The 1,153,433-nt window shown below is 47.2% G+C and overlaps 1 protein-coding gene across 2 annotated transcripts; it reads right to left on the reverse strand.

Moving 5' to 3' along the window:
• Positions 1-71,381: 71,381 nt before the first annotated feature.
• On the reverse strand, positions 71,382-610,123 carry YAP1 (Yes1 associated transcriptional regulator). 2 transcript variants are annotated; one of them, XM_069639074.1, is made up of 8 exons: positions 609,387-610,123; positions 479,041-479,291; positions 448,274-448,389; positions 336,964-337,077; positions 271,498-271,685; positions 178,498-178,628; positions 117,883-117,995; positions 71,382-74,130 (listed from the first exon to the last, which is right to left on the reverse strand). In XM_069639074.1, the coding sequence occupies exons 1-8, from the start codon at positions 609,612-609,614 to the stop codon at positions 73,892-73,894; spliced, it is 1,380 nt and encodes a 459-aa protein (XP_069495175.1). In that variant the 5' UTR covers positions 609,615-610,123; the 3' UTR covers positions 71,382-73,891. The 2 variants fall into 2 exon arrangements, with proteins under 2 accessions (XP_069495175.1, XP_069495176.1); XM_069639075.1 differs by having other exon boundaries at positions 271,510-271,685; positions 609,387-609,750.
• Positions 610,124-1,153,433: the final 543,310 nt, after the last annotated feature.

Raw genomic sequence — 1,153,433 nt, forward strand, 5'->3', positions numbered from 1 at the left:
CAGAAACCTGGTTGATTTCTCAATGCATACAATGCCAGTGGAAGGCAATGCAACCATCCTTTCTTCAAGGTAAGCTTCAATTTGGCTATCAGTTCTTTAAGCAGGCCGTTGAGTCTCTCACAGATCCTGTTCACTTTTGAGTGATAAACCGATGAAATCTGTTCAATGACTCCATTAACAAAATGAGGGCCATTATCTGATCTTAATACTTCACATATTACACATCTAGGAAAATTGTCATGGTCATGAAGTCAGGGGCACAAGCATGCAGGGGTCGCATGCAAAGGAGACCTGGGTGGACACTGTCCTGGCGCCTTTGGCACCAGGCTCATGAACAAAAGTAAACAAGAACATCCATTTAACACCATAAAGCTTTTATTATGGACATAGCACTTCAGAGGCATTAACCTTGAACATTCCATCCATTAAGTAGGATGCATTAACCTTGAACATTCCATCAATTATGTAGCCCCAAGTGTATTCTTGGGTGTTGCTGCTAATGGATTGCCTTTGCAAGTGCTCACTCTAGAAATCTTCATCTTGGCACCATAGCACGACACGCTCCATCGTCGACAGCAGCGCCTGCAAGGAAAAACAGAAGACAAGGTTAGACATTGAAAAAACAGTCAGTTTAAGGTTGCGCTTCGCCACACTACGCGCTTTCCTTAAACCATCACTTACCTGCTGTCGAACATTGCGTTAGCATCCATCTTCCATCCGGCCACGTCTCGCGTCTCACAGCTGCATTAAGGATGCATTTCCATCTAAGGGAAGAAAACAGAAGACAGACATTATTGCAGGCATAAATAGGAGCAACATATAAAGACATTAAACAGAATGAACAGCATCACAAGAGCTCAAGAAAGACTTACCAATCATAAGGAGAAGCATTGTCGCAGCTCGACTGGACTAATCCTTATCAGGGATCAGGGAAGGTACTAGATCCCATTTGGCATGCCCGTGCCAGAAGTAGCAGGACGGAGAGCTTATCTTCCATAATTCACAGGTGAGCTTTATGGGCCGGCGTATGCTCACAGAAACCATACTTTGGGGTGAAGGGTTCGAGAGGTACAACAATCACAGATTGGCACACTCACACACTCTTATCTCCACGCAGGAGCAGTATCACCATGTACCACTGCTCACAGCTTTTCTACTGAGGGAGAGGCCTGAATGGGGTGATTCAAGTTCAGGGAGGGCTGCAACCATGCCCCAACGCCTCCGCAGAGAACAGGTGAGTTTTTTTTCCTGCAACTACCCCAGAACAAGCTCAGTTTAATCCTGGTGGGGAGCAGTGTGTTTTGTTATTGAGATGAGGCGTCTGTTTACCTTGGTCCACCCCACTGCCTGAAGCAAGGGGCGTTTCTGTTAATCTGAGCCCAGTTTTCGGGTTGATTGTATCAGCGGAATCGGAGTATCTCCGGAGTACAAATGTTGAACGCTGCAGGTATTTCTGTTGTTGAGGTGACCCCGCCCACAGCTCCCAGAATCCCTTATCTAGAGAGCTGCGCGCGCGCATCAAGTATGCGCTCTAAGTAGCCCTGTTTGCTGGCAAAAAGGGCTGCCCCTGCTAGAGGACGTCATGGGACATTGTTTCTTTGCATTTATTGTGGACTCCATTTACCATACTGCAACGGTGACCCCGCTCACAACTCCCAGAATCCCTTATCTAGAGAGCTGCGCGCGCATCAAGTACGTGCTCTAAGTAGCGCTGTTTGCTGGCAAGAAGGGCTGCCCCTGCTAGAGGACGTCGTGGGACATTGTTTCTTTGCATTTATTGTGGACTGTATTTACCATACTGCAACGTTATTTATGCTGCACACCCTTACAAGAGATATATGGTCAAATACAGCATATATATATCTTATATTTTTGTCATTTACATTTTATTTTAGGTGACCCCCGCCCACAGCTCCCAGAATCCCTTATCTAGAGAGCTGCGCGCGCATCAAATACGCACTCTAAGTACCGCTGTTTGCTGGCTTGCTGGCCGCGGACAGCGGACCAAAATCTAATTAATCCCTATACTCCCTTTCTCATGCCCCTTATTCTACAGAAGAGTTGTAACCACTGAATGGGGTGTTATTGCGGAAAGATAATTATTAGCAGCTATATCAGGACCTATTTTGCTTTTTCTAATGCCGCTGCCCCCCCACTCGTGGTTGCACTGTCAATGCTGTAAGCTCAGTGTTGTAATTAAGTTCCCCAACACGAACCAATACTTCTGCCTCTTTTTGAGACAGTATCTCAAACTTAAACGTGATGGCAAGTGGCCTGCGCAGCGGGCGATGTATTGAGATTGCATCAATTCCATTGTCTACAACAAGTATCGACTCGCTGATTTGTCATGGGCGCACATCATATATTGAGTCGGTAGTGCTAGAGGAACCCATCTCAGGCCCTTCCAATCATACTATTTATCCCAACCAAATCATTGATCCCATAAGGACAGTTTCGCATGCAGCCATGATACATGCGACTGATCCTTCTAGCACCATTATGCCCGATGCATTAGAGTTTAACTCACAAGAACTACGAAGTACAGTAGAAGATTTCCGTAGTTGCTCTGAGTCACCAACTGACCATACCCGAGACCACGACATCACAATGAAGAAAATGGCTGCTTTGGATGAACAAGTGAGCCGTACCATTGGAATGTTAACGCCCTTGGTATTCGGTTCTACGAAAAGGCAAATGCCGTTTACATCGCATTCTTGGAAAAATTCGCAGAGCAACTTTGCTACAAATACAGAACAAACCGTAAACATCGAAGAAGAACTTCCACCCCCTCTTTTGTCATACTCGCTGGAATCGGATGATGCCCAAATTCAGGCTTCTCAGACCAAATTCCTTGGGGGTTCCAGTCTTGAAGATATTGATCAGCCACCTCCCGGAACATTTCCGGTGATAATTAAGATACTAGATCTCCTTGACAAAGGACATGACCTAACCCATCTCGAACTTAGAGAAATAAAGGCAAAGTTACAATACACTTGATCGAAGATGGATAGAATAGAAGGCTTTATCATGGCTGCTGAAACTTTAAAATCCCTTGAGGATGAAACGACTCTGATCCAGCAATCAACAATTCCCCCAGCTCTCAAACACAGACAGACACAATGCTGTATAGAAGAACGACAGCCATCTAAGCATATCTCAGATAAAACTTCACTTCCATCCAAGACATGTGTCTGTAAAAAGGAACTGAAAGAGTTGGAAGGATTAATAAAGGAGATGAATGCAACCATCATCCACCGTTTGAAAAATGAGCTCAATCCAACGAACGCCCAGATAGCCCAACAGTCCTATTGAAAGTACTAGATCAGATGAACCACGGTGAAAAGGAAAAAGAATTCCCTCCCAATGAGGCGAACCCCTTCTTCATGTCACGACGTGCAAAAAAAAACTACATCTCAGAGCCATAAAGAGATATGCTAAAAGGCGGTAGGATGTCCTTCAAAAAGGAATGAAAACTAATGTACTATCCACAAATACGCAAAAATTGCGCATAGATGGATGGAATAGTAATGAAGTAATAGAAATGATGGATGATGACCATATAGACCTACATCAACTTACCAAGGAGAGTCAGGAGGCCTTAATGCCTCCACCTAATATCGAACTGAAAGAGAAGTTGCCAAAATTACTTCCACCTAACATCAAACCTAAAGTAAAGTTGCTAAAAACATCTCCACCTAACATTGAATCTAAAGAGAAGCTGCAAATAACACCTTCACTTAACACTGAATCTAAAGAGAAGTCGTAAAAAAAAATGAAAATGCACCCAAATACGGATTTAGCTACTATTAACACAGCAAATCCCGATGCAAATCTAACTTTAAAAATCTCGGGAAAGCCAATTGAAATTCATCAAGAATACTCAAAAAGTCAGACTCTCAACATACAAGCAATATCACTACAGAATAAACAGAAAATTAATCTTGACAATTACTTTCCTATTAGTGGCAGAAGCTGTACCACTAGAATGGATACGGCGGCTAATATCTCTGAGCAAAGCTCCATAACACAAACACAAACAGCAGGAAATCCTACAGTGAAGTGTGTCTTAATGTACCAAAGGAAAATAACGACATTCAGAAGACCAATGAGTCTGCTGACCATAACAGCTCAATTATAGTGAATGGTGGTGGACAAATAAGAAATCTTGCCTATGTACTCTCAACACTTCATAGCGATAAGAAACTGATAACAACAAGTAACATCATCATTCCCCCCAAATCTGATGTTGAAGAAAAGCGTTTATCAATCCATGGTCCCGCATTGAGTAAATGTGTTAAGGATCCAATAACCCCACAGACTCTCCTAGAAAACATCCAGACATCATCGTATTCGCCAGCACCATTTGAGGCCATTGTAATGGCTCAAACCAAAACCGAATCTCCAACTGTACAACATGAAACACTTGAACTCTTGCAGAAAGCATTATATGATGGATCGATTGACGCTGCAATGATTTCAAAGGTTCTTCCATCTCCCACGGGGAATGTCCAATAGAGGGAATCTACGAAAGCACCACCAGCTGATGGAATTGCTGGGGAACTGGACACAACCAAGGAGAACTTAGTTCAAAATAAAAAATCATACATTATAGGTTTGGAAGGTTCCCAAGCATCGCTATGAAACCACTGTATTAATCGAACATTTCTTCTCACACTACTCATGCGTATACCGCAATTAAGGATGCTCAAATCGGAGGACATTCGCAGAGTTTCATTAGAAATAAAAAATAACTATAGAGCGATATGCTACCTTAGCTCTGAAGCAGTCATGAAATTTCTGTGGTTCAGTAGAAACGAATTAAAAGATGAAGGACTCACGCCAAGCACCTTTGAATTTGAGGGGGATGCGAAAGAATTTGTCGCATACTCAATTCATCGATAATAGAGTCCAGAGTTTTTCAAGGATGTGCATTGAATCCACTAGGTGGCGCAGATATTGCAATACAGGAATGACTAAAGATTGCAGCCAATGCAAAAAGCGTACCATGGCTGGAACCAATGTTGAATTCAATTTTCAAAAGCAAGAACTCGCTGACAATACCATAGCCATCTTGCAACGATCAATTAAAAGTACTATCATGGAATTCATGTGGATATTTCAACCTCATGAAATGGCATGAATCCCTATCAAACAAGGATCGACTGGCCATTATTTTACTGAAAGAAACACTGAAACAAGACCAAGTTATCCTCTCTGGATACACCTTATTTTGCTCTCCTGCCTGCAGAACTAATCAAGGCCGCCCCTCTGGAGGTCTTGCAATCGCAGTGGACAATTCACTAGAGTTTAATTCAAAGGCTGTATGGGCATCTACCAGCTTAATGGGGATCTTGTTGAAAACAAATATAGCCAACTATCCTTTGGTAATTATAATTACCATATATTGAAACCCGGTGAAATTATTAATTGAAGCTGCACTAGACGAGGTAGACAATTGGCTTGAAACTTTGACAAAAAATATCAAGCAGCAGAAATTATACTAGGCGGGGACTTTAACTCGGACTGCAGCAAGCCTGTCTCCAGAGAAGGCAGAATGGCTAATATATTGTCCACGAACAGAGGAAAAAAATTGAGAGATCTTTTAGAGGACTGGGATATGGATCTGGTCAAAATTGCACCTGGCAATGCTAGGTGTACATGGACACGAGGGACAAAAAAATCAATGATCGACTTCTTATTCACCACTCACAATCTTCTGACATCTTCTACTCTATCAATAAATTAAATTGTCTATGGTGACCATGCTCAAATCTATATTAATTTGAAATTAAAACACCAGATGCTGAAAATTGATCGATCAGTTGCTCTGGTCGAAATCGACCGACCTTTAACATCTATTAGATGGAGCCAGGGCTTATGCAAACACTTTGTTAATCATGTAACAGGACAAATCAAAGCAGTAAAATCTGCTATCCATGGAAAACCGCTAATAGAGATGACGGACCTTCTCTCTGAAGCAATGAAAATCGCCTTGGAGTATTTTAGTAAAAACCAAACACAGAACCAACATCTGAATCCATACAATCCTAACTGCAAAATACTGAAGCGGGAAAAAAATAAAGCACTGAGGCAGTTGAGAACAAAGATGCTAACTGCACAAAAACACCAGTTACAAAATATTGGATATTAGGTGCATACAAACGTGACCTTAAACATGCAAGAATTGCAAAATATAATGAGAATTGTGCTCTTATAAGAGCCATAACCTCACACGATAAACGCATGATATGGCGTACACTGAAAAGTAACAAAAAGCCAACAATGTCAGCCATGCCAAATTGCATTTCCGAACAAGTATGGCAAGTGTACATTAGCACAAAATTTCAACTTCCACAGAAATTCAGCGATGTCCCACCTACATCTCTCAATTATAACGACATTGGCCGGTTACACTGGTCAATTGATGACTATAAGTGGGCCATCTCCAGACTCACCTATTCAAAGGCTGCAGGCCCCGATGGCTATCCACCATGTCTATACAAAACAGATCCTGACCTTTGGGCTCTTCTACTAAAAACTAAATTTCAATATATCATCAAGTCGGGTACTATCCCGCCATCTTGAGTAACATCAAATAGTGTACCAATATTTAAAAAGGGGGACCCTGCTCTTCCACAGAATTATCGTCCAATCTCCCCGATACATACCGAGGCAAAGATCTTTGCAATTTTCTTGCTATACGATCTAGAAAAACACATTGAAAAACAAGATCTATATTCCAAATATCAAACCGGCTTTTGGAAAGGGATGCATACCACACTAAATGGCACAATCATGGTCCATGTGATTGCAGGTGCAAGAAAGAAAACATCGAACCCTGTTTACATCGCCTTGGTTGATATGACGTCAGCATTTGATACTGTGGTACCTAATTTCCTGTGGAGGAAATTATCCGACATGGGCATCCCAAAGGAATTACTGTACTGGTTCAACAAACTCCACTCCAATACCTCCTATAAAATAAAAATAACATCAGAAGGAAGTATTACAAAGCCCATTCACACATTCCTGGGCTTAAAACAAGGATGCAACCTGGCAGCAACCTTTTTCAATTTATATCTTTCGGATCTCGACAAAAATTGGCACGCGGGAAATGTATTCTCGGTGAAGGTGGGCGTCATCCATTTAAAATGGATTGCATTTGCCGACGATATTATAATCTTAGATCCAACGCCGGCAGGATTACAAAAGAAACTGCACCTCTTTGAAGCCTTCGCGCTGGAACACAACTGGACACCGAATCCCGCAAACACGGCCATAATGAAATTTGGCCTGAACCAAAAACAGAGAAGATATCAATGGAAAGTCTTGGAAACACCGATTCCGTCTATCACAAATACTGTCTATTTGGGATATCACCTGTCGGAAGATAACTCAATTAAGGCATGGTCAAATCTAATAAAATCCAAGAGTAGACCATTGCTATTGCAACTGAAAATGATATTTGCAAAATATTGCAAATTTTCTTTAACTCCTCTCATTGTTTTTCTAACTCTTAAAATTGAGAGTGTAATTCTGTATGCGCTGGACATATGCTCAAGTGATGCGAGTGTGATTTTAGATCAATTACAAGGCACATTACTGAAGTCTGCCATGCATTTTCCAATGTCTCTACCCAATGCCATATTGCGTCACAAGTTAGGTTTGGTGGCTCTATCTAGTCAATGGAAATTGGTTACTAACTATGCAAAAATACATTTTCCAAAAAAGAATTAGTTGTACATCGATATGAAATAAACTTTAGATGTGGCCAATTGTGCTTCTTTTGTGGTTTACCAATCTAGGATGCTGTCCATCCTGAATGAAATCAACATTACAGTTGATGATGTATACTTTTGCCCAGGTTATGTGAAAAAAAAACAATTTGAAGCAGACGGTGCATCACTATAGACCAAATTTCTAAATACAAATTGCATAAAGAATATTATGCATTTATTAAAAAACGCATCCCAAGATTTGATCATATTACTCTTTTCCCATGTAACCGTACAAGAACAGCATATTTATGGTACAAATTTAATCTATAATATACCAAAGAAAGAACTGCCATGTGGAAGGAGAAAGAGACCAAAAGTCTCTCTAACAAATGTCAGTTTCCATCATGTATGGAAACAAATGAAACAATGAAACATTTAATTTTATTTTGTCCTCACTTTAAAATCATCAGAACAAAACTATTGATGCAATTTGTGAATATCGATTGCGAAGATTGTCTAATAAATGTATGGGCAAGAATGATGCAAGGAACTCACAAACCTTTAATATATGCATTGGTAAACTTATGCAATTACATAGCTAAAGAACTTGCCGTCTTTAAGTAAAATTAGAACCGATTGGCAGAGATTTAGATCGCTGAAGCGGTGTGGTTTTTGGAATTCTTGCATCCTTCTCAGAAAGCGATATTGTGATTATTTGTAAATCGCTCTCGTAATGTGTAAACTTGTGTAATATAGTTGTTATTATACAGATGCTTTTAAAGCTAGGGTTCCATTCTGGAATTGCTGAGTATGTTGAAAATCCGGAATGTAGTTTAATTTTATTTTTAGACATATGGAAATATAACAAATGTAAAGAAATTTAAATGCTAATTTACGAAGCAATTTTTATGAAGTTTTAATTTTCTTGTAAGATGTTAAACATGTATTCTGATAAAATTTGTAAAGGTTCTTTACTTCTGTAAATGAACTAAAAACAATAAAAAAAAATAGAAAACAAAATAGACCAGGTGAGCGTAACAGAAATACTTCTCGCACTATAAATTATATATATATAATTATATTTTCTGAACATGCAACACATTTCGCTTCCTCATCTGCAGCTTGATTTCCACGTGAGATAAAGTCTACCCTTTTAGTGTGAGCTGCGCATTTAATGACTGTGATGGCTACTGGGAGTTGTAGTGCTTTAATAATTCAGTCCAATAAGGCAGCATGCTGCACTGGAGTGCCGTCCGCTTGGATGTGCCGCCAATGATCTTTGTCTGAATGCCAGCAAGACAGAGAGCCTCCTCATCGGGACACCTTCACCATCCTTTCCCCTCACTCTTTGGTTGGCTTCCCTTGGCCCTCCTCCTACCCCCACCTGCGAGGCCAAGAACCTCAGGGTCATCTTTGACTCAACCCTTTCCCTCTCTGCCACATCTCTGAGGTCTCTAAAAAGTCAAACTTCCTACTGCACCCTCCTCAGAGGTACCCTGCCTTTCCTCTCCTTCCCCCAGAAGCTCATGGTATCCCAAGCACTGGTTCTCTCTAGGTTGGACTATTTTAACAGCCTCTTTCTAAATCGACCTGCCTCTACTCTCCGCCCTCTGCAACTAATCCAGAACACGACAGCAAGACTTGTCCTTGGCCTCAAGCACTGGGATCGTATCTCTCCAGCTCTGAAATCTCTCCATTGGCTCCTAGTGGATGCAAGGATTAAATTCAAAACCCTCTGCATTGTCCACAAGGCTTTCTGGGCCTGGGTCCAAAATACCTTAAGCTATCCCTCCGCAAATATCTTCCCTCTCGAGCTCTTCGCTCCTCTACCTCTAACTCCCTCAGGGTCAGTTGTTTTTCAAAGAAATGAGCTGGGGGTAGATCTCTGTCTTTGGCTGGGGCCTCCCTCTGGAACAGCCTCCCTGCCACTCTAAAACCTGAGGAGAACCATCTCTGGTTCCGGAATCACCTCAAGACCTTCCTCTTTTCTTCTGATTTTGCTTCCCCTCTCCCCTGCTGATCTGTTCTCTCTTGGCACCGTGCACCTGGCCACTCTCTGTCCTCCGGGCCCAGGTACCTGCTCACCCTGCCACCCTCCCGCACTACCTGTGGGCCACTCCTTGCACTGGGGTCTGTATCTGTATCCATACAGCCCCCCCTTTTTCTTCCTGCACTTGTCAGACCTACCCTGTCTGCTGCCTTAAACCTAGCACTAGCAAATTGCTGGCTGCACTACCACTGTTTGTTGCCGTTATTTATTTATTATTTTTTTATCTGTCTCTCTGCTTCGCACTTTCCACTTCTCCCCCCTTCCATGCATTTTTCCCCTCCCCCTCTCCCATGCACTTGCGCGTTCTCAATGTCACTGGGCCTAGTAAGATCGCCGTTTTGTTCTCCCCTGTTCCCCTCCCATGCTTTGTCGCGCTCTGAAAGACTTGTACAAGCGCGATAGAAATAAAATATCAATATCGGAGGTAGCCCCTCCTTTTCCAATGTGCTAACCCTGCGTGTACCATCAACGTCATGTAGGCGGAGTCACTGTACATAGTTACTTCCTGGTCTGCGTGATTCTCGAGCGCAACAATCAGTCCCACTAATTCTGCAGCCTGTGCCGAAAAGTGAGACAGTAGTCGTGCACTTACCAATACTTCAAACTCCACATTGGCCTTGTGCTTCACCACAGCGGCACCTGTATATCTTTGTCCATCATTTTGATTGATTCTAGACGAACCGTCAATAAAGAGAATCTCCCCTGATGCCAACGCATCTTCTTTCACTCTCGGGATCTCATCATAGAATTCCTCATAGTTCGAGCAATCATGTGCATGCTTGTCTTCTGCTAGTGGTTCTGCTACAAACATGGCAGGGTTCACTATTCTACATCCGACTATTTTAATCGCTGGATTCGATATGACTACCTTCATAGGCAGAAGCCTTTTGAGAAGTCAACGTAACTTTTCGGCTTTTCCAAAATGGCAAACAAAGCATGTTCAACAAATAACGTCATGGAACATCCCATTACTATGCTAGCAGCCTTCTCAATGCTGAACGCAGCAGCTGCCAAACATAGTTTGCAGGGAAAGTGACCCCTCATTACTGGGTCCAGAATCCCACTATAATATGCTAGAGGCTTGTACTCAAACGTGGTTCTCTGTGGGAGTACTGCCGTCATGACTGTGCCATTTGTATGTGAATATAAGAAGAATTCCTCAGCATAATTGGGAACCCCTAAAACTGGAGCTGTGCAAATTGCCTTTTTCAATTCATCAAACCCTTTTTCCATGTCCTCAGTCCATACAATTTGTTCTGGGTTGCCTGTGCTTTTTTCAGAGCCTGAAACAAGGGCCTTATATATGAATTGTAATCAAAGACCCATGCGCTCACATAATTGCATAGTCCCAAAAATCTTTGCATGTGCTTTATCGTATGTGGCTTTGCTGTTTTTAAAATAGCCTCATCTCTCTCAGGAGTAACTTTCTTTCCTTCGTGCAAAATTAGCTGACCTATGTACAATACTTCCGCTTGGCAATAATGCAATTTCTCCTCATCTACTTTATATCCTTTCTGTGCAAGAATAATCATCAACTGAACAGAGTCACGTCTGCACTCTTCCTCGGAGATGCTGCAGACCAATATGTCATCTACGTATTGCAACACAACACTTTGAAAATCGATATTGCTTAAGTCCATCTGCAAGACTCTATTGAAAATTGGTGGAGACTCACTGTACCCCTGAGGTAATCTCATGCTTTTTAACTTAGTCTGACGAAACGTAAATGAAGTTAGTTCTTGAGAAGCTTTATGAAATGGGATTGAGAAAAATGCATTTTTAAAGTCAATCACTGTGAAATACTGTGTCTCAACAGAGATACTACATTACATTGTCACAGAATTAGGAACTAGAGGGAACTCTGCCTCTACAATCTGGTTAATCAGGCGTAAATCCTGAATTAAACACCACCACCCCCCCCTTAGATTTCTTAATAGGGTACACTGACTTATTACATGGTGTCTCTGATGTCACTAAAGTACCTTGTTCCAGCATGGAGGATATCGTCTTGAAAATACCTTTGTCTGCCTCTCGAGACATGGGATACTGTCATGCTCGAGGTAAAATTGCTCCTGGTTTCAATTTAATCTTAACTTCTCAAGCCCCTTTCAATAGGCCTACGTCATAGGGGCCTGTTGTCCATAATGAAGCTGGCACCTTTGCCATATCTATCAAAAAACTCGAGATGTTTCAATGCTAACATAATTTTTTGAGGAACCTTGTGTTTATTTGCTCTTACCCAATAAGTAATACTCATTTCAAATACTACGTCATCTGACGGATAGTCTCTAAATATATCCTCATCAGTGATGTCAGTCAATCTATAACCTTCCCCAATGACAATCACTGTGCACCATCTTCCTTCATAATCAGTTCCATCAAGCAAAGCCATTTCTCCCTGCACTATGGCTGCTTGTAATTCTAAGGCATAGACTCGTCCTCCCTCTTCATCCACAGGTATCTTTGGCCTGAATAAAAACTAATCAGGTATTCTCACAGTTTTACCCACTAAACCTGGTAGCCATGTTAACAAAATGCGTACTCCATAATGAAAAACCTCTGGTTCAAGCGGTACTCCTCTTATGGCCATTTGTCCCGTGAATGCCATAATAAATTAACTTACGTTTAAATAATGCATTCCTGGAGTTGAACATACTATGCCTTCATCAGTAAATGAAATAGTCATGTTCAATTTTGTCATTAACTCTCGACCTGATATATTAACAGGTGTCTGTCTTGAATATAATAATGGTACAGACATGTCACATTCTCCTATAGAGACTGGCAACTTGTAGCTCCTGTGAAACCTTGAGCATTCATGGCATTCCCAGATAATGTACATTTTTCCTCTCATATACGAGTGTGTTGCCCCCGTGTCTACTAAAAAAGAAAAAGATTTGCCTTCTATATTGACATCAATCCTTTGTTCCTCTTGAGGATTGGGCGTTACTGATGGTATCGAACACATCAAGTCTCCCAGTGAGCTGTCCTTTTGTGGGTATATGCTTATTCCCAAACCTGTGAAAGGATTTCCTCCTTCGACAGCGACACCCCCTATCCTAGGAGTCATTAACTGTCCTGTGCTTGTGCCCTGCTGTATCTGCATGGGTGAATGCTGTGACTGCCCTTGTGGTGGATTCATTGCTGTCTGCTGTGTTTGCTGCACTGCCTGATTTTGGGCGAACCCTTCTCCATTCTGTTGAGTGTATGCAGGCGGGTATGTAGTCCCCCCTCTTGAGAATTGTCCATTTTGCACAACCCCTTGGCTTCTACACATGCGTGCAAGGTATCCTGACATACTGCATGTCAAACATACAGGAGGTCTCCTAATTTGCCCTTCCTGCATGCCTGGACTATCATTCTGCGTGTTTTGAAACCCACCCTGGTTATTCTGGAAATGTCCCCAATTATTCTGGAAGCCTTTACTTCTGAAGCCTCCCCTTCTCTGTGGTATAAATCCATTATTACCTTGATCAAACTGCTTTTGGTTATTCACCTGTGGCATGCCTTCCGTTTGCTGTGAACTTGACCCTTCTCCACTAGTCAACATCGCCCCTTCTATGGCATATTTGGACAATTTATTCTACACTCATTTCTCTTCTTCATTTTACCTAGCATCATCTTTCTTTCGATTCTTCTCCTGTAATAATCTGCAATAATGCACGATGGTCAGCTGTATTGTGACCATGGCTTTGCTTCCATGGCCACCAATTTTTTTAGCTGCTTCTGTACTGGCTCTGGCAACCCTTGGCATAGTATATGATAAAATACAGGTATAGATTTCCCCCAAGGCTCGTGAGTTTCCAAAAACCACTGCTCTTAGAAATTTTGAATGTACACAAGAGGATCATCCCCTTCCTGCATCTTTTTCGTCATTATAGCTCCCATAACTGACGTGTCCGGATACAGCACTCTGAGCGCTTTCCAGACTGCCGCTCTACAGTTATTAAATGGTGCTCCATCGTGAGCCGTGTTCTGCATAGTGACACTCTAGTATCCTACCCTCGACCAAACCTAGTCTGCTCTCTCCGCGGATAGCGGCTACAAGACCTCTAATGTCTCCTATAGCTAACCTATTTCCTATTGTCATTTTTTCGAACTCATGTATCCGTTTCCCAGCACCAGAAGTTAAACTCGGAAGTTTGCACCTTAAATTGTCCTTATCCATCTGTGGCCATGGCATATATTGTGGCTTGGCTCCTCCTTTCTCTAACAAACAAAACTGTGATATCCCAAACTCACACTCAACCCCCCCCCCCATCGTCTGTACATAGCAGGGACAATGGTTCTGCACTGCCTTGTTCCTGGCAGCAATCTTAACCTGCTCACATAATATGGCGAGTCCCCCCTCTCACTATGGGACTGCCCTCTAGATCGATCTAGTTGCGCCAGAGATTCCGACGCCCTCGATTTGGGTAGATCTAGATCTGACCATCTCACCTCTTTGTCCATCAGAGAACTTCCCTCGGGACCACAAGCATTACCTCCCTCCTCCCAGCGGAAGGTTTCTCTGTCTTCGTCTGGCATATCCTGTCACCAACTGTGTGGCTTCCTTGCTCTTCATCTCTAGTCAGGGTTAGTCTGTCTAAAGACAACTTATTAGGCTCAAAACTACACAAGCCTCCCTCTCTGTTGTATAACCGTGTACTCTCGAGTTGATCATTTTTTCCCTTCCCTTTCAGTTCTTTCTTAGTCCTCATATCATGATAGACTATCAATTGCATCCCCAATGCTTCTAGAGTCAAACTCATCTTCTAGATTTTCAAGACGGACCTGGCATCGGTTCATGTGCAGGGAAGAATTATTTTGTGTCCTCCCATGCTACTACTGGTTTATGATCCATTAATTCTTTTTCTACACGCTCAATATCGCGTGCTCTCCGCCTTCTCTTTCATTCTATTTTATCATCAAGCTGTCTTAGTCTCCTTGCTTCTTCTCTCACCCTTTCTTCTTCCTTTTTTATATCTCTTCTCTCATTTTACCTTTGTATTTCTTCGTCTGTCTTTGTATCCTTTTATCACTTCATTTTTGTTCTTCCTGTTCCTCTTTCATTCTAGCCTTTCTCATTCTTCGATTGCCCTCTGTTGTCATATTTCCTCTGTACTTCTGCCCTTTCCTGCTTCTTCAGTTGTTCATGTTGATACAACTGTTCACTTCTTTGTCTATTCTTCCTTCTTGCCCTATCTTCTTTCAATCGTTCCTCTCTGTCCCTATCTTTTTTTGTCCTGTTCGTCTCAATCTTCCTTTTGCCTGACTTCCTCAATGCTCTTACCATCAAGTTTGAGCAAAATCTGGCCACTCATCCATTTGTTCTGTATGAGCTATACCTCATCAGCCTTATCTTTTTCTCCCTTCCATCTCTTAATTGCCCTTCCTATATCTAAGGATGTACTTTGTTGGTCACGTCTCTCCTTGTCCTTTCTCTATTTGTCCCTCAGGACTTTAGAGATCATCACATCTCTTTCAGGAATTTTCTCTGCACCCACGTCGCTGCTATGCACAGGCGACTCATATGCCAGAATGCTGTACCCTGCCGCTTCCTTAAGTTCTCTAAATGGGTACACTCCATCTTTTATACTATCCCCTTTTACTTCAGGCACGTTGGGGGGAGCAGAAGGCTCCTCACCCACCTCTTTGCATATGTTAAGTATCCAGTCTTCAGGAGGTGGCTCTTCTCTTTCCTCATGGTACATTTTTCAGAGCTCTAAGCTCGCTAGCCTTTTGTCTAACTTTTTTCCCGTGTATGCTGCGTGCAAATATTTCATGTGTTGCAAAACTGCCTTTGAAAGTGATCCCCTTTGTGGCCATGGCATGAACATCTTGTCTGCATGCCCTTAACTCATTCCGCACTGAACTGTTTAAGCTTAAGTGCGTGCTTTGGCAACTGTTTGCATAAATGTTTAAGTGGAGTAATATCCTCCATTTTGACTCGTCACACTTCACTGTCAATACTCACCTTTACACTTTTTCAAAAATACGTTTTCAGAAAAATAATACAATATGAGCGTGCACCAATCGTCGCAGCTCCAAACCCTTTATATCACGTTTTTACTCCAATCTACTTATCCACTAAACACCATCAATTCAATTTCACGAAATAAATAACTATTAAATCTTGTGTTGTCTTTTTCACATCTCTTAATTCATCTGTTATTTCTTAACCACATATATATCTATGCAATACATAAAACAAACGAACCGACGTACTCGACCGGTCAAATATATCTCAGTCTGCGATCCTCAAGACTTATCCCTGCCCCTAAAAAATACCCCAATTGGGATGTGAATCGTTCTCTTTAGATAAGTGTTTAAAACGAGTCTGTGGCCTACATCATGCGCTAATGGGACTCTAGATAAAACTCCTTCCGTTACGTGCTATGATGCAGGACACTGGGCTTACTTTACTGTGACGTTCCTCGTCTCACAGTTTCTCAATTGCTTGGCTCCTCTCAAGTCAATTACATAATAACTCGATGCTCATTGTCTGAAGTTGTTTACCCCAACCTCCCTCCGTTACTTGTTTCCCCTTATCACTTTCTCCACTCACTGCCCATTCACAATTTTGCAACCTCACTCAGTTTTACCAACTATTTGCTTTTTCGACTTCCAGCTCTCGGGAATCGATGCCTCTTTATCAGCCACTTCAACCTTCTGTCTGTTCAGCTTCCTGTAGAAGTCGGGAGGGGATTTTGTACAAACCGAGTGACCCATCTCACCTACGCTTGCAAGCCTTAGTTTAAGAACTGTTTCCGCTATCTATAGGGAGCTTCACGTCCTTTCAGCCGAATGGCAGAGAACATTCGATATTGCTGGGACCCCAAAGCTTACTTAGATCGATGGCTCTTGAACCATCATCTCTGCTACCACGTGAACTGGGACAGCTGGCCAAGCCCTTTAAGACGAGGCAGCAATACTTTGAGATGAATTGGGATGCAGAAGATACTCTCAATAATCAAAACGACTCAGGAAGTTGGCAAAGTTGAGTGTTTTAATATCAATGATCTAGAACAGGGTGTACAACGGACATCAACGAAGGTCTCATAGCATGGTCTCTCAATGCATTTAACAAAAAAACATCTTATTGTAAAAACTCATCATTGCTGATGTTAACCTACGTACTTGATACCGTCCTCCTACGTGGCAAACTACAAAAACCTAGTGGCAAATGTGATCGGCTTAAGGGAACATCAAGGTATACGTTCAATACTAGTCCAAGAAAGTGATAGGCTCCTTAACACCAGGTGGGACTACTAAGCCCATCCTTCAAACAAATCACTATGAACGTCATTAAATACACAACGTACTATTGGTTATACAATTGGTTGGCACTCTTACATCCGTCAGTACTTTTCCACCCACGTTCGCAGCACGCAGGCTGGACTTCCAGGTGCTGGTGAGCTGGTTATAACCATAGCTTCCCACCAGTGTCGACAAATTACTGCTGATACAAAAACAAAGCATGCGCAAGGATGTTAAAGACCTTCAACTTGCTCCCAATATAGTACGAAGCCTCTTAATAAAGAGAAGAAAAATAAAGTATTGTAATTGGGTAATAGCACACAAACATGAGATGCTTCAAAATTATACTGAAGCCATGTTATTAGCATTAGAAACAATAAAACACTCGAAAAATATGGCAGTTTTTGAATGAAGCTAACTCACGGGCCTCTAATCCTTTATCTAATGTTATCTCTGAACATACATGGACCCAACATTTTACCATGTTATATAATATTCCAGTGAAAAATCCCTGGTTACAACCGTCTCTTGCCAGCAGCCCTTCATGCAATCTAGACTTTGATCTCAAAGAAATCTTGATAATCATAAAAAGGGCAAGTAAATGTAGAGCCCCAGGCACTGACAGGTTGACCAATGCAATTTTAAAATCTGCGCCTGAAGAATGGCCTGTATTTGCTTAAAAGCTTTTAAAAGAAATTGCAATATAGGGTTACGTGACAAACTCATGGAAAAAAAGTGTTATTATACCCATATTTAAAAAGGGAGATCGTACACAACCCACCAATTACAGGCCTATAGCCTTGATGGATGTGTTGGGTAAAATCTTTGCCTCGGTATTACTCAAATGCTTGACTGAATGGGCATATAAAACTGGAGCATTAGATAACAGGCAAACCGGCTTTATTAAAGAGGTGGGCTGCAATTTGAAAATGTTCTTGCTGAATCTATTGACATTAAAAACCTTGCGAGAAGATATTACCATCTACATGGCTTGTATTGATTTAGAAAGTGCTTTTGATACAGTCAACCGATTAATGGTTAAAAATGACAATAGATGGATGCCCTTCCCAGCTCATAAACCCCACTAAAGCCTTATATAATGACACTTCAATTCATATTCGTTTAAATCATCAAGGCCTTCTGTCAAAACCTATCCAAACTACATCTGGCCTGAAACAAGGTTGCCCCTTCACTGCTTTTTTGTTTAACTTTTTTATCTCAGATATTTGGCATATTATGGACCTGGCACCCTCCTGCTCACCAAAAATAAACAATCAAATGATTGGTTGGATGTTTTATGCCGACGACTTGAGGATATTGGACAGAACTCCGCGTGGCCTACAAAAAAAGTTAACTGATGAAAAAAAACGTAGAACGTAATGGCCTGCGTATAAACCCAAAAACATCTGAAATTATGATCCTTGAGAAAAGAACCACTAGGAAAAATAAAGATCTAACTTGGCTTTTGAAGAACCATCGTTTGAAACCAGTACCATCGATAAAATACTTGGGCATAATAATCAGCGCGAAGGTAAAAGAATCGCCATGGCATGAACATCTTATTTGAAAAGTCATTCAACTATCAGCCCAAGCAAAGTTGATAGGCCACAAATACTGGAAATGTTCACTCATGCCGATTATTCATTTCTACAATCAGAAAGTTGTGCCCACGTTGAAATACAGCACTGAAGCCTGCCTTAGCCTTCCTGCTATTGTATGGGACCAATTGGAAGGAAGATTCCGGCACTCAGTGCTACAACTGCATAATGCGGTACCTGTGGCGGTCATACGTCATGAGATGGGCCTTTTATCGATGTATGTGAGGGTTACATGGAACATGCTTCAACTGTATAATAAAATCTATTCCTCTAGTTTGCCACAATTTTCTATTCTGTCAACCAATTTTTGAAACCACACGGATTGGCCATTACAGACATGGGGCCTCATTATGAGTCAGCCGGTCCGGAAACAACAGTGGCGGTAAATCCACCACCACCGTTGTTTCCGGACCGGCTGATTCCGAGCCCTGCAGGCGGGAGGTGTCACTCCCGCCAGGTCTGACCTGGTGGAAGAAACACCACCCGCCTTCAGGCGGACATGGAAACACCGGCTCTGTCATAGACGGAACCAGTGTTTCCATGGTCCCCATCCCCATGGAGTCCGATAGGGGATTTACAGAATTCCGCCTCTGGAATTACCGGTTCACTGGGGTTGTAATACCCCAGTGATTCCGGCAATCACGGAGGCGGAATGGTATTACCGGTCCGGCGGCAGCCTGATGTTTTTTCCGGCATGGCTACCGCCGGACTCGTAATGAGGCCCATGGTCTCAAATATGCTTACAGATTCTTGCTGATCTTGGTACCCCGAAAGAGACCTTGATAAAAAGATGGTATGGACTCAAGACTGGAAGGAGACGGAAACCATGAGATCCCTCTCTAAGATACATATGGCACCAAGGACCATGTTGGGATCTTATAATCGAACTCCAGCTTATTTGATTACGTTTCCAAGTTTCAATCATCGTCAACTGCTTTTGAGATTTTGGCTAAATATTCTTCACAATAACACAACTCTTTTCAGATATGGACTAAGTGGCCACCCCAATTGCAGATTGTGTGACGAGGAGAAAGAGCCTCTTTAACACTTAGTTCTATTTTGCTCAAAATTGAGACCTATACTTTAGCAAACATCTAAAGCCTCCGTTTGGTCTCGATGCTGAAGCTTGTTGGGAAGCACTTTATGCAGGAGAAAGACCAAAGTGGCCATTTGCATTAGTTAAATATCTAGAGGCGGTTTTGGTTAAGGTAGTGCAGGAATGAATGATGATCTTCTCTTATATGAATATGTACTTTGGTAAAGGTTTATGTAAACTGTAAACCATTTAATAAAAGAAAAAATATATAGCTTCCCACCAATTAGCAAATCATCTATCATCACCTCAGTGGTCTGTATGTCAATTAAGCCTTTGAACTTGGCTGTGGAAATGTTCTTTGCTCTGGAGAATACAGGGGAGTACAGGCACGCTCTACCTCTCTGCGTAGGTGTGGTTCGTCATGTTTGTCCAAGTTCATCCCTTCACATGACTGAAGACCACAAATTTGAGCTCTGGTGCATTTAAAATACTACTATTTAATGAAACTCTGACATCTTCCTTGTTTTCGTCCATGCCTTCTGAACAGGAGTTTCATTCTTTCACACAATTGTAACTAATGTCAGCTCATCCCAGTCCGATAAGACATTGCCTTCTTGGGGCTGATCCAGCCTCACCTTTCTGAGATTCACTTCTATAATTTCGTTGTTTTTCAACTGCAACACACTGGAAAAGGCCTTCCTTCTCTGGTCCAGCTCTGCTAAAACACGGTGTGGAAACTTCCATTCTTTACTTACTCCTATATATGTATACGTTAATGCCTGCCACAATATATTCACTACATAGCTAACCTCAAGAATACTTCGTCTACTTGCGTTTCTTTGCATCTGTACACTTAGAAAATGATTTAATATCTTCATCGTTTCTGTAGCAAGTTTCTTCATCTCGAGCCAGAGATGTCACTTATCTTTGATACTTTCTTGATGCCTTATAGAATATCTTCACTTCTCTTTTCTCTGTATCTCTTGCATGTACATCAGTCTGGCTTTGTGTGACATCACCAATCTGCTCTTTCATTTATTGGTCCTGATTTTTCTGGGATTTCATTCAAATGGCCATCATACTGTCTTGTATGCAAGTATGGCTTTCTCAATGGGAATTTGTCTTTGTCCTGTGTCCTGGTCAATTGTCGCGGACCCGTCAACAAAGAGCATTTCCCCTTCTTCTAATGGGCTGTCTTTTGCTTTGGGTAGATCCTCCTATTCCCCTTCATATGTGGCACAGTCGTGTCATTGCAAGTCCATCTGTACACACTTCTGTTAGGAACGTGGCAGAGTTTACTGTTTTGCATCACACAACATGAATGTTTGGGCTTGAGATGATAATGTCGTATACGATTCTCTTCGTGGATAGGGTGGATTTCGATCTTTCTAAAATGGCGAATACGGAGTGCTCCACGTACAGTGTTAATGAGCATCCAATCACAATCGTGGAGCTTTTCTTTTAATTGCAAAGGCAGCTGCCGTGAGTGCTTGTTCGCATGCAAACTGACCCTGCATAACTGAGTCAAGCGTACCGCTGTAGTAGGCCAAGGGCTTGTGGCGCATTGTACTTTTCTGGGTCAGTACAGCAGTCATAAGTGTACCGTTTGAATGCAGAAATATTTAGTATTCTTGTGTGTAGTCTGGGGTGGGCGAGAACTGAGGCTGTGGAAATTACTTCTTTCAGGTCATTGAAAATGTGTAGCATGTCTGTTGTCCATTCAAGTTTGGGATTGCCTTTCTGTGCTTCTTTGAGACCCTGTAGAAGCGGCCTCAAATAAGCTGCATAATCTAGGATCCATGCTCTGCAGTAATTGCACAACCCTAGGAACTTTTGCATGTCTTTCACCGTCACAGGTATGGGAGTGGCGCGCACAAATGCTGGAATATTCTCAGGCCATTTGCTGATACCAACTGACCAAGGTACAGTACTTCCAGTTGGCAATACTGAAGTTTGGCCCGGTCAACAGTATACCCCTTGTGGGCCAGAGGTTGTAGGAAAGTAATGGAGTCTCTTCAGAAGTACTGCTCTCTGTTACTACAAACAAGCAATTCGTCCACATACTGGATGACCGTGCTGGGCACTTGGATGTTAGCTAGGTCAGAATCTAGGATTCTGTTAAAAAAGCTTGGGCTTTCACAGTATCCTTGGGGCAAACAAGTGTGTTCGTACTGCTTTCCGCCATGGGTAAAGGCGTTGAGGTATTGTGATTCAGTGTGCAAAGGTATTGAAAAGAAGGCGTTCTTTAAAATCAACCACCGTGAAGTGGGTCACTTCCTTGGGGATACTACACAAAATGGTGATCGGGTTTGAAACTACAGGGAATTCTTTGGGTACTACATCATTTAGAGGGTGTAAATCTTGGATCATTCTCCAATTGCCCCCTGTTGACTTTTTGACAGGGTAGATTGCAGTATTACACGGTGAGGTGGAGGGTACTATTATTCCTTGATAAAGTCGGGCCTGTATCATGTCTTTTATTCCCTCTTCTGTCTCTCTTGATGGTGGGTATTGTTTCACCCAGGTTAATACTGCTTCAACCTTCAATGTAATGTGTACTGAGGCCATTTCTTTTAGAAGCCGTACGTCATGTGGGTTGGTAGTCCACTGTTGTGCGAGCACATACTCCAAGTCTGCCTCAATGAAAGGAGGTGGTGCAACAATGGCCATTAGGGAGCAATGCACCCTCCTGTACTGCACCATGATCTCACAGGGAATACACATTTCCAGTACTATCTCTGTCATTGTTTTTGAACAGTTCTGCAGCTGTTACTTCTCTAAGGGATATCGTGGGATCGATACACAGTCTGCCTGTCTGTTCCGATGACGACCGCTCTTTTTGCAGATCCCACTTACCCTTGTAGGTCTAGTGACGAGATTGTACCTGCCACCAGTTCTGGGGACATCACAGGGTGAAAAAATGAAATCGGTTGGCACTCTCCAGCAGGCCTTGGCCATATGTGGCACTGCCTCCACCAGTACTGTTATGCCGTAGATGAACATGTCTGAGTACACAGGTATGCCTCTGACCACTACATCACATGCCATGGCGTGTATTAGGAACATCACTCTCATTGCGCACATTCCTGGTGTGGCGCAGACAATGCTGTGATCAGTAAATTAGACTTTCATTTTTAACTTACTAAGCAGATCCTCAGAGTACAATAGGGGAGCACGCATCACCTTCCCCCCACCTTTACATCCAAATCGTAGAAATAGCCGCAGAGAATCCCTACGTCAAGAGTTTTGACAGCTAATGGGAAGGCCCCAACACTAATGCATGATTTCTCAGTGTCTGAATCAACCACATAAATTAATTGCTTGTGTCCCATCTCTGCCCCCACCAGGGGTTCCTCTTCAGGGGTAAGGGTATCAACAGTAGCGGACACGCAAGTGCTCTCTGTGGGCTGTCCTAATCAGGGTATGCATTTGTCCTCAGGAATGATAAGGGGTTTTCCCCTTGACCATGGTTGTGCCTTGGAACGGAGCAACCATGCCATTGGGTGCTCCATTAAAGGGGTTCATGTTACCTGTCTGTTGGAACCGGTTGTGGGGCATATATTGTTGCACCGGTTGCTGCAGTGAGGGAGGGCCTGGTATCTGCAGGGGCAACTGCATGTAGGCTTGGAGTATTTCATGGGGTATAGAGGTCATTCTGGGAGTCGGCCCTTAAGGGGCCCCTTGAGGCAGCGCAGCATAATTATGTTCACCATAACTCTACCTCATCCCCGGTCTGCTTCTACGCTTCTCTTGGAAAATGCCCCCATTTTCCACAGTACCAACATTGTGACAGCCCCATTCCCCCTCCCCTTGGGCCCCATTCCTCCAAATCCCCCTCTTGATCCTCGCAACCCACATTTTCCTCGCTGTTGTCCTGCATTCCACTGTGGTCGGGGTACTGTGTGTTCCTGCCCGACGGTCTTTGTCCTCCTTCTGACCAAACCGTGGCTGCTGGGCATTCGCGAAATTAGGGGTGTATCTTGCCACGTCTTTCTGTGCTGGTGTCAAAACTGACGCCACCACAGTGACCTTAGCTCATTTATTTTGTACTAGTTTCACTTCCTCTGCTCGTCGTTTCCTTATCACGCTAATTTATTCTTCGGCAATGGTGTACTATTGTACTCTATATTTCAGGCCACCCTTTCGCCTCAAAGCCCAACAATTTTGTCTAGTGCCTTCTGCACTTCTTTGGGCAGACCATGTTTGAAAATGAAGTAGAAAAAGGGTATTGATTGATCCCATGCATTACCCTTTTGGCTCTCCACATCTCCTGAACTCATGAATTGAGCGGCGTCTTCATCATCGCGCATAGTACATTGAATGATCGACTAAGTCGGGTGTGTCAGTTAATGCTCGCTGCAGCAGATCCCATATTTTCGCTCAAATCTTATTAAATGATGCCCCATCATATTTGCCAGAATTACTCCCAGGGACCCCACTTTTACCCACACATCGGCAGCCTGATTTCGGATAGTAGCTACCAATAGGCTTGCGATGTCTCCTACTGCTAGAGGCACTCCCGCTGTCTATTTTTCCATGGCACAAAATGAGGCCTGCCAGTCCCCTTCTGTGTGAGAGGCATTTGCAGTCGTGCTTTGTTCACCTCAGTCTTCTTCCCCACTTCCCTGTTTCCTTGCTACCGCCATCCGACCAAACCTACACCTTAACCTCCCATCCCATAAACATTCCACCCTAGGAGTTTGTTTGCATGCCTGTTCTGCCTCCTCATCCTCAAACTCATTGAATGTATTCCACCTGTAAGCATGGTCATATCCTAGGCTGTCTGTCCGTTCACTTCCTTCTCCCTCCATTTTCACATGCACATTTTCTATGGGTGTATCTCCTGATTTCCATCCATCTGGTGCCTGCTCTACCAGTCTGTCAGCTTTCACTTCGCTTAGCAGTGTTCGCAGTCTATTTAATTTTGCTCTTGCTGAGGCCAATGCCACCTCTAAATCTCTTATTGACATTGGCATGCCCTGGGGTGTCCGGAGGGGACACATATGGGGGCAGTCACTGCTGTGGACACATATTTTGGGTTAGTACAGCCCACAGTGGGCGGGCCGTCAGTGGGCATATCCCTCTGTGCTCACTTGCTGCCCGGCTCTCTCGTCCTGGGCAATCACCCTTGCTACCGTCCTGTCCATCCTCTTACATTCTTCAGTGTCTTGGAGCATCTTCCAAAGGTCTAATATTGCCTTCCTTCTTTGTAATCATTTTCTCTTATATTTGGCTGTTGGGAATATGGCCATACCTTGTTCTAGCATACCCTTATTATGGGAGCCCTGCTGTGGCCACGGGCGTGGAATCCCCCCTCCTCTTGTTTCTGTCACCCACTGCTTATGGTACTTCTCAAGTCTGTTTCAGTACAACGGTAAGGCATTACACATATACTCTATTGGGGATTCTCCTCCAATGGTGCTGGCGGGTGCATCCTAGCTGTCCTTATGCTTTTACTAATGCGCTGCGCACACTGTTACAGGTTGTTAAAAAACACAATCAATTTTCACCCCTTCCCTTCTGTCAAAAAATGTTCTCCCTCCACCTTCTCTCTTTCCACACACTCAAAACATACAACAAATGACAGTGCCCCTCCTGGGCCTCCACCCTATACAATAAAAACACAAATAAAACAAACTAAAATAACTACTATTCCCGATCACTCTAATTATATGGGTATCCTATGCATTCCCTTTGCCTCCGTTTCAGAGCACGAGTGGTGCCAACTTCTCCCTCACTCATGGAGGCTCCCTACCATTCCATTTTCTTTTTCTTAATATTCTCCTAAAAAATGTATAATACCAAGAAACAAAACAAACCACATTAGTCACACTCACAATTTCAATATATCTGCGTGTTCACACTGTTCACTCTCCCATACATCTATCCCCTACTTGTTATCACTTGCAAGGCTATGCTCATGTGCGAGTGTTCACCCGAACTCCTCTGTCACGGGGTTCCAACACCACCGGCCTGCAATTCTCCTCGGAGGCGTGCCCTGCTCCAAAGAGCAAACAGGAATTCTGCAAAGACGGCTCCTGTACGGTCACTGGGAAATACATAGTTTTTGGGACTGGCTGCTGCAGGTGGGCATGGCCCCTTCAGAGAGGCTGCCTGGACACCTCTGCAGGTACGGGGGAGCGCTGGGATCACATTGGGTCACCAAATGAAGGTACACCCACAAACGCTCACGCCAGAAAAAATGCAAACCGCTAGGGAAAAAAGGGCAACAGATTCTTGCAAACATAAGTTTTAATCACACAAAAAAATAGGTATGCCAGCAATGAACTCTGCTGCTCAAGAACGTCTGCCTAACAATGGTACAAGCATAATGTTATAAGGAAACACATCGTCATCAGTGATGTAAACATATACAGTAGAAACCTACATGGCTGGTTGTTGAGACCTTACACATGGTCAGCCTGCTCTATAGGAGTGCCAGACCATTGGCCCCAGTTTCATCCGTCCATCTGTCTTCCATCACGCGGGGTCTGCTGGGCTCATCATCTCCAGGGAACCAATCAAGTTCGCAATTAGTTAACTATGTACGACAATGCTACTGCACCTGGGAGCATCAGGGACTGGTAAAGGGGGAGGCTTAAGACCACTCTGACCCACAAATGCTTCACTCATTCTGTATTGCACTATCTGCACCCAAGGCTTCCACCCTTGCTTTGGACTACAATTTATTTCACCCTGTACCTCGCATTACACATCTTGTCATTATGAAATAAGGTGGAATGCTCATGTTCTTTTAGATCTTTTATGACAAGTGGGCTTACGGTTAGTGGTCTGGGGTCAACTACTATTGTGGAATTCAGGGGTCTTGGACTGGGACAGTTGTGGTTGTCATAACTCATGGTTGGCTGGGTGGGGGTCAGAGGCCTGCTTTGGGCTGGATGCGATAAATGTGCACTGTGAGGCGCCTGGGACGGTCTCGCGGCCTTGCCTTCTTGGAATAACGCGTATTAGCAACAATTGTGGAACAAAGGAAGGTTTCTATGGAGGCTAACAGCGTGGGTCTCTTTGTGATCAATACTTGGGCCTTTTCAGGTTTCCTTTCGTTAGGTTCGTGGTTTGTGTCTACCGCGCAACCATGCAGGCCCAAATGCTTTCTACCATAACTACAAAATGGCACATGTTTATATGCGCACACTAAGTCTAAGCATCTACATTTTGAATAGCATTGTGTTCGTGAAGGGTCTCTTGATACACCCCACTCCCCCCTGGCACATCACAAGTGTATTTATGGGATTCACTTTAATCTAAAGCGCATAGGGGGTATGGGATAGGTTCATCTCCTTCCCAACAATAGGTCTACTGTTGGTTGTCCCCATGTCACAGAGATCCGAGTATATTGGTGTTGAGTTCACACTTGTGATATGGTATAAGCACTCTGCTGAAGGAACCAGACAGACCGTCGTAAACCCCTGGAACACGTGCTTGGTTGAATATGTTCCTTAGTATGCACCAGCGCCAAATATTCTGAGCGAGAATGGACAATTGTTTGGAGTGTGTTTCGACCTGTTTGTTGATATAAAACATTGCGGTCGTGTTGTCTTTTTGTATGAGGTTGAGTTTCCCTTCCAGAACAGTTTCGAAGGAAAGCAGTGGCATCTTTATTGCTAGAAGTTCTAACCAGCTTATGCATAGAAGAACAAGTTACTTCTTACCTTGCAACGTTCTTTCGACGGGATGTTCCTCCGACGTATTCCTCATCTTAGATATATCCTTCCAGCTCTGCTGGCCTCGGAAAATGTTTTCTCCAGAGGGCGCTGCGCGTCGACGTCCCTCGAGTCGATGACCCTCGACAGCCGCCGTATCGACGCTCGACGTCATCCTGCCTATAAAGGCCGCGCGCAGCGTCCGTTGCTCAGTTCCGTTTTGTAGCCCACAGTATTACTGTTTGGACTAGACTAATCACCCTGAAGGAGCGTAAGCTGAAACAACAAGGGAAGTAAAACTGCGGGGATGGATGGGAGGGTCGATGAGGAATACGTCGGAGGAACATCCCGTCGAAAGAACGTTACAAGGTAAGAAGTAACTTGTTCTTCGAAGGGATTGTGTCCTCCGACGTATTCCTCATCTTAGATAGGCTCCCATAGCAGTATTCTATATTCGGAGGAGGGAGTACTGACTTCACGCTGTCTTCTATTGGTGAATAGAATGCAGTACAGCCCTTCCAAACCTAGTCTCTTGACTAGAGGAGGAATCCAGATTGTAAAAACGTGTAAAGGTATGGACAGACGACCATGTAGCGGCCGCACATATGTCTTTAATCGGCACGCCTCTTTTGAGGGCCGATGAAGCTGCAATACCTCTGGTCGAATGAGCCCTAAGGTTTTGAGGGGGCTCTTTCCCTGCCAATTTATAACATTCCAGAATGGCTAGAATGATCCATCTGGAAATAGTCTGCTTAGTTATTGGTAACCCCAGCTTGTGACCTGCGTAGCCTACAAACAGCTGGTCTGCCCGTCTTATCCTGGCTAGTCTACTAATGTAAAAACTTAAAACCCTCCTAGGGTCTAGTCTGTGTAACCTCTCTTCCTCTTTCCCCGGGTGAGGAGGAGGATAGAAAGATGGTAGGATAATCTTCTGAGAGATATGGAATTCAGAGACTACTTTTGGGAGGAAATTAGGCTTCACTTGCAGGACAACTTTGTCTTTGTGAAAGATTGTATGAGGGGGTTTACAAGAAAGAGCTTGTAATTCGCTCACCCTTCTAGCAGATGTAAGTGCTATTAATAAAACAGTCTTAAGGGTAAGGAATCTTAACGAACAAGAATGGAGAGGTTCGAAAGGTGTCCCCATCAGGAAAGTTAATACTAAGTTTAAATCCCATAGGGGAACTTGGAATGGTCTTGGGGGATAAACATTGGTTAACCCCTTTAGAAACTGTATTACCAAGGGTAATTTGAAATAGGATGGTTCCTCCGCAGTACGCTTAAAGATAGATAGCGCTGCGAGATAGCCCTTAATGGTGCCAACTTGAAGGCCTGAATTTGCCAAATATAGTAGGAAGGACAAAACCATTGGTGTACCACATGAAAATGGGTCGATATTCTGTTCTCTACACCAGCTGCAAAATCTGTTCCAACGGCAGCGGTATAAAGACTTTGTTGCTGGTCTCCTTGCCGAAAGCAACACCTCCATAACATCATCAGGGAGGTCCCAATCCTTGTACCTCAGCCGTTCAGAAGCCAAGCGTGAAGGTTGAGGGTTTTGATGTCTGGATGGAGAACCTGACCTCCCTTCTGTGAGAGTAGGTTCTCTCTGAGAGGAAGTCGAAATGGAGGGCAGATGGACAAGTCTAGAAGGTCCGGGTACCACGTTCTCCTGGCCCAATCCGGGGCAATTAGGATCATGGTTCGCCGGAATCTTCTCAACCTCCTGATCATTTGAGGAATGACAGGGACCGGTGGGAACGCGTACAAAGCGGAAACTCCCAGTCCACTATGAACGCGTCTCCCAGAGCTCCTCTCGGAGGAAATTCCCTTGAGCAGAACAGGTCGCATTTCCTGTTTAGGCTGGTGGCGAACAGATCTACCTGAGGGGTTCCCCAAAGGGCGAAGATCTCTTGAAGGACTTCCTGAGCTAGCTCCCACTCGTGAAAGACTGTGTTCTGCCTGCTCAGAGCGTCCGCTGTCAAGTTCTTCTCTCCGGCTAGGTGAACTGCCGATAGAGAGATTCCTTCTTGGATTGCCCAAAACCAGAGCTGCATCGCCTCTCTGCACAGGGGTAGTGATCCTACGCCTCCTCTTTTGTTGAGGTAATGCATGGCCACCGTGTTGTCCGTCATTATCAGGACGTTCTTCCCTTGTACAACTGGCAGGAAAGCCTTCAACGCAAGTTTGATGGCTCTCAGCTCTAACAGGTTGATGTGTAGTCTGGACTCCGATGGAGACCAACGACCGCTGATGGTCAAGTCGTTGGCGTGGGCTCCCCACCCCGTGAGTGAGGCATCCGTGACTACTGTTATCTCCGGCCAGGGTTGCCAAAACTGTTCTCCTTTCAGAATGTTCTCCTGACAGGCCCACCACTGAAGGTCTCGAGCCACCCTGCCGGGAACCTGAAGAAGATCTGTCATTCTCCCTGAGAATTGTGACCACTGAGTCCTCAGTGCCCACTGGAGGGATCTCATTCTCAGGCGAGCCTCTGGCACAAGGAAAAGGCAGGATGCCATGAGGCCTAGCAACCTCAAAAAGTCGAAAGCTGGGAGACGTTGGGCAAGTTGGAACTTGGTAACCATCTGTAGAATATCTTGAGCCCTCACCTCTGGTGGCGAGGCTTTTCCCAGGGAAGTATCCAGGATCGCTCCTATGAACTGGAGTCTCTGCGATGGTATCATTTGAGACTTCTTTAAATTGAGGGAGAAGCCCAGCTTGTGAAGGAAGTAGCATACGTGATTTAGCTGGATCTGAGCTTGCTCCGGAGAAACAGCCCTGATCAGCCAATCGTCCAGGTAGGGGTAGACGTGAATCCCTTCCCTCCTTAGACTTGCCGCCACTACCGACATTAACTTGGTGAAGACCCTCGGGGCGGAGGTCAGCCCAAAAGGCAGTACTCGAAATTGATAGTGAGAGTTGCCAATTGCGAACCTCAGGTATTTCCTGTGTTTGAGATGGATAGGCACATGGAAATAAGCGTCCTGAAGGTCCAGAGATACCAACCAGTCCTGAAACTGAAGGGCCTGGAGGATCTGAGAAAGAGTGACCGTCTTGAATTTGTCTTTCCTGAGGAATTTGTTCAATTCTCGCAAGTCCAAGATGGGTCTCAGTCCTCCGTCTTTCTTTGGAACGAGAAAGTAAGGGGAGTACCAGCCCTTGTTCCTCTCCGCTACAGGTACCGGTTCTATGGCACCTTTCTCTAGCAGGTCTATAATTTCCTGCAAGAGGAGCGGATCTGGAGCTTTCTGAGAGCTGATTCCCGGTGGATGACTCTGAGGTATACGTAGGAAAGGTAGGCAGTAACCTTGGGCAACTGTTTCCAATGCCCAAGCATCTGACGTGATAGCCTGCCATTCCGCCAGATGTTGAGTCAACCTGCCTCCTACAGGTGTCCTGTGAGGGAAGTCCTCAGAGTGGTTTTGGGGCGGCTGATGCAGATGCCGATGGTAAAGAGGCACCTGCTGTTGCTGCGGCTTTAGAATATCTACCCCGTCCACCTCGGGTAGTTCTTCTTTGACCCCTTTGAGCCGGTCGTCCTCTACCTCTTCCGAATGAGGAGTAGAAGCGAAAGGACTTGCCCCTCGCAGAGGTTCCTGTGGGACGAAAAGGAGTCTGACGGATTGCAGCTCCTAGGGATTTTGCTGCTGCTTTTGAAGTTTGCAGTTTCTCTAAACTGTCATCCGCCTTTTTCCCGAACAAAGAAGAGCCATCAAATGGCATGTTCAAGAGCCTGGCTTGCACATCTGGGGCAAAACCCGACTTTCTCAACCAAGCGAACCGCCTGATTGATTTACTTGCCGCCATTGCTCTGCTGATACTGTCAGCCGAATCAATGCCCGTCTGGAGGGATTCGCACATAGCGTCTTTACCGTCCTGTATAATATTCAGGAACGCATCCCTTTCTTCTCCCTCCGGGATGCAGTCAGCCGCTGTAGAAGCACACTCCCAAAGTGTATGGCTGAACCTAGCAAGGGTGCAAGTAGCATTAACAGACTTTAACGCCATGCTACATGCTGAAAAGACTTTCTAAGCCATAGCATCATATTTTTTATCGTCCCTGTCCTGTGGGACAGTAGGATAAGCCGTCTTGACGTCGGTAGAGGATGCTGCTTGTACCACCAGACTTTCTGGGGATGGATGTTTAGACAAGAACTCTGGGTCTGTGGAAGATACTCTGTACTTTGCAGACAGTTTTTTATTTACTGCTGGTATTACATCTGGGGTTTCCCAGTTTGTCATGATCTTTCTCTGAAGAGCTTTATGAAAGGGCACCACTGGATCCTCTTGTGGGCCTTTGTCAAGAATATCCGTGAGGTCATCTTGCTGGAAAGATTGTGAAGGTGTAGACCACCCCATGAACTCTGTAATTCTGGCCATTAAGGCTCTGTAGGGGGTTTCAGCATGCTCCCCCGGGTCTGGTTTAGCAAAATCCACCTCAGGGGAAGTGTCTAAACCACTTGCCTCATGTAAAGAATCATGAAGATCCTTTAATCTGCGCTCTTCAGAGGAAAATTCCTCTCTAACTGGGGTTACAGGTCCCTGTAACTCATCTTGTTCTGACAAATCACCCTCTTCTAAAATTGAGGATATAGTTCTCAATTGTTCTGAATTAATAAAGGGAATAAATCCCATTTCCAAGGCAGAGGGTGCTGAACTTGTCATTATTGGCCTCGAAAACGTCGATGTCGTTGACGCCGACGTCGAAGGCTTCGAGCGTGGCGTCGAAAACAGAGGTGGAGGCCTCGAGGACCTCGACAGAATTGGAATTTTACTCGACAATATCGACGTCGAGGGCCTGGGAATCGTCACTGGATGTGTGGTCATCGTGACTTTTCTCGGCGTCGACGCCGGTGTCGAGGCCGGCGTCGAGTCAACAGACCTGTATGTCGAAGGTCCCTTCGACAACGGCGTCGAAGACCTCGACGTCGACGGAACCTTCGAGGAAGGTTTGGAGGTCATGGTCCTACTCGAGGGTTCGAGACGCACTCGAGAGGTTTCTTTCGCCGGGTACTGCGACTCGCGGCGTTTTTGACCTTCGGGTCTTTCGACCAGAGCATCGCTCTCGGCAGTCTTCGAGGGGGTCGAGGCCGCTTTCTCGAAGACGCTCATCATGTTTTTTCTGAATTCCTCCCAATCAGCCCGGGAACTATGTTTCGTGGGGCAAGGGATTCTTTTTGGCGAAACAGAGGAAGAGGAAGACGGAGAAGGGGATCTTCGACGTCTCCTCTTCGAGTGTTTCGATCTCGAGGAGTGATGAGACCCACTCTGAGACCTGGAGCGTGAGTGGTGACGAGGAGACGAATGTCTCGACTTCGTCGAAGAAGAAGAAGCTTTAAAAGTCTTACCTTTCTCCAGCTTCCCCCTACGCTCCTTCAGGGCCTTAGCTGTCATGGACATACAGTCCTCGCACTCCGAACAATGGTGTTCGGCTCCCAAGCACCACAGACAATTTCTGTGAGGATCGGTCAACGACATTTTTCCCCACAATCTCGACATTTTTTGAAGCCGGATCGAGGGGTTGTCGGTTCCGACGAGGAAGCCATTGAGTACGATTCGAATAACTTGAAGTAAATATTACTAAGAACTGAGCAACGGTATTCCGAGGCACCGAGTAGCGCGGAAAAACGGAACTAAGCAACGGACGCTGCGCGCGGCCTTTATAGGCAGGATGACGTCGAGCGTCGATACGGCGGCTGTCGAGGGTCATCGACTCGAGGGACGTCGACGCGCAGCGCCCTCTGGAGAAAAAAATTTCCGAGGCCAGCAGAGCTGGAAGGATATATCTAAGATGAGGAATACGTCGGAGGACACAATCCCTTCGAAGTCAACTTTTCACAGTGGGCTCCTACTGCACGCAGTCCAAACTTTTGCTTATCTCCACCCACATCACTAAAAGACAAAATGCACTGCAAGACCACCATATTGAGGACAATTCCATTAGAATAAGAAACAAGCAGTTTTTATATTTTTGTAATATGGTTTAATGGCATAGATATGTGTATTTGCCCCAATAGAGGTGACAATTAGTTGTGATTTGTGATTAGTTTGACAGACAAATGCATTATCTTATCTGCATTACTCAGCTAAAGTGTGCACTGCATTGTACTTTCTAGTTACCATTTAATAGGTAAATAGAATATATAGAATTGAATTGGAGTGCCTTGTGATCTTGGGCAAAACTGTTCTGAGAACGTGTCTTCACTAGCAGCGCCTTTCCTGATACATTTAAACATCAGTAATTAATATACATAGTTATTGGACAAACAATTATATGGACTTACAATTAACCCAATTGTAAACACTTGTATATCAGTGCATTATTTATTTTTATGAATACAATTCTTTTCCCAATCCAGCCCACCACTAACTTGTCTGCCCGACTCGAAAGCACAAAGTCATTTATTTTGGAGATGTGGTAGCACATATATACACTTTTAGGCTGCAAAATCTGCTAGCTTTAGGAGGTCACATGAGGTCACTGGTAGAAGCAGACCTTATTAAAGCCATTATACACGGAGATTAAATGCTCCGTTAGCATGTAAAAGGATCACCACTTTAGCAAATGATTACTTTTTTTCCTGCCTGCCCTTCTCTCAGGTTTCCTGACATGGTTTGCAGTTTCAAGGGTTTGTTTTTTTGCAGGTCAAACCCAGGAGTTGCAGGTCAGTTGGCAGGTCTAGTTTATGTGATATGTTTTTGTTATGTTGTCCATTTTCCTTGAGGCATGAGGTGCAGACAATGTGCTCCCCATCCTGCCAGGGATGCATCAGTTATTGTGATTTGTGGCGGCGGTGACATGAAAGGTCTTCCTTTGCTCATATTTTCTGTTGACCACCAAAGACCACTTTGGTTTACTGTTTGCAAGACTACCACTAGATCGTCCCACTGGCCTGTTTCTTGTGGCCATTGCCCCATGAGCCACTGCTGTATTATTTGCATTTTGAGGTGGACATAGGTTATTATGAATATGCATGATGCCTTCATACCTATGCGCCTCATAACATTTCTGACTGTCAGCATATAACCCACCTTGAATTAAGGAATGAGTGATTGTAAGGCTTGCACTCTTTACGTCGTTGGTTATACTGTAGATGTTGGAGTGTTCAGGACTGCCCCTAGGGAGATATCCTGATTGCAGTTTCAGAAATGTTTCTCAGCAGAAGGCACAGTGTGTCATCGACTCCATGTCCCTCGGCAGCTTCTACTGTGCTCCCGACTATGGGGTCGATACTGGTATAAGTAGCACACACTGAGCCTGTTACCTCTTTTGTGTTTCTCTCCCTCACTATGCACAACCATCCCAAAGGTGAAACAAAGAGTAAGGCTTAGTGTTGCAGTTGGTCTGTGGGGCGACTCCTCTTATATTGATTGTAGTGATAGAGAAATAAGGTTCAAAACAAAAATAGGAATGTTAACGGGGACAGGAAAAACCCCTTGGTCATACCAGTTTTGCAGGAATGGTCGCAGGTCACTGTATTGATGGAAAGCCACATGAAACCTGTCAAATGTAGGAAAATACAAAAAGGATGCATAAACACCCAAAGGTGATCTGCAACCCCGATGTTGAAAGAGGGGCAGTTTGAAGAAATGTGAAATTCACCCAAAGATATGTGGGGTTGGGGGGTAGGTTGGGAAGGCGATGAGGAATACATGGGAAGAACATCCATCAGAAAGAACATTACCAGGGGCAAGTTATTTGTTCTTGTAATGGATTACATCCTCCCACATATTCCTCATCTTTGATTGACTCCCATAGCAATATGTAATATGGAGGTGGGAAATGAAAATGTATTCTCAATTTATGCTGTGTAGAACAGCCTTTCTAAACTTCGCCTCCTGATCAAATACCGAATCCAGGCAGTAATGCTTGGTAAAGGAAGGACATGAAGACCAAGTTGCAGCACTAGAATTGTCCTGCACTGGTGCTCCCCTTTGAAGAGCCGAAGAAGCAGCCACTTCTCTAGTAGAACGTGCTCCCAAACCAATAAGGACGTCTTCGCTAGCTAAATTGCAGCATTCAGTGATACATAAGTTAATCGAACGGGATAAGGTCTGTTAGGAAACAGCCTGCCGTAATCTTCGACCAGTATACCCAACAAATAGCTAGTCATCCCATCTGATTTTAGCAAACCTGTTGATGTAGAAGCTCAAGCCGTTAAGGTAAGGACCCGCAAAAGGGACCTTGAAGGCGATTACAGTACCGCATTTTGCGGTACCGTAATTACCGCCTTCCCCATTCCCATTGAGCCCTATGGGGCAAAAATGGGAATGGGGAAGGGCCAATGGTAAATGGGGAATTACCGCCCTGCCAACCTTGGAATGGGGCGGTAATTCCCCATCTCACCATGGCGGATCCGGTAAATTACCTGCATTAACCATGGCGCTAATAGCGCCATTGGTTAACGCAAGGGTCGTAATGAGGGCCAACATCCTTAAAGGACATATATGGAGAGGCTCAAAAGGAGCTCCCATCAGGAATTTAAAAACCAGATTAATATGCCAAACTGGGACAATACATGGAACGGGAGGGAAAATGTTCATTAGTCCCTTCAGGAACTGAAGGGCAATGGGAACTTTAAAATAAGAACTCTGCTCCGGGGAGCACTGAAAGATGGCTAACACCACCAGATATCCCTAAGCAGTAGAAACCTGCAGCACTTGATGGGCTAAATGCAGTAAAAATGACGTCAAAGGTGTATCGCAAGAAAAAGGTTCAATATCTCCATCTCTGCACCAGCTGCAAAACATGTTTCAACAGCAGCAGTACAGAGCTTTAGTTGCTGGACTTCTGGCCAAAAGCAACACCTCCATTGCATCTTTCGGGAGGTCCCAATCTCTGTATCTTAACCTTTCAGAAACTATGCATGAAGGTTCAGGGTTCCGATTTCTGGATGAAGAATGCAACCGCCCTCCAGAGTGAGCAGGACTTCTCTTTGAGGAAGACGAATCGGAGGGCAGATGGACATGTCTAGAGGATCTGGTACGATACCCATCTGGTCCACTCTGGAGCAATCAGATCATGGATTGTCCAAACGTCCTCAACCTCCTAATGTCATGAGGAACAACGGGGATCTGTGGAAACGCATACATGAGTGGAAACTCCCATTCAACCACAAACACATACCCCAGAGCTCCACTCTGAGGGAATTCCCTGGAGCAGAACACATGGCATTACCTGTTGAAACTGGACATGAACAGATCCACCTGAGGGATCCCCCCAGAAGGGAAAGGCTCTGTTTAAGGACTTCCTGAGCTAACTCCCACTCGTGGTAGACTGTGCACTGCCTGCTCAGAGCGTCCGATGTCGTGCTCACCACTCCGGCTAGGTGAACGGCTGACAATTCCTTCTTGTAGTGCACAAAATCAGAGCTGCATTGCCTCGCTGCACAGTGGTTGTGACCCTACACCTCCTCTCATGTTGAGGTAATACATGGGCACTGTGTTATTCATCATTATCAACACATTCATCTTCTGCAAAGAGGGCAAAAAGGCCATCAGCGCTAGTTTGATTGCCCTCTGCTCCAAAAGGTTTATGTGTAGTTTGGACTCCGATGGAGACCAACGATTGCCAATTGTCAGATCGTTTGTATGAGCTGCCCAACCTGTGAGGGAGGCGTCCATAACTACTACTCCGGCCATGGTTGCCAAAAAGGCTCTCCCTTCAGCACATTCTTCTTGCAGGCCCACCACAGGAGATCTGGCGCGACCTTGTCAAGGACCTGAAGGTCATCCTGCTTGAGAACTGTGACCATTGGGATCAGAGGGCCCACTGAAGGGATCTCATTCTCAGACAGGCTCTCTGGCAACAAGAAAATGCAGGATGGCATGAGACCGAGCAACCTCAGAAAGTTGAAGGCCGATAGACGTTTGCCATTCTAAAACTTCATGATTATCTGCACAATGTGCTGAGCTCTCACCTCGGGTGGTGAAATTTTCCCCGAGAAAGCATCCAGGCCTGCTCCTATGAACTGAAGCTTTTGTGTAGGTATTGTGTGAAACTTCTTGAAACTGAGGGAGAAGCCCAGATTGTGGATGGAGTGGCAAGTGATGCTGAGATGTTTCAGAACCTGTTCAGGAGAACAAGCTCTGATCAGTCAATCGTCCAGGTATGGTTAGACTTGAATCCCTTCCCTCCTCAGACTTGCTGCCGCCACCACCGCCATCAACTTGGTGAAGAGCCTCGGGTGGAGGTGGGCCTGAATGGCAGAACCCAAAATTGAAAATGAGAACTGCCAATGGCGAACCTTCGGTACCATCTGTGCTTGGGATGTATGGGCACATGAAAGTAAGCATCGTGAAGACCAAGTGAAATGATCCAATCTTGGAGCTGAAGACCCTGGAGGATCTGCGAAAGAGTAACCATCTTGAACTTGTCCTTTCTGAGTAACTTGTTCAAACATCTCAAAGATGGGTCACAGTCCTCTGTCCTTTTTGGGAATTAGAAAGTAAGGGGAGTACCATCCCCGATTCCTCTCTGCTATATATACCCATTGTATTTTCCCCTTTAGCCAACAGGCTGATAATCTCATGTAAGAGGAGCAGGAATGGATTCTGAAAGGATTGACTCCCTTCCAGGTGTTCCGGAGGCCTTTTTACAGATGGGAGGCAGTATCCCTGGGCTACAGTTCGTAGTGCCCAAACATCGGAGGTAATGCTTCGCCATTCTTCTACATGGTGTATTAATCTGCCCCCCAAACCCCATACTGTCCAGTGGATGAAGGCCTCAGAGGTTTTGGTGCTGCAGATGTCATGGATGTTAGAGGTTGTGGCGGTGAGAATGGGCTTACCCTAACGTCCTCATCCACCACAAGGACATCTTCTCTGCACCCTTTGTGAGCTTTGTCCTTCTAACAGATGAATAAAAAATTAAAAGAACAACCGCCTTGCCCCCCCCTCCCCAACTCTGAGATTGCTTGTGTCCGCTGCGGTTGACGTATCGCTGCACTCAGGAACTTAGCCGCCACCTTAGAGGACCAAAGCTTTTCCAAGTTCTTACCAGCCTTTGAGCCAAAAAGCTGCGAGCCATCGAAGGACATAGCTAGAAGTCTTGCCTAAACATCTAGAGCAAATCCAGACCTATGTAACTAAGAAAATCGTTGAGACTGTGCTTACTGCCATCACCCGACTGACTATCTGCAGAGTCCAAACCAGACTGTAATGACTAGCACATCGCATCCTTGCCTATACTTGATGATGTTCAGGAAAATTGCCCCTTCTTCACCTTCAGGATCATGATCTGCAGCCAACGCTGCCACCTCCCACAAAGTAAATGTGTACTTTGTCAAAGCACATGTGGCATTAATGACCTTCAAAGCCATGCTGCTTGCAGAAAATAACTGCTTCCCTAAGTGGTCAAATTTCCTGTCGTCCCTATTCTGAGGGATCGTAGGGTAAGCAACTGTCCTAGAGGTAGAAGCAGCTGCCTGAACCACTAGACTTTCAGAGTAGGGCATTTTGATAAGAAATCAGGATCCACAGCAGTGGGCCTGTACTTCCTTGTGAAGTCCACATTAACAGCCGAAGTAGTGTCCCGTTTTTTCCAATTCTCCAGCACCCAGTTCCGTAGGGCTGTATGGAACGGTAGGACAAGGTCCTTTGGAGGACCGTCATCTAATATATCTGTTTGGTTATCCAGTTTTTATACAGCAACAGGTCTTCCCCAACCCAGATATTCCATCACCTTAGCCATAACAGACCTGCATGAAGCATCTGCATGTGTAGAAGGATCTGGGGTGGCAGAATCAACCTCAGGAGAGGTATGTAGCCCACTAGCATCCTTCAAGGAATCTACCAGGTGCTGCAATCTGGACTCTTCAGATATGAACTCCTCAGGCACACTGGGAGTTCAAAACTCCAGACCAAATGGAGGACTAACTCCACCCCCTCCTCCTCCAAAATCAAACCCATGGACTTAAAGAAATCCTTTCTTGGAAGAGGTCAGTAATCCTTCAACAACTCCAAAGACGTTGGTGGCTTCGACAAAGGAGTTGACAAAACCTCCCTCGGAGTGGAGGGTGTAGGCTCTGGCGTCAATACGTCTCAAACCTTTGAGACTCAACGGTTCTCGAGGAAGCTTTGCTTTCCTGCCCAGGTTTGGAGGCGCATGAGCAGAAGCCTCAACTGACTCCCCATCTGCATTTGAAGGGGTGGAAGGGGCCGCTTACTCAAAAACCATCATTTGGAGGTGGAAATTCTCCCATTTGGGTTGACGCCAATTTACCTGGGAGACTTACCCATTTTGTATTGGGTGAGTAGTCTGAAGACGACAAGCGGGATCTATGATGCCTTTTTGACTTTTTATGGGAGGTCGACGATGACGAGTGCCGAGAACGTCTCCTGGACTTTGAGCACTTATTATGTTTTGAGTGCTTTTTCTATCACTGAGGTGAAATACCTCTCTAGCTTCTCTCGTCGTAAGACCTTTTCTTAAATTGAATAGTAGAAGACTTGGATGAGGGCCTACCCAGGACGAGCTTCCCCTTCCTCTTCTTTCAGGCTTTAATACTCATTGACTGGCAAGAGTCACAATCATCAACCTTGTGATCGGTTCCAAAACACCAAAGACAAATCCGATGCGGATCGATGATAGACATCTTCGACCTGCAATCAGTACACCTTTTAAACTCAGTCTTCGGAATAGACATCTTCGAAACTCGGATCAACTCAATACTAAAAACAAATCTCAGAGGTGATTTTGAACCGTTTCGAAGCATGTGGAAAAACAGAACTGAAGCAACGGGCGTGGTGCGTGCGACTTATACCAGTGTCAACGTTATAGTCAGGAATGCAATGGAAGCCGCCGGGGGACAACGAGTAGACTACGCACTGCGCCCTCTGCTGAGAAGAATGTCCAAAGCTGCAAGCAGGATATCAGAGAATGTCAGAGGAGGAATACGTGGGAGGACACATTCCATTAGAAGTCTAGAATGTGTAGCAGGTTTATGGAGGCTTGAGTGTCAGCTAGACACTCCTGTGCATTCTTCCTTTTAGTATCCAGTCATCTACATAGGTATACTCAATTGCCTTGCGGCGTAGATGTGCTGTGACCACTGAAAGCACCTTGGTGACTACACAAGATGTTGAGTGGATGCAATTCAAAAGATAGGACTTTCAATTGGCTTAGTAATTGACTTAGAGGTACTTTTGATGACTAACAGTGACATTTGAAAGTATGCAGCTTTAAAATCCAATGTTGTCATGAAGATTCCCCTTGTTAAAAGATGTTTGACCTCCTGCAGGGTTGTCAACCTGAATTTCTCAGGTTTTACGATATTTCTTTGCTGATCTTAGATCTACCACTAGTCTCATTCTTGTCTTTTCTGAGTACCAGAAAATAAAAAGTATATTCCTTGATACTTCTGATATTGCTCCCTTTAGGATGAGCACCTGAATTTTTTTTCTGCTGGACATTTAGCTGTTCTTGGGATATTGTTCTTGATCGTGGTTGATGATCCACGGTTTTGCTAATAGCTCGATGCAGTAATCCTCTTTCACTATACCCACTTGTCTGATGCGACCACCTCCTATGTGTAGGTATAAGATGTTACGAGATGTCCTACTGGAGTTGCTTGAGAGGGGACTACTAGTGGGCATTCATTTATTTTGGCTGGGGCTGTGCCTCTGGAGAGCTGCCCTCTACCATGTGCTCATCCATCTGCAGGGGTGTCACATGGCTGAATAGCTGCTAGTTCCCAGAGTGTAGCTTCCAGTATAACTAGGCTTAAAAGGGCTGCCTGCCTCCAAAAGAGGGCATATGTTGATAAGTTTGGCATGATATTTGGCCTAAGCTTTTTAAAGTTTTGTGCTCTTCTTTTATTCTTCTCTATCACCTTGTCCACAGCTGCCCCAAACAGACAGTTATCTGTTAGTAGATAGTTTGTCCATTGAGTTTCAAGTTTAAGACCCTTCAGCCAGGCATGTCTTAATTATGCCTGAGCCTGCAATTATTATCCTCTTGTATTTGCAGCTCCTAGTGAATTTCTTTATAAATGCACCAATTTTATTTTTCCCTTCTGCTATGATTTTAAGCATTGCTGATTTGTGGGGTCCAGCAACCTGAAGGTTGAGCTGTTAAATTTCATCCCATTGGTCTCTGCTGTATCTTGCCACAAGTGCGGTAGTGTTGACAATTCCAAGTTTGTGGGATGCAGAAGTGGCAAGCCTTCCAAAAGCATAATATTTTTTGTTTTCCTTATCCTCACTCCATGGATGATCGGGGAGATCCACCCCTTTCTTTTTGTAGTCACTACCAATTAATCTACACTCTGCTGGCTCCTTATATACAAGCGGTCGCTAAGTGCTGGTTGGTTTGAATTTCTTTTCTATACTGGAATTAACCTGTTTTGTTGGTATCAGGTTAATCAAGAATGGGGTAATTCTTTGAAGTACAATCTTAAGCAATGGTATTGTGAGGAGCCAGGAATGAGACATGGACACAGAGGAGACATGCCTGTGGCTACAAACTAATTAAAACAAATGGGGGTTTGAAAATGCCTCACTATCCCTAATCTAGGAGGAATTTGCCTACCTCAATCAAAATCTAATGGATGGTCAGTGTCAAGATGTCCAGTCAGTCCTGTGTCCCTAATCCTACTCTGGGCCACACACTCCAAAGTCACTATAAGGATAAAAAGGGCTTTGTCTCTTGTTTTCCTTAAACTGTTAAAATAACCAGAGTTCAATAGAAAAGTTCAAATCCAGCAAAGGCTTTCAGATTGATAGAATATACACTTCCTTTGGGGAAATCATCCCTTCCCCAAGTCTTCTCTTCACCTCCAATCCTTAAAGTATACTTCTTGTTAAGGACTTTTACTTTCCTTCTTGTACTTCGTTCACAATTACAATGATCGTGTCTTTCTTGGAGACCCTTCTCATACAGTTCATAATTCTCAATGTCATGAACTTTCCTTGAGATGCACCACAATTTTCATACGCACTTACCTTCACCTGGCATACTCTCCTGCCAGGACTTTATTACACAACATATTAACTTGACTTCCAGTGTTACGATTTAATGACCTATTCACAATTTGGTCAACAAAATACTTTTATTTGAATGCCTTTAAAGTTGTTTTTTCGCTGCGTTTCTATGAAGTGGCATAGCCTGCCAGACCATCCAGCATGCCCCTTATGTGATTCAGGCTCTTAGAGAGGCACAGCTCCTCCCTACTGATGAGGTCACTATTCTTAGCTACTCTCTGGCTTCCTCTCGCTTTCATAGCTTTCTCTTCGTAGCATTGTTGAATAATGGTTTCCATATGCCTGCAACCCAGTAACCCATTTACATTCCCTGGGTTTACCATTTGCCTTCGCTTTGCCTCGGTCAGCTTTTCAGATATGGCTCAGTGTGTGTCCCGATACACCGTCCTGCTACCGTGCCGCCTTCGGTGCGCAGTTCATGCCGTTCTCCCTTTTCTCGCAGTGAACTACCTGCAACTGTTTAACTTCCTGAAGTCAGGTTCGCCTCCCGCCACAGCATACCTTCCCTCAGCATTGAACTTGGCTTTGCTATGGGCCATCTGGCAGACCCGCATCTCCCGCTCTCTCCTTTCCTCCTCACCATTAGCTGCAGCCGATTTACTTTTAAAATTCCCGGTTTGGCGATTCCTTTTCAACAATGAGTTGCATTGGATGCCCGGTTGTTAAGATGAATTTCTGAACTCCGACCTTGTGGGCAGAGGTTCAGAAGGCCAGCCTAGTTTCTTGGAACAGGGTAACCTTCTGGACAAACCAGACCAATCAAGGTAGCATTGGCAGCAGTCAAGACTAAATCTCAGGAGGGGTGAGGGTGACTGAAAGCCCACAATGAGCACACACAGTAAAAGACACTACAAATCACTCCCAGTCAGGTGTATATATATTAAAAATACATATACATTTATTCAAGGCATTTGAAATCAAACACAAAGCAAATATCAACAGTAATACTTCAAACCAATGCAACACCACTATAATACACATATACAATAGCAAGTGGCCTAAAGGATTAGTGCACAGAATGGGTCCACAGCCTAAAAGGAAAGGGAACAAGCAGTGCAAATAGACGTTAGGCAGTCCATAAAATCAATCCCTAACTAAGAGGCAGTCCAGTCCCTACGAAGAGTGGAGCATAGCGCTCAAAAGTACTTTCACATGATGGTGCAGAAGAGCGAAAATAGTGTCTCTTGCAGGGGCTGTAGCAGCTCAGAAAGGTGAGTGAGGCGATGAAGAATAGGTTCAAACTATTCCAGAAGGGTCACCTCAAATGTGCAGAACAGGAGTTGGGAATAGGGTGGTAGCTCAGGCTACCTGTGGAAAGGCGAGTGGCCTTCAGGGGACACTCATGCGCAAAAATTGATGGATGCGCTAGGGCCCACCTCACCAACCCCCGGCGCACACAGGACCAAACTTCAGCAGTCGAGTCCACTTCGGCTGCAGGTTCAAATACTGCAATTGTGCAGCTTTCACCAGCTGAGTTAGAGAGATGATTCTGTGACAGGACAGTGGCGATTTCCCCACTCCTGGTGAAGGGATCAGGCAAGTTTCACTGCAGCAGGATTCAGAGCACAGAGGGTCACAGCAGCAAGGCACCTGCGAAGTTCGTCATCACGGCGGGGCGACACAGTGACCGCGTTCACTCGGGTTCAGGTGCCCTCTCTTTATTTCAGATCTGGGAATGCCAAGTGTAAGAAATTCAGTGTGAGTGCCGTGAGCTTGCGATCTACCAAGTTTCAAGTGTCCACTCGAAATGGCGGCGGTTTCAGAGCAAAGGACCTGCGCAAGCTGGTCAATTCAATAGTTGGCCCAGGAACGCTTCCGAAAAGGCTTGCTTGCAGGTTAAGATGAAAGGGCCGTGAATAGTTGTTCCCACTATTCATATGGGTCAAAGCGTCTTTGCAGACCTTCTGGTTCGATTAGATGCAAAGGGGTCCTGCTGGACAACAGCAGGCTCAGGGTGCCAAACCTTCTAGCAAGTCACCAGCGCTTCCTTGACTTGGCTTCTTAGTTTCAGGATACTTGGATCCTATCCAAGGTTCAGTGAGAACTCAAGAGATCGACCTCATGTGGGTGTTTGGAGCCTTCTCTTATACAGAATCTCCTTTGCGCCAAAACGAAGATGATCCAATGGGATATCTGCTCACATACAGGCACAACAGACATGGACCAACCACGGTGGTCCCAGTCATTCCCAGCAACTAGACGGTCCAGTCCACATCCTGGAGGCACACACACAAGGCATGCACAAGCCCACGAAAGCTTTGCGTTTCGTGGGGAAATGCATGACCAAATAAGGACTGAACCTGGTCTGCTCGACCTGGGGAAGGCAAAGGGACAAGATGGCCAAAGGAGAGGACAAAGAACCTCGTGGCAAGGCCATTTTGGAGCCAGGCCACCTTCCTGTGCCAACTGCGGTTAATGCGGTTTGCATCGCAAGAAAGTGTTAAAACTATGTGAAAGTAAAAGCTGCCACTAGCCCTGTCCAAGGCACATCTGCACTTATCCTAAAAAAAAATACTTTGAGGGAGCCTAGGGCCTTTGGAAATGAAAGGAAGACCCAAGCGCACTGTACTCTAAGGTACATTGTGCACTTGTAACATGTTGCAGAAAGGTTTCAACATAGGAAAGGACTAAGGGAAACAGTCTCCCAGTACTGACTGTCTTTAAGAGCATGTCAGGTTCCCCATAACAAAGTGAGCGAAAACCCAGCGGAGTGCAGCAGAAGGCTGTGCTCCACTGGCAAAGGTCAGGCTAGGCTTGTCAGACAAAAGATAAAAAGTTGGGGGTACACAAATGGAGGGAGAATTACACATAAATGGGAAACTTATTTAACACCGGTCCTAGTAATCATCCTTACTCGGTTGTTCTTTCTTGTGGCTGTGGTTCCTCCTATTGAATGCTGTTGAGGAAATGGATACCCAGCTCCATTAGGAGTAATCATTACTGCTCTTGGCCTCTTCCTCATCTCAGTAGTCCGTGTATGGTCCCTAATGGGATTTTGAGAGGAAATTATAGTAGATCTATTAGGGAGTTGGGGAGGAGTATGGCAATACGCCATCAACATCCGGGGAATAGAGGAAACATCCCTAGAGGGGATTGGGGGGCATGTGACTTTTCCCCAATGATGTCACCTCTCTCCAGGTGGTCCTCCCTCCTATAGCCGCTCCCAGGGTCAGGATCTGGTGGCGGCTACCATCCCCTGGCCACATGGGGAGAGGCTATCTCAGGGAAAGGAGTGAGGACATCATCATATTCATCACAGCCCCTTCCTCTAATGCTTGAGCTTTTCGCCAAAGGGTTTTTGATTAGATTATGACTCAGAACCCCTATGGAAAATTGATCTCCACAATTTAAGTGGTCCATTCCCAACTAAGACCTTCTGGTACAAACCCTTCTTCATCCCATGAGTAAAAAGGGGAATAAGGAAGGGTGAAGTTGCTACTGTTTACGCATTTCTTTTCATCGGGAGGTTCACTCTTGTGGACTGTCATTCGTATTGGTTTTCTTTGTGAAACCCATTGGTTAAACTGGGAAATGCCCCCTCTTTAGGACTAACAGAGCCAGTAAATTGGGAATCACTGCCGTCATAAATGGGGGTTCTTTACCCAGGATGATATGGGGAACATGCGTTTGTGGAAGGTTTTCAAAGTGACCATACATCCAACCTATTCTTTCTCTTCCATCCTCAGGGAGGTAGTTCTGGCCTAATAGCATACGCTTACACTCAGTGTCTAATAGAGCCCAGATGGTTTTCCCATTCAGGATGGCTGGAATTTTCCATATAGTTTTATTTATAGTATATAGATCAGGGTGAGGTTTGCCCCAAGATCCTTTTTCTGTTCTCCCAATTTGCTTATTCTAACCAGGTCCCCTTAATGAGAAATGGAAAGGTCTACCATCATCCACAGGACAAGGTTTTGCCGACTGACAATGTGTTTGTAAGCTTGGCTTCTGGGAATTACAAAGGGTTATCTCCGGGGTAGATGGGTTGTTATTTTTGGTCCAAAGGACAATACCCTAGGGGAGGTCAGTATTCTTCGCAAAAAGGATCGGGCTCCTTTTTCACAAGGGATGATAGGTTAGGGATAGTGTCTCTTCCTCCTCACTTTCTACTTCAAGGGTTTCTTGGTTGTATGGGAACATAGAACATTCAGATAGGTCATCTTCCTTTTCCCTCTTATATTATATGGTATTATCTAAAGTAGAAAGAAGGACCCCTTTTGGGTGGAAGGTCTTATCATTTTTGTTCTTCAAGGTTCAGGAAGTTCCTTGAATAGATTTCAAATAAGTAAAATCGGTTTTATTTCGGACTGGGGTTCTACTCCAGTCCCAGGTCTGTTGGAAGCTCGAGGGAACTTTTGGCCCCGATTGCTCTGGTCCTTCACTGTCCTCCAAAAGGTAGAATGGGTTTCCGGTTTAGTTTATAGTCCACCCCCCTTTCTAATGGATGAAGAACATTTTGCAGGGGTTTTTCCCCATTGTGTTGACTTTCAAAGTAATCCTTTTCCTGGAGGGCTTTACAGGAATAGGTTCTCCTATGCTTTTCGCACACTAACCTTCACACCTGTTCGCCCCTTTGAATCTTAATCTGGGTTGGAGAAAAATTCAAGAGAAGCAGCCTTAATCCAGGCCCATAGGACAAGATGGGTAGGATGTTCAACTCTCCTTTCTCACAAGACAAAACAAATGGCAATGCTAGTAGGGTAGTCGACATGTAAACCCAAAGAGACTATTAGCTTGTGTCTTGCCTTCATCATATCATCTATGGGACAAAAAAGATGAGAAACGTTTCCTTCCATGGTTTCCCCTCACAGGAAATATAGTCTGAGGGCAAAAGATGAAAAGCAATCCCCAGACTATATCCCAGATGTCCTTGGGGTTCATGGCTTTTTAGCCAACTTGTTTTTAAAGACTTGACTCAACTGAGTGGGAAGGATTCGTTTCTTTTTTTTTTGAGACCATTATCCCCCATCCCCCTCCTCACCCCCACGGAGGAAAAGAAAGTGTTTGTCCAGTTCTCCCCAGACACAGTAGGGATAGAATTTCAACTACTAATGTGGGATCCCCAGTTCGTATCAACTGTGTCCGATACCATTCCTGACACCATATGTGAGGAGCCAGGAATGAGACACAGAAAAGACATGTTTGTGGCTACAAGCTTTCATTAAAACAAACGGGGGTTGGAAAATGCCTCACTATCCCTACTCTAGGAGTAATGTTCCTACCTCAACCAAAAACAAATTGATGGTCAGTGTCAAGATGTCCAAAGTGTCAGTCCTGTGTCCGTAATCCTACCCTGGCCCTCACATTCTAATGTAACTATAAGGTGAAAAGGGTATGGTCTCTTGTTTTTCTTAAAGTGTTCAAATAACCAAAGTTCAACATAAAAGTTAAAATCCAGTGAAGGTTTTCAGACAGGATATATTTGTATTTATTGTGTATTTGTAAGGCAATTTGTATATCAAGTAAATTGTGTTTTAAGCGCCCGCAGGGCAACGGGGAGGGTACATGGGAAAGAAAGCAAATAGATCAATGAAAGACATAGGCGGACCTACTAGTCCTTGTGAGCATTCAGAATGTGCAAGTGCAAAGAGAGAAGGGATGAGTAAGTTGGGGGGGCAGGGGGTAAGTGTTAAGTGTACCAAGGAAGGAAGTGCTAGGGAGTAAACAGCTGTTAAGTGACTTGGTGAGTGGTCAGCTGCCAATAAATAGCTAAGTGCAGGCCTGTGCTGGTATAGGCCAATGGGCGCCAAGGCAAGTGCTGGGAGAGGTTGGAGTCTGAAAGACTATTGGGTGTGGGAGGCCAGGACCCAGGAGGACACATAAGGGCAATGGTCACCAATGTCAGCAACGGAACAAGTTACTTACCTGTAACTGTTGTTCTCCAGCATGGGTCTGGCATGGATTCACATGCTCATGAATATTCCCCGTCAGGCTGGGAATCCTCGGTAAAGAAAAATCAGTATCAGTTTTGTTTCTGATCTGTCTTTCGTAGTAGTAACCAATCACTGATCTCTGCGTCATACTGACCAGAGCCAATGACTGCCATCTCCCTAAGCCCCGCCTCTGGCAGCCATCTTCAGATTTGGTAGCATGTGAAGTGGCAGTATGACCAAGTGAAGAGCCGCAGAGGGGTAGGCGGGAGGGTTCGCATGTGAATCCATGCCAGACCCATGCTGGAGAACAACAGTTACAGGTAAGTAACTTGTTCCTTCTCCAGCATGGGGTCTGGCATGGATTCACATGCTCATGAATATAAGAATACATAGCAGTACACACATGCACAACCATGGGGGGTGGCAAAAGGCTCAACATTAAGCAATACAAAAACTCAACATTAAGCATCTCTTACCTCCTCACCAGGTTCACCTTAAGCGAACAGGTTGCGCAGCACTGCTTGGCCGACCCTGGACTCCTCCCTGGAATCCCGATCAACGCAGTAGAATCTCGTGAAGGTGTGCGTCGACCTCCACGTAGCAGCCCTGCAGATGTCCAGCAGGGGCACACCAGATAGGAACGCCGTAGTAGCAGCGATCGCTCTGGTCGAATGGGCTCTCAGACGGCCTGGCAGCGGTCGGTTAGCCAACCGGTGGCAGTGCATGATGCAGCCGGAGAGCCATCTGGAAATAGAAGACTGAGAGAGCCTTCCCTTGATTCACAGGTCCAAAGTTCACGAATAGCTGTGATGTCCTCCCAAAACTCTTCGTGCGGTCCACGTAGAACCTCAGCGCTCTAGCCACATCCAGCGAGTGCAAAGTCCTCTCGGCTGGCGACGAAGGAGACGGGAAGAAAACAGGTAACACCAGGGGCTCGTTAAGATGGAAGTCCGACGGCACCTTGGGCATAAAGGAGGGGTGCGTCCTAAGCACCACCCTCGAGGCATGGAAAGTCAAGTAGGGTGCTTTGCAGGATAGGGCCTGGATCTCTCCCACTCGTGCGGAGGTAAGCGCCACCAGGAATGCAGTCTTCCACGACACCAACTTCATCGGTGCGGAGTGCATCGGCTCGAATGGGGGCCCCATGAGCCTGGTCAGCACCACATTAAGTTCCCACGCCGGGGCCGGGGCCTTCACCTGTGGGAACGACCGGAACAGTCCTTTCATAAACTCTTTTACCAGTCGATGGGACCACAGCGACGTCCGTCCTGTGGTTCTGGTATATCTGGAGATCGCCGCCAGATGAATCTTAATGGAGGCATGGGCTAGCCCAGCCTTTGCCAGCGATAGCAGGTACAGCAGCACTGGAGGGGCCGTAATCCGTAGGGGGTTGATCTTCTGTGCTCGGCACCAGATAGAGAACCTCTTCCACTTGTGACCGTAGCATTTGAGAGTCGAGGATGCCCTGGCCTTTGCAAGAACCTCTCTTCAGTCGGCCGGTATATCGTACCCTCCAAACTCTAGCGCTGCAGGAGCCAAGCCTGCAGGTTCAGCGACGTTGGGTCATGGTGGAAGATGGCGCCTCCTTCTCTGGAGAGAAGATCCGCGTCCGCCGACAGCTTGATGGGAGGGGACGTTGACAAGTCCAGAAGGTCCGGGAACCAGATCTGCCTCGGCCACGCCGGTGCGACGAGGATCATCCTGCACCGGGACCTCTTGAGCTGGTTGATGAGTCGAAGCAGCAACGGCAACGGAGGGAACGCATACAGGTATAGGCCGTCCCAGGGGAATGAGAACGCATCGCCCATGCTTCTCGGCTGGGGAAACCTGCTGGCGAACCTCTGGCACTTCGAGTTCGTCGCTGTTGCGAACAGGTCGATTTGGGGTTTGCCCCATCGTCGGAAGAGTTGATCCACCTGATCCTGGCGCAGTTCCCACTCGTGACACGCGCGCAGCTCCCTGCTGAGCGAATCGGCAATGGTGTTTCTTTCTCCTGCCAGGTGGAAGGGAACCAGGAACATCCCCTGGGCGACCGCCCAGTGCCACAGATCCTGTGCCTCCTTGGATAGGGCTGGGGATCTGGTGCCTCCCTGCTTCCGTATGTAAAACATTGTCGTGGTGTTGTCCGTGAAGATCCGCACCACCTTGCCCTTGAGCGACGGGAGGAACGATTTGAGAGCCCAGAACACGGCTCGGAGTTCAAGGATGTTGATGTGCAGGAGCCTCTCCTCCGGGAGCCAGAGGCCTCTTGCGTGGAGATCTCCAGTGTGGGCGCCCCAACCTTCCAGGAAGGCGCCCGTCGTCACCGTCTCTTGGTACGCCGGCATCTGAAAGTCCTTGCCCGCCGTGAGGTGCGCTCGAACGCCCCACCACTGAATCGCCCGCCAGAACACCTCGTTGAGAGGGACCCTGTCTTCGAAGGTGCCCGTCGCCTGCATCCAACGGGCGTCGAGAAATTCTTGAAGAGGGCGCATCCGTAGTCTGCAGAGGCGCACCAGGTAGATGCAAGAGGACATCATCCCCAGGAGGGACTTGATGGACCTCACCCTGGCCACGTCCGTGGCTAGCAGGCGCTGCACTTTGCCCAGAGTGGTCTTCGTCCGTTCTTCCGACGGTGCCGCCAGGCGCCTCACTGTATCGAGCTTCGCTCCCAGAAACAGGGCCACCTGCGACGGCACCAGGTGGGACTTTGGGTAATTTATGGCGAATCCCAGGTCTGTGAGTAGCTGGACGGTCCTCGCAGTGTGTTCGACGGCGAGTTCCCTCGTCCTTGAGCGGATGAGCCAGTCGTCCAGGTAGGGGTAGACGTGAATCCCCTGCAGGCGCAGCCGCGCCGCCACAGGTGCTAGGCACTTGGTAAAGACCCTGGGGGCCGACTTCAATCCGAACGGCAGTGCTCTGAATTGGTAGTGGCGTCCCTGGACGACGAACTTGAGGAACTTTCGGTGACTTTTGAGGATGGGAACATGGAAGTATGCATCCTCCAGGTCCAACGACGATAGAAAGTCGCCTTCCTCCAGCTGTCCCAGCACGTGCTGGAGGGTGACCATCCTGAACTTTTGTGACCTGATGTATTTGTTCAAACGACGAAGGTCCAGGATGGGGCGCCAGCCGCCAGTCTTCTTCCTGACGAGGAAGTACCTTCAGTACACCCCGGAGCCTCTTCGGGACGAGCTCAATGGCGCCTTTCCTGAGCATCGCCCGTACTTCCAACAGCAGTTGCGGGACGTGATTTTCCTTCCTGGCCACAGGTGGAACGTGAGGGCACTTCTTCAGGAATTCGATAGAGTGTCCTCTTGCCAGGGTATCCAGGACCCAACTGTCGGTGGAGATGGATTTCCACACGCCGACGAAATTCGTCAGCCGGCCTCCCACCAGGGTGCTTCGGTGGGGGCCCGAGGCCACGGCCGGTTCAGTCCTGCTTGGAGGTGGTGGCCTTGCCGCCCTGGCCACCTTGCCGACGGCGGCGAGGCGCTCCCTGCTTGCCGCGACCCCTGTAGGCCTCATGAGACGAGGAGCGTGCCGCCTGGCGGTAGGACGACGAGCCACCGCTGGATCCCTTGGAGGCCCCGTCTGCCTCCGGAGCTCCGAAAGGGCCGTCGTTGCTGAAGGGCTCCTAGGGCGCGGGCTTTCTCCGTGTCCGTCTTTATGGCTTGGAGGGATTCGTCCACCGCCTTCCCGAACAAGTTGCTGCCGTCGAACGGCATGTCCAACATCCTGGTCTGGACGTCCTGACGGAAGTCGGTCGCCTGGAGCCAACCCCGTCGTCGTAGGCAAACTCCGTTGCCCAGCTGGCGGAACCCGATATCGGCAATATCGGTTGCCACCGTTATGGCGTGGTCCGACGCCACCTCGCCTTCTTGAAGTATTTCCAGGGCCTCGGACCTCTTGTCGTCCGGTAGGAAGCCCAATATGGGGGCCAGCTTAAACCAGAGCTCCCTGTCGTAACGGGCCACGATCGCCAGGGCGTTGGCCGCTTTGATCGTCGTCGTTGCCGACGAAATGACCCGTCGCCCCATGGCGTCCAACTTCCTACCCTCGCCATCCGGAGGGGAATTCGACGTTGAGGCTCCTGACCCCGCCGCTTTCTTCTTCGCCGCCGCCGAGACGACCGAGTCTGGCGTTGGCTGGGCCCTGAGGCACAGGGGAGCGGTCTCGGGGACCCGGTACTTCTTCTCGTACCGGTCCCGTTTGGCTGGTGCCGTGGAGGGGTTCTTGAGTACCGACAGGCCCTCCTCCCAGATGTCATCGATTAGAGGCACCGCGATGACAGTCTTCCTCTTGGCCTCCCGGCGCTGATAGAGGAAACCTTCCTTTTTCTGCTCCTCTGGGCAGAGCTGGAACAATTCGGACGCCCTGGAGATCATGGCGTGGAATGAGCCAATCTCGTCGGGCGGAGAGGCCCGTGCGATGGGAGACCCGTTCCGTCGTCGTCAGAACCCGTCGTCGAGCCCACCGCACCGTCATCTCCCGACTCGTGGGAGGATGAGGAGGGAACTGTAGGCCTTACGGGGGCGAGTGGAGGAGAGGGTTGGGTCCTCCGTCGTTTGTTCTGAGGACTTCCCGACGGGCCAGGTTGCGGGTCCTCCAGCCTGGGCCGTGGTAATCTCGTCCTTATCTCAGAGCATAAGGACTAGATCGCAGACAAAATGGCCGCCGAGCTATCCTGAGGCCTAGGTTCCGGCTGCGCCGGAAGGGAAGGCTGCTCTTCCTCTGTCAGTTCCTCCTCCGAGGCTGACTCTGAGCTCGAGGAGGCTACCGTGCCCCCCCTCGCTTCTTCCATCATGGTGGCCATGACGATGGGCTGAAAAGATGATTGCCTCCTTGGCGGCAGGGAAACTCTAGTCCCGGAGGCAGTCTCCGCTGGCGGGGTCTCTGCCGGCTTGGCCAGAGTCGCCGCGATCGCCTCGATAGAGGCCTTTGTCTGCTGGGTAGGGGCCTTCACCACCGTAGGTGCCTTAGGGGGAGGGGCGACGCCTCGCTCCCCCTCTCCCGAGATCAGACGGGGCTTCTCCCGAAGCTTACCCGGGGTCTCGGACTTCCTCTTCCCCGAACCGGAGCGCTGGCTCATGGTTGACGGTGCCGGGGAAGGTGCGCCCTGCCTGGCGACCGAAGAGCCCGACCTTTCGGCGCTCCCGGAGCCAGCGGACTCGCGGCGCTTGGCCTGGTGTTGGGCCCCCGTCGCCGGGGCGCCCGCACAGGACTTAGAAGCCCGCTCGGACCCTTTCCCCATGAAGACAGGAGAGGCATCGCGAATGTTCGTCCTTAATTCTGCAGCCCGCATCCAGGGCAGCTGCGAAACAGCTTGGATCCGGGTGACGAACTCGCGTGCTGGGCCATCTCGAAGTAGGCCGCAAATCTTCTGGAATCCTCCAAAAGGTTGATTCGACGAAATCTTCACCCTTGAGGGGCGTAGGAAAATCCCGCAACAGGTACCTGTTAACGGGAGTAGAAACGGTGGAGCTTGAGGCTCGATTAACTGAAAAATGTGAAAATTCACCTGAAAAAGCGCGAAAACGCAGCAAAAGCTCGAGAGCTAAGCACGAGGACTCCCAACACTTGAACGTGAGGTAAAAATCTGAAGATGGATGCCAGAGGCGGGGCTTAGGGAGATGGCAGTCATTGGCTGTGGTCAGTATGACGCAGAGATCAGTGATTGGTTACTACTACGAAAGACAGATCAGAAACGAAACTGATACTGATTTTTCTTTACCGAGGATTCCCAGCCTAACGACGGGGAATATTCATGAGCATGTGAATCCATGCCAGACCCCATGCTGGAGAATGTGTGGTTTAGCAGGAGGGAGGAAGGGAAGGAGGAGGTGAAAAGGAAGGTCTTGAGCTTTTAGAATTTAAGGAGATCCGGCTCAAGACGAAGAGGCAGGGGGAGGATGTTCCATAGGAGGGAGCCTGCCGAGGAAAGATGGCCCACCAGCTTGCTGTTTAGTGAAGCTCTTTACACACAGAGAGTTGGTGCCGGAGGAACAAAGATCTGGAGGGAGAGTATTTAGTAAGAGCCAGTTGTAGATAGCGTGGTCCATGGCACCAGACAGCCTTATGTATGATGCAGAAGGATTTGAATTTGATCCTTGCAGCAACCGGGAGCCAGTGCAGAGATTTTAGGGCTGGAGAGATGCAGTCCCTGGGCTTGAGGGCAAGGATAAGTCTCACAGCCCTATTCTGGATTAGCTGGCGGGATCATAGAGAAGAAGAGAGTACATTAAGGAAGAGGCTGTTGCAGTAGTCTAGCCAAGAGAGAACCAGAGCTCTAGACACATTGTGCTTCTGGGGGAAAGTGAGTAAAGGAAGAATACCTTTGAGGAGGTAGAGTTGGAAGTGGGCCTTCTTGGCAAGGTCCTGAACGTGTGGAAGGAAAGAGAGGAGTCAAACAGGACACCAAGGTTTCTGGCTTCAATTGAAGGAGAAGGGGGAGAGCCCATAGAAGAAGGCCAGAGTGAGGGGAAGAAAGAGGGAGCAGGAGGCCCAATAGGAAGGATCTTAGTCTTTCTGGTGTTGAGGCAGAGATCTTTGGAAGTACACCAGGACTGGATGGCAGATAAGCAGTCACTTCCAGCGGGGAAATCGCTCTCTCTCTAGTCTTCTCTTCACCCCCAATCTTTAAAGTATATTTCTTCTTAATGACTTTTGCTTTCCTTCATGTACTTAGTTGACAGTTCACAATTACAATGATATTGTCTTTCTTGATATCCCTCTCGTACATTTCATAATTCAAAAGGTCATGAACTTTCCTTGAGATGCACCACAATTTTCATACACACTTAACTTAACCTGGTATACTCTCCTGCCAGGACTTTATTACACGACACATTAACTTGACTTCACCTAGTATGACATGCGTAATAGCATTTCCGATGATTGCATCTACCAGGACTTGCTTACCCAACATTAACTTGCCTTCACCTTGTATCCCTTTCTACTAGAACTTTGTCACACAACATAAACATATTAACTTCACCTGGTTTACTCTTGACAGGGCCTTGTTATACAGCTTATTAACTTGACTTCCACGGTTAGGATATTAATGACCCATTCAAAATTTGGTCGACAAAATCCTTTTAGCTTATAGCTCCTGCTTTCTCAATTACTTCACCTCCTTAGCTCCCTAAGCCCCAGTTTACCGGAGCCCTCTCCCCACTCCCTCTCGTACAGCCTGTGTTGGTCCCCCTGCGACAGCTCTGCACCCTGACACCCATCTTACTGTAACTACCTATAAGACTCGTGTTGCAACCGGTCACATATGTACCATCATTGTATTATAACCTCACATTCTATTGCATCCATCCTGCTGACAATCTCACTACCAAACGGACAGCTCCCGTGCTCCTCATCCCCATTATCTAGCCACAAAAGCTTTTTATTGCCAACTTAGAGCATGTAATGAGGCATTACAGATCAACTCAGCCTGCATACCGCTCAAGGAGGGAGGCTCCTCCTTATTGTGCACACATCATACCCACAAGCCACCGACCCAGACCTTCTACAGCATTTTACTGCTCATGGATTTTACTTGAAACACTCTTTATCTGACTTGATGCATTTTGCACATATGCCACTCACTTTGACTTTCTGCAGTGTCACTGCACACAGATCCCAATTGATAGTCTTTTTGACCTCATACTGCATTTCTGTACCGTGCGGGGTGGCTTCGCCAGACTCTGCATCTACCTTAATTCTGTCCCTGCATTCTACCTATTGTTCCTGCATAGTTGATGTAGCCTGCCGTACCATGAGGTGAGGCAGTCCAATGTTGCATTGGACTTGTTACTTGTAACCACCAGATTGACACACTCAGCCCTGCACTGCACCACCTATTTGTACCTGTCTATTTTATGTAGCACCCGTAACCATGAGGTGAGGCTTTCCCAAATTATGCACCCATTCTGATGTTGCATTTTACCCATTTGTACCTGCATATTTGATGTAGCCCCCGCACCAGGTGGTGAGGCAGGCCAATGTTGCATTTTTCCCATTTGTTACCTGTAACCACCAGATTGACACCTTCAGCTCTGCGAAGCACCAGCTATTTGTATCTGCCTATTTGTTGTATGTCCCCATAACTCAGGCGAGGCTTTCCCAAATTGTGCACCATTCGTTTTGTGGCATTTTACCCATTTGTACCTCCATATTTGATGTAGCCCACCCCCCGTACCACGGGGCACGACTCTGCCAAAGCATGCTTCCTTTAACTGTTCAATTGCACATAATGTAACCAGCGCCGTGATACCTCAGGGTCGTAGACGCTGCAATAAAGGCTAACAAATAAATAGCATTAGCACGTTCTGCTCGGACGGGCAATTCTTCCCCACCGCCCCCACTCCCTTGTACTACTTGTTACTGCACTTGCACGATCTGAACATTCACAAAACCTAGTAGGACAGTTCTTTGTTATTCTTCATCTCTCCCCCCACCACCCCAATCCTCCCCCCCCCTGTCTTGTTGTGTCTTGAAACACAATTTGCTGTATAGGTGCATTATAAATATCCAATAAATAAAATATTTGCTTAATGACTTTCAACTTGCTTTTTCGCTGCATTTCTATGAAGCAGCATAGCCTGCCAGACCATCCAACATTCCCCTTATGTGTTTGGGCTATTCAGTAATCTGGCTACCCCTCGCTTTCATAACTTTCTCCCTGTAGCGTTTTTGGATAATGGTTTCCATAAGCCGGCAACCCTTTTACATTTCCTGGTCTTACCGGTTGCCTTTGATGTTGCTTTGTCTCCGTTGTCTTTGGCTCGGTGTGTGTCCCGATACAGTCCTGCTACCGTGCCTCCTTCGGTGCACGGTTCCCACCGTTCTCCCTTTTCTCACAGTGAACCTCTGCCACCTGTTTCTCACCTTCCTCAAGTCAGGATCGTCTCCCTGCCTTCTGCCGCAGTATACCTTTCCTCAGCAGGGTGCTTGGCTTTGCTACTGGCCATCTGGCAGACCCATGTCTTCGGCTGTCTCCTCTCCTCACTAACATCTGCGACCGATTGCTTTTAAAGCTCCTGGTCCAGTTATTACTTTTCCAACAACTAGACCATTGTGTTGGATGCCCTGTCCTAGTAATCATCATCACTCTGTTCTTTCTTGTGTCAATAGCCGGGATTCCTTCTCTTGAATGGTATTGAGAAAGTGGATACACAGCTCCATTAGGAGTAATCCTTTCTGCTCCTGACGTCGTCTTCGTCTCAGTAGTCAGTCTATGGTCTCTAATGGGCTTTTGAGAGGAAATTAAAGTAGATCTACGAGGGAGTTGGGAAGGACTGTGGCAATATGCCATTAATGAAACATCCCTGGAAAAGATCGGGGGCATGTGACTTTCCCCAATGACGTCAACTATCACCCGAGTGTCACCCCCCAGGTGGTCCTCCCTCATATAGCTGTCCCCTGGCTACATGGGGAGAGGCTAATTCAGGGAAAGGAGTGATGACAGATTCATCACAGTATACACTGTGAAACATACTTCCTTTCTTTGAATTCATCGTCAAAGTCTGTTTCTTCTTGGGAATCCTCGCTTTTTATGTTATTGTGCATTTGTATAGCACCTTATTTACCATTGGTATGATCTCAAAGCACTTGTGGGTTGAACGCCCTTAGGGACCGTAGTCCAGGTCAATGGAGAGTGTAGGGTAGTACATAGTGGTTGGGTGTTCTCAGTATGTGTGCAGCTAGTGCGGTTTGCGTGGTGGTGGCTGTATTCTAACGCTAGGTGCGATGAGGTGGTTGTGAGAGATCAGTGGAACGTGAGCAGCAAGGTAGTTGGTCTCAGAGTCCACATTCTGGCGTCAGTGGGCCTGTGTAAGACGTGTGTGCAGCTGGGTTGATTTTTTCGTGGGGTAAAACTGTGTTCTAACAAGCTGTTGAGGTGTTGAAGGAGTAGTGTAGGTATATGTGCAGCTAGGCCTGAAGTTGATCGAGGGGTATAGCTATGCTTTGTTTGTTGGTGTAAAGTGGAGAGTGAGCATATCGGCAGGGGTGGCGAGTGTCAGGGCATACTGTTATGAGCCCTCTGTTCCGGATTACTTTTGGAGCCCGATCAGCTGGCCGTGTCCTGGTGGTTCGCGGTAGTGGATCTCTGAGTCAGATTATCAGGTTGGTGCAGAGTATGTCATGTTTGCCAGGTCGGAGGGTCTTTGAATCTGAAGCTCTGTTTTAGATCTCAGAGGGCCCATTTTCCTGGTCCCTGGTCATAGTTTATGGCGAGTGGCAGGGTCATTCCTGACATGTTAGTTGTTATAAGTGTGAAGTTATATTGCAAAAACGTAGTCCCATCTAGGCAGGACAACAGACAAGGTATTGGTTCAACCACTGCCCATAAACCATTGATCAACCCTCTCCGTAAACCCTTTAAGTGCCATGGGTATTTCTCCCCAGTGCCAGGGCCTTTTTTGGCGATTTCGGTATGTGGCCATTCAATGGCTTGTAACTTTTTTGTTATATGAGATATCTCGGCCATATTTGGCACCTTTTTTCCCCACATGTAGGCGGTCGTAACGCCACCCAGGAATCCTAGGTTGCAGTAGTTGAAAACTCATTAGCGGAAAATTGGAAAGAATACCTCTAAAGCCAATCTAAACAAACTACAGCTTATTCAAAATAAAGCCCTTCGGGCGGCCCTTGGATTAAGGAAGTCAGATCACATCTCAAATATTAGAAGAAACCATCACTGGCTTCCCATCAAAGCCAGGGTCACATTCAAAGCCCTGTGCGTCACATTCAAATGCATCCACTCTTGTGTCCCCATATACCTCAACCACGCCATCACCAAAAAAGTATCAAAGAGGCCCCTCAGATCTAACAGTCAATTACTCCTAGCCATCCCCCGTTACAAGACAACCAAGGCAGGAGGCAGTAGTTTCCAATACCTCGCACCCACATATTGGAACACTCTTCCCCACCCCATCAAAAATGAGCAAACGTTCTCAGGCTTCAAGAAATCCCTGAAGACGTGGCTATTTAACCAAGACTAATATCCCTTTCCATGCTTCAGGAAATATCACTGTACTGAAGCCCTGCATCAAATGTCTTCATGTATGATTATCTTGTATTCACATGCACTGCGCCCGATTGGCAATCTCTAAGAAATGTTTTAACCAAGCTGTCTGTAACATCGCCGTGGCACCCAGGGGTTTGGGCGATTAATAAATGCAATAAATAAATAAATAAACACTGATATCTATTGATACAACTGTATATTAAGGAGAGGATTGATCAATGGTCTATGCGCAGTGGTTGAACCAATACCTTGTCTGTTGTCATACCACTTGTTAGGTTCATAAGGGACTCTGGGTCTACATTGGCAAAACCCTGCAGCAGTGATGTTCTTGGGTTGAACTTTTCAGCAATATTTTGTGCAGTTGCGCATCAGAGCAGTAGTCCCTCAGCCCTCAGTGTTTGAGGGGAAAGTTTTTGCCATCTAGGCAGGAGTTTCAGAGGACCTATTGGGCAGAGACTGTAGAGCGTAGTTGCTATAGCGCATCGGATGGGGCCATGTATAGCATTATTCCTGGCCGACTTGAGCATATTATTTAGCAGGGTTTTTTTGCCCAAATTGCATTGTGTGATATTCAGATTACATTGATAGGCCTCTCTCACCATACATGTCTCTCAAATTTCGCTACACTCCAATTAGGGGCTCACGCCCCATAAGGCGTAAGTCCTAGCTGCGCCCCTCAAAATCACTCTAACTAGTAGATATCCTTCTTAAGCCCACATAGCTAGCTCACCGCAGTGAACCACGTTAGGGAGACGGACACTAAAGAGAGCCACCGATAACATCCAACTATATAACCCTTAACCACCTCCCTCACCCCTCTCAAGACAGCGACTGAACGAGTCAGCAACATCAGCTGGAAATACCACCTACAGACAGAGCCTAAACGGGTAGCGGACAGCCCTCCACACCGAGCACTACACCACAAGACAACCAGACCAAAGCAAAACCAAATGGACATCAGCAAACAAAGACTAAACTCCTCTCAATCTTATAATGCCGCACAAATGACCCATTCCGAGGGAAAAAAAAAGAGAAGAAAGAACAAACACTCGGGAACAGCAACAAAGAACCACAGACAGGAATAAAAATCGAACCAACACAGAGAAGAGACAAATCCCTCTACTTAACTCCATACATCGCTGACAACTGGTCAGCAGAGCAAACCAACCCAACGCTAGAAGCAGCAACATCAAACAACCCAACACAAGCACGCAGAAGGATGAACACCACCAGAAGAAACAAACACAACCAATGCAATAAAACCTTACATCACCAAAGCAAGAGGAACTTCCAATCGACAACCACAACTCCTGGAAGAGGAACCCGATTAAAACAAAACCCCAAGACAGAACCTAGAAGAACTCTTCGAAGACGCCGACACCCCGAAACCTACACCCCAACTAGAGATCGACCAGGAAAGAAATCTCAACACCGATCAGAAGACGACCTCAACAAGAAAGTCCAAACCAAACAACACCTCCAAACTCCACTGCAATCTAATCAATGCAAAATCCATGTCAAAACACTGAGATCTTCGACCTACTCGATGACAACAAAAAGAATACAAAATCACACTTCAAAGCTGCCTTCCAGCCAACTTCAAATGCCTTCAAATAAACAGGAAAAACAAAAGAGAAGGAGGCATCGCAATAGCATTCAAAGGACACCTGAAAATAAAAACAGACAAACCTTTTAACATCCTCAACTGCGAAACCATGGTAATAAACCTAACAGCGACCCCAAAAACCATCACCACATTCATCCTGGTGTACAGACCACCGACGTATGATGCAACCTTTGTTGAAAACTTCATAGAAGCCGTCACCAACATAGCCATCAACCACAAACACCTAATCATCCTGGGGCACTTCAACATCTGGTTTGAAGACAGTCACACCAACTCCCAAAACTCACTGATTGAACAGCTCACTACAATGAAACTACAACAACTAGTCAAAGGGCCAACACACTCGGCAGGACACACCCTCGATGCAGTTTTTGCCAAGGAAAAACTCATCACCAAGACACCGCCGATACAAATGCTGTGGAGCGACCATCTCATCATCCCATTTGTGATCACTCTGCCTACTCAAATCTGCATCCAACCTCAAACTCACAACCACCACAAAAAGAAATTGGAAACACATCAAAGAAAGCAACTTATTTGAACAACTGGAGTTAACCAAACCCTCAACTACAGCACTAGAACTAGCTGACCCAGACGGGAAAACAGAGCTACTACACAGATGGATTGCAGATACAATTGACAAGATCGCCCCAGAAAAACCATTCAGCCTATCAAAAAAAAGAGCAATGGCAAAATGGTTCACCCCACAATTAAGCACCATGAAAAAGGAAAACAAAGATGGAGCTGGAATGGAGGAACAAATATAACCCAGACAAAGAAACACTCTTCCAGAAATAAATCCGCGCATGGAAGAAGGAAATTCAAAAGGCAAAGAGAAGGCATTATGATGACAGAATCACCAATGCCACCAACACACAAAATTAAATGTTTATCATTAAAGAGATGAGAAACCCACCAGGCTAGAAAAACTATGGAATGACCTGGCAGACCACTTAAAAAAATGTTTTTTTTTAAATGACATCCGACAAACCATACAAAACAGACCAAGCAACCACAACATACAACCAAACAAACCTAACAGAACCACAGCACAAACTCAAAAACGTTCCTGAAATATCAGCAGAGGCATTCGCCTTGCTGGTAAAACACAGCAAGAAAGCAGGATCACCCATGGATCCCTGCCCCCCGGACATCTACAAATCAATCCTCGCACAAGGAACACCAGAAGAATATTACAGAAACCTTCTAAATCTATCACTAGCAACAGGAACTGTACCGAGGACCTTCAAATCGGCATATATCAAACCACTTCTGAAAAACACAAGTGGCGACGTAGAAGATCTCTCCAACTACAGGCCAATTTCAAACATCCCCTACCCGGCAAAACTCCTGGAAACCTACGTATAGAAACTAACCCAGGATCATCTAGAAAAACAGCACCTGCTAGACCAAGCTCAAGTCGGTTTCAGACCCGCAAGAGGAATGGAAATAGCACTACTATCCATCTGGGACAACCTAAAAACTAACGCAGACTCTAACACAACCTCAGCCCTTATTCTGCTCAACCTCTCTGCAGCCTTCGACAGTTAGCCATGACCCCCTAACTAAAAGACAAGACAACATAGGCATAACAGACACAGCCCTACTCTGGACTAAACCTTTCCTAGCAGACAGAACAGAAAACATATGGTTTATACCCTTCAAATCCACTCCACGAGTTAATGACTGTACTTCAACATCTACCAGACTCCAGTTATCAGAATCTTCAAAAAATACATTACATGCTACAACTATGCAGATGATACTCAAATCATCTACAAAATCAAAGACACCCAAGCGGATCATTCAACCCTAATCGAATGAAGTCTTCCACTGGATGAATGCCAACAACCTCAAAATCAACCCAGGAAAGACAGAAATCATGATCATATCCAAAGACCAAGAGAACGAAACTGCCATCCCGTGGCCAACGAAAATGGGAACCGCACCACCACCATCTAAGGTAGTAAAAAATCTGGCAGTCCTGATGGACAACACCCTAACCTTAGAACCACAAATGAATGCAACAGTCAAGAAATGCTTTTTCCTCCTCCATACGGCAAGAAGAATCCTACCTTTCCTCTCCTTCACGCACAAAACACTCACTATCGTCGCCCTCATCCTGTCCAGTATCAACTATGCAAACAGCCTCTACCTCAGAATACCAGAATACCTCCTGAAGAAACTACAACAGATCCAAAATACAGCAGCCAGACTACTCAAACTATCCAGAATAGACCACATCACTCCTGCCCTAAAAACACTACAGTTTCTCCCAGTAAAACATTGCATCACCTTCAAAACAATGTGCATAACGCACAGGGCAATCGGTGGACAAGGAGCAGAATTCCTACAAAAGAAAATAATCTACCACCCGAGACTCCTCAGGTCAAGCATCGAAATCCGCCTGGAGCTAAAAACTTACCTTAAGAAAAAACTTGGAGGAACCTCCTTCTAACACTTAGCCGCAAAAACCTGGAACACCCCAAAAGAAATAAACACCAAAGATCACCTAAAATTCAGGAAATTACTAAATACCTGGCTCTTCAACACCACAGATTCAAACTGAAAACCGAAACGGAAAGGAAAAAGGATGACTAAACTTAAGACGACACGGACAATTCCCAGAACCGACTAAAAACCTCCCGCAACACCTAGACCGGTGACGCCAAGTAAAATAAAACACAAGCGACACCCATAAAGACCAAATCAACAACCCCAGCCAATCCCGCCCAACTTCCTCACTCGCCCCTTAGCTGCTACCAGGTACCACAATGTTATAGAATTGTCAAAATATTAGCAATCACCACATTAACTGAGTTGTGGACATTAGCAGGTACACTGGCCATAAGAGTGGGAAAGGAAGACAGGTAAGGTTATGAAGGAAGTTGATGGAAGTGGATGCCTGATGTGAAAGGGACCGTGAATACCAGACAAGCCCAGATCAGGACAGAGGTGCAGAAATGCTCCCACACCCCATCTGGGGAGATTACGCAAACCCAGCGCCTCAATTCAAGATAGACATGCCAACTAATCAATTCCACTAACAATTTCCCCCTCTGCATACACCTCTCCAAATCAAACAACCACAAACCTGCAGCACAACAAACCGTACAAACTTCACTAAATTACAACAAAAAAAACAAAAAACACACAGACTCGCACAACAGTACACGACGACTACCGGCCGCGACTGCTTTGTGTACCAGGTAGGTGACACAGTAAGGCCTGATCGTGATATTTGAAACAGTGCTATAGGGCTCTACAGTAGTGGCTCAGTGGGTCGATTCCTGCGATGGTGGTTTTGCATATTTATTTCCGGATGGGTAGAGTTTGGCAAGAGCAGGGCCAGTCTCATTTTGCTGTCAGAGGGGAAATTGCACACTGGGATTGTGGCGGTGCGGAGTGTGTGGGTTTGGATGTATGATTTTATATTAAATCTGGTTGCTGCCCTCTTTGAGAGATCTCCATACAAGACCTGGTCCTGCGGTAGAGGCGAGGATGACTTAGATGGTTCTGCTAAGTCTGGTGATCGAAGAGTATAGTCCTATGGATCGATATCTAGGTTTTCCTATTCATCCTCCGCAATTTCGTCAACATCTGAATAGATGTCTTCCTCCACTCAACTAGCTCTTCCTCCTCATGTCCCTGCTCTGGATGGGCTGGTAGTATTGTGGGACTCCTCTATTCTGAGCAATGATTTTCCTTTCCCTTTTTTCCAAAATTCCATGAAGGATTCCGCCGACACACCCCAGCCCCCCTCCTCCCCCCCAGGACATTAAACCGGTCAGTTTCCTGCTCCTTGAGATTTTCGGCAGTAGCCTCAGGTTCACCCAACATCTTTTCGGCCTGCATAGTGTTGGCTGCCCACCTCTATGTTCGATGCTCTTTCCTTGGCTTAAAAAGCTTGCAAGCTGTACACAGAGCCGTCATGATCCCTTGAAACAACAGCTATTGAACACCTACTGTGTGTCCTTCCAAGGGAATTTGGTATTGCACATAGGGAAACATTTTAATGAAATGTTCTCCATTGGGAAGCCAGGTAATGGCCGAGCTAGAAGAACTAGTTACTCTTACCTTGTAACGTTCTTTCGATGGGATGTTCCTCCGACGTATTCCTTATCTTAGATAGAAATCCTTCAGCTTTGCTGGCCTCGGAAAATTTTTTCGCCAGAGGGCGCTGCGCGTCGATGATCGCCGAGTCGATGACCCTCGACGGCCTCCGTGCCGACGTCGACGTCATCCTGCCTATAAAGGCCGCGCGCAGCGTCCGTTGCTCAGTTCCGTTTTGTAGTCCCCAGTAATGTTTTTGGATTAGACTAATCACCTTGAAGGAGCATAGGCTGCAAACCCACAGGAAGTCATACTGCGGGGATGGATGGGAGGGTCGATAAGGAATACGTCGGAGGAACATCCCATCGAAAGAACGTTACAAGGTAAGAGTAACTAGTTCTTCGAAGGGATTGTGTCCTCCGACGTATTCCTTATCTTAGATAGACTCCCATAGCAGTGGTATTGTGACTGGAGGCGGGAGTAATAAAAGTTATGTTACCCTTCCAGAATGGACAGAGTGTAACACAGCCTTGCCGAATCTAGTTTCTTGACTAGAGGAGGAATCCAGGCTATAGAATTTGGTAAATGTATGTGCGGACGACCATGTGGCAGCCGCACATATATCTCGAATTGGCACCCCTCTTTGAAGGGCTGAGGATGTTGCGATACCCCTGGTAGAATGAGCCCTTAGATTTTGAGGAGGCTCCTTTCCTGCCAATTTGTAGCACTCCAGAATGGCTAAAATAATCCATCTGGAGATGGTTTGTTTTGTTATTGGAAGGCCCAACTTATGTCCTGCATAACCTACAAAGAGTTGGTCTGCTTGTCTGATCTTAGCCAATCTGCTGATATAGAAGCTCAAGGCTCGCTTAGGGTCCAGCCTGTGCAGTCTCTCTTCCTCCTTCCCCGGATGAGGAGGAGGGTAGAAAGAAGGTAATATAATCTTCTGAGTGATGTGAAACTCCGAGACTACCTTCGGGAGGAAGTTAGGCTTCACCTGAAGAACAACTTTGTCCTTGTAAAAGATTGTATGTGGAGGTTTACACGATAAGGCTTGCAACTCGCTAACCCTTCTAGCAGATGTCAATGCTATTAGCAAAACAGTTTTGAGGGTGAGAAGCTTCAATGAACAAGAGTGTAGTGGTTCAAAAGGGGCACCCTTTAGGAAGTTTAAAATTAGGTTTAAATCCCATAAGGGAACTTGAAAAGGTTTCGGGGGATAAACATTAGTTAATCCTTTTAGGTATTGTATTACCAATGGAATTTTGAAGTATGAAGGCTCCTCTGCAGTGCGCTTAAAGATTGATAGCGCTGCGAGATAGCCCTTAATTGTGCCAACCTGTAGGCCTGAATTAGCCAGGTAAAGTAAGAATGACAACACCATAGGTGTACCACAAGAAAAGGGTTCAATATTCTTTTCTCTGCACCAGCTGCAAAATTTGTTCCAACGGCAGCGGTATAGAGTTTTAGTTGCCGGCCTTCTGGCCGAAAGCAACACCTCCATAACATCATCCGGAAGGTCCCAATCCTTGTACCTCAACCTTTCAGACACCAAGCGTGAAGGTTGAGGGTCTTGATGGCTGGATGGAGAACCTGACCTTCCTTCTGCGAGAGAAGATCCTCTCTGTATGGCAGTCGAATTGGAGGGCAGATGGACATGTCTAGAAGGTCCGGGTACCACGTTCTCCTGGCCCAATCCGGGGCAATTAGGATCATGGTCTTCCGAAACCTTCTCAACCTCCTGATCATTTGAGGAATGACAGGGACCGGAGGGAACGCGTACAGAAGTGGGAACTCCCAGTCCACTACGAACGCATCTCCTAGAGCTCCTCTCGGGGGAAATTCCCTTGAGCAAAATCTGTCGCACTTCCTGTTGATACTGGTGGCGAACAGATCCACTTGAGGGGTTCCCCAAAGGGCGAAGATCTCTTGAAGGACTTCCTGAGCTATCTCCCACTCGTGAGAGACTGTGCTCTGCCTGCTCAGAGCGTCCGCTGTCAAGTTCTTCTCTCCGGCTAGGTGAATTGCCGATAGAGAGATTCCTTCCTGAATTGCCCAAAACCAGAGCTGCATCGCCTCTCTGCACAGTGGTAGTGAGCCTACGCCTCCTCTTTTGTTGAGGTAGTGCATGGCCACTGTATTGTCCGTCATTATTAGGACGTTTCTTCCCCGTACAGACGGCAGAAAAGCCTTCAGCGCTAGTCTGATGGCTCTCAGCTCCAACAGGTTGATATGTAGTCTGGACTCCGATGGAGACCAACGACCGCTGATGGTCAAGTCGTTGGCGTGAGCTCCCCACCCCGTGAGTGAGGCATCCGTGACTACTGTTATCTCCGGCCATGGTTGCCAAAACATTTCTCCTTTCAGGATGTTCTCCCGACAGGCCCACCACTGAAGGTCTCGGGCTACTTTGACCGGGATCCGAAGGAGATCTGTCATCCTTCCTGAGAACTGTGACCACTGAGTTCTCAGTGCCCACTGGAGGGATCTCATTCTCAGGCGAGCCTCCGGCACGAGGAATATGCAGGATGCCATGAGGCCTAGCAACCTCAGAAAGTCGTAGGCTGGGAGATATTGGGCATTCTGAAATCTGATGACCATCTGCAGAATATCTCGAGCCCTCACCTCTGGTGGCAAGGCTTTTCCCAGGGAAGTGTCCAGGACTGCTCCAATGAATTGGAGTCTCTGTGATGGTATCATCTGTGACTTCTTTAAATTGAGGGAGAAGCCCAGCTTGTGAAGGAAGTGGCAAACATAATCTAGTTGTCTCTGAGCCTGTTCCGAAGATACAGCTCTGATCAACCAATCGTCTAGGTAAGGGTAGACATGAATCCCTTCCCTCCTTAGACTTGCAGCCACAACCGACATTAGCTTGGTAAAGACCCTCGGGGCGGAGGTTAGCCCAAATGGCAGAACTCGAAATTGATAATGAGAGCTGCCAATTGCGAACCTCAGGTATCTCCTGTGCCTGGGATGGATCGGCACATGGAAATAAGCGTCCTGGAGGTCTAGAGATACCAACCAGTCCTGAAGCTGGAGGGCCTGAAGGATCTGAGAGAGAGTCACCATCTTGAACTTGTCCTTTCGGAGGAATTTGTTCAATTCCCGTAAGTCTAAGATGGGTCTCAGTCCTCCGTCCTTCTTCGGTATTATGAAGTAGGGGGAGTACCAACCCTTGTTCCTTTCCGCTACAGGTACCAGTTCTATGGCACCTTTCTCTAGCAGGTCTAAAACCTCCTGCAAGAGGAGCGGATCTGGAAGCTTCAAAGGGTTGTTCCCCGGTGGATGACTCTGAGGGATATGTAGGAAGGGCAGGCAGTAACCTTGGGCCACTGTCTCCAGAGCCCAAGCATCTGACGTAATAGCCTGCCATTCCGTCAGATGGTGAGTTAACCTGCCCCCTACTGGTGTTCTGTGAGGGGAGACCTCAGAGTGGTTTTGAAGCGGCTGATGCAGTTGCCGAAGGTAAAGTGGCTCCTGCTCCTGCGGGTGCGGCTTTCTTTCCCCTACCCCGTCCACCACGGGTAAATCTTCCTTGGCCTCTTTGAGCCGGTCGTCCCCTGCCCCTTCCATATGAGGAATAGTAACGAAAGGACCGTCCTCTCCACGATGATCCCGAAGGACGAAAGGTATTCTGACGGATAGCAGCTCCCAATGACTTGGCTGCTGCCTTGGACGTTTGCAGTTTCTCCAAACTGTCATCCGCCTTCTTTCCAAAGAGGGTAGAACCGTCAAAGGGCATATTCAAAAGCCTGGTCTGCACGTCAGAGGCAAAACCAGACTTCCTCAACCACGCATGCCTGCGGATTGTGGTACTTGCCGCCATGGCCCTGCTGATACTGTCAGCAGAATCTAGGCCAGTTTGTAGGGTCTCGCACATCGCATCTTTACCATCCCTGATGATGTTTAAAAATGCGTCCCTTTCCTCTCCTTCTTGGAGGCAGTCAGCCGCTGATGAAGCGCACTCCCAAAGGGTGTGGCTGAACCTAGCGAGCGTACAGGTCGCGTTAATAGACTTTAACGCCATGCTACAGGCAGAAAAAACCTTCTTAGCCATGGCATCATACTTTTTGTCATCCCTATCCTGCGGAGCAGTGGGGTATGCAGATGTGCTGCCTGATGAGGTTGCAGCCTGTACAACCAAGCTCTCAGGAGTAGGGTGTTTTGACAAATATTCAGGGTCAGAACTAGCCACCCTGTATTTTGTTGACAGTTTTTTATTTACTGCCGGGATAATTTCTGGCGTTTCCCAGTTTGTCAAAATCCTTCTCTGTAGAGCAGAGTGAAATGGAACCACAGGATCCTCCTGTGGGCCCTTGTCCAGTATGTCAGTGAGGTCATCCTGCTGAAAGGCAGGAGAAGGTGCAGACCAACCCATAAATTCTATGATTCTAGACATCAGAGCTCTATATGGAGTCTCCGCATGTTCTCCTGGGTCTGGTTTGATAAATTCTGCTTCAGGAGAAGTGTCCAAGCCACTAGCTTCCTGAAGTGCATCCTGAAGATTTTTTAATCTTCCTTCCTCAGAGGCGAAAGTCTCTGGCTCTGGTGATGTGGTCCTCTGTAAATCAATATCTTGGTCTGAATCCTCCCTTTCCTCAAAAATCGAGGTTAAAGGGGGATACATTGGTTTTTGGAATGGTATAAACCCCATTTCCAATGCAGAAGGAGCCATCATCACAGGCCTTGAAAACGTCGATGTCGTCGACACCGACGTGAAAGTACTCGAAGGCGCCGTGAAAAGCGTCGAGAAATGTGTACTAGGCCTCGAAGAACTCGAAAGGATCGGAGTCTTGCTCGAGAACGACGTCGACGTTCTCGGCGTCGAGTCGGAGGTCTTTTGTCTAACCGTTGGCTGTGGAGTAGCCGTGGTTCTTTCCTTCACCGGCGTCGATATCGGCGTCGACGTCGGCGTCGACTCGATCGACTGATGCGCCGATGAATCCTTCGACAACGGCGTCGATGGCGCCGACCTCTGTTTCGAAGGAGTTTTCGACGATGGCGTCGATGATGCTTTATCTCCCGATGGCTCGAGGCGCTTTCGGGTTGACTTTTCCGCCGGGTACTGCGACTCGCGGCGTTTAGATTTTTTGGGTTTTTTACCCGGGGTATCACCCTCAGCTGTCTTCGAGGGGGACGAGGCCGCTTTCTCGAAGACGCTTAGCATCTTTTTCCTGAATTCCTCCCACTCAGCTTGCGAGCTGCGTTTTGTGGGGCAATGAACTCTCTCAGGAGAACTCGACGAAGATGACGAAGGGGATCTCCTACGTCTCTTCTTCGAGTGTCTCGATGTCGACGAGTGGTGGGAGCCACTTCGTGATCTAGATCGAGAGTGTTTTTTATGGTGAGGAGACGAACGTCTCGACTCTACCGAAGAAGCTTTCGAGGAAGTTAAAGTTGACCTACCTCTCTCGAGCTTCCCCCTACGCTCCTTCAAGGCTTTCGCCGTCATGGAAAGGCATTCCTCACACTCCGAACTCTGGTGCGTGATTCCCAGACACCACAAACAGACCCTGTGAGGGTCCGTCAACGACATTTTCTTCCCGCAGTCTCGGCACTTTTTGAAACCGGACCGAGGGGTCGTCGGGTCGGAGGAGGATGCCATCGATATCGAGGTAAATAGTAGTTATTATATACGTTATCTTGACGAGAACTGAGCAACGGTGTTCCGAGGCACAACGAAGCGCGGAAAAACGGAACTGAGCAACGGACGCTGCGCGCGGCCTTTATAGGCAGGATGACGTCGACGTCGGCACGGAGGCCGTCGAGGGTCATCGACTCGGCGATCATCGACGCGCAGCGCCCTCTGGCGAAAAAATTTTCCGAGGCCAGCAAAGCTGAAGGATTTCTATCTAAGATAAGGAATACGTCGGAGGACACAATCCCTTCGAAATAATAAATACAAGTGGATCTACAATGGGGGGCTAAAGGCATTCTCTATAAAACGTGTGTAAAGAAAAGTGAAACTTAACTCTGCACCGCTCCCCCTACTGCATCGCCTTTTCTGCTTGATGCGCCTTTCGGGGTCTGAGGACCGTACACAGTGTTGCTCTTGTTGTCATGTTCAATGCTGTTGCTCTGCAAGATGGACCTCGGTTAGACCTTGGCATTAGATTTCCACACGCTTACTCTCAGAGACTACGTGATTTGCATTCAACCTTAATGGCAGAACAATCTGTCTGCTTTATTTTGCTTATGGGATGCCCTACTTTTATTTTTAAGTATAAAGGCACACACTTAGACCAAGTTTTAGTTACTGCTGAACACTCTGTTGTATTAATTTCGTCTGGTATATTTGATAGTTATCAAACATAAAAAGCATGTTCCGTCTATGTGCCATTTTTATTCATTTAGGCCGCAGAGTAGGACAAGTAGATTTGCCCAAGTAGATTTTTTAAAGCAATTCCACATCCCTGCTTCAAGGGCAAAGGAAATTCAGTCACTGTAAAGGTGGAAGGCTATATCAGGATCATTTGCAGATCAAAGGCGATTTTCCAGAACAGGAATTATAGGATTAAAAAGAAAATAGTAAACATTGGTACAGTATTATATGAATTTATTTTGTGCATTCAAGCTTTTTCTAAGATATAACATTTACAAATGAAGTGTGTTCAATCCTGGACAGAAACAAGTCAATGTTGATGTCAGGCGTAGATGCTTGTATAAAAACATGCTTTCAAATAAAAGTAAAAAACTAATTCTTCTGACATGCAAAACCTTTAGTGATGCACAGTTGTGTTATTTGTTGCATTGCTCATGGCTGAACACTGTTTGGTAAAAATAAAAATGATACATGACATTTTCTGCAAACTTCATGTTAACCCAATGGTTGAATATGCTCTTCACAAGAGTAATTACACAAAGAAAATACTGCTTCCAAAGGTTTCCACAGTTCTGTAAAAAGCATAGACTAATTCTGTGATGTGCTTTACTAATTTAGTAGAACACAGAGGTGGTCTTTCACATGCAACATGAAGCAACTTGGAAACCTATAATCTACGCACAATAAGTGGTGTCTCTTGCATCCTGATGTATGAATTACTGATTTTAAAATGTTAAAGTTTGGGATAACAAGTTGTTCTATTCCATTCAAGACGTGTGTACACAAGTCTTTACTTGAACAGATACAAATGAATAGAGGGACGGCTTCTATATGTAGGAACTTTCCCTGTTTTTGATTCAAAATACATTTCTTTGGAACTTGATTATCATATGAATTATTCAATTCAGCTTTCAATGATGCGCAATGGCACCATTTTATTTTACAAATACTTAAGGTTCCAGCAGTACAACGTCTATTTTTGTCACTAAACCTTTCACAGAGCAGAGATCTCTGGAATCTAGTCTAATATTAAAATATATCATACAAGGTTTTACTGTTTGAGCAATTCAAGAACTCCCAGTTCATGTCAGTACCTAAACTGTTGCTACCAATTAAAGTATAAGCAGATTAGTGTTCAATTTCATAGAAAAATACTTCATAGCTTATACTGAAAAAGTTGACCATGCTCATTTTGTTCATTCAAAAATACTCTTTGGAAACCGTGACTTAACGCTTGCAGCACACACGTAGCATTACAAATCTTCCTGTAAAAATAAAGGGTACAGTCAAATTCCCCTTTTATTCCAGAACTAACTGCTACTACATTATATACATTTCATTCCCTCACCTCAACCCCTTTATCACTTGTCTCTGCAATCTTCTCTATAAACTATACAGGCTTACTTTTAATTGCAAACAAGGGAACTGTTTATAACTTTAATGTTGTTCGTTTTTAATTTGCTACTTTTGAATGGAGAAAGAAAATGGCATTTTCTCTCCCTCCCCCAAACATTTTAAATATGTCCATGGCTTTCATATTCTGAAATACTTTGCTTGAAAGAGAAGACAAAGTATAATGCTCCTAATCCTTATAATGCCTTTTGAAAGCATTCACTTACTTTCAACACCTCATAAAACCTAACATTCCTTCCGACTACTGTTACATGACTTGCGTTAAAACAAATACTAGAAAAAAATAAGGGTTATTTATGACAGAAATATAATCAGATACCAAACAAATATAGAGAACATTACAGGAAAAATTTAAACTAATTATACTCAAAAGCTATAATAAACATGTATAATAACAGACATTTAAATAAGACTGAAATCAGCACATTTAGATTTCGTCATAGAAAATAAAGGTTACATAAAGTATGCATCTCTCTGCCTAGACAAACTCCCACGACCTTGATTAAACTTTATTTCACAAATGAACACACACCATAACATATGTGCAGTGGAGTGTTGTTTACAATGTGGCCACTCAACAGCTCACCTAATCCCAAACACGATTGTATACATGATCCATTGAACTACAGATGTGGGATCACACCCTCACCATGCCAATTTCGCGCATCCTACCTTGATCAGACACTATAATTAAAATGTTATTTTATGTACTGTGAAATACATAACAGAACTTTTAACACGATGTACTGCATAATGCAAACATATATGACACCCAAAATCAGTTAAAAAGCAGTCAGCGTTTGAAATCTGCAGCCTTGGTTTGCTACATATCCTAAATCAGCACTGAGTTTTTCCATCAGTTACGTCATTTTTGGATTGTCAGTTCCCCAAGTAATGGCTATCCATTTAAAAACAAGTTTCGGCGGAGTGACTTTGCTTAAAAATTGTGGCATACAAATGTTTAAGATCCAATCAGACGCAATACTAAAAATGTTATGCACAAAATAAAAAGGGCAGAGACTAATGATGTCCACTTTCCATTTAGGGCGAGCTCTTCCATTCCAATACTTGCAACGTCAATTGATCATTTTCTTGTATTTTTTTAAAAAGTTGATTTTTCAGGCTCTCAACTGTGAAAGAGGTCAGCAATGAAACAAAGCAGCATTGGTCAGGGAAGGACACAAATTTGGCTGAAAGAATCTTGTTGAATGTTTATCTCTCCTGAACCGAAGTCAAAAGTCTTTAACAGGCTTGTTTTTCACTCCAGGTGCAGACGACAGTTTAGATTCTTTACACAATCTTGCCTAGTATTCCCTATAACCATGTGAGGAAGCTCTCTTTATCTAGCTTGGTGGCTGCCAGCACAGATTCCATGTCATTCAGGATGTCAGAACTCAAAGCTTCCTGTAGGCTTGGCATTAGCTCTTCTCCCTCTACATTCATTGCTTCTCCGTCTAGTGTCCCAAGATCCACGTTAGTGCCTGGAAGGGCCTCCAGGTAATCTGGGAAGCGGGTTTGTTGGGAAGGTATGGTACTTTGGTTCACTGCATCACCTAGTAATAAAATGCAAAAAGGTACAAATAGCACTCAAATTACACAGTTTAACTATTATCAGTTGGCAAAATAATGTATGGCCATGGGTTAAAATTATCACAAGAACGTATTCACAACATTTAAATGGAATTTATTCTCACAACCATAAACATTTCAAAGTTTCCATTTACCAAAATGTATGGAAACGTAATTTAGGCAAACAATTCTCAGCTTAAGTAATGGTCACACGTCCTTAAGATCTTAAATAATGATCCACCATCTAGTCATTGCAAAACTTTGTTGAAATTAAAATAATATTTAAATATATCTATATGACATGCATTACTCACCATAATAACATTTCTATGATTCCATCTGCTTAGATTCACATGCTGTGCATATAGTCCGACATCTAGTGGTAATCGTGGAGTACTGCATCTTTCTTTCGAAGATTGAAAGGTGACGTCGACATGGGCGTGACTAACACTTTCCCTAACGTGATGTGTAGTGTACTCAAAATCATTTGGGAGCCTTCTAGCCAGCGTGAGTGAGTACAGAAGAGAGAAGGTGTAAGACGTCTATGTTCCTTCTACTCCATGAGGAGAGGAAGGGTGGGCGCATGTGAATCTAAGCAGATAGAATCATCAGTAATGCTATTACAGTGAGTAATGCATGCCTTCTGATGCTTGTTAATCTGTTTAGAATCACATGCTGTGCATAGACTAGCGTGCAATACCCAGAGAAGGTGGTGGGATGTGTGATGAAACAGTAGCAAAGGGATGTCTTAGCACCACTTGTCCCACCTGAGAATCAGACCTAGAGTGTGTATCTAGGCAATAGTGTTCTGTAAAGGTGTGTACAGAACTCCAGGTTGCTGATTTACAAATGAACTCAAGAGGCACATTTGCAATGAATGCTATGCCCCTGTACCCGAGCAGAGTGTGCTCTAGGTGTGAAGGGCAGATCTCTCTTGGCAAGAGTGTAGCACAGTGTGATGCAGTTTACGTTCCACCTTGATATAGCTGATTTAGAGAGAGGGCCCCCTTCTCTACCAGCTGCCACTGAAACGAAAAACAGTTTTTTTATGGTTTTGTCTTTTTTCCAGATAAGAGATAACCACTCTCCTAACAGCTAGTGTGTGGAGGCTTCTTTCTGCCACGTTAGTAGGGTTCTGAAAAAAGGTGGGTAGTTCTATGGACTGGTTCACATGGAACTTTGAAAAAGATGTAGGTGAAAATTGTGGGCGAGTGCGGAGAACCACCTTATCTTTGTGAATCGTAACAAATGGGTCCTGAACTGAAAGGGCCTGCAGTTCGCCAACTCTCCTTATTGATGTGATCACCACCAGGAAGGCTGTCTTGTAGTTGAATGCCTTTGCATTGGTTCAAAGGGGCCCCCATTAGTGTGGTAAGTACAACGTCAGGTCCCACCCAGAAGCTGGGTTGGAAATAGGGGGGTGAAGCCACTTACCCCCCCCCCTCCATAAATGCTTTAATTACTGGAATTTTCCACCACAAAACATTTTTCTGGGACGTGGTGTATGCTGAAAGCGCAGCTAAGTGGACCTTTAGGGAATTGAAAACCAGGCCTGAATCTAACAGGTGGGTTAGGCACAGGAAAATATGTGTTGGTGTGCATTCAATAGGATTGATGCTTTTGCCATTACACCAGATGACAAAGCGTTTCAGTTTGCTGGAGTAGCAATGCTGGTCTTAGGTTTTCGTGCTTCCCAGAGTATGACCATACATCTTTGATTTGAGGGAGTTGTAGGTGCCCAAACTCTATGACCTCAGGAGCCAGGCTGCCAAGTTGAGAGTTTGAGGGCATGGATGTAGTGTCTCCCCCTGGTCTTGCGACAGCATGTTGTAAGGGCATGGCAGCTTCCTGGGAGGGGAGACTGACATTGCCATGAGATGGGAGAACCAAGGTTGCCGGGGCCACCAGAATCACCCTGACTGGCTCTTGGTGCATCTTGTACACCATCCTGTTGAGTAGGGGAATCGGGGGAGCAGCGAAGACAAAATTCACTGACCATGTTATCCAGAGACCGTTCACCTTGGAGCGGTTCTGAGGGTACCTGGAGGCGTCATCTTGGTATTGTGCATTCTCCAGAGTTGTGAACAAGTTGATCTCTGGGAAGCCCCAGTCTGAAGACATTGAGTACAATGTCCTCGTGTAGTTGCCACTCATGCTCTACGGATAGCTGAAGTCTCTGCAGAGTACGTCTGCCAGAAGATTGAGTTCCCCTGGAACGAGTTGTGGCAGGAGGAACATCTTGTGTTTGAGAGCCCATTTCCATATGTTCTGGGACAGTTTGGACAGCCCTAGAGAGTGAGTGCCCCCTTGTTTGTTTAGGTAATAAATTGCCATCGTACTGTCCGTGAGGACTAGAACGGTCTCCCTCTGAAGGTGAGTTTGGAAAGCCTTCAGGGCCTTGAACACTGCTAGCAGCTCCAAAAAGTTTATGTGGCTGGATGCTACTGCTGGGGACCACACGCAGTGAGCCGTCTGATGAAGAAGGTGAGCCCCACCCAGTCTGAGATGCGTCTGTGGTGAGAGTGGCTTCTACTGCAGGGGTGGTGAAGGTTTTCCCTTGACCACCACTGCAGAGACAACCACTAGATCGTCCCATTGTCCGCTGGCCTGACGCCATTAGCTCGAGTGCCACTCTTGCATAGGGCGCATGTGCAGGCGTGCGACTAGCTAGATGCAGGAGGCCATCATCCCCCAACAGCCACATGGCTTTGCGTACGGTCACCTTGTGACTTGCTACATAGTGTGGGATCTGAAACAGCATGTTTTGAACTCTCTGGTTGGAGGGAAAGACAAGGCTGTCTATGGTCCGAATTAGAGCCCCCAGAAACTGACTTGGCAGGGGTCTAAGCTGGATTTTTTCTCATTGATCAAAAACCTTAGGCTGAAGAGGAGATCTACCGTCTTCTGGGTAATTGATGGGCATGTTCCGTACGAATCCCCTGTTATTAGCCAGTTGTTGAAGTAAGGATGGACTGCCTGCGCAGGTGAGCAGCTACTACCACCAGTACCTTTGTGAACACCCTTGGAGCAGAGGCAATGCCGAAGGGAAGAACCTGGAACTGACAGTGGGTGTCTTCCATCAGCAACCGTAGGTACTTTCTGTGCAATGGCAACATTGAAATATGAAAGTATGCATCTATCATATCCATTGTGGCCATGTAAAACCCATGCCCCAACAGCGCGATTACCTCCTGCAATGTTGTTGTTAGGGAGAATTCTCTGGTTAGGCTGAATTTCCCTACCTAGTGAGTCCCCCAGCAGCTTTGCTGGATTTCTGGGGTTTAATTTTTTTCTCCTGCCAAGAGTGAGACTCTTTTACCCTCACTCTTGGACATGTTGAAGTGTGTTTTCTTGGTTAAACCTTGTGTTGAATGGGCTATGGGGTCTTTTACTCCATAGGGCCTCATGTATTTTTGTGATGTGGGTCACACAGCACCCTCTGTGCCGTGACCCAGGGGTGTCCTAGGGACTCCCCAACATAGACTCCATACCCTGGGACTGACTACTGTCTCCCAGGGCATGTAAAGTCACCAAAGACTTTGCTAGTCTTGAATCCTGAACAGAACCAGTACAAACCATCATATTGTGGACGTACTGGCTGGGGCAATTCGATTGCCCCAGGGTCTGTTAGTCGAGGGGGCACGTCTCCGTCCCCCCTGATCGAGTTTTGGCTGGTGGCAGTGGAAACTACTTTTTATATTCGACCGCGAATATTTCCCTATGGGATTTCCCATTGTTTTAGGCTAACACATTTAATTATTTATTTACGGTAGCCTTAAACATACCGCCGGTTTATATATTTATTTTTATAACTCCGGTTGGGACTTTTTGCCAAAACTTGATTCTAAAATGGCGTTGGTGTTCGCCTCTGTAACTCTGACCCAAAGTGGAGCCCTTTGTTCCACTTTTGGCGGGCTTCTCCACAGAAGCCCTCCAAAGTGGTGCCACTCTGTCTGGGGTACTTAGGAGGGGTGGAGGGGGATTTAGGCACCCTGGACTGAGTTACCTTGGTAACTCAAGTCGCACTCCGTCCTGATTGGCCCAAGTGGTGAGCCGCCCGGCTCACCACTTAGCATGGTTGAGTGACAGCTAGGCTGGGTGAATGGGGGTTTGCTGCATAAAAGCAGGGCTTTGGGGACTGGGACTTCAGAAGTCGCCACAGGACCAAGAATCCGACGAGGGAAGAGCTGAGCCGACCTGCTTCGACGACACCACCCGGTGGAGCCCTGCTGAACCGTCTCACCACTTTTTCCCGACGACCGAGGAGAACTCTTAACGGAGTGGCTCCTTCCCTTGACTGGTGGGGACAACCAGTTTTCGCCTTCTTTCCGTCCTTTTGAGGTATCTCGTGGCCGCCTTGCCTGTGCCAAGCACCCCGGCATCCGGAATACCACACTTTACCCCCATACCGCGGAAGTCGGTACCAACCCTTGAACCGGAGGACTCCGCGGCTGGTTTCTTCCCGGGCAGTGCTACGACCTTTCTCTTCTGCTCTTCAGCGAGATATTCTTCTCCCCTGACCGACGTCGAGCCTTGCTGTCGCTGCCTGGAACAACTGCCCCCGCTGGAGGATCCTTTCCGCTTAAGGTACTGTGTTCCGCCTGGCTTCCCTTGCTACCGACTGTACGGGGTAGATTTAGTCCCCGGCTTTCGAACCTGGGAGTGCCTGGGACACTTTGGCTAAACTTTCTGAGCCACTCTAAACTCTTTTTGACTCTTTGCAAGACTTTGAATCTCTAACTAACAGTGTGATCTTGGGCACATTTTCGCTCCGGCTACTCTAAGAGTGGGCCCTGCCTAGTGACTTTTGCTCACCTGTGACTTTATTCTTCTTTAAGCCTATTGCAAGTGTTCTGGACCTTAGAGTGGTGTGTCTAACCTATTTCTGCTTTTTCTCTCCCTTTCTTGGAAACTACTAGAGTGTCATCTAACGTTAAGCACTCACCTCTGTTTTAATTAAGTGGTGTTAACCTAGAGTTGTCTAGATAGGAGAAAGGATTGAATTTACTTTCAGTATAACTGTGTTGAAGTGCTTTTACTATATTTTTGCTAGAGTGTTTTTAACTTATGTGTATTTTAAATAAATAACTATATACTTTTGAAACCAAGCTCTGGTCAGTGTTTGCTTGTGCTATTGTGTTTTGGTACATATTGTGTATACTTTACATACTGCCTAACTCTTCTTGAGAGAAGTCTGACTGCTCAGCCACAGCTACCAGGTAAATCTGGGTGGTACAGACTGCTACCAAAGGGGTTTACTGCTCTACCTGTAGTCTTAAATCTTTTGCAGTGTTCCCCAAGGGAACTGCACAGGTTTCTGCCTAACACTGGTGTACAGCGGTGGGATTTGTATTGAGTATACATTTTATTGTGCTTTAGATACCTTAGTACAACTAACCACAAAGCTTAGCACTGAAAAAGTAAAACCTCTAACATGTCAGTTATAGAAAGCTATAGTCAAGAGTCCCTTGCAGCCAAAACTGCTGATTGTTTAAGAATGCTCTGTAAACATAAGGATCTCCTGACTAAGGGCAAGAAAATGGAGCTGATTGAAAGATTGTTAGCTAACCAAAGTCTGGGTGATGGTTCAGAGGAGCCTACCACTCCAGCAACTGTAGATGACAGTATTGAAGTTAACATGGAGCAAAATGTTGATGTTTCTGAGGAAGAGTCAGAAGAGGAGGGTGAGGCTGTTGTAACTGTCCCCCCTAGGCCTCTGCCTGCTCTACCTGCTGTGCCTACTGGACCTTTACCAGGTCCCACATTTAGTCCTCAGTACTTTGAACTGGAGAAAATGAAGCTAGAATTGGAGTATAAGAAACTTAATGCTCAAACTGACAAAGAACTAAGGCTAAGGGAAATGGAGCTCAAGTATGACTTAGAAATGAAGAAATTATCTGTTGAGAATGTTTCTCTCTCTGGCTCCTCTAGAAGTTCCAGTCCTAAAAGACCCCGGATGCCTAAAGAATTGGTTGGTATGTATGAGCCTAAGTTGGATGTGTTGGATTGGTTGTCTCTGTTTGAATATAATCATGGGCTCCAGAACATCACAGGAAATGACTTACTCACCTGGTTGTTCTCTAGGCTTCCCCCTGTTGCAACTGATGTGGTAATGGAGATGGGGGAGGAGGATAGGAAGGACTATGAATGTGTGAAACTAGCTTTGATAGCTAGGTTTGGGAAGACCCCTTCCCAGTATCTTAAGAGGTTTAGGAGCCTCAAAAAGCATGATGGTACCCCTTGGGCTACCTGGGTGAACGAATGTTTGAAAAACTTAGAAGGATGGATTAAGGGTTACAAGGTGAACACTTATGAAGGTATGAAGAATTTGTTTATGTTGGAGACTATTTATGATGCCTGCTCTCCTGAGCTCAGACAACACTTGGCTGATTCCAGGGAATTAGATTCCCGGAAACTAGCTAAGGCTGCTGACTTGTGGGTTGCCAACAGGGCCACTCACAAGGATTCTGGGGTAACTCAGAAGAAGGATGGGGAGAAACAGCCTAAAAAAGACTCCAAAGAGAATTCTAATAATTCCTATCCCAAAGAGGGCCCCAAACCACAGAATAACCAGGGTAAGCCACATGGGAAACCTAGTCAGGCTACTGTACCTTCTGGCCACAAGCCAGAAGGAGGTCAGAACAAGCCACCCTTCCAGAGAGCATTTGGACAATGCTATGTCTGTCAGGGTACTGACCATATCAAAGGAGATCCCAAGTGCAAGGGTAAACCTGCAGGGATCAGCACAGTCTCCTTAGCCTTCACTCCTGAGGATGAAGTACAGATGGCTAGTGCCCACTTTGAACTCTTTGCTGAAGAACCCTTGGGTCTTCAAGCAACTGTAAACTTAGAGCCTATGGGTCTGGTTAGTCCCCAGAATAGGGTTGTGTATAACTCCCTACCTGTTAACTCTAAGGTGTATTATGTGGACAGTGTTCTTGTCAATGGCCAGGATACTCCTGCCAGGAGAGACACTGGGGCCAGCAGAACAGTAGTGGATGAAAGCTTCTTTCAACCTGAGGATGTGGCCAAAGCACCCAAAGGTCCCACTAAGATGTCTGGAGGCCCTGTCCAAATGGTTCCTATCCTACCAGCCCTCATTCAGTGTAACAACATGACAGTGAGGATCCCTGTCAGTGTTCAGACTGAGGTACCTGGGAAGGTCCTGTTAGGGAATGACCTAAGAACTCTAGGAGTAGTGTCACATACCCCCAGGCCTCCCAGTATGGAGAAGCAGAACTTAACCAAATTGGCTAGAAAGGCTACCTTGAAGGACCCTTCTAAGCCTGTGGGACCCTCTACTGAGAACCCCACTACAAGCCCTGGTGTTAGTAAGTTGACCTCTAACCCAGGCACATTTCCGGATAGTATGCTAGGAACATGGGCGCCCCAACCAAGCTCCAACATTGTTCCCCTAGTCTCAGAGTCTCTGACTCCCCCTGCTTCTGAGGAAGAGGTGGATAGACCAACTAGGCCCCTATCTGGACCTGAGAGAACTGGTAATTCTCAGTGCTGGTGGAAAACCAGAAAAGAAAAGTCTAAGGCCAAAAACCTTCAGACTGTTGGACCTTCTACTGAAGACCCCAACTCAAATCCTAATATTAGGGGGGAAACTCCTAAAATAGGTAAGGGTAGATCTAAGAGGAAGGGGAAGCAGGTACATTGCCTAACCCCAACCCCTCCAACCAAGAGGCCTAAGACCCAACCTGCTCCCACAAGAGAGGTGGTGAGGAACCTTGGAGGCCCCTCTAGATCTAAGGGAATCCTTTATAAGGACCCCTTCAAAAAGCCTAACATAGGTTCAGAAGTTGTACCAACTTCTGAGGGACTGGTCAACCAGATCCCCTATAACAAAAAGACTGATGTTCCTCAAAGGGTCTGTAGGTCCGTTAGCTTGCAAAAGAAAACCTTTGAGTTCTCCATTGAACATAGGTCAAGGTGTCACCATCAAAATGCTGATGGACTCTCTAGGATGTATATCATCGACTAGAGGTATGAGGTTCATCCAGGAGTGGATTAAATCCTCCTGTCCCTTAGTCTGGGGGGGGCGAGTGTTAGGGAGAATTCTCTGGTTAGGCTGAATTTCCCTACCTAGTGAGTCCCCCAGCAGCTTTGCTGGATTTCTGGGGTTTAATTTTTTTCTCCTGCCAAGAGTGAGACTCTTTTACCCTCACTCTTGGACATGTTGAAGTGTGTTTTCTTGGTTAAACCTTGTGTTGAATGGGCTATGGGGTCTTTTACTCCATAGGGCCTCATGTATTTTTGTGATGTGGGTCACACAGCACCCTCTGTGCCGTGACCCAGGGGTGTCCTAGGGACTCCCCAACATAGACTCCATACCCTGGGACTGACTACTGTCTCCCAGGGCATGTAAAGTCACCAAAGACTTTGCTAGTCTTGAATCCTGAACAGAACCAGTACAAACCATCATATTGTGGACGTACTGGCTGGGGCAATTCGATTGCCCCAGGGTCTGTTAGTCGAGGGGGCACGTCTCCGTCCCCCCTGATCGAGTTTTGGCTGGTGGCAGTGGAAACTACTTTTTATATTCGACCGCGAATATTTCCCTATGGGATTTCCCATTGTTTTAGGCTAACACATTTAATTATTTATTTACGGTAGCCTTAAACATACCGCCGGTTTATATATTTATTTTTATAACTCCGGTTGGGACTTTTTGCCAAAACTTGATTCTAAAATGGCGTTGGTGTTCGCCTCTGTAACTCTGACCCAAAGTGGAGCCCTTTGTTCCACTTTTGGCGGGCTTCTCCACAGAAGCCCTCCAAAGTGGTGCCACTCTGTCTGGGGTACTTAGGAGGGGTGGAGGGGGATTTAGGCACCCTGGACTGAGTTACCTTGGTAACTCAAGTCGCACTCCGTCCTGATTGGCCCAAGTGGTGAGCCGCCCGGCTCACCACTTAGCATGGTTGAGTGACAGCTAGGCTGGGTGAATGGGGGTTTGCTGCATAAAAGCAGGGCTTTGGGGACTGGGACTTCAGAAGTCGCCACAGGACCAAGAATCCGACGAGGGAAGAGCTGAGCCGACCTGCTTCGACGACACCACCCGGTGGAGCCCTGCTGAACCGTCTCACCACTTTTTCCCGACGACCGAGGAGAACTCTTAACGGAGTGGCTCCTTCCCTTGACTGGTGGGGACAACCAGTTTTCGCCTTCTTTCCGTCCTTTTGAGGTATCTCGTGGCCGCCTTGCCTGTGCCAAGCACCCCGGCATCCGGAATACCACACTTTACCCCCATACCGCGGAAGTCGGTACCAACCCTTGAACCGGAGGACTCCGCGGCTGGTTTCTTCCCGGGCAGTGCTACGACCTTTCTCTTCTGCTCTTCAGCGAGATATTCTTCTCCCCTGACCGACGTCGAGCCTTGCTGTCGCTGCCTGGAACAACTGCCCCCGCTGGAGGATCCTTTCCGCTTAAGGTACTGTGTTCCGCCTGGCTTCCCTTGCTACCGACTGTACGGGGTAGATTTAGTCCCCGGCTTTCGAACCTGGGAGTGCCTGGGACACTTTGGCTAAACTTTCTGAGCCACTCTAAACTCTTTTTGACTCTTTGCAAGACTTTGAATCTCTAACTAACAGTGTGATCTTGGGCACATTTTCGCTCCGGCTACTCTAAGAGTGGGCCCTGCCTAGTGACTTTTGCTCACCTGTGACTTTATTCTTCTTTAAGCCTATTGCAAGTGTTCTGGACCTTAGAGTGGTGTGTCTAACCTATTTCTGCTTTTTCTCTCCCTTTCTTGGAAACTACTAGAGTGTCATCTAACGTTAAGCACTCACCTCTGTTTTAATTAAGTGGTGTTAACCTAGAGTTGTCTAGATAGGAGAAAGGATTGAATTTACTTTCAGTATAACTGTGTTGAAGTGCTTTTACTATATTTTTGCTAGAGTGTTTTTAACTTATGTGTATTTTAAATAAATAACTATATACTTTTGAAACCAAGCTCTGGTCAGTGTTTGCTTGTGCTATTGTGTTTTGGTACATATTGTGTATACTTTACATACTGCCTAACTCTTCTTGAGAGAAGTCTGACTGCTCAGCCACAGCTACCAGGTAAATCTGGGTGGTACAGACTGCTACCAAAGGGGTTTACTGCTCTACCTGTAGTCTTAAATCTTTTGCAGTGTTCCCCAAGGGAACTGCACAGGTTTCTGCCTAACAGTTGTCATTCTGAATTTTTGCGGTTGGACATACAAGTCTAATACAGGGCGCATGAGATCCTTTTTGGTTACAAGGAAGTACACTGAATAAATACCCTTGTTTACCTGGTGAATGGGGATGACTTCTACGGTGCCCTTTTCCAGAAGGATCTGCACCTCTTCCAGCAGGATTTGCAGGTGTGCTGGTGATAGGCATCTGATCTTCAGTGGGTGGTATCAAGGTGGCCGGTGGTACACGATGCAGTAACCGTGGGCGACGGTCTTTAAGATCCACTAGTCTGATGTGATCCCCTCCCATGTGTGGATGAATGAGGAGACGTCCCCTGACCGGGGAGGCATGGGAGGGGACCCGAACCGGTGAGTAACTTTGCAGTGGAGGCTGGTGAGCTTCTTGTGGTAGAGTTCCAGCCTATACGTTGACCCCTCTGCTGGTAATTACTGTTTCCAGATGAGCCTTGGCCGGAGGACCATGGGGTACTTCCAGAGCCATATTGGCCATGGGGAGACCGTGAGAAAGACTGACCGCGAAACGAACAGCAAGAATTTGAGACTTCTCGCTGGTTGAAGGGCTTGGCTGTGATTTGGCAGAGAGACTTCAGGGTCTCATGCTCTTTCTTAGCAGTCTCCAGGGCGTCATCGACAACCTTGCCAAATAAGTCTTAGACAGGTTTGTTAATGAGAGAGGCCCGAGTCGCTGGTTTGAAGGTTGAGTTCCCCTGGGCTAGAGTACGTCCCGCAGTCTCAGCAGCGTATAACGTGTTCAATATATTATGGGTCACTTGTATGCCCTCAGTCACGACCGCCAGCAGGCGTGATTGCCTGGGCTCTGGGACCTCTTGAAGGCCTTCCTGGAGCAGGCCCCATTGATGTCGCTGTAACTAGCGAGGAGAGTCGTATTGCTAGCTATTTGTGTAGAATAGGCTGCAAAAATCGTAATATGCTTCCCTAGAGCATAACATTTTTTTCAATCTTTACCAGGGGGAGCTTCTGCTGTGGATAGTGGAACCCCTGCCCTCTTTCTGACGGTTTTAACAACAAGGGAGTCCAGAGTGGCATGACCTCGTATATACATAGGGTCAGATGGAGAGGGGCAGAACATTTTCTCAACCTGAGGGTTGACTGCCCTTGTTAGGGAGAATTCTCAGAAATGTGCTAATTCCTCTCTACCTTAGAGACCCCCAGAACTTTTGCTGCACTCTAGGACTTTAAACATTTTTACCTTGGAGAGTGTGAGACCGTTTTTCCCACTCCCTCATGTATTTTAACGTTATTTTAAACACTGTTTTTTTTGGTTATGGAGTCTGACAAACTCCATAGGCATCATCTTTTACATTGTGTCACGCAGCACCTTCAGTGCAGTGGCACAGGGATCTCTTTCAGATTTCCCAAAGGTTAAAATACCTTCACTTGGATAAACTGCTGATTCCAAGAGCAGTAAAGTGAAATTGACTTTACTGACATTTGTAACTTTCTAGACCCAGCAGACACTATTTTACAATAGGGTGCTGGAGGGGTTACTTTGTATCCCCTTTGTCTAGTTTCTCATGTAACATTGTTATGTTACTCTTTCCTCGATGAATGGCTGGTGGCAGTGGTTTACTTTTAACTACTGTGGTGTGCATTTACCGCGGGCTGCGTTCGCAGCTGCAGTAAAGCACCCATGGGTGCCATTTTGATCAAAATGAGCCCAGTCTTCGTTTTTCTAAACTTCTTTGTGGAAAGGTCCTTCTTGAGATTTTCTCTGCGCGCCAAACCAGGTTTGGTCCCTTTGCCTTTGGCGGGATTCAGGAGTGAAGCCCACCTGTATCTCCAGGGTGTCTGATGGGGGCAGGAAGCGAGGGAGGTGCCCGAAACTTCCTGTGCTTAGTGTCCTAGGAGACAGGAATGCACTCTTAGGTGATTGGCCGTCTGGCAAGGACAGCCACCCTGCTGTGCGATTGACTGGGGGGCAGTATGACACAGAGACCAGTGATTGGTTATTAGGAGAAAGACAGTTCAGAAACGAAACTGAAACTGATTTTTTTCTTTTATTGAGGATTCCCAGCCTGATGGGGAATAGAGCATGTTAATCCATGCCAGACCCCATGCTGGAGAAATTACTAATTGTTTAATCAAACCTTGTGTATAATAGATTATTTGAATACTTGTCACTGTGAACCTCTGTGCAGCTCCCCTACAGCTCACATTGACTCCTCTTGAGATAAGCCTGGGTACTTGACTACACTACCAACCTGTGTGGTACAGACTTATACCAAAGGTTGGGTTCCTATTTCCAGGAGGTCAGGGTTGTTGTAGTGCACCCAAAGGGTACTGCATACAATCTTGCCTAACACGAACAATAACACAAAAATGTTACATGAGAAAGTAGACAAAGGGGATACTAAGTAACCCCTCTAGCACTCCACATAATATGGTGTGTGCTCTGTCTACAAAGAGAAAACGCCAACTAAAGTCAATTTCACTTTACTACTCTTGGAAACAGTCGTTTATCCAAGAGAAGGTATTTAAACCTTAAGAGAAATCCAACGGACCTCTCTGTGGCACTGCACTGAGGGTGCTGTGCGTAACAATACAAAAGGTGATAACTATGTGTTTCTTTTGGTTTTGGAGTGCGACAAACTCCAGAGTCCAAATCAGAGAAAAACACATGGAAGTGAGAAAAGGGTCCGTCTCACTCCAGGATAAAAAATGTTAAGTCCTAAAGTCCAGCAAAAGAGCTGGGGGTCTCTAAGGTAGAAGGGAATTAACAAAGAAATGAGAATTCTCCCCAACACATGTATTATATAAAAACACAAGGAAGATAGTTAAATACTTATTTCATTTAACCATGCCAGACAGGAATACTTAATACTTTTCAAAGGCAATTGCTTCAATGGTAGTTGCTTGCGGCACAATTCTTACAGAGTTTGACACTAATGAAAGTTATACCGTACTATGGGTACTACCACTCACTCACGTTCAAAGATATACAGTAATTGTATTTAATTAGCAAAACCACATACATTCTTTTAGAAAGGAAAAAGGTTGGTTAATCACACAGCAGCAGAGCTTAACATTCTAGAGGCACTTTGGACAATCTAAAGCTTTATAGGTCCAATCCCTAACTATACGTAAAAGTCAGTGTAGGAGTGGATTCAAAGTCATAAGAAGCAGCAGAACAGAAAAGGTTCTGCAGGATACTTTTGGTCTCTAGGAAAAGATACTTGGAAATTCAACACAACGAAGGTGACCATGCAAAAGGACTCCTGTTAGGCAAGATTTTATGCAGCACCCTTTGGGTGCACTACAATAACCCGGACCGCTTGGCAATAGGGACCCAACCTTTCGTATACGTCTGAACTACACAGGTTGGTAGTGTGGCAGAGCAGCCAAGCTTATCTCAGGAGTGGTCAATGTGAGCAGTAATGTGACACAGAGTTTTACAGTAACAGTTTGAACTGGAGGCTTCCAGTCCTTTAAGATGAGGTAACAATACCCTTGAGATGAAAGGAGATGCAGAAGTTACTCAAACATCAATAATCGAAACGACTCGGGTAGTTGGCAAAAGGATAACTTTTAATATCAATTATCTAAAACAGGGAGTACAACAGACATCAACGGACGTCTCAGCATAAGATCTCTCAATGCATCTATAAAAAAAGCATTCTTATATAGCAATAAATCATCATTGATGACATCAATATACGTATTACTAATGTCATCCTACGTGGCAAACTACAAAAACCTATTGAAGAAAGTGATAGGACTGGAGGGAACACGTTTCTTAACATCAGGTGGGGCAACTAAGCCCTCCCCTTAAACAGGTCACTATGAACGTCACTAAATACACGTCACATTGGCTACACAAACTACAGGACCCTTAATCACGTGGCCCCCCCCTACTATTGGTTGGCACTCTAACCTCCGTCAGTACTTTTCCACCTACGATAGGAGCACGCAGACTGGACTTCCAGGTTCTGGTGAGCTAGTCTTCGACCATAGCTTCCCACCAATTAGCATATTCATATATCAATCACCTCAGTGGTCTGCTGTCAATTAAGGCTTTGAACTCTTTGAACTTGTCCTTGGGAGTGTTCTTTTGCACTGTAGAATTCTGGGGAGTGAAGGCACGCTCTGCCCTCAAGCATAGGTGTGACCATCGTGTTCGTCCAACTTCATCCTTCCACGTGACTGAGGACTACAAAATCAAGCCCTAGTGTATTTAAAATACTACTTTCTAATAGACCAACATATTCCTTGTTTTTGTCCATGCCTTCTTAACAAGTTTCATTCTTTCACACAATTTGTAACCAATGTCTGCTCAATCCAGCCTGATAAGACCTTGGCTTCTTGGCTCATCCAGCCTCGCCTTTCCGAGATCTGCTTCTGTACTTTAATTGCTTTTTGAACTGCGACACACTGGAAACGGGGCTTTTCTTTTAACGTCTGCTTGCGTTTCTTTGCATCTGTACACGTGTAAAATCTCTTGATATCTTCATCTGTTCTGTAGCATATGTTTCTTCATTGTGATCCCAATATGTCACTTATCTTTGATACTTTCTTGATGCCTTATAGAACATCTTCATTCTCTGGTCTCTGCATCTCTTCTATGTACGTCAGCTCGGCTCTGCGTGACGTCACCATTCTTCTTTGTCATTCATTGGTCCTGCTTCTTCCGGGATTTCATTCAAATGGCCATCATAATGTCACGTATGCAGGTATGGTTTCCTCAATGGGAACCTTGCCTTCAGGATTCTCCTCAGTATCAGTATTTTCACTGGTACCACACGTGTCTCACACTCTGGTTCCCAACATGCTGGCAATACGGGCGAAGTGGTTGAGGTGGGGGTACTTAGCTCCTTCTCTACAAGTTATTCAAATAAACTCTTTTACACACTATTTCCTGATAAAAAAAAATTATTAATTTATTTCACAGTCAGTTGTAGAAGCCTTCTTCAGAAGGGAGAAATATATGTAACACTTATAATACACTTCAAAACACACCCTGTTTCTCTAAATAAGATGATACCCACTGGGTATGGCACACAGGTGACTTAAATAGCTAGGACACTGTGGACATTGATTTATCACTGGTACATTTAGAACAATACTGAGTTTGGTGTAAAAGATAGAAGAGAGGAATACAACAAAGGCTAACAAATAATTCACAAACGGGTAAGTACTTTTGAAACCTTCCAATGCAGAGTAAAATTAACCCTTTCCTGGGGGAAAGGCCAAAGTACAAAGTGAGAGGTAAAGAAGAGTCACTCAGGGAGCCAGGACAGCCAGTGTTACTTGCACAATGTCTAGGGGAGCTGAAGATCTTCTTTGCAGGTAGGTAAAATGTATTGCACAATGTTTTTAGAAACGTTTGTAGAGAGCAAGCAAGGCTACACAACAAGAGGTAAGTTCTCATAGACTGTACAGTACCTCTGGTTAGAAGAAATGATTCCAGCTGGCTTCTGTTCCTGTACAGCTCTGCTGATCTGTTCCTGAGCCTCAGTCGTGGGGAGAAGAGGGAGGACGTCTGGGGGACTCCTGCTGTGCAATGGGAAGTCAGCGGCAGCAATGGGCAAACTTCGATTCAGCGGTTTTTCAGTGTTTCAGCTCCTCGCGTCTGACAGCAAATAGCAACACTGCGGTTCTCGGATACCACTCTGGACTTTCCTCGCATCTGGGGTCCAGCATTCTGTGGAGGTGGCTCAGGCGTGGTCAGTCCTACTTCAGGGAAGTCCGGAGGATCTTCTTGGCGCTCAGGTCCGACTTAAAAGCAACGCACACAATCTGGTGTTCCTCTCCCAGGCACTTCGGTTCCAGCAGCACAATTACAGCCAGCTCTGAGAGGATGTCCAGACGGGCTTATTTTGGAGTCAATTGGTCCCAGCAACTGAAGGGGAGAAGTCGTCCTTGCAGGGTTTCTCTAGTTGATGCGAATTCAGTGCTTTAGGACAGCAGCAGGGCTTCACTGGGCAAACCATGTGGGATGTTTTTATCCACGCATCCAAGCCCTACCTCAAAACTTTGCAGTACTGACATGGAAAACATCATGATGGCCAGAGCTTCCCAGAAAATGCACAGGGAAATGCATGAAGAATAGGCTGCCACTCATTTTTGCCGATGTTATGGGCACAGAAGGACACTGCCTAAAACCACCAGTGGACTGCCCACACAGTAGTCTGAAACCATTGGGAGTGGCAATGCTGATTGCCAAAAGCAAACCCATAACTGTTGGGAATTCATTTTCTTAAATCCCAAAAAGGGGTGCAGTACCAGTACTCACCACTATCCAAAAGCCGGCGTTTTAAAACAACACCAGATTTTACTTTTTGTAGAAAACTGAATAAATGAACCCAAAACATGCCAAAGAAAGACATTTTAAGAGGTGGATCCTATGTAAAGTTATATTCTGAAGTGACTTGAAGGTTTATAACAAGACTGGCTGAGCTGTGGATTTCAGCAGTTTAAGTAAATTTGGACTGAAAGACACTACAAATCTAAATGTTTAAAAGAAATGAGTGACCTACTTTGAGTGTCACATAGGTTGCAATTGTTAAATGTCATAGTTTTAAACTTAGAATCAGCATCCTAGCTGCATATGTAAAAAAATGTCTTGACTTAAACTGGGGAACAGAAATGACATGTAGCTAAAAACTGGCTTAAAGAGATTCCAATTTTGCCTGGCAACTACCCCCCATCAGGAGTGAAACTTGAGTCACAGCTGTGTTCCCAGGCCTATCTGCCTTTTGCTGGCCACACTAAGGATATGCCATCTCTCTGATAATTGAATTAAGGGGAGCCCCCACAGAATACAGGAGCTCTGAACAAAGCCCTGTCCTGACCCAGGCAGATGGTTTATTGCAGATGTCGTAAGGAACAAGTTACTTACCTGTAACTGTTGTTCTCCAGCATGGGTCTGGCATGGATTCACATGCTCATGAATATTCCCCGTCGTCAGGCTGGGAATCCTCGGTAAAGAAAAAACCAGTATCAGTTTCGTTTCTGATCTGTCTTTCGTAGTAATAACCAATCACTGGTCTCTGCGTCATACTGACCACAGCCAATGACTGCCCTCTACCTAAGCACCGCCTCTGGCAGCCATCTTCAGATTTGGAAGCACGTAAAGTGGCAGTATGACCAAGTGAAGAGCCGCAGAGGGGTAGGCGGGAGGGTTCGCATGTGAATCCATGCCAGACCCATGCTGGAGAACAACAGTTACAGGTAAGTAACTTGTTCCTTCTCCAGCATGGGGTCTGGCATGGATTCACATGCTCATGAATAAAGAATACATAGCAGTACACACATGCACAACCACGGGAGGTGGCAAAGGCTCAACATTAAGCATTACATCAAACTCAACATTAAGCATCTTACCTCCTCACCAGGCTCACCTCAGGCGAACAGGTTGCGCAGCACTGCTTGGCCGACCCTGGACTCCTCCCTGGAATCCCGGTCGACGCAGTAGAATTTCGTGAAGGTGTGCGTCGACCTCCACGTAGCAGCCCTGCATATGTCCAGCAGGGGCACACCAGAAAGGAACGCCGTGGTAGCTGCGATCGCTCTGGTGGAATGGGCTCTCGGACGGCCAGGCAGCGGTCGGTTTGCCAACCGATGACAGTACATGATACAGCCGGAGAGCCATCTGGAAATGGAAGCCTTCGAGAGAGCCTTCCCCTGATTGACAGGTCCAAAGTTCACAAAGAGTTGTGACGTCTTCCGAAAACACTTCGTGCGGTCCACGTAGAACTTCAGCGCTCTAGCCACATCCAGCGAGTGCAAAGTCCTCTCAGCCGGCGACGAAGGCGACGGGAAGAACACAGGCAACACCAAGGGTTCGTTGAGATGGAAGTCCGACGGTACCTTGGGCATGAAGGAGGGGTGCGTCCTGAGCACTACCCTCGTGTCGTGGAAAGTCAAGTACGGGGCCTTGCAGGAAAGGGCCTGGATCTCTCCCACTCGTCGTGCGGAGGTGATGGCCACAAGAAAAGCTGTTTTCCACGATAGAAACTTCAACGGGGCCCAGTGCAGAGGCTCGAACGGAGGTCCCATGAGCTTGGTCAGCACCACGTTGAGCTCCCACGCCGGGGCCGGAGCCTTCACCGGCGGGAACGATCTGAACAGTCCCTTCATGAACTCTTTCACCAGACGATGAGACCACAAGGACGTCCGCCCCGTGGTTCTGGTGTATCGGGAGATCGCAGCAAGATGAATCTTGATGGACGCGTGTGCCAGACCAGCTTTGGCCAGCGTCAGCAGGTACGGCAGTACTTGGGGAGCCGTAATCCGTAGAGGGTTAATCTTCTGTGCGTGGCACCAGACAGAGAACCTCTTCCATTTGTGTCCGTAGCATTTAAGAGTCGAGGACGCCCTGGCCTTTGCAAGAACCTCTCTGCAATCGGCCGGTATGTCGTATACTCCAAACTCTAGCGCTGCAGGAGCCAGGCCTGCAAGTTCAGCGACTTCGGGTCGTGGTGGAGGATGGCGCCTCCTTCCCTGGAGAGTAGATCCGCGTCCGCCGGCAGCTTGATCGGCGGGGACGCTGACAAGTCCAGCAAGTCCGGGAACCATATCTGCCTCGGCCACGCAGGTGCGACGAGGATCATCCTGCACCGTGACCTCTTGAGCTGGTTGACGAGCCGGATTAGCAGAGGCAAGGGAGGGAACGCGTAGAGGAACAGGCCTTCCCAGGGGAACGAGAAAGCATCGCCCATGCTCCTCGTCTGGGGAAACCTGCTGGCGAACCTCCGGCACTTGGTGTTCGTCGCCGTCGCAAACAGGTCGATCTGGGGTGTGCCCCACCGTCGGAAGAGGCGATCCACCAGATCCTGCCGTAGTTCCCACTCGTGGCACGAGCGCAGCTCCCTGCTGAGTGAGTCGGCGATGGTGTTTTTTATCCCTGCCAGATGAAACGGCACCAGAAAAATCCCTTGGGCGACGGCCCAATGCCACAGGTCCTGCGCCTCCTTGGACAGCGCTGGGGACCTGGTTCCGCCCTGTTTCCTGATGTAAAACATGGTGGTGGTGTTGTCGGTGAAGATCCTCACCACCTTGCCCTTGAGGGACGGAAGGAAGGACCTGAGGGCCCAAAACACTGCACGGAGCTCCAGGACGTTGATATGCAGGGACTTCTCCGTCGGGAGCCAGAGTCCCCTTGCGTGCAGATTTTCGGTGTGCGCTCCCCACCCTTCCAGGGAGGCATCCGTGGTCACAGTCTCCTGGTGGGCTGGGGTCTGGAAGTCCATGCCCGCCGTCAGATGCGCGCGGGTGCCCCACCACCGTATCGCTCGTCGGAAACTCTCGTCGAGCTTGATCCTTTCCTCGAAGCTGCCCGTCGTCTGGATCCAGCGCGCATCCAGGAATTCTTGCAACGGGCGCATCCGGAGCCTGCACATGGGAATGAGGTAGATGCAGGAAGACATCATCCCGAGGAGGGACTTGATGGACCTCACTTTGGCCGCGTCGGCCACCAACATCCGTTGCACCTTGCCCAAGATGGTCCTGGTCCTCTCCTCCGACGGGGAGGCCAGAAGGGACACTGTGTCGAGCCTCGCTCCCAGAAACAGTGCGACTTGCGCGGGCACCAGTTGGGATTTGGCGTAGTTCACGGAGAATCCCAGGTCCGTGAGGAGTTGGACGGTCCTTGCCGTGTGGACCACGGCGAGCTCCCTCGTCTTGGCGCGGATGAGCCAGTCGTCCAGGTAGGGGTAGACGTGAATCCCCTCGCGGCGCAGCTGCGCCGCCACCGGTGCGAGGCACTTGGTGAATACCCTGGGTGCCGACCGTAGTCCGAAGGGAAGGGCTTTGAACTGGTAATGACGCCCCTGGACCACGAACCTGAGGAATTTTCGGTGCCCCTTTAGGATGGGAATGTGGAAGTAGGCATCCTCCAAATCCAACGACGATAGGAAGTCTCCTTCCTCCAGCTGACCCAGGACGTGCTGGAGGGTGACCATCCGGAACTTCTGCGCCTTGATGAACTTGTTCAGACGTCGCAGGTCTAGGATGGGGCGCCATCCTCCCGTCTTCTTCTTCACGAGGAAGTATCTCGAGTAGACTCCGGAGCCCCGAAGCCTCTTTGGGACGAGTTCGATGGCGCCCTTTCTGAGCATCGCCTTTACCTCCAGGAGAAGTTGAGGGACGTGAAGTTCTTTCCTGGCCACGGGGGGGACGCGCGGGCACCTTCTTTGAAACTCGAGCGCGTGGCCCCGGGCCAGGGCGTCCAGCACCCAACGGTCGGTGGAGATGGACTCCCACACGCTGACGAAGCCCGCCAGCCGGCCTCCCACCGGGGTGCTTTGGTGGGGGCCCGACCCCACGGCCGGTTCAATCCTGCTTGGACGCGGCCTTGCCGCCTTGACCTCCTTGGCGACGACGGCGGGGTCCGCTAGACTTGCCTCGTCCTCTGTAGGCCTCTTGCGACGACGAGCGGGCCGCTTGACGGTAGGAAGCGAAACCGCCGCCGGAACCTTTGGAGGCGCCCTTGCCTCCGCCGCTCCGAAAGGGCGTCCGTCGTTGCTGCAGAACTCCAAGGGCCCGGGCCGTCTCAGTATCCGCCTTGATGGCCTGAAGGGAATCGTCCACTGTCTTCCCAAACAGGTTGTTCCCGTCGAAGGGCATGTCCAGGACTCTGGTCTGGACGTCCTGCCGGAAGTCCGTAGCTTTGAGCCATCCACGACGTCGAAGGCAAACGCCGTTGCCCAGCTGGCGGAACCCAGTGTCGGCGATGTCCGTCGCCACGGTGATGGCGTGGTCCGAGGCCACCTCACCTTCCTGCAGGATCTCCAGGGCCTCCGCCCTCTTGTCGTCCGGCAGAAAATCCAGCAGGGGAGCTATCTTGTACCACAGCTCCCTGTCGTAGCGAGCCACGATAGCCAAGGCGTTGGCCGCTTTAATCGTCGTCGCTGCCGACGAGATGACTCTACGTCCCATAGCATCCAATTTCTTTGCCCCGCCGTCCGGCGGGGAAGTCGATGTGGAGGCCGCACCACCCCCCGCTTTCTTCCTGGCTGCCGCGGAGACGACGGAATCCGGGGTAGGCTGCGCCCGGAGGCATAGGGGGGCCGTGTCCGGGACCCGTTACTTTTTCTCGTACCGGTCTCTTCTAGCTGGCGTCGTGGAAGGGTTCTTGAGGAGGGAAAGGCCCTCATCCCAAATGTCGTCCAACAGAGGCACTGCGAGGACCGTCTTCCTCTTGGCCTCGCGCCGCTGATAAAGGAAGCCTTCCTTTTTCTTCTCTTCAGGGCAGAGTTGGAAAAGCTCGGAAGCCCTGGAGATCATGGAGTGGAAAGATCCGATCTCGTCGGGCGGAGAAGCCCTGGTGGGAGGCGACGACGGAATATCCTCGTCGTATGCCTCATCGTCCGTACCCGTCGCTGCCGTGTCAGTCCCCGTATCATCCCCTCGGGTGGACGGGGAGGAGGACTGGACGGGGCGCGACGGTTGAAAAGGAGGTGGTGGATGGATCCTTCTTTTCTTGGTAGGGGGAACACCAGAAGGTCCTGGTTCTGGATCCCCCGACGGGAGAGGTTCCTCCGTCGGTAACGGTAGCCTCGTCCTTATCTCGGAGCATAAGGACTGTATGGCCAACAAAATGGCCGCCGAGTTGTCTTGCGGCGCTGGCAGAGGGGAATCCGACGGGCGAGCAGGGGCCCCGTCGGTATCCTCGACGATGACGTCGTCGTCACCTGCGTCGGGGTCCATTCCGACGGGCTGGCCTTCTTCCACGCCTAGGCCGTGGCTTAAGACCTCGATCAGCTCCTCTTCTGAGGTGGAGGCCGAATCTACGACGACGCCCTGCCCCCCCTTCTTCTTCCCCACGGAGGGTTTCACGGGGGTCCTATCGATGGGCACAAAAGAAGACTCCCTCCGAGGAGGCAGGGAGATTCTGGGCCCTGAGGTCGCCACCACTGGTGCAGCCTCCACAGGCTGAGCCAGGGCCGCCGCGACCGTTTCGATAGAGGGCTTGGTCGGATGGATCAAGGCCTTCACCACCTTAGGTGCGCTCACCGCCTTATCCTTGAGGGAGGGGGCACTGCCACGCTCCTCCTCTGCCTTAGAGCTCGACCGGGGCCTCTCCAGGAGCTTCGCCGGGTGCTCGGCCTTCCTCTTACCCGACCCAGAGCGTTGGCTCGTGGTTGATGGTGCCGGGGAGGGTGCGCCCTGCCTGGCGCCCGTAGAGCCCGACCGTTCGGCGCTCCCGGTGCCAGCGGACTCGCGGTGCTTGGCCTTATGTTGGGCCCCCGTCGCCGGGGCGCCCTCAAAGGTCTTAGAAGACCGCTCGGATTTCTTCTTCTTCTCGCCAGACGGGCTCTTACCCTCCAGCCAGTTGGCGAGACGTTGATGGCGGTCCTTCATGGTCCGTTCCGACATGTTGCCGCAAAACGCACAGTCCTTCTCCACGTGCGTCTTGTCCTCATGAAGGCAGTAAAGGCAGAAAGAGTGTTCGTCCTCCTTAAAGACGTTCTGCAGCTGGCATCCAGGGCAGACCCTGAACAGCTTTCCGGGCGTCGAGCTTCCCTTCTCCTGGGCCATCTCCGAGACCGGGCCTGAGAAGCTTCTGGAGTCCTCCGAAGTGTAGCTCGACGAAATCTTCACCCTTGAGGGGCGCAGACGAATCCGACACGGGTCCCCGTTGATCGGATGTAGGATCGGTGGAGCTTGAGGCTCTTTTGACCGAAAGAATCGAAGTTTTTGTGAAAAAAGCGCGAAAAATAGCACTAACGCTCGAGAGCAATAGCACGAGGATCCCAACACATGAACGTGCGGTAAAAATCTGAAGATGGCTGCCAGAGGCGGTGCTTAGGTAGAGGGCAGTCATTGGCTGTGGTCAGTATGACGCAGAGACCAGTGATTGGTTATTACTACGAAAGACAGATCAGAAACGAAACTGATACTGGTTTTTTCTTTACCGAGGATTCCCAGCCTGACGACGGGGAATATTCATGAGCATGTGAATCCATGCCAGACCCCATGCTGGAGAAATGTAGCTTCCTCCTGGAAGGACAAAGGAGGGGCACTGCCTGTGAGAGCAAGCTGGCTTGGCAGAACTGGAAAAACCAGAAATTCAACCTTGTGCTGGGGGAAAACCACACCCCTTTGGGGCCAGAACATAACTCTAAAAAGATGAATAACTCCTAGTACGGACTTGTGAAAATTATTTAAATGACACCATAATTCTTGTGATTTTTCTGCCCACATTTTAAGAGGTTTTTAGAACCGGTGGCATGTTCAGGGGGGTTTTAGCGGAAAAGAGGATATTACTCAAAATGTGTGCATGTGAAAAATCTGACACTTCATCAACTAATGTCCATACTCCTTGCGCACATGTGTGTAAATTTGGGTTAATGTCCGATATTGCAAACCAGTTAAAAAGTGCAAAATATTGCCATTTCTGAATGCAAGCCCCCAGGAAGAGCAGAGTTGGAACAGGGGATACCTCCAGTGATATGTGATGGGTGCATGTAATTTCAAACCACTGTGTAGCTATGAAATATGTATTTGGTTCAAATCTAGATTTGTGTGCAAGTTGACAGGAGGAGTGGACTTTCTGCAGGCTGTAAAATGACATCACTCTGACACAACTTAGCTCCCCCAATCAGGGGAGAAATGAAAGCTTGGCCAATGATAAGTGGAGAGGGGTAGGGTCTAGTGATGCTGCACACACACCCATAAAAAAAAAACACATAAAAGCAGACAGACAGGACAGATAGGGACCTTCAAATCCATTTGCAGCTGGAAGCTCTGCCGGGAAAATCCATACTTTACCTCCATCAATCTCCAGAGAAAGCTGTGCAGAAAGACCCAGAGAAAGCAGAGCAGTATCCAAAACCAGAGAGAGCTGACCCAGATCACTGTGAAGTGCAGAGACCAGAGTCCAGTCTAAAACCTGACCAGATCCGTGGCGAGGCCCATTTCACTCAAGAATATAGTGTGAGTACCTAGAAAACTGTGCAGAACCAATCTCTTAGTTAAAATAATATAATCCAAGCTATTTAATCTAAGTATAACTGCCTCCTAACTGTCACCTGTCATTTGCAAAGCTGTCACCTGTCATTTTCTAGTTGCAAGCTGCACTTGTCTTTTTGAACTTTAAAATTTCAAATCTGAAAAACGACCTTTATTTAATCGCTCATATCTCCGTGACCGTTTGTGCTAGAGACTTGCAGTAACTTTCCTCAGAAAGCTTAGAATCGTGGCTTTCCTACGAACCTGGAACCGCATTCCTACCCCCTATAGTTTTGCCGTAATCATGAAAAACGCATTCGTGAATTTGCCGCGATTTGAAAATTTCTCCACTTGCAAAAAGATAGCTGCTTTTGCTTTCCTCTGAAAAAAATCGTTTGCCTCATAAAAACTATCCCTGCATCACTGCTAGAGTGAGCCTGAGCTAATATTAACTAGATACCACTCACCTGAACCTCTAGAGGGAATTAAAAGCATTTTAGCATATTTTTTTCTACATTGCCAGCACATTTAAAAGCATTTGGGCCTGTGTTTTCAACGTCTGTAGTCTAAGTTGCTGGGTGAACTGAATTACGTTTGAATTGCATTTCTGAGAATTGTGTGCCTTCCTTCCCTTCCCTTGCATTGCATAAAAGGGGGGGTGAATTGTCCAAGAAAGTGATTACATTGTCTTTTGCTGAAATCCTATCAAGTTATTTTCTGTACTGCATTTCATTCCACATTGCATCCATTGGAAACCATAAGAGTATTGTTGCTATCTTATCCATTTCATGTCAACTCCTTAGTGATTATAAAGAAGTGTGCTAGTGCCAGATTCTCCGTTGTTAATCTTTATCATATCAGATTAAGTGTGCTATTCAATTATTAATTTATTCTAAAGTGTGATATATATACCTATTGTTTAAACTATCAATTAAACCTTTTAACTTGCAAAACAGAACTACTTCTTGGCTCAGTGGGGTCAGGAGGATTCCAAGAGAGGGGTGTTATATAGGGGTAGTCATCCAGAACGCATGAACTGGACATAAAGATATATCAATAAGGGTTTTCATTCAGTATTCTAGACTAGGCGTTGACTTGGCTGTAGTGCTGAATTGAATCCTCTTACAAATTGGGGGCTCGTCCGGGATGTTTGGGTTAGATCTACCATTTGTGCAGATTAATACAGCGTGCCAGCTGACCAGATACACATATCCGGTCGGATCACCACGCTGTGTTACGCTGTAAAGCACTCCTCAAAGGAACGCTCTTAGGAAAAGGTCTGTTTTAAAAAAAATAAAATACAAACTTCTGTAAGTCAGGACAGAGACCAATCTCTAGAATGACGACCTTAGTAGACATGAAAATAGCCAGAGAGCACCTCTTACATAAACTATTTGTGAGAGGTGAATGGACTGAACAGGGCCAGGATGCCTGGTTGCAGGCCATCACGCGACAGGTCACTGAAACAGGGTCAGACCTATGGAGAGATCAGGGTCCATTACATGTGGCCCTGAGTGAACTATATATGGCTCATAAAGCCAAAGATGAACACAATAAGATTGCCAGGATAGCAGCATACCTGTACCTATATATGGGAGACATGCAGGATAAATGCACTGAAAGCCAAGATCTGGCAAATAGGCAACAGATGGCAGTAGAGAAGGCCCGATCTGATCTGGCCTCTTCTGAGCAGAGGCTGCAGAGGATCCAGGAGTCAGAAAATGATAGTAGGCAATATATCATTAAAATAAAAGAGGATATGGGCATCCTACAACAGGAAAAGACAGACCAGGATACCAGATTTCTGGCCCTGCAGAATGAGCACCAAGACAGTTTGGACTCCTTACTGCAGAACCAGAAAAAGTTGGAGCAACAGATCAATTTCAACAGGGCATGCGCGGAGCAGGTAGTCACCCTGCAAAGCCAGCTAGATAGAGAGAAAGAGGAGAGCAATAAACTGAGTCTGAAAGACCTGGATACCCAGGCAGAGTTTGATGAGGAGCGCCAAAAAGCTGGTGCCTTTCAACGACAGAGGGACGACCTGGCAGCACAGATGCAGGCTCTCAGTCAGGAAAGAGACACTATAGGCCAGGAAGTCTGCCACTTAAAAAAGGAAATTGAAGAAAATCACCTGGCCCTCCAGGGGCTGGGTGACCTCCAAAAAGAAAACCAGAACTTGGTAGAGCACACCAGAAGGGTGGAAGATGCTCTGGCAAGAAAGGAGCAGGCCAGTAGGGATGGGACTCAGGAGGTAAACCACCTGCAGCAAAGACTGGCCCAGTTCTCCAGGACCAACCAGGAAGCACAGAGGGAAAATGAGGCCCTCTGTCAACACAATGATAGGCTCCAACAACAGGTAGCGATGCAGGAGAGACTGATAGAGTCTAGTAAGGCCTTGACTGAGGAACTGAAGGCGCGGGCTCTTGCATTGCAACAGGGAGCAGGGGCGGATAGAGATGAGGTTCGCTGGGAGAGGGAGACTCATGAGCATAACCTCAGGAGCCCTAACACCAGGGGCCTTCATCTCTCCCAGTCCCTGGACTCTACCACCCCCATGTCCCCTGGCGCACATGAGCACAGGGCCACAGGGATGGCAGATTACTATCCAGCTAAAAGTATGGGGCTCATAGGCCAGTACCACTCAGGAATGGAGGGGTGGGCATCCGGGTATGGGCACCCAAGTACAGTACAGTTCAGTGGGGAACCCCAGGAGAGTAGGCCCCTTAAGGGCATCCTGAAAACCTCTGCCCAGTTAGGTCAGTGGGGGGGGGGTACCCAGCAAATCCTGGCCGCAAGGAGGGATCTGAAGACTCCTCTGAGCACCACAGGAAACAGGAGACCAGGTCCCCACATTCTGCCAGCCATTCCCAGGCTCGCAGAATCCGGGAAAACCTGGAAGATCTGACGGGAACCTCTGGGAGCAGTGCCTCTGAATCAGAGGATGAATGGACAAGGGTTACCCGAACCAAAAAGGCCAATAAGGCAAAAAGGGCCTTGCTTAAGGACCCCTTAAAGCAGATTAAGGCGATCAGGAGCGTCATCACACCTTACCATAAGAACGCTAAGTATTCTGTTTGGGAGCACTTAGAGTTGTTTGAGCAAATGATGGAGACTTTCCATTTGAAGGACAGCCAAAGCTGTATTCAATATGTAAAGTGGACCTTCTCCCCGGAATACTCCAGTTTCTTTGCGGGGCTGGAGGACCAAAATCATTTAAGATGGTCCACCTATAAGGCGGCCATCTTGAAACATTTTTCCATTCATAGAAATCCTCAAGAGGCTCGCAAGGCAGCCTACAATTTGCAATGTGGGGAGGATCAGGCCACACAAGAATTTGTGCAAGAACTGAAACGTGCTTTTGCGCAGACCACTAGAAGGGTGCGCACAGACAGTAGAGAATTCATTAATACATTTTTTCATGCCTTGCCCAAATACATAATGACCCAGCTCGTGAGGGATTTTCACGAGAAAAGATCTTTAGACTGGGTCATTGAACAGGCTACCCGGATCTATGAGGTGCAGAAACCGGTAGATGGCAAAAGTAATGCCCAGAAAAACCCCAAAGCCAACAGCACCCCTGCTGCTGCCAATGTGGCAGAGGTAAAGGTCACCCCCGTTTTAGAGTTGGAGATGGGGGGGCCTAAAAACCTATCTGCACCTAATAATGCTAGGCCCAGAAGGTCCTCGGGCCAGGCACAGACAGGGAGCCAGGGAGGCAGCCCCACAAATGGGGTCCCTCGCTCTCCTGACTATGTAAGTCCCCGTTACAAGGGAAATCGACCCATCCTGGGTTATGTGTGGACTCCTCCAGCCCAAGGGGGGGGATCCAGCCAAGCACCTAGCCCAGGGAACTTCCCTCCTAACTTCCCACCGGAGGGCAGAAATTCTCCAAATCCTGGGCAGAACTTTTTCCCCAGGTATCCACCCAATTTCCAACCCCAAAATCATCCATCCTTCTTTCCCCAATTCCCTGAGCCCAGACAACCTAATCCGGGAGAGGGGAGGCCAAGGGTGGAGGGGTACCCAAATCTTCCCAATCCGGGGTATTACCAGAGAAGGGATAGTTGCCCTTCCCGGGATCAGCCCAGGGGAGAAAACAGGGCCCCGTATCAGCCTGGGCGGGTGTCCCAGTTAGAGCGCCAGGTTCAAAACATGGCGCGGGATCTGGGTCACATACTGAGGCCTCAGCAGAACATTCAGATCGGCGTGCCGGCGCAGAACGCACCCAACTCTGGACCTGGTGCTCCAGAACAATGACGGGGGCAGCACCCCGATAACACACCGGTTCCCAGGGAGGAGGCACAAAGGGAAGGGGGGTGTAAAGCCTTGGAGGAAGCTTCCTTCCTCACCTGTAAACAGCCCCTGGAAACCCAGGAACCGGAAACAAAATCTCTTGCCCCTGAAAGTCTGCCTCCTAAGGAGCAGAGGGGGGTAGGAGAAACAAAAGACCCAAACAGACTCAGTTTGAGGAGGAGGTACAGATCTTCCAATTTGAGGGAGAGGGATCCTCAGAGGATCCTGGGAAAAGGATCTTCTCCTTCAGAGAGGGGGGAACTCCTCCCAAAGAAAAATGGGTCCCTAGGGATGCAAATCCAGACTGGGGAGATGTGGAGACTGAGCTACCGCCGCCCACCATCTCATCCCAGAACCAACAGCAAGAAAATCCCCTGGTTCAAACCCATCCTGGTGACTGCCTCCAAAAAGGGGGGGGCGGCCCGGAACCGGAGCCAGGGGAACCCACAATGGCTCTGATCTCCAGTTGCCAACTTTTTCTTTCAGATTCCCAAGGCTCTCAACAGAATTCTGCCCAAATCTCTTCGCTAGCGATGTCCAAAACCAGAGTTAGCCCACCAGTTGTCCAAAAATGTGCATTATCTGTGCCCCCTTGAGGAGAAGGAGGGAAGATACTATGCCCCGGTACAAGTACAGGGGCAGGGTACAATTTTGGCGCTGGTGGACACTGGATCTCAAGCTACCCTTCTGTCCAGAAGGGCCTTTGACGAACTGAATGCAGGAAGGGGAGAGAATTACCAAATTCCTCTCACCTCTCTTCCTGGACAACTGCAGAACTTTGACGGGAAGGAAATTCCCGTTCAGGGGACTGCAGACTTGGACATTAAGATCGGGCGACACAAGTTGAAACACCCGGTCATAGTTGTGACTCCAGAGGGCACCCCTTGTTTACTGGGGAATGACCTCCTGAGGAGGTTGTCACCCTTAATAGATTGCGTAAACAAGGTCCTCTGGACCCAGACTAGCCGACCAATAAAATTAAAACAGATTGTCAACCATGTTAGTTTAAACGGCACCTGCCACATGGTTGAACAAAAATCTGACCAAGTAGAATTTCACTTCCAGAACAGCCAAATTCCTGACGTGACAGTAATAGCAGTAGGACAACAGACTGGTGATGGAGGGTCCTCTCTATTTCTGAAAATCAACCCTCCTTCTAGCCTAAAGTGGTATTCCACGCTGGAAGGAAATACTCTGAAATTCTATACTAATCCACAATCAGAAACTCCCACTCCTATAGTCCAGAAAGATGTGAAATCAGCTCAGAGCCTGGCTGATATTCAGCAAATTGGAGAGCAGTTGTTCATCCCTGTCCAATTAAATGATGGGAAGGACTCTGTTCTCGCTCGAGTGTGTGAACAACGGTAAGAGCTTCATCAGCGAAGCCATGTTCCGCCAACTCCCAAAAGATCCAGCCATTCCCACATTCAAACTGATAGACAAATGGGAAATGGACCTGGAAGCGCCTAATTCCAAACATCTCCTGCCAAGCAGGTGTATGCTCAAAATCTCCATTGGCAACAAGAGCATAGTCCATAATTGTTGGGTCGTGCGAGTCGTCCCTGCCGCCTTTTACTTAGGCAGTGACATTCTCAATCGCTTCGCCATTAGTTTGGACCTAATAAACTTCAAAGCTTGGTCCCGATTAGCGGATAATCCCATGGGCTTTGATGATCCAGAAAAAGCATTTAGGTCAGCTCAATTGCTACCTTATGCAGTTGAAATTCAGATCAAAGAGGAAGTCACCATCCCAGAAAGGACCCGACAATTCTCCCTGGAAGTGAAAGTTAAAAGAGGACAATATTTGCAAAACCCTGATGCTTACATACATCTAAATGCTTCTCTCCAACAGCAAGGGTTGGGGGTAAACCCAACACCATTAGTCAACATAGAACATGACACCATTCCAATAGAGGTGGATAACAGCGACTTAAAGAGTATTACTCTAGCCGCAGGCACCATTATTGGAATGGCGGTTGGTGACCGACATTTCTCCATTGATCTCGGAAATGAACTGTTAGGGCCAATCCCCAAGGACTGCTTTGACAGTGACAGTGATGACAATACAACACCAGACAGGATTTTTACCCGGCATGGGGGGAACTTCCTGGTGCACACTTCTTGCCCTTATGGGTAAGGAAGATGTGACTTGTGACTTCAGGAGGGATGAGGTGATTTTCCAGGTCCATGAGGGCTGCCTTTCCCACCTGAAGCCTCCAGCCCAAATCAGCACTCTGACCAGGGACTTCTCCACCCAGCTGGAGGAGGCCGCTGAAATAGCCAAACCAGAAGTCTTTCCAGGCTTCAGGCAGATGGTGGAAGAGAGAGTCAACCTAGCTGATGCCTGTGTGACTCTGGAACAAAAGCAAAAGTTGAAACAAGTTTTCTTGGATTTCCAAGATCTCTTTGCGGTAGACTCATATGACTGTGGCCGCACTGACATCCACACAACAACAATCCCCACGGACCCTGGCATGACTCCAGTGTTTGTGAAGCAATATCGCTTGCCTCTCGCATCAATGGAGTCCCTTACTGAAATAATTAAGATCCTTGAGTCCCGGGGAATAATCCGTCCAGTCCACAGCACTTTCAATAATCCGGTGCTGGGAATATTGAAGCCAAACGGCCAGTGGAGACTCTGCGCCGACCTCAGGGAGCTCAACAAACGGGTCCATACTTCCCGATGGCCTCTGCCCTACATTGACCAAGGGCTGGCCCAGATCCAGGGGTCACAGGTATTCACTGCAATAGACCTGACCAACGGATACTGGACCGTGCCGGTCAGTAGGGAGGACCAATACAAGCTGGCTTTTACCTTTGGGGGCCAGCAGTATACATGGACCCGGACTCCCTTCGGATACCTTAACTCCGGTAATGAGTTCAATATTTTCCTACATAAGGCCATGCCCGACCTGGGTGCGAGGGGTAACCTGGCTTATGTAGATGATGTCCTCATCAAAAGTTCATCTGTGGAGGAACACATAGCGGAGATCCATTATGTTCTGACACAGTTGAGGGCCGCCGGAGCAAAACTTTCCTTTCAGAAAGCACAGTGGTGTAGAACCCGTGTTAATTTCTTGGGGCATGAGATTACTCCTCAGGGTCTCTGTCCCCAGGAAAAGAAAGTGGAAGCCCTCCAAAAATTGAAAGACCCCACAACTCTGCGGGAACTAAGGAGCCTCCTTGGACTGACTAATTACAGCAGAAAGTTCATTGAGGGCTACGCAGAGATCACCAGACCCCTGATTCATCTCCTGAAGGGGGGGTCAAGTGGGAATGGGGTCCAGAACAAGCCGAGGCAGTAAGACAACTCAAAAGAAGCCTCTCACAAGCGCCTTGCCTAGCTTACCCTGTCAGAAACAAGGAGTTCTTCCTGGAGACGGGGTTCTCTAATACGTGCTTGACGGCAGTATTATACCAAAAGCATGACAAGGTCAATAAAGTAATCTCCTATGCGAGCAAAACTTAATCCTCTGTGGAGGAAAAATTCAACGATTGTGAGAAGGCATTCCTGGCAACGGTGTGGGCATTGAAGAATTACCGCCCGTTTATCCATGGGGAACACATCATAGTGGAGACTCCACACCAGCCTCTGCAATATCTCCAAAGTGACAGAATCCGGGCCGGAAATGTGAGTAATTCCCGAATTACTTCCTGGATTCTGTCAATGCAAGGCTTTCCTGTGGAGGTCAGATATGGCCAAAACAAGAAGAGTCTCCTCGCGCAAGGTCTGGCTGACTTGCATGATTGTGCCAGAGAAAACTGTCTCGAGGACGAAAGTCTAAAAATCAAGGACAACACGGAGGCATTTCCATCTGGGAAGCAGGTGAGTGCCGTCTCCGTTTTTTTGCTTCATTTGGAGTTTTAAATTGTGTAAAAGTGCTTGCAGGCCTGTGGGCCTTGATCCTCGATCCCCTGTGTCCCCTTCCTGGTTTCCCCTCTCACTCCCGCCTCCCGGCCCGCCCCCCCCCATCCCATTGGCAACTTGGCTTCCATTGCATGGGTCTAGCAACCCGAAAGCAGCCACCTGCTCCCATTTCCATCTGGGAAGCAGGTGAGTGCTGCCTCAGTTTGTTTGCTCCATTTGGAGTTTTAAATTGTCCGTTTGGAGTTTTAAATTTTGTTAAAGTGCTTGCAGGTCCGTGGGCCTTGATCCTCGATCCCCTGTGTCCCCTTCCTGGTTTGCCTGGCCCGCCCTCTGCCTCCCATTGGCCACTTGGCTTCCATTGCATGGGTCTAGCAACCCGATAGCGGCCACCTGCTCCCATTTCCATCTGGTAAACAGGTGAGTGCTGCCTCTGTTTTTTGCTCCATTTGGAGTTTTAAATTGTGATAAATGTTTGCATTCCCGTGGGCCTTGATCCTCGATCCCCTGTGTCCCCTTCCTGGTTCCCCTCTCCCTCCCGCCTCCCTGAACGCCCTCCCCTCCCATTGGCCACTTTGCTTCCATTGCCTGGGTCTAGCAACCCGATAGCAGCCACCTGCTCCCATTTCCATCTGGGAAGCAGGTGAGTGCTGCCTCCGTTTTTTTGCTCCATTTGGAGTTTAAAATTGTGCAAAAATGCTTGCAGGCCTGTGGACCTTGATCCTCGATCCCCTGTGTGCCCTTTCTGGTTCCCCTGTCCCTGCCGCCTCCCTGCCCGCCCTGCGTCTCCCATTGGCCACTTTGCTTCCATTGCCTGGGTCTAGCAACCCGATAGCAGCCACCTGCTCCCATTTCCATCTGGGAAGCAGGTGAGTGCTGCCTCCGTTTTTTTTGCTCCATTTGGAGTTGTAAATTGTGTAAAAATGCTTGCAGGCCTGTGGCCCTTGATCCTCGATCCCCTGTGACCCCCTTCCTGGTTTCCCCTCTCGGCCCACCCTCCCCCTCCCATTGGCAACTTGGCTTCCATTGCATGGGTCTAGCGACCCGATAGCAGCCACCAGCTCCCATTTCCATCTGGGAAGCCGGTGAGTGCTGCCTCAGTTTGTATGCTCCATTTGGAGTTTTAAATTGTCCGTTTGGAGTTTTAAATTGTGTAAAAGTGCTTGCAGGTCCGTGGGCCTTGATCCTCGATCCCCTGTGTCCTCTTCCCGGTTTGCCTGGCCCCCCCTCTGCCTCCCATTGGCCACTTGGCTTCCAATGCATGGGTCTAGCAACCCGATAGCAGCCACCTGCTCCCATTTCCACCTGGGAAACAGGTGAGTGCTGCCTCTGTTTTTTGCTCCATTTGGAGTTTTAAATTGTCCGTTTGGAGTTTTAAATTGTGTAAAAGTGCTTGCAGGCCTGTGGGCCTTGATCCTCGATCCCCTGTTTCCCCTTCCTGGTTTCCCCTCTCACTCCCGCCTCCCGGCCCGCCCTCCCCATCTCATTGGCAACTTGGCTTCCATTGCATGGGTCTAGCAAACCGAAAGCAGCCACCTGCTCCCATTTCCATCTGGGAAGCAGGTGAGTGCTGCCTCAGTTTGTTTGCTCCATTTGGAGTTTTAAATTGTCCGTTTGGAGTTTTAAATTGTGTTAAAGTGCTTGCAGGTCCGTGGGCCTTGATCCTCGATCCCCTGTGTCCCCTTCCTGGTTTGCCTGGCCCGCCCTCTGCCTCCCGTTGGCCACTTTGCTTGACCTATCCGCTGCCTTTGACACAATCAATCACTCAATCCTCCTAGACCGCCTCCACTCCCTAGGAATCCGTGGAACCGCTCTTAAATGGATAGCCTCTTTCCTCAAAGACAGGCACCAAATAACTACACTCTCCGGCTTTACCTCCCAAGCTCGACCAGTCGACACGGGAGTCCCTCAAGGAGCATGGCTATCTGCCCTGCTGTTCAATCTCTACCTGATCACCCTCCCGCCAATAATTCGCTCACACAACATCATATGTTACAACTACGCCGACGACACCCAACTAATCTTAAAATTCCTGAACTCGAAACCCAACTCCCGACCCGACCTGGCAGCCTGCCTCCTTAACATTGACCGCTGGATGACCCAAAGCCACCTCCTGCTAAACCCCGCCAAAACAGAAATCATGGTGTGCGGCAACTCCGATCTTCTTCCGCACCCTCTTCCCTGGCCACCCGCCATGGGCAACTCACCGACACCCTCCAAACACAGTGAAAAATCTTGGATGCACCCTAGACTCCGGCCTAACACTCTCGCGCCAAGTCAATAATGTCTCAAAGTCCTGCCACTACCACCTTAAAACCCTCAGGCGCATCTTTCCATACCTCTCATTTCCGAACAGAGTCTCTGCCGTCCAATCAATCGTTATATCCAGACTGGACTACGGAAACCCCCTATACCTCGGAATCCATGCCTACCAGCTGAATAAACTCCAAAGAGCACAAAACGCGGCAGCCAAAATGCTACTTGCGCTAGGTCCAAGAGACCACGTATCCCCAGCCCTCAAGACACTGCACTGGCTTCCAGTAGCCCGTAGGGTGGCTTTCAAAACCTTATGCCTCACCCATCGAGCACTGCATAAAACTGGACCTCAATATCTTCAAGAAAAACTAATACCATATCATCCCTCTCGCACCCTAAGATCAAGCTCAGCCGGCCTCCTAACTATTCCTAAGACAAACTCAATCAGGATAGGCGGAACATCATTCTCAGCCCAAGCTCCAACCCTGTGGAGCTCCAACCCTGTGGAGCTCGCTCCCACCCCACATCCGCCTAACTGAAGACTTAACGTCCTTCCGCAAACTACTGAAAACCTGGCTCTTCCCCTAAAACCAACCGGCTTCCAAACTAGCACCATCACACCAACCTATCGAGGGGATGAGTGTTGAGGGCGGATGAGTGTTGAGGGCGGATGAGTGTTGAGGGCGGATGAGTGTTGAGGGCGGATGAGTGTTGAGGGCGGATGAGTGTTGAGGGCGGATGAGTGTTGAGGGCGGATGAGGGCGGATGAGTGTTGAGGGCGGATGAGTGTTGAGGGCGGATGAGGGCGGATGAGTGTTGAGGGCGGATGAGTGCTGAGGGCGGATGAGTGCTGAGGGCGGCCGGGTGCGCAGGGCGGCCGGGTGTAGTGAGTGAAGACGTGTGTGGCGAGAAGACGCTGTGTGGCGAGAGGACGTGTTGTGGCGAGAGGACGTGTTGTGGCGAGAGGACGTGTTGTGGCGAGAGGACGTGTTGTGGCGAGAGGACGTGTTGTGGCGAGAGGACGTGTTGTGGCGTGAGGACGTGTGTGGCGAGAGGACGGGTGGAGGGCCGACGAGTGTTGAGGGCGGATGAGTGTTGAGGGCGGATGAGTGTTGAGGGCGGATGAGTGTTGAGGGCGGATGAGGGCGGATGAGTGTTGAGGGCGGATGAGTGCTGAGGGCGGCCGGGTGCGGAGGGCGGCCGGGTGTAGTGAGTGAAGACGTGTGTGGCGAGAAGACGCTGTGTGGCGAGAGGACGTGTTGTGGCGAGAGGACGTGTTGTGGCGAGAGGACGTGTTGTGGCGAGAGGACGTGTTGTGGCGAGAGGACGTGTTGTGGCGAGAGGACGTGTTGTGGCGTGAGGACGTGTGTGGCGAGAGGACGGGTGGAGGGCCGACGAATGTGCAGAACGGACGAATTGCTTAACTGCATGACGTCCATATTATACCTAGAATGCATGGATCCTTTAAAAGATCATACCTCATATCACACCCCACGCTTACTCTCTCCTTACACCACCACCCAACTAGAACACAGAGATACTATGACACCATTCGGTATAACTGTTCTCATATCAACATCTGACGCCGCTCACTCCACATCACTCTATGTAATCACTGCTGGTCTCGCACCCCCAGCCAGGCGTTCTCCTCAGGCCTTACGCTGCCACTCTCGGTCTGGATAATTCCTGCCAGATTCGAACACATACTCCTGACCTCTCAGCCACCACACCTACCGCTATGAAGCAGCTTCCACAGGAATGTTCGCACCAGCTGCACACATACCAGATGCGCACTCGCACCTATTGGACCCTCTCTCCTCCCTCTACTGACAAGAACTTCGGTTCCCAAGGGCGTTCAACCTACCAGCGCCTTCAGACCATACCAATGGTATATAAGGCGCTATATAAGTGCAAAATAACATAACATAACATACCTTAATTCCCCACACAAAGTCTTTGAAGAGGGCAAGTGTGAGGGAATGCCCACTGTCTACGTGGATGGATGCTCTTACCATGTTGACAACGACGGGGAGAAAGAACTGGTGGCCGGCGTAGGGAATGCATGGGTGAATGAGTCCCCAGAACCCTCCGCTGGATACAAAATTGGTCCCCGAAGTAGTCAGGTGGCAGAATTGATGGCTGTGCATCAGGCCATCCTCACTGCTGTCCAGCATCAACTCCACGAACTGGTCATAATCACAGATTCGGATTATGTACGGAACGGGTTCGTGGAGCACCTGGTTAATTGGAAAGCCAGAGGCATGTTATGTGCTAACAACAAACCCTTGAAACATGGGAAGTTGATCCAAAACATTGATGATCTGGTCACCTCGAATGAGATGACCATCTATTGGAAAAAGATCAAGGGTCATTCCAAAGTAGAGGGACCAGACAAAACTGGAAATGACTTAGCTGATCAGCTGGCCAAAACCGGGGCCATCCAAGGGGATCTAATTGAGATTGAGTCCCTGTTGGGGGAAATCCAGGTCACTGCTATCACTAGGTCCCAGACAAATGCTCACAACGACCTTTCAATTGCACAATGGAGTAAGGAGACCCCTGATGCTGATTTGATTACCGCTCAGAAGGGGGATCCAATAATTGGTAAATTTTACCGGCACCTTGAGGACCCTGAGAACTTTCCCCTGACGGATACCAATTACATTGGGAAAGAGGACCAAAGAGTGTTGATGAAATGTCCAAAAATGTTCCGGATCCAAGACGGTTTGCTGGTAAGGAAATCCAAAGCTGGCCACGATCAGTGGGTGGTTCCTACCTCATTCCGAGGCCTGATGTTAAGTCACGCCCATGATGCGGCCACCGCCGGTCATAGGGGTTTCACACAACATTGGAAATCTTAAGAGAGGTTGCATACTGGCCACACATGGGGCAGGACCTCGACCAATACTTGAAGGGGTGTCTTGTGTGTGCACAATTTCAGCCATCATCCCTCACGCACCGTGCGCCTCTCCAAAAGAGGGGGATGACACTGCCATGGTCAGATTTACAAATCGACTTTGTAGGCCCCGTGATTCGCTCTGCTAGGGGGAATAAGTACATGTTGACTGTGACATGCTTGTTTACCAAGTGGGTGGAATGTCTCCCAGCCCCAAATTGCAAGGCAGAAACTGCAGCTGCCCTGATGATTAACCACATCTTTTCCCGATTTGGTCTACCTCAAAGGATTGAGTCAGACAGAGGTAGCCACTTCACCAGTGAAGTAATGACAAAGATGTGGGAGATACTGGGGGTCAAAAGGAAGTTGCATATTGCTTACAGGCCAGCTTCTTCTGGGGCAGTAGAGAGATATAACCGAACCATTGTGAGAATATTAAAGAAGTTTGTGGCAGATTCTGGGCCAAGTTGGGATATCCGATTACCTCTGGTCCTAATGGCCATCAGATCTACCCCTTCATCTGCAACCAAAATGTCACCATTAGAGTTGATGACTGGGCGCAAGATGGTGCTTCCTCAGCATTTGCTCTACAGGACCCAAGAGCAGACACTGATGAATGCCTCCACTACTTATGAGTATGTGGAGAATTTAAGGAAACACCTTCAACATGCTTTTGCTTATGCTCAGCGGAATCTAGAAAGATCAGCTGATAGCATGAAGACCCACTATGACCTGAAGACTTCCAGGAAGGAATATCAGGTGGGGGACCGGGTCTATCTATACAACTTCCAAAGAAACCAGGCAAAACAGCGGAAATTTTTGCCTACGTGGAAGGGACCCTTTGAGATCGACAAGATCTCCCCTGTGGCCTACAAAATCCACATCCCCAAAGGTCCTTTGGCAGCGGGGGAAGACAAGTGGGTCCACATAAACCAGTTGAAATGTTGCCATCCCAGGCACACTCTGCAACAACTGGAGGAATCCTCTGGAATCCTAGCGGGTACTGTCTCAGACTAATTCAGTTCCAACCATAAAACATACCACACCTAGTCTCTGAAATATTGTGATTTGCATGAAACTGTCTCTTAGTTATACTGTTTTTTTTTCAAAATAAGAATGTAATGTTTCGTTATGATGAAATGCATATGCTGCCCCACTATCTCAAAAGTGGTGGAAAAACGTCTATGAATAGGTATTGCCGCTCTTCCTTTGTCGTCCTAGGAGAAAGAAAACCTTGAGACGGGCCAAGGAGGACGATCCGGAGACCGGGAACGAAGATCCAATGGGCCCAGTGTACCGCCCAATATTCCCATCAGGACCGGCGAGGAGAACCGATCGATCCGACCGGATGGAGAAAAAGATGCTGAACTGTGCCATCTATTGGAAGAAGATGAGGAAACATCCCAGGTCTTGCGAGTCCCATCAGTGAAACAGAATGGCCATCGCAAGAGGGGGGCTTGTGGGATGTTTTTATCCACGCATCCAAGCCCTACCTCAAAACTTTGCAGTACTGACATGGAAAACATCATGATGGCCAGAGCTTCCCAGAAAATGCACAGGGAAATGCATGAAGAATAGGCTGCCACTCATTTTTGCCGATGTTATGGGCACAGAAGGACACTGCCTAAAACTACCAGTGGACTGCCCACACAGTAGTCTGAAACCATTGGGAGTGGCAATGCTGATTGCCAAAAGCAAACCCATAACTGTTGGGAATTCATTTTCTTAAATCCCAAAAAGGGGTGCAGTACCAGTAGTCACCACTATCCAAAAGCCGGCGTTTTAAAACAACACCGGATTTTACTTTTTGTAGAAAACTGAATAAATGAACCCAAAACATGCCAAAGAAAGACATTTTAAGAGGTGGATCCTATGTAAAGTTATATTCTGAAGTGACTTGAAGGTTTATAACAAGACTGGCTGAGCTGTGGATTTCAGCAGTTTAAGTAAATTTGGACTGAAAGACACTACAAATCTAAATGTTTAAAAGAAATGAGTGACCTACTTTGAGTGTCACATAGGTTGCAATTGTTAAATGTCATAGTTTTAAACTTAGAATCAGCATCCTAGCTGCATATGTAAAAAAATGTCTTGACTTAAACTGGGGAACAGAAATGATATGTAGCTAAAAACTGGCTTAAAGAGATTCCAATTTTGCCTGGCAACTACCCCCCCCATCAGGAGTGAAACTTGAGTCACAGCTGTGTTCCCAGGCCTATCTGCCTTTTGCTGGCCACACTAAGGATATGCCATCTCTCTGATAATTGAATTAAGGGGAGCCCCCACAGAATACAGGAGCTCTGAACAAAGCCCTGTCCTGACCCAGGCAGATGGTTTATTGCAGATGTCGTAAATGTAGCTTCCTCCTGGAAGGACAAAGGAGGGGCACTGCCTGTGAGAGCAAGCTGGCTTGGCAGAACTGGAAAAACCAGAAATTCAACCTTGTGCTGGGGGAAAACCACACCCCTTTGGGGCCAGAACATAACTCTAAAAAGATGAATAACTCCTAGTACGGACTTGTGAAAATTATTTAAATGACACCATAATTCTTGTGATTTTTCTGCCCACATTTTAAGAGGTTTTTAGAACCGGTGGCATGTTCAGGGGGGTTTTAGCGGAAAAGAGGATATTACTCAAAATGTGTGCATGTGAAAAATGTGACACTTCATCAACTAATGTCCATACTCCTTGCGCACATGTGTGTAAATTTGGGTTAATGTCCGATATTGCAAACCAGTTAAAAAGTGCAAAATATTGCCATTTCTGAATGCAAGCCCCCAGGAAGAGCAGAGTTGGAACAGGGGATACCTCCAGTGATATGTGATGGGTGCATGTAATTTCAAACCACTGTGTAGCTATGAAATATGTATTTGGTTCAAATCTAGATTTGTGTGCAAGTTGACAGGAGGAGTGGACTTTCTGCAGGCTGTAAAATGACATCACTCTGACACAACTTAGCTCCCCCAATCAGGGGAGAAATGAAAGCTTGGCCAATGATAAGTGGAGAGGGGTAGGGTCTAGTGATGCTGCACACACACCCATAAAAAAACACATAAAAGCAGACAGACAGGACAGATAGGGACCTTCAAATCCATTTGCAGCTGGAAGCTCTGCCGGGAAAATCCATACTTTACCTCCATCAATCTCCAGAGAAAGCTGTGCAGAAAGACCCAGAGAAAGCAGAGCAGTATCCAAAACCAGAGAGAGCTGACCCAGATCACTGTGAAGTGCAGAGACCAGAGTCCAGTCTAAAACCTGACCAGATCCATGGCGAGGCCCATTTCACTCAAGAATATAGTGTGAGTACCTAGAAAACTGTGCAGAACCAATCTCTTAGTTAAACTAATATAATCCAAGCTATTTAATCTAAGTAGAACTGCCTCCTAACTGTCACCTGTCATTTGCAAAGCTGTCACCTGTCATTTTCTAGTTGCAAGCTGCACTTGTCTTTTTGAACTTTAAAATTTCAAATCTGAAAAACGACCTTTATTTAATCGCTCATATCTCCGTGACCGTTTGTGCTAGAGACTTGCAGTAACTTTCCCCAGAAAGCTTAGAATCGTGGCTTTCCTACGAACCTAGAACCGCATTCCTACCCCCTATCGTTTTGCCGTAATCATGAAAAACGCATTCGCGAATTTGCCGCGATTTGAAAATTTCTCCACTTGCAAAAAGATAGCTGCTTTTGCTTTCCTCTGAAAAAAATCGTTTGCCTCATAAAAACTATCCCTGCATCACTGCTAGAGTGAGCCTGAGCTAATATTAACTAGATACCACTCACCTGAACCTCCAGAGGGAATTAAAAGCATTTTAGCATATTTTCTTCTACATTGCCAGCACATTTAAAAGCATTTGGGCCTGTGTTTTCAACGTCTGTAGTCTAAGTTGCTGGGTGAACTGAATTACGTTTGAATTGCATTTCTGAGAATTGTGTGCCTTCCTTCCCTTTCCTTGCATTGCATAAAAGGGGGGGTGAATTGTCCAAGAAAGTGATTACATTGTCTTTTGCTGAAATCCTATCAAGTTATTTTCTGTACTGCATTTCATTCCACATTGCATCCATTGGAAACCATAAGAGTATTGTTGCTATCTTATCCATTTCATGTCAACTCCTTAGTGATTATAAAGAAGTGTGCTAGTGCCAGATTCTCCGTTGTTAATCTTTATCATATCAGATTAGAATAAATTAATAATTGAATAGCACACTTAAAGTGTGATATATATACCTATTTTTAAACTATCAATTAAACCTTTTAACTTGCAAAACAGAACTACTTCTTGGCTCAGTGGGGTCAGGAGGATTCCAAGAGAGGGGTGTTATATAGGGGTAGTCATCCAGAACGCATGAACTGGACATAAAGATATATCAATAAGGGTTTTCATTCAGTATTCTAGACAAGGCGTTGACTTGGCTGTAGTGCTGAATTGAATCCTCTTACAACCAACGGTCCAGGAGTTGCAGCAGGCGTCTCTTCCAAGTTCTTCTTTGGATTCCTTCGTCCAGTGGTCGGCTCTGCCTTCCAAGCCAAAAAGCCTCACCTTTTATGCAGGTTTCTCCCATTCATTCCAGCCTAGCTGTCAATCACACAGCAGGGTGGCTGTCCTTGCCGGACAGCCAGCCGGCCTATCACCTTTGGGTGCATTCCTGTAACCAAGGGGATTAAGCACAGGGAGTTTCGGACACCTCCCTCACTTCCTGCCCCTGCCAGACATACTCGAGCCAGAGGCGGGCTTCACTTGTGAATCCCACCAAAGAAAATGATCAAAGGGACCAACCCTGGTTTGGTGCGCAGAGTAAATCTCAAGAAGGACCTTTACAACAAGAAATGGCGAAAAAAGACGACCGGGCCATTTTGACAAAATGGGCACCCATGAGTGCTTTACTGCAGCTGCGAACGCAGCCCGCAGTAAAAACGCCCAATGGCAGTTAAAAGTAAACCACTGCCACCAGCCATTAATTGTAGAAAGAGTAACAAAAATGTTACATGAGAAACTAGACAAAGGGGATACTAAGTAACCCCTCCAGCACCCTATGGCAAGATAGTGTGTGATGGTTCTAGAAAGTTACACAATATAAGTAAAGTCAATTTCACTTCACTGCTCTTGGAAACCGTAGTTTCACCAAGAGAAGGTATTTAAACCTTGGGAAATCCCTGTGCCACTGCACTGAAGGTGCTGTGTCTCACAACGTAAAGATGATGCCTATGGAGTTTGTCGGACTCCAAAGTCAAAAGAAGCATGCAGTCCAAATCACAATAAAAATACATGAGAGGGTAAGAAAAAGGGCTCACACTCTGAATGTTAGAAGTCCAGCAAAAGAGCTGGGGGTCTCTAAGGTAGAAGGGAATTAGCACATTTCTAAGAATTCTCCCTAACAACTCCTTAAAGGGACACAAGCCGGCAGCTTGGGTCAGAGCTAGAGTTGACACCCTACATACCTATTGAAGCACTCCAGTCTCTCTGGAGCAACATTTCGGTTCAAGGTAAGTTATACCTTTAACCCCACAGTACCTTAGGTTAGAAGAAATGCTCATGGGAGTCAGAATTAAATTCTAATAGTCCAGCAAAAAGTGCCGGGGTGGGACTCACCAAGTGGGGAGAATATCGCACAAGATGGAAATTCTACCAAACACTAACCGCTACCCAACAGCCCTCTTTCAGTTCCACGAGAACCCATGGAGACCATGAAAATGATAGAAGTGTACAAATCAAAACAACTAATTTCCCTCATTAGTGAGCTGGCTTGGAAATAAAGATGCCAGTAAAAGGTTTGCTGTACCTGCTCACTTTGAGTCTGTAGGTAGGGGCACTGTACAACCGGCAGGCTTTACCTGCTTTTTCACTGAAGCACCAGCACCGTCATTCACGTTGCCAGTGCTTCATGGTTCCCCTTCCCATTGAGTCCTATGGAATGGGAACTTACTGTACCGCCGCCTGTGATATCCCAGTAGCTTCGGGAAGTCAGGCGGTAGAAACGGTAATACAGGGTTGCCGGCAAACCCCAGGCTACCGACAGATTTTACCATCAACCTCGTGATGAGGCCCAATATCACATAACAAAAAAAAGAAAAAAGCTAAGTCAAGCTCTGTAGTTAAGAAATTTTGAGCAAGCAACAAAAAGCCATGTAATTATAAAAAATGCCCGTGGACAGGCACATTATTGTGCATTTAACTGATCTGCTCTTACTTTTAATTAGTTGATGGTCAAACCAATGACAATTTTGAATGTCTGAGGACCACAGAACCACACACAGCTGTGTCAGATTGACTCACTCACTCAAATCATGCTAGTACCAATGGCAAATTATGTAGAACTTACTAAACCACTGACCTGTGTCCATTTCATCAACGCTGTTCAGAAAATCATCTGGTGTTCTGGGAACACTGTAACTGCTCATGCTCAGCCCACTGTCCGTGCTTTCCTCTCTTGAGTGATAAGTACCACTGTATGTTAAAAAGAATTAAATAATACATTAAAATGACAAAGGAAACCTTGAGAAAGCAATTACAGTCAGTTATTTCTCTTAAATTTCCAGAGGCAGAGGCGGGCTTCACTCGCGAATCCCGCCAAAGACTAAAGGAACAAAGGGACCAAACCTGGATTGGCACGCAGAGTAAATCTCAAGAAGGACCTTTCCAACAAGAAATGGTGAAAAAAGAATACCTGCACCATTTTGACAAAATGGGCACCCATGGGTGCTTTACTGCAGCTGCAATTGCAGCCCGCGGTACAAACACACAATGGTAGGAAAAAGTAAAACCATGCCATCAGCCATTAACTGTAGAAAGGGTAACAAAAATGTTACACGAGAAACTAGACAAAGGGGATACTAGGTAACCCCCTGCAGCACCCCATTGTAAGATAGTGTGTGCTGGGTCTAGAAAGTTACAAAATGTAAGTAAAGTCAATTTCACTTCACTGCTCTTGGAAACAGGTAAACCAAGAGATGGTATTTACACCTCTGGGAAATCTAAGAGACTTCCCTGTGCCACTGCACTGAAGGTGCTGTGTGTTACAATGTAAAGATGATGCCTGTGGAGTTTGTCAGACTTCAAAGTCAAAGAAACAGAGTCCAAATCACAGACAAATACACGAGAGAGTGGGAAAAAGGTCACTTTCTCCGGGTTAGAAATTAAAAGTCCTAAAATCCAGCAAAAAGAGCTGGGTGTCTCGAAGGTAGAAGGGAATTAGCACATTTCTGAGAATTTTCCATAACACAAACTTACCTTCAATGGCTGCTGGCAGTGAACCTTTTTATTAATTCGGTGCACCTTTATCGCGGGCTGTTTGTACTATGGGTGCTCATTTTACTAAAATTGCCCTGGTCTTGTTTTTTCACCATTTTAGTGTTTCTTGTCTTAGTGTTTTTCTTTGATCTTCGGCTGGAATCCTGTGGATTCCCCGCCCACCAACCATAGTGTCAGAAGCCCAAAACTCTACAGCACTTTGTATTCCAGCTTCACTGCGAGAATCCAGTTCCAACTGGAAGGCTGGGTGTCCTGAAAGGATTGCCAACCCCCCGCCCACCCAAGTTTGAATGTTGCAAGGCTGTTTGATTGGCTGGGTTCCTGCATAAAAGTCAGATGTTGGAAGCTGAAGAGGTAGTCGACCACTGGAACCAAAACCAAAGAGGAAGATGAAGAATTTGTGGCTGAAACTATTTCCAGCATCCGGAGAGCCTGCTGTGTAACCGGAGCCTGTTACCATTCCTTCCAATCGACCTGGGGACTTTGAAAACGGCACAGAGTCTAGCGAGACCCACTGGACTCAAGAAGACCTGCATTTTGAGCCATCCCAAGCCATGTTACAACCTTGCAGGGCTGCAATTCCCCAATACCCTGGGACCTGAAGCCATTGTGAGGTGCACAGTCTTCTGAATTCTGATCACGCTGAAATTTCGTGGGCAGCCTGCAGGATCTCCAGAGGCACGATACCAGTTCGAAAAAAGTCCCTTCACCAGAGTGCTGAACCTTGCAAACGACGAGAATCCGAACAGCCAGATTCTGTTTTCTTCTGTGCTCCTGAAAAAGGTGCCAAATCCACAGAGACGCATCCAGCCACGAGGAAAACCTTTCATAGAGCCTTCCCTGTGTTCTTTGGTGCAAAAGTCCTTCCAGTGTCCTGTCTTCTGGATGAAGGAATTCAACGACCAGGTTTTTGGCTGCAGATCCTGAAGTCGTCCTGCTGCTAAATCTTCTGTGCTGAGGTACTGTGCTGGCTTGAGTATTTACTTATATTAAGTCTCTTGTGTTAGGTAAGCTTTTCATAGTAATGGTAAATCTTCCAGACCTGTGCCAACCCCAGAACGGTTTTGCTTCACTGCTGGATTATTTTTCCTTATACTGTGAGTGGGAAACTTTTTCCACACATAATCTTTTACTCTTTTTATGGGTGTCATTTTTTAGCCTCTCCATAGTGTCTTTTTAAAGTTGTCCTCTTTGACAATAAGTGCCTGTTGTTGCTGGGTTGCCCCAAGGGCTCTCCTTTTGACTTTCTCTGGCTAACCAGCACACCCCACCTTATGTGGATAGCTGGGGGGGATACAAGGTATCCCCTTTCACACTAAAACTGTACCATTTCTGTTAAAGGGACAAGCTTACATTTAATGGCTGGTGGCAGTGATACCTTTTACTAATTCGGTGCACCTTTACCGCGGGCTGTGTTCACAGCTGCAGTAAAGGCACCCAACGGTGCTCATTTGTCCAAAATGGCCCTTGTCTTGTTTTTTCACCATTTTAGTGTTTCTTTTTCTTCCTTCTTACGTCCCCTGACATCCAGGGCAGTGTTAGGCAAAGTTTGAATGCATACCCTCTGAGACCACTACACACAACTATGACTACAGGTATAGGCAACCCAACCTTTGGTATAAGCTTGTACTACACAGTTTTGGTAGCGTGTTGAGCAGCCAGGCTTATCTCAAGAGGGGAAATGTGAGCTGTAGTGGAGTTACAAAGATTCACAGTTACAGGTATTCAAATAAACTCTTATACATGAGGTTTCTTGCATAAACAATTAATAATTCATTTATCAGTCATTTATAAAGCCTTCTTCAGAAGGGAGAAATAGAATAGTAAAGCACAAATATACTTCAATACTGTACACTCTAGTTTCTGAATCAGACAAGGCCCTTTTGGGATGGCCCACAGACACAACCTACACCCACAGGTGACTTCAGTAACAAGGGTGCTGAGGACATTTTTACCTTACTGTTGGCATACAGAATACGCTTTAAAAAATAAGTAAAAGGCAAAAGTTATTAGAACACAAGAAATACAAATAGTCAAAATCAGGGCAAATACTTTCAGATAGCTCTGAGAAGAGTCATTCAATTCGATAGGCTAAGTCAAACTCAATGGGCCAAAGTCTTTGTATAGGATGCAGCACTTCAGGTAAGTAAATGGAAAAGTCTTTGCACAAGTTTCTTAGGAGTCTTTGAAAACAAGAAAAATCAAATATAGGGCCACAAGCTGATTAGACTTGTGAGTTGCAGAAGTTACAAGCACTTCCACAGTAAGAGGTAAGTTCTCTTAGGCTAGTTTTACAGTACCTTAGTAAGGGCCTCAGTCGTGGAGACAAGAGGGAGGACGTTGGGCAACCCCTGCACTATACTGGCACTGTCAAAGCTGGCAATCGGCAAACTTTACTTTCAGTGGCTGTTTCGCATTGCAGCTTCTTGCGGTACAGCAAATGGCAATAACCGCGGTTCCTGCCCGTCAAGGTCGACTTTCCTCACATCTAAAGGCCTGCACTCAACTGAGGGGGGTCAGGCTTGGTCGGTCCTGCTTCGTGGGAGTCCGGAGGATCTTTTAAAAGCTTTAGGCCAGCTTACAAGCAACGCACGCAATCTGGTGTCCCTCTGCCTGGCTCTACGGTTTCCTGCAGCACACTGAAGAAATGCAACCAGCTCGGAGATGGGCGTCCAGATGGCTTACTTGGGAGTTGGCAAGTCGTCCTTTGCAGGGCTTCTCTGTCGGTGCGAACTTGGCGATTCGGTCCTGCAGCAGGGCTTCACCGGGAAAACAAATGATTCAGAAGTTGCAGCAGCCATCCTCTTCAAGCTCTTCTTCGGTTCCTTCATCCAGTGGCCGACTCTGCCTTCCAAGCCAAGAGACTCGCCTTTTATTCAGTTCTCTCCCATTGATTCCAGCCTAGCTGCCACTCACCCAGCAGGGTGGATGTCCTTGCCAGACAGTCAGCCAGCCAATCTTCACAGAGTGCGTTTGGGTCTCCTAGGAGACCAAGCACAGGGAGTTTCGGGTACCTTCCTCACTTCCTGGCTACCGCAGATACTCTGGAGCCAGAGGCGGGTTTCACTCCTGAAGCCTGCCAAAGGCGAATGAACCAAGAGACCAAACCTGGTTTGGCGCGCAGAGAAAAAAACTTGAGAACTTTTCCAAAAATAAATGGCGAAAAAAGAATGGGACCCGTTTTAACAACAGGAGGATCAGGCGCCATCTTGAAAAACATGGCTCCCACGGTTTAACGTTACCAGAGCTGCAACCAGTTCCGGGTCAGGGTAAATCATGGTGGTTTCATTGTAAAATCACTTTGCCGACCTATTTTTGGTCGTGGTACTTTTCATCGCCAACATTTTTATTTTAAACATTTTTTTTAGGGGGGGGGGTGTTTGTGCGGGTTGGGGTATGATTATTTAAGGGGGGCGCAGCCCCCCATAAATAAATAAAAAAAAAAAATGTTGGCGATGAAAGGGTCGGCGATGAAAAGTACCACGACCAAAAATAGGTCGGCGAAATCACGTAGAACCAAGGTAACATTTGACCGTTACACGAGTAACTCGACATAGGGGATACTAAGTAACCCCTCCAGCACTCTATTGTAAGATAGGGTGCCAGGAAAAGACCCCAGCGATATAGCAGCCTATCAACCCATCTCCTTATTAAACCTGGATGCGAATATTTATTCGAAGGTCTTGGCAAACCGATTAGCGAAGCTTCTTCTGGACATCATAGACCCAGACCAGACGGGATTTATTCTAAACAGAGCCACCACAGATAATACACGCAGAGTCCTCAACTTGATTGAGATAGCCAGGCAAGGCTCGAAGAAACTCGCCCTGCTAGCTTTGGACGCGACCAAGGCTTTCGACAAAGTGGACTGGTCGTTCCTCCGCCTCACCCTGGAATCGTTCGGCTTTGGGCCCACCTTCTTAAAGCTCACCTTAGCGAACTACCAATCCCCAACCACCCTTCTCCGAGTGAACGGTCTGCTAACTAACCCGATCTCCCTAACATGCGGCACCAGACAGGGCTGCCCCCTCTCCCCCCTACTGTTTGCTATGGTTATGGAATCTTTGGCCCAGCGGATCCGCCTCAACTCCAGAATCAAAGGCCTTCAAAGTGGGCCCTACCCAGCACAAGATCGCGCTCTACGCTGATGACGTGATGCTAACCATTACAGACACCTCTCAATCCTTAAGAGCCGCCCTAGCGGAAATCCACAGATTCGGGAAGGTGTCCGGATTTGCCATTAATTTGGTGAAATCGACAGCGTTGGGGATAGGCTTAGATCAGAGAGACAAGGCATCCTTCAGCGCCCAGTGCGCGATCCCACTAAGTGACACATCCATCCCCTACCTCGGGGTGCAGATCCCCGCTAACCCTGGAGACATCTATCGGATAAACTTCCCGCCCCTGATGAAAACTTTGGAAAAAGACCTAGACCCCTGGCTCAAGCAGGAAATATCCCTAATAGGTCGTATCACGGCCTGTAAGATGAATTTGTTGCCACGATTCCTATACGCCTGCTCAGCCCTGCCCATCATAGTCCCTCGCCCCCAACTACAGAGACTTCAGAGGAAGATATTTGGATTCATATGGAGGGGGAAGAAGGCCCGCATTCCACGGAGGACCATGCTATGTGCCCCGGACCAGGGAGGCCTAAGGGTCCCTGAACTCCAAAAATACCAAATGACGGCGCAGATAGCTCACACCCGGGCTTGTACTATAGCGTCAGGGCGCCCCAAATGGATGGACATAGAGCAATCCCGATTACCCCTCCCACTGCGCTTTCTTTTACACCTGCCAACCTCGCTGCGCCGGGCGTGGCCAGCGATTCTGTCCTCAACCAAGCCAACGTTGAAGTCATGGGATTGGGCCCGCAAATTCAGAGGTATCCTGAGAGCCCTGGGCCCCTCGGCCCCAGTCTTCCACAATCCGGCGTTCTCACCGGGATCTCCCCCCTCGAACTTTAAAAACTGGATCGCCGGAGGCCTCAGCTCCCTAAGCCAACTATTTGAAAGAACCCAGCCGCTGACATTCGCCCAATGCAAAAGTGCGTTTAACCTTGCAGAGTCAGACAGGTTTTCATACTGCCAAATCAGACACTGGTGCTCACACCCAGACGCGAGAGGCGGCCACCCGGACCCTGGATGCCTTGGAATTAACGGTGGCAGACCCTCCAGCCCGAGGGCGGATTTCGACGGTGCATCGATTATTCCAAGGGAACCTACTGTCAAATAGAGCAACATATATGGCGCAGTGGGAAAAGGACCTAGGGCATCCAATCCAGGATCAAGACTGGACCGATATCTGGTCCCGCACACACTCATCTTCTTTCTGCATCACCAACCGAGAATGCGCACAAACTGCTCATGAGATGGTATTTCCCACCGCTTCAACTACACCACTTCAATCAGTCGCTGGACCCACAGTGCTGGCGTCGGTGCGGCTCACCAGTCTCCTATCTACACATTTGGTGGTCATGCCCGGTGGTGAAGGTCTTCTAGGCCCAATGTATAGCTATCATCACAGACATAACCCAGATCTCGCTGCCACTGGAACCGGAGCCACTACTGCTAGGGACCCCGATCCCAGACACCTACCCGAAATCGGGCGCACCCGCGGCCCTCATCACACAATTGCTCATGGCCGCTAAAATCACAATAGCCCGGACATGGAAGGCTCCGGAAGGTCTCTTAAGGGTGTTGTGGTGGTTGAAAGCCTGGGACATCTTCATTGCTGAGAAAATTATGGCAGCAAATAGAGGCCGTCTCCATCGTTTCACAAACATTTGGTCGCCGGTGATAGACTATGACCTACGCTTCCCGGCGCTGACATACAAACCGCGCCTAGTGCAACATGCCCAGCGGGCGGTGGACAGGGAACAGACTCAGTCGATGGAGGAGCAGGCCCCGGAGGATAGCCAGATCCAGGATTTGAGGACGTAAGCCTGGAGAGGAGGGAGGAAGGCGAATCGAGGTAGGAGGAGACAGGAGCGAATGAGTCAGGAATCGGACTTGGTGGGCAAAGAGACAGTCCACAGAAGACTGCCGGGACTAAGAAGTGGGTGTGGGTGTCTGGGGATAAACAATTGTATATTAACGCAGTGATAAAGTGTTGATCTGTTATGCTATATTTGTTCTCCTGTGCGCCAACCAAAAATAAACAAGTTTAAAAAAAAAATAAAAAAAAATAAAAGATAGGGTGTGCGGGGTCTAGAAATGTACAGGACTAAGTAAAGTCAATTTCACTCCACTGTTCTGGGAAATAGTAGTTGATTCCATAGAAGGTATTTAAACCTTGGGAAATCTGAAGGACTTCCCTGTGGCACTGCATGGAATGTGCTGTGTGACAACTGTAAAAGATGCCTATGGAGTTGGTTAGACTCCATAACCAAAAACAAAAACAGAAAACACATTGATTTGAAAAGTTCAAAGTCCCAAAGTTTAGCAAAAGAGCTGGAGTGCACTAAGGTGGGAGGAATTGGCACGATAATAGGTGGGAAATTCCTTTGTGTGATTTTTATCTTCGGCGGGAGTCCCCGCCCACCCTCCAGTCTGTCTGTGGAGGCAGGAAGTGAGGGAGGAGTCCAAAACTCCACAACCTTTGTCTTCCTCCTTGCCTGAATGGGGACACATCCTAGCGGGGGGCTGGCTGTCCTGATTGGACAACCAGACCGCCCCTTGTTGTAAAATGCAGGGAGAGCATGCCGAAGTTGTGTTGTAGTTCCTGTTAAATACTTCAAACCTGGAAGCTGAAGACAAGTCGACCACTGGAATCAAAACTGAAGAGGATGATGAAGGAAAAGCGGCTGAGACGATTTCCAGCGAACGGAGAGCCTGCTGTCCAATCAGAGTCTGCTGTAGCCCTTCCTTCTAATCGACCTGGGGACTACGAGAAGACCTGCATTTTGAGCCATCCCATGCCGCAACCTTGCGGGCTGCAATAGCCCAATACCCTGGTACCTCGAGCCATTGTGTGGTGCACGGTCTTCTGAATCTCGCTGAAACTTCGTGGGCATCCTGCTGAATCTCCAGAGACACAAATCAAGTCTGAAAACTACCCTCACCAGAGTGCTGGACATGTGTAAAGACGAGAATCCGACCAGCGATATTCTGTCTTCTTCTGTGCTCTTGAAAAAGGCACCAAATCCACATTCAGCCATGAGGAAAACCTTGCCTAGAGCCTTCCCTGTTGATCCCTGCTGCAAAGTCCCTTCCAAGGTCCTGTTTTCAGTCACCATGACAAGGAATCCACCGACTGGGTTTTTGGCTGCATATACTGAAGTCCTCCTGCTGCAAAATCGTATGTGTTGAGGTACTGTACTGGCTTGGGTATTTACTTACCTTAAGTCTCTTGCGATTCCTGTGTAGTTGTGGGGTGTTTTCTGTAATTGGGAGGCCTCTTGTCCAGTTCACCCAGTCCCGCTGTTGGAATCCTCTTTGGGTGTCTTCTGTGAAGCCTCTTGACCCTCAACTAAATACTCACCTGTTTCAACAGTCTTTGCCACTTAAGAACCTATTCTGATGCTGCCTGTTTGACATTAGACCCCAGTGACCCCCCTTCTGCCACTGAACACTCATTCTCCAAGAATTAGGGAAATACTTAAGGGATTGTGGCCTTTTGCCTAGAACAGAGAATAAGTGTTTAAAAGTTACTTACTTGTAAAAGTGTTGGTTGGTAACTAACTCTCAGAGTGAACAGTTACAAAAGTTCGAACTTACTTTGAATGTGTGTTGCACTATTCTGAAAAGTATATGTAACATCTTTCTTTCCTTAGAAACTGTTTCACCATTCTAACAAAAAGTAGATGTAAGGGTATATTACTCACCTGTGATTTGGTTGTGCCTCTTACCAAACGTAATGCTGTCGGTTTCACTTTATTATTCCTGTTAGGCTAACTGTAGGAGTATCCCCCCCCAACAGGGTCTTGCTTCCCCTGACTTGCCGTTAGCGTGTCCAGAATAAGTCTGCATTAGGTTTTACCTATGTAGAATTACTGAGTCATTCATAAAGTGTAACATTGGGTTTTGTTTTCCCTGGTCTGTTTTAGACACAAAAAGTGTCTTAGGTTTATACCTGCTCCAAGTTGCTGATAGCTTCTTGAAAAAGTATATCATAAGTTACTCACCGTAGTGACTAACGTAATCTTAGTTCATAGTCCCCTTTCCTCCATACTGTATGGGCGTCCCTTCCAAGGGACGGCAGACGGAAACTTTTTCACCAGAAATATCCTTCTTGCCCTTTAAATGTAGAGGCGCGCTGGGGTGCGGCCCAGGGAGCATGCGCTGCCCTGACTCCGCCGCCACACCTCAGCCCCCATTGACGCATTGACAATAGATTTAACATTGCCTAAGGACACCAGTATTAGGGGGGAGGTTGGTGGGACGTATGGAGGAAAGGGGACTATGGACTAGGAGTACGTTAGTAGTCACTACGGTGAGTAACTTCTAATTACTCTTACGTCCCGTCCCTTTCCCTCCATACTGTATGGGCGATTACAACTGAATGTAGCGCTAGGGTGGAGAGGAGCCCCTCCTTAAGCAAACAGGTTCCTGAGAACCGCCTGTCCGAAGGCCGCATCAATTCTAGAGCCAGCATCCAAACAGTAATGCTTACAGAAAGCCGAGGGAGAGGCCCAAGTGGCCACCCTGCTTATGACCTGCCAAGGGACATGGCGCTGGAATGCGATGGCCGTTGCTTTGGCCCCAACTGCGTGGGCATGCCTGACATCCAGGCAGTGCAGCACTCTCTGTGCTTCATCCTTGGGAACGGGAAAGAACGTTGCAAGGACTATTCCCTTGTTCAAGTGAAACGCAGATGGAACCTTGGGCAGAAATGCTGGGTGCTTCCGCATGACTACCTTGTCCTTGTGAAAGGTGGTATATGGTTCAGAGGCGACCAGCACCTGGATTTCGCTCACTGTGCGAGCCGAGTTAAGACCGACTAGTAAGGCTGTCTTTATGGTGACCAGCCCAATGTCCACGGATGCTATTGGCTCGAATGGTTTGTGCGCCAGGGCGCCCAAGACTATGTTAAGGCCCCACACAGGGTGCGGTCTCTTGACCGGCGGGTAGAGCCTAGCGAGACCTGTCAGATATTTGACGATAGGGTTGGAGGAGGAAAAAATGCCTTCCTCAGAGTTCTTGTAAGCCCCAATGGCTGCAAGGTATGTGCGGCAGGTGTCCACCTGTACGCCCGAATGAGCGAGGTGCGCCGAAAAGGAGAGCACATCGTACAAAGTGCAGGCCAGGGGGTCAATTCCCTTGGAGTCTGCCCAGTGGCAGAATCTGGTCCATTTGCTTTTGATCCGGCCCCTGCTGGCATTGCTCCTGGCACCCTGTATGATCTCCAGATTGGCCTGTGAGAGGCTAAGGTGTCTAAGCGTTACCTGCTCAAGTACCACGCTGTGAGGGCTAGTTTCCCTGGCACAGGGTGTATGATTCTGTCCCCCTGCTGTGCCAGAAGATGTGCTGGGCCCGTCGGAAGGTGTATAGGGGGGCACCTCCGAGATGCTGAGGAGCTCTGAAAACCATGGCCTGGCCGGCCACCATGGAGCCATCAGAATGAAGAGTCGGTGAGACTCCTTGGTCTTGCAAATTACCCTGTGGGTCAGAAGAGTGGGCTGAAAGGCGTAGGCGATCATGCCAGTCCACTGGAGGTGAAATGCGTCGCCCAGATAGCCGGGACCCTGACCTTGCCAGGATGAGAACTGGGGACACTTCTTGTTGTCCCAGGTGGCAAAGGGAAGCACATGGGGTGACGCCCCCCTGTTGAAGATCTCCTGAATAACAAGGATGTTTAGCTGCCACTCAATTGTTTGCTCCCAGCCTGCTGAGCCTGTCCACTTCCAGGTTGGATTCCTTCGACAGGTGGACTGCCGAGAGGTAAATGTCGTTTTCCAGGGCCCTTTCCCACATGCTGATCTGAACAGAGGAGGTGAGCTGGTGCCTCCCTGCTGGTTGACGTAGTACATGCTGGACGAGTTGCCTTTCTGGATAAGGACAACCTTGCCCTTGAGAAGTGGTAGGAATGCTCTAAGCGCTAGCCAGATGGCGTTCAGCTCCAACCAATTGATGTGGTATTCCTGCTCCTGTCGAGTCCAGGTGCCGTGGACCGAGAGATCGTCCAGGGTGGCTCCCCAGACCTCGAGCGAGGAGTCTGTGGTGATGGAGGCCTGCGGAGAGGGCGGCCGAAAGGGCTTGCCCGTCCGTAGGTTGCAGTCCATGGACCACCAAGTTAGGTCCAGGTGGAGAGATGGAGGAACGTTGATGATCTCGGATTGCTCACCCCGCTCCCGATTCCATGAGGCTGCAAAATGCAGCTGAATCCTTCTCATCCTCAGTCTCGTGTGCGGCGCGGCTAACAGGACCGCTGCCAGTAGAGCCAGGAGATGTTGGTACCACCATGCAGAGGTCACCTCTCTGCTGAGGAAGTGGGCGGTGGCCCTCTTGATGGCAGAGATTTTGTCCTCCGACGGGAAGACCCTCTCAGAGCACGTGTCCCAAATGAGTCCCAGGAATGTCAGAGTCTGCATAGGCTGCAGCTGCGACTTCTTGAGGTTGAGCGAGAAGCCCAGATTGTGCAGTGTGTTCATAAGGGCATGGGAAGAGTGGCGAACCGCTTACGGAGATGTAGCCCTGACGAGTCAGTCGGCGAGGTATGGGTAGATGTGGAGGCCCTGCGCTCTGAGGAGGGCCGCCACAGCGTTCACGAGTCTGGTAAAGACCTTGGGGGCCAAGTTGAGGCCAAATGGAAGGACTTTGTATTGAAAATGGTAGCCATTGATCTGAACTGTAGGAAAGAACGATGGGGCTGCCTAATAGGGACGTATAGGTACATGTCCTTCAGATCCAGGGAGCACATCCAGTCTCTCCACTATAAAAGCTGGCGTAACCATCTTGAATTTTTGCAGGGATAGGGAGAGGTTGAGGGTGGAAAGGCCCAGCACATCTCTCAGGCCCGCCTGGTTCTTCTTCTGAATAGTGAAAATCCTGGAGTAAACGCCAAAGCCTCGCTTGGAGGCTGCAACTTCCTCCACTGCCTGGCTCTCTAAGAGCAACCGGATCTCCACCAAAAGCGTTGCTGTCCCAACCGGTGGGAGTGGAAGGGAGAAGGGAGGAGGGAGGAGAGGCTGGGATAGGAAGGCGGTACCCCGTGGATACTACGTAGAGGATCCAGGGGTCCGCAAAATTCTGGTGCCAGAATTTTGCATGGAGAGCAAGCCTGCCTCCCAACGGAGACACGTGGACCCGAAGGTTCTTTCCCTCGGAGGCTGACGCTGAGGAGGGGGACTGGAAAAAGTCCTTACTCCCCCCCCCCTCCCCCTGTTTGCTGCCTTGGTCCGGCTGCCTGGATCTGCGTCCTGGAAGCCGCGGAACCCTCCATATGCATGACCCTTTTCCGAACGCTGCAGAGATTGGGTGTTCGATTTGGGTGTGGTCTTTGTGAGAATGGATAGAGACTTTGCAGTTTGTGAGCTGTTCCTCTTTGTCCAGCTCTTTGTCCGTAGAGGAGTGGAAGTCGTCCCCCCCCCCCCCTCGAACGGTAGATCTAGAATGCACTCCTGGACATTCAGGTTGAATTTCGTTGCCCGGAGCCAGGCTGTTCTCATGTCTGTGGCAATGCATATGGCACGGCCTGAAGTATCGATATGAGCCACTGTGGATTCCATGAGGTCATGTGCTTGGCTTCAGCTAGCCCTGCCTTAAAGCGTGATTGGCGCTGGTAGGGAGTTCTGGGAGGAAGTCTGCAATTTCCCGCCATAACCTTTGGTTGGCGGCAGACAGCATGGCATCTGCGTTGGCCTGCCGGAGGTGCAAGGATGAGTTGGAGCCGATTTTCTTGTCGTACGCCTCCAAGATCATCTTCTCCTTGGCCTAGCAGCACCGCGGAGGAGGCTGAGGACGCCTGAGGCTTGGAGTATAGTGATGCCGCAGCGATCACCGAGGAGCGTGGCTGAGGACGGGTCAAGTGCAAGAGTGTATCCCCCTCCATCTGCCTGTACTTGGCGTCCAGGTGTCGATTGACTGGCTGGACCGAGTGGGGCCTGAGCCAACCCTTCTTGGCCAGGGACACTACACGGTTTGCAGTGGAATCCCCGTGTTGGCAGAGGGGCATCGTGTGAGGATTTCTGCCAGAACCCCCTCTCCCGGCTGTTCGACCTCGGGGTGGGGGAGGCCCTGGTACTCCGCCAGGCCAGCAAGACATTTGTGGAAGGCCCTGGCTGAGGATGGCGTGTCCGGATCCTCCTCCTCGTCCGTATCCTGCGGATCTGGAGGATCCTGTGGAGGAGAAGGAGGAGTAGATGGCGCCGGAGGCTGGGGTACAGGGCCGCAGCTGGAGGCTGCGGAGTTGGCTGTGGAGCCGGAGGAGGTGGCTGCACCGGGGCCTGGGGGCCCAATTGCGGCGTCTGTGGTGCCGCTAGCATGGCGGGGATAACTTCCCTGATGGTGTCTTTGATGATAACCCCCATCTGAGGAGACCTCATGAGGCAAAGGAATTTCTCGAAGAGCACCTCTCACTGGCCAGAGGTGGCAGGGGGTACCGATTGGGTAGCGGGGGGCTGCTGGAGCCGCTGCATACCCTGTCCACATGGATGCAAAGGAAAGCTGCTCTGCGCAAATGAAGGGTAGATTGTAGGCCACCTACCTGGTTGAGGCCAGTCCCACCTTGACACTCGTTCTACGCCGAATTCCTGGAATGGCGCCGGACGGGTGCCTCTTTCTGGCGCGGCGGCCATTTTGTCGCGCTGCCTGCCATGTGCCTGCGACGTGGTGCTTGTCCAAGACTCATGCATGTGGCTCACGAGGCCTACCCTGCTCCTCGGGCCTCGGCCCGGTAGGTGTGACACCCTCGACCAGGGGAAGGTTGGGGGGTCGTTAGAGCTGCGTTTAGGCGCCCCCTCTGAAGTATTCCCGGTGTTAGGGCATAGCCCCTCAGCCATGGTGCCGGTAAAAGGGCAGAGCCTCTCGGGTGTAGACCCGGTACAAGAACCTTCCGGTCCTCAATACTGCGCCCGGGAGGATCGGCGGATCCCTCGACCCAAGGGCCGGTAGCTGCAGCAGCCTCGGTGCACGTGCCAGTAGAAGGACCTGGCCGGTCCCTCCCGCGCAGGCGAGTCCCTGGGAAGGAGTCTCCCTTGCAGGGTGCGCTGGAAAATATTGGCCCTACCTTGGGCCTGGGTCAATGCTTCACAATATTTTTGAGATCGTCTGTAGGCGACCACTGGAAGAGCTCCCTCTACCTGGCTAGTCTGTTCTTCAGCGCCTTCGAGGACAGCGAGTCACACGCCGAACATTGTTGTCAACCGTGGTCTGGGTCAAGGCAACGTAGGCAGAGGACGTGGGGGTCTGAAGTTGGGAAGAGCCTGTTGCAGGATGGACACCTGCTGAACCCTGTAGAAGTCGATATGCACTGGGGAGGAGCTTGACACCTGAGGACCGAGTACCTGAATGATAGATAAGACTAAGAAGAAGTATCTGCACGTGGAATTACATGGCCGTAGCCAAACCCATGAGCAATGGTGAATTTCGGCCCGTTCCAGTCGACGCGGAAAAGGGGACTGAGGTGTGGCGCCGGAGGGCCAAGTCAGGGCAGCACATGCTCCCTGTGCTGCACCCCTGCGCCTCTAAATTTAAAGGGGCAGAAGGTTTTTTTCTGGTGAAAAAGGTTCCGTCTCGCATCCCTTGGAAGGGATGCCCATACAGTATGGAAGAAAGGGGACGGGATGTAAGAGTAATTGGGTTTACATACCTTGAGTTAGCTGTGTGCCATCCAAAAATAAGTTACAAGAGTTACTGCATATCACAATCTGTGTTTCACTGATCTCAAAAGCACATGTAATTGAATATTACATCCATAGGTTTTACTCACCTAGTTTAACTGTGTTTTCACAAAAGTAGTTATAGGTTTTTACTGTACCTAGAATAAGTGTTCCACTATTCACAAAACATATATTGTCCAGTTGACTGATTATGTGATTTGTTGCTGAGCGTCATGGTACAACTGGTAGGTTCTAGTACCCTTGAATTACTGTAACTAAGCATTGGTTTTTACTCCCCAAGAAGAGTGTGACCTATACTGATTGTGTATGAAAAGGATTGACTTCCCTAGAACTACTGCTAGGTGTTCCAAATAACGTTATATGCTTTGGTCTGTATACCTTGAAGAATAGTGTTGTGTTTTTATAATTGTTGTTATATATAATGTGATAGTACTCATTTCCCCCAAGATTTATCTGGACCTACTTGTATTTAAATAAACCATTTATTTTTACAATGCATAGTGTTTCAGTGTTTCTTTGGACTATTTGTATTACAATTTCAGTTGTACTGATTCTACAGCCCTAACTCCTAATACAAGTCTGGCTGCTCTGTCTACGCTACCAACGATCTCAGGTGGTACGGTCTTAGCCTAAAAGTGGAGTCTTGTACTGCCTCAGATGAATGGTTTTACTAAGCCCTTAGTTGGACTTCAGAAAAACTGTCCTAACATTGTGATTCCTGTGTAGTTTTGGGGTATTTTCTCGATTGAGAGTCCTCTCGTCCAGTGCACCCAAGCCCACTGCTGCAATCCTCCTAGGGTGTCTTCTCTGAAGCCCCTGGAACCTCAACTAACTCTAAATGTTAAGTACTCACTTGTTCTAACAGTGTTCCTTAGGAACTCTGACTTTTGCTACATAAGAACCTATCCTGAACTGCCCTGCCTGTTGGACACTAGACACTAGTTCCCCTCCCCCCCCACCCGCCCTCCCCTTCTGCCACTGTGAACACTCAGGCTCCAAGAATAAGGGAAAGACTTCTAAGGATTGGGCCTTTTGCCTAGAAAAGGGAATACGTGTTTAAAAGTTACTTACTTGCAAAAGAAGTTAGTTGGTAACAAACTCTGAAAGTGAACAGCTCCAAAAGTTATTACTTCCTTTAGAAATGTTCAGCCATTCTGAAAAGTATATGTAAGGTTATTTTACTTACCTTAGTAATGCTCTGCCATTCTGAAAAGTATATGCAACATCTTTATTTCCTTAGAAACAGTTTCGCCATTCTAATTGAAAGTAGATGAATGGTTATTTTATTCACCTGTAAATTGGCTGTGCCACTTTCCCAAAAGTCATGCTGTTGGCTTCAATAAATGTTTCTTTCAGAGAATAGGTATATACGTTTCCCAACTGGGTCTTGCTTCCCCTGACTTGCTGTTAGCCTGTCCAGAATAAAACTTTATTAGGTTTTACCTAACTAGAATAACCTTTAAAGGGTAACACTGGGTTTTGCTTCCCCTGGTCTGTTTTAGATAGACACAAAAACAAACAGTCGGAGGTTTATACCCGCCTTTAAGTTGCTAATGACTCCTTTAAAAGTGTATAGGTTTTACTTACCTTGTGGTAGCTGTTTGCCATCCTAAAATAAGTTACAAGAGTTATTGCTTACCTCAATCTGTGTTTTACTGATCTCAAAAGCACCTGTAATAGAATATTGCATCCTTAGGTTTTACTCACCCAGTATAACTGGGTTTTCACAAAAGTAGTTCTAGGTTTTTACTGTACCTAGAATAAGTGTTCTACTAACAAAAAGTATATTGTCCAGTTGGTTTACTATGTGATTTCTTGCTGAGCATCACCGTTCAACTGCTAGGGTCTACTACCCTTATATTACTGAAAGTAATATAAAAAATAACTATTAGTTTAACTTCCCTAGAACTCCTGTTAGGTGTTCCAAATACGGTTGCATGCTTTGGTCTGTGTACCTTCAAGCATAGTGTTCTGTTTTTCTATGTGTTTATATGATTTGTGATGGTACTTATTTCCCCAAGATGTATCTGTGCCTACTTGTATTTAAACAAACCATTTACTTTTACAATACATAGTCTTTCTTTGGACCATTTGTATTACAATTTCATTTGTACTGATTCTACAGCCCTCTCTCCCTCCTAAGATAAGCCTGGCTGCTCCGTCTACGCTACAATGAACTTCGGTGGTACAGCCTTATACTAAGAGTGGAGTCTTGAACTGCCGCAGTTGAATGGTTTTACTAAGCCCTTAGTTGGACTTCAGAAAAACTGTCGTAACAGCAAGGGTGTTGAGGTTACCAGCTGTCAAGAGGCCGTAGATCTCTACGGCATGGGAAGGTAGTGAGCTGGTATTGACCAAGGCTAGTTTGAGGATTGGACTATGAGGTTTGCAGGTGCCTGCTTCAGAGCATGGGTGGCCAGGTTGAAAGGGGTAGAGTTATTGGAGGCTGAACTGAAAGGGGCGAAGGCAAGGTTAGGGTTATGGTTGTCAGTCATATTAGAAGACTGGTTGGTGGTCGAGTCAGTCCAGTAATGGCACTATTAGCAGTGTTGGCCAAGATTACGTCACTAACAGGAACTGTGCCATGAGCAGTGACACTATTGGCAGTGAGGGGCACACCTGGATTGTCAGAGGGCACAGTATTGGGGACAGCGGCTAAGGCTGCAGCACAGGACAGAAGCACATGCAGCGCAGGAGCAATATAACAAGATTGGGGACAACTACCATCAAATTAGGCACGATATTCGCAGCAGGAAGTAGTTTCCTCATACATGGGGTCAGCATTAGTGGCATGAGTGGCAACATCGTCACACGTAGGTGCGGCCTTAGCAGGAGTAGGCACACCAACTTCACGCAACAGATCAGCACTGGCAGTAATCACAGCAGTAGTCTCACAAATAGGGGGAGTACCATAACGTGTGGGTGCAACATTAGCAGGAGTAGGCACACTAACTTCACACAATAGATCAGCATTGGCACTATTTGTAGTAATAGTATAACATCCGGGCGTAATATCACCACAAGTGGCAGTTACATCAGATGTGTGCGATGTTACCCGCAGTAGATACAGGTACCTTGCCGGGGGTACACGGGCATTTGCATGAAAGGAGGGGTCAGATGTGCCGGGTCTGATGTTAGCGGCGACATGTAAGGTCTGGGGAGTTTTTGCTGGACTCGCGTTCATGAGGCTGTGGGGAGAAAGTGCCTTCTTGGAGTCTGCTGCAGTAAGGGTCTGTAGTTCGGTGCGCTGGTAGGTATTGGCGGCAGCGTTCGGCACAGACCATTTTGTATGTAATGGGCTAGTGGATGCTGAGAGGAGATGGCGCATTCTTCCGTGCAGATTCTTGTTTCTTGTGAATGTCGAAGGGGTGAAAGTGCAATGGGGGATCGTGTGACTCAATGAGATCTGCCACTTATAAGGCTGGAAGGGATTCAACTCTACATTTTTTGGTGTGACTTTTCAATACCATACACTTTGAGTTTCTGAATCAGACAAGGTCCTTTTGGGATGGTCCACAGACACAACCTACACCCACATGTGACTTCAGTAACAAGGGTGCTCGGGACATTGATACCTTACTGTTGGCATTAGAATACTCTTTAAAAGTTGGTAAAAGGCAAAGGTTATTAGAGCACAAGAGACCACAAATATTCCAAAGCAGTGCAGTTCACTAGTCATTCAATTCAATAGGCTAAACCAAAGCCGATGGGCTAAAGTCTTGGATAGGATAAAGCACTTCTGGTAAGTGATGGGAGTCTTTGCACAAGTTCTTAGGAGTCTTTGATGAAAAGAAGAATCAAATGTAGGGCCACAAGCTGATTAGACTTGTGAGTTGTGGAAGTTTTCTACAGTAAGAGGCAAGTTCTCTTATACTGGTTTTACAGTACCTTGGTAAAAAAAGAAACGATGCAGCCGAGGACCTCAGTCGTGGGGACAAGAGGGAGGACGTCGGGGGACTCCGGCACTCCACTGTCAAAACGGGCAACCGGCAAACTTTACTTTCAGTGGCTGTTTCGCATTTCAGCTCCTTGCGGTACAGCAATAAGCGTGGTTCCTGGCTGTCAAGGTGGACTGTCCTTGCTTCTGGGGTCCCGCATTCTGCTGAGGGCGCTCAGGCTTGGTCAGTCCTGCTACGTGGGAGTCCGGAGTATCTTCCAAAATCTTTAGGCCAGCTTAAAAGTAACACACACAATCTGGTGTCCCTCTGCCTGGCTATACGGTTTCTTGCAAATTCAACCAGCTCAGAGATGGGTGCCAGGTGGCTTACTTTGCAGTTGATTGGTCCCACCAACTCAAAGGGAGAAGCTGTCCCTGTAGGGGCTACCAATGCGAACTTGGCAAGTAGTCACTGCAGCAGGGCTTCACCGGGCAAACCAACGGTCCAGGAGTTGCAGCAGCCGTCCTCTTCAAGCTCTTCTTTGGTTCCTTCGTAGTGTTCGACTGCCTTCCAAGCCAAAAGACTAGCCTTTTATTCAGTTCTTTCCCATTCCTTCCAGCATAGCTGTCACTCAACCGACAGGGTGGCTGTCCTTGCCGGACAGTCAGCCAATCACCACAGATTTCATTTGGGTCTCCCAGGAGACTAAGCACAGGGAGATTCGGGCACCTCCCTCACTTCCTGCCTAACTCGGACACTCGGGAGCCAGAGGTGGGTTTCTCTCAGAAACCCTGCCAAAGGCGAAATGAACAGAGACCAAACCTGGTTTGGTGCGCAGAGACACTCTAGAAGGACCTTTCTACAAAGACCTGGCGAAAAAAGAAGACTGGGCACCATTTTAGCAAAGATGGCCCAGAGAAGGTATTTAAACCTTGGGAAATCTGGAAGACTTCCCTGTGGCACTGCACTGAAGGTGCTTTGTGACAATTGTAAAAGATGATGCCCATGGAGTTGGTTAGACTCCATAACCAAAAAAGACAGTGTATAAAATACCATTAAAATACACAAGAGAGGGAAAGAAAAAAAAAAGTCACACTCTCTCCAGGTAAAGAAAATCAAGTCCTCAAAATCTAGCAAAGTTGCTGGGGGTCTCTAAAGTGGAGGGAATTAGCACATTTTTGAGAATTCTCCCAAACAGCGGTAATCTTAGACTCCCCAGGAACTTCACTATGCAGATGGGGCAGTCTTTGTTGCTGGGGGTCCATGTCTCCTGTGGGGCAGTTGTCATCAGACTTTTAGTTAGAGTTCATCCATGATTCCCATAGCCGCATTCTGGCACTTTGGCAGTGGGCATCCTTCTTGTAACAACCTTCCACTGTCTCAATGTGAGGGTATTTTCTGAATGGCCGAGTACATATTGTCTTTCATATAATCGGTATGGACATGTCGCAAAAAAGTTGTGCATGGGTCACAAATTGTAGTTCGTCTGTTACTCCAAGACGGTGGTGAGGGGGCGGGGCCTAGAGAGGAGGCATCCGCCTGCTCCTTTACATAACGCCTTAATTTCCCCTGATCTCAGCAACAATCAAATACAAGACCTGTATGACCTTGTAAGACAGTTTACTGATGTGTTTAGAGAGACGCACGGAAAAGTGAAGGACATTTACCATCATACTCCTGCAGGCAAAGTGGTACATTTAAAACCTTAACGATTACTGAAACTAGAAAAGATACCATCATCCAGGATGTTAAACACATGCTTGAGGTTATCATCATACAACCTTCCAATAGTACTTGGTCCTCTCCTATCGTGTTGGTGGGAAAAACCAATGGAAGGTGGAGGTTTTGTATAGACTTTAGAAAGTCGAATGCCATCTCTGCCTTTGACGCTTACCCAATGCCCCGGATCGGCGATTCGATTGACTGGCTGGGTAATGCGGTCTACCTTTCAACAATAGATCTAACGAAAGGGTATTAGCAAGTTCCGTTGTATGGACCTGATAGAGAAGACTGCCTTTGCTACTCCCATAGGATTGTTTCACTTGAAAGTCCTGCCTTTTGGTCTACATGGTTCTCACGCAACATTTCAGAGGTTGATGGATAAAATATTACAGTCATACTCAGATTTTTGCAGAGCCCATTGAGACTTTGTTGTGATCCATAGCAAGACATGGGAAGATCATTTATACCACCTTTACACCGTAATGAGTGTGTTAAGAAAAGCGGGGTTGACCGCTAATCCCAGAAAATGAAAGCTGGCCTAATTGGCAGTTAAATATCTGGGTTTTTCTGTGGGTAATGGTACTGTCTGACCACAGCAAGAGAAGGTGAGAGCTGTTCTCAATACCGCCACTCCAAAAAACCAAGAAAGATCTGAGGGCCTTTTTGGTGCTAATCAGGTACTACTGCAGGTTTATTCCAAACTTCTTCATGCAATCTCTATATAACCCTCCAACTGTTCTGACACAGCCCTCAGTGATGAGCCGACCATCTAGTTGAGGGGACAGAAAGGCTGACCCTATTGCTACAAATATTTTTTTCTCTTTAAAAGAGTTCTAGCTTGAACCCGGATTCCTTTAATTGTCCTGATTTCTTGAACTACAACAATAATTACAAGCAAAAAACTCCTAAAAGTGTGCATTAATCTCATGCACGTTTTTTGGATCATGGGGTGTCCCATCATTACTGGGAAATTCCTCAGTAGTGTTCGCCGACCGGTTTCAGTGGTTCATGTAGGTGTGACCACTTCCTTTAGGACCTCAGATGCTACGTTGATTATCTAGCATCAACGCGTCTACTCGAGGGTTGCTTGTCAATGGGGCAAGGACAATCTCTGTACCCCATAACGGTAACTGTCCTTACCCGCGTGTGGAGCGCACACAGCGCCCAATCCAAGAGCAGTGTGGCCTCTGTCCTAGTAATTTCAAAGCTCACTGATTCGGTTAGTATCTTAATTCAGCAAGACATTGGGCACAAAAACTGTTTCCAATCCGCGCGGCGTTCATGCCCGATGTCTCGCTGAATTTCTTTTACTGCTGACATCCCTACATATTGTTTAGCTTAAGTTGTGAGGGCAAGTATAGGTGTTTGACACAGGCAGACTTTTAAGTTGAACTTTCCTTAGTTTCTTTAGGTAGGGAAATCCCACCTTAGTATAGGGCAAGTTAGGCCTTCATCCATCCTGACATTTGAGTTAATAAAACAATTCTGTTTTTAAGTTTGAATCTGTTGTCTGTGTCTTGCTTCATGATGCCTTCACAGTATGCATCTTTCATGTCCAATGTTGCCATGTAATCCCCATTTTAGCAGATGAATTACCTCCTCCTACAGTAAAGTCATCCTGAATTTTTGCAGCTTGACATACGTGTTGGCAGGGCGCAGGTCTAAGACTGAGCGCATTGATATAATATAGGATATTTTATTTATATTGCGCCTATACACAAGAGTTTCAAGGCGCAACAAGGTGAGGGAGGGGAACACGAGGGAACAAGACAGTGAAGTTACTAGGCTCAGTGACATTGAGATTGCGCAAGTGCAGGGAAGGGGAGGAGGAGCAAGTATAAGACATAGGATCAAACATTGAAAGCAAGAATTGCGGCCAGCGGGTGGCAGTACAAGGGTGAAGTGCAGAAAAAAGGTGATAGATAAGTGCAAGTATGGGGGTTGTAGAGTTGCAGATACAGCACCAAGTGCAGGGTGTTAGGTCAGTTTTTCGGAAGTCCAACTAAGGGCTCAGTAAAACCATTCAACTGAGGCAGTACAAGACTCCACTCTTAGTATAAGGCTGTACCACCCAAGTTCAGGGTAGCGTCGACAGCAGCCAGGCTTATCTTAGGAGGGAGAGAGGGTTGTCAGTACAAATTAAATTGTAATACACATGGTCCAAAGAAACACTATTATATGTAATCACAATTATAAAAACACAACACTATACTTGAAGGTACACAGACAAAGCATAAACCTTATTTAGAACACCTAACAGTAGTTCTAGGGAAGTTCAACCTTTTCATACACATTCAGTATAGGTCACACCTATTCGAGGGGAGTAAACACCAGCGGTTACTTTCAGATTACATTCAGTACTTCAAGGGTTGTAAACCCTACCAGTTGTACAATGACACACAGTAACAAATCACAATCGGTCAACTGGACAATATACATTTTGTTAATAGGGTTAGACTTATTCTAGGTACAGTAAAACCTACAACTACTTTTGTGGTAACACACAGTTATACTAGGTGAGCAAAGCCTGAGGATGTAATATTCAATTGCAGGTGCTTTTTAGATAAGTGAAACACAGATTGAGATAAGCAGTAACTCTTGTAACTTATTTTTGGAAGGCACACAGCTAACCCAAGGTAAATAAAACCCATATACTTTATCAAGGAGCCATCAGCAACTTGGGGCAGGTATAAACCTAAGCCTATTTGTGTCCGTCTAAAACAGCACAGGGAAAGCAAAACCCAGTGTTACACTTTAGTGAATGACTCAGTTATTATAGGTAGGTAAAACCTAAAGCAGACTTATTCTGGACAGTAACAGCAAGTCAGGGGAAGCAAGACCCAGTTGGGGGACACTCATACAATTATCCTAACAGGAATAATAAAGTGAAACCAACATGTAAGGCAAGATTGTATGCAATACCCTTTGGGTGCATTACAACAACCCTGACCTCCTGGCAGTATGAACCCAACCTTTGGTATAAGTCTGTACTACACAGGGTGGTAGCGTGATGAGCATCCATGCTTATCTCAAGAGGGGTGAATGTGAGCAGTAGGGGAGTTACACACAGATTCACAGTGACAAGTATTCTAATAAACTCTTGCACACAAGGTTTCTTGATTAAACAATTATTAAATTAACAGTCAGTTTGAGTAAGCCTTCTTCAGAAGGGGCAATAGAATAGTAACACACAAATACACTCCAAAAAACATGTTTCTCTAAATCAGCAAATACCCGTTTGGGATGGCGCACAGCCAATTCCTACCCCCTCAGGTGACTATAGTAGCTAGGACACTGTGGACATTAATATATCACTGTTGCATTTAGAGCATGTCAAAGAAAAAGGTTATTAGAATAAAACAAGAGATCTCTCAAATATTCTGAAGCAGGTAAGTACTTTTGGGTAACCCCCAATGTAAAGAAGCTGATAGCAACTCTATAGAAGCAAACAAGACAAGTCTCCACTGAGAACAACGAGGCTACACAACAAGAGGTAAGTTCTCTTAGACTGTAGAGTACCTTTGGTTAGAAGAAATGGTTCCAGCTGGTGTCTGTTCCTGTGCAGCTCTTCAGATCCTGTGTCCCTGGGCCTCAGTCATGGGGACAAGAGGGAGGACGTCTGTAGTACTCCTGCACGGCAACGGGATGGTCAGCAACAGAAAAGGGTACACTTCTATTCAGTGGCACTTTGCGGTTTCGGCTCCTCGAGTCTCGGCAAATAGCAACACTGCAGACTCATGGCTGTCGAGAAGGGCTTTCCTTGCATCTGGGGTCCAGCACACTGTGGCTCAGGCTCGGTCAGTCCTGCTTCCTGGGAGTCTGGAGGATCTTCCTGGAGCGCTTGGCCAACTTAAAAGCAACGCACGCGATCTGGTATTCCTCTCCCTGGCTCTTTGGTTCCAACAGCAACTGCAGTGGAAACACAACCAGCTACGACAGGATGTCCAGGTGGCTTACTTGGTCCCCCCAACTCGAGGGGAGAAGTCATCCTTGCAGGGCTTCTCTATTCGAGGCGAATTCGGAGCTTCAGCACAGCAGCAGGGCTTCACCAGGCAAACCAACGGTCCAGGAGATTCAGCAGGCGTCTCTTCCAAGTTCTTCTTCAGATTCCTTCGTCCAGTGGTCTTTGGAACATGTGTAAGATAGTGTGTGCTGGGTCAAGAAAGTTACCAATATGACAATGCATTACTTACCGTAAAAGCATTTCTGATGGTTGTATCTGCTTAGATTCACATGCTGTGCATAGGTCCGACATCCAGTGGTCACTGCGGAGTATTGCATTTTGTTTTTCGTAGTCGAAAAGGGACGTCGACAAGGCGTGTCTGAAACACTATCCCTATAGTGACGTGCGTTGTACCCACAATCCCTCACGTGTCGAGGTCCCTCTGTTTGTATTTTTCTGCCCTGAGGGAGCCTTCTAGACGTGAGTGAGTACAGAAAAGAGAGAGATATAAAAGGAAGTCTATGTTCCTTCCATCCGAGCGGGGAGGAAGGGTGGGCGCATGTGAATCTAAGCAGATACAACCATCAGAAATGCTTTTACGGTAAGTAATGCATTGTCTTCTGATGTTTGTTAATCTGCTTAGAATCACATGCTGTGCATAGACTAGCGAGCAGTACCCGGAGTTGGCGGTGGGTTATGAGAAGGAACAGTAGAGAAAAGATGTCTTAATACTGCCTGTCCCACCTGGGAGTCAGATCTAGAGTGTGCATCTAGACAGTAGTGTTTTGTAAAGGTGTGCACAGAACTCCAGGTAGCCGCTTTGCAGATGGACTCAAGGGGAACATTTGCAATGAATGCTATGGACGCCCCCGTGCCTCGAGTAGAATGTGCTCTTGGCCTAAAGGGCAGTTCTCTCTTAGCAAGAGTATAGCAGAGAGTGATGCATTGAACAATCCATCTAGAAATAGTGGACTTTGAAACTGCATCCCCTTCTCTTCCTGCTGCCACCGAGACGAAGAACTGATTAGTCTTCCTCAGTAGTCTGGTTCTTTCCATGTAGAACATGACCTCTCTGCGGACATCTAGTGTGTGCAGAGTCCTTTCTCCCAAGTTGGAAGGATTTTGAAAGAACGCTGGTAGTTCTATAGACTGGTTTACGTGGAATTTTGAGATGAATTTCGGAGCAAACCTTGGGTGAGTGCGTAGAACCACCTTATCTCTGTGAACTGTAACAAAGGGGTCTAGAACAGAAAGAGCCTGTAGTTCACTTACTCTCCTGATGGAGGTGATAGCTATTAGAAAAGCAGTCTTAAGAGTGAGGTCTTTAAGAGATGCTTTGTGCATGGGTTCAAATGGTGAGCCCATGAGTTTGGTAAGTACCACGTTAAGGTCCCATCCGGGAGCTGGGTCAGCTATCGGGGGGTGTATGCTCTTTACTCCCTCCATGAAGGCCTTTATAACAGGGATCTTCCACCACGACACTTTGAGTTGGGAAGTGGTGTATGCAGAAAGTGCCGCTAGGTGTACTTTAATGGAATTGAACACTAGACCTGAATCCAATAAATGGGTCAGGAATAGAACAATATGCGTGGGAGAGCAGTCAATCGGGTTGATGCTCTTTCCTCTGCACCAGATGACAAATCTCTTCCACTTGCTAGAATAGCAGTGGCGAGTGTTAGGTTTTCTGGCTTCCCTGAGGATGTCCATGCATCTCTGCGGGAGCTGTAGATGTCCAAATTCTATGATCTCAGGAGCCAGGCTGCTAAATTCATGTTCTGGGGGCATGGGTGCAGAGTCCTGCCCTTGTCTTGTGACAGCATGTTGTACGGGCAGGGAAGTTTCACTGGGGGAGATAGAGACATCTCCATCAAGTGAGCGAACCATGGCTGTCGGGCCCACATTGGGGCCACCAGTATCATGGTTACTTGTTCCTGGTGCATCTTGTGCACCACCTTGTTGAGAAGGGGAGTCGGGGGAAAAGCGCAAACAAATTTCCCTGACCATTGAATCGACAGACCGTTCCCCTTGGATTGGTTCTGGGGGTACCTGGAGGCGTAACTTTGGCATTGTGAGTTCTCCAGGGTTGCGAACAGGTCTATTTCTGGGAATCCCCATTGCGTGAAGACGTCGAAGACGATGTCTTCGTGCAGTCGCCATTCGTACTCTTCGGGGAGGGGGAAATCTCTGCTGAGTTTGTCTGCCAGCAGATTGAGTTCCCCTGGTACATGTTGTGACAGTAGGAACATATTTTGTTTGAGAGCCCACTTCCATATATTTTGGGCCAGTTTGGACAGTCCTGGAGAGTGGGTTCCCCCCTGCTTGTTGATGTAATACATGGCTGTGGTGCTGTCTGTAAGGACCATCACTGTCCTGCCTTGTAGGTGTTCCTGGAAGGCTTTTAGCGCCTTGAACACTGCTAGTAGCTCCAGAAGATTGATGTGTTTGGATGCTACGTTCGGAGTCCACACTCCGTGAGCAGTCTGATGGGATAGGTGAGCCCCCCATCCTGTGAGGGATGCGTCTGTGGTTAGAGTGGCTTCCGCCGCGGGTGTGGCAAAGGGTTTCCCTTTTTCCAGGTTTTCCTTTGTCCACCACCGTAGCTAGAGAACTAAGGCCTGCAAGACCACCACTAGATCGTCCCATAGTCCGCTGGCCTGACACCACTGGCTGTTGAGCCACTCTTGCATTGGGCGCATGCGCAGGCGCGCGTGAGGTACCAAATAAATACACGACGCCATCATGCCTAGCAAGCGCATTGCTTTGCGTACCGTCACCTCTCGACCGGTAACATATTGAGGGATCTGAAACAGCATGTTTTGGACCCTCTCTTTGGAGGGGAAGACGAGGCCGTCCTTTGTTTGAATTAGAGCCCCTGGGAATTGTTTGATTTGGCTGGGGTCTAGGCTGGACTTCTTTTCGTTGATGGAGAAGCCCAACTGGAACAAAAGGTCTACAGTCTTTTGGGTATTGGAGAAGCATGTTTCGTAAGAATCCCCTGTTATGAGCCAGTCGTCGAGGTAAGGGTAAACTGGGATGGACAACCTGCGCAGGTGGGCTGCTGCCACTGCCAGCACCTTCGTGAATACCCTTGGTGCTGATGCTATGCCAAAGGGTAGCACTCTGAACTGGTAGTGTTTGCCCTCTATCATGAACCGGAGGTATTTTCTGTGCGCTGGCAACATTAAAATATGAAAGTATGCATCTTTCATGTCCAATGTTGTCATGTAATCTCCCTGTGATAGCAGTGGGATCACTTCTTGTAAGGTCACCATACGAAACTTTTGGGGTTTGATAAACTTGTTCGCTGGGCGCAGATCTAATACAGGGCGCATGGTTAGATCCTTTTTGGGTACAAGGAAGTACACTGAATAAATACCTTCCGTTACCTGAGATAGAGGTACGACCTCTATGGCTCCTTTTTCCAGCAGTTGTTGTACTTCTTGGAGAAGGATGGCAAGATGTTCCGGTGTCATGCGACATCCCCTCGGGGGTTTGTATGTTGGGGAACTGTTGAATTCGATGCAGTATCCGTGGGCTACGGTGTAAAGTACCCAGCGGTCTGACGTTATACCCTCCCATGCTGGAAGAAAGGATGTTATCCGGCCCCCGACCGGTGTTGCATGGGAGGGGACGCGAATCTTCGCGTCACTTGGTGTTGTTGGGGGCTTGGGAGCCTCTGGGGGTGGACCCCGGCCTCTTCCTTTGCCCCGACGCTGGCCTCTTTGGCTGTACTGCCCACTATTGGTCTGGAAATTGGTGGCAGGGTACTGTTGCTGCTGGTTTTGTTGTTGGCGTTGGCCACGAAAAAAGCGTTTGTTGCCATAGCCGCGCCTGGTAGAGGGCTTAGAGATTTGGTCAAGAGTTTTGATAGTATCGAACTCTTTTTTAGCCATCTCCAGAGCCTCATCAACCGCTTTCCCGAAGAGGTTTGAGTCTTCAACAGGTTTATTTATTAAAGACGCCTGTGTCTCCGGTTTGAACCCTGAGTTGCGCAGCCATACGTGGCGTTTTAGGAGTATTCCCTGAACCAGGGAGCGTCCCGCTGTTTCTGCAGCATCCAGAGAGTTCTTTACAATACTCTGGTTGACCTGGGTTCCTTCGCCAATAGTTGTAAGCAGGCGTGTACGTAAAGGTTCCGGCGCTTCTTCGGCGTCTTTGCGCAGTTTGGCCCACTGCGCGTCCGCATAGCTAGCGAGCAAAGAATTGTTGTTCGCAATTCTTGCCGAAAAGGCAGCCGAGGATGTAACTCTTTTTGCAAGGGCATATAACCGCTTGCCCTCCTTGTCAGGTGGTGCCTCACTGGTGGAAAGTGGTACTCCTTCCCTCTTTCTTGTATTGGTTGCTACCAGGAAATCCGGAATGGAATGTCCCCTGATGTACAGCGGGTCTGAGGGTGAAGGAGTGAAAAGTTTTTCAATTCTAGGATTGACCCCTCTGATTAATGCAGGTGTGGACAGCGAAGGGATGATTCTTCTCTTCACCGAAGCGAGGAGGGGAATGGTCCGACTGACCGGGGGTTTCTCCTTAATTACTTTTTCCACAAAGTCTAATTCAGGAGAAAGCTCCCCAGTGTCCAGTTCAAAATGTGCTGCTGCTCTGCGCAACAGGGCATTAAATGTGGGCTGATCGTCAATGGGAGACGTGTTTCTAATAGGTGAATTGTCAGGAGGATTTAGGTTCAGGACATCAGTGTCGGAATATATTGATGGGGATTGCCAGGGGTGAGAAGGTCCTTCTTCTGGATTTTCTCCGAAGCCTTCTCCTACCAAGTCTGGGCTGTCTTCCAGACCTTCCTCCTGGTTCCGTCCCTCTTCCTCGTCCATAAAATCATCCTCTTCCTCAAAATAATATTCTTCCCCAGTGAGGTCATACACACTATGGAAGTCTGAGGCTGTGTCCTGGTGGGGATTGACTAGTCTAGGAATTTAGCCCTGGGGTCCTCCTGAGGCCCTTCTCTTATTCTCTTGGGAGTGGGAGGGTTCTGGGTATTCATAAACCTCTCCATTCTTTCCATGCAGAGATGGAGCCTTTCCATGGTTTCATGGGGTACTCCTGAGCGGTCTAGCGGGGGAAAAATAGTGTCTTGTAGCTGAAAACGGCTCGACCTCTCCCACAACGTCGAGGAAAGTGTCCCGTCGCCCTCCAAAAAGCCTTCAGGTGTGTTGGGAATCCCCTCGACTGAAGGAGATAGTCCCTGCCTTTCTTCGGGCTTTTTCGGCGTGTCTTTCGACCTCTGCGTAGCGCTCGACGTGTCTTTCGGCGTACGCTTGTGGGCGTCGGCTACCACGATCCTCGCCAAGCTCTCAGCGACTCGTTTGTCAGCGGAGGGCTGTGGTTTCGACGTTATGGGTGTCGATCGCTCTACGGCGGCATGTGCTTTCTGCTGATGCGCGCCGGCCGATGATTTGGGGGCGGCGCCCTTATTTGCCGAAAGCCCAGTCGCTGGTCGCGGCTGCAGTTGCGAGAGGGGCTTCGAACCCGAACGGTCCGAGGAGGCCGCCGGTGGAACCTGCGTCTCCTTGAGCGCTGATGCTCTCTTCGCCTTCGACGAAGAAGAGCCATGGGTTGTGTGCTTATGTGTGGTCTTGTGTGCGTCAATGTCGCCGGGGTGTTCATCCCCATAAGCAGGGCGTGAGCCGAGCCCGTCGGGGCCGGGGACAGACGACGAAGCGCGTGTGCGCTCTCTAGGGGGGATTTCGACTTCCGTAGCGGAGGTCGTGGTATCACGTTCCTCGTCACTGTCGGAGGTAGCAACGGTGGGTGGAGCGTCGGCCTTCGACATAGCGTAGGCCGCCCACCTCTTGACCCTACGGTCTTTTAGAGTCTTCGGCTTAAGAAGCCGACAAGCCGTGCAACCTTCCTCTTTGTGATCGAGGGGCAAGCAGCGGTTACACCGTGAATGCTTGTCCTTCCAAGTAAACTTGCCCTTGCAAAGCGGGCAAAACCTAAAGGGTGTCCTCTCCATAGCCGAGGCAATAAATCGTGATAACCACCCCAAGGGAAAGGAAGGGGAAAAGGAAAGGCATTCTCAGAAAAGAACTAGAGATGTCCCACGACCCCCACTCTCCCTACTGTATATGGCCTGCGAGGCCAGGCCACGTGTTCGGCAACGCCGAAGGATCTCCTCCGCTCGTCCCCTCCGTCGAAGATCTTGCTCGGCGGAGACAGCTTCACAACAGCGTCGAGGGGGGATCGATATGTTCTATATTAATATAGGAAAACGACCAAAGGTCGAGGAGATGAAATCTGCAATGTCTCTCGAGGAGCTCCGCGTAAAGGCGACCAGTAGCTGGGCGGAAAAAAACAATCTGAGGGACCTCGACGCGTGAGGGATTGTGGGTACAACGCACGTCACTATAGGGATAGTGTTTGACACGCCTTGTCGACGTCCCTTTTCGACTACGAAAAACAAAATGCAATACTCCGCAGTGACCACTGGATGTCGGACCTATGCACAGCATGTGATTCTAAGCAGATTAACAAACATCAGAAATGTAAAGTCAATTTCACTTCACTGCTTTTGGAAACAGTAGTTTATCCAAGAGAAAGTTTTTAAACCTTTCGGAAAGACTTCCCTGTGCCACTGCACTGAAGGTGCTGTGTGATACAACGTAAAAGAAGATGCCTATGGAGTTTGTCAGACTCCACAACCAAAAGAAACAGTCTTCAAAATCACATTAATATACATGAGAGAGTGGGAAAAAGGGTCTCGCTCTCTCCAGGTTCAGAATTCAAGTCCTCAAACTCCAGCTAAATTGCTGGGGGTCTCTAAGGTAGAGGGAATTAGCACATTTCTGAGAATTCTCCCTAACAATGGGCATCAGTCGTGGTGACTGTATTAAGAGCGCTATAGCCCACACAGAAACTCAACTCCTTGGATCCTGCCTTTGGCACTAGTACAACTGACATCCCGAAACCTCAGGTAAACAGTCACAAGTGAGAATATCATGCTGGCCCCAAGAGGTCAAGCCTGGTGATAGTGAAAACAGGGAGGCAAACTGATTTAACAGAAACTTGCACTCCTCCTGTTGTTCAGTGTCAGATTAGAAGAGAGAAAAACTCCTATTTTCTCATTTAAAGGTTGTCCCCTAAGGAGATCAGGTAGAGGTTCCCTCTCTTCCTCCTCGTGAGCTGAAGCTAGAAGCAAAGCTCCCACTTCTGGTCTGGTGACATAAGCTTTTAGACGGTTGGTGTGAAAGACCCTGGGGGCCTCCTTAGGATTGCCTAAATCCACCAGATAGTTCACCTCTCCAGGTTTTCCAACAACCTTGAAGGGTCCTATCCATTTGTCCTGTAAGGCCCTCTGCCTTGTAGGAACCATAACTAAAACTTGCTGGTCTTGAGTAAACTCAACCATGTTGGCCTTCTGGTCATGCCAATGCTTCACCAGAGCCTGACCTGCTTTTAAGTTATCAGATGCTTCTGTCATCATGTGTGTCATTCTCCTCTGGAGAATGAACACATAGTGACTCCCATTGGCTTGGGGGAAGGAGCACTCTCCAACCCCTCCTTAATTAGGGTCAATGGACCTCTAACTGGATGACCACAGAGCAGCTCAAAGGGAGTAAATCCAACTACCTCCTGAGGGACTTCTCTATAAGCAAATAGAAGGCATGGCACTAGAAGGTCCCACTTTCTTCTAAGGGGTTCCTCTAAAGCACCTATCATGCTCTTCGTAGTACGGTTAAACCTCTCTACCAACCAACCCACTCGCCTGGGAGTTGTAGGCAGTTGAAAACTTGTAAGTCACTCCAAAGTTCTTCCACATGGCCTGCATGCAGTGGGACATAAAATGTGATTCCCCTGTCAGAGATGACTTCCTTAGGAAAACCTACCCTGGCAAAAATACCAAGTAGGACCTTACCAATAGCCTGGGCTGTAACAGTCCTCATAACTATAGCTTCAGGATACCTAGAAGCATGGTCTACTACAACCAATATAAATCGATTGCCTGAAGAGGTTGGAAGCTCTAAGCGACCAACAATGTCGATTCCTACCCTCTCAAAAGGGACTCCCACCACTGGGAGCGGCACCAAAAGGTGCCACATTCTTGGCTCCACTCTTGCCAGAGATCTAACAAGTTTGACAGCTCCTACAGAATTTATTTACATCAGAGCCCAACTTAGGCCAGTAGAAATATGGAGAAAGCCTTTCCTTGGTCTTCTTGAAGCTCAAGAGACCAGCTAAAGGAATCTCGTGGGCTAACTGTAAGAACGGATGTCTCGTCTCTAGAGGCACTACAAGCCTTCTGTAGTCCCTTGGCATAGACTCAGTTGGTTCACTGTAGAAGAGGCTATATTCCCAGTATAACCTGTGCTTCCCTGCCTCTTGACTGTTCAGCTGGGAAGCTGCCTGTTGGCGAAGACCTTCAAGAGTAGAACACTCCCTTTGGCCTCTGCTGAAGTCTGCCCTACAAGGCCACCTTCTGCCAGTAAAGACTGCAGCTCAGGATGGTCTTTAGGATCCAGATGTCCAACAGGGGTAAGGTCTTCTTCCAGCCCTGATTCTTCAGCAGCTGATTCAACCTTTCCTGGTTGTTCCTCACACTCCGCCTCAGCTGGTGGAGCAGTCACAGGTGTGACCTTTGACAGTCCTCTCGGGGATGTCCTTGTTGGTAGCACAGGAGTGCTTTCTGACTTTTCTCTGAGATCTTGGGTTTCCCTTTTGTCTCATTCTTCCTTGAAATAGCAGTTAGTAATTCTTGTGGGCTAGGTGTCAGATTCCTCTAACATCCTCTGGAGAGCCATCTAAGTTACTCACCCTGCCGCCCTCCCCCCCCTCCATCCCCCCTTGTCTGCTCTGGTTTCCCTTTGCTGGGAGGCCTGGGGGGCTTGATACAACTCCAAGAGTTTTTAAGTCATTCCCCAACAGGACTCTCCCAGGCACCTCACTTTGAACACTTAGAGGTATCTTGACAGTCACGTTGTTGCACTGGATGAGGGCTGATAGTCTAGGTAAGCATTTGGACAGGGCCTCCAGCAAGTTTAATGAGGCTTTTGGGTGCCTTAGCATCATCCTCAGCCTTGAAAAAAGATTCATCCACTACTGTAATGCTGGCCCCAGTGTCCCTAATGGCAGGGTTCTCCTGACCATTCACAAGTACACTGTCCTTGTAATATTCTTGTGTTATCTGGAATTGAATTATAGACATCTAAATTCTGCTGTTCCGACAGACCCAGGGACACTAAAGAAACACTGACTGAGACTCCAATGGGGTCGTCAGCCAATAGGTGAAAGTTTCCACTTGCCATAATTACTTCTCCCTTAGGAATGAAGGCTCAGGAGGCAGTGTGGACCTCTCAAGGATTACCCTTGCATCTGGGATCCCCTTTCACATGGTCAGTAGACCCACAAGCATAACATTTACCAAATGTTTTCTGGAATGGGGGTTTCTGCTGACCTTCCTCTGGTTTGGCACCGGAGGTTTCACTAGACTGACCTGGTTTCCCATATGGCTAACCCTCCTTATGTTTGTGGCCCTCTTTTGGATGGGAGGTTTTAGAATTTTTTGTCATCTTTCTTGTGCTGCTTCCCCTCATCCTTTTTGTGAGTGGACCCAGAATCCTTGTGAGTAGCCCTGTTGTCAGCCCATAAGTCAGCAGCTTTTTCTAGCTTCTTGGGATCAATCTCTTTTGAGTCAGCCAAGTGCTGTCTCAGCTCAGGAGAGCAGGCATCAAAAATAGACCCCAACAAAAATAGATTTTTCATTCCTTCAAAGGAGTTCACTCTAACCCTTAACCCAACCATCTAAGATTTTCAAACGTTCACACACCCAGGTAGCCCAAGGGGTGCCATCAGTCTTTTTGAAGGTCCAAAACATTTTAAGGTACTTGGAAGGAGTTTTCCCAAATCTAGCTATCAAAGCTAGCTTCACATTTTCATACTCTAATCTTTCAAGTTCCCCCACCTCCATTACAGCATCAGTTGCAACCTGTGGGAGCCTAGACAAAAGTCAAGGAATCAACTGATTCCCTGCGAAACCCAGAATCCCATAATTGTATTCAAAAGCACCCAACCAATCCAAGATATCAAGTTTCACATCATACATACTCACTGCTTCTGTGGACTGGAAGACCTAGGGCACTCTGGGATAGAAACATTTCAAGAGCATGTTCCATTTCCCTAAGTTTGATGTTGAGGTTGAGGTTGAGGCAAAAGAGCCTGCAGAGGCAAAGAGGGGCTCTCTTCCCGAGACTCCTCTCTCTCTTCTGACTCTTCTAAGACATCAGAGTTAGACTCTGCATTATCATCCTCATGATAAGTTTCACATTTCCTGAGTTAGTAGGTGTGACAGGTCTAATAGCCAGACTTCGATGATTCAACAATCTTGCAATTAATTAAATTTTTCTTTCCTTTAGCAGAAAGACTCCTGACTTTACACATTTCTTTCAGTTGCTCTACTGTTAAAATTATCAGGGCTTCCTGACTGAAGTTATCCATATTTGACATGTTGCAATTGCTTTTCTAGTGGAGCTTAGCCTTGTGAAGGTTTTTAGTTGAACAAAAGCAAAGTCAATTCTTAGTGTAACAAGTCTACAATACCACCACCAGTGTTAGGTAAGATTGTATGCAGTACCCTTTAGGTACACTGCAACAACCCTGACCTCCTGGAAATAGGAACCCAACCAAGTCTATACTACACAGGTTGGTAGTGTGTTGAGCAGCCAGGCTTATTTCAAGAGGGGTCAATGTGAGCTGTTGGGGAGTTACACAGCGATTCACAGTGACAAGTATTCTAATAAACTCTTACACAAGGTTTCTTGATTAAACAATTATGAATTTAACAGTCAGTTTGATTAAGCCTTCTTCAGAAGAGAGCAATATAAAGCAACACACAAATACACTTCAAAAATACACGCTCTTAGTTTTCTAAATCAGCAAATACCCATTTGGGATGCCTCACAGACACTACCCATACACTCAGTTGAATAGCTAGGGTGTAGTGGACATTAATATATCACTGTAGCATTTAGAATATACTGTAGAGGAGTGCTAAAGAAAAGAGGTTTTAGAATAAGACAATGGTTCGCACAATTATTCTCAACCAGGTAAGTACTTAACAAAAAAAAACAATGCCAAGTCAGTTAACTCTTTCCTCGACTGAAGGCACAGAAGCAGAAAAGAGAAGAGTCTTTCAGGGAGCCAGGCCAGCCAATGTTAAGTTAGCAAAAGTCAAGGTGACCTGAAGCACTTCTTGCAGGTAAGTAAAAGTCTTGCACAATGTTTTAGAAATCTTTGTAGAAAATGTAGAATCAAATGTAGAGTCACATGCTGTTAGGCCTTTGAGTAGTATAAGATGCAAGCAACTCTATAAGAGCACCCGCGACAAGTCTCAACTGAGATCAAGCAAGGTGGCACAACAAGAGGCAAGTTCTCTTAGACTGTACAGTACCTTCAGGGTGAAGAAAAGTGCAGCAGATGGCTTCTGTTCCTGTGCAGCTCTGCAGATCCTGGTGTTCCTGTGCCTCAGTAGTGGGGACACGAGGGAGGACTTCCGGGGACTCCTGCACTGCAATGGGTTGGTCACCGACCGCAACCGGCAATCTTCAAACAAGTGGCACTTCGGTGTTTCAGCTCCTCGCATCTACCGCAAATAGCAACACTGCGGTTCCTGGCTGTCGAAATGGGCTTTCCTTGCGTCTGGGGTCCAGCACTCTGTTGAGGTGGCTCAGGCTCGGTCAGTCCTGCTTCCTGGGAGTCCGGAGGATCTTCCTGGAGCTCTTGGCCAGCTTAAAAGCAACACAAACCGGTGTTCCTCTCCCTGGCTATTCGGTTCCAGCAGCGACTGCAGTGGAAATTCAACCAGCTTCGCGAGGATGTCCAGGTGGCTTACGTTGGAGTTGATTGGTTGCACCGACTCAAAAAGGAGAAGTAGTCCTTGCAGGGCTACTCTGTTTATACGAATTCGGACCTTCAGCACAGCATCAGGGCTTCACCGGGCAAACCAATGGTCCAGGAGTTGCAGCAGGCATCTCTTATAAGTTCTTCTTTGGATTCCTTCGTCCAGTCATCAACTTTGCCTTCCAAGCCAAAAAGCCTTGGCTTTTATGCAGGTTTCTCCCATTAATTCCAGCCTAGCTGTCAGTCACCCAGCAGGTTGGCTGGCCTTGCATTCCTGTCCCCTAGGAGACCAAGGGGATTCAGCAGAGTGTTTCTGGCACCTCCCTCGCTTCCTGACCCTGGCAGACACCCTGGAGCCAGAGGCGGGCTTCACTTGTGAATCCCACCAAAGACAAAAACAAAAGGGACCAAACCTGGTTTGGCGCACAGAGTAAATCTCAAGAAGGACCTTTCCACACAGAAATGGCGAAAAAAGAAGACCGGGCCATTTTGACAAAAATGGCACCCTTGGGTGCTTTACCGTGGCTGCGAACGCAGCCCCCGGTAAAAGCAAAACTCAATAGTTAAAAGTAAACCACTGCCACCAGCCATTCATCGAAGAAAGGGTAACATAAAATTGTTACATGACAAGCTAGACAAAGGGGATACTAAGTAACCTTTCCAGCACCCTATGGTAAGATAGTGTGTGCTGGGTCTAGAAAGTTACCAATGTAAGTAAAGTCAATTTCTTTTTTTTTTTTTTTTTTCTTTTATTTGTATTTAATCAAAAGATTTTTACAAAGTTTGAGGTTTCTGTCTGTGTCTGTAAGCGTGGCGAAGATAAAAAGGAAAGAAGATGATAAAATGAGAACAGCTCTCTAAAAATGTGCCTTTATCGGCCAGTTTATGGCTTCCAAGATTTTGTAGGATGCTATTTGCCATGATGTTTTGTCGCCTCCAATCAAACGAGACCAACATGTTTCTTCGTCCTCTATGATGAAATCTGAGAAGGTTGCTTTTAAGTATCTTCTTCTTATATGTTGGTTTGAGGCACATTTTAGGAGCAAGTGGCGGATTGTTTCCTTTTCTTGTGTCTCACAAAATCGACAATTATTGTTCTCCGACTGGCCTCTAATTGTCAGGATCTCATTTGTCTGCAAGACATTTAGACGGGCTCTCATCAGCATGTCTCTCCCTTTCCTGGATGGGAACTTCTTTATATATTCCTGGAGTTCATTGAGTTTTTTCGTGGTTGACGGCAGGTGTAAGGTTAGTTTGTTTTTTCCTGCTGTCTCCAGGGTGCTTATCCAGTCGAGTTCTTTGATTTTGGTGAAGGTTCTCTTTGGGTACTTTATTAGTTGTTCTTCGTCTGCATTGACCTGTTCTAGCAAGCTGAAGTTTTCTTCTTTCCATTTTTTGAGGGTTTTGCTTGTATTCCTTTCTATTTCGAGGTTGATGAGAAAGTATATTGATGGTGGTTCAGCCATCCGGCATTTCCTGAACAGTCTTAGAGACGATTGTGAGACTGAACTTCTGAGAGAGGGTAAACTGAGCTCTCGTCGAATTGAGGCTATTGGGGTCGAGTTTGGGAGACTGAGGACTTTTCGCCAGAACTTTGCCTCAATTTTTGTCCAAATGGATCGTGGTAAGTTCATCATAGCATCTCCCCCATATGTTAGTGTCGGCATCACCTTTTTCTTGTAGTATTCTAGCACAGGGATAAGTGAGAATCTTCCAAACTTTTTGTCTATGGCCCTGGCTTGGGCTGCCAATTTGTTGGCTTTGGACATCAGGACCGATTGCATGGCTTTGTCTTGCGAAGAGGAGTCTAGGGTTACTCCTAGGTATTTGAAGTTAAACACTCGCTCGATCAGTGATCCTTCCAAAGTTAGTTTCAATTTTTCTGTTTTCCTGGTCGCTTTTTCCAGTACTAAGAATTTTGTTTTCTTTACGTTTATTTCCAGTTTGTTTTCTTGCATATACCCTTGGAGCTTTGTCAGTTGACGCTGCAGACCAATCGGTGTATGATCCATTAGGACCAGGTCGTCTGCATAAAGCAAACGTGTTATCGGGGTTTTGCATATTTTTGGGGGAAATGCTCTAATTGTTGGGTCCTCGTTTTGGATGTCTCCAATGAATGCCAAAAACAGGGCCGGGGCCAGCGGGCACCCCTGCTTCACTCCTCTCGCTGTTGGGATGGGTGCTGATAGCAGGCCGTTTTGGTCAAGTCGGATGCGTATTGAGGTGTCGGTGTATAGTGCTTTGATCGGGTTTAATATAGACGGTGGACATTCCCAGGTCTCCAATTTGGACCATAGGCGGGCCCTGTCTATCCGATCGAATGCTTGTGTCAGATCGATGAATGCCACAAAAATTCTCGTTCCTCCTTCCAGTACTCTGTTTTTCAGCACGTTTAGCATTAGAATGTTGGCTGTCGTGCCCAGGTTTCTTTTGAATCCTGTTTGGAGTGGGTCGTTACAGGGTGATTCCTCCATCCAGATCTTGAAGCGATCGAGAAGCATTGAACCAAACACTTTGCCGATGACGTCCAGGAGCGCAATCGGTCTGTAATTTTTCGGGTCTTTTTTGTCTCCTTTCTTGAATATTGGAACGATTGTTGCTTGTTTCCATGAGGGTGGTATCGTTTTTAAGTTGCAACTTCTGCCAAAGATTTTGCTTAGCAGGCTTGGCCACTCATTTTCAAGTGTTTTTAGATCGGAGTTTGTGATCCCGTCGGGTCCTGGGGCGTGAGAGTTTTTTAAGCCTCTGATTTTCATTTGGATTTCCTGTGGGTCGTCAATGATTATCCATGGCTCCGTAGACATTCCGACCTGTAATTTTAAGTTGGAACTTGGTGCCTGGTACATAGTAGTGAAATGTTTTGTCCAAGTAGTTTCCCCAATCTCGTTTATGATTGTATTTTCTTGGGTTTCGTTAGCCGCTCTCAAGATTTTCCAGAATTCTTTTGTGTTCTTGCCACTTATCGCTTTTAGAATGATTTCAGCATCTTGTTGGTAGAGAGACAGTCTGTGGCCTTTAACCCATGCTTTGTATAGTTTGGTTTCCGCTTCTGCCGCTCTCACAGCCCCTGGAGATCCTGAAGATTTTGCTTTGCGCTGTATTTTTCGCAGTGCCCGACGTTTCTCCACCAGTGTTAGGTCGTACACATGTCTTGGGGGATTTTCACTGTTTGTTTTTGTTTTACGAGTCTTCTTAAACTTCGTCAGGAATGGCGTATAATCTGTGGTATTTTTGCCCAAGTGATTTAGCATTGAGCTGAATCCTTTTTCTATTTCCTTGATGGCCTCAGTTGTAAGGTATAGACGATTTCCCTTCGTGTTGGCTATGACTTGGTGCTCAACATACTCGTTCTGTGGCCTTATTGACATCCAGGTTGTTGACAGGGGGTTGTGGTCGCTGGCTGTGACTCTTGTAATTTCAAAATCTTTCGTTATTGCCAGTAATGGTTCAGTGACGTAGATGTAGTCTATTGTACCTGCCAGTTCCTTCATTTCCCATGATGGCGGGCGATTTGGGTCTGGGAATGCTTCGTGCAAATTGTGAAGGTTTCTTGAATTCATCAATTTGACCCATAGGTTGCCGCGTTGTTTGCCTGTTGAGTTGTGGCCTAGGTGCGCCACTCTTTCTTCCGAGCTCATACACGTAGCGTTCAGGTCACCGCATATGAGGAAGTATGTTACCAGATGTTCCGATAGTGCCTCATCTATCGCGTCCTCCATTTTTTCTATGTAGGCGGTAGGCTCTATACTTGCGGGGTTCCAGTAGGTATTTACTACGATTAAGGTGACTTTCTCGTAGGCGTTTTTAACGGTGCTCCACCGTCTCCATGCCGCCTTAACCATCAGGATCATTTGGTTGCTGATCAATGTTTCTTCTAGTTTGATCCCTGAGTCTTTTTTGGTTGCGATCAGTAATCCCGACGAAGGTCTTCCTCGACTTCCTTGTTTGGCTGGTGCAAGGATGACTTCGAACCCCCCTATTGCAGGGGGTTCAGTCAGCCAGGTTTCTTGGAGGCATAGAAGATCGTATAATCCCAGGTCCATGTCTTTTGGAGACAATAAGTGGGTATGTCCTCTCGTGTTCCACGAGCACATTTTTAGTTCGCACTTTGAGGGGGTCGCGCGACGTCTGTCATGTAGACTGTGCTCGTCTCTCGCTGGTTGCTATGTTTGCTTTTTTCCCCTCAGAATTTTGGGCAACCAGGACCATATGTCTTTCGTGGGTTCACATCTTTTTTGGGGAGGTTTTTCTGTTGGGAGTTTGGCTGTTATTTCTGAAATTTCCTTGGCCTTATTAAGTTTTTTTGTGTCTTTGGTTTTTATAAGACTTTCGTGATTTTTGTTTTCTTTCGAGGCTTGTCGCTTTTCCCTCAGTTTCTCTTCAGCTCCCCGGACTCTTGCTCTGTCCTTGTTTTTTTCAGACGACTTATTGCGACCCATTCTTCCTAAGGCACTTATTGGGTGTCTGTCTGCTTCCTTTTTACTGGGATTAGTACGCCTTGTGTTTTCAGCCTCCCTTTTATTGTCTTCTTCACTTTTGTTTGATTGCACTTTAACTTCGTAGCCCATTTCGTCCAGCTCTTCACTACAGTCGAGGATCAGGTTTTTCAACGTTGTTGATGTTACATAGAGTACCGTTTTTGCTTTTGTATTTTCGTGGCTTGGCTCTACTACAAGCAGATCTTCTGATTTTATTTTATTCAGCTTTCGAATGTATTTAAACAGTGTTAACACTGAGTTTCGGTTCAAGATTATTTCGTCTCTGTTTTCTTTCACTTGTGTGATCTTTATACGCCATTTAGCTTTGTCCACTTTTTTCGGTTTTAGGTTGTATTTCTGTGTTCTGGATCTGTACCGAAAGATCGTTTCTTCTTTGTCTCGTGACGAGCTGAGTCGTTTTTCAGTATTGGGTTTGTTATGGGCGTTCGTGGATTGGGAACGCGGTCTACCCGGTGTTATGTTTCTAGACGGCTTTCTTATGTGTTTGTGATCGTTCCGTCTACCTGCCGATCTCCTTCTTGATTTACCGCGTTCACCCCCTTTCTGTCTTGAGGAGTTGTATCTTTGTTCTTTTTTCCAGTTTCCTGAGGTCAGATTGTCTCTGGGTCTCGATTTCGACCTTCCGTTTTCTTTTTTTGTTTCTTTCTGCATCCTTTTTGGCGTTGTCTGTCTTTCTGCGTCAATCGGACTGGCGCCCTTGTTTATTGCATTCTTCACGTTTTCCCTATAATTTTTTGCTGCTTTTCCTCTAGTCGCTTCTTCGTTTCTTCTTATGAATTCTGTATTTTCCTTTCCTTTGTGTGATTGTGATGTTGGTGCTTCACTGGAGCAATGTGCAACTGGACTCATGGGCGAATTCTCTGCCAGATGTTGGCTCAGATTCATCAATTCTTCATCTTCGATGCGTTCAATTGTTGATGGGGATAGGGTAAAGGTTCTTTTTTTTGGCGTTTCAGTTATTGGCGGTGATAAACTGGTGATTCTTTTTTCTGAAATTTCAGGATTTTTTGTTTGCCTCGGCTCTATTTCTTTGTCCTTCATTTGTGGTTTTTCCTTGTGTTTTACTGGTCGTGTGAAAAGTTGAAAAATACCTTCTGCAGTTTGGTTTCCAGTTGGGGGTTGTCTAGATGGTGGTCTCTTTGTTGGTTGGGTCTCAGTTTGTTTTAGATTCACCTCTTTATTTACTCCCTTTGTTGGTGGATTATTTGTTGTATGGCCTATAGTAGCTGTGGTTTGAGTCCCCCTCGTTTTGTTCACCGGCCTTTGTTCTTTGTCTTCGTACTGCTCTTTTTGTCGTGGAGGCGAACCCTCGTCGTTTATTGTAGCTGTGCTTGATTTTCTGGCTTCCAAGGCCATAACGTAAGCTTCCAAGAAGATAACTTTACTGTGGATCATCGCTTGGATGCTTGTGTGGTCTTTCAAGGAGTCAGCGATAGTTTCGTAAAGTTTCATAAATGGTGCCAGTGCAATGTTCACTGATGACATAATTGACAGTAAGTCCATTTTTTTTTTATTTGAGGAATCCGTCGGGCTGGTCGAGTGCTGTAACGGAGTTCTTCTTAAGGGGGATTCAGTTAAGATTGTTGTCTGATTTGACCAGCTGCCTCGACTTGGCCTTGTTGTTTCTAGTGAGGCTCTTCCTTTTCGGTTTTTGTCGATGTGGGGACTTCGAATGTCATTTCCCCCCATATTCAAGTTTTGGTTGATATGGGGTCTCGTAAGGTTTTCTTGATTAGATTCGTCTGGGTCTGCTATGGGTGGCCTACCTTTTGTCGTGTTTTCGTTTTGGACTTTGCAGAGCCCCGCTTGGTTGAGGTTTTCTGGACCCAGCATTTTATTTGGTGTCTTATTTACTTTATCTCTGTATGTTCCTGTGAAGTTATCAACGTTCAAGGTGATACCCTCGGGGAGTGAGGGTGTTGCCTGATTGAAGTTGCAGGAGCCTTCCTTTATTTCTGTTGTTAAGTCCATTGGGTCATTTGGGTCAACTGTAATGAGGCTCTCCTCTTGGATGGTATGGGGGTTTTCTATGTACTCAGACGTGACAGTCCCCATTTCTAGGTCTTTGCCCGAGTTTCTCTTCAATTCCCCCTTCTCTGTGACTTTTGTCGGTTTCAAATTTTGCTGGCCTCTTGGTGAGTTCGTGGAAATCTTTTGGGCTAGTGTCGGGCACGGTGGTTCCCCCTCAGGCCCCACTTTGTCAATCCACTGCCCTTGTGGCTTGTTGCTTTCTCCTGAGGGCCGTCTTTTACTGTGCGGCCGGTTGTCGCTAACGTATTGCTCAACTCTGCGTAGTTTTGCTACCGGCAGGCAGTCGTTTAAAGCTTCGAGTATTTCAAGATCTGTAAGTTCCCTCTGCGGGTACTCTTTTGTTGCTTTATGTCTGCTGTTTGCGTAGAAATAATCTTTTATTGAGTTTTTAAGTACCCCTCCTTCTCCTCGCGGTGGGTCGTTTTCGTTTGTATTGATCAACAATTGGTCAGGTGTTTTTTGTTGCTGTTCGGGCTTCTGGGGCCCTTTTTTCGTTCTGCTGCTAAACTTGTTTTTCGTTGTTATACGGTTCTTGAGTTTCTTGAGAGGCAGGGAACTTGTTCTCTGTCTTTTCTTTTTATTGGGGTTTGATGGCCCTTGTACATTGATTTTTTCTGGGACCCAACTGGTCTCTGCACTTTCCTCCGCCTCTTTGTGAATGAGAGCCACCACTTTCACTTTCCTTTCCGCCAGTGAACACGTCGACGGTACTCCGTTGATGTGCAGCTCTCCGTCGGGCTTCCCCTGCCCGTTCTCTTCGGGTGGGGTGCCCGCCACCTCCTCCGGTTCTGCCTCTCCTGGGGCCGTCGTGCCATCTGTCTCTTTTCCCCCCCCTCCTTCAGCAGCTTCCACGTCTGGCAGCCCTCCTCCGAGGGCTCCCGCCGTGGGGCGAGGAGCGCTCAGCTGGGCTCCGGGGGAGGGAGGTATTGGGTGCTGCGCCGGACCGGCAGGCCTAGTTCCCACTCCGAGGCTCGCTCTCCCGGCGGCTCTGTCCGCCTTGGCCGTGTCTTCCTGCCCCGTCCGCCCCTCCCCGCCGTCCCACGCGGACCGCGGTCCTCCTTCGAGGGCCGCTTCCGCGGGGTCCCGCTCAACCGCGGCGGCTAGGAGTGGCGGCCGGGTGTCTTTCCGGCCAGCCATGGCCTCAGCTGTCTTGATTTCCAGGCTCTTTGCCCATTTGTCATCAGTTGCTCCTCCAGTTAAGGCTGATCGTTCCTGGGGGTCATGCTGGGCTGCTTTGGGATCTTCTGAGACTGGAGGCCGGAAGACTTTGCTTTTGGTTTGATATACCTTTATGGTGTTCGCTGGCGCTTGCTGGGGCGTCGGTTTTGGGGAGCCCATTTGAGGTAATGTCTCTGGGGAATCCATGAATGTTGGTGTTTGTTGTTGTTGTTTATGACTCAGCTGTTTCTGGTTTAGTTTGGCGCTCCTCAGGCGTCTGCCCTCTTCTTCCATTTCTTCCTCTCTTGGAGGCTCTCTTGGAGGCTCATTTTGCTCTGGGTTCATGGCAGTTTCCCGCATTTCTCTGTTTGCCCTTGCAGCCCTGGCTGACATGACTGCAAGACTGCCACTCTTCGTCCACTCCGCGTCCGCTCCGCGGATAGAAAGGGTTTATATGTGAGGGTCCTCCCCCACGCTGAAAAGAGTAGAACTGGGCAACAGACTCTCCTGCAAGACTGCCACTCTTCGTCCACTCCGCGTCCGCTCCGCGGATAGAAAGGGTTTATATGTGAGGGTCCTCCCCCACGCTGAAAAGAGTAGAACTGGGCAACAGACTCTCCTGCAAGACTGCCACTCTTCGTCCACTCCGCGTCCGCTCCGCGGATAGAAAGGGTTTATATGTGAGGGTCCTCCCCCACGCTGAAAAGAGTAGAACTGGGCAACAGACTCTCCTGCAAGACTGCCACTCTTCGTCCACTCCGCGTCCGCTCCGCGGATAGAAAGGGTTTATATGTGAGGGTCCTCCCCCACGCTGAAAAGAGTAGAACTGGGCAACAGACTCTCCTGCAAGACTGCCACTCTTCGTCCACTCCGCGTCCGCTCCGCGGATAGAAAGGGTTTATATGTGAGGGTCCTCCCCCACGCTGAAAAGAGTAGAACTGGGCAACAGACTCTCCTGCAAGACTGCCACTCTTCGTCCACTCCGCGTCCGCTCCGCGGATAGAAAGGGTTTATATGTGAGGGTCCTCCCCCACGCTGAAAAGAGTAGAACTGGGCAACAGACTCTCCTGCAAGACTGCCACTCTTCGTCCACTTCGTCAATTTCACTTCACTGCTTTTGGAAACAGTAGTTTATCCAAGAGAAGGTATTTAAATCTTAGGGAAATATGAAAGACTTCCCTGTGACACTGCACTGAAGATGATGCCTATGAAGTTTGTCAGACTCCACAACAAAAAGAAATACAGTGTTCAAAATCACATTAAAATACAAGAGAGAGTGGGGAAAAGGGTCTCACTCACTCCAGGTTAAAAATTCAAGTCCTCAAAATCCAGAAAAGTTGCTGGGGGTCTCTAAGGTAGAGAGGAATTAGCACATTTCTGAGAATTCGCCCTAACAGTGATCTGTGGTAAAGGCTGTCGGTATGGCCTGCCTACCAGCAGGTTGGTGTCGGTACCCCACCAGACTAGGTCTTGGTGGAGATGTTGTGGTATGTTGGCTGGCTCCACCCGAGAGCCCTTCTCTTGATTCCAAGAAACTGAGAAATTAAGCTGCAGCCGTCTCATCTTAAATCTCGTATGTGGTACAGCGAGGAGACATGCAGCCATTATTCCCAGCAGGTGTTGGTACCACCAGGCTGGGGTTACTGCTCTGCTGAGGAAATGCCTTGTGGCCTTTTTGATTGCTGCGATCTTGTCAGTTGAGGGAAATACCCTCTCGTTCCTTGTATCTCAAAGAAGACCCAGAAATATCAGAGTCAGAGTGGGCAGTAGCTGTGACTTTTTGAAAATGATAGAAAATCCCAGTTTGTATAGGGTATGCATGAGAGCGGAAGCCGAGTGATGTGTTACCTCCGGGGACGCCGCCCCAACTAGCCAGTCGTCGAGGTATGGATAAATGTGGTGGCCTTGCGCCCAAAGTAGAGCAGCCACTCCGCTCATTAGCCTTGTATAGAGCCTCGGGCCGAGTTGAGTCCAAAGGGTAGAACTCTGTATTGAAAGTGAAAACCCATGATCCTGAACCGCAAGAAGGACCAATGGGGTTCCCAAATCGGGACGTGCAGGTAAGCATCCTTCAGATCCAAGGAGCACATCCAGTCTCCCCTACACAAAGTCTCTGCAATGAAGGCTGGGGTAACCATCTTGAACTTTTGGAGGGGAAGGGAAAGGTTCAAGGAAGAAAAGTTTAACAACTCTAAGGCCAGCCTGGTTCTTGTTGTGTATGGCGAATATCGGGGAACAGAAGCCCCAGCCTAGCTGGGAAGCTGGGACTTCCTCCACCGCCTGGCTCTCTACGACCGAGCAGATTTTCGCCAACAGAGTTCCTGTCACAATCTGCCAGAGGGGAGGAAGGAACAAACAGAGGAATTGGTAGCCGTAAGCCTGCGGGCCTTACTGAGAGGATCCACGGGTCCGCGAACCCTATCCGTCAGGAGTGTACGTGAAGGGCAAGCCTGCCCCCCCACCAGAGACTTGTGGATCCGGATGGACCCGTCACAACTTCTTTGTCTCAGAGACTGGTGATGTGGAGAAGGACTGGAAAAAACCCTTGTTCGCTGCCTTGTGCTGCTTGCGCCTGTCTTGGCTCGGAGACTTGTCAGGTTGCCTCGAGCCTCTCTCCTGAAAGACCCTAAAACCTCCAAAGGCCTGACCATTGTCCGAGCGCTGGTGAGCCTGGCTGTAGGTCGTGGGTGTGTATTTTGTTAAGATAGACAAGTGGGAGCTATTCTTTTTCTTGTCTAGTTCTAGTCTGTTGTCGAGTGGAACAAGTCGCCCCCTTCAACGCTCCTGCACATTTGGGTTGAGTTTTGCTGCCTTGAGTCAAGCAGTCTACTTCAGGTTGGTGGCAATATATATGGCTCTGCCTGAGGTGTCAATGTGGGCCACCACCAAAGATTCCATTATATCCTGGGACACGATTTTGGCCTCTGCCAACCCTGCCTTGAACACTGCCTGGCTGTGGGCAGGTAGCTCTGGAAGGATGTCTGCGATCTCCCACCAAACTTTATGATTAACAGCCGCCAACATGGCTTCAGCGTTGGCCTGACAAAGGTGGAGTGTGGCATTTGAGTAGATCTTTTTTCCAAACGACTCCTGTTAGGCAATATTGTATGCAGTACCCTTTGACCTGTCTCAAGAGGTTATTTCACAGTCAGTTGTATAAGCCTTCTTCAGAAGGGAGCAATATATATGTAACACTTATAATACACTTCAAAAAACTATTTCTCTAAATCAGATGATACCCACTGGGGATGGCACACATACACGTCCCACACCCTCAGGTGACTTAAATAGTTAGGACACTGTGTACATTGATCTATCATTGGTACATTTAGAGCAATACTTAGTTTGATGTAAAAGATAGAAGAGAGGAATAAAACAACGGTTAACAAATGATTCACAAACAGGTAAGTACTTTTTGAAACCTTCCTATGTCAAATAAGTTTTAACCCTTTCCTGGGGAAAAGATAAAGCACAGAGTCAAAGGTAGAAGAGTCACGCAGGTAGCCAGGACAGCCAATGTTAATGGCACAATGTCAACGGGAGCTGAAGATCTTTGCAGGTAGATAAAACTTCTTGCACAATGTTTTTAGAAATTATTGTAGAAAATAGAACACTTGAAGGGCCACAAGCTGGGAGGCTTGTGAAGGGCAAAGCTTTAGCAACTCTGCAAGGTAACCAAGACGGGTCTCAACTGAGAGCAAGTAAGGCTACACAACGAGAGGCAAGTTGTCTCAGACTTTACAGTACCTCTGTGTTAGGCAAGGTTTGAATGCAGTACCCTCTGGGAATGCTACAAACAACTGTGACTACAGGTATAGGCAACCAAACCTTTGGTATAAGCTTGTACTACACAGTTTTGTTAGCGTGCTGAGCAGCCAGGCTTATCTCAAGAGGGGAATGTGAACAGTAATGATGTTACACAGAGGTTTACAATCACAAGTGTTCAAATAACCTCTTATACTCAAGGTTTCTTGAATAAAATACTTAATTTATCAGTCAGTTATAAAACATTCATTTGAAGGAGGCAATCATATAATAACACACAAATATACTTCAATACTTTTCAAGAGGAGTGTAAGGCAAAGGTTATCAGAACATAAAAGACTACAATTATTCTTAGACAGTGTAAATACTTTGAGTTCACCAGAAAAGTCAATTCAATTCAATACGCTAGTCCAAAGTCAATGGGCTAAAGTCTTGGATAGGATAAAGCGGTTCTGGTAAGTAAACAAAAAGTCTCTGCACAAGCTCTTAGAAGTAGTTTGTAAAAAGAAGAATCATATGTTGGGTCACAAGCTCATTAGGCTTGCGAGTTGCAAAAGTTTCAAGCCCTTTCACTGTGAGAGGTAAATTCTCTCAGTCTTGTTTTACAGTACCTTTCAATAAAGAAAAAGATGCAGCTGATGACTTCTGTTCCTGGCAGTTCCTGCAGATCTCGCTGTCCCTGTGGATCAGTCTTGGGGACAAGAGGGAGGACATCAGGGGACTCCTGCACTGGGACGGTCAAAAGCTTGCAACTGGCAAATTTCAGTGGCTGTTTCAGCTACCACACTGGTAACAACGCTAGTCCTGGCTATCAAGGTGGACTCTCCTTGCTTTTGAGGTCCCACACTCAGCTGAAGGGGGGGGGGGGGGTCAGGCTCGGTCGGTCAGACCTCATGGGAGTCCGGAGGATCTTCCAAACACTTTCGGCCAGCTTACAAGTAACGCACACAATCTGGTGTCCCTCTCCCTGGCTCTACGGTTCCCTGCAGTACTCTGAGGAAATGCAACCAGCTCTGAGATGGGTGTCCAGGTGGCTTTCTTGGGAGTTGATTGGTCCTACCAACTCAAAAGGGAGACGTCGTCCTTTGCAGGGCTTCTCTGTCGATGCGAACTTGCCGATTCGGACCTGCAGCAGGACTTCACCGGGCAAACCAACGGTCCAGGAGTTGCAGCAGCCATCCTCTTCAAGCTCTTCTTTGGTTCCTTCGTCCAGTGGTCGACTGCCTTCCAAGCCAAGAGACTTGCCTTTTATTCAGTTCTCTCCCATTAATTCCAGCCTAGCTGCCACTCACCCAGCAGGGTTATCGGAAATTTCTAGAGCGCACGTTAGCAGCTTGAGCATGTTACAAGGGAACTAGAAAAGGTAGGGTTTAAGACGGTGACAGAATAGCTATTAGTCCCCTGTGGTGCGAAGGGCAACAGGCAAGGCGTTCCATGCTCTGGCGGCGGCCACTGAGAAATCCCCACCGCCAACAAGGGAAAGTCTGAATCGGGGCATCGCCACTACACAGGCTGACAGAGCGCAGGCAGCGAGATGGCACGTACCGTAAGAATTTATTTTGAAGATATTCTGCCCCTGTACCAGAAGAACAAATTACTTACCAACTGTAAAGTTCTTTCGATTGGATGTTCCTCCCACGTATTCCTCATCTTAGATATATCCTTACCTTCAGCTTTGCTGCTTTGGAAATTTTTTCTCTCTCCACCAGAGGGCGCTCCACTCGCGGCGGCGTTGTCCCTCGGCTGCATCCGTCGAGCACCGACGGCATCCGTTGTATAAATGCCTCGAGCGCGCCCGTTGGCTTCAGTTCTGTTTTTTCGTGTATCAGAGCCCTTGGATTATAGTTAAAAGGCGTGCCTCTTTTGACCCAAGCCTTAAAAGAAATTAGAGTGTAAAGCACAAACTGTACTGCGGGGTAGGATGGGAGGGTCGATGAGGAATACGTGAGAGGAACATCCAATCGAAAGAACGTTACAGTTGGTAAGTACCTTGTTCTTCGAATGGATTGTGTCCTCCCACGTATTTCTCATCTTAGATAAGACTCACAAAGCAGTTTTGTATTGGAGGTGGGAGTATAGACATTCTTTAGTCATGTACCGAATGGAGTACTGATTTAGCAAATGGACCTCCTTGAGAGGTAGTTGAATCCAGAGCATAATGTTTTATGAAAGTATACATGGATGACCATGTGGCTGCTGCACAAATATCTTGTACAGGGACACCCCTTTGAAGTGCTGTTGAAGTTGCCATGCCCCTAGTTTAATGAGCTCTCAATCCATCAGGGGGATCTTTTCCAGCTAGCCTATAACCCTCCGTTATGGCGAAATGTATCCATCTTGATAATGTTCGTTTGGTTACAGCTAGTCCTAATTTACGGCCAGTGTACCCTACAAACAGTTGGTCACACTGACGTATTTTTGTCAATCTTTAAATATAAAAACTAAGAGCCCTTCTAGGATCTAATCTATGTAGACTTTCCTCTTCCTTACTCGTGTGAGGAGGAGGGTAGAAAGTAGATAGTATTATTTTCTGTGACAGGTGAAAGTCTGAGACGATCTTTGGTAAGAAAGAAGGTTTGACCCTAAGGACAACATTATCTTTATAAACGGTGGTGTCAGGAGGACCACTAGAAAGTGCATGCAACTCACTTACCCTGCGGGCTGATGTCAATGCAATTAGAAGTATTGTATTCAGAGTAAGAAGCCTTAATGGACAGGAATGTAAAGGCTCAAAAGGTGCAGATGTAAGACATTTTAGTACCAAGTTTAAATCCCACACAGGAACTTGAAAAGGTATTGGTGGAAATACATTGTTTAAACCTTTTAAAAATTGGGTTATTAAAAAGGTATCTTAAAGTAAGATTCCTCCTCTGACGAGCGCTTGAAGATAGCGCTGACAAGTATCCTTTTATCGTACTAACCTGGAGCCCCAGATTAGCCAAATGTAACAAAAGATAATACTGTTGGAATATTACATTGGAAAGGGTCCACATTCTTATGCCTGCACCAGTTACTGAACTTGTTCCAACGGCACCAGTACAGAGATTCAGTTGCTGGCCTGGCGGGAACGCATACAGAAGAGGAAAATCGCACTCCACTACGAATGCGTCTCCTAGAGCTCCTCTCGGGGGGAAATTCCCTTGAGCAGTACAGTTCGCACTTCCCGTTAACAATGGTCATGAACAGATCCACTTGAGGGGTTCCCCAAAGGGTGAAGATCTCTTGATGGACTTCCTTAGCTAGTTCCCACTCGTGGGAGACTGTGCTCTGCCTGCTCAGAGCGTCTGCCGCAGTGTTTTGCTCTCCTACTAGGTGAATGGCAGACAGAGAGTACCCTTCTTGTATTGCCCAGAACCAGAGCTGCATTACCTCTCTGCACAGTGGTAGTGACCCTACTCCTCCTCTCTTGTTGAGGTAGTACATGGCCACTGTGTTGTCCGTCATTATCAGGACATTCTTTCCCCGTACAGAGGGCAGGAAAACCTTCAGTGCTAGCCTGATCACCCTCAGCTCTAATAGGTTGATGTGTAGTCTGGACTCCGACGGAGACAAACGACCGCTGATTGTCAACTCGTTGGGTGTGAGCTCCCCATCCCGTGAGTGAGGTGTCCGTTACTACTGTTATCTCCGGCCATGGTTGCCAAAAAGATTCTCCCTTGAGGATATGGTCCTTGCAAGCCCACCATTGCAGATCCTGAACTACCCTGGTTGGAACTTGTAAAAGATCTTTATTTCCCCTAAAAATTGGGACCATTGAGTCCTGAGGGCCCAGTGAAGGGATCTCATTCTCAACCTGGCTTCTGGCACCAGAAAAATGCAGGATGCCATGAGGCCGAGCAACCTGAGAAAATCGAAGGCCGGTAGACACTGGGCATTCTGGAATTTTATTACCATCTGCAGAATGTGGTGAGCTCTCTCTTCGGAAGGGAAGGCTTTGCCTGAACAAGTATCCAAGACTGCTCCTTTAAACTGGAGCATCTGTGATGGTATCATGTTTGACTTTTTTAAATCCAGAGAAAACCATAGTTTGTGAAGGAAGTGGCAAGTCTTGGATAGATGATCCTGGGCTTGTTCTGGAGAACGTGCCCTGATCATCCAATCGTCCAAATAGGGGTAGACGTGAATCCCCCCCTCTTCTGAGACTCGCTGCCACTACCGCCATCAACTTGGTGAAAACTCTTGGGGCGGACGTCAACCCGAATGGCAGAACTCGAAACTGATAGTGAGAATTGCCAATCGCAAACCTCAGGTACTTTCTGTGCTTGAGATGGATTGGCACATGAAAGTAAGCATCCTGAAGGTCCAATGATACTAACCAGTCTTGAAGTTGGAGAGCCTGAAGGATCTGAGAAAGAGTAACCATCTTGAACTTGTCCTTCCTGAGGAACTTGTTCATGTCTCTCAAGTCCAAGATGGGTCTCAAACCTCAGTCTTTGTTTGGTTTGAGGAAATATGGGGAATACCAACCCTTGTTCCTCTCCGCTACAGGTACATGTTCTGTTGCACCTTTCTGTAGCAGGGTTAAAACTTCCTGCAACATGAGCGGGTGTGGATTTTTGACAGAGTTATATCCCGGTGGGTGATTCTGAGGTTTCTTTTGAAAAGGAAGGCAGTTACCTCGGGATACTGTTTCCAGAGCCCAAGCATCTGAGGTAATGCCCCACCATTCCTGCAGATGCTGTGAGATTCTTCCTCCCACTGGGATCTTGTGGATCAAAACCTCATAGTGGTTTTGCGGCAGCTGCAGCAGCAGCTGAAGCGACAGATGCTGCTGCTGGGGCAGATCTAGCACCTCTTCCTCGCCCCCGAAGAAATCTCTTTTGTCCTCTTTGACTGGCCTGTCCCCTTCCTCTCCCAAATGAGGAGTAAAAACGAAAGTATCGACCCCTCCAGGAAGATGAGTCTGTGTAGGGGCGTTGTTGAGGTTGCCTTATAGCGGCACTGAGTGATTTTGCCTCTGCCTTGGAGGTCTGCAGCTTTTCTAAACTTTCATCTGCTTTGCTGCCAAACAACCTCAAGCAGTCAAATGGCATATTAAGAAGTCTAGATTGTACATCCGGTGCAAAACCTGAATTTCTTAGCCATGCAAATCTGCGTAGCACTGCGCTAGATGCCATGGACCTACTGATACTGTCAGCTGTGTCCAAACCTGCTTGAAGGTATTCCCCCGAAGCCTCCTTGCCATCCTTTACTATGGATAGGAACCCATCACGTTCCTCTCCTTCTTGGATGTGTTGAGCTGCCGCTGACATGCAGTCCCACAGTGTATATGTAAATCTCGCCAGAGTGCAAGATACATGTGTGCATTTTAGAGCCATGCTCCCTGATGTAAATATCTTTTTAGACCATGCATCAATCTTTTTATCATCCCTATCAGGGGGAATTGTAAGGTATGCAGCGTTTCTAGTTGATGTAGCTGCTTGAACTACCAGACTTTCTGGAGATGGGTGCTTACTTAAGTATTCTGGGTCGGAATTACAGGGTCTATATTTTGCAACATATTTCTTATTTACTGCTGCAATAGTTTCAGGTCTTTCCCAAGCAGTATTAACTCTCCTTTGGAAGGCAATATGAAAAGGAAGTATGGGGTCTGGCTGAGGACCTCCTGATAGGTTATCAGTCATGTCATCATCCTGGTATACAGGTGAATTTCTACCCCATCCCATAAATTCTGTAACTCTATTCATTAATATTCTATAACCTAAATCAGCATATTCTGCTGGGTCAGGTTTTTCAAACTCGTATTCCGGGGAAGTATCTAGTCCACTTGCAGATTGTAAACACTCAGAGGCCCTGCATTTTAGATTGAGAATTAATTAATTCCTCAGGGACTTGTCTTGGACCATATTTTACCACTGCAGGTGAAACCTCTTGTTCATCTTCTTCCTCCTCATTTCCTGACGACATTCCTCCTTATATAGATGACATGGTTTGGAAAAAATCAGGTCTACTTTCTGGGTGAAACACCTTTTCGGGTATAGGTTTTAACATTGGTGTTAATTTCACCATTGTAACGGGTGTCAACGTCGACAGAAGCGTCAATGGCGTCAAAGTAGTAGCTATTACCCTCTATGTTGTGACTTCAAAGGAACTATGAATGTCGAAGGGGTTGTCGAGACCATCAACGCCGTCAAAGGAGTCTTCTATGCCGTCGATTGTGTACTCGATGTAACTTTCTTCAGTTGCGTCGTCGACCCCTTATGCTCGTCAGCCTTCGATGGAGGCTTCGGACATGTTTTCGTCGAGGACTTCGATGACGTATCGAAATCTAACGTCTTTTTCTTAAGGTCTGCCGCCTGTTTATGCACTGGAAGGCTTTTCTTTTTAGGTGTTTGGGAAGATTCCCTGGAAGATACCCTTGCCAATTTCTTGTCGGATTTCCTCATCTTAGACCTTCCCCCGTCACTTTTTTTGTGCATTGAGGCATGGTCTTCAGACATTTTTGAGGGGGTCTGGGCCGCATTCTCAAACATTTTCATCATCAATGCTTTAACCGCTTCCCACTTTTTAGGGGAGTCATGCTTTGTTGGACATGTAATAACTTCCTCAGATGTAGTTGAGGAAGAGTAAGAGTCAGACCGGTGTCGTCTTTTCTTTGCTTTTTTGGGGGAAGAAGAAGAGGACTTTCTTGATCTACTCCGAGACCTGGATTTTTTATGGCGTTTTGTCGAAGACTCAGCCTTTCTTCCCTCTCGAAGAAAACCTTGAGGATTCCTCCCCCACCGCCAGTTTTCCTCTTCTTTCTTTTAAGGCCTTGTGGGTCATTGACTGACAGGAACCGCAGTCATCAATTCGATGATCGGGACCGAGGCACCAGAGGCAATTTCAATGAGGGTCGGTCAGCGGCATTTTGCTCCCACACCTTTGGCATTTCTTAAAACCAGTTTTCGGTGTGGACCGGTTCGAAGAAGACGACATAATTCGTTATAACTGAAGCACCGTTTTATCTCGATCCGAAGCGAAGCTAACAGAAAAACGGAACTGAAGCCAACTGGCACGCTCGAGGCATTTATACAACGGATGACGTCGGTGCTCGACGGATGCTGCCGAGGGACATAGACGTCGCTGCCTCGAGGGGAGCGCCCTCTAGTGGAGAGAGAAAAGATTTCCAAAGCAGCAAAGCTGAAGGTAAGGATATATCTAAGATGAGGAATACGTGGGAGGACACAATCCATTCCAACAGGCACAATGGACAAGACAGAGTGACTTTAACAAGACCCGCTGCTCCACTGGATGCCAGTGGAGTTGTCTGAGTAAGGGGGTCATGTGTGCCCAATACGAGGGTTGAAGTTGAAGGCATTTTATAAGGAACCGCGGCTGGGCTAGGTATAATGAGTTGCAGTAGTCTACTGCACTCAGCACAAGAGCAGCTACAACAGGTGACTGACATTTTTCCTGGATGTAGGGGGGCACCTTGCGCAGGATGCGAAGTTTGAAGTGACCACCTTTACAAACAGCAGCAACCTGCTCATTCATCGACAGGGAAGAAGTAATTTGCACCCTCAGGTTCCGGACTGAGGGAGACGGGAGAGGAAAAGGGCCCAGGGAGGAGGGCCAGAAATCATTCTTCCAGAACTGAAGGGGGGGTCTTGGTGACCACAACCAGTACCTCCGTTTTGCTTCCATTAAGTTTAAGCCAGTTTGCGGTCATCCACGCCTCAGATCTTCAAGACACTTCCTGAGGCGGGCGGCTGTGTCAGGGCGGGCAAGATATAAACGCAGCAAGTATCATCTGCATAAGAACAATAGTGAAAGCTATGAGAGCAAATGAGGGACAGGAGAGGGCGAATCTAGACATTGACTAGTATCGGAGAGAGAGCAGACCCCTGAGGGACACCGCAGTCAAGCACCATCGGTTTGGACTGAAAGGGGGGTAAACAGATTGAGAGTGATCAGATAGAAATTACATGAACCATCTCAGTACCTGTCCGGATAGACCGGCCGAAGAGAGACTGGAGATCAGGGTGGAATGGTCCACCGTGTCAAACGCGGCGGACAGGTCAAGGAGCAGCACTGCTCAGACTCCACCCTGATCCACGGTGGCTGTCCTTGCCGGCCAGTCAGCCAGCCAATCATCACAGAGTGCATTTAGGTCTCCTAGGAGACTAAGCACATGGAGTTTCGGGCACCTCCCACACTTCCTGCCTGCCCCAGACACGCTGGAGCCAGAGGTGGGTTTCACTCCTGAAGGCCACCAAAGGCAAATGAACAAAGAGACCAAACCTGATTTGGCCCACAGAAAAAAACTCTAGCAGGACCTTTCCACAAAGACATGGCAAAAAAAAGAAGACCGGGAACCATTTTATCAACGATGGCTGGGCGCCATCTTGAAAAACAGGGCTCCTGCGATTTAACGTTACCGGAGCTACGAATAGTTTGCGGTCGGGAAAAATCTCAGTAGTTCATTGTAAAACCACTGCCACCAGCCATTCTGAGAGGAAAGGGTAACAATTGACTGTTACATGAGTATCTAGACACGGGATACTAGGTAACTCCTCCAGCACTCTATAGGAAGATAGGTTGCACTGGGTCTAGAAATCTACAGGACTAAGTGAAGTCAATTTTATTCCACTGTTCTGGGAAACAGTAGTTTATCCCAGATAAGGTAGTTAAACTTGGGAAACCTGAAAGGCTCCCCTGCGTCACTGCACTGAGGGTGCTGTGTGACAAATGAAAAAGATGATCGCTATGGAGTTAGTTAGACTCCATAATCAAAGGAAACAACACAGAAAACACATTGATTTGAAAAGTTGAAAGTCCCAAAGTTTAGCAAAAGAGCTGGAGTGCTCTAAGGTGGGAGAAATTGGCACATTTATGAGAATTCTCCCTAACAGTTGGCACTGCAGCAGGGCTTGACCGGGCAAACCAATGGTCCAGGAGTTGCAGCAGGCGTCCTCTTCAAGCTCTTCTTCCAGTGGTCGACTCTGCCTTCCAAGCCAAAAGACTTGCCTTTTATTCAGTTCTCTCCCATTCATTCCAGCCTAGCTGTCGCTCACCCAGCAGGGTGGTTTGTCCTTGCCGGACAGTCAGCCAGCCAATCACCAGAGTGCATTTAGGTCTCCTAGGAGACTAAGCACAGGGGGTTTCGGGCACCTCGCTCACTTCCTGCCTACCCCAGACACTCGGGAGACCGAGGCGGGTTTTACTCAGGAACCCCGCCAAAGGCGAAATGAACAAAGACCTAACCTGGTTTGGCGCGCAAAGAAACTCTCTAGAAGGACCTTTCCACAAAGACATAGCAAAAAAAGAAGACCGGGGACCCTTCTATCAAAGATGGCTCTGTGCCATTTTGAAAAAGATGGTACCCAAGGTTGCTTTACCAGAGCCGCTAACGTTCGCGGTAAATGCAAACCACGGTAGTCCAAAATGAAACCACTGACAGCAGCCAAGGGTAACCCCTTCAGCACTCTATTGTAAAATAGTGTGTGCTGGGTCTAGAAAATTACAATGCTAAGTAAAGTCAATTTCATTTTACTGCTCTGGGAAACAGTAGTTAATCCCACAGAAGGTATTTAAACCGTGGGAAATCTGGAAGACTTCCCTGTGTCACTGCACTGAAGGTGCTTTGTGACAATTGTAAAAGATGATGCCTATGGAGTTTGTTAGACTCCATAACCAAAAGAAACAAACAGAAAAAACATTGAATTGAAAAGTTCAAAGTCCCAAAGTCCAGCAAAAGAGCTGGAGGTCTCTAAGGTGGGAGGAATTGGCACATTTCCGACACTCTGGTTAGAAGAAATGGTTCCAGCTGGCTTCTGCTCCTGTATAGCTCTGCGGATCGTGTTGTTCCTGAGCCTCAGTCGTTGGGAGGACGTCTGGTGACTCCTGCTCTGCAATGGGAAGGTCAGCGGCAGCAATGGGCAAACTTCAATTCAGCGGTCCTTCTGCGTTTCAGCTCCTCATGTCTGACAGCAAATAGCAACACTGCGGTTCTCGGATACCACTTCAGACTTTCCTTGCTTCTGGGGTCCAGCACTCTGTTGAGGTGGCTCAGGCTTGGTCAGTCCTGCACCAGGAAGTCCAGAGGATCTTCCTAGCGCTCGGGTCAGCCTTAAAAGCAACGCACACAATCTGGTGTTTCTCTCCCTGGCTCTTCGGTTCCAGCAGCAACTGGAGTGGAAATACAACCAGCTTTGAGAGGATGTCCAGACGGGCTTAATTTGGAGTGGATTGGTTCCACCAACTCAAAAAGGGAGAAGTCGCCCTTGCAGGGCTTCTCCAGTCGACAAATTCAGAGCTTCAGCACAGCAGCAGGGCTTCACCGGGCAAACCAACATTCCAGGAGTTGCAGCAGGCGTCTCTTCCAAGTTCTTCTTTGGATACCTTCGTCCAGTGGTCAACTCTGCCTTCCAAGCCAAAAAGCCTTGCCTTTTTTGTAAGTTTCTCCCATTCATTCCAGCCTAGCTGTCAATCACACAGCAGGGTGGCTGTCCTTGCCGTACAGCCAGCCAGCCAATCACCTTTGGGTGCATTCCTGTAACCAAGGGGATTCAGCAGAGTGTTTCAGGCACCTCCCTCGCTTCTTGCCGCTGCCAGACATACTGGAGCCTGAGGCGGGCTTCACTCGTGAATCCCACCAAAGACAAAAGAACAAAGGGACCAAACCGGGTTTGGCGCACAGAGTAAATCTCAAGAAGGACCTTTCCAACAAGAAATGCCGAAAAAAGAATGCCGGGCCATTTTAACGAAATGGGTACCCATTGGTGCCTTACTGTGGCTGCGAACGCAGCCCGCGGTAAAAACACAATGGTAGTAAAAAGTAAACCACTGCCACCAGCCATTAATTGTAGAAAGGGTAACATAAAAATGTTACATGAGAAACTAGACAAATGTGTTACTAAGTAACCCCTTCAGTCCCTACAGTAAGATCGTGTGTGCTGGGTCTAGAAAGTTATAAATATAAGTAAAGTCAATTTCACTTTACTGTTCTGGGAAACAGTAGTTAATCCCAGAGAAGGTATTTAAACCTTTGGGAAATCTAAGACTTACCTGTGCCAATGCAATGAAGGTGCTGTGTGTCACAATGTAAATGATGATGCCTATGGAGTTTGTCAGACTCCAAAGTTAAAAGAAACACAAAGAATACATTTAAAAAAATACATGAGAGAGAGAGAGAGAAAAAGGGCTTACTCACTCCAGGTTAGAATTAAAAGTCCTGAAGTCCAGCAAAAGAGCTGGGGGTCTCCAAGGTAGAAGGAAATTAGCACATCTTGGAGAATTTCTCCCCAACATAGTGCATCGTTCTTTTAGGGGTTTGGGCCTAAATAATTTGCAAGACACGCAATGGCCATCTGTGTGGTCTCGGGGAAGGCAGTGGTTGCACACTCGGTGGGTGTCCTTTTACGGATATTTTCTTTTACAGCTTGGACAGAATTTAAAAGGAGTTCTCTCCATGGTGAATGATTATTATAAAGGCAGCTAAACATGGGCAGTTTATATAGGTAGTGAGGTATGCATTCCCTGATAAAGGTAAAGAAATCATTCTCCCCACTCTCCCTAGTGCCAGGCTGAAGCCTGGTGTAGGCCAAAGCCTGTCACCGGATCGCCTGTCAGATTCGGCAGTCTCTAGTTGATCATTCGGTCTTCAAGTTGTTAGTCAAGATGTGCGTCGAACAGTGACTGTCGAAAGAAATGAAAGTTAAGTTAATAACTATGAAAAAGTAGCAGCGCTACAGACTCCACGTAACACTTCCATCCACAATGGCAGAAAGATTATCTGAGGGACCCAGACGCGTGAGGGATCATGGGTACAGTAGATGTCACACTAGGGATTTTACAAACACGCCCAGTCGACGTCCCTTTTCGAACTTCTAAAACAACATGTGCAATACTCCATGCCTACCACTGGATGTCGGCCTATGCAAAGCATGCAATTCTAAGCAGATCCACAAGCCTCAGAAATATGTTTTATATTTAGAGGGCTGTGTGATATTACCTGCTTGATTGTGGGCCTACAATATAGAGTATTTATGGACCTACTTAGTGTAATCATTGCCTATTTCACTGAGTGGACTCATTGTGGACCCATGACCCCACTCACCTCTCCTGAGACTGAGCCTTGACCACTCTCCAAGCTGCGCTTGATTGAGTTTGGCTCAGTGCTGGAATTGGAAAACATTTATTGGGGGAACCGTCAATACTTAGGAGGGTCAGGGCTTTGGGAAGAAGGGGGCGGGGTCAAAGAGCATAGCCACCGGCCAGGTTGCACAGCACAGTAGCTCTACATAGAAACCAATCCAAGCAAAGAGCATTATGGGAACAAAATGTCCACAATTTTAAATGTTAAACATGTCTTATAGTGATTCAATAAGAAAACCTTTTAAACGAATAATGGACACTTCTGTTTTGATTAGTCATAATATTCACCCTAATAAAGAGATGTCTGTAAATTGCAGGACATATATACCAGTTTGAACAGCACACTAAACTGTATGTGAGGCTTTGGCAGTTTCTGTATGCCATCTCCAGTAGTGAGTGTTCTGAATGCGCGTTGAAGAAATGGTTGTGCAGAGGGAGCAACATGAGCTACAATGAGCAGACTGCTTTCAGAAGACAGTGCTTGATGCCGAGACTTCTGAAAGTGGTCTACTTGAGAGACACAGGATCTGCGAGAGTCACGTCTGGGAGTCTCTGGGTCTGGGGGACAGAACGGCGCTCTGCTCCGTCTTGGTCCGGCCCATTCCCTCCGACAATCTGTCCACCAGGTCAGATTTTAGAATCATAACAGTGGCATTCCAAGGTTTGCAAATGGAAGAAAGTATGCTAAAATGTAACCTTTCACTTTGCATACTTGGTGGTGAATGGGGTTATGCTTCCTCTTAGGGATCAAAGACAAATCACAAACTGAAAACGGCCTCAATTAATAAAAGCTTGCAAACATTTTTTTAGTTTTTGATTGGTAAATCCTACAGTAAGTATGTAAAACATTTTATTACAAAAACGCTTCCAGAAAGGTGCCAGTCACCACAATTGTTGGGCAAATACACTAAAACATAGTAAAAAAACGGACAAACTTCCAAATGCTCTTCTATATAAGATTTGATTAGGGCAAGTTTTCATAGCAGTGCAATTATTTTAAACACACCTGTTAAGAAAGGGATCAGAACTGTTTGTCGTCATTGTCCTCAATTCCTGCGACATCCCAGGTGAGGAGACCGGATTTTGAGGACCACCATCTTGTTCCATTGTTGGCAACTGGCTGCGGAGAGCCAATTCCTGCAAAAACAAGGTTTCTATAATTAGTCAAAAGAAACCATTTGATGCTCAATGTACATCATGCTGACATGTGTTAAGCCACTAACAGTTAAGACCCTCTTAAAAAAAAAAAAAAAAAGTGACATGTGCTACCGTAAAAGAAAACCTTATAGTTGAATGATGGTATCTGGTCATACAACACAATTGATACTTAGCTGCAAGTTACAGTCTCTCTCAAAGGCCTGCAATACAATTGCGGTCCGTTACGAGAATTCAGGGATCAAAATTGATGGAAGATATTTACCACTTGCATGCAGAATACAAGAGCCTGGTTACATTTGACACCCACAGCTGCTTTGGACACCCCTGAATCACTGGTACTAAACAAACGCATCAAGGTGAAATTAACCCTGTAGGTTTGGAAATGTGCATAAAGAAGCAATAAGACAAAACAGTTTGCATCTCCTGTGGAAATCAGAATTGTACAACACTATGTATTAGCTCCTTGAACTGCACACTGTAAACACTTGCTTACTGAGTGATGTCTGTTACCCAGGAACTGCTTTTAGTTCATGCTAAATCTGTATTTACATCTCTGAACATGTAGCTTTTTGCTTAGTATCTATAAAAGAACAGGTTACTTCTTACTTGGTAACCTTCTTTCGATGGGATGTTCCTCCGACGTATTCCTTATCTTGATAGATCATCTCCAGCTTGCTGGCCTCGGAATTTTCTTTTCAGTAGAGGGCACTGCGCGTCGATGTCCCTTGAGCCGATGTCCCTCGACAGCCACCGTATCGGCGCTGACATCATCATGCATATAAATAGACTTGCGCAGCGTCCATTGCTCAGTTCCGTTTTGACGTTAACAGTTGTTTTACATGAATTGGTTAGTGACCCAGAAGGAGCGTAGGCTGTAACCACAAGGGAAGTTTTACTGAGGGGATGGATGGGAGGGGCGATAAGGAATACGTCGGAGGAACATCCCATCGAAAGAACATTACCAGGTAAGAAGTAACTTGTTCTTCGAAGGGATTGTGTCCTCCGACGTATTCCTCATCTTGATAGACTCCCATAGTAGTGGTGTGTAACTGGAGGTGGGAGTAAAATTGCCATGTTTCCCTTCAAGAGTGCACAGAGTGCAACACAGCTTTGCCAAATCTAGTCTCTTGGCTAGAGGAGGAATCCAGGTTGTAAAATCTTGTGAAGGTATGTGCGGACGACCATGTGGCAGCCGCACATATGTCTCGAATTGGTACCCCTCTTTGGAGGGCCGAAGAGGCTGCGATACCCCTGGTTGAATGAGCCCTAGGATTTTGAGGATGCTCTTTCCCTGCCAGTTTGTAACATTCCAGAATGGCTAAAATAATCCATCTGGAAATGGTCTGTTTTGTTATCGGTAATCCCAATTTGTGCCATGAGTAACCTACGAACAGTTGGTCTGCTTGCCTAATACTAGCAAGTCTGCTGATGTAAAAACTCAAAGCTCGCCTTGGGTCCAGCCTATGCAGCCTTTCTTCCTCTTTCCCCGGATGGGGAGGGGGATAAAATGATGGGGAGGGGGATAAAATGAAGGTAAGGTAATCTTCTGAGTGATGTGGAATTCAGAAACCACCTTTGGGAGAAAATTAGGCTTCACTTGTCTTTATGAGAAATTGTATGAGGGGGTTTACAAGATAGAGCTTGTAATTTGCTCACCCTCCTAGCAGATGTCAATGCCACTAATAAGACGGTTTTAAGGGTGAGAAACCTTAGTGAACAAGAGTGGAGTGGTTCAAAAGGAGTACCCATCAGGAAATTTAAGACTAAATTTAAATCCCATAAGGGAACTTGGAATGGTCTTGGAGGATAGACATTGGTTAATCCCTTCAGAAATTGTATTACTAAGGGTAACTTGTAATATGATGGTTTCTCTGCAGTGCGCTTGAAGATCGATAGCGCTGCGAGATAGCCCTTGATGGTGCCAACCTGAAGGCCCGAATTTGCCAAATAGAGAAGAAAAGATAACACCATTGGTGTACCACATGAAAAGGGGTCGATATTCTTTTCTCTACACCAGCTGCAAAATTTGTTCCAACGGCAGCGGTATAAAGTCTTTGTTGCTGGCCTTCTTGCCGAAAGCAACACCTCCAGGACGTCATCTGGGAGGTCCCAATCCTTGTATCTCAACCTTTCAGATACCAAGCGTGAAGGTTGAGGGTTCTGATGTCTGGATGGAGAACCTGACCTCCCTTCTGCGAGAGAAGAGTCTCCTTGAGTGGAAGACGAATTGGAGGGCAGATGGACATGTCCAGAAGGTCCGGGTACCGCGTTCTCCTGACCCAATCCGGGGCAATTAGGATCATGGCTTTCCGGAACCTTCTCAACCTCCTGATCATTTGAGGAATGACAGGGACTGGAGGAAACGCGTACAGAAGTGGAAACTCCCAGTCCACTACGAACGCGTCCCCTAGAGCTCCTCTCGGGGGGAAATTCCCTTGAACAAAACTGACTGCACTTCCTGTTGATACTGGTGGCGAACAGATCCACTTGAGGGGTTCCCCAAAGGGTGAAGATCTGTTGAAGGACTTCCTGAGCTAGTTCCCACTCGTGGGAGACTGTACTCTGCCTGCTCAGAGCGTCTGCTGTCAAGTTTTTCTCTCTGGCTAAGTGAACTGCCGATAGAGAGATTCCTTCTTGGATTGCCCAAAACCAGAGCTGCATCGCCTCTCTGCACAGAGGCAGTGATCCTACGCCTCCTCTTTTGTTGAGGTAGTGCATGGCCACTGTGTTGTCCGTCATTATCAGCTTCACAGTTAGCCCCAATTAGGTTGCTAATACTTAGTCTACTACAGAATATATCACAATGTTGATCAAAAGAAATTCAGAAAGTCGTAAATTTCATAGCAGGAAATGTTTAATGCACATTCCTGAAGTGTCTACTAGTAAAGTTTGTCTTCGTAAATCACACAATGAGTGTTCATCTAAGATTGCCCATAATACTCTGGTGCCAATGCATTTCGGATAAAACCTTCATCAGGGCGGTATTATAGCAAAAAATGATATCGCATGACTGTTATAGTAACAACGTTCACAGAATGCATCACAATACACACATAGCAGTCATTATCAAAAATATTTACAAAAGCACATACCGATCCGTGAACCACATCCGTTTTGATAGTTTGTGAAGAGAATGAAACAAAAAAGCATTCCAATTAGTTAACTGTAGTGATTGTGCATGTCCTGTCTATGTATCAGCCATAAAGGCAAGCCATACCTTAGTCATGCCAAAAAACGCTTGGATCGTAAAGTTGTGCGGTTGCACAACGGGTAGATCTACAAGAAAAGAATTAAATGTAACTATGAGTCACCCTCGCGAACTTTCGAGGGTTGAGCATATATGCCGCTGGATGTATCAGTGCTTACCGAGCAGCTTGCAGGACGTGTTTGCCGGGAGAGCTGCTTCTAACGCGCTCGCGGTGGAATTACTTTCGTTTTAAATGTTACCATGGAGATGGTGCGAGGCGTCGTGGTCCGTCTGGAGCACGTACGCCTCGCGCCCCACCCCCGGGCGCAAGCTCTGGGCGGGGATGTCTCCATGGTGACTGACACTTGGAGGATGCCTACGCGTAAATTGAATCTCATGCCTGCGGGGACTTAAAGGAACCAATGCTAGTTCCAAATGAATCGCGTATGGAAATAGTTCTGTATGCATGTTCCGAAAGAATCGCGTATGGGAAACGTTCTGAATGGTGCACTCTGGTATCTATTCTGTATACCAAACAGCGATCGCTTTATTATTTATACTGGGTCCGGTGGGAACCAATGGATGAGAGTTCCTGGGGTTTACACGGATGTGTATATGCTTAACTCAAATTGAGAAACGTGTAGCTATCATATTGTGTACATTAGGTCCCTAACAGACCAACGACTTATACTAAGTGTGCCACTTTAAAGCATGTTCAGTTAAATACAAATTGCATCTGAAAAAGCAAAGTAGAAATTACAAAAATGCACAAAAGTCATTGTATTCATCATGCTCTTATTTCCACAGATTTTGATCAATTTGTTGACCCAGTTCGGACCTATGTTTAACAAATGACTTTTGTGCATTTTTGTAATTTCTACTTTGCTTTTTAGGGATTTAGGGACCTTAGACGATGGCGTTGACGGCACAGTGCCTTTGCTTGCGGGTTCGTGACGCTCTCGAGTAGTTTCTTTCGCCGGGTGCAACGACTCGCGGCGTTTAGATTTTTCGGGTCTTTCACCCAGGGTATCACCCTCAGCTGTCTTCGAGGGGGTCGAGGCCGCTTTCTCAAAGACGCTAAGCATCCTTTTACAGAATTCCTCCCACTCAGCCTTAGAGCTATGTTTTGTGGGGCAGGTGACTCTTTCCGGAGAAACAGAAGACGACGACGAGGAAAGGGATCTTTGATGTCTCTTACTTGAATGCTTGGATCTCGAAGAGTGGTGGGTACTGCTTCGAGACCTAGAACGAGAATGTTTCCTGTGTCGGCGAGGAGACGAATGTCTCGACTCTGCCGAGGAAACTTTCAAAGGAGTTTTAACTGTCTTACCTCTCTCAAGCTTCCCCTTACGCTCCTTCAAGGCTTTCGCCGTTATGGACATGCAGTCCTCGCACTCCGAACATTGGTGCTCCGATCCCAGGCACCACAAACAGATCCTGTGAGGATCTGTCAATGACATTTTCTTTCCACAGTCTCGACATTTTTTGAAGCCGGACCGTGGAGTCGTCGGTTTGTATGAGGAAGCCATCGAGTAAGAGTTGGTATTCTCGAGGAATAATGAAGAATATATTCTCTGACTAACGAACTGAGCAACGCGACTCCGAAGCCCACGAAGCGCGGAAAAACGGAACTGAGCAACAGACGCTGTGCGAGTCTTTATACGCATGATGACGTCGGCGCCGAAACGGAGGCTGTCGAGGGACACCGGCTCGTGGGACATCGGCGCGTAGCGCCCTCTACTGAAAACTGGAAAAAAAATTGAGGCCAGCAAGCTGGAGATGATCTATCAAGAGAAGGAATACGTTGGAGGACACAATCCCTTCGAAATTACTTAACTGAAAAATTAAATATAGCACATGTAGTCCATTACTTGCAAAATGAGCTGTGCTCAGGATTGTGGGAGGGCTTTATGAATTCTGGAAATAGTTCAGATTCTTTAACACCCTCATATGTTTAATCCTACTCAAACTATTCTATTTATGTGAAGGCATTTTGGTGTTTATCAAAGTGCACAAACTCTCTGGAAACCTTACAATTGAAACCATTCTCTGCTTCTTTGAGGCACTAGATTCCAAAGCCCTTGTTGGTAAGGTCCTTCTTGAGATTTACTCTGCGCGCCAAACCAGGTTTGCTCCCTTTGTTCATTTTGTCTGTGGTGGGGTTCACTGGTGAAGCCCGCCTCTGGCTCCAGCATGTCTGGCAGGGCAGGAAGTGAGGGAGGTTCCAGAAACTCCCTGTGCTTAGTCTCCTTGGCTACAGTAATGCATCCAAAGGCGATTGGCTGGATGGCTGTCCTTATAGAACAGCCTTCCTGCTGTGTGAGTGACAGCTAGGCTGCAAATGAATGGGAGAGACTTGCATAAAAGGCGAGCTCTTTTGCAAAGAAGGCAGAGTCGACCACTGGACAAAGGAATCCGAAGAAGAACTTGGAAGAGAAGCTTGCTGCAACTCCTGGGTCGTTGGTTTGCCCGGTGAAGCCCTGCTGCAGTGCCAAAGCTCCGAACTCGACTAGAGAAGCCCTGCAAAGGACGACTTATCCCCTTGGGTTGGTAGCACCAATCGACCCCAAGACGAACTCGACTGGTAATTTTCTCCTTGCAGGCTGTACTTCCATTGCTGCTGCAGGAACCTAGTGCCAGGTGACGGGAACACCAGAATGGAGTGCATCGTTTTTAAGTTAGACCCGAGCTCCAGGAAGATCCTCCGGACTCCCTTGAAGCAGGACTAACCAAGCCTGAGCCACCTCACCAGAGTGTTGGACCGCAGAAGCAAGGAAAGCCCAGAACCGCAGTGGTGCTATTTGCGAGAAGCTGAAACTGAAGTGCTGCTGATCTGAACTTCGCCCATTGCTGCCGCCGACCTTCGAATCGCAGTACAGGTGTCCCCAGACATACTCCCCCTTGTCCCCACGACTGAGGCCCAGGAACAACAGGATCTGCCATACTACAACAGGAACAGAAGCCAGCAGGAAGTCATTTCTTCAGACATAAGGTACTGTAAAATAAGGGGTACTCACCTCTTGTGTAGCTTGCTAGCTCTCAGTTGAGACAAGCATTTGCTGCATTTTGCAGAGTTGCTCGCAGCTTTGCCCATCACAAGCCTCCCAGCTTGCGGCCCAACAGGGATTTCTTTTTCTACAAAACTAACATTGTTCAAGGCTTTTTACTTACCTGCCTCAGCTCCCCTAGACTTTGCTCAATTGACATTGGCTGTCCTGGCTCTCTGAAGACTCTTCTAAACTCTGGCTTTGTGTTTTGATCTGTCCCTCCAAAAACCAATTCATACCCGACTTGTATAGCTGGGAAAGGGTTAATCTACATTGCATTGGGGGGGTTCAAAAATGCTTACCTGTTTGAGAAACCTGTTAACGATTGTTTCCTTCCCTAACCTTTTCCTTTTTTACACCAAACTCAGTATTGCTCTAAATGTACCAGTGATATATAAATGTCCACAGTGTGCTAGCAATTGAAGTCCCCCGAGGGTGTAGGAAGTGTCTGTGTGCCATCCCCAATGGGTATCTACTGATTTATTGAAACAGAGTGCATTTTGAAGTATATTTAAGTGTTACATATTTGCTCCCTTCTAAAGAAGGCTTATTCAAATTGACTGTTAAATGAATAGATAATTGTTTTATCAAGAAGCCTTGAGTGTAAGTGTTATTTGTATACTTGTCACTGTGAAACTATGTTGCAACCCTACAGAGCACATTGACCCCTCTTGAGATAAGCCTGGCTGCTCAGTCACTCTACCAACTTGAGTAGTACAGACTTATACTGAATGTTGGGTTAACTATTGCCAAGAGAAAAAGGCTGGTGGAGTCTTTCACACGGTACTGCATAGTAGACACTGAGATTTAGAACAGATGGATCAAACTGAAAGAGGGCATCTCTGAAGGATGCTGGAATGCACAGTTACCTAAATCATGCATTCCCCATCACATGTGTAGTCTCCCCCTCAAAGCCTGGTTTTCTTTCAGGAACCAGATCCACCAGGGCAGGCAGCAAGTTTACAATCAACTGAGCGATCATGCCTTCAAACATCACTTCTCCAGCATCAATGTGAAACCCTGTGCTGGATACAGATCCTCAACATTAACTCAGTCCACAACACTGACCCTGGGCTTGTCAACAGACAATCACAACTAGCTTGATATTGGCATGATGTTACACAATATTCTTGCCAATTGACTAGTTTGAGACACCAGCTTTTGTGTAGGGGTTGGATGAAGATACCAAATTTTAAAGATGAAATGGCTCATGTGGATGGTCCTCAATGGTACCCTTCATTTTTCTTGAGACTGATCTGAATGAGAATGTGACGAGAATGTCACTGATCCAAGCGAGATGTGGTAGAGACTACCAACTCCTATGAGAAACACTGTCTATAGAAACAATGTTGCAACACGTTTGTCAAGATATCACGTATTTATAAGAGAAACTGCTCCAACCAATCGTGGCGATTATGAATTGGAGTGTACAAACTTGGCCAATACAACCAACAGTAATAATGACTAGAGAATTGAAACTAAGACACAATCAAATTCAGCATACAAATTGAAAAACACTGACTAAGCCCCTGATTGGCTTTGTAGATTACTGTGGAGGGGTGGTTCTGCCACCCTAGCCAGTGGATGTTGGACCTGGGGGCGACATGGGTTGGATGCCATAGTCACTATTCCAGGTTCTGTCGTTTAGCAGAGACAAGAAGTAGGTCTCAGCCGGGGCCAATCTTGGAAGGCTGGAAACTCCCCCAATACATCAGTCCACCAAAGCAGCTTAATTAGAACATACAGCACCTGCCCGAACCCCTGAGGAAACCCTGCAAGATAATTTGAAGGCACCCCACCCCAAATGTAAGCGCCTGCAGCACTTTCCAACAGACCGCTTCAGGTTCAGTAAAGAAAAAAGTAATTTTCCCTTTATGTAAAAATGATTCCCTTCATCAGACAACAAGGTGAATAAGTGTCTGGCTGATACAATGTTGCAAGCCAGCAACCTTCTAACTGGGCATTGTATCAATGCACAGAAGCTTAGTCTCTTAGCAGAGTTTCTCAGCCGAAATGCAAAGCATTAGATTTCCCAAGCACAAAGATTATTTGGTGAAATTAAGAGTATGCAAAGCTTACCCTGTCCGTCCGTTTTTAGCATTAAATTCACACACTGGGAAAGCAGAAGCTCTCAGCTCAGTGCAGGCAGCCCTAGGGAAGTTCAGACCAACAACTCACAAAAACGGTGGACAGGACAGAAATAGGCGTGGTCATGCTCCCCACAACCTAGTCCAAAACAGCTACAAGTGAACTCAGGTGAGCAAACTAATCCCAGCCCTCACTCATTCACTCAGAGGTACAGACCCTCTGTGAAAGGCACGTTCAGGGGTAGGAGAAAGACTATAAATGCAACCAGCCCCAGTTACTGAGTGTGGCTTGCAGGAGCAAGAGGCTGATATGTTCAAAGAATGCTAGAGACTACAGAGTGGTGGTGAGAGCTAGAGAGAGCTGTAGAGGTGACAGCGATAGGGCAAGAGGTGACCTTTACCAAGAGAAGGAGGTGATGACGAAGGTGACCGTTAGGCAAGATTGTATGCAGTACACTTTGGGAGACTACAACAACCATGTCCTCCTGGCAATAGGTAACCCAACTTTTGGTATAAGTCTGTACTACACAGGTTGGTAGTGTGTCTGAGCAGCCAGGCTTTTCTCAAGGCGAGGCGAATTCGGTGCTTCAGCACTGCAGCAGGGCTTCACCGGGAAAACCAACGGTCCAGGAGTTGCAGCAGGTGTCTCAAGTTGTTCTTCGGATTCCTTCGTCCAATGGTCGAATGCCTTCCAAGCAAAAAGCCTTGCCTTTTATGCAGTTTACTCTCATTAATTTGCAGCCTAGCTGTCACTCGCACAGCAGGATGGCTGCCAATCACCCATGGGTGCATTCCTGTAACAATGGAGACTAAGTACAGGGAGTTTCGGCACCTCCCTCGCTTCATGCCTTGCTAGAAACGCTGAAGCCAGAGGTGGGCTTCACTCGTGAATCCTGTCAAAGACAAAACAAACAAAGGGACCCAACCTAGTGTGGCACGCAGAGTAAATCTCAAGAAGGTCCTTTCCAACAAGAAACGGTGAAAAAAGAAGACCGTGGCCATTTTGACAAAATGGGCACCTATGGGTGCTTTACTGCAGCTGCAATTGCAGCCCGTGGTACAAACACACAATGGTAGGAAAAGGTAAACCACTGGCACCAGCCATTAAATGTTGAAAGGGTAACAAAAATGTTACATGATAAACTAGACAAAGGGGATACCAAGTAACAACCTAAGTAAAGTCAATTTCACTTCACTGCTCTTGGAAACAGTTTCACCAAGAGAAGGTATTTAAACCTTTGGGAAATCTAAGCGACTTCCCTGTGCCACTGCATTGAAGGTGCTGTGTGTCACAATGTAAAGATGATGCCTATGGAGTTTGTCAGACTCCAAAGTCAAAAGAAACACAGAGTCCAAATCACAGAAAAATGAGAGAGCAGGAAAAAGGTCTCTCTCTCCAGGTTACAAATTAAATAGTCCTAAAGACCATCAAAAGGAGCTGGTGGTCTCTAAGGTAGAAGGTAGGTAGCACATTCCTGAGTATTCTCCCTAACAGTGGTGGTAAAAGGTAGAGTGGAAGAGCAGGTGATGGAGAAAAAGGACAACTAATCTGGACAGTAGTCAATGGAGGGGTGGCAAAGAAAGTGGTATAACCGTTTGAGGAGAGTATTTTGTGGATTGAGACAGCGGAAGAGAAACTAAAGGGGGCGAGACAAGTTGGTGGCAAACAGAGCAAGATGATAGAGAGGAGGTGGTGGCAAGAAGAGTAGGCCAAAGTGCTCATGTGGAGTAGGTTAAGGCAGAAGAGGATGGAGTGGTCAAAGAAGCAGAGGAGTTTTGAATTGTGAAGCAGTGCCTTTACTGCCTGTGTCGCACCTTTCCACAAGCTAAGTGTACGTGGTTGTAACAGCGCCTTGAAGCCCGAGGGTTTTGCGTGCTTAATAAATGTATAAATATATAAAGAGGAACATATGCCTTACAGTAACAAGAGGTGGATGAGAGAGCATCTTCATGATCTCTACCTTTTTATGAGATCTGACATTCTTTTACCCCTGCTGTTGACAGCGAGACTCGCCACTGAGAATATCATGCTGGCCCCAAGAGGTCAAGCCTGGTGTCCGTGAAAACAGGGAGACAAACCGATTCAACAGAGCCTTGCACTCCTCCTGTTGTTGCAGAGTCAGATCTGAAGAGTTTCACTCCTTCAATTGTCTCATCTGAAGGTTGTTCCCGAGGAGATCAGGGAGAGGCTCATTCTCCTCCTCATCTTGATCAGAGGCGAGAAGCAAAGCTCCGAGTTCTGGTCTAGAAACATAAGCCTTCACACGGTTAGTGTGATAGACCCTAGGGGCCTCATTGCGGTTGCCCAAGTCCACTAAATATAAGACCTCTCCAAGCTTGCCTACAATCTTGAAGGGTCCAATCCATTTGTCCTGTAAGGCACTCTGCCTTTTAGGTACCATAACCAATACAATCTGGTCTGGAGTAAACTCTACCATGTTGGCCTTCTGGTCGTGCCAATGCTTGACCAGAGCCTGACCTGCTTTCAGGTTTTCTGAAGCTTCAGTCATCATCAGTGCCATCCTCTTCCTGAGGCCCAGCAGATAGCCTCCGACTCTCACTGGCTGTAGGGATGGAGCACTCTCCAACCCTTCCTTGATCAGGGCCAAAAGGTCTCTGACTGGATGACCATAAAGAAGTTTAAAGAGGCTAAAGCCAACCCCTGCTAGAGGGACTTCTCTATAATAAAAGAGAAGGCATGGCAGTAAAAGGTCTCACTTTCTTCTAAGGGATTCCTCTAAAGCACCCATCATGCTCTTCATAGTATGGTTCAACCTCTCCACCAACCCATTGGCTTGGGGATGGTATGCTGTTGAGAACTTGTAAGTCACTCCAGTTTTTCCACATGGTCTGCATGTAGTGGGACATACAATTTGATCCCCTGTCAGAGAGGACTTCCTTAGGGAAACAAATACGCTGGTAAAAAATACCAAGGAGGGCATTAGTCACTGCCTGAGCAGTAACAGTCCTCATAGGTATTGCCTCAGGATACCTGGCAGCATGGTCTACCACAACCAATATAAAACGGTTGCCTGGGGAAGTTGGATGGTCTAGCGGACCAACAATGTCAATCCCCACACTCTCAAAAGGGACTCCAACCACAGGGATCGCCACTAAAGGTGCCCCATTTGTGGGTCCACTCTTGCCAGAAGTCTGAAAAGTGTGGCAGCTCCTACAGAACGTATCTACATCAACCCCCATCTTGGGCCAATAGAAGTACAGAGATAGCCTCTCTTAGGTCCTCTTGAAACTCAAGTGACCAGCCAAAGGGATCTCACGTGCTAACTGTAGGAACTTTTGTCTCATCTCCTGGGGCACTAGCAGTCTCTTGTAGTCCCCTGGGGTAGATACTGTAGGTTCACTGTAAAGGAGGCCATCCCCCTAGTAAAGCCTATGCTTCCCTGGCTCTTGCCCTTCCAGCTGGGAAGCAGTCTGCTGCTAGAGAGGGAAACACTCTGTCCTATGCCCTAGAGGGTCCACCTTCTGCAAGTAAAGTCTGCACCCCAGGATGGTCTCTAGCATTCAGATCTCCAATGCAGGGAAGGTTTACTTCCAGCTCTGTGTCACCAGTAGCTGATATCACAGAATTTAGTTGGTCCTCCCACTCAGCATCATCAGCTGGGGAAGGGATCACTGGGGTGTCCTGGAACAGCCATCTCTGGGATATCCTTCTCCTATGTACAGGTTTAGGTTTCAGACCTTTCTTTCCCCCAGAGATCTCGTATTTCTCCTTAGTCCCTTTACTTTTCTTGAAAGTTGAAGGGTGGCCTTCCTGTCGGCTGGAGGTATTGGAAATCTCTTGAACCTCAAACTGAGTCTCTCTCAGGGGTTCCTCTCTGGCCAACCTTGTCTGCTTCTTTTTGCTGGGAGGCCCTGGGGGTACGAGACGCTACTCCAAGAGCCTTCAAGTCATTCCCTAACCGGTCTTCCTGGCACTTCATTCTGTACACAAAAAGGGATCCTAACAGTCATGATATTGCACTGGATGAGAGCTGGCAGAATAGGAAACATTTGGATAGGGCCTCCAGCAAGTTTTGTGGGACGTGTGGGTGCCTTAAGTACATCCTCAGGTATGAAAAAACGTTCATCTACCACTGTAATGCTTGCCCCAGTGTCTCGGCTGGCAGGGATCACCTGACCATTTACAAGAATACTGTCCTTATAAAATATTTTGTTATCTGGAATGGTGTTATAAACATCCACATTCTGCTGTTCCCACAGACCCAGGGACACTAAAGAAACACTGGTTTGAACTCTAATGGGGTCTTCAGCTAGTAGTTGAAAGTGTGCACTTGCCATTTGTGCTTCTCTCTCTCAGGGATGAAGGCTATGGAGGCAGTGTGGTCCCCTGAAGGTTTACCCTTACATCTGCCCCCCCCCCTACTTTCACATGGTCTACAGACCCACATACATAACATTTTCAAAATGTTCTCTGGAATGGGGGTTTCTGTTGACCTCCCTCCGTTTGGCACCAGAGGTTTCACTAGACCGCCAGGTTTCCCATGGAATGTACCCTTGTTATGTTTGAGGCCTTCTTTTGGATGGTGGGAATTAGAATTCTCTTTACCCTCTTTCTTGTGCTGCATCCATTCTTCCTTCGTGTGAGTAGCCCCAGAGTCTTTTTGAGTGGCACTGTTGGCTAGCCATAAGTAAGCAGCTTGTGCTAGCTTTTTAAGGATCAATTTCAAGAGTCGGCCAAGTGATGTCTCAGCTCACGAGAGTAGGCATCAAAAATAAATTCAAGCAAAAAAAGATCTCATTCTTTCTAAGGTGTGTACTCTGTACCCCTTAACCCAACCATCTAAGTTTTCAAACATTCACATACCCAGATAGCCCAAGGGCTACCCATCAGTCTTTTTGAGGGTCCTAAACCTCCTAAGGTACTGTGAAGGAGTCTTCCCAAATCTGGCTATTAATGCCATCTTAACTGACACAATCCTTTCCATCACTGGCACCCAACTCCATAACAGCATCACAGCCATTCAGGGGGAGCCCAGACGTGAGCCATGAAATCAAATCATTCCCACTTATTACATGAAGACCATAGGTGTATTCAAACGTACCCAGCCAATCCAACACATCAAGTTTAGGTTCATACATACTCACTGCTTCTTTAGGCAGGCGAGGCCTCTTGGGACTAGTAGACCTAGATTCAAGGGACATTTTCCTCATTTCATGATGCATTTCTCTTTCTCTTAGTTTCTTGATGTATGTTTCCAGATTGCACATCCAGTTTCTTGAACTCCAACTCTAATCTTAGTCTCTCAAGTGAAATATATTCTGGGCTTCGATTTGGACCTTGTGGGGTCACAAAGGGAAGTGACTGAGGTACAGGGGCAGGCTGTGGAAGAGGGTAGCTCCCTTCTGGAGACTCCTCTTGCAGATTGGAGTTCGACTCTCACCTAGTATCCTTGTCATTATCTTCCACATTATTTTGGTTAGTAGGTGTTACAGGCCTAGTACCCAAGCTTTGGTGATTTAACAACCATACAATCCATTCCCATTTTTTCCTTTTAGAGTCAGACCCCTAGTTTTACATATATCCTTCAGTTGTTCAACTGTCAGGCAAGAAGTTATCCATATTTGGCATGTTACATTTGCTTAACTTTTTGGTGGAGCTTAGCCTTGTGGCTGGTTTAGTTGGTCACAAGTACAACTAATAGGTAATGTAACCACTTTATGCCAATCCCACCACCTGCCACCAATGTTGAGTAAGAATTGATGCAGTCACACTGTGTGATACTACACACTTATCTTTCGTGGTATTAGGTAACCCACTGTTAGGCAAGATTGTATGTAGTAACCCTGTGGGAGACTACACCAGCCTTGTCCTCTTGGCAATGGATACCCAAATATTGGTATAGGTCTGTACTACTCAAGTTGGTAGAGTGACTGAGCAGCCAGACTTGTCTAAAGAGGGGTAATTGTGAGCTGTAGACGTACAACATAGAGATTCACAGTTACAAGTATCCAACTTATAATGAAGGTTGTCTAGGAAAATAATTATTTATTAATTTAACAGTCAGTTTAAATAAGCCCTCCACAGAACCACTAGGTGCGCTGCGTCCTCGACGGTACCATTCGGGACCACCATCCATGCTGCCAGGGTGAGTTGCGCTGCACTCCTAAGGCCAGGGCTTTTGGAAAGCCACTTTCTGTGCCCATTTTGTTTAAAAAATTACACCTAGCGCACTCAGCGCGTGCAGGCTGCCAGTCCCCATGTTTCCTCCTCCATAAGGCTCCCCATATCTAGAATCCTCCCAGGGCAGCCCCCTGCCCGGCAGCCCCTGCGGCGAAGGGCAGCTCCTACAATGGCGGCACCAGAGTGTCTGCAGGTGTCAGTAGGGGAAGCCAGTGAAGCCAGCCGTCAACAGACACCAACAAAAACTCTGTAAGTGTGGCAGGGGTGGGGTGTAGAGCAATTACTCTACTCGAGAAAGCCCCTGCCACTCTACCTTACCTTTCCATAACATACTGCCATAGATTTACTCCACGCATACTTAGAAAGATTTGTGAACACCAGCCTGAATCTATTAAGGACAGATTTGTAAATGTTGCCTTGCACTACACACTAACATACTTGTCAATGTCAACAAGTGTCACACCTAGAGAGAACTGTGAACATTGGCCTGCGTTGCATTTAGATAGGTCTGTGAATGTTAGCATGTGCCACACCTAGATGGTATTATGAAGGTCAGCAAATGCCACAGTTATAATCGTGAACATTAGCCTGCGTCACATCTAGATAGGATTCTGAATATTAGCATGCGCCACACTTAGATGAAACTGTGAATGTTAGCAAATGACACATTTAGATGGAATTTTGAACTCTAGTCTGCACCACATCTAGATAGATTTATGAATGTTAGCATGAATGCATCTCATCTAGATAGGTTTATGAATGTTAGCAAGCGCCATACTTAGAATTGTGAACATTAGCCTGCGTCGCATCTAGATAGGATTGTAAAGATTAGCAAGTGCCACATTTAGACAGAACTGTGAAAGTTAACATGTTCAATGTCATATAACCCACTAACCAAAAAAGCTCAAACTTTCTGCATACCTATCTCACTCAAAAAACTCACACAATCATCTTTCGTACAACAAGCTCCCACTTCACTGCAACACCACAAACCGCACCAACAGCACACAAGACTGACACTGATTCGACACTCGCACCAAAGCTCAGCACACGGTGTATACCGATTTGAAGCTGCCAACAGAACACCACTCCTCTCACTATCCTGCTCCCTCTTTAACTTACTAACCCATTCCACCTTCTTGTTTGCAGATCCGCCAGAGCACCTGGGAACCAATTTTGTTGGTGATGGTGTGCGGTACAAATACCTTTAACATTCTTTAGAAAGGGCTGTTAAGGAGAATTCTCCGAAATGTGATAATTCCCTCCACCTTAGAGACCCCCAGCAACTTTGCTGGATTTTGAGGACTTGGATTTTTTTACCTGGAGAGAGCGAGACCCTTTTTACCCACTCTCTCATGTATTTTAATGTGATTTTTGAACTCTGTTTCTCTTTTGGTTGTGGAGTCCGACAAACTCCATAGGCATCATTTTTTACATTGTGTCACACAGCACCTTCAGTGCAGTGGCACAGGAAAGTCTTTCTGATTTCCCCAAGGTTTAAATACCTTCTCTGGGATAAACTACTGTTTCCCAGAGCAGTAAAGGGAAATTGACTTTACTTACATTTGTAACTTTCTAGACCCAGCACACACTATCTTACAATAGGGTGCTGGAGGGGTTACTTAGTATCCCTTTGTCTAGTTTCTCATGTAACATTTTTATGTTACCCTTTCCTCTATGAATGGCTGGTGGCAGTGGTTTACTTTTAAACTACCGTGGTGTGTATTTACCGCGGGCTGCGTACCCAGCTGCAGTAAAGCACCCAAGGGTGCCATTTTTGTCAAAATGGCCCGGTCTTCTTTTTTTGCCATTTCTTTGTGGAAAGGTCCTTCTTGAGATTTACTCTGCGAGCCAAACCAGATTTGGTCCCTTCGTTCGCTTTGCCTTTGGCGGGATTCACGATTGAAGCCCGCCTCTGGCTCCAGGGTTTTTGGCAGGGGCAGGAAGTGAGGGAGGTGCTTAAACTCCCTGTGATTAGTCGCCTAGGAGACCCAAATGCACTCTGTGGTGATTGGCCGGCTGAGCGTCTGGCAAGGACAGCCACCCTGCTGGGTGACTGACAGCTAGGCTGGAATTAATGGAAGAGAACTGAATAAAAGGCGAGGCTTTTGGCTTGGAAGGCAGAGTCGACCACTGGAAGAAGGAACCGAAGAAGAACTTGAAGAGGACGCCTGTTGCAACTCCTGGACCGTTGGTTTTCCAGTTGAAGCTCTGCTGCTGTGCCGAAACTCCCAATTCGTATCGACAGAGAAGCCCCTGCAAGGACGGCTTCTCCCTGTGGGCCATCCCAAAGGGTCTTTACTGATTTAGAAACTAAGTGTGTCGTTTGAGTGTATTCGTGTGTTGCTTTTATATTGCTCCCTTCTGAAGAAGGCTTATTCTAACTGACATAAATTAATAATTGTTTATTCAAGAAAGCTTGTAAGTGTTTATTTGAATACTTGTCACCCTACAGCTCATATTGACCCCTCTTGAGATACGCCTGGCTGCTCAACACGCTACCAACCTGTGTAGCACAGAACAAAAGGTTGGGTTCCTATTGCCAGGAGGTCAAGGTTGTTGTAGTGCACCCAAAGGGTACTGCATACAATTGTGCCTAACAAGGGCAATGTGCAACAATAAAATACACTTCCTCAGATTTAGGTTTAAGCAAGTAGATACCCTTTTGGAATGCCCCACACACACTCCCTACACCCTGAGGTGACTTCAACAGCTAGGACACTGTGGACATTGATATATCACGTTTGACACTTAAATGCAATACTGAGCTTGTGAAAAAGGAAAAGGTTAGGGAAAGAAACAAAGGTTAACAAGTTCTCTGAACAGGTAAGTACTTTACAATCCCACAATGAAGTATAGGACAACCCTTTCCCAGCAATACAAGTAACTTATGTACCACCTATGAGGGACAGTTGAAGTCAATGGGTCAGAAGAGTCTGCAGGGAGCCAGGACAGCCAATGTCAATTTAACAAAGTCTAGGAGAGCTGAGGCACTTCTTGTAGATAGCAACAAAGTCTTGCACAATATTATATAGAGAGTTTGTAGAAAAGAATCACTGTTGGGCCACAAGCTGTAAGGCTTGTGAAAGCACATCTGCAAGCAACTCTGCAGAAAAAACTGCTACTGTGTCTCCAGTGAGACAGACAAGCTACAGACCAAAAAGACAGACTCCAGACACACTGGAGCCAGAGGCGGGCTTCAGCACTGAACACTGCCAAAGACAAAACAAAGGGGTAAAACCTGGTTTGGCGCGCAGAGTACAAAGAAAGACCACACAAGCAAGAAATGGCAAAAAAAGAATACCAGGCACATTTTGACAAAATGGGAACCCATGGGTGCAATACTGCAGCTGAGGACTCAGCCTGTGATCAGTGGTAGGAAAATTAAACCACCGTCACCAGCAATCAATTGCAGTGAGGGTAACATAAAAATGTTTACATGAGTAAGTATGAAAAGGGGCTACTAAGTCACACCCCAGTACTTAAACATAAGATTGGGTGTACTGGACCTACATAGGAAAAAAAAGGTAAGTAAAGTCAACTTTAGTATTATGACCATAAACCGTTCCCAAGAGTAGTGGTTTATGGTCATAATACCGAATTAATAAATCTCGAAAAAAAAAATCTCGAAAAAAAGGCCGAAAAAAAATATCAATTTTTTTATGACTTTTTTTTCGAAATGGGGGGGTTCCCCCCAACCCCCCTTATTTCTATTTTTTTTATTTTAACCCTTTTTTTTAACTTACCTGACCCAAAAAATACATATATAAAATTTCTTTTTAAAAAAAACGATATTTTTTTTCCAGCATTTTTTTTCGGGATTTTTGTTATTCGAGATTTTTTTTCGGCCTTTTGACCGACCACCCTTGGGAACAGTAGATTACCCAAAAAAAGGAATTTAAACATTATGAGAAATCCCAAGGACTTCTCTGTGGCACTGCACTGAATGTGCTGTGTGTCACAATACAAAAGGTAGATGCCTATGGAGTTTGTCAGACTCCAAAACCAAAAGAAACACAGAGTCCAAATCAGTTAAAAAATACACGAGAGAGTGAGAAAAAGGTCTCACCCACTCCAGGATAACAATTAAAAGTCAAAAAGTCCAGCAAGAGAGCTGGGTGTCTTTAAGGTTGAAGGGAATTAGCACATAAACGAGAATTCTCCCCAACAATGGTCAGGATCCCCTGCCATCAGAGACACTGGGGTAAGCATTACAGTGGTTGATGCAAGTTTTCTCAAACCGGTCACCCAAAGGTCCCACTAAACTTGCAGGAGGCCCTATCCAAATGGTTCCTGTTAGGACAGTTTTTCTGAAGCCCAAGGGCTTAGTAAAACGATTCAGCTGAGGCAGTACAAGAGTACACTCTTAGTATATAAGGCTGCACCACCTAGGTTCATGGTAGCGTAGACAGAGCAGCCAGGCTCATCTTAGAAGGGAGAGAGGGCTTTAGAATCAGTACAAGTGAAATTGTAATACAAATGGTCCAAAGAAACACTGAAACACTGTGTTGTAAAAATAAAGCATGCATTTAAATACAGGTAGGCCCAGATAAATCTAGGGGTAAATAAGTGCTAACACATTATATGAAATCACAATTTTAAAAACACAACACTATACTTGAAGGTACACAGACCAAAGTATAAACCATATTCGGAACACCTAACAGTAGTTCTAGGAAAGTCAAAACCTTTTCATGCACATTCAGTATAAGTCGCACCTATACTTAGGGAGTAAAACCCAATGGTTACTTTCACAATTACATTCAGTAATGCAAAGGGCAGTAGACCCTACCAGTTGTACAGTGACTCTCAGTACAAATCACAATCAGTCAACTGGACAATATACTTTTTGTGAATAGTGGAACACTTATTTCAGGCACAGTAAAAACCTATGACTACTTTTGTGATAACGCACAGTTATACTAGGTGAGTAAAACCTAAGGATGTAATATTCAATTACAGGTGCTTTTGAGATCAGTGAAACACAGAGCGAGATAAGCAGTAACTCGTGTAACTTATTTTTGGATAGCACACAGCTAACTCAATGTAAGTAAAACCCATATACATTTTCAATCTCACAAGGAGCCCAGGTTACATCTTTCCCAGCTATACAAGTAACTGATGTATGACTTCCAAGGGAAAGTTAGAACCACATACTCTGGGTTAGATAGCACCGGGAAAGTAAACCCTAATGTTACACTTTACTGAATGACTCAGGCAACAGCCAGATACAGACTTATTCTGGACAGGATAACAGCAAGTCAGGGGAAGCAAGACCCAGTTGATGGACACTCATACAATTATCCTAACAGGACTAATCTGTTGATATCAACAGTTGGAGGACACTCATACAATTACCCTGCAGGAATAATCTGGTGAAACCAACATATTACGTTTAGAAAGAGGCACGATCTAATCACAGGAGAGTAATATACCTTCACATCTACTCTGTTAGAATGGCAAAACAGTTTCTAAGGAAAGAAAAGATGTTAACCATACTTTTAAGAATAGTGCACCACACATGCACGGTAAGTAAGAACTTTTGTAACTGCTCACTCTTAAGTTATAGTTACCAACCAACTCTTTTACAAGTAAGACACTTTTAAACACTTATTTTCTTTTCTAGGCAAAAGGCCCAATCCCATACAAGTCTTTCCCTTCTTCTTGGAGCATGAGTGTTCAGTGGCAGAAGGGGTGGGGGGGGGGGGGGGCACTAGGATCTAGTGCCCAACAGGCAGTGTCAGGATAGGTTTTTAAGTAGCAAAAATCAGAGTTTCTTAGGAAGACTGGGCAAACAGGTGAGTACTTTACTTCTGAGTGAGAAGAGGGTCGGGGGGCTTCACAGAAGACACCCTAGCAGGATTCTATCAGTGGAACTGGGTGCACTGGATGAGAGGCCTCCCCATCACAGAAAACACCTCACAGCTACATAGAAATCCTAAGTACATACCTGAGCCAACACAGTACCTCAGCATTGAAGATTCTACAGCAGGAGGACTTCAGGGTCTGCAGCCAAATACCTCTTCAGTGGATTCCTTGTTGTGGTGACTGAAAACAAGACCATTCCTTTCATGGCTACAGGGATGAATTTGTATCCACAACAGGAAAGCCCACAGAGCGACCTGATGTGTTCAGTACTATGATGTGTTCAGAACCATCAGTGACACCAGATCCTTCCACCCCCCCTTCAGAAGGAACTTTGCAGCAGGTATCAATGAAGAAGACTCTAGGCAAGGTTTTCCTCGCAGCTGAATGCAGTACTGCAGATTTGGTGCCTTTTCAAGGAGCACAGATGACAGAAAATCTAGGTTGAATTCTCGTTGTTACAAAGGTCCAGCACTCTGTTGAGGTGACATTTCGGACTCGATTCGTGTCTCTGGAGAACCACCAGGATGCCCACAAAGTTTCAGCGAGATTCGGAATTCGGACGACCATGCACCGCACAGTGGCTCGAGGTCCCAGGGTATTGCAGCAACGCAAGGTCGCAGCAACGTGCGGGATGGCTCAAAATGCAGGTCTTCAAGAGTCTAGTGGGTCTCACCAGGCTCTGGGTCAGGGTCGTTGTTTTCAGAGACCCCAGGTCGATTGGAAGGAAGGGCTACAGCAGGCTGCGGTTACACAGCAGGCTCTCCGGTCGCTGGAAATCGTTTCAGCCACTTTTTCTTCATCATCCTCTTCGGTTTCCTTTCCAGTGGTCGACTGGTCTTCAGCTTCCAGGTTTGCAGTATTTATCAGGAATTACAACACAATTTCTGCATTCTCTCCCTGTATTTTACAAGAAGGGGCGGTCTGGCTGTCCAATCAGAACAGCCAGCCCCCCCACTGGTATTTATCTCCATTCAGGCAAGGAGGAAGACAAAGGGCTGTGGAGTTTTGTACTCCTCCCTCGCTTCCTGCCCTCACAGGCAGACTGGAGCATAGGTGGGGATTCCAGGGGACTCCCGCCGAAGAAAAGAAAAATCACACAAAGGAATTTCCCACCCTGGATGTCAGGGGAAGGAACAAGAAAGGACAAGAAACACTAAAATGGCGAAAAAAGAAGACTGGCCATTTTGGAAAAATGAGAACACTTAGGTGGCTTTACTGCAGCTGTGCACACAGCCGGCGGTAAAGATGCACCAAATTAATACAAGGTATCACTGCCACCAGCCATTGAAGGTAAGCCTGTCCCTGTAACAGAACTGTTACAGTTTTAATGTGAATGGGGATACATTGCATCTCCCCAGAACGCCACATAAGGTGGGGTGTGCTGGCTTCAAAGAATAAAATGTGAAAGGGATCCAAAGATCCTTTGTACCCTTGGGAAATGTAGTTCTCTCAAGCTTAGAAAAAGGAAAGTTAAAAGGGGAGCCCCTAGGGCAACCCAGCAACAACAGGCACTTATTGGCAAAAAGTTGTTAAAAGAGGATAACTTTAAAAAGACACTATGGAGAATAAAACAAAAATAATTACACCCATAAAAAGAGTAAAAGATTCTGCGAGTGTGGAAAAAGGTTCCCGCTCAGAGGTGCTAAGGAAAAATATCCCACTAGTAAAGAAAAAAGTTATGGGGTTGACCCAGGTTAGGAAGATTTACCAGTCCTGTGAAAATCTTACCAAACAGTTCCTATTCTGCCAGCTCTCATCCAGTGCAATAATATCACGGTTAGAATTCCTGTAAGTGTACAGAATGAAGTGCCAGGGAGAGTCCTGTTGGGAATTTTTGGAGTAGTGTCTAGTACCCCCAGGCCTCCCAGCAAAATGAAGCAGGCGCAAACAAGATTGGCCAGAGAGGCAACCTTAAGAGACTCTCAGTTTAAAGTTGTGATTTCCAATACCTCCAGTCCACAGGAAGGCCACCCTTCTACTTCCAAGAAAAGGAAAGACAGGAGAAATCCAAGGTCTCCGGTAGAAAGAAAGTCCTGAAACCTAAACCTGTACATAGGACAAGGACATCCCCAAGAAGACTGTCCCAGGTCACCCCAGTGACCCCTTCACCAGCTGAGGCTGAGTGTGAGGACCAACCAAATTATGTGGAATCAGCTACTAGTGACAGAGCTGGAAGAAAACCTTCCCTGCGCTGGAGATCTGGATCCCAGAGACCACCATGAGCTGCAGACTTCACTTGCAGAAGGTGGACCCTCTAGGGCAGACTTCAGCAGAGTACGAAGAGTGTGTACCTCTCTAGAAGGTCTGCGCCAGCAGACAGATTCCCAGTTGGAAGGGCAAGGGCCAGGGAAGGATAGGCTTTACTGGGAGGATGGCCTCCTCTACAGTGAACCTACTGAGTCTACCCCAGGGGACTACATGAAACTGGTAGTGCCTCAAGAGGTGAGACAAACGTTCCTACAGTTAGCACATGAGATCCCTCTGGATGGTCACTTGAGTTTCAAGAGGACCAAAGAGAGGCTATCTCTGTACTTCTACTGGCCCTAGATGGAGGCTGATGTAGATACATTCTGTAGGAGCTGCCACACTTGCCCGACCTCTGGCAAAAGTGGGTCCAAGAAAGTGGCACCTTTAGTGCCCCTCCTTGTGGAGGGAGTCCCTTTTGGGAGGGTGGGGATTGATATGGTTGGTCCCCTAGACACTCCAACTTCCTCCGGCACCTGATTTTTATTGATTGTGGTAGACCATTTTTATCAGGGTAGGTTTTCCTAAGGAAGTCATCTCTGACAGGGGATCACATTTTATGTCCCACTACATGCAGACGATGTGGAAGAACTGTGGAGTGACTTACACGTTCTCAACAGCCTACCATCCCCAAACCAGTGAGTTGGTGGAAAGGTTTAACAGTACTATGAAGAGCATGATAGGTACTTTAGAGGAACCCCTTAGAAGAAAGTGGGACCTTCTACTGCCATGCCTTCTCTTTGCTTATACTGAAGTTCCTCAAGCAGGGGTTGGTTTCAGCCCCTTTGAACTTCTTCATGGTCATCCAGTCAGAGGCCCTTTGGCCATGATCAAGGAAGGGTTGGAGAGTGCTCCTTCCCTCAAGCCAGTGAGAGTCACTGAGTATGTGCTAGGCATCAGGAAGAGGATGGCACCGATGATGACAGAAGCTTCAGAAAACCTGAAAGCAGGTCAGGCTGTGGTCAAGCATTGACATGACCAGCAGGCCAACATGGTGGAGTTTACTCCAGACCAGCTTGTATTTGTTATGGTACCTACAAGGCAGAGGGCTTTACAGGACAAATGGATTGGACCCTTCAAGATTTCAGGCAAACTTGAAGAGGTCAACTAATTAGTGGACTTGGGCAACCCCAAGGAGGCCCCTAGGGTCGATCACACTAACTGTCTGAAGGCATGTGTTTCCAGACCAGAACTAGGACCTTTGATTCTAGCTTCTGATCAAGAGGAGGAGAGTCAGCTTCTCCCTGATCTCCTCAGGGGACAACCTTCAGATGAGACAATTGAAGTGAAACTCTCTTCAGATTTGACTCTGCAACAACAGGAGGCATGCAAGGTTCTGTTGAATCAGTTTGCCCCCCTGTTTTCACTGACACCAGGCTTGACCCCTTGGGGCCAGCATGATATTCTCACTGGTGATAGTCACCCTATGGAAAGCAGGGGTTACAGAATGTCAGAACACACATAAAGGAGGTGGTCAAGAAGATGCTTGATCTTGGGGTTATTGAGCCTTCTACAAGTCGATGGGCTAGTCCAGTTGTACTAGTGACAAAACCATGAACCAAAGAATTGAGATACTGTGAGGAATATAGAGCTCTTAATGCAGTCACAACAACTGATGCCCATCCTTTACCTAGGACAGATGAACTCGTGGACAAACATGGTTCAGCCAAGTTCCTCATACATAAGACCTGACCTCGGGCTATTGGCCAATAGCTCTGACAGACCATGCCAAGGAGAAAACTGCATTTTCCACCCCAGGGGGCTTATACCAGTTTAAACTTATGCCTTTTGGACTCGAAAATGCTCCTGCTACATTCCAGAGGATGGTGAATCAAGTTCTGAATGGGTTAGAGGACTTCTGCATTGTATACTTGGATAACTTTGCAGTGTTCAGCCCCACTTCGGAAGAGCATCTTCACCACCTAGGATATGTTTTGCAGGCTCTTAAACAGGCCCTTCTGACCATAAAGGCTAGTAAAGGTCAAATTGGTCAGAGTAAAGTGGTCTACCTAGGACATGAGGTAGGAGGAGGTGCAATAAGGCCATTGCCTAGGACATTGCAGGCTGTACAAGACCGGGACACCCATACTATTCTGACCCAAGTGAGAGCCTTCCTAGATCTCACTGGATACTACAGGAACTTCATAGAGAACTATGGGGTCATAGCTTCTCCCGTGAATGTGATCTTCTCACCCAAATTCCCCAAGGTCAGGTGAAATGAGGAGTGCACCAAGGATTTTGAAAAACTGAAGAAAACCCTTTGTCAAGCTCCAGTCTTAAGAGCTCCTGACTACAACCAATCCTTCATTGTACAAATAGATGTTTCCAACACAGGGATAGGTGCAGTTTTGAGCTAAATGGATGAGAAAGTAAGGGAACAACCTACAAGTGATTTTTACAAACTAACTTTGTGCAAGTCCTTTTATCTAAGAAGTGCCTCAGCTCCATAGACTGTTCCCAATTGACTTTGGCTGTCCTGGCTCCCTGCAGACTCTTCTAGCCCATTGAATTTGATATTGCTGTCCCTCCTAGGTGCTAACTTGTTGTTAGGGAGATTTCTCAGGAATGTGCCAATTCCTTTCACCTTAGACACACCCAGCAACTTTGCTGGATTTTGAGGACTTGATTATTTTTAACCTGGGGAGATTGAGACCCTTTTTCCCACTCTCTCATGTATTTTATTGTGAATTTTACCTCTGTTTCTTTTGGTTGTGGAGTCTGACAAATTCCACAGGCATCATCTTTTACATTGTGTCACACAGCACATTCAGTGCAGTGACAAAGGGAAGGCTTCCAGATTTCCCAAAGGTTTATCTACCATCTCTGGGATAAACTACTGTTTCCCAGAGCAGTAAAGTGAAATTGACTTTACTTATTGTAGCTTTCTAGACCCAGCACACACGATCTTACAATAAAGTGCTGGAGGGGTTACCCAGTATTCCCTTTGTCTAGTTTCTCATAACATTTTGTATGTTACCCTCTTCTCATTGAATGGCTGGTGGCAGTGGTTTCGTTTAAACTACCATGGTGTGCATTTACAGCGGGCTGCGTTCACAGCTGCTGTAAAGCAACCGCCGGAGCCATCTTTGTCAAAATGGCGCCCAGTCTTCTTTTTTCGCCATTTCTTTGTGGAAAGGTCCTTCTTGAGATGTACTCTGCGCGCCAAACCAGGTTTGGTCTCTTTGTTCATTTTGCCTTTGGCGGGATTCACGAGTGAAACTCGCCTCTTGCTCCAGAGTGTCTGGGGTAGACAGGAAGTGAGGGAGGTGCCCGAAACTCCCTGTGCTTAGTCTCCTAGGAGACCCAAATGTACTCTGTGGCAATTGGCCGGCTGACTGTCCGGCAAAGACAGCCACCCTACTGGGTGATTGACAGCTAGGCTGGAATGAATGGGAGAGAACTGAATAAAAGGCAAGTCCTTTGGCTTGGAAGGCAGAGTTGACCACTGGACGAAGGAACCGAAGAAGAGCTTGAAGAGGACGCCTGACGTCTGCTGCAACTCCTGGACCGAGAAGCCCCTGCAAGGATGACTTCTCCCTTTGAGTTAGTAGGACCAATCGACTCCAATGTAAGCCACCTGGACATCCATCTCAGAGCTGGTTGAATTTTCACAGAGTTGCTGCTGGAAATCGTATAAGCCAGGGAGAGGAACACCAGATTGTGTGCATTGCTTTAAAGCTGGCCTAGAGCTTTTGGAAGATTCTCAGGACTCCCAGGAAGCAGGACTGACCAAGCCTGAGCCCCCTCAACAGAGTGCGGGATCCCAGAAGCAAGGAAAGTCCATCGACAGCCAGGAACCGCAGTGTTGCTATTTGCAGTAGACGTGAGAAGCTGAAACACTCAACAGCCACTGAAAGTGAAGTTTGCCGGTTGCAAGTTTTGACCGTCCCAATGCATTGCAGGAGTCCCCTGACATCCTCCTTCTTGTCCTCATGAATGAGGCCCAGGCATAGTGAGATCTGCAGAGCTGCACAGGAACAGAAGTCATCAGCTGCATCTTTTCTTAATTTCTACGGTACTGTAAAACAAGTCTAAGAGAACTTACCTCTTACTTTAGAGTTGCTTGAAACTTCTACAACTCACAAGCCTAATCAGCTTGTGGCCCTATATTTGATTCTTCTTTTCATCAAAGACTCCTAAGAACTTGTGCAAAGACCTTTCCATTTACTTACCAGAAGTGCTTCATCCTATACAAGACTTTTGCCCATTGACTTTGGCTTAGCCTATTGAATTGTAGGACTCTTCTTGGAGGATCCAAAAGTATTTGTCTGCTTAAGAACATTTGTGGTCTCTTGTGTTCTAATAACCTTTCCCTTTTACCAACTTTGAAGAGTATTCTAAATGCCAACAGTAAGATATTAATGTCCCCAGTACCCTTGTTATTGAAGTCGCCTGTGGGTGTAGGTTGTGTCTGTGGGCCATCCCAAAAGGTTCTTTACTGATTTAGAAACTAAGAGTGTACAGTATTGAAGTGTATTTGTGTTATTATATTGCTCCCTTCTGAAGAAGGCTTTCTAACTGACTGATAAATTAATAATTGTTTATGCAGGAAACCTTGAGTGTAAGAGTTTATTTGAATACCTATAACTGTAAATCTGTGTGTACCTCCACTACAGCTCACATTTACCCCTCTTGAGATAAGCCTGGCTGTTCAACACGCTACCAAAATTGTATTACAAGCTTATACCAAAGGTTGGGTTGCCTATACCTGTAGTCAGAGTTGTGTGTAGTAGTCCCAGAGGGTACTGCATACAAACTTTGCCCAACACTGGTGGCAGTGGTGGGATAGATTGTAGAGTTGTTACATTGAGAGTTTGCTTTACTTTTGTTCAACTAAAAACCTTCACAAGGCTAAACTCCACTAGAAAAGCAATTGTAAGATGCCAGATATGGATAACTTCAGGCAGGAAGCCCTGATCATTTTAACAGTAGAGCAACTGAAAGAAATGTGTAAAGTCGGGAATCTCCCTGTTATAGGACAGAAAAAATTAACTAATTGCAGGATTGTTGAATAATCAAAGTCTGGGTAGTAGGCCCGTCACACCTACTATCCCAGGAAATGTGGAAAATGAGGATGATAATTCAGAGTATAACTTTAATATTGCTTTCAGAGTCAGAAGAGTCTCAGGAAGAGAGACCCACTTTACTTCAACAGGCCCTTATGCCTCAACCATTAGCTACAGGGACCCTACCAGGTCCAGTACTGAGTCCAGAATTTGTCTCTCTTGAATAAATGAGACTTGAGTTAGAGCTCAAAAGGTTACATCTCCAAACTGAAAACAATCATCAGGACATCAAACTAAGGGAAATGGAAATGCAACATGCTCTTGAAATGAAGAAATTGCCTCTTGAAAATGTTTCTATCCAGAGTCTTCTAGGTCTTCCAGTCCAAAGAGACCTTGCATGCCTAAAGAAGCAGTGAGTATGTATGATGCAAAACTTTATTTTGGATTGGTTGGGTGCTTTTGAATAGAACTATAGGATTCAGGGTTTCACAGGGAAATCAATTGATTCCTTGGCTTTTGTCTAGGCTCCCCCAGGTTGTAACTGATGCTGTAATGGAGGTGGGGGAACTTGAAAGATTGCAATATGAAAATGTGAAGCTAGCTTTGATAGCTAGATTCGGGAAAACTCCTTCCCAGTACCTTAATCTTTTGACTGCCATGGGGTCCCCCCCAGTGCCAAGGCATTTTCTGGTAATTTTGGTATTTTGCCATTTAATGCCTTCTAAGGTTTTCTGTTTCATTAACCCCTTAAGTGCCAAGGACGAGGTATCTCGTCCTGGGCAACAGGGAGGTAATCCTAAGCACAAGATACCTCGCCCTTGGCAATTAAGGGGATAAGAGGTGTAGGGCCCTCAAAAAAACTGATGGTACCCTTGGGCTACCTGGGTATATGAATGTTTGAAAAACTTAGATGGTTAGGTTAAGGGTTACAGAGTGAACTCTTTTGAAGAAATGAGAAATCTGTTTTTGTTGGAATCTATTTTTGATGCCTGCTCTCCTGAGCTGAGACAACAGTTGGCTGACTCAAAAGAGATTGATCCCAAGAAGCTAGCAAAAGCTGCTGACTTGTGGGTTGCCAACAGGGCTACTCACAAGGATTCTGGGGCCATTCATAAAAAGGATGAGGGGAAGCAGAACAAAAAAGATGACAAAGCGAATTCTAAAACCTCCCATCCCAAAGAGGGCCACAAACATAAGAAGGGTAAGCCACATGGGAAACCAGGTCAGTCTAGTGAAACCTGTGGTGCCCAACCAGAGGGAGGTCCGCAAAAGCCCCCATTTGTCAAAACATTTGGAAAATGTTTTGCTTGTGGGTCAACTGACCATGTGACAGGGGATCCCAGATGCAAGGGTAAACCTTCAGGGATCCACGCTGCCTCCTTAGCCTTCATCCCTGAGGGGAAAGTACATATGGCAAGTGGAAACTTTCAACTATTGGCTGAAGACCCCATTGGAGTCTCTGCCAGTGTTTTAGTGTCCCTGGGTCTGTGGGAACAGCAGAATATAGATGTGTATAACTCTATACCAGATAACACAAAAGAATACTACAAGGACAGTGTACTTGTAAATGGTCAGGAGACTCCCACCATTAGAGACACTGGGGCCAGCATTACAGTGGTGGATGAAACCTTTTTCAAACCCGAGGATGTTGCTAAGGCACCCAAGGGTCCCACTAAGCTTGGTGGAGGCCCTCTCCGGATGGTTCCAATACTACCAGCTCTCATCCAGTGCAACAATAGGACTGTAAGAATACCGGTCAGTGTACAAAGTGAGGTGCCTGGGAGGGTCCTGTTGGGGAATGACTTAAAAACACATGGAGTTGTATCAAGCACCCCCAGACCTCCCATTAAAAGGAAGCAGGAGCAGACTAGGAAGGCCGGAGAGCTCACTTTAGATGACTCTCAGTGGGTTGTTAGAGGAACCTATAACAACCAGTACACAGGAAGGACAAACCTCTCCTTTCAGGAAAGCAGAAACAAAGGGGCAACCCAAAGTGTCCGGAAACCAGAAGAGTAGCACTCCTGTGCACAAAACCAGGATATCCCCCGAGAGGACTGTCCCAGGTCACACCAGTTACCCCTCCACCAGCTGAGGTTGAGTGTGAGGTCCAACCAAAAGATGGGGAATTAGCTACTGATGCGACAGAGCTGGAAGAAGACCTTCCCCCTGTATCCTAAAGACCATCCTGAGCTGCAGACGGCTTGTAGAAGGTGGCCCCGGCAGACTTCAGCAGAGGTCAAAGAGTGTCCTACTCTTGAAGAACTTTGCCAACAGGCAGCTTCCCAGCTGGAAGGGCAAGAGCCAGGGAAGCACAGGTTTATACTGGGAGGATGGCCTCTTCTACAGTGAACCCAATGAGTCTACCCCCAGGAGACTACAGAAGACTTGTAGTGCGCCCCAGGTGGTGAGACCTCCGTTTCTACAGCTAGCCGATGAGATTCCTTTGGCTGGTCACTTGAGTTTTAAGAAGACCAAGGAAAGGATTTCTCTTTATTTCTACTAGCCTAAGATAGTATCTGATGTAGATACATTCTGTAGAAGCGGTCACATTTGTCAGACATCTGGCAAGAGTGGAGGCAAGAATGTGGCACCTTTGGTGCCTCCCCCAGTGCTGGGAGTTCCTTTTGAGAGGGTAGGAATCGACATTGTTGGTCCCTTAGACCCTCCAACATCTTCAGGCAACCGATTTATATTGTTTGTGGTAGACCATGCTACCAGGTATCCTGAAGCAATACCTATTAGACTGTCACAGCTCAGGCCGTGGCTAAGGCCCTACTTGGTATTTTTACCAGAGTAGGTTTTCCTAAGGTCATCTCTGACAGGGGATCCAACGTTATGTCCCACTACATGCAGGCCAATTGGAAAAACTGTGGAGTGACCTACAAGTTCTCAACAGCCCGCCATCCTCAGACCAATGTGTTGGTAGAGACGTTTAACAGAACTATGAAGAGCATGATAGGTGCTTTAGAAGAACCCCTTAGAAGAAAGTGGGACCATCAAGGGGCCAGTGCCCACCTGCAATTCCTGGTTAGTGCAACCTCTTCAGCGACCCTCCGGTCCTCAATCACCCCAATATCCACCTTTTCTTGTTGGGCCCAGTCCCCCGTGTTGGTCCTCCATTGCCTTCTAGCCCCAGCCCGCCCTCACTTCCTGATTTCTCCTCCGCCCGTCTCCTGACGTTCCTGATTGGCCATCTGAGGCCCACAACGCTGGCCCCGATTGGCATAGACTACGAGTCAGCTGGGCTTACTGACCAGCGCTGCTCACGCCTCTCCCAATGCCCACCTGCAATTCCTGGTGAGTGCAACCTCTTCAGCGACCATCCGGGCCTCAATCACCCCAATATCCACCTTTTATTATTGGGCCCAGTCCCCGTGTTGCTCCTCCATTGCCTCCTAGCCCCAGCCCTCCCTCACTTCCCGATTCCTTCTCCGTCCGCCTCACGCTGTTCCGGATTAGCTGCCTCGCCTAGTCTTAGCAGCTCCAACAGAGGCGGCTCCAAGAAGTGTCTGCAGGTGTCCGCAGGGGAAGCCAGTGGCTAGCCGTCAACCATCAACTACAAGGACCAGTAAGGTAGGAGTGGCCTGGGTTAGGGGTAGAGCAGCAACTCTACCCTAGAACCCTAGCCACTTAGCAAACCAATGTTAAACAGTGTGATTATTCCTCATCGCCTCTCTCCCTCTCACACCCTCAAGACAGACAAAATCAAGCTGTGTTTAATACTGTACTCATCTGACCTGCTGGGCGTGGGCGCCTCTCCCACTATACGGGTCTCTCAAAGCTAGCAGGGGCTTTGTTTCCAAAATGCATTGTTTGGTACTCAGGTTGCATTGATAGGCCTCTCTCCCACTATACAGGTCTCTCAAATCTAGCAAGGGTTTACTCATTGTAATCTCTTGGTCACCTGTGTCTCAAATCTAGATGTGTTCATCATAGTCATTTTCTTTCATCACCTGTGTTTCAAAGCATAGCTGCGTTTAGATACCCATTAGGCATAGGCCTCTGTCCCACCACATAGGACTCTCAAATCTCACTGACCAACTCACCTTAAAGTGAGACAGAATCCACTGGTGTATTACTGTGGAGTGACACTGCGATTAGGGGCTCACACCTCATAAGATGACAGTGAGTCCTAGCTGCGTCCCTCAAAGCCACTTTTTTTTTTAGTTGATATCCTTCTTAAACCCACATAGCTAGCTCATCGTAGTAAACTTCGTCCAGTGAGACGGAAATTAAGGACAGCCATTGATAATGCCCAATTTTATAACCCCTAACCACCTCTCCTACCCCTCGCAAGACAGCGACTTAACAAGTCAGCATCACCAGCCGACAAGACCACCTACAGACAGAGCCAGAACTGGTAGCGGACAACCCACAACACAGAGTACTACACCACAAGACAACCAGACCAAAGCAAAATCAACTCGACATCAGCAAACAAAGACTAAAACAACTCTCAATCTTAAAAATGCTGCGCAAACGACCTATCCCGAGGGAAAGAAAAAGAAGAAAGAACAAACACTCCGGAACAGCAGCAAAGACCCACAACTACAGAACGCACCCCCACAGACAGGAACAAAAATCGAACCAACGCTGAGAGAAGAGACAAATCCCTCTACTTAACTCCATACCTCGCTAACAATTGGTCACCAGAACAAACCAACCCAACGCTAGAAGCAGCCACATCAAACAACCAAACACAACCACGCAGAAGAAGGATGGACAACACTAGAAACAACAAAAACATGATTGATGCAATAACACCTTACATCACCAAAACAAGAGGAACTTCCACTCAACACCCACAACTCCTGGAAGACGAACCCGATGAAAACAAAAATCCAAGACAGCACTTAGAAGACCTCTTCAACGACACTGACACCCCCTGCAACACCACCTCAACAGAAAGGAAACCTCAACACCGATCAGAAGACGATACCAACAAGAAAGCCCAAACCAAACTACACCTCCAAACTCCACTGCAATCAAACGCAAGATCCATGTCAAAACACCAAACAGAGGTCTTTGACCTATTCGATGACAACGGCATTGACATCCTATTCATCACAGAAACATGGCTGGACGACAACTACAAAATCACACTTCAAAGCTGCCTTCCAACCAACTTCAAATGCCTTCAAATAAACAGGAAAAACAAAAAAGGAGGTGGCATCGCAATAGCATTCAAAAGACACCTGAAAATAAAAACAGACAAACCTCTCAACATCATCAACTGTGAAACCAAGGTAATACACCTAACAGCGAGCCCTAAAACCAATATCACATTCATCCTGGTGTACAGGCCACCGACATACGATGCAACCTTTGTCGATAACTTCATAGAAGCCATCACCAACATAGCCATCAAGCACAAACATCTAATCATCCTGGGGGACTTCAACATCTGGTTTGAAAAAGGCACGCCAACTCCCAAACACTCACTGATTGGACAACTCCCTACAATGAAACTACGACAGCTTGTCACAGTGACAACACACTCGACAGGACACAAACTCGACGCAATCTTCGCCAAGGAACAACTCTCACCACGGCACCACTGATACAAATACAAAAAAAAGAGCAATGGCAAAATGGTTCAACCCACTACTAAGCACCATGAAAAAAGAAAACAAAAAGATGGAACTGGAATGGAGGAAAAAATACAACCCAGGCAAAAAAAACATTGTTCCAGAAACCAATCCGCGCACACAAGAAGGAAATTCAAAAGGTGAAGCATTATGATGACAGAATCACCAATGCCACCAACACACAAAAAGAAATGTTCAACATCATTAAAGAGATGAGAACCCCACCAGGCTGCAACACCACCCCAACCCCTTCAGAGAAACTATGCAATGACTTGCAGACCACTTCAAGAACAAAATCAATGACATCCGACAAATCATACAAAACAGACCAACCAACCACAACATACAACCAAACGAACCCAACACAAAACCACGGCACAAACTCCAAAACTTTCCTGAAATATCAGCAGAGGCATTCACCATGTTGGTATAATACAGCAAGAAAGCAGGCTCACCCATGGATCCATGTCCACCGCACATCTACAAATCAATCCTTGCACAAGGAAAGCCAGCAGAATATTACAGAAACCTTCTAAATCTATCACTAGCAACAGGAACTGTACCAAGGACCTTCAAAATAGCATATATCCAACCACTTTTAAAAAACACAATTGGCGACGTAGAAGACCTCTCCAACTACAGGCCAATTTCAAACATTCCCTACCTAGCAAAACTCCTTGAAACCTCTGTATACAAACTAACCCAAGAACACGTAGAAAAACAGCACCTGCTAGACCAAGCTCAAGTCGCTTTCAGACCCGCAAGAGGAACAGAAACAGCACTACTACCCATCTGGGAAGACCTAAAAACTAACGCACACTGAAACACAACCTCAGCCCTTATTCTGCCCGACCTCTCTGCAGCCTTCGACACAGTTAGCCATGACACACTAAGCAAAAGACTAGAAGACATAGGCTTAACAGACATAGCACTATTCTGAATTAAATCATTCCTAGCCGACAGAACAGAAACCGTATGGATTACACCCTTCAAATCCACCCCACGAGTTAACGACTGTAGTACCACAAGGATCCTCACCATCACCACTGTACTTCAACATCTACCAGACTCCAGTTATCAGAATCTTCCAAAAATACATTACATGCTACAACTACGCAGATGATACTCAAATCATCTACAAAATCGAAGACAACCAAGCTGATCACTCAACCCTAATCGAATGTCTAAAAGAAGTCTTCAACTGGATGAGTGGCAACAATCTGAAAATCAACCCAGGAAAGACAGAAATCATGATCATATCCAAAAACCAAGAGAATGAAACCGCCATCCATTGGCCAAAGGAAATGGGAACCGCACCAACACCATCTAAGGTAGTACAAAATCTGGGAGTCCTGATGGACAACACCCTAACCTTACAACCACAAATAAATGCAATCAAGAAATGCTTCTTCCTCCTCCACACGGCAAGAAGAATCCTGCCTTTCCTCTCCTTCACGCACAAAAGACTCACAATCGTCGCCCTCATCATGTCAAGAATTGACTATGCAAACAGCCTCTACCTCGGAATGACATGCATTACTTAACGTAATAGCATTTCTGATGATTGTTAATCTGCTTAGAAACACATGCTGTGCATAGACTAGCAAGCAGTACCCGGAGTTGGAGGTGGGTTGTGAGATGGAACAATAGAGAAAAGATGTCTTCGTACTGCCTGTCTCACCTGAGAATCAGACCTAGAATGAGTGTCTAGGCAATAGTGTTTTGTAAAGGTGTGTACAGAACTCCAGGTTGCCGCTTTGCAAATGGACTCAAGGGGAACATTTGCAATGAATGCTATGGATGCCCCAGTGCCTCGAGTAGAGTGTGCTCTGGGCTTGAAGGTCAGTTCTCTCTTAGCAAGAGAGAAACATAGTGTGATGCATTTGACAATCCACCTTGAGATAGCTGATTTAGAGACAGGTTCCCTTTCTCTACCAGCTGCCACTGAAACTAAAAATTGGTTCGTTTTCCTCAGTGGTTTAGTTCTTTCCAGGTGAAACATGCCTGCCCTGCGCACATCTAGTGTGTGTAGGCTTCTTTCGGCCATGCTAGTAGGATTCTGGAAAAAAGTAGGTAGTTCAATCGACTGGTTCCCATTTAACTTCGAGATGAATTTAGGCGCAAATCTGGGGTGCGTGCGCAGAACTACCTTATCCCTGTGGACTGTAACAAAGGGGTCTAAAACAGAAAGTGCCTGTAGTTCGCTAACCCTTCTGATAGAAGTGATAGCTACTAGGAAAGCTGTTTTATAAGTCAGGTCTTTTAGACTTGCTATATGCATAGGCTCAAAGGGAGCTCCCATGAGCCTGGTCAAAACCACATTTAGGTCCCACCCAGGAGCTGGGTGAGAAATGGGAGGATAATAAAGGCCTTAATCACTGGTATCTTCCATCACGACACCTTTTGTTGTGATGTGGTATAGGCTGACAGAGCAGCCAGATGAACCTTTAGGGAATTGAAGACTAACAGTGTCCAATAGATGGGTTAGGTACAGCACAATGTGTGTGGCTGAGCAATCGATGGGATTGACACCCTTGGAATTACACCAAAGGACAAAACGTTTCCATTTGCTGGCATAGCAATAACGTGCGTTCGGTTTCCTAGCTTCCCCGAGTATGTCCATGCACCTCTGAGGGAGCTGTAGATGTCCAAACTATGACCTCAGGAGCCAGGTTGCTAAGTTCAGAATTTGTGGGCATGGGTGTAGGGTCTCCCCCCTGTCCTGAGACAACATGTTGTACGGGCAGGGTAGTTTCACTGGTGGGGAGAGGGACATTTCCATCAGCTGAGCGAACCAGGGTTGGCGGGCCCACATGGGGGCCACCAGTATCATGGTAAGTGGTTCCTGGTGCATCTTGTGCACTATCTTGTTGAGAAGGGGAGTCGGGGGATAGGGGAAGCGTAGACAAATTTCCTGGAGGCATAGTCTTGGCATTGGGTGTTCTCCTGAGTTGCAAACAGGTCAATCTCTGGGAAGCTCCATTCTGCGAAGATGTTGGACACAATGTCTTCGTGCAGGCGCCATTCGTATTCTTCGGGCAGAGGAAAATCTCTCCTGAGCACGTCTGCCAGAAGATTGAGTTCCCCTGGAACATGTTGGGACAACAGAAACATCTTGTGTCTGGGAGCCATATCCAAATGTTTTGGGACAGCTTGGATAGCCATGGAGAGTGATCTGTTAGAATGAGCAGTCTTCCCTTGCAGTTGCGTCTGAAAGGCCTTTAATGCCTTGAACACAGCTAATAGCTCCAGTAAACTTATATGGTTGGACGCTACTTGAGGGGATCACACTCCGTGCGCTGTCTGCTGAAGCAGGTGAGCCCCCCACCCTGTGAGAGATGCGTCTGTCGTGAGAGTGGCTTCCACTACAGGGGTGGTGAAGGTTTTCCCTTTCAAGAGGTTTTCTCTTGACCACCACTGACGAGAGAGAACGAGGGCTGGAGAGACAACTACCAGATCTCCCCATTGTCCGCTGGCCTGACACCACTGGCTGTCGAGCCACTCTTGCATGGGACGTATGCGCAGCTGCGCGTGGGGAACCAATTATATGCAAACTGCCATAATTCCTAGCAAGCACATGGCCTTGCGCACCGTCACCTCCCGACTGGCTACATATTGAGGAATCTGAGAAAGCATGTTCTGAACCCTCTCGTTGGAGGGGAAGACGAGACAGCCTTCCGTCCGAATTAGAACTCACAGAAATTGTTTTGTTTGACTGGGGACTCGACTGGATTTCTTCTCGTTGATTGAGAAACCCAGACCGAAGAGAAGATCTGTTTTTTGGGTGTTCGAAAAACATGTGTTGTATGAGTCACCTGTGATGAGCCAGTTGTCGAGGTAAGGGTAAACTGGAACGGATAGTCTGCGCAGGTGTGCTACAGCCATTGCCACGACCTTGGTAAACATCATTGGCGCTGAGGCGATGCCGAAGGGGAGTACCTTGAATTGGTAATGCTTGTCCTCCATCATGAACCTTCGATATTTCCTGTGCGCTGGCAAAATTGAAATATGAAAGTATGCATCTTTCATGTCCAAATTTGCCATGTAATCCCCCTGTTTCAGCAGTGGGATTACTTCTTGTAGTGTAACCATGCAAAACATCTGGGGTTTTATGAACTTGTTCGCTGGGCGCAGATCTAGAACAGGGAGCATGGTGAGGTCCTTTTGGGTACAAGGAAGTACACTGAATAAATACCCTTGTTTACTTAAAGAATAGGGAAGGCTTCTATGGCGTCCTTTCCCAGCAGCACTTCCACCTCTTGATTCAGGATCTCCAGATGGTCCGGTGAAAGGCGCCGTGAGCGCAGCGGTCTGAATTGTGGAGATCAGGCGAATTCCACGCAGTAACCGTGGGCGACCGTCTTTATGACCCACTGGTCTGAAGTTATCCCCTCCCATGGCGTGAGGAAAGATGTTAGTCGCCCCCCGAACGGGGTGACATGGTCATTTTTTATCAGAGGCCACGGCACCTCTAGGATTGGGGCCTCAACCACGGTCTTTGCTGCGTCGCTGACCCCTTGAAGGGTAGTATGCAGGGCTTCCTGAAGTTTGTCCTGTGTTGAAATTCCCCGTGCCATAGTAGTGTTGACCTGCACGGGACTGCCCTCGAAAGGACTGCAGAGAGTTATTACCTCTCTGGGGGGAATGTCTTTGTGTGATCTGTTGCAGAGACTTCAGAGTCCCATGCTCTTTCTTGGCTGTTTCCAAGGCCTCATCAACCTCATCAACCGCTTTCCCGAAGAGGTTAGCTTCCTCAATAGGCTTACTGATGAGAGAGGCTTGCGTTTCGGGTTTAAACCCTGAAGTACTCAGCCAAGCGTGTATTTTTAGTAGGGTCCTTTGGGTCAGAGACCTGCCTGCTGTTTCAGCCGTGTCTAGGGTGTTTTTAATCACATTCTGTTCACTTGTCTTCCCTCGACTACATTAGAGAGAAGTTTGTATTTAACGGGTTCTGGAACCTCTTGGAGGCAGGTTCCACTGAGCGTCAGCATAACTTGCCAATAGTGTGGTATTATTTGCTATCCGCGTGGTGTACGCGGCAGCCGAGGTAACTCGTTTGCCTAGAGCATACAGCCTCTTGGATTCCTTGTCCGGAGGTGCCTCCCCCGTGGCAAGGGGTACCCCTGCCCTTTTTCGGGTGGTAGTCACTACCAGAGAGTCGGGGATGGCGTGCCCTCTAATGATAGAGGGTCGGAAGGAGATGGCCAAAACTATTTTTCCACTCTTGGGTTCACTGCCCAGATTTGAGCTGGTGATACCAAGGAAGGAACCAGCCTGATGGAATTAAGTAGTGGAATGGCTTGGTTAGATGGAGGTTTTTCCTCAAGGATGTCCTCTACAAAATCCTGCTCCGGCACAGCCTCTTGAGTAGAGATCTGAAAATGTTCAGCTGCCTTCTTCAACAGAGTTGAAGGCCATCTGGTCATCTACAGGTGAGGCCTGACGAGCCGCGGTGGACAGAGGGGAATCCAGACACAAAACATCAGTGTCCTGATCTTGATGTGGCAGTTTCCATGGGTCTGTTCCCTCTTGCTGGGTTTCTTCCCGGCACCCTGCTGTTCCTCTTCATAATTCTGTAGAAATTAAGCTTCTTCCTCTTCATTGTAAATGTCCCTATAGGTGTCCATGTGGACAGTGTCTTCCTGCTGGAATGAGACAGAAGACTGATCTTGATAGTGAGTAGACAATTGAGGGTTAGGCTCTCCACAAGACCTTTTCGGGGATGGATGATCGGAAAAACTGATAATTCTCTCCAGCCGATCCATACGCCCTTCGAATTTCTCTCTAGTCCATTTAGAGGACCCAGTCGGGCCTACGGGTGAAAAAACGTTGTCTTCCGCCCTACGGCGCCAAAAAGAGTCTCTTAGGGTGTCGGAAAGAGGCTCTTGGCTATCTTCATAAGTATTGTGAGAATCGGGCCCCAAACCGCATCCGAAGATTTTCCCGCGGCTTGCCCCATGATTTTAGGTGGAACTGGGATCAGCCCCACCGCCGCCGTAATCCTCTCGATGCTGTCTTCGATAACCGCCGAATCGGCGTGCGATAATTGCTCCGATGGTCTATCGGTAGGTGTATTACCTTCCGCGGCGTTAGAGGGCCTACCGGTCGTTTTTTTCCGACTAGAGGCCTAGTCGTAGCTTTCGGGCCTACCGCGGCCTTCGGGGCCGTAGCAGCGTCGGATTTCCAGGCTTCGACGTGTGAAGTTTTTGGAGTAGCGCCCTTACTTGTTTTAGATTGCCCAGTCGCAAGACGCTGCTGCGGATGCAGCGAAGGCTTTGGATATGCGCGATCCGAGCAAATCGTCGAAATTTTCGGCGGTCCTGTTGGCGCTCTCACCTTTTTCAACAAGGACGTTGAAACCGGTGTAGGGGTTGTATGCTTAGTGAGATGCGTTTGTACGCCCCTGTCGCCGGGTGTTGTCTCTGAAGCGAGACCAGAGTCATGCCTTAAAGGGTCAGGGACGGGCGTGGCGGACTTAGAAGTGTACGCCTCGAGAACCATCACATCCGCAACGGATGTTTGGTCATCTGCGGTGCCCCCGTTACTCTCAGAGGGTGTGGCGGTGGGGGAAGGGGAGTTCCACCCACGCCATACCGTACGCGGCCCACCGCTTTACATTGCGCTCCTTAAGGGTCTTAGGCCGAAGCAGTTTGCAGGCCACACACTGCTTTTCGTCGTGATCTACGGGGAGACAGGCGTTGCACGTCCTGTGTTTGTCCTTCCAAGGGTATCTGACCCTACACTTAGGGCAGAACCTAAAAGGAGTCCTTTCCATAGCCAGAGGGGAAGATGACCAGACCAAAAGGGTAAAGAGGGGAAAGGAGGAAAGCCATAACGAAAATATGGCCACCTGACCCCACACTCCCTACTGTAAAGGTCGGCCACAGGGCTCGACCACATGGAAAGTCTGGCCGCCGGATCTTAGGCGACGAATCCCCCGCAGTCTTTGTCGAAGATGTTCTTGTGACCGAAGTGACTTAACAGGGAATAACCAACAAGTAGATATAAGATAAACAATGTCTCTTCTGTAAGAGCTCGGCTAGAGGGCGACCAGTTATCTGGGCGGAAAAAAACAATCTGAGGGACCTCGGCACGTGAGGGATTTTGGGTACACTACACGTCACGATAGGGATGGCATTACAGACATGCCTATTCTGACGTCCCCTTTGGGTCCCTGAAAGACAAGATGCAATACTCTGCGGTTACCACTGGATGTCGGGCCATATGCACAGCATGTGATTCTAAGCAGATTAACAAGCATCAGAAACCAGAATACCTCCTGAAGAAACTACAGCGGATCAAAAATACAGCAGCCAGACTACTCCTCAAACTATCCAGAAGAGACCACATGACTCTTGCCCTAAAAACACTACACTGGCTCCCAGTAAAACATTGCATCACCTTCAAAACAATGTGCATAACTCACAGGGCAATCAGCGGACAAGGAGCAGAATTCCTACAAAAGAAAATCTACAAGCCAACAAGACTCCTCAGGTCAAGCAACAAAATCCGCCTGGAACAAAAATCATACTTTAAGAAAAAACTTGGGGGCACCTCCTTCTCCCACTTAGCTGCAAAAACCGGGAACATCCCAAAATAAATCAGACACACCAAAGATCACCTACAATTCAGAAAATTACTAAAAACCTCGCTCTTCAACACCACAGATTCAAACTGAAAAACCGAAACGACAGAAAGGAAAAGGATGACTAAACCTAAGAGGACACTGACAACACCCAGAACTGACCAGAGAAACTCTTACCACAACTAGATAGGTAACGCCAAGTCAAATAGAACCGAAGCGACACCCATAAGGACAGAATCAGCATCCCCCAGCCAATCCCAGCCACCAATCTCACACGCCCCATAACTGCTACCAGGTATAACACTTATATAGAGTTGTTTGAATGTAAGCACTCATCACACTCAAACTAAGTTGTGGACATTAGCAGGTACACTGGCAGTACGAGTGGCGAAGGAAGGCAGGTGAGGTTATGAAGGAAGTTGATGGAAGTGGAGGCAAGGTGTGAAAGGGACGGAGTACCGGACAAGCCCTGACCAGGACAGAGGCGCAGAAATGCTCCCACACCCCATCTGGGGAGATTACAGAAACCCAGCATCTCACTTCGAGACAGAAATGCCAATTAACCAATCTAGTAACAATTTCCCCCCCTCTGCATACACCTCTCAAACTATATACCAAACACAACCACAAGCCTACAGCACAACAAACCACACAAACTTCACTACAGTGCAACAACAAAACACACAGACTCACAACAGTACACAACGACTACCGGCTGCGAAACACCCCGGGCCCAGCCAACGGACCCACCGGGCTAAGGCCGCCAACAGCACATCACTGCTTTCTTGCACTTTTCCAGCTTCCTCCCACTAACTCACCCTCCCTTTTCCCCTCTTTGAGAGCTGCCAGGGGACCACACTGGTGGTGATAGTGCGCGGTACAAATCTCCTTTAACATTAGCATTCTACTGTCATGCCTTCCCTTTGCTTATAGATAAGTCCCTCAGGAAGAGGTTGGATTCAGTCCCTTTGAGCTTCTTTATGGTCATCCGGCTAGAGGGCCATTGGCCCTAATCAAGGAGGGGTTGGAGAGTGCTCCTTCCACCAAGCCAGTGAGAGTCACTGACTATGTGTTAGGTCTCCGAAGGAGAATGACACACACAATGACAGAAGCTTCAGGTAACTTGAAAGCAGGTCAGGCTCTGGTGAAGCATTGGCATGACCAGAAGGCCAACATGGTTGATTTTACTCAAGACCAGCTAGTTCTAGTTATGGTACCTACAAGGCAGAGGGCCTTACAGGACAAATGGATTGGACCCTTCAAGGTTGTGGGAAAACTTGGAGAGGTCAATTATTTGGTGGATTTAGCGCACCCCCCCCCCCCCCCAATCCCCAGGGTCTTTCACACCAACCGCCTAAAGGCCAATGTCTCTAGATCTGAACTGGGAGCTTTGCCTCTAGCCAATGATCAGGAGGAGAGAGAGCCTCTACCTGACCTCCTCAGGGGACAACCTTTAGATGGAAAGATAGGAGTTAATCTCTCTTCTGATCCGACACTGGAACAACAGGAGGAGTGCAAAGCTCTGTTAAATCAGTTTGCCCCTCTGTTTTCACTCTCACCAGGCTTGACCCCTTGGGGCCAGCATGATATTCTCACTGGTGACCTGTTAAAAGCAGAAGTTACAGAATGTCAGACCATGTAAGAACCCACATAAAGGAAGAGGTAAACAAGATGCTTGATCTCAGGGTAATAGAGCCATCTACAAGTCCTTGGTCTGGTCCAGTTGTGCTAGTACCAAAGGCAGGACCCAAAGAGTTGAGATTCTGTGTGGACTATAGAGCCCTTAATGCAGTCACCACGACTGATGCCCACCCTTTACCTAGGACAGAGGAGCTGGTGGACAAACTTGGTTCAGCAAAGTACCTCGGTACATTTGACCTAACCTCAGGCTATCAGCAAATAGCTCTGACAGACCATGCCAAGGAGAAAACTGCATTTTCAACCCCTCGAGGCCTCTACCAGTTTAAGGTTATGCCTTTTGGACTAAAGAATGCACCTGCTACATTTCAAAGGATGGTAAATCATGTTCTAAATGGGATGGAGGACTTCTGCATGGCATACTTGGATGAAATTGCAGTGTTCAGCCCTAGTTGGAAGGAGCATATTGACCACCTGGGATATGTATTGCAGGCTCTTGAGCAGGCCAATCTGACCATAAAGGCAAGTACATGTCAAATTGGTCAGAGTAAAGTGGTCGACCTTGGACATGAGGTTGGAGGAGGTGAAATAAGGCCATTGTCTAGCAAAGTACAGGCTGTACCAGACTGGGCCACCCCTACTACTCAAACCCAAGTGAGAGCCTTCTTAGATCTCACAGGTTACTATAGGAACGTCATTGAGAACTATGGGTCCATAGCTTCTCCCTTAATTGTGATCTCCTCACCCAAATTCCCCAAGAAGGTCCGGTGGAATGAGGAGTGCATTAAGGCATCTTAAGCAAGCTCTTTGTCAAGCTCCAGTCTTAATAGCTCTTGACTACATCCAATCTTTTATTGTACTGACAGATGCTTCGAATGCATGTATAGGTGCAGTTCGGAGTCAGCTGGATGAGAAAGACAGGGTACACCAAATCATCAGTAGAAAACTGTAGGAACCTGAGACAAGGTGGGCAACCATAGAAAGAGAATGTTTTGCCATTGTGTGGTCTTTGAAGAAGTTGAAACCATACTTGTATGGATATACTTTTGTGATTCAAACAGACCACCAACCCTTGGGATGGTTAATGCAGATGAAGGGAGAGAAGAACAAGTTACTCTCTTACCTGGTAACGTTCTTTCGATGTGATGGTCCGACGACGTATTCCATATCTATGACAGTAATCACCACAGCTGTGCTGCTTCGGAAAATCTTTCGGCGTCTGCGTCCTGCGTCGATACACCGTCCTTGAGGCCCTCCGTCGAGCCAACGTCACCAGATGTTATAAGTAGGACGCACGACGCCCGTAGCCTCAGTTGTAGTTTTTTCCCAGAACGTGTGGCACCAATTTACTGCCAATATGACCACAGAAAGCCTTGCGGAGACATAAGCTGCAATCGCATAAGAAATTCTGTAGCGGGGAAGGCAGGGAGGGAGCGATATGGAAGACGTCGTCGGACCATCCCATCGAAAGAACATTACCAGGTAAGAGAGTAACTTGTTCTTCGAGGGGATTGGGTCCTCCGACGTATTCCATATCTATCACAGACTCCCAAAGCAGTACCAACGTAAGGAGGTGGGAAAAGAATTTAGAATATACAAATTCAGAATGCTCAATCAAATTGCAGAGTAAAGGACCGCCTTGCCAAAGGCCAGATCCTGCCCATGGATAGAATCAAGGGAGTAGTGACATACAAAAGTATGGACCGAAGCACAAGTGGCTGCATCACAGATGTTACGAATAGGAAAACCCCTCTGCATGGCAGTAGAGGCAGCCATACCCCTAGACGAATGGGCCCATAAGCCTACAGGAGGATCCTTACCCACCAGGCAATAACATTCAGAAATTTCCAAGATAATCTATCTAGACCAAGTCTGCTTAGTCACAGCTTGTCCCAAACGCCTTCCAGCTTAACCAATAAAGAGCAGATCGTCCACTCTGACCCGGGACATGCGTGAAATGTAGAAACTTAAAGCTCTCCTAGGATCTAACCTATGGAGCCTCTCCTCGTCCTTACCAGGATGCGGAGGAGGATAAAATGCAGGAAGAACCTTCTGGCTCAAATGAAATTCCGACACCACCTTCCGAAGAAAGGAAGGACGAACTCTAAGGACAACCCTCTCCTTATGGAACACAGTGAAGGGTGGCTTAACTGAAAGTGCCTGTAACTCACTCACTCTGCGAGCAGAAGTGACCGTAAGGAACAAGTTACTTACCTGTAACTGTTGTTCTCCAGCATGGGTCTGGCATGGATTCACATGCTCATGAATATTCCCCGTCGTCAGGCTGGGAATCCTCGGTAAAGAAAAAACCAGTATCAGTTTCGTTTCTGATCTGTCTTTCGTAGTAATAACCAATCACTGGTCTCTGCGTCATACTGACCACAGCCAATGACTGCCCTCTACCTAAGCACCGCCTCTGGCAGCCATCTTCAGATTTGGAAGCACGTGAAGTGGCAGTATGACCAAGTGAAGAGCCGCAGAGGGGTAGGCGGGAGGGTTCGCATGTGAATCCATGCCAGACCCATGCTGGAGAACAACAGTTACAGGTAAGTAACTTGTTCCTTCTCCAGCATGGGGTCTGGCATGGATTCACATGCTCATGAATAAAGAATACATAGCAGTACACACATGCACAACCACGGGAGGTGGCAAAGGCTCAACATTAAGCATCACATAAACTCAACATTAAGCATCTTACCTCCTCACCAGGCTCACCTCAGGCGAACAGGTTGCGCAGCACTGCTTGGCCGACCCTGGACTCCTCCCTGGAATCCCGGTCGACGCAGTAGAATTTCGTGAAGGTGTGCGTCGACCTCCACGTAGCAGCCCTGCATATGTCCAGCAGGGGCACACCAGATAGGAACGCCGTGGTAGCTGCGATCGCTCTGGTGGAATGGGCTCTCGGACGGCCAGGCAGCGGTCGGTTTGCCAACCGATGACAGTACATGATACAGCCGGAGAGCCATCTGGAAATGGAAGCCTTCGAGAGAGCCTTCCCCTGATTGACAGGTCCAAAGTTCACAAAGAGTTGTGACGTCTTCCGAAAACACTTCGTGCGGTCTACGTAGAACTTCAGCGCTCTAGCCACATCCAGCGAGTGCAAAGTCCTCTCAGCCGGCGACGAAGGCGACGGGAAGAACACAGGCAACACCAAGGGTTCGTTGAGATGGAAGTCCGACGGCACCTTGGGCATGAAGGAGGGGTGCGTCCTGAGCACTACCCTCATGTCGTGGAAAGTCAAGTACGGGGCCTTGCAGGAAAGGGCCTGGATCTCTCCCACTCGTCGTGCGGAGGTGATGGCCACAAGAAAAGATGTTTTCCACGATAGAAACTTCAACGGGGCCGAGTGCAGAGGCTCGAACGGAGGTCCCATGAGCTTGGTCAGCACCACGTTGAGCTCCCACGCCGGGGCCGGGGCCTTCACCGGCGGGAACGATCTGAACAGTCCCTTCATGAACTCTTTCACCAGACGATGAGACCACAAGGACGTCCGCCCCGTGGTTCTGGTGTATCGGGAGATCGCAGCAAGATGAATCTTGATGGACGGGTGTGCCAGACCAGCTTTGGCCAGCGTCAGCAGGTACGGCAGTACTTGGGGAGCCGTAATCCGTAGAGGGTGAATCTTCTGTGCGTGGCACCAGACAGAGAACCTCTTCCATTTGTGTCCGTAGCATTTAAGAGTCGAGGACGCCCTGGCCTTTGCAAGAACCTCTCTGCAATCGGCCGGTATGTCGTATCCTCCAAACTCTAGCGCTGCAGGAGCCAGGCCTGCAAGTTCAGCGACTTCGGGTCGTGGTGGAGGATGGCGCCTCCTTCCCTGGAGAGTAGATCCGCGTCCGCCGGCAGCTTGATCGGCGGGGACGCTGACAAGTCCAGCAAGTCCGGGAACCATATCTGCCTCGGCCACGCAGGTGCGACGAGGATCATCCTGCACCGTGACCTCTTGAGCTGGTTGACGAGCCGGATTAGCAGAGGCAAGGGAGGGAACGCGTAGAGGAACAGGCCCTCCCAGGGGAACGAGAAAGCATCGCCCATGCTCCTCGTCTGGGGAAACCTGCTGGCGAACCTCCGGCACTTGGTGTTCGTCGCCGTCGCAAACAGGTCGATCTGGGGTGTGCCCCACCGTCGGAAGAGGCGATCCACCAGATCCTGCCGTAGTTCCCACTCGTGGCACGAGCGCAGCTCCCTGCTGAGTGAGTCGGCGATGGTGTTTTTTATCCCTGCCAGATGAAACGGCACCAGAAAAATCCCTTGGGCGACGGCCCAATGCCACAGGTCCTGCGCCTCCTTGGACAGCGCTGGGGACCTGGTTCCGCCCTGTTTCCTGATGTAAAACAAAAACATGGTGGTGGTGTTGTCGGTGAAGATCCTCACCACCTTGCCCTTGAGGGACGGAAGGAAGGACCTGAGGGCCCAAAACACTGCACGGAGCTCCAGGACGTTGATATGCAGGGACTTCTCCGTCGGGAGCCAGAGTCCCCTTGCGTGCAGATTTTCGGTGTGCGCTCCCCACCCTTCCAGGGAGGCATCCGTGGTCACAGTCTCCTGGTGGGCTGGGGTCTGGAAGTCCATGCCCGCCGTCAGATGCGCGCGGGTGCCCCACCACCGTATCGCTCGTCGGAAACTCTCGTCGAGCTTGATCCTTTCCTCGAAGCTGCCCGTCGTCTGGATCCAGCGCGCATCCAGGAATTCTTGCAACGGGCGCATCCGGAGCCTGCACATGGGAATGAGGTAGATGCAGGAAGACATCATCCCGAGGAGGGACTTGATGGACCTCACCTTGGCCGCGTCGGCCACCAACATCCGTTGCACCTTGCCCAAGATGGTCCTGGTCCTCTCCTCCGACGGGGAGGCCAGAAGGGACACTGTGTCGAGCCTCGCTCCCAGAAACAGTGCGACTTGCGCGGGCACCAGGTGGGATTTGGCGTAGTTCACGGAGAATCCCAGGTCCGTGAGGAGTTGGACGGTCCTTGCCGTGTGGACCACGGCGAGCTCCCTCGTCTTGGCGCGGATGAGCCAGTCGTCCAGGTAGGGGTAGACGTGAATCCCCTTGCGGCGCAGCTGCGCCGCCACCGGTGCGAGGCACTTGGTGAATACCCTGGGTGCCGACCGTAGTCCGAAGGGAAGGGCTTTGAACTGGTAATGACGCCCCTGGACCACGAATCTGAGGAATTTTCGGTGCCCCTTTAGGATGGGAATGTGGAAGTAGGCATCCTCCAAATCCAACGACGATAGGAAGTCTCCTTCCTCCAGCTGACCCAGGACGTGCTGGAGGGTGACCATCCGGAACTTCTGCGCCTTGATGAACTTGTTCAGACGTCGCAGGTCTAGGATGGGGCGCCATCCTCCCGTCTTCTTCTTCACGAGGAAGTATCGCGAGTAGACTCCGGAGCCCCGAAGCCTCTTTGGGACGAGTTCGATGGCGCCCTTTCTGAGCATCGCCTTTACCTCCAGGAGAAGTTGAGGGACGTGAAGTTCTTTCCTGGCCACGGGGGGGACGCGCGGGCACCTTCTTTGAAACTCGAGCGCGTGGCCCCGGGCCAGGGCGTCCAGCACCCAACGGTCGGTGGAGATGGACTCCCACACGCTGACGAAGCCCGCCAGCCGGCCTCCCACCGGGGTGCTTCGGTGGGGGCCCGACCCCACGGCCGGTTCAATCCTGCTTGGACGAGGCCTTGCCGCCTTGACCTCCTTGGCGACGACGGCGGGGTCCGCTAGACTTGCCTCGTCCTCTGTAGGCCTCTTGCGACGACGAGCGGGCCGCTTGACGGTAGGAAGCGAAACCGCCGCCGGAACCTTTGGAGGCGCCCTTGCCTCCGCCGCTCCGAAAGGGCGTTCGTCGTTGCTGCAGGACTCCAAGGGCCCTGGCCGTCTCAGTATCCGCCTTGATGGCCTGAAGGGAATCGTCCACTGTCTTCCCAAACAGGTTGTTCCCGTCGAAGGGCATGTCCAGGACTCTGGTCTGGACGTCCTGCCAAAAGTCCGTAGCTTTGAGCCATCCACGACGTCGAAGGCAAACGCCGTTGCCCAGCTGGCGGAACCCAGTGTCGGCGATGTCCGTCGCCACGGTGATGGCGTGGTCCGACGCCACCTCACCTTCCTGCAGGATCTCAAGGGCCTCCGCCCTCTTGTCGTCCGGCAGAAAATCCAGCAGGGGAGCTATCTTGTACCAGAGCTCCCTGTCGTAGCGGGCCACGATAGCCAAGGCGTTGGCCGCTTTAATCGTCGTCGCTGCCGACGAGATGACTCTACGTCCCATAGCATCCAGTTTCTTTCCCTCGCCGTCCGGCGGGGAAGTTGATGTGGAGGCCGCACCCCCCCCCCGCTTTCTTCCTGGCTGCCGCGGAGACGACGGAGTCCGGGGTAGGCTGCGCCCGGAGGCATAGGGGGGCCGTGTCCGGGACCCGGTACTTTTTCTCGTACCGGTCTCTTCTAGCTGGCGTCGTGGAAGGGTTCTTGAGGAGGGAAAGGCCCTCATCCCAAATGTCGTCCAACAGAGGCACTGCGAGGACCGTCTTCCTCTTGGCCTCGCGCCGCTGATAAAGGAAGCCTTCCTTTTTCTTCTCCTCAGGGCAGAGTTGGAAAAGCTCGGAAGCCCTGGAGATAATGGAGTGGAAAGATCCGATCTCGTCGGGCGGAGAAGCCCTGGTGGGAGGCGACGACGGAAAATCCTCGTCATATGCCTCGTCGTCCGTACCCGTCGCTGCCGTGTCAGTCCCCGTATCATCCCCTCGGGTGGACGGGGAGGAGGGCTGGACGGGGCGCGACGGTTGAAAAGGAGGTGGTGGATGGATCCTTCTTTTCTTGGTGGGGGGAACACCAGAAGGTCCCGGTTCTGGATCCCCCGACGGGAGAGGTTTCTCCGTCGGTAACGGTAGCCTCGTCCTTATCTCGGAGCATAAGGACTGTATGGCCAACAAAATGGCCGCCGAGTTGTCTTGCGGCGCTGGCAGAGGGGAATCCGACGGGCGAGCAGGGGCCCCGTCGGTATCCTCGACGATGTCGTCGTCGTCACCTGCGTCGGGGTCCATTCCGACGGGCTGGCCTTCTTCCACGCCTAGGCCGTGGCTTAAGACCTCGATCAGCTCCTCTTCTGAGGTTGAGGCCGAATCTACGACGACGCCCTGCCCCCCCTTCTTCCCCACGGAGGGTTTCACGGGGGTCCTATCGATGGGCACAAAGGAAGACTCCCTCCGCGGAGGCAGGGAGATTCTGGGCCCTGAGGTCGCCACCACTGGTGTAGCCACCACAGGCTGAGCCAGGGCCGCCGCGACCGTTTCGATAGAGGGCTTGGTCGGATGGATCAAGGCCTTCACCACCTTAGGTGCGCTCACCGCCTTATCCTTGAGGGAGGGGGCACTGCCACGCTCCTCCTCTGCCTTAGAGCTCGACCGGGGCCTCTCCAGGAGCTTCGCCGGGTGCTCGGCCTTCCTCTTACCCGACCCAGAGCGTTGGCTCGTGGTTGATGGTGCCGGGGAGGGTGCGCCCTGCCTGGCGCCCGTAGAGCCCGACCGTTCGGCGCTCCCGGTGCCAGCGGACTCGCGGTGCTTGGCCTTATGTTGGGCCCCCGTCGCCGGGGCGCCCTCAAAGGTCTTAGAAGACCGCTCGGATTTCTTCTTCTTCTCGCCAGACGGGCTCTTACCCTCCAGCCAGTTGGCGAGACGTTGATGGCGGTCCTTCATGGTCCGTTCCGACATGTTGCCGCAAAACGCACAGTCCTTCTCCACGTGCGTCTTGTCCTCATGAAGGCAGTAAAGGCAGAAAGAGTGTTCGTCCTCCTTGAAGACGTTCTGCAGCTGGCATCCAGGGCAGACCCTGAACAGCTTTCCGGGCGTCGAGCTTCCCTTCTCCTGGGCCATCTCCGAGACCGGGCCTGAGAAGCTTCTGGAGTCCTCCGAAGCGTAGCTCGACGAAATCTTCACCCTTGAGGGGCACAGATGAATCCGACACGGGTCCCCGTTGATCGGATGTAGGATCGGTGGAGCTTGAGGCTCTTTTGACCGAAAGAATCGAAGTTTTTTTGTGAAAAAGCGCGAAAAAAAGCACTAACGCTCGAGAGCAATAGCACGAGGATCCCAACACATGAACGTGCGGTAAAAATCTGAAGATGGCTGCCAGAGGCGGTGCTTAGGTAGAGGGCAGTCATTGGCTGTGGTCAGTATGACGCAGAGACCAGTGATTGGTTATTACTACGAAAGACAGATCAGAAACGAAACTGATACTGGTTTTTTCTTTACCGAGGATTCCCAGCCTGACGACGGGGAATATTCATGAGCATGTGAATCCATGCCAGACCCCATGCTGGAGAACTAAAAATACAGTTTTAAGCGTTAACAGTCTCAAAGGACAAGAATGCAAAGGCTCAAACGGAGCACCCATTAGAAACTTGAGAATAAGGTTCAAATCCCATCAGGGCACCTGGAAAGGTGACGGAGGGAACACATTAGTGAGCCCTTTCAGAAACTGAGAAATTAAAGGAATTTTAAAATAAGAACACTCCTCAGACGAGCGCTTGAATATGGACAGCGCCGCCAGGTAACCTTTAATGGTACCCACTTGCAAGCCCATGTGGGCTAAAGAAAGCAAAAAAGACAGAACTACAGGAATGTCACATGAAAAAGGATCAACATTCTTAACCCTGCACCAGTTGCAGAACTTTCTCCAACAGCAACGGTACAGGGACTTTGTTGCCGGCTGTCTGGCCGAAAGCAACACCTCCATTACGTCTTCAGGGAGGTCCCAATCCTTATACCTCAACCTTTCAGAAGCCAAGCGTGAAGGTTGAGGAATCTGACCTCTGGATGGAGAACCTGACCCCACCTCCCGTGAGAGCAGATCGTCTCGGTAGGGAAGACAACGTGGAGGGCAGATGGACAAGTCGAGAAGGTCCGGGTACCACGCCCTCCTGGCCCAAGCCAGAGCAATGAGGATCATCTGGGAACCGAGCCTCTGTAACCTCCGCAGCACCTGCGGGATGACAGGGACTGGAGGAAACACGTACAGCAGTGGGAAGGACCACTCCACCACGAACACGTCTCCTAAGGTTCCTCTTGGAAGAAATTCCCGCGAGCAAAACCTTTCGCACTTCCGGTTGACACTGGAGGCGAAGAGATCCACTTGAGGGGTCCCCCAAAGGGCGAAGATCTCCAGGAGAATCTCCTAAGCCAACTCCCACTCGTGAGAGATCGTGCTCTGCCTGCTCAGAGCGTCCGCCGTCTCGTTTTTTTCTCCGGCCAGATGAACTGCCGAGATCGAAAGTTCCTGCTGGATGGCCCAGAACCAGAGCTGCATTGCCTCCCTGCACAGAGGAAGTGACCCTGCCGCCCCTCCCCCCTTTTTGTTGAGATAGTGCATGGCCACTGTGTTGTCCGTCAGGATCAGGACATTCTTTCCTCGCACAGTCGGCAGAAAGGCCTTCAGGGCAAGCCGGACGGCTCTCAGCTCCAGCAGATTGATATGGAGTCTGGACTCCGATGGAGACCAATGACCGCTGACTGTCAGCTCGTTGGCAAGGGCTCCCCATCCCGTGAGGGATGCGTCCGTCACGATTGTCACCTCCGGCCAGGGCAGCCAAAATGAAGCCCCCCTCATCAGATTGCGAGGGCGGCACCTGAACGGTGTCCGACATCCTGCCAGAGGACTGTGACCACTGCATCTTGAGAGCCCATTGCAAAGATCTCATCTGCAGTCGGGCCTCTGGCACCAGAAGAATGCAGGATGCCAAGAGGCCGAACAGCCTCAAAAACTCGAACGCCGGGAGACTCTGGGCATGTCGAAACTTGTGTACCATCTGCTGAATGTGAAGAGCCCTCACCTAGGGCGGAAAACACTGTCTCCCAGGGACTTCTTTAAGTTGAGGGAGAAGCCCAGCTTGTGAAGGAAGTGGCAGGTGACGGACAGATGATCCAGGACTTGCTCGGGAGAGCGCGCCCTGATCAACCAATCGTCCAGGTACGGGTAGACGTGAATCCCCCGTTTCCTGAGATGAGCTGCCACCACCACCATGAGCTTGGTGAAGACCCTCGGGCGGAGGTCAATCTGAACGGCAGGACCCGAAAAAAAGTGCGAGTCGCCAAACGCGAACCTCAGGTACTTCTTGTGCTTTGGATGGATCGGCACATGAAAATAAGCTTCCTTGAGGTCGAGAGACACCAACCAGTCCTGAAGTTGAAGGGCCTGGAGGACTTGAGAAAGAGTAACCATCTTGAACGTGTCCTTCCTGAGGAGCTTGTTCAAACCGCGCAAGTCCATGATGGGTCTCAATCCTCCGTCTTTCTTCGAAATCAAAAAATAAAGGGAATACCATCCCTTGTTGCTCTCCGCTACAGGCACCAGTTCTATGGCGCCTTTCTCCAGCAGGGATTGAATTTCCTGCACAGGGAGCGGATCCGGACTCTTCAAAGAGAGGTTCCCTGGTGGATTGTCGTGAGGCCTCTGCCGGAAAGAAGACTGTAGCCGTGGGCTATGATCTCCAGAACCCACACATCTGAAGTAATGGCACGCCATTCTACGAAATGCTGCGCCAGCCTTCCCCCAACCGGAGAAGCATGGGCCTCATGACTGAGCTGCTGCGGCAGTGCCTGAGGGCAAAGAGGCAACTGCACGCGCGTCCTTGGCACCTCAAGTACCTTGTTTTCCACCTCTGGCACTCCTACGGTTGCCCCTTTGACTTGCAGCTCCTCTCGATTTACTAAAGGATGAGTAATATCGAAAGGTTGGCGAACTGCAGCGCCCAACGATTTCGCTGCAGCTTTGGAGGTCTGCAACCTCTGAAGACTCTCGTCAGCCTTGCTGCCAAAAAGATTGTCACCATCAAAGGGCATGTTGAGGAGCCGGGCTTGCACATCCGGAGCAAACCCTGACTTCCGCAACCACGCAAACCTGCGCATTCCGGTGCTCGCTGCCATGGACCGGCTGACGCAATCAACCATGTCCAGACCCGACTGAACGGATTCACACATGGCATCCTTGCCATCCTGCACGATAGCAAGGAAATCATCCCATTCCTCACCTTTGGGAATATGATCAGCCGCTAGGGAAATACAGTTCCACAGAGTGTGCGTGAAACGAGATAAGGTACAAATGGAGTTGGCAGCCTGAAGCGCCATACCCCCAGAAGAAAATACCTTCTTCGCCCAGCGTCAAAACGTTTGTCGTCCCCATCAGGAGGGATGGTAGGGTACGACGCCTGCTTTGTGGGGGCAGTAGCCGCCTGCACCACCAAACTCTCCAGAGCAGGGTGCGTGGTCAAGTAGCAGGGGTCGCCACTGGCTGGGCGATATTTCCTCGGCAAGGACTTGCTAACTGCCGGAAGACTCTCTGGAGCAGTCCAAGCCACAGCCACCCTTCTCTGCAAGGCCATATGGAGGACCTTGGTCCAGGATATCAGTCAGGTCATCCTGCTGAAAATCCCCAGGGGGGGCAGACCAACCCAGGTATTCAGTGACCCAAACATGAGGCGCCGCTATGAAGATTCGGCATACGTGCCAGGCTCCGGCCTACCAAACTCCACCTCCGGAGAGTTGTCTAGACCACTGGCGTCGTGCAGAGACTGACGCAGGTCCTCAAGTTCACCGTGACCGGAAACAATGTCATCAGGAACATCACATTCCTCAGACCCCTCATCCACCTCAGAAATATAATCTAGAGGCTGGAAAGAGGGTACAGAAAAGGCACAAAGACATGTTTAGCCTTAGCCATCGCCTTTCTTGGGGGTGCCACCGTGCCACGGCGTCGACGGAATGGGAGTTGACGTCGAGCGTGGCGCAGACAGCTTCGACGGCGTCGACACAGGCCTCGAGGGCAGAGCCCCGAGCGCGCGTCTCGACAGCCTAGGCGTCGATGACTTCCTTGGAGGCGGGGCCTCCAGAGAGTCCGTTGACGACCTCAGCGCCGCCGGCATTGATATCTTCTTCGAAGACTTCACAGAGTCTCGCGGTCTCGATGGCGTCGAGGACCGGGACCTGGAACGGGCATGCATAGAGTGACCATCTTTGTCCGACCGGGACCTCGAAGGCGCCCGGTGGTTGCGACGACTGCTCGAGCCCGAAGGCGGACGAGCGGTGTCTCTAGCGCGGCCTCGACCGGCATCCTCAGGCGGCGTGGCCGGATCGGAGCCCTGCGATTGAAAAATCACCAACATCTCCTTTCGGAACGAATCCCATTCCTCCGGAGTGGAATGCTTGTTGGGACAAGCTACCTGCCTACGGGCGGAGTCCTCGGAAGAGGACGGGGAAGGCGACCTGTGACGGCGCTTCCTGGAGTGCCTAGAAGAGGCAGAGGAATGGCGGGACCGACTGTCGGACCAAGAAGCCCCGGACTCACGACGACGATGCGGAGAGTCGCCCCTCGAATCGTCCGTCTAAAAACCAATGGAACACGACTTCCGGGGCTTGGCCACCTTACCGATCGACAGCTTCTTCTTACGCTCCCGCAAGGCCTTCGAAGTGAGGGATTGGCAGTCGACACAGTCGTCCGTATCATGGTCCTCCCCGAGGCACCAGAGGCAAGCGTCGTGTGAATTCATCAGGGACATCTTGGACCCGCACACCCAACACTTCTTAAACCCGGACCGCGGGTGGAAGAAGCCGAAGACATCATATTCGATAACTCAATGAAGAAACAGGTTTGAAGAACCGAAAGAACAGGATTTAGTAGAATCGCGGCGCGCCGAGATCTCCGAAGCGAACACGTTCGCGGGATAAACAGAACTGAGGCTACAGGCGTCATGCGTCCTACTTGTAACATCCGGTGACGTCGGCTCGACGGAGGCCCTCGAGGACAACGTTATCGACGCAGAAAGATTTTCCGAAGCAGCACAGCTGTGGCGATTACTGTCATAGATATGGAATACGTCTGAGGACCCAATCCCCTCGAATCCTAAATTGTTAAGATGGTCTTACAGGGGTTTGATTTTACCATTGAACACAGGTCAGGGTGTAATCACCAAAATGCGGATGGTCTCTCCAGAAAGTATGACCGACTGGAGTAAACATTCATCCAGGGGTGGATTAAATCCTCCAGTTCCTTAGCCTGGAGAGAGAGAGAGACCCTTTTTCCCCAGTCTCTCATGTATTTTAATGTGAATTTTACCTCTGTTTCTTTTGGTTGTGGAGTTTGACAAACTCCATAGGTATAATCTTTTACATTGTGTCACACAGTGTTAGGCAAAGTTTGTATGCAGTACCCTTTGGGACCACTACACACAAGTAAGACTACAGGTGTAAGCCAAACCAACTTTTGGTATAGGTCTGTACCACACAGTTTTTGGTAGCAAGCAGAGCAGCCAGGCTTATTTCAAGAGGGAATGTGAGCTTGTAATGAGGTTACACAGAGGTCTTACACAAGTATTCAAATAGACACTTACACTCAAGGTTTCTTGGTAAAACACTTCTTAATTTATTACACAGTCATTTAGAAAACATTCACTAAAAGGAGGCAATCAATTTCACACACAAATATCCTACAATACTTCACACTAACCGGTTCTGAATCATTTAAACTACTGAAGTAGGAGCAAAATGGCATACGTTAATAAAACAAATATTAGAGTTACTTTGAAACAGTGCAAATAGTTTGAGTTCATCAGAGGAGTTGGTCCAATCCAATAGGTAGGCCAAAGTCAATGGGCTAGTGTCTTGTATAGGTAAACACGGTTCTGGTAGATAAACAAAAAAGTGTTTGCCACGGTTCTCGGAAGTAGTTCTCAGAAGAAAGTTATATGTCGGGTCACAAGCTGACTAGGCCTGCAAGTTGCCAAAGTTTCACAAACATTCGCAGTGAGAGGCAAGTTCTCTCAGTCGGGTTTTCACAGTACCTTATATTGAAGAAAAAAGATGCAGCTGATGACTTCTGTTCCTGGCAGTTCCTGAAGAGCTCGCTGTTCCTGAGCCTCAGTCGTGGGGACAAGAGGGAGGACGTCGGGGGACTCCTGAACAGGGACTGGTCACAAACTAACAATTCTTCGATTCCAGTCGCTGCCCTTCAAGCACACAAGCTGGTGTCCTTCGCCCTGGTTAATCCTAACCAGCTCCGAGAATGGTATCCAGGTGGCTTACGAGTTGATTGGCCCTACCAACTCAAAGAAAGAAGTCGTCCTTGAAGGGCTTCTCGGTCGAGATGAACTTGGCAATTCGGACCTGCAGCAGGGCTCCACCGGGCAAACCAACGGTCCATTAGTTGCAGCAGCCGTCCTCTTCCAGCTCGTCTTCGGTTCTTTCGTTCCAGTGGTCGACTCTGACTTCCAAGCCAAAAGACTCGCCTTTTAAACAGTTTTCTCCCATTCATTCCAGTTTAGCTGCCACTCACCCAGCAGGGTGGCTGTCCTTGCCGGACAGTCAGCCAGCCAATCACACCAGAGTGCATTTGGGTCTCCTAGGAGACTAAGCATAGGGAGTTTCAGGCACCTCCCTCACTTCCTGCCCACCCCAGACACAGACGGCCAGAGGCGGTCTTCAGTCCTGAAGCCCACCAAAGGCATAGAAACAAAGGGACCAAACCTCATTTGGCGCGCAGAGACAAACTTTAGAAGGACCTTTCCAAACAGAAATGGTGAAAAAAGAAGACCGGGACCCGTTTAACCAAAGGAGACTCAGACGTCATCATGAAAAACATGGCTCCCGCGATTTAACGCTACCGGTGTTCGCAGTCGGGAAAAATCATGGTAGTTTGTTGTAAAACCACTGCCACCAGCCATTTCAATAGGAAAGGGTAGCATTTGACTGCTACATGAGTTTCTAGACACAGGGGATACTAGGTAACCCCTCCAGCACTCTATTGTAAGATACAGTGTGGGAGGTCTAAGAATTTAAAAAGACTAGCAAAGTCAATTTAACTTTACCTTCTCTGGGAAACAGTTTATCCCAGAGAAGGTATTTAAACCTTGGGACAGCCTAGAAAGGCTTCCCTGCGTTACTGCACCGAGGGTGCTGTGTAACACACATGAAAAGATGATGCCTATGGAGTTGGCTAAACTTCAATGATCAAAGAACACAAGAGTAAGACACACATCAAAATACATGAGAGAGTGGGGAAAAAAAAATTCACTCTCTCCAGGAAAAAAAATGAAGTCCTCAAAATCCAGCAAAGTTGCTGGGGGTCTCCAAGGTGAAGGGAATTAGCACATTTATGAGAATTCTCCCTAACACGCAGCACCTTCAGTGCAGTGACACAGGGAAGGCTTCCAGATTTCCCAAAGGTTTAACTACCTTCTCTGGGATAAACTACTGTTTCCCAGAGCAGTAAAGTGAAATTGACTATACTTACCATTGTAACTTTCTAGACCCAGCGCACACTATCTTACAATAGAGCGTTGGAGGGTTTTCCTAGTATCCCCATTGTCTAGTTTCTCATGTAACATTTTTTATGTTACCATTTTCTCATTGAATGGCTGGTGGCAGTGGTTTCATTTAAACATGGTGTGCATTTACCACGGGCTGCGTTGACAGCTGCTGTAAAGCAACCGCGGGAGTCATCTTTGTCAAAAGGACACGCAGTCTTTTTGCCATTTCTTTGTGGAAAGGTCCTTCTTGAGATTTACTCTGCGTGCCAAACCAGGTTTGGTCTCTTTGGTCATTTTGCCTTTGGCAGGATTCACGAGGGAAACCCGCCTCTGGCTTCAGAGTGTCTGGGGTAGGCAGGAAGTGAGGGAGGTGCCCGAAACTCCCTGTGCTTAGTCTCCTAGGAGACCCAAATGCACTCTGGTGTGATTGGCTGGCTGACTGTCCGGCAAGGACAGCCACCCTGCTGGGTGAGTGGCAGCTAGGCTGGAATGAATGGGAGAAAACTGTTTAAAAGGCGAGTCCTTTGGCTGAGAAGGCAGAGTCTACCACTGGAGGAAGGAACCGAAGAAGAGCTTGAAGAGGACGCCTGCTGCATCTCCTGGACCGTTGGTTTGCCCTGTGAAGGCCTGCTACAGTGCCAAAACGCCAAGTTCGCATCGACAGAGAATCCCCTGCAATGACAACTTCTTCCTTTGATTTGGTGGGACCAATCAACTCCAAAGTAAGCCAGCTGAAATCCTTCTCAGAGCTGGTTGAATTTCCACAGAGTTGCTGCTGGAAACCGTATAGCCAGGGCGAGGAACACCAGATTGTGTGCGTTGCTTTTAAGCTGGCCTAGAGCTTTTGGAAGGTCCTCCGGACTCCCAAGAAGCAGGACTGACCAAGCCTGAGCCCTCTCAACATAGTGCGGGACACCAGAAGCAAGGAAAGGAACAAGTTACTTACCTGTAACTGTTGTTCTCCAGCATGGGTCTGGCATGGATTCACATGCTCATGAATATTCCCGTCGTCAGGCCGGGAATCCTTGGTAAAGATTTGCATGTGAATCCATGCCAGACCCATGCTGGAGAACAACAGTTACAGTAAGTAACTTGTTCCTTCTCCAGCATGGGGTCTGGCATGGATTCACATGCTCATGAATATAAGAATACATAGCAGTACACACATGCACAACCACGGAAGTTGGCAAAGGCTCAATATTAAGCATAACATCAAAATTCAACATTAAGCATTTCTTACCTCCTCACCAGGCTCACCTTAAGCGAACAGGTTGCGCAGCACTGCTTGGCCGACCCGGGACTCCTCCCTGGAATCTCGGTCGACGCAGTAAAATCTCTTGAAGGTGTGCGTCAACCTCCATGTAGCAGCCCTGCAGATGTCCAGCAGGGGCACACCAGACAAGAACGCCGTGGTAGCAGCGATAGCTCTGGTTGAATGGGCTCTCGGACAGCCAGGCAACGGTCTGTTTGCCGACCGATGACAGTGCATGATGCAACCAGAGAGCCATCTGGAAATGGAAGCCTTCGAGACAGCCTTCCCTTGGTTCACATGTCCAAAGTTAACAAATAGCTGTGATGTCTTCCGAAAACTCTTTGTGCGGTCCCGTAGAACTTCAGCGCTCTAGCCACATCCAGCGAGTGCAAAGTCCTCTCGGCCGGTGACGAAGGGGACGGGAAGAAAACGGGTAACACCAAGGGCTCGTGGAGGTGGAAGTCCGACGGCACACCTTGGGCATAAAGGAGGGGTGCGTCCTCAGCACCACCCTCGTGTCGTGAAAAGTCAAGTATGGAGGCTTGCAGGATAGGGCCTGGATCTCTCCCACTCGTCGTGCGGAGGTGATAGCCACAAGAAACGCAGTCTTCCACGACAGGAACTTCAACGGTGCCGAATGCAGGGGCTCGAATGGCGCCCCCATGAGCCTGGTTAGCACCACATTGAGCTCCCATGCCGGGGCGGGGGCCTTCACCGGCGGGAACGATCGGAACAGTCCCTTCATAAATTCCCTTACCAGGCGATGGGACCACAAGGACGCCCGTCCTGTGGTTCTGGTGTATCGGGAGATCGCAGCCAGATGTATCTTGATGGAGGCGTGAGCCATTCCAGCCTTGGCCAGCGACAGTAGGTACGGCAGCACTTGAGGGGCCGTAATCCGTAGAGGGTTCATCTGTGCACGGCCCCAGACAGAAAACCTCTTCCCCTTATGTCCGCAGCACTTGAGAGTTGAGGACGCCCTGGCCTTTGCAAGGACCTCTCTGCAGTCAGCCGGGATATCGTACCCTCCAAACTCTAGTGCTGCAGGAGCCAGGCCTGCAGGTTCAGCGACTCTGGGTCGTGATGAAGTATGGCGCCTCCTTCTCTGGAGAGAAGATCCGCGTCAGTCGGCAGCTTGACTGGTGGGGACGCCGACAAGTCCAGAAGGTCCGGGAACCAGATCTGCCTCGGCCACGCCGGTGCGACGAGGATCATCCTGCACCGGGACCTCTTGAGCTGGTTAACGAGTCGGAGCAGCAACGGCAACGGAGGGAACGCATATAGGAACAGGCCGTCCCAGGGGAACGAGAAGGCATCGCCCATGCTCCTCGGCTGGGGTAACCTGCTGGCGAACCTCTGGCACTTTGAGTTTGTCGCCGTCGCGAACAGGTCGATCTGCGGTTTTCCCCATCGTTGGAAGAGTCGATCCACTTGATCCTGACTTAGTTCCCACTCGTGGCACGAGCGCAGCTCCCTGCTGAGTGAGTCGGCAATGGTGTTCCTTATCCCTGCCAGATGAAAGGGCACTAGAAACATCCATTGGGCGACGGCCCAATGCCACAGATCCTGGGCTTCCTTGGAGAGGGCTGGGGATCTGGTTCCTCCCTGCTTCCGGATGTAGAACATCGTGGTGGTGTTGTCGGTGAAGATTTTCACCACCTTGCCCTTGAGGGACGGGAGAAAGGACCCGAGGGCCCAGAACACTGCACGGAGCTCCAGGATGTTGATGTGAAGCGGTTTCTCCTCCAGGAGCCAAAGGCCTCTGCCGTGAAGTTCTCCGGTGTGTGCTCCCCACCCTTCCAGGGAGGCATCTGTCGTCACCGTTATCTGGTGGGATGGGGTCTGAAAGTCTGTGCCCGCGTCAGTTGAGCGCGGGTGCCCCACCACCGGATCGCTCGTCGGAAGTTCTCGTTGAGTGGGATCCTGTCCTCAAAGCTGCCCGTAGCTTTGATCCAGCCGGCGTCGAGGAACTCTTGCAGAGGGCGCATCCGAAGCCTGCACAGGCGCACAAGATATATGCAGGAGGACATCATCCCGAGGAGGGACTTGATGGACCTCACCCTGGCCACGTCCGTGGCCAGCAGACGCTGCACCTTGCCCAGGATGGCCTTCGTCCTTTATTCCGACGGCGAGGCCAGACGCGCCACTGTGTCGAGCTTGGCTCCCAGAAACAGTGCGACTTGCGACAGGACCAGGTGGGATTTGGGAAAGTTGATGGAGAATCCCAGGTCCGTGAGCAGCTGGACGGTCTTCGCTGTGTGATCTACGGTGAGCTTCCTTGTCCTTGCTCGGATGAGCCAGTCGTCCAGGTAGGGGTAGACTTGGATCTCCTGCAGGCGCAGCCGCGCCGCCACCGGTGAGAGGCACTTGGTGAACACCCTGGGTGCCGACTTCAATCCGAACGGGAGGGCCTTGAACTGGTAGTGCCGTCCTTCGACCACGAACCTGAGGAACTTTCGGTGTCCTTTTAGAATGGGGATGTGGAAGTACGCATCCTCCAAATCCAACGACGACAGGAAATCGCCCTCCTCCAGCTTTCCCAGCACGTGCTGGAGGGTGACCATCCGGAACTTCTGTGCCTTGATGTACTTGTTCAGTCATCGCAGGTCCAGGATGGGGCGCCATCCTCCTGTCTTCTTTTCCACGAGGAAGTACCTTGAGTATACTCCGGACCCCCGGAGCCTCTTCGGGACAAGCTCGATGGCACCTTTTTTGAGCATCGTCCTTACCTCCAAAAGCGTCTGAGGGATGCGATTTTCTTTCCTGGCCACGGGTTGAATGCGGGGGCACGTTTTTAGAAATTCGAGGGCGTGTCCCTGGGCCAGGGTGTCCAGCACCCAACGGTCGGTGGAGATGGACTCCCACACGCTGACGAACTTCGCCAGCCAGCCTCCCACCGGGGTGCTTCGGTGGGGGGCCCCCGACACTGCTGTCGGTTCAATCTTGCTTGGAGGACGCCTTGCTGCTTTGGCCTCCCTGGCGACGACAGCGGGGTCCACCCGACTTGCCTCGTCCTCTATAGGCTTCCTGAGACGAGGAGCGGGCCGTTTGGCGGTAAGTAGAGGAGCCACCGCCAAATCCCTTGGAGGCACCCTGCTTGCCTCCGGTGCTCCGAGAGGCCGGCCTTCGTTGCCGGAGAACGCCTAGGGCCTTAGCTGTCTCCGTGTCCGCCTTGATGGCTTGGAGGGACTCATCCACTGTTTTCCCAAACAGATTGTTCCCGTCGAACGGCATGTCCAAAACCTTGGCTTGTACGTCCTGGCGGAAATCCGTCGCCTTGAGCCACCCTCGTCGTCTAAGGCAAACGCTGTTGCCTAGCTGGCAGAAACCGGAGTCGGCAATGTCCGTTGCCACCATAATGGCGTGATCCGACGCCACTTCACCTTCTTGCAAGATCTCCAGGGCCTCGGCCCTCTTGTCATCCGGTAGGAAGTCCAACAGGGGGGCGATCTTGTACCATAACTCCCTGTCGTAGCGGGCCACGATCGCGAGGGCGTTGGCCGCCTTAATTGTTGTTGCTGCCGACGAGATAACTCGTCCCATTGCGTCCAGCTTCTGTCCTTCGCCGTCTGGCGGGGAAATTGACGTTGAGGCTGATGCCCCACCGCTTTCTTCTTGGCCGCCGCTTAGACGACCGAGTCAGGGGTCGGTTGTGCCCCAAGGCACAAAGGGGCCAAGTCGGGGACCCGGTACGTCTTCTCGTACCGATCCCTCTTGACAGGCGTCGTAGACTGGTTCTTGAGAAGGGTCAGACCCTCGTCCCAGATGTCATCCAGCAGAGGCACGGCGAGGACCGTCTTCCTCTTGGCCTCGCGCTGTTGGTAAAGGAAACCTTCCTTCTCTTCGGGGAAGAGCTGAAAAAGCTTGGATGCCCTGGCGATCATTGCATGGAAAGATCCGATCTCGTCGGGCTGGGAGGCCTGGGCTGGGGGCGATGGGAGCTCCATCCTGTCGTCGCCGCCGTCGTCGGTACCCGTCGTGGCCGTGTCCGTTCCCGTGTCATCCCCAGGGACGGGGACGTGGGTAAAGGCTGAGCAGGCCGCGAGGGCTGAAAAGACGGGGCTGGATGGGTCAGTCTTCTCTTGTTCGGGGGGCTTCCCGCCGGGCCTGGTTCTGGCTCCTCTGTCGAGCCTTGTTCTGGATCCTCCGTCAGTGGTAAGGGTAGTCTCGTCCTCATCTCCGAACATAAGGATTGAATCGCCAACAAAATGGCCGCCGAGTTATCCTGCGGCTCCCGAAGCGACGGGTGACTAGGACCCTCGCCGGTGCTGCCGTCACTCTCGTCATCACCTTCGTCGGGATCCCTCCCGTGGGGACGGGCCTCTTCGACGCCCTCCCCGAGGCCCTCTAAGACTTCTACCAGCTCCTCCTCGGATGCTGTATCCGTGTCCACAATGGCCACCACCCCCCACCTCTTTTTCCACCGGGGTCTTAACGGGGGTCTTTTCGATGAGTCTGAAAGAGGCTTCCCTCCGCGGAGGCAGGGAGACTCTGGGCCCGAGGTCGCCTCCACTGGTGTAGCCTCCACAGGCTGCACCAGGGCCGTCGCGACTTCCTCGATAGAGGCCTTGGCTGGGTGAATCAAGGCCTTTACCACCTTGTGTGGGCCTGTGGCCTTCACCTTGGGGGAGGGTCACCACCTCGCTCCCCCTCAGCCGGATCCTTCGAGCTCGACCGGGCCACTCCAGAATCTTCGCCGGGTTCTCGGCCTTCCTGTTCCTTGAGCCAGAGCGTTGGCTCGTGGTTGATGGCGCTGGAGAGGGAGCGCCCTGCCTGGCAGCCGAGGAGCCCGACCGTTCGGCGCTCCCGGTGCCCGCGGACTTGCGGTACTTTGCCTTCTGTTGGGCCCCTGTCACCGGGGCACCCTCACAGGACTTAGAAGACCGCTCGGACTACTACTACTACTTCTCAACTGACGGGCTCTTTCCTTCCAGCCAGTTGGAGAGACTAAGGTGTCGGTCCCTGATGGTCCGTTCCGACATGTTCCCGCAAAACGCACAGTCCTTCTCCACGTGCGTTTTGTCCTCATAAAGGCAGTAGAGACATTTCGAGGGCTCGTCCTCCTTGAACACATTCTGCAGCTGGCACCCAGGGCAAACCCTGAACAGCTTTCCGAGCGTCGAGCTTCCTTTCTCCTGGGCCATGTTCGGGTAGGTCGCAGAAACTTCCAGAATCCTCCAAGAAGCGTAACTCGACGAAATCTTCTCCCTTGAGGGGCGTAGAAAAATCCGACACGAATCCCCGTTAATCAGATGTTGAGACGGTGGAGCTTGAGGCTCTATTTGACCGTAAAATTAGAAATTCTCTTTGAAAAAGCACGAAAACGCAGCAAAAGCTCGAGAGCTAAACACGAGGACTCCCAACACTTGAGCGTGCGATAGAAATCTGAAGATGGCTGCCAGAGGTGGGGCTTAGGGAGAGGGCAGTCATTGGCTGGGGGCAGTATGACCCAGAGACCAATGATTGGTTACTACTGAGAAAGACGGATCAGAAACGAAACCGATACTGATTTTTTCATTACCGAGGATTCCCGGCGTGACGACGGAGAATATTCATGAGCATGTGAATCCATGCCAGACCCCATGCTGGAGAAGTTCATCGACAGCCAGTTATCGCTCTGTTGCTATTTGCAGTAGACGAGAGGAGCTGAAACACTGAACAGCCACTTAAAGTGAAGTTTGCCGGTTGCAAGTTTTGACCGTCCCAGTGCATTGCAGGAGTCCCCCAACGTCCTCCCTCTTGTCCCCATGACTGAGGCCCAGGAACCGTGAGATCTGCAGAGCTGCACAGGAACAGAAGTCATCAGCTGCATCTTTTCTTCATTTCTAAGGTACTGTAAAATAAGTCTAAGAACTTACCTCTTACTGTAGAGTTGCTTGAAACTTCTACAACTCACAAGCCTAATCAGCTTGTGGCCCTACATTTGATTCTTCTTTCCATCAAAGACTCTTTAACTTGTGCAAAGACTTTGCCATTTACTTGCCAGAAGTGCTTCATCCTATACAAGACTTTTACCCATTGACTTTGGCTTAGCCTATTGAATTGTATGACTCTTCTTGGAGGATCCAAAAGTATTTGCCTGTTTAAGAATATTTGTGGTCTCTTGTGTTCTAATAACCTTTGCCTTTTACCAACTTCTAAGAGTATTCTAAATGCCAACAGTATGATATTAATGTCCCAAACACCCTTGTTTTTGAAATCACCTGTGGGTTGTGTCTGTGGGCCATCCTAAAAGGGTCTTTACTGATTTAGAAAAAAAGAGTGTACAGTATTGAAATGTATTTGTGTGTTACTATTATATTGCTCCCTTCTGAAGAAGGCTTTTCTAACTGACTGATAAATATTTGTTTATGCAAGAAACCTTGAGTGTAAGTGTTTATTTGAATACCTGTAACTGTAAATCTTTGTGTACCTCCAATACAGATCACATTTACCGCTCTTGAGATAAGCCTGGCTGCTCAGCACGCTACCACTGTGTAGTACAAGCTTATAACAAAGGTTGGGTTTGTTTATACCTGTAGTCACAGGTTGTGTGTAGTGGGCCCAGGGGGTACTGCATACACACTTTGCCTAACACTTGTTTTTACGATTATTGCTGGGAAAGGCTTGTCTTGATTTCCTTGGAAGATGTAAGTATTCACACATATACTGAGAACCTGTTTAACCTTTTTCCTTCCTTAAACCTTTCCTTTCTGCAACCTCAGATTCTGCAAAATATAACTAGTGTGATATATATAAATGCCATTACTGTCCTTGTGATTGAGGTCACCTCAGGGTGAAGGAATTGTGTATGAAGCATATCCAAAGATTATCCCCTAACTTGTTCTGATTATGAAAAGTATTTTTAAAGTATATTTACAGTGTTACATGAATTGCCTTTTTAAAGAATGCTCATTTAAAACTTGAAGTTAAATAATTATTTTAAACTCAAACCTTGAGTACAAGTGTTACTTGGTTACTTGTATTAATACATTTCATTGCTACAGCTCTTCAGCTCAGATTTACCCCTCTTGAGATAGTTCTGGCTACTCAGTCACACTACCAACTTGTGCAGTACAGACCTATGCCAAAAGGTGGGTTCCCTAATGCCAAACATATAAGCGTTGTGTAGTCTCACACAGTGTTAAACAGTGAATCGCGGCTACAATTGAAAAGATGGCCCCGGAACAACCATTCACCCCATCAAAAAAGGGCAATGGCAAAATGGTTCACCCCACTACTAAGCGCCATGAAAAAGGACAACATAAAGATGGAGCTGGAATGGAGGAAAGAATACAACCCAGACAAAAAATACTGCTCCAGAAACAAATCTGAGCATACAAGAAGGAAATACAAATGGCAAAGAGAAGGCATTATGATGACAGAATCACCAATGCGACAAACACACAAAGAAATGTTCAACATCATTAAAGAAATGAGAAACCCACCAGGCTGCGACAACACCCCAACACCGTCGGAGAAACTTTGCAACGACCTGGCAGACCACGTCAATAACAAAATCAACGACATCCGACAAATCATACAAAACAGACTAACCAACCATACCATTCAACCAACCGAACCCAACACAGAACCACAACACAAACTCCAAAACCTTCCCAAAATATCAGCAGAGGCTTTCGTCTTGCTGGTGAAACACAGCAAGGAAGCAGGGACACCCATGGATCCCTGCCCACCAGACATCTACAAATCAATCCTCGCACAGGGAACCCCATCAGAATACTACAGAAACCTCCTAAAATTCTCACTAGCAACAGGAACCTTACCAAGAACCTTCAAATCAGCATCTATCAAACCACTCCAAACAAACGCAAGTGGCGACGTAGAAGACCTCACCAACTACATTCTGTACCCAGCAAAACTCCTGGAGACCTATCTATACAAATTAGCCCAAGAACACGTAGAAAAATACCATCTGCGAGACCAAGCACAAGTTGGTTTCAGACCCGCGAGAGGAACAGAAACAATACTACTATCCATCTGAGACGACCTAAAAGCAAACGCGGACTCCGACAACCTCAGCCCTGATTCTGCTCAACCTCTCCGCAGCCTTCGACACAGAAAGCCATGACACCCTAACCAAACGACTAGTAGACATAGGCATAACAGACATGGCACTACTCTGGACTAAATCATTCCCAACAGACAGAACAGAAACCATATGGATAAAGCCCTTCAAATCCACCCCACGAGTTAACGACTGGAGTACCACAAGGGTCTTCACTATCACCACTGTACTTCAACATCTACCAAACTCCAGTAATCAGAATCTTCAAAAAATACAAAATTGTATGCTACATTTATACAGATGTCACCCAAATAATCTACAAAATCGAAGACACTCAAGCCGATCACTTAGCCCTAATCAAATGTCTAAACGGTCTTTAACTGGATGAACGCCAACAGCTTGAAAATCAACCCAGGAAAAACAGAAATCATGATTGTATCCAAAAATCAGGAAAACGCCACCTATATTCCATGGCCAACGGAAAGGGGAACCGCACCAACGCCATCTAAGGTAGTAAAAAATCTGGGAGTCCTGATGGACAACACCCGAACCTTAGAACCACAAATAAATGCAATAATTAAGAAATTCGTATTCCTCCTTCACACGGCAAGAAGAATATTACCTTACCTCGCCTTCACCCACAAAACACTCACAATCGTCGCCCTCATGTCAAGAATCGACTATGCAAACAGCCTCTTTCTCGGAATACCAGAATACTTCCAGAAGAAACTACAGCGGATCCAAAACACAGCAGCAAGACTGCTCCTCAAACTATCCAGAAGAGACCACATGACCAGATCACTCCAGCCCTAAAAACACTGCATTGGCTCCCAGTCAAACATTGCATCACCTTCAAAACAATGTGCATAACACAGGGCAATCAGCGGACAAGGAGCTGAATTCCTACAAAAGAAATTAACAATCTACAAGCCAACGAGACTCCTCAGATCAAGCAACGAAATCTGTCTGGAACAAAAACCATACCTTAAGAAAAAACTTGGGAGTGCCTCCTTCTCCCACTTAGCCGCAAAAACCTGGATCATCATCCCGAAAGAAATAAGAAACACCAAAGACCAACTACAATTCAGAAAAACACAAAAAACCTGGCTCTTCAACATCACAGACACTGAAAAAACTAAACTACTAAACGAGAAACGCAAAGAAAAGGACAAATCTAGGACGATAACATCTTGACCCAAATAAAGAAACCCCACCACAAGAGGGACGGCGCAAAATACAACATGACACAAGCAACACCCATAAGGACAGAAATCAGCATCCCTGGCCAACTTCCAGCTAAACAACCTCACCCGCTCCATATCTGCTACTAGAGATCATACTTGTATAGAATAGTTCCATGTGTTAATATCCCCGCAAAAATATCGCTATACAAAAATATTGCCATATTTTTGTGGCGATATTAAGCCAAGGAACCTGCGGGGGACAACCCTGCAACCCCCGGTCCCAATTGCCCCATAAATGATCCCCACTAATAATATCGCCTATGGCCTTGCCCCACAGCCATATATATGGTGATATTATTGGTGGGGAATATACTCCCTGATACCTATAAAATTGGGTGAACGTTAACACTTGCCACACTCCTAAGTTGTGCACATTTGCAGGACCACTGACCGAAGGGAGTTGAGAATGACGGCAGATGCCGCCCTGGCCATAATTGCAAGCATTGGCATTTGCCATGTTCCAAAGGGGCTAGTAGCGGTAGCCTGCATGAGCAACTGATTAAGAGGATGAATGCTGCGCTGTCGCAACATATAGAGGGAGTAAGCAACGCTGACCAATGCCACGCGCCGACTAAATTGGGAACGCTCTCTGGGCCAGATCTGAAGGGACGCACAAACACCTGCCTTCCCCACATATAAACAGGTGCCACGTAGGCAGCTGGTACCCAACTTGGGCAAGGTCATGAATGTGAGTGGATGCCAGATGGAAAAGGGACTGCGAGCGTCGAACACCACCAGATCTGGGCAGAGATGTTCACGCAACCCCACCTGAAGAGAACACAGAAGTCTAGAGCCTCGCTCCCAGACAGCGAGGCCAATTAACCAATTAATCAACCCACTAACAAATTCCCACCTCTGCATACACCCCTCACACTCTAAACAAACACAACCACAAGCCTACAACACAACAATCCGCACAAACTTCACTACACTGTAACAACAAAACAAACCACAGTCCTGCACAACAGCACACGACGGCTACCAACCATAAAACACCCCAAGCCCAGCCAACTGACTTCCGGGCCGAGGCCACCGACAGCACATCACTGCTCCCTTGCACTTTTCCAGCCTGTTCCCACTAACTCACCTCCCACCCCTCCCTTTTTTCAGAGGTGCCAGAGAGCCAGGGGACCACTCCGGTGACGAGTGCGCGGTACAAATATCCTTTAACATTAACTACATCAATTCTTACCCAACACCACTGTGTCACTGCAACCTTCCTGGGCTGAATTTCCCAATACCCGGGGTACCTGGACCATCGACAATTGCAATGCATTCCGAAGGACGAATCCAACTGAATCTTAGCAGGCATTTGTGTGAGTCTACAGAGTTCAGGACCGAGGAAATTCCAACCGGGGATATTCGTTCCTCTTTGGTGCTGAGAACAAGGTACCAAAACCATGAAGAGCCGCTGGAACTAGTGGAATCCATTGCTGCAGAGTCCCTCTCGAGAGTGCTGCCGCAGAAGCCCACCAGACTCCATCCCTTTGGTCACCATGACCAAGGACAAGGAACAAGGGTCTGCATCAAGAAGGAAGTCAGCTGGAACATCTGCTTCAATTCTAAGGCACCTTTAGCCACATCTAGTGATTCCTAGCTTGGGAGTGCTTCATTCTATCCTTTTGAATTACTTCAATTCACTTATGAAGTAATAACAGCTTGTGCACATCAGGCAGGCACTCTTGAGCTCCTGGGTTTTTCTTCAATGAACTGACTGTTCAACTAACTTTTTCTAAGAAGATTGCATCAGAATTAGAATGGTCCTATTGCCTTTGGCTGTCCTAGCTCCGTAAAGAAATACCTTCTGAACCCCACTGGCTTTGGCAGTGCGTGTTCCCTATCAAGGTTTTATTGTTAGGCACGCTTATTGCTGGGGAAAAGACTTCCTACATCCCTCTGGGAGAAAATAAATACTATTGTTACACTGCTACAGTGTTCTATTAATACCTTTCCCTACAAACTCAATATTGTATGATGAACCATAAGTGACACTACTGACCTCGATTGATGTCACTGTGTGCTGAAAATGTTTTAGTACAAAAAGAATAACTCACCTGCATTATTGCTACTTGAATAACTGGATTCTGAAGTTCTACTTGATGTTACCATTTGTTGCTGCATAATTAGTTTGATTAATTTGCTTTGTATATATATATAAATACATAATTTAATACAACTTTTAAGGGTGTACATGTTTACTTGAATACTTGCATTTACTGATTTCATTGTACTGCTCTACAGCTCGCACTACCCCTTCTAAGATAAGCCTGGCTGCTCAGCCACTCTACCAACTTGTGTAGTACAGGCCTATGTTAACAGTTGGTCACTAATACCAAGCAGATAAATCTTTTAAAGTCCCACACCAGTTGGACTTCACAAAATCTTACCTAACACTCACCTAGTATAACTGTGTGTTATCATAAAAGTAGTTATAGGTTCCTACTGTTCCTTGAATGAGTGTTGCACTATTCAGAAAAGTATAATTGCAGGTTGGTTTACTAAGGGATTTCTTTGCACTGCATTACGGACAGGGTCTACTGCCCTTGTATTACTCAAAGTAATCAGAAAGTAACTTATGGTTTTACTCTCCATGAATAGGTGTGTCCTATACTAGATGTGTTTTGATATGGGCTGACTTCCCTAGAATTGCTGTTAGTAGTCTGAACAAGGTTTATGTTTTGGTCTGTGCACCTTCAAGCATTGTGGTGTGTTTTAATAATGTGTTTATGACTATGACCAGTACCTCTCCCAAGACTTAACTTGGCCTAGTTGTATTTATGACAAACCTTTATTTTTTTATAATACTTCTGGTTGTATGTCTTTCAATTGAATACCTTGCATACTACAGGTACTATGCACTTTCCTACAGCCCCCTCTCCCTCCTAAGATAGGCCTGGCTGCTCTGTCTACGTTACAGTATACTCAGGAGGTACAGCCTTATACTAAGAGTGGAGTCTGGTACGGTCTCAGTTGTATGGTTTTGAAGAAATCGGGTAGGACTTCAGAAAAACTGTCATATCTTTTTGCTTTTCTTCTCCGAGTAGAGGGGAGATCCGATGTAGAAATTCGGAAGTGGGTTGCACTCCTTTTCCTAGCTGTAGTCAAAACCAGCGGGTTTTGGGGGTGTAGGGTTTTGGGGGTGTAGAGTCAAAATATCTTTTTGTATTCCAGTTTATAAAGTGAATGGTCAAGCCCCTCGCCACACACAAAAGGAACATGGAGAGCGGGACAGGCAGGTCCAGGCCTACCAGAAGATACAGCCGCCGCAGTAAGTGTGCGTGCGTGTCTGGGTGGAACAGGGGGAGTTGGATAAGAGAGCAATGGTGTGTTCAGGGCTGACCCCCTGGCCCTCAATTCAAAGTCAGAATGGGGGATAGGTTGTCGGGGAGATCCGGGTTGGGGAGAGGTTAAACCGCCCAGATAGTGACATTTCAGAATATTTAAGGCAGCAGCAAAACCAGCCAGAAATTATAAACAGCCTTTTGTGTGCGCAGCCTTCAATATTTGAAAGTTTCACACATAACCGAGTTGGGTAAAGGGTCTATCAAATTTAAGCTGGATCAGAAGGTGCTGTCTAACAGTTTTTGCAATCCTCATGTTAACAGCACTTGCTGAGTCTGGTGTCATTAGTGCCGTGTTCAGCTGTCTTTCTACAGTGTTTAACAGAGGGACACAGCGTGATAGGGTGCTGCTCATCCAGCGTCTTCAATGAAATCCCTCTCTTCCTCATCTTCCTGAACCTAGCAGCTGCCTCTATTAATAGGGAAATGTAACTACATTGATCCACTGTAGGCAAATTCATTGGGGTGGCTCATTATTGCCATCAGAATCCATGGGGTAATAAAGTGGGTCCACTGGGTCATCTTCGTTTTGTAGGTATTCCCCCCACCTTGCCATCCCTGTTGCCTCCAAGTCATTCTCATAAATGCCATCAGAGAGTAGGAATTGCAGTACCTTAAGAGGTGTTCCAGAGGGTGTTTCTACAGGGAGCGGAGACTCCCTTAGGACTTTTTCCTGCCTTTGCTGTAGAAAGGTTGCAATCTTGGACGTGTCCTTGAAGCGCTGTGAAACACTTGTGTACGAGCGCGATAGAAATGGAATATCAATATCAATAAGCCTATATTTTCCCACGAGAATTGTTGAGGAATAAAATGGGACACAGTGTCTTCCCACTCTTCTTACATCTCCTTTTAAGGTACTATTCCTTCATACTGATCCTCCTCCTCCGAGAACATCTCTTCTATACTTTTTTTCTGCCCGGCCAGGGACGACTGTGCTTGAGAATATGATGTTGCTTGCATCCAGAGTCTAGTCGTCAAGGTTTTTGTTGCAAAAGCAGACTTACTCTGTGGCTTGAGAATGGAAGCCACAGATTAGCTTTTGATAGGCATTTTCTATTTGGGGTGCCAACTGAAATTATAGATTTCGGTGCTGAAAGTTTAGAAGGTGTCTCCTTTTTACTAGTATCCTCAAAACTGAATAAGTGCTATGTTTGGTTGGCAACTTCGACCTGTCAACACCATACTTTGCCATCAACCTTGAGCTTTTGGCACCCTACTTACTTGCAGGTTAGCATTTCTGTGTCTTATTGGAGGACTTGGAGGGGGTCGATGTGTGAGGTTGTTTCAGTCTCGCATCCTCCATATGTGGTCTCCTTAATCCAGTTTAGAGCGGTCCCACTGGAGCTAGGTCCAGACTGCAACGGTGGTACAGTGGTGCCCTTATCTAGGGGTTGCTCAGGGTCAGAACCCAACCCTTCCCCAGGTTGCACTACCTTTACCACCTTTAGCGCTTGTTATGCTCTGAACCTTCGGCCTCTATTGCAAATGCATCCCAACATTTAACTCGTCTGTCTTTTAAAGATTTTCAGCTTCTACAAGTCGAGCATGTGTCGACTACATTATCCCATTAGAAGGCAGTGCTTGCACACTGTGTCCTTTCAATGGAAATGAGTTACAGTAAGGGCAAAATTAAACAATATTTTACCCATTTGAAGAGAAAGCTGAGACAACTAATTATTGTAACAATAAATGAAAATCCTACAACTGCACGCCGGGCAGCTGTCGATGGCAGTCAAAGGCATACGTTTAAGTTAAATATCAGAATTCGTCTGTATCTGGTAGTCTTTGTTAAAGTCTTGCCAGTCTGCGCCTTTACTCACTGGATCAACCGATTGACGGGAAAGAAAATGTAAGAGTGTTGACACGTGGAGCATCATGGTAACTAGCACAGGTAGGGTACTCCTATATTGACAGGGATCCCCTACCAATGCCCTTTTACTTTCGAAGTTAACTTGTAATGCACCGGACCAACCACTAGATGGCAGCCTATGAAAGGATGTAAATCTAAACAGGTTCACAAGCCTCAAATATATATATACATTGTAATCTAATAGGCGCATTATATTCCTCCGGGAATATGCCTTAAAAGATGAAAATCTGTAATGGTATGTGCAAACCAGTGGCAGGAAAACAAACACAGAAGCTGAACTAACGGATTAAATAAAGATGCTGTGACAGGCTTGTTTTAATGCAAAGAAAAGGCTAGTGAATGAGCCAGCATGCCACAACTTGCAGGGAGACTCCTCAAGGGAACTTTCCCTAGACAGCTTGACCTCCAGGGGGATTTGCAGGCATTAAACACGCCTAGTCAGAGAGTACTGCCCGCTTTTGAGCCCATAACGGACACATTGTGTTACAAGTGCTTGTGGAGTCCCGTGGCCCTACGGCACTCTTCATTGCCTAACAGCGTATGGACGGGACGTACACGCTGCCCACTCCATGACGGCAGCCACCAGGGAAGGCGATCGGCCAATCCCAAGATGGCTCCTACGGCGCATGTCGGAGCTCAGAGGGACATCACATCAGCATGACACGAAACATTAGCACGGCTCCAATCGGATCTATCCAGTAATTTAACACTTGACGGCGATAATCGCGTCTCAAGGATCTATGAGTCTTGTCGAGCGAAAGCTCCATTTCCTCTTCCTTGTTCCTATCGTTCTCTGCTTCCTTCATTCTTCCATGCTCATTCTATTGGGAGGCCTTCAGTCCAGACCTCTTTCCGCCACCTTTCCTGAATTCCTTATTCCTTCCTGCCTCCTAAACCATTTCGGATCGTTAACTGCTATTTTGACTCCAGTTCGATCCAGAATGAAGATATCCGGTTTGTCTCTCTGATGCTCCTTCTAAAGCCATTTTCCTGGTGCTTTTTCCCCCCCAATGCCTTTTCCCTCGGGTTTCACGTGTCTTGAGGTGTTCCTACTCACCTTGAGCCATTGTGTAGCCTGAGGGGGCTCGGCCTTGCCTTCCGGGACTCGCCAGGTTTCTTTACAATCAGGTAAGGCCATCTCCCGACACAGTGATGTCGAAGTGCGAATGTTTGGCAAAAGGATTTTCTATAGTTTGGCCTGGGTGACAGATGTATATAAGGCCAACCTAGTATTGTGACAGGGAACTCTGGGAGCGGTAGCCAAACCAGTTCAAGGTAGCAAGGCAATTGGTCTAGGCAAATTCTCAAGAGGTGGTGAGCTTGTAAGGGGGCCACAATGAGCACACAGAGTGAAGAAGTCAAGGAACACACTTAGACAAACAGGTATAAAAATACTTCTTTACTTTTGGCCAAATAACAATCACTGCCAACAAGTAATATCACAAAACTCAAAAAATATAATACATATACACAATCGCTAGAGTAGGGCTAAATACATATCAAACACCTGAAAAGGAAGGTACAGATTAGTATTAGCACTACTACTCCACAGAGACTCAATCCTAACTTCAGAAGTCCATCCCCAAGATGTATGGGGCCGTGTGCCCAAATTCAGTAAAGTTCTGTACAGTTTTGTGAAGCTGGAAAAAAATGAATGTAGGGTCTCTGGGGTCAAGTGAACAGTTTCAGGTGTTAGAGGGCAAGTTAATCTGGCTAACAAACGTGTCCCCAACTTTCAGAGTGCTTGTGTGGACAAGCAACGGCAAAAAAGTTAACAAAACTTTAAAAAGGGAGTTAGGGGTGATGGTAAGCATTGCTACAACTCACCCCCTGTACTACAATTCTTCACAAGACTTGGCAGGTAGTTTAAAGAGGGTCCAAGGTCGCTTTTCCCGCCTTCAGCCTCACCCTTTGATCCCAGGGGTTGCAGGTTCAAGCAGTTCTCTGGTCAGTGTCTGATGCTGGTGCAAGATCTTCTAGTTGAAGAATGCAGCATAACTCGATGGAGGGCCCCTTTCATGGCAGGACTGGACGCATGTAGGCAGTTTCAGACGATGGCCACCGGTGAACGGCGGCACAAAGGGATTCACTTGCCGAGGTCAGACCTTTCCTCTTATGTCGGGTCCCCTTGATACTAGGACCACGAAATATCGCAGAGGTACGTCTTGTTGCACATGCTGAAGATCCCCCAAGTTTCAGGCCTCAACTCAGATCGGCGATGTCTGCAACACAGTAGCCCAAACTCAGAGCTGGTCAGCCACTGGGTGTTCCAGGGGCACTTCCGAAGGCACTTCTTTGTAGAACTCCGACCTGATGTCGAGAATAGGTGGTCCCACCACTCCAAGCTCCTTCCAGGACTGCTGAAGATCACCTCCAAGACAGGGTTCTCCCCCCACTGCAGCAGCAGAGGTTGGTCTCCAGGCCTTTTTCCAACCGATCTCCTCGCAGGTCTTGCATCTGGACAGGAGTCTTGGCTCCTTCCGTTTATTGGAGGATCTCTTTCTAGAGTGGCTGCAGGGGTCCTCTTCCTATCCTAAAAGCCAGGTATGAGCAGCCAATGACAGAACACACACACACACACACACTTGTGGATTGGAACCCAACAGTCCCAGCCCACTTCCTGGCAGCAATCGCACATAGACCTCCATTAGCCCGACAGAAGCCTCTGCTTTCCCGTGCCCTGGATATCTGTATAAGGATTTTCCAGGCCTCACAGGCAAGGAAGAAGGCTAAAAGATAAGATGGTTAAGAGACAAGCAACAAACTTTGTGGCAAGGCCAAGCTTGACCACTAGCCACAGTTAGTAGCCAAACGCGTTAACACAGCAAGGCAAAAATGAAATGCACCAAAACCATTTTAAAAGTCACCCGTGCCACCATCTTGTCCATTTAGCACACCTAGAGTAATCAAAAATCCTCTGAGTGTTAGTCTAGGGCAAAACAAAAAGTGTACCCCATTGTACTACATTGTAAGATGCATTGTACAATGATAAAGAATTACCACAAGTGGTAAAAAGTTACTCAACGTAGTAACCAAGTAACAAGACTAAGGGAAACAATGTTTCCCAGTACTGATAGCCTGCAAGGACATGCCACTTTCCCCATGACAGATGAGCAAAAGCTTAAGGCTTCAATACATTGGTAAAAATAACAGGTCAGATACAAAAATAAAAGCAAAGGGTTTGGGGGTCCAAAGAAACTGAAGGAAAGGTGCAGTAAAGAGGAATCTTTCCTAACAGTCCCCTTAGGTGACCGTGCCCCCAAAGAACAAAATACATACCCCGGTAATGCTCTTTCTACTGGATGTTCCTCGCGTGGATTTTTCATCTTTGATTCACCGATATACTGCTTGCAGCTTTGGAAACTACAGCAGGTGGTGTCATGCATCGTCGGGTTGAGGTCCCTCAGCAGCGCACTCGGACGGGACGTCAACGTCGGTGTAAATAGCAAGCACTGCGCCCATTCCCTCAGTTCTGCCCCCCCCCCTCTTCTTGCACAGCCGCCTTGAGAATTCAGAAAACCCATAGGCATTGAATGAGAGGATGGTCTAATTCAGCAAAAATTCACCTACGGTCAGATGGGTTGGCGGATGAGGATTCCGTGGGAGGTACATCCAGTACAGACAACATTACCAGCAGCAAATAATTTGTTCTTCAAATGGATAGTGTCCCAACACGGATTCCTCATCTTAAGTAGACTCTCACAGCAGTTAGTAAATGGAGGTAGGACTACTGAATTTTGTTATTGGTTTATGCTGTGAACAACTGCTTTCCCAATCTAGCGTCCTGTCCCAACAAGGAATTTAGGCAGTAATGCGTTGAGAAGGTAACAAAGACCAGGTTGCAGCATTACACATATCTTGCACTGGTAGGGCTGAATTGGTTGCCACTCTCCCTGGTAGCATGTGGCCTTAAATGAATCGGGAATTTCCTTAGCAGCAAGGGAATGCAAGTCTGATACACAGAATGATCCACCGTGACCAAGTCTGTTTAGTCACAGCCTGCTCCAACCTATTTCCAGTATAACCAACAAAAGGTTGGTCATCTTGTTTGATGTTAGCTCGTCTGCTTATATAGCAACTTAATAACTTAATACTCTTTCAGGATCTAATCGGTGTAACCGGTCTTCATCCTTGGAGGGATGAGGAGGTGGGTAAAAAGCTGGTAAAAATATTTTCTATGTCAGGTGAAATTTCGACACCACCTTAGGAAGAAAGGAGGGACAAACCCTCAGAATAACTTTCTCCTTGGAGAAAATGGGGAAGGGAGGCTTGCATGACAAAGCCGAAAGCTCACTGACTCTGCGGGCAGAAGTGATAGCCACTAGAGTCAATAACTTAAGCGTGCAGGATGAGGCTCAAATGGCGCTCCCATAAAAAATGTAAGACCAAATTAGGATCCCAAGCCGGAACTATGAAAGGGACTGCAGGGAAGATATTTGTTAGTCCCTTGTTGAACTGAACAAGAGCCTTATTCTGGCATGCACTTGAAAACAGATACCGCTGCTAGGTAACCTTTATCAGTCAACGCCCCTGGTGGCCCAGATTTAACAGGAAAGATAATATAGTAGGAGTGTTACAACTGAAAGGATCAATATGGAACACGTTACTTACCGGTAACTGTTGTTCTCCAGCATGGGTCTGGCATGGATTCACATGCTCATGAATATTCCCTGTTGTCAGGCTGGGAATCCTCGGTAAAAGAAGAAACTGTTTCAGTTTCATTTCTGAACTGTCTTTCCCCTATAAACCAACCACTGAGCTCTGGGTCATACTGCCCCCAGCCAATGACTGCTCTCTACTTAAGCCCCTCCTCTGGCAGCCATCTTCAGATTTTTACCGCACTTTCAAGTGTTGGGAGTCCTCGCGTTTTGCTCTTTGAGCTTTTCTATTTTTCGGTCTATCGAGCCTGTGTGCTCCATCGTTCATCCGTCCGATTAACGGGGACCCGTTTTTCGGCATCTTTCATCGCCCCTCAAGGGCAGAAATCGCTCAGTGTTCTTCTTGGAAGCTTCCAGAAGTCTTCAGGCCTACACTGCGCCGGATCATGTTGGAGGAGGATGTAGCTTCCCTCTTCAAGCTCTGCACCAGCTGCCATGCTGGAGAACTTTAGCTCTGCACCAGCTGCAGAATTTGTACCAACGGCAGGAGTATAGAGCTTTTGTTGCTGGCTGTTAGGCAAAGTTTGTATGCAGTACCCTCTGGGAACACTACAAACAACTATGACTACAGGTATAGGCCACCCAACCTTTGGTATAAGCTTGTATTACACAGATCTGGAAGCGTGCTGAGCAGCCAGGCTTATCTCAAGAGGGGAAATGTGAGCTGTAGTGTAGTTACAAAGATTCACAGTTACAGGTATTTAAATAAACACTTCCACTCAAGGTTTCTTGCATAAACAATTTATCAGTCAATTATAAAGCCTTCTTCAGAAGGGAGCAATAGAATAGTAACACAAATATACTTCAATACTGTATACGTTGAGTTTCTGGATCAGACAAGGCCATTTTGGGATGGCCCACAGACGCAACCTACATAAACCACAGGTTATTTTATGTGTGCTTGTATCACGTCAGTAGCCTGCAGGCATGAGGGCACAGGTGACTTCAGTAACAAGGGTGCTGCGGACATTAATACCTTACTGTTGGCATCCAGAATACTCTCAATAGTTTGTAAAAGGCAAAGGTTATTAGAACACAAGAAATGACAACTATTCGTAAGCAGGGCAGACTTTCAGATGGCACTTGGAAGCGTCATTCAATTCAATAGGCTAAGCTAAAGTCAATAGGCAAAAGTCTTTGTACAGGATGCAGCACTTCACGTAAGTAAATAGAAAAGTCTTTGCACAAGTTCTTAGGAGTCTTTGATGAAAAGAACAACCAAATGTAGGGCCACAAGGTGATTAGACTTGTGAGTTGCAGAAGTTACAAGCACTTCCACAGTAAGAGGTAAGTTCTTAGGTTAGTTTTACAGTACCTTAGTAAAGAAGAAAAAGATGCAACTGAAGACTTCTGTTCCTGTACAGCTCTGCAGATCTCACTGTTCCTGGGCCTCAGTCGTGGGGACAAGAGTGAGGACGTCGGGGGACCACTGTATTGGAACCGTCAAACCTGGCAACTGGCAAACTTTACTTTCACTGTCTGTTTCGCGTTTTAGCTCCTTGCGGTACAGCAAATAGCAATAAGCGTGGTTCCTGGCTGTCGAGGTGGACTTTCCTCACATCTGAGGTCCCGCACTCAACTGAGAGGGGGTCGGGCTTGGTCAGTCCTGCTTCGTGGGAGTCCAGAGGATCTTCCAAAAGCTTTAGGCCAGTTTACGTGCACCGCACACAATCTGGTGTCACTATCCCTGGCTCTATGGTTTCCTGAAGCAACTCTGAGAAATTCAACCAGCTCCGAGATGGGTGTCCAGTTGGCTTACTTGGGAGTTTATTGGTCCCACCAACTCAAAAGGGAGATGTCGTCCTTGCAGGGCTTCTCTGTCGATGCAAACTTGGCGATTCCACATGCAGCAGGGTGCACTACAACAACCCTGACCTCCTGGCAATAGGAACCCAACCTTTGGTATAAGTCTGTACTACACAGGTTGCTAGCATGTTGAGCAGCCAGGCTTATGTTAATGTTAAAGGATATTTGTACCATGCACTATCACCACCGGAGTGGTCCCCTGGCACTCTGGCGGCTCTAAAAAAGGGAGGAGGGGGTGGGTTAGTGGGAATAAGCTGGAAAAGTGCAATAGAGCAGTGATGTGCTGTTGGCAGCCTCAGCCCAGTGGTTCCGTTGGCTGGGCTTGGGGTGTTTTACGGTCGGTAGTCGTCATGTGCTGTTGTGCAAGTCTATGTGTGGTTTGTTTTGTTGTTGCAGTGTTGTGAAGTTTGTGCGGATTGCTGCGTTTAAAGGCTTGTGGTTGTGTTTGGTAAGAGTTTGAGAGGTGTATGCAGAGGGATGAAGTTGTTAGTAGGTTGGTTAGTTGGCATTGCTGTCCTTGTAATTATGGGATTCCATCTAGGTGTGGTACATGCTGAGATTCACATTTCTATCTAGATGCGGCGCAAGCTAAAGTTCAGAATTCTAAGTTTGGTGTACGCTAGCAATCACTTTCCTATCTAGATGCGACGCAAGGTAAAGTTAAGAATCCTGAGTGTGGCACATGCTAACAACCACACCTCCATCTAGATGCGACGCAAGCCAAAGTTCAGAATTCTAAGTGTGGTGCATGCCAAGAATCACATTTCTATCTAGATGCCACACGAGCGAAAGTTCCGAATTCCATTAGAGTGTGGCTCATGCTAACAATCACATTTCTATCTAGATACGACGCAAGCTAAAGTTAAGAATCCCGAGTGTGGGGCATGCTAACAATCACGTTTCTATCTAGATGCGATGCAAGCTAAAAGGTCTGAATCCTGAGTGTGGTGCATGTTAAGAGTCACATTTCAATCTAGATGCGACGCAAGCTAAAGTTTAGAATTCTAAGTGTGGCACATGCTAACAATCACATTTCTATCTCGGTGCGACGCACGCTGAAGTTCAGTTCCCTACAGGTGTGGCACTAGCTAAAATTGGCAAGTAAATTAATATGCATTACAAGGTAACATTTACAACCCATTTGGTCACAAGTCCTCCTAAGTATGTATTGTCTAAGTCTGCGCTATGGAAGGTAAGGTAGAGTGACAGAGGCTTTCGGAGTAGAGTAATTGCTCTACACCCCACCCAAGCCACACTCACAGTTTTGTTGGTGTCTGCTGAATTCCTTGGCTTCCCCTGCGGACACCTGCAAACACGTCTTGGGGTCGTCTCTGTTGGAGCCGCCCTTTGCCGTAGGGCCCTTAACCACAGGGGCTGCCAGGCAGAGGGCTGCCCTGGAAGGGTTCATGATATGTGGCCAAGAGACCAATCAGGGTGCAGGGGGAGGGTTGGGAGGCGGGATCGGACTGGTGGAGGAAGGGGACTGGAGCGCAGAGCGCACAAAAATGCCATTTTTAAACACTTTTACAGTGTTTTAAATAGTTGGAGGGGCATCTGGGGCAAATTCACTGTGGCCAGCTCCTGCAGACAAACCACAATGGGAGCATGATGCATTTTCCAATTAACAACGAATAACCTAGTTTCCTTCACCACAGCAATCTGGAAGAGGGGTCAATGTGAGCTGTAGTTACACAGAGATTCACAATGACAAGAATTCAAATAAATCTTACACACAAGGTTTCTTGATTAAACAATTATTAATTTAATTAACAGTCAGTTTGAGTAAGCCTTCTTTAGAAGGGGCAATATAATACTAACACAAATACACTCCAAAATTCTGAGTTCCCCTGAATCAGTAAACACCCATTTGGGATGGCACACAGACACTTCCTACACTACACCCTCAGGTGACTTCAATAGCTAGGACACTGTGGACATTAATATATCACTATTGCATTTAGGGCAATACTTAAGAGTATGTCAAAGAAACAGATTATTAGAATAAAACAAGAGATCTCACAAATGTTCTGAAGTAGGGAAGTACTTTTGGTAACCCCCAATGCAAAGTAAGTTAACCCCTTCCTGGAAGGAGGGCTAAACACAGAGTCAGAGGGAAGAAGAGTTATTCAGGGAGCCAGGCCAGGCCAATTGGACAAAAGTCAAGGTGAGCTGAAACAATTCTTGCAGGTAGGTAAAAGTCTTGCACAATGTTTTAGAAGTCTTTGTAGAAAAGAAGAAATCAAAGTAGGGCCACAAGCTGATTAGGCTTGCGAGCTAAAGAAGCTGTTAGCAACTCTACAGAAGCAACCAAGACAAGTCTCCACTGAGAACAAGTGAGGTTACACCACAAGAGGTAAGTTCTTACCCTTTACAGTACCTTTGGTTAGAAGAAAAAGGGCTTTGGCTGGTTTCTGTTCCTGTGCAGCTCTGCGGATCCGGTGGTCTGGAGGACTCCTGCACTGCAACGGGACAGTCAGCGACAGAAAACTTCTATTCAGTGGCACTTTGCGGTTTCAGCTTCCCGCGGCTCAGCAAATATCACCACCGCAGACTCTTGGCTGTTTAGATGGGCTTTCCTTGCATCTGGGGTCCAGCACTCTGCTGAGGGGGCTCAGGCTCGGGCAGTCCTGCTTCCTGGGAGCCTCGCCTTTTATTCAGTTCTCTCCATTCATTCCAGCCGGCCAATCACCCAAGAGTGCATTTCTGTCTCCTAGGAGACTTAAGCACAGGGAGTTTGACACCTCCCTCGCTTCCTGTCCCCGCCAGACACCCTGGAGCCAGAGGCGGGCTTCACTTGTGAATCCCACCAAAGACAAAATGAACAAAGAGACCAAACCTGGTTTGGCGCGCAGAGTAAATCTCAAGAAGGACCTACCACGGTAGTTAAAAGTAAACCACTGCCACCAGCCATTCATTGAGGAAAGGGCAACATAAAAAGGTTACATGGGAAACTAGACAAAGGGGATACTAAGTAACCCTTCCAACACCCTATTGTAAGATATTGTGTGTGCTGGGTCTAGAAAGTTTCAATTTAAGTAACATCAATTTCACTTGACTGCTCTTGGAAACAGTAGTTTATCCAAGAGAAGGTATTTAAACCTTTGGGGAATCTGAAAGACTTCCCTGTGCCACTGCACTGAAGGTGCTGTGTGACACAATGTAAAAGATGATGCCTATGAAGTTTGTCAGACTCCACAACCAAAAGAAACGCAGGGTTCAAATCAGAGGATTAAAAATATATGAGTGGGAAAAAGGGTCTCACTCTCTCCAGGTTAAAAATTCAAGTCCTCAAAATCCAGCAAAGTTGCTGGGGGTCTCTAAGGTAGAGAGGAATTAGCACATTTCTGAGAATTCTCCCTAACACCCACCTTGCCCGCCCCACCCCCAAGGAAGAATCTAAGACTGCTCCAATGAAGTGTAGCTTTTGGGAAGCAGTCACCTGGGACTTCTTGAAGTTGAGGGAGAAGCCCAGTTTGTGGAGAGAGTGGCAGGTGCTGTTTAGATGTTCCAGAGCTTGTTCAGAAGAACAAGCTCTGATCTGTCAATCGTCCAGATAGGGAAAGATCTGCATCCCTCCCCCCCTCCTTAGATTAGCTGCCACTACCGCCATCAAGTTGGCGAAGACCCTTGGGGTGGAGGTCAGCCCGAAGTGAGCACTGGCAATGACGAACCTCAGGTACCTTCTGTGCTTGTGATGTTTAGGGCACATGAAAGAAGCATCCTGAAGATAAGAGTGACGCCATCCAATCCTAGAGCTGAAGCGTCTTAAGGCTCTGCAAAAGAGTGACCATCTTGAATCTGTCCTTCCTCAGGAACTTGTTCAAGCGGCTCAGATCCAAGATGGGTCGCAGTCCTCTGTCTTTCTTGGGAACCAGAAAATAGGTGGCGTAGCAGCCATGGGATTGCTCTTCTACAAGTACCATTTCCACAGCACCTTTCTCCAACAGTTAAGTTAACCACAATTAAGGATGACATCAAATCACGGTGTACTCTCATATCCCCTTTTCCACCGTCAGTCGGTGGCATAGATCAGGCAGACAGCTCGAATCCCTTCACCTTTTCTGAGGTGAATGAAGATGAAATCACGCACCTCCTATCCAAGCTGAAACCAACAAGTTGTAAAGGAGATGCCTGTCCTGCCAAAATTGTTAAGGCTTGTGCCCAGGTACTTGCCCGTCTTATCACGAAATGTGTGAATTCTTCGTTTAGGGATATGTTCGTACATACGGATGTGAAGCAGGCATGGACCACTCCACTCCTTAAGAAGTCATCTCTTGACTCCTCCTTGGCAAATAGCTACCGTCCTATTACCAATTCCCCCTTTCTGTTGAAAGTATTGGATAAAGTAGCTCACCAACAGATTCTGTCTTTTATAACAGAGCATTGCATTCTAGGCCACAATCAATCAGGTTTTCGGAGTACACACACCGAGTCCACTTTGCTGGACCTGAAAACTAACATCTCACATACTATGGAGAAGGGCAAGACCATGCTACTGATGCTGCTCAATTTAACAGCCGCATTTTGACTTGGTCGATCACTCCATTCTTCCCAGCAGGTTACCGGAACGGGCATCTTTCTTGAAGGAAGCAGTCAATTGAACGGTCTCCTTTTTGTCAGAACGAACAGCCAAAGTCTTCCATGGAGACACCGCATCAGAAGGCTACACTTTACAATGTGGGGTCCTGCAGGGCTCTTTCCTCTCCCCAACGTTGTGTAACCCATTTATGATCACCCCGTTTAATCTTTTGGACGCAGAGGCTACCTGCTACACAAACTACGCTGATGACACCCAGTTTCTGTTCCCTCTGTCAGGGGACTATATAAAAAAGACTCTGGAGTCCTCAATGGTACTTTCAATCTCATTTACCGCTGGATGGCACTGAACAGACTAGCCCTGAATAATGCCAAGACTGAGATTACGATTCTAGGCACAGGCCCAAACTGGGTCTTTTAGACGCAGCCTATGCACATGTCCAAATTGCAGATGGTCTTCTCCCCACCTTAAAAAAAGTTAAAACCATAGGAGTCACTTTTGACCAAGAGCTCTCTATGAAACATCACATTGGTGGTCTGGTTTCCAACGCCTCTTATTACATCAAACTCCTGACACAAATCAGGCCTTTCCTAGACATACCAAGCTGTGCCACAGCAGCCAGGGCCATCATTGGTAGCCGTCTGGACTACTGTGCTAGCAGTCTTTTGGGTGAGGGCAAAGGTGAACTTCACCGTCTGCAAGTGGTGCAGAACAATGCAGTAAGAGCGATAATGGGCCTATGCAAATCTGATCATGTGTCATCTGCACAGAGAAAGCTGAATTGGCTGCCCATCGCCAACAGAATCCAGTTAGTACTCTCTGCATAGCACGCTCCTGCCTGTATGGCAGAATCCATCCTATCTGGCAGATCAGTTGAAATGGGTCCCTGATAGATGCTGCCCAAGGTGAAACAACTCAGGGCTACTTTGGGTTCTGAAAACCAAACTGGTACTAGTACAGAACGGCTGTTTCCCATTCTTTACCCCGCATTTGTGGAATACGCTTCCAACTGACATCAGGCTCTGTCCGAGCCTCTCTATCTTTAAACAAACTCTGAAAACGGTCCTTTTTGAATAAATCCTGGGATGCTTGACTCGTTCTTAGGTTTACCCCCGATACTCTGTTATTTCTTGTTATCCGTTTGTCATGTTGCAGCGTTTTTATGCCTCCGGGCCCTTGTCTCGTGTCTCCAGCGCTGCAGAAATAAATAAAATAAACAGTGAGAAAATCTCATGCAGAAGGAGCGGGGTGGGCAAACTGGCCACTGGTCCTACTGACTGAAAACTAAAATCGAAAGCAACAACCTCTCCAACTCGGAGAGGACGTTTGGCTTTACTGAGGTTGGCGGATTGCTTTTCCTAAAGATTTAGAAGCCGCTTTGGAGACTTGCAGTTTCTCAAGACACTCGTCAGCCTTGGTGCCAAACAGGTGGGATTCACCAAAAGGCATGTTTAACAGCCTAGTGTGCACATCTGGGGCAAATCCTGACTTACACAGCCACGCAAACCTGCTTGCAACTGTGCTAGCCACCATAGAATGTCCAACACAATCAGATGAGCCTAAACCAGATTTGTAAACTCACATGCTGCAACTTTGCCATCCTAGATAATATTCAGGAATTCCTCTCTCATTTACCCTTCAGGGATAATATCAGCTGGTTGCGTTAAGACATACCACAAGGTGAGGTGTACTTGGTTAATACACAAAAGGCAACAATGGCTTTCAATTGTATACTTCCAGCCGAGAAAACCCAAAACATCAAACCTCTTGTCATCCCTGTCAGGAGGGATTGTAGGGTCGGCAGCCTAGTTGATGTAGCAGCTTGCACTATTAAACTCTCTAGAGTAGGATGTTAAGAGAGGAATTCTGGATCAATAAATGGTCTATATTGTCTAACCAGATCCTTATTGACAGCTGGTGTGGTGTCTGGTTTCTGCCAGTTTTCCATGATTTTGTTCCTCAAATCTGAGTGGAACAGTCAAAACAGGTTCCTTGGGGGCTTGGGGGTCCCTTCTCAATGATGTCCGTTAGCTTATCCTGCTCTATGTCCTTGGCATGACGACCCCAACCCAAATATTGTGTCATTTTATTCATGACAGACTTGTAAGATCCATTAGGGTGGCCAGCTGAGTTAGAAGTGGCAAACTCTACCACTGGTGAGGTGTCAAGCACACTAGCATCCTTTAACCTCCAAGCCAAGTCTTGTAACCTGGAGCCTTCTGAGATAGTTACTCTGGTAAATTAGATGTGACCTATTTTAGCCCAAAGAAAGGATTGGCATCCTCTTCCCTCCTCAAATATTGACCCCATAGATGTAAAAAAGTCTGTTTTTGACCAAGGCTTAAAAGCCTTTGACTGTTCTTAGTAGGACATCGATGGCTTCGACGTCCAAGGCCTTGATGTAGCGGAAGGAGGTAGTGGATTTGACATTTCCTGTGTCAACGCCACTAGAGAACAATTCTCCAAAACACTACCCTGGCTATTAAGCACAAGAGTAGTAGTATTGGACGACTCCTTGTCGACCTTTTGAGACACAATGGGGTCGGAAGATTTCATTGGTTCTTCAGAAGTACTGGGCACAGCCGTCTTCAAGAACACCTGCATCATTTGTAGATGGAATTTCTCCCAATCTGCTTTGGAGGCAGACTTACTTGGGAAGCTTACCTGCTTCCTGTCGGGTGAGGATTCTGATGATGACCAGCTAAAGTGTTTTCTTCAAATTTTGTTAAGATGAAAACGTAGAGTGCTGTGAATTGCAACTGGACCTAGTGTGTTTCGAATGCTTCTTTGGTCTCAGGAGAAATGTACTGCAAACCTTTTTTGGCAGACAATCTCTTCGAGGGAGTGGGAGAAGGATATTTAGATGCCGACTGACCTATCGTAGGTTTTGTCTTCCTCTTAATTCAAGGCCTTGCCGGTCATGGATTGGCATGACCTGCAATCGTCCACCGTGTGATCCACCCCAAGGCACCAGAGGCATATCCTCCTGATCGACATTTTCGAACTGCAGTCCGCACACCTCTTAAAAGCAGTTTTTGGAGTAAAACATACTCTCAGCAACTATGCAATAGAAAAATCACTGAGGAGATTGCACCGTTCATAGTGTGCTGTGCATGCGGAAAAACAGAACTGAGGCAACAGGAGAGGTGCGTACCATTTATACCAGCGTAGAAGTGGTGTCCAGACATTTCATCGAAAAAAATTAGTCGACAGGACATTTGGTCGACGTAATTTCGTCGAAAACCAAATGGTCGAATTTTTTATATATATATTTTTTAGGTTGTAGTTTAGGGGGAAAAAGGGTTTTTAAGAAAAAAAAGGGGGTTGGGCCCCCCCCCCAAAAAAAGGGGTAAAAAAAAAATAAATAAAAAAAAAAATGGACCATTTGGTTTTCGACCAAATTGGTTCAACCATTTGTCCAGTCGACCAATTTTTTTCGATCAAATGTCTGGTAACCCGTAGAAGTCACATGCAAGTGCGTGGATGGAAGCCACAGAGGGACCTCGACTCGCTGCACGATGCCCACTGCTGTCAAAAAGTGTCCAAAGCTGTAAGCATGATATGAGGTGAGGAATCAGTGGAAAGACAATCCATTAGAAAATGAATGTTCTGGGGTCAGATGTGGTTGTATGCTATATTCCTCTCGCATGCTGAGAGTTATCCTTGAACTGTGGCTCACTTTCACTGAATATATAACCCTCTCTGTGCAAGGGGTGGGTCAACATCTACTAATTGCCATAGTTCAGTTGTCTTCAGTAGACAATTTCCAAAGAAAATGTGCTCCTCTTTTAAAAAAGCATTGGCCTCATAATTGGTCCTGCAATTTGGTTGATTAACACGCTCTTTCCTGCTGCTTTCCCTTGCTCACTATAAACGTTATATTGAATTCAGCGATTGTGCAAATCATAACAAGCTCCTTTTGTCCAACAGTCCTCAAAAGTTTCAGTTGGAACAAGTTACTGTTGTTCTCCAGCATGGGTCTGGAATGGATTCACATGCTCATGAATATTCCCCGTCAGGCTGGGAATCCTCGGTAAAGAAAAAAATCAGTTTCAGTTTCGTTTCTGAACTGTCTTTCTACTAGTAACCAATCACTGGTCTCTGGGTCATACTGGCCCCAGTCAATGACTGCCCTCTACCTAAGCCCCTCCTCTGGCAGCCATCTTCAGATTTGGTAGTACGTAAAGTGGCAGTAGGACCAAGAGAAGAGCCACAGAGGGGTTGGAGGGAGGGTTCGCATGTGAATCCATGCCAGACCCATGCTGGAGAACAACAGTTACAGGTAAGTAACTTGTTCCTTCTCCGGCATGGGGTCTGGCATGGTTTCACATGCTCATGAATACAAGAATACATAGCAGTACACACATGCACAACCACAGGAGGTGGCAAGGCTTAACATTAAGCATTTCATCAACTCAACATTAAGCAACTCTTACCTCCTCACCAGGCCCACCTTCAGACGAACAGGTTGCGCAGCAATGCCTGTCCCACCCAAAAGAAAAAACCTCCACAAGCCCCACCAGATTTATTAACTCTTACTGCCTGCAGGTACCCAATTTCAGACTAAAGAAAACCGGCGGCAGTAGCTTCCCTGTCTTGGCAGCCCAATACTGGAACGCCTTCCCACTCAACATTAGGACAGACCAATCCTACTATAGCTTCAGGCGAAACACCCCCACCTGGTTGCGGGCCAATGATCCTCATGACTAACCCTGCCATCTCATCTGCCCATGCCGTTGTTCTAACCCGACTGCCATGCACAGCTTTAAATGTGTAAATATGTAAATATGTAAGTGCAACCAAACTGCCCCTATGCACAGCACTAAATATGTAAATATGTAAGCATTTGTTTAACTATATGTATATATGTACACTCCATGCAATGTAATGCTATGCCTCTTTTTTTTTTGTTCTTTGCTCATGTGTGCCTTATCCTGCAACTAAGTTTTTATGTAATCCTATCTTCCTGCCCTCTGTTGCGCCCCGTTACCTCTGGGTTTCGCGCGCCATACTAAATAAACAAACAAGCAAACAAACCCTGGACTCCTCCCTAGAATTTCGGTTGACGCAGTAGAATTTCGTGAAGGTGTGCGTCGACCTCCACGTAGCAGCCCTGCAGATGTCCAGCAGGGGCACACCAGACAAGAACGCTGTGGTAGCAGTGATCGCTCTGGTCAAATGGGCTCTCGGACGGCCGGGCAACGGTCGGTTTGCCAACCGGTGACAGTGCATGATGCAGCCGGAGAGCCATCTGGAAATGGAAGCCTTCGAGAGGGCCTACCCTTGGTTCACAGGTCCAAAGTTCACAAACAGTTGTGATGTCTTCAGAAGGCTCTTCGTGCAGTCCACGTAGAACTTCAGCGCTCTAACTACATCCAGCGAATGCAAAGCCCTCTCAGCCGGCGACGGGAAGAAAACAGGTAACACCAAGGGCTTGTTGAGATGGAAGTCCGACGGCACCTTGGGCATGAAGGAGGGGTGCGTCCTCAGCAGCACCCTCGTCTCGTGGAATGTCAGGTATGGAGGTTTACAGGAGAGGGCCTGGATCTCTCTCACTCGTCGTGTGGAGGTGATGGCCACAAGAAACGCTGTCTTCCACGACAGGTACTTCAACGGTGCTGCCACGACTCCCCCGATCGAGGCCTTAGCCGGGTGAATCAGGGCCTTCGCAACTTTGGGCGCGTCTGAGGCCTTCACCTTGGGGGGGGGGGGGGTCACTGCCTCGCGCCCCCTCTGCTGTCCCCGTTGGGACCGACCGGGACTTCTCCCGAAGCTTACCCGGGTTCTCCGATTTCCTCTTCCCCGAGCCAGAGCGTTGGCTCGTGGTTGATGGCGTTGATAATGCGCCCTGCCTGGCAGCCGAGGGGCCCGACCGATCGGCGCTCCCGGCGCCCGCGGTGCTTTGCCTTTTGTTGGGCCCCCGTCGCCGGAGCGCCCTCAAAGGTCTTAGAAGACCGCTTGGACTTCTTCCTCTTCTCACCAGCTCCTGGGATCTTCTCCTCCAGCCAGTTGGCAAGTCGAGTACAACGATCCCTCATTGTTCGCTGGGACATGTTCTTACAAAACGCACAGTCCTTCACCACGTGCGATTTGTCGTTGTGAAGGCAGTAGAGGCACGAGAGTGCTCATCCTCCTTAAAGACGTTCTGTAGCCCGCAACCAGGGCAGCTCCTGAACAGCTTGGGTCCAACAGGCGTCATGCTTCCTTTGTCCTGGGCCATGACCACGCGTGTTAGGCCTCAAAGATCTTCTGGAATCCTCAGAGAAGTGGAAACTCGATGAAAAGATGCCCTTGAGGGGCGTAGAAAGTTCCGAAAATGGGTCCCCGTTGATAGGAAGTAGAATTTGGTGGAGCTTGAGGCTCGATTGACTCTTCGAAGAAACGCAAAAAACACAGTAAAAGCTTGAGAGCTAAAGCACGAGGACTCGCAACACTTGAACGTGCGGTAAAAATCTGAAGATGGCTGCCAGAGGAGGGGCTTAGGTAGAGGGCAGTCATTGGCTGGGGGCAGTATGACCCAGAGACCAGTGATTGGTTACTAGTAGAAAGACAGTTCAGAAACAAAACAAACTGATTTTTTCTTTACTGAGGATTCCCAGCCTGACGATGGGGAATATTCATGAGCATGTGAATCCATGCCAGACCCCATGCTGGAGAAGTAAAGGTTTTGATCTTGAAACAAATCGAAACTAGTCCTTGTTAGACAATCTCGCCTAGTCAGTAGGCGCTGAGATGTGAAAAACAATATGCGCTGAACAATCTAGTGAGATTTCTTTACATCTTTTACTGCTGCCTCTATAACAGTGCCAAGTCAAAGACACAAATGTTTCTAAATGTTTTGTGCCAAAGTCTCCCAACAAAGTGTCCTTGTTTTGCAACTCTGAAAATGTCAAATGAGTTGCAGGTCTAGAAGTTGCATCGCGTGAACTAGATGAGTATGTGAAATGGTTTTATGGATGCTTTTCATGTCCACAGAATTATGAACTTGACAGATGGGACACAGGATCTGTCTGAACATATTTTCTGCCCCACTTTCACGGTCTCAGAAACATACAGCCAGGGTCTTGTCAGTCAGGTACATGGCCTGAGCACCAAAAGCTCAGATATCAAGGAGTATTTTGCCCACATTATTAAGTATGTAATGTTTGGTCTTTCAATGTTGAGTTACCATCTGGTTGCACCGAAAGGGACACCCGGGTATACAACACTATCAATGGAGTGCTGTGGATCCAGTCCAGGCCCGGACTCCAACTTGGAAAACACTACTTTTATTGCAGATGTCCATATTTGGTGTGTGGATTGAGCGCATGGGACAGACTAATGAGCAGTACTTATTCTGCTTCATTGCAGATGCAGTACAAGTAGTGTGCATTGAGCGTTTTAGTAGATTTGAAGCCTTTCCCTCGCCTATAAGAATAAAGTATTTATACCAAGGTTTGAGTGTGCCTCTACATTTACAGTATCCATTGGTTGCATAGGTTGTTGAATCTTGTCATACTTTATGTAATTAGGCATCATATTGAGTTATGGGTGTGAAGGAGTTTAATGGAATATGAGAGGTACCTGAAAGAATACATGACATATGAAATTGTCATGGTTTTAGACATAGCATTGTGCATTTATTATTGATTTACAATTTTTTTGAATAAAGACATTTTTATAGGGTCGTTGGGAAGTTAATATAACGTTTTCCCATCTTCACATATCAATAGAGATTCAGCCCTCTTGTGTTTTCAGAGTTATCATCTGGTACACCAGTGAATCTGTGCTTCACTTTTTCACATTCTATCAGTTACTTATCCACTACCGGATGGAATGAGTAACCGGAAAAAAGGATTCGAGGATAACACCAATGCATGGGGCACCGTGGGATCATCGATGACATAAGGGATTTCTATGTGCACAAGGATTACACCTTCATTTTTTAAAAATATTTTCAATAAAGCTACTTACAACTCTGGAACAAACTACAAAATGGCTAATTTTGCACATGATGTGAATCTAGAACACTGACTCGGCAAAGCCAACATTTCGACTAAAAAAGATAACAAAAAAATGAATGTCTATGGGAGGATGTGATAAACCATGAAAAATGTACCAGCCCCTTTATTTGGTCAAGTTTAGGAGAACAACAGATAGAATGCAGGCTAATTATAACAAACAGCGGTAGACAGTGTTTTATCAATGACCACTATAAATGCTATCTTTGTCTTTCAGATTCAGTTTACATCCTTTCTCTTTATGATCACCAAGGACTCAAATTGCAGTGGTCTCAAGAAAATAAGGAAAAAAACTCCTCTTTTCCAAATGAGAAAAACATTACACAAGCAACACAAACATTCATGAATCAATGTGTACACAAGTCGACATGTACATGGACAAATACAATCTCACTGCTTCTTTGAAACGACAGACAGAACAAAACGAACATAGAAATAGTAAATTAAAGGTTGTTCTAACCTGTGGCCTCACCTGCCGAAGCAGCTCTTGGTGCTTCAGTCGGAGCCGCTGTTTTTCCATTTGGAGCTCCTGCAACCTCATCTGTTGCTGCTGATTGGAACCTCCTCCCATAAGGCCACTTTGTGGGCTCTGAGATAGAGGTGGTGGGGGCTTTAATGGAGCACTCTGGCTAAGTCTTTGGTTCATTGCTGAAAAAGTGCAAAGGGAAAATCGAAAATGAAATGCAAGAGAAGCGTACACATCTATACACTCGTACCATGAAATCACAAGTCATTTTTAACATAGCATTAGAAAGAAAAAACACTAGTATGTTAAACGTAGCATTTATTTAAAAAATTCAAAACAGGTGGAAGAGACCTCAACAATTTGCTTGTAGTGTAAAATAAACATCTTGGGGACAGGACCACCTCGCTGTACAACAAATGTTTCAAGGACAGCCCAATTCAACAGACCCATTAAGCTGAAATGCCTATGGTGGAGCATAGGATGAAAGTCAAGTTGTACCTGCTAGTTCGTAGAGAATTCAATTTTTGGGGTTCTCTTGTCCCATTTTATGGGACCCCCGAAACCTTTTTGCTTCTTCTTCGCTGGTTTTCTTGGGCCTTTGGCTTTGTGTGCACAGAAAGACTTCTACTGAAGGCCCCCTGCCACTTCAACTCTTTTCCTGATGTCGGCCCAGGTAGCTCATATAGCTTCAAGGACAGGAGCACATTTAAGCACCCCATTTTGGTATCAAGTGCTGTGCAGTAAGCTGGTGACAGCTGCATTTCGTGTTGGCTTCACCAACAGTTGCAGCCATTTTCACTGCATTAGTAGCCGAATGTGTCTACCTGGGAGCCATTTGTATACTTCTGCATTGGTGGAGTCCTGCTCCTAGCCATTCTGTTGTGTAGCCTTCCTTTGACAGTGGTGACCACAAGGTAGGCTCCAAATGGCTGTTGTGCTGCCATGGGCGCACTGTAAAGCCCAGCACTGCACCTTCAAATGTGGTTTAAACTGGGTTAAGCTTGTTTCTATTGCTGTCCTCCATACTGGCTCCGCTGGCCGCTGTTTGTTCATGTTTCTGGCCTTTTCCTGTGCTGCTACCCTGCAAAATGCTCCTGGACCAAAAGCCTCAAGGTTGGGAGAATTCCTGCCTGGTTGACTAGTGTCACCACCACTCTGCTTCAGCTCCATTTTAGTGCCTGCATCCACTGTCCCCATCGCAGGGTATTTCTTTTGTGGTTGGTTTACCCCTCTTACTCTTCCTTGTGCCTTCTCCTTTCCTGTTGCTTTGTCTGCCTAGTTCATCAACCTCCAAAGTATTCTTCTTCAGGATCATTGCTAGTTGAGGGGTCAAATCCCTGCGTACTGGATCCTTTTCCCAGACCTATAAAAGGAAGCACTGTACTTAACAGGTTCTCCCGCCGTTGCTGAGCCAAATCCATAGTGAATTAAACTGTTGAGCACTGGTCCCTGGGTCGGGATATAGATATTTCTTGACATCTTCAGGGTTCGTCTGTCATTTATTTCATCCAGCTAATTCCACTCTGGATTATGTAAGGGGGCAGGAGGAGGAGACTGACACACAAGTGGCACAGTGGTTGCTACAGACTTTTATTCACAAAAAAAATAAAGAGAAAAGCTCACTTTCCATATCTCTACAAAGGGTTTCCCTACCTCAACTAAAGTGATAATGGGTCTGTCAGAATGTACTTGTAAATTAGAGAGTCCACCATAATGTGTCAAAATCTCTAATTCTGCCCCTTACACTTATAACTGAACTAAAAGGTTGTGTCAATGTTCTTGGTCCAGGAACATTACCCCCTTCTCATGGACTGAGTAGCACAGTTCTGGTTGCAAGTTCCTAACCAGGGAGGATGCCACCCTTCCCCCTGGTCCCAATACTCCCAAGACAAAGGACAGTCAATCCTGTAACACTCTGTTTCAGAATGGTTCTCCATTTCCTCACCCCAAGGGGAATGTCCCCTTGCCCCTGGACCGCAATATTCTGTGGTTTGATCCTTTTTGCAGATTCAACTATCAGGAGAGTCCTGGTCTCTGACTTTCACAGTTTCTTAAACAAAACCGGGGGGAATGATTCCCTTCCCCTGGCCTCTTGGTTAGATTGTCCTTTTTCCTGTAGATGTAGCAATACCAGGAGAATGACTCCCTTCTCCTGGTATATTGGTTTCACAGTCACTTCACACTGCACAGAGGGTGATGTGCGTCACTAAGCAAAAAACAGATGCCTATGGAGTTTACCAGATTCCATAAAATAGTAGAATCAGAAAAATCCTAGTCAAAGAAAATACATGAGTGAGTGGTAAAAAGACCTACTCACGCAGGAGTTGAAAAAGTCAGAGTCCAGCAAAAGAGCTGGCGGTCTCTAAGGTTAAAGGGAATTAGCACAGAACTGAAAATTATCCCTAACACGCACCGCCTCATCGTCTTCGTCTCAGTCTGTGATGCAAGTCTTAATTGGGTAGTCTGGACTCTTCGTCTCAGTGGATCTTATGGCCGTACACAGGTACATGGGGTGGTTGGTTATATTACTGGGGTGTACCACAGGTAAAGGTTGAGGAACGGTAACTGGGAGGGCATCATACCACGTTCTCATGAGCCGTCTGTCTCTATCCCCTGTGGTGGAGTCTCTACCCATGAGATACTCCCCACCGCCAGGTGGTCTTGGTAGCAGCCTCATCTCCCTGGTCTCATGGGAAGGGGCTCTCCATTGGGAAGAAGTGATGACATCTAAGGATTCGTCACAATTATCCTGTTATTACAAGAGGGGTCAATGGACCATGCTCTACAACCTCAACCCAACAGCCTAAATGGGATTGCAATAACCAAATCTGCAATTCTATTGGGCCTTCTCCTCCAATGTTAAGGAAAGACAGGTACTAGATCCAAAAGGGCGCAATGGGGTTGTAACATCTAACTGGAAGCGTTCTGCCAAAATAGATTCATCCCTTGTTAGAGGTAATCGATTGATTAAAATCACCCTCCTCTCCAAGGTCTTCCAATAAAGCCACAATGTAGGTTTTTAATTCTTCATTTGGAATATTCCGGGCAAAATCAGACATTTACAAATAAGCACCATCTCCTAGTTAGACTCCGGCTCCTTCGACATTTTCTTTCCTTTCTTGGAACGATGCTCTGGGGAAATGTGTCAATAGTGAAATGTTATCCTACTTCAACATGTTTGATATGATATTTTTACATGAAACCTGGGCTGTGGAGGAACTGATTCTGGAAGAGTACTTTACCTACCAAATCAAAGCAAGCAGGAAGGGTAAAGGTAGATATTATGGGGGCACAGCTGCTTTTTTTTTAACCATCTTTTAAATTGTAAAGTGAAGCTTTGCTCAGACAACACATCCTATATTCAAGCTTTTAAAATCTCCCTAGATAACAACCAATGTGTACATATTCAATACATATATGGGATACATTACTCACTGTAATCGTATTTCTGATGCTTGTATCTGCTTAGATTCACATGCTGTGCATAGGCCGACATCTAGCGGAAGCTGCAGAATATTACAGTTTGTTTTTTGAAACTCGAAAAGGGGCGTTGAACCATGGCGGGCCAGTTATACTATCCCTAGTGTGATGTCACCTGTACCCATGATCCCTCATGCGTGTAGGACCCTCAGATTGTATTTTTTCTGATATGAGGTAGCATGAGGAGTAGCGCGAGTACAGAGTATCCAAGAAGATAAGATAGATAAGACTACAAGCATCCATTCGCCTTCTCTCAGGGTGCATGTGAATCTAAGCAGATCCAAGCATCAGAAATACGATTACGGTGAGTAATGTATCCCTTCTGAGGCTTGTGGAATCTGCTTAGATCACATGCTGTGCATAGATTAGCGAGCAGTGTTAGAAGAAGGAGGTGGGATGTGAGAAGGATCATGAGCGAACAAGTGTCTTAGAACCGCCTGTCCCACTTGAGTAATCTGTCTTGGAACGAGTGTCAATGCAGTAGTGCTGAGTAAAGGTGTGTATTGAGCTCCATGTAGCTGTTTTGCAAATGCTGTCAAAGGGTACATTTGCAATGAAAGCCAGAGCGGCTCCAGTACCTCTTGTAGAGTGAGCCCTTGGCGTAAAAGGCAGTGTTTTATTTGAAAGGGAATAGCACAGTTGGATACATCCGACTATCCACTTATAGATGGCATTCTTAGAGACGCAATCTCCCTCTCTGCCTGGAGCTATGGAGACGAACAGCTGACCTGTCTTTCTTAGCGGTCTGGTCTACATAGTAGAGGACCACCTTTCTCACATTCTCACATCTAGTGTGAGGAGTTTCACCACAGCAGAGCTTTTGGGTTCTTGGAAGAAGGCCGGTAGCTCAATAGACTGGTTAACATGGAATTTGGAAATGGACTTAGTTGAGAACCTAGGGTGAACCAGTTTATCCTTATGAATAGTAAAGAAAGGATCCTGCACTGACAGAGCTTGAATTTCACTGACCCTTCTTATGGAGGTGATGGCTACTAAGAAGGCAGTCTTACAAGTCAGGTGTTTGAGACTGGATTTGTGCATCAGCTCAAAGGGAGGTCCCATGAGCTTAGCAAGTACCACATTAAGGTCCCAACCTGGTGGTGGGTTAGAAATTGGAGGGTGGAGTCTTTTTACCCCTTCCATAAAAGCTTTGACTACTGGCACTTTCCACCATGACACCTTGTTATGGGAAGTGGTGTAGGCTGATAAAGCTGCCAGGTGCACTTTAAGTGATTTAAACACTAACCCTGCGTTCAGTAGGTTGAGCATATAGGTGACAACATTACAAGGAGTACAATCAACTGGGTTGATTTGATTATTCTGGCACCAAATAACAAATGTTTCCATTTGTCATAGTAACAGTGCCTTGTGTTAGGTTTTCTTGACTCTTTCAAGATATCCATACATCTCTGGGGTAAATCGAGATGTCCAAACTCTGACTACAGGAGCCATGCCGCCAAGTTCATCAAGTTGGGCTGAGGATGCACTGTTAGCCCCTCGTGCTGGGAGAGTAGGTTGTACCGGCACAGGAGCTTGATGGGGTCGCACACCGCCAGTTTGCGTAGGTGTGGATACCATGGTTGTCTCGCCCACATAGGAGCAACCAGGATGAGCGTCATCGGTTCCCTGTGGATCTTGTTCACCACCTTCTTCATCAGAGGGGTTGGTGGAAAAGCGTAGGCAAATATCCCTGACCATTTCATCCATAGGGCGTTCCCCTTGGAGCCTGGCTGATGGAACCAGGATGCGAACTCTGGGCATTGCCCGTTTTCGCTTGTGGCAAATGGGTCTATAGCGGGGAAACCGTAAGTCACCATAAGTCACCGTAACATTTCTGTTGCTTGTATCTGCTTAGATTCACATGTTATGCATAGGCCGACATCTAGTGGAAGCTGCAGAGTATTACAGTAGTTTTCGAAACTCAAAAAGGGACGACAGGCTGTGCCAGTAATACTATCCCTAGTGTGACGTCCACTGTACCTATGGTCCTTCACGACGCGTCGAGGTCCCTCAAAATTGTTTTGTTTCCGACATGCGGTAGCATGAAGTGTAGCATGAGTACATGTGCATTAAAGCAGATATGATCAGATAAAGCTCATAAAAAACATCCATGCGCCTTCTCACAGAGGGGAGGAAGGGCGTCGAAGAGACTGCAACACTGCCATCACTGGAGGCTCCCTCCACATCCATGGCGGTCTCGACCTGCATGGCGTGATGGGCCCAGCGCTTTGATTTTCATTCCTTGAGCGTTTTCATGCTTGAAGAGCTTACAGGCTCTACAATGGCCCTCGTCGTGGTCCCGTGCTAGACAAAGATTGCACACCCTGTACTTGTCTACCCAGGGAACAACTTATTACAACTAGGGCAGAATTTAAGTGAGTGTTTTCCATAGTTATAGGAAATGGAAGCCAGGCGAGAAAAGTGTCCACCCTCTACTCTCCCTACTGTTAGGACCGAGGCCCTGAGCGGAGGTCTGTCGAATCGAGGTCTTTGTTCGACGTTCGTCCTTTCCACCGCCAAAGATGCTGTCGAAAGTCAGTGTAGTGAAAGGATAGAAAGAGTAACTAACTCCAATTTAACAATAATCAATGGCATCAGCCGAAAGGAACTCCGCAATTAAGCGTCGGTCAACGATAGTGGAAAAAAACATTCTGAGGTACCTTGACGCGTGAAGGACCATGGGTACAGTGGACGTTAGTATTACTGGCACACCCGGTCGACGTCCCTTTTTGAGTTTCGAAAACAACCAATACTCTGCAGCTTCCACTTGTGGTCAGCCTATGCATAGCATGTGATCTAAGCAGATTCCACAAGCCTCATTACTCACCGTAATCGTATTTCTGATGCTTGTATCTGCTTAGATTCACCTGCTGTGCATAGGACATCTACTGGAAGCTGCAGAGTATTTAGAAACTCGAAAAGGGGCGTCGACAGGGCGTGCCAGCAGATGTCCCTAGTGTGACATCTGCTGTACCCATGGTCCTTCACGCGTCGAGGTCCCTCAGATTGTTATTTTTCTGACGTGAGGTAGCATGTAGCTTGAGTACAGTCGTATCCAAGCAGATGCATATCAGACAAGCTCATAAGCAACAATGCGCCTTCTCTGCGAGGGGAGGAAGGGTGGGCGCATGTGAATCTAAGCAGATACAAGCATCAGAAATACGATTACGGTAAGTAATGTATCCCTTCTGCGGCTTGTGGAATCTGCATAGATCACATGCTGTGCATAGATTAGCGAGCAGTGCTAGGAGAAGGTTGTGGGATGTGAGAAGGTTCATGGTCGAAGGTGTCTTAGAACCGCTTGTCCCACCTGTGTATCTGTCTTGGAATGAGTGTCAATGCAGTAATGCTAAGTGAAAGTGTGTATTGAGCTCCATGTAGCTGTTTTGCAAATGCTGTCTAGATGGACATTTGCAATGAAAGCCAAAGTGGATCCTGTGCTCTTTGTGGCGTGAGCTCTGGCCGTGAAATGCAGTGTCTTGTTTGATAGGAAATAGCACAATTGTATAGATCTGACAATCCAACTGGAGATGGCATTTTTTTAAAATGCGGTCCTCTTCTCTGCCTGGTGCTACGGAGACAAACAGTTGGTCTGTTTGTCTTAGCGGCCTGGTCTTTTTACATAGTAAAGGACCGCCCTCCTCACATCTAGTGTGTGGAGTTTTACCTCAGCTGAGCTGGTGGGGGTTCTGAAAGAAAAATCGGTAGCTCAATAGACTGGTTGTACGTAAGGCCAGCTTGTCATGTTTGATAAAGAAAGGATCCTGCACTGACAATACTTGTATTTCACTAACTCTTCACATGGATGTAATAGCTACTAAGAAGGCAGTTTTATAAGTCAAGGTCCCATGAGCCTAGCGAGTGCAACATTGAGATCCCATCCTGGCGGCGGGTTTGAAATTGGAGGATGGGGTCTCTTTACTCCTTCCATGAATGCTTTGATGACAGGTACCTTCCACCATGAGACCTTATTATGTGAGGTGGTATAGGCTGACAAGGCCGCCAGGTGGACCTTTAAAGAGTTGAATATTAACCCCGAATCTAGCAAGTGGAGCATATAAGTTAGAATGTGGGAAGGAGTGCATTCTAGAGGGTTAATTTGTTTAGACTGGCACCAAATTACAAATCTCCACTTGTCGAAATAACAGTGCCTAGTGTTAGGCTTTCTTGCTTCCTTCAAGATGTCCATACACCTCTGTGGTAGGTTAAGATGTCCAAACTATGACTTCAGGAGCCATGCTGCCATGTTCATTGAGTGAGGTTGAGGATGCCGCTAGTCCCCCGTGCTGGGTGAGCAGATTGTACAGGCACGGGAGCTTGATGGGACCACACATCGCCAGTTTGCACAGATATGGACACCAAGGTTGTCTTGTCTATCGCCCCCGGTGGGATCCAGGAACACACATGCTGAAATTCCAGGGTATGTCCTTGGGCGAGAGCATCCAGCACCCATCTGTCGCTGGTGATCTTTTCCCACTTGCTGACTAACCTCGTCAGACAGTCTCCCACTGGCGTGCACAGGTGGGGGCCCGACGTCTTGGCCGGTTTAGGCTTGCTTCGGTGCCGACTCCCTGCTTTGCTGGCAACAACACAGACCTCCTCCTCCATAGGCCTAGGAACGGCCTCTGTGGGCTTCTTGGGTCGTGGATCTGGAAGGCTGATAGTACAAGGAGGAGAAACCTTTCGACAACCTGCCTGACTTTCCTCTGGAAGAAAAAAAGGAAGAGCTGTGCTGGTGGAGTGTGCACAGGGCATGAGCCGTCTCTGTATCCGCCTTGATGGACTTTAGGGACTCGTCAACGGCTTCCCGAAAAGGTTATCCCTGTAGAAAGGCATGTACAGTACCTTAGTTTGGACCTCCTGACGGAAATTTGTGGCCTTCATCCAGCCTTGGCAACAAAGGCAGACACTGCCCCCCATCTGGTGGAACCCCAATGTCGGTAACATCCAACGCAACTGTGATGGCGTGAACCAACGCTATCCCTCCCTCGTTAGGGAGGAACTCCAAAATAGGTCCCAGCTTGTACCAAAGCTCCCCGTCATATCTGGCTAGGATTGCCAGTGCGTTGGCCGCCTTGATGCTGATGCCGCGGTGTAGATCACCTTCCTCTCCATGGCGCCCAAGTTCTTACCCTGGCTGTCGGGAGGGACTGAAGGCGATGAGGACAGGTTAGATGACCGTTTCCTCACGGTCGCTGAGACCACCGAATCCGGCGACGGTTGCGACCTCAGGTACTTGGGGGCGAAATCCGGTACCCAGTACTTCTCCAGCCCCTCTCGCTTGGCTGGAGCCGCGCAGGGGTTCTTCCAAGAGGGCTAGGCCCTCTTCCCACACTAGTCGTCCAGGATGGGCAATGCCATGATGGTCTTCCTCTTGGCCTTTGCGCCTCTGGTAAAGGAAACTCTCTTTCCTGGTCTCCTCAGGCATGAGCTGGAATAGCTTGGGAGACTTTGGCGATCATAGAGTGGAACGATCCCAACTCATCCGGTGGAGAAGCCCTAGGCTGCGGGTACCCACTGACCGATATCGTCATCCATCGTCGTGGCCGTATCCATCCATGTACACGTGTCGGGGTATGTTGGGTGAGATGGGAACCGACGTGTGTGCGGAGGCTCAAATGAGGGTGTCTGATGGCGCTTTTTCTTCTTAGGCAGTTGGTCAGGGAACTGGGGGGCTGTTGGAACAGGCCCTTGCGGCATCCTCTACTGGATCTCCGACACCAAGGTTTGAAGGGTTGATAGGATGTCCAGAGAGACATCCCTCGGCGGAACTGCCGTGATCGGAACACTAGGCCCTGCGCCCTCGTCGCAGTCGCCCTCGTCATCGCTGTCCTCTTCCACGTCATCCTGAACCGTGTGCAGGGACTCCATATTCTCGTTTTACGTGGATTACATTTCCATGGCTTGGGCCACAGCATGGGACTGTTCCGGGGCCTCTTTGCACCCAGTTATTTCCATCATGAGGGACTGGAACCGGGTTCTGAAGGCGGTGCCCCCTTCTCCCGAGTGCCGGAAGAACTTGTCAAAGTCACTACAGCGGCTTCTCGCATCGGAGGGAGGGATACCTTCAGCGCTGTGGGGGCTTCCATCTCAGGGTCAGCACCTTTAGCTTTCTGAAGAGCAGCCGCCACCAGCTCCATCGTCGATGAGGACCTTTCCTGGGCCGCCTGGGCCTTCTTGGGCAGCTCGGCCAGCTCCATGGCTTCTCGGGCTTCTCCCGCAGCTTAGCCGGGTTGGACGACTTCCTCTTCGAGGAGGAGCTCGATTGCCAGTTGGCAATGGAGGCAGAGGGTTATGTCAATTGCGCCCCATCTATCGTGGGACCTACTTCAGCTCCGGCCCCGGTAGATCCGGACTTCCAGTGCTTGGCCTTATCTTGGGCCCCCATACGACTTAGAAGCCCGCACCAGGGATCGATCGGCCTTGGGTGAGGCATGCCCCTGCTCTGGGCACGGGCCTTGGCGTACAGCCATGCCACCAGTCTACTGTGCCGTCCTTTGTCGTCTTCTTGGAGAATCCGCGGCATCTCTTGCAATCTCCTTGCTTGTGGTCCGGATGCAGGCAGTAGAGGCACTGTAGGTGTTTTTCCTCCACAAAAACACATTTCGGAGCCTGCACTTGGTGCAGGGCTTGAAGAGGGATCTTCCTTCTTTCTTCTCCTCTGTCATGGTTGGAGGGCAGGAAGTAGGGCCGATGGCCTTCTGGAAATTTGACGATCTTCGCCATTGAGGGACGCTAAACTTCACCAACAAATCATCAGCAGATGGAGAGGAGAGCGCACAGGTTCTTTTAAGAACAAAAATAGAACCTTTTTACATGAAAAAACACCTGTAAGTAGCTTGGAGAGCAAAACTCAAGGACTCCCAATACTGAAGCGTGCGGTAAAAATCTGAAGATGGCTGCCAGTGGAGGAGCTTAGGGAGAGGACCGCCATAAGCTGGGAGCAGTATGACCCAGAGGACAGTGATTGGTTTATGAGAGAAGAACAAGTTACTTACCAATTAACATTCTTTGGACTGGATGTTCCTCCCACGTATTCCTCATCTTTTATATACATTTCGGCAGCTTCGTTGCTTCGGAACATTTTTCTTGGCAGAGGGCGCTGTGCACGATGTCGCGGCATCGATGTCCCTCGAAGGCCGCCGTAGCGGGTTGATGTCACCAGCAGTATAAGTAGCTTGTGCCGCGCCTGTTGGCTTCAGTTCTGTTTTTTCTTTTTATTATTCGAGGAACTATTCAGCATACCTCAGACTGCGAGCTCTCCGAAAAACACAGTGTAATTCACGTAAATTGTACAGTGGGGTAGGCTGGGAGGGGCAATGAGGAATACGTGGGAGGAACATCCAGTCGAAAGAACGTTACAGTTTGTAAGTAACTTGTTCTTCGAATGGATTGTGTCCTCCCACGTATTCCTCATCTTTGATAGTCTCCCAAAGCAGTGGCAATTTGGAGGAGGGAGTACCATTTACTCTCATCACAAATGGAATGAAGGACTGCCTTAGCAAAAAGGCCTCTTGAGATGAGGAGTCGTCTAAGCAGTAGTGCTTAACAAAGGTATGCATTGTAGCACAAGTTGCGGCTGAGCAAATGTGAACCAACGGGACACCCCTTTGAAGAGCCCCGGAAGTAGCCATACCGCTTGTGGAATGGCCTTGAAGCCCTTCCGGCCGGCCTTTTCCAGCAAGTCTGTAACACTCTCCAATAGCCAGTGTAATCCACCGGAAAATAGTTTGTTTAGTCACCGTTCGTTTTAACTTGGGACCGGTATAACCCACAAAAAGTTGATCATGACGAAATGTTGTTATTCTCGCATTGTAAAAACTCAAGAGCCCTTTTTGGGTCTAGTGTATGTAACCTCTCTTCCTCTTTGCCCAAATGAGGAGGAGGGTAGAAAGTTGGGAGTGTTATATTTTGCGACAAATGAAAGCCAGAAACTACCATCGGCAAGAAAGATGGTTTAACTCTCAGGACTACTTTATCCTTATAAAAGGTAGTATAGGGTTTGCATGAAAGAGCATGCAACTCACTAAACCCATGGCCAGATGTTAGTGCTACCAGAAGAGTAGTTTTCAGTGTTAATGGCCTCAACGGGCAGGAATGTAAAGGTTTGGAGGGTATACATGTTAGAAATTTTAACACATTTAAATCCCAAGCAGGCACATGAAAAGGTACTAGGGGGTACACATTAGTGAGTCCCTTAAGAAATTGGACAACTAACAGTATTTTGAAATAAGAAACTTCTTCAGAAGAGCGCTTAAAGATGGAAAGTGCCACCGGATATCCTTTTATTGTTCCAATCTGGAGCCCCAGATGTAGCAAAAAAGATAGCACCATAGGAGTGCCGCATTGAAAAGGGTCCACATCCTTATCCTTGCACCAGTTACTGAATTATTCCAACGTCACAGGTACAAGGATTTGGTTGCTGGCCTTCTGGCCGAAAGCAAAATCTCCATTACGTCGTCCGGTACGTCCTAATCCTTATATCTCAGCCTCACAGAAACCTTGCGTGAAGGCCGAGCGTCTTGATCGCCGGATGGCGAACCCGACCTTCCTCTTGCGAGAGAAGATCCTCTCTTTGTGGAAGACGTATTGGAGGGCAGATGGACATGGCCAGAAGGTCCTTGTACCACGTTCTCCTAGCCCAATCCAGAGCAATTAGGATCATTGTTTTCCTGAACTTTCTCAACCTCCTGATTACATGAGTAATCACAGGCGCTGGAGGAAACGCGTACAGGAGTGGAAATTCCCAGTCCACCACGAACGCGTCTCCTAGAGCTCCTCTCGGAGGAAATTCCCTTGAGCAATACTGTTCGCACTTCCGATTGACCTTGGTCGCAAACAGATACACTTGAGGGGTTCCCCAAAGGGTGAAGATCTCTTGAAGGACTTCCTGAGCTAGTTCCCACTCGTTGGAGACTGCTCTGCCTGCTCAGAGCGTCCACCGCCTTGTCCTTCTCTCCGGCTAGGTGAACTGCCAATAGATAGATTCCGTCTTGTACTGCCCAGAACCAGAGCTGCATTGCCTCTTCGCACAGTGGTTGTGCCCCTATGCCTCCTCTCTTGTTGAGGTAGTACATGGCCACTGTGTTGTCTGTCATTATCAGGACATTCTTTCCCAGTATACGAGGCAGAAAGGCCTTCAACGCTAGTCTGATTGCCCTCAGCTCTAAAAAGGTTGATATGTAGTGTGTGCTCCGATAGAGACGAACGTCCGCTGATTGTCAGTTAGTTGGTGTGGGCTCCCCACACTGAGTGAGGTGTCCGTCACTACAATTATCTCCGGCCATGGTTGCCAAAATTATTTTCCCCTTAGAACGTTGTCTTCGCAAGTCCACCACCTCAGGTCTGGAGCAACTCTGCTGGGAACTTGCAGAAGATCCGACATGTTCCCTGAAAATTGGGACCACAGTGTCCTGAGGGCCCATTGAAGGGATCTCATTCTCAATCTGGCCTCTGGCACTAGAAAAATGAGCAACCTCAAAATAATTGAAGGCCGGAAGATGTTGGGTATTCTGGAATTTTGTTACCATCTGCTGGATGTGTTGAGCTTTCACTTCGGGGGGCGAGGCTTTCCCAGAGGAAGTGTCCAAGACTGCTCCGATGAATTGAAGACTCTGGGATGGTATCATATGGGAATTCTTGTAATTGAGGGAGAAGCCCAGTCTGTGTAGAGAGTGGCAGGTAATACTGTGATGTTCTAATACTGTGATGTTCTATAGCCTGTTTGTGAGAACGTGCTCTAATCAGCCAATCGTCCAGGTAGGGGTAGGCATGAATCCCCCCCCTCTCCTGAGGCTTGCTGCCACTACCGTCATCAGTTTGGTGAAAACCCCTGTGGTGCAGGTCAGCCTGAATAGCATAACTCGAAACTGATAGTTAGAACCGCGAACCTCTGGTACTTTCTGTGCTTTAGATGGATTGGCACATGAAATTAGGCATCCTGAAGGTCCAATGATACCAACCAGTCTTGGTAGTTGGAGAGCCTGAAGGATCGGAGAAAGGGTGACCATCTTGAACTTGTTGAAGTTTCTTAAGTCCAAGAAGGGTTGCAGTCCGCGGTCGCCCTTGGCGATAAGAAAATAAGGGGAGTACCAACCCTTGTTCCTCTCTGCCACAGGTACATGTTCTATCGCACCTTTCTCTAGCAGGGTTAAGATTTTCTGCACAAGGAGCGGATCTGGAATTTTGACAGAGCTGGCTCCCGGTGGATGATCCCAAGGCCATTTTTAGAAAGGGAAGGCAGTAACGTTGGGATACTGTTTCCAGTGCCCAAGCATCTGAAGTAATTCCCTGCCATTCTTTCAGATGCTGAGAGATCCTGCCTCCCACTGGGGTCTTGTGGTTCAAGGCCTCAGAGTGGCCTAGAGGCGGCTGCAGCAGCGGCTTAGGGTAAAGATGCCACTGCTAAGGCCTTGTCCAATGTGAGGAAATCTCTTTGCCCCCTTTGCACAGCCTGTCCTCTTCCTCTACTAAAAGAGGAATAGTATCGAAAAGGACAACCTCTCTAGGAAGATGAGCCCAAATAAGGTTGTTGAGATTGCCGAATAGAGGCGCTAAGGGGACTTAGCCGCCGCTTTGGAGGTCTGCAGCTTCTCTAGACTCATCTGCTTTGCTGTCAAACAACCTCGAGCCGTCGAAGAGCATGTTGAGAGGTCTGGCCTGCACGTCCAGTGCAAACCCTGACTTTCTCAACCACGCAAATCTGCGTAGCACAGTGCTTGCAGCCATGGATCGGCTAATGCTGTCAGCAGTATCCAGTCCTGATTGGAGACATTCTCCCATCGCCTCCAGGCCATCATTAACTATATTCAGAAAGCCATCCCTTTCATCGCCTTCTGGAATATGTTCAGCCGCCATACTAACAGTCCCACAGGGTATGAGAAAACCTGGCCAGGTTACAAATAACATTGGTAGATTTTAGGGCCATACTGCCCTAGGTAACCGCCCTAGGTAAATACCTTGCATGCCCATGCGTCCATTTTTTTATCATTTCTATCCAGGGGGATAGAGGGGTAGGCAGACTGCCTGGTGGAAGTAGCTGCCTGGACTACCAGACTCTCAGGCGTAGGGTATTTGCTGAGATATTCTGGGTCACTGGATGATTGTCTTTATTTCCTAGGAAAACTCCTGTTGACAGCAGGACCAGACTCTGGGGTTTCCCAGTTAGCTACCACCCTCCTTTGAAGGGCCTTGTGAAAAGGCAAGACAGGGTCTTTTTGGGGGGCCTCGGTCCAGGATGTCCGTCATGTCATCCTGTGTCGAAATTTGGTGATGCCCTTCTCCAGACCATGTACTCGGTGACCCTGTTCATCAGATTTCTATAACCTGAATCAGCATGGTCTGATGGTTCATGTTTCCCAAAACTCCAACTCTGGGGATCTATCCAGACCACTGGCACAGTGGAGGGAGTCACAGAGGTTTTTCACCTTAGACTCAGGATCAGTTAGCTCTTCAGGCACTTCTTTAGTGGCAAACCTCACTGCTAATGGAGAAACATCTACATCTGAAGCACTATCCTCATAAATGGAGGACATGCACTTAAAAAAGTCCTTCTTCAGTACAGGTTTGAATATTGTTTCTTGTACCGTTAAATGCTTTGATGGAATCGAAGACACCGTCAACAGCGCCTTCGGGAAATCTCTTGATTTCGGAGTTGACGCAAATGGCGTTGACAAAATCGAAGACTTCTGACGTCATGTTTCTACGCCGGTATCGGAGGTTGTGTCGACTCACACGCTGATGCCCTCAACACCTTTTTGTCGGGTCGAGCGTGCAGAGCCTCGAAGTAGTTTCGGACCTTCCTGCATCGTCCAATGGAGCGACCAGGGTTTGGCTCTTGCGAGACTCTTGAGGGGGTTGAGGCCTCGTTCTCAAAGATCTGCATCATTTCTTGCCGTAAGGCATTCCATTTACTGGGCGAATCAGACCTAGTCCGACATCGTAATACCTCGGGAGAGGTACCCGATGACAAAGAGGGAGACCTATGGCGTCTCTTTTTAGCCTTCTTGGAAGAAGACAATGACGATTGTCAGGATCGACTCCTCGATCGGGACCTTTTCGAATGTTTATGGCTAGTAGAGTCCTCGGACTCCCCAGACTTTTTATATTTCTTTGAAGAAACCTTCAAAGCTTCCCTCTACCTTTGCGTTCACAGAGAGCTTTCTCAGTCATAGACTGACAGGACCCGCAGTCTTCGGTTCGATGATTGGAACCCAAACACCAAAGGCAGTTACGGTGAGGATCAGACATTTTTGCACCGCAGTCGTGACATTTCTTAAAACCCGATTTCGGGGTCAAAGTGATCGAAGAAGGCGGCATTTTTTCTGAGATAAAAACGAAGCACGCCTGTTAGGCACGATTAGGGTAACTACAACAATCCTGACCTCCTGGCAATAGGAACCCAACCTTTGGTATAAGTCTGTACTACACAGGTTGGTAGCGTGTTGAGCAGCCAGGCTTATGTCAAGAGGGGTCAATATGAGCTGTAGGAAAGTTACAGAGAGATTCACAGTGACAAGTATTAAATAAACACTTACACACAAGGTTTCTTGAATAAACAATTAGTAATTTATCAGTCATTTAGAATAATAAGCCTTCAGAAGGGAGCAATATAACAGTAACATTCAAATACACTTCAAAATTACACTCTTAATTTCTAAATCAGTAAAGACCCATTTGGGATGGCCCACAGTCACAACCTACACCCTTAGGTGACTTCAATAGCTAAGGTGCTGGGGACATTAATATCTTACTGTAGCATTTAGAACATTCTTAGGAATTGGTCAAAGGAAAAGGTTATTAGAACAAACAAGAGATCACAAATATTCTTAAGCAGGCAAATACTTTTGGATCCCCTAAGCAGAGTCATTCAGTAGAACAGGTTAAGCCAAAGTCAATGGGCAAAGAAGTAGAAAAGTATTTGCACAATGTTTTAGAAGTCTTTGAAAAAAAGAAGAATCAATGTAGGGCCACAAGCTGGTTAGGCATGCGAGCAGTAGAAGATGCAAGCAACTCTACAATAAGAGGTAAGTTCTCGCAGACTTTACAGTACCTTTGTGTATTGAAGAAAAAGTGCAGCAGATGACTCCTGTTCAGCTCTCCAGATCTCACCAGTCGTGGGGACAAAAGGGAGGACCTATGGGGACTACTGCACTGCAATGGGGCGGTCACCGCTCGTGACCGGCAATCTTCAAACAACTAGCACTTCAGTGTTTCCGCTCCTCACGACTACCGCAAATTGCAACACAGCGGTTCCTGGCTGTTGAGATGGACTTTCCTTGCTTCTGCGGTCCCGCACTCTGTTGAGGGGGCTCAGGCTCGGTCAGTCCTCCTTACTGGGAGTCCAGAGGATCTTACTGAAGCTCTTGGCAAACTTAAAAGCAACACAGAATCTGGTGCTCCTCTCCCTGGCTATTCGGTTTCCAGCAGCAACTCTGTGGAAATTCAACCAGCTCACAGAAGATGTCCAGGTGGCTTACTTTGGAGTGGATTGGTCTCACCAACTCAAGGGGGAAAAGTCGTCTGTGCAGGGGCTTCTCTGTCGATGTGAATAGTTTAAGCACAGCAGCAGGGCTTCACCAGGCAAACCAACGGGCCAGGAGTTGCAGCACAAGTCTTCAAGTTGTTCTTCGGTACTTCATCCAGTGGTTGACTCTGCCTTCCAAGCCAAAAGCCTTGCCTTTTAATCAGTTATCTCCCATTCATTCCAGCCTAGCTGCCACTCACCCAGCAGGGTGGCTGTCCTTGCTGGCCAATCACCACAGAAAGCATTTGGGTCTCCTAGGGGACTAAGCACAGGGAGCTTCGGACACCTCCTAATTTCCTGTCCCCACCAGACACCCTGGAGCCAGAGGCGTGCTTCACTCGTGAATCCTGCCAAAGGCAAAGCGAACTAAAGGACCAAACCTGGTTTGGCACGCAGAGTAAATCTCAAAAAAGGACCTTTCCACAAAGAAATGGCAAAAAAAGAAGACCAGGCCATTTTGCCAAAAATGGCACCCTTGGGTGCTTTACTGCAGCTGCGGTAAATGCACACCACAAGTTGAAAGTAAACCACTGCCACAGCCATTCATTGAGGAAAGGGTAACATAAAAATGTTACATGAGACAATTATGTAAACCTATCCAATGACATATGTCCTTAATGAATTTCAGTCCTCGCAAGATTTCATTCACATAAGCTTGTAAAAACACCATTAGCCTAGGCTGGAAGGAAGGTCACTGAACTGTGCATGCAAACAGACTCTTTCTCTGAATTTTTAAAGGTGAAAGGTTATGGAACATATACACAGCTAGAGACATTTGCTTTGGCTAGCGTGATAACATGAATGAATATATAGGCGAAGTACGGTCACTGCCACCTGGTGAATAACCGCTACAATTGCACACCAGAAAATTACACATTAAAGTTTAACTGGAAAATTGAGTGCTGCGTTGGGATACAAGCTCCATTTTACACCACATTTTACTATGTCGTTGCTTGCGGTGGTGTTTAATAACAAACAAAAATGATGGGATGACAGGTTTTGTTTGGACCAAAATTGCAAAAAAACAAAATCACCATAAAGTAGCAGAATGTAATGATTCAAAGTCTCAAAAGGAGCAACCAGATTTGCAGAGTCTGAAAAATCTTTATTAAGCGACTAATAACAAAAACAAAATGTCCATGTTTTTAGAAAGGAACAGTGTTTCCCTTCCACCCTCCTAATCATGTGGCTGGGAAGCCAATGCTTTGTCACAGGGCAGAGGTGCAGTCGGATAGCTATTTGAGGCACACTGGAGATAGGAGGCCTACAAATAATAAGTAGAAAGGAGAAGGGGATGCTTTATGGAACGTGTGGATCCAACACCATACGGGACAATTGACCCATGCAGAGAGGTGATAGACCAAAGATCAGTTTGTGCTTGCGGATTGATTTCCTAATAAGCCACCTGAACTGAAGGTTTGCTGAAAAAATGATGTCCAGCTGACTGGTTCTCACAAAACCAGACGTTAAATCTGGAAAGGTGAAGGAGCATAAAAAAGGACTTAAATAAAAATTGAATAGCAGCTTTTTTAGACTGCGCTTCATGCCGGAGTCCAGTCTAAATCTTATGCAGAATTGCATGAAGTACCCTCTGGGACCACCACATACAATTAGGACTAGGTGTAAGCAAAAGCAACCTGTGGTACAAGTCTGTACTACACAGTTTTGTGGTAGCGAGCTGAGCAGCCAGGCTCATCTCAAGAGGGAATGTGAGCAGTACAAGAGGTTACACCGAGGTTTTACAATCACAGTGGTTCAAGTAGACACTTACACTCAAGGTTTCTTGGTAAACCCTTATTAATTTAATTACACAATCATTTAGAAAACATTCACTAGAAGGAGGCAACTTAATATTAGACACAAACACACTTCAATAACAAACCAACAAGTTTCTGAACAAATTAGGCTCCCCTGAAATAGGAGCAAAATGGCATTTCACTTACTTTCAATGGGAGTAAAAAGGCACAAGTTAGCAGAATAGATCACAAATACTTTCTTAGGCAATGCAAATAGTTTCAGCTCACTAGAGGACTCGATTCCGTTCAATAGGCTTAGGCCAAAGTCAATGGCCTAGTGTCTTGGATAGGAAAGAGCAGTTCTTGAAGTAAACAGTAAAGTCTTTGCAAAAGTTCTTAGACGTAGTTTGCACAACAAATAATCGTATGTTGGGTCACAAGCTGATTAGGCCTGCAAGTTCGGAAAGTTTCACAAACTTTCCCCGCGAGAGAGGCGTTCTATCAAATCGGGTTGGCACAGTACCTTAGTATGAAGCAAAAGATGCAGCTGAAGACGTTGGTTCCTGGCAGTTCCTGCAGATCTCCCTGTTCCTGAGCCTCAGTCGTGGGGACAAGAGGGAGGACACCAGGGGACTACTGCAATGCATGGGATTGTCGGAAAACGCGGACATAATTGACTCACTTCAGTTCGAGTAGCTGTAATTCAAGCCCATAAACTGGGGTCCTTCCCCCTGGTTAATCCTAACCAGCTTCGGGAATGGTATCCAGGATGCTTACAAGTTGATTGGTCCCACAGGAAGGAGTCGTCCTTGAAGGGGCTTCTCTGTCGAGATTAACATGGCAATTCGGACCTGCAGCAGGGCTTCACCGGGCAAACCAACGGTCCAGGAGTTGTAACAGCCGTCCTCTTCCAACTCGTCTTCGGTTCTTTTGTTCCAGTGGTCGACTCTGCTTTCCAGTCCAAGAGACTCTCCTTTTGAACAGTTTTCTCCCATTCATTCCAGCCTAGCTGCCATTCACCCTGCAGGGTGGCTGTCCTTGCCGGACAGTCAGCCAGCCAATCACGCCAGAGTGCATTTGGGTCTACTAGGAGACTAAGCATAGGGAGTTTCGGGCACCTCCCTCACTTCCTGTCCACCCCAGACACTCGCACGCCAGAGGCGGTCTTCAGTCCTGAAGCCCGCCAAAGGCATAGAAACAAAGGGACCAGACCTAGTTTGGCACACAGAGAAACACTAGAAGGAGCTTTCCAAAAAGAAATGCCAAGAAAAGAAGACCGGGACTTAAGGCGTCATCTTGAAAAACATGGCTCCCGGGATTTTTAGCTACCGGTGTTCGCGGTCAGTTAAAATCATGGTAGTTCGTTGTAAAACCACTGCCACCAGCCATTTCAAAAGAAAAGGGTAGCATATGACTGCTACATGAGTTTTTAGACAGAGGATACTAGGTAGCCCCTCCAGCACTCTATAGGAAGATAGTGTGTGCTGGGTCTAAGAATTTAAAAAGACTAATAGTCAATTTAACCTTACATTCTCTGGGAAACAGTTTATCCCAGAGAAGGTATTTAAACCTTTGGGAAGTCTAAAGGCTTCCCTGTGTCAGGGTGCTGGGTGACACAAATAAAAAAAAAAGATGATGCCTATGGAGTTGTTTAAAACTCCATAACCAAAGAAAATAAACACAGAAAACAAACAGAATTAAAAAGTACAGAGTCCCAAAGTTCAGCAAAAGAGCTGGGGGTCTCTAAGGTAGAGAGGAATTAGCACATTTTGAGAATTCTCCCTAACACTACGCATAGGAGCTGTGCTGCTTCTTTTCACGGTCTTGTTTCTAAGACAAGTGTGTTGATCTTGAGCCAACCTCCCAGGATAGTACTTTGTCGTTGAGTGACCATTCGTGTGATTAAAATGACATGCTTCTCAGCGAGCCTAGGTTGCGCACTCCTAATAGGCACGTCATTACAAGGAAGACACGTCGCATCTACCCTTCCTCGCAAAGTGATTGAGAAGACGGTCGTCATCTAGTTGCATGAAAGAATCACTCAAACAATTTCCTATAGGACTAGCAATCCGGTTTCTGAACAGGATACTGCACAGAGACAGACACCATCCAAATGCAAATGATAAAGTGCGGTCTGCACATCCTGGACAAAGGTGATCCCTACTTACTTATTCTACCCTACAGTAGCGCCCTACACATCCTTGGAACACACATGGGATTTAATAAAACAGTCCTGCAATGGTTTTCCTCCTTCTCTGACAAGAAACCAACGTACACAGATGGACCCCTGTAGATCCCAGATGTAATGCAGCTTCATCCAAAGATCAACAACATCCATTGAGTCAAACACTTTCTGTCCCTCATCCAAGCCAGAATGTCAAGCACTTTGCCAGAAGCTCAACCCAACAAAGACCAACAATGTTAGCTAGAAACCATACCAAGCATGACAAAAATCAGAATTGGCTTATTGACAAAGCTTAACAGATCCAAGCCTCACCTCAGACCCAGTGCAAAGTCTCTCAACTTTACCATCGACTAACACTGCACTCCTCAAAGATTAGCCTTTCATCCCTGCCCAGAATTTCACAATAGTTTTCCAAGCCCTAAACATCTGCTACCTGGACGATAGTATCACCCTACTGACATGAGTCCCAGATGCTGCCTTGGCCCCGTCAAAAGCATCCAGCAGCATGCCTAATCACAAGACAATTTGACATCACCCCCACCCTCAAGGAGCTGTGTACACCATTATGAAACAGTCACAACAAAACATCACTACCTGGCTGAGAAATCCACCATCCAAGGAGGCTAGCACACCATCAGAAGCCACAACCTCGCCAGGCAGGAAACAAAGAAAAGGGGGGAAAAAAGGTAACCGGCCACGCCCCCTGCACATCTCGAACATGTTACCAATGCAGATCAGACTGGTCCCCTACATTTATTTATTTATTTTAGCATTTGTTGCAGCGCACAAAACCTGTGTGTATTTCAGCGCTAGTTACATTAGGATGACATGCATTACTTACCATAACAGCATTTCTGATGATTGGATCTGCTTAGATTCACATGCTGTGCATATAGTCTGACATCTAGTGGTAACTGTGGAGTATTGCATCTTGTCTTTCGAGGATCGAAAGGGGATGTCGTCATGGGCGTGCCTGTAACAACATTCCTAACGTGACGTGTAGTGTACCCAAAATCCCTCACGCTTCGAGGTCCCTCGTCCTGTATTTTTTCTGCTGTGAGGGAGCCTTATGACCATCGTGAGTGAGTACAGAAAAGAGAGAAGTAGTAGCAAGATGTCTATGTTGCTTCCATCCGATTGGCGAGGAAGGGTGACCGCATGTGAATCTAAGCAGATACAATCTTCAGAAATGCTATTACGGTAAGTAATGCATGTCTTCTGATGCTTGTTAATCTACTTAGAATCACATGCTGTGCATAGACTAGCAAGCAGTACCCAAAGTTGGAGTTGGGATGTGAAAAGGAACAGTAGTGAAAAGATTTCTTAGTACTGCTTGTCCCACCTGAGAATCAGACCTAGAGTGAGTGTCTGGGCAATAGTGTTTTGTAAAGGTGTGTACAGAACTCCAGGTTGCCGCTTTGCAAATGGACTCGAGAGGAACATTTGCAATGAATGCTATGGAAGCCCCAGTGCCTAGTGTAGTGTGTGATCTAGGCTTGAAGAGCAGATCTTGCTTAGCAAGAGTGTAGCAGAGTGTGATGCAATTGACAATCCACCTAGAGATGGCTGATTTAGAGACAGGATCCCCTTCTCTACCAGCTGCAACTGAAATGAAAAACTGGTTAGTTTTCCTTAGTGGTTTAATCCTTTCCAGGTAGTACATGACTGTGATGCACACATCCAGTGTGTTTAGACTTCTTTCGTCCACGTTAGTGGGGTTCTGGAAGAACGTTGGTAATTCGATTGACTGGTTCACATGGAACTTGGAAATAAATTTGTCTGCAAACCGAGGGTGAGTGCATAGAAACAACTTATGTCTGAATTGTGACAAAAGGGTCTAGAATAGAAAGGCCCTGCAGTTCACTGACTCTCCTTTTTGAAGTGACTGCCACTAGGAAGGCAGTCTTATACGTAAGAGCTTTGAGACTTGCTTTATGCAGAGGTTCAAATGGAGACACCATAAGTCTGGTTAATACCACATTTAAGTCCCATCGGGGAGTCTGGTTAGAAATGAAGGCATGAATTCTCTTAACCCCTTCCATGAAAGCTTTAATAACTGGGATTTTCCACCACAACACTTTGCGCTGGGACATGGTATAGGCTGAGAGTGCAGCTAAGTGAACCTTCAGGGAATTAAACACCAGGCCCGAGTCTAGAAGGCGAGTCAGGTATAACACAATATGAGTAGGAGAGCAGTCAACAGAATTGATGCTCTTGGATCTACACCAGATGACGAAGCGTTTCCATTTATTGGAGTAGCAATGTCTGGTGTTAGGCTTTCTTGCTTCCCTAAGAATATCAATGCATCTCTGAGGAAGTTGGAGATGCCCGAACTCTATGACCTCAGGAGCCAGGCCGCTAAATTCAGAGTCTGCGGGCATGGGTGAAGTGTTTCCCCCTTGTCCTGAGATAGCATGTTGTATGGGCAAGGTAATTTCATCGGAGGAGAGAGTGACATCTCCATCAGATGGGAGAATCAGGGTTGGCGGGCCCACATTGGGGCCACCAATATCATGGTGACTGGTTCCTGGTGCAACTTGTGCACAATCATGTTGAGTAGGGGAGTCGGGGAAAGAGCGTAAACAAACTTCTGAGGGCCCCTGGAGGTGTAATCTGGGCATTTTGAGTTCTCCAGAGTTGCGAACAAGTCTATCTCTGGGAAGCCCCATTCTGTGAAAACATTGGAGACGATGTCTTTGTGTAGTCGCCATTCATACTCTTAAGGGCAACAGGAAGTCTCTGCTGAGCAAGTCTGCCAGAATATCGAGTTCCCCTGGAACGTGTTGAGACAATAGAAACATCTTGTGTTTAAGAGCCCATTTCCAAATGTTCTGTGACAGTTTGGACAGCCCTGGAGAGCAAGTGCCCCCTTGCTTGTTCAGGTAGTACATTGCAGTGGTGCGGTCTGTGTGGATCAGTACTGTTTTCCCCTGCAACTGTGTCTAAAAGGCCTTCAGTGCTTTGAATACCGCTAACAGCTCCAACAGGTTTATGTGGTTGGATGCTACTGCTTGGGACCAAATGTTGTGCGCTGTCTGTTGAAGGAGGTGGGCTCCCCACCCTGTGAGAGATGCGTCCGTCATGAAAGTGGCTTCTACTGCGGGGATGGTGAAGGTTTTCCCTTTCAAGAGGTTTTCCCTCGACCACCACTGCAGAGAGAATGAGGGCTGCCGAGACAACCACTAGATCGTCCTATTGTCCGCTGGCCTGACACCACTGGCTGTTGAGCCACTCTTGCATGGAGCGCATGCGCAAACGTGCGTGAGGGACAAGGTAAATGCAGGATGCCATCATCCCAACAGTCGCATGGTCTTGCGTACCGTCACCTCTCGACTGGCTACATACTGAGGGATCTGAAACAGCATGTTTGGAACCCTCTCGTTGGAGGGGAAGACGAGGCCGTCTTCTGTCCGAATTAGAACCCCCAGAAACTGCTTGACTTGACTGGGGTATAGGCTGGATTTCTTCTCGTTTATGGAGAATACTAGACTGAATAAGAGGTCTATAGGAGTCCCCTATTATGAGACATTCGTCGAGGTAAGGATATACTGGGATGGATTGCCTACGCAGGTGTGTTGCTGCAACTGCCAGTACCTTTGTAAATACCCTTGGGGCTGAGGCAATGCCAAATGAACTGATAGTGTTTGTCCTTTATCAAGAACCTTAGGTATTTCCTGTGTGCTGGCAACATTGAAATATGAAAGTATGCATCTTTCATGTCCAATGTTTCCATATAATCCCCCTGCGTTCTTAGAGGAATTACCTCTTGCAATGAAAATGTTTGTGGTTTGACAAATTTGTTCGCGGGGCGCAAGTCTAGCACAGGGCGCATGGTGAGATCCTTTTTGGGTACAAGGAAGTGTTCTGGTGTTAGGCGTCTGGATCTTGGAGGTCTGTATCGAGGTGGGTGGCTGAACTCGATGAAATAACCGTGGGTGACTGTCTTGAGCGTGCACTGGCTTGTGGTAATCCCCTCCCATACGTGCAGGAATGATGTTATATGTCCCCCGACCGGGGAAGCATGGGAGGGGACCCGGATTTGAGAGTCCTTTCCAATTGTAAGCCGGTGAGCCTCTTGGGATGGCGTTGCAACCCCTTCCTTTCCCCCAGCGTTGTCCTCTGGGTGGATGTGGGTTTGCGGAGGCAGACCCCTGTCCTGAAGACCAATTGTTGCCTGAGCCATATTGGTTGTGTGGGGAAGGAGAATAGGATTGCCTACGAAAGGAGCGCTGAGAACTCCACCCCCCTCCAATCTGTTTAAAGGGTTTTTGAGTGATTGATTCAATGTTTTTAAAGTCTTGTGTTCCATCTTGGCTGTTTCCAGTGCCTCATCAACAGCCTTGCCAAATAGGTACGATTCTTCCACTGGTTTGTTGCTTAACCACGCCTGTGTCTCTGGTTTGAATCCCGAGATTTTCAACCAGGCGTGGCATTTCAAAAGCGTACCCTGGGCCAAGGTTCTCCCTGCCGTCTCAGCAGCATCTAAGGTGTTCTTGAGGATGTTGTGGTTTACTTGCTTACCCTCTGATACAATTGTAAGCAGAGGAGAACGCACTGGTTCAGGCACCTCCTGTAGGCGCTCCTGCAGCAGGTTGCATTGGACATCAGAATAGCTGGCCAACAGTGTGGTGTTGTTGGCTATGCAGGTAGAATATGCGGCTGCAGTGGTGATTCTCTTTCCAAGAGCATACCATTTTTTACATTCTTTGTCCGGTGGTACCTCGTCTGTGGACAAGGGGACCCCTGCCCTCTTCCTTGTTGTAACCACAAGAGAATCTGGGGTGGCATGACCCCTAATATAGAGGGGGTCAGAAGATGATGGGCCAAAAGGTTTTCCACCAGAGGGTTCAAAGCCATGGTTTCAGAGGGTGTTGATAAGGAAGGGGTGATGCGCCTCTTGATGAAAGTAAAGGGATACCCTGCCTGGCAGAAGGCTTCTCCTTTAATATGTCCTCCACGAAATCTGAATCTAACACGCCTCTTGCGTGGCTATCTGGAAGTGTTTTGCTGCCTTTTTCAGAATGGCATTAAACGCCACCTATTCATCTACGCCTGACACAGGGGAGGGGAGGCGGGTCCATACATATGGTATCAGGGTCCAGGGTATGGGTAGAGGACCGCCAAATCGGGTCATCCACATGCTGGTCATCCCCTCAATCCTGGGTCTGATCAGTGGTATCCACAAAGTGATCATCCTCCTGCAAATAAGGGTCAAGAGGCTCTTCTTTATCTGTAAGGTCAAAGACCTCCTCATGAAGAGGGCAAGGTCTTCTGAAATTTGGTCACTGCAGGATAAAGGTAGTCTTTACTAGGCCTTTTAGGGGTGAACCTCTCCGAGAAGTCAAGAAATTTAGCCAACCTGTCCATACACCCTTCAAATTTTTCTCTGGTCCATGGAGATGAGCCAGAGGGGCCCAGAGGGGGAAAGGGCTCCTCCTGTGGATTTTCCAGCCTAGGACGCTGAGATTTGCTTTGGGGACTTTCAGAATAACCCTCCCGCTCTTCCGGGCATTTAGACGTGTCTTTCGACAGATCCTGAGACCTGTCTCTTTGTTTACTGTCCGCCAAAATGATCTTAGCAAGACTCTCGCTAATGTTCGGCGTTACCGGGAGGGGTTTAGGCGGTTGCGCTATAGACTGACGCAGCCGGAGCTTTATGCTCAATGCAGCTGGATCGAAGCCATGGGCGCCACTTACACCCTCATAATTCGGCGGCTGTGGAGCGAACCCTCGGCCTGTGACATGGCGTAGGCTGCCTAGGACGCATGAGTTGGCAGTACTTTCAGGACGCCTCATCGTGATTGAGTGGAAGACACTTATTGCACCGCCGGTACTCGTCTTTCCAGGGGTATTTTCCCCTTACAGGAAGGGCAAAAATTAAATGGTGTCCTGTCCATAGCTCAGGTGTGTGAAAGCAATGGCAAAACCAAAAGGGCAAAGAGAGGGGAGATGAAAGACATTCTTGAAAAGAATATAAACCCCCAGGCCCCACTCTCCCTACTGTATAGGCCGGCCAGAAGGCCCTGCCACGCGGTCAGCAGCGCCGACCGGAGCACCAGCGTTCGAAATCTGTTTTGCAGTCTTCGGCGGCGGTTTAGGAAGTAATCGTCGAAGAGGGGATGAATAATATATAAACGACGAGAGGTCGGGAGATAAGAATTTTGCAATAAGTAGGAGCTTCGCATAAGGTGACCAGCTAGCAGGGTGGAAAAAAACAATCGGAGGGACCTCGAAGTGCGAGGGATTTTGGGTACACTACAGAGCACGTTAGGGATAGTGTTACAGGCACGCCCATGTCGACGTCCCCTTTTCGATCCTCGAAAGACAAAATGCAATACTCTGTGGTTACCACTAGATGTCGGAATATATGTACAGCACGTGATTCTAAGCAGATTAACAAGCATCAGAAACAAAGTTACTTGTTACGTTACATTATTTGCCGGACAGCCAGCAGGCCAATCACCTAAGAGTGTATTCCTTTCTTCTAGGAGATGAAGCACAGGGAGTTTCGGGCACCTCCCTCGCCAGACACCCTGGAGCCAGAGGGGGGCTTCACTCGTGAATCCCGCGAAAGACAAAATGAACAAAGGGATTAAACCTGGTTTGGCGCGCAGAGTAAAACTGAAGAAGGACCTTGCCACAAAAAAGACGACCAGGGCCATTTTGACAAAAATGGCACCCTTGGGTGCTTTACTGCAGCTGCGAACGCAGACTGCGATAAAAGCACACCACGGTAGTTGAAAGTAAACCACTGCCACCGAGCAAAGGGTAACATAAAAATGTTACATGAGAAGCTAGGCAAAGGGGATACTAAGTAACCCCTCCAGCACGCTATGGTAAAATTGTGTGTGCTGGGTCTAGAAAGTTACAAATGTAAATAAAGTCAATTTCACTTCACTGCTCTTGGAAACAGTAGTTTATCCAAGAGGAGGTATTTAAATCTAAAAGAGTTCCCTGTGCCACTGCACTGAATCTGCTGTGTGACACAATGTAAAAGATGATGCCTATGGAGTTTTTTAGACTCCACAACCAAAAAGAAACAGTCTTCAAATCACATTAAAATACATGAGTGGGGGGAAAAAAGGGTCTCACTTTCTCCATGTTAAAAATTAAAAGTCCTACAATCCAGCAAAGTTGCTGGGGGTCTCTAGGGTAGAGAGGAATTAAGGAGAATTCTCAGAAATGTGCTAACAAACTCGTAGGCAGCATTTATGGTTCTGAGTCCTGGGCATATGATCCAGAGAGGGGAATGAGGAGCTGCGTGTCGTCAGCGTAGTTTGTGTATGAAATGCCTAATAGGTCAAGGTGATCGAAGAGGGGTTTCGCGTAAATATTGTAAAGGGTGGGAGAGAGGCAGGAGTCTTGTCGGCCTCCACAAGTTACAGGAGTAGATTCAGCGAAGCAGTCGAAGACACAAGAGGATCCGTCAGCTAGGAAGGACCTAATCCAATTGGAGGCCGATGGCGAGAAGTTCGTTGTTGAAGCAAGTTGAGAGCATAGGATTTGATGGTCTACCAAAATGAATGATACAGAGAGGTCTAGCATCATTAGGAGGGCAGGTTTGCCAGTATCTTTGATTGCATCGATTTGTATTTTGCGATCTGGTAGGGCATTGTTAGGAAGAATTCAAATTTCTGTGCTAATTCCCATGAACCTTAAGAGACCCCCAGCTCTTTTGCTGGACTTAGGACTTAATTTTAACACTGGAGTGAGTTAGACCTTTTTCTCACTCTCTCATGTGTATTGACCTGATTTGGATTATGCGTTTCCACTGTTCTTGGAGTCTGACAAACTCCATAGGCATCTACATTGTGTATGGTGACACACAGCACCTTTAGTGCTGTGTCACAGAGAAATCCTTTAGATTTCTCATAAGATTTAAATACCTTCTCTTGTGTGAACTACAGTTCCCAAGAATAATAAAGTGAAATTGACTTTACTTACCTTTTCTCATTGTAGGTCCAGCACCCCACACCTTAAGTGGAGTGCTGGGGGAGGGTTACCCAGTAGCCTCATATCCTACATTCTTATGTGCCATGTTTTATGTTACCCTCTCTACTTTAAATGGCTGTTGGCAGGGGTTTAAATTTCCTACCATTGTGCTTTTCTACTGCAGGCTGAACCCTCAGCTGCAGTATAGCACCCATGGGTGACAATTTCATCAAAATTGCCCAGGTCTTTTTTTTGCCATTTTCTGTTTGTGAGATCTTTCTTGTGTTCTACTGTGTGCACTCAGCTCAGTTTGAGGCCTTTGTTCGTTTTGCCTTTGGCGGGCTTCAGCCCTGAAGCCCGCCACTGGCTCCAGTGTGTCTGGAAAGGCAGGATGTGAGGGAGGTTCCTGAAATTCCTCGGTCCTTTGTCTCTAGGAGTGCCTGAATGCAACCAGTCCTGATTGGCTGACTGACTGTCCTTTCATAACAGCCACCCTGTTGTGTGATTGACATCCTAGGCTGTGCATGAATGGGAGAAACCTGCTTAAAAGGCGAGGGTTTTGGGACTAGAGGCAGAGTCGATCACTGTTAGGCAAAGTTTGAATGCAGTATCCTCTGGGAACACTACAAACAACTATGACTACAGATATAGGCAACCCAACCTTTGATATAAGCTTGTACTATACAGTTTTGGTAGCGTGTTGAGCAGCCAGGCCTATCTCAAAAGGGGAAATGTTAGCTGTAGTGGATTTACAGATTCACAGTTACAGGTATTCAAATAAACTCTTACACTCAAGGTTTCTTGCATAAACAATTATTAATTTATTTTTATAAAGCCTTCTTTAGAAGGGAGCAATATACTAGTCACACACAAATCCATTTCAATTCTGTACACTCAGTTTCTGAATCAGACACAACCTGCACCCACAGGTGACTTCAGTAACAAGGGTGCTGGGGACATTACTATCTTACTGATGGCATTCAGAACACTTAAAAAGTTGGTAAAAGGCAAAGTTTATTAGAACACAAGAAATTACAAATGTTCATAAGCAGGGCAAATACTTTCAGATAGCAATTAGAAGAGTCATTCAATTCAATAGGCTGAGCCAAAGTCAATAGGCAAAAGTCTTCGTATAGGATGCAGCACTTCAATTAAGTAAATGGAAAAGTCTTTACACAAGTTATTAGGAGTTTTTGATGAAAAGTAGAATCAAATGTAGGGCCACAAGCTGATTAGACTTGTGAGTTGTGGAAGTTACAAGCACTTCTACAGTAAGAGGTAAGTTCTCTTAAGACTTATTTTACAGTACCTTGGTAAAGAAGAAAAGATGGAGCTGATGACTTCTGTTCCTGTGCAGCTCTGCAGATCTCACTGTTCCTGGGCCTCTGTCGTGGGGACAAGAGGGAGGACGTCGGGGACTCCTGCACTGCACTGGGACTGTCAAAACTGGCAACAGGCAAACTTCACTTTCAGTGGCTGTTTCGCCTTTCAGCTCCTTGCGGTACAGCAAATGGCAACAAGCGCAGTTCCGGGCCGTCAAGGTGGACTTTCCTGGCTTCTGGGGTCCCCCCCACTCGGGTGAGGGGGGTCAGGCTCGATCAGTCCTGCTTCTTGGGAGTCCGAAGGATCTTCCAAAAGCTTTAGGCCAGCTTAAAAGCAACACACAATCTGGTGTTTCTCTACCTGGCAATTCGGTTTCCTGCAGTTGTGGCTTTTCTTATTGCTCTAATCTCATTTGTGGAGAACAAATTCATTCGAAACCGCATAAAAGTGTTTCTCACACGCCTATTTGGAAACTTTTTTTTAGATAGTTTGGTTTATCATTTATGCTCCTTGTTGTTGGTGGTTGATGTTTTATCAATTTACTTCTGTTTTCCAAAGATGTAGTCCGGATCCAATCTCTCTCCCACAATTTCTGTTTAACTTTATCCGGGTTTTGGATAAGTTCATCCTCAGAGCAATCGATCTCATCTAGGATTTTTAGATTTTCTTCCACCCAATTCAGCAGCAAATTACTTTTTTGGTCTTCAATTTCTGTGCGAATGATGGACGCTACATTTGGGCAATGACTGATTATGATCTTTCTATATAGCATCATTGTATTTCTCATCGCCATTGATTCCAATGATTGCACACCCAATTCTTGGCGTATAGTTACTATCGTCGTTGAAGCTGGTAGATTTAAAGCGCTTCGCCAAAAAAGGCCTTCAAGACGCTTTCAGAATTCTCGCGGAATCATCAGCATAGCATCTGCGCCATAGATTAAGGAAGGCACCACTTTACCCTTATAGAATTGGATCAGGGGGATTACTGTGAATTGACAAAATCTGCCTTCAATCGCTTTGCCAACTTCTTCGTTTTTTCCACAAGATGATTTTGCATTGGGCATTCTTGTTTATTATTACTTGTGATCACCCCCAAGTACTTACATTCCTTTACTTGTTCAATCTTTGCCCCCTCCAGGGTCCATGTGAAATGCTCTCTGCTGATGTTTTGTTTTTCCATGGTCATGACTTTAGTTTTGGCCTTGTTAATTTCCAAGTTGTTGTTCTGTATGTAAACTGGCAACTCATTTCATTGGCGCTGCAGGCTAATCGGTGTGTAATCCAATAGAATCAGATCATCCGCATAAAGTAGTCTTGAGATCGATCTTCCTACTGTCGGTGGAAACGAGCGGATCTCCGATTCTCCATCTTTAATGTCCCAAAGATATGACTTAAATAATGTCGGGGCAAGGGGGCACCCTTGCTTTACTCCTCTGGCCGTGGGAATTTGTTTCTGATAAGAGCCCATCCCGATTTAAACGTACCCTAATGGAGGTATTTTCATGTAGGGCTCTAATGGGTTCCAGAATACAATCCGGATATTTTTTTGCTCTCAATTTTTCCCATAGTATTTCCCGGTTAACCTGGTCAAAGGCCTGGACCAGGTCAACGAATGCCAGATGGATTTTTGGGCTTCCCTTATGAATTCTACTTTTTAAGGTGCTTAACAGCAAGATGTTTAAAGCCGTTCCTGCTTCCTTTACGAACCCCGATTGGAGTGGATCTTCATTGCCCGAAGTTCCAGCCCATCTTTGAAACTTTTTCAATAGTAATGATCCAAACACCTTCCAGATCACATCGAGAAGTGCGATTGGGCGGTAATTCTTGGGGTCCTCCCTCGGTCCTTGCTTGTAATTTGGCACGATGATTGCTGTTGTCCATGAGGTAGGTATGGATCTGTGTATTAAACAGTTCTTTATAACCTCATGGATGAATTCCGCCCATTCTACTTGATGCTCTTTTAAATCTTTGTTTATTATGCCAACAGGCCCCGGGGCCCTTGAATTGTTCAAACGGGCAAGCTTTCTTCTCTTAATGTCCTCCCGGTCCCACATCATCACCCATGGAGTTTTTAAGGTTTGTGGGATTGCTAAGGTAAGTCATCCGACTTTCTGGAATAAGCTTCTGAAGTGCTTCAACCAAGCTTCTTCTCCAACAAGGCAATATACACTTCCCTATGCCGAAAGCATGTTCACATTTGATTTGGTATTCCTCGAGACAAAGAACTGCCATAACAGAAACCTATCTTCTTAAGAAAAAAAGGATGAAACACTCACTCTTTCTAGAACGAACTGAGCATAACACGTCATTGCATGCGTGACGCCATCACAAGTGGTAATGTAATTGTCAAAAAAATGTTAAACCACGCTGCAAAGGAAAAAGTGATGAATACTGCTAAGCGTACACGACTGGTATTACATAAAAATGTGAAAATGAGGGGAATATTGTAATAAACTAAAAGACAGTATACAAAAAATAATGTATGCAAAAAGAATTGCGAGACCATGTCTTCTATACGATAGAACGTGTATGCCAAAATCCATAATGCATATATTGACATATGCATGTTCATATCAGGACTAAAATCGTACATGAAAATTCGAACTATGATTGAACAACACAGAACAGGTATATAGGAGCTATAGTTAACACTGGTCATGACTTGTCCTTAGTTATTCATTTGTTTACTAATTAAGCTGAATATGCAGTAGTATTGGACTACATGTGCGGCATCTCCGGATCTCATGATTATCAGAATCTGCCTTTAATTTTTCATTATTCCCGAAATCTTGCTTTTTCAGGTTCTGAAAGACGCCTTGAAGTTATTAAAACTTTGCTGTACCATTGTGGTGCCCGCACTTCACCTACGCTCACCGTTTCCACTTGTAGCACACAAGTGCAGAGGCACACATTTAACAGGTCATACGATGACAGAGGCTATTTTAAATGTAACCCAAGAAACAGGACGCAGCAGTACACATAGCAATCCCTCTAAAAAGATCAAACAACTTGAGTAGGAAATAAATTACAAACTTGATGCTTCCACCCTAACCAAGTAGTATAAGGTACAGAAGATTACCTTACGTATGTTAAATTTGTAAGAAATTGGGAACGCATATTAAATGTGTGTTCCCATGCCCTTATTCTTCTAATATTCAAGAGCTAACCCAACTTAACTGTATCACAAAGGATATCACATTAGAGTGAAATGCTACAATAGGACAAGAAGAAATCTCATCTTTATTGTCAAAGATCAACACGAAATTAGATAGTTACAAGTCTAAATTAGAAAACAAGAAAATCAGAAATTTCAAGAGATACATATGATTATCCAAATGAAGTATATACTTGGACAATTACATACAGAGATTCAGTCAACACCAACACAAAAACAAGTTGCACTGAACCCTCAAGCAAACACGAATAGCGACGTACCACAGGGACAACAGGAGCCCTTGGAAATACAGGAATCAGGTAAGAGTGATGGACAGAGACAACCTGCCCCATCTAAATAAGATTTTTTTTTAGATCAGCCCCCAAAGGACCAGGAGGATGAGAAGGAAGAAGGAACCTGCAACGAATGCTGAACAGGTACCCCACAAGCAAGACCTAGTAATCAATCCATCTGGTAGAATCTTTAAAAAAAAAGCAGAGATACAGATTCTACAAAAGGGTCTAAAGGTTGTCCCTACTTAAAGCTCTAATGTATTTGTTACCAAAGTGGAATTATTCAAATTCATTCAGAAATAAAAAATGTCTTTGCCACTCTTGAGCAAGAAGACACCACAAATACACATTGATAGTATGGAAAAGTTGGAGCTGAAATGCAAAAGTTATTTTATTCCATCACTGCCACATCGTACCATTGAGGTCTTCCATACAGCAATATTGGAGGACATGCAAACGTTATACAAACAAAAACAAAAACCTTTATTTGACAGAGTCATCAGCATTAAATACATTACACAATTAATAAAATACAAGCAGCTTCCATTAAAAAGTGATGCTACGGCAGCATAATCTTTAGTGGACATATACAGATTACTGAGACGGACCCTGCCATGTATATATTTCTAAAAAGCCAGGAGAAAGCTATGTGGGGCCTGAATTGATAAGCAGCCAGTGTTTCCTATGCAGCCATACTCAATAAATAAAATACAAAACAGCTTGCAATAAATATAACCCTGCTAAAAAGACTGTTAAATATGTGTGTGATCTAATGAGGAGAGATATTACCACAGTGTGAGGCTTTAGATGGTATGTATAGACAGATTTAAAGGAACTGCCATGTGTATGTTTCCAGACAACCAGGAGAGAAGTTCTAGCAGCCTGAAGCCCAATTTAAAAAGCGACCATCTTTCGTTTTAGCAGCCATGCTCTGTATAGGTATTTGGTCACAGAGCCTGCCGCTGGGTAGATTAGACATTGTCTAATTGACATTAAAAATTCTATAGCCACACGTGTTAATACCCGTTTCAAGCAGTAAAGGTCTCGGATACAACCGCCTTAGCCACTCAGTTGGCCTAAAATGTAAAAAGAAATGTGTGAGTGAGTCCAAGCCTCATATAAAGTGATCTTGCAAATGCAGACTTAGTCTGGTCCAAGTAGCTTTAAATCCAGCCATGGGCCTCCGGGCCAGATAGTCCGTGCCCAGCCTTAGCCTTGAAGCTGCGAGGAGGAGAATATTAGGTGCTCTTTGTCTTATCAGTGGCTTGATTGTGGTCCAACTCGTTGCACAAAGGGCTCCCAGGATCTTCCCAAAACTCGCCCATATTCAAACGAAATAAAATGGTTCTCCCATATAAAAAAAACATATTAATTTGCTGGCTCCTTCTAGGGCCATAATGTGTAGGAGAGCGTCCCTACAAGGCTTCAAGGGTAGCTGGGTCCAGACTCTAAACAACAAAGAACAAAGAAACCAGCCGGAACTTAAGGTCAGTGCTTAGGGGGATTGTGCCATTTTCCATATGAACTAAAGCAGTCAGGGTGCTGAAGGGTAATAGTAACAGTCTCTTCAGGAAGTTGTTTTCCCTTATGATCTTCTCGACATCTTCAAATTCTCATAACTCAGCCGTAAAGAGCAGCTGAAACCACCTGCTTCCCATGCAGTTCTAATGCAGGAATGATTGCGCCGCTCCCATGGGAGGTGAAAAAGGATAAAATGGCCCGCTGAATTTATTCAATGTTACGGCAGCCCTGTCTATCTGAAATGCCCAACTTGGGCTCGTTTGAAATCTCACGCCTAGATAGAATAGAGAATCGTCAATCATTATTTGGAGTGGGATCTTCCTCCCAAGTTTCGGTTTTCATAACCATCGGCTTTGTTTTCCCCGCAATTACTCAAAGGCAAAAGTTATCATTGAAGTTACTGAGATACCAGAATTTTAATTAGCATAATCTTGAGACCATTAGGAATCTTTAAGAAGATGAATTCCTCAACATCCGCCTGGCAGATAAAGGCGGGGAATTAATAATTTTGAATATCGATTACAAGGCTTAATGTTACAGACCATTGCATGACACAAACTTATTCTTTCTTTGGTATTGAGATCTCAGAGAATTTAAACCTTGTCCTACAACAGGCAGAGAATTACAAATGGGTTAATGATAAAACTAGAACGTATTTAAGAAATTTTCCTATAATGCCACACTTATCTTCTTCCAAAAATATGCAAGTCCTTGGCGAATCCACAAGGCCGTCCTATAATTTCAGTGACCGACAGCATATAACAACCTTTAGGGAGTTTATACAGATAGTGTCTTACAACCTTTAGTGCATAAACATGGCACATATATCAAGAATACCACCCACTTTTTGAACAGTTTGAATTCATCAGTAACTGAAACACAAGACATCTTAGTGACTGTAGACGTTAAGCGTTTATATACTTCCATTCTGCACAATCTAGGTTTAGAGGCAGTACAATGGCTGTTACTGGAAGCAGAGGAAGTGTGTGCATCCAGAGAATTTGTTATCTGTCTTCGAGACTTCATATTCCAAAATTCATATTTAAATTTAAGACAGATTATTTACAAATCAGTGGTACTGCCATGGGTGTCACTATGGCACCAGCAAATGCAAATAAGTTCATGTTGAAATTTGAAGAAGATCATAATACACATCACCCAGTGTGGAGTAAGTATCTCCACTACAGGGGGAGATACATTGATGATGTATTATGATGAGTTTCTGATTTGGAAAGACAGCTTGATTAATTTACAGAAGTTTCTTGATTATCTGAATGTGTTAGATTCCAGGATTCAATGTGCCCATGAGATTGTGAATCCAAGAATTCAGAACGATTTAAGACAGCTTTAATAGCCCATACATCCTGTAGCCATGAAATGAGTATGAAAAAACAATGAGCACGCTATTTCAGCATGGGTCCTCTTTTTTCTAGGAGCTTGTTGGCGGAGGACTAAGTACACAGAGAAACGAGGGGAAAATACCAACAAGCTACCTTTCGATATCCTCACCATGTTTTGAGATCCAGTTTTGTAACCTCTGGTGAGGATATCGAAAGGTAGCTTGTTGTTATTTCCCCCTTGCTGCCCATGAAATGAGGCAGACACTAAGACAAACTTAATAGCGCATATTTGTATGTTCGCCAGATTAGCTTAAACAAGGAAATGGTGCATTTCTTGTCTCAGCCAGCCGGCTTTCAGGTTCAGTTGGAAGTTTTTAGCTTTACACTGTTGATTAGCGCATACACATAGCACAGGAAGTCGCCATTGGTCATTGTTTGCATGTACAAGCCGGTGTCACATAGCTTGCAGTGAGACGTGCTTGGTAATATTTAAGGTGATTTCACCTCTGATAGAGAAAGCCTTCCAACAGCTTGCATACAAATGTGATTCTTTAATCTTACAAATATTCCACCTTTGATGAAGTAAGTAATACACCACCCATTGACTGCTAAAGAAACAGTTACAAATCCACACATGCAGGGCAGCCGTATTTACAGATACCCATGAATATATGGGCACAGCAAGAACACAAAAGGAGGCGAAGCCAGCAGACATGCTGGTATATTGAAGCCAGATGGGCTAAGGAAGGAGAAAGAGAAAGAGACAGAGACAGAGAAAGAGAGAGAGACACATATCCAGGTCAGAGGAAGCAGATGCCCATCAATCTCAGAAGGAGCCATTCACTTTGATGCCATTTCCCCTCTAGACATGAGTACAAGTGGATTCCCTGTTGCATAGAGAATATACGTATGTAGTATAGCTTAAAAGGAGAAATGTGTTTCCAGTGTTTTTAACCTAAACCTCACGTGTTTCATTATTTGAATACTCAACATGCTCTTCTCTTACATGATAATATTAATAGGTTTGGTATGCTATATCTGCTTTTACACTTGCTTGTTTAGTATAAGAACCCTCTAATCATATTCAATACATTAAAATGATAACTCTGTCAGTGTATATTTAGTGCAACGAGTCGGAATGTTTTCTCTGAGTGAGTAAAGAACCTTCATTCCCTGACTATGCGTTAAATCGAGAGAACAGCACTGGAGCCAAGGCCCGAATTTCCTTAGCGCTGGGAATTGGCCTAGGGGGATTCAGACATGAATGATTGACTAGTTGTGAACTGTCACAGGCTTGTAAGGGGTTGTTACGGAGAATTCTCAGAAACGTGCCAATTCCCTTCTACCTTAGAGACCGCCAGCTCTTTTTGCTGGACTTTAGGGCTTTTATTTTCTAACCTGAAGAGAGCGAGACCTTTTTCTCACTTGTGTATTTTTCTGTTATTTGGACTCTGTTTCTGTTGACTTTGGAGTCTGACAAACTCCATAGGAATCATCTTTTTACATTGTGCGACACAGCACCTTCAGTATAGTGGCACAGGGAAGTCTTTTAGATTTCACAAAGGTTTAAATAACATCTCTTGGATAAACTACTGTTTCCAAGAGCAGTAAAGTGAAATTGACTTTACTTACACTTATAACCTTCTAGACCCAGCACACACCATCTTACAATAGAGTGCTGGAGGGGTTACTTAGTATCCCCTTTGTCTAGCTTCTCATGCAAACCTTTTGTTACCCTATCCCCGATGAATGGCTGGTGGCAGTGGTTTACTTTTAACTACCATGGTGTGTATTTACCACGCGCTGCGTTCGCAGCTGCAGTAAATCACCAAAGGGAGCCATTTTTGTCAAAATGGCCCTGTTCGTCTTTTTTTCACCATTTCTTTGTGGAAAGGTCCTTCTTGAGATTTACTCTGCGCTAAGCCAGGTTTGGTCCCTTTGTTTGTTTTGTCTTTGGCAGGATTCACAAGTGAAGCCCGCCTCTGGCTCCAGGGTGTCTGGCAGGGGCAGGAAGCAAGGGAGGTGCCCGAAACTCTCTGTGCTTAGTCTCCTAGGAGACAGGAATGCACTCTTAGGTGATTGGTCGGCTGGCTGTCCGGCAAGGACAGCCACCCTGCTGGCTGACTGACAGCTAGGCTGGAATGAATGGGAGAAACCGGCATAAAAAGGCGAGGCTTTTTGGTTTAGGCGGCAGTCTCGACCACCGGACGAAGGAATCCAAAGAAGAACTTATAGAGGACATCTGATGCAACTCCGGGACCATTGGTTTGCCCGGTGAAGCCCTGATGCTGTGCTGAAACTCCAATTTCATTTCACCTAGAGAAGCCCTGCAAAGTCGACTAGCCCCACCAACTCAAGGGGAGAAATCAACTCCAAAGTAAGCCACCAGGACATCCTCTCAACGCTGGTCGAGTATCCAATGCAGTCGCTGCTGGAACAGGATAGCCAGGGAGAGGAACACCAGTTTGTGTGCATTGCCTTTAAGATGGCCTAGAGCTCCAGGAAGATCGCCTGGACTCCCAGGAAGCAGGAATGACCGAGCCCAAGCACCCTCAGAATGCGGGACCCCAGAAGCAAGGAAAGCCCATCTCGACAGCCAGAACCTGCAGTGTTGCTATTTGCAGAAGATGCGAGGAGCTGAAACACTGAACAGCCACTTGTTTGATGTTTGCAAGCAGTGCTCTTCCCATTGCAGTGCAGGAGTCCCCAGAAGTCCTCCCTCTTGTCCACACGACTGAGGCCCAGGAACAGCGAGATCTGCAGAGCTGCACAGGAACAGAAGTCATCTGCTGCACTTTTTCTTCAACCTAAAGGTACTGTAAAGTCTAAGAGAACGTACCTCTTGTTGTGTAGCCACTTGTCCCCGTTGGAGACTTGCTTGGTTGCATGTGTACAGTTGCTGCCAGCTTCTTTACTTCACAAGCCTAATCAGTTTGTGACCCTACTTTGATTTTCTCCTATTCTACAAAGACTTTTTAGACATTGGAAAATACTTTCTACTTACCTGCAAGAAGTGCTTCAGTTCATCTTGACTTTTGCTTACTTAACATTGGCTGGCCTAGGCTCCCTGAATGAGACTTCTCTCTGCTGCTTATGTGTTTTTGCTTTCCTTCCAGGAAAGGATTAACTGACTTTGCATTGGGGGGCTGTATTGAAAGTACTTACCTGCTTGAGAATATCTGTGTGAATACGCGTTTCATTCTGAACTCTCTTCTCTTTAACACTACTCCTAAGAATATTCTAAATGCAACAGTGATATATTAATGTCAACAGCATCCTAGCTATTGAAGTCACCTGAGGGTGTAGGCAGTGCATGTGTGTCATCCCAAATGGGTATTTGTTGATTTAGATAACTAAGAGTGTTTATTTTTTAAGTATATTTGTGTGGTGTTTTATATTACTCCCTTCTGAAGGATGCCTATTCTAAGTGACTGATAAATTAATAATTGTTTTATCAAGAAACCTTGTTTGTAAGAGTTTATTTGAATACTTGTCACTGTGAATCTCTGTGCAACTCCCCTACAGCTCACACTGTTATGAAGAATTCTCAATATGTGCTAATTTCTCTTACCTTTTGAGACACCCAGCAACTTTGCTGGATTTCTAGGATTTGATTTTTTTACCTGGAAACATACACTCTTTCGTGTATTTTGATGTGCGTTTTACTTTTGTGTTCTTTGGTTATGGAGTTTTAAAACAACTCCATAGGCATCATCTTTTTCTGTGTGTCACACAGCACCTTCAGTGCAGTGGCACAGGGATGTCTTTCAGACTTCCCAAGGTTTAAATACCTTCTCTGGGACGGACTACTGTTTCCCAGAGCATGTAAAGTTAAATTGACTTTACTAGTGTCTTTAAAGTTACTGAGCCAGCACACACTATGTTCCCATAGAGTGCTGGAGGGGTTGCCTAGCTTCCCCGGAGTCAAAACACTCCTGTAACAGTCAAATGTTACCCTTTCCTACTTTAAATGGCTGGTGGCAGTGGTTCAGATCAAACTACCATGATTTTTCCCAATCGCTAACAACGGTAGCAAAAAATCGGGTCAGCCATGTTTTTCAATATGGCGCCCAAGACCTATCTGTAAAAACTGATTCCGGTCGACTTTTATCGCCATTTCTTTTAGGAAAGGTCCTTCTTGTGTGTCTCTGCGCACCAAACCAGGTTTGGTCCCTTTGTTCGTTGGCCTGTGGCGGGCTTCAGTGCTGAAGCCCTCCTCTGGCGCCAGTGTGTCTGTGGTGGACAGGATGTGAGGGAGGTGCCCGAAACTCCCTGTGCTTAGTCTCCTAGGAGACCTGAATGCACTCTGGCTTGATTGGCCGACTGGCTGTCCAGCAAGGACAGCCACCCTGCTTTGTGAGTGACAGCCAGGCTGGAATGAAAGGGGGAAAACTGTTTAAAAGCAGGTCTCTGGGACTTGGAAAGCAGAGTCGACTACTGGAAAGAAAGAACCAAAGGCTAGCTGAAGGAAGAGGACTGCTGAAACTCCTGGACGACCGGTGAAGCCCTGCTGCAGGTCCGAATTGCCAGAAACGCCATCAACAGAGAAGCCCTTCAAGGTTAATTTCTTCCCTTGAGTTTGGTGGGAACAACCAACTCGCAAGCCACCTGGACACTGTCCCCATTTGGTCAAATTTTCATCAGAGTGCTGTTGAAAACCAGATAGCCAGAGGGAAGGAAACCAGCTCGTGGACTTTAAGGCACTCACACCTTAAACCGACGTCTTGCTAAAACTTTTGGCCTCATCCCTGGGCAGTGCAGGAACCTCCCGACATCGACCTTGTCCCCACGACTGAAGCACAGGAACAGCGAGATCTGCTCCAACTGCCAGGAACAACTGCCTCAGCTATTGATATTGATATTTTATTTCTATAGCGCTCATACACAAGTGCTACAGCTCTTCTTCATTAACAAGGTACTGTGCAATCTTTTCGGCCATCGAGAAAGTGCGTGAAACTTTCCTCAACTCGTAAGCTTGTCCTTCCCTTACCCTTCGTCGAACTTTTCGCCTAGCAAAATTCTTCTAATCTCCGTGGCAAAGACTTAACCGTTATCTACCAGAACTGTGCTATCCTATACAAAAGACTCTGAACCATTGACTTTGGCCCAGGCCTATTGAAAAGAATTGCTGGTTGTATTTAACTGAAACCCTCTGCCCTGCCTATGAATGTATTTGGGCTGTCTATTCTTATAACCTTGTCATTTTACCCCTTTATTAAGTATCTGCAGTGTCATTTTGCTCCCACTTCAGGGGAGCTATTACTTTACTTACCGGTTGTGCAATTGTGGTTTATTAGTGTGTGATATTGAGCTGCTTATGCTAGCGTAATGTTATCTAACTGACTGAGTAATTAAATGTATATTCTTTTACCAAGAAACCTTGAGTAAGTGTATATTTGAATCACTGTATTTGTTGGTCCTTTGTGTAACTTGTTCTACTGCTCACTTAAACTCTTGAGATAAGTCGGGCTGCTCAGCCATCGCTACCACTTTACTGTGTAGTACGGGCTTGTACCAAAGGTGAAATTGTGCTTACACTTGTAGTCCTAATTGCCTGTAGTGTTCCCAAAGGGTACTGCGGGTGATTCTGCTTAACACACACTGACCCCTCTTGAGATAAGCCTGGCTGCGCCACACACTACCAACCTGTGTAGTGCAGACTTATACCAAAGGTTGGGTTTCTATTGCCAGGAGGTCAAGGTTGTTGTAGTGCACCCCAAAGGGCACTGCTCCAGATAATGCCTAACACTGGTGGTAGGCAGTGAGGATCTATTGTAGAGTTGTTACACTACAAATTTGCTTTGCTTTTGTTAAACTGAAAACCTTCACAAGGCTAAGCTCCACTAGAAAAGCAATTTTAACATGCCAGATATGGATAACTTCAGGCAGGAAGCCCTGATAATTTTAACAGTAGAACTGAAAGAAATGTGTAAAGTCAGGAATCTCCCTGTTAAAGGAAAGAGAAATGAATTGATTGCAAGATTATTTAATCATCAAAGTATGGGTAGTAGGATTGTCACACCTACTAACCCAGGAAATGTGGAAATTGATAATGAAGACAATTCAGAGTCCAACTCTAATGTCTTAGAAGAGGGAGAGGAATCCCAGGATAGGAACCCCTCTGTGCCTCAGCCTGCCCTTTTACCTCAGCCTTTAGCCACTGGGACCCCACAAGGTCCATCACTGAGTCTAGAATATATGTCTCTTGAGAAAATGAGACTTGAATTGGAATTTTAAAAAGTTTAGAAGCCCAAGCTGAAGCCAAACAGGGAATTGGAAATGCAACATGCTCTTGAAATAAAAAGATTGTCTCTTGAAAATGTCACTCTCGCATGTATTCTCTTTGATTTAGACTCGGTTTCTTTTGGTTATGGAGTCTGACAAACTCCATAGGCATAATCGTTTTACATTGTGACACATAGCACCTTCAGTGCAGTGCCACAGGGAAGACTTTCAGATTTCCCAAAGGTTTAAATACCTTCTCTTGGATAGACTACTGTTTCCAAGAGCAGTAAAGTGAAATTGACTTCACTTACAATCTGTAACTTTCTAGACCCAGCACACACTATCTTACCATAGAGTGCTGGAGTATCCCCTTTGTCTAGTTTCTCATGTAACATCATTATGTCACCCTTTCTACAATTAATGGCTGGTGGCAGTGGTTTTCTTTTTACTACCATTGTGTGTTTTTACCGCGGGCTGCGTTCGCAGCTACAGGAAAGCACATATGGGTGCCCATTTTGTCAAAATGGCCCTCGTCTTTTTTCACCATTTCTTGCTGGAAAGGCCCTTCTTTAAAAAAAAAAATATATATTTATTGATCTTGACATAAAAATAGAAGAGCGAGTAATGCGTAATAATTGGCAATTACAATTTTGTCACAAACATTTGGTATGCAGTATCAACAATCCGGCGAAGAGACTGTCCGACCAATCGACATCTGAAACCCACATGTAATAAAGCAATCAACGCCTCTGTTTCACAGTTGGGAACGTTGATAGGAGAAGAAGGTACAGTTGATCCATCATCATAATTGGCTGAGATAGAGGAAATTTAGGAGCGGAACAGGGCCAGATATTCCTGGGTCTTGACATCGGAGGCTGCTGGACCGGCCAGGCCTCCTCCGTGTCCGAGGCCCAGGTCACGGCATTGAGCCATTGTGAGAGCGTAGGCGCCCGGGGTCGGAACCAGCATAACAGGATACAGCGTGCTGCGAGGAGCATGCAGAGCCCCACCAATTTTTTGGAACCAAGACCAGGAAATTCATAAAAGAGACTTTAGCGGAGATGGGGTAATATTGTGATCAAGGATGTCAGACAAGGTGGAGCAGATCTCCTCCCAAAATTGAGTCAGGCTTGGGCAGGAACAAATCATGTGTATATATGTTGAGTCCTCAGATCCACACCTAGGGCACCTGGGGGAGTGGTCCTGTGAAACGCGGTGTAATCTAATTGGGATGTAGTGAAATCTATGTACATTTTTTTATTGGTTTAGTTTAAAGCAGGAATTAAATGAAACATTGTGGGTGCGAGCACATACGGTTCCAGCATTGATCTGTCATATCGATCTCCAGGTCCTCCACCCAGAAGCGTTTGAGTTTATCAAACGGGGGGGGGAGGAGGGGGAGTTGAGAGGGTAGTTCTGGACTGTAGTAAAGTGTATAATCTAGATATGTTCTCTCTAGAAGCATTACCATTCAGGATTTCAGCAAGTAGGTTTAATCAGGGGATATAGTGGGAACATTTGGAAACCTCCCCTTGAGAAATCGGCGGAGGCCCGAGTATTGAAGCCAGACGGATGGTTTATGCCGCAAGGCTTCTGGTACGTCCGGCCATTCTAGGAAGTTACCCTGGTCGAAGACATCTTGAATGGATTCAAAGCCTGAAGCGGGCCAGTGGCGCACCACAGACGAGAGACTACAGGGGGCTCCCGGGAGGAAATTCCAGAGTGGTAAACTGCTGTGAAAGGGACGAGAAGCGCGGGGCAGCTTCCATATTTCAGACAGAGCTAGGAACGCAGTGCCTACAGGATCGAGTGGGCCACATTTAACACATGGGAGAGAAAGAACCAAGGAGTGGAGATCCCGTCCCTCGACCACAAGACGTGCAAGCCTAATATGTGGGGGAGGGTTTGTAATGGTAAACCACTGTGAAGTGAATTGCACCTGCGTGGCCAACCAGTATCTTTCAAAGTTGGGAGCCCCGAAGCCACCACCGTCCATGGGAGCAGTTAGTGTATCAAGTTTAAGGAAGACTGCACCGGAGTGCCAGAGGAATGTGTTGATTGGGCGGTTCAGTGATTGAAAAAATTGTTTACCGAGCCACAGGGGCAGGTTAAGGAATCGATAAAGTAGTTGAGGGAACACAATTTTTAAGATACCGACCTTGCCAGCTAGGGAAATTGGGAGTTTTGCCCAGCACAGACATTTCCTGGTGAATGTAGTTAAGTATTTCTGATAGTCTCAAACACTAAATCAGATTGGCGGGCAACCACCACCCCAAGATTGGTGATTTCGGTTTGTGACCAGGTGAACCCCAGAGGCTCTGGGGGAGGGAGGGGTATAGCAATTTGACCCAGGACCGAAAACCGGGCCCAAAATTGCATTTCTCGAGGACACGCCAGAGGAAACTCCATGAAACGGATTCAAAAGCCTTCTGCATGTTGAGGGTGGCCACCACTGCCTGAGCATTTGGGTCAATTTGGCAGATAATATTGAACAGGTGACGCAGGTTAAGGGATGTGGACCTCCCAGGGATAAATCCAGACCGGTCTGGGTGGATAATGTAGGACATGTATGGGGTCAATCGCAGGGCCAGAAATTTAGCATAAATCTTAACATTGCAGCTAATGAGGGAGAGGGGCCGGTATGACCCACAGTTTAAGTAGAACAGTTATAATGGCCTCGCGGAGGGAGGGGGGAAGTGTACCCACCTCATAGGATTCCTCCCATAGCGCCTGCAGTTGGGGGACCAGTCAGGATTTATATTGTTTATAAACTTTGACCGGGAGGTCATCAGAACCAGGGGCTTTGCCAGAAGCTAGGCAGTCAATGACCTTTGATATTTCTTCAGCCGTGATTGGTATATCAAGACAGCTGTTAGTCTCGTTAGAAAGGATGAGAGAGGTAGGCTGTCTAAGTACGCGTCAGCCTCAGTCGTAGGAACGGTATCTACATTTGAGTATAGGGATTCATAGAAAGAGTGGAATTCCACATTAATACTTGCGGAAGGAGGGCCAGGTGCCATCAGATTTCTCTATAGCCGGGATGTGAGGAGATCCAGTCTCCTGGCGCAGGAGCCTAGCCAGAACATTGCCACGCCGCTCCCCCTCCCAGTACCTCCGAACAAGACAGGGGTTACCAATACATTTCCTTTCCCGTTCTCATGTGTGCGGATTGCATCCAGTTCCATACCAACATTGGAAAGGATATCGGGCGTCTGCAACAGGGCGTATTGGGCCTCAAGGGAGGAGAGATCGCTTTTCAATATGTCCCTTCGGTTTAACTCTAAGAATCCCAGATTCTTTAGATATGGCTATCCCCCTAATGTAGGCTTTGAACGATTCCCAAAGGGTGGCTTGTCTACGGACAGCTCCTGCATTTAGTTCCAAATAATCTATAGCCGATTCTAGGTCCGCCCTAAAGGCTGTGTCCGATAGAGACTGCGGCTTCATTCTCCACGATCGAGTTTTATTGCGATCAGTACCACAGCTAAGGGAGATGGTCACCGGGGAATGGTCTGAGTGTGTCTTAGGGAGGATTGACATGTGTGATGTTCTGAATAAGTATGTCTGATGTGAGCCACCTATCGATCCTGGAATGCGAATAGTGTACCGAAGAATAAAAGGAATACGTTCGGGAATCAGGAAACACTAATCTCCATGCATCTGAGACCGCCAGTTGAGACTGAATATCAATAATAACTTTAGCTGCTCTGGAAAGGTGACAGGGCTTGGAGCACGACCTATCCCAGTTCACGTCAAGGATAGTGTTGAAATCCCCTCCCCAAAGGATCGGCACAAGGGGGAATCCGGCAAGCAGGGAAGCCAGGTGCATATAGAACTCGGGGTCATCTATGTTGGTCCCATAGATGTTGAGTAGTGCAACCTCTTTGTTGTGCAGCCTGCCATAGAGTGGGACATATCGCCCCTGGGGGTCTATGTGGGGCACACTGTGTTGGAACTTAATACTCCTGTGAATCAGAATCAGGACTCCTCTATTTTGAGTGGAGTAAACAGTGTAGTACCTCTGGGGGACCCATATCTTTGCAAATCTTTCGCACCCCTCAGCACGAGCAAGTGTCTCCTGTAAAAAAAAGTATTTCTACACCATGTTGTTCAACATATAGCTGTACATTCTGCATCTTCCTGTAATTACCTAGTCCCCTTACATTCCAACTCATGCAGACCAGGTTATCAGCCATTAAGGTAGTCAAGAAACATGCATATTATAAGAAGTTGGATCCGTAGCCGGGGGTCCGAACCTAAGAAACAGTAATCATGACTCTGAGCGGAGTGAATACATCTTGGCATAATCTCATACTCTACTTCTTCCTTGCGTGTCAAGCATTTTCCAACAAAACTCTCGTCCTGTCCCCTTCCACACCCAGCCCTCTCCCAATCAGAGGAGTGATAACCCAACTCCCATCTAACCGAACCAAAAACCGCGGCATCAACGCCTGGGGGCCTGTGCTCTGGCCTGGACGGAAACGCTTCCGAAGCTGGGAGGATTGTCATGGTACCTAACACAAGTAGCAGGTAGTGCAGGTGGTCAAAGCACAACAGTGGGGTTACACTGAAAGAATAGAGATAAGCATTCCATTCAAGGTTACATTGGCAGAACACCTAAGAGACTTCAGGGGTCATTCGGACCCGTCATACATTTCCCGGTAATGTACGTAGCATGGTTGTGGTTGCAAGGAGAGGAATGGTCAGCCGGGGAAATGCTCATCAATGAATTTTGGAGGCCTCTTCTGGTATAGTAAACAAAACAAAAAAAGACTTGAGCTTGGCTGGATACAGCATAGAGTGTTTGACCCCCAGTTCGTGCAATCTTTTCTTGGCTGCCAAGAAGGTTTTACGTTCCTGTTGGACGGAGACTGAGAAATCAGGATATAGGTGGATCCTGCAGGAGCCCAGGAAGAGTTCTCCTTTAGCCCTCGTAGCCCCGAGTAATGTATCTCGATCACGGTAGTTCAAAACTCTTGCAATAATCTGGCGTGGAGGTGCACCCGGCTTTGGCTTCGCCGTCAGGGCGCGATGGGCCCTCTATTGCAAATTGTGGGGAGAGCTTCGGAGAGACCAGCAGCAAATGTAAGGTGCGTTCCACATAATCCTGCATGGTGCCTTCGATTCCATCATCAGGGACCCCTATGATGCGAAGATTGTTGCGCCTTGAGCGGGATTCAAGATCCTTGTTCTTTTTAGCAACCTCAAGCACCTGTCTGGATAGTGGGGACACCTCAGCTCGAAGGGCAGCTATGTCATCTTCTGCAGTACACACCCTATATTCGACCTGTGTGACCCGGCCATCGGTTTTCTCCATGTGGGCCTTTGATTTACGATATGGTCCCATTTATGTCATCGAACTTGGAGTGGAGCGTGGTAAACCCTTCACGCATGAACTCCATCTTCTGCGACTCAGGGGATTCAGGAGGTGCCGATGTGGTAGGCTCGCATTCCAGGGTGTTTTCAGTCGGCTTCGACAGAGCTTTCGCGAACATGTTGATGGAGCTTTTTTTTTTTTGTTGGCCCCTTTTGTCATGGTCTCAGCGGGGTCCTCAGTCAGTGATCGAGCAGTTAGAGGGGGAGCAAGGGTGGCCTCACAAAGCGTGCGTCTCGCCCAAGTTGAAAGACAATGGTAGACCGAGTGGTCCGGGGTGAGCAGCCAGAGAACTCCGGATCCCGGGTAGTCTATCAATCGGCAGCCTGGTTGTGTTGGGCGGACCTGTGTTTGGTATTTTCAATATGTGTTGAAGCGGGCCCCAACTAGGGGATCTTTCAGGCTTGTGTGCAGGTCCTGTATAAAGTCCCAGAGACAGGGACCGTAGTCGAGGTCAGAGCCGAAACGGGTGTGCACTCCTCAAGTGGTGGGGAGGAGGCGAGATGGGCCGAATGCAGCCGTTTGGTTTGCTAAAATATAGATGAAGAAGTCTGCCTATAAGCAGGTATCAACCAGACTTGCAGACATGTATATCCAGAGCCGCAAGGGAGACGGATAGTGCGCCACAAACCGTTGTCAGGCGGCATAAGCAGGTATAGCTTCCCTTATGCAGGTCAGCCCCGCGGCAAAGCTGCTTGAAATGGGACCAAGGTATACCGGGAAAAGGCCAATGGACCGAGGCAACTCAGCAAGTTTCCTATGCAATTCTCAGTTGCGAGGTCTCCAAAAGAGCCAAGGTTAACTGTTGAGTTACATTGCTGGTGCTAAAGATCAAGCATTAATGCCCATGTCAGCCAATTACATTCGTGCCCGAATGGACTGTGTCCTCCCACGTGTTGTAAGGGGAGAGAATTCCCTTGCCACCAAGGTAACGGGCAGCTGGTATATGTGGGCAGCATGTGGCTTCCAGGCCACACTGATTAGTAGCGTGTCATGCAGGGGGGCCCCAGCCCGGATCCAAAAATGGAAGCCAAAACAGTTGCAGAACTTAAAACTGGAGTAGGAAAATAGCCGCTCGACCGCGGCGTTAGTAGCAGGAAGGAGGGGGCGAACCATTAGATGCGCCGTGCAGTGGACTCACTGAGATGGAAAGAAGGTGTCATCCTACACGCGAGCCCCGCCAGGCCGCGACTCTCCACAAATGGCCCGGGGTGTGCGCGGGCACGACTCCCCCATCAACGGAGCAGGCAGCGGCTCTCCGGGTAGCCCACCCTCCAAGCCGCGGTCGGGGGGGACCACCGTGAATCAGGCCACCCTCAATAAGTCCCCTGGCTCAGGCCCTGACCACCACCTCAAACAGGACACTGTATGGGCGGCAGGGGGCACAAGGGGGCAGCAACGCCTGGGGGCGGTAGGCAAAAGACAGCTCACCAGCCCCTCCAGCATGGGCGCAGAGCGTCGCTCCCCACCGACAGTGAGGCGAGCCAGGCGACCAGCAGTCCGCCCCTCCCCCACAGCAGGCCCTGCAGCCGCGGCACCTCTTCAAGAAGGAGGCGGATCCCGCTGGAAGTGAAAGCCTGATCAAGATCAGCAAAATATGCGGGCTAAGGAATAGCTAGGCCCAAAATTTGGATGGTGAACGGGGATGATCTTCAGCAATGAACCACCAGTCTTTTAGCAAAATTCGTCGTACTGCCGCATATGTTGGCAAGGATGCAGTCAGCCAGAACGGAGCTCCTTCTCAGGCAGCCATACTGTCAAACGCAACATCGCTCCGCTCCCTCCCCCCCCCCGAAAGGTCCTTCTTGAGATTTACTCTGCATGCCAAACCAGGTTTGGTCCGTTTGGTCTTTGGCAGGATTCACGAGTGAAGCCCGCCTCTGGTTCCGGTATGTCTGGCAGGGGCAGTAAGTGAGGGAGGTGCCCGAAACTCCCTGTGCTTAATCCCTTTGGTTACAGGAATGTACCCAAAGGGAATTGGCTGGCTGGCTGTCCGGCAAGGACATCCACCCTGCTGTGTGATCGACAGCTAGGCTGGAATGAATGCGAGAAACCTGCATACAAGGCAATGCCTTTTGGCTTGGAAGACATAGTCGACCACTGGATGAAGTAATCCGAAGAAGAACTTGGAAGAGATGCCTGCTGCAACTCCTGGACCGTTGGTTTGCCCAGTGAAGCCCTGCTGAAGCTCCGAATTAACAGCGACTAAAGAAGCCCTGCAAGGACTACTTCACCCCTTGAGTTGGTGGGGTGGCTTTACTTCTACTGCTGCTGGAACCGAAGTGCTAGGAAGAGGAACACCAAACGGAGTGCATCACTTAAGTTGGACCCGAGCTTGTGGAAGATCCTCCGGACTTCCAGTAAGCAGGCATGACCCAGCCTGAGCCACCTCAACAGAGTGCTGGACCCCAGATGCAAGGAAAGTCCACAGGGGTATCTGAGAGTCCGCGGTGGTGCTATTTGCTGAGACGCGAGAAGCTGAAACCGCAAAGTGCCACTGAATAGAAGTTGGTCCTTTTCTGCCGCCGACCGTCCCGTTATGTTGTAGGAGTCCCCAGAAGTCCTCCCTCTTGTCCCCACAACTGAGGCCCAGAACAACAGGATACCTCTTGTCTTGTAGCCTTACTTGATCTCAGTTGAGACTTGTCTTGGTTACTCCTGTAGAGTTGCCTGCATCTTCTACCTCTCACAAGCCTCCCATCTTGTGACCCTACTTTGATTCTACTTTTCTACAAAGACTTCTAAAACATTGTGCAATACTTTTACTTACCTACAAGAAGTGCTTCAGCTCACCTAGACTTTTGCCCAATTGACATTGGCTGGCCTGGCTCCTTGAATGACTCTTCTCTCTTCTGATTGTGTGTTGGTACCTTCCTTCCAGGAAAGGGTTAACTTACTTTGCATTGGGGGTTTCTAAAGTACTTACCTGCTTCCGAATATTTGTGTGATCTCTTGCTTTATTCTGAAATCTCTTTACTTTAACACTCATTTCAGTAGTGCTCTAAAATGTACCAGTGATATATTAATGTCCACAGTGTCCTAGCTATTTAAGTCACCTGAGGTTGTAGGAAGTGTGTGTGCCATCCCAAATGGGTATTTGCTCATTTAAAGAAACTAAGAGTGTGCATTTTGGAATGTATTTGTGTGTTACTATTATATTGCCCCTTCGGAAGAAGGCTTATCCAACCTGAATCTAAAATAAAGTAATAATTGTTTAATCAAGAAACCCTGTGTGAAAGAGTTTATTTGGATACTTGTCACTGTGAATCTCTGTAACCACCCTACTGCTCACATTGAGACAAGCCTGGCTTCTCAGCCACACTATCAACCTGTGCAGTGGAGTAACTTTGCTGAAAATGTTGGGGGTGGGGGGCAGGGATGGGTTGGAGGGAGGGCGGGTGGGTGGTGGCTGTTAGGGATCGTTTCGGCCAAATTGTTTGATCAAATTTGGTTGAATGCTAGATTTGACTGAATTTGGTCAAAACCATTAGTTCGAAGCCCTAAGATACTAAAAATGAAGAGCTGGGGTTGCGGGGGTGTCCCCATGTTCGGTATTTTTGACTTTGGCAGTTGCGGAGGTGTCCCTCGCTTCCTCAGCATTGGTGGCAGTGGACCCAACAAAAAAAAGGAAAAAGTGACACGTCAGCGTCAGATCCGACCCGCGTTAGATGGGGGGACATAGGTTTGGTTTTTTGTACCGAGGTAAAAACGTATTCGCAACGAAAATCACTACGGTCAATTTCGCTGTGATTTTGTACCTCGGTCAAACAACCTAAATCCCTGATGGATAACACGAGACTACATTTCAAAAAAACATCCTACTTGAATTGGGAAATGTACAGAAGTAACAGACACTCAGTACTTCAAAGAGACATAGAATAACAATGAACAGGCAGGGGTATAAGAGTATTACATATGCACGTGTGTTGTGCAAAAATTGGTGAATTGTGTACCAAATTAAAAGAAAATATTGATGTCAAAAACTGTGATAATGAGATCTTACACTATGGTAATACCGGTTTATAGTCATAATGTAGAAAAAAAAATGTCGACTTACAAAAATGTAGAAAACGATGTCGAAAACCTATACATATAATGAAAAGAGTCAATTTTTCGAAAAGAAAATGTCGAAAAAAAATGTCAATTAGCACTATCAATAAATAAATAAACAAGAAGAGTATAATTTACTAGGTGGGTACCCCCCAACCCCCCTCACCCAACACCCCCCGGACACCCCCCCACCACCCTCTCACCCCTCATACTCAACACATTTTAATTATATATATATATATTTATTTTTTGAAAAATTCGAAAAAATGTAGAAAAAATTCAACATTGTTTTTCGACATTATTGTTTTCTAAAAAAAAAATGGACATTTTGACTTTCTACATTATTGCTTTCTACATTATGACTGACCACCGGTAATACCCTATAGTTATCAGAGTTCTCCAATTGCTCTTTAAAAGGTGTTCAACAACTGAAGCTATACATTCTTTAGAAAAAACCCTTTTTATATTTTTTGTAGAACTCACTATCAGGCGACAGTGAGAAATACAGTCTGTGTTTGTTTGTATACTAACCCTCGATAACATGTTTTCTGTATTTGTGATATGTTGTGAATCATGTTTTTAAATATTATATTTTTGTAATGAGGAAACTATTTTTGTGAATTAAATGTATCAAAAGTTTCCCATACACAATCACAAGAGTCATTTGAGTCATTTAGCTATATGATGACATGGGTCATCTATATGTCACTTGGTGTGGTCTGAAAATTGAAAAACAGGAGAAGGGGGTGGTCCGTATTTCACATGTGCTTTATGCTGTAACACTAGACTAGTACACCACAAGAGTCCATTGCTGACGCTTTGTTATAACTTTCATAAGGCCTATCTTTAAAATTCAATTGGGCCCCCACACATCTCCAGCCAGCCTGCCATGCCCCCAGTGACACAACATAACATTCACAAACTGAATTCCAATAGAACATACAAACAATGCATCATTTATCATTCATTCAGACACAAACGTCAACACACATATGCTTGCCCCCTCCCACCCCCCCTTGATCCCTGAAATTTGGGCTAAGTTGACTTGACTTAGCTGAACTATAAAGCAATGGCCGAAATGTCAGCAATTCCCTTGATTTTTCCTTTCATTCAAAGGCAGAAGCCATTGGTTAACGCAGTGCAGTGGGTGACCAAGTATACTTGGTATCAATGTTTAAATGCCATATATCTCCAAACTAGGGTTCTGCACAGCACCTTATATGTGTGCGTGCTGATAGATTATTTCTACAAGATTCTGAATGATTAAAATTAAGGTAGGTTTTCCTGTGTTCAAATGGCTCCAAGCTGTGGAGTACCAAGCGGGCAAAGCAAGGAAGCGAGCTGCCCCCCATGGTTCATTTAAGAGCCAGACCGGGCCATTTTTCAGTGGGGCAACTCTCTTTCGCACATCAAAGAAGGTGCCCAACGGTAAAGGTGTCCCGCTGGCAGGACAATGTGTGCTGAGCAATTCCTGCTCAGCACACTCATTGTCCTGGCAGCAGGAACCCTGAGCAGTTGAAGGAGCGCTTAGGCTGGGTGCCTACTGTTCTCAGGCTTCACTCCACCAATTTCATCATTACGATTAACACTTACACTACAAGTCAATCCTATCCAACCCGGACATATCTTGGTACCCGGTTGGCGTCCGTTTAGTGAAACAAAAGGAGATATTTTTGTTACTGAGTGAGGCATAACACCATTCCATTGCCACACCATTCCTCTCAAAGCCTCACCCCACTGTAACCCTGATATCATTTATTTATTTATACGACACTACTAAACCAAAAGGTATCTGGGCGCAGGTTTACAGGTTGAAATGGACGTACAAGTGGTGTCATTTTCATTTAACAAGATGCATACAGAAACAATATTTACATGTTAGAATTGAAGTACAGGTAGTTAAATTATCAGTTTACAGAGTACATACAGTAATAAGAAGAGGCAGATTAAAGTGCAACGCAAGAGTGGTGCCAGGCATGGCATATTTACAGTGCAGGGGTGCTCTAGGTTTCTTACAGGGTCATTAGTCTGGTACTAGGGTCCTTGTTATTCCTGTGAAAATAGCCAAGTTTTTACTTTTTTACGGAAGGTTCAGTAAGTCGTCTCAGTTCTAAGGTCTGGTGGCAGTGAATTCCAGAGTTTGGCCGCTAGGATTGGAAAGCTCATACCACCTGTTATTTCCAATTTGTATCTGGGTACAATTCGTTTGTTGAACTGGGAGGCTCTGGTAGGTCTGTTTGATTGGTTCTTGGTGAATTTACAGTTTAAGTATTTGGGGGATTTGTTCGCCAGGCACTTGTGGGTTAAGGATAGTGTTTTAAAGGCGATCCTGTTTTTCACTGGGAGCCAATGTACCATTTGATTGATTGATTTATTTATAGAGCGCTTTACACCAAGGCGCTGCCATTTGTCTAGTGGGAGTAAAGTGGTTGGCTTTGGGAATGTTGAGGGCCGCTCTTAATGCGCTACTTTGTAATACTTGTAATTTGTTAAGATTAAAGCAGCTTGTGCCAATATGTAGAGCATTACAGTAATCAAGTCTTGATAATATCAAGTCTCTAGCCAAGGTGATACAGCTGACCGAGGAGAGGAATGGCCTGCAAGCGGTAATGAGTTTAGCTGTATACGCTACTGAGGCGGCTGTGGCATTAATTTGTTTGGTTAGAGAGAGTGTTGAGTCCTGGTAGATACCCAGCGTTTTGACTTCTTTTGCTACTTTGATGGTAATATTGTCAATAACAAAAGGACTAACTGTTCTGGCAGTTTGTTTAAACGGTTTTGGGATCCAATCAATATCTCGGTTTTGTCGTCGTTAAGACAAAGGCCATGTATGGCCATCCAAGCCTGAATGATTTGGTAATTTTCGCTTAAGCGTTTAGAGTCCGTGTCATAACCTGAGAGGGCTATGAGTATTTGGGTGTCATCTGCATAATTAGTGTAGGTGACACCCAAACTGTCAAGGTGGTCAAATAGGGGCTTTGTAAAAATATTATACAAAGTAGGAGCGACGCTGGATCACTGGGGAACTCCACACTGAACAGGCGCCGGCTCAACCATTGCTGTTGGAGCAAAGACTCATTGTCCTATTGGAGAGGAAGGATTTGATCTATGATGTGGCTTTAGCAGAGAAGTGTGCCTCTGAAGTCAAATGTTTGCACAGGACCTTGTGGTTGACCAGGTCAAAGGCCGCAGATAGGTCTAGTAAGAGAAGGGGGGCTATGGTACCTTTATCCTTTAATTCATACATTTGTATTTTAAGGTCAATGTGTGCCGATTATGTGAAAGTGACCTGGTCTAAAGCCTGACTGGCAAATACCTAGAAGATTATAAGATTTAAGATAGTTTGGATTTGCAGATATGCTGCCTTGTCTAGAATTTTCAGAAGGAAGGTTACAGTGGTTATGGGCCAGTAGTTACTAAGTGTATTAGAGTCTAATGTCGGTTTCTTTAGGAGTGGACGGACCCATGCATCCTTGAGATTGGTAGGGACTGTACTCGTTTCAAATGAGGCGTTTATTTGGATGGTGATGAAGGGAGCAAGCTCCACGACAACCTATTTGATAAGAGTGGCAGGACAAATATCCCCGACATTTTCATGGTTTAAGGCTTTCAATTATTTTAATCACTTCAGGTCCCGAAACTGGTGCAAACTGAAATGGGGTGGGCTGATTCGACGTGGAGTCTGAGTGCTCAAAACATTGGGCATCTGATGAAAGGCTACATTTTTTAGTGTCAATTTTAGTTTGAAGGAGCGAGACTTTGTCCAACAGTGCTTGTTGGATATTTGAGCACCAGGTGGAGTCTTTTATACAGTGTTCCTGCAGAGTAACTGGAATTTCTAATTCTCCAAGGATGGAAAATAATTATTTTGTTCCTGATTTAGCCTTGCTAATTCTTGCATTGCAAGTGTCACTTTTGGTTTTGTGGATAGCGGTTTTGTAGTTGTTAGAGGTTTTTTTTAACCAGGCCCCTTCAGCTTTTCTCTTAATCTTACGTAGACTTTTTAGGCTTGTATTGAACCAATTATTTAGATGAGCCGCCTGTCTAGCTTTGCGCATTTTCAGTGGGGCTACCTGGTCTACAGCCTATTGTTGTTGGAGTAGGTTAGGTGTACTGATAATAGGGTTGACAAATGGTAGTATGCTTTCTGAAGTCATATTTTGTTTATTTCTAATGAGAGCTGGCGGGGCCATACTGTGGCCATGCTCTGCAATGGGCTGGTCCTATATGGTGAAGGTGATCACATGGTGGTCAGACCAGACACAAGGATTGTTAGTAAGAATCTTATGGTTACAATTAAGATCTGCAATCCAGTCGAGTGTTTGACCTTTGTTGTGGGTTGGATTAGTAATATGGTTTAGGAAACAGAGTTCACTGATGGTATTGGCTAAGGCATTGTTATCTTTAGGGTCATTAACCCCTAGATTAAGGTCTCCCAGTAAAATGATCTTAGAGCTTGATTTAACATTATTGGTGAGGAGCTGGGTGATTTCTTGATCCAGAGATGATACTGGACCATATGGTCTGTATAGGAGATGTATAGTGAAGGTTGACTTAGCTGAGATCGTTAGTTTCTAGGAAAGGAGTTCCCATGAGGTGAATGTTTGGATGTTGAACGTTTTCATTACACCCAGTTGTTTTTTAGCGATCAGTGCTACTCCATCTCCTCTCGCATTTTCTCTGTCTGTTCTTAGAATCATATAATAATCTGGTATGGCCAATGATAAAGCCGGGCCAGCTGCCGCATGCAGCCAAGTTTCAGAAATGGCTAGAATGTCCAGTTTGTTGGTTACGATAAGATCAGCAATGTCATGTGCTGTGAGGGATCTCACATTAATGAGACCACCATGATAAGTGGTAACTCTGATTTAGGTAGGTCCAAGTTGGTCTGAGTGGGCACAGTAACTGGTAGGAGATTGGGGTGTGCTCGCCACTTACTGCCAAACATGGGTACTAGTTGCATTGGTAGTGGGATAGGAAGTGGGGGTTTCCTGTTATATTTCGGAGTCCTCCGTTTGGTGGAATACTTGTGGGTTTGTTTGGCGTTCTTGTAATGATTCTTTTTATGGAGATATGTATCCATGGCTGGAATCGTAGTCTGGTGTTCCTTATAGTAGGTGGGCAAGGTATGTTGGGTGTAGGACGGGTGGCACATTTCTTTATCCATTGGGAAGGTGTGAGTGGAGGATTGTCATTGGGGATACTGTGTGGTGAGAATGTGGTTACATTGTTGAACTATGGAAAAGCGGAAGCAAGTTGGTAAGTTATATAGAATGGGTGGGAGGAGGCGACCTCTGCATACCTAAGGTTGACCCAGAGGTGTTATGCCCATCCTGTGTTGTCAGAGTCATGACTATGGACTTGAGACTTCTCTGCCGCTGATGGATTTGTCTAGTGGTAGCTAGGGCAAAGGTTTATTTTTTACAACTATTAGACTAAGTAGCAGGAATATGAACAGTATACATTTGGGAACAATATAGCGGTATATCATGAGCAGGCGTACCTCCGACTTCTGTGGTATACTACAGTCTCACGATACTAATTTTGGTGATCTCTTGGCATGTATAATTGCTGATAGAGGCAGCGGCTTGTAAGGAGATTAAATGAATGCGCGTATATCCAAATGTATGTGGGTAGTGTTCTCCTCATGAGCATCTAAAATAGATACTAACCGTGGGTGTGGGTGATACTAACATTCTACATGAGGAAGTATGCTAAACATGCTAGCGGTCGGTAGTATTACTTTAGGGTCTGTAGCAGTACACACATACAATTGTTACATGCCTGAGTAATCACTATGAGCATACCGTTGTGACAGTGTATACAGACATGAATCTGAAGCAGATTTATCATAGTGGTTTACCGTTAGCGGGTGAGCTAGCTAGATATGAGGTGCACTGGTAGCAACGTTAGGCAGGTACATGATAAAAGAGTCTAGGGGCAGCAGGTCCGATAAGTGGGCTACTCAGGTCAATAATGAGATGGTCCTGAGAGATTGGCATAGTACTGTGAGGATAGTCCGCTGTGCTGCACTTCCGGCATGGACAGGCACAGACAGGGGGCCTTGAATCGCGGGCCTTAATTCAAAGGGCCTGCTTCTGCCTGCCGGCGGCCTGGAATAGCCTACAGATAAGGTCTTCTGTGTACAGCTGCTAGGCAACAGTAGTAAACAGACTGTGTTGCTGAGTCGCAGATGCCCCGGCCATTTTGTAGAAAGACAAATTGGCTGGATTTGGCTACTTCTTATGGATTCTGGATCGTAGCTTCACAATTGTTCATAGCCAACTGAATACCTCCCTTCAAAAACCTATCTTCTCGTTCCACTTATCCATTAGCCCTGGGATGATAACGCCATGCGATTGTGCAAAATGCTAAACCGCGTCCAAAATGTCCTCCGTGTTCGAATAAAAATTGCAGACCATTATCCGTCACAATTTCTGTGGGAAACCCTTCACGTAAATAAACGATTAAAAAAACACCAATTATGCCGTCGTAGCCTCCTTCAACCCCTTCCATTCTATCCACTTTGAATGATAATACACCATGTGATGCCTTCACCTAAACCCGGAATGGGACCCATCAAGTCCACCGCCACTTTTTTTCCATGGTTCTTCCGGTACCCGCACTGGACGAAGTGGCTCTCCCGCACCACTTTGCAATTGTCACTCGCCAGACAAACATTACATTTGCTTTGCTTCCTAGCCACACTGCAATCCGTAGCCGGCCACCAGGAACCCTGTTATTCATGCCACAATGTCCTTGGTGAGCAATATCAATTAGTCTCTCTCGAATACCTTCAGGGGGAATCTCCTTTTGCCCCCTCCTGAGCCTTCCCTCCAGGTCCCGACAAACAACTCTCATAGAACCAATCAAACTTCCTCTAACTCATTCCTACCTGGCAAACCTTCCGCAGTCCATTCCTTCGCCCTACCGAGTACTGTTTCCTTTCCTTCTGCTACCTTCCAAGTCACTTCATCCAAGGCGCCCACCACCATTACAACCTCGTGCACCTTCCCTACAATTTAATTTTCACCATCCATACGGAGATGAGAGACAATCTGCCACCACATTTTCGCTGCCCAGAACATAGCACATTTGAAAGGCATAATTCTTTGAATCCCAACATCCACTTCGGAATTCTGGGCGGCCCTTTGCCCAGCCCCCTCCAGCGAACATTTGCACTAGCATCCCATGTATGGTTATCTCCGATGGTCCTGGTGGCGAAAAACAATGGGAAGATTTGTTTGTGTGTTGATTTAAGGGAGCTTAACAAAAACATCTTGGTGGAAAGGCACCAGTTATCAGTCATATCGGAAGCGTCCTCTATTTTGGGAGAGTCTAGTTGGTTCACCGTTATGAATTTATCGGCAGCATTTCATCAAGTACCACTATCCCAAGAATGTCAGGATGTCACAGACTTCATCACACCGGAGGGAACCTTCAAATACCTAAGGATGCCTTTTGGGTTGGCATCGGCTGCAGCTGTGTTTCAGCAAATGATGGAGAAAGTGTTGAAGGAGTCAGCAATGTGATTGTGTCCCAAGATGATATTCTAATTTTTGCTGATTGTTTGGAACAACATGATAAGAGTGTTGAAGTGTGTGTTGGAGAAACTGGGTGAAGCTGGCCTGACAGCACAGCGTATCAAATGTAAAATTGGAGTGCGCAAGGTGGAATATTTAGGACACAAGATCTCGGCACAAGGGATCTCTCCCAAGTACAGTTTAGTAGAGAGTATAAGTAAGGCCCCTGCACTGCAGGATAGAGATCAATTGAGGTCCTTTATAGGAACGGTGGTGTTCTATCATACATTTGACAGTCATTTTGCAACTATGGTTGTTAAAAAAGGCCCCATTTTTCAGTGGTCGGATGAGTGTAAGGAAGCCTTCGAGAGAATTAAGTAAGGAATTGCTAAGGCTCCTTCATTGGGAGGGTTTATGAGTGGTCAGAAGACCGTGTTGACAGTGGATGCCAGTTTGCTAGGTTGGGGAGCATCAGTGTTGCAAATAGATGGTGGGAAGGAGGAGCATGTGATTGCATTTGCGTCTAGACCGTTGAAGGGGGCTGTGCTATGTTGTTTTATATTCACTGTTAAGGGGGAAGATGTGTTGCTTTCTGTTTGGTTTGCTGTGTTCCAGAACCACAGAGCAGATGAAGGGGAGCGGAGGCTGGGTGCCTGCTGCTCTCAGTCTTCACTTAACATACTGTTCCCCTACCTTCCGCCTGTCGTATATCCCTTAGCGTATTAGCCGCCAGTTGGAGCTGAAGGCACCTCATCTGGAGGCAAGTGTGCTGTACAGTGAGCATGCAAGGAGCCATCAGGACCAGAAGGTGTTGGAGCCAGCATGCCAAGGTGGTCGAGTTGGTGAGAAATTGCCCCACCGCCCTGCAGAGGGACAGGAGACTCTTGGGCATGGGAACACCCACTGAGCGGCCGTGTTCCAATGCACCCCTAGGAACACCAGACCCTGGGATGGGCACAACTGCCACTATTGCCAATCTCTGGCAGGAGTGCACCACCCCCTCGGGTGACCCCACCCTCAGCAGCCAGTCATCCAAATAAGGGTATAAATGAGGACCTCCAAGTAGAGAAGGACGACCACTGCGTTCGTCAACTTCGTGAAGACACAAGGGGCCGAGTTCAGTACATCTTGTACTGAAAATAGTACAACAATCGTGAACCGCAGAAACTACTGATGCGGTTGGTAGAGTGGTACATGCAGGTACGCATCCTTAAGGTCCAGGGAACACATCCAGTCCCCTGCACACACAGAATCTGCTATGTGCGCGGGCGTAATCATTTTAAGCGTTCTAGCGGTAAAGACAGATTCAGGAATGACCGGTCCAGGACTTCCCTCAGGACAGCCTGGTTGTTCTTGGGTAACGCAAAAATACTGGAATAGTATCCGGTGCCTCTGTCTGAAAGAGGAACCGGTAACATTGTCTGCATCGGCAAGAGCAAAAGGACCTTCATGTAAAAGAGCTGGGGACCTGATCTGACAAAGAGGAGACGATGGTAGAGGAAGAGGAAGACTAAAGCCCATGGAGACTACGGATAGGATCCATGGGTTGTTGAAAAGACACTTCCAGGGCTCCTGGAAAAGAGCCAAACAGCCCCCCACGGGCGAACTGTGTTCCCCGACCTGGACGTCAATGCTTCGTGGCGTCAGAGGGGGGAGTTTAGGAAGGTGAGCGGAAAAACCTACGCCAAGTCCTGTGCTGCTTCCTCCTGTTGTCGCTGGGCGACCCGTCAGGCCTCCGTGTACCGCGGTCCCAAAACCCCTGGAAGCCAGAGAAAAAGCAGGGTTTGAACTCGGTCCTGCCCTGAGGCTGAGGGAAGAACTTCTGGCCTGACTTTGTCAGGATGGCCCAGGACTTGGCAGTTTGAGTGGAGGTTTTCTTCTCTCAACTCGTCATCGGTTGGCGAATGAAATCCAAGATCCACTCCTGCACGTCAGATGAAAACTTGATGGCATGCATCCACGCTGTCCTTCTCATCTCGGCACCAAGGCACATCCCTCTGCTGGCTGTGTCGATGTGGGAGTCCGAAGACTCCATGAGGTCCTGCGCAATGGCCCGTGCATCTGTCAGACCGGCCTTGAAGGAGGCTTGCTTGCCCGAATGAAGGTCGGGCAGAAATTCCCCAAGCTCCCGCCACAGCTTCTGGTTAGCTGCAGCCAAGAGGGTGTCTACATTAACTTGCTGAAGATGCAGTCCTCTCCTCCTTCGGAAGACAAGGAAGATGACGGTTATGAATATAATTAAAATAATGAGGCTGCAGCCACAACTGAAGAATACGGAGGCAGGTGGGAGGACAGGAGGATCGTCTCCCTGTTCATCAGCCTGAACCTGCTGTCCAGCTTCTTGTTCATCTGGGCATTGGCCCTGTGCTTCTCCCAGACCTTTCTCGCCACCTGCAGGACATCCTTCTGAAGAGGGATGCCAGACCGGATAGTGATGTGCTTACCCAAAACCTCTGCAAGCACTCCAGACTCCTGGGGGGCTTCCTCAGGCATAGGGACCCCCCCAAGAACTCTGCCAGGCCCTGCTCTGATGGCAGCTATGAAACGGTCTTAATGGATGCCGAGGGTTAATCGTCCTGGGTGTCATCACCCCCCAACCCCGTCTTTTCAGACTAAGGGGAGTCCGGCCCTGGGACAAAGGTGCCAACGGGGTCCCTCAATCACCGAAGATAGGGCCAACGGCTGTTGAGGGGGGAGGTGTTAGTGGTACAGGAGGTGGAGTGCTCTTAACCGGTAGGGCCTAGACCAGGGGAAGGACTGGCACTGGAACCGGCAGAGCTGGAGGAACGTGAGAAGTACCCAGAGGCGGCGGCCGGGGAAGCCACATGGGGGATGACCTCTCACTACATCCTTCAGGAGCCCCTTCATCTGAGGGGAATGCATGAGGAAGAGTATGTGCTCGAAGAAGTGGTCCTCGCTAGCCGCCGGGTCCCTAGGGGGGTGGCCTTCCGAGGCGCTGGGCCTCTGCTCCTGGTCAAAGCACTGAGGCGCCTGGGGCATATAGCCATAAGGCTGTGATGGGTTGATATATCCCCGAGGAGACCAGATGCCTGTATCGTACAATGCACTGCTTCGCTTGGGCCTGTAACTATGGGCCCGGGGGCATTTCCTGAAGTAGTTAGGCGGCCCCTGCAAGGGGCTTATTGCTGAATTAGCTTATGTATTAACTACCTGTGTAGCGTCTCCGGATCCGACTATTGTTCTGAAAATTCTCAAAATCTCTTCCATCTTTACTTATTCCTGAAATTGTGCTTTTTCATGTTCTGGAAGATGCCTTGAAGTTATTCTACCTTTTCTGAATTGAAATTGTACCATTGTGGTGCCCGCACTTCACTTCATCCTCACTGTTTTCACTAGGAACACGTAAAGTGCCAGTCCCGCCCACAAAATAGACATCTCCCAAACAGTTCTGGTGCCTGCTCAGCCAGGGGCCACTAAGTTCCAAGGAGTCACAAAGATATTCGTTGAGGGGAGACCCCACCTCACAAGCGGGTCTTGCACCACCTCTGGGTGGAGATCTCTAATCTGCGTAGGGCATCTGCCTCTGAATTCTCCCTGGGAAGGTGGAGGGGCTGTACAAGTACATGAGGTTAAATGGGCAATTCCCACAGTTCCATCGCTAGTGAGACGAGCCGAGGGGACTGTCCTACTTGCATGAGAAAAGGGACTGATGAAGGGGCATGAGGAGGCAGAGGCGAGGCCCTTCATACGCACAGTTTAAGTAAAAATAAAAAGGACAAGAAATTGGGTGCTGCAAAAATGCTCCAATTCCGTCCCATAGGACTGAATGTCCCAGCAGTATGGAGAAAAGGGACGAGAGCTGAGCACAAATAGGGAAGTGCAGCCCATGCCTGTGAAGCCCTCAGACTGATCTATTTTCACCCTGCTACCCTAGGGTGACATTTGAACTTTCAGTGAAAAAAGGCCCTCTTCCTGCTCCTACCTGCAAGGCAAAAACCTCGGGGTCATCTTCGACTCCACACTCTCCTTCTCTCCTCATATATCTGACGTCTCTAAGCGGCCTCTCTTGGCCCTCTTCCTGCTCCTACCTGCAAGGCAAAAAACCTCGGGGTCATCATCGACTCCACACTCTCCTTCTCTCCTCATATATCTGACATCTCTAAGAAGTCACATTACCAGCTGCACCTCCTGAGAGGTATTCTTCCCTTCCTCTCCTTCCCCCAGAAGCTCACTGTCTCCCGAGCCCTGGTTCTCTCGAAGCTGGACTACTGTAACAGCCTCTATCTTAATCTGCCTGCCTCCACTCTCCGCCCTCTGCAACTCATCCAGAACAGAACTGCGAGACTTGTCCTTGGCCTCAAGCCCAGGGACCGTATCTCTCCAGGACTGAAATCTCTACACTGGCTCCCAGTGGCTGCGAGGATTAAGTTCAAAACCCTCTGCATTGTCCACAAGGCCTTCTGGGGCCTGGGGCCTAAATACCTTCAACTCTCTCTTCCTAAATATCTTCCTTCCCGAGCCCTACGCTCATCCGTCTCCAACTTCCTCAGGGTCAGCCGCTTCTCGAAGCAACAAGCTGGGGGTAGATCTCTCTCCGCGGCAGGGGCCTCCCTCTGGAACAGCCTTCCTGCCTCCCTGAAACTTGAGGAGAACCATCTCCGGTTCCGGAAGCACCTCAAAACCTTCCTCTTCACTTCTGCTTTCTCTCTCCCTTGCTAAATTCTTCACCAAAACTGCACTGATTCTGCAACTGGGCCACTCTCACCGACCTCGGTCCTGGGCCCAGTCACTCTTCACTTGCACTGCCTCCCTGGCAACCCCTGCACTGCGGGACTGTCTCTGTATCACTACAGCCCCCACCCCCCCAGCACTTGTCTGCACTTACCTTGCACTTGCCACCAGCTGGCCCTATTTATTTATTATTTTATTTATATTCTACTTATTTGTACTGCACTCCCCCCCCCTCCCCCTTGCACTTTTTCCCTTCCCCCTACCCCTGCACTTGCGCGGTCTGAATGACACCTGGCCTACTAGGATTGTTGTCTGTCTTCCCCTTGTTCCCCCCTCCCTGCCTCGTCGCGCCTTGAAACACTTGTGTATAGGCGCGTTACAAATGCCATATCATATCATATAAAGAATAATGAGCTAAAAGGGCAAACTGGCAAAGGTGCCTAGTAAATTTACGAATGAATAAGGTTTCAACCTACACAGAAGTGGACTCAAGAGACTTGGAGCTTTCCTGGCCTTTCATATTTTAGACACAACTTGTGTCTCCAGTCATGCTCCAGGATTCCATAATTATGGAAATTGAACATGTCAGGCAGGGTACAGACAATTCTAGATGTAGGTCTATTCATGACACAAAGATTGCACACTGAATGGGGTGCAAATCCCAGGGTTGCAGAGGACAAAACAATGTTCTGGATCCAGGTTTACATCACTGATTTCTCGCAGTGTTAAGAAAAGTATATATTTTGAAATAATGCTTTCTAGTGACCACACATTAAGTCACATAAAGGAGCTACCTACGTGCCCACCCTAAATAAGTAGTGTTGGTTTTTATTCAAATGGAAATTATCAACTCATGACACATAGAATATGATTAATGCGGACATTAAATGGTTACTAGATTATTTACCAGTCATGTTTATGAACCCGAGCTTGAGGTGGAAGTAACCTAGAAAAAAGGTACTTAAGATGGCGGCTAGCTTAAACAATCAAAATGGGAAAAGCTCCTTTTATGCATTGGTGTCAAAGATTTTATGATAAATGATACATATACATACACACAACTACTAATTGAAAGTAAACCGAAACTAGTTAGATTAACATTTACCAAAGCGTGGGTCTAGCCTTGGATCTAGCCAAGAGGTGCTTTTGTTCTTATGATTAATGTAGTAAATCTCTCCATCCTGGGTCATAGCTTGCTCCCATCCATCAGGCAAGGGGCCTGCAATAGGAAAAGGAATGAAAACTAGTTAGTGCTCTGTATGATCAGAAAAAAAAATAATAATTAGTCAGAGAATGAATTGGTACCATCCCTTTCAAAAAGCATTACTTTCCTGGTTTGGTCATTAATTCTAATGACGTATGAAGTTATCATGGAGTCATGCAAGTCAAGAGAAACAGTTTACCAATACGTTACATCAATTAGACAATCTTCTAAAATATGATCTTTAATAAATATTGCTGCTGCAGATCTTATTGGGAGGTACATTGCTGGAAAAAGCAGCATGCTTGAAATGTACATGTTCATTTTCATGTTATGACACTCACGATTTGTATCTAATGCTTCGAGCAAACGTTTGGGAGACTTTTCAGATGAGACTGCATGTGTAACTGTTAGGGGACACAAGAAAGCGGTCACCAGAACACAGCTCCTAAATCCCTAAGTGCAAAAGTCACCAAGAGAAACCAAACTGCTACAAAACATTGTTTTTGAGAAACATGCCTAAAAGAGGCATAAGGTGGACAATAAACCACTGACCAAGCAGAGACAAATATAGCAAATAAAAGTAAGGGGGGCAGTCATGTGGCAAAGATTCAGCCCCAAACTTCATGTATTAGAAAAAGATCCAGAAAAGGAGTTCAGTTGGAACAGACAAAAGGTTAACGTAAACCCCACACACTTGAATCCCCCCCTTTTCAGTGAAAAGGCAGGTATGGGATGGGTGGATATAAAGGAAGTTAGCGTGGCATGGGAAGCCAGGCAGTGTGAAGTGAAGAACAACCTCAGACAATGAAATTAATCAAAAGAGCAGTAAGAATGAAGGAAGGCGAAATCTACATCACGGAGCCTTTACGTGAACAGGTAAAAAAGAGGGCTGTTGAAGAGACGCTGATTTAGCACCAGAAGAACTCTGACCACTGACAGACAACCGTGGCCATTACCTCTAAATAACAGAACAATGGGGACCCGGAAAAGAACCTCCCACCACCGGGATAATTACAGTTGGAAAAAGAAAACACCTAATTGGGAGTACTCACAAAGTCACTAGTCCAGCTACTGTCTTCATTGACACACTAATGCAAACAACATTTTCCAAAAAAATGTATACATAGTTATTTTTTGTCAAACATTCACAAAAATCAAAAAAACATTTCTCAAATGTACACAACATAAAATACACAAACAAAACATATGGGCACTGAAATAGTGAAGGTGTTAGTAAATGAGTGACAAATACTCCTGCTCAGCCAATATTTCTGAACCTTCTGTTGACCCATGTACAGGTTTGGATCTAGTCTGCGTGTATAATCTCAAAATGTCACGTACTTACTAATTAATAAGTTACTGTATCGACAGTTTGGCAAATGCAGGAACACAGGTGCATACTTCCAAAGTTTATAGCGTTACTGTGAACATCTTAAACCCCTAGTACAATCATGACTTAGATGTACAAGGGAACAAACTATACAGGTCGACACATCTGCGTTTCTGCCTATACAAACAGGGGTCTGATCAAACAATCATACCCCTTAATTTCCCATAAGACCTTCATCAGGACAAAAGTTCGTTCAACCCCATTCACTAAATAACTCTTTGCACCATTTCGTATGTTTCATTATTTTATTTTATGTACATTTGAGAAAAACCTGAGAATTATTGGGAAAAAATAAAGATGTATATTTTTGGATAAAAGTTGCGTTTGCATTAGAGTGTCAAGGAAGTCAATAGAGCTGGACTAGTGACTCATGAGTACTACTAATTAGGTGGTGTGTTTTTGAAAACTCCCCCTCAATCCTTCGATATAATCTGGGAGCAAAGGGATAGATTGCAGGGCAAAATGCTGGGTTAGCTAGTTTCTACAGTTCCGCTAGACATGTGCCGCAACAGAGGAATCACAGTTCACAAACTCAAAAAACTCAGTGGCCAGATTGTCTGTTGGAGCTTACTCTTGTGAGATTTGGAAACACAACTTTAAGCAGCCGCCAAAACCAGGAAGAAGTCTAATATTAATATTTGAAAGCAAATACAAAGCCAAACTTGAGGGAGTGAAAGACAAAATGTTTTAACAACCAATTAGTGATAAAGTCCTATCATGTCAAATTAATTAAGTGCTTGCGAAGTAGGGGTAATTATGACATGTGGCTCTGAGTGATTACTTTAAACTTAAGGGTGAACTTTGAAACAAATTTGAGATTAAAAGAGTCAAACTTGGCTAGGGTATGAACCAAGGTAACGAAAAGGTGTTAGAAAAAAGCAATAATGAGATGCAGCAGGTGATCACTGTGTCCTGGAAAAGACGTAGGTTACCATAGCACAGCCCAAACACTGAACCTGCTCCTCGATCCCTATGCAAACTAGTTTGCAAAGTTAACAGAGAATGGAGGATCTTAGCACAAGATCGAACCAATAAGGAAATAATGACAAAAGCCAAAAGTCCCCCAGAGAAGAAAGATTAGGGGCTATCAATAGACATGAAGGATGGCGCTAAAGGGACAAGGGAATGAAGGAGAAGGAATGAACATGCAGGAAAAAAAAGTAGACGAACTGGAAACAAGTGAACCCTTTTATGGAGGAAGATATTAGACACAGGGCAGGCATAGCTCGAATATGCAGCTTCGAAATTTAGGATTTGAAATACAGTATTGATGAGCAGGATGATCGACTGGGTTTCAGGCGCTCTCAAGCAAGCAAGAGCTAGCTCTGTGGAACATGGAGCTAGTACATAGTGTGCTACAAGTATAACTTCCAAATGAGATCCTTTACACACTGTCCCAAATACAGAGTTATCATATAGGTTGTATGGTACTAGTTGGCCTGAGGAGTCAAAACAACATCCTGGGAGTTATTGGTGCCAACTTATCAGATTCCTCTAAGCTACAAGGGGGCCTAAATTTCTCCACGCTCCTAGCAATTTCACACAGTTCATACATCTGTTACAGCAGACAGATCTCAAATAGGAGGTACTCTATATAGAATAGTACGTTTGAGTGTTCCCTTTTAAAACCAAATAAAATTGAGGATGTAGTGTGAAGGAGAGGTGGTAGAAAAAGGACCTTGAATTAGAACCAGATGGCACGCTGAAGTTACTTTTTCCAAATTGAAATAACATATATCCACAATTGGTGCTACAGGGAGATAAAAAAAAGCACCATAAACAACAAGACTGGTTTGTTTGAGTGCCACAGCAGTGATAAGGACCATTGTCACAAATCTCCTCACAAGAACAAAAACAGTAAAGTGATAAAGAATATAAGAAAACATGAAAGCAAAAGCTTGGCTTTTAAGACCACGGAAATAGGGACTAGCTGGGCTATTTGCGAGTTGCATGCTGACCACTGATTGATGCAATGGGGGGCTCTGAGTATTTTCTCCCCACAGCTTTTTACGAATGTTTTATGTTTTTAAGCTTAAGTGAATTATGGAATAATGAATTGTATTTTTATCTTAACTTTTCCATCCACGATTCATAAATGTCCAATATCGTACGTCTTTTTTATTGCTCTGTTGCATGTGTTTTGGGACTTTTACAGCCTAGTGCCACACAAATAAAAAATACAAATAAATATCAGGCAAAAAAAAAAAAAACACACAGGGTTGAAGGTTGAGAAATTTGAGACTGAAGTTTAAATTCTGAAAAACTCAGCAATCCAAAAAAGGAAAACTAATGACAAAAGGCAACACAAAATACTAACAGGCAACCCCAGACAACATGAACTGTGGGAAGCAGCTTAAAAAAGTGATATGCCATTTACTTTTAAGTACTATACTCCCCACTTAATCTTCGAGATACTGAAAGTTGACAACATGAATAAGCTCTGACCCCCAATTGGGGCCCGCATTAAGACTGATGTTTTCAATTTTCGAGCATTTAACATTGCAATTGTGTGTGCATACGATGTGCTTTCTTTTAATATTTTTTTTAAGCACTTCTAGACATGTAAACTGCTTTCAGTGATTATTGTTGCGTCTTCCCTCAAACCTGATGTATAGTTCTTATGAGAAAGAACTGTCCACTTTGTGTTCCTTTACTCCACAATCAACGGTCATTTATAACACGCTTAATACCGAAGAGGTTTCTAAGCACGGACCCGGAATTCAAACCTGTGTTGCTCTGAGTCGTCTTGCCTCCAAGACAAGCGGGTTGCCACTGAGCTATTCTACCAGTGCCAACTTCGAAACTAAGAAACTTCAAAGCTATTCTATAATACCACCTTTTCATAATAAGTTGGGCTACTAAAAGGTATTAAAAAAACGTGCGTTTGTGTGTTCCGTGAAATTATAAAGCTAGACCCACCAACTGGTGTACATTTTGCACAGAGAATAAAACCAAAATCCCAAGAGGGAAGGTAATCCCTATGTTGAATCACAACACTCCAGCAGACGTATCCAAAGAACGTAGCACTGTTTTAAACAACCACCATTTTCTTGCATATTATGAGAACCAAAACATTAATTTTAACATAAATACAGTAATTGAATGCAACTACAGCATTATCACATTAAAGTTAATACAATAATACATACAACCGGCTAAAATATCAAATCAGAATGCAAAATGTTGAATTGTTATACAAATGTCAGCCATGCATTCATAAGCTTTTTTCCAAGACAACTTTTGACTTCTATTCCTCAGAGTTAATCAAAAACCTCTACACATTAAATGACAGATGTACTACTCCCATTCACACCTCAGGCTAAATACGCTTGAAAGTTAATGCAGCAAGATCTACAACAATGAAGAGAAGGCTAGAACGCTGAAACTATTTGTCCAAAATTGAAAATAGTGTTTAAGGATTATGTTATTTATTGTCCTCATTGTTACAGATGTTGCAGAATAACTTCCTAGAGAAGCGGAGTCTGTTGTGAGGTGTGAATAGAAAATCGCAGTAAATGCTCATTTAATGTCTGGAGTCATATGTATGAACTAAGAATATAAGTGAACCAAGAATATAAGAAAAGTGAAACTTTTTTTTTTTTTGTTTTACAAAGGCAGGAACACTGCAGGTATACAAATAAATATACATTCCGATTTGATATGGTAGCTAGTATTACACATTTTTGTAAAACCTTTAATGAGAGGTGTTCTGTGCACTATATTCTGACAGTCTTGTTTTTTGAGCATTGGGACATATTTAGCAAGCCCCAGCAATGTAATGTGGGTTTAAAAATGCTTCAAAGAAAACTTTGCACCTGAAACGTGAAAATAACATTGCTAAACATGCCCCAACCACAAGACTGACAGACTATACTACACGGATTATTCCTTAAATGTAGTGGTCTGCAGTCTTGAGAAAGGACTGTTCATTAAGCTATGCATAAAGTAGCACTACCCTATAAGACAAATGCAATTTTCAGGAGTACAAATCATGCATTTTGGTGATTTACATACCCACAATGCCTTGTGGGTATGAACTGGAAGCGCACTTCCAGTGATGGTTACTAGATGGGTTGTGGCATGCGTGACCTGGCTCAAATGGATTGTTCTACTATCACATTTCAGGTGAACGTTTTATTTGAAGCCATTTCAAACCCACCATAACATTGCTGGGGTTGCTGTATATAGTAGGACTATGCAGGAGTGACGATCCAACCTTTTTTAAAAATTACAGGGATTTGAAATAATATCGCAAGACGAGAAGAAAAAGCTGGGCAAATGTAGTCATACTGATGCGAGGAAACAAAAATACAAGTATGTTGCAAATACAATTATAATCTTCTGAAAGAAAACTGGAGATAGAACAAACGAGCACAGTGCATCTTCCAGAATTTTAGGGAAAAAGAATAAGTGAAAGGACAGCAAGAGGGGAGCTGCAGCAAAAAGGGTGATGGATCATCAGATAACGGAAAGATGGCTTAGAATGTTAACCTACACCACAATGCTCCTTAGAGTACCTACTGGGAAATACTGTTATCAAACTAGGGAGGGGTAGCTGAAAAGGAAAGAAATCTTGAAGGTCGTACAGATTAGATGCATCAGATGGTACCGGAAGGAGGAGGCGAATGGTATATGTACACAAGGTAATTGGCGAAGAGGCACAGAGCTCGTTACATCAAATCACATCTTCTATGGCACCAAAACGTCCCGTTATAGGGGACAACATTCAGCAAGCTTATTTCTTGGCGATTTTTTCAGTGTCTGTTGCAGCAACAGCTACTTCATGGCAGCAGAATAATAAGGAAGGCTTGCGTGGGGACAAAGGACAGAGAAGGGATGAAGGGAAGAAGGAACACGAATTGTCAGGGTTACAATAACCATATACACTATGTACCTAATATTCCTATTTTACAAGTGCAATAGGTTTCAGATTAAGTTGGCCACTAAATCCTTAGGCACTTTCACCATGGGTTTGTAAAATGTTCCAAGTTGCGTGTAAGGGTCCAGCTAAGTGCGATTGATGATACAAAAGCCAAAATAGCTGGTAAACCAGTGTCGACCCAGGTGTAAGGGGTTTGTATTCATGTGCAGAAGGTTAAAAGATTGTTTGAAAATGTAGGTTTTTAGACGCTTTCTTAAATTTGTTTGGTCCTCTTATGGTTTTCAGAGGTCCGGGTAAGATTGTTCCCGAGTGTAGATACTTGGAATGTTTAAGTCTTTCCTCTGTGTCTGAGCCACTTGGCTGTGGCGGGGCAGGAGTTTCTTGCTGTCTATCTATGCTTCCTTTTTGGCTATTTGTTATTTTATGTTACGGTACTGGGATTTATATCATGCTGTGCTGTCATTTGCATAGTTTCTAGATGCTCTGGCGGTTGTGAAAGAGGATGTGGATTAGGTTAGTGGGGAGAGGAAATGCAAGGTAGCTTTGCCATTGTGCCGATGTGTGCAGATTCGAGCTACCCTGAGCCAACATGTTGGTCAGTATGTAGGTGTTGTGTAGGGAGCATGAAGGCATTTGTGTATTTGTGTCCTTAGGGGGGGCATGTGTGCCCAGGGTGCTGAAATGCATTGGCCAGAGCTGTGGAAAAATTGTTGTAGAGGTGTAGCAATCTTGGTTGGGCGGGTTCGATTGCCATGTCTCGGCTGCTTGGTCAATGTGTATATGGTCTGTTGAAACATTGAATTTGGGTGTGTTAGTGCATGGAGAAGTCAGACTTCGATCGGCAGCTTCGTGTGGGTCGCAGACACTTCTTAAACCACTTTTAGAAAATCACAACATGGCGCTGCAAGACATAGAAAGGACTGAAAATCATTAAAAGGCATTATAAGTCAAAACAACACTTACTTCTGACCACCCACAGATAACTTCCATTTCACTTCTCATTTTACCAACATCAATCTCAAATAAATACAGTTTACCCGATGTTCAACTGGGAATTGGCAAATGAGGGAAATTGTGCCATCAAAAGGCTCTACTCGTTACAATATGCTATAAAAGAGGTATACACTGTTGGTTCGGGAAATTGCTGCTCGATATGAGATGAAGAACCCGGGCACCCATGAAAGTCAAGGTAAGGATGCCAAGGATGAAAGAAATCGTGTTAGGGGTGGGTGAGGCAAGGAGATATTGTGGCCAGACCAATGACGCTATTTGTGACGTTAATGTTGTGGTTAGAAGAGGGCTTTGTTCTAGGTGGTTTGCTGTCGGATGAATAATTTTTAAAAAATGTTATTCTCTGTGCCAGTGGAGCGTATTCAGTCTAGGTGTGATGCGTTTCCAACATTGAGGCGTTTGGGCCCTGCTCTTGTTTTGTAGAAGTTAAAGCTGGTGTGTCTTCTTGTTTTTTCAAAGTCCCAAATAATGGCGGTTACAGTAGTCTAATCTTGGAAGGATGTGAGCTCAGACTAGTGTGAATTTTGATCGTCATGTCCATCAAAGGTAAAATATGCCTAGTACGAGGAGTTGAAGAGGTACTGAACGGTGACCTTTTTAATCTGAGGAACATGAGAGAGCTGTCACTATGTGACAAAATCAACTGAAGACTCCAAACAGGTTTTAGCCCCGTTCCATTAATAATCAAAAAAGAGGTTGGAGGGGGTGCTGTTACGTGATGGAAGAGTGAGGATGTGATCCGTAGCTTCTCTGTGTGAGCCGCAGACATCTTGAGCAAATAGCCAGTGTTCGCCTGAAGAAATGCATGACAACTCTGCTGGATAAGATGCATGAGACCTGCTGGTACTAATATACCGCAATTCCCAAGATAAATCGGAGGCTGTAACTGCTGTGCTAACTGTGGTGGACCTCACTTGGCACCATTTTGGCAGAGAGCCGATAATACCAGCACCGGACAAACATGCTGCAAGCCCTTGACGAGAGGACCACTATGGGGGACTAACCACACCAGAGTGCCCGGCGACCAGATGCAGCAGGCTGCATGAGGGCCAGACAGAGAGCCTGCCCACCCCCCCACCCCCTCAGAAGGGACGAAAGGTACTCCCGGGACACCCATTGGCCACCTCTGGAATAACTGGGAGAAAAAACCCTGCATGAGCGTTGAGCGCCCTCCGACCATTGATTGTGGTGCTCCGATTGAGGGAGTCGTAGTCGGATCAGAGGCAGGCGCAGGACAGTGCTAAACTTCGGACACACAGAACTTTGGACAGTCCCCTGGCACAAAGGTACGGGCAACCCTTAAAGGTTGCCAAACGCCAAGACGTTTGGAGGCACGGGGCTCCGTTGGGTGACGTGGGTGAGCAAGGCCCGACAGAAATGAGGAGTCGGTTCGGAGCCACGGATTGACACCAGGGAAAACTTTCTCAGTAGGAAGTCACAGGCACACAGACTTGGGCCGCGTGGTATTCAGTGCGACGACTGGAGCGGATAGGCACACCTGAACTGGGGGGCCCTGTGCCCGCGAATCCGCACCAGTAACGTCTGATCAGACATCGGCTTGGGGCAGGAGGGGAGGGATGTCGGGTGGAACAGGGAGAGCGCCCTGATGGACAGGGTGACGAGCCCACTGTCGTTTTTGGCACACCAGCAGACATAGTGCCGTGTAGAGTTGCCATTAGTGGAGGCTCTCGGCCCCGGACAAATCAGAACCTTGTGCTGTTGATAACCCCACTTTCCCCCCTGAGTGGAACAGGAACGGAGTACTGTCCGGGTGTCACGGTGGCAGTGATCTGGACCTGCGCCACCCTCAACCTGGTGATGGACTGTGTTTCTACTTAAGGAGAACGGGTGAGGGGGAGACTACTGTTAGTGGGGTCCTTGCGGATAGACGTGCCTCCTCGTTGAACCATTAACCAATGCCCTAGTACCAGAGTGCGGCAGGATACGAAGAGTTTGCCCTCCAGGGGTGGGTTGTGCCTGCTGGTTCTCCCTGCAGCCCAAGCAAATTATAAGTTGGGGTGCTGGAGATTGTTAATGAGCACCGCCCCCTTGAACATGGACAGCTTCCAGTGACCGGGTGCATCCACACTGAGCCCTTGCTCCTGCCACTCGTGTGGCCCTACGGTGAACTGGTGGTACCCGTCGTAGTTGACGGGCTATGCCATGGTCAAAGATAAGCCCAGGAAGGCCTCCACCCAAAGTAAAATGGAACAATATGCTAAGTGTGTTGTCAATGCCCCCGATGCCCAGACTGTACCAGGAGTGATCACACTGACAGAAGACAATCTCTCTCTTAAGGATGTGATGGAGGCCATAGCAAACAGTAGTCCATGGATGAAAAAAGTGATGGCCTCAGATCAGAGGTATCCTTTCTTAGACATGACCTGCATAAAGTAACCTCCCACGTGGGGGAAGCTGAACACTGTATATCAGACACAGAAGACTCTTAAAACCCTAGAGGGCCAAATGTCAACAGTAGTCCAAAGGCTCCAAATAATGGAAGGTAGATTTGACAAAGGGGAGGGCAGATCTCGACAGTAACAATGTTCATATCCTGGGTCTCCCAGAAAAGTCGGAGGGTCCTAACATGGAGCTTTTTCTTGAAGAATGGCTGGCCGACCTTGTGGCACCGAAGACATTTTCAAATATTTTCTCCATTAAAAGGGCCCGCCGGATGCCGTCGGGACAGCCTGCCCCATGCCGTCGGGACGGCCTGCCCCTGGGCTGCTCCCCGCACAGTGATTGCTAAACTACTAGGGACAGAGATGCTCTACTCCAGATGGCCCGCACAATGGGGACAATCACTTACAATGGATCAATAATTGCCTTCTTTCATGACTACACCAGGGAAGTACAACAAGTCAGGCAATCCTACGACCAGTTGAAAAGACTGCTGCAATCCCTCTTTGTTAAATGTGGAACAAGTTACTGACCTGTAACTGTTGTTCTCCAGCATGGGTCTGGCATGGATTCACATGCTCATCAATATTCCCCGTCGTCAGGCTGGGAATCCTCGGTAAAGAAAAAAAAATCAGTATCAGTTTCGTTTGTGATCTGTCTTTCTTAGTAGTAACCAATCACTGGTCTCTGGGTCATACTGCCCCAGCCAATGACTGCCCTCTCCCCAAGCCCGACCCCTGGCAGCCATCCTCAGATTTGGTAGCACGTAAAGTGGCAGTATGACGAAGTGAAGAGGGGTAGGAGGGAGGGTTTGCATGTGAATCCATGCCAGACCCATGCTGGAGAACAGTTACAGGTAAGTAACTTGTTCCTTCTCCAGCATGGGATCTGGCATGGATTCACATGCTCATGAATATAAGAATACATAGCAGTACACACATGCACAACCACGGGAGGTGGCAAAAGGCTCAATATGAAGCAATACAACAACTCAACATTAAGCAACTCTTACCTCCTCATCAGGCTCACCTTAGGCGAACAGGTTGCGCAGCACTGCTTGGCTGACTCTGGACTCCTCCCTGGAATCCCGGTCGACCCAGTAGAATTTCGTGAAGGTGTGTGTCGACCTCCACGTAGCAGCCCTGCAGATGTCCAGCAGGGGCACACCAGACAAGAACGCCGTAGTAGCAGCGATCGCTCTGGTCGAATGGGCTCTCTGACGGCCGGGCAACAATCGGTTTGCCAACCGATGACAGTGCATGATGCAGCCGGAGAGCCATCTGGAAATGGAAGCCTTCGAGAGGGCCTTCCCTTGATTCACAGGTCCAAAGTTCACAAAAAGCTGTGATGTCTTCAGAAAACTCTTTGTGCGGTCCACGTAGAACTTCAGCGCTCTAGCTACATCCAGCGAGTGCAAAGTCCTTTCGGCCGGCGACGAAGGTGACATGAAGAAAACTGGCAACACCAGGGGCTCGTTAAGGTGGAAGTCCGACGGCACCTTGGGCATGAAGGAGGGGTGCGTCCTCCGCACCACCCTAGTCTCGTGGAAAGTCAAGTATGGAGGCTTGCAGGATAGGGCCTGGAACTCTCCCACTCGTCGTGCGGAGGTGATGGCCACAAGGAACGCTGTTTTCCACGACAGAAATTTCAACGGTGCCGAATACAGAGGCTCGAATGGCGGCCCCATGCGCCTGGTCAGCAGTACGTTGAGCTCCCACGCCGGGGCCGGAGCCTTCACCGGCGGGAATGATCGGAACAGTCCCTTCATAAACTCCTTCACGAGGCGATGAAACCACAGGGATGACCGTCCCGTAGTTCTGGTTTAACGGGAAATCACTGCAAGATGGATCTTGATGGAAGCGTGAGCTAGCCCCGCCTTGGACAGCGAGAGCAGGTACGGCAGCACTTGAGGGGCCATAATTTGCAGAGGGTTAATCTTCTGTGCACGGCACCAGACAGAGAACCTCTTCCACTTGTGTCCGTAGCACTTCAGAGTTGAGGACGCCCTGGCCTTTGCAAGCACCTCCTTGCAGTCCCCCGGGGATATCGTACCCTCCAAACTCTAGTGCTGCAGGAGCCAGGCCTGCAAGTGGGGGGGGACGCTGACAAGTCCAGAAGGTCCGGGAACCAGATCTGTCTCGGCCACGCCGGTGCGACGAGGATCATCCTGCACCGGGACCTCTTAAACTGGTTGACGAGTCGGAGCAGCAACGGCAACAGAGGGAACGCATACAGGAACAGGCCGTCCCAGGGGAACGAGAAAGCATCGCCCATGCTCCTCGGCTGGGGAAACCTGCTGGCGAACCTCTGGCACTTGGGAGTCCGTCGCCGTCACAAACAGGTCGATCTGGGGTTTGCCCCATCTTTGGAAAAGCCGATCCACTTGATCCTGACGCAGCTTCCACTCGTGGCACAAGCGCAGCTCCCTGCTGAGTGAGTCGGCGATGACGTTCTTTATTCCCGCTAGATGGAAGGGCACCAGAAACATCCCCTCGGCGACGGCCCAGTGCCACAGATCCTGGGCCTCCTTTGACAGGGCTGGGGATCTGGTTTTGCAAGAACCTGTCGGAACAGACTATGAGGGATCGTCAATCCCGCCGTTCTTTATTCCTGCTAGATGGAAGGGCACCAGAAACATCCCCAGGGTGACGGCGCAGTGCCACAGATCCTGGGCCTCCTTGGACAGGGCTGGGGATCTGGTGCCTCCCTTCTTCCGGATGTAGAACATTGCGGTGGCGTTGTCGGTGAAGACCCTCACCACCTTGCCCTTGAGGGACGGGAGAAACGACCTGAGGGCCCATAACACTGCTCGTAGCTCCAGGATGTTGATGTGGAGTGACAACTCCTCCGGGAGCCAAAGGCATCTCGCGTGCAGATCTCCGATGTGCGCTCTCTATCCCTCCAGGGAGGCGTCTGTCGTCACCGTCTCCTAATGTACTAGGGTCTGAAAGTCCTTGCCCGCTGCGAAATGCGCATGGGTGCCCCACCATCGGATCGCTTGGCGGAAAGCACTGCACTGCACCAGCTGGCTGGAGAAGGGTCCAGCAGGTGAGAAGAAGAAGTCAGAGCGGTCTTCTAAGTCCTGTGAGGGCGCCCCGGCGACAGGGGCCAACAGAAGGCAAAGCACTCGGCTCCTCGGCTGCCAGGCAGGGCGGACTTTCACCGACGCCATCAACCATGAGCCAACGCTCTGGCTCAGGAAAGAGAAAATCAGAGAACCCGGCTAACCTTCTGGAGAGGGCCTGGTCGATCTCAAAGGGATCAGCCGAGGGGGGGGGGGGCGAGGCGGTGATCCCTCCCCCAAGGTGAAGGCCTCAAGCGTGCCCAAGGTGGTGAAGGCCTTGATTCACCAGGAGAAGGCCTCCATCGAGGGAGTCGCGGCGGCTGCGTCGAAGCCTGTGGAGGCGACCTCGGGCCCAGAGTTTCCCTGCTGCCACAGATGGAATCCTCTTTTCAGCCCATCGATAAGACCCCCGTGAAGACTCTGGTGGAAAAAGAGGGGGCGGGCGGTGGCCGTCACTGATATAGCCTCTGAGGAGGAGCTGGTTGAAGTCGTGCAGGGCATCAACAAGAGGTTCGAGGAGGCGGACGAAGAGAGCAACGGTGGCGCCGACGAGACTCCTGTGGAGGACGAGCATCCATTGCGCCCGTCGCAGCCGGAGCCCGAGCCTCAGGACAATTTGTTGTCCATTTTGATGGCAATCCAAACCTTATGCACGGAGATAAGGACGAGATTGCCCCTCACCCCAACAGATGACCCAACAGAGCTGGGCCCATCGGGAAGCCCTCCGAACAAGTGGAGGAGAGTTCATCCTCTCCCGCCTTTCCAGCCCTCGTGGCCCGCTCAGCCTTCATCTCCTTCCCCTGTCCCGGGGGATGACACGGGAACGGATATGGCCACGACGGTGACGGATGACGACGGTGGTGATGACGGGACAGGCCTTCCATCACCACTGTTTCGGGCCTCCCCGCCCGACGAAATTGGCTCCTTCCATGCCATGATTGCCAGGGCATCCAAGCTTTTTCAGCTCTGCCCTGAGGAACAGAAGGATGGTTTCCTCTATCAGCGGTGCGAGGCCAAGAGGAAGACGGTCCTCGCGGTACCATTGATTAACGACATCCGGGAGGAGGGACTTGCTCTCCTGAAGAACCCGTCCACGACGCCTGCCAAGAGGGATCGGTACGAGAAGAAGTACCGGGTCCCTGATTCCGACCCTTTGTGCCTTGGGGCACAGCCGACCCTGGATTCGGTCGTCTCGGCGGCGGCCAAGAAGAAAGCGGCGGGGGCGTCATCCTCAACTTCGACCTCCCCACCTGACGGTGAGGGAAAGAAGCTGGACGCCATGGGACGAGTCATCTCGTCTGCGGCGACAACAATTAAGGCGGCCAACGCCCTAGCGATTGTGGCCCGCTACGACAGGGAGCTGTGGTACAAGATCTCTCCCCTGCTGGACTTCCTACCGGACAACAAGAGGTCGGAGGCCCTGGAGATCCTGCAGGAAGGTGAGGTGGTGTCGGACCACGCCATAACGGTGGCCACGGATATCGCGGACACTGGATTCTGCCAGTTGGGCAACAGTGTGCCTTTGACGGCGGGGATGGCTCAAGGCAACTGATTTCCACCAGGACGTGCAAACCAGAGTTTTGGACATGCCCTTCGACGGGAACAACAACCTGTTTGGAAAAACAGTGGATGAGTCACTTCAGGCCATCAAGACCGACACAGAGACAGCTCGGGCCTTGGGAGTGTTGCAGCAACGGCGGCCGCCCTTTTGGAGCGGCGGCTCCTCTATGTACTGCCAGGTTGCCCGCTCCTCGTCGCAGGAGGCCTACAGAGGACTGGGCAAGTCAGGAGGATCTCACCGTCGTGGTCAAGGTGGCAAGACTGCCTCCAAGCAGGACTGAACAGGCCCTAGCGTCGGGCCCCCACCTGAGCACCCCGGTGGGAGGCCGGCTGCCGAAGTTAGTCAGCGTGTGGGAGTCCATCTCCACCGACCGTTGGGTGCTGGATGCACTGGCCCACGAGGGCGCTCTCAAATTTCTGAAGAAGTGCCCCCGCATTCCTCCCGTGGCCAGGAAGGAAAATCACGTCCCTCAAATGCTGTTAGAAGTAAGGGCGATGCTCAAGAATGGTGCCATCGAGCTCGTCCCCAAGAGGCTCTGGGGCTCCGGAGTATACTCAAGGTACTTCCTCGTCAGAAAGAAGACAGGCGGATGGCGCCCCATCGTGGACCTGCGGCGGTTAAACAAGTACATCAAGGCGCAAAGGTTCAGGATGGTCACCCTCCAGCACGTGCTGGGACAGCTGGAGGAGGGAGACTTCCTATTGTCGCTGGACTTGGAGGATGCTTACTTCTACATCCCCATTCTAAAAGGACACCGAATGTTTCTCAGATTCGTAGTCCAAGGGCGGCACTACCAATTCAAGGCCCTGCCGTTCGGGCTGAAGTCGGCACCCAGGGTGTTTACCAAGTGCCTCGCACCAGTGGCGGCGCGGCTACGCCTTCGGGGAATCCACGTCTACCCCTACATGGACGATTGGCTCATCCGTGCAAGGACAAGAGAACTCACCATCGAACACACAGCGGAGACCGTCCAACTTCTCACGGACCTGGGATTCTCTATCAACTACTCAAAATCCCACCTGGTCCCGTCGCAGGTCGCACTGTTTCTGGGAGCCAAGCTCGAAACAGTGGCGCGATTTGGCCACGCAAGTTGCAGCGCCTGCTGGCTACGGACGTGGCCAGGGTGAGATCCATTAAGTCCCTGCTCGGAATGATGTCCTCATGCATCTACCTGGTGCGCTTGTGCAGGTTACGGATGCGTCCTCTACAAGAGTTCCTCGATGCCCGTTGGATACAAGCGACGGACAGCTTCGAAGACAGGATCCCGCTCAACAAGGCTTTCCGCCAAGCGATCCGATGGTGGGGCACCCGCGCGCATCTCGCGGCGGGCAAGGACTTTCAGACCCTAGTACATCAGGAGACCGTGACGACGGACGCCTCCTGGAGGGATGGGGAGCGCACATCGGAGATCTGCACGCGAGAGGCCTTTGGCTCCCGGAGGAGAGGTCACTCCACATCAACATCCTGGAGCTACGAGCAGTGTTCTGGGCCCTCAGGTCGTTTCTCCCGTCCCTCAAGGGCAAGGTGGTGAGGGTCTTCACCGACAACACCACCACAATGTTCTACATCCGGAAGAAGGGAGGCACCAGATCCCCAGTCCTGTCCAAGGAGGCCCAGGATCTGTGGCACTGCGCCGTCGCCCAGGGGATGTTTCTGGTGCCCTTCAATCTAGCAGTAATAAAGAACGGCGGGACCGACAATCCCTCATAGTCCGTTCCGACAGGTTCTTGCAAAACGCACAGTCCTTTTCCACGTGCGTCTGGTCTTCTTGAAGGCAGTAGAGACATCTCGAATGCTCGTTCTCCTTGAAAACATTTTGTAACCTGCATCCAGGACAGTTCATGAACAGTTTGGATCCGGGTGTCGAACTTCCCTTGTCCTGGGCCATGTCCACGAGGTAGGCCCGAGATCGTCTAATCTTCCAAGAAGTGTAACTCGACAAAAACTTTGACCTTCAGGGGCGTAGAAAATTCTGAAATGGGTCCCCGTTGATCGGAAGTAGAAACGGTGGAGCTCGAGACTCGATTGACCGAAAAAATGAGATAAAACTCCTTGAAAAAATGCAAAACACAGTAAAAGCTCGAGAGCTATAGCACGAGGACTCCCAACACTTGAACGTGCGGTAAAAATCTGAGGATGGCTGCCAGGGATGGGGCTTAGGGAGAGGACAGTCATTGGCTGGGGGCAGTATGACCCAGAGACCAGTGATTGGTTACTAAGAAAGACAGATCAGAAACAAACTGAAACTGATTTTTTCTTTACCGAGGATTCCCAGCCGGACGGGGAATGAGCATGTGAATCCATGCCAGACCTCATGCTGGAGAAGGCTGGTTGTTCCCCGCCCAGCTTAAAATATACCACAATACAGGTAGCATAGCTCAGTGGCAACACACTCGTCCTAGAAGCAAGGCGACGCAAAGCAACACAGGTTCGAATCACGGGTCCGCGCTTAGAAACCTCTTCGGTATTAAGCACGTTATAAATAACCAATTATACAATGGGACCGCACACCACTTTACGGATCCCTGCGATCCCTGGAAATGGGCTGAACAACATCTAGAAGGCGACTGGGGGGCGGGGGGGTCTGCTGGCGGTGGGACAGGCAATTACTTTCAACCACGCCCATGGCGGTTTCCCACCCGTGACCTTCAAACAACCAGGAAACGACTCATGTGTTAGGCAAGATTGCATGCAGTACCCTTTGGGTGCACTACAACAACCTTGACCTCCTGGCAATAGGAACCCAACCTTTGGTATAAGTCTGTACTACACAGGTTGGTAGTGTGGCTGAGCAGCCAGGCCTATCTCGAGAGGGGTCAATGTGAGCTGTAGGGGAGTTACACAGAGATTCACAGTGACAAGTATTCAAATAAACTCTTACACATAAGGTTTCTTGAATGGTATACACGCATTTCGCCGACCTATTTTTGGTCGTGGTACTTTTCATCGCCGACCTCTTGAACATACAATTATTCATCTATTTATCAGTGAGTTAGAATAAGCCTTCTTCAGAAGGGAGAAATATAAAAGTAACACTCAAATACACTTCCAAACATACACTCTTAATATTCTTAAATCAGTAAAGACCCTTTTGGGTTGGCCCACAGTCACAACCTACACCCTCAGGTGATTTCAATAGCTAGGGTGCTGGCGACATTAATATCTTACTGTTGCTTTTAGAAATTGGTTAAAGGAAAAGGTTATTTGAACAAACGAGAGATCACAAATATTCCTTAGCAGGCAAATACTTTTAGATCCCCTAAGTATAGTCATTCAGTTATAACAGGTTAAGCCAATGGGCAAAAGTCTTATATGGGCTGAAGCACTTCTGGTAGGTAAGTAGAAAAAGTATTTGCACAATGTTTTAGAAGTCTTTGAAGAAAAGAAGAATCAATGTAGGGCCACAAGCTGTATAGACTTGTGAGTAGTAGAAGATACAAGCAACTCTACAGTGAGAGGTAAGTCCTCTCAGACTTTACAGTACCCTTGTATTGAAGATAAAGTGTAGCAGATGACTTCTGTTCCTGTGCAGCTCTGCAGATCTCACGGTTCCTGGGCCTCAAGAGGGAGGACTTATGCAGACTCCTGCACTGCAAGGGGGACGGTCACCGCTCGCAACCCGCAATCTTTCCAACAAGTGGCACTTCAGTGTTTCAGCTCCTCGCGACTACCGCAAATAGCGACTCCACAGTTTCTGGCTGTCGAGATGGACTTTCCTTGCATCTGGGGTCCAGCACTCTGTGGCTCAGGCTCGGTCAGTCCTGCTTCCTGGGAGTCCGGAGGATCTTCCTAGAGCTCTTGGCCAACTTAAAAGCAACGCACACAATCTGGTGTTCCTCTCGCTGGCTATTCGGTTTCCAGAAGCAACTCTGTGGAAATGCAATCAGCTCAGAGAGAATGTCCAGGTGGCTTACTTTGGAGTTGATTGGTGCCACCAACTCAAGGGGAGAAGTCGTCCTTGCAGGGGCTTCACGGTCGATACGACTTTGGAGTTTCAGCACAGCAGCAGGGTTTCACCGGGCAAACGGTCCAGGAGTTGCAGCAGGCGTCCTCCTCGTTCTTCGTCCAGTGGTCGACTCTGCCTTCAAAGCCAAAAGCATTGCCTTTTATTTAGTTCTCTCCCATTCATTCCAGCCTAGCTATCAGTCACCTAGCAGGTAGGCTGTCCTTGCCGGACAGTCAGCCGGCCAATCACTACAGAGTGCATTTGTGTCTCCAAGGAGACTAAGCGCGGGGAGTTTTGGGCACCTCCCTCAATTCCTGCCTACCCCAGACACCCTGGAGCCAGAGGCCGGCTTCACTCGTGAATCCCGCCAAAATGCAAAGCAAACAAAGGGACCAAACCTGGTTTGGCACACAGAGTAAATCTCAAGAAGGACCTTTCCACAAAGAAGTGGCAAAAAAAGAAGACCGGGCCATTTTGACAAAAATTTCACCCTTGGGTGCTTTACTGCTTCTGCGATCGCAGCCCGCAGTAAATACACACCACGGTAGTTAAAAGTAAACCACTGCCACCAGCCATTCATCGAGGTAAGGGTAACAAAAATGTTACATGATAAACTAGACAAAGGGAATACTAAGTAACCCCTCCAGCACCCTATTGTAAGATGGTGTGTGCTGGGTCTAGAAAGTTACAAATTTAAGTAAAGTCAATTTCACTTTACTGCTCTGGGAAACAGTAGTTTATACCAGAAAAGGTATTTAAACCTTTGGGAAATCTGAAACATTTCCCCAGTGTCACTGCACTGAAGGTGCTGTGTGACAAGGCAAAAGATGATGCCTATGGAGTTTGTCAGACTCCACAACCAAAAGAAACAGTGTTCAAAAAGACATTAAAATACATGAGAGAGTGGGAAAAAGGGTCTCACTCTCTCCAGGTTAAAAATAATCAAGTCCTCAAAATCCAGCAACGTTGCAGGGGGCCTTTAAGGTGGTGGGAATTAGCACATTTCTGAGAATTTTCCCCAACATCCTGCTGCGCTGGAGGGGGACAGCAGAGCATCTCGTGACAAAGGATGAAAAAAAGGTAACTGCTGTGGGCCACGGACTGTGCCACGTGCACTTATCGCTTCCCGGGCTGACTTCCTCACGGCCACGGTGATGTTACAGCATAGACTGTGCGACAGACCTTTCCCCCCCCCGCCTCTTTTTTTCCGGTGTTTTTGGTTTACTTGCACTTGGTGCTTTAGGTTCCTTTTGTTCGACTGGTAGTATGAGGGTTAGAACTACCAACATCTGGTAGAGCGAAGGTTAGAACTACCAGGGATGTTTGAGTGGCAGGTACTTCGGGTTGGACGGAGTATGGGGTTGGGGGGGGGGGGGGGAGAGAGTATGGGGAGTTCTACTTTTCTTTGGTTCATCACAAAGATAACTGCTTTCACCATCATAAACACCAGAAGGTACTTAATCATTGAGTGGATCATATCGCCTGCAACCACCACCCCTCAACAAACTACAGAACAGCAATACATCCAGGTTATTCCATGGGAGCCAGAGGGGCTGGGGGGTCTTGGTTTTACTATACAAACACCTCCCCCTCAGATTGTTGGGGGTTCAACAAGATCCCATAGGCAGGTTTGTCTTGTTGTCTGGCGAGGTGTGGTGTCCTGGCAGTATATGCCCCTCTGCCACTTTCAGCTGACCTACTCACGGATGTTCAGACTGCACTTGTGGACCACCAGATGGACCTGTGGATCCTCAGTGGAGACTTTAATGATGTTATGAATGTGACCTTGGGTCGCACACATTTATGTGGTAGGAATCCCAATACTCCCACAAAAGTGGCAGTTTTCATCGCAGCGCTGGGGCTATGTGATGTCTGGAGACACTTGCATCCACGTGAACGTGGATATTCATTTCACTACGGGGCCAATGCATCCCGCTCGCGGCTAGATTTTTTCCTCCCACGGCAGGCCACTTATAGGGTGTCGGCTGCATATTACCTCCCCCGTGGCATCTCGGACCATTCACCACTACTGCTCGAGGTCCGTACTAACTAGGCAATGTCGACCCCGACTTGGCGCTTGAATGGTTATTATCCGGGGTTCCCGGACCATGTGGGATGCATCCAAGAAAAAAAAACACTTGATTATTTTGACATTAAAGGGTCAGTGGACAACCCAGAGACGTTGTGAGGGGCCTACAAGACGGTCCTCCATGGGGAAATTATCTCGTCCAAGATAAAGGGTCCGCTCCAGCAAGCATGGCTTGAAAAAAAGATGAATGGCATCGACAAATCCGGGAATTGAGAACCGAGCAAGGGAAGTCTGTGAGGACTGACCAAGAGATTGCAGAGGCCTTTGCCGACTATTATGCAGAACTCTTTAGGGCCCGGAGGCACCACGAGTCACCACACTAGTAAATGATTTAAGACTCCCCCGGGTGTCATAGGCCCAACAGTTACAGTTGGAGGCCGACATAACTGAGGACAAAATTGCTGCGCGCAGTGCTCAGTTACAGTCTGGTAAGACAGCGAGTCCTAACGGATTCCCGGTTGAGACATGGAAAAAGAGCGGGGAGACAGTGATTAACCCATTACACAATATGTTGAAGTATTGCAGAGAACGGGGCGTTCTCCCCCCAGACCTACTTAAAGCCAGCATTGTTTTTCTCCCCAAACCGTCCAAACTCTCAGAGCATTGTAGGTCCTATAGACCGATCTCGATCAACGGGGAAGCAAAGATACTTGCCAAAGTGCGTGCGAACAGTTTACTCCCGGTAATTTCGTCCCTGGTGCATACGGACCAGTGTGGTTGTATGCCGGACAAGTCAACCTGCATGAGCATCCGTCGGTTGCACTTCATGATTGAGCGAGTCTCCATCATTCGGGAACCGCTTGCACTTCTAGCAATAGATTTCGAGAAGGCATTTGACTGGTTGGTTTGGGACAGTATATAGGGCAGACTGGGTTTAGGAGCTGGCTTCTTAGCCTGGACCCGCCTACTATATGAATACCAAGCTGCAGAAGTTAGGGTGACTGGCAGGCTTTCACGACTTTCCTGTTAGAACGGGAAACGCACCAGGGGTGTCCTATGTCCCCTCATTCACAATTGCACCCCACTCGAACTGAATGTTTTATCAGAAAATATAACTACTAGGGTTACTTCAATCTTATATCAAGCAATAACAGCCTTTGCAACCCCAGAATTATCAAGTCTAAGGGCAAAATGGGAGATGGACGCGGGACCCATAGATCTGGAGGACTGGGTGACGGCATTGAAATGTGAGCATGTACAATAAATCCTGGCAACAGTGGTACATATGTACAGTTTATATTTAGAAAAGATCGGAAAACAGCTTACCTTACAGTTGGCCCAATTTGATCGACTGCAGAGACGGGTCACTGAGGGAGCACACAACTCACAAGGGGCAAGTAGAAGGGGGCCTAGCAGGCCAAAGAGAAATGTTGCCCCATTCAGGCACCCATATCAGCCCGCACAGGGCTCCCAATGCCATTACTGTCAAGGATTTGGCCACTGGAAGGAAGAGTGCCCCAATAGATTTACACCACATATGTCACAGGCCCCTCCCAATGCATATGGGCTGACTAGCAAGACCCAAAAGACACCCTGGTACCCTAAGCTGCTGCTACAGCAGGGACCGCCAACAATAATATGCAAATGCAGCCACAGCAGCAGACAATTCAATTGAACACACAGGAAAAGCCCTATAACACAGTACATTCAGATCTCTCATACAGACATGAGGAGGCCCCAGAGAAATGCATCATCACCCCCATCTTTAAATTAGATACGAACAACTAATTGTTACTGGCTAAAATACAGGGGAGTCACACAAACCCCTTAGTAGACACAGGATCTTCACAAAGTACACTTAAAGGCCAAGAAGTTCACTTGCCATGTTCTGGAAAAGCAATAATGACAATAGGATTGGAAGTGTCACAACATATCTACCTTCCACCACCCTAACTGTGTTAACCTTGGGGGCCCTCACCACAATGCAGGCATTCCTGCTCAGCCCAACCACCCCTAGGGATCTCCCAAGTATAGAATGCCTCAGCGTCATGGGCGTGACCATTTATTGAGGGCTGCAATGCTCATACACCACCTACCTCATTGGCGTTAGATCTCCCCATGGCAGCAGAAGCCTATAAACATTAGCAACATACACAGTACTCGCAACTTCACAAACTGTTGCACAAGTGGCTTCTGGAACAGTTCTGGGCAACCAAGTCCAATAATGCGAGGCTCATAACTTCCATTGAACCTGTAGTCATACCTTTGAAAAAAAATGTCACATTCTCTAAAGTCAAACAGTACCCCCTTACACCACAGGCAATACAGGGGGTCGAACCCATAATTGATGACTTGTTGGCCCAAGGTATACTTGTGTACACTACTTCTCCCTGTAACACACAGACAGTTCCTGTGTGAAAAGGTGGGGTATCGCTAGAGGTCAAATGGAGACTAGTGCAGGACTGAAATCGGGGCCACCATGGTGCCCAATCTGCACACAATTCTCTCAGCAATTCCCTCGTACACCACTATTCACAGTATTTTTTTACAGTATTGTTCTCGGTGCCGGTTGCGTCTGAATCTTCCTTTTTTGCCTTCTCGTTCACAGGAGTGATTAGGAGGAAAATATCAAAATTGACAAATGACATGGACTAGGCTCCCCCAAGGGATTCATACATTCCCCTACCATCTTTTCCAGAATATTGCATGACGATAAAGGATCTGCGTTTTCCAGGAGACAGTGCTCATTCAGTATGTTGACTACCTACTACTTTGCGCCCCTGATCGAGCAGCAGCACAGATTAAAATAAAAAGATATATATATTTATTGTGCAAATTGGTTAATTAAAACCTTATACACATATAGCACAAACAGATGTGTTTTATTTATTGAGTAACTTGGCAGAGTCAGGCTATAAGGTGGCCCACCTAAAATGCAGTTGTGTCAACCCAATGTGGCCATGGGGTTGACAATTGGCCATGCCCCCACCATCCCTGCAAGAGATGATGGCAAGAAAGGAGCGAAGCGCTTACTGCAAGTTGTCTTACCGAGATGGGTTATCCTTGTCTCTATAGATAGTGACAGGACACCCTAACTTCGATAAAGCTTTAATGTCTCTCATTTGAAAAGCCTTATCAATTGAACACATGTTGCACACAAACTACCGCCAACAGGACTGTGGCTCAGTGGTGAGACGCAAGGCAAACTTAAGTTCAAATTGACAAAGATCTGCTCAGTCACTGAACTAAATTAGTTCCAAGCTCTGGCCATTGGGTTAATGTACATGCGGGGCACCGTTAACACAACCACTGGGCCTCTCCCCTCATGAATTTGTTACTGCAGCACGTTATTAGGGAAAATTCTCATAAATGTGCCAATTCCCTCTACCTTAGAGCCCTCCAGCTCTTTTGCTGAACTTTGGGGCTTTTTTTTAATTCTGTTTGTTTTCTGTGTTTATTTCTTTTGGTTATGGAGTTTTAGACAACTCCATGGGCATCATCTTTTTATTTGTGTCACACAGCACCCTCAATACAGTGGCACAGGGGAAGCCTTTTAGGCTCTCCCAAGGTTTAAACACCTTCTCTGGGATAAACTACTGTTTCCCAGATAATGTTAAGTTAAATTGACTTTACTAGTCTTTTTAAATTCCTAGACCCAGCACACACCATCTTCCAATAGAGTGCTGGAGGGGTTACCTAGTATCCCCTATATCTAGAATATCATGTAGCAGTCAAATGCTACCCTTTCCTATCGAAATGGCTGGTGGCAGTGGTTTTACAACAAACTACCATGATTTTTCCCAGCCGCTAACACCGGTAGCTAGTAATCGTGGGAGCCATGTTTTTCAAGATGGCATCTGAGCCCTCTTTCTTTAAACAGGTCGTGGTCTTCTTTTTTCGCCATTTTTTCTTGCAAAGGTCCTTCTAGAGTTTGTCTCTGCACACCAAACCAGGTTTGGTCCATTTGTTCCCATGCCTTTGGCGGGCTTCAGGACTGAAAACCACCTCTGGCGCCTGAGTGTCGGGGTGGGCAGGAAGTGAGGGAGGTCCCTTAAACTCCCTATGCTTAGTCTCCTAGGAGACCCAAATGCACTCTGGCGTGATTGGCTGGCTGACTGTCCGCCAAGGACAGTCACCCTGCTGGATGAGTGGCAGCTAGGCTGGAATGAAAGGGAGAAAGCTGTTTAAAAGGCGAGTCTCTTGGCTTGGAAGGCAGAGTAGACCACTGGAACGAAAGTACTGATGACTAGCTGGAAGAGGGCGGCTGCCGCTACTCCTGGACTGTTGGTTTGCCCGGTGAAGCCCTGCTGCAGGTCCGAAAAGTTCATCTCGACAGAGAAGCCCTTCAAGGAGGACTTCTCTCTGAGTTGGTGGGACCAATCAACTCGTAAGCCACCTGGACACCATTCTCGAAGCTGGTTGTATTTTCCTCAGAGTGCTGCAGGAAACCGAATAGCCAGGGAGGACACCAGTTTGTGTGCTTGATAACAGCTACCGGAATCGAATATTTGCCAGCTTTGTGACCAGTCCCCGTGCAGTGCAGGAGTCACCCGACGTCCTCCCTCTTGTCCCCACGACTGAGGATCAGGAACAGCGACAACTGTAGGAACAGCCAGGAACAGAAGTCTTCAGCTGCATCTTTTTGTTCAATATAAGGTACTGTGAACCATTAACTGGGTTTTCTCCTGGTTAATTATCAGATCGTTACTCTCTGCATACTCCCATTGTTTCATAGCTGATCTTTGGAGCCCACTAAATGTATGGTCCATGATTATGAGGTCGTCGGCATTGGCTAGTACCGGGTAGTGGGCCATCCCGACAGCTGGAGGACAATTATGTTTAGCGGTTATAATGACCGGGAGGTCATAAGTAAATAGATTATATAAAAACTGAGCTGTCACGCAGCCCTGCTTGACTCCTCGGTTCTGAGAGATTGCAGCTGTCCTATTCCCCTGACTATCTAACCTAAGTGCCACAGAATTGCCTTGGTGAAGTAGTTTTAGGTAGTACAGTAGTATGTAAGGGCAGCCCAGTAGTTCTAATTTGGCCCATAGTTTTTCTCTCCGGACTGAATCAAAGGCTGCCCGGAAGTCGACAAAGGGCATATAAGGAGGGATTACCAATCTTCATGGCTTTCGTGCGTAGGATATCTAAGATAGTGATATTATGTATTGTCGAATATCTTTTCCTGAAGCCACTCTGAAAGCAATTGAATATCTCAGCTTTAGCAGCCCATTCCTCCAGTTTCTCAAGGAGTAGTGACGCAAACATTTTACCGGTGCAGTCAAGCATAGATGTTAATCTGAAATTTAGGGGATCCTTCTTTTTGCCTTTCTTGAAGATTGGGATGAGAAAGGCAATTTGCCAAGACTTAGGGATCCTGCCCTCAGCCATTATTTTTTCAAATAATATTTTCAGCAAATTAGCCCAAAACTCAGGGGTGCTTTTCATTACTATTTTTGCTAGACCATTAGGTCCAGGTGCACGTGAAGACTTGAAATTTTTAATTTTAAGGATTAGATGGTCAGTTGTAATGCTAAAGGGAGATACCCATGGTGTAATTTTCACTGCAGGCATCCCCACCTCACTGTGAGGGATTTTGCGGCTAGTTAGAAAGTCCGTCCATTGTTTTGCTCCTATAGGATTGATCATAGAAGTTTTACCACAACCCCTATCTTGTCCAAGCAAGGCCCATATACTTCTGGAATTTTTAGAGCACATAACCTGCACCATATTCTGCCACCGCTTCTACTTTTGAAAAATTCTTTTTGATTTGACCCATGCTCTATACTTATTTTTCAGGGACTTACAGGTAGAATGGTAGGAGCTAGGTGATCGACTGATTTTTTTCGCCCGGGGAATTGCGGCTCTAAGGATCCTTTTCGCGTCTCTAATGGTTTCATCGTAGGTTTCTGGTGGCTTGCCGTCTAAATAGTCTAGGAGGGGCAGTAGTTTGGACATGCATCCCAACACAACCCTCGGAGAGCAACAGCAGGTGCACTCTAATTGCGGCAAGCATGAAAGTACACTAGATACACACAGAGGACACGGTTGGATTCAAGCGTACCCAGGCCCAGCTGCGAGGAAATGGGTTTTGGTGTTCCTCTGATCGTGCTGTTAAAGCGCTATGTGCTTGGTGAGGCTTCCAATCAGCTGTAGATAGCCTGGCTAATGGGATGCAGGGAGGGCAGACTGGCGAGGAAAGGTGGGGCGGGGAAGCAACCCTCGGAGAACAACAACAGATGGCGACAAGCAGGAAAGCACACAGACTTAGAAAGTTTTAAACACAGAGCACACAGGGTTACGAATGTATGAATTTCCATCTAATAAAGGTGATTAACTTAGTGCCACCTAGATCGATAAAGAGGCAGATAACCCCTAGCGCACCCAAAACACCCATGCTCATGTGTAGAACCTTGTGCTCCCCACTAAACCCCCCCCCCCACCCTGCAGGTTCACTGGCCAGGCTGTGGCACAGATCCTTACCCGGTCTTGACTCTGGCTTACTGGGAGAGCGTGCAGGTAACCTACAAGTGCAGTTGTGCCAGGGCTTGCAACAACAGAGGAAGAATATCCTGACCCGTGTGATTGCATGTATTCCTCCTATAATACTGCAGGAGAGGTGGCTAATAGGTGATGGCATATCGAACTTTGGTTATTGTAACTTGACGTAAACCCAATGTTGTCCGCCAGAAGGGCATGCCTACTCAACTGGGCAGGCTGTGCAATTTGGTACGGTGCATTCCTGTCGAACATGGACATTGCAGATATGGCAATGATGGGTGATTATGCCTGGATAGTTATTAAAATTGTATGGCAGTGCACATTTCCATCTAGTTATTGCAGTGAAATGTGTTACCTGTGCATAGTTCAAGTTAAGCTATGTCTTCTGAATGAGTTTATGTGCCTACAGTTCTCCTAACTGCCCCCTACCCCTACCCCTATCTGCCCCTATCCCAGAAAGGACGGTCCTTGGGTACTGATGGAATCGCTACTGTTCTGGTGTGTGCACTAAGGAATTTGTCACAATCCCGATAACTTTCATGCACTGACCAGCTGTCTAATACACGCCTATGTTGTTAAGTGTTGGGAAATGCATCATGTGGGGCTGACCGAATATATTTCACATCTAGGGCTCCGCAAGTACAATCTTCAGTTGGAACGTGATATATATGTCTGAGGAAAGCTCAAAACAACCTCCTCACTCCCATTGCTACCATCACCTGTTGGTGTGTGTTCGTGCAGGTGGTTGTCTCCTACCAATGGGTTGCCAACAATTTCCCAATATCTTTGACTCATCTACATTGTCCCAATAACTCTCCTGGGTAGCCGCTATTGTCCTCACACAATGGAAGGGATGAAAAAGCCTCTGCTACTATAGGTAAATGCCTAGGACGTGTGTTGAGCAAAGCCTGCATGCAGTACCCTCTGGGACCACTACACACAACTGACTACAGGTGTAAGCAAAACCAACCTTCAGTATAAGTCTGTACCACACAGTTTTTGGTAGCAAACTGAGCAGCCAGGATTATCTCAAGAGGGAATGTGAGCTTGTAAGGGTGTTACACAGAGGTCTACAATCACAAGTATTCAGATATACACTTATACTCAAGGTTTCTTGGTAAAACACTTCTTAAATTATTGCACAGTCAGTTAGAAAACATTCATTAAGAGGAGGGAATCAATATCGCGCAGAAATATACTACAGTACTTCACACTATCCGGTTCTGTGACATTTAAACTACTTTGAAGGAGGAGCAAAATTACCAGGTTACACACCGTAGTGACCACCTTACTCCTAGTCCATAGTCCCCTTTCCTCCATACTTGTGGGACGGGACCGGAGTACTTTGTAAAAAGCATCCAAATTTTTCCCAAAATGTGTCCTTCCTCTCTTTCCTGGGCGGGGGCCGGCACGCGGCCGTAATCCCACCCACCTTGGCTCCGCCCCGCGCATCACCCCTCAGTCCTTTTCTTTGCCAGGTCAGAGACCCATTACCAATACAGAGGAACCTTATTAGAGGGGACGGCGGGCGGGTGTATGGAGGAAAGGGGACTATGGACTAGGAGTAAGGTGGTCACTATGGTGAGTAACCTGGTAATACTCCTACGTCCCGTCCCCTTTCCTCCATACTTGTGGGATATTCCCAAGCACTCCTTACAGGAATTACGGGTGGATGGAAATACCACTTACTGAAAAAGGTTCTTCAGCACAGCCTGACCAAACTGAGCATCAGCTCTAGAACTCAGATCGAGGCAGTAATGCTTACAGAAAGCAGATGGAGAGGCCCAAGTAGCTGCCCTAGCGATGGACTCCCAGCGAACATACTTCCGAAAAGCAAACGCAGCTGCCTTGCCCCGCACCAGGTGTGCATGAATACCTTTAGGAGGTTTTATCTTTTGGACAGTGAAAGACTCTGTGATACAGGCGGCAATCCACCTAGAAATAGTTGCCTTAGACGCCTGTTTGCCTTGAGGGTTGCCGAAAGTCACAAAAAGTTGAGAAGAACTTCTAAGCTCAGAAGTCCTATCCAGGTAGAACTTAAGAGCTCTTCGGACATCAAGACAGTGAAGAACCCTCTCCGCCTCAGAGGCGGGGTTCGAAAAAAAGACCGGTAGGGAGATCGATTGATTGAAATGGAATTCGGTCACTATCTTCGGCAGAAAAGCCGGATTAGTTCGAAGGACTACCTTGTCCTTGTGAAAGACCAAGAAAGGATGCTCCACCGACAATGCCTGGAGCTCACTCGCTCTCCTTGCCGATGTGACTGTCATGCCATTTACAAGGAGATCTCCCTGGCGACTTGATAATCAATGGAAATTGCACCGCCATTGAACTGTTCCGTCTTTTTCCCCTATCTCTGTCCGTCACGCTCTAGTCTTTTTCCATGCTCACTTCCTGGTCTGCGTCTCTTAACCACGCCTTCTGGCGCTGTTCGGCGCGTTGCAACCTCTTACATTCATGCTCCGTACTCCGCTCTGTGTTTACTCTCTCTCCGTTCCTATAACAGTATCCATTTTCCTGTTCGGCGCCCCGCCGTTCGCGGGTGCCCTTTTCTGGTACTACTTTCTTTGTCTATCCCCAGCCGGCCCTTCGGCTCCGCCTTTCTGTCTTTCTTACCTGCAGTATATGTTCAATCTTCCGGTTTCCCGTTCTTTTTCCTTGTTGTTAACCTTTCCTCTTGTATTTTTTCCCGCGTTCCTCTTATCCTTTCCCCTGAGTCTTTTCCATTTTCTTCTTGGTTTATCCCCGATACTTCCCGTTCCAACCCACGTGATCCTGCAGCCTCCGGTTTCGTCTCCTCCTTGAGCCTTTGGAAGCTGCGTACCTAAGCCAACCTGGTCGCTGCTCTTGTCTGGAAGCCTGTAACACCGCCATACCTTGGCCAACCTGGTCGCTGCTCTTGTCTGGAAGCCTGTAACACCGCTACAAGACCCCGTATTTAAGAGGTTTTTTTAAGCATCAGCTTTTTTCCTCTCTTCACGGCCTCTCCGGCAGGGGGTCCCTTGTACCCCTGTACCATCAGGGCGACAGGGTGGCTTCCAACCGTAGAAGGCCATACCTCTTCACAAAAAGAAAATCTACGAGAAGAAAGGGGCGAAACCAAGATCTTTCCACAGAGGAATCAGGTGAGGAGGAGTGGGTTCAGAGAAGAGACATTTCTGGGTCTGAGTCTGAGTCAGGTCAAGATATAACTGATACAGCTGGCAGCTTTGACAGTGACGGCGACCAAAAAGGACACTTTCCAAGACAAAGGCTCAAAGGGTTTATAGCACAGTGCCGTCAGGACAACATTCAGGTCCCATGGCGGGTGCGGATTACGAACTGGAGGGTAAAGGCGTGTTAAACCAGCGAAATGCCTCTTTACCACTGGGTTAGCCAGAGAGTACGAACACTGATCCATAGAAAGATAAGCAGAGACCGCTGAAAGGTAAGTCCTGCATGACAGAACATGAACCCCTGACTCTGCTAGGGAGGACACGAAGGACAACACTGTCAACCGTGGCCCCCCCTAGGATCCAATTTCTTCTCTAGACACCAATGACAGAACCTGAGCCATTTACTGAGATCTGGTTGAGGGTTTTCTGGCTGCCTGGATAATACGCATGTTATCCGCAGACACATTCAGATGCTCTAAAGACTTGAACTCAGGCACCAAGCCGCCAAGCTGAGAGATTGTGGGGCGGGGTGCCACAGCTGCTGCTCCCCCTGGTGGAGAAGATCGGGAGTTACCGGTAACCTGATCGGCGGACAAACCGACAGGTGTTGGAGTTCTGAGAACCAAAACCTGAGAACCCACCAGAGAGGAGGCTCCCAGCCCCCCTCTGGAGGCATACAGAGGAAGCTTCTTGTTCGCCGCCATCACGAAGAGGTCCACCTGCGGTGTGCCCCAGCGCAGGAAAATCCCTGAGAGGACCTCCGCCTTCAACTCCCACTCATAGCTGACCACTGTCCGCCGGCTGAGGGCATCTGCTGTGACATTCAGTTGGCCCGGGATGTGCACTGCAAGTAGCCAGACACCATGAAGCATGGCCCACTTCCAAATCTGGATGGACAGGTCCACGAGGGGGGCGGGGGGGAGACTTTGTTACCCCCTGCTTGTTGATGTAATACATGGACACCACATTGTCCGTTCTTATGCGGACCACTTTGTTGACAATAACCGGTCTGAACGCCTTGAGCGTCAAGAAAATCGCCAGAAGCTCCAAATGGTTTATGTGCAGGAGCTTGTCCTGAGGCGACCAGAGGTCCGAGACCCGAAGGCGATCTGACGTCGCACCCCACCCTAGGAGGGAGGAGTCCGTCGTGATCGTCACCATAGGGACCGGGTCCTGAAACCCCGCGCCCCCAGACAGATTGCTGAGAGATGACCACCAGTCCAGGTCCACTCTCATGGAATCCAGAATCATTATCCGCATGTAGTCTGGGTCCCCTGCCTGACGCCATGAATTCCGAAGGGCCATCTGGGTCCGTCTCATTTTGAGACGAGCAGGAGGAAGAGCCAGCACACACGAGGCCATGAGGCCCAGAAGCCTCTGGAACCACCAGGCCGACATCTGACATGAGGCCAACAGATCTGCCATTCTGTCCCCGGTCAGGTATACTCTGCAGTCGATCGTGTTTCAACGAAAACCCAGAAAAATCAGGTCCTGAGAGACCGTCATGGAGGATTTCCGCCAGTTCACCGACAGCCCAAGATGGAACAGGAGCTGAAGGAGAGACTGGAGGTTGCCCGCTGCCGCCAGCGGACAAGGGATGCGTAGAAGCCAATCGTCCAAATAAGGATACACATGGATACCCTGAAGACGAAGATGGGCCGCAATCACCGACATCTTCGTGAAGACACGCGGCGCCGAGCTGAGGCCAAAAGGAAGCACCCGAAACTGGAAGTGCTCCTCTCCCAAAGAGAAACGGAGGTACCTCCTGTGTGGAGCCCAAATTAGGATATGCATGTACGCATCCTGAAGGTCCACCACGCTGAGCCAATCACCCGCCTGCAACGAGGAGCGAATCTGGCCGGGCGTGATCATCTTGAATTTCTCTTGGGGTAAGGAAAGATTGAACTGGGAAAGGTCTAGGATGGTGTGCAGGCCAGCCTGGTTGGGTTTGGGCACCGTAAACAGCCGGGAGTAGAAGCCCTCCCCTCGCTCCCCAAGGGGAACGGGTTCCACAGCTCTGAGGAGCAGAAGTTTCTGAACCTCAGCCTTGAGGGAGGGTGAGCCCGACAGCTGAAAAGGACGGTTGAAGGGTGGGGTAGGGGGTAAAGGTAAGCGGAAGCCCGCCCGAGCGACTGACAAGACCCATCTGTCTTCTGCGATGGTCTGCTACGCCTCCCAATGAGACGCAATGCGTCCTCCCACCGGGGTCTCGTGCGAGCACGGAAAAACCTCATTTGGCAGGTTTATCGGTGGCGGTGGCACCTGAACCTGATGAGGAGGCTGAGGAGCGGGAGAAATACTGCGTACGCTGTTGTCTACAGCGGTTATTTCCCGCAGGAGTATCCACTCTGCGCGATTTGCGGTAGAGGAAGCCCCTGAAACCAGAAGAAGGTTGACTCTGCGATAACAGTCTGAGGTTTGAAAGGAGCTTTAACCAGAACAGACAATGATTTAGCCGTCTGAGTGCTATCCTTGGTTTTGGTGAGCTCTACATCAGTAGAAGAAAAAGCTCCTTACCATCGAATGGAAGGTCCAATACTTTGTCTTGCACTTCCTTCGAAAACTTAGTGGCATGCAACCACGCTTGCCTCGAGGTATCGACCTCGAGCATCATGCCCCGAGCCGAGGTGTCTACGTGATGAGCCGCAGCCTCCAGGAGATCCTGGGCCAAGACCCTGGCTTGAAAGGCCACCTCTGAAATCTTCCAACTTCTCGACCGGAATGTGCTCCTCAAACTCCGACAGACCTTTCCACATCCGCATGTTAGCTCCCGCCAAAATCAATTCCGCATTGGCCTGCCTGAGCTGCAAGGCCGAATTGGCAAAGATTTTCCTCCCTAGGGAGTCCAGGAGCTTGTCCTTTCCCCAAGACCTGAGTAGCTGTCGTGGAAGAGGATGCTGCAGGTCTGGACTGCAACGTGGCCGCAGCCACCACTGTGGAGGAGGGAGGCGGACAAGACGACAAGGCCACTTCCTCCGAAGAGTGCAGCCTGTACCTCGCGTCAATCTTTTTATTGACAAAAAGTCCTCAGTGTGGCTTCTCCCAGACTCTTCGGACCTCAGCCAAAACATCCTTCTGCAGGAAAAGGTCAGTACGTTCCAAAGGAGACGGGGTGAACGCCCCAGAAAGCACGCCCTCCTCTGGAGCAGGTGCCTCGGGAACCGGGACATCTAAGAAAGTCATCATGTCCAGTACCCGGTCATGAAAAGCTCTAACAGAGCGGGGGAAGGTCCTCATTGTCCTGCTCGCCTTGAGGGTCATCTGACAGGTCAGGATCCTGCTGAACCGTGTCAGGCACTGCCTTGTCCACTGGGGACAACGGTGGCAAAGGCGGAAGAGCAGGGGCAGGCGCCACAGGCAAAGGAGTCGTCGGCGGAACCACCAGAGGAACGGGTGGAGCCGGAGGCGCTGGTGGACATAAGCGCTTGAAATTTAGCGAAAAAAGCGTCCTCAGGAGATTGCTTCGGAACCTGAGGAGGCCTCTCATGAGGTGGCCAAATCCAGGGACGTAACGGAGAAGGGTGCCACGCCGGGCCCTCCGCTGACGTATCCACATAAATCAAAGGGGCCGCACCTGCAGGCAACGAAACATTGTGCGGAAGAGGCATCCGGGCGTTCCAATCATAAACGGGCCGGTAAGGATACGCACAAGTGACCTTAGGTTCACCCAAAGTCCAAACCCTACACCAGAGGCCGATGGCGAAGTTGTAGGGGTAGTACCTAAAATGGCCACCATGGTCGTGACGGGAATGGCCGCCAATTTGTCTTCATCTGAGGGGAACTGCGGCACGTGAGGAGGTGAGGCAGGGGTCCCAGTCGATGGATCAGGGGTCTTAATTTTAGCCTTAACAAAAGGAACCTTGGCAGAGCTGGTACTAGGAGGCCTGGAATGTTTCTGCGACACACCAACCGCCAACTGAGCCTTCGAAGGAAGGACCTCGGCACTGCTGGTAAAAGAACCACCTTGCTTCTTTGCCCCCTCAACAGATCTGGTATCACCACAAGAGCGGGAACGGTGAGAAACCGCTTTCACCGACAGGGCCCTGCCCAGCCCCTCAGAACTGCTGGTAGCCTTAGCCTCTGTACGAGGGACCTTGGGCCTAGGCCCGGTAATAGCCTTATCGGCACGGGCCTCGAACATCCGTTCGGTAAACACAAGCCCAGCCAAGGCCTCGGGGCGCACCCCGGTCTTGTTTTTAAGGGAAGCCGAAAGAGAGGCCTTAGAGCAAGCTCCGGTACCCTGTGACTCAGCAGAACTGCGTCTACACACAGCCCCCACAGGAGGGGCCTCGGAAGTTACTCCGGTGTACACAGGCCCCTTACGGAGACCCTCAGAGAAAACTCCGGTAGAATTATTAGGCCCGACAGGCACCTCAGGGCGAACCCCGGTGACAGAGCGATCAACGCCCCTCCCGGCTCGAGAGGAACCCGGGAAGGTATCCCCCGCCCGGGGTGCTCTGAAAACTAAAGAACTTACCGGGCGTTTCTTCTTCTCGTCGATGAACGCCTGAAAATGAGATGGAGGAGTGCGTCGGAACACCTCCTCCCACCGTTCCAAGCGACGTTGAAGAGCCCGGACCGAAAGGGAGTCACAGTAAAAACAGGAGTCCCAACGGTGTTCCGGACCCAAACACTCTAAACAAAGAGGATGGGGATCCGCCCTTGCGAAGCGACGATGACACTAAGAACAGTCTGGAAAGTCTAATTTAAAAGAAAGACAGACTAGAAGACGAACGCTAGCGAGAGCCAGAGAGGAAAACAGGGAAGAAAATCTTCCGAGGATGCAAGTGCGTCTGGCCCCGATCAATCGGAGAAAAGGACTGAGGGGCGATGCGCGGGGCGGAGCCAAGGTGGGCGGGGTTACGGCCGCGTGCCGGGCCCCGCGCAGGAAAGAGAGGAAGGACACATTTTTGGAAAAATTTGGATGCTTTTTACAAAGTGCTCCGGTCCCGTCCCACAGGACGGAGAGATGTCCCACAAGTATGGAGGAAAGGGGACGGGACGTAGGAGTATGGCATTCTGAGCATTTGAAGTAGGAGCAAAAAGGCATAAGATAATAAAATGAATATTAGTTACTCTTAAACAGTGCAAATAGTTTGAGTTCACCAGAGGAGTTGATTCAATGCAATAGGTAAGCCAAAGTCAATGGGCTAGAGTCTTGTATAGGTAAAAACGGTTCTGGTAGTTAAACGGGAAAGTCTTTGCCACGGTTCTCAGAAGTAGTTCATGGAAGAAAGGTTCATATGTCTGGTCACAAGCTGACTAGGCCTGCAAGTAGCCAAAGTTTCACACACTTTTGCAGTGAGAGGTAAGTTCTCTCGGTCATGGTATACATGACTTGGAATCCATCATAGAACCCATGCTTTGGCCACGTTTTATTAATTCCCAAAGCTTTAAAGGTATTAATTGCAATGTTCAACGTCTGGCTAAAAATAGAAAGACTCTTGGGCATCGGCATCTGAATTCACCCAACAATACAGAGCTCTCCCATATCCATGTAGAAAGTGATATTAACTACTGGGCAAAGAGGAATCAAGGAAAGAAGTATGGACACAAAGTAACTGTGGTTGAAATGATAATGGACATATGATGTCTAAAGCTAGTAGGCACACTGTATAGTGACAAATGTTAAAACAATACCTAAGGAAGGATGTTAGCGTCTCTGTCATTTTGTTGTAGGTGGTTATTTCCATTTCTATTGCCGGGTTGTGTTTGGGGATTGTTTAAATCGGGAAGCACTTTGAAATGATAGCTTTATATACATTTAATGTTTTTCCCTAAATATGTTTTATATTTTTTTACTTGCTTTTGTATTTGAATTACTAGTGTTTGATGTGTACTTAAAATAATGTGTAATTATGTGTAAATTTTAAAGTGTATCACATTATTAATAAATATAAATAGTTAGATTGCGAAAAATATATTGTCATATGGAAATGAGCAGGGGCAGGGAGTGTGTTATGGGTGGGGATAATTGGAGGAGTGGGAAAAATCATACAGGGGAAAGTTATTCAGTTAATTGAATTTCTGAGGATGTAGTAGAACATAAGCTGAACTAACATCGCGTTTACGAGTGGGCCTGAATCCTAGCAGGCTGTGTTTTCACAGAACAACAAGGCATTAACCCTCCCCACCATTGCATCCCAATTCCCAGGCGCGGCAAAGGAACACACATATGCCCCCACATCAGGTAGGCCTTTGAACTAATTGGGTAGGACTGTGTGCAGCTGAAGAAGTGAAGGGATGCGGCCTAGTAACAAAGTTGTGTTCCTGGGAGCGAAGGCAGAGGTCTTGGAATGCCAAGACATGAACTAACCAAGATTTAAGACACTAGCACCCCCCAGAACGGTGGTCACTCTATTTGAACTACCAGATGTGTAGTGAAATGGGCTCTAAATTCTTCATGAACTGGATTGATTAGTGCAACAATAGGTTCACTTCTGGGGAGGGGAACTGATAAAGGGGAAAGCAGCGAATGACATGATCTATGTTTTGTGCCAAAGAGCTGTGAATGATGCCCATACAGTGGGGAGGGCATGATGGGGTCACCAACGTGTCTGGGATGAGAAAAGGGCTGCTTTGTTCGCAAGGACCATGCTGACCTCATAGTTGCCCGCTTAGTTCATGTTGATAACCAGGTGAATGTCAAGTGGTTAGTATTGAAGGTAGGGTGGTGCCAGTTGAAGTTAACCAATTGCTTTGCAGCATTCCATTATGGACAAAGACATAACTCATGTGTGGTGAAGACGAGCGAGAAGACCATGGAACCAATCGTAGGATGGGCTATATGTAATCATTAGCATGTATATAGGGGGCATCCAATGAGGGTGGGGGATTAACACTATTTAGAGTGCGTCATGAGTGACTATTTGTGTGGTTATAACCTGTATCCTGTACGAAAGATGTCAGAGCTCTTTAGCAGTGGATTTGTAATACCCAGTCACCTTTTCCTTTTGAATACAAAATAAAAGACATCATCTTTCTCGAAAAAGGGTGCACCTAGCCTTTTTCCCCTAGCGGGTTGTTTTTTTATCAGTCTGATCGGTGGGAGTTGCCCTATATTTTTGGTGACCCGAACGTGATCCCAGTGACCCCTGCGAAGACATGATTCCTGGCCGCACACCCTGAGGGGCCGCACCCACCTGCAGCGACCAGTCCCTCTTGTGCACAACCTTTGAGAGGTTTGCAGAAGCCTTGTTATCAGAATTCCTGTCTGTTCTTTGGAGCGGGGCCCTGTCCCTAGATTGTGCAGGCTCTTGACGGAGGACTTTGAGTGAACACAAAGACATAAGAAAACTCCCTTTTGGAGATAAATAACTGAATTATGAGGGGGGAGTACGAGTGTTGGGAAGTGTAGATGAGAGTGGGTGTGTATGGGTGATGAGGAGAGTTTGGTTTGATGACGTACAGAACGACGTTGTGGTGTATATATATTTATTATGGTTTTCATAAAATGGTTTGTGAAGTAACAGGATCCTTTCCTTAGTTAATAGGGGAGAAGACAGTGCTGTATAATGGAAGAAAAGAGGATATCAATAGAAGCTCTGTATATTTAGTGTGCCTGGGATCTCTCCGTCCGGTATATAGGGGGGCATGAGAATGCAGTAGTTGTGGTAGAGGCCCTTAGTGGCCTGGGATCTCCTCACCCGATATAGTGGGGGTGTTGGAACGGAAAAGTAGAATTTGTGATTTTATTGTTGCCAATGTTTTTTGTGATATGGTTAGTAGTGTTTGACGAAGGACTGATTGAGGTGTGGAATATAAGAAGGGGTGTGGGGGAGGGATACGGGTTGTTGGGGTGGGATATAGTTATTTGGTAATGTAAAAATACTGACGGGGAAGGGTAGCTATCATGGAGCCAAACAACTCAGTTGGATCACATGTGTAAGGTCCTCCTGTTGCATCGAGACGAGATTCTTAAACATAGGGAATGGTGTGCAGCACCAACGGGAGGCCATTTTTAAGCCTTGGCAAGACCAAGGCACTAATAATATAGAGATATTGTCACACTGATTCTTCCAAGGCAGTATGTGATGTGATGTCACCCAGTGCAGTACTATTACCACTGTGGTTCCTGTCCCAAGTGCCTCTGTGGCCCCCACAGAAACAGACAGGCGTCCTCCATTAGGATGCTACCCAAGACGTGCAGCGTCAGGACACAAATCCCCTGTCCCTTTGCCCACTACATCAAAATTAGAACCATGCGATGGACAGCGGACGTCTATAGCGGTGGACGAATGGAGGGCGGGGGACATTTCTTTTTGCATAGATTGCACAGCTATCAAAGATGTGCACATAGAAAAAGAACGTGAAGAAAGGAGGCGAGTGGGGATGTGGATTATGCATCAGCCAGGTCAGAGGAGGAATATGATTATACACATGCAAGAGAAGATCAGTGGGATACAGTAGATTAATTGCAGGAGCAGAGCAACAACCTGTAATATCCCCACGAGTGGAGAGTTTGTGGGGACCTAGGTTATGTAATAGGCTTGGATGAATGGCAGTAGCAAAGAGGTCGGCAGTGGGAAGGAAGAATGCTCAGAAGAGGGTAGGAGCAGTTCCTGTTACACAAGGGCACGGGGAGAGCACAGCTTATCCCTTGCGCACACATGGACACAAATAACCTCATAAAGACACTCCTGTCCCTCACAGCTGGGACGCATGGTTATACAAATTTGAAAAGAATACAGCTGGGACTACTTTGGCTTCAGGGGATTTTAAAAGTTTGTCTTAATACTGGGACATCAGGCTCATGACATATCATATGGGTTAAAGCAGGGTATCTGGGTGTGAAATTGGCTGATAGCCATGACGGAGCACATTTAATTGACAGTATGTGCCAAGTATGGGCAGCTTTAGGGCACGCGTACCCAGAAACATGATCTTCAGTCGATTATGCAACGCTTAGTGACTGCATCCTCTTTTCCGGTGTCTTCTCCACTGCCCCGGCCGAGGCCTCCCGCCTCAGGGGGTAGTGATACTCTGGGCGCAGATGGAGCTACCTTGACTGGGACAGCCCCTTCAGCCTTTATGAGAACGGCCGCCACCATCGCAATCGTCCACGACTTCTCTTGGGCCGCATGGGCCTTCTTGGGCAGGTTGGTAGTCTTTTTCCTGCACCTTCAGCTTCTCGGGCTTCTTCCTTCAGCTTAGCCGGGTAGGCCGATTTCCTGAGGAGGAGCTGGATCGATGGCTGGAGATGGAAGCAGATGGGGAAGTTGAGCACGCCCTGCTCATCGCGGGACCCTCTTGAGCGGCGACCCTGGCGGAAACGGACTCACTGTGTTTGGCCTCCCCGGATGGGGCGCCCTCAAAGGACTTCGAAGCCCGCTCTTTGGACCAGCCTGACCTGGGTGAGGCATTCCGCTGCTTGGGGCACAGGGTAGAGGCCTTGGCGCGAGCCACGCTGCCAGTCTAATGTGACGATCCTTCATGGTTCGCTTGGAGAACCAGAGCCAGATTTCACAATCCGCTTCCCTGTGGTCTGGATGGAGACAGTAGATGCATGAAGGTTTTTGTCCTCTACGAACACGTTCCGCAGTCCACAGCTGGAGCAGAGCTTGAAAAGGGAGCTTCCCTCTTTCTTCTCTTCTGACATGGTCCGGAGTGTGGAGTAGGCCCGATTGCATTCTGGAATCTTAGATGAAACTTCGACAATTCTTGCCCTTGAGGGGTCCTTAAATTCACTAACAAACAGATCCCCGCTTGTCGGTCGATGAGAGAAAGAGCACACAGGCTCTGTTTGACAAAAGCGAAAAAGCGTGAAAAACGTAGAAAAGCTCACAGAGCATGAGTACTCCTAACACTTGAACGTGTGGTAAAAATATGAAGATGGCTGCCAGAGGAGGGGCTTATGGAGAGGCCAGTCATTGCCTGGGGGCAATATGACCCAGAGTACAGTGATTGGTTTAGAGGAGAAATACAGTCTGTAAGTGAAACTGTTATTTCCCCCACTCCCCCAACCGCCCCCTCCCCCCCCAATGAGTCCCAGCCTAACGACGGGGAATATTCATGAGCATGTGCATCCATGCCAGACCCCATGCTGGAGAACAGCACTTTCCAAAAGACTTGAGACAACTGGAGGTGGCTCCCATAGAGGAAGACGATGAAGGTTTAGAATATAGGGAGGCTGCAGCCACCACTGAAGAATGCGTCTGCGGGTGTTAGGCCAGAAGGATTGGCTCCCCATCCGTCAGATTGAACCTGCTGTCCAACTTCTTGTTCATCTGGGCGTTGGCCCTGGTATTCTCCCAGATCCTTCGCGCCACCTGCAGGACATCCTTCTGTAGGGGGAGGTAAGACCCGATCATGGTGTGCTTACCCAAGACCTCTGCTAGCATCCCCCCCACCCCTCTGACTCCTGGGGGGCTTCCTCGGGCAAAGGGACCACAATAATTCTGCCAGGCCCCGAAGGCAGTCATGAATGGCCTTAATAGATGCTGAGGGGTCATCCTCCTGGCCTTCATCATCCTCATCGCCACCCCCTTTTTACATTTTGAGGGGAGTACGGGCCCTGGGACACCAGGTTCAGAGCCAAACACAGGTCCAACAACTGTTGAGGGGGAGGCGTTGATGGTACAGGAGGAGGTGGAGGTGTCTGAACGACCGGTTTGGCCTGGACCCGGAGAGGGAGCGGCAATGGAACCAGCAACATTGGTGGAACGTGAGGCGCCTCTAGAGGAGGGGGCCGCCTGCGGGATCACCTTCACAATATCCCTCAAGAGCCCCTTCATCTGAGGGGAACGCATGACAAAGCGGAAGCACTCTAAGAAGCGGTCCTCACTAGCTGCCAGGTCCCTAGATGCCCGGCCCTCTGAGGTGCTGGGCCTACACTCATTGTCAAAGCACTGAGGCGCCTGTGCCGTGGATCTGTAGGGCTGCAAACGGTAGATGTATCCCTGAGGAGACCAGAAACCTGTACCATACGCCCTGCTGCGGCTTCCAAAGGAAAGGGAACTGGGATCATCCTGCAGGGCCCATTCGATGGGTGAGCACTGGCACGCCCCGAGCTGGATCCAAGATGGCTGCCTGCCAGGCAGGCTCCGCCAGGTGCCATTCTGCCATTTTGAAGCCTTGCACCACGCCCTGGGTGGGAAGGCACAAAGGCCCCGAGCCACAATAGGCCTCAGACATGGAAGGATACACCTTGGGTCCTGCACCCAAAGAAAAAGAGTCATCCTCAGATCAATCTGATAGGCGATGAGCCCTTGTCCAGCTGACAGGTAGTCGTAAAGCCCTGACTCATAGCTTCAAAGCAAGCTCCGGTAGGCAAGACACCCTCAGCCCCTGAGCCTGTAGTTGTGCAGGATCGTGCTGAGAGCAGACTCTTGGAGGGGGCACTCGACGATCCCTTAACCCATTGGGCTGAAGAAGAGGACGAACTCCATTGCCCTTCTGAGGGCAGCCCAGTAGGGCCCCGTACCCCTCAGCTTGGGAGCCGGAAGCCTTAAGAGGCCTTGGGCCTGCCAGAACCTGAATCCGAGCAACCCCTATCCATGGAAATCCCTGGAAAGGAGTCGCTGCGATGCAGAGCCATGCTGAACAGAGGGCCTACCTTATCTAGATGAGAGGTCTTGGAGACGAAGTTCTTAAGGTGGGACGGGGGAGAAGTCCAGAAAATCTCCCTCCACCGCGACAATTGATTCTTCAACACCCTGTGACAGAGAGCGCTGCAACCCAAACATGCGTCCCAGCAGTGGTCGGACTTTAAACACTCAAGACAGGCTGGGAACGAGCAGTCGCATTAGGCACAACTTGTGAATCTTCCTGCGGTTGACATGTGCCGGGGGAGCGAGCCACCAAAAGGAAGTTAAAATAAGACCGAAAAAAAAAACAAAAAGGAGAGCAAGCAGAGAGCTAAAAAAAGGGACTGGGGCGAGGAGCTGGAGGGCGAGGCCTCGGCATGCCGTTCCTACGCCCGTTGATGCGGGCCCCCGTGCTGTACTAAATGTAAAGGGGAAGCTCAATTTGTCACTGCCAAAGGTTCCGGTACCGTCCCCAAGTTGTGGGACGCTCACAAGGATGGAGGAAAGGGGACAGGACGTAAGAGTTTAACTTACAAGGGCATTCAACAATGTAAATCACATTTTCTGTTGCAACTGGTGTGAGACCTTAGGTCCCATCTCAATCTGCTGTGTTCAAACAGTAATTTAGTGTTGGGAAAATAACATGCTATGAACCCACCACATCTATGGTGTCCCACCCCAATGGGGAGCCCCCAAAGTGATAAAATCCCTGAGGTGTCATGAGGTATTTTATGTTTGAACCGATTTGTGTCTTAAATTCGCATGTTTTTAAATGCACATTTTTTTTATCCAGTGTTCCAGGTTACTTTTACTAAATGCCAGTTTTTCTGTATAATCCTTTTTATTTGTTTGCTAACCGGACTGAACGTAGTGACACATACTTCTCACCAATAGTGACACCATTCTTGCTTGCGATTCTCTACTCCGTTTGGTTAGCGCAGTTTCACTGTCGGCATTCGCTGTTTTATTCAAGTTATTTTTCACCACCTTCTTAGGGTATCCTCTATTCAGGGCGCACTTCTTCGGGTGTTCTGCATCCGTCACAAAATGTCTCCTCTCAATACAGTTGCTACGAATTCTAAGTTATTGACAGTAGGGCAGATTGATCTTAAGGCCCGCTGGATGGAAACTTGGAAATTGCAGTAATTCGTTGCCGTTGGAGGGTTTCCTATAAAGCGGTCCCATAGCCTTCAGTATTTGTGTAGATTGTCAGATCAAGGAAACTAGCATGAGGCTGGTTTGCCTCCATAGTAAAATTTAGGTTGACAGCACATGTATTCAGCCACTCCCCAAAAAATGACAGGTCGGCGTCACTGCCGTTCCATACACAAAACCTCTATATAACACTTCCTTGTCGCTATATATTTATTTTATGTGTTATAGATGGAAAAAAGAAAAACATCTAAAAATGTGCCATATACGGATTGGCAACATCGGAGGGAAAGTGGCACCCATTCTCTCCCCTTCTGCTTATACAGTTTTTTTTGTATAGAAATCTAATCTAATAGACGCAAGAGCCATGTTAAAACACTCAATAGAGATCTTTGACCTTCTCTATGGCAACGGCATCGACATCCTATTCATCAGAGAAACATGGCTGGACGACAACTACAACAAAAAAAAATAAATAAATAAATAAAAATCCAAAAAAAAAAAAAATCACACTCCAGAGCGGCCTCCCAACCAACTTCAAATGCCTTCAAAAAAACAGGAAAAATAAAGTAGGAGGCCTCGCGATAGCATTCAAAGGACACCTGAAAATAGAAATAGACGAACCTCTCAACATCACCAACTGTGAAACCATGGTCATACACCCATCAGCGAACCCAAAAACCAACATCACATTCATCCTGGTGTACAGACCACCGTCATACGATGCAACCTTCATCGATAACTTCATAGAAGCCGTCACCAACATAGCCATCAAGCACGAACATCTAATAATCCTGGGGGACTTCAACATCTGGTTTGAAGCAAGTCGCGCCAACTCCCAAAACTCACAACCATAAAACTATGACAGCTGGTCAAAGCTGCAACGCAGTCGGCAGGACACACCCTCGGCGCAATCTTCGCCAAGGAAAAACGTATCACCACGTCACCACCAATACAGATACTGTGGAGCGACCATCTCATGATCCCATTCGTCATCAGACTACCAACTCTGCTCTGCATTCAAGCCCCCAAAATCACAACCACCACAAAAAGAAACTGGAAAACCGTCAAAGCAAGCAACCTGTTCGAACAACTGGAGATGACCAAACCCTCAATTATAGAACTAGAGCTGGGTGACCTAGGCGGGAAAGCAGAGCTACTACACAAATGGATCGCCGATACAATTGAAAAGATTGCCCTGGAAAAACTGTTCACCCCATCCAAAGAAAAAGGGCAAAATGGTTTACCCCACTACTAAGCACCATGAAAAAGGACAAGATGATGGAGCTGGAAGGGAGGAAAGAATATAACCCAGACAAAAAATACTGTTCCAGAAACAAATCAGAGCATACAAGAAGGAAATTCAAAAGGCAAAGAGAAGGCATTATGATGACAGAATCACCAATGGCACCAACACAAAAAGAAATGTTCTACATCAAAGAAATGAGAAACCCACCAGACTGCGGCAACACCCCAACCCCCTCAGATAAACTTTGCAACGACCTGGCAGACCACTTCAAGAACAAAATCAACATCTGCATACAAAACAGACCAACCAACCATAACATTCAACCAACCGGACCTAACACAAAACCACAAACTCTAAAATGTTCCTGAAATTTCAGCAGAGGCTTTCGTCTTGTTGGTGAAATACATCATGAAAGCAGGGTCAACCATGGATCCCTGCCCACCAGGCATCTTCAAATCAATCCTCGCACAAGGAACGCCATCAGAATACTACAGAAACCTCCCAAATCTCTCACTGGCAATAGGAACCGTACCAAGAAGCTTAAAATCAGCATAGATCAAACCACTTTTACAAAACACAAGTGGCGACGTAGAAAATCTCTACAACCACAGGCCCATCTCAAACATTCCCTACCCAGCAAAACTCCTGGAAACCTACGTATAGAAAATTAACACAAGAACACGTAGAAAAACACCATCTGCTAGACCAGGCACAAGCCGGTTTCAGACCCGCAAGAGGAACCGAAACAGCACTACTATCCATCTGGGATGACCTAAAACAAGCACAGACTCCCACACAACCTCAGCCCTTATTCTCTTTCTGCAGCCTTTGACACAGCCATGACACCCTAACCAAAAGACTAGAAGACATATGCATTACGGACATGGCACTACTCTGGATTAAATAATTCCTAGCCGATAGAACAGAAACCGTATGGATAAAACCCTTCAAATCCACCCCACAAGTTAACTGGAGTACCACAAGGGTCCTCACTATCACCACTGTACTTCAACATCTACCAAATTCCAAAATACAAAATTACATGCTGCAACTACGCAGATGACACTCAAATCTTCTACAAAATGGAAGACACTCAAGCCGATCGGCCAACCATAATCGAGTGTCTAAAAGAAGTCTTTAACTGGATGAACGCCAACAACTTGAACATCAACCCAGAAAAGACATAAATCCTAATTATATCCAAAAACCAAGAGAAGAGCACCTATATTCCATGGCCAACGGAAATGGGAACCGCACCAACCCCATCTAAGGTAGTAAAAAATCTGGGAGTCCAGATTGACAACACCCTAACCTTAGAACCACAAATAAATGCTATAATCAAGAAATGCTTCTTCCTCCTTCACACGGCAAGAAGAATCTTACCTTTCCTCTCCTTCACCCACAAAAAACTCACAATCGTCACCCTCATGTCAAGAATCGACTATGCAAACTGCCTCCATCTCGGGATACCAGAAATACCTCCTGAAGAAAGAAACTACAACGGATCCAAAACTCAGCAGCAAGACTGTTCCTCAAACTATTCAGAAGAGACCACATCACTCTAGCCCTAAAAACACTGCACTGGCTCCTAGTCAAACATTGCATCACCTTCAAAACAATGTGCATAACACACAGGGCAATCAGCGGACAAGGAGCTGAATTCCTGCAAAAGAAATTAATCTACAAGCCAACGAGACTCCTCAGATCAAGCAACGAAATCCACCTGAAACAAAAACCATACCTTAAAGAACTTGGCGGATCTTCCTTCTCCCACTTAGCTGCAAAAACCTGGAACAACATCCCGAAAGAAATAAGAAACACGGAAGACCACCTACAATTCAGAAAACTACTAAAAACCTGGCTATTCAACATCACAGATTCAAACTGAAAAAGCTAAACTACCGAACGGTAAACACAAAGAAAAGGATGACAAATCTAGGACGACACCGACGACAACATATAGAACCGAATAAAGAAACTCTTACTACAAAAAGAGAAAGGACACTAAGTCGAATAGGCCACAAGTGACACCCATAAGGACAGAAGTCAGCATCCCTAGCCAACTTCCAGCGAACAACCTCACCCGCTCCATAATTGCTATTGGAGATCATACCTGCATAGAGTTCTGTGAACGTCTGCACTGCCATACTCGAACCAAGTCGTGGATACTGGCAGGGGCATTGACCAAACGGAGTTGTGAATGAAGGCAGATGCCACCTTGGACGTAACTGCAAGCGTTGGCATTTGCCACGTTTCTAAGGGGCTGGGAGCAGTAGCATGCATGAGCAACTGAATAAGATGATAAATGCTGAGCAGCCGCCACATATGGAGGGAATAACCCTGGCTGACAAACAGGTGCAGCGTAGGCGGCCGGTTCCCAACTTGGGCAAGGTTATGAAGGTGATAATGCCAGATGGCAAAGGGACTGTGAGGTTCGGTTAGCCCCAGATCTAGACGGAGACGCGGATATCCGCACGCACCCCCCACCTGAAGAGAATACAGAAAGTTAGCGCCTTGCTCCCAGACAGCAAGGCCAATTTAACCAGCCCACTAACAATTTCGCTCCTCTGCATACCTCTCAAACTCTAACCAAACACAAGCCTACAACACCATCCGCACAAACTTCACTACACTGTAACAACAAAACAAACCACACAGAGCCGCACAACAGCACACGTCGGCTACTGACAGTAAAACACCCCAAGTCCAGCCAACGGACTCGCGGCCGATGCCGCCAAGAGCACATCACTGCTCTCTTGCACTTTTCCAGCTTATCCCCACTATCTCAACCCCACCCCTCCCTTTTTCAGAGCCGCCAGGGGACCACTCCGGTGGTGATAGTGCGCGGTACAAATATCCTTTAACATTAGAAAGAAATGTTCAGTCATGGCCAATCTAGCACACAATAATAGGTGAACTGGGGGGATTGCGTGGACCACTCCATGCATCAAGGATCAAACCCAAAATCTCTAAACAATCCATTGGTGGAATCGAAGTGTACAAAACCTCCACATCCAATCTAATCAGGATGTCATTCATACCACTCGGGATGGTCTTGAGAATGTTGATCATGTTAGTTGAGTCTTTGACGTAAAAGGTCATATCCCCCACAAAAGGTTTCAGGAAAAATTCAGTGTATACTGACAGAGGCTCCAGAATGTAATCTATAGCGTCCATGATCGGTCTGGGAGGATATTCTTTTTAAGAAACTGCCTTTCTTCCATCACAAATCTATTCTAGCCTTGTTGCATGTGTGATGAGACTATCTCTTCCTGTAAACGCTTTGTGGGGGTCGATGGATAACTTTACATATGAGGAGCATATGAGGAGGTATCCGAGGGGAGATTTTCACATTCAGCTTTGTATTGCGTGGTTTCAAGTAGAACGATTCCCCCGCCTTTGTCTGCTGGTTTGATAGTAATGTTGGCATCATTGCATAATGATTGTAAACTCAGTCGTTCATCCTTGCTGAGGTTATCTGCCTGATGGTTTTGTTTAGTTATGTCCACCGATTGTTTGATCACTGTTTTCAATCTATGCCGGGAAACTGATTAGGCAGAAGGCACTTCGACCTTGCCTTCAAACCCGTGGTGTTGTCCGGAGTTATTGAGGAGGATATTTCCTACTTGCAGCTGGTTGGGGATATAAATTTAAAAAAAGAAAAGAAAAAAAGTAATTCTAATATTTCTAAGGAACTTTTGAAGATCTTACAGTAAAAGGGGTCTGCCCTTGCCAGTGGTACAACGACAGGCCCTTCTGTAAGAGGTCAATTTCAGCCTTAGAATGTATATGGCTGCACAGATTTTTAATAGACTATCATCTACTGGTCCGGATACCACTGGCGTATCCTCATTCGTTCATTGTCACTTGATGAGGCGGAGGTATTGGAAAAGGGGACATATCTATTCCGTCTTCTGTTAGTTAAGTCAGGGGCTAGTTTACACTTTATACATATATGTTGGATCTATGTTTTTTGGGGTTTTATGCTGAAAACCAAGGATTTTTGGGGTCTATAAATTTGAATAGACCTAGAGCTATGTTAGATAATATGTTAAAATATCCATGTGTTGTCTGAAAACGTGTCCATTACATTTTTTTACTTTTGATTTATGAATAAAATTATACATATAGAGAAACGACTAAGTGTATATAGGAGAGAATATTGAGTGGATTATGGAGGCCTTGATTATTTGTTTTTGTATATGTTGATCATAACCTAGTTAAGGCCTACCAGATACCCTGAGTATATATATATATATATATATATACACACTTTTAAACTGAATGGGGACAAGACAGAGGTACTGGTGGTGGTCCCCCAGCCTTCTACTTCTCTATGGATGACTTCTTTTTGGCCCGCTGCCTTAGGCTTGTTTCCTATACCTCTGCCTGCATCAAAGACTTGGGCATAAAGAGGTCTTCATCGCCTTCTATTGAACATCAGGTCAGCTCTGTTTGTCAAGTAGTTGCTGCTCTTGTCCTTAGTGAATTGACTATTGTAATTCTCTTTCTCTGGCTCTGCCACTTTTTTTAAAATTTAAATAATTTTCTCAGTACATTCAAAACTGTTTAAATGGAGTGAAAACAATTGATACCTGAAGTAGCAATCAATGAATGTTAAATATTAAATAAAGAACTGAAATAATATTCGAAAAGTGATAAGCAAGGGGTGTGGGGAGGTTATACAAAGAAAAAGAAACAAGAGACAAAAGGAAAGAGAAGGTGAGATGGGAAACAGTTAGAAATTCCTATCAATTATGCATTATTATTTAAGTATTAAGTATTGTAAGAATCTATTCCATTTCTTATTGTAATTATGTAAATAGTCATTCAATGAAGCATGACATCATTCTATTTGTTGAGTCAAACAAATGAAGTTCCACCATAAATTATAAGAAAGGTTGGTAAAATGTTTCCAATTACTAGATATATTATGGAAATTGATCATAACGAATAGGTTAAACAGATAAGTATAATCAGATTGACTAATAACCGGGTTGACCAAGGCACCAATCAAATTCGTTAGTGTTAAGGGTTCTGTAAAGGAAAAAATTAATTGCATCTGAACTCTAGACCAAAATGAATGAAGAAAAGTACATTTAAAAATGAAATGTGTAAAATCAGCATTTGGATTATTACATGACCAACATCTATTGGAAGCACCAGCTAAACTTTTAGCAATATGTAGTGGGGTAAGAAAAGCCCGATATAAAATAAAAAAATAAGTTTTGGTGTGGTATGCAGCAGAAGACATGGAATGACGTATCTTCAAAATTGTAATCCATAAATGTAAAGAAGGCTGAAAATCCCAATAATTTTCCCAGCTTTTATTAATAGTAAGACTAAGTGAATTAGAAGAGAGAGGGTCATTTAGGAACAAGTAAAATGTTGCTGCCCTGTTTGAGGGATTATTAATTAAGTGATTTAAGAACGGAGATGGGGATTTCTGTTTAAAAGTGTGCAGAAATGTAGTGATTGATTTGATTAATGAGGTATGAAAAAGAAAAAAAAATCAGAGGCAGGAATGTTATATTGTGTACAGATATTTGAAAAGGGGAAAACATGTCCGTTTTGGATTAGTTGATTAGTATATATGATTCCTGAGTAATACCATCTATGTATGATTGACAGATTAGATTTGGTGGAATTTTGTTGATTAAAACATAAGTATCATCGGGCCTAATCTTATTAAAAGAGTTATCCAGTAATTTATTCCAAATAACCTTGAAGTGGAGAGAAGGGTAAGAAGTAACATTGGGCCACGAAGACGTTATAAGAAATTGAGAAAGAGAGTGAAGAGATGATGCTAGCCTCAATTGCACACCAAAGAGGATTGTTACTTGGGAATGATTCATGGCGCATAAAAGTATTGAGTTGTTTGAAAGCGAAGGCTTATAAAGTAGAACATCCAGAAACTTTACACCTCGTAGGGATTTTGAAAATTTCCATTTGTTAGCAGCAATGCAAGGAGTTTTATTGTTCCACAGAAATTTTAAAAGCAAAGAATCACGTTTTTAAAGAAAGAGGAATGAATTGTGATAGGGATGATAGAGAGTGAGTATAGGACAATAGGAGTAATCACCATCTTAATAGCCTCTAAACGGCCCCACCAAGACAGAAAGAGAGGTGAGCATTTTTCAGTCAATTCAGTAACTTTCTTTACAATATAGTTAGTATTAAGATTAATAGTGGAGAGTATATCTTTGTGAACTAAAATACCTTGATATTTAATATGGGATGGTTGCCATGATAAACCCAATAAAAGAGTTTTGGATCTGTTACAAGAATAAGTAAGGGGCATAATCTCTGATTTGTCGAAGTTGAATTTGTAACCTGAAACTGTGGAGTAATCCTTAATAGTAGAGATTAAGTGTGGTAAGAAGAGCAGAGTCAGAAAGATAAATGAGGATGTCAACAGCATAAACTGAGAGCCTGGTCTCTATATTTTTCAGAGAAATACCCTTACTACCAGGGTTTAATCGAATATTTTGAAGTAGGGGTTCTAATGCTAAGTTAAATAATAAAGGAGAAAGGACAGCCTTGACGAGTACCCCTTTCTATTCTAAAAGAGGAAGAAAGTTATTAAAATAAGAGTAGTGGGTGTTAGGTATAATAATTTAATTAAATTAATAAAATAGGGAGGAAGGCCATGCCATACTAGAGATTGTAATAAAAAGGACCAGGAAACATGATCAAACGCTTTGGGTATGAGCTAGAATGTCGAATAATAATCTCGAATTAGACAAGGCATTCTGTCCTTTAATGAAACCAGATTGATTGCGATGAATACGATTTGGACGTAAAGATTCGAAGCGTTTAGCGAGTATTCTGGCATACATTTTTTAATCTGAATTAATAAGCAAGATGGGACGATAATTTTGGACATTTGAGGGGTCCTTATCAAGAACTAAAAGATCCAGGACTTTGTCCTATACTAATAAAGTGGGAATATAAGTCTAAGAGTTCAGAAGCAATAGAATCAATACATGTTTTGTAAAAATAAACCGGAAACCCACCTGGGCCTGGGGCTTTATTAGGTTTAAGATAGTTTATGGCTGGTTTTATTTCCAAAATAGCAATGGGACAATTAAGAGAAGAGGTATCAACCGGATCATTTGTATCTATTTTCTTCATAGTTTGGAAAACAAGTGAGTGAAAGCATTACTGATATCTTTTGGATTAGATAATCTAATACCTTCTGGGCATGTTAAAGGAGTTCTAATTGATTTGTCATTTTTTTTTTCTTGAGGTATGAAGCTAACATTTTGCCAGCATTATTGGAATTATATATTTTTGTTTTTGATCCGAGGATAGAGTTGGCAGCTTTGTCTGTACAAGTTTGATTGATTTCTATGCGTTCTTTAGTGAGGGTTTGGAAGCATATTTGGGTCTGGATTAGCGTAACATTATTTTTCAAGATTTTTTATTAAAGATAAAGATTTGTGAGCATGTTCGGCTTGCTTTCTTTTAATGGCTACAAATTGTATGATAAAGCTCCACAAGGAAGCTTTAAAGGCTTCCCAATTGTTGTGTACAGACTTATGTTGAGGAAGGTTATTAAAAAAAAATTCTTTAATTAATAAGTTGGTGTTTTCAATGAAGGTATGATCTTTTAGAAGGAACGAATTAAAGGTCCATCTCGGTGAGAATTTGTTAGAGGGGGACCATTCAAGTATCGTAGAGAGTATGGTATATGGTTATGGGATCCATTTCTGAGTTTAAGACAGATGGAGCTAGCGATGAGTTTACAAAGATATAATCAAGTCTGGAAAAGGATTGATGAGACGGGGAGTAGACAGAAAAGTCAGTCGTTTGAGGATGGCAGAAACGCCATGTATCTAATAGATTTAGGTTTTGTATTAAATTTAGGAAGCTGGTACAAGATTTGGAGTTTACAAAGCTAAAATTTGATTTCCGGTCTAGATCAAAATCAACAATCTGATTCATATCCCCACTGAAAATAAAAGTATCATAAGATTTTAGCGAAGGTTTAGTGAGTAAAGATGACCAAAAGGAGGGATTAGGTGCATTCGGGCCATGAACAATGATAATACTCTCAATTATAATCCATCTGCCTTCTGGATCCTTCTCTTCTTTGATTAGGGTGAAATTCAGACGTTTATTGATCAAAACAGAAACTCTAGCTTTTTTTTTAATCAGCAGCATTAGCAAATAATGTATGGCTAGACCAGGAGGCTTTGATCTTAAGGTTTTCTTCATCAGAACTTAAATGGGTTTCTTGCAAACAAATAATATCAGATTTTTGTTTAGTAAGCAAAGAGATAATCTTGCTGCGTATAATAGGATGTCCTAATCCCTTAACATTTAATGAACTAATCTTAAAAGACATAGGGAGTCAAAAGAATTATGTTTCCTGAAAGAACTTGCATAAATAAAATACTTTCATATAAAACGTTCCTTGAATACATTTTTAGAAAACAGAGGGAAAATAGATGGAAGAACATAAGGAGGGGAAGACCACATAAGAAAAAGAGCGAGAGAACAAAAATGAAAGAGGTATTAATATAATGGAAGTATAAGTATGAGAAGAAGTAGTTTGAAATAAAAGAAACATAAGAATCGCATAGGGGATGACGGGTGTGAAGATGGAAAGAGCATAACAAAGAAGGATAAAGGAGAGTGTATCATGAAAGAAGAGAATTTTTTTTAAGTACATCGGAAAATCCAGATAGTTATGAAGATATGATTAATATCAAGTTTAAACGTGAAAACAGAATATGCTATTAAACAATACATATGACATTAAACATGAGCGTGTAAACCAGTTCGATAATCAAGTAGTGAATGAAGTTTCCTCATTTTTTATTGGAGATCTAGATTTGTCCCTCTGATGGCTTGAAGTGGAAGGTATCTCCAATGGTATAGAGGATGTTGACCCAGGAGTAAATTTGATATGTTGATATTTGGGTGTTTTAAAGGCCGTTGCAGGAGTTAGATAGTCTGATGAGGAATTGGTAATATGTTTAGAAGGTGATGCGTCCATCGGGGTAGTTTGTAGAGCTTGGAGAAGATCATAAAGTCATCAGGATTTGTAAACTCTTTGGTAAGACCATCAGGAATAGTGGTAATCATCTTTGCAGGATCAAGTAAGCCATATCTGATGTTAAGTGACTTGAGCGCAAGTCTCAGGTCCAGAATTATCTTCCTTTTTGCCTGGGTAGCACTGGAAAAGTCACATGAGATGAAGATTATATTTTTTGGAAGAGAATAGGAGGTTTTTCCTGACAGCTTGAAGGATTTGTCTCGGTTCCTGATATCGAAGAATAAAAGCTATGATGGGTCTGGTGAAGCATCTGTTCTAGCAAATCTAGATTTAATTCTATGGGCACGTTGGATCTCAAGTGAGGGTGAGAATATAATTCCAAGAATGGAGCAGATCTAATGTATTGAGAAATTTATGGGATCATCTCCTTCAGACTTTTCAGGAATGTCGTTAAAAAAAAAAAGGAGGTTATCCCTCCGATTCCTATCCTCCAATTCTGTAATTTCCCCCTCTAATTGTAAAATGTTGGTTTGTATACATTCCAAACCTTCAACTCTGTCTTCGACTGTACCGATTCTTTCTTCAGCTTCATCAAGCCTACCAGTGAAGAGTTTAATGTCATTCTTGATGTCCTTTAATTCATCTTGCATATAAGATGAACGCAAATCAAGTGAAGAGATGGAGGTACGTATGCTACCAAGTTCTTGTAAAAAAAATTCCATGCAGGTATTGATGGATGTGCTCTCTGACAACAACATTATTTTGAGTATTATAACAAGAGTGGTTGCAAACGTGTGAAAGTACGGCACAAGAGAGGTTTATATTGTAGAAAGAGACTAGTGAGGTAATCTCTGTCTAATAAGCTGTAGTCATAGTCTGCAAATATAATAGCCTTATGGAGATTTGATAATTATTCTTCAAGTTTTAACCCCTTTAGTGCCAAGGACGAGCTATCTCGTCCTTGGAATTACTTTCACAGTTCCAAGGACAAGATAGCTCATCCTTTTTGGCACCCTGTTTTGAGCGATCCCTGCAAAGCAGGGATCGTTCAAAACTGTAATCCAACCCCCGGGCTATGCGAGGGGGAGGTCCCCCCTCACTGCCAGGGGGCTGGATTACCTTCAGTAAAGCACGCCGACGTGAAAGTGAAAGGCTGCTGCGGTGAAAATAAAAAGTGGAGTGTTCACATTTCCCCCTCCCCCCCTCGATCTCCGGCTGTACTTTAAGCCGGAGATCGAGGGAGGTGTCGTTGGAAAGGGGAGGTTCTCCCCTTTCCAACGACACCCTTTGCGACAGCACTGCTGCTCACGGATCGGGCGCAGGGCCCACTAGATCACCAGAGATGTCTTTCAATGCGGGGGGAGGTGGGGGCTGCTTACAGTAAGCAGCCCTCTGCCCCTGGGCCCCCAAAGCATGGAGACACATATAAGATAAGCCCTGGGGGCAGATGGCTGATCATCTGCCACCAGGAAGATTGTTTGCCCCCCTGAAAGGGTGGTGGCCCTCCGCCTCCCACATCAAGTGGAAAGGGGGGCCCACCCCTTGTAGCCCTCCCTCGGGGCAGATTTATGCCCCAGGGCAGAAGTACATGAGGTGGCCCCCCATCCAATTGGGGGGTGGGGAGAGTGCCACCAGGAATAAGTGTGCAGGCCCCCCAAAGGATGGGGCCTGCAGGTTAGGGCCCCCTGGGGGCAGATGGCTGATCATCTGCCCCCAGGGAAGGGGGAAAATTTAAAAAAGGGGAATTTTGGGTGGGAGTGGGGGCCACTAGCCACCGGGGATTTATTTTACAGAAAAGGGGGGTGGCCCTCTCCCGCTCACCCCAAAGAGAAAATGGGGGAACCCCTTGTAGCCCTCCCTGGGGGCAGATATCTGCTCCTAGGAAGGGGCATCTGGCCCCAGGGAGGGATGCATGAGATGCCCCCCCCTGCATTTGGTGTGTGGGGGGGAGAGGGTCACCCCCATCACATTAGAAAATTAACTGGCGGTTTAGAGTGCCCCTCAGCCCGTCCTAAAGTGTAGTGTACCATTTTCCATATTTTTCTTTGTTTACAAAACTTGCCTTGGTGCAGAGGGGCACATTGGTGTGCCAATCTGGCCCCGCGGTGCCCAAACCTTACTGCCACACCCACTGGGGGGCCTGTCCCACAATTCTTTGGGGGCCCTCTCTCCCCCACCCCAAATGGAGGGGGCGTACCTCAGGCAGCCATTTGTAGGAGGCCCAGGGAGGCCTGCGTGAGGTGCCCCGGCCACCCATTTATGCGGGGTCACATCATGCAGGCATAAATGCAAGGCAATTCCTCACCCCCGCAGTAGATAAACACCAAGATTTAGATGCTAGCTCCTACAAGGCCCCAAAGGTGGTCTCGCTCACCTCGGGCAAGAAATGTACATAGGGCTTCCCTGCAGGGATAGCCCAGGGAACTGTAGGCTCTCCCACACTAGTCTCAAACTAAGGCTGCCACCAACCAGTGGGCTCAAACAGCGTGCTCTGCAAGAAGACTTTCAGGAGGAATAGGGTACAATAGGACAACCGTGCTAATATATGGTCTCTTCGTGGGGAGTGGCACACAATCAGTATTTGCATCGTTGAAAATGCCTTAGATGAACGCTCATCAAGGAAAGGTTGTGTAAACAAGGACAGGAAAAGTGAAAAATACTCGGGTCAGTGAAAGAGGTGAAGCAAGTGACTTACAGTCTCACATTTGGTACCTGTAGAGGCCAGTGGGGTGGAATATGACATTGCAAGAATCAGTGGCAATGCAAGCTTCTTCTGAGCTTTAATCAGTGGGGACATTGGATCAGCTCAGAAGCGAGACTTTGGGCTCGACATGTACACTAGAAGGGGCACAGAAAGAGGACGCCTCAACAAAATTACATGTAACCCTATGGCTCTTTATAAATATGCTTATCAAGTGGCCCTTTGACGCAAGTATATATCGTTTGTGGTTGAAATGACCGGTGTAAATGGATTTAAGGACATAGAACTCCACTGGGGAAGAGGTGCAGAGCAATACGTTTGAAAAAATAGAATGAATGTCACGAGCATTTATCGAACAATACCGTCAGAAGAACAAGTTACTTCTTACCTTGTAACGTTCTTTCGATGGGGTGTTCCTCCGACGTATTCCTTATCTTTGATATCTTTGATAATTCGTCTCCAGCTTGCTGGCCTCGGAAATGTTTTCTCTGTAGAGGGCGCTGCGCGTCGACGTCCGCCGAGTCGATGTCCCTCGACAGCCACCGTATCAGCGCTGACGTCACCATGCTCATTAATAGCCACGTGCGGCGTCCGTTGCTCAGTTCCGTTTTGTAGCATAAGATAAGTCATGCCTGAATTGGTTATTGAAGGAGCGTAAACTGCAACCACAAGGGAAGTATAACTGCTGGGATGGATGGGAGGGGCGATAAGGAATAGGTCAGAGGAACATCCCATCGGAAGAACGTTACAAGGTAAGAAGTAACTTGTTCTTCGAAGGGATTGTGTCCTCCGACGTATTCCTGATCTTTGATAGACTCCCATAGCAGTGGTATGTAATTGGAGGTGGGAGTAATAATGTCATGAATCCCTTTTAGGAATGAACCGAATGTAATACGGCTTTGCCAAATCTGGTCTCTTGACTAGTGCAGGAATCCAGGTTGTCAAATCTTGTAAATGTATGTGCGGACGACCATGTGGCAGCCGCACATATGTCTCGGACCGGTACCCCTCTTTGGAGGGCCGAAGAGGCTGCGATACCGCTGGTTGAATGAACCCTAAGATTCTGGGGTGGCTCTTTCCCTGCCAGTTTGTAACATTCCAGAATGGCCAAAATAATCCACCTGGAAATGTCTGTTTTGTTCTGGGTAGTCCCAATTTGTGACCCGAGTATCCTACAAACAGTTGGTCTGCTTGCCTAATCCTAGCCAGTCTGCTGATGTAAAAGCTTAGAGCTCGCCTTAGGTCCAGCCTATGTAGCCTTTCTTCCTCTTTCCCTGGATGGGGAGGAGGTTAGAACGAAGGTAAGGTAATTTTCTGAGTGATGTGAAATTCAGAAACCACCTTTGGGAGGAAATTAGGCTTCACCTGTAGGACAACTTTGTCCTTATGGAAAATTGTATGGGGGGGGGGGGGTTTACAAGATAGAGCTTGTAATTCGCTCACCCTCCTAGCAGATGTTAGTGCTACTAATAGGATAGTTTTAAGAGTGAGAAATCTCAGCGAACAAGAGTGGAGTGGTTCGAAGGGAGTACCCATTAGGAAATTTAAGACTAAATGTAAGTCCCATAAGGGAACTTGGAATGGTCTTGGAGGATAAACTTTAGTTAATCCCTTGAGAAATTGTATTACCCGGGTAGTTTGAAATACGATGGTTCCTCCGCAGTGCGCTTGAAGATTGATAGCGCTGCGAGATAGCCTTTTACCGTGCCAACTTGAAGGCCTGAGTTTGCCAAGTAGAGCAGAAACGATAACACCATTGGTGTACCACATGAAAAAGGGCTGATATTCTCTTCTCTACACCAGCTGCAAAATTTGTTCCAATGGCAGCGGTATAAATACTTTGTTGCTGGCCTTCTGGCCAAAAGCAACACCTCCATGACGTCATCAGGGAGGTCCCAATCCTTGTACCTCACCCATTCAGAAACGAAGCGTGAAGGTTGAGGGTTCTGATGTCTGGATGGCGAACCTGACCTCCCTTCTGCGAGAGAAGATTCTCTTTGAGTGGAAGACGGATTGGAGGGCAGATGGACATATCTAGAAGGTCCAGGTACCACGTTCTCCTGGCCCAGTCCGGGGCAATTAGGATCATGGTTTTCCGGAATCTTCTGAACCTCCTGATCATTTGAGGAATAACAGGGACTGGTGGAAACGCGTAAAGGAGTGGGAACTCCCAGTCCACTACGAACGTGTCCCCTAGAGCTCCTCTCGGGGGAAATCCCCTTGAACAGAACAGATCGCACTTCCTGTTGGTGGCGAACAGATCCACCTGAGGGGTTCCCCAAAGGGCGAAGATCTCTTGAAGGACTTCCTGAGCTAGCTCCCACTCGTGGGAGACTGTGCTCTGCCTGCTCAGAGCGTCCGCTGTCAAATTCTTCTCTCCGGCTAGGTGGACTGCCGATAGAGAGATTGCTTCCTGAATTGCCCAAAAACAGAGCTGCATTGCCTCTCTGCACAGTGGCAGTGACCCTACGCCTCCTCTTTTGTTAAGGTAGTGCATGGCCACCGTGTTGTCCGTCATTATCAGGACATTTCTCCCCTGTACTGATGGCAGGAAAGCCTTCAGCGCTAGTGTGATCGCTCTCAGCTCTAATAGGTTGATGTGTAGTCTGGACTCCGATGGAGACCAACGACCGCTGATGGTCAAGTCGTTGGCATGGGCTCCCTACCCCGTGAGTGAGGCATCTGTGACTACAGTCATTACCGGGCATGGTTGCCAAAACGGTTCTCCTTTCAAGATGTTCTCTGGATAGGCCCACCATTGAAGGTCGTGGGCTACCCTGTCCGGAATCCGGAGGAGATCTGTCATTCTTCCTGAGTATTGTGACCACTGGGTCCTTAATGCCCACTGGAGGGATCTCATTCTCAGGCGAGCCTCTGGCACAAGGAAAATGCAGGATGCCATGAGGCCTAGCAATCTCAAAAAGTCGAAGGCTGGGAGATGTTGGGCATTTTTTAAACTTGTTGACCATCTGCAGAATATCTTGTGCCCTCACCTCTAGTGGCGAGGCTTATCCCAGGGAAGTGTCCAGGACCGCTCCGATGAACTGGAGTCTCTGTGATGCTATCATCTGTGACTTCTTTAAATTGAGGGAGAAGCCCAGTTTGTGAAGGAAGTGGCAGACATAATCTAGCTCGATCTGAGCTTGTTCCAAAGATACAGCTCTGATCAGCCAATCATCCAGGTAGGGGTAGACGTGGATCCCTTACCTCCTTATACTTGCAGCCACTACCGACATTAGCTTGGTGAAGACCCTCAGGGCGGAGGTCAGCCCAAATGGCAGAACTCGAAATTGATGATGAGAGCCGCCAATTGCGAACCTCAGGTATTTCCTGTGTTTGAGATGTATTGGCACATGGAAATAAGCATCCTGGAGGTCCAGAGATACCAGCCAGTCCTGGATCTGGAGGGCCTGAAGGATCTGAGAGAGAGTTACCATCTTGAACTTGTCCTTCCTGAGGAACTTGTTCAATTCTCGTAAGTCCAAGATGGGTCTCAGTCCTCCGTCCTTCTTCGGTATGAGAAAGTAGGGGGGAGTACCAGCCCTTGTTCCTCTCCGCAACAGGTACTGGTTCTATGGCACCTTTCTCTAGCAGGTCTACAATTTCCTGCAAGAGGAGCGGATCTGGAACTTTTAGAGAGCTGTGTCCCGGTGGATGACTGAGGGATATGTAGAAAGGGTAGGCAGTAACCCTGGGCAACTGTCTCCAATGTCCAAGCATCTGACGTAATAGCCTGCCATTCCGTCAGATGGTGAGTTAACCTGCCCCCTACAGTTGTTTTGTGTGGACAGACCCCAGAGTGGTTTGGGGGCGGCTGATGCAGATGCCAAGGGTAAAGAGGCACCTGCTGCTGCTGCGGCCTTAGTACTTTTGACCCGTCCACCTCGGGTGGATCTCCTTTGGCCTCTTTGAGCCGGCTGTCCTCTGCCTTTCCCGAATGCAAATTCAAAGACACCTTGAACTAAATAATCTACTGGGAGCTAGACAATCTGGTTTCCGTCCACTCCATGGAACCGAAACTGCACTCATTGATCTAAAGCCCCAAATAGACGAATTGAGAGATCAAGGTAAGACGGCACTCCTCCTTCTACTTGATCTCTCAGCTGCTTTCAATCTAGTGGACCACAAGGTCCTTTGCAAACACTTGGACACTGCTGCACACTTCTCCACGCATGCCACTAAATGGATTGAATCCTTTTGGAGTGAGAGAACAATGAGAGTCTTCTCCCCCTCGGCAGCAGCCAACCCTCTACCAATCATGTTCGGCGTCCCTCAAGGCTCTTGTGTTTCACCGACCCTATACAACATATTCACTAAACCCCTCTTCGATGATCTGGACCTTCTAGGTATCTCCTACACTAACTATACAGATGATACACAGATTCTCCTCCCGCTTTCTGGGGATCACAGCAAGGACGGGGAGTTGGTGAATAGGGTGTACCTCATTATTCAGGCATGGATGGCATCACATGGCCTCTGCCTGAATGATAAGACTGAGCTGATCATTCTGGGCACGCAGGCCAACATCAACAAGTTAGGCAAGGACTATTCCATGTTTAACATAGATGGCAATAGCATTAAGGTTTCGAGTGAAGTAAAAACACTAGGTTTCTATCTCGATTCCACCATGTCTTTCACCAAACAAGCTCCTTAGCTTCCACTACAACTTATACCTGTAAATTAATAAGAGCAGGTAAACCTTTCTTATCTAACAATAGCTGCATGATCCTAGCGAGAGCCTTAATACTATCACGACTTGACTATTGCAATGCCCTTTACAGTGGCGCTAACAAAACTATCACCAAAAGGCTACAAATCTTACAAAATAATGCCCTCAGAGCCGCTTTAGGCATAAATAAAAGGGAACATATCTCCTCCACCAGACAGCAATACAAATGGCTCTCCACCGACAATAAAATCTACCTAAAAATGCTCTCCTTGACGCACAAAGCCCTCAATAACGCTGGTCCTAGTTATCTGATGGACAAAATAAAAATAAAAATCTCTAGCAGGCCCACAAGAACTCCCAATTCCAACTACTTGGTAATTCCAAGATTTAAACTTGCTAAAATTGGCGGCACTAGTTTCCCTGTGCTAGCCGCTAAATGGTGGAATGCCCTGCCGCACAACATGAGATCAGACCAACCTTTCCCACACTTTAGAATGAATCTTATCAAACACCTCAATGACCACAATATGTAAGTTACTGATAGACACTTGTGTTATGCTACTTTATCTGAATGTATATATGTATCATCAAAGATATATCACAACTGTAAAATATTACAGTAACACTGTATATAACCGACCGACTCGCCCTATAGCATTGCCTCAACCGTCCTTTCAGACGTGCGACCTGCTAAATCTGTATATACCCTCCTCCTTATCACTGTAAATTATGTAACACTGTAATCTTTGTAACATTGTAATTCATAATTCTATGTAACATTGTAAGCCTCGCATATTCTCTTCACTGCGCCTGGTTACCCCAGGGTCTGGCGCGCATTACAAATAAATAAACCAACAAACAAACAGTAGCGAAAGGACTTTCCTCTCCCAGAGGTTCCTGAGGGGCGAAAAGTAGTTTGGCGGATTGCAGCTCCTAAATATTTTGCTGCTGCTTTAGATGTTTGCAACTTTTCCAGACTGTCATCAGCCTTTTTACCGAATAAAGAAGAGCCGTCAAAGGGCATATTCAAAAGTCTGGCCTGTACATCTGGAGCAAAGCCAGACGTTCGCAACCACGCATGCCTGCGGATTGTAGTACTTGCCGCCATGGCACTGCTGATACTGTCAGCGGAATCAATGCCAGTTTGAAGAGATTCGCACATGGCATCTTTCCCATCTTTAATGAGGTTAAGGAAAGCTTCCCTTTCCTCTCCTTCCGGTATGCAGTCAGCCGCTTATGAAGCACACTCCCACAGTGTGTGACTGAACCTGGCGAGCGTACAAGTGGCGTTGATGGACTTCGACGCCATACTACAAGCAGAAAAGACTTTTTTTGCCATAGGGTCGTACCTTTTGTCATCTCTATCCTGTGGGACAGTAGGGTAAGTGGATCTGCTGCATGATGAAGTTGCTGCTTGAACCACCAGGCTCTCTGGAGTCAGGTGTTTTGATAAATATTCAGGGTCAGCCGCAGCTACCCCATACTTGGCTGACAATCTTTTATTGACTGCAGGGATAACATCAGGAGTTTCCCGATTTGATGCAATCTTCCTTTGTAAGGCTGTATGGAAGGGGACCACAGGATCCTCCTGTGGACCTTTGTCTAGTATGTCTGTAAGGTCATCCTGTTGAAAAACAGGAGAAGGCGCAGAGCAACGCATGAATTCAATAATTCTTGCCATCAGGGTTCTATAGGGGGTTTCGGCATGTTCCCCTGGGTCTGGTTTGACAAATTCCACTTCTGGGGAAGTGTCCAGCCCACTTGCCTCATGTAATGATTCCTGTAGGTCTTTCAACCTTCTTTCCTCAGAAGTAAAATCCTCTGAAACAGGTGGTGTGGTCCTCTGCAGCCCAAAGGGTCTTTCTTAGTCAGAATCCTCCCCTTCTTCATAGATTGAAGATAATCTGGGGTATTCTGACCTCGGAAATGGTGTAAAACCCATTTCTAAGGCAGAAGGAGCCAAACTCGTCATTATTGGGCGAGAAAACGTCGATGTCGTTGACGCCGATGTGAAAGGCTTTGAAGGCGCCGAGAAAACTGGAAGAGGCCTCGAAGAACCCTACTCGAGGATGTCGACGATGTTCTCGGCGTCGTGCTGGAGGCTCTGGGTATAACCGTTGGCTGTGAAGTAGCCGTGGTTTTCTCTTTTATCGGCATCCATGTCGGCGTCGACGATGGCGTCGATTTGATCGACCGATGCAAAGAACCCTTCGACAACGGCGTCGATGGCGCCGATCCATGCGTCGAAGGGATCGACGACAGCGTCGAAGATGGTGCCTTCCTACCCGATGGCCCGTGGCGCTCTCGGGTGGACTATTTCGCCAGGTGCAACGACTCGCGGCGTTTCGATTTTTTGGGTTTTTCACCCAGGGTGTCACCCTCAGCTGTCTGAGGGGGTCGAGGCCGCTTTCTCGAAGACGCTTAGCATTTTCTTCCTGAATTCCTCCCACTCAGCCTGAGAGTTGTGTTTTGTGGGGCAGGAGACCCTTTCTGGGGAAACAGAAGATGACGAGGAAGGGGATCTTCGACGTCTCTTCTTTGAGTGTCTAGATCTCTACGAGTGGCGGGAGCTACTTCGAGACCTAGAATGGGAATGCTTTCGACGGCGAGACGACGAATGCCTCGACCGAAGAAACTTTTGAGGAGGTTTTGACTGACTTACCTCTCTCGAGCTTCCCCTTGCGCTCCTTCAAGGCTTTTGCCGTCATGGACATGCAGTCCTCACACTCCGAACAATGGTGCTCGACTCCCAAGCACCACCAACAGATCCTGTGAGGATCCGTTATTGACATTTTCTTTCCACAGTCTCGACATTTTTTTAAGCCGGGCCGCGGAGTCGTCGGTTCGGATGAAGAAGCCATCGAGAACGAGCTGGTTTTATTGAGTGAAATATAAGAGGTTTATCTGACTGAACTGAGCAACGATATTCCGAGGCCCCACGAAGCGCAGAAAAACAGAACTGAGCAACGGACGCCACGCGTGGCTATTTATGGGCATTGTGACGTCGGCGCCGATACGGTGGCTGTCGAGGGACATCGACTCGGCGGACGTCGACGCACAGCGCCCTCTACAGAGAAAGAATTTCCGAGGCCAGCAAGCTGGAGACGAATTATCAAAGATATCAAAGATAACGAATACGTCGGAGGACACAATCCCTTCGAAGTATTACACCTGCTTATTAGGCTGCATCTTGAACAAGTTTTCAAGAAGATTTAACAATCACACCAGTAACCATGTTTAGCCATTACTATTTAACAAAAAAACTTGTATTAAATATCTATTTGCAAGGTATAAAACTAACAATGGAGATGGAGCAAAAAAGTTATTAAAGCTAAAAACTGCAAAAGTATGCACACTATTAGAACGTAGGAAAATGGAAACATCCCTACCTGTATATTTGCTTTCTACACCGATCCAGAAACAGTTGAAGAACAAAGACATAGGGATGGTTTTTCAGTCACACATCTGTGAGATTCCATTAATAGTAGGGATCAATCTGCGTATCTGTCCCAGCACCACACCAAACCTATAACAAAAGAGACATATGCTGCCCAACATGCACATCTCCCGCTGCTACATTCTAATGGTAGCCCATTTACCAAGTTAAAAAGCAGCCTGGGGTTCCCCGAATTTTACAAGTATTTAAAGAATTAACAATGTATTCCACAATTTTATAGCATAACTAAGATTGAATCGCTTTCCGATTAGAACTCATCTTAATGCGAAGGCGATTTGTTTGATGCATGCCGATTTATACCAATAGGACATGCACGTGCAAGTAATTTTTAACAAACGCTTTAGATGCATTGCATAGGAGGAATCATTGGAACGGGTAAAATCTTACTTTTGGGATACTGTCTCATTATGCCCAAAATCCACTCTACAAATGTGTTTTTATGTTAAGTTGACTTCTACTGCGCACCGTTACCATTTGCATGGTGTCCATGCGCTCACTCACTTGGCTCTGTAAGAAAGGGGGTTAGGTAGGTTAGTGAGGGATGAGGGGATATGACAGAGATTGTGCTCATCTGTTGGTGCTTATAGAACCAGGAGAAACTGGCATCTGTGCGTGTCGGCTTTCTAAATGTGTTTGAGTTGGTCACACTGGGGTTGTTGTGTCCAGAAGGGAAACTTCCAGTGACTGGGTCGTTTGATCATAGAAAAACACGGAGGCTAGCATTATGCTTTTACACATAATTCATTTGATTTTATGGCTACCACTTTTCATTCTCTTTGAAAGTACCTTCAAAATTAGCATGGAGTAAAGGTGAATATAGAATGTAAATGTGTTCCAAAATACCGAAGGTGGCTCAAGGTGGTTTTTAGAGTTCTGGGTTTTCTGCTATTGTTTGTTTAAAAGAGTTGTGTATTGCTCAGCATTAGTGTTACATGGATTATTCCCTCCTTCAGGATAGATAGCATCCTGGTTGCCATGTAAACCAAACATTAGCAAAGCCAACAGTTCGGGATTTTGTGTAGGGATGGAATTGGCATTTGCTAGGCACTGGCTTAATGGTACTACCTGATCATAAAATCACAACATCTGGAAAATGGAGTGATTATCTAGGCATATGATGGTAGTAGCTGGAAAATGGCCTCAAGCCACAACTGTTGGCCTTGTCGTTGTTTGTTTTTAACAAGACTTCAGCGTGTGAAAGATACAAATCGAGTGGCTGATGGCACACGTTAAGACATTTGCATTATTCCAGTAGCTATTTGCAGCTCTAATTAAGCCATTAACTCCCAGCAGACAGTGTAGAAATAACAGCGACATGCTAAAGTTTGATGTGATCTCTTGATAGAAAGAGCTCAAAGATTCCAGGAAGATTTATTTTGGGCTAGGGGGAAGGTAGTGAGTGAGAATGGCCATAGGGATTCGCATTCAATGGGTTGGTAAATAAACAACCACAAGCAGTGTCCCGCCTCACATGTTATCTCCCTCCTACCTGTACTTACTCCAATTCAATACGCTCATAGGTAGCATTAAGCGCCGCCCAATAGAACAAACTAAAAGTGCTCCAAAGAGGACTCACAAAACTGTCGTACAATAGCTTTATTGGACACTGAAAGCTAGCTGTTTGCATCTTTGTTATTACACCATTTAATGTTTTGAATAGAGAAACCAGCAGTCATTTTTCCATTTTAAACTGGGTGCAAGAAAGGTATGTCTATGGAGCACATCACACTCTTGTTGAACGTCTTACAAGGACAAGCCCTGAAAGAGAATGACCCCTTGTACTTTATATAATTTTGGACAACACCACCTTAAGATTGTGTAATCATAAGGACGAAAATGTATAATTGGCCAATTGAACCGGGGTTATTAAACACGCTGAATGTTTACCACATTACTACTTGGTACCAAGTAAGACTTGACTGCGAGAGTGCTTATACGTGCCCAGGTAACGTTTAAAGCAGTGGTGCATATCGGCACTCCTCCTCAAACCTCTAAGCAGCAGATATTAAGGCCAGTTTAATCCCAGTCCATAACTTGCCATCAAGATAAGTAAAGAAACGTATTCCCTGGTTTGCATATGCAGACAACCTCATCTTACTTGACCTGACTAAAATAGGGTTGCAGCCCATTGTAGAAGTGCACTTCCCATGCACTTGCGCGATCTGAATGGTGGCACCTGGCCTAGTAGGATCGTTGTCTGTCCTCCCTTTGTTCACCCTCCCTTGCCTCATCGCGCCTTGAAACACTTGTGTATAGGCGCGTTATAAATGCCATCTCATATCATTAAGTGTACCAAAAGAAGTAGTGGAACCCTTGTGTACAGGCCATTATAAATGACATATCATAACTGTGACCCTGGGCAGGAGCAACGTGCAACACATTTTTCAAGGGTTGCAGCCATGCTGCTTGACAGCCAATTGAGTTGAAATATTTCAGTTTAGCTGTAACTGCTATTTGGCGTTAAAGTGGAGAAATGTGCATTAACTTCACAAAGAACAGTTACGGAATGGTGAAAATCGTTAAAAAAAAAAATAGTGGAACTGTTAACAGTAAAAAACTTAAGTAGTGAAACGCTGCGCCGCTCCCGACTGTTCCCGCTCACTTCGACCACTGGTTGTAGCACAGTATCAATGCTATCGCAGATTATAGTACCCACAATAAGTTGGTCATACGGAATAAAGAAACTAAAATCACTTGTTTAATGTCTCGCTTAAGTAAGCATAATAGATGTATCTGTGAAATAAATAATTTCATCAATGTCATAAGCAAATTTTACTATTCGGAGTCCATGCTATATAGTGAGCCTTGCTTTAAAATTCGGAAAGGCGAGGCCACCGGGGGGCGCACAGGTGATGGCTGCCTGAGCGTCGTGCTCCCGCTGAGGCTGGGCCATTGAGGGGGACTGAGCCCCCCCGGAGACTCCCCCAGACGGATTCACGCGCTCGACCTGAGCTGGCGAGCCCCCGTGATGCCCCCGCCAACAAGAATGGTACTCGAGCTCCCCCGGGAGCCTGAGAACGGGCCGTGTCGGGGGAGCGACGAAGAGCGCATCGGCGCCGTAGAAGGAGGAGCGGCCCGCGGGAGAGCCTTTTGCCGGCGAGCTCGTCCCCCAGCATCCATCCGCCCCCCGCCCGTGGGGGGTGCCCACAAGATTTCGGGGCAGCGGCCCCGGCAGGGGATTCGGGCTTCCGCTGTCCTCCCCCTCCCCCCTGGGCCGTGGCGAGCCCCCATCTCGGCCACGGCAAACAGGGCCTGATTTGGGAGGTTCCGGGCCCCGGCCCCCCCTCGGAGCGGGAGAGCGGGGTCAGGGCGTGTGGGGGGGGCTGCACGACACCACGCCCCCCACCCAATAATCCCCCCAAAAAAAAAATATCACAATAACCGCCGGAGCGGAATCGCAACCCCCCTCTCTCGGGTCCCAGAATCGCTGCAGCCTACACCAGCTTTGAGGACACGCAGAGGGGCCTAGCTCGCCAGCATCGGACTTCCACAGGTGGAGGCCCCTGGGCCCATTCCCAGGGCGTGTGCCCGCCTGACACCCCCCTGGAAGGGGAACTCGACCTCAGACGGCGACAGTGGGACGGCGCGGACAGCCACCCCCCCCCGAAGAGGAACGCCAACATATCGAAGGCACCCAGGTGTGAGGCCCCCACCCGTCGCTGGTGGGGCGTGTGCCCGCCTGGGAGCTGCCCCCCCCCACAGAAAGACTCCAGCCTCCCGCGGGTTTCCCCGGGTCAACACAGCCTGGGGACCTCAAGCCGGGTCCTCGGAGAGACTCCCTAAAGCCACCAGACCGCAGCGGTCCCCGCAGTGGGCATAGTGGAAGGCCACAGGAGCTGGCAAGTGGCACTGCAGGCATATTGCTTTAAGGGAACGGAAAGTGCGGTCAGCGGCCCCACTGACGCTGGGATCATGGCACAGCCGGAGGCTTCAATACAGTCCATGACAGCGATGGAGAGGGGGTTCGCCTCTATCCTACAGGAAATCAGGGACATGCGGTCGGATATCGCTGAAATTCGAAAAGATCGACCAAAGGGTGGACAAGGTCGAGGACAGACTCCTGCAAGTGGAAACCAACCAGTCATCAACGGCAGTCCAGGAGGTGCAAACTGAGGTGAGGCTCGCAGCCCTGGAGAAGAGGGATGAGGAAAGGGCTAGACAGATGGATGACTATGAAAACAGGGAAAGGAGAATTAACCTTAGATTTTTTGGGATCCCTGAAACGGAGGGCGAAACGGAGAGAGACTTGATCCGAGTGGTGAGGGACATTATCACACTCTTGTTTTCAGAGGAGATGACCACAGAACTCACGTTCGACCGAGTGCATAGGGCAAGGGGCAGGGCAGGGGGCCCCCGGTCGGTCCTGGCCCGGTTCCACTACTACGCGGAAAAGACTAAGGTGCTTGAGCAAGCAAGGAAGGCAGGGGTGGTGACCTATAACAGCGCTCAGATCACCATTTATCAGGACCTTTCCGCATACACCCTGGCCAAGCACAGGATGTGCCGGCCCCCAACACAGTTACTAAAGGAAAAGAGGGTGCGATACAGGTGGGGGTACCCCTTCTCCCTGGCCTTCGAATACATGGGCCAACGGACAACGCTGATTACAGAAGACGACATAAGGGGAGCCATCCGGGATTATGTGGCGGAATCCACCCCGGAGGGGCCCGTGGATCCGGAGGCCCTTGGAAGGGGCGACCCTAGCCAGCCGGGGGCCAGAAGAAAGAAAACCAGTTCGAGAAAATTCAAAAAATTGAACACCCCGCCGCCCGCATTGGGAAGCGAACACGTCGACTCGGAGGGCTGACAGTGGTGATGCCCCGGCCCGTAGCAGGTCGGAAAAAGGAAGTTCCTGAAGTTTCTCAGAATACAGAGTCCCCTTGAACAGCAAGTATAACGGGGTCAACTGAAGGGACGAAGCAGTGGGGGGGGAGTGGGGCTCATAGGCACGAGCACTGTACCGATTGCCTAGCCGAGGAGGGTAGGCTGGTGGTCCAGCCAAATGCCAGCAATGGCGGAACTAACTGGCTGGACGTGGGGGGAGGGGGAGTACGAACTAGTTGGGGTTTGTTTGTTGGGGGAAGGGTTTCGGGGGCAGTGTGGGGAACGTTCCAAAAGGGGAAACAAGGGGAGCAAGGAGGGAGTGATGGTGCGATATCATTGGCTAAGAGTGAGGAAAACATAGATCATGGCTGATGTCCGTCCGGCCCTGGGTGTGGGGACCCTCAACGTGCGGGGGCTGAACACCCCTACGAAGAGGTCCCTGGTTCATAGGCAGTTTAGGAGGGCGAAACCGGACCTGCTCTTTCTGCAGGAGACACATTGGGCAAAGGGGAAAGAGCCTAGAATGTGAGGAGGAGGAATTGGGGAGGTCTTTCACACCTCCCACATGGCCAAAAAAAGAGGTCATATTGGAGGCAAGGGACATGGACTTCGAGAAGGAAGCCATCCAGAGGGACCCCGAGGGTCGGTACCTGATGGTGCGGGGTTCCCTGCAGGGCTCCCCCTTGACTCTAGCAGTAGTGTATAGTCCTAACGAAGGTCAGGCCCAATTCTGGGAGGAGGTAGGGGATAAGCTGAGGTTGTTCGTGCAGGGCCCCACTGGTGGTGGGGGGGGGGGGGGATTTTAACATGGTCCTAAATCCAACTATAGACAGAAGACGGGTTGGCCCCAGAACCTCAGACCCGTGGATAAAGCCATGGCGCAGAACTTTCAGAGGGTTAATGGGGACCTGGGACTGTCGGATACGATCCCAACCCCCAGATCAGGGACCCCCTCCTTTACCTGCTATTCAGCTATTCACAACTCGTTTTCGAGCGAGAATAGACCACATTTTGGTGGATGAGGTCCTCACCCCATATGTAACGGGCTATAGGATAGACCCAGTCCCCTGGTCGGACCACGACATGGTCCTAGTCACCTTATCGATGGGTTGGTGTGAAGAACGTAGGGGGCGCTGGAAATGCAATGATGCCCTATTGAGAGATGAGGCACTCGCCCAGGAGATCCTGGACTCCATAGCGGAGTTCTTTGAGTTTAATGATAATGGAGAGGTGGCCATGCATACACTTTGGGACGCCTTTAAGGCAACCCTACGAGGAGTCCTCATAAAAATGGGCTCCATCAGAAAGAGGGAGGCCCAGGAGAAAGCCCTGTGGGGATCCCCAGACCAGGCTTTAGAGCATGACCGTGTGGCTGCACTGGAGGACTACAGGCTCCAACTGAAAGATCTGCTCCTACATAAAACTGAGAGGAGCCTCCGAATGGTAAAACAAAAATACTATGAGAACGGGGACAAGGCGGATAAGATCCTAGCCTGGAAGCGAAGGGAGGTCCAGAGAAGCAGAAGGGTGAGGGATACCCAGGGGCATCCCGGCCGCGACGCCTCCCATATTTAAGAGGTCTTTCGCCAATACTATAAAACCCTCTACTCCTCGGAGTATGACGGGGATGCCACCCAGATATAGGATTTCCTGAACTCCATACAGATCCCATCCCTTTCATGTGAGATGGCTGAAGGGTTGGAGGGTCCGGTGACCGAGGATGAGATTGACAAGGTGATAGGCGGGATGAGGGTGGGAACCTCCCCCGGAGAGGACGGCTTCTCCGTCTACTTCTATAAAAGATTCCGCTCCGCCCTGGCCCCGTTCTTGGCGAGAGTCTTCAACGCTGTGCTGGAGGATGGCATCCTCCCCGAGTCCATGATGGGGGCCATAACAGCCGTTCTGCCCAAGGAGGGGAGGGACCCCGTGGAATGCTCCTCTTATCGTCCCATATCTCGGTTGAATATCGACGTCAAGGTCCTGGCCAAGGTGGTGGGGAGGCAGATGGAGGGAATCATGCCAAAGCTAATCCATGGCGACCAAGTGGGCTTTATTACGGGAAGGCAAGGGTCGGACAATATACGCCAAACAATAGACCTGCTCCACTTTGCCCAAACATCGGGGTTAAACGCATGTGTCCTCTCCCTAGACTCGGAGAAGGCCTTCGACAGGGTCGAGTGGCGATACATGGGTCTCCTCCTCCAGAGGATGGGCTTCGGGCCTCACATCATGAGCTGGGTGACCGCCCTCTACAGGGCCCCCACGGCGAGGGTTCAGGTGAACGGGAGGCTGTCCGAACCATTCCCCCTCTCCCGGGGGACAAGGCAGGGATGCCCTCTCTCCCCCCTGGTATACGCCCTCACGATGGAGGCATTGGCAATAGCGATTAGAGCCCACCCGGACATCAGGGGTATCAGAAGGGGTGATGTTGAATTCAAACTTTCCTTGTTTGCGGATGATATCCTGGCCTATCTGGTGGACCCTGTAGCATCACTTCCCCCCTTCCTGGCGCTGGTGGCCTCGTTCGGTCGCTTCTCAGGTCTGAAGATCAACGCCGCAAAATCTGGTTTGCTCCCTATGAGGACATTAGAACCGGGGCTCGACCCCCTGGACTGGTTTCACAGGATTAAAGCGGAGAAGGCCGCTGTACAGTATCTGGGTGTACTCCTCACCAGAGACATATCGAAATTGAGCGCCGCCAACTATGACCCCATGATGGCAGAGATCAAATCAGATCTGAGGAGATGGGACAAGATGATCCTGTCATGGTATGGCCGAATGACTGCAGTAAAAATGAATATACTACCACAGCTTCTCTACCTTTTCACGGCACTCCCAACCAACATCACAGCTCAGACTTTTAGAGAGCTACAAAAGGGGATTTAAGACTTTGTGTGGCAGGGGAAAACCCTGAGGATAGGAAGGACCACCTTGACTCTGCCTAGGGAGGAGGGGGGATTCGGGCTCCCGGACTTTCACCTCTACTTTTGTGCCGCACAACTGCGCGTCCTACTGGAGCATATGAAAGCGGGAATGGGGACGTATTGGTCATACTTGGAAGATATGGATGCCCATCCCCTGAAGGTCCGAGACCTTTTGTGGGCCCCTCGCGGGTCGATTCCGCAACACTTAAGGTCCCACCCGACCCTGGGAGTCCTCTGGGACATCTGGAGAGAGGGCCCCCGGACTGCTCACCTCACCACTTGGCCGTCCCCGATGACCTCTCTCTGGGGCCATCCCCTTAGATTGGGAGGCAGAGGGTTCCGGCACTCTCAGGAATGGTCGGACAAGGGACTGGAATGGGCGGGGCAGCTGTTCAGAGAAGGGGAATTCCTAACCTACGAGGACCTGAGAGACTCTCTCAGAAGAGATTCGCTATCCATCTTCGAATACCTCCGCCTGAAGGGCATCCTCTGCAACCCGACATGGGGCCCGAACCTGAGGAGACAGCTGACCCCCTTCGAGAAACTCCTCGATCTGGCGACCTCAAGGAAGGGGGCGGTGTCCAGCATGTACAAAATCTTAAATACCTACAACCTTCAAGGCAGAAAGAACTTTCTTAAGTTTTGGGACAACCTAGCTGGGGAAGAGATTTCCGAGGACTCCTGGGCCAGAATCTTCAAGATAGCATTTCACGGAAACTTGTTCACCTCGGACATGGAGCATAACTGTGTTACAGGGGTGGCACAGGGATCCCGCAAAGTTGTCGAGGATGTTCACAGGGGTCTCGCTGAGGTGCCCGAGAGGATGCGGACAGACTGGCACCAGAGGCCACATGTGGTGGCTCTGCCCGAAAGTTCAGGACTACTGGGGTTCAGTGCGGGACTGGATGGCGGAAGTGATAGAAGAACGATTGACACTAAATCCCTTAACAATGTTGTTGGGTCCCCCCCGGAGGAAACAGAGCTGTATCGATACCCTAGGATGTGGGAAGCCATGCTGAGGGTGGGCAGAGTGGCCCTTGCTCAGAAAGCCCCAAGCCCCCCTCCAAAGAGGACTGGCTGCTAAAAGTGAAAAATATGTTCCTGATGGATAAACTGACTGTGATGGTGAACAAAGAAAGTAGCACTTTCCTCACAAACTGGTATGGGGTGCAGCAGTCTTGGGGCTGGGACGTTCACTGATTTCGACGCCAGACTTCCGGCCTACATGAGCCGGGATCGACCCCGAAAGGTGAGATAATACGCCAGGGAACCCACGACCTGGGTAAAGCGGCATCTAACCAACAGATGAAAGGCCACAAATCGCATCATTACCATGGTACGGACGAAGGACTGAACATTGAAATTCTCCCAAGGCAAATGCAGGTTTCTGGACACAGGGTAGGGGGGTGGGTAGGGGTTGGGGGGGCAGGGGGCTTTCTTTTTGTTGGTTTCTTGACTGTGTTTGTTGTATCTAAAAATGCCAATAAAAATTAAAGTTTAAAAAAAATAAATTCAGAAAGGCAATCCAATTTTAAAACCAGTCCGGTAGCAAGCGCATCAAAGTTTGCTAATAAATACAGTGAATTCTCATTGGCACGCGTCATTCAGGCTTATAAGCAAAAATGGTTTCTACTACATTATTTGGATCAGAGTTTCAATTATCCATAACAGCAGAGCTGCTTTGCACCGTAGAAGCCACATGTTAGATGAGATGATTGGTCTGACACATTGGACATCCATGGCTTTAATTGGACTTGAATTGAGACATTTCTGGAACCCACAGCAAAGATAAGGAAAGCCCCCTTTTTATAAAAAATAAAATATCTATATATCTATATATAATATTAGCATGTCGAAGTTCGACGTTGGGATGGGGAAGGATGTAAATGATTTAATATTTTAGCAAAAGTATGGCTAAGGCCAGGGGACTCCGCAAAATGCTTCCGACCAGTATGGCGGAAAAAAACAATCTAAGGATCCTAGACGCGTGAGGGATCTTGGGTACAGTGGACGTCACACTAGGGATAGTATTACTGGCACGCCGTGTCGACGCCCATTTTCGAGTTTCGAAAAACAAACTGTAATACTCCGCAGCTTCCACTAGATGTCGGCCTATGCACAGCATGTGATCTAAGCAGATTCCACTAGCCTTAGAAATCTATATATAATATTAGCAATTCCCATGCAATTCTGGCCATACTATGGGAGCTGAAAAATGAGGATTTAAAGCCAGGCGTATTTCTTTTTTTATTGTGATCCGACCGAAAATTCGTCTTTTCATGTTACATAGAATCACAAAACATTTCAAAAAAATACAATCAATCAAATTTAAAAACGAATGTTTAGCATACATTGATCTATACAAAATATATTTACTGAATTTGTATTAACTCAAATTCATGCAGTACTTTCAGTACTTCAATGGTTAAATATAATTCCTGCCGGGCTATCAATCTTTCCCAGAAGGATTCATCCCCATCAACAAATCGGCCAATTAGATTCTCGTCTTCCAGGTTCCCCTGCAGTCAATCATGTGCCTTAAAGACTGCTGCCCTGCCTCATTACATAGGGAGCATATGTTATGTTGTGAAAATGTGTATCGTGCCAAAATAATCTCCCATAATGAAGAATCATCTGAAGTGTAGCTCAAAGTAAACCTGTGACTATTGTTCGTCTTTTCGAAAAATACAAGATCTGGACTGCAACTATAACCTCATCTTTATAAACGAGCTAAAAAGTAGTGCATTTAATCAGCTGCATCATTTTTACCATAAAAAATTATCTTCCATCAATCTTTTTCCTGATGGGACTAAACGTGTTTAATTTATTGAAAACTCTCAAAGTTGTGGTTATTCGCTTGTAAATTAGACAACCTGATAGGTATTGCAGGCGGTGTAAAATTACCAGGTTACTCACCGTAGTGACCACCTTACTCCTAAGTCCATAGTCCCCTTTCCTCCATACTTGTGGGACATCCCTCCGTCCTGTGGACGGGACCGGAGCACTTTGTAAAAAGCATCCAATTTTTTAAAAAAAATGTGTCCGTCCCTCTTTTTCCTGCGCGGGGCCCGGCACGCGGCCGTAACCCAGTCCACCTTGGCTCCGCCCCACGCATCGCCCATCAGTCCTTTTCTATCGCCAGGTCAAAGACCCATTAGCAATAACAGAGGAACCTTATTAGAGGGGACAGCGGGCAGCGTATGGAGGAAAGGGGACTATGGACTAGGAGTAAGGTGGTCACTACGGTGAGTAACCTGGTAATACTCCTACGTCCCGTCTCCTTTCCTCCATACTTGTGGGAGATTCCCAAGCACTCCTTACAGTAACTACGGGTGGATGGAAATACCCCTTACTGAAACAGGTTCTTCAGCACAGCCTGTGCAAACTGAGCGTCGGCTCATGAGCTCATGTCGAGACAGTAATGTTTACAGAAAGCAGACGGGGAGGCCCAAGTAGCTGCCCTAGCGATGGACTACCAGGGGACATATTTCCGACAAGCAACCGCGGCTGCCTTGCCCCGCACCAGGTGTGCATGGATACCCTTAGGAGATTTCAGCCCTTGGACGGTTAAAGACTCCGTGATGCAGGCGGCAATCCACCTAGAAATAGTTGCCTTAGACACTGGCTTGCCCTGAGGGTTACCGAAGGTCACAAAAAGTTGAGAACTCCTAAGCTCGGAAGTTCTGTCCAGGTAGAGCTCTTCGGACATCAAGACAGTGTAAAACCCTTTCCGCCTCTGAGGCAGGGTTCGGAAAAAAGACCGGAAGGGAGATCGATTGATTCAGATGGACTTCGGTCACCACCTTCGGTAGAAAAGCCGCGTTTGTCCGAAGGACTACCTTGTCCTCGTGAAAGACCAAGAAAGGATGCTCCACCGACAATGCCTGGAGCTCACTCACTCTCCTTGCTGACGTAACGTCGACCAGAAAGGACACTTTCCAAGACAAGTACTTGAGGTCCACCGTAGCCATTGGTTCAAAGGGTTTATGGCACAGCGCCGTCAGGACTACATTTAGGTCCCATGGCGGGTGCGGATTACGAACCGGAGGGTAGAGGCGTGTCATGCAGCAAAATGCCCCTTCACCACTGGGTTAGTTAGAGAATAAGAACACAGGTCTGTAGAAAGGTAAGCGGAAACCGCTGAGAGATACGTCCTGCATGACAGCACATGAACCCCTGACTCTGCTAGGGAGGACACAAAGGACAACAGCGTGTCAATCGTGGCCACCCTCGGATCCAACTTCTTCGCCAAACACCAATGACAGAACCTGAGCCATTTACTCTTGTATTGAGATCTGGTCGAGGGTTTCCTGGCTGCCTGGATAATGCGCATGTTATCCGCAGACAAACTCAGATGCTCTAAAGACTTGAACTCAGGCACCATGCCGCCAAGCTGAGCGATTGTGGGGAGGGGTGCCACATCTGTTGTTCCCCTTGGTGAAGAAGATCGGGAGTTACTGGTAACCTGATCGGTGGATACACGTACAGGTGTTAGAGTTCTGAGAACCAAAACCTGGCTGGCCACCATGGAGCTATGAGTAGAAGGGAACAGTTTGCCGAGTTCTTCAACTTCCAAATTGCAATGTGAACTAGAGGCAGAGGCGGGACGGCGTAAACTCTCATGTTGTGCCATGGAATCTCGAGAGCATCCCCCAGAGAGGAGGCTCCCAGCCCACCTCTGGAGGCATACTGAGGAAGCTTCTTGTTTGCCGCCGTAGGGAAGAGGTCCACCTCCGGTGTGCCCCAGTGCGAGAAAATGAGAGGATGACCGCCTTCAATTCCCACTCGTAGCTGACCACTGTCCGCCGGCTGAGGGCATCCGCTGTGACATTCAGCTGGCCTGGGATGTGTACTGCAAGCAGCCAGACACCATGAAGCACGGCCCACTCCCAAATCTGGATGGACAGGTCCACGCGGGGGGGGGGGGGGGGGGGGAGATTTTGTTCCCCCTTGTTTGTTTAATGTAATACATTGACACCACATTGTCCGTTCTTATGCGGACCACCTTGTTGATGAGGAGCGGTCTGAACGCCCTGAGCGCTAGGAAGATCGCCAGAAGCTCCAAATGATTTATGTGCAGGAGCTTGTCTTGAGGCGACCAGAGGTCCGAAACCTGAAGAAGATCTAACGTTGCACCCTACCCTATAAGGGAGGAGTCCGTCGTGATCGTCATCATGGGGACCGGGGCCTGAAACACCGCGCCCCCAGACAGATTGCCGAGAGATGACCACCAATCGAGGTCCACTCTCATGGAATCCAGAATCATTATCCCCATGGAATCCGGATCCACTGCCTGACGCCATGATATCCGAAGAGCCATCTGGGTCTGTCATCTTGAGACGAGCAAGAGAAAGAACCAGCACGCACGAGGCCATGAGGCCCAGAAGCCTCTGGAACCACCAGGCCGACATGCTCTCCGACCGCGCAAACATCTGACACGAAGCTAACAGATCCGCCATTCTGTCCCCGGTCAGGTACACTCTGCAGTCGATCGTGTTCCAGCGAAAACCCAGGAAAATCAGGTCCTGCGAGACCATAATGGAAGATTTCCGCCAGTTCACCGACAGCCCAAGATGGAACAGGAGCTGAAGGAGAGACTGGAGATTGCCCGCTGCTGCTAGCGGACAAGGGCTGCGTAAGAGCCAGTCGTCCAAATACGGATACACATGGATACCCTGGAGACGAAGATAGGCCGCAATCACCGACATCATCTTCGTAAAGACACGCGGCGCCGAGCTGAGGCCAAAAGGAAGCACTCGAAACTGGAAGTGTTCCTCTCCCAAAGAGAAGCGGAGATATCTCCTGTGTGGGTTCCAAATCAGGATATGCATGTACGCATCCTGAAGATCCACACCGCTGAGCCAATCGCCCATCTGTAAGGAGGAGCATATCTGGCTGGGCGTGATCATCTTGAATTTCTCTTGGGGTAGGAAAAGATTGAACTGGGTAAGGTCTAGGATGGTGCGCAGGCCAGCCTGGTTGGGTTTGAGCACCGTAAACAGCCGGGAGTAGAAGCCCTCCCCTCGCTCCCCAAGGGGGAACGGGTTCCACAGCTCTGAGGTCCAGAAGTTTCTGAACTTAGGCCTTGAGGGAGGGTGAGCCCGACAACTGAAAAGGAGGGTTGAGGGGTGTGGTAGGGGGTAAAGGTAAGCGGAAGCCCACTCGAGCGACTGACAAGACCCATCTGTCTTCTGTGATGGTCTGCCACGCCTCCCAATGAGACGCAATGCATCCTCCCACCGGGGTCTCGTGCGAGCGCTAAAAACCCTCATTTGGCAGGTTTATCGGTGGCAGTGCCATCTGAACCTGATGAGGAGGCTGAGGAGCGGGAGAAAAACCGTGTGCGTTGTCGTCTACGGCGGTTATTCCCCGCAGGAGTATCCACTCTGCGAGATTTGCGGTCGAGGAAGCCCCTAAAACCAGAGGAGGGTCGACTTTGCGACAACAGTCTCTGGGATTTGAAAGGAGCTTTGACCAGAACAGACAATGACTTAGCCGCCTGAGTGCTATCCTTGGTCTTGGTGAGCTCTACATCAGTAGTAGAATGAAAAAGCTCCTTACCATCGAATGGAAGGTCCAACACCTTGTCTTGCACTTCCTTAGAAAATGTAGTGGCATCAGGCCCCGAGCCGAGGTGTCTACGTGGTGAGCCACAGCCTCCAGGAGATCCTGGGCCAAGACCCTGGCATCGGAAAGGCTCCTTTGAAGTCTTCCAACTTCTCGACCGGCATGTGCTCCTCAAACTCCGACATACCTTTCCACATCGGCATGTTAGCTCCCGCCAATATCAACTCAGCGTTGGCCTGCCTGAGCTGCAAGGCTGAGTTGGCAAAGATTTTCCTCCCTAGGGAGTCCAGGAGCTTGTCCTCCTTTCCCAAGACCTGAGTAGCCGTCGTGGAAGAGGATGCTGCAGGTCTGGATTGCAACGTAGCCGCATCCACCACTGTGGAGGAGGGAGGCGGACAAGACGACAGGGCCACCTCTTCTGAAGAATGCAGTCTGTACCTCGCGTCAATCTTCTTATTGACAAAAAGTCCTGAGTGTGGCTTTTCCCAGACTCTTCGGACCTCGGCCAGAACGTCCTTCCGCAGGAACAGGCCGGTACGCTCCAAGTGAGACAGGGTGAACGCCCCAGAAAGCACGCCCTCCTGCGGAGCGGGTGCCTCGGGCACCGGAACATCTAAGAAACTCATCATGTCCAGTACCCGGTCATGAAAGGCTCCGATAGAGCAGGGAAGGTCCTTGTTGTCTTAATCACCATGAGGGTCATCTGACAGGTTAGGATCCTGCTGAGCCGTGTCAGGCACTGCCTTGTCCACTGGGGACAATAGAGGCACAGGCGGAAGAGCCGGGGGAGGCACCACAGGCAAGGGAGGCGCCGGCGGAACCACCGGAGGCGCAGGTGGACATATCTCCTTGAAAAGCCCTTTGAAATATTCCCTCATGGGGTCGGTGTGCATAAGCGCTTGAAAAGTACTGAAAAAAGCGTCCTCAGGAGATTGCTTCGGAACCTGAGGAGGCCTCTCATGAGGTGGACAAATCCAGGGACGTAACGGGGAAGGGTGCCACACCGGCCCCTCCACCGACGTATCCACATAAATCAAAGGAGCCGCCCCCGCGGGCAACAAAACATTGTGCGGAAGAGGCATCCGGGCGTTCCAATCATAGACCGGCCGGTAAGGATGAGCACAAGGGACCTTAGGTTCACCCAAAGGACTGCGCCCTACACCAGAGGCCGATGGCGTAGTTGTAGGGGTAGCACCTAAAATGGCCGCCGTGGTCGTGGCGGGAACGGGCGCCATTTTGTCCTCATCTGAGGGGAACTGCGGCACGTGAGGAAGTGAGGCAGGGGTCCCCGTCGATGGATCAGGGGTCTTAATCTTAGCCTTAACATAAGGAACCTCGGCAGAGCCGGTACTATGAGGCCTGGAATGTTTTTGAGACATACCAACCGCCAAATTAGCCTTCAAAGGAAGGACCTCGGCACTGCCGGTAAAAGAAGAACTTTGCTTCTTTGCCCCCTCAACAGATCTTGTATCCCCCACAAGAGCGGGAACGGTGAGCAACCGCTTTCACAGACAAAGCCTTGTCCGGCCTCTCAGAACTGTTGGTAGCTTTAGCCTCTGAACGAAGGACCTCGCACCCAGGGCCGGTAACAGCATTATCTGCTCGGGCCTCGAACATCCGTTCGGTAACAACCAGCCCAGCCAAGGCCTCTGGGCGCACCCCGGTATTGTGTTTGAGGGAATCAGACAGAGGCCTCAGAACGAGCTCCAGTACCCCACGATTCAGTAGAACTGGGTCTACAAACAGCCCCCACAGGAGGGGCCTCGGAGCGTACTCTGGTGTTCACAGGCCCCTTACAGAGACCCTTGGAGAAAACTCTGGTAGAATTATTAGGCCCAACGGGCACCTCAGGGCGAACCTCGGTGACAGAGCGATCAACGCCCCTCCCGGACCGAGAGGAACCTGGAAAGGTATCCCCCGGCCGGGGTGCTCTGAAAAGTAAAGAACTTACCGGGCGTTTCTTCTTCTCGTCGATGAACGCCTGAAAATGCAAAGTAGGAGTTCGTCGGAACACCTCCTCCCACCGCTCCAACCGACGTTGAAGTGCCCGGACTGAAAGGGAGTCACAGTAAAAACAGGAGTCCCAACAGTGTTTCGGACCCAAACACTCTAAACAAAGAGGATGGGGATCCGCCCTTGCGAAGCGACGATGACACGAAGAACAGTCTGGAAAGTCTAATTTGAAAGACAGACTAGTAAACGAACAATAGCGAGAGCCAGAGAGGGAAAAAAGGGAAGAAAATCTTCTGAAGATTCAAGTGCGTCCGGCCCCGATCGAATGGAGAAAAGAACTGATGGGCGATGTGCGGGGCTGAGCCAAGGTGGGCGGGGTTACGGCCGCGTGCCAGGCCCCGCGCGGGAAAGAGGGACACATTTTTGAAAAAAATGTGCATGCTTTTTACAAAGTGCTCCGGTCCCGTCCACAGGACAGAGAGATGTCCCACAAGTATGGAGGAAAGGGGAAGGGACGTAGGAGTAAATGAAAACAACCACTTGATTAACTACGTTTTGTGAGATTTGTACACGATCCTCAATTCGTTTACAACAGCCCTTTTGGAATAGCTAGGAAAGTAATGCTCAATTAATGGTAAAATGCTGTAATTATTTTATTTTGAATGATTATTTACTAAAGTGCATAAGGTTTGAAATTTCAAACTGTATGGCATTCTAAAATATTAAATCAAAACATGGTGTGTGCATAAGCGGTAAGCTACTGAAGATACTATTTAGAGTGTGTGTCCATCTCCTTGACAGCTACTACACACCACAGGAGCTTTGCCCGGTACGACTTCTTGCGACGGCATCACAGCCGACATTTGTATGTGTTCTCTTTTTCTCTCCATTGTTTAACAATATTCGTCCATATTTTGTACTACCTCATTTGAAATGCTGTGATTTTAAGCAAGCCTTTCGTTAACTTCTGTCAGCACAAGTGGTGTAAATGATGACCACAATGCTTGGCACTTTCTTCAGATGTTTAGGCTTCAACCTAGAGGACACTAATGAGAAGTGTGCCTTCTATTGGTGTTCTTACCCATTAGTTGCATGTCTAAATGGAGGGGACATACAGCAGCTCTATAAAATGTTGCTTCAAGCGAATGTTTCTGTATCTGAAAGATCTTCCTCAGAGCTCAATGCAGTGGCTGAAGACTGGAGATCAGTCTCTTCTTAATGCCCCTCGTCTGCATTTCCAGCCACATCTTTCAGAAAAAGAATAAATACAAACTTGTTCATAGTCATTTGTATGTAGTAAAAACATCACTCATTATTGCAACTTTAGTTCACCTTTAGATCTTTCAGTGTTCCACTACATCTCGAGAAGTCTTTTTACTCCTCAGCATCATAGCCTTTTAACAATATTTTACATGTAGACAAACAGTGCATTTTATGTTCCGTCCGTTCTGCAATGCAGGGACAATAACAAAGTTACTCACCGTAGTGACTACCTTACTACTAGTTCATAGTCTTTCCTCCATACTTTTGGGACATTCTGTCCATCGGGACAGGACCTGAGCACTTTTGAAGCATCGTCTTATTTTTACGCTGGGCCACCGCACGTGACTGTAGCGCCGCCTTCCTGAGCTTCGCCCCTCGCATCGCCCGTCGGTCCTTTTCTATCGTCAAAGTCGAAGGACCATTAGCAAAATAGAGTAAGCTTTTTAGAGGGGCTGGCGGGCAGGCGTATGGAGGAAAGGGGACTAGGAGTAAGGTAGTCACTACGGTGAGCAACTTTGTTATACTCCTAAATCCTGTTCCCTTTCCTCCATACTTTTGGGAGATTCCCCAAGAACTGTCCCAAGAAATGGGAGAATGGAAATTTCGCTTACTGGAACAGGTTCTTACAAACTGCCTGACCAAACTGGGCATCAGCCCTGGAGCTCAGGTCAAGACAATGTATACAAAAAGCTGAGGGAGAAGCCTAAGTAGCAGCCCTGGCTATGGACTCCCAAGGAACATTTCTGCAAGGCAACAGCAGCAGCCGCTTTGCCTCGGACCAAAATGTGCATGAACGCCCCTTGGGGGCTGAAGGTTTTGAATCGTATAAGCTTCTGAGATACATGAAGCAACCCAGAGAGAGATGGACGCTTTTGAAGCCAGTTTCCCTTTTTAGGTCCTCGAAAGTAACAGAGTTGGGAGGAGTTTCTAAGTTTGCTTGTTCTGTCAAGGTAAAACATCAGAGCTCGTCTGACATCTAGGTTATGTAGAACCTTTTCTGTATCCGAGACCGGGTTCGGAAAGAAAACCGGTAAAGAATTTGGTGCAGATCCTGAAGACTGACCTTCCCTCCTCCTCCATCATGGTCGGAGGGCGCAAAGTAGACCTGATGGCTTTCTAAACTCTTTGTATATTTTCGCCCTTGAGGGGAGCGGAACTTCACCGACAACGGGTTCCTGCTATCAAAGTTCACACAAGCTTCTTTGAAACAAAAAATAGAACTTTTTTCGTCAAAAACACAAAATAACAAACAAATGGCTGGGAGCGCAAACTCGAGGACTCCCAACACTCAAGCATGCAGTAAAAAGCTAAAGATGGCTGCTAGAGGAAGGGCTTAGGGAGAAGACTGTCATTGGATGGGGGCAGTTTGACCCAGAGGACAGTGATGTGTTTAAAGGAGAATTACAGTCTAAGTGAAAGTGAAACTTTTTTCTTTTACCGAGGATTCCCAGCCTGATGATGGAGAATATTCATGAGCATGTGAATCCATGTCAGACCCCATGCTGGAGAAACTTGTTTGCGCAACTGGCGCCTTAGTCACTGGTGAAAGTGGAGGCAGTGGTGGCAGTGTAGGAGGGGGCCACACTGAAAGAGGAGGAGGCAGCACTACCAAGACATGCTGAGGAGTAGGAGGAGCAGGTTGCGGCTCAAGAGGCTTAGGATAAATGTCTTTAAACAGATCCTTAAAGTAAGCCTTCAACGAGTCAGAGTGCACGAGGGCCTGGAATTTGCCAAAGAACGCGTCCTCAGAGTAAGGTCTAGGCAGAGGAGGGGCTAGAAGCCGCTCTGGAGAGGCATACCCCCAGGATTGTAATGCGACTGGTTGCCAAGATGGCCCTCCTCCAACTGGATCCACATAAACTAAGAACAGATGCAGGAGGAAGCAAGCCTGTGTGTGGCAGCGAAAACCATGTACGCCAGTCCATTGGAAGGCGAAAAGGATTTCTATTATGCACATTCCGTGGAAAATGCTGCTCGGCCTCAAATATAGGCCTCTCTAACCTGCTGTTGAGAACATTGGTGTGACGAGCTTGTCGAAATGGCCGCCTCCGACTGCGCAAGTGAAACCAACATTTTGTCACTGCCAGAAGTAGATTTCAGTGAGACCATTGTCACTACAGGGGCTGTAGGAGCTTTTTTTATCTGCTTTAGCCCTGTGAAAGTGAACCTCAGCAGAGCCGGTACTAGCATATCTGGAGCGCTTTTGAGCCCCTTTGGATTCTGCAGAAGAGTTAGCCTTCTGTGAGGGAACCACAGCGGGCCGGTACTTGAGTTCTTTGGGTCTTTGCCCTCCTTCTTTGCCCCTTCAGCAGGATCGGTATGACCACAAGATTGTTGGGTGGAGGGCCTAGTGTCACACCTGGTAGCCAGAGCCCCTAAATGAGGCCCCTCGATCTTGCTGGTTTTAATTTTAGTCCTGGTTTGGCGATCCTCAAGGTTAACCCCGGTACCTGTACAGGAAACCGCAAAACTAGGCCTGGTATGTTTAGTCCCAGAGTTGGAAACCTTGGGAATAAACCCGGTCGAAACAGCCCCAGAAACGTTGGGCTTAGTCTTAGCCCCCAGATGGGGAACCTCGGAGGAAAATCTGGTCTTGACCGCCCCTTGAGAAAACTCTGGAATCCAGGTTAGATCCCTTTTGGGACACCTCAGGGAGAACCCTGGTACCAGAGCCACTTAGACTCCGGGAAGGAGTCCCCTGACGAGGTGGCCTAAAAAGGAAGGAACTTACTAGACGCTTCCTTTTTTTGTCAATGAGCTGCTGTGAATCGGAGTTGAGATGGATTTCTAAACTCTGACCTTGTGGGAAGAAGTTTAGGAGGCCACCTTCTGTTTAGTGAAACTGGGGAACCTTCTGGACAAGCCAGATCAATCCAGGTAGCTTGATAGGCGGTCAAGACTAAGTCTCAGGAGGGGTGAGAGTGATCAGAAGCCCACAATGAGCACACACAGTAACAAACCAAAAATTACTCAGGCAATTAATATGAAAAATATCTATACATGTATTGTTGGCCGTACCAAATAGACTTTAGCAATGAGAAAAACAGTTATCACAAATCCTTACCATACAATATATATATACAAAACACAGTTTATACTGCAAATTCAGTTTGACGAAATAACCACAACCTGTGAAGAGAGGGTCAAGTTAGTACACAAATGGCATTCGGTAATCAGGGATTCTTGTGCTTAAAAACACGATTGCGCAGGTGAACAAAAAGCAGGTCTTCTTTTAGGGGCTGTAGCAAGCCAGGAAGGGGCTTGAGGCGATGAAGAATTGGTTCCCACTATTAGAGTATGCCCTGTCCTTGGCAGCAAAGCAGTGTTCAAAAGGGGAGAATAGCTAAGGAGCGCAGGCTAACCCAGCCAAGTTCAAATACCCTCAAGGGATACTCGTGCGTAAAAACGATCAGCTGTGCCAGGGGGCAACCGGTAAGTTATTAAAGTACTCGCCGACCCTCGGCACAGTCCAGACCAAACTTTGCCAGTTAGTCGAGGTCGCTAGTAGGTTTGAGTCCTGCAGTTTCGCGGCGCTCCGACTCTCAGCGGCTGCAGTGGAGCACGATTGTCCGTGACGGGACAGTTGCCTTTTCTCATCTTCCGAAGGAGGTATGAAGAAAGAGGGCTGGGCCTGCTTTGTCCCAATCCACACTACTGGTGCCAGGATGTCTGGAGTGCCTGAATGACAGACCACTGTGGGCCGTGATTGGTACACGTCTGGGATGCCTGCAAGAGAGCAGATGTTCTATTGCAAGTCCTCGATTATTGCGTGAAGCTAATCTTGGATAAGAGAAGGGGCTCTGCAACCATTCCAGGTCAATCACCTGTGTTCTCACTGAACTCCAGGAGGAGCCTTGTCTCCTATACGAAGAAACAGACTTGTGAAACTGCCAGAGACGCTAATGGAAGGTTTTGGCACACTTTGCCCTCTGCTGTCCCGTCGGACCCCTGCTTTCTTCTTCGATCAAGAAGGCTGCCAAGCGCTTAGCCCGTTTGGAGTAGTGGGAACAACTACTCTCGGGCGCTCCCTGCTTACCCACCGAAAGAGCTCCTTCCGAAGTGTTCCTGGGCCATCCAGTGAACTGTCCCACGGTAACCCACAGCTCTGCCGCCATCTCGAATGCAGACCCGTCGACTTGGGACATCGCTTTCCTGTGGTCCTGTGCATTCTCCCGCCAGATTACGTAGGCCTAACTCCTCTAGGCCCCCGAATAAGGAGAGTGCTTAACGCTGCCCGCATCCACGATTCCTGCGTCACTACCTGGTGGTGATGGTCACTATAGTTGCGCTGCTGTTTTGCTCTCCTGTGCCCTGAAGCCAGCTGCACCTGAACTTCCTGTGCACACATACTTGACAGGCAGAAGCCAGCAAGAGAGATCGGTTTTCAGGAAATCCCAGATTACTCGACCTGGGTGAAGGCAAGGGACAAAATGGGACAGAACAAAAAAAAAAAAAAAGACTGTGGCTCGGCCATTTTCAGGCCTGGCCACAGTCTGGAGCCAAACGCTTTAAACGTGGTTTAACTCAGTAAAATGAAGTAAAACATTATGAAAAGTAACTGCTGCCACCTGTTTGTCCCAGGCACACTTGTACAATCACCAAAAAATACTTTGAGGGTGTCTAGGGCCATAAAACAAGAAGGTACCCCAGCACAGGGTATTGGAAGGTGAATTGTGCACTGTTAAAAAGGTACCAAGAAATGGCAACATATTGAAAAACTAAGGGAAACAGTTTCCTAGTACTGACAGTCTGAAGGATGTCTCAGTTTCCCCATAACAAGTGAGCAAAAGCCCAGGGTAGTTCAGCTGAAGGCTTGGCTCCACTGGAAAAAGTCAGGTTAGGATAGCCACACAAAAGCAAAACGTTTGGGGGGTACATAAATGGAGGGAAAATAGCAAATGCATGAAATCTTTCCTAACAATGATGAGGTGGTAGCTGCTAGAACACCTCCTCCCACCTGACGAGCCTACGCTGGAGTGCCTGGACGGAGAGACACTCGCAGTAGAAACAATTGTCTCACTGATGTTCCGGGCACAAGCACTACAGACAGAGTGGGGATCCGTTTTCTCAAAATGACAGTTGCACGAAGAACAGGACACGAATCCCAGACGCTACGACATAGAGGAAAGAAGACTGAGGAACCAGAGCAGGAAGGAGGACAAGTGGGAACAAAACACTAAATTCCCTACAATGCAAGTGCGTCCGACCGCACAGAGAAAAGGACTGAGGGGAGATGCGCGGGGTGGAGCTCAAGAAGGCAGGGCTATGGTCACGTACGGTGACCCAGCGGAAAAATAAAAGGACAAAGTTATTTTTTGATGCTTCAAAAGTGCTTCGGTCCCGTCCCAATGGACGGAATGTCCTAAAAGTATGAACGAGAGGGGACGGGATGTAGAAGTAAGATGGGTAAAAATACCATTGTAAAAGATTTCAATTATACATAACTTCAGGGTTCGAAATAGCTGGTAGCTATTTAGCTCTTGCGTCTACCCTAGGAGAGTCTTGTTACCTTAAAACCAACAGTTACCAGTAGCTACCTTTGGCTCCATAGCCCAACTGGTGCCTTACAAGCATGCATATGTGGCATTAACTGAGTGTTTTAGAATGCAAATAAAGACGAGTTAGTACACACTTAAGCCAAGTTTAATTATAATAGTTCATACATAAGCAAAAAGTTAAAATGAGCATCTCATGTGCAAGTTAGATTTCAGGAGCACTCTACTCACTCCTGGGTCCCTAGTGGTAGCTGATGCCTACTGCCCAATTCCTGCAACCCAGGAGCTGGTTTTATTGCATACCTGTTGTTGCTCAGCGTACCTTAATTGCAAACCCTGCATCTGCCTTTTTAAGTCTCTGTAAAGGCACCCACAAATGTCCACCTGCTCAAATCTCCACCAATCTACCTCACAGGACTGAGCAACCCGAGTATGGGATTACACAAACATGAAGGAATGTATCCTTTTTAAAATAACTGTTCCCTCTCTACTACAGAGTGGGAGTCTTTTTAATAGTCAAACATGCCACTTGCCAAAAGTATACAGAAAGCAGTCCATGTCCAGTGCTTAATCATTAAAGTCCAATGCCTTGGTTTAAAGCTAACAGGTCCCGCAGCGCCTAAATAAAATGTTTTAAAATAGTTTTGCACAATTTAGAATCGAGTGGTGGGGCCTTCTTGAACCTCGTAATGAGGGATACAATAGGGTTGGATATGTACATTTGCTTTGAATATAAAAACTAAAAAGAATGTTTGTATTGGGCATAGTAGAAAGGTTTTGCCTTTCCTCCGTTTAGGTTTCCTCAAGTGCTGTTACATGTAGACAGAGTCCACGTGCATCCGATTTTGTACATTTTGGGAGTCTTCACTGTGAAGGAAAGCCAGCTGGCAAGGGTGTAATAGCCCTTGCTTTATTGATTTTTACTAATAAAATGTGTGCAGAAAGGGTGGCCTGGTAACCAGACCCCAGCATTCAGCAAACTCCACGACAAAAGCATAGTGTACATCCGTGCCAGGCAGAATCAGTACCCAGATCTGCAATGCCTGCTCTCCAGTGGCACAGAGCAGGTCCAGGGATCACAGGTGCCCTCTTGACCGCTGCAGTGACAGTCCAGTCACTTCAGTGCAGGGCTGCATTGAAAACATGAACCTCTGTTCCCAAACCCTGCACGAAATCAAAATTGCTGGGAGCTAGTTAACGCCTGCTTCTACCCCAGGAGAGCCTGGTTAGCTTGAAACCAACAGTTACCAGGTGCTACTTTTGGCTCCCCAGGCCAACTGGTGCCTTACAAACATGCACTGGTTTTATTAACTTTACTGTCTGAGAAAGGAAATGAAGAATTAGAACGCCTCTTGTACACATTTAACTATAATGGATCAAACATAATGGCAAAGAATGAAAGTGTGGATCTAATGTAAACGTTTATTTGTGGTGTGCCATGGACTCACTTCTGGTTCCACGGCGGTAGCTGCTTCCTACTGAGTGATGCCAGCGCATAGAATCTTAATTTCAAACCCTGCCAAAGAACAGAACTATGAGTGTTACTATCCAGGTGGCAGTTGTAAACATCAGCTATTAGGCATACCTTAGTTTTCAATATGCTGGCTAGTATCTATCATAATTATTAAAGCCACATGAAATTGATTTGCTGTTGTCAGCCCTGTGAGCCCAGCCCACCCCTGAACAGGCCATTTGTTTTCTCGCTAGACTGGTTGTCTTACTGCACCCAACAGGATGAGAGCCAATGGGAGCGGTCTCTTGATCCTTTGTGAGGTCAGGTAACACCTCTCTCGAGCAAGACAGCCTCTCGTCAAGAGCGGTCCTGGGAAACAGGAATCAATGGACAAATCCTCACACCAAGGTGCTGCATACCAAAGGGGTATTTGATGCAAAGTGTCTGAAGAGGGAGCGCAGTAATTCTAGACATAGGGTGCACAGCACAAGTGGGGAAGGGGCCCACCACCTTGATTGCCTCAGTGCCTCTTTTCTTCCTGCCTGCTTAGTTTCCTTTAACACAAAGCCTGGATTCACTCGTGCTAGTAGCATTAGGAGCAGGAGCTCCTCAGACCAGCCACCGCGCTCACAGGAGCAACAGGCACCCTGCGGGCATCCTGCAGTATTAACGCGGAACCTTTTTGATTTTAAGTTAAGCGCTAAATCGATAGCGCAGCTCGCCACAATTTGCTATCAAATTATTGCATCCGCAATTGCAATATATGTGCATAATTTTGATTTGATTGCAAGGCTCTCACACAGACATCTACATCCATAACGCTTTTAAAATATATGGAACAAGTTACTTACCTGTAACTGTTGTTCTCCAGCATGGGGCTGGCATGGATTCACATGCTCATGAATATTCCCCGTCGTCAGGCCGGGAATCCTCGGTATATAAAAAATCAGTATCAGTTTTGTTTCTGATCTGTCTTTCTCAGTAGTAACCAATCACTGGTCTCTGGGTCATACTGCCCCCAGCCAATGACTGCCCTCTCCCTAAGCCCCGCCCCCGGCAGCCATCCTCAGATTTGGTAGCATGTGAAGTGGCAGTATGACCAAGTGAAGAGCCGCAGAGGGGTAGGCGGGAGGGTTCGCATGTGAATCCATGCCAGACCCATGCTGGAGAACAACAGTTACAGGTAAGTAACTTGTTCCTTCTCCAGCATGGGGTCTGGCATGGATTCACATGCTCATGAATATAAGAATACATAGCAGTATACACATGCACAACCACGGGAGGTGGCAAAAGGCTAAATATCAAGCAATACAACAACTCAACATTAAGCAACTCTTACCTCCTCATCAGGCTCACCTTAGGCGAACAGGTTGCGCAGCACTGCCTGGCCGACTCTGGACTCCTCCCTGGAATCCCGGTCGACGCAGTAGAATCTCGTGAAGGTGTGCGTCGACCTCCAAGTAGCAGCCCTGCAGATGTCGAGCAGGGGCACACCAGACAGGAACGCCGTAGTAGCTGTGATCGCTCTGGTCGAATGGGCTCTCGGATGGCCTGGCAACGGTTGGTTTGCCAACCGGTGACAGTGCATGATGCAGCCGGAGAGCCATCTGGAAATGGAAGCCTTCGAGAGAGCCTTCCCTTGATTCACAGGTCCAAAGTTCACAAACAGCTGTGATGTCTTCCGAAAACTCTTTGTGCGGTCCACGTAGAACTTCAGCGCTCTAGCTACATCCAGCGAGTGCAGAGTCCTCTCAGCCGGCGACTAAGGTGACGGGAAGAAAACTGGCAACACCAAGGGCTCGTTGAGGTGGAAGTCCGACGGCACCTTGGGCATGAAGGAGGGGTGCGTCCTTAGCACCACCCTTGTGTCGTGAAAAGTCAAGTATGGAGGCTTGCAAGACAGGGCCTGGATCTCTCCCACTCGTCGTGCAGAGGTGATGGCCACGAGGAATGCTGTCTTCCACGACAGAAACTTCAACGGCACTGAATGCATAGGCTCGAATGGGGTCCCCATGAGCCTAGTCAGCACCACGTTGAGCTCCCACGCTGGGGCAGGGGCCTTCACCGGCAGGAATGATCGGAACAGTCCTTTCATAAATTCCTTCACCAGTCGATGAGACCACAAGGACGCCCGTCCTGTAGTTCTGGTGTAACGTGAGACGGCAACCAGATGTACCTTGATGGAAGCGTGAGACAGGCCAGCCTTGGCCAAGGACAATAGGTACGGCAATACTTGAGGGGCCGTAATCCGCAGAGGGTTAATCTTCTGTGCACGGCACCAGACAGAGAACCTCTTCCATTTGTGTCCATAGCACTTGAGAGTTGAGGATGCCCTGGCCTTTGCAAGAACCTCTCTGCAGTCGGCCGGGATGTCGTATCCTCCAAACTCTAGTGCTGCAGGAGCCAGGCCTGCAAGTTCAGCGACTCTGGTTCGTGATGAAGAATGGCGCCTCCTTCTCTGGAGAGAAGATCCGCGTCCGTCGGCAGCTTGACTGGTGTGGACGCTGACAAGACCAGAAGGTCCGGGAACCAGATCTGCCTCGCCACGCCGGTGCGACGAGGATCATCCCGCACCGGGATCTCTTGAGCTGGTTGACGAGCCGGAGTAGCAACGGCAACGGCGGGAACGCATAAAGGAACAGGCCGTCCCAAGGGAACGAGAAAGCATCGCCCATGCTCCTCGGTTGGGGAAACCTGCTGGCGAACCTCGGGCACTTGGAGTTTTCCGCCGTCGCAAAGAGATCGATCTGGGGTTCGCCCCATCGTCGGAAGAGTCGGTCTACTTGATCCTGGCGTAGATCCCGCTCGTGGCACAAGCGCAGCTCTCTGCTGAGAGAGTCGGCGATGGGGTTTTTTATCCCTGCCAGATGAAAGGGTACCAGAAACATCCCTTGGGCGACGGCCCAATGCCACAGATCCTGGGCTTCCTTGGATAGGGCAGGGGATCTGGTTGTGCCCTGCTTCCGAATGTAAAACATCGTGGTGGTGTTGTCGGTGAAGATCCTCACCACCTTGCCCTTGAGGGACGAAAGGAAGGACCTGAGGGCCCCGAACACTGCACGGAGCTCCAAGATGTTGATGTGGAGAGTCTTCTCCTCCGGGAGCCAAAGGCCTCTCGCGTGGAGACCCCCGGTGTGCGCTCCCCAACCTTCCAGGGAGGCATCCGTCGTCACCTGGTGGGCCGGGGCTAGGAAACCTGTTCCCGCCGTCAGATGAGAGCGGACACCGCACCATCGTATCGCCTGATGGAACGCTACGTCGAGCGGGATCCTGACCTCGAAGCTGCCCGTCGTCTGGATCCAGTGGGCGTCGAGGAATTCTTGCAAGGGCCGCATCCGAAGTCTGCAGTGGCGCACCAGATAAATGCAGGAGGACATCATTCCGAGGAGGGACTTGATATACCTCACTCTGGCCACGTCCGTGGCCAGCAGACGTTGCACCCTTCCCAGGATGGTCCTCCGACGGTGAGGCCCGCCGCGCCACTGTGTCGAGCTGTGCTCCCAGAAACAGGGCCACTTGCGACGGGACCAGGTGGGATTTTGGAAAGTTGATGGAGAACCCCAGGTCCGTGAGCAACTGGACGGTCTTCGCAGTGTGTTCCACGGCGAGCTCCCTTGTCCTTGCCCGTATGAGCCAGTCGTCCAGGTAGAGGTAGACGTGGAACCCCTGCAGGCGCAGCCGCGCCGCCACCGGTGCTAGGCACTTGAACACCCTGGGTGCCGATTTTAATCCGAACGGGAGGGCCTTGAACTGGTAGTGCCGCCCTTTGACCACGAACCTGAGGAACTTTCGGTGTCTCTTTAGAATAGGGATGTGGAAGTATGCATCCTCCAAGTCCAACGACGACAGGAAATCGCCCTCCTCCAGCTGTCCCAGCACGTGCTGGAGGGTGACCATCCGGAACTTCTGTGCCTTGATGTATTTGTTCAGTCGTCGCAGGTCCAGGATGGGACGCCATCCTCCTGTCTTCTTTACGAGGAAGTATCTTGAGCCCCGAAGCCTCTTCGGAACAAGCTATATGGCACCTTTCCTGAGCATCGCCCTTACTTCCAACAGCAGTTGAGGGGCGTGATTTTCCTTCCTGGCCACGGGAGGAATGCGCGGGCACCTCTTGTGGAACTCGAGGGCGTGCCCCAGGGCCAGGGCGTCCAGCACCCAACGGTCAGTGGAGATGGACTCCCACACGCCGACTAACTTCGTCAGCCGGCCTCCCACCGGGGTGCTTCGGCGGGGGCCCGACCCGATGGTCGGTTCAATCTTGCTTGGAGGCCACTTTGCCTCCGTGACCACCTTGGCGACGAAGGCGGGATCCACCTGACTTGCCGCGTCCCCTGTAGGCCTCCTGCGACGAAGATCTTGCCGCTTGACGGTACGTAGAGGAGCTGCTGCCGGCTCCCTTGGAGGCACCCCGTCTACCTCCGGAGCTCCGAAAGGACGGCCGTCGCTGTTGGAGCACACCCAGTGCACGGGCCGTCTCCGTGTCCGTCTTGATCGCCTGAAGGGACTCATCAACCGCCTTGCCAAAAAGGTTGTTCCCATCGAAGGGCATGTCCAAAACCTTGGTCTTTACGTCCTTGGCGGAAATCCGTCGCCTTGAGCCATCCTCGTCGTCTCGGGCAAACACTGTTGCCCAACTGACAGAAACCGGTGTCGGCGATGTCCGTAGCCACCGTAATGGCGTGGTCCGAGGCAATCTCACCTTCCTGTAAGATTTCCAGGGCCTCAGTCCTCTTGGCGTCCAGAAGGAAATCCAACAGAGGGGCTATCTTGAACCATAACTCCCTGTCGTAGCGGGCTACAATGGCCAGGGCGTTGGCCGCCTTGATGGTCGTCGCTGCAGATGAGATGACCCTTCGTCCCATCGCATCCAGCTTCCTACCCTCGCCGTCCGGCGGGGAGGTTGAAGTAGAGGCTGATGCCCCCCCCCCGCTTTCTTCTTGGTCGCCGCTGAAACGACCGAATCCGGGGTAGGTTGCGCCCTAAGGCACAAGGGGGCAGCGTCGGGTACCCGGTACTACTTCTCGTACCGGTGCCTCTTCACAGGCACCGTGGCAGGGTTCTTGAGGAGGGCAAGCCCCTCATCCCAGATGTCATCAAGAAGCGGTAACGGCGAGGACCGTCTTCCTTTTAGCCTCGCGCCGTTGGTAAAGGAACCCTTCCTTCTTTTCTTCGGGGCAGAGCTGGAAGAGCTCGGATGCCCTGGAAATCATAGCATGGAAGGATCCAATCTCGTCGGGCGGGGACGCCCAGGCAGGGGGCGACGGGGGACACGTCCCGTCGTCGCCTCCGTCGTCATCCGTACCCATCATAGTCGTGTCCATGCCTGTATCATCCCCGTGGGTAGTGGACCGGGGGGAAGGCAGAGAAGGCCGCAGAGGCGGGAGAGGAGGCTTAGGATGCGTCCTCCTCCTCTTAAGTGGTGGGCTCTCCGAAGGTCCTGGCTCCGGTTCCCCCGTCGGGTCTGGCTCAGGTACCTCCGTCGTGGGAAGGGGCAACCTAGTCCTCATCTCCGAGCATAAGGACTGGATGGCTGACAAAATGGCCGCCGAGGTGTCCTGCGGCACCGGAAACGACGGGAGCGAGGGCTCTTGAGGAGCCTCGTCTGCGTCACCGCCGCCCTAGTCGGGATCCCTCCCGATGGGCTGGGCCTCCTCCACGACTTGGATGAGCTCCTCTTCAGAGGTCGTGTCCGAATCCACCACGGCCACCAACCCCTCCCCCACCCTTTCCAATGAGGACTTCGTGGGGGTCTTCTCGATGGGCCTGAAAGACGACTCTCTCCGTGGTGGCAGGGAGACTCTGGTACCGGAGGGCGCCTCCACTGGTGTAGCCTCCACAGGCTGAGCCAGGGCCGCGGCGACATCCTCAATCGAGGTTTTAGCAGGGTGAATTAAGGCTAACGTCACCTTCTGTACGCCTGGGGCCTTCACCTTGGGGGGAGGGTCCGAGCCTCGCTCCCCCTCTGCCGGAATCTTCGAGATCGACCGGGGCCTCTCCAGAAGCTTTGCCGGGTTCTCGGACTTCCTCTCACCCGAGCCAGAGCGTTGGCTCGTGGTCGATGGCGCCGGGGAGGATGCGCCCTGCCTGGCAGCCAAGGAGCCCGACCGTTCGGCGCTCCTGGTGTCCGCGGAATCGCGGTGCTTAGCCTTTTGTTGGGCCCCCATCGCCGGAGCACGCTCACAGGACTTAGAAGACCTCTCGGACTTCTTCTTCTCGCCTGGCGGGCTCTTACCTTTCAACCAGTTGGCGAGACGGAGGTGGCGATCCTTCATAGTACGCTCCGACATGTTCCCACAAAACGCGCAGTCCTTTTCCTTGTGCGTCTTGTCCTAATGGAGACAGTAGAGGCATAACGAATGCTCGTCCTCCTTGAAAACGTTCTGAAGCTGGCATCCAGGGCAGGTCCTGAACAGCTTCCCGGGCGTCGAGCTCCCTTTCTCCTGGGCCATGTCCGGGGTAGGCCTCGGAACTTCTGGAATCCTCCAAAAGCGTAACTCGACGAAATCTTCACCCTTGAGGGGCGTAGAAACTCCGAAAAGGATCCCCGTTGATCAGAAGTAGAAACGGTGGAGCTTGAGGCTCTATTTAACTGAAAAAATGAGAAAATCTCCTGAAAAAAAAGCGAAAATGCAGCAAAAGCTCGAGAGCTACAGCACGAGGACTCCCAACACTTGAACGTGCAGTAAAAATCTGAGGATGGCTGCCGGGGGCGGGGCTTAGGGAGAGGGCAGTCATTGGCTGGGGGCAGTATGACCCAGAGACCAGTGATTGCTTACTACTGAGAAAGACAGATCAGAAACGAAACTGATACTGATTTTTTCTATACCGAGGATTCCCGGCCTGACGACGGGGAATATTCATGAGCATGTGAATCCATGCCAGACCCCATGCTAGAGAACTGATGTTGCCAAACCTCCATTGAAGTACACGAGGTACTTGTTCCAAGATGGCCGACGACCTCTTCACCACCGACCACAGAGCCTGCTGAGGCTCCAACCCTCTTCACCTAATTCCCCCATTGGTCGCCGGCAGGCGAAGCAAGCCCACACCTCCCGGGGCTCACAGGAACCGGGCCAGCACACTCCGATGTCTGGATTCACTTGTGCTAGCAGCATTAGGAGCAGGAGCTCCTCGGACCAGCCACCGCCCTCGCAGGAGCAACAGGCACCCTGCGGGCATCCTGCAGTATGAACGCGGCACTTTTTTGATTTTAAGGTAAGCGCTAAATCGATAGCGCAGCTCGTCACAATTTGCCATCCAAATTATTGCATCCGCAATTGCAATATATGTGCATCATTTTGATTTGATTGCAAGGCTCTCACACAGCTATCTACATCCATAACGCTTTTCAAATATATCTGATGTTGCCAAATCTCCATTGAAGTACACGAGGTACTTGTTGTTCCAAAATGGCCGACCTCCTCTTCACCACCAACCACGGAGCCTGCTGAGGCTCCAACCCTCTTCACTGATAGGCTGCCGGGCCTACCTAATTCCCCGTTTGGTCGCCGGCAGGCGAAGCCGGCCCACACCTCCAGGGCCCACAGGAATAAGGCCAACACCTGTTTTGTGCCTGTTTTTGCCATGTCTGCCATCTGCCAGACCCCTTGGCCCTCGCATGCCAAGGAAACCCGTATGCAACTACTGCACACTGCTAACACCCGCAGCTGACTCGTCCAGAAGCGATCCAGACATTCTGCCATCATTGGCTCTGGCACCTGCGCCCCTACTCGTGCTCTACCGGGTGCTATCATTGCTCCTGCCTACCAAACAGCCAAGTGTCTCCCCCCTCGCATCTCGATGCCCAGCTCAATGCAGGACTTCCCAGAGGCACCACACTCCCAGCCTAATGTGTCTGTCGTTGTATAACCTGTAACTATCCAATTTAGCACAAGTTACTGCTCTATCTCTATTCCTAGCTCGCACTCCCTACCACCCTGTCTACAGTTCTCCTGATTACTGTTACTGCTTACCACCACTACGACTGTTACTAGCCCAATCATGCTATGTACTCTACTCTAATGTGCTCCACTATGCCTCGCAAATTCTACTCTGGAAGTGCTTTCAACTTAGTCAGCTTGTCACTGCTAGTCACTAAAGCGTCCCAGTGTGCACTCTGTCCAACTGTACTGCTGAATCTGGTCTCTTTCGCAGATATAAGTACTCCCAAATCTAGATGTATTTTAACCTATGTGCAAATTCGAATCTAGCTGTGTTTTTAACTTAGCCACTTTAGCGCTCCAAGGTGTACCTGTTGCTGAATCTGGTCACTTTCCTAGCCATATGCACTCCCAAACTTAGGTGTATTTTAACTTATGTGCAATCTCGAATCTAGATGTGTTTCCAACCTAGCTACTATAGCGTTCCAAAGTGCACTCTGACCAATTCTACCCAGCCCAAACTAGCCACCAATTATCACAGTCTGGACTGCTCCCCACTAGTGCCATTAGCCTCCAGTATCACGCACCGTCATCACCAGACCATGATCTTCCGGCATGCCACAATCATGTTCCCTTTCTGCATAACGTTGGACAACATACCCTGTAGCAGTAACAGCTACATAGCCCACCAGGATGGCCTGGCTAAACTAGGGTGCCCCAGACACCACCCCATCCCCTGCCCCACACCATTCCTACCCTCCGCACCCCCCTTCCCTCCCACTCTCCACCACCCTCTCACCTCCATTGTCAACCAAGGCCCACCCACCAACACTACTCATAGCCACCCCAGTCCCATCGCTAAGTCTAACCAAACTAAACTGACTACCAAACCTCCCGCCCATTCTAGGCCTCCCGGCCCAACCCTCTCCTCCTTTACTCCCAACCTCACCACACACAATGTCAGATTAGGCTCCAGGTTCCCCACCACAACCACTAGACCCAACTCTAAACCCAACACCAAAACTAACACAAACTACAATGCGCCAAATAAGCCCACACCTACCCCACTAAAAGGTGCCCTACTCAACGTCAGATCCCTAGCTGCCCACCCCACAGAAATTTCAGATATCATCCTTACCAACGACCTCGACTTTATGGCCCTAACAGAAACCTGGCTTCATGAGGCGTCTGGACCACATCTATCGCTAGCCATCCCAGACAAGTACTCTATCCTTAGAGCCGATAGACCTAACGCCAGAGGTGGAGGTGTAGCGATCATCTGCAAGTCCTCCCTAGACCTCAGACTAGCCTCTACAGCCTCACTCACCTCCTGCGAGGTACTCACAGCCAAACTACAAACTTCACCCACAACTACGATTACCTTTCACCTCATATATAGACCCCCAGGCCCCCCTGGGACCTTTGAAGAAGACATCACATCCCTCATCACCGAAAACTCCAAACCATCAGCACAAATCATGATCCTTGGGGACTTCAACCTCGGTTACCAAGACCCTAACGATGCACATGCTGCATCCCTAGCCAATGTCCTATTTGAACACGATCTCACCCAACTCATTGTACTCCCCACCCACCAAAAAGGTAGAACCCTTGACTGGGTAGCAACCCACAATTGCAATACAACCTGCAAAGACCCCCAACCTCTGGCATGGACCGATCATCACATGATCCCTCTTGAGGTCAACACCAACCAGTCACCGCCCAACACACACCCCCTGGCACCAGCCTGCCCCACCAGGAACAAACGCAACATCGCTGCCGAAGCCCTACTACCACTGGTCCTACCCACCCTCAATGCTCTCCCAGCTAACGCTGGCTCAAATCTCTTGGTCGACACCTTCAATGACTCCATGGCTATAGCAATGGATAGCGTTGCCCCCCTGAAAATACGCAAAAACAAACCCAAAGCTCATCTGAACTCCTGGTACAGCCCTGAGCTCAAATTACTCAGAAAAGAGAAAGCCAAGGCACAACACACTTGGAAGACTAACTCCACTGCGGAAAACAAATCCAACCTCACAAACCTATCCTCACTTTATAAAAGCGAGATAATCCGCACCAGATGTTTACAATACCAGGATTGCTCAGGCAGGATCCTCCACCAAAGAATTATTCAAAATTCTGAAGGAACTAGAAAACCCGATTTCACCTCCAGACACCTGCCTGAAAGATAAATCCTGGTGCACCAGCATCCAAAACGCCCTCAACAATAAAATCTCAGGACTCCAAACTAAAATTGAGGACAAACGCAAACAATTCAACAACAAGGCCACCAACCCTAACACACCCACCCTTAACAATACCAGTCCAGGCTTCTTGTTTAAGAAAGTCACCATCCCTGAAGTTAAAAAAAAATCATCACCTCCTTGAAACCCTCAAACTACAAAGGAGACAGCTGCCCTGCACAGATCATAAAAGATGCAGCCAGAGAGCTCTCCCCCTTCATCACCAAACTCATCAACCTATCCTTCACCAATAACTCGATCCCTAGCAACTTAAAACAATCATGGGTTCTCCCTCTCCTAAAAAAACAATCCCTCGACCCAGCCATACCCACCAACTACAGGCCCATCACCACAGTCCCCTTCCTATTAAAAATCCTAGACAGAGTTGCCTACATCCAAATTCAGAAATACCTCGAATACAACCATCTGTTAGGATTACGTCAATATGGTTTCAGACCTCAACACGGAACAGAAACCGCCCTTGTTGATCTCAAAAGCCAGATTGATGAAATGAAAGATAATGGCAATGCCGCAATCCTACTCCTACTAGAGCTCTCAGAGGCCTTTGACCTGGTCAGCCATGAAATCCTTTGTAATCACCTTGCCACCGCAGCCCACTTCTCCTCCTCTGCCATCACATGGATATAATCCTTCCTGGCTAACAGAACCATGCAGGTTTTCTCTACAACAGCTGCAGCAGACCCCATCCCCATCACATGCGGGGTCCCACAAGGATCCTGTGTATCCTCCACTTTGTACAATATATTTACAAAGCCCTTATTTGACCAACTGGACCATCTGGGTGTCTCCTACACAAATTACGCAGATGACACCCAGATACTCCTCACCATCACAGGCAATTACGGAGTGTGGAGTGGTAGGAGGGGATTGTTAGGGAGAATTTTCTCTTTAGGCTGAATTTCCTAACCTAGTGAGTCCCCCAGCAGCTTTGCTGGATTTCTGGAGTTGTTTTTTTTTCCTCCTGCCAAGAGTGAGACTCTTTCTCTCCCACTCTTGGACATAATGTATGGTATTCCTTTGACTGGTAATGTGTTTTATGGGCTATGGGGTCCTTTACTCCATAGGGTCTCATGTGTTTTTCCTATGTGTGTTACACAGCACCCTCCGTGCAGTAACACAGGGGTGTCATAGTGACACCCCACCATAGACTCCATACCCTGGGACTGACTACTGTCTCCCAGGGCATGTAAAGTCACCATTGGTTTTACTAGTCCCAAATTATTAACAGAAACCAGTACCAACCATCATATTGTGGACGTACTGGTTGGGGCAATTCGATTGCCCCGGGGTCTGTTAGTCGAGGGGGCACGTCTCCATCCCCCCTGATTGAGTTTTGGCTGGTGGCAGTGGAAACTACTTTTTATATTCGACCGCAAATATTTTCCTATGGGATTTTCCCATTGTTCGAGGCTACCAACTTTAATTATTTAATTCTCATAGCCTCGAACATACCGCTGGTTTATTTAATTAATATCAATTCTCCGTTTGGTATTTTTTGCCAAGAGTCGATTCTAAAATGGCATTTGTGTTCTCTTCTGTGACTCCAACCCAAGTCGAGCCCTTTGTTCCACTTTTTGGCGGGCTTCTCCACAGAAGCCTCCAAAAGTGGTGCCACTCTGTCTGGGTACCACAGGAGGTGTAGGAGGGGGTTTAGGCACCCAGGACTGAGTTACCTTGGTAACTCAAGTCGCACTCTTGTGTGATTGGATCAAGTGGTGAGCCGGCCGGCTCACCACTTAGCATGTTTGAGAGACAGCTAGGCTGAGTGAATGGGGGTATACTGCATAAAAGCAGGGCTTTGGGGACTGGAACTTCAGAAGTCGCCACAGGACCTGAGAATCCGACGAGGGAGAAGCTGAGCTGACCTACCACGACGACACCACCGGTGGAGCCCAGCAGAACCGACTCACCACTTTCCGACGACACAGAAGATCTCCCGGCTGGAGAGGCTTCTTCCCCTGACTGCTGGGCACAACCAGTTTACCTTTCTTTCTTCGCACCCCAGCCCGGTTTGTGGTCGAACTGCCCGTGCCAAGCACCCCGGCAGCCGGATAGCCACTCACCACTGAACCGCGTATCACCGGACTGCCCCTTGTACCCGAGAAACTCTGCGGCTGGTTTCTTCCCTGGCAGTGCAACGGACTCCTGTCTTCCTCCACGATGAGATCCTCTCTTCCCCCGGACGAAGCACTGACTTGCACCCGCTGCCAGCAACAACTGCCCCCGCTGGAGTATTCTCACTACTTTAAGGTACCGTGTCCGCCAGGCCTCCCTTTCTAAAGATTGCTACAAGGTAATAATAACCCCTTAACCTTCTGGACTGGGCTGGCCGCCTTGACCCTCTAACTGGTCCCTTTCTTTGGTCCAACTCCTTTTTGAACCTTTACAAGACTTTTGTGCACTGCAACCGTGTGACCTTGGACACATTTCGTTTGGATCCTGTGAAAGTGGACCCGGCCTCTTGAACTCTAACTTCACAGTTTTACTTTGCCTTCCTTTCTTGTTATGCTCTGATAAAAGTGTTGGGATCTGTTTCAACTTGTTCTCTGCTCTTCTCTCCCTTTTTAAAACAAATTATTAGAGTGCCATCTACGTTAAGCGCTCACCGCTGTCTGAAAATAATTGGGGCTTTACTTAAGACTTGTCTAATATTCTTTTAAGGGAGTGTATATCTTTTAGTGACCGTGTTTTTGAATTGCTTACTATTAGTGCCTGTGTGTTTTTCTAGATGTGGTTTTAAATGGGATACATTACTCACCGTAATCGTATTTCTGATGCTTGTATCTGCTTAGATTCACATGCTGTGCATAGGCCGACATCTAGTGGAAGCTGCGGACTATTACAGTTTGTTTTTCGAAACTCGAAAATGGGCGTCGACACAGGCGTGCCAGTAATACTATCCCTAGTGTGACGTCCACTGTACCCAAGATCCCTCACGCGTCTAGGATCCTCAGATTGTATTTTTTCTGACATGAGGAAGCATGAGGAGTAGCGCGAGTACAGATAATCCAAGCAGATAGACAGAAAGGTAAGACTACAAGCAATCATGCGCCTTCTCTCGGAGGGGAGGAAGGGTGGGTCGCATGTGAATCTAAGCAGATACAAGCATCAGAAATACGATTACGGTGAGTAATGTATCCCTTCTGAGGCTTGTGGAATCTGCTTAGATCACATGCTGTGCATAGATTAGCGAGCATTACCAGAAGAAGGAGGTGGGATGTGAGAAGGGTCATGAGCAAACAGGTGTCTTAGAACCGCTTGTCCCACTTGTGTATCTGTCTTGGAATGAGTGTCAATGCAGTAATGCTGAGTAAAAGTGTGAATAGAGCTCCAAGTAGCTGCTTTGCAAATGGTGTCGAGGGGAACATTTGCAATGAAAGCCAGAGTGGCCCCAATGCCTCTAGTAGAGTGGGCCCTTGGCGTAAAAGGCAGAGTTTTTTCAGAAAGAGAGTAACACAGCTGTATACAGTTGATAATCCACTTCGAGATAGCGCCTTTAGAGACGCGATCTCCCTCTCTGCCTGTAGCTACGGAGACAAACAGTTGATCTGTTTTCCTTAGCGGTCTGGTTTTATTTACATAGTAGAGGACCGCCCTACGCACATCTAGGGTGTGTAGTTTCACCTCAGCCGAGCTTTGCGGGCTCTGGAAGAAAGCCGGAAGCTCGATGGACTGGTTTACATGGAACTTTGATATAAATTTAGGTGAGAACCTAGGGTGTGTGCGTAAAACCAGTTTGTCTTTGTGGATAGTAAAGAAAGGATCCTGCACTGACAGAGCCTGAATTTCACTGACCCTTCTTATAGAGGTAATGGCTACTAAGAAGGCAGTTTTATAAGTCAGGTGTTTGAGACTACTTTTATGCATGGGTTCGAAAGGGGGGCCCATGAGCTTAGCTAGCACCACATTAAGGTCCCATCCTGGCGGTGGGTTCGAAATAGGAGGGTGAAGTCTCTTTACTCCTTCCATGAAGGCTTTAACTACTGGTACTTTCCACCACGACACCTTGTTATGGGATGTGGTGTAAGCCGAGAGGGCTGCCAGGTGTACTTTCAGAGAGTTAAAAACCAATACTGCGTCCAGCAGGTGGAGAATGTATGTCACGACGTTGGAAGGAGTGCAATCAACAGGGTTGATTTGTTTATTCTGGCACCAAATAACGAATCTTTTCCACTTGTCAAAGTAACAGTGCCTTGTGTTTGGTTTCCTGGATTCTTTTAGGATGTCCATACACCTCTGTGGTAAATTGAGATGTCCAAACTCTATGACCTCAGGAGCCATGCTGCCAGGTTCATTGAGTTGGGTTGCTGGTGCACTGTTTGACCTTGTTGCTGGGACAGTAGGTTGTACCGGGCTGGAAGTTTGATGGGCTCGCACACCGCCATCCTGCGTAGGTGTGGAAACCATGGTTGTCTCGACCACATGGGGGCAACTAGGATGAGCGTCATCGATTCCTTGTTCATCTTGTACACCACCTTCCTGATGAGGAGTTGGTGGAAAAGCGTACGCAAACATCCCTGACCAGTTCATCCACAGGGCGTTCCCTTGGGAGTCTGGCTGGGGGAACCTGGATGCAAATCCTGGGCATTGTTTGTTTTCGCTTGTGGTGAATAAGTCTATAGTGGGGAAACCCCACTGAGAGAAGAGATCTTCTACTATCTCTCTGTGAAGGACCCATTCGTGTTCTTCTGGGAGGGAGTCTCTGCTTAGAGCATCCGCTAGGGAATTGAGCTCCCCTGGAACATGTTGCGATGACAGGAAGATGTTCCGTCTGAGTGCCCATATCCAGATTTTCTGGGCAAGCTTGGACAGATTTGGCGAACGAGTCCCTCCTTGCTTGTTCAGATAGAACATGGCTGTCGTGCTGTCCGTCCGGATCTGCACCGACAGGTTTAGTAGATGGGGCTCGAACGACCGAAGCACTCGGAATACAGCCAGAAGCTCTAGTAGGTTGATGTGGTTCTTGGCTACTGAGTGAGACCAGAGACCCTGAGCTATGTGGTGGAGATGGTGAGCTCCCCACCCAGTCAGGCATGCATCTGTAGTCACCATTGCCTGTACTTCGGGATCGTAAAAGGGTTTTCCCCTTGGGAGATTCTCTCTTGTCCACCAGTGTAGGCTCTGTACAAGTGTTGGCGAAACGACCACTAGATCGTCCCACTGACCACTTGCCTGAGACCACTGTTTCGCCAACCATTCCTGCAGGGGACGCATGCGCAGTCGCGCGTGGGGGACCAGGTAAATGCATGACGCCATCATGCCCAGTAACCGCATTGCTTTGCGTACCGTTATTTGTTGACCGGACTGATAATGTGGAATTTGCAGTAGTATATTCCGAATTCTCTCTTCCGAAGGGAAGGTCAACCCTTCCTGAGTATCTAGAATTGCTCCTAGGAACTGTTTTGAGGTGCTTGGCACCAGGTTTGACTTCTTCTCGTTGATTGAGAAGCCTAATTCGTGGAGGAGGTCGATAGTCCTTTGAATGTTTGTCCTGCAAATTCCTGGGGTTTCCCCCGTTATGAGCCAGTCGTCCAGATAAGGGTACACTGGGATTGCCTCCCTGCGTAGGTGTGCCGCTGCCACCGCCAGTACCTTGGTGAATACCCTTGGTGCTGAAGCTATCCCGAAGGGCAGTACCTTGAATTGGTAGTGGCGACTGTCCACCTTGAAGCGCAAGTACTTTCTGTGCGCCGGGAGCATGGAAATATGAAAATAAGCATCTTTCATATCCAAGGTTGCCATGTAATCCCCCTTTTTTAGGAGGGGGGTTACCTCTTGTAGCGTGGTCATACGGAATTTTTGGGGCTTGACGTACCTGTTGGCAGGCCGTAGGTCCAATACTGGGCGCATTGTCAAATCTTTCTTTGGCACAAGGAAGTAAGTTGAATAGATACCCTTGTTTACCTGGTGTCCTGGGACGAGTTCTATCGCGTCCTTTTCTAGCAGAATGGCGATCTCCTCGAGAAGGATTTTCTGATGTTCTAAGGAGTGTACTTTTTGTCGTGGAGGATGGTTCCGGGGACGCTGCAGTAATTCTATACAATATCCTGTGGACACTGTTGACAGCACCCATCTGTCTGAGGTGATCCCTTCCCAAACCTGGGTGAAGTTGGAAATGCGTCCCCCTACTGGGGTTGCATGAGAAGGGACCCTGAACTGAGCGTCACTGCTTTGGTGGAGGCGTGCCACCTCCCTTGTTGGGGCTGCCTCTGCCTCTCCCACGACCTCTTTTGTTACCCCTGCCGTAACTCTGGGTAGACTGCTGGCTGTTGTTCCACTGTGTACCCTGTCCCTGGGCATAGTTGCCTCTTTGTGAATTTTGGCCGCGTGGGCGACGAAAATTACTGTTCCCCCTCTGGTTAGGGGGTTTGTTGGTTAGTTGGCCAAGGGATTTCAGTGTTTCGTATTCGTCCTTGGCGTTTTTCAGTGCGTCTTCGACCGCTTTCCCAAACAATAGATCGGGTTCCACCGGCTTGTCTATTAATGAAGCCTGAGCTTCTGTTTTGAACCCAGACTGCCGTAACCACGCATGTCTCTTGATAACAGTACCTTCTGCTATCAATCTCCCTGCGTTGTCCGCGGCGTTGAAAGTTGCTTTCAATATGCAACCAGACACGGCTCTCCCTTCTGCCGAGATCCGAGCCAATTGGCCCTTTAACGGTTCAGGAGCAGAGGCTATGAGTGCCGCGACCTCTTCCCACTGATGGCAGTTGTAGCTGGCCAACAGGGTGGTGGAGTTAGCAATCCTTGCTTGGTAGGCGGACGTTGAGGCTACCTTCCTGCCAAACCCGTAAAGTTTCTTGCTCTCCTTGTCGGGAGGAGCTTCTGACGAAGATAAGGGTGTTCCAGCCCTCTTCCGAGTGTTGGTAACAACTAGGGAGTCTAGTTTAAGATGTCCTCTTATATAGAGAGGGTCAGACTGGGCTACCCGGAAAAGTTTTTCGACCCTGGGGTTGACTGCTCTGGTGAGGTTTGGGTTCACCAGGGACGGATCTATTCTTCGTTGGATGGATTTAAGGATAGGGATGGTCTGAGCGACCGGCCTCCTCTCTCCCACCAACTCTTCTGCGAAGTCCCTTTCCTCCTGTACACCGTGGGTGTTGATGTGAAAATGTTCTACCGCGCGAGCGAGAACCTCATTAAGGAGGGGCTGGTTATCGACTGGCGAGTCGGTAACTGGGGCTTCGTTCTCTACCGGGGAATCTACTCTGTAAATTTCCTGCTCATCTTCTCCCTCCTCCTGGTCCTCATCATCCGCATAGTATTCCGTCCCGGTTTGTTCCTCCATAATTTCAAACTCCTGGTCCCCCTCAGGGAAAGGCTCTCCTTGGTACCTGGGGTGTGGAGTAGAGTATGGAGTAGTGTAAGGCTGTACCTCGAAGGGTTCAGGTCTTTCGAACCAGGCCCTTTTACTTAGGGGGATGGGATCAGTGGAACCTGAGGGTGTGGCCCCCTGAGGGTCATACGAGAGGAAATGCTCTGGATTCTTGTCGTAAAAATCAGCAAGGAAGACATCCTTGACATGACCCTGTCTATGTCTTCGCTGGACCATTCTTTGGAACAGGGGATGACTTTAGTAGGCAATTTAGGGGACTTATCAAGGGTACCCTTGCTGGATGTTGATCTCTCAGTAGACTTGTATTTGTTTGTCTGCTTAGGGGGGGAAGGAGGGTTTTACAGGAGTGGAAGAATGTGCTTTCCGCTGTTTCCCCCCCTCCCCGTGCTTGGAAAAATGTTTTCCCTGTCCCTTGGAGGCCCCGGAGACTTTCGACGCCTGGCGTCGAGGGTCGGGAGAGGTATCTGTGTTTTTCGAGCGTGGGGCCTCGCTGGTGTTAACTGCGGGCTCCGTCTCTTGGAGCGCGGCCTGGGGGTGGAAGTCGTCTTCGTCCTCCGACGATCGAACTTCCATTAGTCTAGGGAGCGAGGCACTCTTGGCAAGAGTGGATGATTGCCTTGCGTGATGAGGCGATCTCGATCGAGAGCGCCCAGAGGACACCGAGTCGGACCGTTCTATCTGTGCCTCTTTCCGAGAAGTCGACGTCGTCGAGGTTCGGTTGGACTTAGTGTGCTTAGTGTGTGTAGGGTGTGTAGCGCTTGCGTCGCCGGGGGTCTTCCCCATAGCCGCCCTGCCGGACGACCTTCCGAGGTCGGGGACCTGCGCTCGGCTGTCTTTCGACGCCGTAATGCCCTCGCCGTCCGAAAGTACGGCGTCGCTGCCATCGCTGAAGGCGCCCTCCGCTGCCATGGCCGCCTGCCTGGCGTGGTGGGCCCAACGCTTTGTCGAACGGTCCTTAAGTGTCTTAGGTTTAAACCTACTACACGCTCTGCAGTTCGCTTCGGGGTGGTCCCTCGGCAAGCAGAGATTGCACGTGGCGTGCCTGTCGACCCAAGGGTATTTGCGGTTGCACTTGGGGCAGAATTGGAAAGGGGTACCCTCCATACGCACCTTGAGGCAGCGGGCTGATCAGTGTAGGAAATATATAAGTATCTATATACCAAGAGTTAAGAGTATGTACCACCCCCCACTCTCCCTACTTGCAGGGCCGAGGCCAGCGGCCTACTAGGCCCGGGCCGAGGCCAGCGGCCTTCCGAGGCCCAGATCTGTCGTGCAGCAGCCGACGGTCGATGTCTTCTCCAGCCGTCGTCGAGTGTCGGGGGTCGACGTTGGGGTGGGGAAGGATGTCAATAAAGAATTATAAATTTCAATTATTAGCAAAAGTATGGCTAAGGCCAGGGGACTCCGCAAGATGCTTCCGACCAGTATGGCGGAAAAAAACAATCTGAGGATCCTAGACGCGTGAGGGATCTTGGGTACAGTGGACGTCACACTAGGGATAGTATTACTGGCACGCCTGTGTCGACGCCCATTTTTGAGTTTCGAAAAACAAACTAATACTCCGCAGCTTCCACTAGATGTCGGCCTATGCACAGCATGTGATCTAAGCAGATTCCACAAGCCTCAGAAAAATAATTATATCTCTTTTACACCAAGCCCTGGTCAGTGTTTACTTGTTCTACTGTGTTCTCTTGACCTAGTGTGAATACTCTGTATACTGCCTAACTCTTCTTGAGGGAAGTCTGACTGCTCAGCCACAGCTACCCAGTGAATCTGCGTGGTACAGACTGCTACCAAGTGGGTTTACTGCCAAACACCTGTAGTCCTAAATCTTTTGCAGTGGTCCCAGAGGGAACTGCACAGGTTTCTGCTTAACAGGGATGACTGCTGCCCAAGATGAGTACAAGGCGGGAGGCTCCTGCAGTGCCGACCCGATTTCCGAAGTCAGTCAGTGCTAAACAAATCGGAACTGGCCCTCAGGACTTATCAGGACCCTATGTGTAAAAGAGGAGGACCAGATCTGGTGCAATGAGGGCAGGTAACCACGGGCCTCACAGGGTCAGGTAGCAGGAGACTCAGAGGCTGGTCCAACAAAGGCTCAGTGGACTGACGTAGATGTGCCCAGGCCCAGAACCAGGAGAGGGAGTCCCGGGATGTACTGTGCGGGTGGAGGAATCAGGGGCGTTCCGGGAGTGAAGTGCCAGCAGGGAGGACCGGCGCCTCAGATGGCCGTGAGGCAGGAGGGATCCCGCAGGGTTGGACCACAGGCAGAGCGGGAGGAGGCCGACTCTGAGGCCCGAATCAATGTGGAGTGCGACAGACCCAGCTCACATCACTCACCGGGACCCCGCAGTCAGCAGAGGAGATCAGGAGCCAGTGCAATGAGGGGATTGGGCGGGCCTCACAGGGTCCGATAGCAGAAGAGACACAGAGGCTGGACCAATGCTGTTTCCTCGGACGGCTGTCAAGGCACCCAGACCCCGAACCAGGAGAGGGGGTCTGGGCTGGAATGAGGTGGGTCAAAGGCGGGCCCAGGCAGCTGGAGAGAAACTGAGGCCGGTCCGATGCTGGCTCTCTGGATGACTGCTGCGGGCCCCCGAGTAGGAGAGGGGGTCCTGGACACAACGAGGTGTGTTGAGTAGGGCCTATTATACAGATTGATCGTTACAGTTGGTTACAAATCTTGTCTAGGTGTATAGTCTCCTGTACATGGTGAATACAGTAATAATGCAAATCTAAGAGTGGCAGGCTCTTTAGATGAAGAGCTTGGTTTTTAAGGCCTTGCGGAAGGCCGTGTGTGAGTCGATTGATCTCATCTGAGCTGGGAGGTTGTTCCATAGGGTAGCCGCCATATTGGGGAAGCTGGAGCCTCCTGCACGCACTCTCCGTGTGTGTGGATCCGTGATGCAGTTGGTATAGGCTGCCCTTGAGGGTCTGGAGACAGTTTGTCTAGTTATCCTTTGTGTCAGATAGGGAGGTGCTTGGTCGTGAAGGCACTTGTGTGTAAGAGCCAGAGTTTTGAAAATGACCCTTTCCTTGATGGGGAGCCAGTGTACCTCCCTCCTGATCCCCGAGATGTGTTCCTTGCGCGAGGTGCCTGTGGCAGCCCTTAAGGCATTATTTTGGGCAATCTGGAGTTTGGCAAGGTTTTTTTGGGAGGTTCCAATGAACGGGGCATTGCAGTAGTCGAGTCTGGAGCCGATGATGGCTCTGGCTATTGAGATGCAGTTTTGCCGTGACAAGAAGGGCCTGATGGCATTGATGATTTTGGAGTGGTATGCTGCGGATGAGGCGATGGTATATGCCCTCCATCTGGACTTCCAGGTTGCTTCTCATTTTCAAAAACTGAAATAGTGCTCTAAACCCTCTTAGACAATGTCAAAGATTACAAACAAATAAAACAAAATGTGTTTTTTTGTTGTTTTTTTTAAAACTAAATTTGCTTTGGTCTAAAGTTAGACTCTAAACACACGTATCAATGCATCCAGCAATTACTCAAGGAGTCACAAATAGGGTTAGTAAAAAAAAAAAAAAAAAAAAACAGGTAATGCAATAATACAATGTTAGTGCACATTGAGACCCTCAAGGAACTATAGCAGGTTCCAAAAAAGATTTAATTTACAACCGATTATCAGTTTTCCTGGATATAGATACTTCGAGACACAAAGATCATCAAATCCCAAAATACTCCTGCTTTACTACAGTAACTACTAGAAATGTTTAATTGCTGGGAAATCATTGTCCCAGATTTTTAAAAAGGGCACAGTACAGACCTCTGTAATGCACACACTATGCATTGCAAATATGCACTATGCCCACACAATGTACATGCCCCACATTGATAAACGGGTAATGTGTATGATGAAAGGGGTTCAAAACAAATAAAAGTACCATGGTGACTGGCCGGGAGCGCATGTGTCAAGATGAGCATCCAATAAATACATTTGATCCAGGCCACCATATTGGGACGACCATAGCCAAATAAAACCAACAGACTCCCATCACCTCCAGGTTTTAAACTCCATCTCTGAATGTCAAAAGCACCCCATGGTCAGTTCTGGTACATTCTCCTTCAATACTACTTTTTCAATTTGAATCCGGTTATGTTATTTGGCATTTATTCAGCGCTCTATATATATCAATGGTATGACCTCAAAGGGTTTATGGGTTGACCGCCCATGGGGACCGAAGTCCAGGTCAGTCGCGAGAGTAGGGTATTATAGGGTGCTTAGGTGCACTCATTATGTGAGCAGCTGAAGCGATTGCCTGATGGTAGTGGAATCCTAACGTCTGATGGTAGCTGCATCTTAACGTTAGGCTTGGTGGTATTGTGAGGTCAGTTGAATATGTGCAGTCTGGTGGTTGGTCTCCGAGACTGCATTCTAGCGGCATTAGGCCTGTGAAGGATGCTTATGTGTGCAGCTAGGCAGATTTTTCGTGGGGTATAGCTGCATTCTAGTAGGTTGTTGAGGTGTTCATGGAGTATTGTTCGTATGTGAGCAGCCAGGCCGAAATTGATCAAGGGGTGTAGCTGCGCTCTAGTGTGTGTTGCTGTAGAGTAAAGCGTGAGCATAGTGATGGGGAGAGGCGAGTGTCTGGAGTGGATGTGTTATTCTTACCAGCCCACTGTTCCGGATTACATTCACGCGTTTCGCGATAGCTGCACTCAGAGGGAGATGGGCTGCCAAGAGCAAGGCAGAGTCACACCTGACTATTCTAACCAATTACATAGGGGGGGGGGGGCGGGGACTGGGAGAAAGCCAGAGACAAACCAAGAACTACACCCCAGGGACTGCACACTAACTGCAGGCCAGCTCAGTAAAACAGGGTGAGAAGCCACAGAGAAACAAGAGAAAACATCCAGAATAGCACACCTTGATCAAAAAACGATTGAAAGAAAACACTCAAACCCCTCCACGGGAGCACATGAAACAGGCCAAAAACGGATTACAATCAATGTACAACTACTCACTGAGCATCAGCCAGCCCCTAAGTTTACTTCCGGGGTGGTCTCCCTAGGAGAGCTTTCAAGATTGCAGTCCAGAAGGCAAGTGGAAATGGCTACAAAGAGCAAGGCAGAGACACACCAGTCTATTCTAATCAATTGCTAGGGGGAGGACGGGACCTGGGAGAAAGTCAGAGACAAACAAAGCACCGATGAATAAAATGGCAGCAGGCAAGTTTAAATAATATAAACTTTATATTACTATCTATTCCAACAGCTGGCTATACCAGGGAAAGAAGGGCTTGGAGCATGAATTTGAATCGGCAAAGCTGAAGATTAACAAACGTACAGGGATTTCAACACAAAATGTACTTAAAACAGAACATCACCCTTTGCTACACCACAAAGTTTGCAAACTCTGTTTACACTTTATCTTGACTGACAGCTGCCAACAGTTGTTGGTCCTTCACATTACTTAAATTGTACAGCTATTCACCAGTTTCTATTCACCTAGGTTTCCTATACAACTATTGGAATACATGAGACATTTTTAAATCCATGCCAATAAAATATAATTTAATGATATGATCTATTTTTCTACTTACCCGCTGTTGGGTTCATCAGATTCTGTTGCACTGCAGGGCTGGTGGGGGCTGGAACATTCATCTGTGAAAGCAAAGCCTTTCTAGGGTCTTGCCACGTTGTAGTTTGATCAATATGACTAAAGAAAGAATACAGGATTTTGTTAGAAAAGCTAAAGCAAAGCTTTTGCATTACCATTACATGTAATTCACTTATTAGTAGCCAACCATTTAAAACAAACAAGGGACCAAAGCATCAAGAATAAAGGTATTTAACTATATGCTTAAAGAATGCACAAGTAACCAATCAATGCCCAAACTGCTTATACACAAGTCCTACGAGTAAGATTATTATTCACGGACAACAACACCACTTCCGCCCAATGATTCCATTCTGGATTGATAATGGTATAGGTAAGAAATAGGGTGGAGGTATTCCTAAAATATGTTTTGATTGGGTACAGTTTAGCAAATGTCAAAGGTAAACAGCTCAAGCTAGGTCACAATTCATGCTAATTAGGAATCTGAGGGGAGTTTCAAGTTAATTTATAAGCTGTGAAGAGTTGTTTCAATTGGTTTCTAATTGCAAAGGTTAGGGTTGTATGAGCTTTCTCTGTTAAGTGTGAGCTTTCTCTGTTAAGTGTTTGATAGTGATTGGGGAAAGCTGTACCGGTCGATCAGGTGGTATGTCCTGATCCGATGGTGGAATATCCTGGTACAATGGTTTGTACTCCCATAAATGGAGGATAAAGACTTTTAAAAATTATTCTTTTGCATAGGCGTCAACGTTAGGACATTTCTTCGGGAATCAGCCGAAATGACTGAATCCAATTTACCTAAGCCACCAAAAGACCTAAAATACATAGCACCAAAAGTTCAAACTACAAAAAGTTCGGACCTTTTATGTTATGTATGTTTTGGTGAGGTAGGTAAAAACAAAGCATGTGGGAGCTGCGGGGGCATCCACCGCAACACCACGCTCACCATACTTTACAGTATAGTGAGCAGGGTTTCGGGGAACACCCCCGCAGCTGCCCGACTTCAAGGTGAAAGGTAAGTAGGGGGGTGAGGAGGTGGGCAGGGGTTAGGTTTTGGGGTTGTTTTACAACGAATGTCCGTACATTTCTCATGCAAACATTTATGTATATCGTACATTTCTCATGCAGTCATTTCCGTCGCAGACCTTTTTGCCAGGGTAAAAGAACCCCAATTAATTTATTCGACAGAGCCCTCATAGGGCTTGACCCTTGACTCGATGGAGTCTGACGATTTTCCGTTGTGTCCAGAACTCTGGGTTCTTGAGGGGTCTCCAGCCTACGTCCCGGGCTCGAGGGCGTGCAGGATTTAGTCTCAGCCCTTTCCTTGTCGGCTTTAGATGGCACGACAGGAGCATGGCCTCTTTCGTTTTCTTTCAAGGGGGTTGGGCCTCCTTCTCAAAAATGTTAAGCATTTCCTCTCTGAGTGGAGGATTTGGTTGGGCAGGTTATTCTCTCCGGAGACGAATCGGATGAAGATGGTGATCTTTAGTACCTTTTCTTTGCCTTCTTCAAAGACGAGAAATGGTGCGACCCGCTACGGGAGCAAGAACGCTTTTTTGACCTTTTCCTTCGAGGAGTCACCTCTCGACTTGGATGATCGCTTCTTTGATGGTGTCATCGGTGGGGATTTATTAGGGGGCCGCTAATTTCCCCTTACGCTCTTTCAGAGCGTTACCAGTCATGGACTGACAGGACCCACGGTCCGCCATCCTATGGGCCACACCAAGGCACCACAGACACACACAATAAGGATCCGTAAGGAACATCTAGGTGTCGCAGTCATGACATTTTTTTAACCCGGTCTTCAGGGTTGATGGTGTCGAAGACGAGGCCATCATACTCTAGTATCTGAGTTTTTTCTCACAAAAAAAAAAGCACGCCATATCTCTCGAAGCATTAGCACTCACTGAAAAACAGAACTGAAGCCAACGGGCTCTGCACGCGCTATATATACTGACAATGACGTTGACTCTGAGATGGAAGCCTTCGAGGGACACTGAGTCGACCATATCGACGCACAGCACCCTCTGCCGGAAAACACATTTCCGAAGCAGCTGAAGCTATCAAAACAAATGAGGAATACATGGCAGGATACAATCCATTTGAAAATATTTAATATATATTGCGTGTATGGATTTATTATAAGGTGTTAAACCTTAAGGAACAGCACATTTATCTTATTGTATTGACAGCACTAGCACTTTATTTGGTTTTAGAAAAATGTACATTGTTATTTTTCCCCATTTTATTGTGCCTTGTTTAATGTGGATGTGGCATGTGTTCTTTTATGGCAATGCACCAACAAATAATTGATTGAAATAATGTTTTGGACATTTGAACAGTGAGACAGTCTCACAAGGGGTTTCGGATCTGTCCCTATTCAAAAACACAAAAGTCACATACTTGATATACTGAAGCATTACTAAAACCTCTTAAGTGGTGATGGCAAAGCATGAATGTGGGCTTGAATACATTAATTTGCACTCTTGGGGAAGAAAGCAGAGACCATAACAAGGTAATCCATACAGAAATAGCCTACATCCACACATCCACCACCAACTGGCAAAGGCCCAATAAGTAGCCGTTTCCTGATCCAAGAAAGAGCAGTGGTATTGTCTATGTGAATTACTATTAGACCACAAATAGCAAGGCCACAACGATTGTTTTAAGTTTCAGTAGGATTATGCTGAGACACACAAACCCCACCTTTCCCACAGAATATTTGTTCAGTATGCCCTTCACTGGTACACAGAAGATAGCATTGTTATGGAGACCTGAATAGGCACATGAAAGTAAGCATCTTGAAGGTCCAATACAATTCTGGTGCTGGAGGGCCTGAAGGATCTGAGAAAGTGTGACCATCTTGAACTTGTCCTTCCTGAGGAACTTGTTCAAGCATCTCAAGTCCAAGATGGGTCTCAATTCTCCGTCCTTCTCGGGAATTAGGAAACGCACACAGTCTCTGGCACTAGCACTCCATTGTAAACCACCAACAGCACCCGCCCACATGCCTGACCTCCGAGCTGCTTACTGGAGGCTAGCCAGCCAACCCAGGTGCTAACCTGGCAAAATGCACACACATCTTAAAATTAACTCCTAGAATCTCCCACACATGGACTTCGGTCCCCGGAAGCGTTCCAACAACAAAGCGCATTGAGGCCATACAAATGGGGAAAGGGTGCTATATAATTGACAAATACAATATTGTGATAGTCCTACAGCACGTGAAACTTGTCCAAGAGGTGGTGTATTGTGACCTCACCAGGGTGTCACTAGACCTTAGTCTGTGGATAGTAAAAAGAGAACGTTTGGGAATGAGATGGAGTTATGAACATGGGATTAGCCGGCAGACAAACTAATACAGAAGGGCAAAGTTACGTGAGATGAGTGGGAGGTTGTGGTGGTAGGGATCTGTGTTTAACTATGATTAGTTATTGGCAAGCATGAGAGACAATGTCTGGAACGTAAAGCTTAATTTAAAAAAAGGCTTCACTGTGAGGGCAATACCTAGCCCAGACAATTCATGGTACTAGACGTAGTTGGTGTGCCGTTGTATGATGGACTCGAGATGTCCTCAAGCGACCTAGAGTGTGGAGGCTTTCAGCGAATTGTTTGTAAGAAACAATACCTGTGTTTGGGAAGATAACTGGTTTTGCCAAGCCAGCTCACAGATGTACTAATCCTTGAGAAGACCAATTGCACTCTGTTCTTCAAAAAGATAACTTTGCTCAACTCATATCTCAATACTGATCTAGGATTGACATCTCACATTGAATCACCAGCCTTTTAATACATCAGTAAGTACAAGTAAGGATGCTAACTGAAAACACGAATACCACAAAGCCTTTTGAAAATGTTTCCACAGTCTTGTGTATGCATCATCACGTCTTGTAGGTGACCACACTCTCTTGTTTCGGTCCCCCAGGCGGCCCTCAGGTGGTTCCAATGAAACAATGAGTACACATTGATTGATGAGTGCATCAATGAAACCCACAGCAGTCCACAACATTTAAACAATTCGAAAAGAAATTGAGTATTTCACCATATTAATCTTCCCGACAACCCACACATTTTTCATTGATCACATGGTTACAAAGTTCTTAATTGGCAGAATAACGTACCTAGCTTAACTGCTTGTTTACTATTAATTTCCACCTTTTTCTACATACACAGTCACATCAGGTTTTGTACTGACTTAGTGTTCATAGTACAAAAAGGTTGTCCATGTAAGGCACCCGCACAGAACATACCTCAAATCCATTACTTGCAAGTCCAGAAATGAACCATACAGCCCAGCATCAATAAAGTGGCCAGTCTGATCAACACATATTGGCCAATTTTACACACAGTATAGGATTTTTGAAAAAATGTACATGAAGAGGCAAAGTGGAGGGCCCATTTTGTGAGGGCTGGTATATGAATATCATTGTTTAAATTGTTTTTTTATTAAAGTGAGTTTGGTTAACAAATAAACCTTTTGCACTATAAATCAAAAAACCCATACACAAAAGTAGTAAAATAAATCCAAAATAATCATACATCGAAAATAAAAAGTAAAAAGCAATAATCACTATGCTAATTAATTTCAACATACATTTAATAAAGACATCTATTTCTGCAAGTTGTTTACATCCGAGATAATCAATTGCGTTGTTCCATATACAATTCCACACCGTTTCACCAAATTGGCAGCAAATTTTGCATAGTTACCAGTTAGGGCCCTCTGGACATTACTAACTGCATCACAGTTGGACACCCCGTCCGTTTCCCCACATTGCTGCACCTTCAAACAGGAGACTGTGGCCTGAAATCAGGAAAACACCAATGTGGTCGTAGAAGGACCGATCCCAACACGAACAAAACTCTAGTTCCAGACCCTATGATGCACGGTTTCCAAGATATTCGCACCGCAACGAACTGCACCAAACCAGGGTGAGGCAACAGGTGACAGGTGGGGAGAGAGCACAGAAGGTCCCAGTATGCAGCAGCACACCAACTCTTAAACCCCTCCCCCCCTTCCATACCCTCCACGTCTGCTCCGGGGTATGTCAGCCATCCACACATGCCCATTCTCAGTGCAGTGTACTTCAGGGTGCAAAACACAATGAGCAAATAAACAGCGACCTACAGGATCAGTATTATCAGGTCTGTCTGCAGAACCGGTTCGGAGAACATGCACTTCTGCTAGTCTTATATAAAATTTTAACAGTGGACAGGTTGCCCCAGTTTATCATGAAACCCTTAATTTGCCATTGCACCTAATGTGCTGCTTCAAAGAGAACCAACGCCTCATTACAAACGTGGAAAGTGCAGCCATAATAACCGAAGACTGCGCCCCTATAATCGTGCTCCAAAATTATCTGAGAGGATGCTTTCCTCGTGGAATAAAAAGTGAAGGTAACCCTTCATGTAATTAGCCCTCAACACTTGGCACGATGTTAAGACGTGATGTCCAGTTATGCCAATTGACAGTCGCCACTGTCTCATTAATTGCAATACCATTCCCGGCACAAAGATGGCAAATCTCAGCAGATTTTGTCAAGTACGAGCAAGGGGTATATATTTTGCGAAGCCCTGGTAACAATATTCAACAAACCTCTTTTTGCTTTTAAGTATGTTCAGATTTGCACCTCGGTACCAGCCCATGGTTTTCTTTTTTTAAACTACATGTACATTGATTAAAGTAAGAGCATGATCTAAAGCCAGACCAAGATCGTTTAAATGGGATAACAAATCCTGAACAACCCCATTCCGAACAACGTCCGACATGTGCAAGGCTACAATCCTAACAGGGAATCTGAATCAAAACGTAATAGACAAAGCTTCAAATATAACTTAATACGCAGAATCAACAATAAAGATCTAATAGACAGCAAACCAAGCTAGAGTCGTAAAGCCTCAACAGGCACTGAATTGGGAACACCCACAATGGATCTCAGCAGTACTTTCCCTTTTTTCTTTTCAAACCTGGTAATGTTTAGTTTATTTGTGTGTTGTTAACAGGGCCTCCAGCCCATATAAGAGACCGGAAGCATTACTTTTCTATAAAGTAAGGGGACCTTCTAAATTAAAGCCTCCTTTCTTGGTGATGCATTTTTTTTAAATTTTTATCATGATCCATTTTTTCATGGCTCAGGCATGGTAAATTCACCATTGTAGGGAAATCGCTGGTCATGATTAATAGGCTAGCCAAGATGCACTTAACTATTTACTATGCCCAGGGTTGCGTTTGCCATTTAACAACTAAAAGGGAGTTTGTTCTTGGACTACCCCCGATTATAATTTTTGATTTTGCAGGGTTGATCGTCATATGAGAGTTCGGGGGTAAGAGCTACGGCCATATATGTAGAGAGGACATCCAGGAGGATTCAGATGATTATGTTGTTGCCTTTTTTGTTTGGGAAATATCGTGTTAAGGAGGTCATTCATGTTGTGGGCTCCCAATGTATTGTACAATACTGGAAACCTTCAATAAAAGTAACACTGTCGTTGGCATATGCCAACCACGGAATGGGCTCCCTTTCAAGCTTAGGTGGGATGTCACGGCAATCGAAGTGCATCCTCCAAATCTGAAACAGATATTAAACAGCAGGGGGTGCCAATAGCCACCCCTGTTTGAGGCCCCGGTTGGTTTTTACAGGCCAAGTAATAGCGCCATCTTGACTTATCTGCACCCGACAGTCACCTCTGTATGCAGTAACTTTATAAGGTGAAGCAGACGAACATCAAAGCCGCACCTTTCAAGTTTACTCGATAGTATGGATCGGGAGGCAAGGCCTTTGAGTAGTCAATGAATCACAGATCTAGTTTGTAATTCGGCTGTCTGAGGATTTCATCCATTACACAATGTAATGCACATGTATTGTGTGCTTTATTGTGTCTGCACCTAAAGCCTGTTTGATACTTGTTTAGTCTATTGTTCTTTTCTGAACATAAGGGAGGAGCACATCTGGATCTATGTGATCTTACCAAAACATTTCGACGGATTAAATCTTAGAGAATTATTTTTTTTGTTGGGCGCCCACCCCACACAAATCCATCCTGTTCCACTTTTTAGGTACCGGGTCCAGGATGGATTCCCTTAAACTGCGGGGTATGGTTCCCAACAAGAATATTCTGTCAAACAACTGCTTTAACAGGGCAGCCCAAATGTGAGGATGGACTTTTATAATGACATTGGCTAATGCATCAGGGCCTGGTGTTCTTGAATGCAACACTTCTTGTTGGTGTTTCTATCCTATTCTATCCCGTGTATAAATCTAATGGCTTTGATCAAGCCTGTCTTTTCATGGATAAGCCCATGTTCATAGCGTATACATCTGTGTAAATGAAATCCAGGGCCATTGTGTTAGGTTTGTCAGCCAACAGATTTAAGTTTTAAGTTTTTCACCATGGTATTAGCTCCACCAAGGAGGCCACAGAGATCCTTACAATTTCATTGGTGTTGGTGCTCTAATGATTTTGCCTTTTAGTCCATTTGCAAAATGTCTTGCCCTGATGGAGGCCACAGTCACCACAACAGACAAGATGACTAGATGATTTATTGCCACAAAAATGGGATGTCTTTTGGACTCCTAGATTTGTCAGGCTAGACCGGCCAGGAGGCTCAAGCCATATTGCTCAGGCTTGCAAGAGAACCTGTGGAGCCAAGGAAAGGGAAGTTTTGAGGGTGTGTGCAGAGGGTGACATTGTGCTGAAAGGAACTCAATTCTCAGTGTGGGAGGACGGTGTCCCGTTAATAAAGCTTTGTGCATTTTACTAGATGAAGATCAACATCTTTCACTTAGTCAGCTGTACCAGAGCCAAGGTTTTGTTTTAGCTCTACCATGGCCATTCTATTAGAAGAAAGTTCAGCAGGAAAAAGGTCAGGCATTGACTTGGAAATGAGCTGTCTCTGAATTTTGAGACACAAGCGACATTCGTCATGCTGGCAAAATCTGTGGGGAGGGACACAGATACCTCAATCAGCTGTCCACTAACAACTGACAGACAAATCTCTTTTCAACTACCTGTGCAACTATTTTGGAATGAGGTGTCACTAGAGAAAGCTTTGTTATGAGGGTGTGTGAGGAAGACAGATTAATGTTATGTTATTTTGCACTTATATAGCGCCTTATATACCATTGGTATGGTCTGAAGGCGCTGGTAGGTTGAACGCCCTTGGGAACCGAAGTTCAGATCAGTAGAGAAAGAACGGAGAGTCAAAAAGGTGCGTGTGAGCACCGGGTATGTGTGCAGCTCGTGCGGTACTCGTGTAATAGCTGCTTCTTAGCGGTAGATGTGGTGGTTTAGAGATCAGGAGAATGTCTTCGTTCTGGCAGGATTTATCCGGAACGGATGTGGCTGCGTTAGGCCTGAGGAAAACGCCTGGCTGGGGGTGTGATACCAGCAGTGTTTACATAGAATGATGTGGAGTAAGCGGTGGATGTTGGTATGAGAACAGTTATACCGAATGGTGTCATAGTATCTCTGTGTTCTAGTTGAGTGGTGATGTAAGGAGAGAGTAAGCGTGGTGGTGTGATATGATGGGTTATATGCTCTTTCAATGAGCACACTTCTAAATGCAACGTTCCCAGAGAGGGTACTGGGCGAACTTCTAAATTCAATTTTTCATAGCAAGGCTACTGGGCGAACTTCTAAATACAATTTTCCACAGAGAGGTTTATTGGGCACACTTCTAAATTCAATTTACCAGAGAGGCTATTGGGCAGAGGGCTATTGGGTACACTTCTAAATGCAATTTTCACAGAGCGTCTACTGGGCATACTTCTAAATTCAATTTTCCAGAGAGGCTATTGGGCACACTTCTAAATTCAATTTTCTAGAGAGGCTATTGGGCACACTTCTAAATGCAGCTTTCCAGAGTGTCTATTGGATACACTTCTATAATCAACTTTCACCGATGCGAATGGGAACACTTCTAAATGCAACTTTCACAGCGTGGCTATTGGGCACACTTCTAAAGCAGCTTTCATAGAGGATATTGGGCACACTTTTAAATTCAATTTTCCACAGAGAGGCTACTGGGCACACTTGTATAATCAATTTTCAAAAGGCTATTGGGAGCAGCTCTAAATTCAATTTTCTCCAGAGGCTATTGGGCACACTTCTAAATGCATTTTTTTACAGAGCGTCTATTGGATGCGCTTCTATAATCAACTTTCACAGAGGGCATTGGGCACACTTCTAAATGCCACTTTCATAGCGAGGCTATTGGGCACATTTCTAAATTCAAATTTTCCACAGACAGGCTACTGGGCGCACTTTTAAAATCAGTTTTCCAGAGAGGCTATTGAGAAGACTTCTAAATTCAATTTACCAGAGAGGCTATTGGGCACACTTCTAAATGCAACTTTCCAGAGTGTCTATTGGGCACACTTCTAAATGCAACTTTCACAGAGTGTCTATTGGGCACACTTCTAAATGCAACTTTCACAGAGGGTCTTGGGCACACTTCTAAATTCGATTTACCAGCGAGGCTGTTGGGCACATTTCTAAATTCACGGAGAGGCTATAGGGCACACTTTCTAAATGCAACTTTCACGTGCTAACAATCACAGTTCCATCTAGATGCGACGCAGGCCAATATTCACAATTCCATCTAAGAGTGGACATGCTAACATTCACAATTCCATCTAAGTGTGGACATGCTAACATTCACAGTTCCATCTAGATGCGACGCAGGCCAATATTCACAATTCCATCTAAGAGTGGACATGCTAACATTCATAATTCCATCTAAGTGTGGACATGCTAACATTCACAATTCCATCTAAGAGTGGACATGCTGACATTCACAATTCCATCTGAGTGTGGACATGCTAACATTCACAATTCCATCTAGATCCGACGCAGGCCAATATTCATAATTCTATCTAAGAGTGGACATGCTAACATTCACAATTCTATCTAATTGTGGACATGATAACATTCACAATTCCATCTAAGAGTGGACATGCTGACATTCACAATTCTATCTAATTGTGGACATGATAACATTCACAATTCCATCTAAGAGCGGACATGCTGACATTCACAATTCTATCTAAGAGTGGACATGCTAACATTACCAATTCTATCTTAGACTGGACATAACATTCACAATTCCATCTAAGAGCGGACATGCTGACATTCACAATTCTATCTAAGAGTGGACATGCTGACATTCACAATTCTATCTAAGTGTGGACATGTTAACATTCACAATTCCATCTAGAGCCGACGCAGGCCAATATTCATAATTCTATCTAGGAGTGGACATGCTAACATTCACAATTCTATCAAAGAGTGGACATGCTGACATTCACAATTCTGTCTAAGTGTGGACATGCTAACATTCATACTTCCATCTAAGTGTGGACATGCTAGTATTATGGCACTCTATGTTATTGGTAGGTAAGATAGAGTGACGGAGGTTTTCTGGAGTAGAGTGATTGCTCTATTCCCCACCCATGCCACACTCACGGTTTTTGTTCGGTGTCTGGCTTCCTTGGCGTCCCCTGCGGACACCTGCAGACACATCTTGGAGCCGCCAATGTAGGAGCCGCCCTTGGCCTTCGGGCCCTTAGCCGCAGGGGGCTGCCGGGCAGAGGGCTGCCCTGGGGATTTCGGATTTGTCTGTCAAGTGGCCAATCACGGTGGGGGGGTGGGAAAATAAAAATCGGAAAGCTGGTCGGGATCAAGGCAGCCTATCAGGGATGGTGGGAGGGAGCGAGGGCGGGCACAAGGGGAGGCAGGAAAGACGCGGGGAAAGACGCAGCCTGCACTGTGGGATATGGAGGGGCTGGGGGCTCTAAAGTGGTAACAGGCAGTGGATTCAAGGCCTAAGGAGGCTGGGGGGCTCACCCACTCATCTGCACGGCCCGGATGGAAGTGGCGTGCAGGTCGAGGTGGGAGCAACACACGGAAATCAAGGCAGCCTATCAGGGAAGGCGGGAGGGAGCGAGGGCGGGCGCAAGGGAGGCAGGAAAGACGCGGGGAAAGACGCGGCCTGCGCTGGGGGGTATGGATGGGCTGGGGGCTCTAAAGGGGTAACAGGCAGTGGATTCAAGGCCTAAGGAGGCTGGGGGGCTCAGCCACTCACCTGCACGGCCCAGATGGAAGTGGCGTGCAGGTCGAGGTGGGAGCAACACACGGAAATCAAGGCAGCCTATCAGGGAAGGTGGGAGGGAGCGAGGGCGGGCGCAAGGGAGGCAGGAAAGACGCGGGGAAAGACGCGGCCTGCGCTGGGGGGTATGGACGGGCTGGGGGCTCTAAAGGGGTAACAGGCAGTGGATTCAAGGCCTAAGGAGGCTGGGGGGCTCACCCACTCACCTATATCGGTGTGCCGATTACTAAATTCATATGGCCCACGGATGCATTCTGGATCACTGCTAGTGTTCGAAGACGGGAGGACTCTAATATCCGATTTCCTATAAGGATTCTGAAAGGCTCCATGTGATAATGTCACCGCAAAAATGTCGCCATACAAACAATTTTCCGGAAACCGCCTGGTTTTTGCGGAAACATTACATGGAACATGGGGGGGGGGGGGTAGATGGCCGCAACCCACGCTTCCACTGTCCATATATATATATATATATATATATATATATATATATATATATATATATATATATATGGTCACCTATATAACATTGCAACATGTAATACATAACTCGCCGTAATCGTATTTGATGCTTGTATCTGCTTAGATTCACATGCTGTGCATAGGATGACATCTAGTGGAAGCTGCGGAGTATTACAGTTTGTTTTTCGAAACTCGAAAATGGCCGTCGACGGAGGGCGTGCCAGTAATACTATCCCTAGTGTGACGTCCACTGTACCCATGATCCCTCACGCGTGTAGGACCCTCAGATTGTATTTTTCTGACATGAGGAGTAGCGCGAGTACAGATTATCCAAGCAGATAGATAGGAAGATAAGACTACAAGCATCCATGCGCCTTCTCTCAGAGGGGAGGAAGGGTGGGTCGCATGTGAATCTAAGCAGATACAAGCATCAGAAATACGATTACGGTGAGTAATGTATCCCTTCTGAGGCTTGTGGAATCTGCTTAGATCACATGCTCTGCATAGATTAGCGAGCAGTGTTAGCAGAAGGAGGTGGGATGTGAGAAGGGTCATGAGCAAATAGATGTCTTATAACCGCTTGTCCCACTTGAGTGTCTTGGAATGAGTGTCAATGCAGTAGTGCTGAGTAAAAGTGTGAATAGAGCTCCATGTAGCTGCTTTGCAAATGGTGTCAAGGGGTACATTTGCAATGAAAGCCAGAGTGGCCCCAATGCCTCTTGTAGAGTGGGCTCTTGGCGTAAAAGGCAGAGTCTTTTCAGAAAGGGAGTAACATAGTTGGATACAACTGACTATCCATTTGGAGATGGCACCTTTAAAGACGCGATCTCCTTCTCTGCCTGTAGCTAAGGAGACAAACAGTTGGTCTGTTTTCCTTAGCGGTCTGGTCTTGTCTACATAGTAGAGGACCGCTCTTCGCACATCTAGAGTGTGTAGTTTCACCTCAGAAGAGCTTTTGGGTTCTTGGAAGAAGGCCAGAAGCTCGATGGACTGGTTAATGTGGAATTTAGAAATAAACTTAGGTGAGAACCTAGGGTGTGTTCGTAGACCCAGTTTATCCTTATGAACAGTAAAGAAAGGATCCTGCACTGACAGAGCCTGAATTTCACTGACCCTTCTTATGGATCTAATGGCTAATAAGAAGGCAGTTTTATAGGTCAGGTGTTTGAGACTGGCCTTATTCATGGGTTCAAAGGGTGGGCCCATGAGCTTAGCAAGCACCACATTAAGGTCCCAACCCGGCGGTGGGTTTGAAATTGGAGGGTGGAGTCTCTTTACCCCTTCCATGAAGGCTTTAACCACTGTTACTTTCCACCACAAAACCTTTTTGGGGAAGCGGTGTAGGCTGACAGCGCTGCCACGTGTACCTTAAGTGAGTTAAATACCAGCCCTCCGTCCAGCAGGTGGAGCATGTAAGTGACAATATTGGAAGGAGTGCAATCAACCGGGTTGATTTGCTTATTCTGGCACCATATAACAAATCCTTTCCATTCATCAAAGTAACAGTGTCTCGTGTTAGGTTTCCTAGATTCCTTTAGGATGTCCATATATCTGTGGTAAGTTGAGATGTCCAAACTCTATGACTTCAGGAGCCATGCTGCCAGGTTCGTTGGGTTGCGGATGCACAGTTTGACCTTGGTGCTGGGCCAGTAGGTTGTAGCAGCACGGGAGTCTGATGGGTTCGCACACTGCTAGTCTGCGTAGGTGTGGGAACCACGGTTGCCTTGCCCACATGGGAGCAACTAGGATGAGCGTCATCGATTCCCTGTGCATCTTGTTGACCACCTTCCTAATGAGAGGGGTTGGTGGAAAAGCATAGGCAAACATCCACGACCAGTTCATCCACAGGGCGTTCCCCCTTGGAGTATGGCTGGGGGAACCTGGAAGCGAATTCTGGGCACTGCCTGTTTTCGCTTGTAGCAAATAGGTCTGTAGTGGGGAAACCCCACTGTGAGAAGATGTTTTCTAGGACTTCTCTGAGTAGACACCATTCGTGTTCTTTTGGGAGGGGATCTCTGCTCAAAGAGTCCGCCAGCGAATTGAGATCCCCTGGAACAGGTTGAGATGACAGGTAAATGTTCCGTCTGAGTGCCCATATCCAAATTTTCTGGGCAAGCTTGGACAGATTTGGCGAACAAGTCCCTCCCTGTTTGTTTAGGTAAAACATCGCTGTTGTGCTGTCTGTTAAGATCTGCACTGACAGGTTCAACAGGTGGGGCTCGAACGCTTGAAGTGCTCTGAATACTGCCAGAAGCTCTAGCAGATTGATATGATTCTTGGCCACTGTGTGAGACCAGAGACCCCGAGCTGTGTGGTGAAGGAGGTGTGCTCCCCACCCCGACAGGGATGCGTCTGTCGTGACTACAGCCCGTACCTCTGGATTGTAAAAGGGTTTGCCCTTTGACAGGTTCTCTTGTCCAACAGTGAAGACTTTGTACAAGCGTTGGCGAAACGACCACTAGATCGTCCCACTGACCACTTGCCCGAGACCACTGTTTCCCCAACCATTCTTGCATGGGTCGCATGTGCAAGCGTGCGTGGGGGACCAGGTAAATACATGACGCCATCATGCCTAGCAAACGCATTGCTTTGCGTACCCTTATCTGGCGACCAGGATGATATAGAGGAATTTGCAGTAGTAGATTCCAAATTCTTTCCTCTGATGGAAAGGCCAACCCTTCTTGAGTGTTTAGGACAGCTCCTAGGAACTGTTTGGACGTGCTTGGCACCAGGCTTGATTTTTTTCTCGTTTATGGAGAAACCCAATTCAAAGAGGAGGTCGATCGTGCTTTGAATGTTTGATCTGCAAATTACTGGGGTCTCCCCCGTGATGAGCCAGTCGTCCAGGTAAGGGTACACTGGGATTGCCTCCCTGCGTAGGTGTGCCGCCACCGCCAGTACCTTGGTGAATACCCTTGGAGCCGAGGCTAATACTGGGCGTATTGTCAGATCTTCTTTTGGCACAAAAAAGTAAGTTGAATAAATACCCCTGTTTACCTGGTAGCCCGGGACGAGTTCTATCGTGTCCTTTGCTAGAAGATTGACGATCTCCTTGATGAGAATCTTCTGGTGGTCCAAGGAATGTACTTTTTGACGTGGAGGGTGGTTTGGGGGACGCGCGAGCAATTCTATGCAGTATCCTGCGGACACTGTGGACCACACCCATCTGTCTGATGTGATCCCTTCCCAAGCTTGGGTGAAGTTGGAAATGCATCCCCCTACTGGGGATGCGTGAGAAGGGAACCTGAGCGTGGCGTCACTGTTTAACTAGAAGTGTGCCGCCTCTGCTGGGGCTGCCTCTACCCTTACCACGGCCCCTTTTGTTCCCTCTGCTGTAACTCTAGGTAGACTGCTGGTTGTTATCCCATGATGTACCCTGTCCCTGTGAGTAGTTGGAGCTTCTTTGTGAATTAAGGCCGCGTGGGCGACGAAAATTACTATTGCCTCTTTGATTAGGGGGCTTGTTGGTCAACTGTCCCAGGGATTTCAGAGTCTCATACTCCTCTTTGGCATTCTTTAATGCGTCCTCTACCGCTTTGCCAAACAGTAGATTAGGCTCCACCGGCATGTCGATTAAGGATGCTTGTGTCTCGGGTTTAAACCCCGACTGTCTTAACCAAGCATGCCTCTGAATGGCAGTGCTCTCTGCTATTAGCCTGCCGGCGTTATCTGCGGCATCAAAGGTTGCCGTAAGGATGCAACTGGACACGGCTCTCCCCTCCGACGCAACCTGGGCCAACTGGCCCTTTAAAGGTTCCGGAGCGGAGTCGATGAGGGCAGCTACTTGCTCCCACTGGTGGCAGTTGTAACTAGCCAGCAGAGTGGTGGAGTTGGCAATCCTTGCCTGGTAAGCGGAGGCTACCTTCCTTCCCAACCCGTAGATTTTCTTGCTCTCCTTGTTGCGGGGAGCCTCAGGTGCTGATAGAGGTGTTCCCGCCCTCTTCCGGGTATTAGTAACTACCAGGGAGTCAGGCTTCAGTTCCCCCTTATGTAAAGCAGGTCTGATTGGGCTGCTCTGAATAATTTATCTATCTGGGTTTTACTGCCCTGGTGAGGTTAGGATTGAGAAGGGAAGGATCAATTCTCCGTTGGATAGACTTGAGAATTGGAATGGCCTGAGCAACGGGTTTCTTTTCTCCTAATAGTTCCTCAGCAAAGTCCCTCTCCTCCTGTGCCCCCTGAGTATCTATGCGGAAGTGTTCTGCCGCTCTAGTCAAGACCTCATTTAGGAGGGGCTGGTTGTCGACTGGCGAGTCGGTAACTTGGAGGTTCTTTGCCTACCGGGGAGTCTATTCTGTAGACTTCTGGGTCATCTTCCTCCTCCTCCTCTTGGTCCTCGTCATCCCCATAATAGTCCACCCCAGTCTGGTCGTCCAACGTTACCAAGTATGGATCCTCATCCTGTAGTGGATCCTCACTATACTGGGTGTAAGGCTGGATGTAAAAAGGGTCAGAAGACCGACCTTGCGTTGGGGTCTCAAACCGAGGTTTCTTACCAGGGGGATGCGGGTCCCTAGACCCTGAGGGAGTAGCACCGTCAGGGGTATAGGAGAGGAAGTGTTCTGGGTTCTTGGAGTAGAAGTCTGCTAGGGAGGACATTCTAGACATAACCCTGTGTATATCCTCACTGGTCCATTTTTTGGATCTGGGAATGACCCTTCCTTGAGAGGGTTCCCCTTCTATGACTTGACTGGACCTATGGGCTTGTGCAGGGGTCTTGGCTAGCTGTTTATCAGAAGACTTAGAACTGTCTTTATGTAACTGAGGTGCAGGAGAAGGGTGAGATGGTTTCTTCTGCCATTTCCCCCCTTCCCCATGAGTGGAACAGTGTTTCCCTGTTTTTTTTACCCTCTCAGAGCATTTAGACGCCTGGCGTCGAGATTCGGGGGTAGTGTCCCTTTCCTTAGAGTGAGGGCATCGGAAGCAACCGCTGAATGGTCTGCTGACGCCGACTCCTGGTGAGCAGCCTGGGGCTGGCGGTCGGCTTCGTCTTCTGACGAGCGTACCTCCATGACTTTGGTGAGTGAGGCACTTTTGGCAACTGTGGATGGTTGCCTGGTGTTGTGAGGCGATCTTGACCGAGAACGCCCAGAGGACACTGATTCGGTGGACTGCTTTTTGTGTGCCTCTTTCTGAGAACCTGACACGCGCGTCGAGTCTCGGTTGGACTTCGAGTGTTTAGGAGTGGAAGTGGTGTGGGTAGCGCTCGTGTCGCCGGGTGTGTTCCCCATAACTGCCCTGCCGGACAGCCTTCCGAGGTCGGGGACTTGCGCTTGGCTGTCTTTCGACACCCTCGCCGTCCAAGTACGGCGCCGCTGCCATCACTGAAGGTGCCCTCTGCTTCCATGGCCTCTTGTTGCCTGGCGTGGTGGGCCCAACCTTTGATCGAGCAGTCCTTTAGTGTCTTAGATTTGAACTGGCTACACGCTCTATAGTTCGCCTCGGGGTGGTCCCTCTACAAGCAGAGGCTACAGGTGGCGTGTTTGTCAACCCAAAGATACTTGCAGTTGCACTTGGGACAGAATTTGAAAGGGGTACCCTCCATACGCACCCTGTGGCAGCGGGCTAGTGTGTGTGTAGGAAAATATATATATATATATATATATATATATATATATATATATATATATATATATATATATAGTGTAGAGTATGTTTCCACCGCCCACTCTTCCTACTTGCAGGGCCGAGGCCAGAAGCCATGCAAGGCCCAAAGTCCGTCGTGCAGCTCTCGACGGTTGTTTTCTTCTCCGGGCTGGCGTCGAGCTTCGAACTTCGATGACTCGACGTGGGAATGGGAGAAACAGGGGAATATGATATTTAGCAAAATATGGCTGAAAGCCAGGGAACTCCGTGGAATGCTTCCGTCAAGTATGGCGGAAAAAAACAATCTGAGGGTCTTACATGCATGAGGGATCATGTGTACAGTGGACGTCACACTAGGGATAGTATTACTGGCACGCCCTGTGTCGACACCCATTTTCAAACTGTAATACTCCGCAGCTTCCACTAGATGTCGGCATATGCACAGCATGTGATCTAAGCAGATGGGACATGATTACCCAATACCTTCAGAAAGTGGCCAGGCTGACTGCCCAGTTACCAGGATGGAAGGCACGGAGGGAGACTATTGTAGAGATATGTTTTTGTGATTGTATCTTTACAGTGGAGAATGCAGCACTTCATAGGACAGATCACACTCACAAGAGTTTCCTCAATAAGAATGAGATAATAAGTCAAGAATTTAGTATTTGAGGGGATTTGACCAAGCGGTACCAATAACAAGAGGCCAGCTCTGCCAAAGGGTACTTGGACTACAAGAATATTTACACTGCAGTGGGAGACCAAAATGGGAAACTAGTTCTACAGCATACTACAAAGGTGCAGAGAATTTGCCATGGTCTTAGTGGGGACTAGGTTCAACCAGCGGGTGCACCTCTCCCTGAAGGAAGATGGAGTTCCTGAATGTCCTCGATCCTGCAGGAGAACAATACCCCTGGAATGAACAGACATGTTCCCCGAGCAGGCTCTGGGGAAACTATTGTGCAACTCCACACAGAGTTCCTGTTTAGGAAGTCGCTTGAACAGAGTAAATCGCCCAGCACCTAGCGCCTGTGCATAGGATGAGGAGGAGCTGCACCTCAGTTAATGGTTTGATTCTCCTGTAGGCCAACCCATTAATTCATCCTTCAGCAGTTGTAAATGCAAAAACACAAACTTTGGTAATAATTAGTAACACGATACTAAGTACTCTGAAACAAAAACCTCTGGTATAGAGTGCTATACAAAACACCAGATATTATATCAGTATTATTGCTAGTGTGTGATGCCACACGCCCCACTCCTCCAGCAATTCAGTGGTGGTGTACTCAACTTCTAGCTTTTTCGCTTTAAAAACCCTCAATTACTGGTATTTGTCAAATTGCTGCAACTACATTGCCAGTGCCAAGTAAAGAGCAGAAGTTCTCACCCTATTTCAAGGCAAAAATAAGCAGCGTCACATAGCAATTTGCCATCCAATTCTGTAGGTTTGCTAATTAAATTGACACTTGTGTAGCAAAGCTAGCTATTCAAGTTACCCTGTTCAATGAAATCACAGCTCGCCCTGCATTCCACTCTTGCCTCCAGGGCGCTCTCCACTCTTTTCTCTGTTTGCTGCAAGTTCAAAGGGGCTAATGAAGAGAGAGTGCAGTAGTAATCCCCTCCTCCAGTGCTAATGGCCTGTGTGAGAATGCTAGGCAAGAATGTGTTTTCTTTTTCAAATAATTGCAATCCAGATGTAATTGGTCCGATACTTTTATTAAGCTAACTATATCCTGTCTGGCAAAGACAAGAATGTATTTATTTTTTTTTAAGTAATTTTTTTTTAAAGGTAGTCATGCAATTCCGTTCCTAAAATGTTTAAGTTGTTACATAGTATTTTTACAGTAGCAATACTGTAGTTCCGCATTGTCTTGGCTTTACAGTAAAGTTTAGGTTTGTGTATCTAAATATCTGTGTCAACTAGGTTTCATTTTGTTGGGGAAGATGACGTGAACACTTTTTAAAACACACATGACCAAGTTCCTTTAATGGCAAGCCTATTTATGTAACCTGCTGGTTACATACATTTGTGCAACTGGTGCTCAACCCATGAGCTGATCCCATACTCCTTGACATTCTATCTTATCAACCTGCTGCTTTATACCAGCTACCCTGAAAGCGAGATGGCCGCAACCTACAATATTCCACCTAGATGGCTCAGCGCTCTGCCTTCTACGCAATCCACTCTGCTAAGTCTCTTACTTTCTTTCTTCTTACATAATGAGCATGTTAAACGCAAAGTAGTGATCAATAGTTTTATCCAGTCTGAACATCTGCAGATCTACTGCACTACCATACAGTGTAGTTAGCCTCCAGAGCTCGCTTTGCTCCGTTTATGATTGCATTATATATTGGCATCTGTTGGAGAGAACCGGACAAACTGTTTCCAGAGCCTTTTTATCATATCCATTTTTTTTTTAATTTGTGTCCATTCATGCAGCTAACCTTTTACATTTTACATACTCATCCAGGGATTGAAAAGTCTTTTTCGGCCACTCGCATAGTAGATTTTATAAAGGGCATGTTTGAAACTTTTATTTAACATTTACTTTGTTTGCCATTAATGTCAAGTGTTTCACTGTGCATGGCTGGCCTCTGGGTGGCAGCAGTGTGCCAAACATAGTGGGCTTGTGGTGACATGCACCATTTCACAGAAGGAGCATTTAAATTTGTTGCCATCCACTGCTATGGGAAGAGTGCATTTATCTGAGGTCGAGCAGGTAAACTAAGTTACTCGACCTGGAGGTGTAGTGAGTTTTAAAGAATGTGCAAGGCACTACTCATTTCACTAATGTCTTACTTCAGCGGTAAACAAACTGCTGTGTGGTACTCATTTTATGTGGTGGGTACAAATAACTTCAGGCAACCTCAAAAATATTAGTACAAAATTGCTAATTAAATGGGTTTATTTACTAATCAAGAACATTAATGAGCAAACTCTGCTATTCAGTTTTTGAAAAATGTATGCCTTGCTATTTCATGTTAATTACAGGTATAACTGATCAAAAGCGTATGCAGCAATAATGGGGTAGGTACATCTGCAAGCCTGGACTGTATATATTGCATATGCGAAAGGGATTTTGATTGACCTGACCAATATTGTTGAAGATAATTGCAGAGACTGCATGCAATTAAAGTGGTAACTATGGTTTTGAAGCCAGAGTGTAGGCCCATAGGCTGTACAAGCAAAAGAAATAGCTGCAAGGCTTTTTTTTCTTCTTTTTTTTAAATGATGGCAGGGCACCAGGCAGTGGTACAGAGTGATAGAAGCATGTGCTGATCCTGAAAAAAAGGCAAAAGGACAAAGGTGTGTGCCACCCTACACTGAACTGATATATCACAGTAACAGTAAGTTGCTTTGCAAGAGTTGTGGTTAAACAGCTTCATGGAGCAGTTTTTAGTCTTCCACATTAGCTATGACAATTCCCACACATTGAGTATAAGAATTAGCCAGGGCATAAAAGTGCCTTGTGACGAATTGCAGGTATTCATCCCTTCTCCCCTAGCAGTAGACTCTCCCTGTGAGGCTAGGGAAGTGGGTACGCCCGCTTCTCATAGCCCTCCCTAGGGGTCGAGGCAAATGGGACCACCACGAGAGAGAGACCCCCCCCCCCCTTTAGGGACAAGGACTCCCGTTCTTGTGAGGAACTCCCTCAGGGAACTACCGTAGCTGCATATATGGGACTGTCTTCCATGAAGAATAGAATGGAGGCTTCAGGTTTGGCTGAACGCAATGCAGAAATAAATTGGTCTGGAAAAACAAAAAGCAAAATATTCCGTTAACTTGAAATGTGCATTTTAAAGCGACGAGTCCATTCAGGAGGAAGAAAGAGACCGACACACGGGAATCCCCCTGACCTCATCACGCCTTGTGGAGGCGGAGTCACGGCACAGAGGGGAGCCCGCAAGCTTGGAAGAAGCAGAGCAGCCGATTGCGAGATGCCGGAGTCCCGGAGTATAGAACCACAAGGAAAATGGTACAACCCAGAACAGAAGGAGAAGGTACTTTGTAGTGGCGTGACCACGCAAGCAGAGTGGTGGCTAGGAGGCCTGAAGAACAGTGCTGAGACTAGCATGACAGGAAGTCGAAGCGCCTTTCGAACACCAGTATATGCAGACAGTAGACGTCCGAACAGAGTATGGGAGACCGAAGAACAGCGAAGAGAACGACAAGCACTACCCGAGTGAGAGTCAAGCCCTGCAACCCTTCACCACATCACCACATCACAAGAGGTACCGGGGGAATTTGGAACAGCAGGAGGCCACCAGGAAATCATTTACGTGAAGGAACTCATCCCAGCATTACAGACAAAACCATAACCAGAGAGTTCAATGGTTGGAACTGTGAAAATGGAAGGGAACACACAAGGGATAATCTGGTAAAGAATGACCGGGTGTATATCAAAAGAGAAACTCAGTCCCAGTACTGAGATCCAAATATTGTGGAAGAGCCCAGATAAGACAGCAAGTGAACAACAGGTGATAAGAGACTTTTAAACAAACCAGGTAGGGAACTAAGCCTCGGAATGGAAACCCTGGTAAGAAGGGCAAGATCCTTATATGTGCAAAGTTGAAGTATGAGAAAGAAAAGCCTTAAACAGAGAGAAAGGAAGAGGATAGAATAACCCTAAGTCCCAGAGAAAGTACAATTGTCAAAGAAAGCCTAAAAGGAAATAGAAGTAAAGTCACTTTGCAAATGCACGAACAGAAAGACTGTGGAGAAAATTATGTGATGCCAAAAAGAGGAGAAACGATTGTAGGGAAAACTACTACAAAAGAGCACTATAGAAAGGTCAAGAACCAAATGTTGTCTTGAACTACAAGACCTTATGTGAAAGACTATCAGAATGGGCTATACTAAGAAATATATAGTATAACAAGAAACTTGGCTAAAGAGAAGAAGAGACGTTTGCTTGGCCTAGTTTACTTCAGCTATATTTAGTGGAAGGGTCAGACAGGGTTAGCTTGGACGGAGGACAGAGCAATTTTGGACTTCCCGACATCTGACAAGCACCTTTATTAGATAGGTAGGGTATTCCCTTCAGTTATAGGGAGAGATCGGCCTTATATTGTTTTCAACAGTTGCTAGTTTTAAAACAAAATAAGGATTTACAGAGGTTATATGTTTATGTATATCTTGCTGCTAGCTTTTATGACCAAACCAGCTTGCAAATGACCACTATGATACTACAGAGCAACATTCTGATTTCTATGGGCTGACGGGAGTTCTTCAGACATGCAGCAACCAACACAATATGATGTACTTCCTTATCAAGAAGTGAGACGCCTAGATGCTTGAAACACGCCCCAAATACAGCCACAAGAGTTGCGTGATGACGTTTCAAACCACCTCAACCAAGTCATGATGGATCCTGAACAAGCATCAAAAAGTATGAAACTGTCATATCATATGAAAGCTCATCAACAGTGAGCACCTTCAGACTCAAACCAAACCCAGAATGCATTGAACTAGGACCTGTGGGCAACAGAACTGGCTCTCCAACTGACCCATGACCACCAGGCCTCTTCAACATGTATTCTCAAGCAAAATTAAACTCCTACATTGTAATGCGAAATTAATGCTTCCCTAACACAAGGAGTGAGTCCTCAGGATTTTAGAAGTGCTAACCTCGGCCTGCCAGCAAAAAAATTGCTACCATTTAAATCTGGAACACGCTCAACAGACGCGTCTGCGGCTTACAACAACAGACGTAATATCTATAACCCACAAATTTAACTCTACTATGGCAAATAACCACTCAGCACCCATATCAGCGAGTTTGAACTATTTACCCCTGCTGTTACCGTTCAAACTTGATGCTACCACAGAAAAACAAACCATGAATATGACAAAACTGTAGTAGTCAAAAGAAGGGAATTAAGAAAACTAAAAAGACATACATGCCCACGACTCAGAGGAAGGAAGAAAAGCTGACCGAGGCCGTAAGAATCTACAAAGAATGGCTACGAGGGTATAGAGCAGCCCTATATCAAAATGACGCTGAGAAAATGGCAACAATTCTAGACAGCAGAAAGAGCAGAGACTTTTGGCAATTGATAAAAAGCAAAGACTCTTCGGCCTCTAACCAGTTAGTCAATGCGGTTTCGGAAAAAGATTGGATAGACCATTTCCTCCGCCTCTTTGCCTTCCCAAGGACAAATGCAACGATGCCAATTTTCTCAGACGAAAACACTTGGGTGGATTTTACAGATATCGATGACATCAAAAACCTAATCTCAAAACTAAAAAGATCAAAAGCTCCAGGACCAGACGGCCTTACAAATATAGACCTCAAACAGAACCTGGAGGAGTGGGCAATTTTTATAAATAGAGTCTACCAGCAATGTAAAACAGCGAAACAGATCCCGAAATCATAAACTGACGCGGTAGTGGTGCCAATTTTCAAAAACTGAAAGGTGACAATCCCGCAAACTACAGACCAATAGCTTTGATGGACATAATTGCAAAATCTACGTGTCACTACTACTCCAGAAATTCCAAAGGTGGGCCAAAACATCACCATGTCAAGACTCGTACCAAACTGGTTTTTTGAAAGACGCAAGTACTAGCATTAACATCTTGCTTCTTAATATCATAAAAAGTAATATCAAGACAGGTGCACCACGAGTATTCCTAGCCTTCATTGATATGTCACAGGCGTTCGACAAAGTCGACCGACAAAAACTCTGGACCAAACTCTCCGACTGGAATTGCCCAGCCGAAATTTTAGAGCCAATAATAGCTCTGCACACCAATACCTCAATACGTGTACGGCTGAATCAGTAGGGTCACCTTTCTGAGGAAATCAAATCGGAGAGAGGAGTGAAGCAGGGGTGCCCCTTGGCATCTGCCCTTTTCATCGCCGACATTGGGGACTTTAAATACTCCGAAGAGTCTGTCATATCTTTTCCACCTAAGATTGGTGACCAGCAAACATCTCGCATTTTATATGCGGACGATTTAATCCTTCTGGATCAGACCCAAATTGGGCTACAACGTCAAATCTCAAACTTAGCCAAATTTACCAAAGCCAGTAACTTGGAAATCAATACAGAAAAAACTAAAGTTCTGATCCTGGAAAAAACGCAAAACGTCAACAAGATCAAAAGTCATTGGTCATTTAACAGCAGAAAAATTGAAGTCGTCCCGCAATTCAAATATCTTGGCATAATGATTGACTCTTCAAATAGTGAAAAAGCAATGATACAGGAATTATGGAGTAAGACAAAAAACTTGACCAGCCAACTGAAGATGGTCGATAAAAGATTTGGGAAATTTTCACTAATACCAGCAATACATTTCTATAAATCGAAATTGGTTCCAACACTGACTCATGGCATGGATGCATCACTTAATGTTCCATCATCGATATGGCCAAAGATTGAAGGTCATGTGTGGAAATCCGTCTTGGGACTTCCGAAATCAACATCAACTCCAGCTATTAGACAAGAATTGGGTTTACTGTCGCTAGCAGCCACAGTTCAACAAAAGCAAATGCAGCTCCTACGGAAGATTCTGATGGCCGAGAATCTGCTGATCTATAGAATCATCAACAAAGAACTACAAAGTGGCCGATGTAAAGTCTTAAACACATGCAAACATAACTTGGACTGTAGACTGAATGACTTGGCATGCTCTCATGAAGATTTGATCAACAACCCTGAAAGAATAAAAACCAAATTGGGACTTGACGATTGGATACGTACATGTGAGAAAACATCTGCGAACCGTCTGTTGATTCACCTACCGCCACCTACAAATAAGTTGAAAATCCCGCTGGCATACTGTTCTAAATTCCCAAATAAACCACTTCATAAAATGTTTATGAGGATGCGCTTAAATTTACTGCCAACTCAAGAAATTCGAGCAACGCGTACTCTCTCAACATCAGATAAGTGTAGACTATGTAAAGAGGACTCGGAACGAGAAACAATTCAACACTTGCTAATGTACTGCAATAAAACAAGCCACTTGTGGGTCTCATTTCTGACCCTGCTCTTCGCAGACTCACAAATCCGAGACGATGAAATCTGGTGGTATCGCCTGATTGCAGGGGAAACTACAAGATACACCATAGCGGCAGTTAAGATTCTGGAAGCAGGCATGCAGATGATTACAGCTCAGACAACATCGGAAAGAACGGCTGACGAGACAGTTGCGTCGCTGCAGCCAATACATCCATAGCCGCTAGAAATTAGAAATTGAACTTTCTCATTTTACATTCCATACTTTGTCGACAGCTCTACCGGACCTGTTTTTTCTTCTTTTCGAAGAGATTTTGAAGAGATTCTTGTAAAAAATGTTTGATTATACACAAGTAATAAAATTAAAAAAAAAAAGAAGAAGTGCTTACATTAAACCGCCACTCCAGGAGACAACAGGAAACCCAGAAGCTGATCTAACTCCTGGCCCATCACTAAGATAGTTTACCCTGGCTAAGGTGTTGGAGAGCCAAGTCTACAACCAGCTGCAGGGCATCAGGAAACCATCACCATCCTGTTTCAGGCACAAAGGGGCTCAAGACCACAGAGAATGGACCAAAAGGTACCCCATCCGCTCTATTTATACCTAAAAATCAGTGCCAATACAAATGCTGTACCCTTATCCGATTCCATGTAACAGCAGCTTTTGACCCAGTCAGCCATACATCCTCTTTATTTATTACATTTCACAGCGCCCAAACCCGTAAGTATCACAGCGCTAATAAACTTAGGAAACAGAACACAGGAAGAATATGGTACATAAGCATGACAGTCAGTAAATGCTGCAGAGTCAGTGTGATGCTGGAAATGCATCAGAGCAACAGGGCCTCTGTATCCTTGTCCTCTACTGTTTTTATCGTGTGTTCTGTGGCGTTTTCCGCGCAGGAGTCCATGTGGGACTCCTGGCGGTGCCGCGCTCTCTGTTTTGGTTTGGTGAACAGACCCATGGGATACCCTTATGGCACCCATGGGTAGGGGTACAACCCTGTGCCCCTAGTGTATGTTTTTGGGCACCTGTGTGTGACGCACAGAGCAGGGTACGGGCTGGTGGCAGCTCCATGCTGAAATGACTGGTGTCCTGAGCATCCTCCATTTTGGAATGCCCAGGCCCCGTCAATGGAATCGGTAGATTCCAGATGGAGACAAAATGGCCCCCATGGCCTCTTGCCTTCCATCTCCAGTTACCCTGATCTTCCCGAAGTCCCGGGAAGCCCTGCCTCTGTCCCTTCCCCCTGACTCGCTGTTGGGTGGAAGTTCCGTATATGGTAGTGTGGGGGAAGTGACGACCAGACTGGCTGGAGCCTTCTCAACGACCGTTTGTTGTGGGTACGCCTGTGGGTGGGACCTGGGTGAATGGAGTGTGTGACGAATATGCATTCTATGTTCTGGCCGTCTAGTATCTGGTGTTTGCGACAGCCCTGCCCGAAACCGGTATGAATGCAGCTTGGAGTGTCGAATGTCTCGGTACTCGTCCCAATACACATAACTTGTTGTGAGTGTCTGGAGGGAAGTGAATGGCCTGAATACCTCGTGTGCATGATTGGCTGCCTGCCTGCATGAATGCCCATAGTTGTGACTGGATGCTTGAGTATGACCCAGCGGAATGAATTGGAGATCAACGGTATATCTGGGGACCTCTCACTGCTAGGATTCGTGTTCGTAAGCTGAAGTCCACTACAACGAGTAACTGGAGTAACTGAAGCTTAACCTTGAGCCCTGCTGGACGAGAAGAATTGCTGTCGCTCTCCTTCGCAATCTGAAAGTGGCTGTGCCTCAAGAACTGACCCATAGAGGACCTGGTAAGGCGCCCTCTTCCCAAGCTACGAGGGACCATCGTGCACAGCTGATCTTTGCCTACGCTGCCTGGTAGACAGACCTTCGACAGGCTGCCGACCCGATGATACAGGGATTGCTGCGGAACTCAAAGGAGAAGCGCCCGGACTGTTGTCCACCACTGTCGCCGACCACCGTCGCCGACCGCCGTCGCCGACCGCCGTCGCCGACTGGAGCCGCCGTGCTCCCGTTGCCTAAGAACTTCATTGATCCAAGGACACTCATCCGCATCGTCACCGCTGTATCCTGCCGGAGAAGGCCCGACCGTCGACGTGCCGAGGAGCATCCACCGGTGCGTTTCCTGCCACCTAAAGACCACAGAGACGCCGATGACTCAACGCCCTTGCTGGGCCACAGTTCTTCAACACTTTGCGGTCCAGAACTATTGACATCGAGGTGCCCCGCACGCCTCTTCCTTGCAGGATGTTTATGCTTCCCCGTCAACGAGCACCGCTAGGAACGACGCGGCCACTTCACTGTCATAGCTCGACCTGTTCTCTGTCGGACGTTCGACGACCAGTGACTCCTGCCTTAAAGGGAGGACACTCAAGAAGGGTTGTCGATTCCCCCGACGAGGAACGCTACAACGCCAGGTACTTTGGGGTTGCAGAACTATTGGAAAAGCTAGTGGGAACAACATATAGACTGGGCTTGTATCTTTCTTCTACAGGTTGCCCAGGTGGGGCGGATCTCCACACAGAACTGTCTTTAACAGTAGTTACCAGTATTCTGCCAATTGTTCAACCACCTTGCTTTCCTTCCTCTCTACTGCTGGTTTCCTCTTTATTTTGATCCGTGCGTCATTCTGACCGTATGCACTTTTATGAGATCTAATAACGTTAGCGGTACCCTTGCACATATTTACCATTATTGATTTTCGTAGTACAAAGTGAGTTATCGTGATCGTGTATATGACTTTGAATATTAATTATATAAAGACTGTTTTAACCGATAGTGTGTGGACATTCCTTCGTGGGTGCTCGGGGACTACACTGTACTTAAGAACCCGCTCGCATCACCTCCTGGGAAGCTAGGCCTAAATTGCTCGACCATATCTACCAATACCAGAGAATCTTGGCAGGGGTCTCTGTGTCTCTCCTCTACCATATAGAGAGCGGAGGTACAGACCCCCCCTCTGGTCTTTACAGTCAGGTAGGGACTTAAGGGGATGCCCCAAATTCAGGTTAGTCGTGTTTGTCAAACAGCCGGGTTTTGAGCAATTTTCGGAAGATGAGGTTTGATGCCTGCTCTTGGATGTGGAGAGGTAGGGCATTCCACAGGGTGGGGGCAATGACAGTGAAGCAAGTGCCCCCAGCTCTTTCTCGAGAATCTAGGGATGGCTAGTGACAAGGTGGATGAGGAACGTAGGCAGGGGAGTTTGGTTCTTTTGGAGATGCGTTGGGTGAGGAAGGACTGTGCAGTATTGAGGATGCATCTGTGCGTTAGGGAGAGAATCTTAAAATCAATGTGTGCATTGATTGGCAACCTGTGGATGTCACGTCTGGCATGATAGATGTGGTAGAAGCGCTTGAGGCCCCATACAGCCCGGATGGCATTGTTTTGTATCAGCTGAAGTTGGTCCAGATTTTTTGAGGAGGTGCCTGCAAGGATGTGTTGCAGTAGTCCAATTTGATGCCTATAATAGCTCTGGCGAGGGTGAGGCAGCTGTCGGTGGATAGGAATGTTCTGCTGAGGTTGATGAGTCTAGTATTGTAGGCCGCTGAGGAGGGGAGGGCCTTCACGTGTTTGTGAATAGATAATTCTGCATCTAAGTGAACACCCAGTGTTTTCACATGGCTTAAGACGCTGATAGGGTTTCCGTCAATGCAAAGGTGGGGCCTAGCCGTTAAGACGGTACAGGCAACCTACTATGAGGAGCTTGGTTTTGCCATGATTCAGGCAGAGATGGTGTTCCGCCATCCAGGCCTCAATGATGCAGTAGACTTGATTGATATTTGCGGAATCAGTCACGTGGTTACCAGTTCGTGTTAACAGAATTTGGGTGTCGTCTGCAAAGTTTGTATTGAGGATCCTGAGGTTATCGAGGCGGGTTGAACAGGGGTTTAGTGTACACGTTCTACAGAGTGGGTGAAATGCAGGAACCCTGAGGGACACCATAGGGTACAGGTAAGGTGCCAGCAGCTTCCGAGCCTGCGAAGACCCTTGATGATCGCTTGCTGAGAAAGGCTTTGATCCAGCTGGTGGCTTCTCTGGAGAGGTTACATTTTGTGATGAGGTGTTGGCAGAGAATGTTGTGGTCAACAAGCTCGAAGGCTGCAGAGAGGTCAAGGAGGAGGTGGGTAGCTAGTTTGCCAGCATCGCGGATGCCATCGAGATGGATTTTAATGTCGGGGAGGGAAGCCTCTGTGCTGTGCATGGGTCTGAAGCCTGATTGGCGGGTGCCCAGTAGGTTGTTCTAGGTAAGCTTAGAGTTGGACGTATGCAGTGCAGTCTAGGATTTTGAGTAGGTAAGGAACAGTAGTAATGGGGCGGTAGTTGGTGGGGAGGGCGCAATCGAGGGTGGGTTTTTTGATGAGGGGTTGATCCAGGCGTCCTTGATGGAAACTGGAACAGAGCTTGTTTAAAAGCAGCCATTGATGAAATTAGAGATGATGGGTGCCAGGTGCTCAGCACACATTTTGATGATGTGGGCGGGGCAGAGGTCACCCTTGCAGTTTGAGGGTTTAAGGTGTTGGGAGGATATCCGAGGGGAGACAGGGGAGAACTGGAATGCAGGAACGGCAGAGGGTGGAAGTTCTTGAGGGATTGAGAGGGAGGTGTCTTTGGCAGTAAGCAAGGATTTCTTGAGAATACTTTTGTTTCGTAATTTGGTTGTTTTGTCAGATAGAGCTGCATGAACAGTAGTGCACCAGGTTGTATCCCTGGAAAAGTTGGTGATAGGTGGTGCTGGGGCTTCAAGTTATTTTAAGATTTTAAAGGGCTCTTTAGCGTTTGAGCTGGCTTTGCTAATTCTAGAGTTATAGATCAATGTTTTGGCTGCAGTGTGAAAGGCTTCTTTGTTGTCAGAGTTTTTTTTTTCTTTGAAATGTTAAAGAAGTTGGCTTGACAGCGAGAGCACTATGGTTGATGGTGGAATTCCTCAGAGAGATGAGAGAAGAGAATGCACCGCAATCAACCCCATGCAAGTTCACATGGCTGTACCACATGGATCAAAGGCTAGCTCCTCTCCAAAATATACAGGACTGCACTAATGGAACTTATGGAAATGGCTTTAGATGCAGCACATGCAAGGAGTCGAATTCCCACCTTTTCTCAACTAACCACAGAGACATCTTGCATTCAAATTCCTTGCCATTTCAATCTTGGACTATGGCCACGATTCTACAGTGCGAGTGAAATGTCGGCAAGACTTTGTGGTGTTGGAGGCTGCACAACACAGACACTGTACGCAGAAAACATCAGAAAAACACTTTTGCAAAATCTTTCTTTTGCCAATGTTCTCCGGTTGTGCAATTGAATTTCTCTCCAGCAGTGTACTTTTATTAAAGAAATAGCCCAGTGCTATTTTAAAGGTTTCCGCCATGAGGATGCTGCAGTACCATGAGGCACGCGAGCACTTGCGATTTCACTTGTTTGGTTTTTTCATATGTGCATTGTACCCTCAAATTGTACGTTATTACATAACACACCTGGAATATTGCAGCTCTGGCCCCAGAATAGTTCAAACGCTGCAGCTCACTAGAGCGGTACACGCACAAGCACATTAACATGGGAGCACTAGCTTCTACATTACAAAGCACTATTATACTTGGTAGGTAACTTACTTCAAAAAATATCGCTGGCCAGAGGGTGTCTTCGCCATCTCCCAGCCAGGTGGCAGTGGAACATCATCAGGGATCTCAAAGGAGGACTGCCGGAGGTGCTGCGAGGAAGGAGCAGGTCCAGAAGGTGCCATCAACCCTGATGAAGTCATTGCACCAGGAGAAACAGCACCCAGCTGCAGTGAAGCTGGAGAAGAATGAGCACGTACGTGCTGGGGCGTCAAAGCTCCTGCTGAACCACCATCCGTGCTAGCCTGTAAAAAGTCAAAGTAAGTGCTCATTAAAGCATTGCTTTTTCCTAACCATTTATTAAGTTTTAAGGCAGGGGTCACTCGGCCATTTGAAATGTTTAATTTTGCTTTATGATTAGTCTTCTACACTTTAGTTTACCAAACTGCAGTAAGTGTTCTCGTTTTCAATAAACATCTGAAATGGACTACAAAACCAAAATCAAACACAAATAATTTGACTATAATCCATAAAATGTAATCTGTACCAGACAACATCAAAATTATTTTAGAACTCAGCAGCGAAACACTTTACAGAACAGAAACCACTGCAACAAGCAGAAGCAGCACCGTCATGGCAGAATGTGCCATTTTGTGGGACGGCTGAATGTACCTCTTTTTACAGTTGGTTTTCAGGGCTCTTTGACCTTTATTCGTGGCCAGGGGTACTTCTCCTGATGTCCCCCTGTCACTGCAGTCCTTTTGGATGTGCTGGTTTATGGTAGCCTATAGGGATTCCAGGGCAGTGGTTCATTTTAATCACCCTATTTTGGCCCCATGGTGATTCTATTACACTATACTTGTGTTGTGGAGTAGGCTGTTGACAGCTCTATTTTAGTGTTTAATTCACAAGTGGTGCAGCTGGTGTCCTGCATTAGCAGCTGTGAGAAACCAGAGGGTATTCTCCCGAGTAGGCCTCGAGAATCCCTTATTCAGTTGGCCAAGAGAGGGCTGACTCGCTCAGACCCAAACCCTGGGATTGGACGAGCGAGCGAGGATCCCCTGGGTAGGGGACCGCAGGGTTGTGCTCAGGGAAATGCCCCAGGTGAGACGCAGTATACCGGAGAAGAGTGAGAGGATGAGATCTCCGAGACCTTTATGGGTTGTACCACATCGGTCTCCCTTGCTCCCTGGAAATCTCTTGCACAAATCCCACAATATCTTCGTATATAACAAATGCTCTAGGATCCCGAACCCCGTTCTACTTGAAAACCACAACTCCCAGAACCACGGTTTTCCTGTTTTAGACCTGAATGTTACCCCTGTTCCTTTCACAATGATAATCCCGATCATCCCCGTTTGTTTCACACAGCCCCTGGTACAAGAGCTACAATTCCTCACAATACCCCTCCTCCCCACCTTGTCACATGGGATACTCGGAAACTCTAAACCCCCTCGCCCCCCCAACTTTCCCGACATGAACACTTTCTCACAACACAAGAGACAAAGGACTAATAAGAAGACTGTTTACCTGACATGTCCCAACCCAAGGGTCAGGCAAAGTTTGGCAATGGACCGGAATAAGATACACCCAACGGCCCTTTCCCTTCCCCACAGGGATACAAGGTGGAGCATGAGAGCACAGGATAAGCAAGGTAGACTGCACAACGAGAGTGCTAACTCAGCACAGCAGTTCAAGAGGAGGAGAATGACGGCGCAAACTGAGAGGGTGACACAGATAGAAGCGACCTTGCCCTTTCCAAGCCAGGCCGGTGAAACCTCCACAGAAGGAATCGGGAAAACCGCGAACAATAGCCATTGTGTGTTGCAGCAGATGTCAACGGTACACAAGGCCCTCCTCCGATGATAACCAAGCCGAGGGGAGACGCTTGACATCGTGGTCCCAGCCTTGACTGCAGAGAAAAGCAAAGCCAAGCGGTTCGTCACAGCCAGTGAGTCGAGGGGAGAACCAATAAGAAACCTAGCTATGTTTGAACTAAAGTAGCAAAACCTGCTAATTGAAGAAAGTACAAAGTAGTGTTATTTCCATATGGAAGAGGGGAACGCCAGCTACAGGGGAGTCAAGCACCACGCAGGTGCCTGCTTGAGAACCTCTGGGAAAACACCCTATTCTTGAAACTACAGTTACCAGATGGCCTTGGGAACAGCGCAAGAGACTTAGGTTGAAGTGGTCATACGCGGGTCTAGCAAAATCCTCCGTACAGTCGAAAGTCTTTGACCGGCAAGTGAAGTTGAAGCTCAGGGAAGTGAATTATGCATTTTGTGAATTTCAAAAGTTGTCAAGAGTAAACCTGACGGAGGGATGCCAATAAAAAGGGGGCAAAGTCTGAAGTCCCAAAATACAGTACGTTGACAAGAGTGAACCCGGCAGAGGGATGTCCACAGTGAACGGTTTAAAAAGCCATGAAGACTCATGAATATAAGAAAAGCCATACTGAACCCGACGGAGGGAGGTTGATGATCAAGAGGGATCTGTGCCCGGAAGAGGGGGATCCAGGGGTTAAAAAGGCAGAGGAGTAGGAGCACCGAAGAGGGGGACCCAAGGGTGAAGAACCATCACTGTAAAAATAAAAAAAATAACTTTGTTTTTTGCTGTTTTGATTATCGGGCCCTCGGAAGCAAGAGATTGAAAACCAAAGGTCCCGATATCGAAAAGAACTTTCTGGAGATCTGAGCCCGGAAGAGGAGGATCCAAGGGTGAAAAGGCATCAGCCAACGTGCAAGCAGAAAGAAACGTTTACTTTTATTTTTTAACACATCAGATCCTTGGAGGCAAGAGACTTTTTGTAGAAAAGAGAACCACCAAAGGTCCCGATACCCGAGAGCGAAACTGTAGTCTCGTGCTGGGAAAGCTCAAGCGTGTACTGTGCTCAAAACGTGGGGAAGGGAAACCCAGACTACCGCATCCTGACTTATTATTGTGAACACTTCTTTCTTTCCGGTGAAACCTTATCCCGCACTCATTGTTTGTATTTAGCGCAAGGATTGGCAATAGGCTTTTTTTGTGTAGTCACTTATTTGACAAAACGCCAATAGGACTGCTTTATTATGATTTGATGGTTGTAGCTTGCTCCCATCTTAGATTTGTTAAGTTTAGGCATTTTTCCAACCTGCATATGCAATTTAATAAACACCCTTGAACTGTGATCACTTGTGTCTGTCTTTACTGTTGCCACCATGAGTTCCTTACACAGCCCAATGTACCAATATGGTAGCTATTTGGGTAGTAGTATTGTTTTTTTAAAGTCCTGCTCCATGCCATTTTGTTTTAGTCAACCCTTTGTCTACGGGGATCAGGAGTTAGAGCTAAAATGGCTGTTTTGCATACTTGAGCCCACCTTAAGCACAGCCCTGAACGCCCTTCTACTGATTTAGACTGGCCAGTGGTGGTTTCCAGTCCAGATCGTCCTAGTACACACCTTGTGTGGGTGGACTCAAGTGTTTGGGTTTTTTGCAGGCCATCTTAATTGACTGACAGCCAAAACATTTGCCAAAACCATTCTGCCCAGTGTGCAATTGGAGGGCTGGCTTAGGCTAGCCCATGTGTAGATGTGCATATCTAGATAACGCCCTGGGCATTCCAGAGATCAGTTGACCCTTACCTGAATTGCTGGAGGATTTGCCAGGATGTTGGGCTGCTGATCGTTTTGAACCAGGTTTGGCCATACTGGCTGTGTCGTTGGTCTCATCTCCCATTTCTTCTTTTTGCTGCTGGAAGCCTTTGCTCAGCAGGACTTGCTGTCCTGTGCTGGGACCATTGTTGGGTAGCTGCAGTGTTAGTTTCCTGAGAAATCCTCTTGGACCAAGTGCTTTGTATGTAGGGAGCAATCTTGGCCTAGAAGGGGGGTGGGTTGGCACTAATCTGCTCCTGCAGGGTCTTGGCCCAAACATAATTCCTGTGCTGGAACTGTTCTTTGCTGGCTCTCTGTGCTCAGTTTTAACTCTAATTGGGCATGGCTAGGCTGGACTACATGCTTGTCCCTGGGAAATATAGAAATTAAGACACAAATCATGTATTTAGTGTTTGAATATTGTTCAGCATTTGTGTTTATAGGGCTCGATGGAATGTCTAAAGAAAAAAGGAAACGAAAAGAAGACAAAAAAAAACCCCACAAATGCTGGCCCTCGCTTTCCCTCTACCATCGAATGACTTCGGCAGGGGAATGGAAAGAATTCTAAATAAAGTAAAACCATTGGGGATCAGTTAAAAAAACGAAGAGGCAAGAGAAGCAAGTCGTAGCTCACTGGGGGACCATGGCCTCAAGTGGACCCCCTTAGGATTAAAGGTGACTTCTCACTGGTGTGTGGGTTGCCCCGGCGTTAGCATGGATCTGGGCTGCGTCGCCAGTGCAGCCCGGGCACCCACAGGGCTGTAATGGCTGAGGCCAGACTCGATGGATCCAACACTGGACCGCGTTCACAGGTCGGTCCAGGCGAAGTAGGAACCGTCAAGTCTGGCCCGTGTGCGTGGGGCGTTCAGAACCAGGTAACCTGGCTGTACCCAGTATTTTCTCACCTTGAGCCAGGCATGGTGGGCCCCGATGAGAAGTCCTCCCGGGCTGTGTATGCCAGGTGCAGCCCGGTTGGTGAAGAGGTTGTGTGGGAGGGGGATGGTGAAGAAAAGTGCCGGGCAGCCCAGGTGAGAAGAGAAGCCGGTGCAGTCCTAGAGGGCGGAGCAGTAAAGGAAAGTCCTGGGTTGTCACATCAGGTAGCCCGGATGAAACGGGGGGCTCCAGCACACGCGCTGAGGTCCCTCCGATTGTATTTTTTCTGCCATGAGGGAGCCCAAGGCTATTGTGAGTGAGTGCATGGAAAGTAGAAAGACGTCCATGTTCCTTCCACCCCGAGCGGGGAGGCAAGGAGGGCGCATGTGAATCCAAGCAGATACAATCATCAGAAATGCTATTACGGTGAGTAATGCATGTCTTCTGATGCTTGTTAATCTGCTTAGAATCACATGCTGTGCATAGACTAGTGAGCAGTACACAGAGTTGGAGGTGGGTTGTGAGAAGGAACAGTAGAGAAAAAAGATGTCTTAATACTGCTTGTCCCACCCGAGAGTCAGATCTAGAATGAGTGTCTAGGCAATAGTGTTTTGTAAAGGTGTGTACAAAACTCCAGGGTGCCGCTTTGCAAATGGACTCTAGGGGAACATTGGGCACTGGGGCTTCCATAGCATTCATTGCAAGAGTAGAGTGTGCTCTAGGCTAGTGCAGTTCCCTCTTAGCAAGAGTGTAACATAGTGTAATGCATTTGACAATCCATCTTGCGATCCCCTTCTCTATCAGCTGCCACTGAAACAAAAAACTGTATTTGTTTTCCTCAGTGGTGTCGTTCTTTCCAGGTAGAACATGACCGCCCTGCGCACATCTAGTGTGTGTAGGCTTCTTTCGGCTATGCTAGTGGGATTCTGGAAGAAAGTGGATAGTTTGATTGATTGGTTCACATGAAACTTTGACATTAATTTAGGCGCAAATGTGGGATGAGTGCGCAGAACTACCTTATCCCTGTGGACTGTAACAAAAGGGTCTAGAACAGAAAGGGCCTGTAGTTCGCCAACCCTTCTAATAGAAGTGATAGCCACTAAGAAGGCAGTCTTGTAAGTAAGGTCTTTCAGACTTGCTTTATGCATTGGCTCAAAGGGAGATCCCGCTAGTCTGGTTAAAACCACATTTAGATCCCAACCAGGAGCTGGGTGAGAAATGGGGGAGATGGATTCTCTTAACCCCTTCCATAAAGGCTTTAATCCTCAGTATTTTCCACCATGACACTTTCTGTTGTGACATGGTGTAGGCTGAGAGAGCAGCAAGATGAACCTTTAGGGAATTGAAGACCAGTCCTGCGTCTAACAAATGAGTTAGGTACAGCACAATGTGTGTGGGTGAGCAATCGATGGGATTGACGCCCTTGGTATTACACCAGATGACAAAGCGTTTCTATTTACTGGAATAGCAATAGCGGGTGTTAGGTTTCCTAGCTTCCCTGAGTCTGTCCATGCATCTGAGGGAGCTGAAGGTGTCCAAACTATGATCTCAGGAGCCAGGCTAAGTTCAGAGTGTGTGGGCATCGGTGTAGGGTCTCCCCCCTGTCCTGAGACAACATGTTGTACGGGCAGGGTAGTTTTACCCTGGTCCTCAGGGTAGACCTGCAGGAAGGAAGGGTCTTCTTCGCTGTAAATGTCCTGGTAAGTGCCCATCTGGACCACATCTTCATGGTGGACAGAAGCAGAGGGCCGAGAGTCCAGATTTTCCTGGAAACGTGAAGCTGATCTCAAAAGAGGGTCTTCAGGAGATCTCTTAGGGGAAGGATGCTCAGAAAACGAGAGAATCCTTTCAAGACGGTCCATGCACCCTTCAAACCTCTCCCTTGTCCACTTAGAATCAGAAGGGGCGAAAGGTGGAAAAACATTGTCCTCTGCTCTTTGGCGTCGAAATTTGTATCCAAGGGTGTTGGACAGAGACAGACTGTCCTCGTAGGTTTTGCGAGTATTGGGGCACCATGGCGTGTCTTTAGACTAGTCTGCAGCACGCTCCATGTGTTTCAACTGTGTTTTAGGTACCAGCCCAACTGCCGAAGTAATCCTTGCGATAATTTCCTCAATCTATTCCGAATCGGCGCGAGTTAACGGGTCAGAAGGCCTATCGGTAGACTTACCGCCTACTGCGGCGTCAGAGGGCCTAGCGCTAGATTTTGCGCCTGTGGAAAGGCTAGGAGGCCTATTAGTAGATTTCAGGCCTACCGAGCCCTTAGGGAGCGCCAGAGCATCAACTGACCGCGCTTCGGCGTGTAAACCAGATTTAGAGGTAGCGCCCTCGTTTTTGGAGTACCCAGTCGCAAGATGCTACTGCGGATGTGGGGAAGGCAGCTGATCTACCCCATCAGAGGAATCCGCCAAAATGTTCAACTGCCCTGTTGGCAGTTTCACCTTTTTCGACTGAAACATCGAAATCGGTGGTGGGGTTGTGTGCCAAGTCTCGTGGTTTCTGTACGCCCCTGTCGCCGGGTGTTGTCCCTGAAGCGAGACTTGTGTCAGGCCTTGAGGGGTCGGTGACGGGCGTGGCAGACCTAGAAGTGTCCGAGTCAAGGTCTATGACATCCGACACGGTTGTTTGGTCATCGGCAGTGCCCCAGTCACTCTCGGTGGGTGTGGCGGTGGGGGGACGAGGGTTCAGCCCGTGACAAACCGTACGCGGCCCACCGCTTTACACAGCGCTCCTTAAGGGTCTTGGGCCGACGGAGCTTACAAGCCGCATATCGCTTCTCGTCGTGATCTAGGGGGGGGGGGGAGACAAAAATTACATGTTCTGTGCTGGTCTTTCCACGGGTTCCTCACCCTACACTTAGGGCAGAAACTAAAAGGTGTCCTTTCCATAGGGAAAGGCATAAACAAAGAAGACCTAGAGGGCAAAGAGGGGGAAAGAGGAAAGACATAACAAAAGATATATCCACCCCGACCCCACTCTCCCTACTGTGTAGGCCGGCCAGAGGGCCGGGCCACGTGTATGGCTCAGCCCCCGGATCTTAAGTGCCGAAATCCACCGCCGTCGAAACTTCCCGTAGTCTCCGTCGAGGTTGCTTGAATCGCTGTCGAAGTGACTTAAGGGCAAATAACCGACAAAGTCGGAATAAAGATAACCACTGTCTCTTATGAAGAGTTCCGCTATAGGGTGACCAGTATCTGGGCGGAAAAAAACAATCTGAGGGACCTCGGCGCGTGAGGGATTTTTGGTAAACTACACGTCAGGATAGGGATAGTATTACAGACACGCCTATGCCCACGTCCCATTTTGTTCCCCGAAAGACAAGATGCAATACTCCGCGGTTACCACTGGATGTCGGACCATATGCACAGCATGCGATTCTAAGCAGATTAACAAGCATCAGAAATGTATCTATATGTGGTGTTATGTGTCAATGCATATTTAAATATGCACATGTTTATAAACTTCAGGTTATTAATAGTAAGTAGAGAATCGCCTGGGCACTAGTATTTGACTCAACTTGCGCTGCACTTTGGTATTTCTAGTGAGTTTGAGTTAGTTGGCTGCAAAATCACGGGTAGTGGAGGTGTTGCCCACACCTTGTGCTAGGACTATGTTTGTACCCGGATACCTTGCACATAAAGAATTACTTTCACATTCTTGTTTGCAGCGAGTTGCTTGTATTTTAGGTAAGTGGTCAGGCTGCCCACTGAAATGACACAAATAAAATACATGCAACCCACTGCAAACAAGGTATCCAGGTACAAACACATTCAGGTTTTTTAATAGGATAGTGAATATTAACAGTTAATTAGGGGGGCGTAAACAGTGTGGAGTAGTTGTGTAGAGAAGGGATCGGAAATATTGAGTGTTGTTGATACACTGGCATGGGGCAGGTAAGGGAAGTGGTGGCCTGTGTGAGGCCGCCTAAATGGAATGGCCAGCTACTGGGGCCAACTACTGACCGCCCTCTACAGTGGGTGGTTCCAGGTAAAGGTTGGGGGACTATTCCGTCAGGTCCACCATATTGGTCCCCCTCTGATGCTTCAAAGGAAGGGTGGGCTGACAGGACAGATACTTTTAAAAAGGACTCACACCAAGGAAACATAGAAGGGGTTATCGTTAGGAGGCAATGTTTAATTAACTTATTAAGAAAGGGCTTTTTGTTTTTTAAAGATATAAAGTGGGTTCACTGTTTGGATCTCTAAAAAACCCACCTTGATGTCCGTGTCCCACTGGTGTAGAATTTGGTAAGCCCTCAACCCCCCCCTCATCTCTTGTTTAACAGTGATTGTATTTGCTGAAGTGCGCCCTTTCCTTCCTAGCTGGCCTGGTGGGTGTGGTTTGTTTCTGTGGGGACTGCCCCTGGTCTGGGGTAAGGGAGATGCACACCCTTGCCCCCGACCAGGGGCGACATCAGGTTCATATGACATCTTCCTGTCTGTGCCTATTGTGAAGTCGACACTGCAAGGACATGAGCCCCCACGTCCAAGCTGCAGCAGGAGCAGCTGTTTCGGTAGGACGCACCAACGACTGGACTGTGTGCCACGTTGTACAATACTCCGGCTTCAATTATCAGCTGGCACTATCAGGTAGCCCTCTCCTGTAGTACCTTACTCTCGCTTCTGTGGTTACTACAGGCCCCGCTCATCCACACAGTGCGGATCCCGTTGACCAGTAGCCTGAGCGAGGCTGCCTTAGATGGCTGCCGCCTCTTTCAGTGTTCTTGGTTAGGCAGGGTTGCCTAGCAACCACCCCCGATGACGCCTTCATAGGCTGGAGTGGTCGCCAGAGGCGGAAGCCGGCCCCCCACACCCAAGGCCCCTAACCAAAGGTCAGATCCTGTCTGTGCCCATCCGTGCCTCTGAGCATTGCCCCCGGCATGCCTACCACTACCTGTTTGCCACATGCTACCTTACCCTCACTATATTGCAAGTAACCAGCAGAGTGCCATATTATACCGGCGAAGTCTTCTCACGTGGACCTATCCAGCTCTTGCTTACCGATCACATGTAATGGTAAGCGCATATGACTTTCCTTACATTTGATCACTGGTTCTAGTTGCCCATACCTACTCGCTCTATGCATCTCCACAAGCCTTTTTTGCTATTGCCTGATCTGACCTTTGATATGTAACCTGCTTATGGTATGCAAGTTCTGCCTTATCACCTTTAGTTCGACAGCCGCGGGTCTCCCACTTATTCTGGCTCCCACTTATTCTGTGCAGGGCTCCCTATAGCCTGCGCCGCAATATAATTAATGCCTGTATATGTGACTAATTGTTCCCAGCAGCTTTCATTCCTGCACCTACCATCTAGTAGCCTGCCTCGATGCAGTCGCTTTCTAAAAGCATGATTAAGTGAGTATCGCTGTAGACGATTGTCATCTGCATTAACTGTAGCTGTAGATTATTGTCTTCCATACTAGTGCATATAGCTACACACGCTACCTTTTGTTCACTACAGAAAGTGTTGTGGTCGTTTGTGTATGCATCAAGCCCTACGTGCTCGAATAACAGTGTTCCTCTTGCATAAATGTACCGTTTGGTGTGCAGTCATTTTTTTCGAAAACATGTCGAAAAAAAAATATCGAAAAAAAAGTCAAATTCTTTTTTTTAAATTATATATTTATTTTGGGGTCCGGGAATGAAAAAAAGGGGTAAAATAAAAAAAATAGAAAAAAAGGGGCCTGGGGGGAACTTTTTTTTTTGTTTTTTTTTCCGAAAAAATGACTGGACCGTACCGTTTTAAATGCAATAGCCTCATGCAACCGTGTTTTGACATTTAATATTACCTTTGTCTAAACTATGTCATACTGCTGAATAACTGACTCAGAAATCTATTGGTAACCTAAGCTATGTACATTTCACCTTACTTTTTGTAGGCCGACTGGTATTAAATGCTTGGTAACAGTAAACATGCGTTAGGCAAAGAGACTGCCCAATATAAAATTATTGATCACCTGATATTTACGACTTATAACTGCATCAAGGTCTTTAAGGAACAAGTTACTTACCTGTTTGTAACTGTTGTTCTCCAGCATGGGTCTGGAATGGATTCACATGCTCATGAATATTCCCCATCGTCAGGCTGGGAATCCTCAGTAAAGAAAAAATCAGTATCAGTTTCGTTTCTGATCTGTCTTCCTTAGTAGTAACCAATCACTGGTCTCTGGGTCATACTGCCCCCAGCCAATGACTGCCCTCTCCCTAAGCCCCGCATCTGGCAGCCATCTTCAGATTTGGTAGCACGTAAAGTGGCAGTATGACCAAGTGAAGAGCCGCAGAGGGGTAGGAGGGAGGGTTCGCATTTGAATCCATGCCAGACCCATGCTGGAGAACAACAGTTAAAGGTAAGTAACTTGTTCCTTCTCCAGCATGGGGTCTGGCATGGATTCACATGCTCATGAATATAAGAATACATAGCAGTACACACATGCACAACCACGGGAGGTGGCAAAAGGCTCAACATTAAGCATTACATAAACTCAACATTAAGCAACTCTTACCTCCCCACAAGGCCCACCTTCAGGCGAACAGGTTGCTAGCACTGCTTGGCCGACTCTGGACTCCTCCCTGGAATCCCGGTCGACGCAGTAGAATCTCGTGAAGGTGTGCGTCGACCTCCACGTAGCAGCCCTGCAGATGTCCAGCAGGGGTACACCAGACACGAACGCCGTGGTAGCAGCGAGCGCTCTGTTCGAATGGGCTCTCGGACGGCCGGGCAACGGTCGGTTTGCCAACCGGTGACAGTGCATGATGCAGCCGGAGAGCCATTTGGAAATGAAAGCCTTCGAGAGAGCCTTCCCTTGGTTCACAGGTCCAAAGTTCACAAACAGCTGTGACGTCTTCCGAAAACTTTTTGTGCGGTCCAAGTAGAACTTCAGCGCTCTAGCCACATCCAGCGAGTGCAAAGTCCTCTCGGCTAGCGACGAAGGCGACGGGAAGAAAACTGGCAACACCAAGGGCTCGTTGAGGTGGAAGTCCGATGGCACCTTGGGCATAAAGGAGGGGTGCGTCCTCAGCACCACCCTCGTGTCGTGAAAAGTCAAGTATGGAGGCTTGCAGGATAGGGCCTGGATCTCTCCCACTCGTCGTGCGGAGGTGATGGCCACAAGAAAAGCTGTCTTCCACGACAGGAACTTCAACGGCGCCGAATGCAGAGGCTCGAATGGCGCCCCCATGAGCCTAGACATCACTACGTTGAGTTCCCACGCCGGGCAGGAGCCAGTCCCTTCATGAATTCCTTCACTAGGCGATGAGACCACAAGGACGCCCGTCCCGTAGTTCTGGTGTATCGAGAGATTGCAGCCAGATGTATCTTGATGGAAGCGTGAGCTAATCCAGCCTTGGCCAGCGACCGTAGGTACGGCAGTACTTGAGGGGCCGTAATCCGCAGAGGGTTCATCTTCTGTGCACGGCACCAGACAGAGATCCTTTTGCACTTATGTCCGTAGCACTTGAGAGTTGAGGACGCACTGGCCTTTGCAAGAACCTGGCACACAGCCACTGAGGCATGGCCACAACACGCAAACCACGAGACACCAGTAGGCGATCCATCCAACAAACACCATGCACAACATGGCTGCACCAGAAGGGTGCTCAAACACTGCACCCCCCGCCTCCCACTCCTGTATGCACCATGGCTGCCCCTCCAACATGTCCATGTGCAGGAGTTGGAATGTACTAGCATCGATGTATGTAGGATGTATGATGACCCATGACTTCTGCCCTGCCTCACTGTCCCCTACAGGCACAGGAACAGACAGCTAGGCAGAACACGCCCCAACACCCAAAAAAGCTGCTGCACGGCAACGCCTCCTCCAGCCAGGGGCCTTCAACCTCAAGGGGAGGACTGAAGCGTGCCACAGCTTCCACGCCACTGCCCACCAGCCAAGAGGACAAACAGGCTGCCCAGCAGTCCGAGCAGGAACAACCTACCCCCACCAAGGCCCCCCAGCAAAGACCCACTGCTGCCAGCAAGGCACACCAGCCAAAAGCCACTCCTGGCATGAAGGCCACGTGCAAAACAAACATCTGGGACACAGGAACCACCTCAGGTGGAAGAACTGGGATCCCCAGTGGGGAGTGACGTGGAGGAGCCACAATCAGCAGCCACAAGTGGCAGGGTGAGGCGGCCCAATATTACCAACACAGTGAGGAGGAGGAGGAGGTGGCAGACCCCCTACCCCCAGCCAACAGCACGCATGACGACCGCGAAAGTACGCCACCCATGCAGGCAACCCCACGTTACTCTCCGGTACATAGCTCAGCTGGACACTGCTGAGTGGAGGAGAGTGCCCCCGACAACAACATGGAGGAAGCTGTGTACACACCCCACCTCCCGTGCAACCACCTGCTGCACAACACATCCAGGATCTGGAGGGGCGGCTGGCCTGCACGGAGGGGCGGCAGCAGGACATGGTTAGGCAATATGTGGCAGATGGCGAGGCAACACGGCAGGCCATGCAGGATGCCCTGCATGAGAATGCCAGGGTGGTGAGCTGGGCTGTGTAACGCGTGGCCCGCAGCGTGCAGGAAGGGATGGCAGCCATGACCCAGGCCATCACGCAGTTGGCAACCGCTATGGCAGAGCAGATGAATGCCAACACTGACCCCCAAAGGAACAATGCCCAACACAGGCAGTCACGAAGAGCATCTCCCGTGGTGTAGATCCTTAAGAGGGCAACTCACTGGGAAAATGTGAGGGATGCCTCAAGGATGCAGTACCGGAAGTAGAGGATTACTACTTCCTGGTTCGAGCTTATAACGCTTCAAATAGCGTGAGATCTGTAAAGGGCATTTCCTACTTTTAGGGCCATTTAGGAAGATCCTCAATATTCATAGTTAAGATTTAACACGTTATTTTTAAGTTTCCATCAATCAAACTACAAAAAACGAAAAGGAAGGACGTGTTGGGGGACGGGGGGGTGTGGTCCACTACTACCCAAACTAGCCATGACGGTCTTGCCTCTAACTACTAATTACCTAGCTACACACAGTCTGACAGAATCAAACCTGAACTTTTTTTTAGAGCTTGTCCTACTTATTCTTTTATTTTGTTCCCCCTTCTCCAACACAGACTCAGTCATATCCAATTTCTAACACCGTAGACATCTCATCCACACCAATTTCTATGTGTGAGGCGGACCAACCAGAGGAGATCCTCCCTTACCTACAAATATTGCTAGTGTGAGTTCCAGAGGGTTCTCTGGGTCATTAGACCCATTTTCATCCTGCAGCGGTCTCTTCTGGGCCCACAGACAAAAGGATTCCCAAAAGGTACTGACATTGCAAATACGTTTTGTTAGATCCGCTTCTCCAGCAGGTGCACTATGGTGTCTGCCAAGTCAAAAACACTCCAAAGAGGAAACTTTAGAGAAAGGAAACAACTCATCAGTAACTGTAGTGACTACTGTGCTTCAACTCGATAGCATCTTTCAGGCCACAAAATTGCCACCAGCTACTAGTAGAAGTCACTCTTTCTAAGTAAGAAATGCTGTGCGCATGTGCAGGAATTAGTATTTATACCAAGGGAGAGTAACCTATGCGTAGTTAGCAGCACACAACTCGACTGCCCTCGCCTCCCCCCGGTCATTTTCCCCCTTACTCCTGGCATGGTGGCCCAGTGAATCATTTTATGGTGTACCGAGGCATCACTGACAGAACATTATTTCATGTTTGATAACAGAATCTTTCATCAGATACATGGGACAGCGATGGGTTCAGCAGTGGCACCCACATTAGCTAACCTTTATGGCGAGAGTCTTGAAACCAGCAAAATCCTGACTGAAGACAAGCCAATCAAAAGGAGCATCAAACTTGAAAAAAGTACATTGATGATGTCCTTTTAATTTGGAGCGGAGATGTACATTCGTTTGAAGAGTTTTTTTGCCTGGCTAAACAATCCAACTCCATTTTTGAAAAGTACATCAAGGCATAGTAAATCAGAAAAACATTTCTTAGATATCACAATCATGGCAGATCCGTTTGAGAAACTTCTCATGGTCAAACCATATCATAAAGAAACTGACAAACGCTCACTATTGTTGTTCTCTAGATTCCATCCCCGGCATACAAGAGAAAACCTTCCCATTTGGACAGTTTCTACACCTTAGACCTAATAGTACCATAATAGTACCACAAAAATAGCATTTGACATAGAAGCTAGCATGTTGAGTGCTAAATTAATACAGAGAAGATACCCTAAGAAATTGTGAAAAAGGCTTGTAAACTAGCCAGCAATAACAGAGATGCTCTTTTACAGTATAAAAAGAGGCAAGACAAGAATATTGTTCTTGTCAGCACTTTTAGTTTAGTTATTTGTCTAATAAAAATCAGAATTATTAGTAAGAACTGGCAAATCTTGAAGGAAGGTAGTACTGCATTGGCTCCTCCTCGATGTGCATAGAGAAGAGGTAAGAATCTGAATGATCTCCTCACAAGAATGATATTCATATATCACTAGAAAAACAACTGACCATTAATGAAACTTGGGGATGCCAAAACCGTTGGGCAACACTGTGGCCAGTGCAGTTGCTGTGCTCCGACCATACGAATTTATGAAGTAGACATCGGCCTAGCAAAACTGTGGTTACAAAATACACTTACCAATTGTAATACAACTAGTTTACGGCATGGACAACAGTAGGCGTACACCAGTGTGCGCTATCTGGTGTCAATACCGTTAACTTAATATAGGTAAAACTGAAGGCAAAGTTAAAACCAGGATATGCGAACATAAAAGCTGCACAAGTAAACCGGTACTAAATTAAAATGCCTTCACAGCATCGCTAAAAAATGTTTGCATAAACTAAAGAATGTGGTGCCAAATAAAAGTGAATTTCAATTAACATGTTTCAATTGATTTCTTACCTGAAGACAGACAAGGTGTGCATGTTAACATGTCTTGAAATGTGCACTGGATAAATCTGTCCAGCTGGACAGCCAACCTCCCAGATTTGCATGAGCGGCTTGTGGTAGGATTGATGGGCTTAGCCAGTTCATGACCTTAAAAGACAAGGGTATTGGAACTAAACCACTAGACTGAAGATCCGAAGCAGAAGGAGGACGCTTCTCCAAGGTCCAGTGAGGAAGGGGTCTATGTCTGGATTACCTTTGCGCACTGTCCATAAAGAAACAAATCAGCTCTGTGGCGTCCTCTACAGCCTAAATCAACGAGTTAATCTACAGCTGTAAACCCTTTTTTTCCACTAGCAGTTGCATAACATTAGCCAGAGCCCTAGCGTTGTCAAAGATTGACTATTACAACACACTCTTCCTAGGAACCAGTGAACAGAATCTAAATAGGCTACAGGTCCTACAAAATAATTCCTTGAGAGCAGCACTTAACCTTCCCAGATCCAGCCATATCTCAAGTATCAGACGGGAAGCCAACTGGCAATTACTCTTCGCACCTTGGCAATTACACACAAATGCCTGTTTAACACAGCTCCCAAATATCTGTCTCATAAATTCAGCATATATCAACCATCTCAGACCACCAGATCTGCCCCTCAGTACCAAGGTTCAACCTAAAAACTGCAGGAGGAGCCAGTTTCCCAGTCCAAGCAGCCAAATGCTAGAACTCCCTGCCTCTCTCCTACAGACTAGAACCAGCTTTCCTTGCCTTCAAAACTGGTGTAAAAACCTGGCTTAACGACAGGTCATACAATGATACTACTGTCCTCTGATGGTATGTTTTTGCTCCCCTAGGTTATCCCTCCTAGATCTCCTAAATTTGCATGTTTTCACTTGTAATGTGTGTCCCCTGACCTATCTGTAACCATTGGTCTGCTCAACACTGTCATCACTTATTTATGCCTGTAACATTTAGGTTTTCCAGCGCCCAGTTATCTGAGAGTTCGGCGCGCGATACAAATAATAAACAAATAGAAATACTGTACCATAGAGAGACTCTGCTTCACCTCACTGAGGCGGCCCAACAAGGTTGAGACATGTGCCTGGGGTTGCTGATGGTACTCTTGTTCAGAGGAGAATTGCCTAGCATTTCGGTGCTGGACTTCCCTTGTGGGTGGGACAAAGACCAATATGCAAATGGATATTTGTCCTCTGTGAAGGGTGCAGGGAGCTAAAACATGGCTGTAGACCCTTCTGAGTGGACGAAATTCCATAGAACAGGGTATTTAACCCATGTTCTTTCTCAGTAGAGGGTCTTCTACCCTCCTTTTCAATTTTGCTAATAAATCACCCCAGCCTCTATAATTTACCGATTCTTTCCAGACCAACTTCATGGTCTGTCACTGAATCATTGAAGTTGTTCAAAAAAAGGTGGAGATCACAGACAAAGCAGTTAGAGTGATAAAGATAGTCTATTCACCACTCTCCCGACTCCTCCATATTTGGTAAAGAGTCCCCAGAGATGGGTGTTTACACACTGCCTCTGGTATAGGAGGCCTCGGAAACCAGAACCACTGTAACTGGGTACATAATGTTACAGATCTACCCACGGCTTCTTCTGCCCTCAATTGTGCAGCTAAATAGTAACCCTCAATTTATGGAAAACCCATCTCCCTCAAACTCTGGGGCAATATAAACTGCACATATGTTATTTTTGGCTTTGTCCCAAAGATAGCAAGAAAATTATCTTTATTTCTCCCAAGAATTGTTTAGGCAAGGTTACTGGCAACATCCCCAAAATATATATATAAAAAAAAAGTCAAGTAGTCTAGGCAATATGTTAATTTTCAAAGTGATTATTTAGCCAATAAATGATCATCGTAACTGTTGCCACCTTTCCAAAATCACAAATTTCTTACCAGAGGGGAGGAAAGTTATCATATGACTGATCTATATAATTAATTAACCAAACATCAAAATAAACTTCCCCCATATTAGTTTTAAAAGGAAGCTCCCCACCATCCTCGCAATCCCAATGGCTCGGGGGCCCAAGGAGGTCACATTATTGGCATCTCAACATTAATCTTGAATCCAGAGTAACTGCCCCATGTCTCCAGCCCATTTAACAATGATCTAAGAGAATCCTTGGGTTGTGTCAGTAAAGCAGAACGTAGTCTGCAAAAACACAGTTTACATTCCTCACCTTGAAATCGGATACCCTATATCGCCTATGTTTGTCCAATAGTCGCAGCTAGGGGCTCAATCACCATGGCTAAATGGGGGCAACCCTACCAGTTACCTCTTTGACGGTGAAACCAACATGAGTACACCAGATTTACCCGTACATTTGCTACAAGGGACAAATACAAATTATCTACCTATCTCATCTAATTTGACCCAACCCCAAATGGTGTGGGAACATGGATTAGGAACCTCTATCTGACCTGACTTGAGCACGTTCTCTGCTTCTAATTAAAGGGGAAACGGGCCAGCTGGCTGCCTCCAAACCTCATATAATGTCCAATACTGCCTGTCCCCTGTCTCTCACAAACCAGACCTAGTTGTTGTAGAGAACCTCATCCAAAACGTGCAGCCAATATTTAGGTTAGGATCTTCATATCCACATTCAATCGGGAGACAGGTCTGTAGGAGAGGACCATGTGGAATCCTTGCCCTCTTAAATTCTCATGGAGATTGCAGCCGCCAGAAAGGACTGTGGGATCTAAAATGTATTTAAGTCTCTTCTAATAATTGGTAGTGAATCAGCCCATCCCTGGTACTTTCTTCATCTTAGCCCTCGCCAAGGTAATTGCCCCTTCTAAAATGTGCCTCTCTAGCATCCATCTCGAATTGCTCTTCTGAGAGCCTAGGCAGTTTAAGCAAAATTAAGTATAAACATATGATGTTTTGACAATTGATCTTAGGAAGATTTAAGCCCCTCATAAAATCTTGCAACCTCCTCTGAAATGCACTGTAGATCCTTAAACCCCAGCCTCCCCCCTACTTAACACAGATCCTGTCAAACTTGCTTGCTATTTGATTCTTCAATTTCCTTGCAAGCATGGTATGCACCTTATCCCCTTTCCCGCTTGCTTCATGCATTGCATTGCTTTATACACCCAAACTAGTTAAAGGATGAGAAGTCCTCCCAGCCCACAACTCGGCAATCTTTCAATTAGAGCACAAGCCATCACCACATAACTTCCTTGCGCACCAAATTCGTCCAGTTTCAACGCAATACGGGTTACGTGGGACAGACGCTCCATTCTCTTCTGTGCACCCTCTCCATGTCTTTGGATTGCCTTTAAAGCATTCTATACCATACAGTGTACATTCTCCTCAAAATACAATTATATAGCCTCAAAAAGAATCCCTAAAGAAGTGGTCTGACAGCAAGTCATGGCCACTTATTTGTTTTACATCCCTTCCCATGGAGGTACAGATGCAGGACTATAAAATCATGGCCTAACCAAGAGACTGGAACAATCCACAAATGTGTGGAAGCGATCTCAGAAATATGGTATATGCTAAACTGGATTCAGATATGGTATTGGTCTCGCCATTTGCGGCTACCCTATAATACAATCTTCACCTACCCAACGTGGCTTGTTCGCTCTGCACTGTCGGAAACAAACTGCTACTCATCACACAGTCAACTTGCCTCAGCGTAACCTACTGCTCACTTTTCTTTGTACTTGAAAAATACCTTTGCACTTGCATCCAGTGCCCTACTTAGAAAACCACTGAATATGTGTTTTGTGCCCAAAACAATAACATTTATTTTTCCATATCCATCATCAACTTCGCATTTCTTCAAGTTCTCCTTTTCTATCTTCATTCAGCACTCTTATGCACTACTTGCATGCAACTTTATCAGTGCTATGCAAATACTTTTTATGCTCTTGGGACTTGCTCTAAGATAAAGTGGTTAAACAATTGTGTCTTGGAACACACGATTCTCCTTTACTCAATGTTCTTGCAACTAGTATTTGTATGCACGCAAATCTGATCCTGAACACATTTCTGCATTTATTTGCTCAACTTGCATGTCTCCGTGGGTATTCTGGGCCTGCTATGTGACGCTCAAAGGATTCAACAGAATGTCAATACCTTGAAGGAAAAATGTGTTACCATGAGAACGTGTACTTTCTTTCCAAACTAGACTTCTGCTTTATTGTTTTGTCCTAATAATGGTAGAATTCAATCATCCTGATCCCCTTTCGCAAATCTCCTTATCCTTTTGACCCTCACACTTTGCAACAACATTGCCAGTTCCAGGCTGTCAAACATTTATTCAGTCTTATTCTGTTGGGGTGGTCAGGCACGGTCCCAACGATAAAGAGGGGTTCATGTTGCGCACGCCATATGTGTAATCGGGGATGCTGAGGAATTATTGCTATGTTGCAGTTTCTTATGAATCCAGTGTAGTTAAATGTGAACGGGATATGTTACTTTGGCTTCTAGTTGATACATATTAGAGTTTTGTGCGTGTAGAAAGATAAAATGCCATAACTGCCAAATAAAATATAAACCAGATTCAGACAAAGGGTGCAACGAAGTGCCTATAAGCTGGGCGACGAAGAGTTTCATAATGTGCATGCAGGGAACGGGGGCCCATCACGACGGAGTCTTTGTGGAAAATAGACAGTATTAAACTTGTATGCGGAGGCCACCAGGGGGTGCAGGCAAGATGGCTGCCTGATCTATCAGCTCCCCATATGGCCCCGGGATAAGTGCGGAGTAAAAAGAAAAAAAGGAACGTTGCCCTCCCTAAATAAGGAAAATCTGCCTTTGGAACTCACAGGGATTCCAGAGACACCCGACTGAGCCCTGGAGGTGCCCCAGAACCGGAGATATTCGATCGGGAACGCTGGTGCTTCCCCTCCCCCTTCCGGCCCTGCGACGCACACAGGCCGGAGACACGGAGCTGCTTTCCATCCTGCAGCGGGGGAGTCCCGCACCACAGTCGGCTCGCTGGCCTGCCGCTCCGCAGCCTTGCCGGGACACTCAGCGGAGGAGCCGGAGCTCCCCTGGGGACCCTGATCTCAGGCTCTTGTGCGTTGGCGGCCTGCCTGCCCTCCACGCCCGGCGGAGAGGGGCAGACCGAGGCGCAGTACAGCTTGGGGCGCGCCTGGGCTCCTATTACCAAGGGAGCTCCACCGGTGTCGCCCTACTCCCTGTGCCCCCATCAACGACTCCTCTGACCTGCTCAGGCCGTCGCGGGAGCACGCCTGGGTCCCCCCTCTTGATCCCCCCCGACCCCCCGGCTTGGGGCCTAACACCGACCGAAACATCAGGAGGAGTTATCTGGAACACTTGGAGAACGCGGCTGCCCGGGGCTGCCCCCTCACAGGCCCGGGCCGACGCGGGAGCGCGCCTGGGCCCCTCCCCCATCCCATTAAAGCCCCACAAGGTGAACTAGGGTACTTGCAACTTTCTGAAGCCCCCCCACCCCACCCCAGGGACGGCTATTACATCACACCCCTGTGAGGGGGCTCCTCACTCCGCAGTCCCACCCCCGCTCCTGGGAGACAGCCCTGGTCATCGGCACGGACCGCCAGACCCGAGTGAACGCCCTTGGGGCCACTACCCCAGCGACCCCACAACGGGACCTTCAAGCCCATGGTGGCTTAACCGTGAGTACCAACAACCAGCAGGAGCAGGGACACAGACCACCCTCCCGGGTCACTGCCCCCCTCACTATTCCTGGGAGATGCAGACAGGGGAGTGCCAGAACAGGAGGATTCCCCCGACACCGAACCTAGAGGCGCAAGTAGGTAACCACCTGGGGCTCTAAATAGACTGATCTACAAGGCACCAGAGCACCTCTTGGGTGCAGAAGCGAACTCAAGGATTGAAGGAGCAAAGTGCACCGGCGATTGCAAAACTGGGCCCTGTGGCATGTGGTAACCCTCTGCAAGTGAAATACACCACAAGAACTCGCCTACCACGCAATATTACACAAGAGCTGAGGCGGAGGCAAGGGAGTAGGCTCCGGATACAGGGAGATACCACTGGGGACACTAAGAAACCAAAGGGATCGAGGGGCAGAAGCACCTCACGAGTTGGAAAGAAACCCTAGCGAAATACCAATTCACACCCGGAGACCTAGCGATGGAGACTGGCATTTCATCGGCCCCGGCTCCCAACATGAACACCATGCAGAATAACATCCAGACGATCCTTGATGAAATTAGGGGGATGAGAACAGACATGGGTGCCAAGCTGGCCGACCTCACCGCCAAAGTCTCCACACTGGAGGACCGAATGGAGGGGGTGGTGAACAATCGGGCATCTACCGACCTCCTGGAAACGCAGATGGAGGCAAGGTTCAGAGAGATACAGCGCGGGGAGGGGTAGCTCCGTCTCAAGGTTGACGACATGGAAAATCGTGAACCGCGAAGCAATCTGCCGATCTTTGGCCTGACTGAGGTGGAGGGGGGAGAACCAGGCGGGCCGGAAGGCAAGTTACAGGATATCATCAGGATCGTCCTGGGAACTGACTCTGGGGAAACCGTCCTGATCGACAGGGTCCATCGAGCGGGTGGTGGCGGAAGGGGTCCACGCTCAGTGCTGGCGAGATTCCACTACTATAGAGACAAAGCAAGGATACTCGAAAGGGCGAGGACTCAGAGACATACAATACGACAACTCCAGGGTGGCAATCTACCAAGACCTGTCCGCCCTCACGCTGCAGATGAGGAAAAAATGTGGGGCATTTACGGGATGGCTACAGGAGAAGGGGGTCCGATATCGCTGGGGACACCCATTCTACTTAGCTTTTGAATGGCAAGTCGAGAACCACCAGCTTGTGACGGAAGAAGATATCCAAAGAGCCATTGATGAGCTGGTTGGGGATTCCCCAGGAACATCCAGGGAACAGAATGGGACTGACAGGGACCCAGGCCGGGCCCCGAGGGGCCCTGATTTAACTCAAGGGAAGCACAAAGTGAAGGGCACTCGGAAATTTCAGAAAATAGGCAACCCCCGGCGGGTCGCGGTGGACCCACATGATCATAATGGAAAAATGACGATGTTATTTTCTGTAATGCAATCGCTTATGCGATCCTCAGGGGCTCCTCCAGGTTGGGGGGAATTATATGTTGCCCATGGGTGATGCCACTGTTGGCAAGGTTTCTGTTTAATGGGCACAATATAAAGTTTGGGGCCCAACCGATGAAAGGCCCGAGGGGTGCTGTGTCTCGGAGGGTATTTGCACTCAATTTCCAAGACTGTGGAGACCCTCTCCGACTCACACCGAAAGCTAATGTGCAGTGGGGCTCACAGTTGGTGGGGCGCATCGCAAGTTGTGGGCATTTGGAGGGGAATGTTGGAGGGGGTCCACCACGGGGACCTAGATCTCAATCAACATCGGGAAAAGTTCTTGAACGAAAAGTGGGAGGGAACGTTCCGCATCACTTAATCTCCCGGGGCCAGAGTAGTAGCCTTGGTGGTTCGTTGACTACCCCGATGTCTGTCGGGCGATGTAGACGAACGCCTTACAAAATGGGTAAGGGAGATAGGGAACAAGGGATGGAGAAGGGGAGGGACAAAGGAAATTGGGACACCATGCCATGGAACTGCGGGTCAAGCGAAAAGATGATATTGGGGGGACACACTGAAATCTTACAGGACAAGGGTACTGATGACCATGGTTGGAGGATGGATTGGTACGCTCAACGTGAAGGGCCTAAACTCACAAAACAAGCGCTCTCTCAAGAAACATGTTCCGCAAACAAAAACTGCTTGTCCTCTTCCTACAAGAAACACACTATAGGAGGGGGGCGGAGTCGACAAAAGAAAAGGAGATCGGAAGGAACTTTTGGCCCTCACACAAATCCTCGAAGGAGGGGGTAGGTATTCTCCTTGGTAATTCACTACATCTCACCGACGTTGAGACGAAAAGGGGCTTTAGGGGGTCTTTATGGATGAACCTGATTTGGCCAACGTTGGGTGCATACAGAGGGGCCAATGTGACATGTGTACCCTGAGACAGCCCCTTGATCCACAGGATCAAGGGGCTCTCCCCATGATCAAGGGGCTGTCTCAGGGTACACGTGTCACATTGGCCCCTCTGTATGCACCCAAAGTTGGCCAATTCAGGTTTATCCATAAAGTGCTTAAAGTCAGGGACGAATGGGAGGAGGGGGCGATGATCCTGGGTGGAGATTTTAACCTTATCACAGACCACCAATTAGACTGGTGGTCTGCCAGAGGGACTGGGCCGAAGGCTCCCACTAAGGATAACCTCGCCATGCAGGACCTCTTACAAGAATATTATTGGGTGGATGTATGGCGCAAATGCTGGGAAACTCCTGGCGGATACACGTTCTTCTCCCCCCCTCACCAAACATACCAGAATTGACTTGCTACTGGTATCAGAGGAAGGAGGAGGGGAAGTTGGATACCCCATGGTTGAGTCAGTGACCTGTTCGGACCATGAACTTCTCGTCATGGCAATTACAAGACACCCCAAAGTCATACAGTAACGACACCCTCATGAGAGACCAGGTGTTCAAGGAATTCCTACGGAAAGAAATTGAAGCCTTCTTTGTAACAAACGACACAGGGGGGGAATCGCAATGGCCACAGTTTGGGAAGCGGCAAAGGCCACCTTCCGGGGTCTTCTTATAGCAGAGGGCTCGAGGAAGAAACGGGAGAGAGCGCTAATAGAATCCAAACTCCACGAGGACCTACGGGTTATGAGGTCACAGCTTATTAAGGGCAATATAGACCGTGAAAACCTCCTGGATGAAATGAGATAAAAAAGACAGGTCTTACACACAATCTTAATCGGAGAGGTGGTCAAAAAAATGAGATCTACAAAGCAGAGATATTATGAGAAGGGAGACAAGGTTGGAACCCTCTTGGCACACAGGCTTAGGGGAAACAGGGTGGGCAGACGGATCGAGGGGGTTAGGGACGGGCGGGTAACATCCAGACAAAAACCTAACACATACCCGAGTCATTTTCAGGGTTTTATAAGTCACTCTCTACCCTAAACAAGATGGTGAGTCCCTGGATGAGATCCGAAGATATCTCGAGGTCCACCCCCTGCCCAAGCTCACAGACTCAGAAAGGGAGGCATTGGAAAGGAAAATATCAGAGGAAGAGGTGGAGGGGCTATTAAAAGGCTGAAGGTGGGTAAGACCCCAGGGGGGTGGATATACATCCGACTTTTATAAACAATATCAATCGGTACTGATACAACCGCTAACCAAGCTGTTTAATCAAATTAAGACCCCGGAAACCATTCCACCGACATTCCTACAGGCCATGATCACGGTGATACCCAAGCCCGGCACGGACCCGGCGGAATGCAGCTCTTATAGGCCCATCTCACTCCCGAACACAGACGCGAAGATCTTTACCAGGATCCTGGCGACACGCCCAGAAAAGTGTCTCCCCCGACTGATCCACCCAGATCAAGTCGGTTTTGTATTGAACAGACAGGGGACCGACAGTATGCGCAAAACCATACATATACTGAGCTCAAATGGAGTTAGAACGGAGGGTGCTCTCCTCCTATCTTTAGATGCGGAGAAGGCATTTGACAGGGTGAGCTGGGCCTTCATGGAGGGTGTTCTATCGTCCTTGGGGGGATGGGACCTAAATGGCGAGGGTGGATGACAGCCATTTACTCTAACCCTTTAGCAAGATTGGTAGTGAATGGTGGTGAATCAGAAGCCCTTCCACTGGGAAGGGGCACGAGACAGGGGTGCCCATTATCTCCCCTTATATACACATTGGTAATGGAACCCTGGGCCATAGCGATCAGGGGGAACGACAAAATCCAGGGTATTAAAATAGGGGAAATCAACTATAAGATAAGCCTATTTGCCGAAGACGTGATGCTATATCTTTCCAACCCATCCCAATCGGTCCATGATGTACTGAATAGCCTGGAACGATACGGGACCCTTGCGGGCTACAAGGTAAACTTGGAAAAGTCAGACGCATTTGTAGCAGGTCAGCTTGATGAGGTAGAGAGGCAATATATTGAGGATCTCCCGTTTTGTAAACAAGCTGAGGGACTCTGTCACCTGGGGATCCAGATACCATCAGACCTGGCAGATCTTTCCAATGCAAATTACCGTCCCCTGTGGTCGGCGATCAAACGAGACCTGGAGCGATGGACAAAGTCCGGCCTCTCATGGATGGCACGCCTCAACTCCATTAAAATGGTGATCCTCCCTAAATTCCTATATCTATTTCAAATGCTGCCGACCCAGATACCAAATCCATTCCTTCTAGAGGTCAAGCGGGTCCTTCTCTGCTAGCTCTGGGCGGGAAAATCCCACAGAATCGCTTACGACACACATTGATAAGGCCCAAAGATGAGGGTGGAGTTAACTTCCCAGACCTAGACCTAGACCTAGACACCTACTATAAGGCATCACAACTGCGAATTCTTGTTGACCACTTGATGGGCCCAAAGAAACAGTGGGTAGTACTGGACAATGTGCTTTTCTCCCGGTCACATTGGACAAGTGGTTATGGGTCCCCAAGTCACGCATCCCAAGGAAAATTTTGAATCATCCAGTCCTGAGGGTGCTATGGTCCATATGGAAAGAGGGGGGCTACCTCAGACGGCTCACGACATGGCCCTCACCCCTAAGCTGCATCTGGGCTCCCCCACTCTGGGATGGGATCGACAAACCATTAGCCTTCCAACAATGGTATGAGGCAGGTCTTAGCAGAGCTAGGCAGCTTTGGGTGGGTGGGGTATTTATATCCCTGGGAGATTTGAAGGATGCCCTGGGCCTCACCAACCTCCATCTCTTCCGATCCTTGCAGCTCAAGGGTGCCTTTGCCGAAAACAGATGGGGAGACACTCTTAGGAGAGACTTAACAGACTTTGAAAAATTCCTAATCACATATAAGGGGACTAAAGGTGTGATATCGCGGCTTTACGGCTTTTTGCTGTTCCCTGTCCCGCGGGAACCCCCATCTTCCCAGGTACAATGGGAAAAAGACCTAGACACCCCCATCACCGAAAGGAGATGGACCAAGATCTGTAGACAAACCAATCGCTCCACGGCCACGCCCCAATATCGCCACCAGGCCCTGAAATTGATCCACAGATGGCACTATCCCCCACAGAGGATAGCCAGAATGAGAAAGGGCTACGATCCTCACTGCTGGAAGTGTCACACTGAAAAGGGGGACTATGTACATATGTGGTGGAAGTGTCACGTGGTACAAACCTATTGGAGTGAGGTTCTGTCCTGGATAAAAAAGGTTGATGGAACTGAAAGAACCCTATCCCCTTGGCTAATGTTGTTTGGTATTGAGGTGGAGGGGGGCCCAAAGTTGAAACACGACCACATGCTGCATGTCATGCTAGTTGCGGCTAGATGCTGCTGGGCCCAAAAATGGAAATCACCCCGACCGCCCAGGGAATGAGAGTGGGTCTCTAAAATATGGGCAATATACGACATGGAATTCTTGACCCATTTGATTGATGAATTTAAGCCTAATATCGAGGGTCTATGGCTACCTTTCTTTGATAAATACGGAAGAACAGCTTGAGGTACAAGAAACATTTTAGATAGACTGCTGGACCTGAACATTGCCTTCTGGGCACCCTTCCCTGGGGTCTGGAGGGTCCGGATAGGACGGAGGATGCTGTTCTTGCATGTTGGGCTCTATGTTTTGAGCACCCATTTATGGACTACATTTCGTTTGCAATGGGTCTTAAAATATTGTGTTGGACCCTGCTGCTATTATCATCCAATGATCCATGGTGTGGGAGAGGGAGGGGGGAGCGGAGGGGGAGTGGGAGGGGGGAAAATGATTGAATTTCTATTTACTTCAGGGGTTGTATTATTAATCGCTACCTACCTTTATCAACGCCTGGAGCCCCACAGGTGAGCCCCCATAATATCTTGTAGGCCCAAGGCCCTCCGTGAGCCCCCAGCAGCCCGCTCCCACCCCGCGCTTAGTTCCTGCTTCCCCAGCCCTCCCGCCTCCCGATCCGCCCATCCCTGCTCCCATTGGTTCTTGGACCGTGTAAGGGGAACCTAGCCCCCACTGCTAGCGTCTCCGCGGCTCCATTAGCAGCGGAGCACAGCAACGCCTGGAGCCCCACAGATGAGCCCCCATAATATCTTGTAGGCCCAAGGCCCTCTGTGAGCCCCCAGCAGCCCGCTCCCACCCCGCGCCCAGTTCCTGCTTCCCCAGCCCTCCCGACCCGTGGCGGCTGAGCAGGTGAGTTGAGCCCCAAGTGCTTTACTTAATAATTGGGCCCAGTTCCTGTATATTTGTCCGTGTTCCCCTCAGCCCGCATCCCCTGTCCATTTGCACAGAAGCGCCAGGCTCCTCCAGGAGCGCCTGTTTTTTGAATTTATTCGAGGCCCCTCCCGACCTGCCCTGGCCCGCTCTGATTGGTCCACCCACACTTCATCACTGGTCCTCTGAGGGCAGCCCCCTGCGGCTAAGGGCACCAAGGCCAAGGGCGGCTCCAACAGAGGCGGCTACAGGAGGTGTCCGCAGGGAAACCCAGTGGCCAGCCGTCAACCATCATCCACAAGGACCAGTAAGGTAGGAGGGGCCTGGGTCAGGATTAGAGCAACTACTCTACCCTAGACTCCGAGCCACTTACCAAACCCAAAGTAAAAAATTATTGCATTGTATGATGTTTAGATTGCGCTGATAGGCCTCTCTCCCACTATACAGGTCTCTTAAATCTAGCAGGGGTTCTGTCTCCCAATTGCACTGTATGATGTTTAGGTTGCACGGATAGGCCTCTCTCCCACTATACAGGTCTCTCAATTATAGCAGGGGCTCCGTCCCCAAACTGCACTGTAAGATGTTTAGATTGCACCGATAGGTCTCTCAAATTTAGCAGGGGCTCCATCTCCAAACTGCACTGTGGTGCTTAGATGGCGCTGGTGGACGTCTTTCCCCACTGTGCAGGTCTCTCAAACTTAGCAGGGGCCTTGTCTCCGAACGGCACTGTGTGATGTTTAGATTGCACTGGTAGGACTCTCACCCACTATACAGATCTCTGAAATAATCCAACTGCACTTAGTTCAGTACTCTACCAATCCCGGAAACCCACCAATACCTAATCCAACTAAATCCCATACCAGCACACCGTTAACACCCTAACCCCCCCCCCCCACCGACAGTGCACCCTAAGGAAATATACCCCACCCACCAACAGAAAACACTGAGCCAGAACACCCCAGCGTATCCAGAGAAGGAAAACCGAGGTCACTGCGACCGCACAGCACAGCATAGAGGACCAACTACCATACCACACCTGCACCTAGACTGGAAAATGGCCCGTACCAGAAAAGGACGCCGAGAAAGAGAACAAGATCGTGCAACAAGAGACGCGAACACACAACACCGACAGAACCCACAAGAAACAGCCCCACTGGAAGAAAACACGCCTAAAAACAGCCACAACCGGAACAAAATCCAAAAGAGAAAAATCCTTATACTTTACCTCGCAACAACCACGGTACACCGACACCCCAACACGGAAACCTCGAAACATGCAAAGAATTTCCTGATACACGCAGAAAAAAGACGAGGGCACTCAACAAGAGAGTGGGAGGGCTTCGACCCCATTACCCCTTACATTACAAGAACAGAGGTGCAACATCGATTTTCACTACATCCTGCACAATACGGCGAAGTACCAACAACCAGCAACGCCACCTCCCACCCAACAATCGGACCCAATGAAGAAACCACCGCTGATCATCATCCGAGTAGCATCACAGCAGAAACACCAAGACTAATTAGCCCTGTTATCAACTTACTAGACTGCTGCAACGCATACAAAATGTAACAGCCAGACTACTCCTCAAGCTACCCTGAAGAGAACACATCACACCCGCGCTAAAAATGCTACACTGGCTACCACTGAAACAACGAATAAATTTCAAGGCCATTTGCATCAAGCACAGAGCAATACACAAACAAGGCGCAGAATTCCTAAGTGACAAACTACGCCTACACCAACCGACAAGAACATTAAGATCAAGCACCGACATACGCCTGGAACCAAAACCCTACAACAGAAAAAAACTCGGAGGATCGTCTTTCTCTCACCAGGCACCCAAAACCTGAAATGACCTACCTAAGAATATACGGAATACAACAAGCCACCTAGCATTCAGGAAACTGCTCAAATCATGGCTCTTCAAAGCGCAACCACAACAGAGACGCACTAGAAAGCCCAGACATTAACACACTTACGAAAATAACTCCAACCTCGGCCACTCTCAAATTGGACAAACACTCGAGCCAAAGAACCAACCTTTTGACAGAGCATAAAACATCATGGAAAATAGCCACAAAGGAAGGCTGCAGAGACTGACCACATACCTGGACCCAGACGAAAGCACCAAGTGACTCTCCCACTCGTACGTACCGGACGAACATACCCAGACCGGCAGACGCATCTAGATATAGACATTTGCCTGCGTCGCATCTGGATAGGTTCGATTGAAGGATAACATACCCGCGCCCAGAAAAAACGTGAATGCTAACATGTGGCACACCTAGAATTGTGAACACCGGCCTGCTTAGCGCTCAGATGGAGTTATGAATGTTAGCTTGCCCACACCTGGAGGGGTCTCTAGACACTAGCCTGCGCCGCATCTGGATGGGGGTGTGAGGGTTGGCATGACCACACCTGGATGGAGTCCTAAACATTGGCCTGCGCCGCGTCTAGATGGGAATGTGAGGGCCAACAGGCGTTACACTCAGACAGAACTATGAATGTTAGCATGGTAAAGGTCAGGTAACCCACTAACCAATATAAGCTCAAACTCTGCATACTTATCTCACTCAAAAAACACACAACCATCTCTCGCACAACAAGCCGCACACACTTCAAAACACTGCAACAACACAAACCCGAACAACAGCACACGCGGACTGACTCCGATCCAATACCCACACCAAAGCTCAGCACCCGGTGTATACTGAGTTGAAGCTGCCAACAGAACACCACTCCTCTCACTATCCTACTCCCTTCTTCGCCTTACTAACCCATCCCACCTTTATCGTTTACAGATCCGCCTGAGCGCCTGGGGACCAATTCCGTTGGTGACGGTGCGCAGTACAAATACATTTAACATTAATGTCATAACCATAAAAACTTCAATAAAACCGAATCTTCAACAAAGAAAACTTGTACACACACTGAGATGAAACTCTGTCGCTAGGAGTTCACAGGATGAATTCGGAGCATGTGGGAATAACTAGTCTTGCTGGCTGGAGGTCAAAGTACGAGCAATGATTAACCAAGCAGATGGTCGGCTGCCAAATTGGGCGAGGGTGTTTATAACCTGGTAGTTCCGATTGCATTTTCAGGACGTGCCATGCATCCTGAAATGGTAGTCATTTATATTACAGTGTTTTGGGATGCCAGTAAAGTTGGGGTGGATGAGAATCGCCAGTTCAAAATGGAACTCGTTTATTCTGCTATCCTCAGATCTTTTGAAGTATCCATGCGAAACATGTGCAATTATGTTTAGGGTCAAGAGGTTTCAAGACAGTTGTGACCTGGAACTAATTATGTTTGTATACGAATGTGTAACCACATGCTGATGTCATGACCTAACACAAACTAATCCCCAAAAAGTGTGCGTTAGGAATACGATTTGAAGATGGTAGTCGAAATAAAGAACTGGAGAAAGATGGGATTTTTTTGTACAGGTTTTGCCCAATCACATGTAGGGGGTGAATTGTAATGAAACCTATGCGAGTGTTTCAACGCAGAATTGTATATTATGAGGCAGTTTATGTGGTTTGGTGAGACTGGGGTTAGTTTGACTCTGCAACATCATCTAGTTCCTCCGCAGACAATTGTACAATAAACTTGCTTTACGTAAAAACGTGCACTCGTTCCTTAAGTGGTGGGCCTGCTTTGGGTTAAGGTGATTAAAGATCCATCCACACATTTGGCATCCCAGTGTGGGCCCCGGGCTTTCTGAGATGTTGGGGGTCTCCTGTCCATACAACTCGGCTGCGGCGCCTCTCTGCGAAGACCAGTCTTCCATGCAGGGACAAAAAGGTTTGTGGGCGCCATATTGATTAAAGGCTGGTCTGCTCCCCTGAGGCGTAGTACCATGATCCAGCTGTGCATGACTAATTGACAGAGCATCACATCGGAGCACTTCGAGTTCACGCGAGTGCACTTTTGGGGGGTAAAGCAAGAGGGCAAATAGAGGAAAACAGGGTTGTTTCTTTGCCTTAAGGGGTTTGGCAAGGGCAGAATCAGAGTGTGTGCGTAGTGTTAGTCGAGGTTGGGGGGATTAAAGGGTGAATGCTCCGAAGGAGCGAGTGAACTGTTTTATGTTGCAAGTCTGCTGTATATAATAATGATTTGGCATTTATATAGCGCTACAAACCCACAGGTATCTGAGCGCTGCTTATTATTACCCACGGTGTGTGGTGCTCATTTATCGATCTCGGAACGATGAAAGGCTGAGTTTGGCCCCTACCGGGATTCGAACCTGCGTTAGCAGGCTCTGCACGGATGTCAAAGAGAGTGCTCTACTCGGTGTGCCACCGACTTATATTTTTATCTAGTTTGTTATTTTAGAGGTGCGAGGTGGTATCCTACCCAGTAGGCCCATTGTGAGGTGCGTCTCGATACTCTTCAGTTTGCTTGTCTGGAACACCCACCTAGGAGTCTGGCATCTTATGGTATGTCCACCCATAGATACCTTCCTGAAGTATACCCTTGAAATCCTTAATTCTGTATGGACTGTGTAGGCGGAGCCCTCGCCTCGCTTTTCTTGGTTAGTCGTAGTGAAGGGCATCTTCCTGTAGTCCGGAAAAGACGATATTGTAGTAGAGAAGACCATACTAGTGATGAAGAGGATAGCTATCCCGGGAGGATAGCTCAGCGGCAGCGTGCGCGTCTTGGAAGCAAGACGACACGAAGCAACAACAGGTTCGATCCCCGGGTCCGCGCTTAGAAACCTCTGGGTGTTTAAGCGCGTTATAAATCCGTAACTAAGACAACAACAAAAAAACCACAATTACGCAACTAAGAAAAACAAACAATTCCTGTAACAGCGCCTCGATGCCTGCGGGCTGTGTGAGCGCTTTATAAATATTAAATAAATAAAAATAAATAAGAAGAGAGCAAGAGCAGCGGTGTTGTATGCTCGAGTGAAGGAGAATCTCCGATATCGGCCGGCATGTGTTTTTTGAGAAGATTGTTTTTTGTTTAAGAATGAGAAGAATAATTAAAAGGAATAGCTAAGCGAGGTGATTGCGATGAAAGAGTGTAAGGTGAGAGTGTGGGGAACGACTAACAAACCGGGAAGGGGGAAAAGGGGGGTCCTTTGGTAGGGGGGGCGGGAGGGGTGAGGTTTGTGCCGCAGGTTCAGCTTCGGTGTTACTTTTTAGTGAAATTGGTTTTGGTAAATTGGGTTACAGTATGGACACTCTGTTGAATGATTTGTGTCGGGTACTTCCTGGTTAGAAGGTGAAGATTCTAAAATACCATCAGAATGGTTGCAGGAAAGGTAAAATGCTCAATTTGTGGCCTACTGGGGGGACCTATGATAAGGGGACATCGGAGAATCTGCATACTTTTTAACTGCAAGGCTCAAAATTATAGAACATCTTAGAGTTATGGAGGATGTATGAAAAAGGCGGGTAGGCCCACAGTGTTAAAGTCTCAGAGGAGGGGCTGAAAAAGGAGGGTGCAGGAGTTCCTACTGCTCCGCCCCCATATGGGTGCTATCCTTTATCATCCGCAGAAGGGTATTCAGACCAAGAGTTTGAACCTCCATTTTCCCCGTACGGCCATTCCAGTGGGTGTGAGACGACACAGATCACTCCTCCATCGGCTACGATTTCTAGAAATTGGGATATCGAGGAAAGTGGAAAGGTAGGTCCTTCAATGGTTACGGTTAAGAACGGAGAGAAGAAGAGTGGATGAAAGATTGAGAATGAGGAAGGAGGAGATTAGGCCTTATCCTGCCGCGTTAGGTTGCAAAGGGTGTTAGAGACACAAGAGTGAGAAAAAAAATGGGAGAGGCGCAGAGGAAGAGGTAATGCTGTTATGGCGGCAAAGAAATGAAGAGCGGGAAGAAGAAAAGAAGAGACGGGAAAGGGATGTAGAGAAAGGAAGGTGAAGGCATGGGCAAGTTCTTGTTAGGTTGGAGAAAAAACAAAAAAAAAAAATCAAAAAGGAGGTCATTGTGGACCTAGAGAACAGAAATACTGCTATGGGTACAGGATTGGAGCAGGGCGAACGGCAGCTGGCACCCTACGATAGTGCGGTCAGGGGAAGTATCAGGGGAAGTGATAATGTCGAACAGGGAGAGCAGGGTGTAGTTGCCCCCACCTCCCGCTCCACCTCCCGCTCCAGGAGCAGTGGCAGTGAATACGCCATTGAGTCCTAGGACGTGCCAGGGTACTCGCATGGTCGTAGCAAGTAGCAGGGGAGAGCTGTGGAAGCCCCAGTAAGAACAGGTGTAACTCAGTTTCCGTAACTCCAGGAGGGTCAGGGAAGGGCATATTATGTCCTGTGGTCACACATGTACTGGAAATAACTTAAGACAAAACCTTTGCTCACTGCAGGGGCGTGAAGTGGATTTATGCATTAGAGTAACATACCGCTGGTGTCATGTTGGCCATAGGGGATATGAAAAGCCTATTCACGGCTCTGTTGGGGTGAGCGGTCAGATGAGATTTGGAGGAGAGCGGGGTATACAGGAATTCATTTGGATTCAAATGCCCACAATGGAGCAGCTTTTAATAATTACAGGGCGCAGGTATTGGGGGGGCTGCGGATTATATTTCCCGATATGCTGGAAAGGGCCATTAATAGGCATTTTGGTTCCTGTCGCAATCCTTGGATCCAGGAACCCCAGGTCAACTCACTCCAGTGTATTGCACACACAACAGTCTCCTCCATGATGTCAGGAGGGACTGCCAAGCACAGCCACACCGCCAAACTCTCAGTTGACGATAATACACACGGACAGAACTACACTTCACGTCTCTCCTGACGAAGGCCACCACACTAGCATGCTCAAAAAAAGTCCCCTTTGGCCAAAACACTAGTGTCGATGAGCTGTGACAACTTTTTGACCCTCCTTGTATGTTTATGTATAGTTTTACAAAGGTAGCGGGCGCCCCTCTCTCGCAAGAACAGACATGATAACCTGTTCAGTGGTTATTAACCACTTGAGAGTTCGCAGCCACTGCTTTTACTCACTGTGCCTTTCACAGATGGGAAATATCCATTTGCATATCAGTCTTTGTCCTGCCCAGGGGCAGTCCAGCACCGAAATACAATGGCAATTCCAATCTGAACGAGAGTACCACCAGCAACCCCATACACGTGTTTCACCCTTGTTGGGGATCATCAGTGAGGTGAAGCTGATGCCTCTCTAAGCACAGTGAGAGGGAGACCACGTCTGGTTGCCCCCAGGAGACCTAGGGTTACCAATCCCAGGTTCCTTACAAATTGTTTTACAAAGGTAGCGGGCGCCCCTCTCTCGCAAGAACAGACATGATAACCTGTTCAGTGGTTATTAACCACTTGAGAGTTCGCAGCCACTGCTTTTACTCACTGTGCCTTTCACAGATGGGAAATATCCATTTGCATATCAGTCTTTGTCCTGCCCAGGGGCAGTCCAGCACCGAAATACAATGGCAATTCCAATCTGAACGAGAGTACCACCAGCAACCCCATACACGTGTTTCACCCTTGTTGGGGATCATCAGTGAGGTGAAGCTGATGCCTCTCTAAGCACAGTGAGAGGGAGACCACGTCTGGTTGCCCCCAGGAGACCTAGGGTTACCAATCCCAGGTTCCTTACAAATTGTTTTACAAAGGTAGCGGGCGCCCCTCTCTCGCAAGAACAGACATGATAACCTGTTCAGTGGTTATTAACCACTTGAGAGTTCGCAGCCACTGCTTTTACTCACTGTGCCTTTCACAGATGGGAAATATCCATTTGCATATCAGTCTTTGTCCTGCCCAGGGGCAGTCCAGCACCGAAATACAATGGCAATTCCAATCTGAACGAGAGTACCACCAGCAACCCCATACACGTGTTTCACCCTTGTTGGGGATCATCAGTGAGGTGAAGCTGATGCCTCTCTAAGCACAGTGAGAGGGAGACCACGTCTGGTTGCCCCCAGGAGACCTAGGGTTACCAATCCCAGGTTCCTTACAAATTGTTTTACAAAGGTAGCGGGCGCCCCTCTCTCGCAAGAACAGACATGATAACCTGTAAAACTGTTTATGTATAGTGTTGTGTACACTGTCTTGTAAATACCCATGGACCAAGAGTAGTCCTGGGTAGCACTCTCTCAAATTCTGATTGATTTGTCCAATTGTTGTATCCACATGTGAATTTTCACGGGAACTTTACCTCCACAATCAAGATGTTGTTACCCAGATCTACCCCCCATTGTTAGAATACTAAACCTGTCAGTGTCACTTTTGTGCTTATCGAAAAAAATGTAAATACTTAACATTGTGTATAAAAAAATTGTTTCGAGATCAAATAAATGCATCCAAAACAGTACAGCTGTGTGGTGATCTCGCATCCTGATTTTTTTGATATTAATACTATTCCAAAAGGGTATATATACAGGCACGATGCCTAACTCCCCGGTCTTTAAGAATGGACCCGCAATCTTCTGGAGAGCTATAGACTTTTGGCACTCACAGATGTGCCGAGTAAGATCTTTTGCACCCTAATACGCCAGGAAATACCCAAATGGATCAATAGCGAAAATATACTGGATAAGGCACAAACTGGCTTCCGCATAGGGGGCTCCACAAAAGGATAACATCTTTATTTTGAATACCTTAATTGAGCAGGCCAAAGGGGATAATCTGCCTTTGTATGTGTTATTTGTTGACTTTTCCTCAGCATTCGACTCGGTCGAGCATAAGAGGTTACAGTCGAAATTGGAATCCTTTGGTATGCCCTCCCATCTTTTGTATTTCTGTAGGATGATATACAATGATAGTGTGGCCAGGATCCGCTTAGACAACATGGGTGCGCTGTCTGAACCGGTCAATATTCAAAAAGGTTTAAGACAGGGTTGTGCACTAGCACCCACGCTGTAAAACTTATTCATGGCAGAGTTTGGTGGAATCTTCAGGGATGAAATGAACGCCTTCCCCAGAATTGGCTCTCACAAAGTGCGCTGGATCTGTTATGCAGATGACATTATTTTTGATAATACTTTTACTAGAATCTGCAACAGTGCCAGAGCTATCTGTGAATATGCCAAAATCAATGGGTTAAAAATCAACCTGACAAAAGCCCAATTTATGGCTGTATCCCTTGTCCGCTGGATGTGATAAGGAAAGTGAACTGCTATAAGTATTTGGGTCATGAGGTCTATGGGGAAAGACGGAAAATGAATCCCATTGTCCAACAAAGTAAAAGATCGAACGTAATGGCCACTCTAACAGTAATTATGTCCTTTTTTAAGAAAACGGCAGGCTTTTGTTTGTTGGGAGTAACTAACATACACAAAACAGAATCTGGCCGCATTCTTTCTGTATGCATTAGAGACATCATTCTCAGACTGGTCGGATTGGGCAGATGTGACTGAAGGAATGATATGGAGGAGATTGCTAGGATTTACCAACTATACCCCGGTTCAGGCAATCCGACTTGAAATGGGGCCGATTTCCTTATCTGCACAGATTGATTATAACAGAGCTAAGCTCTATGTAAAAATCTAATTTGCCCGCCAGGATACTCTGCTGCATATCCTACGAGAAGGCTTAGAGGCTGGAAAAAATTGATGCCCTGAACACATTCCAGAAGAGTAACCTTCAACTCTTTAATACAATTGGTTGGTCTCCGAAATGGGAACATGGGGAGGGGGCGGTATTAAAGTCCTTGAAGAATTCTATCGAGAGGTGGAACTGGGTTGCCATTCATGACAAGGTAGCGTCTATGAGCTCACTGTGTACGTTTGCCAAAATGCTGTTCCTATATAAAAAGCCTCAATACTATCTAAAATTGATGCCCTCCCAGGCTAATCGAAGAATATTCCTGGACATTAGACTTAATCGTCTAAATGCATTAGGGGTCCGAGGAGCTTGGGCTGGTATCCAAGTTGAGAGAAGATTTTGTAGACTCTGCCTAGATGATACAGAGGTGGAAACCGCAAGGCACGTACTTACATGTTGTAAATAGATGAGCATCATATATAATAAATACTTTGCCAAATTTGAGAATGATCAGACCTATATTGTAAGTGAAAACTTTTGGCTGAGAGGTCTCTCTGGGATGAATAAGAGTCTGGTCATTGCTATTACACAGATCTGGAAGGTGGTAAATGAACGCCGAAGAAGAGGTTAAATTGCTGTTAGATCTAGATATATAACAACCTGTTGATATGGTCTTCTGTGTTCCTATTTGACTGTGAAGTGGGATCTAATATCAGTGACCCGGACCATCGCGCCATGTTGTTAAATCATCATATTCTGTGACCTGCTCCTGCCCCTGACAGTTATCTAGATTTGTTATATATGTCTGGTGTGCTTACGGATTTTATGTTTCTTGTTTTCACTTCGGCCTAGTTTTAAAGTATGTTTGGTATCTTTGTCTGTCTTTATATTGTATAAGCTGATAAGTATATTCTTTTTCTATGCCAATGTCTGTATAATTTTACAATTGGAATGTTGCTTAATTCTTTTTGCCATGTTTTGATAAAAATGTGTGAAAAGTTCAATGAACAAGATCACACAAAAAAAAAAAAGTTACTTGAGGCGAAGGGTGCAGTACAATGGTCTGACGAATTGGTGACTTTCTGCCGGAAACTCATGGTTGCGATCAGCAATGCTCCGGTCTTGGCAACCCTAACTTACAAGAAGCAATTTTCTTTGTTTTCACACTCGAACTGGCAGGTGATGACAACGGTACTGACCCAGCAAACATCGTTAGACCATAAGTCTTTATTTTACTATAGCGCACTCCTAGACCCAGTGATGCAGGGTCAGTTCCCCTCTGAGCAAGCTGTAGCAGCAGCAGCTTTTGCGATTCTACAAAGTCTTCAAACATTACAATGGGTTGCCCAGTGACATTATAAGTGGAGCAGTCTTTGTGATCTTGGAAATGTCTAAGTTGACTTAAACGACAAAGAGTTTCAGGGTATGAGGTTATCTTCCGACTCTCAATCGCCTTTAATATGAATCATTTTATATGCAGATGAGTGTTTTACACTCTACAGACTCCTGCACTGGTGACTCAGTCTCATAGGTTTCTTATTGAACCATATTGAAGTGTGCTGTGAGTTCACAACAGGTCCTTTAATTGCACCAGGAGGACCTGTCAAATGACAAACTAACAGTTGGCGAACTCAATAATGCCACCAGCCCGGCCTTAACAAGGGTTGTACTTCCAGTGGTAAAATCCGATGGTTACTCAACTCCCCAGGCAGAAAGAGGTGGTAGAGATGCTGGACATACACGCAAGTTCCCAAGCCAACGTGCAAAACAAATCACACTGTGCAAACAAACAGAGCCAGATTACACAGACGCAGTGACTGACAATTACTATTGTTCTAAGGAACATTCAAGATATCAGATGACCACAGTGTGACACAATGCCACATGGATGGCACTTGTCAAGGCCTTTGTTTGTGCAAATCATTGGCATCATCTATTTTATTTCAATTTAGTCATTTGAAATAATAAAGCCATAGTGTGAAGTAGGGGGGTAAATGAAATGTCATAGCTGTGGTCTCACTTATACGAATTCTCCTAACACGGTAGTTCTGTACACCCTTTGTATGGGAAACTACAATGGACGCACCACTAGTGAGGTACTGACGGGCATGACCAGCCCTTCATATAAGGTGTGTATTGGGCCTTTTTACGCACAGACATCTTGTCAATAAGGCCATTTTAATTCTTCCTTGCATACCACTTACACATGTTTATGGCAGCACCCTCATTAATCATGGAGCTCACTGATAACAGCCTGGCTAGCAGCAGCTTGTAAATCCACTCTTTGCTTTAGTAATCAACACAGTTCTTTGAAAGTAGCAACGGGGATGAGTCCTGGTCGGTTTCATTTTTGTATCACTCTCCTCTGTTAATGATTCTATCAAGATAATACTCTTGAGTAATCTAAAAGGGAATTTGTATTTTGTAAAACTGCATGCATTTTGTAAGTTACAGTGCTATTAAAGCATCTTGAATCATTTCACTTTGCTTACGGACACTGCTAGTATTGTGTAAAATGATAATTGTCTTGAACAAGGGCTGCATTTCTGCTTAATTGGTTTGAATAGAGGCAGCACAGTTGCAGCACCATGGGCATTTCATACTTTTTCATCACAGAAGCACACCAATTGCTTAGCTAGGCATGTGGTCTGAACTTGAACTCTCTTTCTGACCACCCACCGCAAGCAGGTATAATGGATACAGGTAGAAGCAGTGCTATATATATTTTCAGTGACAGAGATGGTACCTGTACCTCTCAACATGACTGCTATATGTTCAGGCAAAGTAGCCTAATTTATCAACAGAGCTGCTATACTGTACGCATGTCATGGCACAATGCCAAATATTCACAGCAGGGCTGATTGCTTCATGCCCACATTTCTTAGCAGGACTGCTATGTTTTGGGACAGTAGCTGAACTTCTTAACAGAGCTGCTGTTAAGAAAGCACGAACATGTGTTGGCATTTTCTGCAGCGAGCTAAAGTACAGAACAAGAACAGTGTCCGAGCTCTACCCACCAACCTCCGACAGTGTGAGATGGCATTGCTTTCATGTACTTCAATCCCTTCTACTCGGTCTTGCGCTTTTCAAAACCTATGTCCGATTTGAGTCCAACTGCCAAAAATCTAGCACATTTCAAAGCCTCATTATGAATCTCCAGACTAATGTAGGATAGTCCAAAAAAGGCTTCAAGCTTTTGAGAGGCCATTTATGCCAAGCAAGCCTCAAATGGAACTGCCAGTGCCCTAACCCTATGTGCCTTTCAGTGTCAACAGCCTGTTCGGAAAGGCATCTCAGTGGGTCAATAACCCTGCTGTAGAGATTATTGTGTAACCTGTTAGTTCAAACCTCTTAACAGGTGAATTAATGAGTCTGCATCAGAGACATGCATTTAAGATGCAGGTAACATTCAATTGTAACACAGTTTAACTTTCGACTTATCAAAAGGACTACTAAATGTTTAGTGATACAGAGCACACACATTTCATCCAGGATGCCCTACGCGTAATGGCTCATAACACACCTCATCAGGGCTGCTATACCTGTGATGGCTCAGAACTCACATCTCATATGGGCCCTTGAACTTGTAATGGCATACAGTGTTGGTAAAGCATCTGCATTCAAGCATGTGCTGCACCGGATCAGATAAACCTAACTATCATTCCTAGCCTAATGGCCAAAAGAAGATTTGCACCCATCTAAAAAAAAGGGAGCACCCAATGGTAAAGCTGCACTAGATTTTTAGATAAAAAAAGGCATTTTCAGCTTTTTGGATATTTATTGGTGCTATGTTGAAAGAAACAGAAAAGAACAGGAGAGGAAGAGCACCTCTGAATCTAAGCAGTACAGAAGAACAAAGTTGTGGGGGCGGGGGGTCAAAGGGACATAGAACATACTAGCCAATCAAAAAATAGGAGTGAGTGATAGAAGCAGAGCAAAAGAGACATTTGGAGACAGTAAAATAAAACACAGAACAGCAGGTGGGAAGAGGTGGAAATAGAAAAGCAACACTAGAGAAAGGCAGGCCAACAACATAAGAGACGGTGCAAGAAAGATAATCAAAAGAAGTAGCAACCACAACCGAGAAAATTAAACGATAGATATAGCCACAGTAATGACATCAGAGGAAGAGGAGTTATATCAACCAATACAGCGAGATATAGTAGGGAAAAGCCACAATACAATGCAGAGATGGTAGAGGCAGAGTGACAGAGAAACAGACCGCAAAACGTGGCCTTGCAACACTTAAGGGTGAGAGGCAGAGCATCAGAAAGGGAGAGACAGGGGAAGCAAAGTAGCAAAGGGAAGGAGAGATGGAGCAAAAAAAAAATGGAGTGGCTGTCAAGCAGGTAGTGCCAGGCATAGGCCCGAGAGGCAGAGAAGTGAGGGACTTGATTTATGAATCACCTGATCTAACTAGCTGGCATCTGTAGTAACTCTTAACAGAGTTTGTGCCCAGTATCATGAAGATGAAGCTGGGTAATATGCATCTACAAGGTTCTTGTGTGGGGGATATGTTTTCCACAGGTGCAATAAATTATGTAGAACGACTTTGAAATACAGCTGTTTTGTTTTTAAACAAAGTTTTAATTTAACGCACAAATTGGATAGTTGTCACTTTTCACTCTCTTGCGAAGGAGGAAAATCAATTTTACTCTTGAAATTAGATTTACTCTTTAATTCCAAAAATTGGGAGTAAAATACTCTCACTCCAAAATCCTATCTGGAGCACTGGGCACGACGGACACTTTGGCAGTCACTGTCCTGCAGTATGTGCAAACACCTAATTCGTCCCACCTGGGCTAGTCTACTTTGGCATGACGGGTGTAAAGGCATTGCAAGTGGGGTGTAGACAGTTTGCAACTGCGAGTTTGGGTCGCTAAGCTCCGGACTCACCCTTGGTAGGCAGCATGTCAGAGTCTTCCAGTCTGTATAGCTGTTGCTCCTCGGCGGGCGGTGGCGGATCCAGTCTGGAGGCAGGACCGCAGCAGCCAGCCTCCTTGCCTGGCTCTCTACCGGTGCTACCAGCCTGGCCGCTAGCCGCTTTGGCCACCCCCGCCTCCATCTCAGAAGATCACCACTCTTCGCCACTGTCCGGGTCGCAGTCTATTGGACACCTTCCTGAGCGCTGCGCACAGCACTAACAGCCCAGGGCAAGCACACTGGATTGCCTCGATTCATGGGAAAAGGTATACAAGTGGCGACCGGGGACAGAAGCTCTCAGCGCGGATACAGCTGTCACGATCCACAGAGGTGCCGGGTTTCACACAGGGTGGCGCTCAATCCACGGGCACACCCACCAGCAGCCAATCGCTAGCCGCCCTAGACACGAAGCTTAGAGCCTTTTGGTGGCTATTGATTCCAAGAAGTGACATGGAAGTCAGGGCAACTCCAGTCATTGTTTGTGTCAGATGTGGGACAGTGTGTTGAGATGCTTGCCGGCTACATTTCATATTCCCCGAAAAGCATTTCTATTACACGCTTGAAGCTCCCAGGGTTAAACTGCAATCAAAAGTATGTGTTTCAGATTTGCTTTGCATTTCAAACAGTACCACGAGAAAAGTACTCCTCAAGCCCTATAGTGGATTGGAGAAGGTTTTGTTATCTACCGCATCGATACATCCCGTACGCTGTCACCTAGTCAATCCGGCGCCATTTGTAGCTTAGCCAGTGAAACCTGATGACATTGTCCAAGATTGTGCAATTTATGAAGGAGAAGAAGAAGAAGAGAGGACGAATGTTAAAGTGGATGTCTTGGAGGAGGTGAGGTACTTTTTGGCCACTGGGTTTTCAACAATTAATCAGGACAATGGTGAGAGGCATATGGGTGAGGCGGTTGTGGGCTTTGTGCACGGGGAATACCAGGTCAGAATGAAGAGTCGGTTGGCTTTGCATTACTCCGCACAAGTGGCTGAACTAGTGGCACCTATAGAGGCGCTGGAAATGAGTAAGGGGAAGACAGTCAATATTTATTCTGATTCTGCACATGTAACCTCCACTGAGCATTCAGGGTTGTCACGGTGGCAGGGAAGAGGGTTTAGGAGCTCCAACAGGACCACTGCCCACCATGCTGCGCTGCTATCCCGACGAATCGAAGCGTGAACTCTGGCCACAGAAGTAGGTATTGTGAAGTGTGCTCTGTAAACTAATCATACTAATGCCATTGCACTTGGGAATGATACCACAGACAGGGCAGCAAAGGAAGCTGCATATTTACCATTTACAGATTTGCAGAAAACGGAAACCGTGTCGCAGCAGGTACCGTTGCCAGCTCCATACACTGCAGTCCCAGTGATTCAGATCATAGAAATGCAAGGAAGAGCACCTAAGGAGTAACAGGAGCTTTGAGAAAAGAGGATGTGCCCTTTCGCCCACGGATTTGCTGTGGAGACATTACCTGTTGTGCACTACTCAATGACAAATTGCAGCAGAGCTCCAGGAGGAATGGTTCGTACTGAACCTCCAGGAACAAGTACATAGATTTGTAGGAAACTGCATAGTTTGTAAATGATTCAATCCTGGAAACACCATGAGGTCACTAGGGGGAGGTTTGTGGAGGAACTCTGGCCCATTTCGGGAGCTCCATATAGATTTTGTAGATCTGCTCATGAGATATTTATAACGTGCTTAATACCCAGCGGTTTCTAAGCACAGACACTGGGATAGTACCCGTGTTGCTGTGAGTCGTCTTCCTTCCAAGGCGAGCGCATTGCCCCCAAGCTATCCGAGCTAGAACGATTACCGGTATCTTATAGTGGTAGCTTGTCCATTCTCCCGATGGATTGAGATTAGTTCCTGCATACACCCAGTCTGCAGCAGCATTTCTTGTGCAAGGTATTTCCACAGTGAGTGAGGTCATGAAATCCAACAACAGAACCCACTTTTTTAATGCCTTGTTCTCAGAAATTACTTCACTCTTGGGAATCCAGCACAGTTTATGTTCCGTGTACCACCCATAGGCCAACGGGATTGTGGAGAGGCTAAAATGGGGTCCTTAAGGCCCGGTTGACCAAGATGTGAAACGATTTTAAAAAGCCATGGTTGGACTGCCTGCCCATAGCACTGTTTTATTTGAGATATCAGCAAGGGAAAGAACATCACCTCAGCCCTTACAATATAGTGATGTGGAGCATCACAAACACCTCGCTCACCTGCACAGACTGTATCAGCTGCATATAAGACTGCAGAGGTCCTAGGAGAGGAGTTTAGGGAGGGCTTTAACCAAAAGGGTTAAGATTCTATCTTCACAGGTTGTGTATTCTCACCACAGGGTTCGAAATTAAAGGTTTGATGAGCAGGAGCAAAAAAAAAAAAAAAAATTTAAAAAAAAATAAATAAATAAAAAACAGCATTACATTGTAGGCAGGAGCTACCGCTGGAGAACCAGGAGTACCCAGCGCAAAGCAAACCTAACTCCACATGACATGCACATTTGTCTATTATGTATGGTTCATTATGTTTAAATGTGTACTTAATGAGTCCTAAAGATGCATTAGCTTTTACAAATACTCAAAGTTAATGTCATATATGTATGTTTGTAAGGAATCACTTGGACAGGGGAACCAAAAAGGTAGCTATTGGCAATTATTCTTTTCAGGCTAACTAGGCTAAAATCAGCAGCTAAATAGCACCCAGCTCCCCTCAATTTCGAACCCTGCAAGGAAATTGACGATCAGAACAAGCAACTTCTCCCGAGAGACTGGATCTACATACGGACTTTCTTTCGCCACTGGAGTTGACAGCATTTCCATGGGCCGCACCATGTGATTTAGATTGCTGTGAAGGTGGGGGGCAACATGAACTGGGTGCATATCAGCGATGTACGAAGAGATACAGGTACCCCTGCGCCGGCACAGGAGTAGGCTCAAAGTTAAGTATGCCCCAAGGATTGGCAATTCATTCCAGTGGAGAAGGCGGGTGAGGATAGGGATTCAAGAGCTGAATTTTTGTTTTAAAAAAAAAAAAGGAAAAAAAGAAGAATAGTTTGAATTTATAATGTATATTACAATAGCTGTGTATGTTTTTTGTTGGTTCTTTTGTCATCATGTTCAGAGATGGCAACCAATGTAAATGTGAATGCTTCAATTTATACAGTCTTATAGAATTTTAAGACCTATTTTTGAGGCCAAAAAGGAATATTGATGTTGATTTTATGAATGAGGACGATGGAGATGTAGACCCCAATAGTAGATTAACATGGTTTTGCTGCATAATATACGATGCCGTCACATGAGGAGGGTTGGGAGAGAGCGATCTGTAGGATTTTGTTACATCTGCTCTCTCATCCCTCATGCTTCTGGTGTCCTTAGGGCGTTTATCCCAAATGAAGTAGAGGTAGTAGATGCACTTTGTTTAGTGCTTCTGGCTTTGTGCAGGGTCCGAGGGCAGTTCAAAGAGCAATCAGTCACAGTATCCATTTTACCTACTGACATAGAATATTCAGCTACAGATCGTAAACAGCAGAAAAATGTTCGGTGTACAGAGTCCAATTGAGTCAAAAAGGGGTTATTCTCGCCAGTAACCACTGGCAGCAAGTTGCAGAGCTGGAGGGAGGAGGGGATTCTCAGAAGAAGGGGTGGCAGGAATAGCTCAAGTATGTGGAAAAGTGTGGCAAGGTTATCTGCAGCATCTGACGTGGTTCAAAGAGCCAGAAAAACCTTTTACGATACAGACACTTACCCATTTTCTCTGTGTTTCAAGGGCGATGGCACAGTACCCATTGGCACAAATGGGAACTGCGTTTGCTTGCATAGCTGACCTGGCTGTAGGTACAGCCGCGCTTTGGGACATTTTTTGGACATGCGGTTTGTACGCCTACAGGCAGCTGCCTCCAGCCTGGTGTGGTGTGTGCAGTTTCACCACACTTCATGTGCCAGTTTTTGGTCATTCCTGAAGAACATTTGGTCCTCACCCGCCCAATGCCCAAAATCACATCTGTGCCCCTTTTGTCCCCTGTGCCCCTTGCATCCTCTTCATCATCACTTATGGACATATCAATGACTATCCGACCACGGGAAAGGAGGACTATTGCAAAGGACTAAGCAATCCAATTACATTTCAGCTGCATCATCAAAAGCTTTAATGGACATTCCCGAGCAAAACCGGCTATTTAGCAACATCCCTCCTGGCACCTGGTGTCCAAGCCGCGGCAAATGCAAAGTGGCTCCAAGTGACCAGGTAAGAACTCTTGTTGTTTATTAATTCGTCTGAATCAGCATTCAGTTTCATTAAGGAAAAGCTGCAGGCCCTAAAGGCTCATTACCCTACAAAATAGGTATAGCCTCGACCTCCTAATAGCTATGGAGAGAGGGGTCTGCCAGAAGATGGGGAACACGTGCTGCACATGTGCCTGCAAATTATTCAGAGAATGGGTCCGAACTCAGACTGTTGCTGCCTTACACAAGCTTGAGTAAGCATGGAAAATGAGGCATGAATAACAAATGATCCGTGGTTAGATCGCTTTTCTCTTGGATGCTGTCTTGCATGAGGCTCGCTGTGAAGTTTCTACTATCTGTTTAAAAAAAATAAATTAAAAAAAAACACTTTTGTTCCTTTCAAATTGCTCTTGTGATGTTCTGCCCAGGTACCGAAAGCAGCTGCCATGATGACTGCAACCCTGTCCAAGGCTAGAATCACTGCCATTTCATCTCACATGGGTATTCAGACTGAAGCTATTTTGTGTCCTCCACCAAGTTGGGATGATTGTGTGGAACAATTGGTAGGTTGCAGATATGGTGGTGGGACGAGTTGGGTTTGTTCAGCAGAGGAGCATGCCCATATTGGGACTAGTATGAGAGACTCAAAGGATGGTTTTGGAGAACAGGAATATGCTTTATTAGTTAAAGAATCAATTAAGGGGGGAAACGTTGAGGTGGTCAGGATAGGTCCCCATGATAAAGAGGGGTTCATGTTGAGCATGCCATATTGGTGACTGGGGTGCAGCGAAATTGGCACAATGTTGTAATTTTATATGTATCCAGTATAGTTAAAATGTTAAAGGAATGTGTCACTTTAGTGTTACTTTGTGTTCTAGTTGATACATAGTTGATACATAGATTTGCAAGTGCATAGAAAGATTAAATCAAATTCAAAAACCACCGAATGAAATATAAAACAGGATTCAGTGTGCGAGAACACACCCAGAAGCTGGGCAACGAAGAGTATCATAATGCGCATGCGAGGAAAGAGGGACCCGTCATGAAGGAGTGGAAAAGAGACTACATTATTAAACTTGCATGCACACTAAGATACATGCACCAAGGAGTTCACGGGATGAATTCGGAGCATGTGGGAATAACTAGTCTTGCAGGTTGGAGGTCTAAGGAGGAGCAATGATTAACCAAGCAGATAGTCCGACAACAAAAACGGCCAGGGTGTTTATGACCTGATAGTGATAGTTCTGCAGGAGGCAGATCTAATATCTAAAAGGTATGGGAGTTTTGCAGAGGGATCCGGCCTTTTGTTCTTACCAGAAATAAACATGGGGTGAAGTGACGCTCGAGGCCAGAGTGGCCGATATCCAGGGGTTTCGATTGTATTTTCAGGTGTGCCATGTATGCTAAAATGGTAGTCAATTTGATCAGAGTCTTCCGGGATGCTAGTAAAGCTGGGGTGGATGAGATAGTTATCGCCAGTTAAAGGGAACCCGTTTATTCTGCTTTCCTCGTCATTTCAAACATCCATGGAAACTACTGTGCAATTACAGGGTTCGTAATTGCCAGAAGCGGGGAGCTATTTAGCTCCTGGTCATAGCCAAGGGAAGTCTAGTTCGCTTGAAACTAACAGCTACCAGGAGCTACTTTTGACTACTCAGAAAAGTGGTGTCATACAAACCTAGCTGTGTGGTATTAACTATTTATATTTGGGGATGTATATAAATTACAATAAACAATACACTTAATGGGCATTTTTAGCTTATTGAATAACATTAAATGGATACAAAGTTAGAGTTTGCATCTTGCGCAAAGTTAGATTTGCTGCACAGTCTGTACTAGCTCTGGTTTCCCAGAGGTAGCTCCTGCATAACTGGTTATGCCGGATACCCAGAAGCTCCTTTTTGCTCCTGGTCAACAAATCCCAATTTCGATCCCTGCAATTATGTTTAGGGCCAGGAGGTTTCAGGCCAGTTGTGACCAGTAAGGCATTATGTTTGTATATCAATGTGTAACCATGTGCTGATGTCATGACTGTTGGGGAGATATATTATTGTTGTGTTTCATCCCCTTCTCCCAGTGAGACCCCCAGCACTATTGCTTGACTTCTGGACCTTTTTCGTTCAATCCTAAATGAGTGGAGCCCTTTTCCTCTTATTCATTCTTATGGGCTCTGTCTTTTGGAACTGTATTCTTTGTATTCTACCTGTACTATGGAGTATGTCTGCTCCATAGCTCTTAAAGACATCTGTGTTTTTGCTACTGCAGCACACAGCTCCTTGTGGGCATTGTTGATGAGGACCTTTAGGGTCCTCCCGTTTCTATATCCTCAAGTGACTACAGTTCTTAAGGATAGAGAGAAACTTCTCTCACAAAATTCTATAGTCTGAGAGATTGGCACACACCGCCATCAGCAGAGTGTGAAAGGGGTACCTGGTAACCCCCTTTTCACTGCTCCTGTGACATTTTAGTCACGTAGACCATCACCTAGTTATGGCTGGTGGCAGTGGACATGTTCTACCAACTATTGTGTATTATTTATACTACATGCTATGTCCATAGACTTGGTAGTGCACAAAAAGGGCACCCAAGTACCAACTTGGGGACTTTTTCGCCAATACCAGCCAGAGTGCCTGAATAGGTCCAGCTCCCACTAGGGGTTGGACAGCTAACCGCCCCTTTCTGTAAAATGCTGAGAGAGATGCAGAGGAGCGTGTGCTGGAACGGTATAAAAGGCGAGGCTTCTGGAGTGATAAGCAAGTCAGCCACTGGAAACAGAAGTAACCGAAGAAGACGACAACCAGAGACGCCTGCAGGTCCTTTGCAACACTGAAGGTCCACTGCTATCCTGACCCAGTTTTGTATGCGACAGAGGAGCTCCAAAGAAGACTCCTCCTTCCCTTTGGCTCGTGCGAACAACCAGTCCCAAGACAGATTTTGAAACAAGCCATCTCCCCAGCTGTGGAACCCCAATACCAGGAGACCTGCTGCCCATTTCGAGTGCATAATCGTGGAAAGACTGAATCTGTCCAAATCTTTGCTGAATCCATAAGGACACTCCAGAGAGCCGATCCAACTCACCCAGACACTTTCACCAGTGTGGGACTGCAGGAAGCGAAGAAGATTGACTGGGCGATCCATGTCCTTTACTGGCACCACAGAAAAGGTGCCAAAACCGCTGAGTGAAGCAAGGACTGCTGCTGAGAGATCCTGTCCATTGTCCTGCCTTCGGTCAGCAGACCAAGCAATCCAGAGGTTGGGTCCATAGCTGCCACATCGCAGAGCATCCAGCACGAAAATGTTCTTCTAATCTAAAGGTACTGTGGGAAAAAGGTATTGCTTAATTGATTCCAAGAAGTCGCTCTAGAGTGTTGGATTGCATTTTGGAGGTGTGCAGGGCAACCCCCTCTCATCGCAGACCCAAGCCAACGCCTCTTGTGTCCCCTTCCCCAGTACGTTTTAAGGTCTCCGTTGTTGGTGTTCACTTGCTGCTTCAATAACACTGGAGGAAATCTGCAGGAACTCTTGGTATTCGCTGCTTACCAAAACTTCATGTCCTCTCCAAACTGCCTTTAGCTAGGATTATTCTGTTTTTGGACTTAAAAGACTTACTAGGCGAATAAACCGTCTGAGGACTTTGACTCTACTATATGTGTTTGCAGAGTAAATGTATTACCGTATAAACCGCATGAGTGCCCAATAACCGATAATACGATAACATTGTGTTTTCCCTTTCTAATGTTGCTACAAATGTAACCACGAACAAACACAAAAGTGAAAGTGCCCTTTGAAGTGCATTATCAAGTGTTCTAGTATAAATGTCTGAAGTATTCAGTAATTCTGGTGTAAATATAATATATACTATATGTGTAAGTGCTTCTTTGTTGTGCCCATCTAGCTAAGATTCAGTGTACTTGCCTACAGCTCACATCCTCCTCTTAATATAATCATGACTGTTCTACCACTCTACCATGGTACTGAGCTAGTAGAGACTGATACGAAGAGTTGGGGATCTAAAAACCACTGGGATAGCTTACCAAAGTCTTACTCCCAGTAGTACTTTAGGAAAACTCTACTAACAATGACCTACCACATACAAATCCCAAAAAGGGGTGTGTTATGAATACGATCTGAAGATGGTAGTCCAGATAACGGCCAATGGGAACGGAAGAACTGGAGAAAGATGGGATTTCTTTGTATAGGTTTTGTCCAATCACATGCGGGAAGTGGATTGTAATGAAATAGATGGGAGTGTTGCAAAAGGGTATATAATGTGTCGCCTTATGTGGTTCGGTGCGACTCAGGTTAGTTTGGCCCTGCAGCATCATCTAGCTCCTCCCCAGACAATTGTACAATAAACTTGCTTTACGTACACATGTGCACTTGTTCCTTAAGTGGTGGGCCTGCTTTGGGTTAAGGTGATTAAAGGCCCATCTGCACACTTCATAGTTCTCGTTTTATTATTGGTTCACCAAGGATAGCGTATAATCAAGAAGGATGTGCCCTTGAAATGGTCGAATCATTATGGAAGCGGTTGTCAAGCTACATTACTACTTTAACTTTCAAAAACAAAGGGTCTAACAACTATGTATACAATGCATCCTTGTTTTATCCTTGTTTGCTGCAAAGAACAGGGATCATGTTATAACCAATATCTCAAAGCTTTTTTGTATGTTCTTATCAGAATGTTACCCCAAGCACACCCATTGTTTTTCAGACCTTATTCGGTATTACAATATCACAGCACAAATGCCACAAGGCTGTTAAAAAGTTTTCACTGCTGAACACCAAAGAGTCTAATGTCTCCTGTAGCATCACAATATCCTTAGTCATATACATAGACACCAAGTCTGGAACCCTCAACATGCAGAGAATTATCATCAACAGGAATAATGTCAGGCATTACTTCACACCCCACCCCGGCATGTGGACATATCCCATCAGTCAGTAATAGGGCCAATCAAGCCAGTAGATGCACATAAATCACAAAGGTAGCACTAAAAAAAGTTACAGTGGAGCGACTAGTTCTCACCAGATCACCTCAATCACCCCAATAGTTGACAGACACCACTTGAAGTTGGAATGAATCGAAAAGGATATTTTCAGAAAGTACTTTGATCTCAATTAGCTCCACTAGTTTCACGCCTAGTTCTCCGAAGACTCTTGATGTAATGGCAGCAATGATTCCATAGACACCAACCTTGCAAAGAATTTCACACTTCCCAAAGCACCCAGGCTCCTGGGCAACATATTAAAACACAGAATTTTGCAACCCCCTCCGTGACCAGTCCCACAAGGACGTACCGACAAATTGAATCTACAGGTGGGTGCACCCGATTATACAAGCTATATATTGCATGACTGTTTCCAATGCAGTATTGGTAGAGCCTGGTATCACTACAAAGGCAATATTAAAGCAAATCGTATGCTTTTCACAGCCAAAGGCACATAACAGGACACAGCCAGGTCCTCCCAACAACTATGAGCAGTGTTGAGCGCCCCCAAAGAACCAGTGCAGGTAATTTGCCTGCTAACTGTTGTTCTATGTTCTTGGACTAGAACGTGAATAGAAGTTAAGCAATTAAAGCTTACAATATTCATTTTGTTTTTATTGGTAGGACAAGAGTACTTACAAGAACTTTGAGATTTGAATCATTTGCATTACCACAGCGAATCAATAAATATTGGGTGATCTAACTCCTGAAGAATGTTCATTAGTAGGGGTTATTGAACAGAAACACGTCGAGACCATAACCTGTGACTTAACTCACAGAGTGAAAAGACTGGAAACATAAATAATTTCCACTAGAACTTTGAGTTCCCATTTTACTGAACATTAAGCATATCAAGTTATGAAGTAACCACATTTATGTTTACACCACACCTATTTCACCTTCGCTGATTGTTGTAAATACATTGTACTAATCCCAAGTGCCTTGACATTTTTAAACTTGTATTTACCACAGTATTGAGATTTTTTTGGTATGATCTATTAAGTTGATTTTATATATACACCGAAGGGCGATTTCCTAACCTATGCAGTATCTCGAACTGTCAATACAGTCTCTCTCAATGTTTAATGTAAAGCATTCATTCCATCAACACCTCACTTGAAATGAGGATTCGGTAGGTAAACATCCAATTCCTCCAGCCTTGAAGATCTGAAAAGGCTCCTGAAAATCTTGCAGTAAGGGTATTTCATTGCTGGATAACACCAAAGAATATAGAACACAAACATTTTCATTGGGAGTGGCTAGTTCAGTATAAAAGGGAAAATACGGCCATCAATAGATTCTATTTTTTTTTAAAATTATTTCAGCTTAATAAGTTGCATAATGCACACGTTTCAATTACATTTGTAAACTGTATTTAGTGCAGTACCTTTTCAACCCCACCATACCAATGTGCACTCTAATGCCGCACAACCTGCACACCCTGCTTTGCATCATTCTGGCAACCTTAGGTGGTGGGATTCCGAACACCTCTTAACATCTGACATACACCAAAGCCCATCCTAATTTAAAGCAACACCAGATGAAGAAGCATCCACGTTGGTGTGCTGTAGAAGCTATTTTGCAATTAACCCTAAATGCACTTCCAAAAGATCTGCTTGAGTAACTCTCAAATCCATCACTCAACCACACACTAACTACACCAGGCTGGTAATTAGGATTGGATCAGCAGAAGCTACAAGCAGCTCTTGGGTATGCAGCAGTAACCGGGCAACAGGAAGTGCCAATCAGCTAGTACATAGCTTTACACAAATCTGCCTTCCACATATAATGCAAACATTTAATTTAATCCATCATTTATGACCCCATTACGATTTAAATGTCACATAGATGTGCCATAATGTTTATTTACAGGAGTGTCTCACAGTCTCCCAATACGAGGATCTAGAACCATGTGGGATGATGGATTTTACAGTTAGTGTGAGGGATATTGAGATGGCACTAAAATCTCAAAAATAGGGGCAAGGCAGTAGGACCAGATTTTGAACCAGTTGATTTTTATTTTGAAGAAATCACGATCTGGGTGCCAGTCCTGTACCTGGTCATCCCCATATACAAGGAGGAAGAGACTCGCGGGCTTACTACCTCCCGATTTCTTTATTGGATAGTTCATGAAAAATGTTCGGGACAGTCCTATTAAGTCATGTTAATGTTCAGGTGAACTGGCAGCTGAACTGTCGGAAGCGGCCTGTCTGAGCCTGTGCGTGCATTACGGCTCTCGGAGGTGCGGCTTGACGGCTCTCTGCATCCACTACGTCCCTTCCTCTAACCGGAAATCCCTCGGGAGAGAGAGCTAATAGCGCTACGGCGTTCGGTGTTACGGCAGTGTGGAGGCGTGGATGCGAGCGGCTACAAGTGGCTGATTTCCATTTGTCTGTTGGCCTGCTGACCCTCTCCGGCTGACGGTGCTGCTGGGGGCTGAGGGTTCCACTCTCTCCTGAAGCTGCTGACTCTGTGTTGCCTTTGGATATACATCCTGCGGGCACTTTGTCACGGTAAAGTTTTATATTAAAAAACCTGCATTACCCGGTAATTATTCTGCAAAATCCCCATTGGGATTTTGTATGGCATCGGAGCAATTGGTATATTTAAATTAATTACCTGTGGTTTTTGTGACCTATGAGTAGGTCCCTAGAGGCAGTCTGTGCTTGATAGGGCACCTGACTATTAGCCTTAGCTTTACTATCTCTCTGTTGGCGGCTGTGCCCTATGTTCTAATCAGTGCCCACTGCCTGGATTTGGTCTATGCAATAGGCTGTGTGTGGCCTGATACCTTACACTTAACTGACTGGTGACTGTTGATCTGCTGATCTTTGAACCAGTCGGCTGCCCGTAGGGGCTGAGAGCTATTGATATAACACATATAAGCTGTTGACTGCGGATCTTTGATCTTTGAACCAGACTTAACTCTTTTGTGTAACCTGAGCTACGGTGATCCTGCTTCATCTTTTTACCCATCTACTAGTGTGATATACTACTATCATGAAATTAAAAAGTAAACTTAAAGGTGGGAAAAACAGCAGGAATGAAAATAAAGATATGGAGATGGACGAAACAAGCACTCAGACAGTGATCAATAAGGACAAGAAGATCACGGATTTCTTCTGATCCTGCGGAGGCAACTGCATCCGTGTGCGATGTGGCATGTACGTCGCTGGAATTTGATAACAATTCATTACTGAATCTTTGCTATAGCCTGTAAGGACAAATCACAGAGCATGAAAGGTGGAAAGAATTCTTCCCTATGCTGATAAAGCCTGCTGTTGCCCCTACCATTTTGGTAACGGAAGGCTCTATTACCAATACTCCACCCATTGTTACCAATGACAGACTCTCCTGTTCTCCTAAACTTACAGGATTAGCAGACAGTCTGGCTGAACTTGGAACCCAAGAAAATGTTTCATTAGTAGTAAATTCTGAATGTATGAAATGCAATGTTGAAGCTAAACTTAAGGACTTGGATACTCAGAATACTACCTCTAGTTTTGCTCTGAAAATTCATTTACTTTTATGTTATACTATTGTTTCACAGGTTAGAAATAATTCAGATGCTCTGAAAGACCTGGCAAAGTTGGTATACACGCATTTCGGCGACCTATTTTTGGTCGTGGTACTTATTCCCATTATTTAGAGCACGCTTTTTGGCTTTCCTTGCAGCTCGCTTTCTGCCTCTTTTAGTCTTAGATTTTATCCCTTCTGTGACTTGCGCATTGGCACTTGCAGACACTTTTAAAAAAAATGTTGGCGATGAAAGGGTCAGCGATGAAAAGTACCACGACCAAAATAGGTCGGCGAAATCACGTAGAACTGGCAAAGTCTATACCTAGTCCTGCGCTGGCTGGTAAGATCATGGGGGAAAATCCGCCAGCAAATGAGGTTCTACCTGTACTGTAACTGAAAATCTGAAATCCACTTTAGTTGAAATTATTGCGGGTAGTGATTGCGAGAGTTTGGAAGAGTGCCATTTGTCGAAGAGAGAAAGGAGGAGGCGGCTTAATATGGCAAAAAAACAGATTGACCTGTTAAAGTGTCTGCAAGTGCCAATGCGCAAGTCACAGAAGGGATAAAATCTAAGACTAAAAGAGGCAGAAAGCGAGCTGCAAGGAAAGCCAAAAAGCGTGCTCTAAATAATGGGAATCTCACTTCTTGGCTTATTGACTCCGAGAAATCCAAAGTAACAGCCCCTAAATTACCTGATAAACTGCCTACAGTGGGGACAGTTAGCATACCGGATGGATGATAGCACATCTGATATGACTGACTCTACGGATGATAGCTCTGATGAAAGTCTGGATGAATCTGTTGTGTACAACGTGGTTAATAAAAAATCCAAAGTTAAATTTTCAGAGATGGTTAACAAACTTCCTCAGGAAGTACCCATCATAACTAGGAAATCACCACCTGTCTCATCTCTGTCACACACAAAGTCGAAATACCTACCTAATAAGCAATTCTCTATAATAGGTAATACTAAGAAAACAAAAAAACGATCAATAAAGGTAACTTGAGATCATCCATGCACAACTTCCCTTAATACTTAAAAGTGGGGATTTTAAGTAAGTGGAGCAACGCCAGAGGCTGCTGACACGTGTATACTGCTATTCTTAAGCTGTTGTAAATCTTGTGAGGGAACATTAAAATGAGCTTAAAGAGCGTGGATACCTGTTGGATGTTAGTGAAGAGAGGTCTGATAATATATCCACCAAGCCGAGTCAGAAATCTACGACCAATCCTAATCAATCCAATGGCCAAGTGATTGATAATGATATGCTCAAATCACATTGGGAATGGCTGTGCTCCTTTCTGCCTATGGGTCAAAATAGAAATCGAGACGATACCTCTCTTATTTCTTGGTATAAGAGAGGTCATGGTCATGGTCATCTATTCTCAGAATCTGGCTTTTTTGATCTCATATCCAATTCGCATAGTGTCCTATTACAGGAAACCTGGCTAATGCAGGAGGCAGTGTTTGATGGTTTCACGGCATATTAAAACCCTGCAAGAAAAGAAGATAAGGGTAGGCCTTTTGGGGAATTGCTTACACTGATATCTAATCAACTGTCTGCCTCCAAATGTATATTAGTCCCTGCTAACCCAAATTTATTGATTGTTGAGTTGCACATTAAGTATGGGGTACATATGCTTTTGATTAATATATATGACCCTACGGGCAATGCATTCACTGATACCATCCAACAGAGTATCTATGAATGTATCCTTGACAAATGCTCGCCCGATGGGCTGACCAATATAGTTCTTGGTGGTGATCCGAATTCAAATATCATGTGCTATAATTTGGGAGATATGACTAAGGCAGAACAATTGTCTACTTTCATTGAGGAGATGGAGCTAGTGGTGCTGAATGGAAGTTGTTATGATCACAAAAACACTATTTCGACTTGGTCTAATGGATGCCAATCTGCCATGCTTGATTTTGTATGTATGAGTGATAAGCTTTTTGACAACATCACTGGCTTTCATATTCTGGCTAATGAATTTAGTGATCATTCCCCATTACAATGCACGGCTAGATGGGGAAATAGGAGTGTTGCAGTTGATCTAACCAAAGGGATTAACATCTCTAACCGTGTTAACAGGATTTGCTGGTCAGACACTAATCTTACCAAAGCAAAAAAATGGTGTCTTGACATTAATCTTGACCATCTTCTCTATCGAACAGTGGATGACATATGTACATGGCTATCTGAACATCTACTCCATATCATGCCCATTGGTGGTAAGCTTGGCCCATTTAAGGATAACCCTAACAGAATTAGAGCTTATGATGGGGTAATCAGAGATATGAAAAGGGAGAAGCGTAGAAAGCTCTGTCTGTGTGACAGTAGTAGCAATTATCCCATTCTCATTTGTAATGAGAGGAGAAAGATCAGAAACAGACATCGGAATGAGATAAGAATATACTTGTCCTCTATGAACAATATTAACTGGCAATACATGGTTCGCTTACTTATGAATGCAAACACTAGGACATTTTGGGCTAGTTTCAGATCCCTGGCCAAAAATGGGATTTCTGAGCAGGCTATTCCTATTAACAGTTATACATGGGTCAAGTATCTTTCCAACAAATTCAAGGGAGATGCAATTACCTTGGCCAAAACACCTATTGATGCTCTTTCTATAGTAAGGGAAGACATCCTTATGGTAATTAAGGGACTCAGGACATCTAGAGCGCCTGGGCCTGACGGCCTCTAATGTTATTACTAAGGACAACCCCGAGGTCTGGGCCGATATTCTGGGGATTATTTTTCAGAAAGTTATTGATACTGGTGTTATGCCTATTTCTTGGAAGATGTCCCATATTATTCCTGTGTTTAAGTCTGGCCCTCTGAGTTCACCTGAGAATTATAGACTTCTTGCTGTCACCGATGTGTATAGTAAGATTTTCTGTGCTATAGTTCTCTGTGAAATAATGAAGTGGATTGACAGAGATGGTGTTCTTGATAGGGCCCAAACAGGCTTACGCAAAGGCTGTTCTACTCGGGACAATATTTGTATAGTTAATACACTCATTAAACAGGTAAGGGCAAGAATAGGTTACTGCTTTACATGCTTTTTGTTGATTTTTCTTCAGCTTTTGACTCTGTTGAGAGGGCAAGACTATCGTCTAAACTTTGGTTGCTTGGTATGCCATCTCATCTTCTATATGTCTGTAAAATGATATATGATGACAGTAAGGCCAGGTTTCGTATTGATAATGAAGGCTCTATGTCTGAGCCAGTTGTTATTGCAAAAGGGGTCAGACAGGGTTGCACCTTAGCACCCACTCTTTACAATCTATCTAAGGCAAATTTTGGCAGTATATTTAAAGCCAAGATGAATGCCTTCCCCAGAATGGGCTCCCAAAAAACTGGCTGGATACGTTATGCCGATGATATTGTTATCTTTGATAACACCTATAGTGGCATTTGCAATAGCGCAACTGCTGTATGCGATTATGCTGATGCAAATGGGCTCACTATCAACATGGGTAAAACACAGTTCATGGCCGTGGGTCAGAATAGCTGCAATAAGCAGGTTATTCCTAGCTTTTTGGGTGCGATCAGGAAAGTTAACTCCTATAAATATCTGGGTTATGAGCTCTGTGTGGATAGAGGGACTCTTAATAAGCTGGTTGAACAGAATAAAAGAGCTAAAGTTATGGCCACACTTACTGCTGTCATGTCTTTCTCAAAAAGGACAGCTGGATATAGCCTGCTGGGAATCATATATATATATATATATATATATATATATATATAAACAAAAACTTGTGGCTATGTTTATATATGCATTAGAGACCTCTTTTTCGGACTGGTCAGATTGGGCTGATACCACTGAAGGAATCATATGGCGCAGACTACTGGGTTTGAATAACTATACACCTATACAGGCAGTTCGCCTGGAAGTAGGGCTCATCTCTCTGGCTACTCAAATTGAACATAATAGGGCCAAATTGTACGTAAAAATTAAATTGGCACGGCCTGGTTCTCTTCTTTATATCCTAAAGGAAGGCTTGGAGGAGGGTAAGATGGAGGCTCTTAATAAATGTAAAGGTCTCAATCTGAAAATGTTTGAAGAAATCTGCTGGAAACCCAGATGGGAACACAGTGAAGGTGCAGTGCTTAAATCCCTAAAAGATGTTATAGAAAAATGGGACTGGGTATCTAGCCATGAGAAGGTTTCTGCTATGAAATCTCTGCATACCTTCGCATTGATGCCTTTCAGTTTCAAAGAACCTCAAAGATACCTCCTTCTCATGCCATCACAGCTAAATCGTAGAATCTTCATGGACATCAGACTTAATCGACTTGATGTCTTGGGGGTTCGCGGAACCTGGAGTGGCCTACCGAAGGATCTAATGATTTGCAGACTCTGTGCTATGAACGATAAGGTGGAAACTATTAGACATGTCCTTACCTGCTGCTACTCGATGAGTTCTATCTATAACAAATATTTTGCCAAATTGGATAGGGAATTTAATGATATTGAGAGTGAAAACTTCTGGTTGCGCTGTCTCTCTGGCAGGAGTAATTACCCGACTACTGCCATCACTCAGATATGGAAAGTGGCCAAAGAATGCCTATGTAAATTTGAAGATGATGTCAAACTGCTTATGAGTTTGGAGAATATCGATGGTTAGTCTTTTGTATCTGAATCTGCTGTGCAATATCTAACCTCTTTTTAGTGTATATTGATTGATATTTTATTTTTATCGCGCTCGTACACAAGTGTTTCAGAGCGCGACAAGGCAAGGGAGGGGAACAGGGGAGAACAAAACAGCGATCTTACTAGGCCCAGTGACATTGAGAACGCGCAAGTGCATGGGAGAGGGGGGAGGGGAAAAGTGCATGGAAGGGGGGGGAGAAGTGGAAAGTGCGAAGCAGAGGAGAAACAGATAAATAACAATAAATAAATAATAAAGGCAACAAACAGTGGTAATGCAGCCAGCAATTTGCAAGTGCTAAGTTTAAGGCAGCAGACGGGGTAGGTCCGATAAGTGCAGGAAGAAAAAGGGGGGGGGCTGTGTGGGTACAGATACAGACCCCAGTGCAAGGGGTGGCCCGGAGGCAGTGCGGGAGGGTGACAGGATGAGCAGGTACCTGGGCCCAAAAGACAGAGGGTGGCCAGGTGCACGGTGTCAAGAGAGAACAGATCAGCAGGGGAGAGGGGGAGCGAAGGCAGAAGAAAAGAGGAAGGGCTTGAGGTGCTTCCGGAACCGGAGATGGTTCTCCTCAAGTTTTAGAGTGTCAGGGAGGCTGTTCCAGAGGGAGGCCCCAGCCGAAGACAGATCTACCCCCAGCTCGTTTCTTAGAAAAACGACTGACCCTGAGTGAGTTGGAGGTAGAGGAGCAAAGAGCTCGAGAGGGGAGATATTTACGGAGGGATAGCTGAAGGTATTTTGGACCTAGGCCCCAGAAAGCCTTGTGGACAATGCAGAGGATTTTGAATTTAATCCTTGCATCCACTGGGAGCCAGTGAAGAGATTTCAGAGCTGGAGAGATACGATCCCAGGGCTTGAGGCCAAGGACAGGTCTTGCAGTCCTGTTCTGGATTAGTTGCAGAGGGCGGAGAGTAGAGGCAGGTAGATTTAGAAAGAGGTTGTAGAGAGAACCAGAGCTTGAGATACCATGAGCTTCTGTGGGAAGGAGAGGAAAGGCAGAGTACTTCTGAGGAGGTGCAGTCGGAAGTTTGACTTTTTAGAGACCTCAGAGATGTGGGCGGAGAAGGAAAGGGTGGAGTCAAAGATGACCCTGAGGTTCTTGGCCTCGCAGGTGGGGGTAGGAGGAGGGCCAAGGGAGGCTGGCCAGAGAGTGAGGGGAAAGGATGGTGAAGGTGTGCCGATGAGGAGGATCTCCCTCTTGCTGACATTCAGACGAAGATCATTGGCGGCACACCAATCTTGAATGCCAGTTCGGCAATCAGAGATGGGAGAGGAGGTGGCAGAGGGCAGCCTGAAAATAATGAGTGTCATCAGCGTAGCACTGGAAATTTGAGCAGAAAATGGCAATGCAGTGGGCGAGAGTTGCCAGGTATTGGTTGAAAAGCCAGGGCGAGAGGTTAGACCCCTGGGGAACACCACAGGTAGAGAGGAAGATAGATTAAAGGAAGGACCCAAATTGGACCTGGGAGGGTCGATCAGAGAGGAAAGAGGTCAGCCAGGCCAGAGCCTGGTCAGTGATACCCAGGTTTTCACGGAGACGGTTGAGCAGGATGGTATGGTTACCCGTGTCAAAAGCAGAAGAGAGATCGACGAGGATGAGGACAGAGGGAATGTTAGAGTCAAGGTTGGTGAGCAGATCTTCACGGATGTTTAGGAGAGTTTCCATGCTTCTGCCAGCTCTGAAGCCAGACCGGTGGTCATGGAGATAGCCAACAGAATTGGAATGAAGGTTAAGCTGAGAGATGGCCAACTTTTCCAGGAGTTTGCCAAGAAAGGGAGTAATGGAAATTGGGCGATAGTTAGCTGGACAAGAAGGATCAGCTGTGGGTTTCTTGAGAAGAGGATGCACAAAGGAGTGCTTCAGAGGGGAGGGGAAGGATCCAGAGGCAAAGAAGTGGTTGCAAAAATCAGCAAGGGCCAAAGCAAGGGTGTCAATGTGGTCCTTGATGGTTTTAGAGGAACAGGGATGAACCTGTTTTGAAGAGGCTTTCATAGATCGGACTTGTCTAGCAACCTCGTCAGGGGTGAAAAGATGAAAGGACGAGAAGGATGGTGGGAGGGTGGCTAAAGGAGGGTCAGCAAGCACAGATGGAGAGGGAAGAGGAGGAGTGTGGGTGGAGAGGGTGGACAGGATGTCCTGGGTTTTTTTAAATTAAGTGAGAGGCAAGGGCATTGCAAAGAGCCTGGGAGGAAACAGGAGGGGTAGAGACTGCAGCAGGGTTGGCCAGCCCCTTGCAGATTTTAAAGAGTTTGGCCGAGTTGTTAGATGCCGCAGACACACAAGCTTGAATGTGGACTCTCTTCTTGGTGAGGACAGAGAGTCGGTATTGCCTTTGTAGCAGGCGACAGGCCAGTTTGTCAGAGGATGAACAGGAAGTCCTCCATTTCCTCTCAGCTGCCCTACACTTACGTTAAAGTGTAGCTAGGTCAGAGTGATATCAGGAATTGCACTTGGCTTTGGACTTCAAACAGATCCTCATGACAGGGGCAAGAAAATCAAGCGTATCAGAAATTGAAGAGTAGAGCAGAGACAGGGCTGTATCAGGATGAGAGACAGCCAAAGCTGGAGGGGGGGAGGAGGGGAGAAAGTGGCGGCAAAAGCCTCAACTGACACACGCTTCATGGGTCGGATGTCCGAGAAGGTAGGTGGCAGTGTTGGAGTAGGCTTGGCGGGAAGAGAGGGAGAGATGAGAGAGTGATCGCTCCAGGAGAGAGGAGTGGTCAGAGGGATGGAGAGGGGGAGGTCAGAGGACAGAGGAGATCAAGACATCGAGTGTGTGCCCTGCAGAGTGAGTCGGGCCAGAGTGGAGGATGGACAGGGAGAGGGAGTCGCAGAGGTCACGGAAGAGTAGAGAGGAGGAGCAAGGCAAGTCTAAATGTATATTTAGGTCACTGAGGAGGAGGAGTTGAGTGGTAGAGGCCAGGAGGGAGGAGGAGAGGTCTGCCCACTCAGAGAGAAATGAGGTGATTTGACCAGGAGGCCGGTAGATGGTAACCACAGTAAGAGAATGGGTAGGCGAGAGAGAAAGCCTACAGACAAGGCATTCAAAAGAGAAGTAGGTATGAATGGGAATGATAGAGGCAGGAATCCACTCAGGAAAGATCAGGGCTATATTGTATTTTTCTATGCCCATCTTGGGAAAACATTAGTATTTTATGGTTGTATATTTTTTCTTTATGTATCTAACAGTCAATCTGTAAGTGCTGCTAAAGTAATATGTTTATATGTTTTATATTTTTCTATATGTATATTTGTGAAAAGTTCTTTTGGAACTGTAACAATTAAAAAATAAATAAGTCATCTCAAAGATTGGGTAGACTCAAATCATAAATGGCAGGCTTCCAGGCGAACAAAGGGACTGCAGACCAGTGTTTTAGTCTGTTCCTTTTAATTCAGAAGTATAGTGTTATTGAAAGTCAAACTATACGCACTATTCTTAGATTTAGGACTGCTTTTGATGGTTTCTCAAGAAAGATGCTGTGGCAAATTCATCACAAAGAAAGCCCCCACACAGTTGATCACTCTACTACAACAGCTCTTTTCTGAGAACTGTGCAGCAGTCTGCTTTGGACTCGGAGGTGCACTAACCACCCCCTTTAATGTAGAGAAAGGTGTAAGGCAGGGATATGTTCTTTCCCCGCTTCTGTTCTCTGTGTATATAAAAGAGGTAATTGATGTATTATTAGAAGGGTGTTTGGACTGTCCCAAGATGGGCATAGAAAAATACCCAACTCTTTTTTTACCCTGACGACGCAGTGATTTTGGCGACTTCACTGCAAGGCCTGAAAACCACCCTGAATGTCTTCAAGAGAAAATGCAAAGAACTCCAGATGGTGGTAAACATATGGAAGACAAAGGTAATGGTTTTCAGACAGAAACGTACAAAACACTGCCCCCTAGCACTGGAAATGAATGGTATAAAACTGGAGCAAGTAGAGTTCTTTGATTATTTAGGCATTCAGTGCCAGGAAAATGGGGAGTGTACAGCGCAGATAGAAAAGTCCTGTGAACAGTGGGGTTACCAAATCTTTTTTTAATAAACAAGGGAGCGGTACAGTTACTCCTGCGCTAGAATTATATTTAAAAAGCAAACAAGCCTTGCCAGCGCAAGCGGCTGCATGATTTCCGGATTTTCCAGCAGCGTGGCTTGACGCAAGACGGCAGACGGTCCTTTCCTCTAACCGCGTGGGGGCAACCACTGTACTGCAGGCTGAAGCGAAGGAGGAACGGGACTGCGGGCTTACAGTGAGAAAGCTCGATAAACCATAAGCCCCCCAGTCCGCCTTCCAGACCACTGGTGGACCTCGTAGGCTCCGCTGGAGAGAGAACAAACCCAAAGGGAAACCGAGGCTCTGTGGTCAAAGGAGTGCAGTGAGCCGGGAAAACACCTGTGCAAGTCCAGGATCCGTGACTCTTGGGTGTGCGGGAGGAGGGGGTGTTGGTTGGGGGTCGGGGTGTTCTGTTCCCTGGCCCAAAATTGTACTAAGGCAACAGGGGAGGGAAGTGGTGTTAGTCGCCACCTTAGTAACCTGGTTTCCGCAGCGAGTGCATACCGCACCCTGAGGTACCCACAGGTTGCCCTGTGCATCATATCTCCCTCTCCTGTATTTTACGGCCTACTACTTAACACCCTTTATTTTCTTTGGCGTAGTTACCCATCCTCACCTCCTCCCCTGGTGAATCTAGATGGCATCAAGGAAGGCTAAATATTGCTTGAGAAGCAGGCTGGCACTTAGAGGGAAGGGGGCCATAGCCCATACTTACAGGCACAGGGAAATTTTGGACCTCCTCCTGCTAAGAAAGGAAAAAAGGATACAACAGGGGCAGGAAAACAACCCAAAATTAAAGGCTACTTTGAGAGCACAGGCTACTTCTGCAGCATCCAAAGACATTCCGTTTGTCCTTCCCCCAGCCACTGGCCCACAAAGAGTCCCTAATGATGCAGCGACTCAGTTGTTCCCTTTGGTTACCTCCTTCACAATAGACAATAGTTCCCTTGTAAACCTTTGCTAAAACATTTGGAGGAAATCATTGGGTTTGGAAGCCCAGTCACAAGCACTCACACAATCTACTAACCTGTCGGAAACCCCAGACCCGGACCAGTTTTGAACTACCCTTAGTAGTGTTAATGAAGCTACAGAATTTGACTAATCTACACCAGTCCGTAAGGGGGTGACCTGGGTAAAGAGGAGGATGATGTCCTTCTGACCAGGCAGTCCATGGAAGCCAAATGGAATTTTTATTGTTATTAGTCAATAAGCTGGCTGATAATCAAATACAACTTCCCTTCTTGAAATAATCATGCAGCGGATCATTACCAGTGAACAATTACTATGGAAGCAGAGCCAAGCACCCACCAAAACGGGAAGCCCAGCCGTGGCCAGACCCACTTGTTAGCTCCATGATATATGCTACTCTGCCTGCCTGATACGGTCATTGTGGATTCCCAATTTTGCTGCGCCACACTTTGATCTATGCCTGCATATGTTGCACCGCTCCGCGTAAGACATGTCCACATGATCTAAGCTAATTCCAGGGTACCTGCCTTACTCTGCCGTGCCTTTCAACTTGACATTTACCTGATTTGCCAATGCTTGCTGCCAACACTAGAATGTCTTCTCTGCCTGAATTGTTGCACCATTACAATTAGATCACGCCTCTTGCATTCTGCATTGTTCCCTGCCTAACATGCTAATGTATATGCAAGCTTTGGTATTTGCTTTGCCTGTGTACCCTGATCTGATGCACCCCCATTGCTTGACTCTGAATAAGTAGACTTAACCTGTCTTAAACTCATTAGCCTGCATTGCTCGTACAGAGCACGCACTGCCTAGCCAAATAGTGCCTGTAACGCTTACCTATAACTGCCTCACAGACCCAGCAGCCCTTCCTCTCTAACCTCGGTAACATGCTACCACGCTGGTCCACCCTAAGGTCACTGCTCTCCTCATTACAAGTACTACTCTCAGTGTGGTCAATTACTAGGTCATCACACCTACCACCTCCCGATTTAGCTGCACCTAGCTCCTTGCACACCTCATCCATGGCCTTCACTCACAGATCTCCTGATACCTACCAAAGTACTCCACCTCAATACCACAACATCTACCTCAACGATCCAGCCCTATGGCTCGACCATTTCGCCAAAAAACCCTCACCTAACCAACCATGTCCTATCACTCTTAGAAACCTAAGATTAGGGTCTAGACTTATGGGTAAGAAGGGACACCCCATGTACCCAAGTTCATACCTCAAAACTCATACGCACAGCCCGCCTCCACAAACGGCCACCTCACCCACGCTCCATCACACTCAAACCATCACAGCTTCATCAAGCAACGTTGGTTTAATTAAAGCTGCCCTGATTAACGCAAGATCCCTAGCTGCGCACGCTCTGGACATTGCTGATCTTATCAAAACTCAGGAACTCGACTTCATCGCCATCACCGAGACCTGGCTGCACGCAGCTTCCGGCCCGGCACTCTCATTGGCCATCCCCACTGATTACTCCATCATCAGATGTGATCGCACCTCGAGAGGTGGAGGAATTGCTTTCATCACTAGAAACTCATTAGGACTTAGAACCATCCCAAGCACTAAGGTGGAAACTGCAGAGTTACTCTCTGTCAAGCTTGGACTCTCAGCTCCAACTCCCAAACCATCATTCTTGGCGACCTCAATCTAGGACACCAAGACCCTAATGATCCTGCAGCCCTCGACCTAGCTAATACCTTAACAGATTTAGGTTTCACTCACCACATACAGGAACCCACCCACATTAAAGGGCGATCCCTTGACTGGCTTAGTGACACCAATTGCAATATTAGCGTAATCTCCAACGCCCCTTGCATGTTGTCTGACCACCATGTCATCACTTTCAGCATTGAAGCAGCCCCACCACCCAGGCCTTTGGTCTCCCCAGCCACCCTCACTAGAAATAAAAAGAACATTACAACAGAAAAAATACTCCCCCTTATCCTTCCCACACTAAATAACGCTCCTGACACTTGCTCAGACCCCACCAACCTAGCCGACATGTATAACCAGTGACTGCTCGCAGCCATCAACTCTATCGCCCCGCTCAAACTGAGGAAACCCAAACAACGAGCACACCTTAACTCGTGGTTTACTCCCCAGTTTAGAGTGTTACGCAAAGAGAAACTCTCAGCAGAGTCACGCTGGAGAAGTCACCACTCCGACGCCCACAAGGACAGTCTTCTGATAGCCACCCTTAACTATAAAGAAGCTGTACTCCAGGCAAAATAAGATTCTTATAATAACCGCATTATGTCAGCCCAGTCCAATACTAAGGAACTCTTTAATATCCTTAAGGAACTCGAGACACCTGCAGCCCCCCCTGACTCTTGCTCAAAAGACAACACTTGGTGCACCAATATTCAGTCAGGACTCCTGGATAAAATTGCTACCCTCCAATCTAAAATCAGGGACAAACAGAAATCCCTACAGCTTGACCAACCACCGACCACACCTACACTTAATACACATTTAACCTATCCTCATAAACCTTTCTCCTTCTCCCCACTCACTACTCTCGAAGTAGAAAACATCAAACAATTTAAAACCTTCCAATTGCCAAGGCGACCCCTGCCCAGCACCTATTATCAAAGAAGCATCTCATGAGCTAGCCCCGTTCATTACAGCATTCATAAATGCTTCTTTCAAGACGGGTATTGTCCCCGACAACCTAAAGGATGCATGGGTTATCCCACTCCTCAAAAAACCCTCCCTTGACCCTAATATCCCAACTAACTTCAGACCTATCACTACGGTCCCATTCCTGCTCAAGATCCTGGACCGCGCAGCCTACCTGCAGATTCAGGATTACCTCGAACTAAACAATCTCCTGGGCTTAAGACAATCAGGGTTCCGCCCTAAACATGGCACGGAGTCAGCTCTGATCGACTTGAAAACTCAGATGGAGTCACTGAAGGACAATGGGAAGCTAGCTCTTCTCCTTCTCCTCGATCTCTCCGCGGCTTTTGATCTGGTCAACCACCAAATACTCTGCCAACATCTCAAATCCGCAGCCCACGTTCTCCGACTCTGCCAATGCCTGGATCCACTCATTCCTGAGCAATAGATCCATGAGGGTCTTCTCACCGCTGGCATCAGCGGATCCCTCCCCCATTCACTGTGGCGTTCCTCAAGGCTCATGTGTATCCCCTACGTTGTATAACGTATTCACCAAGCCCCTCTTCGATGTGCTTGACTATCTGGGTGTCTCCTACACTAACTACGCGGACGACACCCAGATACTCATCCCCATCACAGGAGACTACACAGCTGACACCAAAGCCCTCAACGATGTTTACTTGGTCATCCAGGCCTGGATGGCACAGCACGAACTTTGCCTTAACGATGATAAGACTGAGCTCTTACTTTTAGGATCAAATCATAGGCTCAACAAGCTAGACCAAACCTACAAGTCCTTCATTATTGACGGCAATGACATTAAAGTCTCCAAAGATACTAAGACGCTAGGGGTCTATCTTGACTCCTCGCTTTCTCTGAACAGACAAATAAATGCAGTTAGGTCAGCTTCGGCCTATACCTGCAAACTTATCACTGCCTGTAGACCCTTCCTAAACTCCACCAACTGTATCACACTCGCCAGAACTCTTGTTATGGCCAAAATCGACTACTGTAGTGCTCTCTACCTAGGGACCAGTCAGTCTAACCTTAATAAATTGCAAACTGTACAAAATAATGCCTTAAGGGCACCCTTAAACATCCCGAGACGCTCTCATATCTCCTCCGTCAGATTGGACTTACGCTGGCTCCCGGTAAAACAGAGAATTTCCCTGAAAACCCTAGCTTTGACTCACAAATGTCTGAACAACGCCCCACCTTACTTGTCCACTCGCTTCTCACACCACACCTCCACTCGACCTACCAGAGCAGCCCAAACTCACAGCCTCATCGTGCCTAGATGCAAACTCCAAAAAGCTGGTGGGGTGAGCTTCCCCGTTCTGTCCTCCAAACTCTGGAACACCTTGCCCACACCTATCAGAATTGAACCATCATTCCACTCCTTCAAGAACAATGCTAAAACATGGCTGCTCTCCCAAGTCTCATGAGACCTTGACACAGTCCAGACTCCATGTGGGGTACAGAACTGAATATACATTTTCTCTCTGCTCTGTCCCTGTATTATACGCTGTTAATGGTACCCTTCGGTACAAGTATATATGCTGTATATTTTTGTAACTCACTGTAACTACTGCTTTTTATAACATGTTTAAGAGTATGCGCCCGGTTGCCCCTGGGCCTGGTTTTTTGCGCTTTATAAATAAAATCAAAATCAAAATCAAATCTAAACCCTTCGGCAAACCACCATCCAAAGCCAGCGATCCGGTACTGAAACGTAGGGGAATTAAATTGTGTTATCTTCCGGCAACGGCAAATGGTGGCAAGGACACAGTGAATATTGTTGCCTGATCGGAGGACCACGTCCTGGAAACTTTATGCACTGAAAGGTCTGCTCAATAGCCCACCAGCCCAGATCCATATCAACGATCACAATAGCCATTCCCCCACCTCCTGCACATGTGTGGGACGTCCGTTACCCAGCCCACAAGCCCCTGCTCTTACCAATAGCCCGAATCCTTCACTACTCCAACCATCGGTTATGGGATTTTACATCATCATAAAGGATACGGCAGAGGGCTCACTAAAGCAGGTTTCGGTTACGTGGCCCCCTTGACGGATGGGCCAAGGTAACAAAAGGGGACGATAAGAACATTTTACACAATAAGGACAAAATGGACAACAGTGGTAAAACCATGTACACCGTAAGTATTGACAAGCCAGGTAAGACAAATTTACTCTTTTGAGACTGGCTGGATGCCGGAAGAAAGGAGGGTGAGGCACACTGATCAGTAAATTCAGCCGCTCCACCATAAATTTCAGATGCAGGCACCAGATAGGGTGCAACTCCAAAATAGCAATGACAATAGTTCCCAGCAGTGGCTGACCTATGTGGAACATCGCCAACAGCGTAAGGAGGCAGCAGTGCAAGCTAAAGAACCAGACACAGGATTGTCAGGTGCAAGGTTTGTTAAAATAGTGGAGAAACAACCTACAGGCTCGAACCCCTTTCTCAACGGCACTTGGCTCCTCCAGCTGTTTGGCCTGGTTCCGGAATTAGCTAAGCTAACATTTTCCGATATAGCTCCTTTGGCACTACCTCGGGTTGGAAGTGCTACCAATTGGGTGTTAGCAACGTTGGCCACCTCTGAGATTGCTGAACTGATCTGCAGTCACGCAGATGAGCTGGTGGGTCTGGGCTTTGAAGTAGCGACTTTCCAGCCATTTAACAACCTGCTGAATGCCTGCGATCTGAGACCAAAGAGCTACCAGAGTGTTTGCCAGCACTACACATCTAAAAAGGTGCTTAAAACAAGGACATGTGCAGGGAATTTGGAAGTGTATTCCTTCGACCAAGCAATGACTTAAGTCCCTATGGTGTGATAAACTTAATATAATCTCCTGGAATAAACGAGGATTCAGTTCCTTTCTGGTTAAACCGGAGGGGACTGTGACATGGCTTATGCAAAGCTTTGACTTGGATGGGTGTACCCTGCTGTTCAGTCTTTCTAAGACCCCTAACGCGGGTCACCCTAAGGGAGGTCTTTGTATCTGGGTCAAGACCGCTTTTGGTCTGAAACCTTTTTCAGGTGGTTTATCTGACCCAAATCTTCTCTATGTGTCCTTGTCATCCTCCCCCTCCCCCCCATTTGATACATGTCCCTCGCTTTTAATCACTCTTTATTATCCTCCCCTTGGCAGCTGCACATTGAAATTAAAGAGGTCCATCAAGGACGATCTAAGAGAATGGTTGGGCCGATTTTCTAAGAGCAAAATCATTGTGGCCGGGGATTTTAATATCGATTATTTGGCTGTTAAGGGAGAGGGGTGTGACTTTATCTCCCCGTGGGGGGAGGTGGGGTTGGGGGTAAGGGGGAGGGGGTGAGTGGTGGGTCTTATTTTCAGAATTTGATGTCAATCCTCTCATACCACTTGGTGGGAGATTTATACCCATGTGGTCAAATGGCTGCATTCGAGGAGGATCGACTTTATCTTCATAAACACCATTTTACAGAAGAATCCAGTGGGCGAAATATTACCAACCCACCTCAGTGATCACACTATTCTTACTATGTTACTCTCAGTGGCTTCCAACAGAGTAGACATACTTAAACCCAGAAGTAAACAAAGAGGGCAATCGCCTTTGTTGGTCTACAATGAAGATTAAGAAATGTAATCATTTAATTGCTTCCAGTGATGAATCACAAGCACAGATGCTGCCGTCTAATGATTTGCAATTATCAGGCCTAATTAGATCACTGGGGCCATCCACCCCTAGACACCTCCTAGGTTTTAAATCAAGTGATGCCCATTTGAGACCATTCGACTTTGCGATTGCCAACAAGAAAAGGGAGCGAAATAGAGAGCTTAGATTGCTCCACAAGCAAGTGGGATTGGACTAGGGTGGAAGGTAATTGGAATGCCAAAGCATCTCAAAGCAATATAAATCCTGACCGGCCAACCATCGATGGAGCACAACTAGTGCCAATTGGTATTATATTAAGAGACTTACTTTAACAAATGATACCAAGAAATTCAGCACACAATGCGTACAGCTGTGTCCGGTTCTTTTGCAAACTAGGTCATTGCTGTCTCAGAGGAGTCTTGGGCGTCCCACATAATGAGTATTGATTGGGAAGATGGGGTGATTTTAGGGTCGAAATACTACAATCAATAAAAGATACATGGGTATGGCAAGGTCTTAAAGAAACAGACCTTTGGCAACAATTACCACTCTCTGCAGCCACAGGAACCGATGGGCTGAGCAATATTGTATTCAAAGAGGACCCTACTTTGTGGACAGAGGTTCGGTCTCTGCTCTTTTCCCACATTGGTGAAACTGGAAATATTCTGGGTACATGGAGGCAATCCGTCCTGGTGCCGGTTCACAAGTCAGGCCCTTGGGACACTCACCTAATTTTCGTTTGTTGGCAATGTTGGACAGCTCCTCTAAAATGTGCTCTAGTATTCTTCAGGGGATGCTCGCTAGTTGGGTCACAGGGAGGGGGCTGCTTCATTATTCCCAAACGGGATTTAGGAAGAGGTACAGTACTTCCCATTTTTTTATCTGGGCCTTGCGGACCCTAGTTTCTGATGTTTGGCAGCATAAGGAGTCCCATTTATGTGTGTGTTTTGTTGACTATAATGGTGCTTTCGACTCAGTCGGAGTAGACTTTGGAAGAAGTTGAGTGACTGGGGTATTGACCCATCACTCTTGTACTTCCTCAAGAAACTGCTCTCCGACACGACAATAAGAATTCGCCTCTCTCAAATGGGTGATCTATAAGAATCTTTCCCCTCCAACAAGGGGCTGAAACAGGGTTGCCCTATTGCTCTCTTGCTTTACAACTTGTACGTTTATGATTTTCCTCGTTTTTTGGAGAGGGAGTCAAATGTCATCCATCTATTTTGGATATTTTGAATTGCTTAAAAGATTTCTCTCTTTTGTAGTTGGAAATCAAAACACAAATTTAAAAAAAAATAATAATAACCTGTCTTCCACCCTTATATGGTCCCAGGCCATTGCATTGCCTTACTTATGCAGATGATACGGTTCTGATTTCTAGAACACCAATCGGTCTTCAGCGTACCATCAATAGGCTGTACCAATATGCTGCAGATAATGGATTGATTATCAACACAGCCAAGACTAAGATCCTTATTTTTGGCAAGCAGGCATTGAAGAACAAAAGATTTTCCTGTCAGGTAGGCGATTCAGTAGTTGAGCAGATGACTTTTCATTCAAGTATCTTGGCATGTTGCTATCCAATGATTGGTGCTTTAAGCCACTCTAGGCCAGCATCAAATCCAAAGCTTGTAAGAAATGGCTGGCTTTGAGGAAGGTCATCAACAGACTGTGGGGAGGCTCAATCAAGGCGATCGTACGAGCTTACAAGATTGCAGTGGTACCAGTTATAATATATGCCCTAGAGGCTTACCCGGAAAATGCTATGAACCGGCTCCTGCCCCTTGAGGGCAAAATATTACAATCCTTACTTGGAGTACCCGGTGCTACACTGATAGAGGCCATTAGATTAGAACTTGAGTAACATCACTAATGGCCCACTGGAAATTGGCAGCCTGCAGATTGTGGGCCACCATCAAATTTGCAGATGAAACTGATAATCAGCTGCTGAGGGCTGCCGTGCAACATCAGGAGAGGCGGCCTTGCAGCAACTGGTTCTCTGTACTTGACCACACTGTGGTCCACAATTTCCGTGCAATATACCATCTACTTTGATGGAGTTCCACCTATCCAGTTTGATTAAAAAAAATGTTTTAAAAGTAGATTATGATCGGATCATTTCACTGACTTATCTGTTGGCTAATCCCAAGTATGAAAGTTACACGCACCAGGGTGGATTTAGAGATAGTCCACGAAAGTACCCTATCGCGTCTCATTCCCCCTGTTGATTTGCTTCATTGTATACCTTCGTTTAGATCTTCTCCCTATATTTAGCAATTCAGGAGCATGGATAGGTATTCCGAGAGAAGAGTGGATCTGCAAGGATGTTGAAACGGCTAGACACGTGCTTACCAGCTGTGGCCCATTGGTAGAATTCTATCAAAAGCGCTATGCCCTCTTTTTAGATCACGCCTCGGACCAGTTTTGGAGTGCACTGTATGGCGCTGAAAGGTGTGTGGTCCCATTTCCTGCATTACACATTTGGAATCGTGTCAGGGGCAGGTTGTTAGGTATGTTACTTGGCATTTATATAGCGCCTTATGTATCATTGGTATGATCTCAAAGCGCTGGTAGGTTGAACGCCCTCGGGAACCGTAGTTCAAGTCAATAAAGAGAGAAAGAGTCATAAGGTGCGTGTGTGCACCGGATGTGTGTGCAGCCGGTGTGGCAGTTGCACGATAGCTCCTTCTTAGCGGTAGGTGTAGCAGTTGGGATGTCAAGTATGTGTTTTCATTCTGGAGGGAAGACGTCCAGACTGATTTGTGGCTGCGTTAGACCTGAGGAGACGCTTAAGCTAGCGGTGTGCTCAGCTGATGTTTAATTAGGATGATGGGGAGTATGTGGTGGGTGTTAGTATGAGAACAGCTATACCGAATGTGAAATAGTATCGCTGTGTTCTAGTTGTGCGTTGGTGTATAGGATAGAGTAAGCGTGGTAGTGTAATATGGTGGGTACCAGTTATGCGTTTGAGATCGAGCATTCTATCTGTATCATCCGTTCCATCCACTCCACGTGTTCCACTCCACCTGTTCCAGCCACTCCATCTGCAAACTCTTCCTTCCTGGTTGTTCTAAAATCATCATAGTGGGGACCAATGAAAGTTTTAAATATATGAATTGAATAAGGGGACATTTTGCCTCTCCTGTATAAGGCCTTAATACTCGTTAAATCGATTTTGAGAGTTGAATTAATATTTTCTATAGCTATTTATTAATGAGCATCCGTTTTATCTTGTACTTTTGTTTATAAAGGTGATAGCACGATTATTACAAGATTACATAACATTGTGTTTTATGTGCAAAGGTTGTCTTACCAGATGCACAAATAAAACTTTAAAAAATAATTATGTGGGGCAGAAATTTGGGATTGCAGGGATTCAAGGTCATTGGACAGGGTGGAATGTAACTTCTTGTTGAAACCATTATTGGTGCTACCTCAGAGTGCTCCATCAGCACTTTTGTGCTTGGAATTGAATGTCATGCCAGTGGGTGATTAGATCAAATTGAAACCAGTACTGTACTGAGTGAGACTGTGGCGCACAGAGGGACTAAAAATCAAAGAGGCCTTAGGTCATTTTAGGTCTCTGGTGGGAGGTAAAAGCCTTGGGTGGGTGAAACATGTAAAGGATACTTTGACTGCTTTAAGGGAAAGTGAAGCATGGGAGACCCCCCCGTACCCCTGAGTGTCAATGGTTTAACCCACACCAGAATAAAAAAGGCTGCAGGTGTGAGATCAAGTATCACATCACTGAAGCAGCAAATGGGTTTAAATTGGGCCCAGAGTATGTATTGCACAAGTCAGGTACAGGATTTGAATGCTACTTCAAATTAATCCCATTTGAAAGAGCAATGTACGTCCGATTTAGGTTAGGAATATTACCACATGTCAGAGAGACATGAGTGGTGATTGCCGCTATGTGGGGGAAAGAAGAAACAGCAACCCATTTCCTCCCGATTCGTGCAATGGATAACAAACTTGGAGGTTTTTATCTGCACCCAATTTTTAAAGCAGTAGGGTTTTGCACAACAAAGGATGCAATGAACCTATGTAAACATTTGGTACATTCCATAAGATTCCAGCTAGAGGGGGCAAGGTGGAACAGAGTGGCCGGCGGAGAAGACACCATCGCCACGATGCAGAGAAAAATAAAAAGGAGTTACAGGGAAAACCCAACCTACCGAAAACACATGCAGGATATACCGAAGGAAGATCAAGGCGGATTAACGTCCAGATACTAGGTGTTCCTGAAAAAGCCAAGGGCCTGTGTGTGGTATGGACTTGTGTTATATTGGGGATTCCTCCATTCTTTATGTTGAGCTAGAAGAATTCGGTGTGCTGGTGTATAAAATGGGCTTCAGAGTGTTCTCATAGCCTGGAAGGTTGGCCGGCACAGGTTCTGGAAGGTTGGCTGACATTCTAATGGTGGCAGTTACAAATGCACTGACTGCAGGAGCAAGGAGGATGCTCTGGGGTGGGGGGCCTGTGTATCCACCCAAGCGTGTAATCCTGCAACCCCTCAACAACCTCCACAAGATGTACTCATCGTGTCTGCTGGAGTTCTTCTCAGGATGGCACTCCATAATATTGGCAACAAGCGTTTGTCACCCCCACCCCCCCCGCCCAGGGGTCAATGCAGACTTCGGCATGAAGCATGAGCTGTGTGCCATTTCTGGCCTGAAGCGCATCAAGCACTGTGATGAAACCTGCGAAGTCATCACCGATTCCCCAGTGTTGGTCTCTGTGAAGGCATCATGAAGCAAGACACGGACAACAGATTCAAATTTGTACTCAAAGTAAAAGGCAGGGCGGAGCGAGGCCTCACTTGTCCTATGCTAAAGTGGGATTTCCCTACCTTAAGAAAATGGAGGATAGTCTGTGTCAGGATGTCCAACTTAAGTCTCTGTGTCCAGAACCTATACTTGCCCTCAAAGCTAACTGGATACAATGTGTAGCGTCCAGTTCGGGACTTCTTTTCTCAGAAGTTCAAAGTTTCCAGCTCTCAAAGATGATCCAATTCTATTTCTTAACTTCAGTTTATCCAACAAAGATGTAGCAAAACATAAACTTGACATATGCTTTCATTGGCTTTTTCCAACTAGGGCACTCAGTCTAGGCACAGTTGTCGGACCACACAGTTCACCCATTACATGACACGCACCCAATACCCTTTCGTACTGCTTCCATCAACACTTAGCCACTGGTTCCATCTGACAGTAATGCTCATTTGATTCCTCAGTGTCACATGCTCCAGACTGTCCTGTGGCTGCTTTATCCCCCCATGCACTTTATTATCATTGTTTGTTTTTCAGTCTCTTCCACATTCTCCAGACACCATCCTGTGCCTGCCTTAACCACCATGCACCTTATCATTCTTGTTTGTATTTCTCTGGTTCTTGCCAACACAACTCTGGCTCTCTCTCAGTTTGCCATGCATGGGCTCTTCTGGACTTTGGGCCACTTTAGGTTTCCATCTTCGTACCTTCTTAGTACTCTCTGACTTTGCCTTTACTTGTTTCACACACCGTACTCATTGACTTTAGCTTCATGCACTACTTTGTTTTTGCTCCATTCAGGAGCATTCAACAGACTTTGTGTGGCATTCACAAGTGTTCTCAATACTTTCTCTGTGCAGTATTCACAAGTGCCTTCAATCGGGTGCACTTTGTATCAATAATACTGGTTCCGCCGTTCAACAGTACTTTTAATCACTTTGCCTTTCACTCTGCAGCTGCAAAAAACGTTGCTAAATGTTACAGGTGTGCCCGGCCAGAGTGTATATTGGCTCTACACTCACCGGTCGCACACGTCAGCGGTCTTCCACCTGCCGTCCTTCGCAACAGGCTTCTCCAGGATTCTGCCGATTCCTTGCTTCTCCCGACTGCCTTTCTCTTGTGGTCTGCACCGCGCATTGCGCCCACTTTGTTAACTTGTGGCGGCTGCGGTCACAGGGAGCTCCACTTATTCTCCCCACCAGACCTGCTTCGTCAGATGGCAGGACCGCTGGATCCTCGCACAGCAGACTACAGCTATGGCGTCCATGTTCGGGAGAATTGTCAGAAATGTGCCAATTCCCTTCTACCTTGGAGACCCCCAGCTTTTTTTGCTGGACTTTAGGACTTTTCTATCCTGGAGGGAGCTAAATGTTTTTCCCACCTGCTCATATATTTTTAATTAATTTGAACACTGTTTCCTTTGACTTTGGAGTCTGAAACTCCATAGGCATCTTTACGTTGTGACACACAGCACCTTCAGTGCAGTGGCACAGGGAAGTCTCTCAGATTTCCCAAAGGTTTAAATACCTTCTCTTGGTTAAACTACTGTTTTCAAGAACAGTGACGTGAAATTGACTTTACTTACATTTTGTAACTTTCTAGACCCAGTACACACTATCTTATAATAGGTCTAGTTTCTCATTTAACATTTTTATGTTACCCTTTCGACAATTAATGGCTGGTGGCAGTCGTTTACTTTTTCCTACCATTGTGCGTTTCTACTACGGGCTGCAATTGCAGCTGCAGTAAAGCACCCATGAGTGCACATTTTGTGAAAATGGCCTTGGTCGTCTTTTTGCCATTTCTTGTTGGAAAGGTAATTCTTGAAATTTACTCTGCGCGCCATACCAGGTTTGGTCCCTTTGTTTGTTTCGTCTTTGGCAGGATTCACTGGTGAAGCCCGCCTCTGGCTCCAGCATGTTTGGCAGGGGCAGGAAGTGAGGGAGATGCCCAAAACTACTTGTGATTAATCCTCTTGATTATAGGACAGCCACCCTGCTGTGTGATTGACAGCTAGGCTGCGAAGAATGGGAGAAACCTGCATAAAAGAACAAGAGGATCTGCAGACCTACAACTGGAGCAGAAGCCAGCTGGAACCAATTTCTTCAGACCTAAGGTACTGTAAAACTAAGGGGTAACTACCTCTTGTTTTGTAGCCTTGCTATCTCTCAATTGAGACTCGTCTTTGTTGCTTTGCAGAGTTGCTTGCAGCTTTGCCGATCACAAGCCTCCTAGCGTGTGGCCCAACAGTGATTTCATTTTCTACAAAGGCTTCTAAAACATTGTGCAAGACTTTCTACTTACCTTCAAGAAGTGCTCCAGCTCCCCTAGACTTTGCTCAATTGACATTGGTTGTCCTGGCTCCCTGAAAGACTCTCCTATCCTCGGACTTGGTGCTTTAACTATACCTCAACAAAAGACACACATTTTATAACTTGTGTAGCTGGGAAAGGGGTTAATTTACTTTGCATTGTGGGTTCAAAAGTACTTACCTGCTTAAGCATATTTGTTAACCTTTGTCTTATTCCCTATTTTTCCTTTTGACACTAACCTCAGTATTGCTCTAAATGTGCCAGCGATATATCAATGTCCACAGTGTCCTAGTTATGTCACACCAGGGGGTAGGAAGTGTGTGTGCCATCTCAAATGCGTATCTACTGATTTATTGAAACAGTGTGTATTTTTGAAGTATATTTTGTGTTACATATATTGCTCCCTTCTAAAGAAGGCTTATTCAAACTGAGTGTTAAATAAATAATTGTTTAATTAGGAAACCCAGAGAATAAGTGTTTATTTGGATACTGTGAATATGTGCGACAACCCTACAGCTCACATTGACCCTTCTTGAGATATGCCTGGCTGCTCAGTCACTACCAACTTGTGTAATACAAGCGCATACGAAAGGTTGGGTTAGCTATTGCCAAGAGGACAAGGCTGGTGCAGTCTACCACAGGGTACAGCATTCAATCTTGCCTAATAGTCCCCTTCTCCTGCGCCGCACTCCTCCAACTACCTAGGTCTCCAGCTTCCTTTCCTCCAGGCCTTTAGTCGTCCCTCATAATGACGGGCCTTTTTAGAGCCATCAGGTGTGTTAAGTGACCCCAGGTGTGGGTCGTCTAGTTCTGTTGCCCGACTCTGGAGGACTCCATTACACAGACATGCCTGGTCATTCCTCTGGTATGCCTCCACAGTCCTCTTCTTCGTCTTACTACCAGAATGGTGTTTGGAAATGTCGGATTTAATAAAAGAAGCCTTTTCACCTCGGTTTGGTCTCTGATATATGTGTGTGTTCATCAAATGAGGATGTGTCCTCTTAGTTGGTCTCTTCCTCGTCCCTGTACAAAGATGTTCCTGGGGGACAGATTGAGAGGAGAAGGGAAGGGGTTGATAATATCCCACAAAGTCTTTAGGGATAGAGGGCTCATTAGGAAACAGGGATGCTGTCTCACCAAAGGACGTCCTCTTCCCATTCCCCAAATTCCCTCCATTCAGGTGATCCTCCCTCTCATATGCACCACCAGGGTCGGGATCCAAAAGCGATGGCCTTTCGCTGGCCACCTGAGAGGAGGATTCTGGGGTTCCTCACATCTCCTCTTGCATGGCCAAGGAAAGGGAGCCGCTACACAATCCTGTCCCTGAGGGTGGCGTCAGGAGGGAGGATCATGGGGGAAGAGGATGAGGGCCCCGACAGGAGAGACACAGTAGTCTTCCCCTTTCCGTGAGGAGGAAACCCTAATACCAGAGTTTTTCATGGCATATTAATGTGAAACATGATGTTTTTGGGGATTGTATCTCAAACACAAATGTTCATGTGATCCAAAATCATTTGAAACTTATTGGAACTCCAAGTCCCAGAAAGCCTTAAGTACTGTGATGAGGAGGCACAAGGAGTTCATGTGGAGCAAAACAATCTGCAGTCTAGTTATCAACCTAGTCAACTACACAGGACATTTAAATCCCAAGAGGCTCTGTGGCAGGGAGGACGACGAGCGGAGCGTCAGGAACAAGAAGAACGAAGGAAGAGAGAGGAGGAAGGCTGCAGAGTGCGCAGAGAGGGCGGCGTGTCCAGTGGCAGAAAAAAATCCACAGAGGGCTGTGAGAAGGAGAGACGTCTGCCAGAAGCAGGTTGGCGTCGCTCAGCACAGGCAGAGAGTAACTGCGGCAGAGAGAGAACAGACACTGTGCAGCAGGCTGGAAAGGGAGACGCAGTCCTTCAGAGCTGCACGGGTCTTGGCGGCGATTGACAGGCAAGCCGACGCAGAGACCCAAAGACACCGGCCCAGTTAAGTTTGGTTGTTCTTCTGAGTACAGGAAATGTATGTTCTGATTGAAACAGGAGGTATTTAAGATTTGTAATAAGTGGAAACAAATACCTCAAGATAACGAAATAAGTAAGACAGGATTGGAACAAGGAGTGAGGCTCCATTGGCCAAAAAGGGGGAGGAATAAAATCTGTGTGACGAAATATCATCTGGGAAATTCCTACGCAATATATGCCAAAATAATCATTTTGGCAGACAGATGCCCAGTAGGAAAATAACGAATAATATCAGAACATTAGACTCTGGAACTACGATTCCAAAGACTAGTTTCCTAGAAACAAAAACAAACAAGGAGTGGATCGGGAGGAGGAAGAGGGCTCAAGCCTGCCCAAGCCTGCCCTTTGATTCTGTGGTGTTGATATTTACAGTTGGAATGTGTCCTCTAATGATTGGCACTACAAGTACTATATGTTTGTGGCAACCACATGCCAATAGCCAATAAATCAATCAACACTTCATTCAAACCTAAGAAGTAAGACTCATCTTTCACCCATGATTTACGCACTACCTTAACTAGTGAAGATACCTCAAGTCCAGCACCACTACCAACAGGGTCCTCCCCCTCATCGTTTTCTTCCATACATCTAAATATGGGACTATGAGCATTGTCCAGCGGGTACCCAATGAATGGCAGCAGGACACATACCAACCTTCAGAACCATATCTAGCGCAGGGATCCATTATTCCTCCAATGCTCTTACCACAACCTTGTCTTTAATGTTAACCCGGAAGATATATACCAGAGAACCTCGACCCCTAAATGCATGGACATGTCTGCAGTGTAGGAGGGGCGAAGCCACAGGTGGGGCAAGGACAGGTTTCCTGTTGTGGAGCTTGTTTTCGATAAAATGAAAAAGATCTGACTCACAAACTTAATGCCATACAAGTATTGTAAAAGGCAGAGATATCCTGAAATGCAACTTGAATGACATAGGAAACAATGTGATATGATCTACTTGTGGGGAGATGAAAGATATGGGGTGGTTCCCTTAAAAGGCAACCATATGGCCAACAGGGAGGAGACTACCGAGATGGAGCTGTGTATAATTCTCTTAAATCAGGGTAAGGAAGAGATGCAGGATTCAAGGAAGGACGTCTTAACCTGAGTACTTGTTTGAGCAAGGGGGTACTGGCAATTTAAACAGAGCCAAAATTCAGTCTTTATTTTTAGAGATCCCCAACCTACGTCTAATTACCTCCAAGGACATAGAAACAGTATAGAATTCTTCAATACTACTAGGAATGATAGGGTCATACTGGTAATACTTTCCAAACTGGTCCAATAAATATTTAAAAGGAGGTAACTACCTTGAGGCAATATGGATATGACCGGACCATTGTGAAAGAGCAGAGTCTTCAGCAATAGGTCAATAGTGAATAAGCGGAAAAATAGGTTTCAAAATGAGGGACAGGGTGGCAAACTTAACCAAGTGCAGAATGTCAACAGAGATGAAATGAGTGAATGTACGGGGGCAGTGTGAGATATTCCATGAGGAGCTGCGCGACTCTTTGAGAACGCACTAGTTAATACTCTTGCAGGAAATATGGTTCACTGTATGTCCCTGGATAGATGGTTATCAAATTGCATTCCAATCTGCACTAAAAGGGACGACCATCTGGGGATTGATCACTGCTGTTTGAACCGATGCAAAGTTACAAATTATAAAGCAGATTGTATCGGCCAGGGGTTTGGTGGTTGTTAGCAGTAGTTTTGAAGGGTGGGCATGGGGATACTTTATGTTTTGGTTATTAACGTCTACTGGGCAACCTCTCTGGGTGATCTTAAATACTTCCTTGCTGAAATTATGGTGGAATGGAATATTGATTATCCTGGAAGATATATTCTGGGGTCCAGAGACCTGAACTCCTACTGTTATGAAATTAGGAGAAATAGAAGAGTAGTAACGGATATGGTGTTGGGAAGAAAAGTACTTGAAAAATATGAACGAGGGAAATGTGGCTGGATTTCTGGGAGGCATGGAATGTACACATGCTAAATGAACAATTACCGGATGGTGTTACCACCTCTGTCCGACTTGGTCTAATGGCCACAGTACATCAGTCCTGGATTGTGTCCTTACCACAAATAAACTTGTCACACACCTCCTAAATTTTGAAGTGATTGAAAGTGAGCTAAGCAATCACAATACGCTTGTTGCAGATCTTAGCATATATAGGGGCTCGGCCAATATGGATACAATCGGGTCTATTACAGTGAACGGTCGAGGCAACCAGGTCAGATGGAATCAGTATAACAGCAAACTCTTCAATTCAAAAATAAAACTGCCTTAAATGTAGAGGAAAAACTAGAGCTGTACTTGGTCAGAGATATAAACTGAATGATTTGGCAAAGTATTAAACCAATAAGTGATGGTTCTTCTCAAACAAAAATATTGGCTCTTAAATCTCATTAGGTATTCCAAGCTAATTCAGGAATGGAAGAAGGCTAGTAGGAGAAGAAATAAAAATGGGCATTAAAGACCTGACTGAGAGGGCGACACTTACTAAAAGAAAAACAATGTTGGCGTAACTGGTAGTCCCATAAATACCTTTTGGTACAAAGGGATTGTGAGTTCATGCTGGATATTATATTAAAGAAATGGGATCAACATTTCTGGAAAGTAGTGAATTCTCTGAAGTCTAAGCAATCTGAGATACAGGTAAATCTGATAGAGAAGAATGTATGCATAGGGCTGAACGGAGGGTCCCTGGAATGGCCCTCTGAACCCCTATAAGCATGACAGCCTGAAGAGCCAGAAATGCAAGATGCCAGTCAATGTTCGGCCAGCCCCCAGGAGGGCCAGTGAGGTCTACATATGCGCACAGATATTCTCTCAGACAAACATTCAAACCTAATACAGCGGTCATCTTCACAGATACGGGTGCCTCAACACTGGAACTAGTTGACTAATGATATAAAACAACCAGCTGTGCTGACATCATTAGAGACACCACGACATATAAAGTTAGCCACAAAGCAAACTCGCATCCCTGCACGAAGTTACACAGGGACACAGTTCTGTAGATAGAGGGCAGATACATATACATACTGTCAGAAGCCTTTCCCTTTCTTTAGCAAAACGCACAAACACAAGAAAGAAAGAGATGCAGAGCAAGCTTGCAGCCGCCTATTGCAACTAACCGTAGGGAACTACAGGATCGTATAAGGATCCTGGAAGAGCCAAGTACCCCTAACCCATAAGGAAAGAGTACAATAAAGACATATAGAAATCATAGCATGACTCTAGTAGAATTACATGAAGCCACAGGCCTCATAATAAGGCACTAAGGAAAACAGATTTTGCAACACACTGTCCAGGGCTGGTGCTCGCAGCCAGCGTCAGAGATGAGCAGAACATTCCAAGCTCCAGGGACAAGGAGCCACCTGCAAAATAGCCGAATAAATCCACACTAATTGCAGACCAGAAAGCTCCCTTTTGCAGCATTCACCCACGTGGTCCAGCCGAGCCAAACAATGGCCAATTACCCACGGTGGGAAGAGCAACCGTTCCCAGCGAAGCAGACAGAACAGATGCATGTGTTTTACAACATTGCAACCTGCAGGCACACTAAGGCGAGGTGGTTATGCCAATGGCAACAATGGGGACACAGTCTCTCATCACCTTGAAAAGGTACAGAGTGCTGAGAACAGAGCTGGGTCCAAAACCTGGGGAGACCTGCTCCAGCCATTCAGGGAACAGAAATCCAGGGTTAGCCCTGCAACAATGTAATAAATAGTTTTTGGGGAAGGCTCAGGCAAAACCACCTGACAAGCAAGGGCAAGTCAGCTAACCTCTCTAGGTGCCGTCTATAGGCACTACCCCCCAGCCACCCAATAGCGTAAGCTCTTAGGTTTTTGAGGACGAGCTCAAACTTGTGACGACACGCACCAACAGAAGCCCCTGACACGGGCTCAGGAGCTGCGATTGCTGGAGAATGATTTCCTGTATGATATCTGTCTGTTATGGACAATAAGGACAGCTCTAACTTGCCCTTGGCTGAGCCCTCCGTCTGTTTACTAGGGGTGGGGGGTTGTTGCACCCTGGGTACTCTGCCGAACAGTGTTTGTGTAGCACAGACCCTGGTCCTGTGGTATACCTATACAAATTGGTAGCAGTGGGATGGTTCACTAAGCCAATTCTGCATAGAGCCGCCTCTTCCATCGCAGTACCTCAGGACTGTGGGGTGCCCCACGGAACGCGAGTCACACAGTGGTGCACCCCGTGCAGGGGCCGTCATGAGCAGTCTTGGCAAATATCCAGCCCGCGACCCGTGAGAAGCCCAGCAGACCAGAAGGGCAGTGTGGAAGTTCAGGGGAGAGCCGGTAGCTGAGCAGTCAGTGGATCCAGGAGTGTAAGTATTGACTCAGCCACACGGCAATTGATGGGGGGGGGGGGGTAAAGAAATGTTGGGCGTGGTATTGTAGAGTATTGTTAAATATAGTAAGAGGAGTGGAGGTAGATGTTATTTGTTGGTTAGGGAGCATTTGATCTTCAGGTAAAAGGTTAGCCTAGACTATTGATTTAAGGGTAAGGATGACAGAGGTTATGTAAATATTGGATTTCCTGTGGACTGGGCATTTTAGCTCGGGTCATGGATGATGGTATCCCCAAGAATAGGGCTTAGCAAATTAAGATAGCTTAAACTGCGGAAGGTGTTCTGGTTCAGTCTCGCAGAGGCATTTTATCTACAAGGCGACGCTGTAGGTACAGATTGAGCATGTGAAATATTGGTATCCCCCGTTAGCAGGCAGGATGACGGCCGTGGGTATATGTTGGGTGTGTTTTTGAAAATGTTAGTATAATGGGACAATATCATTGTGACCTCAGTGTTTTTTGTCATCAACTTACTGATTGTAGAGGTGATGTCACCAGTAAGGTCTGTGTAGAGGATTTACGACTAGGAGAGCATGTTGAGGTGCAGAATTCGGTTTTAAAAATCAAAAATTGACTGAGTAGGCTGTTCTGTGGCGGTATGCGGAAGGCGCATGCGCGAGATTGGTGGGTGTGCCCGAGGAGTTGTAGAAGAGCGGTGAGCGGAGCCTAAGAAGTTGGTTGGAAGCCAGAGAGGCTCGTGATGTTTTGAAAATAACTGGTATTTGTCAAATAGAAGAATAATAAACTGCATTTGTGTGTCTGAATAACAGCAGAAGTGTCAAAAACCTTGATGTGAGGTCAAGTATTAAAAAGCAATGTATTGTGATAAAGGTGCGGGGACACACCGCTACAGCATATATGCAAGGCCCTTGCACGAAATAAGGACAAGATTTGTAAATATAGCGCAGAATGTACACTAAGCACAGAGGGTAAACTGTCCAAGCCTTGGCCAAAGCTTCTCCAAATATGTGCAGCAACCGTCTCACACACAAAATACACCCCCCCACCCTCCACCCCCGCTTCACCACCTCCTGCTGAACATGGGAACGAAGATGCTGCAGGTGACCAGGGATTATAGCCTATACAAGAATTAAGAGCAGCAGAGGGGTACACAAATCCAACATTCGCACCTCCACCATACACCAAGGAGGAGAGCCAGAAAGGGGTTGCTACAGCAGGAGAGGGAGCAACGAGTGCCGAGGTAGAAAGGGGGTGCACAGCAAAACACTGACAAATACAAGGGGGTGTGACCTGGGAACAGAGGAAAGAAGGGAGGGGCTGGAGAATATAGTATCGAATGAGTGGGTAGGAGGACAAATACTACTGAAATTAGACAGGAAGACGGTGGGAGAAACAGGAGGGGCGAGCAAGGAAGTAGCTAGTTGCAAAGAGTACAGTGAAGCACGAGAATGGGCAGAGGTAATGGAAGAGGTGGAGAGACAAGAAAAACAAGAGTGAAGAGAAAGAGCGGGAGCAGCGAGAGATGAGGAGAAAGAGGGATGAGGAGAAAGAGGGAGCATGAGGAGATGGAGAGGAAAATGGAAGAAGAGAAGGAAAAGCAAGTTTTAGTAAAGCGGAGAGGAGGAAGTGGGAAATAGAGCGGCTCGCAAGAGCGCAAATGCAAGGAAGAGGAGGAGTGCGCAGTGAGGGGCATAAGGCTGACAGTGGGACTAGCCAATTGTAACAAAAGAAGAGACGAACAAGTGGGGTTTGATCACGGCAGATAAAGTAATAGGGCAGTAACGCTGCCAGACAACCCCAATACTGGGTGCTCCGTGAGGGGGGGCTCCGAGAACTTAATTGACAGGGAACCACAGGGAGCAACAGCACTGAGGAGACAGCTTCCATGAGGATATCGACAGTGACTTGGGAGACACCAAGTTTGAGGATGACTTTGTAGGGCAGCCTGTTCGTCGATCGACAGGGAAGCACACCGATCAAAGTTCAACGTGGGGAGCAGTAAGAGACAAAAGGGGGACTGCAGGGTGACAAGGATGAGAGACCACGTAGGTCCAGGGTTACATCGCGCAGCATGGACAATGTAACTCTGTATACACAGAGACTTAGGGACCTTCCAGCCTGGAGGAGGGGAGAATTGGCAATGGCATTCACTGCCACCAAAGACTCCGGGAGATTGGATGGGAGATCGGGTCGACACAGTTTCCCCTTACAGGAAAAGGGAGGGGCGACCTCAGTACGTACCATAGAAACAGATCGACAAGGAAATTTGGAGGCGTAGGCTACCCTCGTTGGCCGCGGATGCAGGAAAATGGATATACGAAATGGAGAGAATGACAGCAGGGGAGAAGTAAGCAGTAAGGGACATAAAAGGTTTACTAGTGGAGATCCTCAGAGAGGCTGCCGATGATTTATTGAAAAGGGCTGCATACCCAGGAGTAACCACCCAGAACACGGCGCACAATGGTTCACCATTTGAGAACTGCCGAGCAGCCACATGGCAAGCTCTACAGGCGCAGTACCCAGACACGTCAATTAGTGGAATTATGGCATGGCGAATGGGTGACGGCGAATACTCCCTGCAATATATTCCGGCTATTCAAGAGTTATGGAGATTTGAAATGCAAGAACCATGGGACAAAACAGTGCCATTATTTTATCATATACTATGTCAAAGATTGCCAGAGCAGGTGCAAAGACAAATAAAAAAGCTGGTGGGGATGGAGGAAAACCTGTGGTCCGAAATTCAACTTACAATAGTACATTATTGCAGATTAATGCAAGAAAGCATGAGGGGAAAAAAGAAAAAAGCAGGAAGCGGCGAAGTTAGTTTTGTCCGACCATGGAAGGGGCAGTATAAACAAGCACTGGAGTACAAGATGCACCACAGACAGTAACCACCGCCGCCAGCGGGAGGACGTTTCATGGGGTGGAGGGGTGTGCAGAATGGGTACAGAGGAAGATGGGGGCCAGCAAGGGGACGCAGGTATGGGCATCAAATGTTTTGTTGGGTTTGTTATGTTACTTGGCATTTATATAGCGCTCTATATTTCATTGGTATGATCTCAAAGCGCTGGTCGGTTCAACACCCTCCGGAACTGCAGGTCAGTAGAGAGAGAGATGGTGTCATAGGGTGCACCAGTTGTGTGCAGCTGATGTAATAGCTGTATGGTAGCTGCATCGTAGCGTTCGGTGTGGTGTTGAAGATATAAGTTGGAATGTGTGCAGTCTGGTGGGTGGACATCCAGGCTGGGTTTGGCTGCATTAAGCCTGAAGGACACTTATGTGAGCAACTGGTCCGGAATGTCATGGGACAGCTAGGCCGAATTTATCAGGGGTATAGCAGTGTTCTAGTTGTGTGATGGTGTAGTAGAGAGTAGACATAGTGATGCGATATGATGTGACTGTTCCTCTTTAAAGCGCCCCAGACTAGGCACGAGAACAGGATGGTATGGAACACATCGACACGGACATACAGTGACAGTGGGTTGGGTTTACGATGACAGGAGGGGATACAGATATATGGTAGCAGCATGGGGGACAAGAGAGCAAAGTACACAGTAACGTACGTACACTGTGGGCGCACATGGTGACGAAAGGGTTGGGTAATACATTGGGATACATATCGACATCATGGGAACAGGATGGCAGGGAGCACAGCGACACACGGGCACACAGGGACAGATGCAACAAAGCCAAGGGGGCCAGAAAGGTACTATGGAGGATATCTAAGGCAAATAAGAGAACCACCCAAGTGCTGGGTGTGTTGACAGGGGGTATGTAGAAGCAGAGGGGGGATGCCACAAAATGGCAGAATGCCATACCGGCCAACATACCCAGGGGAACAGAATGATTACTATGCCCAGGTCCAGACAACGACAGGCACCAAACGCATACCCGCAGACACACCAGCACATGACACAGATACCACAAATGCAGGCGCCAGCGCAACAGTAGTCAAAGGAACCGCAGATATGCAGTATAACACGCCGCCATCATACACACCACAGCAAATCGACAGGACACTGACACGCACAGACTTCATGTCAACAGCTCCCATTAGTAAACTAGGGGGGGGTTACCGTGGTGGGGGGCAACCCATGCGAAGGAAATGGAATGTCATATACCCTCAATAGGACAGCTCACAGACAGACCCGATATGTTCCATCTGATCAATTACACCAAACCCGGCAGAGGAACCACGCAGAGGGGCGACGATAGGGGACAAAACTTTATCCTTTCTTTTAGACACGTGGGCGACTAGATCCTGCATTCGGGAGGGCGGGGGGGAGGGGAGTATAGAATGTGAGGCGACGCCATGAATGCTTCAGGATTTTCTGGGGCAATGGAATTGGTTCCATTTACAGACGATAGTGCACTTTCGATAGAACACAACCTAGCTCTACCCTTACTGTATTCCAGAGACACAAGCAAACATAATGGGGAGGGACATCATGAGCAAACTAAACATGACCATCTCATTCACTGACAAGAGGATAGTGTGTGCCACACAGGGGATACACCTTCTAAACGGGAGGGAAATTATTCAATCTTATTGTGGATGCAAGGTACAGAGGGGGTGCCAGTAGATGAGGATCAATTTCGATGCAGGAATGAAATAATCGATTCAGTGAAAAATGTGGCGCCTTCCAAATGAGTACTTGTTCGGGCCAGAACTACCATTAGACGAGAAGGGACGGACGATGGGACACTAGAATTAGAGGCAGTAATAGTGGGGGGTACGACTTGATAGCACTACATTGGACAGATTATACAAGGCAAGCAATGATCGCCGTGGCCAAAGGTTACGATGAAGAACTGTTCAAAGACAATCGTTCAGATCACGAGGGTAGTGTTTCAAATCAGCAGTACATACTGGGTGAAAACACACTACAGAGAGGTACCACAGAGAATGGCGAAGATGCTACAAGCACCACTAACATTTCTGTAGAAAGACTTGGCAAAGGTCCCCAGCATCTTCTGGACCACAAGTCCATATGATGTGGGGCTTCTGAAAGGGATGGGAGCAGTGAAAATAAAAATGAAACCAGGAGCCATTTTACCACTAGATAGGCAATATCCCCTGTCGAGGGAGGCAGAATAGGGTATTTATGAGACAACTGCAGCACTAGTGAAGCAAGGCATACTAATACCCTCAGAATCACTGTGCAACAGCGGTGAAGCCTGTCAAAAAGGCAACGGGAAGGTCATGGCTTTTTATACAGGACTTGCGTCCTTTGAACCATATTGTCGAACCAGAATTTTCTTTAGTTCCAAATCCAGTGACAATCTTGTGTAGCATTCCCACAGAAGCTACCTACTTCACAGTCACAGATTTAAATAATTATTTCTTCTCTATACCACTACACCCAGACTCACAAGACTGAACTTTGTTTCTATATAGAAATAAGAAGTGGAAACATACAAGACTTCAAGGGTACATTACAATGGACAAATGAAATGACTGAAGCATTTGACGAGCTGAAGGAAGCAATATGCACAGCTCCCGTGTTAGGGATCCCACAAGTCAATTCATCTTATTCTCACACTCCAATGGAGTAGTGATACCTGCAGTACCAATACAAAAGACAAGCACAGGGCCCAAACATCTTGCATATTACAGTTGGAAATTAAAACCTTTAATGAGAGGACACTACACATGCGAACAGGCACTGGCTGCCACTGCATTTGCAGTAGACAATTCAGAGAGTATTACCATGGGACGCAGCACCGCTCTTTTTGTGGAGCATGCTCTCTTCGCAATACTGGAAAGACCCAAAAGTACATTGACAACACAGAGCTACAGGGTACGAGGTGTTACTGCCAAACCCAGTCAAGATCGCGAGATGTCGACTTGTAAACCCAGCGACTTTCATTGCCGATCCCATAGTTGCATTCCTCTATGTGCACGACTGCACAACCAACACAGAACAATACAGCGACACCTCAAAGTTACAGGAGAACGTGCACAAAGAAGGCATCACCAAAATTAAAAATATCCTTAACAAGAGCTGGCTGCACAGTCTTCCATTAGCATTATTCGCACTGCGCAATAAACCAGGCTCTGACCACCATTTAACCCCACATGAGGTGGTGACACAACGGCGCATGAGACTTGCCCTGGCTCCCCCCACTCGGGCTGTAAAAGATGCGGAAAAAATGTCTGATGTATTCGGTCAGGAATGTATGAGTACACCGCTACCTTGATGGCTACTGCCACTTATTTCTCGTCAACTGCAGGGACAACGGGAGAGGTCACGACCCGGAAGCAAACAAGGAACTTTTGAATCAACCACAGTTGTATCCTGTGGATCGGGTGTTGCTAGGAGACTTTACCCGGCATTGGTATAAACTGTGTTTTACAGCACCATATACAGTAGAAAAAGTGACTGATCGAGCAGTAAAGCTACTAGGGAAGAGGGCCTGGAACTACCCAGGGGCGGGGGGCATTAAGCCCTGCAAAGCGGTGGCCTCTCCTAGCACCAACGACGAAAGGGCCAACGATCCACAAGTAGAAGAACAAAATAATTAACTCGAAGCATCACAACCCAGCAGAAGCCAACCTACGATTACTCGCGCCACAGCACGAGAGATAGGGAAAGGCCTTCCTACACATCCAGAGTGAAGGCACACTTGGTTTATTATTTTTCTTTCCGCCCAGCGACAGCATTCATTGTGAAAGTGTGATGGTTATAATTTGCATTGTCCCATGCTTCCCCTTCACCATCATCCCAAAACTTCCAAGGCCAATGTGTCCAATTTGTTAGGAGATCCAACAGCAATACAAGATGCCATCCTAAGGTGTTTTTCTATGTTTTTATAGCTTATTTGGCCCAAGCGTACCCACACCTAGAGAAAGACAACCCTTCTGTGCTTACAGTACTTTGTGAACCTAGAATACGCACAGTTTGGGAACAACGTGACCCAACACCAAGTTCGTAGTGCTTGAATTAATAAAATAATAATACAATAACGCCTTTTCTAGAGTATTGCAGGTGAGCAACAAACACCTGCAAGACTACACAAGAGTAAGTTATGGGAGGAATCATTAAAAGAAAGCTTTTTGTGTCATGTGTCTTATTTTCAGGTGGTATTTTTGCCTTCATCTTTTGGCGAATGTCATATTTTGCAAGTAATACAGCTGTAACCTGTACTAAGGCAACCCCAACTCCAGCAGGTGGAACCACCATGGCAGCTGTTAAGGTAAGCTAGTACAGTAGGAAGAGGTAGACGCAGTGCTGATGGAGAGATGGGAGGAGCGGACCTTTATCTCACTGATACTGCTCGAGTATCTAACAACATGTGGTACAAGCACATGACTGAAGTAGGCAAACAAAGCACAGGGGGAGAGCTGCTATGTCTGCTCACTAATACACTATGCCACGAGTGGCTCCAAAACGTTTATAGCAACTGAAATACCAGCAGCAAGAGCACAATGCCTTATGAACCTGTCAAGGTTTACAATCCGAGGAAGATTCCGAGGGAGAACGGCAACATTGCGATGGATGTCCAAGGCAACATTCCCCTATGAAGATAGCTATATAAAAACACTATGATGAACAATTACTGGAAAAAAGACCAGGCTATACAATACATAACTGACGGGCCACAGAAATGAGACCAAAAAAAAAACAACACTGAAAGAATTGCCATGTCCTAAGAAGGGACCCAAGGAAATAGGAAAACCAGGATGTTGGGAACGACCACAGATGCTTGTGTATGGCCAGGTGTACACAGCTGAAGGATGGAAGGACGTAGTAGTAGGCAGCAAAGCACATCCGTTCCTACAAGTTCCAGTAAGCACAGAACAAGAAGAAAATGATAAATGCATGAAAGAATGAGACGCAAGTGCAAAGTTACTGACCTGGGTGGAGAATGAAGCTGGGCTAATGCCCATAATACCACTGGAAAAACCAGCATTAGGTTTCCAGGATGATGGTGCAGTAAAGGTTTTAGAAAACAGAGTACCAGCACACAGAAAAGCATCTATGGATGAAGGTTGGGACGCGAGTATTAATGGATCACTATTGGGCGGGCAGATCCAAGATGTACGAGAAGATGCCACCCAACTGGGGAGGAGTATACTCACTAGTACAAATCAATACACCAGCACTACCAGTGCCACAAAAAGACATCAAAACAGAAGACTTCCCCAAGATGGACAATGTAAGAGGAGGTCAGCAGAAGTGAGTAGAGTGAAAAGAGAGAACTACTTCTCGTCAGCATCTCTGAATGACATACCACCAGAACCCCGATTGTTCAGTAGGACGGAAATGTTCTTTGCATCAGTAGTTCCAGCTTTACAGACATACAAATACAAAATGGCTCCAGATTACGAGATAGGAGCTGATGCAGACAAACTCAACGGTAAATGGCTTCAACGCGATAAAAGAAGAGCACCAACTAGTAAGGTTGACGGCCCTCCAGAACAGATACGTTCTAGACCTTAAAGGAGGAGTTTGCGCCAAGATCATTGTCTTCTTGCTGTACATTCGTGCCCGCAAACGAAGCAAATGGCACACTCACAGAAGCAGTTACCAGATTGTTGAAAATGCACGCCAAAATGGAGGAGGAAGCAACAAGGTACAGGGAAAGATCCAAGCTGGTTGTTGTATATATTCTCATGTACGGAATACGGACTAAAGGTATGACCTAGTAGCACTAATATGGGTACTAGTAGCACTATGTGTGATTAAAAAATGTATCACGCATTGCAAGACGACAGAGAAGACAATAGGAATTCAAGTATTCGTGGATACAAATGATGAAGACAAGATAGAGGAAAGAAATAAAATAAGGACACAGATAAAGAAGGAGTGCCCATTGTTCTTGTACGAGATGATAACATTCAATGGTCCCATGGACAACAGGAAATACTGGGCTAAATGGTTATGGTGCAACCCGGAAGGAGAATACAGTTACAGGACATGGAGTATGGATGACCATGCAAATTACTATGGACATCTTGGAGGATTAATGAAGATATGGTTCCCAACAGTGACTAGGTTTGGTGGTGTGGTCGACAAGTCGACCAGAGGGAGAACTGAAGAGAGGCTACCTGGAATGCCCCTCTGGACCCTTATAAGCATGACAGCCCGAACAGGCAGAAATGCAAGATACCAGTCAGTGTTTGGCCAGCCCCCAGGAGGGCCAGTGATGTCTACATATGCAGAAAAATACTCTCTCAGACAACCATTCAAACCTTATCCAGCAGACATCTTCACAGGTCCAGGTGCCTCAACACTGGAACTAGTTGACTAATGATAAACAATTAACTGTGCTGATGTCATTACAGACACCACGACATAGTAACGTTGACCGCGAAGCAAACTGACTCGCATCCCTGTACGAAGTTACACAGACCCACACGAAGAACATGCTTACACAGTTATATAGATAGAGGACAGGTACATATACATACTGTCCGAAGCCTTTCCTTTTCCATTAGCAAAACGCAAGAAAGCAAGAGATGCAGAGCAAGCTTGCAACAGCCTATTGCAACAAACCATAGGGAACGTATAAGGAGCCTGAAAGAGCCAAGTACCACTAACCCATAAGGAAAAATAGTACAATATATACATATAGAAATCACACCATAACTACAGTAGAGTTACATGAAGCCACAGGCCTCATAATAAGGGGGACTAAGGAAAACAGATTTTGCAGCACACTGTCCAGGGTCGGTGCTCGCTGCCAAGTACGAGATGAGCAGAACATTCCTAGCTCCAGGGACAACGAGCCACCTGCAAAATAACAGAACAAAACCTCACTAGCTGCAGAGCAGAAAACTCAGTGTTGCGGTCTTCACCCACGTGATCTGTCTGAGCCGAATAGCCATTTACCCACGGTGGGAATAGGAGCAGTTCCCAGCGAAGCAGACAAGAACTGAAACATGTGTTTTACAATGTTGCAACCTGCAGGCACTCTCTAAGGCGACGTGGTTATATCAGTGGCAACAATGTGGACACAGTCTTATCACCTTGAGAAGGTACACAGAGTGCTGAGAACAGAGCTGGGTCCCAGGCATGGGGAGACCTGCTCCAGATAATCAGGGAACTCAAATCAGGGGTGGATGGCAAAGGGCAAGGGCAAATGGTAATCCTGTGACCCTGCAATAATGTAATAGATAGTTTTTGGGGAAGTATCACGCAAAGCCACCTGACATGCAAGGGCCAGTCAGCTAACCTCTAGAGGTGATGTCTGTAGGCACTACCACCCCAGCCACCCAAAAGTATAAGCTGTTAGGTTTTTGTGGAAGAGCCCCAACTTGTGACGACACGCACCAGCAAAAATTATTTCTTGTATGATCCCTGTCTGTTATGGAGAAATAAATGTACAGCTCTAACTTGTCTTTGAGCGGAGTCCTCCGTCTGTTTACTGGGGGAGGGTTCCTTGGGCCCTGGGGACTCTGCCGAACTGTGATTGTGTAGCACGATCCGCAGTCCTCTGGTATACCTATACAGAGCATTTTAAAAGCCTGTGAGAAAGCGAGCAGCCATCGTTTTGGACCCTAGAGAGACTGTTAGTTGGCAGGTACATATTATTATAGAAGATATAGAACGATTAATAAAGAGAGAAAGTTATCTTAGAGCGGGTGGCCCAAAAACCAATTGTCAAATAAAGTTACAGCCTGGATTATGGGCTGGGATATTGTAGGTTTTATTTAAAAACATTGTTACTGAGTGAAGAACCTTGTCTTCTTGGAAAAAATCCTTTAATATACTATATAAAAAGAGGGAGAGGCTTAGTGTGTTAAAACTATAGACCGATCACGCTTTTAGATGTGGATAGTAAGTTATTTGCAGCTGCTATTTTATGTAAACTTGAAGAAAGGGAAAAAGAAAATGGAATACTGGTAAATTTCAAACTGGATTCAGGAGAAACATAGGGACGGATTGTAATACTTTGCTCATGTCCCTTATCCAAAAGATAGCGATAAAACTCCAATCTATGCCGCGGGCCTAGATCAGTCAATGGCCTTTGATTTAGTAGATCGTAACTTGTTACGGACCAAGTTACGTGATTGGGGTGTGCCATTGGGGCTACTTCAAATTCATATCCATCTACATACAGATACTTCTATTCAAGTCAGACTTAACATGGATGGAACTAGGTCTAGAGAAATTAACACCTGCTCAGGCTAAAGACCGGGGGGGTGCGTTTTAGACCTGTCTCTTTAAATGTATGGCAGACATTGGGAAAACTTTAAATGAAGTGGCTTTTGTGCGCCCAGAGTTGGGAGAAATGCGTGTAACATGGACAGCTTACTCTGGTGATTATATCATTTTTGATAGAACACCAATTGGAATTCAGCATCTCCAGAGAGCCTTTAAAAAGTATATGGCATCTGCAACGCGCCTATACACAAGTGTTTCAAGGCGCGGAGAGTCAAGTAAGGGGGGACAGAGGGAGGACAGACAACGATCTTACTATGCCAAGTGACATTGAGATTGCGCAAGGGGAGGGGGAAAGTGCCAGGGCAAAGGGGAGAGGGCAGTGCTGTACATGGGATAAAACAATAAGTACGGCCAGCAGGTGGCAGGTCCAAGGTTAAGTGCAGACAGCAGGTGTCCAGAAGTGCAGGTAGGGGGACTGTAGGGTTACATATACGAACTCAAGTGCAAGGGTTGCCAGGAGACAGTGCAGGTGTGCAACTTGGCGGGTAGGGACCTGGGCCCGAATTCAGAGGGTAGCCAGGTGAACAGTGCAGTATCAGCAGGAGAGATGAAGAAAGAAGGCAGAAGCAAAGAAGGTGGTCTTGAGGTGCTTCCGGAAGCGGAGAGGGTTCTCCTCGAGTTTCAGAGAGGCAGGGAGGCTGTTCCAGTGGTAGACCCCAGCCAAAGAAAGATCTACCACCAACTCGTTGCTTGGAGAAGTGATTGACCCTGAGGGAGCAAAGAGCTCAAGTAGGAAGGTATTTCCGAAGAGAGCGTTGGAGGTATTGAGGACCCAGGCCCCAGAAGGCCTTGTGCACAATGCAGAGGGTCTTGAACTTAATCCGTGCAGCCACTGGGAGCCAATGCAGAGATTTCAGTGCTGGAGAGATACGATCCTTGGGCTTGAGGCCAAGTCTCACAGTCCTGTACTTGATGAGTTGCAGAGGGCGAAGACTAGAAGCAGGCAGATTTAGAAAGCCGTTGTTGCAGTAGTCCAGCCCAGAGAGAACCAGAGCTCTAGAGACAGAAGAGGAAAGGAAGAATACCTCAGAGGCAGTGCAGTTGGTAGTTTGACTTCTTAGAGACATCACAGATGTGAGGAGAAAAGGAGAGAGTGTGGAGTCGAAGATGACCCAGAAGTTTTTAACCTCACAGAGTGACAGAAAAGGAGGGTGCAGGTGTGCCGATGAGGAGAATCTCTGTCTTACTGGCATTAAGGCAGAGATCATTTGGTGGCACACCACTCCTGGATAGCAGACAGACATCCCAAGAGGAGAGAAGGAGAAGAGGTGGCAGAGGGGAGCCTGAAAACGAGCTGAGTGTCATCTACATAGCACTGAAAGTTGGAGCAGAGAGCGGCAATGCTGTGGGCGAGAGGTGCCATGTATTGATTGAACAGCCAGGGAGAGAGGTTAGACCCCTGGGGAACACCACAGGTAGAGAGTGAGATAGAGGAAAGGAAGGACACAAGTTGGACCTGGGAGGGTCGATCAGAGAGGTACGAGGTCAGCCAGGCTAGGGCCTGATTGGTGATACCCAGGTCATCACAGAGACAATTGAGCAGGAGGGCATGGCTGACCGTGTCAAAGGCAGAAGAGAGATCGAGTAAGATGAGGACAGAGGGGAGATTAGAATCAAGGTTAGAGAGCAAGTCTTCAAGGATGTTCAGGAGAGAAGTTTCCGTGCTTCTGGCTGTTCTGAAGCCAGACTGATGGTAATGGAGACAACCAGAAGATTCAGTGTGAAGATTAAGCTGGGAGATGGCCAGCTTTTCCAGGAGTTTGCCCAGGAAAGGAGTGATGGAGGTCGGGCGATAGTTAGCCGGGCAGGGGGGGGGGGGTGTCGGCTGAGTATTTCTTGAGAAGAGGGTGCACAAGAGTGCTTCAGGGGGAAGGGAAGGCTCCAGTGGCGAAAGAGTGATTGCAGAAGTCAGCCAGGGCAGGAGCGAGGGGATCAATGTGGTCCTTGATAGGTTTGGAAGAACAGGGAAGAACCTGTTTTGACAAGACTTTCATAGATCGGACTGGTCTACAAACTGTGTCAGGTGAGAACAGAGGAAAGGAAGAGAAAGAGGGAGGAGAGGTGGCCACAGGGGGGGATGGAGTTAGAGGAGAGAGTAGAGAGAGGAGGAGGAGGAGAGGAGAGGACGAGAGGGTGGACATGATGTCCTAGGTTTTAGAGATGAAATGAGAAGCCAGGGCCTGCGAGGGGACAGGTGCAGTAGAGACTGCAGCAGGATTGGCCAGCTGCTTGCAGATTCGGCCGAGTTGTCGGATGCCGCAGAGACGCAGGCTTGGGTGTGGGCTCTCTTCTTAGTGCGGACAGAGAGCCGGTATTGCCTTTGGAGCAGGCGGCAGGCCAGTTTGTCAGAGGATGCGCAAGAAGCTAGCCATTTCCTCTCAGCCACCCTGCAATTGCGTTTAAGGGTGACGAGGTCAGAGTCATACCAATATCTGCACTTGGCTTTGGGCTTCAAGCAGATCCTCATGACGGGGGCAAGCACATGAAGAGTATCAGAGATAGAATAGTGGAGCATGGAAAGGGATGCGTCAGGCTATGAGTCAGCCAGAGGAGGAGGAGAGAAAGTGGAAGCGAAAGCCTCAACTGACTCACGCTTCATGGGTCAGATGACCGAGAAGGTAGGTGGCAGTGCTGGAGTTGGCTTGGTCTGAGGGATAGAGAGGGGGGAGAAGGGAGGAAAGGAGAAAGCGATCACTCCAGGAGAGATGAGTGGTGAGGGTGACAGGGAGGGGGAGGTCTGAGGAGATCAGAGCATCCACAGTGTGCCCTGCAGAGTGAATCGGGCCAGAAGGGAGAATAGAAAGAGAGAGAGAAGCGCAGAGGTCGCACAAGAGTCCAGAGGAGGGACAGGAAGCATCCAGGTGAATGTTAAAGTCTCCAAGAAGGAGGAAATAATTTAATAATTAAGCCATCAAAAACCAAAATAATCAAATTCTATAAGAAGGGAAAAAATGCACTTATGCTTGGCATATTGACAGAGAACGGCTGGAAATAACTTCATCAATATTATACTTAGGTGTGCCTACATTGGGCCACCCTCGTAAAACATTACCAAGAGAATGGCTTAAAAAAAAAAAGCACTTACTCTTACAGGACAATAAACTGAAAATTGTGTAAATTCTCACTCCTACCAGTGTTCAAGTTCTACAGGGGAAAAAGTGATCCCTAAATGAGTTTATGGTCTGGGAGGTACTCCCCATTTAGATTTCTGAGGTGGTATCATATTACAAAAATCTATAATCTGGAGGAAAGTGCTATATTTTCTACCCCAATGTATTCTGATGGAAGTCATACAGTAGGACCTTGGTATATCATCTTTACAAAGCAGGGTTTGAAATTGAGGGGAGCTATTTAGCCTACAGAGCCTGGTTAGCTTGACATCAACACCTACCAGGAGCTACTTTTGGCTCCTGCAGCCAACTGAAGCCGAACAAACACACCTATGTGAATTTAACTCTGAGTGTTTGGGACAATCGAGTTGGGGCACACCTTTACAAAATGTTAAACCTAAGGGGCCATAAATGGGCAGAATTATGTGTCCATCTAATGAGGAAGTTAGATTTGCGGAACGCCATGTTCTAGCTCCTCGTTTCCCAGTGATAGCTCCTGGTCACCAGTTATAGCCAGGAGCTGCTTTCAACTCCTGCTTACCTAACCTTAATTTCAAACCCTGCAAAGTAATATTTTGTGGCGTTGCCCGTCATATCAGAAATGTTTATGTTCCTACTCTGAAACCTTGTATAATCAGCTAGGAAACAAATTGAGATCACTAGGGGGACTCCCTGTAAATGAGTTAATTTTGTGAGGATAAAATGCAGGAACTTGAAGTAAACGTAGATCTGCCAATCCAAAATCCAATACGTGTAAAATTAAGAATCGTGCACGATTGGATACTAACATGGAACCTAATTGGAGAGCATCTCTTGTATCCAAGATCACGACTGGCACATAAAAGGTATGGGGAGAAAGAGAGATCTGCTCAGAAATTCCCGAATCATGATTCTCGTACTATGTATATGAGATTTCACATGAACGTTATACCAATTAAATTGCCTGTGTACGAAGTGGTTTAACTAAACGTATGACATTTTATAGAATCTGCAAAGACTTAACTATCATGGAGGACCTAAAACATCTCGATACATGTCCAGGTTTGACTCGTATCGTATTCGGCTGTTTAGAAAATGTGTCCATTATCAGGCTTCAGGGGATGGAGAGAACTATTGGGTATATATGTTGGGGGTTACATCTATTTCCAGGTCTATAGCTGTAGTGCAATAAAAATGTGTGGTTGATCATAAATTATTATTCGTATTACTATTGCTCAGAAACAGTAACTTGTTTTACCTATAATAACTTTATATTTTATATCCGTGATGTAATTAATCTTTATTTCGTTTTTAGAATTGGAAACATATGGGTGAATTTTATGAAGCATTTAATATAGGTCTTAATGATTTATAATGTAGTGTACATAATTTTATGATATTGTAAAGGTTTAATCTGAACCATAAATTAATAAAAATGAATGAATGGACGAAGTCCTAGACATAGCCAAGAATGTAGAGCACATGATGAAGTGTGTGAAAGAACTAGAGGCTAAACACATGAAAGAGGAGGAGAGGTAGGCGTGTGCTGTCACAAGGGCCCAAGAGAAAGCAGAGCGCAAGCATTTGCCTCCTAGAACCATTCAAGGGAACAGAGCGTTGGAAGCGATGGAGCAAACAAAAAGGAAACAAATGGTATGAGGTAGAGGCGCTGGAGGGAGTGAGTTTAAGGGGTGCTTTAGGTGTGTAAGCACCTTTCACTTTGCCAGTTCTGGAAATTGGTCAGGGCTGAATGCGGGATGCAGGAAAAGGGGGCATTACGCGAGATTTCTCCAAAGGGTGTGGGGGGAGAAATCAAAGAGGTTTCCCAGTCTAAGAATGAGAGTGCTGGGTGTGCACAGATTGATGTAGGAGGTGTGGGTTTCTCTATTGGCCCAGTTGGTGTGAAGATCCAGAAAGGGGGAAAGTCACACAGAGGTTCTGGTCGATGGGTAAGGTGTACACAGTAAGGCGTACACATGCTGATCGATTTGGGTTCAGATGACACCATAGTAGACTGGGAAATCGGCGGGAAGATGAAAATGCCCAAAGTGCGGGCCAATGCCTACAGTGGTGTCAAAATCATACGTGAGTTCAAGGCAAGGCAGGAATGTAAGGGGAGAGTTGTGGTGGCCGACGCCTTTGTGTCTAGGAGTGGGTTGGGGCGTTTACTTAGTTGGTATGAGTTAAGTGAAACAGGGATCATCCCAGATCCCAGCGTACCCGGATTGGGCAGGGAGTCTAATCGCAATGTGGAGAAGACTAAGGATTTCTACGACTAGAGACTGGGGTGTTTTAAGGGGTGCCAGCATATTATTAAACTCAAACCAGGAGCTGTACCAGTCATAGGTAGACTCAGGCAATTTCCCATTTGCATCAGGGAGGAGGCGGGCTTGAGGAGCAAGGTGTTAGAGCGCAGGTTGAGTTGTCCAAGTGGATATTTCTACTAGTAGTGGGCCGGAAGGCCAAAGGGCAAAATCGGCTTTGCGTAGATTTGTGAGGCCTTAACTGGAATGTAGCAGTGGATAGGTTTCCCCAACCCAACATAGGTGAAATATTGAGTTTGACGGGAAGAAAATCCTGTGTTTAGCACGCTTGTCTTGGCTTACGCCTACCATCAGATAAGTGTACATCCTGCATCACAGGATTTGACAACCTTAATAAAGACCAAAGGGACGTTCAGGTTTCGCAGGCTGCCTTTTGGTTTTGTTTCTACCGCAGCCTTCCATCAAAGGATTGTGCATGCTTTCTTCAAGGAGGAGAGAGGAGTCTTCTGCTTTCAAGAGGACACACTGGTCACAGATGTTGCAGAGGGTGCAGTGAATCATCAGGAGTACAGGTTTGACTTTGAAGAGGGAGAGATGCAAGTTGAGAGAATCATCCATTGATCATTTGGGGCTTACTCAGAGTAGCAAAAGTGTAGAGGCAAAGTGGGATTTGGTTTACGCTATTCAGAATGTGAGCAGACCCAAAAGACAGCCAAGGAGGGGTGTTTCTTGGCTTAATTGATTATTACATGAAATTCGTGGAACACTTTTGCAGACAGGTGTAAGGAAATTCACTGCTTGTACAACAAAGAGTCCACTTTGAGTGGACGGAGGGGTGTCAGCTGGAGTTTGATGATGCAAAAGGTGCAATTGCTAAAGTGCTGGCGAGTTTTAATATTAAATGCCCGACATGGGTGATGACGGATGCAAGTAATACGTGACTAGGAGCAGTAGAAGGAGGCACTCAAGTGTGGTTTGGGCACAAGTATGTTCCGATTGCTCTTGTGGGGAAGTGTTAGGTCTCAGCCCAGTTTTATGTGGCAGTGGAAGCTGGCACCGTCTCCCTCCCTTTGGGACCGTTGGTGGCAAGGCAATGGACTATCCCTTCCAAGATGGCGCCGGAGTTGGTCTAAAGCTGCCATTGCTAACATCATGATATGTTATGTCATCCGGAAGGCGTCGGACTTGTCTGACCAGAACTTGGAAATAGTATAAAAGAAATTGGAGCCCAGTAAACATTGCGTCACAACTCTGCTTTCCCATTCGAGTGGTCTATGCTCCCCCTTCAGTTCCCTTCACTGTGCCCTGCGTTACCTTGTTTCCCGCCTTCTAGTCTCCGCCCATTCTCCCCTCCATTGTTAGATTTTCAGTTCCTTCTCAGCCTGGTACTCCTTATTCAGCTCCAGACCGCTGTGGCTCCTCTGCTTTACTAAGGAACTGTTCATCCTTATTACCGTCAGAGTGCCTGGTGAGCGTTCTTCATTTTGGAAACACCTGAAGGAGGTCTTTCCTCCCCCCCATAATCCCGGATCAAGTTTCCTCCTTACTTGGGGCTGTGTTCCTGGGGAAGCTCCCAGCCCTCTGTATTCCATTCAGAGAGGCGAGGTGGCTTCCCTGCGAGACATGTCCCATCTCTTCTTGTCCACGTCCCGAAGAACTACTCCGTCGATGAGAGGAAGGGTGCTTATCGATAAACCCCTTATTGGCGTGTTCAATGGAAAAGCGGTTGAATGGAGTCTCACAACAGATCAGGAAGTGAGTTGCTTGTCTGCAGGGGCAGGAGTTCTCGGTTGAGCATGTTCCAGGAAAGGATAATGTAGTGGCATATTTTCAATCGGGACGGAGAGGATTGGTGTAGTAGATGATGGGGGTGAGTGCAGAGGTGAGGAAGAGGAGGGGGTTTTTCAGTGAATAGTGGGAGAGGGCCCTGGGAGAAGGTAAGTCTCTCACGGAAGTGATGAGGAGAGTACAAGCAGATGATAATTATGTGTTGAAGCAATTTTATAAAAGGTCAGGGAGGTTTTGTGCAAGGAAGGCAAAACGGTTCTCTCTGTAGGGATACGAATGAAGTTACTGGAGTTGGCCCATGAGAGGCATTTGGGAATGACAAAGTGCAAGGGGAGGCTGGGAGGGAGCCAAAGTTTGAAGTCGAAGTAGAGTGGATGATGGCTTGTGTTTTGTGTGGAGAAGCGAATAAGTTTTGAAGAATCACATACAGCCTCCGAGGCCACTGGAGTTAATATTGCTGCCCTGGGAGTATGTCGCTTTGGGTGTGTTAGCATCTCTCCATGGGTTGAGGGAGGGGTAGGAAGAAATACATACTGGTTTTGTTAGATCTGTACCCAAAGTGTGTGGAGGTAAAGGTTGTGGGAGAAGGATTCACAGGCAGTAGTTGATTTCCTAGACAAGGTATTTCAGAGGGAGGAGTTCACAACGAAATTAATTATAGACAATGGTGTGCAGCAAACCTAAAGACTGGTTGAAATACACTTACAAGAAGTTGGTGTGTCGCATTATAAAACGTCATTGTACCACCCAGAGACTAAAAGGGCTGTGAAGAGTTTCAATCGAACACTCATGCAAGCTGTCCAGGTTGCCAAGAGCAGGGTTGAGGATTGGGAAAGGGTTGTGTTGAGGAGGGCGTGTACTTATTGATCAGCGCTCCATGCCACAATGGGGTGGATTCCATTTGAAGTGTCGAGGAGGAGAAATCCCCACACTGCCATGTGTCATCTGTGGTTGTGGAGAGCACATTTTGTTGATTGTGATGAGAACGATCTCAGGCAAAGGGTTCTGGAGAAGTCTGGTGACAAGAGGAAGATGTAGGACCTTCTTAAGAGTATCAGGGCAGGTTTCATATTAGGTATTTTATGAGGAAGGGGAAAAATGTGGCGAAAGGGGACACCCGGATATGGGGCCCTCAGCAGGTGGCGAGGGCATTTAAAGATGGAGTTGTGGCAGAGGACTAGAAAGTATGGTACAAGGGGAGGCTGGCAAAAAGTAAACCGTGAATTAAGGAGTTACGTCTATTTCTGTGTTGTTTGTGGTGTTCACAGAGTATGTATGGTGTTCAGGTGTGAAGGGTGGAGCAGTGCTATAATGGGGATTTCTCCATTCTTTCGGTTGTGCCAGGGTGTGACGTGTGTGTGTATAGAATGGGCTGCAGCGTTCTCCTAGCCTGGAAGGTTGGCCAGTGCAGCTTCTGGAGGGAGGCCAGCGTTCCGATGGTTGCAGTAACTTGTGAACAGGGTGAAGCAACGAAGAGGATGCTCTGGGGGGCCCTTGTGCCCACCTAAGTGTGCCACCTCTCGTTCCACAGTTTCCAAAAAAAGTACACAAAACATATCTTCATGCTCAGCAGACAAACACTTTTGCATACAAAACCCAGGCCCATTGCCTTTTTGCTCGCTTCTGGTAGCGTCCACCCCTTAACTTCAGAAAGTATGACAGTGATCATGCAGGTTCATTTTCCGATTGTGAAAGAATTACGCAAATACAGTGGCATCTGATCCAATCAATGCCAAGTAGTTTGATATCAAGGATGATGCAAAAAGGACTGGTGGAGGCAGTATCGGACTATGTCAAGACTGGAGGCAAGCAATATGCTTATTGTTCATTAAGACAACTCTCCAACAGCCTTCCAAAATGTAAATATTTCCATTTTTTTCTTTTTTTTTTAACTAGAAAAAATAATCACTCATAAAAAACTAGCACTCCCCAAAGTCTTTTCTTCATAGTCGTTTTCCTGCCAACAGTCCCAACCAATGAAAACCCTTCCTTCCAAACAAGTGCCTTCCTTTTAACTGCTCTTCAGCAGACAAGTAGCATTTTATTGTAGTGCTTATATGTGGTTTTGATAAAGTGATGATAACATTGAGCGTAGTTCATGTGCACTGCACGATTTTGCTGTAGTACTGTTGGTAGTCCAGAAGCGGATGGAGGCACACTACAAGCTTCCACAGAGCGCCGACGGAGGTCCCCTTGTCATTAGAGGAGGGGACATAGCAACAAAGCGTTGCGTGCTCCGAAATAAGAGCCTCAGCCTGTGCCTGCTCATCAAAGCGGCAGACCGCACTGGGAAATGCGCTTTCAGAGAATCCTTTGCTTGGAGGGATCATATAGATACAGTGCCGCTCACCTAGCCCTTGGTGGGGTGCAGAGACCCAAGAGGCAACAGCAGCAAGGCTGTGCCTGAGGTTTGAATGTCTGTCAAGGCATTTATGCCCTGACTTTTCTAACTCCCATGGATAGCAGAGACAGCCCAGAACACAGGGATTAGAGTGAGGGGAGGCAAGATGAGCTGCTTCTGAGGAAGAGAGATCTCACTAGGAATGAAAGTACTGGCGGAAATCCCTGGTTCGAGATGTTTCTCAGGATGTTAAACCCCTGCAGGACAGTCTGGAGGTCATAGAAACTTTACTAGGCAAGAGGTAATTTCCAAAAGTGCTGGAAAATGCAAACTTCCACGAGTGGCCAGTCCAGACGATGGTACATACCCTAGACACCCCAAAGAAGGGGTTAACAAACAGGGGAAGAACAAAGCCCGGAAGAGACCATGCTCTTTTACCCTCCACATGCAATAATGATGGGGGTCAAATAGAAACCCCAGGAGGTGGCTGACAAGCTAAAGAGCGCTTTCCTCCTCAAGTCAGCGATGCCCAGCCTCAACTCCCTTCCCCGGGGCGAAAAACATAGGGGAGACAGACATCAATGATGATGACAAGCATGATGGCGGCCAGGATAATTCTCAGGCTGCTAAAGGGGCAGGGGACCCCATCATAGTTCCCATCACATTGAGGATCGTACCGCAGGCCAGAGAGCACCTATGACATGTTTGAGCCGGATAATATTAGGCACCCAAGGGCCACAGACTGGCTGCCCTCGCCTGGCGGTACATATGGTGCAAAAGATAAGAAGCCACTGGAGAAGGAGACAAGGTTTAGAATGAGGGAAGAATGCCCTAGGCCCGAGTTGGACCCCAAAATGACAACATTCATAACGAATTTGGCGAAATATATTTGCAAAGGCATTAATAGAGCATGGAAGAGATGCCAGGACATGGTGCTGGATCTGGCGGTGCCCATCGCAAAGATAAGGGACCTCGCATAAAGGGCCATTGACACCGGGGATCCGGTAGACCCACAAATATTGGCCAACTGGGCAGAGAGCAGTGTGTATGTTGGGTAATGCCAATTGTGCATTGTCATCAGAAAGGAGGAGAGGCCTCCTTAACATATATATCAAGTTAGGTAATCTTGCTTCAAATGAGTCCGTCAAAGCAGCGAACGGCCTGCTTTTCAGTGAGGCTTTCGCCAAAGAGATGAATACATTTGTGAGAACCTACATGGCACTTGAAAAGGCACAAGCTTCAATAAAGAAAATATTTCCAGGTAGAGTCTCGCAGGGACCTGTCGATACAGGGCTTGAACGACCGGCCCATTCAGTTCTCAGAGAAGAAGACGTCAGGGGCCTCGAGCTCAGTACTGGGAAACTTGGCAGCAGGACGCCTTCTTCCATAGAAGAGACAGAGGATACAGGGGGCGCAGAGGCTCGTACAGACACCAAAGCACCCCCTCAGGTAAGACAAGACATTCCACAATACCCACCATCAGTGGGGACGGAGAGGATTGGTGTAGTAGATGATGGGGGTGAGTGCAGAGGTGAGGAAGAGGAGGGGGGGAGAGAACAGCACAATTTGTGGTCAATTGGTAAAGGCGATGCATGGGTTATTCAGGTGATACAGGGCTTGAGACTAGAGTATCTGACAGAGCCAGGCAGCATCAGATCGCTGTGCAGATCCGAGTCTCGCTGACGGAGGGGAGTTTGCTATTAGACTGAGGTAGAACTGTTGTTTCAGAAGGATGCCATAGAGAGGGCAAACCCGGAGTCTCAGGGTTTCTACAGCAATACCTTCTTGGTGCATCAGAAGAACAAAGTGAGGCCGGTTATCAACCTCAAGCGATTGAGCGTTCATCTGGTGTACAGGTATTTCAAGATGGAGGGGATTCATCTTTCAGGAGATATTCTTAGGAAGGACGACTGGTTGGCAAGGATAGATTTGAAGGATGCGTACTTCATCATTCTGGCATAGTCCGTATTTGAAATGTATTTGGCGAGAGCAGTCTTTGCAGTAAAACAGCCTCCCATTAAGCCCATCGTCAGCGCATGGGCATTCATGAAGGTCATGAGACCGGTGGCCGCAACGATGAGAGAGGGGAATCAGGATAATATATTTGAACGACATCCTGATGATGGCTCGACATCCTGATGATGGCTCAAAATATTTGACAACTGAGAGAACAGGTGGATTGGTCTTGCGAGTGGCTTGCCTCTATAGGTTTTCTAGTCAACAGGGAGAAATCTGTTCTTATCCCGACAAGGAGGGCAGAATTCCTGGGATTCATTATAGACACAAGGAAGGCGACTTTAGAACTGCAGCCTCAAAAGATGAGAGCCATAATAAAGGAATTGAGAGTAGTGACCTGGAAGAAGGTATGTCACTTCGGAGTCTAGAGAGAGTAGTGGGACTTCTAGCGTCTTCTATTCATGCGATTTTTCCTAGTCCCCTTCATTATTGGGCCCTTCTAAAGATTGGAAATAAAATACCTTCAAGGGGGAGTTCGGTATCATCAGTTGATCTCATTAGACGAAGAAAGCGAGACAAAACTACATCAGTGGTTGCAAAATATGGAGTCGTGAAACAGCCGGGCAGTGTTCAGAGACGTTCCAGATTTAGTTATAGTATCAGAAGCGAACAGCTTTGGGTGGGGAGCCAGGTGCAGACAGCTGCAGACAGGAGTAAAGTGGTTGCAAGCAGAGTTAGGTATGCACATCAACTGCCTGGAAGTGTTAGCAGGATCCTTTGCAGTGAGAGCGTTTGTGAGGGACAAGGCTCAGTGTTGTAATGCTCAGGGTGGACAATCAGCAGTGCGATATAGATATATTTATTATTGCCTTGACAACATAATTCGATCACAGCAAAATATCTCCTGGGCCAGTTGAACAGTGTAGCAGATTGGAATTCCCGTTTTCTCCAGGATTCCAGCAAATGGATGCTGAACAGATTGATGTTCACGCGATAACAGAGTGTGGGGCCCAGTGGGCATAGATCTGTTCGGATCCAGGCTCAACATTCAGACAGGGTGGCATTTCAGGGAGGTTATATCCAGGGTCGCTTGGGACAAACACATTCTTACAGGAACAGACAGGGAGCTTAATTATGCCTTTCCCTGATTCGTGATGATAGCAAGGACGTTGGCGAAGATTCGCAGAGCAAAACGGAAGATTTTCCAAGAATGATTCCATTCAGGACGCACCTGTTGACAGACCCAGTGGGGGCGATGCACCCATTAGTGGAATCAGGCAGTCTCAGCCTACTGGCGTTCAGACTATACGGCATAGATGGAACATACCAGAAATTTGGCAAAGAGCTGCAGAACTAATCAGAGTATATTGTGTCCCATCTACAATCAGGAGCAATTGTGCTGCATGGCAAGTTTGGGAGGCATGGTATCGACAGCAGGGTCTTCATCTTGTTTCTGCCCCTATAGTTCAGGTTCTGAACTTCTTGACATCCCTCCCGGAGGAGGGCAAGGCGTTCAAAACTATCGGGGGATACAGGTCTGCTATTTCGGCAGGACACAATATGGTAGGCGGTACACCGGTAGGGGAGCATCAGGCAGCGGTCCGGCTTATTAAGGATGTGAAGATTACCAAGCCGCTAGTGCCCAAGTATTCAAACTTGTGGGACGTTGGTGCTATGAGCGGCCTGAAAACTAAGTGCTTACGGACCATCAATTGTCTGGGAAGTTAGCCATGTTGCTATGCCTGGTCTCCTGCAGGAGAGTGTCAAATATGAGGGCTCTAGAAGTAGACAAAACTTTTTTCCCTGGAAGGGGTTGCCTTTACCATAACTAAAACGTACCAAAGGCAATTCCCCGGTAATTTCTTATACATACTTTCCAGGAAACTCAAAGCTGTGTGTTGAGAGGTGTATCAAACATTATAAATTAAGGACAACTGAAGTAAGGCCAAGGGGTGTTTCGAAGTTATTAATTGCATGCAAGCAGTTTCATGCGGTGGCATCTGCTACCATTGCTCTTTGGGTGCGAGAGGTCATGTTCTTGGCAGGCATTAATGTGGATTTGTTTGGGGCACATTCTGTAAGCGGTGCGATGGCCACCAAGGCGTTTACAGCAGCGGAATCAGTGCAGGATATTCTTAAGTCAGCCGATTGGTCTAGTGACTCTACACTTAAGGAATTTTATTTTATGCCGATAGTATTGCAGAGGTTATGGGGAGCTTTGAACAAGCATAATGCTCGCCCCGGTCTTGACAAAGCATGAAGATTACCCAGGCTTACAGCTCAGGGAGTCTTGATTCTATTAAAGACACAGAGGCAAGCATTATCCCTCCCAGAATATGCATCGCTGTTTTGACAATTGTGTTGTAGTAATTTACAATGCATAGTCCCTTCCATAATTGTTGCTATGTTCTTGACAGGCGAGGAACAGAAAAAGGGATGAGCGCTGGCCTGGAGTGCAGTTTATGCAGCAAGGTTGCCACGGATCTTGATGATGGATGACAGCGGAAGGGTGTCGTGGTTGTGGGCCAATTTGGTTCACTTTGGATTATGTTGGTGTTAGTTTCAGGGCACCCAAAAGAAAGAGGAAGAGTCATGGACAGGAAGTTACTTGTGAGGAAGGAAGGTTTCTCATTGGTTGGGACTGTAAACTGGAAAACTACTGGGAAGAAGAGACTTGTGTGGAATGTGTTTTTTTTCTGGTTTTTAAAAATACTTTTTTTTTCTTTTTAATTGAAATGTTTACATTTTCAAAGGCTGTTCAAGGGTGGCATTAAAGAAAGATGAGCATAATGCTTGCTTCTCGTCTTGACATAGAATCCGACACTGCCTCCAGCAGTCCTTTTTGCATCATCCCTGTTATCAAACTAGTTGGCACGGATTGGATCAGATGGCAATGTATTTGCATAATTCTTTCAGAATCAGAAAATGAACCTGCATGATCACGGTCATACTTTCTGAAGTTAAGGGATGGACGCTACCAGAAGCGAGCAAAAAGGCAACGGGCCTGGGTTTTATATGCAAAAGTGTTTGTCTGCTGAGAATGAAGATATGCTCTCTGTACTTTTTGGGGAAATTTTGGAACGAGAGGTGACGGTGGGCACAAGGGACCCCCAGAGCAACCTTCCTTGCTGCTCCAGCCTGTTCACATTTAACTGCAACTATCAGAACGCCACCTTTCAGAAGCTGCACTGGCTAACCTTCCAGGCTAGGAGAACACTCTGCAGCCCATTTTATACACAAACACGTCACATTCGAGAAATATCCAATATAACACACCTCCCCATTCCCACCTGAACACCTTTACACACTCAGTGAACACCACAAACACACAAATAGACATTACTCCTTAATTCACAAACTCCATAATTCGCTGCGTGTATATTTTGCCAGCCACCCCTTGTACCATACTTTACAGTCCTCTGCCAATACTGCATCCTCAAATGCCCTCACCACCCACTGAGGGACCCAAAACCGGGTGTCCCCTTTTGACACATTCCTCACCTTCCTCATACCTACCTAATCACCCACACTGAATCTTTCCCTCCTGATACTCTTAAGAAGGTCCAACCTCTTCCTCTTGTCATCAGACTTCTCCAGAACCCCTTGCCAGCGATCTTGCTCCTCCCATTCAACAAAATGTGCTCTACACAACCACTGATGACGCATGGCAGTGTGGGGTTTTCTCCTCCTCAACACTTCAAACGGAATCAACCCCACTGTGGCATGGCGTGCTCATCGGTAAGCACACACCCTCCTCAAAACAACCCTTTCCCAATCCTCGCCACTGCTCTGGACAGCTGTACAGCTTGCATAAGCGTATGATCACAGTCCCATTAGTCTCTGGGTGGTACAATGACGTTATGATTCGACACACCAACTTCTTGTAAGAGTGTTTCAACTAATCTTTAGGTTTGCTGCACACCATTGTCCATAAGTAATTTTGTGGCGAACTCCTCCCTCTGAAATACCAGGTCTAGAAAATCAACTACTGACTGTGAATCCTCTTCTCCCACAGGCCACAGCCCTTACCTCCACACACATAACAGATTTAACAAAACAAGTATGCATTTCTTCCCACCCCTTCCTCAACCCATGGAGAGGTCCTAACACATTCATGTCTTTAATAGAATCAAGACTCCCTGAACTGTAAGCATGCGTAGTCTTCATTATAAACAGTACACTAGATTCAACATCATAGGATGAAGTGACTGTGCAGTAACAGCACAAGCAGTAGCAGAGTTTTTAAAAAGAAAATGTAGTAGGGTTTTTAAAAGGGGGGGAAATAATATTGCCACTTTAAGTTATGAAACTGCTGGTTTATTTTGCACAAATTGGTAACACATGCAACTTACATGTTTCCAAATTCAAGGGCTGACGGGGAACGGCTTTTGGTCATTCCAGGGCATCACCAAGCCTAGAGCATGACTTTCAGCAATTCCCTGGGCACCTGCAAGCCACCCAATGTATCCAAGTTGGCACATGATGTAGCCATACTCAATATCTGATTTGCTCAGGGCATGGCATTCAGGTGTACCCAAGCCACTAGATACGACATATAGGCATGTGTTAACATCCCATGGGCATCATGCCCTAACCACAGTAGCCATGTCCTGTCTGGAGGCTATCATCACTAGCCTTGCTGACCCAGTCACATACACAAAATGGACAGTTAGCCACTTTTCTAGGAGTTTTTATTATTTAACAATCCTCTCATGATTTTTGGGAAAGGGATGGTGGACCCTGGAGAGAATAAATCTTCACAACTTAACAACTTTGCACTACTAGATATTTAACACTATGGAATGGGCTTGAACGACCAACCTTTCAGCTAATAGTCAAATATATTAACAAATTGCGCCACGTTCAGGGTTGGAAACAGAAATTATTTGCTGTGGAGACCCACCAGGGGAGGGCACAGAGGCGTGGGTAGGAGAACTAGTTCTACTTTTAGGTTTGCCGATGGACCATTTCTTTTTTATTTTGAACATCTAGTCACCCTCCTAAACTTTGCCAGGGACTGGCTTTTGCCATGCACTGGTTGCCTCAGAGGACCCGATGTGTCTGCAGGCTACTACTAGACCATGAACCCCAGTATGCAGGACTGAGAGAAGGGAGTCAAAGTAAGAATTGAGCAAGGTCTAAGCCCACAACCCAAACCCGTGCACCGATGCCCAAGCTCTGCAGAAAAACAGCCTATGTGGTTATCCTACACTAAAATTGCTTGACCCCATGCAGGTCAGTGAGCACCAATTGCCCAATTAAGCCCAACAAAATGGCCCTTTGCAACCAACAGTTCTGAGCGAACCCGGATATACCCAACGAGATATTGCCTGCTTAGAATTAAAACAATAGGCAGAGTTGCAACAAACAAACAAAAGCACACTTTCAGGACGAGCCTCCAGCTTCTTGTAAATGTTAGGTATGAATCCATTCAGTGGTTGGTGCCATAGGTGAGAACTTGCCCTACGACAAACATGATACAACACATATTGGGCAACCCTCATTAAGACATAACCTCAAAAAACATTTCAAACTATTTCAGTCAGATCCATATTGTTTTAAGTTCCATCGAACAGTGCCAAAGCTATGGAAAAGTTATCTTCCCATCAGAGTCTAATGTTGCCATAACCAGAGTCACCATCGTCAAACTGTCATTTCAATAAATATATCACAGAAGAGATCAAAGAGCAAGCGAGCAAGTGCACGTAACAAGAGAGCACACACGAGAGCGAGTGAGCGCACGCACACGAGCAAAAGATTGCGCGCACAAGGGAGAGAGAGACAGCGCAAGCACGCACAAGGGAGAGAGACAGCGCAAGCGCGCACAAGAGAAAGAAAGAGAGAGAGCACAAGCGCGCACAAGGGGGAGAGAGAGAGAGAGAGAGAGAGAGAGAGAGAGAGAGAGAGAGAGAGCTCAAACGCGCACAAGTGAGAGAACGAGAGCGTTAAAGAGCATGTTATGTTTAAGCAAGCATCACCCATGTTGTGCAACTATTGCCTGCTGAGTTTACAAGGATAAACTCATGACATGACACAAAGGTGTTGGTAGATGATCTAGCAATTATGCACTGAAGGTTTATTCACAATCACCAAATTAAAGATTCCGTTGAAACCCAACCACTGCTCATGTTGCTCCAGAGCACCTGTAGAGTTTGTGCAAAACATTTTGGGACTGGGCTTTATGTGAAGGAGTTGCAGTAAAAATACAAAGTGCAAGTGATTTTCTTTATCATCTCTGATGCACCTGTTATTTTGATTATAAATTTAACAGAGGCTAACCATCAACGGGGCCATGACTTAATTAAGACAGTCATCCCAGCACAATAACTGAAGGAGCTCACTGAGTGCTCGATCACTATGTAGTGGTTCCACAGAAGCAATGATTCAGTGTCTCATGGGCTCTTTTCCTCCTTCTTTTGAGGAAAAGCCTTGCTTCCAAGGAAGCAATTTTGAATCTGCACGTTGGGAGTATTTTCCTGCCCGACCTCTCGTCTACTCAGACATCACATTTGAAAAGACAGTTGTTATAAGCTTGAACTTCACACACCGACTATCCAATACTGGCCTGCATACGGTGGTTGCAGCAATATGGAGACAGCTACTCTTTCTACATTATAGAATCTATCCAGAGGTCTGTTCCACTACTTGTCGATTATACAACCCAATAATTATTTTTTCTGACCTGTGATGTTTTGATCAAGGTCAACTTTATGGTGAAAGCAGTTCACAACCCAATCATCATCCACAGAGGTGAAATTTGTGAGGCCCACAGGGTCAGAAATTGAGGGCAGCTGGGAGCTATTTAGCTCCTGCTTGTATCCTAGAAGTGCCTGGTTAGCTTGACACTACCAGTAGCTACTTTTTGCTCCCCCCCCGGCCAACTGATGCCAAACAAATAAATCTATGCGAGTTCAAGGCATAAAATAAGCAGTGCTGCATAGCAATTTGCTATGCAATTCTGAAGGTTTGCTAATCAAATGGTCACTTGTGCAGCAAAGCTAGCTATTTAAGTTGCCCTCTAATGAAAGCCCAGCTTGCCCTGCATTGCACTCTTATCTGTGCTCGCTCTCGTCACCTTCTTTTCTCTGTTCACTTCAAGTGCTAAGAGAGAGAGAAAGTGCAGCAGCAATCATCTCCTCCAAAGGCACGTGTGTCAAGAATGTCTTTCAAATAATTACAAGCCAGAAGTAATCGGGATCATATTTGTATTAAGCTTTCTCTATCCTGTCGCGCAAAGTCCAGCATGGGTGAACTTTATATATTTTTTAAAAAGACAGCCATGCAATTCCTTTCAAGTCGTTAAATAATTACAGTATTGATACCGTAAAACAATGCATCTCCATGCTTTACAGTAAAGTTTAGGTTAGTGTGTCGGAATTACATAGTGTCAACTATATTTCATTTTGTTGGGGAAGATGCACCATATCGATGAGTAAACACTTTTGAAAATGTACATGATCCAATGCTTTTGATGGCAAATCTAGTGCTGTAACCTGCAGGTTGCATACATCTTGCAACTAGTGCTAAACCCATACTCCTTGACATTCTATTATAATGTTGCTTTATACCAGCTAGCGTGAAAGTGAGATGGCAGCAAACTACAATGTTCACCTTATTTTCAGAGTTCTCTGCCTGTTATGCCAATCTACTCAGTTTAGTCTCTAGCTTTCTTTCCTCTTACACAATGAATACACAAAGTGAACTAGATGCTTACGCAAAGTAGTGATCAATAGTTCCATCCAGTCTGTGTACCCACAGATGCACCGAAATACCAAACACTGTAGTTCGCCTGTAGAGCTTGCTTTGGTTTATGATTATGATTGTATTATATATATTACAACCTGCAGGAGACAGATCTCCAAACTGTTTCAAGGGCCTTTTAATCATATCTATTTATTTGTGTCCATTCATGCAGCTCACCTTCGGCTCGCAGTCTTTTCGCCCACTCGCATAGTCTGGTAGATTTTATGAAGGATAAGAAGAATTTACAAGAGAGGTTTATAACTTATTTACCATTTACCTTATTTGCAGGAAATTACCTTATTTGCAGAAAATGTCAAATAAACGTTTCAATGTGCATGGATGGCCTCTGGATAGCAGCAGTGTGCCAAACATAAAACGGGTTTGTACTGACATGCACTGTTCGCAGAGATCGCATTTTAAATTTGTTGTCCTCGGTTACTATCGGTCAAGTGCATTTCTCTTAGGTTGAATAGGTAAGTCAGTTACCCGACTTGCAGGTCTAACTGAATTTTAAAGAATTTGCAAGGCCGGACTCCTCACTAATGTCTTATTTCAGCAGTACGCAAAACTGCTTTATGGTTTCTCATTTCATGTCTTGGGTACAAATAACTTCTGGTAACATTAACAATATTAGTACAAAATTGCTAATCAATGGGTCTGTTTGCTAATAAAAACAAATTTAAATTAGCAAACTCTGCTAATCAATTTTTGAAAACTAATGTATGCCTTGGAGTTTAAGTGTGCATTTTGGACAATCTCTAAATAAACATTAGGACACATCTGTACAACATAAAGCGCAACGGTCACAAATAATGAACAAAATCATGTTCCCATCTTGTGTCAGTTAGATTTGCATAACTATATGTACTTGCTCTTTGTTCCCCAGAGACAGCTCCTGGTCACTTGGTAATGCTGGCTACCCAGGAGCAGCTTTAAACTGCTGCTTATCCAAACTGTTTCGAGCCCTGCCCCATACATGCATTCAACTATCAATGGAATGGTGGGGAAGCCCTGAAAAGCCCCCCCAGACTATATGATGTTTGAAGGTAAATTGACTCACTGTAGCTCAAGTACGTTAAGGAGTAACGTGTAATCATGAGTAAAAGGAACAGGTTAAATGTTTATGCATTACGTTTACGTTACTCGTTACTTTAATGAGTTTGCATGGCGGAGAGAAGACAAGTATTGCAATTTACCATTTTGCCTCCCCCATCCTCTCTGCCATACAAATACACCAGCATTTACGCCACAATGACATTTACGTGCTGGCGTAAATGCCGATTGACCTGCTTTTTGTGCAAAAAGCAAGTTGTTTCCCTTTAAGTGTCCTTGCAAAGGCAAGCTTCAACATTCTTAAATGTAAAATAACGGGGGAAAAGAATTGCATAATGTAGGCAATCCTACAAGGAGGTGGATGGTGTTTAAAGTGTTTTGGTATACCTACCAAAATAAAATGGAAAAAAAAAAAATGTCTAAAACACGAACAAACCGGGAAGCTAAAATGTTGGCATACACCATCATAGATTGTCTCTGAAGTCTACTGCATTCCCATGGAGAGAAGTAATATCTACCAGCTTCCCAAACCTTCTGCATTCCTGCTACCCGACTCTCCATCCAAACCTACTGAGAAAGTTGATGCGTCTCCAATACTCAATCTCAAACTGCTTGAGGGCTTACTGATACTTTGATGACTGCTCTGTAGGGAGTTTCCAGTAGAGGTAAAGTATGCTCCAAGCAGATTACTGTAGAATGGTCTGCCCATGAAGTGGGTGGAACGAGTACCAATACTAGGGCGCATCTGCAACTGGGCCTCTGTTGGAGGGTACATAGCATTGGAGAGTGCTGCTGGTTCTCCTAGCAAACCTTAGGGGGCTATATGTGACGGGAGTTTACTAGTCTTTGAACATTGCAGCAGTATGCTGGAAGCCAAACGAGAGAAGTGGACATTCTAGATACACTTCTGTAACAGCAACAGACTCACAAGGCAGTGATAGATGGGTCAAACTCTAGGCGATGCACCAGGAGCAATGCTTGCAAGGTTTAGTAGAGATTGTGATGGAGACATTCCTGGAAATACGTGAAAAGGGGCAAGGAGACTGCCTGGAGCCATTCTAAGCAAACATCACACAGTCCACATACTGCTAGGCCAAGCAAATCTACACGCATAACATTCCTGGGCTTTGCAAGGGTATGTATCATGGCAAGCTGCTCTCCCAAGGCCCCTTGCAAATTTCTCCTGCTGAGGAGCTGCAGAGGGCTTAGTTTTGTGTTTTGTGCACCGTTAAGGCAGTGTCACAACAAATTGCAGAAACTGCAGTGGAGATGATCCTGGTGAATTGTTCAGGGGTTTCACTCCTTACAGCTTTTGCTCCTCAGAGATGGGAGATGTTCCCGGCACAATGCTTAGGGGATGCCCTCTGTGCATGTTTTTTTTTTTTTAAGCTTTGGTTTTATTGGCAATTTTTCAAAAAGAATGACAACACTGGGAACATTATGAATATCACGTATTAACATCATCAAACCCCCGGGGTCTCCCTGCCCTCTATCCCTCCTCCCCAACTCCACCCCTCTCCCCAGATCAGTATCCCATCAAAAATCCAACCGCAGGAGCTGTCATCAGTACTCATAGTTTGGTGCCTGGGAGCTGTGCTATACGTTCGCGTCAATGCTGGCTGGGTTGGATCCGCTTTCTCCCGGGCCGTGGATTACACCATTGTCCTTGAGTGGTACTCTCTGGGCTCCCCCACCCTCTCGCACCAGGGTGTCTACATAATATCAGTGGGCGTCCCACCCCCATGCCTGGTAAACCCCATACCAATTTGCCTGGAAGGCGCTCAATTCATTATTTACCATGGCCGTCAGCTTGTCCATGAGGAACATGTTCTTGTTCTTAAGTTTTTTTTGCCAGTCTTCCTTAGAGGGGGTCTCCGGGCTCTTCCACCTTTGCGCTAGGGCCACTCTTCCTGCTCGCAACATTGTCTCCCACATTCTTGGGTACCTATATATTTCTGCATCCTCCGGTGGGAGGCCCAACAACATCGTCAACGGGTTGTGTGGGAGTAGTTCCTCGGTGACCTCCGCCATCCACCCCTGTACCTTCTCCCAGAACCCCTGTACCTTAGGGCAGAACCACCACATGTGACCCCTCGTCCCACTTGGCCGCATCCTCTTGGGCATCTGGGGGACACCCCCGAGAACATCTTGGACAATTTCAACGGGTCCCTGTGCCATCCCTGTAAGATCTTAAAGTTGTGCTCCATGTCCGACGTAAATAGGTTCCCGTGGAATGCTATTTTAAATATCCTGGACCATGCGTCCTCTGTGAGAGCCTCTCCCGCCAAGTAATTCCAGAATCCGCGAAACCCTCTCCTCCCTTCCAAGTTAACGGTGTTCAATATTGGGTACATTTAGGATACTACCCCCTTCCTTGTTGTGCCCGTGTCCAATAACTTTTCAAAGGAGGTCAGCTGTCTCCGCAGGTTCAGGCCCCATGTCTGGTCGCAAAGGATGCCCTTCAGGCGCAAATATTCAAAAAATGAAAGAGACCCCCGCCCAAGCGCATCTCGCAGTTCCTTGTATTCGAGGAACTAGCCCTCCTTGAACAGTTGCCCCACCCATTCCAACCCCCCCATCCGACCAGGACTGGGCGTTTCTGAATCCCCTGCTGCCTAGTTTGAGCGGGTGGCCCCAGAGCGAGGACATCGGGGAGGGCCATGAAGTGAGGTATGCGGTTGTGGGTCCTTCCTTCCAGATCGACCAAAGTATTCCCAGGGTTGGGTGGGTCTGCAGTCTGTTTGGGATGAGTTTATGCGGCAACCACAGAAGGTCGCGCACATTTAGAGGGTGGGCATCCATGTCCTCCAGATAAGACCAATAGGTGCCCATCCCCTCCTTCATATGCTCCAACAGGACCCGCAGCTGGGCGGCCCGGTGGTAGAGAAGGAAGTCCGGCAGCCCGAAACCACCCTCCTCTCTGGGTAACGTTAGAATGGCCTTCCCTATCCTCGGGGTCCGCCCTTGCCATACAAACTCGCGGACTGCCTTCTATAGGTCTTGAAGCAACTGGTCAGGGACCCCCGTTGGGAGTGCCGTAAAAAGATACAGCAGTCTCAGCAGGATGTTCATCTTCACCGCCGTCATGCGCCCATACCAGGATAGGATCATACCACCCCACCTCCTCAGGTCCGATGTAATCTCCGCCATAATGGGCCCATAATTCACCGGGACCAATTCTGAAAGGTCTCTTGTTAGGAGCACACCCAAATACTTAATGGAGTCCCTCCCCATGGCAATCCCCGCACACCTATCCCGGTCGTCCAGCCCCGGGTCCTGGACCCTCATAGGGAGGAACACCGATTTAGATGAGTTTATTTTTAGCCCCGAGAATTGCCCAAAGGTCATCATCAGGGACAGGAAGGGGGGGAGCGAGGAGCTGGGCTCCACCAGGTATGCTAGAATATCGTCAGCAAACAGGGAGAGCTTGAACTCCACCTCTCCTCTTTTAATCCCTTTGATGTTAGGGTGGGCTCGGACCGCTATGGCCAGGGGCTCCATCGTCAGGACATATATCAAGGGGGAGAGTGGGCATACCTGCCGCGTACCCCGCATGAGAGGGAATGAGTCGGAAAGTTCTCCATTCACCTGTACTCTCGACCTTGGGGCCCTGTATAGGGCGGAAACCCAGTTCCTGATGTGAGCCCCGAAGCCCATTCAACGGAGGAGGAGTTGCATGTACCTCCACTCTACCCTGTCAAAAGCTTTCTTCGAGTCCAGGGAAAGCAGACTTGCTTCGAGGTCTGATTCTTGGGAATGGTGGATTAGGTCTATCGTCTTCCTGATGTTATCCAATCCTTGCCTGCCCCCTATGAACCCCACTTGATCCCCGTGAACCAGCTTGGGCATTATATCCTCCATCCGTTTACCCATCACCTTGGGCAGAATCTTGACATCTACATTGAGAAGGGAAATCGGGCGATATTAGGAGCATTCAGTGGGGTCTTTGCCCTCTTTGGGCAGTACCACTATTATGGCCCTCATCATGGTATCCGGCAGAGTGCCCCCCTCTAACACCTCGTTAAACACCCTCACAAGGTGTGGAGCTAGGATGGCCCGAAACCTCTTATAGAAGTATACTGAGAAGCCGTCTTCTCCCGGGGATGTTCCCACCTTCATCCCACTGATCGCATGCTCCACCTCCTCTTCCGTCACCCGGCCCTCTAGACCCTCCGCCATATCGCCTGTCAAGGACGGGATCTGGATGGAGTCCAGAAAATCCTCAATCTGAGTGTCATCCCCGTCGTATTCTGACGAGCATAACTGTTCATAGTAACGGCGAAAGGCCGCTCCAAATTTTCGGGGTGCCATGATCTAATGATCATTCTTCACTGTCTTCACTGTTCTGCTTCTCTGAACCTCTCTAAGCTTCCAGGCCAGGATTTTGTCGGCTCTGTCCCCCTTCTCATAATACTTTTGTTTCACTAGTTGGAGGCTCCACTCAGTCTTGTGCAACAGGAGGTCTTTCAACTGGAGTTTATAATTTTCTAGGGAGGCAATCTGTTCCCTTTCCAGGGGAACCTCCGGGGGGGCCTCCCGCTGGAGTTGGGTTATCTTTTCGCTCAGGGACTTTTCCTGGGCCTCCCTCTCCCTTTTTTTCTGGGCTCCCACTCTAATGAGAACACCGCGTAAGGTTGCCTTAAAGGCGTCCCACAACACGTGTGTGCCCACCTCGCCATTGTCGTTCAGCTCGAAATATTCCGAAACGGCGTCCTGCACTTCCTGTGCCAGAACTTCGTCTTTCAAGAGGGAGTCATTACATTTCCATCGCCCTTTACTGCCACTCCGCCATCCCCCCACTATGGTGGTACGGACCAGGTCGTGGTCGGACCAAGGGAGCAGGTCAACCCTGTGGCCAGGGACATGTGGAAGAAGGGGTTCATCTACCAGGATGTAGTCTATACGGGAGTATGATGTGTGGATTGCTGAGTAGTATGTGAAAGAGGGGAGTCCCGTCCTGGGAGTCGGGATGGTGTCCACCAGGCCCAGCTCCGCGTTGACCCTCTGGAAGGTGCGGGCCATTGTTTCATCTGCAGCCCTAGTGGACTGGGGCCCCAAGCGTTTTCTATCCGCGATTGGGTCTAGGACCATATTAAAATCCCCCCCACCACCATCATCCCGTGAACAAATCATTTCAATCTGTCCTTCACTCCCTCCCAAAATTGCGCCTGGCCTTCATTGGGGCCGTACACAACTGCCAGAGTCAGAGGGGAGCCCCGCAAGGAGCCCCTTGCCAACAAATATCAGCCCTCTGTGTCCTTCAACCTGGCTTCCACTTCAAAGCCAACATCCCTTGCTAGCAATATGGCTACCCCCCTTTTCTTGGTTCTGTGGGATGCGCTGAGGACCTCCCCGATCCCGCCCCCTCGCAGCCTCAGTTCCTTCCCCCGAGCCCAGTGCGTTTCCTGAAGAAAGAGCAGATCAAGTGTTGCCCTCCTGAATTCCCTGCAGACTAAGGATCTCTTGGTTGGGGTGTTCAACCCCGGCACATTAAGGGAACCCACGCCCAGGGCGGGCAGATCCTCAGCCATTATCTAAGATCAACATCTTACTGGATAGCTGACTCATGGCACTTTTCCTTTCCAGCTCCTTCTGTGTTATGTTCTGATCCCCCTTGCCCCTCCCCCCACCCCCCAGGTGGGCCCAAAACCTATCCCCAACTGCCCCCTGGTCCCCCCTCCGAACTTAACAACCCCAACTATTCCTTCAACCCCCCGCTCCGGCGTCCAGCCTAATAGTTCCACCATCGCTGGTAATTGGCCAGACCACCAGCCTACCGCCTCCGGCTGGGCTAATGTCGAAATTCACTCCTCCTTGAGCCCCCCCTTCCCACTCGCTCCCCCAACCCCCCGCCCCCAGATAGCCAACATACTTGCTGTTAGAGGAGGCCCTTTACGTTCTTGGACCCCATGGTCCTGGAAGTCAACTCGCCTTTGAGCCGGGTCGGACGTTATGTTCATGAACTGAGTTCTTTGCCCGGTTCCCCCGTACCCTTCTTCACTTCCAGATTTGTGTTTCAGCTCCCAGTCTCCCCCGGGCCAGACCGGCCCGCTCCTCCGTGCCCGGGGTTGGTATCCTCCCTGTCCGTCGTCGGGGACGGCGGGTTCAGCTTTTTCCAAAAAATTTCCGTGGACCCGTCTTCTTTCTCCTTTCTCCTTGTGGCCTGCGCTCTCTGGCTCCTTCTGCTGCGAACCCTGTGGGTTCTCTCCGCGGGGACGGGTCCGACACGTACTCTTGGATGGCTCCCCTTATGTCCTCCTCTGTGATCAGAGTCGTCCGTTGACCCTCGTATTCGAACGTGAGGGAGAAGGGGTACCCCCATCTATAGCGCACCCCCTTCCCTTTTAGCATTTGTATCAGAGGGCGGCACATCCTGCGTTTGGCCAGCGTGTATGAGGAGAGGTCCTGGAAAATGGACACTTGTGCATTATTATAAGTTATATCCCGTGTCTTCCTGGCCTCCTCCAGTACCTTCGCTTTTTCGGTATAGTAGTGAAAGCGGACCAGAATTGACCGGGGGCCCCCGGCTCTGCCCCCCGCTCTGTGGACCCGATCAAACGTTGGTTCGGTCGTCATCTCGTCCGAGAAGAGGAGGGTGATGATGTCACTCACCACCCGGGTCAATTCTCTTTCCGTTTCTCCCTTCGACTCGGCACCCCAAAGATCCTGAGGTTGTTCCTCCGTTCCCAATTTTCAAAATCATCCATTTGCCTGGCCCTCTCCTCGTCTCTCTTTTCTAGAGCAGCTAGTCTCAGGGCCATGTCCATCTCTTGGGTCGTTGCTGAGGACTGGTTGGTCTCTAGCTGCAACTGTCCTCAACCTTGTCCACCCTACGGTCCATGTTCTCCATTTTCTGGGCAATGTCCGCCCGCATGTCCTTGATCTCCTGCAGGACCGAGGCAAAGCCCTTTTCCCTTGTAAGGGTGGGCGGGGGCGAGGTCTCGGGCTGGGTCATTCTAGTCTTCCGTTCCGGGCCGCTATTCTCCCTTCTGGCGTCCTGGTAGCGGTACTCCTGGAGGGTGTGGCGCCAACTCATCCGACCTCCCTTCCTCTCCCTCCAGTCGGCGTTCCCCGGGGGGCAAGAGAGAGGACCCAGTTGGGAGACTACCCTCTCTCCTTCAGGCAAGACCGCTCCGTGAGGGGCTATCTTTGGGCGAGCACACGCCCCACCAGCCTCAGGTGGGGGCTCACACCCTTTTCATACCCTTTTCCCACTGCCTGTGGTCGTCTGTTCTTGCGGTGGGGTGGTGGTGACGATGTGTGTCAAATTGAGGTCAGATGAAAGTCCAGGCTGGGCCCCCCGGGGCAGGAGGGCGCGGAGCCCGCGGCGCACTGAATAATTCCTATCTGCCGTGTTCCCTTCAGGGTTCGCCTCCAGGCGGGCACTTGCCCTGGGAAGGAGCCCAGGGGCCACCACCTGTGTGAAATCCGTGTTCGGGGTCCCCCCTTAGAGGTCCTATTGCTCGGGGGTCTGGTGTCAACTCACCCTTCAATTGCCTCCAAGCGACCCTCTGCAAGCCCCCCGTGGTCGAAGGGGTCGTGCGGGCTCAAGTCTCCTCCCGCCTGGGCCACCTCGATCTCTGGGGCGGGCGCGGGTCCCTCTCACCTTCCTCACCAGCCTTGTCCCGCTGTCCTCTGCTATCCACCGCTCGGGTGGCCCTCCCCAGGGTCTGTTGGACGGGGCCTCGGCGCCCCTGTTGCTCGACTCCGTGTTCGGGAGCTCGGGTCAGGCAGGCTGCCTCTCCTTTGGCGGGTCTGGACCCGCGGCTCGAGTCGCCGCCGCCTGGGGCTTCCACCTCGCGCCGGCACCGTCCTCCTGTGCCGCGAGGCCCCGACATTGGAATCCTCGCCGGTGTGCCGGCGTGCTCTGTGACTGGGGCGGGGTGGAGAGGACAGGCGTGCTTGCAGGCCTCTACGGCTTCCGCACACCGCGGCTCCTCACGCAGCTCCGGTGGCGAACGGGGCCTCTCAAGGATCCTCTCGTTGGGCCGTGAGGCCTCGCTCTCGGATACCTGAGGGTCCTTCGGCGTCGCTCATTTGGCCCGGGGGGTCCCCCGGGGTTCACCGCCACTGAGAACCGCGGATGTTCCGTGGGGGGCTTGCGGGGGTGAGGGGGCTCAGTCCCTCAACACGGCCCAGTTTCAGCGGGAGCAGCGTCTTCAGGCAGCCATCGCCTGTGCGCCCCCTGGTGGCCTCCCGGTGCATGTTTTTGATGTGCGTGTGCGCCCGTAACTAGGGCTGTGCCAAAAAGCATATTTAGTATTTGGCCGAATAGTTTGTAGTTGCTTCATTTAATAAATCATGTTCCAAACTTGAAAAAACACTTTTAAAACAAATAAAGCACCATTTTAAATGCATTCTGTACTTTTATTTCTCTTCATTGTAATTAATGCAACATCTTTCTTTAAAGTATACAAGCCAGAAAAAGAGCAGATTTAACCAAACGGAAGGGACCAAATGTATAGAAGATTGTTGCATATTCAAAACCAGGGCCAGTCAAAGTAGGAGGCTTCACAAAACCAGGGCCAGTCAAAGTAGGAGGCTTCACAAATGCAAAAGGACTAGGTTGCAATGAACAAAATGGATATAGCAATTTGCAACTGCCTTTGTGAATCTGACGCTTTGCATGCTCTATCCAGTTGCAAAGTTGATGCAGTCGAGTTGCGAGACTTCTTTGCAGCTCACATAGAAATGTATAAATTGGTTCATGTCGGTTCATGCAGGGCACAAGTCAAGAGGAAATCTGAACTGCGTGAACTCCATCTCACAACTATTAACCCCACCCCCTCCTAGGCCAACAAAGACGAGGACTCTCCCATTGCATTAAAAATAAAATACAAAAAATAGAACAATTCTAGATTATACATTGGGGAAGTTTGTTTATGTAACTCTGGTGGTATTTGTGTTAGGGGGTGGCAGGCCCCAAATAGGAAGTTTGTGGGGGTGTTGGGGAGGCAGGATGCCAGTAATGGGGGCTTGCACTTTATGCTGGCAGAGGGTCAGCAAGGGTATCTTTGGTTCCAAAAATTACATGCTCATTTTGCCGGTTCAGCCCACATTTGCCACTTGGAGCCAAGCCAGACTCTAAGGCTCGGCCCTGACTTGTACCTTCCCAGGAATTCTCTGGCTCCCCCAACTCTACATCCTACAAATTCCACCAACAGAGCATAGCTCTCTGCCTCATACAGAGTCAGTCCTCAAACCTATCTTTAACCGCTGTCGCACACTGGTCCACTTTGGAACTGGAGAGATTACCCAACATAAATTCCTGAGATTCCTGTTAGGTCACGGCATATTACTTTGCCCGACATAACCGAGCCCTGCTGCACAATAGTCGAGTTCCGACAGGACCAGTGTTCTGGCTAGCGTGGTGCAATTGAAGATGGTTAGAAAAGGTCGGCAAGCGGTGATGAGTTTACATGTGTAGGCCACCGAGGAAATTATTGCATTAGTTTGTCTGGCTAATTATAGGGTAGAGTCTAAGTAGATAGCAAGGGTTTTTGCGTCCTTAGAGACCCTGATGGTATTACAGTCAATGGTGAAGGAGTCAAAGTTGGGATCTAACTTATGGAGTCTATGCTGTGAGCCAAGGAGGAGTAGCTCTGTTTTATCGTCGTTAAGACGGAGCCAGTGTTGTGCCAGCCAGGCCTGGATAACAAGGTAAATTGTGCCTTGTTGTTATATTATTGTAAAGCGTTTTGGATTAAAGCGCTATATAAACCTAATAAACATAAATGTTGTTGAGTGCTTTAGTGTCTGCTTTGTGGTCACCAGTGATGGGGATGAGTATTTGGGTGTCATCTGCATAATTTGTGTAGGTGACACCCAAATGATCAAGAATATCGAAGAGAGGCTTTGTAAACACATTGTAAAGTGTTGGTGATATGCATTAGCCTTGGCGACTCCAAACAGGACTGGTGCAGGTTTGGCGGAGGCTGTTGGAGAGAAGACCATCATTGATCGGTTCTCAAGGAAGGATTTAATCCAAGTGGTAGCTTTGTCTGAGAAATGAGCTGCAGAAAGAAGATGGTTGCATAGTACTTTGTGATTAACCAAGTCAAATGCAGCCAACAAATCAAGCAATAGGAGGAGGGCCCGCTTGCCATTACTTTTTAAATCTTCAATTTGTGTCTTCAAATCAATTAAGGCAGTCTCTGTCCCATGACTTGGTCTGAAGCCCAATTGCCTGAGGCCAAGGAGGTTATTGGATTCCAAGTGATCCTGGATCTGCAGGTAGGCTGCTCTATCCAGGATTTTCAGTAGAAAGGGGACAGTGGTGATAGGCCTATAGTTTGTGGGGATGCTCGGGTCTAGTGATGGCCTCTTAAGTAATGGGAGACCCCAGGCGTCTGAGTTTATTGGGAACGATGCTGGTGTTAAATGAAGCTTTTATTAAGCAGGTGATGAATGATTGTTTGTTTATTTATTTATAATGCGCTCCAGACCCGGAGGTTACCGGGCGCAGCAGAAAGTATATGCGAGGCTTACAATGTTACATGAATACAAATGTACAATGAATAAAATATACAAAATTACATAAATGTAAAGTTACAAACTTACACTATATTTAAGTGATTACCAGGAGAAACTAAGAAGTGTGCAAGAGTATACATACAGTATTAACAGTTATAAACATAATGAAGTTAGTCATATTCAGGTGTCTAGGCATTGTTAGCATTATTGTGTTTGATGAAGTTCCTTCTGAAGTGTGAGAAAGTTTGGTCTACTCTTAGGTTGGGTGGCAAAGCGTTCCACAAGTTGGAAGCTCTCACAGGGAAGCTGGTACAACCAATTTTGGCAAGTCTAAATCTGGGTACTACCAGGCAGTTGGAGTTGTCAATTCGTGTGGGTCTATTGGAAGTTTTTCTTTTTATTTTGTCCGTCAGGTAACTCGGAGCAGCATTATTAAGGTCAAGGAGATAATTTTTAGATGGATTTTGTTGTCAGTAGAAAGCCATTTGTGTTGCTGCCTAATAGAGATGTGCTCCCTTTTCTTTATGCCGAGTGCAGCTCTAAGAGCATTATTTTGTAGCGTTTGGAGTCTTTGGGTGGTGGCTTTGTTAGCTCCACTGTAGAGGGCATTGCAATAGTCGAGTCGGGAAAGTATTAGAGCTCTCGCCAGGATCAGACAGCTATTATTGGATAAGAAGTGCTTACCTGCTCTTATCAATTTACAGGTGTAGGCTGTAGTGGAGGCTAGAGAGTTGACCTGTTTAGTAAAAGACATGGTCGAATCAAGGTAAAAACCAAGTGTTTTTACTTCCCTTGAGACTTTGATCACGTTTTCCATCTATACCGAAAGCAGAGTAGTCCGGGCCCAATTTGTTGATGTTGGCTTGTGTGCCCAGAATGATCAACTCTGTCTTATCATCATTCAGGCAGAGACCATGTGTTGCCATCCATGCCTGAAAGATGAGATACACTCTGTTCACCAACTCCCTGTCCTTGCTATGATCCCCAGAAAGCGGGAGGAGAACCTCTGTATCATCTGCATAGTTGGTGTAGGTGATACCTAGATTATCCAGATCGAACAGAGGTTTGGTGAAAATGTTATATAGAGTGGGGGAGACGCAGGATCCCTGAGGGACTCCACATGTGATGGGTATGGGGTCTGCGGCTTGTGTGGAGAAGTGAGCCGCAGAGTCCAAGTGTCTGCAGAGGACCTTGTGGTCCACAAGATCGAAGGCAGCTGAGAGGTCTAGTAAGAGGAGCAGAGCTGTCTTACCTTGATCTCTCAGTTCGTCTATTTGGGTCTTTAAATCGATAAGGGCTGTTTCCGTTCTGTGTAGTGGGCGGAAGCCAGATTGTCTAGCTCCTAGTAGTTTATGCAGTTCAAGGTGTTTTTGAATCTGCGTATAGGCCACTTTGTCCAAGATCTTCAGAAGAAATGGAACTGTGGTAATTGGACGGTAATTAGTGGGGATAAGAGGGTCTAGTGTCTGCTTTTTGAGCAGCGGGAGCACCCAAGATTGTTTTAACTTAGCAGGGATGATGCCTGTGGAGAAGGACGCGTTAACAAGTTTGGAGATAAAGGTGATAAATCTCTGGCAGCGTCTTTTATTAACTGTGCTGGGCAGATGTCACCTTTGCAGTTAGATGGTTGGAGGGTGAGGATGATTTTCTCTACCTCTAGTGTAGTAGTTTTGGTGAAAGAAAATTTACTAGTTTGGGGATTGTGGGTGGCATTAGGTGGTGGCATGGGCAGATTAGCGAGGTTGAGCGAGTTTTTTTAGTTGAATTTTATTTTGGAGGGTATTTATTTTGTTAGCTAGGGCATATTGGATATCTGTGCACCAGGTCTGGTCCTTAGTGCAGGTGTCCGTTATGGCAATGGGTGATTCAAGTTCCTTCAGTATAGAGAAGAGTTCCTGGCGCTGGTTCTTTCATTGCCCCCTTGATAATGGGGGCTGGGCAGGTGTCTCGCTGACAATTGGATGGTTTAAGTTTAAGGATTATGTTTTCAACATCTTTGGTGGAGAGTGGTGAGAAATTGAATAGCTTGCGGGCATGGTGTGGGGGACTAAAGAGGTGCTTTACTGTGTATCAAGTGCTTTTTTTAGATTCGATTTTATTTTGGAGCATAGTGATTTTATCTAGTAGTGCTTTTTGAATGTTGGAGCACCATTTGATGTCTTTAACACAAGTGTCGGGGGAGCTGCTGGGGATTCTAATTCTCTGGAGTATCTTAAAGAGTTCTTTAGTACTTGATTGGGCTTGGGTGATCTGGTTGTTGCATGCGTCTTTTTTGGCTTGGAAGATTGCCTCTTGGTGGTTGAGGGATACTAGCATAAAGTTGTCCTTGTTGGGTGCAGTGGGTAGGCTCTTCCAGAGGGCCTCTGCATTTCTTTTGATCTTTCGTAATGCTCTGAGAGACGGTGTGAACCAGGAGTTGAGGTGTGCGCGCGGTTTGGACTTCCATAATTTAAGTGGAGCAAATGGTATTGATAGCCTTGAGGATAGATTGGTTGTAAACATCAACTACCGACGTAGGGTCGGTGTGCGACTCAGTGGCGTTGTTGAGGATAGGTAGTATCATTGGAAGCAATTTCTCCTTGGTTATGTCCCTATTATTTCTAGTACAAATGGGCGGGAGATATTCTGCTTGGTGCGACGATTGTCATACTCTATGGTGAATGTGATCAGGCACAATGAGTGTTGGATAGGATGTTGATATTGCAGTTGAGGTCTGCAAGCCAATCAAGAGTCCTGACTTTAATATGGGGAGGTTCTAGGATCCGGTGGAGGAAGCCTAGTTCCGTTATTGTACTGGCGATGTCTGAAGCTTTAGAATCCTTAGGATCTTGGAAGCCGAGGTTGAGGTCGCCCAGTAGAATGATTTGAGAGCTGAGCTTTATTTTGGTGGAGAGAAGGGTAGTAATATCTTCTACAAATGTGGATACTGGCCCAGGTGGCCTATAGATGAGGTGCATGGTGAGAGTTGGATAGATGAGACAGGGAGCTTGATGGATAGTAGTTCTGCTGAGGGGGAAGGGCTGACTCAATATGGGTCTGAGGCCTAGGGACGTTTAGGATATGAAGGCCACACCACCACCTTTTGATGGTTAGAGTCTCTATTGCATCTGGTGGTGGAATAGTCATTAGGGATGGCGAGGGAAAGAGATGGCCCAGCTGCAGCATGTAACCAGGTCTCCGTGATCGCTAAGAAGTCGAGGTCTTGTTCTGTGATGAAGTCAGCGATGTCTAAGGTATGTGCTGGGAGTGACCTAGGTTTGATTAATGCGCCCTTAATGGGGAGTGGTTGTTTTGTCCAAGTTGTGTTTAGCATTACTAGCGGTGGTGAGTTCCTTGGGCAGAGTACACTTGGTGGGTATGATCTTAGGGATGTCTTCAGATGTAGTAGAGATATTTTGAGTTTCTGTCATGGTACTGATATTAGATACCAACTGGGCTGGGAGAATTCTGGTGCCTAGTCTGAAATTCCTATAATTCAGAGTACAAGGTTGATTTGGTGCAGGTTTAATGCCGAAGTGTTCAAGCCATAAGGCTGGTGAGTTTAGGTAGGGGTTATGCAGTGGAGTAGTGGTGGTGGTGGGAGTGATTCTGGTGATAGGGTGTAGACAGAAAGGCAAGAAGGCTGAAGGTAATACAAATAAATAGGGTGGAATGCTACTGCAACATTGCGCAGCAGTAGCAGTACATCTGCCACGGTGCTCTGGTGGCCTTGATTGGGGTGAAGCAGGATTCCAGGCATATTGCTAGGGAGGGGGGGTCACAACTTGCATACTGTGCTTGTGGGGATGCTCCTGGCACACCTTAGGGAAGTGGGGGCTTGGGACACATTGCCCGAGGGTTAGCACATATGTGGGGTTGGATCCTGCAACACTGTTGAGCTTCTTCTGCATTACCTGTGCTTAGTGGACAATTCTCACGCATTGTTACCTTATGGCAGGTGCTACTGGGGAAGGGAAGAGGTTGCCTTCACAAATTGCTAAAGGAAAATCATTCCCGACTTATTTCTATCGATTTGGAGGGTTTTCTTAGCATAACATTCTGCAGCATGCATCCAAGCATATTGGTATGATATGCAATAAACTTCTTACACTTCTCAATATGGTGGGCGGGGGGGGGGGGGGTTGCAGAGGTGAACTGACGGGACTCCTGCCACATTATCAGAGGCGGGGCAGATGCTTCTAACACAGTCCTGATTGACACTTCTAGAGCACTCCAGATACAACCTCTGGCACATTTATGAGAGGGGAAACAGCACTCCTTGAGCCACCTCTGGCACTTATCGGAGGAGAGCTGCACTTTTGCCACATATATGTTCGGTGAGCTCATCCAGTGGGTTTTAGACTTGCGAGAAAGATGCACTTTTAGGACATACGTGAGAGGGGAACTTCAGGCCCATCACAACACACTTACCTGTCTGGAGTGGGACTTGGGCTCCGGCGGTTTGAAGAAGGAATCGGGCAGCTTCCTCAGACGCATGGGTACGGTCTGCGGCAGCCCCCCTGCGCTCTTCGGGTTCATGACGGCGTTGAATAGAGCTTCCAGGTCTGTCTCAGAGTCCCCGCGAACGTGCACGATCTGGTGGCCCACTGGCGGCTGCGAAGATGGAGCGGCGGGTCCCGCTTGCTGATTGGGGTCCATGGCGGCTGAGTGGGGGGCTTTGCGCGGTAACCCCGGAACCTGAAGCTCACAAGCAACGAATCTCTGCACGGTGGACCGTCTACTCAAAATGCGGGTGTAGGGTCGACCACTGGTACATCCCGACTTTTTTTGTTTTAACACCAGCCTGGTTCCAAATCCTTCGTTCCTCTACCGACTTTTTTAATGCCATGCAACAAAAACTTCCGACCCAAACTTTTGTTTTGTTCGCTGTTCCAGCAGTGCCCCGTCTGGCCGCAGCCTGGGTTGGGGGATGGGGCAGCGCTCTTCTCTCCACCCCTTGCGCTCCCGGTGGGGGTGGGGGACCTCACACGCCGGGAGGCCACGCTCTTGCAAGCTTGCCGACGGCGCTTTAGAGTGAAATAATAAAAGCCCACAAAAACGACAACGTCGCCATTACAACTTTTTATTCACCCTCAACACTTAACAGAAAGTTTCTTGGCGGCTCCACACTTTTTTTTTCCCACTCCCTTGATCACGTCCTGGGCCGTGACGCTAAAGGCGGAGCCAGCGTGGGCTGCCGAACAGGGAAGGCCGCCCGCTACTGGAGTTGGGAAAGTTTGGAGCTAGGGGCGGGGTGGCCTGTGCGGGGAAGGTGGTGCTCAAACTGTCCCATTGAATGGCGACGGCGGCGGCGGCGTCGGTTGGTGCTGAAAACAGTTTAGATTAGGTGCGCAGTGGGTCTGGTTCGGTCGCAGGGTTCTATATCCTGTGTGGCGACAGTGTTTGTGGATATAACCCAACAAGAGTAGCAGGAGTTTCAGTGTGAGGTGGGGCTACTTCTGCTCCCTCCTTCCAGTTTTCACTACGGAGAAATGCCTGCCGCCCCCCCAGGCACCACCTCCCAAGTGCTCTGAAAGCTCCTCCTTTAGAGAGTCGTACTGCACCGACCCTCACCTTTTCTGAAGTAAAAATCAGATTTTGACAGGGACTATTTTTTTTTAAAGCGCTTTCTTTGTGTACAGCCTTTGAACGCTTACATCATAAAAGACCCTCTTGCCCTTGATCATGTTCTCAGGCTGGCTGTGGGCAGTGGGAGAGCCCCTAAATGCACATTAGACCGGCGCCACACACGCTGTCTCCGCAAGCATCTGTTGTATTATTGCCAACATCAAAAGACTCCAACCAGAGAGACACGGAGCGATTTGGCGAATCTTTCAATCCCTCCCTCCGTTCACGAACTTTGACGTGGTGGTATTTTTCTCTGAGGAAACAGTGAAAACGCACTTTTGAAAGAAAAAAAAGTCATCTATAATGAGCACCAGGCTATATGTATGTAATTCAATTGTAATCCTGATTTAGAAAAAAAATATTTTCAAGTCATGTCTTTAAGGTTGCCTCTTGTAATGTTCTTTAAAGGGAATGTTTATCCTGCATTTGTGAATAGAATCTAAACCCCCATCTCACGTTAGTGTGGGGGATTGGGGGATTAGCCATTCTATGACAAGACAGGAGGCTCATAATATGCAAGCTCAAAGCCCTTGCATCTCATTAGTACAACATGATCAATACAATAGAGACAATATAATAAAATAATATAAAAAATAATAGGAAAGAAAATGTTTTAAATGCTTTCCTTAAATCAGTCAGCTGACCGCAAGAGAATTGCCCACGACTAGGCTGCCCGAATAACTGTCTTATAAGGCATAGACAAATCTACTACAAGAAAAAACCCCACAGGAAGATGTGCCAATTCCAGCGTTCCCTACAGGCCACCAAAACCAACTGGTTAAAAGAGGGGAAAAACATTGAACAAAGTCTTCCTATACTAATAGGTTAGGAAAAACCCCATCTGAAATAAACACTTCCGTTGTCCAATCAAACATTAAAAACACTTAAATTTATACCCTCTTTGGGAATCTAGATAGCAAACCATAGAAAATAAGCACCCAGTTCTCCTGGAGATAAAGAAAAGTACCCCATAGGGGTGAAAGTTTTGTAGGCTCCATCCCATGTGTTAAAGGAAGATATCGTATTAGAAACAGAGCATGTCACATAACTACACTGGGGAACACAGTGGGAAAGACAAATCTTCATAAAAGGTAAAATGGGAGTAAAAAAGTCATTTTATTAATTTGTAATAGCACGACCCATCCTGAGCGGAGCAGCAAAGCAATAGACTTAACCCACAATTGTCTTCAGACATATGTGTATACTAAGGCAGAGGGGCCCCACCTGAGAAGCTAAACCTGACAAACCGCCAACACGGGGACCTTCAGACCTCCCGAGCTCTTGAAGAAGGACTCTGCTACCATGACAAAAGGCAGATATTTACACACCTGACCCTTAAGAGGCCAAACTTGGCAAGGAGAAAAATGTATCTTACAACCAATCGTTACCATTATAGAGATATGTAAACCCCTTTGTAGATATGCCCGGTGCTTGAATCTTGTTCCCCCCTCCCTGGTTGATAAAACCCCTAGAGGAGCAAAAAACTAACCGAAGGAGGACTCCTAAATTCCAAAGTCTCAGCAAGACTCTAAACTGCAAAGAACTGATCACTAAACAGTTAAACTGAAGTTGCACACCAGAAGAGGTCTAACCTCTATTTCAACTAATATGAAGATCCTTGAGGCTCACAGCACCCTGAGCTGGCACCTTATTGCAAATCAAACTTTTGTGAAAACCCAAAGGCCCACCTGCCATGCGGGTGACTAGGAGAATCAAGTCATTAACTAAATATATATCCCAGCCCTCTGGGAATCGCACTAGCAGACCTTCTGATCGTTAATGTAGAGACGCTGGAACGCATCGTGATAGAGGGTCGTAATAACTTGGATGGGAGATTAATATCACTCCCAGACCCCTGAATCCCACCGAGGGATATTGAGTTTTCCAAAGGAGGAGAACCCTCGCCCACTTATCCAAGGGAAAAACCTTGCAACCCAGAAGAAGGCTACCCAGAGGACCACATTAAAGCCCCGCTTTACACCCCTAAGAGAAAATAAATACACTCTTGCACTTCTAACCAATCCCCTGACCGTGGACGGACTCAGCTTAACTTATTGAAATACCAGGAATTAGCAGAAAGGAAGGTAACTGACGGGAGGGAAATGCTCAGGGCGAATCTGCACTGGTCACGAGCCAGAACTCCTGTAAAAAGGAAACAGAAACCATCGGGATTTATTCCAAGAGGTGTATATCATGATGCAATGTCCCCCAGGGATGGCGGGAAAGGGAATGAGGGGGAAAAGGACTCTGGGATAATTATCAATGCCCCGTACATGAAAGGTTGTGAAAGAAATCTGGGACCACTGTCTCCTCAAACCCTGAGGTCCGAGTCTCTGTATTCGCGTGAGGCTGACTGGCCACTAAGGGAATCAGGGGAAGGAAAAATTAAGCACATTGTCTATAGCAAAACAGCCCTTTTATAGTACTACTACCCTCTGGTATACGAGTGGTGCTTATCACTACTACGAACAGTGTGTGGTGTGAGGTGTTCACTCATCGATCTCAGCAGGATAAAAGACTGATTTAGACCCTTTCCAAATTAGGAACCTGCATCAGTAGGGTCAGCACAGATGTGAAAACCAGCACTCTATTCGCTGCACTGTAGAAAAAAAAAAATATATATATATAATTATTAAAACTACTACCTAATCTTTCACGTGTGAGCTCTGCATTCTTTACTTGGGTCCTCTCCTGCCACGGGATTGTAGGACCCTCCCTAGATTCACGGCGAGTGCGGTCCGCCCTGTTTCCTCTAGTTTTCCTGATATATATATATATATACATATACATACAGACACACACGAAAGAGGTTTAGCAACGCTCTTGAGGGTACAGAAACCTGCTTGAGCTCCCTGAGCAGAGAAGAAATGGCAACACACTGTTAGACGGTTAGCTGAACCACAGGCCAAGCTTTGGGAGGAAAACCATGGGCAGGCGCTATAAAGTTATTATTTGGCAACTCGTCTATCCGATACCATCAAGTGTTTCCAAACACTTCCTCCAAGCAGAACATGGTTGCTCAACTTGTCATGCAACAAAACTGAACAGTTACCCTCGAGCTGACCCTGTCTCCACCAATAGTCCAATAGAATAATGAATGTCCATGGGACAAATAGTAAGGGAAAACACGTCCCCACTAAAGAGAGCCTCAAGCCCTGCAGACCTCAATAGAGGCATAACGCATCATCTTTTCTTCCTCATGTTGGGAGAAAAATACTGCAGCTTAACCAGCACAGGTATTGGGTGGAGCAATTGATATCGGGGAAAACAAAACCTAAGGAAAGGACTGAGTTGTCCTGAAACTAAGGTAAAAGGCGACAGAATTTTAACTAAAAGATGAAGGTTAACACCAGTAGCTAGAGGAAGGTACAACCCCCACATGGGTCTGTTTACAACAACCTCCACACACTCTTTTCTTTAAAGTACTTAATAAATAATATAAAACATATAAATATATAAAATATATATATAAAATATCCAAAGAAGAGGGGTTATGCCCTCACAGGGGTCCGGGCCCCCGGCCCTTATAGAAGCTGATACCTACTGCCATTCTGAAAATGCAAATGTGTTCCAGTCATCACTTAAACCTATTGTTTGGCAAAAATGCACTGAGCAAGTGCGTCTCAACTGCTCACCCTAGCAGGGTGTGGCAACCAGCAGTACACGAGGGAGCACGTTGCAGTAAAACTCAGGCAAAGCCTGAAACCGAGCAGGTTATGTCATGCTTACAGAAAAAACAATGACATCTGCCATATGCAGCACTTAAACAAAGCTGCCGACCGTAAGGGAGGAATACACTGAGCAAGTGTGCCTCCATCTGCTCGCCCGAGCAGGGCGTGATAACCAGCAGTACACGAGGGGGTAGCCTCACAGTAGAACTCAGGCAGAAACTGAAACCGAGCAGGTCATGGCACACAAATAATTAAGGTAATCACCAGCACCATATGCAGCACAAAAACAAAGTTGCCAACTTTAAGTGAGGAATACACTGAGCAAGTGTACCTCAAACTGCTCACCCGAGCAGGGTGTGGAACCAGCAGTACACGAGGGGTTTACCCCACAGAAGAAACACAGGCAAGCCTGCAACCAAGAAGGTTTATGGCTCCCAAACAGTGAAAGAAATCACCAATGCCACATGCAGCACCTAAACAGAGCTGCCGACCTTAGGGGAGGAATACACTGAACAAGTGCACCTCAAATTGCTCACCCGAGCAGGGTGTGGAACCAGCAGTACACGAGGGGTTTACCTCGCAGAACAATACAGGCATAGCCTGCACCGAGCAGGTTTATGGCACCTGCAGTGAAGGTAACCCTTTATGTCATATGCCGCGCTTAAACAAAAACTGCAGACTAGTAGCGCATCAGGCCCTTGAGCGGGCAGGCTATTGTCAGGTAATGTTAAAAATCCTCATTGTTTAAAAAATGTAATTAAAATGTATATACTTTAAAATATATAAATAAAATATGTATTGGATCTAACGGGAACCGAACCCAGGTCCTCTTACATGAGAAACAGGCAGCATCATCATTGAGCTATCCAGCTTTTGGAATGAAAAAGAAGCTTTACTAAATAGAGAACATAGAGCTCGTGTGGGACCATACCGGGCAGGCAAGCCCATTAGGTTACAGCTCCTGGAATTTCCAGGCATTTTACACTGAAGCGTTTGCAAAATAAACACAGAAGGCCGTGCGCGCTGGGTCTGAAGCTCTAGCATCTTCTGTCAGACCAGTGCGTGACGGAACCATAATAGGGCAGGCAAGCCCTCTCCCAGGCGTTTACACGAAGAAACAAACATGGAGGCCCACCGCCTCATAAATGAAGAGGAAAAAGAAAAGAAAAAAAAAATGAACACTTTTACTTTCTGGTGTGTTTTGCGGTGACAGTCCGTATTCCAGGCTTGAACCCTGGTCGTCCAGTATGCCTGCTGAGCCACATGAGCTGCCTTCCCCCTGTGTACGCCGGCCTGAAGCTTAGTAGCTTCTTTCATGCCCGACGTGCAACGGGTACACCAGGAGAACCGCCTCATTATACACGCGGCTACATGAAAGAAAACAAAACGAAAGCACCCCGTGCGCGCCGACCTGAAGCTTAACAGCTTCTTTACTGCCTGGCGCACAACGAGTCCACAAACGCCTCATATCATAATGAAAAGAAAACGAAACAAAACACGTGTGCGCCAGGTCTGAAGCAGCAGTTTCAGTTCAACTGGCGCACATGTGTTTTAACATATTACGCTCTAAACCCCAGAGGTTTACAAGCGCGAGCGTATTTCACCTTCAATATTCATTTTACAAAAACGTCATGAACGCTTGTTACATTGTTACTAATGTCACTCGCAGGAGGCCCCAGCCAACATATAAGAACATACACTAACAAAAGACACCTATAAATAAAGCAACGGCCGCACGCGGCCTCTCGGATACAATGTACCCAATCAGTAAAACTTCCCTTACATAATAAAGGTACCGAAATATATTCACCAAATACATTTATATGAATATAAATTAAGGCCTTAATATACTATTAAGGATTACTACTGATGAACATGCAAGACACAACTGAAACGTGACTTAGCTGTGGTATCAGCAGCAAAGAAAGAGGAATTGGGATTAGAGAGTAATGGACTTATATAAGGAAGGGTCCCTGCTCATTGGTCCCCTGCAGGGCATGACCTGTCCTCCATGATGGATTGGGGAGCTCCCTTACATTGACATTGAACTCTATTTAGTTCTGTTCTTTACACATTTTTTGTTTGTAAAAGTTTTTTCTTTGCTGCTGTGGTTTCAGAGTAAAGATTTTACTGCATAATATGAGCCTCCTGTCTTGTCATAGAATCGGAAACTACAAGTATCCGAGTAATGAGGGGAAATATGTATTTGTTTATAATATTTAATGAAAATAACAGGAAAAGCAATGCATTTTTGGCACAAAACTTTTACTTTATCCTTCCTGTCTCGGGAGGATAGCTCAGTGGCAACGTGCTCGCCCTGGAATCAAGATAACACGGAGCAACACAGGTTCCCTTCCCGGGTCTGTGCTTAGAAACCTCTGGGTATTAAGCACGTTATAAATGCATTGGTTTACACAGCGGATGATCAGCGTCCTTAAAAATGGGTGAGAGGATGTGGATATAAGACCACGTGCCTATTTAATAAGTGCACCTTCAGTCTGTACTGTGATGTGGAGAGGCCCCAAAATGCACAATATTTTATACAGGCCAACACCAAAGCATAGTGCAGACAGTGACATTCAAATTTTAATGAGCCGCAATTCTGCTAGAGCAATAGGTGGTGCAAGCATACCTGCCTAACCTCTGGAATTTTTCCGGAGACTCCGGAATTTAAGGCATTTCTCTGGGTCTCTGGAAAAGACCCTGCAATCTCAGGAATTGTGTCAGCTTTCCGGGTCCCGTCATATTGTCCACCTGATTGGCTACCGGCGGCAGCCAATCAGGTGGAGAATATGACGGGACCCAGAAATGGCGCGAAATGTTCGTGCCCACTTTGCATTAATGCGACTGCTGTAATAATGCTACTTTCAATCCATGTCATTGGATTGAAAGCAGCATTATTTCGGCTGCGGCGCCGCCTTCATTTTGCTTACTAGCATTGAATGAATGAATGATTTTCCGTGCTATAGTAAGCAAAACGAAGGCGGAGAAAATGCTTCTAATGACAGCTACAACAACCAAGTTTATCTTTTTGACAGGTGGCTGGGGTGTGCGGGCGGAGCCATGTGCAAATGGGCGGAGTCTCGTGTGGCTGTGGGCGGGACATACATTTCAGGAATTTTGATTTTCAAATGTAGGCAGGTATGGGTGCAAGGCTGCAATTGGCTGAAGCTGGATGGGGCGTAACAGCTTACGCGTGCCAGCTGTTTTTCATTTATAAAGAGGAATGTTTTATTTAAATTTAGTTAAGTGTACAGAACAGACATGGGCAGAGGTCTGTTTGAATATAATTTTTAAAAAGTTTTCACTTCGCTAGTAAATTTATTTATTTGTATTTGTAAAGCACACAAACAGCCCACAGACATCGAGGAGCTGAATCAGAGCTTAAGGAGGCTTGCTTAAGGGTTACAAAGAAGCCGCCCTAGAAAGAACTTAATTACATTTGTGTTGTTACATGTTACAGTATATTGCAGGTTTTAACATATCAAGCAAAGAGGTTGGTCTTGATGGCTTTACGGAAGACAGTGTGGGATTCAATGGCTCTGAGTTCGGGAAGGAGCGCTTTCCAATGGGTGGGGGCAACTGAAGGGAAGCTGCAGCCACCCACACGCACTTTGCGAGTCCTGGGGACAGTAAATGTTAGGTTTTTCCCGTGCAGACAGCAACAGCACCGTTCCCGTTTTTTAAAACATGTGACACTTTAGATTTTTTTTAATCATGCTTAGGGTGATGTTACAGTGTCTTCATTTTTTGCGCCATCATAACAGTGGCATAATTGCACATTGCTGTTTATTTGTTAAATTAGCCGCAACCCTCTTTGCGGTACGCTTCCCTAATTAGCATAGAAATGACTATGGTAATTAGGGAAATGTCATAACAGCGCCTAAGACATGTGTGCCTTTCGCGCTCAGTGCAGCGAATGCTAAAGGCACACACTCTTATTTTAATTGGTTTTTAAAATGGCAAAAGGTGAGCTCCGGCGCACAAGCCATGCATTAGCGCTCAACTTTTATTAAATAGCCACCCAGGTCATACATGGGAGGTAGAAACATGAACCAGGGTGAAGGACAGTAGAGCATGATATAGGAATGGGAAAGTAGGCAAAGTGTTACATTTTTGTATTAAGGGATGAGGAATAAGGGCTTTGGGGTTGTTGTAGGGGGAGAGGAGAATGCTATTGTGGCATAGAATGCTACATACATGCCAAATGTTTTACAGCACCTAGGAGGGAGAATTACTCTCAGAGTGAAATGTTCAAATGCATTGCGATATGGGTTATTTTAGGACAGCAAAAGTAAAAATAGCAATATTTTTTATTAAAAAATCAGGAGTTTGCCACCTAAATCGGAAGGGTTGGCATGTATGATGCTATGCAAGTGGTTCTTCAGAAAGGAGGAGAGCTAGGGGGTTGAATTTAACTAGCAATCGAGTGGGAGTAGTGCAGTGGAAGTGACATGAACTCAGACTAATTTAAGACCGCTTTTCATATCTCATACGACCTGTAGTCATAAAAGGTGTTCTTTACACAGACACAACACTTTAACATAGAATTTACCGAAGCATACAAAGTGTGCAACACTTGAGGGACAAGTGTTTGTAGGTCCTGCAGATCAGCCAACGACCAGGAAATGGTGCGTTTCCTGCTCTGGCAGGTCGGCCCACCACAAAACTGTCAGCTAACAGCCTTTTAACCTCACATCATTAGGTGCCATCTGATAGCCTTTTAACCTCACACAGTTATGTGTTATCTGATAAGGATTCAAGAACAGGAAATTGAGAGACATGAACAGAAGCATCTTTCACATTCATAAAGTCAAGGCCCATAGGGTAGCACGGGAAGCACTAGGTAACAAGTGAGAAAGATATCCCTTGATAACAGACAGCCGGTTAAGATTGCCTGCAGAAGCATACAATGCTGTGATGGTGTAGAACTTCACAAATGCCATAGAGTACAGTGAAGGCATTAACTAACGGGTACAGAGATCTCACTTTGAGATGCAAAAAACCATCTAACGTAGTTTCACATAGGAGTTATACCTTGAACGAACAGTGACACGCTAGGTCTAGCTCTCTCACTGTTCCAAAATAGGGGATATGACGAACCCATACGTGCAGGGCTGCCATGTTACTTGGTAGATGTATATCCCAGCACAAGGAAAAGGAGAAGAAGGGAAGGCAGCAGACTTGCTAGTCCATTTCCAGCCAGAGGAGGCTGGGGAGCAGCAGCAGCATACGAGCAAGACAGCCAGTCCCAGCTAAGCCGAACTCGTCAACCCCAGAAGGTGCAATTTCATTTGAAGCACACTCTGCTCTAAATGTGAGTGAGAGGTGGATGCTTGCTGGGTGCATGGCGAGTGATGGTGCATAGTGTAGCGTAGCTTAATGAGAGACATGGATTACCCATGTGTTTAAACTAAAACCACCACTTGTTCTATTACTTACACATTCAAACATGCTCTTTGCCTACATGGCAATCTAGATGTTATGTTATATCTGCTTTTGCTTTAGCTTGTTTAATGAGAAAAAGAACCCTCAGAAGATAGGGGGTCATATTAAATGCCTTAACATAACTCCTGTGTCAAGTGTATAATTCAGAGCAACGCGTCAGAGTGGTATCTCTCTGAGTCGAAGAACTTTACAGTTCCTGACTATATATGTTTAATCATGTTGATGAGCACATGAACCTAGACATACCTGCCTTTTAGCGCTGAGACACAGCCCCGGGTGAGTGTTCACATGAGTGACTGATGACCAGAGGTGTGTTTTCACAGCCTCAAACGGGGTGGGGATAAGAAGCTCATGGTCATGCCTAATCATAGGCAATCAAGACATGTTGCACCCCAGATGGGACTTCTTAGAGATGACCGTAGCATTGCTAATAATAACCTCATGCCCCAGTCACGATAAACGGACCGGGTACAAATATTTTTTCTAAAAAGCTTTTTAATCAAAAGAGGTTAGGTGGGTACAGAAGATGGGCCATCAGGAAATCAATATTCTCATCCATTGCAGAACAGCGGCCTTCGATTGGCTTATGTGCCACACGAAACTTGTGTTTAAGGGTGGTGAGGTTGGAATCATAGCAAGAGTTGCACTTGGATTTGGGCTTCAAGCGGATCCTCATGACAGGGGCAAGGACATCCAGAGTGTTAGAGATAGAGAGATGTCGGTTAGAGGGGGCTGTGTCAGGGTGTGAATCAGCCGAAGGTGCAGGAGGAGGAGAGAAAGTAGCAGCAAAAGCCTCAACTGACACAAGCTTCATGGGTCGGATGACCGAGAAGGTAGGTGGCAGTGCTGGAGTCAGCTTGACCTACGGGGAAGAGAGAGAGCTGGGAAGAAAGGAGAAAGTGATCACTCCAAGAGAAAGGAGCGATGAGAGGGCTAGAGAAGGGGAGGTCTGAGGAGATCAGAACATCAAGGGTATGCTCTGCAGAGTGAGTTGGGCCAGAGGGACGACTGGAGAGAGAGAATCGCATAGGTTGCGAAAGAGTCCTGAAGAAGGGCTGGTAGCATCCAGGTGGATGTTCAAGTCTCCGAGGAGGAGAAGTTGGGAGGTAGAGGTAAGGGGCGAGGAGGAGAGGTTAGCCCACTCAGAGAGGAAGAGGGCGACCTGGCCAGGTGGCCTGTAGATAGTGCCCACAGTGAGAGAGAGACCAGGAGAGATGGAGAGGCATTCAAAGGAGTAGTGCTACATTGGAATGATAGAAGCAGGGATCCACTCTGGGAATATCAAGGCTACACCCCCACCGGGACGGTTGGTTTTGGGTTCGGAGAGGATCTTGTAGCCATCGGGAAGGAGAGTGTCAAAACTCGTGACAGAGCTGCCCATGAACCAAGTCTTGGTGAGACCGAGTACATCCAAATCAAGCTCTTCCAGGAGATGGCAGATGTCACAGGAGTGTTTGACACCTGAACAAGCATTGAGAGTAGCGATGTGGAGCAGGTTGCCACATTTGAAGCACTTCCAGGACGGGTACAGGCCAGAGGTACACCCTGCGGAAGTGTTGGAGGTGCCTGAGGATGGGCAGAGGAGGAAGGAAGAGAAGGCAGGGTATTCAGAGAGGGAGAAGAGAGTGCCAGAGGAGAAGGGTGGCCAGAGAAGCTTCAGGGGGTGCTGAAGAGGTGGCAGAGGAGCCACAGAGGGGTAAGAAGGGATAGCAGGAGAGGAAAGGAAGTTAATAAGGCGCAGGAAGAATCTATCAAAGAGGAGGAGATTGGCCTGAGGGCCCTGGACCAACACAGTGCCATTTAAGAAGACATTAATTATGGTTTTAGAGGAGTGGAAGGGGGCTAGGAGGACCTCCCACTGGGTTCCACCATTAATGGGAGAAGAGGAAAAAGGAGAGAGAACAGAGACCATATGGGGATCCATAGGCCTGGAGAGGGAATGACAAAGAGTATGTTGGTAAGGGTCTGTCTGGAGGAAGCACTGGTATAGGTATCAGCGATAGGGAGGCCTGGGTTGGAGACCAGGAGGTCCCTTCTGAATGTCTTCCTGACAGATTTGGTGAGAGGGATAGGATCGTTGATAGAAAAGCCGTTAGAAATGATAGGTGAGACAGAGAGCACCATAGGGGGTGCAGGGAGAAAAGAAGGGGGTAGGGGGTGGGGAGTGCAGGCAGGGGAGGGTATAGGGGAGGTCACACAGAGGGGGCAGATACGAGGGAGGCACCAGGGGACACACAAAAGGGAGGGGTCACAACAAAGAACAAGAACAAAATGCAAAACACCAAGGTCACCAGGGAAACTAGAAGTGAAGAATGCAGGCAATTGCAATATGATGCCACAAACCATGGCTAGCAACACAATATCAAGAACCGTAGAGAGCAAACACCAAGTCAATACAATCAACAATACAGTCAACAAGGCACAGAACACAATAGAAACCTAGAAGCAGAATGCAGGCAATGCAAAGTCATTCCAGAAAAACAGTGGAGCATGGGACAGTGTCAGAATAGTACACAATAGATTGAAGAGGGAAGGGCTGAGATGCGAGAGGAAGGAAAGGAAACTCAGGAGGCGGGAACGGAACAGGATGCAGGGACCTACGATGCAAGGGAGTACCCACGGCCAAGTTGTAGACAAAGGGCATTGCCAGGGAGAAAACAAGCAGGCGATTATAATGCTGCCTGGAAGACAAGGCATGTGGGTAGGTATGACAAAGGATCAGGGTTTTTACAGTTCCCACTATTAGGGAAAGGAGGGAGTCGACCATAATATATACCATGGCCCCAGATGAATCAGGATAATTTAAAACGCACACTGCCGTGTTTGATTTCCGGTGTGGGAAAATGGATTAAGGAATTAGAGGAAAGGACGTCAGGAATGACATTAGCCATAGGTGATATAAAAGGCCTATTATCAGCTATCCTAGGAGAGAGATCTGATGATATTTGGAAGAGTGCAGGGTATCCAAAAGTAACTGAGCAAAACACAGTGCACGATGGGGCAGCATTTGATAACTGTAGGGCAGACCTATGGGGAGCACTTATTTATTTATTTATTTATTTGGATTTATAAAGCGCCCAGAGGCATTGAGGCGCTGTTACAGAATATTCACTTCATGCATGTTAGACATTTGTTACAAAGGTCACATTCAATGACAGTGTTGACAATTGTTCCGAGGTTACAAAGGAACAATGATGGCGTCAGTGCCGTGTAGTCATGGTTTAATTGAACAGCTTAGTTTTTATTGCTTTTCTAAAAATTGTGAGGGATTCTTCATTTCTTAAACTGAGTGGAACGAGTTCCAAGCTTTAGGGGCACAATATCCAGATAAATCAGATATTAGGGTGATAATGACTAGGAAGATGAGGGAGGATGAAGACCCCATTGCTTGTTATCAGGATATCCAGGATACAGTGCAGAGACACACAAACCGTGGGATAAAACTGTAGTGTTATTTTGCCACATATCATGTCATGGACTGCCAGCACCAGTACAGAGGCAGTTAAAGAAACAGATGGGAATGGAAGCAAAACCATGGATAGAGATACAATTGGTAATTGTGCATTAGTGCAGAATGCTAAAAGAGAAAGACAATAAGAAAGTTGAGGGTAGAAATCAAGAAGAGGTGAAGTTGGTGCAGAATAAATTATCAAAGTTCGCCATAGAGGGAGCAGTGTTGACAAGTAATGAGGGAAGCACGGTGCAAATAGTGCAGTTCCCACAGCAAAATAATATTGCCAATGCCCAAGATCAGAATGGATATAATTATATACCAAGTGGCAGAGGCAATGGGCCTCGAGGAGGAGGATGAGGATTTCAAAACCCTCAAGGAAGAGGAGAATTTCATGGCGGACAGCCCTTGACATGTTGGAATTTTTGAAAAATAGGACATGTGGCTAGAATATGTAGAAGTAGAGGAGGCATGCAACAACAGAATTGGCAATCTCCAAGAGGGGGGATGGTATATGCTCCCCAATATAATACAGATTTACAAGGATATTATGCCCAAGAACAAATGCAAAATCAGGCATATGCGCCGCAACTGCAGCAATTCGAACAAGCACCAATGCAGACACAGTCAAGAAGCAGCCACAGCAAACACCTTTGCAAATGAAACAGGCACCCACTCAACAAATTCAATATATCCCAATGCAACAGACAGGCATATCACAATGGAAAATGGACACGGGAGCTACACAAACAATCAAACCCAAACTAGGGAGTGTGACTGTGGTGGGAGGCAATCCTTTCGCAGGCACGGGATGAATTTATACCCACAATAGGATAGCCCACATGATGACCTGATGTGTTCAGTACTATCTGTAACACCAGAACCCCAAGAGGAACCAAGGGTCAAGGTGACGATAGGAGGCAAGACATTCTCATTTCTTGTAGACACTGGAGCGACTCGTTCCTTTGTCCATGAGGGAAAATATCCAATGTCAGGCATTGCCATGAATGCTCAGGCAGTTTCTGGGGTGACGAGTTTAGTTCCATTTACAGACGAATTACCCATTTCTATAGGGCAACACGGCATGTCCGTGCCATTGCTATAGTCTAAACAGACACTGGTGAACATACTAGGATGTGATTTAGTAACAAAACTTAACATGAAGATATCTTTTACTGACAAAAGCATAGTAAGTTCAACCCCAGGGAAACATTATATAAATGTGAGGGAATTTATATTAGCTTTTGCAGGAAAGAAAGCCTTAAGGGGAGTTCTTCTAGACGAGGAAGTCTTCTTGTATGGAGTGAACGTTTTATTATCATGGTTACCTAAATTGGCAGGTAAAATAACAACGATACCCAATAGATTTATGTTCAGGCCAGAAAGTCCCATGGATGATGAGGAAGGACAAGTTATTCCTCTGGAATTAGAAGCAGCAGTGGTCAGAGAAGAGTGAGTGATGCTTCATGGGACAGATGATGAGGGAAGGGGTTGCAGAACAGTGATAGCCCTCATTGAAGGATATAGACTGACAGACTTGACAGATGAGGACCTATTTAGAGATGACTATTCAGATGATGAATTAGTATTGTTTATAAGTATCACCTATTGGATTAAAGTTGAGAGCATAGAGGTACCACAGAGAATGACATTGGTAAAAAAACAAAGCCATAATATTTTCAGGAAGACATGGTCAAAGTGCCAAGTATCTTATGGACCACAAGACCGTATGACGTTGGCCTATTGAAAGGAGTAGGAGCAGTGAAAATTAAGCTCAAACCAGGAGCTATTTTTCCACGTGGAAAGCAGTACTCGATGTCCAGAGAAGCGGATGAGGGGATATTCAAAACTATATCCCACCTAATGAAACAAGGCATTCTAGTACCATCAGGTTCTCTATGTAACATGGCTGTGTACCCAGTCAAAAAATCGAAGGGGGTGTTGTGGAGTTTTATCCAGGGCCTTCACCCTCTAAACCATATATTCACACCATCTCATAGTCGAAGCACAGTTTGCTTTAGTTCAAAACCCTGCGTCAATATTGTGCAATATCCGTCAACATCCAGGTATTTTACTGTTGTCGATTTGAAAAATGCATTTTTCTCAATTCCCCTACCCAAAGACTCACAGGATTTGACTTCCTTTTCATATAGAACCATTTGCCTGAAACATACTTGTTTACCTCAAGGGGTACTGTGAACCCCCTTCTATTTTTAATAGAGTCCTTCATATAGACTTGGGAAATGTTGAGCTCGAAAGCACCATGGTTCATTACGCAGATGGCATTTTAGTGTGCATTGAGACAGAAGAAAAATGTAGAGAAGACTCAGTCAAACCTATTACGATACTTGCAGAAAAAGGGTACAAAGTAGACAAAGAAAAATTACAGTTTTGTCAAGAAGAAATATTATACATAGGACAGTTAATCTCGCATGAAGGAAGAAAAGTGACACCTGAAAGAGCAGAAGCCATTATGAGAACCGTACAGCCAAAAACGGTGTGACAAATACAGCAATTTATAGGTCTATGCAATTATTGCAGGGCCTGGGTCTTTGACTACAGTACATATATTTGACCACTTTTACAAACGCTTAAAGAGGCACAGGTGGCAAAAACTAAAATAGTATGGACAGAAGACATGCCTGAAGGATGTAATGAATTTAAAAAACTCGATTAGTACAGCTCCTGTATTAGGGATCCCAAATTACAGTGAAGAATTTTACTTATTTTCCCATTCAAATGGAGAAGTCATGACAGCAGTCCCTACACAAAAAACGACTGTCATGATTCCTGCCCCTCATGTCCCCAGCCCTCCAAGATGTCAGGCTGGAGCCAGGCCACGATCACCTACATGGCCCTCAAGGGCCTCTCCATCCCTCCAAAGACCCACTTAGAGTCAGACTTGGCGCTTGTGGCACCAGACTCACTCAATCCCATAGGATAACATTGGGGATTGGACTTGTAGTGCATTGATTGGGACAAGATGGATGCCCCCACATATTTCGGTTCCCAGAACTGCATGTGCAGTCTAGTCTTTTGGGTGTGGTTCAGCCCAGAGACACCCAGGATACCCAGAGACTATTTAAGCCACGCCCAGGCTGAGAAACATGCTTTGTGTTTTCTGCACCTGCAGCGTGACACTCACCGTGTTTGGATCGGTCTCCAGTAGGCCTGCATCTTTCTTCTGCGCTCAGCTCCTGCAAGAACAAGAACACCGTTAGGAACAGCCTTACCTTGCGACGCTTCTGCCCATCATTCATCGCTCCTTCTGTTCTGCGGGCATCTTCGGCGGTGTCATTCCCATCCCGGCACGCCGCTTCCTAAGGAAAAGGGAAAATAACAGAAAAAAGGCATTAGTAAGCATTCAGCAAATCTTCCTTTATTTTTAAAGACTGTACGAGCTTCAAACGCTTACCTGAATCCCAGCCGCTCTGGGGGACTCGGTCTCCGGAACTTCTCATCCATCTGCAAGAGGGAAAAGACACTCCAGGTTAGCGTGGAAACATCTAGAGGCGCCGCATACCGCGCTTACTCACCGCATTTCTTCTTCATAACCGGCATCCACGCTGAAAACGTCGCGGCACCTAAAAGACACAGAAAAAGAACTCAGTTCAATACAAATACGTAAGGGTCGCCATCCCCGGACTCCGGCCATCATCTAAGGAAGGAAAGGAACGAAGTTAGAGAACTGTTCAAAAGACTCATTATACTTACCCGTCGGACTCTTGCCAGTGAAGTAACTAGGCAGCAACGAGCCCGCATCAATCAACGCGCCCCTGCGCTGAAAGCAGGACAGAGAGCACACTTTCCAAGAAAACAAGGTGAGCTGTGGATCAAAGGGAAGGGTTGGACCCCGGGGAAGAAGGGGTTCAAGCACACAGAGACAATAGGGAGTTAAACTCTACCAATCCTGTGTTTCAGGCCCAGTCTCCAGTTGAGCAGACTCCAGGGAAGGGTTCGAAATCGTAAGAGGTCAGAATAGGCTGAGTGACGTCCCCGTGGATACCAGGTGAGCGTTAGAACGACATTAGGACATGGGGCCTCATTACAAGAATGGAGGTAGCCATGGAGCTATTAGCTCCATGGCTGCCTCCGTTCCGGGCTCCATTACCGGGTTCCTGCAATGGGGACTTACCGGGTTACTCCGACATAGGAGGACCCGGTAAGTCCTCCTTGCAGGAACCCATCCCCATTCCCATTTAAGCCCCCATAGGGCTCAATGGAAATGGGGAGGGAGGTAATAACGGGCAGATTACATCTGGCCTGTTATTGCAAGGGAGGGGAACAGGGGAGAACAAAACAGCGTTCTTACTAGGCCCAGTGACATTGAGAACGCGCAAGTGCATGGGAGAGGGAGGAGGGGAAAAGTGCATGGAAGGGGGAGAGGTGGAAAGTGCGAAGCAGAGGAGAAACATCTAAATAACAATAAATAAATAATAAAGGCAACAAACAGTGGTAATGCAGTCAGCAATTTGCAAGTGCTAGGTTTAAGGCAGCAGAAGACAAGAAATATGGAAAATGGATTAGGATGGACAACAGATGGATGAGATGAATTGCTCAGACCCTATTGAAAAACCAGGAGAGCCAAGATGTGGGGAAAGACCTCATCTGGTGGTATATGCATGTGTTCTCACTAGAACTGGATGGCAGGGCAGGCCACTAGCTCTTCTTCCCATCCAGCATTAGGAAAGGGAGATTTGGTTAGCAGGGCATCCTTTCTGAAATTAAATTAAATACATAATTTTGTTTATTAATACAAATCCAGAAAATTAGGATTGGATAAGTATGAACTACAAGCAGCTCCTTGGTAACAACCAGTAACCAGTCACAAAGAGCTGCCAATGGGAAATGAGGAGATAGTGCATAGATTTATCTAGGTGTGTCCTAATGTTTATTTATAGATTGCCCCAAATGCACAGAGTTAAAGGCATGTTCTAGTAAAATGTTTTATTGTCCCTACGGGTCGGCCATGTTTTTTTAAGCCTAAGTGGCTCAATTTTAGAAAACTTTCCTATGGACCTTACCCAAGTTTTCGTCCATTAAACGCACGCGAAAACAGGCACCAGGGAGCCGCCATTTTGTGATAATCCTATCACTTGCCGCATCGCCCTGGCTGACCTGCTTCTGCGGCACTAAATCAATTCCCCCGCCCCTGAGCCTGTCATCAGCAGACTCGTACCGCCCATTTCCCAACGCCAAAACACGTCTTGTGTCAACATTCGCTGCGCTTCAGCTAATGACGTGTCGCCATGGAAATGGCAGGACGCCTCTTTCTTCAATAAGTATAAACAGACCGTTTCACAACACACAGCAGCAGATTTTCGATTCCATTCCTCTCTCTGTGTTACTTAGAATATTTTGTGACTCGTTTCTGTGCTCTGGTCAGCTACCTTCGCCGCTTGTAGCCCGTGTGAACACCTGTACCATCTCGGTAAATTATTTTACTTTGTTTACCACACAATGGCTACAATAATTCCCTACATGTACGAGCCCGAGTATACCAAGGAGGAGCTACTGGAAAGGGAAGCACGTGAAAACGATGGGGATTCGGACGGCAGTTGGCAGGACGAATCAACAGATGAAGAGCCTGGGCCTAGCCGCATGGACGGCGTCTCCACCTGGTGCACATGCAATCGGTGCGAGCTAATGCCAACCGAGGAGGAGAACTGCTGCTGCTGAGAAAACTCAGGATGCCTGGCCTACATTTCGGAAGGTGAGCCACGACTGCAATGCATCACTGAGCTGCCAGACTTCAGGGCAGCCTGCCTCACACGGGCCGTGTTGAGAATAATGATGGTGCTTATGCACGAACTTCGCGCAACTGTTCGTCCTAGTAATCCGAGTAACGAGTAAGTATACTCTGCTTGTCATGCCACTCCTATTTCATGGTCTTCTACTATATCCAAAATTATATATTCATATCATAGTAACGCATGAAAGTCGTTCAATAGTGTGCATTGTCTAGATAGCATTTGTCCGTGCAGAATGCCATTAGTTACAAGAATTGTCATTGACAACAAACGTTTATTAAACTTATCTTGGTCATTTAAAAACAGTTTGTTTCATTCCTTTTCATAGGTGGTACATCGTTCCTTTACATGGTGGCTCCACGGGAGGCTTGGACACCGCATTCGAAGAGTGATACCCGCCTGTGCCGTTCGTGCCATAAGAGAAACGTTCCCGAGTGACAGCGGTCAGTACAGGGGATTTTCTCTCGCTGTGCTGCAACCTGACCTGTATAATCTTTAAAGTCTTGTATTTTTGTGTCATGAAAATAAGATACCAAATAAAACACCACATATATTTTAACAATGGTTGTTTCGATTTTTTTAAATGAATCAAGTGTGTCTCCATTCAAGGATGGACGTCAGACATCTGTGCTCCGAATGGGTGAAGGTCTGGTCACTGTGAAGCAGGGTGGTCACTATCTAAGCTATCATAAAATATTCTCGATAATGCATGCACTAAATAACACTTGTTCAAAGTCTTTCAGTAGGTTACGTCTCTATAAAAGTCACACATATATCTATACTAACAATTAACATTGAATTATACAGGCCTTAGGTTAAGGGTCTTGACCACTATAATACACCGGTTGAAGTGTGGGTCTGTGCTCACAAGAATCTCTGGTATGTGGCATTTGTTATTGATAAGCAACAATATACTGCAGTAGGGGTCTAATGTTAATTGGGGATCTGCTAGGTGGGCATCATGTCGTGGTCAGTGGTCTGGCACTTGAAGAGAATACCTTGCAGGTACACAGGGTCACAATGGCAGTAAGTTTCCACTGGCGAGGGTGCGTGGGCAAGGACACGTTTATGGAGATGAACGAGCGATGTGCTTAGTTCAGGCTGGTTCACATGCAGGACAGTGATCTCAGAGGAAGAGGCATGCTCAGTGGTCCCATCTACGCGATTGTCAACCAAAGTTATCACATAAGAGCAAGGGGTGAACCCACTACTGGAGGCACTTGGTCCGAGTTTCTACTGATATGTAAAGCATGAGAGGGGCCATCGAGAGGGGCCTGATGGCCCCTCGTTCCCACACACTTATCTGCACGCCCACCGGCCCATCCATCCACCCCCCCTCATCAAAGGCAGTTCGCACCCGTGGATGAGCGCTGGCATGTGGGGCTGTCTGGGGCGCAAACGGCCAAGGTGCCAAACAACATGTACACTTCAAAAGGTATCTTACGCCCAGGGGCCATTGTTCACATGGTCTCCTCAGACCCTGTGTCTCCAGGCAGGACTCCCCTGAGGCAGGCCGCCCCCCTGCAATCCACATAAGTGTGTCTCCATTCAGCAGTCTTCCTGTGCCTTATCTGCACGCCCCAGGCCCATCCAGCCCACCCCCCTCTATCAAAGGCGGTTCGCGCCAGTGGATGCGCGCTGTCAGGGGCGCGAAAGGCCAAGGTGCCAAACTACATGCACACTTCAAAAGGTATCCCACGCCAAGGGGCCATCGGCCACATGGCCTCCTCAGACCCCGTGTCTCCAGCCAGGCCTCCCCTTGAAGCAGGCCGCCCCCCTAATACCACGACATACATACGTCATTCATTCGCAAACACACCCCTGTTTCTAATACTTTATAAACCACTTGATATGTCTCATGAGAACATCTTTGTGCTTTGCAAGTCAACTCCTGAACGTGCTACCTGGCAACCACTGAGATCTACGCTAATCTGCTCGTCGTCGTGCTATCCGTGAACTTCTGTGACCGCTTAGAGCAAACCCATCAGTGTGCTACCTGTGGCCACCCACCTATTCTCCTGCAACATACTGCTCTGCTTGCTGAATCAAACTGTTTGTTGGTCAAGGTAAGGCCATGTATCCTAGTCATATTTCGCAGATTTTTAAATTTCTATCTATTTGCGAGTAGAGTACACAATAGTGCTATATTCATTGGTCTCATTGCTATTGACTTGAACATCCAAGACAGAACATCCCAGGGACGAGTCACATGTTCAGATTTTAGTCACATCATTTATACATTTCTGCAACTTATTCAAATACTAAGCCGCACATAATGAACTGGTATAGTTCCTGCGACCAAAACAAACCTTGCATTGATCATTGTATGATTCATTTACTTTTGTATCAAATCTTTATTCTTGAAGATTGTATAATAATGTCGATATTTACTTTTCAGATTTATCAACAATGCCTGCCTGTTCGATTAGCGGTTGCCCTTCGAAGACCCATGCGAAATCTGAAGGCACTACAATGCATGTATTCCCGAAAACTGTTGATCGAATAAGAGAATGGGTCAGATATTGCGGATATCCACTGGATGAGCTGGAAAGTAGAGTCCAACAAGTCTTACAGGACAAGAGGGGTAATCGATACCGCATCTGCAGCCGGTACTTTTCCTTGGACATGTACACACCATCTTTGGTAACAAAGAAGAATAAACAGCGAATGACACGGAAATTGCTTGAAAACGCTATTCCCACTCTATTCGTCCACATTCCGCCACCGGTGAGTCAAGTGTCCGGATTTAGCTTTAGGCCTTGCGGTAGTGTGTAGGTAGCCGAATGGATTAATTGATATTGTAGGTGTTCTATCCCTTGTAATAATTTCGATATTGATATGAGTGTATAGTTTTTTGAATAATGACATTTATCAATATATTCTTTTTCGAATTCATAAACCACAAACGCAATGTATATATATAGGAACAGGGAACTGTGCTGTATTGAGCATTTTTCAAGTATTCTGTCGCCTTACATGGCTATTTTTAATATTGGCATTTCATTATCAATCATTAATTTACCTTTACAACTTCTTGACTATCCCTTGGATCTGAAGCAAGAACATTCTACATCCTTGACGTGGTCGCAGTTATCAACCACTTCTAGCGCGTATCAGGTAATCTTACTAGGCTAATCCGCTACAGACTTGTTTTATGCATGTCAAGTAATAGTTTTATTCTATCGTGTAATTATTTTACCGAATGTTTGGTTAGTACTTTCCAATTGATATACACCTTAGTTATCGTCCACTGGTGTTTGTTTTCAGTTATAAGTAGTGTTATCCATACTAATGCAAGTACTGTCTTTCAGGGAGATGCTGAAGCGTCCGCCACATCTACAACATTTCTAGATGTTCTTCACCAGCAGGAGGTATGGATACTGACAGCTCCATCGAGCGTCATCATCAGAGCTGGAATTCTTGTCGTTTGATTGTTCTACACAATGTTTCATTCGTGGTTAGCCGTTGATATGTACCTGTGCTGTCGACCCCAGGTGTGTGTTATGTTTTCACTATTGTAATCCTCACTAATGCAAGTACTATGTTTCAGGCAGTTGATGGAGCGTCAACCCCTGCACTTGATGCAGAGCCTGACATTCAAGTAATTCCAGGGGAAGTGGAAGCGGGACCATGCGTATACGAATCTGCGCAACAGCTTTCGGAAGTGCGCTCTACATTTGCAACATCCATAGATATTCTTCAGCAGCACGAGGTATGGATACTGACAGCTCCATCATGCGTGATCATATAACGTGATTCCATTTGCTATACTTTCTTCCCTATTAACGCAAGTGCTGTGTTTCAGGGAGACGACAGAGCTTCCACTACAATCACAACATCTCATTTAGATGATGCAGATGTAAATAAATCAGAGAAATAAGTCGATGAAATGTGATTATATTTAGATTTTCCTTGATTCTTTTAGACAATGCATCATTTGTGGTTATCTCTTTATATGTACTGTGCGTTCGACCCCAAGTTTGTGTTATGTTTCCAATATTGAAAACCATACTAATGCAAGTACTGTGTTTCAGGGAGACGACAGAGCTTCCACTACAATCACAACATCCCATTTTGATGATGGAGATGTAAAGGAATCGGAGAAATAAGTCGATGAAATCTGCATACTTATATTTTCCTTGATTGTTTTAGACAATGCATCATTTGTGGTTATCTCTTTATATGTACCTGTGCCGTCGACCCCAAGTGTGTGTTATGTTTCCAATATTGAAAACCATACTAATGCAAGTACTGTGTTTCAGGGAGATGCGGATGCCTCCTCTCCAATACAACCATTCATGGCAGTCCATGCAGAGCCAGAGGAATGGATACTGACAGCTCCATCGAAATAGATCATCACTGGTCGAATACTTGTCGTTTGATTGTTGCACACAATGTTTAAATCGTGTTTGGCTATTGAGATGTACCTGTGTGTTCGTCCTCACGTGTGTTTTATGCTAACAATATTTTGATACATAGTAATGAAAGTACTATGTTTCAGGGAGACGATGGAGCCTCATTCCGTGCTGTCTATGCGGATACAGAAAATATAGTCGTTGCAGCGCAAGAGGAAGGGAGGACATGCGGAAACTAATCGGAGCTACAGCGTGCAGATGTTGAAGGTCGAGTCAAAAAAGTTGCAAAGAAAAAAAAACAAAAAAAGGTTAGTTACAAACAGTTCATAACTTTAAAAAAATGTTTGTGCTGGGGACTATTTTATGTTTTTTTCCAGTCAATTGGACTACACTTTATCTTGTGTTTAAACTGAACATCCCTTTTCCAATCTCTCCTCCAGTTACCCGTGGGTGTCAGAACTATACATACACAGACAGTGAAGCGAATGAGAGATGTTGCTTGCCAGACCATGTACACTATGGAGGAACTATTAATTGAGGCGAGGCGTGTTCAGGCTCGAGATGCTCATGTCCAATGGCCAGAACATGAATTAACTGTGTTTGGAGAATACAGCAAAGTTGCATTGGACCATTGGTACAGTGCGACCGCACCACCACAAGAAGATGTTATTGAATGTATTGAAGATAGCTCTGAAGTAGTTGCAGATCAATTCACACAATCTACACCCGCCAAAAATTTGCCACCCAAAAACCTGTCGACATTGTTGTGTTCTCCCATCAATGTTGAAGTAATAGACGTCGAAATGACAGAGAATGAACCAGCCGCAGCATCCATAGACGCATCAGAACTTGATATCAGCAATATTACTTTCCAATGTGTTGAAATCTCCGCAACGTCACAGGCCGAAACAACGTTGACGAAGGATGACAGTCTAATGAAAGGGAGCAAATACATTGTATTCGACAGTTGTTTGATGGAAATTATAAGTATGCTAAAATGTGTGCATTCCGTTAGAGGGAAAGTATGTGGGAAGCCCTTGATTAATGTGACTCGTCAAATAAAAGGCAGTAACGTCAAAATAAATGCCGCCTGTAGATTAAATCATAGGTTCTCATGGTCTGCACAAACAATGCTGGGGAAAATGCCAGCAGGCAATCTACTGTGTGCAGCTGCATCACTTTTTAGTGGCTCCAGTTTTAGAAAGTTAGAGGCTTTCTTTCAGTTTGTGGGACTCCATTTCATTTCTAAATCGCTGTACTGCATATACCAACGTGATTATCTGTTTCCGGCCATTAGTGATGCTTGGAAAATTGAACAAGTGTCTCTAGTAAGTACATTCGAAGGGAAACATTTCAGGCTAGCTGGCGATGGACAGCGCGACAGCCCTGGATTTTCTGCCAAGTACTGCACCTACCACTTTCAGGACATGGATAGTAAGAAAATTGTGAGTTCGGTGGTCGTGCATGTAACACAATGTACATCCTCAGTGGCCATGGAGAAACCAGGATTTATAAAATCAGTGGAATATCTGCAATCAAGGGGAATGCACATCGACCTCATAGCCACGGACAGACACGTTTCAATTGCCAAGACAATGAGAGAGCAGTTCCCACATATTAATCATCAATTTGACGTATGGCATCTTGCTAAATCAATCAGTAAGAAAATCTCGGCTGCAGGAAAAAAAAAAGGTTTTGAAAGTATTTTGCAGTGGTCCCATTCTATCACCAACCATCTTTGGTGGAGGTCAAAAACTTGTGACGGGTCAGTGGAAATACTACTTAAAAAATGGCGGTCACTGATGCACCACTGTACCAACGTTCACCGCTGGACAGAAAATCAACATTTCCACCAATGTGAACATGGCCCTTTCTCCCTAGAGGAGGCACGGAAGAAGAAGTGGTTGATTCCATCTTCACCGACACACAAAGCCATTGAGAAGATTGTTTTCGACAAAACTCTATCAAGAGATTTGAGAGGACTGACAGAATTCTGTCACACAGGAGATTTGGAGGTGTTCCACAATATGTGCCTAAGGTACAGGCCAAAGCGCTTGCATTTTAGCTTTCGGGCATGAAACATCGCACTCTACTAGCGGTCTTGGCCCATAACAGCAATGTCGGATGTGAACAATCTAGGACTAGGGGTAAAGTAAGGATGCCTCGCTACACTAAGGTGTTTTCAAAACGAAGTAAGCAATGGGTGATCAAACCAGTCTATGATGAAATGCAGTTCGACTTTGTGAAAGGCCTTATTGTTGCTGTGTTAGAGAAGCACAGATATGGAATTTTGGACGTTTCTGTGCAGAGCAGTGATCCATTGCCACCGAACATTGCAACTGTGCCATGCCCGTCCGAAGCACAGCTGGTTGTGAAGTACAAATCGCGGTTTAAATAATTGCAATACGATTGTCTTTTTGTAAATAAATGTTATTGTACAGTGTACCTGTAACCCTAACCCCTACCTTCACCATCATGGGTGGCGAACAAGCTGGGTGTCATCTTTGAATTCTCTCTATTCACCTCATATGTGTATGTATATATTTTTCTCATGTCTCATCTCATGTAAATGTAAATGCTGCGCACTGTTGCGCCCTGTTAACGGAGGGGAGGCTTGCGTATTGCAAATAATAAAACAAACAAACAAACAAACAATAAATCTCACTTTTAACTCAACTCCTGTGGTACTTTATACTTTCCCTGACCTTCCGCCAAAAATTAAATGTCTCCATTTGGGCTGCAAAGCTCGCAGACAACGGGGACAAAATTGGGGGCCTTAGAACGCGCCAAGCGGGCCGTGGCATTTGGGAGAGAAGCCAGTTCGCATTTGCACATTGAGGCGCACTACATAGAGGGATTCTAAACTTCAAGTTCTCACAGATGCCTTTACTATGTGATGTTGCAAATAAAGAATGCGAAGGACAGCGGCTTTGATTTTAACAGCTCGCGCCCAGAAGAGGCCCACAAGTCGCACTGGGAGTATAAGGGTCTATTGTTTTTTGACCTTGAGACAGGGACCATGCCTAAAGAACTACATTTGAAGGGGGTGCGCAATAACGTAAGAGACGATAAGGCAGAAAATTCAGAAACTAGACCGAGTTTCATTTTAGTTCAGTATACGAAAAATTGTTGTCAAGAGAACGGTCCGTTTTACAGACTGCATTACGAAAAGACACAATGGAAATTTCAAATATAATGTGAGTAAATCTTTAGACACTTTTATACCGGAATGAAGATTTAATGAATGGATGCATGAATAAGTGAATGAATGAAGAGCTAGGAAAAGCAACGAAAATGTGTTCCTAGTGGGCACATGGGCATGCAGGTCCACTGGTCTCACCGATCTCGGTCCTTGGCCCAGCCACTTTTCCCTGCACTGCCTACCTGCACTACGGGACTGTCTCTGTATCCTTCAGCCCCTTCTCCCAGCATTTAACTTGCACTTGCCACCAACTGGCCCTATTATTTATCTTGTATTCGACCATCCATGTACAGCACTTTTACCCCCCTCCCCACTTCCCCATGCGCGATCAGAAAGACACCTGGCCTAGTAGGATCGTTGTCTGTCTGCCCTTGTTCCCCACCTGCCTCGTCGCGCCTTGAAACACTTGTGTATAGGTGCGTTACAAATGCCATATCATATATCATATCATTCCACACGCATGTAGACTAACTGTCGTTTATCATTGTGTGTTGGCCTCGATTTATTTCGTTACTTTTCGCATTGATTTTAGAGCCGAACATACTCCATTGAACTATCCTTGCAAGCAAATAGTTTCTGATCGGCTGTAATAAATAAAATGAGTAATATTAATGAAGATCGGCTGGCGAGACTAATTATAATTTTTTTGTTTTCATAACAGGTATTTGCTCCCCTTCTGCTACTGTCATCGGTTTGAGACACCGACAGGCGGTTTCTTCGTGAGACACCTGCAGCTTCTTGTGAACAACTGGAGCACACTGACAATTTTATGGGACGATCGCCAAGGGCCCACATGCCCTTACGCTGTACTAGTGGCTAGAAGCAACATATCAACCTTTACGATGGACTAGTGCCTAGTTGATGGAACAGCCTTGCGATTCACCGTGCTTCCAAAGTGCTTCTTTTAACGAAAAGCAACACCCTGTGTACCAATGCGGATACAGATAAAAGAAAATAAATGGCTTTCGGAGTTCATATGGCAATTGCTGAATATTCTCTAAACATTTAATGTCAAATAAATGTACTTTACCAAATGTACCGTGTTGCTGTTTGATTTTAAAGTACAGTTTCATATTCAGAATTGTGGCGCGCTGTGTTGTGAGATGGTCTATGTTGGTTTCCGGGTTCTGTGTGAAGTCGCGTAGAAGACGACTGGGCGTGTTTGCCTACGCAGCACAGTAACTTCACGGAGAGAGGCGCGGAATATGAATGTTTGGATAATATCGGGCTCAGGGGCGGGGGAATTGATTTAGTGCCGCAGAAGCAGGTCAGCTAGGGCGATGTGGCAAGTGATAGGATTATCACAAAATGGCGGCGCCCTACTGCCTGTTTACGCGTGCGTTTAATGGACGAAAACTCGGGTAAGGTCCATAGGAAAGTTTTCTAAAATCGAGCCACTTAGGCTTAAAAAAACATGGCCGACCCGTAGGGACAATAACATTTTTTACTAGACCATGCCTTTAAATTCACATAGTTGTGTTTGTTCGGCACTAGTTGGCATGGGGGGCCAAAAGAAGCTCCTGGTAACTGTTAGTTTTAAGCTAACTAGGCTCTTCTATGTTATAAGCATGAGTTAAATGGCTCCCAGCTCCCCTCCATTTCGAACCCTGCAAATCAAAACAGCCAGGGCTTCCAAACCTTTGCCACATGGCAATTCCTCACACCTTGGAAAGAAGACAGGACATTGGAACCAGGACATACTTACCAGAACAGGATTGAAGAAAATTAGGAACCACTTACCTGAACTTGATCCGCACTACAGAGGAAGTATGTTACTAGCTCAGATAGGCTTGTGAGTTTACCTGGAAAAGGAGATAAAGTCAAGGTTAGTTGTTGAAACCTATGTTTGACAACAGAAAATAGACTTTTACAGCAGAATATAAGTGCCCCCAAGACCTTAAGGGTTTTTGTTTCCTAGAATCAAGTACTTCTTGTCCAGCAGCTGTTCGAGGGTGCGTAAGACATTGAGAACATTTTGATTCTTGGAGTGAGGTGACTCTCATTTATTACTTAGCTAAGAACTTGTGAGTAAAATAATTTGCAAGTCCCAAGGACCGTTTCACCCAAAAATGCTTGGAGGTTCTCAGCTGATGTGGGCTACACAGAGGACCAAAGTGTTACTCTGATCATGACATCAATCGCTATTCCAGGTACCAAACACTACTGAAGGGGTTGGGGACAGAGTCAGGGGTGGGGAGGGTGCAGATGCAAGATTAAGCATGGCACTGAATGATCCCAACTTCTCATTTCAGGCTATCTCTGAGAATTCATGGGGAGTAAGATACACCAACCATTGACATCAACACTAGGACACAGTCCTCACTTCCCCCTCACAACCAGCAGCCTTGGTTAGTCACTTCTGAAAGTGTAACAATCAATTACAGGTGCATCTGACAAAGAAGGATAGGTGTTAGCATCAGCAATTCGTAAAGATCCCTGCAGAATTCCTGGAAGCTGTCTGACTAGGTGATTTGTTACATATATTCATTATATACAATTTGATCAAAAATACATTGACAACAAATTGTAATTTGCTACATCTGGTATGTTTAGGCATTTTATTGTTAGAGCACACTCAAGTTCTGAAATGTAAGCCAGTGTAGGAGCCTTGGTCAAAAGTTCTGGTAAAGAAATAATTAACACAGTTTACATCTCACACTACCTGTCCACAATAAATAATTAACACAGAGTACATCTCATGTTACCATTCCACCTACGACTCCAACTCAACAGAAAACAGACAAACAACCCACAAGCAAGGATCCAAGCAAACCTGGACCCCAACAGGACACCAAACCAAGCACATCCACACACACAACACAACAACTCAAAAAACACCTTCAGTAAGATCCCAATATGAATGAGAGCCAAACTGGAATACATAACCATCTACACCCCCTACATAACCAAAGATTGCAAAAGGCCCACTTGTACAAACAAACTACCAACCACCGTGAACAAAGAAACCCTTCCAGCAATTTAGTTGCACTCCTCAACGAAGAGACAAAGTCCCCAACCACAATCTCAGCAAACGACAGCCTCACCCAAGAGAGATCCCCAAGAAATGTAAATCCAACAAAAGAAAAAACACACACACTGCACTGCAGTTTAATCAATGTAAGATCCATGGCAAAACAGAAATGTGCGACTTCCTAAGCGAAGGTGGCACCAACACCCTTTTCTGCACAGAAATATGGCTATCAGACAACTACATGACAATTGCCCATGAAGCCATACCAGACAATTTCAAACTAATACCTGCCAACAGAGCAAAACGAAGAGGAGATGGAATCGCAATGGTGCACAACGACCAAGCCAACATACTGTTCCTCATGATCTACAGACCGCCATCCTGCAACCCAAACTTTCCAACAAAACTCACTGAGTCCATCGCTAACATTTCCACCTATCATGATAACTTAATCGTTGTGGGAGATTTCAACATCTGGTTCAAAAGAGAAAACAAAACCACAGCAAACTCACTCAGTGCCCTTCTGGAAACACTCTACTTCAAGCAAATAGTGAACAGTTCCACCCACAATGCTGGACACACCTTGGACGCAATGTTCTGCATAGGCCAACTCTCTACCACTGCCCCACTGGTACCAATGATATGGAGCAATCATCACCTGATCCCATTCACTGTCAAACTTCCAACCTGCATACAAAAGAACCTGGAAGAATCTTGACCCAGAATCCTTAGCAGAACTGCTGGAACCAACTAAACCAAATATCTCTGCGCTAAACAGAATGACCCCTGACTCAGTGGAAACAATATTCGACACCTGGATCACAGAGACCCTAGACCAACTAGCACCATCAAATCTTTCAAAGCCACTGCAAAAATTGTAGCAAAGTGGTTCACAGAAGGGAACTCAGAAAAACAAACCGCAAACTGGAAAAAATATGGAGAAACCATTACAATCAATCTGACAAAATAAAATACAAACGATATCTCAGAATATACAAATCAGCAGCCCTTAAAGCAAAAAATAAAATATACTATGCCACAAGCATCCAATCGGCAACAAACCCACAAAAACAACTTTTCAAAATCATCAAAGAAATCAGACACCCTACATCCTGCAACAAAGGCGTCATTCCATCACAATCACTATGTGACACCATCACTAACTACCTAAGAACAAAAATAGAAACAATCCAACTACCATTGAAGCAAGCCACACAACAATAAACACAAGCACAATTATGGAACCACCAACAACCGGCGCGCCACCAACCGGAGCAACACTCGACCGATTTGAACTCATTGATGAAGAAGTTTTCACCACACTAATAAATGACACCAACATCGCAGGAATCCCCAGCAACCCAAGCCCCCCCGGCATCTACAAAGAAATCCTCAACCACAGCACCCCAGGAAGTACAGGAATTCTGTATGTGTGGGATCCTCTGTGCCTTAAGGCACAGGGTCTTAGAGTCTACCTTAGACCGACCCTCTGTAAAGAAAACCAGGAGTTTTTTAAAAGGTGGGAGCAGATTTTAACCGCGTGCTCTTTAGATCTTATCCTCCTCACTATAAAAGAGCTTTCCAAATCATTAACAAATATCCACCAGGAGGTAGACGAGAGCAAATAAAAACTTGTGGCCCTCCAGTCAAGAGAAGATGTCAATATGGTTCTAGAGGATATCAGTAACAATCTTGACTCCTATCAAAAGGATATAGAACAGCGTAAGTTCTGTAAATTCATAGAGATACTTTGGACTATGCAAGGGACATAGTTTACACTTGGCAGGACTTTTACAATACCAACAGACCCACAAGACCCCGAGACAAACAATATCAACTGACACTACGGACAGTAGCGATATCACAAGTGGTGAAGATGAAAATATCCCTAGAACGGTCAACACCACACCAGTGATAGTTGGAAAAGGCGCTCAATGTCCTGCATTTTTTGGCCACTGGGTCATTTCAGCGAACAACTGCCATAGTTGGGAGCGTCTCACAGGCCACGCAGTCACACTACCTACACCAGGTGTTGGCAATCATGAATACACGCCCTTCAGTCCGCAGGCACATATACATGCCCAGAACACCCACAGAAAGGTGGGCCGTGGTCCAGGACATTTACGGGGTGGCACACTTCCCCAGAGTGCTTGGTGCCATTGATTGCACCCATCTGGCCCTACGTCCACCTAGGGCCACTGAGCACATCTATCGCAACCGCAAGCACTAGCATTCCATCAATGTGCAGGTTGTATGCGATGCCATGGGAATCATCACCTCTGTCTATGCAAACTATCCCGGGTCCACTCATGACAGTTTCATGTACAGAATGTCAGCCCTACACCGGGACCTGAAAGCTGGGAGGCATGGCAACACATGGCTCATTGGTGAGTACAAATGCCTGTGCACATGCATGCATGTCACACACAGACAAATAAACAAACCCAACAAATGACAACCATTATCACCTCCCCAGGGGACAGTGCCTACCCTCTGAGCACCCACATGATGACACCAATACGGAACCCCACCACACCACCCCAGGTAAGATACAACGCAGTCCATATTGCAACCCAGGGCATAGTGGAACGCACATTCGGAGTGCTCAAGTCATGTTTCTGCTCCCTTGACCGCTCTGGTGGGCAGCTACTATATATGCCCCCAGTAGTGTGCAGGATCATTGTGGCAGCATGTGTCCTGCACAACGTTGCAACCCGGCGGTATGTATCGGTGGACATGGTGGTGCCTCCACATCCCCAACCACACGCACGCCCGCTGCACATGGGAGGGGAAAGGGCATGTGGCAAGGCAGCCCATACCCAGCTTGTGGCTACATTTTTCACCTAAACTCCCCCCCCCCTGTGGAGTGCACACAGGCCTGGCACATTCCAGGTGACAATCGATGATGACAAAGGGACAGTCAACTGTCACAACCTTAACACCCTGAGAATGTGTCCTTGGAATTGCAGCAATGTGTGCGTCCCTAGCCACTTAAACAAACACAATCCCGTGTGACCAAAAGGCACACATGCAAGCCACAGATTCCAAACCCCCCATGCAAAATAGCACATCCAAATGCTGGTATGTCACCTAAACCTCCCTCAACCCCAGGTCACCCACCCCACACACCATGGTATGGCATGCAATGTGAAAACCTCAATACAAATATCAACACACATGACACAGCTGTCACAAAGTGCACTGTTACAAATGGAAACAGGCCACAGACAATCCCCTCAGACACGCACTCTGAAGAAAAGAGTGAGCAAAAACATCCAACCTATACTAAAAGTATGTAAATGCATGCCACCAAAGGCCTGAACACCAAAACCTCGAACCTTTGGTGGCATGCATTTCAGGGAATCCCAAAAAATAAAAGAAAATGCAGGTGCTGCGGGGTTGTCCCCTGCAATACCCTGCTAACTACACCACACAGTACAGTGAGTGTTGTCAGTGGCCTGGAAACCCCTGCAGCTGCATAAAAAAACAAAGGAAAGAAATGAGCCAGCGGCGCCAGTTCACTATCACGAAAGTCAATGTGAACATGTGCAGCAGGGACACAGCATGTCTCAGAAGGCAAGTAGTGAGTGGGTGGGTGGATGTTGGGGTGGGGGTGGGCTTGGGATGTGTTGTGTGTGTTGTTGGGGGGGTGTTTGCAGGGCGATTTAATGCATGTTAGCATGCGAAATGCATGAACACACGGTGTATTATACATTTTCCATGTTTACCACTCTGTAGTGGACACATCTGCAACAGAAACATATTGCTGATCCTGTGACACATCATAAGCAAAGCCAACACAGGACTCAATTTACCAGCATAGCACATCATGAACACAGGATCCAACAGTCACAATGTCAGACAGTGAGTAAACACCATAGCACAAGTGCCTCAATGTGACATTGCCACCACACGTCCCCCTACCATCATGAGAGTGGCCTCGACAGCTAAAGTGGGCATGGGACCGCATAGAGCATGAAGTGCATCAACAATGTATACAGACAAGGCAATACATGAATTAGCAGAATGATATCATGCACAGTCAACAATATACTCCCCAAAATGCAGTCCAACCATGCACTGGAAATACCATCATGAATCCCCACTAGGGGTGTATACACAAGTTGGACTTCAGACTGGCCACAGATATGACGGAAGTCCAATGGCTCTGGAGGGGGGAGGGGCAGGGTGAACACCCACATGTGTCGATGTTGAGACTAAAAAAAAAATCCTCCATGGGCTCATGGTCTTCACGGCATGACCTGAGTGAGAGATACGTTGTCGTCGTCATCATCCCCTGGTTGTACATCAGGAGGTGCACCTGGCACAGGTGCCTGACCACGCATAGCCCCAGCAAGGCCCTCCACGGCAGCAAGCATGCGGGCCTGGCGAGCTTGGTTCTGAATGAATATGGCATGGAGGTCCCTATGCACCACCTCACGTATAACACGGACATCTGCCAGGGAGGCCTCATGTGCCAGATGGACCTCCTCCTGGCTTGCATGGAGCTCAGCCGAGAGTGTCCGTTCAAGCTGCACCATCCTCTGGTCTGCCTGTTCATCCTGGGCCATGATGAGAGCACCCAGAGTACTTCTGAGGGAGGAGTAATCTTCCCTCAGGGCTTCCCTGTTGGCCTGTGTGTCAGCAGCAATAGCTGAGCGAGCCACCAGTTCAGCCCGGCGGGCCGCTGTTGTATGCAGCCGTGCCCAGTCTGAGTGAGCGGCATGTGGACTGCGTTGCTTGCTGCTGGAGCTCCACCTGCCTATCAGGGGGGAGAATGGAATCAGCCACATGTTCCATGCCTTGAGCCAACAACTCAATGGCTCCCCCCTGTTGCTGTGCAATGGCATACATGGATTGCTCCCACCCAGTGTTCCCCGGTAGCGCACGGCCACCGTGTTGCTGGGCACCACGCCTGCGGGGCCCAAGGAGACGTGTACCTTGCTGTGCCGGCAGAGCCTGCGACTGCAGGACAGCATTCCTCCGTCGATCTGCTGCCCCAGGAACAGGAGCAACTGGTGTGGAGTGTGACTCTGCACCCGTAACCACCACAGGCCGACATACCAACACTGACTGGCCCCTTGAGGGGTGTACCCCCACTACAGGTGTGGCGGACAGAACAGAATCCATAGCGGAATCAACCACCATAGATGGAATGGATTCATGAGCTTCCGATTCCACATCAGAGTCAGAGAGATCCTCAGAGCCGTACCCAGAGGCAGGCCTGGACAGGATGGCCTGGATCACCAAGGGATGTTTGAGGCCTACCACCCCTGGACCACCACTGGTGCATGGTTGGTGACCGGAACCCTCCACCCTGTCTGCCATCTCCTTCTCCACTGCTTCTGGTGCATTATCACCTGTAAAAAAGATAAAATAAACATGAGTACACATTTCAGCAGCACATACCACACACCTATACAACACAATGTTGAGGGCCAACACATGAGGCAGCCATGTCACACATGACACAAACTCTGGCATGCATGCAGTGGCAATGAAATGGAAGGTGACCCTGAAAGCAGACATGGATGCGTGTCAAATGCTAAACCCACACATGTACTGCATGTTGCATATCAACTGCATCACACACAACCTTCTGGCAGGCCTATATTTTTCCGATAAATTACAGATGTCATCAAAGAGATGGCACGTAGCATAATCATGGCACAAATCCCAAATAGCCACAGCAGTAAGTCAAATAGAAGTGTCCATGATACATGCAAAATGCATGTCAACATGCACTACAATAACATCAATATCAATGAAAGCACACATGTCACAGGATGCAACAATGCAAGTGCCTTGAAATACGGTGAAGGGAGGCAAATGTATACATACATGCCAGGTCACTTTTACTACACACAAGTAAATAGGCATATTGAAGGGTGAAACATGGCTCAGAAGTGCGTGAGTTCAGTGCAGCACATGTGTACGTCCTCAACTATCAACAGAACCAGAAATGTACTGATGTCCATCTTGTGACATGACGGCACTGTAAGAGCAAGTGCAGTCATCATGTGCAAAGGGTTGGCACTGGGTTGTAGGGATGCACTGCACCCCCCTCCCCCAACCCCCTGGGGAATGGCAGGGAGCCAGTGCATGGCTCTGAATGGCGGACCACAGTACAGTGAAGTTGCAGACAGTATTTGCAGGTGTCAATTGCATAATCTGAGACAACTGAGACTTCAGCAGATGAGAGGGGGACAGAAAGTAGGACACATGAGGAACCAGCACAAGTACATCTATGCAGGCAGAAGCCACAACACCAGGCGCCTGGAGACAGGGTGGCTGTAACAGAGGGAGGCCTGTGCTCGACACAGACAAGGACACCATAAACATGTGCATGATGATGAAGTGACCCTGAGTGAGCATGATATGGATGAACAAATATCACAAGACTGATAAAATACTGGAGATGTGGTACAATGAGTAGCCTGCCACGGACCCATAGGAGCTTGCAGGTAATGCAATGGTCCATGAATGAACACTCATGTACACTCTGAGCCTGTGCCACCTGCACGGTCCAAGTGAGACACCCTGCATCAAGGACAAAGGACGTACCCCACAGCACAGGTATGGCAGGGTTGGACAGGGAAGTGTGCATGTACACAGGAAAGGGGAACAGGCCATTGCAGTAGCCCAACACGGAAACCGCCAGTACCATGGAGCCAGTGAGTTGCAGGGTGGTGGAAAGGCAAGGAAGCGTGCCCGTGAGGGGGAGCAGCTTGCAGGGTGACCTCACTTAGCTGTCAGTCATGTAACAACATAGGCTGAGTGTTGGGTGGAACTACAACACAGGCTATATGCAAACATGTCAGTGAGCCTGTACATGGACAGGAGAGGCTGCTGAGTGACTTGCATGTAAGTAGAGTGCATGTGTGGTGATGAGGACTGCCTCTGTGTGCAGCAGATGTCCTGCACGCAGACTGCATGATGACAAGCATGCATCAGTAAAGCCTTGCATGTGTCACACATGTCACTCATTAATACATAACCTGAACCGGCAGTCAATCACAACACATCACACAAGCAAAACACACATGGGCTGGACACACACGCATCAAGACTAACCAGACATTGGGCCTCATTACGAGGTTGGAGGTAGCTATGGCGCTATTAGCCATTCCGACTCCGCCCTGGTGAATGGAGCAATTACTGGTCCATTCCAAGGTTGGCGGGACTGGTAATTCCCCATTCCCCAGGGCCCTTCCCCATTCCCATTTGAGCCCCCATAGGGCTCAATGCGAATGGGGAAGCCGCTAATAACGGTACCGCAAATTGCGGTACCGTTATTAGCTCCAGAGTCCCTTTGCGGGTCCCTTCCTTAACGCCTGGAAAAACCAGGTGTTAAGGGAGGACCCGCAAAGGGAACTCATTGTAGGGCGGTAAGGGGTTACCGGCAACGGTGCCCTTACCAGTGACAGCAACCCTTACCGCCCACCTCGTAGGCCCATTGTGTCATAATCCTGCATCTCTCCCACTCCCTGGATAAGTCCCTGATCGATTAACTCTGCAGCGATTTCCTCGTGCGGATTGAGTTCATCCTCCTCTGGTGGAGGCCCACTGCCAGTCGCCAGAGTCAGGGAGTAATTAGATGCCTGCTTTTGTTTTGCACAGCATCGGAGGTCAGTCCAACGCTTGTTGCATTCCTGAACTGTGCGCCTCTCATATCCCATTGCATTCACACCATCCGCAATAAACTGCCAGTGGACCTGACGCTGGGCAGGCGCAGAATGGCAACCTGAGCCCACCAGCATATCGCGGTTGTGTGCCGACATGTAGTCCACAGGAAGTCCAGCTCCTCTTTATTGAAGGGCTTCTTCCTTGCCGTGCCAGAGGCCGATGCCGTGTCTGGGGTCCCAGCCTCCTCCGCAGAAGCACACTTCCTCCTCTTGGCCGGTTGTGCGGACCCTGAGAGGCAAATGCCACTCAGGTCAGTTGGGGCAGTGGCTATGGTGGACTGGCCAATGGGAGTTAAAATTGGCATGTGGACTCTAGGCCTGGATTGTCTGATTGGCTGCTGGGTGCTGTTGCCAGGACCCAGCAGCACACCTGCCTCACTGCCAAGGGCTGTAACTGACACAGTCCTGGCTGGCAGACTCACTGCCAAGGTGGTGTCGGCAGCATCTGCCCATGCAGCTCCCAACACCTGGCTGCTTGGGGCAGCAGATGTGAAAACTGCGCCAGGAACATGTGCCTTGGTCACAGCGACCTTGGACACACGTGGCTTGGCCTTCCTGCCCTGAAAATCTGCCTGAGAGTCCTGTGGCAAGGCAGCCTGCGCTGGCGGAGCCCAAGCCTCGGTGGTGGTTGCCACAGCTGCAAATGCAGCTTCCACCATCTGGTGGCCTGTGCCAGCAGATGACATTGCCTCTGGGGTGAGATGTGCGCTGCAGCAGCACCTCCCTCAGGCGCTGGGGGTGGTGGCATGGCTGTTCCAGCAAGTTGCTAGACATCCTTTCCCGGTGGTAGACCCTGGCCACGTCCCCCTCCACATCCACCTTGACCTCCCTGGACCTCCCTGGACTCCCTTCCCACCACGGCCATGTGCCCCACCAACCCAGCCTTGGGAGGTCGCCCAGCTTTGCTGCCCTTCCCTTTTGGTGTCCTCCCAACCCTGGCACAGATGGTATGTTGTCAATGAGAGGTGCACACAACAATTGTCTGGGGCAATTGGGGTGAAGGGGCCAGCGTATTTGATGTTAGACGCACCCCTGTGCTCCTGCAAGGCTCTCTGTGACCCCTAGTGATAAAAGACAGGTCACGCAACGCTCAGGCACCCCAAGAAATTATAATAGATGTGCACGCAACCCACGTGCGTGGAATAAACCTCCCGCAGTACGCTGTGGCACCGAGGGACACAAAAAATACATACGCGTGAAACACGCGGGCTACTCTGACCTTGAAAATGGGTGCGCAACACACAGGGGCAACCACAGTGGGAAAATAAGCGTGCGCGACTCACCGTCTGCCTTGCGTGGAAAAGAAAAACACACGTGCATAGGCAACACCCCCGCCAAAACAAGAAGTACGAACTTTAAGCGCTGTGAAGTAATCATGTGTGAACCCACAAGAAGAAGAAACACACGCGGTCGGTCTCCACGAAAAGCACGTACAGTGAACTGCTTACCCGTGCTGACCTTTAACCCCTGGCGAAGGCAACGCCCACGCACGTCACGAAGGCAAAGCCCGCGCGCTCACTTCACTTACGTGCTTACGTGCTAAAGGCCTTTTCTCGGATTACACGCTCACGTGCTGTTTTTTCACGTGCAGACTCACTCTGCATCAAGCTGTCCACGCGACAACACACGGAAGACCACGTTCCTGCCCAGAAGGCCATTTACCTGCCCCCCAGATCCCCGAACACCTTCCTACGAGCCATCTACTGCTGCCAGCCTGCCTGCTGCCAACGTGCCCAGCTATTTGGTGCCTGCACAGAAGCCATTGCCAGGGATCCTGTTCCTGAGACCACCTCTGCTGACCCAGAAGACTCCCGACTGGTGTACCATTGCTCCGCAGCCCAGCCCCAGGACCCAGTTTCCCACCCACACCAGCCTAAGGGGTTGCCATGTCGGACCAAACACCATCCGGGGCCAGTGACAACCCCCCGGCAGACAGGCAGAGGGCTGCCAGCTTCACTGCAAATGAAGTTGGCATCCTGGTGGAGCAAGTCTTGGGGCATTATGATGCCCTATTCTCAAGTTCGCGCCTCGACAGGGATGGACGAAGGAGGATCTGGAAGGACATCGTGGATGCCATCAACGCAGAGGGGGTGGCATCCCGCGACTACAACTGTGTCCTGAAGCGCTTGGAGGACTTCAGGTCCAGGGCCCTCAGGAAGGCCTGGCGCCTAGTTGATGCTGGTGAAGTGAGGTGCCAGCACCAGCTGACCAACATCCAGATGAGGGTCCTGGAGCGCATTAACCCAGCGCTTCACCACCAGGTCCTCCAGGTGCAGACCCGTCCGGATTCGAGTGGTAAGTGTCCATGTGTTCATCTCCAGCATAGTGCAAGTTGAGGTGTGTCAGGTGTGTGCAACTCGGATCTCTGGCATGCCCCATGTATGGATGTCTGTGTGCAGGGACATGACAATGAAGCATGTGAGTCAGGTCAAGCGTGTGCAGCGACAATGGTGTGTGTGTTGCTATGCATGGTGTGCACCTGCATGTGACGATGCACACATGATTGCATGCCTGTGTCTGTACCTGGCCATGTCTGTTGTGTGAACCATGGATGCTAATGTCACCCTCATGGGTGAGCATGTTGTACATGTGCGTGTTACTGAGTGGTGAGTGTTTGACTGGGAAACGCTTTGGATGCATGACACATACACATCTCGATGCTTGCATTGACTGTTGTGGCCTAGCTGTCCATGATTGCACTGTGATGGGAGATTGACACGGACAGATGCATGACTGTGCGGTGGTGTATGCGCATGTGCATGTGTGTTGCTTGCAAGGACCTGTGTGTTGTGGAAGGTGATGATGGCTATGACATGCGGCAGTGCCACTCATGTGCTTTTGCTTTGTGTCTAGCAGACTTACGTTCAGTACCCTGATGCTTGTGCTCGATGTCTCCCTTTCCACAGCGGCGAGTGAAGAAGAGGGCAGAGATGGCGCTTTGGAGCAGAGCGGCGGGGATTCCTCCACCGGCCGGAGACACAAGGACCTGGTCATGCCATCTTCCGGCAGCGAGGGGACTGGTGCTGCGTACGCCACTACGGCCGCAGCTGCCGAGGTGATGCCCAAGAGGCCAAGGTTGGGAGTGAGCTCCTCGGCAGCGGAAGTGGCAGGTGAGCTCCCACAGGGGCAGGACAATGCGGAAGACTGTGCGGAGGCATCCAGGTTGGTGGTGGGTGAGGAGGAGGAGGAGGCCGCATTAGATCCACACATGGGGCCTGGTAGGGGTAATTCCACTTGTGCAAGTGGTGCAGTCCAGGGACAGGGGCAGGAGGCAGAGCCTTCCTGCGGATGAGGCAATCCGGGACAGGGTAGAGCCCGTCCTAGTCGGTGTCACGATGCGCACACGCGTGATTCGTGATGATGTGCGTGATTCCAGGAAGGACAACGCACATCATCACGAACAGCTGTGTGCCATCTTGAACTGGCTAGGATGGCTCATTGTTGCAGGGTTCCTCCATGTGCTGGCCGCTCTTGCGACCCTCTCCTACTCTGCACCCACTATGCGCCAGTCGTCCTCCATGCCGTCTTCCAGCCCAGATGCCACCAGGGCACCCTGCGGATCAGCCTCATCCACCGCGGCCAGACTGGTGGAGATCACATCCCTGCCACAGTCGGGAGTCGGAGGTGCAGCAGAGGTGGTCACCCAAGCAAAAGGATCCCTGGCAATGGAGGATGTGCAGGCAACTTCCAGCAGGGCACGTCCACGACAGGCCCGGGGGTCGTCAGCGTCCCGGAGCCAGTTGTGGTGGCACAGGCAGATGACATCAAGGCAGCAGCCCCAGGCTCGACGTAGGAGGCGTCCGGACTCGGGGCATACAACATCACAGGGGCAGTCATCGGCCGAAGGGCAGGAGGACCCTGTACTATGTGTGTCTACACATGTGTAGGCATGTGTGTGGCAGCGGATGGGCCAGCAAATGGATGCAGAGCGGCAGCGGGCAGAGAGGGCACGACTCACCATGGTCAGGGCGGAGAACTCCATGGGGCGGGCATTGAGGCGGGCACAGTTTCTCGAGGAGACTCGCAGTGAGTTGGTGGAGAACATGTCATCGTCCCTGCGAGCCCTTGAGGACAGAGCCCAGTCCTGCCTCCAGGCCATAGATTCGGAGTTCGATGATGCCCTGGCCAAGACTCTAGGGGAGAAAGGTGAGCCGTAGGAATAGCCCACTGCCATTGTATATAGTTTATTAGGCTTAGGTTTCCTTTCCTTTTATTTTTATTTTGGAGTCGATGGACATTTACTCCACTTTTTTTACATAGTTGTATTTTTGTAGGATTTTCACTAGGTTTCATTTGGTTTTGGGATCATGGACCCTAAGAACTTTCATTGTAAATAGTTCTGGAACTGTGGACTTTATTCTTTTTTGTTTTGACACCCATGATGGAATGGGCTTTTTTTATTTACCCTTTGGACTCTGAATTTTGTTTTCTGGACATGGACCACTGGGAGGTTTACCTTTCGTTTTAATCACATTTTTTTTATTAAATTCGCATTTCAGTTCAGTTCACATTCATTTATTTTTCCTTGTCATGGTTTTGCGTTTGGAAGATTTATGTTTTTTAATACATTTTCATTGGTTCATATATTTGTGTTGTCTGCTCTTATTAGTTTGGTGCATGTGTCAGTCGTCATTGCCTCAGTCATGTGTCGCTGCTGTGTGGCCATGTTGGGCATGTCTTTGGGTGCATGCGTGTATGCTTCTGTGAATGACATGCCATGGGTCCTGTACTGGGAAGTGGGTACAATGGATGGGTGTGGAGTTGCACTGTGGGGGGGGCAGCGTGAGGTGGCATTTGGGTGGACATTTGCTACATGCCCGTCACTGGTGGGGGGACATGAGTTGGGGGCTGCTGGCAGGTGACCACCCAACACCCCTGACCATGCCCGGCAGACGGCCCATCACCCCTGACCATGCCCCGCAGGCAGCCCACACCACATGGGATCCCCCTACACCCTTGTCCATGCCCCGCAGACAGCCCACACCACAGGGGACCCCCCTACAACCCTGTCCATCCCCCGCAGACAGCCCACACCACAGGGGACACCCCATCACCCCTGACCATGCCCCATAGGCAGCCCACACCACAGGGGACCACCCAACACCCCTGACCATGCCCCACAGACAGCCCATCACCCCTGACCATGCCCCGCAGGCAGCCCACAACACGGGGGACCCCCATCACTCCTGTCCATGCCCCGCAGGCAGCCCACACCACAGGGGACCCCCCTAAAACCCTGACCATGCCCCGCAGGCAGCCCACACCACAGGGGACACCCCATCACCCCTGACCATGTCCCGCAGGCAGCGCACACCACAGGGGACCACCCAACACCCCTGACCATGCTCCACAGACAGCCCATCACCCCTGACCATGCCCCGCAGGCAGCCCACAACACGGGGGACCCCCATCACTCCTGTCCATGCCCCGCAGGCAGCCCACACCACAGGGGACCCCCCTAAAACCCTGACCATGCCCCGCAGGCAGCCCACACCACAGGGGACACCCCATCACACCTAACCATGCCCCCACAGGCAGCACACACCACAGGGGAACCCCACCACCTCAGTCCATGCCCTGCAGGCATCCCACACCACAGGGGACCCCCCAACAACCCTGTCCATGCCCCGCAAGCAGCCCACACCACAGGGGACCCCCCTACAACTCTGTCCTTGCCCCGCAGGCAGCCCACACCATAGGGGACACCCCATCACCCCTGACCATGCTCCACAGGCAGCCCACACCACAGGGGACACCCCTACAACCCTGTCCATGCCCTGCAGGCAGCCCACACCACAGGGGATCACCCAACACCCCTGTCCATGCCCGCAGACAGCCCATCACCCCTGACCATGTCCCTCAGGCACCCCACACCACAGGGGACCCCCCTACACCCATGTCCATACCCCGCAGGCAGCCCACACCACAGGGGACCCCCCTACAACCCTGTCCATGCGCCGCAGGCAGCCCACACCACCGGGCACACCCCATCCCCCCTGACCATGCCCTGTAGGCAGCCCACACCACAGGGGATCCCCCTATACCCCTGCCCATGCCCTGCAGGCAGCCCACACCACAGGGAGGACTTTTTCCACGTGATTTGCCTGGCGCATGCGGGGTACGCGTATTGCAGGGGGTGTGTGAGGAGATTTTCACGCGATTTGGCTGCCCGTGTATGATACGCGTATTTGCGTCATTACGGTAGGCCTTTTCCATGCGATTTTGTGGCGCGAGCGGGGTACGCATATTCAAGGGGGTGCACAAGTAGATTATCATGCATTTTGGCTGCCGCAAGCGGGGTACGCGTATTGAAGGGGGTGCGCAGGGAGATTTTCACGCGTTTTGGCTGCCGCAAGCGAGTTACACGTATTCAAGGGGATGCGCGAGTAGTTTTCACGCGTTTTGGCTGCCGCAAGCGGGGTACGTGTACCTTTTCACGCGATTACAGTGTAGGGGGCCTGTGAGCTGGTCCAGGGTTAGCGTGGCCCTTTGCGCCATTTTGGGGATTTCTATGGCTTTTTCTGGCGCAAGGGGCGTTCTTGGGGGCGTAATTGTCGCTGCTGGATGTTTGCTGTGCCACGGCTGCTAATGGCAAATCCATGAATACGCGGAGTGCCTGATTGCTGTCCTCTCTTCGCCAGCCACGTGCGCTGCATCTGAGCCTGATTCCACAAATTACCCCCCTTATGTAAGTCTCTCCTTTATCCCGGTACAGAATAGTTCTAACTTTGAGGAAGAGAAAAATCTCTTTAAGCTCATCAGGAAACTGGAACTTAAAGTCTTTTTTGAGACTCTACCAGATATTCGGGAGAGGTCAGTCTCTTTTGATTATGTTGAGATAAAATCTAAAAGCTCATTTCGCCCTCAGGTCAATCATCCTGTGATTGATATGCTTAAACTTAAAACCACTACAGAGATGAAGAGGATAAACTATAGTGCACATACACATAACAAGTTTAGGAAGCATCAAACACACCTTCCTAAGGAATTGGCGAAAGACATTACCATTACGATTAAGTCGGCTGATAAGGGCGCTGCCCTTGTCATAATGGATACAAGATTTTACCATCAAGGTTGTCTGGATTTTTTACATGACCCCATGGTAACTATTATGTTCCTCATTGAGGAAACCATTTCCAAAGCCAGTGATCATAAATGGATTACTTCACGCACTGTGGAATTCCTCACTCAGAAGCACCCCATAATACTGGTGGTCTACGCACTCCGTAGGGTACATAAGAACTCTACAAATACACCATTGAGACCAATAGTGGCTGGCACAGATATTGCATTTGACCGTTTGGCCATTTATCTACTTCACACTTCCTGCAGTTATTTAGTGAGCTACAACTTACTGATCCTGATCTGATTCTATTTTCATTGGATGTTAACAGCCTTTTCATTTCAATCCCTCATGGGGAAGGTATAGAAGCCATGGAATGGTTTTTCTTACAGCATGAGAATGTTCAAATTAATAAAGTCTTTGTCATTGAACTTATCAACATCATTTTGTACAATAACTACTTCAGGGACAATGGCAAATACTGTTTACAAATATCAGGAACATCTATGGGCTCAGCGGTAGCACCCACCTATGCTAACATCTTTATGTTCCATTTTGAATTTACTAGCATTCTTAACACAGAGCCTTGGTCTTCTACAATAGTTTTTTTGGAAAAGGTACATAGAAGATGTTTTTGCAATCTGGAAAGGCACACGTATAGAATTGATACAATTCTTTGAATTTCTGAACCAATGCCACAACCACATAAAATTTACACTAGAGATAGGTGAACCCAGTCTGCACTTTATTGATGTTATGGTCACTTATGCACATAATGTGTTCCCTACTAATATCTATAGGAAATCCATCAACATCAACTACACTCTACATTTTAGGAGCTTTCACCTCACTTACCTCAAGGAAAGCCTACCATACAGCCAATTTCTGAGGCTTATCAAACAAAGATACACTACAAAAGGAATATGACATTGTTAACCCCCTGACATTTTGGAGAAATCAATATTAAGAGTAACAATACATAAAGGGAGGACTTTCTGAGGCCTGGCCCCACAAAAGACAATACTTGTATTATTCACATGTGAGGGTTTCTTGTATATTTCTGTGCCCAGCTACCAATGTCTTCCCTTTGGTTCTCTGTTAAAAGTGTGTCACACCTCTGAGAGAAATCGGAGAAACTAAGACCCCAAACGCTGCTACTAACAAGTTAGCTGTCTCTCAACAATGACCGCGCCACAATTGATGTCCAAACATTCTGTTTCTTTATTTTTCTGAATCCACTTCTGTGGATAAGCCCATTCCGTTAACACGTGTTTGGCATCTTGTGCCTTTGGCAAATCTGGGCATTAGTTTTTTCAACGATACATATATTGATTGTTTCAAACAACATCTGTGTACATTTGAGTCATGACAGAGATGAGGGAGTGGTGAGGGTAAGATTGTTTTTTAGGTATCGTAGAACATGAAAGTAAATAATGAAAAAAGACAAAGGAAAAGGAAACCTTGTTAAAAAATCAAAACAATAGTAAATTAACATTGTGTCATAAACACTAAGCAGCTATGACTCCACATTGTTCCTGATTAGCCCTCTTTAAACAAATTACTGATGCTAAGCCTTCCATGAAATCACAGTTACCTACTCCAACTAACAATATTATATGGACTACTCCATTAGAGCACTATCACTTTGTCCCCTTTAGTCCTTGGTCCCTTTTACGTTACCATAGCAACAGTTATAACTTAAAATACTAAGTTCTCTTGTGCCAAAATACTCTCCCTGAGTATAGGTGTAACATTGATAAAAAATCTTACCACACATGGGTGCTTTCTTTGGTTCAAGTCATTAGTGTTGGAGGTTCCCGGGATAATCCCACCTGTAATTTCAATACATGTATATGCATTCAAAGGTAAATGTAGACCTTCTGTTCTCTAGTCTCTCATTCATCGAGCCCTACTTGTTATGTGCAATTAACTAAATTCAAGTATAAGTCGCTACTGGTTAAGTCATGTATTAGCATTAAAATGAACTAGTTTCACATCCAATGATGATAACTGGCAGGCTTACGGTAGTTTGTTTGTTTGTTTGTTTGTTTGTTTGTTTTTATTATTTGTATGGCGCACCTGACCCAGAGGTATTTGGGCGCGAATGCATGAAGAGGGTTGTTAAACTTAAGTTACATGGAGCATGAGATACAAGAATATATATATCATCTTACATGCTAGTAGTTCCACTATTAGCAAAGCATGAATGATTCATAGCAAACACCATTTCTAAAATGCCCCTTATTTTTCATATGCTTTCAAGAAGGTCCCCAATGTGCGGACCCGCCACGTCTATTGAGTAAATAATACAAGGCTATCTGTATTATTCCATACTAGTAAAACCCAGTCCCTTAAAGCCATAGATAAAGTTATCTCTGCGGTGCAATCCAAAATGTTGGGTTAGTATTTTCATACAATAATGATGTAACAACTTCCTATACTAAGGTTCCTTTTAATCATAGGTTAATGCCACGTTTGCAATATTAACCAAAACAAAATTATATATTTCCATATAAGGAAATGTATCTCCCTCCGATACATGAGCGGTATATGTTATACATTACTATCAGATTTCCCTTAGTTGACACTTCCTACGGTCGCGTTCCCCATCGTACTTTTATGCAGCGCACATTGTAAGTCCCATCCTATCAGCGTTAAGCTGCTCCAAGCTCATTACGGACCTCTGCATTCCTAACATCTTACCTATTGTGTCATCCAATGTCACTGAAGTGTCTGTGTCCTTACGTGTCGGCTTTCATTCTAACCCGAGTAGCCGACACGTATCCCTAATGTGTTGCCACGTTTCCCTGGTAACCTAGTGTAGCCGCCTTGTTTTTCCGTTGGTTAGTAAATGGTCACCATGTTTTGGGATACTGCGTACATGTAACCAATGCTAATGCATGTATTTTGGCCCACACCTCTCTTATCCATACACAGTTCACTTACCTCGCCGTGTGTCAGATTCATGGAGACTTTCAGCTGCTTGTAAATATTATTTCTAAGAGATTCCTGCCATAAATAAACTACTTTGTGTATCTTCTTGGCTGTTTATGATTAATGTGTATTTGTGAAATGTTTGCTCTAAAATATCTTCAATATGAAATCCTATCATGGTTAATCATTTACCATTTCTGTAACGTTTGTAACTGTGTCTCTCAATTCAAGAGAAATGGATTGCTAGTTCTTGGCACAGTGATGGACAACACCCTCCTAATCCATTAATGCTACATTGTGTCCGGCTGAATTGGGTTACTGCTTCGTTGAAATCTTTCTTTAATCATATTAAAATTATGCAGTACTTAAAGAACTATTTGGGATTTTCCTAATGACTTTCCATTTACCCATTTACATTATAGTTACTGTATGGATTTTTGTCAGCCTAATTGTTCTACCCTCCCATATTCCTTGTTTATAATAAGGAGATAATTCCAGGAGACCTATTCCTCCTAATTTATGTGGTAAAGGCCCTTATACATATTCCTGTTATTACAGAAGAAAAAAATAACACTTAGGTTTACCATATACTGATTTTGGTAATTTCACAATGTCTGCCATTTCCATTTGCAGTTGCATATTACAGGTCATTGAAACACCACCACATAAATGTACCATATGCCATTCCTTAAAATATACATACTGTTCAGTCCTTAATTTCATATTCAAACCCCACATTCAGATCATACTATCCAGTTATAAAAAAGAAAGCATCTCATTGTCCTTGTTTAGGCTGTGTTCCAATGCCTTAAATCTGCAGATCATTTTTGCTTCCGCTTGTCTGAATAGTAGTTCTCTGTTCACTCCTCGTTTGCCAAGTGTAACTTTCTGCAGACCAATGACTCTGATGTCCTGTTTGTTCTCCAGCTGATGTTTATCTTGCCAGTGATGTGCCAGTGTAAATATTGGGTCCTGATTTCCAATGGACGACAAATGTTCCCTTATCCTTGTCCTCATTTCTCTTATAGTACTTCCAATGTAGATTCATTTGCATACACATATTATGCCATACACTACGTACTTCATCCTGCAATTGATGTCATCCTCAATTTATATTCGTATTCCATTCTTGTCTGTGAAGGTGTTCATGCTCTTGTGTGCATATTTACATAAGGTTCACGTGTCGCATTTTCTAAAACCTTTGGTGTTGGATTGCAGCCATGTTCGTATTGGTGTACCCTGCTGATCCGGTAGAAGCGTGGGGCTCAAGCAGTTTATGGTTTTAGCCTTTTTATAGATGATTGTCGGTTTCTCATCAACAAATTATTATATGTGGGTATGCAATTTCAGTAGATGCCAGTTCCTATGCAGTATTTTGTATATCTCATAGTGGTTAGAACAATATTTCGTCACAAAGTTCACTTTGTCCTGATATTTAATTTCTGTTTTGCCTTTCTGAGTTAGCGTTTGATCTCTTGATAAGAGTTTCGCCCTATCTTGCGATAGCACATCATCAATGTATCTTACCCATGTTACCACCTTCTCAAAAAACACTTTGGGCCTCATTAAACGGATGGCGGTAAGGGTTTACCGGTACTGGTATTTTACTGGTACCGGTAAAAACTTACCGCCTTACTACGAGGTCCCTTTGCGGGTTGGAGAATTTAACGCCTGCTTTTTGCAGGCCTTAAAAACCAACCCGCAAAGGGACCAGGGAGCTAATTACGGTACCGCAATTTGCGGTGCCATAATTAGCACCTTCCCCATTCCCATTATGCCCTATGGGGCAAAAATGGGAATGGGGAAGGGCAATGGGGAAAGGGGGAATTACCGCCCCACCAACCTTGGAATAGGGCGGTAATTCACCTTTCCACCAAGGCGGTGCCGGTATTTTACCAGCATGGACCAAGGTGCTAGTAGCACCTTGGTCCACCGCCGTCCGTGTAAGGAGGCCCTTAGTCTGTATATACAATTGAGTCTTTGAACAGCCACATAAATAAGTTTGCTAATGCTGGCGCTTACTTAGTACCCAGCGTTACTCCCTTCTCCTGTCTATAGAAATCTTTATTGAATAAGAATATATTGTGCTCCAAACTCGCCTTTAACATTTCTTTCAGCATTGCCACCTGGTGATAGTGGGAGCCTGATTCTCCTCTGAACTCATATTCCAGAGTGTTAATCGCTAAATCGCGCCTAATTGATGTATATAAGGCACGTACATCCAAGGTTGCCAGAAGATAGTTAGGTTGCTATTTAACTTTCTGTATAATTTTTATTGCATTTGTCGTGTCCTTAAGGTAGGCCTTAATTTTTGACACTCTTGGTCGTGAAATGTTGTCTAGGTATTCAGAAATCTTTTCGGTCACTCAGCCGATGCCACTTAAGGGTCTCGCTTCTGGAACTAGGTCAAAATGCTTGTGCACTTTTGGGAGGAAGTAAATGGTAGGTGTTACCGGTTGTTGAACAAACAGATATGACTTTTCATCGTCTCTAATCAAGCCCTTTCTGTGCCATCCAAAAATGTGTTCCTTCAATTGTTGGATTATCTAATTCTTGGGGTTTTCTTGCAGCTTTACTGGTGTTTCAAGATGGTTCATTGTCATTTGTGATGCTCGAGCTAAAACATGGCGCTGGTGCGCAGTGCATTCTGGGGGCACTGGATATTTATCCATGCCTCAGTGGAAAGCTGCACTTGCTTTGCGAAACAACATGTTTTCAACGTTAAGAACAAAGTTATGGCAGAAAAAGTCACGAGTCCACAGCGCTTATACAGTGGTTAAGAAAATAAACATCAAGGCTGCGGGTATCTGAGCGGTGTGGGTGTACTGCCAATACACATCCACAGGAATAGTTGAAGAAAAACAAAGATGTTCCCAATCTCACTGCGCCAAGAAATTATAATTAGTTGTTTGTGCAAAGAAAAGCCTTTATTGTTTGTGCGAAGAGAAGCCTGACACGTGTTTCAAGCTGTGTACAGCTTTTCATCAGAGGCTTAGGTTGCAGCAATAAGAACTCCACATTTAGAGTAGGACAATGCCAGATACAGTTCTCAAAATGCCTCGCAGTTGCGGAAAGCTCAATGAACGCTTGTTTCAGTCTACTCGTGTTACCATTGCACCTTATTCGCTGCTGGGCCTGGAATGCAGGCCTTCTTAGCGAAGGACACGGCGCTGGGAAAGCTAAGATCCGCAGGTGCCGGCTGGTACCTGATAACAAGATTTGTTGTGGTTTACTATGCCCGCGCCAAGGTTTCGAGATGAGTTATAGAACTGTTTTCCAAGGCGTTTTTTAGGAGAGGGAAGCGCTTTGCTCCTTGAGGTTACTGTCGGTTGACCCAGCTGGCAACCAACGGTCACCCATCAATGCGCAAGTGCATTGCCAGAAGGTTGGGGAAATTACCACTCCTTTTGAGGAGTGCATATATGCGGAACCCCTCAACGGTCGGACAAGATAAGTACAAAGACCTCAGTCGGAAGGGGGACGCCTTTGTCCGGCATACCTGTGGGCTGTTGTGCTCTCGGCCAGGCTGTTACCGGGGCCTTCCAGCCGCTTCTGGTGAGATGAGGGATTCAGTTGCGCCCACGGTGATGTATTTTCTTTTGAATTATCTGTCTTTTCTGTGATTTATTTCTGTGTTATCACTTGTTGCTTCCAAGCTATGAATAAATAGCCGTATAAATGCTCATTATTTTCTTAGCGTACGTGTGGTTGTAAGTCATTGCGTCGTCTACCTGCGTTCAAAGTATTGGCTCTGCAATTGCGCTGATGATTAATGACTGTCCGTGCACTCTGGGCGAGCAATACACCATTGTAAGATAATCATTCCGATTCATTGTCACGATGTTTCCCCCTTTGTCTGCCTCATTTACTACAATAGTCTTATCCGCAATGAGATCTTTGAGAGCTCTGATTTCTTCCACACACATTTATTTAAATAGCAGCTGTTTTGTACCATATCAACAAGCATACACACGCGGTGCCTGGAACCGTGTCCTTGGTTATACAAGCTCAAGATTTGTGGCAAGAGCTTCTGTGAATATTATGGAGCTAGAGGACTGTGTGGGCAGTATACTTTACTGCTGTGGTTCACTGCACATTTTGTAAGATGTTATTTCTGACTACCTCCCGTCCCTTTGTCTTTAGGCTTTTTAAGCCACTTCCTTGCCTTGAACTGGTGTGTGTAGGCCCTGGGCTTTCATTGCCCATACTGTAGTGATTGGCGAATTAAGGTGAGACTCTATGGGCCTCATTACGACCCCGGTGGTAGCCGTGCCGGTAAAAACGGCATGGCTGCCACCAGAGTTGTGTTTTTTTCCAGCGCCTGGCTTTGGGGAATTACTGGGGCATTACAGCCCTGGCTGTCCCGGACACCAGGCACCAGAAAAAGTAACTCTCCATTCCCATTTGAGTCCCATAGGACTCAATGGAAATGGGGAGGACGGAAGTACCGACACCGTGTCAAAGTCTGCAAGCGGGTGGAAAGGCATCTGGCTCGCAGACTTGTACTCTGCCTGCCCGGTAACACCGGTGCGGGGGAGCCTACCAGCACCGTTGTTACCGGACTGGCAGGGTCATAATGAGGGCCTATATATGGATAATATATAAATGGATTTATTAATGGCTACATATATTTTGTTATGTGGCTGATAAGGTAAATTGTGGCTTCTTGCCTCTCTGTTTGTCCCTATAGTATCCTTCAAATCGAATTAGTGTTTTGGAAGGTGCACTAAATATCTATGCATCTGCTTAATGAGAAGCATGGAGGTGAGGCTTCTGCATGACCCTATACCCCCTTACCCCTTTCTATTGGGCTGTTGGGTCGAGTTTATCATTACAAGAATGATTTTCTCCTTACTCTTTTCACTAGCTAATAGATCCATGAAGTGCACATGAGTGACAATTGATCACAGTTACATACATTGGTACCCATTGGACCATGGAACCTATGATGTGTATTATCAAGCTTATGGTACCCATTTATAACAGTCGTACTTGAGGATATATACTGCAATGATACGTTTTTGCTTCTGATCATGTACTTATGCAAGATTGTGCTATTATTTTCAGAAAATTGAAAGAATTATACCCCTGAAGACGAGATGTTCATCTCGAAATGCGTTGGGTGTTTTGTTATATTAAATTACTTTGATAAATGACAATAATTGCGTGCAAAGAGTTTTGCTAGGATGTTGTGAAACACACTTATTTTCTAAATACATTATATTTCCTCAAACTGCATAATCTAAATTGCACTTTAACGGTTGGCTTGTTTTAGGCCTATGACAGTTTGCAGGGGATGCGACTTCCCATTCTTTGGGAACTTACTTTTGTTTTTCTTTTGTGTTGTTAAACAACTCCAGAATGTTTCTCTAGAACATCCTATTGCATACCTCTCAAAGATTCTCATGGATTCAGAATATAACTAATCTGTTCTGCAAAAGGAATTACTTGCCATGAAGCAAATTTGCTTTGAATGGAGATACCTGGTGTTAGGATCATGGTATTCTACAGAAAATCGAACTGAACACTGTAGCTTCCAGCACCTACTGTCATCAGATGATTGGCAAGGACCTTTGAATAAAGTTTTGTGTCCACATTAAGTACGGAGATGGGGTGTTCAGACCCAGACTCTGAAGCCACTTTGCCTGGTGTAAGTGCATTGTAATTACAGATTCTAATATTGAGGGAGTGACTTTACTCGAGATGAGGCCTAAAATAAAAAGGTATGTTAGCTGATCTAATAGCACGAGATGGAAAATCCCATAAAAGTGAGGCATAAGCCCATCAAAGTATGGCATCTTGTTATGAAGTAAATAAGCTATAGCTGCTTCAATTTCCTCCCATAGACTTGGGCCCTCCAAGTCCTCATTGGCAACCACGCTGAATCAATGTAAGCTTTCTCAGCTTTGTCAGGATCTAGTTATCGCCCTGGCATAATATTTCAGACATATTTAGAGAGTATCTAAATAATTTTGTCTTCCCCATGTTCGCCTGCCCACTTGATCTGTCAGAAATGAAGTTTCTAATTGTAAGGCGCTTAGGTGTGTAGGCCTGGACATGATTAGCTTTGTTCCATCTCAAGTAATACTGTTGTTTTGTTTTCAAGAGGGATTGCACCTCTAGGAATTCCAGTTTGGACCTTGCCAGGTGCAACTCCTGCTGAGAATTAAGAGAGCACTTCTTTTTTCATGATTTAGCTCTTTTCCCCAAACTTTCCATTTCTGACTTGAGCCTCAGGGATTCCCTATATTTAACAAAGTCGGCAGCTGTACTAATGAATAAACCCTTAATGTCCAACTTCATTCCATCTGAAATGGTAATCACTTTCACCTAAGGGGGGTGAATCTCTTGGAGATAGGCATTAAGAGAGAACTTTCTTCACAGTCAGGGTAGGGCATAGAGATTCTGCGAGGCCATCTGTAAGGCAGAGAAACCCTTGACCTTTCGAAACATTGATACTGGGCAATGGTCAGAAAACCCCCAAGACCAATCTCAGCGCATGAGATAAAGGGAATCCAGGATGGATGGGGGGGGGGCAAAGGATGTCAAAAACGTAAGCAGATATGGCCTCTGGCAGGGCTTAGCAAAAATATTTTTACTCAAGGGGGCTTGGCATCAATATTCCTACTCAAATGGGGGCTCAGCATAACAAAGGTTTGAAAACCACTGCAGTAGGGGATACAGTCTTGAGTATGGGACCAGATTAAGATCTCCCCCCACAATTAACTCTCCCTTTAAGGAAACAGTGTTGATATGAGGAAAATCAATAAGAACCACCTCCTACTTCGAGTTGGAGCAGTACACGGGTAGCAACGTCACTTAATTGATAAATAATGTCCTCCTTACATACCTAAGGTGCAAACTGGTAATGTTTCTAGCAATCAGGATGTCAGAATCTCATTTCCTCACCTCATCTGAGGCTAACATTTTTTGGGGAACTTTCTATGTTATAGCCTGGATTCGTCCTAAGGATAGACGCATTTCATAGAGTATCACTTTACCTGCACCCAGGTCTGTAAGCACGGCAAAAGGGCTTTTTTATTTAATCATAGAATAATGGCCCTGACGTTCACATATATAAATCAGCCATTGGAACCAGATTGAGGCAACATCCTGGCTTGATAACCCACTGTTCCGCTAGATAGAACATTGGCCTCTCCCACAACAGCCTCCCCTCATTCCAAAAGTGCCCTGAAGTGATTTCACCCTTTATTAACTTACAAATGTGTCATTTCACACCCGCGCCCATTCAAATCTAACAATGGGAAAATCCTCATGAGCCAAACCGAAACCATTGCTCAGAGCGTGATTCCTACTGAGCAGGACCTTACACCTGCCCCACCAAGCTTCACAACAGCATGAAAAGAAGCCTCATTCTGAACTGAAGAAATAACTGCGAAACATGGAATTGAAAATTTAAAACTCACAAAAATTGATGCTCTTTATAGGAGAAACCCAAAGCACAGGGAAAACCCCACCCCCAGCAATACTTCACATTCTTTTCTCTCAACTAGTTGCCGTCTTCACAGAGGTTTTTGTATTTCAGGAGCACGCTGGGAAGCAGATCTGGGGAAATCTGACTTTGTGCATCTCTGAATAAGATAAAGGGGGATTTGTGAGCTGCTGACTTAATGCCTTCCTTCACTCAATAAAACTGCACATGAGTACATCTAGAACAAAGTTGTTTTTCTGCTGAGAGGTCCAGTAGACGTGATGAGTCCTGTCAAGTTACATTTCGGACCAATCTGGAGCTGTAGGATGTGGTGAAGCAGTTCTTAGATTACTATTTTATCTCTCTGTTTTCTAAATGTCTCAGTAGGTTCACACGGTTCAATTCCATGATCATAATCCACATCATTGATTGTTTTCTGCGCATAGGCTAGCTACTTATTGAGTGTCGATAATGTTTGCCCAGGCTGAGGTATGCTGTTCTGGATTTTGTTTCTAATTTCATTTAGTATGGGGAGCAAGCTTCTTTTTATTTGCTGGAGCTTCCATCAACCCAATAGTGGAAGGATCTGCCACAGATTCCTTCTGAGGCGTCTCAGTCTTGCCTTGGGAGGCCATAGGTGAGATGATATCACACCCTTTTAAATTGTTATGTCGTTTTGGCGACATGTTGTCCCTTTTGGCAAAGCAGAAAGACAAGCAGTTTCTCATTAGTCAAATGGGGTGAGGGTAAACCCTGGTGGTCTGAACAGGAAGGAAAAGTAATTGCAGGGAGGTTCAGCACTAGATCGACCTGGGATAATGCCGCTGAAAATTAGCTTTAGCCTAGATGAGGATGTTTAGAACATCATAGTTGCAACAATAAGACGGCTGATGGATTTATCTAGATGTAAGGAAGACTGTCCTGTCTGATTCCTGGGAGCCCTGGCTTATGTTCATCTCCATTCCAGTGAGGTGAGAGGGTAGGAGCGCCATGTCAAAGATGAAATCTGAAGCTCCAGGCACCCATGGGAGGCCACCCAGCCATCCACCCCCCACCATGAGCCAGCCCACCATGATGAAGCTCCTCTCTCTGTCTTCAACACAGCTAACTTGTGAGGCTCCTGCAGTTCAACATGAACAATTCCCTCAGCCACACCTCAGCACATCCCCATGGCAAAGGCTGCAGGTGAAGGTCCTGCTACCCATGGGCCTGTGAGCTATGCTGCAGCAGTAAGTAAGTGGAGGCCATGAACAGAGAGCATCTTCAACACAAGTGTGAGTTCAGGCTAGTCTGCCACTGATCTCCACATCTCGAATCCTTGCTCACTTCTGACTCCACTAGTGCCCAAGCTGTTCAACCTAGCCCAATTCAGCCGTGAGGAGAGCAGTCATTGTAGGACTGCCATTGTTGGAGAGAGCCTGCAACTTACCGCTTCAGCTGCAGATTCAGCGAACCTCCGAGTGTTCAGTTGGTGAGTGGCGGGATTGCTCAGTGAACAAGAGATTCATGCTTCCTCGAGTGCCATCATTTTTCAGATTGGAGCTTTTGAGGCAGTGGCAGGGTTTATATAAAGCCCAGGCCGGCAGAGCTGGCACATTTTCCACTCTACCTGCCACACCCCCTATGTATGTTTCAACAATAACAAAGTGCACAACTGTTGAACAGTTAAAGGACACACAGCAGCTATCTTCTATATTTGAAATTAGGTAGGGATAATATCTGGAAACCTATACCTAGAGGCCCAACCTTTGTAGAATTTAACACTCAGGAAAACCAATCATTCAGACTGCAAAATCAATGGGAAGATGTCATCAGAAGCGGACCTATGGGCTTACAAGTGGGTGTTGAGCAATAGGTTTCATGCAATATATTTTCTCTATGCAGACATGTTGTAAATGTATTTTTCATAATTAGGGAAAGCACACATTGCTGACTGTATAACTCACACTAGGTCAGCATCCAAGGGATTTGTATTCTGACTTCTGAAGTTCTAGATTTTTGACATTTTGCTCTGCCTCATGATCAACTGTATGGACATGTATAACCCATATGTGGTGACATTATAATATCAAATGGAAGAAATGTTATGGGTGCATTGAATAATTTTGTATCTCTTCAGACGCAGCCTTCATAACCTGTCTATAAAACATCACCTTTTAATAAAAATGCTATACCCAAGAAAACAGTAACATTCTCCTTCTTTAAAGTGCCCTTCATCAAGTCGTTATGGGGAGGGCTTAATATCCACTTGTCAAAGAACTCCTCCGCCCTCTTCATGTTATGAAGCTTTGCAAGAATATTATTCTAAAAACAGATGTAAAGGAAGATATGCATGGCTCTTAAGAAACCCCATTGCTGAATGGAATGTTTCTGCATTTGAGATGCCTGGCATGCTTTACTTTATTGTAATCTTAGATCTAAAATGAACATACATTTAGATTAAAAAAGTTCTTTTGTGGAATTGGTGTTGCTATTTACACTCTAATGGAACTCAATTTAATATACACTTTTAAAATAATGATTGTTATAAATGTACTTGCTGAACAATGTCTTCATACCATTGCAGCAGAAAAGACAGGGCCTGATCACGAGTCTGGCGGTAATGCTTAAATGCGGCGGTAGCGCTATTACCGCTGCATTTAAGGGTCCACCAGATCATGGGCTTGGCGGATTTGCCCCCAGCTATGAGCTGAGGGCAAATCCGCTGTGATGTTGCTGATTTTCCCCATTGGGCCCAATGGGGAATGTGGAATTCCCGAATGGGTCCAATGGGGAATGGGGGCTTACCGTTCTGCCAAACCTGTGATCCGGCGCTAATAGCGCCGGGGGTTTGGTGGTAGGGCTAATAGCCCCGGCGCTAATACCGCCGGAGTTAGCGCCCAACTCGTGATGAGGCCCTAGATTTTACTTGATATACAAACTGTTGGTGTTGCTGTTGGTGACTTTTGGGCCTGCTACCAAATCAAGAGATTTTAGAATACAAGGAACAATCAGTTTGATAAAGTACTTCATCAACGTTTGTAATGCCATCCCACGCATGAAGTATCCTTTCCCGCCATCCAATACCCAGGCATCTTGGCGAGACGTGGCCCTAGACACAATCTACACTGCCCATGACTGTGGTTTAGCCATACCCAACATGCCAAACTATCTATAGTACTGTCCTGCAGTCCAGGCACTGATTGCTAATGCCAAGATGGCTTCCACTGCACAGTGGCTTCCACTGCTGTGTAAGTTTATATACCCATGGTCGAGTTTCATACCGAGCAAGTGGGAGAGCAGAGGGATGAGCGTGGCTTTGAAAAAGGGATTGGCATTGTGACCTGGATTTGAATCTCTGTGTCTGTGCTCTACTTTAATTTAAAACAGCATGGAAACGGTTATGGTCTAAAATGTCCTACAGTTAAAACACATGATAGTTTGATTAAAATGTCTGCTTCTGTTTTTGTGTACCGATTGACCGGGTACAAACCCCCCACCGCCCCAAAGGATATATAATAAGATGTCAATTATATGGAAGACCTAATAGGGAGCAGCCAGCGACACTAGGTTCAAACGTCATTATCTAGTGCTCGACTGATGTTTTTTTTCCATAAGTCTGTTGCCCACGTCATGCTTGATTGGTTGGTGGGATGTATTTTCTTGGGACAGGGTAGCCTTGCAGTGACGTCTTTCTCACATGCGATCATTCTACTAATTGGGGCCGCTGCTGGAAAGTTTAGAGTACTACATTGCGATTCAGTGACCTCTAGCTTCTTTCCTCTTGCAAAGTGTGGATGCACGTTCAGATGAGAGATGTCTATATGCACAGAATGCTACAGTCAAGTGGCCCTGCCTATCGAGGCATGAAGCCTTGATTGCTGGACTCAGCCCGGTGCACAATTAAACCCCAGACTTCAGAGCACCTTGTGAGCCCCATTTAACCATTCTTTTTTATAGACTGCTTTCTTTCTTTCTTTGTGCACTGCAACTTGTGAGCTACTTAGACCTACTGCACTCTCCAGTTTTCAGATACTGCACAATGTCTGACATGGCTAGGCTAGAGATAAGAGGCCATCTGAGGGAGCTTTTTGTCACTGGACATATAATACAAGACATCCAGAAACGGCACTCTTGCAATTTCCCCTGACACGGTTATCAAACCAAGGGGTAAGCACATACAAAAAAGAGGATAGCTGGGCATCAAGATGAGTAAGTACTGAAGGATGTTCTAAAGGGGATGAAGGAGCTCTCCATATTGTACAACATGTATTCCATCTATTGGTGGTTCTAAAAATCAACATTTCCTTTCCTTTTGCTTTTCTGTACTTTCCATGCCTTTGAGAGAACATTGATTCCTTCCTTTAAGAAAATGATTTACGAACTGTATCACAGATGGGATCTCTGCTGTTTTCAATTCACAGGGTTCAGTGGTGTCGCCAGGAATCACATTTAGGAGGGGCACAGAGGGGGGCAAAGACAAAAGTAGGGGGAGAACATGGTCACTGGTCGTTTTAGGTAGGGGGGCACAAGGGGGGGCACAGGGTTTCACAGGCGGGCCCACTCCACTCACCCCCCCCCCCTAGCGACGCCACTGACACGGTTTAGCAAACCATGAAATATACCATGCTCAATGCATCCCGGCCTGGAAATGCTGCACTGCAACATAGGTCAGACTTCATTTGTGTCTTTCAAAAACGCCTGCCAGGAAGAGTTCCTGAGTCAGGAGCGTTTTCACCTATTAGGTGTCTGTCCCTCAAATCCAGCTCATCTTTTCCATCGCTTCCCATTTGACACACACACCTTTGGAGTACTTTTCTGCAGTCCTGGTATTATCTATTCTCCCACTAGTGTAACAGGTTCACCCAGAGTTAGTGTGAGGGTAGTCTTACACAGATTTTCATCTGGCTGGGATGGTAGGGGTAATTTGTTTTTTTTATTTCATCCGTGTATGAAGTCTGCAATTTGTTCTGCCCCTAGCATTCAGTGAGCAGACTGTGAGCTTAGAACCTTGGGTGCCTACAGGCAATATCAGCACTGTTAGGGATATTGCTGAAATAGACTCTCTACTCCCAATTCATAACTGAATCCATTGCTTCCCAAGCAGGTATCTTTTAATGAAAATAAATAAAATGCATGGAAGGACATTCATCTGCACTTGTAAAAGGGCATGGAAGCTGGGCATTAGCATTACACCTTTATTTTGGTTTTGGAGCTTGTAGGAATTCCGCCTTCGGGCTTAGTGAGAAGAGGCTGCAGGAGCGATATGTGGTAGGCAATGGATGACCAGTCGGACAATGGCAAGGGAAAATCTAATTCGCCACTCTTTGTTTTTGCCTGCCACCATTCATGCACCAATGGCTTCAGCAGGGCCTTTTATGCCATGAGGAACATCAAGGTGTGCCTAAGTGTGACTGGCATGCTTGGAGTGTTCAAGCATTCTTGAAATATGCGTGCCAGTCTCTTGAACTGCTGAGGGAACACTTGTCACTATGAGAGGAACAGACTGTCTCTTGCTGCGGCCTTCCATTAGGGCCCCCTCTGTACCAATCACTAACGGATAGTGAAGAATTATGGTGACCACTGTGGAGTGCAATGGTTCCAGCGGCATTCTCAGATCCCCTTCTCTGCCTGCACCGTCATGCCTGTTCACTTGCGTGCCACAGCTTCTGAGTGTAGAGGTCGTCTCAATGCTGGCAATCATCAGTGTGCCACCCATGTCTGTGACTCATTCAGCTCCGTAGATGTTCTGCATGCTCTATTTGCTGCCACCATGTTGGATGTCAGTAAAGAATGTCAGTGCACAAAGCCAATACAATGTTAGAAATAGCTCCATCAATACCAACACACAGAATGCTTAAATATCATGTGAATTTTCATGCGGTTTTCTAAGTAAACCAGTGCAGCAAACGTCTCTGTAACAGAAAATGTAGGAGGGGAAGCTGGAGGTGATTTTCAAATCAGTACATTATTGACTTGGCCAATGGAATATAAAAGCAAGCTTCTGTAGAATCTCAAGCCAGGTACTGGTCCACTTCTAGCTTGGGTGAGTCATTGCATCAACTTCACTACAACTGCTGTAGGAATACAAAGTATGAAGGGCAGGTTTTACAGAATTTCTGCTGTACCAGATGCAGATGGAGTCATTGGGACTAATTCACAGAAAAAGTGCCAAGTCCGAGCAAAGTAGTTATCACTAGCGCAAAGATTGCACCGTTTGAATGTACTCCACCGGGAGCTTATTCACACAATGATCTGTGCGCAGAAACCTGTAGTGCAAAAATAAATAAGTAGCGCTTAGCATGCCCACAACACGCCCCCAGGGCAACATGAACATAGCACTGTCGAAAGAACTGTACGCCACAATGTGACATGTGACATTGGCCGGACCAATGGGAAAGAAGTAATGAAGGATTACTTACCAGCAAACACCATTACTTTTACACCTCTTCTGCGCCTGACACGTACTTGGTCCCTTGGTGCTCTGGCGGATCTGTAAAGCAAGATGATAAGGTGTGGGGGTTAAGTTAGTCGGACTGAGTGGGAAAAGAGAGCAAGAGAGCTGTGGTGTGCTGTTGGCAGCTTCAGTTCGGTTTACACCGTTTGCTGAGCGTCGGTGTTAATTTTCAGTCGGCAGCCATCATGTGCTTTTGTGCAATGCTATGTTTGGTTTGTTTCGTTGTTGCGGTGTAGTGATGTACTCGCGGTTTGTTGTGCTATAGAGATATGGTTGTGTTTAGTTTAGAGTTTGAGAAGTGTATGCAGAGGAATGAGCTTTTTTAGTGGGGTTGGTTAGTGGCAATAGTTTATCGTACCCCCTCAGGTTCTGCCGCCTGTGGCACATATCCCTGCTAATGTCGTACATTGTGGTGTGCTACAATTCCATCTCTTATTTTCTGTGCAGAGGTGTGGGTCATTAACAGGGCTATTTGGTGGTGAAACAACCTTCTTCACCCCGTGTTCAGACTAATGGATGTCTGCAGCAACCATCGCTTCCACAGGCTCCTTGAGGAGTGGGCACCTCTTCCCTTTGAGCTCCCTGGGTCCCGTGGTCTATCTGTTTGGTCGCCACTCTTTCCCCTTTAATTCTAATTCCCTCTGTCTGTGGTTCAGTTAGGTCAGTCCCTTTGTTTCCATAAGGACCCTCTGTTAGGAAAGATTTGTCTGAATGCAATTTTCCCTCCATATTACGCCCCACCCCAAACTTTTTCTTTGTGTTTGGTAATCATATCCTGAATTTATCCAGTGGAGCACAGCCTTCAGCTGCGCTCCCCTGTGCTTTTGCTAATTTGTTATGGGGAAGCTGACACATCCTACAGGCTGTCAGTACTGGGAAACTATGTTTCCCTTACTCTTTTACTTTATTGCCATTTCTTGGTAACTTTTATCAGTGCGCAAAGTACATTAGTGTACCGTGCACTGGGGTACTTTTGTTTTATGGCCATAGAAAACCTCCTAGGAATTTATGGTGAATCTACAAGTGTCCCAAGGACAAACTGGTGGCAGCAGTTTACTGTAATAGTGTTTTTTAGTGAACCATACTGCGTTTACCGCAGATGGCTCATGACTGTGGCCAGTGCCGAAGATGGCCGTGCCATGTAGTCTTTTGTTCTGTCTTTTGGCCATCTTGTCCCTTTGCCTTCCTCCAGGTCGAGCTGACCCGGTTTTTCTTTATTTGGGCATGCAGCCTCCCGTGAAAACCACATCTTTTGCGGGCTCCTGCATGTTACGTGTGCTAGCGCCCAGGTAGATGATTGGGACTGTCTGGTCCCAATTCACACTACTAGTGCCAGATTTTTGGTGTGCATGAATGCATGGGGACCACCATGGACCATGATTGGACCACGACTGGCATGCATGCAAGGGAGCAGATCTTCCATTGGTTGTCCAGATCTGATCACGCATCGAACTTCGCCTAAGAGAAGGGGCCCTGCATCCATTTCAGGTTGATCTACAGTGATTCATCTTGAACTACAGAAGGAGCCAAGTATCCTATGAGCTGAAGCAGACCCAAGAACCCACCGGAGATGAGCTGGAAGGTTTGGCACCCTGAGCCTGCTGTTGTCCCGTCTGACCCCTGTTTCGTTCTCGACCTTAGAAAGCCTGCAATGGTGTTTCAACCCATTTGAGTAGTGGGAACAACTACTCTCGATGTCTCCTGATTTCCCGCCAAAAGAGCTTTCTCTGAAGTGTTCCTGGGCCGTCCAGTGAACTGACCACCTCTATCCGAGGACATCGCATAGGGGCGCCGCCGTTTGGAGTTGAGACTTGAATCTTTGGGAATCCATAGCTTGTGGTTCTCGACTAGCTCCTATGGGTTACAAACTAGGAAACTTTGCGGTGCATGCATCACTGTGTTGTGGTGACTGTCACTGTGGGTGGCTTTCCCCCCTTCTCTCCTGTGTCCTGAGTCCTGCTGCACCAGAACTTTCTTCTTTCTTCTTTCTCCCTTTGTGGGCAGAGTTGTGGCTACTGTCCTGTCACAGAATATCGTCCCGTCCCACAGCAACTGGCCGGATCGGAGAGAAAAGACTGAAACCTCTGACGACCTCGACTAAGCTGGCATAGTTTGGTCTGAATTGGAGCAAGGGGCGATGAGTACTTGCATAACTTATCAGTGGCCCCTGGATCATCCATTTGTCTTCGCGCACAAGAGTTTCTTGGGATCCTCTCTTTCGCTGGGATAGCCCGCACTTCCTAGCCTGTTTCAAACATTGGCAACGGCTCAGTCCACGAGTGCAGTCCCTTCCCTGGTGATTGCAACTTCTTCTACCCCCTTCAGGTCCTTTACCTAACTGTCTCATCATCTTCAAAAGGTACTGTCTTCGCTTTACGTACAACCGCATGTTTTTACACACTGCGGTACATCGAGCATAAGGCACACCACTTATTAGGGCTGGACTGAATAAATTAGGGTTTCTGTCCTGAAGACTGCCTAATGCATAATTCACGTTAATCACCCTTCTGTTACAGGTTGTGGATGTTTTACTCCCTTTATCGCATTAGGCTATAATAGTTGTATATGTTCAATAGTGATTTGCTTGTGTGGTAACTGTGCATTATTAATTTGTTTATTCGTTTTGTTTTATTGGGCCTAAAATAAATGTATATGTATTTTTGATATACACCTGTCTAAGAGTATTCTGTGGTATCTTTACGGTGTGTGCTCATTGTGGGCTTCTGATCACTCTCACCACCCCTGAGACTTAGGGCCTCATCACGAGTCTGGCGGTAACCCTTATATGCAGCAGTAGCGCTATTGCCGCCACATTTAAGGGTCAGCCTGTTCATGGACTTGGTGGATTTCCCCCCAGCTCTGAGCTGGGGGGAAATCTGTGGCAAATTTGCCAATTTTCCGCAATATTACCGCTGGCGGGGAATCCGCCAGCGGTAATAGCGCAAATTTTCCCCATTGGGCCCAATGGGGAATGAGGAATTCCCGAATGGGCCCAATGGGGAATGGGCACTAACCGTTCCGCCAAACTCGTGATCCGGCGCTATTTTGGCAGTAGGGCTAATAGCGTTGGCAGTAATAGAGCTAGCGTTACCGCCCAACTTGTGATGAAGCCCTTAGTCTTGACTGTGTGCCAAGCTACTGTGATTGGTCTGGCTTGTCCAGAAGGTTCCCTGTTTCATAAACTTCTGTCCATCAGGGCAGAGTTTAGAAATCCATTCTAACACCCTGCACCTGGGTCTCACTATCATTCAGAGGCATCTTTACTTCCCTGCACTTCAGTGTGGTTTTTAGACGTTTTTTGAATTTTAGATTGTCCTTCATGGTTCGTATTTCTCTGGGGAGGGTGTTCCAAAGTTTAACAGCTAGGCAAGAGAAGGCTGATCCACCAAGTGTTTTCCTTGTGTACGGTTTATGTTCCAGGCGGATGTCGTCGCTGGATCTGAGTGTTCTGGTTGGCTGGTTAATGGTGAATTTCCTTTATATGAATTCTGCTCCCTGGCCGTGGATTTCTCTGTGTGAGTGAAATCATTTTGAATCAGCTTGCTGCAGAGGTCCATGATCAAGCCCCAGCCCCCCTCAGTAGTCCTCACCCACATCCATGTAATTTGGCTACAACCCTCTCTTCACAACAGCTCACTGGATGTACCCTCCACACCCCTTGCACTTAGGAACACAATAATTGGACTCCCACCGATGCACTAATCATGTTGGCTGATGAACACACAGAACTGTATGCTGGCCCACACTCATTGGGCCTCATTACGAGGTGGGAGGTAAGGGCACCGGTGCCGGTAATCCCTTACCTCCCTACTATGAGTTCCCTTTGCGGGTCCTTCCTTAATGCCTGGTTTTTGCAGACATTAAGGATGGGACCCGCAAAGGGACTCTAGAGCTAATAACGGTACCGCAATTTGTGGTACCGTTATTAGCGCCTTCCCCATTCCCATTGAGCCCTATGGGGGCTCAAATGGAAATGGGGAATGGCCCTGGTGAACGGGGAATTACCGGTCCCTCCGACCTCGGAATGGACCGGTAATTGCTCCATTCACCAGGGCGGAGTCGGAAGGGTTTTGGAGGCAGCCATGGAGCTAGTAGCTAGCTCCATGGCTACCTCCAACCTCGTAATGCGGCCCATTATCCGTTGTGCAAAGGGCACAGTCATATACTCAACAGCAATAGATCCCCCCACCTACTCACAGACCCTAGAAACTGCTGAACAGGCCTGATACCATGGTGGTGTCAGTCAGATTCTCCTCAAATATCCCTGCACTGGAGAATATCTGGAAAGACACCTGAGCAAATGGGTAAACATCCTCAATAAGAGACCCAAACATCCAAAAAATAACCCTTGTCACAAAGAGTCAGACCACATTGCCACCAGTAGACACACAATTCAAATCATACCCTAGCACCACAGATACACCAAAAGCAAACATGCAATCGCCCTGCACCATGAATGGCATCAGTAAACCATAGCATGCTACCCGCACCCTTGTGATGCCTTTCCTTACTGGTGAAACACATGTCTACATGGCCATATGTGAAAGTCAGTCTAAGTAATGCCACATGCCTAACTCAACCCCCAACATGAATCAACACCCATGAAAACATTAACAAAGGAAGTGCCATGCCAACCACAGCATACATGGTTGATACAGCCTGCCCTGAGTGTGAATTTACCTATGTATACTAACATTGGTATTTATACCTGATTAAGCCATACTACCTTATCAACATAATTGAAAACACTATATGATCATGTTAACTAGACAAAGTGAGTTAGACACTCTATTCACTTTTTTCCCACCCTAAAACATGGAGGTTGCTGGCTTCATGGCCTCATTACGAGGTAGGAGGTAGCCATGGTGCTTTTAGCACCATGGCTACCCCCTTACCGCATTCCGGGTCCGGGTTCTCGGAATAGGGACTTACCGGGTCATTCCAACCTTGGAGGACCCGGGAAGTCCACATTCTGAGAACCATTCCCCATTCCCATTCGAGCCCCCATAGGGCTCAATGGGAATGGGGATGGAGCTAATGACGGGCCTGCTAATAGCAGGCCCGTTATTAGCTCCTTGGTCCCTTAGCGGGTCCCAATAGGGGCGCCTGGTAAAACCAAGCGCCCATAGCGGGACCTGCTAAGGGACCTCGGAATACGGAGGCAAGGGGTTACCGGCACCGGCATCCTTACCGGTGCCGGTAACCCCTTACCTCCAACCTCGTAATGAGGCTCATAGACTCAAAGTTGTCAATTGGTTAAATTAACGAGATACAAATGTGTAAATAATGTTGTATTTGGCAATCATGTGACAGATGTTAGCTACTTGCATGTAAAATGGACTTAGCCTCATTATCTCTCCTCTCTAATTTACAGTTCAGAAATTTCATCTGGCTCTTGAAGAAGATAATGTTTTTCTCGAAACCCATCAGCCATTTTGTGTAAACTGAACTGTACCATTATTTCTGACCAAATTGTTTTTTCCATTTAATCATTAAACGAATTTTGTGTAACACAGTTATATTTATAGCTACTCTATTTTTTAATTTAAAGATTAACCAAGTATTGACTACGTCATTGTTATGAATTAATGATTTAACCGTCAAAGGACAGGATTGTAAGGTGTGCAGGGGACGGGAGGGTTCCATCTTTGGATCCTCTTTTCTTTGTGTAATTTGAGTGTGGTGGCTCTGTGCCAGGGCCATCTTTCCTCCCCAGCACCTAAGAATATTGAACACGTGACCCAGTCACGATAACAATATAAAACCAACAAACCTCAGGTGTGCTCCACCTAATTCTTTGTTCTGCAATCACTCTTTCACTCGTCCCCATACCAGTGTGGCACAACTTGGAGGAAGCGCCCACCCCCAGATAAAAATCACTAAAATATGCCCTTTTCAAGAATTAATGAGCTTACGGACAAACAAGCAACTACATTGGCCTTTAACGCTGATGAAGCAAAATGTATTCTGTCCCTGATTAAGGACACAGAGAAAACTCTACAAAATAGAGCTAACCCAGAACGTCTGGTGTTTCAATTGGAAAAACTTATCAGGAGAGAGATCTCACAAAAATTACACGCCACAACACTAGTGGAATATTATAAGTCCCAAAAATACCTCGAGGACTTAGAGTCTATCTGCGACCAACTTTATGTAGCGACAGCAAAAAAATTGTGGAGAAATGGGATCAAATTTTGAAAAAATGTTCACTAGACTTGATTCTCCTCACAATTGAAGAGCTATCTAAATCATTATCATCTATTGATACGGAAATAATTACCCTCAAGAACCAGCTGAGTGAATTTAAGTCTTCGGAAGAACTCTCAGACCTATTAATTGAGATCAATCTGAAATTGGAGAACTATAAATCTGAAATAGAACAACGGAAACTTAGAAAATTCAAAAGGGACACCTTTGATTATCTCAATGATATCGTATATACGTGGCAAGAGTATTACCATCACCGCAACCAAAGGAATAAGCCGAATAATCCCAATAGAAGCAATTCAGGTAGTGACAGCAGTAACAGTAGCGTCTGGGATCCCATTCAACGGGAAGAAACACAAGTACCAAGAGATAAGGACAACAGAGACATCAGACCAGAGGAAACTGCACCATCTAACTCAGAAACACCACAGTCATCCACCAGCCCGGGAACAGCAGGTGTTTTTTTAGGAACATGGGAAAAACCAAAAGAAAAACGAGGAGAGGCAAAGGGAAAACAAAAAAGAAAAAACAAATAATTGAAAATTTAGTAGTGAACATATCCAGCAAAAATCTGTCAAGTGACCAACTTAATATGTTGAATCGCAGGCTTTCCTTTGTGCCAACTAATAATACCACCTTATTTGAAGAGAAGGTATCCTTCCATAAGATATTAAGGAAACTGAGACTCAAAATCTTCTTCAATGATGATATAGACAAGGGACCTACTATCTCAGATAATGGCACTTTGGAATTTCGCCCTAAAAGAAATTTTGATCCCCACATTCAGAACTCTATGCTCAACCTATTTGAGAAAACAGTTATCTCAGATCTGGAGAGAATTAACTTCAAGAAAACATTACCACTCAATGCAAAAAAAATGCCAGCTCAATCACATCGAGGCACTGGCAAAGGATGAGGAACTGACTATTAAACCCGCCAACAAGGGAGGCGCAATCGTAGTAATGGACACTGTGAACTACACACAGAAGTGTTTATAACTTCTCAATGATGAGAACACGTACACCAAACTTGACAATGATCCCATCCATAAAATTAAGATATTAATTGAGATCACAATCGAAGATGCACTCGACAACAGCGGGCTTACCGTGAAAACAGGTGAATTCCTGAGAAATCCACATCCCATCACTCCAGTTTTCTATGGCCTCCCAAAGATTCACAAGAACCCAATCAATCCTCCTTTGAGACCAATAGTGGCTGCCACAGACAGTATATTTGACCCGCTAGCAGTATACATTTACAGATTGCTGCAACAATTGGTACAAGAGACCCCGAAATACCTTTGTGACACAACCGATTTTCTGAACTGCATTAATGACATCTCAGCTCTCAGTATGGAATGCATTATTTTCAGCATGGACGTGTGCAGCCTGTACACATACATCCCCCACGCTGAAGGCATCAAAGCAGTTGAATGGCTCCTTCAGAATTCTACAACAACTAGAGGACATACTCAATTTATTTTGAAACTTTTAAATGTCATACCGTACAACAGTTATTTTAGATTTCAAGGGAAACATTACCAACAAACCACAGGAACCTCCATGGGCTCATCAATGGCCCCAGTGTATGCTAATACATTCATGTATATGTTTGAACATCGCTATGTACTGGACCATCCAGAATGGTCTTGTAAGAGATTAATGTGGAAGGGTTATATAGACGACATATTTGGCGTCTGGTGTGGAACCCGAGAAGAACTGGATTCCTTCTTCAACTACCTAAACTCAGTACATAACCACATCAAATTCACTATGGAAGTAGGGACACCATCACTACATTTCCTAGACGTCAATTTGGAGATAAAAAACAACAGGATCAAAACATCGCCATACCATAAACCGACAGATGTAAATAATCTACTACATTTCACGAGCTCACATCCCAAATCTATGATCAAAAGTCTACCATTCAGCCAGATCCTAAGACTCAAACTCATTACTTCAGACCCTGTGGGACTAGATACTGAATGTTTGATGTTAATGGAGAAATTTGAATCTAGGGGATACCCTAAATGAGTCCTCCAGGAAGCAAAACACAGATCAGACTCGTTCAGCAAAGAACATCTCTTAACCCCAAGGAAGAAAGATAAGGAAACACCACTATTGTATATTTCAAAATATTCCAGACAAAGTTTTCAGGTGGGCAAAGCCATAAGAAAACATTGGAACATTCTTCACAATGATCCTCAACTACAGGAACTATTCCCTAAACCACCAATGATGGCATTCAAACGCGGACAGAACCTCTGAGATAAGCTTGTGAAAGTCAAAAGACCTCCAAAAGACAAACAACGTGTCCATACAACAAGAAAGACCAGCACCTTCCCGTGCCTATGTTGCACACATTGTAACAACGTGACAAAGGGAGACACAATCTTGCATCCCCATACAGGGAAAAAGATCAAACTTAGAGATTATGCAACATGTCTAACCACAGGTGTTATTTATGCTATTAAATGCCCATGTGGGAAATTGTATGTGGGTCAGACCACAGGAGCCATCAAAGACAGAGTGACTGAACACAAATCGAATATAAGATGTAAAAACATCAAATCACCTCTGGCAAGACACTTTCTGGAAAACAGTCACTCTGTGGCACAGCTTAAATTCCAAGTCTTAGAGATGGTGAAAAAACTGTCCAGAGGTGGTAATTACCAAGCAACACTGTCCCGTAGGGAAACATTTTCCACTATCTTGACACCCTATTTCCCAGAGGGCTCAATGATGAATTTTCATTGAAATGCTTTGTATAAACTGGACATGCAAGACCTGATGTTTACCTACACTGCTGAATACTTACCTTGACCACCTAGAATGTTTCCCTGTTGACATATTACATCATTAAGGATTATAGACATGCATCAAGACTCCAAAAAAGATCTCTTCTACTAAGGATTATAGACATGTATCAATACTCCATAAAATTCCTTTTATCTCTCCAATATTAGATTTATTATTGGCAGACAATTTTAGAACAACAAGCTCATAAATGTTTTTCTCGCACGAATAGCTTTAGCAGAGACTTGCTCCAGACAGAACCACTTTTTGATTGATGACTATTGTGTTAGGCATGCCCATTCGACACCATAGATAGCTATATGTCTACTTCATAACGTGTAAATCTGGAGCCATTGACCTACATGTTGTTATTACATTGAGCGTATGCCGATTTTCTATTACGTCTTTTACCCCTTATTTCACTTCGATCAACCTGAGTTTTCAACATATATCATCACAAATAGAATAGGATTCACTTAACAACATGACTATTCCATCATGCTGGCCCACACTCATAATCTGTTGTGCAAAGGGCACAGTCATATACTCAACAGCAATGGATCCCCACACCTACAGACCCTAGAAACAGCTGAACAGGCCTGCGGAACCTGCACAGTACCATGGTGGTGTCAGTCAGATTCTCCTCAAATATCCCTGCACTGGGGAATATCTGGAAAGAAACCTGAGCAAATGGGTAAACATCCTCAATAAGAGACCCAAACATCTTTCCATAAAATAACCCTTGTCACAAAGAGTCAGACCACATTGCCACCAGTAGACACACAATTCAAATCATACCCTAGCACCACAAATACACCAAAAGCAAACATGCAATCGCCCTGCACCATGAATGGCATCAGTAAACCATAGCATGCTACCCGCACCCTTGTGATGCCTTTCCCTATTGGTGAAACACATGTCTACATGGCCATATGTGAAAGTCAGTCTAAGTAATGCCACATGCCTAACTCAACCCCCAACATGAATCAACACCCATGAAAACATTAACAAAGGAAGTGCCATGCCAACCACAGCATACATGGTTGACACAGCCTGCCCTGAGTGTGAACTTACCTATGTACACTAACATTGGTATTTATACCTGATTAAGCCATACTACCTTATCAACATAATTGAAAACACTGTATGATCATGTTAATTAGACAAAGTGAGTTAGACACATTATTCACTTGTTATCCAGAAAGTACAGGACCACCCTAAAACATGGAGGTTGCTGGCTTCAGATGTAGACTCAAAATTGTCAATTGCTTAAATTAACGAGATACGAATTTGTAAATAATGTTGTATTTGGCAATCATGTGACAGATGTTAGCTATTTGCATGTAAAGTGGATTTAGCCTCATTATCTCTCCTCTCTAATTTACAGTTCAGAAATTTCATCTGGCTCTGGAAGAAGAGAATGTTTTTCTCGAAACGCGTCAGCCATTTTGTGTAAACTGAACTGGACCAAATTGTTTTTTCCATTCAATCATTAAACATATTTTGTGTAACACAGTTATATTTATAGCTACTCTATTTTTCAATTTAAAGATTAACCAAGTATTGACTACTTCATTGTTATGAATTAATGATTTAACCGTCAAAAGACGTGATTGTAAGGTGTGCAGGGGACAGGAGGGTTCCATCTATGGATCCTCTTTTCTTTGTGTGACACAGCCATGCACACCATGTACATTAATGAACATCATGACTGTATGTCAAAGCACGGATGTTGCTAAGCAACAGATGTGGTGTCACCTCCCTACACGAAACAGTTCACATACGTACATTGGCCCTGAAGCCATCATACTAAACATCCCCTCCCCCGAAGCATGCACACATCCCCCATCAAATAGGAAATTACCACTATGAGCCACAAAGTGTGCCCTAAAACCATCTGACTGCCATAAGGCAGACTCAGGTGGAGATCATGTGATAACAAAAGGTGCACATAGCCAAAAAACCACAAAAGCACACATACAACAGCAAGCCAAGAAATGTTGCACATGGCACGAAGAGATGGCAAACTGTTGCAGTGAATTAAAAAAATGTGTATTTATAATCATCCATTTGTCTTCGCGCACAAGAGTTTCTTGGGATCCTCTCTTTCGCTGGGATAGCCCGCACTTCCTAGCCTGTTTCAAACATTGGCATGGTAAACTATGTACAAATAAGGAATGAAAGAATGTCTTATGCCCAAAATAAATAGAATAAAAGGAAACCTATTACGACAGAACTATGTACAGAAGTCAGTGGGCTAGTACATTTACATTTTGGACAATACCTGTGCCAAAGCCAATTCCCCCTCAACATCTGCTTCGTGTAGGCGGGCCTCCATTGTTTCACAGAGGGCTTACAGGGCCACCCTCATTACTGACTCTATATTGTCCTCTGCCCTGCAAGACTGCTCCAGAATGGCAGCTTGTGCCAGCACCATCCTCCCTGCAGACTCAGCCCTGGCAATTGCCACCTCATGCGCCCGCTGCCGCTCCTCACCATTCTGCCTCAGGTATTACAGCTTGGAAGACACCAGGGCATGTACATGCTGTGTTGCCTCCTACCTTACCTGCATCACATGTGCACCTTGTTGACTCCTCCTGGCAGCTATTCTCTCATGGATTTTCCTCCTAAGCACCAACACCTCCTACTGCCTGGCAGTGAGTCTCTGGTGAATGTACTCACTCCCGGTTTGAAGACAGTGTGTATCAGGAGAGTACTGCACCTGCACTGTCAAACCTTGCCTCTACAGCCTGTTCACCTATTTGCTCCTGGGCAGGCTCTGTGAACACCTCATCTGCAACTGTATGGACTTACACCTCCACCAGGGACACAGGCACATCCAGACTCTCCAATGGAGGGACAAGGGCTGAGGAGGCCATGGTGTTGGCTGACATGGGGGCCTTAGTGGAGGCTGATTGGGGCACAGATGAGGAGGATGAGGAGAGTGCCATTGCAATGGCCTGTCCAGAGAGGCCACCGCCAAGCAGTGCTGTTGCCAGTTGCGACAAGACGTGGCCCATCTGACCATGATGCTGTGCAAGTAGATCATGAGTTGCATGAACAGCATCACAGAGAGACGCCTGCTGCCTCAAGTCACCCACCACCAGTGGCAGCACAACATCATGGATGGCCTCATCGGCCGAAAGGGCAGTGTCTGTCTGGGTGGAGGCATCAGTGATGGTCGGTAGTGCTGCAGCAGATGGCTCTCAGACAGGAGGATGTGCTGACCCCTCCAGGGCCAGGTGTGTAGCCTGCAAATCCCCCTCAGTGCCCCCATCTGACGCTATGTGTAGGCCTGCAATGGCCTCCTCCTCCCTCTCCATCAACCCTGCCACCCTCAGTGCTTTTTGGGCCCCTGTGTGGTTATGTCACCACATCCCTGTCCCTCTGCTGCTGAGGGTTCCACCACAATGATGGAATCCAGGGACTCCTACTCAGCCGCAGTGCCATCCGAATGTGACACTCCTCCATGCAGCTCCAAAGAACAGATTTTACCCCCTTCAGCCACCGCAACTGTGGAAAAGGGAAGAAACGACACAGGAATCAGTCATAAGTGCCAAAGCATGTGCACCTCAAAAGTATCAGTAGAATGCAGTCATCATACGTCAACAAGCAACTGCCTCACCCACACAGGCACATGCTTTGACATCTGAATGAATCCAGTCTCACAAGTGAAAGATAACTTTCAGTGTCAGTTTGGCTGTATTTTGGCAAAAATACCATAAAAGCAGCTCACCAGCAAAAATCAAATAATACAGAATTATATAACACATTATTTCATAATCAACCAAATATGATGAAAACAGCACAATATCATGAAAAACAGTTAACCATCATGATAAAACATATCTAAAACATCCAGTACCTCTGCCCATATCAAGCATATAAAAAGCACCAATATCATAAAATGAATACTTTGTCAAACGATATTTCCTAGTTTAATCTTGCAAAGGGTGATATGCCCTGCATGCACAAGCCGTTCAGAATGTAACTACAATTCAAATACTTGAAAGTGTTTCTATCCGGGCTAGTTATATTTTAAGGAGTCGGATTCGATATCCTGATCTGTCTCCTTTTCGAGGCCCTTACAAGGTAGTTGGCTAAAGAATGCACTGCCTGACTATCAGTAGAAAGACTACATAACACATGGCCTCTGTCATCGTTCTGATGTGCCTATCCCTAAAGAGTGGCAGTAGATCACTCCTTCACATGTCAAGGTACTGTGGACATATTAAAACAAACTGAGTAAAACTTTCTATAATGCCCAAATAAAACTGGCACTTTGCCCTAACGTTATTATTCCATTTGTTGCATAAACCCGCAACTGGCAGGCTGCTCAGGCACAACTTGATATAAAGTGATCTCAGATACTTGGAGTTCACACTATACATATAGTTTTCATAGTCACACGCTTGCCCCAGGATCCAATATCTTGATAAGTGTGCGGATGAGGTTAGTTTATTTAGGGAATCAGTATTCATTTTAGCGGCATAAGCATGTGTAATGGCCAGTTTACTGTTGCTATTCATGGTCTCAGGCCTCGCCCAATAATCACTTAATCCAATATCACAAAGCTCCTTCTTTATGTATGTAAACCAGGGCAGAGACCTGCCACCATCCTGCGACAATGTATCAATGAGGGCCTGTCTATATTTACCCAACTGCTCTGTGGCAAATAACCTGGCCCAATAGTAGGCCGGTCAAGCTTTACTGATGGACTCAATCCGTTACATGCTGGTTTCCAGGTACAGCGGGATGTTGGGTGCGTTAAAAGGCAGGCCCAACATGTTCTTCAAATACTTTCAGTTACAGAGAGCTGTGGGCAATGATGGCCTCCCTAAATTCAGAACCATACAGGGCCGGTTGCCTCACCTGGATCATGTATGCTTCCGGGAAAAACCTGATAGCTCCATGCGCATGCTCCCCTGTGAACCTTGCAATGGCCCCACTGTACCTCTCATGTGCAACACCGGCCCTTGCTATTTGGTCATCCCACCTGCCATCCGTTTGACCCTTAAGCCCAGATAATCATATAACTCGACCTGCTCAATAGGCCCTTCACTCAGCACCAGCTTTAGTAACCATTTGCCATTTAGCCTATTGCCTCTAAAGACTAAGGATTTCGTTTTTAAGACATTGATAGTTAGCCCATCCAATTTGCAAAATTCAGTGAAGATGTTAAGTTGCGTTGTGAGACCTGTAGGTACTAGGGACAGAAGCACAGCATTGTCTGTGAACACAAATACTGGCAGCATATCATTAGCCAACAATGGAGCATCTGAAGGAGAGCTTAACAGCTTGTAAATTGTTCTATTGATAAAAAGACAAAACAGCTTTGGAGCCAAAACGCACCCTTTGCACCTTATCTCATCTCTATGTGTGCAGACAACGAGGCTCTACTATCCACCCACCACCTGATCGCAGCCTCGTTACACATATGAAGGCTTTGGATGGCTCTTAGTAGGGAGATCGGTATGTTATGGCTAAGCAGAGTGTCCCCTAACCTAGACCTTGGGCACTGTCTCAAACGCCATTTGGAGATCAATAAATATAGCGTAAGTGGGCATCTTCCTAAGTGTAACATATTTATCGCACAGCAGCCGTAATCTTAGGCTTTGGTCGACCGGGCAAGTGCCACTTCAAAAACCTGCTTGCAGGTGATTTAAGGCCCCACGTTCTTCAATACATGTTTCAAGGTTACTTAAGATAGCCCTGGCAAATGTTTTCCCCCCCTGCATCCAATAGAGAAATTGGCCGATAGTTACTGGACATGCCTCTGTATCCTTTTTTAGAAACAGACTATTTCTGCGTGAGTTTAAGAAGCAGGTGCAGAATTAGAGCTGCGTTAAATAGCTTGGTTAGAAAGGGAACCCATACGTCTGGTTCTGAAGCATACAAAGCAACAGGGAACTTGTCTGGGCGTGGAGCGTTGCCCTGTTTTTGACTCAGGAGAGCTGCTCTAACTTCTTCTTGGGTTAGGACCAGAGGCATATAATTTACTTATCTACCATCCTGCACATACTTGGAGTCCTGGACCCCTGAACTGCCAATGATCTTTGTTTCATGGTATAATCCTGTGAAGTGTCCTACCGATACAGATTTCGAAGTACATCCCTGGATAGAGCTGAGGTCCTCCAAACAGCCTGTACCCATAATAGCCTAAAATTCCTTAGAATCCCCATCATTAATAGCTACCCGCAGTGAGTTCCATACTTCCTCAGCATAAGCTGTTTTCGTAGCCTTCATGAGCATTTTATACCTCTCTAGCATCTCGTAATGTCAATGCTCCATCTAAGTGAACTCGTTTAGCTTGCCTGATCAAGCAGTTCTTAGCTCGACGGCAATCCGCATAATTTTGTGGTTTAGTAAAGAACTCACAGAGACTACTGGTGAGGTTAACATGGGCACCTACTATTTCTGCATAATTGTCCTTATGAGTATCAAAAAAGCCATTGAGGGCTGGGAGGATCCTGTTATAAAACCATACATCAGGTTACGAAGATCCAAATTTGACCATTTGATGGTTCGCCTAGCATGTCCAACTATGGGCAAGGGCAGTTTAGAGATCTCACCAAGTTCTTTTGCATTTTCAGAGAACGTTTCAATGGATAGGAAGAAAAATGACAAGTCACAATGATGAAACATGCACATATGAACATAGCACATTGACGTGTGGCTTACCTACACATGACAACAACTCATTACCCATCTTAATAGTAATGAAGCAGTGACCCAAGTGTATCATGCAGGCATGGCCATGGAAAGTGAACCTGGCCACATGTGTCCATAGCATCATAGTCACATCTCCATCGAACCACATCTTGCGACATGAACCCCTGACAGTACAACATGAAAGCGTGCAACATGTACTTGCACCGGTTGCTGAGGATCAACCAGCAATGCTGTGGGTCCCAACATGAAAAACTGTTATGATGACATACCATGTACTCATTCAGTGGCCTAACTGGTCCCAATGTTGAACCAGATTGTCAAATGCACTAAATTGCCATGGCCAGATATCCAAACACATGTGTCAGTCTCACCTGCTGAGTGTATATGATGCAATCATCATTCCTTAATTGAACAACCCACAGAGAAGATGTGCCTGATTGTACCTTACATGGCCTCAAAATCTCAATCTGTGTTGTGTCTCTGTCTGAGGTCTTGCTGTCAGCATCTCACAATGTATGGACACAACTATCCTTAGCCATCCATAGATGCCAGAGTACACTCCTACACCTGTCCACTTCACAGATGTGTGCCATTACATACTTACAGTATGTGCATGAGGCTGCATGGCAGTTAAGAATTGTGCAACATACATGCAGTGAAAAGCACTAACTTGCCCAGTACATTCTAAATCTGTGGAACTGTTCACTCTGTCAGAACTCACCAGCAGCTTGGATACGGGCCGGGAGGTCAAGGCTGGGTTTATACTCTCCAGGGCGCATAAACTGCGCTTGCATAGGCCCCAAAATGCCCAGTATTTTGTAAAGGGCAAGACATCACGCAAAGTGCAGCGAAGATAGTGAATTTTGAATTGTAATGAGCAGCACTTCTGGGGCATGCCAACAGGAGGTGCAGGGATGGAATTTGGTGGGGCTGGATAGAGCATAGCAGCTGATTGACAGGTAACACATTCCAGACATTTTCTGTTTGTAAAGGGACACGTTCAATAAAAAAATGTAATTAAAAGTTTACTGAACAGACCTACACAGAGGTCTGTTTGAATAAAATGTTTTAAAAAGTGGTCACTTCGTTAGAAAAAGTTATAATTTTTCCCCCATGCAGACAGTAACAGCACCTTTCCCTTTTGTTTTTTTGACACAGGGCAGACTATTTTTAAAAAAATGTTAAACATGCTTGGTGTGTTTTACAGTGTCTTTGTTTTTGCACCCTCTAAACAGTAGCGTAAGCGCAGGTCGCTGTTATTTATTTTCTGAATTAGCCGCAGTGCTCTTTGCAGTGTACTTCCCTAATTACCATAGAAATAACTAGGTAATTAGGTAAACGTCTTACCAGTGCCTAAGAAGTGTGTGCCTTTAGTGCTCTGCGCAGCGGGCACTAAAGGCATGCACTCTCATTTAACTTTGTTTTCAAAATTCACAAGGTGAGGTGCCGGCGCACAAATGACACATTAGCGATCTGTGCCAGTGCTCACATTTTTATTAAATAGACCCCCAGAATCCGGAGATGAAGCAGTGTCACTCGATGGCAGCCTGAAGAGCCCACCTTCACGGATGCACCTGCCCAAGGGCTGCCTTGGCTGCCTTTGCCTTCGTCTGGATCCTCAGGTCATCCCAGCGCTTCTTGACTTTGTCCCGTGTTCGGACTGCCACCCCTCCACATTGATGGCAGCCGTGATGTCCATCCTGATCCCCTGATGCCCACACTTCCTAAGCTGCTAATGCGGATTGAAGAGGGCATCATGATAGGCCAGGACCTGTTCACCCAAGATGCCAACTTCAGCAGCAGAGAAGTTGACAGCCCTCAGCCTCGCCACCTTGGGGGTGCTGGTTGCTGTAGCTGACATAGCGCACCTGAGGCTGGTGGGGTGAACCTGGTCCCTGACTGTACCTGTATTGTGGAGCTGTGATGGTGATATGGAAGATTTGAAGTCTATATATGGCAGATGAGGTCAAGGGACCCATAGGAGAACACACTATGGACGAATACCAGACACTCGAAGGCAGTGCAAGTGGTCAGTAGCCAATGACAGACTACCTGGAAGTAAAAGATGTTTGGAGGCAAAATATGTCAGAAGGAGGCAGAAAATGTCAAAAGGCAGGTGGAACAGCAAGGCACAGGTGTCTCCACTAGATTCACGAGGCAGCATTGACAAAATCATAGGAATGGTGCTATGTGTGTCATTTCCTCGCCGCACACAGCACACGCAATAAGCACGGAATGCTGTAAATAGTGTGTTCACACGCGTATCCAACCTGCATGTACTTTACCTGGCGTGTGCAGAGGTGGTGATATTTGGGGTTACATAGCAGAATTCCTGGCCTGTGTGGGAAAGAGAAATATATGAGGGTACATAATGGAATTCCTGGCTTGCATGGATTGGCCGATATTTCGGGGTACCTTTCCATAAAAGCGGCTTACATAGTGCTTTGGAGAACTCTTTTCACTTTACTATCCCATTGCACCATCAGTGAGAGGGCTCCACGTCAAGGACGAGGATGGGGACGAGGACAGAAAAAGGGTCCACCTGAAAAACATGGTGATGAGGCTACAGGCACCCCAGTACCAACAAGGATCACTATGGCTAAGAGGGGCCAGCCTGCAGAACAAGGAACAGGCAGAACCCCACGAAGAGGCACAGGTTAAGGAGAAGGGGCCACCAAGGAAGAAGCGCTTCACTGATGAGGAGTTAGCAGTCCTTGTGGATTACGTGGACGAACACCATGTCGACGTGTACCCTTGGGTTGGCAGTACCCTTCCTGTGACCCAGCATTGGAGGATGTGGCATGAGGTCACCGATCTTATAAATGATTGTGGTGTGGAAAAGCGCACTGTGGAAGAAGTCCACAAGAGGATGGGTGACCTCGCTAGGCGGACCAAGGAGAGCTTGGCAGCAATGTGGCCACTGCCCAGTGTAGTGGACGTGGATCACCACAGGTTGAGGAGCTAGCTCCATTTGAAGAGGTTGCCAGTGGCCTCATCATCAGTGAGTAGGTGATTGGCATGGGAAGCATGGACACCTCTTCAGCCACATCTGGTGAGTGCCATGTGTGCATAATATGCCTGCTTTCATAAACACATGATATGCTATCAAATGTTGCAGTACATTTGGTAGGGGTCCTTCTCTCCCATCCATGAGTACTACAGTAATACATCCATGGTCAATTCCCTTACATGTTGGGCATCATAGAAGGTGGATGTTTGAAATATGTTTACTGTTGACATTGATCTTGAAACACACATTACTGTATACATAATTCCTTATTGAGGCCATACAGCTATACATGCCGAAGGACTGCAAGACACATGTCATTGGACCCACTCACAGTGTCATGCTACTGAATAGTGCACTGTGAACACACATGTTGCCTCACATGGAATAACACTAGGCTGTGGATGATGTCAGAGTAATCCATTCGCTGCCCCTGGGGCCCAGAGAACAGAGATCAGCAACAATGTCAGGGAGGAGTAGCATGAGGGTGCATTCTAGACAGATGTTTTTGAGGGGTCAGAAATGAGAGATGGACACAAAGTTGTATTTTCTTTAACGTTTGACATGTTTATTAAAATGAAAAGAGGATGGGCTACACACCTAGCTGTCTCTATCCTAACAAAAATGTTCCTACCTAACAAACTAAAAGCTAAGGAAAGATGATCTTGTGTCCAAATGTATCTGACTCTCACACTAGTACATACAACCAAAGTGTATAATGTAAATATGTCTACTTTTAGTTTAAACAACATGTACAAACGTTCAAACTCAGATGACCCATAACGCAATCCTTGTAACCATGGTTCAATTCCCTTCCCCTGAATCAATTCTGGGAGACTTTTACAATAGTTCTGTTTCAACAATTCTATTCAGTTCAATAGAAAAACTTTTCTTCATCCACTACTTCTTTTAAATGTACAAAGAAAATGTCTCTTCCACAAAACCCCTGTTCAAAGCCAAAGCACCTGTTTCGTCCACAAAGTGTTCTTTCCAGTTAGCAAAATGATAACTTAGAAAAATGTTGCAACACTTTTTTCAACATGATATCTTTGTCAGGACAGCACAGCAGGTGTCTCTTGTTACACAATAGTTTGTCAAAAGGATTCTCCTTGAAGACAACTGTCCCTTTCCTGGTTCACTCGTTTGCCAAGAATAGTTTCAACTTTACATACAACATGTTTATGATAGCAAAATTCTCTTCTTGAAAATAACTGTTCCTTACCTGTTTTACTAACCTGACAAGAATTGATTTCAACTTCACATACAACCTTCTTTATAACCACATAGTTTTCTATTTGAATGCAATTGTAACTCTTCCTTACCTGGTCTACTTGCCTGCCAGGAATGAACTTCACCTTCATTTAACTTGTTTCTCTCTTGGTTTACTCACCTGCTAGGAATGGTTTTTAACTTCATACAACTCTCAATGATTTCTCTATTTGTAGTAATGGCACAGTGAATTCCAGGTTTACCCAAACTGGTATTCCCTGGGAGGAGAATTGCACCTTTTCTGTCTTTCTTTCTCTTCCTTACAGTCTTTTGGCTGGTGGCAATGTGGGTTTGAGGTTCCCCAAACCGGTGTCCCTTGTGAGGAGAAGTTCACCCTTTTTGCTCTTCTTTCTCATTCTTATAATCTTTTGGCTTGTGGTTTGTTTTCCCAAACCGATGTCCCATGTGAGGAGAATTGTACCCTGTTTGCCCTTCTTTTTATGCTTTATAAGTTCTTAACTGGTGGCAATGTGAGTCCCAGGTTTCCCCAAACTGGCATTTCATGTGAGTAGAATTGTACCTTTTCTGCCCTTCTTTCTCTGCTTTATATTCTCTTTGCTGGTGACAATGCGGATTCAAGGTTTCCTCAAATTGGTATCCCATCTGAGCAGAATCGTACCGTGTTTGCACTTCTTTTACTGCTTTATATTCTCTTTGCTGGTTGCAATGTGAGTCCCAGGTTTCCCCAAACTGGCATTTCATGTGAGGAGAATTGTACCCTTTCTGGCCTCCTTTCTCTGCTTTATATGCTCTTGGCTGGTGGCAATGCAGAATCCATGTTTCCCCAAATTGGTATCCCATTTATGGAGATTTGTATCCTATTTGCCCTTCTTTTGTATTGATGTCTGGAAAGCAGTGTTTTGGCCAAATTGGGGACAAGGGCAGTGGGGAGGTGGACAGCAGTTCCACACTCAAGAGTGGCAACAACGAGGTCAGCAGCACGGGAGGGGTGGATTTAGGGAAGGTAGAGGAGGGTTTAGAGGAGGTATGGGCCAGTGAGGAGCAGATATGGGTCTGTCACACTGCTGGAGTTGTGGGAAGTGGGGACATATTTCCAGGGAGTGTAGAAGCAGGCCAGAATGTGGATACAGCACAGCCAATAATTATCACCCACCACCCCAAGCTATGCAGCAGATACCCACTCCAAGAATGACGTCCATCCCTTATAAGATACACCAAGCATACACACTGCTCCAACTCAGACCCCTGGGAACACAAGCACCTCCGCAGAATAACCAACAACAGCATTACCCACAACAACCGATGCCCCAACACGGAAACAATAACATGCACACACCCAATGAAGTGCTGAAAAGCACTGTGGTTCCATACAGGGGAGCGAGTGTGGTGGGGAACAACCCTTCACATTCCCCGGGTTGAACACGTACCCTGACTAGGACAGCCCACAGAGAGCGATTGCATGCCCAGTTCTATCTATCACCATGTGCGCTGATGAGGAACCCTTTGTGGGTGCACAGATGGGAAACAAACAATTAATTTATATGGTTGATACGGGTGTCCACAAAATCATGCATCAGTGAGAGAAGAGTCCCACTGTCAGGCCAGACTCTCAACACACAGGGCTTCTCTGGGGCTGTCGCCACGGTTCCATACACTAAGGAGGTTGACATTAAGATAGGGGGAAAGTGGTGCGGGCCCCCTCTGTTGTATTCCGAAAGCTCCCCAGTCAACTTGTTGGGCAGAGACCTGCTCAGCAAGTTGAACATGACGATCTCCTTTACAGACAGTGGCATAGTGTGTGAAACCCAAGGATTGTGTGCCATCAGGGCCATGCTTATTATTCATGCAGTGGGCAGCGAAGTGGTGGTTTGTGGAATTCCCGTAGATCCGGACATGTTTGTGTACAGGATAATGGTGCTTGTGGAGGCAGTGCCTCAGATTGGCAAGGGTTTTTGGCGTGTGTCCAGAGACTTTATTTTTTGACCCGTTGTATCCCCTGCGTTGGTGGTAGGCACTATACTTTCCTTGGACTTGCAGGGTCTGGTGGTTTCTGCTAAATGAATTGTGGTGATTGGAAATGACCAACATGTGTGCGACTGGCGCAAGGTACTTTGTATAGACCCCACAATACCCCTAAGAGAGGTGACTCATGCAGATCTATTTGAGGACAGGCCTGATGATGGAAGGATAGTACTGGCAATTTACATAACCTGTGAAGTTATGGTTCAGTACAGGAAAGTTCAGTGCCCCTGATGGCCCTCGCAGCCCCACTCCAGTTTGTCTAGGAAGATCTGGAACAGGTGCCCGAGAAATTGTGGACCACTAACCCCATGATGTAGGGCTTCTGCACGATGTGACCATAGTGCGGATGACACTAAAACCAGGAGCAGTGCTGCCAGGAGTGAAACAATACCCACTTTCCAGAGAAGCAGAGGAAGGGATTAGCGACACAATAAATGCTTTGCTTACCTAAGGAATATTAGTACCATCCACTTCCCCATGTAACACTGCTATTTACCCCATCAAAAAGGCAATGGTGGTAATTGGAGAATGATCCAGTATTTACGCTCCCTCAATGACATAGTACAGCAAGAGCTTGCTGTGGTTCCTAATCCTGACACCCATTTTTTGTAGCCTCTCCAAACAGGGGACACATTTCACTGTGTTGATTTGAAGAATGCCTTCTTTTCAATACCATTACACCCGACTCCCAGTACCCCACCGCCTTTTCACATGGGGGGAGGTGCTATGAACACATGAGATTACCTCAGGGGTACTCTGAGAGCCCTAGTATATTCAACAGAGTACTCCACGCAGACTTAGGGAACATTCAGGCAACCAGTACCATCATCCAGTATGTGGATGAGTTGTTGGTTTGCAGTGACAATGAACAGCAGTGCAGGCAAGTCTTAATCATTAAGTTACAGCTATTGGCCCGCAAAGTTGACAAGGCAAAGCTACAGTACTGTTTACAGGAAGTGTTGTACTTAGGGCAGTTAATATCAGCAAATGGCAAATGCATTATAGCAGACCGCACAGCATCTGTGCGTGCTACCCCTCAGCCCACAACTGTCAAATATATGCAAATGTTTTTAAGACTGTGCAATTACTGCAGAGTGTGGATTCTGGGTTACGCAGCCTACACTGGGCTGCTCCTACAGAGCCCGAAGGTGTCACAAAAGACAGACACTAAAATTGTTCAGACAGAAGAAAAGACAGTTTCAATGACCTCAAGGAAGTGATTTTTGCTGCCCCCTTGTTGGCCACCCCACACTACATTCAGGAGTTCTACTGGTTTTCACATTCAAACGGCCAACTCATGACTGCTGTTCTGAAACAAAAAAGCACCATGGGCCACAAGCCATTGGCCTATTATAGCGGCATGCTAGATTCAGTGATGCAGGGACAATTTGCATGTGAGCAGGCACTTGCAGTTGCAGCTTTTCTAATAGAGAAGAGTTCCACCATAGTGATGGGTTGCTCTGTCACACTATACGTTGAACATGCAATGTTTGCCATTCTAGAGAGGTCAAAATCCACATTAACAACCCAAAGAGCGTCTGGGTACCAGGTTATCCTCTCCAGCCCAAATATACACATTGTACAGTGCAATACTGCTAATCCTGTCACATTCATAACAGAAATGTACACAGACAAGGATTTAGCAAGACATGACTGTGTGACATACGAAGGGGAGGAGGATGACATACCCAAGACAAAGGACAGTGCGCTCAACAGGGGGGGTCCTCTTCATTGACGGTTCAGCAACTATTGACCAAGACACTGGGTTTAGGCTTTCTGGCGCAGCAGTGGTACGACTAGTGGACGGCGAATATGAAATACTGATACAAAAAAGATTGCCCATGCACTACTCAACTCAAGCAGCAGAGCTCATTGCACTCATTGAAGCGCTGGAAGCTGCGTCGCAGGGGTGCCACGTAACTATCTATTCAGACTCGGCATCACTACAACAGTACACGCCGGTCTCTCACAATGGAAAAGGAGGGGCTTCAGGAGGACAGACGGGTCCTCAGTGCAGCACGCTGCACTTTTGAACAGACTTATTTTTGCATTATCACAACCCTCTGTGGTGGCAGTTGTTAAATGCGCCACCCACACTAACAACACAGACGAGGTGTCATTCAGGAATGCCACCACAGATGCAGCGGCCAAACTCGTGGCATATCTTCCTGTGCCCATGCCAACAGAATATGTGAGCACTACAACTACCTCCGAACAACAACCCGTCCCTTACAATGCCTTGTCCACAGCATAGATGATTGAACTACAAAGGAGTGTCCCAGAAGATGAAAAGGAATTATGGGTAAAGCAAGGCTGCAAGCAATTCCCAATTGACCTATTATGGAGACATGAGTGCTCTGGGAAGGTAGTGATGCCAACCGATCTGCTAACAGTTGCATTGGACCAATTAAATCACCACTCCCTCAGTTCCAAACACCACATCGCCGCTGACATCCAGGAGGATTGGTTTGTTCCAAACCTTCAGGAACATTTAGCGAGCATGACCATTCGATGCACCACGTGTCAAAGTTTCAGTATAGGAATGACACTGCGCACACTACAAGGCATGTTACCCCGCCCGCCTGGGCCTTTCCCTGAGTTACACATTGACTACGCGGACATGAGCGAGAGATGCAATGGGTATCGATACTTGATCGTTGTTGTCTGTCCCTTCTCACGATGGGTGGAAGCAGGACCTTGTGCACACCTGGATGCCAAATAGGCGGCCAAATTTCTAGTCCATGAAGTGTTTACCAGAGGGGGAGTGTGTGACGTTTTAAGGTCAGATAATGGCACACACTTTTTTAATGAAGTGCTCATAGAAATCACTAAATTACTTGGCATCAGACATCAGATGAATATGATTTACCACCCCTTGGGCAACGGGGTTGTGGCGAGGATCAACGGCCTCCACTAATGTAAATTGTCCAAACTTTGCACCATCCTTAAAAAGAATTGGGTGCACTGCCTGCCCCTAGCACTTGTTCAGCCTGCGCACACAGCCGAGCAAAGACCACCATTTATCCCCCAATGATATGGTCACTGGCCGGCGAATGCATACACCCTTGTCCCCAATCAGAAGGGCATCAGATGCTCATAAGGTAGCAGCTGTTTTAGGCAATGAGTTCAAAGAGTACCTCACCACGCTAATTCGTGCCATAAAATGTCTTTCTGATAGATCGCACCACCTTGAGCAGAAGATGTGCCAGACCACACAGCTGTCTCCACGATTGACTCCTCACCAACCCAACCGCTGCTGCCAGGAGACCTTGTCTACGTGCGGTCCTTGATTTGCAAGTGGGACAGCCCCAGATTTAATGAACCTTTGAAAGTTATATACTGCACTCCGCTCAGTGTTCAGGTGGATGGACTCCGATACTGGATTCACCTGTTTGGAAATCACCCCCCGGACATTGCCCAAATACCCTGACGTTGCCCAAACAACGTAACTGACTGGTAGTGTTCATCTATCTCATTCATCAGCCCTTGCTGACAGCCCTTATATTCCCTTCCCTTCTAATACCATATTGCTGTTATTAAAGTTACATTTGCACAGAAGACACGCGCTTGAGCCTCTCCAGACTCTTTCTGTCACCATCCCATGTTTTATACTTTGCTCTCTCTCTCTCTTTATCTCCCCCTTCCTCTCTGCCTTTTTCTTGTATTCATTTTTCCTTTCTTCTTCCTTCTTCCACTTGTTGCCCTTTCTGTGTGCATTATTGTTTCCTTTTCAGGTCACTGAAGAAAATTGAACCAGTGCTCTCAAATCACTCACTGGATGTTAAGAAAAATTATAGTTGTAGTAGTGTGTATAAGTATTCATATTCATATATGTGTGCAATGCAATTCATAGCAGGTATTTTTGCAATGTCTATGCTTTATTCAGGAATATTTTTAGTTGCGTCTTTTATGTTAGGAGGATATATAAAAGAGGAGGATATATAAAAGAAGGAAGGGGGAATAACATTAACATAACTGTATATAATAAAACAAACTCACACCCCATTAGAACTTGTCAGCAACAAAACTGTACATAATAACACCACTGACACTGGATTGCTAGAAACTATTATAAAGTCCTTGATGTTTCCAAGATGATTTCCCAATTTCCCATGCCTTTCACAACACAAGCACAGATAATGTACAAAATATCAGTGAGGTTATGAGAGGTTACATACCTGGAACAAAACGTATGAAAAGACAAGCACGAAAAGCACAGGATTGATCTCGACGCCATAGAAGATGTGCGTCACCCCGAATTGTCCAATAGTTGGTGTACTGACATGTGCTCGGTGGGGAGAGGCAAAGTGAATGGCAGTTGTTATGTGTGTTCATTGATACCTCATGTATCAGGGGCACCCAAGGTCCTAGTGCCACAAGAAGTACCAATTGTAGAAGCCCAGTACTTAGTAAATTTTGCATTATGAAGTGCTTAGTACATTTTGCATAATGCAGGATCAAAGGCACTTTCCAGGCACACCACATAAAACTTGAAGTAATTGACCCAGACCAACTCCAATGCAGAAAAAAAAACCAAAAGCATCCAATGTCTGCAAAGACCATACCTGGCTATACAAGGAATAAAGTATATAAAGAACAAATGGCAAGAGACTACAATCAGCTGCATGGTAGAGGGACAAATTGGATATGAAGACGAAGTTCTGGCCCGAGTGAAAGCAACATGTGCATCATTTTGGACTGAGCATATCACAAAGCTAACATGGATTTAAGCAATGGAGAAACCAGTGAAGGTGCACATAGAAGAAAGATACAAACTTTGTTTTATAGCGCTGGGACAATGTCTGTAGGGGCAAATGAACACTGCAACACGACTTTACTCATTCCCTCAAGAAAGGCACTGCAGCAGTAATGGATTACTACTGGGTGTGTGGCCAACAGGCGTACTTGCACCTGCCGCCATCATGGAGGGACTATTGTTCGCTGGCTACGCTGCACTCAGCGCCACTACTAATCTCTAAAGAACGCACAGAGAGACCAGGCCAAGAGAAGCTCACTGCTTTATTGTTATAGGCAGCCAGAAGCAAAGGAAGATAAAGTGAAACAGCTAACGGGACGCACCCCAGTCAGCGAACTGAAGTTGAAGAAGACAGAAGGATGCACGGAACGCCAGAACTGCCCGGTAAGCCCTGAGAGAGCAAGTGGGTTGCCAGAGAGCCTGAAAGCGAATATCGCATATATTTAACAGCACAAGAAAGCCCAATTAAAGTAATTGGAGGAACTGATACAAATATGAACAGTTTTAAGAAAGGGTCAGAGACCCAAATCTTGGAAAAAAAGATTGATACAAATACTAATAGTGTTAAGTGTTAAGAAAGGGTTGGTGACCCAATACTTGTAAGGAGAGATTGATACAAATACAAACAGTCTTAAGAAAGGGTTGGTGACCCAATACTTGGAAAGAGAGATTGATGCAAATACAAACAGTGTTACAAAAGGGTCTGTGACCCAATACTTGGAGTGAGAGGTTGATACGAATATGAACAATGTGATGAAAGGGTCAGTGATCCACTGCCTGGAAAAGGACATTGACATGAATACGACCAGTGTTAAGAAAGGGTCGGTAACCCAATATTTGAAAAATATTACCACCTCCAAAATTTAAATGACTTTTTTTGTAATACTGTACTCGTAAAAAAGGCAGCCGCAAAAATGACTGTCGAAGAAACGACGGTATACCCTGTGTAGGATTGTAATGCAACAAATGTTTGACTTCATACACATGGATGAGCCCAGCAGCATGTCATTCTGAAATCTGCCCTTGAGTGGTAGTAGTGGCACATCAGCAGGGAGGTTGTAGTACAACTGCCTCTACCATATTGGCTGTGCTGTGTGTAATGCGTGTGCGAAAATTAGCTAAAAACATGGCTTCGGTGTGTGGCCATTTTGGACATTCACTTCCAAAACTGCAGTGAAAGTCTACATTTCTGTGAGCTCAGTTAGAAGGCAGGCATGAATTCTGCAAGGGTTGCACATTTCGCATTATGAACAGATGAGCTCACTATGAAGGATAGTCGGCGTATTGTTCAATCAAGGACGTGCCAAGAAGGGAGTTAGAGTTGTGCAGGTGCAGTGATAAGGGGTGCTGGGAACAAGCGAGCGGGAGACGAACTGGGTTTTTCCACTATTAACTGGATTTTTCCACTCTGTGCTCCCCATGCTTACTGTCTGTCCTCCGGCCGGGGACTGTTGGCAACCAGGAGTGGGCAGTGATTTGCTCCCCATAAGAGAGGGAGTATCTAGGTGGTAGACACAGAATTGGAACCCCAGGTGATGAAGTCTCGCTGAGAGGGAGGACGCTCCGCTCCAGACCCCATTAGCTTGTGTGATCTCTCTGCCCACCTGCCCTGGGACTAGGTGGTGTTGTCGGGGCTGAGATGATGTTTCCTCCTGCAACTGCACTAACAGTGATTCATTTTGCTGTATAAACATGTGTGTGTGTGTGTTTTATGTGTAACCAAGTATCTTTATTTCATTATTTAGCTGTATATCTATAAAATATGAATAAATATAAAGAGCCTATTATATTCTAATCGTGAGTCTAAGTGTGTCTTATTGCTTCCCTGAGTCCAAGAAATGTTGGTCCGTGTTGTCGGGTAAGTGGTTCTGGTGTTATTACACGTGACAGAAAAGCAAAACATTTGGTGCTGTGAGCAGGGTCTTTATGCTGTTATTGATGTCAAAGAACACTGCAAATTTGGAGCTTGGACTCAGAAAGGCAACTGCCTTGGGGCAACTAGGACGAACATGAGTGTGATTTAAGGTATTAACGATAGGGCACGTGAAGTATTCATTGACACCAAAAAAGGAAGCTCTGCAGGCACAGACAGTCCGGAAGTAACGCTCCCAGGGTGGACAAAGAGTCCATATGATAAGTTGGAACAGACTTGGGCGTGTGGCGCAGTTTTGAGTGAGACCTGGGATACAAGTTTAGGAGAGGCAAGTACGGCCCAGGTGGCGTGATGTCTGCACCAGGTGCCTGTGCAAACAGGAAAGGAGTGTTCCACCTTATGTAGACGAGGGTGGATTTTGTTGCATGTGTTTAAGGATACACCAACAGAATGTAGAATTTCAGGTGCATGTTCTAAGATTGGAAAAAGCTGGCTGCTGAGAAACAGATTGCGTCAATGCAGCAGCTTCAAATGAAGTTGTATCATGACAAAGCAGATAAATATCAAGCAGTAGCCAAACGAGCTGCTGTGAGAGTTGCCCGATATAAATATCGAAAGAGAAGAGGGAGGTTGAACACCCGCAATTGCCTCCGCATGGGTTGACTGGGACCCCAACCAATGGGACGGAGATGTTTTCGACAGTACTAGTTCAGAAAGTGGGTCAGAAAGGGAAGGGCCATCCAAACCAGAAACTGGTCTGAAAGAGGTGACTGCTAAACCCGTTCTGCGTAGTCAAGCGGGGTCAAATCCGAATAATCCAGGAGATGGTTTAGTGCATTTGACAACGTTAGAGGATTATTCTCAACAGGAGGATGGGGAAATAATCAACTGATTGAAGCAGAGGGCTGGTGAGCCTCTGTTGACATGGATGGGCCGATTACTCGATGGAGGTGCGGCGGGTCTCCTTGTGGACACGACAGACGCTGCAAGGTTTCTGCCATTGTCCCAGGAAACACATATTCAGGAGTTGTTTCATGCAGTATTGGATTACCTCGGATTGGCCTAGTGAGGAGAAGAAATGGTACACATTGATGGAGGCGATTCAGAGGCTTATAGAACATGCCATGAAAGAAGCCATCCATGTTGAGACTCCCGAGCATATGGGGGTAGTAGCATTATCAGTCTCATCCCGAAATACAATTATTCGAGTGGCTCCTCCAGCATACAAAAATGTGATCATGACGCTGCTGTTGGGGATGACCGGGAAAATAACCGATGAGGTGGTGGATGCTATTAGGCAGCTGGCAGATCTAGGGGAATGGGACAAGATAGAAAGAGAGAACCCGTGAGAGAGAGAGAGAGGGGTGCAGTGAAAGACGAACCCCTGGGAAGAGGTTCGATTGTCGAGCTTCTCAAGTGTACAGGAAAGATATGTTTTTGGCACTGCTATAAGATCGGGTGCTACCGGAAGACATTGATGGAATTGAGACTCGAGAAATGTATCAGCTCTATAAGAATAGAGGGCTAGATGGTAAAGGGAGGTATAAACAAGTGAAACGGCAGGATGTGAATAAGCCAAATGAGGGCAAGGTCCATCCGCGCCTCCTGCAGAAGAGGCGGATGAGGAATCCATGCAGATGCCTTGCCTATACCAGCCGACATATGCTGATTTATGGAATGTTGTGAGCGCAATGTTGGAGACAGAGTCCAAATACGTGCATTCACAAAATGAATAGGATGGTGGTCAAACCCTGGTAGCAGCTGCCCAGGTTAAGGTAGACAGTTGACCTCATGTGAATGTGAAGTTATTCTTGCAATCTGGAAATACCCAAGAGGTGTGCGTCTTAATTGATACCAGGGCATATACCTCATTGATACATGGGAATCCTTCAAGATTTAATGGCAGGCATTTTACCATTACGGGTCGGGAGGGAAAGAGACGCCTGCAGTTATGAAAATGGAAATGAAAATTGACAATTTGAAATGGAGCACATATCAGGTGTTAATTGTGCCCATACCTGAATATATCATTGGCTTTGACATTTTGGATGGGTTGACACTAGGATTGGGAGGTAAAACCTATCGGTTTGGGGTGTGTGCCTTGACATGTACCCCCGTCATTGTGGGGACATTGAAGATGTCCCCTGTACAGGTTCTCCTGGCTACCAAACAGGTATCCATGAAACAATATCGGATTTCTGGAGGGCAAAAAGAGATTTCAAACACCATCAAGGGATATCTGGAAGTAGGCGTGTTATGACCTGTTACCATGGCTTGGAACAATGCGGTCTGGCTGGTTAAGAAGCCAGACGGAAGCTATAGGATGACTGTGGATTATCGAGAGTTGAATGAGCACACTCCCTTGTGTATTCCTGCTGTGCTAGATGCGGGTTGAGACTAGATTGAGACTGTACAGAAATTTGAAGGAACTTGGTATGCAGTGATAGATTTGGCAAATGCATTCTTCACCATGCCGATTGCAGAGGAGTGTAAAGAGCAGTTTGTATTTTCCTAGAAGGGGAGGCAGTATACATTTCAACGTTTGTCTAAGGGATATATGCATAGTCCGACAATTTGTCACCGGCTGGTGGCAGAACATTTGGATAAAATTCAGTGCAATCCAGAAGTGCAGATATTGCACTATATTGATGACATTTTAATACAAGGAAAGGACGAGCAGAGTGTGCGGATGCACCTAGACCTCATTACTGAGGGTTTGAGGAAGGAAGGATGGGAAATTAATGAGACAAAAACCCAAGGTCCTGCAGAGACCGTGATTTTCTTGGGGCATCGGGAAATGGTGCCAAAGGCTAAACAAAAGATCCTAGAGTTTGCTACTCCCATGAATAAGAAACAAGCTCAGCAGTTCATAGGGTTATTTGGATTCTGGCGACAGCATATACCACATTTGAGGCAAATTCTTGCCCCCCTTTACAAAGTGACCCAGAAAAGGTCTACCTTCGAGTGGGGAGAGGAACAAGAGAAATTGTTTCAGCTAGCGTAAGATACTATAGAGAGAGTGCTTGATTTGTGGTCATTGAGGGCAGGGGAAGTGGAATTGATTGTGACTGTACAGGAGAATTATGCCAATTGGAGTTTGTGGCAAAAACAGGACCGAAAGCTTGTTCCGTTGGGATTCTTGAGTCGTAAGTTACCCAAAGCTGGTGACCGATATACTCCTTTTGAGAAGCAGTTATTGGGCAATAGTGGATACAGAACAAATGACGGTGGGTCATGATGTATTGATCCGACCGGAAATTACGATTATGCAGTGGGTACTGAGCTCTCTCATAACACATCGTATAGGACATTCTCAGGACGCTAGCATCATTAAGTGGAAATGGTACATTCAAGATCGCGCCAAAACAGGAAAGCGCGGAATTGCCAAATTACACAAGAAAGTGGCTGGTGTTCCGTTGGTCGATTTGGAACCTTCGGAAGAGAGTGAGGCTAGTGAGTCTCCCGTGAAATGGGAAGTCCTGTATGGAGAGTTGACAAGTGAACAAACTGAACATGCCTGGTTCACCGATGGTTCAGCCAAGTATGTGGGAACTGAACGACACTGGAAGGCGGTGGCTTACAATCCCAAAATAAAGGAAGTATCGGCAACATAAGGAAAAGGGAAGAGTAGTCAATTTGCAGAACTATATGCAGTTTATCAGGCACTGAAGCAAGAAGCAACTGTCTGTTGTATATGCTGACTCATGGTCTGTTGCGAATGGGCTTGCTGTGTGGCTGCCGACTTGGCAGAAGAATGGATGGAAGATTCCTGTGAAGGAATTGTGGGGAAAAGAACTGTGGCAAGACATTGACGACATGTTGCTACATACTACAGTGACTGTAAATAATGTTGACACCCACTGTGCGACAGACTCATTAGAATGTGGGTTCAATTCTGTTGCAGATGAGCATGCAAACATTTCAGCTTTGGATGTGAGGTCTGAAGAAGATGATTTGGAAAGGCTTGCTAAGTGGGCACACCAGAAAAGTGGGCACCTCGGAGAAAAGGCTTCTATCAAGTGGGCACAAAGATCGAGGAATAAGCATCCCTTTAGGACTGGTAAAACAATTATTTTGCAATGTCCAGTGTGTCAGCATCAGAAAAAGAGATCTATTCCACCTATCATACGTGGTACATTAAAATTAGGTACTTTGCCTGGACACATTTGGCAGATCGATTATATCGGTCCCATGCCAATCAGCAGAGGGTGTCAGTATGCATGTACGATAGTGGACACGTATTCCGGATACTTGATGGTGCTACCATGCAAAAGCGCCACGCAATTGAATACCATTAAATAGTTAGACCAAGTGGCCGTGTACTATGGAATACCTTTACAAATCCAAAGTGACAATGGGCCACATTTTAAAGGCAAACTGATTCAAGACTATTGTCCTGATAAGGGGATTGAATTGATTTTTCACGTCCCCTATCATCCTGAGGGATTGATTGAGAGAATTAATGGCTTGTTGAACTAATAGTTGCAAAAATCTGGTGAAGGCAGTCTGAAAGGGTGGCATGAACGTGTCATGAATGCAGTGCAAGTGTTGAATAACAGACCAATTGCTAATGGTGAAATCCATTTGATGCGTATGTTAAAGCCAGCACAACAAATGAAACAGAATAGAGCAGTGGAAACTTTGATGTATTGGAAAATGTCACCTGGAGCGCTAGCTCTTTACCGAGCCACACTAGAATCTGCTGGGGTGGATTTACATGCCAGGGAAGAGATTAGATAGGAACCAAGAAGAATTTGTGTGATCGACACAGGAATTGGGGTGAAAATTCCATCAGAACACATGGGATTAACTGGCCCTAGATCTGGGTTGGGATTGAGAGGAATCTAGATATTGGGAGCGATTGTTGATGCTGATTTCCAGGGGGAGATCAAAGTGATTTTGGTTAATAGTGGAGAGACCATGCTACCTATCTATAAGGGCGATAGGTGGGCTCAACTGATCATTGTACCTGTAAAATTGTCTATGGTGAAGAAGGGAGAGCCACCCACTGTGATAACTACACGTGGGGATAAGGGTTTTGGCTCCTCAGAAAAAATTGTCCCAGTAGCGAATGTTTGGGTTGTGAAACCTTATGGTCCGCCCTTTTCCGGCCAATGTGATTGCAGCAGGAGAGGACAAAGTTGTTCTTGTAATGGAATCAGGGAGGAGAAAATTGAGTCATGTTCCCACTGACAAATGTTATTTTTGAGAGTGATGTACTCCATTGATATTGTGTTCTTTTTTGAATTCTTGTTTTCAGACCCTGTTCGTGGTGACTGTGCTTGTGGATGTGTGTGGAGTCCATTCGGGCAGGTCCGGGGACATGTGAGAAATGGTGGCAAGTGTCTCCCTGTTGCAGCTAAACCTGATGATCTGGATGACGAATGAGTTTGATGTTACCACACCGCCTGCTGTCAGTTCCAGTGCGTGGTATCGTGGCTCCTAGAGGAAACGTGGGCATGATGTTCTGCCCCCTACCGCAGTTTCCATGTTCTTTGTGCGGCATGGCTATGCTGCAATTGTTGATCAACCTGAGAACATCTGGGTCTTTTTGGCCCAGAGTGTGCTGAACATATCACATTTCTCTTTGACTGATGTCCACAATGCTGCAAACCTAATTTCTACATCCCTATTGGCTGTGCCAACACTGGCCCCTGTGTTGCGGCATGTTTTCAGAGTACTGCATAACATTTCCCTCATGGAAGATTCAGATGTAAGAGGCTATTTTTCTTTCTATGAGTACTGCCGACTTTGCGCTGACACTGATCACAAATGGAGAAACATGACCCGTATTATCACTTACAATATTGCTCCTGCTGATGTGTGATACATAATGACCTGTGATCCACAGCATGTTGGTAAATGTCAGTAACCAGACCTGACTGGTGCTCAAAGCGGCACTTATTTAGAAAAACGCTTGTGTGCCCGATCTGCGTCTGTGTGTATTGACTTGTCTAATAATATGTTCTGTAATTTTACTGTTTTAGCGGTGAGTCATATTCGACATGTTAAGCTTCCTACTGTTTGGCTATTTTCCTCTGGTAATAGTACCTATTCTTATATTCCTCCTTACATTTCTGGTGGCCCTTGTGGCTTGACACGCCTTAGCTTAATGATCTTTCCTCTGCGCCTGCCATTTGCTGCTTTACGCGTGCTGTTCACAATCTCGGTCTGTCATCTGACTGCGATTCTAATGTGCGTCCAATGTATGAAACTGAAGTGTTAGCACTTGGAATCTCTTTGGTGGGGGTGTTTGGGTTAGCTGCTGGGGGCTATAAATCCTTGATTAAGTTAGCTTGAGTGGTAGTGAAAGGACTAAATGAAACCTCCCAAGCTTTAACTGAACTGTTTTTAGACAACAAGCATTTTTTAAAAGCTATTTTGGCAAACAGGACTACCATTGATTATTTTTTTTTAAACCCAACTTGGGTTGCAATGCCTTGAAAGGGATGTGTTGTTTTAATTTGGAGAATTGTTCCCATTCTATTGAGAAGCATATTGGTGGTTTAAAGGACCTGATTTCCCAAGTCACTCAAAATCGGGTGGGAGCTGGTGGGATCAGATATTTTCATGGATTCCAGGAGCATTGCAATATACTTTTGTTTGGATTTTTGATGTGTTAATTGTTTTGTTTGTTGTTGCATTTCTTGCATCCCGAATTTGATGGGGATGTTTGGTCGGTGTCAAGAACCGGCTTTTCTTCCATTGGGTTATGGCAGTTGATTGTCCAAAGGGTGGAGTGTAATGTGTGTGCGACAATGAACTAAAACATGGCGCTGGTGCACGGCCATTTTGGACATTCACTTCCAAAATTGAAATGAAAGTCTACATTTCTGCGAGCCCAGTTAGAAGGCAGACATGAATTCTGCAAGGGTTGCACATTTTACATTATGAACAGATGAGCTCACTATGAAGGATAGTCGGCATATTGTTCAATCAAGGACGCACCAAGAAGGGAGTTAGAGTTGTGCAGGTGCAGTGATAAGGGGTGCTGGGAATGAGCGAGCGGGAGACCAACTGGGGTTTTCCACTATTAACTGGATTTTATCACTCTGTGCACCCGATGCTTGCTGTCTGGCCTTCGGCCGGGGACAGATGGCAACCAGGTGTGGCCGTGGATTTGCTCCCCATAAGAGAGGGGGTATCTGGATGGTAGATGCAGAATTGGAACCCCGGGTGATGAAGTCTCGCTGAGAGGGAGGATGCTTCGCTCCAGACCCCGTTAGCATATGCAATCTTTCTGCCTACATGCTGTGGGACTGGGTGGTGTTGTTGTGGCTGAGATGACGCTTTCTCCTGCAACTGCACTAACAGTGATGTATTTTGTTGTATTATCACGCGTGCGTGTGTGTGTTTCTGTATAAGCAAGTATCTTTATTTCATTATTTGGCTGTACATCTATAAAGTATGAATAAATGGCCTGTAATGAGCCTATTATATTCTAATCATGGGTCTAAATGTGTCTTATTGCTTCCCTGAGTCCAAGAACATTTGGTCCGTATAGTCGGGTAAGTGGTCTTGGTGTTATTACACGTGTGAGAAAAGCAAAACACTGGGCGATCTGGCAATGGTTTTGGCATGGTCTTCACAAGGCAGGCAACACCCTTTGCCATTAGTGTTGTGGTTGTTGGCACAGCATGTTATACAAGTATGTTTCATTTGGCAGTGATGTGCTGAGGCATGTGTGGATGTGCTGATGTGTGTGCTGGTCTGTGCAAGCTGTGCATGGTGGGTCCCCGAGGGTATGCAGTGCACTTTCTTATTCAGGGATATTTGGACACTGCAGTGGGACCAGGAACAGGACGAGGTGTTGCCGAGCACACATGGAACATGTCCGATGGGTAGACAATGTTTTGTATACTGTTGTGGTTGGGCTGCATTACCTGATGGACATAGCTTTGCAAGCACAAGCTTGACATGACCACATGTGCATATACCTGCAGAGCTGCAGTACTCAGCTTTGGTGGGAGATGAGCAGACTGGTACAGTGAAGACCCAGCCACAACAAGAGGGGGAGGGCAAAGGAGGCAAGCATTATTCGGTGAATGGGATTGGATGTGGGGGCAGGCTCTATGTTACCTTTTTCCAGGGAGCAGGGCAAAGGGATAACCCATGGATCTGTGATTGGCAGGGAGCAGCGCTCTGTATTCTTCCCCATATGATTCTGAAGCACTCGGTTGGTTCCCGAAGCTATGTCTGTGCTCAATTAACACCCTTACAACGATGATTATGATAATAATAATTGATTACATGGAGTGTCATTTCTTGTGTTTCTGTTTTTCATGTGACTACGTTCGTGTGCATGATAGTTGATACTCGCTGATGAGCCAGTGTTGCCAAATTCTTCCGATGCCAGGGCCTTGTGTGTAGTGGAATGATACAAGATGTAGCTCTCATGTGTGCAACATGGATATTTGGCATTCACATGTTGTATGATGTGCCCCTTGGTCACCTGCACATTTATGGAATGTCAATGTTTCCTGTTGCCATATATGTGCATGTTGTCTTGGGGGAGGGGGGCTCAGTGGGTTAGAGCGCTACATGGGGGCAGTCGATGGCTCCCAGGACGCAGGGAAAGTGGGCAACTGCATCTAATTCCTGGCACACTATATGCCTTGCCTGCAGTTTGTGTGACATGTCAATGTGCCTATGCACACTTGCTGGAGTGCAGCTCAAGACCTGGTGGAGTCATCTTGATTGTGTGGGCTGTGAAATACCCCCAACAATGGCTGTGGTATGCTGCAAAGTTCCTGTGGCCATGAAGTGTAAGGCTGATAGCACTTTGACCAGAGGTGTCACAGCCTGTGAGCACATGGTGGGTGATACCAGGTCATTCTCTCACTCCCTGACCAGGCCTAGGATCACATGGGGAGGGAAGCGGTATCTTCCATGCACCTCCTCATCTGGCATCCCAAATATTGTTGTTTGTGGATGGAAGATTCCTCCTCCTGGTCCTCATCATCCTCCTCTTCCTCCTCCCATGTAGTAATATCGGTGCTAGCAATGCAGGATCCGGCTTTCTGGCAATCAATTGTTCATTGGGGTTGCATTGCACTTTTAAAGGTGGTCTTTCATAGTGCTTTGCGCTTTGTGATGGGTGATGAGTGGTGGAGGAGGATCGTTCTCCTTTGCAGTCAAAGTGATAGCGCTATAGTTTCTTTAACTATGGTTTACTTAGCACTTGATGGGGAGTGTTTGTTGTTTGCACGATGCCTCCCTTCCCATGTCCATGTTATTTATTTCTCATGTTCCTCCTTTAATGAAGATATTTGCATGCTCTACCCCTTTTGCTTCTTTGTGCTGTACTTCCCCGCGCTCTGGGTTCTATCCGGTGCAAAGAGCTAGCTCAGGGCGCTAAGTGGGAGGGGCCAGCGCAAAGTCCAATCTGCGAATCGGAAAATTATATTGAGCACAGCATGAAGCGTACATTTAAGGCACAAAGTCACTTTGTGCCGCACTAACGTTTTTGTACATTAGGCCCATTGAGTGTACACAGATGCTACTAAGAAAACCCAGAGAAAGGGATCAGATTACAGGTACCATAAAATGAAAGACAAGATTGAACTGAAAAAGGCCTGCATGCAGATTTACTCATTATACCTTTTTATAGCATATTTCTGATTGGATTGCTGGTGTTATCTTTAAGAAGAGATGGCTAGCATGCATTATTCCTACACACTATCCCAACAGGCCTTGGCTATTTGGTAAGCATGACACATGCAGACTGTCACTCAAATGTGTCTGTCAAAGTTCTGCCCATACTGTATCATGTTGAAATGAACAAATGAAAAACAGCTGCCACCAACCACAATGCAAACACATGAATTCAAACTTGAGTGCTGCTGTTGGGGTACATGCAGATATGTCATATGTCTGCAGTCATGCTGTGCATGCTGGTGAATGTACCTCTTCACCTTTCCGCAAGGATCCAAGCATATGTGCGCACAGACACATGCCCATCTAACTCGAAATGCATGGAGGCATTGTTATTGAAATGTGAAATGACGACCTTTACATTATAATGTGATGCCATCTGTAATACTCCCCATGCTTCTTTCCATGATTCGCTCCACAAATGATTTAGGTTATCTAACGCTAGCACCTACATAACCACTGGTAATGTCTCAGGAGGTTAGCTCAGCGGCAACGTGCTCGGCTTGGAAGCAGGACGACACAGAGCAACACAGGTTCCATCCACGGGTCCGCGCTTAGAAACCTCTAGGTATTAAGCGCATTATAAATAACCTTTCATATCATAGCATAGAAAGACTGGGACAGCAGATCTGAAATCAAGATCTGCAACAGTACAGAACACACATTCCGAGTAATAAAACACTATTCAAGTGTCTCTTCTATACAGGGTGTACAATTACGTGCATACACATCTGTGAATGTGTGTGAGAGAGTCTTTCTCTTCCCCCCTCTCCAACTCCCCAACCACTGACCTATCACCAAGATGGTAGAGTCACCAGGCATGGTTGGTTATATCCTTTGTGTAATTCATAAATAAAACATGTTGTGAACTACAAACTAAAATAGGTAACTGACAAAATATTGTTCAATAGTTGTTTGGCGGCATATTTTGTCTCAAACAGACAGAACATTAAAATCTGGGCAGAAATACAAGTGGAATACATGCTACCTCACATGTAAAAAAAACATAAGGAGGTAGTGGCTTACATATAGCAGAGAACAGGAGTAACACCTAAGCAAAAGCCACTATATTAATAGATAACACAGGTTGCCTCACATGCTCAATCCACGGAATCGGGATTGGGGTGGGGGGATTTGGCTGGTATATGTGAGGTGCAGTAAAAATCCCCCAGTAATACCGTAATTTGCCTGTTATAGGCTCTGTATGCTAAGGTACAACCTCACATGTGCAGCTTCTGAGATTATATGCTAATTTCAGCCTCAAATGCACTAATACTGACTTCATTTTCCTGGCATAGTCACCATGTGCAATGTGTAGCCTATTTTCAGTGTACGCCTGTGCAAGAAAAGAAAATAAAGAAACACACACTGGACTTAAATAAACAAAACGGCCACTAGGCACATAGTACAAGTGGCTAAATAAATTTACTGGACCTATGGGTTCTCAAGAGAACTTTGTTTTTTCGTTCAAATATTGGTAATTTACGTTGTCAAAATCATTGCATATTTAAATTTAAACAAGTAATCCAAGACATTTCTGATGCAGAGCCACAGGGCTGCTAATACATTCACTTGGCTAGCAGTGGTGGCAATTGGAATCTTCAAAGAAAATGCAGCCCACACTGACTCATCAGCCCCCCTCAGCAGCCACTGCCTCGGATATTGCAGTGCAGATAGAACTATTTAGCAACGTTCCGTGAGCAAACTGGGGGCTCTTTTGGCAGTGCCTGCAGCTCCACCCTCATCTGGTGCTGGATATGTTCGCTCTGCCTCAGCAGTTCCTGAAGTTGTGACACCCGTCCGGCTGTGCTGACTGATAAAATTAAACTTTTCAATATGATCAATTTAGGCTGCCGTCCATTAGCCCTATTTTACAGGCCATTTCAAGTTTCTATGGTTAATGTAGGCCTAGTAAACACTGTGGGGGTCATTTTGAGTTAGACAAACAGTTTTATAGAAATACCCAGATAGTAAATATCACCTTCGCAAGTAGTATTTCTGCAAGTCCACCCTGTTTCGAGTTTACCACTAGCAGAGGTGGTATTTCTGGAATACCTCTGGAGTTAAACTGAGCTAATGCTTCCATTCTATGTGTTACAATTTAACTCTTTACTCTCTGGAAAAATCCCCACATGCAAACTCGCCGGCAAAAACAATACAACAACGCCTACCTTGTCTTCGTCCAAAAAATGAAGAATAGATAGATCTACCTGGAACCAGCTTCCGACACCTTCCAACTCAGGTATCGAAAGGAGACTCCCGGGAAACCCTCGTGGGGGAGAAAACCCGGCTGCCGGTAGAGAGCGTTGGGTGTAGGGCTGGTTTCAAACTCTCAAAGATCTTGCGGGATGAAGTCTTCTAATGGTAAGTAAGTAGTTGTCTATGAAGTATCAGGCTCAGGAAAGATCTGGGAATAAACATATAGAAGTTAGCGAAGGTGATGGTGTCGGATTTCCTATGAGTGTTGGATGAGAGTTGTAATACCTGCAAGTGGTAGGTACTGGGTGTCGGCAGAGGATTTCCAATCGCTGTTTGTAAGTGTGTGTGCCTTTAAAGATGGATCCCAGACGGGGTTCCGAAAAGGAGCAGGATGGTAAGCTGAAAAGCTGGGTTTCTTTGGGAGGAATAAGGAAAGAGTAATTTAGAAGGAGAAAGGCCTGACCTATATATCTGATTACCGGGTGAAAAAGCGGAAAGAAGCTTACATGAGTGGAGGTTGAGACACACCGCTCTCGGTGGTCGAATGGAGTCGATAATGCAAGCGTGGGTGACAGAGGAGGCGGGGCTTCCCTGCTTGAAAAGAAAAGGAGAGAAATCAAGGGTTAGTAGATGCAAAGGTTCTAAGGAAATAGTAGCGTAAGGTTCCTAATGGCAACTCACGAAGCAAAGCCTCTGATAGCAGTAGCAACGCGTTGTTGTCCAGGAGACGTGGATTCTTGTAGCATTTCCGGGATGGGAGGCGGAGCTTCGCTTCCGTCTCCCGTCCTGACAACTAGACCATTGACTCCGAGTACAGGCGCCATGTTGGAGGAACACAGCCGCAACTTTGGCTGAAGCCGCCAGCGGTTCCATAATAAAACGTGTCGGAGACCCATCGTAACACTATGATTAGACAGATTTTCTATCAAAGAGACAAAAATAGAAAGAAAAACAGTCAACCAGACTGCTCCGACTGGGACTACAAATCCCCAGAAATCCTCAAGGTCCTTGTAGTCTTCACCTCCACCACTACACCAATCCACGTCGAGCCCAGTCCATACATCACTTCCTGGCCAAACTCCTTCCTCTTTCTTTGCTGCTTCCCAATGAGATAAGTCACTCCTTTTTACTGTCTGGAGCGTGTGAACATTGATAATGTAGAAATAGTCACGCAGAGGCGAATTGACAGACGTGTATGAGGCTGTGAGTGAGCGGTCATTATTTTGAAAAAAAAAAGATTCTGTTGGAAGCACCGATTCACGGGCAGTTGCGGCCTTAAGACGTCGAGGGCCGCAGGCGCAAGGCTTTTTTTATTAGTAGTTGCGGGGAGAGCACCAGAGCCGCTGTTACTTTGCTCGCTCCGGGTGTCTGGTGCTCCCCTGAGTTAGTTTCAGGCCCGGGTGCATGAAGGGAGAGGTCCTTTCCAGCCACGTAGCGGTTTAGAGGAAAGGACCCTCCGGATAGCTGTCAAAGCAGGCCGATCCGTTTTCACGCATGCGCAGAGACTGTTTTCAAGCAGTTTTCACCGTAAATTGCATTCTGAAGCACCTCAGCCCACGGAGCCTCCAGATTACGGGGATTTGGTAGCACAGAGTTTCTCTTACATCCTGCCCTCTGCATTGGCAACTAAGGCACCAAGCAAAAAAATAAAAAAAAAATAAAAAAAGGAATTTACATTGAACATATTCTGGTCACAGATGGAGATGGAAGAAGGCAGTACCCCTGAGTACAGCGATGAGGAGTGGGACGGAGACAGGGATCTGTCCCTGAGTTTCAAGAGGGTCCTGGGGGATTTGCTAGCAGTAGCTATTTCCCAGGGTGTGAGACCCATTCAGGAGCGTCTGGAGGTGCTAGAATCCCTCATTCAGACATCAGTCCCCAAGAGAAGAGCGAGAGAACATAGTCCAGGCAAGGGAACCTCGCAGGGTATGCTTAAGAAGTGAGTGTCTGCGCAGAAGGGGATAGATAAGACCCGGAAGAGTCCCCACTCTTCTACCCCCCCGGGTCAAGCATTAAGGGTGCAGATGAAACCCTGGGAGGTTACCGATCCATTTGACAAGCTGAAAGCAGCTTTCTTGGAAAAGACGGCGGTGCCGAACCTCAGACCCCCCACCCCAGGGGTGCTAAATACAGTGGCAACTGATGAAGGCGGTGATTCCTCGCAGGAGGAGGAGGAAGAGACTGAAGGAGGTCTCGGAGTGGAGGACAGAGTGGACTGTGAGGGCAGAATACTGCAAGACACAGAAGAGGCGGAAGAGGTCGAGGACATGTTCGACCCAGACAATATAAGACACCCTAGGTCCGCAGAGTGGCTCCCCTGCCTCAGAATAGCCCAATATATGGCCAACAGGATTCGTAAACCCCGGGAGAGGGAAGTGCGATTACACATGAGGGCTGAGTGTTCCAGGCCGGATCTTCCAAGTATGATTATGGAGACGCTTGAGTTGGATGCAAAGATGGTTACCTTTGTCACAAAGGCTACGAAAGATGTCAGGCGCAGAGTCGACCGTGCCTGGAGGTCCTGTCAGGACAAGATATTGGAGGTATTTCTGGAATACCTCTGGAGTTAAACTGAGATAATGCTTCCATTGTTTATGTCTATTACCACCTTCAATGTGTCGGTGTAACTGGATAATGTACAGCAGTCGTTAGAGCTACTGTTTTCTGCTTTCTGCTTTCCATGGATAAGGTGATGAAAGCGGGAGAATCAGAGATGTCCACCTTTTCATCCTCATCATTGTCCATGCTAAAAAACATGTTGCTGTTTTGAAGGAAAGCGCCTGTGCTTCCCTCCTGTACATTAAATACATTCTGAAATATTGTTGGGGCCATTTTGGAATTTTTACTTCCACTTCTGAAGTGGAGGTGAAAATGGTTGAATTTTCATGATGAAAATGTGTCTTATTTACTGCCTGCTGTATTCCTCTGGAATACCGCAGTAAGAAAATAGACCTTCTGTGGGGTTTAATGACAGCCCCAGGATGACATGAACTGAAAGGCCATGTAGGCCCAAAATGTGCAGTAATATATTTTTGGCATGGAAAAGGCACATTGTGAGCTGACAGACAAAAAAGCAGACTTTACTTTTCAGTTTGCCACATTAAAATAAAACGCTGTGTGCAAGAGAAATACACTGATTCAAAAGGGCCTTGCATGTGGTTGCTAAGGCCAAGAAAAACCAAAGGATGAATATAAATGGAAAGCAGGGCTTTGCAAACACTGAACCTGCAATGTCTACAAGTGTGTCCTTTTCACAGCTGGAAATAAAGACATGGAGAAAAATGTTCCCTTGCCAAAATGAACATATCATAAGAAGGTCCTTGAACAGTGATGGCGAGATGTAATTTATTAAAAATAAATAAAAGGCTGCACATGAAAAATAAATGCAACAGATTGAAAAGGCTGTATTTTCTTTCATATCCTACATTAAATAGGCCTTGTGGGCTCAAGGAAAATGTAACCATCACCAGTATAAGTGGCTGGCGCTAGAGGCAGGATTGTAAGTTTCGGTTTCCTGAGAAGGAGTCAGTTGATATGCAGAGCACTCAAGCAATGATCAAGAAACTTTATGGGGGCCTGTTCTCTGGGAGAAGCAATACTATGACCATTAGCCTTGGAAGAAGAAAGGCTAATGACTTTACTGCTGTTTCAAATCAACATCAGAGCAGCAATGAAGCAGATACCCAGAGCTTTTTGTCTGAGGGGAAATGAAAACTGAAGCATGGGAAAACTGTGAAATGAAAGTCAAGATTTGCATACATGTTGAAGATTCCCATTAGTTTAAATGGACTATCATAATTGTTCCTTTTCTCAGCAGCGATAATTCGCACCAAGGCCATTCAGGTGTCATTTTAAAGCTTATTATGAGCTTGTTATGTTGATGTCATTTTTATCTAAATTCAATTTTGGGCAACCCTGTAACAATTGAAAATGTGCATCTAGCTTCCCCAAAAATGCGATAAAGTCGAAGGTTGGGGAGCTAGTGGCTTATTAAATTAGATATCTGGGTAGAAAATGTCACAATCATAACTCAGGGTGTGTGTATTCCTTGTTCCCAGGATTTCTACCGTAGAACTACAAGGCCCTATCCGCAGAGAGGGGCTGAGCCTTGGAGGAGAAGAACGGGATACATCTCCAATGAAAATTCAAGGCTAATAGGTTAACACCTCCTGATGTTAATATTTCAAAGGTGTATCCTAGAGGCTAAAAAATGGCTGCACAAGCCAAAGAGGGACAGACCTGACCTAAATATCATCTGGGGGAAATACTGAAGGAAGGTGGCAGAAGTTAATCTTGCCAGGACAGACTTGCCTAAAATGCATCTGGGGAAAATACTGAAGGAAGGTAGCAGAATTTAACCTTACCAGGACAAGGTTGCTTAAAGATCATCTGGGTGAAATACTGAAGGAAGGGGGCAGAATTTAACCTTACCAGGAAATGGTTGCCTAAAGATCATCTGGGTGAAATACTGAAGGAAGGGGGCAGAATTTAACTTTGTCAGGAGAGCTTCCTAAAAATCTTCAAGAGAAACCTGCCTCAAAACCATCTGGATGAATCTTGAGACAGTTGCCTCATATAACCTGGGTTGAAAAGGACTAACAGTTGCTACAGGATTAACTTTGCATAGTAAGATAGAAATTGGGAAAGCATAAATGCTGATTGGGCCCTGTGACTAAGGAGAGACAAATAGAGGGATGGATGCTGGTGCCTATCTTTGACCGAAGCGCCTGGGCAGATCCCTGTGCTTGCCCAAAGGTGGAGCCCTGATGACTTACCTGAGCACTAAAACAGCAATTTCCAATGTAAATAGCTTGTCCAAACAAAACCAAATGTGTGGGGGATCTGCTTGCCTTAATATATTCCCCTTAATAGTGGGTGGGGGACAACTGAGTAGGCCCTTCATATATATTACTGAATAATAATTTAAGTAACTACTATATATATTGACACGGGGGAAGCTCAGGGGAGTTTGACACCTCTGCCTTCTTTCCTAGAGGTAATTCAAGTTATAGTTATTTAAAGTAATTGGGTACATCTATTTTTCCTGTCAACCCCAGACGTCCCTAAATGAAAGGGGTGTCCTTGTCCAAAAACGAAATTCCTGTCACCACTCCCATGAACTGCCCTTCAAGCCGAGGGGTGCTAAATATAACTGAAGCCTGAGTTTTTGGTGCTGGGTAAGAAAGTGCTTGTGTTAAATGAAACCAAGGGCCTCATTACAGGGATGGTGGTAACGATTTACCGGTACCGGTAAAATACTGGTACCGGTAAATCCTTACCGCCTTTACTACGAGGTCCCTTTGCGGGTTGGGGGATTTAACGCCTGCTTTTTGCAGCCGTTAAAAACCAACCCGCAAAGGGACCCAGGGAGCTAATTACGGTAACGCAATTTGCGGTACCGTAATTAGCGCCTTCCCCATTCCCATTATGCCCTATGGGGCAAAAATGGGAATGGGGAAGGGCAATGGTGGAAGGGGGAATTACCGCCCCGCCAACCTTGGAATGGGGCGGTAATTCCCCTTTCCGCCAAGGCGGTGCCGGTATTTTACCGGCATGAACCCGGTTCTCCCCCATCCGTGTAATGAGGCCCCAAGTGTCATTTCTAATTGAAAAATGCACACTCTCACCTGAGTGAGTAAGTGACCCTGATAGAAGAAAGAGTTTGTATTGCTTTGGGGTGAAGAAGAAAGGAGGGTTCTATCAATCCAATGTATTCTCAAAAGTTGTGTGATTTCAAAACTCCAAGCATTTTTAAGTGCACAGGGAAATTAAACATACAAAGCGCTGCATGTCTGAAATTGCTTTTGAACACAGACAACGTTGCAGTTGTTTTAACTCTAACCATTATCAAGAAATGCTAAGGATCATGATCTAGTAATGTTCCACGGTATTATTGAATGTTGACATAAAAGGGGTTCGTGGGACAAGAAGGTGGAGTTTAGCCTGTGTTCCATGGACAAAAGTGAAATTTAAAATTAACATCCCCAAAGTACATTTTTGTATAGAAGCTTTGTTTTGTGCCACAGAGAAGGTTGCATGTGTAATAATTTGGTGCAAATATTAATTGAACCTATAATTTAAATAAATCTATATTCTTTCTGAACCCTTGCTGGTTCTTGCCTTATTGTTAGCACTGGGGGAGGGATCCATGTGGATCTATATGAATCATAGATAGTGCTAGCTGGAACTAGACACAATTATTTATTGTGTGGCACCTTAATGGGGCAGGACCTCCCCATGTTAAGGGTGGTCTCTCAATATATACCGTTACACTTCCAACCTATTTGGGTGGACAATAAATCTGGCGGTATTTGGTATATACCACCAGATTTTCCTTTACAACACAACTTGTAACGAGCCCCTATACAATGAAGAGTGTATGCAGCAGAATCGAAACTGCTGTTCACTCCATTACTAAACTAAACACCCTGTTATGAGAAATGATAAGTTACTTTATCACTCTACAAGTGGAAAAGGCGTGCATAGCGAGAAAGAAAGGCTGCTTCAAAAACAGGTTTCAGATGAAACGTAATGCTCTCTGACTCATGGCACTTTGGACGTGTTTTAACATGAACACCGTCTCATGGAGTATGGAACTTTTCTTGATATTATTTCCAAGAAAGGATCCATCCATTTTAATGTTCACATGAATAGTGATATTAATATCACATTTCTATAGACATAGCAATATCACCTTTTCATATAGTGCCTCATACCGGAGATTCCTCCACCTTTTAAGGAATGATAGGTGCCGTTATTTCTCAACAAAATGACACTCAATTTATCGAACTCAGAGCTATACAGTTCTGAATCGGTTGATTTGAATCAGAGACTGCAGAAATCTCTGACGCAAGTACTTAACTCGCTGAGCTATTTCGGAATCACGATGGGGTCTTGCGCCCCCGAAGCACGAGCTTGAAAAGCACGGGAGAGAATACAAATCTTTTGGCAACTCCAACAATTGAGTGGCCGATTTACAAATAATGTTAACTATACTTTAGTATGTAAAAAAAAATATCCATGAAAAGGTATAACTACTACAATAAGACGAAGGATGGCCACGACTACATTCTGAATCATGTCAGGTCATAGAAACTCACTGTGTACAGGCGTTGAACAGGAATTTCAGGTTTCACTTTTCTGTGCAGGCAAGCTTGCTTTCCATTTTTAGAACTAGAAAGCTAGGTTTCTATTCAAGCAATTTTACAATTAAGACACCTCAGCAAAGAGGTTGTTTAATGTGCGTGTTTAATGTGCTTTTAAACAAAAAATAACCGACCCACCAAAACGTAGATGGAACACATGAAAATGACCTTTTTTTCATCTTTCCTTTGAGGATCTTGAGTTAGTGTGACATTCACGACCTTTTTTTTCATCTTTCATTTGAGGATCTTGAGTTAGCGTGACATTCACACGTGTAGGCTTTTACAGGTGTGACTTACATCCGGTGAGTGAACTCGATACTATTCAGCTGTAACTGGAACGTTGTGAAATATTCGCTTTTAATGTCAATATAGTAGAGCAACATGGTATCAGCCAACTCTCCAGTGTCAAGAAAATATCATTTGACAGTGGTATTGTGTTTAGAGATCCTGCTGCACTCTGGAGATGGCCGCATCCACCGTGTTCCAGGTCAAGATCTTACAGACTCATGGCCGTGCTGACCACTTAATGGGCAGGAAACTTGAAAGCCAGTTCCAAACACGATGCAATGCCTCTCATAATAGTTTCCCCTCCAGCATGTGTGATTGTTTTTAGATTCTCACAGGTCTTGGTTTAGTCACTCATTACCTCAGAAATTAGGGGGGCAGTTTTAACTTCCAAATCTTAGCCTAACTTAAAAGAATTGGCTAGATGATATTGAATGGTCCGGTACATTCGATGTTTCTTTTGGGCGTTCGGGAGTAGAGCATCTATCCTCAGGTATCCTACTAGTATTATCAGTGGGCTCCATATCAGACAAGTCCATGGGCTCATCAATAGCCTTGGTTTCTTTCTTCTTCACCAGCCAGCTAGTTAATGTGCCAGAGGTCTTGGTCACCTTTTCTTCCCGCGACCCACTCATTTCCTGGCCTTTTTTGAGGCCTTGTTGGCATAGATTCTGACTTGGCAATGTCGCCTTTAATGAGGGGTGGCGCTGACAGTTCTGTCCCTTGGTGTCTGTCTGTGAGGAGACTATGCCCATGCCACATTCACTTAGTCAAATATGCCACTTTGGTACTAGTAACTGGGGTGACCTCCACGCCATTTTCTACTCTGCTTTAGAAAGGACTATGGTCAAAGCGTTTCCTTCGGCTCAAGCTGGTGTTTGCTAAACACGCATGTGTTCATCGTGAATACCATGATTTGATTAAAGATGAATGGCCCATTGGATAGTCCCGAACCATATGGGCAGTCAACTCCTTCACATCAGCAGCATGGGTATAAATAAGGCCCTTTTCTAGCATCCCGCACATCATTAATTTAGTGGGGTGAGACTATGGCAGCACCTAAGTAGGCACAAAACAGTATGAGTGATACATAAAAGCCCTGTTAGGCAGAATCATATGCAGTACCCTTTGGGAACACCACACACAATTAAGATTACAAGTGCAAGTACAAATTCACCTTTGGTACAAGCCTGTACTACACAGTAAAGTGGTAGCAGTGGCTGAGCAGCCAGACTTATCTCAAGAGTAAAGTGAGCAGTGTCAGAAGTTACACAAAGGACAGCAATTGCTATGGTTCAAACAAACACTGACTCAAGGTTTCTAAGTAAAAGAATATACATTTATTTACACAATCATTTGTAAAAAAGTTCACTAAGTAAAGCAGCAGAAAATCACACTCTAAATACACTACACAACACCCAATGAATTCTGTACAAGTTAAGCTCAAAATGAAGTGTGAGCAAAATGGCACTTCAGTAATTTAATAAAGGAGGGAAAGACAAGGTTATTCAAAATCAAGCGGCACCAACAAACAAGTAGGCAGGGCAATACAGAAAAGGCTCACTACAACTAGGATTCAAATCAACAGGCCTGTGCCAATGTTAATGGTTCAGAGTCTTTGCAGAGGATCACACAGTTCAGAGTAGTTTGCGGTTAAGTCTTTGCCAAGAGTTCGAAACGAAGTTGGTCGGAAGAAAAGTTACTTAAAAGAGTAGAGAAGGACAAGCCCTCGGATTGGCGAAAGATTTAAAACACTTTCACAGCGGTCGGACGAAACGAACAACCGGGTTTGAACAGTACCCTGGAAGAAGAAGAATGCTATAGCTGAGGCAGAAGTTCCTGGCAGATCCTGCAGGCTCACGGTTCCTGAAGCGACTGTCGGACTGACACGAAGGAGGAAGACTGTAGGGTCCTGCACTGCCCAGGGAAGAAACCAGCAGCAGAGCAAAGCACTAAATAAAAGGTGCACTCCTTAAAACCCAAACAGGGTCCGGTCCTAAAGGCTATACTGTTCACTGCAGCGTTGCACAGCAAATTCGACCAGGGGAGGGAGGCCTTGCTGGGTGTTTGGCGAACTGGTTGGTCCCACCAGCTCAAGGGAAGAAGATTCTTTGCAGATCTTCTCTGTCATCGAAGTGTAGGAGATTCGGACCGGCAGCAGGGCTTCACCGGGAGGTTCAGTAGTTGCAGCAGTCCTCTTCTTTCAGCTTCTCTTCGTTTCGCTCGATCCAGTGGCGACTCTGCATTCCAAGTCCCAGAGACCTGCTTTTTATGCAGTTTTCCCCCGATTCACACAGCCTGGCTGTCAATCACACAGCAGGCTGGCAAGACAGTCACCTAGCCAATCAAACAAGAGTGCGACTTGGGTCTCCAAGGAGACCCTGTGCAGGGGGTCTAAAACCCCTCCCTCACATCCTGTCTACCTAGACTCTCAGGCTCCTAAGAAGGGCTTCTGTGCAGAAGCCCGCCAAAGGACGGTGAACAAAGGAACCAAACCTAGTTTGGCGCGCAGAGTAAAACACGAGAAAGACTTTTACAAAAAGAAATGGTGAATAAACCCAGCCAGAACCAAATAAAAGTATATTTGGTCCAGCGGATTAAAGTTCGAGGCTACTAACATAGCCCAAAACATTACCAAGGCTATTTTCATAGACCTCGGTAGGAAGAATATGGTAGATCCCACTGCCACCAGCCAAATCTTAAAGAAAGGGGAACGAAATAATGTTCCATGAGAGACAGACATAAAAGGATAACTATTAACCCTTTCCTGTACTCTATGGAAGATAGTTTGTACTGGCTCTTTGAATTTCAAAATAATAAAGTCAATGGCAACTTTACATGTTCTGGAAGACAGCAGTCAGTCCCAGAAAATGGAGTTTAAAGTGGGAAGTTTGAAAAAGACAACCCTGTGTCACTGCACTAAAGGTTGTGTGACACACAGTAAAAAGATGATGCCTATGGAGTAGGTGTGGCTCCACATGTAAAACACACAGCAAAACACATGTAAGAGTGGGAAAAAAGGCTCACACTCTTACCAGGTGAAAAAAATAAATCCTAGAAATCCAGCAAAGCTGCTGAGGGACTCAGTAGGTAAGGGAAATTAGCCATTCTGGAGAATTCTCCCTAACAAGCCCCCAAGCCCCATATATATATAGTTATTTAAAAAGGGAAGTCTTCGATGGAAGCACAACTAGTGGAGTGCACTCCTGAGAGCAATCCGAAAAGTGCAAATGTCCTTTCAGGAAAAGAAGGGAAACCATCACTCGAAAGCCGGATAGCACAAACATGTTATTCTTTATTGGTAGTTGTGCATCTGAAAAAGGAAAACCTGGACATATATATATATATATATATATATATATATATATATATGTATTTTTTTTTAAACTGCACAAGGCCTAATCTGGGAGGTATGGGTACATGTGTCTTAATTTCTAAACGGTGTGCTCATTACTCGGACGTTCTACTCCCGCGCTCATCTTAGACCTTGCTTAATATTAGAATTTTCAAAGGCAACACTTCTGAACATATTAACTTTGCCAGAAGTGTGTCCTGTGTTGGTATTAAGAGGACATTTCTTAGAAGAACCTCCTGTGGCGGTCAGTATCGTGATCAAGCAATCCATTCATTCTTCACACTGCCTTAACTGTGTTAATTCTAACAACCCTTATATCTACAGACTAGTCTCTCTCCCACCCCATCACTCCAAATACCCGGGAGCGTTGTCTTCAACCTTCCTGTCAACATCTTTGAGGAACGCACACTCCGATCGCCTCGAATCTGTTTCAGGGGTAAATACTCTTTAGAAACTGACTTCAACCACATCTCCAACTTCGTAACCACTACTCACCACACTCCCCTATCCATAACCTCATTCTATTTGACCTCTCTACAGCCTTTGATACTATGAACTATCACTCCCTTTTTCAACCCTGTATGTGTGGGGTTTAAGGACAGCACAGCCAATGGGTGATCTATCTCTCAGACTGCTCCTTCGCCATCTCAATGGAACTCTAAAACCTCATATGGGTGAGCTGTGTTAGTCCACAGGGAGCACATATTCCCTACAGAGAGAGATGTGAAAGTCGTATGAGCGTAATCTGGAGGTTAATAAGGGTGTTTTTAAAGTGCCTTTTGTGGTTGACTGTGCTACTGCATGCCTTTTACTGCAGGCGAGTTGCGTGTCTCACCTGTTAGGCCCTGTTTTAAATCCCAGAGGCTCGTGCTGTTATTGGAGCTTGCTCTGATGTTAGGGACAGAGGCGTTGCTAGGGGGGGCTAAGGGGGCTATAGCCCCGGGTCTTTTGGTTGTAGCCCCGGATAGAATCTCAGGAGCTACAACCAAAAAGCTAGCTAGCCCCCAGTCCTGACAGTTCCGACATTAGCATAGCCCCAGATCTTTTACAGACCTGGCAACACCCCTGGTTAGGGGTCTGTCCTCAGGTTCTGAAGCCTGTCTGCAGTAAACAACACCGCCTGTGTTTTCAACTCTTTTCTGTTTTATTTGCAGCAAAGGACACACACACAACTGTGAGACCTGTGCTAATGCTTTTGTGGCCTGCCCTGATCGAGGGAGTGTGTTTTAAGATTATGGGTGGAGCTTGTCTTGCATGAGAGAGTCCAGCTGTATTTGCGAGCTGTTTCTAGTGCATTAGTGGCATATAAACACACATGTGAGGCAGTAAGTGCTTCTGTGTTTGGTGGATACTCTATTTGATTGTATCAATTATTCAAAATTGGAATCTAAATTCAGCGAACACTGGCATAGAAAAGGAGTGTTGAAATGTGAGAGGAGCAGCTTAATGACTTTCCGCCTTGGGTTTTTCCTGGGGGATTTGTACTTGGAACACATGGCAAAGCAGTTTAAGGACATGCCGCTTTGTGGTCTTCTGGATGGATTAAAAGTGAACACACTTGCTTCCTTTCTCTTAGCAGAAGAAATCAAGGAAGGGAATCTCTGATGCAGACCAGTTACATGGCCACCTGGCATGAAACTCGCAGGAATACAGCTTCCATCCAATGTTCTAATTAATCCATTTCGCACACCAAATTGCACGGGTCTGCTGGACAGCAGGAGTTGTGAAAAGGATATGTTTTCCAAAATGTCCACTTCACTCGCGTCCCGAGAAAGCCTGTTCATTCCTTACCCATCCACCAACCCCATTCCCACCTCGCTCAACACATCTAGGAGTCCTGCCACTCTGGCTCTCCCTGCTCACCCCAGGCCCATACTTCCCCCAGTCTACTCGCCCCCCATCTCCAACCCACTCCTCCCGCTTACGTCTCCTCCTTCTCGGCTTACCTAGCCTGTCCCCTTTCGTCCTCCATGCATTGGGCAGAGGACTTTTCGCACTGGATTACGTGCAATGGATGCAGTGCACCATCGTCTTAATGGGGCCACAGCTGTATTCTCACCAAGCAGTTCATTAAGACTGAATCTGCCATTGCCTTCCTGACATTTATCCTCTGCATGTAATTGTGACAAAATGTCTGTTGTTCTGCAGGAGCACAGGCATAAGTATTGGCTAAAGCGCCTACTCAGCCCCACACTACTACTAAACCAGCAGTGATCCCAATCATAATGGTGAAACAGACACAGCCAGACAGGTATACCTCCTTCACCACTTTTGGCAACGTGTGCTAGTTATACTCTTCAGGAAGGCTGTGAGTAGGTACCGAAGCAGAGGAAACATCAATAGTATAGGGGAACCAAAATATAACAATGTCCAACCAAGGTTCTAGAAAAGTAGGATTGTCAATTAAACTAACAAAAAGGAACTCAACTAATAAAAACACTACTGGTCCACCACTGTAAGAAAAAACACGTAGAGAAAGCAGACTTTAAAATAAAGGAGCACTCTGGGTTTGTAGACAGGGGGGCTCAGGCAACGTTTTCAGCAGCAAAAAGTCACAATTTATTAAGATGTGTTTAAAAAGGTAGAGAAGGGGTACTTAAAAGTCACTGGGGCCCTTTACCAGGAGGCAGGGCCTCTTTTAATACGTTTAACTTCTTCTCTTTGGGGATCAGCAGCATTGAGCCAGGCTTACAGGCACATAACCGCAGTCGAGCAGGTGTCCAGATGGTTGGGCTTTCCTAATAGTGAGTGGGCGTTGAGACGATTCAAGGCATGGGCTTCTGGTGGATTGAGTCAATGTTCCAAATTGGTCGGGCCCATGTCTTAGAGCGGGTTCAGTCGGTACTTGAGTCTGGTTGAGATGATCCTTCTGTTGGATCGAGTCAACAGTCCTGGCGTGGCAAGTCGGGTTCTTCCACAGAGTGGGGTCAGTGATCAGGTCGAGTAGAGGTGGTCTGCTCCAAAAGGTCACGTCAACCTCTGGACACCTTGAAGAGCAAGTAAGTGGTTAGTGCTAGAGGCATCACTGAAAGTCCTCTAGCAGCTTGAAGTTGGTTTGAGCACCATCAAGCCGGCTTGATAAGCAACTCAAAGTGAAAAACAGGCTTTTGGCTTCTTCAGGGCTTTACAGTCACTGGGAGGTGAGTGCATCCTTTCTTCTTCCATTCCCAGTCAAGAAGGTTTGTAAAGAGCACTATCAGGGTTCTGTCACCTCCAGTTACAGGGACCAGGTTAACAGTGCCTTAGTTGCAGCAGGTCTTGTCCAGCCAATTAGTCACCCGACTTAGGTGCTGAAGATGGTTAGGGAGAAGAACTTTTCTCTTCCTTGGAGCTCTCTGTCTTCACCTCTAGGGCAGAGGTCCTTAGAATAGACTGAATCCCTGACAGAGTTCTAGATAAATCCTTCATGTCTTGAATTCCAAAGTTAAATTAAGTAATATGAAGGCGTCCTCCCCTTATATAGACAAAATGCAACAGTGGATTGGTTCCCAGCAAGCCTTTTGTTGGATGCCCAATCCTGGTTTCTGTAACAAATGTCATTTGCTTGCTGATGCCATCCCCAAATTGCATTGTGTCCACCCCTTCCTCTGTCTGCCTAACGCAAATAATTCCAGTAATCAGCACCCTGGTTTGAGATGGCTATTGGCCTTTGTCATAACAGGACTGTGTTTGAACCACTGTTTCTCAGGGGACCTCCTAAGGATGGTTCCAGATCTCTGGAAGACGGTGTCGACTTTCCTCCGGGGTATCTTCCTGGGTTGGACCCAACATGGTTCTTTAGGTGCACCCAGGCCGGACGGCTAACCCACACCAGGCCCTGTAATGCACGAGTCACAACTAACCAAATTGACAATAATATGATAGCCAATGCTTGTAGCTATATAATTGTGTAATCTCAGCAGCCACATGTTAACATAGCTTATATTTAGATATTATCAATCAATCATTCAATCAATCAAATGTTTATTCGACTGTAGAAAATAACAATCATCAAACAATCCTAAAATGAACCATTAATAAAAAAACAGACAATGGGGCTCATTACGAGTTGGCTGGTATATGGTATAAGTGCCGGTAATACAGTTTACCAGCACTTTTACCAGACCGGCAAAGTATGAGTGTGCCGGGACACAGTTGCTGTAATTAACAGCACCGGTATCAACTAATCCAGAAAATACCAGATGGGCCTGAAACTTGCGTTGGTAATACTGGCACAATGATATCACCGGCATATCACAAGCTTGGATTTGCCAGTAATACTGCCAGATATTTGCCGGTATTACGTGCAAAAGTAAGGTGGAGATACCTCCACCTGAAAGCTGGCGGTATATGCATGCAGGTGTGGGAAATTAGGCCACACTTGCTCCCAATGCACCCAGGAGCACCCAATTCACCTTGGAAGTGTACAAAAGGGCCACACCTTCTCCAAACACATTTCTCTACACCACCTTGCTGCCACTGATCTCAGTCAGCATTGACATGCAGCTGCTTCAGGCCAACATGGAGCTGCAGGGGCTGGAGGACCACCGGAGGGAACAAGGGTCAGTGGAGAGGAGGAGGACGACAATTGCAAGGAGGAGATGCAATGCAAGGCGTGAGCCCATACCCTGTGTAAGGGCTACACCATGGACCCTCAGTGACACGTAAAGGCTCACCCTGTACCGCTGTGACAGGCAGAACATTGCAGATCTCAATCTGATCCAGGAAGACATAGAGAGCGGGATCGGCATCAGGACAGCCATACCACCGCTGGTGAAACTGGAGTCGATCCTGCACTTCCTTGCCACAGGCTTGCTCCAGCACACTGTGAGCAAGTTGCATAGCATTTCACAGCCTGTATTCTCCAAAGTGCTGGGTCAGGTGCTGGAGGCACTCCCGTGGGACAGCACATGGCACTCCCCAACACCCTAGTACAGGTGAACGCCACAAAGACAAGATTCCATGCCATTGTATACATGCCCAATGTGGTGGCAGCCCTGGATAGCATGCATGTAGAGCTGGTGCCACCTCAGGCATTGGAGGAAGTCTTCCAGAGCCGGAAGCAGTTCCATTCACTCAGTGTCTAGGTCATCTCTGATGCCGACCTCATGATCACCCTCTGCTTTGCCCAGTGCCCTGGATCAACTCATGATGCCATGGTCCTGCTGAACATCACACTGCCAGCATACATGGAGGGACATAGAGGCCAATGGACCTGGATATTGGGGAATACATGTACCAGCACACCAGACTTGAAGTACAGGTGACATACAATGCGGTGGGGTAACACACACATAGAGGTTGCATGCCCTAAAAATGCCCCATACATGCAGGACCCACACGCACACCCAACACATGACAGGCAGCAACCCACAGTAGTAGGGCATGACTCACAATTCAACAGTGATTGTCCAAGACATGCTTCCCAACATGCCAGCCCCACACAATGGACTACATGTACCAGCATGCAGCATCACAGATCCCACTACATGCATGCACTGTCAATTGAGATGATGCTGTTATAGGAAATGCTTCCACAGATCACCATGATATACTTCTATGTCTATCCCCCTTGCAGGTGACTCTGGATACCCACAGTTTCGGTAGTTTATGACTCCTCTGAGAACTCACCTGATGGTACAATAGGTGGCATACAACTGGGCCCATATCTGCGCTAGGGTGTCAATTGAGCCCATCTTCGGCCTGTGGAAGGCCTGCTTCCGATGTCTACACCAGACTGGGGGTGCGCTCTTGTACCGGCCAGACAAGGTGGGCCAGATAGTGCTGGCATGTGCTATGTTGCACAACATATGCATCCGGCACAACATTCCCCTGCCCCTCGATGTGGACATGCCACCCCATGAGGAGGATGACGCAGTGGCTGCGGGTGCCACACATGCATGCACTGAGTGTGTAGAGGCCAGGCTCGGGCAACTGGCTCGCCAGGAACTCATTGACAACTTCTTCAGACAAGGCGACCGCATTTTACTTCCCTTGAACCTTTGTAAAGTGAAATTGCTTCAAGTGAATTTTTTTAACTTCTTGCAACGTGCATCACATAGCCAAAATAGCCACAACAGCATTGCACCTCCCCAGACACCCACCCTCAGAACACCCTCCCCAAAAACCCACCATCAGAACACCCTCCCCAAACACCCACACTCAAAATCACAGCAGCAGTGTCAAAATATCATTTCCTTGGACTCTTGGACTTGGGGGCCTGCTCCTTGGTGGTGAGGTGGCTCAGTGAACGGGGTGCTTAGTAGGGAGCTCTCAGTAGGTTTAGCAGAAGTGGATGGCTCAGACCCCTGACCTGGAGTTATTGGAGGACCAGTCGAATGGCCTGATTCAGCGAATCTGCTGAGGCCGAGGAAGAATCTGTATGCTCACGCACTCTTTGGCCCAGTGTTACCATGGCTGAGAGAACGTGCAATCCTGCGGGTGCATCCCTGCAGGCAGTGCCACATCACCTGCATTTCCTGCAGCTGCTGGCCCGCAAGTGTGTGGGTGTCTGCCTGCTGTCTCTCAATGATATTCAGCCTTGCACGTATTGTGCGCAAGTTGGGCTCAGGCAGTGGTGGTGGGCTGTGTGGGTTTAGTGGCAGGGCTGAATGGTGTTGTGTAACCCTCATAATCCTCCTCCTCCTTTTGCTCTTCAGTGGTAGGGACATGGGTCCTGCCACAAAGTGCCAGAGGCTGCGCTCCAGATGATTGGGATGCTGGCGTGCTGGCTCCCTGTCGTCTGTGTGCCACTGCTGTGATAGTCACAGTGTGTGCCATTACAGGCTGTGGTGTGGCACTGGGACCATAGTTATAGCTGTGCCACTTGCCTGGCTGGTGCGAGGGGGCAGTGTCCTCTGGCATGGGTGTTGTGTCCCCCCTCAGGGCTTGATGGAATCTCCATGGCAGTGGGAGATGGAGGTGGAGGTGGAGTTCGTGCTGGTGGCTGCCCAGCAGCCCTGTCCTGCTGCTTGCTCATGCTGGTGAGTGTTTTCTCCTGTGCAGGGGTGATATGATATGATAGGTTATTTATAATATGCTAAATACCCAGAGGTTTCTAAGCGTGGATCCAGGGATCGAACCCATGGTGCTCCATGTCGGCTTGCTTCCAAGGTGAGCACGTTGCCCCTAAACTATCCTGCCGAGCGGGTGCAGGCAATTGATTTGGCTGCGGCCAAGGGTCCGGCCTCTTCACTGTCCATGGACTGTTTTCCTGTTGGAAATATAATGACATGCTGTTATTTACCTAGCAGACATGTCTGTGGGCTTGCATGACACTCATGACACATTGTGTTTGTCTGGAGTTCAATATTTCAGGTGGCTCGCTTGGGTGCTATTGTTCTGATGGGTGTTGATGCTTGTAGAGGGTGGTGGTGGTGCCTGCTGAGTGTGCATATAGTGCATGCATGTGCACATTGACTGTTGGCCTGCCAAGGTGGGTTTTTGTTGTGGGTGTGGTGGGGCATCACTTTCTGATGTGGACGATCTTGGCACGGTTGCTTCTCATGAGTTCATGTGCATGCATGCACATTTCTTCTATTGCATATGCATTGGTGCGTTCCCCCGCAACCCTTGACATGTGTGTGCACTCACTGCCCATTTGCTGTGCCTGCCATGTGTCAAATCATTTCACATGCCCATTCTGGGCAGTTATGTTGGTGGATGCATACAATTGGGGACTACATGCACATGTACATGCTGTTATACTTAACGCCATCACCTTGGGTCCCTGCTCCAGACTCAGTGCTTCCTACCCCCTCAATGCCCTCCTTGTGCAGGATACTGCTGGCTGCCTCTCCCAGGGCATGTGGCGAAGGGGGTCCACTGTGTCTCCTCTGGTGAGCGCACACTCCCTCCTGTGCCTGGCGAGGAGGCTATGGATCCTTGCCTTCAGGTCGTTCCACCTCTTATGGCAGTGCCCAGAGCCGTCACCATTTCAATGAATTCAGCCCATATGGCATTCTTGGTCGTCCTGTGCTTGCTACCGAACAGTTCATCTGGATGCTGCACCACCACATCCAACAATGTGGTGAGCCCCTCCTCTGAGAATTTAGGCTTGCGGAACCGGCGGTCTGGTGCCTCTGACCTTTTTTTCTGTGACATCTTTGGGAAGCACTCCTGGGCCGGATGGCAGCAGGAACAGGGAGATTTAAGATGGATTGTGTTTTAAAATGCCCGCCACCGGCCTTCCCATTCCATCAGTGACGGTATACCAGCATCGGTAATACGGTTGCCGATATAATTGGCGCCAGTGTTACCGGCAGTATGTTTGGTGGTATCAGTATTACCGGCACTAATCTGCTGGTACTACCATTTGATTTGGGATATGCTGGTAATTTTGGCGATCGCCCCGCCAGTAACGGTAATACCCGCCGTTATACCGGTAATCTCGTAATGAGCCCCAATATACCTACATTTAAAAATGTTTGATAAAAATCCAAAAAGATAAGAATATGAATGAATGTATGGAAACAATTTAAAATTCAAAACAATATGTCATAATGCTGATAAGGACATCACAGGGGCTATCCCTATGACATAACAACACCCAGCCATACCTTCCAACTATGCTCCTTCCAACAAAGACAGCAAACAACATAGTTTTATAGTATGAATTCTTTCATAAAGGACTTTCTTATTTTTAGGGTAATGCACAAATAGAATAGCAAAGTCCATCCATTAGGTGGAGTCACCATCATTATGAATGGGTTTACATCGACGGAGGCCACATTCTCTTAAAATTGTTTTCAAAGTCTTCCTCCTGACAGAAGTGCAAGCTGGACAAAGCAATGGAAAGTGCAGAAGGTCTTCCCACAGTGTCTGACAGATGGGGCACCGATCTGATAACCGTGTCCTGACCAGGCAGCAGTTATAGTTCTTAGTGAAAAGCGGTTTAGTCTTCATGTGGTAATGGGAGACAGGTGCATGCTATGATCGCTAAAGGCTAAACAGCCCTGCACCATGTTAGCCCATGTTAGCCCATAGCATTACATAGATTTGATTGGAGACCTTCTTTAATTTGTTGGTTTCCCTTTCAGTTCAAAGAAAATACATAAAGCAAGATTTTAAGCTTGGTGAAATTAATGTTCTGCGAGTTTATTCTGTGCAGGAAGGTACTAATGTTCCCAATCCACGGGACCTGGAGGTAACAGAATTTTGTTATATGAAAGATAAAAATAAAATAGGTGTGGCCTTACTATTCTTCCAGATTTGCATCCTCTGGCGAATCGGTTCCAGCGATAGGTTATCTTCTAAATTCAGTTCAAGGTTCTTTGCAAAACTGGATGTTGAACGAGGTAGCCATAGAAGTGTCTTTAAAAAGTTTTCAGTGATCTGTAGTTTGGAAAAATCTGACATACCCCATAAATTCATGCCATATTTTGCATTCGCCATGGATTTGTCTCTATGCACCTCAAGTGGAATTCCAACAGGTTGGGCTCTACATGCCTTCATAAAGCGATACACTCCACCCATGGACTGTTGCATTTTGGCCTGTTTAGCCAGATGAGGTATTCCACTGAGGCATGAATGGCACACCCAAATAGGCAAACTGAGAGACCCAGGGAATTTTATTGTTGTCTGTATAGCTGGTGGGGCGCTTAATTCTTCTGTCCCCTTGGCAAATAATTACTGCTGAATTTGCTGCATTCCATTTCAGGTCTAAGGAGCCCTAGAAGTTGGTATATGCTGTGACAAGTGTTTGAAGGACACAGGGGTTCATGCCAGTATCACTTTGTCATCAGCACATACCAATGCAGGCATCGAACGATTACCATCTTTGGTGCATCTGCACCAGAGTCCAGCAAGGCGCTAAGAAGACCATTGATGTATAAAGAGAACATAAGTGGGGCAAGAACACAGCCTTGTCGAACTCCTAGGTCGACCAGGAAATTGTCAGTACAATGACCATAAAGCCCAGTTTTGACACACACACATGTGTGTCCTGATGGATATGGACCAAAGTGTTCAAAAGGCTTTCCGGGCAATTTATGAAACGAAGCACCCACTATAGTTTAGCCCTGTTGATTTCGTCAAAGGCAGTGTTGGCTTCCATGAATGCCAGGTAAATCGGCTCTTGTCTAATGCACACTGAGTTGGATATGAGTGGCGTGATGAATTGAAGGAATTTCAGGCTAGGGAGGCGAGCCCGCGGTGCAAGAATCTCCTTAGGGGTTTGAGCTAGCAGCACCTTACTGGGAGAGACTCCCCCTTAGGGGACAAGGACTCCCATTCCTTTAAGAAACTCCCTAAGCCATTCCACATGGTAGCCTACATGGGACTGTCTGACCTAAAGAATAATGTAAATTCCAGACACTTAGATGAAGGCAAACTATGTTGTTGTTAACAGGAAAATGGTTCTGTCTCTTTAAAGAGAGATGTCCACTCAAATGGGACGAGTTAACTGAAAAAGGAGGACACGCCAAGCCAAGGCGAGGAAGAGAGATGCATACGCAAGTAGGGGAGGCCATCTGAACGAGTAGCACCTGAGAGAGGTGGAGTTGAGGAGTGCCGCAAAGCCTGTAGTTTTCAGAAGTGTTCTATCTGCCAGAACGGAGTGCTGGAGACCCAGTATTTGCCCAAAACAAGAGACGGGAGAGAAGGGGATACCTATTCTGGTGGTGGCTTCACCACAATGATTTCATGGTGGGTAGTATGCCCGTCCAATGATGCCAAAACCATCAGGCTGAGAATTCAGAGAACAAGCAGATTACCCGCAGTGATAACGGGACGCCGAGCAAGAGAGGTTCGAGGGTGGCAAACCAGTGGAAACGAACAGGTAGAGAGGCAGAATTAATGAGAATAACCGAGTCAGTGCAAGCCCCAGAGATGTTCCCCTGTAAGGCCATAGGTAACAGGGAGAACGGGAGGACCAGGAGGACGCTGGGGAATCATTATTCAACAGTAGAAACTCGTATCAGTGAAATTAATGAAGTATTGAATGTAAAGTTGATGACAGTGAACTTTAATAATGTGAAAAACCGAATCACAATTGAATCAGAGAAAGAGATAATTATTATCTGGTGACCAACACCCTGGCAAGGAGGGAAAGTATTCACAAGTTTGAGAAACAGAGAATGGGACACATCAGTAAGAGAAGTCTTTGATGTATAGTTCAGAGACACCCATAAGAGAAAAGATATACAAAGCAAATCCCTTTCTTTAGAAAGTGTATGTTACAGAAACCTGCAAGACCTGATAGCCCAAATCAAAAGATAAAGCAAAGTGCGCACAGGGGTTCCTGGAGAACAACCCCTAAAGAGGAGGAAAAGCCCAAAGACATAGAGATAGAACTACAAGAACTCATACAGAGGGTGACAAGAGACTATTTAAGAATATTATATTAGCAAGAACTCTGAAGCAGAAGGAGAACCATTGCCCAAAGAGACAATCAATAGAGGGGAAGCATTTGCTGAACTTAGTTTGTTAGAATAGTGGTAGGGTCAGTTAGATTTAGTTTTTGGACAGCAGACTTATTCATTTGGACATTGCCTGACGACTGACAAGCACCTTAGTTATTTATATAGGCAGGGAACACCCACAAAGAAATAGGAAAAGATAGGCCTTTTTCTTAGCATTTAATAAAACTCTCATTAGAAATGTAATCACTGTGTCCGCCTCCTTCTTCTGACCTACCACAGTAGATAAAGATTAATAGTCTGTTTGTTAGTTAGCTAGGCCCTATCGGAAGACCAGCTCAATGGGCCTCATTACGACCCTGCCGGTCCGGAAACAACGGTGGTGGTAAATCCACCGACACCGTTGTTTCTGGACCAGCAGATTACGAGTTCTGCAGGCAGTGGTGTCACTCCTGCCAGGATAACGCCACCTGCCTGCAAGCAGAAATGGAAACACTGGTTCTGTCATAGACGGAACCAGTGTTTCCATTGTCCCCATCCCCATGGAGTCCTATAGGACTCCATGAGAATGGGGATTTATGGAATTCCGCCTGCGGAATTACCGGGTCACCGGGGTTGTAATGCCCTGGTGATTCCGGCAATCACGGAGGCGGTAATTTATTCCAAGTCCGGCAGAAACCTGCCGGTTTTGCAGGCACGGTTACCGCCAGACTTGGAATGAGGCCCAATGTCTGTCAATATGTTATTTTCTTTAACCCATTTTTCTAGCTGTGCTAGGATCACTCTTCTGAAAGAATGTGAGTCAAGGAGGGAGATTGGCCTGTAGGCTGATGGATTATCTCACCATCCTTTTTTTTTTTAACCCGTGTATATAATCGACTTTTTCCAGGAATCAGGTAATACCTGGAACCGTATCATAGCATTATAACTCGTGGCCAAAAGGGGAACCCAGATTACTAGTAAACATCTAAATAACTCAGCAGCGATATTTAGATATTGTGAATGTTAGCATGTTAAATTGTGAATGTTAGCATGTTAAATATCATATAACCCACTAACCAAAAAAAATAAATAAAATAAAATAAAATAAAAAAAAGCTTAACGTTTCTGCATACTTATCTCACTCAAAAACTCAAACAACCATCTCTCGCACAACAACCCACACGCACTTCACAACAACACAACAACACATAAGCCACACCAACAGCACACCAGGACTGACATCGACCCGATACTCGCACCAAAACTCAGCACCCGGTGTATACCGAGTTGAAGCTGCCAACAGAACACCACTCCTCTCACTATCCTACTCCCTCTTCACCTTACTAATCCATCCCACCTTCTCATTTGCAGATCTGCCAGAGAGCCTGGGGACCAACTCGGTTGGTGATGGTGCGCGGTACAAATACCTTTAACATTTAACATTTAACATATTAATAACTACCTCTAGGCTGCCCGGGTTACACAGTTATGATATTTTGATGAGAGGTGCAGACAGTTAAAAAGCCTCCTCTGCCTTTTGAAATGTTGTGTTCCAGCAGTTGTTTTCAGGAATGCACACGTGACCTGTGAATGCCATGCTGCCACTGCGAGGCAGTTGCTGGGGATGTCAAGAGAAGGTCCCATGAAAGTACAGGTACAGGTGTGTGTTATGCTTTTTGGCAGGGTGCATTATGATTAACAGATTACACTCTCAGAAATAGAATTGTTTACACCATTTTATTGCAAAAAATGTAAAAAGCTCAGACTTTTCATCCTCACGGATAACATTCACAATAATCCTCTGTAAACCCTCTCTTCATGTCCTTACAAAGTGCCCCAGATAGCCTTAATTGCCTATCTTTCTCTGTGTAACCATTTTACTGTACCCTATTTCCATATCCCCTTGTTTTACAACTCTGCGGCTTCACAACTAGGTGTGTGCATTACACAATTCAGTGCATTCACATGAATACATATGTTGCAAGCTTGTACAAGTCCCTGCAAAGTGCCCACTCCTTTATTACACAATGCTCTAAAGGTTGTTTCTCTTTCACTGCATACTCTTAAGTTCAACACAAAGGGTGTTCTTAAGTATTTGTAGCACTGAAGTCATGAATTTATCAATTTCACACTTGTTATCTGATGCCCCTGATAGCCAAGTGAAGCTGTTTTACACGGCAACTTCCATCAGGTTATTATGTGGTTGTTACACAGACACCCCCGCCTTTTTACCTCAGAGATTGCCCCCTGTACTTTTTGCTGGGGTTTTTATATTTGATTTTCTCCCTGCCAAGCTTAATCCAAAGCCTGACGCAGAGTGTGTCTTTGTTTTGATGTATTCTGCCTTAAGAGTCCTTATGACTTCTAAGGTTAGGGGTACCCTAAAGGGGTTCTATAAATTACCAGAGAAGGCTCCCCTTCTTGGTTAGTCATATGGCTAGGCTAGAGGTGACTCTTTTACCAATGTAATATGGTTCCACTGAGTGGCATCCATTTTAGCTGGCTGGGTCATTCATTACCCCCTAGGGTTCCCTTTATGTGTGTATGTGTGAGAGGTAGTGCCACCTTTGGTCACTGGATGCTAGTACCCCAGGACTAGGGCTACAGTCAGCCTGAAACCAGTTGCGACTCACATATGGACATGCCTGTCTGAGATAGTGTGGATTAATTCCTAATTTGTGAGAGGTCCTTTTGTAGAATGTATGGGTGTGGTGGAGGGATGGGCTGCCATCGGCTGACCACTCCTCTGTTTGAATGATACTTGGTGTGTTTTGGGTGCTGTGTTCATATACTGTTTTCCATGGGGGATTAAAAGTGGACCCCCTTGCCTACTCGTTTGTCTACTGCTGGAATTCTGTACCTGCATTCGTGGAAGGTCTGTTGCTCAGGAAAGGACAGATGCTCTGCACTAGAACCTTGTTGATGCTCTGAAGAATCTAACAGCGATCCTTAGCCTCCAGAACGAACAAATGGAAACCATTGCAGTGCTGCTTTTGCTTACAATGGTTTTATACACTAAACATGGCCCCCGCCAGGTCCAAAGATAACTTACAGCACACTCTATACCTATTGCAGAGGAAGATACAGAAGCCCTACCTCCGCTGGAGCACTCGCTTCTCGTCTGCTCCGCTGACAGCGGGTAACGCTACCGGCGTCTCTCCTCACAAAACCTGTCAAAGGAGAAAAAACAGAGACATTAGTTTTCATAGACAAACAACAGAATTCCATAGTTATAGATAAGACTTACCGAACCGTAGTATTTCCGAAGCGTTTATTCAGTCAGCTGTATTGTTTCGTAGCCGCAGCATCTTCTGTCAAAAGTTCTCTCACAACCGCAGCACCTTCAAGCAGCAGTCTTCGTTCATGGTCGCAGTACCGTCATTCAGAAGTTTCCTCAGCAGTCTCTGCATCTTCCGAAGGTATTTCTTCCTCAGCTTTCCGAAAACCTGCAAACAATAAGGTATTTCATTAATGAACAAACTTAATAGAAATATGAAAGAAAAAGTTTAAATAAGTTACGTACCTGAAGTTTCTTCAAGTTTTCACCTCTTAGTCATTACAGCGCACTTCTCTGATGGCTGCAATTACTCCGTATAGACGAACTTACATTTGTTAAACGTTTCTTCATTCCGAGTAACGTCGCAGTCATTCCGCAGTCATTAACCTTTCCAAATTCAGAGAATCTGCAAGAATAAGAGAAAATATTAGAAAGACAGATCTCTCCAACGTAGGGACTATTAAAAATCTAACAAACTGTAGTATTTTCTCCAAATACTTACCCAAGACAATTCTGGAAAAGCAAAGACATTATAAAGACAAGAGTTTATTGAACACCTCAGCCTTCCAAGTTTAAAGTTTCTTCATTCCAACGCACCCCTGTAGAATAACAGGATGGAAAGCTCCACAAAACATAAATACAGGTGAGAAGGGAGGGATTATCAAAAGTACACAGTTATATAGTAACTTCTCAGAAAATAGATATTATAGTAGTTCTATTGTTGTTATTGTTGTTTACACAGAAAAGGAATCCTAAAGTGCCCAAATAACGGATCCACTGGCTGAGAAGGCATTACGCTCCCGAGGAGTCCAGGTAAGCGTTACATTACAATGCACATTGCCCTCCCACAGTTATTTTGGCCAAAATCAGTTATGACATAAATTGCACATTTTTATAGTAGTGGCGCTTTTGCAAATCACATAGGCAAAGGCCATATTTTACACACATCCTGTCATTCCAATTTCCAAGTTTGTACGATGTTGTTTAGTCCTTCTAATAATCTTTTGCAATTCCTAGTGGGAACCGTTTCACCTAAAATTCTACAATTTTATATATGTGTACCTGTTATCACACAGCATGTTTGCATTAATTTTCAAAGTTGTACCATGTATACTTTTCCCATAAATTACATTTTCCTGGCATTTGCGTCCATAACATGTCAGAAAGGTCTACATCGTCTTTTTTGAAAGGCATAAAATTTACATTCGCACTGTCAAAATTTCACATTACTGAGTTTTCAGGTTACAGGTTTTAAAGGTTTTAAGAAGAAAAGTCTTTAGAACCAAGTGGGCTGGCTTTGTCCTCCAAATAAGGGCATTATTTCCAACCCACAGCCAAATGTCAGGTTCTAGTCAGCCTCAGTCCAGCGTTGCCATGGATTTGCCTTTGAAGTTCTTCAGTTTGAGTTGAGGGGAGGTGCCATCAGAAATTCACACCTATGTGCCCTGGAAATCCATTGTCCCAGGCTGGAGCACTGCCGTTTTGTCTGACGAGGGTGCAAGATCCTCCACCCTTGTCCATTCATATGCCCCGGGGACAGGTCCACTTGGGGGGAGGTAGATCCTGTTCCCATGAAGCAAAACACCTTTTCTCCTGGCCCCACAGAATTTTTATTTAATTATTTATTTTTCTTTCCTGAACCAGAAAGCATGTCTGTTGGAATTAAGGGGGTAATTCATAGAATTCAGCGCACAAGTGGCGCACGCGGCTGGCGCACAGTGTGCGCGTGCGAATCCCTGCGCCAGCCGCGTGCGCTAAAATCCATTTCCGCGCACAGCGTATTCAAAACCAGCCGTGGCGCACAGTGGCGCAGCGACCCTGCAGCAGCGCCAGTTACGCCCCCAAGAACACCTCTCGCGCAGGGAAAAGCCATCAATATACCCAATCCAGCGCAAAGGGCTGCGCTAACCCTGTACCAGCACAGCAAGCGGCTACGTGTATCACTGGGGTGCGCGGGAAGTACCTCACGCGATTGGGCCCGTGCGAGCAGGGTACGCGTATTACAGGGGTGCGCGGGAAGTTCCACACGCGATTTCATCATGGTACGTGTATTTCAGGGGTGCGCGGGAATTTCCACACGCGATTGGGCCCGTGCGAGCAGGGTACGCGTATTACAGGGGTGCGCGGGAAGTTCCACACGCGATTTCATCATGGTACGTGTATTTCAGGGGTGCGCGGGAAGTTCCACACACGATTCCATCAGGGTACGTGTATTTCGGGGTGCGCGTGAAGTTCCACACGCGATATCAGCAGGGTACGTGTATTTCAGGGTGCAGGGGAAGTTCCACACGCGATTCCATCAGGGTACGTGTATTTCGTGGTGCGCGTGTTGTTCCACACGCGATATCAGCAGGGTACGTGTATTTCAGGGTGCAGGGGAAGTTCCACACGCGATTCCATCAGGGTACGTGTATTTCGGGGCGCGGGGGAAGTTGCACACGCGAAATCAGCAGGGTACATGTATTACAGGGGTGCGCAGGAATTTCCACACGCGATTTCATCATGGTACGTGTATTTCAGGGGTGCGCGGAATTTCCACATGCGATTGGGCCCGTGCGAGCAGGGTACGTGTATTACAGGGGTGCGCGGGAAGTTCCACACGCGATTTCATCATGGTACGTGTATTTCAGGGGTGCGCGGGAAGTTCCACACACAATTCCATCAGGGTACGTGTATTTCGGGGTGCGCGTGAAGTTCCACACGCGATATCAGCAGGGTACGTGTATTTCAGGGTGCAGGGGAAGTTCCACACGCGATTCCATCAGGGTACGTGTATTTCTGGGTGCGCGTGAAGTTCCACACGCGATATCAGCAGGGTACGTGTATTTCAGGGTGCAGGGGAAGTTCCACAAGCGATTCCATCAGGGTACGTGTATTTCGGGGCACGGGGGAAGTTTCACACGCGAAATCAGCAGGGTACGTGTATTACAGGGGTGCGCGGGAATTTCCACACGCGATTCCATCAGGGTACGTGTATTACAGGGGTGCGCGGGAATTTCCACACGCGATTGGGCCCGTGCAAGCAGGGTACACGTATTACAGGGGTGCGCGGGAAGTTCCACACACGATTCCATCAGGGTATGTGTATTTCGGGGTGCGCGTGAAGTTCCACACGCGATATCAGCAGGGTACGTGTATTTCAGGGTGCAGGGGAAGTTCCACACGCGATTCCATCAGGGTACGTGTATTTCGGGGTGCGGGGGAAGTTTCACACGCGAAATCAGCAGGGTACGTGTATTTCAGGGTGCAGGGGAAGTTCCACACGCGATTCCATCAGGGTACGTGTATTTCGGGGTGCGCGTGAAGTTCCACACGCGATATCAGCAGGGTACGTGTATTTCAGGGTGCAGGGGAAGTTCCACACGCGATTCCATCAGGGTACGTGTATTTCGGGGCGCGGGGGAAGTTTCACACGCGAAATCAGCAGGGTACGTGTATTTCAGGGTGCAGGGGAAGTTCCACACGCGATTCCATCAGGGTACGTGTATTTCGGGGTGCGTGTGAAGTTCCACACGCGATATCAGCAGGGTACGTGTATTTCAGGGTGCAGGGGAAGTTCCACACGCGATTCCATCAGGGTACGTGTATTTCGGGGCGCGGGGGAAGTTTCACACGCGAAATCAGCAGGGTATGTGTATTCCAGTGGTGCGCGGGAAGTCCCACATGTGAATTGCACGTGTGGGTCCTCCCAGGTGTTCCCTCTACACCCTCCACGGCCCCTGTAGGTGGCTCACACCACAGGGGCTTACCCTGCACATGTCCTGCAGGCACCCCATCCACCATGGCCATGCCCCCCAGCCAACCCACATGTCAACTTGCACTACTGCCCACCAACGCATGTCCCCCTGCACCCCCAGCCACCAGGGGCAGCCTCCACCAGGCCCCCACCCATGTCTACCAGCACCCCCACCCCCCAGCAGTGCAGGGGCACCCACCACCAGGCCCCCACCCATGTCTCCCACCACCCCCACCCCCCAGCCACCACGGGCAGCCTCCACCAGGCCCCCACCCATGTCTACCAGCACCCCCACCCCCCAGCAGTACAGGGGCACCCACCACCAGGCCCCCACCCATGTCTCCCACCACCCCCACCCCCCAGCAGTGCAGGGGCACCCACCACCAGGCCCCCACCCATGTCTCCCACCACCCCCACCCCCCAGCCACCAGGGGCAGCCTCCACCAGGCCCCCACCCATGTCTACCAGCACCCCCACCCCCCAACAGTGCAGGGGCACCCACCACCAGGCCCCCACCCATGTCTCCCACCACCCCCACCCCCCAGCCACCAGGGGCAGCCTCCACCAGGCCCCCACCCATGTCTACCAGCACCCCCACCCCCCAGCAGTGCAGGGGCACCCACCACCAGGCCCCCACCCATGTCCCATCCATGCCCCCCTGAACCTGGGTCCCACCAATCCCCAATCATGTCCGTAATGGCCATCCTCCCCTGCCAAAAGGCCCAACCAACTATCACATCCACCCACATATCAAAGGCAATGACATGTTACACACCCAATGTAAATAATGCAAATGAACACATGTCTGTCACACACAATGGCTGCAAGTGAATGTTAAGACACCCAACATGACATGCATGAAAGCAATGAGATGATACGACACATTGAAGGATGAAAATAAAAATGTATTTAAAATCAACTGGAATGGAAATGAAATGAGATAAACCACAAAGCAAAACAACCAAAAGAAGAAGAATGTCCATGAAAAAAATCAAAAACACACAGCACAATCCAAAAAAATGGTGTCCAAAGTCACAGTCAGAAAAGTAATCCAAGTGTAAATGATAAACAAAAACCATTGCTCCATGGCGATGAAAAAAATCCAAAAAATAGACAAATCCATTGAAGAACTATTTACAAGATAATCCCGGGTCCATGAGCCCAACCAAATGAAACCTAACTATGACAACTAACTAAAAACTGAACTACATACAAAAATGTGGCGCATTGTCCAATCGCAACCAAATAAAATAAATAAATAAAGGAAACCTAACACTAACTATATAACTATATACAAAGGCGGCGGGCAAGTCCAGCGGCTCACTCTGTGGTGTTCCGGGCCAGGGCATCATCGAACTCCTGTTCGATGTCCCGGAGGCGGTCCTGTTCCATGGCCCCGAGGGTCCGCAGGGACGACGCCGTCTCCTCCTCCAACCCCCTGCGGATTGCCTCGAGGCACTCGGCCCGCCTCAGGGCCCTCCGCATGGAGTCCTCCGCCCTGACCATTGTGAGCCGCGCCTCTTCCGCCCGCCGCCGCTCCGCACCTATCTGCTGGCCCAACCTCTGCCACACGGAAGACACTTCCCGTCCTGGGTCCTCCTGCCCTCCGGCCGATGCCTGCCCCTCCGATGTTGATGGCCCCGAGCCATGATGCCTCCCACGTTGACTCCGCTGCTGCCTCCGACGCCACTGCCTCTGCCAGCACGACGGCATCCAGGCTGATGGAATCCACCGACGCCGTCGTGCACGTGCCCTGCCTGATGATGCCGGCACATCCTCCATCTGCTGGGGTACAGTTGCTGTGGTGTCCACCCCTGCTGGACCTCTGACTCCCGACTGTGGCAGGGATGGGATCCCCACCGAGCTGGCTGCATTGGTCAGGGCAGGTCCACAGGGGGCCCTGGTGGCATCTGGGCCGGAAGACGGCAAGGAGAACGACTGGCGTATAGTCTCCACAGAGGAGGAGAGGGCCGCCAGATTGGCCGACACATGCAGGAAACCCCCGAACATGGACGATCCCAATTGGGCCACGTCGGCACGGTGCTCTTCGTGATGACGTGCGTGCTCCTCCTGGGAAGCACGCACGGCATCACGAATCACAGCCGTGCGCATCGCGACCCCAATCAGGACCTTCTCCATACGGCCAGGGGTCCCCTCGTCCGCAGGTGGAGGGGAGTCAGATGACATGGACATCCCCTCTACCTGCGGACGGGCCTGGGACGGGGCATCCCTGCTGGTGCATGGTGGTGCACCCACAGGGTCAGGGACAGCGATATGCACAGGCCCCTCCACGGTGACCTGTGCTGCCTCCTGCCTCTGCCCCTGGACTGCACCACTTGCACCAGCAGGGATGCCCCCACCAGGCCCCATGTGCGCCTCAGTGGCGGCCTCCTCCTCCTCTGTGGAAACCACCAACCTGGATGGCTCCTCACCGTCTGCCGCCGTAGCAGGCCCCTGTGGGGGCTCACCCACCCCTTCCGCTGCAGCCGTGGGGGCATCCCCGCCGCCTTGCTCCACAGCGCCGTCTCCGCCCTCTTCTTCACTAGCCGCTGCGTAGATAGAGACATAGAACACAAGCATCAGGGTACTGTACAATGGTCCCCTAGACAGGAAGCAATAGCAGATGAGTGCCACTGTCAAAGTACACTTCCATCATGTCCCTCCACAACACATGTGTCAGTCTAGGCAAAACACACACAGTGACAGTCATGGTGCATGCCATAGACATTTCCATACATGTCCAATGGACTCTCGAAACATACAATGTAATGGAACTCACATGCATCATGGGTCATGCCTATCACATGCACACACTTCACCTCAGTCACATCCATCTGGCCCCGTACACCCCAATCACAGTGGATACAAGGATGACTAGGCTGCATCAGTGAATCTGTACATTGTCACAGACATGTGTCATGCATCCCTGGCATTCACAAGTCACAGACACGCAGGTCAGGCACACAGACATGGATACCATATATGTACCTGGCATCAGCACCCATCCCTCACCCCCACCCATGTCCAGGAACAGAGACTGCCATGCTCTCATGTGTAGAATCTGCAGAGGGCTCCCCATGTCGCATTTAAACAGATGCAACAACCGTGCGGTTCACACATTACTGGTCGCACATGCATTACCATGATGTCCCTGCACACATACATGCGTACATGGCCTATGTCACACATACAGGCAAGTATCAGACAACCAGCACACTGCAACATGCCCTGTCTCACACAGCAATGCTTGGCCACTTACCGCTCAACTCCAGACGGGTCTCCCTCTCAAGGACCTGGGCGTGGAGCGCTAGGTGTACGCGTTCCAGGACCCTCATCTGGATGGAACTCATGCGGCCCCGGCCCCCCTCCATGAGGCGCCGGGCCTTTATGAGGGTCCTGGACCTCAAGTCCTCCCAACGCTTCTTGACCTTCTGGATGGTGCGGGTTGCCACCCCCTCCGCGTTGATGGCAACCACACAGTCGGCCCAGATCCTCTCCCGTCCTTCCTTGTTGGCGCGGGACGATCCGAAGAGGGCATCATACTGCCCCAGGACTTGCTCCACCAGGACACCAACTTCGGTGGCAGTGAAGCTAGTGCCCCTCTGCCCCTCTGGCCGGGGGTTGCCACTGGTGCCAGATGTGGATGTGTCCGACATGGCAACCCCAGGGGCAGGAGTGGGTGGACAACTGGGTCCTGGGGCTGGGCTGTGGAGCGATGTTATCCGAGTCGGGAGTCTTCTGTTCCAGCAGGGGTGGACACAGCAACTGGACCCCTGCAGATGGCTGATGTGCAGGCACCAAATGGCAGGGCACGGTGGCAGCAGGCAGGCAGGCAGGCAGGCAGGCAGCAGCAGATGGCACGTGGGAGGCTGCTCGGGGCACTGGGGGGCAGTAATTCGGCCTTCTGGGCAGGAGCGTGGTCTTCCGTGTGTTTTCGCGTGGCCAGCTTGATACGGAGTGATTTGGCACGTGAAAATCCTGCACGTCAGTGTGAAAATCGAGGAAAGGCCCTTAGCACATAAGCGCGTCAGCACGTGTACGCGATTTCATTGGACCAAAGGCCCTTACAGCGTAAGCGTGTCTGTGACGTTTTGCGCACGGGCGTTGCCCTGGCAGGGCTTGGAGATCCCGCGTGCCTTTACACTGTTCTGTACTTGCTTTTCGTGCGGTGCGTGTGTTTTCCATCCGTTGGGGTTCACACGCTATTACTTCACAGCGGGTGTTGGCTACGCGTTCTTCTACACGCAAGGCAGACGGTGAGTGGTACCCCGCTCCCCCAGGCCTGATCGCGTGAAAAACTTCACGCGAACCCCTGAAATACACGTAGCCCGCTCCCCCAGGCCCGATCGCGTGAAAAACTTCACGCGAACCCCTGATATACACGTAGCCCGCTCCCCCAGGCCCGATCGCGTGAAAAACTTCACGCGAACCCCTGAAATACACGTATCCCGCTCCCCCAGGCCCGATCGCGTGAAAAACTTCACGCGAACCCCTGAAATACACGTAGCCCGCTCCCCCAGGCCCGATCGCGTGAAAAACTTCACGCGAACCCCTGATATACACGTAGCCCGCTCCCCCAGGCCCGATCGCGTGAAGAACTTCACGCGAACCCCTGATATACACGTAGCCCGCTCCCCCAGGCCCGATCGCGTGAAGAACTTCACGCGAACCCCTGAAATACACGTAGCCCGCTCCCCCAGGCCCGATCGCGTGAAGAACTTCACGCGAACCCCTGAAATACACGTAGCCCGCTCCCCCAGGCCCGATCGCGTGAAGAACTTCACGCGAACCCCTGAAATACACGTAGCCCGCTCGCACAGGCCCAGTTGCTGTATGTTGCCACTTTTGTAATGCGCAGGGACGCTACCGCCTGCCTTCGTGTGGCGGACGTGTTTCGGCTTGTGCGTGTCTTTGGCTGTGCGTGGCTTTGCCCTATTCGATTCCATGAATACGTGTGGTTCGAGTGCGTGTGGGCGTTCCGTCTGCTTCCTTGCAGTACATCCCCAGTTACGGCCTTATTTTCGCGCGTTGTTCCCCATTCCGCGCGTTACGCCCCGTGTCCCGCCCACTTTCTGGTGTATGCGCCGAGGTTGTGCGCTTTCACTGTGCGCGTCGCGCACGCCTTTCGGGATGTTGCAGTGACTTTTGCGCCATGCACGGGTTTGGCGCACATCCCGGGGTGTACACGTGCAGGGACTTCCATGAATCGCACGTGTGCGCCTGTTTTTTTCCGCTTGCGCCTGCTTGCGCCTGCTTGCGCGAAGATTTTCGGCGCACGTTTGTTCCATGAATCGGCCCCTAAATATCCTATATATGTTTTAAAACAAACCCCCAGCACATTTCTATGCAAGGACAGGGCCTTAATTTAACATTTCACTTTTAAACAGACATTGGGCCTCATTACGAGGAAGGCGGTAGAGGGCTAATGGCGCCGGTAGAGCTGCCGGTGCTGTTATCCCTCTACCGCCTCATTACGAGGTCTGCTCGCGGGTCCCGCTAAGGACGTCTGGTAAAATCAGGCGTCCTTAGCAGGACCCGCTAGCAGACCAGGATGTTAACAATGGGCCTGTCATTAACGGGCCTGTTGTTAGCATCCTCCCCATTCCCATTCAGCCCTATCGGGGCTCAAATGGGAATGGGGATGTATCGAGTCCGGGTTCCAGGAAAGGGAATTACCGGGCCCTCCAAGGTCGGAATGGCCCGGTAATCCCATATTTCTGGAACCCGGACCCGGTACCCGGTATGGGGGTAGCCATTCCGCTAAAAGGGGCATGGCTACCTCCATACTCATAATGTGGCCCATTTTCCTGTTTGTAAAAAACACAATTTTACACGTGGGCTAATGTTCCTGGGCTGTCACTTTTCAATGTGGTCTTCCTCGCATCCATTTTCTGAACCTTTCCAAAGCCCAAGCCATGTTTCTAATGAACAGGTATCTGTTCAAATAGAAGGTCCTTTGAAACTGACATGAGCTAAAAGAGAGAGAGGGCTTTTTGGGAAGAGTTTAGACAGCGTTAGATTGTTGCAAGATGAAAACGTTTGCCATGCAGCTGGAGTGAAGTTCTTTGTTATTTAACAGATCTTGCCTGACACAACCTGTCATTCAATGAGGAATGCCCCCATTTGCTGGAGAACAACCTGATTATGGATGAACATAGCAGGGTCTTACTGGAACCAAGTTGTGTACTGTTGAAAAGATGGACAGGGCATCAGTGCATAGTCATTTTTAAATGCAGAATGCTTTCTTTTCCAATGGGCAGTTTTGAGCTGGCAGCATAGCAGCTCTGCCTTTGACTTATTTTCTTTGGTGCAAATGAAGAAAATACGGGCAACACTTCTCGGGGTATTCTGTGTTTCATCTCACCCCATATGTGCCTGGTAAGACAGAGCAGCGATTATTTTGGAGACTGCAAAATGCAGTTTCGGTGCAAGGCAATGGTGCTCAACAGCCAGCACACCCTTTCTACTGGTGTCTTCTGAGATGTGGTTTGGTGATGTAGGGGGGTTCCGCTGGGCTGGTGGATGTACCCCACAGTGTCATTGCTGGAACCAAAGGTGTTCACCAAACCACATGCACAGTGACAGTCTCTGAAAACTGCCAAACCACTGCTGCAGAACTGCTTTTTCAGTTCCAGGGTATTGCTCACCTGACTGTGGAGCATTTCTGGCAAGCCTCCTTTGCATTTGCTTCTTTATACATATGCACCTTGATCAGCAAGGTTCTTCTGTGGGTCTCACTCCACCAAAACTCCACTGCTTCTTGTGGCACTCTGGCAGAAGGGACCTCTTTCCTGCAGAAGATTGTCACAAATCTGCACTACTGGTCTTCCTTGGGCTCCTCTGACATTCTGGACTTTAGAAACAACGTTGGCATTCCTGAACCCCATTTTCACTTCTGGGAAAGAGTCTTTATCTTTTTAATTTTTTTATTTGTGTTCTTGTTTCAATTGAATTTTAGACAATATTTACAAGGATTTGTCACTTATGTGTCCTTCCTGTACTAGATATATCCATGTAGGTTCCAAGCTCCTTGTTTCGAGTGCTCCTGGATCATAAGTCTCCACTATATTCCACAGAAGATATGTTGCTTTTTATCTTCTTGGACAACAGTCTTTTCGGTTTTTATCTCTGGTGAGCAGTCCTGAGTCTTGAAAGGAGCCGACTACAGCGATCACCCAGGAGGTTTTTCCCCGCTCATCAGCCGATGCCACCATTCATCTTCGTCATAGAACTGCAAATGTTTAAATAAGGGGCCCAGGTAACGAGAACAAGCGACGATCAGGCCCCAGCAATTCATGAGGAGATGTCTAGTAGTTTCTGTCATTTCCTTTTGTGTGCAGAAGGGGCAGATTACTGAATCGCTCAATTTCCATCTTGCTAAAGTTTCGTTTGTGTGTATGATGTTTAAGCGGATTCTCATAAAACGTTCTCGATGCTTCCTATCTGGGCTTTTTGCCAGGTAGCTGCGAGTTTCGTTGATCTTTCTTGCATCCAGTGGGAGCTCCAGCGAGGACTTAAGGTGGCTTGTTTCATCCAGAGTTCGAAATCAGTCATTTTCCAGAATCTTTTTTTTTTAACCTTTTCTGGGTTCTGGATAAGTTCAGCTTCAGTGCTGCCTATCTTAGCCAGCAAGAGTTTGTTCTTGCTAGTCCAGATTCCTAACCTTTTTCAATGCTTGGCTTGGATTTCCTTATTGATGACCTTTAAGATGAAAGGCGGCGAAGGTAGCAAAGTTTTTCTATATAGCATCAACTCGTTCCTTGCTACAATGGAGCTTAAAGATGGAAGAGTTAGCTTCCTCCTAATCAAGGAAATCGGCAGGGAAGATGGAAGGTTCAAGACCTTCTTCTAGTATTGACCCTCTAACATTTGCCATTGGGCCTCATTACGACCCAGGCGGTAAGTTACCTCCTGGGCCGTGACTTTACCACCATGGCGTAAACTACGTTTACGCCATGGTGGTTGGCGGACTTACCGCCCCATTCCGACCTTGGCGGGGCGGTAAGTCCCCAATCCCCATTTACCCTTCCCCATTCCCATTTTTGCCCCATAGGGCATAATGGGAGTGGGGAAGGTGTTAATTACGCCACCGTAAATTACGGTGGCGTAATTAACTCCATGGTCCCTTAGCGCCATGGATTTTGACACCTGGCGCTAAGGGACCTCGTACTCAGGCGGTAAGGGTCGGCGCTGTTTACGCCGCCGTAAAACCCTTACCGCCTGAGTCGTAATGAGGCCCATAGTATTCCTGGAAGGTAAAGCATTGCCTCCATTCCATATGTGAGACTAGGGATTACTTTTGACTTGTAGAACATCAGTAGAGGGGATATCGTGAAGCGACCATGTTTTCTGTTGATAGCAACAGATTGCGTTATTAAGAGGCATGTCTTTGCCCTCAGACAGTCCTGCATAGGAGCTTCGGTGGTGCTTTTATTCAAAGTCACTACAAGGTATTTAAAGTTTTCCACAAGCTCTGATGGTTGGTTGGCAATTGACCACGTAAAGATCTTCTTTGTGGTCTTATGTTTGTCCAATACCATGATTTTAGTTTTTTCTCTGTTCATCTGTAGAAGTTGTCTTTCAGATAAATGGGCAGGTTGGAAATTTGCCTCTGGAGATCTATCAGTGTGTGGTCCATGAGTATTATGTTGTCTGCGTAAAGCAGACGTGATATTATTTTCTTCCCCTAGAGTCAGGGGGAAAGGCTTCACTCTGTTCTCACATCCCTCGTAATCTGCGATGTAGGCATTGTACAGTGCCGGGGCCAGTGGGCAGCCTTGTTTGACGCCACGGGCTGTTTTAATCCATGGAGAGCAGGCCAGTTTGATTAAGCCGCACACACATAGAAGTGCCTGTATATAGAGCCTTGATGGGATTCAAGATTTGAGGCGGGCAAGACTGATGTTCAAGTTTTTCCCAAAGCACTGTTCGTTCGATCTGGTCAAAGACTTGAACCAGATCGATGAAGACGATGTAGATTTTTGGCCGACCTTCAAGGACCTTTGCTTTGAATATGCTCAGGGCCAGGATGTTCACTGTCGTGCCCAGGTTCTTTGCGAAGCCAGCTTGAAGTGGATCCGCCGTTTTCGAGGATGTTGTCCAGTGTTGAAAATTGTCCAGTAACAGAGATCCAAATATTTTCCCTATAGAATCGAGAAGGGCAATGGGCCGATAGTTGTTCGGGTTGTCCCTGGGCCTTTTTTTTTAAAATTGGGACCACAATTGCATGCTTCCATGAAGGGGGAATTGATCTCGTTTCCACACATTTTTTGAATACTTCCAAGATGAAAAGGCTCCAAGGAACAGTATGTTGCTTTATTTCATAGTTAGTTATTCCATCTAGGCCAGCAGCCCACGAATTTGTTAAGCTTTCTGATTTTCCTTAGAATTGTATCCTGGTTGACTGAGATGTCCCATGTGGTGGATGAGAGATCCGTGGTTGAACTTTCATATCTGCTGCAAGGACTGTACAGAGTTTCAAAATGATTTATCCAGGCCGAATCACTCACAGTATTTATCAAGGGTAGCGGGGAGATGTTATTTTTGTCCTTGATCAACGACCAAAAGTCTCTTGAGTTCTTGCTGCATATCACACGTAACATATGTTCAGCAATGTCTTGATATCGTTGATATTTGGTGTTTTGTAACCAAGTTTTATAGTTGTTCTTAGCGAGCTTTGCTTTTTCTCATAAGACGACACTTTGTGACTTTTCTGCTATGCGTCGCAGTTTCCTTGTCTTTTCTTTTCTCCACTAGTAGTGCGTTATAGACATGTACGGTCGGTTTCATATGCATGGAAGTCCTTTTCTTTTGCGGGACGAGGGCCGTCAAGAATGTGGAATAATCTGCATTAGCAGCAGGCGTTGTCTGGCCTGTTCTCACCTGGGCGATATTGCTTTTCGTAAGCTGCGAGATGGCTTTGTCTGACAGTCTTATCATGTTGCGGCTGGTATTTGATTGTAACACAGCGTTTTGTGTCTCGCTGGAGGTTTCTCTGTGAGCTAGACAGAAATCAGGATGTTGTGGTCGCTAAATTTAATACGGGTCACTACAAAAGAGTCTAATAGCACCAGGAGGCTTCGAGAGGTGTGGACGTAGTCAATGGATGCTTCAACACCATTTATTTTCCAAGAAGGTATCTGAGGGGCGATTCCCGCGGCCGCTAGCTGAAGGTTATGTAGGTCTCTTGTGTCCATAAGGTTATTCCATGCATACGTGCGACCGGTAGAATTGTTTGTACGCATAGAAAGATCCACGTTCAGATCGCCCATAATGATGATGTGAGAGGGCTTCTTACTGGCCATTACGCTGCCAATCAGTGCTTCAATACAGTTCAGCAGTGTTGTGGTCTCTATACTTGCTGGATTCCAGTAAACATTAAGTTGTAAAATCTCCTCTGGTAAAGTAGGTTTGTCACGGGTGGGGTATCTTGACCAATCAATGATCGTAGCCAGAATGAATTCTGACGCCAGTAGTACTTGCTTTAATGACAAACCGCTGGCCATTTTTATTGCTGTTATTAACCCAGATCTGGGTCTACCTTCAAGGCCTTGTAGTGCCGGAGAGTGGGCTAGCTCAACACCATCGAGCAGTGGTTTCGTCACTAACCATGTGTTATAAAGAGGCATACACCGGGAATATGGAGCAAACTTCTTTATTGATCAACCTGAGCCCAGCGGGACTCCGCCTTCTTCACTCTCCACTCCAACTGGCAAACATGGAATCCTAAACCCAAGCTGGCACGTAAGTAAACAACAATGGAACAGCAAGGTGTGGAATTCTACAGCAGTAGAATTCCACACAAGAAAATAACATATATTACAACACCCCCCCCCCTTTACTCATCAACAACACACACAACACTAGCATAACAATCAACACCACGCACACAGACAATGCTAAGGAAAGAACAGGGAAAAGGGAAAACAGGAAGGAAAACGGAAAATGAACGGGAGCTAATGTACAACGGCTCCCAAAACATACTCATTATATTTGGAAGGAAGTTTCCTTTCCCTGACAGGATAAGCTTTGAGCTTGACAGGGGCGGTAACACCATTGCTGGAGGCTAACTCTGCACAACCCCGATCCCCCCCACTGACACCCGCGTTCTGAACAGGAACCGGAACAATGTCAGGCTCGTGACAACTCTCTTGCACCCCAACATCCACATCACATGAATCAGAAGGACTAGATGAAACCGCAGGCGCCACCTCGGAAAAACTCCCACCAGAACCAATATCTGTGCAATCGCTGCCTAAAGTAGCACCTGCACCTGTGGACTTACTTTCCCCATGTGATGCTCGGACCCTTTCCACAAGAACCACCCACCTAAGACTCCACATGGATCCATCATCCAGCTTCACATAGCCACAACCAGTTTTGTCCACAACCCGGGGTTGCATGTACTTACTAACCCCTTTAGCCAAAAACCTTGGGTTCTTGATTAAAACACGATCCCCTATCTCAACAGACAGAGGTTTCCTACGCTTTAGCTGCCCCTGCAAGAAAGACGCTTGTTTCTGCCGCACCCGATTCAGCACTTCCTGCATGTCAACCTGCGACCGGGTACCACCACCCAGCGCCGGAACTCTCAATTTTGAGCCAAGCTTCCTTCCACGCATCAACTCAAATGGGGAAAACCCTGTGAGTGCCGAAGGAGGCAACCTGTAAGCTTTAAGCACTTCCGAACTACACTGCTCCACGGAAGACCATTAACAAGAGCTAACTGTATGGCCCCTTTCACAAAACGGTTCATGTGTTCCACAAGACCATTGGCCTCTGGATTATACAATGAAACTCTATGGTGGCGGATTCCCAAGTTTTTCAAAAACTCCTGCATATAAACGGATACAAATTGTGCCCCGTTATCCATAACTATACCGGCTGGAATACCTTCCCTGTCAAATACCGTGAAAAGGAACTCTACCACCTTCTCAGATGTCACAGAGGACAAAGCCGTAGCTTCCACCCACCTAGATGTATAATCCACCATCACCACTATGAACCTGAGTCCACCACCCAAAGCGTCTATGGGACCCATTATATCGACCGCCACCTTCGACCACACCTTCTCAGGGATCTCAACAGGGTAGACAGGCTGAGGAGTGGGAGTTTTGCTCTTATCACTAGCCGAACACGCTGCACAATCCTTAACCACGCCTTCCACGTCATCATCCATTCTGGGCCACTAGTACACCTCTCTCAGTCTTCTCTTGGTCATGGACCTTCCCAGGTGCCCCTCGATAGCTAGTGCCACAAGCCTCCCTTTAAGCAACTCAGGTGGAATCAACCTCAAACCCCTGGCGACACCCCAAGGACCCTCTGACAATTCCTGCCACACATGACCATAGAGCTTGGACAAATCCTCATCCTGAACACCACTTCTAAGAGCAGTCTTGATGTCAATTAACACTGGGTCCCGGAACACTCCTCGCTCCACACTTGTTCACAAACAGCAGGAGCAACACTTGCTATCAAAGTATACTCATCACCCACCGCTTCCTGAACCTCATCCAAACCACCAGAACGCGGATATCGCGACAAACAATCCGCGACAGCGTTCTTTACTCCGGGGACATACTCGACCCTGAAGTTAAATTCACTCATATCAGCCATCCATCTCATGATACTGGATGAGGCTTGTGACAACCCCTTAGTAGTCAAAACATGTACCAAAGGTTTATGGTCTGTGCGAAGGGTATATTCGACACCCCATAGGAAAGTCCTAAAATGTTTTGAGGTCCATACAGCTGCTAAGGCCTCCCTTTCTATCACTGCATACTTTTGCTCTGCATCTTTGAGGACCCTGGACACAAAAGCAACAGGACGGAATACACCACCATCCCTCTGCTCCAACACAGCTCCAATTCCGTATTCGCTAGCATCGACCATGAGAACGGTTTTCCTGGAAGGGAGGAAGGAACCCAAAGAAGGGGCCTGATCGACTTTCTCTTTCAAATTCTCAAATTCGCGTTGGCACTGATCGGACCACTCAAAATGAACCCCCTTCCTGAGCAAAGCTCTCATACCAACAGTTTTGTCCGCATAGGAAGACACAAATCGACTATAATATTCAGCAAGGCCCATGAAAGACCTCAGTTGTTCCTTGTTCACCGGAGGAGGTGCATCGCGCAACACCTTTACCAAGTCCTCCTTGGGATGAATACCTTTGGCATCCAATGTATGTCCAAGGTAAGTTACACTAGACACACCCACCTTACACTTGCTCAGCTTAACAGTAAGGCCACTCCTTCTAAGCACCTCCATCATCTGCAAAACCCTACTGTCGTGTTCGCCGCAAGACTTACCCCAGACCAAAATGTAATCTTGGAAACACTCCACCCCTTGGATGCCTGCGAATAGCTTCTGCATAACTCTCTGAAACACAGCGGAAGCGGATGCCAACCCGAAAGGCATCCTACAAAAACGAAATGCACCAAAAGGGGTGACAAAAGAGGTGAGTGGGCTGGACTCAACATGTAGATCTATCTGGTGGTAAGCAGATGAAAGATCAAAGGTGGAGAAACACGAGGCCCTACCCACCAAAGAGAGCATCTCATTGATATTCGGCAAGGGATGTCTGTCAACCCAGATGCTGGAGCTGAGATCTCTAAGATCCACGCACATCCTCATGTTGCCATCAGCCTTACGTGCCAACACCACCGAGGCCAACCATCCTGAACACTCCACCTCCTCAATGACTCCAGCCTCTATGAGCTTGGTAAGTTCCCCTTTTAAAGCATCCCAAGCCACCACAGGAACCCTCCTGACCCTATGAACGCGAGGCATGGCACCTCTCTTAAGGACTATCTTGTGGGCGAAACCCTTTAACTTGCCCAATTTGGAAGTAAAAACCGTGGGAAACCTAATTTCAAGTTCTTCCACCATCAAGGGCATGGCCAAATCAGTACTCCCTTCACCTTCACTCACACTCAACACCAGAAAAGTCTTTCCAGAGCGTATTTCGATCTCTAAAACGGCCTGTTCGTCCCATCCGACAACAGGATCCTCTTTGTGGGCCACATAGACTTTTCCCCGAGTCTTGCGTCCCTGAAATTCTATGGTAAACCCACTCAAAATCCAGAACCTTAATGGGAATGCGGCCGTGAGCACATGGACTGATGTCTGAAGGAGACAAGTCAGACACCCTCTTCTGGAATTTTGAAACATATAGTTCAGGAGAAATCATTGTATAGGGGGAACCATAGGGGGAACCAGTGTCTACCATCAAATCTACAGGCACATCATTAACTATTAGGGTGGCCCAAGCACTCTTTCTTCCAGAGCCCACACTCAACAACAACCCTTCCTTAGCACCACCGCAAATGGATTCAGAACACCCAACATAACCAATCACAGTTACATCCTCCTCATCATTATTAGCATCCACCATCCTCACAATTTCCCTACTGGGCGCAGCACTCCTGCACATACAAGCATAGTGCCTTCTCCCCTTGCACTTTCTGCACTCTAGGGTGGAAGCGGGACATTCTTTTGACCCTGTCAAATGTCCCTGCCAACCACACTTTTTGCACACATCCCTTGAACAAGACGTCCCCTTGGCGTCCTTGTATTTGTTTCTGGACTCATTAACCCTCCGGGGCAACACAGCATGCACAACATCTCCCTTGTCCATCATTTCCTTCACACTTCTCCTGGATTCTTCCATGGCCCAGGATATCTTAATAACTTTCTCCAAGGGTGGATCCTTCTCTATCCATAGTCTTTCCCTGACTCTGGAGTCGCTCGTCTGCATCATAACTTGATCGCGGATGTATTTGTCTATTAAACCTGTGAATTTACATGTGGCTATTAAAGTACGAAGGGCAGTTACGTAAGAGTTGATGCTCTCGCCAGATCCTTGTGCCCTAGAGAAGAAATGGTACCTTTCAATTACCACGTTGGCCCTCTTTCCAAAACGCGCCTCCAACTTACCAAGGGCAGTCTCATATGCGAGCACAACATCCTGAGCAGCATCGCCCCCCTCGCCATTCTCGGGGCGGGGTGCAAGCACATTTCGACCAGGAAGATTTCTGAAGATTCTGAGTTCCTCAGTGCCCAGGCAATTTAGCAGGGCAGCTTCCTTATCATCATCTGTGAGCTTCGCCCCTCCGGAATCCCTGAGATACACCCTGAACGTATCCACCCATCAATCCCAAGCAATAGCTGGTTCACCTGGATTGGGCAGAAAGGCAGGGGGAGGGCACGCATTGCTGTGTTGCATGGTTGACAGGCACCAGGAACAGAAGTGATTAGGTTTGAAGTGAACTCACTCTAAACTAGTGTTCTCCCAGGATTGGAAAAATGTCATTAATTTCTAGAATGCCGGAATAGTCAATTGGCCACAAGAACCACCCCAGAAGGGGCTCACCCGCTTCAATGTAGTCCCTGCTAAGTAAAAGAATTGCTTCTCCAACCCGGCGAGGGTTAACCTTTCATCACTCGCTTCAATACGGCCTTTGCTATGTCGCAAATCACACCTCCAAACCCAGAAAAGGGTGAACGTTTCATCGGCGCGTGCAGCAGGGACTGGCTACGTTAGAGGAAGGAACCGCCCTTCCTAATTATCTCCCCTCCCAGATAGGGTGCTTGATATGCAGACCAAGAAAACAACTGGTTGTTCGATCCCTCAGTCCAAGGCACACTCCTCCCCCTTCCTGTTAGGCTTGACTTGGGTGAAGGAGCTGGGAGAAAAACAGCAGCGAGGCCACGGACAGGGGAGTCCCTTCCCTTCCTCACCTGATGCGCCGAAATGCGACGCCGAAAGCATCAGCACTGCGCTCAACCAGGGCCGGGGAGCGCAGGCCTCCTGAAGTGGGCACACAGGCCCCTGGATGCTACCTGCTCACACGGCGAGGGACACACGCCCCCCCCACTGGCGGGGCCAGGCAGCTGCAGGAGCACAGCGATGGCCAAAGGCAATCCGCTCGGGTATGCTGCGTCAGCGGGGAAAACTTGGCGTCCCTCGGGACACAGGCTGAGCTGCAGAAAGCGACTCAGCCTCACCACACCGAGGCACCGCCTGGAGAGTGTCGGTGGTCTCCACCCCGACCGGGGACATACGACACCGGGAGAGAAGGCAGGACCATGGCCGCTGGGTGCGCTGGATTAGGCACGTGGGTCAAGCAGGTTGATCACCTCGTCGCCAGTGTTATAAAGAGGCATACACCGGGAATATGGAGCGAACTTCTTTATTGATCAACCTGAGCCCAGCGGGACTATGCCTTCTTCTCTCTCCACTCCAACTGGCAAACATGGAATCCTAAACCCAAGCTGGCACGTAAGTAAACACCAATGGAACAGCAAGGTGTGGAATTCTACAGCAGTAGAATTCCACACAAGAACATAACATATATTACAACACCATGTTTCCTGAAAGCAGAGCACATCGTAGTCTACCAAGACCACATCAGATTTTCTGGTTAAGTGCGAGAAGCCCCTCGTGTTCCACAAACCCGTTCTCAGCTGTGTGATCGAGGCGGTCGTCCAGCCTTTGTGCTTCTGAAGCACGACCGTTGTGCTTTAGTCTAATGGCTAGTTTCTTCTAAAAGAGTTCCGGGGGGCTCAGCCCGCTCATTGCTCACTTCCCTTGGTCTACGGGATCTCATCTCATCTCTTCTGTAATAGGGCGTTGCCTCATGGTTTTTCCTATCATCAAATGTTGTTTGCTGTCTGGAGCGGGGACTCTTTGGGAATCGCTCTATTCCCAGAGTTGGGAGACTCAAATACTGATTTTGATTCGCTCTGTCCAGTCTGGTGGTACTTTCTTCCTCGTGGTTTGATCGCGTCCAGATGACAGGCTTTGTCTTTCGGTTTCTCAGGGTGACACTCAGGTGTCGGCCAAGGTGATGTAAAGGGGTCGTTCGCTGAGAAGTTACCCTTCGAGGACTGCATTGAGGAGTATGTTTGGTTCATATTTTCTCTTCTGTACGATGGCTTTTGCCTAGGTAAAGCATCTTGTGAAGGGTAATGCTTCCTTGCCAGTAGAGAGTCTTGCACAATGATTATGTCGAATCCCAGCCTGAATAATTTGTCCTTAACGTGCCACAACCGTTCTTGGGTGGCTCGTGAGGTGATGTATAAAAAGGAGCTATCTTTTCTCCCATTGGGATTCGGTTCAAGAATATTTATGTCCTCAATGATGTAGCTTGAAAGTGAGGGCACCTGTTGGAATAATTTAGATAGCGCTCTGCGATTCAGAGTCCAGTTGTCTTTCCCCTCGCAGGCTCTTTGTAGTCTGAAAGTCCTAGTGATTCTTTGCTTTTGGATCCCGGGATCACGAGGGGGAGACGACAAGCGTGGAGGATGAATAGGAAGATCGTCTTTTCACTTTTCGTGTACACGCGTTCTGTAGTGGGCTTTGAAACTGGGGGGCGAGCGCCCTTTTCGCCGCCTGCTTGTAATTCGCTCTTCGTGTGAGTACAATCTTGTCTCTCGTCTGGAGCCCCTTTCATGGGACATGCAGCGGGATGGAGATTTCTGATGAGATGGACTACGAAGAGAGAGGCGTTTCTCGCCACGTGAAGTTGTCTTGCCTTGCATCTGATGGTTGAGTGCTCTATTGATTCGGTGAAGTTTCCGGGTCTTGCTGCTTGGTTTGGGTCCAGGCGACGGAGTGTCTACAATCATGATTTTCATGTCTTTATTTATTTATTTATTTATTTATTTATTTATTCAAATTTGTAAAGCGCACGTCAGCCCGGGGGCCTCGTGGCGCTTGTTACAGACATATCTTAGTTATAATAATACAATATTAACAAAGAATACATTATTTACAATGGCAATATGATATTTATGCAAATAGCAATACGGTGTATTTACATGGCAAGGCGGGGGTCACAAATTATTGAGCAAGGAAAGAGGCCTTCAGTTTCCTACGAAAAATCGGGAGCGAGTGTTGCGCTCTAATGTCTGCAGGAAGAGCGTTCCAGGTCTTGGCTGCAATATAGGGGAAGCTTAGGCCACCGGCTTTGGCTTTTTAGATGCGTGGGATGCAGAGTAAGTTGGTGTATTGCATCCTGGTGGGTCGGGCGGAAGAAGGTTTGGAGGTGGTCTCTGATAGATAGGATGGGGCGGAGAGGGAGAGGCATTTGTGCGTGAGGGTGAGGATTTTGAGTGTAATCTGTTCTTTGACCGGGAGCCATTGGGCTGAAAGTCTGGCATGGGAGATATGCTCTCTTCTTGGGATGCTAAGGGCGGCCCGGAGAGCATTATTCTGTGTGACTTGGAGTCTGCTTAGGTTTTTTGCTGAAGTGCCCGTTAGGAGGGCATTGCAATAGTCCAGTTTGGCCCCAATGGTTGCTCTGGCTATGGAGAGGCAGTTGGGTTTGGAGAGGTATGGCTTGATGGCGTTTATGAGTTTAGTGGTGTGCACAGAAGAGGAGGTGATTGCGCTGACTTGTCTGTTCATGGATAGAGAGGAGTCTATGTATACTCCCAGTGTCTTTACCGCTGTGGAGACGGGGATGATAGAGTTGTCAATGGAGAAGTTAGCGTACAGTATGTGCAGTTTGTCTAGGGTGCTCTGTTGACCTAATGTCATGATTTCAGTCTTGTCTCCATTAAGGCAGAGGCCATTTGTTGCCATCCAGGCCTGGATGATGGCGTAGATCGAGTGGAGTGCCTTAGCGTCGTCGTGGTATGAACTGAGAGGGGTAGAAGTACTTGTGTGTCGTCTGCGTAGTTAGTGTATGTAATGCCGTATGAGTCGAGTTTTTCAAAAAGGGGTTTAGTGAACAGATTGTAGAGTGTGGGTGCAGTGCAGGATCCTTGAGGGACCCCGCAGTGGATTGTCGTGGGAGTGGCATTGGCTATGTCCGAGAAGACTTTCATGGCTCTACCTTCTAGGAAGGAGGTGACCCATCGCGCTGATTCTTTGGAAAAGTTAGCAGAGAGTGTGAGGTGTGAGGTGAGGGTCTTGTGGTCAACTAAATCAAACGAGGCTGAGAGATCTAGGAGGTGCAGGAGAGCTGGCTCGACCCAAGGATGGAGTGGGTTTCCAGAAAGTGCTGGATTTGGCAATGTGCGGCTTTATCCAGTAGTTCCAGGAGAAATGGCACTGTGGTAATTGGTCTGTAGTTGTTAGGTTGTAGGGGGTTGAGGGTGTTTTTATTTAGGAGGGGCCGGACCCAGGCCTCTTTGAGGCTAGCAGGGATAATGCCTGTTTTGAAAGACGCGTTAATGAAAGCCGTAAAGAGTGGCGCAAAGCAGTCTGCGCAGTCCTTGACTGGTTTTGGTGGGCAGATATCGCCTTTACAAGGGGAGGGTTTGAGATGTTTTAGTAGCTTGACAACTTCTGTCTCAGTGATGTCCCTGAAGGAGAAGTCAGGTATGGTGGGCTTGGAGGTGGAGGGTGAGGCGTTAGAAGGCTTGGTACCTGTCTGTTGAGGTAGTGCTTTGCAATGGTCTTTGATTTTCTTTTGGAGGAGGTCAATTTTGTGTAGCATGGCAGTTTGAATGCTGGCACACCACGCTTCATCTTTAATTATTTCATTCGGTGTATTGGGGGGGGCGATGAGCTTGTTGAAGATGGCGAAGATCTCTTTAGAATGCGATTTGGCATTGGAGATTCGTGTGTTGAAGGCGTTGGCTTTGGCAGCAGTGATAGCTGTTTTGTATTGCTTGGAGATTAAATTGAAATCATTTTTGTTGCTGCAGCATGGGTTAGATTGCCAGTTTTTTAAAGCTGCTCTTTTGAGGGATCGCATTGAGTGCAGTTCTTCAGTGAACCAGGAGTTGGTGTGTAGTGATTTCTTTTCTTTTTTCCATTCGAGTGGTGCTATTTCAAAGATAGCTTTAGTGACAACAACTTTGTAGATGTCTGCCAGAATGTTGAGGTCATTAGCGAAAGGTGGTGCAAGTTTGGGGGTGTTGAGGAAGAGGCAGGTTGTCTTCTTTGAGTTTTTTGGAACTTCTGACTTGTGCAGCGACATCAGGGTCAGAGTTTTTTGATTTTTGGTGATAGGAATTGAGAATTCTATGCAGTTGTGGTCAGTCCATGGCAGTGATGAGATCGAGGTGATTGTGGAGAGAAAATTATGGTCTGCGATCCAGTCAAGGATACGGCCTTAAGCGTGAGTGGGACTTTCCTTTTTTTTGGGTGAAGCCTAGGTCACCAAGATCCTTGGAGAGGGCGACTGCAGATTTGTCTTTAGCATCATTAAATCCCAGGTTGAGGTCTCCTAGAAGAAGGGTTTTGGTGGAGCTCTTGATATTATTGCTCAGGATGTGGATGATGTTTTCCTGAGAGTCAGGGGTGGAGCCTGGGGGGCAATATAGTAGGTGAATGTTGATAGTGCTGTTGGGTGACAGTGTGAGTTTGGTCGATAAGAGGTCAGAGTTGTTGGTCGAGGAGTGGCTAACAGGTCGGAGCTGGGGGTTCTCCTTGTAGATGAAGGCTACTCCTCCTCCTGTTCGTTCAGGTCTGTCTTGTCTGAGTATGGTGAAGCCAGGTGGTAGTGCAAGTGTGACAGCTGGGCCTGATGCTTCATTTAACCATGTTTATGTGATGGCTAGTAGGTCAATGTTATTATTGGTTATAAGGTCATAAATGTCAGATGCATGGGCTGGGAGGGAGCGTACATTGAGGAGGGCACATTTGATGTGAGGTGCGTGGGGTTTGTTTGTGGAGGTGAGGGTGGTGGACGTGACTGATGTATTATGTGTGGTTATATTGTGGGATGTGGTTTGGTTAGTGGGCGGTTGTTTGTGGGTGAATGGGTGTCCAGTGTGGGGTGTGTGTTTGGAGAGGGTGCGGGAGCTCAGTCTGTAGTTTCTAAATTCAATGGGGGGGTTTGTGTGCTGAGTTTAGTGGTCTGTGTGCGAGCTCTGAGTCTATCCAGTCTGTACATTCTAGCGATGCAGGGTGCAGGGGGTGCGTCTGTGCGATGTGAGTGGGTTTGTGAGGTATCCGGGGTAGCAGGTTGTGTGGGATAGGGGGGTGGGCTGTAAAGCGTGAGTGCGAGGGGGCGGATTGAAGTATAGGGTTGGATAGCAGTGAGTGTTGCAAGGAGGATGAGCAGTGTGGTGGTGGTGGCGGGGAGCTTGCAGATGACTATAGGCATGATTGTGTGCTGTGGATGGCACAGTCAGGTTAGGTGGCCTAGGCCTGAGGTAGGCAGGCACGGAAAGGTTCAGGGTGGGCTAGAAGAGCATCCTAGGGTGCTGAGAGGAGTCAATGTAGCTAACGATTGTTAGGTGGTAGGGCCTAAATGAGCGACCATAAGGTACAACACAATTGCACAGAGGTCAGTGAGCGACCATAAGGTATAACACAGTTGCACAGTGGTCTCTAAGCGACCATAAGGCACAACACAATTGCACAGAGGGCAGCGAGCGACCATAAGGGACAACACAAATGCACAGTGGACTCTAAACGACCATAAGGCACAACACTATTGCACAGAGGTCAGCGAGCGACCGTAAGGTATAACACAATTGCACAGTGGTCTCTAAGCGACCATAATGCACTGGCCAGTGCATTTGCTGTATGGGGGTCATCTAGAATCGAATGTTCACAGTGAGGGCTTGTATTGCATTTTTTTAAAGTAATGCATCTGAGCCATAGGCCATCTAAATTCGAGAATTCACAGAGAGGGCTTGAATGGCATTTTACAAAGTGGGTCAAATTCAGATAGGTAGAGGGTGCATAGCATAGTGGGCAAGTCCAGTTTAGCTAGTGCTGGGTAGGCAGAATCGAATTTTGCTCAAATAGTACAATATTGCAGGGGTGCATAGCATAGCAGTAGGCACAATCACATTAAGTAGTGCAATGTAAGCAGATACGGATTTGCACAAGTAAGACAAAAGGGCAGGTGCAGTATGGGTGTGATATCCTGAATGAGCAACGCCGCATATGGATGATCGTTGCTGATGTAATATTTTAGCAAAAAAAAGAAACAGAGTTTTACACTGCCTTAGTGTTGGCAGTTCATTTCTAGTCAAAATAAAAAAGGTCTTGAAATCACAGTCAGCCTGGAGGTGCAGTCTTACCAGCATTAGTTGGGGTAATGGAGTTCCTGGAGGGGTTGTGCATCGGGGGCAGTGTTTCTGGCCCAGGCTCCAAAGGCTCACAAACAGGCAAAGAAACAGGCCTTTACCCATCAGGCCTTACCCCGGGTAGGCTGGCTTCCGCCTCGTCTGCGGATGCTGGTTGTAAATAAACAAAAGGCGTCTCCTAGCAACGGAGTAACGCTTATGGTGTGGCGGCCATTTTAGGAGAGGCCATCGTATGCGTGGAGCTTCGTAGGCGGATCCAGTGATCATCGGTGAGGATCACGCTTCGTTGCAGCCGCTGGCAATGATGTTGTGCTTAGGGATGCACACGCACAACGCAGGGGTCAAGTGGCCATCAGGTGGGATGGGTGTCTGGTGGGAATCTGGTGGGCTCTGCATCGAGGGGTGGGGGCTCTGTATATCCGTGCCCATGCACGTGGAGAGCCTCAATCAGGGGCTGCAGGGGCTCCTGCCTGCGCTGCAGTTGAAGTGGAATGAGGCTGGAGGCAAAGAAACAGGCCTTTACCCGTCAGGCCTTAACCCGGGTAGGCCGGCTTCCGCCTCGCCAGCGGATGCTGCTTGTAAATAGACAAAAGGGTCTCCTAGCAACGGAGTAACGCTTATGGTGCGGTGGCCATTTTAGGAGAGGCTATCGTACGCGCAGAGCTTCATAGGCGGATCCAGTGATCGTCGGTGAGGATCACGCTTCGTTGCAGCCGCTGGCAATGATATTTGTGCTTAGGGATGCACACGCACAACGCAGGGGTCAAGTGGCCATCAGGTGGGATGGGTGTCTGGTGGGCATCTGGTGGGCTCCGCATCGAGGGGGGGGCTCTGTATATCCGTGCCGATGCACGTGGAGAGCCTCAATCAGGGGCTGCAGGGGCTCCTGCCCGCGCTGCAGTTGAGGTGCAGTTTGCTCTTGCGAAACTGATCTCTTCCTTTTTTGCTGGATAGTATCCATAATAAAGTCTCTTTATTAACTCAGTAGCAATGTACGCGTCTTGGAAGCAACAAGAGGCAGAGCGACACAGGTTTGAATCTGGGGTCAGCGCTTAGGTATTAAGTGTGTTACAAAAAATAAATTTTATACATATATTTCTAAAAAAAACTCTTCTTGAAACTGTTTAGACTTACCTGATATATAAGGTGGGGCCGCACTGGTTCTGGCTTAGGCTGAGAAGGTCCTCTCCCACTTTGACAGTTTCATGACCCTGACCCTGTCGCATCAAACAAACTGTATTGTTTTGGTGTGAATCCAATCGTGAACTTGTATTTGTCTGCAGTGTTTCAGGTATATTTCTCTAGTACTGAGAGTGGGGAATCATCTGTAAATTAATGTATTTCCCTTTTAATTTAAAGACATTATGATTGCAAAACTGCTTCTTTCTTGTCCCAGAGGGTGGTAGTGGGATTGTTCTCTGTGAGACCATTATACTGGAGTTGCCCGTGTCCGTAAAAGGGACTAATTGATTGAGATAATTTTGTTTTGGGGTGGATAATTAAATTGTCCAGAATAAGGAACCGATACATTGAAGGTTGTTATAAAATGTCTAATTTTGACCACTTCTAGGCAGCTCGATTTTTGTCTCAACTACAAGAGGGATGCACCATGGCCTGAAGCAGTCAGCTAGTATCAATTTACACCTTATCTCGCAGCAATTTTATACACTGTGGACAAGGCATCGAAACCCTATGCATTTCTAAACAGATTTCTCCTCATGTCAAATAGTGTGGGCATTAATTGTGAAATGCAATGAAACCTCTGAATTTGCCCTCCTCATTTTTTAAATTCTGCTCTATTATGGCTGGATCAAGATTAATTAATCTTTTATCACTCGCTTTTCACTGGAGATCAGTTTCCAAGCATGGGCCAGGATTCAAACCTGTGTTGCTCTGTATTGACTTGCTTCCAAAACAAACGTGTTGTCCCTGAGCTATACTCCCAGCCCCAACATGAACCCAGTCTATCAAACACCATTCTTCTTTATTTATCCTGTCTCACCCCTTAGAACCCTTGTTTGTTTTATCTGTACCCTCTCTCGCACACCATGTCACCCTCCACTTTTCCTTCCCTCTGAAGACCAAGGTCTGGATACTGCAGGCTTAAACACAATACACCAACCATCAAACAAGCCTTGATGCTTTGAAACTACCATGACAGTGATTTGGAGCAGTATTAAAGTTTTTTAAGCTAACATAAAATATTACATTGGTGACGTAACTTTGTAGCCACAGATTGGAGAGGTCGTTTCTCACTAGAAAGGGAGCTTATATGGCTAAATATGGACAAACTTAAACACACATATTTTACAGTTTCTTGTATAAAACTGTACGAGATTACATGAAACTAAATTTGTTCTGAAAAATCAACCTATTTCCGTTTCAAGATGATTGCAGGACAAGGGTCCAGGCACAGGTCATATCTTAAATTGTCTCTCATTTCCATCTCTTCATCAGGTCTTCCAAGCACAGGGACCACCACAGGTCAGAAGTGGGCACTGATCACTCATGTTCACCAAATTATTATTATGACCAGACTTCAGAAATGTTCGCTCGAGCTTTTATTTTCTTCTGGAGACTCCAGGCCTAACATTCAAAGCATTTCAGATACCTATGTTGCTAGCAGAAATAAAAGCAGTCGTTTTAAAAATTCTAGAGGATTCCATATCTGCACGTCCCATATTAAAAGATTTAACGATGGTCACCTCTGAAGGGTTAACGACTTGCAGCTGCACTATCACTTTAATGTAGAGTGTTTATTCCCAGTCCTGATTATTCCCCTTATTTTCCCACAGGGAGAGTGAAACCAGATGTTTAATCCAAAGTTCTTTAGGTAATTTAAGAAAGGACCCCAAGATAGTGTTGATAGCCACTGAGCAGTTTTAGAAAACCTGCTTGCTTTGCAGTGACCATACCTACTGAAATTGTGTCCGTTGGCCGATGCAGCCTCGGGGACTGGGGCATGGAGGGACCCAGAAAGGTGCGTCAGTGGGTCCTTACCATTTCTGGCAATGTCAATTGAGAACAGTCTTCAGAATGGCAAATGCAAAGATTTGCCCCTCATATTTCATTTTCCATTTCCCTGATGCTGGATGGGCTCCTCTCCCACCTCGTGGCCTGTAGGCCTCTGGAACCCCCCCACTGCCACCACTTTATTGAAGGTAAGTCCTCTGGGCTAATATGTGGTCTGACTGCGATGCACACTGGGCGTCTGTTTAAAAAGCTTTCATTTGCTCAACATCTCTGCATTTTCATCGGAAGAAAAGAATATTGCTACCTGCTTTTTCGACTGCTGCGCACCTCTGCATTGTAAGACTGGTGTGTAGAACACCAACTTCTTTCCCCATAACAGGCCTCTTCCATCATGGCTGACGCTGTTTCTAGCAAAGCTGCTGTGCCTGGCCCTGCGCCTGCTCGCTCGTGATTGGTCCCTTCTTCCAACTTCAAGACCAATCAGGCGAGCCAGCAGGCGAATGCCCGCCCGCCTTCAAGGCCCACGACCTAAGGCCCCTGTCTGTGTCTGCCTGGGCCTGGTTGGGCCCCCACTATTTTCTTCCATGCCTGCACATCTCTACAAAAACCTCTGGTCTTAGGGGTTGTCAGTGACCTCACTCTCCTGACCAGGATTCATGGCCCTCCCACAGTCCTTCCTGTGAGTAGCTAAGTCATCTCTTTGCATCACAGTGTCTTTGATATCTGCAGCCACTGTTGACTCATGTGTCTTTAGTGTGGCTTTCCTGAAAAACGAATTTAGGCATTTTACATCTCTGCTACTGCTGATTCGTGTGTCCTTAGTGTGGCTTTCCTTAAAATCGATTTTAGGCATTTTACCACTCTTCTACTGCTGATTCATGTGACTTCATGTGGCTTTCCTGAAAATCGATTTTATGCATTTTTACATCTGCAGCTATTTCATCTGTGCTCAGATGTGTAGAGTGTGCCTCCCTTCTCTCTCACACCCTCTCCTCTCTGTTCTTTATGTCTCTTGCACTTATTTGTGTTTGTGTGTCTTACCCCACAACCCCGCCCTCCCCTCTCTCCTTTCCTTTTTTTGTTTATAACTCTTTTTATTTGCATTTTGTGAAAAAGAAAAAGCATCACAATACAACCAACATTACATAGCACCATGTGGTTCCCCTGTAATCCCCCTCCCAATCTGCTACTGCCCTTTCTCCAGTCCTGATTATACCCTTAGTCCATGACGTTGATGATAGTGGAGTGTCCCCAGTTCCTTAATCTGCAAAGCTCTCTCATTTCTCCCATATTTTACTGTATTTCCCCATCATTTCTCTGCTCCTGTAGACTATCTTCTCCATACTCCGGCAGTTTTCCATGCCCCTTTCCCAGGTTACTACAGTCGGGCGTCCCAGGAGCCCCATTTGACTGCCAGGTCTGTTTTTACTACCATAACCGCTATGACTATCAGCTTACTTTCTCACCTGTTCCCTTCAAAGTCACCACACATATGCAGTGGCAGTACTTTGGGATCCCACGGAATTGTCCTGCTCAGCACTTCTTCCAATCTGTGCAAGACGACCTCCCATAAGGTCCTGGTCTGCCGGCAATCCCACAACATATGATAGAACGTGCCTGCCATTTCCCCACACTTAAGGCATTGGGCCATTTCAGCTCTTCCCATTTTAAACAGACAGTCCCTTGAGTAGTAGTACACTCTGTGCAGGATGTTATACTGGATTAGTCGCATACTAGATGATATATTCACCACCCTTGCTGCCACGTGGGCCTCCACCCATTCCTCACTTTCCAAGGTGCCCAGGTCTCGCTCCCGCATCTCTTTAAGCTGTGTCAGAGGGCGTGCTGAGAATGTGTTGATGGCTTGGTATAGTACAGAGATGCCCCTTTTTTCCAGTGCTTCTGTGAACAGGTTGATCTCTAGGGGGCTGTGATCCGGCAGGTCTAGGTTACCCTCAAGTTGCGTCATGACTGCATGTGTCAAGCGTAAATATGTGTAAGCCTCCATCTGGCCTAGGCCATGCATGTCCCTTAGCTCCTGGAATGTTATCATAGCGTTCTGCCTGACTATATCCCCCATTTTTGCTGTCCTGGGTATGGCCTCCACTCCCCCTTTCACTGGCATGATTACCAATTTCTCCCAGTTAATTTTTAAACCGCACTACTGCAGGAATTCTGCTAATAAAGCCATCATCTTCGGGCACGATCTAACCGGGTCTCCCAGATGTACCAAAATATTGTCTGCATACAGGGAGATTCTGTCCTCTCCCCCGCCAGGCCACACAAAGCCCCGGATATACTGGTCTTCTTTAATTGCCTGCACCAAGGGTTCTATTGCTATTAGGAACTGCAGGGGTGACAGTAGGCAGTTTTGTCCGGTTCCCCCTCTGCGAGGGGAATGTGCCAGACCCGTGGCCACTGACCCAGACCCGGGCCATCGGTTGTGCATATAGTAGTTTTACCCAGCTCATAAATTGGGGCCCTATCCCCATTCGATCCATTACTGCCCAGAGAAAGTCCCACCCAACGGAGTCGAAAGCCTTCTCCGAGTCCAGTGCCATCACCACTTGCGGCCCCTGTAGCAAATCGGCCATTACTATGGCATTGTGATGCCTTCGAATCTTCATACGCGCGGCTCTGCCCGGCACAAACCGAGATTGGTCTGGGTCTATCAGACCACTTATCTACGGGAGCAATCTGTTCGCCAAGACATTTGGGAGGATTTCTTTTTTCACGTTCAATAAAGATATTGGTCTGTAGGAGGGACATTCATTCAGTGGGTTCCCTTTCTTGGGGATGACCACTATGTTGGCCAGTCTAAGGTCTTCTGGCAGGTACCCCGTCCTCCGGCTCTCTTATAACATTTCTAACATGGGGTCCCTCACTTTATCCCATACACACCTCAGGAATTCAGCTGGGAACCCATTGGGACCTGGAACTTTACCGGCTTGTAACCCCTAAACCGCCTCTAGCAGCTCCTCCTTGGTTATGTCGGCTTCTAACCCTATGCATTCCTGTTCCCCCAGATATGGGAGGGTTATGTTGTCCAGGTACCTATTTATTTCGGGGGTCGATGGGCCTGGGATTTCAGTGTACAGGGTCTAGTAGTAATCTGCAAAAGTCTGGGCTATGGCTTCCTCCTCTGTATGCTCCTCCCTGTTCCGATCCTTTATGGCTCTGACCCATCTAGCTCCTTCCTCCCTTTTTTCCAGCCATGCAAGCATGCGCACCCTTTATCCATGGTCTGCCTTTAGCAGTGGAGGCGTGTAGGCACTCGTGATAAGTGTGTCTCCCCCCATAGTTTTCCCACAATACCCACAACTCTTCCCCCGTTGTCCCTGATCACCTTACTAATCTGTGGGGGTACCGATTTGTGTATCCTGATTGCCACCCTCCCGACCCCTGTGGTAGCCTGCATGTTCTACCACCCCATATTGACCACTGCCGAGGCATTTACATATTGCGCCTCTTGGAGCAGGATAATATCTGCCTTTTGTTCCCTTATGTAGCGCAGCACCAGGCTTCTCTTTATCTTGTGTAGTATGCCATTGACGTTCCACGTCAAGCATCGAAGTAGTCTACTCGTCATTCCTGTTTCATGTGATACCTACGCCCTCTAGCTCTTCGGGCACCCTCCTGTCTTCTCCCTGGCCTATGGGTGTTCCACCTAGCGCTATGAATTTAAAACTAGCTCCTCTCCCCCTCCCCATCCTCCACAACTGTCCCCCCTGACCCCGCCCTACCAAAACCCTGTAAACCAACATGCCCCCATCCCACAATATACTTCTCCCAATTTAGAGAAGCATCTGTCATCCCTTAAACATTAAGCAGTTCATCTCTCCTTCCTCGACCTTGGAGATGGGACTAGGATTGGGGGGGCCACATGAAGGAGTCGTTCTGCCCCTACTCCCAGTGCTGGGTCATCATTGGTTCAAATTTGTTACTGTTCAGGCTCAGACCTGTGATCTCGCATATCTTATATGACGTGCATCGATTCGTATGTCCGGCAGCCAATGTTTCTGTTACCCATTGTTCGCTGGCTCGTCTGATGGTGAAGGGCTGGGTCTATTGGGCCTGATCCGACCTTGCCTGGGATCTTTTGCCAGTACTTATCGGTTGGTTGCTTCACCCTTGAGTCTGCCCACTCTCCGGCCTCGGAGGGTTGGGTGAAAAAGCACACTCCTTGTGGTCTGCACACTCGCAATGTAGCCGGGTACATCATTGCGTATTTGATTTCCTTCTCTCTGAGTTTCCGCTTTGCTGCTTCAAATGTCTTTCTGGCATTCTGGACCACCAAGGCGAAGTCCGGGTATATCGCTACTCTTGCTCCATTGTGTGTCAGAGGCCCTTTCTTCCGTGTCATTTGGAGAACAGCGTCTATGTCCCTGTAGTTCATCAGTTTGGCTATCACCTGTCGAGGTGGGGCGCCTGGTGGTGGTACCCTCCCCAGCACTCTGTGCGCACATTCTATAGAGAAAAACCTTGATAGTCCCTGTGGTCCTATCCAGTCTTGGATTAGTCGTTCGAGAAACAGCTCCATGGAAGGCCCCTCCACTCTCTCTGGTAGCCCACTCAGGCATATGTTGTTTCGGACCGAATGCCCCTGCGCCTCCTCCATCCTGGATTCCCACACTGATGTTCTTTTTAGCAGTGATTGAGTATCCCTTTGTAGTGGTGTTAAGGCGTCTTCCACCGCTGAAATACAACTCTCGGCTTCCTGGACTCTGGTAGACATGTTCAGGTCTTGTCAGTGGAGTCCCACGTCAATCCCTACTGAGTCAATTGTTTGTTCCAGTTGTGTTTTAGAGTCCTGAATCACTTGTAGGATTTCCTGTGTCACCATCATCGTATCTTCCTTGTTACTCGCCTCCCTTCCTGGGTCGGATTTCCCGGTCACTCCCCCTTTTGGTGTATGCATCCATCCTGGTTTGTTGTCCCGGTTTCCTGGCTTTGTCCTTGTCTCTAGTCATTCTTGCAGTCTTTTGGGTGATGGGTCCTTCTCTCCCGGGCGCAAAGGTGAGCACTCCTCACCACTTTTGATTCCATGCCTGTGTCTTGTACCCTCTAGCTTCTTCTGAGTGGCCCACCTGGGTCTCCATAAATCCACCTTTCCAGTCCCCCTTCCTGTTGACTGGGTGATCAGGCCTTCACCATGCTGGTGTGTGCCCTTCCCCACCAATGTCGGTCTTCTTTTATCTTGTGTCCGGGGTGGGCTGCACTGTGTTGCTCTGGGCTGCAGCCCCGTGAGCAGAGTTTATTTTCCAGTTATCTTTGCCCGCTGGTCAGTGGTTGTGCAGCGTGTCAATGTTGCTGGGTTGCAGTCTTTATCCTCTTTTGGGCTCCAGTTTTTTCTCACCAGTTGGCCCCTTATGCCCCGCCTGGTCTAGTATTCCCTGGCGGTTCCGGGCCCTTCCTGCTGCCTCTGCTCATGTGCATCGGCCCCTACCTTCTCATACAGGGCCCCGGGCAGTGTAGCATTGGGCTGTTGGTTTGTTGCAGCGTTATCATGCTGTGACCGCAGTTTCCCAGTGTCTCTATATCTTCCTCAGGTGAGGTGATGGGGCTGTGGGGGGGTCTCTCCACTCCAGGCCTACCTCGTCTGCACCCACCCGGGTTCACTCACTGGCAAACCCTGCAGGCAGGTTGTTCACTGTGCCAGAGGCTTCCCCAAGGTCCCGAAATCCTCGGAGGGTGCCAGCGCTTCCCAGAACCTCTGCACCTTCACTGTTGCTTGGAGCTGCTCCTCCGCTCTCTGCTCATATGGGCTTCTCGCCACGGGGGTCTTCATCTTCACTCCGCCTCTGTCCCCTGCAGATAATTATTTCGCCGACCCAGTGTCTGCGCGTCTGCTGCTCCAGGTCGGGTCGTTCTGAGTCGCCTCTCCTCCACTGCTTTTATTATCAGCAGGCAGCCACCATTTTTGGGTGTGTTTTATGCACACCTTACTTGCCCGAAGGACTTTGTTAGTTTCTGTTCCCCCTCTGCTGTCAGAGTTCGCAGGGCTTCAGCTGTGGATGCTGTGGACCTTCCGATTTGCCTTTATTTCATTTTGTTGGCTCTGAGCGCCATGTATCTGCTGTTATTCGGCCTCAGCGCAGTTTCGGGGCAGAGCGACGTGAAGAGCAGCTTCACCACGTTGCACCAACAGCGCCTCCCCCTTCTCCTTTCTTCTTGTTTGGCGCTTGTATTTTGTAACGGCCGTCAGCCAGGTGCAAATATTCCTGTAATATGTTGTAACAGTTTTGTATTCCTGCTGTTTTATGTTGTACCACTAAACGCTTTGCATTTGCCCAGTCTGAATGTTCCAATGCTTAGTAAGAATGTTAATCCATACCTAGCCTTTTACACTCCCTGCATTGGAGTGCTTTGAAACACTTATTTAAGTGTATAAGCGCTATGTAAATGACAAATAAATAAATAAATATTTACAGAAAGGCAGCAGGGGTGACTTCTATAGAGTTAGGCATGCTCTGTGGGAATTCTTCTTAGCACGCTGTGGGGAGGAGCCAACCAATCAGGAGGATAGGAACGGGGGCTGAAACTGGCAATCTCTACCTGCGTTCCAAGCCGTCGGAGCCACCTCCCCACTTACCTGATTGCGGCGGTGACAAGTGCCCCCGCCACAGCTGCTGCCGCGCCTGTGACTCCACTTAGGTTTGGCTGGCATGGAATGGGAGGCCTGCCTTCCCATTCCATGGTGGCATTCTTTGAACAGTCTTTTTAAATAATTAAAATTAGCGTTAAACACCCGTTACAAGGGCTGGAAAGGTGGTAATGTCCCAGGGCCCCCGTTAAATATCTTTGGTTCGCTCAGGCCTTTTTTTTTTTTTAATAACTCTGTTTATTTAAATATAAACAGCAAAATACAACATAGGTATAAACATAGGCATTTGTCAGAAAAACATGGCAGTATTGTCAGTGACAAGGCAACACGTGGTAAAGAAACAATGGTACCGCCGCAAAGCAGGTAATAGCTGGCAGTTCTGGTTACGTCTCATGTCTTTGAGTAAGGGGAGGGGGGGGAGGAGAAAGCAAGGAGGAGGGAGGAGAAGGGGAAGAGGGAAGTGGGAAGGGGATGTGGCTCAGTGAGCGTCGAGCCATTTCCCCCATATCTTTTCAAATTTTCGGGGGCAGCCCCTTGCATTGTAGATACGGCGTTCCAGAGATGCGCATCTACTTAATTCGTTGCTCCAACGGTTCAAGCTTATTGGATCCACAGAGCCCCAATTTGCGGCTATGAGTCTTTTCCCCGCGCCCAGCGCCACTGCCAGGAACATTTTTTCATGCTTCGTAAGGTCCAAATCCCCACAAATTCCCAGAAGTGTCATATTGGGGTCTTTAGGAATTGGTGTTCCTAGCATAGTGGAGATTGTGTTAATGCACTCACCCCAGAAGACCTGTAATACTTGACAGTCCCAAATCATGTGATAGAAGGTGGCCGTCTCCCGTTTGCATCGGATGCATGTCTCATCTTCGGTCCCTCCCCATCTGGCCAGGGCTGTACGAGAGTAGTATGAGCGGTGGAGTATTCTGAGTTGTATCAGTCTGAGTTTGGCCTCGATCCCTATCTCTCGGGGGGACATTAGCACGTCCACCCAATCCTCTGGTTCCAGTTCGCCCAGATCTCTTTCCCACCTTTCTTTCAGCTTGTCAAGTTCATTAGCACCAAAGGAGTTAAGGGCCTGGTAGAGGGTGGAGGTGACTTTAGAGGGGATTCGTTGCGGGAAAACGTTGGTCTCTATGGGGGAGCAGGGGGGTATAGTTTTTATGTCTGGGAACTGGGTGTGTATGGCGTGAGCTAGCTGTGCGTATCGAAACCGGTCCATAGGTGCCAAGCCAAATTTGTCTTGCAGGGTGTCAAAGCTTAGGAGGTGACCCTCTTGGATCATGTGTGCTAGTGTGGATATCCCCCTTGTTCCCCAGTTCTCAAAAGAGCCCATGTTCCTTATTTCTGGAAGATGTGCGTTGTGCCATATGGGTTGGGCCAGTGTTGGCTTTGCCTTCCAGCCAACGAGTTTGTCTATGTCCCTCCAGGCATGACGGATATGGCGTGTCATTCTTGGTATTTTCAGGAATTGGTTGTTGGTGGCATGTAGGACCTGTAGGGCTGGCACTGGGAGCATGGTCTCTATTTCAATACGGATGTGCGGTAGTGTGGAGTCTGCGTGTAGCCAATCATTTACCACCCCTATCTGTGTTGCTAGGTAGTATGTGCGTATGCATGGTAGTCCATTGCCTCCCTCCCACACTGATCTTTGCAGTGTAGCGAGGGTGATTCTGGGTTGTTTCCCTCCCCATAACAGCGTACGGAGATTCCTATCTATGAGTGTGAAGGTTTCATGGGGGATAGGGAGCGGAGCATTTTGGAGAATGTATAGAAGTCTTGGGAGTGTCATCATTTTAAACAGAGCTGCCCTGCCCATTAATGATAGGGGGAGCGATTGCCAGTGGGAGACATCTCTGTTAAACCTATCTAGTATGGGTTGTAGGTTGAGTTGGAGGAATCCGTCTAGGGTCGGGCCAATGCATATGGCCAGGTATTTAAACTCCCTGATACAGACATGGTAGGGGCAAGCCTCAGGAATCGCAGTTTCAGCTCCCTGGATCGGGAAGTAAATAGTTTTGGCCTTGTTCACCTTTAGGCCAGCGAAGGTTTGGTATTCCTTTAGGATGAGGGATACAAACGGACATGAAGTGATCGGATTACTAAGATATATAAGGAGGTCATCTGCATATAATGAAAGCCGATCTTCTCCTCCCCCTGGCCAGGCGAATCCGGGCCAGTTTTTGTTTGATCTAAGTTCGATTGCTAGTGGTTCAATAGCGAGCAGGAAGAGGAGTGGGGAAAGGGGGCACCCCTGTATGGTTCCTCGGCCCAAAGGAAATGGTCTGGAGGACTTGCCGTTCACACTCACGGTAGCCTCTGCGGATGCGTACAGGAGTCTAACCCAGGAGATAAAGTTTCGCCCAAAGTTCATTCGGGCCATGATTGCCCATAAGGCGTCCCACCCCACAGAGTCGAACGCCTTCTCAAAGTCCACCGTCAGGAGGGCCAGTGGCAATGGCATCTCTAAGCTCTGCTTAGGCAAGTTGGATTCGGCGTAGATTCATGTGAGTGGATTCGTTGGGCATGAATCCACATTGATCTGGTTGGACAAGCGTCTCTATCACCTTGAGCAGACTGTTAGCTAGTGCCCTGGCAAGGACTTTGGCTTCTCCATTGATCAACGAGATAAGACAGTAGGAAGCACATTCTTCCGGAGGCTTTCCGGTTTTATGTATGACCACTATGCTCACTCTCCTGAGGTCTGGAGGGAGTGCGCCTTGTTCTTTGCTGCGTAGGAACATGCGATGCATGTGAGCAGTTAGTGTGCTGCCAAGGCATTTTCAGGTCTCTGTTGGGAACCCATTGGGGCCCGGAGTTTTCCCAGGTTGGAGTTGTGCGAGCGCCTCTTGAATTTCGTTGTCAGTAATTTCGGCGTCTAGGAGATGTGTTTGTTGTGTTGACAGTTGCAGGACCTCAATCCGGTCGAGGAAGCAAGAGGGCGCTGGTGTGGGGCATCCGATTGGTGGAGTGTAGAGATTTTCGTAGTAAGCAGCAAATGTTTCTACTATGTCAGAGTCTTCAGTCATCAGCGCCCCCTGCGGAGAACTGATGGCTCGCACATGCCCTTTGCTTTGTTCATGTTTCTCCAACCAGGCCAGGGTTTTATTTGCCTTGTCTCCTTTCTCGTAAATTTGACTCCGACCTAGCCAGTGGGCTGCCTGTGCATTATCCAGGGCTATGTTACTGAAGACTTCTTGCGCTGTTACCAGGGCTTCCTTTGTGCTTTGGGTACCGTGTGCAAGGAGTTGTTGTTCACATTCCAGTACTTGCTTTTCGGCCTCCCTGATCTTTTGAGCGTGTTGTTTCCACTATGCTGATACCACGGAGGACAGTTTTATATGCTTCCCATATTGAGATCGGACATTCCACTCAGCCTTCGTTTATTTTGAAATATTCTGTAGTCTTTTTCTCGAGTTCTTCAGTGATTTCGGGAAGCCGCAGGTGGTATGTAGTCAGGCGCCAGGTGGCATCTGGGTGCTGGCAAGCATTTTTCATAGTTATAAGGAGCGGAGAGTGGTCTGAGATGCCTCTTGCCAGGAACTCAGCTGATACAAGCCTGTGGGATGTGTTGCGGGGGATGAAGGCATAGTCGATTCTCGAGAGTGTTTTGTGCACACTGGAGAAAAAGGAGAAGCCGGCCTCGTTGTTTGCAGTGATCGCCAAGTGTCTGACAGTCCCAGTGTCTCGGCGAACGTGTACAGAGGTGTCGGGGCAAGTCGAGTTCCAGCCCTCTTGTGGGACCTGTTGGGCCGTGACGTCCATAACTTCGTTAAAGTCCCCTCCTATGGCCCACAAGTCGGCGTCCTCCTCTAGGAGTATGTTCTGCAGTTCGCCAAGCAGTTCCTTTGTGAGTGTGGGGGGAGCATAGACCGCGGCAAGACCCCATTTCTCGCCCCTGATGTCAGCGAGCAGTATCACGAATCAGCCTCGATGGTGGGTCCATACTTTCCTGACCTGTATAGAGACTCGTTTGTGGATGAGTATCATTGTACTCCTGGCGCCCTTTGTGCTCTCAGCTTGGTAGGTATAAAGATAGTTGGATCTTTTAAAGAAGCTGTTACCAGTACCGATCAGATGTGTTTCGGTAAGGAGAGCTATATCTGGTGAGTATCGATTGAGATACTGGAGCACCAGTCTTCGTTTTACACTGGAGCCGAGGCCATTGACATTCCAGGTCAATAAGGAGAGCTTGTCGGTGTTTGTTCTAACTGCGTGGGTCTCGTTGTGAGGCGTCGAGGAGGATCTGATGTCTTGGTAGCCTCTTTGTCGTATGTAGTGCCCTCTCGAGCTCTGTCTCGTGTATCCCGCGTCTGGGTCCATCTCGGTTAATGGGGGTTTAGTGTAGACTCGGAGTACCCAGGTGTATCTCCAGGAGGGAGACGTCCAGAAGGTGCCATGAAACTGTGTAACTGGTGGCTGGATAGTGCGGGTATCATAGGCCCAGTAGGTGGGCCGTTTGTGTTTCCTGTACTGGTATGAATAGGTGTCTTGCCTTCTTATCCTGTAAGTCCGATTGCCTACACCCATAGAACTCCCCCCACCCTGTACTTCCCCCCCAACTGGGAGCACCTGTCGCCCAAACATTGAACTTTTAACTGTAAAACTTCTTTGGGATAACCCGGACTGGGATAGTGATTGCACCGCCTAGTGAGCGCTGGCCGCTAGATTAAAGTTCCCATAGTGTTACGTTGCAGGTCGGACCCTTTGGTGTAGAGGCCTCATCCATTCACTGTGGTGCTTTTGACAAGATGCTGTGGCATTTCGAGTTCCGGGCCCACCGGGTTTAAGGGGGGGCGAGGGTTCTGTGTGGACGGGCCAGAAGGCGAGTGTCGGGCCTCGGGACCATTGAGGATTTGCGTTTCGAGCCATTCCCATGCTTCTTTGGGGTTGTAGAACAGGTGGGTAGTGCCCTCGTGATGGACTTTGAGCATTGCCGAGGAAAAATAGAGCATACTTGATTGACAGCGATTGGAGTTTCTTCTTGACAGAGTCGAACGACTGGCGGCCCTTTTGGACCTCCTTGGTATAACCACTCTGTAACCGTTGTATGTGATTGGGCCAGAGGCCCGTGCCATCTGGAGGATAGCGTCACGGTCTCGGAAATTTAGCAAGTGTGCAATTATCGTTCTTGGCGGGGCTCCGGGGGTGGGTCGCCCAGTGGGCACCCTATGTGCTCTTTCAATGGAAAAGAACTTGGATAGTTTTTTGGGAGCAAAGATATGAGCCAGCCAATCTTCCAGGAAAAGTTCAGCACTGGGGCCCTCTTCTTTTTCCGGGATCCCAAGAATCCTGAGATTGTTGCGACGCGCCTTTCCTTCGCTGTCCTCAGCGCGGTATTCAAGTTATTTAACTTTTTGGGTGATTACGGTTAATTGCTGTTCCTGGTGTCCTCTGTGTCTGATACACTTTGTTCCACTTCTGTGGACAGCCCTCCAATTTTGAATTCCAGAGACGTTCTCGAATCCCCAATCGCTTTCATTAGGTCGGTCAGTGAGACAGGAGGGTCATGAGCAGTGGTCGAAGTGTACGAAAAGAAGTAGTGGAGCTATGTTCCCTGCTGGCCTGTCCCTGCTCCTCACATACCCCCATCACCACTCCCCCTTCCACACACAATACAAACCCCCATACACTTGCACGTGCTGTTTAAGGGAACATTCAGTGCAGTGCGCTGAAAGTACAAGCTGCAACGTCTTCCTACACTTTGATTTTAAAACGAAACCATTCTGGAACTGTTTCTTATTAAAATAAAAGTAAAGGAGCTGTAAAACGTAATTTAAAAAAGTAGAGGCGCACCGCTCCCGACCGCTCCCGCTCACTTCCACCACTGGTCATGAGCCTCCTCTCTGGTGTCTTCCTCTTCTGGAGTCTGTGTCTCCCGGCGGGGAGGGGCCCCTACTGTGAAGAGGTCCATTTTGCTTTGGAGGGTTAGTCTTTTGACCTTTTCATTTCCCATAGCGCAGTCAGTGCTCCCGGTGAGGTGTCGGGTCAAAGTATGTCGTGTTGGCGTCCTGAAGAGGGTTGGTGTTGGGGGATTCTGCATGCGTCTTCCCTCTGCGCTTCCGACCAGTGAAGGGTGTCCACTGCTGTGTCCTCACGAAGGCGGTATCCGTGGCCGTAGACAGTGTTCCTCTTGGGTGTGACGTGTAGGGGACTGCAGCCTTAGAGGTTAGCTTCCGGTTCTCCCCTGTGCATGCCACCATGTGACCGAAGTCTCTCGAAAGGCGATTGTTTGGACAGTGCTCAGTGGGTTCCCCTGTGGTCGGTAGTTCCCAGGCTCCCTTGACTGAATTGGTTCAGTGAGATTTGGGGTTTGCCCCGGTGTGTGGTCTCACCAGGAGATTCACCCGTGTGGAGTGCACGCCTGGCACCTTGTAGGTAGGGTCAAGACCCAAGCATTGGAGGCTTGTTGTAGCCTCAGAGTCTATTTCTTTAAGTGGGCTACCCGTGGGTCCCTCCTCCGAGGTTGTCTATCCTGCCGGGACTGTGATGTGCGCGTTGGGGGTCTCGGTCCCCTTAGTAGTTTTGCCCCACCAGTGTTGCTCCGCTGCTAGTCCCCTACAGCCACCAGTCAGCAGCGTGGCGGAGGAGGGGACGTCTATGGCTCTGCCGTGGGCACAGGGTGCTTATGTTGGTGGGGGGGGCGCCCACGGTCACTGCCGCTCTGCCACACCTCCAGTGTATCCGGTCTCTGTGGAGGGGGGGGCTCCCCCACTGTTGTAAGGTGATGCTCTCGGTGGCGTACCAGGTGCCCGGGACCAGTCCAAGCAAGCCGTTCCCTTATCCCTCAGTTCTTTTCAGGGGGGTGAGCTGTATTCGCCATGCGAGTCTCGTGGGCCCTGTTGTTGGTCTAATCATGTGTGGAGCTGTGGGCAGATAGGGGGGCCCCCCACCTCCCCTGCACATACCTTGTTGGTGCTGGGTCTGCTTCTGTCGTGCCCTTCGCCGTCAGGGGAGTGCGGAACCAAGCTTCCTTTACTGTGCCGCGTCTCGACCCTGGGCGGTGCAGTCTCGCTGGTGGGGGGGGAGGGAGGACACAGTCCAGTTCAGCTCCCCGATGCAGGCCGTGATAGTCTGTAGATGCCTGCGGGAGGGGGGGGTCGGACCGCTGTGGAGGCGCTTGTCCCGCCTTCTTTTTCAGGTGTTGGGTCAGGCAGCCGGGGGAGAGGGTGGCACTGCAGTCCACCCGCGGTTCAGGCATCATGCGCTCACGTGGGTCCAGTCCTCAGGCTGCAGCGGTGTGGGTGTCTCTATATGTTCCTCCCCTGTTCAGCTCCGCGGCTTCAGTCAGGGGCATGCCGCGTCCCAGCCGCTTAAAAGGGTCGCGGTAGCTCCAGGCCTCGGCTTCCGTGGGGAGAGTGTGATTTTGGGGCACTCGTCAGTGCAGAATGTTCTGGTGTCCGTATGAATGCAGGGATCAGGAAGGTAGGAGGGTCCCTGGACAGCGGTCCGACAGTGTTGGTGAGGTGAAATCACCTCTCGCCGTCAGGCACACCACCGCGGCCCGGCCTCCGTCTCTGCTTCGTCTCCTCCCCGGGAGCCTAGGTGATCGTGACAGCTCAGAGGGGCAGGGACGGGTCAGCCGTTCTCGTCTGCACAGCAATGGCGGCAGGCCACACACTGGCGGTCGTTGGGTGGAATCCGGTGTTCCCGGGTCCGATTTTTCCCCAGAATGCAGCGATTGCTGCCCATGTGGGTCCGCCTCTGTTGTGGAGCGTTTGAGGCTGGATGGAGTCTTAGAAAGCAGAATGTTTTCAGGATAATGGTTGTGGCCGCGGGGAGCCAATGCAGTTAGCTCTTCATGTGCGGCTCGCGCATGCGCAGTCCCTCGCTCAGGCCTTTAACCCGGGCCGCCAGACCATTTCCACCTGTTCGAGCCCTTGGAATAGGTGCTTAACGCCATTATAGTATTGTTCAAGAATGTCTACACCATGAACGAGTTTGAAAAGGTAAAGTCAATGTTTAGGCACTGTTTGTGCTAAGTGTGTACACCACATGGCTGGAAGTAGGAGTCCTGCGCTCAGCCAAATATGTTTTTCTTCAAAGACCCATTGTCAAGTTTGAGAAACCTGAAGGTGTCTCACCTGCAAGTCCCCAGGGATCTGTCATCCAAGTGGCCAGGACAAGTGGGCAGGACATGGCCATCGCTTTTGGATCCAGTTTCTGATGGTGTACCAGTGTGGGAGGATCACCTGGATGGGGGGTCTTTGCGGCGTGGAAGTGGGACAATGGACGGCGAGGCGCAGTATCCCCTTAGGCTTCGAGAAAACTTGACAAAATGAGTCGAGTTGCAAGCCACACCCCTATTACTCCAGGGGATACTTCAACCATACTTAGAAGGTGAAGATCTAGGGAACTACTTTCTGAATTTTGAACGATTAGCTGAGCAGTTAGGATGGGAGGAAAATATGAACAGATGTTACTGAGGGCCTCTGTTGAAAGGTGAACTACAGACCGCCTACCAACTACTTAATCTTGCCCAGGGAGCCACTTTTATATCCATAAAAGAAGGGCTGTTGAAAAGAGTAGGCCAAACCTGTAACTTCTATGAGCAAAAAGTGAGGGCCATTAGGTTCAATCCTGGAGAAACCCCCTTTGAAATGGGAGAACAGGTTAAAAATACCATCGCTCTTTGGATTAATAACAAAACCATGGAAGAATTGGTAGAAATTATTACTTTAGAACAATTCACCAATTATTTAACCCACTTTATGCAAAAGGAAGTATGACAATGAAATCGACCGACTGTAGGCAGGGCCATTGAAACTGCCCAAAACCACTCGGATGCAGCCAGACATCTCCACTCAATACATTGAGGTGAGGAACTGAAAGATTACAAACCCACTCACCAATCCCAACCCCAGGTAGTACACAAACAAGGGGGTCATATAAAATCAAAGAATGAATACCGAAGGAAAAAATGGAAGCCAAAGACCTGACTCTAGAAGTAGAAAAGAAAGCAAAGGGGAGGAACCTAAAGGAAGCAGACCAACCCCTCTTATCTGCTTCTCATGTAGATGACTGGTCATCTGGCCAGACACTGTCAGAAAAATGTAAACGAAGAGCCTATGGAAATAGACTGTTTAAAGGTAAAAGAGTGGGAAGAACCCGAAGAAGATCTAGAAACCTTCATCATATCTTTATGTCAGTCTTCTGATGACTTCACATATGAAAAGGCCTGGGTAAATGGCAGACAATTGAAAGAGTTAATTGACTCAGGTAGCAAGCAAACCGCCATAAGAGGCGACTTGGTCACAAAAACAGACCTCGAGAAACCTACTGTAGTTAGAGTTACCTGTGTACACTGGGATAACGCAATATACCCCAAGATACTGTGTATTTTAACATCAGGGGCAAGTCATGTCTGATACCTTCACCCATCATTCCTCGGCTCCCCGAAGAAGTCATTGTGGGACAGAATTTTCCTAAATTTTCCACTCTTTTGCAGGAACCCCCACCTTCCTTCGGAGAGTTTTCACATCAGTACTGCTGGCACTCTAACTACTATTCCTAAAACTCTCCAATATGGGACTGAGACAAGACAGAACCCCATGAACCTCCCATAAGACCAGAGTCAACTCCTAAAGACCAGATTGTTGGTTATTTCCATGAGACCAATAAAACCCCCTCACCTCTGCCCATGGGGGTAGGACATAGGGGGGACAAATCCCCCCACAATTTTAAGTGGGGGGGATGTAATGTCATTTATCCCCCCAGACTATGTGTTTGGTGTGTTGTGCAGAGATCTGTTTTTGCAGTAGGGGGAGGGGCTGCTTACTATGTAAGCTGCCCTCTTCTCCCCTGGACCCCAAAGCATGGGGGCAATACCCTGTGGGCAGATGGGTGATCATCTGCCCCAACGAAGGGGCAAACAAAAAAAAAATATTTTTTTAAAAACGTAGTTTTGGGTTGGTTGGTTGAGGGTGGGACCACTAGCCACCAGGGATTTTTGCAAGGGGGGTGGCCCTCTCCCCCCCACCCTAAGTGGATGGGCGGATTAGCCACAATCACAGACAAAGTGAAAATTGTGTTTTTTCCACTAAATTTCAGACTTTGTCAGAGATTGTGTGTCATAAATTATGGGGCGATTTGCGCAAGTCAGACCCCTGTGGATTCCCACGGGTGTCTTCCTTTCGGAAATGCATGGGGTTCCCTGTTTTCCTTCGTGGCTTCGACACCCTAGGCCCAAATCTGTAGGTTGTCCACATGAGCAAAATTCCTGAAAATCTGCTGTGCGAAAAGACTTGGGGTTACCAGTGTTTTAGGCTTTTCCCTTTGCACCTAGGTAGGTGCACTCAAACATGTGAGGTACCGGTTTCGTCGGGAAACCTCTGGGAACACGGGAAGGTAGGCCATGTGTTGTTGGCTGCGTGTTTCGGGGGGTGACCAGAGTGAAATGTGCAGAAATTGTGTTTTTTGTTCTGTCATTTCCCGATTTCCCCCCAAACTATGGAATCTTTCCCTACATAGTTGTTGCCTGACCTGCGCAAATCACCCCTTCCTAAACTTGGAATATTGTCTACTTTTTAGAAATGTATGCCTTTCTGGCTTCCCATTCAGCTTTCCTACCCTTTTCTTCCATTCCGTCCACGCATGTCCTATTGGATAAAAAAACTCCAAAATCGCCTACCTCTCACAAAATGGCTGATTAGCATATCAAAATATGTTATTTTGGTTTCCACTCAATCTGTTCTTGAAAGCCTGAAAAATGGCAAATCCAGCACAGCAAACCATTTGTTCCTAGCTCTTACAAGGAAAACACCACAGGCTTCTTTGTACAACATTTTATTGGCCTTTTCTGAAAAAAACCCAAATGTTCTCCTTTTTGGTTATTTTCTCTCACCCCCCGAGATATCTCATGTAACAAAGAAGTTACAAGGGATTGAATGGCGACATACCGAAATCACTAAAAAAGGCCTTGGCCCTGGGAGGAAATTCCCATGGCAGTTAAGGGGTTAAGACGGTAAAGCCCCAGTGGAGATATAATTTGTAAGGTAGCTCAGTTAGTTAATTCTCCAAATGCAGATTGTGCACAGGAATATGTAACACCTGTGTTTCAGCACTTGGCTTAATCTTCCGGTGGGATAATAGGCAGAGTGAATGCATTCAGCTTCCGATGCAACACAGCATTTTCCAGGTCAATTGGTTCAGAAAAAGTGGTGGAAAACACTATTACTGTCGCTTTTTCTAATTGGCCAGATTTTCATGCATTTTCTGGGTGGAGTTTGGGAGCCAAGTGGACACACCAGGACCCCCTGTATTTCCCGCTCCACCAGACAAATGCGACCTTACTGCCAGCATGGATTCTCATGCTGGAAATAAGGAAAGGGATTCCTCTGGGATCTGCTGGGAAATGAAACCTGGTAAAAGCGGGCAGAGTCCAGAGGAAGCCATTGTCAATTCTGCCAGCAATCACTAATTGCGCAAGGTATTTACACTCTTCCAAAGTGGAAAAGCAATGTGATTTCACCTGCCTTTTACGCAAAAATCTTCCATTTTGTGGCGAAAAACTAAAAACGTGCACCAATGGAAGTGGTCCACTCCATGCAGTTTACTTTGCGCCTTGATGCTTGGGGGTTTTGCGTAATGCTACACATGTAATAAATAAATAAATACATTTAACATGACCCCAGATAAATGCCAATTCGTGATCAGAATGAGTGAGCATGGCATGTCGCTGGTAAGAGGGTGTCCTGTGCTTCTTGAGTGCGTTGACAAATGCCCTTAATTGCCATCTCGCGTTAAGCAGGTGCTTAAGCCCATCAGTGTGGATTGCGCAATAATAAATCGACAGAGGTATTTCAAATGGCCAATTTCGCTCTTTGGGTGACATTGTCAAAGTGGGAGAATGTTGCCCAGCATGTGTCACTTTCTCTGTGGAGTGAATTGTGCCCACCCCGAGGAAGAAGTGTGAAAAACCCATAAGGGCACTGTGCCCTGCTCTTTCTGTGTGGGTCTTCCCCACAGGGCGACAGATGCCGACTCAGACATGGGTAAGTCTCAGGTGGCAAGCCTGTACCCTAGTTGATGTGGCAAAGGATTCCAGACTTCTGAGGCTGATAACAATAGTAGCATTGAGTTACATGCCACCTGACAGGTATGTGTGATAAAGTGGCAAAGCAGACCTGTTAGTGGGCTAAAGCAGGAGGCAATGTCTGCCCACCCTCGAAGGGTACGTACAACCAAAAGTAATAGGCCCCCTCCCCCATCATGGCTGTAGGGGCCAGGCTCCAAACCAGGGCAAGAATGCCCTCCAGTCATCCATGTCCACGAGTACTGTGCCCCTCGTGCTCCAGGAACCCTGTTGAGCAACCTCTGTGCTTTCCAGGTGATACTAATGTAATTTAAAGCCAGAAGTCTAAAAGGTAATCGCTTAATTGCAGCTGGAAATTAGCTCCTGGCGTGATCAAAATGTATTAACCAAGTGTGACATCATCCCCTTCATTTATAAGCAATATGTGTGTTCTTGTGTTTCTTCATCCACTGAATTACTGTTAGAAACAAAGGCCAGAGTTGTGTCTCTTGTGTAGGCATTAGGAAGGCAGTTGCCAGCCTCTGGCATAATATGCCCATGTCCTTCCAATATTGGCTAGCTGTTGCCCTCTCATGGCCAGGTAGAACCATCATGGCAGTGACTGGCAAATGCCTTTCCCCTGCAGACAGAAAAGCGGAAATAAGGGGCCAATTCAAGACACGGAACACATAGAATTTAAGACAGACTGCAGCTGCCATTGCTGTGTTAGGGGGAATATGTTGAGTGTTTAAGCTAGGAGGTATGTATTAAGCAAGCAATCAGTGAGACAAGGGAGAGGCAAAGAAAGACCAGAGGGGCTTTTTGAATAATGTAACAGGGCAGAGATCCCATGCTCTGCCATCCTAGTAACATATGAGAGAATCAAATAGATCAGGCTTTGCAGCAAATGTTAAACGAGAAAGCAACAGAGTCCAGCTCTGCATTCAGAATAACAAAGGCAAAGAAAGGCTAGGCTCTAGAGGGACCAGGCTCATCGTGAAAGGCTGGCCCGGCACTCGCAGGGGCGCTAGAGGGGCAGCCCACATAGCGGGCTGCTCCTCTGGCCACCCCCTGGGTCCACATACACCCCACCTACTAGGTAGCCCCCGGGTCCGACACATCTGGCCATGGACCTAGGGAATGCTTATAAGGGGGTGGGCTTGCGATCGCTCATCCTCTTTGTTTGCTGTACCACCCCCCCCCCCGGAGGACAGTCAAAGCAGCAACATCGCACACCTGGTCCCTCTACTCCCATAACAGGGCTTACTCAGAGGTACAAACAAGATTTCCTCTTTCTTTGAAACCCCCATCTTTCCGTTCCAAGAGACACACACGCCTCCTTGCCCCACACTAAAAAATAGCAACTTGTAGTTGGTAGAAAAGGCTTCAACTCCTTTATTTGGCAGGAGTCCACTTAAAGGTGCTCTGCCTCTTAACGAGCTGGCGTCCTAGCTGTGGCCCACTGGAAGTAATTGTTATTTCCTCTCTCTTACCATGAGCTCATAGTCAGATGAAAAATCCAGAAATGCAACATACAAAGACATGTTCTTTGCTGCTGCATCCTTTAATTTTCTTCTGTTTTCTTTTCTTCTTTTCTCTTGTTTTATACAGTGATATTTGTAATTCAATACGTACTGCTATTTCAATTCTAATTTTGTATAAAGTCGAGTTCTTTGACTAAAACAAAATAAATAAATGAAGCAAAGTCTCCAAGATGTCCCCTGTCCCCCCCAGATTTTATGTGTCTCCTACGCCCCTGCCTCTGCCTGCACAGTTGAGAAGAAACCTGGGGAATCTGCGAGAGTTCCTGGATACATCTCATCCCTGTTCTTTCCCAGGTATTCAAAGTGAAGAACCTGGACAAAGACCAGTCATATCCACCTTGCATAGAGGAATGGTATGTGAGAAACCTGAAAGTGTCTCATCCGCTAGTCCCTGGGATCTGTAATCCAGGTGGCCAGGACACGGCCATCGATTTTGGATCTAGTTCCTGGGGGTGTACCAGTTTGGGATGATCACCTGGAATGGGGGGTCTTCGGGGAGTGGAAGTGGGACACCGGACGGAGAGACGCAGTATCCCCTTCCCTTCCCTGTAACACCTTTACTCCATGCTAACAGGTAGGATACTTAGGGATTCAACCCTCCCCCTTTTTCAATATGAACACTTTCTCGCGGACAACTCACTGTGAGGGAAAACTAACACCCGAGCCGTAGACCTGACATGTCCCAACACGATGGTCATGCAGGGTCAGGCAATTACTGATCATTAGACACACCTGACTTCCATCACACTTCCCCACACGGATAAAAGGCGGAGCACAAGAGCACATTCTGAGCGAGGCAAAGCACACTAGGAAACAGCAGTTCCAAGATGGCAGTTTAATACAAGGTGAAAGATGGCGAAAAGGAGGACAGAGGATGGGCCTTTGACCTTTTCACCGAAAGACCGTAACTTTTATGGCTCTTGAGAACAGAAAACATAACACCTGGAATCAAAGCTGAAGAATCCCGCATTGTGTGTCAGAGGTACCCGAGGCTCCCCCGCATCGACACTTAAGTTGGGGAGAAGCAGTTGCCACTGTGGCACTGTCCTTGGCTCCCCATAGTACTCAAATGTAACCTGAGATTTACTTTATACATGACCCAACCTGCCCACGGCATTCTACCCTAACCATGCGCATGCGCATACACAAACAAACACACAAACACACACCCCCTTGCCTTACCCCACCCTAACCCAACATCATTAACATCATCCATGTTCATTTACACTGTAGCTATTTACCATAACAATTGGGGTAGGGGGAGCTTCAGTCGCCTTCTGGCTACTACCTGCAGAGTTTGCAAGAGTGGAGATGAAGGAGGACCTGACCGTCAGGTCGATCATAGGGTGATTCCGAAAGATGTTGTTTCCATCTGCTACAGGGTGTGAGACTTTATCCCAAATGACCACCTTATTTTGTCCATGGGCTTTGATATCGTTCTCCGGTCTGTGGCATTCGAGGCTGCCAGGTGGTTTACCGGTACCTGGCTTCTAATTAAGATTGTGGAGTGCAGGCGTATCCTCCATCATGTGCTGTGCCGCTTCCTCATAGGCTGGTTCACACCCTTGTTTGCTACCACCTGTGGCTGAGCAATGCCCTCTTTAGCCATCTGTCATTCTTCCATGGCCTGCAGTTGGTGGAGAGTGTCCTGATTGGCCATATCACAGGCTGTGGTTTCCACCTGGAGCAGGGGCCACCTGGCCAGCATCTCCTCATCACAACACTGCCGTACTTGGGCCATCTATGGGGCACATTTGGTATTGCATATTGTTCAACTCCCTTTATGATCAGATTGTAGGAATGTTCATAATTTTCCCAAAGGCCCTCTGCACCCACTGTAGCACATGCTGGTATGAGGCACTGCACTGGTTTTCTGTAGGTGGAAGTAGATGGGGAGAGTCTATTTTCTGTGGGATCACTCACAACCACCTTGGTGGTCTTTTAGGCCAGTAGCTGCCTGACATGCTTCTAGATCTTGTGATAGGCTGTGGCAGCAGTTGTAATGGTAGAAGAGCAGTGGTGGAGGCCGTAGCAGTTGTGTTTGTGGCCACAGCAGTGGTGGTGGTGGAGGAACAAGTGGTGACAGGGGCAGCAGTCACAGTGGGAGCACTGGTTGTAGCTGTTCCCGGCTGGTAGTCATATGAGTTGTCATGATCATCCTCTCCCAATGTTCCAGCACCTGTCGAGGAGACAGTGAGTATACAGTTAATGGTTGCATATGGATGCTTAGAATCTACATTACATCACGTCATTTGGAGCAAACTCTATGTAGATCATGTACAAAGCTTGTTACGCCAGGTATGGATTTCTGAAGTTCCTACTTCTGGGTGCATTTATTTATTTATTGCACATTTTTATAAAGTGCAATCAAGGCACAAAATGTATCTAAGTGCTGTAACTGTAAAATATATAATACAGTCAAAAGCTTCAGTAAAATACCTGAATCTAAAACATGTATACAAAGAACTAAAAAAGAAAGCACAAACTGAAGTTCCAAAACCAGGACTTTAAAACCTTTTTAGAATTCAAGATACTCAGTGATAATATGTAATTTCAGGCTGAACTCCATTTCTAATGCAAACAAACCAAAAAACAGAATTCTGCAACCAGGACTATAAAAAGTTTCTAAATTTCAAATAATCAGGAAGAGTGCATATTTCAGGGGGTAGTGCATTTCTACGTGTGACTGCAGAACCTGAAAAAGGTCCCCTACGGATCCCCCACTAAAACCCTGCCTAGAATCTCCACCTAGGTGCCAGGAGAGGGCAGACGTTTTCTGATCCCAATCCTGGGGGTGGTGTACTGCGGTAGGATCCCCTGGGTGGAGACCAGGCCCTGCGAAGTGGGGAGATTTTTCAGGGTGAGGCACAGTTTTTTTCCTAGAAAGGAATACCTTTACTACGGATTCAGAGGAGGAATTGGCTTATCATCATTTAGATGTATGTCGACCTCCTACTAAGGATGAAAATGTAAATTCTAAAGAAGTGACTCAATCTAGTTTTGCACCCAAATAACCAATATTTATACCCTTAAGTTCCCATATCCTCCACAATGCCAAAGGTATACCAACAGGAAAGACAAACATGTAGCTTTTCCTGCCCCATCTGTCTCGGAAAAGGTTACACTGTATAACCCCTCCTTTAATAACATCAAGGGAGAAAAATCTATTTGTAAACCTTTTAAAGAAGTAGAGAAATTGAATCTTCCCCAAGTGGACTGCATTTCCCAGAATCCATCAGGCACTGTGAAGAAGAAGAGAGCAGAAGAGGCATGCAGGAGCCAAGGTCAGGCAGGCAAGCCTAATAGCTTTTGGCAAGGTCAGGCAATTAGTTCTATGGGCCTGTACCTGAAACCAATTAACTCACATGAGGGGCATAAAAAGCTGCAGCAGTGAGGAGCAGTAGAAAGAAGCTGGAGCAGGAGATGGAAGGGCACCAGTAGCAGAAGCAGAAGAAGCAGAGCATCAGGCTGGTAATTCACAAGGGAGTGTCACCACAGAAGGGACGCCAGAGCAGAGGAAGAGCAAATTTCACTTGCAGGATCTGAGTTTGTCCTGTGCTCACAAACCCTGTTTGGCTGTGGCAGCATTGGAAGAGCCTGCAAGAAACAGGCAGTGTTTCCAGGTGTGCCTAATTGCTTTGAATGCAGAGCTGAAGTTGTGCATTCACGCAAGGCCTCTCTGCAGAAGCAAGCTGAGGGAAACTGGACAGTGAAAGACTCCCCCTTAATAAGGCCAAATCGGAGACACCTGTGCAGCAAAGGGGTGTAGGTCCCAAGAGTGCCTGTAGCAGTAGCTGAACCCAAGCCGGGAAGCAGCAGCAGCCCGCAGTCGTCGTGATTGTGGAGTCGGAAAAGGGAAGCTCCATAATACTAAATCTACAGAAATACCTTGCTTGTAACTGTAGCCAGCTTTATCCATACTCACGTACACAGCAACACGAGTAAAGCTTGTTCGCAGAAGTGGGAAGTCATTCTAACAAGGGAAATGTAACACACGCTTATGTTAACAACACTGAAGTACCTGCGTGTAGTGAAAGCATTTCTTTTCTTCATTGTTAGAAGTAACTTGTTGCCGAGCTGTCGCGTGGCTCCTATTAATGAGGAGACCGTTGCCGGTAAACTTACTGAAGCATAACTGACTTTCCCGAAACGGTACAGTTTAATGTTTGAAGAGATCGCGCATGAAGCAGTGTTTTTCCCAATACCTTGGAAGCTTAACGTTGACCAAAAGGTGGGAATGCGCATCTTTTGAAGTAGCAGTTCAAGATCAAACAAAATCGCATGTGCCTAATTTCATTTCCATTAAGTGACTTGTATCTTTTAACATTCTGAACACTGAAGTAGAAGTTGCAGAAGTGGCTGAAGCTGGACAAATAACAAGTATTACCCAAGCCAGTCGACAAAACCATGTTAAAGTGAACAGAGGGACAAGGTTATCCAAATCTAAAAGAGTGGCACTACAGGGTTGGGGTAACTACTGGAGGAAACGGTGTATATGAAGCTGGGGAGGGGATCTGGGTACTTGTTAAAATGACTACATTTAAAATCTGTAGAGCTGAGACTGTTCAGGTTGGGAATAAATAGTCTGTAAGCTAAAGACAGATTTTGTGTTAGCTGCAAGACAACAGGAAATGCAAAAAGGCTGCCCTTTCTTGTCTTTCAGGAGAGAAGCGTGTCTTGCCAGCCTGTAGAGGTCGAAGAAGTCTTGTTGAAGTTGCCTAAAACCTTAAATTGCAGTAGCAGCATTAGAACTGTAGTAGTCAACATTTTTGTCAGAACTGTAGTAGTTGAATGTAGTAGAAGCAGAAGTCAACTATGGGGTAAAGAAGCATGCTCACACAGTATCATTAATGGAAGTGAGTTGCTGGAGAGAGAGCAAACCCTAAGCAGAAGCATCGTGACAAACTGTATGTAAAAGATACCGCAGAAGTGGTATGCAGAAGAGGTGTGGCTAAACAGAAGTGGTACTTTTGTCATCAACTTTATTCATTCTTTCCTGCAAGAAGGTTATCCAGGAACCACATTGGTACTATTGTTTTCTTTGTGGAACTTGGAAAGGAAATCTTTTCATTAAGTGAAGAAGGAACTGTTACCAGTCGATTTTTATTTGTTTTAACTTTTGTTTCTTTTGAACTTTTCAAGACTTTATATAAAACTTTCTTTTTCATTGGAGGAAATTGACTTTGGGACAATCCTGGGGAGCAAGATCTGCCCAGGACGAGTAGAAGTCATCCATGACACTGATTGTTTGGTAACCTTTAATTTATGTTGTTTTCATGTTGCTTTGAATATTTATGTTGTTTAGTGTGAGGGTTAGTATTGTGTATGCTCGGAGGTGTTCCCTTAGATCTGGGATGCACAACATATGGCCTGCAGGCGAAAAGCGGCCTTCCATCCTGTGATGTGCGGCCCGCCAGAAGTGTTTACTTTTGCAATGTGATATGGCCCACTTCAAGCAGTCGGCCGCATTTGATTGCTTAAGTAAACAAACAGTTTGCCCGGGACCTTTGCTGGCTAGGAGGCCAGCAGTAGAGACGGTAATTTGTAATGGACATCTTAACAGCACATTGGCCGCCTTTCTTCCCACCTGTGCATATTATTGCATTTTCCACGTTCCAATAATTGACTGTTGTTCTTTTCCCCCCACCCCCACTCTTGTTTTTTATCTAGATATCTGGATTGCTTTGTTCCCTTGGATTGTACCGTTGTGAATTTTTTAATGTAGTAGCGCTTTTGGTAAACAGTCCTATATAATTTCAATAAATACAAATACGAATACAAAATATTTGCATTCATTTCCCCCATGTCACCAAGTTTCAACCCTTCCAGAGTTTATGAGCACGGGCCCAGTGCAATGTTTAATGAACGTTAGCACTGATGCAAAAGGTCTCCTGACAAGGTGATGTACAACTGCCCAGCCCATCTCTATCAACAGGTGATGCTCGTTAAGCACACCTTGGCGCTGCGGTGTCAGTTTTCTGCCAAAAGTGTTACTATTGTTAGCAGTTCGTGGGAACGATCCCTTACACAGGTCATTTAGAGACAACAGGTTTACTATTCAATGCCGAACAATGACACTGGCTTTAAAAACATAATCTGCAAATTGTTACATGGTGAACGAGCATGCAAGCTTCAACTGTATAGCTGAATTGCCAGCTTCTTGTCGGGTTACCAAAAAGGAAACGTGAGCCAGAGGCAACAATCAAGTACGCTAAGTGGAGTTGAAAAGTAAAACACTTTCTGCCACTGAAATGTTTAAATCCCAAAGGATCGGCTCTGAGAAAGAAATATCTAAACACTACAGGTAAAAGGACAGCCCCCAAGCGAAAATGTCTCTGAACGCAGGGAAAGGTACTGTTTCTAGCAAACCCTGCTTTTGGGTGAAAACTTTTTTCTTTTTTTAATCTATTTATATCAATTCACTGATTTGTATTAGAATACCTGCTGGTCTGGAAAAAAGTGCTGGTATTGCCGAATAGTGGCACTTTTCTAGACTGACAGAGTCCAAGTTTGCTGGTGGAGGTTGACTTATTTACCTCTGCCAAGAGCTGGAGGTAAATCAGGCCTGCACTGGCAAAAACAGCCAGTATTACAAGCACCCACGATATTACTTCTGCCGGTAATACCGGCAAACCCCTCATGGGACTCCATGGAATGGGGAATAACCGCCATTGCAGACACCTGCAATATCCCGGTAATTCTGTGATATCAGGCGCCGGTAACGGTAGGTCTGTTTGCTGGTATTCCGGCGGCATACCGGCAAACTTGTAACGACCGCCATTATCTTTCTGATGGAAATGCATTTGTACGGCTATGTGGATGTTTGCGTTTCACTATGATTAGTAGGGTATTGACCCCAGAATGCAGTAGCAGTTTTGCCCATGCACATTACATCTAATGTGGAAATGCTACCTTGCAGTAATGCTGCGTGCTTGTTCCTTAGATGGGTTGTACTGTGGAGTAACTACATCATTATGACATTCAAAAGTGCATAAAAAACAAATGAAAGATGCAGTCAAAATTACCACCTGGTTCAACCAGGAGGTAAAAATACACCTCTGTAGGAAAATGCGTTGCAGACAACACAGAATTCCCCCTGAAGGCCTAACCACTCTCAACCTAACACAACAGTGCCGTTTGGCGGACTGTGGTCTGTGTAGCCCACAAGGTGACTTTGCAGATGCACAGCAAATACAGGTATGACTTTTCTTTAGGGTATTTATTGAACACATACCTAGATTCAGGAAGCAACAGAGCACTTTACAATCATAGGGTGAAGAACATGGTGAGGGAAGCAGAGAAACAAGGCAGTGGGAGTGGGAGGGCATGGGATTTGTCAGCAGGAGATCTAGAAGCAAACAGGGGAGGAAACAGTGGGGTTCAGTGGGGTTCAGATCACCCGTTCCAGGTAGGGTGGGGAGCGGATGGTGTGTCATAATAGGTGTTACGGAGGAGCCATTCCTTGAATGCAGGTAGATCGGGTCAAGCAACAAGCTGTTCTAAGAAGGAGGAGGAGAAAGGTGGAAAGGCAAGGACTCTCACCATGGGCACTCACGACGAACAAATATTCAACCTATACCCGTTCAAGCACGTATTACAAAATGACACGTGAAGCTACATCATCACTAGCACGGCCATATTGCTGCTCTCCGCGCCACCAGAAGACCTGTCCTTCTTTGCCAATGAGATATATCAGCAAACGACTGCTCTGGCACATGGCATGTCACATTCGGCACATAAAATACAGGGTACGTTTCCCAACAGTCAATGTGCATGACACCATAGCTCGTTTCTACAGCATCGTTATATCCCCTAATAGTACACATATATGTTCCCTTGACCACCGCTAGGGCACAGGATCAGACTTTTAGAACCACAAGATACAGCACATACTGAACATCTAAATGAGCTGTACTCCAACCTATTGATTGCCTATATCTGGGCCTACTGACCAGGATGCTTTCATGATGCACTGAGCGTTCGGAATGGCACCCTGTAAAACTGCACAGAGACACACCACATACTGCTCCTGAATATTAGGCATGTCAACATTATGCATATATAGCCATGATCAACACATGCTCCCCAATAGTATGGCAGCACCCCAGCCCTTCCTCTTGTTATTTCTTCATGTTTTCACTACAAATCTCTACAAAAGCTGCAGGCAGGAACCAGTACAAGCAAAAGGCACACCAGCAGTACATTACTTTCACAATATTACCCACAAGAAGCAGGACAGTACTTGCACAGTCAAATCTAAATCCACCGGCACACACATGAAACTGTATATTTTTCAAACCAGTGCAAACGGTTTATTTATTTGCATTTGATTTGGAGATTTTGTAGAGTATCAGCTTGGGTGAAAGCTGCTTTAAAGTGCAGCAAAAGGGTACTTAAATACATTGATTGGACGCAGGCAGTAACAAAGGTCGGTGTGAGATTACAAATCCAAGAATGTTTTAGCATATGCAAAGTTACAATGCCATGTGACAAAGGCCTTTGCCAGATTACGGGTACTTTTAGTGGAGTGACGAAGGGGGCTGGGTACGTCCCAATTAAGAGTATGATGGCCGTGCCTGCGTATGGTGTGGGAAGGATCACTTGGTAACCCTCACTTAGCCCACTCTATAAGACAGAGGACAGCCAGAGAGAAGCCACAATTACACCGGTCCTTTGAACATCCTTCAAGACTGTTAGGGAGAATTCTCATTCTCTAGCTAATTCCCCTTACCTATAGCGTCCCCCAGCAGCTTTGCTGGATTTGAAGGGTTTGTTTCTTTTTACCTGCTAAGAGTAAGACTCTTTGTCCCACTCTTAGGCATTTTTTGCTATGTGTGTTCGAGGCTATTTTTGTGTTTAATGCCTATGGGATTTTCTCTCGGGCATAGGAACCATCTTTATTCACATGTGTTACACAGCACCCTCAGTGCAGTGACATAGGGTGTCGTAGCGACCCCCAAACATAGACTCCATACCCTGGGACTGACTACTGTCTCCCAGGGCATGTAAAGTCCCCATTGACTTTAATAGTCAAATCTTATGAACTTAACCAGTCCAACCCATCTTACTATGGAGGTACTGGAAAGGGTTAATAGTTTTTCCCTTAGGTTCATTTTCGAGGGGGTACCTTAAAGTCCCACTCTCTAAAGTTTCTGGCTGGTGGCAGTGGTTACTACCATAAATATTCGGCCGCAAATATTTTCCTATGGGATTTTCCCATTGTTCGAGGCTAACACTTTTACTGACAGCCTCTAACATACCGCCGTTTTATTTTATTATTAACTTTACTCCGGTAGGTTTTATTTGCCAGAACTTTAATATAAATTCTTTCTTGTGTCTTACTCTAAACTCCTAACCCAGTTCTGGGATCCTTTGTTCGTCCTTTTGGCGAGCTTCTGCCAAGAAGCCCTCCTTTTGGGACCTCTGAGTCTGGGGTGGGTCTGTTGTTTGGGAGGGGGAGTAGAACCCCTGGACAGAGTTGCCGCAGCAACTCAGGTCGCACTCTAACCTGATAGGCTGGAGGGTCTCCCGCCAAGAAGACCACGCCACTGTGTGAGTGACAGCTAGGCTGTATGAATGGGTCTCTTTCTGCATAAAAGCAGGGTCCTGAGGACTGGAAGAGCAAGACGTTGCCACTGGAACTACGGAACCGAAGCGGAGAGAAGCCACAGACATCTTCAGCATCTACACCACCGGTGAAGCCCTGCCGGATCGTCTCACCACTTTTCTTCCACACAACGAGAGGAGATCTGCATCGAAAGAGCCTTCTTCCCTTGAGCTGGAGGGACCAACCAGTTCACCCATCGCTCCCCCACACCTGCCTTGGTCGAGTCGACAGTGCCCAGCACTTGGAGACCGGATAACCAGGCAGCTATCGACCCGGACCGCGATTAAAAGGAGCGTACCTTTTAAACTTCGTTTGGCAGCGCCGTGGCTGGTTTCATCCCTGGGTAGTGCAGTGACTCGAACCTTCCTCCATGTCGAGAGCCTCTCTTCCTCTGCTGGACCCCTTGAACTGCAGGAACTACCAGGAACAACCGCCACCGCAGGAGCCACTTCTTCATGTTTAAGGTACATTGTTCCGCCAGGCCTCCCTAAAGGTGTTTTAAATCCTTTATCTACTTGTTGGGTTGTCCGCCCTCTCTCCTAACATTGTCTTTCGCCTCACATCTACCTTTTCAATATTCGTTTACCAAAGACTTGACTGCAGCTACAAGAACATTTCTGCTCCTAAGCTCTTGGTCCTGTACCACTGACTCTGGCTCAGGCCTATTGACTCTGGCTGATTTGTTAGATCTGCTCTCACTAGATTGATATTCAATGAGAAATGTGTTGATGCACCTAAATCTTTTAAACCCCTCTTCCTTCCTACTGTTTTAACTTGTGGAGTGCCATTTTGCTCAGTTTTTATTCACTTATCTTTCTGGTAAAGTGTTACTGTGCATTACTTGTTCACAAAACTTCAGGGAAGTGTTGCTAGGGGTTGTCTGAAGATATTTCGGTTTAACTTGTGCTTTCCCTCCCTTTCGTTAAATTGATAGAGTGTCATTTGTAGTTGGTTTTCACTGTGCCGTTTTGCTCAGTTTTCACTCCACCGCAAACTTGTCTACAATTAAATAGGGAGTTGTATATACTTTTCCTTGACTGAACTTAACTTACTTTATCAACTGTGATTCATGTGTTGAACTAGATGTGTATAAAATAAATCTATATTCTCTTTTTGATACAAAGCTTTGGTCAGTGTTTCCTTGTTCCATAGTACGGTGATACCTATTGTGTAAACCCTGAATACTGCTCATCTCCCTCTTGAGATAAGTCTGACTGCTTAGCCACAGCTACCAACTAAATGTTTGTGGTACAGACTGATACCAAAGGGGATTTATTGCTCTCACCTGTAGTCCTAATCCTGGGTAGTGGTCCCTGAGGGAACTGCACAGGATTCTGCCTAACAAAGACATTGAGTCTGATTGAGTCTTTCCTTGCTGGCAACCTATGTGGAGGAGTGGCATCAACAGGACTAAAACACTCCTTAACTCTGACGCAGCACAGAGTGTGTTGTGTGTGCTGCAGTTGTGCAGTTCAGCAGTAGAGGCACAACGGCACTATCAGATACCAGAAAATCGACACATTGAGGCCTGCTCTGACAATCTGGTGAGTGTTGCCTGTCTGTCAGAAGTAGCTGACTGTGGGCCTCATCACGAGTTGGGCGCTACGTGGGTGCTATTTCTGCTGAGCGGAAATAGCGTTACTGCCAGGAACCGTGGCACAAATAGCCCTGTATCATAAGTACACAAGCACGCGCATCGCAGCCCGGCGGTAACGCTAATTGTGCCCAGAGGAAGTCCAGCCCTGCCAAAAAATACAGCGCAATTACTGTACCGTTCTCTGGCAGCGCAATCAGCACCTGCGCTATTAGCACTGGCGGGAAACGCATCACTGGCAGAACGGGAAGCACTGCGGCAGCCATTTTGAAAATCACAATCCATCAAATAACAGAGCCTCCAGCATCCATCCACTCAATCTAAACAGCTACAATGTCCCATGAGAGGGTCAGAGGCAAGGCTGTACAAGATCGGCTCAGAAAGTCAAAATTTGCAGAGGGATAGCAAGTGGTGCTGGTGGATGAGGTAGTGGCCCACCACAAGGTGCTGTATGGAGTGAGGCAGCGCAAAACCTCTGCCCAGTGCTGCACCAATATCTGGCAGATGGTGAGCCAGAAGGTCACCGCAGTTGCCTGCGTCCCCCCCTACGGGATGGGGAAGACTGCAAGAAGAGGTGGAATGTCCTGCGCGTCTGGGTTTGGGGACTGCTGGCCCAGCACAGGCAGGATACCATGGCCACCAGTGGAGGGAAACTGCTGCCACTTGCACTAATGTGGGAGGAGAAGTACAGCTCAGTGCTTGATATGGAGGGCATTGAGGGCGTCGGAGGTGCAGAAGCTAGAGCCGGCAGACAGGAGGCAGAAAGGGAGTCAACTGCCTCCCCCAAACATTTGCATGCAACAATGTCAGCCCAGCACAGTATGCCCCAATGTACAGACCCGTGAGCCAGGCATTGTGACGGGGCAGTGAGTGGGTGCCACATCAGCCACCCACCGTAGCATCCATGTGCCAGTGCACCACACACCCATGGCAGGAGCACATCAGTGCCCCATAGGGACATGACCATGGCATGCACCCTGCCCCGCACCCCAACCACGCACGGTTTCAATGTGGGGCGATGGGGCTCAGATGCATGCAAGCCAAGTAACAGCAAGCCTAGCTATGTCTTCTTGCCAACCCCATGGTGGCCAAATGCAGACCCCCTTTGTGCAACCCCCCCTTTCTGCATCTGTTCCCATCATCGTCAGTACCATTGCAAACACCCCAGACCAGGCCTCTGCATCAGAACAATAGCCCATTGCCCCAAATATCACAGTGTATACATTGTAATGCATGCCAAAACACGTGGCTGTATGTGACCTAACGCCATCACCTATGTCCCCTACAGGCACACAAGCAACACCAGAGGCATTGGAGGAGGAAGAGGTGGCTGGCCGGTCTCAGAGTGTGCCATCATGCAATACAGCCACCACAACCACCACCCTGGAAAGGGGCAAACACGCCACCATAGGCATAGAACACAGCCCACTACACACCACCGCAGCAAGGGCAGGGCTTCACCCCTAGCCCACCAGGAATACACCAGTTGCTGCAGACAACACCTTTGCTGCTGTGGTCACTGACACAGAGGATATACCCGCACCCACCGTGACATTGGCAGGAACAGGTGGATAGCAGCACTGACAGTGATCAGGCGACAGAGCCCACAATACCCGGGTTCAGTCTGCTCAGGCAACCCACCACCACACCGGGGAGCACAACACATGTCCGACAGCGCAGCCAGAGCCCTCAGAGCCCATGACGCCACTGGTGCTTGCACCATCCCCGAACCGGACACGGACAACCCCTCCATTGGATCCCTTGTTGCCAGCACACCCCAGCAACGTACCCCCTCACCGATGCAGCCTACAGCCACATTGGGCATGGTAATACAGAGGCTGGTTGAGATGGAAGTGAGGCAAAGGGAGATGGAGGGCATCGACCGCACCCACTCGTACCATATGCAGTCAATCCGGGGTGTGATCCAGGGTGCAACCAGAGGGATTGTGCGGGACAATGCGAGGACCCGGAGGGTCGTTACTGAATGCACCATAGCACGAATGGTGTTTGAGTAAAGGGTGCAGGAGATGACAGACAGTGTCTCGGCCCATGCTGAGCAGATCCGTCAGGCCAATGAGCTCAACCGGCAACAGCTGCAGGGGGAAAGCTCAATCCCTTCACGGTTAACAACTCAAACAGAGGAGTCCCATGAAAGCACCCCTAGGCAACAGTCCCTGCGACAGCTGCGTAATAAATCAGGGAATGTTGGGAGTCAGGGAAAGAAGGCATGTCCACATTGATTGACTTGCTGACTGTTGGCCTGGGTGGCCATGCCAGGGACATGTTGGGGGTTGAGGGGAATTGTGTGCTGGTGTGTTGGTGGTGAGCGGGGGAGGGGGAATTGTGTGCTGGGGTGTTGTGATGGGTGGGGGTAGGAGGGAACGTTTAAGCAAAATGTTATATAAAAGTTAGTTGAACAAAGAAATGCATGGGCATTCGTGATTGTGCTCATGTGCAATTTATTCACAGTGCTGGTAGTGGACTTGGGCGGGGTATTGTTCTAGAAAAATGTTCTATAAATGCCTGCCCAGCCTGTCTCCCTTCCCTCACATCATCCCTGTGAGTGTCCGCTCTGGCTCCTGCCTCATGCTGTTCCTCTGCTTCTTGCTCTGGGTGTGGCCTGTCTGCGTCTGGGGGTAGTGGCACATTCCTTCTCAAATAAATGTTATGGAGCATTGCACACACCAAGACTATTTGACCAACTTTGTCCAGGGCATACATCAGGGCTCCCCCAGTGCGATCTAGGCAACCGAATTGTGCCTTGAGGAGTCCAAAGGTGCGTTCTATGCATACGTGGGTCCGGCTGTGGGCATGGTTGTAGGCGGTCTCGTATGGTGTATGCGGATCACACACAGTGGTCATCAGCCACGGCAGCTGTGGATATTCAGAGTCACCTGCATGAGGTGGAACACTGGCATTAGTCACTTATATAGATGGGTATGCTTACACACTGTGTCTGGGCATTGCTCAGCGTGTGCATGCATGATTACATCCCGCCCATGCAATGTGTGCTGTCTGTGTGCCGTTTATGTGTGGTGACATGCATGCCTTTGCATATACATGCATACTGTGGCAATGTGGCGGGTGTTCTGTGTCGTGTCCCAGGTGACTGCACATGGGCACATGACTGTGGCATGGGTGTACATGCTGTTGGGTGCTGCTTTGTGGGTCTGTGCTGTGCCGCATTCATGATGCATTGTGGTACATGTGGGATATTGTGTCATCGTGTCTGCAACAGTGTCTGTCCGTCAGCATGTGTGTCCAGGTGTGTGTGACGCGTGCATACTCCCATGTATGCCCCCTATCATTGGTGCATGTGCTGCCCCTGTGCTGCCAGTGCAGCCACTTGTCATGCCATGCTTCATTCCTGTGTTGCCCCTCCTTTTTTGGTCTGGTGCTTCACTGTGCATACATGTCAGAAGTTGTACTCACCCACAATCCAGGTCCATTGTCCTCTGTGCCTCTCCATGTATCCTGGCAGTATGCTGTTGGGTAGGACGATGGAGTCGTGGATGGAACCTAGCGGGCACAGCAGTGGGTGATTATGAGGTCAGGTTTGCAGGTCATCTGCACTTTGAGGGAGTGGTAGTGCGTTTGGTTTCTGTATACAGGCTTATGGGCCTGGGGCGCCACCAATGCTACATGGGTGCAGTCAATGGCTGTGATGACGTTAGGCAGTTGTGTGGTGGCATGGAACCTTGCCTTCATGTTGTTTACCTGGGCCTGGGTGGTGGGCAGTACAATATGTTGGTTGACATGGCGCAGGAGGGCATCCAGCACGTGGCCCACAACTGCACTGAATGTGGGCTGTGCCATGCCGTGCATCTTGGCCACAGAGTGCTGGAAGGTGCCTGTTCCCAGGAACTGCAGGACTGCCACCAGCTTCAACAGTGGGGGCATGGCTGTACGGATGCTGACCCTGCTCCCAATGTTTTCATGAACTGTGGCCAGCAACTCAGTGATGGTCTCCCTGTTCAGGCAGTACTCAGTTACCTGCTGGTTGTCGCTGAGGGCCCAGGGTGATGGCATAATCCAGGGTATGGGTGCTTGTCTTGCTGGGGCTGCTCTCCTCCTCCTGCTCCTCCTCATCCCCCCATGCTCCCTGTGCCTTGGCCTGGTTGGCCTGCATCTCAAGGTCTAGGCGCAACATGAGCAGCTGCCTGTCCCAGCCTGCAGCAATGAATGGAAGCAAGGCATTGGAATACGTTTTTGGCCCTGGCATGTCTTATGTCGGCCTCTGGTGTGCATTGTGTTCACCTGTGGCTTGATTCCTAGCATCTGGGTTCATTTACCTCCAGCTGGAGGCTGGGGATAATTTCTAGCTGTATTAATGCTGGTTGTCGGCGCTTATACTGCCGTACATGCACTTGTGATACAGCTGTATTTTCGCTTTGTGTTGACAGTGCTATTAGCGCCAGCAGTAATAGCGCTGGATATGATAGCGCCGGCTGTAATAGCGCTGGTTCCTTTTGGGTCTGGCAGTATTTGCGTCAACTCTTAATATGGCAGAGTGCTATTGGTGGCGCTAATACCGTTATCACCGAATTTAAGGGCTACCGCCCAACTCGTGATGAGGCCCTTTAATTTAACTTGTTCGCATTTACGAACTACGAAGCGTGGCCAAGTGTACCATGTCAACGGACGTTTCCCCAGCATCTATCCAGATTGCCATTGACATTCCCGTACTGCTCTAGCCGGGGAAAGGCACTTCAGGTCTGTCTAATGGGCCCTCACAGGCACTGAGGAAGAATGTTACAACGAAAACCTGTGAGAACCACAAGTGAAACCCAATGCACAGACAATAACGTCGTTTTTTAACCTAGTCCCATCAACGCTTAAAGTGGGAGCCTTGAAAATGGAGACACAGCTTCTGGGTTTGATCTCGGCCTCCATTCAATGTTGCCCACTATCAGACAAGGTACTGCTTAGCGTGCCTGATTTCCAAAACATGCTTCTGGAGAATAACTCTCTTGACAATACCTGGACCTTATGAACGTGTCAATGTACAATTCTTATTCCTCTGTCACATCCTGCGTATCAACCCAGCCCCTGTTCCCCTGAGACGCCTGTCCACCCTGCTCAAATGCCTTGACAACAAAATGAATGGGCAAGCTGTTGAGGGGTAAGATGGTTTACTTTCCAAGATAAATCAAATTATTTGTGCTCTGGTCTCTTTTTATGAGGGATTGAAAATTGAATGTTGTATTCACTCCTTGTTATTAGAGTCCCTCCTATTTAAATTTGAGCATATTGATGTCCTTTACAAACTGAAAGAGTTTTTAGAGGGGAACCAAGTCCCTCCATATGTAGGTTGTAGAAATGGCTCTCCCCTCTTCTCTCTGACCGCGGTTGCACCCATACAGTTCCTGTTGGGTCATCCCACACTGTTTGGGAAATTGTGATTATCACTTTTCAGGGGACTGTAGGCTATGCACACAACCTACAGTTGGCTGCTGATCACACAAAAGACTCCCAAATTGAACTACATACTTTAAATAGGAGCTCCTTCTCTGCAGAAGCAAATGCCCCTCAGGAATTGATGGAGGTTGATACTCCTGTATCCCATAGTGCCTGCTCAGTTATTGAACTAGACTTAGACGTGATACAGGAAGAAAATGCCACTGTCCGTGTTGAGTCTCTTCCCTCTAATGATCCTTTGCTATCTAGGAAAATGGAAAATCTAGAGCGGATGCATGGTCTAATGTCCCCGCTGAGCAAAAATCTAAAAACAAAGCCGAGTGTAAGGCCACCAAGCAGTCCTCTCGTAAATGTATGCAGACTCTGATAAATCAGCCATCCTTTATCACTTCTACGAGGAATCCACCTTTGAAATACAATCAGAGTACTAAGAGGAGAGAGGGGGGCATCGATAAGGATATGGTAATTGAGGGAATCGCTTCTGCTGAGGCTGTTAAAACCATTAACTCCTAGCCCACAGATACTCAGGCCTTTCACACTGATGCCTGTTTGATACCAGTTTTTTCCGTGAACTCTTTAGAGACCGAGGTGCCCTCCACACAATTTTATGATAATGCTCTGGAGCAGTCTCATTCTACCTTTGATTCCCAGCGTGCTACTTGTTTAAACCCAACCTTTGGACATGTGCCTGCATCCTCACTTTTTAACCCGAACGCTTACAAGTGGCCTGCTTCAATCCAATCTCTTTTAACCGTGTTTATTCGAGTGGTTATGATATAACCCTGTGGCCTACTAAATTCGAAGGAGGATTCGGGCCGAGAACATCGTCTAGTGGTCTGAAAAGTTCCAAGGGTTCAGAAATGTTTTATGGCTGGGAAGTGCCCAGCCTCACAAACAAAACTAGTCAATAGTGTGTGGTGGGCAAATGTTCATATGGCATGGTCTCTTTGCTAAGGGACCAGTGAAGAACAGGGACTGAAACAAGGACACAGAGAGCTTATATTTTGTGGCTATATACTTTTATTGAAACAAAAAAAGGGTTGGAAAAATTCCTCACTATCCCTATTATAGGAGATATTTCCCTGCCTACAGAAAAACCTAAGGGTCTGTCCAATGTCAAGATGTCCAATGCAAAGAAATGTCCCGTGTCCAAAATACTATCCTGGCCCTCACACTCTATAAATTAACTCTAAGGTGAAAAGGGGTATGTCTTTGCCCTTGAAAAGTGCCCAAATGTTCAAAAATGAAAAGGTGTAACTCCAACACAAAGGTTCCAGATGGATAAAGTTCACAATTCTAGGGGACGACTCACTTCCCCAGGATTTCTCTTCACTGCACTTTAAACTTTTAAGGATATGATTTTCCTTGGGCTTCTTTTGGTCGGCAAAACAACTTGTATGCAGAACAATTTGGCTGTTAGTTTTAATTTTGTTGAGATACCCTGTATACTCTCCTGCCAGGTATCTTCTCCTCTTTACTATGAATTTAACACAGTCATTAGCTCCACCTATGTATCCTTACCAGGATCCCCTCATGTGATTTGCCTTACATATTGTCCAACTTGACTTTGCCTGGTATACTTTCCTGCCCGAACTTCCGCATGTGCTTCATTTGATATTCTTGCAAATTGGAATCTGCCTGGTATACTCTCCTGCCAGGGCTTACTCTCGTGCTTCTTTTAACACACTTACAACTTAAATCTGCCTGGTATACTCTCTGGCCAGGACTTTCTTTTGGACTTCATTTAACACTCTTGCAACTTGAATCTGCCCGGTATACTCTCCTGTCTGGACTTTGTTTTTTGCTCTACTTAACACACTTACAACTTGAATCTGTGTGATATACTGTCCTGCCAGGGCTTCCTCATGTGCTTCACTCAATACTCTTGTAACTTGTACTTTCTCAAGTTTCACTGAGCACACTTACAAATCTGACAATATTTTGTATTCATTCTGTTATGTCTCTTTAGGAAATATTGAGTCTCACATTCTTTCACATATGCTTCATTTATTTGTATTTGCCTTTGGTAGGGTTGTCAACATGCCCGGTCCCCCACCTTCCCTTGGGTGGACTCACTGGCTCTCTGTGACGTGTGTTGGTTCTCCTGCGGTAAGAATGCAGCAGCTCTTCAGCATCCTGTTCCTTCTTCCCATGTTTGCCTTCTCTGCTTTGTGGCTTCAGCGTCCCTTGCAGCTCCCTCTTGCCTGCTCTGGGTTTCTCGATGCTCTAGTGGCATGGAAACTGCTTTTCAGTGCCTGAACATGCCAGGAAGTCTTCCCTTCTCTTCCTCTCATGGTGTCTGTACAGCAGACTGGCTCCTGCAGTCTGCTGTTCTTGGCCTCCTCCGTGTGCTGGTTGGCTCACTGAGTTTTCCACAGCACAGCGGTCCCTCAGTCACTACTGAGAGGACGAGATTCTCCCAGTTAGCCTCTTCCTTCTGTCAGCTGGCTCTGTGTTTCAAATGTCCCGGTATCAAGCATGTGTTCGCAACCACTAGAGCGCAGCTGGTGCTTCTGGTCTCTATCAATCTTCATTACTCCATTCAGCAGTTTGGGAAGATATTTTCAGTAGTTTTCGGGGGGGTTGGGAGGGGTAGGTAGGGGGTGAAGGGAGGCATGACAATGGGCCTCATTACCGCCTGGGCCGTGACTTTACCACCATGGCGTAAACTACGTTTACGCCATGGTGGTTGGCGGACTTACCGCCCCATTCCGACCTTGGCGGGGCGGTAAGTCCCCAATCCCCATTTACCCTTCCCCATTCCCATTTTTGCCCCATAGGGCATAATGGGAGTGGGGAAGGCGTTAATTACGCCACCGTAAATTACGGTGGCGTAATTAACTCCATGGTCCCTTAGCGCCATGGATTTTAACACCTGCTAAAAGCAGGTGTTAAGTCCGCCATGGCGCTAAGGGACCTCGTACTCAGGCGGTAAGGGTCGGCGCTGTTTACGCCGCCGTAAAACCCTTACCGCCTGAGTCGTAATGAGGCCCAATATGCCATTAAGGCATGGGGAATTTTGTATTTTATTGAATTTATATAGCGCTTTAATCCAAAATGCTTTACAAGAGGAACAAGAAAATATACAACAAGCATTAAATGGCAATTGAATCACAACCAGAAAACAGTACAAGGAACAATTTACATTATTGCTGAGGTAAGGAGAGAGTAGAGAGGGACCGAGGTGTGAGAGGGAGTGGGAGGTATGAGTTGAGGTAGAAGCAGAAGTATGAGAGGAGGCAAGAAGGTGTGAGGGAGAAGAATGGAAAAAATAAGACTAGAAAAGAGCAGGGAGTAGGGTAGGAGGGAGTAGAGAGGAAGGAGAAGGTGAGGAAGAAAAGAAGTAAGAGGGAGTAAGAGGTGAGGGATGAGGTAGTGGTAGAAATAGGAGAGAAAGCAAAAGGTGTTAGGGAGGGGAATGGAAGAGATAAGATTTTAGAGAAGAGCGGAAGGAAGGGTAGGAGGGAGAAGAGCGGATGTGGAGGGGGAGGCGGTTCCAGTGGAAAGGAGCAAGTAGTTGGAAAGAGCGGAAGCGGGAAGGGGCGCAGGGTGGTGGAGGAGGAGAGAGTAGGAAAAGATCAGCAGAACAGAGAGTACGAGAAGGGGTATAGAAAGTGAGAATGGAGGATAGGTGGGGGGGGCAAGTATCCCAAGAAGGAAAAGGGGGATACCATGTCTCGTCCAATGATGTGTCACTCCCCTGAGGGTTGCCTCACCCCTTGTGATCCTCCCTCTTATAGCCACCCCCAGGGTCACGATCAGGCAGCGACTGCCATCCCCTGGCCACATGGGGAGAGGTCACAGCTAGGAAAGGAGTGATGATACCATGAGATTCATCACAGACTTCATAAAATTCTTATTGAAAGCATCCTTCCTGAATCGAGATGTTCTGCAAAATAAAACTGATATGATGCTCATGAGTGAGGTGCCTAACCTTCAAGCTTTATCTTCATTGGACTTTGATAGGGTTGATTTTATTGACCTGCATCGAATGAATCATGTTGTTCTGTTCATTAGTTCAAAAATCGTTCTGTACACCATCTTTAATGAAGTCCATTCTTTGAGGCAACTTGGCTTCGATCTTTCAATGTATTCACTTGAAAGATCGAAGCCCAGTTTCCCAGCACTGTTGTATTCACATATAGATCCTAATGTGAACGATCGCAGATGGAAGCCTGCACCCTTGTTGAGTGAGATTTTAGTCTCAACCGACTTGAGAGGGAACACAGGGAGGGGTTTCTGCATGGCAAAGGGGAACCCTGTGACTTTGAGTAACAACCAAGACTGGTTGTGGTTAACGGGTGCATTTTTTCAATCTGTAAGGGAGGTAATCTGTAACCATTGTAATCATATGCTTTTGAGCGACACACTTTCTTTGTTATCCTGGAACTTGAGAGGTCACTGTGACCTGCTCACTAACCTGGCTTTGGGTGAACTGCTAAAATCATGCCACCTGATCTTCCTACAAGAAATCTGCCTAATGGAAAAACCCTCGTGTGATGGGTACATCTCCCACTATCAGGCAGTGTGGAAAGGCGCCCTGGGTCACCCCTCAAGGGGCTTACTAACTTTGATCAAATCAGGCAGGGGTCTGGCAGGTCCAAGTGCTACAGAGGTTTGTAGAGTTATCCTGGCCTCTCATGTAAAGTTGACAGATAGAAGTCATAAAACTGTTTTCTTATTTATAAATGTGTATTGGCACAAAAGGATTACTGATATTGAGAATCCCTAGGACAAATATACTACTTTTGTAAATGGTTGGTGTAAAGATGTGAGAGGTGGTTACCTTGTGGTATTGGGTGACTTTAATGCTACATGATTCGAGATTGACCTTGAGACACTAGCTCTCTGCATGTTGGATAACAACAATGGGGGATATGGAATGGCTGCAAATGAATGCAAGCTCTTTATGGGCTGGGGCACAAGATGTTTAACGGTGCGGTTCCTGGAGACATTCCCCACAAGTTTACTTGGAGTAATGCTAATTCATGCTCCACTATTGATTACATTATTTCGGCAAATTGAGTCTTTAATAGATGTAATTATTTAAAAATCCTCCCACCATTGTTGAGTGGCCACTGTATATTTCTCACAGAGAATGATCTAGGGGTCGGTTGTGTAGGCCTTTATGGCCCGCGTGACCTTTCAATTAATTCCTCGGCAACATAATTTCGTGGAACCCCCATAATATTTGATTCTTTTACCCGCTGCCTAGGAGACACCCCCCTAATTTGGAAATTGAAAACTTTTACAGTGGATTTGTTTGAACCTTTTTTGGAGGAATTCTTAAACTCTACTCTGGGACTTTCCTCCATGCGTAGCAAGAGTAATTGTAAATACTCGCATATATTTGATAATGAGGTGGCGGAAAGGAAATGGATACTGAGTTCACAAATCAAAGCTGGAAAATGCATAAATTGTTTGACCCTCTCTGTAATATTAAGTGAAATTAAGAAGTTAAAATCGAATTATAAAAATTGGTTGAGGAGTCATGGAGTTTTGATGTTACAAAGAGGTTCTGAGAAAATGTTGGAAAGTTTGAAAAACAACAATTCTTCAGAATTCTGGAATCTTATTAAGAACAATGTAACTGGACAGGCTAACGCCCAGATAAATCCTGTTTCTGTATTGGATTGTGTATTCCATTACGCAATGGTTTTCCATGAGGATGATCCTGGCGATCCTATTATTTTTATTGGGCCGCACAATGAAGATTATTCGTGGTGCCTGTCTGTGAATCAAGAGTTTGTTGAAGTTATCCTAAGTAAGATAAGCTCCTTCCATACTCTTGGCCCAAATAAACTCTCTAATGCTTTGTTTAAAAGTGCTCATAGAGATTGGTTGATAATCCTTTCTATCTTATTTGAGCAGATATTGGTAAGTCATCAGTTCCCGGGGTCGTGGTCTGTGGCACACATAGTCCCCATCTGTAAAAAAGGTGCAAGGAAGGACCCCAGAAATTATCGATTGATATCCATCCTCTACGCAGATAACAAGGTTTTTGCCACCATGTTACCAGAACATCTTGAATTGTGGGCATCGGAAATGCGCCGTTTGCAGTGGTGGCAGACAAGTTTTCGTAGGCAAATGAGCATTTCATAAAATGGTTTGTTATGGAAGTGTGTCCATTCACTTGCTTGGACTAGGAAGTGCAACACTATTTTTATAGCCACGATTCACCTGTCTGCTGCCTTTGATGCAGTGAATAGAAATCTACTGTGGGCAAAACTGCGGAACTGGGGGCTGCCCAATGGTCTACTACATCTTCTAGATGGGATCCGTGGTCAAACAATAGTACAAGTTAGGCTAAATTCAGAAGGTGGACTTTCAAGACAAATTCCAACATCTAGGGGTGTTAGACAAGGGCGTGTTCTGACCCCTTGCCATTTAATCTATACATGTCTGACATTGGGGCCTATTTAACACCTTCTGCATTAGCATCACTCATAATTGAAAGTAACATGGCTGAGTTATGCAGAACATTTTCTTTATTTAATTGCTACCCGCACTGAATTAAGTCTCCAACGTCTCCTAAATGCTTTGACAACTTTGTTACAAACCATTCTCTAAGCATTAACTCGAAAAAAATGAAAGCTTTGCGTTGTACAACTAAGAAGCACCCGACCTCATTCAAATGTTATGTACAAAAAGAAGTCTTGGAGCGAGTGGAGAGCCGTATTTACTTAGGTTTTCCTAAAGTGTCAACACCGCATAAATCGCAAATTAGAGAATGGTTGAACACTCGAGTTACCACCCAGGCCAACCAAACGATGTGGGTGGACACTCGATTTGGTAAGTTTTTCTCTCATCCCCAGTGTTAAATTTTAAGAAGGAAGGGTCCTCCCTAAAATATTTTATGGGATTGAGGTTCATTTTTTTGTGTTTTTGAAATGTTAGCTATATCGTATTTGCATATGTATTAAAACATATTTACATGACATTCAAAAGCATAAAGCATTTCACTGCTGGTACTTGCATTCAAATGCCACATTTTTTAGGCAATTGAAATCGTGATGTGGGTCTAGTACTTACATGCCAGGGGAGTGATTGGAAAGGTAGAGAGGGAATAGGAGACTTAAAGGAGAGAGTTAACTGCTTGTAACATTGAAGCTACACTAGAATAGTCTCATTAAAAAGCGTAAAGAAGTTAGATGCCCCCACACAAATAAGTTTGCCCCTTCCCACCACCTGTGAAGTTAGCGCCTCTCCTAACATTTGAAGGGTTAGCCCCCCGAAATGTATGTTTTGTTGTGCCCCTGTACACAAGCACACACACCATTCACTATATACACACCCAGGCATCCATACATTTAAGTGTGCACCCTTTCACCATACGCTCACACACGCACATGTCATGGGGTTGAAGGGAGCCCTATTACTTCAAAAAGAAATTGGGGCTCATTAGGGGTCCGGCAGTAACTGTGCCGGTACTACCGGCGGGTTGCCGCCAGACCCGTAAAAATTACCAGTGCTTGACTTCCCGGTGCCACTGGGCTCTTCCAAGTACAGCGGCCGGGAAGTCAGGCGCCAGTAATTTCGGTAATCCCCATTCCAATGGAGTCGGATAGGACTCCATGGGATTGGGGACAGGGAAGTACCGACACTGTTGTTAACGGTGCCGGTGCTTCCGTGACGGGTCTGCCTACCGTGGCCGCTGTGCCCGGCAGGGTCCGACCTGTCGGGCACAGCGGCCCTAGCAGGTAGACCTGTAATATGCCGATCCGGAAACAACGGTGCCGGTAAGATTACCAGCACTGTTGTTTCCAGGCCAGCATGGTCACAATGAGCCCCATTGTTTCATTTTGAAGTCACTGTAACTTCATTAAGAAATTATTCAGTTAAGCACCACACCATATTGGAAATATTTTTTTTATGAAGGCAGAGTGACTTCAAAAATAAACTATTTCTTTTTGAAGTCATAGGGCTCCCCCCCCCCCAATGACATGGAGCCCTCCAGCCTAGGGTCTTCCATGTCATGGGTTGGGGGGAGCCCTCAGCCTTCAAAAAGAAAGTTTATTTTTGTAGTCACTCTGCCTTCATAAAGAAATGATTTCTGTTACAGTGAATTCAAAACGAAACCTTTTTTTTTGTTGAGAAAGAAAAATCTTTTTTTTTCTCTTTCAAGTGGGGCCCCCTCCCAGGACATGTGCTGGCAGGGCCCCCGGCACCACGGGGGCTGCGAGGGCCCCTGTTATGCCAGTGGTTACAATGTTGGTTGGAAGACGGGGTAATGTTTGTAGGTCAATTCTAATAAACAGCGGCTGGAATGTTTTTTACGAGTACGCTTTGATTGTTGTTGTAGTGAGTAAGAAGGACGTGATAAAACGGTATAGAGCATCTCCGTATAGAAAAACAGTGCCGAGGTAGGCAGTGTATAACAATTGGAAGCCAAAGGTCGAGATAGTCGTTATGAGGTTGAGATACATGAAAAAGAAGGAACAATCTCACCTAAGCGTCGAATAAGCCAGGCGTCCGGGTAGAGTCAGATGTGGACTCTGCAAGCGATGTAGTTATGCATTGGTTGTGAATTTGTTTGGATGCTCACCTCAGAACAAAGGGAGCAGCCATGGGCGCTGAACTCAAATCTCACCTCCTCAATGCTTTTTTGAACTTGACATTTTTTAACGTTTATATTCTTTTTATTTCATTGTGCATGTTTATCCATTAACAAGTAGTACAAACACACAGGTAGACAATAGCAGTTTAAGGTTTATGGGCCTAATCTTGAGTTGGGCGTTAGCCATTAAATGCTGCAAAAATGGCGTTACTGCCCCATTTAAGGGCTGGCCCTATCACAAGTCTGGCGTGTTTACCCCCAGGTCACAGCTGGGGGTAAAAATGCAAAGAAAATGCCACTTTTTGGTGCAATTACCACAGAGGTATTATTGTGTGGCAATTGCATTGAAAATTGCCCCTCGGGTCCAATAGACGCAATGGGTACTTGAAGTTAGTGCTGAACCCGGTAATACTGCCGGACGGGTGGGTGCTAACACTAATGGGATACCGCCGAACTCGTTATCAGGCCCTATGTGTGTTCGGGCGCTAATTAGTCAGTTTAGTGGCTGAGTGTAGCCTGTGCACTCACATGAGAGCTGCAGGTAGCTTTCCATGGATAAGAGTGTCAGGATTTGGAAAATCCCTTGATAACCAATGCTGTTTTTTAGTTCCCTCTCTACAAACAGTCACACTTTTTAATTACTGCAGAATTTTAAAAACATTGGGGGTCATTATGAGTTGGGCGGTAAGGGATACCAGGCACCAGTAAGGAGACTGGTGCCGGTAATCCCTTACTGCCCAATTCCGAGGTCCCTTAGCGGGAACTGTAAAGGATGTGTGGTCTGACCAGGGTGCAAATAATGGGCCTGCTATTCGCGGGCCCGTTATTAGCGCCTTCCCCATTCCCATTGAGCCCTATTGGGGCTCAAATGGGAATAGGGAATGGTTGGTTGAATGGGGACTTACCGGGTCCTCCAGGGTCGGAATGACCCGGTAAATCCCCATTGAACCAGACCGGACCCGGTTTGGGAGGCAGCCATGCTGCTAATAGCACCATGACTACCGCCCAACTCGGAATGACCCCCAATATGTTGCTGAAATGTGTGCTATTGTTTGAGATGCCTTTTTTATTTCTTTAATTCGAATGTTGGGTTGGGTTGCTGTTGGGTGATGGCATCTCCCTTCCAACTGTACAAAGTGAGTATTAGTTAGTGTGCCAGGGCTCAGTCTGTATGAAAAACCGTGCATATTATAACAAATGTTCGCCATATATTCATGCTGATCCCTTGGCTTTACATTTGCTCTGGTTTGACCATCCATTCCCTCTCCTGGTTGCATGCTTTGACTCCTATGGCAGCTCTCTTTTACTGCCCATTTTGTATGCATCTGAATTATTGAAATGCGTGATGTTTGGTGTGCCTTATTAATTTTTTTCATTTGAATTTTGGGACGGTGTACTGTGCGGTAAGGGCACTCGACTGATATGCATATCTTAACCTGATTCAGAGGCTACAATGCTGCCTAGAGCCTCTTGCAAGGTGTACACAACTTTTCACATGGGTGATTTCTGTCTAACAGGGATAATAAATACCAATACGCCTGGATTAAGGCACCAGTCGTTGATGCCAGTACTCAGCATGTTAGAAAATAGAGAATTAAGCTTGAGGATGAATAAGTATTGTACTGTATACAGTAGTAGGTTGGGGTGTTGTGGGTTGTTGAACTGTATGTATACTGTAGGATGTGGGGTAATGTGCAGTGTTGTGCTATATACTGTAGGAGGCATGAGGGCTCTATTTTGGCAGGGAACCTCTCAATTTTATAGATCAATGTGTTGCAATTTTTTTTTTACTTTGACTTTTTCCTACCTTTCGTCCTTTTATCACTCACCCAAAAGCATGTCAATGGGCATATTCATGTCGTCCTCCAGTTTCCCTCTAACAATTACCCTCCTAAAATCTCCCTCCAGGCTGATCTACAATGTTGGAATGTATTATGGTGCCACATCTGTATGGCAAGTCAAAAAACAGGATTGGACAAGCACCCACAGAACGGAAGTTGTGATGTTGGCAAGCATGCAGTACATGCAGGTATGACTCAACCCAGGCACACCTTTAGGTAGAGGGTGACATCTGACTGCAATTGAATCATCCACCAAAAAGTGTTACCCGAGGGCGTATAAAACAGCTTTGATATCATTTCCTGTGGATATGTACTGTTCAAATATAGCATGGTCATGGTGTGTTTTTAGGGAAGTAGTAGGGTTGTGCTGCAAGGAGTAAGGGGGCCTTATATTTTGCATTGCATTTTGTCCAGTGTTGATATGCGTTGTTTGTGTGTGTGCCCAGTGCTGTATTGGGGTGTTTATATTGTTCTCGAGGCTGTCACCTATAACCTGCGATGTGATCATGGAGAAGCAGGTGTTACATGCAATATAGTGACTTGGGGCAGGCAAGGACTTCAAAGACATAGGGCCTCATTACGAGGTTGGAGGCAGCCATTGAGCTGTTAGCTCCATGGCTGCCTCCAAAACCCTTCCGACTCCGCCCTGGTGAATGGAGCAATTACCGGTCCATTCCGAGGTCGGAGGGACCGGTAATTCCCCATTCACCAGGGAAAATTCCCCATTCCTATTTGAGCCCCCATTTTAGCTCTAGAGTCCCTTTCCGGGTCCCGTCCTTAACACCTGCAAAAACCAGGCGTTAAGGAAGGACCCACAAAGGGAATTCGTAGTAGGGAGGTAAGGGATTACCAGCACCGGTGCCCTTACAGGTGCCGGTAATCCCTTACCTCCCACCTCGTAATAAGGCCCAAACTGTTTTGGGCAATAATATGCCTATTTAGCACTGAAGGCAAAGGAGTATTCTATTTGTTAAACGAATAGATGAGGTCATTACAAATATGATTTATGCTAGATAATGAGGAACTTAAAGTAACGTTGTATAATCCATTTGACTTTCTAGGTTAAGACATGAAGTTATGAACTGCTCAATAACTGTTGATTGAACTAGTGAACAACAAACAGCCAGTTTTCAGCTTTGTTTCAATGTTAATAGTTAGGCGGTGGGCACAGCCTACTACACACCTGACCAAACAGCAGTCCACAAGCCAAATCAGTTTCCATACATCATATAACGCTGTCTCAGGCGCAGAACAGCTAGGTTGCCCAAATCACGTAATGGTATCATTAGGACTCATTACGCGGTTGGCGGTAAGCCGCTGGTGCATCTCTTGTATCATTGTTTCCGGCACCTAGCTTCCCAGTGCCACCTGAAAATTACAGGTCTCGGTGGACCGGGAAGCTACGTGATGGAACATGTTAGTCCCTGTTCCCGTGGCAGAGGACTCCACGGGAATGGGTTCACATAAGCTTCCGTGATGAATCTGCCTACCGGGGCCGCTGCGCCCGGCAGGGTCAGACCTGTCGGGTGCAGCGGCACCGGCAGGCAAACTCGTGGTGCGGTGGTCCGTAAACAAGGGTGCCAGTAAGCTTACCAGCACCCTTGTTTGCTGACCTCCACACTTGTCATGAGGCCCATTGTGTCTGAACCTTTCCTGTTTCTCCGTACTCTGAAATCAATAAAAAATGGTTCTGCACACTTGAATTGATTTTTGAAGAAGGTTCATAAAGAAATGAACAAGGCTAAACTAATCAAATTAACAAGACTTTTGCTTCAAGACAATTGATAATCTCAAAACAGTTCTAAAAGTGTTTTTTTAATGGAATGGAGCAGCAATAAATTTATATTTTGTGTGTGTTTTAAAGCATGTTTTCAGAATGTATTTAGCTGTTTGGCCTGCAGCCTTAATAAAGTAAAATGATCCCATATTAGCATGCTGTGGGTCATTCCACTTTGGAACCATTTAAGGGAAAGCGTATAGTACATTGGAGTGGTGCAAGGGGTTGTTTTCATTGGCTTTAACCCATGCAGCATTTTCCTCATCCATCATGATGGCAAGGTGGGAAGTGGAGGGTCGGACTATGGAGGGCTGGTCCTAATAAATGCTCAGGAGGTAACTTTACCCTAAAGTAAGTCTGTAGAAAACTGTCAAGTAGTTTCAGTTAAAAGGCACACTGGGAGTCATTACGACCGTGGCGGTAGAAGTGCCTGTAACACAGGCACGGCTGCTGCCGGTATCATTTTTTTACTGGCACCCGCGAATGGGCAATTACCGGGTCATTACAGCCCAGCCGGACCCGGTAATTACCCATTTGTGGGTGTCGGTAAAACATGCTCCCCATTCCTATCGCCATAGGGCTCGATAGGAATGGGAAGCCCGGATGCACCGGCACCATTCAGAATGGTGCCGGTGCACCCGTCAAGTTGTACTCACGGGTGTCTTTATGCCCACCAGGTCAGTATTGCAACAGCTCAAGCGTGGAGCCCGAGTGACCAGGGCGCCACATGTGCGGGGTAATGAATTTTCCTCCAGGGTAGATATCCGACAGCACCTGATATCCCAGTTCAAGCCAGTGCTGCATGAGGATTGTGTCGTGGGTCGGAGTGAGGCCCGGTAAATGCCAAATAGGTAACCACTTGTGATGTGGCTCGGAGTGGGGCTGCAACAGTCGACTCCATGCCTTGATTGTGGAGGCCACAGGATCTGCTGGGGCATCAGTGCGATATGTGCGACAGAGGATAAGGGACATGGTATTCACCTCGTCACTAGCTAGCATCTCGAGTTTCACGTGGGGAGGGGCATCTGGATTTTTATACCAGTGTGTGGTATGCTGAGCCTGTGCGGCTATCCAGTATCAAGTCAGATCAGGGGCTGTGAAGCCCCCTCTCTCGTAAGGTAGAGTCATATGTAGCCACTTCTTGCGAACCGCACCGGAGTGCCAGAGGAATTGGGCACAAGCAGAGTATAGGTTATTGAAATATTGTTTCCCCGGCCAGAGCGGGACATTTGCGAATATATATAGGAGCTTGGGGACCACTATCATTTTGATCAGGGACAATCTACCCAACAGGGAAAGATGGAGGTTACACCACCTCAGCAGTTTGGACTCTATAAGTTGCGCTGTAGCGGTGTAGTTGTCGGCCAGCAGGGAGGACCTAGTTAGGGACATCTGAACCCCGAGATACCATCCGGGGACAATCGGAGAGGGAATTCACATGCAGGTGGTTGGTGTTGGGGGCGGGTCGGAGCCCCCATGCGGTCCCGTAAGCCCCCACCACCTGAAGGATTCACACGGGCACCAGTCCTTCGTGTTCGGGCTTCCCGGTCGCTCTGATGCGGCCGGGAACGCCCCCTTTATTTATACACAGTGCGGCGGCGTGACACGTCACGCCGGCGCGTAAGCCCGTCATCGGGCAGCGCCACACTCCTCCTTTTCCGGGAGGAACAACAAAATAGATTAACAGTAACTTTATTAACCAGAAAAACCACACATCTATCATAAACACTACTGCACACCCAAAACCCCTTTAATGTCATCCACCCAGATCTTCTCACCCCAGTTCACTAACCAAGCGTCCCACAACATATTCGCTGAGGTAGGCAGGTTTCCCTCGCCCAGCCCTCTGGGGGTACCTCCGGCCTACCTCCGGCACGTGACGTCCTTCCGCCGCTTCTCCCCGGACTGGGGATTCGGGTACTTCGTCCGAGAGGCCTCCGCCAGCCGGCATGTCTGGTGGATCAGGTTCGGGTGGGGTTTCAGTTCATGGATCACCCAGCTTCTTAAAGAAACTCACATTTCGGGTGACAGCAGATCGTCCATCCGAAGCCGTCACCATGGACCCTTTCACTGCCACTACATCCAATGGCTCCGGTTCATAGGGGAGCGAGAGCTTCCCGTGGGGGTGTCGGCTGTGGATAAGGACCTCATCTCCCGGTTCAAGTCTTTGAGGTCGGAGACCCCTGCGCAGGTTTTCTTGTTCCGTTCGGACTCGCCTTTCAGCCTCCACCCGCTAACTATCGATGACCCCTGGTTCTTTCTCCCCAACTTCCGGCAACAGCCCCCGGGGGCACCTCCTGAATAACGCTTCTGCCGGCGCCACTCCCGTGGCGGCATGTGGGGTGGTGCGGTACACCCGCAGAAACTGATAGAGGGCGCGTTGTAAGGATTGCCCCTGCCCCTGAGCAATTCGGAAGGTTTTGTTCAGAGTCTGCATCAGTCTCTCATCGTCCCCGTTTGCTCGGGGCCACAGTGGGGAGATCTTCCTGTGCTGTATTCCGCAGCTCTCCATCAACTCGGAGAACCGCTCACTTTGGAAGGGCGACCCGTTGTCAGAGCATAGAGTGTGGGGAAAACCACGGGCCGCAAATATTTTCTCCATCGCCACCACCACATGCTCAAAGGCCACAGATTCGACGAACTCGACCTCCGGGTATCTCGAGTGTTCATCGACTATCACCAGGAAGTGGGTGCCCACTGATGTTGAGCCAAAGTCGGCGTGGACGATCTCCCAGGGCCTCGGGGCATTGCCTCAATTGCAGGTTCTCGTTGCAGAGGAGAGGCCGCCTGACACCATACGCATGCCGCCACAAAGTCGTCCACCCTTTTCTCCAACTCCGGAAACCAGACTTTCGAACGGAGCCGCGCCTTGGTCTTGGCGGCGCCCTGATGTCCATGGTGGGTCGAGACTGATCACATCGCTCACCTTTGACTGTGGAATAACAATCCGGTCACCCCGGAGTAGCAGCCCTGAGTCGGAGAACGACAACTCCTCCTTCACCTTCCACAACTGCTCCAGTGCTGTTTTGGCTTCCTGCGTGCGCCCGGACACAGCTCCGAGGATGGACTTCCAAGACCCATTACGCATTGAGTCCTTCAAGATTCGAAAACACTCGTCCTCAGCCGCAGCAGCCTCCAACTCCTCTAGGGACATCGCATTTGGTGTTGCCGCCTCCACCACCATTCGTACATAACTGTCCGCTTCTTCTCCGCAGGTGTCATGTCCCTCTCCCCCACCTACTCCCGGATGACGAGAAAGGTAGTCTGCGGCATTGTTGGCCCCTGGCCTATACACCAGGGTGACGGAATACTCGAGGAGGGCGAGCATCCACCTCTCAATTCTAGCCGGTGGTTTTGACGAGGAACCCACCAGTATCGGAAGCAGTGGTTTGTGGTCAGTTACCACCGTCACTGGACGTCCCAAGACATAGAGCCGGAAGTGTCTGCAGCCCCACAGCACCGCCAAGGCCTCCCGCTCGATCTGGGAGTACCTCTGTTCCGTTTCGGTGAGCGCTTTGCTTGCATATGCCACAGGTCGAACAATCCCGTTGCGGTCCACTTGAGTCAGCACTGCTCCCAACCCGAAAGGACTTGCATCGACCACAATCTCCGATTCCAAAGCGGGGTCGAAAAACGCCATGGTGTCCCCCGTTGTGAGGGCACCCTTAATGTCCTCAAAGGCGGCCTGTTCGAGGGGGCCCCAGTGCCATGGTGACTCCTTCTTGGTCAGCGCCCGAAGTGGTTCAGATTTCGAGGCTAAGTTCGGGATGAACCGCCCACAATAGGTTACCATCCCCAGGAAGCTCCTCACGTCCGTCACAGACTCGGGGGCTTTCGCCGCTTTGATGTCCTGGACCTTTTTCGGGTCTGGCGACACCCCCCCTCCTTGAATATGAAGCCAAAGAACTCAATGGAGGGGCGCATGAACTCACACTTTTCCCTGTGAAGGGTGAGGCCCAACGATTGAAGTCGTTTCAGAGTATTATCGAGCCTCTTCATGTGATCCACTTCGGTTTTGGCGAATACCAGAATATCATCGCTAATGTTAAGGACGCCCTCCAGATCTGCTAGGGCGCCCCTGACGATATTTTGGAACACTTCAGCGGCAGACGATACTCCAAAGCTCAACCGCTTGTATCGATACAGTCCCCGATGGGTGGTAAACGTTGTTATGTACCGGGACTCTGGATGAAGGACGACCTGGTGATACCCGGCTCGGAGGTCCAGTTTCGAGAACACTCGAGCCCCCTGAACATCAGCAATGATATCATCGATCGTTGGTGTAAGATGTCGCTCCCTTTTGATCGCCTTGTTGGGGAGCCTCATGTCCACGCAAATGCGTACCGAGTCGGGTTGCTTGGGCTTTCTGGCCACCACGATCGGAGACACCCAGGGGGTTGGGCCTTCAACCTTCTCGATGATATCCAGGCTCACCAAATTGTCCAGCTCCTTATCGACCTGCTCCCTTAAATGGAATGGTACTCGGCGGTGTTTCAATGCGATGGGCTGCACTGACTCATCGATGTGTAATCGAACCGGTTCCCCAGTCATCTTTCCGATCCCACTGAAGAGTGCAGCATATTTGTCGAGGAGATCATTAATGTCCTCCAGGTGGACGGAGTACGCAAAGCTGACGATACCTAAGGCCTCCGCAGCTGCACAGCTGAGCAAGGTATTACTGCTCACCGGGGTCACATAGAATCGAGCCTTGATTTGTGAGCCATCATGCTCCACATCTGCCATGAAGGCACCGTCTAGCGGTATCGGTTCCTGACCCCCAAAAGCAAATATGCGGGCCTTCGGTGTGACCAGACCTGGGAGGGGTTTGAGAGAGTCATAATGCCCTCTGGCCATCACATTGACAGAGGCGCCTGTGTCAACGAGCACTCGGACTGGGGAGTGGTTGATCTCCACCACACATCTCGGCTGTCCCCTGCTTTTTCCTTTGAGTATTCCCACGCTGGAGACGAAAAAGATGTTCTCCTCGTCTTCCTCTTCGGCTCCTTCAGGATGGGACTCGACTTCACCCTGTTCTACCTGGGCAACACTGGGCTGTTGGCTCTGGCGCGGAGTCCATGTCCGTGCCTGACCTCTCGGCACCATCACCGGCATGGCTGCACGACATACTCTCGAGAAGTGATCGGCCAGTCCACACCTCCCACAGGTTTTTCCAACCGCCGGGCATTCTGCCATGTGAGGGAGGTCATACCCGCACTTCTGGCACGACTCCCCGGCTCTTCCTGCCCTGTCTCGGGGTCCTCCACCCAGGCGTCTCACTCCACGGCCACCCCGCCACACGACACACACCTCCTCCGACCTCACTGACCGAGACCCTGCTTCCATCTTGTTGGCTCGGGCTTCTGCTACCTCGTGGCACCTGCCCAGCTCCAGTATGCGGGGCAGCGTGATGCCCGGCTCTCTCAGGACTTGCCTCCTGAGCTTGTCAGAGGAGCATGCCTGGATTAGCATCGTGCGTATCATGTCATCTGCATCCCCCCATGCGCATCCGAGGGAGAGGCGGCGTAGGCGACCATAAGAAGTGTCCAGTGTCTCCTCTTCCTTCTGCTTAGCCGAAAGCATGATGAATATCTCATAGTCCACATTTGCAAGGGGAAGGAAATGTGCAAGGAGTGCCGCCTTGGCCGCATCATAAGAGTTGTTGATAGGTGTAAGCGATTCAAATATCTCCTGGACTGCCGGCCCTGCCGAGTACAGCATGGTGGCAATTCTGCTGTCATCATCCGTCACCTGAGCAGCCCTGAAATACATGTCGAGGCGACTCACCCATCTTCTCCATCGGGGCTCCATGCTCGAGGGTGGGCCCGATGCATCAAACTCCGGGATGGGCTGCAAGGCGGCATGGGCCGCGGATACTCGTGCTTGAGCCATGATGGGAAATCCTGGTTGCCCAGGTGGCGGTCCTGCAGGGGCTTGAATCACCGGAGGTAGGACGGCCTGTTGTTGAGCCGCTGCCTGGCCACGATCGCGGGGGAGTGACGCGGCTGCAACACCACTGTCTGAATCCTCAGAGTCACCCATGGGCTTGAGCGCACAGGCACCCCCACCTACTGTACTGAGGGCCGCAACTCAAACTCCCACCATCATAGTGCGACTCACCCCTTCCTTTCCGGGCACACAAACAGTTCAAACAGGGGGAGGCTTCCGGACAGGGCACCAATGGATGCACAAAAGACTCAGACACCCAGAGCAGCCAAGCTTGATGATGAAGAAGACAAAGAAAAACCCACGGCACTCTGATGATGAAGGGGACAAAGAGAACACCGTGGATCCACCTTGCCGTAATCCAAATGGACCTGGGAGTTCCAAAAATTGAGCCGAGGCACTGGATTGGCCTAGACAGGCCCTGTCATGTAAGTCCTCCTCCTGGCTTTCACACGACGTAAGAGTCCCAAAACTGGGTTAAAAACCACAAACCAGACATGGGAGTGCAGGGTAGACTTCCTGCTATATATGTGTCCAAAAATTAGGCCCGTGTCGTCTTCACGCTCCAAACCGGAGCCTCGTGAAGTTTCACGCCCTCCAAGACAAAATGGCCGCCGGCCGCGTGTGCGTCCCGCGACCCGGCATGAAACGAAACGAATGTCCGTTCCGCTTCGTTCAAAAATTATCTTTAAAAGATTACACCGCTGGGCCTGGGTCCCCCTCAACACTCGTCGCCACTGTTGGGGGCGGGTCGGAGCCCCTATGCGGTCCCGTAAGCCCCCACCACCTGAAGGATTCACACGGGCACCAGTCCTTCGTGTTCGGGCTTCCCGGTCGCTCTGATGCGGCCGGGAACGCCCCCTTTATTTATACACAGTGCGGCGGCGTGACACGTCACGCCGCCGCGTAAGCCCGTCATCGGGCAGCGCCACAGTTGGGTGGCCGCAGTGAGTGGGAATATTCCCGATTTGGAGTTATTTATGGTAAAGCTCGAGAATGTGCCTATTTGTGTTATGTCCCGGATAATCGGGTCAAGATGCGCAGACGGATCCCTAATGTAGAGGAGTACATCGTCAGCATATAATGAGATAATTTCTGGTGTGTCCCGCAGTCGTATACCCTTGCGGGTGTGTCTAGCTCTGATGCTATCAGCCATTGGCTCAATAACCAAGGCAAATAGTATTGGGGAAAATGGGCAGCCCTGGCGCGTACCCCTGTGGAGCGTGAAGGGAGCAGAAGTCAGGGAGTTGAACAGGACCCTGGCCACAGGCTCAGTGTATAGGAGTTTAATGTAGGCTAGCATGTTTGGGCCGATTCCCATCTTCTCCAACACTGCCCATATATACTGTCAGGACACCATGTCAAACGCCTTTTGGGCATCTAGAGTGACCGCAACCGCATTAGCCTTGGGATCGATTCTAGACATTTGGGCCTCATTACGACCCAGGCGGTAAGGGGTTTACGGCAGCGTTAACAGCGCCGACCCTTACCGCCTGAGTACGAGGTCCCTTAGCGCCATGGCGCTTTTAACACCTGCTTTTAGCAGGTGTTAAAATCCATGGCGCTAAGGGACCATGGAGTTAATTACGCCACCGTAATTTACGGTGGCGTAATTAACGCCTTCCCCACTCCCATTATGCCCTATGGGGCAAAAATGGGAATGGGGAAGGGTAAATGGGGATTGGGGACTTACCGCCCCGCCAAGGTCGGAATGGGGCGGTAAGTCCGCCAACCACCATGGCGTAAACGTAGTTTACGCCATGGTGGTAAAGTCACGGCCCAGGCGGTAACTTACCTCCTGGGTCATAATGAGGAACATTATGTTGAAGAGCCGCCAGATATTAAGGGGTGTGGAGCGGCCAGGGACAAAGCCGCTTTGGTCCGGGTGGACCAAGTGCAGCATTATGGGAAGAAATCTGCTCGCTATCACTTTGGCAAATATCTTGGTATCTGTATTTATGAGCGATAACGGTCTGTAGGACCCAGTCGTCCGGTGGTTTACCAGGCTTAGGGAGAACCGTTATGAGAGCCTCACATAGGGATCGGGCAGGGCGGGCAAGTGGAGATACTCAGTCCAGACATCAAGTAGTATGGGAGCCAAAATTGTCACATGTTGCTGGTAGAATTCAGAGGTGAGCCCGTCCGGTCCCGGGGCTCTACCCTTCGGAAGGCCTGAGATGGCATCAGTAATCTCTTCCAGGGAAATCGGGGCGTCTAGCTGCTCTCTGGTGGATTGGGAGATGTAGGTCATGGGGATTTGGTTGAGAAGATGATTCAGGTCGCAGGCAGTGTGCTCCCACTGGGGAGTGTAGAGAGCGGCATAAAATTCTGTAAAGGTGTCTAGAATGCATTGGTCGGCCCAGTGTTGGACCCCATTGGCATCCCTAATACTGTCAATGCGGGCTCTACCCCCTCCTCTCGCACCAGTCTAGACAAGGTTCTCCCCGGCCTGTCACCCTCACTGTACCTCTGCGCTGCCAGGGGACGGGTGTTGCATTGTAGCTCTCTGAGGGCATGGGATTCAAAGGTTTCCAGCTCCGTTCTTATCCAAGCAAGTTTTGCAGAGGAGGGTGCAGTAGCATATTCCCGCTCAAGGTCCTTGAGTTTGGTCTCAGAGCGGTGAAGACTGTGTTTTATGTCCCTCAATATCCCAGCTTCCCTTGAAATACACATGCCTCTGATGAAGACCTTGAATGCCTCCCATCTGGTCGCCTCTAGGGTGTCATGTTGCTTATTGCATTCAAAGAAAGTATTAATGTCAGCTAAAATCTCTGCTTTGAATACTACATCACACAGTGCCTCTTATTTAAAGTGCCAGGCAGAGTGGGTAGGTGGGACGCGCCCCAGCCTGATGTGTAGCTTTACCGGAGAGTGGTTCGAGAGAGTACATGCTAGTATCTGAGTATCATTGATCTTACCCATTAATTCGCTCGTCATGAGGAAGCAGTCTATCCTATATGAACTATCATGTACTGACGAATAGTAGGTGTATTCTCTCGTGTGTGGGTTTAGTGTTCGCCATGCATCATAGAGGCCCATGGAATTCACGTGTGTGGAAAAGCGAATGGCAGCACGCAACAAGGCTCTGCGGGTTGTGCCAGTCCTGTCCAAGTCCATGTCCAGAATCAGATTCATACCCCCCCCCCCCCTTATGATTGGGACACCAATGTACCTCGTGAGCAGGGCAACCACCTTGTCGAAAAACTCGGGAGCATCAATATTAGGGGCATATGTATTCACGATCAAACACTCCGTGCTGTCCAACAAACAATGGAGGACTACATATCCTCCCCCGGGTCTATATAACTGGTACGCAATGAGAAATCCACAGATTTATGTATAAGACTTAGTACCCCCTTGGACTGAGTGGAATATTTTGTGTAGAACTGTGGGGACCCCAGGTCGGTGCCAAACAAGATGCCAGGTGCCCCAAAGCGTGCGTTTCTTGCAAGAGGAGTACTTTAATGCCATGTCTTTGGGCGTATGCGGTTATTCTCCGGGCTTTTGTGAAATTACTTAACCCCCAGACATTCCACATCATCAGTTTAACCGACATGGTGGCGCGTTATGGAACATCCCAATACCGACAATCACCACCATTTAACCCTGTGCGCACCGCTACAGTGCAGTCGTACTGCATCGCAGCCTCAGCCACCACTTTCCTGCCATTTTTGTAGTAAAATTCCCCAACTTTGCCACCCACCTCCCTCACTGACCTCCCACAACCAGCAGTGTAGTGATCACCACCCGAATAGCAGACACCAGCGTGCCATACCCAATTTAGCAATGCCAGCCCACAAGCTCAACCGGGGCACAACCGGGAACAAACTGTCAAAACAGGCATTGTAGCTGCAGTGGGGGTCGCCGCTGCCGTGTTACCAACTTTGCTAATATCGCGGTGCAACAGACACCATGAATACATTTAGATGCACCGTTAACCCAAAGTTGCATATTTTCAAGATGAACAATACGATACGTGGTGTAGGACCTGAGGGTTAAGACACATAGAGGTTGACAAAAGCATATTAGGAGCCTGCTGATGAGCCAGAGGAGGGGGTACACCAGATCCATACGTACACAGGAGAGAGAAAGGAACGGGGGTGTCCCCTGCAACGGGTGGGGATAGCCAAAAGATATTAGCATTGGGGCTCAGTGATTGCGCCATGATGCCACCATAGGGGGAAAGAAGGACCGTGTGAGATTGAAGCAGGACCCGCACAAAAGATCACACAGGAAGCCCACCAGCCGGCCACAAGTGGCGTCCGTGTCAGTCGTTGTCCATGGGATCATCCACTGGGACCCCAAGCGGGATCTGCGACTCTATGAACTTCACAGCCTCATCCGGAACCGTAAAGAAACAGAGTTTGTTGCGATAGGTGAATTTGAGGCAGGCCGGGAATAGCATTGTGTATTCAATTTTCCTTTCCCTAAGCATCTTCTTCAGTCCATTGAACTGGCGGCGCTTCAACTGAACCCCCACTGAGAAGTCAGGGAAAATTCTGATGATTTGCGTGTCCAGTCTTAATTCCCCTTTCTCGTGAGCCAGGCGCAGTATATGGTCCCTGTCTCTGTAGCTTAAGATCTTAGCAATTATTGGCCTGGGAAAGTCACCCGGTTTAGGGTGGGGGGGCCAGCGCCCTATGCGCACGCTCAACTGCGAAGAACGGTGAGAGTTGAGAGCCGTCGAGCAGGTCCTTGAGAAGATTTTTAACAGCGAGTTCCATGCGGCCCTTGAGTGCGGATTCAGGTACGCCCACACTGCGGATATTGTTCCTGGGTGATCTGGACTCCAAGTCGTCATACTTGGCTTTGACCTGCTTTATGTCACACACCAATTCAGTAACCGTTGTTTGCAGGGCCTGCACTCCGTCCGTATTGGCCCCGATTCTAGTTTCTGCCTCGGCGATCCTAGATCCATGCTGGTCTAGCTTGGTTCTCAATGAGGCCACATTGGCATTTATGTCATCTAGCTTCTCTTGCAAGGATGCAAAGTTCTTGGGCATGGACTACATTACCAGCGTGAGATTGGGCTGAGGGGGGACAGGCGGAAAGGTCAATGTCACCTTGACCCGTGGAGTAGCTTCCCTGCTCAGCCCTGGGTGCTGCCTTAGCAAACTTGTCCATATCTCCGGTCTTGTTAGCTCCACGTGATATATTCGAATTATTCTAGAGATGAAAGGTAGTATAACCTGAAGCAGCCAGTCGATGCCTGCGTGCCTGGAAAGGAACCAGCACGCACAATGCCTGCATCATGGACCCGATGGTGGAAAGGACCCGCTTTAGCAGCGTGGGCTGGTATGGAGCTCTTGAGGGGGCACTCCGCCCAAGGGGACAGCTGAGATCTGGTCCAGCACAGTTAGCCAGGAGTAGGACCCCCCACACACCCAGGGCACACCTCCAGGGTTCAGGGCTGCACCATCAGGCAGGAACCGAATTAACAGCTGAAGCAGATGTAGGGCCTGATAACGATGATGCCTGTCACACTGGGCGGTAAAGGTGAGTATAAGAACACAGGGGGAGTCCATGTTGGGTAGGAAACAGCTCAGTGAGCAAAGGAAGCAGGCCCAGGGCCCCCAGCCTGCGGCGGGCCCCCAGACAATATGCCAGGAAGCAGGAGCAGTGAGCAAGCGGCAGGGGGAGATGGCACGAATTCAGAATGACCCCCACAGCGAGCCCCCGAAGGGCCGACGTACCTTATTAGCACAGTGGCTACGCGGCGCTGTCCATCCGGGGAGCAAGTAGCAGCCGGCCTATTGTATCCAGCAGAGGCCCCTCGGGCCAGGGGGGCAGAACATGCAGTGTTCACGATGATGCCAGGTGAGAAGAGTGGCCCATGGCAGCGATGCAAGCAGGCCGCCCAGATGTAGTGCGGCTGGACCAGGCAGATGGGTTCAGGTTTGCGGGCAAAGAGCCCCAGCCAGCATAGCAGGAGGAGCGGGGGCGCACAGCGCTCCAGATATAGTCCAGGCCAGGGCAGCACTAGCAAGGGGGAGCCCACCACAGGCAGAGAACCAGCCTTACACCGTAAGGCCCCGCCGCAGGCCAGGCACAGCCGCGGCTCGCACACACCCCTTCCCACGGGGGAGAAGCCGGTAGGGGGCCCAGGTGGTCACAGGCAGCCGCAGCAAAAAGCAGACGTGTCACGCCTCCCCGTCCGCTCGGCCGCAGACACCAGCAACAGTCCCGTCCTACGGGACCCACCGGCACCTCCAACATGAGGGTATGCGGCCCGGTTGGAGTCCACACAGGTGCGGAGAGGTCCTCCAGCATTAAGGAGTTACAGCGTAGTCCGGCGCCAGCCCGGGCAGCCCGGCTGTCATACACCACGTGGCCCGCGCGGTATCAGGTAATAATATCGGCATATATATGGTTGCCGTAAATAATATCGCCAGGAAAATGTCGTGGTGATATTATTTGGGTGACCATATATATGGGGACAGGGGCAAAAAAATTAAAAAAAAAAAAAAAGTTTGGGGGTTGCGGGTGTGTCCCCCGCATGTTCCATGCAATAATGTCGCCACAAAAAACGTCCATTTTTCGGTGATATTTTTGCATGGCGAGATTTTTGTGGCGACATTATTACATGGAGCTGCCCGCGCAGGGAGGCCTTGTGTAGTGCCAAAGGGTCCAGGCAAGGGTGGCAGTATCTCGGCTCTGGGGCCGCGGTTTTCACAGAGAGCAGGACCAGGTGCTCCCAGCACCACAGGCAACCTCTACACGCCGTTGTCAGAAGTGTCTGGCAGTAGAATACGCCGCTGTAGATGGATGTTCGTTGGCGGGTCACGGAGCACTCAGACTAAGTGGCCATTTTGCAGGCTGCTGAACAGCCCCCCCCTCCACCCCCTTTAAGGCCTGTCTTGTTGCCTTTGATGTATCCTGGAACGCACCAGGAAATAGAAACTGAACTTGTGCAAATTGCGTCCACCAGAGGTCCCCTAACAGATGAAGGAATGAACAGGCGAAGTTCATTCCTTTATTCCGGATCCAATTACCATTTAGGACAGTCCTGTCCCATTGCTCCTCCATGCTGATTGGGAAAGGCCTTCTCCTGATCTGAAAGGGGACATCTGATTGGGAAGCTGTTGTTTGTCCTCTTGAAAGTAAAATACACACCACTTTAGTAAATGTCAAGTATTGTTAGTTTTGCTCATCTCCATTCAGACCACCCCCAGGTAAGTTCTCTGGGCACCCAGCCCAACAACACGGTATAACCTGCACACCAAAGGAACTCATCAACTCATAGAGGGAATCGGTGGCAGTCCCTTGTCTTCTGAACCAGTTACCTAACCACTACCTTCCCCTAGATAGGTTCATTGGAAAACACCATGATCAAGCCATGTTCGATCTTCTCATGACACATACATCATTTGGTCTGCAAGGACATTGTTTTAAGGAAGCCGGTATTGTGTGGATCATTGCGTTAGTAAGCATATTGAACCTGAAAAAGTGCCTGCCCAGGATTCGATGGGTGAAAAGACAATAACAATTGTGTAGCTACACATTACCATGAATTCCAGGATATCTACACTGATTCGGGAGATTGTTTTTTACCACCCCATCGTGCCCTGGATTGTGCCGTCGATTTGGTAACTGGATCCACTGTACTATTTAGGAAGATGTTTTAATTATCTGAGCTGGAATAAAAGACGTTGAGATAGTATTTGACCAGCAGTCTGAAACATGGCCTAATAATGGAATCAAAGTCATCTGAGGGGCGTCCCTCGTTTTTTATGCTGAAAAAGAATACCACTGAACTACACCCCTGCCCAGATTTTTGTAGTTTAAATCAGGTGGCCAAAAGGATAAATACCCCTTTCCCCAAGTAACGGACATAATAGATCTATGAGGGGCGTACCATATGATCCACCAGACAGAATGCCTAAACTGATCCGGCGACAAGTCAAAGAAAGCCTTTCAGACACCTTATGGCCATGTGAAATATTGTGTAATGGTGTTTGGTTTAACCAAGGTACCAGCAGTGTTTAAACAAATTATGGACAGCACTTTTTCTCAACTAGAATTCCATTCCACAGTTGTGTACCTTGACAAAATCCTTATTTATTTGTCATTGCAAGGAAGATCAAGTATTCCATGCGAAAGATATGCTGACTCAGTTAATGAAGAACATGCTACTTGTAAAGCCAGAGAAGTGTCTTTTTGATGTCTCTTCTGTTCCCTACTTAGGTTACATATGAACCAATTCCGGAATCAAAATGGACAATTGTAAGGTTAGTGCTATCCTCGACTGGCCAAACCGGAAATCAGTAAATGACATTCAGGGCTTCCTGAGGATATCAAACTTTGATCGGAAGTTAATTTCTCATTATTCTGACAAGATACGGCCCATCATACAACTTCTAAGAAAGGAGTGCCTTTTCAATGGTCCAAGGAGGTCCAGTCGTCCTTTGAGTCCCATAAGGATACTTTTGTATCTGTACCTGTTCTCAGTCAAACATTTGCTGTTGAAGCAGATGCATCAGAATGTGCCTTCAGAGCTATACTTAAACAGAAGTCCAGAGATGGTGAAGAACATTCTATCACCTATCTTTCTAAAATGTTTACTAACAGCCAGCAGAATCACTCTGTATTGTTATCCATCAACGCTGCATGTTCTGAATGGCGCCATCTCCTTTTGGGTTCCAAATACCCAGTAGTGATATGTGAAGATCATAGGAATCTGCAACACATACACAACTTTGAATGAGGAATAGCAGGCCGGCACCCTGGGCCTATTTCTTCATCCCTTAAGTTCTGATCAACTATAAACCTGAGTCACAGAACATTGTGACTGATGTGTTGTCCAGAAGAATGAGAGACCCCTCAAAGAACCGTCACTGCTGGATAAGGTAATGCATGGGAAAAGATTTCTATGTACATTTCCTGTTTTTTGCTTTAAGCTCCTTCACATTTCTCTCTGCTATATCCAGACCTACAGATTATGATGCAAGAAGGCACCCTGAGAAAACAAGATGATTATTCAAGGGCAAGCAAGTGGTTGTACCCACTAAGCTGCTTCAGCAGCAGGTTATGATATGATACAATATTTTATTTATATCGTGCTCGTACACAAGGTTCTGTCATTGGGACATGACAATCTGCCTGTGGGTCATTGAGGAAAGGCAGCATCCTATGATCTGCTGCACAGATATTTTGGTGGCCGTCTAGGTGAAAGGATATACAGACTTACGTTGCCTCCTGCGCCTTTTGTGCTCAAGCCAAGTGTCCCACGTCTCACCCTCCAGGAAAATACCAACAAATACTTTCACCATCGGCCCGTGGTAGGTAATTTCTACTGACTTTGTGGTTGATTTACCTCCCTCTAATGGATTTACGCTAATTTTGGTCACCATTCCTACCTTACCTAAGATGGTGCATTTCTCAATGTTGCACAAGGTGCACACAACTCCAGAGATGGCCTGTATATTAATTTGTGACATCTTCCGTCTACATGGCTTAACATCCAAAGTGATATCTGATGCAGATCTCAATATTCGTCCAAATTATGGGCAAAACTGTGTAAAGCTTTGGGGATTGATCATGCTTTGTCATCAGGATTTCACCCCCAAACAAATGGCCAGACAGAATGCCTAAATCAAACTATGGAGCAATGCTTATGCGCTTTCTCTATCGCTTCCCCTGGTGACTGGTCCACGTATTTGGCTATGACAGAATTTGCATGCAATAATGCACTGCATTCTTCCATTTGACATTGCCAATTTTATTATAATTATGGCTTTTGTTAAGGTGCGCCCAGGATCACACAATTAATCTGAATAATACTCAATGATGGAGGACTCAAGTGCACGTCAAAACGCAGGTTTATTCAAACAACGAATCTAAGCCGAGATAGCATACAATCATTCAATTCTCATAGCTCTTACATTTCCAATGATTGCAAGCTTTTTTTTCTCCACAAATTACGTCAGCAATGATGTCACATTAAACTATCCGTTTACAAAACCTACTGGGAGGTGGGGTTGGTTAATAGCTCAAACTATGTATAGGTGCTAGAATATGTACTGGTCTATACTTATCTGATGGCTCCTACTGGACCCATTTCACTATTGATACGACTTGCACTACATTATTACAGGGACAGGTAATTGGTTGGTACTATCCATCATAGGTGGTATGGTGAGGGGACTTCTCATTGGTTGGCATCTAGCTTACCAACTTTGGACACCTTGACAAGGCATCAAGATATGAGCGAGACATAAGTGGGTGAAGAGTCTACCATGGGCTGCCATAATTTCAATGAAAGAATACTTCTGGTAATCCTGAGGCGATATGAGGTCTTCTCTATCTTTTGTACTTGGCCTTGTGTGCTGTCTGGTGTCTGTGTGCATTCTGAGGGAGTTCTGCACGTGGCTCATAATGACTAGCAAGTGTTTTTCATTTCTGGATGCTAGGGTGCCGGGTGCCGTGTTTAAGAGTGGATTTCTTTCTATTTATTAAGGTTTTTGCTCATTCTAATGTACACATTGTGTTCTCTGGGACACTATTCAGCTACTTTTGATAAAGTCTTGTGGCTTCCTGGTCTCAAGCACCTGGACATCAATGGTTTTAAGTACTCTTATTAAAATTGATTAACTTGGGAGTGTACCACTTCTCGTCCTGGAAACGGTTATCTTGTGCCAGAGTTCTGTTCATCTATTACTCCCTACTTTGTTTCAGACCTTGGCTCTGGCACGAGCTACTGCTTGGTGTGAGAAACCTGAAGATGTCTCCCTGACCAGTCCCCGGGGATCTGTCATCCAGGTGGCCAGGACATGGCCATCGCTATTGGATCCAGTTCTTAGATTGGACCAGTGTGGGATGATCACCTGGATGTGGGGTCCTCGGGGAGCTGAAGTGGGACACCGATGGGTGAGACGCGGGATCCCCCCTCTTATAACACCGTTTTGCCATCCTATTATGTAGGATATTCAGACACTCTACCCCTCACCTTTTACAACCCGAACACTTTCACACATTACGAAAGACAACTGACTAACACTAGAGCCTTTTACCTGACCTGTGTCCCAACACAAGGGTCAGGCAAAGCCAGACAATTGACCAGAACCAGCCACCTGATGGCCCTTTTCCTTCCCCACAGGGATAAAGGGTGGAGCACGAGAGCACACTATGAGCAAGGCAAACCACACGATGAGACAGCTATCTCAGGGCAGCAGTTCAAGAGGAGGAAAAAAGTGGCGAGAACCGAAGGGGCAACAAGGAAAGAAGCGACCTTGCCCTTCTTGACACAGACCGACGAAGCCTCCGTAAAAGGAATCATAAGACTTGAAACAATAGCCAGCTTGTGTTGAAGCAGATGTCAACGGTACATGGAGCTCTCCTTTCACTGATCATCAAGACAGGGAGATCTGCATGCTACCATGGTACCTTCCGTAACTCCAGAGACAATAAAATCCAAGCGGTTCATCACAGCCTGTGAGTCGAAAGGAGAACTGATAAGAAGCTGAACTGTGTTGAACGAAAGTTGCAAATGGCAAATTAAGGGTAAAACCAGCTGCAGAGAGTTCCGGCACCACATGGGTGCTCACTCGATAGACTCTGGTTCATTCCCCTATTGTTGAAACGACTAATACCAGAAGGCCGTATGAAATCTGCAAGGAAAAGGTCAAAGTGGTCATACAGGGCTCTAGGAAAACCCCCTGTACAGTCGAAAGTCTTTGACCGCATGTAATTGGAAAGCTAAGGGAGATGAATCCTGTATAGTGAGAAAGGAGAAGGAACTGTGTGGTTGGCAAGAGTGAACCCGACGGAGGGATGCATGCAGAACGGGAGAAGCATGATGCCCCAATGAGCATTGTGTTGACAAGAGCGAACCCGACGGAGGATGTCCACAGTGGATTGTTTTAAAAGACATTAAGACTTGTGAACAGAAAATGAGAAATCTTGTGAATAAAAGCCGAAGTGAATCTGACAGAGGGAGGTTGCTATTGGAGAGGGGTCTGAGCCCAGAAGAGGGGGAACCAGGGGTGAAAAGACATCACCCAAGGTACAGACAGAACAGAACATTTTGTTTTATTTTGAACACATCAGGTCATCGGAGGCAAGGGATTTTTGTAGAAGATCCTGATACCTGAGAATGGAACTGTAGTCTTGTGCTGGAAAAGCTCGAGAGTGTGCTACGCTCAGGAGTCCTGCCTTGTCCGGTGCTCAAAACGTGGGGAAGGGAGACCCCTGGCTATAATATCCTGACTTATCATTTCTGAACAGTTCTTTCTTTCTCGTGAACACTATCCCACACTCTATTTGTATTTAGTTGTAAGGACTGCCAATCGTTTATTATTATTTGATTGTCATAGCTTGCTCCCATCTTAGATTTAGGTTTAGATTAGGTGTTTTTCAAACTTACCTATATAGTTTAATAAATACCCTTGAACTGTGATCACTTGTGTCTGTCTTTACTGTTGCCACCATGAGTTCCTTACATTGGGCTCTGCACAAGTTACTAAAATACATGTGTTTTTCTGTTTGCTTCAGCTTCTACTTTAGGACAATGACTGCACTTCTATGTTCCTGCGTCCATGTTGGTGACCTATAGCCGCGTCTATTCGTCTAATATGTCTGCCATACAATGGTCTCCCTGGCCGTGTATTCAACATCTTGTCTACCTATAATTCAACTGCCCTATCAGTGTAGTGAGTCCCTTTCTTGGTATACAGGAACCTCATTTCCTTTTATACAATGTTCCTCTATTTATACTGCACACTATTTGTGCCCTCTACAATCTGTATGGCAGATTGCATATACACTATACACTCACTTTGGTTAAGTATATTGTTCCATGGAGCTTAGTTTAACTCATATTGACAACCACCACTGGATTTATGGGGTGTATGGCTGTCTCCATTTGTAATGTTTCTGACCCTTATGCTAATGGGGTATTCATCACATTTCCAACTCTGGTTGCATTTTTGACCACTCCTATATTTCTGCCCATTCTGTTATGATCATTTTTAGGAATCGATATTTTGCTCACCCACCTCAAGCTGCCTCCTTGTGCTATGCATTCTTCAGCACTGCAAGTCATGAAGCAGCAATCCCCATCAGCTTCAAGAAACACCCAATGTTCTGTATAATTGTAGGGGTCCAATAAGGAAATCTATGGGGTATATTCCGTTTGTGTACAATCATGTACTTGGGCATCCACATTTATTATTATGGTCATTTCCAATGCCTTCTTGCTTGCCTTTTTACATTGGCTCAGTGCACCTTTAGGACACATGTAGGACAAGTACCACTATGGCCAATAATATTTTGAATGTGTTTGCCAACATGAAAACAGGTAATCAAGCCAGTCATCATTTTCAATCTTTTCCACCTTTCACACATACTTAGTGTGCAGTTTCTGTAAGGCGGTGAAAGCCTCTGTAAGGGTCCCATTTTCCACATCGTTTGCTGGTTTGTATGTACAGCAAGATGGGCCATCTTAGCGCAAATGCCTCCCTCCATGGCCGTTTATCTGATCAAGAACATATCTGTTTTGGAGGGTCATTTGGCTCAGTTTTCTGAACTCTTTTTTGATTGCGTTGAACCCTTTTATAGTTGAATTTATTGTTTGCAACAGCTCCCATCTGGTTATTTGCACTCTAGGGGCGAGGAAGGATGTAAAGATCATTGATGCTTTGCCGAACAGTTCATGCTCATCTGCTATGTCGTCATAGGCTTCTACTGATTTCCCAGACAAATCATTTTTTCTTTTGGTCCATTTTAGAGTGCTAGACCTTTAATTTCTAAAGTTTTTACTCATTGGGCGGGATATAAAAATAATCTGTGTCTCAATCTGCAGCACCATTAGTGCTGGCACACTTATTCTCACTAGCAGAAACCTCCCCAACTTGGGGCAAGTTGGATGTAGGCCTTTGAACCACAAGCCCAATAGTGTTTCATTAGTACTGCTGTGCCTACTCTCATGCCTGGCACATCATAAACATGCCTGCAACCTGTGTTTATTCCAACTTTCACTGTGCCATTATTTCTGAAGCACAGAGTTGCATTTGTGATTCATATTATGGGTACTGGCCCTCCCTCATTTTCTACCCAGGTGAGTAGTTCTGTGTATTCAGGCCATTCTTCACAAAACACTTTGTTTGCATTCTGCATGACCGCCTCAGGCTGTGCTAAGAGTGCTAATGCCTTGCATCCTATTAGTCCGTCGACCGACCCTTTGGTGGTAAATGCACTTCCTTTTATTTGTGTAGTTTATTTGTTGAGCAGGAATCCACCAACCCTTCCGATGCTGGACTTGTTACGAAGGATGCAGCCTGGTGTCAGAGTATTCATGACATCATGGTCAATAAATTGAAGGGAATCAAGGCAGATATATCACAAAAGAAAGACTCTGTCGTGCTGGACATGAGCAAGCGTAGCACTGAGCGCCCTAAAAGATGTTCCTCCATCCCTCTGTTCAATTTCTCTCCAATCACCATTGATGAACTGTCAGAGGTAGTAACTCCCCTCAAAACTACTAGGTGTAAAAGCGACCCTTCGACCTTGATCATAAAAACTTGCCCGCGACCTTGCTTTCAGCGATTTGCACATTTGTGAATGCCTCGCTCATGGAGGGCCACGTCCCGAACAATTCTGAAAAATCCTGGCCTACCTATGGATGAACCATTGAATTACAGGTCCATTACTAATACACCTTTTCTTTTGAAAATTCTTGACCAGGTCGCATATAGGCAAATCACCCAACATCTAAACAAATACCTGTCCTGAATTTAGAGTAGATTACGGCCCGGAGACCGTGTTACTGGAATCGAAATCCAGGCTCCTGGAACGAATGGACAAGGGACTTGCATCCTTGCTCATGCTTTTGGATTCATCAGCCGCATTCGACCTGGTAGACCATGTAATATTGGTCTCCAGGTTAGAGGAAGTGGCAAACTTCTCCCTAGCTGCAATAAGCTGGGTGTCATCATTTCTTAATAACAGAGAAAGTCGAGTCAGCTCTGAGTTGGCCAAGTCCATCTCTGTACCAATTAAATACGGTGTCTCGCAGGGTGCCTACATTTCCCCTTGCCTGTATAATATTTTTATGGCTACGTTTTTTGAATTGCTGGATCAGGAAGGGATTTGGTTTACCAACTTTGCTGACGATACACAGTGTGTTGTCCCCATGATGTGTTTTCATGTTCAAGATGAAGAAGAATTGAATAGATCCTTTGCCCTTATCGAAAATTGGATGATCTGGAATGGCCTGGCCTTGAATAGATACAAGACCGAACTATTGATTGTTGGCTTGCAGCCCATGTTATCCAAATTGGGTTCCACCTATGACTTCAAACTAGGGGATGTTAAGATAACCCCCTCAAGAAAGTTAAAATGCTAGGTTTCATCTTTGACCAGCATCTTACAATGAAGGCCTACGTTGGGAACTTGGTGTCTGTAGCTGCCTACTATATTAAACTTCTTGCTCATCTTCAACCCCTCATAACACAAGCTAATGCTGAGACCATAGCCAGAGCAATCGTTGGTGCTAAACTCAATTATTGCTGCAGACTCGAAAGTGAGCAGACTACAAGTAATTCAAAACAGAGCTGTTAGGGTGTTTATGGGCCTCTCCAGAAGTAACTATGTTACAGAGCCCAGAACAGCTTTGCATTGGCTTCCGGTGGAGGCCCGTATTTGCGATCGCCTCTTAGTGATTATGCTTAAATGTACTAGGGGTACCATGCCTCGCTATCTGCAGGACTTCATTGTGGAAAAGGCCACCAGAGGTTTCTAAGCGCAGACCCTGTTATCGAACATGTGTTTCTCTGCGGTATCATGTTTCCACGGAGAGCACGTTGCATCTGAGTTATCCTCACATTGAGGCACTGGAGAATTTTGTGGTCTTCTACCATAACCTCTCCCCTATTTGGGCTCGACAGTATGTACCTCATTACCTTTTGTTGTGTCTTACCATTGATCATCAGGGAATTTTATTTTCATGAAACTATGTTTGTTACCTAGTCTATGATGGCTGTTTTACCCTGGAATTGTCCTTGTGGCATGCATAGGGCGAGGTGTGTCAAGCAATATGCTGTGTTTGCAGGTACATCTGTGGCTATACACATTCTAAAGGCACTCATGGAATACAAGATGAGAGAACACACAAAACAGCTCTCATCAGACTTCTCCCTCCCCACTTCACCCATGTGCTTGTGGTGTTGGGGATGTGGAGGTAATTATCAAGATACTTGCTGAAGTTATTTTGGTCATGTGGCACATTCCTTTTTAATCTTTTAATCAGTGTACCTGCTCCACAGAATGCTTCAGGTTATACTTTGCATTATTTCAGTCACTGTACCCATGTTATTCTCACTGGATACTGGCTGTGCCAAAATGTTAGTGACAAGCTCTTTCACTGCGATACAAAGAAAGATAGCAACATGAGAAAAAGGTTTCTATGATCGTATGATCGGAATAGCCAGTGTATCTGCCTTTTGCAGATATCTCTGTGTGCAAGTGGGTCTAGGCAAGAGACATTGGGCCTCATTACGAGTTTAGAGGCAGCCATGGAGCTATTAGCTCCATGGCTGCCGCCAAACCGGTCTCCTTTACCGGGTTCCCAGAATGAGGAATTACCAGGCCATTCCGAGTTCGGAGGGCCCGGTAATTCCTCCCTCTGGGAACCCGGGCCCAGACCTTCCCCATTCCCATCTGAGCCCCTATAGGGCTCAATGGGAATGGGAGAGGGTGCTAACAACGGGCCGATTACGACCGGCCCGAAGGTTAGCTCCCTCTTCCCCTCGCGGGACCCGGTAACAACGCCTGGTTTTACCAGGTGTCCTAACCAGGTCCTGCGAGGGGACCTTGTCATTTCGCGGGACGGGTTTAACGGGTCCGCCTCCATTAGCGGAGCCCGTTAACCCGTTCCGCGAAAGTTATAATGAAGCCCATTGGCCCTCATTACGGGTCTGGCATTAACCATGCCGGTAAAACCGGTAGGTAGCCGCCAGACCCATAAACAGTTACCAGTTGACTTGCTAGTAACACCGGAGTATTACAACCCTGGCGGCCGGTAAGTCAGGTGCTGGTAACATGTTGTTCACCATTCCCATTGAGTCCCATACCACTCAATGGAAATGGGGAACACGGAAGCTCCGGCACTGCTTATAACAGTGGCGCTGCTTCTGTGAAAGTCTGTGGGTGGGTACCGGTACACCCTGCAAGTCAGACCTGCCGGGTGGGTTGGCATCCGCCCACCAGACTTGTACTTTGCCAGTCCGTAAACAACGGTGCCAGTAAGCTTACCGGCACTGTTGTTTCCAGACCGGCAAAGTTGTAATGATTATTATTATCTAATATCATTCAATAAATGCATTGTTTCCCAGGGAAATGTCTCTTTTCATTTCTTAAAAAGAGCGTTCACAAGAAGAACCTAGTTACAATTGAGGAGAAATTTCTTTGTAGCACAATGTGTGTTTTTAAGTTGAACAACAAAACCGTTAGACAAATGTTCCAAGCTCCTAAAAATAGATAAGTGTTCAGAAAAAATGAAAAGACCAGAGAATTTAGGATGGCTATGGGAAAAACCACACTTTATGTTAAAATCCATCTTTGCAGGATGTTGGAAAAACTTTCTTGGAGTAAAAAAAACCCAGTATGCTGTCTTTATTCTTGCTGCTGCTGCTCCTGCTGCTGATTTACTCTGGCCATCATTCATATGGGGTCTTTAGACTTCTTCAACTTCAACCTCATCATTGGACAGGGGGCAAGGGGCGTCACAATGGAATTTCTTAACATCCTCAGATGGAGCCATGCTCTCCGTCCTTCTACCTTAACAGCAGAGGATGTGGACACTTCAACAACGTATGTTCCTTCAAATCTAGGTTTGTGCCAATGCTGCACAAAACTCATACACAACACTTCATCCCCTGGGTACAACGGTAGGGGCTGAAGCAGCCTATCTATATCTATGTATCCGTTGGAGTCTTCGGTGACTCTTGAGCACCCCTGTTTCACCTGCACCTGTTTGGAGATACATTTCAGGGATGTGGTCATAGCCATCAAATAGTCATGAATTCCTTCACCAAGTACAGTAGCTGAATCCTTGACCCTCTGTGGTTTGAGCAATTGCGGCAGTCGTTTCTGCCTTATTCCCAACAGGGATGTTATGTATAAAATGGGGTCCATTGGTGGAACGCAGCACTTCGCATACTCCCCATCTAGGGAGCACCTCTCGTAAAAGACATTTTGCAGCCAAAATAACATTTGGATTTGTGCATGGACCTGCTTCGATCCAGTGGGTAAAAGGTCACATGACTACGATCATATATTTGTAGCAATGGCAGTTTTGAAGCATAGCTACATAGTCAATATGCAAAAACTTAAATGGTTCACTAGGACGGGGTATTGCTCCTTTCACCGTTCTCAATGCGTGACCAGCAGTGCATTTCTGACATGACATACAATTTACAATAAGACTAGTCACATGCTCATTCAGGTTAGGGACAACCCAGTCACCTGAAGTAGACACTGCAAGGCATTCTTTGGTGATGTTTGCCGGATAATGGAGCTGTTCCAGTGCTACTGTGAGCAGCTTGACTGCTATAATAGGTTTCCCTGTTCTATCCTGCTACGACACTACTTGAGAGGGGGTTTAGGAACACCCCCTCATTCTCCATAACTCATGTTCTCCTTGCAGGGTGTGTTCCTCCAACTCCACAATCTGTGTTAATGTCTAATGTCTCGGACAGTATGCTGCCCTTTTTGCTTCTGCGTCTGCAGCTTCTTTGCAGCGAGAAATCATGTCTGTGCCTCTCGTATGCACTATGCACTTGACCACTGCTATCGACGATGGACATTCAAGTGCTTCAAATAGTTTCTCTAACAATGGCGCATGCTGCACTGGTATTCCATCTATGCGCACGACGCCCCTTTTTCCAATGTGACAACCCTGAATGCATTGTTGTCATTATGTAGACGGAATCAGAGTACACTGTTACTGCCTCATCCTTAAGACCCTCGAGTGCTAAAATCATAGCTACCAAACAAATGTGCTAGCAATCTTGTGCTTGTCACAACTCCAAACTTTCTGTTGTCTGTTGCCTTCACTACTGCTGTTCCGCTATGTCGTAATCCATTGCGCTGGTTGATCGTTGATGACCCATCAATGAAGAGAATTATACCCCTCATAGGGTATTTTCCTTAACTTAGGTTACACCATCATAAAAATCAGTATAGGTAGTGCAATTATGAACATCATCTCCCTATTCCACTGGTTCTGCTATGAACCTCACCGGGTTCACTGTGCAACACCTAATGATTTTGATCAAAGTATTTGAGATTATTACTTCATAGCATGATGCTCCCTGTGTAGTCAATGTGCTCTTGGGTTTTTCAAAGATGTCAAAAAGAGCATGTTCCACATATAATGTAATGGAACAGCCCATGGTAATATTTGCTGACTTCTCAATTGCAAAGGCTGCTGCAGTCAACACTTGTTCACATGGTTAATGGCATCTAATTACTGAATATAAGTGTCATGATGCATGCCTCCAGTCTTCAGGACCAGATGAGTCTTCCCCAGTTGCAGGCTTCCATTGGGACCTTTAAGGCCACAAAACATTTTCAGAGGCTTTCCTGGAGCAAGTCCTGGTGCCTTTGGATAATAAACAGAGATAATCGGGATGGGGAGATCCAAAACCAGAGACAAGTAGGTGCTAAACGTGTGTGTTTATTGTATAATCACACAAAAAGTGGTACGTGACTGCACAATTTATTTTACATTACTTCCGATAAGCACGAAAGGTGTTTTAGAGAGGACGGACAGAGTGGGTCACGCAGTGGTGACACAGGTGGGTGCAAACCTCTGGAATATCGAGGTCAGCATTACATTGAAAATACAAGTTTCCTCGCATATCGAGGAACAAAAACACAAGGTGCACACAACAATCTTGAAAGTGAACAGGTACAGGTAGTGATGCAGTTGTGATGAATGGTTCGACACAGGGGGTGACACAGGGTGTGTTTCGGCCAAAAAAGTGGCTGGGAAGTCGCCGTCTTTGTGCTGGCCTTCGTCAGGAAAGAGGCACCAGTAGTGGTGCTGTCCGTGGTGTCTGTGGGTAGAACAGAGCTATTAGGATCTCGGGTGGTGATTCAATAAGTACTTAGAGTATTTAATACGGGCCGAATAAATGCCCAAGTGATACACCATATGGAGTATCTTAAAAAACAGCTTACCTGCCGCCGGAGGGGAGCAGGTGGGTGCTGTCGGGGAAGCCGCGAGGAGTGCGGGTTGACCGGTGCGGTGTATGGCACAAGGTGGAGGGCTATGATTGCCTTCGAGCCAACGTGGTCAAGAGTCTCACGAAGCAGGAGTGGGGCGTAAATATACCCAAGTCTAGAAGGAAAATTGAAAAGGTTTTAGTAACCTGTGTGAGTCGAGTGTTTCGGGAAACATGGGCTAGCCCGCGTTTGGGTGGGGGGACTTACTGTGGTCTGGGTGGTACGCTGCCGTGCTGGACGTAGACTGGTGGGAGCCGGATGAGTCGGACACCGAGGGTGCCGTGGAGGACAGTATAAATAGCAGCCTGTGGCTAAAGGCAGACGAATGGGATCCCGCGGTCCCGGGGCGGCAGTCTGCTTGGGCCAATCCAACGGCTGTGCGCCGTGTTCCAATGGAAAGGCGGTACTACGTGTGTGATGTTGGGTAATGTAGTCCAGTGGGGGCAGGAAGGACATCGGCAGTAGGAAGTTCGCACAGTAAGACGGGCATGCCACATGGAGGCTGAGACGGTCATGTGATGGCATAGTTACCGCAAAACACTGTGGATGGTACAACACAATGACTCTGGTGTGCAATAATCATCACAAGGAGAAACCATTATATCTCGAAGATGCACAGAGGGATGGTTACAGTGTACAAGCAATTCTCAAGGTAGAAAAAACATAGGTGTAAAATGTACACATTTAGATCAATCTAGTGTAATGGACACTAGTCCGTTGCCAGAGAGGGGACGTCGGTGACTGATGGCTAATGGCAGTTCTAAAAATGTTTCCATTCAACGGTTATATTGAGGCCGTCTTGGACGGAGTTCAATCTGTGGACCCACTTTTGCTCGAGTCTAGTGAGGGCAATGTTGATGTCGCCTCCTCGTCTTTGAGGCTGAAGTTGTTGGATCACGGTCCACGTGAATTCTTCATGGGTATGTTTCTTCTGGCTAAAGTGTTCGACCAGAGGTTTGTCCTCAACTTTGTTTTTGATGCAGGATCTGTGTTCGTTGATCCTTTGTTTGACTGGTCTGATGGTTTTGCCGATGTAAATCAGGTCGCAGGGACACTTGATAGCGTAGATCACGTGCTTACTTTCGCAGTTGGTGTGACTGTTCTGTTTCCATACTAGGTTCTTATGGATGAATGTTTTGCTGTTCGTGGTAAAACGACAGGCGACGCAATGTCCACAGCTGAAGTGACCCACCACTGGTGGAAGATTCCACAGCGTGGTGACTGGTTTGGTGGGTTCTAGGAAGGTGTGGACTAATGAGTCTCTAAGATTTCTGTTTTTCTTGAAGGCGAACAGTGGTTTCTTCGCCAGGGTACCTTCATTTTTTACCAGATGCCAGTGTTTGTTGATGGTATTTTTGATGAGGTTACTGACTGGGTTGTACGTGGTGACGCAGACAGTTCTATCGTTAGGGAGTCTTTCTTTAGTGGTTAAGCAGAGGGAGCGGTCGGTGTTGGCCGCTCTTTTCTTGGCTGTCTTGATGGACTTCCTGGGGTATCCTCTCTCTCCAAGACGTGTTTGCAGTTGTTGTGCATGGTAGTTGAATCTTTCTTTGTCAGAACAGTTTCTCCGGATACGCAGAAACTGACCGTAGGGGAGATTGTATTTTAAACCTTGTGGATGGTAACTGGTGAAGTGGAGAAGGGTGTTCCTGTCGGTAGGTTTTCTGAAGAGTTCCGTCTTCAGCGCATCTCCAGACCGGTAAATGTGTAGGTCGAGGAAATTGATCTCTTGGTAGTCCCATTCAATGGTGAACTTGATGTAATCGTTCCGTGCATTGAGCCATTGGTGGAAAGCTAGTAGTTCTTCAGAGCTTCCTTCCCAAATGAGTAAAATGTCATCGATGTATCGACGCCAGACCTTGATGTTTGGTCTGTGAGGATTGTTGTCAGAGTAGATGTGATCTTCTTCGTATTGTGCCATGTACAGATTGGCGACGTCCGGGGCAAAAGTGGCGCCCATGCTCACTCCTTTAATCTGTTGGTACATTTGATGGCCGAATAGAAAGAAATTCTCACCCATGGCAATCCGAATGCACTCCACCAAAAAGTTAGTAGGTATGGTAGAAGTGTTGGCTCGTTTTTCAAGGCAAGTCGCCAAGGCTTGTAGGCCCTCTGTTTGTGGGATGGAGGTATACAGTGCCTCAACGTCCATGGTGACCAAAATGGACTGGGCAGTCAGATGTATGGAGTCCAAAATCTTGATGGTTTCGGTACTGTCTTTGAGGTAAGATGCCATTTTACCTACGAACGGCTTCATAAAAAAATCTGTATATAGAGAGAGGGGTTCCAACAGTGAATCACAGGCGGAGACAATGGGTCTGCCCGGTGGTTTGGTGGGGTGCTTGTGGATTTTGGGTAGAATGTAGAAGGCCGGAGTCCTCGGGTGAGTTTTGTTGAGAAAGATCCTTTCTTCTTGACAAATCCACCCCTGGTCTTCGGCATGCTTGGTGAGGTTGATGATCTCTTCTTGCAGTCGTTGTGTGGGGTCCCTGTTTAACATTTTATATGAGGTTCTGTCGCTGAGGAGTCGCAAGCATTCCTGATTGTAATCTGCGGTGTTCATGATCACAATACCGCCTCCTTTGTCTGCTGGTTTTATAGTGATGGTGGTATCCTGGTGGAGGTCCTTCAGGGACTGTCGCTCCGTTGGTAGCAGGTTGTCTTGATAAAAGTTTTTTTGTCTTATCCCGTCGGTGATTGTTTTCATGACGATCTTCTCAAAAGTCTCAAACTCACTCGGGATCGTGTGAGGGGGTGGTAAGAAGGTGGATTTGGGTTTGAACCCCGTGATGTTGTCTTTAGTCCTCTCTGGTATCTGGTTGATGGAATCTTGTTTGCTGGGTATGTGTATCTCGAAAAAGTATTTCAACCTGAGGGTCCGGAAAAACCTTCTTAGTTCTGCTTCCGTGTTGAAGGGGTCTGCTTTGGTAGCTGGAACAAAGGAAAGGCCCCTCTCGAGGAGTGTCTGTTCAGCTTGAGCTAAAGGCCTGGAGGACAGGTTAAAAATGGGAATTGTCTCTAGGGCTGGTTCGAGTACCACTGGCGTGTCCTCATGTATTGTCCGGTTTGTTGAGTGCGCCTTCTCGGGCGGCCTCGTTGGCCCCCTCTCTGAAAAAACGGATGTTGTGGTGGTTGGTTTTGATTCCCGTTGGTACCGGGGGAGCCTGGGGTACTCCCGCCTGAGGATCCCGAGCTACCTGAAAAGTTGACTACCCGGTTCCGTCTATTGTAGTTAGTTTTCTGTTGTTGCTGGAGTTCCTCGTAGTATGTTTCTTTGAGATAGGGATAGGTTTTTTCCTCTGCGTAGTGGTTGAGATCTTTCCTGAATTTCTGTACTTTGCGTTCCACTGTTAGTTGATTAAATTTAATCACTTCTTCTTCTAATTTTTGTAGTTTTTGTTGTGCGTCATTGATGGTTCTGTCATCTGTAAATTTCTTTTCCAGGGTGGCAAGGTCTTCTCCCTGTTTTTTGCATTCTTCCTGGGCAGTGTCGATTATAAGGATTATCCAGTCACGGCTACATTTGTTGCCCACGCCGCTAAAGTTCACTTTGAATTTCGGATTGTCAGTGAATACCCTGGGGATATTCTTCACTTGTAGGCCTTCGGGGATGATTCCCGCTTTCAGGTATTCTAGCATGAAAGTACCATGCATTTCTGTTCTTACAAGTTTTTTCTTTTTCTGTAAGATGGTATCTAATTCATCTCTGTTGGCGCCTTGGGCGATGGGTCCACCTTCGGAGCCTAAAGTGGTGGTTATGCCCATTAATTTCTGAAAATATTCTTCAGTGTAGGACACGATATTAACTTTGTCCATATTTGTTGGAGATAGGAGGATGTCCTGGTGACTGCTCCTATGTTTGATGAGTAGCCCTTCAACCGCGGGTTGTGCTCAATATATTTAAATCTTTAGGGCACCTGGCTAGGTCCCGATTTACCCAGGTGGGTATACGTATAATAAACAGAGATAATCGGGATGGGGAGATCCAAAACCAGAGACAAGTAGGTGCTAAACGTGTGTGTTTATTGTATAATCACACAAAAAGTGGTACGTGACTGCACAATTTATTTTACATTACTTCCGATAAGCACGAAAGGTGTTTTAGAGAGGACGGACAGAGTGGGTCACGCAGTGGTGACACAGGTGGGTGCAAACCTCTGGAATATCGAGGTCAGCATTACATTGAAAATACAAGTTTCCTCGCATATCGAGGAACAAAAACACAAGGTGCACACGGTGTATGGCACAAGGTGGAGGGCTATGATTGCCTTCGAGCCAACGTGGTCAAGAGTCTCACGAAGCAGGAGTGGGGCGTAAATATACCCAAGTCTAGAAGGAAAATTGAAAAGGTTTTAGTAACCTGTGTGAGTCGAGTGTTTCGGGAAACATGGGCTAGCCCGCGTTTGGGTGGGGGGACTTACTGTGGTCTGGGTGGTACGCTGCCGTGCTGGACGTAGACTGGTGGGAGCCGGATGAGTCGGACACCGAGGGTGCCGTGGAGGACAGTATAAATAGCAGCCTGTGGCTAAAGGCAGACGAATGGGATCCCGCGGTCCCGGGGCGGCAGTCTGCTTGGGCCAATCCAACGGCTGTGCGCCGTGTTCCAATGGAAAGGCGGTACTACGTGTGTGATGTTGGGTAATGTAGTCCAGTGGGGGCAGGAAGGACATCGGCAGTAGGAAGTTCGCACAGTAAGACGGGCATGCCACATGGAGGCTGAGACGGTCATGTGATGGCATAGTTACCGCAAAACACTGTGGATGGTACAACACAATGACTCTGGTGTGCAATAATCATCACAAGGAGAAACCATTATATCTCGAAGATGCACAGAGGGATGGTTACAGTGTACAAGCAATTCTCAAGGTAGAAAAAACATAGGTGTAAAATGTACACATTTAGATCAATCTAGTGTAATGGACACTAGTCCGTTGCCAGAGAGGGGACGTCGGTGACTGATGGCTAATGGCAGTTCTAAAAATGTTTCCATTCAACGGTTATATTGAGGCCGTCTTGGACGGAGTTCAATCTGTGGACCCACTTTTGCTCGAGTCTAGTGAGGGCAATGTTGATGTCCCGAGATCCTAATAGCTCTGTTCTACCCACAGACACCACGGACAGCACCACTACTGGTGCCTCTTTCCTGACGAAGGCCAGCACAAAGACGGCGACTTCCCAGCCACTTTTTTGGCCGAAACACACCCTGTGTCACCCCCTGTGTCGAACCATTCATCACAACTGCATCACTACCTGTACCTGTTCACTTTCAAGATTGTTGTGTGCACCTTGTGTTTTTGTTCCTCGATATGCGAGGAAACTTGTATTTTCAATGTAATGCTGACCTCGATATTCCAGAGGTTTGCACCCACCTGTGTCACCACTGCGTGACCCACTCTGTCCGTCCTCTCTAAAACACCTTTCGTGCTTATCGGAAGTAATGTAAAATAAATTGTGCAGTCACGTACCACTTTTTGTGTGATTATACAATAAACACACACGTTTAGCACCTACTTGTCTCTGGTTTTGGATCTCCCCATCCCGATTATCTCTGTTTATTATACGTATACCCACCTGGGTAAATCGGGACCTAGCCAGGTGCCCTAAAGATTTAAATATACTGGTGCCTTTGGTGCCAGGCTCATATTATTTGATCATGTGGATGAGGATTCAGTGAATATGGAGGCCCACATAGCCCAGTCCTGAGGAACTGAGCTATGCAGTCTAGTTTCCAGGGAGTGGCTGGGCTTGGGACTACTTTACTTGGGACTATTTGACCAGAGCTATATAAACCACACCCAAGGAACAGAACATGCTTTGCGTTATTCTGAACTCCTGCAGCGTAACGCTAATTGTGCCTGCTCAGCTTCTGCTTACCTGGACTTCAGCCACGCCTCGGGAACCACGGACCATCAGCACCTGTCGGAGAAAGGAAAGAGAAAACAAGAAGAACAGCGGTTGAGTTCTTACCTGAGAGAGCTCCATCCAAACGGCTTTCTCTTCCGCCGCTCCTGGGAACCGCCGCACCTGCAGAAACGACACAAGAAGGGAGAATAAATACTTACCCAGAGGCGACAGTCATCTCAGGATTCCATCAAAGCAATTCACGCGATCGCAGCTCCGGAGCCTCACCGCACCTGCAGAGGAAGGGAAAAGAGACACCAGGTTAGCCGTGCAATAGAAATATCTATTTTCAAATACATCTCGACGCCATGCTTTCGCGCTAACTCTCACCTGCATAAATACTACTCAGTGTCGCAGTGAGGAGTCTATTCCTTTATCTGACATCTCCAAAACCACTACTGCAAAAGAATGAGCACAATAGTGAAACTTTGGCAACAAAAGAACACATTAAACAAAAACTGTTACCAAGAACCAATCGGTACAGGGACTTACCTACGGAGTCAAAGCTGGTTTGGATTCCTCTACAGGCCGCAGGATCAGTGACGGAACTAGATCCAGTGAAAGTGCCTAAGACCATTAAAGCGCCCCTGCATTCAGACACAGGACGGAGAGCCCATCGTTAAAATACTCAAGGTGAGACATAAGCACAGAGGGAAGCGGTTGGAGGTTTAAGGGAGGTGGGAGTCTTACCCAACTTGCGCAGCAAGTTAACATCTCCGTTCATCATTCTAGATGAACGGCCAAGTGTGAGAGAAGTAATGAGACAGGAAGAGATGCGCGCAGACGTTCATCGCTCAGCTTCGTGGGACGCCCCCGTGGAGACCAGGTGCGCATAACACTAAGATCCTGGTATAGTATGCTAGTGGTTTTTGTCCCAGCGAAGTTCTCTGTGTGAGGAGCGCAGTCATCACAACTTCATTTGAAATGGAGACCAAGAAAAAGTCTTCATTATAATATGGGATTCCTAACTGTGCTGTTTGCTTTTTTAAATTCATCACATGCATTTATCATCTCACCTGTCCATGCCATATCATTCCTTTCCTTCTGTGCCTCTTTTAGTCATTCTAAAAGTGGCTAACATAGGTGCTGTAGCCAAAGAACGATGCCTGCAATAATTTCTGAGTCCCAAAAACAGTTGCATCTCTTTAATGGAATTTGGCCTGGCTGTGTTGTCAATTGCCTCTGCTCAGGTGTCACTTTTCTCCCATCCTTTAATGTTATCTGGCCCATGGACAATACCTCTTCCTGACAATATTGCATTTTCTCTTTGTCCACCTTGTACCCTTTCTCAGCCAACACTGTCAATAATTTCATTCAGTCCCTCCAGCACTCTTCCTGTGTTGTACTGCAAACAAATAAGTCATGCACACACTGTATGACTATGCTGTCAGTGTAGATATTGCCAAAGCCCATATGCAGCCCTCGATTAAATACACTGGGGGACTCACAGTACCCCTGTGGGGGGGAGCTGTGTTGTAATCTGATCCCATGATAAGTAAAGGCAATCAAATATTGTGAGTCTTTGTGCATGGGAATGGAAAGGAAAGCATTTTTCAAATAATTAACTGTAAATTATTCTGCTGTGGACAGTATATTTCATAATACTGTTGCTGGATAAAACTCCAAGACCCCCTTGTGCTTTCGTTATGGGCTACACTGCCGTGTTGCATGGTGATTCTGAAGGCACTAATATACCCTGCTGTATCAAGTCAGCAATGGTTTCATAAGTACCCGAGGCAGCTTCCTTGGACATGGGATACTGTTTTAGTCATGGTAAAATGGCATTCTTCTTCAATTGTGTTCTCACTGCTCCTACTCCTTTTAATAAACCAATGTTATATGGACCGCTGGTCCACAATGAACTTGGTACATTTTCCAAATCTTCCTGCATAAATGTTGATACCTTCCTCAGCAATGCTATTAGTTGGTGAACCTCTCTGTACTCTATTTGTAAATGATATGTAAGGCAAATATCAAAACTCAACTTGTCATCTTAGTTGTCATGTTCAAATAGGTGTTCATCAGTCAAGTCAGTTAATCTGTATGTCAAGTGCTAATACAGTGCACCAGGTCACTCTTGCACCACCACCACCTGTGTAATATTACTGTGTCTTCTCTTACTATTGCTGCTTCTAATTCAATTGTAATTATGTGCCCTTCTTCCACATCTGTGGGCGTCTCTGGCCTGAACATAAATTCAGAGGTTACCCTCAACAATTTGTCTTGTATTCATGGAGGCCATGCCTTAGTATCTTTACACCATAAAGGCATACATTTGGGTTTAGTGGCACCCCTCTCTGTGCTTTCTGTCCATAAAAAGCTCTGATGAACTCTTGAGCATTCACATAATGAATGCCTGGTGTGGAACAAATTAGTGAAAGAAATCATCAAACTCAATGTACTCACCAGGCCTCTCTTCAATATGTTGACTGGTGTCCTTTGAGAGTATAACAATGGCATAGCCATCTGGTGCTCTCCTGTAGTTTTGGGCAATTTGTCTGTAAAAGGAACCATTGTCATAGCCCCAGATAATCCTTGTGCGTTCATAGATATCCGTGATAATGGGAATTTTCCCTCTTTAACACAGGATCTCATCACCACTGTATCAACCAAGAAGGAAAAGCCTTGTCACATATAGTCACCCTGACCCTCGGTTCCTCTTGAGGGTCTGGGGTAATCGATGGAGTTGGACACATCAAGACGCTCTGTGGCCTATCCTATTGTGGATACATGTTCAGTCCTGTCCCCATAAAAGGATTCCCTCTCACTACTGTCAGACTCCTTACTCTGGGTGCTGCTGGCGCCTGTGCCAATATGTTTGCATTCCGTTGTACTGGGCTACTTGTGGTTGTACTTGTGTTTGCTGAGTCTGCGATTTTACCACCTGTTGTGGTTGTTTCACTAGAGGTTTCAGTGCTTGCTGCATTTGCAGCATTTGCAGTGCTTGTGTTTGCTGATATTGGGCATTAAAGTCTGGTGGGGCAGTGCTATACTGTGGAGGATATGGTGCTTCCCTCTTGGGCCAGATTTGTTGTATGCCTCACCTACTTAACAAACTTGTAAAATGTGTCCCAGTTTCCCGCTTGTCCAGCACTGTGCTGGAGGTCCTACAAACCATGGTTGCAACCAGTGAACCTTCTTGCCTGAGGTGCTTGAAATCCAAGCCCTCTGCCTCTGGGTGCAAACCCTCTCGCCGGGGGTAATAATTATAGTTCCATCTTCCTGCAAAGTTCCCATTTGACCCTGACTACATCCGCTGTGCTTCCTGCACGCTATGGTTCTCCCCATTATTTATTAATACGGCTTCTTCTATTGTCAATTTTAGCAGCTTCTTTTGAACCAATTACGCTTCTTCTATCTTTCTTTCCTCAACCTTCTTTCTGTCCTTCCCTTGTTTTGGTATAATGTGATGGGAAATAGTCAATTGTATCAGCCAAGACTGCCTCAATCCCCACAAGTTCTTTAATGGTCTCTTTACCTTTTTGAGGAGACCCTGTATAAAATGTGATAAATAATGGTAATATTTTTGTGCCAAGATTCCCTTCTTTCTAAATTCCCTTTCTCCTGTATGTCTTGCATATAGGCAGCAGTGTCTTCATCTGGTTCCATCTTTTGTGTCATTGTCGTGCTCATGTGTGATGTGTCTGGAAATTGTATTCTAAGTGTCCTCCAAACGTCTGCTCAGCAATTATGAAAAGGTGCTCCACAATGGCTTGTATTTTGGGATGGCACTCTAGGATACCCTGCTCATTTCCAAATGTTGTCTGATTGTTTACCCTATATAGCAGTGAACAAGGATTTCATGCCTCCCACAACTAATGTCATGCCCACCGTCTCTCATTCTAACTCGTAAATCCACTTCCCTGCACCTGCTGTAAGTGACTGTAATTTGTAGATTACATTATTTGTATCTGTCTGTGGCCAAGGGATATATTGTGCCAGTCCTCTTCCTTTCTATAACAATGGGAATTGTGTCAGTCTTGTTCTGCATGTGGGCGCAGTCACACCCTTTGTCTTTTTTGGCATGTCCGCCATGCAAACATTTTTGGTTCCTGGTAAATCTCTTAACCTGTTTACATATAATGTTTTTCATTCTGGCCTTCTCAAATGCCTCCCTGGGAACCATGGGTATTAATGGGCTCATCGCTGGTGCCTCTAAATTGGTCGAAGCTACCTCTCTCCTTACACATGTGCCCATAGATGGGGCCTGTATATCTTCTTGTTCCCCACTCTCCTCATTATCTTCCTCCTCTGATGCTGTTTCCTCTTCTTCCTTGTCCTCACAATCCTAAAAGTCCAATCATCTAAAAGGATATCTCCCATATGTCCCACTCATTACTTCTTCTATTACCTCCCTGCCTCCCTCCTCTTTCTAATATGTTCTCCAGCTTCCTCTTTTACTGATACCATCCTTTCTGTTTCTTTTTAAACTGTCCCTATTTCGTCTTCTTCTTCCTTGTCTAACAATGTGTGTCTACTGTAAGGAACTCATGGTGGCAACAGTAAAGACAGACACAAGCGACCACATGATAAAAGGACTGCAGGACAAGGACATGGAGGCCCTGTCCCCCCATTGCATTTCCAGCATCACAAAGAGGAGCCCTCAATTGTTCGGAAACAGCAAGAGAACCATCCTCTGCCTGGTAAGAGGGGCTTAGGAATTCTATGTGATAACTCCTGACCATATCTAGAAACCAGGGATCTGTGGAAACCAAGCTCCAATTGCTGAAAAAATACGAGAAGTGTGAAAAAACGGGGTCATTACCGGCATGGAGGAACTAGCAAGTCCGTGCTCGTTTGACGCCGCTAATAGCGGCTGATTACCAGTGCGCGAGCACGTGCGAACCGCCATGCAATAATGGCCCTCCAACTCCCCGATAGCGCCATCACAGGACCTGCCGATGCCGCCTCCAACTAGGAGCCACCCCTTAATACCGATCCGATAATAACATCATGCTAATAACGGGCTCATAATACCGGACCCGGAAGTAACGTCATCGGAACGGGAAATGCGGCGGTGGCCATCTTTAAAAACACAACACAATACTCCCAAACCACCAGTGTTTAACAGGAGAGACCAGGGCCTTCCAAATCACCATGTCCAAGGCAAGCAGAAAATCTAATCCCTGCCTGCGCAAGAAGCGTTTTTCAGATGAAGAACTAAACATGTTGGCGAACACCCTCGCTGCCCATGCTGAGGACATAAATACCCATAGCCTCAAGAGGGAGGCACAGCAAAGGAAAAAGGAGATTTGGGAGGAGGTAGCCCGCAAGGTATCTGCAGTCGGCACCACCCCAAGGACAGTCAAAGACTGTAAGAAAAGGTGGGGTGACCTCCGCCTCAGGGTACGAAACATCCTGGCCAGCTATCGGAGGGAGTCCATGGCCACAGTAGGGGGTGCCCACTCCCCGACAAAACTAATGTGCTGGGAGGAGACGGGTAGTACCTTTATCCAGATGGAGTCCATCGAGGGCTTTGGGGAGATGGAGACGGGTGCTGCAACATCTGGAGATGGAGGTAAGTGACCCTGCATACCCCAGTAGGGGAAACCATGACGTACCACAAGTGATCTGGAATAGAGTCTAGGCAAGGCAATGCATGTTCCAACACACACACATCAATATATCCATGTCCAAATGGAGGCCCAAATCCTGCCACACTGAAATGCATGCTGAGTGCCAATCCCATTACCAAAAGACAGCCAACACACAGGGACCATTCACATGTAATACATCACACAAACCCCAATACAATGTCATGCCACCTGCCATGCAGCTTTCCTGAATTGAGACGGCACGCCAAATGCCAAAGCCAAAATGCTCCCCTTCAAACTACCCTGTGTGACACATCTGTAAGACATGAATGCATGATCATTGAAAATCTCCACAGCATCATATAATGCATCTTGCATGTTGCACCATCAATGATGCCCTGCATCTCTTCTACCCCCCAGGCACAGATGGAGAAGATGCCAGTGAGGAACCATCCACAAGGGCATCCATGTCCTGGGCCAAGACAACAGCCACAGGTAAAACCACCTCCGGCCCAGCCTCGCAGCCCACACCAAAAGCCAGGCCGAGTGCCCAGGCCATGCCCGCACATGAGGACCCCACAGCTACGCCTGAGACCGGGACCAGCGAGCTGGCAACACCAGCGAAGGGGAGGCCAGTGGCACCCACTCTGCAGAAACAAGTTCTGTGGGCGAGGCAGCAGCCACAGCACCACTGAGCGACATTGAAATTGGAGCAGAGGAGTATGTGGACGAGGAAGGCCTTACCCATGTGGAATGTGCACGCACCCCAAGCCCCATGTCCACCCCACACCTCACACTCAGGCCACACCCACCAGCACCATAGTGGATCCTGATCTCCACACTTCAGACCTCAGCACCAGCCCCGAGGACAGCCCTGCCAATGCACGCCCGGTCGCAGCACCCTCAACATCTGCTGCTCCCACCGACCTTGAGGCACGGCTAGCAAGGATGGAGGCAAGACAGGACTCCATGCTGGAACTTGTCAGACAGTATGTGGCAGAGGGAGAGGATACGAGGTGGGAGATAGCACAGGCAATAGCAGGGAACACTGCTGCCATTAATGCATATGCGGTGATGATACGTGACAGTCTGGGGGCCATCATGCAGGTCCTGACCTCAATCCTGCAGAACATGGAGCAGCAACAAACCGCGCCAGCCATACAAAACACTACGGCATCCACCCCATCACCACACCCGCTTCCTCTGCACCCTCCAGCCCTGTGCATCTGATAAGGCGCAGTGCAAGGCAGTCAGAAATGCTGCCCCGGACACCAAGAAAGCAAGGAAATAGTGTGGGACAACAATGGGAGTGGGGGAGATGGTGTCGGTGGTGTATAGGTGTTTAAGAAGGTGTTCATTGGGGGTATGGGGAGTTCTTTGGGGGTATGTGGAGTTCTTTGTGGGGTATGGGGAGTTTTGGTGTTTTGGTGGGGGGTAGCACTTTACTGTAGTTCACATTAATACACCGGTTGTGTAAAAAATCATTTCATGCCTGGACATTGTTCATTTCGTGTGCATCCATTTTATTCATGTCAGTGCACATTGCCCAACTCCCCACATCCCCTGTGTGCATGTCCTCATGGATCCAGTGCTCAGTGTAGCACTGACACATATCCATCAACGTCCCTGTGGTTCAGAAGTATTCGTCAATCAGTGATTGGCGAACAGCACAGCCATCTTGTGCATCACGTACTGGCAGGACTGCGGCTTCACCTCCATCTTCGTCCTCATCATCCACACCCGGTGCATGCATGTCAATGTCAGGTGGCAGTGGTACATTTCTCCGGACACACATGTTGTGCAGCATGACACAGGCCATGGTGATCCTTGTCACCTTCTCAGGCCTATAAAGGGGTGCTCCCCCAGACCTGCTTAGGCAGCGGAAACGCGCCTTCAACAGTCCAAAGGTCTGCTCAATGACTACACGGGTACGGGTATGTACCCGATTGTACTCCTCTTCATGGCTGTTCCGCGTATTCTGGACAGGGGTAAGTAGCCACGGCTTCAAGGGATATCCACCATCACCTGCATGTAAATACAAAAAGGCCTGTGTGAGTCGCTCTGAGCTGCCACCTTCAGGATTCACAGCCATGGCTGTAGCAATTTGGTGTTGACATGCACATGCCCCTGTACGTATGCACATATGTTATTTAGATGCATAGTATACTGCAATTTGGTGTATTAGTCTGGATGGTGTTGAACTAATGATGCAGGTTGATTACTTGCATGCTGTTGTGGATGTACTGTGGATGGAGGACGATGTCTTGCCTCTCATGATTGCTGTGTATGCTAATCTGTGCATGATCACACTGGTCACATTGGCACAGTTGCAGCCATGTTTGGTCATGCATTGCTTGACATACCCATGGTGGCTTGGTTGTGCGTCTTACATGTTGTCATTGATATACACATTGGTCCAATGTGTGGCAGTGATGTGTCATGTTCGGGTTGGGAGGTTCTGGTCAGGTGTGCTTGGCATTCTCCACTCACCGCCCATTCCCAGCCTGGTGGAGTATGCATCCCCCAACCTCACAACCTCAATGCACTGCCATGGGCCAGAGAGGCAACTCACCAAGCAGCCATGCACATCGTCCAGCATGTTGCTCCATGTGACGTGGTAGCATGGAGTTACGCAGCACCATGGCATCATGTGTCGATCCGGGATATCGGGTGCAACAATGTGTGATGATCTTGCTGGAGTCACATACCATCTGCTCATTGATGGAGTGGTATTGCTTGCGATTGCGGTGCACCGCCTCTAGGGCATGGGGGACTACCAATTCAACATGGGTGCAGTCGAGGGCCCCAACGCAATTGGGCATGCCTGCCAGTGCATGGAAGCCTACTTTGGTGTCGGCAATCTCCTGGGCAGTCTGTGGTAGGGATATGTGGGTGCTAGCGTGCTTCAGGAGGGAATCCAGCACTTGGGTCAGCATGCGTGAAAACAGTGGTGTGAAATGCCATGCAACTGGCCCACTGTTTGCTGGTAGGTGCCTGAGGTAAGGAAGTGGAGCACAGACAGCACCTTTAGTAGCGGGGAATGGCAGTGCATATTTCAATGAGGCTGACAATGTCATCATGTATCATGTCCACAATGGTGGTGATGGTGTCCCGGTCCAACCGGTACAGGGTGTGGATCTGCTCAGGGGTTAGATTAAATGGACTGGGTCTGATGCAAGGGATTGGTGGCTGCCTACGAGGTACTACTGGCTGCACTGGTGGTAATTGCTGGGCCTGTCTCACCCTCCTTCTCCTCCTGCGTCTCCTCTGTGCTGCCTGTGGCTGTGGTTTTTGTTATAATTGGTGTTGTTGCTGTAGTTGTAGCAGTATAGGCATGTCCTCCAGCCCCATGATTGCAACAGTTAGTGGTATCATTTCGGTGTGGGAAGGGGTGTGGTGTGTGGGTGTGCTCCTTTTATACTGGGACAGGCTCCATTGACTCCACCTGTGGTGATTGTGTGCACCTGTGGCAGTTGCCTTGACTGCAGGTTGCTGTTTACGGGTGGTCCGTAATGCCTGTATTATCGCCATCATGCAGGCCCTAATTACCACCTTTGGGATGCCGGTAATTGCATGCCCGCGTGAGTTGTGATGTCCTCCTATTACCGGCATCCCGGTATTTGCTCCGATGAGGGGTGCGTGTACGTGCGCTAGCCGGTATGAAGGGGCACGGTACGGGCGGGGGCGCTATTGGCGGGTTGACGGGTCGTAATGGCCCAGACCTGTTAACGATGCCAGTAATACCATTCCACCTTCCTATTTTCATTACCTCCATTCTCGTAATGAGGCCCACTGTGTCCATCTCTGTGCTGGGAAATATCCCAAGATAACTGGGACCATACTCACATGCATAGACTGGCTATGCTGCTTCCTGTCTGGCACTATGGCTGAGCTGATCCCTTTGTGGAAAAGAGGGAGCTCTAGCCCTCTGGTAAAACCTTGCGATCTGCAGAATGACAGTTGGAAAGGCTGCTGGAAGGGTCTACTTGCACCAACTGCAAAACCCCTGGAACAGCAGGTTTGGTGAGAGGCCTGGGGATGAAATATCTGCTTCAGTGATGTCTGTGCCTTGTCAAGGGCAGTAAAGGTCGACACAAATTTAGCAATCTCTTTGACAGACCATACCCAAATAGAACCTCCTCTGCATCACCCGAGGCAGGTGCATCCGTCAACCCAATGAGTTTAGCGTTAACCTTCATTAAAATGCCCTTGTCGCGCTTTTGAATCATGGAGGCATTGGTGTCTCCTAAGAAGCATGATGCTCTCTGGGCCCAGCCTGAGATTATTTCGTGGTCCAAAGGCTCTTCTGTGGTGCCTCCTCTGCCAAATTCAAGATCTTAAGAATTGGGCCACAGCTATTTAACCAGGCCTTGTCTGCGCCCTTGGACACATCACTGCCATATCAGGAAATAATATGGTCAATTTTGGTTCTACCCCTGGCACAGTTTGCTGGACATGGAGGGCTTGGAGGTTCTTCTCTCATTTTCCTTTGGGGGGTCACTGTTCAATTTCTTACGCAGAAAGAACTATGCAAATCTTTCCCCATGTATAAGGACATATCAGTTAGATGAACTGAGGTGCATCAACCGAGTGGGCTGAATATTGGCTCACCCATGTGGTCTGCAAAACCCGATGTGGAAGGATTATCCCCAGTGAAATCCACGCATTCAAATGGTGGCTGCATATCCGGTACTGCATCTAATGGAGGGGAATCGTCCTCATCCCATTCAGTGATCAATGCACCCCTCCCTGACAATGAGCATAGGACTGAAAATCTAGCCCTTCTTGGTGGATATATGTCAGCCCCCCTGACAGAGGGCTGCTATGGTGTACCACATCACCTACCAACAGCACCCCGACAGCGCATAAGTTCCAGGAAAGCTGGACTGGCTGCACAAAGACTAAATCAGTGTCTGCCAGTGCAGGTTGCTGCTTCTGTGTAACCTTGCATGGAGCCGAGGCCAACCTTGCATCATCAAGATCCTTGCCTCCAGTGCCAGGGTGCTTTGCTAGCCCTTCCTTCAATGCAGTGGTGACTGATTCTCCAAAATGAATGGCCATAGTAGCTATAGATTTAATGGCAAACCCTACTTGCTCCACAATATTATGGTTGCAAGTCTGGTCCACTGTCTGATCTATACATCTAGACAACATTTTGTGCCAATCAATGGAGCCCATGGGCTTAGTCTGCACAGAAGACTTTACAGCCTTTTTCTCTGTTACAGACATGCCCCCTGGCGTAATTACTCCACCGCACCGCAGAAGGACTGAGGACTAACAGTGTGTCTCCCTGAAAAAACAGACACATCGCTAGTCCTCTTTTTATGTCTGTCCCTGACACGCTCTGAACTGGGTCCTTTCCTCTAACCGTTTGTGCCATTGCCACGCATCAGCTGCGTGGTTAACCATGCCATCTGCAGTGAGAGCGCACAGCGCCCTCAGACCCAATGAAATGATGGCTCCACTGTGCTCTCGCCCTTCCAAGCACCCCCCCCTCCAATCGTACGCCAAAAAAATGTAATCAGTACCTCAAATTCACATGACCTATGATAAAAGGGCCATTGCCTTTCTAAACCTCACAGTCTTGAAGAATGACTCTGGTAAAATTGACACCACCTTGTATCGCAAACCTATAGACAAGAACATGTTGCTACACTATAGCAGTTTCCACCTCTGGCGCTCAAAGACAATTTGCCCTATCGACAATTTTTGCAAGTAAAAAGAAATTGCTCCTCCACAGATGAATTAAAAAAACACAGGACTGATCTAACTAGAATATTACTCCCGAGAGGTAATCTGAAGAAAACATTAATAGATGCCAGGAAAAGAGCTAAGAATCAGACGAGAGAAACTTGCCTCACCAAACAACATAGAGTCCCAGAGAAAGATAAAATCACGTGTCACCACTTATAACCCCACCAGCAATTGACTCAGAAGAGCCATTCTAAAGAACTGCCACTTACTTGCCACACATGATTTTCACCCAAATAAACCCAGATTCACCTTTAAGAGGTCTAAAAGCATAAAACAATCATTGATACACACCTATGAACACATCCTGAAAAAAGTCCCATCAATCACATCGATGTGGGGGATGCCCCCCACTCACAGAACATCATTGATGTGGTAACTGTGCAGCATGTTCCCTGAGCAAAAATATGACCAGCATGCAACTGTATCATATTTATGGGAGTTCAAAGAATTCACTATGTGCAAAACCACATGGGCAATTTATGGCAAAGTGTCCGTCTGACCTAATTTAAATAGGCAAAAAAAGAGACAGAGATCAGGCAAACACCCCTCATGTCTGAAAAACAAAGCGCCCAAAAAACCCATGGTGGACCACTTCACACAGAAAAATCATGAACACACAGAATGTATCTGGTTTGTAATACAAACAGTGAATGAATGCCAAAGAGGAGGGGGTAGAGACAAACAGCGTAAACAAGTTGAACAGAAATTGATTCAGAGATTAGATACAGTACACCATGGTCTAAACAAGAACATTGAATGAGTATTGTTATTATAACCCTATAGATCCAGGGCTCTGGATGACCACTGGCCCCACATACTACTACATAATAATACTCATATTCTTTCAGTGATCGTTCTGAGTATTTATCAGAATATGTAGAAAAGTAATTATGTGATTGCAGTTGAACAGTACATACGAGATGAAAGCAGTTGCACAAAATGGACCTACATGTAGGGTGTATTATGGTACCCAGCACCCCCATTTATAAATCAGTGGCCACGTGGCATTAAACTAGTTCTTAAAATAATGTGATTTGTGTGGGATTTTAAATTGTAAAAATGCCGACTTGGGAGAGTTATATCTCTGCCCTATTTGATTCAGGCGATACTAGCATAAACATATGCCCCATATGAACTGAAGCACTTTATCCCAGTCCAAGATGGCTACAAGGGTTGATAGTAGTTCTTCGACATAGGCTTATCACATTATCCAGAGGCGTGCATGCTGAATGCATTGGCATCAAGCCGACGGTACGCACCCTACGTGACCGGCAGTAGAGCCAACGGAGCGTTAACATGTAAAGGCTGCGTCCTGTTATGGGGTAAGATAACCCTTCTGTGCTTGTTGTTTTACTCATGGCCTCCACCCAGTGAGATCCTCCAAACATCCATGGTGTCATTTTTAACAAAATGCAAAGGCACCGCACTGGTTCAAGGCAAATAGCAATTCAGAAATAAGCTTTAAAAATGATTGTATATATGTACCAAAAGATGTAGTTTCAATAAGTAAACAAGCCGAAATGGGAATCGGGCACAAAAGAGGGTGTCCAAAGTCCAAGCCTTATGAAAAACCTTTTTTTCATTTATTTCATTTTTAAGACACAGGAAAGTTTTGAACACAAGAGGGGTTATTGGATTGAAACCCATTATGACATTGTAGACTTCCTGATGAAGGCCGACTTAAATCTTCGAAGAACGGTGTCAGATGCCCGGATCTTCACGTGAAAAGCCGAAACACAGTGTGTCGACCATATTGCACTTGACTAAACTACTGGCTCACCATCCTCCATGTAATATTTCAGAAACTGAATCATTGTGAAAGACGCTATAACAGGCAGTCCCAAGCTTGTACATATATAGTTGAATATGAAAGCAGGATTAGGATGATCATTGTAAGGACTCATGGTGGCAACAGTAAAGACAGACACAAGTGTTCACAGTTCAAGGGTGTTTATCAAACTGTATGCAGGTTTGGAAAATGCCTCATCTAAACCTAAATCTAAGATGGGAACAAGCATCGACCATCAAATGAAAATAAGGCAGTCCTAGTGGTGTCATGTCAAATAAAAAGGGCCTATACTAAGAAACCTATTGCCAACCTTACAACTAATACAAAAAGGGTGTGGGATAGTTTTCAAGAAAAGAAAGAAGTGTTACACAAATAATATGTCAGGAGGCAGTAGCTTGGGTCTTCCTTCGCAGTGATTTGAGCACGGGGTAAGGTAGGATCTTGTAGCACAGTATACTCTTGAGCTTCCCCAGCATGACATGACAGTTCCACTTGCAGCTATCGAGCCTTCGATGGCAAAGTCTCGTTACTCTTGAAAGTCTCTTGCCTTCGAGGGCCTGATGTATTCAAATAACAAAACAAAAGTTCCTTCAACAAATAAAAGTTTGTTTGGGTAATGATCTCACCACTGGGTCCCCCTCTTCTGGGTGCAGACCCTTCTCTCATCTCAGCCTCCCTCCACCAGGTTCACTATGCATCTCGATTAGGGTGATGGTTGTTCACTCCCTGGATTCCCCCCTTCCAGGTGCTGACCAAAAAACCAGTCCTTACCGATATCAGGGCCTTCGGTGGTTGAGTCTCCTAGTTCTGAGGGCCTGATACGTTTACAAAACAACAAATAAAAGTTCCTTTCGGATTGCACTTGAGGTGATTGTTCTTCACCTCTGGGTTTCCCTCTTCTGGGCGCAATTCCCTCTTGAATATCTGCCTCCTTGTGCCAGGTTCACAATGGCTTTCCTTTCACGGGATTCAATCCCTTTTGTTTCTCAATGTCTTTTCAAACAGTTCCAGTGGACATTCCTCTACGGTGTTCACCTTTGTCAACACACTGTTTCTTCGTACTTTAGACTTTGCCCCTTCTTCGTTAGCATCCCGCTTCCGGATTCACTCTTGCCAACTTCCCATTCACTTTGCTTTCAGTGATTGCGGGATTCACTTCCCTTGCTTTCTCATGTGGCAGGATTCACTTCCCTTACTTTGTCTACAGTTTTTAGGTCAAAGGCTTTCGACTGTGCAGGGATTTTGCTTGACCTCCTGTGTGACCACTTTGAGCTAACATGGCGGCTCTCCTACAGCTTACTGGTATTTGTAGTTGCACTCAGACGGGGATCGACCAGAGTCTCTTGAGTTAGTACCCATGTGGTGCCGGATCCCTCTGCAGCTGGTCTCCCGTTAACAGTTTTACAGTTCTTTAGTGATGTTGTGCTCTAGGCTGTAATAAAGGTGATTGCCAACAGTATTTAACAAAATTGTATTGAAATAAAAGCAAAGACATTTTTGGGGGGGAGGGTGGAAAGTTCTTTTGAATGTGTACTAAGGCTTCGACTCATATATTGAAAATTGAGTTCTGCATCTGTTTTTCCATGTTTTCAAATATTTGGTGCAAAAGGGAGGGGTAGTCGGTTCTCACCTATGTGTCTTTTGATACGCTCTCCCCGTCTCTGTGAAACTGGCCCCCGGTCCACAAAAAGGTGGGGAGGATCTGTTTGTATTATACTCACTGAAAACACTGACACACCACTAGTCCTCTTTTTATGTCTGTCACCCACATGCTCCAACACCGGGCCTTTCCTCTAACCCTCTCTGTCATTGCCACACATTGGCAGCGTGGTTAACTGTATTATCCACGGTGGGAGCGCACAGCACCCTCAGACCCAAGGAAATGATGGCACTCCTGTGCCACCACCCTTCCAAGCGCCGCCGCTCCAGGCGTTGTCCCAAAAGAATGATCAGCCTCCATTCCTCCCACTCACTGCCGCCTCAGACATCAGTTAAGATCCAAGAATGCATGCAGGTAAATAACAGTATACTTAACTTTCAACATGTTGAAATAGAAAGGAAAGTGGATCAGGAGAAGCCATTGGAGGGTTCATATTGACACACACTCTGATTGAAGGACTGTAGGGGAAGCGCATAAAGGGTAATTATGGAAGCAGTAGTTGTATACTTTGGGCCTCATTACGAGGTAGGTGGTAAGGGATTACCGGCACCGGTAAGGACATCGGTGCCGTTAATCCCTTACCACCCTATTCCGAGGTCCCTTAGCGGGTCCCTTCCTTAACGCCTGGTTTTACCCGTTAGCTCTGAAGTCCCCGTTAAAGGACTTCAGAGCTAATAACGGTACCGCAAATTGCGGTACCGTTATTAGCTCCATCCCCATTCCCATTGAGCCCTATGGGGGCTCGAATGGGAATGGGGAATGGTTCCCGGAATGGGGATTTACCGGGTCCTCCAAGGTTGGAATGATCGGTAAGTCCCTATTTCGGGAACCCGGACCCGGAATGCGGATCTGTTTGTTTGCTACACTTACTGAAAGTTCAGTTTTCTACTGCTCATGTTAAACTGCACGAAAAGAGAAGGATGAGGCACACAGGTGGTTGTTAAACAAAGGAGGTGTGTCATGTGTTCTGTGGGGTATTGCGGTTTGCAATGAGGGACTCTTGGTGCTTGAGTCTGCTTTCACTTTCAACGCTCCAATCACTGAAGGAGGTGTGCTCTATAAAACGCCCAAGCAGGTGCAGAGCATGTGTGGCATGTCACGCTGTGTGTTCCGTGGAGTTTGGCAGTTTGCAGTGGGAGACTCTTGACGCTTGAGTCTGCTTTCACTTGTAACGCTCCCAGCAATGAAGGAGGTGTGCTCTCTAAAATGCCCTGGCAGGCGCTGGGACATAAAGGTGGTTTGTAACCTGCCATTGTTGGACTTGTGGACATTTGATGAACAACAAACATGCCGAATATATATATAATTTGAGAAGTAGCTTGGCGCAAGATAATTCCAACATGGTAGCTCTATTTACCACTTGATGCGGATCAGGCACCCACTTCGACTCCAATTCTAATTTCAATTTGCCAGTCCAATCTACCTCTCATCTAGACAATGAGCAGATAGAGGCTCTTTCTCTGTGGGCTTTCGTGCAAGTCTTGGACTCTATATTGGATGTCACTAATACTGCGTATCATGGCAGTAGTTTACATCTGGAGGGAGTTTAAGGGTCTCAACGAGTCCAAGGAATTTAAGGAGTTCAAGCCCCACTTCGAAAAAGAACGATACAACAGTTTTGGGCTCCTTACAATGTTCTGTGTGCTCGATTATACTGCAAAAACCTGCGCATGCAAAATCAATCCGCAGAAGCAGGTGGAGTTGGGGAGTCCAGTGAGCCCTCCTGTTCTGGAAAAACTGGTAAAAGACCAAGAAAGGAAGGAAAGGTTGGATCCCTGACTGACTGTGGTCATGAAAAATGAATGAATTTCAAAATTGACAAGCACAGAAGTTCGGGAGGCAGCGGTAAAGAGAATTGCGCAAATCAACCAGTCAATGGAACCAATGATTACCCATTTGGATGTTTCTAATATTATCGGGGATGAAAGCATGTTAGTGGAAACTGCCCACCTGAGTAATCACACAACACAATTTCTGAACATGGGTGTCCAATAAGAAGCCAATGTTCGCTTTCAAAAAAAGTAGGAACTTAAAACAACAGTTGGTACATACATGTCAAGAGAAACAGAAAGATCCAACACTTTTGAATCAGTGGGGTTTACCTCCTATTGTAGGACACCACAGATGTGGTAACTGCGTAGTCTGTCCCCTGACAGAAACGCGAACTGAATTCAATCATGGAAAAATTAAAAGGCAACTGAGACAGCACACAAATTGTAGAACAAAAAATACCATTTATATCATTAGACGACACGGGAAGTAAGGCAACGAATCGGAGAGCACCGGAGCTGTATCTATAACAACGTGGTGGATAAACCATTAGTAGAACATTTCTCACGCCTGAAACATTCAGACACAGACTTGAAATGGTTTGTGCTTCAAACCGTCAGTCCCTCGGCAAGAGGGGGTGATATGGCTAATATTCTGCACTGAATGGAACAGCGATGGATTTATTCCCTAGATAGCGTGAGGCAGCGTTTGAATCTATCAGTGGAGTGAAATGCGTTAATTACGCACTAAGTCCTAAGCCAGGTTGAAAAGAGGGCCCGCTTCCATTTGAGCCATTAAAATGTCCCGGGAACCCCTTGGATCATGGGTGGTATTAGACCATTAATAGGGTTTTCCATCTGTATGAATATACATGAGTAAATCCCATCCAGAATATATGGGATCTATTAGTTGATACCTCCTTAAGAAAGAAGACAACGGATCTAATAAGAATATGGGTGAAGAGGCGGGACCTGAGAGGATACAGCTAATAAACAAAGTAATCACATACTTTGTAGCAATAAACTAGAGGGAACGTAATGCCAGCTAGATTGCAAAAATACAAGTCGGAATTGGCATCGAACAGGCTTTTTTATATTTACAAACCCCTTGAGATGCGTACCTAAAAAGCACTTGAATAACATTGAGTGCATGGTAGGAATCGGCCTGTTGGGCGATTCATGTACTATACATGAGGATACATTGCTCCTTTGGACATAAATGTAAATACAAGAGAAAAAATGCCAGAATTTCATTATATAGGCGTCAGTCCTGTTTCTATGCCGCCAAACGTGTGTCAGCTGACAGATAAAAAGGGACGCTTCCATGGACGTACTTCGTTTGCGGAAGTGAGAAGCAGGAGCCCGGAGAAAGAAGGTATGTGGCAAGGCTCGTAGAATGAATGAAAGGCGCCAGAGCAAGAACGGATCAGTGAAGAAGAGGGCTGTTTCCTAATAAAGTTAAAATCCAAAAGGGCAGCCTTCTATGTCTTACCCAAGATTCATAAGAATAAGGAACATCCGCCTGGATGTCCCATTGTGGCAGCCATAGACTCGCTGCTAGAACCACTCTCAGTCTATGTGGAATTCTTTCTCAAACCATTTGTTGAACGTATGCCTTCCTATGTGAAATATTCAGGCGATATGATACGCATTATAGAACAACTTGACATTAGGCCGGATGATATCTTGGCCACAATGGATGTCGAATCTCTTTATACGTCTATTCCCCAAATGCAGAGTTTGGCTGTGCTAGCACAATTGTTGGATAAGCGATCTGAACCCCATTTACCACCTACGGCAGCGGTATTCAAACTGTGGGGCGCGACCCCCCAGGGATCCGTGGGTTCATCCTTGGGGGGCCCTGAGAGCTCAGCATGAAATGAAAAAAAAAAAAACATTTTTTTTTTTTAGATTGGAAGAAATGGCCAAGGGTGGCTCACATGGTCAGGCTGAAGCATCATGAAACTGTCTCATGCAACAATGAAATAGTGGGCCACAGTTGAACATGGATATTCATTCCTTTAGTCACAGACTGGGCCTCATTACAACTATGGTGGTACGGTAACAACGGTGCCGGTAGCTACCGGCACCGTTGCTCCCGTACCGCCATAGTACGAGTTGTGCTCGCGGGTGCCTGACAGCCCGCCAGGTCTGACCTGGCAGGCCGTACGGCACCCGCGAGCACAGCTCATCGGATGCACCGGCACCCTTATTAACGGTGCCGGTGCATCCGAGCTCCCCATTCCCATTGAGCCCTATGGGTCTGAAATGGGAATGGGGATCTACCGGTACCGGAACCCGCGAAAGGGCAATTATCAGGTCCGCCTAACTCGGCATGACCCGGTAATTGCCCATTCCGGCACAGCTACCGCCAGGGTTGTAATGAGGCCCATTGTTTCAATAGTACCCAATGTAAAATGTAAGTAAATTGTGATATATTCAGCAACAGTGGCCATAATTACTCACTGCATAATAAAGTAACTCATCAAACTGGTCCACATTGGCCAAAATGGTGGCCCATTTTGACTGCCCCACACTAGCATTTTACATTTTTGGTACAGGCATTGCCCTATAGGCCAGTCCGAGCCTGGCGGCGCATCCATAATGGCGAGGGGGCGCCCACCCAGTGGCCCCCTCACCCATTATGGAGGAGCTAAGGAGCCAGCCCAGTGAAACAGTGAGCACTCACTCAGCTGCTTTTTCCAGCCGATTGAGGGCTCCTGGGCTGGCTGAACTTCCCCAGCCGCACATGCTCACTGAGCCATGCAAGTGCTGGGGTGTTTTGCTTCGCCAGCATTGCATAGCTCATTGGAAATGCTGGCTGGGGCACTGCATGTCTGTATGACCAAGGGGGAGTTCCTGCCTGTCATGCCTGCTCCCTGGTCCCCCCAGCACCAATTTCAAACTGTTTGGCTATTTACCCATCTTTTTGTTAAAAGTATGCTCTACAATGCAGTATCTTAACCCATTATTTAAAAAATAAATTCACAGGGGGAAACCCCCCGAACCTCCATTTATTGGTTCGGGCTCCCTCACTATGCTCGGTCGCTATGGCATTTTTTGGGGAAATAAGTTATGCCCCTCCACTTAAAAAAATCACCAGCCTCCACTGGCCCTCAGACTGTGTTAGGAACGGGATGGGGGAACCCAGGGACTATGGTGGGAGCACAATGGGTGGGAGCACAATGGGCGGGTACCATGGGATAGTGGTGGGAGCAGAGTGGGGAGAGCCCAGGGTGTGTGATGGGGTGGAGAGAAACTAGGGACTTGGTAGGAGTGGGATGAGGGAGCCCAGCGACTGTGATGGGAGCAGGTGACGGCGCGCAATACATACGGTCCATTGGTGTTTCTGGGGGGTCCCGGCCTGCCCAAATTTTGCTCAGGGGGGCCCCGGCCAAAAAAGTTTGAAGACCACTGACCTACGGGGTTCATTTTAGAATGTGCACGCCTTGCCATGACAGAGAACTTCTTTTTGTATAAACAAAATCTTTACAAATAAAAATGCGGGTTAAGTATGGGGGCGACGTTCGCCCCGGATGTTGCCAATCTTTTCATGGCTGATTACGAAGAGAATTTTGTAACTGGACCTAAAAGCCTCCTAAAACAACAAAATGACCTGAACCCGTGCCTGGTGGCATGGTACAGGTACATTGATATTTTTTATCATATGGAGTGGGACCAGTGGGGCTCTTGTAGCTTTTAAGGACTGGCTTAACAGATGCACTCGTGAAATTACTTTCACACTAGAATGGAATATGACTGAAGTAAGTTTCTTAGACTTAATGATTCAAAAGATCGGGAACACCTTGGTCACCACTCTCTATCGGAAACCCACTGATAGAAACACTTTATTACACTTTTCTAGTTTCCATCCAGTGGGACTCCGACAAAACTTACCATATGGTCAATTTCTGCACGTCGCAATTGTTCACAAAAGAGGAAATTTGATAAACATGCGATTTTTCTAAAAGATCGATTGACTGCAAGGGGATGTCCTAAAAAACATTTAAAGGACAATTTGAAGAGGGTGTAACGATATAAAAAAGATCATTAACCGCAACTGGGATTTAGTGAAACAGCCAGGAACCCTAAATAAGAAGCCAATGTTCGCTTTCAGAAAAAGTAGGAACTTAAAACAACAGTTGGTACATACATGTCAAGAGAAACAGAAAGATCCAAAACTTTTGAATGAGTGGGGTTTACCCCCTATTGTAGGACACCACTGTCCCCTGACAGAAACGCAAACTGAATTCAATCATGGAAAAATTCAATGGCAATTGAGACAGCACACAAATTGTAGAACAAAAAATGCCATTTATATCATTATTTGCCCCTGTAAATTGTTATATGTGGGCAAGACGACACAGGAAGTAAGGCAACGAATCGGAGAGCACCGGAGCTGTATCCGTAACAACGTGGCGGATAAACCATTAGTAGAACATTTCTCATGCCTGAAACATTCAGACACAGACTTGGAATGGTTTGTGCTTCAAACCGTCAGTCCCTCGGCAAGAGGGGGTGGTATGGCTAATATTCTGCACCGAATGGAACAGCAATGGATTTATTCCCTAGATAGCGTGAGGCAGGGTTTGAATCTGTCAGTGGGGTGGAATGCGTTAATTAAGCACTAAGTCTAGGCCAGGTTGAAAAGAGGGCCTTGCTTCCATTTGAGCCATTAAAATGTCCCAGGAACCCCTTTGATCATGGGTGGTATTAGACCATTAATAGCGTTTTCCATCTGTATGAATATACATGAGTAAATCCCATCCAGAATATATGTGATCTATTAGTTGATACCCCCTTAAGAAAGAAGACAACGGATCTAATAAGAAAATGGGTGAAGAGGCGGGACCTGAGAGGATAAAGCTAATAAACAAAGTAATCACATACTTTGTAGCAATAAACTAGAGGGAACGTAATGCCAGCTAGATTGCAAAAATACAAGTCGGAATTGGCATCAAACCGGCTTTTTTATATTTACAAACCCCTTGAGATGGAACCCAAAAAGCACTTGAATAACAATGAGTGCATGGTAGGAATTGGCCTGATGGGCGATTCATGTACTGTACATGAGGATACATTGCTCCTTTGGACATAAATGCAAATACAAGAGAAAAAATGCCAGAATTTCATTACATAGGCGTCAGTCCTGTTTCTATGCCACAGAACTTGTGTCAGCTGACAGATAAACTTCCATGGACGTACTTCGTTTGCGGAAGTGAGGAGCAGGAGCCCGGAGAAAGAAGGTATGTGACAAGGCTCGTAGAATGAATGAATGAAAGGCCCAAGTGGTGTGCCTCGCATTATTGCATCTGTCGCACAGGCTAATATGCCATTGTGCGGGTAAACGTCATTTGCCGTTTTTGTGTCAATCATTAATAACTTGGCGGAATGCATATGTGGATGCCTACGTAGACTGGTCAGGGGAAACCCTCAGAGGAGGGGAGGGAAAAAACAACATATATGCGAACCGGAGAGACAAACACCCCTGGGATTGAGAGAGGGGGGGTGGATGCAACATTTGAAACACTTGAAATACTGTTGAGTAACACAGAGATCGAATATATGGATTGAAGTTTATGGAATAATAACAACGAGCTTTTTAGCAACAAAAAATATTATGTGAAGTGCAGGTAGAGTCACTAGTTTGTTTAGAATAAAAGTATGTACGTGTACCCATAATCTTTAGCAACAAGGCAAGGGTAATGTTGTTGAACCTTTCTTTCTTCCTGTAGAAACTAAGTTTGTATCGGGCCTTGAATGGACTAAGACCATAAACCACGAAGAGAGGTGGTAGCGTGTGACATTATTGGCGATAAGAAGCACATGCGCAATAAGAAAACCATTGAGACATTGGTCGGAATTCTGTGGGGACCGAAACGGAGTAGAGCAAAAAGGAGGAAAACATTTGTCAGACTCCTTGCATGCTGAGGAAAACCGCCTAAATAATAAGGTGAGAATAAGTAGCGAGTTAGTAAGAATTGTTTTTTCATAAATAGAAACATCTGATAATGACATAGATACATTATGTGTAGGTTTTCTAGAGAGAGAAGGTATCGTGGAAAGTGGGATACATACTCACAAGAAAACAAGGCCCGGTTTTGCAGCTATCCTGCGGGAAATCTCCAAAGAGTGAACACCTGCAGGATTCGAAGTAAGAAGTATTCATTGGTCAATGAAAATGATCTACTACCCATGTGTGGACGTTCTTTTGTACTGTGGGTAACAGTTTGAGTGTATAGTATCCTTTATGGTCTTGTTCCTATTGGTTATAGATGACTAGAGGGTTACTAACAGGATTTATCCAATTGGTGGTCTTTGTCCACATCGTTAATTTAGGACGAATGTGGTACAAGACATGATGTCACATATATAGAGACAGTTTTTTACAATAACAGTATTCAAATTAAAGAGGATGACATGTAATGGAAATTTTATGTACTTTCTATTATGTTAGAGAACAAAATCCACCCTACTATTTCCAAAGGGACGCTAATGTGGTTCTTTGTTGTCCTGAAGATGGTTGGCGTACTCAGCGGACTGATTGAAGTCTAAAAATACAACCTGAAGCATGTGTCGACATACTGCATGACGGAGAGATAGACAGATACTTATATGGGAAGATTGTAATAAGAGGTCCTAAATAGAACATAAAATACTGTTGAAGATTATAGGGTGATCTAATGTGTAAGGTTACAGAATACTAGTATGAATGATGGTATGGTAAAGTGGTATGAATGATATGTAGGGCTGAATGGTTATGTGGATCTTTAAAAAAGTTTATACTGTGATGCTTTTATTATTGGTACACCAGATGGTGTTATTTTGATATAAATATTAAAAATAGTTTTTTCTAATAAGAAAATACTGAATCATTTGTGAGTATTTATAAAAAAAATCAAATTAATGTATTGTCATCCTCTATCTAAGGGTCCAAACTTGTATTTTGTTGGTGTTAACGACAAGTCTGGCCACAAGCTTAACAGTAGGTGTAATAGCAGAGAATATTTCTCCAGATTGTGGGATTCCAAAAAGGCCACACAAAAATCTAAAAACTCTAAAGCAAATCAGACAACATAGAGGGTAAAAAAGATAAACCTCAATATTTTCCAGCTTCTGCTATTGGCAAAAGAGTTCTGAACTAAAAGATCGCTCGAATAATATTATGCCTAGGTTGGAGGATACTGGCACGGGAGATGCAGTGTCTGTGCCAACTTTGGTAACTGTCTATGGTGACCTTCTCGAAGAGGAGAGCTTTTTGGGGGATTTTCTGCTGATAGCAGTATATGAGACCCCTGAGAGATGTCATATTGAGGCCAATTTAGGGAACACTGTGAAATTGGCTTCTGTAAATTATGTTTGTTCTATTCTGGTTTTACCGCACACACAGGAAGCCTGGGTGGTAGGAACCAGTGTTGAATGTACACTTTACGTGTGCAACTCAGACCAGTTCAATGGAAGGTTTGTGTCCATCTGTATACAATACGGAGGATAAACATAACAAACTAAGTAAAGTACCTATAATCTTCAATTGTGGCAGCCAGGCTGATAAGTCTTTGCTGCCTTAGCAGAATGGGTCTGCTTTTGCAGAGGCACATCAAGGGTGGCAGTGCGTTGCCCCAGATACAACACTGGGGATTCCATAGGTATCTAAATGTGTGAATGCAATTTCTGAAAAACCATTTACTGGTCACCAATCTTAATGTAGAAGATGCTCCTCATTCAAATCCAAAACACTTGGCACCTAATCCTTGGGATACTGTGCAGTCTCTACTGGACCTACCGACTCATGGTTCATTACAAGGCTCATCAACACTGAGGAGGAAGGATAACTCAGGGGCAACACGTTTGTCTTGGAAGCAAGACAACGCAGCTCAACACAGGTTTGAATCCCGATCCTGTGCTTAGAAACCACTCGCTGGTAATAAAAGAACAATTATAATTAATTACAATTATAATTCCGAAATTTGATCATTTTGTTTTGAAAACTCAAACACCTTATATCCATCAAACAACAGCGAAAGACGTGCTGTGCTCCATTGAATCGACAAGTTTGAATTCTCCTCCAGTACCCTTTAAACATGATAAATCTGAGGACTATATAAACATCCAAGAGGCCCCATACAAGCTCTGCCTAGAATTATTATTGGAGACAGACACACTAGTCATACTTAATAGACAAATAATATTAAAGTTGTTGCATGAGGTTCCTTGTCTCTGTTTGATAACCACAAAAGACAATGATATTGTGTATTTACTGGTTAATGAACGTCCAAGCTTGGTCCATCTCATGAAACTATCAAATATTGTGGCAATCAGACTTGTTGAATCAGGTGGGCTATGACCTATGCCAAGAACACTTGTCAACACAGATCTTTCCCCAAAATGTGAATATAATTGAACCTTTGGGAAAATATCTTCTGAGATCACATGCATTAATCCATCAACAGGTGATCGTACTGTACATCTTACACCCCAATCAATATTAACTGCTTTGGAGGGTGCCTCAGATTGGTGTTGGCTGTCTGCTACTCTTTCCCTGAGCATTACAAAACTAGGTGACAGGGGGACAGGCCTTTAGTCTGGCTGCCCCTACTGGGAAATTAAATGTATTGATCAGGGGCTATAGCAGTTTCTTTAAAGAGGGGATGACCAGCCTTATTTGTGAGAATGATGTAATTTATGCTATGATGTCCGTATTCAGGAACGAACTAGACTACTGAGGGCAGATGATTAAAGGCATAAGTTTTGCTAATGAATTAGAATAATCATTGGCAGTAAAAAAGTTGAAATCGACATACAAAAATTGGCTTCGCCCTGTGAAATTCCAAAGAAAACAAAAAGAGGGGGAAAAGATATTACAGACTATTGTCTCCAAACATGTAAACCAACTTTTGGGAATAGTGAATGCTGCAACAAGCTCACAGGAAGATCTGCAAACTAATGCAGTGAGCGAGAAGGACTGGGGCACCCACATTTCCCATATTTTTAGGCCTTCTAATGATGCATTGGCAATTGTGCTATCTGATCGCCCGTGGTCTCTTTCTTTTTCCATTCAAGACATAGAAAATTGCATAAGAGCAGCATCCAACTCGTCTGCATGTGGTCTGATTGGGCTGAGTAATGCTATTTAGAGAATTTACTCTTTGTTTTGGACCTCTATACTTCGTATACTATTTGTCAACATAATGCAGGAACAGTAATACCAAGCTCGTGGCAGAAATCAGAGACAATGCCAAATTATAAAAGACGGGATAGATCTGCACCTACTAATTACCGTCCAATAGCTCTGCTCGACCCTGAAAGAATGATTTTTGCCTCTCTGCTGTTAGTAGAAATAAAGAACTGGATCTTGAAAGCTGGGATTCTCATTCATATGCAAACCGGGTTTTGCAGAGGGATGGGAGCGAATATAAATGGCTGTGTAGTCACTTGCTTGCAAGAATTCGCCAAAACTGTTGGTCAGGCTCCAATTTGTATGGCAGTGACCGATTCATCGCAAGCTTTCAACACCAGCAGTAGGGACCGGTTGTGAGTTAAAATGCATGGATGGCATATCCCTGAAGAGCTCTGGCGATCTTGATGTGCATTCATGCTAATTCATCAGTCTAGGTGAGGTTGACTATTCTGGGCCAATTAACAAATGACTTTAAAAACTTTTTGCGGTTTGCGACAAGGTTGCATGTTGGCCCCATGCTTCTTCAACCTCTACCTGGACAATGTACCTCAACATCTGGACACTGCAGCTGTTGTCCCGATAAAACTGGATGACCCGTGGTTGTCTTTTATGACTGACGCGGATGACATAATTTTAGTAGATCATTCACAGGTAGGACAACAAAGATTATTAAATGCTATGGTGTAGTACGCTGAGGAGAATGAATTTGTTATTAACACCAACAAAACGGTCATACTGAGGCTTTCCTCCAACTCAATAAGTCCAACAATTCACGTGGAATGTTGACGGCGCAGAAGTAATACCATCGCCCAAAATTAAATATCTAAGGATGTATTCTAGAGTGAATCCGAGGAAGTCGAGTGTTGTTGAATACCTCAAAACAAAGGCCCAAATGGGTGTCTCCCAGTTAAAATGGCTATATGCAAGGCACTGGAGATTAACCATCAAGCCCCTGGTTGTCTATAATAAACTAAATATCGTGTTGTCACTTTTATACGGCCAGGAATTTCATATCTGACACAAGAGTTAGATTGGACAACAATTGAGGGGTCAATTTGGAAAAAGGCCCTGGGGTTACCTGCTTGTGTGCCGATGGCTGGTTTACGGTTTCAATTGGTTATGGTTTCACTGAAGGCTTGGTACCAATGGAGGGTTTTGTCCCTTTTTGTGATATTGCTTGAACCTTCTAGGGGTTCACCATTCACATTCTTCAACGGTGAGGTGAAAGCAAGATTCGAGTCAGCCCTGAGTTGCTGATAACGATGCCACTTCTCGTGAAAAAATTACTCTTCAGAGAAGACTGGGTAGAAACCATTGAAAAAATTAGGTCATATACTCTTAATAACAGCTAATCCTGGATTGATAAGCCAGTGAACGTGCTACCAAGCGTGTTTCCCTATCCTTACTGGCGACAGCAATTCATGCGTCTTTGGCTAAATCTGCTTCTGACTGGGGAAATACGTGCTATTAGATTGGGAATTGCCCCAGGTCATGTGACATGTGAACTTTGTAAGACGCCAGGTATTCGTCAAACTAGACATCATTGCAATGCTTTACATGAGTTGAGGTTAAATTTCTTTCTCAGATTTGTGGAAAATGAAGAGTGGTTGCAAATAGAGGAGTTCTATTACAGAGTTGTGGGGGATATCAGGTGGGTATTACTATCGCCTTGTTGAAATTCTTGGCTGCTGTAGGCATGTTCCCCATAAAAGACAAATGAAGGAGTCCATTTCCTTTTTGAAAACTGAGTACAGCTCAAAACTGGTGTGCATTTTATTTTATTTTAATTAATTCAAAGTGTGGGATTTAACTATTGATTGGCGGTTTAGATTTGAATATTAATTTTGTCGTTTGTTATTTTATGATTTATCCTTTTCTCTGTTTTATTATGCTATGTTAATTGATGTGTATTGCTGTTTGGTGATTGTTTTTAGATGATTTGATTGTTTTATTTATAATGGTGTTAATTTATAAATAATGAGAAATTAATTGATGAGTTGATACATGAATACTTTTTCCTTTTCAGGTTTAATTATCTATGTGTTCATGTAACACCAATTTGTTTGGTCGATTCATAATAAAAATAAAACAAAAAAGGAGCAATAATGGACTGTTCAATGGAGATGGATGGACGTGGTGATATGTAAATGCCAGTTTTAATGTTTTCTAATTTATTGTAGCTATGAAAAGCAAATATATCGCACCGCCATGCTATTAATAGAATCACAGCATTCTTGCTTAAATATATTAGGAACAATTCGTACTTCTTCTTGCAGTTATTTCTGTTTTTTGTTTACTTTGTTTTCATTTTGTTAACATACACGTGTGCACCCGAGTTATACTTGCCTCGTAGTCCTGACCTTGTGCATCCTCATGATTCATGCGTACTTTCTTCTTGGTGTGTCTTGTTTTAATAAGAGAGAGGGGAGGCTGCAGTCACTTCAGTGGGTGTGGAGGCTTCTGGGACGTGTTTGTATTTTCGGATAAGTAATTACCAGCGAGTAGTCCACCACCATCAGCCATTGGCTTGGCTGGATTGTGGGGCCCTTCAGAAAATGGTATGTGACTCATCGAGTGTATTACAGCCAGGCCTGCTCGATACTTCATAGTCTGTATTTTATAATTGATTAATCACTGACGCAGGCATATCATTGCTAATTAATATCTGGGAAGGTTCTGATAAGCTCCTGTGGCCGCGTGTGAAGAACATTAATAAAAAACATGTATATGGGTTTAATGAAAATAAGGCGTAACGTACAAACGCATTGTCAAATAATCAGGTTATGCTGAAGGGATGCAAAGAACCCTTCTGTCCCCGGAATTAGGCTTCAGAACAGAGAATCATCACTTGAGGAAGAGTGACTCGCGTGGAAGTTTCTGGTAGTGCCAAGACAGGAGATTATCTGATCATACAAAAACGAACTGACATGGCTGCTATTGTGATGATGGTGTCTGTCAGAAAAGCAAAGCAATAGGTGCCGGTTCTGTTGTGGCACTCATCTTCAGTTGCGGCTGCAATCATTTCGGTGAGCTGCAAATTATTTTTGGGTGTTCCGGAAATAAGAAGGCACCAGATACACACCTACCGACAGCCTTTTCTTTGCCCGTTCCCGATCGCAGTTATTTTTAGGAAGGCCACGTGGCATGCAATTATTGAAAACCAGGCACAGATATCTCTAATCCATAGTTAGTGTGATGACGCTGGTGGAATTTACGCATGCGCAGAGATTTCTCAGCAGATGCAGTTGGAAAAGACAACACTTCAGGTCACACTGCACCTTGAGGACAGGGCTCAAGATATCCATATCTAGAAGCAAATTAATGTTCTTACCATTGGTGGGGTGCATGAAAGATGACATGTAATAGCCATGTAATAATCATGCGACATAATGTAGTAGATTGGGGATTAGAAACAAAAAGGACGCTAATGTTTTCTTTCTAAAAGTTGCCTCAATTCGTTGTGATATACAACGAGAATTGGTGCAGGTGAACTTTGCTCAAAAGGAGTTCCCAAGCGGGAAATAGGGCTAACAAAACAAAATCAAAACCTTAGCAAGAAAAACCTAACAGACGCTTTTTAAACAAGTCAACAGCATATATTTGTCAAACAATAATTAATAAAGTGACAAAAACAAGGCTAATTTACAAAATGACATCACCCATTTTAAAAGAAAAAAATACCTGTGTGGTGTGAAATGACCACATGTGATACGTGGCAAAGAAATTAATTTACATGGACGACAAGAACGTCAATACTGAACATGAACAACGACAAAAAAGGCTCCACTGCAGTGGGAAAGGAGCACAATATATACTGAGATTTTAGATTTTACAAGAGCACCAAATTCACCCAATCGATTTCACAATTAACATGAGTAAGAGTCTTACTGGTGTAGAAAGGTTGGCTTACGGTTCAGCTCCGTGCGCCCACTCATGCTGCAATCAAGTCTATTTTCAGGATCAAATGTTGCATGATCACCGTCCTCCGACTGTGATGATTTAAGTTCTTTGGAAATTGGGTAAACAAAGCGTTACGATCACGATCTGTATTGCTGATAACAATTATCAAGGAATAGTACGATTATTTAATAGAGCCTACCAGGCTCACTTGGAAATAATAACAAATAAATACATATGATTGTACAGCCCATGAGGTCAGAGAAGCCAATTGTAACAATGCCTATAAGAATGCAAAGCCCTATGAATGAGATTTTGCTGCCAAAACCCAATCCACCATGGATATGAGAAAAAACAGGACAAAGCCTGTTGCAGCATACCAGCGCAGAGTCCCACTTGTGAACAAGGAGACCTGCCTTCCAACCACAAGACCTTAACTGAAACCAACGGACTGGAGAAAGCTGAAATAAGAGGAAACAATATGGCGTGGAGTGCAGTACGAAAGCATACAGGCACAGGGAGCCAAGGCTGATCTTAGGTGCGGTGGTGGACCTTCCGCCTGAAGTCACCATATCCCTTACTTGTGAGAAGAGCGCACTGTCGCTCATAGTGGGAATGTCACCATATCCCTTACTTGTGAGACGAGTGCGCTGTCGCTCATAGTGGGAAGGTCACCATATCCCTTACTTGTGAGAAGAGCGCGCTGTCGCTCATAGTGGGAAGGTCACCATATCCCTTAATTGTGAGAAGAGTGCACTGTCGCTCATAGTGTCAAGTTCACCATATCCCTTACTTGTGAGAAGAGCGCACTGTCGCTCATAGTGGGAAGGTCACCATATTCCTTACTTGTAAGAAGAGCGCGCTGTCGCTCATAGTGGGAAGGTCACCATATCCCTTACTTGTGAGACGAGTGCGCTGTCGCTCATAGTGGGAAGGTCACCATATCCCTTAATTGTGAGAAGAGCGCACTGTCGCTCATAGTGGGAAGGTCACCATATCCCTTACTTGTGAGACAAGTGCACTGTCGCTCATAGTGTCAAGTTCACCATATCCCTTTCTTGTGAGAAGAGCGCACTGTCGCTCATAGTGGGAAGGTCACCATATTCCTTACTTGTGAGAAGAGCGCACTGTCGCTCATAGTGGGAAGGTCACCATATTCCTTACTTGTGAGAAGAACGCACTGTCGCTCATAGTGGGAAGGTCACCATATTCCTTACTTGTGAGAAGAACGCACTGTCGCTCATAGTGGGAAGGTCACCATATCCCTTACTTGTGAGAAGAGCGCACTGCAGTGGTCAAAATGAGCCGGAGCGATCGGGAGCGGTGCTCCTCTACTTTTTTAAATTACCTTTTACAGCTCCTATACCTTTATTTTAAAAAGAAACCGTTCCGGAATGGTTTTGTTTTAAAATAAAAGTGTAGGAAGAAGTTGAAACTTGCCCTTTCAGTGCATTGCACTGAACATCCCCTTAAACAGCAGTTGCAAGTGTTTGGTGATGTGTATTGTGTGTGGGAGGGGACGTGATGATAGGGTTTGTGGGGAGTGGGTGCAGGCCAGCAGGGAACATAGCTCCACTACTTTTTTTCGTACACTTCGACCACTGGCGCACTGTCGCTCATAGTTGGAAGGTCACCATATACCTTACTTGTGAGAAGAACACGCTATCGCTCATAATGGGAAGGGCAGTAGATCCCGTATGAGCAGGAAAAAGTAAAGCAGCAAGATATCCCTTAAGGATGAGAAGGGCACCATTTCCCTTAAAGGAATCAGAAAGGGCAAGACATCTGTTATAGTGGGAAGGGCAATATAACCCTTATGAGCCAGAGAGAGAGAAGTGAGGGATCTCTTAATGAGTGAGAAGGGCTCCCTACCGCCATAGTGTACTGGGGCACTATGGCCCCAGACCTGGAAGCAGCAAACCAAGCACTATTCTTCAGGTGTGGATTCAACCTAGCAAGCAGGACACTATACTCCTGTGAACAAGATTGGTGGCAAAGAAAGAGAAGCAACTTTGTGCTCTACTCGTGTGATGGTGTGAGCTGAGGCAAGAAGTGGCTGTACACGATAAACACTATTAGAGAACCTGGGCAAGCCTTGTATCCCGAGGATGTAATTAAACATCAGATAGTCATTGCGTATCCCACACTGTTCAGTATGTGAGACCAATCATACATCAACCGTGTCTCTGTCCTGTTGTAGATAAACCGCAAATCCCAGTAGCCATTCATCCCTACCACCTCCTGTTTCGAAATAAAATACATTTAAATCATCTATTCAAATTAGACAGTTTTGCCGATCCAACACACATGACAATGACTGAACGAAAGATTCAATGATCAGGATCTACAGAGAAACATATGGGTGAAAAATAAAAAAATCTATACCCTGCTCATGCGACTGGAACAAGGAAGTGCTCAGCCTTGTTGTCTGGAGGAAGCATATCATACTGAGTTAAGATTGCGCAAGTCGCTCATTTGGAATGGAAAACATTAAGAGGCAAGGCTCAAAATAATTACAGAGTTGCATTAGTTAGAACAAGGGTCCTGCTCATAGGTGGACGAGGGAATGGTGCGCAGAGCACAGGGAGAAGCCTCAAAAGTGGAATTTCTGAATTCATGCAAACAGACATGGAATTCAAGTGATAGCGGCGTCCACAGCATGGTCTGTGGCCGCCACCATGTTGGGACACCCTTAAATTAAGGGCACAAGGAGACTACTACACTGTGAAGTGCTCCATTGGTTGGCCATGTTGTGTGTGGACACTACTGTGAAGAGAGTGGGGTGAGATGTGGAAAAAGAAAGTGTCACACTAGACATTTTTCAGTAGGTTAAGTCACTTGATGAATCTATTCTGTCCATTTCAGTGCATGCCCCATACTGTTTGCAACAGTTTTTGAAACCAATCTAGAGTGGGGTAGTCTCAATTGTCTGTTATGTTATGTTATGTTACTTTGCATTTGTATAGCGCTTTATGTATCATTGGTATGATCTCAAGGCACTGGAAGGTTGAACGCCCTCGCGAACCGTAGTTCGAGTCAGTAGAGAGAGCGAGAGTGCGTCATAAAGTATGTGGGTGCACCGGATAAGTGTGCAGCTGGTGTGGCATTTGCATGATAGCTGCTTCTTAGTGGTAGGTGTGGTGGTTGGGAGGTCAGGAATATGTGTTCATTCTGGCGGGTTGATATCCAGACTGGTTTCTGGCTGCTTTAGGCCTGAGGAGACGCTTAGGCAAGAGGTGAGTGCTCAGCTAGCTGTGTTTAATCAGGGTGATGTGGAGTATGTGGCGGGTTTTAGTATGAGAACAGCTATACCGAATGTGTCATAGTATCGCTGTGTTCTAATTGAGCGGTGGTGTATAGGAGAGAGTAAGCGTGGTAGTGTGATATGGTGGTTTTCAGTACGGCACAATAGATGGAGCGCTCATCTGTACCATCTATTCAGTCCATTTTATTCACTCTGTCCTTTCACGCTGTGGGATGTTTTAACCCACTAAGCTCTGCCCTGCGACATCACTGTGTGCTGATGGTGCAAGAATCATCAAAATGGCCGCAAAAGCCCTATGCGCGCCAAAACCTATGAAAATTGTGCTTTGAAACACGAAAAGATGGCTGCCCCATCTACCTTGCCTGTTGTCAGTAGTGAAAAGGAGACCCCACTGCTGAAACATATCACTGGGCTGCCTACCAAGGAAAAATGGAAACTGCATGAAAGGCAGTGCTTTCTTGAAAGAAACCCAGAAATTGGTCTTAAATCCCTTTTTCTTGGTTGCTGAAAATATAAAATACCGGTCCAAACGATCCAATATCCTTGCTGGGTGTTACCCACCACTTCATTTAGGGAATCAATATGAACATACAATGTCAGGAAAAGCGGAATCTATCATCAAAATATCCACAGTAAAAAGTGTGCTTGCCTGTGAAAATCTGTCAAAATATGGGCGCAGTACCAGCGGCCGCCTGTATGACAGCTGTCATTAGTTGCATCAGAAGCTTAAACTTGTACAATTGAAATCAAATGTCTGAGAATTAAGTGACCTGTTATCAAAAGTAATATAGGTTGCAACTATTTATTCTTCATGGTTTAGAGACTGAAATTAGTGTTCTAGCTGCTTGTTTAAAAAATGGAAGTTTTATTTTAAACCAAGAAAAATGTAAGAAATTGACAGTGAATTTAAGCTGAACTCAAAGTCACCAAACCAGTTCCCCCCAGCTTCCCACCAAAGTCAGGAACTTACACCTTTGTGTTGATTAAAACAGGGGAGGGGATCTTGGGCTGCTGCTAGAGGAGAATAATGGACCTTCCTGGGCAGAAAGGATATGCAGATTGTAAAGTGTCAAAGTGGCCTCTGCCAGGAGGTAGAGGGCGGAGGTTGCTATTGAGCTGCAAGATGGAGATGGAGGCGGGGACAGACACTTTTGTTGGTTCACAAAGCACAGAAAGCATATTTTTGAAAAAGACTGATAAAAGAATGTGCGAATTTGTAAAAATTATAGAATTAACAGCATTGTTAATGTGATTTTTTTGTGCACATTTTAAGAAGACCCAGAACTCTGTGCGATGTTCTGAGAAGGTGCAGTGAACATTCTGGTTTTGTAGTGATTTGATTGTATTTATGTAAGAAGCATGAAATTTCATACGATTATTACCATATACAATGCACACATATGTACACAATTTTGGACAAATTAAATATTGTGTCCCGGACAAAAAGTGCAAACATTTGTCAAATCCAGACCCAAGATCCCATGGCAACGGGGCTTGGAAGAATATTTGCTCTACAAAATATGTGATCTATGTATGTTATTGGTATAACGATTGTACACATGTAAAGATGTATTATATCAAAAACAGATTTTATGTGCAAAAGGCAAAGGGGACGATGTTTTGCCTCATAAACCACATCATCATGATGAAACTCTGTTATCTCCTCCAATCAAGGGAGAGTGCAGTCTCTAGCCAATAGATTACCTAGGGGGTGCGCCTAGGATAATTCAGCTTACCCACCCCTTTATCAAACACATAAATACAGATAGCTGAGGACTCAGAAAACAGACTGATCCACCCACCATCTCGAATTTGGCGAAGCACTCTGAAGGAGATCCATTCATACTCCTTGTTGCAGACCACATCAAATTTGCAATCAGAAAGGCACAGAGCATAGCTGAACCACTTTCAGCTGGGCCTAACTTTCAGAACCCATCCCTCAACCTAAAGGGGAAACCAAAGAAGCAGCCAGGCTGTGATGTAACTGCTTGCCTGCCAAATAATCATCTTCATAACCAGAAGGGCAGATTTAACCCCGTCTGGTGCCGTGCTGTGCTGTGCAGACCAGAGAGCCATTGCAGATCTAGTCCAGTTGTGCTGTGCAGTGTAGACCAGAGCACCTTGCTGTCCAGTCCTGCCATGCGGTGTCCAGAGCGTCTTGCTGATCGCTGAACCAGACCAGTCCGGTGTGCCCAGCCATCTTTCCCAGAAAGAATCCCTGACCAGAACCAGATCCCTGACAGTTCCATTCAAAACATTGGTAGTGAGTATTCATAATATAGGATTGTCACTAGCCTATGTACTGTCCATAGTAATCCCTATCCAAATCAAATCTATCTTAAATCCAGAACTGTATTGCTAGAAATCCTTTTTGTTTTGCCTGAACTCTCTCTCTTATCCTATAGTCCTCAAGCGTCTCAGCTGGCAGTTGCCTTGATCAAGTGGCTGAGCATCCGTGTAGTTTGTTTCTTCATAGTCCATCCCTAGTGTAAAGAAACCTTGTTTGTATTTTAAAAGCGCATCCTTGTTTTACAATTTTGCCTCTTTCTGAAAAAAACAACTTCCATGAAAATGTCCATAACTTCTTCACATTTAAGGCTAGAAACAAAATTTAAGTGTCTACTTGTGGCTAACATATCATAGTTTTTCTGCAATTGCGCTTACCGCGTGCAGAAAAGTTTGCCACACATTTTTTATTGGGCCAAAATCTATAACGTGTAAAATAGCCTTTCATTGCACCCGACCTTTAATTTAAGTGTTCCCATTGCTTATTACTCTCACATCATTGCTAGTGTGTGTCTGAAACCAGATAAAGTGGCTCCCACTGGTATTTAGATAATTTCAGTGAATAAATCCAGATAAACGGGGTAATTCATAGATTTCAGTGCAGAGGCAGCGCACGTGAGCAGCACAGAGAGGGAGCGTGCGCCAGCCGTGTGCGCTAAACAGCATTCTGGCGCACCGCATATTCATGGAATTGCCAAGCCATTTTGAGTGCTGGCGCATAGAACATCCTGCAGTGCCAGTTACGCCCCCAACAACGTCCCTTGCGCAAGGAAAAACCATTGAAATCCCCAATGCATCGCAAAGGACCGCGCTAACCCTGGACCGCTAACAGGGCTGACACTGCAATCGCGTGAGCGGGGAACGAGTATTCCTGGGGGGCGCGGGAAGTTTCACATGCGATAGGACTTGTGCGAGCGGGGTACATGTATTTCTGGGGTGCGTGGGAAGTTTCACACGCGATTACGCTGTCTGAGCTGGATACGTGTATTCTGAGGGGTGCGCTGGTAATTACACATGCGATTTCCCTGTCTGAGCGGGGTACGTGTATTCTGAGGGGTGCGTGGGTACATTCACATGCGACTCCGCTTGTAGAGCGGGGTACGTGTATCCAGTGGGGTGCGCGGGGAGTCTCACACGCGATAGGCCTTGGGCGAGCAGGGTACGTGTATTTCTGGGGTGCGTGGGGAGTATCACACGCGATTTCGCTTGCAGAGCGGGGTACGTGTATCCAGTGGGGTGTGCGGGGAGTCTCACACGCGATAGGCCTTGGGTGAGCGAGGTACATGTATTTCTGGGATACGCGGGTACTTACACATGCGATTTCGCTGTCTGAGTGGGGTACGTGTAGTCTGAGGGGTGCACAGGTACTTTCACACGTGATTCCGCTTGCAGAGCGGGGTACATGTATCCAGTGGGGTGCGCAGGGAGTCTCACAGGCAATAGGCCTTGGGCGCTAGCGGGGTACGCGTATTTCTGGGGTGCGCGCGGAGTATCACACGCGATTTCGCTTGCAGAGCGGAGTACGTGTATCCAGTGGGGTGCGCAGGGAGTTTCACACGCGATAGTCCTTGGGCGAGCGGGGTACGTGTATTCCTGGGGTGCGCGGGGAGTTTCACACGTGATTTCACTTGCAGAGCGGGGTACGTGTATCCAGTGGGGTGCACGGGGAGTCTCACACGGATGGGCCTTGGGCGAGCGGGGTACGTGTATTTATGGGGTGCGCAGGGAGTTTCACATGCGAATCCGCTTGCGGAGCGGGGTACGTGTATTCTGAGGGGTGCGTGGGTACTTTCACATGCTATTCCGCTTGCAGAGCGGGATCCGTGTATCCAGTGGGGTGCGTGGGGAGTCTCACACGCGATTCTGCTTGCAGAGCGGGGTATGTGAATTCAGCGGGGTGTTTCACACGTGAATTGGCAGTGTGGGTCCTCCCAGGTGTGCCCTCTACCCCCTCCCCAGCCCCTGCAGGCAGCCCACACCACAGGGGACTACCCTGCACCCCTGGTCATGTCCCGCAGGCAGCCCATCCATCATGGGCATCTCCCCCAGCCAGCCCACATGCCACCTTGCACTAGTGATCACCAACTCATGTCCCCCTGCACCCGCACCCACCCAGCATTGATGGGTATGGCCCGACTCATGTCCCCCTGCACTCCCACCCACCCAGCATTGATGGGCACCTGCCAGCAGGCCCCGACTCATGTCCCCCTGCACCCCCACCCACCCATCATTGACGGGCACCTGCCAGCAGGCCCCGACTCATGTCCCCCTGCACCTCCACCCGCCCAGCATTGATCGGCACCTGCCAGCAGGCCCCAACTCATGTCCCCATGCACCCCCACCCACCCAGCATTGGTGGGCACCTGCCAGCAGGCCCGACTCATATCTCCCTTCACCCCCACCCACCCAGCATTGATGGGCACCTGCCAGCAGGCCCCGACTCATGTCCCCCTGCACCCACCCCCACCCACCCACCATTGACGGGCACCTGCCAGCAGGCCCCGACTCATGTCCCCCTGCACCCCCACCCACCCAGCATTGACGGGCACCTGCCAGCAGGCCCTGACTCATGTCCCCCTGCACCCCCAACCACCCAGCATTGACGGGCGCCTGCCAGCAGGCCCTGACTCATGTCCCCCTGCACCCCCAACCACCCAGCATTGACGGGCACCTGCCAGCAGGCCCCGACTCATGTACCCCTGCACCTCCACCTACCCAGCATTGACGGGCACCTGCCAGCAGGCCCCGACTCATGTCCCCCTGCACCCCCATCCACCCAGCATTGATGGGCACCTGCCAGCAGGCCCCGACTCATGTCCCCCTGCACCCCCACCCACCCAGCATTGATGGGCACCTGCCAGCAGGCCCCGACTCAAGTCCCCCTGCACCCCTACCCACCCAGCATTGACGTTATGGCCCGACTCATGTCCACCTGAACCCCCCCACCCAGCATTGATGGGCACCTGCCAGCAGGCCCCGACTCATGTCCCCCTGTACCCCCATCCACCCAGCATTGACGGCACCTGCCAGCAGGCCCCGACTCATGTCCCCCTGCATCCCCACCCATCCAGCATTGACGGGCACCTGCCAGCAGGCCCCGACTCATGCCCCCCTGCACCCCCACCCACCCAGCATTGACGGGCACCTGCCAGCAGGCCCCGACTCATGTCCCCCCCACACGTCATAAAGATGCACAATCATGGGCCTCATGCCTCCCAAAATCCCACAGCACGCCACCCCAGTCTTGAGAGGCAATCAAGTCCTCCATTTACCCCACACTATAATGCCTATTTCATGACACAAACCGAAAGTCAACTATGCACATCAATACATGTACCTCACACACACACACACTGGGTGCCAGTGACTGTGTACATCCACTTTTTCACATGCAGTAACCCAATGAGCGAATACCACACATGGAAGCAAGAAATCAAAATGTATTATTAACAAAATGAATTAAATTAAATGAAAGCAAATTCTCTCATAAATCCACTGTTCAACTATGTAGACTGATTTCATCCAGGGTCCATGAGCCCAACGAAAGAAATGAAACCTATCAAAAAACTACCTAAGAAAAGAACTATATACAAGAGTGTGGGGCATAGTCCAATCACCCCAAAATAAAGGAAAATGAAAATGAAACCTAACACTACAAACTATATACAATGGACTCACTTTCTGATTTCCCGGGCCAGGCTATCATCGAACTCCTGGTCTATGTCCTGGAGGCGGGCCTCTTCCATCTCCCCGAGGTTTCGCAGGGACGATGCCATGTTCAACTCCAACTCCCTGCGAATTGCCTTGAGGCACTCGGCCCGCCTCAGCACCCTGCGCATGGAGTTCTCCGCCCTGACCATTGTGAGCTGTGCCTCTTCCGCCCGCCCCCGCTCTGCATATATGGCCATGGGCAGGAAGATGGCACGGAGGACGACCGGCGCATAGGGAGTTCAGTTGAGGAGGGGGTCAGTAGAAGCTCCAGCACATAGCGGAACCCAGCACTGGTGACCCCGCCCAGTAGGTTGACGCGGTCTTCGAGACATTCAAAATGCCGTGCGCTGTCCTCGTGAGAACCCCGCACGTCATTCCGAATGTCGCGAACATGCAACGCCACCCCACCCAGGACAGGCTCAAGCCGGTCCCGGATTGCCACGTCTGCAGGGAGAGGAAGGGCAGTTGTTGTGCGGCTATCCCCTCCCTGAAAACGGGTCTGGACGAAGGCATCCCTGCTGGTGCCGGATGATGCAATCACAGGATCGGGAACAGGATTACACACAGGCACCTCTGTGGTGGCCTGTGCTGCCTCCTGTCCCTGCCCCTGGACTGCACCACAGGCATCAGTGGAATCCCCCCTCAAGGCCCCGTGTGTGTGACTTCCACGGTCTCCTCCTCAACCAAACCCCCCACCAACCTGGATGACTCTGTGCCATCTTCCTCTGTAGGCCCCTGTGGGGTCTCAGCTGCCCCTTCTGCTGCCGAGGAGTCCACCTCCGACCTCTGCCTCTTGGACCTACCCCCGGCAGCTGCCGCCGCAGAGGCGGCACCAGTCTCCTCACTCCCAGATGAGATGGAAACCTGGGAGGGGAGCTGGGCCTTGCCTCTCCGGCTGGCGGTGGGATCCCTGCCTGTGTGCTCCACAGCACCGTCTCCACCCTCTTCATCAGTTGACGCTGCAGACAGGGAGAGACAGAACACAGGCATCAGGGCACTGTACAAAGGTCTGATACACACATGACAGTTGCAGATGAGTGGCAGTCTCAAACTTCACACATGGCATCACACTCCCCAACACACATATCATTTCTAGCGACACACACGCGCAAATGAACAGGAATGCTGCAGCAGCCAGCACCCACCAATCACATACAACACCATGACCATCCGAAGGTTAGCCTGACGTCACATGCAACACAGGGATTGGCAAACACATGCACACACGCCACCAGACGTACATTCATATGTACATCTACACCACCTGTTGCAGTGAAATCCTCGGCATCCATGTCACATCTGCCAATCAGCCTCCTACATGTCAGTGTCACATGCATCCATGGTGTATCACAGTGGCACACATGTCAAATACCCTCACACACACATGAACACCATGCACGTACATGAAGGTGGAACCCGCATCCATGTGTCACACCCCAACCATGCCATGGTACATACACAGATATGTAAACATGTGTGCACCCCAACATGCATTTGGCCATAATGCTTTTGTACACATACACCGTTGATGTGCCTCACACATGACTGGACTCTCATGCAGCAGGCTCATGTCCCTGTACATACACATCCATACATGGGCCTTCCAAGACATATGTGCAACCTGCACACACCTGCCACACCTCAACATGCACAGCATCCAATCAGTACGCATGCACACTTACCGCTCGACTCCGGACGGGTCTGCCTCCCAAGGACCTGGAGGTGGAGCGCTGGGCGTGTGCATTCCAGGACCCTCATCTGCATGTTGGTAAGGCGGACCCGGCACCCCTTTGCATGCTTTGCCTTCAGGAGACGCTGGGCCTTGCTGAGGGTCCTGGACCAGAAGTCCTCCCAGCGCTTCCGGACATGTTGCAAGTCGCGGGCTGCCACCTCCTCCACGTTGATGGCAGCCACGATGTCCGTCCAGATCCTCGTCCGTCCTTCATTGTCGGCGCGTGAACTTTCAAAGAGGGCATCATAATGCCCCTGGACTTGCTCAGCCAGGATACCAACTTCTGCAGCACTGAAGCTGGTTGCCCTCTGCCTCTCTGGCTGGGTGTTGCCAGTGGTGCCAGATGGTGTTGTGTCCGACATGGCAACCCCCGAGGCAGGTGTAGGGCTGGGCTGTGGAGCAAGATGGTACTCCAGTCGGGAGTCTTCTGTTCCAGCAGGGGTGGTCACAGCAACTGGACCCCTGCAGATGGCTGATGTACAGGCACCAAATAGCAGGGCACGTGACCAGCAGGCAGGCAGGCAGCAGCAGATGGCAGGTGGGAGCGTGCTCGGGACTCTGGGGGGCAGTAATTTGGCCTTCTGGGCAGGAGCGTTGTCATCCGTGTGTTGTTGCGTGGCCAGCTTGATACGGAGTGATTTGGCATGTGAAAAAACATGTTAGCGTGTAATTCGAGGAAAGGCCCTTAGTGCGTAAGCGCGCCTGTGACGCTACACGCACGGGCGTTTCCCACAACACGGGTGCATGTTTATTGTACACGTGAAAATACTGCACGTCCGGGTGTCACTACGTGTGATTGGAGGAAAGGCCCTTAGCGCGTAGGCACCTAAGTGATGTTGCACTTCTGGGCTGGCTTAAAAGGCATGTGTAGGATGCCATTTTCTTATACGTGCTTTTTGTGGAGAGCGAGCAGGTGATTCTTGTACTTCTTGTCGGTTCACACGTAATTACTTCACAGCGGTTCCAGTTCGTACTCCCTGTTTCCTCAGACTGCATTCATTTCTTCTTTTGGCGGGGGTGTTGCCAACGTGCACACGCACGTCTTTTTCACGTTCATTTTCCAGGCAGAGGGTGATTCGCGCACGTCTTTACCAACTGTGGTTGCCCCCGTGTGTCGCGTACCCCTTCAGAGGTCATTGTAGGCTGCGTGTAACATGCGTACGCTTATTTTTGTGTTTCTGGGTGCCACAGCATAGTGTGGGTTCATTTTTCCACGCACGTGGTCTACCAGGGGTTGGGTGCACATTTAGTTTTGTTTTTGGGTTGCCTGTGCGTTGCATGACCCGTCATCTTCCCCCAGGGGTCACAGACAGCCTTGCTAGAGCACTAGGGTACGAATTCCATCTAGTACCCTACCCCTTTCACCCCAATTGCCCAGGACAATTGTTTACTGCAACTCCCATATGCATAACAACATCAGTGCCATGGTTGGGAGGTGACCAAGCAGTAAGGGAGAGAAAGGTGGCCGACCTCCAAAAGGTGGGTGCGGTTGGGGACGTGGCCAGGATGTGCAGGGTGCCCCAGGAGGCCAGTGTGTGGACGACCAATCAGGGCCACCTATGCCCCCCCAATGGTTGTGGGAAATTTAGCTGACACCATCCCAGCTCAGCCCTTCTTAAACCCACCCATATTGTCAACTGAACCGGCACAGGATGACTCCCAGGCTGACTTCCATGTCACCAAGTCTAAGCCACGTGTGGCAGTGAAAGTTGCTGTCACCAGGCCACGTGGATCTGGGTCAGCAATGTCATCTGCTGCCCCAAGTAGCCAGGGTGAGGAGGCTGCAGGGGCAGCTGCAGCTCAATCCACCCCAGCTCTGAGTCTCCCAGCCGGGATAGTGTCGGTCCAAGTCCATCACACCAACGTTGATCCTGCCAACATCACCATGCAGCCAATGCCTGCACCGAGAGTTTTGGTCATTGTGCTTTCGCAAACTTGCAGTACCCAGTACGCCTGCGCTTCTGCCCCTACCAACCAGAGTGGCATAAGCCACTCAGGATCCGCACCACCTTCCAAGAAGAAGAAGGGTGCTCTTGCACTACAGGATAGGACCCCAGACACGGCTAGACACCCCGGCACGTCAAGGAAGCCTAGCTTCAATGACGCCGAACTAGATGCACTTGTGGCCTATGTGTGGGCACATAACCGCGAAATGGTGGTGACTGCAGGGTGCAAGACTACGCCTGCTAAACGTAGGGCCCACTGGCAGACCATCCTGGACCACACTGGTGCCCATGGATTTGTGAGGCGCACAGCTGATGATTGCTACAAGCGGTGGAATGACCTGAAACGCAGAGAAAAGAACAAGCTGGCTTCCAATCATGCCTCTACTCTGGTGACTGGCGGTGGGTCTCCACCAGAGGACGACCAACTCACTGAACATGAGTCTGTCGCTGGAACCTTCGTCACAGAGGAACAGATCCGAGGCGTGGGAGACCTACCAGATCTTGAAGCATTGTCCGGTGAGTGCCCATGCATGTGTGTGTAATCCATGTGTATGTTGCTTGGGTGATGTGTTCTGATTGAGTGCCAGGTGAGGGTGTGTAGTCATGACTGGTATGAGTCACCCATGTTGTTCCTCCAAACCATTCCCCGGCCTTGGATTTGGGTATGACAGTATCCCTTCTGACCAAAGTAGCCAATTTGCACCAGATTAGTGCAGTTGCCCATCAACTGTCATCTTGCAACAACATTGTTAAAAATGTTTTCCTGTTCATTCAGCCTGATTGTTTCAATCCTTGCCATTTTTACGATGCATTTGTCTACCCTACTGCCACATATGTGACATGCTTCTGTCATAGATTACACCCCACAATGGCCCATATTTATTACCTTGTTATGGGAATGATTTAACCATTCAGGCTGATTGAGTAATGGCCTGCACACAATCATTTTTGGGCCCTGTTTGAATGTAGAACATGACTGTTGTCTTCTGTCATGTTGAAGTGACCAACCATTGATGTATCCATCTGCCTGCCATCACTGTGTAATTGAACACTGGATGTAATGCAGCTTGTGGCACGTGCATATTTTGTCACACTATTTTGCATGTTTCATCTCATCATCTCCATCTCACATGGATGGTTGACCGTACTCATTCACTACCATATGGCTGTAGTTGTCAAATGTACCATGGCAATGCTCCGTGAAATCTGTGTGATGGCATGTGTCATGTATGTGTATTGGACATGCCACTCACAGGCTAATGTGTGCTGCCAGTGCGATCCAGCATGCTGCACATGTGTTGCTTTTCCATCTTGGAGTCCTCAGTGTGCTCTTTTTGCCTCCCCTTCCAACTCATTGACAGTGCATGCATGCCAGAGTTATATTCATGTGGGACATGTGCAATTTATGTACTGGATCTCTGTCTCGTCAGGCCTACGTGTGTGCTATGGTGCTCATGCCTGTTTCCATTTGTTGTCTTTCATGTTTTTGCAGGTGATGAGGCACTTGATGCTGTTGAGGAGGAGGGGATGGTGCACACCCAGGAGGGATCTCAGCCACAACCGGGCACCAGTGGAGGACGTGGGGTGGTGGTGGGTGAAAACCCAATCCTCCTGCAGACCATACTGTCCACGGGTGTCTTTGGGTACACCTCCGGAGACCTCTATGAATCAGGTGCTGAATCGGACAGTGAGACATATGTGCCATCGCAGGTGAGTGTTTCTGGCAGGGATGCTGTTCTGTCCAACCCACCTGCACCGGGGGTAGACCCCTCTATGGGGATGTCAGTGTTGAAAGTCCACCTGTGGCGGTTACGGATGCAGAGTCACACTCCACAATATTTGCTCATGTTCCTGGGCCAGCCGATCAAAGGAGGAATGCAGGCCTGCAGCCTCAGGCAGTGCCAGCACAGCAAGGTGCAGATCGCCTTGCCCCAAACAGGTGTGGTGCCCATCAACGCGGTGGCAGTGCGCCACCAGGCAATACTGTGTGGGAGAACTCCATCTACAGTATTGCAGCACAACAGGGAGCATCATGTGAAATGATGGCTCAGGCAATGGATAGGGTGGCCACTTCCATTCTCCCCCCTGAAAGGTAGGTGGAGCTCCAGCAGCAGGCAACAGACTCCATTTGCCACTCACACAGGGAGGACCTGTTGGGGTCCAACAGGGACCGACAGGCTGGACTGGAGGCTCTGCGCGAAGCCATATCTGTAGAGTCACAGGCCCACAGGGAAGCCCTGAGGTTAGAACACGGGTTCCTCAGAGATACTCTGCGTGAACTTGAGGCTTCTCGGAATTTTAGATCAGAACAGCAGCTGGAGCAGCTCACATGTTCACTCTCAGCTGAGCTCCAGGCAACCCGTGTGGAGATCCGGGCATCACGCGAGGCCATGCAGGCAGAAAATGCAGGCAACCCGTGAGGTGCTGCATGGGGATCTCCGTACCATCATCCTGCAGAACCAAAACTTCCAAACCCGCATGCTTGCTGCCATGGAGGACCATACCAGTGCTTTGCGTGGGCTGCCTCCCATATCACGGCCACCTCCTGATGTAGCAGCAGAGGGTGAAAAGAGCGACGGCAGTTCTCCCAGCGTAGCGTAGCGGTGCAGGCCATGAGCCCATGGAGGTATTTTTTCTTTTTTTTCCAACATCCCCGCATGTGGGTGTTGGGATGCACCCTGTACCTCGTGCCTCCTGGGTGCCCCCCCCCCTGGTCCACACATGGCCATTTTTGTTTTTTTTTTGTATTTTTATTTTACAGTGTGTTGCTTTGTGTGGCTCCCGTGGGCATCCACTGTGTATTCCAGCTGGGCACATGCAGGCTTGTCCTGTCTTTGGGTTAGATGCTTGGTTTCCAGACACACATACCCCTCCTGCTTCCCCTTTCCATGGGCTTGCAAAGGGTGTGACCAATTGACAGTAACTTACACAGTGACATTGGGCTCCCATGTGTTGTGTGGGCAGTCTGTAGTAAAATATGTGTGTACATCCCTAGTGGGAATTGTTGTTGGATTCTACAATGCATGGTGTATTGATATGTGCTTGTGCATCCATGTCTTTCTCCTTATGTACATGTAGGTTCTTCATGTCTTCAGAAGGCCGTCTCCTTTGCAGATGCAGTTCATGTTGTATGCAGTACACTGACACATTTGCCTGACAGCGACACTCTGCAGTTGGAAGGGGTCCATGTGCTGCCCTGGTCTGGTTGTGAGACTTGCACTACTTTAATTTTTTCCTGTCTTATATTGCCACGCTTTCTTCCTGTACTGATGTTTTGTGTTGCTGGTAAGTATTTATTCTTGTGTGGTGTTTCCTATTGATTTCTGAGAGCATATTGTCTGTGGACTGTTTACATTAGGAACATTGCACTTTGTGACACTTGTGTCATGTGTTGTGCATTCATTTGGTTGCTTTCACATTGCATGCCATGCCATGGTGTGTTGGGTAGCTGAGATGGGGAGGGGTTGGGTGACATGGCACTATTTTGATGTGGTATTTTGCAAGGGGGTAATCTTTCCTGCTGCATGAATGTGTGTCTTTTTGTGACACAGCATTGGGTGTCTTTGAGTAGGTAGGGATGCACACAATGTAACACTTCCAGGTGAACAATCCCAGGCTGGTATGGTTGTGACAGTTGACTGTCCCTTTTGCCATCATCATTGATTGCCAGCTGGTATGTGCCAGGGCTGTGTGCACTCCGCAGGGGTGTGATTTTAGGTGAAGTAATTTGCCACAAGCTGGGTACGGGCTACCTCACCACGTGCCCTTTCACCTCCCATGCGCAGTGAGCGTGCATGTGGTTGGGGATGTGGGCGCACCACCTTGTCCACCGGCACGCGCTGGCGTGTTGCAACGTTGTGCAGGACACATGCTGCCACTATGATCCTGCACACTACTGGGGGCGCGTATAGCAGCTGCCCACCAGAGCGTTCAAGGGAGCGAAAGCGTGACTTGAGCACTCCGAATGTGCACTCCCCTATGCCCCGGGTTGCAATATGGGCTGTGTTGTATCTTACCTTGGGTGGTCTGGTGGGGTTCCGAATTGGCGTCATCATGTAGGTGCTCAGAGGGTAGGCACTGTCCCCTGGGGAGGTGAAAATGGTTCTCATTAGTGGGGTTTTCCCATTTCTCCGTTTCTGATGTGCATGCATGTGCAGAGGCATTTATACTCACCAATTAGCCATGTGTCTCCATGCCGCCTAGCTTCCAGGTCCCGGTTTAGGGTTGAAATTCTGAAAATGAAACTATCATGGCTTGACCCTGGATAGTTGGCATATACTTAAGTGATTATTCCCTTGGCATCACATACAACCTGCACGTTGATTGAATGCCAGTGCTTGCGGTTTCGATATATGTGCTCAGTGGCCCTGGGAGGACGTAGAGCCACATGGGTGCAATCAATGGCACCTAGCACTTTGGGGAATTGTGCCACCCCGTAAAAGTCCTGGACCACGGCCTGCCTTTCTGCAGGTGTTCTGGGCATGTATATGTGCCTGCGCACTGAGGGGCGTGTAGTCATGATGGCCAACACCTGGTGTAGGCAGTGTGACTGCATGGCCTGTGACACACACCCCACTATGGCACTTGTCCGCTGAAATGACCCAGTAGTCAAGAAGAGCAGTACATTGAGCACCTTTTCCAAGGGGCTCAGTGCTTGGGAGCACAGGGTGGGTGATGTGAGGTCATCCTCCCACTCCCTGACCAGTTCTAGGATTATGTGTGGTGGAAACCTGTACCTCCCATACACCTGGTCATCAGGCATCCCAAAAAGGCTGGTCCTGGGTAATAAAATGCGGGACCTGGCTATCCTCCTCCTCCTGCGGTGTCCCACGACCACTGCTGCGAGGAACGGTATATTCATCGTAGCGTCTGAGCTTGTTTGTTGTTTGCGCGCACTTTTATGCTGCACGGGGCCGCTTACGCCTGCTTCTTGCTGGCGTACATGTTTCCGGATTAGCGCCTCTTTTTTGGCGCACGCCTTTCCCCCGTTCGATTCCATGAATACGTGTTGTTGGCGCGCATGTGGGCGTTGCGAGCATTTACCTCCTGTACTTCCCCCGTAACGCCCACATTTTTGCGTGTTGTTCCCATTCCGCGTGTTACGCCCCGTGTTCCGTCCACTTTTGTTGTGTGCTCTGCGCTATGTGTGCTCTCCCTGTGAGTGTAGCGCATGCCGTTTAATCATGTGTGCGCCCGCGTGCGCCAACCACGATTTTAGCGCACATCACAGGATTTACACGCGCACTGAATTCCATGAATCGATGTGCGTGGCTTTGGCATGCGTGCGCTTGGATTTTCACGTTTGCGCTGCGATTTTCCCGCTTGCGCTCCCTTTTTCGGTGCACATTTATTCCATCAATCAGCCGGTCAGCGTTTTACCCATTCATTCAAAGCCAACTTTAAAACCATTTTTGACAGTTTTGCCAATCATTCCTGTTTCTCTCTTGTGTTTGCTGGGGGGAAATTGGATTGATATATTTGCTTGAATTCTGCATTCCTGAAACCTGTTCTCTCTCCTTCTATCTCTTTATATTGCATATTGGGGGGATTGAGGTGTGTGCAGGGGGAAATAGTAACTACATTGCTATTGATTTGAACATGTAATTATCATCAAGTTCTCATAAAATAATGTAATGATGTACAAGCAGATAGATCTGTTACAACTTTTGAGCAAGGTCCGCTACCTGGTGTGTGCAGCATATCTCCCTATTCAACACATGCAGTGTCCATATGTGCCCCAGTGTTATTCGTAAAATATTTTCCCAAAAATATATTTTTATATGATGTACAAGCAGATAGGAGTGTCACCATACGAGTGAAAATATGCTTGCAACTAAACATTATTCATGTATCCCCAAAGTGCCCCGTATACTAGGAGGCATATGGTGAATGACTACATTTAGGCCATTTCAAAATGGCTCGTCCGAACACCATACGTGCCAAAGAAATAGAAAAAGTCCACAGTACCTATGAGCATACCGATCGCTATGACGACGGTTGCTAACAGGGGAGGACGACACCGGCTGCCGCACACAAACCGCTCTACGCTTTACTGACCGAGTGGCAGCGCCCCTGGTAAGAGCTCTGGTTTTACAGCTCGCCCGCTTTTTACATTCCCGCACTGATTACAGATAATGAAGTAGACTCAATTTCTGTATTTGTTTGGTCCCGTTTAGCCTGATTCTCGATACGACGCGGATCGGGCGTTGAATGTGAAAAACCCAGCATTTTGCTACAGCGGCAGCTTTTCTACTAATGTGTAAAACCCAACATTCTGCTACAGCGGCTACTACTTACAAAAGAGGTACTTGATTATATTTAAACTCAGTCTAGTGCATGATGCTAATTTAACACAGGGTATGGTATGTGACACAGTATTACCGCTCCTTTCTCCATAGATTATAGTCGCTGCTGTGGGCCCCGGAGAAGCCCATATTACTTACTGAAGCACCCAGACCAGATCTGACGACTCACCCTTACTGCAGCATTCTCACCCTCTACAAGAGAGGTGAGTCTAGGGGTGCAGCACCTTTTCAATTGAAGGTACATTGTTAACAGGACCGTCTGCCTCAATGTGTAGCCTTTTAGAACTGTACTCCATTGGTTATGGTTTTAGCGAAACCTAAGGCATACTCTTTTTATGCTTTCCTATCAACTAGGCAAAAGGAAGGACAAAAACGATCTCCTACCTACGTTCCCTGGAACAGGCTCGCCCTGTCAAAATCACCTGTACAGGTAATTATCATACCTCTAGATACTCTAATGAAAAGAGTTGGACTGGATTCTTGAGAAATAGTAACTCACTCCAGTTTTCTTGTTTTTTTGTCTGATAGGAAATGGATTTCACCTATCACCAATTTTTACAACCTAAACACTAGCACAGTCTACAAGCCAGTACTATAACCAGGGTCCCACTCGTGAAGAAAGTTCTGGCTTCTTCACCTTTACTAACTGAAACATGTTGAGACTTTGGGGGTCATTCCGATGTTGGAGGTAATGGAAAAATGATGCTGGTAAAGGATTACCGGCATCGCATACCGCTCCGGGCTATTCCGACCTGAGACCTCGCTATTAGAGGCATCGTTAATAACCTAAGGGGAGGAAATCACAAGTCAGGCGGACAAGCAAATACCGGCATCATGAAGGTGCTAATAGGGGATACCGGCATGCCGGTAACACTGGCATGGTGAGCCAACCATAAAATGCTATGTGCAGTGTTCCCAACTGCCACAGGTGCACACAAACAACACAGGTGGAGGCAATGGAGTCTGGGCCAGTACAAAAAGAGCACACCCACACACCACATCCCTTCCCAGACCAAGATGATTCCAATAGTAGTAGCAATATTGGAGCTGGAGGACATGCTTGCATTGCAACACCAGCAACAACAACAACAGCAACAGCAGGCACCACAGAGGAGACACAGGAGGAGAAGGAGGGTGAGACAGGCCCAGCATGCCCCACCAGTGTAGCCAGCGGTACCACGCCGGCAGCCCCCAATCTCTCGCATCAGAGCCAGTCCTTTCAACCTAACCCCGAAGCAGATCCACACCCTGTACCGCCTGGACCGGGACACCATCACCACCATCGTGGACATGATACACAACGACATTGTCAGCCTCATAGAAATACGCACCACCATCCCCCCTCTAATGAAGGTAGTGTCGGTGCTCCACTTCCTTGCCACAGGAACCTACCAGCACACAGTGGGGCACATGCATGGCATATCACAACCCTTATTTTCGCGTATTCTGAACCAAGTGCTGGATGCCCTCCTCAAGCACACAAGAGACTACATATCCCTACCACGGACTCCCCAGGAGATATTTGTTACCAAAGTTGGCTTCCATGCACTGGCAGGCATGCCAAATTGTATAGGTGCCCTCGACTGCACCCACGTGGAGTTGGGGTCCCGCATGCCATGGAGGTGGTGTACCCCAACTGCAAGCAATACCACTCCATCAATTTGCAGATGGTATGTGACGCCAGCAAGATCCTCACAAATTGTTGTTCCCGGATCAACACATGACTCTATGGTCCTGCGGAACTCCACGCTACCACGCTTCATGGAGAGACATGCTGGACGACGTGCCTGGCTGATTGGTAAGTTGCATGACAGGCACATGGCACTGAAATGGGGGAGAGATGCACACACCACCATGGTGTCAATGTTGATGTGACAGCACGATGTGCACATCACTTAACACTGTGCCCCAAAGCATCCCAAACAGATCATGACACCCAAATCCCATAGGAATGAAGTAAGGTCGACACCTATCACAACATGACAAACAGTAAACCCCCCCACATCCCACAACATGTGCACCACTCATCAGCGGACCTCACCCCCCGTAACAGCAACATGCAGTGTATATGCACTATGTTGCTGTCTCCAGCAAATCACCACACAGGACAAGCATCCATGGGAGTACATTGAACAGAACCACCAAAGGAATCCACTGTCTGTCACAGGGCCGCCACAACCACAGGAATGCTGCATGACATCATGGGAAAAATCAGCACTGAATGCCTAATATCTGTAACGCTCACCTGACTCCCACGGCGACGCTGACCAGGTCTGGACTGCTGCGGCCTCTTCTAAGGTGATGCGCAGAACTCGGAAGACTGACTGGACAGGACCCCCAAATCTCGCTTGTCTGACTCGCAGGAGAATCCTTCTGCAGATGGAGAAAGGGGATTAACTACCTGCGGAGTAGTGCGTCGGCCTCCCACTTCCCTCTTTCACTCTCCTCAGACCACCTCCGAAATTCCCCGTTAACTCTCACCTTAAGGTTTGAAAGGACGAGCTCTCCATCCTGCTTCTGGTGCAGGGGTGCGATTATATCCAGTTACTTCACTGGTGTTCGGATTGGTGAGGATCCAAGCTTACTTGACTTTCCTGGCAAGGTGCGTTAAGTATACTGTTGTAAAAGTTCAAGAGTTTGCCTCCTTTTCTATTTGCCTTTATATTCAGTAGTCCGTCTCTTATCCCTTTTATCACAGGTGCTGAGTGAAGATTTCGCGTAGAGGAAACAATTTGCCGAAGGTATACTCAGGTGAGTTTATGATGGGTGGTTCCTTTAATGTCCTTATATTTACCCACTAATGCGTGTGTCTTTTTTCCCCATAGGGGCCGGGGTACGGTACTGCCGAAGAAGCGTCGCCGACCCGAGATGAGGAAAGATTCTCCCAACAATAATCAGGTAAGTCTTATGGCGAAAATCTGGCTTTCCTCAATATGTTCCTTTTGCTCACCTTTTGTTCTTCTCTTCCCCCTTAGGCGCAGGTATGCGGCGGATCATGCAGATGGTCGCTAAGGAGCACGGAGATGCCTCGTGAACAGGTGAGTGGAACGCGGCGCTGCAGCGAGCAACGCAATGCGTCTTTAAAATAAATGTCTTCCCTTAGGATTGCCGGCGTGATGACTCCGGACTCCGGATAGAAGCAGGTAATGTTCTTCTGTTCACCTTTTCCCTTCTCTTCTTTCCATTCAGGTGTTCCAGGATGGAGGCGGGCGTGGCTGGAGTCAGGATGCGGGAGCAGACACGGTGAGCGTCCAGCTGCTAGGTGCAGAACAACGCGAAGCGTGAGCTGCTGTCTGGGCGTGGCTTAAATAGCCCCCAAAGTAGTTCCAGGTACGTATTCTTCCCCGGCCACGCCCGAGTGGCAAAATAGTCCCACAGGTAAAATAGTCCTTTCAGGCCTCAAAGAGGTCTGGATCTGGCAGCACGGTCTGCATCAGGTAAGTTCACATAAACACTCCCTTTATTAGCCTGGCGCCTATGGCGCCAGGACTGAGGTCCAAAATGAGCCTTGGCGCCAAAGGCGCCAGGACAGTGTCCAAAGGGCCCCTACTAGGGGTTGCTGGCCTTTTCCCCGGGAACATGATGTCTGCTTTTGGGGACGCTGGTCCTGGACTGGTTCTCCGGGAGCAGGCATCATGACAATATCGCAGAGCCTACTGCCTACTGCTCCCAGTCAGAAATTCATACAGAACACAACACATCACAAATTCTACATGAACACAGTTGTATGCGCACACAATGCATGACCAACAAGACGGCAGTGCACACCGTGTATCATCTTGAAGATGCAATCCACACCATTATTCCATGGCACAGGACACATTGAGGGCCTAAAAATGGCGTGCATACAACCAGGGACATGTGCATGTGACCAGCAATAATCTGCAGGCATGTGTGACTAGTACAGCTGTCCATCATGAATCCACCGACATATACCTTTTATTGCCTCCCTTGCAGGTGACAGCAACTATCCCTTGAAGCCGTGGATCCTCACCCCTGTCCAAAACCCTCAGAACAGGCACGAGGAGGACTACAATCGATCCCACACCCGTACCCGTGTGGTCATTGAGCAGACCTTTGGCCTGTTGAAGGCACGGTTTTGTTGCCTTAGCCGGTCGGGTGGGGCACTCCTCTACAGGTATGAGAAGGTGGCCAAGATCATCATGGCATGTGTCGTGCTGCACAACATGTGTATCCGATGGAACATACCCTTGCCCCTCGAAATTGAACTGCTACCACCTGGTGATGATGAAGGGGATGAAGAAGATGTGTGTAAACATCATCGCGGTGCCGATGCACAGGAGGGACGTGCTGTGCATCAGTCAGTGATTGCACAATATTTCTGACACACATGGCTGCAGAGGGTGACATGATAGTTGTATAGAGGGCGCTGGGTGTACATTATGCACTGTATATGAATAAATGACACATGCTCAATGATGAATGTCCACTCAAGTCATTTTTTAACACAACGGCTGTATTGAAAATTACAATGAAAATGAAAGTGTACTAATCCTCCACCACCCTCACCCCCTCCCCCTCCCCCCTTCATCAGGCTGGCCAGTCTACTTCCTGCCACTCCCTGCACCTGGTGGCGGCATGTCTGGGTGGTGCAGGGTGCGCAACGACCTGCGTAGAGGGCTTGTTTGTGTTGAGCTGGAGGACGAAGGGGTGGCCGCCTGCTCCATTTGGGGGGCCGGACCTGCCGCAGGGCTGATACCTCCTTGCCCAGTCTACATGTGTTTTCAGCAAAGATCTTACCCAGGGAGGCGGTGTTATCGGAAATGATCTTGCCCAGAGAGGCTGTGTTTTTGTGCCACTCCTGCCTTGCTTGGGCATTGTCACTTACAAATTGTTGCACCAGGGAAGTTAGCTCCTCCTGCCGCTGCTGCCCCGCCGGTATACCTGTGGAGTTGGAGGGTGCTTGGGTGTCATGTACAATTTCTATCGGCTCCCCTATGGGACTCATGGCCCCTTGGTTGAACTCCCCCCCCAGACTGCTCCAGGGTGGTGGCGTGGTCGGAGTGCAACGATGTGAGCTGTGGGGATGGTGCCGGACTTGGTGTGCGAGGCAGTTTGGAGGGGTCGTCCACCACGGGCACCCACACCTCATCATGTGCCTCCTCCTCAGCCAGGGGTGCTGTGGCTGCCGCATCCCCGACTGAACTGGACTCTGCTGAGAGTGTTGCTTCAGCTGTGTCCTGTGCCAGTGTGACTGGTGTTGCGGGTTCTGTCTCGACGGCTCTTGTTGGCACCAGTGCCGTGGCATCCGGAGGTGGTTTCCTCTGTGGTGCATGGCGATCCTTGTGTTGTGCTTTTGAGGTCGAAGGCCTGTTGGGCTCATCCCGGGCCCTCTTCTGGGGTGTGGTTGGCTGGGGGGTCAGTCCTGCACCTCGCTGTCATGGTCTGAGCCTGTCGGGGTTGAAGAGAGAGACGGCATGAGTGATGGTTTGATAAGCATCATGCATACATTTGTATAATTGCTCATCTACACAATAGAGGGTAATAGGCAGTTGGGTTTGGATGATCACGTTGCTCGCTATATGGCTGGGTAATGCAGGCATACGTTGGGGTCACTCATGTTGGGGAAGACGTATACTCTGTGACATGCATATTTGTTGTGGTCTGCATGCAGTGTGACATTTGCCATTAACATCTTAGTGTGGTTTGTGTATGGTATGGTATTGCCTTGCTGCAGGCATCTGCATGTGTCTGTGCGCGTACAACTATGCTGGGAATGTGTGTGAATTGGGCCATGGCTTGCCTCTTTAGACAGACATATTGGTGGACTATCACCAGACTCTGCATTAGAGTGTTTTCTGAGGACACTCACCTCCATCCGCAGATGACGTGGCGCCACACTCCATGTCTCCTACGCCCTCAATGTCCTCCATACCGATCAGGTTTGCGCATATGTCCTCCAACCGGGACAGCTTTATGGGAGAGCTTGCTCCTCCGCCAGTTGACATGGCCTGGCTCCTGTTGGTCGAGAGGATGTTGCGGACTCGCAGGCGCAAGTCATCCCACCTCTTCCTGCAGTCCTTGGTTGTGCAGGGGGTGTTGCCAACTGTTAGGGAGAATTCACTGTTTAGGCTGAATTTCCTAACCTAGTGAGTCCCCCAGCAGCTTTGCTGGTTTTCTGGAGTTTGTTCTTTTCCATCCTGCCAAGAGTGAGACTCTTTTTCTCCCACTCTTGGACATGAATGTGGTTAATTCCTTTGAATGTCAATGTGTTCTATGGGCTATGGGGTCTTTTACTCCATAGGGTCTCATATGTTTTACTATGTGTGTTACACCGCACCCTCCGTGCCGTAACACTGGGGCGTCCTAGAGGATCCCCACCATAGACTCCATAACCATGGGACTGACTACTGTCTCCCAGGGCATGTAAAAGTCACCATTGGCTTTACTAGACCTAAATTTACTAACAGAACTAGTACAAACCATCATATTGTGGATGTACTAGTAGAGGTAATTCGATTACCCCTGGGTCTGTTATTCGAGGGGGCACTGTCCCGTCCCCCCTCGTCGAGTTTTGGCTGGTGGCAGTGGAAACTACTTGTTATATTCGGCCCCGAATATAGCTCTATGGGATTCTTCCCATTGTTGGAGGTTAATACTTTTTCTCGTTAGTCTCTAACATACCACCGGTTTATTTGTCTTAAATAAATCTATCGGTTGGTATTTTCTGCCAGAACTCGGCTTTTAAAATGGCGTCTGTGTTCGTCTCTGTAACTCCGAACCAAAGGTTGAGCCCTTTGTTCCACTTTTGGCGGGCTTCTACAACAAAGCTCTCCAAAGTGGTGCCATTCTGTCTGGGTACCACAGGGGGTGTCGGAGGGGGTTTAGGCACCCTGGACTGAGTTGCCTTGCCAGCTCAAGCCGCACTCTGGTGTGATTGGCCCACGTGGTGAGCCACCCCGCTCACCACTTAGCATGTTTTGATTGACAGCTAGGCTGAATGAATGGGAGTTTTCTGCATAAAAGCAGGGCTTTTGGGACTGGATCTTCAGAAGTCGCCACAGGACCTAAGAATCCGACGAGGGTAAAGCTGAGCTGACCTATGACGACGACACCTCCGGTGGAGCCCTGCTGAAATGACTCACCACTTCCCAACGACAGAGAGGTCTCCCCGCCGGAGAGTCTTCTTCCCCTGACTGCTGGGCACAACCAGTCCCCTTTGCTTTTTCTTCGCTTCCAGGGCGTAGTGGTCGAATTACCCATGCTGAGCACCCCGGCAACCGGATAGCCACTAGCCCGTACCGCAACCAAAAGGTGGTGCCTTGTGACGGAGCACTCCGCGGCTGGTCTCTTCCCTGGTGGTGCAACGATCTTCAACTTTCCTTCGACGACGAGAGCATCTCTTCTCTTGGCAAAGCCCCGACTTGCATCCACCACCAGGAACAACTGCCCCCGCCGGAGCTGTCTCTCCACATACAAGGTATCGTGTCTGCCTGGCTTCCCTTGTGACGGTTAGCGTGAGGTATCTTAATCCTCGCCGCTCCGTTGGGTCGCCTCCAAGCTTTCTTAACTTCCTGTTCTGAACTGGTCCAATCTTTCTGTGACAATTTGCGACAAAGACTCGAAGTGCATTTCCACTGTGATACTTTTTGGGACATATCGCCTTGCCTCTCTCCGTGTGGGCCTGGCCTCTGAACTTTGCGATCTACAGTAGACCCTGCCTTACTTGCCTTGCATTTGTTCGTAAAAGTGTTGGTACCAAGTTGATTTCATACCCTGCCTTTTCTCTCCCATCTTAACGAATACTAGAGTGCCATCTAGGTTAAAGCATTCACCTCTGCAAATAAGTGGTGCCGTTGAACCTAGACTTGTCGAACTATTGTTAGAGGAGTGAGATACTTATAGTAATTGTGATTGAAGTTGTTTACCGTATTAGTGCCAGTGTGTTTTTCATAGATGTGTTTTTATAAATAAATAACTATAGATCTTTACACCCAAGCTCTGTTCCGTGTCTGCTTGTTCTACTGTGTAAATTGCCCTATTTTGTATACTCCACATACTGCCTAACTCTTCTTGAGGGAAGTCTGACTGCTCAGCCACAGCTACCAAGTGAATCTGTGTGGTACAGACTGCTACCAAGTGGGTTTACTGCCAAACACCTGTGGGCCTAAATCTTTTGCAGTGGTCCCAGAGGGAACTGCACAGGTTTCTGCTTAACACTGGTGTACAGCGGTGGGATTTGTATTGAGTATACAGTTTAGAGTGCTTTTCAACACTTTAGGATAACTAACCACAAAGCTTAGCACTAAAAAGCAACTTTCAAAAACATGTCTACTATAGAAGTTTACAGTCAAGAATCCTTGTCAGGTGAAAATACTGAGAGTTTGAGAGCTCTCTGTAGACAAGAGAATCTTTCTGTAAGAGGCAAGAAAGTAGAATTGATAGCGAGACTGCTGGAAAACCGAAGTCTGGGTACTGGTTCAGAGGAACCAACTTCTCCAGCGAATGTAGAAAACAGTAATGGTATTGATCTGAATCGAAGTCTTGATAATGAGTCAGAAGAGGAAAGTGAACCTAATGAAGTTAGCCACTCTGAGCCTCTGTCTGCCTTACCTACTGTACCTACGGAGCCCATACCAGGTCCCACATGTAACCCTGCTTATTTTGAACTTGAAAAAATAAATCTCGAGTTAGAATACAAGCGTTTTTTAGCCCAATCTGAAAAAAACCAAGAGCTAGAGTTCAGACGGATGAATGCCCAGGCTGAGCAGAAGCAAGCTGAATTAAGGCTCAGAGAAATAGAACTTAATCATGAGTTAGAGATGAAAAAGTTATCTGTGGAAAATGCTTCTCTCTCCTCTGGTTCCTCTAGAAGTTCCAGTCCCAAAAGACCCCGGATGCCTAAGGAATTAGTGGGTATGTATGAACCGAGATTGGATGTGTTGGATTGGTTAAAACTGTTTGAATATAATCATGGGCTCCAGGACATCACCGGGAATGAGTTACTTCCCTGGTTGTTCTCTAGGCTTCCCCCTGTTGCGACTGATGTGGTAATGGAGTTGGGGGAGGTGGATAAGAAGGATTACGAAAGTGTGAAACTAGCTTTGATAGCTAGGTTCAGGAAGACCCCTTCCCAGTATCTTAAGAGGTTTAGAACCCTCAAAAAGCATGATGGTACCCCTTGGGCTACCTGGGTGAGTGAAGGGTTGAAAAACTTAGAGGGATGGATTAAGGGTTACAAGGTGAACACTTATGAGTGTATGAAGAAACTTTTTATGTTGGAGTCTATTTATGATGCCTGTTCTCCTGAGCTCAGACAGCACTTGGCTGATTCAAAGGAATTGGATTCCAGGAAGCTAGCTAAGGCTGCTGACTTGTGGGTTGCCAACAGGGCTACTCATAAGGATTCTGGGGTAACTCAGAAAAGGGATGAGGGAAAACAGCCACAAAAAAGACTCAAAAGAGAATTCTAATAACTCAAATTCCAAAGAGGGCCCCAAACAAAACCAGAAGGGTAAGCCACAAGGAAAACTGCAGCAGAATAGTGTATTGTCTGGTGCCAAACCGGAAGGAGGCCAGAACAAGCCACCATTCCAGAAAGCATTCGGTAAATGCTTTGCTTGTGGCTCGACTGACCACGTGAAAGGAGATCCCAGATGTAAGGGTAAACCTTCAGGGATCCAGCTTGTCTCCTTAGCCTTCGCTCCAGAGGAGGAAGTCCAAATGGCAAGTGGAAACTTTCTACTGCTGGCTGATGAACCCATTGGAGTCTCAGCCAGTCTTTCTTTAGTGTCTCTGGTTTTGTGGGAACAACAGAATTTAGATGTCTATAACTCCATCCCCGATAATACTAAAGAGTATTATAAAGACAGTGTCCAGGTGAATTGTCAGGAGATTCCTGCCATTAGGGACACTGGAGCCAGCATAACTGTGGTGGATAAATCTTTTTTTCAGGCTGAGGATGTTGCTAAGGCACCCAAACGCCTCACCAAGTTAGCTGGAGGGCCTCTGCAGATGCTTCCCCAATTACCAGTTCTCATCCAGTGTAACGACATGACTGTGAAGATACCTGTCAGCATGCAGAGTGAGGTACCAGGACACGTTCTGTTGGGTAACGATTTAAAAACTCTCGGAGTTGTGTCGCATACCCCCAGACCTCCTAGTAAACGGTTACAGGAGCTAACCAGACCTGCAAGGGAGAGAACCATGCGAGGTACTCTCCAGGAGATGATGAAGAAAGATATCACTCCTGCTCCACTGGAATTGTCAGCTGCTGTCTCAAAGAAATCAGAAGCGAAAGGGAAACCTAAGACTTCTATACCGAAACCAGCAGCCAGCATTTTAGTGCAGCCAACAAGGACTTCCCCGCGGTTGTCCAAAGTTACACCCGTAACTCCCCCTCCAGCGGAGGCTGAGAGGGTGGTACAACCCTGTGTGGTAGAATTAGACTCTGAAGAAGAGCTAATAGAAGGCCAGGAACACATTGGAGATCTGGATCCTGTTGACCATCCTGAGCTGCAGTCTTTACTGGCAGAAGGTGGACCCAGCAGGGCAGACTTCAGTAAGGGACAGAGAGAATGTCCAACTCTGGAAGGTCTTCGCCACCAGGCGGAAGCTCAGGCTGAAGGGCAAGAGCCTGGGAAATACAGGTTGCACTGGGAAGATGGCCTCTTCTACAGTGAACCGACCGAGTCTGCACCGGGAGACTACAAACGACTTGCAGTACCCCAAGAGAACAGACTACAGTTCTTGCAGTTAGCCCATGAGATTCCTTTGGCTGGTCACTTGAGTTTCAAGAAGACTAAGGAAAGGCTCTCTCTCTACTTTTATTGGCCGAAGATGGGGGCCGAAGTAGAAAAACACTGCAGGAGCTGCCACACCTGCCAGACCTCTGGTAAGGTTGGTGCCAAGAATGTGGCACCTTTAGTGCCTCTCCCAGTTGTGGGAGTCCCATTTGAGAGAGTAGGGATTGACATTGTTGGTCCCCTTGATCCTCCAAACTCCTCAGGCAACAGGTTTATACTTGTAGTAGATCATGCTACTAGGTACCCTGAGGCAATTACTATGAGGACTGTTACAGCTCCGGCTGTGGCTAAGGCCCTCCTTGGTATTTTTACCAGGGTCGGGTTTCCTAAGGAAGTAATCTCTGACAGGGGGTCAAACTTTATGTCCCACTACATGAAAGCCACGTGGAAAACCTGTGGAGTTACTTACAAGTTCTCAACAGCTTACCACCCACAAACCAATGGGTTGGTAGAACGGTTCAACTGAACCATGAAGAGCATGATAGGTTCTTTAGAAGAACCCCTTAAACGAAAGTGGGACCTTCTACTGCCATGCCTTCTCTTTGCTTATAGAGAAGTCCCTCAGGAGGGAGTAGGTTATTCTCCCTTTGAGCTTCTCTATGGTCATCCTGTCAGAGGTCCATTGGCCCTGATTAAGGAGGGGTTGGAGAGTGCTCCTTCCCCCAAGCCAGTCAGAGTGACTGACTACGTGAAAGGTCTCCGGAGGAGAATGTCGCACATGATGACCGAAGCAAGTGATAACTTGAAAGCTGGACAAGCATTGGTCAAGCACTGGCATGATCAAAAGGCTAACACGGTTGAGTTGACTCAAGACCAGCTCGTTCTCGTTATGATCCCAACAAGGCGGAGGGCCTTGCAAGACAAATGGATGGGACCCTTCAGAGTTGTGGCTAAACTTGGAGAGGTCAACTATCTGGTGGACTTGGGCAATCCCAAGGAGGCTCTGACAGTCTTCCACACCAACCGACTCAAAGCGTATGTCTCAAGACCTGATGTAGGAGAGTTGCTTCTAGCATCATCAGAGGAAGAAGAAGAGAGTGAAGCTCTTCCTGATCTCCTCAGAGGCTTACCTTTAGACGAAAAAATTGAAGGAGTGAATCTCTCTTCAAATCTGACACCCGAGCAACAAGAAGAGTGCAAATCTATGTTGAATCAGTTTGCCTCTCTGTTCTCGCTTTCACCAGGCTTGACCCCTTGTGGCCAGCATGACATACTCACTGGTGACTGTCTGCCAGTCAAAAGCAGATGATACCGAATGTCAGAAAACGTACGAACCCACATCAAAGGTGAGGTCAGCAAGATGCTTGATCTCGGGGTAATAGAGCCCTCTACTAGTCCATGATCTAGCCCAGTTGTGTTAGTACCAAAGGCCGGATCTAAAGAACTTAGATTCTGCGTGGATTATAGAGCTCTTAATGCAGTCACCACGACTGATGCCCACCCTTTGCCAAGAACAGATGAGTTGGTGGAAAACTTGGTTCAGCCAAGTTCCTCAGCACATTTGACTTGACGTCAGGCTATTGGCAAATAGCCCTGACAGACCATGCCAAGGAGAAAACTGCATTTTCTACCCCCGTCGGCTTATACCAGTTTAAGGTAATGCCTTTCGGATTGAAAAATGCACCTGCTACATTTCAACGGATGGTAAACCAGGTTCTGAATGGGATGGAGGACTTCTGCATGGCATACTTGGATGACATAGCAGTGTTCAGCAATTCCTGGGAAGAACATGTAACCCACATAAGAGATGTTTTGCAGGCTCTTGGACGAGCCAATCTGACCATAAAGGCGAGTAAATGCCAAATTGGACAGAGTAAGGTAGTCTATCTTGGACATGAGGTAGGAGGTGGAGAAATAAGGCCTTTGCTCAGTAAGATTGAAGCTGTGCAAAATTGAACAACACCTACTACTCAGACCCAAGTGAGAGCCTTCCTAGGCCTCACTGGGTATTACAGGAATTTCATTGAGAACTATGGGATCATAGCTTCTCCTCTGAATGTCATCTCCTCTCCCAAATTTCCTAAAAAGGTTAGATGGAACGAGGAGTGCAATCAGGCTTTTGAAAAACTGAAAAAGGCTCTTTGCCAAGCCCCAGTACTCAGAGCTCCTGATTACCACCAAACTTTCATTGTGCAGACAGATGCTTCAAATGTAGGAATAGGTGCCGTACTCAGTCAACTGGATGGGAAAGGTAGGGAGCACCCCGTTTGCTTCATCAGCTGCAAGCTGAAGGATCCTGAAACAAGGTGGGCAACAATTGAAAGAGAGTGCTTTGCTATTGTGTGGGCTCTTAAGAAGTTTAGGCCACACTTGTATGGTTCTACTTTTGTCATTCAGACTGACCACCAACCCTTGAGATGGTTAATGCAAATGAAAGGGGAAAACCCAAAACTACTGAGATGGTCGATCTGCCTGCACGGGTTTGATTTCACCATTGAGCACAGGTCAGGGTGTCACCACCAAAATGCTGATGGTCTCTCTAGGATGTATGTCATCGACTAGAGGTATGAGATTTATCCAGGAGTGGATTAAATCTTCCTGTCCCTTAGTTTGGGGGGGGGGGGCGAGTGTTAGGGAGAATTCTCTGTTTAGGCTGAATTTCCTAACCTAGTGAGTCCCCCAGCAGCTTTGCTGGATTTCTGGAGTTTGTTCTTTTCCATCCTGCTAAGAGTGAGACTCTTTTTCTCCCACTCTTGGACATGAATGTGGTTAATTCCTTTGAATGTCAATGTGTTCTATGGGCTCTGGGGTCTTTTACTCCATAGGGTCTCATATGTTTTACTATGTGTGTTACACCGCACCCTCCGTGCCGTAACACTGGGGCGTCCTAGAGGATCCCCACCATAGACTCCATACCCTGGGACTGACTACTGTCTCCCAGGGCATGTAAAAGTCACCATTGGCTTTACTAGACCTAAATTTACTAACAGAACTAGTACAAACCATCATATTGTGGACATACTAGAAGGGGTAATTCGATTACCCCTGGGTCTGTTATTTGAGGGGGCACTGTCCCATCCCCCCTCATCGAGTTTTGGCTGGTGGCAGTGGAAACTACTTGTTATATTCGACCCCGAATATAGCTCTATGGGATTCTTCCCATTGTTGGAGGTTAATACTTTTTCTCGTTAGTCTCTAACATACCACCGGTTTATTTGTCTTAAATAAATCTATCGGTTGGTATTTTCTGCCAGAACTTCGATTTTAAAATGGCATCTGTGTTCGTCTCTGTAACTCCGAACCAAAGGTTGAGCCCTTTGTTCCACTTTTGGCGGGCTTCTACACCGAAGCCCTCCAAAGTGGTGCCATTCTGTCTGGGTACCACAGGGGGTGTGGGAGGGGGTTTAGGCACCCTGGACTGAGTTGCCTTGCCAACTCAAGTCACACTCTGGTGTGATTGGCCCAAGTAGTGAGTCACCCCGCTCACCACTTAGCGTGTTTTGATTGACAGCTAGGCTGAATGAATGGGGGTTTTCTGCATAAAAGCAGGGCTTTTGGGACTGGATCGTCAGAAGTCGCCACAGGACCTAAGAATCCGACGAGGGCAAAGCTGAGCCGACCTACAACGACGACACCTCCGGTGGAGCCCTGCTGAACCGACTCACCACTTCCCAACGACAGAGGAGATCTCCCCGCCGGAGAGTCTTTTTTCCCCTGACTGGTTGTAAACGGTTTTTTATAGTTTCTTTATTTTTTAATGTCTATTTCTTGGCATCACTTCTACTGTTTCCATTCTTTCCTTGCTGCAGGCTTTAACCGCTTCAGCATCTTTCCATTGGCCCCACTCATGATCCAGGCACCTTCCTCACAGCCCGCCCCCCTGTGGGCCAATACGTAAGCTCTGCCCCTCCTCCCCCTGCCCGCCCCGTCACGAGCCCGGTCCTGTTGACACACACCCACCGACCATTGATTGGTTCCGCGCGTGCCCACGTCCTCGTATGGGCCACGCCTACCCGGCTCCTCCCCAGCGTTTTAACTCGGTACATGGCCACTCCTTTCGCAGCACGGCAGCAGGCCGCGCGCGCCCACGTCACCTCACTGGCCACGCCTTGCCCGGCTCTCCCCCAGCCTTTTTTACTCTTTAATCTATACATGGCCGCTCCTGTCCCAGCCCGTCAGCAGACATACACCCTCCACAACGTGTTTAGATTGGCCGCCCGTGACCCAGATCCCTGCCCGGGTTGCGCCTGCGATAGGCCACTTATCCTTGCAAACACCCGTGACGTGGCTAAAGCCGATTGGCTTACGCGCCCCTCATGCACGGTGCCACGCCTCCATGCACCGTCAGATACAGCTGGCTTTTACCGCTGCAGCCGCACAGCACACTTACAGCCTTGGGACCGAGCGGGCTGCAGCCCTTCAGTGCTCGCCCCGTTTTTCCTCAGGTAGGCGAATTTCCTCGCGCTCCTTTCAGCGTTCCCCTCGGCACATCCAGTCCCTTATCAGTCTCGCCTTCTCCGTAGGTACGCCATTGGAGAGAGCTCATTTACGGCTCTCAACTGACCTCCTGGATAGCACAGCTATCCCCCCCAGGTAGGTCCCTTTCCTCGCACACCCCATTTTCCGTTCCCTTTCCTCCTTTTTCCCTCCCCCCTTTCCCTTTCCTCACGTGCACAGATCCTGTCACCTTTCCCTCCTTCCCCCACGGGGTTGATTTGTCTATGTTTTTAGCCACCATTAGATTGGCTCTTTGCTCAGAATTGGCGAGCACCTTGTTTGTGTTAGCATTTACTTGCCTTGTAACAGGTTCTTTAGCTGCACTCTGGATGTACTATTGTTGCAACATTGCAGTTAGAGGCCAATTCATTCCCTCTCTGCAATTATGTTTCTTGTGTCTCCCCTCCCAGGATCCACTTTGCAGCCTGTCATCGCTGCCCTACTAAGAGGACAGACACTATTCAATAGCACATGAAGATTGATCTTGTCCTGAAGAAGATGGTCGGTAATCAGTCATGAACCATCGAAACCGGTCGACCTTACCTGTTGTGGCTCCACCACAACATTTTATGATACCCCCAAGACCAATAGGGGTTACTGCATGAAATTGAGAGAAAACCCAAAAAGTATTGGTTTTCCCATCCCACACCAAGTGGGACAGTGCATTTTTTTAGCGATTATTCGGTACTTTGGTAATCACCCTCTTGGACAACCACCCTTTTTGCAAGGAACTTTCTAGTCATTAGTGTTAAAATAAAGTTACATGACTATTCCAATGCCTCAATCTTCGCAGTTTTTGATTGCCAGCTGCCTAGATTTAAAAATGCGAGATTGAATTCCCCTCTCGCACTTTTGCATATTTGTGCTGGTTGTCCTCACTTTCATCCCCGCACCAGACCAGCTTCACACCCTGTGTCCAAGAGGACAGGACCACGGTCCACAGAAATATCACTAATTGTTTGGTCTTGCCCTTACCGGCAAGTTGATGAATTTTTTCCGCAGCATACCGTTCCCTGTGTACTGGTTGTAACGCTCACCTGATTCTCGCAGAGGCGCCGGTCTTGACTGGGCGACTACCGTATCTTCAAAGGTGATGTGTAGCACCCGGTTGGCTCTTTGGGCTGGACCTCTGTGCACTGTATGCCTGACGTGTAGAGTAAGATGTCTGCAGATAGAAAATATGGGGTTAATGAACTGGGGTTATTGGGGTGTCCCTATCTCTTTCCTCTTCTCCTCTCCTGTAGACCCCCAAAAGTTAACGCTCTCACCTTAGGTAAGTGAATGCCGAGCTCTCCATCTGCCTCGGGGCAGGGTGCTGTAACCAGTTTCTTCACTGGATAGGTAGCGCAGGCCTCTTGACTTCAGAGGACTGCTGTCCGTCATTTACTGCACGAACTGTAAGTTTCGAGTCATTCAAATGTCTTTAAAGTCTTTAGTAATGATGTCTCTTGTTTTGCAGGGTTCCGGCGATGGCGGATGACGGGCTGAAGTGAGTTGAAGATGGAGCCCGTGTGATGAATAGAAGCGCCTGGAAGCACGTAAGTAAGCGCTTGTTGCCTGCTTCACTATGCGCTCTAACTGTCTTTTTGTTTTGCAGGTACGAGTTCGGAGCGGCTGCAGGGTGCCGGAATACCCACTGGATTAGATGTGGAAAGGAGTAATGGCACGTGAGTATTAAAGTTCCCCAATGTCTTTAAACGCACCTTGTTTTGTCTTTCAGATGCGGGATGCAGCGCCGAAGGCCTCCGGAGCGTGCGAAGAGTTGGTAAACTTTTGTCTTTCAGATGCCGGAATGCAGTGTGAAGACCTCCGGAGCGCACGAAGAGTAGGTAAGCCTTTGCCTTTCAGATGCCAGAATGCTAACCTGTTCTTTCTTGTCTTTATAGGTGTTGCTGAAGACTGGATTCAGGATGTTAAGCCTTTGCCTTTCAGATGCCGGAATGCTAACCTGTTCTTTCTTGTCTTTATAGGTGTTGCTGAAGACTGGATTCAGGATGGTAAGCCTTTTTCCTTAGGCCCAGGACCGGATGCAGAAGACACGATGAGCGTTCTGCTGCAGAGGTTGCAGAATAACGCAAAGCAAGATTCATCCACCGGGTGTGGTTTAAATAGCCTCCTGTAGTGCTTAGGTGTCTCCTTCCACAGCCACGCCTAAGTAAGAAAAGAGTTCCTGGTAAGAAAAGAGTTCCTGCCTTCCAGAAGAGTTCCAGTGTTCTGAATCTAGGGAGTGGCTCCAGCCCCACCCAACAGGAAAAGTAGTTCCAAACAGAAGAGGATCAGAGGCTCAACTGGCAGGCAAGTAAGCAGCATGGTCTGCTGAAGGTAAGTCCACCCAAGCATTATGAGCCCGGCGCTTCCAGCGCTCGGACTGGGCATATTTATGAGCCTGGTGCCACTGGCGCCAGGACTGGGTCCAAAAGGTCCCAATTGGGACTGGTTGGCGCTCGGAACCTGGGTTATGGATCTGCTTCCAAGGGAGTTGGGAAAACCCTGACCTTTTGGAAGCAGAGATCATGACAGTACCCCCCCTCAAGGCCCCTCCCAAACCGGGCTTCTCCGGGGGTTTTGGCTTGTCAGGAAATGTTCGGTGAAATCTTTTGATTAGTTGATTAGGCGAGGAGCGTGGACATATTCAGCAGGTTCCCAGGATCTCTCTTGGGGGCCGTAGCCTTTCCAGTTAATTAGGTAGAATAGTTTAGATTTGGAGATCGTGGAGTCCAGAATGCTTTTGACTTCAAACTCGAGTTCTCCATCCACTAGGATAGGTTTTGGAGATTTGGTTAGTCGGGTTTGAGGTTGCACGGGTTTTAATAGAGAGACGTGGAAGACCGGATGTATCTTCATGTGCGGGGGCAAGTCCAACTTGACCGCTACTGGGTTTACTATGGTAGTGATGGAATAGGGACCAAGGTATCTTGGGTTGAATGTGCGTGGCCCTTTTAGAGATAGATATTTGGTGGATAACCAGACTTGATCCCCTACTTGATAGTGAGGGGCTTCCTTCCGATGTTGATCTGCTCCTTTCTTGTATTGTTCTTTAGCCCTTTGAAGGTGAGAAACAGCTTCCTTAAAGGCTTGGGTGATTGTAGAATGCAGGTAGTCTACTGCTGGTGTTTCAAGATCTTGGAGGGGATCCAACTCCGAGGTTCGAGGGTGACTGCCGTACAAAAGAAAAAACGGGGTTTTCCCAGTTCCCGAATGGACAGAGTTATTGTAGGCATACTCGGCTATCCAAAGGATATCTTTCCAAGTTTTTTCAGTTTGTTGCAGCATGCAGCGTAAATACTGTTCCAGAGTTTGATTGGTCCTCTCGGTTTGTCCGTCGGTCTGAGGGTGGTGACTGGTCGATAGTCTCACATCAATTTGAGCCAACCGACAGCAACTTCGCCAAAAATGAGAAATAAATTGACTACCTCGATCCGAAATTAGAACCGAAGGAAAACCGTGCAGTCGGACGATGTTTTCGAGAAATTCTCGGGCCAGAGTTGCTGCTGTTGGCAAGCCTTTGAGCGGAATGAAATGCGCCATCTTGGAGAATAAGTCCACGATTACTAGAATCGTATTGTATCCGGAGCATGGAGGTAGATCGGTGATGAAGTCCATAGAAAGCGTATGCCAAGGGCGAGGTGGGATGTCAATAGGGCGTAAGAGGCCTGCTGGTCTTTCCTTTTGACTCTTGTTTTGGGCGCATACTCCACAGGACATTATAAAGTCTCTGATATCTTTTTTCCAAGACGGCCACCAGAAGTAGCGCTTGATCTTTTCTGAGGTCTTGGCTATACCGGGATGACCTTCCATTAAAGAGTTGTGATAACAAGAGATTACTTTTTTCTGTAAATCTGTGCTGGGTAGGTATAATCGTTCTTGGAAATACAATAAGTTGTCCTTTACTGCAAAGTCCTTTCCCTGCTGATGCCAATTCTGTATGTCTGCTGGAGTTACAAGTTGCCTGGCTTTATCCTTCACTTCCTCTATGGATTCTGTGGCGATTACACCCAGAATTCTTTGTTCGGGAATGATTGGTACAGGTTTAGGGTTGACCAAGTGTTCTTCCACTCCCATCCGAGAAAGGGCATCGGCTTTACCGTTCTTTGTACCAGGTCGATAGGTAATTATGAAGTCAAACTCGGCAAAGAATAATGCCCAACGGAGTTGTCTAGAGGATTGGGCTTTTGCGGTCTTCAAATATTGCAGGTTTCGGTGATCCGTAATCACAGTAACGGTGTGTCGGGCCCCCAGCAGATAATGCCGCCAAGCCTTAAAGGCAGACTTGATAGCCAGAAGTTCCTTGTCAGTAATCGTGTAATTGATTTCAGGAGGCGAGAATTTGCGGGATCAAAATGCCACGGGATGCAACTGATTGGTTACCGGGTCCTTTTGTGATAGAACTGCCCCCATGGCAAGGCTTGAAGCATCAGTTTCCACGATGTAGGGGAGTTCGGGGCGAGGGTGTTTTAAGATTGGTGCAGAGATAAATTTAGTCTTCAAATCCTGGAAAGCTTGTTCCGCCTCGGTAGACCATTCAAAACGTTTGTTTTTCTTTAACAAGGCAGTGATGGGCTGGACTATTCGAGAGAATTCGGGGATAAACCTGCGGTAAAAGTTAGCGAAGCCTAACATGCTTTGCACACCTTTTACAGAGGATGGTAATGGCCATTTGAGAACTGCATCGACCTTCTTTGAATCCATACGCACTCCGCCAGGTGATAATATGAATCCCAAGAATTCAACTTCAGTCACGTTGAAAACACATTTTTCCAACTTAGCGAAAAGTTTGTGTTGACGCAATCTTTCGAGGACCATTTTCACGTGTTTCCGATGTTCAGATTCCGATGAAGAATAAATGAGGATGTCGTCAATGTAAACAACAACACATACATCTATGAGCTCTCTGAGGACATCGTTCATAAAATATTGAAAGGCGGCCGGGGCATTGCAAAGTCCGAAGGGCATGACCTGATATTCAAATAGCCCATACTTGGTGCGGAAGGCCGTCTTCCATTCATCGCCCTCTTTTACTCGTACCAAGTGGTAAGCTCCTCTAAGATCCAGCTTTGTATATATGCATGCTTTTCTGACTTGGTCCAGGAGTTCAGGGATCAAAGGTAACGGATATCTATTCTTAACGGTGATCTGGTTCAGGGAGCGATAATCGATACAAGTTCTAAGGTCTCCTTCCTTTTTTGGAACGAAGAACAAAGCTGAAGAAGCAGGGGACTTGGAAGAACAAATAAACCCATTTGCCAGGTATTGATCCAGGTATTGTCGAAGGTGAAGGTTCTCAGGCTCGGTGAGGGCATAAATTCTACTACAAGGAGGAGTAGATCCAGGTATCAGGTCTATCTGGCAGTCATAAGACCTATGAGGAGGTAGAGAGTTAGCCTGATCCTTCCGGAAAACATCTTGGTATTCTAGGTATTCGGGAGGTAACTGGGGAGTCTCTGAAGAAATTGCGGCCAGTGCAACACCAGGTGGAGGGTGACAAGTAGAGACACATTCTGGAAACTGGACCGTTCTTGCTCGCCAATCGATCAGAGGATTGTGTTTCTCTAACCAAGGTATTCCTAGAATAATCTGAAACTGAGGGGCCTTGATCACATCGAACACGATCTTCTCATGGTGTCCATCTTGACTTACTAGCGTCACCTCTTGAGTGGTATGCGTTACTGGCCCGGAGGCTATCTCCGTACCATCCACCGTAGTAATGACGTCCTTTACAGCCTTGGGACAAAGAGTTAGATTCATCCTCAAAACCATTTCATGATCCACATAATTGCCAATGGCACCGCTGTCGACGTAAGCTTCAATTGCATGTAATCGATCCGGATTATCAGGGCTAATGAGGACCATAGGTATCACGAAATGCGAGGTCACGGAACTGGTTTTCACGCTCGGCAAGAGGACCTCTATTCTTGTCGGGCGAGGTCGTTTCCCTGCTCAGAGTTTGTAACTTTGGTAACTGCAGCTCCTACTGCCTTCTTGGCAGGTTTCACCGGACAGTCTCGAAGAAAGTGCCCTGAGTTTCCGCAATATAGGCATAATTGCAACTGTTTCCTCCTTTCCCGCTCCCTTTGTGTTAGAGGACCTTTCAGACCCCCTATTTGCATGGGTTCCCCGGAGTCTACTCCTTTGGAAGGAGTTGGCGGTTTGGAAAATACTCGAGCATCAAACTTGGAACGATCGGCCTCCCTGTTCTGCAGCCTGTGATCTATTTGAACAACCAAGTCTATATAATCCGAACAGTCTTGTGGGGGATTCACTACTTGGGCTAAAACATCTTTGAGCTCTCCACGTAGACCTCTATAAAACAGCGTAATCCTTTTGTCCTCAGGCCATTGAGTTTCCACTATTAGTCTATTGAAAGATGCAATATAAGCCAAAAGGTCTTGATTACCCTGTCGCAACGAAAGAAGCTCATTGTCCAAGGCCTGCCCCTGTGAATGTCTTGCGAACAGTTTTTCCATACTAAGCTGAAAGGCTTGAAAATCATGGAGAACCGGATCATCTTGATTAACTAGAGGGATCGACCAGTCTGCCGCATTGCCACTAAGGTACGAAAGTACAAAAGCTACTTTTGCTTGATCAGTTGGAAAGGCTGCTGGCCGGCATAAGAAGTGCAACCGGCACTGATTGATAAATACTGCAAACCTCTTTGGGTCACCAGAAAATCGTTCGGGCGGAGCCAGAGGTACATTCCCAGGTAGGTTGATCTGCACTGGATTCATAGAGGATGTTGAAGGAAGATTTGCCCCTGATGCGGGTAACGGGGTCTGTCCGGCTTGTGACTGTAGCACTTGTCTAGCAAGATTGTCTGTTCTCTCCTTGGAAATAATTAGTTCCCTTCTTAGAGCATTCGTTTCCTGACGAGCTGCATGCACTTCTGCCCTTAGTTCCCCAAGTAACCGGGCTAGGGAGTCAGTATCCGAGGTTTCCATAGCGCCTGGGCGAGAGTTTTGCGGTAGGCTTTGCGTTCTGTAACGCTCACCTGATTCTCGCAGAGGCGCCGGTCTTGACTGGGCGACTACCGTATCTTCAAAGGTGATGTGTAGCACCCGGTTGGCTCTTTGGGCTGGACCTCTGTGCACTGTATGCCTGACGTGTAGAGTAAGATGTCTGCAGATAGAAAATATGGGGTTAATGAACTGGGGTTATTGGGGTGTCCCTATCTCTTTCCTCTTCTCCTCTCCTGTAGACCCCCAAAGGTTAACGCTCTCACCTTAGGTAAGTGAATGCCGAGCTCTCCATCTGCCTCGGGGCAGGGTGCTGTAACCAGTTTCTTCACTGGATAGGTAGCGCAGGCCTCTTGACTTCAGAGGACTGCTGTCCGTCGTTTACTGCACGAACGGTAAGTTTCGAGTCATTCAAATGTCTTTAAAGTCTTTAGTAATGATGTCTCTTGTTTTGCAGGGTTCCGGCGATGGCGGATGACGGGCTGAAGTGAGTTGAAGATGGAGCCCGTGTGATGAATAGAAGCGCCTGGAAGCACGTAAGTAAGCGCTTGTTGCCTGCTTCACTATGCGCTCTAACTGTCTTTTTATTTTGCAGGTACGAGTTCGGAGCGGCTGCAGGGTGCCGGAATACCCACTGGATTAGATGTGGAAAGGAGTAATGGCACGTGAGTATTAAAGTTCCCCAATGTCTTTAAACGCACCTTGTTTTGTCTTTCAGATGCGGGATGCAGCGCCGAAGGCCTCCGGAGCGTGCGAAGAGTTGGTAAACTTTTGTCTTTCAGATGCCGGAATGCAGTGTGAAGACCTCCGGAGCGCACGAAGAGTAGGTAAGCCTTTGCCTTTCAGATGCCGGAATGCTAACCTGTTCTTTCTTGTCTTTATAGGTGTTGCTGAAGACTGGATTCAGGATGGTAAGCCTTTGCCTTTCAGATGCCGGAATGCTAACCTGTTCTTTCTTGTCTTTATAGGTGTTGCTGAAGACTGGATTCAGGATGGTAAGCCTTTTTCCTTAGGCCCAGGACCGGATGCAGAAGACACGATGAGCGTTCTGCTGCAGAGGTTGCAGAATAACGCAAAGCAAGATTCATCCACCGGGTGTGGTTTAAATAGCCTCCTGTAGTGCTTAGGTGTCTCCTTCCACAGCCACGCCTAAGTAAGAAAAGAGTTCCTGGTAAGAAAAGAGTTCCTGCCTTCCAGAAGAGTTCCAGTGTTCTGAATCTAGGGAGTGGCTCCAGCCCCACCCAACAGGAAAAGTAGTTCCAAACAGAAGAGGATCAGAGGCTCAACTGGCAGGCAAGTAAGCAGCATGGTCTGCTGAAGGTAAGTCCACCCAAGCATTATGAGCCCGGCGCTTCCAGCGCTGGGACTGGGCATATTTATGAGCCTGGTGCCACTGGCGCCAGGACTGGGTCCAAAAGGTCCCAATTGGGACTGGTTGGCGCTCGGAACCTGGGTTATGGATCTGCTTCCAAGGGAGTTGGGAAAACCCTGACCTTTTGGAAGCAGAGATCATGACACTGGTGGGCACAACCAGTCCCCTTTGCTTTTTCTTCGCTTCCAGGGCGTAGTGGTCGAATTGCCGGTGCTGAGCACCCCGGCAACTGGAAAGCCACTAGCCCGTACCGCGACCAAAAGGTGGTGCCTTGTGACGGAGCACTCCACGGCTGGTCTCTTCCATGGTGCTGCAACGATCTTCAACTTTCCTTCGACGACGAGAGCATCTCTTCTCTCGGCAAAGCCCCGACTTGCATCCACCACCAGCAACAACTGCCCCCGCCGGAGCTGTCTCTCCACATACAAGGTACCGTGTCCGCTGGCTTCCCTTGTGATGGTTAACGTGAGGTGTCTTAATCCTCGCCCCTCCATTGGGTCGCCTCCAAGCTTTCTTAACTTTCTGTTCTGAACTGGTCCAATCTTTCTGTGACAATTTGCGACAAAGACTCGAAGTGCATTTCAACTGTGATACTTTTTGGGACATATCGCCTTGCCTCTCTCCGAGTGGGCCTGGCCTCTGAATTGCGATCCACAGTAGACCCTGCCTTACTTGCCTTGCATTTGTTCGTAAAAGTGTTGGTACCGAGTTGATTTCAAACCCTGCCTTTTCTCTCCCGTCCTAACGAATACTAGAGTGCCATCTAGGTTAAAGCATTCACCTCTGTCTGCAAATAAGTGGTGCCGTTGAACCTAGACTTGCCGAACTATTGTTAGAGGAGTGAGATACTTATAGTAATTGTGATTGAAGTTGTTTACCGTATTAGTGCCAGTGTGTTTTTCATAGATGTGTTTTTATAAATAAATAACTATAGATCTTTACACCCAAGCTCTGTTCCGTGTCTGCTTGTTCTACTGTGTAAATTGCCCTATTTTGTATACTCCACATACTGCCTAACTCTTCTTGAGGGAAGTATGACTGCTCAGCCACAGCTACCAAGTGAATCTGTGTGGTACAGACTGCTACCAGGTGGGTTTACTGCCAAACACCTGTGGGCCTAAATCTTTTGCAGTGGTCCCAGAGGGAACTGCACAGGTTTCCGCTTAACACCAACCGCGCTTACTTTTTGCGCCGCTAGTGCCCAGATCTCCTTCTTTCTGATTATGGCCTCCCTCTTGAGGCTCTGGGCAAACACAACATCTGCATGTTGTTCCAGGGTCTCCGCGAGCCTGGTCAGCTCATTTTCATTAAAGCGCTCCTTGTGCTGGTGAGAGGCGCCCTTTTTAACAGCCTTGGGCATTGTAGTGTTGTTGTGGACTGGATTTCACACACAGCAATATCCTACAGGCCCTGGCTGCTGAGGATGGCAATGGATTGTGTTTTTAAAGATGGCTACCGTGCTCTGTCCCGTTCCTGTGCGATGACGCTACTTCCGGTTCTGCATATTTACGGTCACCGTTATTAGCGGTCACCTGGAGTGATACGTAGCCTACACAGCTTTTAACATGAAACGATGAATTTCACTGAAAAGAGTGTAAGACATTTGCTTTACTTTCCCCTAAAAACAACATTGGGTCTGGGCACCCAATACAAAGAAAACATTGCAAAACAAGTATTTGAAAAGCCAGTAGTTCTGTCTTTTGAATAGTGAAATTGGTTTATTTCTTGCTGGTTATTGCTATCATACGCTCAAGTACTAAGATAGTATTGCCACAACCAACAGCTATTGCCACCATATGCCTAGGTACACCCTTCATTGGCAGGTATGACTATCATTTGACGTTAAGGTCCCTTTCATGTAGCACCTGTTGCCAATACATGTATTTATTTTAATTTTTACTACCCGCTACACGCCCTTGGGCCTCAGAGCGTGAAAAGAGCATAGAAGTTCGGTCAAAGAAGAGGTCGGAGAGAGAGGAGAGGGAATTAATCTGCTGAGATAAGGAGGAGGGTCTATGCTGATCTTAAAGGCCGCCAGAGAGGAAGAGGATGTTATGCTGAGGTTCTAGCAACATGTGACACATTTTGCGAGGATCCATGTATCTTCACTGATGATCAGAATGCCAGTAGTCCTTGCATCACCAGTGTCTTCATGTTTATTTTTTTTGTATATTTTCTTTTCATGTAATTGGGTTGGTGGGGATGTGTGTGTCCTTGGATTGGACTCCCTTTTTTCGCTTTCTTTGGATTTTCCACACCACATAAAAAATAAAAAAATAAAAATACTTTATAAAAGGTATCTTTACACCAATGCAAAAAACCCTGATATTCTTGCCCTGATGTAAAGCCATGTCCCTGTTTTCCAATCAAGTGCCCAGTCACCACCAAAATGTGCGGTAAACCTGCAACCACCATCAATCAACATGAACCAAATACACTCATTAAAAGAGCATTTATCTTAGTAGATGCTTCCATGAAATTCTTCCCATTTTGAAACTGTGCTCCTGCTCTTTGGTTCCACCTGGAAGGTATTCATATTTGTACTTTATAATAGGGCACCTATAGCCGCCGTACAGTTAAGATGATAGCTTTGTGTTATAGGAAATCCAAACAATTTATTGCTAATAACTTTTGACTTGCAGGATGAATATGGCTGATATTTTCCAAACAAAATGTTTGTCACAGCTAGCACCCCCCCACACTGGACATTTTGGACAAAATTAGTAAAGAAAAATAAAACCTTTATTAAGAAAGCAAAAAAACACATTTTTTGGCACACTCCCATTCATATTCCCATAGAAGCAAAATCCAAATTTGGTAAGGCCGAAGCGCAAAAACTGTTGGGCAGGTTTCGACCAAATAAGAATCAATTTAGGCACGAAATGTTGACTTAATTTACGTGACAGGTTTGGGGTTATTCCGTCCAGGAGTTTTAAAAATATTAGACAGGGAAACTGGTGCCCTCTGCGCCAACAAAATATAGCTATAACTCCCTTTGGCCTTTAAGGCAGAGAGGTTTTCAGAAATGAAAACCCGCCATTTATTTCTGTTGCTTGGTTTGAGCGATTACTGGGGTAATGCGAAAACAAAAAGTGCTTAGAAAAACTATTTGGAGGAGGACAAATGATGAAAAATTGGAGAGTTGGAGCTGGTGTGGGGAGCCAGTAAGAGTGAATATTTTGGGATTCATGGGGGCGTACCAGGGGAATCTCACGTGAATACTGTGGCTACAACGGACGATATCCTCGGAAAAGAAAATTTGTCACATTGACCAAAGAGTGAAAGGGGATAATGGGAGAGGGGACCATGGAAAGAGGAGGGGGCACTTGCTGAGTGCCTGTGAGGACAGGGACGAGTTTGTGATTTTTTAGCATTTATGCATTATCAGGCAAATACGGGGAATACCGCAGGCATGGGTAGTTCATTGCCGCTGTATGTGTAGTTCATTGCCATTATTGGGTGAATCCTGTGGGAATCGGGAGAGAGTGAAAAAAAGAAGGAAATTTGACACCCACAACAATCACATCTACTAGGCAGTGGGTAATGGGTATTTGTGGCGCGGGCATGGCCTGGTTGGCTAGTTGGACCCAAAGAAACATATAGCCACTGTACATGTTGCACTAATATGTTCCTTTGGAGCCTACATGGCCACTGTACATGTTGCACCAATAATTTCTGTGAAGTCACTAGCCATGGCCTTCATCCTTCGCAAATGTACATGTTGCACAAATACTTTCCTTGCACTCTTCTGCACTAGCCATGGCCTTCAGCTGTTGCCACTGTACATGTTGCCGCAATAAGTTTCTTTGTGGCCCACTAGCCATAGTCTTTGGCCATGGCCCCTGTACATGGTGCACCAATAGTTTTATTTGGGACCACTAGGTGTAACATTTCCTTTTCTTCACTTTCCCCCTATTCCCACGGGATTCCCCTGATATTCCCCTAATAAGGGCAATGAACTAAATGTACAGTGGCAATGACCTACCCATGCACATGGTATTCCCCCAATAATGCGAAAATGCTTGAAAATGTAAAACTCTTCCCTGCCATCACAGGCACTCACCAGGTTCCCCCCTCCTCTTTCCATTGTCGCACATTCCCCATAGCCAATGTTTCCCTCCCTGGCCCTCTTCCAGTACCCCCTTTCACGCTTTGGTTCGTGTGATACATTTTCTTTTCTGATTGTGTCTCCCTTGTAGCCAGAGTAATCTCATGAGATTACTCCTGGTATTCCCCTTATAATCTATGACTCTATTTGGCTTCCGCGACCACCCCTAACTCTATAATTTCACATGGGATCCTCTTTTACCCCACCCCACCCCACCTCTAGCTTGATGACATTTCTTCCTTTTTCCTCCATTCGTTTTCGCATTGCCCCGGTAATAGCTTTCTTTGAACAAAAAAAGAAATTGTAGGTTTTCATTTCTGAAAAGCTTCTCTTCTGCCAAGCACCATAGGTGACATAGCTATATTTTTGGGAGCAGGGGCACCCCCTACCCTGTCAAATATTTAAAAAACTCCTGAAAGGAATAACCCCAAACATGTCCCGGAAATTAAGTCAACAGAACCTGTAGGTCCTTTAAGTGAGTTAGCGCTTTATGCGATGGATGGGGATGCAAATTTAGACCAATAATAAGACCGACTCAGGACTCAGGAAGTTGGCAAAAACATAACTGTTTTAATTGCAATGTCTTAAAACAGGGAGTACAACAGACATCAACAGATGTTCGCTCAAGTCTCTCTCGAGAACTCTCAAAGCATTTCATAAAAAATTACATTTATATAGTGAACATTTGTCATCACTGACGTCATGCTATGTGGCAAAATAAGAAAACCTACTTGTGGTTGTGATAGGCTTAAGGGGAACATCTAGGTTACTTTCTATGGGGGATAGGATTGTGATTGGGTCTCTAAGGTCAGATGGACAGCTATGCCCACGCCTAATGTAAGTAATCTTCGGTGTCATAAAATATAAAACGTTCCATTGGCTTTCAAACTATGGGGCTCTTTGCTATGTGGCCCTCTATGATTGGTTGGCTCACTTGTTCCCTTCTGGAATATTCCACTTGCTTGCAGCATACAAGCTGGTTCCCCAGGTGCCTGTGTGTTGTACTTTACCATACCTCCTCACCCAATTAGCCCATCATCCATCATCACTCCTGCTGTCTGCCATTCGAATTGTCTTTGAACTCAGCCTTGCAAGGCATCGCTGTGCCTGAGAATAAAAGGGAGTGCGAGCATGGTCTTATCTTCAAGTCTCGGTGTAGCTTGCCTAAAATCTATCTATTTTAATCTTGAGCTCTTTCTTTTGTATTTAACACAAATTAATAAAACCTGGCACTTCTAGTGTTTTTCCATTGCACCTCAACAGGAGCTTGCCTCGCTTCTCGTGTTCATTGTATCTTCTCGAATAGATAACCAGTTTGTTGGTTTGTTGACACTGGGCCTAACAACCTTTCTCGAATCTTCCCAAATAATTTCTTCTACTGCGCCACACTTTCAGCCCTTCTGTTCATGGGGTCCTACTTTGCTAAAACACGTTGTGGAACATCCAGATTCTATACACATATATATAATGGTGCGCACTGCCTGGAGTCTATTCACTACGTATACCCAGCCTTATGATTACTTAGTCTACTTGCGTTACAGCATTTGTGCAGTTATAAAGCGATTTGCATTTTCTTCAGTGCTCTTTGCATGTGCAATCTTCATTCCCGCACATGAAATGTTGTTCGATTTTTCACTTCCCCATCAGATTCTATAAGGTCTATATACTCTCTTCTTCAGCATCTCTTTTGGGTTTGTCATTTCTGCTTCTTGTGATGTCACCAGTCTTCTCTTTCATTCTTTTTCACACTTCTTCCAGAACCTCCTTTAAGAGACTGTCATTTCTCCGTGGGTACATCATATAGGGTTTTCTCAATGTATACCTTGTCCTGAGGATTCTTCGTGGTATATGGACCATTATTGGCGTCGTGCATGTCACAATTTCCGCTTTCCAACATATAGGACGAATGGGGGTGGGACTTCCGGTAGAGGCATTTTGCTCCTACACACTGCCCACTCTCTCATCAGTCTTCACATCTAGACATCCTTGTCTGAAAAAGTCCTTAATAGACAAGCGAAGACTCTTAAGGGCAGCTAGGCGTGTCGCAGCCAAGACCAAAAACATCAAAGACATAGAAAAAGCCAAGTCTGCGTAAAGCGCATATAAAAGATGGCTCATGGCCCACCGAGCCCAAATGTATGAAGCAGACTCAGAACAAATGCTTAAACCAATATATGGCAGGAAATCACAAGAGTTCTGCTCCCTAATCAAAGCGACAACTAATGAGACCAACAATTCCCTACAGAACAATGTAGGGGAAAAACAATGCCATTTTCTCTGCTCTGTTTCCTAAACCAGGAGGGGAAATATGCATATCGCAAGAAATTCTCCAAACACCCTGGAACTTGCTGCATGATGTGAAAACAGTCTTGACAAAAATTAAAAAGCTTAATACGTCAAGGGCGCCAAGCCCGGATGGGATAACAAATGCAGATCTCAAGGAACATCCGAATGAATGGCCCACATTTAGACATGAAGTTATCAGGAAATGCCTACGAACCAAAACCATCCCAACATCATGGAAGACCTCAACAATAGTACCCATTTACAAAAAAGGATGTAAAGAGAATCCTAGGAACTACCATCCAAATGCTTTTCTGGATCTAATGGGCAAGGTCTTTGGTTCTTTGGTTCTAGATGGTTTCCAGCTATGGGCAAAAACAGTGGGTTGTGCTGACCAATACCAAGTTGGATTTATGAAGAACATGGGAATAACGGCAAATATTCTCTGCTTGAGTGCCTTGAAGGCAAAGATATTGGAAGGCAGCTCCAGGATATATGCTGTTTTTATTGAACTGGTCCAAGCAGTTGACTAAGTCAATTGTAAAACCTTATGGCGGAAACTCTCAAATTGGCGATATCCACCAGAGATCCTGGAACCTATAAAAGCCCTCCATGCTAATACATCAATGAGGGTGCGCTTCAACTGTGGGAATCTGCTGTCCACAGTAATTAAAACAGCAAGAGGAGTAAAGCAGTGCTGCCCACTGGCCCTGACTTTATTTCATACCTGGGGGACTACCAATATTCTGAGGAAGAATTATGATCCTTCCCACCTGCATTAGCAGGAACTAAAATCAGTCAAGTACTTTATGCCGATGATCTGATCCTACTAGATTAGACTGCAGTCGGACTACAGCGTCAACTGGAAAACCTTGAAAAATATACCAAGATGAACAATCTGGAGCTAAATAAAGCAAAAAACAAAATAATGTGTTTGGAAAGAAAACCGAAACGAACAGGAAATCTTCAATGGTATCGGGAAGGAGTCAAAATTGAACAGGTTAAAGAATTTAAATACCTTGGGGTGATTGTAAAGAACAGCACAGTCTAACACCTAATCCAAGTAGCCCTGCTTGGAAAAATCAAAAAAGCTGACACCACAAGCTGAGGCAATTGACAGGAAATGTGGGCGATTTTCCATAATACCACTAAGAGACTTTTACAAAGCTAAGGTCATTCCCACACTGACGTATGGAGTGGAGCCTATGCCACAGATTCCAGACAAAATTTGCAAAGGCTAGAAGGGTACTTCTTGCGTCGTGTCCTCCGGGTCCCAGGATCATCGTGAACTGGGCCTATTTTCACTAGGTTCAATGGTCGACAGAAATAGCCTAATGCTCTATAGAAAGATAATAGCGGACGAACGACCTCAGATTTATGAAATCATAAACAATGAACTCAAGAAGGGGGTCCATCAGGACGCTAACAAATTGGGCAAAGAAAAACAAAAGCAATTTGGTTGACATCAATTGTACGGAAGAAGACCTGAGACAAAATCCAACAAAAGTGAAGAAAAAAACTGGAGGTATGGGATTGGATCCAGATCCTGGAAACCGTTTCAAAGAATAAGCTGACATCTAACGCACCAATGAACACAAAGAAGCTAAATCAGTTGTCGGGATATATGGTCAAATTCCCAAATGAATTCCTCTGAGATATCTTCTTGAGAGTACGTCTAAACCTGCTCCCCCACTAATGAAATCAGAGCTATTGGGAAGAAATCACTGTCAAACAACTGTTGCTATTGTACAACCATGGACCAAGTTGAAACTGCAAGACATGTGTTATTGTCTTGCTGGGGCCTGACAAAATCAAGGACCACCTATTTGGGCCATCACTTCAAGGGCCCACACAGAAGAGAAAGAACGTCACTGGGATTTCCGTGGCACAATATTTTAAAAATATTGCACTTAGTGACAGGGACACAGCCACTCCTATCCTAAACAGAGGGTCATAATTTAAGGACTGCAGAAAAAAGTCTGACTTTCACTAAAGAATAGATAAATGAAATTAAATGCTTTTCTGTTTTCATCTCAATGAAATATGGTGTAAAAATTGCAACGCAATTGAAACATGCAAATAAAAAAAATACAAATAAATGTAAAAGTGCTTCTTCGGAGTCCATATCTTTATTACTCCTTTCAGAGATCCAGCTGATTTTACATGTTCATCAACACTCCAGGTCATGTGGCTATATTGTCCATTCAGACTACAGTAGATCCATCTTCCCAAATACTTCTTGTGGTTTCTTGCATACAGGAACTTCGTTCCCTCAGGTGCTAGAATACATGATTCTACATACTTTCTGATTTCTTCATCTGTCAACTCTTTGGGTCCAAACCCTGATCCGACATTGATCATGATCTTCATTTTTTACTGCTTTCTTTGCTGTCTTCTTACACTGTGTGGTTATTATTCTAATCACACAGAATCCAAACATGATCATCACCAACAATGCTCCAAGGAACTTGAAGAGATTGTGGCTCTCAATTCTTCCTTAATCGTATTGAAACCCTTTATGGTAGTGTTGATCATCTGCAGGACTACCCATCTGGTAATCTGTAACCATTTGGCATTCACCATCGTCTGGATCCCTGGCATGAAGATTGTCGCGAATACTGGCAAAGTCTGACTGAACAACTGTGTTCATACGGAATAGAATCAAAGGCATCTGTTGATTTAGCTGAAAAGTAGTTCTCCCTCTTTGTTCAAATGGAAAATTCAACTGATCTCCTCTTTCTCAGGTGCGCATCTGCTTTTGGAAACTCTGCAATGTTCAAGTCACCCTTTGGAATCACCAATGCTGGAACATGGACAATCATTATAGAACACAGCCCTCCCCAGTCCTTGGGCAACTTCATATATGCTCTGGATCCACAGGCCCAGTAGTGATCCATTATCACTACTGTTCTATCCTTCATTCCTGTACACCCAAAATTCAACTGCACTGCTGATTCATTCCAACCTTTCTTGTGCCATTGTTTCTGAAAAACAAGGAGGAATTTTCTAGAAGTACTATTTGAAAGGCCCTCCTTTATCATCAACCCATGTGAGCAACTCTGCAATGCTTGGCCAGTGATGCTTTCATTCATTTTCTGCATGCCACACAATTGCTTCAGGCTCTCCGGTTAATGCTGGTGCTTTACACACAATCAGGCCTTCCTCCCATCCATCTGGAGAAAGTACCGTTCTCTTGATTTGCAGCTAGCCTCTCTCCTTGCATCTTCGTATTTCTTCAGGGTCCTTTCCTTGACAATTGAGCTTTTTGTTTATTTCCCATCTGATTCCTGCTCCATTTATTACAGGCTGTTCATATCTTATCACATGATCTCTGGTGTGTGCTCTCGCTCTTGTCTTTGAATCTTGCAATAATGATCTTCTCCTGGAGCGGAACACTCGGTCACCCATACCAAGGAGGCTGTTCGACTCTAGAACTGACCTCTTACATGGCAGAGTGCAAGGTGCATCAAGCAGTGAGCTTTCTGGACTTCTACTTCTATAGCTATAAATATATTGGAATGCCCCATGGCATAAAGTAGGAGAGCACAGACATAGCAACTCTCCTTAGAGGTTCTTTCTCCCAACTTTTTCATGTGCTGATACCACAAGTTATTCCCCAAATGGGCTGTACTGTCTAGATAATTATTTAATTCATAATAATTTTTCCTTGCGCTTCTCCTGTGTCTTTCTCTTGCAAGAAGGTTGCGTGCATAATGCTCATGAAGTACATCAATAAGGGTCCTTCCTAGAGGGGGAATCATAGGAACACATGTCAGAGAAATGGGTGACCTTACATGTGTCACTGGTGTAGGGATAATCACAAATTGTCTCAGCCTTTCGATAATGCATAAATCTGCATAAGTCAATGGAGTGGAAATAATAGAAGGGACTTCTACCTTGCTTTGGCCAAGTATGAATGAGCAAAATCAGAAAAAAATAATGATAAATGTTGAGCATGCGGAAATTACGCACCAGTACATTAGCCCCCACCATTCACGATTCTCCCCACATTGTTGAGTTTCACTTTCCGAAACTGTACCATTCTCAACAATCCTCATTGTGCCTGCGTATTGCCTTAAGGAAGAGAAACACCTTTTTAATCAGGCAACTCCATTAAATGGTCATTTGACTGCTGCAACTGTTCAACTATCGGCACAAATAACCTCCTAATTGCAGGGCCATTTTTAGGATCTTGCAGAAAGTATATTAGTAGTACACCCAACAAGAGCAGAGTAAGCTCGAAGTACGTAAACAAAAACAGCGAGAAAGATCCCATGGGCATCGACATCAGATAGGAGCATTTGATCAAACAAAGAGAAACTCAGTGAGAAATTAATCTGGAAACTGCTTACGTTTCCACTCATCAAATTCGAACTCTAGGTTTTACATATCTGTAATACTTCAATACTTTCTAAAATCCAATTCAAAAGATTCCTGTGTCTCAGAACATAGCTTTTGCACTCCTGCTATAATATCTATAAAGAGTGTACGGGGTGAGTCACAGTCCAAATGCACACTTGCATCTATTTAATCAATGACCTCAGCGTCCTTCTTCCTCATCATCGATCGAGTCTAAATGTGCTGAACTTGTTCTTCTTGTCTTGCTTCCAAATCAGCAGTTGGGGGTGTGTTAGTCTCACCAGGATAAGGCTTTACATCACTTAAGTGGATCCATGCGCGTCTCTCTTGGACTTTCACCGCTGAGGGAGTAATGTTTTCAACAATAAAGAGACCACTAAAACAGGGCTTGTGCCACTTCCTTGTGAAGTTATGCACTAGGACTGAATCTCCCACAAATAATCTAGGTACAGGAAGTAGTTCTTGAAGTCTGGTTGCTGAATGGTCTTCATCTGTGTCCTGAGATGGACCCCCCTTGCGCTTCAGTTGATCTGAAATGATAGAGATACTAGCAGTCATACATGTCAAATTAGCAGGTATCTCATTTCCTAAAATTTCTGCAGTCTTATGGGCATCACTTCTGCTCCTCAATGGAGGAGACAGAGGCATTCTCATTCACCTCCCTGTCACTAGCTCGTGGGGTGTGAGGTGGTGGTCTGACCCAGGATGATTCCTTAATGCATTTAATGCAAGGGGCAGGCAATACAGCCATCCCTTCTTCAATGTCAACTTTCATTTTGCAATTCTCTCTTTAAGGAGACTTTTGGGTCTCTCACATAGCCCGTTCACTTGCGGGTGATAAGCAGAAGAAAACCTGTGTTTTATACTAAGCAATAGACTAATATGTTCAAATACTTCTTTAACAAAATGGGGGTTTGTCGGATCTCAGCACTTCACATATTCCCCATCTGGGAAAGACTTCTCGGACTAAAAACTGTGTTGCATCAGGGTGTGTACAAGGACCTGCTTCTATCCACCTAGAAAAGTGTCACACCACCACTATCAAATACCTGTATCCACTACATACTTGCAGCATATCAACATAGCCAATATGTAAATGCTGAACAGGACCATTCTGTTGAGGAATCACTCCTCTGATTGTTCGCAATGTATGCCCAGCAGTAAACTTTTGACATACAATGCAATTTACTACATAAAATGCAATGTGTTCGAACAGGTTTGGTATGAAACAGTCCTCCGCAATAGCTGCTGTGAGTCTTTCCCTAGTTTCATGCACAGGGTAGTGCAGCTGTTCAATTGCTACACTTAACAAGGCTTAGCAAGGCTACATGCATCACCGACTTTCCAGTGTTGTCCTGTTGCCACAATGCTTCAGAGGGGGATAAATAACACCCCCTCTGTTTCAACAATTCCTGCTCTTCCTGTGGTGCACTGTCTTGAACCCCCATCAACTGTTCTTGACAAATGATTAAACCCTTCATTTACAGTCACAATTGTGACTACATTTTCCTTTACATCTGGAGTATCAAAACTTGAAATATCTGGTGAATATGCAACCCTTTTGGCCTCTTCACCTGTGGCTTTGTTTCCATGAGAGATAAAGCCGGTTCGCTTAGTATGTGCTGGGCATTTAAGCCAGTTCGCTTAGTATGTGCTGGGCATTTAACTATTGCAATCACTACTGGGAGTTGTAGTGCCTTAATAAGCCTGTCCAATAATGCTGCGTGTTGCACTGGTGTGTCGTTTGCTTGACGGTAGCCCCTCCTTTTCAAATGTGCTAGCTCTGCGTGCACGGTTGGCGTCATGTAGGCGGAGTCACTGTACACTGTTACTTCCTGCCCTGTGTGTTTCTCGAGCACGACAATAATCAACACTAATTCTGCTACTTGTGCTGAAAAGTGAGACGATGGTCTTGCACTTGCTACAACCTCAAATTCCCCATTGGCTCTGTGTCATAGCACAGCTGATCCGGAATGTGTTTTCCCATCTGTTTGATCAATTTTTGAAGACCCATCAATAAAGAGAATCTCCCTCCCCCTGCTAATGAATTTCCCTTTACTCGTGGGTTGTCTCCAAATAACTCCTCATAGTTACCGCAATCATGCACATGTTCACCCTCTGCCACAGGTTCAGCTACAAACGTGGCAGGGATTACTATTTTACACCTGACTATTTTGATTGTTGGATTCGATATAACTACCTAATACGTGGCAGCCCTCTGAGATGTCAATGTACCACTAGGTTTCTCCAAAATGGCAAACAAAGCATGCTCAACAACAAACAATGTCATAGAACACCCCATCACAATACCAGTAGACTTCTCTATTGTGAACATGGCTGCTGCCAGCGATTGTTCGCAAGGAAAGTTCCCTTTCATAACTGGATCTAAAATCCCACTGTAATATGCCAGGGGTTTGTACCCCATCGTAGTCCTCTGCATAAGCAGCGCTGTCATAACTGTCCCATTCGTATGTGAAAACAAAAAGAATTCCTCATAATAGTTGGGAATTCCTTAAACTGGAGCTGTACAAATTGCTTTCTTTATTTCTTCAAACCCTTGCTCCATTTCCTCAGTCCATTCTTTTCTTTCCTTGTTCACTTGTGCTGTCATCAGAGCCCGCAAAAGGGGTCTTGTGGGTGAACTTTAATACCCATGCTCTAACATAGTTGCACAATCCCAAAAACTGCTGCGTTTGTTTTATCGTGTGCAGTTGTGCTGTTTTCATAATCACCTCAGCTCTTTCAGGTGTGACTCTCTTCCCCTCATGTGAGATTAACAGACCTATATACAACGCCTCTTTTTGACAATATTGCAACTTTTCCCCATCCACTTTATAACCCTTGTCTGCTAAAATAGTCATTAACTGAATCAAATCTTGTCTACACTCATCTTCTGTCATGCTACAAACCAAAATATCAACTACGTATTGCAGCACAACACTTTGCAAATCAATGTTGCTTATGTCCATCTGCAGGACCCTATTAAAGATCGATGGAGACTCACAGTACCCTTAGGGCAAACAAGTGCTCTTCAGTTTAGTTTGACAAAACGTAAATGACGTAAGGTCCTGGGAGTCCTTATGCAACAGGATTGAGAAAAACGCATTGTTCAAGTCAATCACCATAAAATATCAATGCTTCTGCTGGGATATTACACAGTATCGTTGCCAGATTTGGAACTAAAGGAAACTCTGCCTCTGCAATCTGGCTAATTGGTCTCATATCTTGACTAAATCTCCATGATCCTCTCTTTGATTTCTTAATAGGATACACTGTGGTATTACACAGTGACTCTAATGTCACTAACATAACTTGTTCCATCAGAGCTGATTTAGTCTTAAAAATACCCTCATCCGCCTCTCGAGACATTGGGTACTGCCTTGCTTGAGGTAAAATTGGTCCTGACTTCAGCTTAATCTCAACCTCCCCTATCCCCCTCAATAGGCCTACGTCATAGGGGCCTGTAGTCAATGAAGAATTTTGCATTTTTTCCAAATCTTCATCAAAAAATGTTGGGCACTGCCTCACTATCACCATTTGCTGTGGGATTTCTCTTTTCTCTATTCTGATCCAAAATGTAATACTCATCTAGAATATTACTTCATCTAATACATCATCTCTAAACATAGCTTCGTCAGTGACGTCAGTCAATCTATGCCCTTCCCCAATGGCAATCACTGTTCTCCATGGTCTGCCTTGTCATCTGTTCCTTCGAGCATGGCCAATTCCCTTTGCACTATGGCTGCGTTCAACTCTAGGGGAACACTCTATGTCCCCCCTCTTCGTACATAGGTATCTGCAGCCTCAACAAAAACTCATCAGGTATTCTCATAATCTTTCCAACTAAGCCGGTTAGCCATGTCAATAGAATGCATACCCCATAAAGAAAGACTTCTGGCTCTAATGGCATTCCTCGCAGAGCCATTTGCCCTATAATTAATAATATAATTTTGCCCACATTCATATAATGTATCCCTGGAGTCAAACAGACTATGCCTTCATTAGTAAAGGAAATCATCATGTTAAGTTTTGTAATTAAGTCTCTTCCCAAAACATTAAATGTTGTCTGCTGTGAATAATAAAATAATGGAACAGACATGTCACATTATCTTATAGAGAGGTAATACATCAGTAAAAGGAACTCTGCTTGTAGCTCCAGAGAAACCTTGCACATTCATGGCATTTCCTGACATTGGTTATTCTCCCTCTCGTATATATGAACGAGTAGCCCCAGTGTCTACTAAAAAAGCAAAAAATGTGCCTATTATCGTCACATCAACCCTTGGTTCCTCTTGAGGGTCTGGTGTCACTGATAGTACTGAACACATCAAGTTGCCCTGTGAGCTGTTCTATTGTGAGTACATGCTTGTCCCTGTACCTGTCAAAGGGCTTCCCCCCCACTACAGTGACACCACCGCTAGGTGTCAACAACTGTCCTGTGTTTACATTCTGATGTATCTGCATGAGTGCATGCTGTGACTGCCCTTGCGGCAGATTCATTGGTGCTTGCTGTGGCTGCAATGCCTGTTGCATTTGTGGCGCTTGTGCTTGATACACTGTCTGATCTTGGGAAAACCCATCCCTAGCTTGTGAGCTATATACTGGAGGATAAACTGTCCCTCCTCTTGAGAATTGCCTATGTTTACATATTTTTGGCTTCCTCATGTGCGCGCAATATGTCCTGTCATTCCACATGTCCAACAAATAGGAGGAGCTCATCTGACTAGCTGTCATGATGCCTACCTCCAAGGAGCCAGGTCCGACCCAGCAACCCCAGAGGCAGGCATCATTCCCCCCAGGGAAGTTCCAGCGGGCCCAAGCTGGGGCCCTTTGGACGCAGTCCTGGCGCCCTATCCGCCAGGCTCATGTTGGACCCCAGTCCTGGCGCCTTAGGCGCCAGGCTCATAAAGCTGGACATGTGTTCAAGTGTTTTTATGTGCACTTACCTGATGCAGACCATGCTGCTACATCCAGGCCCTCTTGAGGCCTGAATGGGACTACTTTACCTGTGGGACTACTTTCCACCCGGGTGTGGTCGGGGAACGATACATACCTGATCGGTGGAAGGATACATACCTGGAACTTCTTCCAAAGCTATTTAAACCCCACCCGAACAGCCACACGTGCTTCGCGTTGTTCTGCACCTAGCAGCTGGACGCTCACCGTGTCAGCTCCTGCTTCTGGACTTCAGCCACGCCTGTCAGCATCCTGGGACACCTGCAAAGGGTGATAAGAAGAGAATTGGGGAGGAAGAAGGCCTTACCTGCTAAACCTGCATCACGGAGACATCTCACCGACGATCCTGAAAAGGAAGACATCATTTTTAAAAGCATTTCGCTCCGATCGCTGCAGCGCTGCATTTCACTCACCTTTCTTGGGCGCCTCCATCTTCAGCAGCGATCATCCGGATTCGCAGCCACTTCCCAGAGCCTAGAGAGAAAAAGACAAGAACACAAGGTGAGAGAAGGAAGGGAATAGGAAAAGCTCAGTTTCCTTCTAAGACTTACCTGTTGGGTCATTCCCATTTCATTTCGGGTCTTGCTGCTTCCAGGCATTTTCCGGCCACTATTGGGGAAAAAAGACAAAGACATTAGATGAGCGAATGCAAAAACATTACCTGAGCGCTCATCTAGGACTTACCAGATCTTTACTGGTACTGCACTTTTCACTTCCGGTCGGCGCCATATCTCCGGCATTCCGAACCCCGGCCCCTATGGGGAAAAGACATCAACATTAGCGCTTTGTTGCAAGAAGTCTCCAAAGGAATCTTCTTTCATCACCTGAAAAAGACAATGAACATTATTATTTAAAGCTTGAACTTTTGAACTTGCAACAGAACTTTTACAGCGCCTTAACAGTATAATCAAGCTTACCTGAACTCCCATCCAACCTCAATCAAGTGAAGTAACTGGGTTCAACGCGCCCCTGCGTCAGAAGCAGGATGGAGAGCTCGTCCTTTCAGACCTTAAGGTGAGACTTCACGGGGGATCGTGGAAGGGTATCGAGGAGGGTTGGAAGGAAGTGGGAGGCTCGAGCATTATTCCGCCAGATTGTAATACTCACTTTTCACATACAGGAGGATATTCTTGCGAGCCAGATTAGCCAGAGTAGAGGGGCCCGTCCTATCCATCTTCAGAGCCCTGCGCTTCACCATTGAAGAGGCATCAGCACTCGAAAACAGGCCAGCCCCCCCCTGGGAATCAGGTGAGCGTGACACTAGCCCCCCTTGGTTGAATCCTCCTTGCACATTCTGATTGTTACTCTGCATATTCTGAAAACTGCCCTGGTTATTTTGAAATCCACCTCTTCCTCTGTTGCCCATTTATCTGCCTCGTGGCATAAACCCATTCCCTCCTTGATCTATCTGGCGTTGATTATTCGCATGTGATGAAACTATTGCTTGCTGCATTCCCAATCCTACTCCGCTTGTCAATACCACCCCTTCTATGGCGTACTTTGACAGTTTCTCTCTCTTCATCTGACATATCTAGCCCCAGCTAGTATGTCTTTTGTCCCCATCTCCCTTATTTAAAGTCAGCCTGTCTAAGGACAAGGCTCTATGTTTGAGACTGAATGGGTCTATTTCCCCGCTTTGTGATTAGAGGACCAGGTATTGTTCTTCCTTCCCTCAGCTTCTCAATCTACTACTTTCCCTTAAATCTTGATAGGCAAATCGGTCCTCTCTCTGATGCTCCCTATGTCAAAATTCTCCTGTAGGGTTATCCTAAATGGTCCTGACATTGCTCCCTGTAATGGGAGGAACTCCTCTATATGGCCCCACAATATCATTGGACTTGGTTCCATTAAGTCCTTCTGAATGCGATCAATATTGCGTTCCCTTTGTCTTCTTTTTTGCTCCATTTATTTGTCTAATTCCCTTAGTTTTCTTGCTTCCCGTCTAACCCTTTCCTCTTCTTGTCTTTTCTCTTCCCTTCTTTCATTCGCTCTATGCTCTTCTTCTTCCCTTCGTTTTTGTATTCTTTTATCCCGTAATTTCTGCGTCTCTTCTTCTTCTCTCTTCTTTTCATTCTTCGATTGCTCTCTCCCTGTTGTTATACTTCTTTTGCTCCTCTGCCCTTTCTTTCTTTGTTTGCTGTTCTACCTGATACATCCATTCTCGTGTCTGCCTATTCTTTCTATTGTGCTTATATTCTTTCAATCTTTTCTCTCGTTCCCATGTCTTTTCTATCCTGTTCTTCTTGATTTTCCCTTTTCCTAACTCCCTCAATGCTTTTCCCATCGAGCTTGAGCAATATTTGTCCACCCATCAATTTGTTCTGTACGAGCGGTAATTTGTCAGCTTTATCCTTTTCCCCTTTCAATCTCTTAATCTCTTGTTCTATTTCTGTTGATATATTTGGTCATTCACATTTCTCCTCCTTGTCCTGTAAGACCTTAAAGGTCTCCTCCTTTCTTTTAGTCTCTTCTGCACTATCGTCACTGCTGTAGGCAGGCGGTTCATATATCGGATTAGTATATCCTGTCGCTGCTTTTAGTTCCTTTAATGGATACAATTCTACATCTTCTGTACTATCGCTGTTTACTTTGTGCGAGGTAAAGGGAGAAGAAGGCTTGGCACCTACCTCCCTACACTAATTAAGCATCCAATCCTCAGGAGGTGGATCCTGCCGCTCCTTCTCGTACATTTTCCAGAGCTCTAAAATAGCTAGTCTCTTCTCCAATTTCTTCCCTGTGTGTGCATCATGCAAGTTTGTGGTCATGTGTTATAAAGCCAATTTTGATAGCGATCCCCCTTGTAGCCATGGCATGAACATCTTGCCTGCTGTACCCTTTACCCACTTTGCACCATACTGTTTAAGTTTAGGCGCGTGCTTTGGCAGCATCTTGCACAGATGCATCAGTGGAGTAACATCACCCATAGTGACAAGTCTCAATTGACTGTCATTACTTACCATTAGTTACACAGACACGTTTCAGAAAAACGCTACGCCCTCGCCGCTTAAAGCCTTTATTTCTCAATGATCTCAATTTATCTTATCTTTTCAGTCTGCGCCGACAATGACTAAAACATAGATAACTTTTTATCTTCTATTTAACCTCAGTTTACTCTTGTTGCTCTTTGACACCTCTTTTCAATTACAAAATACATAGCCTAGTCGCCCTGATGAAGGAGTTTAACGCTCCGAAATGCATTGGCATTTTAAGTCTACTCGAACTATGAGATGTCAGCCGCGTCCTCACTAAGATTTAATTAGTGATCATTCCTTTGATTTTTTGTGATAGAAAATGTATCTATCACTCTGACTAAGACTTTCAATTTATTCAGCATTCATGTATAATTTATAAAATTGAAGAAGAAAATTGGAACTGTTTGGAACAGCTTGTTTTGAACCATATGACCCAGGTTGGGTTTAAACGGAGAGCGGTTGTGTGACTAGGTTCTTTATCTAGTCTATTGCTTCACTTGTTTTTGGGTCAGGGTGTCTCCAGACTCATCACAACCAGCTCCCGTGAGTTTCATTTGCTTTTTTGCATATTTTTGCTAAAGACTGAAGATTTACACAGATACAGGATCATAATTGTATCTACCCAGTGGTGCCCACTTATTTCCTTTTTTTATCATACTACATGGCAAAATAAGAAAACCTACTTGTGGTTGTGATGGGGTCTCTAAGGTCAGGTGGACAGCTATGCCCACCCCTAGTGAAAGTAATCTTCGGTGTCATAAAATACACAATGTTTCATTGGATTTCAAACTATAGGGCTCTTTGCTATATGGCACTCTATGATTGGTTGGCATGCTTGTACCCTTCTGGAATAGTCCACTTGCTAGCATCACGCAAGCAGGCTCCCCATCATCACTCCTGCCGTCTGCCATTCAAATTGTCTTTCAACTTAGCCTTGCAAAGTATCACTGTGCCTGAGAATAAAAGGGAGTGTGAGCATGGTCTTATCTTCAAGTCACGGATTAGCTTGCCCAGAGTCTATTTTCATCTTGACGATGTGACAGGAGACTGTGTTTGAGCTCTTTCTTTTATATTTAACACTATACATTTTTTTTAAATTAGTTTAAAGTGCAAATTGGTTAATTAAAACCTTATACACTATAAGCAAAACACGAAAAAAACAATTACATTTCAATCCTTAATACCAATATCATAGCAAAAGAAGATAAAAGCAAATTACAATCAATTTCATCCAGTTAAAAGGTACATTAGAAAAAAGTTTAAAGTTATTCACTAACAGATGGCTCTTTTCCAAATATAAAAAGCTGCCCCAATAAAAACCTTTATTTCCCCTTTGTAAACTACTGACCAAAATTGTTCTGATTCAATCCTATGAAGATCCCCAACTATATTTACATACCCTTTGTAATACCATTCCTTTAGTTTAGTACTCATGGTGAGGATATGCCCTGTTGTCTCCACCTCTATTTTACAGTGCCTACATAATCTTTCTACTGGGGGGATATTAGTCCAAGCTCCAGTGAGTTCATTACAAGGTAGGGCATTCAAACGTAATTGCAAGATAAATCTTCTCATTGCCCTATTACCTGTATTTAGTAAGTATTCTCTCGGGGTGGCAGGTTTAAGACCCTGAAGAGCATAAGCAGCATATTGTGTCTTAGTGGAAAGGTAAGTTTGATTTTCACACAAATCCCAGATATTTACTTTTACCTTTAAACTTTTGAACATACAAATAACCTCTTCTTTTACCGTAGGTATCTTCAAACCTAAACCTTCAAGGAAGGACAGTACTGTGTTTTGTAAACTTAACATGTACGTATTCTTGAACCTGCCTTCACTACTATGTTTTCCTATTAGGTTGAGTAGGTTACCTTCCTCCCCCACCCTCAATATTATTCTAAAATACAATTTACAACATCCTATTTTCGACAGAGTCGAGAGGGAACTGAGCCCCAGCTCACATCTTATTGCCTCTATTGGCACCGCGTTAGGTAGTCCTAGAACCAGTCTCCAGAGTTTCCCTTCCAGTTTACCTAATTTGCTCACACTATTAAATGAATAAAATTTGACACTTCTAGTGTTTTTCCATTACACCTCAACAGGAGCTTGCCTCACTTCTCACGTTCATTGTATCTTCTCGAATAGATAACCAGTTTCTTTGCTGCCCCAAACCTTGACACTGGGCCAGACAACCTTTCTCGAATCTTCCCTCATCGTCAGCTGTTTTCTTCTACTGCGCCACAATTTTAGCCCTTCTTTTCATGGGGTCCTAGTTTGCTAAAACATGTTGTGGAACATCCAGATTCTATACACATATATATAATGGAGGAACCGCCTGCAGTCTATTCACTACGTATAGCCAGTTTTATGATTACTTACTCTACTTGCGTTACAGCATTTGTACAGTTATAAAGCGATTTGCATTTTCTTCAGTTCTCCTTACATGTGCAATTTTCATTGCTGCACATGAAATGTTGTTAAATTCTTCAATTCGCCATCAGATTCTATAAGGTATGTATACTCTCTCAATGGATACCTTGTCTTGAGGATTCTTCGCGGTATAGGGACCATTATTGGCTGCAAGTCAAAAGTTATTAGTTAAAGAATGTTTAGATTTCCTATGACTCACGGCTATTAGCTTTACTATATATTGTATGAGTGGTTTTTAAATCTGTTTGATACCTGCTCTCTTATGGTGAATTCACCAAAACAAAGTATTACTTGATATGACATACATATATATATATATATATATATATATATATATATATATATATATATATATATATATATATATATATATATATACAAAGTGGCATAACACCCAATTTGGGGGCCCACCTGCGAGCCATGCTGAGGGGGACCCCCCCAACACTGCAACAAATCAGGGGTCGGGCCACACTCTGGGCCAGCCTAGATTACCACGATTGCGCTATACGCACAAACATACTGCTGCAGGGGTATGTCGCACACTGCATTAAGAGAAAGATATACATATGTGTTTAAATACATTATACAGCACACTTTCTGAGAAAAATTGGCTAAAAGGCCAGAGCGTTTGCAATTGTTTGGTAGGTTAACACCAATCTAAAAATCCAATACATGCAACTCACCACAGTGCACTGGAACATTGATGATATGATATGATATGGCATTTGTAACGCGCCTATACACAAGTGTTTCAAGGCGCGACGAGGCAGGGACGGGGGAAAGAGGGGAAAGACAGACAACGATCCTACTAGGCCAGGTGTCATTCAGATCGTGCAAGTGCAGGGGTAGGGGGAAGGGAAAAAGTGCAAGGGGAAGTGGAGAGGGGGAAGTGCTGAACAGGGTAAGTAGAATAAAAAATAAATAATAAATAGGGCCAGCTGGTGGCAAGTGCAAGGTAAGTGCAGACAAGTGCTGGGAGGGGGGGCTGTAAGGGATGCAGAGACAGCCCCGCAGTGCAGGGGTTGCCAGGGAGGCAGTGCAAGTGGAGAGTGGCTGGGCCAAGGACCGAGGTCGGTGAGCGTGGCCCAGGTGCAGGTTCAGTGCAGTTTCAATGAAGAATTAGCAGGCGAGAGGGAGAGGGAAAGCAGAAGCAAAGAGAAAGGTTTTGAGGTGCTTCCGGAACTGTCCAACTGGCTGCACAATGTAGACCAGGCTGGACACGCAATGGACACGTAATAACATATTACAGTAAAGCATGCCAGGCCACATTTAGACATACCTAGACTGGTTGCACCAAAATGCCAGTCGAAAGAAATGCCGCTTATCATGGTTATTTTATCACAGATGCCACTCTAGCCAGGTAATTACACTTAGCAGGACTACTTTATCAGAGATGCCAATACTGGCAGCACCAAAATGCCTCTCTAGCCATTAATACCACACAGCAAGCCTAGTTAGCCTGGACATGGATGCCCATTATGATTTTTGGCACAATCCCCATCCCACCCCACCCCCCACTCCCGCACCCATCCCTTCTCTCTCCCGCCCCCTGCCCCAACCACCAAATCAGCTTCTTGGACCAGAATTAACTTCACATCCCTTTTCCTGGTCTCAGTGCTTACGTATGAGGCTCCTTACCTCATAGTTAGGTACTGGGATGAGGTAGAGTGGGACTAGGAGTAATGAAGATCACAGGTAATTTAGCCAGGCATTACATCAATGTCCCTCTGCCTTATCCCAGTACTTGTGTATGTGTCAAAGTGCCTCCTACACAAGTACTGGGACGAGGAAGAATAGGGCTATGAGTAATGAAGATTAACAATAAGTATCCAAGGGATTAAACACAAGTAGTGGTGCAACACCATTGAGCTGGCTGGGATTCATCCCTCCTCCCCCCCAACACCCTTGACATTTTGGGCTATGTAGACTCAACCTGTCTGACCTACAGAGCTGTCGCCGGACAGAACAGGACACACATTGAAAAGCATTTAACTGTAAGTACCAGCATTCAAATGCATAATTCTTTAGGCAATTGAAATCTTGATGTAGGTTCAGTACTTGCATGCCAGGGAAGTGATTGGAAGGGTAGAGCGGGGACAGGAGACCGCTTATTCTCACAGCAGTCCAGAAGTGGGTGCTTTCAAACTTAAAGGAAAGATTTAACTGCTTGTAACACTGAAGCTGCACTATAATAATCTCTTTAGAATGTATAAAGAAGTTAGATGCACCACGCAAATAAGTTTGCCCCTCCCCCACCGGTCGTGAAGTTAGCATCTCTCCCAACATTTGAACGGTTAGCACCCCCCCACTGAAATTTAGGTTTCATTGTGCCCTTGAGCACAAGCACACACTCCATTCAACATACACACACACACGCACACCCAGTCACCCATACAGGTAAGTGTGTATCCTTTCACCATACAGGCACACCCAGGCAGCCACCCATACATTTAAATGTGCACCCTTTCACCATACAGGCACACCCAGGCAGCCACCCACACATTTGAGTGTGCACCCTTTCACCATACACTCAGCACGCACATCCAGCCAGCCATACATTTAATTTGTTCACCCTTTCACCATACACTCACACAGGCAGCCACCTGTACATTTAAGTGTGCACCCTTTCACTATATACTCAGACACGCACACGTCATGGGGTTGAGGGGAGCCCCATTACTTCAAAAAGAAATAGTTTTTTTTTGTAGTCACTCTGCCTTCATAAAGAAATGATTTCTGTTATGGTGTAACAGAAATAATGTCTTTAGTCAAGGGGGCCCCACCCCAGGACACATGGGGGTGGGCCCAGGACACATGGGGGTGGGCTCCCCCTTCCGCGGGGGCTAAGGTGGCCCCATTACGCCAGTGTATATATATTATACCTTCATGCTAGCGCAAGGCATGGTTAAGGTTAAGACAAAGTCTGTATGGCGTTTGAGAGAAGGAATTTTTTTAATAACTTTCGAAAATCTGAATATGTTCCAGAGTAATATTTCAAGGGGGCCATCTGTGCAATGCAACATTTGAGATTTCTACATTAACGGCTACCTGGTTTAGATTTGTTTTACATTGATTGCTTTTTTAACAGCTTTTTAAAAAGGTTTTTCCAAGGAAAACAAATAATTTTTCAGCCTAAATATCCCAAAATCTTACGCAGGCACCTAGATTTTATCTGCAATTGGTGCATGCACCTACTGCACATGCACCTTACAACATATGCTACTATGACACATGCTCCTACCACGCTACCCTTAAGACACGCACTTACCACACACTCTTACAATACACATTCTAATGACACACCTTCTATAACAAGTACTCCTACAACACACACTCCTGTCATGCATGTTCCTATGACACACGCACCTACTACACATGTGTCTACTGCACACAACATGTGGATGTGCAGCACATGATCTCACATGCACCTATGACACATGCACCTACGGCACATACTCCTACCACACACACTCTTACGATATATACTGTTGCAACGCAATCCTACAACAAGCGCTCCTACAACACATGGTTCTATGACACAAAATTTCACAAGACATACTCGTATCACAGAGGCACCTACAGCATGTGCAGCAATCACGCACGGAGAGCACATGAGTTTTACAGTTGGTAAATTACAAAATGAACATCCCCTAAAACTCACATGAAAGGCAACTCAAGCTGACACTGATGTTAGTTTTAAATTGATGGAATAAATGTACACTTTCGATACAAACTTCCCACTGAGCGTATGTGTTTTACAATGCATACATTACAAATTGATCATCTCCTAAAAACTCACATTGAAAGCAAGTCTCAGCTGAATTTATTGTGAGTTGTAAGGTTTTGGAATAATTGTACACTTTCAATAATATGAACTGTCCACAGAGTGTATGAGTTGATTTTGATGTCACCTTTAAGGCGATGGAATAAATGTACACTTTTCATACAACCTGTAAATAGAGCATGCACCTACGGCACATACACCTATGGCATATGCACCTTTGAAACATGCTCCTATGACACATGCTTCTATAATACATGATCCTACCACACACACCCATATGACCCTATGATACAAGCACCTACGACAAACACTCATATCCCACATGCTCCTACAACATGCACTCCTTCCAAACATGCTCCTATGACACACGCTCTTATGATACACACTCTTACAACACAATCCTATGGCATGCGCTCCTAAAATACATGGTCCTACAACACACACTCTTGCAAGACACACTCCTATCACAATGGCACCTAAAACATGCACTGCAATCATGTACGCAGAGCGCGTGAGATTTGTTACAGTTGGTACATTCCAAAATAAACATCTCCTAAAACTCACATGAAAGGAAATACACAGCTGATATTGATGTCAGTTTTAAGTTGATGTACACTTTCAATAAGACTTTTCCGCAGGGTATGAGTTTTACAATAGGTACAAGTACTACACTGACTTTAATGTAAATTACACTGTGCATAAACAATACAAACATTTAATGTGTGCTAAATTTAGTAAATATTGCAAATACTATCAAAAGCAGCACAAATGTGATGCACATTAAAAACATAAGTTTAGTTTAATTTAATATATTTATAATGCACAATTCAAGGACCCGTGGGCAATAGGGCGCGGATAAAACATAAAAAGGCAAATTATAAAATAACAGCATTACCAGTCCAGGACAATCCAAATATAAAATCAGACAAACATCAGGGTTTTCAACCTTTACTTAGAGGAGTCTAAGGTGTTCTGATGTCTGAGATCCAGAGGTTGGTTGTTCCATGCCTTTGGGGCTGCAATGTGGAAGGCTCACTTTTCCACCTTCACGGTCCAACGCCTAGTATGCATCAGTAATTCCACATTATTGGATCTAACGGTTCCCCTGTAAACTTTATCAGAGATAAGATCCTGGGCATTATGCCTTGTCTGCCTTTGAAAGTGATGACTAATAATCGATAGAGTAAACAGGCGTCGGTGGGGAGCCAATGGAGAGCTCGCTTGGAAGGTGAGACATGACCTCTTCGGGATAAGCCCAGAGCAACTCTCACTGCCCCATTTTGAATTACCTGCAACCTGTTGCAGTCGGCTTTACTGATCCCAGCAAGGAGACTTCAGCAGTAGTCAATTTTAGATCCGATAATCGCTCTAGCAATTGTCTCCGCATTGGTTTGACTAATGAGTGGTCTAAGGTGTGCTAGGAGCTTTCATGGTGAGCTGTTAATCAAAGATCCAAAATAAAAACAGTTTAATATTTTTATTAAAGGAAATCTTCACACGACACGTTACATTACTGTGACTATAAAGCAATTTATAGCAAAAACAAAATAGTGCAAAACAAAAAGAGGGTGACTTAAGTTACCATGTTATTTGATTTAAATATAATATTTTTGAATTCACTAATACAGTTTATTATGTTGCTATCTTAACTTTATTTCTGTTGCTTGTAGACTTTAGGTTTTTGTTGGTTCAACCTTAACTCTTTTGTAAAAATGTTTTTTTTCAAATAATATATGTATAATATATATATTATAGGGCACCGCTAGTCGCCCCATAGTTAAGGAAAAACCTGTCACCCATAGGAAATGAGAACATTCTATGTTTGATAACTTTTGAGCCATAGGATAGATCAGCGCAACATTTGACATGTCTAATCTGGAGCCCCCCAGAACTGGTGCATTTCATACAAATCATGTTTGTCACAAAAAGCTCAAAGGAAATCGTTTGTTGGTTTGGTGTAAATGTAATATGTATAGAGCAGTGTGCCCCGGTACCTAAAAAGTTAGTTATATCTTCCATGATGCATTGCTGGTTCCAAAGTTTTTCATTTCTGAAAACCCACCATTACTCGATTCGAGAATCAAGTTTTCGAATAGCTGTTGGAACCTGCCCTAAATCATATAAGGGGTTTAAACAGGGCTGTTTTGAGGCCAGCGAGAATGTGCGTATGGTAAGGAAGGATGATTTGTGAAGGTTTGGGGCTTGGAGATGGTGTATGTTCCCCCCGGCCCCCCAAAGTGTTTTTCCAAGTTCAAGAATGGGCACAAATGGCACAAAAAAAGAGTAAATACTTCAAAACTATAATACATTGAAATGTGGCAATTACTGTGATTGCTGGTTAGGGGAAGAGGAGCATTTTAAATTAATCCAGGAAGCAATCTGTTTTCTTAATATAAGAAACTAGTGGGAATGCTAGTTTTAATGCAAAGAAATGGGAGCTCATTGGCAATAATGAACACCAGTGACATTACATGTAAAGTAATATATGAAAATTTGAGCTGCAGGTCATGTAATCTGGTAACACAAATAAAGTTTTACAAAATAGAGGCCCTTTGGACCATTGGCTTAAAACAAACAAACTTTAAAAGAAGCAAACAAGAGGGGAAATAATATGCCCCGAACCAAGTGTGTCCAATGAGGGAATAGCACCAATCAAGGCAAAGAACGGGGAGATGTGAAGAACTGATTGGTTAAACAAAAATGTTCAGCCGAATGCAAATAATGGCAACAATCTGTGAGTGCCAATGATGGAGAAGAAAAAGATTGAAACCCAATCTCACAGTCTGCAAGTAAAAACAGCACAAGGGATGACAAAATATTAGAGGTAACCCAGGAAAGAGAGCCACAATCAAAAGAGTAAGGGCAACAACAAAGAAATACAGAATCGAACGATCAAAATGATGAGCAAGATGAAGCCTGGAAACCAAATAACTTTGACTTATTGGGGAAAACTATGAACATCATTGAACTACAACCCATGAGTTACAGTCCTTTTAAATAGACAAAAGATATTGCATTTATTACATTATGTTCCTAGGTTGTCCGGGATTACATCTTCTGATATTGTTTCTGTGGAAATATCTGATCTCAATATTACTGAAAACTGGGCTATAATAGAATTTGTGTCCCCAATAATTTCTGAATTAAAAGTGGTTTTGTCTGCACCGTTATTGAAAACAGGTTATTTTATTGTATTATTTAATTCTTAATTTATAACGCGCTTAATAACAGCAAGAGGTTTCTAAGCACGGGATTGGGATTCGATCATGTGTTTTGCAGTGTTTTCTTGCTGTCAAAACAAACGTGTTGCCCCTGAGCTATCCTTCTTCCCCAATTGACACTATAGTGACATTATATGACATTATAGTGAGCAAGAATTGTGTTGGGGAATAAATTAATCCTGCAAAGCTGAGCAAATAGAATTTAACTAACTTCGTAGGTTCTGGCTACCAAAGTGAAAGACTTACAGGCCGATTCATGGAATAATTAGCGCGGCGCAAGTGGGCAAAAACGTGTGAAACGCAGTGGAATAGCGAAAATCGCAGTGCAATTGCGAAAATCGCACGAAAAGCAGCGCACGTCGATTCATGGAAGGCCGTGCGCGAGAAAACCAGCGTATGTACGATAAAAAAGTGCGCGGCATACGTTGGCGCACAGGCCATCTAACAGCGTGCGCCAGGTCACAGCGAAAATCGCACAGGCCACAGCGAAATTCGCACATAGCGCGGCGCACGCAACAAAAGTAGGCGGAACACGGGCGTAACACTCGGAATGGGGAACAACTTGCCAAAACGTGGGCGTCACGGGGGAAGTACAGGGCACAAGTGCGCGGAACGCCCACACGCTCGCCTACAACACGTATTCATGGAATAGAATAGGGGATAAAGCGCACGCTCAAACCAGCGCACAGGCACAAACACGACCGCCACAAGAAAGCAGGCGGTAGCGTCTCTGCGGCTGTAAGAAATGTGCGCCAAAAGGTGCGCCAACAAATAGCACCTATATACTGCCATGATGAATGTCCCATACTGTGGCCCTCCAGGAAAAATGACGTGCAAAGTGGTACCCACAAACACGGACACCCGCTGACAAAAAATACGTGTGCATGTATACCGGGGTGCGCGGGAAGTCTAACACGCGATTTCAGCAGGGTACGTGCATCACAGGGGTTTGCGTGAAGTTATTCACGCGATCGGGCCTGGGGGAGCGGGCTACGCGTATTTCAGGGGTTCGCGTGAAGTTCCTCACGCGATCGGGCCTGGGGGAGCGGGCTACGTGTATTCCAGGGGTGCGCGGGAAGTTCCACACGCGAATAGCCTGGGCGCGTGCATTTGAGGGGTGCGCGGGAAGTTCCACACGCGAATAGCCTGGGCGCGTGTATTACAGGGGTGCGCGGGAAGTTCCACACGCGAATAGCCTGGGCGCGTGTATTTCAGGGGTGCGCGGGAAGTTCCACACGCGAATAGCCTGGGCGCGTGTATTTCAGGGGTGCGCGGGAAGTTCCACACGCGAATAGCCTGGGTGCGCGTGTATTTCAGGGGTGCGCGGGGAGTTCCACACGCGAATAGCCTGGGTGCGTGTATTTCAGGGGTGCGCGGGAAGTTCCACACGCGAATAGCCTGGGCGCGTGTATTTCAGGGGTGCGCGGGGAGTTCCACACGCGAATAGCCTGGGTGCGCGTGTATTTCAGGGGTGCGCGGGGAGTTCCACACGCGAATAGCCTGGGCGCGTGTATTTCAGGGGTGCGCGGGAAGTTCCACACGCGAATAGCCTGGGCGCGTGTATTTCAGGGGTGCGCGGGAAGTTCCACATGTGATTTGACAGTGTGGGTCCTCCCAGGTGTACCCTGTACACCCTCCACGGCCCCTGCAGGCAGCCCACACCACAGGGGACTACCCTGCATCCCTGGTCATGTCCCGCAGGCAGCCCACCCAACATGGGCATGCCCCCCAGCAAAGGCACATGTCTCCTTGAACTAATGAACACCAACTCATGTCCCCTTGCACCCCCACCCCCCAGCACTGTGGGGCACCTGCCAGCAGGCCCCCACCCATGTCCAACTCATGTCTCCCACCACCCCCACACCCCAGCCACCAGGGGCACCCTCCACCAAGCCCCCACTCATGTCTCCCACCACCCCCACACCCCAGCAGTGCAGGGGCACCCTCCACCAGGCCCCCACTCATGTCACCCACCACCCCCACCCCCCAGCCACCAGGGGCACCCTCCACCAGGCCCCCACTCATGTCTCCCACCACCCCCACACCCCAGCAGTGCAGGGTCACCCTCCACCAGGCCCCCACTCATGTCTCCCACCACCCCCACACCCCAGCAGTGCAGGGGCAGCCTCCACCAGGCCCCCACTCATGTCACCCACCACCCCCACCCCCCAGCCACCAGGGGCACCCTCCACCAGGCCCCCACTCATGTCTCCCACCACCCCCACGCCCCAGCCACCAGGGGCACCCTCCACCAGGCCCCCACTCATGTCTCCCACCACCCACACACCCCAGCCACCAGGGGCACCCTCCACCAGGCCCCCACTCATGTCTCCCACCACCCCCACACCCCAGCAGTGCAGGGGCACCGTCCACCAGGCCCCCACTCACGTCTCCCACCACCCCCAAACCCCAGCAGTGCAGGGTCACCCTCCACCAGGCCCCCACTCATGTCTCCCACCACCCCCACACCCCAGCAGTGCAGGGTCACCCTCCACCAGGCCCCCACTCATGTCTCCCACCACCCCCACACCCCAGCAGTGCAGGGGAAGCCTCCACCAGGCCCCCACTCATGTCACCCACCACCCCCACCCCCCAGCACTGTGGGGCACCTGCCAGCAGGCCCCCACCCATGTCCAACTCATGTCTCCCACCACCCCCACACCCCAGCAGTGCAGGGGCAGCCTCCACCAGGCCCCCACTCATGTCACCCACCACCCCCACCCCCCAGCACTGTGGGGCACCTGCCAGCAGGCCCCCACACATGTCCAACTCATGTCTCCCACCACCCCCACACCCCAGCAGTGCAGGGGCAGCCTCCACCAGGCCCCCACTCATGTCACCCACCACCCCCACCCCCCAGCACTGTGGGGCACCTGCCAGCAGGCCCCCACCCATGTCCAACTCATGTCTCCCACCACCCCCACACCCCAGCCACCAGGGGCACCCTCCACCAGGCCCCCACTCATGTCTCACACCACCCCCACCCCCCAGCCACCAGGGGCACCCTCCACCAGGCCCCCACTCATGTCTCCCACCACCCCCACACCCCAGCCACCAGGGGCACCCTCCACCAGGCCCCCACTCATGTCTCCCACCACCCCCCAGCAGTGCAGGGGCACCCTCCACCAGGCCCCCACTCATGTCACCCACCACCCCCACCCCCCAGCCACCAGAGGCACCCTCCACCAGGCCCCCACTCATGTCTCCCACCACCCCCACACCCCAGCAGTGCAGGGTCACCCTCCACCAGGCCCCCACTCATGTCTCCCACAACCCCCACACCCCAGCAGTGCAGGGGCAGCCTCCACCAGGCCCCCACTCATGTCACCCACCACCCCCACCCCCCAGCCACCAGGGGCACCCTCCACCAGGCCCCCACTCATGTCTCCCACCACCCCCACCCCCCAGCCACCAGGGGCACCCTCCACCAGGCCCCCACTCATGTCTCCCACCACCCCCACACCCCAGCAGTGCAGGGGCACCGTCCACCAGGCCCCCACTCATGTCTCCCACCACCCCCACACCCCAGCAGTGCAGGGTCACCCTCCACCAGGCCCCCACTCATGTCTCCCACCACCCCCACACCCCAGCAGTGCAGGGTCACCCTCCACCAGGCCCCAACTCATGTCTCCCACCATCCCCACACCCCAGCAGTGCAGGGGCAGCCTCCACCAGGCCCCCACTCATGTCACCCACCACCCCCACCCCCCAGCACTGTGGGGCACCTGCCAGCAGGCCCCCACCCATGTCCAACTCATGTCTCCCACCACCCCCACACCCCAGCAGTGCAGGGGCAGCCTCCACCAGGCCCCCACTCATGTCACCCACCACCCCCACCCCCCAGCACTGTGGGGCACCTGCCAGCAGGCCCCCACCCATGTCCAACTCATGTCTCCCACCACCCCCACACCCCAGCCACCAGGGGCACCCTCCACCAGGCCCCCAGTCATGTCTCCCACCACCCCCACACCCCAGCAGTGCAGGGGCACCCTCCACCAGGCCCCCACTCATGTCTCCCACCACCCCCACACCTCAGCAGTGCAGGGGCAGCCTCCACCAGGCCCCCACTCATGTCACCCACCACCCCCACCCCCCAGCCACCAGGGGCACCCTCCACCAGGCCCCCACTCATGTCTCCCACCACCCCCACACCCCAGCCACCAGGGGCACCCTCCACCAGGCCCCCACTCATGTCTCCCACCACCCCCACACCCCAGCCACCAGGGGCACCCTCCACCAGGCCCCCACTCATGTCTCCCACCACCCCCACACCCCAGCAGTGCAGGGGCACCGTCCACCAGGCCCCCACTCATGTCTCCCACCGCCCCCACACCCCAGCAGTGCAGGGTCACCCTCCACCAGGCCCCCACTCATGTCTCCCACCACCCCCACACCCCAGCAGTGCAGGGTCACCCTCCACCAGGCCCCCACTCATGTCTCCCACCACCCCCACACCCCAGCAGTGCAGGGGCAGCCTCCACCAGGCCCCCACTCATGTCACCCACCACCCCCACCCCCCAGCACTGTGGGGCACCTGCCAGCAGGCCCCCACCCATGTCCAACTCATGTCTCCCACCACCCCCACACCCCAGCAGTGCAGGGGCAGCCTCCACCAGGCCCCCACTCATGTCACCCACCACCCCCACCCCCCAGCACTGTGGGGCACCTGCCAGCAGGCCCCCACACATGTCCAACTCATGTCTCCCACCACCCCCACACCCCAGCAGTGCAGGGGCAGCCTCCACCAGGCCCCCACTCATGTCACCCACCACCCCCACCCCCCAGCACTGTGGGGCACCTGCCAGCAGGCCCCCACCCATGTCCAACTCATGTCTCCCACCACCCCCACACCCCAGCCACCAGGGGCACCCTCCACCAGGCCCCCACTCATGTCTCCCACCACCCCCACACCCCAGCCACCAGGGGCACCCTCCACCAGGCCCCCACTCATGTCTCCCACCACCCCCACACCCCAGCAGTGCAGGGGCACCCTCCACCAGGCCCCCACTCATGTCACCCACCACCCCCACACCCCAGCAGTGCAGGGTCACCCTCCACCAGGCCCCCACTCATGTCTCCCACCACCCCCACACCCCAGTAGTGCAGGGGCAGCCTCCACCAGGCCCCCACTCATGTCACCCACCACCCCCACCCCCCAGCCACCAGGGGCACCCTCCACCAGGCCCCCACTCATGTCTCCCACCACCCCCACCCCCCAGCCACCAGGGGCACCCTCCACCAGGCCCCCACTCATGTCTCCCACCACCCCCACACCCCAGCAGTGCAGGGGCACCGTCCACCAGGCCCCCACTCATGTCTCCCACCACCCCCACACCCCAGCAGTGCAGGGTCACCCTCCACCAGGCCCCCACTCATGTCTCCCACCACCCCCACACCCCAGCAGTGCAGGGTCACCCTCCACCAGGCCCCCACTCATGTCTCCCACCACCCCCACACCCCAGCAGTGCAGGGGCAGCCTCCACCAGGCCCCCACTCATGTCACCCACCACCCCCACCCCCCAGCACTGTGGGGCACCTGCCAGCAGGCCCCCACCCATGTCCACCTCATGTCTCCCACCACCCCCACACCCCAGCAGTGCAGGGGCAGCCTCCACCAGGCCCCCACTCATGTCACCCACCACCCCCACCCCCCAGCACTGTGGGGCACCTGCCAGCAGGCCCCCACCCATGTCCAACTCATGTCTCCCACCACCCCCACACCCCAGCCACCAGGGGCACCCTCCACCAGGCCCCCACTCATGTCTCCCACCACCCCCACCCCCCAGCCACCAGGGGCACCCTCCACCAGGCCCCCACTCATGTCTCCCACCACCCCCACACCCCAGCCACCAGGGGCACCCTCCACCAGGCCCCCACTCATGTCTCCCACCACCCCCACACCCCAGCAGTGCAGGGGCAGCCTCCACCAGGCCCCCACTCATGTCACCCACCACCCCACCCCCCAGCACTGTGGGGCACCTGCCAGCAGGCCCCCACCCATGTCCAACTCATGTCTCCCACCACCCCCACACCCCAGCAGTGCAGGGTCACCCTCCACCAGGCCCCCACTCATGTCTCCCACCACCCCCACACCCCAGCAGTGCAGGGGCAGCCTCCACCAGGCCCCCACTCATGTCACCCACCACCCCCACCCCCCAGCACTGTGGGGCACCTGCCAGCAGGCCCCCACCCATGTCCAACTCATGTCTCCCACCACCCCCACACCCCAGCCGTGCAGGGGCAGCCTCCACCAGGCCCCCACTCATGTCACCCACAACCCCAACCCCCCAGCACTGTGGGGCACCTGCCAGCAGGCCCCCACCCATGTCCAACTCATGTCTCCCACCACCCCCACACCCCAGCCACCAGGGGCACCCTCCACCAGGCCCCCACTCATGTCTCCTACCACCCCCACCCCCCAGCCACCAGGGGCACCCTCCACCAGGCCCCCACTCATGTCTCCCACCACCCCCACACCCCAGCCACCAGGGGCACCCTCCACCAGGCCCCCACTCATGTCTCCCACCACCCCCACACCCCAGCAGTGCAGGGGCAGCCTCCACCAGGCCCCCACTCATGTCACCCACCACCCCCACCCCCCAGCACTGTGGGGCACCTGCCAGCAGGCCCCCACCCATGTCCAACTCATGTCTCCCACCACCCCCACACCCCAGCAGTGCAGGGTCACCCTCCACCAGGCCCCCACTCATGTCTCCCACCACCCCCACACCCCAGCAGTGCAGGGGCAGCCTCCACCAGGCCCCCACTCATGTCACCCACCAACCCCACCCCCCAGCACTGTGGGGCACCTGCCAGCAGGCCCCCACCCATGTCCAACTCATGTCTCCAACCACCCCCACACCCCAGCAGTGCAGGGGCAGCCTCCACCAGGCCCCCACTCATGTCACCCACCAACCCCACACCCCAGCACTGTGGGGCACCTGCCAGCAGGCCCCCACCCATGTCCAACTCATGTCTCCCACCACCCCCACACCCCAGCCACCAGGGGCACCCTCCACCAGGCCCCCACTCATGTCTCCCACCACCCCCACACCCCAGCAGTGCAGGGGCAGCCTCCACCAGGCCCCCACTCATGTCACCCACCACCCCCACACCCCAGCAGTGCAGGGTCACCCTCCACCAGGCCCCCACCCATGTCCCCCTGCCCCCAGGTCCTGACGATACACAATCATGGCAGTAATGGGCAGCATACCCAGCACAAACACCCAGGCAAGGATTGCATCCACCCACATAGTGAATGCAATTACATGACACAACCCCAATGGCAAGTATGTAAATGAACATATGTCTGTCACACACACATACACAATGGCTGCAAGTGAATGTCAAAACCCATATCATGACATGTATGAAACCAAAGACAAAATAAGACAAGTGGAAGTAAAAATAAAAAATGTATTAAAGATTAAAAATAAGTAAACAAATCAAACATACAATGTGGATAATAAAATAAATGGTCCATGTTGGAGAACAAAAGTAAAAATCAAAAAACGAAAAAGGAATACAAAAACAAATGTTGACCAAAGCAATATCAAGTAGAAGCAAAAGAATGAAAAACAATTTCCACATGGTGAACACAATAATGAAAAAAAGAAAATTTTCCTTCAAAAAACAAACTAAATACAGGAATGTACCAGGGTCCATGAGCCCAACACCATAAAGGAAACCTACTACTACCTAATGAAAAAAATATATACAAAAAAGTGGCCATTGTCCGAGCGGTCCAAAATAATAAAAATAAATAAAGGAAACCTAACACTAACTAACTATATAACTATATACAAAGGCAGCGGGCAAGTCCTGCGGCTCACTTGTTGATGTTGCTGGCCAGGGCATCATCGAACTCCATGTCGATGTCCTGGAGGCGGGACTCTGTCCTGGCCCCGAGGTCTCGCAGGGATAACCCCATGTTCAGCTCAAACTCCCTGCGAGCTTCCTCGAGGCACTCAGCCCGCCTCAACGCCCGACGCATGGAGAACTCCGCCCTGACCATGGCGAGCCGCTCCTCTTCCGCCCGCTGCCGCTCCGCACCTATCCGCTGGACCAACTGCTCCCACACGGAAGACACCACCATCCCAGGGTTGCCCTGCCCTCCGGCCGATGCCTGCCCCTCTGATCTTGATGGCCCCGAGCCATGATGCCTCCCACGTCGAGCCCGCTGCTGCCTCCGACGCCACTGCCTCTGCCAGCACGACGGCATCCAGGCTGATGGAAACCACCGACGCCGTCGTGCACGTGCCCTGCCTGATGATGCTGTCACATCTTCCATCTGCTGGGGTCCAGTTGCTGTGTTGTCCACCCCTGCTGGACCTCCGACTCCCAACTGTGGCAGGGATGGGATCCCCACCGAGCTGGCTGCATTGGTCGGGGCAGGTCCACAGGGGGCCCTGGTGGCATCTGGGCTGGAAGACGGCAAGGGGAACGACTGGTGGATAGCCTGCACAGAGGAGGAGAGGGCCGCCACATTGGCCAACACATGCAGGAAACCCCCGAACATGGCCGATCCCAATTGGGCCACGTCGGCACGGTGCACTTCGTGATGACGTGCGTGCTCCTCCCGGGAAGCACGCACAGCATCACAAATCACAGCCGTGCGCATTGCGACCCCAATCAGGACCTTCTCCGCACGGCCAGGGGTTCCCACGTCCGCAGGTGGAGGGGAGTCAGGTGACATGGACATCCCCTCTACCTGCGGACAGGCCTGGGACGGGGCATCCCTGCTGGTGCATTGTGGTGCACTCACAGGGTCAGGGACAGCGACATGCACAGGCCCCTCCACGGTGACCTGTGCTGCCTCCTGCCCCTGGCCCTGGACTGCACCACTTGCACCAGCAGGGATGCCCCCACCAGGCCCCATGTGTGCCCCAGTGGCGGCCTCCTCCTCCTCTGTGCAAACCACCAACCTGGATGGCTCCTCACCGTCTCCCACCGTAGCAGGCCCCTGTGGGGGCTCACCCACCCCTTCCGCTGCAGCCGTGGGGGCATCCCCGCCGCCTTGCTCCACAGCGCCGTCTCCGCCCTCTTCTTCACTAGCCGCTGCGTAGAGGGAGACAAAGAACACAAGCATCAGGGCACTGTACAATGGTCCCCTAGACAGGAAGCAATAGCAGATGAGCACCACTGTCAAAGTACACTTCCATCATGTCCCTCCACAACACATGGGTCAGTCCAGGCAAAACACACACAGTAACAGGCATGGTGCATGCCATGGACATTTCCATGCATGTCCAATGGACTCTTGAAACATTCAATGATATGTAACTCACATGCATCATGGCTCATGCCTATCACATGCACACACTTCACCTCAGTCACATCCATCTGGCCCCAAACACACCAAACACAGCGGATACAAGGGTAATTTGGCTGCTTCACTGAATCTGTGCATTGTCAAACACATGTGTCATGCATCCATGGCATGCACAAGTCACAGACACGCAGGTCAGGCACACAGACATGGCTACCATATATGTACCTGGCATCAGCACCCATCCCTCACCCCCACCCATGTCCAGGTACAGAGACTGGCATGCTCTCATGTTCAAAATCTGCATAGGGCTCCCCATGCAGCATTTCAACACATGCAACAACCATGTGGATCACACATCACTGGTCGCACATGCATTACCATGATGTCCCTGCACACATACATGCATACATGGCCTATGGCACACATACAGGCAAGTATCATAGAACCAGCACACCGCAACATGCCCTGTCTCACACAGTAATGCTTGGACACTTACCGCTCAACTCCAGACGGGCCTCCCTCTCAAGGATCTGGGCGTGGAGCGCTGGGCGTACGCGTTCCAGGACCCTCATCTGGATGGAACTCATGCGGCCCCGGCCCCCCTCCATGAGGCGCCGGGCCTTCACAAGGGTCCTGGACCTCAAGTCCTCCCAGCGCTTCTTGATCTTCAGGACGTTGCGGGTTGCCACCCCCTCCGCGTTGATGGCAACCACACAGTCGGCCCAGATCCTCTGCCATCCTTCCTTGCTGGCGCGGGACGATCCAAAGAGGGCATCATACTGCCCCAGGACATGCTCCACCAGGACACCAACTTCGGTGACAGTGAAGCTGGTGCCCCTCTGCCCCTCTGGCCTGGGGTTGCCACTGGTGCCAGATGTGGAAGTGCCCGACATGGCAACCCCAGAGGCAGGTGTGGGTGGGCAACTGGGTCCTGGGGCTGGGCTGTGGAGCGATGTAATCCCAGTCGGGAGTCTTCAGTTCCAGCAGGGGTGGACACAGCAACTGGACCCCTGCAGATGGCTGATGTGCAGGCACCAAATGGCAGGGCACGGTGGCAGCAGGCAGGCAGGCAGGCAGGCAGCAGCAGATGGCACGTGGGAGGCTGCTCGGGGCACTGGGGGGCAGTAACTCGGCCTTCTGGGCAGGAGCGTGGTCTTCCGTGTGTTTTCGCGTGGCCAGCTTGATACGGAGTGATTTGGCACGTGAAAATCCTGCACGTCAGCGTGAAATCCGAGGAAAGGCCCTTAGCGCGTAAGCGCGTCAGCACGCATACGCGATTCTATTGGACCAGAGTCCCTCAGCGCGTAAGCGCGTCTGTGACGTGACCCGCACGGGTGTTCCCCACTCAGCACGTGATGACGGGGCACACGTGGAAATACTGCACGTCAGAGTGTCATCGCGTGTAATTGGACAAAAGTGCGCGTACACGCGATTGGCCTATGTACGTGTATTTAATGGGTGCGCGGGCACTTACACACGCAAGTACGTCAGCGAACCTGTATCCCGTGGTGCGTGTGAATTTCCACACGCTATTGGACTGGGAACTGGATTCCAGGGGTGCGCGGGTCACACTCTGTATCCCGTGGTGCGTGTGAATTTCCACACGCTATTGGACTGGGAACTGGATTCCAGGGGTGCGCGGGTCACACGCTCGCCTAGAACACGCGCAAGCATAAATTTGCGGACTTTAACAATAACAAGCTCAGACGCCAGGATGAACATACCGTTCCTAGCAGCAGTGGCAGTGGGCTACCAAAGGAGGAGGAGGAGGATAGTCAGGGCCAGAATATTCACACCCAGAACCAGCCTTTTCGGGATGCCTGATGACCAGGTGTATGGGAGGTACAGGTTTCCACCACACATTATACTGGACCTGGTGAGTGAGTGGGAGGATGACCTCACATCACCCACCCTGTGCTCCCAAGCACTCAGCCCCCTGGAGAAGGTCCTCAATGTACTGCACTTCTTAGCCACTGGATCATTTCAGCGGACAAGTGCCATAGTGGGTGGGATGTCACAGGCCACCCAGTCACGCTGCCTACACCAGGTCTTGAACATCATCACTGCACGCCCATCAGTCCGCAGGCACATATACCTGCCCAGAACACCTGCAGAAAGGCATGCTGCCGCCCTGGATTTTTACGCTGTGGCACGATTCCCCAAAGTGCTAGGTGCCATCGACTGCACCCATGTGGCTCTACGTCCCCCCAGGGCATCTGAGCACATCTATAGGAACCGCAAGCACTGGCATTCCATCAACGTGCAGGTAGCATGTAATGCCAAGGGAATCATCACCTCAGTATATGCCAACTATCCCGGCTCCACCCACGACAGCTTCATTTACCGAATGTCCACCCTAAGCCGGGACCTAGAAGCTGGGCGGCATGGCGATACATGGCTGCTTGGTGAGTATGTATGCCACTGCACATGCATGCATGTTGGATACTGAGCAAGGTCACAACCCCACCAATGATACCAATCACCACCTCCACAGGGGACAGTGCCTACCCTCTCAGCCCACACATGATGACGCCAATTCGGAACCCCACCACGCCACCCCAGGTAAGATATAACACAGCCCACATTACAACCAGGGGCATAGTGGAGCGCACATTCGGAGTGCTAAAGTCACGCTTTCGCTCCCTTGACCGTTCTGGCGGGCAGCTGTTATACGCTCCCCCAGTAGTGTGCAGGATCATAGTGGCAGCATGTGTCCTGCACAACGTTGCAACACGCCGGGGCCTGGCCGTGGACATGGTGGTGGCCCCACATCCCCAACCACATGCACAGCCGCTGCGCATGGGAGGGGAAAGGGCACGGGGGGAGGCAGCCCGTACACAGCTAGTGGCTAATTACTTCACATAGAAATCACACCCCTGTGGAGTGCACACTGCCCTGGCACATTCCATCTGACAATCAATGATGACTCAACCTGACACTGATCCTGAATGTCTGGAGAATGAACCGGGAATACCATGTCAGCCTGAGATTGTTCACCTGGAAGTGTCACAATGTGTGCATCCCTACCCACACAGACACCACCAATGCAGTTTTGTGAAGTAACACATTGAAGCAGCTAAAATGAATACCCACTTGCAAAATGCAACAAGAGGACAGTGCCATGTCAGCCAACCCAACCCCAGCACCGCCACACGACACACCGTGCCATGTCATGCTAATTGCAGGTAAACAAAGTAATCCCCACAACATGACATCAGTCTCACTATGTACAGTGGCACTATTAGAAACCTGCAACACCTGAAATGCTCACAGCAATGCCGGACCAACAACATACTTGAGCACGTACTACCATTAACATGACATCACAAATGTTACATATTAGTAGTCTCACCACCTGGAAATGCCTGCACTCCCACCACTACCAACTGTGCAGTGTTGTCGCCATGTAGAGTTGTAGGTGCACTGCTGCCAACATGGACCCCATCTCCAGACTAGAGGTCCTTGTGTGGACATGAGGAAGGGACCTGCAAATTGGGAGGTAGACACAGAAGAAGAGTTACACATCAATGCAACATGCAGTGTACAACACAACAGCAATATGCACTAGGAATGTATACACAGTATTGACTACAGACTGCCCACACAGCTCATGGGAGTCCAACGTCACTGTGTAATTCACTGTCACTTGGGCACACCCTTTGCAAGCCCATGGAAACGGGAAGCAGGAGGGGTGTGTGTGACTCAAACCCAAGCATCTGAACCAAATACATTACAAGCCTGCATGTGCCCAGCCACAATGCAGCGTATGCCCACAGGAACCACGGAAGCCAACAGATCGTCCCAAAAAAATTGGGAATAAAAGAAATCAAAATAAAAATAAAAATAAGAAACTATCAAAAATGGCCATTGATGGGCCCGGGGGGGTTGCGGGGGCCACCCAGGAGGTCCGAGGACAGGATGCACACCAGAACCCACCTGCGTGGATCCTGGGAAGATAAAACACCTCCATGGGCTCATGGCCCACACGGCTACCCTATTGTGGGAGTATCACTGCTGTCGCTATTATCACCCTGTGCAGCTGCATCCGGAGGTGGTTGCACTATGGGAGGCAGCCCACGCAAGGCCCTAGTCTGCTCCTCCATGGCTGCAAGCATGCGGGTGTGGTAGGTCTGGTTCTGGAGGATGAGTGTGCGGAGGTCCCCATGCAACAACTCACGGGATGCCCGGACCTCCGCCCTCGTTGCCTGCATCTCAGCTGAGAGCGTACGGGTGAGACGCTCCAGCTGCTGTTCTGTCCTTTGGTGTGTTGAAGCCTCAAGCTCAACAAGAGTCGTCCTGAGGTGAAGGAGCTCCTGCCTCAGGGCTTCCCTGTGGCCCTGGGACTCAATGGAGATGGCCTCCTGCAGAGTCGCCAGTGCCGCCCGCCTGTCCCTGTTGGACCCCAACATGTCCTCACTGTGTGACTGGCAGATGGAGTCGGTTGCCTGCTCTAGTCGCTCCATCAGCCTTTCTGGGGGGACAATGGAAGTGGCCACCCTATCCATGGCCTGAGCCATCATCTCGGATGATGCAGCCTGTTGGGTTGCCATACCGTAAATGGATTGCTCCCATGCGGTATTGCCGGGTGGCGTACGGCCACCACGTCGGCGGGCACCACACCTGTCTGGGGCAAGGCGAACAGCGCCTTGCTGTGCCGGCACTGCCTGAGGCTGCAGGACTGCATTCCCCCTCTGATCTGCTGGCCCAGGAACAGGATCAGATGTCGCGGAGTGTGACCCTGCATCCGTAACCACCGAAGGCGTAGCTGCCAACACTGACATCCCCATGGAGGGTTCTGACCCTGGTGCAGGTGGGTGAGACAGAACAGAATCCCTCCCTGGAACACTCACCTGCGACGGCACGTAGGTCTCATCCGAATCAACACCTGAGTACAGCTCGGGGGAGGTGCAGCCAGAGACACCCCTTGAGAGCACGACCTGCAGCACTTGTGGGTTCTCCCCCACCACCACACCACGTCCCTCACTGGTGGTTGGTCGGCCCTCGGACCCCTCCTGGGTCTGCACCATCTCCACAACCCCAGCAGTATCAGGTGCGTCTTCCCCTGCAAAGACATGAAAACAAAGAAATGGAAACAGGCATTAGCACCATGGCACACAATGAGGGCTGAGAAGCAAGAGAACCAGTACTTGATTGACACATGTCCCACATGACTAAAACCCTCCCATGCATGCACCCTCACTGCGTATGAAGTGCAGGCAAATGGCACACACTGATGACACCAAGATGGAAGATGAAAACATTTTCTGCATGCTGCCTGGCAGTGGCATCACACATTGGCCTGTGATTGCCAGGTGAAACACACATGCCATCACACAGATGGCATGTACCATTGCTATTGAGTGAAGATGGAGAGGAGGGCAGCACCTATTCATTCAGTCCAGTTCCCGCATGTAATTGCTTTTCTAATTCTAACAGGTCAGATTTTTCACCTGGAGCTGCCAGTCTGAAATGGTCCAATTGCACAGGGACATGTGTGTACAAATGATATCCAGGTAACAAAGTCACTCCACTTTACCATACCCATGTCAGACATGTGACTAGTGGACAGCGACATGCCTAGTGAAAGTGGTGGAATGCAAACAAACTGACTGAATGAACAGTGAAAAATAAGCAAATATGTTGTGGCAAGGTGACACTTCAAGGGCAACTGGCGTGCAGTTGGGCTAGATGTCTACTGTTGGCAGAAGGGATACTGCTATGGCCAAATGCAGCTGCGCAGGAAGTATTGCATGAAGCACATGGCTGACCCATACGACTCAGGCGCACACACTCTCACCTGGCACACAAACAGAAGCCCTCACACACACCATGCACATGGATGACACACACATGCATGTGCACTCACCGGACAATGCCTCGTAATCAGCCAGATCTCCCACGCCTTGGATCTGTTCCTCCGTGACGTAGGTCCCAGCGACTGACTCATGTGGAGTGAGTTCCATGTCTACTACTGGAGACCCACCTCCAGTCACTAGAGTTGCGGCATGACTTGAGGCCAGCTTACTCTTTGCCCTGCGCTTTAGGTCATTCCAGCGCTTATAGCAATCATTGGCTGTGCGCCTCACAATTCCAAGGGCACTTACGATGTCCGCAACGGTCTGCCAGTGTGCCTGGCATTGTGCAGGTGTGGTCTTGGATCCTGCAACAATGACCATCTCGTTGTCATGTCCGGACACATACTCGACAAGTGCATTCAGTTCGTCATCCGTGAAGCTGGGCTTCCTGGACGGGCCGGACTGTGTAGCCGTGTCTGGGGCATCAGCCTGTGCCGGACGAGCACTCTTCCTCTTCCGCTTGGAAGGTGGTGGTGATCCTGAGTGTCCTGCGCCGCTCTGGACACTAGGGGCAGGAGGCCTGGTGGACTCTGTATCAGGAGTGTGGGATTGCACACTCAGCATGGGAGTTGGTGCAGGCATTGGCTCTAGTGTGATGGTGTCAGGGGGAATGTCAGCAGCATGGACTAGGACCGACACTGTCCTGGCTGGGTGTGTGAGGGCTGGGGTGTATGGAGCCGCAGCTGCCCCTGCAGCCTCTCCGCCCTGCCTCCTTGGTGCAGCAGATGACCTTGCTGCCCCAGATCCACGTGGCATGATGGCATCAACGTGCACCAGCGCACGTGTCGTAGCCCTGCTGACCTGGAAGTCAGCCATGGAGTCAGCCAGGTCTGGTGCCACAATGGGCTGGTCCAACAAGGGCTGAGCATGGATGGTGTCAGCCACATCAGCCTCAATGGGAGGGGGGGAGGGGGGTTAATTATGGGTGCCCGTGACTGGTCCTCCACACATGGGGGGACAGGCTCACCCTGCAAGTTACGACCACGTCCCCTACCGGATCCACCACGGCCACCACTTGTGGCTCTTCCACCTTTGCCACCCTTACGGAATCCTCGCCTCCCAGCCATGGCACTGATGTTAATGTGCGTATGGGAGTGGATGTAGACTATTGTCCTGGGCAATTGGGGGTCAAAAGGGTTGGGTACCAGATGGTAATTGTACCCTAGTGCTCTAGCAAGGCTGAATGTAACCCCTGGAGAAAGATGACGGGTCACGCAACGCACAGGAGGCCCAAAAAAGGGAGATGATGTGCACGCAACCCCTCCTAGACCACGTGTGCAGAAAGAAAAACCTGCACTACGCTGTGGCACCCAGAAACACAAGAATGAACGTATGCGTGTCACACGCAGCCTAGAATGACCTCTGAAGGGGTAGGCTACACACGGGGCAAGCACAGATGTTAGATACGTGCGTGACTCACCGTCTGCCTGGTAAACGAGCGTGTAAAAGGAGCACGTTTGGTTGGCAACACCCCCGCCAAAAGAAGATTTGTACGCTGTCTGAGGAGACAGGACAACAGTAGAAGGGAACACTGTTTGAGGGAACAGGCCCAGGTAAACCAGTAAAAGCGAAAGAAGAGAAAAAGCTGTCAGAGGTAACAGGGAATACGAACTTGAAACGCCGTGAAGTAAATCGCGTGTGAAACGACAAGAAGTACAGAATTCACCCACTCGCTCTCCACGAAAAGCACGTACAAGGAAGTGGTGTTCTACGCGTACCTTTTATACAGGCCCACACGTCCAGCGTCACTTACGCGGCGTGTACGCGCTAGGGACATTTCCTCCAATTACACGCTTTGTCACTTCTGCGTGTAGGGCCATTTCCACCAATTACACGCTTTGTCACTTCTGCGTGTAGGGCCATTTCCACCAATCACACGGGATGAGACTCTGACGTGCAGTCTTTCCACGTGTGCTCTGTCATCACGTGCTGTGTGGGAAACACCCGTGCGGGTCACGTCACAGACGCGCTTACGCGCTGAGGGCCTTTGGTCCAATAGAATCGCGTATGCGTGCTGACGCGCTTACGCGCTAAGGGCCTTTCCTCGATTTTCACGCTGACGTGCAGGATTTTCACGTGCCAAATCACTCCATACCAAGCTGGCCACGCGTAAGCACACGGAAGACCACGCTCCTGCCCAGAAGGCCGAACTACTGCCCCCCAGAGCCCCGAGCACGCTCCCACCTACCATCTGCTGCTGCCTGACTGCCTGCTGCCCACGTGCACTGCCATTTGCTGCCTGCACATCAGCCAGGGGTGCTGTTGCTGTGACCACCCCTGCTGGTACCGAAGACTCCCGACTGGAATTCCATCGCTCCACAGCCCAGCCCCAGGACCCAGTTGCCCACCCACTCCTGCCTCTGGGGTTGTCATGTCGGGGCAAACACCATCTGTGACCACTGACAACCCCCGGCCAGAGAGGCAGAGGGGCACCAGCTTCAGTGCCACCGAAGTTGGTGTCCTGGTGGAGCAAGTCCTGGGGCAGTATGATGCCCTCTTCGGAAGTTCCCGCGCCGACAAGGAAGGACGGACTCGGATCTGGACTGACATCGTGACTGCCATCAACGCGGAGGGGGTGGCAGTCCGGGACTTACAACATGTCAGGAAGCGCTGGGAGGACTTCAGGTCCAGGACCCTGAACAAGGCCCGGCGCCTCTTGAAGGCAGCGGATGCCAAGGGGCGCCGGGGCCACTTGTCGGAAGAACAGATGGGGGTCCTGGAACGCATATCCCCAGCGCTCCACGTCCAGGTCCTGGAGAAGCAGACCCGTCTGGAGTCGAGCGGTGAGTGTACATGCATCCTGATTGTGAGCAGTGCGTGTGGTGATTATTCGGTATTGTGCAGGTTGCACATCTGTTTGTATGGGGTCGAGTATGGGTGGGGGTGTACATGGCCGTGGGGCTGACACATGCGAGGGCTGTAATGTGTGAGACATGGATGGTGCTTGTGTGTGTAGGCTTGCATGGCAAATGCAGTTGTGCGTGCACACATGTTTGTATGTATGTGTATGTAAGTAGACATGTCCGTGATGTCACGCATGTATGTTGTATTGGGCTGCATGTATGAGCACTGTGTACATGTGCATGTGTGTGTATTTGACAAGGGTGCAACAGTGATGCAACATGGATGCATGTGACTGCGGTATGTGTAAGCCTGATTGGCAGATGTGACATGGATGCCCGTCTGAACAGTGCGACACTTGGCAGAGGTGTACACATGCATGCAAGTGTGGTGGTGTGTGTACATGTGTGGTGCACTTCCTGTGTTGCATGTGATGTCTGGGTCACCTTTGGCTGCTCATGCTGTTGTATGTGTATGGATGGTGGTGGCAGTTGCGATATGGCTGTGGTATGGCTCATGTGTGCGAGTTGCAATGACATGTGTGTTGGGGATTGTGATGACATGTCTGAGGTTTGCCAATGCCACTCATGTGCAACTGTCATGTGTGTATGTGTCCATTGTACAGTGCCCTGATGCCTGTGTTTTGTTTCTCCCTGTCTGCAGCGTCAACTGATGAAGAGGGCAGAGAAGGTGCTGTGGAGCACAGCGGCGGGGATCCGACCGCCAGCCGGAGACGCAAGGCCCGGCTCCCCTCCCGTGTTGTCATCTCGTCGGGGAGTGAGGAGTCGGTGCCGCGTCCCAGGCCGCAGCTGCCGGGGGGAGGTCCAAGAGGCGGAGGTTGGAGTTGGACTCCTCGGCAGCAGAAGGGGCAGCTGGGACCCCACAGGGCCCAACAGGGGAAGATGGCACGGAGTCATCCAGGTTGGTGGGGGGTCTGGTGGAGGAGGAGGCCGTGCAAGCACCAGAGACGGGGTCTGGAGGTGGGGATCCCACTGGTGCTAGTGGTGCAGTCCAGGACCAGGGACAGGAGGCAGCACAGGCCGTCGCGGAGGTGCCTGTGTGCAATCCTGTCCCTGATCCTGTCCCCTGCATCATCTTGCACCAGCAGGGATGCCTACGTCCAGACCCGTTTTCAGGCAGGGGATGAGCTCACGTCAACTGGCCTTCCTCTGCCTGCGGACGTGGCTATCCGGGTCCGGGTTGAGCCTGTCCTGGCTGGTGTGGCGTTGCGTCAACGGGCCATGCGAGGTGACCTGCAGTCTTTTCATGAGGAGACTGCACGTCATCTCGAATGGCTCGTTGACCACGTCAGCCTGCTGGGACAGGTCACCCAGCCGGATTCCTCCGTCTGATGGGGCTTGCTACGACCCCCTCCTCAACTGGACCGCCTACGCGCCAGTCGTCCTCCGTGCCATCTTCCCACCCATCAGTCACCTGGGTGCCCTGTGGACTGCCTCTGACAGTGCGGCCAGGCTGGTGGAGGAGGCATCCCTGCCACAGTCGGGAGTCGGACGTCCAGCAGGGTGGCCACATCAACAACTGCACCCCAGCCGGCGGAGGATGTGCAGGCAGCAGGAGGCAGTGCACGGGCAGAGGCAGAGCAGCAGCAGCAACATGGTGGGAGCCATGAAGGCTCGGGGCCTTCGACATCGGAGGGGCAGGCATCGGCCGGAGGGCAGGAGGACCCAGGACAGAGAGTGTCTTCCGTGTGGCAGCGGTTGGGCCACGCCATAGGTGCGGAGCGGCGGCGGGCGGAAGAGGCGCGGCTCACAATGGTCAGGGCGGAGAACTCCATGCGGAGGGCCCTGAGGCGGGCCGAGTGCCTCGAGGCAATCCGCAGGGGGTTGGAGGAGGACACGGCGTCGTCCTGCGGACCCTCGGGGCCATGGAACTGGACCGCCTCCGGGACATCGAACAGGATTTCGATGATGCCCTGGCCCGGAACACCACGGAGTGAGCCGCTGGACTTTCCCGCCGCCTTTGTATATAGTTCTTTAGTTTTAGGTTTCCCTTTGTTTTTTTTTATGATTTGGAGTCGACGGACACTGCTCCACTTTTTGTATATAGTTGATATTTAGGTAGGTTTTTTAGGAGGTTTCCTTAGTTCAGTTGTGATGATGGAGCCTTGTTATTTTTGTACATAGTTCTTTGTTGCATGGAGAGTTTTTACATTTCACTTTGGACAAAATTTTATGGATTTGATTATCTACTTTTGTGTTTTTATGCGGACATGCAGCTTATTTTTTCACATTTACATTGTAGTTATTTTTCTTTCTTTACCATTCGTATTTTTGTCCAATACATTTTTTTTTCCATTGTTCACTGTGTGGTTTCATCTCATTGGTTTCATGCATGTCATGTTGTGTGTTTTCCCATTCAATTTGAAAATCTGTGTGTGACGGACATGGGTTCATTTGCTTCATGAACATTGGGGGTGTAACATGTGTTTTCATTTCCATGTGGGTGAATGGGTTACTTGGTAGGGCTTTTTGGCTGTGGAGGCTGACCATTACGCACATGATTGGGGATTGTGAGGACCTGGTGGGGGCTGCACATGGTGGCAGGGGGGTGGGGGTGGTGGGAGACATGAGTGGGGGCCTGGTGGGGGCTGCCCATGGTGGCAGGGAGGTGGGGGTGGTGGGAGACATGAGTGGGGGCCTGGTGGAGGGTGACCCTGCACTGCTGGGGGGTGGGGGTGCAGGGGGACATGAGTGGGGGCCTGGTGGAGGGTGACCCTGCACTGCTGGGGGGTGGGGGTGCAGGGGGACATGAGTGGGGGCCTGGTGGTGGTTGACCCCTGCACTGCTGGGGGGTGGGGGTGCAGGGGGACATGAGTGGGGGCCTGGTGGAGGGTGACCCTGCACTGCTGGGGGGTGGGGGTGTAGGGGGACATGAGTGGGGGCCTGGTGGTGGTTGACCCTGCACTGCTGGGGGGTGGGGGTGGTGGGAGACATGAGTGGGGGCCTGGTGGGGGCTGCCCATGGTGGCAGGGGGGTGGGGTGGTGGGAGACATGAGTGGGGGCCTGGTGGAGGGTGCCCCTGCACTGCTGGGGGGTGGGGGTGGTGGGAGACATGGGTGGGTGCCTGGTGGAGGGTGCCCCTGCACTGCTGGGGGGTGGGGGTGGTGGGAGACATGAGTGGGGGCCTGGTGGAGGGTGACCCTGCACTGCTGGGGGGTGGGGTGGTGGGAGACATGGGTGGGTGCCTGGTGGAGGGTGCCCCTGCACTGCTGGGGGTGGGGGTGGTGGGAGACATGAATGGGGGCCTGGTGGAGGGTGACCCTGCACTGCTGGGGGGTGGGGGTGGTGGGAGACATGAGTGGGGGCCTGGTGGAGGGTGACCCTGCACTGCTGGGGGGTGGGGGTGGTGGGAGACATGAGTGGGGGCCTGGTGGGGGCTGCCCATGGGTGGCAGGGGGGTGGGGGTGGTGGGAGACATGAGTGGGGGCCTGGTGGAGGGTGACCCAGCACTGCTGGGGGGTGGGGGTGGTGGGAGACATGAGTGGGGGCCTGGTGGAGGGTGACGCTGCACTGCTGGGGGGTGGGGGTGCAGGGGGACATGAGTGGGGGCCTGGTGGAGGGTGACCCTGCACTGCTGGGGGGTGGGGGTGCAGGGGGACATGAAGTGGGGGCCTGGTGGAGGTTGACCCTGCACTGCTGGGGGGTGGGGGTGGTGGGGAGACCTGAGTGGGGGGCCTGGTGGAGGGTGACCCTGCACTGCTGGGGGGTGGGGGTGGTGGGAGACATGAGTGGGGGGCTGGGTGGGGCTGCCCATGGTGGCAGGGGGGTGGGGTGGTGGGAGACATGAGTCGGGGCCTGGTGGAGGGTGACCCTGCACTGCTGGGGGGTGGGGGTGGTGGGAGACATGAGTGGGGGCCTGGTGGAGGGTGACCCTGCACTGCTGGGGGGTGGGGGTGCAGGGGGACATGAGTGGGGCCTGGTGGAGGGTGACCCTGCACTGCTGGGGGGTGGGGGTGGTGGGAGACATGAGTGGGGGCCTGGTGGAGGGTGACCCTGCACTGCTGGGGGGTGGGGGTGCAGGGGGACATGAGTGGGGGCCTGGTGGAGGGTGAACCCTGCACTGCTGGGGGGTGGGGGTGGTGGGAGACATGAGTGGGGGCCTGGTGGAGGGTGCCCCTGCACTGCTGGGGGGTGGGGGTGGTGGGAGCATGAGTGGGGGCCTGGTGGAGGGTGACCCTGCACTGCTGGGGGGTGGGGGTGGTGGGAGACATGAGTGGGGGCCTGGTGGGGGCTGCCCATGGTGGCAGGGGGGTGGGGGTGGTGGGAGACATGAGTGGGGGCCTGGTGGAGGGTGACCCTGCACTGCTGGGGGGTGGGGGTGGTGGGAGACATGAGTGGGGGCCTGGTGGAGGGTGACCCTGCACTGCTGGGGGGTGGGGGTGCAGGGGGACATGAGTGGGGGCCTGGTGGAGGGTGACCCTGCACTGCTGGGGGGTGGGGGTGCAGGGGGACATGAGTGGGGGCCTGGTGGAGGTTGACCCTGCACTGCTGGGGGGTGGGGGTGGTGGGAGACATGAGTGGGGGCCTGGTGGAGGGTGACCCTGCACTGCTGGGGGGTGGGGGTGGTGGGAGACATGAGTGGGGGCCTGGTGGGGGCTGCCCATGGTGGCAGGGGGGTGGGGGTGGTGGGAGACATGAGTGGGGGCCTGGTGGAGGGTGACCCTGCACTGCTGGGGGGTGGGGGTGGTGGGAGACATGAGTGGGGGCCTGGTGGAGGGTGACCCTGCACTGCTGGGGGGTGGGGGTGCAGGGGGACATGAGTGGGGGCCTGGTGGAGGTGACCCTGCACTGCTGGGGGTGGGGGTGGTGGGAGACATGAGTGGGGGCCTGGTGGAGGGTGACCCTGAACTGCTGGGGGGTGGGTGCAGGGGGACATGAGTGGGGGCCTGGTGGAGGGTGACCCTGCACTGCTGGGGGGTGGGGGTGGTGGGAGACATGAGTGGGGGCCTGGTGGAGGGTGCCCCTGCACTGCTGGGGGTGGGTGGTGGGGTGGGAGACATGAGTGGGGGCCTGGTGGAGGGTGACCCTGCACTGCTGGGGGGTGGGGTGGTGGGAGACATGAGTGGGGGCCTGGTGGGGCTGCCCATGGTGGCAGGGGGGTGGGGTGGGTGGGAGACGAGTGGGCCTGGTGGAGGGTGACCCTGCACTGCTGGGGGGTGGGGGTGGTGGGAGACATGAGTGGGGGCCTGGTGGAGGGTGACCCTGCACTGCTGGGGGGGTGGGGGTGGTGGGAGACATGAGTGGGGGCCTGGTGGAGGGTGACCCTGCACTGCTGGGGGGTGGGGGTGCAGGGGGACATGAGTGGGGGCCTGGTGGAGGGTGACCCTGCACTGCTGGGGGGTGGGGGTGCAGGGGGACATGAGTGGGGGCCTGGTGGAGGTTGACCCTGCACTGCTGGGGGGTGGGGGTGGTGGGAGACATGAGTGGGGAGCCTGGTGGAGGGTGACCCTGCACTGCTGGGGGGTGGGGGTGCAGGGGGACATGAGGGGGGCCTGGTGGAGGGTGACCCTGCACTGCTGGGGGGTGGGGGTGCAGGGGGACATGAGTGGGGGCCTGGTGGAGGTTGACCCTGCACTGCTGGGGGGTGGGGGTGGTGGGAGACATGAGTGGGGGCCTGGTGGAGGGTGACCCTGCACTGCTGGGGGTGGGGGTGCAGGGGGACATGAGTGGGGGCCTGGTGGTGGTTGACCCTGCACTGCTGGGGGGTGGGGGTGGTGGGAGACATGAGTGGGGGCCTGGTGGAGGGTGACCCTGCACTGCTGGGGGGTGGGGGTGGTGGGAGACATGAGTGGGGGCCTGGTGGGGGGCTGCCCATGGTGGCAGGGGGGTGGGGGTGGTGGGAGACGAGTGGGGGCCTGGTGGAGGGTGACCCTGCACTGCTGGGGGGTGGGGGTGGTGGGAGACATGAGTGGGGGCCTGGTGGAGGGTGACCCTGCACTGCTGGGGGTGGGGGTGGTGGGAGACATGAGTGGGGGCCTGGTGGAGGGTGACCCTGCACTGCTGGGGGGTGGGGGTGCAGGGGGACATGAGTGGGGGCCTGGTGGAGGGTGACCCTGCACTGCTGGGGGGTGGGGGTGCAGGGGGACATGAGTGGGGGCCTGGTGGAGGTTGACCCTGCACTGCTGGGGGGTGGGGGTGGTGGGAGACATGAGTGGGGGCCTGGTGGAGGGTGACCCTGCACTGCTGGGGGGTGGGGGTGCAGGGGGACATGATTGGGGGCCTGGTGGAGGGTGACCCTGCACTGCTGGGGGGTGGGGGTGCAGGGGGACATGAGTGCGGGCCTGGTGGAGGTTGACCCTGCACTGCTGGGGGGTGGGGGTGGTGGGAGACATGAGCGGGGGCCTGGTGGAGGGTGACCCTGCACTGCTGGGGGGTGGGGGCGCAGGGGGACATGAGTGGGGGCCTGGTGGTGGTTGACCCTGCACTGCTGGGGGTGGGGGTGGTGGGAGACATGAGTGGGGCCTGGTGGGGGCTGCCCATGGTGGCAGGGGTGGGGGTGGTGGGAGACATGATGGGGGCCTGGTGGAGGGTGCCCTGCACTGCTGGGGGGTGGGGGTGGTGGGAGACATGGGTGGGTGCCTGGTGGAGGGTGCCCCTGCACTGCTGGGGGGTGGGGGTGGTGGGAGACATGAGTGGGGGCCTGGTGGAGGGTGACCCTGCACTGCTGGGGGGTGGGGGTGGTGGGAGACATGGGTGGGTGCCTGGTGGAGGGTGCCCCTGCACTGCTGGGGGGTGGGGTGGTGGGAGACATGAATGGGGGCCTGGTGGAGGGTGACCCTGCACTGCTGGGGGTGGGGGTGGTGGGAGACATGAGTGGGGGCCTGGTGGAGGGTGACCCTGCACTGCTGGGGGGTGGGGGTGCAGTGGGACATGAGTGGGGGCCTGGTGGAGGGTGACCCTGCACTGCTGGGGGGTGGGGGTGGTGGGAGACATGAGTGGGGGCCTGGTGGAGGGTGACCCTGCACTGCTGGGGGTGCAGGGGGACATGAGTGGGGCCTGGTGGAGGGTGACCCTGCACTGCTGGGGGGTGGGGGTGGTGGGAGACATGAGTGGGGGCCTGGTGGAGGGTGCCCCTGCACTGCTGGGGGGTGGGGGTGGTGGGAGACATGAGTGGGGGCCTGGTGGAGGTGACCCTGCACTGCTGGGGGGAGGGGGTGGTGGGAGACATGAGTGGGGGCCTGGTGGGGGCTGCCCATGGTGGCAGGGGGGTGGGGGTGGTGGGAGATGAGTGGGGGCCTGGTGGAGGGTGACCCTGCACTGCTGGGGGGTGGGTGGTGGTGGGAGACATTAGTGGGGGCCTGGTGGAGGGTGACCCTGCACTGCTGGGGGGTGGGGGTGGTGGAGACATGAGTGGGGCCTGGTGGAGGGTGACCCTGCACTGCTGGGGGGTGGGGGTGCAGGGGGACATGAGTGGGGGCCTGGTGGAGGGTGACCCTGCACTGCTGGGGGGTGGGGGTGGTGGGAGACATGAGTGGGGGCCTGGTGGAGGGTGACCCTGCACTGCTGGGGGGTGGGGGTGGTGGGAGACATGAGTGGGGGCCTGTGGAGGGTGACCTGCACTGCTGGGGGGTGGGGGTGCAGGGGGACATGAGTGGGGGCCTGGTGGAGGGTGACCCTGCACTGCTGGGGGGTGGGGGTGGTGGGAGACATGAGTGGGGGCCTGGTGGAGGATGACCCTGCACTGCTGGGGGGTGCGGGGTGACTAGCTGTCAGGGGGACATGAGTGGGGGCCTGGTGGAGGGTGACCCTGCACTGCTGGGGGGTGGGGGTGGTGGGAGACATGAGTGGGGGCCTGGTGGAGGGTGACCCTGCACTGCTGGGGGGTGGGGGTGCAGGGGGACATGAGTGGGGGCCTGGTGGAGGGTGACCCTGCACTGCTGGGGGGTGGGGGTGGTGGGAGACATGAGTGGGGGCCTGGTGGAGGGTGCCCCTGCACTGCTGGGGGGTGGGGGTGGTGGGAGACATGAGTGGGGGCCTGGTGGAGGGTGACCCTGCACTGCTGGGGGGTGGGGGTGGTGGGAGACATGAGTGGGGGCCTGGTGGGGGCTGCCCATGGTGGCAGGGGGGTGGGGGTGGTGGGAGACGAGTGGGGGCCTGGTGGAGGGTGACCCTGCACTGCTGGGGGGTGGGGGTGGTGGGAGACATGAGTGGGGGCCTGGTGGAGGGTGACCCTGCACTGCTGGGGGGTGGGGGTGGTGGGAGACATGAGTGGGGGCCTGGTGGAGGGTGACCCTGCACTGCTGGGGGGTGGGGGTGCAGGGGGACATGAGTGGGGGCCTGGTGGAGGGTGACCCTGCACTGCTGGGGGGTGGGGGTGCAGGGGGACATGAGTGGGGGCCTGGTGGAGGTTGACCCTGCACTGCTGGGGGGTGGGGGTGGTGGGAGACATGAGTGGGGGCCTGGTGGAGGGTGACCCTGCACTGCTGGGGGGTGGGGGTGCAGGGGGACATGAGTGGGGGCCTGGTGGAGGGTGACCCTGCACTGCTGGGGGGTGGGGGTGCAGGGGGACATGAGTGGGGGCCTGGTGGAGGTTGACCCTGCACTGCTGGGGGGTGAGGGTGGTGGGAGACATGAGTGGGGGCCTGGTGGAGGGTGACCCTGCACTGCTGGGGGGTGGGGGTGCAGGGGGACATGAGTGGGGGCTTGGTGGTGGTTGACCCTGCACTGCTGGGGGGTGGGGGTGGTGGGTGACATGAGTGGAGGCCTGGTGGGGGCTGCCCATGGTGGCAGGGGGGTGGGGGTGGTGGGAGACATGAGTGGGGGCCTGGTGGAGGGTGCCCCTGCACTGCTGGGGGGTGGGGGTGGTGGGAGACATGGGTGGCTGCCTGGTGGAGGGTGCCCCTGCACTGCTGGGGGGTGGGGGTGGTGGGAGACATGAGTGGGGGCCTGGTGGAGGGTGACCCTGCACTGCTGGGGGGTGGGGGTGGTGGGAGACATGGGTGGGTGCCTGGTGGAGGGTGCCCCTGCACTGCTGGGGGGTGGGGGTGGTGGGAGACATGAATGGGGGCCTGGTGGAGGGTGACCCTGCACTGCTGGGGGGTGGTGGGAGACATGAGTGGGGGCCTGGTGGAGGGTGACCCTGCACTGCTGGGGGGTGGGGGTGCAGGGGGACATGAGTGGGGGCCTGGTGGGGGCTGCCCATGGTGGCAGGGGGGTGGGGGTGGTGGGAGACGAGTGGGGGCCTGGTGGAGGGTGACCCTGCACTGCTGGGGGGTGGGGGTGGTGGGAGACATGAGTGGGGGCCTGGTGGAGGGTGACCCTGCACTGCTGGGGGGTGGGGGTGGTGGGAGACATGAGTGGGGGCCTGGTGGAGGGTGACCCTGCACTGCTGGGGGTGGGGGTGCAGGGGGACATGAGTGGGGGCCTGGTGGAGGGTGACCCTGCACTGCTGGGGGGTGGGGGTGCAGGGGGACATGAGTGGGGGCCTGGTGGAGGTTGACCCTGCACTGCTGGGGGGTGGGGGTGGTGGGAGACATGAGTGGGGGCCTGGTGGAGGGTGACCCTGCACTGCTGGGGGGTGGGGGTGCAGGGGGACATGAGTGGGGGCCTGGTGGAGGGTGACCCTGCACTGCTGGGGGGTGGGGGTGCAGGGGGACATGAGTGGGGGCCTGGTGGTGGTTGACCCTGCACTGCTGGGGGGTGGGGGTGGTGGGAGACATGAGTGGGGGCCTGGTGGGGGCTGCCCATGGTGGCAGGGGGGTGGGGGTGGTGGGAGACATGAGTGGGGGCCTGGTGGAGGGTGCCCCTGCACTGCTGGGGGGTGGGGGTGGTGGGAGACATGGGTGGGTGCCTGGTGGAGGGTGCCCCTGCACTGCTGGGGGGTGGGGGTGGTGGGAGACATGAGTGGGGGCCTGGTGGAGGGTGACCCTGCACTGCTGGGGGGTGGGGGTGGTGGGAGACATGGGTGGGTGCCTGGTGGAGGGTGACCCTGCACTGCTGGGGGGTGGGGGTGGTGGGAGACATGAGTGGGGGCCTGGTGGAGGGTGACCCTGCACTGCTGGGGGGTGGGGGTGCAGGGGGACATGAGTGGGGGCCTGGTGGAGGGTGACCCTGCACTGCTGGGGGGTGGGGGTGGTGGGAGACATGAGTGGGGGCCTGGTGGAGGGTGACCCTGCACTGCTGGGGGGTGGGGGTGGTGGGAGACATGAGTGGGGGCCTGTTGGAGGGTGACCCTGCACTGCTGGGGGGTGGGGATGCAGGGGGACATGAGTGGGGGCCTGGTGGAGGGTGACCCTGCACTGCTGGGGGGTGGGGGTGGTGGGAGACATGAGTGGGGGCCTGGTGGAGGGTGTCCCTGCACTGCTGGGGGGTGGGGGTGGTGGGAGACATGAGTGGGGGCCTGGTGGAGGGTGACCCTGCACTGCTGGTGGGTGGGGGTGGTGGGAGACATGAGTGGGGGCCTGGTGGGGGCTGCCCATGGTGGCAGGGGTGGGGGTGGTGGGAGACGAGTGGGGGCCTGGTGGAGGGTGACCCTGCACTGCTGGGGGGTGGGGGTGGTGGGAGACATGAGTGGGGGCCTGGTGGAGGGTGACCCTGCACTGCTGGGGGGTGGGGGTGCAGGGGGACATGAGTGGGGGCCTGGTGGAGGGTGACCCTGCACTGCTGGGGGGTGGGGGTGCAGGGGGACATGAGTGGGGGCCTGGTGGAGGTTGACCCTGCACTGCTGGGGGGTGGGGGTGCAGGGGGACATGAGTGGGGGCCTGGTGGAGGTTGACCCTGCACTGCTGGGGGGTGGGGGTGGTGGGAGACATGAGTGGGGGCCTGGTGGAGGGTGACCCTGCACTGCTGGGGGGTGGGGGTGCAGGGGGACATGAGTGGGGGCCTGGTGGAGGGTGACCCTGCACTGCTGGGGGGTGGGGGTGCAGGGGGACATGAGTGGGGGCCTGGTGGAGGTTGACCCTGCACTGCTGGGGGGTGAGGGTGGTGGGAGACATGAGTGGGGGCCTGGTGGAGGGTGACCCTGCACTGCTGGGGGGTGGGGGTGCAGGGGGACATGAGTGGGGGCCTGGTGGTGGTTGACCCTGCACTGCTGGGGGGTGGGGGTGGTGGGTGACATGAGTGGAGGCCTGGTGGGGGCTGCCCATGGTGGCAGGGGGGTGGGGGTGGTGGGAGACATGAGTGGGGGCCTGGTGGATGGTGCCCCTGCACTGCTGGGGGGTGGGGGTGGTGGGAGACATGGGTGGCTGCCTGGTGGAGGGTGCCCCTGCACTGCTGGGGGGTGGGGGTGGTGGGAGACATGAGTGGGGGCCTGGTGGAGGGTGACCCTGCACTGCTGGGGGGTGGGGGTGGTGGGAGACATGGGTGGGTGCCTGGTGGAGGGTGCCCCTGCACTGCTGGGGGGTGGGGGTGGTGGGAGACATGAATGGGGGCCTGGTGGAGGGTGACCCTGCACTGCTGGGGGGTGGTGGGAGACATGAGTGGGGGCCTGGTGGAGGGTGACCCTGCACTGCTGGGGGGTGGGGGTGCAGGGGGACATGAGTGGGGGCCTGGTGGGGGCTGCCCATGGTGGCAGGGGGGTGGGGGTGGTGGGAGACGAGTGGGGGCCTGGTGGAGGGTGACCCTGCACTGCTGGGGGGTGGGGGTGGTGGGAGACATGAGTGGGGGCCTGGTGGAGGGTGACCCTGCACTGCTGGGGGGTGGGGGTGGTGGGAGACATGAGTGGGGGCCTGGTGGAGGGTGACCCTGCACTGCTGGGGGGTGGGGGTGCAGGGGGACATGAGTGGGGGCCTGGTGGAGGGTGACCCTGCACTGCTGGGGGGTGGGGGTGCAGGGGGACATGAGTGGGGGCCTGGTGGAGGTTGACCCTGCACTGCTGGGGGGTGGGGGTGGTGGGAGACATGAGTGGGGGCCTGGTGGAGGGTGACCCTGCACTGCTGGGGGGTGGGGGTGCAGGGGGACATGAGTGGGGGCCTGGTGGAGGGTGACCCTGCACTGCTGGGGGGTGGGGGTGCAGGGGGACATGAGTGGGGGCCTGGTGGAGGTTGACCCTGCACTGCTGGGGGGTGAGGGTGGTGGGAGACATGAGTGGGGGCCTGGTGGAGGGTGACCCTGCACTGCTGGGGGGTGGGGGTGCAGGGGGACATGAGTGGGGGCCTGGTGGTGGTTGACCCTGCACTGCTGGGGGGTGGGGGTGGTGGGAGACATGAGTGGGGGCCTGGTGGGGGCTGCCCATGGTGGCAGGGGGGTGGGGGTGGTGGGAGACATGAGTGGGGGCCTGGTGGAGGGTGCCCCTGCACTGCTGGGGGGTGGGGGTGGTGGGAGACATGGGTGGGTGCCTGGTGGAGGGTGCCCCTGCACTGCTGGGGGGTGGGGGTGGTGGGAGACATGAGTGGGGGCCTGGTGGAGGGTGACCCTGCACTGCTGGGGGGTGGGGGTGGTGGGAGACATGGGTGGGTGCCTGGTGGAGGGTGACCCTGCACTGCTGGGGGGTGGGGGTGGTGGGAGACATGAGTGGGGGCCTGGTGGAGGGTGACCCTGCACTGCTGGGGGGTGGGGGTGCATGGGGACATGAGTGGGGGCCTGGTGGAGGGTGACCCTGCACTGCTGGGGGGTGGGGGTGGTGGGAGACATGAGTGGGGGCCTGGTGGAGGGTGACCCTGCACTGCTGGGGGGTGGGGGTGGTGGGAGACATGAGTGGGGGCCTGTTGGAGGGTGACCCTGCACTGCTGGGGGGTGGGGATGCAGGGGGACATGAGTGGGGGCCTGGTGGAGGGTGACCCTGCACTGCTGGGGGGTGGGGGTGGTGGGAGACATGAGTGGGGGCCTGGTGGAGGGTGCCCCTGCACTGCTGGGGGGTGGGGGTGGTGGGAGACATGAGTGGGGGCCTGGTGGAGGGTGACCCTGCACTGCTGGTGGGTGGGGGTGGTGGGAGACATGAGTGGGGGCCTGGTGGGGGCTGCCCATGGTGGCAGGGGTGGGGGTGGTGGGAGACGAGTGGGGGCCTGGTGGAGGGTGACCCTGCACTGCTGGGGGGTGGGGGTGGTGGGACACATGAGTGGGGGCCTGGTGGAGGGTGACCCTGCACTGCTGGGGGGTGGGGGTGGTGGGAGACATGAGTGGGGGCCTGGTGGAGGGTGACCCTGCACTGCTGGGGGGTGGGGGAGCAGGGGGACATGAGTGGGGGCCTGGTGGAGGGTGACCCTGCACTGCTGGGGGGTGGGGGTGGTGGGAGACATGAGTGGGGGCCTGGTGGAGGGTGACCCTGCACTGCTGGGGGGTGGGGGTGGTGGGAGACATGAGTGGGGGCCTGGTGGAGGGTGACCCTGCACTGCTGGGGGGTGGGGGTGCAGGGGGACATGAGTGGGGGCCTGGTGGAGGGTGACCCTGCACTGCTGGGGGGTGGGGGTGGTGGGAGACATGAGTGGGGGCCTGGTGGAGGGTGACCCTGCACTGCTGGGGGGTGGGGGTGCAGGGGGACATGAGTGGGGGCCTGGTGGAGGGTGACCCTGCACTGCTGGGGCGTGGTGGTGGTTTTAGACATGAGTGGGGGCCTGGTGGAGGGTGACCCTGCACTGCTGGGGGGTGGGGGTGCAGGGGGACATGAGTGGGGGCCTGGTGGAGGGTGACCCTGCACTGCTGGGGGGTGGGGGTGGTGGGAGACATGAGTGGGGGCCTGGTGGAGGGTGCCCCTGCACTGCTGGGGGGTGGGGGTGGTGGGAGACATGGGTGGGTGCCTGGTGGAGGGTGCCCCTGCACTGCTGGGGGGTGGGGGTGGTGGGAGACATGAGTGGGGGCCTGGTGGAGGGTGACCCTGCACTGCTGGGGGGTGGGGGTGGTGGGAGACATGGGTGGGTGCCTGGTGGAGGGTGACCCTGCACTGCTGGGGGGTGGGGGTGGTGGGAGACATGAGTGGGGCCTGGTGGAGGGTGACCCTGCACTGCTGGGGGGTGGGGGTGCAGGGGGACATGAGTGGGGGCCTGGTGGAGGGTGACCCTGCACTGCTGGGGGGTGGGGGTGGTGGGAGACATGAGTGGGGGCCTGGTGGAGGGTGACCCTGCACTGCTGGGGGGTGGGGGTGGTGGGAGACATGAGTGGGGGCCTGTTGGAGGGTGACCCTGCACTGCTGGGGGGTGGGGATGCAGGGGGACATGAGTGGGGGCCTGGTGGAGGGTGACCCTGCACTGCTGGGGGGTGGGGGTGGTGGGAGACATGAGTGGGGGCCTGGTGGAGGGTGCCCCTGCACTGCTGGGGGGTGGGGGTGGTGGGAGACATGAGTGGGGGCCTGGTGGAGGGTGACCCTGCACTGCTGGTGGGTGGGGGTGGTGGGAGACATGAGTGGGGGCCTGGTGGGGGCTGCCCATGGTGGCAGGGGTGGGGGTGGTGGGAGACGAGTGGGGGCCTGGTGGAGGGTGACCCTGCACTGCTGGGGGGTGGGGGTGGTGGGACACATGAGTGGGGGCCTGGTGGAGGGTGACCCTGCACTGCTGGGGGGTGGGGGTGGTGGGAGACATGAGTGGGGGCCTGGTGGAGGGTGACCCTGCACTGCTGGGGGGTGGGGGAGCAGGGGGACATGAGTGGGGGCCTGGTGGAGGGTGACCCTGCACTGCTGGGGGGTGGGGGTGGTGGGAGACATGAGTGGGGGCCTGGTGGAGGGTGACCCTGCACTGCTGGGGGGTGGGGGTGGTGGGAGACATGAGTGGGGGCCTGGTGGAGGGTGACCCTGCACTGCTGGGGGGTGGGGGTGCAGGGGGACATGAGTGGGGGCCTGGTGGAGGGTGACCCTGCACTGCTGGGGGGTGGGGGTGGTGGGAGACATGAGTGGGGGCCTGGTGGAGGGTGACCCTGCACTGCTGGGGGGTGGGGGTGCAGGGGGACATGAGTGGGGGCCTGGTGGAGGGTGACCCTGCACTGCTGGGGCGTGGTGGTGGTTTTAGACATGAGTGGGGGCCTGGTGGAGGGTGACCCTGCACTGCTGGGGGGTGGGGGTGCAGGGGGACATGAGTGGGGGCCTGGTGGAGGGTGACCCTGCACTGCTGGGGGGTGGGGGTGGTGGGAGACATGAGTGGGGGCCTGGTGGAGGGTGCCCCTGCACTGCTGGGGGGTGGGGGTGGTGGGAGACATGAGTGGGGGCCTGGTGGAGGGTGACCCTGCACTGCTGGGGGGTGGGGGTAGTGGGAGACATGAGTGGGGGCCTGGTGGGGGCTGCCCATGGTGGCAGGGGGGTGGGGGTGGTGGGAGACGAGTGGGGGCCTGGTGGAGGGTGACCCTGCACTGCTGGGGGGTGGGGGTGGTGGGAGACATGAGTGGGGGCCTGGTGGAGGGTGACCCTGCACTGCTGGGGGGTGGGGGTGGTGGGAGACATGAGTGGGGGCCTGGTGGAGGGTGACCCTGCACTGCTGGGGGGTGGGGGTGCAGGGGGACATGAGTGGGGGCCTGGTGGAGGGTGACCCTGCACTGCTGGGGGGTGGGGGTGCAGGGGGACATGAGTGGGGGCCTGGTGGAGGTTGACCCTGCACTGCTGGGGGGTGGGGGTGGTGGGAGACATGAGTGGGGGCCTGGTGGAGGGTGACCCTGCACTGCTGGGGGTCGGGGGTGCAGGGGGACATGAGTGGGGGCCTGGTGGAGGGTGACCCTGCACTGCTGGGGGGTGGGGGTGCAGGGGGACATGAGTGGGGGCCTGGTGGAGGTTGACCCTGCACTGCTGGGGGGTGGGGGTGGTGGGAGACATGAGTGGGGGCCTGGTGGAGGGTGACCTCTGCTGACCCACCGAAACACGCCACCAACAACACATGGCCTACTTTCCCACGTTCCCACAGGTGTCCCGACGAAAACTTTACCTCACATGTGTGGGTGCACCTACCTGGGGGTAAAGGGTAGAGCCAAAAACATGGCTAACCCCAAGTCTTTTCCGACAGCAGAATTTGATGAATTTGGTGGAAGGGCGCACCATACAGATATGGGCCTAGGGTGTCCAAGCCACCAAGGAAAACAGGCAACCCCAGGCATTTCCGAAAAGAGGACACCCGTGGGAGTCTGCAGAGGTCTGACTTGTGCAAATCGGCCCAGAATTTACATTACAGAAAAAATGATGTGTACATTTTCAAATGATGATTTCTACAAACAGGTATATTTGGCTGTAGTAAATATAAGTAATGTTGTTTTATGTATATGTGTTTGTTGGTTAAAGAGTATAACACTTTCTATTGTCCCCTGTGCTTCTGGGCTTTGTGAATGCCACCTGATGTCCGTGAACATTCGTATTGTCTGCGAACTCTAGAGCTGCTACAGTGGGGCTGAGTATATTATAAGGAACTTGTAGCAAATTAAGGGTGCACTGGTAAAAACCTATGAAACTCAGTGAAAAAACATTGTTAAAGGGATGTAATGGTTAAGTTGCACTAATAAAAACCTGGGAAATTCACTGAAAAAGCAACCATAACTTCTGCCACCATTGTGCACTTTTAAGACTAACACCCAGGACATCAAAGAGGACATCACAAACAAAGTTTTTTCACAGAATTTCCTAGGTTTTAGGTTAACCATAATGTCCATTTAACAAGGTTTTATATATATATATATATATATATATATATATATATATATATATATATATATATATATATATATATTAATTACATGGCCACGGTCGTGGCCGTGTAGTTATGGTTAAGTTGCTGTTTCCATAAGAAGAGCACTTTTTGGGCGGCTTATAACTTCGCTCTCCCTGGACGAATCCTCATCAAACTTTGCAAAAAAAAGTATATGGCCCACTCTGAAATGCAAAGTTTGGCGAGGTTTGCTCCAGGGGGGGCAAAGTTATAGGGGGGGGTACCAAAATGTATTTTTTTCCCATAGATTGAATGGGGAAAAAACTTTGCTCACGCCTACAGCCCAAACCGCTGGACAGATTTTCACCAAATTTGCAGCAGGAGCAGCGGCTTGGTCCCGAAAGCGTGCTTTTGTAAATTTGGTGAAAATCGGTCCAGTAGTTTTTTTTAAAAATAACCAAAAAGTATGTCACAAAAAAATTAGTGATATCTATGGCCGGTCCGCGGACACACTTCCCTGTTCGGACATGCAACGTGTTTGCTGATTGGATGGTGAGGAGCATGAAGTGAGTCAGATTTTTGGAAAACGCCCGCCATCTTGGATTCGCGGACAGCAGCTGATGTCCGTGGACATCGCAGTAAAACATATGAAAAAACACAGCATTCCACTTTTCAAACTTATCAAATAACCTCTGGGGAGGTGAGGGGTGATGAGGATGGGATGGGATATGGCTGCAAGAAGCAAAAAAACAGGTGTTTTTTGGCGCAAAAGTCCTGATGTTCGCGAACAGTCCTGTGAAAGTTTTCGAACACCTTAGCATTGCAGGGTTGGTGAAATGCAGTTCTTGGATGGCTTATAACTTTGGCGCCATTTAATAGAACTGCATGTATATTCCTGGGCTGCTTCTGAGTGGGTATGCCAAGTTTGGTGGGATTCTGTCACGAGGGGGAAAAATTATAGGTGGGTCCCAAAATAATGTAAAGGCTTATAAATGAGGTGCCATTTGACGAATCCTCACTTAATTTGGGAAACAGGTCATATATTTTGATATGAATGTTTTTCCAAAGTTTGGTGAGATTTTGTGAAGAGGTGGCAAAATTAGAGGGGGGTCCCAAAATAATGTAAAGGCATATAAATGAGGTGCCATTTGACGAATCTACACTTCATTTGGCAAACTGATAATAGATCAAGATATATGTGTTTTTGCTAAGTCTGGTGGGATTCTGTTGAGAGGGAGCAAAATTAGAGTGGGGGTCCCAAAATATTGTAAAGGCTCATAAATGTGGTGCCATTTGACAAATCTACACAAAGGTTTGCAAAAAGATTATGGATCTAGATTTAGATATTTTCGTAAAGTCTGAATGGATTTTGTCAAGTGGGGGCTAGGTTATATGACGATTGTATGTGCATACATTTGACACTTTTGAAAAAACAAAACATGGGAGGATTTCCAGCAAACTTGCGCAAGGAGCATTGGCAAGGACCTACAAGCATGGTTTTGCAAATGTGCCAGTGTGTTATTATTTGATAAGTGTCATAATGTAGCTACAAAAAATAGCGGTATACCTTTAGTGACTGAGGGGTAGCCTGTGGCCATGGGCAGTGGCCAGATTGTCCAGGTCATGGAATAAGGTCATGATCCGGACAATCTGGCTACTGGCCATGATCACAAGGGACAAAACATAGGATTAAAGTGGCCATGTCCACCTGGGTCTGGCTTTGTGGTAAAGTTATTCGAAAGTAAGATAGATTTGAAAGGGAAGAAAAATGAGCTTGTGGTAATATGGTCATATGGTTCTCTTTTTGCCTTCTGAAGGCTGCTATAGAAAGTGAAGAGGGGCCCTGTATGGAACCCTCACCTTCCCTTTACATGGTGGCCATCCTGGAAAAGGATTTTCCTTTCTACACTTCCTTGGAAGAAAAATCCTATGTTTTAGCACCCCGGGTTCCCGCTTTGGGAACCTAGGGTGCTAATGGCCTTCATCCCTCATTTCAGGGGCTGGAATGGGGGGATAATGGTCCAGAGACCTCGTTATCCACCCTCGCTTCGCTTGGGCTGATAACTTGGGCTGCTAGGCCGGTATCCACCGTTCCAGTCCCTGGAACAGAGGATGAACGCCAAAATATTCCCATTAGCATAATACAAAATGCAAATGGAAATGTTGGAAAATGTTATTTAGTCTATGTACTTTACCGAGAAATATAAAGTAGATGGAGTCTATACATTTGTTTTTTTAGGTCTATTTTTTAACTGTGAAAGGTGGTTCCTAAAGGAATTTGTCGTTTGCTGTTTTTGGATGTATTTGTTTTGGCAGGAGAGCTGAGAACGAAAGGTGGGGAGGGAAATGAGGGAAGAGCAACCAAACACTAATATGGAGGGGTAGGTGGACAAGGGAAAATGTTGCACGTGTGTTATTTCTAAGTTAGGGGGCACTGTTCCTCATGCTCCTTGATTACAAGAGTGGTGGTGGTGGTGGTGGCTCTTGGGGAGGAGGGATGGCATTAGCTGATGCCATTTTAAGATAAATAGCAGTTTTGCTAAAAGTATGTACTGTGTACTAGATTGATTATTGTGAAGTGCGGACGGGTTGTCAGACACGTCATCATGCCGCGCGCCAGCGTATGGTCATGTGGCACTGTCCGGAAGGTCCGCTATGAAGTCTTATGAGTTTTATGGTGAAAATTTGGAAATTGGACACAAATATTGCTATATTGGGTAAGTATGATATTAGTAAGTTGTAGGAAAATAGCATGCACTGGTAAAAACCTATGAAATTAAATGAAAAAACTTTGTTAAAGGGAGGTTATGGTTAAGTTGCACTAATAAAAACCTTTAAAATTCACTGAAAAAACTTTGTTAAAGGGACGTCATGGTTAAATTGGACTAATAAAAACCTATGAAATTCAAAGAAAAAACTTTGTTAAACAGACGTTATGGTTCCAAGTAAAACCGAAAAACCTCAGAAATTCGCCAGTTATGGTAAGCTAAGCAACCATAACTCGCGCCACCACTGTGCACTGCTAACACTAACACCCAGGACATCAAAGATGACATCACAGATGTCATTGATGACATCACTGATGACATCACATATCTGGGCCACTTGTTTTTTGTTCCTTGACATATATAGGTGAAGAGCGTGGAGTGCGTAAGATTTTTGTGAACACCCGCCATCTTGTATCCGCGGACAGCGCGGTGACGAATGGTGGGAAAATACAATTTTGGCACGTGTGTTGGCCTGTAACAGTGTTTGGGGAGAATGGGGGAGTAAGAGATGGTTCAAAAATTGCATCTATTTGGGTGGTAGGCACCGCCGTTGTGTTCGTTGTGTCCGCAGACAGTCGCGCTGTCCTTGATGTCCGCAATAAACCCAGATGGGGGTTGTCCTAAGGACAATATACCTGTCCGTATTGTTCCCATGTAAGTTGTACTGTTCTAAGAACACACGCGGTGTCCGGGATGTCCACAAATAAATGAAAATGGAGGTGTCCTGAGGACACTATACCTTAGAAACTGTTCTAAGAACACACGCTGTGTCTGGGATGTCCGCAAATAAATGAAAATGGAGGTGTCCTGAGGACAGTATACCTGTTTGAATTGTTCGAAGGCAAGTAGAAACTGTGCTAAGAACACCCAAGGTGTCTGCAGACATAAAAAATGCCATGAGGCATAGTTAAAAATGTTTGATTCTATGGGTGTGATCATAGTTAAAAATGTTTGATTGGCCATAGGCCATGCACCCAAGACTCTAGGCCCTGGCCACAACCACCGCAGCATATCACACCCATAGGTCACACCCATAGAATCAAACATGGCTGTGATGTATGGGTGTGATATGTTGTGGTGTTGTGGCCAGAGTCTATCCAAGACCGAAGTTATAAGTACTGAAGTTATAAGCTACTATGGGTATGATATGTTGTGGTAGTTGTGGCAGGGCCTACCCAAGACCGAAGTTATAAGTACTGAAGTTATAAGCCACAATGGGTGTGATATGCTGCGTTGGTTGTGGCCAGGACCTAGTGTCTTGGGTGCATGGCCAAAGGCCATGCACCCAAGACCAAAGTTATAAGCACTGAAGTTATAAGCCACCATGGGTTTCATGTAGTGTGCTGGTTGTGTGCAGGACGTAGAGTGTTCGGTGCATGGGTGAAGGCCCTAGGCTGTAGGCTATACACCCAAGACTCTAGGCCCTGACTACAAGCACTGCACCATATCACAGCCATAGATCACACCTCTAGATTCGAATATATATCAAATGGTTGCAATTATACCTACTGTTTGATTTGTTGAGATTCAATATATTTTTTACATGAGTTTGGTACCTGGAGGAAATATTCTTTTTCAATTTCTGTGATAAAAGAAAAGAGCATGTTAGTGTATGTTTTCTATAATGACTTGTTACATTGCATAATAGATATTTCAGCTTTTTTTACCCTCATATTTGGTTTACAAACCAGTGTACTGTGCATTTTTCTCAGTTTCTGTGTTTGTTTTTCAAATCATTGGGTCTGTGGGGAAAAAAAATCCTTGTTGGATTAAAAAAACCTTTTTGTGTTATGCTACAGTCTATTTGTTTGTTTCCTTTCAGTGATCACTTGTTGTTTCTGGTAATGTTCTATCTGTTGGATTGTTGCAGATTTCTGAAGCAGTTAGATACCTGTTGGCATATTCTAACTGTCTATTTTTTGTTACAATTTAGTAGTATTCATTTATCTGTTTGGTTGTTATAGAATCTTGGGCTAGTTAAATACCTGTTGGCGTATTCTAACTGTTTATAGTTTTTTCATTGAATTTTTGTTAATGCTGAAATACAGATTAGTTATTCAATTTTGGTTTTAAGAAGATTAAAGAAGCGTTTGTAAGATTTGCTGCTAATCTCTGCTTTAGAGTAATGGTACTATCATTACATTCGAACCATCCACATTTTTGTTGCAGATTTCTGAAGCAGTTAGATACCTGTTGGCGTATTCTAACTGTCTATTTTTTGTTACAATTTAGTAGTATTCATTTATTAGTTTGGTTGTTATAGAATCTTGGGCCAGTTAGATACCTGTTGGCGTATTCTAACTGTTTATAGTTTTTTATTTGAATTTTTGTTAATGTTGAAGTACAGATTAGTTATTAAATTTTGGTTTTAAGAAGATTAAATGAGCGTTTGTAAGATTTGCTGGTAATCTCTGCTTTAGAGTAATGGTACTATCATTACATTCGAACCATCCACATTTTTGTTGCAGATTTCTGAAGCAGTTAGATATCTGTTGGCGTACTCTAACTGTATATATATTTTTTTTAATTCAGTGATATTAATTTATATGTTTGGCTGTTATAGGATCTTGGGCCAATTAGATACCTGTTGGCATATTCCAACGGTTTATAGTTTTTTATTTGAATTTTTTTTATGTTGAAGTACAGATTAGTTATTCAATTTTGGTTTTAAGAAGATTAAATAAGCATTTATAAGATTTGCTGGTAATCTCTGCTTTAGACTAATGGTACTACCATTGCATTCGAACCATCCACATTTCTTTTTAATATATGCAGTGTAGTGACATGCATTGGCTGTGGCTCCTGTGGTAGATTATACCTATTGTTGTGAAGGTTTTCTTACCAAGTGATACTTGACCGTGTGTGAATCCAGTCAGCTTGCAGTTGCTTTTGGTACCATCTGCATTGTAACGTAGAAGCATTAGTATTAAGTAGTTACTATGTGTTTGTATTAGTAAGGTGGAGCGATTATCTGAATTGCAGGTAGAACATAATTTGCCATGGTTTGCATGTTGTACAAGTTGCTGAAATGGAATGGATTCACAATTTGGTATGGATACATACACAAAGCGCTCGTTAGGGATTTTTTCGTGTGTAACATTGTTGCAGAGAGTGCAGGTATGTTTCTACATGTATGAAATCTGGAAGATTTCCTTTATAGGTATGTTTTTGTTTTCCAATACTTGTAGTAAGTACATTAGACATTCTTGTGGATCTTCTTGTGAGTTTATAGTGAATTTCACCATTCCAGCACAGTAGTCCAATTCATTGACTTATTCCGTGAACACTGTACGTGTTGTCAGGATTATTTGTTGCGTTTCTATGAAGGACTAACATTTGCAAACACAATTGGTCTGTACTGTGTAAGTAAATGTTGTCAACAATTGGTGGCAATTGAAATAGAATATTCATTGCTACATTTGCGTAACAACTTAGACCAGTTACATTTGAAATTTTGAATGGACCAGATAGTTCTGTGTCCAAGTCATTTTTTCAGAGTGTGTGTTGCTTATCTGAAGAAGTACCTGAGTTACTTTGACTAATAGGTTCTTCTGTACTTATGGTAAATGATGAAGTATTAGCTTCTTTTACTCTCTTTGGAGGATTTGCAGTCAGATTCTGTTCCATTTCAGTTTGAATTAGTTTTCTTTTACAATGTTTTCCTTTTTGTGGAACGGTATATGCTTTTAGATGGGGAGTGTATAGTGTACGTAGTCTATTGTATTCTACAATGCAAGGAATATCAGCGTTGACTTTACTTGCATCAAAGTTGATTAGAAATAGACCGTCAAGTGTACGTTACCATGATACTGCTACGTAGCTCATGCCTTCTTTAAATACTGTGTTACCAATATCTATCAATGCTTTGTCTAGGGTAAGACCTTGGGATTTATGAATGGTGACTGCATATGCAAGTGTTAGAGACAATTGTTCTCTGCTTACATACATGTCTTTGAAGAGAAGGAATCGAGCTGTTGAGTGTGCTATCCTTTTTACTTCTGAAAGTTTGTCGAAGAGAATATTGACAAACTGAATTTTGTTGTCACGTGGGTATGTTTGAAAGCCAACAATTGTACCCAGTGCTCCATTAACTAGTCCTTGCTCCACATCAAGGTTACGTTTAAGCATTACTCTGCAGTTTAAGGATAATTTTAATATTTTCTCCAACCCAGCTGTGTTGGAGATAGAATTTTCTAAGGTATTTAGTCTTGTTGTGGCTTGTTCACACATTGGTAGTGTAATACCATGTACGTCGAGTTTGTCTGTGGAGCAAATTTCAATTATTGATTGCATTTCTTTTTTTAACATTGTTTCATTGAATTTGGAACAGCTTGCAATAGTTGGCATTAAGGCCATCCAATTGACATTTTTCTGCGCTAATTGTTCCATAACATCAGTAGCACATGAGTTATCACCATAAAGTGCATGGATGTGCTGGGTTTTTAATATTGTTTGTGCTTCTTGAGATAGTACACCAACTCTAATACTTTTTAAAATGTTGGTGTAGTTGAGGTCTGCAGATTGGCGCATGTTTTCTGTTAATTCTTTGGATTGGAAATGTTGCCAAAGGTTGACATTTCCTATGCTGCCCATAGTTTTACGACAGAGTTTGTGTCCTAAGGTTTTAAAAATAGGTTCACCTTTCACTGGTGTCAATTGAAGAAGTTCTCCGAAAACAATAATGTGTTTTCCTCCAAAGAGTTCTACGTAGTTTGTTTTAAGTACTTCTTGCAATCTGAGATGAATCAAAGCCAACATTAGGTTGGAGACCATGCTCACTTCATCTATTAGTAGCATTTTCATTTGTTTCAAAACTCTGCATAGTTCCATTGCAGCTTCTGTAGAAAGTTTGCAATAATCTAATTTGTTTTGGTGTTCTACTGGAAGGAGTAGTAATTGGTGTAAAGTGATACCGCCTATGTTGTAGGCAGCTAAACCTGTGGGGGCAGTTACAGCAGCTGACAGTTTGCTGTTTGTTAATTGTTGAAGGAACTTGCTGATCATTTTGATTAAGAATGTTTTGCCTCAACCAGCTTCACCACTGACGCATAGTAGTATAGGTTTGTATTTTTGGCAGGTACATTCTTTATTTTCATGTTGTACACCATGTGCAATTTCTTTTGTTACTTCTTCAAAAATGGTGTGCTGCTCTTTGTTTAGTTTTGATTGTAGTGCAGTTAAGTCTTCTGTATCTTCTTCATAGTGACATATGGTGTTTTCTACTTCTGTCATAGCTAATTCTGCCTCATTTGCTATTAGTGGCTCTCTTGGTTTCCTGTTACAGAAGGTTGACTACTGTCAGGAGTTTCCTTATCTAGTTGTGCCTGGAGTTCTTCTTCATGTTGCTGTTCATTTTGCAACATTGTTTTGTACTGCATAAAGTTCACATTGGTGATAGTGCTTTCATTTGCTTTGAAAGAGTCTTCATAGCAGTCATAGTTATCTAGTATCTCTTCTTCTTTTCTGCATGGTTTAAAAAGTTATAGCAGGCACATGTAATATAGTTCTTTCTGTTGAGGAGTTTTTAATGACAATTTGATATGATTAATTAAGCTTCGTTTGGTAACTTTTACTAAGCTGCCTTCACAATCTGTCACTCTATATCTACCTTTGTTTTCATTGGGTTTATATTATTTTTGTATGCAAAGCTTTGGGCTATGTGGTATAGACACATGTTTTCCAAAGTTGTAGTCCTGTTCGGGTAGTATGTGTCTAGTAAATAGTTTTTCAAAATGTCTTGGCTGTTGGGATCATTTTTGGCTATTGTTCCAATGTTGTCATATGATTTGAGAACTCTTTTTCTAGATTTAGCTGGATCAAGACTTAGCCATACTATATTTTCAGATTTTCCATGCAAAGCAAAACAATCTGCAGCTTCGTAGGCGCCACATTCTCTATGAGAGAGCATTTTTATGCCTAAGCTGTAAAATTTCTGAGATAGTGTTTTGTCTGATTATAGGTCATTCCAGAGGTCTTGAAGCTCGGTATTTTCTGCTTTTGTTAAGTAGGCTGTAACATATCGTGCAACTGCAGTGGAATTGTCTGCAATTTACTGCACATCTATGTTTACATTCCATTAGTGGGCAATAATTTTATTGTAATCATTGATATATTTTGATTCTTCTGTTCTTTTTATGTAATACGTGTTGTTAGGTGATTTACCTTTAACACTATGTCTTACTGAAGACATGAAGTTGTTTACTTCACCTGTTTCTGTAACTGGTCTAGAGAAACCAAAGCAGCATTTGGTGTAGTATTTTCCTTTGTTTCTGTATTTGCGACGACAATATTGGCCACATTTGTGTCTTTGAAATTGTACAATTTGTGCATGAAAGTCACTATGTCTCGTTTGTGAAGGGATTTCACAAGTGACATATTTTTGGATGAACTGCAAAACAGTGGCATCACTGTCCTGACCAAATTTAGGACAAAATACACAAGTGGGTTCGCTCTGACAACTAGATTTAGGGGGTACTCTTTTTTTGAAGTACACATTAAGTTATTTAGTCATGTCACAGGTATTCAATCATGTGTAATCAAGGTGAAACCTAAACACAAATAGAATTAAAGATTCACATATTCACATATGGTAAAGTTGCATTTATTAATTATGCATCTCAACATAGAGGGATTAGTAACCCAAAGTATTTAGTTTTTTATCAAAGGCTTTTGCAATGTTGTAGACCTTTTCATTTAAATTTGTAAATTCGAAAAAGTTTTTTCACAAATATAGTTCCATTTTGGTGCTTTGGAATTGAATAGTGACCACCACCTATTAGTGACAAGTGATAGTAGATTTTATCTATATAAACATATTACAACCAATATTGACAACAATAAATTTGAAAAGCTATTGGTTTTCTGTAGCCAGGCTGACGTCCTGAGTTGAATCATAAGTTGTTTGGAGACAGTTAATAAGGACTAGCAGGAGATGGAAGAGAGGCTGGTCCTTGGACGTTTCGGCAGATAGCCTTCATCTTGGGCCTGATATAGGTCGCCCTGGAAAGGAATCCAGGGGACTCTATTAGTGATTAGGATAAAATTCATGGGAAGATTACGTAACATGACATTTAAAAACAACCTTAGTTGTGGGGCATCATAGGCTAAATTAGCCATGACACACACATGGGCAAAGCATAGCACTGACCTTTGGGGTCTAGGTCTTTGGTAGGGCCTGGACGCATAGGTGTGCAGATGGTGTGGAGTCCAGGACGCGGGAGAGCCTTGGGGTGTAGCTAGTATCTGTTGAGAGTTATAAACAGAGAGAAAAAAGAGCTAAGGAGAGAAAAAGAAAAAGGAGAACGGGTTGCTAATTGCTCCTTAATCTTAGTGGAAGACATGGTTATGTGCATAGCAGAGTAGTAGGCACATAGTAGAAAAGGGGTACACGAGCTCACCTTTTCTTTGTTGGGTCTTGTGACGTGACCCTGGTAAGGTGTGGAGGGAGCAGAACTCCAGGTACGTTGTCCGGGTCTTACGGGCTGTATGCAGTTGATAGTTCTGCAGTAGCAAAAAAATGGCAGGGGTGCCTGATTAGTGATGCGCAAGGCGAGTGCCGACTCACTGTGTGTATGGAAGGGAGCTGCATTACCTGGTTTGAGTTCAGCGTTGCAGCGCAGTGGCTGTCGTAGGCTAGGCTCCTCTCATCTAGTCAGGATGTAGTCTGTCAGGCTTGTGGAGTAGCCGGCGTATGCATTATTGACTATGTCTGCCGGGGATACTCGCAAGAGACAAATGCGGCGGCGCTGTCGAGTAAAATGGACGGAGCTCTTTCGATCGTGTGCCTGTGCGCATGCGCGCGGTGTATAGTGTTGCACTTGCGGCGCAACTGCGCAGCTGCTAGGTTTCGTTTTGTGACGAAAAGGCAATATTGTCTATTAAATGTATTAAAAATTGCCGGAGACCTTACAGATGTATGTTGAAGGGTGTGTCTAGGACAATTGGTGCATTGATACAATGAAGGAGTCCTGTATGGATAAGTAACACTGGGCTAGTAAAGATGGGGCATACCATCGCATAGATGGGGTAGGTGATAACCTTGTGAGGCTGAAAACAAGAAGGGTCGTGGGACCTCAGGAGTCAAGCCTGTGTACTTCAGAGAAATGGGTTCATGGAATTGCAGCTTGTGTGGGTTCTTGCGTGCACCTCTAAAATATATTAGATGGTAGGGTCCACTGAAAATGGTGGTTATGGATCTATCTGGTGCAGGAGCTTGTTAGCGGCGGTATCTAGTTGGTTCCGCCTCATTGAGACCCAAGGTGGTGCTTTTGAGCTTGAAAATCCACCAGGCTTCTTTGTGGTTCAGGGAGTTGGTGACATTACTAGTGTTGGATACTAGATCTGCTATCCACCAAAGAATGTCGTCTGGTCCATGGTGTTTTTCAATATAGTGTTGGACCAAGGGAGATGTTATAGATTTACATCTGATCCGTGAGCGGTGTTCACCGATTCTTTTGTTGATCTGACGGGTGGTTTGGCCTACGTAACGTAGTCCACAGGGGCACTCTATTATATAGATTACATTGGCTGTTTTACAGTTTGTAAATTTTCTGAGTTGCCTTTCCTTATCTTCTATTTTGAAGTAGTTCATTTTCTTTGTGAAACGGCAAACAGTGCATGTGCCACACGGATGATGACCAAATTTAGGAGCATCTTTTATCCATGAAAGCATGTGGATATGTGGTGCTCCTCTGGCTTGGTATTCTTTTCTCCAAAAGAAGTGTTGCACTTCTCCGAGGGGAGGAACAGTTTTATTACAAATAAAGTGTAGCATAGCAATGAAACGATGGTGGAAATATCTTGAAACATTAACAGGATCTAGAGAGCAAAGTTCTCCAGGTGTTAGTATATCTATGTTTGTTTTGGTTTTGTTTGATATGCGTAGAAAATCATGTAAATCTTCCCATGCATATTCTGCACAACGTAATGTAACAAACCAAGTGGGTGGTCCAAAGTTTGTTTTCACCCAATATACATCTCCGTGACATCGGAACCAGTATTCTTTTGTACCATGCATGTTTGCAAACAGATTTGTTATACTTGATTGTAAAACCTCATCTTTTTCTTGCACTTTTTCTCTTAATTGCGTAGCTGACATATTTTGAAAGTGGGTTCCCGATTTCAATGTGTTCAACTCCGTAACATAGAGTTGCTAGTTCACTTTCAAAGAGTAGGTGGAATATGTATTCCATATTTTGTCTAAATCTGGGATCTTCAGAATACATTCGTAATGAGCGGTATTCTGATGCTGTTATCTGAGTGGGTCTATCATCGTACCTTCCTCCTTTGCAAGTAGGAAATAGTAGAAGAAAAGCACGTGCTTCTATACTTTTTTTCCCATATGCTCATTGGTGATCCTTTGGTTTGTCGCACTTGGTACGTTTCTAGTGCATCCTCTATGCTGTCTTTAGAGTGCAATGGATGCATTGTATAATGGTCTAAAATATTGGATACTGCAGCTGGATCCAGAAGTTCAAATTGATCAGTTTCTGGTGACTCTTGAATTATTTCAGTTGTCCCCCTTAAGTTCTCTTCAATATTTATTTCTTTGTAGTACTCATTATTGTCTTTTAGATATTGCAAGGCTTGTCTAACTTTATGTAAGTTGACGAGTTGTTGCCAAATTTTCTTGTCTTTTGTTGGTAAACCATTTACTAAGATAATTAAAGATTGCTCTATTGGACGTTGCACTCCTAGAGTGTGCACATTTTCTGTCAGATCTAATGGTAAATAAACTACTTTGCCACAAATGCCTTTCACCAATTCAGAGGGAGATCATTTTGCTGTTTTTGGTAGAAGGTGTAATATTGCTTGACATGGGTGCACTGTTTGAATTATGATGCTCTCATATAAATTGAGTTGTTGTAGGGGTTTTGGTAGTGGGAATAATTCCAAGTTATTTGCTATAGCGCGTGAAGGAGTTTGGTTGTTGTCAAGTTTTGTAGTCTAGTAACTGCAAAGTATTAAGGGGTCAGTTATTTCGTATTTGCTTTCTGCTATAAGGTAGAGAGCTAATTCAAACCATTTAGAATCTTCATTGTCCTCTATTTTGTATGTTATGTCTATAGTTTTTGTGTTAGTTTTATAAAAAGTTCTGTGGCAACACACACACACGGTTTTGTGCTTCAGCGGATGTACTTTTAAATGTTAGTATTTCTTTTTTGTATGTGTGCAGTAGAGGGTTGCCATTTGTACAGTTGTTGCTAGTCTGTTGTAAAGCTATTGCATTTTGTAAGTGGCTTTCACTTCCAAAATATTTTTTGGGGATATGGTCGATTTCTTCAAGTAATTCTTTGGCTGTACCATGTATAAGATTGTTATTTAAATTGGCTAGTGCAAAAGCAGGACTTTTAGCATAGTACAGTTTATAGACTAGATTTCTTATAGTTGGATGATGTGTTTATATCATTTTGATATGATGGAAGGTGCTTTTGCAAATAGGTCCTGAAATGCAGGTTAATTAATGTCCTTGTAGTCCTGTGTATTTACGCACTGGACAGGTATCTGTATTTTGCAGCAGTTTCATTTTGATTTTGTCTTTGCCTTTCACATTCTGATTGAGGAATTGGCGTAAAGATTTGAAAGATTTTTTGGGAATGTTACACATTGACGTGCATGGCCATTTGTATACTGGATGTTCTGGTCCAGTCGAATGGAGAGGTAATTCTGAGTTTTCTGGGGTTATTTTTGTAAGCAGTATTTCTTGTTCCATTATGGTATTATTAAGTTTTTCATAACCTTGTCCACTGCTATGTATATCAATTGTATTTGTTTGCTTTTGTTTGTATGCTTCTTCATTACAATATGTTTCTGTGCTTGTGGTATGACTCCATTCACCTCCACAGATATTTAAGAAGTTATTTTTGTTGATATTCCGTTTATTGAGAAGTCTTTTTTGTAATTTAGTAATTAGTTTTGTTAGTGGTTTCATTCTGTTTAACACTAAAATAAATAACTTTCTTTTGAGAAGGATTGCACTGTCTATTAAAGCTTCTAAGATTAATTTTCTACGGTAGTGTCACGACCCCCATCCAGAAGACCCTCTGGCAAGCCCATGGGCCAGAAAGGGTCTTCACTCGGGTCTCCACTAAACCCAGGCATCCTTGGCCTAGCCCTTCTTGGGGCCAGTCCTGGCACCTTCGGCGCCAGGCTCATACTTGATAAAGGACTTGTATTGGGAACTACTTTATTTCAGTGTCAATCAACATGGAGGCATCCACATAGCTTGGCTCCTTGGAACCAAGCTATGCGGTATAGTATTTTTGGGTGTGGTACCAAAGGAACTATTTTACCTGGACTACTTTCTTGAAGCTATTTAAACCACACCAGACTGGGATAACACTCTTCGCGTTACTTTGCAATTCTGCAACGTGACGCTCACCGTGTTCAGCTGCACCCGCGAACCTCGGAAGAAAAGCATCTGTTAAGGAGGAAAAGGACATCATTAGCAGCAGCAGCTTACCTGTAGTTTCATCGTTAGCTGTCCACGGCTGTTGCGATCAGCATCCCGGAACCAGCGCTCCACCCGGACTGACGGATCTGCAAAAAAGGAAGAAACAAGGCATTGGACATTTTTACAATTTAACGAACGGTGCCGAAAAGCTTACCTCGCAAGCTGCTCCTCGACCAGCATTGCCTCAGGAATACCATGCACCGGGTGAGCACCGCGACCTGTGGGGAAGACAAGACAACAGGTTAGCAAAAGGCAAGGCATCGTAGCACTGCGCTTAGCGCCTACTCACCGCATCAAGGTGCTCTAAAAACGCCATTACTTACCGGCGAGACCCAATTCAGTCTTGCCTCATATTGGACTTCCACGCACCTAAGGAACAGAAAAGACATTAGTTAAACCAAAAAGGCATGCAAGGACAACAATATACCACAGCAATAAGACCTACCTGAAAGACTCAAAGCGGGCCGGCATCAGTGAAGTAACTTGATCGCAATCGCCCACCAAGCACAATGCCAAGAAGGCAGGACGGAGAACACACCTGCACTAAAAACAAGGTGAGGAGAGGTCCAGAGAGGCCGCGGGTATACAGAGTAGTAGGGGGCTGTTTACCCCAGTTGCCCAGTCTTGAACATTGCCCACCTGTATTCCAGGCAGAACACTCCCGCTGGTCACACCTGGGAACCGCAGAGAAGGATACCTGAGTCCCAACTGCTGGGTGGAGTCCCTGTGGAACCATGTGAGCATAACAGAACGTGAAGCCTGCCAAACCAATCCACCTGGGTGCCATGGAGACCTCGGAATTAGACCAATTGGCCCAATTAATAGGAGAACTGCGCGCCAAGGTTCATTCTGCCCGACAGGTGACTAACGCTCTCCGAAGAGATTTAATAGTTACCAAGGAGCGCACTGAAGACATTAGCAGACAATACTTGCAATCACAAGCAGGACAGACACCTCTGCCTGGAAGCAACCCAACAATGCAGAATCCTACCCTGCCATCCACTTCCTCTACTCCGGTACAAATTATGCTACCAGGAACAGTTCCTTTGGCACCGCCGGAGCGGTTTACAGGTGATCCATGGAAATATGCAGCTTTCATGAATCAGTGTCGCCTTCACTTTCTTTTCAGGCCAGGAGCATTCCCAAACGACCAAGCTCGGGTAGCCTTTGTTTTAACATACCTGAGCGGTAGCGCAGCAGATTGGTCTGTACCATTGGTGACCCATGATGATCCTTTATTACATGACTTTGGGGGATTTCAGAGGGAAATGGAGAAACTTTTTACTCGCCATACCCGAGAGCAAGCAGTGGACAATGAACTCTTTTCCCTCCGACAGGGGAATCAGGCCTTGTTAACATACATTGCTACTTTCAACAGATTGGTTGCTGAAGCTAGGTGGCCTGAAAACATAAGAACCACGTTGTTACATCGGGGCTTACGAGGCAAATTAAAAGACGTTCTAGCTCAAGTAGTTGATCCTCCTCGAGACTGTTCTGAGTTCATAAATCTGGTCGTACAACTAGACCACCGGTTGCAAGATCGAAAAGCAGATTATTCCAAAATGGATCCTCGGGCTGTGTATGTTCGGTCTAGAGACAATGTAACTCGAGCACAAGAAAGCACTGTGGAGCCCATGCAAATTGGGGGGGTGCGACCTCCATTAACAAAACAAGAGCGAGATAAAGAAGGCAACAAAAGTTATGTCTGTATTGCGGAAAACCTGGGCATTTCCTGAAGGACTGCCCGGTGAAACCTCAGAGGAAGATCGTCGGGGCAACGGAAAAAGATAAAGAGAAGGCATCTAAATCAGAAAACTACCCAGCTCGGCAAACGTAGAGGTCAGTTTGTCGAGTGAGAGGAAAGAGCCACCGACCTCACACTTTGCAATACCAGTGATCTTAATCAATAACCAACGGTCGTCAAGAATGCATGCCCTTGAGGCATACATCGACAGCGGGGCAGTCAGGAATTATATAGATCAAGACCTGGCTGCAGAGATGGTGCTTCCCTTATGTTCTAAGCCGACTACAGACAAGGTGACTACGGTAGATGGGACAGAAATCGCTTCCGGACCCGCAACCCAATGCACAGCCGAGATAACCTTGCTTTGCCAGGACGGGCATCGGGAACTCATTTCATTCGATCTCATCAATGCACCTCAATTCCGGCTTATACTAGGGATGCCATGGTTAGTCGCTCACAACCCTTTGATCGACTGGCAGGCCAGGAAATTAACCTTCCCCAGTGACTGCTCTCCAGCCTGTTATTATCAATAACAGAAACCAGCTTTCAGTATTTCTACAACTCCCGGAGCGACAACATCAACCCTGGTTGTAACTAATACATTGATAGAGGAATACCGCAATTTCCAGGATGTATTCCAGAAGGACCAAGCAAACACCCTGCCGCCGCACAGGCCTTATGACTGTCAAATCGACCTTGTTCCTGGTGCTCAAGTCCCTTGTGGTAGAATCTATGCTCTTACGGAACCTGAAAATCTTCATCTGAAGTTTTACTTAGACCAATACCTTGCAAACGGATTTATCCGTCCATCGAAGTCCCCTGCAGCCAGTCCTTTGTTCTTCGTGCTGAAAAAAGAAGGGGCCTTAAAGACCTGTATTGACTACCGCGCATTAAACCAGATCACTGTAAAGAATCGTTATCCCTTGCCACTTATCCCGGAAATGCTGGACCAGGTCAACGATGCTCAGATTTACACCAAATCGGATCTTCGGGGAGCATACCACCTGTTCCGGGTCAGAAGCGGAGACGAATGGAAAACTGCTTTCTGTACCAAATATGGTTTATTCGAATATCAAGTCATGCCCTTTGGGTTATGCAACGCTCCGGCAGCATTCCAATATTTCATGAATGATGTCTTGAGAGAGTTAATTGATGTCTGCGCCCTAGTGTACATAGATGATATCCTAGTGTACGCAACCTCGAAACAGGATCATATCAAGCACGTCCGTTCAGTCCTCGCCAAGCTCTGTGAACATTGTTTATATGCAAAGCTTGAAAAGTGTTTCTTTCACGTAACCGAAGTACAGTTCCTAGACTTTATCCTTACTCCCGGAGGCATCAGGATGGACCTGCACAAAGTTGATGCCGTTTTGAAGTGGCCATCACTAACATCAGTAAAAGGAGTGCAAAGTATGTTGGGCTTTGCGAACTTCAATCGCCGGTTCATACCAGACTTCTCCCAAGTTGTACACCTGATCACTGTATTGCTACGAAAAAATAACAAAAAATTTGCCTGCACCGAAGAAGCAGAAAAAGCTTTTCAGGAACTTAAGAAAAGGTTCACCTCAGCGCCAATCCTGCGACATCCACGTCCAGATCTTCCTTATATCATGGAAACGGACGCTTCCAGTATAGCAATGGGAGCTGTCCTCCCAAAAAGAGATCCTGAAACCGGCCAGCTACATACAGTGGCCTTCTGGTTGAAGAAGTTCTCACCTCCAGAAGTAAATTACGCCAACACGGACAAAGAACTCTTGGCAATCAAATCCACCTTTAAAGCTTGGCGACACTACCTTCTGGGGGTCAGACATACCATTACAGTTATCACGGACCACCAAAATCTGCAATATCTTAAAACAGCTAAAGCCCAGTCTTCACGCCAGTTGCGGTGGGCTCTTTTCTTCGCTGAATATGATTATGTCATTACATTTCGACCAGGGGTCAAGAAGGGAAAAGCTGACGCACTCTCTCGTACTGGCACTTGTGACATAGTTTATACGGCCACAGACCCAGTCCCCATCCTACCCGAAGACAAACTCTTAGGCCTCACTACGGCCTTAACCCAAATGGAACTGGGAAAAGAAATTCAACAAACCATGAATCCGGATTCCCTCCTTGCATGGCAAGCGCAGGGGGAACAATATTCCATCAAAGATCACTTACCCTTTTTTAAGTGTTGTCTGTACATACCCACTAAGGACTTACAACAACAAATCATTTCAGGTTATCACGATTCTTTGATCGAAGGGCACCCTGGAATTACCAAGACCTTGGCCAAAGTAAAACAGAACTTCTGGTGGCCTACCTGGCGTAGAGATGTCATCCAATACATTCAGTCTTGTGGAGTCTGCTCACAAAACAAGTCGCAAAAACAAAAACTATCTGGCCTTCTGAAACCTTTGGACATTCCTCCTGCACCGTGGCACACTCTTTCCCTCGACTTCATCACTGACCTACCTTCCAGTCAAGGGTTTAACACCATTCTTGTAGTCGTAGACCTATTTTCAAAGATGGCGCATTTTATTCTGCTCAAAAGCCTCCCTGACGCATCCGCTCTAGCCAAAGTATTTCTGTACGGTATTGTTAAACTACATGGCTTCCCATCAGTCCTGATCTCTGATCGAGGTAGCCAGTTCGTCTCTAACTTTTGGAGAAAGTGTTGTGCAATGGCGCAAATTGACGTCCGGCTATCCACTAGCCATCACTCCCAAACGGATGGTCAGACCGAGAGAACCAACCAGACTCTTGAGCAATACCTACGATGCATGTTGCACCATGAACTAAGAGACTGGAAGGACTTACTATGGATAGTCGAGTACGTATTAAACACCTCCTTGCATTCCAGTACCGGACAAACACCCTTTTACACCCTATATGGTAGACACCCATGTACCTCAGAAATGGATCTCCCAACCAGCTTGGAAATGCCAGCAGTAAAAACCCTTCACACCAATATCACTCAGGCTTTCAAAAAGGCCAAAGAACATCTAATTCGCGCCAAAGACAAGCAAAAACAATTTGCCGACCAACACAGGAAAAAGGCCCCAGAATATCAAGTAAGGGACAAGGTTTGGCTGGCTGCCAGGTTTATACCCATCAAAGGAACCCGAACCTTTCAACCCAGGTACTTAGGACCCTATACCATCAAGGTGATTATTAATCCAGCCGCCGTCAAATTAGATTTACCATCCAATCTACACATCCACCCGGTATTTCATGTGTCCCTTTTAAAACCAATGCAGCCTGGTACACAGATTGGAACACCACCGAAACCCATTCTTGTTGACGGAGAACCAGAATTTGTAGTTAAAGGCATACTGGTTTCTAAGTACTCAAGGGGGAAGCTATACTATCTAATTGATTGGAAAGGATTTGGACCCCAAGATAGATCCTGAGAAAACGTTCATGCGCCATGTCTGATCAAAAACTATCATCGCAAATTCCCAAATAAACCCGGGAACGGACAGGAGGAACACCTTGAGAGGGGACTTGGGGGGGAGTGCTGTCACGACCCCCATCCAGAAGACACCCTGGCAAGCCCATGGGCCAGGAAGGGTCTTGACTCGGGTCTCCACTAAACCCAGGCATCCTTGGCCTAGGCCTTCTTGGGCCTTTAGCGCCAGGCTCATACTTGATAAAGGACTTGTATTGGGAACTACTTTATTTCAGTGTCAATCAACATGGAGGCATCCACATAGCTTGGCTCCTTGGAACCAAGCTATGCGGTATAGTATTTTTGGGTGTGGTACCATAGGAAATATTTTACCTAGACTACTTTCTTGAAGCTATTTAAACCACACCCGTCTGAGATAACACGCTTCACGTTACTTTGCAATTCTGCAACTTGACGCTGACCGTGTTCAGCTGCACCCGCAAACCTCGGAAGAACAGCATCTGTTAAGGAGGAAGAGGACATCGTTAACAGCAGCAGCTTACCTGTAATTTCATCGTTAGCTGTCCACGGCTGTTGTAATCAGCATCCCGGAACCAGCGCTCCTCCCGAAACGACGGATCTGCAAAAAAGGAAGAAACAAGGCATTGTACATTTTTACAATTTAACGAACGGTGCTGAAAAGTTTACCACCCAAGCCACTCCTCGACCAGCATCGCCTCAGGAATTCCATGCACCGGGTGAGCACTGTGATTTGTCGGGAAGACAACAGGTTAGCAAAAGGCAAGGGATCATAGCGCTGCGCTTAGCGCCTACTCACCGCATCAAGGCGCTTTAAAAACGCCATTACTTACCGGCGAGACCCAATTCAGTCTATGCCACATATTGGACTTCTGCGCACCTAAGGAAGAGAAAAGACATTAGTTAAACCAAAAAGGCATGCAAGGACAACAATATACCACAGCAATAAGACCTACCTGAAAGACTCAAAGCGGGGCGGCATCAGTGAAGTAACTTGATCGCAATCGCCCACCAAGCACAACGTGCCCCTGCCAAGAAGGCAGGACACCTGCACTAAAAACAAGGTGAGGAGAGGTCCAGAGAGGCCGCGGGTATACGGGGTGGTGGGGGGCTGTTTACCCCAGTTGCCTAGTCTTGAACATTGCCCACCTGTAGGTTTTAAGGGTTGTGTATGATTTCTCTCCTGTTTTTATAAGATTCTGAAGGACTCTTTTTATAGGAGCAGTTTTAGCAGTAGTGGTAGCTGAATTCTTGGTAATCGTATTCTGTTTTGTTTTACATTTTGATAGAGGAGGCAAAGTTTCTGTACTTGAAGCTTGTTTTGTTTCGCTAAATGACTGCATTAACTGTTTTGTTTGAACTTTTTGTACAAATTCTGCTAGAGATGGATGCTTATTTTGGACACTTCTTTTTTCATTTGCTCTATTTCTACGTTGTTTTCTGCGGACTTGCTTTTTGGTAGGCATTCTTTGAGGTCTGTTGAAAAAAATAAAGAAGGTGTAGGTTGGGCTGTTCTGCGATGCATGTGTGCTGTGTGCATGAGTGTCTGAGTATGATGGTAGAGATGCATGTCATGGTGTGTGAGTGATTGTGCACTGGATAGCTACAACTAGTTGGGAAGGCTATTCCTGTATTTGTGTGTTACTATGCTGGGGTTTAGATGACAGTAGAAAGTAAGCTAGTGGTGAGGAGAAGCACAAATACTAAATCTAATGGTATAGAATTAAAACAGTTCTTTGTTCTGCAATACTAACATTCTAGAGGCTGGGTTATGTCATTTGTGCGCCTAAAAACTGGGATTTGTGCGGCAGACCGGCAAATCCCTGTTTAACAAATGGGGATTTGTGGGCAGAATGGTGCACTAATTTTTTTTTTTGGTGCACATATACCATGTATCAACCGCACAGTGTGTTTGAGTAACAATAAGAATATTATGGTAGTATTGTACTTACTTTTTTGTGTGGAATGAGCAGGTTTCTTCTGAGTTGTTGTTTGTACTTCAGATTCTCTGCTGCTTTTCAGGTGAGTGGTCTTCACTGCAATTGTAAAGGAAAGAAGTTAGTAATTTTGTGTGTATATAGCATGCAATTTCCTTTGACTATGTGCAGTATTTATATTTTATTTTAAATATGTTAGTTCAACATGGTTTGCAAATGAGTAGAATAGGAAGTGTATGAAACTCGCTTGGTTTCTTAAGGCTGTGTTATTGAATGTTAGGAGAAAGAAGAAATAATGATATACTTATTTTGCATTTTTTATAAGGTAAATGGCAGATACTGTATAGAAAAGCATGGAATATATGCATTTGTGAAGGTGTGGGTAATAGATCTGAAGGATGTGATTTACAGGCAGTGGTGTTATTGCAGTTGTGAGTTTTTCAATTATAGTGTCTATCTGTGTGAGTGTAGGAAAGTGCATGACCTTATCCTGGCTGTGTGTAATTTTATAATACGCTACTAAGTGTTTTTCTACAATTATACTGTTGTGTGTAAAAAAATGTTTAGATAGTAGATAGGTTTGGAAGTGACAGTTGACTATGATAGATGGAAAAATGACAATAAATTCATTTTATAGGCTATACAGGTTAAGTGGAAGTTACTCTGTTTATATTCTTTTATAAGAGTTGTACATGTACTGTGCAGAAAATATGCATACCTGTAGTTTGTATTGATATGCATGCAGCTGCAAGTAGAAATCTTGGAGACTGGTACAGTTGTTTTCGTAGTAGGTGCTTTCCAATGATATGAGAGTAAGAGTAGAGTAGAGTAATCTACAGTACATTTGAAGTGCTGAACTCTGATGATTGATGATGGAGTTTGATGTAGAGGTCTTGGATGTGATTGGTGGATGGTTGTGTGGCTGTTTAGCTGTATCTAATGAGGGAATGGCACAGAGAGTGAAGTGGAAATGGTGGAAGGGCTGTCCAGGTTACGATATGCCCGCGGACATGGCGGTAGTCCGTGGACACTGCATATTACATACAGGGATTTTGGGGTGGAGAGGCATGGAAATGAGAATGAGCAGAGCAATTGATTGGTCAGTAAAGTTTGGTGGGTGTGTTGTATAAGGAGAGAGTTTGTCAGAAGGTCTTTTTGCTGAGAGAAGAACAGTTAGCTATGGCTGTGTGTTTCAGAAAACAGATTGTGTGGATTTTGGTATACTCATGTATACATTGGTTGGAGGTGCATGCACAACGGTGTGGAGTAGCTACATATCTTGGATTCCCTCATGTGGAGGTGCACTGGCATGGAGTGCGTAGAATTTGTGATGTCATCTTTGATGTCCTGGGTTTTAGTCTTAGCAGTGCACAGTGGTGGCGCGAGTTATGGTTGCTTAGTTTACCATAATTGCTGAATTTCAGGGGTTTTTCGGTTTTACTTGGAACCATGATGTCCCTTTAAAAAAAAAACAATTCTGAATTTCATAGGTTTTTGGTAGCACAACTTTACCATAACGTCCCTTTAACAAAGTTTTTTTTCTGAATATATATATATATATATATATATATTTGAAATTCAAGGAAAACAGGGACCTAAAGATGAGAATTTATTGTAACAAAACCCCTGATATTAAACTTAAACTAAAGCCAACTTAACTTCGCACCCCCTGTTGCGCAGCATATGACCACAATGATGACATCACAGATCATCATCAAAAGATTGAACGGACTTCATATCCCTTTCAGTGGCGGACATCTTTTGCAACCGGTACCCCGGGATAAAGTGAATGAAAACTTCCTACAGATGCATTGCATCAGAAAGAAAAGATCCTGGGAAGGCCTCTTGCTCATCCAAGTGGTACTGCTGGAGATAAGGGCAGCACATCTGTAGAAAATTCATGAAAAGCCTCCTCTCTGAACCTCTCTATCATTTCTGATAACTCTTCGAATGGAGTGCTCTAGTGCTGCAGTTCTTTAAAGACTCTAGGCCCCATTACGGGGTTGCTGGTATAAACTCACTGCTAGGTGGCGAGTTACCGGCAACCCCATAACACTGTTTCCACCACCTGACTTCCCGGTGCCACTGGGATATTATGGGAGGCAGCAGAAGCAGTAAATCCCCATTCCCGCAGGACTCCATGGGAATGGAGATACTGAAGCACCGGCGCTGTTGCTAATGGTGCTGGTGCTTCAGTGAAAACACTGCCTGTAGAGTCCTGAAATCCAGGGAGATCAGGCCTGCTGGGAGTTCCATGCCCCTACCTGCAAACTCCTAGTTTGTCAGTCCTGAAAGGCGCCAGTACGTTGCTACCGGATGTGTTGGGACCAATTACAAAGATACTATCAGAAGGAAAATGGACCCTGACACTGTCATTCATCCCTGGTTATCGGAACTAAAGCCACAAAAAAAATTTCTTTTGTTTGTTAACTCAACATTAAGCATAGACAAGTCTAGTACAGTCACACTGCCTTTGTATCAATAATTGTGCTCCAACAGAAACGCAATACGTTTTTTACCTTTCCAATATCTATAAGCTGTTGCCAAATGTTCTTATCTTTTTGGCAACACCGTTTACTAAAATAAACAAAGAATCTGCAATGTCACACTTCACTCCTAGAGTGTTGACATTTTCTTTAAAATTGAGAGGTAGATTCACAACTTTGCCTCTGACACCTTGAACTAATGATTTTTATGAATGTTTGACATCTTTTTTTGCAATCTAACAATAACATCAAAAAGGATTAACAGTTTGCAATGCAATCACTTCAAACATGTTGAATTTTTAAAGCACAACAGAGATATCAGGCACTACCATGATGTTCAAACACTTTTGCAGGAATAATTGTTTGATTATAAAAACCAACACAGTGACTACAAACATAAATTGCCTCACTTTTGTCAAATATTTCAACTACAAACAAATGCAGATACAGTTCTTTCCAAACATCTTCTTCACTGTGTTTAATTTTCTTCTCAATGTACACTGGTTGCACTTGTGATTTATAAAAAGTGTGTCAACAAGATACACAAACAATGTCAGGTCGTTCAGTAGAAGACAACTGAAACATTGCAATATCTTTTTTTGTGCTGTTCCAAAATCAGATCCTTTAAAAGCATAGGATCATCATTTCCACTTCTTGTAAGTGTTTCATCTACATACAAATAATCTTTTAAATGCATTATATTTATCATTTGCAGTGTAGAAACTAAACTTTCTATAGTTGCAGTCAAAAGTGTTTTATTTAAAAGTGCAAGAGACATACTTGGAGTTTTGCACTCATATAGTTAAACTAGAACGTATCTCATTTTAATATGGTGTGCAGCCAGCATCCATATATGATGAAACTGACTGCTACATCGAGTTTTATTAAAAGAAGCTATAGAGTGACCCAGAAGTTCTGATTTTTCACAAACTTCACAGTCATCTATTCTCTGTAGCGTCTTACTCTTTCTTTGAAAACATTATTATTTGTGTGCAAGATTTTGTAAAATTCTTGTTAAGTGCACAAAAAATGCATGTCCATACCTCCCTTTGCTTTTTAGGTTTTATGCTAGACTGACCTAAACTTTTAATCTCTGTATTATCAGACCTTAGCATTTCTTCTTTTTCAGAAATCACACCGTTTTGGACTTCATCGCTGTGCTCACTCTCACCAATAGCAAGAGGCACATTCTTTTCTTAAATGAAACTCTCCTCATTAAAAAAATATTTTTGTATGAGAAAAGTGTTTCCACTCTCTGTTAAACATGTCACAACATTTTCTATATTTCTATGGAATGGTATAGTCACCTTAAGTAATTTCTTAATTTTATTCAATACAAAAATAAACAATTTTCTTTTCATATGAAAAACATTTTTAATTATTACTTTACCATTTTTATTCTGCAAAAAACGCTTTACAACGTATCTGTTACGCTCATCTGGTCTCTGCGGAGGCGTTGGAGCGTGGTTGCAGCCCTCCCGGAGGTGAGGTAGCTCCGGTCCGACTTTGCCCTTGTCGCTTATATGGTGACTGGTGTTAATAGGTGATGCTGCTGGAACAGCTCCTGCGTGGAGAATAGGGGGCGTGAGTGTGCCAGCTTGTGTGCCTGATCCCCTTCCAGACCCCTCTCCCAAACCGTGGTACCCGTGGGATGCGCTGTCCCTGGAAAGCTCACCTGTTGATTATTTTTTGCGAGCACTCCGTCCAGCTGCTTCTGGCAGGGACGCTTGTATGATCTGGACCAAGTTCCTTCACTGGTCCCTTGCACGTGGTAGTACAGTCCTGCTGCGTCTAAGCCACTATACTTCAGGTAAGTGTTCCTGTTTGCCTTTGTCTTTCCTCATCTGTTTTTGTTGTATTGTAAAGTTTGTTGTCTTGTATTGCTGTCCGTTCCGCTTTTGATGTTTGCTCTTTTGCTTTCTTCCCTTCAATGTGATGTTGCCAGCCTGGCAGAAGCTGCAGAGTTCGAGGCAGCAGCCGGAGGGAATGAGGAACGAAGCTGCAGCGGTACAGCAGCTGGTAAATTGTTAACTAGGGGGTGCCCGGGGTTCAAATGCGGCGTGGCCCTAGGATGGATGTTCTAACCTTGTCTTTCTTCTTCACAGGGTCTGAGTTCGTGGATGCGGAGAGCGGTGCTGCTGCATCAGGATCAAGATCACTGGATGTCAGGAGATGAGCCTGCAGATGAAGCGACAAAGCACCGGTTTCCTGGTGGTGAGTATGCAGGAGAACGCCTGGTTTCAAAGGTAAGTAAACTAGTCCAAGCAGGGGTGAGCGTCACGTTGCACGCAAGTGCACAGTAACGCGATGCACCGGCCTTAAGGATGGAGCGGCTTATACAGCTGAGATTCTGAAGCCACACCCACCAGGTTCATCCTGCCTGCCACACCCAATGAGTCAGCACATGAAGACCAGGCCTCGGGAGCCACACCCAATGAGTCAGCACATGAGGATGTTCTCTGGAATAAAGGCTTTCAGCTCCTGGAAAGTTCTTGTAAAATAGAAGCACTCCTGCACTGAAATAAAGTAAAAGCCCTCCTGCATTGAAATAAAGTGTCCCTGCTCACATCTCTATATGAGCCTGGCGCCAAAAGCACTGAGTCCAGCCAGGGCCCCTGTGTTTATGGGTCCAAAAGGGACATATGTGAGTCAAGTGACCCATTGCCCCCATCACTAGATGGTGTGTTTTTTGTGTTCTGGGGCCGGTGGCCATGACAGTATCTAAATTCTACTTTCACACTTCTCCAAAGATTTGTAAAACCTCGACAGTGGTACATCTTCCTATATATTTAGCTAAAGCAGCCTTAACCTTGCGTGCCCAGTTGCGCAGCCTATGACCAAAATGATGCCATCACAGATCACATCACTGATAGTATCACTAATTACATGACAACAGTAACCGGCATTAAGGATGGCCTGCAACCATGGTCAGGGTGCATGACCAAATATATTTTAACACATGGATCAGTACTAATCATGGCCTTCAGTCATGGACACTGCCACAGTATTCATACATGTGCACTCTACATTTTAAAACACTAACATGCACCAACCACAGACTTTGACCTTAACCAGTAGCTACAACTTTCAGTTGTGTCCACTGTTTATTATATTCAAAGATCAGGCACTAGCCTTGGGCTTTAGCACAATACTGGCCAGTGGCCATTATCTTTGACTGTGCCCACTCTATATTCTAAAATATAAATGGGCCTCACTAGCCATGGCCTTTGAGCATGAGCAGTTTCTACTTCTTTTGGCCATGTCCACTGTATATTTTAAAATACTAACATGTCATAAGCGATGAACTTCACATATGCCCACTTTGTATTATAAAACACAAACCAACCCCTATCTACAGCCTTCTCCATTTTAGAACTCTACCAGACCACTTGTCATGGCCTTCGTACATGTCCGGTAAGCATGGCCACTCAGTGAGATTCAATTATTTCCTGAGGATCTCTCACTGTGGTTAAACATTGTGCTACAAGCCCTTGTTTTATGACCATTTCTTGGTGACTGTTGCGCTGCACGGTACAACCCCAACTAATAACATTTAAGCAGCACTGAAAAGGTAATAAAATAACCAACTACAACAATAACATATACCCAGGGATTTTTGCCCCATAGTGAAAATCAAAAGTTGGCACCCATGAATACACGTACAGATAAAGAAAAAAGAAGACGTAGGAACTGGGAAGGGAAACACATTAGTATACAAACATATAACAAAATGTTAAAGAGATATATATTGTTTTCACATTTTATATTTTGTAAAAATGACACTTTTAAATATTCTGAGCGTTGGCAATTGACTGTATGTTCTGAATGAGCCTTGCCCAAAGCGTCAAGAAGTTCAAAGTTCTTGATATATATGTATTGTATATAAAATATGTGCAGGAGTGTACTAATTGAGTCCCATACACAATATTGTATCACACATAGAAGCACTGTAACTGTGCTTTGAGAAAGCCTGTGTAAGGGTGAAACAATTGCACATGCCTCCAAATGGAGTATGTCAGCACCTTCTAAACTAGTAATATTTACTTTGGTTTAGAACCAATAAAATAATTTTTACAAATCTAACTTGCAGGAACTTTTTCTTTAATTAACTGGCTAGGAGCAAGCAACCTAACATACCCACGTTATCGACTTTAGGCGGATAAGATGTTGACTTAACGCTGTGGTTTCCAAACTTTGTGATGGCTTTTTGGAAGGGCCCCTCTGCAAAACCTTACCACAGAAGTTGCACATCCCTACCTCGATCTCCTTCTTGCTGTGTTGGTCCTTTGCCTGGAAATATTGCCAATTGTGAGCAATTGTTTTTTGCGCACATTGCTTCTTCCATGGAGGTAAAGCTGAATCCACCCACACCACCTCATCATCACTGCTGGTTGTAGTTATTTTAAAATGCAAGACTGTGGAGGAAAACTTAAAACTGTAAAAATACACAACACAGGAAGGACTCTGCCACTTAATATCCCCAAAAAACAAGATAAAATAAAGAATGACAAACTACAAAACACAAGACAAAGGACAAAGATATAGGAAGAAGAGAGGTTAAAAAAGAGAGGTTAAAAGGGAATGGATAAATCAAGGTACTACTTTTCAAAAGCTTCTGAAGTATTACAAAGAAGCGCACCCACCAAGAGACAAAAAGCAATGACAAAAAAAGGAAAGAGGTGCGTGGGAGACGAGTATAACCATGGTTATGTGAAATAGCCAACTGGAATGTGTTTTCCGTACACACGGGTGTGCCCAAGCGCAATGATGTGTTCATGCCTAAATTATTGACCAATCGCCTAAGTCTGCGAGAAGACGCTCCTGCACATGGCCATAGCCACATTGAGGAAAGGCCCAATGACTTTGCAAGCTGCATTGACTTGGCTACACAGTTTTGTACCGGTTTTTAACAGACAATCGGATCATGGGCTGTGCTTACCCACCTAGCCGTGTCAACAAACGAGCCAATCACACACTAGGGTGTATTGACGCGGCTACGCCCATGCTTTGTGATGAAAGCTGCACGTGTAAAATGACCCAACATTTGGACAAAGTGGTTCAAATGGTCAATTACATTAAAAGTACAACTGTTCAATCACAATTATTTGCTCGTATTTGTGAATACATGTGGGCAAGGTTTAAAAAGTTTCTACTTCACACAGAAATATGATGGCACTCAAGAGGTGGAATGCTTTCTCAAATTGAAGGAAATGATGCTTAAACCTTTTCACGAAAATCAGCAAAATGAATTTTGTGATCTAATTCAAAACAAACTTTGGTACAGAAAGAAGGCTTTTGATGAAGTGTCTACAGATGTGCTGCTCCCATTTCCAGCAGTACCACTTGGATGAGCGAGAGGCCTTCCCAGGATATTTTCTTTCTGATGCAAATGCATCTGCTGTAAATCTTCATCAAATTCATCCCAATTTTGTGTACCAAAGTTTGTTTTGAATTAAAACAGGAGATTTGAATTAGAACAAGAGAAAAAAGGGTGGAACAGGTTGTAGAAAACAATCACACAGGAAGAAACACTAGTACTTTAAAAACATCTTTTCCCAATGGGAATGGGGTAGGTTAAGTAAACATACAGAACAAGAAAGGAAGCGATAGGTTAAGTAAACTTGGAGAACATGGGAAACAAAATAGTCACACAGATAGAAGCAGTACGGTGACCAATCAGGACACCAGAGATTCCATAGACGAGATATCTACCACACCCACACAAATGTATATTCATCATTGCAAACAGTCCTTTTTTGTGAACAATGTTCCATCCCAAAGCTTAGGAACATCAGTACTGATCAACAATCTGTTACAGGTGCACTAAGACAATTAATATAGAAAAGCAATACCTCCTCCACCACCACCTCCATCCACTCTTATGTTTTGAATATGGGTTGGCCTTTCGCAGGAGTTAACTGTACAACATCTGGTGCAAGTCCACTGCGATGATGAGAACGATGCAGCTACAAGAGAATATAAAAATACAAAATAGAATAAAATAAACTTGCAAAACACCATCAATTGTACTACCTCACAGAAAACTGAAAATAGCTAAAAGTACTGCATAGTGAAAGTGCATTAAAATTACAACAAATAGAATGAAATAGTTTTTGAACCTCACTATCATGAATACAAAAACGAAATCCCTGCATGTAAATGCCATTGATTGACAAATCTAATCTTGTAGGTCTATGTTAGTGCAAGTTAAAAAATATATAAAAAAATACTTGCCACAGAATCAAGGCAGATGTAAAAGTGACAATGAACACCATCTGATAGCCGTGGTGAATATATCTAACAGACACAACACTGCAAATCAACCTTGTATAAATAGTAGTTAGGCTACAGAAGATTGGAGTTAGGAAGGGTGGATGAGGTTAACAAACAGGTAAAGGATGCGTTGGACACAAAGAATGAAAGTATAGTACATAATGACTTCTACAATCAAAATCACAAAACTGCACAAAATGGTGCCTGTTATACTTTCCAAAATCAAAACCACAAAAAGAGTTAACATTGGAAAATCACAGAGAAATGTTACTAAAGTTGTTTCAGCATTCATAACAGACGACAACCCAGTATGGATTTTACACAACAGTATACAGTTCTACATAACCAATTTCTATACACATGACGGAGTGCACCTAAACAATGAAGGTAATGCAAAGTTTCTTTATAACATCAAAGCAGTACTCCAAATGTGCTCAAATAGTACACTCAGTCTACCCCAAAACAGTGTACCCAGGACTATGTATCACATATAAATACACTAATGGAATGAAAAAACAACCCAACATTTTTTTCAATATAATCGCAGCCAGATTTAATTAACTTTTTCATAGCTGCGTTTACAAGATGATACTTGTGTGGGGGTTCTCATTGTTTTTCATACATATATACATATTTATGTTCTTAAAAAGTACTCCTTTGAATACATAAAGTGTGCTTTTCAGCACAAAACCCACAGGTATGACCATCAGATGTTGCTGCAGTTGACCGCAGCTCCAAACTTCAACACCCCATTGGGCTACACGGTAGCTGCAGTTATGCATATATGTTTTAAAAATATATATTAACATCCCGATATACGTGTAAATTGAATAACAATAAAGAGGTTAGAGTATGGTTAATGTCTAAGGTAGAAAGGCTGCAAATACGTTCACTGGATGCAGAAAAGGAAAGATAGAGTAATATCCTTCTATCTGTAAAAAAAACAAATTGGTTAGAAAACACACCCACTTCATTATATTTTTCTGCTAAGAATTTCCATTTTAAGAACCACGCTCCTTTTTGTATTGAGTTTTTTTTTAACACTTTTCTTCCTTTTTTCCCCACAGTCTCACATGTAAGAAAGTCTGGAAACACACAGTCAAAATAAATAAGACTTCCAAATAGCTACCGTGCAACTGACCATGGCCTTTCGTCATGGCCAGTGATTTTTCATTCCCGACGTCACTATACATATAAAGATAACTTTAAAAAATAAATAAAACACAAACACTGCAAGATATATAGCCACGGGCAGGGATCTACTGATACCCACGGCTATCTGCAGTCCTTTATAGCCCTGAATATAGCCGCAAATATCAGAATAATGGCTGAAAAAATGAGAAATGCTTTCCTGCCAGCCAGGCCCTCACCAAGTGCCCCCTCATCTATGCTAGACCTCCTGTCTCCCCATATGGCCTCCTCACCTCCCCCACTATCTCTGTTTCCCACACCAACACACAGTGTTTCTGTGACACAATTTGCTTTGGGATTTCGGCTATTCAAGGATATAGCCATGGCTACAGCAAGCTTTGTGTTGTAAACTCAGACCCTGGACCTCATATAACTTCCAAATTTCATTTGATGTACTCCAGCAGTCTCACCACCTCTAGACTAATGTTCTTTGGAATTATTTTAACCTGCAAACAGCTTTTGAACTACTTTTCTTTTCCTGTTATCCTTGGCTATAACCACAGTTATCTCTTGCATCTAGAGAAAAATAAGATGGTGGTAGTTTCATTTCTAAAAACCCACAGTTTTGATAATTTACCTGAGATATAGATATCTATTTTTGAGAAGGGTGCACCCCCTTTTCCATCAAATATTTAAATAACTACTTTATGGAATAAACATAGACCATGCATGGATCAAGAGTCAACGCTTCATGGCCAAGTTGTTTCAGAACTGTTCCAAATCCGTCCAGCAGTTTTGGCTCTGCGCTTTGCCATAAATTTACTCTGTTTGTGTATGGGAAAATGAATGGGAAGTAGGTCACAATTTAGGGAAAAAAAATGTGTATTCTTGATAACTCTTATTTTTTAACAGATGTTTACAAATCTTTGCAGTGTCGGGGGCGAGGAAGGGGGGGTTGTAAGTACCTAATCTATTTGAAATTTCAGTCAAATACGTTACTGGAATTAAAAGTTATTAACAATAGAATTTTGAGGGGTTCCTATGGGAATCCGACTCACCTTAACTATAGGGCGGCTATATATATATATATATATATATATATATATATATATATATATATATATATATATATATATATATATATAGTATAGCAAATATAAAAGCACTGTTTAGCCACAGTCTCAAAGCTCATGTTTAAGAAAGGTATCAGATTCACTCATCTCTCTTTAAAATTACTTGAATATTTCCCTGCCCCCAGGATCCCCCCCACTGCCTGTACTCCTTTGAACACCCATTGGCACCTTCCTAAGACACTCTTTGCTCTCCCTCGACTGTGTGAGATGGTAAGTTTCCATGCTTTTTTCTGGGCTGTGTAATGAGTTTTTAAGTTGGTTGTTGAGGAATTAATGGACTGTCGTAAGGGACATACCTCTACGTGATGCCACAGAGATAAAATCTATATATGCTGTACCAAGTTGTCTAATTTATTTGAATGTTAAAAGTTTGGTTTTGCGCATGTTTTGTGTATACCTATTATAGTGCGACTGTTGCCACACTATAGTTAAGTGGAGTATCAAGTTTCAGAGGAAACTCATAATTTTGGACTCATATGGAGGATTTGGCTACAAAACTGCAAATTGTACTTATATCACCCCCCATACTGGACATTTTGGGAAAGATACGTTAATAAATTAAGAGGTTATTAAGAAAATAAAAACACAGTTTCGGCTTTAGTCAGATTTTTGCTCAAGCGCACAGCCAAAACCACCTGACTGAATTGGACCCAGTATGAAATAAAATGGACACAAAGCACTGACTCGATTTCCGAGGGGGGACTGGGGTTATTGCGTCCAGTAGTTTTTTAAATACTTGACGGACAAGGGGATGCCCCTTCTCCCAAAAATAGAGATGATATCTCCCATTGTGCTTTGCAGCTGAGAGGCCTTTCAGAAATGAAAAAGCTGCCATTTTATTTTTGTTCGATGCGAGAAATAGCTGTAGTTATACTCACGGCTACACGAAAAACGAAAAGGCAGGAAAATGACATTGGGAGGATGAAAAATTATGCAATGACAACAGACTAGAGGTGGAGGGTGGATGGAGAACACCATATGAAACTGGGAAGTTGGAGGGGGACTGGGAAACTTAAGAGCACAAACCTTTTCTCATAGCTACAAAAGAAAACAAGATCAGGAATGAAAGTGTGTGGCACAGAAACAACGAGGGGTGGGGTAAATGGGAGAGGGGTAGGGAAGGAAACATGAGTTTATGGGAGTGGGGGAAGAATGGGGAGACAATGCCAGAAGAGGGGGGCACCTGGTGAGTGACTAGTAGAGCAGGGGGGAACATAGTTGTGTTTTTCGTGATAACCACAGATATCAGACGTCTACATATAAGCATGGCTATTTGTAGCACATTGTTATTATAGCTGCCATTATGGGGAAAATGTTTTTAAAAAAAGAAAAAGAGAATAATGAAAAAAAGAATATTTGGACAGCTACAGCGAGGTGGGGGGTGGAAAGTGGAAACGACCGAATGCCATGGCTTGTGGCTTGGTACTGTAGTAAAATATACTGTGGGCATGGCCTTTGCACATGCTCACTAGCCTGGGTCAACGGCCCTGGCTAGTGGGCTTGAAAGACATGGAAAGCACTGGGTGTAAAACAAACATATTGGGAGAACATATACAGTGGTCATGGCTAAAGGACATGGCTAGTGGCTTGGTAGTGTTGTAAAATATACAGTGGGTGCCAGAGGCACTAGCTAGTGGGCCCAGAAGAGAGGGGATCATGTGCAGTAGCTATAGCCGAATGCCATGGCTTCTGCCTTGTTAGGGTTTTAAAATATAGAGTGGGCACGCTTGGCCATGCTCACTAGCCAGGTTTGGGCTTACCAGACCCCTGTTTCATAAACCCCCATGCCAAAAGTATATGTATGCCCTGGCTGCACCAGTCTTCTGACAGCTTGCAGGTTCAAATTTTACATGTAAATTCCTGACAGCTGCTGTGTCCTAAAGTCACCAGAGCTAAAGGTGGCTTTTTAACTTCTGCACACCTAATTTAAAATGTCATGAATGCTGCCTTGTCTGTCTGGATTGCAGGATTGCAGGGTAAAACTAAGCCATAACTTTTTAAGTTATGGGTTCTGCTAAGAAACAAACAATTATTAAAGCCACATGAATTTGATATCATACAAGAGTCAGCTCCTTGGGCTCAGACTGGTCAGGTGAGGACAATGCGTCTTCATGGCAGCATGGCTGTCACATCTTCAACAATTAAGACAATCAGCAGGATGCTGTCTTTCTTGATTCCCCTGGTGGACAGGTAAAACATCCCTGAAGACACAGGAGCTCTCACTAGAAGCTCTCCTGGGAACCCTGCCCCCATAAAAAAAGACCAGTATCAAACCATGTGCTGCATTACAGAGGGCCTTTGAAGTCAGCAGGCATGAGAAAGAGGCATGAGAGTAGCCATACAAGGAAAGGTGCACCTAAGAAAGGTGCCCACCATCTTGCTTTTTTCTTGGGGCTTTTTCCCTTCCTGTCCCCTCCATTTCCTGCAGGACAAGACCCTATGTCTATGATGCAAGAATTCAAAAGTCACTTTTTACAGCAAATGGTGTTAGGCACCTTACATCAGTTCTACCTCTGCATAATCCCCAGTGACAATTTGCCTTTATACAGAAGCAGCTCCATACTCCTCCTTTGATTCATTTTGAACTTTCAAGAAGGCAAGATTAATTTAAATGGACCTCTAGTGGGAGTGTAGTCTTCCCAAATTCCTCCAACAGTGAGGTTAAGATGGAAGGCACCCAGTGCAGAAATGGTCTCTGTCTACTAACCATCTGCTAACTATTCCCAGGGAACAGTGGGGGCGACTGCTGTGTAGACCAAGGCCAGCTTCTCTGCCAGCTGTCCTGAAACCACGCTCCTCTCTGGAGGTCATATATACCCTTTAGGAGCCTGCTAAGCTCTCTGGATTGGGAGTGCAGAACAAAAGAAATTACCTTGTCCAGGAGCTCCTTGATTGGGACAACCAGCAACCAGAAAGCCCAAGAGCATTGGAATCCTGTTTGCACTGCTTTGAACAACATTCAAACCATGTTTGACACCGTTGTAGTCAACAGGATCCAGTTGCTTTTAGCACCCCTGCTTCTTTGTAGCAGCTCGACCAGTAGCACTTTCTGCTACCTCTACTCCGATACTGGCTCACTACTGCAGAAGGCTTTGACTTGCTGCATCTTTGAATCACACTACATCTAATGGAGACTGAAACTGCACATGGCTGCATCCTGATGCCGACTCAACATCATCTTGCTACCCGAATCAATGCTATTGCCACATGTCGAACCACTTGGGACAAGAATATGGTAATTTTAAGAGACCCTGTCCTTGTAGTCCACCTTTGGGACCAGAGTGACTTATAAGCCCCCTTTTCAATACTTTTCTTAAAAATAAGATATTTTGAACAGTGAAATTGCTGAAACTGCTTACCTGTTTACCCCTGCTTAAATACCCAGAGTGTGTCGCGGTTTATTACATGCTCACACTCAACTCAGGGAGTTCCTTTCCTCCCCCTAATCAAGGTGGCACACAACAAATCACTATGATTATATTTCAGGTTCAATTTGGTAAGGCCTCCAACCCATCTCGCACCAAACCCCAACAAATACCTGGCACCACAATGGACTAGGAACCAGGACGGTGTGTAGTAAGAATATAGATGTATTAATTTATTTAAACCAAATTTGACAAACAGAGTAACATCAGCCACCAATGCTGTGGCAACACAAAAACAAAATTGACTTCCGTAATGGCACCAACACCGAGATAATACTGAGATATGCAGTCGCAAGTTCCCGCTGCTTTCTTTTCTAATCACCCACCAATACGGAAAAAACAAATTCAAGACACAAAGCGATTGCTGATTTGGTCATAATACCTTTTCCCCCAGCAATCCCCACCCTCCAAACATCAATTAGACTTGGTCCCTCTGAATTGAAGGGCAGTGGCAGAGAGTGGGAACACAATGGAAACATCGTTTTGGGTTTTGATAGAAATGCACTCTTTGGAAAAGGTATGCAAGGGAAAAAAATCACTTTTAGCTTATTACCACAGATGCAATATGAGGGAAAGAAAAACAATGGGAACATTTGTTTTACCAAACCTAAAAAGAACAGGCAGGGCTTTGTGGTCTCGATCAGGGCACAATGGAAACAAAGCGGCAATTTTGTTTTTTCCACCACAAATACAAAGCAAACACAAGGCTTCACACTTCTGATCTACAATGCAGGGGATCAAAGGGGAATTTTGTTTTGCATCCTGCACACTCACTTGGAAACAGGGTTTTGGGGATTAATTCTCTTGAATTCAGGATCCCCCCCTCTGTACCAAAGTCAGGCGTTTTCTTACAAATAGTCAATCAAATCTTTATGTCTATACCAGTTCAAAACACACTGGGAGGAGCTTGTTAGTTTAGAATGCTAACAAAAAACATCCTGTGATTTCTATAAGGGAATTAATTGATTTACTTTAATTAAATACGCTGAGGATCTACACAGACAAACATGGTATTTTGCTATGAGGAAATAACTAGAACAATACTTGAGAGAAAATGCAGGGCCTACACAATCTATGGCTTTGGGACAGTCGTACTTAAATGAGAGGCCTTGTAATGGGGATCAGGGAACATCAGGGCAACTCTGGGAGAGCAAAAGTGTCAGTCAAGGATAGTCCCCTCTGACTCCTCCATGGGGTCCAGCCTTCTATGTCTCCTGCTCCCTGTCTCCAATGCAAGTTTTGGGGCTTCTCTGCTTGGGTGTTTCTCGCAAAAGACAGCAGCAGGTTACCTCCCGGAATAAATGAAAAAGCCCAGTTTGGATGCAAACTGGTTTACTTAGAGGGCAAATGACATTACAAATGTGTCATGATTCCCGCAGAAGGGATTGGTTGGTTTTCTCTACCCACCTCCCACCTGTGTGCTAATAGGGTAAGGAGAGGGGTGTGAGTTAGGAAAGCTGTGGGAGGAGAAAGCTTTGTTATCCCAAACGTTGGCATGTTCAAACTCTGAAAATCTATGAACATGGCAAGTACCCTAATGTTTCAAATATTTACATGTATGGATATATTTTTAAGAACTATATTTTAAGGCCAATCAGATGATGCTAATCTGAAGTTGGCACGCCCTTCCTATGCAGAGATATGTTTTTTCTTTGTTTATTCAGGAGCCATATCAGTGAAAAATATGCCACTTCATAGTTCACATGTTAATTTTGTCCTTCACCCCCGCACCAATTTTCAAAACTCTCAGATTCATCGGTCTGGCCCAAATCAAACATTCCTTAATAACTTCTGTTACATTTATCACACCAGGTTTTGGCATGGTTCAAAGGGGATTACTGTCATCTTTAATAAAAGTCTGGAATGAGCATTGTGGCATGTAGGCTGCCCGTTTTATGCAATACAATGTACTTTTTCATTACCTAAACTCAAGCCTCACATGCCTCGCTCACTCTGGCCCCCACATTTGTTCTCTTAAGTTGCATTACCCCTTAAGCATGTGACCAGCCAGATGCTGGCTCATGTTTATCTTAGCTTATGCCTTCTTGGCCTTGTAATGACCCTGGCTGCTACTTTAATGCACAATGTATGGGAGTTGCAACCTCAAGGTCACTTCTGCTGAAAAGACAGGCATGGCTTTATCTATTTCCATTGTAGTTGCCATCAAGGGCAGTGTATTTTTTAATATTTCTAAGCAATGGACCTGATTGATTGTTGACAACCAGACCTCCCTCTCCAGGACAAGCAGAGGAAAGGTCTTTGAGGTTAAAGTTTCATTTCAGGAGAAATGTAGAATTCTGCAAGAAATGGCTTTTAACTCACACACAATGGGCCTCATTACACGGACGGCGGTAAGGGTTAACGGTCACCGTTAATGGCAACGGTGACCGTTAACCCTTACCGCCGTACTACGAGGTCCCTTAGCGGGTTGGAGTTTTAACGCCTGCTTTTTGCAGGCGTTAAATACCAACCCGCTAAGGGACCTCGGAGCTAATTACGGCACCGCAAAATTGCGGTGCCGTAATTAGCGCCTTCCCCAGTCCCATAGAGCCCTATGGGGCAGAAATGGGAATGGGGAAGGGCAATGGCGGAAAGGGGATTTACCTCCCCTCCAACCTTGGAATGGGGCGGTAAATCCCCTTTCCGCCAAGGCGGTGCCGGTATTTTACCGGCATGGTCCAGGGTGCTAATAGCACCCTGGACTACCGCCTTCCGTGTAATGAGGCCCAATGCATTTTAAATGACATCTTATAAGGCATCCATGCCTTAGATCCATGTGTAATGCAGTTATATGACAAAAACATGTTCACCTTAAATCCAAGTAAGCACTTCTCTATGCATACTGTCATCTAGGATGAGGAAAAAGGAAGTTATTTTATTTCTTATAATGCAAGAAGCTTGGTTTCACTTGAGATTTCGGGATCACAATCTGGTATTACATTGATGATAATGTACACATAGCTACCTGTCTCTTTAAGTAAAAGTGTAGCTTTCCATGGATTTAGTAAAACAGCATTGTCAGCCACATGTCTTTCTTTTCCTTGCTGAAATGCATTGTGCATATTTTGCACTTTTGAGATTTAAGCCCACCTTCTTTCCTTTGAGATTTAGGCCTGCTTTTGGTTCAATAGGCCTCATGTCTGACATTACCATTTCTGTGCTGGATTTAGACTTCAATGGGACTTTACAAATCACTCGGACCGATTTATTTCTGGCATTCAGGGGCTATATTTTACCCCACAAGTGCTATTTACAAGTTCTGCATTCTCTTACAAGGGTGGGTTTGTATTGGTGTTTTCTAGTTAGTTATTTGCATTTTTATTGTTTAAGTAAAAGTCTACATTTTTATTGTTCTTTGATTGGACAATGCGCAGGTTACTTTTTTCTCAAAGGTGGCCTGCACATTTCATCAGGGTCTGGACAGTTTTGCAAAGATGCGCTGTCCAACCCCATTGCATACATTAGTGTTGGGAGCATTCACCTGAAACAAATGTATAACAGGTTCTAAGCAACCACATGGCTGCTGGGAGGGCATTTCACTGAGACGAGCCTTTAAAGGGCTGGTCTCTGTAGAATGCGCGGGAAAAAAAGCATATACACCCCTGTTTGTGGGATGGAAATGCAAGTGTGAAAGCTGCAGGTCAATCTGCAGCTGTTACACTTGAAAAGAAAAATCATGATACAGTCAGAAATGACCGTGTCATGATTTACACCTCTTCCTGAGCCTGTGTCAAAAGGCGCAAAGGGATGACCCTCATTTCAAAGCATTTAAAAGTGCATCCCGTTTGTGAATTCGGGATGTGTTTTAAAATGCCTTGAAATGCCCCCTTATTTGCGCAAAATGTGCAAAGGGGTGCATTTTGGTGAAGCACTCGTTCAGATGTCCTTTGTGAATTATGTTGCTCCTTTTTTTGTCAGAAGTGAGGAGATGCGCATCGCCTCACTTATGCCCCAAAAATGTGAGGATCTGAGGACATACGTCATGTGCTATATTGCTGTGCCTTATTGCCTTTTATTGTGCGGATCCCTTCTCTATGAGTGGGGGAAAATGCAACGTGGGAGGCTGGATTAGTTCTTTGTCAAGGTTGCTTCCTTAACCTATGGAGGGCAAAGAGAGAAGTGCCTGGCGCTATACATACGCACCCCCTCTTCTCTAGCTGTTTACCTTATATCGGTGAAACCGAGGGGTCCTTTTGGCAAAAGCTGGACATTTCAGAGACAATTTTACTGACTAGTAATGCTGCCTTAAATCACATATTCCCACATCAACAAAGGTCACCTCATGAGTGATGAGCAAAAAGTCACAAATGCGCAATTTGTAAAAAAAAGAAAATGTGTTTTTACTATTTTCCTGAGTACACTGGTAGGGGCACCGCGTACACCGTCATATTTGTAAAAATAAATGTTTTTGAAATATAACAGGATCTAGCTTCAGGTGAAATCAAAATGGAGGAACCACGTTTTGCCCAGAAAGCAAAGAGAACTACTAGCAAAGGGAACCAGAAAATGTTTCTGTGAAACCAGGAAAACACGCATGAAGCATATGTGGGGACGATCTTAGCAAAAAGAAAAGCAGCAAATGAGACTTCGTCATGCTGTGCACAAATGAAGTTATGTGTATACCTTACAGCACATGGTATTCCATGTATGCGTGATGCGGTCTCGCTGTAATGTGTTAAAACACTAAACGCTGTGAAAAGAAAGCACGTGAAAATATACCCTTTTTTTTGTTCCACAACAGAGAGGTGAAAACGAGAAACCTCAAACATGTCTGATAATGTTCGCGTTTGAATAGAGTGACAATATAATGATAGGGGCAGAACGCAGATGGAGTATGCCCATTGTTTACAAGAGAAGGAGGGCGCCTCCGGGGGTTTGCAGCCTTAAAATATATGTTTTGCGTAGCATGGACTAACCCTTTATGGTTGTGAATCATTTGTCATTAACAATTGCCATAATTACACAGGACTGCAGCATAAGTAGGGCATGGCTTCCGAATAAATATCTAGGAAAGTCATGTCACAGATTAAAAATCAAGTACAGGACTACTATTCAAGCAGAGTAAACTATGCAATTACCTAGTGTCAACCTCTGCCGGGAGGATGATGGGTGTGACTTCAAAGGAGTGGGAACATTCTGATTTTTAAAGAGAGCCTAGATTTTACAAGAACAATGTTAGTGTAGTCTGAGATGAAGTAAATGAAACAACGTCAAACAAGGTCAAATTCCCTGGGGAGTTTAAGAATTGATTTATACAATTATTTATGTATACATGCCATATTAATTAAGGAATATCAATGGACTGGAGAATTTTGAAAAGTGCCTAGAACAAAATTGACTCTTTTTCAGATAGAAAAGGAACACACCGCCATAATGCTTCAGTTTTCTACATTATGCCTCCGATGGCACAATGGTAGAATTGCTTGTTGGAAGCCTGTACATTCTCTACTCCGAACTCGATAACATAGAAGGGCAACAGGGTGCTCTGCAGAGATGGGCATGAAAGCTTCAAGTCATACACATGTCCAAATGAGGGCTTTAATATGTCATTGTCGATATGAGTACTGCTCATGCCAGTACCATCTGTTTTACAGCACGTTCATGTCCCACATTCAGTTATTGTCAAAATATTTTGCTGAAAATGACCTGTGCATTGTCAATCACCATACGTTCAGGGACAAGTGAAAAGCTTCATATTGCTGTGGAAGTGCACGCCCCTTCTCCCAAGATGCATTTCTGTGGACAGGGAACACTGAAAGCAGAAGCGGCTATATACCAAGCTGACATACACGCGGAATATAGAATTCTCAGATTGGCAAGTGAAATGCAGTCACATGCTAATTGTGAGCTATAAGTAAGCAAATCATTTTTTACAGAAATGTATTATATGGTATGTATACATGTAACATGTTCTCATCCATAATCATTGCAGAGATCCTAAAAACCTGACAAGATTTTATTTGGTGGGTCGAGGAGCTCATCCATACAGTTTAGCTTACTCATTTTATTAGTGATTATTGTATGGTGTTTAACACTGCCAGGAGTCCATTACAGAGTGAACAAATGATGGTTCTATCTAGATTACTACTAGCAGTAGATCACTATAACCAGTGCTTAATTTGTGGGGGTGGTTGCCGGTGCCCAACACTGGCACTCTTTTTGGGCACCGGAACTCATGCGGGGCCAGCGCACGTGCAATTGCATTGTTTGTTCTTCCACTTTTTTGCTTTGATTATAAATCATTGGTATTTGTCATTCTGATCTCGATCTCTCTTGTGCTTGCAGGTTGCAGGCCATGGCTGGCTGGGCCTGTGAGGGGCCAGCAATAGCAATGAACAACAAACTGTTACAAACAACAGCCAATGAAAACTACCATTCTGTTGTTACTATGCAGTATTTGATACATTCTGTATAGTAACACAGAATGTGCAGTTTTCATTGGCTGTTCTTCTGAGCCAGTGAAATTACATGGTGACGTGTTGTTGTTGCCACAGGAGGCAGCGCAGCGCCACCTTCATTTCACGAGTTACTGTGAAGTGAAGGTGTCAAGGCGTGGCATCGTCGGTCCTGACTTGTAAGAGAGAGAGCCTGCCCTGCTGCACTGTGTGGTGCGGCCTAGTTGTTTCCTGGGGCAACCTCTGCCATTTGTGCGGGTGCCAGTGTACGCACCCGGCCCCACCCACCCTGAGGCCCAACAGGAGACCAAGTCCCAGCCGGCAAAGCAGGTAAGTCACTTGTTGTTGCGTGCGGTTGCGCCTGAGCCTGTCACAGTCAAGTGATCAGGCAAGGAAGGCCCAGGTCGGGGCCTGGGCGGTGGCACAGTCCCCTGGTGGTGTACTGACTGCCCAGGAGTCAGGACCCCACCATGGGCCTGTCCGTGCCCGGGCTTCTGTCTGTGTGACCTGTGTGCAGTGTGCTGTTGACCTCAGTCAGTGCCAGGCCCAGGCCAATTACTGTGACCAGGGGCTGCCGGCTGCCGCAGACTCTGTCGGATGACTCTGCTGCGGGCGGCTGGGCCTGTGGATTGTGCCCAAAAGTATGTTTTTTACTTTTTTCTTTGAAAACCTTACCTTCCGTGGGGCTGGTGGCCAGGGCCCTGCACCAAGGAAGGGAGGTTTTAAAAGAAATAACTTATTTTGAGTGGTGGCTGTGGCCCATCACTCAGCCGCCCAAATATACATTTTTTCTTTTAAAATCGTACCTTCCGTGGGGCCGCTGCGCAGCACATTTTTTTTGTCATCATCAGGCTCAGCAAGGCCATGGCGGTGGTGGCCCCACGGAAGGTAGCCTAAGTGATTGAGGCAAGGCAAGGCAAAGCCCAGGACCGGGTGGGGCACGAGCGGCAGCGTGGTCCCACTAATGTCTGTCACAAAAGGAATGAAATGTCGTTTGCAACTTTGGCCACTTTTTCATTGGTGCTGAGCCCGACTCAAGACAATTGTATGCCCCAGTCCAACCCTGGATAGCATTCATCTAAGCGAAACATGAACTGTACATTTTTGCATGGGTGTTTCCGTTCTTCCTTTTAATGTTATCGGCCTCATTAGTTCACAAATGACCTTCAGCGAGGGGACCCGGGACGGTGCACGTATTGGGCCGAAACCAGACCGGCTGCACTTCGCGAGAAAAGCCCATGCAAAGATAAACTTCTGAAATGACATTTCAGGCTTAAAGATACACACATGGGAACTAGACAAGGATAAACATGGTGCACGTGGCCACTAATCTGTCGTCATAAATAAAAGCACTAGTTGAGTATTTGTGTATAATTCTCAACCTTCTTTTGCTGTCATTTTTTTACATTATTCCGGCGCATGTTTTTTGATGTGTGGTTTATACACCAGATGTGGCTCCTTAACCTGGGTACAATAAGCTCCGAGCATGTGCTCCGAATGAGAGCACATGCAATCCTCAGATAGGAATCCTCAGATAGGGAGATGGGTGTCTGTTAGCACACCCCGCAGTTTAGTGAAGTATGTCAAGAACATATCAGTGGGAAGGAGATATCCGAATATGCATTCTCCTCTGGCTCCTGAATATTGGGTGACAAAACACATAAGCAGGCTGATTCATGTAATTCCTCTCAAAAGTGTCGCACGCGGCTGGCGCACGGCGTGCCCGTGCGAATGTCTGCGCCAGCCGCGTACGATAAAATCAATTCCCGCGCACAGCGTATTCATGGATTCTCGCCTCCAAAAGCAGACGTGGCGCAGAGTGGCGCAGCGACCCTGCAGCAGCGCCAGTTACGCCCCCAAGAACGCCCTTGCGCAAGGAAAAGCCATCAAGATCGCAAAACCATCGCAAAGGGCTGCGCCAACACTGTTCCAGTTTACCGGACTGGCAAAAGCGGGGAACGCGTATTACGGGTGTCGGGAACACACGTGTGCGAGAAGATTCACACGCGATCGGGCCAGGGGGAGCGTGTGCGTGTATTTCAGGGGTGCGCGAGAAGTTCTACACGCGAATGGCCTGGGTGCGTGTATTTCAGGGGTGCGCGGGAAGTTCCATACGCGATTGCCCTGGGCGGGTGTATTTCAGGGGTGCGCGGGAAGTTCCACACGCGATTGGCCTGGGCGCGTGTATTTCAGGGGTGTGCGGGAAGTTCCACACGCGATTGGCCTGGGCGCGTGTATTTCAGGGGTGCGCGGGAACTCCCACACGCGATTGCCCTGGGTGCGTGTATTTCAGGGGTGCGCGGGAAGTTTCACACGCGATTGCCCTGGGCGCGTGTATTACAGGGGTGCGCGGGAAGTTTCACACGCGATTGCCCTGGGCGCGTGTATTACAGGGGTGCGCGGGAAGTTTCACACGCGATTGCCCTGGGCGCGTGTATCGCAGGGGTGCGCGGGAAGTTTCACACGCGATTAGGCTGCGTGCGGGTATTTCAGGGGTGCGTGGGAAGTTTCACACGCGATTGGGCTGCGTGCGGGTGTTTCAGGGGTGCGCGGGAAGTTTCACACGCGATTGGGCTGCGTGCAGGTATTTCAGGGGTGCGCGGGAAGTTTCACACGCGATTGGGCTGTGTGCGTGTATTTTAGGGGTGCGGGGGAAGTTTCACACGTGATTCCATCAGGGTACGTGTATTACAGGGGTGCGCATGGAGCACCACACGTGATTTCATCAGGGTACGTGTATTACAGGGGTGCGCGGGGAGCACCACACGTGAATTGCACGTGTGGGTCCTCCCAGGTGTTCCCTCTACACCCTCCACGGCCCCTGCAGGTGGCTCACACCACAGGGGCCTACCCTGCACATGTCCTGCAGGCACCCCATCCACCATGGCCATGCCCCCCAGCCAACCCACATGTCAACTTGCACTACTGCCCACCAACGCATGTCCCCCTGCACCCCCAGCTACCAGGGGCACCCTCCACCAGGCCCCCACCCATGTCTCCTGTTAGGAAAGATTTCGTAATTGTAGGTAATTTTCCTTCCATGTGGCAACCCCTAAACTTTTTGCTGTTGTTTTTCACCTTGTTCTTGACTTTGCCAGAGAAGTGCAGCCTTCTGCCGCACTCCTCTGGGCTTTCGCTCCTTTCTTACGGGGAAACTGACATGCCCTTAAGACTGTCAGTACCGGGGAACGCTGTTTCCCGTAGTTTCTTTTATCATGTTGCGGCTTTCGTGCAACATGACACAAGAGGGCACTGTAAGCTAAGTTACAGCTCTCTTGGGTCTCTAGCCTTCTACAGGCCCTAGATACTCGTTTAGGATTGTATCTGATCGGTGCAAGTGATTCAGGGACGGGAATGGTGGCAGCGATCGTTTCTTGTGTTTTGAGCTCCTTTTGGCGTTCTAAGCCCGTTTCTCGCCCTTAACCCAAAATGGTGGCCTGGCTCCCAAAATGGCCAGACCACGAGGCTCCTTTGTCCTGTCCGCTGACCGTCTTGCTCCCTTCACCTTCCCCAGGTCGAGCCGACCCGGGGCCTTCCTTATTTGGGCATGTACTTTCCCGCGAAACACGGATGCTTTCGCGGGCTTCTACATGTCTTGTGTGTGCCTCCAGGATGTGGGCTGGGATGTCTGGTCCCAATACACATCCTGGGTGCCAGAGAGTCTAGGGTGGTGTGAATGCCTGGGACCACCGTGGTCCGTGATTGGTCCACGAATGGTGTGAGTGTTGATGAGCAGATCTCCCATTGGGTCCCCTCCGTTTTGGCGCGAAGGGAACCGTGGATAAGAGGGGGCTGGAAACACCACTACCATGTCGATCTCCTGAGTTCTCACGAACGAAGGAATACAGGAGTCAAGTATCCTGCAACCAAGAGGCTGGACCGAGGAATCGCTGGTGACCCGCTGAAGGACTTCTCCTCTGCACTGCTGTCGCCTTGTGAAACCCTTTTCACCTTTGATCGAACCAGAAGGCCTGTACTGGTACTTCGACCCTTGGAATAGCGGGAACAGCTATTCTCGGCATCTTCACCATCTCCTGCCAGTAAGCCTTCGGAAGCGTCTCTGGGCCATCCAGCTGACTGACCAGCTTACACGGGAGTCTTGCTCTGTAACCGCCGCCAGGTTGTGTAGTATTTCAAGTCCTTGTCACTCTCACACGCTTCGTACACTTGGCGTTCCCAGGTCTGAAGTGAGTAGTGTACATTTGGCTCAGATACACACGGCCGCTCCGTTGCCCTGCTGTGGTAACAAACTGCGGGTTTCTTCGATTGGGACGTCTTTTTACTCAACACGACGACGAGGCGTTCCCTGTTCTTCTGAACCTGCCAGCTGCTGAAACTGACGCGGAGAAGCCTGGGTCTGCTTACATCGGGGACTGGTGAGTAGCATAGGTAGGATCTGGTCGCCCTCCTGCAGGAGCCCATTGCTTTTCCCCGCTGTGTCAAACAGCACCCTTTTCCGTACTCGCGCTCTGCTTCTGCCCACTGTGGAGGCTGCGCTTGAGTCGCGGAACTTGTTCTTCTTCTTTTGTGCACTAAACTGAACTGCCTGATTTCCCTCGAAGAGCTTCTCCTTTTGCTCGTTGGGACCAGCGCGTGCAGGTACTTTTGAGCACAAGGCTCCACTCTTCGCAGGGCTCGGACTTCCATCTAGTTAGGTGCCTCTGAAGGCGAACTGGGTCTAAGCATTATTTCGCACTGCCTGTCTTCCTTCCCTTTTAGGTGGACTACCCATTTCATGCATCTAACGCTTGAGACTGTCGTATTTGTATATATATTGTGTTGATATGGTATGTGTTGGTTTACTATCGTTATATTGTGATTTTCTCGCTACGGTCATTGTTTTAAAGGTCTTGGAATAAATGTGTATATATTTTTAATATAACAACTGTTTGGAGTAGTTTGTAAGTGATCTTGCTTTGTGTGCTCATTGCGGGCTTTCAGTCACCCTCACCCCTCTTGAGACCTAGTCTTGACCGCCGCGATCGCTACCTTGATTGGTCTGGCTCGTCCAGAGGTTACCCTGTTCCAAGTAATTAGGTTGGCCTTCTGAACATCTGCGCCACCAGGACAGAGTTCAGAAATCCGTCTTTACATCTCCCACCCCCCCACCCTACAGCACTGCGGGGCACCTGCCAGCAGGCCCCCACCCATGTTCAACTCATGTTCCCCACCACCCCCACCCCCCAACACTGTGGGGCACCTGCCAGCAGGCCCCCACCCATGTCTCCCACCCCCCCACCCCCCAGCACTGTGGGGCACCTGCCAGCAGGCCCCCACCCATGTCCAACTCATGTCTCCCAGCCCACCACCCCCCAGCACTGTGGGGCACCTGCCAGCAGGCCCCCACCCATGTCCAACTCATGTCTCCCACCCCCCCGCCCCCCAGCACTGTGGGGCACCTGCCAGCAGGCCCCCCCCCCATGTCCAACTCATGTCTCCCACCCCCCCACCCCCCAGCACTGTGGGGCACCTGCCAGCAGGCCCCCACCCATGTCCAACTCATGTCTCCCACCCCCCCACCCCCCAGCACTGTGGGGCACCTGCCAGCAGGCCCCCACCCATGTCCAACTCATGTCTCCCACCCCCCCCACCCCCCAGCACTGTGGGGCACCTGCCAGCAGGCCCCCACCCATGTCCAACTCATGTCTCCCACCCCCCCACCCCCCATCACTGTGGGGCACCTGCCAGCAGGCCCCCCCCATGTCCAACTCATGTCTCCCACCCCCCCACCCCCCAGCACTGTGGGGCACCTGCCAGCAGGCCCCCACACATGTCCAACTTATGTCTCCCACCCCCGCCACCCCCAGCACTGTGGGGCACCTGCCAGCAGGCCCCCACCCATGTCCAACTCATGTCTCCCACCCCCCCACCCACCAGCACTGTGGGGCACCTGCCAGCAGCCCCCCCCATTTCCAACTCATGTTCCCCACCCCCCACCCCCCAGCAGTGCAGGGGCACCCTCCACCAGGCCCTCGCCCATGTCCCATCCATGCCCCCCTGCACCTGGGTCCCAACAATCCCCGATCATGTCCGTAATGGCCATCCTCCCCTGCCAAAAGGCCCAACCAACTATCACATCCACCCACATATCAAAGCCAATTACATGTTACACACCCAATGTAAATAATGCAAATGAACACATGTCTGTCACACACAATGGCTGCAAGTGAATGTTAAAACACCCAACATGACATGCATGAAAGCAATGAGATGATACGACACATTGAAGGATGAAAATAAAAATGTATTGAAAATCAACTTGAATGGAAATGAAATGAGAAAAACCACAAAGCAAAACAACCAAAAGAAGATGAATGTCCATGAAAAAAATCAAAAACACACAGCACAATCAAAATGAATGGTGTCCAAAGTCACAGTCAGAAAAGTAATCCAAGTGTAAATGATAAACAAAAACCATTGCTCCATGGCGATGAAAAAAATCCAAAAAATAAAAGAGTCCATTGAAGAACTATTTACAAGATAATCCCGGGTCTATGAGCCCAACCAAATGAACTATATACAAAAATGTGGCGCATTGTCCAATCGCAACCAAATAAAAAAAAAAATTAAAGGAAACCTAACACTAACTATATAACTATATACAAAGGCGGCGGGCAAGTCCAGCGGCTCACTCCGTGGTGTTCCGGGCCAGGGCATCATCGCACTCCTGTTCGATGTCCCGGAGGCGGTCCTGTTCCATGGCCCTGAGGGTCCGCAGGGACGACGCCGTCTTCTTCTCCAACCCCCTGCGGATTGCCTCGAGGCACTCGGCCCGCCTCAGGGCCCTCCGCATGGAGTTCTCCGCCCTGACCATTGTGAGCCGCGCCTCTTCCGCCCGCCGCCGCTCCGCACCTATATGCTGGCCCAACCGACCGCTGCCACACGGAAGACACTTCCCGTCCTGGGTCCTCCTGCCCTCTGGCCGATGCCTGCCCCTCCGATGTTGATGGCCCAGAGCCATGATGCCTCCCACGTTGACTCCGCTGCTGCCTCTGACGCTACTGCCTCTGCCAGCACGACGGCATCCAGGCTGATGGAATCCACCGACGCCGAAGTGCACGTGCCCTGCCTGATGATGCCGGCACATCCTCCATCTGCTGGGGTACAGTTGCTGTGGTGTCCACCCCTGCTGGACCTCTGACTCCCGACTGTGGCAGGGATGGGATCCCCACCGAGCTGGCTGCATTGGTCAGGGCAGGTCCACAGGGGGCCCTGGTGGCATCTGGGCCGGAAGACGGCAAGGAGAACGACTGGCGTATAGTCTCCACAGAGGAGGAGAGGGCCGCCAGATTGGCCGACACATGCAGGAAACCCCCGAACATGGATGATCCAATTGGGCCACGTCGGCACGGTGCTCTTCGTGATGACGTGCGTGCTCCTCCTGGGAAGCACGCACGGCATCACGAATCACAGCCGTGCGCATCGCGACCCCAATCAGGACCTTCTCCATACGGCCAGGGGTCCCCTCGTCCGCAGGTGGAGGGGAGTCAGATGACATGGACATCCCCTCTACCTGCGGACGGGCCTGGATCGGGGCATCCCTGCTGGTGCATGGTGGTGCACCCACAGGGTCAGGGACAGCGACATGCACAGGCCCCTCCACGGTGACCTGTGCTGCCTCCTGCCCCTGCCCCTGGACTGCACCACTTGCACCAGCAGGGATGCCCCCACCAGGCCCCATGTGCGCCTCAGTGGCGGCCTCCTCCTCCTCTGTGGAAACCACCAACCTGGATGGCTCCTCAACGTCTTCCGCCATAGCAGGCCCCTGTGGGGGCTCACCCACCCCTTCCGCTGCAGCCGTGGGGGCATCCCCGCCGCCTTGCTCCACAGCGCCGTCTCCGCCCTCTTCTTCACTAGCCGCTGCGTAGAGGGAGACATAGAACACAAGCATCAGGGTACTGTACAATGGTCCCCTAGACAGGAAGCAATAGCAGATGAGTGCCACTGTCAAAGTACACTTCCATCATGTCCCTCCACAACACATGTGTCAGTCCAGGCAAAACACACACAGTGACAGTCATGTTGTATGCCATGGACATTTCCATACATGTCCAATGGACTCTCGAAACATACAATGTAATGGAACTCACATCCATCATGGGTCATGCCTATCACATGCACACACTTCACCTCAGTCACATCCATCTGGCCCCGTACACCCAATCACAGTGGATACAAGGATGACTAGGCTGCATCAGTGAATCTGTAAATTGTTACAGACATGTGTCATGCATCCATGGCATTCACAAGTCACAGACACGCAGGTCAGGCACACAGACATGGATACCATATATGTACCTGGCATCAGCACCAATCCCTCACCCCCACCCATGTCCAGGAACAGAGACTGCCATGCTCTCATGTGTACAATCTGCATAGGGCTCCCCATGTCGCATTTAAACACATGCAACAACCGTGCGGTTCACACATTACTGGTCGCACATGCATTACCATGATGTCCCTGCACACATACATGCGTACATGGCCTATGTCACACATACAGGCAAGTATCAGACAACCAGCACACTGCAACATGCCCTGTCTCACACAGCAATGCTTGGCCACTTACCGCTCAACTCCAGACGGGTCTCCCTCTCAAGGACCTGGGCGTGGAGCGCTGGGTGTACGCGTTCCAGGACCCTCATCTGGATGGAACTCATGCGGCCCCGGCCCCCCTCCACGAGGCGCCGGGCCTTTATGAGGGTCCTGGACCTCAAGTCCTCCCAGCGCTTCTTGACCTTCTGGATGGTGCGGGTTGCCACCCCCTCCGCGTTGATGGCAACCACACAGTCGGCCCAGATCCTCTCCCGTCCTTCCTTGTTGGCACGGGACGATCCGAAGAGGGCATCATACTGCCCCAGCACTTGCTCCACCAGGACACCAACTTCGGTGGCAGTGAAGCTGGTGCCCCTCTGCCCCTCTGGCCGGGGGTTGCCACTGGTGCCAGATGTTGATGTGCCCGACATGGCAACCCCAGGGGCAGGAGTGGGTGGGCAACTGGGTCCTGGGGCTGGGCTGTGGAGCGATGTTATCCGAGTCAGGAGTCTTCTGTTCCAGCAGGGGTGGACACAGCAACTGGACCCCTGCAGATGGCTGATGTGCAGGCACCAAATGGCAGGGCATGGTGGCAGCAGGCAGGCAGGCAGGCAGCAGCAGATGGCACGTGGGAGGCTGCTCGGGGCACTGGGGGGCAGTAATTCGGCCTTCTGGGCAGGAGCGTGGTCTTCCGTGTGTTTTCGCGTGGCCAGCTTGATACGGAGTGGCACGTGAAAATCCTGCACGTCAGCGTGAAATTCGAGGAAAGGGCATTAGCGCGTAAGCGCGTCAGCACGCGTATTGGATTTCATTGGACCAAAGGCCCTTACAGCGTAAGCGCGTCTGTGACGTTTCGCGCACGGGCGTTGCCTTGGCAGGGCTTGGAGATCCCGCGTGCCTTTACACTGCTCTGTACGTGCTTTTCGTGCGGTGCGTGTGTTTTCCATCCGTTGGGGTTCACACGCTATTACTTCACAGCGGGTGTTGGCTACGCGTTCTTCTACACGCAAGGCAGACGGTGAGTGGTACCCTGCTCCCCCCAGGCCCGATCGCGTGAAAGACTTCACGCGTACCCCTGGAATACACGTAGCACGCACCCCCAGGCCCGATCGCGTGTGAAAACACCCGCGATCCCCTGAAATACACGTACCCCGCTCCCCCAGGCCCGATCGCGTGTAAAAACACCCGCGAGCCCCTGGAATACACGTACCCCACTCCCCCAGGCCCGATCGCGTATGAGAAACTTCTCGCGCACCCATACACGCGCCCAGGCCAATCGCGTGTGGAACTTCACGCGCACCCCTGAAATACACGCACACGCTCCCCCAGGCCAGATCGCGTGTAAAACTTTGCGCGCACCTCTGAAATACCCGCACGCAGCTAAATCGCGTGTGAAACTTCACGCGCACCCCTGAGATGCCCGCACGCAGCCCAATCGCATGTGGAACTTCTCGCGCACCTCTGTAATACACGCACACGCTCCCCCAGGCCCGATCGCGTGTGAAAACACTCGCGAGCCCCTGAAATACACGTACCCCACTCCCCCAGGCCCGATCGCGTGTAGAAACACCCGCAAGCCCCTGGAATACACGTACCCCGCTCCCCCAGGCCCGATCGCGTGTGAAAACACCTGCAAGCCCCTGAAATACACGCGCCCAGCCAATCGCGTGTGAGAAACTTCTCGTGCACCCCTGAAATACACGCGCCCAGGCCAATCGCGTGTGGAACTTCACGCGCACCCCTGAAATACACGCACACGCTCCCCCAGGCCAGATCGCGTGTAAAACTTCGCGCGCACCCCTGAAATACCCGCACGCAGCCCAATCGCGTGTGAAACTTCACGCGCACCCCTGAAATGCCCGCACGCAGCCCAATCGCATGTGGAACTTCTTGCGCACCTCTGAAATGCACGCACACGCTCCCCCAGGCCCGATCGCGTGTAGAAACACCCGCAAGCCCCTGGAATACACGTACCCCGCTCCCCCAGGCCCGATCGCGTGTGAAAACACCCGCGAGCCCCTGAAATACATGCGCCCAGGCCAATCGCGTGTGAGAAACTTCTCGCGCACCCCTGAAATACACGCGCCCAGGCCAATCGCGTGTGGAACTTCACGCGCACCCCTGAAATACACGCACACGCTCCCCCAGGCCAGATCGCAAGTAAAACTTCGCGCGCACCCCTGAAATACCCGCACGCAGCCCAATCGCATGTGAAACTTCACGCGCACCCCTGAAATGCCCGCACGCAGCCCAATCGCGTGTGGAACTTCTCGCGCACCTCTGAAATACACGCACACGCTCCCCCAGGCCCGATCGCGTGTGGAACTTCTCGCGCACCCCTGAAATACACGCACACGCACATGCTCCCCCAGGCCCGATCGCGTGTGGGCCTTCTCGCGCGTGTAGGGCTTTGGCGCACATTTTTTTCCTGCGCAGGGACGCTACCGCCTGCTTTCGTGTGGCGGACATGTATGGGCCTGTGCACGTCTTTGGCCGTGCGCTGTTTTTCCCTATTCGATTCGATGAATACGTGTTGTAGGCGAGCGTGTGGACGTTCTGCGCACTTGCCTCCTGTACTTCCCCCGTGACGCCCACATTTTCACGAGCTGTTCCCCATTCTGCGTGTGACGCCCCGTGTTACGCCTACTTTTGTTATGTGCGCCGCGGTATGTGCGAATTCCCTGTGGCCTTATCGCACGGCGTTCGATGACCTGTGCGCCAGCGTGCGCCAGCGTGCGCCACACACTTTTTCAGCGCACATCCCACATTTCGCACATGCACGGACTTCCATGAATTGATGTGCGATGTTTTCTGTGCGATAATCGCACTTGCACTGCGATAATCGCACTTGCACTGCGATTTTCGCTATTTCACTGCGAATCGCACGTTTTCGCACGCATGCGCCGTTCTTTCGGCGCACGTTGATTCCATCAATCGGCCTGTTAGTTTTTCAATATGTGTTTAGGTCGAAAGAGGCCCGAAAACATAAGTAGCACAGGCCGTTGATTTCACAACAGTGACTTAGAGAAATTACTTTTTCCAAGTTATACACCACCATGATCATGCTTGAAGGAAGGGTGAAGGGGGATGAATTTATGAGATGTGATGACTGATAAGGGCTTGAGAGTAAATTAATTACACAAAACACCTGGATGAGGTGACTGAAGAATGGGCTGAAGGGAGGGTGCACTTCCTGGAGGTAACCGATTAACAATACTTGGTGTACTTTAACAGACTGTCAGATGGGGCAGAAGGGGTAGAGACAAATACAGTGTAACCGTGACTGAAACAGAATGCTTTTTTATATATTTGCATTTTTAAAGCGCTCACACAGCCTGGGGGCATCGAGGCGCAGTTACAGAAGGAGCATGTCTTAGTTGCATATTTACTACTAGCCTGTGCCAGCAGTTGCTGCAGCGCTAAACATGTGACATGGAGCAGCAGCAGTGTGATTGGCCGATCTAGGTAGGTCTAGCACTGAACTGGCGTGCCTGAGCTGAGGGTGGTGCCGCGCCCGTGCTGAGGGCGGTGCCGCGGCCGTGCTGAGGGCGGTGCTGGGCCCACGCTGAGGGTGGTGCCGTGCCCACACTGCAGGCAGCCCCGCGCCCGGCATTATCGGGCCAATATTTTTTGGGCACTGCCACTTATTATTTTGCAAATTAAGCACTGACTATAATATAGTCAAGTTCTATCCAAGTGAATCGTGTGAAAAGGCGAGATGGCGCTACTGTGACAGGGCCTCCTGGTCATTCGCCTCTTGCCCTCAACTCCTTACTACATTAATTGCATTCATTTGATCGCCTGAATTGCACTGCACACAGCACTTACACTTAGGCCAGTCAGCTGAATGCCCAGCATTCGGAAATGAGTTTCAATTGGACAGTGCTTCCAGCACCTGAGAGGGGACAGTTTGCAGTTGTCAGCAGCAGGCCTTTATCTTATGTATGCACTTCTAGTGGAGGCAGATTCTTTCGATATTATAGTGCTCAATTGTAGCTGCTAGGAAATTCTAAGAAATGATGGTATGAATCGGCAGACTAACGTGCTCAAAAATTACTTTTTTTCATCGTGAAAGAGAGCTAACGCGTGTTGTGCTCCTAACAGAACTTTTTCAAGGCAACACCTAATCAGGACCGCAATGACGTATTTAAGACGAGAACATTGTTTTTGTTACACACTATCAATAGTGATATTGTAAGTGCAAAAAAAGAGCAAACAATAAACAAATGGTCAACGGAGAAGAGCTAATTAATTGAAGAAGGCAAGACTGGGCATATAATATGTAAACACTAAAATAAGGCAAATTACAAACAGCATGAGATATTTTGTCTGTGATTAATGCAATTATTATGTTATTATTCATGGGAAACTGGTTAATTGTGTAATTTCATTTCGTGATACCATTCATGCTGATTTTCTGATTATGAAAGCACACTGTAAGCGAGTGCTTGTCTCTTAACAACAATGTAATACAGTCTGGTATTCAATTCATACACTGTACATAACATGCATATAACAACAATCTACAATTATAGCAATGGAACATATAATGCTTGCATGTGTGCGTTCGATCGCGTAGTTTAGAGTGCATCGATGGAACATTAAAATGTTCTTGTGATAGTTACAGCTAATATCCTGCACATTTTTCTTATGATATAATATGATTTGCATAAACTTCCTTTAGGGGGCTACGCTAAGTGTACTATGCAACAGCCTTGTCCATGTACTTAAAGAAAGTGCCATTTCTCCTCCTATTTCTCCCCACTCCTCTTCTTTCTTGTCTACTTCCCTTTACCTCACTCACCCGCCATACTTTCTCCACATCCCCTTCTACTTCCTTCTCCTATGTGCATAAATATCTCCTCAATGGGCGCACTTTTTTTCTCCCCACCCTTGTCTCACTTGAGCCAAAAGGTTTTGCTAATTGCTGAATCTGGTTTTAATCATACGATTTCCCCGCATACCAGTGCAATAGGCGAAACCTCAAGATCATTGCCATGAGTAAGTGACCGCTTGGGTGTGCTCATGAAGAGAACATCACCAGTGATCCTAACCTGAACTCAGCTGCTGCACCGGGCCCAATCTGGCATAACCAGCCCTCTGATGGTAGGAAGCTTTGCCAGCTCCCAAACCAAATCAAATGAATAAATGTACTCCTAGAAATTATGTATTTGCTGTAGCCTAAACTTAGTAAGCTGTTGAGATAGATACACACACACACACACACGGGCCAAAAACTTCAAAAAATGGGTAGGTGGGGGTCGTGGCTCGGAGCCAGGGCGGTTGGATCAGCTCCATGAGAGCTCCCGATTGGTGCCACGCATCCAGCAAGTATGCACCGGTGAAACTAACTCTGCGGTACAGAAAAACAGCCTGAGGACTGGCCCACACATTGAGGCACACATGGCCTGATTTTGGGCTTTCTGCGGACTTGGAGCGCGCCGAATTTTGATCAGCGGGGCTGGCGGTGCGGGCCGCAGGGACACGCAGCAAAATGGCGCTGGAGGCTCGGCGCTGAACCCACCGAAGTCTCCACGAGGCATTGCGCTCCTGAACCTGGAGAGATACTGCAGCGCGAGCCTGGAGGCATACAGCAGTGCCAACAGATACCCTCCAACCCGCCCAGGCAAGCGTCTCCACAATTCCAGAGCTGTCAGCACCTAAGGCCTCTTCGCTTCTGCAGCCTAACACCGTACGGCAGCAGGACGAGCCTCTAGTCCCAATGGTCCATAGCAGACGCACGCGGTGTAGTCCTACTCTCCACCAGTCACAAGCGGCATTCGGGGACCCCACCTGCAGACATCCACCTTCTCCCGAGGCACTCACCCCCCCGGGGGAATAGACAGCAGCAACAGCACAGCTGGGGGGCCCCACTGCACCTTGGCGGCCCTTGGACTACGGACCAGGCTCCCAATCCCTCCCGGCTGGAAGCACTCACCGATCGAGAGATCTGCCCTGGGCGCCCCGCTGATAGTGCGCTCCTGGGGTCTCTCTGCAAGTCCATCACCGGCTGGGGGGCGGAGGCGGCCTAGCCCGGCAGAAGTCTCCGGCCCACACCCGACGTCACCTCCCAGGAGGGAAGGGGCTACCACCGCACCGGCTTGCGGCCCTTCACTGCACCATCCCCCACACGCCCGTCAACGATGAGTGGTGTCTGCAGGATCCACCGTCCAGGACCCTGAAATCGACTAAGTCTATCACAGCAGCCCCTAGCACTGAACCCTCCAGGGCAGACATCTATCAATTGAGGTTGGGTGGCACAGGCAGGGGGGCCCATTGCTCCCTCCAGACATCTACTCCTGTGCCCATCCGTCTGGAGCGCGCTTCCCCAGGGGTCCCCCAAGGATATCCCGCAGCGGAGGGAGGCCTATCACCTGCGACCACTGTCATCTGCCCCCCCTCCGTTGCCCCGCGGCGTTGCGCAACGGCTAGGCCTGGGCCCCGACTGCATCCACGACCAAGTGGGGACTGATCAACGTTTGAACATTAATGGGGAATAAGACTTCTGGGGGTATCCCTGTTGGACAGCCCCAGTGATCAACAAGGCAGCCACAGCTCCGTCACATACCAGGGCGCCAGGGCAGACCCCAAATAGCCAGCCTGCCACACTGTGCAAACGTTAGCCGCTCTGGGACGGCCCATCCCCGTTAGAGGGGCAGACAACCCCACCAGCAGCAAAGCCTGGCATTCGTGGGCCCGGTGTCTAACTCCGATCCCTCTTGCCCCACAACCCAGCCCCTGAACCAACCAGCGTGGGACCGCCTACGACCCACCACTGGGTAAAGAACCCTCTCTCCCTGCGTTAGCGGACAGAGCGGAAAGCCCCCGCATTATACGCATTCAGACCAAGTTGTGGGCAATGGCCACTGCACCAGGAGCAGCAGTTTACCCCTCATAAACCCCCGCCACAACCAAACCTACAGCTTGCCGGAAGGTAAGGCGGCACCTGCCGCACTGGGGGGGAGCAAAACAATCAGAATTTTGGAACACTACCCTGATAAGGGAACAACTGTAAGCAATATAGACTCTGGGGTGCCCCTGGCAAGAACCCATGGTGCAGCCACGTCTCTGGCCTAACTGAGGGTTCTCACACCACCCACAGCAAAGAAAAGAACACAGCAGGGCGACCAGGCCGGATGAGGCCATCAAGCAAAGCGCCCCTGCCCCGTGTCAGAGTGGATCGGTCTGACCAGCACACCAAGAGGCAATATCCCCCGGTGACCACAGCCTGCAGACTCGGATCGACCCGCCTCCAGAGGTGAGACTGGGAAGCCAGTGGCCCAAAAGCGTGCCAGAAAACAAGAACCCATAAGGAGCTCACCCGGCTCTCGAGGGGGCCCTGTCAATCCACCCTACAGCCGGCACCTCATAAGGTGGTAAAAAACGACCTGAAACGCAAACGCGATCCCACTAGGGCTCCACCGGACCAGGGCTGCTGCCCTGCATCATTATGTCTAGGAACCCCAAGTCAACAAAACAAACAGACATTGCAGCCTTACTAACCACGCCAATGGCAGAGAAATCCAAAAAAGGGGAGCGCAATGAAGGCGCAACAGCAGGCTCCCCCCAGAAACGGCCCCGGAACCGACGGTGCAAACAGTTACAAAAGCCGATCTACAAGATCTCCTCACAGCAATCACCAAGGAATACCAAAGGGGGATGGACGAAGTGAAAAGCAAAATCTCATCCTTGGACAAAAGAGTGGGGGAAATCGAGGCTAGAACTGAAGGAATAGAAACTATCATTTACGAACAAAACTTTGAAATCGGAACAGGGAGGGACCGGATTGCAACACTAGAGGCCAGGTGTGATGCCCCCGAAGCTAAACAGGAGGATGCAGAAAACAGATCGAGACGCAACAATATCCGCCTGAGGGGAATCCCGACATCAATCTCCGACGACGATCTGGGACCCTACGTGAAAGACCTGTCCCGCTTCATTATAACCCTCCCGGACGAGGCCCCCATGGAACTCGACAGGGTGCATAGAACCCAGGCAAAGCAAAACGCCTCCTCTCCCCCAGATGTCCTGGCCCGCGTGAATTTCTACAGAGTCAAAGAGGAGATAATGCGGGAAGCCAGGAGCTCTGCCCGATTTCACTTCAGAGACGCCGCAATATCCCTGTATCAGGACTTGGCTACAACGACACTGGCAAAACAGAAAGCCCTAAAGCCATTGGCAGAATGGCTACACGAAAAGAAAATAACATATTGGTGGAGCTTCCCTATAGCCCTGACCTTCACTTGGGAGGGTAGACCCCAGCAGATCTTCTCACCAAGAGAGGCAGAAAACATTATGAACCCGAAGGCCGGTGATGAGGAGTCCAGCGGAGCGGTGCCTAACTCTGAGGGTGATAGGCAGGAACCCTTGAACACATGGTCCTGAGTTGAGAGCCGCTGCAGAGTGCGGGGACCGGCCCCCAAGAACAAGAAGGCTAACAATCGATGAGGTGAGCCACTGAAAAAATCAAAGCCCAGCGGGGACCTAACACCCATGCTCCCGAGCTTGACAAGAGGCGCCGCGACTGAGACCCCTGACGGGGTCAGGACACCTGGCACCATGGCTCCCCCGGGCTAATCAACAAAGAGGGCTCTCCTCCCACTATGCCTATCCTTGTAGAAACTGCAGAAACAAGATCCCCAACACAACCCAGGCACCTGAAAGAAACCCAAACACCACGCAGTGGGGAAATCCACTTGCTACATTGGAGACACAAGAGGCGTGTTTGCCTCCTACCTAGTTGGTTGTGTTGGCCCGGCCGTAGGCCCCGTTGGTCAAATGCTGGACCGAAAGACCACGTTTTTGTTTGAGGGGGAGAGATGGAAACAGGGAGCCGGGAACCTGCTTCACGGGTATCGGGAACCACAGGAAACCAAGGCTAGCTACAAGACACAGACAACATCAGGGGGACACCCCTAAAATCAACCACATAGCAACCTAAATGGCTACGCAGGACAGGGAACTCACCATGATGACCTGGAACGTGCAGGGCCTAAATGCCCCAGGCAAAAGGAAATCGGTGGAGTGAAGGCTCTCACAATCATCGGCAGACATTGTCTGCCTACAAGAAATGCACCTGCTAGCGACCAATGAAAAACAGATGTCCTTCCTTCGCTACCCTAAACGCTTCTTCGCATCCTCTGGCCAAAAAAAGAGATGGGTGGCCATACTCCTCAGCTGCGACCTTCCACTGACCCAAATCACAATTAAAAGGGACCCGGAAGGCCGTTACCTACTACTTAAAGGCCTCCTAGTCGACCTCCCCATCTCCCTACCAGCTATCTACTGCCTGAACAACGCCCAGGACCAATTTCTCCGCAATCTCCTACCGGTGGTGGCGGCATTCTCCAAGGGGCACCTACTAATCAGCAGAGACTTTAACCTAACACCAGACCCTGACCTGGACAAAACCCTCCCTCCAACGAGGGAGGACTACACCAAAGCCTTGGCCATGGCGGAATTCTTGCGGGAGACTGAGACCATTGACGCCTGGAGGCTGTTTAACATGAAGGAGAGGGATTACTCATTCTTCTTGCATGTCCACAGAGGATACTCGAGAATCGACCTGCTACTGACGAGCTCTACCCTTGTGTGGAGGACATCCAAATCGGGCAGAGAGCCATATCAGACCATGCTCCGGTTGTCATGCGCCTGTGGACACTGGGTATGCCGGAAGCGCCGAAATGGCCCTGGAAATTGCCAGACCAAACCCTGACGGACATGGCCTGCAGAACGGAAATAGCCAAAGCTCTTTCAAACTATTTCGCGGAGAACACGACCAACGACACCTTAAAGGCAATCATCTGGGATGCCATGAAGCCAGTGATCCGCGGGGTAGCGATTAACTGCACGGCAAGGCTTGAAAAAAGAGTCACCGAACTGGAGAGTGCCCTTAAAAAATGCCTAACCAAAGCAACTGGTCGGGAACTCAAGAAAGCAAAATCTGAACTGGAAATGCCCTGGCCTATACTAAACAATTTTACTACTTGAATATCAACAAGGTAAACCGCCTACAGGTGCACAAGCTGAAGAAGCTACACTCGCGGAACAACATCTAATACGTGGCGGATCGGAATGGCAGCCTTCGGTACACAAAGACGGAAATACTGGAACTCATGACGCAACACCACAGAGAAACAATGTCCGGACCCCCAACAACCAAGCCGGCGCAGCTGCGCTACTAGGCATCCGCCCAACGAGCTCCCCTGCCCTCCCGTCTGGAAGCGCTGGAACACCCAATCACAACGGAGGAAGTAGGAGAAACAATCCACACTCTGAATAACACAGCACCGGGGCCAGACTGCGTCACAGCCCAATTTTAAAAGAAATACTCCCACATTCTGTCACCTCAGCTAGCAATCCTATTCAAGTCATTCTTCGAGACGGGCTCCACAACCCCGTCGATGGAAGAATCAGTGACGGTCCTCATCCCAAAGCCAGGGAAATGTCGAGCCAATGCTCTTCATACAGACCCATCACCCTGCTAAACAACGACATCAAGTTGTTCGCAAAAATCCTGGCAAATAGATTAGCGCCGATTTTCCCAGACATGATTCACCCAGACCAGACCAGCTTCATCCAGGGCCGCAGCACGCAAGATAACACCAGACGAACCATTAACATAATTGAGTCAGCCAACAGAATGGGAATCGGAATTGATAGTCATGTCACTCGATGTGCACAAAGCGTATGACATGCTGGACTGGGGCTACATCAAGGAAATACTAAATCACTACGAATTCGGACCGAACTTTGCCAAGTGGATTTTATCTAATTACCAACACCCCTCCACGCAACTCAGGGTGAATGGGGTCAAATCGGAGAGAATCAATATCACAAGAGGAACCAGGCAGGGTTGCCCCCTCTCCCCCCTCATGTTTGCGCTCTCCATGGAACCTTTTGCACGTAGAATACAACTGAATTCGACAAATCACGGCCTTATGGTCAAAGGAGAGTCCTACAAAGTTGACCTGTACGCCGACGACGTACTACTAACAACCAGCCAACCTGAAGAGTCCATGCAAGCAAACTGGCAGGAATTAGAAGCCTTCAGAGAGGCAGCAGGATTCCAGGTAAACTTTGCAAAGTCAGCTGCAATGAGCATCAACGTGCAGAAGAAACGCAAGGCTTCCCTGGAAGCCGAGCACCCAATCCCATGGGTAAAGCTGCACCTCACCTACCTAGGGGTCCAAATCCCAAACATAATGGAAAGAACCTACAAAGCAAATTTCCACCCACTGTTCAGGGAGCTCCGAAAGGACCTGACCAGATGGCAAAAGCAAGAAATCTCATAGTTCGGAAGGATCACCGCTGTAAAAATGAACTTGGTCCCAAGGCTGCTTTACCACTGCCTAGCCCTCCCAGTAACGATCCAAAAGAAAGCGATCCAAAAACTGCAGACAGACATTCTAAAATACATTGGGAAGGTAAGAGATTGCGAATACCGAGGCGTATTATGCTCCGGGGCTCTGCGATGGGCGGCCTAGGGGTCCCAGACGTCAGCAGATACTGCCTTGCGGCTCAGCTCTCACAGGCCTTCGCATGGAAACAAGCGGCGCCCGACCCCGCTGGCTGACACTGGAATACAAATGGTGCCAGACACCAGTAGAATCCATACCACACAATAGAAGCCCCGGTTACCCCGCCAATGAGGGACCCCTGATGGCGACAAGAAACACGGTGGCGTGCTGGAAGGAAGCAGCCCGCCAATGGAACTGCAGAACCATGACTGGGCCGCTCACCCCCATCTGGGACAACCTGGACTTCTCCCCTGGCATCACCCCGAACAGCTTCGACAAATGGAAGGAGGGAGGGCTGAAAGTCATCGCAGACTTCTTCGAAAATGGTGACCCGTTGAACTTCAAAGCCTGCAAAGCCAAATTCCAGATCCCAGAAACGGAAAGGTTCAGGTACGCACAGCTCAGGCACTGGCTATCAAGCGAAACAGTAAAGAAAAACAGAAGCAGAGAACTAACAGCCCTGGAGAGAACACTCACTGCCACCCCCCCTAAAGGAAAAGTGTGCAGCTTGTACAGGGTGTATGACAGAATGGTCCCAAGCAAGAAAGAACCCTATATGAGAAAATGGGAAAAGGACATAGGCAGAGAGATTGACGTCACGGAATGGAGCCGTATCTGGCCCCGCGTGCACAAAAGCTCCAAATGCATAACCGACAAGGAAGGAGCCTTCAAGGTGTGCTACAGATGGTATTGAACCCCGGAGGTCCTCAACAAATGCAACCCCACCATTCCGGAGCACTGCTGGAGAGGATGCTCAGATTAAGGCACGTTATTCCATCTGCTATGGGCCTGTCCCAAGGCAGCACAGTTATGGAGTAGCGTCCTCAATCAAATTAGGCTAATCACAGGCCTTACAATCCCGTGGGACCCAGAAGTCATCCTGCTGGGGGCGACAGGCGAAGGTCAATTCCCACTAACCGGACGCCTGGCCGTCCTCTGTTCACACCTCCTAATTGTAGCGAAAATATTAATTGCCAGGCTATGGAAAAATCCAGAGGACCCGTCGATCCCAATGTGGTGGGCCAAATGCTGGGAGATAGTGGCAGCAGAGAAAATTACGGCCATCCGCTTTGACAACAGAAGCCAATTTCACCACATCTGGGCCCCGTTTCTGGACTACAAGACAACCCGCAACCCTACGATGGATGGAGAAATTCGACTAACAGCACCCGACGGAAGCAAAAGAGACAAAGGAACTCCCGAGTCCAAGCCTGGACCAAACAACAGCCAAACCTTAAACCTCTATGCTGCCTGGCGGACTTAGGCTAAGGAAAGCCCCACCCACCCCGAATATGCAACAGCAGAAAGCAGATTCCCGAAACCGCTTACTGTGAAAATCGATGTTCCCCTGTGTCACCCCTCTCGCCCCTCCCACCTTTTCCTTTTTCTTCGCGCTCTCAGCGAAACTGTTTGGTTCTGATTTTGTTGTTTATTCATGTTACAGAAATGAATCTTCAAAAGTAGCACTAATATCCAACGCCATGTTGGTAGCTGTATGTCTTAAAAAAACAATAAAAAGAAGTGTTGAAAAAAAAACGGGTATGCAGGGAATTCCTATCGAAGAGGTTGCTGTGTCTAAAGGCCCCTGACCAGCATGCCTGAAAACACTCTGGAAAGTGAACCTAGCATGAGAATAACAAGCCAGCTCCTAAACCGGGAAGTACTCTAAGCCATTTGACATTTTCAGTAGTGTGTGTAGAAGAAAGTGTTGAAGTGTCAGCAATTTTAGCATGCAGTATACAAGCTTATCAGTATGCAGTATTTAAAAATCTCAATATATGATGTATCTATTTCAACAGGTAGTATTCATACTTCTGTGTATAGGATACACATTTCTATTTACAATGTATGTGTTTTATTACAGTGTTTTAAGAACATTACATTTACTATTTCATAGATGCATTGAAATATACTAATATGTGTAGCATACGTAATTTCAGAATGTATCATCCATGCATTTCAGTAGACTGTGAATATGATTTATTTGAATGCACCATGCACATTATAATACATAGGGCCTCATTACGACCCTGGCGCTAATGGGTTAACGGCGCCGTAAAAGGCTGCGGCACCGTTAACCCATAAGCGCCTAATTACGAGGTCCCTTTGCGGGACCCGACCTTAACGGCTGGTCTAGACCAGCCGTTAAAGTAGGGACCCGCAAAGGGACCTTCGCGGTAAGTATGGTACCGCAATTTGCAGTACCGTACTTAGCGTCTTCCCCATTCCCATTATGCCCTATGGGGCAAAAATGGGAATGGGGAAGGGCCATGGGGAAATGGGGAAATACCGCCCCGCCAACCTTGGAATGGGGCGGTATTTCCCCATTTCACCATGGCGACACGTTACGATACCGGCACCAACCATGGCGCTAATAGCGCCATGGTTTAGCGCCGGTATCGTAATGAGGGCCATAACATTCATAGCTTGGTGGACAACTAATGTATTTCACCAAGTACAGTATGCATTTAAATATGTGATATATTTATCTCAGTATACAATGAACTATGAACATTTGTATATATTGTATGCATCTCAGTATACTGTATATTCAACTCAGTATTCAATGCATATTTCTCAGTGCAGTGTGTTTATAATTCAGTATGCTAACTCAATGTACAGCACATGTATTGCCGTATATAATGTATGCATCTCAATATGCAGGATATACATCTCAGTATACAATTAATGTATCTCTGCATACTGTATATATATTCTTATATATTTTAAAATATGATGTATACATTTCAATATACTCTGTCTACATCTCAGTATAAAATGTATGTATCTCAGTGCACAGTGCATGTATTTCATTATATAATGCATGCATCTCAATATACTAAGTATACATCACAGTATGAAATATATATATCAGTGTTGGGCATATAGTTTTCAGTACACATGAATGCATCCCAAAAAGTGATATATAACATTGCAATCTGCATTTCACTATGCAGTTATTCCACGGCCCGCGGTAGCGGCCGTGTAGTTATGGTTAAGTTGCTAAACTCGTAGGAAGAGCACTTTTTCGGCGGTTTATAACTTCGCTCCCCCTGGAAAAATCCTCACCAAACTTTGCAAAAAAGGTATAAGGCGGCCTCTGAATTATTTTGCCAAGTTGGGTGAGGTTACGTGCAAGGGGGGGGGGCAAAGTTATAGGGGGGGTCCCACATTTTTTTCCCCCATAGACTGAATGTGGAAAAAATTTGCGCACAGCTACATTCCAAACGGCTGGACGGATTTTCACCAAATTTGTGGCTTGGGTTAGAAAGCGTGCTTTTGTGTATTTGGTGGAAATCCGACCAGTACTTTTGTTGCAAACTAATGGAAGGGGTTCCAAGTGTTAATATTCCTGCAAAAATATCGCGATACAAAAATATCGCCATATTATTGCTGCGATATTGAGCCATGGACCCTGTGGGGGACACCCCCACAACCCCTGCATTATTTTTAAATGTGCGGGGGACACCCCCGCAACCTCCGCTCCCACAAATTATTCCCCCCAAAAATATCGCCTATGGCGATACAGACGACCATATGTACGGCACTATTTTTGGTGGGGATAATATGTAGGGATACCCTGAAAGGTACATCCCAAAAAATTAGTGATATCTGGGTCCGCTCTGCGGACCTATTTCTCTGTTCGCTCTGCGGACCGAAGTGTCATTGGCCTGCGGTACGCTGTGATGTCGGCAAACGTTGGACACGGTCGGTGGTTGGCTGGAGGGAAGCATGCTGTGCGTCAACGTTTTTGGGAACGCTGCCATGGTGTGTCGGAGGACAGTGCGCCGCCCAAAGGGACTGACAAACATAATGTACGGCATGTGGTGGTGGGAAGAGGGGATGGAAAGGGTGGAGGAGAGAAAAGTGGTTTATCAGAGATATGTGATTATTAGGTGGACGAAGACGGAGGAGTGGCTGCAGTATTAGTGCGTATTGCGTCAATTCCCGGGTACATAGACAGCCGACTACTTTGTGTGGTGATTGTAGACAGCTGTCGTAACGGCCCGATAGCTTGTGCCGTGACCTGTTTGGGGCGACCACTTTCCGTGGTGAAGGGTGGCAGGTGAATTTTAGAAGTGGAGTGAATTGCACATGGCATAGGCTGGGTGCGAGTGTAGATGCCTGTGCTATGTGGATGGATAGCGGTGCTTGGCCACATGGTGGCATGCATGGGTGCTTGATGTATCAGTGGGTCTGTTGAAGGATTAGGCTATTGGGTGCATGCCCGAAGGCCGTAGGCCGGCGGCCATGCACTGAAGAGGCTAGGGCTTGAGCTCTCCAACCGTAGCCAGGAGACAGTGTTTTATTTTTACAATATGGTAAATGTTGCAAGTTTGTACTGGATAGCTGAATGGCAGTGCGGAGGTTGGGTAGGAGTGCTGGTGGGAGTGTTGTGTATGTGGATTGTGTTAGTTGGTGACATAGTGACATGTATGGTGGCATTATGTTGGGGTGAGTGTGTGCAAGGCCTAGACTATTCAGTGCATGGCCGAAGGCTGTAGGCCATAGGCCATGCACTCAAGAGCCTAGGCGTTGAGCAGAACAACGGCACTAATGTATTGTTGCCCCAGCATCCTGTCAGTATGGTAGAGGGAATGGTTGAAGGGCAGCTTATATGTGCTTGGATGGTGTGCTATGTGCAGATTGCTTGCACTGCAGCCTTGCAAGTTTGACAGTGAATTAGGCACAGGGAGGTGATGTTTGGAGACTGGGTGTGGAGCACATTGTACACTTGCTACAGCAGCACAAGTGAGTTCCAAAGGGTGTATTGTGCGTTCCATGGTTGTGGTGATAGTTGCAACATGGTACAGTGTTTGGTGTACAGCAGGAGATGGTGCAGTGAGAAGTTGTGTAGTGTGGCCAAATGGTGCAGTGTTTATGTAATGTGAGTATGGAAGAGGGTATGGTTGAAGTACCACTTACATGTGCTTGGTTACTGTGCTTTGTGTAGATTTCTTTTCAGTGGGTGTGTTGAAGGATTGGACTTTTGAAGTATCAGTGGGTCTGTTGAAGGATCAGAATATTGGGTGCATGGCCGAAGGTCGTAGGCCAACAGCCATGCACTGAAGAGCCTAGGGCTTCAGTGCACCCACCGTAGCAATGCATGTCACACTCTGTATGCGGTAGAGGAGGTGGCGTGCATAGTGTGGTGTGTGCAGATTGTTTGGAGTAGGGTTACTGTTGCAAACAGTATGTGGGTAGGTTGGCAGTGACACAATACTTAGTGAATGGAAGTCAATATGTCCGTAGTATGTGAATGACAGTGCACAGGGGTGCAGGAGACAGTGTTTTATTTTTACAATATGGTAAATGTTGCAAGTTTGTACTGGATAGCTGAATGGCAGTGCGGAGGTTGGGTAGGAGTGCTGGTGGGAGTGTTGTGTATGTGGATTGTGTTAGTTGGTGACATAGTGACATGTATGGTGGCATTATGTTGGGGTGAGTGTGTGCAAGGCCTAAATTATTGGGTGCATTGCCGAAGGCCTAGGCGTTGAGCAGAACGATGGCACTAATGTATTCTTGACTCTGCATGCTATCAGTATGGTAGAGGGTATGGTTGAAGGGCACCTTATATGTGGTTGGTTAGTGTGCTATGTGCAGAATGCTTGTAGTATGGTCACTGTTGTGAGTAGTTTGAGGTTAGGTTGACAGTGACACAAAATTTTCTGAGTGGAAGTAGGTAAGACAATATTATGTGAATGAAAGGGCGTAGGGGTGCTGGAGACAGTGTAATGTGAGTACATTATTGTGACTGTTGCATTTAACGCTGTGCATATGCATTGCGGTGTGGAGGTTGGGTAGGAGTGCACAGAGTGGTGATGTTTGGAGAATGGGTGTGGAGCACATTGTACACATGCTACAGCAGCACACGTGAGTTCCAAAGGGTGTATTGTGCGTTTCATGGTTGTGGTGATAGTTGCAACATGGTACAGTATTTGATGTACGGCGGGAGATGTGCAGTGAGAAGGTGTGTAGTGTGGCCACAGGGTGCAGTGTTTATGTAATGTGCGTATGGAAGAGGCTATGGTTGAAGTGCCACTTACATGTGCTTGGTTACTGTGCTGTGTGTAGATTTATTTGCAGTGGGTGTCTTGAAGGATTGGACTATTGGGTGTATGTACGGTAGGAGACGGTGCAGTATGAAGTTGTGTACTGTGGGCACAGGGTGCAGTGTTTCTGTAATGTAAGTATAGAGGAGGGTATGGTTGAAGTGTAGCTTGCATGTGCTTGGTTACTGTGATGTGTGCACATTTATTGAAGTAGGCCCAATGTTGTGCATCTGAATAGGTTGCCAGTGACACAATACTTTGTGAATGGCAGTGGGTGGGCGTGGTGCAGGCTTTGGTATGTTTGTGGATTATGGTAATTGGCACACTTTCCCGCGAATGGGTGTTATTTGGTGTGAGGGATTTGAGTAGAAGTGGAGCTACGTATGTTACGTGTGTGCATTATGTTAGGTGGCAAAATGGTGGTATGCATGGATCCATAGTGTTGTTGTGGGTGTGCAAAGGGCTGCACTGTTGTGTGCATGGCCAAAGGTGTGGTGGGTGCACTTCTGGATAATTGTGGATGCTGCAATTGTGCATTCTTTAGCAGAGGTTTCTGGTGGAGGGGCTTTGGAATGAAACGGGACGTGTATTGAGAGTGTGTAACGGTAAATATGGAGTGGTGTGCAGAAATGATAGTGTGCTATGCAGATGTTTTGTATGTGAATGCTGCATGCGTGTTTGGAAATTTGCCAGCACCTAATGGGGGAGTGGAGCAAAAATGGTTGTGCAAATGGAAGTAGTATTGTGTGTGTGTTACTGGGCCACGGCCCCAAGTGTAGATGGGAAAGCGCACGTGCCACATTATGCCAATATGAGCAGGGTAGAAATGGAATTGTGGGAAATAGGCAATTAGGTGTTTAGGGTGTGGTTGCCAAGAAGGGGCGGTGCCAGATCATCCCAATACTGTCTCGTGAGGTTCATATTACAACCCCCCCCTCACTATCACGAAAAGGTCACGGTTTGTGCAGTACTTTTAGGATTACACGTGCCACATGCTGGGTGGCCATGTGGATATATGCGGATGAAGAAAGTGTACATAGTTTTACAGAACTTTGTTGTGGACGTGCTTTGGAATGGCATGCCACTTGTACTGTAAATGTGTGACGGTACATTTGAAGTGTTGTACTGGAGTGACATTGTTGGATGATGGTGGTTTTGAATCAATTGATGGATGCGTGTGCGCCTATTAACGCGTAAGCCAATGAGGAAGTGCCACAGAGAAGATAGTGCCAAGGGAAGAAGGACTCCTCCTGCTTTACTGGGGTGCGGCCATGGCGCTAATTGGGGAAAGGTACGTGCCACATTCTGCCCTTCTCACCATGCTGGCCAATGGAAATGGGACTATGACATTTGGCCAATCAGGTGTTCAGGGTGTAAATGACAGGAAAGAGCACCAATAGGGAGAAGGACTCCTCCTGGTTCACTGGGGTGCAGCCCTTGCGGTAGTTCGGAAAGTGCACATGCCACTTTGTGCCCTTGTAAGGATGCTGGGTAATGGGAATGTGTCTGTCATGATTATCCAATTAGATTTTTAGGGCGGTAACAAATTGTTACTGTACTTCATGCACTCAGACTGGTAGAAATGGAGAGACGCAGAGTGCTGTTACTGGGTGATGGCTTTGTGGTAGATTTGCACAGGTATGCCCAGGAAAAAAGACTTGGATGGCAATTTCGGGTTGGAAGGAGTGGATGCATTGTGGTGCCAACGCTGTCGACGTCGGCAATTTCGGCATTGTCATTGATCTTTGCAAAGAAGTGGTCACTTTTGGGCATTTTGCCGTTGTCGTGCTACACTACAGAGCTCAGCATGTGCGTCACACCTCTTCTTCATATGTGGTATATCAACTGAAGAGATTGTTGACAGCAGTGAGGCGTCCCACTGCGAAAATTCTATTCTCAGCTATACCGCCAAGAAGAATGTGGGCCTGTTGGAATGGAGTTTCTTCCAACCCAGAGGACGAAATGTGTACCATCAATGGAAAAATTGCTATTTTTTTAAGCAAAGTTGGAATGTTCTTCTGCAACAATGAGATCATGCGGTTTTCTTCCATGACAATGGTATGCCTTTGTCAAACATTGGCAATGGTATTTTGTTGCATTTACAAGATGCATTGAAAACCTTACTTTAAGAATGCGCAGAGTACAGGAAAAGAAAATCTGTATAATTGGAATAGCTACTGAAAATGGTGAGCAGGGAGTTGGACACACATTGTGATTGACAGCTGTTGACTGTAACTAGGTTCCAATACGCACAGTGTTCCTTTCATCTTGCCTGTGAACAAATGGCCACTGTACAGGTTGCGATCAACAATACAATAGAACAGTGAATGTACATATCCAATGTCACATGTACTACTTCTACACAGCTTGTGCATTGGCGCTGCCATATGTGTGAATGTATCACCATGGGTAATTTGTTCTCATACTTATTGATGTGCACCATATTCTATGCCATATGTTACGCCACAAAACTGCTGTTTGTACGTCTTCTAATATAGCAATCTGTGCATCCAAGCAAAAGTTCCCTCACTTGATGGTACGATTTTAGTGGCATCTGTAGCATTTATGAAGATGAGTACATTTTGCCACATAGGAATGCTTTTCATCAGGAGACACGCAGTTTCATTAGGAAGCGCAATAAGACAGTTGTTCAGGCAGCGCCACGTGGCCACAATACTTTTGTAACAAGCACTGTTAATGTTTGAGAATGCAAGATTTTGTTGTTTACTCAGCTGTGCTCACATGCAACTGTCTGGGATTTCGCAAGCAGCAACAGCGTTCATATTTTTCAGAGTCACTACTGATTGTCATATGTGCAATGCATTATTTTATGCACTTCTGCAAACGGTAGTGAGTAACTTTCTACGTACCATCATGTTGCAAAGTGCAGAGACGGTGTGTGAGTTTCACACGTAATGGAACAACAAGCAGCTCAACAATCAAGGCAATGGGCCATTTAACACGCTCACTGTACACTGGAGCATCCTGTTCCTTGCTCCCAATGGGCCCTAGGCAACCAGCCATGATGCCGTCATGAATTGGTAGCTTTGCAACACGAATACCGTAGGCGGCAGCACAGTTTGAAATGAGGTAGTGTGTGGCATGATGCGGTAGGCATGGCGACAGGGGCGTTATTACTAGGAGACAGAGGATGACATAGTTTGGGGGTACCACCCTTGATGCACAGAGACCCCTTCTTTGGAACGCACTACCAGCCCGGATACGGCAGATCCAAACCTACACTGTGTTCAAACAGACCATAAAAACTCACTTTTTTAACTTGGAATAACTTGCTCCTGGTCCCAAGTTTTTTCTTTTTCTTCCGTGCCCTTTGTTTCTCTTTTGTTCTTTGTGTGCGCTCTGAGGCCCATGGGCATGTGGCGCATTACAAAAATTTAAATAAATAAAATAAATAAAATATGCATACGTATAGCTGTGCAACTGACAGACGTCCGGTGCCACAACTAATTGAAAAGGGAATGAGAAGATGCAGACATGAGGCCAGTTCTGTAGTCGTATGGACACTTTAATTGTGTTTGAACATATGCCGGCCACATGCACTCTCAGTAGAAAACCTCCATTTTGCTTACCTGCGGGCATTTGGGGCAGCACTGTGCGCTACAGAATCACAATGCATTGAAAGCACCAAAGCAACAAATATGCACACAGTCACAAACAGTTTACATGTACACATTTAGTTTGTAAGAAACATCGGCCGCATTTGGACAGGGTAGGGGTACTAGTAATTGTTTAGAAATTGTTCAATTTTTACGTACTGGCTGTCTATATTACGTTTTACAGTGTCTCATAGATTTCATATGGCTACATGCTGTTGTGCAAGAGGTGCCGCTATTGATGCATTCCTTCAATGTAAAGTATGTCCTCTTACACACATATATATGTGTGAAGTGTACATACAGCAATACATATTATCTACATTTCTTTTTACACTGTGCTGCTTACCAATGCAGTTAGTATACTTACTTATTTAGTGGCGAGGGATGTTCTTTTCCAGCTATTCTAGGGTGCTTGGCATTGTTGCGAAAAAACCCACAAATATCATGGTTTGCTATGGTGGTACACTGCAGAAATTAGGCATTAATAGGAGACACTTCAGTGTAGTTACCACATTGGGGTTACGTTTTGCTGTCAATACATTGCATTCCTTACTCTGCTATTTGTTTCTTTTTTTTCATGTGTAGCGGCAGTGGGTAATATTGCTGGACGCACACGTGACTTCGTCTACTTGTTTTTTCCATTATGGTGCACTGTATGCCTTTGGTCTGTGTGCACACTTACCTTACTTCATTCTCCTTGCGATCTACATGCATGGTGCTATTTATACATGTTTATTCACTTTGATGAATGGTAGCAGTATGTAAGACAACTAATGCTTTTTCCAGCAGTTGGAATGCTAGCCACTATATGCGCTCAGACGTACATTTTGTGGTTATTGTGCTCCTTGATATGGAGACATCAATTTCCTATGCTGTATCGTACATCTACACAACCCAATGGCTTTGTGGTCAAAATCTATTAAATTCAGTGAAAAAACTTTGTTAAAGGCAAATTATGTTTACGTTGCACTAATAAAAACCTATGAAATTCAATGGAAAAAGGTTGTTACAGAGACGTTATGGTTAGAGGTAAAACCGCAAAACCTCAGAAATTCGCCAGTTACTGTAAGGTAAGCAACCATAACTTGTGCTACCAGTGTGCACTGCAAGGACTAACGCCCATGACATCAAAGATGCCATCACAAATCTCATTGATGACATCACTGATGACATCACACATGCATTTTGGTTTCATGGAAAGCCGCACCATTGCATTGTTATTGTAATGGTGGCAGAAAACTATCAAAGATCATTGGAAGAACTGTCATGAGATAAGTAGTTCATTGAGCAATACCTTGATATACACACCATTGTAGTACAGACTTCTCTGCAAAATCTTCCCATGTTACATAGTGAAATCATGAATGCTTTCATTTTGGAGTTTTGGGTACTGTGCAACATGTAATAAGTAGCTAGCATTGCCTTAATAAGTACATAATTGCACTACTGCACAAAAAACATAAAGATACCACAATACGTACAAATATCAGCATATATAGGGAAATTGAAATAAGCAAAAAAGGAAAAGTATTACCAGCAACTGTTCATAACATAACTGATTATCAAGGTGCACAGAAATGATTGTTGTGTTGTACGCTTTCTTCTTCCCCTATATGTCTATGTATCATACGATGTGGGGGAACCTTTATGAAAGTAGTGCAAGAACATATGAGAAGGGTGCCGTATACCAAGATAGAACCTTTTGAATTGTTAGTTTCTGATTGTAACTGAAGAAAAGTACCTGGCCTACTTATGTCTGTGACCAAAAAAGAGGGAGCAACACATGTCATGTCAGCAGTGATGTCATCAATGAGATTTGTGATGGCATCTTCAATGTCATGGGTGTTAGTCCTTGCAGTGCACACTGGTGGCACAAGTTATGGTTGCTTACCTTACCATAAGTGCTGGGATATGTTTTGTAACATTTTAATAAACAAACGACATGGCTAACTCTCAAACCAACAGAGAAGCAATAAGGAAGGCACAAGCCATATTTCTGTTTAATGAAACACTACAAGTGAGCAACATCACCACACTGACTGCACCAGCACCCAAAAATGACAGCGAAATAGGTTTTCTGAAGGAATTAGAGAAACTCCAGAGAAAAGAAGTAAGCAAGTGGTGGGAAGAACACTCACTCCAAAATTACATAGAGGTGGGCAGAATGCCACGTGATTTGAGGATCCTCACCATTCCCTCATTTGAGGAACAAGACCCTATGATGCTACATGAATGGAGTGATGCAACCAATGGGTGTTCACTAACATTCAACAACTATCGGTGAAATATGCTGGTGCTGATCGCACCAAAACACTGGAATAAATTGGTGAGGTGGAAAACCAATTGAGGAAAATAACTGAAACTGAAGATGGTAAGAAACTTAAAAGCAATATGGAGAAAAGTTTGGTTGAGTATGAAGAGGAGATCAAACAAAGAAAACTAAGGAAATTCCTAACAGACAAGGAGGATTATGAAAGGGGAAGAGTGTACACCTTCGCCAGAAGGTTTGATCAACTGCGACAAGTGTCTTTGAGCAAACTTACAAAGCCAACTGAAGAAACTGAACACTAGTCAAATCAACACTAGTGAGCCCTCTTCAGCATCTGAGTCAGACCTTACCAGTAGTGAGACCGATGAACCGAACATTTGTTTACAGTTTTTAGATGAGATGCGTCTACTACGTCAGGACGGGAGAAAAAGCAAGTCGACAAGAGATGGAAATCAAAATCGGGGGAGAGGCAGAGGTGGCCAAAAACAATGAGGAGGGGGCAGAGGAGCAGGAAATACAAAGAACACTACCCCGGCCAGATCTCTGCGCTCTGGAAAGTAAGTGATACAGAACAAGAAGATGATAAGAAGTTTAAAATAATCAACCTATCTGAACATATTCTCACCCCCCGCCAGACCAAAGTACGCAGTCTGGGTTTGAATTTCTGCCCCTATGCTGAAAATTATTATGTACAAACCAGGATCGATTTCGACCATTATGTACGTAAAATACGTCTCAAGAAATTCTTTGCAACAAATGAAATAAAGAAACGCCCAACACAGAAAACAATGGGAGAAACAGAGGTCAAAATAGAGGAAATTAGTGTATTAGCAGACCTGATAGGCTTAGAAAAAGGCCTAGATATGGGCGCTGAGGATGAGCCCATTGACTTTGATGAATTAAACATCAGGACAGACTGGACAGCCATACGCAAACTGACATAAAAGTACAGGTTTAATCCCATTACGAACATTGGAAGCAATATTGAGGCATTTCAGAGTTTGGTTATTGAAGATCTTAAAACCCTACGAAGGAAAGAATAGAAACAAAAATTCAAGGAAAATATGTCAGCCCTCGATAGACAAGCTCTAACAGAGCTACATGAGTTTCAAAATTGTATCATCAAACTATCAGATAAGGGGCGAAATATAGTCATACAAAATAGAACAGACCATATTAAAGAAGCGTACAAACAGCTGAACGACAAATCATGTTATACAAGAATCTCCATCAACCCAATCAGGAATTGGAAACCAAAATAAATGCACTCCTATTGGGGTGGGAACAACAAGGCATGCTAACCGAGGAGACCCAAAAGTTTCTGTCAATCAGCAATTCGATTGTACCTACCATCTACTTTCTTCCGAAGGTACATAAAGATCTAAATAAACCACCTGGAAGACACATTGTCTGTTTGATTGGCTCGGCTCTTGAAAACATGTCTAAATACATTGCCAAGGCCCTTTTTCCATTTGTATCTGTGCTCCCATCATATCTGAAAGACACCACAGATTTTTTGTTACGTTTAGAGGACATACCATGGAAAACAGATTATTTGATGGTGACCATGGACGTGGTATCACTATACATATCCATAGGCCACGAATATGGCAAAAAGGCGTACCGAAATCTTTTGAATACCAAATATCTGAATTACCTGGAACACACTGAAATGGTCCTTGAAATGATAGATATTTGCCTCACTAACAATGTTTTTTTATTTAACAACGAATACTTCAAGCAAATGCAGGGGACAGCTATGGGCACGACCTTTGCGCCCTCATATGCAAATCTAACAACGGGAGCATAGGAGGAACTTGAGGTATGGGCAGACTGTAACCACAACTATACGGACAATGTGGTATTGTGGCTAAGATGTATAGACGATTTGTTCATAGTTTGGAAAGGGACAGAAAGGAAATGGTTGGACTTCGTCAAACTTCTAAATCAGAACTCTAACAACCTGAGATTCACGGAAACGCATAGCTGCACATTAATCACTTTTCTAGACGTGAATATAAGAATTGTGAATGATAAAATAACTTGTGAGCTACACAGAAAGAGTACTGGATGTAACACCCCATTACATGCGAAGAGTGGGCACCCCAAAAATCTAATGTGGAGTGTCCCATATGGGGAGTTTATACGACTCAGAAGGAACAACAGTACATTAGAGGTGTATGATTTAGAGAGCAAGATCACAGCTCAAGGCTTCAAATGTCAAATGTACCCCAAGAAAGTGATAGAGAGGGCATATCTCAAAGTGAGATCAAAAGAGAGACAGATCCTCCTATCAGGATTTTATAAGCAAGAAAAAGCAGGTACAGAAAAAGAGAGTACACGCCTAATTCTCACCTTGAATACTCAAGCATCAGCTATTAGATGGATTCTAAACAAGCATTGGAAAATCCTCATGGTGGATAGGGATCTATGCACCAGTCTAAAGAACAGGCCTGAAATAACATACAGAAGAAATCGATCCATCAAAGATACCCTAGTTCAAAGCTACATGACAAACGCAGAAGATAGTAGCAAAAATAATTGGCTAACCAACAAAAAGAAGGGCTTTCACAAATGTACTTGTTGCAATATGTGCAAATACGCCAACAATTGCAATTCTTTTAAACATCCTGTCACAGGACAAATGGTGGAACTACCAGAGACTATCAACTGTGAAACAGAATATGTAGTTTATGTCCTTACCTGCTCTTGCCAGAAATGGTATATAGGCTGCACTAAGTGCAAATTAAAAATACATATTCAATAACATGCACGTGCAATCATCAATAGCAATGTGAATTAGCCGATTGCCAAACATTTCGCGCCACATCACAACAAGAACATGGGTTGCTTTGGTTTCTTTAGTATTCAGAGAATAGAAACAGGACCAAGAGGAGGAGACAAAGACAAATTATTGCACCAAAAAGCGACTCAGTGCATTTTGGATTTTGAAAGGAAATTTCCTAATGGCCATAACATTGACGAGGAACTTTACACATTTTTGGGCCAATAATTAACACTACAATCCTCTATGGGACCACGGAGGGGGAATCCAAAGCTCAGAAGATGATTATCTTTTAAACTAATCCATGCTAATTAGCTGTGGCTCTGTAGAAAAAGAGACAGAAAGATCAATACCATGTTTCTATCATAATGATTTGTTGCCAGCAGCAGCTTTTTGTACAGAGGTTTTTTACACAGTGTTTTTATTCTTTTTTTGTATACACTTATACATTTGGTGATTGTGTCTCTGTTAAGTGCACTTTATTTTTAGGTTGACAAGTGTAGAAAGCTTTGTGGCCAATTTTTGATAGTGAGATAGCTAAAGGGACACAATTGGTGGACTATTATTCAGCGGCAACGAACACAGAACAGATACTGGTTTAACAGCAGATCCTATTGAAAAATGTAGATGACAATTATCACTATGCACTTGAATTTAAGTGATTTTAAGGACATCAAAGATGACATCATAAATATCATTGATGACATGATCCCTCACCTCCCCAGACATTATTTCATAAGTTTCACAAGTGCAATGCTCAGAAAATATTATTGTCCCGAGGGTCCAGCCATGTATTTTTATACATGCGTTGATCTATCGCAAACATTTCCAATTCACCTTACCTCACTTTTCCTCTTTTAGAAACATACAAAATCTGGCAGCAGGGCACGTCCATCATGTACTATTCTGATCCATTGCTGCATCTGCCTAAGGTAAACTGCCCTGATGTCACTAAACCATATGCCCCACCCCTGACCCTCACATCACCAACCCTAGTGATATTCTACCCCTTTCCCGGTGACGTTCCACTTCAACGTAGCCCAACGTGCCCATAATCATCTACGTCACGTGACGCAGAACCCGAAAATCAACACACATCAACTAACAACACAACACGTCACAATTCGGAATATTAAACCGTACTTTAAAAGAAAACAATAACACTGTACAATTTGGAAAGTACTTTTATTTTACAATAAACGCTCCGAGAACATCCGACTATTGCCATATTCAATCAAATTGCAAATTTGTTTCTTCGCTCGTGATCCAAAATGCTTATCGTGAGGCACACGTTGTTCTTTTTGCGTACACAAGGTGTTCGTTTTCCATAAAAGAACCGCTTGGGTCGCACAGTGAATTCCAGGGCTTCTGCATCAACTTGGGCCTAGACCACCATAAAGGATGTTATTTTACTCATATTCGCTAGTACAGCCTACGGCACATGGGCCCTGGGCGATCGTCCCAAAAAACAGTCACTGTGATCCAGGCGTTGACAACTATGTGCAGCTGTCGATTAAAGAAGCTGTCAGTTGGCATCTGGAATCTATGACAATCGCAGAAAGGCAGAATGTATCTCTTTCGAAAACATACCAGAAAATGTGTCTCAATACCCGAACTTTATTACAATGTATCTATTGACTTTTTAATTCGGCATAGAGTTTAAACTAATGATTAGCACACACAAAGAGAAAACAACGTGGAAACTAATACACAATTCGATATGATCATACATGACATTTTAATGAAATATTAGCGTTGAACCTGGGTGAACCTAGTGATGGTCTACATGCACCTCGATGCTGCACTCCCCATAACCAAGTAAAAAAGACAACTACACACAAAGATAGTAACTTGCGTTACATTGCAATAAGCAACACAGAACAAACGAATAGAATATAACCCAAAATTAATCTTCAGATAATAATAAGTTAATGCTCGTTCCGGTATACAATCGTCAAAATCAAACTTACATTATATTCACCATTTCCATTCTCTTGGCATAAGTCAGACCGTAACGCTCACTGCATTCGCACCTAAGATTCTTCATGAACTGAATTTACATGTTCCTTACACACTTTTGGAATGCATAACCTTATCAAATGTTCATTATTACAAACCTCCTCTCATTGCATTCCTTATGGAATGGTCCCTTTCTCTCAAGGTCAAAAAACAATTGAACCTTATACTGTGTGTTCCATGCGTGGGCTTCCTTAGCTTGCAACCACAAATTCAAAGCTGGTGAGCTTCACTCAGAATCTAAATACATTTTCACTTTCCTCACCGACGCCATGAGAACTGTTATTCTCATACACGTGCAGGCCCGCTCTTTGCATCAGAAAGTGCAGCTGGCTGCCTCAAATGCCAGACTCTAGGGGGCAGCAGTCTGACTCCATTATTATTTTAAATACATTTTAACACAGACACATTAGTCCTTCGCCTGTACTTTACTCACATTATATTGTGGAACACCTCCAAATGTACTGTATGACTTTTGTGACAAAAAACACCCGTTTTTTTGCTTCTTGCTGCCATATCCCATCCCATCCTCATCAACCCTCATCTCCCCAGACAGTATTTGATAAGTTTAACAAGTGCAATGTTGTGTTTTTTAATATGTTTTTGCGCCGGTGTCCACGGACACCAAAACACGGATCCAAGATGGCGGGGGCAACAAAACTATATGACGCACTTCACGTTATTCACCATCCAATCAGCGAATGTGTCACATGTCCGCAGACATGACGCGACCGATTAGCCAATCGATATCTTGCCTGCGGAGCGAACAGGGAAGTGTGTCCGCGGAGCGAACATAAATATCACACATTTTTTTAGACCTACTTTTTGATGGTTTTAAAATAAGCTACTGGACGGATTTTCACCAAATTTACAAAAGCACGCTTTTGGGACCAAGCCGCTGCTCCTGCCGCAAATTTGCTGAACATCTGTCCAGCGCTTTGGGCTGTAGGCGTGCGCAAAGTTTTCCCCCATTCAGTCTATGGGGAAAAAAGACATTTTGGGACCCCCCCTATAACTTTCCCCCCCCCTGGACCAAACCTCACCAAACTTTCAGAGTGGGCCATATACTTTTTTTTGCAAAGTTTGGTGAGGATTCATCCAGGGGGAGCGAAGTTATAAGCCGCCCAAAAAGTGCTCTTCCTATGGGATTAGCAACTTAACCATAACTACACAGCCACTACCGTGGCTGTGTAATATATTACATGGCCACGGTAGTGGCCATGTATTTATGGTTAAGTTGCTGTTTCCATAGGAAGAGCACTTTTTGGGCGGCTTATAACTTCGCTCTCCCTGGACGGATCCTCACCAAACTTTGCAAAAAAAAGTATTTGGGTCACTCTGAATTTTTTTGCAAAGTTTGGGGAGGATTCGTCCAGGGGGGGAAAAGTTATAGGGGGGGTCCCAAAACTTTTTTTTTTCCCATAGACATAATGGGAAAAAACTTTGCTCACGCCTACAGCCGAAACCGCTGGACGGATTTACACCAAATTAGCGGCAGGAGCGGCGGCTTGGTCCCGAAAGCGTGCTTTGCTTTGGTGTAAATCCGTCCAGTAGTTTTTAAAAAAATGACAAAAATGTAAGTGAAAAAAATTAGTGATATCTGTGTTCGCTTCGCGGACACACTTCCCTGTTCGCTCCGCGGACAGGACGGTGATTGGGGAAGCAGCATGCGTGATGTCCGCGGACATCTGACGTGCTCTCTCATTGGATGCGTGAAAGCGTGCAGTGCGTCTGGCTTCAGAGACGCCCACCATCTTTGTTCCTCGCATGAGAGGCTTTGTATCCCGCCTGCACAGTAAGTCCCCCACCCCCGCTCATGCCCGTGTATGTCTCCTGTTCCTCCTACCCCCCGCTCATGTCCGTGTGTCTTCGTCCCTCCCGCCCACCGCCGGCTCATTTCCGTGTGTCTTTCTCCCTCCCTCCCGCCCACCCCCCGCTCATGTCTGTGTGTCTTTCTCCCTCCCGCCCACCCCCCGCTCATGCCCCGCTCATGCCCCGCTCGTGCCCCGCTCGTCTCTACCAACCGCCCACCCCCCGCTCTTGCCCCGTGTGTCTCTCCCACCCCCGTGTGTCTCTCCCACCCGCTGCTCATGTCTGTGTGTTTCTCCCCACCCGCCGCCCACTCATGTCCGTGTGTCTCTACCCACCGGCCACCCACCCACCGCTCATGTCCGTATGTCTCTCACCACCTGCCGCCCACCCCCGCTCATGTCCGTGTGTCTCTGCCCACCCCCGCTCATGTTCGTGTGTCTATCCCCACCCGCCGCCCACCCCCCGCTCATGCCTCGTGTGTCTCTCCCCCTCCCGCCCACCCCCGCTCATGTCCGTCTGTCTCTCCCCACCCGCCGCCCACACCCCACTCATGTCCCGTGTGTCTCTCTCCCTCCCCCCACCCCGCTCATGCCCCGTGTGTCTCTCCCCCTCCCGCCCACCCCCCGCTCATGCCCCACATGTCTCTCTCTCCTTCCCCCACCCTCCACTCATGCCCCGTGTGTCTCTCTCCCTCCCCCCCACCCATGCCCCGAGTGTCTCTCCCCCTCCCGCTCATGCCCCGTGTGTCTCTCCCCCTCCCGCCCACCCCCCGCTCATGCCCCGCGTGTCTCTCCCCTTCCCACACCCCCGCTCATGCCTTGTGTGTCTGTCTCCCTACCCCCCACCCCCGCTCTTGCCCCGTGTGTCTGTCTCCCTCCTCCCACCCCCGCTCTTGCCCCGTGTGTCTTTCCCCCTCCCGCCCACCCCCGCTCTTGCCCCGTGTGTCTTTCCCCCTCCCACCCACCCCCGCTCTTGCCCCGTGTCTCTACCCCCTCCCGCCCACCCCCGCTCTTGCCCCGTGTCTCTTTCCCACTCCCGCCCACCCCCGATCTTGGCCTGTGTCTCTTTCCCCCTCCCGCCCACCCCCGCTCTTGCCCCGTGTCTCTTTCCCCCTCCCGCCCACCCCCGCTCTTGCCCCGTGTCTCTTTCCCCTCCCGCCCACCCCCGCTCTTGCCCCGTGTCTCTTTCCCCCTCCCGCCCACCCCCGCTCTTGCCCTGTGTCTCTTTCCCCCTCCCGCCCACCCCCGCTCTTGCCCCGTGTCTCTTTCCCCCTCCCGCCCACCCCCGCTCTTGCCCCGTGTCTCTTTCCCCCTCCCGCCCACCCCCGCTCTTGCCCCATGTCTCTTTCACCCTCCTGCCCACCCCCGCTCATGCCCCTAGTGTCTCTCCCCCTCCCGCCCACCCTCCGCTCATGCCGCATGCGTCTCCCTCCCTCCCCCCACCCCCCGCTCATGCCCTGTGTGTCTCTCTCCCCTTACCCCACCCCCGCTCATGCCCTGTGTGTCTCTCTCCCTCCTCCACCCCCGCTCATGCCCCATGTGTCTCTCTCCCTCCCGCCCACCCCCCACTCATGCCCCGTGTGTCTCTCTCCCTCCCCCCACCCCCCGCTCATGCCCCGTGTATCTCTCTCCCTCCCCCACCCCCGCTCATGCCCAGTGTGTCTCTCTCCCTCCCCCACCCCCCGCTCATGCCCCATGTCTGTCTTCTGTTCCCCCGCTCATGCCCCGTGTGTCTCCTGTTCTCTCCACACCCCGCTCATGCCCCATGTCTGTGTCCTGTTCCCCCCACCCCCGCTCATGCCACGTGTCTATCTCCTGTTGCCCCCCACCCCTCCCGCTCATGCCCCGTGTCTGTCTCCTGTTCCCCCCACCCGCTCATGCCCCGTGTCTGTCTCCTGTTCCCCCCACACGCTCATGCCCCGTGTCTCTCGCTTGTTGCCCCCTACCCCCCGCTCATGCCCCATGTTTGTCTCCTGTTCTCCCCACCCCCTGCTCATGCCCCGTGTCTTTTTCCTGTTCCTCCCACCCCCCGCTCATGCCCCGTGTCTGTCTCCTGTTGCCCCCCACCGCCCCGCTCATGCCCCGTGTCTGTTCTCCCCACCCCCCGCTCATGCCCGTGTCTGTTGTTCCCCCCACCCCCCGCTCATGCCATGTGTCTGTCTCCTGTTCCCCCCACCCCTCGCTCATGCCCCGTGTCTGTCTCCTGTTCCCCCACCCCCGCTCATGTCCCGTGTCTCTCCTGTTGTCCCCCACCCACGCTCATGCCCCGTGTCTCTCCTGTTGCCCCCCACCCCCCGCTCATGCCCCGTGTCTGTCTCCTGTTGCCCCCCACCCCCCGCTCATGCCCCGTGTCTGTCTCCTGTTGCCCCTCACCCCCACTCATGCCCCGTGTCTGTCTCCTGTTGCCCCCCACCCCCCGCTCATGCCCCGTGTCTGTCTCCTGTTCCCCCCACCCCCTGCTCATGCCCCGTGTCTCTCTCCTGTTGCCCCCCACCCCGCGCTCATGCCCCATGTCTGTCTCCTGTACCCCCCACCGACCGCTCATGCACCGTGTCTGTCTCCTGTTGCCCCCCCGCTCATGCCCCGTGTCTGTCTCCGGTTCCCCCCACCCGCTCATGTCCCGTGTCTCTCTCCTGTTGCCCCCATCCCCCGCTCATGCCCGTGTCTGTCTCCTGTTGCCCCCCACCCCTCTCTCATGCCCCGTGTCTGTCTCCTGTTCTCCCCAGCCCCCGCTCATGCTCCGTGCCTGTCTCCTGTTCCCCCCACCCCCTGCTCATGCCCCGTGTCTGTCTCCTGTGGCCCTCATCCCCCGCTCATGCCCCGTGTCTGTCTCCTGTTGCCCCCCACCCCCGCTCCTGCCCTGTGTCTCTCTCCTGTTGCCCCCCGCTCATGCCCCGTGTCTGTCTCTTTTGTTCTCCCCACCCCCCGCTCATGCCCTGTGTCTGTCTCCTGTTCCCCCCACCCCCCGCTCATGCCCTGTGTCTCTCTCCTGTTGCCCCCACCCCCTGCCCCGTGTCTGTCTCCTGTACCCCCCCGCCCCCCGCTCATGCTCGTGTCTGTCTCCTGTACCCCCCACCCCCCTGCTCATGTTCCATGTCTGTCTCCTGTTGCCCCCCCTGCTCATGCCCCGTGTCTGTCTCCTGTTCCCCCCACCCGCTCATGTCCCGTGTCTCTCTCCTGTTGCCCCCCACCCCCCGCTCATGCCCCATGTCTGTCTCCTGTACCCCCCCACCCCCCCGCTCATGCCCTGTGTCTCTCTCCTGTTGCCCCCCACCCCCTGATCATGCCCTGTGTCTGTCTCCTGTTCTCCCCACCCCCCACTCATGCCCCGTGTCTGTCTCCTGTTCCTCCCACCCCCGCTCGTGCCCTGTGTCTGTCTCCTGTTGCCCCCCACCCCCCGCTCATGCCCCATGTCTGTCTCCTGTTCTCCCCACCCCCCGCTCATGCTCCGTGTCTGTCTCCTGTTGCCCCCCACCCCCCGGTCATGCCCCGTGTCTGTCTCCTGTTGCTCCCCACCCCCCGCTCATGCACCGTGTCTGTCTCCTGTTGCCCCCCACCCCCTGCTCATGCCCCGTGTCTGTCTCCTGTTCCCCCCGCCCCCCGCTCATGCCCCGTGTCTCTCTCCTGTTGCCCCCCACCCCCTGCTCATGCCCCGTGTCTGTCTCCTGTACCACCCACCCCCGCTCATGCCCCGTGTCTGTCTCCTGTACCTCCCCACCCCCCGCTCATGCCCCGTGTCTGTCTCCTGTTTCCCCCCCCACTCATGCCCCGTGTCTGTCTCCTGTTCCCCCCACCCACTCATGTCCTGTGTCTCTCTCCTGTTGCCCCCCACCCCCTGATCATGCCCTGTGTCTGTCTCCTGTTCTCCCCACCCCCCACTCATGCCCCGTGTCTGTCTCCTGTTCCTCCCACCCCCGCTCGTGCCCTGTGTCTGTCTCCTGTTGCCCCCCACCCCCGCTCATGCCCCATGTCTGTCTCCTGTTCTCCCCACCCCCCGCTCATGCTCCGTATCTGTCTCCTGTTGCCCCCCACCCCCCGCTCATGCCCCGTGTCTGTCTCCTGTTGCTCCCCACCCCCCGCTCATGCACCGTGTCTGTCTTCTGTTGCCCCCCACCCCCTGCTCATGCCCCGTGTCTGTCTCTGTTGTTCCCCCACCCCCGCTCATGCCCCGTGTCTGTCTCCTGTTCCCCCCACCCCCCGCTCATGCCCCGTGTCTCTCTCCTGTTGCCCCCCACCCCCTGCTCATGCCCCGTGTCTGTCTCCTGTACCCCCCACCCCCGCTCATGCCCCGTGTCTGTCTCCTGTACCCCCCCACCCCCCGCTCATGCCCCGTGTCTGTCTCCTGTTGCCCCCCCACTCATGCCCCGTGTCTGTCTCCTGTTCCCCCCACCCACTCATGTCCTGTATCTCTCTCCTGTTGCCCCCCACCCCCGGCTCATGCCCCGTGTCTGTCTCCTGTACCCCCCCACCCCACGCTAATGCCCCATGTCTCTTTCCTGTTGCCCCCGACTCCCCCGCTCATGCCCCGTGTCTGTCTTTTGTTCCCCCCACCCCCCGCTCATGCCCCGTGTCTGTCTCCTGTTCCCCCCACCCCCGCTCATGCCCCGTGTCTGTCTCCTGTTGCCCCCACCCATGCCCCGTGTCTGTCTCCTGCATTCCCCCACTCCACGCTCATGCCCTGTGTCTCTCTCCTGTTGCCCCCCATGCCCCCCGCTCATGCCCCGTGTCTGTCTCCTGTTGCCCCCCACCCCCCGCTCATTCCCCGTGTCTGTCTCCTGTTCTCCCCACCCCCGCTCATGCCCCGTATCTGTCTCCTGTTCCCCCATCCCCCGCTCATGCCCCGTGTCTTTCTCCTGTTCTCCCCACCCCCCCGCTCATGCCCCGTGTCTGTCTCCTGTTCTCCCCACACCCCGCTCATGCCCCGTGTCTCTCTCCTGTTGGCCCCACCCCCTGCTCATGCCCCGTGTCTGTCTCCTGTTGCCCGCCCACCCCCCGCTCATGCCCCGTGTCTCCCTCGTGTTCCCCCCACCCCCCGCTCATGCCCTGTGTTTCCCTCGTGTTACCCCCCGCCCCCCGCTCATGCTCCGTGTCTTTGTGTTCCCCCCACCCCCCGCTCATGCCCCTTGTCTCTCTCCTTTCCTCCCCACCCCGCTCATGTCCCGTATGTGCCCTGTACCCCCCGCTCATGCCCTGTGTCTCCCTCGTGTTCCTCCCCACCCCCTGCTCATACCCTGTGTCTCCCTCATGTTCCTCCCCACCCGCTGCGCATGCCCTGTGTCTCTCTCGTGTTTCCCCCCACCACCGCTCATGCCCTGTGTTTCCTTCCTTTTCCCCCCACCCCCTGCTCATGCCCCGTTTGTACCCTGTTCCCTCTCACCCCCGCTCATGCCCACGTGTCTCCCCTGTGCCCCCCACAACCCCGCTCCTGCGCCGTTGTGCTCTTTATACACCCCGCCTTCCCTTTCCATGGTGGCCATCTTGGTAAAAGATTTTCCTTCCTACACCGAGACACCGCAGGCGTCCCGGCGTAGGAAGGAAAATCTTTTTGTTTTTTTTACCACCCGGCATTCCCACTTTGAGGACATAAGATGTTAGTGGTCTTCATCTATTGAAAAGGATGTTATGGTCACGTTGTACTAATAAAAACCTTTAAAATTTAGTAAAACATTTTTTTTACAGGGACGTTATGGTTAAGTTGCACTAATAAAAACCTATGAAATTCAATGAAAAAACTTTGTTAAAGGGACGTTATGGTTAAGTTGCGCTACTAAAAACCTATGAAATTCAGTGAAAAAACTTTGTTAAAGAGACGTTATGGTAAAGTTGCACTACTAAAAACCTATGAAATTCAGTGAAAAAACTTTGTCAAAGGAACGTTATGGTTCCAAGTAAAACCGAAAAACCCCTGAAATTCGCCAGTTATGGTAAGCTAAGCAACCATAACTCGCGCCACCACCGTGCACTGCTAAGACTAACGCCCAGGACATCAAAGATGACATCACAAATATCATTGATGACATCACTGATGACATCACATGTGCATTTACCTTTCATACAAGGGGTTGTGAATGTAATGTTGGCAAAAACATATCAGGGATTATAGGGAGATGTGTAATAAACTACATACTTCATCACGCAATGTAGTGTTCTAAAGAACATTCCATTGCAGTGTTCTTTCTAGTACAGGAACCTACTCATACAGACATGTAGATATTGGCTTCAGCATACACCACAGAGGAGCTACATTTGTAATTTTCCAAAGTTATATAATAAAACGGTGAATGCCTCTGCATAACACTTTTCAAGAAACTAATAATGCATCACTTGCTACATATTTCTACCAATACACACAAAACATAAATAGACTACAATCCATACACATATGGGGCTTATATATGGAGAGTAAAGTAAGCAAACAAGGGGCAGTATCAATAGCAACTGTGTATAATGTACATGGTTGTATTCACATAGAAAAATGATGGTTGTGTTACAGGCCTACTTCTTCCCCTATATATGTACAGCATAAGATGTGATTAAATTCTAAGGAAAGTAGTGTAAGAACATGTGAGAATAGCAATATCTATAAATGTAATACCTTTTGAAAGTTAAGTTTCTGACTGTCAGTAAATAAACCCACCTGACTTATTTATGTCAATAAATAAAAACAAGTGGCCCAGATATGTGATGTCATCAGTGATGTCATCTTTGATGTCCTGGGTGTCAGTCTTAGCAGTGCACGGTGGTGGCGCGAGTTATGGCTGCTTAGCTGGTGTTAGTGTTAGCAGTGCACAGTGGTGCAGGCAGTTATGGTTGCTTAGGCTGCCATAACTGGTGAATTTCAGGGGTTTTTCGGTTTTACCTCGAACCGTAATGTCATGGTTATAAAGTTTTTTTAGGGAATTTCACAGGTTTTTAGTAGTGCAACTTAACCATAACGTCCCCTTAACAAAGTTTTATATATATATATATATATATATATATACATATATATATATATTCAATGAAAAAACTTTGTTAAAGGGACGTTATGGTTAAGTTGCGCTACTAAAAACCTATGAAATTCAGTGAAAAAACTTTGTCAAAGGAACGTTATGGTTCCAAGTAAAACCGAAAAACCCCTGAAATTCGCCAGTTATGGTAAGCTAAGCAACCATAACTCGCGCCACCACCGTGCACTGCTAAGACTAACGCCCAGGACATCAAAGATGACATCACAAATATCATTGATGACATCACTGATGACATCACATGTGCATTTACCTTTCATACAAGGGGTTGTGAATGTAATGTTGGCAAAAACATATCAGGGATTATAGGGAGATGTGTAATAAACTACATACTTCATCACGCAATGTAGTGTTCTAAAGAACATTCCATTGCAGTGTTCTTTCTAGTACAGGAACCTACTCATACAGACATGTAGATATTGGCTTCAGCATACACCACAGAGGAGCTACATTTGTAATTTTCCAAAGTTATATAATAAAACGGTGAATGCCTCTGCATAACACTTTTCAAGAAACTAATAATGCATCACTTGCTACATATTTCTACCAATACACACAAAACATAAATAGACTACAATCCATACACATATGGGGCTTATATATGAAGAGTAAAGTAAGCAAACAAGGGGCAGTATCAATAGCAACTGTGTATAATGTACATGGTTGTATTCACATAGAAAAATGATGGTTGTGTTACAGGCCTACTTCTTCCCCTATATATGTACAGCATAAGATGTGATTAAATTCTAAGGAAAGTAGTGTAAGAACATGTGAGAATAGCAATATCTATAAATGTAATACCTTTTGAAAGTTAAGTTTCTGACTGTCAGTAAATAAACCCACCTGACCTATTTATGTCAATAAATAAAAACAAGTGGCCCAGATATGTGATGTCATCAGTGATGTCATCTTTGATGTCCTGGGTTTCAGTCTTAGCAGTGCACGGTGGTGGCGCGAGTTATGGCTGCTTAGCTGGTGTTAGTGTTAGCAGTGCACAGTGGTGCAGGCAGTTATGGTTGCTTAGGCTACCATAACTGGTGAATTTCAGGGGTTTTTCGGTTTTACCTCGAACCGTAATGTCATGGTTATAAAGTTTTTTTAGGGAATTTCACAGGTTTTTAGTAGTGCAACTTAACCATAACGTCCCCTTAACAAAGTTTTATATATATATATATATATATATATATATACATATATATATATATTCAATGAAAAAACTTTGTTAAAATGACGTTATGGTTAAGTTGCGCTACTAAAAACCTATGAAATTCAGTGAAAAAACTTTGTCAAAGGAACGTTATGGTTCCAAGTAAAACCGAAAAACCCCTGAAATTCGCCAGTTATGGTAAGCTAAGCAACCATAACTCGCGCCACCACCGTGCACTGCTAAGACTAACGCCCAGGACATCAAAGATGACATCACAAATATCATTGATGACATCACTGATGACATCACATGTGCATTTACCTTTCATACAAGGGGTTGTGAATGTAATGTTGGCAAAACATATCAGGGATTATAGGGAGATGTGTAATAAACTACATACTTCATCACGCAATGTAGTGTTCTAAAGAAAATTCCATTGCAGTGTTCTTTCTAGTACAGGAACCTACTCATACAGAAATGTAGATATTGGCTGCAGCATACACCACAGAGGAGCTACATTTGTAATTTTCCAAAGTTATATAATAAAACGGTGAATGCCTCTGCATAACACTTTTCAAGAAGCTAATAATGCATCACTTGCTACATATTTCTACTAATACACACAAAACATAAATAGACTACAATCCATACACATATGGGGCTTATATATGGACAGTAAAGTAAGCAAACAAGAGGCAGTATCAATAGCAACTGTGTATAATGTACATGGTTGTATTCACATAGAAAAATGATGGTTGTGTTACAGGCCTACTTCTTCCCCTATATATGTACAGCATAAGATGTGATTAAATTCTAAGGAAAGTAGTGTAAGAACATGTGAGAATAGCAATATCTATAAATGTAATACCTTTTGAAAGTTAAGTTTCTGACTGTCAGTAAATAAACCCACCTGACCTATTTATGTCAATAAATAAAAATAAGTGGCCCAGATATGTGATGTCATCAGTGATGTCATCTTTGATCTCCTGGGTGTTAGTTTTAGCAGTGCACGGTGGTGGCGCGAGTTATGGCTGCTTAGCTGGTGTTAGTGTTAGCAGTGCACAGTGGTGCAGGCAGTTATGGTTGCTTAGGCTACCATAACTGGTGAATTTCAGGGGTTTTTCGGTTTTACCTCGAACCATAATGTCATGGTTATAAAGTTTTTTTAGGGAATTTCACAGGTTTATAGTAATGCAGCTTAACCATAACGTCCCCTTAACAAAGTTTTATATATATATATATTCAATGAAAAAACTTTGTTAAAGGGACGTTATGGTTAAGTTGCGCTACTAAAAACCTATGAAATTCAGTGAAAAAACTTTGTTAAAGGGACGTTATGGTAAAGTTGCGCTACTAAAAACCTATGAAATTCAGTTAAAAAAACTTTGTCAAAGGAACGTTATGGTTCCAAGTAAAACCGAAAAACCCCTGAAATTCGCCAGTTATGGTAAGCTAAGCAACCATAACTCGCGCCACCACCGTGCACTGCTAAGACTAACGCCCAGGACATCAAAGATGACATCACAAATATCATTGATGACATCACTGATGACATCACATGTGCATTTACCTTTCATACAAGGGGTTGTGAATGTAATGTTGGCAAAACATATCAGGGATTATAGGGAGATGTGTAATAAACTACATACTTCATCACGCAATGTAGTGTTCTAAAGAAAATTCCATTGCAGTGTTCTTTCTAGTACAGGAACCTACTCATACAGAAATGTAGATATTGGCTGCAGCATACACCACAGAGGAGCTACATTTGTAATTTTCCAAAGTTATATAATAAAACGGTGAATGCCTCTGCATAACACTTTTCAAGAAGCTAATAATGCATCACTTGCTACATATTTCTACTAATACACACAAAACATAAATAGACTACAATCCATACACATATGGGGCTTATATATGGACAGTAAAGTAAGCAAACAAGAGGCAGTATCAATAGCAACTGTGTATAATGTACATGGTTGTATTCACATAGAAAAATGATGGTTGTGTTACAGGCCTACTTCTTCCCCTATATATGTACAGCATAAGATGTGATTAAATTCTAAGGAAAGTAGTGTAAGAACATGTGAGAATAGCAATATCTATAAATGTAATACCTTTTGAAAGTTAAGTTTCTGACTGTCAGTAAATAAACCCACCTGACCTATTTATGTCAATAAATAAAAATAAGTGGCCCAGATATGTGATGTCATCAGTGATGTCATCTTTGATCTCCTGGGTGTTAGTTTTAGCAGTGCACGGTGGTGGCGCGAGTTATGGCTGCTTAGCTGGTGTTAGTGTTAGCAGTGCACAGTGGTGCAGGCAGTTATGGTTGCTTAGGCTACCATAACTGGTGAATTTCAGGGGTTTTTCGGTTTTACCTCGAACCATAATGTCATGGTTATAAAGTTTTTTTAGGGAATTTCACAGGTTTATAGTAATGCAGCTTAACCATAACGTCCCCTTAACAAAGTTTTATATATATATATATTCAATGAAAAAACTTTGTTAAAGGGACGTTATGGTTAAGTTGCGCTACTAAAAACCTATGAAATTCAGTGAAAAAACTTTGTTAAAGGGACGTTATGGTAAAGTTGCGCTACTAAAAACCTATGAAATTCAGTTAAAAAAACTTTGTCAAAGGAACGTTATGGTTCCAAGTAAAACCGAAAAACCCTTGAAATTCGCCAGTTTTGGTAAGCTAAGCAACCATAACTCGCGCCACCACCGTGCACTGCTAAGACTAACACCCAGGACATCAAAGATGACATAACAAATGTCATTGATGACATCACTGATGACATCACATGTGTATGTACTTTTCATGAAATATGTGTACAAGGGATTCTTATTATAATGTTGCGAAACAAGTGTCAAGGATCATTGCAATAAATATCATACCCTAATTAGTGCATTGAACGATGCATTGATATAAATAGCATTCTATTATGGGGTTCTATCTAGTATACTAAGCTACTGATACAGAAACATAACATGGTGTGCAGTGTACAAGATGAAGGTATAATATTCTTAATGTTAATATGTTGAATAATGAAATGATAATTGTTTTCTTAATAGATTTTTGGGTACTGTGAAATATGTAATACGTAGCTCATAAAACATTACTATAGACAAAACACAAAGACACAAGAACAAGAACATACCAATATGGGTATATACAGGGAAAGTGAAGTTAGCAAAAAAGCACAAGTAGTAGCAGAAACAATTCATAACTTAACTGATTATTTTCATGCAAATAAATGATTGCTCTGTTTCAAAGCTGCTATTCACCCTATGTATATGTATCACTTGATGTGATTGGACCCACAGGGAAAGTACAGCCATAAAAAAAAACAACAGAACTATCAGAAAGTGCTCATAAGTCTATTGATTATCTTTATGCACAAAAAGGATTGCTGTCTTTCAAGCTTGTGTCTTCCTGTATGTATATGTTTCATATGATGTGACTGGACTCTAACAGCATTACTGTAAGAACCTACTTGAAGGATACGTCTACAAATAAAATAAAATGTTTAGTTTCTGACTGTTACTGAAGAAAACCATGTGGCCTAGATATGTCAGCAAAAGAAAAAAGAGTGAGCCAGACATGTGATGTCATCAGTGATGTCATCAATGACATTTGTGATGTCATCTTTGATGTCCTGGGTGTTAGTCTTAGCAGTGCACGGTGGTGGCGCGAGTTATGGTTGCTTAGCTTACCATAACTGGCGAATTTCAGGGGTTTTTCGGTTTTACCTCAAACCATAATGTCATGGTTATAACGTTTTTTTAGGGAATTTCACAGGTTTCTAGTAGTGCAACCTAACCATAACGTCCACTTAACAAAGTTTTTTTTAGTGAATGTGACAGGTTTTTAGTAGGGCAATTTAACCACAACGTCCCTTTAAGAAAGTTTTTTTTTACTGAATGTCACAGATTTTCAGAAGGGCAACGTAACCATAACGTCCCTTTAACAAGGTTCTTTTGGTAAACAGTATACACCTTGTGGAGAATGCCACATGACAATATGCTGGCGTACAGCACGGTGACATGTCCCAGAATCAGTGCACACTTAACAGTAAGATCTATGCCTCGTGGACAGTGCAGAAATAGATTTTATATAGATGAAGGAGCGTTCACCTTCAACATTTCCCTTACACAGCGCCAACACGTATTGGTAGGCAGCCATTAGCAATGCACAACACATTATATACTTTTAGCAAAAGTTCTACTTATCTGAAAATGGCATCAGCTAAGGCCATTCCTGCTCCCTAAGGAACAGCAGCACTGCTGTAATCAAGAAGCTTGAGAAACAGTGCCGCTACCTTACAAATAACAAACGCACAATATTTTTCACCATTCATCTACCGGCCCATATTACAGTTTAGTGCCTCTTTGCTCATTGCCGTTCGCAAATTGCCTTATTAGCTGTCCTACCAAAAAAGAAAGTCACCCGTAAACAAAGTAAATATTCAGTTAACATCGACCTTTCACAGTGTAAATAAATGTTAAAAAAAATTGCATACACTCCATGTACTTTATGTTTCTCAATAAATGACATAGACGCAATAATATTTGCCAGTAATAGTCTAGATGTGCAAAGCAGTAAAGTGTGCTACTAAAAAATAGTATTACTGGTTATAATCCAGCGCACCTTTGGCGGGTCGTATTACAAAACAAAATCCTTTTTCAAGATGGCCACCATAGAAAGGGAAGGCGGTTGTTTCATATATAGCCCCTCTTCCCTTTCCATGCTAGTCTGCAAAAAAGCACAAGTACGTGACGCAGAACCTGTAAATGGACATACAGCGACGTACAATGTAGTACCTTACATTTTAAAATGATAGACTGGATTGTGAAAGAAAACTTTTACATTTTAGAGTTTGTAAAGTAGTTTTATTTAACAAGAAACTGTCAGAGACCATTGGAGTAATCCCATTTTTAATGAAATGGTAACAATGGTTCTAAGGGCGTCATTGCAAACGTTAAAGATGAGGCACACATTGTTCTTTTCCCATACAAAAAATATGCGTTCTTGGTTAAAGCAGCCGCTTTGATTGCACAGTGATTTCCAAGAAGGCGCCATGACCTTCGGCGTACAGCACCATAAATGATGTGATGTTGCTCCTAATAGCGAGTTCAGCGTACGGGCATGGCGGCCCTGGGCTGTCATCCCACATAATTGTGATGGACAGGCAACCGGTCACAAGCAGTTGTAGTTGGCATCCAAACAAGCCTTCACTCGGTATCTGGAAAATATGGCACGGACAGTACGGCAAGATGTACCTGGGCGGAAAACGTAACAAAAAATGCGTGTCAATACCCAACCTTTAGTGAAAAATTGCAAAAAAGACACAAAGAATGTGGAAAGTAATACACAAATGTAAGTGGTCAAACAACACTTTAGTGAAATGTTAGTGTTGACCATGTGTAAATATAGTAACTGGCTACAAACGCCGAGATTCTGCATACGACGTAAGGTAAAAAAAAAATGCCAACTACACAGGAAGACGATAATTCAGTTATGAAGGCAAAATGAATGGACAAGTAAAAAAAATGTTTTACATCTTGTGATTTCAAACAAGACCAAAAGAACGTGCAGTGATACACAAACATAACATTTCAAACAAGAAATATTAACACTAAAAAAGGATGCGTGTAGTCATACCCTGAAAACGCGGAAATTCTGCACTCTCCATTACTGGAGGAAAAATATAACAGCGCAGAAAGGTAATACTTAAGTTATATTGTCACAATTAGTGGGTGGGTAATTTAAAATTAAAACGCGGGTTGGTGTAGAGTGGTCAAAAGTAAACTTATATAATATTTACTGCATCCATTCTTTTTGGCCAAGTCAGACACCAATGTATTTGCACGAAGAATCTTCGTGGACTGATATTTCATGTGCCTTACAAACGTTTTTAAAACATTACCTTATCAATTGCTATTTTTTTCGAACCTTTCATTCCTTGAATTGCTTATAAAGTTTCCCTTTTGCTCAAGGTCAAAAAACAATAGCCCCTTATACATTCACTCGGATGCGTGGTCATATTGCATGTGCAACCAAAAAAGCAACTCATATGACCTTCACTCAGAAGGAAAATACATTCTTACTTTGCAACAACATATTGAAATACAATTATGAGAACCGCTACTCCCATACACCTCCAGAATCGCTGTTTCCAGCAAGCAGTATAAATGGCGGGCTTAGTTTTCAAAACTTAGGATGCCAGTCTGACGGCAATATTATTCCAAAAACATTGTAACCCAGACACACTAATTGGTAGTGCTACAGTGAGCACCAACTTCCATTTAACCGTATGACTTTGGTGACAAGAAAAGTCCACTTTTTGAGTTAGTGCTGGCACATCCCATCCCAGCCTCCTTAAAGGTCACCTTCTGAAATAGTATTTCATAAGTGTGACAAGTGCAATGGTGTCTTGATTTGTATGTGTAACTGGCGATGTCCGCATACACCAAAACATGAATAAAAGATGGCGGGGGAACCGAAGAAAGCTGACGTATTTCATGCTGTTCCACAACCAATCAGGTAAAGTGCCACATGTCCGCGGACACAAACATTTCCCCCCATTCACTCTAAGGTGAAAAGAGATGTTTTGGGAACCCCCCTTATAACTTTTCCCCCCCTGGAGCAAACATCACCAAAGTTTCCAAAGAAATTCAGAGTGCCCCATATATTTTTTTTCAAATTTTGGTAAGGATTCGTCCGGGGGGAGCAGAGTTATAAGGCACCCAAAGAGTACTCTTCCTATGGAAACAGCAACTTCACCATAAGTACAACTTCACCATAAGTACACAGCCACTACCGTGGCTATGTAATATGCTGCAGTGGTTGTGGGCTGGGCCTAGAGTTTTGGGAGTATGGCGTACGGCCTACGGCATGCACCCATGCAGACAAAACTCTACATCCTGCCCACAACCAATGCACCACATAAAAACCATGATGTGTTATAACTTCAGTGCTTATAAGAAGGCCATACACCCAAAACTCTACTTCCTGGCCATGACCACCACAGCATATTGCACCCATTGAGGCTTGTAACTGCACTATGTATAAATTTGGTCTTGGGTGCATGGCATTTGGCCATGCACCCAAGACTCTAGCCCCTCCCCACAACCACCTGATTGATGTTTGATACTACGGGTGTATCTATAGCTGTGATATGCTGCAGTGGTTGTGGCCAGAGGCTAGAGTCTTGGGTGTAAGGCCATATTGTCGGAATTGAAACAATGTTACGCCTCCTATCGCAACAATTGTATGTGTATTGGCCTACGCCAAGTTGCCTAAACATCATATGCGAACAAACTCCATGGCAAGGTCTTGACCTTAGAGAAAGAAATGTTAGTCGCCATCTTGGATTAAGCCGCCATTTTAGGTTCTCTTGTTATATGGAAGTCACCCTGAACATCAAAATGGAGGCCGAATGACATTCTGAGTAAGATTCTGGCCGTTGTGACCTCCGTACATATGAATAATTAATATGCCTGCAGGCCACTTGCCGGGGTCGCAAACTGAGACCTTGTCCTACTGTGGACCTATGTGTAAATGTACAACTATATCAGCGAAACTAATCAAAATGCATATATTATAGGATTGACCTGGCAAGGAACCCATAGGCCCGACTCCTATAATGGTTAACCCGCGAGAGGGTTGGCCAAGGGCTGGATAAAAAGTATAAAATACCCAAGTATTCCAATGTACGATCTCTCTCACTAATGCATCGAACCTTTGTTGAAGTTTGTTATGTTACTCTGAGAGCCGAATAGCTATCTGTTTGTCAATTGACTTTGGCAACTGTTGTAGCTTTTAAATAAAGCACTTGTATGTTCTTTGTAACCTGTGTTGGTGTGTTTCTTTCTGGGCTTCCCGGCCTCATATTATTTTTATGTTTTCACAGTTGGCACCCGAACAGGGACCCTCAAGATTGATGCCGGATCATTGAAGGTTGACGCAGACTATCGAACCGGGATCGGACGGTGTGATACTGCGGGCCCGACCGAAGGAGACGCAATACCTCAGCAGTGCTGCACGATCCGATCCTTGGACGATAGTCGTGTGGTCTGACACGGCATCTTGACGAGGGTCCATTTTTGAGGCAGGCAGATTTGTCGAAACCACCAAACACAAGGTAAAATTCGTTAGGTAAGTTCTTTGGTAAACCGTACGGTCCTCCTTAGGTTTGGTCAGGTGCAGTCATGACCGGGCTCTTAATTTAACCCTGACAATTTGAATTTGGCGTATTGTATCTGCAGACACAATTACTGACCAGGTAACACCAATTTTTTGTGAACTGCCTGGGAAATTGTCTAGCTGCTTTAGGGCTCTGTTCCGCAGCGATCGACAATCTTTGGAATTTAGCCGCCCGGCACCACAGGAGGGGTCGCCGGCATGTACTATGTACTGTAAGTATGGCATTGGAAATATAGTATTTAATGATATTTGGCACAGACAAACCAGACATGCCTCCGAATTTCAGTGGCCAATCAATGGTAGTTTCGAGATCCCCCGTATTGAATACCTAGAATCGGTCTTGCTAAAAAAGAAGGCCAGACCTGCAGCATTTGATGTTTTGCAGAATTGGGAAAAAGAAGCCTTGCAGCAGCTTAAAAGTAGGGATAAACATGCACGCCGTCATAAAACAAATGCCGAAAAGGCGTTGTTATATGATAAGGAAAAACATTCGGAGTCAGTTAAAAATATGTATAGGGCTTTTTCACTCGGAATCCAGAAAATGTATCCCTCTAAAGATTTCCATGTTTCTGAAGAATTTATTGAAAAATTGTTAAACGAACGCAGGCCTGGTGCCTCTGCGCCACCTCCGTATGATCCTCTCCCGGGTGCTCTGCCCATTCCTGCTGTTGTTCCTGCTGTTATTCCTGTTCCCCCTGTACACCTATTGTTCCTATTCCTCTAGTTGTTGTTCCTCCACCTATCCCGCCACCCCTTCCTCTTGCGCCGATAGTTGCACCCTCATTGAATTTGCCCATATCTCCGCTCCCGAGTGGTTCTGTATTGACTAACGTTGATCGGGGTGCGGGGTCAAAGATTGTCACTCGAAATACTGTTTCTGCAGACAAGAAAGAGGAATTATTTGCATGGGCTAAGCACTGTATGAAGAAAGGTGATCAAGTCAACGTTTTTTCCACATTATCAAATATGGACAATTTTCCAGAGAAAAATGTTTTTATCGAAGGTTTGGGGGCTCATTTATGTGTAATGTGGGGTAGATTACATAATTCGGATCTCCCACAAGGGGTGAGGGATCTAAATACTTTAGCACTTTCGAGGGATACAGAGGAGAAAGTACATGGTCATGTTGAGAGATTGTTTGAGTATAGGAGGGACTTTGAGAAATTGCGGGATGAGGATGATGAAGACGACAGTATTTATGTGCAGAAACGGTTCCTTCCGAGTCGTAGATCGGCACCTGAGGAAGTACGAATTTGTACCAAAGATGCGATTCGATGGATCTCGAATTCATCGATACCGCCAGATGAGGTATATGACACGTATAGTCAGTATACAGTAGAAATACAAAGGAAGGTGATTCAGGTAATGGTACAGTACCTGCAGGAAGAATGTGTAAGGAAGAAGGTTAGTTGTCCTATAGAGTTATTGGGAATTTGTAAAAGGGCTTTTTCGCCCGACACTTCTTCGACTGCCTTAGCGCTCGACCTGGCTCTGTTGCTTAGTGAGCGGTCGGAGTTACCTATATCTCAGTTGCCTATGAGAGAGGTTCCTCCGACATTTGTCCCAAAGGTTGAGATTCCCGCTAACGCTGGGACTGGTGCACCCGCTGTGGATATCCCTGCGCATTATGTATCGCAATTTGTTCACGTCCCGTTTTCACGACAGGAAGTGAACACTATTAGGCAATCAATTCCCGATATCAGGAAAAACCCGACAGGGTTTTACAAAGAGATAGAGTCCGTTTTGCAGTCCTCTGTGTTCACCTTAAGTGATATTGACTTGCTATTCCCTGTACTCCTGCCCGTAGATTTATGGAAGCAGGTTCGGACAATAGACGATGTGCCAGGGTTGGGAGATACGTGGGCTAACATGACTAGGTTTGATGGGGAAAGACCAGCTGGTGAGAAACCACCTCAGGTAATACTTACTTTGCCTGATAGAATTGTCGAAAAATTGATAACTATAATTCCAGAAAAAAGAATTGTTTGGGACAAGCTTACGGCCTGTGTTCAAGGAAAAACTGAAGGTGCCACCGAATTCTTTAATAGATTCGAACAGGTATTCTCTGACTTCAGTCGACAGGACTTGGGCACAGAGTCTGGGAAAAGGTTGTTTGTGGACAAATTTGTACGTGGATTGTTGCCCGACATCCAGTCATAGATTATGTCCTCTGAGAGCGCTTGGCAGGCGAAATCCCAATCTGAAGTTTTGCACATGGCTCAGTATTATGAGAACCGTGTTAATAATGAAAAAGAGAAAATAGAGAAGAGGAAAGGAGATTTGAAGGCTAAAGTATTGTTACAACAAATTGTTAGAAATCCCAGAGGAGGTACTTCACAGATCAGAGGTCAGTATGTCCCAAAAGGAAACGCTCCTTTGGGTCCTGTGAATGTTAATCAATGTGCCTATTGCCGCCAGGAAGGTCATTGGTGAGCACAGTGCCCCGTCCTTCGACAAAGGTCAAACAATGCGTTTGGGAGTATGGGTAGACGACCTAGAGGTCGCCCTGGAGCAGGGGGTCCTGATAGAGGTCAGTTCTCGCAAGATCCTCAGCAACCTTTTACACAGGAAAATCAGACTTCAAGTGTGGACACGAGAAACATATTTGATCACCCTTCTGCTGCCTACCTTTCTGAAGAGCTTCCTTCCGACAACATTTTATTTCGTTAGGACTGCCCGAAGCAGGGTTTGGAACCTTCACCTATTCCCGTTAATCAGAAAGGTCCCTACGTTGAATTGTTAGTGGGGAATAGGAAACATCAGTTTTTGATAGACACTGGAGCACAGAAGTGCTCCATTGATCATTCGCGGGTTCCAAACATTCCACTGTCAGGGCAAACAAATGTTTCTGTAGAGTTTTCTGGTATACCAATTGCTTGCCCGGTTTCTTCGCTGGTGTCTGTTTCTTTGGGTCCCTTCACGGACCATTGTCCCTTCCTTCTGACTTCGAACTGTGGAGAGAATTTGCAGGGGTTAAATTTGTTGAAGAAACTAAATGCAGTAATTCATTGTTCTTCTGATGGAGTACGACTGACGGTTTCACCACAGCAACTTCCCAATTCTCAGTTTTTGATTCGACCATTGCCTCCTGAGTTTAGTGTTGTTCCAGAATGTTTATGGGTGGTTGATGACAATGATGTCGGGGTGCTACAGATTGAGCCCGTTAAAATAGTTTTGAAGCATGGAGTTAAACTACCACGCATTCCGCAATATAAAATATCAGTTGAGGGTGAGTGTGCTTTGAAGTGCATTGTCTCCGATTTTGTGCATCGAGGGGTGATTGAAGAGATTGCAGGTAGTTTATGTAACAGCCCGATTTTGCCTATTTACAAGAAAGGCGACAATGCAATCCCATACCGTTTCATAATTGATCTTCGTGCTATTAACAATGTTGTCGCCCCACAATTTCCAATTGTGCCTGATGTAACAACGATACTAACAATGATCCCTGCTACAGCAACGCACTTTAGTGTTGTGGATCTAAAGAATGCTTTCTTTAGTATCCCGATAAACAAGGAGAGTAGATATTTGTTCGCGTTCACCTTGGGGGGACGTTCATTCACATTTACTCGTGCACCTCAAGGGTATACTGAAAGTCCAAGCATTTATAGTAGAGCTTTGAAAGAGCAGCTCGATACCCTTGAATTGCCGCCAACTTGTACACTGCTCCAGTATGTCGATGACTTGCTTTTGGCCGCAGATTCTGAAAGTGCTTGTAAAGAAGGCACTATACTGTTGCTTGTTCATCTAGCTAAAAATGGTCATAAAGCTTCGCTCAAAAAATGTCAATATTGTTGTCAGGAGGTCGCCTATTTAGGCTACCTCCTGTCAAAGGAGGGGAGAAGATTGACACCTGAAAGAATAAAACACATTTCTGGCATGTCTGTTCCAAATACATAGAAGGAAGTCAGAGCCTTAATAGGTATGGCTTCTTACTGTAGGTTGTGGATCCCGGACTTTTCACTAGTGATAAAACCGATGTTGGCTTTGAAGAAGAAGGGCATTTCTTTGCCGCTGCCATGGAAATCGGAACATCAACGATCATTTGAGCTTCTCAAAACCGCGTTATGCTCAGCACCGGTTCTGGGTACTCCAAATTATGACAAGGCCTTTGTGTTGTTTGTGCATGAATGTGATGGATGTGCTTTGGCTGTGTTAACACAGGAACATGGAGGGAAGAATAGGCCGTGCGGCTACTACTCCTCCGCCCTTGATCCTGTTGCATGCGCTTTGCCAAGATGTTTGCGAGCTGTCGCTGCTGCTGCCGCGTCTGTTAAACAGTGAGGGAATGGTCCTAGGCCATGATTTAATTTTGATGGTACCTCACTCTGTAGATGTCCTATTGAATAAAACTCAAACGCAACACCTCACCTCTGCACGGCTGACAAGGTATGATTTAATTCTGTTTGCCCCTCACATTCAAATTAAGAGGTGTTGTGTTCTTAATCCGGCTGAACTCCTACCTTTCCTGCAAAATACTGTTTGCGGTGACGAAGAATTACATGACTGCCTGTATACCACTGAACAGGAAACGAAGGGCAGGATAGATCTTATAGATACTCCTTTGGGCAATGCAGAAGGGGAGCTGTTTTGTGATGGCTCCTGCTTCAAACTCCCAGATGGTACATCTACAGCTGCTTATGCAGTTACTACATTGAGTACGATTGTTGAAACTAAGAGAATTCCGCATAACTCCGCGCAGGCCGCAGAGATTATAGCGTTGACCCGAGCTTGTGAACTCTCCGAAGGGCATACAGTAAACATAAATACTGATAGCCAGTACGCCTTTGGGATGGCTCACAACTTTGGGAGGCTCTGGTCGGAAAGAGGGTTCCTAACCTCACATGGGACCAAGATTCAGCATGGTCCCCTGATAGTGCAATTGCTCTCGGCACTCTCACTCCCTAGGCAGTTAGCGATCATGAAATGTGCAGCACATCGTAAGGTCATAGATGATGTGGGAAAAGGGAATGCTTTTGCTGACCAGATAGCCAGGCAAATGGCCACAGACCTTAGTGCAGACATGTATGCTCTAAGGGAAACAAAAGATGCCTATGTAATAAATGAGGGTATCGGGTCTGTGCGAGATATCCAAACTGATGCCACAATAGAAGAATCTAAAAAGTGGGCCGAAGGGATGGGGAAACTGGATGACGATGGGTGTTGGGTAGATACATCTGAAGGAAAATGGTTGCTCCCTGATTCATATGTGCTGGCAATGGTTACGATGGCACACGGTCCTACGCATGTGTGTGCTCAACAGATCACGAAAATGCTAGAACAAGTCTGGGTGAATGATAAAATTTTGAAGACTGCACAGTGACATGTTCAGAATTGTATGATTTGTTTACAGCACAATGTGGGGAAGGGGACAGTAACTCCAAGGGGTAGCTTTGGGCCCCCTTCTGTTCCCTTCGAGGTCATCCACTTTGATTTTATTGAGATGGAACGGTGTAACAATCGGAAATATGTTCTTGTGATTATTTGTGCTTTTAGTAAATGGGTCGAGGCTTTCCCCGTTAAGGATGCTCCTGCCATGACCACTGCAAAGACTATGGTAAAAGAATTCTTTCCACGATTTGGGCTTCCAAGGGTAATTTGGTCGGACAATGGTCCCCATTTTGTTGCAGAAGTAATTTTGCAGATATGCACAGCGTTACGCATTGAAAAGCGATTTCACTCGGCTAGACACCCTCAAAGTGCTGGGTTGGTAGAGAGACATAACGGTATCTTAAAGAATAAGCTTGCAAAAACATGTGCCGACACCAAATTGAAATGGCCAGATGCCTTACCTATTGTTTTGTTAGCCATGCGTACCACACCTCAAACTAAGACTGGGCTTTCTCCATTTGAGGTAGTGATGGGGAGACCTGCTAACATTTGGGGTCTTCCAAAGCCTAAAGCATTGAGGGAGGTAGAAAATGTATTGCTTGTAGACTACTGTAACCAGTTGACTAAAAATCTGTATCTCATTTATCATCAGGTCCAATCAGCTTTACCTGTACGGTTTACGGGCCCAGGACACGATATTCAGCCTGGTAGTTGGGTCCTAGTGAAGGCCTACGAAAGGTCTTCCTGTCTCGCGCCTCGCTGGCGGGGACTCTATCAGGTGCTGTTGGTCACCCAGACAGCAGTGCGGGTGGCTGGAAAGAAGCATTGGATCCACGCGACGCATGTCAAGAAACTTCCTCACCCGACGCCACACGTTACAGAAGAAGCAGAACCACTCGCTGATGCTACAATCTCTGATCCTGGAGTAGCAAATAGCGCTGTGAGTGCGTCAGAGAATTTCTCTGAGCCCGTGGAGCTTGGGGAACAGTCCATTTCGTCTCCGCACTCTTTGAAAAAGTCACTTCTGGAAAACACTGTTTCAAGTCCCACGACTTCCGTCGCCTCCGATACGTTGCTTCCCTCAGGAAGTGACGTTACCTTTTTTCCAGATCAAACAGCATTGGGCACCACCAGGTACGACCTTCGACAAAGTAAATAGAACTACGGCACGGGTTTTGCATGTGCATCTGGAAAGAAAAGGTCATTGAGAGTTTTTCTCTTGCAAAAGGAAGTTTTTGTTGGAAAAAAGGGATTCTGCTGGCTAGGGTTGGGGAAGGACTAAGAAGTCGCGCGACCGTAGTGTCGCCAGCAACGAACATTGGGGTCGTCGATTGAGAAACTACGATGCCTGCCACCTCCACCGCTGGTGTTCGCATTGGACTTGTAAATAAGGGGGTGACCAACTCGGACAACGAACAATGTGCCTGGGCCCCGAAACCGTATTGCTGTGTTGTGTTAATAATAATTTGAATTTGTATAGTTACTGCTGTGGGACTTTGGTACTTCGAAGAAATTTACCCTCTAAAAACTCTACTACCAATTGAAATTGTACCTACTGTTTTGACTCCCTCTGTACACCTTCACACTCTGTCACCTAGAGACTCCCAGCATAGACGAAAGTACCATAATAACACTTTAATGATAATAATGAATTCGACACATGCCATTTTTAATAAGAGTAATTGCTGGATTTTTACCCATTTACCGCAACATGAGAACAAGGGGCTAGGATGGTATATTCACCCTTTACCTTTAACGACTGCTTGCTATGCCTCTCTTAGAGCACTATTCTTTGGCCGTTGGAATGATAGCATCTCAGGGAACTTTGATGGAACTAATTTAAATAAATGATTTTGAAAAACGGGAATTGACTCCCCTGGGATGCTAGCTTTTTGCAAATAGAAGTAAACCTAATGTTGCTTCTATTAGGCCATCTGATAAACTATCTCTTCCTTTTCAAACTCTAATTTCCTTTAAAATGGCTCCGATAGGCAATAAGGACGCCGTGCCTCCTTCCTACTCTATTAATCATAGTCCCGATTCAGTCCCCTTCTGTGTACAAAGAAATGGCACTCGGTCAATGGGAGATTTTGAAGGTTGTGTGAACATTGTACATTTCACCGGAGAGAACAGGCCTCTGTATGTAGGGGGGCCTGTCTATTTTGTTTGTGGTAGTTCAGCATTTCCCTGGTTGCCCAAGGATTGGCAGGGAACCTGTTATTTAGGAATCCTGTTACCTGGGGTATTCATAGCTAGTACTTTGGAGGTTTCTAAGGCTCGCCCACGGCGGGACAAGAACGGAGATACCCCTGGGCAAGTATTGGGAGATATAGCAAAATCAGTTGTGCCATTTTGGGGACAGGTAGCAAATTCTGAAAATATTAGGGGACTAGCAAGGGTACTGGAGAGAACCATCAACCGGACCACAGATATACTCTACAATATGACACTAGAACAAAAAGCAATAAGATTGGTAGCACTCCAAAATCGGATGGCATTAGATGTCATTCTGGCAGAACGTGGTGGAGTATGCAAATTAGTGGGGTCCGCTTGTTGTGTTTTCGTACCAGATTCCTCGCCGACAATTTTCAAAGCAATACAGAACTTGCACATCCTTAGTTCTGAAGTGCATGTTCCTGTGGGAGATTGGAATATTAGCGCCTGGTTCTGGGATTCTATACGATCCTGGGGTTGGAAGGTGCTTTCTGTTATCCTGGTTATTTTGGGAATCCTTCTATTCCTTTGTTGCTGTTTCCAATGTCTACCTAGTGTGTGTGCTATGCTAGGGGGATATTGTGCTCAAGCAGTGAGCACAGTAGGGCACAAAATATATGCCCCAGATACAGCATCTAAAGAGTTTGTGTTACAAGAAGTTCTGATGAACGACCTAATGGCTATAGACATTACAGATAATGATTCAGGATGTATGGATGACAATGCATGGAGTTATTTACAAAGATATTAGAAATGATATTAGCACTTGGCATAGGCCAAAAGGAGGGTTTGTCGGAATTGAAACAATGTTATGCCTCCTATCGCAACAATTGTATGTGTATTGGCCTACGCCAAGTTGTCTAAACATCATATGCGAACAAACTCCATGGCAAGGTCTTGACCTTAGAGAAAGTAATGTAAGTCGCCATCTTGGATTAAGCCGCAATTTTAGGTTCTCTTGTTATATGGAAGTCACCCTGAACATCAAAATGGAGGCCGAATGACATTCTGGGTAAGATTCTGGCCGTTGTGACCTCCGTACACACGAATAATTAATATGCCTGCAGGCCAATTGTCGGGGTCGCAAACTGAGACCTTGTCCTACTGTTGACCTATGTGTAAATGTACAACTATATCAGCGAAACTAATCAAAATGCATATATTATAGGATTGACCTGGCAAGGAACCCATAGGCCCGAATCCTATAATGGTTAACCCGCGAGAGGGTTGGCCAAGGGCTGGGTAAAAAGTATAAAAGACCCAAGTATTCCAATGTACGGTCTCTCTCACTAACGCATCGAACCTTCGTTGAAGTTTGTTACTCTGAGAGCCGAATAGCTATCCGTTTGTCAATTGACTTTGGTAACTGTTGTAGCTTTTAAATAAAGCACTTGTATGTTCTTTGTAACCTGTGTTGGTGTGTTTCTTTCTGGGCTTCCCGGCCTCATATTATTTTTATGTTTTCACAATATATATGTGACTGCATGGGTGTCCAGTATATGAAACCTATAGTGGCTTATAACTGCAGTGCTTATAAATGTGTTTTTAGGTTGCATGGCCTTCAGCCATGCAGCCAAGACTCTATGTATTGTCCACAACTACCATAGCATATCGTACCCATAGTGCTTTATAAAATCTCAACGTACAAATTTGATCTTGTGTTCATGGCCTTCGGCCATACATCCCAGGCCCTCCCCACAAACACCTGATCGATATGCGAGACTACGTGTGTAGTTATAGCTGTGATATGCTGTGGTGGTTGTGGCCAGGGCCTAGCATCTTGGGAGTATGGCCTACAGCCTACGGCCGACGGCCATGCACCCAAGACTCAAGGCCCTGGCCACAACTACTGCAGCATATAACACCCATGGCGGCGTGTAAATTAGTAGCACACCCATACAAACAAAAATAGTAACTATACATGCACTCAATTGTAATGTTCCTAACACCACGTGTGTCCTTAGAACAGTTTGAAGTTGCCTGCCCACAACACGGACTGAAATACTATCCTTATGAGACCCCTCATTTTCAGTACTTACAAACATCCCGGACAAGGCGGGCATGGCAAATACATCATTAACACCTGCTGCCTAAACAAGTACAATATTTCACCCATCTCTTACTCTCTGAACCTCCCCAAGCACTGTAGCAGACCAAAACAGTTTCCGAAACAGCATTTTGCCTCTGGTCGCGACCACGCTGTCGTTGGATCCAAGATGTCGGGTGCATCCACACATTTTGACGCACATCACGGCTCGCTGCAACCAATCGGCGAAGACGTTGTGTGTCCGCGGTCATGACGCCACCCCCTAGCCAATCGGTGTCTTGTCTGGGGAGCAAACAGGGAAGTGTGACCACGGAGCGGACATAGATATCACAACATTTTTGCAACATATTTTTTGGTCGTTTTAAAGGAAACTACTGGACGGACTTTTACCAAATTTACAAAAGCACGCTTTCAGGACCAAGCCCCTGACGAAAATTTTGTGAAAATCCGTCCAGCGGTTTCACCTGTAGGCGTGCGCAAAGTTTTTCCCCCACTCAGTCTATGGGAAAAAAAGACGTTTTGGGACCCCCCTATAACTTTTGTTCCCCTGGACCAAACATCTCCAAACTTTGCAAAACAATTCAGAGCGGCCCATATACTATTTTTGCAAAGGTTGGTGACGATTCGTCCAGGTGGAGCGGAGTTATAGGCCGCCCAAAAAGTGTTCTTCCTACGGAAACAGCAACTTAACCATAACTACACAGCCACTACTGTGGCTGTGTAATATATATAACAAAAAACATTGTTAAAAGGACGTTATGGTTAAGATGCGCTACTAAAAACATTTCCCCTTTATTGAAGAAACTAGCTTAAAGCAACGTTATGGTTAAAGTGCCCTACTAAAAACCTATGAAATTCAACATGTACAGTGGCCACGACCAAAGGCTAAGTGCTCGCCTGTGACATGTCACCAGCCTACACTTTGAAAGTTTGAGCCACAGCACCACCATCCTTCTGCGGTCAGTAAATTATCATGTTTATAGCACTTAGTAGAATATGTTATGAAGCACAGTATTAAAATTGATATTATTAAGTTTATCTAATTTATTGTCACGGTGAGGGATTTTTTTTTTCCTCTGTGGCGGGCCCTGCAAATGTGTGCCAGAGAGCGGCTGACATGCACTTAGGTTATATGTTCTGACTGTCAAAAAAGTGTTCCCCGTCTCCCATATCTGTTCTTTAAAAGATGGCTCTCAATCCCGACTCCACTATTAGTCCATTTCTTTTTACTTACGTCGAGGTTTCTTGACCAGCTATTATTACTCAAAACTGCCATTTGTTGTTGGGGTTTTAATAACACGCATTATGTATTACAGTTAAATGAAATTAAAATACATTTACGAAACAAATACAAAATAACTTGAGCCGTCCTATGATGTCATTCTACACCATGAGAAGGATGACTGTGGCTGGCACTTTTCCTGGCATATCGTCCGGAAGATTGATGGCAGAGACCATTTACTCGCTGTGTAAGACTATTCCATGCAGATATGCAGATATGTAAATTCGAATCCAATATAATTGTGCCTGTTTGGTGCTCTGCTGCTATGCCAACTGTTTGCCCAGGCTTCATTTCGCTTGTGTCTAGTTGTTTGTCTGTCTGTTTGTCTGTCTGTGGATCCTCTCACCAGCTTCCTCAACATATTTTGGCTTCTTCTACTAGGTTTGCCCTTCTGTTCTGCCACCGGGCACTGCAATTCGATGTTGCAGTCCAAGAGACCATTCGTTTAGCTTGCTCCTCAGAGTGCGTGTGTACTATGGACATTATCCTTGTGCTCTACTCTGTATTCAGCTGCTTGACATCCAGTGGGAAGACCCTGTCTGCCCCTTGGCTGATTTCAGATTCGCTAGGCAGTCCATCAGACTTACCGTCTCTGACCTCTGGCATTGTCAATTTCTGTTTCATTTGCCACAACTCATGTTCAAGTTGTTCGGCAGTTTGTCAACACAGTCATGTCACCATTTTAGGCACCAATGAGTCATCTGCTGTTGTTGGCACAAGGAGAGTCCCTGTTTATCTCAATATCCTTCACATGATCGGTCAAGTCCCACTTCAGGGTAACTGCAAAATAGTCCTGAATGCTTGCTTCCTCTTATTTGCTTCACATTTCTCTGCACTTTGAGACCAGTATGCTGGTGATTTGACACAGTATAAAACATTTCCAACGTAAAATAACATAACATGGAAAGTTTAAGGCATTCAGATTTCGGGGCACAGAGTTTCTTAGAAAGGTATACCCATGCAGCCCTCAGCCTGACCATGTCCCTGATGCCGCGAATTACAGGGTTACAATATGAAACTTAGTGCTCCTTTCACTTCATCAAGATGGATTCATAGATCTGGCTACTAGCTTAGCAGAAATCTGAGTATTAAGGTTTAGCAATGAAACGATAGGAAGGTTTGAAGAATATTGAGTTTATTTTTTCCTAGGCAATATAGAAATATCAACATATTCCTTCAATCCCGCATAGATGCATGAGGGATGGCTCGCAGAACAAGTGCTTTAAGTTCTTTCATAACGTCTAAAAATATTCCACAGGAAACACATCTTCTCTGCCACCTCTGTTATTTTCCATACTTTGAGTGACATCCACAAAGCTCATCAAATATAGCGACCAAATGAGTCCGTTGTGCAAGTGTGGTTGAAATATCATAGTTATTGCTAGATCTGGATTACTTTGGTCACTGCATGTGTTCCAGAATAGTTACGTTTTTGACCTCATTAGCACAATTAACAATCTGGCTGCGCAAATCCGTAACAGCTTGGACGAGATTGTGAACATGTGTCTCTCACCAAGTGGCAATCTGTATCCCTGATGAACCACAGAGCAATGTATGTTCAATAGATTAGTAGTCTGCATATGGTTCTATGAATGCGTTTCTGTAAAGTCATGCATGATATGATATGTCATTTATAACGCGCCTATACACAAGTGTTTCTAGGCGTGACAAGACAAGTGAGGGAAGACAGAGGGAGGACAAAACAATGATCTTACTAGGTCTTGTGTCATTCAGGTCGTGCAAGTGTGATAACGCAAGATGCGGGGGTGGGAGAAGGGGGATGTGCCAAGGAGAGGGAAAGGGAAAGTGCAATCAGGGCAGCATTACTCTGAGTAGATGCAGTTTAGTGCAGCGAGGCTCTGGGTAGGTGCAAGGAGGCAGGGGACTGTAGGGCTACAGTTACAGCCCCCAAGTGCGTGGCAGACCCAGAGGCAGTGCAGGGGGGGGACTGGTCGTGGAGAAGCCTGGTACCTAATGAGACTTTGAGGGTAGCAAGGCCAACAGTTAGCACAGCAGACAGGTAGGTCAGCAGAGGAGCGAGAAAGCAGAGGCGAAAAGGAAGGTCGTGAGCTGTTTCCGGAACTTCAGGTGGTCCGGCTCAAGTTTGAGAGTGGCAGGGAGGCCGTTCTAGAGGGAGGCGCCTGCAGAGGAGAGAGATTAACCCCCCACTCCCTGCCTGGAGAAGCATCTGACCCTCAGAGAGATTAGAAGTGGCTGAGCAAAGGGCTCGAGAAGGAAGGTGTTTTGGAAGAGAGAGTTGGATATAGCGCATGCCCTGGCCCCAGAAGGGAGGTAAGTGAGAAAAGGAAGAATACCTCTGAGGAGGTGCAGCTGGTAGTGGGCCTTTCTGGAAAGGTCTGTGATGTGAGGAGAAAAGGAGAGAGTGGAGTTGAAGAAGGTTTTTTTCCTCACAGGAAGGCGAAGGAAGAGGGCCCAAGGAGGGCGGCCAGAGTGAGAGAGGGAAAGCGGGAGCAGGTGTCCCAGTGAATAGGATCTCAGTCTTACTGGCATTAAGGCAGAGATCGTTGGAGAAACACCAAACCTGAATCGCAGATAAACAGTCGGGAATGAGTAAGAGAGGAGAGGAGGCTGAGGGGAGCCTGAAAGAGAACTGAGTGTCAGCTGCGTAACACTGAAAGTTAGAGGAGAAGGTAGAGATATGGTGGGCCAAAGGGGCCACATAGACATTGAAGAGCCAGGGTGAGAGGACAGAGCCCTGGGGAACACCACATGTGGGGAGAGAGGTGGTGGAGAGAAAGGACCCAAGTTGGACCTTGGAGGGTCAGTCCCGGAAGAAGGAAGACAACCAGTCCAGTGTCTGATCCATGATGCCCAGGTTCTCACAGAGTCGATTGATCAGGATGGCATGATTGACGGTGTCAAAAGCAGAGGAACGTTCAAGGAGGATGACGAGAGAAGGAAAGCTTGAATTGAGAAGAGTGAACAGATCTTCACGGGTGTTGAGGAGAGCAGTTTCTGTGCCTCTGGCTGCTCTGAAGCCAGACTGATGGTCATGGAGACAACCAACAGATCCAGTGTGGAGAGTAAGCTGGGAGATGGCCAGCTTTTCCAGAGGTTTTCCCAGGAAAGGAGTGATAGAGATCGGGTGATAGTTTGTCGGACAGGTAGAATCGGCAGAAGGCTTTTTAAGGAGGGACTGCACAAGGGAGTGCTTGAGGAGAGAGGAGAAGTTCCAGTGGCAAAAGAGTGATTGCATACATCAGCCAAGGCTGGAGGGAGGGTGTCGATGTGGTCCTTGATGGTTCTGGAGGAGCAGGAGAGCACCTGTTTGGATGACACATTCATAGATCTGACTTGTCTAGAAACCTTGTCAGGTGTAGTCAGAGAGAAAGAGGAGAGGGAGAGGTGGCCAGAGGGGGGCCAAGAGAGGCAGAGGAAGGGGAAGAGGAGAGAGAGGACAGGATGTCCTGAGTTTTTGTGTTGAAGTGAGAATCCAGAGCCGTACATAGGCCCTGGGAGGGAACACGAGAGGTGGACACTGCAGAAGGATCGGCCAGCTCCTTGCAGATTTTAAAAAGTACTTCCATGTTGATAGAGGCCAGAGAGACACAGGCTTGGGATTGGGCTCTCTTCTTGGACAGGACAGAGAGTCTGTAATGCCTTTGGAGCAGATGGCAGGCCAGTTTGTCAGAGGATACGCCTAAGGCCCTCTACTTCCTCTCAGCCACCCAACACTTGCGTTTCAGGGTGGCGGGGTCAGAGTCATACCAAGAGTTGCACTTGGAGGTAGGCTTGAGACGGATTCTCATGACAAGTGTTGTAGATAGAATGATGCAGGTAAGAGAGCGCTGTGTCAGAGGTTGAGTCATCTGCAGGCATAGGAGGAGCAGAGAAAGTAGCGGTAAAGGCCTCCACTGACACACACTTCATGGGCTGAATGACCGAGAAGGTAAGTGGCAATACTGGGGTGGGCTTAGCCTACAGGACAGAAAGCGTCAACTGAGAGGAGATCTATTGTTGCTTATATTTATTCTCTTCATTATCGTGTACCCCCTCGCACCTCCACACCTAATCCTCCCCACATCAGATCACATGATGACCTGTGCTTCGTTGAGTTGCAGCCACAGGATCACTCCATCTGCACCCCAGTCTTTCCTGCACCCTCTATCCTACAATGAAGCGGGATCTTTTAAAAGAGAACAGCTGAAAGGAAGACATTTCTAAATCCTAAGTACATTGCTCACTCATATATTACTAAAATCCTGAACGTTCAATCTCAATGACCCTGCAGATTTTCCCATAAATGTAATGTGCATCACGCAGAGCAAGCCACTGGATTCACATGTTGTTTCTTCCTCTATATTTTGATGCTTCTGATCCTGATGCGATCGGTCAGGCTTGGGCAGCCAATTTCTTTGCTTTCAATGAGATTCCAGATATTATGCTCAATTATAAGGATACAGCAGTGCACATCCCCCCCAAACCATCCTATTCCATTTAGGAATTTGAAAACGTGATTTATCACAGATGTTCACATCCTGTTCTTTCTTAATCTCAGCCTTCTCTGTTAAAAAAGGGTCACCTGGTTGAGATTGTTCTTTAATATTTAATGAAAATGATGAATCAGCTTCAGACAAACACTTTTGACGCAGTGCCTCCATGCTAGAACCTCTAAATAAACCCTCAATGAATGGATCATGAACGATCTACTTGTGCTAAGGAATAACAATATTAGAAGAAATATAGGAGAAATGCAATTTTTCCTTTGGGAACTGGGAACATATATACTACTATATTCCCATCTGGTTGACACAATGACACTTTTACAGAGTCTCCTGAATAACCAGTCTTTATCATCATCCATGATTTATTTCCTCTGCTTTCATTATAAAGATATACCACAGAACTAATCACAATTGCAATCTCGCCCGACATGCCACATGCCACAATCTGATACCCCACAGTTCAACTTGCCGTACATTTATTTTTGTGCCTAGCGTTGATACACCTTAAAGAAAACTAACTGCACCCTTCTGCTTCCCTTTCTTGGTGTGGCACTAAATGTAAACCGTACCAACCTGGGGCACGACCTAGACCTTATCAACATGTAACTGTATTTACTGAACTGCACTCCAGGCACTGAATGCCAGCCCCAGTGTTTAGTGACATCCTATGCTTTGTATAAACTTATATATGTTTGCATGAGCTTCATAACTAGAGCATTGGTATTATAGCGGGCCGACAGGGGTCGCTGATCAAAGGGAGCAGCTTTGTGGGCTGTGTTCAAGCCTAACTGTCAGTGCTCAACTTTTTGGAAACCTTTAAGATCTGAGATGACTTACAATTGAAACACACTGCTTAATTGAAATGTGCAGTTTCCTTTCTTGACAGATTGGTTAAGTCGAAAAGGAAATATGTAGCAAGGACCCATTACAGGGAAGCGCAAAACAGAGTAGCCATGGGAGCTGGGTTTAAAGCTCTCACACAATGCTCTACATTTTTGTCTGCTTTTTAATTTTCTTGACGCAAATTGTCCACCTGCCAAGTGGCTGCCATTATTAGGTCCCTCTTGGGCATAACAGCAAAATTGTGTTGCTATGGCAACAGCTCCCCACCGGATTCTAGGCCACACAATTCTCTGCCCTTTCCCTATGGTGACAACATCAAGTAGAATGCGTTTGTTAGCTTTATCTATTCTTTCCAGCAATTGAAATGGCAAAGTCTGGTACCCTGTTGGTTTGAAATGTTCTTATTTAGAATTGTTTATATGTTTTGCACAAGGCTTTAAGGGTCGGAGGGGAGAGTCATTGGGGTCTTTTCTCCACATTTCAGATTCCTTCTATGATGTTTACATCCTGCAGTGTGTATCAGTGTAAACAGGATCAGTACGAGTTAAAACTCAGAGATGCGAGGCCGTGCGTGTTTCAACTCATACTGATCCTGTTGACATTGAAGACGGACCTTGTTCCGAAATGCATTGGCTATACAGTGTTTCTGTATTTAAACTGCCTTTCATGATGGATTAAAAAAGAACTGAGCTGATGAACATTGATTTGCATTGTATGGTTTAAGCATGATGCAAACTGTGTTGAATTGGCTTACAATTGACTGATATATTTTTCCAAATATATATAGAGATTATCGAGAGCACATGGTTGGTCTAGGGGCAACCCCAAAACTTTCTTTTGTATTCTCTTCCCTTGTGACAACAGCTTTTTTACCATCGTGTTTATGAGGAATGAGTTAAACAAGTTAATTATTGATACCATCAGACAGGGAACAGACTAATACATAAGAGTGGTGCACACACCTTCCATCACTTTGTTACAAAAAGTACAGGTACAATAAACAACAATGCATCTTTCTGTAACAATATCTTGTATTGTACTGTATTGTGTTTGTCACTTATATAGCACCATTTAACCAGTTGTACGGCCTTAATGTGACAGAAGCAAGAGCACAACTTCCTTGGAACAAAAGCCTCTTTTACTCTGATAGAAGAAGACTGGGATAGACCAACAGCCTGGTCTGGGCAAATCAGAACGGAAGACAACCTCTCCTCATGATCCAGCTTAAGATAATGCAAAGCAAATTCCTTCATGATTTTAGGTTTGACAAATAAGAAACTGCAAAATCTTAAGGTACAAAGAAATAACAATGATGTTGACATCACTGATCACAAAAGAGAGCAGTTTCCTAACAATGGACACCACCACTCAGTAAAAATATCTCTATCTCAGTCCCTGAATACTTTTGCCCAGAAGGATAAAGAAGGTGAGAGAGAGAGAAAATAAGACATTTAAGATAGTCATCATCCTAAATGTGAGGTAGAACTGTATCAGATGCATTAGTCTCCACTGTCGGGTTTTCCTTGAAAATGCCAGCTAGCTAAGGAAGTGCTGGATTTTACGGGGAATATCCCCACCTATTCCTTGTGTAGGGAGAACCGAACACCCTTTCTAAGGTGACGGCAGCACAGCTTCTGATATAGAACTTGGGAGACATCTCTACTGTGCTTATGAGCACAACCTTTTCCGTGCTTGCAACCACAAATATTTATTAGAGTAATGTTGTGGGGCATCCCCCATTCAGCTTCGCTTTGGAAAAAGAATGTTGAGTGGACTGTTGCTTGGGTAGGTGCACATAGGCTTCCCCACAGCCTATGAACAGATAATAAGAGAAAGTGTTACACCCCAATCCGTGTGCATGTCCCTGTGTAGTAATAGCTTGTCGGCTTTGAATTATAATTTGATACAGATGTCAGTTATCAGTCCTGGTAGTCACCTTTATTTTCTGCTCATTGAACCTATGTCAAACTCTAGGTTGAGTTGTACTGTTTAGTCCACAATCCAAAATCCATATGTTAGTTGCATAGTTACAAATGCCCAAGTGGCAACACGTGTTTCGACCTATTAACGTTCCTTGTAAAGGCTGGGCTGAGCACGCATAAATAAATTACATAACCATGTACCACACATTCACGATGATAAACATGTGGCTTAAAATCAACATAAATAATTTTCAGGGAAGAGAGGGAGAATAAAGAAAAAACAGAACAAATCATATTAAGTATGGGAAACAGAAACTACGATTTTAATAGTATATCACATCTTTTGTTGCATTGTACACAGAATGCCCCATTGTGCCCTTATCAGCACATTGTGTACACAATTATTATCAGATGTAAGGTCATGAACGTGTTCACCATTGCTGTATTGTTATATGGTTATGACCTGCATGGTGTGCTAAGAGGTTGAAACCGGTGCCTATATAATCCTATTCCAGCATATGTGATTCACCATTGTTCATTAAAAGTGTCTGAGTCATCTAATAATTCCATGCCCTAATGCGAGCATTTGATAGAGATAACATCAAAGGAATAATACCTACAGGTGTAATGATAAACAGCACAGTTATAATGAATAAACAGGTTTTCAATATTGAAATACCATCAACAGCAGGTGATCTAATTAACTTTCAGATTGATATTGAAATATTGAAAACATTAAAAAAGAAATTTCAGAAATCGATTCTTTGCAATCTTCTAAAGAACAAAACGATTAGAAAAGTATGATACCCTGAAAGAATACCAAGACGAAGATAAATTAAGGAAATCACGCAAGTTTTTTCATGATGACAAGGATTACAGAGATGATTGTGTCTACACATTCCAGGACAACTACAATGATAATTCCAAAGGACATTCTTGAGGGAGTACACCGTAATTGTCACCAAAGGAAATAAGCAAACTAGTTATTAATCTATCGGATAACCTAGTATCATCAGTAGAAATGTCAGAACTTAATAGGGGATTATCGTTTGCACCATCAACAGCAGGTGATCTAATTACCTTTCAGACTGGCTTGTTTAAATTTACCAGCAAATTAAAGCTTAAGGAATGTTTCCTTAACAAGTGCATTCCAGCTGAGCAATTAGGGGATACTGTTCCCACAATTGAATTTACCATTCAAGACATAGAAAATACTCATTTACTTTTATCTACTGAAGAGGAAAGTGATAACAGTATGTCAAATATTTTACTAGATCTAGATATTGCACCTAAAATCCTTGAAAACAGAGGATACCACCAGTCATGGGAATTTATTTTTAGATCAGATAAAGAGACACAGAAGCGGCACCCAAAGACTCCTCAAACAAGTAAAGTTTCAAAATCCTCTAACGTCAAATACTTCAACACCTACCGTCACATCAGGAGCAGGAGCGGGGGTGGGGAGTGGAAGCTCAGACGAGGACACCGGACACAGAGAAATTTAAACCCGATCAAATGCCAAGAAACAAGGGAGGTAACCAACACGAATCTAGTTGTGAATTTATCTGATGAATCTCTGACTAAGACTGAATTACCAGTTTTGAATAAAGGGCTTTCATATGCACCCAGCGGAGATACCAATTTTATGCAATTTTCTGGAGCATCCACTCGTGCTGACTCCAATGGGTCGGACCCACAGATTTAGCTACACTTAACCCATTTCGTGTTTTGAATATTGGACTTTTGCCTTGAAAACGATCTATGTAGAAACACGTGTCGGCTGACATCCTTTTGAATAAAGACATTGTTGCTTCCTTAATTTCATCTGTGTTGAATAGACTTTTAGGATTCCAACCTCTTTCAATTGAACCATTTAGGATCTAAGGGCTGAAGAGTGATAAGCCTGTCATACAATCACTTTAACTCTATTTATTAATTATAACTGTGCTGTTTAGCATTACATCTGTAGGTATTATTGCTTATCTCTATCAAATGCTTGCATTATGGCATGGAATTAATAGGTGGCTCAGATACAAACCTACGCCTATAATGAACCTGGTGAATCACATATTCTTGAATAGGATTATATAGGCACCAATTTCAACATCTTAACAGACCATGCAGGTCATCACAACATAACAAAACAGCAATGGTGAACACGTTCATGATCTTATATCTGATAATAATTGTGTACTCATTGTGGTGATAAGGGCACAATGGGGCAGACTGTGTACAATGCAGACTCTCTCCCCTGAACATTCTTTATGTTGCTTTTACTCCACATGTTTATCATGGTGAATGTGTGCTACATGGCTATGAAATGTATTTATGCACGCTCATCCCAGCCTTGACAAAGACAGTTAATAGGTCAAAACATGTGTTGGCACTTGGGCATTTGTAATTTTGCAACGAACATATGGATTTTGGATTGTGGATGAAACAGTTCAACTCAATTTAGAGTTTGACCTACGTTCATTGTACAGAAAAGAAATGTAACTACCAGGACTGATAACTTACATCTGTATCAAATTTTTATTAAAAATTCAACAAGCTATTACTACACGGTGACATGCGCATGGATTGGGGTGTAAAATGTTCTCTTACAAGTATGTATTATTGTGAGGTTGTGGGTGCAGGAAGCTTTCCATCTCATAGGAACCAAAGTAAGAAATGTCCTCCCACCTTTAATCACGTACAACCCTCAATGGGCGCTGTCAGTGCATGCCTGTTGTTAAGGAAGTCATGGTATCAAAGCAAGACAGAGACAAGTGATCACAGTTCAAGGGTGTTTATTAAACTGTACAAATGGGTGAGATAAATGCCTAATCTAAACCTAAATCTAAGATGGGAGCAAGCTACAACCATCAAATAACATGAATACAGTCCTAGTAGAGTGTAGTCAAAGAAGAGGGCCTATACTTAAAACAAAACTATTGCCAATCCTTACTGCTATGCTACAAAATAGTGTGGGATAACGTTCACAAGAAAAGAAGGAAGTATTCACCAATTGATAAGTCAGGATGTTATGGCTGGGGTCTCCCTTGCTCACGTTTTTAGCACAGGACAAGGTGGGACTCTTGAGCACAGCACGCTCCTGGGCTTTTCCGGCTCAAGCTTACAGTACCTTTCCTCTTTATCAGGGCCTTCTATGCCCAAGCCTCTTTCATGCAAAGTATTTTACCTCAGAGGGCCTGAAATGCCAAATACAATAAAACAAATGTTCCTTATGCTAATCCTCATGTCGGGTGATTACTGTTCATCCTAGGATCCCCCTCAGCCGGGCTCCAGTCCTTCTCTCCACGATAGCCTGCCTCCGTCGGGCTCAGACCAACTATTCACTGTGGACATCCGTCAGTCGGGTTCATTCTTGCCATTTAACACAGTTCAGTTAGTTTTCTTCATGCAGATGCGGGATTCACTTCCCTTAGCTTTCTCCTGGCATCCGTCCATTGGGTTTACACTTGCCACAGTTCATAATTACATCAGCTCATCGGAAATCGGGGGTTCCCTTCCCCTAGCATTCTCTCTGCATCCCTCTGTCAGGTTCACATTTGCATTAGTTCACAGTTCAAATAAAAGTCAATCTAGACCCCTTAGGTTCTTCCGTTTACCTAGGTCCGGGTATCAGGCCCTAGTCACACTTTCTCTTAAGCCCCCAGTCAGGCTTCGCACTAAAGCCACAGTCAGGCTTTCTCTAAAGCCCCTATTTAGGCTTTGCACAGTTCATTCATCACAATGTTCTTGGGTGTGTTAGGGTTCACATTTGCCTCCACAAAGTCTCAAAGACTTTCGACTGCACAAGGGGTTTGATTTGACCATCGTATCACCACTTTGACAGTTCACAACGCCTCCCCTGAGGCCTCTTGGTACTTGTTGTTTCTCTTGGTTCGGGAGAGGGGCACCAACCAGAGCCTTTCGAATGAGTGCCCATGTGGCACCGGACCATTCTATCTTTGGTGCCAGTCTATCTCCCAAAAGTTCATAAGGTCTCCCTCTAATGGGATCGACCCATCTTACAAAGTTCACAGGGGTCTCCCTCTACTGGGCTTGGACGCTTCTCACAAAGTTTCTTCAAAAGTAGGTTTTTAGGACTCCCAGTACCAGAATGCACTTGCTATAATTTCGATCCCACTTCACAGCTCCCCAAAACTGAATTCAATGTCTTGGGAGCTGTAAAAGCCACAAGGGGGATGTTTCAATGAGGTCAGGGTCTTACCTCCTACCCCTCATGGACCTGGGTTCGCCTGTCTGGCCCCAGGGGCATAGTTCTGATGTAGGTACCTCCAGGCAACCCCCGCTGCCCCAGATTTTGCCCTCTGGAAGTAAAGCTCCCTCCTCCACATCTTTCGCTCTTCCCGGGCCTCTGCAGCTCACTAGGGCTTTCTCCTTATCTCCGGCAACTTCCAGCATCCCTGACTCGCCCAAAGTGTGCTTTCCTGCTCTGCCTTTTATGCTGCCTGGGTGAGACAAGTGGAGTCAGGTGCGAGCAATTAAGGAGGGAGGCCTGATTTAGCATGGTCTCATCAATGGGACAGTCTGCTGTAGAAAGGGGAGAGTCTGTTTTCTGTGTCTGTGGATCCCTGTTGGTAATCTTCATCCTCCCAATCTCTCTCTTCCTCGTCTCAGTGACTTTAGAAAAGAACAGAGGGGAGGAATTATGAGGATTGTAGTTTCCACTAGTAAGTTTATGAAAATCCACAAAATTACTGTCGCGAAAGGGGGTTGGGGGTATTCCTGTTGTCGCTCATGGTGAGTTGTCCGTGAGAAAGTGTCTGTGTTGGGAAGGGGGGGTTGTGTTCCTAAATATCCTATCATGCAGAATGGCTAAAAGGTGTCACAGGGAAGCGGATACCGCGTCTCATCTGGAATGCTCCCCCAAGCTTAACCCCAGGTTCCCTTACCCAGGTGATCCTCCCTTACTCGTCCACCCCCAGGGTTGGGATCTGAGAGCGCCAGCCCTTACCTGGCCACTTGAATAAGGGATTCTTGGGGTCTAATTGGGAGAACACCCTTAGGTCTCTCACATACCCTTCACCTATGCTGGTTGGACTGCAGTGTTTTCCTTGGAGACTCCATGGTGGAACCCCCAGACTGCTGGTCCAAGCATTCCAGCATATAACCTGGATTGATCTCTTCCTCTCGTATATAAAGATGGTTATTGGTTGGGCCCTCAACCCTTTTATGGTTAATCAGGGTTTGTTCCGGAGATGATCTAAAGAGTTCTCGTCTCTCTCTGTCTCTTGGTGTTTAATCAGATGATGTTTTCCCAAGGGTCTCATATGTTAGGTTCTCTCTGGGTGTTTCCCAAGGGGTTTCATATACTAATATCCCTACGCTTTCTCCCCTATTGATCTTTACAGGGTTTATGGAGAAATTCAGGAAAATAAAGGTTAATTCATCTCCACCAGAAAAAAAGGATAACATTCTCACTTTATCTTCCTTGCATGGCAAAATTGGCAAAATATAGAAAGACCAACCAAAGGGGTATTTTATTTTTAGTTGCAAAGAAACTAAGGCTCTGTCCCTTCCCTGTACTAAATAATTCAGAGGGCAAAAAAGGTAAGTGTTGCCCTCAACAATCTTTCGAACAGGTAAGATAGCTTGCGAGGTCAAAGGAATACATTTGATTACTATTCTCTGTTCCATGGGTTTATGGACTTTGGGTGCTGTTGCCATAGATTTTACCCCCTTGATAGAAAAATGGTTTATGGTACAGTGCCTTTCTCCAGGGTACACAGTGTTAGAATGATCCAGGAAAGATTTGTAGTTTTTTTTAATCATCCCTCACTCATCCACCCCCAGGGTTGGGATGTGAGAGCGCCAGCCCTTCCCCGGCCACCTGAAAAAGGGATTGTTTGGGGTCTACTTGGGAGAACAGCCTTAGGTTTCTCACATAGTGTCCCTAACATGTTACCTGAAATAGTGTGCATGTCAATAGCAAACACAAACACTATTAAAACAGAATGAATTGTATGCCAATTTGTCATCTCAGCATAACATTCATCCATAAATGATTATGGACTCAAATGAATACACAGACCATTATATTGTACTTAATATGTTTTATTATAAAAACTAAAAAAACATCTCTCAGCCTACGCCTTAAGCGCCACAACTGCATAATTCTTAATCCATCTTTTCACAGCATATTACATCTTCAGTAATGGTTACATGAAACAATGCTGGATATGCCCTGATTTGAGAAAGGCACCTTGCCGAAACACGTGTAATCTATAGGGCAATTTAATTAAACCTTCCTATCACATAAATCTACCTGGATTCAGCCTTATTTTCTTCTGGCGCAGTAATATGGTGCAGTCACAGAAGCTTGTTTTTTGAGTTTAACAAACGCAGTCGAGGAACTCAAAGTCTCCATGACACACCAATGCAACAGCGCAGATTTTTGCAATTAACCAGGTCGCGGAGGCATAAAGTGATATTGACCCAAAAGTTCCTTCACATTAGTTTGTAAAGAAATGCCTTTGATTAATAAAAAACCTGTAAAAACCCAAAGGCAACTGCAATAGAAATCAAGGGTAGGCATTATACTTTATTTCAGAAACGGGCTACTCAAAATGCAAAAAATGCGAGTGCATAATGCAAACTCCAAATGAAAAAGTAATGGAAAATAATGCAATTGAAATGCTAAAATGCAATTCCAGAATGGAATTCTAAGAAGATAGTGAATACTGAAAGAGCACTTAATGGATGCTCCCTGCTCTTTAGCAGAGACTCTCCCAATCAAAGATGGAGTTCTGTTAAGCAATGACAGGAACTTCAGGACTGCTTCTCAGCTCACTCCCTCATTAGGACATGCCATCTTCCAATCTGATTGCCTACCAGTCTCGCAAATGGAGACCTGCCATGTATTATATACCGAGAAAATGGAAAGCCCCATTTAGTAAGCTCACCTCTTGGTTCTTAATGTAAATTCATGAAGCAAGGGCTCTGAAACCCCGCCCACAAAGATGTGATGTATATGAGATGTGATGTATATCAACATTCAACTTGGTACTTCCCCCAACTGCAAGCGTTGGTCACAAACTCCCTAGGTTTGTTTAACAATTTTCAATTATAGATTTCATGTCAAGCTGACTCTAACGTACTGCTTGCTCTGGTGACAGCTAGGCGGCAAGATGTCTTGCATATCATTAAGGCCACTCTTATCATGAGCCATTAATGATGTTGCTGGTGATATGTGTGTCTCATTCTATTATCAACAGCTACTCGTTCTTCCCTGTACAAGGACACATACGTATCTCCTCTGGGGAGCCACTGTAAAAACCTCCTTTGGAAGGAATAAAACTGAAATCATTTCTTGCTGGGTGTTCACTCCACACATGTCTGTGCAGACTTACATTTAAAGTGCAGTAAATTCTCTTGAAGGCCCGAGCCTCACTTAGAGGTGTATTGCAAACTTATACAGTACTCATCCAGCATATAGCTCTTCTTGGTATTTACCTGCTAATTCAAAGCAACATATTGCATACAGGATTCGTTATTCAGTAAGAGTCTAGGCACTACCTTCTCTCATTGGATTCGTTCAGGCCTAGGCCAGGTTTTCTCTTACTTGCTATTAATTTCAGGATGATGAGGGGAAGGACAACATGGAATAGCATCTCATGCGCTAATCTAACCCCTTCTTGGGCAGAAGGTTTTCTATTACAAAACAGCCCCAAATGTAAAGGCTTTCTTATGCTCTGTAATGCCCTCCTCATATTGATCCTTTCAATGGAATCACAATTGTAAAATCTATTTTTTTACGATCGGCAAATCTCATAAACGAAATGGGAATGGTCTTCTTCACAGAATCAGGTTCCTTGCACTCGACCACCACCACTTTCTTCTTAATTTCTATGCCCAAGTCATTGATTGACAGCCCAAACCGTATGTATTATTTCTTGAATGCACACTTCTCCTTCATGACTATGGTATTGACCTAAAGACAGGCCGCAGATGGTCACAATTCAAGATTTTACTTGAGTATTAAAAGCAAAAATGTCTCTTATGGAGATTTGAATTAAGATTTCTTTTTCAATTGTTCTTTTTATTTAAGTGCACATGGAAGAAACATTGTCCACTTTTTACACATTACAAAAACAAACATATTACAATTTATACAATCAACATTTATTTATTTAAAATCATATAATCATGAACAATTCTTATATCAAACCAATAAAATTCTAAAACATTTATCTTACAATTCATAAATTCCATACAATACTTTTCAAAGAAGTTAAAACTTTATAAAAATCCATATTTCAGAGTAAAGTCTGTAGTGCGTCTTACTCGTTTTATTCAAAACAGTCCAGCCCAGAGTATTAGATTTCCATTGAGTTATTCATTATTTCCAAAGCCTTAATGCAAATATGGTAAGCAGCCGCAGCTAATAAAAGTGAGTCTGCTGAAAAGAGCATAGACCCAAATTGATCAGAACACACCAGTCCAGGGGAGTTGCTAGGTCTGGAAAAGACCCGGGGCTAAGCTGATGTCGGTACTGTTGGGACTGGGGGCTAGCTAGTCTTTTGGCTGTAGCTCCTGAGATTCTATCCGGGGCTACAACCAAAAGATCCGGGGCTATAGCTCCCTTAGCCCCCCCCTAGCAACGCCCCTGCACCAGTCCAAATATTTGATACCCCTTTGCATATTCCTTTTTCATAATGACACAATTGGTAAGAATCTGCCTTTGGGTCTCTACCTGCATAGAGCATAGTCTACAAACTTGCTTTCCCAAGGGATCCACGACCAGGGTCCAGTATTTTCCAAGACTGGAAGAAATTTGAAATGAATAGCAAGGATGCATCTAGTCAAAGGGAGTGAAGACAATTTTATAATGTAAGTCTTAGGGGAACCAATTGTAAAACCCTGATGAGAGTACTCTGCATAGCGCCGGAGCTTTGTTAGATGGTCAATTGCTTGAGTCATATCCAGCTGTTTTGTATTGTGCTCCAACTTTAGAAGATAGAAGTCCTGCCATGAACTTGCAGGTATGTCAACTGCTAGTTATTTGAAGTAAAGCAGGACCAGTTGTACCAGTTCGCTATACCAACAACTTGTTGAATATCGATTGGCATGAGAAATCGTCAAATTCACAGGGTACTTCCTGTGTTCCCCCAAACTGAATCTTAGCCCATAATTTGCAGACTGCCATAGTCCAAATAGCCATCAAGGAGGGAAGCCCAAATTCTAAACGGATCCTCCAGTGCGAACAAAATCCATGGCACTATAGCAGTCCTATATGCTCTAATTGTTGCCTCCAGTGAGCGGCCTCCATGTGTGTCAATAATTTTCTTAAGTGTCGTCCATTTCTTCCAGGCTTTACTGCCAATTGTCTCAAGTAAGTGAGCCGAGGTCATTTTGGGTCTAAATCCCAGACCTAAGTATTTACACACAACAACTTGTTCCAGGGTATTTCCTCCTAGATTCCACTTGAAGGATGGCGTCCCATGAGCTCCCCTACACAGAATCATAACCTTAGTTTTTGAGGGGTTGGGGCACAACCCCAAAGCTGCTGCAAAAATATTTAATGCCTCCAAGGATCTTTGGAGACTTATGGCAGTACGGTCCAATACCGTATCATCTGCATAGGTTATGCAATGCAGCCCCTCATTCGCATAACACAGAGGAAAATTACACACCACCCTAAGTGCCAAATGTTATTTTGCTGTAAAAAAATTATAAAGCAATGGGGCCAAATGGCACCACTGCTTTAGGTCTCTATTAGTAGCCAAAGGTTTTGTAACTGCTCCATCCTGAGATGTTTGAAACCTCACCTCAATATCAGAGTGGAGTGCTTTGATCAAATCCAGCAAAGTCAGGTCTATACCCCACCATTCCAGCTTCTCCCACAGCCTTGACCTGATGACATCAAAGGCTGCGGAGTAATCTACGAAAGTGAGGTAAAGAACCGTGCCTGGATAGAAATATGTATCAGAAATAAGGGTCAGCAGAGCCCACAACGGATCCGTGGTTCTGCTCCCCTTTCTGAATCCTGTCTAATAAGGCAGTAATCTTCTTTTTATCCAGTTCGACAGAAGTGAGAGAAGGATGGATGCAAAGAGCTTCGCACTGCAATCTAACATTGTGCGCAGTCTAAAGTTTACTGGTCGGTTGTGATGACCTTTCTTGTGAACTGGAATAAGTATGAAACTTCTCCATGTACAAGGAATCTGTCCCTCATCACATATTTGTAAAAATATCAGAAGACGAAACATGGAACCCCATAAAGTAGGACCACTCTTCATCTTAAGTATCAAACCCACCAAATCTGTGTTTCTAATAGAGTCAGCGACCAAAGAGGAACGCATCGGAAGGATTTCCCCTTGTGCCCTTGTTTCAGTGTCTAACCAATAAGTTTATTCAATATATATACCCCATTGATCATCAGAGACACTACATATTTCTTTAGCTGATCCCCCCACCTCATTGGATCGAATTAGATGCCACAAGGCAGCCGAGTTTACCCCATATCTATAGCTTCAAAGTCAGGTTTTATAGTTTGCTTGTGCCTTAGCCAAGGTCCTTATATTATTCCATTGGGATAACAATACTTCTTTTAGTTTTACATGTAAGTGTTTTTTAATTCATTTTTTTCTTGGCTATACCAATGTCAAACCTTTTGCCTGCTATCCCATGGCCATTTGCCATGATAAAGTATCCAGGACTAGAGGAGGTATACCAAACAACCATCCTCTCCAGATGCCAGTCATATATTTTAAGGATTTCTGCCTGCCCCACACCCCTGCTCCCTGAGCGCTGATCGTCCAACAAAGCCTATTACCTTGTATGTCTATTGAGGGATTTCCCCCACCTATAACATTGGGCTTATTTATATGCAGCCGACATCTCATATGAAGCATATCATGATCGCTGCTAGTCATAGGTATAAGTTGTTGGCAGAAGTTCACAAGTATCTGGTTTACAAAAATAAAACCAATGCAGCTACTACAGGTGCCATTCGACCATGTGGTTTGATCCTCGCCCTCTTTACCATCAAACTCATCCAAGGCCTCATGCCATCACTTTGCATGCAAGATCAGCCCCCCTTTTTCCCACTACCTTTGGGACCCAAACAAGGATAGAAACAAACAACATTAAAATCGCTGCTCAAAATAATGGCTCCCTCCAGGAACTTGGTTGTCCAATCCCAAAGGGTATCAATCAATACTTCTTTCAAAGCATCTGTTGCGTCCCCACCCGGAGGATCCTAAAGGGTCACTACCAAAGTGGCCCCTATTTCAGCTTTCAAATTAGTAATATGTCTACAAATTAAGTTCTGGTGACACCTCAAGGATGGGAATTCCACAAGATTCAAACTGGCCCTGGATCCAATACAAAGACCACCTTTAGGGCGGCCCTTATCAGTGCAGCTGGATAGCTTAAACAGAGTAGTAAACGCATCACACAAAAAATGAGAGGTTAGCCATGTTTCTTGTATGCAGAAAATCTTCAATTTCCTAATAACATCCAAGGCTGGTTGATGATTCAGAAAAGATCTGTAGCCCCTTGAATTCCAAGGTACTACCTGTAGGCAACACCCTTCCTTCCCACGTGTTGGTCAATCTGAGTCCTGAATGATCGGGGACCAATGCCCCATCAGCCTATGCTGGCCCAGCCCCAAGATCCTTGGGCTGTATCTGGCCCTGCTTTTGTGAGTAGGCAGTTATTTCATGGGCCGTTGGATGAAAGACCATTATCGCAAAACCTAGTTCTGTCTGCGTTTTTTTGCGCCCAGTTGGTAGTGCTGTGATACGCAGGAAGTTCCAACCTGTTAAGGTCTTTTGAGGTGATAGCATTTAACTCAGGAATGAGATGTAGCAACTCCAACAACCAGGAGCAGTTCAGGATTAGGCTTGTCTCCGTAGGATTAAGTTCAATCAATTTGACGTGGTGTATACCTTTAAATTACATCCCTTTGCTTGTATAGCCGTCGAAGCCTGCGATGTCGGACAAAGTTCTTCCACTTTTTTCAGCTATTATTCAGATTTATGGCTAGGGGCATGAGTAATTTCCCTTTATGGGCCTCTGCCCTAAAGGAGCAGCCAACTGTATGGAGAGATTGTCTCCCCTGTCTACATTGATGGTTAGATTTGCAGGTTGAGTCTCAGGGCTGCGTTGGGGATGAATGTCACAGATGGGCTTGCATCTGCTCTTCTCTGATGTGTCTAATTTGTCCAAAGGACCCTGTAACTGGACCCTTCTTACCGTGCCATCACTATTACCGTAGTAATAATTGTATTCTTTGTTGGTTTGTGCCGAATGGAATCACCATCTTGGTTCCTTATATGCACTGTCAACTTCTTTTTGGGGGAGCAAAGCTGGCATTTCTTCTGGGGGGGTGTGGCATTTATTTCAGGGGGGTCTTAGATGAGGTTGAGAAGGAGGCATTTAAAAGCGAGTTTTCGGCCAGCAGTGCATACAGTGATCCTTAGATTCTGCCACAAACCGACAGGAACTTCCTGACAAGTCTGCTCGGAGCCAGGGGGAAGACTGCAGTTCCTGGACATCAGTCTCACCCCTCTTTTCTCTTGAATCCCCTGTATTTATACACAATTTCCTCTGCTCTATGTGCATAGGAACAACAGGGTTTAATACTTCCTGAGGCATTAGCCTCTTTTTTAATTTGCCAACCTTTCCCACACCTGGAGTTTCACTGTGGAACAACTTTACCAAAGACAACGACACATCCCTAAGGTCCTCTGCAATTTTAGAGCATAACGAGAGGAGTACTTCAATGTTTGCCTCCAACGGCCCCACCATGTCTATTCCAGGCTAGTGTGATTCACAAGGATCTCCGTAGGAGGTTATGGTCGGCAATTCTTCCTCTTCTTCTGATATGTTTTGCTGGAGGATGAGTCCTAGGTTCTTAGTAGTTTTTCTAGATCTGTGGTCTGAGACATGTTAGAGGCCAAATTATTATCAAATATGAAGTCCAAGGGGCCCATAGAGATTCTCTGAATTACCTAGCACAGCCTCAGTAGAGACCCATTTTTATCTACAGATGTATTCATTTCCACTGAGGAATCGGCCTCAGGGCTTCTTTGAGCCTAATGTGCTAATTTTAGTTGTGCTCCCTGGTCCTCCTGCAGTGGCTTTGTCTGAGGCAAGTCAGTCACCGGTAGTCTATTTCCAAAGAAGGCATCTATCTTAGACTGAGCTGCATCCGGTATGTTCTCCCGTTCTCGCTTTTTTCCTTTCTCACGAGGCGAAGAATTTGTATTTGACTTCATCCGTGGGAGACTGGATGCTGTCTTTCCAATCTGTTGTGTATCACTTAGAAGCATAACCCATTGGCCTTTTTTTAATGTTTTTTTTTCATAGTGAGGGTCCCGTAGTAGCCAAAGAAACTGGAAGTCCCTTTTTATTTTAAGGATTTTTGTAGCCACTCGGACTCCGGTAAGGAGAAGGGAAGGAGGTAGAATGTGGGGGGTGGGGGGAACTAGACAGAGAAGGTATTCAACTTCCAAATTCAACAGAAAAAATAAGAAATCCCCAAACCCCCTCCACCCCCATTGCCTTATCCAGCTGTCTTTCCGCAAGGTTACCTCCAAAGCCAACTTTCAGGGTTCCGTGCTGTTTCCCCAGGAGGATTCGTGAAAATATCTGTGCTCCAGCACTACGGCACCCAAGCTGCCGTGACTGCTACTCTGCTACTACGCACTCCTCTGTGGGAGTAATGAGTTTTTAAAGGCAGCTCCTCCCTTGAAAAACGATCCACAGCAAGTGAAAGCAGAATCACAGAGCGGTGACTGCCGTGACTGCTACTCTGCTACTTAAGAGTCTTAAGAAGCTATTTCACCCTTCTACGATAACATAACCTATACCTACAACCTTATATAACAACTGAATTGGACTCTTGCTCAATTCCACAGTCATGGTAAGAGTCATGGGAGTTTTCCTGATGATCACAATGGGGCTTGATCTATCCTCTTTTTCGATCCTGTCAGGCCTAATCATTTCCATCCCATTACTAGCTTAACCTTCCCATAAAAAATAAAAATAAAAAGGGCAGTCTTTTTGCAACTGCAAACCCATATCAATTTGTGTGGCCATTTATGTTCTTATCAGTCAGGGTTCTGTGCTCGGCATATCATGAGATGGATACCCTGCAGGTGATGGACAATATCCTCCAAGTAACTCATGGTGCGGCTCAATGCCTGCTTGTACTGCTTGATCTCACAGGGGTTTTTGATATAAGTGACCATGAGGTAGTCCAGGCTATTTTGTCTTCCCGCATGGGCATTGATAGGAGAGTATTGGAATAAAATGCACCTTTTCTGTCTGACAAATCACAACATGGGTAGATGGGAGCCTCAGAGGTTCATTTTGTCCCCAATCTTGTTCAACCTGTATATCAAACCAAAGGAAATCTGTGGCCAGGTGTGGTGCATTCATTAACCCAAATATAGCTTTATGTATCATCGACAGAGGATGTGTGTCATCTGGGGTGGTGCTTGGCAGTAATTGAATCTTGGATCTTGGATGGTGGCTGCTGGCCTACATCTTAATCTATACTAGGCCACGTTTATTCATTGTTCCCCACGATAGCATATGGTGCAATCCTAGCAATCTATCTTAGCTAAAGCTTTTATTTCCCCAACAACTGTCCATACTGCCCATTCTCTGGGCTTTCTTCTCAGCAGCAAGTTATCCTTGAGGGAACATGTGGCAAAGATTGAGTTTCTCAATCTGCAATGAGACCTTTTCAATGTGCCTTTCATTCTGCTGTCTGATTAGTGGTGGGAGCAAACCAATTCAATCATATTACACCTATCTTTTCTGGGGTGCTCTGGCTTCGTTTTTGAAGCCTGGATTCAGCTATACATTAGCTAGCTCGGCTAAATTGCAGTGTGCATGAGGACCATAAGTTATAAGGAGTACATGTTTGCTTTGCCTGGCGAGAAAGAAATGTAGATATAACCAGGCATTTTCCTATGGCATTCAAAGGCTTTGGAAATGTCTACCTGTTTCCACTTCATTTACACAATTTCTCCTGAATTGTGAAGCCATTTTGAATGTCCCTGTCTGAAGCATACATGTGTTCAAATGTTTTTTAATCTGCTGGGTTATTGTTATCTTCTGTACCTCAAGGGTCAGCCCATGGACAGGACTTCGATTTTGAAGGGAAATTACCCGCCAGAAAAATGCTCCAGTCACATGAAGACCAGATAACAAACATAACAGAATTGTCATGGAGGCAAAGTAGCAGGAAGAGTTCTCATGTGAATTTCCTCTTGCTGTGCTCCCTTACATAAAACAAGACAACCACCAGACAGGAAGGTAAGTATGCAAAAGTAAGAATGGCGTAGGAAGCTTCACGGTCATCTAACCAGAATAAAGGGTGCAGCATAAGACGTCTTGTAGTGGTAAACCAACCTGTAACATCAGGATCTACATCCTAGCTGTCATTAAAGACATCAGCAGCTGCGGGCCCTAGGACCAGCTATTGAGAACCTGATCTAAATGTGCCAAGAACAGCAGCCAGAGCACCACTGGTGCAGTGGCCTTCTAACATTACCCCAATGCAAAATAAGCAGGCTCTATAAAGCTAAAAACATTGCTGATGGTGTAAAATGTGGCAATACTCACGAAGAACACAGATAACACTTCAGATGGCAGCTGTGTCCTGGTCCATTGTTCTTGCTGATCACATAGAAATGTAACAAGCTGTACCAGCAAAGGATGGATAACTTAATACATCACAATGTTAGACAAGCACTTGCACGTGACAATGTTACACTGCACTTGCACGTTCTGAATACTCACAAGTCATAGGGCCTCATTACACGGATGGCGGTAAGGGTTTACCGGTACCGGTATTTTACTGGTACCGGTAAATCCTTACCGTCTTACTACGAGGTCCCTTTGTGGGTTGGGGAATTTAACGCCTGCTTTTTGCAGGCGTTAAAAACCAACCCGCAAAGAGACCAGGGAGCTAATTACGGTACCGCAATTTGCGGTACCGTAATTAGCGCCTTCCCCATTCCCATAGAGCCCTATGGGGCAAAAATGGGAATGGGGAAGGGCAATGGTGGAAGGGGGAATTACCGCCCGCCAACCTTGGAATAGGGCGGTAATTCCCCTTTCCACCAAGGCGGTGCCGGTATTTTACCGGCATGAACCATGGCGCTAATAGCGCCATGGTTCACCGCCATCCGTGTAATGAGGCTCATAGTGTGTTAGTTCCTCTCCCTCTTCCCCCTCTGCTCTTAATATTGTGTTTTAATGTATTTTCCCCCAATCCCCCTAACCTGTGGGCGCTTGGAAACAGTATATTCTTATTGTATAAGCGCCTAACAAGCAAACAATAAATAAATAAAATAGAAGACTTGCTTAACAGGAAAAAAGGAAAAACATAGGCAGACCTGCAAGTGCAAACAAGCACCTAATAATCAGCTGGGATCCAGGGAAGCAGAAGTAAGAATGCAACAAGTAAAAGCCACTTATCTTCCCATGCCTCTCAACCAGGAAAGGAAAGGAAGGCGAAAAGGAATGAGAACTGGGAACAGTCTTAGAGCTGCACGCTCAAAGAAGAATAGTTCACAGCTAAACAATGCTAGATCAGAAAACAAGGGTACAAGATATACACAGGTAAACATGCTGGTTCAGGTTCAGGGAATACTGGTACACCTTGCTGGCTCAAAAACACCTTTGGATGCTAAATATTGTATGTTTAAAATTCAAAGAAGCACAATAGAACGGTACCACGTCCATTCATTGCCTGTTTGTTTTTCGTGGCATTTTCTGCCACGAAAAACATTGCAAAGTATGGGGGGGGTAAAGGGATATAAGGTGTAGGAGAGTGTGGGGACTAGATTGTATATAGGTAGGAAGGGGGCTTAAGGGGCAACCCCCCCACCAAAACAAAATAAAATTCAATGAGTTTTTGCAACAAAAAATCGGCAGCAAAAAATCGGCAGCAAAAAATGCAGCGAAAAGAAAAAAATTATAACGAATCAGGAACCAGGAAATAGGAACTAGAGCATCCGTTAGAAGAGACACAGTGGGCCTCATCACGAGTTGGGCAGTATCCCTGGCAGTATTATCGCCAGGGCTATTAGCGTTACTGCCAAACCCCCCAGCACTATTAGCTCAGAGCTGGGGGTAAATCCTGCCAAACCCGTAATTTGGCGGACCCTTAAATGCGGCAGTAATAGCGTTACCGCTGCATTCAAGGGTTGCTGTCAAACTCGTGATGACCCCCACACTGTGAAATGAAAATACATGGACCACCAGGAACAGGTAAATTAGCTTATTTACAAACACCCCAGAGTGGCCGACACCTGCCACCAACTGACCCATATGACCTCACAGGGTTTTTGCTCAGCATGCCAAACAGAGATGTAGCAGGCACGAGCAAACAATGGGGTTACAGGTATTGCCTAAGAACCGTTATAACACATACAATGAATATAGGCAACATGGTAGCCTAAACACATAACAAAATGACATTACCGCAGCATGTCACTACAACATCCCTCCCCCCATAGGTGACACCTTAAACATTCACATACAATCCTTACACCTTTCTGGTGCATACCTGATCCTACAAAAATTACACAACAGCCTGTCTTCGTCTACATCAGCCACAGGAGCTGCCCCTTCCATGCCCCTGACATTACCTGCTCCCAGGGGGTTGCTTGCACTTGTCAACCATGCTCTTGGAGGACTGCTCATAATCATCAGCCACCTCTCCCCAGCACACCAAATCACCTCTTCACTCAGCCCACCAAGCTCCCTGTATATCCTGCACAGAAATGTGACTCTTACCCCACAGTGGATCTTCCTGCACTATTTTGAAAACCCTTAAAGGAGGCAAAAACAATGGTAACCCTTTGTTGACAAACCTGGGGTTTCACATTCTGACCATAATCCCAACCAACACTTGGGATACACTGGCCCTTTCCAACTACCTCAGCCTTGCTCTTTCAAAAACTTTTTTCATGTCAATGCTATATATGTTCTATTCGCCTTGGTGTGTCACTGGTGATGTAATATGATTCAGAAGTCTCAGGTGATTCCAGAATCATATGAGTGAGACACCGGGGATGGAGAAAGACAGCTACCGCTCTGAGGGGGACCTCGTTATTTGTATTCTTAAAATAAATATATATCTAAATTACGTCAAGAGTCTAAGCAAGTAACATTTACAACAAATGGCGACGAGGATGAGCCGTGTCAAAAAGGATTAGAGGTCCCCGACAAGAAGAGGCAGAAAAGGAACAGGCGTCTGCATAAGAAGAATGATGAAAAGGCGAGCAGACGGAAGTATCGAGGACGTGTGGCACATGAAAGTGTTCAGGTGTTCAACACAGTGAGTCGCGCATGAAAAGATTTGATAAATGTACATACGTATGATGAGAGATACGGATTGCATCCTTTGAATGTTGCGTGAGTGCATCGAATGCACAACATTAGAGTAAAGGACCTTAAAAAACATCAGATAACGTGCGGCGGCAATCTTAATGGGAATAGGTAGCCAAGACAACGCATTCGAAACGTATGGATGAAGCTACGCTCCGTATTACGATGCGGAAGGTAATCAAAGTACATATTGAAACAGAGTGTTAATAGTGTTGTAGAGTCTTGAAACAACAGTCGGATGAACGGATTCACAGTGCAGTACAGGAAATATATGTGAATAATAACTGTGAAGCCAATACAAACGAAAACACAGTGAAAAAAAAAGGTAAAGACAATGCAGTTAGGGTAAATGGAATATGCGACATTAAAAGAAATTTAACACATGACTGTGGGAGTGCACAGATAAAAAGTGCTACAAAGTAAAAAAAAAGAAAAAGTGAAAGGAAATACATAAAATATAAGAGGAAAAGTGAAGCTCATTGTCAACAAGGACAATATTAATTAACTTAAGTATTCAAAATGCAGAACATAGCTGCACCGATGAAATTTCTTGCACAACCAGGAAACCCAGTATCCAGTTGGGAGTAATGGTTAGACAATTTACAAGTGTACCTGAGAGCGGTGGGTGGAAGCAAATTCAATGATGATCTGAGAGAGGCCACATTATTAAACTGTGTAGGTGCTGAGGCCTTAAAGATTTGTAGAACCTTACCTGATCAGAACAATGTGGATGATGGATCTGAAGAGGTAGCAACAGGATCAGGTAACAGCAGAACATATGAAATGGCAGTGGTGAAACTAACAAAACATTTTGGAAATAAAACCAATATAGTATTGGAGAGGTATCATTTTTTTTCAAGGAAGCAAAACAAAAGAGAGACTGTCGATACATATATGGCTGTTCTAAGGGTGTTGATATCTACGTGTAAATTCACAGGAGTGGCGGATGAGTATTTGAGAGATCAGTTGGTATTACAAGTTGCTGATTCCAAGATACAACAGCGCTTATGGCAGGCGAAAGACCCGAGCTTAGAGCAAGCTATGGACATTGCTAGGTCAATGGAATTAAGAGATAGATGCATGAGAGAGATACAAAATAAAACACAAAATACTGAGGTCAAATGTGTACAATATACTCAGGAGAGTGTTCCAGATAGAGATGAGGAAAATTTGATTGCAGCAATTTGGAAATTAACAAGAGAGAACTAAAATAGTAGCAGCCTGAGAAAAGACAGAGAGTCTGTTACCAGAGAACAGAACAAGTGCTATAAATGTGGCAGGTATAGACATAATAACAATGAAAAATAATGCCCGGCCTTTTCGGCGGAATGCTACAAATGTGGATATAGGTCATTTTGGGAAAGTTTGTCGAAATATACGAGGAAGAGGGAGAACAGCGGGGACATCTTCTATGCACAGGATGCAAAGAGAAGGGAGGCAATTTGCAAGAAGTAACATGTCCAGCATAAAGTCAATAGAAGGAAACTGGTCTCCAAACAATCCAATGTCTATGGTTAGTGAGATGGAAGAACATATACAAGTCCTGACATTAACGCCTTCTGAAGGTGGTGTGGGATCATGGGTGTCTATTAGTAAATGAGGTACCATTGAGAGTGATGGTCGACACAGGGTCACTGTACACTATGGTGGACGTACAAACATTTGAGATACAATTAAAAGACACGAGAGTGAGAGCAACTGGTTATGGAAAGACACCCATTGACATAATTGGTTAAACATGGGTGCATCTGTGTTTTAAGTAAAGGAAAACATATTGTAAACTTTATGTGGCTGAGAATGGATTTTCCATTGTAGGATGGTGGGAGCAAGCTTCCTTACAAATCAAAATACATCCAGGTGAAGTGGTTCCCATTCTAGACATTAATGAACAAATGTGTGAGACTAGCGAAAATTTGGCGAAGAGCTTTCCAAAAGTATTCAATGATAATATTGGCACACTGAAGGGATTCAAACACAAAATTATATTGAAGAGAAATGCCAAACCAGTAGTCCATGAAGTGAGGAATATTCCTATTGGTACGAGGGAGGCTCTACAAAAGGAATTGGTGAAATTATGTGAACAAGATATCATAGAGCCAATAGAAAGTTCAGAATGGCTCTCACTGATTGTCATTGTATGCAAACCGGACGGATCAATAAGGATGTGTGTAGACCTATGAGACCTAAATACAAATATTTGGGTAGATAGACACCCTCTACCAAATATAAATGAGATGCTAACAACAATGAGGCCGGAAAAGTATTTTACGACATTAGATTTGTCATCTGCATATCATCAGGTGGTTTTGGATGATGAGTCAAAACATCTTACATCATTTGTCACCCCGTTAGGTGCATTCAGATACAAAAGGATGCCTTTCAGATTGGCGTCGGCAGCAGCCGTATTTCAGAGGTTAATGCACCAATTGTTTGATGGTTTGCAAGGGGTTCATTTTTTCCAAGATGACATTTTAATATCAGCATTGACTGAAGAGGACCACAATGCAAAACTACTAGGTGTTTTACAAGTTATTCAAGAAAGAGGTCTCACACTCAGGATAGAGAAGTGCAAGATAAAGAAAAGAGAAGTGACTTATTTAGGTCATTCTATAAGTGCTGAAGGCATAAAACCAAAGAAATCTTTAGTGGACTCGATTATGGGAATTCCAGAACCCACGAACGAAGAACAACTTCACAGTTTTTTGGGGCTAGCAGAATACTATTCTAAATTTGTGCATCGGTTTTCAGACAAGTTGTGTCATATGAGAGAATTAATGAGTAAAGGCATGAAATGTGAGTGGTCGACAAACTGTAAGAAAGAATTTGAGTTGTTGAAGGAACTGATCAATAATGCTCCGACCCTAAAAATGTTTGATTATGGTGCAAGAAGTATCATCTCTGTAGACGCCAGTGGAATAGAATTAGGTGGAGTTCTTGAGCAAGTACAGAATGGCATGGTTGTGCCTATTGCTTTTGCCTCCAGGATGTTAAGAGGAGCTGAAAGAAATTATTCCACTATAGAAAGAGATGTGTTGGGAGTGAGATGGATTTTAGAGCATTTTAAAAGTCTGATTTGGGGTGCACAGATTGAAGTAAGAACAGATCATAAACCATGAATTCATGTCTTAAGTTCTAAAAATATGCAATTAACATCGCCACATATTAAAAGATGGATTTTAGACATTATGCAGTATAATGTCAAGGTAAAGTATGCACCCGGCAAATCAAACGTAGTGGCAGATTGCCTGTCGTGGTTGTCTTGGGATGGTGTTGAAGAGGAGACACAATGTAGTGATGGTCTAGAAGATCGAGATATGGACTGTGTAATTGCGCAAATCACCTCAGGTTTTTCAAAAGAGGAGCGGATTAACTAAACAAAGGAAGATATTGAACAAAAACATTTAAGAGATGCCATCAAGAATGATTGGAAGTGTGTTGATCAGAGTATCGAGTTTTGGATTAAGATGAAAGATGAAATGTCTTGTGATAATTTATGCATATATAGAGGGGATTGCATAGTTCCTCCTGTTTTACTGAGAGAGAAAATAATGATCATTGCTCATGAAGGACACGTAGGAAGAAGCCTTACAAAGAGAAGAGTAAGAGAAGGATATTGGTGGCCTGATATGTGGAATCAATTAGAACAATTGGTAAGTGAATGCACAGCATGTGCCATTCGTGATAAAGGGAAGAAGACACAGTTTACACCACTACAACCTGTTGAGATACCTAGTGAGACATGGACAAAATTAGCTACAGACATAACAGGTCCGTTTGAAATGTTGGAGTCTCAAAAGGTATACATTATTGTTCTGATGGACTATACATCGAAATGGGTAGAGTGGGGTGTGGCAGAAGAATCTGTTACTGCTACCAAGGTGGTGAAATACCTAGAAGAAATCTTCAGTAGAGAAGGAGATCCCCAAGAAATAGTATCAGATAATGGTGCTTAATTCATTTCATTGGAAGTATAAGAGTTTATGAGAGAAAGAGCCATTGAGCACACAACAACAGCCTTATATCATCCCATGGCAAATAGATAAGTCGAGAGAATGAATGGATTTGCATGGATGCAATTGTGGAAAGAATAAAAAGGAAACAGGCTAAATACAAGAAATATGATGACAACAAACATGTGAAAGAGAGCTACATCAAAGAAGCAGAGTGGGTTTGTGTGAAAGAACCAAGGAAGACATTGAAAGGAGAATCTAAATACAGACCCCCGCAAAGAGTAGAAAAATGTTCAAACAAGTTTTTAATTCTTGATGATGGGACAAAATGGTCATGTGATGATGTTGTGTTGACTAGAGCAAGAATTCCTGTAGAAGAAGGTTACAGGGAAGATGACATTAATGATAGTAGAAGAAACATTGTGGCATGACTTCAAGAAATAGGAGGATTATACAGAATTTTGAAAAGGATTTTATATATTATTGAACCCATACTCCAGTTGCACAAGATGCCAAGATGTATCCTTTTATTTACGATATATTATTGCTATGAACATTTTAGTTGTATAAGTTATATTTCACTAATTTTATAAATGTTTATTTCTTTAAATATGTGGAGGGGGAGATGTTATATATGTTCTATTCGCCTCGGTGTGTCACTGGTGATGTAATATGATTCTGGAGTCTCAGGTGATTCCAGAATCATATGAGTGAGACACCAGGGATGCAGAAAGACAGCTACCGCTCTGAGGGGGACCTCATTATTTGTATTCTTAAAATAAATATATATCTAAATTACATCAAGAGTCTAAGCAAGTAAAATTTACAACAGTCAACACAAACCTCTGACCCCCCATCCAGCCAAACTTGCCTGAGATTGCATTCCGCTTTCTAGCCTCTTATCAATTCAAACAGAGTATGTCCTGTGAGGCTAAATAGTGTTTGCAGGTGAAAATTAACTGCTTTGGATAACACCACCCACCAATCAAGCCAATTCACTAGAGCCGCTTGCGGTGCATCCTTCACACTCTGTTAGTCCTTTTCATCAACCCATTTAACCTTGGACTGTACAAAGCGCCTCTGTGATGCTGAAGGCACAAGTTGTTAAGAAATGCAGTCATCATGTGCGACACACATTGCACCCCATATCGGTAACCAGGCACCCTGGAATGCCTTCCAGGTTAAAACATCTTTTGCAAAAAGTCCACAACCTTCTCTGCGGTTACTGACTCCACCATGCACAGATCTCCACCTACTGAAAGGTGTAGTCCAAACAACCATCCAGCACATCAAATGGGCACACAATGTCCAACCGCACCTTTCTCCATATCTTGCCCGGCTCTAACACTAGCACACTGAGCTGAGCCCACACTTTCTGGCTTTTCTCACTGATGCTACATGGAATATGTTCCTCTATCACCTGCTCTTCATCACTGTCCATCCTAGGCCACCCATATGACTTCCAAAGTCTTTTTGTGAAAATCCTTCCCAGATGGCGCCCATAGCCCAAATCCTCCAAACAACCCCTGGACACAGGCGGAACCAACCACCATTGTGCCATGGAGTATCACTAACCAGAGGCGTTTAATGAACACTGACCCAGCTTTCCCATAGGCCCATGCTGACCTACATCAATTACGGGTCTTTGTCACACTCTATCATCCATTCTGCTTTATTCAGAGATGGTACCGCACATGCAGTTTGCACTGTGCTCTCCCCATCTTCCCCATGAGCTGAGGGAGAAGGTCAAGTCAGCCACACCGTTCCTTTCACCCAGGACATACTCCACACAAAATTATATTCTTGAAAATCCACCATCCATTTTGCGATGTGTAGCTAAACTAAATTTAAATCCCTTTATTTATGTATTTATCTTTTTCATTATACAGTCAAACAAAGACTTTAAGGCATCTAGGCACTAGTTACAGTGGATATGGTATTACAAGATGTTATAAGGTACAATATGGTGTTACAGGGATGTCACATCTGCAGCAGGAGGCTGAAAAATCATGATCAGGTAGGTCATTGGGAGGTTACATGTGCAGCACGAGGCTGGAAAGTCATTGTCAGGTTAGGTACAGGCAGGTTGCATATACAGCACACGGTTAAAAGTAATTTTCAGGCAGGTTGCAGGCAAGTTATATGTGCAGCATGAGGCTGAAAGGTCATTATCAGATAGGTTGCAGGAAATGTACATATGCAGCACGAGGCTAAAAACCACTATCAGGTACGTTGCGAGGAAAATTACGTATGCAGCATGGGTAATTATCAGGTAGAGTATGGTATTTGAAGTCAGGGATTACACGGCCAGTAGTGTATGTAAACGAGTACGGAAGACAGTGAATGTGCTGCAATTTATAGGTAGCGCTACCACATTGCACAGCTTTACCAACATGGAAAGGTCTCTACGGCCTTCCAGGCCATGACAGGTCCCAAACAAGAAGGGACAAGGTCAGCCGGCTACCTGCTAAATCACAGAAGTAGTTTCTTGCAAGCCAATGAGCAGCAACGTGCGGTGGAACACAGAAAACCTCAGTCTCAGTCAAAGCGAGTCGAGATGCGGCAGCCATGTTCAAATGGAGTTTCAGCTCCGTTGTATATTATACAGGCAGGTGAAGCATTGCATGCCTTCCGTGAAACTGTGGCTCAGTCTTGGATGCCACACGCCAGTCCAGAGGGCCAGTACACACACAATGTGCATCAGATGGTAAAATACATGGTGGCCAATACATTTATGAGGGGCTTATCCCCCACAATAAGGTACAGTAATGCTGGAGGACCACTACACTGCCTTTGAATCCCTGGGTACCTTTTCTCCATCTCTGTTAGTGCCAGGGTGCAAACGCAATGGGTCTAAATTCTTCATTTTGCCACTGCGACAATGCTGCACCTACCCCTACATCACTGGAATCAACAATGAGCCCAGTATTGCACGGCACATGAAAAGTGGCAATGAAGGTGCCTGAAATACATTGAATTTTAGTACCTGAAACTCTCTCTGGCATTGTTGCAACCATACGAACAGTAAGGGTATTTTGAGGAGCTCCCTCATGTGTACAGTTTTCTCTGCATAGCTCAGAATTAATTTTACATAATTATCGGTCAGGTCGAGAAATTACCTAAGCTGATTCTTTGATGATGGGGATGGTGTCTGCCTCATAACCTCCACCAAGCTCTCGTTCTGATACCCCTTCTGTTATTCATGTGCCCAAGATGCACAACACTCTATACCTTTATTTGACACTTAGTCAATTTGACCGTTCGGCTCTTGTCTTGTAGGATCCCCAATAAAGCATGTACTACATCATGCTCTTGTACTGTTTTGCTCCAAACCAAAATGTCATACTGAAAATAACTTACACCAGGCACATCAGCAAATATTACTGCATGAGGCATTCAAAGATGGCAGATCCTAAGCCAAACCAAAGGGATGCTGCAGAACCTGAATGTCCCAAATGGGGTTGCAAAAGATATGGGGGTCATATGCTCAAGATTGAACCACATTGCCTGACCAATGGTGGCCACCAATTTGTTGATGTTCGGCAGAGGGTTTCTATTGACCTATATGTTGTCAATTAGTTTCTTGAAATCAACACAAATCCTCAACCCTTCACCTTGCTTGCATGCCAGCACTACCGAGAACAACCATTCTAAGGATTCTATCTCCTCTATCACACCTGCCAACCTCAATTTGTCTTGCTCTCACTCTGACTCTGGAGACATCCCCTTTGTTTCACCCAAACACATATCTGTTCTCGCTTCCACACATGTAGCTGAATTTATAACGCAGCTTGCTCCACCCATCCCAATACACTCATGACCTTGATAGCCACATACAATCTACTCCTTGCAGAACATCCTTTATATTCTATTCAAGCCCATTTTTATCCAGCTGGCATTATAAGAACCAGACTATATACACCAGGGTTTTTGCCTGGTGGCTGCACAGTTACAACAGATTTATTATAGCTGCTCTCAAACAATTTAGTTGGAATCATATTAAATGTCGAACCAGAGTTGATCAGCATTTCCACATCCACTACATTCTCCTTGATACTGTCATTTTTACAGACGGTCTGATGGCACTATGTCTGTCTGGATTGTTTGACCTAGGTGTGATCATAGAACATAGCTTTTCAAAATGCCCCATCAATCTGCTGCTCTGACATTCAGCCAATATTGCCAGGCACTCTCCCGCACCCGAGCCGTGGCTCTACCACCCACAAATGGTGCACAGGGTTTTGCCAACTTTGGACCCTTTGTAGACATCTACTTGGGGTCTAGTCATTTCCTGTTTGTTCATGTTGCTCCTAGCAAAAGTCCTGTCAATTTTTGCTTTCATACTGGCCGGTTGTATGGCTTGAATGTCGTCCCCCACCACGTGTGTGTTCCTATTGGTACTAGTGATATCCTGTACACTTTTAGAGGAATTTCTATATCTCTAACCATGTCCAGTGCTTAATCTGGCATGGGGCCCTTGTCAGTTCATTGAGGTCCCCTTATTTTTGCATTGCAAGTCCTCATCCTAATTTGGTACCTTATGTATTCCTTGATAACATCAGTAAATCTACTGGTTGCAAAGTTATTAATGCCATCAGATATGAGTGTATCTATTCACTGGGTTGTTGTGTTGTGAGAAGAAATGATAATGCTCAAGTACTACATTGGGTATCTTGCCAAAATGCTTTTCCAGCTTGGCCAAAGGGGTTTCATATAACCTGAACACAAGCTCATCTGCACCCTCTGCCGGTAGCACCTCACTTCCTCTCTGGGAAAACAGCTGAACACACGTAGACCCTCTGTCCCAATGAAGTGCAATAGATGGCTTCCTTTTGGTCATCGGAATGTGTTTTAACACCAGTGGCCTTAAGGTGTACCTTAAATGCGCCTAGCCACAGTTCCCATGGAAGTGGTGGGTCTCGGGGGCTGGCAAGGAATACTGGAGGTGGTTTGTGTTGTTGAACTGCATGCCTTTCTTTTATTTTTGTAATAATTTGTGTATTTTACTGTTGGCACACAAAGAACAGTTGGTGACTGTGGCTTGTAGTCGTGCTTATTCTTTCTTGCAACACCTTATTTTCACTTGTGTTGTTCTGTGTGACCCATAGATGTTGATGCAGCTCCAATGCTCCTGATCCCCCTATGCCTAATTTGTCCAGCAGCATGATGCACGTAATTTAGGGTGAACATGCTACACTTTAATATAAGTCTTGGAAGTGTATATGGGCCTGTCTCAATCTGTGTGCTCTGGTCCGTGACTGCCAACCATCAATTTGCGAGTGCTTTTTTGTGCACGTGTGCTGCCGTGATACTTATGAGCAGGTACCACCACTCCATAGATACCACCGACTCACCACCGCTCTGTGGCCTGGCACTATTCCAAATAGAAAATTGTTCAATGAGTGCCATCTCCTGCAGTGATGTAATCCTCAATGTCTTGACCGCTCCTTCTTTCCTCACACCAGCACTGCATATGCATGGGTTCCCTGCACCGAAGGTTGTTCCTGTACCTTTGTCACCAATTAAATGAAGATGAATGGGCCACCAGGAACAGGTAAATGAGTTTACTCATAAACACCCCACCATCACTGATACCTGGCACCAACTGAACCTGATGACCTCAAAGGATTCTCTGGTCAAACAGTGATGTGACAGGCATGATCAAATACGTGGTTACAGGTTTGGCCTAAGATATGATATTGTAAGTCCTTTATAACGCACCTGTACATAAGTGTTTCATGGGGTGACAAGGGAGGGAAAACAGGGAGGACAAAACAAACGATCTTACTAGGCCTTGCGTCATTCAGATCATGCAAGTGTGATAATGCAAAGTACAGGGGGGAGGAGGTGGGAAGTGCCAGGGAGAGGGAAAAGAGGAAGTGCAATAACGGCAGAATAGCTTTGAGTAAGTGCAGCCGGGCAGCGTGGTTATGGGTAAGTGCAAGGAGGCAGGGGATTGTTGGGTTAAAGTTACAGTCCCTAAGCGCACGGTAGGCCTGGAGGCAGTGCAGGGGCGACTGGTCGTGGAGGAGCCTGGTACCCAGTGAGACTCTGATGGTAGCCAGGCCACCAGTCAGCACAGCAGACAGGTAGGTCAGCAGGGGAGAGAGAGAGAGAGAGAGAGAGAGAGAGAGAAAGCAGAGGAGAAAATGCAGGTCTTGAGCTGCTTCCGGAACTTCGGGTGTTCGAGCCCAAGTTTGAGAGGGGCAGGGAGGCCATACCAGAGGGAGGCACTTGCAGAGGAGAGAGATCTAACCCCCACTCTCTACCTGGAGAAGCGTCTGACCCTTAGAGAGATGGAGGTGGCTGAGTGAAGGACTCAAGAAGGAAGGTTCTTTGGAAGAGAAAGTTGGATTTAGTATGGGCCCTAGCCCCAGAAGGCCTTGTGGACGATGCAGATGGTCTTGAACTTGATCCTTGCAGCCACTGGTAGCCAGTGGAGAGATTTCAGGGGCTGGAGAGATACGGTCCCTGGTCTTGAGGCCAAGGACAAGTCTTGCAGTCCTGTTCTGGGCAAAGAGTAGAGGAAGGCAGATTGAGATAGAGGCTGTTGCAATAGTCCAGCCTAGAGAGAACCAGGGCTCCGGAGACAGTGAGCTTCTGGGGGAAAGTGAAGAAAGAAAGAATATCTCTGAGGTGGTGCAGCTGGTAGTGGGCCTACTTGGCAAGGTCTGTGATGTGTGGAGAGAAGGAGAGAGTAGAGTCGAAGATGACACCAAGGTTTTTTACCTCACAGGAAGTCGAAGGAAGAGGGTCCAAGGAGGGCAGCCAGAGGGAGAGAGGGAAAGTGGGAGCAGGAGTCCCAATGAGAAGGATCTCAGTCTTACGACATTAAGGCAGAGATCGCTAGAGGTGGTACAATCCTGAACCGCGGGTAGACAGACAAGAATGAGCAAGAAAGGAGAGGAGGCTGAGGGGAGCATGAAGGAGAGCGTGTCATCCGCATAACATTGAAAGCTAGAGGAGAAGGTAGAGATAAGGTGGGCCATATGAACAAAGTAGACATTGAAGAGACTGGGTGAGAGGTTAGAGCCCTGGGGAACACCACATGTGGAGCGAGAGGTAGTGGAGAGAAAGCAGCCAAGTTAGACCTGGGAGGGTCAGTCAAGGAGGACAACCACTCGGGGGCCTGATCAGTGATGCCCAGGTTCTCACAGAGTTGCTTGATCAGGATGGCATGATTGACCATGTCAAAAGCTGAGGAAAGGTCAAGGAGCATGAGAACAGAAGGAAGGCTAAAATCGAGATTAGTGTGCAGATCTTCACAGGTGTTCAGGAGAGCAGTTTCCGTGCCTCTGGCAACCTGCAGATTCGATGTGGAGAGTAAGCTGGGATATGGGCAGCTTTTCCAAAGATTTGCCCAGGAAAGGAGTGATAGTGATCGAGCAAATGTTTGCCGGATAGGTAGGATTGGCAGAAGATTTTTTAAGGAGGACGGCGCACAAGGGAGTGCTTGAGGAGAGAAGGGAAAGATCCAGTGGCGAAAGAGTGATTGCAGAAATCAGTCAAGGCTAGAATGAGGGTGTCAATGTGGCCCTTGATGGTTCTGGAGGAGCAGGGGAGCACCTGTCTGGAGAACACTTTCATGGATCAGACTTTTCTAGAAACTTAGTCAGGTGTTCTTGGAGAGAAAGAGGAGAAAGGAGGAGGAGAGGGAGGGGCGGCCAAAGGGGGGCCGACAGAGGTAGATGGAGAGGTAGAGGAGAGAGAGGACAGGATGTCAGAGGTTTTTGTGGTGAAGTGAGAAGGCAGAGTGGTACAGAGGGCCTGGGAGGGAACAGGAGAGGTGGAGACTGCATAAGAATTGGCCAGCTCCTTGCAGATTTTAAATAGTTCGGCCGTGTTGTTAGAGGCCGTGGACTCTCTTCATGGACAGGACAGTCTGTACTGCCTTTGGAGCAGGCGGCATGCAAGTTTGTCAGAGGATGCACCTGAAGCCCTCCACTTCCTCTCAGCCACCCTGCACTTAGGTTTCAGGGTGGTGAGGTCAAAATCATACCAAGAGTTTCACTTGGAGGTAGGCTTCAAATGGATTCTCGTGACAGGGGCAAGGACATCCAGAGTGTTGGGGATAGAAAGATGCAGTTTAGAGAGAGCTGTGTCAGAGTGTGAGTCAGCCGCAGGCGTAGGAGGAACAGAGAAAGTAGCGCCAAGGCATCCGCTGACACACGTTTCATGGGCCGAATGATCGAGAAGGTAGGTGGCAGTGCTTGTATAGGCTTAGCCTGAGGGACGGAGAGTTGAGAGGAGAGCAAAAAGTGGTCAGTCCAAGAGAGAGGAGTGGTGAGAGGGTTAGAGAGGGGGATGTCTGAGGAGAAGAGAACATCCAAGAGTGTGTCGGGCCAGAGGGGAGAATGGAAAGAGTGTTGCAGAGGTTGCGGAAGAGCCCAGAGGAGGGATTAGCAGCATCCAGGTGAATGTTGAGGTTTCCAGTGAGGAGGAGTTGAGAGGTAGAGGCAAGGAGGGAACTAGGAGCTACACATACAGTGAATAAAGTTAACATGGTAGCATAACCACGTGACAAAATTACATTACCTCAGCATGTCACTACAACACACTGCATCAATGAGCAACTCTGTGGAAGGAAGTAAACAGATGCTTTTATATCTTGCTAATGATCAGATTCCTCAAGTGCAATAGCTCAAGGTTAACCTATAACAGCCACATGTGCTCTGTTTCCAACACCGATGCTTGGTCTGCGTCTGTGTAGGCAAAGCTTGTGGGCAAGGTGTTCCAGTACACGTATTCTATGGAATAAAATTTCATAATCTGGGATGGAAGAGAATTCTTAAATGCAATCCCAGACTTTTCAGATACCTGCAGTTATATGCCACATATGCCACGGGTCGGCATAGATAGGAAGATCCATTAAAAAGGATAAAAACACATTACAATGTAAGTTACTTTTACAATGTTTACGGAACTAAACAGTCATTCTCATTGTTTCAAATGCCTAAGGGTCCGATTCATGTATTTTTTGCACGGTTCAAACTGACTTTGCACGGCTGAAAAGTGACTTTGCACAGCCGACACAAACCCCGATTCATGGAACTGTGCAAAGTGTATTATTGCAGTGCAAAGTCTGTGAAAACTAATTTTGTACTGAAAAAATGACTATGCACTGGTTTGTGTCGGTAGTGCAAAGTCACTTTTCAGCAGTGCAAAGTCGCTTTAAAGCATGCAAATAATTCAATGAGTCGGGCACATTATGTGTCATGCTTGTATGTAGAAAACAAATTGAAGTTGTGTCAGTATTGAACAGCCAGAATACTCATGTACAATACATTGTCAACAAACGTGCATGCAATTTGGCAAAATGCTCGAGTTTTCTTTACTTTATTTTTTATTCAAATTGTATGATAGGAACCACCAATACTGATTGATCACATGCATGCTTCCATTTCTAGTTCAAACAACAGGTTTTTCTGCACAGACACCAAGTCCATGGCATACACATTTAATGTTGCTTGGCTACGCAGCCCAGGCTATTTGGCCCTGTCTGCTGAGCAGTTTGGGTGTAGAGATTTCTGAAGGATAGGAGAGGCAGAAACAGGTGCTCAAAGTGCCACAGGAAAAGCCGGAGATGTCCCTTGTCCTGCCTTTTCTCCTTCAAATGGTAGCTTTGTGAGGTAAAAAGAGTGTGGGGACTTGATTCCAGGGAGCCCATTTCTATTTCCTGGTTTTCGTAGTTCATTTAACTCATAACTGCTGGCCCCATATGCAGGCAAACTTACATTTGTTGTGTTGGGGTGAGTGCGTCATGCCTACAGCCCTTGCCCTCCACATAAAATATTACACCACAACATTTGGTCAAGTGTTGGTAATAAAAGGCTGTAGGTTTTTATTGTTTCCAGATATGGTTATGGAACATACACATGGAATGCATAACATAATAATATAGTACTTTTGGGCACCGGGTCCTGAAGTTACCCCCTCTGTCCCGTGCCGCCTTTCTTGTCCCACGACTTGTTGTGTACACCGTACAGTGTCCTGACTTCCGTCCGTTGTTTTTCTCACCTTTTTCTAGGGTGGAAGGGTTTGTGGAAAAGAAAAAGAGCAGGAAGACGCTGAGTACACAGCAAACTGGGTGTTTGGGTCCCTGTGAAGGGTCCACAAACAGTTTGTGATTTTACTGAGCTGAAAGCAGCTCATTATATAGGAAAGGAAGCCCCTGGGTCTTTGAAGTACCTCTGTGAGGGCTGTGAACCAGCCCCCAGGCCAGCCTTGCGGCTGACAGCCTAAGACCCCTACCGTGACCGTGTGTGCGCTGCTGCACAATGAGTACTCCAGTTAGCAGAGATTGCACAGGAGAGTGTCTGTCGTTGTGCATGTAGGACTGGGGTTTTAATTTACATCGATTTGCATTTTGGTGGATTCTAGAATGCAAAGTGATGTAAAGTTCAAAATATAAGACAGGTTGAACCCAAAATGCACACATGGTAATACACGAGTATCTCATTTATTAATGAAACCTTCTTGCACCACTTCATCATACTATTTAGAACCTAGAGTTGGATAAAAAACGAGTGCGTACCAGACATGTACACACAAATAAAAACCTACAAAAACAGTATTTAAACAATACATAAATAAAAGCTAAAATACATTTTCTGGTGGTTCTGAAGAAAGTATTAGTTATGAACAAAAGACCTCTACACATGAAAACAGTTCAGAATGTAGGTATGGCATCAAAAGTAAATTACAATTGATCTAGGGACAATTGTTGCAGTATGATTGGGATGTTATAGTCTGTGGATAGCAGCAAAAAAGCATGATTGACATTTCCTTGATGTGTAAATCATGCATTTTAAAAACAACTGCATTTGAGGTGTCCGACACCATAATTCCTAACATTTTGATACTGCAAATCACTCTCACATGAATGTACTGTAATGTAATCAGTGCTGGAATAGCCACTGGTTTGCGCAGGTCCAGAATCCGACAAAAAGATAGGATCCCCTGTTCCACTCTACCTTATCCCACAAGCATGGCAAGGGCTTGCCACATGGGGCGATCTAGCTGCAGTGAGATGCACAAAACTTTGCAAGTCCCACATCTGCACCCGTTTGTTTGTGATGATCAGTCTGCTGATAACTTTGCATTGTATGGCAGGTGCTGATGATTTTGTACTCATAATAAGATAATAAGTCTTTGTAGCAACTCAAAAATATACAAGGGACACTCTCAATCAGTGAAAAATGACCTGCAGCGAACCTGTTACAATGCTGTGTGTGTAACTGATTATGCTACTGCATTATGCATATGCCTAAAACACGTAGGGCCTCATTACAAGTACGTTAGTGTGTGAAATAAAAGCAGTAATGCAGTGGTAACTACTGCCGCATTATTGCATCACTGTACTACAACTTTGGTAGTGAGTCAGAGTAAAAACCTCCAGCAAAATCTGTGGAATTAGTGCTGGTGGTAATTCATCCGAAATCTCCATAAATTGAGACTAACACTGCCATGCCAACACTTGTATTCTGGCAGTATCTCCCCCGGACCAAGTGGCAGTAAAGGTAATTCTGTTTGGTGGTGTTCTGGCAGATTTACCACTGGAACACCACCAAATGTGTAATGAGGCCCTTAGTTAACTCAAGTAATTGCTACTCATTAAATAATATGTGATTCAGAGTACACACTTTTGAAACAATGTTAACTTCTCTTAATTTAACTCAAATAATATAAACCAAGGCAAAACACAGCAATATGGTTTAATGAATCAGTTCTTTTAGCAGACAAAACACAAGTTTACTTTCTCCAAAGATGCGTTTTGGACCCTTCAGCCTCCTTCAGATTAGGGTTATGTCTGTAATCCTCACTGTTCGCTCTTATATTTTCTGGCTCTGGTATTACAATGAAACCACTCCACATTAAGCAAAGTTTTTGCAAACAAAAATTATGTCTTTCTTGACATTCAATTCATATTTAAAAGTCTTTCCTGCCCTTTTGTGCAACTTTTTAGCACCAATCTCCTGACTGATTCTTGGAACCCTAAAAATCATGATACGCTTGAACCTTTTCACTCTTGGCTAGTAATGTCCTTGGATATGTTGATACTTGTACATTTGTCCCTATGTCCAAAAGAAAATGATATTGGGCAGTATATGTTGAAATTCAAAAATACAAATCTCTGTGTGTTTCTGCACATCCAGCCCATTTTGATAAGGGTTTTCTTGTTGGAGCATGGTATGGAGCAGGAACTCGGCCCTGTGTATTTCTCCTCTTGGTGCAGAGAATGCACCAGCTTCACAACAGAAAAGGCTTGAGAGTAAATGGATTCTGTGTATTAATGGCTGCCTTGTTCGAACATGGTAGCAGCCATTGTTGGGAAATTCCATGCACGCAAGTGCACACAGCAGAGTTCAAAGTACATTTTAGAAACATTGGGACTGTATGAATTCCAGGTAGAAAATAATGAAATTCATCCAAAGCAGACTGTGAATACGGACATGGATTGGGTCTGGATCTGCATCAATAGATTTAAGAGGCTTGTCAAAAAAAGCCTATAAGACAACAACCAGTTATACAGATCAGTTCTGTATGGATAACTAGCACAAGTTCCAGTCATGTCCCGCTTGCAGCGCTTTTGCACCCTCAATATGGAACAATAGAGATACTTGATTAGAAACAGAAAAGGCACTGTATCTAATCTTATATCTGCCAACTGTAAGGGTATAGAAGTAAGGCTCAGAGCAATGGTAGCATGTTTTTGGATAAAAACTTTAATTAAATAAAAAAACTGTTGGAAAAAGGCCTCACTATCCCAAAAGTTAAGAGGGGGTTTTCTACCTCAAAGGAAAACTGGTGAAACTGTCAGGAAGTCTACAGTTAAAAGGTCTGTCACTGTCGTGCTCCAAAACCTACTTGTGTCCCTAACACTAATAATCTAAGATAACTGTGCAAGGATGACCTCTTCCCAAAATAAACAGTGTTCTTGGTGTTTTCAATCAACAGAAACGTTCCCAGTTTCCCTGGTAACAAAGTGATACAAAATAATGTTCCAAAATATAAGAGTTCAAAGCTAAGCTCTTCTTCTTATCCCAAGGTGCTGGCTAACTCACAAGGAACTGTTTCTCAGCTTTACAGTTCTTAAATTCTGCCAGCTTGGCATGCTCTGCTACCAAGCAGAGGATTACTTCTATTGGCCATATGGTTCCTGACCCTCTTATTCTCAATCTCTCATGTGAGTGTGGGTCCCAGACTCGTAATACTTTATACAACTTAGTTCACTTAGTTCACCCTCCTGCCAAGCAAGCATTCTTTCTTGGCCTGTGGCTTTTCCTCTTAGAGGGTCCTAGACCCTCTTTGCTTTAAACATTGGCTTCTCATATAGGTGCTAGTCCCAGACTCGCACTGTTGCATTGTATCCACTTGGTTCATTCTCCTGTCAAGTATGCAGCTGTCTCTCATTCGTTTAAGGATCCCAGACCCATTTTTGGGGGTGCAGGTCCCAGACTCACACTGTTGCATTGTATCCACTTGGTGCACTCTACTGCCAAGTATACAACTATCTCCAATTTGTTTTACGGTCCCAGACCCTCTCTTTGGGGTGCGGGTCCCAGACACGCACTGTTGCGTTGTATCCGCTTGGTTCACTCTCTTTCCAAGAATACAACTGTCTCTCACTCGTTTCAGGGTGCCAGACACTCTCTTTTTGGTTCCTGAGCTCACCCCATTGCTTCCCCCAGATCTCTCACAGCTCCCGGGCCACCCGTGTACCTGTTTGCTTCCTTCTCAGTGGTACCGGTGGTTTCGGGCAGCTGTATCCCCTCTGGAGGCTCTGGTAGTGTTTGGGCATAAAGTGGGGTCTGCAGCAGATTTGCAGACTGACGCTTCCCTCCAGTGGCACGTTCTGACTCCCCTGCACTTCACTGGGCCCTGCGCCTCACTTCAGCTGCTTCTGTACATGGCTCCAGCTATTCCTCTTCGGAGAACAGCTCTTTCCCTCTCACGTCTCTCCTGCAGTTCGGTTCGAGCTTCAACTGCCTTTGAGTTCCTGCCTTGAACTGATGTCCTGCTTAGGGCCAGTCACTGGCCTTTGGAAACTAGACCACTCGTTCTGCTTCTTGCGAGTGCTCTTTGTACTTAAGGGCATCTTCTTCGTAACAGTATCAGTCTTAAAGCTACATACAGGATAGTTTGTATTATTCAAGTTTTCAGTGTTGCCATCTAGATTAGGTGGACTGACTTGACAACAAAATATATCAGCTCTATCCAAGGGGGATGGGGAGGATTTAAAGTTGGAGAAGGGGTTGGATGTAGGAAAGCAGGGTGATACTGTGTTATCTGATGATGGTTATCCTCAATCCCATAGGGGGATTCCTTCCCCATGTGATCCTCCCTTGGTTCACCACCCTCAAGGGGGCTAGGATCTCCCGCTAGGGGAGAAGGGACGACTTCCTCAGATATGTCACATAACACAATCTATTCAAAATGCTAGCCTTGTCACTGGAATTTGGTATAGTACGATAGATTATATGTGGCGCACCAGAGTAAGTCCCGGAAAGTCCTGCTTTGCCCGCTGAACTCTGCTTGTGTGAAGACTTTCGGTTTACTTGTGCTCTACGATTACTCTGCATCTGCTTATTGCAAGGACTTATTGCAAGGACTCTAACATCCACAAGGTGAAGAAGCACGCCAGAAACATTATATACCTCTCCACATTATAGTATTCAAACATTTATAACTCCTTTTCTCCTTGTTTAGGCTGTGCAAATCACGCCAGTGGGCGTGACTATAAAATTGGGCTCGCACGCGCACCGGCGTAAGTCCCGGAAAGTCCTGCTTTGCTGCTTTGCCGCCGTGCTGCGGGCGCAGGCGGAGAGAGCTGAGCCCAATCTGTTTGTGTGGTAGATCTCATCGTAATGCTGGTAAATCTTTGAGTGTCTTCCAGAGTGCCAGTGCGAATTACGGGTGATTATATCTTTAGATCCACAAAAAGTGCTTTGTTATTTTGTCCAGCAAGTTAACAAAAGTAATAGCTTCTTATGCTTTACTGCCCATACACCTTGAAAACAAACATGCCAGACAATATTGGTGCAGTGCTTAATACGCCGATAGTAACACCCAAACAAAAGAAACTCTCTCGCATTTCAAAGAAATTTATCACCCTTACTCCGATCCTGAGAACCCCTTTGGCGAATAAAGACATTTGCACCTTCTGCGCAAAACGCAAAGAGTGCATGGTGGACGAATTACCTCTTGTGCAAACTTTGCCTGTTGTGGCGCCACAAATTGTGACTCCCCATCTGCCAACAAATGCGGATAACTGTATTCGTATGCCTCTTGTTTCTGACATAACTGTTCTGGCCAATGCACAATCAGAACCCATTTACCCTGATGCAAGAAATCATTTACCTCCTGCAAATCACTTATCTACTGTCAATGAGAGTTCTATTCATGATCCTGATTTGGCCGATGTATCTAATATTTCTATTCACGCAAGTGAAGGGAACTTGGGTATATCTCATGAGGATCTCACTTGTGAGGATGTTATAGAAGGTTTGATGGGTTCAACAATTCACTCCATTCATGACTCTTTTCTTTTGCCCACGCCACGGCATTGCTTGCCGATTAATAACTCAGCCAATCCATTGGAAAATCTTGCATTGATTGAAATTACGTTGGCTGACGTAAATACTACGGTAGCCATCTTATTTAAGTTGTTTGAATCGCTTGATTTAAAAATCTCAAACCAAGCCGGTCAGATCCAGCAACTTGTTGACTGGATAGCTAAACTATCAGCAACAGATGCGATCATGAAAACTGCAAACGATGTAGATGTTGCTGGTGGGTCTAGCAATCCCTCAGGCGGGAAAAAATGTGCAAGGGTAGAGAGCAGCATAAAACCGGTATTACCATAATTTGCTAACATCATCTGCTCAGACATTTCCTCTGTAGCAAATGTTATAAATGTAAATGATTCATTAGTCTTGATAGGAGTCCCAAAAAGACTTGTCCTATTGGGAAAGCAAGATGTACCATCATCGACTCTCAAAGCGTGTCAAAGGCACTCGGCTCAAAACCAAATGTGCCGAAATCCAGGCCAGTAACAAGGAAGCAATCTCGTGTCTCGCGACAGGCACAGGTGACCCAACAACTCATAGCGCCTCCTACAGCCTCCTCTCCTCCTTTGCTAGCTCCATCAACTCTGCCTTCAGTAAATTCCCAGATCGTGCCCATTGCGTCAACTGGCAGGCAGGTGGTGGACCCGAATATCATTCCCACATGCATCCCAGTTGATTACGCTCCGCTTACAGAGATTGTTGACTTAATTAAAATACCAGTCTCCGTAGTTCGGTCAGCTATGCCTGTTGCTCAAGCACCCTTTTCAGGTTTGAGCTGTGTTAGACCTTTTCAAGCTACTCTTATTCCCAGTAATGCTAGTATTTCATCAAGTGAACTTGGTGTACAAGATCGAATGGCTTCAATAAGGCTGCAGTTGATGCCTATCTAAATGAACGTGTGGCCTCAGCTCTTCCTCCCAATCCTCCATATTTGTCTAGGGATGACTTTGTCACTAACAAGACCCTGGCCAACTCAAATACTAACATAATGGAGGTAAAGTCTAATTCTTCCACTGAGATTCACAATCAATGGAAGAAACTCTGTCCCTTTCCCAAAATAAGGGTTGGTAACCAACCACTGAAGCTTATACGTAAGAAGGAGAATTTACGAAGAGGCAAACAAGTGTCCAGAAATACCTTTACAAATTGCCATTCCCTTATCCTTAAATGTAGAGATACTCCGTTTGAAAAATATGATTTATGCAGGACAAGCTTTCTAAATATTTTTGGGGATAGGAGTAATCTGCAAGATATTGCCTCAAGTGATATCGATCAAGTTGAATTTGTGTGTGACCAGAATTTAGCAATTGTGCATTTGTGGGTTAGGTCTGGGTTAGTATATGTAGGAGTGTTTAGCGTGTTTTGGAAGCACACAGTACAGCACCACTGCACAGGATCAATGTATAGCATGTTTTTTTTTTTTTTTGTTTTTTTTGAAGTGCAGCGCCACTGCATGGGTTTGGTGCATTGATATAATGTGGTACAGCAAGACATGTGTTGCCAGTGTAACATGGACATATAAGTAAGGGCAGGTTATTCAGTCAAAAACGATTTTTACATATAAAATGCAAATACATTTTTCACAGTTAAAAGCACACATCTGTACCTTCAAAATGCACACCATTTCTCACCTGAAATGCCTATGTTGCAAGAGACACATTTGGTAATTAACAAACTAATCTCACTAACAAGACTAATAATTATAACTCATTAATAAAATAATGTGTCTTCACTGCAAAAAGAGGCAGACTCTGAAAATCAGTTTTAAACACACATTCAAGTTTTTTTTTTTCTTTGCCTTTCTGTGCTCTGTCCACAGTAACTGCAGGAAGCAAAGACTTCGAATAAGCAGGAAATCAGCTTGTTACAGTTTCAACTGTACAAGAAGAACCATTGTTAAAAGTAGGAGGATAGAACATGATTGATTCTGATTGGAGCATGTCACATCAAGCATCATGTTAGAGGCTGTGACTAGTGCTTTGCTGCAGAATCTGGGGGAGAAGGTAGAGACATTTTGACACAGCTCGAAGAAGGACGGGGTTGACAGCTGGGATGCCTGATTCCTAAAGCAGATTCAACTTGGTTGCAGAGACTGGCTTTTCCAGTCAACAAGTCCCAGTTCGAGTGACAGCAGATGCTTGTCCTTGCTGGGTGAACCCCTCCAGAAGGCGAACAGCCGAAGAAGTTACATGCTGAATAAGCCTGGTAATTATCTCGCTGAGGTGTGGGGGCTGAGTGTGTACGAGAATATTCAGTCAGTGTAGGAAAGGAGATTCCTGTGCTTTACTCACGTGTTTAATGTTGCAAATTGAGTTCTTGTCTCCGCCACTCTCTTTTCAGTGTATCACAGATAATGCTGTTACTGTGCTATTTCATTTATTTCTGTAAAGAGTGAGATCGTGTTTAAATGCAACTTTTATAATACACAAAAATATCTGAAAGCAGACGGGTGGTGTGTTTTATATTTATCAATACAGTGCTGATGATGTGGGGAGATGTTTAGACAGTGCAATTGTCATTTTCAAGGTAGCTAAACATAAGATTTGGCTGCAGCTGTGTGCACAATGTAATTCAGTATGAGCAATTATAACTAACTGTGTGTGTTGTAGTCTGCCGGAGGTCTATGAGTCGGCAGAAAGGGAGGCCCGGGACATAGTTCACTAGATAGTGAAAAATACCACATGATAGCTCGCTGCCGCAGATAAGACAGAGAGAAATTGCCCATGGTGGCACACTAAAAATGAAAATGTGGTGTTCCTGAAATGCAAGCCTGAAGTCTCTCTAGTGATTACACGAAAACTCTAAACAAAAATAAGGGGTTCTGGATATTGGGGCCACAAATAAAACAAAGGAATTATGCTCACCAAAATACCAGCAATCACGCATACCAACCACTCATGTCTGTGTGCTGAAATAATGCATGTCCACTGTATTATTGTTGTACACGGCCCAATCTGAATACAAGGAGTGATTGTTGCTAAATTATTTTTCAGCGGTAAGAAAATACAGTCAGGCCCCAAATCTCCACAAAAATACCCAACATATTTATGGTGCGTTGCAGGCTGGGAAAGTGATCATAGAGTACCTCCTGGGCGTGGCAAGCGTGTCTCACACTGACATTTGCACATTAAAGGGAACCCATTTTATAATAGCAGTGTGCCACTAAAAACGAATTTCAGAAAGTCACAAAGGGAAACCACATTTTCAGACCTAGTGCAATATTTAGAAGCAAAGTTGTTTGCACATGGGACGTGGTCGTCGAACAGTACCTTAGAATGGCATGACCGCATTCAGGGTGAGGTGCAGAAAGAAAAACTAGACAATATTTTTGCAGAAGGCAGCATAATTCAGGTCTGCCTTACAAGATTATTGAATGCAGCCGATAAAAGTGCAGAGAAAGACTGTTTAATACGGCTATGCGACAAAATATGGTTTATTTTGAATAGGTCCCTGTGAATGCTGTGGGATGTTTGTACCCATGAATCCAAGCCCTACAATAAAACTGTGCAGTACTGGCATGGAAAACATCATGATGGACAGAACGCCCCAGAGAGTGCACAGGGAAAACATGAAGAATAGGCTGCCACCCATTTTTGCCTATGTTGTGAGCACAGGAGGGCACTGCCTAAAACCACCAGTGGGCTACACACACAGTAGCCTGAAACCATTGGGAATGGCAATGCTGATTGCCAAAAAAAAGCAACTCAGAACTGTGGGGAATTCATTTTCTTAATCCCAAAAATGGTTGCATTACCAGTACTCACCACTATCAGAAAGCCGGCATTTTAAAACCACCAGACTTTTGTGTAAAACTGAACAAATGAAACAAAACCAGACCAAGGAAAGACTTGCTAAGAGGTGGATACAATGTAAAACTATATTCTGAAATGACTTGAAGGAAGTAATTATTTAATGTATATGTAAAAATTGTCAGTTTGATTTGAATGTAGAAAACTGGGAACAAAAAGTGACATTTAGCTGAAACCTGGCTTAATGAAACTGGATTCTGCCTGACAACTACCCTCGACAGGAGTTGAAACCTGCTCAGCCACTCCCCTTGCCAAAAGGAGTTGTCACCTCTCTGATTAGATTAGGGGTGGAGCAGCTGGGGACTACAGGGAGTTGAACAACGGCCTGTCCTGGACTCAGGCAAATGTTATATTGGGGGGCCGTAAAGTGGCTTCCTCTTAGGGGAAACTGGGAGGGGCAGTGCCTCTGCTAGCAGCTGAGCTTGGGGGAAGTGGATAAACCAGTTATTCCACTCTGTGATGTGGGAAGCCACACCCCTTTTTGACCAGGGCATAATTTTAAAAAGATAGATAACTCATAGTGCGGACTTGTCAGAATTATATAAGTAATATCATTATTTTTGTGATTTTCCTGTGAACATTTTGAGAGGCGTTAGGACCCTGTGGTGTATTCTGGATAGGGTTGATAGCAGAAAATAGGGTCTCACTCCAAATGTATGCATGTTAAAAATCTGACACTTTATCATCTGTAACCCATATCCCTGGTGCACATTTGTGTAAAATCTGGAAAGGTTTAGAGGTCGTTATCTGGATTTAAAGGGGAGAATTCTGTCATCAGTGGACACGACATCGTACAAAGACAGGGATCGGATGGTTTAGTGCTACAGAAAATATGTTAACTGGACCTATAATATTAGAAAAATGGTGCATAGATAAATATGTATTTGGGTCAGAAATAGAGTTGTGTGCAATCTGACAAGGGAAGGTTGCTCTGACCATAAAACCTACAGCATCACTCTGACTCACATTTCCTTCCCCCAATCATGGGAGAGGGGAGAATTGGGCCAATGACAAGTAGAGAGGGGCAGGCTTAGCTAGGCCCAGGCACACACCCATTTTCAAAACACATAAAAAGAGACTGCTGGGACAGGTAGAGACATTCAATTCCATTTGCTGCGGAGCATGCTGACCGACGACTTCACATCCGGAGATCCAGACTTCAAATCCATCAATCTCCAAAGACCAGAACTTTACTTCAGAACTTAAAGCAAGGGCCTAAACCCACAAACTGAGAACTCTTCTCAGCAGGCCTCAGCAACCTTAAAATCATTTGCAAACTATTCCGCAGCCGGGCGAGCTGTTTGAATTCTTTTGCCAAGAACAATTGCCAGAGACCAGACCAGAGATCCAGAGTGACCCAGACCACTGCGACCAGAACCAGAGAGCTGACCCAGATCACTGTGAAGTGCCGAGACCAGAACCGGAGTCCAGTCCAAAACCTGACCAGATCCGTGGCAAGGCCTATTTCAAATTCATATTGTGAGTACCTAGCAGAACTGTGCAGAACCAATCTCTTAGTTAAAATAATCTAATCCAAACTATTTTAACCTAAGTAGAACTGCCTCCTAGAAATCGTGTCATCTGTCATTTTTAAAGCTGCACAACTGTCACCTGTCAATTCTGCAGCTGCAAGCTGTCACCTGTCATTTTGAGTTTACTTTAAATCCGAAAAACTACCTTTATTTAATCGTCCGTATCTCTGGAACCGTTTGGGCTAGGAACGAAATTTAACTTTCATCTGAACCGACACGCACTCGCGAAATTTACAGTGATTTGCGATTTTGGCTCAATTTCTCCACTTGTCAAGATAGCAGCTCCATTCTTTCTTTTGTTAAAATCCGTTTGCAACCTGGTAATAACTCATAGAGCATTACTAAAGTGAGCCTGAACTAATACCAACACGCATCTCCCACTCACCCTGAATCTCTAGAGGGAATTAAAATCAGTTGGCACATTTTCCCATCCATTGCCATCACATTTAAAAGCATTTTGGGCCTGTGTTTCAAACTCCTACCTGTTTCCTCTAAGCTTGCTGGGGGGGACTGAATTTTGTATTGTATTTGATTGCATTCCTGAGAACTGTGTGCCCCTCTTTCCATCTCCTTCCATTTCTTACATTGCATAGGGGAGGGGGGTGAATTGCCAGAGAAAAAGTGATTATCTTATCTTTTGCTAAAATCATATCAAGTATTCCTGTACTGCATTTTATTCCTCATTGCTTTTCCCTTGAAATCATAAAAGTATTTTTGCTACTTTATCCATCCTATACTAACTCCTCATTGATTGTAAAGAAGTGTGCTAGTGCCAGATTACCCATTGTTGATCAACATCATATCTCTCAGTGTACTATCAGATATTAATTTATTATAAAAGTGATATATATATATATATATATGTATATATATATATATTGTTTAATTTTTCAAATAAACCTTTTAATTTGCAAAACAAACCTACTTCTTGGCTCAGTGGGGTCAGGGGGATTCTAAGAGGGGGTGTTATACAAGGGTGGTCATCCAGAGTACTGAACTAGACATAAAAATACATTAATAAGGGTTTTCCTCAGCATCCCAGACTAGGCATTGACTTGGCTGTAGTGTTGATTGAATATCGCTTACAATGCAGGAAAATGATACCCAGCTAATTAACAGGTTAAAGACTGAATTAGATGGGGCAAGTAAAAATCAGGAAATGTTAAGAGCAGGATTGAATGTATGCCAAAAAGACATGCAATTAAAATGCAGAGACTTTGATGCTCAGTTATCCAAAAGCAAGAAACAATTTGAGGATAGTGGGCAAGAATTGGTACACTTAAAAGCCTTAGTGGACCACATTAGACAGGATAAAGATGAGGTTGTTTCAGAAATGCAGATTTTACAAAAAGAACATTGTGAAAAAGAATGTGATCTCCAGAGTGCAGAACAAGAAATGATTAAAATGACTCAAGAAAGAGACAAGAGAAATAAAGAGTTCAATGAATGCCAAATGCAAATGTGCGACATGCAGGAGGTGATTAATAAGATGAGTGATGAAAACAACTATTTGCAAAATGAAGCAAACAGACTCCTTAAAAAGTGTAAGGACTTAGAACAGCAAATGTGCATTCCCAGGTCCCAGGAGAGGCGGCAGGGTACCAAATTCAATCCACATTCAATGGAGTGGAGGTGAATTCTAGTTCTGCCCAAAAAGCTAGTGCTCCAGTGACTGGGCCGGTGACTGAACTTGGTTGCAGCGCCCTTGGGGGATTTGATACTCCCATTGGGGGCAGCCACCAATCTCATACACCTGAAAACAGGATTGAATCACAAAGTAGTGCAATTCCATTCATTGCAACAAGTAGCCCCATAAAAATAATGAAATCCATTAAAGCCCTGATCAAACCATTTAAAAAGGGAGGTGAATGCTGCATTGAGGATCACTTAGAAGCGGTGCATGACATTTTTAAAGCACTCCAGATACCTAAGGAACAGTACAGACAACATTTTCATTCAACTTTAGATGCCCCAACAGCCAGCATCATAATGGGATTAAATGAACAGCAGAATATGACATGGGTGGAGTTTGAAAAAGAAATTAGGCGTCATTTTTCTCCTTTTCAGTCATTGCAGGAGGCAAAGAAAGTCGCGTACACAATCACTGCTGGGCCTAATACATCCCCTCGCCAATTTTTACAAGACTTAAAAAGAGCATTTTCTCGCTTTGATGTATCTTTTGACCCAAATTCTAATGAGTTTAAAACTGCATACTTCTATGGGCTACAGAAAGACATCATATCCCAATTGGTCCGTGAATCTGACCGTGACAAGTCCCTTGAATGGATTGTACATCAAAGCACAAAACTATATGAGGTACTCTATTGTCAGGGTAGAGAAAGTGATAAAATGAAAGATACTAGACCTAAATCTAAAGAACCCTCAGCCACAGTAATGGAAATCAGGTCAGCCAAAATGTCCCTTGAGTCTGCTCAAAGCCAAGGTAAAAATAATGTGACACCTTGTTATGGTAATACATGCACCGGTCTCCTTAGAACCTTGTGCATGTAGATTCCATTTGAGAGTGCCTCGCCAGTTGATGCTTCCACTGCAGCTACCTGGGGGCCTCAAATAAAGCTCTTCTCTTCTCCCATACTTTGTGCCTCTTTATTTCATATGGCGACGAGGCACTGTACCCCGAGGCCCCCGGGAGCGTATTAGGTCACCTGATTGGGCGCAGCCCCCCCGCTTTTTTCGCTGCGCCGACTTCTGCTGCCAGCGCCTGCAGCGGCCTGCCTGTCAGCTGTGGACAGCCAAGAGGAACAGCCAAGAGAGGCCTCCACATCACCTTTCAGTTCTCCACTGTAAAGGGTGCCGCTCCTCCCCGCTGGGAGTTTAGAGCGGCGCACATTGCACTCCTGCCCTACTCCAAAAGTGCTTCAGACAGCAGGAGCTGTCCATCTATCAGGTCAGAGGAGGGGGGAGGACGAAGTGAAACTTACACTTTCCTTTCATTTGGCATTTTATGTGTAAAACGGACAAAATGAAACATACGCTTTCCTTTTATTGGCATTTTTTTTGTGTAAAACCCTCACTGCTGCCCTGAGCAGAACCCTGCATCATTTTCAAAAGCTGCTAGCTGTTGCCCAGCAACACACACACAGCATTAGCAGTCTTCATTCTCTCAATGGCTACTCTGACTTTCCGGGACTAATCACTCACTATCTTGGTCCATTGTGACATCACAACTGAACATTCCATCAGGTCTTCCCTGAACCAGCCAACCTGTGCTCCCAGCCCATTGTGAGGTCACAATCTGTACTAAGGACCATCCATACACTGAAGCCTAAACACTCTGCAGTACAGATACACCTGGGCATTCTCTGAATCGGGTCCCACCCTGCCATGCAAGCAATTCTATAAAGACTGTATCTCAGCGCCTCCTTGCTAACTGCCAACAGTACTGAAAACCTCTGCCTACACTACAGCAACTGGTACCACTCAACGCCATTCCTCACCACTTACAACCTAGAATCAGGCACACCACCATGCAGGGCGTTCCGCCTCCCACCAAGTTTCTTCCATGCCCTGGGAGCCCAACCTGCCCAGGGGAACAATGGATCGATGGATTCCACGTCTACCTCAGAGCCATTGGGGGCAGCAAATTCAATGATGACCTCAAGGAGGAGACCCTCTTGAACTGTATAGGGGCAGAAGCACTGAGACTTTTCAGGACCCTTCCCGAACCCGGCAACATAGGAGGAGATGGCAACCGCAAGTTTGACATAGCATTGGCCAAACTCACCAGTCATTTTGGCAACAAGACCAACGTACTACTGGAAAGATACAGGTTCTTTTCCAGAAAGCAGCTCAAAGGCGAGTCTATTGATTCATACATAGCGTCCCTCAGGGCGCTTATGTCAACCTGCAGTTTCACAGGTGTCTGTGATGAGTATTTGAGAGACCAATTGGTGCTGAATATGGCTGATCCACGCATCCAACAAAAATTGTGGCAAACCAAAAATCTCACCCTGGACCAAGCCACGGAGATAGCAAGGAGCATGGAATTGGGAGATTGATGCATGAGGGAAAGACGTGACCACACGACCAGTGTGGAAATCAAATGTGTCAGCCCTGAGTCCGAGCCTTACGAGCCTCTAGTAGCAGCAGTAAAAAAGGCTCCGCCATCAAGGGGTTCGAAATTTGGCTCAAGCAGAGCGAGGCCATACAACTCCCAGAATCCAACGCGCTGCCATAGGTGCGGATGGTACAAGCATGCAAATCCTGACAAAGAATGCCCCGCCATCGCTGTGGAGTGTTATAAGTGCAGCCAGATTGGACACTTTGCCAAAGTCTGCAAGAACACACGGGGAAAGACAACCAGATATGGCAATCTCACCAGGCGACCTTTCATCAGACCGTCTTCTGTGAGAGTAATCGAAAGCACCCAAGAGCACAATGACATGTTATCTATCAGTCCAATGCAACAAAAGGTACAAATACTCACTGTAACATCCCAACAACAGAGCAACGGTCCCTGGGTCAAAATGCAAATCAATGGCATATCATTACCTGTAATGGTAGACACTGGCTCCCCCTACACCATCGTGGATCTCAAGACCTTTTTGAGTGTACTCTCTGGCAAGATACATGACCTGCGAAGCACTTGTGTAAGAGCTACCGGTTATGGAAAAACGCCCATCGAGATAATGGGATATGTGTGGGTGAACCTCAAGTTCCATGACAGAGAAACATATTGCAAACTCTTTGTAGCCAAAGATGGCTCCTCCGTTGTGGGATGGGAAGAACAAGCCGCTCTTCGAATAAGAATACACCCTGGAGAAGAAATCCCCGTGCTGAGTGTGCTCAATAATGATATGGACATCAAATCTAATCTAGCAAAACAATTCCCCAAAGTGTTCTGCGACAAGATTGGACTCCTAAAAGGTTTCCAACACAGAATAATCCTCAAAAGAGGTGCTGTCCCAGTGGCCCACCGAGTCCGCAGTATTCCCTTTGGAACAAAAGAGGCGTTGAAGAAAGAACTTAAGCGCCTCTGCGATGAAAATATCATACAGCCCATCGAAAGTTCAGAATGGCTTGCCCCAATTGTCTTAGTAAAAAAACCGGACGATTCCATAAGAATGTGCGTCGACTTGAGAGACCTAAACAAAAACATATGGGTTGACAGACACCCACTTCCCAATATATCTGAACTCCTATCGACCATGAAACCTGCAAAATACTTTACAACTCTGGACCTCTCCTCAGCCTATCACCAGATTGCTTTGGAAGAGAGCTCAAAGAACCTAACATCTTTTGTCACACCTCTCGGTGCATTCATGTTTAACAGAATGCCATTCGGACTCGCTTCAGCCGCAGCAGTCTTTCAGAGACTCATGTCACATCTATTTGGAGGACTTGATGGCATACACTGCTTCCAAGATGATATACTCATATCAGCCAGTACAGAAGAAGAGCACAACGCAAAACGTGTGGGTGTCCTACAGGTCATACAAAAAAGTGGGCTCACACTCAAATTAGAGAAATGCAACATAAAGTGCGACCGAGTTTCATACCTGTGCCATTCCATTGACGCCAACGGCATCAGCCCCAAGAGGAAACTTATGGACACCATAATGAATATCGCCGAGCCTCAAAATAAAGACCAATTAAGGAGTTTCCTCGGGATGACAGAATACTACTCCAAGTTTATAAGCAACTATGCTGATAAGACCAAAAACATGAGAAACATCTTGAAGAAGGCAACCAAATTCATATGGTCCACTGAATGCAAGAACGAATTCGAAGAAATCAAAGTTCAAATTAACCAAGCCCCAGCCTTAGGAATGTTCGATTGTAAAGCTAAAACCATCATATCCGTAGATGCAAGTAAAACCGGACTGGGTGGTGTCCTAGAACAGCAACAAGATAAGGACATCTTGACGATCGCATTCGCATCGAGAGTACTGAGGGGAGCCGAACTAAACTATTCCACCATTGAGAGAGAAGCTCTGGGTCTGAGGTGGATTCTTCAGCATTTCAGGAACCTAATTTGGGGCTTACCCGTCATACTGAAAACAGACCATAAACCTCTAGTAAATGTCCTTCAGTCCAAAACTCCTCACCTTATATCACCGAGAATAAGACGTTGGTTCCTCGACATCATGCAATACAACCTCCAACTATGCTATATTCCTGGTCCACAAACCCAAGTAGCAGATTGTCTTTCCAGAGTATCGACCAACATCGACACTGAGATTGCATCTCCAGATGAGGACATCATAGCTGTCGTAAACCCTGCCATCTCGAGAGATGAATGGAAAATGAATGCCAATACTGATCCGGAACAGCGAGAAATCAGGGAAGCGATAGATAATGACTGGGTGGAAACGGGAGAGGCTTTAATAACCTTCATTCCCTTCAAGGAAGAATTATCCATGGACGATGAGCATATCTTCAGAGGCGATCGAGTAATCCCACCACCCAACTCAGAAAAAAAGTACTCCAACTGGCACACGAAGGTCACCTAGGAAGAAGCTTGACGAAAAACAAGTTGAGAAACAACTATTGGTGGCCAGGAATGTGGAAAGAAGATTGCTCCACGTGTGCCATGAGTGACAAGTCCAAGATCTTAAGAAAGACCCCCTTACAGCCTATTGAACCTCTCAAACATGTGTGGTCTAAACTGGCAATCGACATCATGGGTCCATTCGAGAACCTCAAAACAGTCAAAGTGTATATCATAGTACTTGTCGATTACACCTCTAAATGGACAGAATGGGGAATAGCTGAGGACAATGTGACCTCAAAGAAAGTCATAGATTTCCTGACAGAGATCTTCAGCAGGGAGGGAGACCCCAAGGAATTGGTTTCGGACAACGGGTCTCAGTTCATATCTATGGAATTTGCTGATTTCCTCAAGAAAAGGTCCATCAGCCACATAACAACATCTTTGTACCATCCAATTTCCAACTGACTTGTGGAACGCATGAACAGGCTCGTGAAGAGCGTAGTCCAACTGGCCACGGCCAACAACCTCCCGTGGAGAGAAACCCTCAAAGAAGCTTTGCATGCGTATAGAACAACCCCACACACCACCACGAACATAGAGCCCTTCACCCTCATGCGAGGTAGGGTTGCAACTAACCGATTTAGACCGGCGTGGATGTTCTTATACACGGGAGAAGCAAGGGTGAACATGGATCTACTTCAAAAGGCAGTAAGAGAAAAACAAGCAAAATACAAAAGACAATACGACTCCAGACATGGAGTAAAAGAGATGATGGTTCGTGAAGGAGACTGGGTACGTGTCAAAGAACCGAAGAAAACTCTCAAGGGTGAATCCATCTTCAGACCTCCACAGAGAGTTGTGAGTTCATGGGAAGTCTGTCATCCTCGATGATGGAAAGAGATGGTCTGGAGATTATCTCATAAAAGTAACAAAAGACATCCAAGAGACCAGCATATCTAAGGACAACAGTCCTGACAAACCATCACAACACACCTCACATTCCCCAAGAGAATCCCTCTGTGAACATGTGGACAATGACAGACCTCACTCCATGCATCAAGGAGTCCCCACTGGAAGAATGTCCAGAAGGAACCGCAAAATCATCCAAAACTTCAACAATGACTATGTTTATTACTAATGTACCCCAGTTTACCCATCTTCCCTCTGCCTCTCCCACTTGACACCTTTTTTTTTCCCTTTCACTTTCCCGCTTTTCCCCCACCTGTTTTTCCTTTTTCTTTTGCCTCACGTGGGGGAGATGTTATGGTAATACATGCACAGGTCTCCTTAGAACCTTGTGCATGTAGATTCCATTTGAGAGTGCCTCGCCAGTTGATGCTTCCACTGCAGCTACCTGGGGGTCTCAAATAAAGCTCTTCTCTTCTCCCATACTTTGTGCCTCTTTATTTCACACCTGAACAAAGGGGTAATCAACAAAGATCGCCCTTTCCTGTACCAATGTTCCAATCACATGATCCTAGTAATAGGGAGAGCTACATCAGCCCTAGGTATTTAGGGGACAGACCCCGGGTAGGATATTGGCCTGATATGGCAGGTATGAACAATAACCAGAGAAAAAATCAAGATCAAAGAAATGATGGTCCCTACCAGTCATTGGGGACACAGAGCAGATTTGATCCCAACACCATGATATATGGTAATCAGGATAGACCCCGATATGTGGATCGATTTACTGATAATGGAAATCAACATAGGGGCCAGTACCCACAATCTGAGAGACAGGACATGAGGCAAAACATGAACTACAATCCACGTCAGTACAATGATTCCCCACCAGGGGACTATAATCAAAGGATGGGTGCACCCCGCTCCCCTCCACAAATGAATCAAGAGTTCAGAAACCATCCCAACAGACATCAATCACCTGAGAGGTATCAGAATAGATCCAATCAGGGGGAAAACAACCAATATCGACCTAGGCCACAGAAAGAGGATTCTAAAGAGATGGAAAGGTTCCAGTGCCTTGAGGCCCAAGTGAAAATGTTATCTGAGCAAATAGGAAAGCTCTATACAGCACAAAAACAACCATCTAAAGAGGGGGCTGATGGCCCTAGCAATGACCGGGGGGCTACTGAGAAGTGACTAAGTACTTATGACACCTGCAGTGCCAAAAAGACAGATTGCCCTGATGTAATTTTGCATAATGACTCTGAGATGCCTAATGATTTAAAAGTGAAAGCACCAATAAATGAACATGTAACAGAAAATGCAAATACTTCTAAAAAAGAGGTACGGTTTAACCTAGAACTAAATCAAACATTGAAGATTTGTGCAAATAAAAAAGAAACACCTGAAATTCCAAAAGAACAAAGAGACAGATTTAAGAAAAATGACTCATGCATGAGGAATACCAGTGAACAGGGAGTAAGTGGGGATGCTATAGCTCCTTCCCTGGGCAAGCAAAACAATGACCAAACACAGGTAGAAAAAGGAAATACTCAAAAGGAGGGTACGGGTCAATCACCTGAAGAATTCTTTGAGCCACATATTTTTGAAGAGGCTGAAAGGGCTGGTATCACACTAAATGATCACAAATGCACAGAATTAAACAATGACAAATTGCTGAATGATGTTGTTACACATGTTCAGTTGGAAGGTTGTAATGTGGTCTCTGATGTTACCCAGATGGATGGGCGAACAGTGGCCACACTCCAAAAAGCCTCTGATCATGGAGAAATGAATAAAGTCTCTCGCGCAGAAATGGGTAAAAAGGAGGGAAAAATGTCTTTCCATTTACCAATGTGCTTAGCCAAAAGTGAAAAAGGCCTGAGAAAGGTGAGCCCTGAAATCAGTACGAATTCACACTTCTTATGTGTATTAGAGGAAGTTGAGGACAGATATTATGCACCCATCACTGTAGAAGAAAAATGCCACACATTTGCTATGATTGACACTGGCGCACAGGCCACAATTATGTCCAAGGAGCTGGTAAAGAGTATCAATGAAGGGAGACCCTCACAGAGTCAGATCACGGTGAAGGAAAATCAAGGTCCAGTGCATAACTTTAATGGGGAGGAGGTGCCCATCATAGGTGTAACTGAGGTTGACATAAAAATAGGAAAACACAGAATGAAACAAGAGGTATTGATCACATCTATTTGTGAAATTCCATTTTTGATGGGGACAGATTGCCTGAAAAGATTGTCTCCTCTCATAGATGGGGTGAATGGAGTGCTGTGGTCCTTAACCAAAAAACCATTGAGGCCTAAGAAACTAAAATCACAAAACAGCAACATAAATGAATGTCACACCGTTGCCAAAACAAATGATGCTGTGGAGGTATATCTCCAGAATATTTGCATACCTAGTGTCACTGTTATATTAATGTGTCAAGACAAAATGCAGAGCGACAATGAATGACTACCTGTACAAATCTACTTGGACCCAAGGAAAAATTGGCAGACTGCCATAGATGAGCAAACATTACGTTTTTATTTAAAAGAGAAAACAATCAAGCAGAATATTGCTCCTAAAACAGATTCAGAAAAACACATTAAAACTCTTGCTGAAATACACATGGAACATGAGCAACCATGGGTTCATGTTGGTATAAATGACTGTTTTAAAACAATAAAAGCCACTTTAGCGCTTGAACAGGTAGAAGAGCAGATCTCCTTAGCAGATGCGTGTGACAGCAATGAGGATAGAAACAATCTGAGGGAGATATTTATGGAGTTTAAGGATGTATTTGCAAAAGATGCTTATGATTGTGCTTTAACTGATTTACATGTGGCCACACTACCAGAAGGGTGTAGCAGAAGTCCAGTGTTTGTACGCCAGTAAAGACTACCGCTGGCATGTTTAGAATCATTGGCAGAGATTATTAAACATTTGGAATCGCGGGGAATCATCAGGCCCATTCATAGCACATCCAATACACCTATTTTAGGTGTGTTAAAGCCAAATGGTCAATGGCGGCTATGTGCAGACTTAAGAGTGTTAAATAAAAGAGTACCAGTGTCCAGATGGCCATTGCCATTCATTGATCACGGCTTAGCTCAGGTACATGGTTCAAAAGTGTTTACCACATTAGATCTCACCTCTGGATATTGGTGCGTGCCATTGGCAGAAGAGATACAGAATTTATTTTCCTTTACATTTGACAGGCCTCAATACGCCTGGCTTAGAACGCTGTTCGGGTACATCAATAGTGGGAGTGAATTTGGCATATTTTTGAGAAAGGCAATGCCAGATGCAGCGGAAAGAGGAACCATAGTTTATGTGGATGATGTCCTGATAAAAAATGAAAGCCCGAAAAGCCATTTTGATGAAATAAGACATGTGCTTGGCCAATTGCAGAAAGCAGGCGCCAAAGTGTCTTTACAAAAACCACAATGGTGCAAGAAAAAAGTGAATTTTCTAGGCCATGAAGTGACTGAACATGGGCTAAATTCACAAAAGAAGAAGATAGAGGCCAAACAAAGATTAAAAGATCCTAAGAATGTGAAAGGAGTAAACGGTTTGTTAGGAATGACAGGGTATAACAGAAAATTCATTGAAAATTATGCTGAAATCACTCAACCATTGACTAAACTGCTTAAACTGAATACTCCCTGGAAATGGGGAAAAAGAGCAGTCTGAGGCAGTGGCTAAACTGAATGAATGTCTGGTAAAGGCACCATGTTTAGCATATCCCATAAAAGGTAGGGATTTCTTTATAGAAATAGGTTTTTCTGAACATTGTATGTCAGCAGTGTTATCACAAAAACATGATTTGAATCACAATACAATTGCCTATGCAAGTAAGGCATTTTCCCAAGTTGAAATGAAATTTAATGAATGTGAAAAGGCCCTATTAACCACTGTGTGGGCGCTACAACATTTCCGCCCCACTGTTCAGAGAGAAAAGGTGATTATTGAAACAAATCATCAACCTTTGCAGTTTTTAGAGAGTAAAAGAATTAGGTCAGGTAATCTAGCGCAGTCCAGAATCACTTCATGGACCCTGGCATTACAAGGTTTTCCTGTAGAAGTGAGATATGGACAAAATAAAAAGAGCCCAATTGCTCAAGGGTTAGCTGACTTACATGACTGCGCAGCTGAACAAATATCAAATTAAATGGAAGTGGAACCTAATTGGCAGGAATTTGAACAATCACCACACAAAGCTTTTGATGAAAAAACATGCAAGGATTTGCCAACTGTATATGTGGATGGTTGTACTTTTCACATTGAAAATGACAGTAATACACAATTAGTGTCAGGAATAGGAAATGTCTGGTTGAAATGTGAAGGAGTCCCCAGTATAGGGATGAGGATTGGAGCTAGGAGCAGTCAAGTGGCGCAATTGGCAGCCATTTATAAAGCAATTACTACTGCAGTTGATAGAAAGTTCAGTGAAATTGTCCTGGTGACTGATTCTGACTATGCACGGAATAGTTTTGTGGAATATTTACCTGGCTGGAAAGCAAGAGGAATGATTACATACAACAAAAAGCCACTTAAACATGGAAAAATGATACAAGCCATAGACAAATTGGTGTCAGAGAATGATCTAACAATATACTGGAGAAAAATTCGTGGGCATTTAAAAACACCAGGAGAGGATAAGGAGGGAAATGATAAGGCAGACCACCTGGCTAAAATTGGGGCTGTGATGGGAGAATTGCTACCTATTGATGATTTACTGGCTGAAATACAGATTGATGCAGTAACACGTTCTAAAGCGTAGATCAACCAGTGGTGCAATGGGGCCATGACACGCCAGACCAAGATTTGATTGAGGCACAAAAGAATGATCGAATTTTGGGAATCTATTATAATCATTTGATAGATCCTGAACAAAACCCCTTAACAGAAAATGATTGTATGGGAAAAGAAGAGTTGAGGGTACTATTAAAGAATAAAAAACGAATTAGATTACAAGATGGACTCATGATTAGAGAGTCCATAACAGGACAGATACAGTGGGTGGTACCCCTTTCATTCAGAGGGCTAATGCTACAACATGCACATGATGCAATAACTGCAGGCCACAGAGGTTCACAAAAAACATTGGAAATACTGAAAGATTATGCTTACTGGCCACATATGTCCCAAGATGTGGAATTATATACTAGAGGATGTCTAGTATGCGCCCAATTTAAACCTGCTTCACCAATGCATAGAGCACCATTGATGAAAAGAGGCCTAACTCTCCCATGGTCAGATTTGCAAATAGACTTTGTAGGCCCTTTAAAAAGGTCGAGCAGAGGACACCGTTACATTTTAAGTGTGATATGTTTGATGTCGAAGTGGATTGAATGTATTCCTGCACCAGATTGTAGTGCGCAAACAGCAGCCACATTGCTGGTGAACCATGTGTTCTCAAGGTTTGGGTTGCCACAAAGAATTGAGTCAGACAGAGGAAGTCATTTCACAAGTACCCTAATGAGTAAGGTATGGCAAATACTGGGTGTGAAAAGGAAACTACATATCGCATATCGTGCAGCCTCTTCAGGTGGAGTTGAACAGAGCAATAGGTCTGTTGTGGATATTTTAAAGAAATTTGTGGCAGAAGCAGGTTCCAGCTGGGATTTACGTTTACCGTTGGATTTGATGGCAATCAGATCAACTCCTGCCAAAGCAACAGGTGTTAGCCCCCATGAGGTCTTGACGGGTAGGAAAATGGTGTTACCACAACACCTACTATACAGAACACATGAGCAGACACTTGTGAGTGCATCCACAGTTCATGAGTACATTGATGAACTGAGGAAGCATTTGCAACATGCATTTGCTATTGTGCAGAGAAATCTGGAAAGGGCTTCTGACAGTGCTAAAACATACTATGATAAAAGAACATCAGTGAGAGAATACAGTGTTGGGGATCAGGTGTACAAGTTTCATTTTGGAAAAAGTAAACAGAAACATTCTAAATTTCTAGCAGCCTGGCAGGGGCCATTTCGAATTATAGATAAGGTCTCTCCTGTGGTTTATAAAATTTTGAAAAGTGAAGGTGAAACGGCGATAGAGCAGTTTGTCCATGTAAATCAGATCAAGCCATGCCATCCCAGACACGAGATCAGGCGGCTTGAGCATGTAGAAACAGAAAGCCCTGGGGCTACTGCCCAC

Source organism: Ambystoma mexicanum, chromosome 7q (assembly GCF_040938575.1).
Source record: "Ambystoma mexicanum isolate Mex_15411 chromosome 7q, UKY_AmexF1_1, whole genome shotgun sequence".
Classification (NCBI taxonomy): Eukaryota; Metazoa; Chordata; class Amphibia; order Caudata; family Ambystomatidae; genus Ambystoma; species Ambystoma mexicanum.

Bases quoted from the DNA above. Each gene is read 5' to 3' on its own strand.
- YAP1 (XM_069639074.1), bottom strand. From the start codon at position 609,614: ATGGACCCCAATCAGCAAGCGGGACCCGCCGCTCCATCTTCGCAGCCG. The intron at 479,292-609,386 runs GTAAGTGTGTTG...GACTTTTTACAG, and splicing joins CCAAGTCCCACTCCAGACAG to GCTAGCACGGATGGTGGTTC. The intron at 117,996-178,497 runs GTGTGTTTAAAA...TTTAACATACAG, and splicing joins TCTGATCCCTTTCTTAACAG to TGGTACTTATCACTCAAGAG.